This window comes from Scyliorhinus canicula, chromosome 11, assembly GCF_902713615.1.
Source record: "Scyliorhinus canicula chromosome 11, sScyCan1.1, whole genome shotgun sequence".
Lineage (NCBI taxonomy): Eukaryota > Metazoa > Chordata > Chondrichthyes > Carcharhiniformes > Scyliorhinidae > Scyliorhinus > Scyliorhinus canicula.
In genome coordinates, this window is record NC_052156.1 from 36,183,916 (window position 1) to 37,337,157 (window position 1,153,242).

Consider the following 1,153,242-nt stretch of genomic DNA (forward strand, 5'->3'; position numbering starts at 1 on the left):
TTGACTGCTCCATCTGGGGCCTTTCACATTGCAGCAGCCCTTCCCCCACAGATATCCTTACACTGGCTGCTGCAGCAGAGGTTTTCTCTAACTCTTTGGCCAGGTCTCTCACCGTCTTCTGCCGGGTTTGGTAACCAGCGGACATATCACTCCCGGGGGAAACTACTCCTCTAACCTTCACCTACGCCTTTTCATCAAAATTTCACCCAGTATCGGGTAAAAAGAGCTCTTTCCTGTGCCTTCAAGCAGGAGCTGCCTGTGTGCAACCACTCACACTATGGCCACCACCGGAAGTCAAAAACAATCCTAGTTTATTCAATCTCTCCTCATAGCCAACGCCCTCAAGACCAGGCAACATCCTGGTGAACCTTCTTTGCACTCTCTCCAAAGCTTCCACGTCCTTCTGATAATGTGGTGACCAGAACTGCACGTAATACTCCAAATGCGGCCTAACCAAGGTTTTATATACATGCAACATAATTTCCCAACTCCTGTACTCAATGCCCCGACTGATGAAGGCAAGCAAGCCAAATGCCTTCTTAATCACCTTGGCCATCTGTCTTGTCACTTTTAGGGAACTGTGGACCTGCATGCCCAGATCCCTCTGCATGTTAATGTTCCTAAGGGTTCTGGCATCTACAGTTTAATTCATACCTAGATTTGATGCTCCAAAATGCATCACCTCGCATTTGTCCGGATTAAACTCCATCTGCCATTTCTGTGCCCAAGTCTCCTATCTATCTATATCCTGTTATATCCTCTGACAATCCTCGGCACTATCAGCAACTCCGCCAATCTTCGTGTCATCTGCAAACTTACTAATCAGACCCATCATTTATATATACTACAAACAACAGAGGTCGCAGCACTGATCCCTGCAGAACACCACTAGCTACAGATCTTGATTCTGAAAAATATCCTTCCATTACTACTTTCTGTCTTCTCTCACCAAGCCAGTTCTGTATCCATTGAGCCAGCCCACCCCAAATCCCATGTGATATTAGTTTTTGTACCAGTCTGCCATGTGGGACCTTGTCAAACGCCTTCCTGAAGTCCATATAAACTACATCCACAGTCCTTCCCTCATTCATTTTCTTTGTTACCTCTTCAAAAAAACTCAATCAAGTTGGTGAGACATGACCTTCCCCGAACAAAACCATGCTGTCTGACACTAACTCGTCCATTTTCCTCCAAATGTGCTTATATCCTGTCCCTCAGTATCTTTTCTAAAAGCCTCCCCACCACTGATGTCGCGCTCACCGGCCTATAATTTGCTGGATTATACCTGCTTCCGTTCTTAAACAAGGGAACAACCTTGGCTAATCTCCAGCCTTCTTGAACCTCGCCTGTGGTCAAAGAGGATGCAAAGATGTCTGTTAAGGCCCCAACTATTTCTTCCCTTGCCTCCCGCAGTAACCTGGGATGGATCTCACCCTGCCCCGGAGACTTATCTACCTTAATGCAATTTAAAATACTCAACACTTCCTCCTTTGATATATTGACATTCTCAAGAGCTTTCACACACCTATCCCTGACCTCAACAGCTACAAATATAGGAGTCACAAGAACAGGCAATTTAAACACAAGAATGATAAATGAAATTTGAGGGATTTATCTTCAAACACAGAACATTGATGATTGAGACTAAATGATTTGGCTGAGAGAAATTACTTTCTGATGTAAAATTTCTTCATCATTATGGATAACATTGGGGCAGCACGGTGGCGCAGTGGTTACCAGGTTCTATCCCGGCTCTGGGTCACTGTCTGTGTGCAGTTTCCACATTCTCCCCGTGTTCCGTGGGTTTTGCCCCCACAACCCAAAGATGTGTAGGCTAGGTAGATTGGCCACGCCAAATTGCCCCTTAATTGGAAAAAATGAATTGGGTACACTAAATTTAAAAAAAATTATGGATAACATTTATGTGATTCACATGTTTTATTCCTGCTACCTTGCTACATTTATGCTACCATTTTGTGTCGGTATAGTTGGATTTTCTTTTACAAATATTACTTTTCTGTATGACTATCTACATCTTATACTGCTACTTTGCAATAATATTTGGCCCTAACTTTTAAACTCTGTTGTTCAAATTTTAACACCTAGTCAACCTTCCAGTCGTTGCCACTGCCGTCATTTTTGAGTGGTATATTGTCATATTTGCCACTGACTTTATGTAGTTGAGAGCTGTTCCCCAACCCAAAAATGTGCTATCTTTCTCCAGAACAGAGGTCACTTGCATATACATCAGCAAATATTATTTTTCAAATTTGGCATTCAGCGGATTTTGTAGCTGGATTAATTAACTTGTCAAAATTCATACCTGGCAAATGGCCTGCTTGCTGGTTGCGATTTATTATTAAAGTATTTTTTTTAATTCATTCGGGGAATCTCGTATCACTGGCAAGACTGACATTTATTGCCCATCCTTAACCGTCTTTGGGAACGTGGTGATAAGCGCCTTCTTGAACAGCTACAGTCCATGTGATGAAGTTATTCCCACAAGCTGTTAGATAGGGAGTTCCAGAATTTTCATCTTGTGATGGTGAAAGAAGGCAACAGATTTCAAAGTCAGGATGGTGTGTGACCTGAAGGGGATATTGTAAGTGGTGGAGTTCCCATGCGCCTCCTGTCCTTGTTCAGCTTGGTTGCATGATGGCTGTTAGCTTTGCATTTCCAATCATTAAATTGCATTCTTAGATTGTTGGCTGATCTTTTTTTTTAAAGTATTTTTATTCAGCAAACTTACAGCAATTTTACAACACAAAACAACCCCCTCCCTCCCTCAACAGTCAACAGTAACCAACTCCTGAAAATGCATGATGAACAAACCCCAATAATTGTAGAACCCATCACTTGAACGCACCCCCCCCCCCCCCCAGTGCAAACATTATCTTCTCCAGGGTCAGAGACTCCAGCAGGTTTCCCCGCCACGCCGAGACCACCAACCGTGAGACTTCCCCTATGGAATTAAACCCCACATATTCCTCAATCACCTTCCATGTCATGTCACAGAAACTCTAGTTCGCCATTCTCCATCCTGACCTCTTGACTGCCCCCTTCTCCAAAACCACATCCATCCAATGTGGAGTGTGATCCAAAATCACATTTGTTGAGTTCTCCGACCTCTTAACCCCAGTCAACAGCGCCTTTCACGCCGCAAAAAAGTCAATCCTCGAATACACTTTGAGCACCAGGGGGTAAAAAAAACCCGAATACTCTCTGTCCCTTGGTTGTAAAACCTCCATGGGTCCACTCCTCCCACCTCCACCATGAGCCCAACGAACACCTTCACTAGCCTCCAGCACCACCCCCCACCCCTCCCGACTGGGTCAGCGAACATGGCTGGTTCTGTCCACCTTCGGTTCCAACATTAAGTCCCAGTTCCCCCCCTCCCCCAACTACTATCAGCTCATGGGCATCCAAATCCGGGATGATATCCAGCGCCCTCTTCACAAACCCTGCACCATCACAATTGGGGCCATATACACTTGCCAGGGCAGCACGGTGGTGCAGTGATTCGCACTGCAGTCTCACAGCGCCAAGGGCCCAGGTTTGATCCGGCTCTGGGTCACTGTCTGTGTGGAGTTTGCACATTCTCCCCGTGTTTGCATGGGTTTCGTCCTCGCAACACAAAGATGTGCAGGATCGGTGGATTGGTCACACTAAATTGCCCCTTAATTGGAAAATTGAATTGGGAACTCTAAATTTATTTATTTTTAAATATGTTTGCCAGTGCCACCAACCTCTCCTCTGACACAATACATCCGTCACTGCCATATACTTACCCTCCTGATCAGCCACCGCCTTCTCCATCTTGAACTTCACCCTCTTGCCCACCAGTATTGCTACCCCCCCCACCCCGAGCTCTACTATCAAACCCTGAATGAAATACATGACTCACCCAACCCTTCCTAAGCCTCACCTGATCCTTCACCCTCAAATGGGTCTCCTGCAGCATCACCAAATCAGCCTTTAAACTAGCTGATCATTAATTATGCTAAAAACTTGGAACCCATTTCTCTGAATGGCATTTCTTAAATAACTGTCATGAAGCATGCTGATGTTTTCTGCGGGGGTATCCCAACTTGGAACACCGGTTCGTGGGGATGTTTTGTTTTTGTGTGAGGAGACATGTGAAACCCCAGAGAGAATAAATAGCTCAGTCATGTAACAATTATTAAAGATTGCTCTTAAAGTGAAGACAACTGCTCACAAACAGGACTACTCTACTGAGGTTTTTTGCACTACCATGGCTCTAAGACTTAGAAGCTTGTTTGCTGTCAACGTGGCCTTCAGGCTTCATGGCGAGAAACTGGCCTGTCCACTTTCTGAGACTGCTAGATGGTAACTGCCTCCCTTCCTTTTGAGAGACGGGGCAATTATACCTTTGTTGTTCTTTGATTATGCCTTCTGTGTATTTGGCTGTCTGCCACTATCAACTTCCTTGACTATACATTAACATAGGTGTATCTCATGGACCTTCCCAATTGACTGTAATCTGTTTCTCCTCCATAAACTATACACATTTGATTATTATTTAAACTCATGACCGGGGGAGACACATACCAAATACTGTTTATGCTGTCTCCAGGCAGATTCATGACAGTGACTGAATTATGGGGCTGGTTTAGCACAGTGGGCTAAACAGCTGGCTTGTAATGCAGAACAAGACCAGCAGCGCAGGTTCAATTTCCATACTGGCCTCCCCGAACAGGCGCCGGAATGTGGTGACTAGGGGCTTTTCACAGTAACTTCATTGAAGCCTACTTGTGACAATAAGCGATTATTATTATTCTGCTTCCAATTTAGAATATTGTACATCACACTTGCTAAATTAAGTTATTGGTTTTAGCAAATATCTGTTATAATGTGTTGCTTTTATTTACTTACATTATGGAATTTAATTTTATGTAATGAGTTACCTTTGTATCAATTAAGTTCTTTTTATCTAAAGGCTATTCACATGACAGCCACAAGGGTGCATTTAACTCTGACGCCACCTTTTGTGTTTTGGATCTTTCCTTAAACACATACAAATATAACGGTCATTAAACATGTCAGCACAAACAAAAACATCATTTATTTTCTATTTTGTATTCTATAATATTCCATAACAAACAAGTGATGAGGGTGCCCTGAGTACATACCCCTGCCACATTGTGTTAACTCAACCTTATTACAATTGTGCAGCTCTTCCTGGAGGCTTTCCCCTGCCTGGTTGATGCAAACTGAAAAAAATAAATATTTTTATTCAAGAGCTTTAATTTCACCTGAGGACGTTTCAGGCCAATCGAAGTCTAACAACCTGCCCTGGAAACTTGTGACAAATTGCCAATAATCTTGCAATTTGTTGTTTTTTAAAGCATTTCTTATGTTATATACAATGTAACCTAATCAGCTGAGATGTTTCACAACATTCTAAAACAACCCACTACATTAAAAAAAGTCAATTTGCCCTATCTCCCAATGTTTATGGTCTTTTAAAACATTCCAGGATCCAGATTCACATCTTTGCCAAAAGCTAATCAGTTCTTCTTTGATTTTGTTGAACTTTGTTCATTCGTTTTTCAGATATATTGTTTACAGACTGAAAAACAGGGACAAAAATATTACCTCAGCCACCTTCACGTGAAGGTGGATGGAGGTAATATAGTTTTGTCTGATACTGCTAAGCCATCAAAAGACTTTGTGATATCCATAACCCCTTTGCCATGTACAATAGATCTCCCAATGCATTGTTCACAATATCTTTGTTGGGGAGTAATGGAGGTGGGGTACCTTGGATAAGGGAAGGATTAAGGTTTTTGTGGGGAAGAAAATTAACAGATAGGACCAATTAATATATTTAACATAGTTTGCCCTGTTTAGCCATCACCTACAGTAAATTAGAAGTTACTTTAGTGTTACCTATTCTCCGTCTGTCCTTTCTTTCCCCATCTGTTTTCTGTCTCATTCAGCTCTTTTCTCCTTAATTCTTGTGATATCCTTTGTTTGTCTCCTTTTCTGGGTCTTGCTCTATCCTCTCTCATTTAAGTTGGTCTGAATTGTGGGTGTTGTTCAGTAAATGGTACAGACAAGAGTTGATGGGGAAAACGAGCCTGAATGGCAGGCAACGTTTTCGGATGGGAAGCAACAAAACTCCGGTACAGACTGACTTTTCATGACGCCTCCCTTCCTCCGCTAATCCCATTCTCCCTTCATTTCTTTCTTTTCCACTCTGCATTTCCTCTTCTCTTCACTTCTCATTACGCCCATGTTCCCCTCACTGCATCAGCTGGGCTATAAAGCCATTTTTCCAACATTAAGTCAATAAGTTTGCAATTTGCTTTTTTAAAAAAGCATTTCTTATGCTTCATATAATGTAACACAATCAGCATTGTGAGAAATAAACTTCTAGGCTCCCAGCTCAGGCTGTGCAACTGGTGAAGAGAAACTGGGTCAAAGGAGTTTCGGCCTAGATTTTGTGCTCCGTCTCTTGACTAGCACTTGAACCCACTGAAACCCTTTGACTCGGAATGACAGTGAACTACAACACACATGCTGTATGGGGAACAACATTACAATTATTGGTTTAACCTCTAACATTTACATTTGATGACCTGGCTATCTTAGCTAACATACTTAACATACAAAGCATACAGAACAAAGGGGTAGAAATTGCTGCTGACATATCGTGGAAACTGGGTACAGTGAATAATCCCTGCACCAGAATTGTGGGCACAAGGCTTGATCAAAATTATGTCTTGGGCCTCACCTAAGTTGGATTGCTGGGCTGGAGACATGTTGCACATCCATAGGCAACTTAATTTAATAATCTTTCTTGTCACAAATAGGCTTACATTAACGCTGCAATTAAGTTACTGTGAAAAGCCCCTAGTCGCCACATTCCAGCACCTGTTCAGGTACATAGAAGGAGAATTCAGAATGTCCAAATTACCTAACAGCACATCTTTCGGGACTTGTGGGAGGAAACCGGAGCACCCGGAGGAAACCCATGCAGACTCAGGGAGAATGTGCAGACTCCACACAGACAGTGACCCAAGCTGGGAATCGAACCCGGGACCCTGGGGCTGTGAAGCAAAAGTGCTACCCACTGTGCTACCTTGATGGCCAAGTGGACGTCAAAGTGAAAGTGAACGTGATTCTGGTAGCAGCTTTGGGTAAGCCTCCAAGGAGAATCCATAGAATCCCTACAGTGCAGAAGGCCATTTGGCCCACTGGATTTACACCAATCCTACAAAAGAGCACTCTACCTATGCCCACTCACCTGCCCTATCCCTGTAACCCTGTGTATTGACCATGGCCAATCCACCTAACCTACACATGTTTTGACACTAAGGGGGGATTTAGCATGGTCAATCCAACTAACCTGCACATCTTTGGACTTTGGGAGGAAATCATAGCACCTGGAGGAAACCCATGCAAACACCAGGAGAACGTATAAACATCACATAGTCACCTAAGGCCGGAATTGAAATCTGCTCCCTGTCGTTGTGAGACAGTGCTGAACACTGTGCCACTGTGTTGCCCAAAAAGAGTTGGTGTACTTTGGGGTCCCTATCCTTGAGGATTATGGGAAGGACATTCAATTTCCTTTGGCCCTTGAAACATTGCCGTTTTCCATTCTTTGGCGGCAGGGTTGCTGAAGAATCTAGAGTGGGGCAGGGCATAATGTCAGTCTGGAATGCTGAAACGAATGGCACCATGAATTTAGAAGTGGGACCAACAACAATGCAGATTCAGGGCAGACAACCTCACTGCTAAATTGGTACGCTGTGCACCAGGTGTTGTGAGACTTGGTGTTGTAAGGCCTCTTACTGTGCCCACCAGAAACAAGTGCAATTCAATCCAATAGCAACCCGAACATTTTCGCAAGGAGATGGAAGAGGCAGGATGTTTGATAAATCACTGTTATTACTTATAGTTTAATGTGCAGAATAATGTGGGCGTGGAGGAGTGTGGACTTCATCACATTCACGGTTATAAATCACGGAAAGGTCATATCAGTGATGTATAGAAGTGTAGTAAGGTTCTTCCAAATCCAGTGTGTTTCGATATCTTTCGTCTTCAAATTGCATACTTTTAAAGCTTTGAAACAATAATTTCTTTCATAATAGGATGTGCATCTGGGGAGAAATAATATCAAATATGCCCCGGAAAAGCAAAGTGCTCGCATTCTTGTGAGGTGGAGACGAACGTTTTAATTTCGCTTCGAGAACTTCAATTGGTGTTACCCTGACATCCCAAGTTACTGCCGTGAAAAAATATATCATTTTTACAAATCTGAAATGTCAACCCATTGATACATGGTTAGAAGCAGGTGTGTTCTCCTGACGGAGGTTATTGTACAAATATATAATAAGTGATGGTGTCCTGCTGCAGGGGCGGGGAAACGAGCCCCCCTCCCGCCCCCCCGTCGTTGCTCAGTAACGGTGCCCCTGCCCTCAGTAACCAAGGCCGATGAGGACGCCGGTGTGCGCTCGGGTTGCCCCGGTTTACTTGTGGACGGGTACGGTCTGCCATAGGTATTGATATTTAGGGATCGGGGTGATTTTCTCTCCCCCCCCCCCCCCCCCCCCGGCCGTGTGCGCTTTTCCAAACTCCCACTGCTCCCGCCGATGCTGGTACTCAAGAGGACACCTGGAAGAGAGCGCGCGCGCGCGCCCGTCCCCTCACCATCTCGCGCGTCCCTTCATCCGCCCCCCCCCCCCCCCCCCGATCTCGCGCCTCCCTCCACCACCACCGCACCCCCCCCCCCCCCCCCAGCTCGCGCGTCCCTCAGCATCTCGCGCATCCCGCTCGCCTCCCCGCCGAGAGCGCGCGCGTGTACCCCCCCTCCCCTCTCAGCGAGGCAGTCAGCGCTCGAGCCCAGTCCGCAGCTCCGCCCGCGCTCCTTTCCTCCGCTCCCTGTCAGAGTCAGGCCGACAGCAGCCGGGAGGAGGGGCGGGCGGCCGGGGCTTGGGGGGGGTGGGTGGGTGGGTGGGGGAGGGAGGGGGAAACGGACTGGCCGGCCGGCCGGCCGGCTGGCAGCAGGGACGTGGGCAGCGCACCGGGAGCAGCGATGAGATGAGAGCCGTGGGTTGAAGCACCGGCGGAGCCCGGATGTTATAATGATGCTGGATAAAAAAAACGGAGGGAAACGAAATAGCCGCCGGTGTCTGACCACCATGGGGGTCGGGGGATGAGAAGCCGCCTCGTCGTTTCGTTTTAAAAAAATCAGTTTTGTTTTTGATGTAATACAAAAAAAGGTGGTGAGAATGTATGAATTAAAGGAGCCCTACGAAGGTAAATGTCCCCAGGTTCGATTATGTCAACGGCACCATCGAGGATGCTCGAGATAGTGACTTTGAAGGTTTTAATTAATACATCTACCATTTGCCCTGAGCTATTTTCTTTCTATTTGATTCACGAGAGATATTTCGCTACAAATGAGCAAACAAAAAAGTCTCAGTCATGGTTTTGGATCAAAATAATTAGGTTGAACGTCGACACAGGAGTTTGACAGGCAGTGCAATGATTGTTAATAAACGTCCCCCCCCCCCCCCCCCCCCCAGAACTTTTTACTTAAACAATTTAAATCCACATGAGGTTTAAGGATGGCACCTTGCTGAATAGAGGTACAGACCTTGGTTGTGACTGTTGCAGACTTCGCTTCAAAGAAATAATACATGCTTTATTGGAATACATTTTGTGACAGTTAATGTGGCAGAAAGATACATACACCATCTTCATCTGTTTAAATAAATGTTTTTGTTTTTATGTGTGTGTAAGGCGGTAGTAACATGAAACCTCACTGAATATATACCCTTTTAAAGTGTGTTTTTGTAATCTAGCAATATTGCTAGCTGTTGAACTGTTTGTGATGGGTCATTTATTTTGCTGTTTTCACATGTTTGGCTGGTCTGGCGTGTTTAAACACAAAATCATGATTTCCCTGTTGTATTTGATCTCGCGATTTCAAAAATTGATTCGTTTAAAGGGTTGTTTTGAACCGTGATGTCTAGTGAGCAGTGTGTTTTTTTTTCAAATGAAAAGGTCACTTCCATATCTGATTACGTATTTTTTTTAAAACACAGGAGTAAATTATGCCGTCAACAGACTCCCGCTACCTAGCGACGGACCGGGTCTCCAGTCAAACTCCGAACCGCCGAGGCCAGCAGCACTATCCTGGCAAGCTGCTATTGACGCGGCGAGGCTGGCTAAAGCTGCCGCAAACATGAACTCAACCACGGAATCCAACAGCGCAGCAGCCCAAAGAAAACGCCAGCAATTCGCCAAGAGCAAGAAGCAGCAGGGCAGCACTGTGAACAACAGGCCGGCCCGTGCCCTATTCTGCTTAAATCTCAACAATCCCATTAGAAGAGCCTGTATTAGTATAGTAGAATGGAAGTATCCTTTTCCTCTGCTCTTGGTCATGCATGCGATGTGCGCAGGAGCTTCGATATAACACCGTGAAAAATCATTAGCTGCGTGTTCTACTTTTTTGAGTGTGCTCCTTCCTGCAAGGTCACCACAGCATTTACATACTGCACGTAAAATTCAACCAAACGTATTGGATACTGTCTTTGCAGGCAAAATGCTAGCAAACCCTAAGCAAAACTACTTCCAATGGGGAAAATAAATATATTTGTCATTTAGTAAATTTCATGTAAACTCAATATGCTTACGAACAACATTCTCAAATTTTACAGCAGCATTTTATATAAAAGCAAAGAAAATATAAATTGAGTGAACTGAACTCAATCGAAAAATATATTTCCTTAGAAAAAGTTATTTCTGAATGGTATTACAATAACCCCCAGTTACACCTGTACACTACACTGAATCATTATGTTTGGTTATTTATTTGAAGGTGAAATCAAACTTGGCAGGCATGCTGTTTCTCCAAAACTTTTCAACCTCCTGAGGAATATATGTTTTTGCTAAATTAACTGCACAGCTATGATTATCTAATGTAAATAAAAACAGAAATGTTGTAAATACTGAAGTGTCAGGCAGCACCTGTGGAGAGAAAGACAGTTAACATTTCAGATGGATATCCTTTCATCTGAAGTAATTATTTTAACAACTGATTTCCTGCAATGAATAACTGCACCAAACAATATAGTCCCATGATTTAAAATATTTTACATTTTTAACCCAAATAATCACTCATTTTAGAAATATATCTTTAAATTTTCCAGTAAACTTAAAATGAAATGCAACAATCCAGTATTGTGCAGGTTAGGTGGGTTGATCACGATCAATGCACAAGGTTACAGGGATAGGACAGGGGAGTGGGTCTCGGAGAGGTGTTCTTTTGAGGGTTGGTGCAGACACTGTGGGCCGAATGGCCTTCTGCACTGTGTGGAATCTATAAATAATCTACCTATCAACTGACTTTACCAGAACGTATAGCATTTAGAATGTACTATCTGAGAGTGGAGGAAGATTCAATCACGGCATTCAAAAGGGAATCTGATCAAAAAGGAAATAAATTGCAGGGATATGGACAAAAGCTGGGGGAGTGGCACTAATTGACTTGATCTTGTAGAGAGCACAAACGTGACTGGCCGAATGTGCTGTAACCATTCTTCGATTCCATAAAAATCAGCACTGATGCATTATATTTTTATATTGTGCTGTTATTTGATAGCAATATCTGCTGTAACTAAGAAACTTTTACTGTTAACTATATTAATAGTAGTTGTATTCAGGTTTTCAAAACAAAACTCTGGGTCATAATTTTCTGTCATCATGGTGAGACTTAGGGTGCTTGCCTTACATGCAAATGTTATGGTTACTTCAGATGAGTGGCAGCTACAAAAACCCAAATATTACTGTCCCAATTTTAGCTTCCTTGCTCTCTGGCTCACCATTGAAATGCATTGAATGATTTGAAGTTGTTGTATTTGCAGTCATATGAACAAAACTTGCCACTGAAGGTTACATCTTGTCCATTGTACTCTTAAGCACCCTTCCTTTAGTACCCTTTTAACAATGTGATATTAATTACCGCTGAATAATCTCTGTCAATGCGGATTAACTATTAAAGTGGGCACTTCGATTTGTTCAAGGAAGATTTGGTATGTGTTCAAAATTCTGATAGTGTAAATAGGAAGAAACCTTCCAGTGTTTGTTGGGTCAGTAACTAACAGGCACATTTAAGGTAATTGCCAAAAGATTGTGCTGAGGAAATTAGCACTGGAAATACTGAAGTAATATGAAGTTAATCGCTATCTGCTCAAAATCATATTCTACTTTATGGGCCATTAGAAAGGCCCATTTAAGTTTCATCATTTCCATTTGGGGGACAAAATATTTCCTGTACAAATAAAAAACAAAGCTGTATATTTTAATGTAGCATGTTTCATTTGAAAAATTATCTTCCTTCAGATTATTTTGTTAGATAAATTTGTTGACTCTGATTTTGTTGTCAAAATAACAGAGAGGCTAGTGGTGCGCAACTTCATTTAAGCGTAAATGGTACAGTTAAATGACACTATCCAAGGGTTAATGTCCGAGTTGTGCTACTCCACTTTGATCAAACGGCTGTTTGATCTGCCTCACTGAAATGCGTTGAATGTTGTAAGTTGCTGTATTTCCATGGTAAACAAAGGAAAGTTTATGTATAAGAGCAAGTACCCATTTAATGACATGATAACTGTTAAATTACTGACAATTAACCTCCGAAATGGTTTAAATCCAATCCTTGTTTCTCTTTCTGACTCTGATTTGACACTAAATTTATACGCCCCAATTTACACTTCCTTTCCAGTCTTTATGGTGCTAATTTAGCAATTGTTCAATCTGGTTAAGGGGATGTACAGTTACTTCCCCTGTTCACTTGGGTCCTAGGTCTGTTTTCCTTACAGCATTGCTACCAGCTTGCATTTTCAATTCCTTACCACATAAAATATTTGAAAATCCAAATGTGTAAAGCCAAGTCTAACTGTTAGATCCCCTGTTTCAGCACGTTATCATAGAATGGAGACCATTCAGCCCATCGAGTCTGCACTGACATTTGGAAAGAGCACCCTACCAAGGCCTACACACCCACCCTATCCCAGTAACACCACCTGAATGTTTGTATACTAATGGGCATTTTAGCATGGCCAATCCACCTAACCTCCACATTTTTGGACAGTGGGAGGAAACTGGATCACCCGGAGTAAACCTTTGAAGACCGGGGGGGGGGGGGGGGGGGGGGGGGGGGGGAGGAGAGGAGAGTGCAAACTCCACAAAGACAGTCACAAATTGAACCTGGGTCCTTGGTGCTGTGAGGCAGCAGTGCTAACTACTGTGCTACTGGGCTGCCCTATTAATTATGACCTATTGTAGCAAAATATATAATCACTTTTAAATGGCTCAAAATGAGTTCCTTTAGTAATAATTTTGGAAAAATCAAGTAGTTAATTTACTAAATTTTATCTTATGCTTTTGGGAACTTTGAATTGTTTATGAAAAATCAAGATTTAGTCATGATTAAGACATAATTTATCCGTTCTTTTGAGTTTTGATAATAGCGGTTGGTGTTCATTAATTATTTTGTTTTCTTATTGAAACAGTTAATTCCTTAACATTAAAAACAGGCCATTTGATATCTTTATATTGATTGCTATTTTTGCCAACTGTGTGGCCTTAGCTGTTTACATACCTTTCCCAGAAGATGACTCTAATTCAACCAATCATGACCTGGTAAGTGCTCTTTGATTACTTCTGTCTAACTACTGTTATCTACTTTATTTGAATATACAATGAGAAGCAGAGGAAGGAGCTCAACACTGAGTTTGTTCAATTAAAAAGACTAATGTTATTCTGGTCTAATATTCTGGATATAGTATAGGAAGTAACTTGGTGGTATTTCTGGAATCTGTGAAGACTCATCATTTATAAGTTGGATGTCTATTTAGATACATAGTTTGTCAAATATTTCTTAAGGTAGTACAAGCTTTTCTTGGGTAATGTTACTTGCTGTGGATTGGTATGGTTTTTATAGATGGCTTTTCTGTGTGTACAATGGTTCTTGTAAATAGAAAGGACAGGCGCAATACAACGTTTAGATGTTATCTTGGAATTATAGAATTGTGAATTACTTCTCAATGCTGATGTGAATTAATTTCCTGTTGATAAACACTTTATTAATTCTGCTTGTATTATTTAAATATGAGTATTTGAAGCAGGAGAATCCATAGAGAAGTGCAGTGGAGCTATAGAAAAGCAGCAAGTTTCCGAGCAACTTGTGTTGCACTGTTTTTGATCTTTCCCCAAATCTCATTAATGTAACCAGACTGTCCTCCTTTGAATTGATCATCATGTTTGAATTGTTGGTCTACTAAATCTGAATAATGAATTGGAACAGTAATCATGTTCAGTAGTTTCATTCATTTACTAATTAATTAAATAGTCCTATTTATAGAATTAAAATCAAAAGAGATAACCAAGTACTTGGTGCTTGAGTATTTGGTTTTATGTTTTTGATGTGAAGTGCTATTAATTGTGTTGCATTGTGTTGTTGAGAAGTCTTTTACATGGAATATGGTACTATTTTATGTTTGTGGTTAGATGTTCAGTTTTGTTCACAGTCAGACTGAGTGACATATGTTCAAAAAATTGACTTTGTATGCACTTGTGGCAGTTTTAATCTTCAGCACCTTTATTTTCCATTCCCTTTTGCGCATTATAAAGTCAATTTTAGCTTTTGAGTTTGTATGTGGCCAAATGAGTGACAGCCATTCCAGGAGTGCCAATGGTGAGGCCCAGCTGACTGGCCCTGACGAACGTGCCTTGGTGGCAGTCCAGCTGTTAAAATCATGTTGCATGAAGCCTGATAGGAACAAGTGGGAATGATCCACAGCCCAAGGCAAATGGTTAGCCAAGAGGGGTCAGGTGGACGTTGTGGTAGGGGGAGGAGGAATAAGGCTCAGGGGATCTGGATTTGCCTATGGGAATGCTGCTGCACTTCCTGGCCCATAAAGAAAAAAAATAACAAGCTTGTGTTTCTGGCTGTCTCTGGCCCTGAGTCCATCTCTGACTATTTGGCCTGCTGGGGATCCATAATGGATTCCTTGCTCAAGTCTCATGTTACAATCACCATTGGGATCTGTATTGATGATATCATCAGAGTCTGATATGCATCTCCAAAGTAGGACTCCAATAGCTTTGTACCATATCTTTAGTGCCTGTAATGTGGAATTGCAGTCAGTAGGATCAGGTGAGAGACCAGTCCCATCATAAGTTTTAACTGCCTCCCTGTTTTTTGCCGGATGGTGGGTGTTAAAATTCCCCTCCATACCTTGATTAAGAAAGCAAACAGCTGTTCTGCTCCTCTCCCTTCAGCAATGCTGCTGTGTTACCGGAGGCTATAATTTATTCTGCCCACCTGGGGAATGGCCTTTTCTGTATTTTGGCTCATGCCAATTAATCATCAGAGGCTATATAGTGTTCGAATATGCAAAGCACTGCACTATTGCTCATACTTATTGAAGTATAATATTATCAGTTACCATCTATCTCTTCCCTTGATGTTTCTCCCAGGTCATACATAATTTCTTGAGCTGCTCAAGGTGCATTGCCCCCTAATCTTTAGCCCTCCCTCTGTATCCTAAACTTATTTTCCCTTGACCTCGCCCCCTGATCTGTTGAGACAAGATGTTCATAGTGAGGTGAACACTTGAGTGTGAGCAGTTGTGCTATGTAAACACACTTGTATGCATGTATTGTTTATAAACTTCTCATTGATAGTTGTTGTGATCCCTGAGAGGAGCAAAATAACCAAATTTACTGAATGACCCCAAAATCAAGAAATAACCATCAAGGTTCCATTTTTTGTGGCTTTACTTTAACATAATTTGCATCATGAATTTACAGGCAAATTCGGCAAATTTCATTTTAAATAGCCAATATAACAATGTCTTGGGCAACCACTAACACTTTCATCACTCCCTGCACAAATACAGCACTATGTAGCTAAACAATTCCACAATATGCTGTTCTTTATCATCAAAGGATAGGTCAGGAGTCCTATCAGTCCTATCTGACAATAGCTTTCATCTTTGAATTTCACGTACGATATTGGCATCAGCAAAGCACACCTCTACGAACTATCTCACCCTTTGGTCACGTAGCTTTCAAGAGTTACTTTTCAACTGAACAACCAATTATACTCTGGTTCACAGTTTGACCACTTCTGAGAAAACATGCAGCTCTTTAGCATCTCTGAGCTATTCACAGCTTTCATGTTTTAGATGTTTTTAGCCAGCTTGCACATTACCTCCAAGAACTGCAATCTCCTTTTCTGTCAAACAGAAAAGCTGATCGCTTCTTGAGTGATTTACTTCTTCCCCTCAGACTAACTCCTGTGTTCCTCCAGCTCTCTCTGCCTGCTTTCTCTTTTTGCCTGCATTCGTGGCCTGATCGCCTTCACCCTCCAGCTTCCAGCTCACCACTTGCCAGCCAGCCATATAGCTTCTGGCTTCAACTGCCTTCCTGTTGATACTACGAGGTCATGAGTTGTCAAGCTTACATGAAACAGTATTTTTTATTGTCTAAGAAAATTGGAATTAATCCCTTTACAATTAATGCAAACTGGTAAAAGATCTTTTGCAAACATTCTTTTTTAAAAATATTTTTTATTCTCCTCCTTTTCCACATTTTCTCCCAAATTTACACCCAACAATAAACAATAATCAGTAACGAATGTAATGTCAATCCCCACATCAATAACAACGATCCCATCCTCCGACCAAACCCCAAACATTGGCCCACATGTCATCATAAACAAATGACAAAAAGGAATCAGGAATCACCCATAATCACCATTAACACATACAGGCACCCAACCCCCATTAGGGGGTTGATGTGTTCCAATACTCGAAAGTGCGTAATGAATAACAGCCATTAATTGTAGAACCCCTCCATTCTTCACCTAAGTTCAAATTTGACCTTTTCAAGCATTAAGAATTTGAGCAGGTCCCCCCGCCACGCCAGGGCACAGGGTGGAGAGGTTGATCTCCACCCGAACAGGATCCGCCTTCGGGCGATCAACGAGGCGAAAGCCACAACATCTGCCTTCGCGCCCGTTTCCAACTCTGGTTGGCCTGACACCCCAAATATGGCCACCCGGGTCCAGTATGACGTGCACCACTTTAGAGATTACCCTAAACACCTCCTTCCAGTAATCCTCCAGTTTTGGACAGGACCAAAACATATGAATGTAATCCCCCCCCCCGCAATGTTCACACACATCTTCTCCCCCCTCAAAGAGCTGGCTCATCCTCGCCCTTGTAAGGTGCGCTCCATACACCACCTTCAGCTGTATCAGCACACGAGGTGGAGGCATTCACGCTCCGGAGCAGCTCACCCCAGAACCCCTCCTCTGTATCCTCTCCCAACTCTTCCTCCCACTTTGCCTTGATTCCTTCTAGCGATGCCTTCTCCTCCTCCAAAATAGCCCTGTAAACCGCCGATACTACCCCCTACTCCAATCCCCCTGTCGTCAGCACCTCCTCCAGCAATGTGGAAGCCGGCTCTACTGGGAAGCTCTGTATCTCCTTTATGGCAAAGTCTTGAACTGCATGTATCAAAATATTTCCCCCCTGCTTCAGCCCATACTGCGCTCCCAGCTCCTTCAATCCCGCAAAACGCCCCCAAGAAATAAATCTGTGTGTCCTAATTCCTTTCTCCTCCCATCTCCGAAAATTTCCATCCCACTTCCCTGGCTCAAATCTATGGTTCCCCCGAATCGGCATTTCCCTTGACCCTGCCCCCAACCTGAAGTGCCGCAGAAACTGCCTCCAAATTCTACTGGACTGCCTGAGTAACTCCCCGGGGCCGTCGGGAGCGGCTCTGTCGCTGGCGCCTTCAATCCCGACCCCCTACCCAAACTCTCCTCCATTATGACCCATTGGGAGTCAATCCCTCTGACCCAGCTCCGTACCTTCTGCACATTCGCCGCCCAGTAATAATACATCAGGTTCAGAAGACCCAAACTCCCTGCCTGCCTTCCTCTCTATAGTAGCACTTTTTAAATTCTGGCCACCTTCCTTCCCCATATAAATTAGGTAATCATCCCTTCAATCTCTCTAAAAAATGCCTTTGGCAGGAAAATCAGCAGGCATTGAAATATAAACAGGAATCGTGGCAGCGCATTCATTTTAACCGCCTGTACCCGACCCGCCAATGACAGAGTAAGACCATTTTTGCAAACATTCTTAAAAATAATTACAAATACCACAGGTTTTAAAGGCGTTGTACAATTTCCTTACTGTCATGTTACTGGGTCAAAGGTCAGGATAAATGAGCTTCCTGACTCAGCACGCTGTGAGCAATTATTTAAAAAAAATTTTATTAAAGATTTTCCATTTTACAATAAATTTTATATCCAAACCCATGTTGCACAAAACCAACATAACAAAAATCCATCTGCCCGTACACACTCATCCACAGAGAAAAGAGAGAAACAAAGAAGAAACAAACCCTAAAGAAACTTGAACCCCTCCTGCCACCAAACCCCCTCCCCTAGTCACTGACGGTGACTAATTCCTTGAAGTAGGTAATAAATGACTGCCATTCCTGGCAGAAACCCTCAACCGACCCCCTAATGGTGTACTTGACTTTCTCCAGGTACAAGAATTCCATTAGGCCACCCAGCCATACCGAGTTGCTGGGCAGAGTAGGAGACCTCCACCCCAGCAGGACTCACCTCTGGGCAATCAACGAGGTGAAGGCAGGACATATGCCTTCACTCCATCTGCAGCCCCAGCGAGTCCGACACTCCAAAGTTGGTCACTAGAGGACAAAGCTCCCGATCCGTTTCCAGAATTGCTGACATGGTGCTAAAGAAGTTGACACAAGATTTCCAGTTTGGGACAAGACCAGAACTTGTGCATGTGGTTAGCTGGCTGCCTGTAACACTACTCGCACTTGTCCTCTACCTCTGGAAATAAATCACTCATCTTCGCTTTGGTCCGGTGCCCCCTCTGCAGTACCTTTATCTGGATCAGACCAAGTTGCTCACATGGAAACATGGAGTTCATCCTATAGGGGCCACATTCCATACCTCCCAACTCCCTCTCCCATTTCGTATTCACCTCATCCATCAAGTCTAAATCCTCAGACAGAATTCGCCCGTAAATACCGCAGATGCTACCCTCCTCTGATCTTGCCAGTGAGAAGGACCCTTTCTGTCAGAGATATTGGCAGTGCCACGGGAAATGTTGGGAAGACCCTTCGTACAAAATTATTGCAGGTACCTGAATGGGTTCGACCTCTGTAAATCCAACCTTCGCCAACAATTCCTCCATGCTGGCAAACCGTTCCTCCACAAACAAATCCCCAAAACGCTCCAACCCCTTCCCTTTCCATACCCCAAACGTGGCATCCAGTCTCGACGGCTCAATTAAGTGATTGGCACAAATTGGGTCGATCCTCAATCCAGATCCAAGCTTAAAAGTGCTGCCTGAATTGTCTCCATATTCTTAAAGTGGTCACAATCATTGGGTTCGTGGAGAACCTTGCTGGAGAAAACGGAAGTGAGGTCATCACCAGTGTCCCCAGACGAGATCCGCAACACTACCTCATCTGCCCATATGTAACTTGGATCGCTGAACCACCCCAGCATCTTCTCTGCATTGGCCGCCCAATAATAATAAAGCAAATTCAGCAACGCTAGGTCCCCCGACAGCCTATTCCTTTGAAGAAACTCCCTGCAGATCCTCGGGGTCTTACCTGCCCATATAAAGGGTGAGATCAACCTATTAACTCTCACAGAAAAAGATTTTGGGAAGGAGACATTAAAACAAAAACCTTGGAAGAATATTAATTTTAATAGACTGGACTCTACCCGCCAGTGACAGGGGTCTTGCCTGTCCATATAAAGGGTGAGATCAACCTATTAACTCTACAAAAAAAGATTTAGGGAAGGAGACATTAAAACAAAAACCTTGGAAGAATATTAATTTTAATAGACTGGACTCTACTCGCCTGTTGGAACCAACAATTCTACGGACACGTGCTTGTAGGATTAGAATAGTGGTTTTAATATACTTACAACAGAGCCACCCTGTTAGCCGTTGAACTTTCGGTAAACTGGCTGGCTGACCCTGTGGCACGGATCTTTATACAGCAGCTCCAGGGGGAGGAGTCCTGGGCGGAGCCAAGGGAGGAGCCCAGTACAAACACTCGAGTACTCCCAGAGCTACCCCCCCTGGTGGTCAGGTAGTGCAACTGCACGTACAATATTGATGCCTATATATACAGATTATAATACCGTGTGAATTCTCATTCACCACAGCGCCAGTGACAGGGAAGGTTTTTGCAAATCCAACATAATTAAACTATGCATGTCTGGTGGACAAGGTTAAGAAGATGGGTGAAATCGTGGGCCACATGACACCTAGATAAGAGGTGGCCAAGCGAAAACAACACCCCCATGTTGGCTTCCTTCCCTGGGTGGTTAACTGGAAAGTACTAGCTCTTTTCCAGATTCAACTTGAAACCCGAATATGAACTCCTTAGTAGCTCTATTATTTCACCCATAGTGGAGATAGGATTTGTAACATAAAGCAGAAAATCATCACCATACAGGGACACCCTATGTTCCACCCGTCCCCTCTTTATCCCCTTCCACTTAACCTAAGCCCTCCGAGCTTTGTCTGAGGGCTCAATCGCTAAAGCAAATAGGAGGGGGGAACATTGGACACCCTTGTCTTGTCCCGTGAGATAATTGGAAGTACTCCCTAGCTCAAGGCATTTGTACAAATACTAGGGCCCTAAAAAGTAACTGTGCCCACAAAATTATTTTTGGCCCTGTACCAAACTTATCCAGAACTTCAGAATTCAGAAAAGGCGTTCTCTGCATCCAAAAACACAATTACCTCCAGTTCAGGCTGACCCGACGGGGATAGAACAACGTTCAACAGCCACTGAATATTGGCTGACACTTACCGGCCTTTAACAAAGCCTGTCGGATCCTCCACAATCACCTCTGAGACGGGGCTTCAGCCTTAACGCCAAAACCTGTCAGTATCGACATTCAACAGCAAAGTAGGTCGGTATGCACCAACTACCGGGGACGGGGGTGTGGTGTGGTGTGGGGGGGGGGGGGGGGGTGGGGGTGTGTGTGTGGGGGGGGTGGGGGTGTGTGTGTGGGGGGGGTGGGGGTGTGTGTGTGGGGGGGGGTGGGGTGTGTGTGGGGTGTGTGTGTGGGGGGGTGTGTGTGTGGGGGTGTGTGTGTGGGTGGTGTGTGGGGGGTGGTGTGTGTGGGGGGGTGGTGTGTGTGGGGGGGGTGGTGTGTGTGGGGGGGTGGTGTGTGTGGGGGGGTGGTGTGTGGGGGGGTGGTGTGTGTGGGGGGGTGGTGTGTGTGGGGGTGTTGTGTGTGTGTGTGGGGGTGTTGTGTGTGTGTGTGGGGGTGTTGTGTGTGTGTGTGGGGGTGTTGTGTGTGTGTGTGGGGGTGTTGTGTGTGTGTGTGGGGGTGTTGTGTGTGTGTGTGGGGGTGTTGTGTGTGTGTGTGGGGGTGTTGTGTGTGTGTGTGGGGGTGGTGTGTGTGTGTGTGGGGGTGGTGTGTGTGTGTGTGGGGGGGGGGTGGTGTGTGTGGGGGGGGTGGTGTGTGTGGGGGGGGTGGTGTGTGTGGGGGGGGTGGTGTGTGTGGGGGGTGGTGTGTGTGGGGGGGTGGTGTGTGTGGGGGGGGGGGGGGTGTGGGTGGGGGGGGGGTGGTCCTTAGCGTTCTTTAACAAAAGGGATATAAAAGCCTGCGAGTGTCGCGGGTAGGGATCCCTGCGACAAAGAATCATTAAACATGTCAACCAGAAATGGGACCAACTGATCCGCAAATGTCTTGTAGAAGTCCACAAGCAACCCAATAGGCGGAGCTTTACGCATCCGCCCAATACCTGTCCAGATCAGCGACTCCAACTTACAGAGACTTTTGTAGAAGGCCTTAAACACAGCATTCACTTTTATCTGGAGTGGAAACCAAGCTGCCAGTTGAGTCCCTAACTTGAATCTCCTGCGAGGCCGCCTGCCACCTCAGCTGATGAACTAACAGAAGGCTGGCCTTCTCCCCATGCTCATAAAAGACCCTCCTCAATCACTGAAACTGGCTCACCATCTTGGTGTGCAACTAGTCTTAATGTTATCATGGTGTTGAAACCTTTTGGAAAATGTTGACAAACATACGGAAAAGATCTCAATAATTCATGTTTGAAATTTTAAAAATCCTAATTATTGCTTTTCTAAAATGTTATCAAATCTTATAATTGGGCATGCTAAAGATTGAAGAATTTGATAAACAGTTAGAGTTATCTTTAATTGACAGAAAATATCTCCAAATCATGAGATATAATCACCTTGGGTGGGTATCGGCAAACAAACTGCAGGTATTGTTATATTCATGTATTATATATCTTAGTGAGAGGATTAGAGTGCAGGGGCAGCATCGTCTTGCTGTTGTTACACAGGGCCTTGGTGAGCCCACACCTTGAATATTATGTACAGTTTTGGTCTCTGAGGAAGGATGTTCTTGCTATAGAGGAAGTGCAGCCAAGGTTTACCAGATTGATTCCTGGGATGGTGGCACGGTGGCACAGTGTTTGCACTGCTGCCTCATAGCGCCAGGAACTCAGGTTCAATTCTGACTATGGGTGACTGTCTATCTGTATGGAATTTGTATGTTCTCTCAGTGTCGGTGTGGGTTTCCTCCGGGTCTTTCGGTTTCCTCCCACAGTTTAAAGATCTGCAGGTTACATTAATTTTCCATGCTAATATTGCCCAAACGTTAGGTGGGGTTATGGAGATAGGGGTGGGGTATTCAGTCCAGGTAGGGTGCTCTATCGAAGCAAGGGCCAGTGCAGACTCGATGGGTCAAATGGCCTCCATCTGCACTGTAGGAATTCCATGATTTCTCTGTATGAGGAGGGGTTCAAGTTGGTTAGGATTATATTAGCTGGAGTTTCGAAGAATGAGGGGGGAATGTCAAACCTTATAAAATTTCTAACAGGGTAGATGCAGGAAGGATGTTCCCAATGGTGGGTGAATCCAGGGATCATAATCTGAGGATACCGAGTAAACCATTTAGGACTGAGATGAAGAGAAACCTTTTCACACTTGGGGCGAAGGAGATAAAGGAATATGGGGGGAGGGGAAGGTTCAGGCTATTGAGTTGGATGATCATAATTATAGGCAGAGCAGGTTCGAAGGACTGAATGACCTACTCTTTGCTCCTAATTTCCATGTTTCTAAATGTATCAAATCTATAAGCTATAGACATATAAAAAGGTGGAATGAGGTTGATTGGGGACCAAAAATTTGATTTTTGCATGAAGGCCGGGAGCATGGTTAATGTACTGAATGCGTACTTTCCATCTGTCTTTGTCATGGCAAACTGCTGACAAAGTCATTGCGAAAGAGAGGTAGTTGAGACTTTGGATGGGCTGAAAATTGATGAAAAGGAGTGATGAGACCATCAATTCACGCGACACGGGGTTAGAAGAGAACAGTGGTTTTAATCGTCTTACAACAGAGCCTGCCTGTGACAAGATGAACTCCAGATGAACTGGCAGGCAGGCTCTCAGCAGCAACCTTTATACTTCCGGCTAGGGGAGGAGCTCTGGGTGGAGCCATGGGCGGAGCCAAGGGTGGAGCCCAGTACAAGCTCCTCATCTCCCCCTATGGGTAGAGCTGCGGAACTACACGTGATCTACTACAAGTACAGGCTCAACACATGTTGATCAATACAGTATGGATTATTAGTGTTTATAATTCACCACATTCACCCCATGTGAAAAAATCAAGTCCGGCGGGGGTGATGGTTTACAAATTGAGTCTGTCCGGTGGTCGAGTTGTCCGTTGTGATTGGCAGAGCACTGGGGTTGCAGCCCCTTCTGGTGGCTGGATGATCACGGTTGGTTGGGGTACGATGACGGACTCCGGGGGTGATTCTGTCCTAGCTTCGTGCCCGCCTGGTTCGACTGTGGGGTGAGGGCGCTGGATGCTTGTGGGTGCGGGCGCGCAGGTCATGTGTAGCGAATTGGTAGATGCGGGGGCATGGGGCGCGGTAAGTTGTGGGGTGTAGTGTGAGGGGTACCTCGGTGGTGGTAGTGGTGGGGTTAGATCCTGCAGGCGCTAGGTCCCGGAGGGATACAGTGTCCTGACGGCCGTCAGGGTACTCTATGAAGGCGTACTGGGGGTTTGAGTGTAGTAGAAGCACTTTTTCCACGAGTGGGTCAGTTTTGTGTGCTCTGACGTGCTTCCGGAGGAGTACTGGGCCCGGTGTCTTCAGCCATGCTGGGAGCGAAGCCCCCGCGGTAGAGCCCCTGGAAAAAATAAAGAGCCGCTCGTGAGGGGTCTGGTTGGTGGCGGTACATAAGAGGGACCTGATAGCGTAGAGCGCATCTGGGAGGACTTCCTGCCAATGGGACGTCGGGAGATTCCTGGACCAGAAGGTCAGTAGGACGGTCTTCCAGACCGTCGCATTCTCCCTCTCCACCTGCCCGTTCCCCCTGGGGTTATAGATGGTCGTCCTGCTCGAGGCGATGCCCTTGTCGAGCAGGTACTGACGCAGCTCGTCGCTCATAAAGGACGAACCCCGGTCGCTGTGTACGTAGCTGGGGAATCCAAACAGGGTGAAGATACTGTGCAGGGCCCTAATGACTGTGTGGGAGGTCATATCGGAGCACGGGATAGCAAAGGGGAAGCGGGACAACTCGTCGATGACGTTCAGGAAGTACACATTCCGATTGGTCGAGGGGAGTGGCCCTTTGAAATCGATAGCGAGGCGTTCAAAGGGCCGGGAAGCCTTTACCAGGTGGGCCCTGCCTGGTCTATAGAAGTGCGGTTTGCACTCCGCGCAGATCGGGCAATCCCTGGTGATTGCTTTTACGTCCTCAGTGGAGAAAGGTAGATTTCGGGCTTTAACGTAATGGGCGAGCCGGGTGACCCCCGGGTGGCAGAGGTCATTGTGGATGGCTTTCAGGCGGTCGCTCTGTGTGCTGGCGCACGTGCCGCGGGACAGGTCGTCTGAGGGCTCGTTGAGCTTCCCCGGTTGATACATAATGTTGTATTTGTAGGTGGAGAGCTCGATCCTTCACCTCAGGATTTTATCATTTTTAATTTAGCCCCTTTGCGAGTTGTCAAACATGAAGGCAACCGATCTTTGGTCGGTGATGAGGGTCAACCTTCTACCTGCGAGGTAGTGCCTCCAGTGACGTATAGTCTCCACAATGGCTTGTGCTCCCTTTTCGACCGAGGAGTGTCGAAATTCCGAAGGCGAGAGGGTTCGGGGAGAAAAATGGTCTCCTTGCTTGATTTAATGTGGCTGCAAGAGCGACCTCTGAGGCATCGCTCTCAACCTGAAAGGGAACGGATTCATCCACCGCCCGCATAGCTGCTTTGGCGATGTCCTCATTGATGCAGTTGAAGGCCTGGCGAGCCTCAGCTGACAGAGGAAAAAGTGTGGCCTTAAATAGTGGGCGGGGTTTGTCCGCATATTGAGGGACCCACTGGGCATAATATGAAAAGAATCCCAGGCGCCTTTTGAGGGCCCTGGGACAATGAGGGAGAGGGAGTTCTAAGAGGGGGCGCATACGGTCCGGGTCGGGGCCCAGGATTCTGTTTTCCATGACATAGCCGAGTATGGCTAGCCTGGTTGTGTGGAAAACGCATTTCTCCTTGTTGTATGTGAGGTTGAACATAGAACATAGAACATAGAACAGTACAGCACAGAACAGGCCCTTCGGCCCTCAATGTTGTGCCGAGCCATGATCACCCTACTCAACCCACGTATCCACCCTATACCCGTAACCCAACAACCCCCTCCTTAACCTTACTTTTATTAGGACACTACGGGCAATTTAGCATGGCCAATCCACCTAACCCGCACATCTTTGGACTGTGGGAGGAAACCGGAGCACCCGGAGGAAACCCACGCACACAGGGGGAGGATGTGCAGACTCCACACAGACAGTGACCCAGCCGGGAATCGAACCTGGGACCCTGGAGCTGTGAAGCATTTATGCTAACCACCATGCTACCCTGCTGCCGTTCTGGGCCGTCTGGAGAAATCGATGGAGGTTGGCATCGTGGTCCTGCTGGTCATAGCCGCAGATGGTGACGTTATCCAAGTACGGAAACGTGGCCCGCAATCCATACTGGTCCCCCATTCGGTCCATTGCTCGTTGGAACACCGAGACCCCGTTTGTGACGCCAAAGGGAACCCGGAGGAAATGGAAGAGGCGGCCGGCGGCCTCGAACGCCGTGTAGTGGCGGTCCTCTGGGCGGATTGGGAGCTGGTGGTATGCAGACTTCAGATCCACCGTGGAGAAAATACGATACTGGGCGATCTGATTCACCATGTCTGCAATCCTGGGGAGGGGGTACGCATCGAGGACTGTTAACCGATTAATGGTCTGACTGTAATCCACGACCATGCAAAATTTTCCCCCGGTCTTGACGATCACCACGTGAGCTCTCCAGGGGCTGTTACTGGCCTCTACTATCCCCTCATGTAGGAGCCTCCGGACCTCGGTTTTAATAAACACCCTGTCCTGCAGGCTGTACCACCTGCTGCGAGTGGCTATGGGTTTGCAGTCTGGAGTTAGGTTATCAAAGAGTGGAGAGGGGGCAGATTCGCAGCGTGGCTAGGCTGCAGATGGTGAGTTGGGGTAGGGGTCCGCCGAAGCTGAGGGTGAGACTCTTGAGGTTTCACTGGAAATCGAGTCCCAGTAGGAGTGGGGCGCAGAGTTTGGGCAGGACGTATAGTTGAAAATTAGAATAACTAGTGCCTTGGATCGTCAGGGTCGCGACGGTGCGCCCTTGGAGGTGAACAGAGTGGGAGCCCGAAGCGAGGGAGATAGTTTGCCGTGCAGGAAAAACAGGGAGCGAACAGCGTCTTACCAAATCTGGGTGTACGAAGCTCTCGGTGCTCCCGGAGTCGAAGAGGCACGGTGTATTGTACCCGTTGACTTGAACGGTCATCATGGAGTTGCGGAGGTTTTTTGGACGCGACTGGTCCAACGTGACTGCTCCGAGTTGCGGGTAGTCGGCGGCTCGGTCATCTGTGCTGGGATGGCCCCGTGGTGAATGCCCGCTGAGGTCACAGTCTTCGATCAGCGTTTCCGAGTTTGGAGAGGATGGAGCCCAAGATGGCCACCCCCGTGGATCGCACGTGGCTGGCGGTGGGGAAGATGGCGGCCCCCATGAGTCGCCCATGGTCGGCCGCGTGGTGGGGGTCCGCCAAGATGGCGGCCTCCATGGGTCGCAAGTGGCGGGTGGGGGCGGAGTCGAGGTATAGGACGCAGCGTTACGGGGCCTGCGGGGCTGCGAATGCAGGGAACGGGTGCTCTGAGCAGCGGGAGGGTTAGAGGCTGCGGCTTTCTTCGCCAGACACACTCTGGCATAGTGTCCTTTGCGACCGCAGCTGCTGCAGGTCACGTTGCGGGCCGGGCAGTGCTGCCGCGGGTGCTGGGGCTGGCCACAAAAGTGGCAGGCTGGAGCAGCATAGTGGCTGAGTGGCCGCGCGGCGCAGGCCTGGGGCAGTCGCTGGTCGGGGGCCCATGACGGAGTCGCGGAGTCTGCGGGGAACGAGGTGAGGCTGCCAAACAAGACCTCCATAGTCGTAGCGAGTTCAACAGTGTCTTCTAAATTTTGGGCCCCCTTTTCAAGCAGTCGCTCGCGCATGTAATTTGATCTGAGGCCTGCAACAAAGACATCGCAGATAACAAGTTCCCTATGTTCTGCAGCATTTACAGCTTGGTAATTACAGTCCCGGGATAAGGCTTGCGATTCTCTTAGAGATTCTTCTAACGATTCTGTGGGGCGCTGGCGGCGAGTAGTAAAAACGTGGCACGTGTAGACCTCATTGACGGGCCTCATGTACATTCTATCGAGTAGGGCCAGGGCCTCTGTATATGAGCCGGTACAATTTAGCTGAGTAGATATATGATGGCTCACCCTTGCGTGCAGGAGGCTGAGTTTCTGCTCCTCCGTAGTTTCCGTGGTACTTGCTTCAGCCAGGTAGGCCTTAAAACATCGGAGCCAATGTGAAAAGATTTCTTTCGCCTCTGCATCCTGTGGGTCGAGTTCCAGTCGATCAGGCTTGAGGGCTGATTCCATAGTTGTTCCTTACTGTTTCTTAAGACGATTAAATTGATGAGACCATCAATTCACGCGACACGTGGATAGAAGTGGACAGGGGCCTCACGGTAGCATGGTAGTTAGCATCAATGCTTCACAGCTCCAGGGTCCCAGGTTCGATTCCCGGCTGGGTCACTGTCTGTGTGGAGTCTGCACGTCCTCCCTGTGTGCGCGTGGGTTTCCTCCGGGTGCTCCGGTTTCCTCCCACAGTCCAAAGATGTGCGGGTTAGGTGGATTGGCCATGCTAAATTGCCCCTAGTGTAAGGTTAATGGGGGGATTGTTGGGTTACGGGGTTACGGGTATACGGGTTATGTGGGTTTAAGTGGGGTGATCATTGTTCAGCACAACATCGAGGGCCGAAGGGCCTGTTCTGTGCTGTACTGTTCTAAAAAAAAAAGTGAACAGTGGTTTTAATCGTCTTACAACAAAGCCTGCCTGTGACAAGATGAACTCCAGATGAAGTGGCAGGCAGGCTCTCAGCATCGACCTTTATACTTCCGGCTAGGGGAGGAGCCATGGGCAGAGCCAAGGGTGGAGCCCAGTACAAGCTCCTCATCTCCCCCTATGGGTAGAGCCGCGCAACTATACGTGATCTACTACAAGTACAGGCTCAACACATGTACAATACAGTGTGGATTATTAGTGTTTATAATTCACCACAAGGAGGTATTAGAAAGGTTGGCTGTACTTAAAGATGCTAAGTTACCAGGACTGGATCTGATGTGACTGAGGATACTGAGAAGTAAGGGTGGAAATAGGGAATAAACTGGCCATAATCTGGCAATCCTATTCAGATACACAGGTGCCAGAGGACTGGAGAATTGCTATTTTCTTTTCCTTTTATTCTTTCTCGTGACGTGGTCAATAGTGGCAGGGCTGCAATTTGTTTCCCATGACTGGCTTGATAGGCCATTACACAGGACAGAGTCCACCACTATGGATCTGGAATCAAATGTATGCCAAACCAGGTAAAGATGGCAGATTTCCTTCCCTAAAGGACATAGGTTCAAAAAAAGGGATGGATTCTCTGGTCCCCCAGCTGTGTGCTTCTTGGCACACCAACCACTTGTGAATGGGATTTTGCATTGACTCCAGCCTACGCCACCAGGAAACCTGTGGGCGGGGTTTGCAGCTAGTGGGAAAAAGAGAATCCCAACGGTTGGCGTATTCTGGTCAGGAGCAGGGTGCAAAGATAAGCCCAGCTACAGGCAAGCCAGTTTAACCTCTGTGCTTGGGAGGCTTTTAGAACCTTAATTCATTTCACTTGCACATTAATTCAGGAAAGACAGCACAGTTTGTTTCGGGTAAATCATAACTGAGATGAGGAGCAATTTCTTCACCGAGTGTGGTGAAGCTTTGAAATCCTCTATTCCAGAGGGCTATGGAAGCTCAGCCATTGGGCATATTCAAGACAGAAATCGATAATGACACTAAGGGATGTGGGGATAGCATGGAGAAAGTGGCATTTGAGATAGATGATCAGTTATGATCTAACAATGTTGAAAAAAGCTTGAGGAGCTAAATATCCTCTTCCTGCTCCTATGTTCCTAAACCTCACTGAGGTTTTAAAATGAGGCAGCAACGAAGGTTACTGATAATGCATTGATTTGGTGTACATGGACTCCCAAAAGGCATTGATAAAGTACCACATAACCAACCTCTTAGCAAAGTCAAAGCCCATGGGATAAAAGGGACATTGGCTGCATGGGTACCAAGTTGGCTGAGTGACAGGAAACAGAATAGTGGTGAACGTTGCTTTTTGGACTGGCAGGATGGTGGGATCCCCAGGGTTTTGTATTCGGACCACTGCTTTCCTTAATCTATTAAAAACTTGGTTATGGATGGCACAATTTTGGAATTTGCAGGTGACACAACGCTTGGAAGCATTGTGAACTGAGAAGGATAAATGATAGATTTGAGGACATAGGCAGGATAGGCAGGCAAATGGCAGGTGAAATTTAATGCAGAGAAATATGAAATGATACATTTTGATAGAAAAAAAGCAGTGGCGATATATAATAAATGATACATTTCTAAAGGGGGGCGCAAACGCAGAGGGACCCGAGTTTCTGTGCATAAATCTTTCATGGTGATGAGGCATTTTGAGAAAGTGGTTAAGAAAGCGTACTGGATCCTGGGCTTTATAAATAGAGGCACAGAATTCAAAAGTTACAAAGTTATGGTAAACCTTTTTAAGACAATGGATTGATTCAACTGGAGTGTTCTGTACAGTTTTGGGCACAACACCCTGTGAAGGCATTAGAGAGGGGGCAGCAATTTTTTTTTCCAAGAATGGTTCCAGTGATGAGGAACTTAGCTATCTGGGTAGATTGGAGAAGCTGGCATTCTTCTGTTTAGTGAAAAAAAGGTTGAGAGGAGGTTTGATCAAGGTGTTCAAAATCATGAGGAGTCAGGATATAGTATAAGAAGAAACTGTCCCCATTGGTTGAGAACCAGAGGACACCAATTTAAGGTGAATGGCAAAAGAACAAAGGGTGACATGAGGACAGACTTTTTTCTTATTCTTCCTACCAAAACGTATCACTTCATGCTCCTCTGCATTAAATTTAATTTGCTTTATCCACCAATTCCACCAGCCTACGTCTTCTTGAAGTCTATTATTATCTTCCTCACAGTTCACTATGCAGTTCATGGGATCGGGAATGCACTTAACTAAGGGTCTGGTGGAGGCAGATTCATCATACCTTTCAAAAGAGAATTGGATCATTATCTGAAGAGCAAAGGCTGTAAGGTCTGTAGGGGAAAGGGGTTGGGATGGGATTAGCTGAATTGCTCTTGTAGGGAGCCAACATGGACAAGACAATGTACTGTAACTATTCTATGTTTTTAAAAAAATTATTTTTTTCTAATTAAGGGGCAATTTAGCATGGACAATCCACCTACCCTGCACATCTTTGGGTTGTGGGGATGAAACCCATGCAAACATGGGGAGAATGTGCAAACTCCACATAGACAGTAACCCAGGGCCGGGATCAAACCCGGGACCTCGGTGCCATGAGGCAGTAATGCTAACCACTGTGTCACTGTGCTGTCCTAGTAGTCTATGGTCCTATACTGTACATATACTATTATGTTTCTGACTGACATAGAAAATTGGTGCAGGTATAGGCCATTTGGCCCTTCAAGCCTTCGCCCATTCAATGTAATCATGGTCGATCCTGCACCTCAACATCATACTCCCGCCAGCTCTCCATACCCCTTGACACCTTTAGAGGCTAGAACACTATCTATTTCCTTCTTAAATATATTCAGTGACTTGGCCTCCACAGCCTTCTGTGATAGAGAATTTCACCACCCTTTTGAGTGAAGAGGTTTCTCCTCACCTCAGTTCTAAATGCCTACTGTATATCACAGTCATAGTTTGGTGGGACTATTTGGAAAATAAACAGGTGGTGGCGGATGGTATTTCTGCTAATGATACAGTGGGAAAGGATATCATTTAGTATTTTTTTAAATTTTGAAATTAAATATTATGATGCATGGCAAGGGTCATTTCCCCTGTAGGAATTGATCGAGTGAGTCAGAATGCTATTACGTATCATTGTCTTGTAACATCCTTTATTTTATATTGATATGTTCTATATTTTGTGGAACATTACTATCAGCGATAGCAATGCTGTCGCCAACAGAAATATTTGAATATAATTTTTTTGCGTGTAATGAGTTTCTTTTTCCATGTTTAGAGTTATGACTGAGTAATAGTGATGAGTTTTGCACCAATTAACTCATGTAAATATGGTGCTTTTGAACTGTGAAGCTGCTGGACTGCAGGACCAAAATCTATTATATTTCTCCTTCAAGTCCACAACCTATGACTGAACTGTATAGTGCACTTGGATCTATTATTACGTAAATGCAACACTGGTGTTACATTTTAATAATTTCATAAGTAAGATGAGCACTGTAGTCTTAAAGATCATACATAAAAGTCATTATGGAGAAATGTTATTTGGGCTTCAATTTAAAGTTATGCAGCAGCCCTAAATTGATTGTATGTTGATTTATCCATTTTTAAAACTTATTGGTCATCTGGTAAGGCATTGTGATTTGAAAAGTTCTGCGTCTGATGGCTAATTATTTTATTTCATGCAGTACATTCATCTTTCTTGACATCAGAATTAATAACATTTTACAAGATGCCTCAGTAGTGTTGTACATTTGTGGTCTATATTACAGAAACCGAAGTGCAGGCTATTAAGATAGCTATTTATACCTGAGCCCTGTGCTAACTTGGCACATGTTCGCAAAAATATGGATATACAATTGTACCATAGATTGGCATATACAAATAACCAGAGCCAAAAAAATTAAAGTTTTCTATTTAAGAAAAGATTCTTTGTGACAGGTTAAACTTTATAAAGTTTACTTAAATACTGCAAGCGAGGCTTAAAAAATAAGTTCCTTTTTAAACAAATTGTTCATGGGACGTGTCCGTCGCTGGCTGTGCCAGCATTTATTGCCCATCCCTAAATGCCCCTGAGGGGGCAGTTAAGAGTCAACCACATTGCTGTGTATCTGGAGACACATGTAGGCCACACCGGGTAAGGATGGCAGATTTCCTTCCCTAAAGGACATTAGTGAATCAGATGTTTTTTTAATGACAATTGACAATGGTTTCATGGTCATCGTTAGACTTTTAGTTTCAGATTTTTATTGAATTCAAATTTCACCATCTGCAGTGGCAGGATTTGAACCTGGGTCCCCAGAGCATTACTCTGGGTCTCTGGCTTACTAGTCCAATGACAACACTACTACGCCACCATCTCCCTTCATATTGAGCCAATATGAAGGGAAAAACAAGACTGTACGAGCAAAGGTAAAAAGGCCCTGATGGGAATTATGTACAAGCTGCCGAGCAGTAATCAGGATATGGGACCTAAAATAAATCAGGAGATAGAAAAGGCATGTAAAAGAAGCAATATTACAATAATCATGTGGGGTCTTCAATGTGCAGGTGAACTGGGAAAATCAGGTTGGTAGTGGACCCCAAGAAAAGGAATTTGTGGATTGTCTAAGCGATGATTTTTGGAGCAGCTTGTGACAGAGCCTACTATGGAACAGGCAGTTTTGGATTTGGTGATGTGTAATGAGGCAGACTTGATTAGGGAACTTAAGGTGAAGGAACCCTTAGGGTGCAGTGACCACAATATGATAGAATTTGACCTGCAGTTTGAGAGGGAGAAGCTGGAATCAGAGGTAACGGTATTACAATTAAATAAGGCACGGTAAGAAGTCTTACACCAGGTCAAAGTCCAACAACAGGTTTGTTTGGAATCACGAGCTTTTGGAGTACAGCTCCTTCATCAGGTGAGGGAAGAGGTAGGTTACACAAACATAGCATATATAGACAAAGCCAAAGATGCAACATAATACTTTGAATACGAGTCTTTGCAGGTAATTACGTCTTTACAGGTCCAGACACTGTGACTGGAAAGAGGGATAATGACAGGTTAAAGAGATGTGAATTATCTCAAGCCAGGCCAATTGGTTGGATTTCGCAAGCCCAGGCCAGATGGCAGGGGGTTAAATGTAGTGAGACATTAATCCAAGATCCCAGTTGAGGCCATACTCATGCATGTGGAACAATTTCTGCTCGGCGATTCTGCATTACCATGCATCCTGAAGGCTGCCTTGGAGAATGCCTAGCTGAAGATCAGAGGCTGAATGCTCTTGACTGCTGAAGTGTTCCCCCAATGGAAGGGAACATTCCTGCCTGGTGATTGTCGCGTGATGTCCATTCGTCCATTGTCGCAGGAGCAGCACGGTAGCACATTGGCCAGCACTAAGGCTTCACAGCGCCCAGGGTCCCAGGTTTGATTCCCCGCTGTGTCACTGTCTGTGTGGAGCCTGCATGTTCTCCACGTGTCTGTGTGGGTTTCCTCCGGGTGCTCCGGTTTCCTCACAGTCCAAAGATGTGCAGGTTAGGTGGATTGGCCATGCTAAATTGCCCTTCGTGTCCACAAAGGTTAGGAGGAGTTATTGGGTTACAGGGATAGAGTGGTGAGGGCTTAAATTGGTTGGTGCAGACTTGATGGGCCGAATGGCCTCCTTCTACACTGTATGTTCTATGCCTGGTCTCGCCAATGTACCACACCTCAGGACATCCTTTCCTGCACCGTATGAGGTAGACAATGTTGGCTGAGTCGCCCGAGTATGTACCGTGTACCTGATGGGTGGAGTTTTCACATGTAATCGTGGTATCCATGTTGATGATCTGGCACGTCTTGCTGAGGTTGCCATGGTCTGTGTGGTGTCGTGGTCGATGTTCTCCTGAAGACTGGGTAGTTTGCTGCAAACAATGGTCTGTTTGAGGTTGGGCGGTTTCTTGAAGGCAAGTAGTAGGTGTGTGGGGATGGCTTTGGCAAGATGTTCATCTTCATCCATGATGTGTTGAAGGCTACAAAGAAGATGTCGTAGTTTCTCCGCTCCAGGGAAGTATTGGATGACGATAGGCACTCTGTTGATTGTGTCCCGTGTTTGTCTTAGGAGGTCGGTGCATTTTCTTTTGCTGTCGATCGATTGAGTTGCGTACCATATCCCATTCGTACGAGGGCGTCTTTCAGCGTCTGTAGATATCTGTTACATTCTTTCTTGTCTGAGCAGATCCTGTGTATACGGAGGGCTTGTCCATAGGGGATGGCTTCTTTAATGTGTTTAGGGTGGAAGCTGGAGAAGTGGAGAATCATGGGAATATCTGTGGGCTTTCGGTAAAGCGAAGTGCTGAGGTGTTGTTAGACTTCTTACTGTCCCCACCCCAGCCCAATGCCGGCATCTCCACATCAATTAAATAAGGGTAACTACAAAGACGTGAGGGAGGAGCTGGCCAGAGTTGATTGGAAAAGGAGCCCAGCAGGGAAGACAGTGCAACAGCAATGGCAGGAGTTTGTTTGGATTATTCGGGAGGCAGAACAGAAATTCATCCCAAGGAGGAGCAAACATGCTAAGGGGAGGACAAGGCACCCGTGGCTGATGAAGGAATTCAAGGACAGCATAAAAGAAAAGCATACAAAATGGCGAGGGTTAGTGGAAAGCAAGAGGATTGGGAAGCCTTTAAAAGCGAGCATAGGACAACTAAAAAAGCAATAAGGGAGAGGGGGAGAAGATGAAGTATGAGTGCAAGCTAGCTATTAATATAAAAGAAGATAGAAGATAGAAGATAGAACATAGAACACTACAGCGCAGTACGGGCCCTTCGGCCCTCGATGTTGCGCCGACCTGTGAAACCATATGAAGCCTATCTGACCTACACTATTCCATTTTCATCCATATGTCTATCCAGTGACCACTTAAATGCCCTTAAAGTTGGCGAGTCTACTACTGTTGCAGGCAGGGCGTTCCACACCCCTACTACTCTCTGAGTAAAGAAACTGCCTCTGACATCTGTCCTAAATCTATCACCCCTCAATTTAAAGCTATGTCCCCTCGTGTTGGTCATCACCATCCGAGGAAAAAGACTCTCACTGTCCACCTTATCTAACCCTCTGACTATCTTATATGTCTCTATTAAGTCACCTCTCAGCCTTCTCCTCTCTAACGAAAACAACCTCAATTCCCTGAGCCTTTCCTCGTAAGACCTTCCCTCCATACCAGGCAACATCCTAGTAAATCTCCTCTGAACCCTTTCCAAAGCTTCCACATCCTTCCTATAATGTGGTGACCAGAACTGCACGCAGTACTCCAGGTGCGGCCGCACCAGAGTTATGTACAGCTACAGCATGACCTTGTGGTTCCGAAACTCAATCCCCCTGCTTATAAAGGCTAGCACACCATATGCCTTCTTAACAGCCCTATTAACCTGGGTGGCAACTTTCAGGGATTTATGTACCTCGATGCCGAGATCTCTCTGTTCATCTACACTACCAAGAATCTTGCCATTAGCCCAGTACTCTGCATTCCTGTTACTCCTTCCAAAGTGAACCACCTCACACTTTTCCGCATTAAACTCCATCTGCCACCTCTCAGCCCAGCTCTGCAGCTTATCTATGTCCCTCTGTATCCTATAACATCCTTCAGCACTATCCACAACTCCACCGACCTTCGTGTCATCTGCAAATTTACTAACCCATCCTTCTTACCCTCTTCCAGGTCATTTATAAAAATGACAAACAGCAGTGGCCCCAAAACAGATCCTTGCGGTACACCACTAGTAACTGAACTCCAGGATGAACATTTGCCATCAACCACCACCCTCTGTCTTCTTTCAGCTAGCCAATTACTGATCCAAACCGCTAAATCACCTTCAATCCCATACTTCCTTATTTTCTGCAATAGCCTACCGTGGGGAACCTTATCAAACGCCTTACTGAAATCCATATACACCACGTCAACCGCTTTACCCTGATCCACCTGTTTGGTCACCTTCTCAAAAAACTCAATAAGGTTTGTGAGGCATGACCTACCCTTCACAAAAGCGTGTTGACTATCGCTAATCAACTTGTTCTTTTCAAGATGATTATAAACCCTATCTCTTAAAATCTTTTCCAACATTTTACCCACAACCGAAGTAAGGCTCACAGGTCTATAATTACCAGGGTTGTCTCTACTCCCCTTCTTGAACATAGGAAGAGTTTTTTTCAATATACAAAAGGTAAGAGAGAGGCAAAAATAGACATTAGATCAGTGGAAAATGTGGCTGGAGAAGTAATAATAGGAAACAAAGAAATAGCAGAGGAACTGAATAATTACTTTGCATCAGTCTTTATGGCGGAAGACACCAGTGGGATGCCAGAGCTCCAGGAGAATCAGTGGGCAGAGGTGAGTGTAGTGGCCATCACCAAGGAGAAGGTTCTGGGGAAACTGAAAGGTCTGAAGGTGGATATATCACCTGGACTGGATGGAATACACCCAGGGTTCTAATAGAGATAGCTGAGGAGATTGTGGAGGTATTTGTGATGATCTTTCAGGAATCACTGGAGGGTCCCAGAGGACTGGAATGTGGCTAATGTAACACCACTATTTAAGAAGGAAGGGAGGCAGAAGATGGAAAATTATAGGCTGGTTAGCCTGACTTCGGCCATTGGTAAGGTTTTAGAGTCCATTATTAAAGATGAGATCGTGGAGTACTTGGAATTGCATGACAAAATAGGACTGAGTCAGCACGACTTCATCAAGGGGAGGTCATGTCAGACGAATCAAGGTAACAAGGAAGTTAGACAAAGAAAAAGCACCGGATGTGATTTATTTAGATTTCCAGAAGGCCTTTGAAAAGGAGCTGCATAGGAGACTGTTAAATAAGTTAAGGGCCCATGGTGTTAAGGGTAAGATCCTAGCATGGATAGAGGATTGGCTGAATGGCAGAAGGCAGAGAGTGGGGATACAGCGATCTTTTTCAGCATGGCAGCAGGTGACTAATGGTGTGCTTCAGGGATCAGGACCACAACTTTTCATAATGTACATTAATGATCTGGAAGAAGGAACTGAAGGTACTGTTGCTAAGTTTGCAGATGATACAAAGATCTGTGGAGGGACAGGTAGTATTGAGGAAGCAGTGGGGGTGGGGGGGGGGGGGGGGGGGGGGGGGGTGGGAGGGGGGTGGTCTGCAGAAGGACTTGGAAAAGCTAGGAGAGTGAGCAAAAAAGTGGCAGATGGACTACAATCTGGAAAAGTGTGAGGTTATGCACTTTGGAAGGAGGAATGGATGCATTGACTATTTTCTTAAATGGGGAACTACTTAGGAAATCAGAAGCACAAAGAAACTTGGGAGCCTTGTTCAAGTTTCTCTCAAGGTTAACGTGCAGGTTCAGTCGGCTGTTAGGAAGGTAAATACAATGTTAGCATTCATGTTGAGAGGGCTAGAATACAAGATCAGGGATGTACTTCTGAGGCTATATAAGGCTCTGGTCAGACACCATTTGGAGTATTATGAGCAGTTTTGGGCCCCGTATTTTCAAAGCAGAGATGAGGGGCATGCCTTCAAAACAGAGATGAGGAGGAATTTCTTCAACCAGAGGGTGGCGAATCTGTGGAACTCTTTGCCGCAGAAGGCTGTGGAGTGTCTTTAAGACCGAGATAGAAAGGTTCTTGATTAATAAGGAGATCAGGGGTTATGGAGAGAAGGCAGGAGAATGGGAATGAGAGAAATATCAGCCATGATATCACGCAGCATGGTAGCATAGTGGTTAGCACAATTGCTTCACACTCCAGGGTCTCAGATTCAATTCCCGGCTTGGGTCACTGTTTGTATGGAGTCTGCATGTTCTCCCTGTGCCTGCGTGGGTTTCCTCCGGGTACTTGGGTTTCCTCCCACAGTCCAAAAATGTGCAGGTTAGGTGGATTGGCCATGCTAAATTGCCCTTAGGGTCCAAAAAAGGTGAGGTGGGGTTACAGGGATCGAGTGGAAGCATGGGCTGAAGTAGGGTGCTCTTTCCAAGAGCTGGTGCAGACTCGATGGGCCGAATGGCCTCCTTCTGCACTGTAAATTCTATGATTGAATGGCGGAGCAGACTCGATGGGCTGAGTGGCCTAATTCTGCTCCTATGTCTTGTCTAATCACTCTGCACCTTGAAATCCTGCAGTTGTTATCCGTTTAAGTAATACTTTGCCTTTTTATTCTTCCTACCAAAATGAACAATTTCACATTTTCCCACATTATACTCTATCTGCTCAGATTTCTGCCTACTCACTCAACCTACCTATACCCATTTGCAACGTTCTCTTCACAATATACTTTCCTCAAGGTCTTTGTGTCATGTGTAAATTAAATGACGTGCCGTTGATTCCCTCATTTAAGTAATTGATCTAAATTGTGAAAAGGTGAGACCCAGCGCAGATCGCTGCGGGTCTCCACTCGCCACATTCTGCAAATCAAAAAAAAATCCACTTATGCATACTCTGTTTTCTGCCAGGCAGCTAATCTATCCATGTTAATGTGCTGGCCCTTACACTATGAGCTTTAAGTTTTGGCAATAACCTTTGATGTGGCATCTCATCAAATGCCTTTTGGAAATCCAAGTACAGTCTGCCTCGCCGCTCCTCTTTATCAATAGCATGTTGCTTCACCAAAGAACTCAATAAATTGGTTGAACATGATTTCCCTTTTACAAACTCATGCTACCTCTTTACGATTGCCTTGAATTTTTCTTATTGCCCAACTTATAATCTTAATGATTGATAGTAGCACCTTCCCCATGACTGATGTCAAGCTGGTTGGCCCATAGTTTCCTTCTTGAAGAGATGGGTCACATTTGCTAATTTTCAATCTGATAGAACCTTTTCAGAATCTAGCAAATTTTGGAAAATTAACACCAGACTCTGGATAAAGTCTGTCCGAATCTGGAAACTTTTCAGCCCGCAAGTCCAACAGATTGCTTTGTGCCGCTTCCCTAGTGATTGTAATTTCACCATATTCCTCTCTCCCTTCCACATCCTGATTTGCAGCTATTACTAGAGTGTTTTTTGTATATTCTGTTGTGAAGACTGAAGCAAAATATTTTGTTAGTGTACATCTTCAAGACGAAGTTAGACAGTTTATTGATTGACAAGGGAGTCAAGGGTTATGGGAGAGGGGCGGCAGGCAGAAAAGTGGGGTTACGGCCACCATAAGATCAGCCATGATCTTATTGAATGGTGGAGCAGGTTTGAGGGATCTAATGGCTTACTTCTCCTATTTCTTATGTTGTGATGTTCATCCAAGGCTCTGAATATTCTTTGGAATATAATTATTAAGAAAGAAGGGAATGCTGTTCCTGACTCTGTAACCAGAAGTGTGTACCGTTTCTGCTCTCTTGCAATTTCCCACCCAATTACAATTAAAATTTTAAGTGCTGGGGCCTTGCAATTACACGGCGAGGACGTTTTCACTGGTGAAACCCGCTGCCAATTGACAATGTTGCAGTTGCAGGTGGGCTATTAAAAAAAAAACTTCTGGACAAACGGTGAGGCACTTCATCATGGCCACAGCTTTTCTGCCAGCTCCATTGCCATTAACATAAGATTTGAGAGCACAAAAAATGGGATCAGTAGTTTTCAAAATTAAATTTCACTTGTAAGTAATTCATATTATATTGGTTTCACTTCATTTATCTGTACAGTTTTGAAATTTGTTGAGACTACTTTAGTCAGAGAGCTAAATGTGGAAGAGTACCTCCCTGTTGTCATGCATTCATCACACACGAGTTAGAGACATCTATTTCATTGTGGAAAAAATTGGACATTTTTCTCCACTTTTTTAAAAATGTTCCTGTCTGTGCCCAGTGTTGTACTTGCCTCTCAGTGGGACAAGGTTGAAATTGGAGGCTCAGTTTGCCCTCCCTTCTGTGCATTGTAAACAATATTATACGCAATCACTCTCAGCGGAGGTAATTCAAACGTTGTAGGTGAAGCCCTGTAAGGACTCTTGTCAGCCAACATCCTGAGATGAAGACACATTTGGACACGACTGAACTGCCCTTTAGGCCCCTCATTTTCTTATTTTGACTGACTCTTGATGATCCTGAGACTCTGTGACTTCTGACGTTCTTCTGTTTCCCTCCCTTGTGCCATATGCTACCTTTAAATAAATATGAATAGGATGCAACTAGATTCTTGTCTGACTTTAATTACATCCTACCTTTAAAACTTTTTTTTGAAATATTTGTATTGGCATTTCTCAGATTTTACAGAATAACAACTTGACATATAGTGCATCTAATATTTACAATATGTGACGTTTCTTATTTACAAACCATTACATGCATTCTCTCCATTTACGCCCCCCCCCACCCCCATTGGTCATCTGGTTCTTCCAATGCACCAACTTTTGCCTTGGGTGTCATACTACTGTGCTCCTCTCCTCTGCGGTTTTCGTTGTTGTCCTTTTGGGTTCGGGAGGGGAAGGGGCTTCCTGCCCCCTCCCCTCCCTTTTCCCCCCTGTTTCTCTCTGCAAGACAGTTAGATTTACTCCTCACCTCCCCTTCCCTTCTCCCTCTGCTCCTCTTCATTGTGTGTTCTTATCTGCTCTCCTCAGTTTCCTCCCCTCTCTTTCTAGTCACTGTTGGCTTCAAACAGGTCTTGGAACAGGCTGATGAGTAGCCCCCACGCTTTGTGGAAGCCCTCGCCCAACCCTCGGATGGTGTACTTGATCTTCTCCAGGTGCAGAAATTTCAACAGGTCTGCCAGCCAGTCTGAATTGGATTGGATTTGTTTATTGTCACATGTACGGAGGTACAGTGAAAAGTATTTTCCTGCGAGCAGCTCAACAGATCATTAAGTACATAGGAAGAAAAAGGAATAAAAGAAAATACATATTAGGGCAACACAAGGTATAGAATGTAACTACATATGCACAGACATCAGATGAAGCATACAGGGTGTGTTGTTAATGAGGTCAGCCCATAAGAGGGTCATTTAGGAGTCTGGTAACAGTGGTGAAGAAGCTGTTTTTGAGTCTGTTCTTGTGTGTTCTCAGACTTCTGTATCTCCTGCCCGATGGAAGAAGCTGGAAGAGTGAGTAAGCCTGTTGGGAGGGGTCTTTGATTATGCTGCCCGCTTTCCCCAGGCAGCGGGAGGTGCAGATGGAGTCACTGGATGGGAGGCAGGCTTGTGTGATGGACTGGGCAGTGTTCATGACTCTGAAGTTTCTTGCGGTCCTGGGCCGAGCAGTTGCCGCACCAGGCTGTGATGCAGCCAGATAGGATGCTTTCTATGGTGCATCTGTAAAAGTTGGTAAGAGTTAATGTGGACATGCCAAAGTTCCTTAGTTTCCTGAGGAAGTATAGGGGCTGCGGTGCTTTCTTGGTGGTAGCGTCGACGTGGGTGGACCAGGACAGATTTTTGGAGGTGTGCACCCCTTGGAATTTGAAACTGCTAACCATCTCCACCTCGGCCCCGTTGATGCTGACAGGGGTGTGTATGGTACTTTCCTTCCTGAAGTCAATGACCAGCTCTTTAGTTTTGCTGTCATTGTGGGAGAGATTGTTGTTGCTGCACTACTCCACTAGATTCTCAATCTCCCTCTTGTATTATGACTCGTCGTTATTTGAGATCTGGCCCACTATGGCCGTATCATCAGCAAACTTGTAAATCGAGTTGGAACCAAATTTTGCCACCCAGTCGTGTGTGTACAGGGAGTAGAGTAGGGGGCTAAGTACGCAGCCTTGAGGGGCACCGGTATTGAGGACAATTGTGGAGGAGGTGTTGTTGTTTATTCTTACTGATTGTGGTCTGTTGATCAGAAAATCGAGTTGCAGAGTGGGGAGCCAAGTCCTAGGTTTTGGAGCTTTGATATGAGCTTTGGGTGGTGCAGCTATGGGTGGTGCTGCTGATCACCAACTGAGCAGGATTCTCTGGCGTGTGATTAAGGAAGCAAAAGCCAGGACATTGGCCCTCTTCCCCATATGAAGTTCTGGCTGGTCTGATACCCCAAAGACTTGACACTCTTGGGCACGGCTCAACTCTCACCCCCACAACCTTGGACTCGTCTCGAAGAAGGCTGTCCAGAACCCGACAAGTCTGGGGCAGGCCCAGAACATGTGGCCATGGTTGGCCGGGCCTCCCTGGCACCGTTCACATTTATCCTCCATTTATCCACCACGGTAGCACAATGGTTAGCACAGTTACTTCACAGCTCCAGGGTCCCATGTTCGATTCCCGGCTTCGGCCACAGTCTGTGCGGAGTCTGCATGTTCTCCCCGTGCCTGCATGGGTTTCCTCTTGCTGCTCCGGTTTCCTCCCACAGTCCAAAGACGTGCAGGTTAGGTGGATTGGCCATGCTAAATTGCCCTAAATGCCCAAAAAGGTTAGGTGGGGTTACTGGGTTATGGGGATAGGGTGGAGGCGTGCACTTACAAAGGCTGGTGTAGACTCAATGGGCCAAATGGCCTCCTTCTGCATTGTAAATTCAATGATTTTAATGGCCTACGAAGTAGAATGCTCTGTGGCCAGAAGTAGGGGAGCCTGGAGGTTGAGAGGATGGGTGATTGAGCGTCAAGGTGAAGGCTGGAAGGATGGTGATAGCGGGTCCTGAATTAGGGCCAATTGGATTAATGCCTTGCAAGTAAGTAACTTGGCTTATTTAGAAGGCCAGCAGGTACATAACTTGGCTTATTTAGAAGGCCAGTTCTGGCTGCATCAGGATATCCAATATTGTAGCTGGACATGAAACTGGCATTAAGCCCCTTATTTGCACATGCAAAGGGCCAAATGCTCGCTTCTAGTGTGGGTGAAGGACAGCTCTGGTGGTCAGAAGTACATGTGATTGCTTCCTACCTGCCTTTTTGAGGCCTTCAGAAGTTGTGTGATACTTTAAAAAGGGTGCTTTGTGACCCAATTTCTAAACCATTGTGTTTTCAGTGTTGATCAGATTTTTTTGCATGAAAGTGACATTACTCTCTATAAAGTGAAGGATAGCGGGTAGAATCAAATTGAATTGTTTATATAGAAATAGCAATTTGACTACTTCACATTGGTGTATGATGAATATGAGAAATATCAACAATCGCTCACATACCTTGTAATTAATGTAAATTGGACATTTTTCAATAGGGATAAATTTCTGAAGATGGACTCAAGTACATTTGCAGGATGATGAGGCTTTGGCTGGGATAGCCATTGTCATGGGCTTTATTTTAAGGAAAAAGGGCAAACGTGAAATTGGGAAAGTTAAACAAAAATAACTAATTACATTTTCATCATTAGATTTCTGTAACGAAGTAGGGAAATGTTGCAGCATTAAATAGGAAGTTTATTATATTTTTTAATGTTGACTATATAGAGTAAAATGTGCATCATATTTTAACTGAACATGACTGTACAGATACCAAACATTTACCTTGCATCAGAAACCAGAAATATTGGATTTATATGTGGCAAGAGAATTTTAATTTGACTCATCCTGCATAATATTGTTTCAATGCGACAAAATTATAATGTGCGGGCTTATTTAACCGAAAGGGGGCAGATTTTTAATAGACTCTGCACAAATGTCTGAAATTAATAGCAACAACCCAAGATTTGTTTTTACTGTGTTAGGATGAGAAGGTGTGCAGTAATATACATGATGAGCTAGATTTTATACAAGGAACCTTAAAGGGTTCTCTTTATCAAAACAATTTAGACAGTTTACTTTCACAAATATTTACTTCTGCATGTGTGAACTTTGTCTTTTGTATATTTAACTATGATTCATGGTTAAGTTGGGTAGCGTGCACTGCAGATGCATTCAGTGTTTTATTGCTGTTTATACGATTTTGTTAATTTGTTTGGATTGTCACTGAATTTTTGGTTTTGTCATTAAAATGTCCCTGGCACCTTCATACCGCTTACTATATACATTGGGTTTGTATCCTTCCATGGCATGGTTTCTGATTTGGCTCTTACTGGTGTTTGTAATTTTAAGTGCATAACACTATGCAGTCATCCCTGCTTTTTTTTGTGTTTCAGTTGAGCAGAAGTGCTTTTATTGTTCTTGCCTTCATTGGTTGGAGTCGCACCTGATTTTTAGCTTCACGTTGAACTCTTGGTTATTTGGCTTCTCTCATTGTCACATTTTAGTTTTAGTTAACTCTAAACAATGGAGGAAAACATACTAAGAGTTCAGAGCAGGTAAAGGAAATAAGTAGTGATATTTGTCTAATATAGAGGAAAATATTTCATTCTGTTGAGTACAATGCTTGTGGTTTTATAGATGATGGAGGAAAATCGAGCGGCAAGCTATGAATGAAAAATAAACAGCAAACCCTTGCATGTTTTGTATAAAGACATCAATAGACCCACATCTTATAACTACCCCATGTGTAGATGATATTGCATGAGTCCACGAGAAACTTTCTGTACTTAAACAGGTGAATCAAAAATATCCAGAGAGGTGTTAATGTGCTTGTTACTTTATTATAACCTGAAAAATGGGCAATTGGCATTTAAAAATCTGGTATAGATATTGCGCACTTGTTTTAACTCTTAATTAACTTACAGAAAAGACTAATTAGTGCCCATCACTCCTGTCCAAACAGGTGGGGAAGTTGCTTAAATATTTAGTCAGGGGCCTACATTTGTTACAGAATCCCAGTTGCAATCTTCAGGAAGAAATGGGTAAAGTAGGCAAAAGTCCATGTAGTTCCTACTTTTTCCAGGTATTGAGATGTCTAAAAGGTTGCCCTTGAATGAACTGCGAGAGATGTCTCCCAAATAAAGTTTTATGTTTAAAAAATGTTTTTTTTTGCAAGAAGGAGCAGGTGCTGACAACAATGAGATGAATGGCTATTTACTAATTCTTGAGTAAGGTCATAAGGAGAATTCTTTTAGTAGTCATATAACCATTTGAACCACCAGAGCAGGTAGATAACATTTACTTGCTCGTTACTACAGTAGAACGTCACTCTTGATTAACTGTTCATGTCTTGGAGAATGCCATTAATTCACATGCTTCTAACATGGGAGCAAGTGTGTTGTCAATTGAGCCAAGTTGACACTAAAGCAGTATTATATTCAAATCAGCAAGCAGACTGTATCATTTATCCAAAGTGCAGCTGTCCATCACAAATGTGATGCTTAACATTAGCTGATTTCGTTGTCTCAGTCCCACAGGCTGCCAAGTCACCAGTGCTGTAGACTGTAGGGAAAATTGCTGCCAAATTTCCTGTTCTGGATCACGTGTCCAATGGTTCTTTCTGAAGTATCTGTGTGGATTTCAAATAACGGGTTGGTTAATTTCTGTCTTTGGTAGGATAGTTTGCCAGCTTTCCCTGTCAAAACCGAGATATGAATAAAGGGGACTTGGAAAATAAGGACCTAATACCTTCTGAGGAGGAGATGTCAAAATTTTAAAAAAAGGATAACATGAGAAATATGTCCAAAACTGGTAATTTAGTGTGTATTGCACCAGATTATTGTGGATTTACATTAGTCAATTAGAAAACTTGGGCAATAATAATTTGAAACAAAATGCTGATAAAAGTTGACTTTTGATTTGCTTGCTTGGTATCGTGTTGGGCTTACTGGCCTGTAGTTTCCGGCTTTCTGTCTCCCACTTTGAATAATGGTGTTACATTTGCTTTCTTTCAATCTAACGGGACCTTCCTTGAATCTAGAGGTTTGGTCAACTATAACCAATGGATCAACTATCTCACTGGACGCTTCTTTTGAGATCCTAGGATGAAGTCCATCAGGACTCAGAATGTAGGTCCATCAGCCTGCAGCTCCAACAATTTACTCAGTACCACTTTTCTAATGACTGTAATTTTCCTGAGTTCCTCCCTTCCTTCCATTTCCTATTTTATAGCTGCTTTTGGGATGTTCTTTGTATCCTCTATAGTGAAGAGTGATGTAAAATATCTGTTCAATTAATCTGCAATCTCCTTGTTTTCCACTTATGAATTCAACAGATTCACTTTCAAAAGGACCAATGCTCACTTTGTTATCGTTTTCTTTTTCTTAAAATATTTATAAAATCTCCTATGATCAGTTTTTATATTTCTGGCTAGCTGGGGCAGCATGGTGGCGCAGTGGTTAGTACTGGGACGACAGCGCTGAGGACCCGGGTTCGAATCCTGGCCCTGGGCCACTGTCTGTGTGAAGTTTGCACATTCTCCCGTGTCTGCGTGGGTTTCACCCCCACAACCCAAAGATGTGCAGGTTAGGTGGGTTGGCCATGCTGAATTGCCCCTTAATTGGAAAAAAAATAATTGGTACTCTAAATTTATAAAGAAAATATTTCTGGCTAGCTATCCATCATAGTCTACTTTTTCTGTCCTTATTAATCTTTTAGACATTCTTTGTTGTTCCTTGTATTCTGTCCAATCTTCTGACCTGCCACCTGTCTTTGCACAATTATATGCTTTTCTTTAAGTCTGATGCCATATTTTATCTTTCTAGTCAATATGGCTGATGGGTCAGTCCCTTGGAATTCTTCTTACTCAGTGGAACGTATCTATTCTGTGCATTATGAAATATCCCCTTAAATGTAATAATAATAATCTTTATTATCATCACAAGTAGCCTTACATTCACACTCCAATGAAGTTACTGTGAAATACCCTAGGCGAGTCGCCACACTCCAGCGCCTGTTCGGGTACACAGGCAGAATTAAGAATGTCCAATTCACCTAACAAGCACGACTTTCGGGACTTGTAGGAGGAAACCGGAGCACCGGGAGGAAATCCACACAGACACCGGGAGAACGTGCAGACTCCGCAAACAAGACCCAAGCAGGGATCGAACTTAGGACCCTGGTGCTGTGAAGCAACAGTGCTAACCACTGTGCTACCGTGCCACCCACGATGTTTGCAACTGCATCTCTATTGACCTATCCTTTAAGCTAATTTGTCAATTCACTTTAAGTCAGCTCTGCCTTCATGCCCTCATAATTGCGCTTATTTAAGTTTAAAAAAATTGGCCGAAATTCTCCGTTGTTGTTCTCAGCTGGGATTTTCCAGTGCCACTGAAAGTGAATGGAGTTGTGGTTGTAACACCAAATTTTCCGTTTTCGCTCACACGGGTCCTACCACGGATGAGACCAGATAATTTACTTCTCTCTTCTTCAAATTTAATGTAAATTCAATCATACTACAATCACTGCTACTCAGGAGCGTCTTGGAAGATTTTACTCTCATTTTGCGCAATCCCAGGCCTTCTGGCGCCTGCTGTCTCAGGTAGGCTCTACAACATGCTGTTTTAAGCAACATTCAATGAAATCCTCATCTAGGCTACCCAATCTAACTTATCCAGGCTATAGGTAAATTTAAATCTTCATGATGATCACCGTACCTTTGTGACATGCTTCAATTATTTCTTCCTTTCTGCTCCACCCTACCATATGGTCACTGTTAACCAGTGACTTCTTGCCGTTATCATAAGACCATAAGACCATAAGACATAGGAGTGGAAGTAAGGCCATTCGGCCCATCGAGTCCACTCCACCATTCAATCATGGTTGATTTCAACTCCATTTACCCGCTCTCTCACCATAGCCCTTAATTCCTCGAGAAATCAAGAATTTATCAATTTCTGTCTTAAAGACACTCAATGTCCCGGCCTCCACCGCCCTCTGTGGCAATGAATTCCACAGACCTACCACTCTCTGGCTGAAGAAATTTCTCCTCATCTCTGTTCTAAAGTGACTCCCTTTTATTCTAAGGCTGTGCCCCCGCGTCCTAGTCTCCCCTGCTAATGGAAACAACTTCCCTACGTCCATCCTATCCAAGCCATTCATTATCTTGTACGTTTCTATTAGATCTCCCCTCAACCTCCTAAACTCCAATGAATATAATCCCACGATCCTCAGACGTTCATCGTATGTTAGGCCTACCATTCCTGGGATCATCCGTGTGAATCTCCGCTGGACCCGCTCCAGTGCCAGTATGTCCTTCCTGAGGTATGGGGCCCAAAATTGCTCACAGTATTCTAAATGGGGCCTAACTAGTGCTTTATAAAGCCTCAGAAGTACATCCCTGCTTTTATATTCCAAGCCTCTTGAGATAAATGACAACATTGCATTTGCTTTCTTAATTACGGACTCAACCTGCAAGTTTACCTTTAGAGAATCCTGGACTAGGACTCCCAAGTCCCTTTGCACTTTAGCATTATGAATTTTGTCACCGTTTAGAAAATAGTCCATGCCTCTATTCTTTTTTCCAAAGTGCAAGACCTCGCACTTGCCCACGTTGAATTTCATCAGCCACTTCTTGGACCATTCTCCTAAACTGTCTAAATCTTTCTGCAGCCTCCCCACCTCCTCAATACTACCTGCCCCTCCACCTATCTTTGTATCATCGGCAAACTTGGCCAGAATGCCCCCAGTCCCGTCATCTAGATCGTTAATATATAAAGAGAACAGCTATGGCCCCAACACTGAACCCTGCAGGACACCACTTGTCACCGGTTGCCATTCCGAAAAAGAACCTTTTATCCCAACTCTCTGCCTTCTGTCTGACAGCCAATCGTCAATCCATGTTAGTACCTTGCCTCGAATACCATGGGCCCTTATTTTACTCAGGAGTCTCCCGTGAGGCACCTTGTCAAAGGCCTTTTGGAAATCAAGATAGATAACATCCATTGGCTCTCCTTGGTCTAACCTATTTGTTATCTCTTCAAAGAACTCTAACAGGTTTGTCAGGCACGACCTCCCCTTACTAAATCCATGCTGACTTGTCCTAATTCGACCCTGCACTTCCAAGAATTTAGAAATCTCATCCTTAACGATGGATTCTAGAATTTTGCCAACAACCGAGGTTAGGCTAATTGGCCTATAATTTTCCATCTTTTTTCTTGTTCCCTTCTTGAACAGGGGGGTTACAACAGCGATTTTCCAATCCTCTGGGACTTTCCCTGATTCCAGTGACTTTTGAAAGATCATAACTAACGCCTCCACTATTTCTTCAGCTATCTCCTTTAGAACTCTAGGATGTAGCCCATCTGGGCCCGGAGATTTATCAATTTTCAGACCTTTTAGTTTCTCTAGCACCTTCTCCTTTGTGATGGTCTGTCATCTCTATCCAAAGGGTTTACACTTTCTGGTTTCCTGAACTTGGATCCTCCCTCTGTATTGTGCTAATAACATCATTAAATAACTAAGCTATCCCTGCACCTTTTCCTCACTTCTTGTCCTTCCTAAATATCCTGTATCCTTCAATATTCATGTCCCATTCCATGTCGCCATAATGGATATCAAATCATACAGATTTATTTCTGGTGTTCTCGTGTTATCTGTTTTGTTTTGAATGCTATGTGCATTCAGATACAGAACTTTTAGTTTTATCCTTTTTATTAAGTCTATTCTCATCCGTTGATTCAGTGTTTAAATTCTGTATCCATCCTGGTCACTCGTAATAAAACCTTTTTTCTTTTGCCTGGTCCCTGTTCTTTGATTTGCCACATCTTCCCAAATTTGATTTTCCACAACCCCCAATGCTGGTGTCAGTCCCCCACAAACCGGACCCCTCTTCTCCCACATTGGTATTTGTTCTTTTAAAAAATATTTTTATTCGGGTATTTGCAAGTTTTATAATAACAATAACAGCGACATAAACATGGTACAATAAACATTTCCACCCCCATCCCAATCTTCACACACCCCAACCATAAAACAACTGTCTGCCACCCCCCCACCCCCTTTGGAATGCCGCTTCTGCTGACATTTTAATTTTCCCCGAGAAAGTCGACGAATAGCTGCCACCTCCGGGTGAACCCTACCATTGACCCTCTTAAGGCGAACTTTATTTTTTCTCGCGACTGAGAAACCCAGCCATGTCATTAATCCAGGTCTCGACACTTGGGGGCTTCGAGTCCCTCCAAATTAATAAGATCCATCTCCGGGCTACCAGGGAGGCAAAGGCCAAGACGTCAGTCTCTTTCGTCCCCTGCACTCCCGGCTCTATGACACTCCAAAGATCGCCACCTCCGGACTCGGCACCACCCGTGTTTTGAGTACCGTGGACATTGCCTTAGCGAAACCCTGCCAAAACCCTCTAAGTTTCGGGCATGCCCAAAACATGTGGATATGGGCCGGGATTCTCCCCTACCCGGTGTTGGTCGTTCTGGGTGAGTGTGCTTATTACTCACTTGGCTCTGTTTCTTGTTCTAAGCTCTGGAGTCGCCAGGTGCCGTTAAGACACCGCCACAAGTTTCAAGGTGAAGTTCAAAGTAATAAAAACTGTACACCAATTAGTAAGTCCAAACAACTAGAGTTTATTATAACACAATTATAATAACTACCCATGCACACGCTAAAGAATTAAACTTACTCCTGCCGCTAAACAACTAATACTTATCTCAAAGGAACTGCGAGGTCAGGGAACAAGGCCTCTTTCTCTGCCCTGGTCTGCAGACTTCGGATTGCTCTCAGTTGCCAAGGGTGTCAGGAGTGCCTTTGTCTGGTAGCGGTCGTTGTCTTTAGACACTTACTTGTTGGTGGCTGCTGCTCGACGGCTGTAGAAGACAGGAGCCCGGAGACAGGAGACTGAACCATGTGTGGGACCTTTCTTTTATAGGTGCCAGGGGGTCCGCGCCCCTTTGGGCGGACTCCCTTACCTGCTTGGAATCGATTGGGTCGCTTCCCAATCGGTATGTTTGAACCCCCCAATCCTAGGGCAGTTCTTTGGTTGCTGGGGCGGTTCTTGGGACCTTTTGTCTTGGGTTTCTCTGGCGCCACTGGGTTTGGCCTTCCATAGAATGTATCAATTTGTGCTGAACTTGTGTCCATTGTATCTGGGACTCGCTCGGTATTGCCTCATTAATATGTTAACGGATTTTCTTTCACAGTGCTGTCTGGTCTCTGCAGCAGTCAAAACCGGTTTCTGCAGTCGTCCCAATACACAATCGCCTTGCAAGCTGCTTGCTTTCCAACATGTCCATTTTCCCTGCATTCTTTGCAATCTTCCATTTTGTGTTGGGCAGAGGCCACCCCAGCTGGCTACACCGGCGGGGTGGGGGGGTCCCGGCGGGATGGAGTGGCGTGAACCACTCCGGCGTCGGGCCACCCCAAAGGTGCGGATTTCTCCGCACCTTTAGGGGCCAAGCCCTAACCTTGAGGGGCTAGGAACGCACCGGAGTGGTTGGCGCCCCGCCGGCTGGCGGGAAAGGCCTTTGGAAGTCCGCGCATGCGCCAGAGTGTCATTCCCCCGCATGCGCAGGGGAGGGGGTCACTTCCGTGTTTCGCCAGCGTGAAGACAATGGCGAACGCGGAAGGAAAAGAGTGCCCGCATGGCACAGGGTTGCCCGCCGATCGGTGGGCCCCAATCGCGGGCCAGGCAACCGTGGGGGCACCCCCCTGGGCCAGATCGGCCCGCGCCCCCCCGAGGACCCCGGAGCCCGCTCGCGCTGCCTGGTCCCGCCAGTAAGGTAGGTGGTGGTTTGATTCCCACCAGCGGGACTGGCATGACAGCAGCGGGACTTCAGCCCATCGCGGGCCGGAGAATCGCTGGGGGGGGGCGCCGACAGGCGCGGTGCGATTCCCGCCCCTGCCGAATCTCTGGTGCCGGAGACTTCGGGAGATGGCGGGGGCGGGATTCACGCTGGCCCCCGGCGATGCGACGACCCGGCGGGGGGTCGGAGAATCCCGCCCATGATTTGCTGGGTTTCCCGTGCACCTCGCACACCTGTCCTCTACCCCAAAAAACTTGCGGGCCACTGTCATGTGTGCCCGGTGGACTACCTTGAATTGTATCAGGCTAAGCCTGGAACATGATGAGGATGTGCTAACCCTGCTTAGGGCCTCTGCCCACAGACCCGCCTGTATTTCCCCTCCTAGCTCGTCTGTCCACTTGCCCTTAAGCTCCTCTACCAGAGTTTCCTCCGATTCCAAAAGTTCCTGGTGGATATCTGATACCTTCCCCTTTCCCACCCAGGTATTGGAGACTACTCTGTCCTGTATCCCCCTTGGCGGCAGCAGTGGGAAGGCCGGAACCTGCCTTCTCAAGACGTCTCGCACCTGCAGATACCTAAACCCATTCCCTGCTGGCAATTCAAATTTATCCTCCAAGGCTTTCAAGCTGGGGAATCTCCCGTCTATAAATAGATCCCCCATCCTCCTAATTCTTGCCCGTTGCCATTTCCGGAACCCACCATCCAACCCACCCGGTACAAACCGATGATTATTATAAATCGGGTTCCAAACCGATGCTCCCTCCACTCTCTTACATCTCCTCCACTGCTCCCAGATTCTCAGAGCCGCTACTACCACCGGACTTGTGGAGTATCGGGCCGGCGAGAACGGAAGTGGTGCCGATATCAGTGCTCCCAAACTTGTGTCTTTACATGACACCGCCTCCATCTGCTCCCACACCGACCCCTCCCCCACTAAATGAAAAATGAGAATCGCTTATTGTCACGAGTAGGCTTCAAATGAAGTTACTGTGAAAAGCCCCTAGTCGCCACATTCCGGCGCCTGTTCGGGGAGGCTGTTACGGGAACTACCCACTTCCTAATCATGGCTATATTAGTTGCCCAGTAGTAATTGCAAAAGTTTGGCAGCACCATCCCGCTCTCCCCCTGACTGCGCTCCAGAAACACTTTCTTCACTCGCAGGGTTTTACCCGCACACACAAGGTCCACAATAACCTTATTCACCCGCTTGAAAAAGGCCCTTGGGATGAAATTGGGGAGGCACTGAAAGACAAACAGAAATCTGGGGAGGACCGTCACTTTCATAGTCTGTACCCTCCCCGCCAGTGATAGTGCGAGCATGTCCCATCTCTTAAAGTTCTTTTATTTGTTCTACGAGCTGGGATAGGTTTAACTTGTGCAGTGCCTCCCATTCCTGGGCCACCTGGATGCCCAGATACCGAAAGCTCCTTCCTACCATTCTAAACGGCAGCTCTCCCTGTCTCTTCTCCTGCCCCCTTGCCTCATCTCGCTTTTCCCCATGTTCAATTGAAACCCTGAAAAATTACCAAATTCCCTGAGGAACCGCATAACTTCCCCCCATCCCCTCCAGCAGGTCTGAAATATAGAAGAGCAGGTCATCGAACCAGTCCTTTCCAGTTCCTAGAGGCTCTTTATGCCATGGCCAATAGCTCTATGGCCAGAGCGAACAGTAACGGGTAGAGGGGGCACCCTTGCCTTGTCCCTAGGTGTACTTTAAAATATCCCGACCTCAGCCAGTTCGTACGCGCGCTCGCTACTGGTGCCTGATAGACTACTGCACCCAGTCAAAGAAGCGCTCGGCAAATCCAAGCCTTCCCAGCGCCTCCCACAGATAATCCTACTCCACCCGATCAAAAGCCTTCTCAGCATCCATCGCTACCGCCACCTCCATCTCCCCTCCTTCTGAGGGCATCATAATAACATTTAAAAGCCTTCAAACATTGGCCTTGAGTGGCCTGCTCTTTTCAAATCACGTCTGGTCTTCCCCTATCACCCCTGGGACACAGTCCTCTATCCTTGTGGCCAGTATCTTAGCCAGCAGATTGGCGTCCACATTCAGTAGAGAAATTGGCCTGTATGACCTGCATTGCTCCGGGCCCTTCTCCCGTTTCAGGATCCTTGAAATCGAGGCTTGCGACATTGTCAGGGGGAGGACTCCCTTCTCTCTTGCTTCATTAAATGTCCTCGCCAGCAGTGGACTCAATGTCTTTGAAAACTTCTTATAGAATTCCACCGGGTAGCCGTCCGGCCCCGGGGCCTTGCCCGACTGCATGCCCTCCAGCCCCTCAATTATTTCCTCAATTTCAATTGGGGCTCCCAGTCCTTCCACCAGATCCTCATCCACCCTCGGGAACCTCAACTGACCCAAAAACCGCCTCATTCCCTCCACCCCAGCCGGGGGTTCCGACTCATATAATTTGCTGTAAAAGTCCTTAAATACCTCATTTATCCCCACTGGGTCCAGGACCAGATTCCCTCTACTCTTTACCCTCCCACTCTCCCTGGCCGCCTCCCTTTTTTTTAATTGGTGCGCTAACATTCTGCTTGCCTTTTCCACATACTCATAAATCCTTTCCTTCCTCAGCTATTCCACTGCTTTCCCTGTAGTCAACAGCCCAAACTCCGCCTGTAACCTCTGCTACTCCCTCAGTAGCCCCGCATCCGGGGCCTCCGAGTATCTCCTGTCCACCTGGAATATCTCCTCAACTAACCTATCCCTCTCAGCCCGTTCCGCCTTTTCTCTGTGGGCCCGCTGACCACTGCCTTCAAAGCTTCCCAAACCATTGCTGCAGAGACCTCCCCCATATCATTTGTTTTCAGGTAGTTCTGGATGGACTTGTTCACCCTTCCACAGATCGCTTTGTCCACTAACAACTCCACATCCAGCCTCCATAGCGGGTGTTGTCCTCTCTCCAAACTAACCCGTAGATCCACCCAATGTGGGGCATGATCTGACACTGTGATTGCCGAGTACCCAGTACCCACCACCCCGGTATTAGAGCCCTGCTCAGAACAAAAACGTTGATGCAACAGTATACCTTGTGGACATGGGAGAAAAAAGAAAACTCCTTCGCCCTTGGCCCTGCAAACCACCATGGGTCTACTCCCCCCATCTGTTCCATAAACCCCTTCAATTCCTTTGCCGCGGCTGGCATCCTCCCTGTCCTGGATTTTGACTGGTCCAATTCCAGATCAATGACTGTATTAAAATCTCCCTCCATGATCAAGTTGTGTGACTCTAAGTCTGGGATCTTACCCAACACCCGCCCCATAAATTCCACATCATCCCAATTTGGAGGATATACATTCACGAGTACCACACGCACCTCCTCCAGCTTCCCACACACCATTATGTTCCTACCCCCCATGCCTGACACGATTCTCCCTGCCCCGAATGCCACTCATTTATTGATCAAGATTGCAACTCCCCTAGTCTTTGAGTCCAGCCCTGAGTGGAATACATGGCCAACCCACCCCTTTCTCAATCTAGTCTGGTCTATACCCTTTAGGTGTGTCCCTTGGAACATTACCACGTTCGCCTTCAGCTCCATCAAATGTGCAAACACGCGAGCCCTCTTGACCTGCCCATTCAACCCTCTGACGTTCGATGTACCCCCCCCCCCCCCCCCTCTCGCCGACTAGCCATCACCCCTTTTAGGCCAGCCTCCAGCTCGCGCCCCCGGCCTCCTCGAGGCCCCCCCCCCCCCCCCCCCCCCCCGGGTAAGAGCACTGGAAACCCAACCTCCATCTCAAACTCCAACTGAACACCTGCTCGCCCCCCACTGTGTTTCCGTGAGTCAGCTGACTAGCCTGCCTTGATAGCTCCAACCATGGCACCAAACAGTCTGTCTCCCCATTATTCTCTCCCCTCTCCCCCCACTTGGACAAACACATTCAAAGCATCACTTTGCCCAGTAAACAAACATCAGAAAAAACAGTGAAAAAACAGCCACAGAAAAAACAACCACAGAAACCACCTTCCCTCCAACCGGCTCCCAGTAAGATCAAGTTAACTTGAGCCATTGAAACTGGCCCTTATTGCACATAACACTACTTATTCAAACCAGCACAAAAGTGATTTTCAACAAATCGCCACGATAATAGAGGATCTGGATCAGCGCAGGCTTGGAGGGCTGAAGGGCTCGTTCCTGTGCTGAAAATTTTCTTTGTTCTTTCTTTCTTTGTTCAATACTCTCCAAGGATTCAGTGTCATTAGTTCACCTCCAGTCTTCCTTCCTTGATGAAAGTCCATACGTCGTCTGGTGTTTCGAAGTCAAAATCCCGTTCCTCATATGTGACCCACAGACGGGCTGGGTACAACATCCCGAACTTCACCCCCTTCTTAAAGAGGGCCTTTTTTGCCCGATTAAACCCAGCTCGCCTCTTGGCCAAATCCGAGCCCAGGTCTTGATAAATGCGCAGCTCACAATGATCCCATTTGCTGCTCCGTTCTTTCTTGGCCCACCGCAGAATGTGTTCCTTGTCCAAGAATCGGTGTAAATGTACCACCATCGCCCTCGGCGGCTTGTTCGCTCCTTTGCGAGGGCTCTGGGCACTCAATCCACTTCCAGGGGCCGAGGGAACACCTCGTCACATAGGCTCTTGCATCTGATCCCTTACTGCCTTCCGGGAGTTCAATGATTCTCAGATTCTGCCTCCTGGACCTGTTCTCCAGATCCTTCAGCTTCTCCTGCATTCTTTTCTGGTGGTCACCTCCTGGATCACCCGTCCGTGGGTTTCTTGATTCTGCACCACCTGATCATTCGAAGCCTCGATCGGGTCCAGTGTGTCCTTCTTAAGCTTGACGTAGCTGTCTTCAAAAAACTTCACCAGCTGCTCCATCAACCACTGTGCCATCTCCCTGCGGCCCTGCTTCTCCGCCATACTTTCCCGCGTTGCCAGCTCTGCTCGCATCTTCCTTGCAGGACTTGTCTTCTCACACTGCCACTTCTGGTCCAATTCTCCATACACTGGAGGGGGATTTCTCCTCACTGTCTCACTCTTCACTGATTTATCCAACAAAATCCAGAAAAAACCAGGAGAAAAAGGTCCAAAAGTCCGTCACAGATGGGAGCTATCAAATGTGCGACCTATTCCTCCAACCAGAAGTCCCACATTGGTATTTGAGCCACACATTCATCTCTCTCATCTGATTTTGTGTTATGCCAATTTGCACGTCGGTCAGGTAGTAATGCAGAGTTTATTACCTTTGATGTTCTGCTTCTTAATTTGGTGCCTCGGTCCTCATTGATTTTTAAAAAATATATTTTTATTCTGCTTTTTCAAATTTTACACAGAGAAACAAAAATGTGTGCCAACAAACTCTCAACCTCCCCTCTTCCCTAACAATTAACGGTGACCAGCTCCTTAAAGTACACAACAAACGAGCTTCCGGTTGCGGTGATGCGGAGCTAAGCTGCACGTTCGGTGGCTCCCGCTTTTTTCGGTCTTTTGGGCTCTTTTAAGGGCCAGTAGCAGTGCTGGCTGGGCTTTTCCCGGTGGGGGAACACATTTGCTGCGATCATCTGCCGGTGGATGGACTGGACTAGGAGCGGGGCGGTCAAAAAATTGGCTTTCGAGCAGAGAAAGCTGAGTTCCTGGAACCGCTTAAGGCCTCATTGGACAAGCTTATGGTGACTCAGACGGCTCAGGGCGCAGAGATCCACGAGTTACGGCAAAATGCCTCGGAGAATGAGGATGAAATCCTAGGCCTGACAGTGAAGGTGGAGTCGCACGAGGCGCTTCACAAGAAATGGCAAGCGAGGATGGAGGGGATGGAGAACCGCTCCCGCCGGAAGAACTTGCGGATCCTGGGCCTCCCAGAGGGGCTGGAGGGCCTATGTGGCCTTGATGCTGAACTCGTTAATGGGCGCGGAGTTCTTTCAAGGGCCCTTGGAGCTGGAGGGTGCCCATTGAGTGCTGCTGAGGAAGCCCCGGCCGAACGAGCCGCCAAGGGCGGTGCTGGTCCATTTTCACCGCTTCGTTGACCGTGAGTGTGTGCTGAGATGGGCGAAGAAGGAAAGGAGCAACAGGTGGGAGAATGCAGAGATCCGGATTTATCAGGACTGGAGTGCGGAGGTGGCAAAGAGAACAAAGAACAAACAAAGAAAATTACAGCACAGGAACAGGCCCTTCGGCCCTCCCAGCCTGCGCCGATCCAGATCCTTTATCTAAACCTGTCTCCTATTTTCCAAGGTCTACTTCCCTCTGTTCCCGCCCGTTCATATACCTGTCCAGATGCATCTTAAATGATGCTATCATGCCCGCCTCTACCACCTCCGCTGGTAAAGCGTTCAAGGCACCCACCACCCTCTGCGTAAAAAACTTTCCACGCACATCTCCCTTAAACTTTCCCCCTCTCACCTTGAAATTGTGACCCCTTGTAACTGACACCCCCACTCTTGGGAAAAGCTTGTTGCTATCCACCCTGTCCATATCTCTCATAATTTTGTAGACCTCAATAAGGTCCCCCCTCAACCTCCGTCTTTCCAACGAAAACAATCCTAATCTACTCAACCTTTCTTCATAGCTAGCATCCTCCATACCAGGCAACATCCTGGTGAACCTCCTCTGCACCCTCTCCAAAGCATCCACATCGTTCTGGTAATGTGGCAACCAGAACTGCACGCAGTATTCCAAATGTGGCCGAACCAAAGTCCTATACAACTGTAACATGACCTGCCAACTCTTGTACTCAATACCCCTGCCGATGAAGGCAAGCATGCTTTATGCCTTCTTGACCACTCTATCCACCTGCGTTGCCACCTTCAGGGTACAATGGACCTGAACTCCCAGATCTCTCTGTACATCAATTTTCCCCAAGACCCTTCTATTGACCATATAGTCCGCTCTTGAATTTGATCTTCCAAAATGCATCACCTCGCATTTGCCTGGATTGAACTCCATCTGCCATTTCTCTGCCCAACTCTCCAATCTATCTATATTTTGTTGTATTCCCTGACAGTCCTCCTCACTATCTGCAACTCCACCAATCTTAGTATCATCTGCAAACTTGGTAATCAGACCACCTATACCTTCCTCCAGGTCATTTATGTAGATCACAAACAACAGTGGTCCGAGCACGGATCCCTGTGGAACATCACTAGTCACCCTTCTCCATTTTGAGACACTCCCTTCCACCACTACTCTGTGTCTCCTGTTGCCCAGCCAGTTCTTTATCCATCTAGCTAGTACACCTTGAAACTCATGCGACTTCACTTTTTCCATCAACCTGCCATGGGAAACCTTATCAAACGCCTTACTAAAGTCCATGTATATGACATCTACAGTCCTTCTCTCATCAGTTAACTTTCTCACTTCCTCAAAGAATTCTATTAGGTTTGTAAGACATGACCTTCCCTGCACAAAACCATGTTGCCTATCACTGATAAGTCTAATTTCTTCCAGATGTGAATAGATCCTATCCCTCAGTATCTTCTCCAACAGTTTGCCTACCACTGACGTCAAGCTCACAGGTCTATAATTCCCTGGATTATCCCTGCTACCCTTCTTAAACAAAAGGACAACATTAGCAATTCTCCAGTCCTCCGGGACCTCACCCGTACTCCAGGATGCTGCAAAGATATCTGTTAAAGCCCCAGCTATTTCGACCCTCGCTTCCCTCAGTAACCTGGGATAGATCCCATCCGGTCCTGGGGACGTGTCCACCTTAATGTCTTTTAGAATACCCAAAACTTCCCCCCTCCGTATGACAACTTGACCTAGAGTATTTAAACATCCATCCCTAGCCTCAACATCCGTCTTGTCCCTCTCCTTTATGAATACCGATGCAAAGTACTCATTAAGAATCTCACCCATTTCCTCTGAGTCCACGCATAAATTCCCTCTTTTGTCTTTGAGTGGGCCAATCCTTTCTCTAGTTACCCTCTTGCTCCTTACATATGAATAAAAGGCTTTGGGATTTTCCTTAACCCTGTTAGCCAAAGATATTTCATGACCCCTTTTAGCCATCTTTATTGCGCGTTTGAGATTCATCCTACTTTCCCGCTATTCCTCCAAAGTTTCATCAGTTTTGAGTTGCCTCGATCCTATGTATGTTTCCTTTTTCATTTTAGCAGGTCTCACAATTTCACCCGTCATCCATGGTTCCCTAATCTTGCCATTTCTATCTTTCATTTTCACAGGAACATGTCTGTCCTGCACTCTAATCAACCTTTCCTTAAAAGACTCCCACATTTCAAATGTGGATTTACCCTTAAACAGCTGCTCCCAATCCACATTCCCTAGCTCCTGCCGAATTTTGTTATACTCTGCCTTTCCCCAATTTAGTACTCTTTCTTTCGGACCACTCTTGTCCTTGTCCATGAGTATTCTAAAACTTACGGAATTGTAATTGCTATTCCCAAAGTAATCACCGACTGATACATCAACCACCAGGCCGGGATCATTCCCCAATACCAGGCCCAGTATGGCCCCTTCCCGAGTTGGACTATTTACATACTGCTCTAAAAAACTCTCCTGTATGCTCCTTACAAACTCTGCTCCATCTACGCCTACAACACTACACGAATCCCATTCAATGTTGGGGAAGTTAAAATCTCCCATCACAACCACCCTATTGCTCCTACATGTTTCTATAATCTGTCTGCATATTTGTACCTCTACTTCATGCTCGCTTTTGGGAGGCCTGTAGTTAAGTCCCAACAATGTTATTACACCCTTCCTATTTCTCAGCTCCACCCATATTGCCTCAAGTGCTCGAATCCTCCATCGTGCCCTCCTTAATCACAGCTGTGATATCATCTCTGACCCGTAATGCAACTCCTCCACCCCTTTTACCTCCCTCTCTATCCCTCCTGAAGGATCTATACCCTGGGATATTTAGTTACCAGTCTTGCCCTTCCCTCAACCAAGTCTCAGCAATACCAATAACATCATATTCCCAGGTACTAATCCAAGCCCTAAGTTCATCTGCCTTACCTGCTACACTTCTCGCATTAAAACAAATGCACCTCAGACCACCTGTCCCTTTGCGTTCATCATCTCTGCCCTGTCTACTCTTCCCCTTAGTCACATTGAGTTTATTATCTAGTACTTTACTGGCTTTAGTTGCTGCCTCTTTACTGACCTCTAACTTCCTAAACTGGTTCCCATCCCTCTACCACATTAGTTTAAAACCTCCCCAACAGTGTTAGCAAAAGCATCCCCTCGGACATTGGTTCCAGTCCTGCCCAGGTGTAGACCATCCGATTTGTAATAGTCCGCCGCCCCCAGAACCGGTTCCAATGTCCCACAAAACTGGACCCCTCCCTCCTGCACCATCTCTCAAGCCATGTATTTATTCTGACTATTCCTGAATTTCTACTCTGACTGTCCCGTGGCACTGATAGCAATCCTGAGAATACTACCTTTGAGGTCCTACTTTTTAATTTATCTCCTAACTCCCTAAATTCTGATTGTAGGACCTCATCCCTTTTTTTACCTATATCGTTGGTGCCTATATGCACCACGACAACTGGCTGTTCACCCTCCCCCTTCAGTATGTCCTGCAGACGATCTGAGACATCCCTGACCCGTGCACCCGGGATGCAACATACCATTCGGGAGTCTCGTTTTCGACCACAGAAACGCCTGTCTACTCCCCTTACGATTGAATCCCCTATGACTATAGCCCTGCCAGTCTTTTTCCCGGCCTTCTGTGCAGCAGAGCCAGTCACGGTGCCATGAGCCTGACTACTACTGCCTTCCCCTGATGAGTCATCTCCCCCAACAGTATCCAAAACGGTATACCTGTTTTGGAGGGAGATGACCGCAGGGGACACCTGCACTGCCTTCCTGCTCTTTCTCTGCCTTTTGGTCACCCATTCCCTGTCTCCGTCACCAATTCTAATCTGCGGTGTGACCAACTCACTAAACGTGCTATCTACGACCTCCTCAGCGTTCGGATGCTCCAAAGTGAGTCCATCCGCAGCTCCAGAGCCATCATGCGGTCTAACAGGAGCTGCAGCTGGACACACTTCCCGCACATGAAGGATTCAGGGGCATCGGCCGCGTCCCTGAACTCCCACATTGTGCACGAGGAGCATAACACGGGTCTGAGATCTCCTGCCATTTGTACCCTTTACCTTAACTAATTACAAATATAGTATCAAATAATTAATAAGTGAAAGGAATAAAGATTTTACTTACCAATCACAATGCTCACCAACACACGAAGAGTTAAACTTCTCCCAGCAACTGCTAATTGGAGCACTTTCCTTACCAGCCAATCAGGTCACTGCTTTTCTGTGATGTCACCCTTCAAGGTAAGTTTTTAAAGAGATAAACTTACCTTCCTGACAACCACGGTTGTTTTTTTTGGTTAGAGGAGGGGGTAGGGAGGGAATCACTGAGGAAGTGTTTCGGGTTTAACTGTCACTTGACAACAGCCCCTTCACAAACCACCTTCAAATTACGCTGACCGCGCTGCACGTATGCAAATCTCCCCGGAACAGCCAAACAGTCGCTCCGCTCTGCTGCCCTCTGCTGGATGCTTGCCTGCACTCGAACACCTTGGGTCTCTTGCACAGGTACACCTTCAAATTACGCTGACCGCACTGCACGTATGCAAATCTCCCCAGAACAGCCAATCAGTAGCTCCGCTCTGCTGCCCTCTGCTGGATGCTTGCCTTCACTCGAACGCCTCGAAACCTGGTTTTAATCGGACGAAGGCAGTGCTTCACAAGAAGTGGGTGAAGTTCGGCCTGCTACAGCTGGCACGCTTCTGGGTCACTTATAAAGATTGGCAGCTCTACTTTGACTCCCCGGAGGATGCCTGCGCCTTCGTCCAGGCAGAGAAGCTGGACTCAAACTGAGGACTGGGGGGGGCTGGGGACTGATGTACAGTGTCCGGAGGCATTGTCCTCCCTGGTATCTTTTTTTCCTGTTTGCTATTTTTGTTGGTTCCTTTTTGCTTTTGGCTTTTTTGGGGCTCTTTAATTATTTATTTTGGGTTTTATTTTTGTCTTTCACTGGTGGAGGGCTGGGGAGCTGTTTCGCGGGCCCGTTGGGTCACGCGCCCTTTTTCCCGCGTGTTGGGCAGTGGGGGGGCGGGGTTTGGGATGGAAGCGTGGGCTTTTTTCCCGCGCTGGAGGTGGAGTGGGAGGGGTCGGCACCGGGCGGGGGGAGTGGCGGTTGTGTTGCACTGGGGGGGGGGGGGTCATTGGGGTGGCGGGAGCAGGCGGGGTCAGCAGGAGTCGGCTGACTTACGGAAGTGTGATGGAAGGGTTTACGCAGCTAGGGGGTCCCTAGCTGGGGTGGGTGGGTGTTGGGGGGGGGAATGGGGGGAGGTCCGGGTTGCTGCTTGAAGGGCCGAAGGGTAACTGCTGGTGATGGGGCGGGTTGGGCAGGGGGTCTGCCACCGTGGGGAACGGGCCTGGGGGTTCTGCGGGCACGTGGTGAGCTGAGGGAGAGCTATGGCTGACCGGCGCAGAGGGAGGGGGGGGATCCCCCGATTCGGCTGGTCACATGGAATGTGAGGGGGCTGAATGGACCGGTGAAGCGGGCCCGGGTGTTGGCGCACTTGAAGGGGTAGGGGGCGGACATGGCTATGCTCCAGGAGACGCACCTTAAGGTGTTGAATCAGGTGAGGCTGAGAAGAGGGTGGATTGGACAAGTGTTCTATTCGGGGCTAGATGCGAGGAACCGGGGGGTGGCGATTCTGGTTGGAAAGAGCTTGTCGTTTGTGGCGTCGAGTGTGGTGGCGGATAGCTGTGGCAGATACGTAATGGTGAGTGGTAGGCTTCAAGGGGAGCGGGTGGTACTGGTCAATGTGTATGCCCCCAACTGGATGCAGGCTTCATACGGCGTATGGTGAGCCGGATTCCAGACCTGGAGACGGGGGCTTGATATTGGGGGGGGATTTTTCTACTGTGCTGGTCCCGGCTCTGGATTGTTTCGAGGTCCAAGATGGGCAGGAGGCCGGCGGCGGCCACAGTGCTGAGGGGGGTTCATGGACCAGATGGGAGGGGTAGACCCTTGGAGGTTTCTGAGGCCGGGAGGTAGAGAGTTCTCGTTTTCTCCCATGTCCACAAGGCCTATTCCCGGATCGATTTTTTTGTCCTCAGCAGGGCGCTAATCCCGAGGGTGGTAGGGGTGGAGTACTCGGCGATAGTCATATCAGACCACACTCCGCATTCGGTGGACCTGGAGCTGGGGGAGGGGAAGGATCAACGCCCGCTATGGAGGTTAGATGTGGGGCTTCTGTCGGAGGAGGAAGAAAGTGCGTAGGTGCATAGAGGGGTATTTGGAAGCTAATGACAATGGGGAGGTGCAAGGTCTGGGAGGCGTTGAAGGCCGTGGTTAGAGGGGAGCTAATATCTATTAGGGCACACAGGGAGAGGGGGGAGAAGGTTGAGAGGGAGAGGTTGGTGGAAGAAATGGTAAGGGTAGACAGGAAGTATGCGGATGTCCCAGAAGAGGGGCTTTTGAGGAAGCATCGTAGTCTCCAAGCGGAGTTTGATATATTGACCACCTGGAAGGCGGAGGCGCAGTGGAGGGGGGCGCAGGGGGCGGTATATGAGTACGGGGAGAAGGCAAGTCGGATGATGGCCCACCGGCTCCAGAATCAGGAGGCAGCGAGAGAGGTAGGGGGAGTTAGAGATGTAGGAGGGAATCTGGTGCGGAGTGCAAGGGACATCAATGGGGTGTTCAGGTCCTTTTATGAGGAGATGTACCGGTTGGTGCCCCCTGGGGAGGAGGGCGGGATGGACCGCTTTCTGGATAAGCTGGAGTTCCCGAGAGTGGGGGAGGAGTGGGTTAAGGGGCTGGGGGCGCCAATCGAGTTGGAGGAGCTGATCGAGACGTTGGGGAGCATGCAGTCAGGGAAGGCACCGGGGCCTCACGGGTTCCCGGTGGAGTTTTACAAGAAGTTCTCAGACCTGCTCGGCCCGTTGTTAGTGAGGACCCTGAATGAGGTGAGGGATGGGGGGGCTTTGCCCCCGACGATGTCCAGAGCACTAATTTCTCTGATTTTGAAGCGGGATAAGGACCCCGTCCAGTGTGGGTCTTACAGGCCGATCTCGCTCCTCACCGTGGACGCGAAGCTTTTGGGAAAGATACTGTCCAGGAGGGTGGAGGATGTGGTTCTGCAGGTCATCCACGAGGACCAAACGGGGTTTGTGAAGGGGAGGCAGCTGAATGTCAACGTGCGGCGGCTTCTTAATGTTATAATGATGTTGGCGATGGACGGGGAGGCGGAAATAGTGGCATCGATGGATGCAGAGAAAGCTTTTGATAGGGTGGAGTGGAGTTACCTATGGGAGGTGTTGAGGAGATTTGAGTTTGGTGAGGGGTTCATTAGTTGGGTGACGTGGTGACGAATGGGAGGAGGTCGGAGGACCTTCGGCTGTCCCGGGGGACGAGGCAGGGGTGCCCCTTGTCTCCCCTGCGTTTCGCGCTACGATTGAACCTCTGGCCATGGCACTGAGGGAATCGAGGAACTGGAGGGGGATTGTGCGGGGGGGGGAGGAGCACCGGCTGTCGTTGTACGCGGATGATTTACCGCTGTACATTGCAGATCCGGCGGGGGGATGCCAGAGGTGATGAGGATCCTGGGGGAGTTTGGTGACCTCTCTGACTATAAACTTAATGTGGGGAAGGGTGAATTGTTTGTGGTGCACATGGGGGACCAGGAGAGAAAGATAGGATAGCTTCCGTTGAAGAGGGCAGAGAGGAGCTTCAGGTATTTGGGAGTCCAGATAGCCAGGAGCTGGGGGGCCCTGCATAGGTTAAACTTTACGAGGCTGGAGGAGGAGTTCAGGAGGTGGGATGTGTTGCCACTCTCCCTAGCGGGCAGGGTCCAGTCGGTTAAGATGACGGTGCTCCCGAGGTTTTTGTTTCTTTTCCAGTGTGTACCCATCATGATTCCGAAGGCTTTCTTTAGGAGGGTTAATAGGAGCATTTTGGGGCTTGTGTGGGCGTAGAAGACCCCGAGAGTGAGGAGGGTATTCTTGGAGCGAGGCAGGGAGGTTGGTGGGTTGGCATTGCCCAACCTGTGTGGGTATTACTGGGCCGCGAATGTGGCAATGATTCGTAGGTGGGTGATGGAGGGGGAGGGAGCTGCATGGAAGAGGATGGAGGCAGCGTCCTGTGTGGGCACGAGTTTGGAGGCACTGGTGACGGCCCCACTGCCACTCCCCCCGGCAAGGTACTCTACGAGTCCAGTAGTGGTAGCTACCCTCAAAATCAGGGTTCAGTGGAGACGTCATAGGGGGGAGGTGAAGGCCTCGGTTTTGTCCCCGATACGGGGGAACCATCGGTTTGTACCAGGGAGGATAGATGGAGGGTTTTTGAGCTGGCATAGGGCAGGTATCAGGCGGATGGTGGACCTCTTCCTCGACGGGAAGTTTGCGACCCTAGAGGAGTTGGAGGGGAAGTGGGGTCTCCCCCCAGGGAATACCTTTAGGTATATGCAGATTTGGGCGTTTGTTAGGCGGCAGGTGGTGGATTTTCCGCTATTGCCGCCAAGTGGGGTTCAGGATAGGGTGCTCTCGGGGATGTGGGTCGGTGAAGGCAGGATCTCTGCAATTTATCAGGTGATGCAGGAGGGGGAAGAAGCCTCGGTGGAGGAGCTGAAAGCGAAGTGGGAGGAGGAGCTGGGGGAGGCGATTGACGAGGGGACGAGGGCGGACGCCCTGGTGAGGGTGAATTCTTCCTCTTCTTGCGCACGGCTTAGTTTAATTCAGCTAAAGGTGCTGCACAGGGCGCATATGACTGGGACCAGGCTGAGCCGGTTCTTTGGGGGTGAGGACAGGTGTGGGAAGTGTTCGGGAGGTCCAGCGAATCACACCCATATGTTTTGGGCTTGTCCGTCGCTGCAGGGTTTTTGGAAGGGGGTGGCGGGGACCTTGTCCAGGGTGGTTGGTTCCAGGGTGGATCCGGGCTGGGGGCTTGCTATTTTTGGGGTAGCATCGGAGCCGGGTGTGCAGGAGGTGAGAGAGGCCGGTATCCTGGCCTTTGTGTCCCTAGTAGCCCGGCGCAGGATCCTTTTACAGTGGAGGGACGCGAGGCCCCCGAGCCCGGAATCCTGGATTAGCGACATGGCTGGGTTCATTAAACTGGAGAGGGTCAAGTTTGCCCTGAGGGGGTCGGTGCAACGGTTCTTCCGGCGGTGGCAGCCCTTTCTTGATTTCCTGGCGGAGTGTTAGAAGGTGGTCAATTTCAGCAGCAACCCGGATGGAAGGGGGGGGGGGGGGGGGACGGGGGGGGACGACGACTTTGGCTAGGTTATGGGGGTTTGCTCTTACGGTTCTATGTTCATTACTCTTTCTTGTTGTTAATTTATTGCTTTGTATTCGGGGGCAGGGGTTTCTGTTTTTTCTTTTTGTTTTCTTTGTTGGGATAAAATTTGTTGTTGAAAAATCCGAATAAAAATTATTTAAAAAAAAAAGTACACAACAAACGGCTGCCATCATTGGTAAAGCCCTTAAAATTCCGCCCCTCATGGTGTACTGAGCTTTCTTGCGATACAAAAATTCTGTAAGATTCCCCGGCCATACCAAGGTGCTGGGTGGAGATGCTAATCTCCAATCCATCGCCACCTGCCTTCGAGCAATCAGCGAGACGAAGGCCAGAACATCAGCCCCCGCCCCAGTCTGTAGCTCCGGCAGGTCTGATACCCCGAATATGGCCCCAGAGGACTAGGCTTCAGTTCAATTTGTAGGATCACTGACATGGTGCTGAATGAGACCCAGAAATCCATGAGATTACCTCATACTGATTATGTGGAAACTTGTTCTTTGTCCAGTCTACGTCATTGGTACCTGTATGGATCATGACAACTGGGTCCTCCCCCCCCCCCCCCCCCCCTCCCACTGCAAGCTACTCTCCAGCCCGGAGAAGATGTCTTGAACCCTGGTATGGGGCAGGCAACACAGCTGCGTCGACTTGCACTCTTTGTTGCAGAGAATGGTGTCAATCTCTCTGACTGTACCATTCCCTACTACCACTACATTCTTTTAGATTGAAAAAGCCACAATTCTGAAGTTTAACAATCTCATTGCTGCACAGTGGCCTATTTCCATCGGAATCTATTAAAATTCTGAGGAAGTATCGTGTGCCCAAAACAATGTACAAATTTCAACCTCAAATTGTATCGTGACCTCTTTCTCTGCACCTACCTCCAGCCCTGCAAACCCTTCAAAATGTTATGTTTCCTGTGATCTTTTGTGCATTTCCAAAATTTCGCCCCACAACTAATGTGTGTGGCCAAGTCTTCAACTAGGTCAGTTCCATGCTCTGAAATTCTCTAAATCTTCCTTCCTCAGTCTTCATGAAGTAGTTTTATTCTGCTCCCGGAGAAGAATGTAGTTATTTGGTGAGTATCTGGTAAGTGACTATTCCTAAGGTTCAAAATAATCTAATAACTGAATCACTTAATCACTAAATGGCTTCCTGTACCTCTGTGTCATGGTCAGTTAGTTCAGCCACCCTGCAGCTCCAACTTTCATCCCAACAAGCTGAAAATACCTCAAACCTGTTGGACAATTATAAAGCTTGAGGCTCCTGTGCTCCAGCTCTCTTGAGTCCCCTTACTCAAGGGGATTTGAGAACATAGCATATATAGCTATACATTCCATGATGGTCTGCCAGTTATGCAGCATGCATAGGTGGAGCTTTGTTTGGACGTCTCCAGAACTTATAGGCAGCTTGTCACATTTTCAAATAACTGCCTACACTGTTGATCCTGAGCTACCAAACTATATTTGTAAGCAGGCCCAATGAACTTGATCCCTGGACATAACCGTGACTAGAGACCTTGAGCTCATCCTATGAATAGATTGCATCTCCTGAAATTATACCTGCACTTGTTTAGTAACACTCCTGCTCAGTGCTTCACCAAATAGTCCTTGCTGCAACTAAGTGAAGAATTTTCAACCCTCCCCAGCAAATACATGTGTCTGTGGTTGATGCTTGACATTTCAGAGGTCATTACAACACTTTTGGAACTTACAGAAAATGAACATACTTTAGAATACTAATTGTGAGACAGTAAGATATAGTAGCACATCGAGCTATCTCTTGAATGGACGAGAGAGAATAAAATGAAAAGTTTGATTCTAGCCATAAGCTTGAGGATGTCTGACTTTTCCGCTGTAATTTCTGCTGGAAGATTAGGCACATTGATTTATCACCACATTCTCATGATTACTCTGCACTTTATTTATTTGTTGCCTTATGTTCTCTGCATATGCATAACGATATACATTTTTTCTCCCTCACTCAATTAAATGTGTGGTTAGAATGTTTATGGAAATAAATGACTTCTTCGGAAACTAAGTCAAATATAAAATAATTTACTTTACAATTTTTCTCTTAGAGGTACATACTTTAATATTTGGATACAATGGAGAGTGCCTGACCCATTCCTTCAAGCCCTCATTTCCAGGAGATTCCTGGATATTGCAGAGGGGGTGGAGACCTAGCTTGCCATTTGTTTGTTTGGTTTGCAGCAATGAGGGATGCAGGGTGCACAAGAGAGGAAACATTCATCCCAATTTATATGTGGTTGCGATTTTGCACTTCTGCAGAACCATAATGGAACTGCTCTTCCATCCATTTCAAGGATTGTTCTGCATATTTTTCATGCAAGTCTCCTCATTTTTTGATACTTTTTGCCAAGACAAGATGAACATTTTTTCCTTGCGCAATAAGTTAGAATATATCCATTCAGGAAATGGAAAAATTTGATCGAACATATTTAAAGACCCAATTTATTAACCCTTGAACCCTTTATTAACCCCACTCTGAAAGTGGGGGAGATGTTGTAAAATGGTATTGGGAGGGGAACTCGGTAACTACCTGCTTGATGTACCATCGATTGCACGTGAGGCGAGTGATTTACCAAAGTCAGGCTTTAATTAACTAGAACACAGCCTGGCGATTGTCCACAGTGGAAAGGGACGATCGTCAGGCTTCTGAGCATTTATACCTCGTTGATAGAGGGGTGGTTAATTCAGCCTCTCGGCCAATCGGTCGAGAGGCACATGACCGACCAGGGCCAATGGTAAGCCGACGTTCTGGCCCAATGGCAGACGAGTATGCAGATCATATCATCACATTCACCCCTTACGGAGAAGGAAGGCGGGGGGGGGGGGTGTGAACGAGACCCGGGGTGGGGGGGGGGGGGGGGGGGAACTGATGATATGAGTAGCCGTTGGGAGAATAATTTTCTCTCCGTACCCTTGTCGAATTTGGGGGCTTGCCACTGGCCCAGACATAACAATATTTACAAAAGGAAGTCCATGGGACCGTAGAACTCTAGAAGGATTCGATCAGTCGTTTGGTGATCCGTGACGTCCTGGCCGAGCGCCGTAGTGGAGGAGGTGTCGTCGGATCGGCTGATGGTCCTGCTGATGTCCTGGAGTCCGGGAGCGATAGACTTCGAGTAGTCTCCGTCACCTGAGCTGGCCGCGGAGACGCCATTGATGAGGGATGGGGAAGCTGAGTGGGGTGCTGGGGTGAAAAAGGGGAGGGGGGGTCTGTGGTGGGGGGGGGCTGCACGCCGGCGGGTGCAAGGTCCCGGAGGGAGACCGTGTCCTTTCGACCGTCGGGGTGCTCCACATACGCGTACTGCGGGTTAGCGTGGAGTAACTGGACATGCTCCACCAACGGGTCGGACTTGTGCACCCGCACATGCTTCCGGAGCAAGATGGATCCGGGGGTGACCAGCCACGTCGGGAGAGGGGATCCGGAGGACAACTTCCTGGGGAAAACAAGAAGACGTTCATGAGGTGTCTGATTAGTAGCAGTACAGAGCAGTGAGCGGATAGAGTGCAGCGCATCGGGGAGCACCTCTTGCCATCGGGAAATAGGGAGATCTCTGGACCGGAGGGCCAGTAGTATGGTCTTCCAGATGGTACCATTCTCCCGCTCGACCTGTCCGTTACCCCGAGGGTTATAGCTGGTCGTCCTGCTAGAGGCGATGCCCCTGTCGAGCAGGAATTGACGCAGCTCGTCGCTCATAAATGAGGACCCCCGGTCGCTGTGAATGTACTCTGGGTAGCCAAACAGGGAGAAGATGGAGAGGAGGGCCTTAATGACGGTCGATGTGGTCATGTCGGGACAGGGAATGGCAAAGGGGAAGCGGGAGTGTTCGTCGACAACCGCCAGGAAGTAAATGTTGCGGTTGTTAGAGGGAAGGGGCCCCTTGAAGTCAATGCTGAGACGTTCAAAAGGGCGGGATGCTTTGATCAGGTGTGCGCGCTCGGGGCGGTAGAAGTGCGGTTTGCACTCGGCGCAGATGTGGCAGTCACGGGTTACTGTCCTGACTTCCGTGATGGAGAAAGGCAGGTTGCGGGTCTTAATGAAATGGTAGAGACGGGTCACCCCTGGATGGCAGAGGTCCGCGTGGAGGGAGCGGAGGCGGTCTATCTGCGTGCTGGCGCAGGTACCGCGGGACAGGGCATCGGAAGGCTCATTGAGCTTCCCAAGACGATACAAGATATCATAGTTGTACGTGGACAACTCGATCCGCCACCGTAAAATCTTGTCATTTTTGATCTTGCCCCTTTGTGCATTATCAAACATGAAGGCTACTGACCGTTGGTCTGTGAGGAGGGTAAACCTCCTGCCGGCCAAATAGTGCCTCCAATGTCGCACGGCTTCGACTATGGCCTGGGCTTCCTTTTCCACAGAGGGGTGGCGGAGTTCGGAAGCCTGGAGGGTTCTGGAGAAGAAGGCCACGGGTCTGCCCGCTTGGTTCAGGGTGGCCGCCAGAGCTACTTCAGATGCGTCGCTCTCGACCTGGAAGGGGAGGGCCTCGTCGATGGCGCGCATCGTGGCCTTTGCGATGTCCGCTTTGATGCGGCTAAAGGCCTGACAGGCCTCCGTCGAAGGCGGGAAGGTCGTGGTTTGCATGAGGGGACGGGCCTTGTCCGCGTAGTTGGGAACCCATTGGGCGTAGTATGCGAAAAACCCCAGGCAGCGTTTGAGAAATTTGGGGGTATTGGGGAGAGGGAGTTCCATCAGGGGGCGCATGCGTTCGGGATCGGGGCCTATCACTCCGTTACGCACTACGTAGCCGAGGATGGCTAGGCGGTCGGTGCTGAACACGCATTTATCCTTATTGTACGTGAGGTTAAGGAGTTTTGCGGTTTGGAGGAATTTCTGGAGGTTGGCGTCATGGTCCTGCTGGTCGTGGCCGCAGATGGTGACATTATCAAGGTACGGGAAGGTAGCCTGTAATCCGTACTTGTCGACCATTCGGTCCATCTCCCGTTGGAAGACCGAGACCCCATTCGTGACACCAAACGGAACCCTAAGGAAGTGGTAGAGGCGCCCGTCAGCCTCGAACGCGGTGAACAGTCGGTCACTCGCGCGGATGGGGAGCTGGTGGTAAGCGGACTTAAGGTCCACAGTTGAGAAGACCTTGTATCTCGCGATCTCGTTTACCATGGTAGAGATACGGGGGAGAGGATACGCGTCCAGTTGCGTAAACCGATTGATGGTTTGGCTGTAATCGATGACCATCCGGTTTTTCTCCCCCGTCCGGACCACCAGCACTTGGGCTCGCCAGGGATTGTTGCTGGCCTCGATGACCCCTTCCGTCAGCAACCTCTGGACCTCGGACCTGATGAAGGATCGGTCCTGGGCGCTGTACCGTCTGCTCCGTGTGGCGACGGGTTTGCAATCGGGGGTGAGGTTAGCAAACAGGGAGGGAGGGTCCACTTTGAGGGACGCGAGGCTGCAGACAGTGAGGGGGGGTATAGGGCCGCCGAATTGAAAAGTCAAGCTCTGCAGGTTGCACTGGAAGTCCAGTCCTAGGAGTGCCGGTGCGCAAAGGTCAGGGAGGACAAGGAATTTATAATTTTTAAAAACCTTCCCTTGGACCGTGAGGTCCGCGATGCAGCACCCGGTGATGTGGACGGAGTGCGAACCTGAGGCTAAACCGATTTTGCGTGTTACGGGATGGACAGGGAGCGCGCAGCGTCTTACCGTGTCAGGGTGAACGAAGCTTTCCGTGCTCCCGGAGTCCAGCAGGCAGTCCGTCTTGTGGCCGTTGAGGTGGATCAGCGTAGTCGTTTTGGCGAGCGTGCGTGGATGAGACTGGTCGAGCTGAACGGCCGCGAGCCGTGGAGAAAAATCGTCGTCGCTGTCCGATTCCATGCTGGAGGGACCTTGCGTGGCAGATGTGGAAGTCGGTGGCCAGGATCCATATGTGGGGTGAACGGCCGCGAGCCGTGGAGAAAATCCGTCGTCGCTGTCCGATTCCATGCTGGAGGGACCTTGCGTGGCAGATGTGGAAGCCGGTGGCCAGGATCCCCAGGTGAGGTCTGTTCCCCAAGATGGCGGCGACCAGGACCCGCACGTGGGGTCGGGGCCCCAAGATGGCGGCGCCCAGGACCCGCACGTGGGGTCGGCACCCCAAGATGGCGGCGCCCAGGAAGCCCTCGTGGCCGCTGGAGGCGGAGCTAGCGTTGCCGGCGCTGTGAGCGGAGTGGCGCGCAGGCCGGCTCCAGGACGCCGGCTAGGTGCATCAGCTGTGGGAGGAGGTAAGGCGCGCGGGCCGGGTGCGGGGGGCCGGGGGCGGGGGGGAGCCGAGTCGCGCTGCGGGCAGGCAGGGACCGGGGGGGGCCCGGAGAGGCGAGCCGGTCGGGCGCCGGGGCCCGGGGGTGGGGGGAGCCGGGGTCCGGGAGCGGGGGAAGCAGGGCCGCGGCGGGCAGGCAGGGACCGGGGGGGTCCGGAGAGGCGAGCCGGTCGGGCGCCGGGGCCCGGGGGTGGGGGGAGCCGGGGTCCGGGAGCGGGGGAAGCAGGGCCGCTGCGGGCAGGCAGGGACCAGGGGGGCCCGGAGAGGCGAGCCGGTCGGGCGCCGGGGCCCGGGGGCGGGGGGGAGAAACGTGCGCGGCGGGCAGGCAGAGGCCTGGAGGGGCCGGGGAGGTGCGCATGTCGGCCGGCGGGGCGCGAGTCGGGAGCGGTTGGAGGGGCCCTGGAGGAGAGAGAGAGGCACACAGGCCGTTTGCAGAGGCCTGGGGGAGGGGGGGAGAGTGCTGTGCAGCTTCCAGAAACGCTGCAGCCAGCGTTTTGGCCTGGCAGACCGTGGAGTAGTGGCCCTTCTTCCCGCAGCTCTTACAGAGGGCGGAGCGGGCTGGGCAGCGCGAGCGAGGGTGCTTAGCGTACCCACAAAAGTAGCAGCGGGGCCCCGCGGATTTATCGGGTCGCCCCGCGGCACAAGCCTGAGTGAGGCCGGGAGCGGTGGGTAGCTGGTGGGAAGCGTGCCAGGAGGCGGCCTGGCTAGGGTCATAGGTGCGAGCGCTTAGATCTGCGACCTCCAGGGAGGCGGAGAGAGTCAGCGTCTCCGTTAAACTGAGTTCGTCTCTTTCCAGCATCCGCTGGCGGATCACGGGAGACAGCATCCCAGCCACGTAAGCGTCTCTGACGAATAGCTCCATGTGCTCTGTAGCGGACACCGCTTCACAGGCGCAACCTCTCCCCAGGGCACAGAGGGCCCGGGCGTACTGGTCTAGAGACTCACCGGGGACCTGCTTTCTGGTGGCCAGCAGATGTCGAGCGAATACCCTGTTGATTGGTTTGATGAATTGTCCTTTTAGCTTTTGTATAGCGTCATCATAATCTGTTTCGTCTTCGATTATTGAGTAAGCGTCAATACCCACGCTGGAGTGGAGGACGTGCAGCTTCTGTGCCCCGGTGGGGGGGGGGGGGGGGGGGGTGGTTGTAGATGCCAGGAACCCTTCGAGGCAAGTCAGCCAGAGTTTGAAAACTTCTGTAGAGTTCGGAGTTTGCGGGCTGATGCGGAGGCATTCGGGCTTGATGCGGAACTCCATCTTCAAAGTTGTAGTTAATTAAATTGATGTACCATCGATTGCACGTGAGGCGAGTGATTTACCAAAGTCAGGCTTTAATTAACTAGAACACAGCCTGGCGATCGTCTACAGTGGAAAGGGACGATCGTCAGGCTTCTGAGCATTTATACCTCGTTGATAGAGGTGTGGTTAACTCAGCCTCTCGGCCAATCGGTCGAGAGGCACATGACCGACCAGGGCCAATGGTAAGCCGACGTTCTGGCCCAATGGCAGACGAGTATGCAGATCATATCATCACATTGCTGTCATGTAATATTCTGAACTGAGGGAATGGCAGCAACATTGTTGCCTGGCGACAGGACCCAGGTGGCCAATTAATTCAATTACTAGGCCAATAGGATGGGCCCCCGTTGTTAAACTCCTGATAGCTGGCTGGTGAAGGATAAACTCTGAGCCAATCTTCACTCTGTTTTGATTTCTAGAGTGAAACATTACAAGAATATACTCCCTAACCCTTACCTTATTCCAGTGCCATGAAGAGTCTCTTTATAGCTTCTCAAATAATAGACCAATCAATGCCCTCCACTTAACCACATTTGATATACAATTAATTCTTACTGAGTGCACTGCCCTCCAGTAGGTTCCAGAAAGAGGTCCATAATGGCCATTTCAAGGACGATGGAGGACCCCCTTGCAGCAGTGGCTGCCCTGCTGCTGCAGTACCTCCGGGGTTCTCCCTTCCCTTCATTGGGGCCTGCCTATTTAGTTTATGGAACATTGAGGAAGAAGAACTTACCTGGTCTTCGAAGATGCATCAGTGTGGATGATTGGGCCAGCATCTCTGAGAGGTTTCTGGTGGCATCATCTTAATTGGCCATCGCTGGTAAAATATTGCCCTGGATCCTTCCATCCGTTAATGCAGGCTTGCGACCTGCTGACAGCAGGTTACCCCTGAAGTGTAGAAAATTCCATCCCATGTGTCTATTGTGGATGAAAGTATTTTTTGAACCGTCAAGTCTCCTCTCCAACTGTACTGATGCTTCTGTCTCTCCCAGTGTGCTGATGTTTCTGGCTTGCACCGTTTGGACTTCACTTTCTCCTCATTTTTTGAGAGTTGCTGAGCATTTCTGTCTCCATTTGTCTGAACAGCTATCTTCTCTACCCTGTTTGTAAACTCTCTGATCTTTCTGGATCTGAACACATCCTTTTTCTCGTTACATTGACTCAACTTTACAGTAGGGTGGGAAGAATTCGTGAGAGCCTGGTAGTGGCAACAAATCTGGCAAGGTCAGAAGATAAACAGGTTGGTTATTACCTCTTGAAAGTGAAGAGGTAGGGTCTCCTCTTGTAAAGCAAAGGCCGAGGGGACCTAAAATTCTGCAAGGTTTTTATAGAATAGACACAAGGTAGAATTTTTGCAATTGTGGGGGAAATGCAAAACTTGAGGCCACCAATATAAGAGTTTCACTAAAAAAAATTCAAATAGGGCACCTCCATTGAAGGAGGAGGTGGGGAACTGGAAAGGGCCACACCATCGCGGAAGGAAGTTGGGAAGCTTGGCCGAGGAGTGGGAATTGCAGACACTCATGAGGCAGGAATACCTTGCGCAAGATGTGCGGGCAAACTTATCACAAAAGCACTAGATGCTTACTTTACCTTGCGCTGCAGCCAGGGCCGAAGAAAGCACTTGGTGCGACACAATGCCCAACAGAAACTGAAGAGTTCACGAGGCAAGCAAGAAAAGGGGGACTGAGGAATCTGGTATGTCCTGCTCAGCCAGTGATTCCTGTTGTTCTGAACAGTTGTTCTGGCACTGTCCAACCTGATTGACAGACTACTCAGAGAATGATTGCTCTTCTGGCAGTGACCACAGGCCCTGGGGTTCAGCACCTTGTGCATCCTCTTCTCTCGGGCGCTGGTACTTTGACTTCAGCAGAACGATTGCTGAGTGTTGACTCTCAATGCCAGATCTGACCCTGCTGTCCAGCCAGGATGCTTCTTGTCCTTTGACATTACTGGTCTGATTGGAACTGCTCATTATTGGTTGGGCTTGTTTGTTCTGCTGACTGGCAGCAATTAGTCAAGGTCACATTAATAATGTCGCTCCTCTTCGATGACGTTTCTGTGTTTCCATGGTGTGGAAATCTGGCATTTTATCTTGTGTTGCACTTTATTTTAGCATATAACTAACAAAGTAAAGCAAACAAAATATACTGTGCTTTTTTTCTTACCATTTTATCAACAAATGCAGAAATGTCTATTGCTTAATTTTATTTACTAGAAAAATGAATTGCCACATTTTGATTATGTGGCTAGTAGCTAACATATTGGACAACATTGTTCTGCATCTGAACTGCTATGTCTCCAACATTTAAGGCGGTAATTCGTGATTCTCAGCAAAAATATATCCCAGTAAGGAAGAAAGATTCTAAGAAAGGAATAAACCAACCATGGCTAACCAAGGACATTGAGGAGAATATTAAATTGAAAAAAAAGCATATAAGGAGGCAAAAGTCATTGATCACCCTGAAGACTGGGATAAATTCAGAATCTAGCAAAGGAGGACTAAAAAGATAATGGAGAGAAAATAAACTACAAGGGCAAACTAGTGAGGAGTATAAAAACTGACAATAAGACTTCTTTAAATATATAAAAAGGAAGAGTGAGGTCAAAATGAACATAGGCCCCTTAGAAAATGAATCTGGGGAGATAGTTATGAGGAACAAGGAAATGGCAGAGGAGTTAAACAGATGTTTTGCATCAGCCTTTATGTTGGAAGATACTTTGAACATCCCATTAATACTAAAGAATACGAGGAAGCAATTAAGTACCATCACTAGAGAAGTAGTATTAGAAAAACTAATGAGGCTAAAGGCAGGTAAGTCCCTTTGCCCTGATGGCTTGCGTCCTAGGATCTGCTATGGAGATAGTGGATGCATTGGCTGTAATTTTCCAAAAATGCTTGGATTCTGGAGAAGTACTGAAGGATTGGAAAACTGTGAATGTTACACCCCAATTCAAAAAGGTGGTGGGGGGGTGGGGGGGGAGGGAGGGGGGGGGAGGGGGGGGGGGGGGGGGAGGAATGGTGTGGAGGCAAAAAGCAGGTAAGTATAGGCCGATTAGCCTAACATCTACGGTTGGAAAAAAGCTGGAATCCATTGTTTTTTTATATTTAGAATACCCAATCATTTTTTCCAATTAAGGGGCAATTTAGCGTGGCCAATCCACCTAGCTTGCACACTTTTGGGTTGTGGGGGCAAAACCCACGCAAACACGGGGAGAATGTGCAAACTCCACATGGACAGTGACCCAAAGCCGGGATCGAACCTGGGACCTTGGCGCCGTGAGGCCGCAGTGCTAACCCATTGCGCCACCGTGCTGCCTGGAATCCATTGTTAATGAAGTAATAACAGCACCGTTGGAAATCATAATCTATTCAAGCAGTGTCAGCATGGCTTCATGAAAGGGAAATCATGTCCAACTAATTTATTCAACAAAGTCTCTGCCAGAGAGAATAGAGGGGAATCAGTAGATGTGTTGTAGAAGACTTGAGAGGATGTTTGAAAAGGCACCTCACAAAAGGTTAAGTCATAAGATAAGAGCCCATGGTGTTGGAGGTAGTGTACTGGCATGGACAGGAAACAGAGAGTGGGGAAAATAGGTTATTTTTCAGATTGGCGACCTATAACCAGTGGGGTTCCACAGGAATCAATGCTGGCCTACACTTGTTTACAATATATATTAATGACTTGGAGGAAGGAAGCAAATGTACTTTAGCCAAATTTGCAGACAACACAAAAATAGGTGGAAAGGCAGTGGTTAGCACCGCTGCCTCACAGCGCCAGGGGCCCAGGTTCAATGCCGGCCTTGGGAAACAGTCAGTGTGAAGTTTGCACTTTCTCCCCATGTCTGCGTGTGTTTCCTTAGGATGCTGGTTGTCCGGGACGGCACTTTGCGGCCGTTTTCACGAACGGTGAGAGCAGGTGTGTTTGCGTTCGTAAAAACGGCCGGAAAGGCCTTGGATCTCGGCCTATCGGCCAGGGGAGAATCGCTGTTCGCCGTAAAAAACGGCGAGCAGCGATTTGTGTCGTGGGGCGGCCGTTGGGGGGGGGGGGGGGGGGGGGAGAATAGCGGGCGGTCGGGAAGGCCCTCCTGCTATTCTCCGACCTGTCGTGGGCAGCAGTGAATCGCGCCCAAGCAATCTGGAAGCTGGAAACTTCCTGGCCCTCTAAATTAGCTGAACAATCCTATGTTCAGGCCAAGGTTGACGCTTCTTTAAATGCTGGTGGATTCAGCATTTGATATATAACTTAGAAGGCCTAATTGGACAATAACCCCTGCCTGAAATCTATTGAGAAGAGTCCTGCCTATCTGTGATGAGTGTCTCAGTGGTTAAAATGGCAGTAGGCAAAATCATAGCTGTTACCTGCTCTACTACACTTTTGGGCAAGCACTGGAAGAGGAACAAGAACCTCGGGAGAACCGTCATTTTGACGGATTGCACTCTGCCCGCCAGCGATAGCGGCACCATGTCCCACCTTTTAAATTCCTCCTCCATCTGTTCCACTAGTCTGGTGAAGTTAAGCTTATGAAGAGCCCCCCAACTCCTGGCCACCTGCACCCCCAGGTACCTGAAACTCTTCACTGCCCTCCTGAAGGGGAGCCTCCCAATTCCCTCCTCCTGATCTCCCGGGTGCACTACAAATACCTCGCTCTTTCCTAAGTTCAGCTTATAGCCCGAGAAGCCCCCAAATTCTGCTAACAGTTCCATCACCCCCGGCATTCCCCCCTCTGGGTCCGCCACATATAACAGCAGGTCGTCTGCATACAGCGATACCCGGTGCTCCTCCCCCCCCCGCACCAGACCCCTCCATCTCCCTGACTCCCTCAACGCCATGGCCAGCGGTTCAATCGCCAGTGCAAAGAGCAGGGGGGACAAGGGACACCCCTGCCTGGTCCCACGATAAAGCCTAAAATACTCCGATCTCCTTCCATTTGTGACTACACTCGCCATCGGCGCCGCGTAAAGCAGCCTCACCCATTTGATGAATCCCTCCCCAAATCCAAACCTCTCCAGCACCTCCCATAGGTACCCCCACTCAACTCTATCAAACGCCTTCTCTGCATCCAGCGCCACCACTATCTCCGCCTCCCCCTCCACTGCCGGCATCATGATAACATTGAGCAGTCTCCGCACATTCGTGTTGAGCTGCCGCCCCTTGACAAACCCTGTCTGATCTTCATGAATTACCTCTGGCACACAATCCTCTATCCTGGTAGCCAGGATCTTCGCCAGCAACTTAGCGTCTACGTTAAGGAGTGAAATAGGCCTATATGATCCGCACTGCAAGGGGTCCTTATCCCGTTTTAGGATCAAAGAGATCAGTGCCCGCGACATCGTCGGGGGCAAAGCCCCCCCCTCCCACGCCTCATTGAAAGTTCGCACCAGCAGGGGACCCACCAGGTCCGCATATATTTTGTAAAATTCTGCCGGGAACCCGTCCGGCCCCGGGGCCTTACCTGACTGCATTTGCCCGATCCCCCTGACTAGCTCCTCCAACTCTATCGGCGCCCCCAGCCCCTCAACCAGCCTCTCTTGAACCCTTGGGAAACATAGCCTGTTCATGAAGCTCTCCATCCCCTCTCTCCCCCTCGGAGGTTCCGACCGGTACAATCCCTCGTAAAAGTCCCTAAAGACCCCGTTTACTTCTGTCCCCTTCTGCACTACATTTCCACCCCCATCCTTCACTCCCCCAATTTCCCTAGCCGCATCTCGCCTACGGAGCTGATGCGCCAACATCCTGCTCGCCTTCTCTCCATACTCATATACCGCACCCTGCGCCCTCCTCCACTGTGTCTCCGCCTTTCTGGTGGTCAACAAGTCAAAATTGGCCTGCAACCTGCGCCGTTCTCCCAGCAACCCTTCCTCCGGTGCCTCCGCATATCTCCTGTCCACCTCCAGAAGCTCTCCCACCAGTCTCTCCCTCTCCTTCCTCTCCCTCCTTTCCCTGTGGGCCCGGATGGAGATCAGCTCCCCCCGGATCACTGCTTTCAGAGCCTCCCAGACCATCCCCACCTGGACCTCCCCCGTATCATTGGTAACCAGATACCCCTCAATGCTTCTCCGAACCCTCTTACACACCTCCTCCTCCGCCAGCATCCCCACATCCAGGCGCCAGAGCGGGCGCTGGTCCCGTGCCTCCCCCATCTCCAGATCAATCCAGTGCGGGGCATGGTCCGAAATCGCTATGGCCGAATACTCGGCATCCTGCACCCTCGGGATCAACCCCCTGCTCAGGACAAAAAAGTCTATCCGGGAATAAACCCTATGGACGTGAGAGAAAAAGGAATACTCCCGCGCTCTCGGTCTCCCAAACCTCCAGGGATCCACCCCTCCCATCTGGTCCATGTATCCCCTCAGCACTTTGGCCGCCGCCGGTCTCCTACCCGTCCTTGAACTGGACCGGTCCAGTGTGGGATCCAGCACTGTGTTAAAATCTCCCCCCATGATCAGGCCCCCTGCCTCCAGGTCCGGGACGCGGCCCAACAAGCGCCTCATGAAGCCAGCATCATCCCAATTCGGGGCATATACGTTCACCAGCACCACCTTCTCTCCCTGCAGCCTACCCCTCACCATGATATATCTGCCCTCCTTGTCCGACACCACCTCAGCCGCCTCAAACGCCACCCTCTTCCCCACTAGAATCGCCACCCCCCGGTTCTTTGCGTCCAATCCTGAATGATAAACCTGCCCCACCCACCCCTTCCTCAGACGGACCTGGTCCGCCACCTTCAGGTGGGTCTCCTGGAGCATAGCCACGTCCGCCTTCAACCCCCTTAGATGGGAGACCACCCTGGTTCTCTTAACCGGCCCGTTCAGCCCCCTCACGTTCCAGGTAATCAGCCGGATCAGAGGGCAACCCGCCCCCCTCCCCTGCCGACTAGCCATAGCTTGGCAGATGTTCGCCCCAGGCCAGCATACCCCGCTCGACCCGTTCCCCATGGCGATAGCGCCTCTCCTCTTCCCCCCCGGCCCTCATCGGCTCCTTCCTAGTCGTTCCAGCAGCAACCCGGTATCCCCCCCCACCCCCCTCCCCCCCCCAGGCTAGGACCCCTCCTAGCCGCGACGCACCCTCCATGGTACTTCCGTGAGTCAGCTGACTTCTGCTGACCCCGGCAGCTCCCGCCAAAACCTATCCCCTCCTGGCTTGGGGTCATCCCCCTCTTGCCACACCTCCTTGGCATTATTGCAGCGCGGGAAAAAAGACCCGTAGAGGCCCTTCCCCCATCGCAAGCTCCACCCCCCTGCCCCGCAGCGCGGGAAACCAGAGGAAAGCCCGCGCTTTCACAATGCCACACCCCATCCTTCTGACGCAGTTCCCCAAAATCCAGTTTCCCCTCAATCCCCAGCCCCGTACAGAAGAGAACATATAGAACACAAACCCCCAACACTCCCCACCTACCCCACAACCATACCCAACAGACAAACCCACCCGTAAACAGAGCAAAAAGAAAACCAGCATACATAACACACATTTCGAAGTTGAAAAAGTTGAAACAGTTGGAACAAAACAGCCACAGCGGAAACAACGCCGGCCAAAGTATGTTCCCAGGCCCTAGTTCAAGTCCAGCTTCTCCGCCTGTACAAAGGCCCACGCCTCCTCCGGGAACTCGAAGTAATGGTGCCGGTCCTTGTATGTCACCCACAGGCGCGCAGGCTGCAGCATTCCAAACCTGACCTGCTTAGCATGAAGCACCGCCTTCGTCCGGTTGAACCTGGCCCGCCGCTTAGCCACTTCCGCACTCCAGTCCTGGTAGATCCTCACTACCGAATTCTCCCATTTACTGCTCCTCTCTTTCTTGGCCCAGCGCAGCACACACTCCCGGTCACTGAATTGGTGGAACCGCACCAGCACCGCCCTCGGGGGCTCATCTGCCTTGGGCCTCCTGGCCATCACTCTGTGCGCTCCCTCGAGCTCCAGGGGCAAATGGAAGGACCCTGCTCCCATCAACGAGCTCAACAACGTGGTCACATACGCCGGGAGATCCGACCCCTCCAGCCCCTCCGCCAGGCCCAGGATCCTCAGATTCTTTCGCCTCGTGCGAACGTCCAGCTCCTCCAAGCGGTCCTGCCACTTTTTATGAAGTGCCTCGTGCAACTCCACTTTCCCAACGAGGACCACGGCCTCCTCCTCTCTTTCAACGGCCTGCCGCTGCAACTCCCGAATAGACTCCTCCTGTGCCGCCTGGGTCCCAAGCAGCTTGGTCGCAGTTGCATTCATGGAGTCCAGCAGCTCAGCCTTCAGCTCAGCAAAACAACGTAGGAGCGAGGCCTGTTGCTCCTGCGCCCACTTCCACCAGTCCTCGGGTGTTGCGCCGGCCGCCATTTTGTTTTTCTTCCCACGTTTTTTTTGGGGCGTTTCTGCAGCCTTTTTCACCATATAGTGTGGGGCAAGTTCTTCCAGGCACCTTCCCCCACCGGGATATGTAGCAACAGCACTGTTTGGGGCCCTCAAAACGGCCCAAAAGCCCTTAAATAGCGGGAGCGCCGGCCGCCATTTTGTTTTTTTTCACCCGTTTTTTGGGGGGCGTTACTGCAGACTTTTTCACCAGATAATGTGGGGCAAGTTCTTCCAGGCACCTTCCCCCACTAGGATGTGTAGAAACAGCGCCGTTTGGGGCCCTCAAAACGGCCCAAAAGTCCCTAAATAGCAGGAGTGCCGGCCGCCATTTTGTTTTTCTTCCCCCGTTTTTTTGGGGGAGTTACTGCAGCCTTTTTCTTCTTCCCACTCCAGGTGAGCACCATATAGTGTGGGGCAAGTTCTTCCAGGCACCTTCCCCCACCGGGATGCGTAGAAACAGCTCCGTTTGGGGCCCTCGAAACGGCCCAAAAGTCCCTAAATAGCAGGAGCTGCCGAATGTGTGGCTTAGCTCCGCATAGCCGCAACTGGAAGTCCTCTACTACACTTTTGAACCACCTGTCCAACCGGTTCTATCAGGCAGGCAACATTAACATCTGGACTAGAAGATCAGACACATGGGTGTGAGGGACCACAAGAAATAGGAACAGGAGTAGGCCTTTTGCCCCTCGAGCCTACTCTGCCATTCAATAGGACCATAGCTGCTAGCCCCGCCCGGGGGGGGGAGAATCGGGTCCCGGGAGGGGGTGCGGAGGCTGCCATGAAACATGGCAGTTTCACGGCAGCCTTTACGACTCTCCGCATTTGCGGAGAATCGCGCCCCTTATTTCACTTTTGCCGACTTGCCCTCCAATAAATTTCAATCTGGTTAGAGTAGGTACTGTTCTTACCAGTTTGATTTAGATTGAGAAATGATGGGCAACCTAGGGTGGTACCTGGGCCGCATGCTTGGCCCCCTTTCATCTTAGTGGGCTGCAAAAAGTGGGCTGCAAAATTGAGATCTGGCATGTTCACTAACCATGACTCCACGAATAAGACTGAATATATTTCATGGCATGTTCACTAACCACGGCTCCATGAATAAGACTGAATATAAAGTTATCAAAATGTTTAATCATTGATTTATTAATAGAGTTATCAACTTCAAGTGGGGAAAAAAATAGATACTCTTTATTTGACATAGAGGGAGCACACAGCTCCTGTAGTCAATGTCGTGCGCAATCAGCTCGCACCTCATTTCACGTGCCCTTACATTGTATATATCACTTTAGTCTTACTAGTTGGAAAAACACTATGCGGATATGCAGAATATGACAACTCTGCATATGGGCACTAGTTAACAAGATGTCTTGTGGGCCCCACTCAGAACCATTAGAGAAAATGCTGGAAATACCCTTTGTCAAAGCAGGTCACCTGGACTCGAAACGTTAGCTCTTTTCTCTCCCTACAGATGCTGCAGGACCTGCTGAGATTTTCCAGCATTTTGTCTTTGGTTTCAGATTCCGGCATCCGTAGTAATTTGCTTTGATCTACTCAGATCTACAGCTGAGCTGATAAAGCAGATCTCCTTGAGCATCTTGTTGGTGGCCATTTTCATTACACAAGTTTACAATGCCAAGAGTTACTTTTTTGGAGTCAACTGAAGAGCAAAACGCAGAAAATGTGCCTTTCCAGCTATTTGTTGCGGGCTCTGAAGTCTGGTGGAGCGGGACTTGCAAAATAGGGTATCATACTTTGCCAGTGCTTGTGAAAGCTTATAATTTTGTCACCTGTGGATCTTTCAGCCAGTTATAGCAAGCATCAGCCTATCTCCCTGTCTGCAGTACACATCTGCATTAGCCACGGTTTGCCAGGGTTGAGGAATAAATCACCTTGATCAGTGACGTCAGCAGCCAAGATATGAGAGGTCAGGGTGTTGGAAAATCCAGGGTGACTGCACTGCACACATGTTGGCACAAAAGCCATTTAACAACAAAAAAGGAAATCACTTCATGAATATCAGCTAGTGTCTGATCAAGAAACGGGATAAACTGACTTCCAGTGGCAGCCATGGAGTGAGTGTTCGAAAATTTGGCAGCTCCCACCCGAGGCGGTTTTTTCAGACCTTGTGGGTAGAAGTTTTCCTGAAAAAAGGTGCAGAAGTGACTGGAGAAAGCTAAACTCCACTGGTGTGGCTGGTGGATGGATCCATGGACCAGAAGTGGGGCAAAAAGAAGGGAGCAGTTGGAGCAAGAGAATCTTCATGTGCCACAGCTCAAGATGGCGGAGGTAAAGGTCCTGTCCTGCCCGTCCAGTGGTTGATGGAGCAACTGGTGGACTTCTTGAATGAGTAGTTCAGCCGGCAGAGGAGGGAAGCCCAGGAGGACCTAGCCAAGGCGGTGAAACCCCTTAAAAGTGGGAATTGACCATGTGGAACAGAGGCTGGAGTCCCTGGGCAAGGCTATTCAGAAAGTGGAGGGGTCGGTGGTGGAGCACGAGGAGCAGCTTGCCTCGTTGTCGGTCGAAATAGGTGTGATGCGGGAGACTCCAAATGGATGCTGGCACAAATGGTGCCAGGGTGCTGGAGAAGTTGATGGGGGAGGGGGCCTTTGACCGGCACTGGACGTTAACCGAGCGCACAGGGCGCTGATGAAGCTGCAGACGAACGAGCCGTCTAGGGTGATGGTAGTGCGTCTCCACCGATTCCTGGATAAGGAAAAGATATTAAGATGGGTGAGGCAGACGAGGAGGTGCACCTGAGAAGCACCTTCGGGTATACCAGGACCTGGCGAAGGAGAGCTGGTAAAGGCTGCCCTCTTTAGGGGTGAAGTTTGGGATGTTGTACGCGGCCTGACTCTTGGTAACTTTAAACAGCCAAGAACACTACTTCGGTGCACCAGAGGAGGTGATGGAGATTTTAAGAGACAATGGACTGCAGAAGAAAGGAGGACACTGAACTTTGGGGAGGTGTGAGGAGATGTTTGTTTTTTCTGTCTTTTCGTTTGATGGTGATTGGAGAGCTTTTCTCATCTGAGATGTTTTGGTGGGTTAGGTGGTAGGGTGCTTGGGGAGCATCGAGGGTGAGTGAACCTTTCTTTCTTGTTTTGTTTTTTGTTCCATGGAGGTATGTGAGCGAGGCGGAGGGGAATCAGTGGGGGGTAGGAGGCCTGGTAGCCTTGGGAGGGGGCTGCCAGGTTAGCTGGGTGGGTTAGCTAACAGGAGCACAATGGAGGTGGCCAGGTGGTTGGCATAGAAGAGAGGATGGGGTTATTGTTTTGTTGGAGGGAGGGGGGTGCTGCTGACAAAGTTCCAAGAAGAAGGTGAAGTTGGGGATGATGTTCCCAGTCCGGGTGGCCTGCAATGGTCGGGAATATTATTTTGGGATGTCGGAGGAAGTGATGGGGTTTGTGAGAGACAATGGACTGGCAGGAGAAGGAGGACATTGAACTTTGGAGGAGGTGTTTGAGGAGGTTGGTTCTCCCTGTCCCCCTGTCCGAGGAGGTTGGGATTTCTGTGTGGGGGGTGGGGTTTAACACCTCTCTTCTCTTTTCTTCTTGGGTGGGGTTTATTTTTTCCCCTGAGCGTGGTATTGGAGGGTTTCTTGGGAGAGGATTGTGGGTGAGTGCATTGGGCTCTGCTCTGATTTTTTTTCTCTCTCTGGGGGTCCATTGTCTTTGGTTCTTCTGTGGGGGTTGTGTTTTTCTTTCTTTTTCGGTCTTTGAATGTTGATGTTGTTTGCACCAAGATAGTGTTTGAGGGGCAGCATGTGGCGCAGTGGATAGCACTGGGACTGCGCGCTGAGGACCCGGGTTCGAATCCCGGCCCTGGGTCACTGTCCGTGTGGAGGTTGCATATTCTCCCCATGTCTGCGTGGGTTTCACCCCCATAGCCCAAAGATGTGCAGGTTTGGTGGATTGGCCACACTTAAATTGCACCTTAATTGAAAAAATATATAAATAATTGGGTTCTCTAAATTTATTTAAAAAAATGATAGTGTCTGAGTGGGGGGGGGAGGGGGATCGGTGTGGGGTAGGATGCTAGGCACCATGGGTGGGGGCTGCCAGGCTAGCTTGGCGGGTTAGTTCACGGAAGCGCAGTGGGGGGTGAGCAGGTGGTTAGAGTGTTGAAGGGGATCGGGATTGTTGTTTTGTGGAGGGGGGGACAGCTGACAGGGGAGGGGCTTTTCAAATATGGTATGAGGGGAGTTAATGATGGTGGACATCCGAAGGTGGGCCTGATGGGGTACAGGCCGGAGGCTGGCCCAGGAGGGGCTGTGCTTGATCGGCGGGTGAGACGGGATGGGGAGTTCCCGACAAGGCTGATCACATGGAATGTGAGATGGTTGAATGGGTCGGTCAAGAGGGCCCGCGTGTTCGCTCATTTGAGGAGCTTGAAGGCGGATGTGGCATTCTTGCAGGAAACACACCTGAAGCCGAGGGGGGTGCCAGTCCTGATAAATAAACGGGTAGCTTTTGAAGTGAGAAACATAATAGCAGACTCTAGGGGGAGAGTGGCAGACTCTGGGGGGAGGTTCGTTATGGTGAGTGGGAAATTGGAGGGGATGCCGGTGCTGTTGGCGAATGTTTATGCCCCAAACTGGGATGATGTAGAGTTGATGAGAGGGGTGCTGGGAAGGTCCCGGACCTGACCTTGCACCGGCTGATAATGGGAGGTGGGATTTTAACACCATTCTTGAACCAAAATTGGATCGGTCAGGGAGAGTATCGGTGGTGGCGAGAGAATTGAGAGGATTCTCGAGCGTATGGAGGGAGTGGACCTGTGCAAGTTTGGTAGGCCGAGGGTGAAGGAATTTTCATTTTTCTCCCATGTACATAGGGTTTACTCCTGACCCGACTACTTTGTGTTGGACAGGATGTTGTTGGCGGGGGTTGTCGGTTCGGTGTACTCGCCGATTGAGGTTTCAGACCATGCGCATTGGGTGGACTTGTAGGTGCATTGGGGGAGGGTGGGGTGAACAGCGACAGCACCCACAGTGGAGGCTCTGGCAGATGAGGAGGTTTGTGAGCGGGTGAGGGCTGCTATTCAGGGATGTGTGACATGGGTGAGGTTTTGGCCGCCACGCAATGGCACTGAGAGCATCATGGAAGTGGCAGGGTTAGTGCAGGGGGAGGGGTGAAGCATAGGGTCTCGTTGTTCGCGGACCATCTACTGTTCTATATATTAAATCCTTTGGAAGTTATTGGAGGTATTATGGGCATATTGGAGGAATTTGGCCGGTTGTTGGGGTACAAATTGAATATGGGAAAGAGCAAGGTTTTTCCAATCTAAGCGAGGGGGCAGGAGAGTATGTTGGGGGCGTTGCCGTTTAGAGTAGTGGGGGTGAGCTTTAGGTATTTGAGTATTCAGGTGATGCGGGGCTGGGGGCAGCTGCAAAAGCTGAATCTGGCTCGTTTGGTGGAACAGATGAAGGGGAAATTTAGGAGGTTGGATGTGCTCCCGCTGTTGCTGGCGGGGCGGGTGCAATCAATGAAGGTGATGGTTCTCCCGAGGTTCTTGTTTGTGTTCCAGGATCTCCTGATCTTCATTCCAAAGGCATTTTTTAGGATGGTGAATGCATTGATTTTGGGGTTTGTTTGGGCGGGTAAAGCCCCGCGGGTGAAGAAGGTGCTGCAGGAGCGGTTCGGGGGGGTTAGACCTTCCAAATTTGTTGAATTACTATTGGGCGGCGAATATAGTCATGGTTAGGAAGTGGGTAATGGGGGAGGGGTCGGTATGGGAGCGAATGGAGGCAGCCACTTGTAAAGACCCGAGTTTGGGGCACTGTTAATGGAACTGCTAACCGTTCTTGCTGGCCAGGTACTCCACAAGCCTGGTAGTGGTGGTGGCCCTGAGGGTGAGGGCGGCACCTGAGGCTGGAAGGGGCATCGGTTTGGGTAGAGATCAGTGGGAATCATAAATTTGTTCCGGGGGGGGCTGAATGGGGGTTTCAGGGGTGGCAATGGGCAGGGATTGAGCTGTTTGGGGATCTATTTGTTGGAGGCAGCTTCTCTAGTTTGGAGGGGCTGGTGGAGGAATTTGAGTTGCCCGCCGGGAATGGGTTCCGGTATTTACAGGTGAGGGATTTTGTCACGAAACAGATGCTGTCCTTTCCCCACCTGCTGCCTCAGGGGGACAAGGTGGTGTCAAAAACGTTGGTAGGAAATGTTATAAGGAGTTTATGGATTGGGAGGGAGCCCAGATAGGGGTCATGAAGCATAGGTGGGAGGGAGGTGGCGGCTGGGTTGTGGGAGGAGGCCTTGAGGAAGGAGAAAGTATCCTCTTTGTGTACTAGGCTTAGCTGTATTCAGTTCAAGGTGATTCACGGGACACATCGAAGATGGGGGAAGTGGCCAGGATGAGCAGGTTTTTTCTTGAAGGGGTGGAGGATAGGTGTGGGTGTATGCGGGTGGGCCCGCGAATCATGTCCACATGTTTTGGGCCTGTTCAAAGCTTGGGGGACTCTAGGCAGGGGTTCGCTGACGTCATGTCAGAGGTCTTGAAGGTGAAGGTAGTCCCGAGTCCAGGAATGGCGATCTTTGGAGTTTCAGCAGACCCGGGAGTCTAGGGGGCGAGAGAGGCCAATGTCTTGGCCTTTGCCTCCCTGGTGGCCAGAGACGGATCTTATTGGAATGGTGGGACTCGAGGCCACCGAAACTGGGGGTTTGGATGAGCGACCTGGCAGAGTTCCTCAGGCTGGAGAAGCTAAAGTTCGCCTTGAGAGGGTCTTTGGAGGGGCTTGCCCGGATATAGCAGCCGTTCATCGACTTCTTCAAAAATAGTTATGGTGTCAGCAGTGGGAGGTGTGGTGGAAAACGGGGTAGGGGAGTTGGGGAGCGGTAGGTGGGATGGCAGGTATTTAGTTGTCTTGATCATTTGCAGCTCTCTTTGCTTGTTTTATATCTCAATAAAATATTTTGGTTGTTCTCCCGATGGACTGGCCAACATTTATCCCTCAACTAAGAAGTGCCATGAATGATTTATGTCCACCTGAAAGGTTGAACATCGCATCTGGAAATGGTGCTACTGCAGCATTCCTCAGTACTACTGAGAAGTGCCAACCTAAGTTATGTGCTTTCGAATGAGGCTTGAAGCCAGAGCCAGAGGTGGAAGTGCTGCCAGTAAGCCAAAGCTGTTACCCGTGTGGCCAAACTTAGCCAGAAATGCATATGTGGTCACCATATGCCACAATAGACCTTGCAGCACTCATTTCCACCTCTTTATGCGCATCACTAGCAAGGCCTACATTTATTGCCCATTCATGATTGCCCTTGAGAAGGAGGTCATAGTGAGCTGACTTCTTGAACTACTGCAGTCCCTGTAGGGGTGTAGGTACATGTACAGTGTTGTGAGGGACGGAGTTCCAGGAATTTAATCTAGCAACAGTGACGGAATGGCGATGAATTTCTAAGTCTGGATGGTGAGTGACTAGGAGGGGAACTTTCATGTTGTGGTGTTTCCATATGTCTGCTGCCCTTGTCCTTCTCGATGGTAGCAGTCGTGCATTTGAAGATGCTGCCTTAAGGAGCCTTGGTGAGTCCCTGCAGTGCATCTTGTAGATGGTACACACTGCTGCCACTGTTTGGTGGTGGAAGGAGTGCATATTTTTGGAAGAGGTTCCAATCAAGTGGGTTGCTTTGGCCTGGGTGTTGCTGAGCTTCTTGAGGCAAATGAAGAGTATTCCACACACTCCTGACTTGTGGTCGACAGGTTTGGGGAGTCAGGAGGTGAGTTATTCATGCAGGCTTCCTGGCCTCTGACTTGCTTTTGTAGCCACAGAATTTATATGACTAGTCCAGTTTGGTTTCTGGTCAATGGTAGCCAATGGTAATGTTGATGGTGGGGGATTTGGCGATGGTAAAGCTATTTAATGTCAAGGGGTGATGGTTAGATTCTCTTGTGGGAGATGATCATTGACTGGCACTTGGTGATACAAATGTTACTTACCACATGTCAGCCCAAGCCTGGATATTGTTAAGGTCGTGCTTTTTTTGGCCATGGACAGCTTCAGTATCTGAGGAGTTGTGAATGGTGCTAAACATTGTGTAATCATCAGCAAACATCCCCACTTATTGATGGAAGGAAGGTCATTGATGAAGCAGCTGAAGATGGTTGGGCCTAGGACACTACCCTGCAATGATGTCCTTGAATTGAGATAATTGACCTCCAACAAACATAACTAACTCCTTTTTGAGCTAAGTATGACTCCAACGAGCAGAGCATTTTCTTCCTGATTCCCATTGACTCCAGCTTTGCTAGGGCTGCTTGACGTCACACTCAGTCAAATGCTGCTTTGATGTCCAGGGCAGTCACTCTCTTTTTAAATAATTTTTATTGGAATTTTGTACAGAAAATATAACAACAAACAATGAAAAGCAACAATAAAACACCATAATAACTGTAACACCCCCAAGGCCGTATCAACGCATGTATCACACCACCCCCCTCCCCCACCCCCCCAACCCAGTAAACAACAAGAGAACTTAAAAATTAATTAAAATTAAATAAGCAAACATAGTCAACGTACGTCCCCCTCCTTTCCCCCCCTCCCCCCCGGGTTGCTGCTGCTGCTTACCCAGTACCCTATCGTTGAGCCAGAAAGTTGAGGAAAGGTTGCCACCGCCTAAAGAACCCTTGTACCGATCCTCTCAGGGCGAATTTGACCTTCTCTAGCTTAATAAAACCCGCCATGTCATTGATCCAGGTCTCCACGCTTGGGGGCCTCGCATCCTTCCACTGTAGCAAGATCCTCCGCCGGGCTACTAGGGACGCAAAGGCCAGCACACCGGCCTCTTTCGCGTCCTGCACACCCGGCTCCACCCCAACCCCACAAATCGCGAGTCCCCAGCCTGGCTTGACCCTGGATCCTACCACCCTTGACACCGTCCTCGCCACCCCTTCCAGAACTCCTCCAGTGCCGGGCATGCCCAGAACATATGGGCATGGTTCGCTGGACTCCCCGAACACCTGACACACCTGTCTTCGCCCCCAAAGAACTTACTCATCCTAGACCCGGACATGTGGGCCCGGTGCAGCACCTTGAATTGGATGAGGTTAAGCCGCACACATGAGGAGGAAGAGTTAACCCTCTCCAGGGCATCAGCCCATGTCCCATCTTCGATCTGTTCCCCCAGTTCCCCCTCCCACTTAGCTTTCAGCTCCTCTACTGACGCCTCCTCCACCTCCTGCATTACCTTGTAGATATCAGATATCTTCCCCTCCCCGACCCAGACCCCCGAAAGCGCCCTGTCACTCACCCCCCTCGCGGGAAGCGAAGGGAATCCCTCCACCTGCCGCCTAGCAAACGCCTTTACCTGCAGATACCTGAACATGTTCCCCGGGGGGAGCCCAAATTTCTCCTCCAACTCCCCCAGGCTCGCAAACCTCCCATCAATGAACAGGTCCCTCAGCTGTCTGATGCCCGCTCTGTGCCAACCCTGGAACCCCCCATCAATGTTCCCCGGGATGAACCGATGGTTCCCCCTTAACGGAGCCTCCATCGAGCCCCCCATTTCCCCCCTATGTTGCCTCCACTGCCCCCAAATCTTGAGGGCAGCTGCCACCACCGGACTCGTGGTATATCTCGTAGGAGGGAGTGGCCACGGCGCCGTTACCAGGGCCCCCAGGCTTGTATCTCCACAGGACGCCCTCTCCATCCGTTTCCATGCTGCCCCCTCCCCTCCATCACCCACTTGCGCACCATCGACACATTGACCGCCCAATAATACCCCGAGAGATTGGGTAACGCCAGCCCCCCACCATCTCTACCCCGCTCCAAGAAGACCCTCTTCACCCTCGGGTCCCATGCGCCCAAACAAAGCTCATGATGCTGCTAGTCACCCTCCTAAAAAAGGCCCTAGGGATAAAGATGGGCAAACACTGAAAGAGGAACAAGAACCTCGGGAGAACCGTCATTTTGACGGACTGCACTCTACCCGCCAGCGATAGCGGCACCGTGTCCCACCTTTTGAATTCCTCCTCCATCTGCTCCACAAGCCTGGTAAAATTAAGCTTATGGAGAGTCTCCCAACTCCTGGCCATCTGCACCCCCAGGTATCTGAAACTCTTCATTGCCCTCTTAAACGGGAGCCTCCTAATTCCCTCCTCCTGATCACCCGGGTGTACTACAAATACCTCACTCTTGCCTAGATTTAACTTATAGCCCGAGAAGCTCCCAAACTCAGCCAACAGCTCCATTACCCCCGGCATTCCCCCCTCTGGGTCCGCCACATACAACAGCAGGTCGTCCGCATACAGCGATACCCTATGTTCTTCCCCACCCCGCACCAGGCCCCTCCACCTCCCCGACTCCCTCAGCGCCAAAGCCAGAGGCTCTATCGCCAGTGCAAAAAGCAAGGGGGACAGGGGGCACCCATGCCTGGTCCCACGGTAGAGCCTAAAGTACTCTGATCTCCTTCCATTGGTAACTACACTCGCCATCGGGGCGTCATAGAGCAACCTCACCCATTTGATGAACCCCTCCCCGAATCCGAACCGCTCCAGCACCTCCCACAGGTGCCCCCACTCAACTCTATCAAACGCCTTCTCTGCATCCAGCGCCACCACTATCTCCGCCTCCCCCTCCACCGCCGGCATCATAATAACATTTAACAATCTCCGCACATTCATGTTGAGCTGCCGTCCCTTGACAAATCCTGTCTGATCCTCGTGTATCACCCCTGGCACACAGTCCTCTATCCTGGTGGCCAGGGTCTTCGGCAGCAACTTAGCGTCAACATTGAGGAGCGAGATTGGCCTGTATGATCCACACTGCAAAGGGTCCTTATCCCGCTTCAGGATCAGAGAGATCAGCGCCCGTGACATCGTCGGGGGCAAAGCCCCTCCCTCCCATGCCTCATTGAAGGCTCGCACCAACAGGGGGCCCAACAGATCCGCATACTTTTTATAGAATTCCACCGGGAACCCATCTGGCCCCGGCGCCTTACCTGACTGCATTTGACCAATCCCCCTGACTAGCTCCTCCAACTCTATCGGTGCCCCCAGCCCCTCCACCAGCTCCTCTTGCACCTTTGGGAAACGTAGCTTATTCATGAAGCTCTCCATTCTCCATTCCCCCCCCCCCCACCAATTTCCCTAGCCGCATCTCTCCTACGGAGCTGATGCGCCAACATCCTGCTCGCCTTCCCCCCATACTCATATACGTATGTGTCCTCGTCCACTGTGCCTCCGCCTTTCTGGCGGTCAACAAGTCGAACTTGGCCTGCAAACTACGCCGTTCCCCCAGCAACCCCTCCTCCGGTGCCTCCGCGTACCTCCTATCCACATCCAGGAGCTCCCCCACCAGTCTCTCCCTCTCCCTCCTCTCCCTCTGGGCCCGGATGGAAATCAGCTCCCCCCGGATCACTGCTTTCAGAGCCTCCCAGGCCATCCCCCCCGAACCTCCCCCTGTCGTTGGTCTCAAGATACCCCTCAATACTTCCCCGGACCCTCCTACACACCTCCTCATCAGCCAGCATCCCCACATCCAGGCGCCACAGCGGGCGCTGGTCCCGCGCCTCCCCCATCTCCAGATCGACCCAGTGCGGAGCATGGTCTGAAATTGCTATGGCTGAATACTCGGCATCCTGCACCTTCGGGATCAATCCCCTGCTCAGGACGAAGAAATCTATTCGGGAGTAAACCCAATGGACATGGGAGAAAAAGGAATACTCCCGCGCCCTGGGCCTCCCAAACTTCCAGGGATCCACCCCTCCCATCTGGTCCATAAACCCCCTCAGCACCTTGGCCGCCGCCGGTCTCCTACCCGTTCTTGAACTGGACCGGTCCAGTGGGGGATCTAGCACTGTGTTAAAGTCTCCCCCCATGATCAGGCCCCCTGCCTCCAGGTCCGGAATGCGATCCAACATGCGCCTCATAAAGCCAGCATCATCCCAATTCGGGGCATATACATTAACCAGCATCACCTTCTCTCCTGCAGCCTACCCTTCACCATAATATATCTGCCCTCCTTGTCCGACACCACCTCAGACACCTCGAACGCCACACTCTTCCCCACCAGAATCGCCACCCCCCGGTTCTTCGTGTCTAATCCTGAGTGGAAAACCTGCCCCACCCACCCCTTCCTCAGACGAACCTGGTCCGCCACCTTCAAGTGCGTCTCCTGGAGCATAGCCACGTCCTCCTTCAGCCCCTTCAGATGAGAAAATACCCTAGTTCTCTTAACCGGCCCATTCAGCCCCCTCACGTTCCAGGTGATCAGCCGGATCAGAGGGCACCCCGCCCCCTCCCCCGCCGACTAGCCATAGCTCATCGACTTCTCGCCCCAGGTCAGCACACCCCGCCCGACCCGTTCCCCATGATGATAACGCCTCTCCTCTACCCCCCCGGCCCACACCAGCTCCTTCCTGGGCATTCCAGCAGCAACCCGGTATCCCGCCCCCAGTCTAGGACCCCTCCTAGCCGCGACGCACCCTCCATGGTACTTCCGTGAGTCAGCTGACGTCTGCTGACCCCGGCAACTCCTGCCAAAACCCGGCCCCTCCCGACATGGGGTCATCCCCCCTCCTGTCACACCTCCTTGGCACACCGCTTCAGCACGGGAAAAAACCAGTAGAGGCCACGCCCCCACCGCCAGCTCCAAGTCCCCTGCCCCGCAGCGCGGGAAACCAGAGGAAAGCCCGCGCTTTCACACTGCCCCACCCCACCCTTCTGACGCAGCTCTCCCAAATTCCAGCTACACCCCATCCCCCAGCCCCGTACAGAAGAGAACATTTTAAAAAACACAAACCCCCAACATTCCCCACAGAACCCAAAACCATACCCAACAGACCCACCCGGAAACAGAGCAAAAAACCAGCATAAAAAACACATGTCAAAGTTACAAAAACAGCAACAGCAAAAACAGCAACGACCATAGTGCACTGGACCCCGCAGCCCCCAGACTCTAGTTCGAGTCCAGCTTCTCCGCCTGTACAAAGGCCCACGCCTCCTCCGGGGACTCGAAGTAGTGGTGCCGGTCCTTATATGTCACCCACAGACGCGCAGGCTGCAGCATTCCAAATTTGACTTGCTTGGCATGCAGCACCGCCTTCGTCCGGTTAAACCCGGCCCACCGCTTAGCCACCTCCGCACTCCAGTCCTGGTAGATTCGCACTACCGAATTCTCCCACTTGCTGCTCCTCTCTTTTTTTGGCCCAGCGCAGCACACACTCCCGGTCGCTGAATCGATGGAACCGCACCAGCACCGCCCGCGGGGGTTCATTTGTCTTGGGCCTCCTGGCCAGCACTCTGTGGGCTCTCTCAAGCTCCAGGGGCAAATGGAAGGACCCCGCTCCCATCAATGAGCTCAGCATCGTGGTCAGGGCAATCACTCTCACCTCACCTCTGGAGTTTAGCTCTTTTTTTGTCCATGTTTGAACTGAGGTCAGGAGCTGAGTGATCCTGGCGGAACCCACACTGAACGTCAGTGAGCAGGCTATTGCTAAGCTTGGTGCTGCTTGATAGATCTCTTGTTAACCTCTTCCATCACTTAACTGATGATCGAGAGTAGACTTGGATAGTAATTGGCCTGGTTTAAATTTTCCTGCTTTTGTGGACAGGACATACATGGGAAATTTTCCACATTGCCGGATAGATGCCAGTGTTGTAGCTGTAATGGAACAACTTGAAGATCCGCAATCTACTTTTCAGGTAATGTGTATACCAGATTCTATGACAATACTGTAGTAGAATTCTGGAATGAAAACAGAAAATTGTATTGACCTTGGTTAGACCACAATGTGCACTGTGCACAGAATTAGGGGCCCATTGAGTCGCGCTGGTCCCTGCCATTCTCTGAGGCGGGCGGCACGACTCACGCCGGGCCTATTTTTGGGGGGGTGGGATAATTTGGAGGACAGCGGGGGCGGGATTCACCCCCCAAAAACTCTAACTCTCCAACCACTCCTGCAATTTTCATTCTGGGGTCACATTAAGTCTGAGAAATTAAAGTTGGGTCACATCAGAAAAAGCTTGGGAAGCACAGCAATATATTAACAGTTTAATCATAGAATGATAGATTCCCTATACTGCCGAAGGAGGCCATTCGTCCCATCAAGTCTGCTCCGACCCGAGGAAAGAGCACCCTACTCAGACCCACACCCCCACCCTATCCCCATTACCCAGTAACTCCACTTAACCTTTTGAATATTAAGGGACAATTTAGCATGGCCAATACACGTAACCCTCACATTTTTGGACTGTGAGGAAACTGGAGCATCCGGATAAACCCATGCAGACACGGGATGAATGTACAAACTCCACACAGACAGTCACCCAAGGCCGGAATTGAACCCTGGTCCCTGGCGCTGTGAGGCAACAGTGCTAACCACTGTGCTACCATGCCATAATAATGCATTCCTGCTAAGAATATAGTGATAGGACAGGGAGCTGGTAGAAGGGCTGGGGGCCCCGATTAGGTTGGAAGAGATAGTGGAGGGCTTGAAGGCCATGCAGTCAGGTAAGGCTCCGGGACCGGATTGGTACCCAGTTGAGTTCTATAAAAAGTTGTCAGGAATATTGGGACTGGTGCTGTTGAAGATGTTTAACGAGGTTAAGGAAAGAGGGGTTCTGCCCCAGACGACGTCACAGGCCATAATTTTGCTTATCCTGAAACGGGACAAGGACCCGGAACTATGTGGGTCTTACAGGCCGATTTCCCTGTTGAATGTAGACGGCAAACTGTTGGCCAAAATTCTGTCCTCTAGGATTGAGGACTGTGTACCGGACATTATTGGGAAGATCAGACGGGGTTCGTTAAGGGCAGGCAGCTGATGGCCAATGTAAGAAGGCTGTTAAACGTGATCATGATGGAGGTACTGGTTGCGATCGACGCGGAGAAAGCTTTCGACCGGGTTGAGTGGGATTATTTATGGTAGGTTCTGGAGCGGTTCGGATTTTGGAGGGGCTTTATTGACTGGGCCAGGTTACTGTACCAGGCTCCTGCGGCAAGCGTACGGACGAACAGGATGACTTCGGACTATTTTAGACTGCACCGGGGGACAAGACAGGGATGCCCCCTCTCCCCACTGCTGTTTGCGCTGGCTATAGAGCCGCTGGCAATTGCTCAGAGGGCCTCGAGGGGCTGGTCCGGGTGGGGGTGGAGCACAGAGTCTCGCTGTATGTGGACGACCTGCTTTTGTACGTTTCAGAGCCAATGGAGGGGATGGAAGAAATTATGAGAATTTTAGGAGAATATGGCGGGTTTTCGGGGTATAAGCTCAATATGGGGAAGAGCGAGATGTTTGTGGTCCAGGCGAGGGGTCAGGAGAGGCGACTGGGGGAACTGCCGCTCAGAGTGGTAAGGGACAGTTTCAGATACCTAGGTATCCAAGTGGCGAGGGATTGGGACAGGCTACATATTTTGAACTTAGCCCGGTTGGTGGAGCAGACGAAGGAGGATTTCCGGAGATGGGATGCGCTCCCGTTGTCTCTGGCGGGCAGAGTTCAAATGGTAAAAAAGACTGTCCTGCCGAGATTCCTATTCGTTTTACAATGTCTCCCCATCTTCATCCTGCGGTCCTTTTTTAAGCGGGTCAATAAAGTTATTGCGGGCTTTGTGTGGGGGGGGGGGGGGGGGGGGGGGGGGGCAAGTCCCGCGAGTGAAGAGGGGTAGAGCGGGGATTGAGAGGATGGAGGATTGTTTATAGAGGGGAGCTTTCTGAGTATAAGGGCGCTGGAGGAGAAGTTTACACTTGCGGGGAGAAACAAATTTCGATATCTGCAGTTTAGGGACTTTCTGCGGAAGCAGGTACCAACGTTCCCACTCCTGCCGCTCAGGGGGATTCAGGATAGGGTGGTTTATGGAGGATGGATAGGAGAGGGGAGCGTTTCGGACATATATAAGGAGCTTATGGGATCGGAGACGCAGACCGAGTTGCTGAAGCAAAAGTGGGAGGAGGAGCTGGGGGGAGAGTTAGAGAAGGGCCTCTGGGCGGACGCGTTGAGAAAGGTCAATGCGACCGTAACATGTGCCAGGCTCAGCCTCATACAATTTAAGGTTGTGCACCGAGCTCACATGACAGTGGCCTGGATAAGCAGATTCTTTGGGGTGGAGGACAGGTGTGCAAAATGTGTGGGGAGCCAGCGAACCATGTCCACATGTTCTGGGCTTGTCCAAAGCTGAGGGGATTTTGACAGGGGTTTGCCGATGTCATGTCCAAGGTATTAAATACAAGAGTGGCATTGAGTCCAGAGGTGGCGATTTTCGGGATGTTGCAGGATCTGGGAATCCAGGAGGAGAAAGAGCAGATGTTCTAGCCTTTGCTTCCCTGGCTGGTTTTCTCTGCCTGGAAAAAATTAAGTTTGCCATGAGAGGGTCATTGTTAGGGTTCGCCCGAAGGTGACAACCATTCATCGACTTCTTTGCAGAGAATTATTTGTCAGCAGAAGGGGGGGGGGGGGGGGGGGGGGGGGGGGGGGGGGGGGAGTGTAGGGGGTAGATTAGCATTAGATATGGGTTTAAGTAATGGTGGGACCTATGGGAGATGGAGGTGGTATTTGCACTATGTTAATATTTTTATGTACATTGTTTATATTGTTGCTGTTACAATGCCAAAGAATTACCTCAATAACTCTCATAGAATTTACAGTACAGAAGGAGGCCATTCGGCCCATCGAGTCTGCACTGGCTCTTGGAAAGAGCACCCTACCCAGGCCCACATCTCCACCCTATCCCCATAACCCAGTAACCCCACCCAACACTAAGGGCAATTTTGGAACAAAGGGCAATTTAGCATGGCCAATCCACCTAACCTGCACATCTTTGGACTGTGGGAGGAAACCGGAGCACCCGGAAGAAACCCACGCATACACAGGGAGAACGTGCAAACTCCGCACAGACAGTGACCCAAGCCGGGAATCAAACCTGGGACCCTGGAGCTGTGAAGCAATTGTGCTAACCACTATGCTACCGTGCTGCCCAATGTTGGTGTTAAATTCTGCACAACTCTTATTGAAACTCCACGAAAAGAAGATTTAAATAGTTGAGTTGTTGTCGTGCTGATTAAAATGAACCATATGAAAATTGTACCGTATTGAGACTGTTGCGGTATGTGCTGCCAAAGCTGCTGCCATTTAAACTGTGATGAAGAGTGACTGAATGGGATTACAACCGTAAATTACAATTTCTAAAAATACTTGTATGAAACCTTCAAATCCAACTCGATGTTCTTTGAGATGTTGGATCGATGCTTTTGAGCCAAAATTAGCTATTTAAAAAAAAAAACGTAATTTAGCAATGTAGCAGCTAATGTCAACTACTTAAACATTTTTAAAAAAGTATTTTATCCCAAACATGTATCAAAACAGGCTACAGCACATAAATACCCCTGGAAATATACTTTCCAGCAATCAACTTTACAGTCTGCACAGATTTTTTTCTCCCTTTTTTCACCCCCCCCCCCCCCCCCCCCCCCCCCCCCACCTGCGACGAACAGTTCATCAAACACTGCCACAAACAACTCCCACCTTTTCCCAAACCCCCCCTGCAGAGCCCCTTAACTCATACTTTATCTTCTCCAACTGCAGGAGGTTCTACAGGTCCCACAACCAAGCCGCTAACCCCGGTAGCGATGCCGACCACCACTCCAGTAAAAGTCTCCACTGTGCAATCAGAGAGGCAAAGGTCACGACATCGGCCTTCCTCCTGAGCTCTGGCAGCTCTGAAACCCCAAATATCGCCACCAAAGCGTCGGGGTCCACCTCATCCTCTACTATCCTGCCTAAGACCGCGAACACTCCTGCCCAGAATCTTCCCAATATTTCTCAACCCCAGAACATGTGCATGTGATTCGCTGGCCTCCGGGCACACCTCTCACACTCATCTGCTACCCCTGAAAGAACCCACTCATTTTCGTCTGAGTCATATGCATCCTGTGCATCACCTTAAACTGTATCAGGCTCATCCTTGTACAAGAGGCAACTACTTAAACGTATTGAAATAGCGTCAAAACCATTTAGGCTCTCCACTTTCTAAATTGTAATTCCTGCATTCTTAAACTGACATGTCATCCAAACTGTAAGAACAGAATTTGAGTACTGTTATCTGAATTTTAATTATCAAATGAAAGTTGCACATTGCTTGCCCAAAGTACATCCTTGCTGAAGTAATTTGCATGTAAGCTTCAAGAGCAATTTCCCCTCCCAGGGCTGTCCAGGAGCAGCTCAGCTGTAATGTGCCTCTCCTGGCCCAAACCAGGCTTTCCTGCCATGTACCATTTAAAGGGCCTGGAAGCTGGTGGGAGTGAAAAGCATCTCGGGCCTGCATGTTGGGAGTTAAAGTCCTTCTGGTTACTGATAGTAATTAGAACATAGATCAAGCTAAGATAGGGAGGAATCTTCGGAATGAAGGACTTGTCATATGAGGAGCGGTTGAGGACTCTGGGTCTGTACTCTATGAAGTTTAGAAGGATGAGGAGGGATCTCATTGAAACTTACAGGCCTAGATGGAGTGAACGTGGAGAAGATGTTTCCACTAATAAGAGAAACTAGAACCCAAGGGCACAGCCTCCGACTGAAGGGACGATCCTTTAAAATAGAGGTGAGGAGGAATTTCTGCCAGAGGGTGATGAATCTCTGGAACTCATTGCTGAAGAAGGCTGTGGAGGCCAAATCACTGAACATCTTTAAGACAGAGATAGATAGGCTCGTGATTAATAAGGGGATCAGGGGTTATGGGGAGAATGGGGATGAGAAACATATCAGCCATGATTGAATGTCGGAGCTGACTCGATGGGCTGAATGGCCTAATTCTGCTCCTATATCTTCTGATCTTAATAATAATAATAATAATCGCTTATTGTCACAAGTAGGCTTCAATGAAGTGACAGTGAAAAGCCCCTAGTCGCCACATTCCGGCGCCTGTTTGGGGAGGCCGGTACGGTATGGGAGGCAGACGGTGGCTGGAATTCTTCGGCCATTGCGATTTACTTTTCCTGCCAGAGTGCCTGTGGTGTACCAGTGGTGTGGGGTGGCTTCAATGGGAAATTCCATTGATAAACGGTTGGAAGGTAGTATCCCACTGCTTGCAAGATGTGCACTGCCAAGAAACACATGGCTGGGGACCTGGAGAATCTAGCCCAGTATTTCAGAGGTGTAAGTAAGCAGTCTTAATTTTAGACTGGATATGAGGTTTGAAGTTGAGCTCCAATTCAGGCAGGACATGGAGGTTGCACACATTCAGACTCTGTTTGAGCAAACAAATATGGCATTGGATGTGATGTATAGTTTTTAGTGAGACTGGAAGAGGGTGGCTTTGGTCCTGGCAGTGTTTCACTGTGAGAAATTGTGGCTCATGCACAACTTAATGACAGGCAGTCAAATAGCACAGCAGCAGTAATGGCGGTGGTAAGCTATACAGGCATAATATTTGTGCTTGGGCACTGTTGGACTCCAAAATCTGCTGACAAGTCAGTGGAATTTGGTTCCAGAAGAATCAGTTGTTCCTTTTGTGTTGCAAAGATGCATTAATTGGCTAATGACAGTTTACTACAACTGATCTTAATTATTGCCTTTCTCAAATCACTGACTATACTCAGTGAAGTGTTACCATAAATTTTAAGTGAATGCTCTAAAAGCATCTCTTAAATTTATTTTTGTTGCTCGTTTCCTGCACCAATGAGCTCAGCTTGCCAGTGCAGGAAGAGATAGGGGCACCATTTGAAAATGGCGCCCCGATCTCTGGATACTGCCCCCCCCCCCCCCATTGCTCCCAATGCCCCAACTTACCAATTAGGGGGTCCTTGCGCTCCAGGCACCCACCTCCAAAGTGTCAGTGTGCCTGGTCCACGTTTGCAGAAACGAGAGCTAAATGGCGCCCTGTTAGGGTCTCTGAGGCCAAAGCATCTTTAAATTTAACTGTTCCAAAGATATACTCGGGAAGAAATCTGTAGCTGCCCCAGTCGAACATTGTTAATTCGTGGACAAATATTTCAGCAATGTTTCAAGAGATATTTTCCCTTTTGAACAGGGAAGAAGTCATGTGCAATCTATATTCCTACATTTCGTTCAAGGAACTCCCTTTCCAACAGCTCTGTGGGTAGACATGGACTGCAGCAGTTCACAAAGATGGCTTGGCAGGACCTTCTCGGGGGAAATTAGGGATGGATAGCAAATAGTAGCATTGCCAACGATAGCCACATTCTGTGAAAGAATAAAAAAACTCCCAATCCTCAGATCTGCTTACTGTTCTTGGCAACCTTGTTAGCTTATTTAAAAACATCTAATAGCATCTCTAACTTCTTTGTTGCTGAGATTTTGTTTTTCAGTAGAATGCATTTTGCACATTTTGAATCGTTTCTTTAAAATGTTCCCACTGTTTATTTGCAGCCATACTTTTTAATGGATCTTTGAGTGTGGCATCTAGGAACCCTCGCCAAACTGGAGTCAGTGGGAATAAGGGGAAAAACACTCCACTGTTTGGAGTCATACTGAGCACGAAGAAAGTGGTTAATCATCTCAGTTTCAGGACATCACTGCAGGAGTTTCTCAGAGTAGTGTTCTAGGCCCAACCATTTTCAGGTATTTCATCAATGAACTTCTCGCTATCATAAGGTAAGAAGTGGGGTTGTTCGCTGACAATTGAACAACATTCAGCACTATTTGTGGTTCCGATGTTTAAGCTGTCCGTGTCTCTATACAGCAAGATCTGGACAACATTCAGGCTTGCGCTGTTAAGTGACAAGTGACATTCGTGCCACACACAAGTGCTGGACAATGACCATCTTCAAAAGAGAGAATCCAACTCTCTCATCTCTGAATTCCCCATCATCAACATCCAGGGGGTTATCATTGACCAGAAACACAACTGGATCAGACATATAAATACTGTGGTTAAGAGAACAGATCAGAGTCTGATAATTATGAGAGAGTAACTCGGCTCCTGACTAAGCCTGTCCAACATCTGCCTGTCCACCATCTACAAGGTACAAGTTGGTGGAACACTGTCCACTTGCTTGGATGAGTGTAACTCTAATATCACTTGAAGCTCGACACCATCCAGGACAGAGCTGCCTGCTTGATTTGCACCCCATCTACCACGTTCAACATTCACTCCCTCCACTGATGCATACTGCCAGCAGTGTGCACCATCCATAAGATGCACTTCAGCAAATCACCAAGGCTTCTTTTACAGTACCTACCCAACCCATTACCTCTGTTGCCAAGAAAGACAGGGGAAGCAGATACATGGAACACCGCCATCTGTAAGTTCCCTTCCAAGCCATGCACCACTCTGACTTGGAACCAAATTGGCATTTCTTCACCTTCGCTTGGTCAGAATCTTGGAGCTCCCTTCCTAATGTTGTGGGTGTACCGACGCCACATGGACTGCAACTCTGTGTACAGGTAATAAGTGCTGGCCTAGCTAGCGACACGCATTCCATGAAAGAATAAAGAAAATTGTCAGCCGTAAATGCAGTTCGGAACATTACACCCAGGAGCATGGGTAGTTCATTCGGCCCTTTAAACTTGCTTTGCCATATTATAAGGTCACAACTGATCTGCTTATAGTCTCAACTCCATTTTCCAGTCTGCCCCATTACCCTTGACTCCTTCTCTATCAAAAATCTAACTTGGCGGTGAATAAATTCAATGACCCAGCCCAGCCACCACTACTTTCTGGGAAGAGAATTTCACAGATTAATAACCCTCTGAGAGAGTCTCCGTTTTAAAAATGAGACCTCAAAATATGTTCTGGTCTCCCCAGCAAAAGGAAATATCCTCCCAATGTCCACACCATCAAGTCCCCTCAGGATTGCTTCGAAGATCACCTCTCATTCTTCCAAAATCTAATCTGTTTTACTGAAAAGAAGTCCTTACCATCCATGCAAATATGTGACTTATTCATCTTTTGAACCAAAAATTGCTAATTAAAATATTGCATACAAAAGGAATATCATAGAATCTCTACATTGCAGAAGAAGGCTATTCATCCCATCAAGTCTGCACCGACCCTCTGAAAGAGCACCCGACCCCTGCCCACATTCCCACGCTATCCACGTAACCTCACCTAACCATTGGACACTAAAAGGCAATGTAATATGACCAAACCACCTAACCTGCATGTCTTTGGACTGTGGGAGGAAACTGGAGCTCCTGGAGGATACCCAGACAGACACTGGGAGAATGTACAAATGCCACAGCGACCCCAGAATCGAACCCCAGTCTCTCGAGTCTGCACCGACCCTCTGAAAGAGCATCCTACCTATGCCCACATCCCCATACTATCCCTGGAACCTCACCTAACCTTTGGACACTAAAGGGCAATGTAGTATGGCCAATCCACCTAACCGGCACATCTTTGGACTGTGGGAGGAAGCTGGAGCTCCTGGAAGACACCCAGGCAGACACGGGAAGAATGTACAAACTCCACAGAGACCCCAGAATAGAACCCATGTCCCTGGTGCTATGAGGCAGCAGTGCTATCAACTGTTCCACAATAGTTATGATATTTAATTCACTTGTTCAACGTAACAGCCAAAGTTCATTCACTTTTCAATATCATAAATTGTAAACAATACCCAGTCTTTAAGAATATATCTGCATGCGGTGATAAATTTTAATTATGCTCTGTTCATTTTATCTATAAAAGCATTTAAATTACTGAAAATGTTTGAAAACACAGGTGTAAATCTACATGTATATGTATCCGGTCAAACAAGCATTGAAAACCTCAAAATGTCAAAGTAACAGGGCAAAATAAATTGAGTAACATTGGTTTCCGATGCTAAATGGATGGAGCAATCACATCACATGCCTGAACCTACAGGTGCAACTGGGTGGTTCCAATACACCTTGGTGGTTGGGGTCTTTGGAAATTTGGTTGATTAACTTTGGGTGGGAGGGCATGGAAGCAAACTGGGGGGTGGGGTGGAAGGGGGGGGGGGGGTGGTTAGCCTGGCTCGCAATGGTCCACTTTATTTATACGAACCCCAGGCTACTCCTGACTTCACAGAAAATAAATAATTAAATTGTGTTTATTGTTTTATTGCAACTTCCATTTTAAGGACTGGTTAGGCCATGGATGACCTGGAACAACTGGGCGAAGCATGTAGAGCACAGGTTATACTCGGTTGATGACCATTTTGATTATAACCTATAATAACAACCCTAATTGCACGTCCAGGATGCCTACACTGTGTCTTTTTTAAGTTTTTCCAATAAAGCATGGCCAATCCACCTACCCTGCACATCTTTGGCTTGTGGGGGCGAGACCTACGCAGACACTGGGTGAATGCACAAACTCCACACAGACAATGAAGCGGGGCACGGTCCTCAGCGTTATGAGGCGGCAGTGCTAACCATTGCGCTATCGTGCTGCCCTCTGTAGCTAACCCCTCAATACTCTGAAAGAAATAGAATGGCTTCCAGCTCCGTTTTAACCACTCTGCTGACCTCCCCTCAGAGCAAACTTGATCTTCTCCAGCCTCAGGAATCTTACCAGGTCACTCACCCACACTCCCGCTTTTGCCGGCTGAGCAAAATCCGGCTCCGGGCTATCAGGGATGCAAAGGTCAATACATTTCTTCTCTCACCCCCTGGACTTCTGGGTCTTCGACACCCCAAATGTCACCACCTCTGAACTCGGAATGACCTGCACACTTAGCACCTCGGAGATCACATCCAAGAACCCCTGCCAGAACCCCCTCAGCCTTGGACACGTCCAGAACATGTGGACGTGACTCATGAGCATACACATTGCCCACACCTATCAACTATCCCTGCAAAGAACCTGTCATCCTTTCCACTGTCATATGAGCCCTATGCGCCACTTGAAACTGGATGAGGCTCAACCTCACACATGATGAGAATGCGTTCACCCTCCTTAAGGCCTCCTCCCACGCCTTGGCCCCAACCTTCCCTCCTAACTCCTCCTCCCATTTATGCTTAACGTCCCCGTGCTGGGCTTGGAAAGGGTCCAGAGAAGGTTCACAAGAATAATCCCTGGAACGAAGAACTTGTTGTATGAAGAATGGTTGAGGACTCTGGGTCTGTACTCGTTGGAGTTTAGAAGGATGAGGAGGGATCTTATTGAAACTAACAGGATACTGCGAGACCTGGATAGTGGACATGGAGAGGATGTTTTCACTTGTAAGAAAAACTAGAACCAGAGGATACCATCTCAGACTAAAGGGACAATCCTTTAAAACAGAGATGAGGAATTTCTTCAGCCAGAGGGTGGTGAATCTGTGGAACTCTTTACCGCAGAAAGCTATAGAGGCCAAATCACTGAGTGTCTTTAAGGCAAAGGTAGATAGGTTTAAGGGGATCAGGGGTTATGGGGAGAAGACAGGAGAATGGGGATGAGAAAATATCAGCCTTGGTTGAATGGTGGAGCAGACTCGATGGGCCGAGTGACCTAATTCTGTTCCTATGTCTTATGGTCTTTTGGTCTTATCAGGGGACAATCGTCCCACTCTATCAATTCTTTATAGATATCCAACACCTTCCCCTCCCCGATTTTGTCCTTTGGCAGCACCTTGTCCTGCAACCCCAGGGGCGGCAGCCCAGTAAAGGATGGCACTTCTCGCCTCACGAAGTCCAGAACCTTCAGGTACCTGAAGCCATTTCCCCTGGGCAATTCGTACACGTCCGCCAGCCCTGCAAATTTGCCCCCTATAAACATGACACCGAAGTGCTTAGTCCATGCCTGCTGCCACCCCTTAAAACCTCGCATCAAGCCCTTCTGGCGCAAACCTATGGTTATTACAGATTGGCGCTCACACCGATGCACCCTCTAGCCCCAAATGCTACCTCAACTGCCCCTACATCCTTGGGGCCAACACCACCGCTGGGTTCACGGAGTGCCTGGCCGGCGAGAACGGTAAAGGTGCCAACAACAAAGCCCTCAAACACGTACCCAGAGACGATGCCTCCTCCATGGCCCATTTTCTGACCATAGCAATGTTCACTGCCCAACAATAGTTCATCATGTTCGACAACACCAGCCCCCACCCTGCCCCCGCTCCAAGAAAGTCCACCGCATCTGTGGGGTCTTCCTCGCTCACACAAACCCAAGATTAACCCGTTGACCTTCCTAAAAAACAACTTGGGAACAAAGATTGGGAGGTTCTGAAATACAAACAAAATACAAGCATCGTCATTTTCACTGTCTGCACCCGCCCTGCTAGCGACAACAGCAGCACATCCCACCTCTTAAAGTCCCTGTTCATCTTCTCCGCCAACTGAGCCAAGTTCAGTTTATGCAACTGTGCCCAATCCATGCCCCCCCCCCCAATCGGTTTCCAGTCTCGTGACGCCCTAAGCGCCATTGCCAGTTGCTCAATTGGTAAGGCAAAAAGCAACGTGGAGAGTGGGAAGCCCTGCCTCGTCCCATGATGTAGCCCAAAGTATCCCAAACTTACTTGGTTCGTCCGCAAACTCGCAACTGGCGCCCTACGCAATAACTGGACCCAAATCACAAATCCCTTGCCAGAACCAGAACCGCACCAACACTTCCAACAAATACACCCACTCCACCCGATCAAAAGCCTTCTCTGCGTCCATTGCCACCACTACCTCCACCTCCTGCCCCTCCAAAGGCATTACATTGAATAGCCTCCTCGCATTCGCTGACAATTACTTTCCCTTCGCAAAACCCATCTGATCCTCACCTATCACCCCCGGAACATAGTCCTCAATTTGCGATGCTAACATTTTCCCAATAACTTGGCATCCACATTCAATAATGATATTGGCTGCTCCGGGTCCTTATCCTTCTTCAAAATCAGGGAGATGGAAGCCTGCGACAATGTAGGGGGAGTATCCCCTCTCCCTCGCTTCATTATACGCCCTCACCAGCAGTGGCCCCAGGTTCGCCCCAACTTCTTATAAAACTCGACCCCCATCCATCCAATACCTCCCTCAGCCCAATTGGGACCCCCTGCCCCTGAACAAGCTCCTCCTCCACTTTGGGAAACTCCAACCCATCCAGCAACCCCGCGTCCCCTCCTCCCCGGTCGGGAGCTCTGACTCGTAGAGTCTCCTATAAAAGCCCTCAAACACCCCATTCACCCCCTCCGGGTCTATCACCACCTTACCTTTATTATCCCTCACTCTCCCAATTTCCCTCACTGCCTCCTGCTTTCTCAACTGGTGGGCCAATATCCTACTAGCCTCTTCCTCATACTTGTACACTGCCCCTCTGGCCTTCCGCAGCTGCACCACCACCTTCCCTGTAGAAACTATCCCAAACTCTACCTGGATAGCACTGGGACTACGGTGCTGAGGATCCAGGTTCGAATCCCGGCCCTGGTTCACTGCCCGTGTGGCGTTTGCACATTCTCCCCGTGTCTGCGTGGGTTTCACCCCCACGACCCAAAAATGTGCTGATTAGGTGGATTGGCCACACTAAATTGCCTCTTAATTGGAAAAAAAATAATTGGGTACTCTAAATTTATTTTTTTAACAAACAAAAAAACACCTGGAGCCTCTGCCTCTCCTTGAACAACCCCGTCTCCGAGTATCTCCTGTCCACTCTCAAAATCTCATCCACTAGCCTTGCCCTCAGGTCCTGCTTCGCCTTCTCCCTCTGCGCCCGAATTGATATAAACACCCCCCTGACTACAGCCTTGAGTGCCTCCCACAGCGTAGAAACTGTGACCTTCCCCCATGTCTTTCAGCTCCACGTAGCCCCAAGTGGCAGCCCTCACCCACTCGCACACCACCTCATCCACCAGCAACCCCACATTCAGCCTCCACTGCAGCCATTAGAAGCCCCCCTCCCCCGATGCAGATGGGGGAAGTATGTAAGTTCCTTTGCCCTTTTGGCCTCCCAAACCTCCACGGCCCCCCCCCCCCCCCCCCCCCCCCCATGCGCTCCATAAAGCCCCTCATCGCCACTGCCGACACCCTTGATGACTTGAGACTTGACCAGTCCAAACTTGGAACTATGAACATATTAAAATCTCCCAAGCATAATCAACCGATGCGAGTCCAAGCCATGTCATCCCAATTCCCATGGACCATCACATTCCAACCCCCCCCCCCCCCACCAGATCTGCCAAAATGCTCCCTACCTCTATATTGACCAACACCCCCACCACGTTTGTCTTTATATCCATCCTCAAATGAAACACCTGGCCCACCCATCCCTTTCTCCACCTCGTCTGAACCCTAACTTCAGGTGCATCTCCTTCAAAAAAGCCATATCTGCTGTTAAGCAGACCAGCCTGGTTGGGGAGTCTCCTTCCCCTGCCTATCAGCTATCCCTTTTGGGCTAGCCCCCCCCCCCCCCCCCCCCCCCAACTGTGCTATACCAACCACACCCTGACAGCAACCACCCCTCCCACGCCTTCCTTCTGGCACTCCCCACCCCGACCATCCTGACCATCGACCCTAAAAAGGAACAAAAGGCACACTCACCATTGCTGCTTCCCCCGTCAAGACCTGCCCCGGAATATCCACCCCCAAACACTTTAAAAAGCACACGAAACTCCACCGAAGTTCGATGTCCTCACACTCCTCCCAGTCCATTGTCCTTCACAAATTCCATCGTCTCCTCTGGCATATCGAAATAAAGCTCCCGTTACTGGGAAGTCACCCACAGGCAGGCCGGGTACGATAGCCCAAACTTCACCCCTTTTCCAAAGAGGACGACCGTAATCCGATTGAACCCGCCCCTCCTCTTCACTATCTCTCCACCCAAGTCTTGGTACACATGCGGCTTACTCTCTTCCCAGGTATACCTCTTGGTCTGCTTCGCCCAGCAAAGAATATTCTGGTCAAGAAAGCGGTGCAACTGCACCACCATCGCCCTCAGCGGCTAACCCGCCTGAGGTCTCCTCTTCAGCACCCTGTGCACTCGGTTCACCTCCAGAGGCTGATCAAAGGCCCCCTCCCCATCAATCAGCATCCTCGCCATATACACAGTTGCCTCCGCACCTTCAATGTTTGCAGACATCCTGACAATCCTTACATTTTGCTCCTGGATAGATTCTCCAGACTCTTCTCCTTCTCCCTCAGCCTCTTCTGGCTCTTCCGCATCATTCCCACCTCCACCACCTACGAGGCCAAGTGCTCCTCTTGCTTCCCCCACCGCCTCCTCCGCTTTCTGAATCATCTGGCCCTGGGACTCCGGTTTCTGCTCAACTCGCTTGATCCCAGATCTCAACAGTTCCACCACCTTGAGCAGGTTCCAGGGCCTCTTTCATTTGCTGCAGGAACTTATTGTTCAGGAACTCCACCAACTGCTCTGTTGACCACTGGGTGGGCAGCGTGCCCCCTTGTCCTCTATCATCTTTAACTATGGCGCACCACAAAGACTCTCCTGAACTAGCTGCTCTTTCTTTCTCGCACCACTTCTTGTCCACCGATCCAGCTACACCAGAGGAGTGTTATCTTCTCCGGGCATCCCTTCGAGCAGGTAAAGACACTATTATAGCCTCAGAGGTAAGAGCTGGCTTCTTGAAAGTGAACCCGCAGAAAGCGACAGGCCCCAACGGAGTCCCTGGGAGTGCACTCTGATCCTGTGCAGACCAGCTGGCAAGTGCATTCGCAGACATCTTCAACACCTCACTTCTCCACTCCGAGGTTCCCACCTTCTTCAAAAGACCACCATAATACCAGTATCAAAGAAGAACAAGGTAGCGTTCCTCAACAACTACCGACCAGTGGCCCTGACATCGGTTATTCTAAAATGCTTCGAGGGGCTAATCATTAGACATATCAACGTCAGCCTCCCAGATGGTCTCGATCCATTGCAGTTCGCCTATCGCCGTAACCGGTCCACAGCAGATGCTATCTCCTTGGCCCTACATTCAACACTCGAACACCTCGACAACAAGGATACCTTGTCAGACTGCTATTCATTGACTACAGCTCCGCCTTCAGCACCATTATCCCGACAAAACTCTGCAATCTTGGACTTGACTCCTCCCTGTGCAACTGGATCCTTGACTTCCTCACCAGCAGATTGCAATATGTCAGGATAGGTAACAGCACCTCCTCCATAATAGTCCTCAACACCAGGGCCCCGCAAGGTTGGGTGCTCAGTCTTCTACTGTACCCCCTATACACACACGACTGTGTGGCAAGATTTGACTCCAATTCTATCTATAAGTTTGTGGATGATGCAACTGTGGTGGGTTATATCTCAAATAACACGAGTTGCTTCCGGTCATGGCGGGTGGGAGGCTCGGGAATAGGAATTTTGGAGTGTTAACGCCCGATCCCGGGGGAAACGGAGGCTGAAAAGGCTGTAAGAAGGCACAGGGAGGATAAATGTCCAAGTTTGGGAGACAAGCGGCTGTAAAAAAGGGGGTTAACAGAAGTCCGCCGGGGGGTGAAAAAGTCAGCACAGGAACTGTAAGGAAAGCGGAGGCTGGAGCACCAGGGGGGGCTGCATCGCTCACAGCAGAAGTAATGATCAAGGTGATGGTGGTGGAAGTGAAAAACCATTCACAAAACACATGGAAGCGATGAAGAAGGAGATGGGGGCGGTATTGAAAGTGCTGGTGGTGGAGGCGATTGCCCCGGTGAGGGCGGCGGTATCAAGCGCAGCAGCAGAGGTGCAGGAGCAAGGCGAGACACTGAAGGAAGTGGAAGAGGCATTATCGCAGCACAGTGATCAACTCACCTCGATGGGGAAGGAGCTGCCGAGGGTGTTAGAGACCAATAAGGGTCTGCGAGCCAAAATGGAAGACCTGGAAAACAGATCCAGGTGACAGAATTTGAGGATTGTGGGTCTGCGCGAAGGGGTGGAAGGCTCGAGGCCTACAGAGTATTTTGCCACGATGTTGGCAAAGCTATTGGGGGAGGGGGAATGATCCCTCCCGATATGAACTGGATCGGGCTCATCGGTCGTGGAGACTTATACCAAAGGCAAGTGAGCTGCCAAGAGTAGTAACTCTGTTTCCATAGGTATAGCGTGAAGGAGAAAGTCCTGTGCTGGGCAAGGCAGAAGCGTGTGGTGAAGTGGGCTGGAGCTGGTATCCGCATATACCAGGACTTTACGGTGGACATGGCGAGGAGGCGGGCTGCCTTCAGCCGGGTGAAGAAGGCACTGTACACTAGCAAGGTGCAGTGCGGCATAGTATATCCAGCTAAACTGAGGGTGACCGGCGAATCCAAGGACTTTTTATTTTGGGACGGCAGAAGCAGCGGAGGAGTGTTCGAAGGCAGAAGGACTGTGGCAGAATTGAGAAATGGTCATGTACTGATGTAGCCTCATGGAACTTTATTTTTTCACTGCGTGTTGGTGTATGTACTAAATGAGTCAACGCTGTATATATTCGGACAAGGGAAGAGATGGGACTTTCATTTGCAATGATCGTTCTTTGGGGCTTGGGTGTGTATGTGGGGGTTGTGTGCTAAAGGAGATTTCTTGGTTTTCCTGGAACCGGGCAAGGGGGAAGGAGACCCAGGCGGAGTCCTCCATGCTGGCCGGTTTAAGCCGGCCAGTCAACGGGAGTGAGGTGGCGGGAGAGGCTGCGGCCATCGGAGCCTGGTGGAACAGATTTTGGTGACTCTAGCCAGGGTGAAAAGTTGGGGGAAGGAACTGAGGTTGGCGGGAGGAGATAACAAGAGGAAGTGGAGGGGGGGAGTCTGTGAGGGGGGTGTCTCAATTCATGGGTGTCATTCATGGTACTCTTTCGGGGATTGGAAGGCATTGAATTTTGGGGGGGGGGGGGGTGTGTGGAGGTCGGGAGGGTGGACTGCATGTGTCAATGGTGACCACAGGCGATTCCTTTTTCTTTTTTCCTTTTCTTTCCACCTTGGGAGGGCTTGTTTTATTTGATGCTTATATTGTCAGGTGGGTCGTTGTTTGGGGGGTGGTGGGAGGATGGGATTGTTTGTGTTGATGAGGGGATTAACGTTGTATTCGTTACCGTTTACTATTTGTTGGTGGGTGTAAATTCTGAAGAAAATGTGAAAATGGAGAATAAAAATATTTATTTTTAAAAAACCGACGAGTCAGACTACAGAAGGGAGATAGATCACTTGGTTGCATGGTGTATCGAAAACTACCTTTCTCTCATTGTCAGCAAAACCAAGGAACTGATTATCAACTTTAAGATCCTGGGAGTCACCGTCACCACCAGACTTTTCTGGTCCACTCACGTTGATGCAATAGTTAAAGCCCAACAACGTCTCTACTTCCTATGGAAGCTAAAGAAATTCGGCATGTCTGCATAGACTCTCTCAAACTTCCACAGATGTGCCATGGAGAGCATCCTATCCAGCTGCATCGCAGCCTGGTATGGCAACTGCTCAGCCCACGATCGCAAGAAACTGCAGAGTGTGGTGAACTCAGCCCAACGCATTACACAAGCTTGCCACCCTCCCATTAATTCTATCTTCACCTCCCACTGCCTCAGGAAGTCAGACAGCATTGTCAGATACCCCTCACACCCAGGCATAAGGCACAGAAGTCTGAAGACCCGTACACCCAGACTTAGGAACAGCTTCTTCCCCACAGTTACCAGACTCCTCAATGGCTCCCCTTCGGATTGGTCTGTTTCCTATATGACACTATTCACGATGCTCTATGTTGTTCTTGCTTCTGTCGTATTTGCTTTCTGCCCTTGTTCCATATTGTAACTAATTACTCTTTTGTCGATGTACAGTGTAATTTTTCACATTCGCTGTAACTATCTACTATTCTTTTTTTATCTACTGTGTATGTTTCCTTGGCGGCAGAAAAATATTTTTCACTGTACTTCGGTCATGTGACAATAAATAAATCAAATCAAAGACCAAATAAAATCTGCTTTGAGCGGGAACCACCAAATGTGTGACCACTCACTCCATGGCCATCACCGGAAGTCTAAGGTGTGTTTTTTTTAATAAGTAGAATTGTTCTGATCAGTGAAGAACTGTCAAACATGTTTTGATTTTGTTTATTTGCATGACTTTTGCAATATACGTAAAGTTGCAGGGAACAAAATATGCACTGTTTTCTTGGAAGCCTTTGAATGAAAAGTAATAAAAATTGTTTTTATTTTAAAGCTTTCATTGAGTATTGATCCAAGCTTTATATGTTATATTATGGAATGTTAGCTGGGCTTGTATATATAAACATAATATTAAAAGTAAATATTTTTGTATTTAGTTTTCATGGACTTTCAGACTGATTTTGCATGGCAAAAAAAGGTTGAATCCAAAAGATCCATCACCTTGTTCTAAAACATATTTCGACTCTCCTCTCTGGAGGTGGCAATACACTAATATGCAAAATATAGAACTATTTTTATATTACTGTGAAAGTGTCAGATATTCATTTATATTCCATCTGGTCTGCTAATGTCTCCTTAAAAACTGTCGTGAAATGTGTCTCAGTTGTTTAGTGGAAAAAAGTCTTTTGAAGGTGTCGCTAACATTGTATCTGATGCACATTTTTTGCAATTTGGAATGTAACTTTCATAGTTTTAGGGATACATTTTCTCTCTTTTTCTTCCATTAACTTAAATTTCCATAAATTCATTACTCCGAAGGAATAAAAACAGCCAAGACTCAAATCCTCAAAGGTTCCACAGATCTTTTTTGTAATTTACATAACTGTATTGAAGACATCATTCTTCTCCCAGCTTTTCCAGGTCTCTGGCAGAGATCTTATATTTATTGGAAACATGAATCTGAAGTGAAAAGCACTCAAGTATGACTCATCGATCTATTTTAAAATCCATTGTGCTGTTTCTACTTTTGTAAATTAAATTATTTTTGTGTAAATGGTGGATTTTTAAAATTCAACTCTGCAGCAAATAAAATAGCAGTAAATCTGAGTATATTAATTTTCCAGTCTTGGAGGTGGAGGGGTTTGGTGCGAGGTGGGGAGGAGCACCGAGTGTCGCTGTATGCGGACGACTTGCTGTTGTATGTAGCAGACCCGGTGGGGGGAATGCCGGAGGTGATGGAGATTCTTGCTGAGTTCGGGAGTTTCTTGGGATATAAATTGAACCTGGGTAAGAGTGAGCTGTTTGTCGTACACCCGGGAGATCAGGAGGAGGGGATTGGTAGGCGCCCGCTAAAGAGGGCAGTGAGGAGTTTTAGGTACCTGGGGATTCAGGTGGCTAGGAGCTGGGGGACTCTGCACAAGCTCAATTTTACTAGGTTGGTGGAGCAGATGGAGGAGGAATTTAAAAGGTGGGACATGCTGCCGTTGTCGTTGGCGGGTAGAGTACAGTTCGTTAAAATGACGGTGCTCCCGAGGTTTTTGTTTTTGTTTCAGTGCCTCCCCATTTTCGTTCCGAGGGCCTTTTTTAGGAGGGTGAACAGCAGCATTCTGGGATTTGTGTGGGCGTACAGGACTCCGAGGGTAAGGAGGGTCTTTTTGGAGCGGGGCAGGGATAGAGGGGGGCTGGCGCTGCCCAACCTCTCTGGGTACTATTGGGCGGCTAACGTCTTGATGGTACGTAAGTGGGTAATGGATGGGGAGGGGGCAGCATGGAAACGGATGGAGATGGCGTCCTGTGGAGGCACGAGCCTGAAGGCACTGGCAACGGCGCCGCTGCCGCTCCCTCCAACAAGGTACACTACGAGCCCGGTGGTGGCGGCTACCCTCAAAATTTGGGGGCAGTGGAGGCGACACGGGGAAGTGGGGGGCTCGGTGGGGGCCCCGCTGCGGGGGAACCACCGGTTTGTCCCAGGGAACATGGATGACGGGTTCCTGCGGTGGCACAGGGCGGGCATTAGGAAGTTGGGAGACCTGTTTATTGACGGGAGGTTTGCGAGCCTTGGTGAACTGGAGGAGAAGTTTGAGCTCCCCCGGGGAATATGTTCAGGTACCTTCAGGTCAAGGCGTTTGCTAGGCGACAGATGGAGGGGTTCCCTTTGCTGCCCCCGCGGGGGGTAAGGAATAGGGTGCTTTCGGGGGTGTGGGTCGGGGATGGGAAGGTGTCTGACATCTACCGAGTGTGGAGACCTGGATTAATGACATGGCGGGATTCATTAAGTTGGAGAGGGTCAAGTTCGCCCTGAGGGGGTCGGTACAAGTGTTCTTTAGGAGGTGGCAGCCTTTCCTCGACTTTCTGGCTCAACGGTAAGGTACTAGGTCAGCAGCAGCAGCAACCCGGGGGGAGGGGGGGAAAGGGGGGGGGTTTAGGGGGATAGTGTTTAAGTTAATTTGCTTATTGTTAATTTATTTTGTTGTTTATTGGGGTTGGGGGGGTTTGTTATATGCGTTGTTACGGGTGCCGGGGGGGGGGAGTGTTTATTATTATTATTGTTATTGCTCTTATTGTTTTGTTGATATATATTTTTCAAAAAATTCCAATAAAAATATAAAAAAATTTTTTTTTTTTTTCCCAGTCTTGAGATTTAAACACACAAATTCACAATACCCTCATCAGAGAAAACACAATGTAGTGTTATCTGTTTTGGACAATTTCAAGTGAGTTAAATTTTTTTCTTTTTTTTAAATTCATGGTATGTCGACAGCCAATATATTTGTCTCTGCTTTCATTTTTCAACTGACTGCTGACAATATACTCAATTGGGTGAGACAAACAATTTCTAGTGACATGCATCCTAGAGATTAAAACTTCCAATGTTTTGTCTGTGAGTCAACCCAAAGTTACTCAAGTTATTAAACTGCCTTGACAAATCCTGTGTTTAAACATGAGTCAGAACTTATTACCAAAGCATAGCATTAAAATTGTCAAACATTAACAAATTTTATGTAATCACAGACTTAAAGGCATCCTCTGACTTTGTGGTTTCTCATCACTTTCCTAAGTTATATTATAAAAATCAGGAAAGTGAATATCTGAGCTCTTAAGGCTGTTTAACAATAGTTTATATGATCTGTTACCCACAAACATGAAAATGAACAAGTTAAAGCTTCTGTAGATAAAAACATGTCCTCCTTCTGAAATGTCACATTATTTGTCCATCTTGGACATTCCCAAACTTTACTTACTGCATACCTTCTTCCAGATATACCAGCCCTCCCATACTCCATCCTGTATACACGCTTAATATTTTAATTCCAAACCTTGTACAAAATGCATAAGTTAGAATACACATATATGACTTCAACAATGGTTTAGTTGTACTACATACCACTAAAGTGATGGATGAGATTGTTTGTTCGAGCATAGGCATATAATGTTTGAAGTGATGGGTAACAGGTTGAGTCAAAAACTGTTTTTTACACACTGCTGCTGCGATACTTGGATCTCATTTCAGTGAGTGGTGAAAATTCACTTTCATGCCCATATGTTGGAGCAAACCATATCAAAACCTTCACAGCTCTGTCTGACAATTTTGGGTACACTGTACATAATTGGGCCACCAACTCACCCGACTGTTATTTTCGGAACTCGATAACTCTGCCATCAATTAAGATGCCCCGAAGTTCTCTTGTTCTTTTATTGGCCTGTCCTGCAGCATGGATACCGTGAAAAAAATTGTGAAAACTCTTGTGGACACAACCGTTTGCATTGCCCATTGAGGAAACCGATGTCCTCGGTGGGGTGTTTGCTAGAGCTGTTGGGGAGGGTTTAAACTAATGTGGCAGGGGGATGGGAACCAATGCAGGAAGTTGGAAGGTAGTAAAACAGGGACAGAAGCAAAAGGAAGTAAGGGGGAAAGTGTAAGGCAGAGAAGCCATAATCAAAAAGGGTGACAATACAAAGTACAGTGACTGAGGGGAGCTCAGTGAATAGACCCAGTAATACTAAAAGGAATAAAACTGGAAGTAAAAACATTAATGGTAAGCGACGCGGCAGGGGGGGACTTTAATACGGTGCTGGATCCTTCACTGGATCGGTCCAGTTCAAGGACGGGTAGGAGGCCGGCGGCAGCCAAAGTGCTGAGGGGGTTTATGGACCAGATGGGAGGGGTGGATCCCTGGAGGTTTGGGAGGCCGAGTGCGCGGGAGTATTCTTGTTTCTCCCACATCCATAGGGTTTATTCCAGAATAGACTTTTTTGTGGTGAGCAGGGGATTGATTCCGAGGGTGGAGGAGGCCGAGTATTCGGCCATTTCAATCTCCGACCATGCTCCGCATTGGATGGATTTGGAGATGTGGGAGGTACGGGACCAGCGCCCGTTGTGGTGTCTGGATGTGGGGTTGTTGGCGGAGGAGGAGTTGTGCAGGAGGGTCCGGGGAAGTATTGTGGGGTATCGAGGTTAACGATACGGGGGAGGTCCGGGTGGGGATGGTGATTCGGGGGGAGCTGATATCCATCCGGGCCCACAGGGATAGGATGGAGAGGAGGGAGAGGGAGAGACTGGTGGGGGAGCTCCTGGAGGTGGATAGGAGGTACGCGGAGGCACCAGAGGAGGGATTGCTGGGGGAGAGGCGTAGCCTACAAGCTAGGTTTGATTTGTTAACCACCAGAAAGGCGGAGGCACAGTGGAGGAAGGCACAGGGGGCGGTGTATGAATATGGTGGAAAGGCGAGTAGGATGCTGGCGCATCAGCTCCGCAAGCGGGATGCGGCTTGGAAATTGCTGGAGTGAGAGATAAAAGTGGGAATGTGGTGCGGAAGGGGGCAGAGGTGAATGAGGTCTTCAAGGACTTTTATGGGGAACTGTACTGGTCAGAGCCACCGGTGGAGAGGAGGGGAATGGAGAGTTTATTTGACGGGCTATCTTTCCCGAAGGTGCAGGAGGAGCAGGTGGAAGGGCTGGGGGGCGCCGATTGAGCCAGAGGAGCTAGTTAAGGGGATTGGGCAGATGCAGTCTGGGAAGGCGCCGGGGCCGGACGGGTTCCCGGTGGAGTTCTATAAAAAGTATGTGGACCTGGTGGGCCCCTTGTTGGTGCAGATGTTTAATGAGGCATGGGGGGGGGGCTTTGCCCCCGACGATGTCGCGGGCGCTGATTTCCTTAATCCTAAAGAGGGATAAGGACCCCCAGCAGTGTGGTTTGTACAGGCCCATATCTCTCCTTAATGTAGACACCAAGTTGCTGGCAAAGATCCTGGCCACCAGGATTGAGGACTGTGTGCCAGGGGTGATACACGAGGACCAGACAGGTTTTGTTAAGGGAAGGCAGCTGAACACGAATGTACGGAGGTTGCTAAATGTCATGATGCCGGCGATTGAGGGGGAGGCGGAGATAGTGGTGGCTCTGGATGCGGAGAAGGCATTCGATAGAGTGGAGTGGGGGTACCTATGGGAGGTGCTGGAGAGGTTTGGATTTGGAGAAGGGTTTATTAAGTGGGTGAGGCTACTGTATGAGGCCCTGATGGCGAGTGTAGTTACTAATGGGAGGAGGTCGGATTACTTCCGGCTCTACCGAGGGACCAGGCAGGGGTGCCCCCTGTCCCCCTTGTTGTTTGCACGGGCAATCGAACCTTTGGAGATGCCGTTGAGGGAGTCAGGAAGGTGGAGGGGTTTGATGCGGGGTGGGGAGGAACATCGGGTGTCGTTGTATGCAGATGACCTGTTACTGTAGGTGGCGGACCCAGTGGGAGGGATGCCGAGGGTGATGGAGCTGTTGGCTGAGTTTGGGGCCTTTTCAGGCTATAAACTGAATCTGGGCAAGAGTGAGGTGTTTGTGGTACACCAGGGGTACCAAGAGGAGGGAATTAGAAGGCTCCCGTTTAAGAGGGCAGGAAAGATTTTCAGGTACCTGGGGGTGCAGGTGGCCAGGAGCTGGGGGACTCTTCTCAAGCTCAATTTCACCAGGCTTGTGGAGCAAATGGAGGAGGAATTTAAAAGATGGGATATGCTGCCACTGTCGTTGGCGGGGAGGGTGCAGTCCGTCAAAATGACGGTGCTCCCGAGGTTCTTGTTCCTGTTTCAGTGCCTGCCCATCTTCATCCCCAGGGCCTTTTTCAGGAGGGTGACTAGTAGCATTTTGAGCTTTGTGTGGGAGCGTGGGACTCCGAGAGTGAAGAGGGTCTTTCTGGAACGAGGGAGAGATGGGGGGGAGGGGGGGGGGGGGGGGGGGGGGGCTGGCGCTGCCCAACCTTTCGAGTTATTATTGGGCGGCCAATGTGTCAATGGTGCATAAATGGGTGATGGGGGGGGCATGGAAAAGGATGGAGATGGTGTCCTGTGGAGGTACGAGCCTGGGGGCCCTGGTAATGGCGCCGTTGCCGCTCCCTCCCATGAGGTATACTACTAGCCCGGTGGTGGCGGCGACCCTAAAAATATGGGGGCAGTGGAGGCGGCACAGGGGGGAAGTGAAGGGCTCGGTGGAGGCTCCATTAAGGGGGAATCATCGGTTCGTCCCGGGGAACATCGATGGGGGATTTAGGGGGTGGTACAGGGTGGGCATTAGGAAGTTGGGGGACCTGTTTATGGGCGAGAGGTTTGCGAGCCTGGGGGAATTGGAAGAGAAATTCGGGCTCCCCCCAGGGAACACGTTCAGGTACTTGCAGGTAAAGGCGTTTGTAGGCGGCAGGTGGAGGGATTTCCTTTGCTGCCCTCGCGGGGGGCAAGGAACAGGGTGCTTTCAGGGGTGTGGGTCGGGGATGGGAAGATGTCTGCCATTTATAAGGTAATGCAGGAGGGGGAGGAGGCGTCAGTGGAGGAGCTGAAGGCCAAGTGGGAAGGGGAATTAGGGGAGCAGATGGAGGACGGGACTTGGGCGGATGCCTTGGAGAGGGTTAACTCTTCCTCTTCATGTGCGAGGCTTAGTCTCATTCAATTTAAGGTGCTGCATCGGGCTCACATGTCCGGGACTCGGATGAGTAGGTTCTTTGGGGGCGAAGATAGGTGTGTCAGGTGTTTGCGGAGTCCTGCGAACCATGCCCATATGTTCTGGGCATGTCCGGCACTGGAGGAATTTTGGAAGGGGGTAGCGAGGACGGTGTCGCGGGTGGTTGGATCCAGGGTCAAACCGGGCTGGGGACTCGCGATCTTTGGGGTTGCGGCGGAGCCGGGGGTGCAGGAGGTGAAAGAGGCTGGTGTTTTGGCCTTTGCGTCCCTAGTAGCCCGGCGGCGGATCTTGCTGCAATGGAAGTATGCGAGGCCCCCAAGTGCGGAGACCTGGATCAGTGACATGGCGGGGTTTATCAAACTGGAAAGGGTCAAATTCGCCCTGAGAGGATCAGTACAAGGGTTCTATAAATGGTCGCAGCCTTTCTTGGACTTTCTTGCTCAGAGATATGGAAATGGGTCAATAGCAGCAGCAACCCGGGGGGGAGGAGTGTGGGGGGGGGGGGGGGTGGAGAGAGAGAGAGCGGGTGTTATCTATTTGTTCTACGGTTATTCAATTTAATATGTTGTTAATTTAATTTGTTGTTAATTTATTTTGTTGGTCATTCGGGTTGGGGGTGTGGGGAAGGTTCGGTGTACGAGCCGTTACGGTTCTGGGGTGTTATGACTGTTATTGTTAGAGACCGTTGGTATTTTCATTACTGTTTGTTGTTGTATAAATACAAAATTTTTCAATAAAAATTATTTAAAAAAAAAAAGATGTTAATGGATAGATGACTTTGCACCACATTACCTGAGATAACCATTCCAGATATGGATAATCAAGAGATACACAAACGTATAAGACCCAGGAAAAAGAAGCAAAAAGAGGACTATGATAAACAAACCAAACCTTTACCTGAATTAAAAGAAGGTGACTTTGTACAAATTCAGAATCCTGAAGGAGGATGGCACCACGTCGCAACATTTCTGAGACAAGTCACACCAAGATCGTACTGAATAAGGATCTCTGTTCAGAAGAAACAGAAGAGCACTGTTGTGCACCAAACATAATGCTAAACCTCAGCCTCAGAATGTTATTGATCCACATAACATCTTAAAGGACATTGACTTTCCAAATCCTTAGTTGACACAGATACAGCAAGAAGATTTGGCAGAGCAATTAAATACCTTGAAGACGCCGTTAAGAAAGTCCAAAAGAAGAAGACCACGTGAAAGACTTAATTTGTGATGACTGGATAATGAATAATTTAATCATCTAAGTGATGTAAGTTATTTATGAATTAATGTACAACTGATAACAAATTTATGATGAATATTAGCTAATACTAAGGTTCACGCAAGAAATGTAATGTTCAAAGAAAAATATAACAACCAAAGTTATAATAATTTTCTTTTACAAAGAAAGGGGGATGTGGTATGATCATAACTGTAAGAACTCCAATGGTTAATTAAGTATCTAGAGGAGCCACTAGAGGGAGCTACAGTTACAAGTAAACAAGGCAGTGATGCTAAGCCTTGTGGGGGAGTGTGTGCAGGAGTTAGCTAGAGAGAGTCAGAAGTACAAATAGTGTGCGCTAGAGCAGATCATAGTTTATATCAGTATAAAGATTAGCTGTAGATCAGTGTAGTTTAAATGTTATTAATCAACTGTGTATTCTTTAGGAGTGCATGTCGAATCCAACTTAGTACTGTTAATACATTTATAGCTTTGTTCAAGTTCAAGCTAATTTGTGGTCTTTGTGAACATTACACCAACCACCCTGAATTTAGCAACACAAGGAACATCACACCTACGATGTTTACAATATTTCTCAATTATTTGGAAGATTAAAGCAGTTTTTATTAAGGAGGGGGGAATAATCACTGACTTTTAAAAAATACATTTCAACACTACAAACCATTTTTGTGATACTTCCTCACAGTAATTCCTGTGTTGGATCAATCTGTACTACTGACTGGTTCTCTTCAATATTCACAACAGATGCTCGCAGGTTGGCTTTTAATTTCCTCATAGGCGGATGTTGGAAATCACCAATGTGTTGGGATGTAACCATGTGCAGGCACAGCCTGCCATTGCATCACGTGTCAACAGGTGTAGGGAAACTGATAATGTAGCCATGTGCTGAAAATGGATTTGCCTTGTGATTTTACCCAATGTGAGGTACCCAAAGTTGGCACTCTATTTGGAGTGCGTCTGCAGAAATAGTTTTGATGCGTTTTTGTCAGCTTCAGTATCAATTATGGCATATTTCTAATTGGGTCAATGTTTGTATCCTTGTCATGAATACTATCAAACTCACTGTCCATGTGGAATTTGCACATTCTCCCCATGTTTGCATGGGTTTCGCTCCCACAACCCAAAAAGATGTGCAGGGTAGGTGGATTGGCCACTCTAAAGTGCTCCTTAAGGGCAGTATGGTGGCATAGTGGTTAGCATTGCACCGAGGTCCCAGGTTTGATCCCAGCTGTGGGTCACTGTCCGTGTGGAGTTTGCACATTCTCCCCGTGTTTGCATGGGTTTTGCTCCCACAACACAAAGATGTGCAGGTTAGGTGGATTGGTTACGCTAAATTAAAAAAAAAATTAATACTACCAAGCTACGTGGTGGGAACTCACTAGTTAAGAAAAGAGGTGACAATATTCAACATTTATTGGAACGTAACTGAGGGATACAAATCAATGCGTGTGGGACACATTAAAGTGGGGAAATAGCAAAATTACGTGAAAAAGCCAAATCCGCGACCCAATTGCGCTGCAAAGACAGCAAACATAACTAAAACCTGAGTAAAGCATGCAAAATTTACAGTGGATACCTTGGGACAGTCTGGTCTCTATTCCACAAACATCCACGTCACCATGAATAACTATCCACCAGCCTTCGACATTCCAGCCGTTTCTTGGTGTTTCTGTTTCCAGATTTTCCGATTATTCTGAAGCCAATATTATGCTTTATTTCCTGATGTACAGCAACTAAAGTCCAGTCAGTCACTGACTTCAGTCAATTTCTCCAATCAGTTCAGAATGAATCTTTCAGAGTCTGAAAGATGAGAAAGATGCCTTGACTGTCTCTGACCACTGAGCTGTTTGCACTTAATTCTCCTTTGGTTCCATTGCCACAGTTCTTTTCAGTGGCGGACTGGGTCTAAAAATATTGGTTGCAGGGAGACAAAGGGGGCTCACCCACAACTACAATGCTATCATTTAATTTTCATAATGAATAAATAACATTTTCACAAAATACATATGGGAAAAAGGGTACAATTAAAATTTTTGAGGAAAAAAATGTGTATTTCTTAGTAATTACAGTGTACATGTACTGTACATATTACTGGCAGTAGATACCAAATGTAAATACAGAATGTTATAATTGAATTTTCAAATTAAAATTTTTTTTTAAAAGTAATTGGTTGATATTTTTAAATAGTTTACTGCACAATTTACACATTAACAGATAGTTCAAAAGCACAATAGAGCATTGCATGCAGTCCACTATATTAAGAGCAATCGTTTGTGTTCGCTAGATGATTGTGCGAATCTGCCAATAATTGCTTCTGCATCCAATTCATCTAACAATTCCTTTTCAATGGATAGCAACATGTATGATTCCAAATTCTCCTCAGACAGCGAATTTCTTAACCTTGTCTCTATGATCTTTAGCTTTGAAAATGTCCTCTCACATTGGACTTGAGTAACTGATAGTGTGCAGATGACTTTATAAAGTTCATAAAGGTTATCATATGCCTTGTCATGAAGTCTGTTGGATGCCAGAATTTTTAGTACACACGATGGGCAAGCGCTGCAAATTTTACAATTGTTGTAACTGGAATCCATATTCTCACCATCATTAAGCAATAGCTTTAATACATCAAAGTTTGAAGCAAAAGAAAACGATTCCAATATTACTTGATCTTTGCTGATTTGTGGAAACAGCTTAATAATACCTTCCAATGCTTCATCTTCAAGGCCCTTCTCTGCAATAGTTTTAAACTTTGCTGGGTCCAAGCAGGACAAATCTTTATACAACTGTTTGTGTTGTACAAAGCGTGATTCTAGTGACTGGACAATGCGATCCATTATTAGGTTAAACACATTTACTAAAAAATCAGCTAGAGAATCTGAGGAATTTCTTTCATCATCAATAAGCTCATCTGCCATTCTTTTCTTCTTCCTCTGCCTCTTAACTGGCAGTGCTGTTTCCAACGCATCAATTTCCAATGTTTGATTTTCATCCATATTCATCTGTGAAATCCTGTCATTACCTTTATTTACAAATTCCAAAGCCTTGCTGTGAACGTTATCAAATGTTCTTGTCTGTTCCTTGAACTTTGTTGTAGCTGAATCTACCAAACTCCATGCAGTAAACATATCTAAACCACTTGTCTGTAGATAACTTGATAACGGGGTTGTAGTTTCAAATATATACAAGTAAGTAAATGCTGTCAATATGGTTTCAAACTTTAGAAGACTTTGAAGTAAAACATTTGCTTCATGTTTTGTTTTTGCATCAAACTTTTCTGAATCTTGTATCATTGATAAGCATGTCAATAGATTTACGAAAGTACTGGCAGCAGCATCATCAAAATGTCCAAATATAGTTGTTGCTGCATTGGATTTTCCTGACCATCTGGTCTCACCAATTAGCTTTAATCGTTTCATTTTTTCTTGTCCTAGACGTTTTCCAACAACTTCTATCCATACAGCCATTCTCTTGTATGATGCTTTCGCAAAAGTTGCTATACTCTGGAGCAAATTGAAAAAAGAAACTGCAGGCACACAACATTTTGTTGTTTCAGTTATAACCAAATTCAAGACATGGGCATAGCACCATATATGAACATGTTGATCAGCCACATCAGCAATTTTACTTTGTAAACCATTATACTGGCCATGGAAGCTTGCAGCGCCATCTGTGCTATCAGATAAACATTTTTGTGGGTCAATTTTAAGATGCTGTAATGTTTCAATCAATAGATCAAAAAGTCCCTATCCATCATTACTTGGCACAACTGAAAATAGTCGCTCACAGATAATACCTTTAAGCACATACCGAATAATAATGCTAAACTGATCGATGGATGAATTATCTTGTGTTGAATCAACCTGAATAGAATAATATTTTGCTTGAGAAATTTCATGACTAATTCTTTCTTGTATCATATTCTTCATAATTTTGATTAACATGTTTATAGTTGTTTTACTCGGGTATGTAACACGTCCACCATGGCCTTTACTTTGAGCCTTTCCTTGTTGCTCTAATCGGTTGATTCTTTGTTTAGACTTGTTTTGCACTGCAGAAACGTGAGCTGCCATAATGGGGTCATATTTTGCCATCAACTGCACTGTAGCTAAAAAATTGCCATGATTCAGAACCTCATTATCTAGAGTGTAGGCCGATTCATTTCTGTGACCTCGCAAAGGAAGTGCTTGCTTGCCTAACATCTTTATGATGTCTATAATCCTCATGACAATACTTCTCTGCTTCAATACTTCTTTCCTTTTAATTAGTGATGCTGCAAAAAATTTATCTAAGGTGCCATCATTAACCACACTGATATATTGCTGAGCATTTCTGTTGTTGTCGATTCATGTAAAGTCAAGCTCTGGCTAATACGCCTGTAGTCACTAAAGCCACGTACAAAGGGTGATGGATTACAAGTCTTGGGAAACTCAAAGGCTAAGCAGTATAAACAATATAAGCATCTATTTTTTTTGTTATATGTTACCCATTTTCTTGGGACTGAGTCATTCATAATTTTCCTCTCATACAAACGAGCATCAAATGGCAGATCATCAACTGGCTGAAGTGGATGTTCAGCAAAAAACTGTTTTAGCTTTGCTCGTGATGGATATTGGAAGATTCCAGTAATTGATCTTTCATTTTCTTGCGTAGGTTCATTTACAGGATGTGCTTCAGAAACCAAGTGATTTATGCTTGAAGGAATATCTGATTCCCTGTCACGAGTTGAAGCTATGTGTTCAGATGTTGCAACTACAGGCAGTACAGATACCGGAACAAGGAAGCCAGAAGAAATATTGGGCCTGGGTTGATTAGTAATAGATGCACTTGTATTTGTCTCTACATTCAAAGTAGCTCTTCTCTGTTCTTGTAACTCGCATGTCATTGCATCATCACCATGAGCATTGTTTCTTGCTTCTTGATTATTTGTTGCAGAACTGGATATTGATGTGGATTGTGCTTGTGGTATTATAAACTCTGTAATAGGCCTGCATCACTTGGCTGATTCCTTCCTTTCTGCTTCTTTTTGTTCTTTGCGTTTTAGTGACCCAGATTTATGCTTTTTCGTTTCCATGCTGGTAGGGGTAATATTCCTGAAATAAAAACTTAATTAAAAATAGCCCACATTGGGAAAAATGAATATTGATGATTGCAAGAATAACTTGAAGGAACGCCAGATAAACCCCTACTTGATAAAAAATATAAAATAACTTACTTACACTTCAATAGGCTATGTTCATTAGTCAATACTACTGTGGCCTATGCAGCTTCAGAAGAGGAGACAATCCACTGTCCAGTGTTCACACCAGCAAGCAACTGAGACAACTGTTGAAACTTAGAAGTTTGGTCCGACTATAGTAAGACATTAAGAATGGTCCCATGACCAAAGTTAACATGTCCAGTTTGATACCAGTGTAGTGTTACAAGTCGCAACCCTTTGAGTTTACCGATCATGGCTTATCACTTCACTATCTTTGACCTCATGATTCACGGTCAAAGGAACCGCTTCTCCTTTTCGGTGACCTCACAACCCTATGTACTGCTTGATATCCTTTCACGTTGCCGACCATCTCAAATCACGAACTGTAACTTTATCTGTAAATTCACACACTCTTGCTGAAAACGTGGATTTCCAACTATGTCCGACCCGGGTGAACCAGCCCCACCCCCACTCCTTTTCACATCCGTTTAACACTGCTTCGTTCCTTCATACACTGAGTGATTATTTGTTTGTTTCTTTATTGCATTTTTATTTGGTATTGCTCTTTTTTAAAAACAATTATATTTTATTAAGTTAGAATACAAATCTCAGGAAAGAAGTTGGAGATTTATTTATCTAATTAATTATAATTTTTAAGGGCCCTTCAGAGATTCACGGGCCCCTTCTTGGCTCTCCGGGCCCTGGACCGATGCACCGGCTGAACCAAGACTACTGCTTCATATCCTTTGAAGTTGCCAACCATCTCAAATCACGAATTGTAACTTTATCTTTAAATTCACACACTCTTGCTGAAAACATGGAATTTCCTTAATTATGCCCGACCCGGGCCCCCCTATTCCACATCCTTCCACTACCTCCCCGGCTTCGTTCCTTTCCATGCACTGCTTATTTGTGTTCTGTTCTCTTTTTTTCTTATTCCTTTTTATTACTAAAACAGTTGTCTGTTTTTGTTTCTTTATTGCATTTTTATTTGATATAGGGGGCCCACTTCATCAGGGGCCCACTTGCCATCGGGCAAGCTGACACCCTGGCCAGTCCGCCACTGGTTCTTCTCAAGACTCATAAAGCTGGAGACTGTGTGTTTTCTATGTTGTTCCATTTCCATTTTACCCGCCCCCCCAAATGGCAATATTTTACAAAACATTCTGTGTTCTTCCGCCTTTGGCGGAGCATATGACCGGGATTGTTCCCTTTCCGTTTTCCCCATGTTCCTAGTGGAGGAATAGTCATTCAAACCTGCAATTAGTTGTTGAAAATGTAGTGACCTGAACAGATTTCTGGCACATTTCCCTCAATATAGCCATCGCTTAACATTACAAATAGCTTAAAAATTACAATGTGCTTCATATGGAAATGACTCTAAATGCCAGATTAGCGGTGGGGGTATAGTATCTTTTGTTGGAAGCCTTGCATCGTAATGCCCTAGGATTCTCTCGGGGGAAACTTACACAGAGGTTTCAGGAGAAAAATGCAGCTCTAACATCTTGTTTTAAAATGGTGTGAACACTGGAATCGCTTTATGTGCCAGGCAATTGCTGGCGGAAAAATGCTTCCTCTACCAGAAATGAAGCGCAGGAGGATAAGCTATCCCGCAACTGAGAATGCAAAATTCATCAATTAATTGCAAAGCTATTTCAGACCATGGAGGGAACATCGCGGCCCTTAGCTCTGTGACCCTTCCAACACCCTCCCTCGACCCAATCGGGGCTTGCGGGTCGCACTTTGAAAAACCCTGCCCTAGCCCTTCACACAATTCTCAACCACAACCACAAAAGGAACATTATTAGCAACTAAAATTGCTGCCCCCCCCCCTACTACTGGTCATGAATGAAGAAAAAAAAACCTTGCTCCTTGTTGTTTAAATGAATCTCATGCAACAAAGCTATGTCCAAGACAGGAGGCTGGGGATTCTCCGAATTGAGCCTCTGTCCAGAGGGAGTGTCTAGTTTGGCGACGACAAAATCTGGGAGGCCCCAGGACCGACCCTCCGACTGGTGAGGGTCTAACGGCCATGTAAAACACAAGGCCTTTAGGAAATAAATGGCCGGAGAATTGCCAGGTCCGTGGCCACGCATCCGCACGCTGACGAGCTGCAGCGGTCGCACCGTACAATATGGTGCCGGCCGTGGGCGGACTCGACCTGCCAGATAATGCCCTCATGGACACCTCCCTCACCACCCCGGACCACCCCTCACCAATCCCCCCAGCCTTCACCGAAGCCCCCCCCCCGGCCAGCGGCACTCTTTTCCCCCCCCCCCCCCCCCCCCCGACTGTGGCGGCGCTGGACAGAGTCCACAGCCGCCAAGACAGGATCACGAAAACTGAGAGCACAAGTGAACCGCGCCATCGTGAACTTGGCCCATCGGGGGTGGAGCATCAGGGGAGGGACTTCAGGTGACGTCCTGACGCAGTCCCAACTGCGTGCGCCGTACTCCCCGATGATGCCATTTTGGAGTGGGCGGAACATCCGAAAACAGGCGCTGCCCCTGATTCGGTCATAAAAAGGGATTCTCTGCCTGCTCGCCGCTTACAAAGTTGTCGTCAGCAAGCGTAAAATCCCACCCAGGATCTTGTACTCTCCGCTGATGGATCTCTGAGTCTATTCGGGACCCTGGATATCTGTTATCCCTTCTTAGTTCCCAAATAACAGACGTCAAGTCTGTGCTTATTGGCAAAGACCACTGGAACTTTATCAGTCAGCTGTACTAACTTTATTTTCAATACAACAGTAAGAGAATTTCGACTCGCCTTTTAGCAGGCTAGTCGGATTGATTGTCTTTAGCGAATACAGTAGTTCAGTTTTCATTCAATTACAAATCGTGGTAATTCTTCAAATCATAATACACAGGATAAAAAGACTGAATGATTTAAACACAAGAAGGATGGCGATTTAGCAAAAGCAAGCCAAGAAAATAGTTTTCAGAAAGAGACAGATTGATTCTGGAATGGATTTTTCCATCCCGACAAGTGATTCTGAAGAAGATTATTATCTTAAGGTTTCGCCTTCTTTACAGCTGTGATGGGCTTTAACTAATTTATAATTCACTCAATTCGGCCAAAGTATCTGTCCATCAATTTAAGAGAGATATGTATTTAAATACATTGGGACTAACTTTCCCATACCATCGCTTGCCAATTTTCCGAGTTATCGACAACTGCATCTCAACTTAGACTGGCTATTACTATAGAAACGGAACTGCCTGTACTGGGCAGCCGCCCAGTTTTTACCAAACAATAGGGTCTTTGAGCTAGTTGAGCCATTGACCATGCAGGCCTCAAGCAACTTGTGAAATGTGAAAATACAGAGTCTTATCTGATTAATTACCAGCTACAGTTGCACTGAATTAATGCTTAATATGTTTTCAGTTAATTATTCTTAATGAGTTCTGAATTAAACCATGTACCTATATCATCTATAGCTAACTAGAAAACCAATTTCTATCAGTCCCCACTTTGATTCTTCTAAAGATTAATGAGATGAATGAAAATAACGAATAGAAATTAAGGAAAAAATGCGACAGGATAGAAGTAAGCGCAGAGAGGGACTCATTCACATTGTCTTTAATGGTTCACTTGTTTGAAAACAGCCTTCAATAATGGAGCAGGCATAGATTTACAATTATTACAAGCTTTCTGGAAGTATTTTATTCAAAAAGGCGATTAGATAGTACAATAACAATTCAGTAATAATTGAAGTTGATTATATATGATTCTGTAATAATTGGTTCATAATGCAATAATAATGCAGTAATAACAGCGCAATAGTAGGAGCCTTGTTCAATGTCATGGGCTGGTGGTACAGTTGGACAACTATGAACCACTTTGATTGGTGGGGCATTATGGGTAGCCATACATGGGTGGCCAATGCATCTGATCAGCAAAACCACTATGAAAATGACAAGCCTAAATATGAAAAATAAGAGAAGTCCCTGAATGATGGAAATTCCTGTGCTACCGAACCATCCAGAGAGCCACCCCCAAAGAGTGTTGTCAGAGGGTTGGTAAAATTTCCTAACTTCTTCTTCAATATGTGCTGACAAGCTGTTGATTTCTTCTGAATTATCTGGGATGTAGGTGCAACACTCTGCACCGAACAGGGCACAGGTGCTACCTTTTTCGGCGAGCAAATAGTCAAGTGCTATCCGATTCTGAAAGCCACAGTTTGAATGGCTAGCATCTCAGCTGAAATGCTACTTAGGGCTTGGGCAGTGTCATTGGCTATTTTCTCTAAGGATGCAGCCAAATTAATGTATTCTCTGGTCAATATGATGAGGCCATTGTCAGGGATGAGAGCAGAAAATAATTTTTCACCACCTGTGATTTTATGTTTAGACCTTTTGATGATATTGGTAGGTTGATATCTGTCAAACTGTGGAATGAGATTTCCATGTTTTGAGTTTGCGTTTATAACATCGGCTAGGGAAAGGGAAGGGGAATGGTGGATGAAGGGGAAAGTGAATCCTAAATAGCACGTTCCTCTCCACCCCATTGGGAGCCAAGGGTGGGCAGTATTACGAAAGATGTAATAGGTGCCATTATAGGTAGAATATTGGGCAACCACTTGTGGGTACCAACATTCTGTAAATGTTGTCCCATCGGTGTAATTAGGTAGCCCTTCAAAGTCGATGGGATTCCCTTCATGTCCCTGGACCACTACCTTTTTTGTGTTATGAGTGCACATTTTACTGGCACTCACATCCAAATAATATTTACATTCACTGTATCCCGCATTCCATCCTCTATGACTCTAGTTAATTAAACATATGGTCCCAGAATAATTATGACCAGTTGGGAGAGTTACGTGGGGTGGTGTCGGTCTCCGATCATAGATATGTTGGTACCATCCCTTCAAAGTGTTTAATGGGTAGCCTGCAGATCTTAACCTCATCGTTGATCATTTTTTTGGTTCTGTGTCTCTACATTAGGGAAAGGTATAGTTGTGATTTTGGAAAAGTACCATTCTGCCATTTGGGAAAAAATAAAAGGAACAGGGGATACCTGCTTGGGAATTGGTGGGGATAGAAGAACACACCCAGCACTTAGAGACATTAAAGTCTCTGACATAGGTATAGGACATGTAAAGGAAAGTGTTAACATTGAACTCCTGGGTAAGGCCTGCTTGGGCAAACATGTAACTGAAAATCAATATTGTCGCAAACATTTCACAGATTCTGATTTTGGTCCACGCGCTTCACATGTGATGCGTGAATCCAGGTTTTCTTTCTTTGGAATTTTATGGCTGACTGGGTTGTGAGTAGCACCTGGTAGGGGCCTTCCCACTTGGCCCCGAAAGGCTCACGCTGTAGTTTTTTTACGTAGATGGATTTGCCGAGCACCAAGTCGTGGCCACCCTCAGGAGGATCTCCCCAGGCCGCCAGAACCCGCTGAGAAGCAGAACTGACAGCATTTGTTAAGTTTTGACAATAACTAAGTAAAGCATCACACATCAGATGACAGTCTGCCTTTCTTAAGTCAATAGTTCCTGGCAGGGACATGGGTCTGCCAGTAATGACCTCAAATGGCTTAGGCCTGTGGTTCTGTTTGGGGTTGCTCCGATACTGCACAAAACTAGTGACAAGGCTTGAATCCAATTCATGCCTTGTTGGTTGTATTTCGACAATCGTTCTTTTGAAGTCTGGTTCATGCGTTCCACTTGTCCTGATGATTCTGGATGATAAGGGCAGTGTAGATTCCAATCGGTGCTCAGTAACCTGCACATCTCCTGGCAAACAGCACCTGTAAAGTGGGTTCCAGATTCTGAATCAATGCTAGCTGGTACTCCCAGTTGGGAATATAGTCTTTGCATAGCACTTTGGTTGTATGGGTGGCTGTAGCCCTCATGCCTGGAGCAGCCTCTACCCATCTAGAGAACTTATCCACTATTACAAGACATCAGTGTATCTTTGACATGCAGGAAGGGTGATGCAATCGACCTGTATGTTCTGGAATGGTCCTGCAGGGGCAAGAGGCATTGATGTTATAGGTCCTAAGTTGTTCTTTTGGCAGGTTACACAGCGGTTTGATACCAAACATTGTGCATGTTTTTTGCATCCTTTGCCTCACCAACTTCTCTGGAATCAAGCCATCACCTTTTGAGGGGATAAATGTCCCCATGAATGGATCTGTTGGGCCAGAAATGGCATCAGTGCTTGTGGTGCAACTGGTTAATCAGTCTGAACTTGTCTCCAAATATCACCATCATACAACTGGATACCTGAGTCTAACCATGACCATTTCTCTTCTTGTGTAGAGTCATATTGCATTTCATGTAAAACTTGTAATAAATTGGTCACTCCCAACTTATAGATGTGTCTTGGTTCTGCTGAAGAATCCCACTGGGAGGCAGCGTCCTTTGCTGCTTGGTCTGCAAGGGTGTTTCCTTGTGCTTCTATAGTGTTTTCTTGAGTATGTGCCTTACACTTGAGAATAGATTCTTCTTTTGGCAAAGCTTCCTTCCCATTTCGGATAAGTGTCCTTGCTGTGGTGAGGAATCTTCTTCTTCTCAACAAGTGGCCAAAATCATGGGCTACTCCAAAACCGTATCTGGAGTCTGTATAGATGTTAGCTGTTTGATCTTTTGCCACACGACATGCTTCTGCTAGTGCCCTCAATTTGACCTGTTGAGCTGATGTTCCTAATAATAATAATAATCGCTTATTGTCGCAAGTAGGCTTCAATGAAGTAACTGTGAAAAGCCCCTAGTCGCCTGTTCGTGGAGGCCGACATGGGAATTGAACCTGCGCTGCTGCCTTGTTCTGCATTACAAGCCAGCTATTTAGCCCACTGTGCTAAACCAGCCTGGGGGCAAACTTCCTTTTGCCATAACTTCGCACAGGCTTGTGACTGCCCATCCAGCCTTTCGGATACCCTTGTCAATAAAGGAGGAACCATCTGTAAATAGAACCAAGTCTGGATTTTATAGTGATTCTTCTTCTATCAGGCGTGTCTCCTCCATTTCCTCTGTTAGTTTCACACAGTCATGTTCTTCTTCCTCTCCCCCTTTTTCTCCTCGGGAAGCGGGAGCAAAGATTATGGATTTACGGGGCTTGCAGGGTGGAAGTAAAGGTTAGGTTCTTCCAAAACTGCTGTCCATCTGGTCCACCTAGCTGATGTGACTTGCGATACTCTGTTCATGGAGAGAAGAGAATGGACTGCATGGGGACATTTGATGGTCAATTGCTGGTCTAGGTCAAGGCCTGCTGTAGCCATCACAGCTCAACATGTGGCTTCCATGGCTCTGAGGCAGCTGCCATGTGCCAGGGCCATGTTGTCCAGTTTGACGGAGTAGTATCCTACTGGTCTTAGCTGGTCACCATGTTCTTGGGCTACTACTGCTGTCAAGTACCCTTCTTTCTCATGAACAAACATGGTGAAAGGCTTTGCATTGTTTGGAATTCCTAGAGCAGGTGCTGAGCATAAGGTTGTTTTTGGTTCAAGAATGACTCTTTCTGTTCTGTTGTGAGGTCAACCGTGTCTTTTGATTTTCGGTTGCCTTTTAAGAGGTCATTTAATGGTTGAGCCATCTGAGTAAATGAATCAATCCAATTTCTGTTAAAGTTGCACAGTCCCAAAAAGGATCTCACCTCCTGGACAGTTGTAGGCTCTTTTGCGGCTTTGATTGCAGCCATTCTGTTCTGTGTAAGTTCTCTTTTGCTTTTAGATATTTTATGACCTAAGTAAACAACTTAATCTTGGGAAAGTTGTGCTTTAGCGAGGCTGGCTTTGTGTCCATTGTAGCTAAAGAGATCTAAAAGGACATGTAAGTCTCTTTCATGGTCTTCTTCATCAATGAAGGCCACCAGGATGTCATCTACGTACTGGATAATGGTGGAGGGCATATCAGGCAGTTCCCTTAGGTGGTCCTGTAGAGCCATGTGAAAAATAGAAGGGCTGTTGTGAAACAGTAATGAACTTGTGGTAATCTGGTCCATGTGTGTTGTTGTTTGATGGTGAAAGCAAACCATGGTTGCACCTCCTCTGCCAGTGGTACTGACCAAAAGCCATTGGCCATGTCTATAAACTGAAAACCATTGAAGGTCTGGTGTTAAGGCATTAAAGATGTTGGATGGATCGGCTACCAAAGGAGCTTTTCTGACAATGCATTGGTTGGCCCTTCTATAGTCAATAGTCAGGCGCCATAGCTCACTAGGCTAAATCGCTGGCTTTTAAAGCAGATCAAGCAGGCCAGCAGCACGGTTCGATTCCCGTACCAGCCTTCCTGGACAGGCGCCGGAATGTGGCGACTAGGGGCTTTTCACAGTAACTTCATTGAAGCCTCCTCGTGACAATAAGCGATTTTCATTTTCATTCATTAGCCTTCTTGACAGGCCACACTGGACTGTTTGACGAACTATGAACTCGCACCACTACTCCTCTGTCTTCCAATTGCTTCAATACAGGTAGTATTCCCTCCATTGAGGAGGGGTTAAGGGGGTACTGTTTGGTACATGGTGGTGCTACTCCAGTGAAGGATGCTGGTTCCATGTTTAATAGGACACAGTCATTTTTGTCCTTGGCCTAAATTGGGTGGTTCTCCAGTTGGCTCTTCTCAAAATTAAGAGAAGAATTTAATTGGGCTCGTATATCCATGCCCAGAAGGGCCTGGGTTACTGGGCTTATCCAGATGGAGGCCATCAAAATAATGAACAGGAAGTAAGCACGGGTCCGCTCTCCTGCCTGGAGTCGCATTCTGGAATGCTCCTTCCAAACTGTTCTAAACCATTCCTCATCATCTGTGAGATCCTCAAAATGCTTTTGAACACAGGATGTTATTCTTCCCCAATCAGCTTTAGGTGGGTTGAATCTTAATAACCACTCTTTAATTGCCTGCCATCCCGCTTCCAGATTTTGTAAATCGTCGTCTAGGGCTAACCGAACTTCCGTCGAGAGTATTTGACTATCGCGGACATTAACCATTACAGACAGAACCTGTACACCATCTTATGGATGGAGACCGTAAATATTCTGTAAGCACTCTAGCTGATCCCAGGTGGCTAACCACCCCTTCTTAGGGTGTGGGAGTTCTTTGGACCATTGATCAACTTTATCGGGATCTGCCGGATCATGGACGCAATGTTGGGGCGTATTGAGATTTAGTGATTGTTACATAGTTTTCAGTTATTTCAGTCACTTCAACCTTAACCTGTTTGGTGTGTAATGGGGCGAGTCTTAATGTTCCAGTCCTGCCACTAGGTTCATTTTTTTGTCTCACCATCATTGTCCGAGTTTACTAGTTTCCTTTGTTCAGTGTCACGTGCAGTGATAACAATTTCGGAGCCTGCTGAAGCTGCCCCGGGAGGCATTTGAGTTGCGGTTAGATGGGTATTTTGGCCGACCACACTCGCATTGAAGGTGGGTGTGGGGACTAGCTGAGGTTGAGCGTTCGTGGGAACAGGGGTCATTGAACCCGGTACGGACATGGGGAATTGTTGGCCGGACCACACCTGTCGAGTCTGTGTCAGAGGATTCATAGTCGCCATGGCAGCAGCGGCTGGCGACAATGCTGGAGCTGATGACAGGGCGTTGCCGTCAAATTTAATTTGGTCGGCATGGGCGGACTAGTTGTAAGTATAGTCGGGGTCTGAATTAATCCTGACTCCGCCTGTGGCGGAATTGTTTGGGCTGGAGATTTGAGAAATAGCTGAGGGTTTGCCAGCATCAGAGCCGCCAAATTTTCTCTCAGCAATCTGTTATGACTCATCATGTTGTCAATTTCAGTTTCCAGAGTAAACTTTTCTTTAAGTAACTGGGTATTTGCCCACCTAGTAACAACACCCTGTAACTCAACCCCTTTACTAAACCAAACATATGCACACCCCCCACTGCACTTGTGAGAGCTAGTTCGCCCACTTAGCTTGGTGGCCCCATCCCCGGCGCCAGATAGTCTCCCACCTATTGTTCCCTCCCCACCCTACCCCTGCTCGTACAAACAAACTCCAACATCAAACAATCTCCACACAATCGCCCAACAGAAAAACACCAAGATCTAAACAAGCACCCCTCCATTCACCAACAGTGAAAATGAAAACCTTAACTCACTCAGCTCTATCGCCGGTTCCAAAGCAATGCAAACGGCATCACAAACATCTTCCATGAAGAGAAACAAAAATAAAAAATAAAAACATGAACGTTGCAGCCAAGTTCAAAAGTTCTCAATCCATCACCAGCCCTTTCTTTTTCGCAAAGTCCAACGCGTCCTCTGGTGACTCAAAGTAGAAGTGCTGATCCTCATGCATGACCCAGAGACAGGCTGGGTATAATAGTCCAAACGTCACCTTTTTTTTAAAAAAGGTCGACCTGATCTGATTGAAGTCTGCTCTCCTCCTGGCCACCTCTACACTCAGGTCCTGGTAAACCCGCAGGATGCGATTTTCCCATTTACAGCTCTGTGTCTGCTTGGCCCACTATGGAATGCGCTCCTTATCCGAGAACCTGTGGAATCTCACCACCATTCCCTCGGGGGCGGGGGAGGGGGGGGGGGGGGGGCGGGCGGGCGGAGGGATGTCTCCCATTTGCGGCTTCCTCGCGAGTGCTCTTTGAGCCCTATACACCTCGAAGGGGCGGGAGAATACCCCATCCCCCAGCAGCTTCTCAAACATGTCTGCGATGTATGCCCCAGCGTCCGTTCCTTCGGACCCATCCGGGAGCCTGACGTTTCTTAGGTTCTGCCGGCGGGACGTATTTTCTAGGTCCTCCACCTTCTCCAGGAGCTTCTTCTGCTGGCCCCTCATCATTCCCACATCCAGCTCCACCGCAGTCTGATGTTCCTCCTGCTCAGCCAGCGCCTTCTCCACCTTCTGGATCGCCCGATCCTGGGCGTCCAATCTAAGCTCCAACCGCTCAATCGACTCTTTTATCGGGTCCAAGCAGTCCCGTTTCTACGTAGCAAAGCCTGCAGAATGACTTGCATCAGCTGCTCCATAGACTGCTGGGCGACAAGCCAGCGATGCTATGCTTCCTTCTGTTGCAGCTACAGCCCAAGCCTTCTCTATCTTTTTGTTTCTGCCCTTACGAACACTTCTAGTCCTTCTCTCCATGCACCAAAGTGGGAATTCAGTAAACAATTGCCATTAATATCCGTTTTCCAATTCAAGTCCGGTAGAAAAATGGGGGAAAGGTCCAAAAGTGCGACCAGAGCGGGAGCCACCAAATGTGCAACTTACTCCTTCATAGATGCCACCGGAATTCCAAGGTAATGATTCTTGTCAACCTTTTAGATGTGAGGTATGGTATTATTTTAAAATCTATGTTCTGTTCAAAAGGAGATTCAGTTTTATTTGACGGATACCTACCTCTAGCTCCATGTTGTCAGAACTGAGTCTTCCTGTATTCAATGTTAAATGTTGTATTTTTTAAAGTTTTAAATTGCTAACTGTGTATTTTATGATACATTTTAGTTTAAAGAATATAGTCTAGCAGAGTCCAACATTTCATTTTCCTGTGCCAAAAGATTATGTTCAAGGTTCTTGTTTAAGCATGGTGCAAGAGATTAAAGAATCTAAATCCAAGTTGAAAGGATAGAGTTATTTGTACTGCAGAGAAGCTGGCTGCTTAATCTCCCGTCACTATATCTTTGTCCTCCGTTGAGTCAACAACGTACATGTTCACAATTTAAGAATTAAATAGAGGGTATGAAATTTTCTCATGCCATTTGATCTGGCATACTTTTTAAGAAGAAGCTATGGTCCACTTTCAATAAATACTTCCAGAACTCCTGTGGGAATAGTGAGTCAAGGAAATTTTATAATAGGACCATAATACCACGTAACACACAATATGGCTGTTTTTTCAGTTTTGACAATTAGCGGGTAGAAGATTGTCTTGGAGGCCCAAACAGTCTTCATGCTTGGGCATCATTACCATATCATTGCTGTCATGATATGCAGGCATGCACATAATGAGATACAGACAGGCAGCTAATGAACACAGAGAACAGGACATAACCAATCAGCACGCAGAACATTTGGGGGTGGTTTCCTAATATAAAAGGCACGAGGCACTCACACTCTGCCTCTTTCCACTGGGGACATCTACAGAGTGAGTCAGGGTGTATATATCACATAACACCTCCAGCACGTGGCTAAGAGCTAGTCTGGTTCAGTTAGACAGAGTACTCACACTTAGGTTAGCAGAGAGTCGAACTCACAGAGAACTGTTCTAACTGTGTGACAGGTTCAAAAAATCAGATTGAACTAACTTCAATGTCTGGCGTATCTTTCAGTTAAAGTTGCATCCAGCTGCAGCCCGTGTTATCTCAGTGTGCTTAACACGACAATTGCAACCTGCTTGTGTATTTTGAGCAGCTCCAGGGAATGCACCTGGGTATCTAATTGAGACAGATAGGGAGAGACTGGTGCCTGGGAGTATTCAGAGCTGGGAAGACTTGAGGAGGAGAACTTTGAAGGGGGTGAGGTGCGGGGGAGTGAAGAAGGCAATAGTTGTGTTATGGAACAAGAGTGGCATAAGGACCCATGGAGATTGTGGTATTGAGCCTGTTTGGGGATTTCAGTTATAAGAAAAATGACTGGATTGATGTGAGGAAGTACTAGGATAGGTTCCCTGAAGGAGAACCTGGTTGTGGCAGCACTGGAAGAAGCTAGTCACTGAAGATGCTGAAAGCACTCTATAAAATCTCCTTGTATAGGAGGAAATCTATAGTAACGCTGATAGCAAAAACAAACAGTTAGCTGAGAGAAGGCATAGTGAGAGAGAGTGAAAGCTTCACAGGAGCTGTGTCTGTCCAAAGCCATGGCAAGGTGCACAGAGGTCATTCGGAACCAGGAGTGTTTCTGATTTCTAAATCACTGGAGCATGAATGCAGTGAGCCTAAGCTTGGACTGAGAAGTCCACCGTTGTGGTATTTTGAAGAAAGGTTGAATGATCGTTCAGCTAAAGGCTAATGGAAGGGTCCCCATGAAATCGTATATCTTGGAGAATATCTGGACTACTGAACACAAATTGAAGTGAATTCTTGAGAACTGTGACATACTTGATGAATTCCAAAAGCGAAAAGTTAATGAATCATCAGGATCTTGGACTATAGTGTTAAGTTAGTAGTGCTTGCATATGTATGTTTTATAAATTTATATACAGTCAAAATTGTTTTGTTTTAAAAATGTTAAATCTCTGTAATATTTTTCAGTCAGTCATGGTTTTTGAATTTTTCTTAACATTAATGGCCCAGCTTGGGTCACTGTCTGTGCGGAGTCTGCACGTTCTCCCTCTGTGTGCGTGGGTTTCCTCCGGGTGCTCCGGTTTCCTCCCCCAGTCCAAAGATGTGCAGGTTAGGTGGATTGGCCATGATAAATTGCCCTCAGTGACCAAAAAGGTTAGGAGGGGTTGTTGGGTTACGGGGATAGGGTGGAGGTGAGGCTTACATGGGTCGGTGCAGACTCGATGGGCCGAATGGCCTCCTTCTGTACTGTATGTTCTACAGTATAGTAACCCCTAGCTAGGCAAATCTTCGCGCCTCTTTTTTCCTTCATAAACTCTGTCTTCTACAACCATCAGGTTCTTTTCCCACCTGTATTCCACGTGGTAAATGATAAAGTTAATATTTTGTCTGATAAAGGTGCATGTATAACCATCTGGCCAACATTTATCTCTTTTGGCTCCCATCACTGCCCAAGATCACAGCTGAACTGCCTTTGTCTGTCCACAAACTTAATTGTTGACTGTCTTCTTCCATAGGCAGGAAGAACATACACAAATAAATTAAATCAAAGGAATTGCCTTAACCCCTTCAGCACATCTCCTTGGCAATGTGGCATACTTCATTTTCCAAAAAGAAATGTAAACTAACTATCTGTTAACTTCAAAGCCAAGCATTTTGATTCTGGGACCCATGTGAATTAAGTTATATTTCAAATTGAGTTACCGACGAAGAAACTCCCTTATGTACAAAGGGGCTTTCAGTTCCTTTGATTTGGAAACTATATGAATAATCCAAATTTGTTCTCGCTCTGTGTGGGGTGTCATTCAATTTGCACTAATGTTGTGGATGAAAATGGAACTTAGCTGTCCTTGCTGCATGAGGGTTTCTCCAAGCCCAATTTTGCTAGCATTGCACTGCAGGGTGACTTTGTTGTTTTGTTTATATCATATTACTTCAGCTCAGGTGTTGTCGACACAAGTTTTTGATGCTTGTGAAAGCTGCTGCTTGTTCTGTGCATAAATTCCATTAAATATCCTTTTCATTGATCATAAAGTTAGGAAAGAACTTGGCTCAGTAGTTTGTAAATCAATGTACTGCATTACATCTGTTGGCTGCTGCTGCAACTTGCACCTTACCAGGATCGGGGCAAAGTCCGTTAGAATCAGAAAATCATAGAATTTACAGTGCCATTCGGCCCATCGAATTTGCACCGGCCCTTGGAACGAGCACCCTACCTAAGCCCACACCTCCACCCCATCCCTGTAACTCAGCAACTCCACCCAACCTTTTAGGACACTAAGGACAATTTAGCATCGCCAATCCACCTAACCTGCACATCTTTGGACTGTGGGAGGAAACTAAAGCTGGACTGTGGGAGGAAACTGGAGCACCCGGAGGAAACCCATGCAGACATGGGGAAAAAATGCAGACTCCCCACAGATAGTGACCTAAGCCGGGAATCGAACCTGGGTCCCTGGAGCTGTGAAGCAACTGTGGTGAATGTATTGCTGCTACCATTCACTATTGTATTACATTACATTGTACTGTATTATGTTGATGCCCTTGTGGGTTCCGCCTATGGCTCTGCCCCCTCGGGGGAGGTATCTAGATCTGCAGCTTGTAGGTGGCACTCAGTACAGAACAGTCGCTGGCAGGTACAGTTCTAGCTAATTAAAACCATTGTTCACTTCAACTCTCCATCTCGTGTGAATTGATGGCTGCATCAATTTAATCAGCTACAATATCGCTATGGAAGCAGTCCTCAAACCTGATCGACTGGAACTCGACCAACAGGCAGCTGAAGCCAAAGGAATTTTTTCGCACTGGCTCCGCTGTTTTGAGGCATACCTCGCAGCCTCCTCACCCACTGTCACCAAGGAACAGAAACTGAGTCTCCTCCACGCCTGGGTGTGCCACAGAATTTCCATGCAGATCGAGGAAGCAACCAGCTACACAGACGCGGTCGCGAGCCTGAAAAGGCATAGAATCTATGCACATTTGGAAGTGAATGGTCTTATTACCGACAGACAGCATAGTTTTGTACGTGGGAGGCTATGTCTCACGAATTTAATTGAGTTTTTGAGGAGGTGACAAAAATGATTGATGAGCGAAGGGCTGTGGATGTTGTCTATATGGACTTTAGTAAAGCAATTGGTAAGGTTGCTCATGGCAGGCTAGCTCAAAAGATTAAAACACCTGGGGTCTGGGGTGAACGAGCTGGATGGATTCAGAACTGGCTTGGCTATAGAAGAAAGAGGGTAGCAGCGGAAGGGTGTTTTCTGAATGGAGATTTGTAACTAGTGGTGTTCCGCAGGGATCAGTACTGGGACCTCTGCTGTTTGTAATATATAAATGACTTGGAACAAAACATAGTGGTCGGATTAGCAAGTTTGCAGATGATTGCAGAAGTTGCGGATAGTGATGAGGATTGTCAAAGAATACAGCAGGATATAGATAGGCAGCAAAATTGGGTGGAGAAATGGCAGATGGAATTTAACCGGGACAAATAGGAGGTGATGCATTTTGGTTGATTCAATGCAGGTAGGAGCTATAAAGTAAATGGCAGAACCATCAGGAGCATAAAGACACAGAGAGATCTGGGATGCAGGTCCACAGATCCTTAAAAGTGGTAGCACAGGTGGAAATGGTGGTAAAGAAAGCATATGGCATGCTTGCCTTCATAGGATGGGGTATCGAGTATAAAAGCTTACAAATTATGTTACAGTTATATAGAACGTTGGTGAGGCCACATTTGGAATACTGTGTCCAATTCTGGTCACCATACTACCCGAAGGACTACGAGGCTTTGGAGAGAGTACAGAAAAGGTTTACCAGGATGTTGCCTGGTATGGAGGGTATTAGCTATGAAGAGAGATTGAATAAACTGGGATTGTTCTCCCTAGAGAGACGGAGGCTGAGGGGTGACCTGGTTGAAGTTTATAAAATTATTAGGGGTATAGATAGGGTGAAAAGTTGGAGGCTTTTTCCCAATGTGGAATTGAAAATTACAAGGGGGCATAAGTTCAAGGTGAGGGGGATAGGTTCAGTGGAAATGTGCAGAGGAAGCTTTTTATACTGTGCGTGGTGGTGGTCTGGAAAGCACTGCCAAGTGAGGCGGTTGAGGCAGATACGTTAGCGACCTTTATGACTTACCTGCATAGGCACATGAACAGACGGGGTATAGAAGGATAAAGGCAGTTGGTCTCGACAGAACACGCGATCGGCGCAGGCTTTGAGGACCGAAGTACTTGTTCCTGTGCTGTATTGTTCTTTGTTCTTTTCACTCCTGAAAGGTTCCCCTACTGAAACCTCAACCACCTATCCAGGCTCATTCCTGAATACCAGGTCCAGTACTGCCCATTCCCTAGTCTGACTATCTACATATTGCATCAAGAAGCCTTCCTGGATACACCTCATAAACTCTGCCTCATCCAAGCCTCTAGCACTAAGTGAGTCCCAGTCAATATAGGCAAAGTTAAAATCCCCTACCACAACAACCCTGTTACTTTTCACCTGTCCAAAATCTCTCTCCCTCGTCTCTCTCATTGGCAGTTGGGGGGCCTGTAATAAACCCCCTAATATTGTGATTGCTCCCTTCCTGTTCCTGAGCTCTCCCTAGATTGTCTCATTGTATTAGCCCTCCGAGGTGTCCTCCTGCAGTACAGCTATAATATTTTCCTTAACCAGTAATGCTACTCCCCACCCCTTTTACATCCCCCTCTAGCTCTCCTGAAGCATCTATATCCCCCAACGTTCAGCTGCCAATCCTGCCCTTTTAACCACGTTTCTGTGATAGTTCCAAGTACTAAGTGCTCTAAGTTTGTCTGCCTTACCTGCTTTATTTCTGGCATTGAAATGAAGACACTTCAAACCATTGTGTTTGAGCAGATAGGGTGATGTTGTTCTCTTATTTTTGTTTTCTATTTCCCCTTTAGTTATTACACCGTCTAAGCTAACACTCTGGTTCTCACGCAAGTGACTCCAGCAAACCCCCCAGCCAGGATATTGGTGCCCCTCCAGTTTAGATGCAACCCCTTCTTGTCCAGGTCACACCTGCTCCGGAAGAGATCCCAATGGTCCAGAAATTTGAAACACTCCCTCCTACACCACCAGTTCAGCCACATATTTAGCTGCACTATCCTCCTATTTCTATCCTCACTGGCACGTAGCACAGGGAGTAGTCCTGAGATTAGAACCCTGGAGGTCCTGCTTTTTAGCTTACTGCCTAACTCCCTGAACTCCTTCTGCAGGACCTCACTGCTTTTCCTGCCTATGTCATCAGTGTATGTCGTTAGTACCTATGTGCATTATGACCTTTGGCTTTTCAATCTCTCTCTTCAGAATGTTTTCTGCCTGTTCAGAGACATCCTGGACCCTGGCACCAGGGAGGCAACGTACCATCCTGGAGTCTCTTTCACGTCCACAGAAGTGGCCTATCTGTACCTCTGAATATAGAGTCCCCTATAACTATTGCTCAAATTCTGACATCTGAGATCACATGAAGGTGGCAAGCCATGGTGTACAAAGATTATTTTTCCAAACAGCTCCCAGTGAATCTGATGGAGTTTTACACCACCCACCACAAATGGCCCTGTTGATGTCATTAAAAAGAGCTCATTACCATTCACCTGTGATAGCGGAATTCTCAGTGGATTTGAGGCTTTAAAATGCACTACAACCTCTCCTCCTTGTGAAAATGTTGGGAGAGCTGTCTCACCGTCTAGCCACACAACAGCCTGACATAGTCATACTCACAGAATCATACCTCACAGACAATGTCTCAGACACCATGATCACCATTCCTCGGCTTGTCCTGTCTCACCGGCAGGACATACCCAGCAGAGGTGCAAGGCGGCACAGTGATATACAATCGGGAGGGTGTTACTTTGGGAATCATCCACATCTACTCTGGACCCCATGAAGTCTCATGGCTTCAGGTTAAACGTAGGCAAGAAAATCTCCTGCTGATTACCACATACCAGCCACCATTAGCTGATGAATTAGTATTCCTCCATGTTGAATGCCACTTGGAGGAAGCACTGAGGGTGGCAAAGACACAGAATGTGCTCTGAATGGGGGACTTCAATATCTATCACCAAGAGTGTCTCGGTAGTACCACCACAGACCAAGCTGGCCGGGTCTTAAAGGACATAGCTGCTAGACTGGGACTGCAGCAGATGGGGAGGGAACCAACAAGAGGAAAAAACATAGTTGAGCTCATTCTCACCAATCTGCCTGCTGCAGATGCATCTGTCCAGGACCGTACCGAACCACCGCACAGTCCATGTCGTTAGCCCTAATGTCTGTTATCATGACATTTTTCGAGTTGTTGGTTATGAGATGGATCACTGCCAGCCTCCCAGATGGTCTTGATCCACTGCAGTTTGCTTATCACCGCAACCGGTCCACAGCAGATGCTATCTCGGTCCACAGCAGATTCTAGCTCTGCAATCAACATTCGAACACCTCAACAACAAGGACACGTATGTCAGACTGCTGTTCATTGACTACAGCTTTGCCTTCAACACCATTATCCCAACAAGACTAATAATTAAACTCCACAATCTTGGACTTGACCCCTCCCTGTGCAGCCGGTTCCTCAACTTCCTCACCAACAGACCGCAATCTGTCAGGAGAGGCAACAGCATCTCCTCCACAATAGTCCTCAACACCGGAGCCCCGCTCAGTCCTCTAGTGTACTCCCTATACACACATGACTGGCAAGATTTAACTCCAAATCAATCTATAAGTTTGCGGATGATACGACTGTGGTGGGCCGTATCTCAAACAAAGATGAATCAGACTACAGGAGGGAGATAAATCACTTGGTTACATGGTGTATCGAAAACAACCTCTCTCTAAATGTTGGAAAGACCAAGGAACTGATTATCGACTTCAGGAAGCGTAGCACGACAGACGCTTCTATCTGCATCAATGGCTCCGAAGTGGAGATGGTCGATAGCTTTAAGTTCCTGGGGGTCACCATCACCATCATTCTGTCCTGGTCCACTCAAGAAAGCCCAACAACATCTCTATTTCCTACGGAAGCTAAAGAAATTTGGCAAGTCTGCATCAACCCTCACAAACTTCTACAGATGTGCGATAGAAAGCATCCTATCCGGCTGCATCACAGCGTGGGATGGCAACTGCTCGGTCCAAGATCGCAAGAAACTGCAGAGTGTGGTGAACTCAGCCCTAAGCATCACGCAAGCTTGCCACCCCCACATTGATTCTGTATACACCTCCTGCTGACTCAGGAAGGCAGACAGTATTATCAGAGACCTCTCCCACCCAGGCATTGCCTTCTTCCAGACCCTTCCATCAGGCAGAAGGTACAGAAGTCTGAAGACTCGCACATCCAGATATAGGAACAGCCTCTTCCCCACAGCAACAAGACTCCTCAATGCCTCCCCCTCAGACTGATCTGTTCCCTGGAAGAACACTATTCACGACGCCTATGCTGCTCTTGCTCATGTATTTGCTTTGTTTGGCTCCTTGTTCCGCACTGTAACCAATCACTGTTTGACGACGTACCATTTGTCAATGCTCGCTGTTGATTATTCTTTTGTCTACCATGTACGTACTGTGTACGTTCCCTCAGCCGCAGAAAAATACAGTCACTGTACTTCGGTACACGTGACAATAAATCAAATCAATCAATCAATCAATGTGGAGACAAAGTCCAATCTTCACATCGAGGAGACCCTCTATCATGTGTGGCACTACCACCATGCTAAATGAGATAGACTTCAAACAGCTTTGACAAAGAGTCATCGGACTCGAAACGTTAGCACTTTTCTCTCCCTACAGATGCTGCCAGACTTGCTGAGATTTTCCAGCATTTACTCTTTCGTTTCAGATTCCAGCACCCGCATTAATTTGCTTTTAGACTTCAAACAGATCTAGCAATTCGGGACTGGGCATCCACGAGGTGCTGTGGGCCATCAGTAGCAGCAGCTTTATATTCTAAACTGTAGCCTCGTGGCCCGACCTATCCCCCACTCTACCATTACCACCAATCCAGGAGATCAACGCTGGTTCAATGAAGAGTGCAGGAGAGCATGCTAGGAGCAACACCAGGCATTTTGAAAAATGAGGTGTCAACCTGGTGAAGCTACGACACAGGACTACTTGTGTGCCAAACAGCAGAAGCAGCAAGTAATAGACAGAGCTAAGCGACACCACAACGACTCCTGCCACATCTAGCTGTGAATGGTGGTGAACAATTAAAACAACTCACTGGAGGCGGAGGCTCCACAAATATCCCCATCCTGAATGATGGAGGAGCCCAACACATCTGTATAAAAGACCAGGCTGAGGCATTTGCAACAATCTTCAGCCGAAAGTGTCGGGTGGAGGTCTATCTTGGTCCAATCCGGAGGTCCCCAGCATCTCCGATGTCAGTCTTCAGTCAATACTATTCACTTTACGTGATATCAAGAAACAGCTGAAGGCATTGAATACTGCAAAGGCTATGGGCCCTGACAACATTCTGGCAATAGTACTGAAGACTTGTGCTCCAGAACTTGCCGCACCGCTAGCCAAACTGTTCCTGTACATCTACAACACTGGCATCTACCAGACAATGTGAAAAATTGCCCTGGTGTGTCCTGTACACAAGAAACAGGACAAATATCACCCAGCCAATTATTGCCCTCAACTCCAGGACATGAGTGCAAGAGATCCTCAGGATAGTGTCCAAGATAGTGTCCAAGGTCCAGCCACCTTCAACTGCTTCATCAATGACCTCCCTTTTATCATGAGGTCAGAGATGGGGATGTTCACTAATAACTGCACGATGTTCAGCACCGTTTGCGACTCCTCAGATAATGAAGCACTCCATGTCCAAATGCAGCAAGACCTGGACAATAGCCACGCTTGGGCTAACAAGTGGCAAGTTACATTTGTGCCAGGCAATGACCATTTCAATCAAGAGGGGATCTAATCATTGCCCCTTGACATTCAATGGCATTACCATCGTCAAATCCCCCACAGTCAATATCCTGGGGGTTAACATTGATCAGAAACTGAACTGGCCTAGCTATGTTAACACTGTGGCTACCAAGACAGGTCAAAGGCTAGGAATCCTACAGCGAGTAACTCACCTCCTTCCTCCCCAAAGCCTGTCCACCATCCACAAGGCACAAGTCAGGAGTGTAATGGAATACTCTCCACTTGCCTGTATGTGTGCAGCTCCAACAACACTCGAGACGCTTGACGCCATCTAGGACCAAGCAGTCGTCTTGACTGCTTCTCCTTCCACAAACATTCGAACCCTCCACCACTGACGAATAGTGGCAGTCATGTGTACCATCTACAAGATGCACTGCAGTAACTCGCCATCGTTCCTTAGGCAGCACCTTCCAAACCCACAACTGCTACCATCTGGGAGGATAAGAGCAGCAGATTCCTGGGAATCCAACCACCTGGAGGTTACCCTTCAAGTCACTTGCCACTCTGACTTGAAAATATATCACCGTTCCTTCACTGTCACAGGGTCAAAGTCCTGGAATTCCCTCCCCCAAAGCATTGCAGGTGTACCTACACCTCAGGGACTGCAGCGCTTCAAGAAGGCAGTTCACCACCACCTTCTGAAGGGCAACTAGGGATGGGCAATAAATGCTGGCCTAACCAGCAAAGGCCACATCTCATAAATGAATTACCTTTAATAATTGTGAATTAGACTGGGACATGATGGCTGTGAATGGAAATTATTTCTTTACAGAAGCATTCATTCACTGCAATTGCACTTATCTGAATGAAAACAAGATGGATATTCATTTCACAAATAAAACAAAACTATATTACAATTTATAATCACTCCAATTTAATAATAATCCTCTGGAAGTTCCCTTGTTACATTGCAACTATGAAATAAAATTAGTCAAAACATCTGTTTGGCCTTGCATTGCAATTGGGGTAAAGACCTTTAAAACCTTGCTGGAGCAAATAGAAAGAAAACAGCTATTTATCTTAAAAGATGCAGTCTTGCTCAGTTTTCATGTTCACACAGGATGCAATGGAAAAGGGAGAGAGCGTTATTCATTTATGTCCCTGATGGTGTGAAATTCTCTTCTGCCCTGTAATATTCGGCATTTCACAGCTTTTCTCCCCTTCACTTTTCCAGTGCATATGTGTGCTTAAAGGAAGGGATCCTTTCCTGTTTTCTTTTTGCAACTACTACTAACTGATTTGTCTAATTCTTTTAAAACTTATTCACATTTGTGTGTAGCAATACACAAAGCCATCAAGGTGACATAGTGTAACATAGAATGAGCTTTTTTTGGAGAAAGCAGATATTGCTTTGGTGTCAAGAGTAGCATTCTGAAATTTCACATATTTTGTATTAATTACATCAGCATTCTTAAATAATTTTGGAGCTATTTTACATAAAAATCATCATATGGTGAGATGTGTCAATATTTTTAATTTAGAAATAGCAACTTACGTCATGCTTGATGTGTTATCTGTGTTGGTCTAACATCGACTGCAACTGGATGCAGTAAATCGAGAAACAGGCTTCTGGCACAGGAGATGGTCCAACACTGTTTTATTGAACCTGTTGATTGCTGTACATAATCTGCTGTGTGTTGACACTCTATTAGCCTAACTGATAACCTCCTACTGGCTTGACCAGACTAGCTCTCTATCACATGGTGATGTGTTCATTGTCCTGTGCACTGCGACTATCTCCCAAGCCATGTCCTGTGAGAGAGGGAGAGCCTTAAAGCCCTGTGGGCTTTATAGTGGTGGTGTCCTGTCTGGTGATTGGTTGTTCTGTGTCGTGTGTGTTCATTGGTTATCCTGTGTGTCAATCACTGCCTGTCTGCATCTCATGATATACATGAGTGGATATTATGACAATGCTGACAACTGACTTGACAACTCAGTACAGAGTACCATCTGAATATGATGAGGGAAGCGGAACAGACTGGACATCATGTTTCTGTTTCTTTCCTTGTATTCTTAAACTGGAAGAATCCATTGTTTGTTCGTGGCCTTGAAGACTAAATGGACCAGAAAATTTGGATGGAATTTTACAGTTCCCCAATTGTGGGTTTGAAGGCAGGGTGAGGGGATGGGATCGGGGATGGGAGGGGGCGCTGGTGGGAGGGCTGCTAGTAAAATGCAACCGGTGGCCTGACCGCCGCATGCCTACCTTCCCACGCCCAACATCTCATTTTACAGGAGTAGGAGAGGTGTCAGGTAGCTGACTTTCTTTTGGGCCTATTAAGGCCAATTAACAGCCATTTAAATGCTTCATTTTGCATTAAAGTGCAAAAATGTGGTTGCATCTGAAAATGCGTGCACAGTGTGTTGGCTATACACTGCATTTGCCTGTTCACATGGGTGCAAGGCCAAAGTCATTAGAATGAGTCATGTGTGCGCTTATTTGTGGAGCAGCGAATTAGGATTCGCTGACATCATTTAATGGCAGTCAACACTTTTAAAAAATATATACTTTTATTGGAATTTTTTCAATTTTACAAAACGCAGCAAACCCTCAAAACTGGTACAGAACAGTATAAATGCTTCTGCATAAAAGATTACAGAAAAAGACTGGAGAATGGCAACACAGTTGGTTCTTGGATTTCGTGCCTCCAACCACAGAGTATTAAAAAAAGGATAAGTTAGAGAATAGGGGAGACAACGATAAGGCCATATAAACATGGTAATATGATGCACACCCTCACATACAGAAAATTCAAAATGGTGCTACATAACTTATGGAAATCCTTGCAGGAGCAAGTCAGACGTAGCGGAACCTATAAATTTGAGATCAGGACCCCATACTTTTCAGAATGCATCTGATTTAGGAACGCCATAGGGCTACATTCCATAATAATTTTATGCCAATTTTGAATTGAGGGATGATTATCACTAATCCAGGAGCAAAAGATGTCCTTCCATGCTGCTAAGATTAGGATAATATAACATCAATGATTCTCCTATCTGGAAGCACCAGAATTAAAAATAAAGGATAATTTTCTAAAGCCGTATATCATCTCCAACAAGTACACCAGACCAGTAGAATTGAATTTTGATAGCGGACCATATGCAATATATGCAGTTACCCTCGATTACCTGGCACATCGAGGATATAGCAGAATCAAACCTGTGTCTCAAGCTTGGTGTGATATGCAGACAATATAATATTTTGAACGAGTCTCCTTTGTTCTATTACAGACTGAAATCTTCTTTGCATGTTCCCACATATTATCCCAATACTCCTCATCAATATTGACTGCAAGGTCTCTTTCTCAAGACCGCAATGTTTCAATTATACTTACACAGATTACAGAATACACGGTGTCATAAAACTTGCTAATTAACTGCATAGATGGATTATTTCCACCGGGTAAACTGAAATGTCACGATATGTAGTTGTCTTATTAAGGATAAAGTCTCTAAGTTGCAGACATTTAAGAAAGGAGTGTTTTGGGATGTTGAATGTCAGTATAACTGCTCAAAAGATGACAAAGAAGCACCACTGAACATGTCTCCCAGTCTCCAAATGCCTCCATCTCTCCAAATATCGAATCCATGGTCCATAAGACCTCGTGGGAAATCTAGGTTGCCCTGAATGGGAGAGAGAGTGGAAGTTAATTTTGATCTCTCTTCCAGCTGACGACCATCCTCCATATTCTGAGCGTATTGAAAATTTTAAGATTCTCACACTTGGCAGAGCCATCCTTGAAATTCCTGTAAAATAAGGGCTTGTAAGAACTGACCTGCTTCCATATCGAGTCAAATGGAGGAGGGATCCTCTGTGACCCAATCCCTTATAAACCTAAGATGCAAGGCTAATTGATATATTTTACTATTCGGCATCGCTAGCCAGCCCCCTTTTGAACTGGGATGCGCCAGTTTGGCTAGTTTTAAACATGATTTTTTTCTTGTTCCATAGAAAGGAACTAAGTGTTCCATTAATTTCCTTTAGGTCCTTAGTAGAAAGCAAGATTGGCAACATCTGTAAAGGATACAGTAACCATGGCAACACATTCACCTTAATCAACTTGCAAGGACGACCAATGGAGCAGGTCCCACCTAATCAACACAATTAACGTTTTTTTGATTCATACAAATGTTTAAAGGAGGGAGTAAAGGTAAGTAAACCCCGAACCATTTAAATGGAAAATTAGGAAAGGGGGATGGTCTCCCTCTGAGCCCATCCAATGGTATAGTTTCAGACTTTGTAAAATTAATTTGTAGCCTGTGAAAAAGCTAAACCTATCCACCATATCAATAAAGCTGGAACAGAAACATCAGGCTTAGACACAAACAACAACACCTTGACCGCGTGTAGCGTGACCTTATGCTGCTTCCCTTCACTATGTAACCCAAAAACTGAAGGGTCCTGTCTAATTGCCTCAGCCAGGGGCTCTATGGCTACTGCAAACAATAACAGGGATAATGGGCATCCCTGTCTAGTCCCCTGTTGGAGACAAGAATTCTTTATAATTGCTTGTAAGTAATGCCACCATGCGACTTTCATAAAGTACCTGTATCCACTTGACATACTCCCCTCCCAACCCAAACCTTTGCAGCATGTAAAATAAATAATTCCACTCGACCTGATCAAAAGCTTTCTCTGCATCTAAAGAGATCACCAACCCATCTAACGCCTGTTTTTGAAAGACCTTAATAAAATTCAATTGCCTCTTAAGATACGATCCTTAAGGAATCCAGACTAATTGCCTTTTATGATCATCAGGAGAACATCGCCAGTTGCTGTGCTAACACTTGCAGTGTATTTATATCAGTGGCTGCCATGCCTGCTGCATTAGCCTCTGTAAGAGCCTCCATTTCCATTGGTGCAGGTGGCCTGGATTGTGGGCTGAAAGCATGGCATTCTCTGGTGATTAATGATGCTTGTTCAGATACCTGTAGTAGGTGACACTGATTTTGTATGTAATGAGCACCATTCGATGCACATAGCTGTTTGGCTGGGAGCATGGTTGTGCACCACCACCAGTGTGTGGTTGCATGTGGTCAGGATTCTGACTGCTTGGCTAGGTTCTAAAGGACAGAGTGTGCGAACATTTCGATCATCCCCATTGTCATGGCTTCATGAGGGCGGCACTCACACTGATTTTGATTTTTGGCTGCAAGAGGGCCTTAGCAATGGGGATCATGGTCCTGGTGCGCCTGGAGAACATTCGCTGTGCTAACGAGGGCAGACCCTGTCTTCCTACATTTCACAGGCTGAAGAGTGCAGCATAGAGATCTGTGGTCTCGGGTACATTTCTCAAATAGGTGCTTGGCTGAGCATACTGCCCGTTCTCCCAGACTGTTGGACTGTGGGTACAGGGGACCACTTGTAATGTGCTCAAAGCCCCATGTATGTCCCTGAACTCCTTGGAGACGAACTGGCAAGCATTGTCTGTCATTATCCTCTGAGATGTGTGTGGCAAAATGTCTCTGAGCTTGCCTATGACCGTGTCGCTCTTCATGTCTGGCAGGTGATTGATTTCAAACCAACCAAAATACAAGTAGACTAGGACCAAGTGCTCTTTACTGTTCCGTTGGAAGATACCAACCTCTGTGAGTGACCATGGGAGGTCTGGTACCTCATACAGGTGCAGTGGTTCTTTGGCTGGATGTGTCTTGAGCATGTTGCATAGCGTGCACCTGAATACTTCCCTCTTCATGTCCGCATAATCGAGGGCCAGAATAGGGATTCCTTTGCTCTAGATCTGGTTGCTACCAGCCCTGGGTACACTTTGTGGAGTTGCTGGAGAGAGTACCTATGCAGAGAGGTAGGGATGACGAATTGCTGGCCATGCAGTATCAGTCCGCCTTGTATGGTTAGCTCCTTCTTTCATGGAGAGGAATGTGCGGAACTCCTTGGGAAGCTCTTTTGAGGACTCAGACCAGCCTTTCATAATGACATTGTGGAGCTTCCTGCATGTGAGATCCGCCTGTAGGGCACCCATAAGTTCCTCGATTCGACAAGACCAAAGTAGCTGTATGGTCATGATGCCAAAGTCCTCCTCATGATCTGCTCACAGCCTCGTCCCAGGCAGCATTGGCTACCATATGGCTGACCCTCCCACGACCCTCGGGGGAACAGGACATCCCTCCTGGCCTCCAGTGCATCTAGCAACCTCCCCAGATCTGCATCCCCTAATCTTGGGGCCGGTCTCCTGGGCACCATTGTTGCGAGGTGGCTGGGGTTGGCTGAGCAAGTTCTGTTTAAGTGCTGCTTGACCTTGTTAATGGGAGCTTGACGAGTGCGGTGCCGCAAATCGTCTGATGAGCCTCCATTTGCGGCGAGAAACCCGTGGGTCCTTGTTAAGTAGACCAATTAACATTGAATAACATTGCAGGCCTCGCCAGGCTGAGCGCTGGGAAGCTCACGGCAGTTCCCTTTCGCTACCACACTTACAAATTTTTCTGGAGAATCGCCTCCAACATTTACCAAACGCCAGACATGTAGTTCTGTTCTGTGAGTGAAGGCTGCTGTCTGTACTGCAAAAACTTATTTTTCCCGATTTTAATTCTTCACCGCATTTTTCTGACTGCTCATTCAGCATACAGAAGCTGATGGCAGGTTCCAGCATTAAATTCTTCTCGCAAAGAAGCTGCTTATGGAGCATATCATTATGGACCACACACACAATGCAATCTCTCAAGTTAGTCGGTGAGGGTGCCAAAAATGGATTTTTACGTTGCCAGTGTATGACTGAATAGATTCATCAAATGTTTTGTTTGGTAGTATTGAATATGTGTCTATCCAATATAATGTTCTATCTTGACATGCATATGTGCACAAACATTTTTAGCAAAATCTCAGGATTGTCTTCCTCTTCCTCCATTTGAAAAACAAAAGACTAATTTCTTTACCGCCTTGCGGCTTGCTAAATTTAAGAGAGTGTATGCCTGTACCTTCTTTTATTTGTCTGATAGGCCGGCACCCCAGTAGATATGCTACTCTTTTTAAAATTTTGCCCAGTTCTCTGCAACATTTTTGTCAAACACGAGCGGGTCAATATGGCAAAGTCTCTGTGGCATTCCACCAACTCCTGACGCTGGGTTGCAATAAATAGTGACCAAGGACTAACAACAATAAAGGTTTATTGATGATACTCAGTAGCTCGCACATAACAAGTTGACTTACATTTACACTGCAATGAAGTTGCTGTGAAAATTCCCCAGCCGTCACACTCCTGCACCTGTTTGTGTACACAGGGAATGTCTTTTGGGACTTGTGGGAGGAAACTGGAGCATCCGGAGGAAACCCACGAAGACACAGGGAGAACATGCAGACTCCACACAGGCAGTAACCCAAGCCGGGAATCGAACCTGGGACCCTGACTCTGTGAAGCAACAGTGCTAACCACTGTGTTACCGTGCCACCCGCGCATACTGTGTGTCTGCCCGCACTGAGGGGAGAACTCCCACGCATCGACACGTTACTTCTTTTGTCCCCACATGACCAACCGATCTACAATGAAAGTGGCACTGATTACAATGGAGCTTTTACTGACAGCTGCCATGGAATCTCAGATTATTGCTGTCTCGAAGGACCGCAATGGTGGTGGCTGCCAAGCATAGCATCACTCCTGCACTCTGTTCTCTCAGAGCCATAGCAGTGTAAGATTCCAGTTCGAGAGTCACAGATTGCCCAAAATTACACAGTCAAGAACTCATAAGTGATTTTCAGATAGTTTATTAAGAAGCAACAGATTGGACAAGAAGCTAAACTAAACCAATAAGAAAAGCATACAGCCAGTGACAGGCGAGAGGAGTTCACTGATCCCGGAGGATGAATGGATCTGTGGCGCAGAGTCATCTCCATAGCTTGTGGTGACAGCATTCTGCTCTGCATCTGAAAGTCTTCCCCTGGTCTATTTTTCCTGGCCTTCGCCCTTCTGACTGATGAGTACTGACCCCTCAACCACTGAGCACATGTTAATATACTTTATTTCTAGGGTCGGTTGTTTACTCCAGGTTGATCACTTGTTTAAATAGCTCTGGCCAATGGCCAAAGGACAGATACCTAAGGTATTATCTCCCCCTGTCCATCACTTTGGTTGAGGTCTTCGTTTAGCTTATCTCATTCTGGGTGCCATTTGTTTACTCCTGGCAGACACTTGTATAGATAAGCGGGTACAAGACACTGTCCTATGGCTTGGGAAGTTCAACATTGAAGCCTGTACCAAGAGAGTTTTACATGAGACATGATAGCACCACTCTCCTTGGATATTATCTTTGTTTATCTCCAGCCCTGGCTGCCAAGAATTTTTTTTCCGACGTGAGAAAGAGAAATTAGTACAACATAGAACCTTCGTCTAGGTGTTCAGAATACTGGGCTTTTTAATTCTATAATACTTTTTGAGACACCATTTCTTACAGGTTTACTGAGTCTTAGCAGTGACCATGTTTTTACAAGTCCCAGTACAGCAATATATGGGATCTTGCTATCTACAGTTGAAGTTGAAAAATAGCTGTACGAAATCAAGAGAGGGCACTCCGGTTCCTCAAAGCAATGTTGGAGGTCCTGATCTAGTTAGTGGACAGGAGTGAGGAAATTCAGCGCCCTTGTCAGTGCCACATAGCAGCCAGGTTGTCCTACTCACACCAAGATGGTACAGTTTGCAGTTGGCCCTTCAACATCCAGAACTACCTGAGGTAATACTCACTGGGAGCTCAGTAGCTTTCCACATTCCAAGCGAGAGCCATTGAAGATACACCAGTACAGAGCACTTGGAAAGGTTTGCACAGAGCACCCATGGAATAGAGTTGAAGTAACTTCTATTTTAATTTGATGTTGGAGTTATTACTTGTAGTGAGTGAGATAAAGACTCAGAAGGCTAGACTGAAGAAAGTCAATGGAATGGTGAAAGGATTGTGTGTGACTGGTGATGGGAAGAGATGGTTCAGATGAAGCACTTTAGAGTGGGTTGCTTTTTGAGGGCTCTGGTAGTTAGAAGTATCCATGGTTGATGCTGTTCATGCTTCTTCTTTGTCATGCTTTACTCCTTGATGGATCTTTGTGTTTATTCGGAACCCTGGATATCCGTTATCCCTTCTCAGTTCCCAAATAACAGGGGTCAAGTCTGTGCTTTTTGGCAAAGTCCACTTGTACTTTATTTGTCAGCGGTGCTACTGGTAACCTTATTTTCAATACAAAATTAAGAAGTTCTGACTAGCCCTGCAGCAAGCACGTCAAATTGATTGTCTTTAGTGAATACAGTAGTTGAGTTTTCATTCAATTACAGATCGTGGTAATTCTTCAAATCATAATACACAGGATAACATAACTAAGTGATTTAAACAAAAGAAAGATGGTGATTAGCAAAAGCAAGCAGCAAAGAAATAGGGGCAGGATTCTCTGACCCCGCTCTGGGTCGGAGAATCGCCGGGGGGAGGGGGGCAATTCTCCCCACGCGATGGGCCGCCTAGTTAGGCCAAGTCCCGCTGGAGCTGTTCTCGCATGGTCCTACCCGGCGGGACCTCGACATTCATGTTGCAGGGAGCGGCCTCGTGGGGGGGAGAGGCGATCCGACTCCGGGGGGGGGGGGGGGGGGCCTCCACGGTGGCCTGGCCTGCAATTGGGGCCTACTGATTGGCCTGCGGGCTTATCCTGGTGGGGGCGTATGTTCCTCCACGCCGGGCCCCTGTAGCTCTCCGCCATGTTGCGATGGAGCAGGCGCGGAGAAAGAAGTCCACGAGCATGCGCAAACTCGTGCCAGCCATGGCGCGCATGCGTGGACCCGCGGCGCCCATCCTGATGCCTGTTTTGGCAGCTGGAGCTGCGCGAGTTGCTCCAGTGCCGTGCTGGCTCCCTGTATGGTGCAGGATCGCTGATCCTAGGGATCTGTTGACGCCGTCGTAAAATGCTCCGGCAATTACGACGGCGTCAACACTTAGCCCCAGGATCAGAGAATCCCACCCAGGTTTCAGAAATATAGATAGGGTGATTCCGGAATGAGTTTTTCCATCCCGGTAAGTGATTCCTAAGGAGATTATTATCTTAGGGCCTGGCCTTTTTCCTTCTGATTGGCTTTAACTAATTTATAATTCACTCAATTCAGCCAAACTGTCTGCCATCAACTTAGGAGATATATTTATTTAAATATATTGGTGCCAATTTCCCATTACATCGCTTGCCAATTGAATTAGAAAAACACAGGGCGAGATTCTCCGCACTCCCGACGGTGCGGAGAATAGCGTGGCTCGTAAAATTTTACGGCCACGCTGTTCCGACGCCCTCCCGCTATTCTCCCCCTCCCCCCCACGCCCAACTCCCGTTTTTTTACGGCCGGCAGCGATTCACAGCTGATAGATGGGCCGAGTTCCCAGCCCTTTACGGCTGTTTTTACGAACGGCAAACACACCTGGTCTGGCCGTTCGTAAAAACGGCCGTAAACACTCGCATTTTATAACCATGGCACCGATTGGCACGGCAGTACCACGGCCGTGCCAAGGGTGCCATGGGCCCGCGATCGGTGCCCACCGATCGCGGGCAGCGGGCCCGATGCCCGTGCACTATTTGTCCTTCCGCCGCCCCGCAGTATCCATTCGCGGGGCGGCTGAGGGGCATCCCGGCCCGCGCATGCGCGGGTTTCGCGCAAATACGCGATGACGTCATCCGCGCATGCGCGGGTTGGAGTCTTCCAATCCGCGCATGCGCGGCTGACGTCATATGACGCGTCAGCCGGCGCTAACTCGGGCAAGCGGGCTGAACGAAATTCGTTAAGCCCGTGATGCCGGAGCTTACGGCGTCGGGCTGCTAGCCCCGACCGGGGACCAGAATCGGTTCCCGGTCGGGAAGGGGGGGGGGGCTGGCGTCAAACCCGCCCGGATTTGACGCCAGCCTTAGGATTTCTCCCCATATGGGGGAATCTCGCCCACAGTTTTCGTAAAGAAATGATCAGCCCTAGACTGCCTGTTACTATAGAAACGGGGCTACTCGTACTACACAGCCGCCCAGTTTTTACCATACAATAGGACCTTTTACCTAGTTGACGTCACTTACCTTGCAGCTTCAAGCAACTTGCAAAATGTGAAATCTATGAAAGAAATTAAAGAGTATTATCAGGATTAACTCTTAGTGGATTCCCAGATATTGTTGCACTGAAGTAGTGCTTAATATGATTATAGTTAATGATTCTTAATGAGTTCTCAATTAAACCTTTATCATCTGCCCTTACTCCCATGGTTATAGCTGACTAGAAAAGTCAATTTCTATCACTCCTTCTCTTCCACAAACATTAGGAACCTTCAGTTCTAATTCCTTATTTCTGCTGTTGTTGGTAACAGCTAGACCCTTAGTGTCATGACGTTGGCCAGCATGTAGCACACATCTGGAAATGGTGCTTCCAAAACTATCCACACAATGGGGGTGTTGCTTGACGATACCAACAATCTGCTCATTGATATTTATGGTGCCGCATAATTCAAGGTTAATTCTACATTTGGGCCTGAATCCTGACAGGCGTCATGAGGTATGGCAAGAAGGGGTATGCCTTGTCACCAAGAATCCTGTCTGTGACCTGATGGCTTCATTGGAATATGGATTTAATATAGAAGATATGATGTGGAGATGCTGACATTTTACTGGGGTGGGCACAGTAAGAAGTCTTACAACACCAGGATAAAGTCCAACAGGTTTGTTTTGGAGTGCAGCTCCTTCACTCCGAAAGCTAGTGATTCGAAACAAACCTGTTGGGCTTTAACCTGATGTTGTAAGACTTCATAATGGGCTAAACAGCTGGTTTCTGATGCAGAACAATGCTAGCAGTGCGGGTTAAATTCCGTACTGGCCTCCCTGAACAGACGGCGGAATGTTGCAACTAGGGGCTTTTCACAGTAACTTAAAACATAGAACATCAAGTGCAGAAGGAGGCCATTCGGCCCATTGGGCACTGACCCACTTAAGGCCTCACTTCCACCCTGTCCCCGTAACCCAATAACCCCTCCTAACCTTTTTGGTCACTAAGGGCAATTTATCATGGCCAATCCACCTAACCAGCACGTCTTTGGACTGTGGGAGGAAACCGGAGCATCACGGAGGATACCCTGCAGACACGTGGAGAACGTGCAGACTCCGCACAGATAGTGACCCAACAGGGAATCGAACCTGGGACCCTGATGCTGTGAAGCCACAGTGCTATTCACTTGTGCTACCGTGCTGCCCCTACTTCATTGAAGCCTACTTGTGACAATAAGTGATTATTATTATTATTATAGAAGATAGATGTAGGTTGAATGAATCAATATTTTTTCCAGGAAACCAACCACAAATCTGTATGGTGTCTGGTTCACAAACCACCTGGACATTTGGGAAGCAAGAATTTGTTTCTCTTGAAAAATATAGCAGGCAGGTGATAGGGAACATACAAAGAAATGATGGCGCAGCTTATGGCACCATGGACCCTGGGGAAGCCTGTAATGTGAGCAAGGCTAATGCTCGCTCTTCCTATTTTTTTTCTCTCTGTCCATTGGGAATGTGATTAGTCTCGGCATAGAAAGCCTCCATGACTTCCCTACTTTACCAGGTAGCAAACTGTGATATCATGGTGTCAATTGCTGACCCATGAAAGAAACCCATAGCATAAAAGTTGAAGTCGACACTGACCTTAACAGTCACAGACAATACTGTCCATGCCTTAGTTTTGGGTTCCATTTGTGGCTAAAGCTTTCTTATAGCCTCCCTGATGAAGCATAAGTATTTGACTTGTGGAAGTTGAGGCATAAGATACATTGTGGGTATGGCCTCTTGCACACTCCTCTTCTTGCCCCTCTTCTCGCAGTTATTCTTGCTCTTTTCTAGCTTCTTCACTTCTATAGAGAGAGAAAAATAGGAATAGCGAGGATTAGTCTTCATTTCTACCCCTTGTCTTCCAGACCCAAATGCAGGCCTATCAATCTGGCCACCTAAGAGTACAATAAATCTTTGCATAGACCAGCATAAAGGTTTCTGCAAAGTCAGAGTTTACTTGCAGGGCACAAATAAATAGCCAGAAAACCACCCAGTAGTTAACCAACAACCTGACAGCAAACCAGCAAGTAATTTATATGGAATGAATAAACTCTTCAGCATCCTTGCTGCATGTTAGTACCCATGATCCAAACACTTCCCACTCAAAGCCATATAATCTCCTGAGGGAGAAAAGCTGGGATAAAAATAATTAAATTCCTCTCCGATTCCTTTAGATGATCAAACCGAATCGCACTGATTTTGATCTACACTTCAGGGCACCTACCTCGTCTATGTTGCGATTTCTGTCCCCGCCAGAAAAAGATTCTGTTCCCTCTTCATGAAAAACAGTAAATCAGCGTTCATTGCCCAAGACTGCAAACTGTTGCATAAGTCTACTCTGAAAAGGACAATCAAACATCCAACCTAATATTGCCATTTTGTAACTTGTATATATGATCTCTGGTTCTCCCTAATTTATCTAGTTTAAATGATTTGTTCCTGTAAACATAATCTTCATTATTTTATGACTATTGATCATGCATTTATACTTCTCTAAAGTATGTGGATCCAGATCTTTCATTTTCAGAGCCTCAATATTTATTCTTCAGGTAAGGAATCAGAATTGGGGGCAGCACGGTGGCGCAGTGGTTAGGATTGCTGCCTCACAGCGCCGAGGTCCCAGGTTCGATCCCGGCTCTGGAACACTGTGTGGAGTTTGCACATTCTCCCCGTGTTTGCGTGGGTTTCACCCCACAACCCAAAGATGTGCAGGGTGGATTGGCCTCGCTAAATTGCCCCTTAATTGGTAAAAATGAATTGGGTACTCTAAATTAAAACAAAAGGAATCAGAATTGGACATTTGTATTCCAAATGAGGTTGAACCAGTTCTGTAACCTGAAAGGTTATGGACCAATCCTCATTCTTCTTGCCATGTGCCTGCTTATTTCAATCATCTATGTTCTGGGTTCTTCTACTATTTTCTATATTGTTTTCTACATTTGAGTTCTGTGCAGTCAATTGTCTGGTATTTTTATTCTAATGCCTTTTGTAAGTCCACATGCACATCAATCCTCTCTATTATTCATCAAAGAATTCAACCAAATTAGTCAAACACAATTTGTTTTTATCAAATTCCTGCTGTTTTTCATTTATTATGCCATACTTTTCCAAGTGCCAATTAATTTTGTCCAAGATCACAAAGTTTCTCCACCTCTAATATTAGGCTAACTGGACTGCAATTGTTGGGTTTATCCCTCTCCCTTTTTTAAAATAAATATTTTTTATTAGATTTTTGAACAGAGTATATTTTGTCTATATATATGTAAGTAGGCATCCGTTTGTGCCGGCGAGGCACTTCCGAAGGGTAATCCTTGAGTGGGTCTGGTGCTGGTGTTGCCCCTTCGCTTCTCCCGGTCGGATTTCGCCGCCATTGTCTTCTCGTGCACGGTGCCGCTTCAGCCGGATCTCCCGTCCTCCGCCTGTATTCTCCTTTTTCTCTGTTCCTGTGGTTAACGTTTCCCTGTCTCCCCCCCCACCTACCTCCCTGGCTCTCCTCTATTGTTCCCTATCTCTTCCCTCCTCCACCCCCCCCTGCGGTTCGCCTTTCCTTTCCTCCTCCCCCTCACACTGTCGTTCGCCTTTCCTTCCTCCTAGATTGAGTTGTCCCCCACCCCCCTCCCGTTCTGTCTCCCCCTTTCATGCTTTGGTTGCTTTCCCCTGGTTCCTGGCTACCTGGCTATTCTTCTGCTTGTTTGTTGGCCACAAACAAGACCCGGAACAATCGAGTGAATGACTCCCGCGTTCTGTGGAATCCGGTGTCTGACCCGCAGATGGCAAATTTTATTTTCTCCATTTGGAGAGATTCCGTGAGGTCGGACAGCCAGTCTGCAACTTTAGGTGGTGCTGCTGACCGCCAGCCGAACAGGATTCTACATCGGGCGATCAGGGATGCAAAGGCAAGGCCGTCTGCCCTTCTCCCCAGAAATAGATGTGGCTGGTCTGAAACTCCGAAGACCGCCACTTTCGGGCATGGCTCCACCCTCACCACTTTGGACATTGCCTCGTAGAAGGCAGTCCAGTACTCCACAAGTCTGGGGCAAGACCAGAACATGTGGGCGTGGTTGGCCGGGCTTCCTTGGCACCGTTCACATCTATCCTCCACCTCCGGGAAGAACCTACTCATACGGGTTCTTGTTAAGTGGGCTGTATGTACCACTTTTAGTTGCGTCAGGCTGAGCCTTGCGCAGGTGGAGGTGGAGTTGACACCCTATGCAGTGCTTCGCTCCAGAGTCCCCACCCTATCTCGATCCCCAGGTCCTCCTCCCATTTCCTTCTTGTTGCATCCAGTAAAGTGTCAGCCCCTGCTACCAGTCGGTCGTACATGTTTCCTCTCTCTAATATGCTTGCGTCCAGTAACTCTTCCAGTAATGTCTGTCGTGGCGGTTGTGGGTAAATCCTTGTCTCCTTTCGTAGGAAGTTTCTGAGCTGCAGGTACCTTAGCTCATTCCCCCTGGCCAGCTGGAATTTCTCCCTCAGTTCATCCAGTGTCGCGACCCTGCCGTCGGTGTATAGGTCCCTGACTATCAGTGTCCCCTCGTCCTGTCTCCACCTTTTGAAGGTGGTGTCAGTCAGTGCTAGTGTGAACCTATGGGTGTTACAGATGGGAGTTTTGTCTGACATTTTGGTCAGGCCAAATTGCTGCCGTAGCTGGTTCCAGGACTGGAGGGTGGCTATCACCACCGGACTGCTGGAGTGTTTTTTGGGTGGGGTTGGAAGTGCCGCCATGGCGAGGGCCCGGAGGGAGGTCCCCTTACAGGAGGCCTCTTCCGCGCGCACCCACTCGGCTTCTGGCTCCTTGATCCATCCCGTTATTCGCTCGACCGTCGCCGCCCAGTGGTAGAATTGTAGGTTTGGGAGGGCTAGCCCTCCCCTTGATTTTGTTTATTTAAGACCTTCTTTGTGATCCAAGCATTCTCCCCCCCACATACGAACGTCATGATTAGTTTGTCTACTGCTTTGAAAAAGGCCTTGGGGATGTAGATCGGGATGGCTCTTAATAGGAAGAGGTACATGGGCAGCACGTTCATTTTGATCGTCTGGACTCTCCCCGCGAGGGAGAGTGGGCGTGTGCTCCATATTTGCATGTCCTTTTTTACTTCCTCCGTCAGACTGGTGAGGTTCCATTTGTGGATCCCTTTCCAGTCGTGGGCTATTTGGATCCCCAGGTAACGGAATTTGAGTCGGGCTTGTTTAAATGGCAGTGCCGTTAGTGCTGCCCCACCTACTTGTGGGAGTACCGGGAGAATCTCGCTTTTGTTCATGTTGAGTTTGTAGCCCGAGAAGGCGCCAAACTCTTTCAGGAGCGCGATCCATGCTGCTTTGTGGGTCCGAGATGTAGAGGAGCAGGTCATCTGCATAGAATGAGACTCTGTGCTCTCTGCCGCCCCTTCGGATCCCCCACCCGCTTTTTGCCGCTCTGAGCGCAATTGCTAGTGACTCGATCGCTAGGGCGAACAGCAGCGGGGACAGTGGGCATCCTTGTCTGGTGCCCCTGTGCAGCTGGAAGTATCAGGAGTTGGTGTTGTTTGTCCATACGCTTGCCATGGGGTGTTGTATAGAAGTTTTACCCAGGAGCTGAATCCTGTTCCGAGCCCAAACCGCTCCAGTACCTCTATGAAGTATTTCCATTCGACTCTGTCGAAGGCCTTTTCTGCCTCTAGGGAGACAATCACCTCTGGTGTTCTCTCCCCGGAGGGGGTCATTATCAAGTTCAGCAGGCGCCTGATGTTGGAGGTAAGCTGTCTACCTTTGACAAAGTCCGCCTGGTCTTCTGCGACCACGTCTGGCACGCAGTCTTCTAGCCTTTTGGCTAGAATTTTGGCCAGTATTTTGGCATCTTCGTTCAGCAGTGAGATGGGTCTGTATGACCAACATTCCGTTGGGTCTTTATCTTTCTTAGTATCAGCGAGATTGAGGCCTGTGCTAGCGTGGATGGCAGTGTGCCCTTGGCCAGCGAGTCTGTGAACATCTCCCGCAGCTGCGGGGCCAGTGCAGTCGCAAATTTTTTGTAGAAGTTCGCCGGGAATCCGTCCAGTCCCGGTGCCTTTCCCGCCTGCATGGAGCTTATGCTGTCCATGATCTCTCCCAGTGCTAGTGGTGCTTTCCGTTTTCTGCCCTCCCCCAAGACTGGTATGTCCAGTCCATCAAGGAACCGTTTCATCCCGGGCTCCCCCATTGGGGGCTCTGAGGTGCACAGCCCTTGGTAGAAGGCCCTGAATGCTTTGGTGATCATTTCTGTCTCTGTTTGTAATGCGCCTCTAGTATCCCTGATTTGTGCAATTTCTCTGGTGGCTGCCTACTTTCTCAGCTGGTGTGCCAGCAGGCGGCTGGCTTTGTCTCCGTGTTCATATAGGGTCCCACGTGCTTGGCGGAGTTGAAGCATTGTTTTCCTGGTGGAGAGAAGATCAAAGTTCCTTTGTAACTCTTTCCTCTCATCCAGGAGTTCTACGGTCGGGGCCTCGGAGTATTTACGGTCTACCTCCAGTATGGAGTCGACCACTGTTGCCTAACCGCTCTTTCCTCCCTATCTCTTCGCGCATTGAAAGCGATGATTTCCCCTCTTAGTATGGCCTTTAGCGCTTCCCAGAACGTGGAGGGCGAGACCTCCCCGTTCTGATTGTCCTCCGTGTATTCTGCTATGGCCCGCGATATCTTTTCGTTGAAGGCCTTGTCAGCTAGTAGGGCAACGTCCAACCTCCATGTGGGGCATTGGGCCCTGCCCGTTTCCAGCCTCACGTCCATGTAGTGTGGAGCGTGGTCTGATATCACAATTGCGGAGTATTTCACGTTTTCTGATCCCCGGAAGCACCGTTTTCCCCACCACAAAGAAGTCAATTCTGGTGTATACGTTGTGTATGGGGGAGGAGGAGGAAAACTCCTTCTCCCCTGGGTGGGTGAACCTCCAGTGGTCCACCTCTCCCATCTGTTCCATAAAGTGACCGAGTTCCCTTGCCATGTTTGAGGTTTTCCCCGTCTTGGGGTTCGATCTGTCAGCCGTTGGGTCCTGTACACAGTTGAGGACCCCCTTGTGGTAGTATGACTAGAGGTACTATGGTACCTGGGAGTTTGAGCTGCTATTGGTGGAGAAGGCTCGCTGCCCATTGGCCCAAGTGTTGCTTTCCCATTAGTCAAGATGAAGGTAGCTCCGCCCACGAGGCGGAGTATAAGAACCCGTGTTTCCCAGCAGCCATCGTTCTTTCTGTACTCAAGCTGCTGGGCACACTTGTAGATTAAAGCTTTCGATTTGGACTACTCCTTCGTTTCTGTGGTTATTGATCGCGCATCACCCCCCATGATTAGCCGGTGCGTCGCTATGTCAGGGATTTCTGCCATGGTCTTCTTGATGAAGCTCGGGTCGTCCCAGTTGGGCGCATACACGTTAACTAGTACTACCGGTGCCCCATCCAGGGTCCTGCTAACTATGACGTACCATCCCCTTGGGTCCGTAACCGCCTTTGGCGCCCTAAACATCGTCCATTTGCTGACCAGTATTGCCACCCCCTTGGCACTCGTCCCGTAACAGGAATGTAGGTCTGTCCCACCCAGCCCTTTCTTACCCGCTGTCAGTCCTTCTCTCTCAGGTGCGTATCTTGAAGGAAGATTATGTCTGCCTTCATGTTTCTTAGGTGGTTGAGGACTCTGGATCTTTTCACTGGGCCGTTGAGTCCCCTTATGTTCCAGGTGACTATCCTGGTGGGGGGGGGCTTCTGTCCCCTTGCTCCTGTGGGATTAACAATATTCACCTGGTGGTTGCGCCCCTGCCCTCCGGGGTTCCCCCTTGTTAGGGGGTCGTCCAGGATGGTCGCTGTCACTGCTCTCTCCATGCGGTCAGGCCCCTGCGCTCCGGGGCTTCCCTCCGTCCAGGGGGCTCCCGCTATGGTGGCCCACTGTGCGGCCGTCACGCGGTAGCCCCCTTCACTCTGGGGTTTCCCTTTGCCCAGAGGCCGTACTGGGTGGATGCTTGCAGCGATTCCTTGTTCCGCTCCCTTGGTTGTGCCACTCTGTAGCCCTATTGCTGTTCCTTTTCTAGCCTTGTTTGTCTCTCCGTCCCTGTGTTCCGACCCCCCCCCCATGTGCCCCCCAACCCCAATCCTTCCCTTTCCTCCCCCTTTTCCCGTATATCCCTCCTTTGTCCCTCTTTCCCCTGCTCCTATCCCCTTTTGCTCTCCCGCCTCTGTTAAGTGGTCCCACCCGCCCTCTGCCTGGTTCCCCTCTGGCCCAGGGGTAAAAGCTCCTGTCTGCCCAGTTCTTTTTGTTGCGGCGAGGCTTCCATTCCACTGCTTTGTGCGCCGATTAGCTCGTCTGAACAGGTTCGCCCATTGCCCCGTTTGCTTTTGATGCCCTTTCTCCCTCTGCTTTGGCTCCCTTCTGGCATTTTTTTTTTCCTCCTTCCCCTCTTTTTCTCTCCCCCTTCCCTTCTGAAGAGACTCTTTTCAGGTAAGTTTGGTTTTCTTTTTTGAGAAGCATGGAAGGAGAGAGGGAGTGTTCTGTCCCTTTAATAGTTTTCTTTTTCTAAGTCTTTCTTTTCTTTTGTTTCCCCCCACCTCCCCCAAAAGAGGGAGTTCTCGTTTTCTTTTTTCTCCTCGTCACTAACCCTGGAACCAGAGAGCGGGCAAGAGAGAGAAAGGCTTCTCGTCGGGCCGGGAGTCCCCCTTTGTCCCGCCGCTGCCTGCCTCGTGGTGGTTACACAGAGATGGTGGTTACACGGGGTTGGCTCGGACCCCGCGTTGGCTCAGGCTGCCTCTGCTCCTGCCCCGCGTTTCACTGTCCTGCGCCCCGCCACTGCCCGCTACTCTTTCCTGGTCTTCGGCCCCCGGCTCCTCCCGCGCACCTTTCCTCCCACCGGACTGCAGCTTACCGCTCCGGGCTCTCTGCTGTCGCTTGCTTCGCTCCCGAATGCCCGGGTCTCCGGCCCCGCTCCGCCTCGGAGTCCGGGTCGCTCCTCTTCACTCTCTCCCGTTGTGCAGGGCCCAGTTGGCCAAACTCGTGCACCAGGCCGCATGTTCTTCGTGGGGGGAACGGGACGCAACTATGTTCCCCCCCTCTGGAGCTCTTCTACGCGCGACTGCTCCCCTCTGCCGCTGGAAGTCGAATTCCTCTCTCCCTTTTTTTGAACAGTAATGTAATATTGCAATCTTCCAGTCCTCTGGTACTGTCCAGCCTCAGCAACCTGGGATGCACCCCATCTCGATCAGATGACTTTTCTGGTTTGAGAACCACAACCTTTTAAGTACCTCCTTTTTCTATCTTTATCCTATCCAATATCACCACTGCCCATTCCTTTACTGTGGCATTAGTAGCATCCTCTTTTTTACTGAAGATTGATGTGAAGTACCCAGCAAAAGGAAAGTCAAAGAAAATGTGGAGCTGAAAAGGACAGCAAAGGAGGTCTTCTTGTGGAGCCAGAGGATACAAACAAGGCACCAGCCCTTGGAAAGAGCACCCTACTTCAGCCTACACCTCCACCCTATCCCCGTAATCCAGTAACCCCACCTGACGGAGGGCAATTTAGCATGGCCAATCCACCTAACCTGCACATCTTTGGATTGTGGGAGAAAATCGGACCACCTGAAGGAAACCCACGCAGACACTGGGAGAACGTGTAGACTCCGGACAGACAGTGACCCAAGCCGGGAATCGAATCTGGAACCCTGGAGCTGTGAAACAACAGTGCTAACCACAGTGCTACCGTGATGCCCTTATTTTCTGTCTCCTTTCTGCTATGGCACAATAATTCCTCTATTGTTTCTTAATTTTAACCAATGGCATAAAAGTTCCTCTATTGTTTCTTAATTCCAACCAAACATAACGGCTGCTGTCAGTGGGGTGTGGTGGTAACTATGCACTACCACAAGGAGCACCGGCGAGGAGCAATTCATGTCATATGCAGCCATCGAGTCCCGGCCCCGCAGGCATCTGATTCATTGGGATTGGGATTCGTGTTCAGAGTCTGACGAGCTGGAGCAGCTTTTAAGCGCTCCACTCAGCACAGACTGTCATTTCAACTAAGAAGAAGGCTGCACGAAGACCAGCACCAAGGTTCCTGGATGCTGACGTTGAACGCTTGCTGGACGCCGCTGAGGAGAGAAGGGGCACCAGCACACACCCAGGGATCACCCAGGTGGACAGTGGCTTGTTATATTAAAGACGAGTCAGACTTTGTCAGACAACAAGGAATAGCAGAGCTCATCCCACAGTGAGTCGTTATCATAGAATTTACAGTGCAGAAGGAGGCCATTCAGCCCATCGAGTCTGCACCGGCTCTTGGAAAGAGCACCCTACCCAAGGTCAACAACTCCACCCTATCCCCATAATCCAGTAACCCCACCCAACACTAAGGGCAATTTTGGACACTAAGGGCAATTTATCATGGCCAATCCACCTAACCTGCACATAGAACATAGAACATAGAACAGTACAGCACAGAACAGGCCCTTCGGCCCTCAATGTTGTGCCGAGCCATGATCACCCTACTCAAACCCACGTATCCACCCTATACCCGTAACCCAACAACCCCCCCTTAACCTTACTTTTATTAGGACACTATGGGCAATTTAGCATGGCCAATCCACCTAACCCGCACATCTTTGGACTGTGGGAGGAAACCGGAGCACCCGGAGGAAACCCACGCACACAGGGGGAGGACGTGCAGACTCCACACAGACAGTGACCCAGCCGGGAATCGAACCTGGGACCCTGGAGCTGTGAAGCATTTATGCTAACCACCATGCTACCCTGCTGCCCCCACGCAGGAAACCCACGCACACAGGGGGAGGACGTGCAGACTCCGCACAGACAGTGACCTATGATCCTCCTGTCCTGTGAACAAGACCCGCTGATACTATTAACCCAGGGCCAACACCCTGTGGTGATGCAGGTTTGACTCTCGGAGCGGGGAGGGAGAGCTGTGATAGTGGGAAGGTTAGGGGGAAGGTGGAATGAAGGACCAAAGGAGAGGGAAGGTGTGGAAGGATATAAGGAGAGGGTAGGGGTGAAAGGACGCAGGGAGTATGAAGAGGTGGAAGGACAATAGGAGAAGGAAGGGGTGAAGGGACTAAGAGAGAGGAAAGGGGTGGAAGGATTAAGGGAGAGGGAAGGGGTAGAAGAACTAAGGGAGAGGGAACGGTTGAAAGGTTCAGAGGAAGGTGGATTTTGGGTGAGGGGGGGCGGTATAAAGTAGGGCTAGGGGTAAGAGGTGGGACAGGGTAGTAGAGCTGCTGTGGCCTGGCCTCCTAGTTGGTAAGTTGAAAGATGACGAGGTTGTCCCAATGCCGCGGCTCTGGATCACACATTGGGCGGCCTGTTGTGCCAGCTCCGGCTCCATGCCCGAGTCTTTCCCTTGTCCTCCTCCTCAGATGAGACCTGCGCTCTTCCTCCTCCTCCAGTATGTCACTCCGCTGCTGCACAATATTATGAAGGATGCAGCAGGTCACCACTGTGCTTGAGACCCTATGGGGATTATATTGGAACGCCTCGCCAGAGCAATCCAGGCATCGGAATTGCATCTTGAGCACCACTTAATGACATTCCTGGTTACAGAGTGAGCTTCATTTTAACTGTTCTCCATTTCGATCTGGAATCATTAGCCATAACCTCATTCTTTTCACAGGAATCATTAGCCATAACCTCGGCGGGTAACCTTTGTCGCCCACTAGCCAACCCCTCACCCGAAGATGCTGGGAACCAGGATGTATGTGTCGTGCATGCTGCCTGGATATCACACACACATGCGTGATATGCAACTGGTGGTTGCACACCAACTGCAAATGGGGTGGAAGCCCTCCCTATTGATAGAGGGGGTCCCATGTTGAACTGGTGCTCAGAGGGAGACGTGTGCCATTGATCGCCAGCTGGAATTGGGGCATGCCAGTAATGGCGGCGAATTCTGTTTCCTGGGCATCCTGTTGGGCCTGGTTCTGGTTGAAGGTGATGTAGTCCGATGTCTGTACGCATAGAGCATCCATGACAACAAGGATACACCTGTGTGTGGACGTTAGTGAGATCCCATACAGGTCCCTACGCAAGGTCTGGAATGAACCAGAGGCATAAAGGTTGAGGGCGACCATCACCGTGACGGACACCAGGGAGCGGGTGTCCTCCTCAACACCCCTGTGGCGCCAGGTGCGCCACCATTTGGCACAGGTGACACTTGGTCTCCTTGGTAAGCTGGAGTAGGCTGTGGTACACATGGTCCGGCAGCTCCTCGAAGGACAGCAGCAACAGTATAAACGTGAACTGATGTGGTGCCTCCTTCACAGCTCCTCAGCCTGTTCGATGGCCAGCACTTGGGCCTCACCAGCTGGCCCTTGCTCTTCTGGGCCAGGCTCGTCTTGTGCCGGGTTCGCCATGTGCTGACCCTGGCGCTTGCTGCCAAGCATCCGCAATGGCTGCAGGGGCTCGGTAGATAGCGAGCATAGCTGGCTGTAGTCCAAAATCTAAGCTCTGTGGTCGCTGTTCTGTTTTTCCCAGTGGGGTCTTACTTGGTGAGACTTGTACTCTCCCACGAGCACGGGGCAATTAGTTGTGTGGTGGGGACGTTGATACTGTTTGTTGTGTTCAGTGTTCGATGTCTAGCAAGGAATCCACAGACCTGCTTGTGACTTGTCCAAACCAGGATCTTTATTTTTTTTTAAAATAAATAATTTTTATTGAAATTTTTACAAAATATAAACATCTTAACTTTGTTAACATACAACCGCGGTAACCCCCCATGAACAGTACCCCCCCCAGCTTCAAGAACAACTTCAAACAAAAGGAAAGAACAAAAACAAAGAAAAAGAAAGGAGAGAAAAACAAAAGAGAAAAAAAAGAGAGAGAGATAGCACCCTCCACAAACCCATGTGCACAGTTCTCCCTCCCCCCAATCCTTACCCCCACCCGGGTTGCTGCTGCTGTCGGCCTATTTCCCTACCGTTCTGCCAGGAAGTACAGAAAAGGCTGCCACCGCCTGAAAAACCCTTGTACTGATCCCCTCAGGGCAAATTTCACCCTCTCCAATTTAATGAACCCCGCCATATCCGAGATCCAGGCCTCCACGCTTGGGGGCCTCGCATCCTTCCATTGGAGCAAGATCCTCCGCCGGGCTACTAGGGACGCAAAGGCCAGAACCCCGGCCTCTATCGCCTCCTGCACTCCCGGCTCCACTGCAACCTCAAAAATTGCGAGTCCCCAGCCTGGCTCGACCCTGGATCCCACCACCCTTGACACCGTCTTTGCTACCCCCTTCCAGAACTCCCCCAATGCTGGGCATACCCAAAACATATGGGCGTGGTTTGCTGGGCTCCCCGAGCACCTAGCACACCTGTCCTCGCCCCCGAAAAACCTACGCACCCTTGTCCCAGTCATGCGGGCCCTTTGCAGCACCTTGAGCTGTATGAGGCTAAGCCTCGCACAGGAAGAGGAGGAATTCACTCTCTCCAGGGCATCCGCTCACGTCCCCTCCTCAATCTCCTCCCCCAGCTCCTCTTCCCACTTCCCCTTCAGTTCCTCCACCGAGGCCTCGTCTACCTCCTGCATTACCCGGTATGTGTCTGAGATCCTCCCTCCTCCGACCCACACCCCCGAGAGCACCCTATCCCGCACCCCTCGTGGGGGCAGCAAGGGGAACCCCTCCACCTGCTGCCTAGCAAACGCCCTCACCTTGATGTACCTAAACATGCTCCCCGGGGGGAGCCCAAACTTCCCCTCCAACTCCCCCAACCTCGCGAACCTCCCCTCCACGAACAGGTCCCTCAACCTCCTAACCCCTGCCCTGTGCCAGCTCAGAAATCCGCCACCAATGCTCCCTGGGACGAACCGATGGTTCCCCCGTATCGGGGCCTCCATCGAACCCCCCATTTCTCCCCTGTGCCGTCTCCATTGCCCCCAAATTTTGAGGGTAGCCGCCACCACCGGGCTCGTCGTATACCTCGTTGGAGGGAGCGGCAACGGCGCCGTTACTAGCGCTTCCAGGCTCGTGCCCACACAAGCCACCTCCATCCTCTTCCATGCCGCCCCCTCCTAGTCCGTTACCCACTTACGCACCATCGCTGCGTTGGCCGCCCAGTAGTACCCTCAGAGGTTGGGCAACGCCAGCCCCCCCCTATCCCTGCCTCGCTCCAGGAACACTCTTCGAACCCTCGGAGTCCCATGCGCCCACACAAATCCCGTGATACTGCTGTTGACCCTCCTGAAAAAGGCCTTCAGGATAAGGATGGGGAGGCACTGGAACAGGAACAAAAACCTCGGGAGCACCGTCATCTTGACGGACTGCACCCTCCCCGCCAGTGACAGCGGTAACATATCCCATCTCTTAAACTCCTCCTCCATCTGCTCCACCAATCTTGTGAGGTTGAGCCTGTGCAGGGCTCCCCAGCTCCCCGCCACCTGGACCCCTAGGTACCTGAAACTCTTCCCTGCCTGCTTCAATGGGAGCCTACCAATCCCCTCCTCTTGCTCCCCCGGATGCACCACAAACACCTCACTTTTGCCCAGGTTCAGCTTATACCCCGAGAAACCCCCAAATTCCCTAAGGATCCTCATCACCTCCGGCATCCCCCCCACCGGGTCCGCCACATACAGCAACAAGTCGTCCGTGTACAGCGACACCCGATGCTCCTCCTCACCCCGCACCAGGCCTCTCCAGTTCCCTGACTCCCTCAGTGCCATGGCCAGGGGCTCAATCGCCAACGCGAAGAGCAAGGGGGACAGGAGGCACCCCTGTCTCGTCCCCCGATGCAACCGAAAGTACTCCGACCTCCTCTTATTCATGGCTACACTTGCCATCGGGGCCTCGTAGAGCAGCCTCACCCACCGGATAAACCCCTCCCCAAACCCAAACCTCTCCAACACCTCCCACAAGTACTCCCACTCAACCCTATCGAAGGCCTTCTCCGTGTCTAACGCCATCACTATCTCCGCCTCCCCTTCCACAGCCAGCATCATAATGACATTGAGGAGCCTTCGCACGTTTGTGTTCAGCTGCCTTCCCTTCACAAACCCCGTCTGGTCCTCATGTATGACCCCAGGCACGCAATCCTCTATTCTAGTGGCCAGGATCTTTGCCAGCAGCTTAGCATCGGCGTTCAGCAGCGAAATCGGCCTATATGATCCACACTGCAGAGGGTCCTTGTCCCGCTTCAGGATCAAGGAAATCAGCGCCCGTGACATAGTTGGGGGCAGAGCCCCCCCCTCCCTTGCCTCGTTAAAGGTCCAGACCAACAGGGGGCCCAACAGGTCCAAATACTTTTTATAGAATTCAGCCGGAAACCCGTCCGGCCCCGGCGCCTTCCCCGACTGCATGCTCCCTATCCCTTTAACCACCTCCTCCAGCTCGATCGGTGCCCCTAGTCCCTCCACCTGCTCCTCTTCCACCCTCGGGAATCGGATCTTGTCTAAGAAGCGCCCCATTCCACCCTCCTCCACCGGGGGTTCAGACCGGTACAGTTCCCCATAGAAGTCCCTGAAGACCCCATTGACATCTACCCCCCTCCGCACCGCCTTCCCAGCTCATCCATCACTCCCCCAATCTCCCTGGCCGCGTCTCGCTTCCGGAGCTGGTGCGCCAGCATCCTGCTCGCCTTCTCCCTGTGTTCATACACCGCCCCCTGTGCTTTCCTCCACTGGGCTTCCACCTTTCTGGTCGTCAGTAGGTCAAATCTGGCCTGAAGGCTACGCCTCTCCCCCAGACCCTCCCGGCCACCTCCTCATCTGCCAGCAGCCCCACCTCCATGCGCCAGAGCGGACGTTAGTGCCTCTCTTCCCCCAGCCCGAGGTCCATCCAGTGCGGGGCATGATCCGAAATGGCAATGGCGGTTTATTCCACTTCCTCCACCCTCGTCACCAGCCCCCTGCTCAAGACAAAAAAATCAATCCGCCCTACTTTCGGCTCCTCCCAACGTGGGACTGCCCCTCCTCCATTGTGCCCGTCAACGAGTCCACCCTCCCCCGCTCCTGCGCGGGAAAAGGAAACTCGCCCCCTCCCTCTCCCAGCGCGGGAACCCCGCAGAAAGCCCGCGCTTTCGCCCTGCCGGGCCCCGCCTCCTCCAGGGCCACTCCCATTGTCAGTCCCCCCCACCAGCTCCCCGAACACCCCGTTACCCCTCAGTCCGAACCCGTCCACCCAACACCTGCTTGAAAACCCATACAGAAATCACCCGTACGACATCACCCCACCCACCCTAAGGCCACCCCACATCTTACCCTAAACCCCGTAAATACAAATACAGTATAAATAAATACAGTATTATACAGCATCCCCCATCCGGGGGACCCTCAGTTTGAGTCCAGTTTCTCGGCTTGCACGAAGTCCCACGCCTCCTCCGGGGACTCAAAATAGCGGTGTCGATCCTGATAGGTGACCCACAGACGCGCCGGCTGCAGCATTCCAAATTTCACCTTCCGTCTGTGGAGCACCGCCTTCGTCCGGTTAAACCCGGCCCTCCACCTCGCCACTTCCGCACTCCAGTCCTGGAAGATCCGCACCTCCGTGTTCTCCCATTTGCTGCTTCTGTCCTTCTTGGCCCACCGGAGCACACACTCACGATCCACGAACCGGTGGAAACTCACCAACACCGCCCGCGGCGGCTTGTTCGGCTTGGGCCTCCTAGCCAGAATTCTGTGGGCCCCCTCCAACTCCAGGGGCCCCTGGAAGGACCCAGCCCCCATCAGCGTGTTCAGCATCACCACCACATAGGCCGCTAGGTCCGACCCCTCCAGCCCCTCCGTGAGGCCCAGGATCCGTAGATTCTTCCTCCTCGACCGGTTGTCCAGCTCTTCGAACCGCTCCTGCCACCTTTTATGGAGCGCCTCGTGCATCTCCACCTTCCCCACCACGGCCACGACCTCGTCCTCCGTTTCGGAGGCCTGCTGCTGCAGCTCCCGGATCGCAGCCGCCTGGACTGTCTGGGTCTCCAACAGTTCCCTGTTGGTCACCTTGATGGACTCCAGCAGCTCCACCTTCAGCTCCTGGAAGCAGCGCAGCAGAGTCGTCTGCTGCTCCTGGACCCACTTCCTCAGCTCCTCGAAGCTTTCGCCGGCCGCCATTTTGTTTTTCAGGTCCCGATTTTTTCTGGGTGTTTTTTCTGTCGATTCTCTCCCTGCCCCGCTCCTGGTCTGGACCATGGGGCCACTGGGGCGACTCCTGACCTCTTCCCCGTCGGGATTTGCCTCCGTTGGGGGCCTTTAAAAAAGCCCCGAAGTCCGTTAATCTCGGGAACCGCCGAACGTGCGGCTCAGCTGTGCATTGCCGCTACCGGAAGTCACCAGGATCTTTATTAAATCACACATGGCAAGGTAACGATCTGATACAGAGAAAGTGCTGTTAGGTGAATTGGGCATTCTGGATTCTCCCTCAGTGTACCCGAACATGCACCGGAGTGTGGCGACGAGGGGATTTTCACAGTAACTTCATTGCAGTGTTAATGTAAGCCTACTTGTGACAATAATAAAGAAATAAAATAAAATTAAATTAAAATCGCTTATTGTCACAAATAGGCTTCAAATGAAGTTACTGTGAAAAGCCCCGAGTCGCCACATTCCGGCGCCTATTCGGGGAGGCAGGTACGGGAATTGATCCGTGCTGCTGGCCTTCCTTGGTCTGCTTTCAAAGCCAGCGATTAATAGTAAAGATTACTATTATTATTATTTATCAAGGAGTTTCTTTATAACTGTCCTCATGTACGTCTTATAGCCTTCTCTGGATCACTTATATGCGAGTGCCTTGTCACATGACCACTGTCTCCAGATCGCATGGTGGATCTGTACTGCCACCTGCTGGTTGGAGGTCACACCACCAACTATCTACAGTTTTGTTTACAGGCATGTCACCACACTGTGCAGCCATTTGTCTCGATTTTAAGAGCCTGGTTAGCGGATAGGTCCTACAGATTGGTGTGAGTGAGGATGTGTGTTTGCTGGGACCTTTGCTGCAGTGTTATGTGGAGCCTAGGTTTTACACACAAGTTGTGACAGGGAGCTCTTCAGTTTTCCTGGCTGGGGGTGGGCCAGGGCTGGGATGGACGGGATTGGGACACAGTGGACAGGCAGAGCTTGGACACATCTCGTAATACTCAAGGATGGGTTAGCTGATATTGTCGCTGGTGAGGCCTTTATCCTGAGAGGGGCTTGTGCCAGTTGCAGCAGCAACGGCGCATGTGTCCTTTGTTTGGGCTGAGCTCTGCTTATCTCCTACTTCCTCTGCTGTGGTACAGTGCACCAATGGAGTACGCTGAGGAGTGCCAACACCCGGTGGGCCGGCAATTGAGCATGGCCATGCCCATCCCTTGTTTATAATACTGGGGTGGACTTCGGTGGCGGCCATGGTGTGAGTGGCCGCATGCAGGGCAGCTCCTGCTTGAAATCGGGTGCAACTTCGATGGAAAAGTGTAACTGGAGTTCAGAGGAGAGGTTCACCTCCCCCGTGAATGGCATGTCTGGTGATTACCAAACCCGGCAGAAGAAAGTGAAGGACCTGGCCAAGGTGTTGGAAAAGACCTGTGGCGCAGCAGCTAGTGGAAAGATGGTGGCGGGGGAAGGGTCAGTGCAAGTAAGAAAGCCTCAGATGGAACAATTGTTGGCCTTCATCAAGGAAGAGTTCTGCCAGCAAAGGAAGAAGATGCAAGAGGATCGATGAAAGGCCATCAAAGGGGCCGTGGCACCCCTGAAGGGCTCAATGAAGAGGGTGGAATAATGTTTGGACTTGCAACGTTGCAAGACTTTGAAAACAAAGGTGGAGGAGCAGGAAAACAGAGAAGGCAAAATCTGCTAATAGTTGGGCCTGCCTTAACAGTGGAAGATGCGAGTGCCACGATGTACGTTCCGAGCATGCTGGTGGGACTGGTGACTGGTGGTGGTGGTGGTGGACAAGGCCCCTGAGGTGGACAGAGTGCACAGGCTTCTGAGGCAGGAGCCAAGAACTGGGAAAACCGCCGTGGGTACTGATCGTGTGACTCCACAGGTTTGTGGAGTGTTGTGGGCCAGGGTTTAGAGAACCCCAAAGTGTATCATGGAGTTCACCTGATGCACAACTTTTACTAGATTGTGGTCTGGGGAGCACACGGCCCACTCTACAGGTGTGGTACAGCAGAAATGGAAATATATTTTTTAAAGCAAAACAATGTTTATTATATGAACTCAAGTTAACCTTTTTTAAAACATACAGTGAACATATTAGCAACCATTAATTCAAATACAACCCCCAAAGACTACAACACTAAGTAAACCTTTAAGCTTTCCTTTTTAACATCCATACGACTTAAATACAAAACCTTTATCAGAAGCACATCAGGTTAAAGTCACTACTGAAAACATTTATAATTCTGAATTCATCACATTATCAAGAGATAGTCTTTTGATGGCAGAGAGAACAGCAGTACACCTGCTTGGTCTGGCTTCAGCTTCAACGTTGAAAACAAAACTAAAACACACCCTGCAGCAAACAGCCCAACTCCACCCACTCTCTGGCATCACTGCATTAGTAAACACCCATTTCTGAAAGGTACTCTCACATGACACCTCCCCCAAAGAAAAAAAATAAATCATCAACTTCAAGATGGTTTCATTTTTCACTTTTTCAGCATTCTTTAAGAAATGCACACAGTAAATATACATTTTGGTTTCAAAAAACAACAGATAATAATATAGTCCATTTTAGTTTTTCTTCCTCCAACTGAAATCCTTCTCGATTGACAGTCTCTTTGAACAAGAAGGTCTCTGCACGATCCATCCATTTCTCTATGCCTCGGCATTTCTCTTTAAAGTCAGATACTTTATCATAGATCAAAGATCAATCTGATCGCAGAGTCCCTTGTAATTCTCCAACACAGGAGCATTGGTTATCACAGCTTTCAGGCAGTCAGATGCCTGTTCAAAGTCAGCTGTCCACTGATATCTTTGACGTTTCTTCAACAAGTCCATCAGTGGAGCAATCACGCTACAAAACTTTTGAACAAATGTTCCATCAAATCCACTCATGCCAAGAAATCACATTATTTCCCTTGGTCTTGAGGCTATCGGAAACTCCTCAATAATTGTTGGTTTCACATCCCGTGTGATCATTCGACCCTATTCGACCCTATCCGATTGTATGGCCAAGGAAAGTGACTTGGGCTTTTCCAAATTCACTTTTGGCTAGGTTTACCACTGAACCCGCCTCTTGAAGTCGATCGAATAACTCCGTCAGATGTTTTAAATGTTCTTTCCATGTCTGGCTGAAAATGACCAGATCGTCGATGAATACCGCATAATTGGGTAATCCTGAAACAACTTTGTTAGTTAACTGTTGAAATATGGCTGGGGCGTTTTTCATGCCAAATGGCATAAGTTTGAATTGGTATATACCATCTGGAGTCACAAAAGCTGAAATCTCCTTCGCCCTTTCGGATAAAGGTACCTTTAAGTAAATCCAGTTTGGAAATAAAAGTTAATTGTCCCACTTTCCCAATGCAATCCTCCAAACATGGGATAGGATAAGAGTCTGTTCTTGTAACTACATTAACCTTTCCATAGTCCACACACAACTGTTGGGTACCGTCTGGTTTAGGTACCATCACTATGGGTGAGCTCCATTGGCTGCAACCCACTTCAATTATACCATTTTTAAGCATACTCTCAATCTCTTTGTTAACCTGTGCCAATTTTAAAGGGTTAAGTCTGTATGGATGTTATGTGATTGGAACAGCCTTTCCCACATCTACATCATATATAGCCATTTTAGTATTTCCCAATTTATCTCCATAAATGTGCCCATGTGATATCAATAACTCAGGTCAGTCCGTTTTTCCTGTGGAAGGTAACTCAACAATTTATCACAATTTTTAAGAACATCCTCGTTTTCCAATTTAATTGGAGGTATGTCAAATTCACAGCCATCTGGATTTGGTGTGTCACTTTGAATTAGAATCATTAAAACCTCCTTTTTCACTCCTTCCCTTTCAAAGTACCTTTTAAGCATATTCGCATGACACACTCGGTGAGTCTTCCTTCTATCTGGTGTTTTTACCACATAATTCACCTCACTTAATTTCCTTTCAATCTGATAAGGTCCACAAAACCTTGTTTTTAAAGGTTCACCTACCACTGGGAACAACACTAAAACTTTATGTCCACAGGCAAAACTACGAACTTTGGATTCCTTGTCCGCTACCCATTTCATCACATATTGTACAACTTTTAAATGTTGTCCAGCCAATTCACCTGCTCTATTTAATCGTTCCCGATAATTTGACACGTAATCCAATAATATAATTTCTGGTTTCACACTCACCAATTTTTCCTTAATCAATTTAAGTGGTCCTCTTACCTCATGACCAAAAATTAGTTCAAAAGGACTACATTTGGTTGACTCATTAGGTGCATCCCTAATTGCAAACAGTACGAATAGAATTCATTTATCCCAATCCTCTGGATAATCTTGACAATAAGCCCTCAACAGTGTCTTTAATGTCTGATGCCACCTTTCTAACGCTCCCTGCGATTCTGGATGGTATGCAGTTGATTTAAATTGTTTTATTCCTAAGCTATCCATAACTTCTTTGAATAACCTTGGGTAGAATTTGATCCTTGGTCCGATTGTATTTCTGTGGATAGTCCATATCTGGTAAAGAATTTAAGTAACTCCTCCACAATCTTTTTAGCTGTAATATTACGTATTGGAATGGCCTCTGGAAACTTGGTAGACACATCCATTATAGTCAAAAGATATTGATTCCCAGTTTTTGTTTTAGGAAGCGATCCTACGCAATCAATTAGGACCCTTGTAAAAGGTTCCTCAAATGCTGGAATGGGTATTAAGGGCGCTGGTTTTATCACTGCTTGAGGTTTCCCTATCACTTGACATGTGTGACATGATTGACAAAATTTAACTCCATCTTTATGTAGTCCAGGCCAATAAAAATATTTTTGGATTTTAGCTTGAGTTTTCCTTATTCCCAAATGACCTCCCACTGGTACCTCATGTGCAACTCGCAACACCTCCTTTCTATACCCTAATGGCAATACTACTTGATGAACTTCTGCCCATTTTTCATCCGCCTGCACATGTAAAGGTCTCCATTTTCTCATCAAGACATTACTTTTACGGCAATAACACTCTGGTGTACACGCAGATTTCTCTTCTGTGTATGCTTTCTGATACATCCATTTTATTTCTACATCTTTTTTTGTAACTCCACCAATTTTCCTGAACTAAAAATATCCGCCTCATCCTCCACCTGTTCTTGTTCTTTTTCAACCATCTGATCAAAAATCGTTTCTGATAATTACACTTCAACTTCACCTTCAGTCTTTGATTTCTCCTCGTTTTAACCTGTGACTTTGCGACCTTGTTACGACACAATCCGGAAATATCCCAGGATATTCGTCCTTCGACACTTCAGTTGTCTGATTTTCCACTGGATTATCAACCACAGTAGGCATCACTCCGTCCTACGATCCAGCTATATCATTACCCAAGATAAACTGTATTCCTGGACAAGATAGTTTCTCTATTTCTCCTATTACCACTTCACCACTCTTCACTGGACTTTCCAACCTTACCTTTATATAATTGAACACTACTCCTCTCACCCTGAATTCCACATATTACCACCTTTTCTGGCAACATTCTTCCCAAACTACATAACTCCTCATCTCTTACCATTAAAGATTGACTAGCTCACGTGACTTCTTTACCTGCTCCTCCTGAAAATTGTGACTTCTTTACCTGCTCCTCCTGATATACATGAGTAAACTTTACCCACACAAGAAAATTCTTTAAAGAGATCTGGCACCTTCTTCGCAATCACCTCTTGATCAGGCTGTACAATCTTTTGCACTTCCTTCGCTTCACTTGGGTTTTCCTTTACCACTTTCACAAACCCCACTGTCTTATCCTGTTTTACCACATCAGCCTTCCCAGTGCTTTTCTTCAACCAACAACACTGTGACTTTACATGGCCGAGTTTATTACAGTGAAAACATTTTAAACTTTTCATTTCTTTTCCACTCTCCTGGATTTCTTTTTTAATCTGAGGTACATTCTCCTGATTATCTCCCATCAGATCATCTTTACCTTTACCACTTGAATATTTCTCATGTCCCCAGTTTCTATCCCTCACAGGCTGAAACTAATGTCGGAAACCAAGCTATGATTTATGAACGAATTCATAATCATCTGCCATTTATGCTGCTAATCTTGCAGTTTTAACCCTCTGCTCTTCCATATGAATTCTCACTACATCAGGAATTGAATTTTTAAACTCCTCCAAAAGTATAATTTCTCTGAGAGCTTCATATGTTATGTCTATTTTCAAAGCCCTTATCCACCTATCAAAATTACTCTTTGAAACTCCATGTATGTTTGACTAGGTTCTTTCCTTAAATTTCTAAACCTTTGTCTGTAAGCTTTAGGCACTAGTTCATATGCACTTAAGATGGATTTTTTCACCTCTTCGTACGTCTCAGGTACCTCCTCCGGTAGTGATGCAAACACTTCACTAGCCCTACCTACCAGCCTTGTTTGAATCAGTAATACCCACATGTCCTGTGGCAATTTCATTTGTTTAACTACCTTTTCAAATGAAATGAAAAAGGCTTCTACCTCCTTCTCATCAAACCTTGGCAATGCTTGGACATATATAAATAGATCCCCACCAAACCTTTAACTTTTGTCGCTCTTTATCACTATCCTCATCACTATCCGCCAACTGTATGTTTCCCTTTACCTCTGCCAATTTTAATTGACTGTCATGAATCATGGGCATTTTCTGAAGTTCAAACTCTCTCTCTCTTTATCTTTTTCCCTGATCTGTATCTCCCTTTCTCTTTATTTTTGTTCTGCTAGGGCAATTCTTTCTGTTTTCCTTTCTTCTCTCTTTTTCCTCTCTCTCTCTTTCTTTCCCTTTCTTTTTCCTCTCTCTCTCTTTCTCTTTCTTTTTCCTCTCTCTCTCTTTAGTATTCAAGCTGCTTTAATTCTTTCTCATGTTCCATTTGTTTAATTTGCAACTGAATTTTTGCTATTTCCAATGAGCCAAACTATATCTCGGGTAACTTTAAATGCTTAGTCACCGCTATAATGACCTCATCTTTTCGCATTTTGCCAGGTAATGTTAACTGCAATGTTTTTGCCAAATCTAACAGTCTGATTTTAGTCTCTGTCTGTAAGGTACTGCGTGTGACCGTCTCCACCCCAAAAACCATCTGAGCCTCTGAAAGAGCCATTGTCCACAACACACTCACTACTTAAACTAAAATACCACACCTGAAAAGCACCCACAATATGCTCACCCCTCACTGTCTTTAAGTTCACAAAGCCACTCCAATAGATAGACTTTTATCCCCCTCGAGCCCCCAGTTTGTTATGGGCCAGGGTTTAGAGAACCCCAATGTGTATCATGGAGTTCACCTGACCCACAACTTTTAATAGATTGTGGTATGGGCAGCACACGGCCTACTCTACAGGTGTGGTACAGCAGAAATGGAAAAGTATTTTTTTAAAGCAAAACAATGTTTATTATATGAACTCAAGTTAACCTTTTTTAAAAACATACAGTGAACATCTTAGCAACCATTAATTCAAGTACAACCCCCAAAGACTACAACACTAAGTAAACCTTTAAGCTTTCCTTTTTCACATCCATACGACTTAAAAACAAAACCTTTATCAGAAGCACATCAGGTTAAAGCCACTACTGAAAACATTTATAATTCTGAATTCACCAACTGATCAAGTGATAGTCTTTTGATGGCAGAGAGAACAGCAGTACACCTGCTTGGTCTGGCTTCAGCTCCAACACTGAAAACTAAACTAAAACACACCCTGCAGCAAACAGCCCAGCTCCACCTGCTCTGACATAGGTGCAGTAGAAACACCCATTTCTGTACTCTCCCTACAGATATTTATATACACACCCATTTATAAACACCCATTTCTTAAAGGTACTCTCACTACAGATATTTATATACACACCCATTTATAAACATCCAATTCTTAAAGGTACTCTTACATGACAGGAGACAGAAAAGATCCTGCAGTGGGCCAGGGAAAAGCGGAATTGCAAATGGAAGGGGAACATGGTCCGAATATACCAGGACATTGAAGTTGAATTGGCAAAACGCCGTGGGGTTTCAGCAGGACCTAGGCAGTGCTGTATCAGTGGCTGATCAGGTTTGGGGTGCTCTACCCAGTGAAACTATGGGTGATTTATGAAGGCCGGTAATACAGTTTTGAGACCCCAGAAATGGCCAATGACTTTATCAAGGATCATAAACTGGGGGAGAACTGAACCATTTTGGCACTTAAGGATAATGGAGAATGCCGATTGGGGGGGTGGGGGGCTTTTTTTAACGAAGGGTAGCAAGGGGTGAAAAGTTTGTAAGGGGACGGCTGTACCCACCATCCTCCTGCTGCCTGTGGCTGTTGTTTTTTGTTTTTGTTTGTTTTTGGGGAAGATGACATGTGGTTCATGTTTGCGGTGAGCATGGGGGAGGTGTGGGGGGTTTGGGGGGAAAGGAGGGAGATGTGATGCGGCAAAGTTGGAGAAGAAACATGGTAAGGGGCGGAGAAAGGGTCCATCTTGGATCGGCCAGACTCAGGGCAAAATTAACAGGGGTAGAGCAGAAAAGGGAGGATTGCGGATGGTAGAGGGGAATGGAGGTGCAAGCCTCCGTTAAGGCTGACAACATGGAGCATGTGAGGGCTCAATGGACTGGTGAAAAGATCTCGGGTCTTTGAAAGCGGAGTCGTTTAAAAGCGGATGTGGTCTTTCTTTAGGCGATGCACCTCCGCTTGAAGGACCAGGCTAGGCTCAGAAAGGGATGGATGGGTCAGGTTTTTCGCATGGGGTTTGGCTCAAAATTACAGGGGGTGGCTATTTTGATGAGCAAGAAAATGGGGTTTGTGAGCGCGAAGGAAGTGAGGCACCCGCGTGGGAGATACTTGATGGCGAGTGGGGTATTGGAGGGGATGCTGGTGGTGGTTGTGAACTGAACTGGGATGATGTCGGTTTTATGAGGGGGTTGCTGGCAGCGATCCCGGACTTGGCCACGCACCAGTTCATTATGAGAGGAGATTTAAATTTGGCTTGGTTGGGTGACCTGTATGACCTTCTTCAGCTAGAAAATATAAAATACGAATTAAGGGGTTCAGCGGAGGGCTTCGAGGCAAGATGGGGGATATTCATGGCCCTGTTTGAGGAGTGGTTTGTCATGGGGGGTGGAGGCGGAGGGGGTGTGAAAAAGGAGAAAAATCTGTACAAACTGTACAGTTGTGTGTTGGGAATGTTTCTCCCTGAATTGTTTATGTTTTGTAACCTTTTAAAAAATGTTGGAATGCAATAATGTTTTAAAAATAAATAATGCTGGGTTATGAGGGTTTCCAGATGGGCGGGCAGGGTGTGTCTCCGCATAACCAGAAGCCCTCAGAGTATTTGCAGGATACTGTCAGCAGTCTCAACAGCCAGAAGACTCTATGTTGAAGCTAGGACTGGGTTTATGCAGCAATGGAGGTCTCAGCCAGGGCACCCTAATCCTGAGCGGGGCACCCTGAGCCCACACACTTACCACCAAGTTGTTTCCTGCTGCTCCCTGAGGTCCAGGCATACACCTCCCAGCAAGCCTGAAAAGTTTCAAAACTTTGCTTACCTCTTTGCTCCCCTTCAAGGCCTGGGCCCCCCTTGTAAATACTTGCATCAAATCAGGCCACTGTAACTGCCGGCATTGGCCAATGGAGAATCCACCCCTGTGATCCCTCAACTACATGATCACTTTCTAGTGCTGCAATAGCTTCCAGTGCTACAATAGATTTATTCAATTCCCGATGCCCCTCCCTCCTTCTGTCTTTCCCTCTGCCTTTCCATCCCTATTTTTTCTGAAAACCTTTACTCGGAATGTTAGTTTCTCAATTCTCCCCTTCTTTGAATAGCTTATTTTTCTAATAATCATCACAGTCCCATGTGGCAACTTGTGCTTGCATCTCTTTAACCTTATTTACCACGGTGTATGGAGCTGTGCACATCTACTCCAAACTTGAGTTAGACTATCTTGCATTTGTCTCTGTCTGATCCTCCTAGTTTTGAACTATTCTGTATTTTTTTTTAATAAACGTTTTATTGAGGTATTTCTTTGGCATTTCAACAGCAACAAAATCAATAATATCAATAACAAGAAAAATATGAACATAGTGCAAATTCCACCTCCCTCTCCCACAGGTCTTGACATTACTTACCCCCCCAACCTATGCTAACCTAACCCCCTCCCTCCCCCCCTCCCCCCTTTTCTGCTGACGATTAGTTCTCTGCGAGGAAGTCGACGAATGGTTGCCACCTCTGGGCGAACCCCAGCAGAGACCCTCTCATGGCGAACTTAATTTTCTCCAGGCAGAGGAAGTCTGCCATTTCTGAAAGCCAGGTCTCCGATTTCAGGGGCTTTGAGTCCCTCCATGCCAGCAATACATGCCTCCAGGCTACCAGGGAAGCAAAGGCCAGAACATCCGCCTTTCTCCTCCTGGATTCCCGGGTCCTGCGATACCCTGAAAATGGCCACCTCCGGACTCATTGCCACCCTCATATTTAATACTGCGGACATGACGTCAGCAAACCCCTGTCAAAATCCCCTCAGATTTGGGCATGCCCAGAACATATGGACATGATTCACTGGCCCTCCTCGCGCATTTCGCACACCTGTCCTCCACCCCAAAGAATCAGGGCCACTGTCATGTGAGCTCAGTGAACAACCTTAAATTGGATCAGGCTGAGCCCGGCACATGTTGCGGTAGTATTGACCCTTCCTAACGCGTCCGCCCAGATGCCCTCCTCTATCTCTTTCCCCAGCTCCTCCTCCCACTTTCGCTTCAGCTCCTCGATTTGTGTCTCCTCCGAACCCATAAGCTCTTTATATATGTCCGAGACACTTCCCTCTCCTCTCCATCCTCTAGATACCACCCTATCCTGAATCCCCCTTAGCGGCAGGAGTGGGAAGGTTGGTACCTGCTTCCGCAAAAAGTCCCATACCTGTAAATATCGGAATTCATTTCCCCCAGCCAATGCAAACTTCTCCTCCAGCGCCCTCATATTCGGGAAGCTTCCTTCCAAGAACAAGTCCCCATCCTCTCAATCCCCGCTCTCCATCAAATTCGGAACCGCCCGTCCATCATCCACGGGGCAAACCGATGGTTATCGCAGATTGGGGACCACACTGATGCCTCCTATGCTCCCACATGTCTCCTCCACTGCCCCCAGACTCTCAGGGCCGCCACCACCACTGGACTGGTGGAGAACCGCGCCAGCGGGAATGGCAGAGGCGCCGTCACCAATGCCCCCAAACTTGTGCCCTTACAAGAAACCGCCTCCGTGCGCACCCACGCCGGCTCACCCCCCACCAGCCACCTTCTTACCATGGCTATAAGAACATAGAACATAGAACATAGAACACTACAGCGCAGTACGGGCCCTTCGGCCCTCGATGTTGCGCCGACCCGTGAAACCATCTGAAGCCTATCTGACCTACACTATTCCATTTTCATCCATATGTCTATCCAGTGACCACTTAAATGCCCTTAAAGTTGGCGAGTCTACTACTGTTGCAGGCAGGGCGTTCCACACCCCTACTACTCTCTGAGTAAAGAAACTGCCTCTGACATCTGTCCTATATCTATCACCCCTCAATTTAAAGCTATGTCCCCTCGTGTTGGTCATCACCATCCGAGGAAAAAGACTCTCACTGTCCACCCTATCTAACCCTCTGACTATCTTATATATCTCTATTAAGTCACCTCTCAGCCTTCTCCTCTCTAACGAAAACAACCTCAATTCCCTGAGCCTTTCCTCGTAAGACCTTCCCTCCATACCAGGCAACATCCTAGTAAATCTCTTCTGAACCCTTTCCAAAGCTTCCACATCCTTCCTATAATGTGGTGACCAGAACTGCACGCAGTACTCCAGGTGCGGCCGCACCAGAGTTATGTACAGCTGCAGCATGACCTTGTGGTTCCGAAACTCAATCCCCCTGCTTATAAAGGCTAGCACACCATATGCCTTCTTAACAGCCCTATTAACCTGGGTGGCAACTTTCAGGGATTTATGTACCTGGATGCCGAGATCTCTCTGTTCATCTACACTACCAAGAATCTTGCCATTAGCCCAGTACTCTGCATTCCTGTTACTCCTTCCAAAGTGAACCACCTCACACTTTTCCGCATTAAACTCCATCTGCCACCTCTCAGCCCAGCTCTGCAGCTTATCTATGTCCCTCTGTATCCTATAACATCCTTCAGCACTATCCACAACTCCACCGACCTTTGTGTCATCTGCAAATTTACTAACCCATCCTTCTACACCCTCTTCCAGGTCATTTATAAAAATGACAAACAGCAGTGGCCCCAAAACAGATCCTTGCGGTACACCACTAGTAACTGAACTCCAGGATGAACATTTGCCATCAACCACCACCCTCTGTCTTCTTTCAGCTAGCCAATTACTGATCCAAACCGCTAAATCACCTTCAATTCCATACTTCCTTATTTTCTGCAATAGCCTACCGTGGGGAACCTTATCAAACGCCTTACTGAAATCCATATACACCACATCAACAGCTTTACCCTGATCCACCTGTTTGGTCACCTTCTCAAAAAACTCAATAAGGTTTGTGAGGCATGACCTACCCTTCACAAAACCGTGTTGACTATCGCTAATCAACTTGTTCTTTTCAAGATGATTATAAACCCTATCTCTTATAACCTTTTCCAACATTTTACCCACAACCGAAGTAAGGCTCACAGGTCTATAATTACCAGGGTTGTCTCTACTCCCCTTCTTGAACAAGGGGACAACATTTGCCATCCTCCAGTCTTCCGACACTATTCCTGTCGACAAAGACGACATAAAGATCAAGGACAAAGGCTCTGCAATCTCCTCCCTGGCTTCCCAGAGAATCCTAGGATAAATCCCATCTGGCCCAGGGGACTTATCTATTTTGACATTTTCCAAAATTGCTAACACCTCCTCCTTTTGAACCTCAATTCCATCTAGCCTGGTCGACTGAACCTGAGTGTTCTCCTCGACAACATTGTCTTTCTCCAGTGTAAACACTGACGAAAAATATCCATTTAACGCTTCCCCTATCTCCTCTGATTCCACACACAACTTTCCACTACTATCCTTGATTGGCCCTAATCTTACTCTAGTCATTCTTTTGTTCCTGATATACCTATAGAAAGCCTTAGGGTTTTCCTTGATCCTATCCGCCAATGAGTTTTCGTGTCCTCTCCTCGCTCTTTTTAACTCTCCCTTTAGGTCCTTCTTGGCTAACTTGTAACTCTCAAGTGCCCTAACTGAGCCTTCATGTCTCATCCTAACATAAGCCTTCTTCTTCCACTTGACAAGTGCTTCATCTTCCTTAGTAAACCACGGTTCCCTTGCTCGACAACTTCCTCCCTGCCTGACAGGTACATACTTATCAAGGACACGCAGTAGCTGTTCCTTGAAAAAGCTCCACATTTCGATTGTACCCATCCCCTGCAGTTTCCTTCCCCATCCTATACATCCTAAATCTTGCCGAATAGCATCATAATTGCCTTTTATTATATTAGCCACCCAGTAGTAATTTCTGAAATTCGGCAGTGCCAGCCGTCCATCACCCGACTCCACTTGCTCTCTTCGCCCACGGGGGCGAAGTAAAAACACAAAAGATAAAACACAAAAGGAACATTGCCAACATCTACCTCGAAAAAGAACCAAAAACGAAACGGAAAATCGTCTTTCCCCCCCACTTTCCTTTTCCCCTAAACAGAGCTCCAAAAAGACTGACACAAAACAATACGAGAAGGCATAGTCAATTTAACAACAGAAAAAAACAACCCAAACCCCACCAAAAAAAACCAAGGGGGAGAAAAGAAAGACAAACAAAAACCCCCAGAGAAAAACAGAAAAGGAAAAATGGCCCAATATAGGCCAACATATTGTCTCTGAGTCCAAAAGTTCTCAAACTTCCACCAGTACCTTTCTTTTTGCAAAGTCCAGTGCCTCATCGGGCGATTCAAAATAATGATGTTGTTTTTGATGCGTAGCCCATAGACACGCCGGGTACAGCAGACCAAATTTCACCTGCTTCTTAAAGAAAATCGCCTTGACTTGGTTGAAACCTGCCCGCTTCCTCGCCACCTCCATGCTCAGGTCCTGGTACACCCGCAGGATGCTGTTATCCCACTTGCAACTCCGCGTGCGCTTGGCCCCACCAAAGAATATATTTCTTGTTCAGGAACCTGTGGAATCTCACCACCATCGCTCTCGGAGGGTCCCCCACCCACGGCTTTCTGGCAAGCGGCCGGTATGCCCTGTACATCTCCAGCGGTTGGGGATTGCCCCCACCCCCAGCAGCTTTTCAAACATACCCGCTATGTATGCTCCAGCATCCGCTCCCTCAGCTCCCTCCGGGAGCCCGACAATTCTTAGGTTCTGCCGGTGGGACCGGTTCTCAAGGTCCTCCACCTTCTCCAGAAGCCTTTTCTGCTCTCCCAAAGCATCCCCACCTCCAGATCCACTGCTGTTTGGTGCTCCTCTTGTTCCAGCAGCGCTTTCTCCACCTTCTGAATCGCCCAGTCCTGGGCGTCCAATCTCCTCTCTGGGTGATCAATTGATTCTTTGATTGGGTCCAGGCATTCTCACTTCTGTCTGGCTAAACCATCCTGAATGGCCTGCATCACTGGGTCCATTGATCGCTGCGTTGCCACCCCAGGGGTCCGTTCCTTGGCCATACTGTCTCCCGTTGCAGCTTCAACACAGCTCGCTACTGGCTTCTTGTTTCTGCCCTTTCGCACACTTCTGATCCTTTTTTCCATAAACCCATGGGAGGAAACAGTGCCCAGTTGCCTCAACCTACAAATTTTACGTTTAAAACCGGAAAAAAGTCCGGGGGAAAGGTCCAAAAGTCCGACCAGAGCGGGAGCCACCAAATGTGGAACTTACTCCTCTATAGCCGCCACCGGAAGTCCCAACTATTCTGTATTCTGGTGCAACTTCTCTTTCCGGTTCTCTGTGCACTTTTGTTTTTTCTCTCTCATGTTGCATACTACTGCCCATCCCCTGATGAATTGGTTTCAACCCGCCTCCACACATCCCTCAACCTTTTGGGAACATCACTATAGGAGATCCACATTTGTTCACTCGAAGGAAAATAATTGACTCTATTTCCAACAGGTGATAGTAAGAAGTACTCCACAAACTAATATACCCCTTGCGTCTTTATACACTGGCCTGAAAAAAATTACAGTCCCATTTCAGCATGTTATAGGGAAATAATAGATAAAGAACAAGATGTTGCTGATGTACATTAAATACATTTTCCACATCCAATGGAAATGTTCATCTCGCTGTCCTTGTACAATGGGAATACCAAATATTTTGTTCAAACATAATCTATTTTCAAGCCACATTTTTGCTGTGACCACAATGATTATTTCATTTCTGGGGCATCTGATTGACTTGAGAGCATGTGATTGTATTCTAGCACCTGCCGGGAGGCTGTTCCTAATTAATTAGCAGCTGCTGGATGAATGACCTGGGTGGAAACACTTGAAGGTCATTCATGTATTTTGCTGTCTGTGTGTGGTTTTCAGATTGTGAGTTCTTGTGTAATGTAATTAGTCTTTAAAGCCTCTGATACTACTGCTGTCCTTTTATGCTCAAGGGGATGGTCATATCTGTATTTGTTTGTTTCCTGCCATGTTGTTACTATTTTATAGCTGCATAAATACTCCTTTGAATACCACTGCGAGTTTTCATATATTGAAGTAGTGTGTGGTGTGGGATACTTCGTCAGAGTTCAATAAATTTTTTTTTCATAAATGTTTTTTATTGGGTTTTTGAACAAAGTATATTTACCGTTATGTACACAGGATAAGAGACATATATATATATATATATACATACACATATATAGAAGAGAAGAGCACACCCAAACATGCCAAAGAAAAGAAAACAGTAAATAATACAAAAAAATACAATAAAAAATAAAATAGAATAACTGGTAGGGTATTGTGCACCAGCTCAACAGCAGCAACTCTGTATTCCTGCCAAAATTATTTACAACACATAAGTGGGCAACTGTTGGTGGACGGAGGGGGGGGGGGGGGTGGATGATGGGGAGGTAAATATACATTTGGGTGCTGGAGAAACAATTACAGTGGGCAATACTTGAATGGGTTTGGTGTTGGTGTCGCTTGCTTCTCCTGGACGGATCTCGCTGCCGTCACGCGTTCACCTTCGCTTCTGGCGTTCCTCCCGTCTTTCGTCTTTATTCTCCTTGTTCCCTGCTGCTGGAGATGCCATGTTCGTTATTGTATCCTGTGCCTTCCTTCCGGCTCTCATTTCCCTGCCCCCCCCGCCTCTTCCCTCTCCACCCCCTCCTTCCCCCCCTCCTGTGATTCGCCTTTCTTTCCTCTCAGGTTTAGCTGTCCTCCCCCACCTCCCGGTCTATCTCTCCCTCGCATGCTTTGGCGACTTTTCCCTGATTCTTGGCTACCTGGCTATTCATCCGCTTGTTCGTTGGCCACAGACAGGTCTCGGAACAATTGCGTGAATGGCTCCCACGTTCTGTGGAAACCGTCGTCTGACCCTCGGATGGCGAATTTGATTTTCTCCATTTGGAGAGATTCCGAGAGGTTGGACAGCCAGTCTGCAGCTTTGGGTGGTGCTGCTGACCGCCAGCCGAACAGGATTCTACGGCGGGCGATCAGGGAGACAAAGGCAAGGGCGTCCGCCCTCCTCCCCAGGAATAGATCTGGCTGGTCCGAAACCCCAAAGACCGCCACTTTCGGGCATGGCTCCACCCTCATCCCCACCACTTTGGACATTGCCTCTAGGAGGCTGTCCAGTACCCTGCAAGTCTGGGGCAAGGCCAGAACATATGGACGTGGTTGGCCAGGCCTCCTTGGCACCGTTCACATCTATCCTCCACCTCCGGGAAGAACCTACTCATATGTGTTCTTGTTAAGTGGGCTCTATGTACCACTTTTAGCTGCGTCAGGCTGAGCCTTGCGCATGTGCTTCGCTCCAGAGTCCCCACCCTATCTCAATCCGCAGGTCCTCTCCCATTTCTTTCTTGTTGCGTCCAGTACGGTGTCGGCCCTTTCTATCAGTCGGTCATATATGTCACTACAGTTTCCTTTATCTAGTATGCTTGCGTCCATTAGTTCTTCCAGTAGTTCTTCCAGTAGTGTCTGTCGTGGTGGTTGAGGGTATGTCCTTGTCTGCTTTCGTAGGAAGTTTTTGAGCTGTAGATACCTCAGCTCATTCCCCCTGGCCAGCTGGAATTTCTCTGTCACTTTGTCCAGTGTTGCGATCCTGACGTCCGTGTATAGGTCCCTGACTGTCAGTGTCCCTCCGTCCTGCCCCCACCTTTTGACGGTGGCATCAGTCAGTGCTGGTCTGAACCTATGGTTGTTACAGATGGGAGCTTTGTCCGACATTTTGGTCAGGCCAAATTGCTGCCGTAGTTGGTTCCAGGATTGAAGGGTAGCTATCACCACTGGGCTGCTGGAGTATTTTTTGGGTGGGGATGGGAGTGCCGCCGTGGCGAGGGCCCGGAAGGAGGTCCCCGTGCAGGAGGCCTCCTCCGCGCGCACCCGGCTCGGCTTCTGGCTCCTTGATCCATCCCATTACTCGCTCAGCCCAGAGGTAGAATTGTAGGTTTGGGAGGGCTAGCCCCCCCCCCCCCCCCCCCCCCCCCTTCCCGGGCAGTATGTTCATTTTGATCGTCTGGACCCTCCCTGCAAGGGAGAGTGGGAGTGTGTTCCATCTTTGCAGGTCCTTTTTTACGTCTTCCGTCAGGCTGGTGAGGTTCCATTTGTGGATCCCTTTCCAGTCATGGGCTATTTGGATCTCCAGGTAGCGGAATTTGTGTCAGGCTTGTTTAAACGGCGGTCACGTTAGTGCTGCCCACCTACTTGTGGGTGTACTGGGAAGATCTCGCTTTTGCTCATGTTGAGTTTGTAGCCCGAGAAGGCGCGATGATTCCACCCATGTTGCTCTGTGGGTCCGAAATGTAGAGGAGCAGGTCATCTGCATAGAATGAGACTCTGTGCTCTCTGCCTCCCCTTCGGAACCCCCTCCAGCATTTTGCTGCTCTGAGCGCGATTGCTAGTGGTTCGATCGCGAGAGCGAACAGCAGCGGGGACAGTGGGCATCCTTGTCTGGTGCCCCTGTGCAGCTGGAAGTATCGAGAGTTGGTATTGTTGGTCTATATGCTCGCCATGGGAGCGTTGTATAGGAGCTTTACCCAGGAGGTGAACCCTGTTCCACGCCCGAACCGCTCCAGTACCTCTTATGAGGTATTTCCATTCGACTCTGTCGAAGGCCTTTTCTGCGTCGAGGGAAACGATCACCTCTGGTGTTCTCTCCCCAGAGGGGGTCATTATCACGTTCAGCAGGTGCCTGATGTTGGAGGTAAGCTGTCTACCTTTGACAAAGCCCGTCTGGTCCTCTGCGATCACCTCAGGTACACAGTCTTCTAGCCTTTTGGCGAGGATTTTGGCAAGTATTTTGGCATCCGCGTTCAGCAGTGAGATGGGTCTGCATGACCCACATTCCGTTGGGTCTTTGTCTTTCTTCGGTATCAGCGAGATTGAGGCCTGTGGTGCTAGCGTGGGTGGCAGTGTGCCCCTAGCTAGCGAGTCTGTGAACATATCCCGCAGGTGCGGGGCCAGTGCTGTCGCAAATTTTTTGTTGAAGACCGCCGGGAACCCGTCTGGTGCCGGCGCCTTCCCCGCCTGCGTGGAGCTAATGCTGTCCATGATCTCTCCCAATGCTAGTGGTGCTTTCTGTTTTCTGCCCTCCCCCACGACTGGAATGTCCAGTCCATCAAGGAACTGTTTCATCCCGGACTCACCCATTGGGGGCTCTGAGGTGTACAGTACAGGGTAAAAGGCCCTGAATGCCTTGTTGATCTTTTCTGACTCTGTTTGTAATGCGCCTCTGGTATCCCTGATTTGTGCAATTTCTCTGGTGGCTACCTGCTTTCTCAGCTGGTGTGCCAACCGGTGGCTGGATTTGTCTCCGTGTTCGTTTTGGGTCCCACGAGCCTGGCGAAGTTGGTGCACTGCTTTCCTGGTGGAGAGCAGGTCAAAGTTCCTTTGTAGCTCTTTCCTCTCCACCAGGAGCTCTATGGTCGGGGCCTCGGAGTATTTGCGGTCTACCTCCAGTATGGAGTCGACCAGCTGCTGCCTAGCCGCCCTTTCCTGCCTATCTCTTCCCCTCTTAGTATGGCCTATAGCGCTTGCCAGAACGTGGAGGGCGAGACCTCCCCATTCTGATTGTTCTCTGTGTATTCTGCTATGGCTCGCGATATTTTTTCATTGAAGGCCTTGTCAGCTAGTAGGGCAACGGCCAACCTCCATGTGGGGCATTGGACCCTGCCATCTCCAGCCTCACGTCCATGTAGTGTGGAGCGTGGTCTGATATCACAATTGCGGAGTATTCCACCTTGTCTATCCCCGGAGGCACCGTTTTCCCCACCACAAAAAAGTCAATTCTGGTGTATACGTTGTGTACTGGGGAGAAGAAGGAGAATTCCTTCTCCCCTGGGTGGGTGAACTCCAGGGGTCCACCACTCCCATCTGCTCCATAAAGTGACTGAGTTCCCTTGCCATGCTTGAGGTTTTCCCTGTTTTGGGGTTTGATCTGTCTGTCTTTGGATCCTGTACACAGTTGAAGGCCCCCCATGATTAGTCGATGCGTCGGTATATCAGGGATTTTTGCCATGGTCTTCTTGATGAAGCTCGTGTCATCCCAGTTAGGTGCGTACACGTTAACTAATACTACCGGTGCCCCATCCAGGGCCCCGCTGACCATGACGTACCGTCCCCCCGGGTCCGTAACCGTCTTTGTCGCCCTAAACATCATCCTCTTGCCAATCAGTATCGCCACCCCCCTGGCACTTGTCCCATAGCAGGAATGGTAGGTTTGTCCCACCGAGCCCTTTCTTACCCGCAGTTGGTCCTATTCTCTCAGGTGTGTCTCTTGGAGGAAGACTATGTTGGCCCTCATATTTCTTAGGTGGGTGAGGACTCTGCATCTCTTCACTGGGCCGTTGAGTCCCCTTACGTTCCAGGTGACTGTCCTGATGGCGGGCTTCTGCCCCCTTCGTTCCTGTGGGATTAACCATAATTACCTGGTGGACGCGCCCCTGGCCTCCGGGGTTTCCCTTTGTTAGGGGGCCGTCCAGGATGGCCGCTGTCACTGCTCTCTCCATGCGGTCGAGTCCCTGTGCTCCGGGGTTTCCCTTTGTCCCGGGGGCACCCGACATGGCCGCCCACTGTGCCTCCGCTACGCGGGTAGTCCCCTGCACTCTGGGGTCTCCCTTCGCCCAGAGACCGTACTGGCTGGGTGCTTGCAGCGATTCCTTGTTTCGAGCCCTTGGTTGTGGCACTTTGTAGCCCTATTCCTTTTCTAGCCTTGTTTGCCCCTCCTTCCCTGTGTCCCCCCCTTCCCGGTCTCTCCCTCCCTGTTCCCCCCCCCCCCCCCCCCCCCCCCCCCCAATCCGGTCTCTCCCTTTTCACCCCTCTCCCGTATACCCCTCCTTTGTCCCTCTTTCCCCTGTTCCTATCCCCATTTGCTCTCTTGCCTTTGTTGAGTGGTCCCCCCTACTCTCTGCCTGGCACCTTCCCCCATGTTGGCGGCGCGCTGCGGCCCTGCTTAGTTGCATGCCCCCCCCCCGGCGCTAGCTTTCCTGCTTGTGCGGTGCCCCCCTCTCACGAGTTACTGTCTCGCTTCTTCCCTGCCCGGCCTCTGCGGTTTTCTACCCGCTCTTCCCCTATCTAACCCTGCACTCCTCCTGCTTGCTCTCCCTTCTCAGTTACTCTCGTTCCCTCGTGCTGGGGCCTGGTCTCCCACCTGAAGCGGCCTCTCGGGCAGTGGTTTGTTCTTTGTTCAGGGTGCGCTCGCCGGGGCGGGGGGTCCTGGCGTTGCCTCACCCTCCCCTTCCCCCCCGTTGGCGTGTTGTTGCCCCTTGCCAGGGGCCCCTCGTTTCTACCCTTGCTGCTGGTTTTCCAGCCCGTGTTCCTCGACAAACTTGTTTGCTTCGGTGGGGGCTGTAAAGAAGTATTCTCTTTCTTGGTATGTGACCCAGAGTTTTGCTGGGTACAGCATACCGAAACGCATGTTGCTCTTGTGAAGAGCTGCTTTCGCTCTATTGAACTCGGCTCGGTCTGCCCCAATGTCCTCGTAAATTCTAATGGAGTGTCCTTCCCATTTGCAGGTTCTGTTTTTCCTGGCCCAGCGCAGGATTGTTTCCCTGTCTTGGTACCGGTGCGGTTTAGCTATAACTGCTCTCGGGTGGTCCCCTGCTTTGTGCTTCGGGCTCAGCGACCGGTGTGCTCTGTCCATTTCTGGTGGGTTGGGAAAGGTTTCCCTCCCCACTAAGTTGCCTACCATCTTGGCCACGTATGTCGTGGGGTTTCTACCCTCGATCCCCTCTGGTAGGCCCACTATCCTGACATTTTGCCTTCTCGAGCGGTTTTCCAGGTCGTCTACTCTGCCCTTCAGGCTCCCCTGTGTTGTGCCCAGTCTCGCCACCTCTCTCTCCAGGGCTGTGATCCGGTCGCTCATGTCAGTCGCTGCTTTCTCCAGCTCCTTAATGGTCGCCTCTTGGGCTTCCAGTTTCACCCCTTGGGCCTCCAGTTTCTCCTCTGCTCTGCCCAGGGCATGCTGCACCTCCATCAGGGCCTTGGCCATTGCTGCCTGCACTGCAGCCTCTATGTTTGCCCTAGCCTCTGCCTTGTTTACCTGCTGATGTTCCCTCAGCGCCTCATCAAAGGCTGCCTTCCAGTTCCCGTTCGCCCCTGGTCCTGGGGGAGAATGCACCTGTCTGCCCAGCTCTTTTTGATGCGGCAATACTTTCGTTCCGCCGCTTTGTGCGCTGATTAGCTCGTCTGAACTGGCTCGCCCATTGCCCTGTCTCCCTCTGCTTTGGCTCCCTTCTGGCATTTTTTCCCTCCCCCCCTCCCTTTCTTCTTTTTTCTTTTTTTTCCTTTTCCCTCCTGTTCTTTCCCCTCCCTTTTCTTTGTTTGCTTGTTTCTTCCCTTTTTCTTTTCCCCTCCCTTCTCTCCTTTACCACTTTATTTTTCCTCTTTTATAAAATTCTTTTCAGGAGAACTTGTTTTGGGTGAGAAAAAAAAAAATGCAAAAAGAATTTGTTTTTTCCCCCGCGTCTCTTTAAAAGTTTTGTTTTTGCAAAAGTTATTTTTTCTTTTTCCCTTACTCATCCAGGGTCGAGGGAGAGAGAGAGAGGCTTCTGGTTGGGAGTCCCTTTGTTCCTGCCTCATGGTGGTCGCCGCCGGTGGGGGGGTCCCCGCTGCTTAGTCCGGGCCGCGGGGGGGGGGGGGCTGGCACGGGGCTGCCGCCGGATTGCTCCGCTTCCGTGGGCCCTGCTCCCGATTTCGTGGGACTTTAATTTTTTTTACGGGGACCCCCTGAAAAAGCCCCGACTTCATGGACCTGCGGGAGCCTTTTTGCTGCGACCGCTCCGCTCAGAGTTCAATAAATATACATGTGATATTTAATTTCATTCCCAGAAAACACAAAGAAGATGCACAAGTCAAGCATAAATAATTAGAGGGCAGCATGGTGGCGCAGTGGTTAGCACTGCTGCTTCACGGCGCTGAGGTCCCAGGTTCGATCCCAGCTCTGTGTCACTGTCCGTGTGGAGTTTTCACATTCTCCCCGTGTTTGCATGGGTTTCGCCCCCACAACCCAAAGATGTGCAGGCTAGGCGGGTTGGCCATGCTAAATTGCCCCTTAATTGGAAGAATAAAATGGGTACTCTAAATTTAAAAAAAAGCAGAAATAATTAGAATGATCTGCGGTTGAAAGCTTTTTGGAAATGTTTATTCTTTAGTATTTAGGTATAATTTGGGTTGTATGAGCATTTACAAATATTTCATTATTCTTTGACCGGTTCCTTAGATGAATTTCTCAATGAAATGAAATGAAATGAAAATCGCTTATTGTCACGAGTAGGCTTCAATTAAGTTACTGTGAAAAGCCCCTAGTCGCCACATTCCGGCGCCTGTCCGGGGAGGCTGATACGGGAATCGAACCGTGCTGCTGGCCTGCTTGATCTGCTTTATAAGCCAGCGATTTAGCCTTGTGAGCTAAACCAGCCCCTCAATGTGGTTCATATGGAGAACCATCAGCGGAACTGCAAAATGTTAAAAACAAACTTGCTGTTTTAAGGTAGCTATCTAATTATGATTAATTTGAACAACTGTTGGTGTGCAGTCATTCTTTTGAGTCATAAGATATCTTTGTTCCTGCCTCATGGTGGTCGCTGCCGGTGGGGGGGTCCCCGCTGCTGTCCCCGCTGCTTGGTCCGGACCGCCGCTCGTCGCACCCTGCGCTTTCCTGCTGGGGGCGGGGGGGGCGGGGGGGGGGGGGAATGCAACACAGACATCCGTGCCCGAGAGACCTTTGCTCAGAAGAAACCTACCTGGAGAAACCTCCTGATTGAAGGGACACAATTCTGTGAGAACACCGAACACCAAGAGGAGGCCCAGAAAAGGAGCCTGAGAAAGGAATGCCAGTGGTCTCTAGTACAATTATCAATCTCACCTCCTTGAAACATCTACCAAATGTGTGCTCGAGAAAATGCTGGGAAAACTGGGCAGGTCTGGCAGCATTTGCGGAGAGAGAAACAAAGTTACGCATGCGGACTCAAAACGTTAATGCCATTTGGCTCATCGGGTCTTCACCGATCCTCTGAAAGAGCATCCTACCTAGGCCCATTCCCCCACCCTATCCCGATAACTCTATAACCCCACCTAACCTTTTGGACACTAAGGGGCAATTTGGCATGGCCAATTTATCTAACCTACGCATCCTTCGACAGTGGGAGGAAACCAGAGCATCCAGAGGAAACCCACACAGACACCGGGAAAAAGTGCAAACTCCACACAAACAATCACCCAAGGTTGGAATCGTACCCAGGTCCATGCGCCATGCGGCAGCAGTGCTAACCATTGTGGTACCTTCACTCGCTAATGAATATGATTGTCCACTAAAAACCTGTGTCACTGGTCATGAATTCTGTGGGTCCTTGTGTGGTTGATGAGCCCGATGCTCGAGCCGCATCTTCAACTACACATTTGGCAGATGTTTCCGGGAGGTGAGATTAGTACTTGTACTGGAGACCGCTAGCATTCGTTTCTCAGGCTACATTTCCGGACCTCCTCTTGGCATCGGGTGTTCTCGCAGAATTGTGTCCCTTCAATCAGGAGGTTTTTCCAGGTAGGTTTCTTCAGAGCAAGAGTCTCCCAGGCACTGATGTCTATGTTGCATTTGTTGAGTTAAGTCTTTAGGGTGTCTTTGAACTGCTTCCTTGAGCTGGGCGAAGAAGATTTGCTTTGGCAATCTGACTCTGGTATCCAAAGTACAAGGCTGGTCCAGCAGAGTTGGTTTCAGATGATCATGGCCTTGCTGCTGGTGCACTAGACACCTTCAAGGGTGATGTTAGTATGCCTGTCTTCACAGTTGCTGTGGAGAATGCGTCTCAGACAGAATTGATGGTACCTCACCAGAGCCTTGAGATGGTGTCCATACGTAGTCCAGGTTTCTGAGCCATATAGAAGAATTGGGAGGATTTGATGAGAAACTATTTCTCCCAAAGGGTTGTGAATCTGTGGAATTCGCTACCTCAGAGTGCAGTGTATGCAGGGACAGTGAGTAAATTTAAGGAAGAGTTAGACAGATTTTTAATTGGTAATGGGTTGAAGGGTTATGGAGAACAGGCAGGACAGTGGAATTGAGGTCATGATGGGATCATCCATGATCACATTGAACGTGTTTAGGCTCGGGAGGCTAAATTGCCTACTCCTGTTCCTAGGTCATGTGTTCTCGGGAGGAGATGCTCTGGCAGATTTTGCATGAGGTTGAGGCGTTCACACTTTGCAGCACCTCATATCGCAGTCCCTCTTCCATCGCTTCCCATCCCCAACTCTTCCTCCCATTTCACCTTAATCCTCTCCATGGATACCCTATCCTCCTCCAGAATCTTCCCATAAATCGCTGATACCTCCCCCTTCTCCAACCCCCCCACCGACAGTACTGCCTCCAACAGCAAGGAGGCTGGCATTATCGGGAAGGTTTGAAAAACCTTCCTTGCAAAATCTCAAACCAGCAGGTACCTAAACCTTCCCCTTGCGCCAACCGTACTTCTCTCCCAGCTCCTCCAAGCTCGCAAATCGATTGTCCCCCAAGAAACAGATCCTTCATTTCTTTAATCTCCTCTCCTCCCATCTCCAAAACCTTGCATACATCCTCCCTGGCTCAAACCCATGATTCCCCCTAAACGGTATCCCCCGACCCGGCCCCCAGCTTAAATTGCCTCCAGATCTTCAAAGTGGCCTTCAACCAACCCAAAAACCAAACCCCCAACTGTACCTCCCACACGTACAGAACAAATAAACATTCTGAAACAAGGAACAAGAAATAAGGTTGTATACAGCATTTCACCCCTTTTCCCTCAGTCCGAACCAAACTCCAGTCCCATCTCTCATTTTAACCCCTTCAGCTTTCAGCCTTCAAGAACGCCTCCGCTGCCTCCACTGTCTCAAAGTAGAAATCCCTCAAATTATAGGTCACCCTCAGCTTCGCCGGGTAGACCACGCCAAACCTCACACCATTACTGTAGAATGTCGCTTTCACCCGACCAAAGGCCACCCGCCTTCCCACAAGCTCCACGGTTAATTCCTGTTAAGCCAGCTCCTTCCCACTGCACCTCACACCTTTGTTTCGCCCAATTTAGGACCTTCTCCTTGACATGGAATTTGTAGAAACAAATTCTGACCGCCCTTGGCGGCTCGTTTATCTTTGGTTTAGGCCTGAGCGACCGATGAGCCCTGTCCAGTTCGTTACGAGAGGGTTCATCTCCCTCCCCCAACAACTTTGCCAACAGCTTTGTGAAGTACTTAGTCAGCCTCGGGCTCTCTACTCCCTCGGGCAAGCCCACAATTCTTAAATTCTCTCGCCCCAACCTATTCTCCAGGTGCTGCACCTTGGCTCTGAGTCCTTTGTTGGCCTCCATCACTCTCCACAGCTCCTCACCCATCGAGGTAAATTGGTCACAATATTGCGATAGAGCTTCCTCCACCCCCTTCAACTTCTTTCCTTGCTCCCATACCTTGGCCGATGTCTTCACCGCCCCTACCTTCACTGAGGCCAATACCTCCTCCACCAGCTCCTTCATCGGTGCCATCATCTCCTTACTCATCCCCTCCATATGTTTGGCGAACTAACTCTCAAAGTCTCCCGCCATCAGCTTGGTCAAAGTCTCGACTGTGAAGGGCACGGCCCCACGCAGTCACCAGCCTCTGCCATCTTTCCTGCTGCTGAGCTGACATGTTTACTGGAGGGCAAACGTTCGCTCGGCCCCTTCTTCCCAGTGGCTTTTTTCAGGCCTTTGACATTCCCCTCCTTCCTGATGTCTTACTGCACCAGCTTATCCAAATATTGACCTTGGAACTAGGCATTAAACTTAAAAAGCCAGAGGCAAGAGCAGGAGCCGCCCATCATGCGACTTCCACCTACATGCTGCCACCGGACGTCACCTGCATTGAGGTTTTCTAAATGCTCCGTGATAACTTCCACGATAATAGATTTCAACATTTTCCCTCTGAGAGATGTTACACTAAGTGGTGTGTATTTTCCTGATTTGTGTCTCCCTCCCATCTTGAATTGGGGAGTTATATGCACTGTTTTCCAATCTGACGAGACCTTTCCAGAATCTAGGGAATTTGGCAAAATTAAAACTACTGCATCTGCTATCTCAGCATCAGCAATGCTACAGCACTCATTAATACAGTGGACAATTTGATCAGTGATGTTCCTGTACAGCTACACTTCCATGTCTATATTTGTAAATTTAAGTTAACCTGTTTAAAATTATTTTGCATGTACGTGCATGATTTCAACAGATGTCGAACAGTTAACATCAAGGTAAAAGATAGTAATGACTTATTTCCTTTTTCTTTTCTTTTTGACCTTTTTCTCCACTCCCCATGTCACCCAGCCATACCATATTTCATTTTTTCCCTCTCATGTACTATGCCACTATCCCAATCTATCACCACCTACTTCTCTACTTTCCTATCCTCTTGCTTGAATACCTCTTGGCTAGGCTGATAGCTATCCTTTGTATCAACAACATACAAGTTATTTTTATATGGCACCTTTAGTGTAATAGAATATTCCAAAGTGCTTCCTGGGAGCATTATAAAATGAAATATGATACTGAATCTCATAAGAGGATGTTTGGTCAGATGACTGAAAGCTTGGTCAAGTGGCACGTTATAAGGAGGAAGGTAGAGAGGAAAAGAGGCGCAGGGCGGGAATTCCAGTGCTTAGAGCCTTGATCAATTGAGGTGTGGTTACCAATAGTGCAGAGATTAAATTTGGGGATGGTTAATAGGCCAGAATTAGATGAGTGTTGATATCGTGGAGCTTTGTGGGACTGGGGAGGATTACAGTCATAAGAATGGGTGAAGCAATGGAGGGAATTGAAAACAATTTTAAATTAAGATGTTGCTTGACCAAGGGCCAATGTAGGTCAGTGAGAACAGGTGGATAGGGGATGGGTCTTGCTGTGAATGAAGACACTGACCAGCAGTGTTTTGGATTACCTCAATTTTAAAGGGGGGTGGGGTGGTGGTAGAATGTAGGAGACCAACCAGGTATGTTGATGTCACTATCAATGTGCTCTGAAAGGCCCATTGAGGCAACATTTAGGATCACCTGCCTTCTTAAGAACCATAACTCTAGCTGCTCCATTCTCTTTTGCTGACCTCCCTGATTACCCCTGCCTGATCTTGTCAACCACTTTCTTGTCATCCACTTCTGACTTGAACTCTGTCAGAGAATCAAGAATCACTTTCACTCTTCAAATTTCTCTCTAGAATGTCCATTCACTCATGAAAAAAGCATGTGCTATCCAAGACCTTATTGTGGTCAGTTGCAGTGACATTGTGACTGACTGAAACTTGGCTCATGGACAGTGACACTTTTTCCTTTACTCCCTGTCCAGCTATACTCACCTGCTGTCCTGCTCTTACCACCAAATTACAGACTAGTATCTCCCCTTTCTCCTTTGGCACCATCTCTTCCATCGAAGACTTCATCACTGTTCTCTCTTTGAAATCTTCATTCGCTATTGCCCTCCAAGGTCCACCAAGAGATTCTACTTGAGGTATCAACCCTTAACCTTTGCAATAGGTGATTCCTGAGTCATGGTGATTTAAAACCTTCATTCATATTACCTATTCTCCTTTGGTTTCACGGCTCTTCTCTTTACTATATTTATATCACTGTGCCGTACTACCCATATTTGCAGCCATCCACTTCACTATGCCATCTCGCTTGGCTCTTCTACTCTCCACACTCATTGTCTCAATTGCAGGTGAGGCCACCTCTGACCATTTTCTTTCACCATCCACATTCCCCCACTTCTTCCAATCTCAATTTCTTTGTGCCCACCGTGGGGGGGGGGGATACCAAAATAAATGTCAACCGCAATGTCTAAATGCTTTTGTTCTCAACAGTCCAGCTGTTGATTTGCTCAACAGTTCCCTCACTTTCACCCTTGATGCCCTTGTAGCTGGTGATTACCCCTGGTATAGCCTCCATATTTGTTTCCTCAGGTTCAAAGGGTACACCCCTGAGCATAATTTCTGCACAACTGATTTAGGCATTCTTCACCACAGTTTGCGAGACTAAATTAAGTTATCAGACATCACTTTTATTCTGTCAAAAAGGGACACTATTCTAAGGTCATTCTGGAGAGCAAAGATAGTCTCCAATTATTTTCTTCCACACCAATTGTCCTTTAAATTCATTTCCATTGCTCCTTCTAACCTCCTCTCAACAATTACATTTGTGAGCAGCTCATGGACTTTGTCAGAAAGATTGAGACCATCTGTTTAACTGTCTCCACTCTTACCTTCACCAATCCATAACTACTCCACACTTGTTCTGCCCTAGCTCTGATTCCATGTAATTTGTTAGTTTCTGTTGTGTCTTCTCTCCAGGCTCATCATGAGATCTATATCCTATTCTCTTGATCCTGAATTGCTGACCAAAGTTTCCTCCTTGATGTGCATGCTAGCTGACATTGTAATGTGCTCTGTTTCCTCGGGTACCATTTTCCTCCTGGCCAAAACTGCTGTTATCACCCGCAAAAAAGCCACTCTCAACTCCTGCATCCTTGCAAATTCATGACCCATCCCACCTCCATATTCGCTCTCAATTCCATGTTTTTTTTTAAAGATGTTTTTATTAAAGCTTTAACGTTTTATCGAGTTACAAAATAATACTAACAACCTTAAAACCAAGTGCAAACCCCCAAAACAACCCTTCAATCCAAACAAAACAGGAACACCCCTCTTTCTCACCCACCCCCATTTATAATTCCCTCTCCCTACACACATACCCCTCCAACAGCTAACAGTGACCAATTCACTGAAATAGATTATAAACAGCCGCCATCTCCAATAGAATCTTCAATCGACCCCCTCACGGCGCATTTGTCCTTCCCGAGGTGCAGAAACTCCATTAAATTCCCTAGCCATGCTAAAGCACTCGGTGGCGTTGCTAGCCTCCAGCCCGACAGGATCCGCGCCACCAACACGGCAAAGGCAAGGACATCTGCCCCCAAAACATCCAAAATACCAAAGATAGCTTCCAAAGGACAGGGCTCCAGCTCAACATTTAGGATCACCGACATGGTGCTAAAATAAGACTTCTAAAAACCCACCAGCTTGGAATAGGACCAGAACATGTACATGTGGTGTGCGGGCCCTCCTAAAAAACGCTCACACATATCCTCCACCTCTCAAAAAACGGACTCATCCTAGCCTTAGTGAGGTACGCTCGGAACACTACCTTTTTTTAATAAACATTTTATTGAGGCATTTTTGTTATAGTAACAACAACAAAATAAACAATATACATGAAACCATAAACATAGTGCAAAAGCCATTTACCTCTCATACAGGTCCCACCCTTATTGACCCCCTACTCTAATCTAAACTACTCCCCCCCCCCTCCCCCCTGCCTCTGCTGACAATTAATATCCCGCAAAGAAGTCGACGAGCGGTTGCCACCTCCGGGTGAACCCGAACAATGACCCTCTCAAGGCGAACTTTATTTTCTCCAAACAGAGAAAGCTAGCCATGTCCGATAGCTAGGTATCAGACTTTGGGGGCTTTGAGTCCCTCCATGCTAATAGTATCCGTCTCCGGGCTACCAGGGAAGCAAAGGCCAGAAAGTCTGCCTCTTTCTCCTCCTGGATTCCCGGGTCTTCTAACACACCGAAAATCGCCACCTCTGGACTCAGCGCCACTCTTGTTTTTAACACCGTGGACATGACATCTGCAAACCCCTACCAAAATCCGCTAAGCTTTGGACATGTCCAAAACATGTGGACATGGTTCGCCTGTCCTCCCGCACATTTTGCGCATCTGTCCTCAACCCCAAAGAATCTGCTCATCCGGGCCACTGTCATGTGAGCCCGGTGAAAAACCTTAAATTGTTTCAGGCTGAGCCTGGCACATGTTGCAGACGCGTTGACTCCACTCAACACGTCTGCCCATAGACCATCCTCTATCTCACTTCCCAGCTCCTCCTCCCACTTGTGCTTCAGCTCCTCGGTCCCCCATAAGCTCCTTATAAATGTTCGAGATGCTCCCTTCTCCTACCCACCCTCTGGAAACTACCATGTCCTGAATCCCCCTTAGCGGTAGGAGCGGTAAGGTTGACACCTGTTTATGAAGGAAGTCCCGCATCTGCAGATACCTGAATTTGTTTCCCCTCGCCAACCCAAACTTTTCCTCCAACGCGCTCATACTCGGAAAGCTCCCCTCTGTGAACATATCCCCCATCCTCTCAATCCCCGCTCTCCGCAATAACCGGAACCCCCCCGTCCATACTCCCGAAGGCAAACGTGATTACCACAGATTGGGGCCCAAACCAATTTGCTGTTATGGGAGCGGCGTTTTCAGAACCCCAAAATGTATCATGGAGTTCAACCAACCTCTCCCTTTAATGTATTGTTGCTTTTGAAGCACACAGCTTGGTCTCCAGGTGTGGTATTACAATTATGGACATGGGGGTTTTACACACAAAACAATGTTTATTCCATTAATTCAACTTCACCTTTTTAAATAAACATTGGATCCCTTAACACCCCTTATAATACAACACTAAATAATCCCTCAAAATGTTCCTTCAAACCTCCAAAAGACTTAACACCTTTAAACAGAAACACATCAGGTTAAAGACTTTACTATTATGAGTTTAAATCACACAAATGATTCAGAGATAGTCTTTGCTGGCAGAGATCACCGCAGATCCAACTTACTGCAAACACAGACACACCCAAGCTCTTTCCCTCAAAACTAAAACCAAAACACTGCAAAAGCAGAAGTGATCTCAGCTCAGCTCCCCCCTCTGACATCACTTCAGTAATATGAGCTTCTCCATTTCTTAAAGGTACATTGCTTAAACATCCATTTCTTAAAGGTACTCTCACATGACACTGCTCCCACATGCCACCTCCACTGGCCCCAAACTCTCAGGGCCACCACCACTGGACTGGTGGAGTACCGTGCCGGCGGGAGCGGCAGAGATGCAGTTACCAACACTCCCAGACTGGTGCCCTTACATGAAGCTGCCTCCATACGCACCCATGCCGACCCCTCCCCCACCACCCACTTCCTGATCATGGCTATATTAGCCACCCAGTAATAGTTGCTAAAATTTGGCAGCGCCAGCCCGCCCTCTCCCTCACTCCGCTCAAGCATTACCTTCCTTACTCGCGGGGTCTTGCCCGCCCAGACGAAGCCCGTGATCACCCTGTTGACCCGCTTAAAAAAGGATCGCGGAATAAAAATGGGGAGACACTGAAATACAAATAGGAATCTTGGGAGGACCATCATCTTCACCGTTTGCACCCTCCCAGCCAGAGACAACGGAAGCACGTCCCATCTCTGTAAATCGTCCGTCATTTGGTCCACCAGCCGGGCCAGATTCAATTTATGCAACTGGTCCCATTCCTGCCACACTTGGATGCCTAGCTTCCCTTTACTAACCTAAACGGCCGCTCTCCCAGTCGCCTCTCCTGTCCCCTCACCTGGACCACAAACATTTCACTCTTTCCCATATTAAGCTTATACCCCGAAAACCGGCCAAATTCCCCGAGAGCCCTCATGATTTCTTCCATCACCTCTATTGGGTCCGAAACATACAGAAGCAGGTCATCCGCATAGAGCGAAACCCTGTGCCCCCCCCCCCCCCCCTCCAGACTAGTTTTCTCCAGCCCCTCGAGGCTCTCAGAGCAATTGCCAACGGCTCTATAGCCAGCGCGAACAACAGTGGGGAAAGCACCCCTGTCTTGTCCCACGGTGCAGTCTAAAATAGTCCAATGTTGTCCTATTTGTCCGTACACTTGCCACAGGAGCCTGATACAGCAACCTGACCCAGTCGATAAAGCCATGACCGAATCCAAACCGTCCCAGTACCTCCCACAGATAGTCCCAATTTACCTGATCAAAAGCCTTTTCTGCATCCATTGCAATCACTACCTCCCCCTCCCTACCTTCCGGGCGCATCATGATCATATTTAACAGCCTTCTTACAGCCTGCTCTTAACAAACCCCATCTGGTCCTCCCCAATAACGTCTGGAACACAATCCTCAATCCTGGAGGACAAGATTTTGGCCAGCAACTTGGCATCCACATTTAACAGGGAGCAGAACACTACCTTTAACTAAATCAGGCTCAATCTCGCACATGACAACAGAGCGTTCACCCTCTGCAGTGTCTCACTCCATACCTCCTCCTCCAGTATTGACCCCAAAACTTCCACCCATTTAGCCTTTAGCCCTTCCACCGAACTCAACTCTTCCCCCACGATGCGTTCATAAATTCCTGATGTACTGCCCTCCTCTGACTCCAGTATTGACCCCAAAACCTCCACCCATTTAGCCTTTACCCCTTCCACCGAACTCAACTGTTCCCCCACGATGCGTTCATAAATGCCTGATGTACTGCCCTCCTCTGACTCCGCAGAGGAAAGAATCCTTTCCAGTAAGGGTGATGGCGGCACACCGGGAAATCCAAGAACAATCTTTTTACAAAGCTGCGTACTTGGAAGTACCTAAACATGCCCAAGCCTGACAACCCTCTCGAGTCCATGATGCCGCCTCCCAAATCCAAACCCATCTTCTCCTGTAACTCCATGTTTGTATCTGTCCACTGACCAATCATTTTTCAGGTCCTGTCAGCACTGGAATAATCTTACACCAAAGTCACAAATTAGATCCATCATGCATTAGCCACCCTCCTCCTTCTCAACCTTCCTGAAACCTTTGATATGGATAACCATTGCATCGTCCTCTGATGCCTTTTTGTTTTCCAGCTCAGTGGAACAGCCCTTACTTTATTCCACTCTTACCTATCAAATCATAGTGAAAGCCTCCCCAGCCATAGCTTTTGTCTTTCCACCCTGTACCAGTAATCTTCGAATATATGCTTGGTCTTTTCCTCATCTTCATTTACATGCTGCAATTACATGGTGACATCATCTACACATGCTTTCACATCCTGATGACATACTGCTCTACTTTCCTGCACCTCTCTCAACTCCCTCATTGCTCTTGTATTGCCAGATTCATTGCCCAAATGTAGTATTGGATTGGAAACAATTTCTTGTAATTAACCAATGAGAAGGACCAAGTCATCATCATTGAAAAATGCAAACACTCTGTATCTTGCCATTGATTCCATTCTCATCCACGGTCACTGTCCTAGGTTGAATCAAACTGTTAACAACCTCGGTAATCTATTTAACCCCGAGCTTCCAATTCCATATACTTCCACATCCATAACTAGGTCTGCCTCCACCCCTTTGGAGCCGATCTTCTACTGAAACTCTCATTCATGCAATTTGTAATCACCGTTAGAGCTCTGAGATTTAATTACAGGCACATCTTGGATGGTCATCTACTAAACTGTTGAAACATAACAGCCAGTTTACATCTCTATCAGTAAATCTCAATTGAGTTGCCTACAATAAGTGATTGATGTTTTTCTAATGGTGCTTTATTTTAAATAAAAAGATACATTTTAAATAATATGTGTGCATGATAGGGTAATAGAGGTAAAAGTGGCATCAGATCTGAATTTATAAATGATCCCCTATTTTGACAGAACAAAATATAGAATAAAGAGTAACACACATGGACAGTGTTCTGGATATCTGAAAGTAATTACAAAGCACTAACTTCATTAAGCAGTTGGATAGCATCGTAAATTTTAATACTGGGTTGTTTGAACTAAAATAAAATTGGTAGGGCAAACAGAGGACTGGATTCTCCGCTAGCGGGGTGCTCCATTTTGCCAGCAGCCCGGGTGTTTCCCAACGGCGTGGGGCTGCCCCACAATGGGAAACCCCATTGACCAGCTGGCGAAATGGAGCATCCCGCCGGTGTGCTGAACCAGAAATCTGGCGCAGCAGGACGGGGAATCCAGCCCATGATTTTTAACGACAGCCCATGAACCTCTACAATCAGCATGCAATCCATAGACAGTATGAGAAGATGTGGAATATAGACAGGGAGTGGAGAGTGGGAAGCGGTAGGTAATGGAAATAGTAGGAGCCATGAAAGGGAAATAGGGTTGGGGAGAGGTGTTGGGGGTTAGGGATGGGGTTGGAGACAGAAAGAGAAGTACAAAGATAGGAATGTTTCACCAGCAGGGATGGTTACACCAGATTTGCATATGAATGATTGAATGAAAGGTTATGAGCACCTGTTCCCTGGTGGGGGCTATGCAATCTTTTGACTCACCTTTCAATTCTAAGATATAATGGTTGAACAGGCTTCCTGTGCATCATGGAAAACCTGGAAAAGTCATGGGATTTGGAAATGTCTCATGGTAATATCCAGAAAAGGTACACAATCACTGAAAATCCATGGAGTCTATAAAGACTAAGAATACGACTTTTCTGACTTTGGATGGAATTCCAACTTTCTCCCATGCTTTTCCAACCTCCTTGTGCTTCTTTCCGTAATTGCTTGCTTCAACTTTCATATTTGGAATTTAATACAGGTTTTGTTTGACCCCGTCATTGCCATTGGTTGTTGGTTGCTTTGAACACTGCAGAACAACTGCAGTAATTGGTTGCATGGTAGGTCCCCTTGCTTTCCTCATGTGAGGTACATTTGTCAGGTGCTTTCTTTAGAGTTGGAGCAAAATAAGAGAGCATGGGTTTGGGGGTAACATATTAGCATGGATAGAGGATTGGTTAGTGATGTGACCATCAATTCACTCGGAACACGATTGGAAGTAAACTGTGGTTTTAATAGTCTTACAACTGAGCCTGCCTGCGAGCAGAAGAACTGAGGGCAGGCTCACACGGCTGCAGCACTTTATACTTCCGGTAGTGGGAGGGGCCATGGGCGGAGCTGAGGGCGGAGCCCTGTACAAGCTCCTCATCTCCCCCTATGGGCAGAGCCGCGCAACGGCTCACAGACAGAGCCCACAAGGACACAATACCATACAATACAATACAGTGTGAATTACATTCATCCCCTGTAAAAAAAATCAAGTCCGGCGGGGGTGACAGGTCTACAGGCTGAGCCGGTCCCGTGGTCAAGTCGTCCTTCGGGATCGGCGGAACACTGGGGTTGCAGCCTCTTCGGGTGGCTGGGTGGTGACGGTCGGTGTGGGTATGGGGGTGGACTCCGGGGGTGTTTCGGTCCGAGCTCCGTTCCTGACCGGTGCGACGGGCAGGAAACCTATAGGCGCGGGGGCGCAGGGCGTGGGCAGGAAATCTATAGGCGCGGTGGCGCAGGGCGTGGGGGGTTGGGTGGGGTGTAGTGTGAGGGGTACCTCGGCGGTGGTGGTGGTAGTGGTGGATCCTGCAGGCGCCAGGTCCCGGAGGGAAATGGTGTCCTGACGGCCGTTGGGGTATGCAATAAAGACGTAGTGTGGGTTCGAATGTAGCAGTAGTACCCTCTCTACTAGTGGGTCCGTTTTGTGTGTCTGGACGTGCTTCCGGAGGAGAACCGGTCCCGGTGTCCTCAACCAAGATGGGATCGAAGCCCCCGTGGTAGTGCCCCTAGGGAAAACAAATAATCGTTTGTGAGGGGTCTGGTTGGTGGCGGTGCACAGGAGGAACATAATTGCATGGAACGCGTCGAGGAAGACCTCCTGCCAGTGGGAGGTCGGGAGATTCCTGGACCGTAGGGTCAGTAGGACGGTCTTCCAGACTGTCGCTTTCTCCCTCTCCACCTGCCCGTTCCCCCTGGGGTTGTAGCTGGTAGTCCTGCTCGAGGCAATGTCCTTGTCGAGCAGGTACTGACGCAGCTCGTCACTCATGAAGGACGAACCCCTGTCGCTGTGTACGTGGCTGGGGAAACCGAACAGGGTGACGACACTGTGCAGGGCTCCGATGACTGTATGGGAGGTCATATCGGGGCACGGGATGGCAAAGAGGAAGCGGGAGAATTTGTCTATGACGTTGAGGAAGTACACATTTCGATTGGTTGAGGCGAGTGGCCCTTTGAAATCGATGCTCAGGCTTTCAAAGGGCCGGGATGCCTTTACCAGGTGGGCCTTGTCTGGTCTATAAAAGTGCGGTTTGCACTCCGTGCAGATTGGGCAATCCCTCGTGATGGCTTTTACCTCCTCGGTGGAGAAAGGCAGATTTCGGGCTTTGACGTAGTGGGGGAGCCGTGTGACCCCCGGGTGACAGAGGTAATTGTAGATAGCCTTCAGACGGTCGTCTTGCACACTGGTGCATGTGCCGTGAGACAGGGCATCCGGGGGCTCATTGAGCTTACCCAGTCGACATATGATGTCATAATTATAGGTGGAGAGTTCGATCCTCCACTGCGAGATTTTATCATTTTTTACTTTGCCCCTTTGCGAGTTGTCGAACATGAATGCAACAGATCTTTGGTCGGTGATGAGGGTAAACCTCCTACCTGCGAGGTAGTGCCTCCAGAGCCGTAAGGCTTCCACAATGGCTTGAGCTTCTTTTTCGACTGAGGAGTGTCGAAGTTCCGAAGCGGAGAGGGTCCGGGAGAAGAAGGCTACTGGTCTCCCTGCCTGGTTGAGAGTGGCGGCGGGTGGAACCTCTGAGGCGTCGCTCTCCACCTGAAAGGGGACGGATTCATCCACCGCCCGCATGGCGGCTTTGGCGATGTCCTCCTTGATGCAGTTGAAGGCCTGGTGGGCCTCAGCTGACAGTGGGAAGAGTGTGGTCTTAAATAGTGGGCGGGCTTTGTCTGCATACTGGGGGACCCACTAGGCGTAATAAGAGAAGAATCCCAGGCACCTCTTGAGGGCCCTGGGACAATGAGGGAGAGGGAGTTGTAAGAGTCCGGTCCGGTCCCCTGGGCGGATTGGGAGCTGGTGGTATGCAGACTTCAGATCCACCGTGGAGAATATGCGGTACTGGGCAATCTGGTTGACCATGTCTACAATTCTGGGGAGGGGGTACACATCGAGGTGCGTGAACGGTTAATGGTTTGGCTATAATCAACCACCATCCGGAACTTTCCCCCGGTCTTGACGACCACCACCTGAACTCTCCAGGGGCTGTTACTGGCCTCTATGACTCCCTCACGTAGGAGCTGCTGGACTTCGGCTCTGATGAATACTCTGTCCTGCAGGCTGTACCGCCTTCTGTGAGTGGCTACTAGTTTACAGTTAGCCGTTAGGTTAGCGAAGAGTGGAGGGGGGTCGATTTTTAGAGTCGCTAAGCTGCATATAGTGAATGGAGGTATGAGGCTCTTGAGGTTGCATTGGAAATCGAGCCCGAGTAAGAGTGGGGCGCAGAGGTCGGGGAGTACGTACAGCTGGAAATTAGAGTAGCTGGTGCCCTGAATCGTTAGGGTTGCGACGGTGCGCCCTTGTATTTGGACCGAGTGCGAGCCCGAGGTGAGGGAGATAGTTTGCCGTGCAGGGAAGATAGGGAGCGAACAGCGTCTTACCAGGTCAGGATGTACGAAGCTCTCGGTCCTCCCGGAGTCGAAGAGGCACGGTGTCTTGTATCCGTTGATTTGAACGGACATCATCGAGCTCTGGAGATGCTTTGGACGCGACTGGTCCAACGTGACTGCGTTGAGTTGTGGGTAGTCGGCGGCTCGATCAGCAGTGCTGGAGTGGCCCCGTGATGACTGTCCGCGGAGGCCATAGTCGTCGAGGTGAACATCGGGTGATGGCCAAGATGGCGGCCCCCATTGATCGCACGTGGCGGGTGATGAAGAAGATGGCATCCAAGATGGCCGCCCCCGTGGATCGCACGTGGCGGGCGGCGAGGAATATTGCGTCCAAGATGGCGGCCCCCATGACTCGCACATGGCCGGCCGCGTGGGGGAGGATTGCCAAGATGGCGGCCCCCATGAGTCGCACATGTCGGGCGGAGTCGGCAGACATGCTGCAACGTTGCGGGGCCTGCGGGCCTGCGAATTGGGGGAGCGATTGTTCTGGACTGCGGGGGAGTTAGAGGGTTTTGATTTCGCCAGGCATACTCTGGCATAATGTCCTTTTCGATCGCAGCTGCTGCAGGTCGCATTGCGGGCCGGGCAGTGCTGCCGCGGGTGTTGGGGCTGGCCACAAAAATGGCACGCTGGCGTTCCATAGCGAGTGGGTGGCCGCGGCGCAGGCCTGGGGCAGTCGCTGGTCGGGGGTCCACGATGGGGTCGCTTGGTCCGCGGGGAATGAGTTTAGACTTCGGAACGCGACCTCCATAGTAGTTGCTAGCTCTACCGTGTTCTCCAAGTTCTGGGCCCCTTTCTCGAGAAGTCGCTGGCGCACATAGTTAGACCGGAGCCCCGCAACGTACACATCACGGACAGCGAGTTCCATATGCTGGGAGGCCGTTACAGCCTGAAAGTTGCAGTCCCGAGCAAGAGCTTTTAAGTCGTGCAGGATGTCCTCTAGTGACTCTGCGGGGAGCTGGCGGCGGGTAGTGAAAATGTGCCGCACGTAGACCTCGTTTACCGGCCGCACGTTCAATCGGTCGAGCATAGCAAGGGCCTCAGTATAGGAGTCGGTACAATTGAGTTGTGTAGAGATGCGATGGCTCACCCGTGCGTGCAGTAGGCTGAGTTTCTGCTCCTCTGTAGTCTCGGAGGTGATCGATTCAGCCAGCTAGGCCTTGAAACACCGAAGCCAGTGTAGGAAGATTTCCTTCGCCTCTGCAGCCTGCTGGTCGAGTTCTAGTCGATCAGGTTTGAGGGCTTATTCCATAGTAGTTTTCTTCAAGTTTTATAAGACTATTAAATTGATGTGACCATCAATTCACTCGGAACACGATTGGAAGTAAACTGTGGTTTTAATAGTCTTACAACTGAGCCTGCCTGCGAGCAGAAGAACTGAGGGCAGGCTCACACGGCTGCAGCACTTTATACTTCCGGTAGTGGGAGGGGCCGTGGGCGGAGCCATGGGCGGAGCCGAGGGTGGAGCCCAGTACAAGCTGCTCATCTCCCCCTATGGGCAGAGCCGCGCAACGGCTCACAGACAGAGCCCACAAGGACACAATACCATACAATACAATACAGTGTGAATTACATTCACCACAGTTAGCTCATAGGAAGCAGAGTGTAGGGATAAATGGGTCTTTTTTGGCTTGGCAAGATGTGACAAGTGGAGTGTCACAGGGATCTGTGTTAGGCCTTCAACTATTTACAGTTTATATCAATGACCTGGATGAAGGGACCAAGTGCATTGTTGCTAAATTTGCTGATGACACAAAGATAGATAGGAAAGTAAGTGATGAAGAGGACATAAGGGGCGGGATTCTCCGACCCCCGCCGGGTCGGAGAATCCCCGGGGGCAGCGTGAGTCCCGGCCCGCTGCTCCGACGTCGGCTACCATTTTCTCTGGTGCCGGTTTTTGGGCGGGGGCGGGGTATAAGCGACGGTGGTCGGGGGCCATTGGCAGTGGCCCCCCTGGCAATTCTCCGGGCCCCGATGGGCCGAGCGGCCGTCAGTTCCTGGCCCGTCCTGCCGGCGTGAAATGGACATGGCCCCACACGGCGGGACCTGGTTGGTAGGCCGTCTAGTAGAGTCCGCGGGGGGATCCGGCTCTGGTGGGAGGGGGCCCCCACGATCGGGGCCCACCGATCTGCGGCCGGGCCTGTACTGTGGAGCCACTGCTTCCTTCCGCGCTGGCCTCTGTCCGGCTCTGCCATGGCCGGCGTGGAGATGAACCCCCCTGCGCATGTGCAGGAACACGCTGGCCGGTCTGTGCATGCGCGGAACCATGCCGGCGGTTCTGCGCATGCGCCATCTCGCGCCAATCTCTTTGGCGCCGATTCCGCAACTTCTGGTTGGCCCGACGCTGGAGTGGTTCGCGCCGTTCTTGGCGTCGTGCCATTCCACCAATTCTGGTAGAATCCTGCCCAAGGAGTCTGGAAAGGGACATAGATAGGTGAAGTGACTGGGCAAAAATTTGGCAGATGGAATATAATGTAGGGAATTGTGAACTTGTCAACTTTGGCAGGAGGAACTCAGCATATTATTTAAATGGGGAGAGATTGCAGAACGAGGTACAGAGGGATCGGGGTACCCTGGTATATGAATATCACTAACAAGTGATGAGGAATGCAAATGAAATATTGTTTCTTGCAAATGGAATGGAATATAAAAGTAGGGATAAATGAAAGCAAAATACTGCAAAAGCTGGAAATTTAAAATAAAAACTGAAAATGCACTCTACAATTTTTGTCTCCTTATTTAAGAAAGGATATAAATGCTTTAGAAGCAGTTCCGAGAAGGTTCACTTGGCTGATACCTGTGATGGAGGTGTTTTCTTATGAGGAAAGGTTAGAACTCCATTGGAGTTCAGAAGATGGAAAGGTGATCTTATTGAAAACTATCAGATCCTGAGGGGACTTGACAGAGTAGATGCTAAAAAGATGTTTCCTCCCCTTGAAAGAAGCTCAGTTTAAAAATAAAGGGTCTTCGATTTAAGACAGAGATGAGGAGAAATTCTTTCCTTCGGTGTAGTGAATCTTTGGAACTTTCTTCCCCATAGACCGATGGAGGCAGGGTCAATTAATGTTTTTAAAGCAGAGGTAGATAGATTCCTGACTAACAAGGGAGTCAAAGGTTATTGGGGGGGGGAGATAAAATATGGAGTTGAGGTCACAATCAGATCAGCCGCAACATTACTGAATGCTAGAGCAGGCCCAAGGGGCCAAATGATCTACTCCTGTTCCTTTCTGAAATTACAAAGCCAATGTGCAGAGTGGACAGGGAAAGCCCTTAATCCATCTCCTTGTTTGCTCCAAAAACCAATTAAAATTCAAATTGAATCCAATTCATGGTCCCTATAAGAGAGACGTACAAGATCCAAGCTGACAAGAAAAGGCATTGCATCTCATCTTGGTCTTGATCTGATGCTTGATCTTGATAAGTTCATATGTGGCACAGTAAACAAGGGAAAGCAGAACAGGAACAAACATCCAGTGGCGGTGATGACGTCTAAAATGATGCTGCTTGTATAGTCAAAGAACTTACTTAGTTTGAGACCTATTGATAATTTCTTCTTTAACTTAGAAAAAAAACAAAGTTATATTTAACGAAAGGTGCAGGAAACATGGTTAATACTTGGAATAGAGGGCTTTAATGATACTTGTCAATTCATAGAATCATGAAATTTACAGTGCAGAAGGAGGCTATTCGGCCCATCGAGTCTTCACTGGCCCTTGGAAATAGCACCCCACTTAAGCCCACACCTCCACCCTATCCCAGTAACCCCACCTAACATTTTTGGACACGGAGGGCAATTTATCATGGCCAATCCACCTAACCTGCATATCTTTGGACTGTGGGAGGAAACTGGAGCACCCGGAGGAAACTCACGCATACCGAGGGAGAACGTACAGACTCCGCACAGACAGTGACTGTTAAAGCGGTTTCTTGCGGATGACCCCAAGGAGTTATGTCTGGTGGCCAGGCCTTGACACTGACATTGAGAAGGTGGCCCAAAACTGCTTCATTTGCCAGGAGCATCAGAAGCTTCCACCGGCCGTGCCCCTACATCACTGGGAATGGCCAGGGCGGCCTTGGGCGCGCTTGCATGTGGATTTTGCTGGCCCTTTTCAAGGATCCATGTTTCTTCTATTAATCGATGCCCAGTCTAAATGGCTAGAGGTGCATAAGATGGTAGGCACAACGTCCTGTGCAACAATCGAGAAGATGTGTTTGTGTTTCAGTACGCATGGCCTCCCTGAGGTGCTGGTCACGGACAACGGCACTCCGTTCACAAGTGAGTGTTTGCGAGGTTCATGAAGATGAACGGCATATGCCATATCCGCACTGCCCCATACCGCCCGGCTTCAAATGGGTTGGCGGAGCGCGCAGTGCAGACATTCAAACGAGGCCTAAAGAAGCAGTCTTCCAAGTCGATGGACACGAGACTGGCTCGTTTTTTGTTTTCATATACGACCACCCCACATGCGGTGACTGGGGTAGCTCCTGCAGAACTTCTACAGGGCCAGAGACTTCGCACCCGCCTTAGCATGGTTTTCCCGGACATTGGCGCAAACGTACGCCGCACACAAGAACGGCAAGGACATGGTTTTTCTCGGCATTGGCCGATTCGGCAGTTTGCACCCGGTGAGCCAGTGTTCGTTCGGAATTTTGCTGGTGGTGCCCAGTGGGTCCCTGGCGTAATCCTTTGCCAAGTGGGCCCTATCTCTTACCAGGTGCAAGCCCAGGGTCATCTCCAGTGCAAACAGGTAGACCAAGTTCGGTGCAGAATACCATCCCTTCCAAAGATTCCCCACCTCCAGAACTCATTTCTACAGCCACAGAGACCAGACACAGTGGAAGGTATTCCTCATAATCTTCCCCTGGTGCCTCACTCAAAGCCTGTGCAAGATGTTACAGAACCGCGTGGGGATTGAGACGCCAAGGTGATGGAGGCAGCAGACTCCGACTCCGAGATGGAGACACACGACGCCTCAGAGGGGGAATCCTCGGGCCCACGGGCTGCGGATGTACAACCGTTACACCGTTCATCACGGAAGCGCCGGTCTCCGTCTCATTACACGCCGCCCAATCCAGTGCCTCGTGCAAATGGTGTCCGGCATGTGACAAAACGAGTCCGACGCCCTCCTTCGCCAGGGTCCTTGGTGGATTCCTTGGACTTTGGGGGGGGGGGGGGGGGGGGGGGGACGGATGTTATAACCTGCCTGCTTACCACTGGCTGGGGACTAATGGCAATCCCACAATCCTTTGGGAGTATGAGCTTCCCCAATGAGGAGGGTGGAGAAATCATTAGCAGACTCCCTGCATAAATAAAGCTGGTCAGTTTGGAACCGGCTAGAGGAGAGTGAGCAGCAAGGGAAGTTGCTGCTGATGTTGTATATTTATATGTTATTGTAAATAAATGTTATTTCTTTCTATCCTTCAACTCGTGCTGGATTCTTCGTGGCCCTCACAAAAGTGACCCAAGCCGGGAATCGACCTGGGACCCTGGAGCTGTGAAGCAACTGTGCTCACCACTATGCTACCATGCTGCCCCCAATGAATTCTGTCAGAACCTGATTATGAAATTGCAGACTTTAATTTCTTCAAGAGCTTTTATATAATGTAAATACTAATACTTCACAAGTTAAAGTATATTCACTGGGGCCTCACGGTAGCATGGTGGTTAGCACCAATGCTTCACAGCTCCAGGGTCCCAGGTTCGATTCCCGGCTGGGTCACTGTCTGTGTGGAGTCTGCACGTCCTCCCCGTGTGCGCGTGGGTTTCCTCCGGGTGCTCCGGTTTCCTCCCACAGTCCAAAGATGTGCAGGTTAGGTGGATTGGCCATGCTAAATTGCCCGTAGTGTAAGGTTAATGGGGGGATTGTTGGGTTACGGGTATACGGGTTACGTGGGTTTAAGTAGGGTGATCATTGCTTGGCACACGAGGGCCGAAGGGCCTGTTCTGTTCTATGCCTATGTTCTAAACACATCTGTAAAATCTACTTTTAAAATTGGGCTACTATTGAAACTGAGTGACATGGTGCTGTAACCAGTAACATAATGATGTTTTTGAAAAAGTATCTAATTATTATTCCCATGAAACATTATTCTATCACATGATTCACTGGAATATATTGTGAGAAAGATAATGCTGCAAGGTGTTACAGATGTAAATCAGTGAGAGATTCTGATGCCACGAGAAATTGAGAACACAGTTTGAATAGTTTATGAATGTCAAGTGAACCTGGAGATTGTATTACAGTGATAAACTACTCTAGCCCTGAATGTTTTACGTAACATATATTAGTTACATAGCTACAGCAGGAGCATCTGAAAGGCTGATGCTGGATTTCCGAAATTAAAGCAGAAAATGATGGAAATACTCAGCAAATCTGATAATGTCTGTAGAGAGAGAAACAGAGTAAACATTTCAAGTCAGTTCTGCAGAAAAGTCCTTGACCTAAAACATTAATTAGCTCTCATTCTTTCTCCACAGATGTTATCAGATCTATTGAGTGCTTCTGCTGTTTTCTGTTATTATTATATTTATAGTTACAATTTCAATCTTGGTCCAATTAATATCTCCATGGAGCTGGATTTCACTGGACGTCATATTCCCTGCCTGTCCCCCCCCCTGAAAAGTCAGATATCAGCCTGTCCACCCAAAAACTACTGAGCATGCTGGACCCACGTCTCCCTATCTTCCATCCTCTGGCATGTCCCGTGGGTTCTCCCTGGGCTGGTACTCCAGCCCTTTCTGGACTGGCTCCTCCTCCTCGATGACCGTATGTTCCTTGTCCTCCACCTCCAGCATGTCGTCCTGCTGCTGTGCCAATTTGTGAAGGCACAGCAGATCGCCACAAGTGGGCAACCCTTGGTGGTGGTGGGGGAGGGGGGGGGGAGGAGGTGTTGCAGTGCACCACTAGAGTGGTAGAGGCATCAGAACCGCATTTTAAGCAGTCCGATGAGGCACAATGCCAGCTCGGGTGACCACATGGGCCTCGTTATATCGGGTCTTCACATCGATCATTGGCCTCCGTACTGACGTCATTAGCCAGATCTTTATCCCCAAGAGCCATCCAGTCACCTTGGGGAGTCCCTCAAAGATGCCAGGGATCTCTGACTACCCCCAGAATGTAGCTGTCTTGCACACTCCCTGGGAAGTGTGCACCACATGTACATGATCTTCAGGTGGTGGTCACACACGAGCTGACTGTTCAGGGAATGGAAACCCTTCCTGTTAATGAAGGGCGCTCCCAGACAACCTGATGCGCGCAAAGCGACATGTGTGCCTGACCCGCTGGATCTGGGGCATCCCGGCAAATGGCGGAGAATCCTTTTGCCCGCCAATCTTGGTTGGCTTGGTCCAGGTTATAGTGTATGAAGTCGGCTGCCTGGGCAAACAGGGCATCCGTAAATTCGGAAGACCAACCCCCTGACTGCCGTCCTCTCTGGAACAGCACCTTCCTAATCCTAGCCACCTTCCCCCCACCTCCAAATAAACAAGGTATTCATCTTTTCTACTTCCTTAAAAAACGCCTTTGGCAAAATTATCAGCAGGCACTGAAAAATGAACAAAAACTGCGGCAACACATTCATATTAATTGCCTGTACCCGTCCTGCCAGCAACAGAGGAAGACCATCCCACCTTGCTAAATCCGCTTTCACCCTCCCCACCAAACTAGTAATATTATACCCATGGAGCCCCCCTCCTCCACAATCCCGTGCCACTTGCACCCAGATATCTAAAGTGGGTCGCTGCCCTACGGAATGGCAGCCCCCACCCCAAGTCGGGACACCACAAAATATTCACTTTAGTCCAAATTTAGCTTATACCCTGAAAAAGATCCAAGCACCCTAAGCAACTATAGTATACCACCCATCAATGCGCTTGGTTCTGACACACACAATCATAAGTCGTCCGCGTAGATACCCTATGCTCCACGCACCCCATTGCACTATCCCCTTCCACACCTCCGAACTCCTCAGGCGATGGTGAAAGGCTCAATCGTGAGCACAGACAACAGCGGGGACATAGGACATTCCTGTCTGGTCCCTCGGTGCAGAGAAAAATACCCCAAATTCGTGCTATTGGTGTGGATACCCGCCCTCGGTTACCTGTATAGCAATCTTACCCACTCCACAAATTGTAGCCCAATCCCAAACCGCTCCAAAACCGCCATCAAATACGCCCACTCTACCCGGTCAAACGCCATCTCAGCGTCCAATGCCACTGCTACCTCTGTCCCCCTCCTTCAGCCAGTGCCATAACTAAATTCAATACCCTCCTAATGTTCGAAAAGAGCTGTTTCCCCTTCACAAATCCTGTCTGATCTTCCCCACCACCTTTGGGAGGCACTCCTCCAACCTACCCACCAACACCTTCGCCAACACCTTTGCATCCACATTCAAGAGTGGTGTGGGCCTATAGGACCCACTATCGGATCCTTATCGTTCTTGAGCAACAGGGAGGTCAGTGCGTGCCCCAAAGTCTGTGAAAACACCCCCTTCCTTATTGCCTCCTCAAGCATCCCCACCATCAGCGGCACAAACTTATCCCTAAATTTCTTGTACTACGCCACCGGAAACCCATCCGGCCTTGCTACCTTCCTCGACTGTATCCTCCCAATCGCGTCCTTTATCTCCTGCTCTCCTATCACCCCCCCCAATGTGGCCCTATCCTCCTCCCCCAACCTCGGATATTCCGAACCATCCAGGAATTCCTGCATCCCCCGATTCTCCCCCGGTGGCTCTAACCTATACAACCTCTCATAAAACTCCTCAAACACCCTATTAATCTGGTCTGGAGCCAAAAACTTCCCTGCCCTATCCCGCACCTGAACAATTTCCCTCAAGGCTGCCTCCCTCCGAAGTTGACCCGCCAACATGCCTTCTCTCCATACTCGTAGACTGCTTCTCTCACCAGCCTCAATTGGTGCACCGCCTTCCTTGTGGACATCCGATCAAAGCTCGCCTGCAACTCCTTCCTCTTTTCCAACAGTGCTGAATCCCCATCTTCTGCATACCTCCTGTCTACCTCCAACATCTAATCTATTATCCTTTGCCGCGCCACCCTCTCCTCCTTATCCACCTTTGTCATAAACAATATCACCTCCCCCCTCACCGCTGCCGACAGAGCTTCCCATACCACTGCCTGTGAAACCTCCCCCGTACAAGTAAATCCCATGTACTCCTCAATTACTTTCCCAATTTTATCACAAAACCCTCAATTCCCCAACAGCCCCACATCTAATCTCCACCCTGACCTCTGTACTACCCCCTTCTCCAACACCATGTCCACCCAATGCGGCGCATGATCCGATATCACAATTGCCGAGTATTCCGACCCCTTGACCCCGGCCAGCAGCGCCTTCCCACCACAAAAAAAATCTAGCCATGAATGAACCGAACAGAAAAAAGAATACTCCTGCTTCCCCATGTGCAAAAACCTCCAAGGGTCCACTCCTCCCCTCCCCCCCCCAACTTTTCACACTTCCTAGACCCGTTGAAACCTGCTAGCCAGCTCCAGTTTCCACAGCCCCTCCCCCCACCACACCTCTGTTCACTAGCCGACTTAAGTTTGCTAGTATGGGGGCCCCTGCCCAGGCCTTCCCTCCCCTCTTCTCCCGCCAGACCCAGGAAAAACAATCAAACAAATACATCTCAGAAAAAAATGTCCCTACAAAGAATAACAATAAAAAAACTTAACCTCTATAACAGCGTGAAGTAAAAACATAAGCCAAAGCTACATATATACTTTCTTCCAACTCCCCTTCCACAGTCTAGAACTCCTCTTCAGTCCCATTCTTCACTTCTGCCCCAAGCCTTCTGCCTTCACAAATGCCTCCGCCGCCTCCACCATCTCGAAATAGAAGTCTCTGGAGTTGTAGGTCACCCTCAGCTTCGCTGGATACACCACTCCAAACCGCACCCCACTGTTGTACAATGTCGTCTTCACTCGGCCAAAAGCCGCTCGCCTCCTTGCCAGTTCCACCGTCAAGTCCTGGTAAATGCGAACACCAGCACTAACCCACTGCACCTCTCGCTTCTGCTTCGCCCAGTTCAAAACCTTCTTCTGCGTGTGGTATCTGTGAAAACAGATGATCATTGCCCTTGGTGGCTCGTTCAACTTTGGCTTAGGCCTCAGCGACTGATGAGCTCTGTCTAGTTTATACTGAGAGGGTTCCTCCCCCTCCCCCATCAGTTCCGCCAACATCTTGGCAAAGTACTCCGTCGGCCTCGGACCTTCTACCCTCTCTGGCAGGCCCGCAATCCTCAAATTTTGCTGCCTCGAGTGGTTCTCCAAGTCCTCCAACTTTGCTCGCAGCCCCTTATTTTTTTGTAATAAATTTAGAGTACCCAATTAATTTTTTCCAATTAAGGGGCAATTTAGTGTGGCCAATCCACCTAAGCTGCACATCCTTGGGTTGTGGGGCGAAACCCATGCAAACACGGGAGAATGTGCAAACTCCACACGGGCAATGACCCAGAGCCGGGTTTGAACCTGTGACCTCGGACCCGTGAGGCAGCAGGGCTAACCCACTGCGCCACCATGCTGCCCTTCGCAGCCCCTTATTGGCCTCGACCACCCTCCGAAGCTCATCACCCATCGGGGTGAGCTTATCACTGTGCTTCAACATCGCCTCCCCCATTCCCTTCATCTTCTCGCCCTGCTCCCTCACCTCGGCCAATATCTTCGCCACAGCCACCTTCCTTCACCAACGTCTTCAATGTCACTGTCATTTCCTTTCTCAGCATCTCCCTATGTTTCGCAAACTGCTTCTCCAACTCTAAAGACATCACCTCAATCATCGTCTCTGCCGTTAGCAGTGCGGCCCCACCCAGCAGCCCAGCCTCCACCATCTTGCCAGCTCCCGGGCTGGCCCTCTCACTCGACAGTGAACCCTTACTCCCTCCCTTTTTCACGACTGTTATTCTTTGATTATTTGACAGTCTTTGCCTTCTTTATACCTTCCTACACCCAATCATTCACAAATTGGCCCCAGGACTGGACATTAAAACTCCTAAAAACACGCTTCAAGCAGGAGCCACCCAACATGCAACTTTCCCTCTGCATGCCGCCACCGGAAGTCATGAAAATTGATGATTTTTAAGTCATGTTCCAACTGTTTAATAGTATCTTAATTTCTTAGTGTGTCTACTTCCTTCAGCCCAACTTGCTACACCATTGCATATAGAACATAGAACATAGAACAGTACAGCACAGAACAGGCCCTTCGGCCCTCAATGTTGTGCCGAGCCATTGTCACCCTACTCAAGCCCACGTATCCACCCTATACCCGTAACCCAACAACCCTCCCTTAACCTTACTTTTATAGAACTAAAAGTATGGCAGTACTTTTCCAACATCACTTCATTTCCAACGTGTAACAATTTTGCTCCAGCTGATCCCAACAAATTAATGCAAAGTAAGGTCACTTTTTCAGTTTTCAATAAGTTCTGCCTCAGTTGCTGTCTGCGCCACCATTTCCCAGGCTACCCTACTTTCTGCTACATTTACAACCCTCATTCACATACATTCTGCTCAACACACAGATAATAAATACATTTGGCCAAATTTACTTTTACATTCTTTCCACGTTTTCATCCAGTCTGTTAATTCCCACCCATCTGTTCTGTTTTCTTTCCCACCCACTTGCTCCACTTTCTGCTCCATTAGCCCTGTTCACATCCTGCTTGCTGTAGATAAAAATAAAAACAAATAAATGTAAAAACTTTTGCATATTGTGGTTTCTTTGTTGACAGTTTGAAAATAAAACAAACAATATTTAATGATAATGTACTTTTCTCAGTGGAGAGTTAAAGAGGAATTTAGTTTTATTTTTCCAAGTGATATAAACCTAGCTGGGGAACTAAATCTGAAATAATAAATTCCTCCTGATTGGCTTCTGTATGTGTCAACTATGAGAATCAGTTATTATACACCTTTTTCCATTTGAGAATAGGGTGTGAAGGTTGTAAATCTTACTATCTTTTACAAAAGTACAAAAAATGTAATTTGTACCTATAAGTGTGAGATGCCATTAAATGGCAGAAATGAAGACCTAGTGAAAGATAGGTTTGCAGAAATATTTCATTTTAACTATTAATGAAGATGTTTTAAATGACTCGATGAAAATTAGCATCTGTGAGAGGAAATACTTAGTTCTAATGTCTTGTTTGGATAATCAAGCACAACTTGTAGCATTATTTAACTTGATACCATCTGCAGGATTAATTTGTCATTGAAGAAATGCTGACAAAACTTTAGGTGTATTCTTTACATTAACTAAAATCTGAAAAAAGGTGTATACATACTGAAAGAGAAGTTCAAATTGGAATGACTTATGGTCTGGCTCTGGTAAATACTTTCTTGACAGCACAAATACAAACAAATTGGGTCGATAAAAGAGAAATGAGATCTAGCTGAAAGTGATGACACATATCTGATTCATCTTCTGCTAAAGTGCCTAATCAAACATAGTAACCTAGCTCTGGAAGCAAGTTCAGAGTTAATTTGAGATGAAAATGTTTGGATAAATTAATTTAAATATAAAGCTGAATTATCTTAGCATTCAGAAAAAGATTAGATTACTTGTCCTGTTAATTTATGATTAAGGAGTGTCCATGCACAATATGTAGACAGATAATAACATTTTCAGTAATTTTCCATACACCTACTGCAAAATCAATGTGATTCGGTTGGTGGCATTCTTGAATAATGGACCAGAGAGTTACAAGTTTTTACCACATACTGTTAATAAAGTGAGTTGTCCAGGTTAGCATTATCGTGCACTTTCAAGAGAGTGTTGTAATATATATTTTTTAATAAATGTTTTTAATTTGGTTTTTGAACAAAGTATATTTACTGTTATGTACACAGGATAAGAGATATATACACATATATAGAAGCGAAGGGCACACCCAAACATACCAAAGAAAAGAAAATAGTAAATATTAAAAAGAAAAAAAAACACAATAAAAAATAAAATAGAATAACTGGTAGGGTATTGTGCACCAGCTCAACAGCAGCAACTCCGTACACCTGGCAAAATTATTTACAACACATAAGTGGGCGACCGTGGGCAACTGAATATACATTTGGGTGCCGGAGAAACAATTCCAGTGGGCAATACTCGAATGGGTTTGGTGTTGGTGTTGTCGCTTGCTTCTTCTAGACGCATCTCGCGTTCACCTCCGCTTCTGCCGTTCCTCCCATCTTTAGTCTTTATTCTCCTCGTTCCCTGCTCCTGGAGTGTTGGAGATGCTGTCCTTCAGGTGATACATTAGGCCAATGCACATTCTGACCTTTCAGGAAAACCTGTTAAGGAAAGATGAAAAGTTCCACTCATGTCCTAGCCACCAAAAATATAGTGAATGTCATTATTTTTGAATGTTACAGTGAGATATTTTGAATGATGGAGCACTATGTAAATGCAAGTTTATTTACCATCCATATTTGCCACTCAAGTTAATTGCAAGGCAATATAAATAATAGATATGAAATATTCAGCAGACATTAATAAGCAGTCTATATAAAATGTTTAACATGTACTTGATACCTTTGCTACATTAGAATACTCTAACATGTAGACTGACTAGTGAGTATTGTTTATTATGACCACTTCGGAGAACCGATCATGCTTCCACTGTAAATGTGAAGTTATTCACTTTGATGGCAAAAACAGGAAGGCAGATTACTATCTGAATGGTGGTAGTTTAGAAAAAGGGGAAGTATAATGAGACCTGGGTGTCATGGTGGAACAGTCACTGAAGGTGAGCATGCAAGTACAGCAGGCGGTGAGAAAAGCGAATGGCATGCTGGCCTTCACAGTGAGAGGATTTGAGTATAGGAGTAGGGATGTCTTGCTGCAGTTATACAGGACATTTGTGAGGCCATGCCTTGACTATTGTGTGCAGTTTTGGTCTACTAGTTTGAAGAAGGACATTCTTGCTATTGAGAGTGTTCAGCGAAGGTTCACCAGACTAATTCCCGGGATTGCAGGACTGACATATAAAGAAAGACTGGATTGACTGGACTTGTGCTCACTGGAGTTTAGAAGAATAAGAGGGTATCTCATAGAAACATATAAAATCCTGATGGGACTGGAAGAATGTTCCCGATGTTGGGGATGTCCAGAACGAGGGGTCACAGCCTACAAATAAGGGGTAAGGCATTCAGGACTGAGATGAGGAGGAATGTATTCTCTCAGAGAGTTGTGAACTTGTGGAAGTTTCTACCACAGAAAGCTGTTGGACCAGTTTGTTGGATATATTCAAGAGGTAGCTGGACATGGCCCTTTTGGTAAAGGGATCGGGGGGATGGAGAGAAAGCGGGAGTGGAATACTGAATTTGCATGATCAGCCATGATCATATTGAATGGTGGTACAGGCTCGAAGGGCCGAATGGCCTACTCCTGCACCCACTTTCTACATTTCTGTGTTTTCTGTGCCCTGTTCAACTGATGTCTCTCTCCAGTAAAAGTGATGGAGATTGTTGTGTTCTGTGATCTTGTCTATGCAATGAATCTACAGAATTGCTGGTGACTTCACTAGAATGATGATTTATTGATGTACATGTGGTAAACTAACAATCAGAATGCTGTACAGACCAAGTTACTGACTGAGTCTCCCAGACTCTCCTGGAACGACCCTTAAGTCCTTATGTGCGACTGTCCTCGTGTACGCCTTACAACCTTCTCCCAATAGCCGGATGTCACATGACTGATATCTGATACCACCTGCTGGTCGGAGGTTGCACTGCTGAGCGCATGTCATATTGTTCACAGGCATAACGCCACAGAAGTGTTACCTCTTGCAAACATTTCATCTATGATGAGCAGACCAGCTAATTTATTAATGATCTTTGTGGTGGATTAATCACTTAACAGAAATGGGAATAGGCATCGCTTTTGCAGAAATTGTCTGTATGTAGCTTGCAGGAGTTTGTGTAACTGCGATAGCCTTCTCTGTGAAGTCGGGTTATTGATAAGGAGTTTTATTTTGACATATATAGGTTAGAATGCCATGTTTCATAAATGTGGAACCTAGAGTTATGATTAAGCACACAATTCCTCTGGTAATGGCATATCTGATGTGCCCTCATGAACCCATTTGCCTTAACTAAATCATATTGCACTATGGATGTATCATTCTTTCCCTTAGGTTACCTTGTGGACCTGGCTTTTTAGCATATCAATGTCTATCTCTCCATTTTGAAATTACTTCTTCCATACCCCATTGTTTTCCCCTAGTCAAATAGGTAAACACTTGCTTTTCTCACTGGTATGCAAATTCGCATATCAAAACCTCTTTCAGGCAGTTTCTCTTATCAATTCCCCTTTTTATTTCATCTTATTTTATTCCAATCTCATTTTTAAAAATCTTAATTTCCCCTGATTCTTAACACCAGGTTGTTTGACATTTAGGAAGGATAGTGAGATAGTATCTTGTATCAGAAGATGACGATATAGAATCTGTAAATGGTAAAAATTAGAAATATAGAGGCACATATACCAAGGGTAAGACAGTAGTCATGGCAGACTTCAATCTACATATAGACTAGGTAAACCTAAGAAACACTAATGCTGTGGAGGACGGATTCCTGGAATGTATATGAGATGGTTTTCTAGAACAATATGTTGAGGAACCAATGAGAGAATGGACTAATTTAGATCCAATATTGTGCATCGAGAAAGAGCTAATTAATAATCTTCTGAATTGACTTTTGGTGGCGGCCATGGAGTGAATGATCGCTTATTTGGTAGCTCCCGCTCGTGGTGGATCTTTGAGACCTTGTTCCCTGACTTTTGGGGGATTGGATTGGCAAAATAGGAGATTGGTGAGGTAGAGGAGAATAATTCCCCACCACTTTGTGGACCAGAAGTGGTCTGAAAAGGAGAGATTGTTGGTCAAACAAGGGTGTAGAGTCTGCAGCACAGAAAAATATAGTGGAAGCTCAGGAACTAGGATTGCCGGCCCAGTGGTCAACGGAGCAGCTAAGCAAAGAGAAGAGTACCTGGACCCGATTAAGACGGGAATTGACTGGGTGGAGCAAAGATTGGAAGCCCAGGGCCAGGTGATCCAGAAGGTGGAAGAGGAGGTGGCTGAGCACAAGGACCAGCTAACCGCAATGGCAGCGGAGAAGGACCATCAGCAAAGGCTGCAAGAGAATGTGGAGGACATGGAGAACAGGTCGCACAGGCAGAACCTGAGGATTGTTGGAGGGCAGCGAGGGATCGGACGCAGGGGCATATGTGGCGTGTAAGTTCGAGAAGCTGCTGGGGGAAGGTGCGTTTACTCGACCCTTGGAAGTGGACAGGGTGCACAGAGCACTTATGAGGAAGCTGCGGATGAATGAGCCGCCGAGGGCGATGGTGGTTCGAATGCACCGGTTCCTGGACAAGGAACAGATCTTGAGGTGGGCCAGGAGACGAGGTGCTGCAAATGGGAAGATAATGAGCTGCGCATTTATCAGGACTTGGGTGCGGAACTGGCCAATAGAAGGGCGAGCTTCAATAAAGTTAAATCGGCCCTCTTTAAGAAGGGGGTGAAGTCCGGCATGCAGTATCCAGCTCGTTTGTGGGTCACTTACGAGGGCCAAGAACTTTATTTTGGATTGCCGGATGAGGCGATGAACTTTGTTAAGGACAGTGGACTGGCCGGTGATGGAGGACATTGAACTTGGGGGGCGAATAATTCTGTACCTATGCTGCTAAATTTCTTTTCTTTTTGGGTTCTGTGTGTATTGTTTTTGTACCAATTTTTGGGCCGCTGCTCAGTTTTGTATGCGGGTGAACTTTGTTCTTAATGGGGGATGGTGGGTGGAATTTTCTTCTTTGTGTTTGCTGGGGATTGTTATATTTTGCATACGTATGTTCGAGCGGGTGGCAGGTAGATCAGTGGGGGTTAGGTTGCTTGGCGTCATGGGCAGGGGCCACTAGGCTAGCTGGGCGGGCTAACTAACGGAAGCGCAGTGGGGGGCGAACAGGTGATAGGTTTGTTGTGAGGGATTGGGATTGCTATTTTGTTATGGGAGAGAGGGAGGGAGGGGGGAATTGTTCTGCTGACAGGGGAGGGACTGGTGCTTGGAGACAAATTGAAGGTTGATGACTGTGGACACCCGAGGGTGGGCCTCAGGAGGCATGGGATGCGGGCTGGTGGCTGGCCTAGGAAAGGTGATGGTTGATCAGCAGGGGAGGGTGCCCCCTGACCAGGCTGATCACATGGAACTTGAGAGGGCTGAATGGGCCGGTCAAGAGGGCTCACATGTTTGCGCTTTTGAAGGGTATGAAGGCGGACGTGGCATTGCTGCTGGAGACACACCTGAGGGAGTGGATCAGACTAGGCTGAGGAAGGGGTGGGTTGGGCAGGTATTTCATTGGGGCTAGTCTCTAAAACTAGGCGGTTGCGATCTTGATCAATATGCGAGTGCCATTTGAGGTAGGGAGTTTGGTGGCAGACTTGGGGGTGGGTATGTATGGTGAGTGGGAAGCTGGAGGGGATGCCGGAGTACTAGTAAATATTTACGCACCAAACAGTGACAACGCGGAGTTTATGAGGCGGGTGTTAGGGGAGATCCCGGACCTGGACTCGCATAAGCTGATCATGGGGGGGACTTTAATATGGTCATTGATCCGAGGTTGGATCGGCCGAGTTGAAGGACAGGGAGGGTGCCAGCCGCGGCGAAGGAACTAAAGGGGTTTATGGAGCAGATGGGAGGGTAGATCCATGGAGGTTTGGACGGCCAAGAGTGAAGGATTTTTCTTTTTTATCCCATGTTCACAAAGTGTACTCCCGGATTGATTTTTTTCATTTTGATTCAGGGCTTTGCTGGCAGGGGTAGTAGATGCCGAGCATTCGGCGATTGTCGTGTCGGACCATGCCCCACATTGGGTGGATTTCCGGATGAGCAAGGAGGGGGTCAGCGCCCGCACTGGAGATTGGATGTAGGACTGTTAGCAGATGAGGAAGTGTGCGGGCGGGTGACGGAGGCCATCCAGAATTATTTGGAGATAAATGATATGGGGGAGTTTTCGGCAGCAACGGTGTGGGAGGCGCTGGAGGCAGTAGTTAGGGAGGAGCTAATTTCAATATGGGCTCATAGGGAGAAGGTGGAGCAGACTGAGATGGAGAGGCTGGTTAGGGAGATACTCCAGATGGACACAAGGTACTCCGATGCCTCGGAGGCGGGGCTGTTGAAGGAGCGGCAGAGGCTGCAGATGGAGTTCGGTCTGATATCTACAGGGAAGGCAGTGGGCAGTTGAGGAAGGTGAGAGGGACAATATGTGAGTATGGGGAGAAGGCCAGTAGGATCCTAGCACGCTAGCTCAGGAAAAGGGAGGTGGCCAGGGAGATAGGAAGAGTGAAGGACAGAGGAGAGAACATGGTTTTGGACAGCGGGGGTGAACGGGGGTGTTTAAGAAGTTTTATAGTCAGCTGTATGAGTCGGAGCCCCCAGCTGGGGTTGGGGGGGGGGGGGGGGATGAGGCAGTTTTTGGAGGGTTTAGAGATTCCGAAGGTGGAGGAAGGGCTGGTGGAGGGGTCCTCACAGACCAACGGTCAGTAGCCTTCATGTTCGATAATGCACAGAGGGGCAAGATTAAGAATGACAAGATCTTACGGTGGCGGATCGAGTTGTCCACGTACAACTATGAGATCTTGTATCGTCCTGGGAAGCTCAATGAGCCTCCTGATGCCCTGTCCCGCGATATCTGCGCCAGCACGCAGATAGACCGCCTCCGCTCCCTCCACGCGGATCTCTGCCATCCAGGGGTGGCCCGCCTCTACCATTTCATTAGGGCCTGCAACCTGCCTTTCTCCATCGTGGAAGTCAGGACAGTAACCCGTGACTGCCACATCTGCGCAGAGTGCAAACCGCACTTCTACCGCCCCGAGCGCGCACACCTGATCAAAGCATCCCGCCCCTTCGAACGTCTCAGCATTAACTTCAAGAGGCCCCTACTCTCTAACAACCGCAACATTTACTTCCTGGTGGTAATTGACGAATTCTCCCGCTTCCCCTTCGCCATTCCCTGCCCCGACATGACCACATCGACCGTCATTAAGGCCCTCCTCTCCGTCTTCTCCCTGTTCAGCTACCCCATGTACATACACAGCGATCGTGGGCCCTCCTTTATGAGCGACGAGCTGCGTCAATTTCTGCTCAACAGGGGCATTGCCTCTAGCAGGACGACCAGCTATAACCCCCGGGGTAACGGACATGTCGAGCGGGAGAATGGTACCATCTGGAAGAGCATACTACTGGCCCTCCGGTCCAGAGATCTCCCTATTTCCCGATGGCAAGAGGTTATCCCCGATGCCCTACATTCTATCCGCTCACTCCTCTGTACCGCAACTAATCAAACACCTCATGAACGTCTTCTTGTTTTCCCCAGGAAGTCATCCTCCGGATCCCCTCTCCCGACGTGGCTGGTCACCCCCGGACCCATCTTGCTCCGGAAGCATGTGCGGGTGCACAAGTCCGACCCGTTGGTGGAACAAGTCCAGTTACTCCACGCTAACCCGCAGTATGCGTATGTGGAGTACCCCGACGGTCGGCAGGACACGGTCTCCCTCCGGGTCCTGGCACCCGCCAGCGTGCGGCCTTCCCCCCCTCCACCACAGACCCCCCCCCCCCTGTTTTTCCCCCCCCCAGCGCCCCACTCAGGTTCCCCCTTCCCCATCCATGGCGTCTCCACAGCCAGCTCGGGTGACGGAGACTATTCAAGGACCATCGCTCCCGGACTCCAGGACGTCAGCGGAACCACCACCATCGGCCCACCTGACGTCACCTCCTCCACTGCGGCGGTCTGCCAGAATGTCACGGGCCACGAAAAGACTGATCTAAATTTCAACAGCTCCATGGACTTTGTTGGGACTTTGTGTAATTTTGCTTATTGTCTGGGCCAGTGGGAAGCCCCCAAATTTGATAAAAGAAAGGAGAGAAAATTTTTGTCCTCCCGGCTGCTACTCATATCACCAGTTCTCTCCCCCCCACCCCCCCGCCCCGGCTCTCGTTGATACTCCCCCACCCCCGGCTTCTTTCTCCGCAAGGGGTGAATGTGGTGATATGATTTGGATACCTGTCTGCCATTGGGGCAGAACACCGGCTTACCATTGGCCCTGGTCGGTCATGTGCCTCTCGACCAATTGGTCGAGAGGCTGAGTTAACCACGCCTCCTTGCCGAGGTATAAATAGTCAAACGCCCGGCAGTCGTCCATTTTATTGTAGACAACCGCAGGGCTAAGTTCTAGTTTATTAAAGCCTAACTTTTGTAAAGCAACTCGTCTCTCGTGCAATTGATGGCACATCAGTGTGCAAATACCAATTACAAAAACTTAGTGCAAATAACAGTTCCTCTCTCGCAAATAGACCTGCCTATTATTTCCCCCCTACTCTACACTATTCTATTTAACCCCCCCCCCCCCCCCCCCGACCCCCGCCCTGTTCACGATTAGTTCCCAGTGAAGAAGTCGATGAATGGTTGCCACCTCCGGGCGAACCCCGATAGTGATCCTCGTAAGGCAAACTTGATTTTTTTTCCAAGCCGAGAAAGCTTGCCATGTCCGACAGCCATACTTCGGTCTTCGGGGGCTTTGAGTCCCTCCAGGCCAACAGTATTTGTTGCCGGGCTACCAGGGAAGCAAAGGCCACAACATCGGCCTCTATCCCCTCCTGGACTCCCGGGTATTCCAACACCCCAAAATTCGCCACCTCTGGACTCATTACCATCCTTGTTTTCAGTACCCGGGATATAAGAACATAAGAACATAAGAACTAGGAGCAGGAGTAGGCCATCTGGCCCCTCGAGCCTGCTCCGCCATTCAATGAGATCATGGCTGATCTTTTGTGGACTCACCTCCACTTTCCGGCCCGAACACCATAACCCTTAATCCCTTTATTCTTCAAAAAACTATCTATCTTTACCTTAAAAACATGTAATGAAGGAGCCTCAACTGCTTCACTGGGCAAGGAATTCCATAGATTCACAACCCATTGGGTGAAGAAGTTCCTCCTAAACTCAGTCCTAAATCTACTTCCCCTTATTTTGAGGCTATGCCCCCTAGTTCTGCTGTCACCCGCCAGTGGAAACAACCTGCCCGCATCTATCCTATCTATTCCCTTCATAATTTTAAATGTTTCTATAAGATCCCCCCTCATCCTTCTAAATTCCAACGAGTACAGTCCCAGTCTACTCAACCTCTCCTCATAATCCAACCCCTTCAGCTCTGGGATTAACCTAGTGAATCTCCTCTGCACACCCTCCAGCGCCAGTACGTCCTTTCTCAAGTAAGGAGACCAAAACTGAACACAATACTCCAGGTGTGGCCGCACTAACACCTTATACAATTGCAACATAACCTCCCTAGTCTTAAACTCCATCCCTCTAGCAATGAAGGACAAAATTCCATTTGCCTTCTTAATCACCTGTTGCACTTGTAAACCAACCTTCTGTGACTCATGCACTAGCACACCCAAGTCTCTCTGAACAGCGGCATGCTTTAATATTTTATCGTTTAAATAATAATCCCGTTTGCTGTTATTCCTACCAAAATGGATAACCTCACATTTGTCAACATTGTATTCCATCTGCCAGACCCGAGCCCATTCACTTAACCTATCCAAATCCCTCTGCAGACTTCCAGTATCCTCTGCACTTTTCGCTTTACCACTCATCTTAGTGTCATCTGCAAACTTGGACACATTGCCCTTGGTCCCCAACTCCAAATCATCAATGTAAATTGTGAACAATTGTGGGCCCAACACGGATCCCTGAGGGACACCACTAGCTACTGATTGCCAACCAGAGAAACACCCATTTATCCCAACTCTTTGCTTTCTATTAATTAACCAATCCTCTATCCATGCTACTACTTTACCCTTAATGCCATGCATCTTTATCTTATGCAGCAACCTTTTGTGTGGCACCTTGTCAAAGGCTTTCTGGAAATCCAGATATACCACATCCATCGGCTCCCCGTTATCTACTGCACTGGTAATGTCCTCAAAAAATTCCACTAAATTAGTTAGGCATGACCTGCCTTTTACGAACCCATGCTGCGTCTGCCCAATGGGACAATTTCTATCCAGATGCCTCGCAATTTCTTCCTTAATGATAGATTCCAGCATCTTCCCTATTACCGAAGTTAAACTCACTGGCCTATAATTTCCTGCTTTCTGCCTACCTCCTTTTTTAAACAGTGGCGTCACGTTTGCTAATTTCCAATCCACCGGGACCACCCCAGAGTCTGGTGAATTTCGGTAAATTATCACTAGTGCATCTGCAATTTCCCTAGCCATCTCTTTTAGCACTCTGGGATGCATTCCATCAGGGCCAGGAGACTTGTCTACCTTTAGCCCCATTAGCTTGCCCATCACTCCCTCCTTAGTGATAACAATCCTCTCAAGGTCCTCACCTGTCATAGCCTCATTTCTATCAGTCGCTGGCATGTTATTTGTGTCTTCCACTGTGAAGACCGACCCAAAAAACCTGTTCAGTTCCTCAGCCATTTCCTCATTTCCCATTATTAAAACTCCCTTCTCATCCTCTAAAGGACCAATATTTACCTTAGCCACTCTTTTTTGTCTTATATATTTGTAAAAACTTTTACTGTCTGTTTTTATATTCTGAGCAAGTTTACTCTCATACTCTATCTTACTCTTCTTTATAGCTTTTTTAGTAACTTTCTGTTGCCCCCTAAAGATTTCCCAGTCCTCTAATCTCCCAGCAATCTTTGCCACTTTATATGCTTTTTCCTTCAATTTGATACTCTCCCTTATTTCCTTAGATATCCACGGTCGATTTTCCCTCTTTCTTCCGTCCTTCCTTTTTGTTGGTATAAACCTTTGCTGAGGACTGTGAAAAATCGCTTGGAAGGTTCTCCACTGTTCCTCAACTGTTCCACCATAAAGTCTTAGCTCCCAGTCTACCTTAGCTAGTTCTTCTCTCATCCCCTTGTAATCTCCTTTGTTTAAACACAAAACACTAGTATTTGATTTTACTTTCTCACCCTCCATCTGTATTTTAAATTCCACCATATTGTGATCGCTCCTTCCGAGAGGATCCCTAACTATGAGATCATGAATCAATCCTGTCTCATTACATAGGACAAGATCTAGGACCGCTTGTTCCCTCGTAGGTTCCATTACATACTGTTCTAGGAAACTATCGCGGATACATTCTATAAACTCCTCCTCACGGTTGCCTTGACCGACCTGGTTAAACCAATCGACATGTAGATTAAAATCCCCCATGATAACTGCTGTACCATTTCTACATGCATCAGTTATTTCTTTGTTTATTGCCTGCCCCACCATCTCGTTACTATTTGGTGGCCGATAGACTACTCCTATCAGTGACTTTTTCGCCTTACTATTCCTGATTTCCACCCAAATGGATTCAACCTTATCCTCCATAGCACCGATGTCATCCCTTACTATTGCCCGGATGTCATCCTTAAATAACAGAGCAACACCACCTCCCTTACCATCCACTCTGTCCTTCCGAATAGTTTGATACCCTCGGATATTTAACTCCCAGTCGTGACCATCCTTTAACCATGTTTCAGTAATGGCCACTAAATCATAGTCATTTACGATGATTTGTGCCACCAACTCATTTAGTTTATTCCGAATACTACGAGCATTCAGGTAAAGTACGCTTATGTTGGTTTTTTTACCTCTGTTTTGAATCTTAACATCTCCAGTTTTATTCCTTTTGTTATTACTGGGCCTATTCACTGTGCTCCCCTCAGTCACTGTACCTTGTACTGTCGCCCTTATGGATTTCTGACTATGTCTTCTCTGCCTTGCACTTTTCCCCTTACTTCCTTTTGTTTCTGTCCCTGTTTTACTACCTTCCAACTTCCAGCATTGGTTCCCATCCCCCTGCCACATTAGTTTAAACCCATATGGTGTCCGCAAATCCCTGCCAGTATCCCCTGAGTTTTGGACACGCCCAGAACATGTGGACATGGTTCACTGGTCCTCCCCCCACATCTAGCACACTTATCCTCCAGCCCAAAGAATTTGCTCATCCGGGCCACCGTCATGTGGGCCCGGTGAACTACCTTGAACTGAATCAGGCTGAGTCTGGCACATGCTGCGGTTGCATTTACCCTCTTCAGAGCATCTGCCCATACACCTCCCTCCAACTCCCCACCAAGCTCTTCTTCCCACTTGAGTTTCAGTTCCTTGGTCCCTGTGTCCTCCGCTCCCATAAGCTCCTTATAAATATCCGAGACTCTCCCCTCTCCTACCTCACCCCTGGAAACTACCCTGTCCTGGATCCCCCTTGGTGGAAGGCGTGGAAAGAACGGGACCTGTCTACGTACGAAATCCCACACCTGCAAGTACCGAAAGTCATTCCCCCTCGCCAGCCTGAACTTCTCCTCCAGCGCCCTCATGTTCGCGAAGCTCCCTTCCAGGAACAAGTCGCCCATCCTTCCCATCCCCGCCCTCGAAACCCGCCTTCCATCTTCCCCAGGACAAATCGGTGGTTGTCACATATTGGGGACCAGACCGACGCTCCACTTCCCCCACATGCTTCCTCCATTGGCCCCAAATCCGCAGAACCGCCACCACTATAGGGCTGGTGGAGTACCTGGCCGGCGGGAGCGGCAGAGGAGCCGTGACCAGAGCTGCCAAGCTGGTGCCCCTGCACGAAGCAGCCTCCACCCGCTCCCAAACCGACCCCGTACCCACCATCCATTTCCTTATCATGGCTATATTAGCCACCCAGTAGTAGTTGCTGAGGTTTGGCAACGCCAGTCCCCCCTCGCTACGGTTCCGTTCCAGCATCCCCCTCTTTACCCGCGGGGATTTCCCCACCCAAACAAATCCCAGGGTGATTTTATTGATTCTTTTAAAGAAGGACCACGGAATGAAAGTAGGGAGACACTGAAAAATAAACAGGAATCTCGGGAGGATCGTTATCTTCACCGTCTGTACTCTCCCCGCCAGTGACAGCGGGAGTGCATCCCACCTCCAAACCTCGCTCCTCATTTGCTCCACCAGCCTAGACACGTTCAACTTATGCATCTTGCCCCAGTCACGCGCCACTTGTATCCTTAAATACCTAAAACTTTCCCCAACCAGCCTAAACGGTGGCTCCCTCAGCCTATTCCCCCTACTCCTCGCCTGCACCACAAACATCTCGCTTTTTGCCATGTTCAACTTGTAGCCCGAAAACTGGCCAAATTCCCCAAGGATTTCCATAATCCCGTCCATCACTGCCGCTGGATTCGACACGTTTAAAAGCAGGTCATCCGCGTAGAGCGAGACCTTGTTTTCTATTCCCCCCCCCCCCCCCCCGACCATTCCCTTCCATCCCCTTGCCGCTCTCAGAGCAATTGCCAGCGGTTCTATGGCCAACGCAAACAGCAATGGAGAGAGGGGGTCTTGTCCTGCGGTATAGTCTAAAATACTCAGATGTCGTCCTGTTCGTCCTTACACTAGCCTCGGGGCCTGATATAGAAGTCTAACCCAATCCACAAAGCCTTCCCCAAACCCAAACCGTCCCAGAACCTCCCATAAATAGTCCCACTCCACCCGGTCAAAAGCCTTTTCGGCATCCACTGCGACCACTACCTCCACCACTCTGCCCTCCGGGGGCATCATAATCACATTGAGTAACCTTCTTAGGTTGGCTACCAGCTGTCTGCCCTTAACAAACCCCATTTGGTCCTCCACAATCACGTCCGGTACCCAGCCTTCGATTCTGGACGCCGGGATCTTGGCCAGCAGTTTAGCGTCCACATTAATCAGGGAGATTGGCCTATAGGACCCACAAGCTTCCGGATCTTTATCCCGTTTTAATATCAGCGAGATGGTGGCTGGTGACATCATCGGGGGTAGCACCCCATTGTTCCTCGCCTCGTTAAACACCCTAACCAGCACCGGCCCCACTATCCCTGAGAACTTTTTGTCGAACTCCACTGGATACCCGTCCGGCCCCGGGGCTTTACCCGACTGCATGGCCTTCAGGCCCCACATTACTTCTTCAGCTCTAATCGGGGCCCCCAGCCCCTCTACCATCCCCCTGCCCACCTTTGGGAAGGTCAGCCCATCTAAGAAGCGCCTCATTCCCTCCAGCCCCGTGGGGGGTTTCGAGGTATACAGCTTGCTGTAAAAGTCCCTGAATACCCTGTTCAGTTCTGCCGGGTCTCCAACCCGGTTCCCTGCCGCATCCACTACCGTCCCTATTTCCCTGGCCGCCTCCCTCTTCCTAAGTGCAAGCATTCTGCTGGCTTTCTCCCTATACTCATACACCGTGCCCCTGGCCTTTCTGAGCTGCTGTACGGCCTTCCCAGTGGATAGCACCCCCAGCTCCGCCTGCAGTCTCCGTCGTTCCCTAAGTAGCTCTGCCCTCGGGGACTCTGCATATTCCCAATCGGTCCGTATCATCTCCTGTACCAGTCTATCCATCTCTGCCCTGTCCGTCCTGTCCCTATGGGCTCGGATTGAGATCAGTTCCCCTCTTACCACCGTTTTCAGTGCCTCACAGAGCACCGCTGCTGAGACATCCCCTGTATCGTTGACCTGCAGGTAGTTCTGCATGCATGTCCCACTCTCTCACACACCCTCTCATCTGCCAACAATCCCACCTCTAACCTCCATTGTGGGCGCTGGTAACTTTCTTTGCAGACCTGCTGGTCGACCCAATGTGGAGTATGGTCCGAAATAGTGATCGCCGAGTATTCTGTATCCCTCACCTCCTCCAAAAAGTCGAGCAATCGCTCTGGGACCGAAACAGAGAGAAAACAAACAAAGAACAAGGCTCGCCCTCACAATAGTGCAATTCAAACTGTGTAATGAGGTGGGTGCTACCACCCATCCCCCTCCCAACATTCCCAGAAAAATAGCAAAAAGAACCCGAACAGCCCCCCAGCACCCAATAACTTAAACTTTAATTATAACTTTGGCTTTAACTTTAAAACTTTCAAACAGGCAAACACAAACACTAGAACACCCCCAATTTTCAGTCAAAGAGCATGCCGAACGACATCGCTAACACAAAGGGCAATCTACGAACAAATGCAAACATCCCTTTATACACTCTAACTTGAGTCCATGGATCCTTAGTTCGGCACCAGTCCATGCCCCTAAGCGAAGTCCATCGCTTCCTCCGGGTCTTCAAAATAATGTTCCCGGTATGTGACCCAAAGCCGCGCCGGGAAAAGTAGCCCAAACTTGACCTTTTTAAACAGGATCTCTTTAATTTGTCTGCAGGCTGCCCTCCTTCTGGCCATCTCCTGGCTCAGATCCTGGTAGATGTGCAGGACACTGTTGTTCCATGAGCAGCTCTTCGTGGCCCACTGTAGGACCCGCTCCTTGTCCACAAACCTATGGAACCTGACCACCATGCCCCCCCCCCCCCCCCCCCCCCCTTGCGGCAGCCTCGCCTGCACTCTGTGTGCCCTGTCCAGCTCCAACGGACGCGGGAAGAAATCATCCCCCACCAGCTTCTGCAGCATGTCTACCACATATACCGTGGCATCCACTCCCTCGGCCCCCTCCGGGAGCCCAATGATTCTCAGATTCTGCCGGCGAGACCTGTTTTCCAGGTCCTCCAGCCTGTCCATCAGCCTTGATTGCTGCTCCTTCAACTTTCAATTTCCACGTCCACTACCGTTTGAAAATCCGCCTGCTCTTCCACTGTCTTCTCCAGTGCCTGGACCTTCTTATCCTGAGCGTCCAGCCTCTGGTCCAGTCGCTCCACCGCTTTCTGGAGCAGTTCCAAATTATCCCGCTTCAGTGCTACGAAGCTCTCTTTCATGACCTTCAGCATGTTGTCCAGTGCTGTCTGGACCGTCCGTTCCGTGGTGCGTTCGTCGGCCATCTTTCCTCCCACTTGAGCTTCCACACCACCTTTGTTCAGCCCCTGTTTTCGCTCCCTTCTGCTCCTTAAGTCCATCCAACTCTGTATGGATTCAGATCTAGAATGCTATTGTTTTTCACTCCAGCGCTCAAAAGTTCGAAAAAGTCAGGGGAACAGGTCTAAAAGTCTGACCGGAGTGAGAGCCACCAAATGCGCGACGTACTCCCTCATAGCCGCCATCGGAAGTCGACAGTAAAAAATTTTTAAATGATCAATTACGACGAGACAAGAGTAGAGTAATCGAGGCTTTATTATACAGAGATGTGTGGCCTCTGACAGCAGCTGACGAAATGGCTGCTGTATGGAGAGCACACACATTTATACTCCGCCTACTGGGCGGAGCCAGCAGGCAGGGATCTACCCCCGTACCTGTAGTACAGGGGCCTGACCGTAATACCCATACATACAGTATAATACATCAGTGGTGACTACCACAAAGGCATTTCAAGTCTAAGCATGGCGAGTGAGGACAAACCTCTTAATTTTTTTCCAATGGATACAGTGAGATCTTAAATCATCAACTGAAGTTCTTAGCAGAAATGTAACATTGAATGATAAACCAAGCAGACTCATCTGTCACATTAAAGTTAAGCAAATGGTGGGTTACGCGATGTACAGGCGGCATGGGTCCCAAAATATGCCCGGTTGGTAAAAATGGGTCCTGGGCAAAAAACAATTTGAAAAACACTGCTCTAGAGTTGAGAAAAATGGGAAGTGATTTCATTGAAGCACACAATAATCTTACAAGGCTCAACAGTGTATCTTTAGTACAGGGTGTACTGTAAGTTCAGTAACCATGAGCACTAATTTTACCATTAGCATGACTTCCTGTTGATAGTTTCTGCTCATCTGCCATTAGTCCATTTAGGGCTGTTTTTTCTGCCCTTATGATGAGCCAGCAAGAACACCTCAGCAGTACAATGCAGAAAAATCACTGTAATTAAACAAACAGACAATTCAAGTCATGCAGAAGGCCATGATGTTGGTTGCCTTTTTTCTAGTTGAGAGCTGATACAGTCTGCATATAGAGTCAAAAAGGCCTTGTGATTTAAAAGAAAAAAAAAGAAAAGACAAAGAATGAGTTGCCAATTATATACATAAAATTTTGTTCTTAAAATAAGTATATTTAAAAAAAACAATTCATGGAATGTGGATGTTGCGGCTAGGTGTGTTGCCTGAAAGGGACAATCAGCTGTGTAAATTATTCCTTTAAGAGCAACGCAGCAGGGTTAGGGGCAATCACCACACTCGGCCAGCATTTTTTACACATTCCTATAAGTGACCTTGAGAAGATTACATGAATAGGATGAGAATAGAGGGATATGGACCTGGAAGGATAGGGGTTTTTAGTTCAGACGGGCAGCATGGTTGGTGAAGGCTTGGAGGGCAGTAGGGCCTGTTCCTGTGCTGTCATTTTCTTTGTTCTTTTGTTCAAGCTGGTGGTGAGCTGCTGCAGTCCCATGTGGTACAGATACATCAACAGTGTTGTTAGGGAGGGAGTTCCAGGATTTTTACGCAGTGACAGTGAAGGCGATATATTTCCAGCTCAGGACAGTGAGTAGCTTAGAGGGGAACTCCCAGGTGGTTTCTGCTACTCTTCTCTTCCTAGATGGTTTTGTGGATTTGGAAGAAGATGTCTAAGGAACCTAGGTGAGTTCCTGTGGTGTATCTGTAAATGGTATACACTGCTGCCACAGTGTGTTTGTGGTGGAATGAATGAACGTTTGTGGATGGGATGGCAATCAAGCAAGCTTCTTGATGTTGTTGGAGCAGCACTCATCCAGGCAAGTGGAGATTATTCCATCATACTCCTGATTTGTGTCTTTTGATGGTGGACAGGTTTTGAGGAGTCAGGAGATGAGTTACTCTCTGTAGGATTCCTCGCCTTTGACCTGTTTCTGGTAGCCAGAGTATTTATATGGCCGGTCCAGTTCAGTTTTCAGTGAATAAGAACAAAGAAAAGTACAGCACAGGAACAGGCCCTTCGGCCCTCCAAGCCTGTGCCGACCATGCTGCCCATCTAAACTAAAATCTTCCACACTTCCTGGGTCCGTATCCCTGTATTCCCATCCTATTCATGTATTTGTCAAGATGCCCCTTAAATGTCACTATCATCGCTGCTTCTACCACCACCTCCGGCAGTGTGTTCCAGGCACCCTCTACTCTCTGTGTAAAAAACTTGCCTTGTACATCTCTGTGGTAGTATGACTAGGTATTACGGTACCTGGGAGTGTGAGCTGCCATTGGTGCAGAAGGCTCGCTGCCCATTGGCCCAAGCATTGTGTTCTCCGTATTCCTATTGGCTAAGAGGAAGGTAGCTCTGCCTATGAGGTAGGGTATAAGAATAATCCCCCAGCAGCCAGGCCATTTCTGTACGTCAACTGCCGGGCTCACTTCTTGCTGACTAAAGCCTTTTGTTTCGGACTTCACCTACATTTCATGTCCATTGATTGTGCATCAATCTCCTCTAAACCTTGTCCCTCGCACCTTAAACCTATGCCCCCTAATAATTGACCCCTCTACCCTCGGAAAAAGTCTCTGACTATCTACTCTGTCGATGCCCCTCATAATTTTGTAGACCTCTATCAGGTTGCTCCCTCAACCTCCGTCGTTTCAGTGAGAACAAACCGTGTTTATTCAACCGCTCCTCATAGCTAATGCTCTCCATACCAGGCAACATCCTGGTAAATCTCTTCTGCACCCTCTCTAAAACCTCCACATCCTTCTGGTAGTGTGGCGACCAGAATTGAACACGATACTCCAAGTGTGGCCTAACTAAGGTTCTATACAGCTGCAACATGACTTGCCAATTCTTCTACTCAATGCCCCGGCCAATGAAGGCAAGCATGCCATATGCCTTCTTGACTACCTTCACCACCTGTGTTGCCCCTTTCAGTGACCTGTGGACCTGTACACCTAGATCGCTCTGACTTTTAATACTCGAGGGTTGTACCATTTACTGTATATTCCCTACCTGTATTAGACCTTCCAAAATGCATTACCTCACATTTGTCTGGATTAAACTCCATCTGCAATCTCTCCGCCCAAGTCTCCAAACGATCTAAATCCTGCTGCATCCTCTGACAGTCCTCATCGCTATCCGCAATTCCACCAACCTTTGTGTCGTCTGCAAACTTACTAATCCACTAAATCATTTATAAATACTACGAACAGCAAAGGTCCTAACACTAATCCCTACGGAACACCACTAGTCACAGCCCTCCATTTAGAAAAGCACCATTCCATAGCTGCTCTCTGCCTTCTGTGACCTAGCCAGTTCTGTATCTATCTTGCCAGCTCACCCCGATCCCGTGTGACTTCACCTTTTGTACCAGTCTACCATAAGGGACCTTGTCAAAGGCCTTACCGAAGTCCATATAGACAACCTCCACTGCCCTACCTGCATCAATCATCTTTGTGACATCTTCGAAAAACTCTATCAAGTTAGTGAGAGATGACCTCCCCTTCACAAAACCATGATGCCTCTCTCTAATACGTCTATTTGCTTCCAAATGGGAGTAGATCCTGTCTCGAAGAATTCTCTCCAGTAATTTCCCTACCACTGACGTAAGACTCACCGGCCTGTAGTTCCCTGGATTATTCTTGCTACCCTTCTTAAACAAAGGAACAACATTGGCTATTCTCCAGTCCTCCGGGACATCACCTGAAGACAGTGAGGATCCAAAGATTTCTGTCAAGGCCTCAGCAATTTCCTCTCTAGCCTCCTTCAGTATTCTGGGGTAGATCCCATCAGGCCCTGGGGACTTATCGACCGTAATATTTTTCAAGACACCTAACACCTCGTCTTTCTGGATCTCAATGTGACCCAGGCTATCTACACACCCTTCTCCAGACTCAACATCCGCCAATTCCTTCTCTTTGGTGAATACTGATGCAAAGTATTCATTTAGTACCGTGCACATTTCCTCTGGCTCCACACATAGATTTCCTTGCCTATCCTTCAGTGGGCCAACCCTCTCGCTGGCTACCCTCTTGCTTTTTATGTACGTGTAGAAAGCCGTGGGATTTTCCTTAACCCTATTTGCCAATGACTTTTCATGACCCCTTCTAGCCCTCCTGACTCCTTGCTTAAGTTCCTTCCTACTTTCCTTATATTCCTCACAGGCTTCACCTGTTCCCAGACTTCGAGCCCTGACAAACTTTTTGACGAGGCCTATAATATCTCTCGTTATGCAAGGTTCCCGAAATTTGCCGTATTTATCGTTCTTCCGCACAGGAACATGCCGGTCCTGAATTCCTTTCAACTGACATTTGAAAGCCTCCCACATGTCAGATGTCGATTTACCCTCAAACATCGGCCCCCAATCTAGGTTCTTCAGTTCCCGCCTAATATTGTTATAATTAGCCTTCCCCCAATTTAGCACATTCACCCTAGGACCACTCTTATCCTTGTCCACCAGCACTTTAAAACTTACTGACTTGTGGTCACTGTTCCCGAAATGCTCCCCTACTGAAACCTCCACCACCTGGCTGGTCTCATTCCCCAATACCAGGTCCAGTACAGCCCCTTCCCTAGCTAGACTATCTACATATTGTTTTAAGAAGCCCTCCTGGATGCTCCTTACAAACTCTGCCCCGTCTAAGCCCCAAGCACTCAGGTAGTCCCAGTCAATATTGGGGAAGTTAAAGTCTCCCATCACAACAACCCTGTTGATTTTACTCGTTTCCAAAATCTGTCTACCTATCAGCTCCTCTATCTCCCGCTGGCTGTTGGGAGGCCTGTAGTTGTGACCCCAACATTGTGACTGCACCCTTCTTATTCCTGATCTCTACCCATATAGCCTTGTTGCCCTCTGAGGTGTCCTCCCGTAGTTCAGCTGTGATATTCTCCCTAACCAGCAGCGCAACTCCGCCACCCCTTTTACATCCCCCTCCATCCCGCCTGAAACATCTAAATCCTGGAACGTTTAGCTGCCAATCCTGCCCTTCCCTCAACCAGGTCTCTGTAATGGCAACAACATCATTGTTCCAAGTACTAATCCAAGCTCTACGTTCATCTGCCTTGCCTGTAATACTTCTTCCATTAAAACATATGCACTTCAGGCCACCAGATCCGCTGTTTTCAGCAACATCTCCCTGTCTGCTCTTCCTCAAAGCCATACTGGTCCTATTCCCTAGTTCTCCCTCAATGCTTTCACCTTCTGACCTATTGCTCCGGTGCCCACTCCCCTGTCATACTATTAATAATAACAATAATAATCTTCATTAGTGTTACAATTAACACTGCAATGAAGTTACTGTGAAAATCCACTAGTCGCCACACTCCAGCACCTGTTTGGGTACAAAGAGGGAGAATTCAGAATGTCCAATTCACCTAACAAGCACGTCTTTCGGGACTTGAGAGGAAACCGGAGCACCCGGAGGAAACCTGTGCAGACATGGGGAGGACGTGCAGACGGCACACAGACAGAGACCCAAGCAGAAATCGAACTATGGGCCCTGGCGCTGTGAAACAACAGTGCTAACCACTGTGCCACCATGCTTCCCAATGGTAACCCACAGTATGTTGATAGTGGGGGAATCAGCAATGGTAATTGCCATTGAATGTCAAGGGATGCTGGTTAGTTTCTCTCTTGTTTGAGACGATCATTACCTTGCACTTGTGTAGCCTAAATGTTACTTGCCACTTATCAGCCCAAGCCTGTATATTGTCCAGGTCTTGTTGCATTTGGACATGCACTACTTCAGTATCTGAAGAGTTGTGAATGGTGCTGAACATTGTGCAATCATCTGCGATCATCCCCACTTCTGACTTTATGATGTAAGAAAGGTAATTGATGAAGCAGCTGAAGATGAGTAGACAGCTCCGAATGACCCTAAATTGCCAAGAGGGTCTGTCAAAAGGGAGCTGTCAAGGTCTTTTAAAGTCCTGCCCTTTAAATCTTTGAAAAACCTCTGCACTACTTAAAAATAATCATTGCTTGCTATTTCATTGTGGTCTGTTGACATAAAGGTTAGGGCTTCCATTATTGGTTTAATGCCACATGACTGATTTCGCAACCATCCATTATCACAGTCAGGTGTCTGCCATTTTACAGTGTGATTGACAGCTGACAGTGGTTATCGACACTTTTAAGTGGGGCTATGAATTCTAGTTCTTGTTGTTACTCGGGATTGTGTATTTGAATGAAATGTTTGATGTTGTAAGGCTTTCTGTCATTGAAGGAATGAAAATGTAGTAAATGTTTTTTTTATTAATGAGGTTTATTTTCAGCACAGTTTTTTCATATTCATTCAAGTAATGTGGGCTATTTAAGCATTTATTGCCCATCCGAGATCTCTTTTATGATGCCAGTAAAACATTGCAGAATCTACTTTCATAGATATATAGATACATAGAAGATAGGAGCAGAAGGAGGCCTTTTGGCCCTTCGAGCCTGCTCCGCTATTTGTCACGATCATGGCTGTTCATCCAACTCAATAGCCTAATCCTGCTTTCTCCCCATAGCCTTTGATTCCATTCTCCCCAAGTGCTACGTCCAGCCGCCTCTTGAATATATTCAAAGTTTCAGCATCAACTACTTCCTGTGGTAGTTTCAGTTGAACACTATATTTTTCAGCAAAATGCAACGAATTATAGAAGTTTGGAACTCTCTTCCACAAACTGCTATTGAATCTAGACCATTTGCTATATTCAAAACATAAATTGAAAGATTCTTGTCAACCAAAGATTGTTTTTGTAAATTCACCACTCTGTCTTAGAATTCCCCCTATACCAAAAAGGGCCGATATTCCAAATGGTGAACAGGGATTCTCACTCCCTGACTCCGATGCAGGCTTCGGTGGGTGCTATTCAGGTCAAACTATATTTCCAAGTTATTCCCCGGTATAACCCATACCTTCACCGAAGAATTTTACCTACTTACCCCTTAATACCATCGATGTCCTGGGTCCTGCGTTATTAAGGAAGTGAAGTAAGCTAATAACCACTTTTTCATGTTAAGTTATTTTATTATTATACTTTTTTTTTCTTTAAGTTGCAAACACTTTCTTTACAGAAAGGAAAAACGATTAGTGATTCTGGATGCTGCTGGTTTGTTGTAGGGACCTTCAGACTCTCTCTCTCTCTCTCTTGTAGTTCTCCTCCCCTTCTCTCCTGTTGCTGTTTCTCTGTTTTCTCTGTTCTCTGTGTTCTGTCCTCTGTCCTCCCCATTGCTGCTGGTTTGTTGTAGGGACCTTCAGACTCTCTCTCTCTCTCTTTTAGTTCTCCTCCCCTTCTCTCCTGTTGCTGTTTCTCTCTCTCTCTCTTTTAGTTCTCCTCCCCTTCTCTCCTGTTGCTGTTTCTCTCTCTCTCTCTTTTAGTTCTCCTCCCCTTCTCTCCTGTTGCTGTTTCTCTCTCTCTCTTTTAATTCTCCTCCTCATTCTTGCTGGCGTTGATCTTCGAGCCTTCCACCTCCTTGAGGGGAGCGGAGCTCCCCCGGGCCGTGCTCCGGCCGCCAGCTATTGCTGCTTCGCGTTCTGCTGCTCTCTTCTGCTGCCTCGCGCGTGGGGAGAGGGGGAGGAGCGAGGGGAGCCCGCGCTTAGTGCTTTTTGGTGGGAGAGATCGGGACCTCCGATAGGGGATGGACTACGGGGCTTAAAGGGGCATGGTGGGACACAACCAGGCCAATGGGTCCCCCTCTATTCAGTACATCACAGTGCTTCAACACAGCACAAAGAAATCTATGCAAACTCTCTTTTTCTTTTTCCCTTTCTCCTGCTGCAGGTTGTAATAACAATTCTGACAGACTGAAATTGACTGCATTTTTGACAGAAGAGCTGGCCAGTTTCTGCTCTTTTCAGTTGCCACCAACCTCTTGTGGGATCTTTCCCTGCACTCTCCCAGACCAGATATTAGCAGACCTCTATGTTTCAAATGACACATTCTGTATTTTCCAGAACACCCCGTCTTGACATTTGAAACATTACTATAATTTGGTTTATTTTCCCCCCATCCAATTGTACTAACATACATCCCCGATCTTTGTCATTTGTATGCATATCACAGGCCAGTGTCAATAAGAGTCTTGTTTTCCGTTCCAGTCCAATTACCGTGAACCATAGCCATAGCCGCTCAGGAAGGTAACACAATAGCTTTCCGTGTGTTCCACTACCTCCAAAGCATTTTACTTCCTTGGGATAGCAGCACCGTAGAAGCGTCCTCATGTCCCTTAGAACCAGCACACAACTCAGTTCATCAGTAACCAAAAGATCTTTTGTCCATCACTGGCTGTTACGTGTCCCATTTTTCCATCGTCCAAATTGTTTTCCATTTCTGATTGGAATGGGGTAATTGTGATATCATGTACCACCCACTGATCCCCTTGTTTTATTAATTTAAAATGTTCAATTGATCCTGCTTGTATTCCTAACTTCCCCATTAATGTCTAACATTGTCGTGAATCATGTAAGTCTGCCATGAGAGAATATCTTTCTGACAAAGTGTATATTTTCCATTACAGCATTTGCAAAACCACATTGAACCGTCTTTTTTTTTCAAACAAATTCTCCCTATTGTTAAATACATAGTAAAAAAATCTTATCTTAACACATTATTCATTACCTAACCACACAAATAGACTGTGTGTTACAACTTTACATATTTTCAACTGTTATCACAATTTAATTTCAATATCGAAACATTCCTTCTTGGCTTTGGGAACAATAATTATTACATACTAAATATGGCATATAAACAACATCAATATTATTTGTAATGTACTATATAGTTAAATCAAGAAAACACACTAAACTACCCCTCTATTAAAACATTCACACAGTTTAGAAATGCGGATCAAGTTCTTTAACGACACACATACCCCCCTTATCATATATATATAACAGTCCCTATTAATTTACATGAAATTCCTTTTTTTTTAATAATGATTACAGCTCTTCAATGCAATATTGTTTTGCTGCATTGGTAACAATTTTCCCGCCGTGGTATCAAGCTACAAACATTCTTAAACTATTGTCATTTATCACATTGGGGTTCCTCGTCAGTCGCTGCTATCTGCCGAGACCCTTAATAATTCCACCGCGTAGTACATACTCCATGGAGACCGCAGATCACCCACCAGCTAATGTCCAGTTAGAGATGTCTGATCGGAGGTTTCACTGTCCAGTTATAATTTGATATTTTGATTTGTTTCTAACCCGTAAAGTTTTCCTTCGGGTTCTGTCATTTAATTCCCTCAAATATGTAGCCAATTGTATCATTAGTTTCCCCCCAATCCTGTCTAAAAGATTCCTCTCTGGAGTGTAGTTCTCTTCCTTCTTGCGAACTGGTTCGTTATTTACTTTTTCCATCTGAAAATCAAATGAACAGATCAAGGGTGGAGAGGGCCCTATTCTTTAATTTGTACTTTCTATTTTCATTTGGATTATTCCAGAAGTGCCCTCTCCAGGACTTCCGGATTTCTTTTGCCACCATTTCTTTTTGAACTGGTTTATTTTCCTTATCATTGATGTACATCATACAATTAAGGCCTGTTAAGCCTCCTCCTTCTGTCATTGCACCCCTGAGTGAGAAATTATGATACAATTTCTTTTGCTCCAGATACCATGCTTCTCTAATTCAACTGTATGTGTACCCAGAATCTGAACAATCTTGTCTTTACATTTTACAGCTTCACAGATTATTTTCCCTGCAGTCTCAGTGGGTAGCTTCACCCAAATTTCCTCTGTATTATCAATTGGTTTTAATATCTTTATTTTCTAAAGCTCCTTCTTCAAGGTATTTAGCATTCTAAACATCATTATTTCTGCATATGACTTTGTGTGATGACTTTGTGTGATCGCCAGGCACTAGGACCCTGCGGAGCCATGCAGTTTCAATTTCAACGCAGCAATTTCAAAGTCTGCAAAGCAGCTGACTGCTGCCTGCTGTTTATAACTTCCAATTTATGTGAAAATCGGCTTTACAAAATACAACATTTTTTTTTAAATACAAACATTAAAGGAAATTCACAATTCCTTATTAGACATACACACACACATTCATCCACTCAGATCTTGGATCTCTACTCTGTAGGATTTCACAAATCCTTATTAAACACACGCATACACATTTATCCACTGAGATCTTGGACCTCTATTCTGTAGGGTTTTAGTTATTCTTAACAAAATTTTGAGACCCCTCCATGCGGTTAAGTTTCACTTCTGCAGGAGTTTTTTTGCCTCTGTTAAGCTTTTCTACTTTTGTTTCATTGTTTCAACTCTCTTGACCACGTTTCAGAGCAAGAGGATTATTCTCATTGCCATTTTTCGGAATTCAAGTTCTGTTCCTGGTTGTCCCTTTCAGTTGCAATCTGAAATTAAGGATAAGTACCCTTTCTGGGCCCTATCCAAGGCTGACTAAGGCACTATCTTCCTGTTTTAGTTAAGGGTCGATTGGTTATTGGTCTCTGAATTCTAGGCGTCCCCTATTTCCAGAAAATTTTCCGCACAATCTGCCTTACTCTAAGGATGATTTATTTTTTGGCCTCCTTTTACCAGTAATGGATGCAAGATTTTTAGTGCTGTCACCAAGATGTCTTGCAGACTTTTACTCAGGGTCAGCATCTTCTAGTCTGCTGATTCACACCCAACCAGAGTTTCAGTCCCCTCGATCCACAGAATATCCTTTCCAGACTAAACTCGGCAGGTAAAGTCTGACTCACACATAGACCAGAAACTTCTAATATTCTAGCCTTTGTGCCGGTTAGAAACTTCTAATATTCCAACCGTTTCTTGGGAACTAGAAACTTCTAATATTCTAGCCCCCATTCTGCTCAGCTAGAAACTTCTAATATTCCAGCCTCGCTTTACCTAGAAACTTCTAATATTCTAGGCCTCCACGCTGGATGCCATGGAGAAAGCAAAAACAGGCTGGGCATAATTATGGGCTTCTGCCCCACGTTGGGCGCCATGTTTTTGTAAATTCACCACTCTGTCTTAGAATTCCCCCTATACCAAAAAGGGCCGATATTCCAAATGGTGAACAGGGATTCTCACTCCCCTTCTCTCCTGTTGCTGTTTCTCTCTCTCTCTCTCTTTTAGTTCTCCTCCCCTTCTCTCCTGTTGCTGTTTCTCTCTCTCTCTTTTAATTCTCCTCCTCATTCTTGCTGGCGTTGATCTTCGAGCCTTCCACCTCCTTGAGGGGAGCGGAGCTCCCCCGGGCCGTGCTCCGGCCGCCAGCTATTGCTGCTTCGCGTTCTGCTGCTCTCTTCTGCTGCCTCGCGCGTGGGGAGAGGGGGAGGAGCGAGGGGAGCCCGCGCTTAGTGCTTTTTGGCGGGAGAGATCGGGACCTCCGATAGGGGATGGACTACGGGGCTTAAAGAGGCATGGTGGGACACAACCAGGCCAATGGGTCCCCCTCTATTCAGTACATCACAGTGCTTCAACACAGCACAAAGAAATCTATGCAAACTCTCTTTTTCTTTTTCCCTTTCTCCTGCTGCAGGTTGTAATAACAATTCTGACAGACTGAAATTGACTGCATTTTTGACAGAAGAGCTGGCCAGTTTCTGCTCTTTTCAGTTGCCACCAACCTCTTGTGGGATCTTTTCCTGCACTCTCCCAGACCAGATATTAGCAGACCTCTATGTTTCAAATGACACATTCTGTATTTTCCAGAACAGATATTAAGGGATATGATGCAAAGTCAGGCATATGGGCTGGGATTCTCCGCTATCTGGTAGGGTGGGCTGTAATGGCGCCAAGGGGTGGCGTGAAGCATCCGGCATTGGCCTACCCAGAAGTTGCGGAATCCTCTGCCCCTTCAGGGGCTAAGCCGGCGCCGGTGGGGTTGGCACCGCGCCATCTGGCGCCGAAGGGCTTGGCGCAGCGCCAACCGGCGCCGAAGGGCCTCCGCCAGCAGGTGGGAGTTGGCACTTGCTCGGGAGCGCCAGCGTGTGCTGGCGTCGTCCCAGTGCATGCGCAGGGGGGTTCTTCTCTGCTCCGGCCATGGCGGACGTTTACAGTGGCCGGCGTGGAGGGAAAGAGAGGGTAAAGCTCAGAGGGAGGTAAGGGACTTTGCGCGGAAGGTTTGGAAGGAGTTCCCTAGGTTGCCGAGGTACACCCTGCTGAAGCGGCTGTTGCTTCTGGAAGTTTGAGATTTCATAATTAATTCTGCTAATGATGAGGAATGAACCTTAATAGTTTGATTGCCATGTTTGACAAGTACTGTCTTGCCGTCATAACCTTACCAGGGTCTATCCATTTCCTATCACCCTCTCTTCTATAGTACACCTGAATTGTCAGTTGGTTTAATATAGTGCCTCAGAATTTCTCTGATATTTCTTCTTGATAAAAGTTAGTCTTCCGGCATGCAAATGTGCAGACGAAAATGACTCTAATTGTAGTACCTTCTGGAGCAGGAGGATTATGACAAAGAGCAGAAGGTAATTTTGCCCATGGACTAGTTGGTAAGGACCTTAGCCTCCAACTATCTGTAAGAAGTCTCACACCACCAGGTTAAAGTCCAAAAGGTTTATTTGAAATCACAAGCTTCCTGAGCGTTGCTCTTTCATCAGGTGAAACTTGATTCATATTCTCACACATATCTCTGAACTCCATGTTAGAAAATATTGGTCAAAAACGTTGCTGGTGTCCCAATTCAAGTTTCTATCCATTTCTCCCGAATTTTAATTATAACTTTATAACATCAGTCTGGGATATCTTGTAGCCTCATAAAAGAAATGTAGGATGTCTTTGTCCCATATCTTTAGATCTTTGGAAACGACCTTATTAAAAACATTTGCCTTGGAAGGCTTACAATAGGATGTAGGGTGTCCTTTGATGCTACTTACAGATTTCACAAATCTCACCAATCATTTTTATTAACCTACTCCTCATCAACCAAACCTGCATATTTTAGCAGGACTTTAATGACAAATAGGGTGAGCAAATTGTCCATGTAACTTTAAGACAATGTTTTTCCTCTTTCTTATCCCTATCACCTGATGACATTAATAGTGAAAGCAACATCAGATTTCTTTTAAGGGGATACAATAATGTTCTGACTTGGTAAACTGCACATTGACGGATTTCCCAAAAATAATTGCCGTACCATGTTCCATGCCAAGTTTTATTTCTGCCTTTTTCATAAATGGTTACTCAACACCACAGAATCTCTAGAGACCACGCTAGCACACAAGAAGGCTCATTTCAGCTTTTTACATGGAATAATAACAACTCTAAAGTGATCTCATGGTTTCACCGTTGCCAAAAAGAAAGCAGTTAGCACTTATTAATACATAAATTGTATTAGAAAGTCCAAATCTTCATCACTATTCATGCAGGAAATGACAACACTCAGGCCATACCTCATTTTAATTTTTGTGCAGACATGAGTCAATATATCAAAGTTGTTCTTCCACTGGTCATATGGTTTGAACACAAAGAACTTTGGAGGGAAATCATACCTGACAATGTATACTTAATTTCTGCAATTTTCAACAATAGCCTCTAGAATTTTGGTTTAATATCTGAAAAAAAATAGTAGTTTCCAAATATCATCTTTTGGCAACCCCTTCCTCTGCTATTGTGTAAAAACCTACACAGCCTTGTGGTAAAGGATAGAACACTGGAGCCTAATTTTTATGCACTGACCAGCTTTTATTTGCAGAAAGACATGTTGCATATAGTGTACCTCGAACTAACAATCCCTCTTTCAGTCCATATTACATGAGCACCGATGAATCGCAAATTAATAACCACTACCTGAATATGATTAACACCTAGTTGATATGCAATTAATGGGGTGTGGCTGGATTGGCGGTGTTGTGGAGAAGGAACTCCTCGGTGGTAGGTGTAAATAAATGAACAACATGATAAACCTTAATTCCTGTCAAAGAACCACCCCAAACTTGAGAATTCACTTTTGTAAGTGTGGAGTCACATTCCTTCATATTTTAATTAATGTTGGAGATTTATAAATTATTTTTTTTAAACCTTTTTCATTCTATCTCTTTCAAGTCTCTCTTGATCCTATCTTATTTTTCCTCTTTTAGTTTGCTTTCCATACATGATTTGACATTGAATGAAATATTCTAAAACTTCCTCTGCACATCTCATTGAGGATTCTGCAATCTGAATGGTGAGGGAAATAGACCATTGTTTTTCCTATTCACAGAGATCATAGACCCTCTGAAAAGGGTGTTGAGCATTTTTGACTGTCTAATAACCAGAAGTCGTAGTACACAATCCACAATCCTGTGAGAAACTGTAACTAATGGTGAGTGCCATTAGTTTGCTACTGACCATAAAATCCGGGCCGATGAATGGATTTCATAGCAGTTACTAACCTCTATATAAATTTTGCATAGATCCTGCACTGATGAGAACATTGTTTAATTTCAGGTCTGTATTTTATAAGATCTTCAGGTGTTCTGTGTTTTGTTTATAACACTGCATCAAATTCTTGATCTTTAATATGGCACTGTGAAGCAATTTCGTGACATGCTGCCCTTTGCCAGAAATGAATTCATGTTTTATTGCCAAAGTATACAGATTGAAGATTGTGAAGATTGTATCAGAGCAGATGAGGTATACATTGAACACTGTGCAATTATGTTTTTCTGCTTTTTTTCTCTATCAGAATTGTAGTTTTATATTTGTTAGAGCTTCCAGAAGCTGCAGATATAAGCTTTTTTGTTTATCTAAGTAATGTAGCAGAAACTTTTCAAAAATAGATCAGATTAGTAAAACTGCATCTTATTTATAATGGTTTCTAAAAGTTCATCTATTATGTGAACTGTGTAGTTTGCATTTCAGTTTTGAGGACACAGCACTGAAACTTCATTTAAAGTGGAGAATATTATCAGCTACTGTATAATATGTTTTCCTATTTTAATTAGAGCTGTCCACTTCATTTGATTTTCATGGCAAAGCCCGTTTTAGGAATAACTATGATCATATTTTAAGTAAGTATAAAAATAGGGAAATCTTGTTCAAACTATACAGGTAACACCTGGAATACTGTGAATAGTTTTAGTCCACATATCTAAGGAAAAATATACTGTCATTGGAGGCAGTTCAGAGAAAGTTCACTTGGTTGTTCCCAGGTATGGAGGGATTTTCTTACGGGGAGAGGTTGAGTAGGTGAGTTTAGAAGAGTGAGAGATGACCTAATTGAGACATATAGAGTTCTCAGGGGGCTTGATAGGGTAGGTTTTCCATTATGGGAGAGTCTTGGACCAGAGGACATAAGCCCAGGGTAAGGGCTGGCCCATTTAACACAGAGATGAGGAGGAATTTCTTCTCTGAGGTTAGTGAATCTGTGGAATTTTTTGCCGCAGGTAGCTGTAGAGGCTGGGTTTTTAAGTATGTTCGAGGCTGTGTTAGACAGATTTTTAATCAATAAGGGAATCAAGGGTTATGGGGATAAGGTGGGAAAGTGAAGTTGAGGATTATCAGATCAGTCATGATCTCATTAAATGGCGGAGCAGACTCGATGGGCTGAATGGCTTACTTCTACCCCTACATCTTATGATAATCAGATGAAGTTAAAGACACTGCTTAGCATTTCCTTCCAAAAGCTGGCTGCACCATTTAGCATTACCCTATTAAACATCTTCACGTGCTGATTAAAAAAATTGCAGCAGTAAAATGTTTTGACCTGTTGTCAAAGTGCATTTATCTCACATCAGGCATTTCCTCAGGAATTTGTTGTCAGCAGTTTGCATTGTTGCACAAGTGCCAGGTTTCTCCTGTTGCCTGGATGTTCAGATATTGAACATACTGATGTTTCATTGGCATTTTTTCTGGATTAATTTATCATCTTTTTTAAAGAAATAGAACATTGTGAATTGACAACTGTGGAACAGAAAAGCTGTGTTTACTTTTTTACCATTCTCCTGACACCTATTATTTTCCTTTCCCAAAATATGCTTTCTGTTGCCAATGCTACCAGTAATTGTAATGAAGCAGCTGGATGCATCTTGAGAATTTTCAATTATCAAGCAATCATTTTATCTATGAAATGCCAATAAAAAGATTTTAAAAATCATTTTGTCTATGAAGGTTTTCAATCCAGCTTTGAGCAGCAAGAGACAAGTGATGTACCATGGTCAATCGAATGTGGAGATATTAAGAGAGTGTGTTCTTGGAGGAAATACAGTGGATATTGTGAATATGGGTTTTCAAAAGGTATGCTTTGTTTATAAAATTAAGGTACATTGCAGTAAAAGAGAATGGTTAGGACGTTGGCTACAGGGCTGAAAATTGTATTAATCAATTTTTTTCAGACTGGGTGTTTGTAAATACAGGTGTCCTCCATACATTGTCGATCCAGAATCTCACTATGATAAGACCATATGTTATCTCAATATACGTAACAAATCTGCATTTGAGTATAGGTGATGAAATATCAAATCTTGCAAACCCACACAAAAATATTGTATGTTTAACTAAAGAGGGAGGCAAGTGTCTTCAGGATACAATACCAATTAGTAGATTAGGCATACAAATGACAACTGAAATTTAATGTGAAGAAAAGTGACGTAATAAGTTTGGGAGGAAGGATAAGGGTGAGAACAATACAGGAAACGGTAAACTTGAAAGGAAGAGCAGCAAAAAGGGGTATTTGGACTCATATCTTGGAGATCACAGTGTATAAGTTGACCTTTGAAGCCACCAAAAATCCTTCCAAAATCGGGTTTGATGTGTATACGGAGTATAAAATGTGAACTGCTGGTGTGCATGTGTGTGGTCTCCATTTTGAAATGTGAAAAAATACTGGTAATTGATGTTCAATTAATGTGGCATAGTTTATTGAAGGAATTAATTTTACAAATATACTGTTAATCACAATCAAAGAGTTTTAGAATCGTTAAATTCCTTGTCTTCAGCATCTGACACAAAGAGTTTATCAAATTAATTCTAAGCTGGTTTAGCACAGGGCTAAATCATTGGCTTTGAAAGCAGACCAAGGCAGGCCAGTAGCACGGTTCAATTCCCGTACCAGCCTCCCCTAACAGGCGCCGGAATGTGGTGGGACTAGGGGCTTTTCACAGTAACTTCATTTGAAGCCTACTTGTGACAATAAGCGATTTTCATTTCATTTCAAGCCACTTTGGCTTTGGCCTAATTTTAAAGATCCCACTTTGGATTATATTTCAGTTTCAGAATCACCTTCCATAATAAATCGTCTTCTTCTTCATCCATTGAATTGGATATTCTGCGATTTTTGAATAATCTAATGATACATTATACATGAATAGCATCCCATGATTCAAAAATGAAATCACATCAAATATTAAGCAGTGCATTTGAAGATGTATTCCTTGTCAGCCATGCACCTATTCCATTTGGCATGTACATGATCTTTGAATGGCTTGTTGAGGCACTCATCCACGGGTTGAACTATAGATAATAGGATCCCCTGGTATAACTGAAACGTGGGTGTTATCTCTTCGCAGGTACCTTTTGATCTCATTGGTTATATAGGATCTCTTTCAATATGCCTCACATTGATAAGCTGAATTCTTTATGTAGGTTAGTGGGACTCCTATTCCACAGATTATCGATGCATAACTTCACTCCATCCTCACCCATCTAACCATTGACATAGGCATGCACAAAAACTCATGTAGGGGGAGCTTGATAGTTTTGTGTTTGAAAATTATCATAAGCTTTAATTTTGTTTCATTGGCCATGAAGGTAAGTACCATCGTGAATCATATATTTTCACTACCTGTTGTTTTCACCGATCTGTTCTTAAACCTTTTCACTCTGTTACCATCTCAGTTGATGTTTAACTGGATGGGAAGATCTCAGAATGGAATTCTGGCTCAAAAGACAGTGGGAGGAATTTAGTGGGTCCATTCTCTGCGGGCAGAAATCCTGTTATGGCTGCTAAATCTCACGAGAGGGTGATAACGGGATTTATGCCGGCGAAATCTCAGTTTGAGATATTCCGTGCCCCCACCAGTGACATGATCAGGTTCAGAAAGGGCGTGAACCTGATTTCCATGAATATTAATAAATTCATATCTACTTAAACAGCTTTACATTGTAACGTCCGCCCATGCCTTGTCTTCCTACCCAATCGGCATGACATCATGCCAGTGCGAATCACTACTGGTTTTCAAAAATGAGAAACAGTTGTGATGACCATGCTGGGGCATAGAGGTGCATGTATATAGGACCCGGGTGGTGAGGGATATGGCTGAGCAGTGCTGTGGCACTTACCTTGCCAATCTAGCACTGCCAAACTGACACTGCTAGGGTGGCACTGCCAAACTTGCACAACATGGGTGCCTGGGTGTAGTGCCAGATTGGCATTGCCAGGCCGGGCCCTCAGGGGAACCCCATTGTAGGATTCTCCTTATGTCTAGGTGTGTGGGGCCCCGATGGGCTTTGGGAGAAGGTTCTGCATGGTTGGGGGATGGGGGGGACTGTGGAGTGGAGTGGGGAGGTTCCAGTGACAGAGGGGGTGTTACTCGTGAGGAGGGTGGGGAGGAGAGGTGCCCTGATATTGGCAGGGGACTGATGATACAATCTTTTCATGGCGGGTGTGGTTGCCTGCTGCGTATGCGGGTTGGGGGCGACTCCCCTTATCCACCAGAGGGCTCCTACCTCCTTGGGTTGAGGCACAGAATGCTGTTTAATCAGGTGAGAAAAGGAATCTGTGAAGCCAACGAGTTTCACACAGCTTTTCTCGACTATTCCAGCAACTCTGTGCAATTTTGGGAATATTCCGAACCGTAACTGTTTTAAATAAAATGTGGAGGAGCAAAATCACAGGATCGCTAATTAGTTTTAACAACAAGAATAAAAATTTTTTTTAAAAAAAATAATTATTTTTATTAAAGCTTTTTCCAACCAGGATTTTTACATAACAAAAAGAAAAACAATAAACGCAAAATATTTAACAAAACGAGGTGGCTGCAATCATAATACAAAACGAAAATACACATTATATCAATAAGTTCCCCCACATAAGCGCCCCCCCCCCCCCCCCCCCCCCCCCCCCCCCCCCCCCAGTTGCTGTCAAGGAAAGGATGCCACCGCCGGGAGAACCCCATCACCCCATCAAGGACCCTCTCAAGGCAAACTTTATCCACTCCAGGCTGAGAAACCCAGCCATATCGCTAACCGAGGTCTCCACGGTTGGGGGTTTCGAGTCCATCCACATTAACAGGATCCGCCACCAGGCTACCAGGGAGGCAAAGGCCAACACCTCGGCCTCTTTTGCTTCCTGCACTCCCGGATCCTCCAACACCCCAAATATCGCTATTGTTGGACTCCACTTCACTTGCGTGTCCAAAATCCTGGACATAAACCTCGCAAAGCCCTGCCAGAATTCTTTAAGCGCCGGGCATGCCCAGAACATATTGACATGGTTCATTGGACTCCCTGCACATCTCGCGCACCTGTCCTCTACCCCAAAAAACTTGCTCATTCTTGCCGTCGTCATGTGAGCCCGGTGCACCACCTTAAATTGAATCAAACTGAGCCTGGCGCATGATGCGAACGAATTCACCCTGCCCAGGGCATCAGCCCACAGGCCCTCATCCAGCTCCTTGCCCAGCTCTTCCTCCCACTTGCCCTTCAGCTCCTCCACTGAGGCTTCCTCCACCTCGTGCAGCTCCTGATATATGTCCAACACCTTCCCCTCTCCTACCCAGATGCCAGACACCACCCTGTCCTGTATCCTTCGCGGGGGTAACAGCGGAAATGTCCCCACCTGTTTCTTGAGAAAGTCCCAAACCTGGAGATATCTGAAAGCATTTCCCGGGGGGAGGCAGAACTTCTCCTCCAGCGCCTGCATGCTGGGGAAGGTCCCATCTATAAACAGGTCCCCCATCCTTCTACTGCCTGCCCTATACCAGCTTTGGAACCCCCCATCTATCCTGCCCGGAGCAAATCTGTGGTTGTTCCGTATCGGGGTCCAAACGGAGGTCCCCTCCTCCTTCCTGTGCCTCCTCCAGTGACCCCAGACCCTCAGTGCCGCTGACACCACCGGGCTTGTGGTGTACCGTGCCGTCGAGAACGGCAGCGGTGCCATTACTAGAGCCCCTAGGCTGGTGCCTTTGCATGACGCCGCCTCTAATTAAAAAAAAATGAAACATGAAAAATTTGGATTATAATACAATATGCTTTTACTTCCCCCTGAGCTTAACAATTACACACAGGTTTTAGCTAACATGGATTACAAAGTACATCTTCATCGACAATTGTTTCATTAACACAAAGTCCCTTTTAAGCACACAAGATAAAACGTGTATTTGACTGTGGGCAAATACACTCGCCACTCTGAACGCCAAGTGAATGTTTATGGATCTGCTCAGAAACCCCCCAGATGATTGTCACGTGAGGGTTTCCAAACTCCACTCTCAAAAACACACTTTAAAATCTCTCACAATTATGCCTTCTCTTAGCAGTTTGCATTCTGAATCCAGACCAGGTTTTCCAAATGACACTTTCAAATAAAACTTCCATTCCAGTTTTAACAGTGATTCTAGTCCATGATTTTACACCAACTCCGTTTTCTTTGTCTTGACTGTTGTGCAAACTGCTCACAATTGCTTTCACTCTTGATTCCCGGACTGCATTAAAATGGCATCAGGTGTTTGATTTACCTTTGAAGGTTGCTATCCCACTTTAAATCTGGTTACTGCAATTGTCTCTTTCACACTTTGTTTACTCTTCCTTGAATTCATCTGAACAATACCTTGGTCTTTATTCACCTAACTCCAGTCGTCTTCGACATTTTGTCCATCCCAATTCTCTGTTTATCTGAACTGTAACTTATACTTTCGGAAACTTGCCTTTTTGTAATTCCTGCCCTGTCTAGTCTTTCTTCTGGCAGACTTGAGACATGTTTACTCTCGAGGTCCTGTCTCCGGCTGCCATCAAATTTAGCGAAAACTAATAAAAAAGGAAATCTCTTCCCTCTGGAAAGTATGCCCCTGTTGCTAAGCAAGGCTTTATCCTTCACTGCTCTTATTTATTCTTCATTCTACAACACTCTCTGAGCACAGTAGAAACACAGTTGGAACTTAACCAACCCTCACATATACAAACACCTTTGTCCAGCATGAATTTAACGGTAAATATTACTTTTCCAAACGCAGAAACTTTAGAAATAAGGTATAATTTTAAGTGCATTTAATTTAATGTTTACCAATACAAATTAAATTCTCTTGAAGCTATCTTTGTTTCCCAACAACTCTACAGTTTGGCAGCAGGGCATATAGAGATTTGTGGGTGCTTCATCAATGTTGCTGATGTGACATAAAGGAGGATTGTGAAAACCTGCAAAATGGTAATTTTGGCATTGAGGACTTTTGATAGTTTCTGATCTTTTCTTTTGCAAAATTGATTAGTTCCATGAAGCGACAACACATCTAGCTGTTGGTCCGAAATCTTTGCTGGACTTGGGTTTTGATTTGGTCATGTTTTAGGTTCAATAAGTTTCATAAAGAGGCTCTGAGTCTTTTATGGTTGATCATTTACGTGTTTATTGATAACTCATAACTATATACACAGTGTAAAGCCAAAGCTATGAACTAACTCGATGCTTGCTTCTCTGTCCAGTCCACAACTCTCCCGAGTCTCAGGTCATGTGTTTCTTTAGATTACACTGTATTGTTTCTCAGTCCCATGTTAACCATTACTATGCTAGAAACCATGGTACTACCCTCCCCATCCTAAGTCTTTACTTGCCATTAAAATGATGCTCCCCTTCTCTCCGCCTCAAGCCTCTGACTTTATAAATCAGATAGTCTGGATGTTTGACATTTCTTTCAGATCACATTCTGGTCACATTCAGAAAAGTGGTAGGCTTTGATGATTCAGAGTTTGAGTTGTAGTCTGTGTTTCCAGCACTAGTTTATCTTCTTTTGATATGCTGTTTCTGGTCCTTAGAGTTTAACTTCTCTTTGTCAATTCCCCATCTTCTCTATGGCTTGTCCCATTCTTTCTAGAGTTCACTCATTCATTAGTGGTACGAACTCGGTTTTTCTTTTTCCATGTGATCCATCGTGATCGTTGTGGGAATTTAAGGTATCTCTCCCTGTTGTTTGGATGTTCCTCATTGGTGAGCTCGCCTTGTGGTTTGGTTTTTATCATGACATCATGTTGTGCGTGTATCTCTGCGCCTCATTGATCTGTGCTCTGGTGAGTTGTTGGTTGCTAGTTCCTTGCCCCAGGATTGTCTTACAGCTTTGAGTGTTGGCTGGAGGTTTTGGTGTCTGTGCCATGGTGTTTACAGGGAGTGTGACAGAAACTGTTGGAGTTGGGGTTCAACCTTCTCTCACTGCTCACTTTCCTGTGTGTCTTTCACTTGAGGTACAGTGGTAATTATGTGAAGGTTTGGCTGGTCTGACCAATGAAGAGCTTCTGCTCCCTGCAAAGAAATTGGAGGAACTGCATCGATGAAGAATGAAGACAATTCAGAGCTGAAGTCCAAGCAAGACTTTCTTTACTGGTGAGCTTCTTCAGGTGGCACGGTAGCACAGTGGTTAGCGCCGTTACCTCATAGCGCCAGAGTCCCAGGTTCGATTCCCACTTGGGTCACTGTCTGTGTGGAGTCTGCATGTTATCCCTGTGTCTGCATGGGTTTCCACCAGGTGCTCCGGTTTCCTCCCTCAAGTCCTGAAAGACGTGCTTGTTAGGTGAATTGGACATTCTGAATTCTCCCTCAGTGTACCCGAACAGGCGCCGGAAAGTGGCGACTAGGGTATTTTTACAGTAACTTAATTGCAGTGTTAATGTAAGCCTACTTATGACGATAATAAAGATTATTATTATACTATTATTATTCTCGGAAACTTGAAGTTCTATGTAGCTGGTGACAGAGGTTGTCAACCATTGTAAGAAGATTAAGGACAACACGGGCATCTCTGCTCAAGAGAGAAAAAGATTGGTTTCAGATGATGTACGACTTTGAATATCTACTTTGAGTATGACCTTCATGGATCTAGGATCATGCCTATGACTGGGAGTCAGATTCCTCCAGACCTGTAAAATGGTGTGTCTTTTGTTTGTAGCCAGACGTCTCTCAGCCACGGTTCCTTATTCGGAAGGGCCATAACACTGACTCCCATGTCCAATTTGGAATTGGTGAGGTGACTGTTCACTGAGATGTCTGTATTCCAAAAGAGAATCCAAGATCCTTGACCTCACCCAAGTAGGACTCTTGAAAGAGTCTCTTTCTGATGTGGTACCACAATCTCATGGATTGTCTTGTGATCTTCCGCCGTCTGGGTGTCTTAGCTTTGCGTAGTTTTCCAACCAGGCGGTTGCAGTGGAAACACTGCACTGAGTTTGCTGGGCATTGCTCTCACCTGTGAGGTAATTTGGCTCCACAGCACTGACATGGTTGCCCACCCTCTTGTGGTCAATTTGGGTATTACTTCCTTGGCCCGAAAGTTCTCTGACCTGACCCTTTACCAGCTGGACAGTTGGGGTTTTCTGGTCCAATGGATTGGTTCTGTTGGCGGATTTCATATTGTCTGACTATTTGGGTGGTCTTTTCTAAAATCAGATCTTTCTTGGCCTGCGTTATGTCTGAAAGGGCATAATCAGCCACTCCAACAGCAGTTTTGTTCCTTTTGTGTTTTGGCGTAAGGTTACTGAAGTCACAATCTTTAGCCAATCTGTACAATTTGTTTCTAAAAGAGTCAACTGGTTCTACAGGCTGTTAGACCCGTTTCGTGAATTTCGCTTTCTCCAATCTGTAGTTGTTTCTTAGATTAAAATATGTACCAAATATTTTAGAATGTCATTAGATTTATCTGACATGTTTATTCCTTGCTTCACAATAATATCATTAGGTATCAGACTTACTGAATAAAATAATGTATTCACTTGTTCTCTAATCCTGAAGCTATCATGTATCTTAAGAACCTTTTCTGCCAAAGTCCCCAATTTCGTTTGATTTGACCTTCCGATCATTTCAAGTTGGTTTGGTAATGTTGATTTGTTCAGGGTAATATGGTTTTCAGTGCTGTGCAGCGTTTAATGATGGTGCCGCAGCAACTATTTGTTCAAGGAGTCTTCCCGCGCTGTTTTGGTGGGTTCCCTCAGAGATGGCAGTCCCGACCTTGTTGTTTTTAGCTTTATGCAGCGGTTCACTAAATCAACTATTCCCAGTGATATCGGAGGATTTTCAGGGCATTTTATAATCGATACCCGGCTTTGGCTAACTTTTTGAACCTTCGCTTTTTCCTCTCCTTGTAACGAGCTTGATCACCATAAACCTGTTTGGGCGAGGTGTTTTCTTTTTTAAAATTCATTTACGGGATGTGGGCATCGCTGGTTAGGCCAGCATTTATTGCTCAGCTCTAGTTGCCCTTCAGAAGGTGATGATGAGTTTCCTTCTTAAACCGCTGAAGTCCTTGAGGTGTAGGTACATCCAGTGTGCTGTTAGGGAGGGATTTCCAGGATGTTGCCCCAGCGACAGTGAAGGAGATATATTTACGAGTCAGTGTGGTGAGTGACTTGGAGGGGAACATTCAGGTGGTGGGGCTCCCAGGTATCTGCTGCTCTTGTCCTTCTAGATGGTAGTGGCCGTGGGTTTGGAAGGTGCTGTCTAAGGAACCTTGGTGAGTTACTGCAGAAAAAGGCTTCCAACTTTGAGTTTGAAAGCAGCTTTATTTTTCATCCTTTTGCTGGTGGACTCATCCTGTTTTTACTCGCAATTCCATGTGGGGTCTGCTCTGTGTGGGCATGTTTTAAACCCCTGTGCATCATCATCGCAACACACTTCAAGTCATCTGCTTGATTCTGTCCACCAACTTAAAGCAAGTAAAATGTGAGTTTCTGGGTGGAAAATTGAGCCTGACTGCGAATGTGAGCACAGCACATTTTAGCAGAAAAAGGTAGTTGATAATTATGGCGAGCATGTGCAAAGGAATGATTTTTGGTGCCTAAAAAATGTTTTTATTTAATACACCAAGTCATCTTCTATATCGCAATCTCCAGTATTTTTAAAACTGGAAAGACAACTTGATGCAGCTGTTTGAAAATAAAGCATATAAACCCAGAAATTGGATTGCTTCCTAATTGGAATACAATCCCAGGGCAGCACATGCTATATGCAAACAATGAGGTTGACGGGGCAGGACCAAAACAAATGAAGATAGTAAGGGTGAATTGCGGAGCCATTTTCATCTCCCAGAGGCAGCTTGCAATTGCAGGGAGAGAGCAAGTGTGTCAGAGAATCCAACAGGCAGAGAGAGTATCAGGAAAGTTTTGAGTAGTGGTTGGCAGCAGCCTATGGTATTTTTATGGAGCTAGGTGGCGCACCAATGCTCCTCCTGGCTCCTTAAGCCAAGTAAAAGAACAACATTTTTAGTTTTAGGTGGCATTTTCCAATGGTTCCTTTAATTACTGCTGGTTTCTCATGTGCAGGGGAAACCGATTGCAGCGTGCAAGACGTATTCTATGGTCGTTCACAGATCCATTTAGCAAAGGAACTTGAAATAGGCATCAGGCTCCTGATTTTGTTTTTATAAAAACGTTTTATTCAGGTATTTATGGTTTTACAACAACATAAACAATCTACATGAATTTATAAACATAGTGCAAAAGCCGTCTTTCTCCCTTACAGGTTCCACCTTTACTAAGCCCCTACTCTAAACTAGTCTAACCCCCATACCCCCCCCCCCCCCCCCCCCCCCCCCCCCGCTTCCGCTGACGGTTAATTTTCTGCAAAGAAGTCGACGAATGGCTGTCACCTCCGGCGAACCCTAACATTGACCCTCTCATGGCGAACTTGATTTTCTCCAGACAGAGAAAGCTAGCCATGTCCGATAGCCAGGTCTCCATCGTAGGAGGCTTTGGGTCCCTCCAAGCTAATAGAATCCGTTTCCGGGCTACCAGGGAAGCAAAGGTTAGAACGTCTGCCTCTTTCTCCTCCTGGATTCCCGGGTCTTCCCACACTCCGAAAATCGCCATCTCTGGACTCGGTGCCACCCTTGTTTTTAACACCTTGAACATGACCTCCACAAATCCCTGCCAGAATCCCCTGAGCTTCGGGCATGCCCAGAACATGTGGACATGGTTTGCTGACCCTCCCGCACACCTTGTGCACCTATCTTCTACCCCAAAGAACCTGCTCTTCCGGGCCACTGTCATGTGGGCCCGGTAAATGACCTTAAATTGTATCAGGCTGAGCCTGGCACATGTTGTGGACGCGTTGACTGTACTCAACGCGTCCGCCCAGAGACCATCCTCCATCTCTCCTCATAACTCCTCTTCCCACTTGTGTTTCAACTCCTCGGTCTGCGTCTCCTCTGACCCCATGGGTTCCTTGTAAATGTCAGAAACACTCCCTTCTCCCACCCACATTCTGGAAACTCCTCTGTCCTGTATCCCCCTTGGTGGTAGGAGCGGGAAGGTTGAGACCTGCCTGTGTCGGAAGTCCCGTACCTGCAGGTACCTAAATTCATTTCCCCTCGCCAATCTAAATTTCTCCTCCAGCTCCCTCAGGCTAGAAATGCTCCCCTCTATAAACATATCCCCCATCCTCTCAATCCCTGCTCTCTGGCATCTCCTAAACCCTCCATCGTTCATTCCCAGGGCGAACCGGTGATTATTACAGATTAAAGACCACACCGATGCTCCCTCTGCCCCCATATGCCTTCTCCATTGCCCCCAGACCCTCAGGTCCACCACCACCACTGGGCTGGTGGAGTACCGTGCCGGTGGGAGCAACAGAGGCACTGTTACCAACGCCCCCAAACCGGTGCCCTTGCATGAAGCCGCCTCAACACGCTCCCATACCGACTCTTCCCCCCCCCCCACCACCACCCACTTCCTGATCATGGCTATGTTCGCCGCCTGATAATAATTACTAAAGTTCGGCAGAGCCCGCCCTCCCCCCGGCTCCGCACAAGCATCCCCTTTTTTACTCGCGAGATCTTCCCCGCCCATACAAAGCCAGTGATAACCTTATTGACCCGTTTAAAAAAGGACCATGGGATAAAGATCGGGAGACACTGAAACACAAACAGGAATCGTGGGAGGACCATCATTTTCACTGTTTGCACCGTCCCAGTAACACCTCCGAAAATCATCCTTCATTTGGTTACTAATCGGGCCAAATTTAACTTGTGTAGCCATTCCCATTCCCATGCCACCTGGATGCCTAGGTACCGAAAGCTTACCCCTACCACTAAACGGCAGTTCCCCCAGTCACCTCTCCTGCCCCCTTGCCTGGACCGCGAACATCTCATTTTTCCGCATATTTAGTTTATACCCCGAAAACCAGCCAAATTCCCCCAGAATCCTCATGATTTCTTCCATCCCCTCCAGTGGGTCCGATACATACAGGAGCCAGTCGTCTGCGTAAAGCGAGACTCTGTGTTCCACTCCCCCCCCGGATCAGCCTCTTGAGGCTCTCAGCGCGATTGCCAGCAGCTCTATGGCGAACGCGAACAACAGTGGGGAGAGGGAGCATCCCTGTCTCGTCCCCCGATGCAGCGTGAAATAGTCCGATGTTGTCCGATTCATCCGTACGCTCGCGACATTAACCCAATCAATAAAACCCCGTCAATAAAACCCAGTCAATAAAACACCGCCCAAATCCGAACCGTCCCAGTACCACCCACAGATATTCCCATTCCACCCGATCAAAAGCCTTCTCTGCGTCCATTGAGATCACTACCTCCACATCCTTACCTTCTGGGGGCATCTAACCCAGGGTCAATAACTGTGTTAAAGTCCCCTCCCAATACCAACCTATGTGAATCCAGGTCCAGGATCTTCCCCAGCATCCTCTTTATAAACTTCACATCATCCCAATTTGGCGTGTATACATTTACTAGAACTACCCGCAACCCCCAGTTTCCCACTGACCATAATGTACCGGCCTCCCACGTCTGCAACTATTTTCCCGCCTCAAATACCACTCGCTTATTAATCAGGATCGCGACCCCTCTAAACTTTGAGTCCAGCCCCGAGTGAAAAACCTGTCCAACCCATCCCTTCCTTAATCTGATCTGATTACTCTAAGGTGCGTCTCCTGTCGCATTACCACATCCGCCTTCAGTCCTCTCAAATGCGCGAACACGCTTGTCATCTTAACCGGCCCATTTAGCCCTCTCACATTCTATGTGATCAGCCCAGTTGGTCTCCCTCCCCCTTCGCCGATCAGCCATCACCTTTCTTGGGCCAGTCTCCAGCCCGCGCCCCATGCTTCCGCCTGCACGCCTCCATGCAGCCTCCGCCTCCTTTCTGTCCCACAGCAAAAGTCCCTCCCCCGTCAGCAGAACATTTCCCCCCCTCCCCCCCAGTAACAGCACTATGTAAACCGACCCCTTCGACAAGCATAACATCTGCTCACCTCCCCACTGTGCTTTTGTGAGCTAGTCCACCCAGCTAGCTTGGCGCCAGACATTCTCCCACCTATTGTTCCCTCCCCAATCTTCCCCCCCGCTCGGACAGTCATATTCAAAAGAAAAACAATCCCAACACAATTGCCCTAAAAAAAGAAAAAAAAACCCACGATAAACAAAGAAAATATCAAACAGAAGATCCAGGATCTAACAAACACACCTCCATCCCCCATCAGTGCAAATGTAAACTTTAACTCACTCAGCTCTGCAACAGGTGCCAAATCAATACAGAAGGCATTACAAATAAGGCCCCCAAAAAAGAGAAAAGCAAGAAGTTTTTTTTAACATGAGCGCTGCAGCAAAGTTCAAAGTCCTCAGTCCACCATCAGTCCTTTCCTTCTAGCGAAGTCCATCGCTTCCTCGGGCGACTCAAAATAAAAATCTAGCTCCTCATATGTGACCCAGAGATGGGCCGGATACAACAGTCCAAACTTCACCTTTTTCTTAAAAAGGGTTGCCTTTATCTGATTGAACCCCGCTTGCCTCCTGGCCACCTTCGCACTCAGATCCTGATAGATCCGCAGGATACTATTCTCCCATTTACAAATCCATGTCTGCCTGGCCCACCGTAAAATACACTCCTTGTCCAAGTACCTGTGGAATCTCACCACCATTGCCCTCGTGGGGGGGGGGTGTCCCCGGTTTGGGGGGGGTCCCCGGTTGGGGGGGGGGTCCCCCACTCGCAGCTTCCTCGCGAGCACTCTGTGAGCCCTGTCCACCTCCAAGGGTCAGGAGAACGTCCCATCCCCCAGCAACGTCTTCAACATGCCCGCTATGTATACCGCAGCATCCGATTCTTCGGTCCCCTCCGGGAGACCGACGATTTTCACATTCTGCTGGCAGGACCTATTCTCTAGGTCCTCCACCTTCTCTAGGAGCCTTTTCTGCTGGTCCATCAGCATCCCCACCTCCAACTCCATTGCAGTTTGATGTTTCTCCTGCTCAGCCAGCACCTTCTCTACTTTCTGGATCGCCCGATCCTGAGCATCCAATTTAAGTTCCAGCCGCGCAATCGATTCTTTAATCGGGTCCAAGCAATCATGTTTCTGCTTGGCGAAGCCCTCCTGAATAAACTGCATCAGCTGCTCCGTTGACCGCTGGGTCGACAAGCCAGGACTCCGGTCATCTGCCATGCTTTCTCCCACTGCAGCTTCAGCCCAAGCCTTCTCTGTTCGTCTATTTCTTCCTTTGCGAGCACGTCTAGTCCGCCTCTCCATGCACCGATGTAGGAATCCACTCCACAATTGCCTCTACCATCAATTTGCCAAATCAAGTCCGATAAAAAATTGGGGAAAAGGTCCAAAGGTCCAACCCGAGCAGGAGCCACCAAACGTGCGACCTACTCCTTCATAGCCACCACCGGAAGTCTCTAGGCTCCTGATTTGTACATGCAGTGTACCTAACACTAGTGTTAGGCTGATGTCACGGATGACTAGCTAATCTGCTGTTGCTGCACTTGCAGTTTCTGCCATATTTCCTGGATTACAACATTTCACAAAAATGTTCACTGACTGTAGAGTACTTTGAGAAATCTCCTGTACTGTAAATGTACTGTTTAACTGCAATTTCCTTTTGTTTCTGTCTGTTTTATTCTCATTCACGATCACTAGTTGTGTATATTTACTTGAAGGTTATAAATACAGATGTTATTTCTAAATATATTCCTTTATATTTGAAACAAAAAAGACTGAAACAGTTGTTCGTATTTTGGGAAATAATACTGTGCAGGATATAGGAATGTTGCTATGTCTAAATGTAAATGCAATTTTGATTGTGTTTGTCCCTGGTAGCATTCCATTGACTTTGGCTACGGCACCATCATAAGGATTCCCCACTGGAACATAGAATCATAGAATTTAAAGTGCAGAAGGAGGCCATTCAGTCCATCAAGTCTGCACCGGCACTTGGAAATAGCATCCCACCCAATCCTATCCCTGTAACCCATTAACCCCACCCAACCCAAATTTTTTGGACAATAAGGGCAATTTATCATGGCCAATCTACCTGACCTGCACATCTTTGGACTCTGGGGGGAAACCGGAGTACCCGGAGGAAATCCACACAGACACGGGGAGAACGTGCAGACTCCGCACAGACAATGACCCAAGCCAGGAATCGAACCGGAGCCTCTGGAGCTGTGAAGCAACTGTGCTAACCACTGTGCGACCGTGCTGCCAACGGATCAGATTTGATGTTTTCAGTTTCAGAATCACTCCACCACAACAAATCATCTTCACCTCCATCCATTGAATTGGATATTCTGCATCTTTTGAACAATTTAATGACACTTCTAGTACAATAGACTCTAGAGTGGTTTCTGCAGGTTAGAAGGTGGCAAATGTAACCCCACTATTTAAGAAAGGAGGGAGAGGGAAAACAGGGAACTACGGACCTGTTAGCCTAATCTCAGCAATAGGGAAAAGGTTAGAATCTAAACCATAAACTGTTCTGGCCTACAGAATGATGAATGATTCCCCAGTATTGTCAATACCACTCCTGCAGCATTTCTGAGAAAGTCAAATTATTTCAGTTTTTCACAACCAGAAATGGAGTGCTCCTTTCAAACACTGCTCCATCTAAAATATATATTGTTATTGGTTTAACATTTGTACATTGTGCCCTTGTCCAGGACTATCACACTATACTGCAGAAGACTTTCAATAAATGAAGTGGGTATACAATAAGGAAAACGAACAAAAGAAAACAAAATTTATACACAAATTAATACGTATACATTCAAATGTAATCTATGTACAGGTGTGGGCGCTCCTATTTTTGTGCCCCCGGTGGTCAGTTGCTGCAACAGCAATATTTTGGTTACGTACCCGTCGCCCCTGGCACTAGAACATAATGGGGATGGGGTGCATTTGGCATCTCCCTTGGTGTTGATGTCACGGTTGTGCATGTTCCCACTGCTTGTCCCTTCTGGCTGCCCACTTACCCTATGTTTTGCATACTGCTCTATCTAGTAGCAGAGCTGTGAAATAGAAAGATTTTCACAGGTATAATCACGATAATTGTATTTAAATAGTAAATGTTGAACATTGTGTTCTTGGCTCAGAGCTCCACCTGCTGGGAGCGCAAAATTGAGAGGTGGGTATGGGATCATATGCTGCTCGATTTTTTGGCCACAGTGGATTGAAAATCCCAAGAGGTGATTGGCCTCTAAACTAGATTCCTGATGCGTTAATTGGGATTGTGGGATACTACTTAAATATTGGGTATTTGAACTTCGATCCTGATCATATTTTGGGGAAATAATTTGGTTAAGTTAGAGTTGAAAATTTTGCAATTATTCTGCACTTTTTTTTGCAACGAGAAAAGAACTTAAATATATTGGAAATTGGTAGATTCCTCTTTATTACTAGTAAGTGCTGCTTAAATTTCAAAGTGTGGTCTGTGGTGGTGCTTTAAACCTATCTCTTTAAGTAGTTGCCTAGATTTGTTTGAGGGTAGCAGATAATTTAATGCTACTCATAAAACATAAAGTAAATAGTTCATTTAGGCATAGCTCAAATGCTTGACGTAGATAATACAAGCAATTGCACAAGCCTATCAAACGATTTTGCTTAAACGATTGCATTATTGAAAATGTACAGATTGTTTTATTTTCAGTGATGCTCATGACTCAGCTCTCTTGCCCATTGGTCTGTGCTGCATTCTCTGTAATGCTTTCAGATCTGCATTGAAAGGGCATTGTCGTCCTGGTAACATAATGAATATATTACATTTTAAAACTGCAAACGAAATGCATAATGATGCAGTTGGTGTCATGGGAGTCAGTTTCAGTATCAGTCATTTTGTCTACAGTGCACAGCATTTTAAACCAACAGCACTGCACCTTGGAGGAGATTCCCAGTTTCCAAACCTAGGTTTGAAGCATTTAATTTGTTTTATCCCATCCTTAAAGTTACAAAGCCAATGCACAGATTGGACAGGGCAAGCCCTTGATCCATCTCATTGCTTGTTCAAAAAACATTCAACTTCAAATTGAATCCAATTCATGGTCTCCACAAGAGAGACATCTAAGCCGACAAGAAAAGTCATTGCACCTCATCTTGGGCTTGATCTTAGCTAAAATCCAAAGCTGTTATGAATTAAAGCTGTTTCAAATGGATCTAATTAAATATAACCACATTAAGTAGCCAGCACAACCATTGGCTATAAGTTATGTTCAGAGAAACTAATTTGTCATGCTTAATTAAACTAATCAGAGGACAGTGACATGGCAGTTGATTCCACTTTGGTTTTAATCATCCTTTCTGAGTAGGCATCGGACAAATTGGAAGATACAAATGGGTGATTTTTGGGAGAATATAATGCATCAGTTTTAATCTATACATGCTGGTGGGAGTGGGAAAGGGTTGTGTGGTGGTATGAATGGGAGCACTGCCATTGGTGCAGAGCATTGGTCTCCCATTGGCTCTGGCTGGTCATGTGCCTCTCGTCTGATTGGCTGGGACTAGTCATGTGACTGCTCACCAATTGGTCGAGAGGCAAGTAGACCCCGCCTCCGAGGCGGGGTATAAGTACCCAGAGTTCTCGGCGGTCGGCCTTTCTCTGTAGTCGACCACCGGGCTAACAACTAGCTGATTAAAGCCAAAGTTTGGATCTTCATCGTGCCTCGCGTCCAATTGATGGTACATCAATTTAATCAGCTAGAATTTTGAAATGGAGCTACGCATCAAGCCTGACTGCCTCCGCATCAGCCCGCATGCTTCAAATGCGCCTGCAATCTTTAAACATTGGCAGGCGTGTTTCAACAGTTACCTGACAACTGCAGCCAGCAAGCCCACCAAGGAGCAGAAACTCCACATCCTCCACTCGTGCGTGGGCGCGACGGTATATTCAATATTGAGGACGAAAATGATTATTGAAAAAATTGAAAATCGCTTATTGTCACGAGTAGGCTTCAAATGAAGTTACTGTGAAAAGCCCCTAGTCGCCACTTTCCGGCGCCTGTTCGGGGAGGCTGTTGCGGGAATCGAACTGTGCTGCTGGCTTGCCTTGGTCTGCTTTCAAAGCAAGCGATTTAGCCCTGTGAGCTATGGATATTCTGAGAGGACAATTTCTCCAGCCGGTCAACGAAGTATATGCACGGCATCTCCTGACTACTAGACAACAGTTCCCTGGTGAGTCACTCGATGTTTTTAACCAGGCCCTCACGGCTCTAGGGAGAATATGCGCCTGTCCCCAGGTTTCTGCGACAGAGCACATGGAACTTTTAATTAGAGACGCTTACTCTGCCGGCATGCAATCCTCCTCTATCCGCCAACGATTGCTGGAGAAGAACGCCCTCAGCCTAGCTGAGGCACGGACCCTCGCTACCTCCCTGGAGGTCGCCAACCTGAACGCCCGCGCATACGCCCCCGGCCGCGCAGCAACCCCCTGGACTTCATGGCACGTGCCACCTCCGTTCCCCGACCCCCCCCCCCCCCAGGCCTGCGTTGTGGGACGCTCAGTCAAGCTAACGGGGCCCCGCTGCTATTTTTGCGGCCTCTACAAACACCCCTGCCCGCGCTGCCCGGCCCGCTCCGCTCTGTGTAAGAGCTGGGAAGAAGGGCCATTACGCTGTGGTCTGCCAGACCAAGTCGGTTGCTGCTGTTCCGCGCAGCGACCACGGATCGCCCCCCCCCCCCCCCCGGGCCCTCCCAGGGCCCAGCGCCGCGCACCGACCTCTCTGGCCCGCCTCCTGGCCCCCGCAACAGGCCCACGGTCCTCCCCACCCCCGCTCCCGGCTGCCCCGACCGGCCCGCAGACGCTGCTGGCACTGCCCCCAGCTGTCACGAGGTTCCCACGGGCGCCGCCATCTTGGGTCCCGGACGCCACCTGTGGGTCATGGGCGCCGCCACCTTGGGGCCCCGATTCCACGTGCGGGCCCTGGGCGCCGCCATCTTGGGATAACACGGAAGGCCCTGCCAGCGATTACTCTGCCACCGAGGATGATCTGGAACTCTCGTGACGACTTGCTTCCATCACACTCGACCAGTCGCAACCACGCACACTCGCCAAGACTACGACAACGATCCAGCTCAACGGACATGAGACAAAATGCCTTCTGGACTCCGGGAGGGAGGACAGCCCAGGGAAGCCTCGGAGACAGAGGTCTCCCCGGTCACTATCCCGGAGCTGTTTTTGGAGTTGTTTCCGGGATCGACCAGTGACCCGACGTCGTGGGCAGAGTATGGGATTGTGTCACCAGTTCCTTCTGGCCCAGGACCCCGGGAGGAGCTCGAGAGGATCCTGCCTGTCGACGATCCTGATGGTGGAATCGAGGCAGACCAGGGCGAGTTGATGGGCCCCTGCAGTCCACCACAATCACACACTAAATGTGGCGGAGGACTCGGGACTCAGATGGCGGCATGAAGGGTGCATTTGAAGCCCTCTGTAATGAGGCGGAGGGCTCAATCATGACCATCACTGGGTCACCACTCGCCATCTCTGGGGGACTCCAGGAGTCTACCACATTTCGATTTGAGTGTTTTTTTAAGCTTCCATTGATAGTTCAGGCAATACCCTATGAGCCCCCCCATCCCACTCTTTCTGTACTCCACCTATATGTCACCCCTCGGATTTTCATCTCAATATTCGCAATACCGAGGGGAGGGGTGGGGTGAGAGCCCTCCCCCCCCCCCCCCCCCCCCTGTTTAGGACAATTATGTGGAATGTGAGGGGTTTGTTGGTTTTTCAGGGTCATCTCGGGGGTAGTGCTTGTGAACTTGGAACCAGGGCCCTGAGAAGCCTTTTTTGGGGGTTCAAACCAGCTTGGGCGGCAGGTGGGTGCGGGGGCAGATGTTGTTGTCCTTTGCCTTGCTGATTCGCCGGAGGCGGGTCCTGTTGGGGTGGAAGTCAGCTTCTCCATCCTGTGACACGATTTGGCCGGGGGTGGGGGGGGGGGGGGGGGGGGGGGGGGGGGAGGAGGTGCAATCTCAGCTGAAGGGGATGAAGGAAGGGTTTCATAATTCTTGGGGGCTGTTTATTATACACTTCCGAGAATTGGTTGCCATTGAAAGTTGGGGGTGGGGAGGAAGTTGGCGATATTGTTGTTTTTGGTTACACTGTTTACGGATTGTTAATTTGTGGATTTTTTTTACCTGGAATGTACGGGTGGATGTTTTGGTCTGTATATTGAGTGGGGGGGGGGGGGGGGGGGAGTTTGTGTGTAGGGGATTACTATTGTATTTGATTATAAAACAAATTAACGCATGCTGCTACCCAGCAGGGGCCCAGCAATACAGAACTCAAATTTAGAGTACCCAATTCATTTTTTCCAATTACGGGGCAATTTAGTGTTGCTAATCCACCTAACCTGCACATCTTTGGGTTGTGGGGGCGAAACCTACGCAAACGGGAGAATGTGCAAACTCCACAGGGACCGTGACCCAGAGCCGGGATTGAACCTGGGACCTCAGCGCCGTGAGGCAGCAGGGCGAGCCCATTGCCACCCTGGACTTAACCTCCCCCAACAGATGGGTAGAGGCTGTCACCTCCACATAGATGGCCTTGAAGCGCCCCGCCACCGAGGAAGGTGGTTTTGCCATCTGGGCAGTTACTACACTTATCCTATTGTGGTCTCTGTCATAGCAGCAGTGTCAGAATAGACAGGGCGGGTGGAGAAGTTGAGGTGGCAAACGTACCCTTCCCCCCAATCCAGGAAAGGTAAGTGGGAGAGCGGGGAAGGGAAAGGGGTAGTAAAGGATGGATACAGAGGGAGGATGAGCAGGGAGCGCAGGAGGGCAGGGCACCATAACTAATGATTGGAAGGCCTGTGGAAAGGGGAATAGTCTTTGGCCTAGAGGGGGCCTAGCAGAATCAGAATGCACAGTAGTCCCACTCCCACCCTGGGTGTTGGGTGGGAGGACAGGGCATGGCAGAGCCTTCAGCCTGGAGGGGCCCAGCAACACACACACAGGTCGTACAGTCCCACTCCCACCTTAGTCTCAAAGAAAATGCTGGTCGATGAAAAGAGGCACCAAGCTCTCCTCTCTCTATCTGCTGGACAACAGGTCTCCCTTCCTTCCTTCCTCTCTTCCCCTCTTTCTCCAGGCAGGCAGACTGGGAGTTGAGCAATAAAAGGAGGCAGAACTCCCCCCTCACTCTCTTCTTCTTCCCCCAGGCAGGCAGGCAAACTATCCCCTTCTCCCTTGTCCCTCTTCCAGGCAGCAGGGACCTACCTCCCTTCCTTTCCTCCAGGCAGTCAGGCAGCAAATAACCAAAAGTGGAGGAAGGAACCAAAGGAGCAGTAACAAACAGAAGATTAGGCCTTCAGACAGTTTTACAGCAAAAGGCAGAGGCTCACAGAACACACACAATACACATCCACTTGGGTATATTTTAGTTTAATAACAGTAGCATGATACAAAAACCATATAAAATTACAGAGCAAATACTGAAATTACCCACTATACACCATAGACAAAAAAATCAATAACCAATCAACAAGAAAATAAACCACCAGCATCTAAGCCAGCGCATACCCATCCCCCCTCCCTTTGGTCACAGAGGAAGAAAGAAAGAAAACACCCCTCCCCATCCCTCCAACAAGGGAGCACAGTTCAGTCCAAGAACAGGTTCATCATACAGAAGTCATGGCAATATATATAGCAAACACATAAACCATAAACCAGACAACAGTACAATGAAAATACTAATTTTACACCATAAACAAAACAGCTAAATGATCAATAAGTAAACAAAGACATCAGCACCCGGACCAGTGCATACTCCCACAGCAGAGGAAAGGCACCCAATGGTGGCATGGAGCAAGGCTGGAGAGAAAGAGAGAGAGAGAGAGTCCCCCCCCCCCCCATTCACCAGCACGGATAAACTCGCAAACTAGGCCACAGAAGCAAGAGGGGCTACAACTGGCGAGCACACAGCCACTAGGCGATAAACAATAAACAACAATAACATAATACCACGCATACAATTTCACACGAGTTAAACAGAAACCAACAACAATATAAAAGGAAAAGAAAAGCCACCAGCTCACAAATCGGGTGCAGCTGGTAGCCATTAACACAAAAAGTCACCAGTAGGCTATAAAGGCATCCCGACACAAGCTTCGAGTTACACAGTCGAACTGGGCACTCCTCTTCTCCTTTATCGGCAACTGGTCTCATTAACAAGTAACACACAGACCCAGACAGAAGTCAATAAATAGTTAAAAGTCAATAAACAAAATATTCCAGCAAAGATATCAACAAATTGCAAGAGCAAACCCTCCTCCATCTTCAGCTAGGTAGTAGGCCAGCCAAAATCCTCTCCATCCTCCTTCCAGGTCATAGTAAGCAGAAGACCAGCTACAAGCAGAAACACATCCCCAGGTATTTGCAGCAGAAAGCAGTCTTCCTCTTGTCTCTTCCCCTATGGCAGCTTCCAGCAGCAGAATTTCAAAACAGGAACAGTGAGTACCTGAGCCACGGTAACTCAAAGCGTAGCATAGGAGTGAGAAAGCAACTCTTCCCCTTCCCTTCTTCAGTCTGGTAGCAGGCTTGTCCACAGCTTTTCTTTGCCTCATTCCAGGCTTCAGGAGCAGAAAAGGCAGCCAGCAAACAAAACACTACAGTCTTCATACAGTTTTGCAGCCAAACAGGAGCACAGAGCACAAACAACCTGCAGCCACTTAGTAGCTGGGAAGTGCTCGCATTACCAGAATTGCAAATTCCCTGCTGAGCAATAAGCGACTGACACAGTCAATGGGAGTTAAAGTGACCATCACCATATTTCCACGGGTGGGGCTCTGTCACCAGGGTGTTCAGTGGAACAGTCAGGCAGCAGCTGGAACTCCCCCTGTTATGGGTATACCCGATCCAGGGGTTGGCAAGGTGGACTTGTGGGTACTGTGCCCCTTGTTTCCCCCAGACTGGGACAGTCCCCCAACGATGGTGCATGTTACCCCCCCCCCTCCCCCCAGAGCACTGGGACAGCAGCTCCAGTGCCCCGGGACTGACTGCCCGATTCCGAAGATGGTTATTCACCTCCTCAGATCCCCACAGAAGTTATTGCACTAGCTTCACATTTTTAAATAGGTGTACTGCATGACTGCTCACAATTAGATTATGGGAGACCGTTCGAGAAGGGTTCTCCCTATTAATGGGATGGAGTTTGGGCTTAAATGGTGATTATTTGGTTTCTCGCCACACTGTGCTGGGATCTGGATCTCGGCGGTTGGCCAGTTAGATCAGAAGATGATTGGCGGCCGGCATGGTTCCTGATTCCGGACTCTCCTGCAATCTAACCAGTCCACTCGTGTTCGCGCCTAGCGCAACGTGGCCAGTAGATCGCGCCCTTTGTCATTTTTTTCAGGAAAGTCCACCCTGTGTCTGTCTTGTACTTCTTTTAATTTAGTATATTGTATTTGTTGTTCATTTGATATGGCAATCCAATATCAGTCTGCAGAACAGGTGGGGTTTCTGGGTTGCAGGGATAGGGTGGAGGTGTTGGTTTAAATAGGGTGCTCTTTCCAAGGGTCGGTGCAGACTTGATGGGTCAAATGGCCTCCTTCTGTACTATGAATTCTATGATTCTATGAACACCTTCATTCAAATCCCAAGCGTGACCCTGAGTTTTTGGTTGCCTGTCATTTTAATTCTCTCCTCCACTCCCACTTTGATCTTTCTGCCCTTTGCTTCCTGAACATTTCTAATAAAGCTCAACGAAAGCTTTAGGGTTAGCACCTGAATTTCAGCACAGCACTTGCACCCTTCCAGACTTGATATTGACCTCAATGTTTTCAGATCATATCCACTGCTCACACTTTTTTGTCATGTAGCTGCTGTTGGTAATGATGCTGTTCTTGTCATTTACACCTTCTCCAGATCTACCTTTTGGTTTGTGTATCATTTATATCCTGTTTTCCCTGCACCATCAACTCTTCTATTTTTTAATCTCACTTTCCTTCCACCAAGACACAACCTCCCTTTTGCAGTTTCATTTTTCTGCTTTGCTCTTCCACTTCCTCTGTCAAAATTGTAAAATCTGTCCCATTTCCACTTTTTCCAGTTCTGATGAAAGATCATGGACCTGAGATGTTAACTCTGTTTCTCCCTTTACAGACACTGCCTGACCACCTGAGTATTTCCAGCATTTTCTGTTTTCATATCTTTTCCTTGACTAATGATTTAAACAATTTCTGGACCTTTTTCTAGTAGATTTTTGTGTGTTTATGTCCACTTGTGGCATAACCTCATCTCATGTTTTCCTCCTTTCAGGAATTGGGAAACAGTGAGCTGACCATTGAACACATTGATACGTTTGGCTATAAAATATTAGGGCAGTCTATATTGTAAATATATTATAAATAAAGACTTAACTATATTGTAAATACTTTCACCTAAAGTCACTTTAATCAATTTGCCCATTCTCAGTAATGTTGCTCAGTGAATTTTAAAGAGAAAGCTTTGTATGCTGCTTGACCAGACATTGAACTGTGGTAATGACTGTACTCTGATAATTGATGATTCTGTTTCCAACAACAGCACATATTGCATGGAAGTCAAAAACAGATAATTGAAAGTTAATACTGTAAAACTGTCTTCATTTTCCCCATCCCCAACTATGAACATTTCTATATTTAGAACATTTGGGTGACATCACTGTTAAGTAGCTGTTTGGAATATGTAAAATGAATTGTACTCATTGGATCTAATTTACAAATGTACATTAGGTTACTTAGCAGATTTTCTTCCTTAATTCAAAAGTCAAAGGTCCAATTTATTATCCAGAAGTTGGAAGGTATTTGCATTCTTAACATTTTCCAAACAGTTGTTACGACACCCTGGGCTAGTCAATTCCAACCCCACTTGACCTGCAGTCACAACACAGGTGAAATTATATTTTATACGAATTTGGTTGAGTTAAATTGACTACAAATCACCAGGTTTGTAACATTTAAACACAAGTAACCTTTTATTATTAAGTCATGATATAATTTAATTGAAAGAAAAATGTAGCTGACTATCTCCCCTCTTTCTAACTACCCCCCCCCCCCCCCCCACTCTTTCTATACATATATACACAGACAAACAATACAGTGGGAAAAGGGTGGTTGAGAAGTAAAGTAAATATTAATAAAATAAAAGGATAAAGGATCTTTGATTCAGATGGATGCCTTCCAGTTAGTTTCTTTCTCAATGTTAGTCCTTCAATTGGATACTTTCTTTTCCTTCATCTTGGAATGATCTTCACTGCAGACTTATGGAAACAGCAGGCAACCAGCAGCAGAGAGAGGGTGAAACACAGATCCTGTTCCTTTGAGGGTCCAGAGGCTTCAGATGGTTTTCTCTGGCAAGGTTGTCTACTTTTATATAGATTCAGGATCCTTTCAAATTTACAGCCAAGATGTTTCAGGCACTCACTGGTTTTAGAACAATAAAGCAGTGCTTTCACTTCAGTAAGAGAGAGTGTTTCTTTTCCTTTCAAGGTCTAATCACTTCTGCCAAGCTCTCTCAGAAAGAATCATGCAGGATCCAATCAAAATGAAAATGAAAATCAAATCGCTTATTGTCACAAGTAGGCTTCAATGAAGTTACTGTGAAAAGCCCCTAGTCGCCACATTCTGCCGCCTGTTCGGGGAGGCTGGTATGGGAATTGAACCCATGCTCCTGGCCTTGTTCTGCATTACAAGCCATCTTTTTAGCACATTGGCTGTTTTTAGGCAGAACACTGTCCCTTGCCAACCATCGGTTGCCAGCTTCCTCCAAAGCTGGTTCCTAAGCACTCTTCTGCTTAAAGGCACATTCTAATTATGGGTCCACTGACCAAAAATAATAAAATTAAAGAAAATGGGAACAAAGGACATAAACAGGAAGGGTTCTTACACTGCAGTGAACAAAATATAATGTATAATAAAAGATAATGCAAATAAAGTTCCAGTCCTGTAAAGTCTGCCATGTAATAGGTTTGTTGCACCTTTTATCTTTTTTGTCAAATGAAAAATCTCTTGTTTGAAATGTACAGTTACATCTTTAACACAATATTAATGAATAGTCAGCTTTGTTACTTTTTGGGCCATATTTTCTTCTGTGCTATGTCTAGTGAAAAAGTAGTTATGAGTAAACACCAAATCACTGATATTAAAGCACAGCAAGCGTTTATCTGCCTGCACTAGCACTACCTCTCCAGTAGGAGCAAACCACACTGATATTTAAGCACAGCAAGCGTTTATCTGCCTGCACTAGCACTACCTCTCCAGTAGGAGCAAACCACACTGATATTTAAGCACAGCAAGCGTTTATCTGCCTGCACTAGCACTACCTCTCCAGTAGGAGCAAACCAATCTGGTTCACTAGGGAAGGAAATCTGTTCTTGAGGGAAGGAAATCTGTTGTCCTTACCTGGTCTGGCCTACGTGTGACTCCAGATCCACAGTAATGTGGTTGACTTTTAAATGCCCTCAGGGATGGGAAATAAATGCTGGCCCAGCCAGTGTACAGTTCTTATCAGCCATTCTATGCAATTGTTTTACTGGCGTCGCTTGAGGGTTCTGAGCATGTGATCTTTGGCAGGCTTTTCAGTATGCAAGAGGCGACCTGTAAACAGAACCTGTTTTACTAGTGCTGCTGTTTTATAGTTATTACTGTTAATACTGTTCTGCTGAGCTACTGTTATTGTAAAACTTTGTAATTCATTTATATATATATATATATATAAAGAAGTTCCCTCTTTTAAACAACACATTCAACTACCTTTTTTTGTGGTCTCAAGTTACCACACCCTGCATATCAAAATCAAGGAAATTTTTTTATCAAAATGAGCAGTGCTCCCAGCACCGACCCCTGGGGATCACCATTTCACTCCAGTATGTCAAACAACTGTTCATCACTAACCTCTGCTTTCTGTCTCTTAGTCAATTTGTATAAGTGCAGCTATTGTCCTTTAATCCCAAGGGCTTCAAGTTTACTATCAAGTTTATTACAAGGCATCTAGATCGAATCATAGAATTTACAGTGCAGAAGGAGGCCATTCGGCCCATCGAGCCTGCACCGGCTCTTGTAAAGAGCACCCTACCCAAACCCACACCTCCACCCAACCCCATAACCCAGTAACCCCACCCAACACTAAGGGCAATTTTGGACACTAAGGGCAATTTAACATGACCAATCCACCTAACCTGCACATCTTTGGACTGTGGGAGGAAACCGGAGCACCCGGAGGAAACCCACGCACACACGGGGAGAACGTGCAGACTCCGCACAGTGATCCAAGCCGTGAATCGAACCTGGGACCCTGGAGCTGTGAAGCAATTGTGCTAACCACTATGCTACCGTGCTGCCCATGTGGTCATCTATAAATTTGCCCTTTGAAGGTCCACATACATAATATTAGCCACACTCCTCTTATCAAACCTCTCTGTTACTGCATAAAGAACTCAATGAAGTTAGTCAAATATGATTTGCCTTGAAAAGAAATTGTGCTGACTTTCATTTATTGGTCCATCTTTTCCAGGTGCCAATTAATTTTGTCCTCGAAGAATATATCTGAAAGATTCCCACCACCAATGTTAGGTTGACTGGTCTGTAGTTACTGGGTTTATTCCTTGCCACATCTTTGAACAGGGCTGCAACATTTGCTGTGTTCCACTTGTCATATATCACTCCCACATCTAAGGAGGATAGGAGTTTGTAGCATGAGCAATGCCCCCTCCTTGCTCTGTGTAGCCTGCTTGTTGCATTGCACAATCCCATTAAGATAGCCATGGGGCCATGCATGTGTGCATTTTAAAGAAAACATTGATTGTTGTTCTTATTCTTACGCAGTGAGTTGGATAGTTGTGTGGCTGTGTACCCATGCATCTTAGAGGAAACATTAATTATTAATCCTGTTACACCCTGTTGTGTGGCTGGTTTATCTCAGTGGGCTAGACAGCTGGTTTGTAATGTAGAAGAAGGCCAGCAGTGAGGGTTCAATTCCCATACCAGCTTACCCGAACAGGCGCCGAAATGTGGCGACTCAGGGCTTTTCACAGTAACTTCACAGTTGTGACAATAAAAGATTATTATTATTATTCTTACATTCCCAAAACCTCATTAAATTTATCAAATATGGTTTCTCTTTCACAAAACCATATTGACTCTGCATAATCATATTATGATTTTCTGAGTCCCCTGTTACCACTTCTTAATCATAGAAACATAAAATGGTTGCGGCACGAAGGAAGCCATTTGGCCCATTGGGTCTTTGCCAGAACTCTGCAAGAGCAACTTAGCTAATGCCTTTTCCTTGTAGCCCTGCAAATCTTTTCTCTTCAGGTGCTTATCCAATTTCCCTTTTGAAAGCAACAATTGAATCTGCCTCCGCACACTCCCAGGCAGCACATTTCAGATCCTAGTTACTTGCGTATAAGAAAACATTTTTCTTTCTGTCTCATTGGCTCTTTTGCCAATCACCTTAAATTGCTGTCACCTAGTGCTTAATCTTTCCAAAATAGCAACAGTTTCTCTCTAGCTGCTCTGCTGGAGTTCTCATGATTTTGAACACTGTCAAATCTTCTCTCATCATCCTTCTGTCCTGTAAGGAGAATAACCCCAGTGCCTCCAATCTATCAAGGTAATAGCGGTCCATCATTCCTGGAACTGTTTTCGTAAATCTTTTCTACACCCTCTTTAAAACTTTGCATCCTTCCGAATGTATGGTTCCCAGAATTGAATGTAATACTTCAGTTGCGGTCAAACCAGTGTTCTATAAATGTTCATTATAAATTCCTCACTTTTGTACTCATCGAGCCCCAAATTCCATACGTCTTTTTAGTCACTATCTCAAACTGCCTTTCCTCTCTGATGATTTACGCACATGTATCCCCAATTCTCTGTTTCCACATCCACTTTGGAATTGTGTCCTTAGTGTATATTGTCCCTCATTCTTCCTGCCAAAATGTGTCACTTCAAATTTCTATGCAATAAAGCTCATCTGTAACCTGTTAACTTATCTGCCACATGTAAGCCCATTCTATCAGCCTGTCTATGTTCGCTTGAAGTCTATCACATTCCACCCCACAGTTCATAATACTTCTAAGTTTGGTGTCAGCTGCAAATTTTTTAATTGTGCCCTGTACACCAACTGAAGATATATCAAAAAAGCAGTGGTATAAGTACCTATCCCTACATTTAAAAAAAAAAAAATTTAGAGTACCCAATTCATTTTTTCCAATTAAGGAGCAATTTAGTATGGCCAATCCACCTACCCTGCACATCTGGGTTGTGGGGTGAAATCCATGCAGACACGGGGAGAATGTGAAAACTTCACACGGACAGTGACCCAGGGCCGGGATTCGAACTCGGGTCCTCAGCGCCATAGTCCCACTGCTGACCATTGTGCCACATGCCTCCCATCTATCCATACATAATAATGCATTCCAGCTTTTCACAATTGGTGTCAGCCTAACTGGCTTGTAATTCCCTTTTTTCTCTCTTCCTTCTTCAATTGTGGTGTCACATTTGCTACCTTTGAATCCACTGGGACTATTTCAGAATCTAGGGAATTTTTCAAGATCACAACCAATGCATCCACTATCTGCAGCCATCTCTTTTAGAATCCTAGAATATAGGCCATCAGGTCCAGGTGTTTTGGGCTAGGGTTTAGAGAATCCCAAAGTGTATCATGGAGTTCACCTAACCCACAACATTTAATAGATTGTGATTATGGGGAACACACAGGCCTACTTTATAGTTGTGATGCAACAGAAATCTGTCATAATATCCACTCATGTATATAATGAGATGCAGACAGGCAGTTATTGACACTTAGGATGACCAATGAACACACAACACAGAACAACCAATCACCAGAGCAGACACCACCACTATAAAGCTCACAGGGCATTAAGACTCCCGCTCTTTTCGGGACCCAGACACTGAGACAGTCAGAGTGCACAAGTCAGTGGACATTATTGCCATGTGGTAGCTAGTAAGTCTGGTCGAACCAGTAAGAGGTCCTCAGTAGGATTAGTAGAGTGTCAACCCACAGCCGAACATGTACAGCCGTTCATAGTTTAAATAAAACCGTGTTGGATCATGTCCGGTGTTAGACATTTGTTTCTAGCTTCCCTGCATCCAGTTGCAATCAACGTCAAACCAACCCGCCTAACACACCATGGTACCAGAGTGTTATTAATCCTGCCGAACCTACCTCGAGTAAATCTGCAACGACCAGAAAGCGGCCATCCAGCGACATGGAAAACATCCAGCCTCCTCCGCAGCTCCGCATCTCCGGCAACCTCGCCGCCAATTGGAAGATCTTCAAGCAAAAGTTCCTCCTGTATATCGAGGCCTCCGACCTCGAGGCAGCATCAGATGCAAGGAAGATCGCGCTATTTCTCTCGACCGCGGGGGATCACTCCATCCATATCTACAACTCGCTTACGTTTGCCGATGGCGAAGACAAGACAAAGTTTAAAACAGTCCTGCTGAAATTCGACAGCCACTGCGATATTGAAGTGAATGAGAGCTTTGAACGGTACATCTTCCAACAGACTTCAGAGTAAGGATGAACCTTTTCAGTCCTTCCTGACCCAGCTCCGCATCCTGGCGCAGTCATGTAATTACGGCTCAGCGGCTGATTCCATGATCCGGGATCAGATCGTTTTTGAGGTCCACTCCGATTCCCTTCGGCAGCAGCTCCTTAAAATAAAACAGCTAACTCTCTCCATCGCTATTGAGACGTGCGTGATCCATGAGCATGCCAAGAATCGTTACTCCCACATCAGGGCGGCGGAAAATGCAAAACTGGCGTCCCACGAGGCAGAACGGGTGCAGGCCATTGAAAAAATGCAAGGCCTGAGCATCGAGGAGAGTGGCCATTTCACTCACTTTTCCTGGGTCCCGACGCATGCGCGCCACAGCCGGGTGGATGACGAGGCCGACAACCCTAATGCGCAGGTGCGTCGTCGGCCAACCGCACTGCACATACGCGTTGGCGCACGGAATGCGCTGACGTCAGAGTTATGACGTGTCCGAATTGTGGCTCCGCTCATTTAAAGCGGCAATGTCCAGCCAAGGGATGGCGATGCCTACAGTGTGGGAAGCCTGGCCATTACGCGGCCTGCTGCAGGTCCGCTCCACCGATTATCAGCCAGCGGTCCCAGATATGGCGCAGAAGTATGCGTTCAGTACAACAAGACATGCAGGATACTGATCACGACAGCTCAACGGATCCCGATGCTGATTGCTTCAAATCTCCATATCGGGTGGGCATCATAACCACATGCTAGCTGGTCCCCACTACACCGGCAACCCGCCTTTCGATCCTCAGTGTGGATCCCGACGATGAGTGGTGTGCTATCCTAACAGTCAACCAGGCTCGCATCCGCTTTAAACTGGACACTGGCGCGTCTGTGAACCTCATATCGCAGTCACGTCTTGACAGCATCCGTGACCGACCAAGCATTCTTCCACCAGCATGCCAACTCCTCGACTACAATGGCAATTCCATAGCTGCCAGTGGATTGTGTCAGCTAGGGATATCTCACAAGGAATTCAAGGCACCCTTACGATTCGAGATCGTTCGGCCTGTCAGGGCGTCCCTGCTCGGTACTCGCACCTGCAAGCTCCTGAATCTGGTCCAGTGAGTCCACACCATGACCATGACACCGCCGCAATGCCAGCAATCCTGCCTGTCCAAGTGCCGGTGTCTCCTGCTCCACCTCTGCGGCGATCGACCAGAATTCGGCGCCCGCCTCAAAGACTGAATCTATAGACTTTGCTTTTGTAAATTTTGTTCAGTTTGCTCTGTATCTGCACGATAGACACCTTCCCATGTATATATGTTCGTTAACTCACCGTTTGTACATAGTCAGGCATGTATATACCTTCACGTTTCATAACTTATTTTTAAAAAAAAGGGGAGATGTCATAATATCCGCTCATGTATACAATGAGATGCATACAGGCAGAGATTGACACATAGGATGACCAATGAACACATAACACAGAACAACCAATCACCAAACAAGACACCACCACTATAAAGCTCACAAGGCATTAAGACTCCTGCTTTTTTCGGGACCCAGGCACTGAGACAGTCAGAATGCACAAGTCAGTGGACATTATTGCTATGTGGTAGCTAGTAAGTCTGGTCGAACCAGTAAGAGGTCGTCAGTAGGATTAGTAGAGTGTCAACCCACAGCTGAACATGTACAGCCATTCATAGTTTAAATAAAACCATGTTGGATCATCTCCGGTGTTAGACGTTTGTTTCTAGCTTCCCTGCATCCAGTTGCAGTCAATGTCAAACCAACCCGCCTAACACATCAAAATCTACAGTACTTTTAAATTAAAAGTGTTTATTTATGAAACCAGTTAACACTTTATAAACCCACAGTAAACATCTTAACAACTATCGACACCATTAAATCCCCAAAGAATACAGTACTCTCTAAATAACTCTTAATCTTTCCTTGCAACATCCATAAGACAAAAATAACCCTTTTTCCAGAAAAACATCAGGTTGAACTTCACTACTGAGAACAGTTACCACTTTGAAATCACCAAATGAACATTCATAAGCTTGCAGAGATTCATACACATCTTGCTGTGACTGCAGCTTCTCCAAATCTAAAATGAAACTAAACACGCCCTGGAGCTGCAAGCCCAAAGCAAAAGTAAAAGCACACAGACAGCCCAGCTCCACCCACACTCTCACATCACTGATAAACATCCATTTCTTAAAGGTACATCTAATACAGCTATTCGATTTCTGAAAGAAACTCTCACATGACACCTCCCCCCAAGAACTTCAAGATGGTTTCATTTTTCACCTTTTCACTTTCCTGTAAGAAATATGGACAGTGAAATACATTTCTTTTTTAACAAAACAAAACATGCAAACATTTATAATAACATACTCTTTTTTAGTTCTTCTTCCTCCACCTGGAATTTTTCTCGATTGACAGTCTCTTTGGACAAGAAGGTCTCTGCACGATCCATCCATTTCTCTACGTCTCGCCATTTCTCTTTAAAGTAAGATACTTTAGTTCAATCTGATCACAGAATCCCTTGTAATTCTCCAACACAGGAGCATTGGTTATCACAGCTTTCAGGCAGTCAAATGCCTGTTGAAACTCAGCTGTCCACTGAAATTTTTGACGTTTCTTCAGCAAGTTAAGTCCATCAGTGGAGCAACCACGCTACAAAAATTTGGCACAAATGTTTGATCAAATCTACTCATGCCAAGAAATCGCATTATTTCCCTTTGTGTCAAGGGTATTGGAAACTTATCAATAACTTTTGTTTTCACATCCTGTGTGACCATTCAACCCTGTCTAATTGTATGGTAAAGGAAAGTGACTTAGGCTTTTCCAAATTCACACTTCGCTAGGTTTACCACCAAACCCGTCTTCTGAAGTCGATCGAATAACTCCATCAGATGCTTTAAATGTTCTTCCCATGTCTGGCTGAAAATTACCAGATCATCGATTTGTACCGCACAATTGGGTAATCCTGAAATAATTTTGTTAGTTAACCGTTGAAATGTGGCTGGGGCGTTTTTCATGCCAAATGGCATAACTTTGAATTGGTATATACCATCTGGAGTCAGAAAAGCTGAAATTTCTTTCGCCCTTTCGGATAAATGTACCTGCCAGTAACCTTTAAGTAAATCCAGTTTGGAAATAAAAGCTGATTGTCCCAAATTCTCAATGCAACCTTCCAAACATGGAACATGTAAGAGTCCTTTCTTGTAACTTCATTAACCGTTCTATAGTCCACACACAACCATTGGGTACCATCGGTTTTGGTACCATCACTATGGGTGAGCTCCATTGGCTGCAACCCAATTCAATTATGCCATTTTTAAGCACACTTTCAATCTCCTTGTTAACCTACTGTTAACCTCCCAACTTATCTCCGCAAACTTGCCAATGTGATATCAATAACTCTTTCAGGTCAGTCCGTTTTTCCTCTGGAAAATAACTCAACAATTTATCCCAATTTTTAAGAACATCCTCATTTTCCAATTTAATTTGAGGTATGTCAAATTCACAGTCATCTGGATTTGGTTCATCACTTTGAGTTAGAATTATTAAAACCTCCTCCTTTTGTTCTCCTTCCCTTTCAAAGTACCTCACATGACACACACGGTGAGTTTTCCTTCTATCTGGCGTTCTTACCACATAATTCACCTCACTTAATTTCCTTTCAATCTGATAAAGTCCACAAAACCTTGCTTTTGAAGGTTCACCTACCACTGGTAACAATACGAAAACTTTATCTTCACTGGCAAAACTAGAAACTTTGGATTTCTTGTCCGCTACCCGTTTCATCACATTTTGTGCAACTTTCAAATGTTGTCCAGCCAATTCACCTGCTCTATTTAATCGTTCCCTAAAATTTGACATGTAATCCAATAAAGTAAGTTCCGATTTCTCACTCACTAATTTTTCCTTAATCAATTTAAGTGGCCCTCTTACCTCATGACCAGAAATGAGTTCAAAAGGACTGAATTTGGTTGACTCATTAGGTGCATCCCTAATTGCAAACAGTATGAATGAAATTCCTTTATCCCAATCCTCTGGATAATCATGACAATAATCCCTCAACATTGTCTTTAATGACTGATGCCACCTTTCTAATGCTCCCTGCGATTCTGGATGATAAGCAGTTGATTTAAATTGTTTCATTCCTAAACTATCCATAACTTCTTTGAATAACCTTCAGGTAAAATTTGATCCGATTGTATTTCTGTGGATAGTCCATATCTGGTAAAGAATTTAAGTAACTCCTCCACAATCTTTTTTAGCTGTAAGATTGCGTACTGGAATGGCCTCTGGAAACCTAGTAGACACACCTCCATTATAGTCAAAAAATATTGATTCCATGTTTTCGTTTTAGGAAGCGGTCCTACGCAATCAATTAAGACCCTTTTAAAAGATTCCTCAAATGCTGGAGTGAGTATTAAGGGTGCTTGTTTTATCACTGCTTCAGGTTTCCCTATCACTTGACATGTGTGACATGATCGACAAAATTTAATTACATATTTATGTAGTCCAGGCCAATAAAAATGTTTTGCATTTTAGCTTGAGTTTTCCTTACTACCAAATGACCTCCCACTGGTACATGTATGTGCAACTCGCAACACCTCCTTTCTATACCCTACCACCAATAAGACTTGATAAACTTCTGCCCACTTTTCATCTGCCTGCATATGTGAAGGTCTCCATTTTCTCATCAGGACATAATTATTTTGTTAATCATTTCTTTATTCTCCTCCTTTTTCACATTTTCTCCCAAATTTACCCCCCACCAACAATAAACAATAATCAGTAACAAATATGTCAATCCCCATATCAATAACAACGATCCCATCCTCCCTCCAAACCCCAAACATTAGCCCGCATGTTCACATAAACAAATAACAAAAAGGAATCAGGAATCTCCCATAGTCACCATCAACACACACTCCCCCCAACCCTCCCACCCACCCCCCCAACTAATGTTCGATGTTATCCCGTTCTTGAAAGTGCATGATGATTAATGTCCATGAATTGTAAAACCCCTCCATCCTTCTCCTCAGTTCAAACTTAACCTTCTCAAGAGTCAAGAATTCCAACAAGTCCCCCCCGCCATGCCAGGGCACAGGGTGGAGAGGCTGCCCTGCATCCCATCAGGATCCGCCTTTGGGCGATCAACGAGGCGAAGGTTACAACATCTGCCTCCGCACCCGTTTCCAACCCTGGCTGGTCCGACACCCCGAATATGGCCTGGGTCCAGTTTCACATGCACCACTTTAGAAATTACCCTAGAAACCTCCTTCCAGACAGGACCAAAACATATGAATGTGATTAGCTCCCCCCCCCCCCCCCCCCCCCCGCAACATTCACACACATCTTCTACTTCTTCAAAGAATCATCTCATCCTCGCCCTCGTGAGATGTGCTCTGTATACCACCTCTATCAAGACAACATTTTTACGGTAATAACACTCCGGTATACGCTCAGATTCCTCTTCCATGTATGCTTTCTGATACATCCATTTCGTTTCTACATCTTTCTGTTGTAACTCTGCCAATTTTTCTGAACTAAAAATATCCGCCTCATCCTTCACCTGTTCTTGTTCTTTTTCAACCATCTGATCAAAAATCGTTTTTGATAATTGAATTTAAAGTTTATCTTCAGTCTTTGATTTCTCCTCTTGCCTTAGCCTGTGACTTTGTGACCTTTGTTACTACACAATCCGGCAAAACCCCAGGATACTCGTCCTTCAACACTTCAGTTGTCTGATTTTTCCGCTGGCTTATCAACTAAAGTAGGCATCACTCCCACCTGCGATCCAGCTATATCATTACCCAAGATAAACTGTATTCCTGGACAAGATAGTTTCTCTATTACTCCTACTACCACTTCACCATTCTTCACTGGACTTTCCAACCTTACCTTATATAATGGAACACGACTCTTCTCACCCTGAATTCCACATATTACCATCTTTTCTGGCAACATTCTTCCCAAACTACATAACTGCTCATCTCTTACCATTAAAGATTGACTAGCTCCCATAGCTCTAAAATTGTAACTTCTTTCCCTGCTCCTTCTGGTACACATGAGTAAACTTTACCCACACAAGTAAATTCTTTAAAAACATCTGGCACCTTCTTATCAATCACCTCTTGATCAGGCTGTACAATCTTTTGCTCCTCCTTCGCTTCATTTGGGCTTTAATTTACCACTTAAACACACCCCACTGTCTTATCCTGTTTTACCACATCAGCCTTCCCAGTGCTCTTCTTGCACCACCAGCACTGTGACTTTACATGGCCTAGTTTATTACAGTGAAAACATTTGAAACTTTTCATTTCTTTTCCACCCTCCTGGATTTCTTTTTTAATCTGAGGTACACTATCCTTATTACCTCCCATCCAATCACCTTCACCTCTGCTACTTGAGTATTTCTCTTTTCCCTAATTTCTATCCCTCACCGGCTGAAAATGATATCGGAAACCAAGCTTTGATTTATGAACTAATTCATAATCATCTGCCATTTCTGCTGCTAACCTCGCAGCTTTAACCCTCTGCTCTTCCACATGAGTTCTCACTACATCAGGAATTAAATTTTTAAACTCCTCCAAAAGTATAATTTCTCTGAGAGCTTCATATGTTTGGTCTATTTTCAAAGCCTTTATCCACCTATCAAAATTACTCTGTTTAATCCTTTCAAACCCCATGTATGTTTGACCAAATTCTTTCCTTAAATTTCTCAACCTTTGTCTGTAGGCTTCAGGCACTTGTTCATTTGCACCTAAGATGGATTTTTCACCTCCTCATATGACTCCGATACCTCCTCTGATTGTGATGCAAACACTTCACTAATGACCGACCAACTTTGTTTGAATCAGTAATACCCAAAGCTACCTTCTCAAATGAAATGAAAAAGACTTCCACCTCCTTCTCATCAAACCTTGGCAATGCTTGGACATATTTAAGTAGATCCCCACCAAGCCTTCAACTTTGATGTTCTTTCTCTTTATCTTCATCGCTATCCCCAAACTGTACGTTTCTATTTATATCCGCCAATTTTAACTGACTGTCATGTTTCATGGCCATTTTCCGAAGTTCAAACTCTCTCACTGTATCTCCCTTTCTCTTTCTTTTTGGTCTGCTCGGGCTATTTTAGTTTTTCTTTCTTCTCTTTCTTTTTCTTTTTCCTCTCTATCTCTTTCGTATTCAAGCTGCTTTAATTCTTTCTCATGTTAAAGTTGCATGATCTGTAACTGAATTTTTGCCACTTCCAATGAGTCAGACTGTATCTGAGGCAATTTTAAATGCCACCGCCATAATTACCTCAACTCTTCGCATTTTGTTAGGTAATGTTAACTGCACTGTTTTTGCCAAATCAAAAAGCCTGTTTTTAGTCTCTGTCCGTAAGCAACTGCGTGTGACCTTCTCCACCCCTAAAAACTTCAGAGCCTCTGAAAGCGCCATTGTCCACTTTTATCCCCGACAAGCCCCCAATTTGTTATGGGCCAGGGTTTAGAGAATCCCAAAGTGACCCACAGTGTTTAATAGATTGTGATGATGGGAACACATGGGCCTACTTTATAGGCGTGATGCAACAGAAATCTACTGTACTTGTAAATTAAAACAATGTTTATTTCTGAAACCAGTTAACGCTTTATAAACCCACAGTGAACAACTTAACAACTATCAACACCAATAAATCCCCCAAAGAATACAGTACTCTCTAAGTAAGTCTTAATCTTTCCTTGCAACATATATAAGACAAAAATAACTTTTTTTACAGAAAGACATCAGGTTTAACTTCACTACTGAGAACAGGTACCACTTTGAAATCAACAAATGAACATTCATAAGCTTGTAGAGATTCATACACATTTTGTTGTGACTGCAGCTTCTCCAAATCTAAAACGAAACTACTGGAAGCCCAAAGCGAAAGTAAAAGCAGACAGACAACCCAGCTCCACCACACTCTAACGTCACTGATAAACACCCATTTCTGAAAGGTACATCTACTATAGCTATTCGATAAACACCCATTTCTTAAAGATACTCTCACATGACACAGGGGATTTGTTGGCTTTTCATTGTTTTAATTTCTCCAGTATCTTTTTCTTTACTAATCTTAATTACTTTAAGTTTCTCACTTTCATTAGACTCTTGCTTCTCTACTATTTCCCGTTCTTTTGTGCCTTCTACTATGAAGATAGATACAAAATATTTAATGCATGTCTCCGCTATTTCTTTCTTCTCCATTATGATTGTGGCCTTTCAGGGACCCACAAACCGATATGGCTGATCCATTAAATTTCTGGCTACTATGATGCAACACATTGAAGGGATTCCAAACTACACACTGCAGGTAGCCGCTCTTGTTCTTATTGGAGATTGTCATTGTGTTGCACTCTGGTGGCACAAATGTGACCAATCACTTGTCAGTACAAGCCTAGATGTTGTTTAGATCTTGCTTGCAGGCTGTCGTAAACTGCTTCGGTATCTTGGGATCTTTATCTGTGAAGTAATGACTGGTGCTGAATCATTAATGAATACTCCTGACCTCATTATTGAGGGAATAGGACTGAATGTGGTTGGGCTGGGGATGCTGTCCTGAGGAAATTTGTAGCGATAACCTGGGACGACAAGGATTGGCTTTTGACTACCGAGTCACATCTGCTGTAATTTCTGATTATGTACAAATTATTTTTTTTTTAAATAAATTTAGAATATCCAATTCATTTTTTCCAATTAAGGGGCAATTTAACGTGGCCAATCCACCTAACCTGCACATCTTTGGGTTGTGGGGGTGAAACCCACGCAGACACGGGGAGAATGTGCAAACTCCTCACAGACAGTGACCCAGGGCCGGGATTCGAACCCGGGTCCTCAGCGCCGTAGGCAGCAATGCTAACCACTGTGCCACCGTGCCGCCCCGATTATGTACAAATTATAAACATTTATTAAGGTTTATGTAGTTTTGAGAAGGACTTTTGTGCAAAGTGAGTGTTGAACATGGGTTGGCTTTCAGCTAAGTTTGTAAGTGGTAGCCTTTCATCTTTATTTCAGAAAAGGTATGACAAAAGGCAGAAAGAGATGAAGAGAATATTTTCTCCATCCTAATTTGAGTTTTTTTGTTTTTAAGAGATGGGTTACACTTTATAAGTAGTTTAATGAAGCAGGTTGTTATTAACATCATCTGATAGTTAGACACTGTATTGTAATTGGAACATAGAACATAGAACAGTACAGCACAGAACAGGCCCTTCGGCCCTCGATGTTGTGCCGAGCAATGATCACCCTACTCAAACCCACGTATCCACCCTATACCCGTAACCCAACAACCCCCCACCCAACCTTACTTTTTTAGGACACTACTATCAATTTAGCATGGCCAATCCACCTAACCCGCACATCTTTGGACTGTGGGAGGAAACCGGAGCACCCGGAGGAAACCCACGCACACACGGGGAGGACGTGCAGACTCCGCACAGACAGTGACCCAGCCGGGAACCGAACCTGGGATCCTGGAGCTGTTAAGCATTTATGCTAACCACCATGCTACCGTGCTGCCCAATTAGTGGCAACTGAGAGACAGACGGAGGGAGGAAATTAGACACAGCCATGAACATGCATGGTTACATTCGGAGCCCAATCACATAACAATGAATTCAGTGTTTGTAGCGATCTCATAGAAGCTTAGGAATTAGTGCAGTGAGACCTGGAACCAGTCCCTGCTCTCGTTCAGTGGGTCTGGAAGGCCTGTGTCATTACATCTCTTAACAGTGCAGATTGGCACTAGAATCCACTATTGAGCTGAACCTCGCCATCCTTGGGCCAGTTAAGTCTGATGTTCCCCTTCTAAACTGGGATTTTTTTTGCCCCATAGAATCCTGGCATGTAATTTTGCTGAGCCGCAGGTTTCTCTTGCACAGGATCTCTCCATGCTGCAAAACCTCAAGGCCTTTACCACAATATTGGCCATGATGTGGAGATGCCGGCGTTGGACTGGGGTGAGCACAGTAAGAAGTCTTACAACACCAGGTTAAAGTCCAACAGGTTTGATTCAAACACGAGCTTTCGGAGCGCAGCTCCTTCCTCAGGTGAATGGCGAGGTATGTTCCAGAAACATTTATATAGACAAAGTCAGAGATGCTGGACAATGCTTGGAATGCAGGCATTTGCAGGTAATCAAATCATTACAGATCCAGGGAGAGGGATAATCACAGGTTAAAGAGGTGTGAATTGTCTCAAGCCAGAACAGTTGGTAGGATTTTGCAAGTCCAGGCCAGATGGTGGGGGGTGGATGTAATGCGACATGAATCCAAGATCCCTGTTGAGGCCGCACTCATGCGTGCGGAACTTAGCTATAAGTGTTTGCTCGGCAATTCTGCGTTGTCGCGTGTCCTGAAGACCGCCTTGGAGAACGCTTACCCGGAGATCAGAGGCTGAATGCCCTTGACTGCTGAAGTGTTCCCCGACTGGAAGGGAACATTCCTGCCTGGTGATTGTCGCACGATGCCCGTTCATTCGTTGTCGCAGTGTCTGCATGGTCTCGCCAATGTACCACGCTTCGGGACATCCTTTCCTGCAGCGTAAGAGGTAGACTGCATTGGTCGAGTCGCACGAGTATGTGCCGCGTACCTGGTGGGTGGTGTTGCCACGTGTAATGGTGGTATCCAAGTCGATGATCTGGCATGTCTTGCAGAGATTGCCCTGGCAGGGTTGTGTGGTGTTGTGGTCGCTGTTCTGAAGGCTGGGTAATTTGCTGCAAACAATGGTTTGTTTGAGGTTGTGTGGTTGTTTGAAGGCCAGTAGTGGGGGTGTGGGGATGACCTTGGCAAGATGTTCATCTTCATTGATGATGTGTTGAAGGCTGCGAAGAAGATGTCGTAGTTTCTCCACCCCAGGAAAGTACTGGACGACGAAGGGTACTCTGTCAGTGGTGTCCCGTGTTTGTCTTCTGAGGAGGTCGGTGCGGTTTTTTGCTGTGGCGCGTTGGGACTGTCGATCGATGAGTCGAGCGCCATATCCCGTTCGTACAAGAGCATCTTTCAGCATCTGTAGGTGTCTGTTACGCTCCTCCTCGTCTGAGCAGATCCTGTGTATATGGAGGGCTTGTCCATAGGGGATTGGCAGAATCTATGGTACCCGAAGTTCTGTCAAATCCCAGGACCATCCTCATACCAAAGCTTAGGACTGCATCTCTCGAGTCCATTTAAATCCTGTAGTAACTTTCCTCCACCAGTCAGGTACGAACACAAATGTTTATTTACACAAAATTCTATTTCAAGTGTAGTGCAGTTTCAATGCTGCCAGTCTGCTTCCTGGATCGAACTGAGCAAAAGCCTGTGCTCTGCTCAGGCGATTCCGCATGGGAGCTTCCAATTGGACGAGAAGGTCACAAGACCTTTCAAAAGATCACCCCTTAAAGGGGCCAGCTACTACATCTCTCCCCCTCTTAAGTTCCTCACTCTACAGAATGATAGTTAACTTATACAGTTCCCCATAATTTACAGCTAATAATATTTTTAATCAATCCACCAAAAACTCAGTCTCTCTAATAGCTTCCGTTTCCTTGTAGAGCAGTGCAATTCCACCGACTGGGGTGCTTCTGTTGGGGTTTTTTTTGTATAAACTGTCACACTGGGTCTCTCTTCTGGTACTGATGCTTCAATCTCCTCTGTTTCAGTTGGAACAATACTCTTTCTTGGCTGTCGCAGGCTGATTGGAAATTTCACTTCTTGGGCAGCCAACAACACTTCCACCTGGCAACAATGAATCAGGCCGTAACACTGGATCCTGGGATGACTCTCGCTCACGCATTTCCTCAAAATCCTATCTTGTACACGCACTTCATAAAACAATGGCCACAACAATTCCTGGAACCCAGCTTGGGCCACTTTTGAAATTTCTCACATAAACTGTCTCATCTATGTTGAATGATCTTGTATCTTTGGTTGAACCATGATTCCTCCATTGGTTGCACTGTCTCACCTCTACCCTACCTGCTAAATTTGAGGTTGCAAGCCTTATCCTTAAACATCGATCTATCAATAGTTCTGCTGGAGATAAACCTGTAGTCGACTGCTGGGTAGTCCTGCACGCTAAAAGGACCAAGCTATTTTTGTTTGCAATGATGCAGCTGGTTGTTTCTTTAAGCCGGCCTTCAAAGTCTGGAGTGCCTGTTCAGCCATTCCACTGAATGAGGAATGATAAAGTGCAGTTCTGACGTGCTTTATCCATTGGAAGTCATGAAACTTTGAAATTCGGCGCTTGTCAAAGCTGCTCCATTATCTGATACGAGTACTTCAGTTAACCCATGGAGTGTGAAGCATTAACGAAGCTTCTCGACTGTGCCATGTGCGGTTGTGGACTTCATCTCAAATGCTTCCAACCATTTGGATTGGACATTTACTAACAGTAGAAACATTGTGCCCAAAAGTGATCCTACATAATCTATGTGGACTCGCACCCGTGGCCGCCCTGGCCATTCATTCGCATGGGTGCAAAGGGGCTGTAGCAGGTGACGTCTGCCGTAACTGGCAAAGTGTCTAGGAAATTCATTACCATCGCGATCTCTTGCGATATGTGGTGACTGTGAAGTACTCTCGGGCAGTGCAAGGCGACTAAAGGTGTCAGTGTTGGCTATTTGTGTCCCTGATCGATGTTCAAATGTATATTTAAAATCTGATAAGATCAATGCCCATCACTGAATCCTGGCCGATGCAATCAGTGGAATAGCCTTGTCCTCCTTGAGAAGACTGAAAAGTGGCTTGTGATATGCTGCAACAGTGCCTTCCAACCCAGAGGCTGATCCTCTTGAAGATAGCTGTAGGTCTGCTCCCCTACTATGGTAGTAGACACTCCCGTGTCCAGTTCCATTCTTAATAGTCTGTCATTGACCATTAAAACCACTGTAATGTGATTTACCATCCCATTTGCACAATATTCATCTGAAGAACATTTCGATCACTTGTAGAAACATCTTCAACGCTATTTATTGATGCTGAACTGTTCATTCTATTGCTACTAGGCAGGCTCTGCTTATTCTTACATCTGTGCCTCAAATTGCCCTTCCGGTGGCATGTAAAGCATTCCGCTTCCTTGAATCTGTAAATCTCTGGGGAGTTGTTTCCCCCACACTTGTAATACTCTGTACCAATCCCCAGCTGTGGATTTATTCTGAATCTTCTAACTCTACCAACTTCTGTCTTTGCTTTTGGTGCAACTACTGTCCGCAGCTTCCTGCCCTAACTGGTGGACCGCGCCATTCTGCGCTCCCTGAAATTCCTGGGTGCCCATTGCAATGCTCTCCATTGCGAACGCTATTTCTGATGCTTTTAAAAAAATGTATCTGTTTTTGCCAGCAACTTCCTTTGTAATGCCTCATCATTGACTCCACAAACCAAGCAGTACTTCAGCATATCATTTTGTGTTGTTCCAAAGTCATAGTGTTCTGCAGTTTTCCTAAGGCTTGCTATGTGGGCTGCAGTAGTTTCCCCTGGGGCTCTCCCCGTGGAATTGGATTTAAATCATGGCAAATTCATGGAGCGTTTTGTGTAGGAGTGCCCTTTTTCCAAATCCACAATCTCTGTAAACAAACTTGCATTGGGCCCGTTTGGGAATGTAAGGCTATGGAATAAATTATATAGGTTTGGGTCCTACACATGCTTAACAATATCGCCTTCTTCTTTCCCTCCTCCTCAACTCCGTTTGATCTGATGAAAAATTCTAATCACTTAACATACCGTACTCCATCTTCACAGAAGCGTCAAAGGGATCCACTGTACCAAATACAGGCATCGCTGCAGCTCTCTGCCAACTGAACCAGGTTCTGAGCTGATGATCTTACAAGCGCATTTGCTGCTTTTTTTTTTTTACCTCGCTGCCAAATGTAATAACTTTGCTGCATCAGTTGGGTATAAACGACAAACATTTATTTATGCAACATGCTATTTACAGAGTAGTGCAGTTCGATGCTGCCAATCTGCTTTCTGGATTGAACTGGGCAAAAGCCCGTGCTCTGCTTGGGCGATCCCGCACCCTAGCTACCAATTGGACTAACGGGTCACATGAACCTTCAGAAGATTGCCTCTTAAAGTGGCCAGCTACGATAAATGCCATGCTCCCTGAACTGCTAGATATTTGCCTTAAGCAGCATATGTTTTGCTGTGTATCCTCTGCTTTAAAAATGATAACAGGTCACAATTAAACGATTATAGGTAAAGGAATATATAGAAAATCAATACCACTGATTTATAGTTTTTATAGAGTAATAGATTGTGTTATGGAATTCAATCCTCAAAAGCATTGGCAAATATCCCAGGGCACCTTACAATAAAAATGAACTTTTTTTCCTTATTAAATGGCCTCGATATTGCATCTCATACACAACATGGAAAACTGTTTGCTGCTACAAAACAGTGTATTCTATGTTTATTGCAAATAACGGCAAAGAAAATCAGTTAACAATTTATCGAAAGTCTAGCATATGTTTGCACTTCTTGGCAGAATTTTACCAATTTATTGAAGTCAGACTGAAAGGTAGAAAGGGTGATAAAATGGTGGCAAAAGGCATTGGGAGGAACCCTGACGTCTTTGCGCCACAACTGTATTTAGAGTGCCTTCCCTATTGAAGGTGGCTGGGCTGGTGGGAAGAGGTTGTCATGGAATGTGATGGGAAGGTAAATTAAGCCTATCAAACAGATAATTAACTGCGATTTTACCAGCTTTTTCTAATTTTACGAAGCGCGCATGAAAATAACAGTGCTTTAGAGCCATAGAACATAGAACACTACAGCGCAGTACGGGCCCTTCGGCCCTCGATGTTGCGCCGACCTGTGAAACCATCTGAAGCCTATCTGACCTACACTATTCCATTTTCATCCATATGTCTATCCAGTGACCACATAAATGCCCTTAAAGTTGGCGAGTCTACTACTGTTGCAGGCAGGGCGTTCCACACCCCTACTACTCTCTGAGTAAAGAAACTGCCTCTGATATCTGTCCTATATCTATCACCCCTCAATTTAAAGCTATGTCCCCTCGTGTTGGTCATCACAATCCGAGGAAAAAGACTCTCACTGTCCACCCTATCTAACCCTCTGACTATCTTATATGTCTCTATTAAGTCACCTCTCAGCCTTCTCCTCTCTAACGAAAACAACCTCAATTCCCTGAGCCTTTCCTCGTAAGGCCTTCCCTCCATACCAGGCAACATCCTAGTAAATCTCCTCTGAACCCTTTCCAAAGCTTCCACATCTTTCCTATAATGTGGTGACCAGAACTGCACGCAGTATTCCAGGTGCGGCCGCACCAGAGTTATGTACAGCTGCAGCATGACCTTGTGGCTCCGAAACTCAATCCCCCTGCTGATAAAGGCTAGCACACCATATGCCTTCTTCACAGCCCTATTAACCTGGGTGGCAACTTTCAGGGATTTATGTACCTGGATGCCGAGATCTCTCTGTTCATCTACACTACCAAGAATCTTGCCATTCGCCCAGTACTCTGCATTCCTGTTACACCTTCCAAAGTGAACCACCTCACACTTTCCCGCATTAAACTCCATCTGCCACCTCTCAGCCCAGCTCTGCAGCTTATCTATGTCCCTCTGTATCCTATAACATCCTTCAGCACTATCCACAACTCCACCGACCTTCGTGTCATCTGCAAATTTACTAACCCATCCTTCTACACCCTCTTCCAGGTCATTTATATAAATGACAAACAGCAGTGGCCCCAAAACAGATCCTTGCAGTACACCACTAGTAACTGAACTCCAGGATGAACATTTGCCATCAACCACCACCCTCTGTCTTCTTTCAGCTAGCCAATTACTGATCCAAACCGCTAAATCACCTTCAATTCCATACTTCCTTATTTTCTGCAATAGCCTACCGTGGGGAACCTTATCAAACGCCTTACTGAAATCCATATACACCACATCAACAGCTTTACCCTGATCCACCTGTTTGGTCACCTTCTCAAAAAACCCTATCTCTTATAACCTTTTCCAACATTTTACCCACAACCGAAGTAAGGCTCACAGGTCTATAATTACCAGGGTTGTCTCTACTCCCCTTCTTGAACAAGGGGACAACATTTGCTATCCTCCAGTCTTCCGGCACTATTCCTGTCGACAAGGACGACATAAAGATCAAGGACAAAGGCTCTGCAATCTCCTCCCTGGCTTCCCAGAGAATCCTAGGATAAATCCCATCTGGCCCAGGGGACTTATCTATTTTGACATTTTCAAAAATGCCTTGCTGGCTACAACAAAGCAGAGACTTAGTGGGAGGTCAGTGTTGGCTGCAGTCAGCAGCCATTGTGAAAGGTGCCATGGCTAGTTGGCGTGGGTGGGGGGAGGGGAGGGGTTGAACTGAATGGACAATGGCAGTAGCAACCGGGAGCAAAGACAAACTTGGTTGAAATGGTGGGGCATTCTGCTTGATGGAGAGCAGAAATACAACATTGGCCAAAGCACAATTTGAATGACTGTCGAGCAGGCCACAGGCCTTCTGAAGTTGTGGTTCCGATGCCTGGATAGGTCAGGTAGAACCCTTCAAAATGCCTCACAAGGGCTTGCATATTGTAATGATGTGGTATACAACCTGGGACTACAGAGGGGCGAAGCTTTAAACAATGAAGATATCCTGGAGCTTAATGCCCTCCCTGAATATGAGGATCAGGAGGAACAGTTACAACAGGAAGGAGACCCTGAAAGTCAGCAGGAAGGATGCAATGAGATAGGTGCAAAGGAGGTTTGTGACTCGCTAATACAGGCACATTTCACAGGAGACTTGTTGACATATTCAGTCAGTTAAATAAATCCTTCACATTTTGCAGATCTGTTGCCATCCATGCTAGGAACATCCTGAGAGTAGTCCCTAGTTAGTGCCACAAGTGACCAGCCTGCACTGGCTGTGTAGGAGTCACCTCTGCCTGACTGGTATCCAGGGAGACTCACGTGAATCTGACAACAAATGCTGCTGCCTGGGCATCTTCACTGAGTGGAAAACCCCTTCGCCAATCTCATGGTGGCACAGTGGTTAGCACTGCTGCATTACAGCATCAGGCACCCGGGTTCAATTCCGGCCTTGGGGGACTGTGTGGAAATTGCACTTCTCCATGTATTTGTGTGGGTTTCCTCCAGGTGCTTTGGTTTCCTCCCAAAGTCCAAAGATATGCAGGTTAGGTGGATTGGCTATGCTTCAAATTGTCCCTTAGTGTCCAAAGATGTGCAGGTTAGGTGGGGTAATGGGGTTATAAGGATAGGGCGGGGGAGTGGGTCTAGGTGGAGTGCTCTTCTAGAGGGCTGGTGCAGAACTGATGGACTGAATGGCCTCCTTCTGTACTGTAGGAATTCAATATTCTAATCTGTAATTGTGCACGTGGCACTCGACTTGCCATAATGCACCTCGCCGTTGTCCCTCTTTTTACACTGCAGCTAGGTACGGGGGACAACCCCATAACTACTGATCTCCTCTGCTATTGCTACTCAGATCTGCTTAGTTTTAGAGTCCCTCTCTAGGGAACTGCCTTCATGCCCTCACAGTCTGGAGGAACACCCTGGGGTGATCCAGGCAGTGGGATTTGTTGGCTTCTGACCCTTGAGCCAATTTTCCCAATTAACCTCCTCATCACACTTGGTTGATATCCTAATTGTTATAAAGCAAAGTATAATGATATGGATAAATCAGATGCATTTTATAAAAATGTCGATGTTTAACCAAAATACTTCAGTGTATTATTTATTAAGCGAGCGGTATACTGCTTATGGACCTGAAAACATTAAAAGATTAAAACATAAATCAATTAATGGTTTATGAAGAAATATATTACACCAGTATGCCACACTAATAATTAAAATAATTAATATTGTTTAGCAATGGATTAATTGCACAAAATATGATGCAATCATTGTACATTTTGAAGCTATTATTTCTTATAATTATCTTATAAATAACGTTTCGGAACATGCAACTCAACCTTTAGAGCTTCAGTGAATTTTTATAATTTAATTATTTTTATAGAATAGAAATCTGCACTCTGCCTGCTTCTTGAGGGATTTAAATAAGTCACAATTCCATTTGCAGTGAACATATTCACATTACCCTTTTTTATGTATGTTTTTAAAAAAAGTAACTGTCAATTTGAATCAGCCTCCTCTGTAGGATGATGCACGCAACCTTTCATCATATGATCATTCTTTGATATCAGATATTTTACCAGAGTACTGAAGTCCATGCACTATGGGGGCGATTTTGAGTCCACACTAGCTGTGCGCGTGATCGGCAACGCGGGCGGAAAATCCGGAGAGATTCGTGGAAAAGTGATTCTCTCCGGAGAGATCGCTATATACACAATGTGAATATGTTGACACTGAACAAAGGGTGTGAACCTCATTTGAATAGCTTTTATTGTATTCAAATATTATTTAAAAAAAAAAATTTTTTTTATTAAGATTTTCAAAAACATATCAAAAACATAAAATAACAACAAGAAAACCATATTAACAACAACAAGAAGAAAAAACACAATAACCCCCAAAACCAAACCCCCCCCCCCCACCAGTAACTACAAAGGGAAGAAATAGATAAGCACCCGGCATATTCAATAAACACACATACACATTTCTCCCTTCCCCCGCACCCGCAACCCCCCCCCCCCCCCCCCCCGGGTTGCTGCTGCTGCCGGCCTATTTTCCTACAAGTCCAGGAAAGGCTGCCACCGCCTAACGAACCCCTGTACTGATCCCCTCAGGGCAAATTTCACCCTCTCCAATTTGATGAACCCCGCCATATCATTGATCCAGGCCTCCACGCTTGGGGGCCTCGCATCCTTCCATTGAAGCAAAATCCTCCGCCGGGCTACTAGGGACGCAAAGGCCAGAACACCGGCCTCTTTCGCCTCCTGCACTCGCGGCTCCACTCCAATTGCGAGTCCCCAGCCTGGCTTGACCCTGGATCCTACAACCCTCGACACCGTCCTTGCTATCCCCTTCCAGAACTCCCCCAGCGCTGGGCATGCCCAAAACATATGGGCATAGTTCACTGGGCTCCCCGAGCACCTAGCACACCTGTCTTCACCCCCGAAAAACCTACTCACCCTCGTCCCGGTCATGTGGGCCCTGTGCAGCACCTTGAACTGTATGAGGCTAAGCCTCGCACAGGAAGAGGAATTCACTCTCTCCAGGGCATCCGCCCACGTCCCCTCCTCAATCTCCTCACCCAGCTCCTCCTCCCATTTACCCTTCAGCTCCCCCACCGAGACCTCATCCACCTCCTGCATGACGTGGTACACGTCCGAAATCCTTCCCCCTCCAACCCACACCCCCGAGAGCACCCTGTCCCGTACCCCACGTGGGGGCAGCAGAGGGAACCCCTCCACCTGCTGCCTGGCAAACGCCCTAACCTGCATGTACCTAAACATGTTCCCCGGGGGGAGCCCAAACTTCCCCTCTAACCCACCCAGGCTCGCAAACCTCCCATCCACAAACAGGTCCCTCAACCTCCTAATACCTACCCTGTGCCAGCCAAGAAACCCGCCATTAATGCTCCCTGGAACAAACCGGTGGTTCCCCCGTATCCGGGACTCAATTGAGCCCCCCGCCTCCCCCCTATGCCGTCTCCATGCCCCCAAATTTTGAGGGTAGCTGCCACCACCGGGCTCGTGGTATACCTCGTTGGGGGGAGCGGCAACGGCGCCATTACCAGCGCCTCCAGGCTCGTGTCCACGCAGGACGCCATCTCCATCCTCTTCCATGCTGCCCCTACCCCGTCCATTACCCACTTATGCACCATTGCTGCGTTGGCAGCCCAATAGTACCCACAGAGGTTGGGCAACGCCAGCCCCCCCCCTATCCCTGCCCCGCTCCAAAAACACCCTTCTCACCCTCGGAGTCCCATGCGCCCATACAAATCCCGTAATACATCTGTTGACCCTCCTAAAAAAGGCCTTCGGGATAAGGATGGGGAGGCACTGGAACAGGAACAAAAACCTCGGGAGCACTGTCATCTTGACGGACTGCACCCTGCCCGCCAGCGACAGTGGCAACATGTCCCATCTTTTAAACTCCTCCTCCATTTGCTCCACCAGCCTAGTGAGGTTAAGTTTGTGAAGGGCCCCCCCCAGCTCCTAGCCACCTGGACTCCCAGGTACCGAAAGCTCCTCCCTGCCCTTTTCAGTGGGAGCCTACCAATCCCCTCCTCTTGATCCCACGGGTGCACGACGAACAGCTCACTCTTACCCAGGTTGAGCTTGTACCCAGAAAAGCCCCCAAATTCCCTAAGGATCTTCATCACCTCCGGCATTCCCCCCACTGGGTCCACCACATATAGCAACAAGTCATCTGCGTATAATGACACTTGGTGCTCCTCCCCACCCCGCACCAGACCCCACCAATTCCTCGACTCCCTCAACGCCATGGCCAGGGGCTCAATTGCTAACGCAAAGAGCAAGGGGGACAGGGGACACCCCTGTCTCGTCCCCAGGTACAACCAAAAGTACTCCGATCTCCTCCTATTCGTGGCTACGCTTACCATCGGGGCCTCATATAACAGCCTCACCTAACTGACAAACCCCTCCCCGAACCCAAACCTTTCCAGCACCTCCCACAAGTACCCCCACTCAACCGTATCAAATGCCTTCTCCGCGTCTAATGCTACCACTATCTCCGCCTCCCCTTCTACCGTCGGCATCATGATAGTATTCAAATATTATTAACAAGCCCCCTGCAACATGATTCCCCCCCTCACAAAATTGAAATGCCTACAACCGGTTTGGCCAAATGAAAATCAGGTGAATGGATCCCTCCGGGGATGCAGAGGTAAGATGAGCCCCTTATGGCGAGTTGTGTTGTGTGGCAGTGTGAGGGGCAGGCCCTAGTGGGTGCCCCATTGGTATTGGTGGGGGTTCATTTATGTGTGGGAGTTCCTTATTGGCATATACCAGAGCTCATTCCCTTTCAGGAGCTGGAGCTTGTGTGTTAGTTCCCCCAGGGTCGCTACTCTAACGTTCACAGATAGGGCCCCTACTGTCAGTACTCTCTCGACCTGTCTCCACCTTTTAAAGGAGGTGTCTATTGTCGTAGGGGTGAATCTATGGTTCTTGCAGATGGGGGCCATGGTGGACATTGCAACCAGGTTGAAGTGGTGCCTTATTAGATTCCACGTCTTCAGCGTGGATACTAGCACTGGGCTTCTTGAGTACTTGGCTGGGCAAAATGAGAGTGAGACTGTGTGATTGATCTCTGTGTCTATTCGGAACCCTGGATATCTGTTATCCCTTCTTAGTTCCAAAATAACAGAGATCAAGTCTGTGCTTATTGGAAAAGCTCAGTTGAATTTTATTTGGCAGCCTGTAGTGCCCACTGGTAACTTTATTTTCAATACAACATTAAGAAAATTCCGACTAGCCCTTTAGGAGGCTAGTCAGATTGATTGTCTTTAGTGAATGCTGTGGTTGAGTTTAAAATACAAATCGTGGTAATTCTTCAAATTATAATACACTGTATAAAATGACTGAATGATTTATACGAAAGAAAGATGGCGATTTAGGAAAAGCAAGCCAAGAAAATAGGTTTCAGAAAGAGATAGATTGATTCCAGAATGGATTTTTCCATCCCGCCAAGTGATTCTTAAGAAGATTATTATCTTAAGGTTTCACTTTCTTTACAGCTGTGATTGGCTTTAACTAATTTAGAATTCACTCAATTTGGCCAAAGTGTCTGTCCATCAATTTAAGAGAGATATGTATTTAAATATATCGGTGTGAATTTCCCATACCATCGCTTGCCAGTTTTCCAAAATATTGACACCTGCATCTCAACATAGACTGGCTGTTACTATAGAAACGGAACTGCCCGTACTGGGCAGCCGCCCATTTTTTACCAAACAATAAGGTCTTTTAGTCAGTTGAGTCACTGACCTTGCAGGCCTCAAGCAACTTGTGAAATGTGAAAATACAGAGTCTTATCTGATGTTTCCCAGCTATAGTTGCACTGAATTAATGCTTAATATGTTTTCAGATAATTATTCTTAATGAGTTCTCAATTAAACCTTTTACCTATATCACCTATAGCTAACTGGAAAAGCCAATTTCTATCACCATGGCCAGTGCTCTGAGGGATGTCCCCATGCACAGTTATTCTCCGTTCTGACCCATTCCGATCCCAGTTCTTTCCATTGGTCCTCTCATGCTGGCTAGGTGCATGCTGGCAAGACATAGAGGAGCAGTCCATCCGCATTGAGTGAGATTCTATGCTCCCTGTCTCCCCTCTGGATGCCTCTCCACCCCTTTGCTGATCTGAGAATGATAACCAGCTGAATAGCAGCAGGGATAAAGGGCGCCCGCGCCTCTGTGCAGCCGGAAGTATTCAGAGCTGGTGGTGTTTGTCCCTACGCTCGCCATGGGAGTGCTGTACAGTAGTTTCACCCATGAGTGAATTCTGGTCCAAACCCAAACCTTTCCAGTAACTCCATGAGGTACCTCCATTCGAAGGCCTTCTCTGGGTCGAGGAAGATGATCACTTCTGGTGTCTACTCCTTGGGTGGGGTTATAAACAAGTTCAGCAGGCCTCTGATATTCACCGTTAATTGTCTGCCCTTGACAAAGCCTGTCTGATCCTCCACGATTACCTCTCCAGTCACCTCGCCAGGGCTTTCGCCAGGACTTTGGCGGCAGTATTTAGGTTTAGGTGTGAGATGGGTCTGTATGACCTGCACTCTATAGGGTCTTAGTCTTTTTTAGGGATCAGTGGTATCGAAGCCTGTGCCAGTGTGGGTGCCAGGGTCTCTCTCAATAATGAGTCATTGAACAACTCCCGCAGGTGCGGGGCCAGTGCTGCCATGGATCTTTTTATAAAAGTCCACCGGGAATCCGTCTGGACCCAGTGCCTTCCCCGACTGCAGGGAGTTGGTGCTCTCTATGACTTCCCCAGTTCTAGTTGTGCTTCCAGTACCCTGCTTCTGTTCCTCTCCCACAGCTGGTATGTCCAGCCCATCGAGAAACCGTCCCCTCTTTGAGTCCCTCTCCGGGGTCTCAGAGGTGTACCGCTCCCGGTAAAAGGTCGTAAAGGCCTCATTGATCTTATCTGGCGCTGTGACTAGCTTTCAATTCCTGTCCTTCACCTGCGCTATCTCCCTCGTGGCTGCCTGCATTCTCAGCTGGTGAGCCAGTAGGTGGCTGGCCTTGTCTCTGTCTTCATAAAAGGTCCCCTGTGTCGACCGGAGATGGTACTCTGCTTTCCTGGTGGAGAGCAGGTCAAATTCCAATTGTAGCTGTTTCTTCTTCGCAAATATTTCCATGGTCGGGCCATGGAGTATTGCCGATCCACCTCCAATATGGAGTCGATCAGCTGTTTCCCAGCTGCCCTCTCCTTCCTGTCCCTGAGTGCCCGTATGCTATTATTCCCTCGCCTTATCACTGCCTTCAGTGCCTTCCAGAATGTGAAGAATGAGACTTCCCTTTTCTAGTTGCAGGATATATACCCGTCGATGGCAAAACGCCTTGTCGGCGAGGAGCACCGTGTCCAGCCTCCATGGGGACACTGGGCTCAGCCAGTCTCCAACCTCACATCTACATTGTGTTGTGCTGGTCGGAGATTACTCTTGCAGAGTGTTCCACTCCTAATACTCCTGGGAAGCACTGATTTGCCCACTACAAAGAAGTTGATATGGGAGTATACTTTGTGAACTTGGGAGAAGGAGAACTCCCTCTCCCTCAGATGGCTGAACCTCCATCATTTCACCTCCCCATCTGCTTCATAAAGGTGTTCAGTTCCTTTGCCATCGCTGATTGTTTCTATGATTGGGCCTGGACTTGTCCTGCACCTAGTTGAAGTCTACCGCAATGATAAGTTGGTGGGAGTCTAGGTCTTGGACTTCTGTCATGGATTTTTTGATGAAATATGCCAGTTAGGGGCGTATATTTTCACAAGTACCACTAGTGCCACGTCCAGGACACTGCTGACCATTACATACCATTCCCTGCCCCTCCCTGGGTCCGTCACAGTATCCATCGCTGTTACGGTCGTCCTTTTATTAAACAGTATGGCCACCCCCCCACCCCCCCCGCCCCACCACCTCAACCTCGTACCATAGCATGCTTGGTAGGTGTGTCCTATCCAGCTCTTTCTTACCTTCAGTTGGTCCTTCTCCCTCAGATGTGCCTCCTGGAGGAAAGCTATATAGGCACTCAGGTATTTTAGATGGGCGAGACTCTGGATCTTTTCACCGGGCCATTGAGTTCCCTGATGTTCCGGGTAACTATACTGATAAGGGATTTCAGATCCCCCGCCCCCCACCCTCCCACCCCCTTGGGGTAAGTCATTCTTACCACATGGATGTACCCCTGCACGCCTAGGTTTCCCTTTGTTAGTGGGCCATCCAAAATAGCCACCGTTTTCTTCTTTGTTCCAGCGTCCCCATGTGTGACCTGCTGTAACCAGCATTCTATCCCCTCTCCCCTTGCCATTCCCTCTTCACTCTCCCTGTGCTCCTGTTGTCACCCCCCTTTTACCCTTTACCTCCCCCTTCCGCAAGGTTTGTTATTTTACATCCCCCCCCCCCCCCCCCCTTCTGACAGGCGCTACCTTCCGATCAGGAGCTCCACCACGGCTCCCCCTCCTCTTACTTTCGTGAACTTGGATACTTGCCAGTATGGTGGCTACCCCCTGGAAGAAGCTCCCTCTGCTCAGCATACTTTGTTCAACCCCCACCCCAGGTCGTACAAGTGTTTAGTCCAGAAAAATTATGATTAATAGTTCTTAGATGCCCATTATTGCTGTCTTCCCAGCCTGTTTTCTGGATGAACCTATTTGCGACCTCTGCCGTGTTAAAATAATGTTCTTTGTTGCCATAGGTTACCCAGAGTCTCGCTGGGTACAGCATTCCAAACCGCACCTTGCTTTTTAATAATTCCCCATTAAACTCAGCCCGGCGCTTGGCCAGGTTGGCCCCAATGTCTTGGTAGATGCGGATTGTATGTCCCTTACATCTGCACAATTGCGTATTCCTCACCCAGTTCAGTACTCACTCTTTGTCCTGAAATTTATGGAATTTTGCTATTATTGCCCGCGGTAGTTCTCCTGATTTGGGCCGCTGCCGGAGCATCTTGTGGGCCTGGTCTACCACTGGGGTTTGTTGAAACCTTCCCCTCTAATCAGCTTTCTGATCATCTGTGCAATGCACTCCGTCAGGTTTCTGCACTCTGTGTCCTCAGGTAGACCGAAATTCTTCTGGCGGTCAGACCTGTTCTCCTGATCGTCCACCTTCCCCTTGAGCAGTCTCTGGGTTGTTACCAACTTTTTTTTTTGAGTACCCAATTCATTTTTTCCAATTAAGGGGCAATTTAGTGTGACAATTCACCTAGCTTGCACATTTTTGGGTTGTGGGGGGCGAAACCCACGCAAACACGGGAAGAATGTGCAAACTCCACACGGACAGTGACCCAGAGCCGGGATCGAACCTGGGACCTCGGTGCCAGTTCTGCCTCAAATGAGGCGGTCCAATTGCTCTGGTCAGTGGCCGCTTTCTCCAGGTCCAGCACTGTCGCTTCCTGGGTCTCAAGTCTCCGTTCCGTTCTTTCCAGTGCTTCTTTGAAAGAGACCAAACGATTTCTATGGCCGACCTCGTCGATATTTATCCAGCTCTGTGGCTGGTTTGAGGGCATTTCCTTGGATGGTTGTTAGTTTAGGGTGAGGGTGGATTATCTTTTTGATATTTTGGTGTCCGATTTACTGGCTAAAAGCGCCAAAATTGAAGTTCCCAAGGGAGAGCCCCCTTTCGGCAACCGCTCAGCACATCACCACCACCGGAAGTCGGATGCTTCTTTTACACATCTGGATGAGCCAAAAGGACACTGGGTGTGTGATGGTGCTTGTAAAGAGTCCAAGCAGTATATTTCAATAAAGCCGTCAGATAGTAACATTTCTTGGCATTTTATAATTTTTGAAATCTATTTAAGAATGTTTGGGCTTTTTATGCCTTCTGCAGTACATTATTTTATTTTATTATTTATCTCGGGATGCAAGTGTGCTGGCAAGGCCAGCATATTGTGCCCTTGGGAAGTGAGGTTTTAGGTGGAAGGAACTTTATTTGAAAAGGAAAATAAGCAGGGGTACAGGGAATTGGTGGAGGAGCGGCACTAGATGAATTGCTCTTGCTGAGAGCTAGCATGAATACTCCTGTAGCTATTCTATGATTCTATAAGTCAGGATGATGTGTGACTTAGAAGAGAACTTGCAGATGGTTGTGTTCTTATGTGTCTGCTGCCCTTGTCCACTTGGTGGAGGTTGTATGTTTAGAAGGTACTGTTGAAAGAACTTGGCAAGTTGTTGCAGTGCATCTTGTATATGGTGTAGACCGAGTGGTCACGTGGGAACTTGACGCACTTACAAAAGAGATCATGTGGCGGGAGCATGGGAGTTATCCCCAGGAGCGCAGGCAGAGCACTGCTGCTAAACTAGTGAATTATCTACTCTTTGTTGAAAGTCTTTGCTGTCAGTGATTCAGGAACCCACAACATGTATGTAGTGTCAGAGGTTGGCAGTATGGCGCAGGACCTAGCTGCATCGATCCACTCGTCTTCATTAAAACATTGCAGAAAAGTTCCAGAAGGAATGGTGTATTTACTGCAGTGCTGAATTGCCTGGAAAGTCGAAAAAGGTACAGGCTTATACTGTCCTAAACTGAGCAGGTTCCAAGGTAGTTAAAAATTTGACTTGTTTATTTTCCAGATAGAGAAGGAAAAAGGGGATCCTGCAATAATTCTTAAAAAGTTCAAGAATATCTGTCTCCTGGTAAAAAACATAATCCTAGATAGACACGCGTTCAATTCAGCAAACCAATGTGCAGATAAATCAATACAATCCTAACAGTCATCCTGAAAATATTGCCAATGAAATGTGCATTTGGAACTTTCACTGATTAACTAATGAGGGATCAAATAGTTTGTGGAATTCATGGTGATTTAGTCTTTAAACAGTTGCTGCGAGAGTAAAATCTCAATGTTCTAAGCAGGCGTTAGTATCTGTATGTTAAATAAACAATCAGAAAATTAGGTGGGAAACAGAAGCATTTGCATTTAGGTGGGAAACAGAAGAACCCTGCTCCAACTGCAGTGGTCATCACCCTCTCAACAGAACAGTTTGTTTTTTGTTTGGTATAAGATGCAACAAATGGAATTGCTTTGCTACTTGCTGCAGATCAAAACCATGGCAGCCCTTTCCTGCTATCAGAAACATGGGAATGGTATCCTCGCAGTCAGCATCACGAAACAGTCTGGGAACAGTCCTCGCAGTCAGTGTTGCAGAGAAGCAGTCATGATTTTTAAAAGTGTTTTCTTTTGGAAGAAGGGATGAAGTGAGAAACAATACAAATAAGTGGCAGTCAAGGTCATTATAATAAAGTAATATAAGTAGACAAAGTTGGGTAAGGGAAGTAAAGTTAGCGTAAAGGAGGTAAGTTAATAGCATTCTTTATGAGCGGCACGGTAGCATAGTGATTAGCACTGTTGCTCCACAGTGCCAGGGTCCCAGGTTCGATTCCCAGCTTGGGTCACTGTCTGTGCGGAGTCTGCACGTTCTCGCTGTGTATGCGTGGGTTTCTTCCGGGCGCTCCCGTTTCCTCCCCCATGTCCAGAAAGACATGCTTGTTGGGTGAGTTGGACATTCTGAAATCTCCCTCAGTATGCCCGAGCAGGCACCGGAGTGTGGCGACTAGGGGCTTTTCACTGTGACAATAATAAAGATTGTTATTTTTATTAATAATAAAAAAAGTCTTAACAAAAGGGAATAAATGAGGGTCTTGAGAGCTTACACCCGTGATATGCTCCTCCTGTGCTTTGTGGCAAATCATGTAAGCTTCAGTTGTCCCAACTGACCACCTGTGTGGGAAGTATGTACAACTGCAGCTACTGGCTAGCCACATTTCGAAGCTGGAGCTGAGGGTGGATTCACTGTGGAGCATGCGTGATATTGAGCAAGTCATGGATAGAACGTTCCGTGAGGTGGCCACACAGCAGGTGAAGATTGAACAGACAGAAAGGGCATGGGTGACCACCAGACAGAGTAGAGAAGGCATGTAGTGCAGGAGTCTACTGTGGCCATCCCCCTTTCTAACAGATATACCATTTTGGATACTGTTTGCGAAGATACTTGTACAGGGAAAGCAGGGGCAGCCAATTTCATGGCACCATGTTTGGGTCTTCTGCACAAGAGGAGGGGGAGGAAGAATGGTAAGGAAGTGGCAGTGGATTCAATTGTAAGGGGAACAGACAGATTTTTCTGCTATTGCAAAAGAGACTCTAGGATGGTATGTTGCCTCCCTGGTGCCAGGATCAGGGATGTTACTGAATGGCTACATGGCAGCCTGAGAGGGGCAGGGAGAACCAATATCATGGTACACATTGGTACCAACGATATAGGCAGAAAAGGGATAAGATCCTGCAAACAGAAATTAGGAAGTAGATTTTAAAAATGGGACCCAGAAGGTAGTAATTTCTGGATTATGTCTGGTGGCAATTGCTAGTGAGAGGTTAGTCCAGATGAATGTGTCTGGAGAGATTGTACAGGAGGGTGGGCTTTAGATTTCTGAGAAATTTGAACCATTTTTGGGGACGTTGGGACCTGTACAAGGCAGATGGATTGCACCTGATCCGAAATGGGGCCCACGTCCTTGCAGGGAGAATTGCTAGTGCTGTTGTTGAGAGTTTAAATCAATTTGGCAGGGTGATGGGATCCTGAGAAAAGTTTCAGCAAGGGGAGATGCACAGCCAAAATGAGAAGATACAGTAAATGAGTCAGTAAACATAGATGTTCTACACCAGTTAAGTTACATGGGAATTTAGCAAGATTGAATGGTATTTATTTTAATGCAAGGAGTCTGACGAACAAGACAGGTAAGTTGAGGGCATAAATTTAAAAATGGCAGTATGGTGTTATTGCTGGCATAGAATATAGAACATACAGTGCAGAAGGAGGTCATTCGGCCCATCGAGTCTGCACCGAACCACTTAAGCCCTCACTTCCACCCCATCACCCTAACCCAATAACCCCTCCTAACCTTTTTGGACACTACGGGCAATTTAGCATGGCCAGTCCACCTTAACCTGCACGTCTTTGGACTGTGGAAGGAAACCGGAGCCTGGGACCCTGGCGCTATGAAGCCACAGTGCTAACCACTATATTACTGTGCTGCCCACTGAGACATGATTGAGAGAGGGGCAGGATTAGCAGCTCAATAGTCCAGGATATGGGATCTTTAGGCGAGGCAGGGCAAGGAGGTAAAAGAGGAGGAGGTGTCGCAATTTTGATCAGGGAATCAATTACAGTAGTAAGGAGGAATGGCATCCCAGAAGGCTCTTCAAATGAAACCTTATGGGTCGAACTTAAAAGCTAAAACAGAGCAATCACATTGACTTATTTTTAAAAGAACATTTGATTAAGGCATTTGTGATTTTATAACACCAATTTCAAATGTAAACATAACTCAGAAAATAACACCCCCCTAACCAACAACCATACCCAGCCAACATGGCTCACACAGTTCCCCAGTCCCTCCCCAACTACTCGCTGATCACGCCTAGACTAAACTAAACTACACTATCTCCCTATCCCCCTCCTTCCCTAACCCCCACTCCCCTTATCGTATATGCTAACAGTTTAATTTCCCCCGAAGAAGTCGATAAAGAGCTGCCACCTCCTGACGAACCTTAACGCCGATCCTCTTAGGACAAACTTGATTTTCTCAAGCCTGAGAAACCCAACCATGTCATGAACCCAAACCCCTGGTTTTGGGGGCTCCGAGTTCCTCCACGCCAACAAGATCCGTCTCTGGGCAACCAGGGAGGCAAATGCCAAAACATCAGCCTCTCTCGCCCCCTGGACTCCCGGGTCTTCCGACACTCCAAAATTCGCCATCTCTGGATTCAGCGGCATCCTTGTTTTTTGCACCGTGGACATGACATCCACAAATCCCTGCCAGAATCCCCTCAGCTTCGGACATACCCAAAACATATGTGGACATGATTTGCGGGCCCTCCGCACACGGCCCACACCTGTCCTCCATTACTTCAAAAAACCTGCTCATCGGGGCCACCGTCATGTGTGCCCGGTGGACTTAAATTGTAACAGGCTGAGCCTGGCGCATGATGAGGACGTGTTGACGCTGCTCAGAGCATCCTCCCACAGACCTGCCTCTCGCTCCTTACCCAGCTCATCTTCCTACTTCCGTTTTACCTCCCCTATCCTGATTCCCTCCCACTCCATAAGCTCATTATAAATTTCTGAGACCTTCCCCTCCCCAACTACCATTTTTGAAACTACCTTGTCCTGTATCCCCTGGGGCGGTAGAAGCGGAAAGGTCAAAATCTGCTGCCGTACAAAGTCCCTCACCTGCAGATAACGAAAATCCATTCCCTCCTGGCAGTTCAAACACCTCCAAATCATCCAAACATGGAAAGCTCCCATCAACAACAGCTCCCCTCGCCGCTCAATCCCTGCTCTTTGCCACCTCCGAAACCCTCCATCTAGCCTCCCCAGCACAAACCGATGGTTCCCACAAATTGGAGCCAACATCGACGCTCCCTCCACTCCCACATGCTTCCACTAATGCTCCCATACCCTCAAAGCCGCCACCACCACCGGGCTTCTGGAGTACCGAGCCAGCGAGAATGGCAGAGGTGCCGTTACCAGTGCCCCTACACCTGCTCCCACACCGACCCCTCCACCATGACACATTTCCTAATCATAGCTATATTTACCTCCCAATAATAGTTCCTAAAATTCAGTAGGGCCTCCCCTCCCCCGCCCCCTGGCTTCGCTCCAACATCACCTCCCTTGTGGGGTTTTGCCCGCGCATACGAACCCAGAGATCACGCATTGACCCTCTTAATAAAGGCTTTTGGGATAAAAATAGGAAGACCGTCATTTTTACGGTCTGTACCTTCCCCGCCAGTGACAACGGGAGCATATCCCACCTCCGAAAGTCGTCCTTCATCTGCTCAAACAACCGGGCCAGATTTAATTTATGTATCTGCTCCCATCCCCGTGCCACCTGATTTCCCAAGTATCGTAAACTCCCTCCCACCTCCTGAAACGGCATCTCTCCCAATCTCCTCCCCTGTCGCCTCGCCTGGATCACAAAGACCTCACTCCTGCCTATATTGAATTTGTACCCCGAAAACCGGCCAAATTTCCCTATTATCTGCATAATCTCTCCAATTCCCCCAATGGGTGAGAGATACACAGGAGTAGATAGTCCGGATATAATGAGACCCTGTGCTCCCCACCCCGGGGACTAACCCCTGACAGTCCCTTGATGCTCTCAGCCCCAGCGGCAACGGTCTATAGCCAAGGTAAACAATAGTGGGGAGTCGACATCCCTGCCTCGTACCCCGGTGCAGTCTGAAGTAATCCAAGCTCACTCGGTTTGTCTACGTGCTCGCCACCGGTGCCTGGTACAGCAACCAGGCCCGGTCTACAAAGCCCTGCCCAAACCCAATGCGGCCCAGGAGCTCCCACAGATAATCCCACTCCACGCAGTCAAAGGCCTTCTCTGCATCCATAGGGACCACTACCTCCACCTCCCTACCCTCGTCGGGCATCATGATAACATTCAAGAGCCTTCTAATGTTAGCCGTTAACTGCCTCGCGTCTGATCCTCCCCTATCAGTGCTGGGACACAATCCTCTATTCTTGAGGCCAAAATCTTGTCCAGCAGTTTGGCGTCTACATTCAAAAGGGAGACTGGCCTGTATGACCTGCCTTGTTACAGAGACCTGGTTGAGGGAAGGACAGGATTGGCAGCTGAACATTCCAGGATTTAGATGTTTCAGGCGGGATAGAGGGGAGGTAAAAGGGGCGGAGGAGTTGCACTACTGGTTAGGGAGAATATCACAGCTGTACTGCGGGAGGACACCTCAGAGGGCAGTGAGACTTTTATGGGTAGAGATCAGGAATAAGAAGGGTGCAGTCACAATGTTGGGGGTTTACTACAGGCCACCCAACAGCCAGCAGGCGATAGAGAAGCAGATAGGTAGACAGATTTTGGAAAGGAGTATAAGCAACAGGGTTGTTGTGATGGGAGACTTTAACTTCCCCAATATTGACTGGGATTCACTTAGTGCTATGGGCTTGGACGGGACAGAGTTTGTAAGGAGCATCCAGGAGGGCTTCTTAAAACAATATGTAGATAGTCCAACGAGGGAAGGGGCTGTACTGGACCTGGTATTGGGGAACAAGCCCGGCCAGGTGGTAGAAGTTTCAGTCGGGGAGCATTTCGGGAACAGTGACCACAATTCAGTAAGTTTTAAAGTGCTGATGGACAAGGATAAGAGTGTTCCTCAGGTGAATGTGCTAAATTGGGGGAAGGCTAATTATAACAATATCAGGAGGGAACTGAAGAACATAGATTGGGGGCGGATATTTGAGGGTAAATCGACATCTGACATGTGGGAGGCTTTCAAATGTCAGTTGAAAGGAATTCAGGACCGGCATGTTGCTGTGAGGAAGAAGGATAAATATGGCAAATTTTGCAAATAACAAGGGATCTTGTAGGACTCATCAAAAAGAAAACTGAGGCATTTGTCAGGGCTAGAAGGCTGGGAACAGATGAAGCCTGTGTGGAATATAAGGAAAGTAGGAAGGAACTTAAGCAAGGAGTCAGGAGAGCTAAAAGGGGTGACGAAAAGTCATTGGCAAATAGGGTTAAGGAATATCCCAAGGCTTTTTCAACGTACATAAAAAGCAAGAGGGTAGCCAGGGAAAGGGTTGGCCCACTGAAGGATAGGGGAGGGAATCTATGTGTGGAACCAGAGGAAATGGGCGAGGTACTAAATCAATACTTTGCATCAGTATTCACCAAAGAGATGGAATTGGCAGATGTTGAGTCTGGCGAAGGGTGTGTAGATAGCCTGGGCCACATTGAGATCCAAAAAGACGAAGTGTTGGGCGTCTTGAAAAATATTAAGGTGGATAAGTCCCCAGAGCCTGATGGGATCTACCACAGAATACTGAAGGAGGCAAGAGAGGAAATTGCTGAGGTTTGACAGAAATCTTTGGATCTTCACTGTCTTCAGGATGTCCTGGAGGACTGGAGAATAGCCAATGTTGTTCCTTTGTTTAAGAAGGGTAGCAAGGATAATCCAGGGAACTACAGGCCAGTGAGCCTTATGTCAGTGGTAGGGAAATTACTGGAGAGAATTCTTCGAGACAGGATCTACTCCCATTTGGAAGCAAGGGGTCGTATTAGCGAGAGGCAGCACGGTTTTGTGAAGGGGAGGCCATGTCTCACTAATTTGATAGAGTTTTTCGAGGAGGTCACAAAGATGATTGATGCAGGTAGGGCAGTGGATGTTGTCTATATGGACAAGGTCCCTCATGGCAGACTGGTGCAAAAGGTGAAGTCACACGGAATCAGAGGTGAGCTGGCAAGATGGATACAGAACTGGCTAGGTCATAGAAAGCAGACAGTAGCAATTGAAGGGTGCTTTTTTGATTGGAGGGCTGTTACTAGCGTGTGTTCCGCAGGGTTCAGTGCTGGGACTTTTGCTGTTCGTAGTATATATAAATGATTTGGAGGAAAATGTAACTGGTCTGATTAGTAAGTTTGCGGACGACACAAAGGTTGGTGGAATTGCGTAGAGCGATGAGGACTGTCATGAGGATACAGCAGGATTGAGATTGTTTGGAGACCTGGGTGGCGAGATGGCAGATGGAGTTTAATTCGGACAAATGTGAGGTGATGCATTTTGGGAGGTCTAATGCAGGTAGGGAATATACAGTGAATGGTAGAACCCTCAAGAGTATTGACAGTCAGAGAGATCTTGGTGTACAGGTCCACAGGTCACTGAAAGGGGCAACACAAGTGGAGAAGGTAGTCAAGAAGGCATGCGGCATGCCTGCCTTCATTGGCCCGATCATTGAGTATAAAAATTGGCAAGTCATGTTGCAGCTGTATAGAACCTTAGTTAGGCCACACTTGGAGTATCGTGTTCAATTCTGGTCGCCACACTACCAGAAGGATGTGGAGGCTTTAGAGAGGGTGCAGAAGAGATTTACCAGGATGTTGCCTGGTATGGAGGGCATTAGCTATGAGGAGAGGTTGAAGAAACTTGGTTTGTTCTCACTGGAACGAAGAAGGTTGAGGGGCGACCTGATAGAGGTCTACAAAATTATCAGGGGCATAGACAGAGTGGATAGTCAGAGACTTTTTCCCAGGGTAGAGGGGTCAATTATTAGGGGGCATAGGTTTAAGGTGCGAGGGGCAAGGTTTAGAGGAGATGTGCAAGGCAAGTTTTTTACACGGAGGGTAGTGGGTGCCTGGAACTCGCTGCCGGTGGAGGTGGTGGAAGCAGGGACGATGGTGACGTTTAAGGGGCATCTTGACAAATACGTGAATAGGATGGGAATAGAAGGATATGGACCCCAGAAGTGTAGAGATTTTATTTTAGACGGGCAAGATGGTCGGCGGAGGCTTGTAGGGCCGAAGGGCCTGTTCCTGTGCTGTACTTTTCTTTGTTCTTTGTTTGTTCTGGGTCCTTCTCCCATTTTATTATCCGGGAGATCGAAGCCTGCGACATTGTTGGGTGAAAGTGAGGGTATGCAGACAAGGAAAGGTAAGTTTCCAGATATGTACCATACAATGGACTCAAGCCAGATCAAGAAAAAGAACCACTATATTTACATGAGGCCTGGACTTCCTATGGTTGTTCACAGCAGCTTATATCTTTGAATGGAATGGTAAACAATATTTAGCCTTCATTGATTTGCATACCGGGTGGTTTGAACTCAACTACCTGCCGATGATGATATGTACCACAGTCATCATCAAACTCAAGAGACACCTCCCCACACAAGGCATCACACAGAGACTGATGACAGACAATGCTTGCCAATTCATCTTCATGGAATTTTGCACACATGAGACTTTGAAAGTATCACGAGCAGCCCTCTCCATAGTTTAACGGTCTGGTGGACTGGGTGGTTTGCTTAGTCAAGCATCTTCTTGAGAAATGTGCAAGGAATCACATAGGCTACTCATCAGGACTGCACTTCTCAGCCTGCGAAATCCAACATGCCAGGGCCTGCCCTTGTCAGCACAACGACTCGTTTCCAGGTGGACCAGGGCCATAGTACCTGCTGAGGCTCTGCTGCAGCCCAAACTTGAAACCAATGTGAATGATGCTCTCTTGCAACTCAGATTGAGAAGCAAAACTAGCATTGTGATACCACAGACTCAACCCTCTAACATCTGGTCAAACGGTCAGGACCCAGAACGCACATGGTTATGACCATTTGGCGGTGGTACTGCAACTGAACGGTTACATGGTAGACTCAGATGGTGCCAACTATGTATGCAATCGCCAGCAAATTCAACAGGTATCAGAAGCAGCACTGATGGATGACACAGCACTTCAGTCATCAGGCCCAAGACGCAGACCCCTACACCAGTGGAAATGCAGACTACTCCAAAGGCCAACATAGCAAACCCTGCACCCACAGAACATGCTGACGGAATGTTCTGAGTCGCCCACATTAAGAACACCAACCAAAGAAAGGCTACAACACCACCAACCAGCGTAACCACATGCTCAGGGCCCCTGAGCAAACCGAATACTAGGTTCCAGGGCTTTGTTACTTCCAAGCCTAGATCTAGCTTTCAAAGAACAAAGAACAAAGAAAATTACAGCACAGGAACAGGCCCTTCGGCCCTCCCAGCCTGCGCCGATCCAGATCCTTTATCTAAACCTGTCTCCTATTTTCCAAGGTCTACTTCCCTCTGTTCCCGCCCCTTCATATACCTGTTTAGATGCCTCTTAAATGATGCCATCGTGCCCGCCTCTACCACCTACGCTGGTAAAGCGTTCCAGGCACCCACCACCCTCTGCGTAAAATACTTTCGAATTTCAATTTCATACAACAAAAAGTGGGGGAGGAGGAGACACAATGGGCTACGCACCAGCTGCTACAGCTCAATCTGTGCTTCATCCTATATGTAAATAGCTAGACATTATTCGCTTGTTTAAATTGTGTGTTACACAATGGTCTGTACATAGTCTCCTATTGCACACACTTCATATCTCACGCCATTGGTGTTCCAACTAAACGGTGAATAAGAAGGCTGAGTGGTCATATGAGAACATAATGGCACAGCTACAAAAGAGGTCACAAGGTGGGAGTCCGGCAGAGCACAAGTGTTGAAGTAGCTGCTAAGTTAGTGAATAAACTACTCTTCATTGAAAGTCATTGCTATCAGTGATTCAGGAACCAACAATATATAGCAATGGTACACATTGTTGCCACTGTACACTGATGGTGGGAGAAGTGAATGTTTAGATGATGGGGTGCTGATCAAGTAGGCTGCTTTGCCTTGAATGGTGTGAGGTTTTTTGAGTGCTGCTGGAACTATGCTCATCCAAGCAAGTCCATTAAACTCTCGACTTTTTTTTGAATAAACATTTTATTGAGGTATTTTTTTGGCAATGTAATAGCAGCAATATAAACAATGTACATGAGAATATAAACATAGTGCAAATACCATCTCCCTCCCCAACAGGTCCCACCATTAATTAACCCCCCACACTCTTGACTTGTACCTTGTACTTGGTGGCAGGTTTGGGAAGTCAGGAAGGGAATTATTTGCCACAGAATTCCCAGCTTTTGACCTGCTCTTGTAGCCATAGTATTTATATGGCTGCTACAGTAAGTTTCTGTGGAATTTATGATAGCCAAATAATACTTGCCAATTCACTGGAAAGCTAAAGATAATTGAAGACTTCAAAAAGAATTAGTTGCAAAGAGAGGAACTATAAAAAATAATTATTACACTGCAAACTTTCTTGGGAGCTCTGAGAGCAAGGAATTATGGTATTTAAGAAGCCAAGTTCAAATGAGTGATAGGACTGCTTTTAAGACATTTCAAACACAGAATTCCATGAAATAAATCTTGCATTTCTGCAGTGCTTTCCATGACCTTAGCATGTCGCAACACTATTTACAACCAATTAAATACTTTTTAAGTGAAGTCTTGGGTGTAACGTAGAAAATGTGGAAGGCAATTTGTGCATAGCAAGGCAGCAAAGTGATAATGATCAGAAAATCTGTTTCAGTTATGCTGCTGGGGATAAAATATTGACCGAGTTCTGCAGCTGCTCTTCAATGTATTGTCTTGAGATCTTTTACTTCTACCTGAGAGGGCAGATGAGACCTTGGCTCATTGTCTCATCTGAAAGACGTCAACATCTGGCAATGCAGTAATTGCTTAATACTGCACTGGAGAGGTGGCAACGTGGTATTATGACTGGATTAATTATTTTAAAAAACAGGCTAATGTCCCGGGTTTGAATCACACCACGGCAGATGGTGAAATTTGAATTTAATTTAAAAGTCTGGAATTAAAAGCTGCATGGTGGCACAGTAGTTAACACTGTTGCCTCACAGCACCAAGGACCCGGGTTCAATTCCCACTTTGGGTGACTGTGTGGAGTTTGCACTTTCTCCCGGTGTCTGAATGGGTTTCCTCCGGGTGCTCCAGTTTCCTCCCACAGCCCAAAGATGTGCAGGTTAGGTGAATTGGCCAGGCTAAATTGTCCCTTAGTGTCCAGGGATGTGCAGGTTAGGTTAAGGGGTTATAAGAATAGGATGGGGAAGTGGGCTTGGGTGGAATACTCTTTCAGAGGGTCGGTGCAGACTTGATGGGCTGAATGTCCTCCTTCTGCACTGTAGGGATTCTATGAAATCTATTCTATGAAAAGTCTTACTGTGACCATGAAACAATGGTTGATTGTCTAAAAAAACATTTGGCTCACAAATGTCCTTCAGGGAAGGAAATCTGCTATCCTTACCTGGTCTGGCCAGCATGCAAATCCAGACTCACAGCAATGCCCGCTGAAATGACCTAGCAAACTACTCAATTCAACGGCAGTGAAGGATGGGCAATAAATGCTGGCCCTGCCAGTGACACCCACACCCCCAGAACAAATAAAGTGTCAGCCTAAATTATGTGCTTCAGCCTCTGGAGTCAGACTTGAACATCCATTTCTGTTTCAGAGATGCGTATGTTACTAGCTGAGCCACAGCTGGCCCAAGATAACAGAACATAAGAACATAAAAGGTAGGAGCAGGAGTAGGCCATCTGGCCCTTCGAGCTTGCTCCGCCATTCAATGAGATCATGCCTGAATTTTTGTGGACTCGGCTCCACTTTCCCACCGGAACACCATAACCCTTTATTCCTATATTCTTCAAAAAATGATCTACCCTTACCTTGAAAACATTTAATGAAGGAGCCTCAACTGCTTCACTGGGCAGGGAATTCCATAGATTCACAACCCTTTGGGTGAAGAAGTTCCTCCTAAGCTCAGTCCTAAATCTACTTGCCCTTATTTTGAGGCTATGCCCCCTAGTTCTCCTTTCATCCGCCAGTGGAAACAACCTCCACGCATCTATCCTACCAATTCCCTTCATAATTTTATGTTTCTATAAGATCCCCCACATCCTTCTAATTTCCAATGAGTACAGTCCCAGTCTACTCAGCCTCTCCTCGTAATCCAACCCCCTCAAATCTGGGATTAACCTAGTAAATCTCTTCTGCAGAACCTCTAGTACGTCCTTCCTCAGGTAAGGAGACCAAAACTGAACCCAATACTCCAGTTGTAGCCCCACTAACACCTTATATAGTCTTAAACTCCATCCCTCTAGCAATGAAATACAAAACTCGATTCACCTTCTTAATCACCTGTTGCACCTGTAAACCAACGTTTTGCGACTCATGCACTAGGACACCCAGGTCCCTCTGCACAGCAGCATGTTTTAATATTTTATCATTTAAATAATAATTCCTTTTGCTGTTATTCCTACCAAAATGGATAACCTCACATTTGTCAACATTGTATTGCATCTGCCAGACCCTAGCCCATTCACTTAAGCTATCCAAATCTCTCTGCAGACTTCCAGTATCCTCTGCACTTTTTGCTTTACCACTCACCTTAGTGCCGTCTACAAACTTGGACACATTGCACTTGGTCCCCAACTCCAAATCATCTATGTAAATTGTGAACAACTGTGGGCCCAACACTGATCTCTGAGGGACACCACTAACTACTGATTGCCAACCATGATTTTGCAGATATGCCAAATTTCTTTAGCTTCCATAGGAAGTAGAGACGCTGTTGGGCTTTCTTAACTGTTGCATCAACGTGAGTGGACCAGGACAGACCGTTGGTGATAGTGACCCCAGGAATTTAAAGTTATCAACCATCTCCACTTCGGAGCCATTGATGCAGACGGGGAAAGGGGGGGGGGGGGGTTGGGGGGGGGGGGGGGGGTGTCGTGCTGAGCTTCCTGAAGTCAATGTCTGTGCAGACTCTGCACATTGTACCCATGTGTCTGTGGTTTCCTCCGGGTTTTCCAGTTTCTTCCCATAAGTCCCGAAAGACATGCTTGTTAGGTGAATTGGACATTCTAAATTCTCCCTCGGCATACCTGAACAGGTGCCGTAGTGTGGCGACTAGGGGATTTTCACAGTAACTTTATTGCAGTGTTAATGTAAGCCTACTTGTGACACTAATAAGTATCATTATTATAACCATGTATATATATTTATTAATAATGAAATAGTCTTCAATAAAACATGAACCCAGAATGTCATTGTATAATGACACATGTTTACTGGCCTCATGTTCACATATTTTTGGTTAGTAGAATTGCATAGCAGCAGAATATCTCAACCAACAGTTGGGCAGATGTTTTCTTTCTAATTAATGCGAACATGGAGTCAGTGAGCGAATTCTTTCTGAAATGGGAGATCTTTGCATATTCTGCAGTGCTTTTGAGTGGAGGACTCCATTTCCATTGAACTTTTAAAAATTAATTAAAATGGGGCAGCACGGTAGCACACTTGGCTAGCACTGTGGCTTCACAGCACCAGGGTCCCAGGTTCGATTCCCCGCTGGGTCACTGTCTGTGTGGAGTCTGCACGTCCTCCCCGTGTGTGCGTGGGTTTCCTCCGGGTGCTCCGGTTTCCTCCCACAGTCCAAAGATGTGCGGGTTAGGTGGATTGGCCATGCTAAATTGCCCGTAGTGTAAGGTTAATGGGGGGATTGTTGGGTTACGGGTATACAGGTTACGTGGGTTTAAGTAGGGTGATCATTGCTCGGCACAACATCGAGGGCCGAAGGGCCTGTTCTGTGCTGTACTGTTCTATGTTCTATGTTCTATGTCTGCGTGGGTTTCCTCTTGGTGCTCCGGTTTCCCCCCACAGCCCAAAGACGTGCAGGTTAGGTGAATTGGCCATGCTAAATTGCCCTTAGTGTCCAAAAGGTTAGGAGGGGTTATTGGGTTATGGGGATAGGGTGGAAGTGAGGGCTTAGGTGGGTCGGTGCAGATTCGATGGGCCGAATGGCCTCCTTCTGCACTGTATGTTCTATATATCTATGTATCTCAATATGCTGATCTGGATCACAAACAACGAGACTCCGTTAGATCTGGCGAGACATTTTGAGCGTCCCAAATCTCACGACAGGCCTTTTGCAAGATTCAATGACCACGGTCTTGACACAAAGTGGGCAGCGATAAGGCCATTAAATTACACCCAGTGTTTTACATTGAGATGACCTTTCATCCGAACTCTGATAAAATTCTGATGAAAGATTGTCTTAATCTGAAATGTTAACTGTTTCTCTGCAAATATGCTGCCTGACCCACTGAGTACTTCCAACACCTTTTGTTTTGATTTAAAACATTGTGGATATTTGATTTGCATTAGACATAATTTGCACTTAAAATTCCACACTCATTTGTGCTGATTTAACTGATTGTGTAACCAAGCAGAAACATCAGACTGCAAGGCAGAACAGTCCTTCATTTGCAAACTATGGATGAAAAATATTCCATTCCGTGACATTCTTGCCCAAGTAGAAAAATGAATGGTGATATGAACACAAGTATTTTGAAATATTTAATCCTTTAATTTTTAACAAGTGATCAGTAATATGCCATGAATATGGCAAGGGACTATACAATACATCAGTGTTTTTCAAATTTTTTTCCCGGGACCCACATTTACAACTTGGTGACCTTCAGGCCACATGGCAGCCGACCTCCATGACACACCATTTTCACTTAACTTTAATTTGACAGGTGAGGTGGTTTGGTCCTCATGATCTCACTTGCTTTGTCATTCAGTGTTACTTTTCTGCTAAAGACTTCAGCTGACAATTTAATTTTTGCTGCATCCTTTGAAAAAATCAAGAGGTTTGTCCTCGAACTCACCATGCTTAGTCTTCAAATGCCTTTGAAGTTTTGAGGGTTTTAAACTACCATTTGTCAGTACCTCCCTGCATATAAATCTGGCTTTGCATCCAGATTTGCATTGGCGCAATTAACAAAGCCATGTCTCAAGAAATCATCTTACACTGCTTTGTTCCCGATTTCGGTTTCTTCTTAGTAGGTTGTTCACCAGAGGCCCTGGTGCTTTGAATGCAGCTCACATTAGCACTGCTTTGTCCTGCCCTGGACTTTCCAGGGCAGCTCTCTTCCAGCAGATTCAGTTATGAGATTCTGGCCTGTTTGTGTCTCTGGTCCTCTCTTCCTTATAACAAAACAATCCACCTTCAGTTCTTCATAGTCTTGTTGCCTTGCTTGCTTGCAGCTAGAAAATGGAGGATTCTCTTCATGATTTTGTGCCAAAAGCACAGCCCTGTAGGGCGTGTGACATCACAGTATATGTGTCAACTGCGTAACCTGGTCTCTGTTACCACTTCTGTCGGGAAAACTGTATAGTTTGCATTTAAAACCCGGTTGTGACCGGCATTTAAAAGACGATTGCAGCTATTATAGGCGCTTATCCCACAATCGGGAATGCTCTGACCGATCGCTCCATGACCCTCCCGACACCCGCCTGCGACCCGGTTGAGACTCACAGTTTGAAAAACCCTGCAGTACGTAGCAGCTTCATATTGACATCTAGGATGAAAAGGGGAGTGATATTCAAAGTGGAAACTTCCTGGGTTCTATCTCGCCTAACATATGGGCTTGTGATACATCATTTTCACTGGATAAATAAAGAACAGTTAGTAACATATCTCTTTCACTACCTTAGAGTAAGAATAAAATATTTCAATTTTGGTTCAGTAAAAATGGGTGCATTTAGCAAAAACTCGCAGTGATGATTAATTCATCCTGGAGACATGTTTGTTTTTGGGTGGGGCCTGTTTCTCGTTTAATACATTTTTAAACCAGTGCAAACATTACAGAATCAAATTACTGTGAATGTTGGAAATCGGAATGCAAGCGTAGAAGTGTTATGTTCCAAAGACTGGCCACCAAGGAATTAAAACAAACAATAATTTATTCACTAGTCTGAGTAGTTCTTACATGCTTGTACTCGGCCCGCACTCCAGGGAGAATTCCCGCATTTCCATTGCGTGACCTGAAAAGCAACTGCGTCTTTCAATGACCACTTGGTCTACAAGCCACCTGGAATCCGAGTCGACTAAGACCAAATGCTGTTTACCATTCCATTCTGTTTGAAAATGTCAGCTGCAGTGAATGACCGTGAGAGGTCTGGGATCTTATGTAAATGCAGTGTTTTTTTAAAGCTGCTTGAGCTGCATCGTGCACATCTGGAGACTTCCCTCCCCATGTCACCATACATGGAGGGCTAGCACAGTGATTCCTCATCCTTTTATCTTGCTTCTTTCATCTCGGTGGCCCAGGTGAGGTTGCTAGGTTTAGTACCTCTGTAGAGAAGTAGGAATGGTGAATCGCTGGCCATGCAGTGACATTCAGTCCTTTATGGTCAGTTCATCTCTGATGGCAAAGAATATGCCGAGCTAATGGAGAAACTCCCTTGAGGGCTCAGGCCAGCTGCTCATGATGATGTTGTCCAGTTGTCTCCATGTGATATCTGCCTGTAAGGCATCTTTGATTTCCTGGATTCTACAAGAGGACAGCACCTTGATTGTCATGGTATCTATGTCTTCCTCACGATCTGTCAAGTCTATAGTGGGTAGGAAGGCTCTAGAAAAGGCATCAGCCAAGTAGTGCTCTTTATCACATTTATAGGCGATGCTGAGATTGTAGCATTGTAGCTTTAGCATCATAGATACATACATAGAAGATAGGAGCAGGAAGAGGCCTTTTGGCCCTTCGAGCCTGCTCCGCCATTCATAACGATCATGGCTGATCATCCAACTAAATAGCCTAATCCTGCATTCTCCCATAGCCTTTGATCCCATTGTCCCCAATCATGTACTGGAGTCGTGCAGATGCATTTTGTAGACGCTTTTTCAAGATAGTTATAAGTGATCAGTTTCGACAGTGCAGGACCTGACTAGAGCTAGGGGTTCCTTTCCAATCCGGGCAGAACGAATCTCAGTATCAGTGAGGGCCCTTGATGCAAAGTGGTCTGCCATTTTGGATGCAGACTGCAGCAGGTCCGTGCTGGGAGGCATCAGTTGATATTAGTGCGGGTATTCGAACATCAAAATATTGCATTGAGAGTGCCTGTTTGAGTCTGTTAAAGGCTGCTGTGTGGCGCTCCTGACACCACCATACAACATCTTGGTAGAGGAGCTGACTCCCCCAGGTCTAGTGACTCCACTGTAACAAGGAATGAACTTAGAAAGATAATTTGTCATAGCAGGTAAGTGCTGCAAAGTTGTCCACGCGGATGACCATCTGCCGTATAGTCATCTGGATAGTCTTCATGCTATGGACTGTGAGTAAGTGCTCCACATAGGGAATCTGGTTGACCCTGAATCTGCATTTAAAAGGACTAAGCTTCAACTGTATAGTCGTGATTCTGTCGAGGATGAGACAAAGAGATGCATCATGTTCTTGTATAGTACGACCCCTGACCAGGAAGTAATCAACAATGGTTTTGCAGGGTTGGCCTGCAAAGAATTGCTCCATGCACCGCTAAATGACCTCGCTGCCAGTGGAGATCCCATAAGGCATACGAGGAAGCGATATCTGTCTCGCAGAAACGTGAATGTTGTGAGTTTCGAAGATTCTTCATCTACCGATATCGCTAGGACCCGCATTTCACATCCAGGTTGCTGAAAACCTTGACGTTATGCATATCTGCGATCATCTGCTCCACTGTTTTCCTAGTCTGATGAGTTTTGAGCAGCGTCTTGCTTCAATGAACTGGATCAATGTATATCCTGACCGTGCCATCTTTCTTTATTGCAGTTGCAAATGCTGTAACCCCATTCTGTGGACTTGTCTATGGGAGTTATGAAACCCAATGTCATCATCCGATGCAGCTCATTGACGACATTCTGCTTCATGGATGTTGGTACTCTTCTCGGAGCAGAGACTGTTGGTGGTACTGAGTCATCAAATCTCATGTGATATATACTGGTAGCTTACCAATGACATCGCAGTTGAAGAGATCATAGAATTTACAGTACAGAAGGAGCCCATTCGGCCCATCGAGCTTGCACCAGCCCTTGGAAAAACCACTCGACGTAAGCCCACCCTTACCCCCATAACGCAGTAACTCCACCTAACCTTTTTGGCACGAAGGGCAATTTAGCATGGCCAATCCACTTAACCTGCACATCTTTGGACTGTGGGAGGAAACCCACGCAGACATAGGGAAAATGTGCAGACTCCGCACAGACAGTAACCCAAGCCGGGAATCGAACCTGGGACCCTGGAGCTGTGAAGCAACAGTGCTAACCACTGTGCTACCATGCCAGTCTTTGTACTCTATCATTTCTGGGGCCTGGTGTTGCAGTGTATGTACCCCTGGACCAAGTTGGATGAGCCCCAGTGTGATGTTGCCCTAAAGACATAACAGTGGCCTTGTGTTCAACTATATGAGACTTGAAACTGTAAGACGTAGGAGCAGAATTAGGCCACTCAGCCCATCGAGTCTGCTCCGCCATTTAATCATGGCTGATATTTTTCTCATCCCCATTCTCCTGCCTTCTCCCCATAACCCCTGATGCCCTTATTGATCAAAAACCTATCTATCTCTGTCTTAAAGACACTCGGTGATTTGGCCCTCACAGCCTTCTGCGGGAAAGAGTTTCACAGATTCACCACCCTCTGGCTGAAGAAATTCCTCCTCATCTCTGTTTTAAAGGATCGTCCCTTTAGTCTGAGATTGTGTCCTCTGCTAGTTTTTACGACAAGTGGAAACATCCCCTCCATGCCCACTCTATCCAGGCGTCGCAGTATCCTGTAAGTTTCAATAAGATCCCCCCCTCATCCTTCTAAGCTCCCGAGTACAGATCCAGAGTCCTTATCCGTTCCTTATATGACAAGCTCTTCATTCCAGGGATCATTCTTGTGAACCTCCTCTGGACCCTTTCCAAGGCCAGCACATCCTTCCGTAGATACGGGGCCCAAAACTCCTCAAATACTCCAAATGGGTTCTGACAAGGGCCTTATATCTCCTCAGAAGTACATCCCTGTTCTTGTATTCTAGCCCTCTTGACATGAATGCTAACATTGAATTTGCCTTCCCAACTGCCAACTGAACCTGCACATTAACCTTAGAAAACGGCAAACAAGGACTCCCAAGTCCCTTTGTGCTTCTGATTTCCTAAGCATCTTCCCATTTCAAAAATAGTCTATGCCTCCATTTCTCCTTCCAAAGTGCATAACCTCACACTTTTCCACATTGTATTTCATCTGCCACTTCTTTGCCCACTCTCCTAGCCTGTCCATGTCCTTTTGCAGTCCGCCTGCATCCTCAATGCCACCTGGACAGATCTTTGTATCATCTGCAAACTTAGAAACAGTGCTTTCAGTTTCTTCTTCCAGATCATTAATGTATATTGTGAAAAGTTGTGGTCCCAGCACCGATCCCTGAGGCACACCACTAGTCACTGGCTGCCATCCTGAAAAAGACCCCTTTATCCCCACTTTCTGCCTTCTGCCAGTCAGCCAATCCTCTATCCATGCCAGGATCTTACCCTTAACACCATGGGCTCTTAACTTTTTCAACAGTTTCCTATGCGGCACCTTGTCAAAGGCCTTCTGGAAATCTAAATAAATCATGTCCACTGGTTCTCCTTTGTCTAACTTCCTTGTTACCTCCTCAAAGAACTCCAACAGATTTGTCAGACATGACCTCATCGTGACGAAGCCTTGCTGAGTCAGTCCTATTTTATTATGCGCTTCCAAGCACTCCGGGATCTCAACTTTAATAATGGACTCTGAAATCTTACCAATGACCGAAGTCAGGCTAACCGGCCTATAATTTCCCATCTTCTGCCTCCCTCCCTTATTAAACAGGGGTGTTTCATTAGCCACTTTGCAGTCTTCTGGGTCCCTTCCTGCCTCCAGTGATTCCTGAAAGATCGCCATCAATGCCTCCACTATCTCCTCATCTATCTCTTTTAGAACCCTGGGGTATAGTCCATTCAGTCCAGATGATTTATCCACCTTCAGAACTTTCAGTTTCCCTAGAACCTTCTCCTTAGTAATGGTCACTGCGCTCCTGGTTCTCCTGGAGCTCTGTCATCCCACTGGTATCTTCCACCGTGAAGATCGATGCAAAGTAACTCAGTTCGTGTGTAATATCTTTGCTTCCTATTATTACTTCTCCAGCAACGTTTTCCAATGTCCAATGCCTATTTTTGCCTCTCTCTTACCTTTCGTATATTGAGAAAAACTCTTCCTATCTTCCTTTATATTCTTTATATTACTAGCTAGCTTGCACTTATACTTCATCTCCACCCCCGCCGCGCCCCCCCCGCGCGCCCCCCCACCCCCCCCACCCCCGCGCGCCCCCCCCCCCCCCCCCATTGCTTGTTAGTTGTCCTCTGCCCATTTTTAAAGGCTTCTCAATCCTCTGCCTTCCCACTACTCCTCGCCATTTTGTATGCATTTTCTTCAGCTTTTATGCTGTCCTTGATTTCCCTCGTCAGCCATGGCAGCCTTGTCCTTCCCATTAGCATGATTCCTCCTCCTTGGGATGAATTTCTGTTGTGACTCCTGAATAACCCCCCAAAACTCCTGCCTTTGCTGTTCCACTGTCTTCCCTGATAGGCTCCTTTTCCAATCAACTCTGGCCAGCTCCTCCCTCATGTCTTTGTAATTACTCTTATTTAATTATAATACCGTTACGTAGGATTGCAGCTTCTCCCTCTCAAACTGCAGGGTAAATTCTATCATATTGTGGTCACTGCTCCCTAAGGGCTCCTTCACCTTAAGTCCTCTAATCAAGTCTGCCTCATTACACATCACCAAATCCAGAATTGCCTGTTCACTCGTAGGCTCTGTCACAAGCTGCTCCAAAAAAAATCTTAGACATTCCACAAATTCCTTTTCTTGGGATCCACTACCAACCTGATTTTCCCAGTCCACCTGCATATTGAAGTCCCCCATGATTATTGTAATATTGCCTTTCTTACAAGCCTTGATTTTTTTTCTTTTCTTTCTAAATTTGGAGAACCCAATTATTTTTTTTCCAATTAAGGGGCAATTTAGCATGGTCAATCCCCCTAACCTGCATATCTTTTGGGTTGTGGGAGTGAAACCTACGCAGACACGAGGAGAAAGTGCAAACTCCACACGGACAAAGACCCAGGGCGGGATTCGAACCTGGGTCCTCAGTGCCGTAGTTCTAGTGCTAACCACTGTGTCACGTGCTACCCTTCCTGACTTATTTTCTGCCCCACATCCTGACTACTGCTAGGGGGCCTGCACATAACTCCTATCAGAATCTTTTTACCTTTGTGATTCCTCAACTCTACCCACAGAGATCTATGCCTTCTGATCCTATATCACTCCTTGCTATCGATTTAACTTCATTCCTTACCTACAATGCAACCCCGCCCCCTTTGCCCATCTATCTGTCATTTCGATAGGACACACATCCTTGGATATTTAGATCCCAGCCCTGATCCCCTTGCAGCCACGTGTCTGTGATGCCCACAACATCATACTGGCCAATTTCAGTGTGCGCAACAAACTCATTTACCTTGTTCCGAATACTGCTCGCATTTAGGTACAACACCCTCAATCCTGCATTGATCACCTCCCTTTTCCCATTTGTCACATCTTTTACTCTGCCTGAGGGTGATGTTGTTATTTTATTTTGGTTCTCTATTTCCCCTTCAGTTATTACACGTCTAAGCTCACATTCTGATTCCCACCCCCCTGCCATACTAGTTTAAATCCTCCCGAGTGAATCGAGCAAAACTCCCAGCCAGGATATTGGCGCCCCTCCAGTTTAGATGCAACCCGTCCTACTTGTACAGGTCCCACCTGCCTCGGAAGAGATTCGAATGGTCCAAAAATCTGAAACCTTCCATCCTCCACCACCAGTTTAGCCATGTGTTTAGCTGCAATATCCCCTGATTTCTAGCCTCACTGGCACGTGGCACAGGGAGTAATCTTGAGATTACAACCCCAGAGATCCTGCTTTTTAGCTGACTGCCTAACTCCCTGAACTCCTTCTGCAGGACCTCGTCACTCTTCCTGCCTATGTCGTTAATACCTATGTGTACTTCGACCTCTGGCTGTTCACTCTCCCCCTTCAGGATGTCCTGTGTTCGTTCAGAGACATTCTTGACCCTGGCACCAGGGAGGCAACATACCATCCTGGAGTCTCTTTCACGTCCACAGAAGCGCCTATCTGTGCCTCTTACTATAGAGTCCCCTATAACTGCACTTTGCCCTCTCCTGCTGAGCAACGGAGCCAGTTGTGGTACCACTGTTCTGGCTGCTGTTGTTTTCCCCTGATAGGCTATCCCACTCAATAGTATCCAAAATGGTATACCTGTTAGATAGGGGGTTAGCCACAGGGGATTCCTGCACTGTCTACCTGCCTTTTCTAGTGGTCACCCATCTGTCTCCCTGCACCTTGGGTGTGACCACGTCTCTATAACTCCTATCTATGACGTTTCTGCAAAGTTTTCATCAAATACGAGCAGGTCGATGCGGCAAATTCCATGTGCCATACTAACAACCCTGTCACCATGTAGAAGTGCTGGTTTCCAAAGACTGGCAACCAAGGACTTATAACAACTTGTTCATTTGGAAGGGAGAACAAAAGAACAAAGTATTATTTAAATGAAGGGAAAACTGCAGAAAGCTGCAAAGCAAAGGGACTTGGGGAGTATTTGTGCACGAAACACAGAAAGCTAGCACACCGGTTCAGCAGGTAATTTGAAAGGCTAATGGAATGTTGGCCCTTATTTCAAGGAGCTCGGAGTATAAAAGCAGGAAAGTCTTGGTCCCCTTGTTTAAGGAAAGATATTATTTCAATGGAGGCAGTTCAGAGTAGGTTCATTAGGATGATCCCTGTTATGGAGGGATTGCCTAATGAGCAAAGGTTAAACTGGTTGGGAATCAACTAATTGGAATTTAGAAGAATGGGAGGTGATCTCATTGAAACATTTATGATTCTTAAATGAAATGAAAATGAAAATCGCTTATTGTCATGAGTAGGCTTCAATGAAGTTACTGTGAAAAGCCCCTAGTCACCACATTCCGGCGCCTGTCCGGGGAGGCTTGTACGGGAATCAAACCGTGCTGCTGGCCTGCTTGGTCTGCTTTAAAAGCCAGCGATTTAGCCCAGTGAGCTAAACCAGCCTTGTCAAGAGGCTTGACAGGTAAAATGTGGCGAGGATGTTTCCTTCATGGGAAAGGCTAGGACGAGAAGATATAGTCTCAGAATAAAGGGGTGCCAATTTAAGACTGAGATTAGGAGGAATTTCTTCTTTGAGGGCTGTGAGTCTTTGGAACTCCTTGCCACAGAGTGCTGTGGGGGAAGAGTGCTTGTGTATATTTAAGGCTGAGATAGATAGATTCTTCATCAGTAAGGGAATGCTATTTCTTATGGCCTTTATAGTTTATTCACTAGTCTGAGCAGCTCTTACATGCTTGTACTCTGCCCACGTTCCGGGGAGAAATTCTGCACTTCCATCGCGTGACCGGTTAAATAACCACATTGTCACGTAACCACTCCGTCTAGAGGAAGGATATGAAGACATTGGAGAAAATGCGGAAAAGATTTATGAAATTGATTCCCGGAATAAGGATAAGCATGGGTAGAATTTCAAATCTGGGGCTGTTCTCCTTAGAGAAGAGAAGGTTGAGAGAAAATTTGATACGGGTGTTGAGAGTCATGAGGTGAGTAGACAAATTAGATAAAATGAAACTGTTACCGTTGGTGGGAGGATTGGGAGCCAGATTGGCAAAATATAGAGATCTGCAAAAAATCTTTTTTAAGCCTCGAATGGTTCGGATTTGGTATGTAGTAGGAGAGGATCCCATTATAAACGTCACAGTTTGTTAATGTTTTACATCACCAAATGTAAGTCACATTTGCACCAACAGTTGTCAATATATTAACATTTATGTCACAATTTGCAGTTCACATGGAAAGTTTAAACTGCATGGGAATGTGGTGGTGGTAGATTTAATTGTGGCTTTCAAAGGAAAATTGGATAATTACTTGAAGAGAAAATAATTTCAGGGTGATGGAGAAAATGCAAGGAAATGGGACCAGCTTGAGTAGTTCTTACAGAGAGCAGGCATGTACATGCTGGGCCAAATGGCCTCCTTCTGTGCTATAATCATTCTATGATTTAATGCCTACCACCTACCTACCATTTAGGACAATTAACAATAACAACTTGAGACATAAAAACAATTATCCTCCTTTCCTCTCTTGTTCTTTTGCCTATTAACTTAGATCTGATGTAAAAAGTATTCACTGTACATTTGTTATGGATTTATCATGATGGTAAATGGCTATTGTACTGCATTTGAAACCATTTAACTGTGTAGTAGGAGAAGATCCTATTATAAACATCACAGTTTATTAATGCTTTACATCACCAAACGTAAGTCACATTTGCCCCAGCAGTGGTCAATATATTAATTTATGTCTCAATTTGCCATTCACATCGAAGGTTTAAACTTCACTGTTGCATTATGAAGCACTATTAATACTAACCATTTAGCAATACATCAAATAAGTGCATTGTTTTGAATCGAGGTTTCTAAAAAATCTTGCAACTATAATACTTTATGTAGTTCACATGAACTTCAGTAAGACTTTTGACTAGTGTCTTCCATGGGAGACTGGTCAAGAAGGTCCATGGGATCCAAAATTGGCTTAGAGGCAGGAGGCAGAGTGTGGTGGTCGAAGGTTGTTTTTGAGACTGGAAGCCTGTGTGTATTGCAGGAATTGGTGCTGGGTCCCTTGCTGTTTGTAGTGTACATGTGGTGAATGTATAATGCATAATTCACACTGTGTATCACTGTGTCCCTGTGGGCTCCGTCTGTGAGCCGTTGCGCGGCTCTGCACACAGCAGGAGATGAGGAGCTTGTACAGGGCTCCACCCTTGGCTCCGCCCATGGCCCCTCCCACTACCAGAAGTATAAAATGCTGCGGTCTTGTGAGTCTGCCCTCAGTTCTTCTGGTCGCAGGCAGGCTCAGTTGTAAGTCAATTAAAGCCACAGTTTACTTCCTCTCGTGTCTTGAGAGAATTGATGGTCGCATCAATTTAATCAACTTAAAAATACCACCATGGAATCAGCCCTCAAACCTGATCGACTGGAACTCGACCTGCATGAGCGAAGGATATCTTTCTGCACTGGCTTCGGTGCTTCAAGGCCTACCTGGCTGCGTCGACTACCTCCGCTACTACTGAAGAGCAGAAACTCAGTCTCCTACATGCACGGGTGAGCCATCGCATCTCTACGCAGCTCGATAGTACCGACTCGTACACCAAAGCCCTCGCTATACTCGACCACCTGTAAACGTGCGGCCTGTAAATGAAGTTTACGGACGGCATATTTTCACTACCCGCCGCCAGCGCCCCGCAGAGTCACTAGAGGACTACCGGCGCGACCTAAAAGCTCTTGCACGGGAATGTAACTTTCAGGCTGTAACTGCCTCCCAGCATATGGAACTCGCTGTCCATGATGTGTATGTTGCAGAGGTCCGGTCCAACTACCTGTGCCAGCGTCTTCTCGAAAAAGGGGCCCAGAACCTGGAGGACACTATAACGCTAGCAACCTCGCTGGAGGTCGCGTTTCAAAGTTTGAACTTGTTCCCTGCCGACCAAGCGACCCCATCGTGGACCCCCGACCAGAGACTGCCTCAGGCCTGCACCGCGTGGCCACCCGCCCACCCGCCCACTATGGAGTGCCATCGTGCCATTTCTGCGATCAGCCCCAACACCCACGGCAGCACTGTCCGGCCCGCAACACGACCTGCAGCAGCTGCGGTCGAAAAGGACATTTTGCTAAGGTATGCCTGTCTAAACCTAAACCCTCTAACTCTCCCGCTATCCAGAGCAATCGCTCCCCCAACTCGCTGGCCCGCAGACCCCGCATGGTTGCAGCGTGTCTGCCGACTCTGCCTCCGCCCGACATGTGCGACTCATGGGGGCCGCCATCTTGGCAATCCTCCCCCACGCGGCCGGCCGTATGCAAGTCATGGGGGCCGCCATCTTGGGCGTCATCTTCCTCGCCACCCACCACGTGCGATCCACGGGGGTGGCCATCTTGGACGCCATCTTCTTCATCACCCGCCACGTGCGATCAACGGGGGCCACCATCTTGGCCATCACCCGATGTTCATATCGACGACTGCGACCTCCATGGACAGTCATCACGGGGCCATTCCAGCACTGCTGATCAAGCCACCGACTACCCGCAACTCAACGCAGTCACTTTGGACCAGTCGCGGACAAAGCATCTCAGAAGCTCAATGATGTCCGTTCAGGTCAATGGATACAAGACACATGCCTCTTCGACTCCGGGAGCACTGAGAGCTTCATTCATCCAGACCTGGTAAGACGCTGTTCGCTCCCTATCTTCCCAGCACGGCAAACTATCTCCCTCGCCTCAGGATTGCACTCGGTCCAAATACAAGGGTGCACCGTTACGACATTAACAATACAGGGCCCCAACTACTCTAACTTCCAGTTGTATGTACTCCCAGACCTCTGCGCCCCCTCCTACTCGGGCTCGATTTTCAATGCAATCTTAGAAGCCTCACACTCAGCTTCGGTGGACCCCTACCCCCTCTCACTATATGCAGCTTAGCGACTCTAAAAATCAACCCCCCTCCACTCTTCGCTAATCTCACTGCTAACTGCAAACCCGTAGCCACTCGCAGCAGGCGGTATAGGCTGCAGGACAGGGTATTTATTAGAGCCGAAGTCCAGCGGCTCCTACGTGAGGGAGTCATAGAGGCCAGTAATAGCCCCTGGAGAGCTCAGGTGGTGGTCGTCAAGACCGGGGAAAAGTTCCGGATGGTGGTCGATTACAGCCAGACCATTAACCGGTTCACGCACCGCGATGCGTACCCCCTCCCCTGAATTGCAGACATGGTCAACCAGATCGCCCAGTACCGCATCTTCTCCACGGTGGATCTGAAGTCTGCACACCACCAGCTCCCAATCCGCCCGGAGGACCGCCACTACACGGCGTTCGAGGCAGATGGCCGCCTCTTCCATTTCCTCCGGGTCCCCTTTGGCGTCACGAATGGGGTCTCGGTGTTCCAATGAGCAATGGACCAAATGGTGGACCAGTACGGGCTGCGGGCCATGTTTCCGTATTTGGATAACGTCACCATCTGCGACCATGACCAGCAGGACAACAACGCCAACCTCCACCGATTTCTCCAAACCGCCCAGAAACTCAACCTCACATACAATTTTTTTTTTTTTTTTATAAATTTAGATTAGCCAATTATTTTTTCCAATTAAGGGGCAATTTAGCGTGGCCAATCCACCTACTCTGCACATTTTTGGGTTGTGGGGGCGAAACCCACGCAGACACGGGGAGAATATGCAAACTCCACACGGACAGTGACCCAGAGCCGGGATCGAACCTGGGACCTCAGCGCCGTGAGGCGGTTGTGCTAACCACTAGGCCACCGTGCTGCCCTAACCTCACATACAATAAGGAGAAATGCGTTTTCCGCACAACCAGACTAGCCATCCTCAGCTATGTCGTGGAAAACGGAGTCCTCTTACAACTCCCTCTCCCTCACTTTTCCAGGGCCCTCAAGAGGTGCCTTGGATTTTTCTCGTATTACGCCCAGTGGGTCCCCCAGTATGCGTACAAAGCCCGCCCACTATTTAAGACCACACTCTTCCCACTGTCAGCCGAGGCCCACCAGGCCTTCAACTGCATCAAGGAGGACATCACCAAAGCCGCCATGCGGGCGGTGGATGAATCTGTCCCCTCTGAACAAGGCAGGGAGACCAGTAGCTTTCTTCTCCCGAACCCTCTCCGTTTCAGAACTTCGACACTCCTCAGTCGAAAAAGAAGCTCAAGCCATTGTGGAAGCCGTACGGCACTGGAGGCACTACCTCGCAGGTAGGAGGTTTACCCTCATCACCGACCAGAGATCGGTTGCCTTCATGTTCGACAACTCGCAACGAGGCAAAATAAAAAACAATAAAATCTTGAGGTGGAGGATCGAACTCTCCACCTATAATTATGACATCATATATCGGCCGAGGAAGCTCAACGAGCTCCCAGATGCCCTGACCCGTGGCACATGCGCCAGCGCGCAAGACGACCGATTACAGGCTATCCACAATGACCTCTGCCACCCGGGGGTCACTCGACTCGCCCACTACATCAAAGCCCGAAATCTGCCTTTCTCCACCGAGGAGGTAAAAGCTGTGACCAGGAATTGCCCGATCTGCGCGGAGTGTAGACCGCACTTCTATAGACCAGACAAGGCCCACCTGGTAAAGGCTTCCCGGCCCTTTGAACGACTGAGCATCGATTTCAACGGGCCCCTCCCCTCGACCAATCGTAATGTGTACTTCCTCAACATCATAGACGAATTCTCCCATTTTCCGTTTGCTATCCTGTGCCCCGATATGACCTCCCTTACAGTCATCAGAGCCCTGCACAGTGTCTTCACTCTGTTCGGTTTCCCTAACTACGTCCACAGCGACAGGGGTTCGTACTTCGACGAGCTGCGTCAGTACCTACTCGACAGGGGCATTGCCTCGAGCAGGACTACCAGCTATAACCCCAGGGGGAACGGGCAGGTGGAGAGGGAGAATGCGACGGTCTGGAAGACCGTCCTACTGACCCACCGGTCCAGGAATCGCCCAACCTCACACTGGCAGGAGGTCCTCCCCGACGTGCTCCATGCAATTAGGTCCCTCCTGTGTACGGCCAGTAATCAGACCCCTCACGAGCGATTATTTGTTTTCCCTAGGGGCACTACCACGGGGGCTTCATTCCATCTTGGTTGAGGACACCAGGCCCGGTTCTCCTCCGGAAGCACGTCCAGACACATAAAACGGACCCACTGGTAGAGAGGGTACTACTGCTACACTCAAACCCACACTACGCCTTTATGGAACACCCCGACGGCCGTCAGGACACCGTTTCCCTCCGGGACCTGGCGCCTGCAGGATCCACCACCACCGCCGACGTACCCCTCACACTACACCCCACCCGACCCCCCACGCCATGCGCCCCCACGCCTACAGGTTTCCTGCGCCCCCCTTCGCCTGTGCACCGGTCAGGAGCGAAGCTCTGAACGAACCACCCCCGGAGTCCACCCTCAGTTCCACACCGCCCGTCAGCACACAGCCATCCGAAGCGGCTGCAACCCAGGTGCTCCGCCGATCCCAGCGGCCGACTCGGCCACCGGACCGACTCAATCTGCAGACCCGTCACCCCCCGCCAGACTTGATTTTTTTACAGGGGGTGAATGTGGTGAATGTATAATGCATAATTCACACTGTGTATCACTGTGTCCCTGTGGGCTCCGTCTGTAAACCGTTGCGCGGCTCTGCCCACAGGGGGAGATGATGAGCTTGTACAGGGCTCCACCCTTGGCTCCGCCCATGGCTCCACCCATGGCCCCTCCCACTACCAGAAGTATAAAGTGCTGAGGTCTTGTGAGTCTGCCCTCAGTTCTTCTGGTCGCAGGCAGGCTCAGTTGTAAGTCGATTAAAGCCACAGTTTACTTCCTCTCATGTTTTGAGTGAATTGATGGTCGCATCAGTACATTAATTATGTAGGCCTGAATGTGGGAGGTATGATCAGTAATTTCGCAGATGACATGAATATTGTAGTGTGGTAAATAGCAAAGAGGAAAGTCTTAGATTACAGGATGAAATAGATGGCTGGTCAGATGGACAGAACAGTGGCAAATGGAGTTTAACCCTGAAAAGTATGAGGTGATGCATTTTGGCAGGACTAAGAAGGCAAGGGAATCGAGGTATTAGTCTGGTAAACCTTCACTGAACTGCTTCCAATGTATTTATATCCTTCCTTGCATAAGGTGACCAATACTGCACACTCAAAATGTGCTCTTACTTGTGCCCTGTAATTAAAACTTACTACTCTTTTGACATGGTACTTAGATTGGAATTGGCAAGCTAAATTTTTTTTGGGCGAGTTTAGTCATAATCTTTGAGGTATGTACACTAATATCATGCCATTCATTCGACTTAAATGGTGAGTCAGACCGAAAGATAACATTTGTGGGAAGCTTCTGGAGGACCATGGCATCTTGGACATCCTCCAGATATGTGCATCTAACTGCACATGTGTCGTACCCTGAAGTTGCTCCCTGATTTGCACATTAATAATGGTGATTGCTGTGCACTTTCCCATTATTTTTGCAGCAAATGTGGCCCATTTTAGATTCAAAATTTAAAGTAATTGATTCCATAAACAATGTAAACTTTTCTCATGGTGCCATATTGCCAGCCATAGAATCTTTGAATTAAAATGTTCACATTAAAAAGAAGTTGCTATAAATTTGATAAACATTCATACAATATTACTTATAGAGCTGGACTTTAGACTCCCCTGCTGGGTTTGAAGGTTGAGGGTGGGCATGTAAAATCCAATGAATGGCCTTGGGGGTGAGGGACCTGACGAGCTGCCTGGATACCCTTAAAGGCCTCTTCTTGCAGCTTCTAGTATTTTACACAGGGCAGAGGGAAGCCACAACATGTGGGAAACCCGGCAGGTTTACTTGTTTGAGCTGGTGGCAGGCACACTGGGGCTTCCTTCTTTGTGGGCCCCCTGGGCCCATCAGAAGCACCCGCCACAAAGGTCATTCTCCCCCTTTTAATCTTCCCTTCCCCCCCCCTTTTAATCTCCCCCCCCCCCCTTTTAATCTTTCCCCCCCGCCACCACCTGTAAAACTCAACCTAGAGATACTTTCAGCCTTGGCTGCAGCAGATGTTTTAATAATTACTTTGAAAAATGACAAACCTTTTTGATGGTTTTATAAACCTCGGTACAATGACATAAATTTCTTAAACCACGTAATTTGGTAATTTTCTTATGACACCTTTGTAACTGAAATAGCATGGCTCTTTTTCAAATACTTATTCATGAAGGCATTGCCATTTAAAACATTTGTCTTTATTTAATGTTAAAATTAAGATGAACTGCATGATAACAAACTGCCCTGTAAGCATCTAGAAGGGACAAACATTGCATTCCTAAAAATAACCTGATTTATAGAAATGTTTATTTTTCTCACTGTTCCACAATGCAGTTGAAAAAGATCTCAGAACACTCCCATGTCTTTAAGTCAATAATTTAAATAAACACTACATTTTGAATCAGAATTCTTCACCTGTAATAAATTTAATGTGGGTGGATGTTGATTGTCATTTTTCTTAAATCTGCATTTTATGCACTTTGTCAATAGCACCCACCTGGGTGATGGGGCTTCCCAATTGCCTACTTAACTTGCATGCTAGCTTTTTGTGATTTATGTATAAGGGCCCTAAAATCCCTCTGTGCTGTGGTTTTCTGCAGTCTTTCTCCATTTAAATAATATTCAGCTCCTTTATTCCTCCTGACAAAGTACATAACTTCCATATTTTCATACATCATATTCCATCTGGAAAGTTTTTTCCCACTCACTCCTTCTGTAGATTCTTTGTGTACCTTCACCACTTGCTTTCCAACCTATTTTTGTTTAACCGGCACACTTGACTATAGTGCATTCACTTCCTTCATCCAAGTCATTAATATATATTGTATATAATTGTGGCCCCAGCACAGAACCTTGTGGCACTCCACTCGTTGCAGGTTGCCATCCTGAAAATGCCCTTCTTACCCCAACTCTCTGTCTTCTATCAATTAGCAAACCCTCTATCCATGCTACCCCAACACCATGTGCCAACACCTTTTGTGTGGTACCTTATTGAATGCTTTTTGGAAATCTAAGTATTTAACATCTACTGGTTCCCCTTCATCTATCCTGTTTGTTACCACTTCAAAGAATTCCCATGAATTTGTCAGGCATGATTTCCCCTTCATGAAGCCGTGCTGACTCTGCTTGATTATATTATGCACTTCTAAATGCTTTGCTTTTACATCTTGTATAATGGACTCTAACATTTTCCCAGTGACAGAAGTTAAGCTAACTGGCCTATAGTTAGTTTTTGTCTCTCTCCTTTGAATAAAGGTGTTATATTGGCAGTTTTCCAATCCCCTGGGACTTTTCCAGAATTTAAGGATTCGTGGAAGATTATTACCAGTGCACCCACTATCTCTGCAGCTACTTTCTTTAGTATTCTGGGATATAACCCATCATGTCCAAGGGATTTATCAGCCTTTAGCCCCATTCATTTCCCTAGTACTTTTTCTTTTGTGCTTGTTGTTGTATTTATTTCCTCCCCATTTGCCCGTGATTATTTAGTATTTTTGGAATGTTATTGGTATCTTCCACCGTGAAGACTGATGCAAAGTATTTGCTTTACTCCTCAGCCATTTCCGATATTACTTCCCTATTATTATTCTTAAATCAAACTGGTACCCAGCACTGAAGCCTGCTGGGGGTGAGAACACCTTGAAGGAGTGTATATAGATCATTGGGCAAGGGACTGCAGAGGAGAGAACAGGAAGGGTAGACATACAGTTGTTATAGGAGATTCCATAGTTAAGGGCACAGATAGGCATTTCTGTAATCATCATCGCGAGTCTTGAATGGTGTGTTGCCTTCCTGATACCAGAGTAAAGGATCCCAGAAGGTAAAAAACAGAAAAAACGGGGAAATAAGAATACTGGTCCAAACTATTTTTTCTTTCTGGGATAACAGCAGAGGGTGCAGAATGTTCTGCAGTGGGAAGGGAGCGAGGCAGAAATTGTGGTATACGTCAGTACCAATGACACACAGAGAGTAGGTGTTGAGGTCCTATTGTCAGGAGCTGGGGAGGAAGTTAAATAATTGAACCTTAAGGGTAATGGAATAGTGGGTGATCTTTAAGGAGGAGACATTTCAGGTATAGGCAAGGTACATTACAACAACGGCGAAAGATAGGGTAACTGTTAGGTCTGAACTTTGGTTAGTGTATCTTTCATGTCGCCGTATGATATACACCACTCATCAGATTATGAAACAGAGCTTCGTGTATGGAGTAAATTTCTTTTATGCAGTTTGAATGAGATATCTCTTGATCAGTATTTTTCACTTGCAATACAGAACCTCTTTAAAGTTTGTTTTGTCCAAGCAAATGCAGAGTCCTGAGTTGAATTCAATACAAATCAAAGCTCTAATGGTTCTTCTAATTGAATACCGAATACAGAAAGTTGAAAATAAAATCAAAATTGCTGTTCAAAGCGGCAGGGCAGAAAAGTAGCTTTAGAGATTAAAGTAAGTGATTCTACCATGAATTATTCAAACCAGCACATATACTTAAAAGGTGACTACTGTCATTAATGTCTCTCCCCTTTCTAGCTGTGATTGGGTTAAAGTTCTTTCAAAGTTAATTCAATTCGATATGTATTTGTCCATCAAATTTTAACATGAGGTGATTTGCAATATCCCTTTCTTATGAATCTTATCGGTTGCTATGAAAACCGTTTCTGGGAGTGTTGCCCAAAATCTTTGACTTGGGCAAATATATCCTTGGTTTGTCTGCCTAGGTTTATATCTTGATTATCCTCATGGGAAACAGCCTCTCTCACTGTCTGGTGTGTTTTAACAATATATTACAAGAAGCCATTTTACGTTTTGGGCCATTTATTCCTTTAATTAGTTATATACTAAAAAGGTAGATTCTTTACTAAAAAGGTAGATTCTATCAGTAACCAAAGCCAGATGAGAAAGATAGAGAATATGATCAAACAAAAGAAAGAGGGTCTATGATGCAGGTGAGTTCTTCAAGTGAGAACCAGGCCAAATGTAATTCATTGAGGGGAAGTGAAGAGGAAAGAAAACCGGCAAAGCGAGAATGTGACAATAAAATGACAGTTAAGATAGAAGGGAATCCAAAATGTATCGCTTTGGTAGGGGATGTGGGAGGAATGTGAGGAAAATTGTTTTTGGGAACTCATTGCCTGTGAACGTGTTAGAAGCAGAGATGATGGGCGGAATTCAAGGTACGGGGGTTGCATTTTGATTGGGTGGGAGGGTACGGGATGGGAATAGTGCTGCCCTCCTGACTCCTTGCAATTAAATATTGGTGGGAAAGCTCGAGGACGCCAATTAGTGTCCACTTAAGGACCCCAGCCCTCTGCCGCTGGTATTCAAACAGTGGCAGGCGGGGTATTCGCTATGTGGGGAGATTGACAAGTAAATTCAGCAGCAGCCTAATGGGTGGAGGTCCCTCGTTCAAAAGCATTCAGTGCCTGATTGAGGGTCCCAATATCGGGAAGGGGAGGGATGCCCTGCTGATTGCCATTGACCCGCTCACCGGTGACCCCCTCCCTGTGACCTCCATCTCGCCTCATTTACCTTTCTTCAGGGATCTATCTGTGATCTATAGTCCCAAGTGCTGCTGGAAATGGAGAACTCTCCGCCTCTAATTGGCTGACAGCTCTTGGGCCAGGATTTCTGACCTACTGGGGATAGACTTGGAATTAAATTTCCCACTGTCAATTAGAGACGTCATTCCCTAGGAGTTCCCGGAGATCAGCCTGACTGGGGTGTCACTAGTTTTGGTGGTCGACATTGAAGTCCCAGCTGCTCTCGTTAAATTCTGCCCGTTGATTAATTTCAAAAGGAAACTGGATGGGCAAAATAACTTGCAGAGCTATGGTGATAGAATGGGGAAATGGGACTGATTTTGTTGCTCTACAGGGACTAAGCAGATAGTCAGAGGTGGAGTGGGTTGTATTCGGGACAAAGAGAGTGATATACGCTTTGGATGCGCAGGGCAAGGCTAGAATACTGACTACTTCTGTATCGGAAGAAGATGCTGTCAGAATATTGATAGAAGAAAATATGGCAGTGGTAGTGGGCTGAAGAGTAATAGGTAGGATACTGGAACGGCTGGCTATGCTTACAGTGGATAGGTTGCTTGGTCTGGATGGCTTACATCCAATGTAATGGAAGGGTTTGTCATAATCTTTTCATCTTCTCTGGATACGTCAAAATTCCAAGATTGGAGAGTGACAATTGTGACCCCCTTATTCAAGGAAGGATGGAAGGACATTTTTAACAACTACATGAATGAAAAATGAAAATCGCTTATTGTCACGAGTAGGCTTCCATGAAGTTACTGTGAAAAGCCCCTAGTCGCCACATTCCGGCGCCTGTCCGGGGAGGCTGGTACGGGAATCGAACCATGCTGCTGGCCTGCTTGGTCTGCTTTAAAAGACAGCGATTTAGCCCAGTGAGCTAAACCAGCCCCTACATCCAGTCAGTTTAACATAATGAAGGGTAAGGTTTTAGAAACAATAATTAAAGAGGTTTGAGTTAATACAGGAGAGCTAGCATGGGTAGAGTCCATTATTAAAGATGAGATCACGGAGTACTTGGAAGTGCATGATAAAATAGAGCTGAGTCAGCACGGCTTTGTCAGAGGGAAGTCATGTCTGACAAATCTGTTAGAGTTCTTTGAGGAGGTAACAAGGAAGTTATACAAAGGAGAACCAGTGGACATGATTTATTTTGATTTCCAGAAGGCCTTTGACAAGGTGCCGCCCAGGAGACTGTGAAATAAGTTAAGAGCCCATGGTGTTAAGGGTAAGATCCTGGCATGGATAGAGGATTGGCTGATTAGCAGAAGGCAGAAAGTGGGGATAAAGGGGTCTTTTTCAGGATGGCAGCCGGTGACTAGTATTGTGCCTCGGGTCTCTGCTGGGACCACAACTTTTTACAATATACATTAATGATCTGGAAAAAGGAACTGAAGGCACTGTTGCTAAGTTTGCAGATGATACAAAGATCTGTAGCGGGACTGGTAGTATTGAGGAGGCATGGGGGCTTCAGAAGGATTTGGACTGGCAAGGAGAGTGAGCAATGAAGTGGCAGATGAAATACAATGTGGAAAGGTGTGAGGTTATGCACTTTGGAAGGAGGAATGGAGGCATAGACTATTTTCTAAATGGAGAAATGCTTATAAAATCAGAAGCACAAATGGACTTGAGAGTCCTTGTTCACAATTCTCTTAAGGTTCAGTTGGCAGTTAGGAAGGCAAATGCAATGTTAGTATTCATGTCAAGAGGGCTAGAATACAAGACCAGGGATGTACTTCTGAGGCTGTATAAGGCTCTGGTAAGACTACATTTGGAGTATTGTGAGCAGTTTTGTGCCCATATCTAAGGAAGGATGTGCTGGCCTTGGAAAGGGTCCAGAGGATGTTCACAAGAACGATGCCTGGAATGACAAGCTTGTTGTATGAGGAACGTTTGAGGACTCTGGGTCTATACTCGTTGGAGTTTAGAAGGATGAGGGGGGATCTTATTGAAACTTACAGGATACTGCGTGGCCTGTATACAGTGGATGTGGAGAGGATGTTTCCACTTGTAGGAAAACTTAGAACCAAAGGACTCCATCTCAGATTAAAGGAACAATCCTTTAAAACACAGACGAAGAAGAATTTCTTCAGACAGAGCGTGGTGAATCTGTGGAACTCTGACGCAGAAGTCTGTGGAGGCTAAACCACTGAGTGTCTTTAAGACAGCGATACATAGTTGTTTGATTAATAAGGGAATCAGGGGTTATGGGGAGAAGGCAGGAGAATGGGGATGAGAAAAATATCAGCCATGATTAAATAGCGGAGCAGACTCGATGGGCCGAGTGGCCTAATTCTTATCCAATGTCTTATGGTCTTTAGGGTATGTATAAGGCAGATTGAGCTTGACAAATTGATATTGTTTTTGAAGTACAAAGAATGTTAGTGCTGTGGGTGATGGCTAAATGGATTTTAAGAACATTGTTGACAAAATATGAAATAAAAGGCTGGTTAACAAAATTGAGGACCATGGGATAGGAGGGTTGGTGTCAATTTGGATACATGGATTTAAGGACAGAAAAAAGCGAATCTTGAAAAATGGATGTTTTTCAGACTGGAGGCTCGTAGACAGTGATGTTCCACAATAGTTATCAAGGACCACTGCTTGTTTTGATTAAATATAAATAACAGTGAGAATAATAACAATTGATTGCAACAAGACATAGGCTAGCAGAATGGACAGACAAGTGGCAAATGGAATTTAATTCAGGGAATTGTGAGAGATTACATTTTGGAAGTTTGATAGGGAAAGGCATTGCAGATCTAAAGACACAGATCCAAAGAGTGCCAGGATAAGAAACCCTGGGGGTTCTTCTGCATTGCTCTTTGAAGGTGGCAGCACATATTGGGAGAGCAATTTTGCAAAAGATCTTGGCACGTCATAACATTCAAGGCTATGGCCAAATGCTGGCAAAGAGGATGAGGTAGGCAGATCAGGTGTTTTTCATGCATTGGTGCGGACTTGATGGGCCGAAGGACCTCTTCATTCTATTATTCTATGATTCTTATTCTTATTCTGTTTCATAAATGGAGGTTTGAACCACTAAAAGCAGGGAAGTTATGCTGAGTCACGATAAAGCCCTGGTTAGGCCTCAACCAAAATATTGCATCCAGTTCTGGTCATCACACTTCAGGAAGGACGTAAGGCCCTTGAGAGGGAGTAGGGCAGATTTACCAGAATGGTTCTGGTAATGAGGAGTCTCAATCACAAGATTAGGCTGGAGAAGTAGGGCCTGTTTTCCTTGGAGCAAAAGAGATGGAGGAGAAAGTTGATAAAGGTGCACAATATTATGATATATTTAGATCAGGTGAATAAAGAAAAGCTGTTCCTATTAGCTGATGGTACAGTGACTAAGTGACATAAATTGTAGGTTTTAAGCAAGATATGTGGAGGGATGTGAGGAAGAGCCTTTTTATGAAGCGAGTGTTAATGACCTGGAACACACTCTATGAGGGTGATGGAAGCAGAGAGAAGAATAATTTCTAAAGGAAATTATATGGGCACTTAAGTGAGATAAACTCGCAGGGCTATAGGGGTAGAGAAGGAAAATGGGGCTGACTGGATTGCTCTGCAGAGAATTAGCATGGACTCAAAGGGACAAAGGGCCTTTTTCTGTGCTGTGTTTGGAGTGGTTGACGAGAAGGAAGGTCCTAGGGTCTGTGAATGATATGTGGAATTATAGTAAGGTGGAACAGCATGTTACAGATTGTAGCAGCGGTGGGACATGGCTATGGGATGTTGTGGAAACTGGGAACAGTAAAGGTAGTTTGGGAGTAATGGAGAGGGTAGCTGTGGTAATGTGACCACAAAAAGTAGTCGAAATGTGCTGCGATAGTTAATCTTTAATATATTAAAAAATGATGTTAAAATACAGCATGAACTCAAAAACGGAAGCAGCTAGCTAAACATTGAAATAACAATAACAGAAAAGAATCAGAACTAACGACAGTTAAATACAAATATACACAAGTAACAACATCTAATGATGTTACAGCACTTACTGATGACATCAGCAATGGAATTAAATAAGATGCATAATAATAACAGACCGAGTTTATCTAACCTCGCCTCATAGCGAATGCCCTCCATACCAGGCAACATCCTGGTAAACCGCTTCTGTACCCTCTCCAAAGCATCCACATCCTTCTGGTAGTGTGGTGACCAGAATTGTACACAATATTCCAAATAAGGCCTAACTAAGGTTCTGTACAGCTGCAACATGACTTGTCAATTTTTATATTCAATGCCCCGATCGATGAAGGCTAGCATGCCGTATGCCTTCTTGACCACTTTATCCACATGCATTGCCACTCTCAGTGATCGGTGGCATGCACGCCGCTCAGAACTCTCTGCCTGTCAGTACTCACAAGAGTTCTACCATTTATTGTGTAATTCCTACATGCATTGGACCTTCCAAAGTGCATTACTTCACACTTGTCCAGATTAAACTCCATTTGCCATTTCTCCACCCAAGACTCCAACCAGTTTATATCCTGCTGTATCCTCTGACAATCCTCTTCACTATCCTCAACTCCACCAATTTTTGTGTCATCTGCTAACTTACCAATCAGACCAGCTACATTTTCTTCCAAATCATTTAGAAACTCGAACAACAAAGGCCCAGAACTAATCCCTGTGGAAAATGCCGCTCGTCACACCCTTCCAATCAGAAAAACATCCTTCTACTGCTACCCTGTGTCATCTGTGCCCAAGCCAGTTCTTTATCCAACTTGCCAGCTCTCCTCTGATCCCATGTGACTTCACCTTTTGTACCAGTCTACCATGAGGTACCTTGTCAAAGGCTTTACTGAAGTCCATGTATTACAACATCTGCTGCCTTTCCCTCATCTATCATCTTTGTCACTTCCTCGAAAAACTCAACCAAATTAGTGAGGCATGACCTCCCCTTCACAAAATCATGCTGTCCATCACTAATAATTCCATTTGTTTCCAAATGTGAGTAAATTCTATCTCTAAGAATCTTTTCGAATATTTTCCCTACCACTGACGTAAGGTTCACCGGCCTATAATTTCCTGGATTATCCCCGTTGACCTTCTTAAACAATGGAACAACATTGGCTACTCTCCAGTGCTCTGGAACTTCACCTGTAGCCAATGAAGATACAAAGATTCCTGTCAAGGCCCCAACAATTTCCTCCCTTGCCTCCCGCAGTATTCTGGGGTAGATCCCATCAGACCCTGGGGACTTATTTACTTTAATGCTTTTTAAAATGCCCAATACCTCCTCTTTATTAATACAGTAGTCCCCCTTTATAACGCGGGTGTTGGGGTCCAAGACAGTCACCCGCGTTGCATCCGAGCCGTGGATATCCACGATGGGGGTTTTAAATTTATTTTAAAATCTATGCTAGCGCTTCCCATTGTGAGTCTACGGGGGGCGAGAGGAGAGGTCAGGCCCCCGTAGACTCACAATGGGAAGTGCTAGCATAGATTTTTAAATAAATTTAAAACCCCCATCGTGGATCTAATTAAAACAAGCACTGCTGCATTTTTAACAACTTAAAAGTTGGATTGGAGGGAGAGAGCAGCCGGCAGTGTCAATTTCAGCGGCCGGCTGATTGTTTCAGTGAGAGAGCAGCTTCCCTCTCCGGATCAAAGTGAGCCGGCCGCTGAAATTGACACTGCCGGCTGCTCTCTCCCTCCAATCAGCCGGCAGTGTCAATTTCAGCGGCCGGCTCACTTTGATCCGGAACGGGGAGCTGACAGTTGGGGTCCATAAGCCCCCCCGCCGTATATTGCGAACCGCGGTATTGCGGAGCGCGGTATAACGGGGGACTACTGTATCAACATGACTCAGAATATCTACACACCCTACCCTACACTCCTCATCCACCAACTCCTCTTTGGTGAATATTGAGGCAAAATGTTAATTTAGTATCTCTCCCATTTCCTCTGGTTCCATACATAGATTCCCTCCAATATCCTTGAATGGACCACCTTCTCCGGCTACCCTTTTGCTCTTTACATATGTATAAAACGCCTTAGGATTTTCCTTAATCCTGTTTGCCAATGACATTTCATGACGCCTTTTAACCATTCTAACTCCTACCTTAAGTTCCTTCTTACTTGCTTTATATTCTTCCAGGGCTTCATCTGTCCTAAGCCTTTTAGACCTTACGAATGCTTCCTTTTTTTAATGACAAGATTCATAATATCCCTCGTTTTCCAGGGTTTCCTATACTTTCCACTCTTATCTTTCATCCCAACAGGTACATGCAGGTCCCGAATTCTAATCAACTGACATTTGAAAGCCTTCCACATACCGGATGTTGACTTTCCCTCAAACAGCCTTGCCCAGTCAACACTCTCCAGATACTGCCTAATGCTGTTGTAATTAGTCTTCCTCTCGTCTAACACCTTCACTCGAGGACCACTCTTGTCATTTTCCATAAGCAGTTTAAAACTTAACAGAATTATGGTCACTGTTAACGAAATGATCTCCCACTGAAACTTCAATCACCTGGCCTGGCTCATTTCCCAGCACCACGTCTAATATGGCCCCTTCCCAAGTTGAGGTATTTACATATTGTTTCAAGAAACCCTCCTGGACACTCCTTACAAATTCTGCTCCATCCATGCCTCTAGCAGTGTGTCCCAGTCAATATAGGGAAAGTTAAAATCACCCACACGACAACTGTCTGAATATCTGCTCCTCTATCTCCCGCTGGCTGTTGGGAGGTCTATAGTAAACCCCCAACATTGTGACAGCACCTTTTCTATTCTGAGCTCTACCCACATTGCCTCGCTGCCTGAACCCTCCAAGGTGTCCTCCCTCAGCACAGCTGTGATATTCTCCTGAACCAATAATGCAACTCCCCCACCTCTTTTGCACCTCCCTCTACCCTGACTGAAGCATCTAAATCCTGGTATGTTTAGTTGCCAATTCTGTCCCTCTTTCAACCAAGTTTCTGTAATAGCAATAACATCATAATTCCACGTACTAATCCAAGCTCTAAGTTCATCTATCTTACCTGAAATACTCCTCGCATTGAAGCTAATGCACTTCAGTCCACCAGGCCCGCTGCGTTGACAAACCACTCCCTGCCTGCTCTTCCTCTTAATCTTACTGGCCTTAGTCTGTAGCTCTCCCTCTGTATTTCTCCCACTGACCTACTGCTCTTGTTCCCACCTGCCATACTAGGCAGTTCCATCTGTTTCTCTGCTTTCCACTTTTCTCCTTACTAGCTTTTGTTTCTGTTCCCTCTTTACTACCCTCTGACTTCCTGCATTGGTTCCCATCCCCCTGCCACAATAGTTTAAGCCCTCACCAACAGCGCCAGCAAACAACCCCCCAGGACATTGGTTCCAGTCCTGCCCAGGTGTAGACCGTTCAATTTGTAACGGTCCCACCTCTCCCAGAACCGGTTCTAATGTCCCAAAAATCTGAATCCCTCCCTCCTTCACCATCTCTCAAGCCACGCATTCATCCTGTCTATCCTGTCATTTCTGACTAGCACGTGGTACTGGTATCAATCCTGCGATTACTACCTTTGAGGTCCTCCTTTTTAGTTAATCTCCATCTCCCTAAATTCAGCATGTAGGACCTCATCCCATTTTTTACCTATATCATTGGTGCCTATATGCAGCACAACAGCTGGCTGATCACCTTCCCCCTTTAGAATGTCCTGCAGCCGCTCAAAGACATCCAGGACCCTTGGACCCGAGAGGCAGTATATCTTCCTGGAGTCCCGTTTGCGTCCGCAGTCATGCCTGTTTACTTCCCTTACAATTGAATCCCCTATCACTTTAGCTCTAACACTCTTTTTCCTGCCCTCCTGCGCAGCAGAGCTAGCCACGGTGCCATGAACCTGGGTACATGGTGCGCCATCTCCCTCAATAGTATCCAAAACGGTATATCTGTTTTGGAGGGAGATGACCGCAGGGGACCCCCTTCACTGCCTCCCTTCTACTCCTCTGTCTTGTGGTCACCCATTTCCTTTCTCCCTCAGTACTCTTTATCTGCGGTGTGACCAACTTGCTAAACATGCTATCCAGGACTCCCTCAGCATTGTGGATATTCCAAAGTGAATCCATCCGCAGCTCCAGAGCCATCAAACAGTCTAACAGGAGCTGCAGATGGACACAAGTCTTGAATGCGAAGGACCCAGGGACACTGGACGTGTCCCTGAACTCCCACACCGCACACGAGGAGCATGACAGGGGTCTGGGATCTCTTGCCATGTCTAAACCCTTCAGTTAACTTACAAGAACAACAAGAGAAGAATGAAAGGAAAAACTACTTACCAGTCATCAGCCAATCACTTACCTGCTGGTCGAGGAGACTGAGTCTGGCATGGTAGCCTATAGTAAGTGTGAGAATGAAAAAAAAACACAAAACAAAACTCTCACCTTACAAAATGTAGTTCAGAATATACTCTGGAGGGCAGCACGGTGGCAGAGTGGGTTAGCCCTGCTGCCTCACGGCGCCGAGGTCCAGGTTCGATCCCGGCTCTGGGTCACCGTCCATATGGAGTTTGCATATTCTCCCGTGTTTGCGTGGGTTTCGCCCCACAACCCAAAGATGTGCAGGCTAGGTGGATTGGCCACGCTAAATTGCCCCTTAATTAGAAAAAATTAATTGGGTACTCTAAATTTATTTTAAAAAAGATTCTACTCTGGAACTTTTGCTGTCTTCGAGTCATGGCATAACAAATGTAATCTTGATGACTGCAAACAACTATTCCATCATTCAATTTCACTATCTAAGATACTGGACCATTTTGATTAAGAATAATTCCAGGTAGCCAATGCTGGTTACTTCCAAATTTCCTTTAATAAGTATAATCAGTCAGGTTAAAACGTCTCTCCTTAGCATTTTAGCTGGTTTAGCTCACAAGGCTAAATCGCTGGCTTTTAAAGCAGACCAAGCAGGCCAGCAGCATGGTTCGATTCCCGTACTAGCCTCCCCGGACAGGCGCCGGAATGTGGCGACTAGGGGCTTTTCACAGTAACTTCATTGAAGCCTACTTGTGACAGTAAGCGATTTTCATTCATAATAATCATGTCTCTCCTTCGGCTTTTCTTGACTCCTTCCCCCTTTTTCTTTGACATCGGAATGTAACAGATCCAGGGAGAACTTTTGGTCTTCTACCAATCAATAATTCAGCTGGTGAGAGTCCCGTGGTTATTTGTAGTGTGATATAATATTGAAATAAGAACCTTGAGAGCTTGGTCCCTGTGGTGGTATGATTTGCATAGCTGTCTGCCATTGGTGCAGAACACCGGCTTACCTTTGGCCCTGGTCGGTCATGTGCCTCTCGACCGATTGGTTGAGACCAGTCATGTGACGGATCTCCGATTGGTCGAGAGGCTGAGTTAACCACGCCTCCACACCGAGGTATAAATAGTCAGAACGCCCGGCGGTCGTCCATTTACTGTAGTCGACCGCATGGCTAACTTCTAGCTTATTAAAGCCTAACTGTTGTACAGCAACTCGTCTCGCGTTCAATTGATGGTTCATCAATTTAATAAGCTAGATTTTTGAAGATGGAGCTCCGGATCAAGCCTGAATGCCTCCGCATCAGCCCGCAAACTCAGAACGCTTCAGAAATTTTTCAACATTGGCTGGCATGTCTCGAAGGATATCTGGCGTCTGCAAACAGCCCCCCCACAATGGCACAGAAGCTTCACATCCTCCACTCCAGCGTGGGCACGGCAGCCTACGCGATGATCAGGGAAGAGAAAGATTACGATGCGGCCATGCTTAAGCTGAAAGGACAGTTTCTTAAACCAGTCAACAGAGTATTCACCCGACATCTGCTGGCCACCAGACAACAGCTCCCCGGTGAGTCATTAGACCAATATTACCAGGCCCTCGCTGTTCTGGCGAGGAATTGCTCCTGCCTCCGAGTTTCAGCCACGGAGCACATGGAACTGCTGATCAGAGATGCTTACATGGCTGGGATGCAGTCCCCCGCTATCCGCCAGCGGATGCTGGAGAAAGACGACCTCAGCTTAACTGAGGCACGGACTCTCTCCACCTCCCTGGAGGTCGCCGATTTAAATGCCCGCGCCTATGTCCCCAGCCGCGCTGCACCACCCTGGGCCTCCTGGCACGCTTCCCCACCGCCATCCGCCGCTCCCGACCTCCCTCAGGCCTGCGCCGCGGGACGCCCCGACAAGTCTATGGGGCCCTGCTGCTATTTTTGTGGGTTCGCAAAACACCCTCGCCCGCGCTGCCCAGCCCGCTCCGCCCTCTGTAAGAGCTGCGGGAAGAAGGGCCACTTCTCCTCCGTCTGCCAGGCCAAATCGGTCGCTGCTGCACTGAGCAGCGACCGGGGATCCCCCCCTCCGGGCCCTTGCTGGCCCCTCCAGTACGCCGCGCCGATCTCTCCCCCCGGGCCCCTGCGCCCGGCCTGCGCGCCTCCCCCTCTCCAGGCCCTTCCGGGCCCCTCCAGCGCACCGCGCAACTCTCTCCTCGCCGCCCCCGGGCCCCTGCGCCTGGCCTGCGCACCTCTCTGCCCCTGCTCCCAGCCGCTCTGGTCAGCTCGCCGGCACCGCTAACTCCGCCCCCTCAACCATGAGGGCCCCGCGGGCGCCGCCATCTTGAGGCGGCGACTCCATGTGCGGGTCCTGGGTGCCGCCGTCTTGGGGCCCCGACTCCACGTGCGGGTCCTGGGCGCCGCCATCTTGGGGCGCCGACCCCACGTGCAGGTCCTGGGCGCCGCCATCTTGGGGCCCCGACTCCACGTGCGGGTCCTGGGCGCCGCCATCTTGGGATCCCGACTCCATGTGCGGATCCTGGGCACCACCTTCCGGGACTGGCACGCAAGGTTCTTCCAGCACCTACTCGGCCGACGACGACGACTATGGATCTTCTCCACGGCTCGCGGCCATTCAGCTCGACCAGTCACGTCCACGCACGCTCGCCAAAACGACAACGCTGATCCACCTCAACGGCCATGAGACGGGCTGCCTGCTGGACTCTGGGAGCACGGAAAGCTTCGTTCACCCTACCACGGTAAGACGCTGCGCGCTCCCTGTCCATCCTGTAAAACACAAAATCGGGTTAGCCTCAGGTTCGCACTCCCTCCGCATCACCGGCTGCTGCATCGCGGACCACACGGTCCAAGGGAAGGTTTTTAAAAATTATAAACTCCTTGTCCTCCCTGACCTTTGCGCACCGGCACTCCTAGGACTGGACTTCCAGTGTAACCTGCAGAGCTTGACCTTCCAATTCGGCGGCCCTATACCCCCCCTCACTGTCTGCAGCCTCGCGTCCCTCAAAGTGGACCCCCCCTCCTTGTTTGCTAATCTCACCTCCGATTGCAAACCCGTCGCGACACGGAGCAGACGGTACAGCGCCCAGGACCGGTCCTTCATCAGGTCCGAGGTCCAGAGGTTGCTGAAGGAAGGGGTCATCGAGGGCAGCAACAGTCCCTGGCGAGCCCAAGTGCTGGTGGGCTGGACTGGGGAGAAAAACCGGATGGTCATTGACTATAGCCAGACCATCAACCGGTTTACGCAACTGGTCGCGTATCCTCTCCCCCGTATTTCCGCCATGGTAAACGATATCGCGAAATACAAAGTCTTCTCCACTGTGGATCTTAAGTCCGCTTACCACCAGCTCCCCCTCTGCACGAGTGACCGCAAATACACCGCGTTTGAGGCAGATGGGCGCATCTACCTCTTCCTTAGGGTTCCATTTGGTGTCACAAATGGTGCCTCGGTCTTCCAACGGGAGATGGACCGAATGGTCGACAAGTACGGATTACGGGCTACCTTCCCGTATCTTGATAATGTCACCATCTGCGGCCACGATCAGCAGGACCATGACGCCAACCTCCAGAAATTCCTCCAAACCGCAAAACTCCTTAACCTCACATACAATAAGGATAAGTGCATGTTTAGCACCGACCGTCTAGCCATCCTCGGCTACGTAGTGCGTAACGGAGTGATAGACCCCGACCCCACACGCATGCGCCCCCTGATGGAACTCCCTCTCCCCAATACCCTCAAATCCCTTAAACGCTGCCTGGGTTTCTTCGCTTACTACGCCCAATGGGTTCCCAATTACGCTGACAAGGCCCGTCCCCTCATTCAAACCACGACCTTCCCACCGTCGACAGAGGCCTGCCAGGCCTTTAGCCACATCAAAGCGGACATCGCAAAGGCCACGATGCGCGCCATCGATGAGTCCCTCCCCTTCCAGGTCGAGAGCGACGCGTCAGAAGTAGCTCTGGCGGCCACCCTGAACCAAGCGGGCAGACCCGTGGCCTTCTTCTCCAGAACTCTCCAGGCTTCCGAACTCCGCTACCCCTCTGTGGAAAAGGAAGCCCAGACCATAGTCGAAGCGGTGCGACATTGGAGGCACTACTTGGCCGGCAGGAGGTTTACCCTCCTCACAGACCAACGGTCAGTAGCCTTCATGTTTGATAATGGACAAAGGGGCAAGATTAAGAATGACAAGATCTTACGGTGGCGGATCGAGTTGTCCACGTACAACTATGAGATCTTGTATCGTCCTGGGAAGCTCAATGAGCCTCCTGATGCCCTGTCCCGCGGTACCTGCGCCAGCGTGCAGATAGACCGCCTCCGCTCCCTCCACGCGGACCTCTGCCATCCAGGGGTGACCTGTCTCTACCATTTCATTAAGGCCCGCAACCTGCCTTTCTCCATCGCGGAAGTCAGGACAGTAACCCGTGACTGCCACATCTGCGCAGAGTGCAAACCGCACTTCTACCGCCCCGAGCACACCTGATCAAAGCATCCCGCCCCTTCAGACATGCGCAAAACATATGGACATGGTTTGCAGGACCCCACTGTACAGCCCCCACACCTATCCTCCACCTCCTCAAAGCACCTGCTCGTCCGGGCCACAGTCATATGTGCCGGTTTTGGTTTTGGCTGCCTGAGGTTTTGGTTCTGGCCGCAGAAATAGCAGAGCAGCCCCCCGGGTTGGGTGGGCAGCCTCGCGGCACAGGCCTGGGACACCCTCTGGTCAGGTGTCCACGAGGGAATCGAGTGGTCAGAGGGGAAAGCATTGAGGCTCTGAAAAGCTACTTCTAAGGAGGTGGATAGTTTTACCGACTCTTCTAGGTCGAGGGAGCCCTTTTCGAGCAAGCGCTGTATGACATAGTTGGACCAGACTTCAGCCAGATAAATGACCCGGATGGCGGGTTCCATATGTGCGAGGCCGTGACATCCTTGTCGTTGCAGTTTCGAGCGGGTACCTTCAAGTCACGTAGGTATTCCTCCAGCGATTCCCTGGGGTTTTGACGATGAGTGGTGAGGAGATGCCGCGCGAACACTTCGTTCACCGGCTTCATGTACTGTCTTTTCAGGATCGCGACTGCGTACGTGGTCGCTTCCTCGATCGGTACGGAGATTCTGTGGCTCACCCGGGCATGGAGGAGACTCAGTTTCTGTTCCTCGGTGACGATGAGCGAGGAGGAGGCGGCGAGGTAGGCCTAAAAATAGAGGAGCCAGTGCAAAAAGATTCCTTTGGCTTCAGCTGCCTGTGGGTCGAGTTCCAGTCGATCAGGTTTGAGGGCTGCTTCCATAGCGATATTGTAGCTGATTAAATTGATGCGACCATCAATTCACACGAGACGGAGAGTTGAAGTGAACAGTGGTTGTAATCAGCTAGAACTGTGCCTGCCTGCGACTGAGCTCTACTGAGTGCCGCCTACAGGCTGCAGATCTATATACCTCCCCCGAGGGGGCGGATCCATAGGCGGAGCCCACAAGGGCATCAACATAATACAATACAATGTAATGTAATATAATGTTGAATGGTAGCAGTAATACATTCACCACTGTGTGGGCTCGTAAAACCCCGAGGTTGAAGAAGGCACTCCTGGAATGAGGCCGTGGAGAAGGAGCCTTGGCCCTCCCGAGTTTTATTAATTATTACTGGGTGGCCAACATTTCGATGGTCAGGAAGTGTGTAGTGGGGGAGGGGTCAGTTTGGGAGTGAGTAGAGGCGGTATCCTGTATTGACGGCGCCCCTGCTGTTCTCGCCAGCTCGGTACTCCACAAGCCCAGTGCTAGTGGCAGCCCTGAGGATATGGGGACAATGGAGACAGCACATGAGATTGGAGGGGGCATCAGTATGGTCACCGATCTGTGACAAACACTGTTTTGTTCTGGGAGGGCAGGAAGTGGCAGCGGGCAGGGATTGAGAGATTTGGGGATCTCTTCATTCAGGAGGGTTTGCCGAGCCTGGAGGCATTAGAGAAGGAGTTTGAGTTGCCGGGTGGGAATGGGTTTCGGTACCTACAGGTATGGGACTTTGTCCAGAGCTTGTTCCAAGCTTTCCTCGTCTCCCCTAAGGGGACTACAGGACAAGGTAATGTCAAAAACGGGGGTTGGGAATGGCAGGGTCTCAGAGATATATAAGGAGTTGATGGAGTGGGGAGAGGTCCCCATCGGGGACATGAAGAGGAAGTGGTAAGAGGAGCTGGGAGGAGAGTTGGATATTGAATTATGGAAAAATGCTTTAAGAGAGTTAATTCATCCTCGTTGTATGCCAGACTTAGCCTGATCCAGTTCAAGGTGGTTCATAGGGCCCAGGGCCCACATGATGGTAGCCCGGATGAGCAGGTTTTTTGAGGAAGTGGAGGACAGGTGCGGACGCTGTGAGGGAAGCCCGGCGAATCATGTACATATGTTTTGGACTTCGAGCCCAGAATTGGCAAGATTTGGGCTTTCGGGTGTCCGGTGGCCAACGGGGGGGGGGGGGGGGGGGGGGGGGGAGGCCGATATTCTGGCCTTCTCCTCCCTGGTGGCCCGGAGATGGATTTTGCTGGGATGGAGCGATTCAGAGCCTCCAAAGGCAGGAGTGTGGGTCAGCGACATGGCAGGGTTTCCCAGGCTGGAAAAGATTATGTTCGCCTTGAGAGGGTCAATTCAGGGATTTGCCCAGAGGTGGCAGCCATTCATCGACTTCTTCAAGGAAAATTGAACATCAGCAGGAAGGGGGGGGGGGGGGGGGGGGGGGGGGGAATTGAACATCAGCAGGAAGGGGGGGGGGGAAGTCGGGGGGAGGAAAATAGGAGGCATGGTAGTGTAAGACAAGGACAGGGAACTTAGTACATGGGTAATTAGGAAATAGGGCGGGTGTAGAAGGGTTTAGGTTTTTTGCGTGCGTCGGCCCGCGCGGTTGTTTAAGGAATGTTAAAATGTTAAACTGTAAACTGTGAAAATTACGAACTTCTGGTGGCTATGAAGGAGTAAGTGGCACACATTTTGTGGCTCCCGCTCTGGTTGGACTTTTGGACCTTTCCCCCATTTTTCTACCCGGCTTGAATTGTAAAACGGATATTAGTGGCAATTGTTTACTGAATTCCCACTTTGGTGCATGGAGAGAAGGACTAGAAATGTTCGTAAGGGCAGAAACAAAAAGATAGAAAAGGCTTGTACTGTAGCTGCAACAGAAGACAGTATGGCGGAGGTTCAGACCTCTGGCTTGTCGACCCAGCAGTCCATGGAGCAGCTGATGCAAGTCATTCAGGAAGGCTTTGCTACGCAGAAACGGGACTGCTTGGACCCGATAAAAGAGTTGATTGAGCGGTTGGAGCTTAGATTGGACGCCCAGGATCGGGCGATCCAGAAGATGGAGAAGGCGCTGGCTGAGCAGGAGGAGCATCAGACTGCGGTGGAGCTGGAGGTGGGGATGCTGAGGGACCAGCAGAAGAAGCTTCTGGAGAAGGTGGAGGAACTAGAGAATAGGTCCCGTCGCCAGAACCTAAGAATCGTCGGGCTCCCGGAGGGGTCCAAAGAAACGGACGCTGGGGCATACATCGCAGACATGTTTGTGAAGCTGCTGGGGGATGGGGAATTCTCCTGGCCCTTGGAGGTGGATAGGGCTCACAGAGCACTCGCGAGGAAGCCGTGAATGGGAGACCCTCCCGAGAGCAATGGTGGTGATATTCCACGGTTCTCATATAAGGAGCGCATTCTACAGTGGGCCAAGCAGACACGGAGCTGTAACTGGGAAAATAGCATCCTGCGGGTTTACCAGGACCTGAGTGTGGAGTTGGCCAGGTGGAGAGCAGACTTCAATCAGATCGGGTTGATCATTATTAAGAAAAAGGTGAAGTTTGGACTGTTATACCCAGCCTGTCTCTGGGTCATGCATGAGGATCAGCACTTTTACTTCGAGTAGCCTGAGGACGCGTTGGACTTGGCGAAAAAGAAAGGGCTGGTGATGGATTAAGAACTTTTGAACTTGGCTGCAACGTTCATGTTTTTGTTTTTTCTTTTTGTTTCTCTGTCTTTGTAAAAAATTTCTTGTTTTGCGTTTCATGGAAGATGTTTGTGATGCCGTTTGCATTGATTTGGAACCAGTGGTAGAGCTGAGTGAGTTAAGATTTCATTTGCACTGTTGGGGGATGGAGTTGTGCTTGTTTTGATCTTGGTGTTTTTATGCTGGGCAATTGTGTGGGGATTGTTTGATGTTGGAATTTGTTTGTATGAGTGGGGCGGAGGAACAATAGACTATCTGATGCCGGGGATGGGGGCCACCAAGCTAGCTGGGTGAGCTAGCTCTTGGAAGAGCAGTGGGGGGTGTACATATATTTAGTTCAGTAAAGGGATTGGTTTACTGTGTGTTGTTACAAGGGGAGGAAGGGGGGGTGAATGTTCTGATGATGAGGGAGGGACTTGGGCTGAGGGACAGAGAGGAGGTTGGGGGTTGCCTGGGGATGGGCCGGTAGAGGTGCGGAGCACGGGCTGGAGGCGGGCCTAAAAAAGGGGATGGCTGATCGTTGGAGGGGGGGGGGGGGCAATTAGCCCCCCAACTAGGCTGATCACCTGGAATGTTCGAGGGTTAAATGGGCCGGTCAAAAGGGCACATGTGTTTGCGCATCTTAGGGGATTGAAGGCGGACGTGGTAATGTTGCAGGACACACACCTTAGAGTTACGGACCAGGTTAAACTGAGGAAAGGCTGGGTCAGTCAGGTCTTTCACTCGGGACTAGATTCAAAGACGAGAGGGGTCACGATTCTGATCAATAAGTGTGTGGTGTTTGAGGCGGGTAGAATAGTCTCGGACGTGGGCGGTCGGCACATTATGAACAAAGAACAAAGAAAATGACAGCACAGGAACAGGCCCTTCAGCCCTCCCAAACTGCGCCGATCCAGATCCTTTATCTAAACCTGTCGCCTATTTTCCAAGGATCTACTTCCCTCTGTTCCCCGCCCATTCTAATATCTGTCTAGATGCATCTTAAATGATGCTATTGTGCCCGCCTCTTCCAACTCCGCTGGAAAAGCGTTCCAGGCACCCACCACCCTCTGCGTAAAAAAACTTTCCACGCACCTCTCCCTTAAACTTTCCCCCTCTCACCTTGAAATCGTGACCCCTTGTAATTGACACCCCCACTCTTGGAAAAAATTTGTTGCTATCCACCCTGTCCATACGGGCTGGAGGCGGGCCTAAAAAAGGGGATGGCTGATCGTTGGGGGGGGAGGGGGCAATTAGCCCCCCAACTAGGCTGATCACCTGGAATGTTCGAGGGTTAAATGGGCCGGTCAAAAGGGCACATGTGTTTGCGCATCTTAGGGGATTGAAGGCGGACGTGGTAATGTTGCAGGACACACACCTTAGAGTTACGGACCAGGTTAGGACCTCAATCAGGTCCCCCCTCAACCTCCGTCTTTCCAACGAAAACAATCCTAATCTACTCAACCTTTCTTCATAGCTAGCACCCTCCATACCAGGCAACATCCTGGTGAACCTCCTCTGCACTCTCTCTAAAGCATCCACATCCTTCTGGTAATGTGGCAACCAGAACTGCACGCAGTATTCCAAATGTGGCCTAACCAAAGTCCTATACAACTGTAACATGACCTGCCGACTCTTGTGCTCAATACCCCCTCCGATGAAGGCATGCATGCTGTATGCCTTCTTGACCACTCTATCGACCTGCGTGGCCACCTTCAGGGTACAATGGACCTGAACTCCTAGATCTCTCTGTACATCAATTTTCCCCAGGACTCTTCCATTGACCATATAGTTCGCTCTTGAATTGGATCTTCCAAAATGCATCACCTCGCAATTTCCTGGATTGAACTCTGCCATTTCTCTGCCCAACTCTCCAATCTATCTATATTTTACTGTAATCTCTGACAGCTATCTGCAACTCCACCAGTCTTAGTATCATCTGCAAACTTGCTAATCAGACCACCTATACCTTCGTCCAGATCATTTATGTATATCACAAACAACAGTGGTCCGAGCACGGATCCCTGTGGAACACCACTAGTCACCTTTCTCCATTTTGAGACACTCCCTTCCACCCTACTCTCTGTCTCCTGTTGCCCAGCCAGTTCTTTATCCATCTAGGTAGTCCACCCTGAACCCCATGCGCCTTCACTTTTTCCATCAACCTGCCATTGGAAACTTTATCAAATGCCTTACTGAAGTCCATGGATATGACATCTACAGCCCTTCCCTCATCAATTAACTTTGTCACTTCCTCAAAGAATTCTATTAGGTTTGTAAGACATGACCTTCCCGGCACAAAACCATGCTGCCTATCACTGATAAGTCTATTTTCTTCCAAATGTGAATAGATCCTATCCCTCAGTATTTTCTCCAACAGTTTGCCTACCACTGATGTCAGGCTCGCAGGTTTATAATTCCCTGGATTATCGCTGCTACCCTTCTTAAACAAAGGGACAACATTAGAAATTCTCCAGTCCTCCGGGACCTCACCCGTGCTCAAGGATGCTGCAAAGATATCTGTTAAGGCCGCAGCTATTTCGTCCCTTGCTTCCCTCAGTAACCTGGGATAGATCCCATCCGGACCTGGGGACTTGTCCACCTTAATGTCTTTTAGAATACCCAAAACCTCCCCCTTTCTTATGCCGACTTGACCTAGAGTATTTAAACATCCATCCCTAACCTCAACATTTGTCATGTTCCTCTCCTTGGTGAATACCGATGGAAAGTACTCATTAAGAATCTCACCCACTTCCTCTGACTCCACGCATAAATTCCCTCTTTTGTCTTTGAGTGGGCCAATCCTTTCTCTAGTTACCCTCTTGCTCCTTATATATGAATAAAAGGCTTTGGGATTTTCCTTAACCACGTTAGCCAAAGATATTTCATGACCCCTTTTGGACCTCTTTATTGTGCGTTTGAGATTTGTCCTACTTTCCCGATATTCCTCCAAAGCTTCATCAGTTTTAAGTCGTTTAGATCTTATGTATGCTTCCTTTTTCATGTTAGCTAGTCTCACAATTCCACCCGTCATCCATGGTTCCCTAATCTTGCCATTTCTATCCCTAATTTTCACAGGGACATGTCTGTCCTGCACTCTAATCAACCTTTCCTTAAAAGACTCCCACATTTCAAATATGGATTTACCCTTAAACAGCTGCTCCCAATCCACGTTCCCTAGCTCCTGCCGAATTTTGTTATACATGGCCTTTCCCCAGTTTAGCACTCTTCCTTTAGGACCACTCTCGTCTTTATCCATGAGTATTCTAAAACTTACAGAATTGTGATCGCTATTCCCAAAGTAATCACCGACTGATACTTCAACCACCTGGCCGGGATCATTCCCCAATACCAGGTCCAGTATGGCCCCTTCCCGAATTGGACTATTTACATACTGCTCTAAAAAACTCTCCTGGATGCTCTTTACAAATTCTGCTCCATCTACCCCTCCAACACTACATAAGTCCCATTCAATGTTGATGAAGTTAAAATCTCCCATCACGACCACCCTATTTCTCCTACATTTTTCTATAATCTGTCTACATGTTTGTACCTCTGCTTCACGCTCGCTTTTGGGATGCCTGTAGTAAAGTCCCAACAATGTTATTGCACCCTTCTTATTTCTTAGCTCTACCCATATTGCCTCATTGCTCGAATCCTCCATTATACACTCCTTAATCACAGCTGTGATATCATCTCTGACCAGTAATGCAACTCTTCCACCCCTTTTACCTCTCTCTCTATCCCTCCTGAAGCATCTATACCCTGGGATATTTAGTTGCCAATCTTGCCCTTCCCTCAACCAAGCCTCAGTAATACCAATAACATCATATTCCCAGGTACTAATCCAAGCCCTAAGTTCATCTGCCTTCGTCACAATTAGTTTATTATCTAGTACCTTACTGGCTTTAGTTATTGCCTCTTTACTGACCTCTAACTTCCGAATCTGGTTCCCATCACCCTGCCACGTTAGTTTAAAACCTCCCCAACAGTGTTAGCAAAAGCACCCCCTTGGACATTGTTTCCAGTCCTGCTCAGGTGTAGACCATCCGACTTGTAATGGTCCCACCGCCCCCTGAACCGGTTCCAGTGTCCCAAAACTCTGAACCCCCCCCCCCCCCCCCTGCACCATCTCTCAAGCCACATATTCATTCTGACTATTCTTGAATTTCTACTCTGACTGTCTCGTGGCTTTGAGGTCCTACTTTTTAATTTATGTCCTAACTCCCTAAATTCTGATTGTAGGACCTCATCCCATTTTTTACCTATATCGTTGGTGCCTATATGCACCACAACAGCTGGCTGTTCACCCTCTCCCTTCAGTATGTCCTGCAGCCGATCTGAGACATCCCTGACCCATGCACCCGGGAGGCAACATACCATTCGGGAGTCTCGTTTTCGACCACAGAAACGCCTGTCTACTCCCCTTACGATTGAATCCCCTATGACTATACCCCTGCCAGTCTTTTTCCCGCCCTTCTGTGCAGCAGAGCCAGCCCCGGTGCCATGAGCCTGGCTACTACTGCCTTCCCCTGATGAGTCATCTCCCCCAACAGTATCCAAAACTGTATACCTGTTTTGGAGGGAGATGACCGCAGGGGACAGTTGCACTGCCTTCCTGCTCTTTCTCTGCCTTTTGGTCACCCATTCCCTGTCTTCCTCACCAATCCTAATCTGTGGTGTGACCAATTCACTGAACGTGCTATCCACGACCTCCTCAGCATCCAAAGTGAGTCCATCCACAGCTCCAGAGCCATCATGCGGTATAACAGGAGCTGCAGCTGGACACAAATCCCGCACATGAAGGAGTCGGGCATCGGCTGCGTCCATGAACTCCCACATTGAGCACGAGAAGCATAACACAGGTCTGGTATCTCCTGCCATTTTTACACTTTATCTTAACTGATTACAAATATAATATCAAATAATGAATAAGTGAATGGAATAAAGATTTTACTTACCAATCACAATACTTACCAACACACGAAGAGTTAAATTTCTTCCAGCTCCTGCCGATTGGAGCATTTTCCTTACCAGCCAATCAGGTCACTGCTTTGCTGTGATGTCACTCTTCAAATGTATTCCCAAAGACCCTGTGGCCGCTGTTTAAGCAGCAAAGCTGGTAAAGGAGTCACTGCAGATTGATAGGAGGTATGCGGAGACCCCAGAGGCAGGGCTTTTAAGGGAACGGCGGAGGTTACAGGTGGAGTTTAGCTTGCCGACCACAGGGAGGGCGGTGGAGCAGCTGAGAAATGTGAGGGGGGGCATTCTATGAACATGGATATAAGGTCAGTAGAATGCTTGCACAGCAGCTTAGGAAGAGGGAGGGCAGCTAGGGAGATAGGGAAAGTACAGGACGGAGATGTGAACCTGGCTAGTGATGCAGTAGGGGTAAATAAGGCGTTTAGGGATTTCTACAGCAGTTTGTACAGGTCGGAGCCCCCTACTGTGCCAGAGGGGATGAGGCACTTCTTGAAGGTGCTGAATTTCACAAAGGTGGATGGGGAGCGGGTAGAAATGCTGGGGGAAACCCAATTGGGCTGGAGGAGATAGTGGAGGGCTTGAAGGCCATGCAGGTGGGTAAGGCCCCGGGTCCGGACGGTTACCCAGTGGAGTTTTATAAAACGTTCTCAGGGATATTGGAGCCAGTGTTGTTGAGGATGTTCAATGAGGCAAGGGAAAGAGGGGTGTTGCCCCCGACAATGTCACAGGCAACAATCTCGCTGATTCTTAAGTGGGACAAGAACCCGGAGCTGTGTGGGTCCCACAGGCCGATGCCCCTGTTGAATGTAGATGCCAAGTTGCTGGCCAAAATCTTGTCCTCCAGGATCGAGGATTGTGTTACGGACATTATTGGGGAGGACCAGACGGGTTTTGTTAGAGGCAGGCAGTTAGTGGCCAATGTAAGAAGGCTGTTCATAGAATTATCTTAGAATCATAGAATTTACAGTGCAGTAGGAGGCCATTCGGCCCATCGAGTCTGCACCGGCGCTTGGAAAGAGCATCCTACCCAAGCCCACACCACCCTATCCCCATAACCCAGTAACCCCACTCAACCAACACTAAGGGCAATTTTGGACACTAAGGGCAATTTAGCATGGCCAATCCACCTAACCTGCACATCTTTGGACTGTGGGAGGAAACCGGAGCACCGGGAGGAAACCCACGCACACACGGGGAGAACATGTAGACTCCGCACAGACAGTGACCCAGCCAGGAATCGAACCTCGGACCCTGGAACTGTGAAACAATTGTGCTAACCACTATGCTACCGAGCTGCCCTCAATGTTAAATGTGATCACGATGCCCCTGGAAGGTAGGGAGGTGGAGGTAGTGATCGCAATGGATACAGAAAAGGCTTTTGATCACGTAGAGTGGGACTATCTGTGGGAGATACTGGAACGATTTTCGGAGATGGGACGTGCTTCTGTTGTCTCTGGCTGGGAGTGTACAAATGGTGAAGATGACGGTCCTCCCGAGATTCCTATTTGTATTTCAGTGTCTCCTCATCTTTATTCCGCGGTCCTTTTTTAAGCGGGTTGACTGAGTGATCATGGGCTTCGTCTGGGCGGGCAAGACTCCACGAGTAAGGAAGGTAATGCTTGAGCACTGCCAAATTTTAGCAACTATTACTGGGTGGCTAATACAGCCATGATCAGGAAGTGGGTGGTGGGGGAGGGGACCAGTTGGGGAGCGTTGGTAACTGCGCCTCTGCCATTCCCGCCGGCACGGTACTCCACCAGTCAAGTAGTGGTGGTGGCTCTGAGAGTTTGGGGCCAGTGAAGGCGGCATGAAACCCAATCTGTGATAATCACCGATTTGCCCCGGGAGTATGGGTGGGAGGTTCCGGTTATGGCGGAGAGCGGGGATTGAGAGGATGGGGGATATGTTCAGAGAGGGGAGCTTTCTGAGTATGAGGGCTCCGGAGGAGAAGTTTGGGTTGGCGAGGGGAAATTAATTCGGGTATCTGCAGGTGCGGGACTTCCTTCGTAAACAGGTGGCGATCTTCTCGTTCCTACTGCTACGGGGGATTCAGGACAGGGTAGTTTCCAGAGGGTGGGTAGGAAAAGGGAGCGTTTCGGACATTTATAAGGAGCTTATGGGGTCGGAGGAGATGCAGACCGAGAAGCTGAAGCGCAACTGGGAGGAGGAACTGGGAGGTGAGATAGAGGATAGTCTATGGGCAGACGCGTTGAGTGGAGTCAACGCATCTGCAACATGTGCCAGGCTCAGCCTGATACAATTTGAGGTTGTTCACTGGGCTCACATGACAGTGGCCCAGATGAGCAGATTCTTTGGGGTGAAGGACGGGTGCGCAAAATGTGCGGGAGGACCAGCGAATCATGTCCACATGTTTTGGACATGCCAGGGCAGCACGGTGGCACATGGTTAGCATTGCTGCCTACGCCGCTGAGGACCCAGGTTTGAATCCTGGCCCTGGGTCACTGTCTGTGTGGAGTTTGCACATTTTCCCCGTGTCTGTGTGGGATTTTCCCCCACAATCCAAAAAGATGTGGATTGGCCAGGCTAAATTACCCCTTAATTGGAAAAAATTAATAATTGGGTACTCTAAATTTATTTTTAAAAATATTTTTAAAATGTTTTGGACATGTCCAAAGCTTAGGGGATTTTGGCAGGGGCTTGCGGACGTCATGTCCACGGTGTCAAAAACAAGAGTGGCGCTGAGTCCAGAGGTGGCGGTTTTCGGGGTGTCGGAAGACCCGGGAATCCTTTGCTTCCCTGGTAGCCCGGAGATGGATACTATTAGCATGGAGGGACTCAAAGCCCCCGAAGTCGGAGACCTGGCTGTCAGACTTGGCTAGCTTTCTCTGTTTGGAGAAAATCAAGTTCGCCTTGAGAGGGTCACTGTTAGTGTTCACCCGAAGGTGGCAACCATTCGTCGACTCTCTTGCGGGAAATTAATCGTCAGCAGATGGGGGGTGGGGATAGTTTATATTAGAGTAGGGGGTCAATAAGGGTGGGACCTGTTCGAGAGATAAATGGCTTTTGCACTATTTTTTGGTTTCATGTATATTGTTTATTTTGTTGTTGTTACTATACCAAAAATACCCCAATAAAATGTTTATTAAAAAAAAATGAAAGTGCATTATTTTTCATGCTAAAAAGCATGTTATTAATATACTAATATTAAAATAATAAGATAGTCAGTGAACAAATTGTACCATAAACAGCATAAGACATTGGGAAGTTGATAAAATAGCAACCCTTTGTCTTGTATCTTTGATTGTAATATGATTATAATACACTATTTTATAGTTGAGAGGTTTCATTGTAAAATAAAAATTACCCAAGGGGCATGTTAACCTATTATTGTAGCAACAAAGAATATGAAATCTCTTTTGTGCTACGCTAAGTGCTCCATTGGAACATGAGTAAAACACTGCCTAGTCAAGGGAAATGCCGATTCAGGGGAACCACAGATTTGAGCCAGGGAGGTGGGATGGAAATTTTCAGAAATGGGAGGAGAAGGGGATTAAGACACTAAAAGATTTGTTTCTTAGGTGTCGGTTTGCAGGGCTGAAGGAGGTGGAAGCGAAGTATGGGCTGGAGCGGGGGGGGAAATGTTTAGATACATGCAGGTTTGAGATTTTCCCAGAAAGGAGATACAGAGCTTCCCGGTGGAGCCGGCCTCCACATTGCTGGAGGAGGTGCTGACGACAGGGGGACTGGAGAAGGGGGTAGTGTCAGCAGTTTACGGAGCTATTTTGGAAGAGGGGAAGGCACCACTGGAAGGGATCAAAGCAAATTGGGAGGAAGAGTTGGGAGAGGATATGGAGGAGGGGTTCTGGTGTGAGGTGCTCTGGAGAGTGAATGCCTCCACCTCATGCGTGAGGTTGGGGCTGATACAGCTGAAGGTGGTATACAGAGCACACCTCACGAGGGCGAGGATGAACTGATTGTTTGAAGGAGTATAAGATGTGTGTGAACGTTGCCGGGGGAGGGGAGAGGGTGGCGCTAATCAGGTTCATATGCTTTGGTCCTGTCCAAAGCTAGTGGATTACTGGAAGGAGGTGTTTAGGGTAATTTCTAAAGTGGTGAACGTGAAACTGGACCCGGGCCCCCGAGTGGCCATATTCAAGGTGTCGGACCAGCTAGGGTTGGAAACGGGTACGGAGGCAGATGTTGTAGCCTTCGCCTCGTTGATCGCCCGAAGGCAGATCCTGATGGGATGGAGAGCAACCTCTCAACCCTGTGCCCTGGCGTGGCGGGGGGGACCTGTTGGAATTCTTGACTCTTTAGAAGGTTAAGTTTGAACTGAGGGGCAGGATGGAGGAGTTCTACAATTCATGGGCATTATTCATCATGCACTTTCAAGAACTGGATAACATCGAACATTAGTTGGGGGGGGTGGGTGGGAGGGTTGGGTGCAGGGGGGCAGTGTGTGTTGATGGTTCTGGTAATATGACTAGGGGTATTACGGTACCTGGGAGTGTGAGCTGCCATTGGTGCAGAGGGCTCGCTGCCCATTGGCCCAGGTATCGTGTTTCTCCATATTCCTATTGGCTAAGAGGGAGGTAGCTCCGCCTATGAGGTGGGGTATAAGAACCCGTGTTCCCCAGCAGCCAGGCCATTTCTGTATGTCTGCTGCTGGGCTCACTTCTTGCTGATTAAAGCCTTTCGTTTCGGACTTCACCTACGTTTCGTGTCCATTGATTGTGCATCAATGGTGACTGTGGGTGATTCCTTTTAGTCATTTGTTTGTGTGAACATGCGGGCTAATGCTTGGGGTTTGGTGGGAGGATGGGATCGTTGTTATTGTTATGGGGATTGACATATTTGTTACTGATTATTGTTTGTTGTTGGTGGGTGTAAATTTTGGAGAAAATGTGAAAAAGGAGGAGAATAAAAAATATTTTTTAAAAAATGCTGCCTACAGCAGATAAGCTGAATGATTCGGCAGCAGCCGCTATTGACAACCAGACTATGAAAAAAATGCTTTTTAAAACAAATGTTTAAGTTTATGGTTCCTTTTTTGTTTAATTGTTATATTCAATATTGTGGATTAGGGAAAAGTTACCTACAGCAGATAAGGTGAATGATTCAGCAGTAACTGTTATTAACAACCAGGCAAAGAAAAGAATGCTTTTTAAAATAAATGTTGAAGTTTATGGTTCCTTTTAAGTTTAATTATTATATTAAATATCGTGGATGAGGGAAGGTAACAGGGTGATGGATAACAAATATGCCAATGTAACATAATTTCCAGGATAGGATTTCTGTGCTTCCCAGATTATGCCTTCGGTATCTGTGCCGGCAGACCTGTCAGTCTTGATGAATACACAGCAAATTTAAGTGTAATTCTGACATCAGCATAAAATTCTTGCATACCATTCCATATTTATTTGATTCATTAAATAGAAAACACATGATCCTGGCAGGATTCTTATCTGATGATATCTTCCCAAATTAGTTTTCAAGAACTTGCATTTCACAGTAACTTCATTGCAGTGTTAATGTAAGCCTACTTGTGACACTAATAAAGATGAGTATTATTATTATTCCTGGACTGTTCTTGTATAAATATTGAACCTGCATTTTACAGAGAGGTTGTCTGCTGTACCAGTGTGGAAGCAAATACTTTTATTTGTACCTTTTCAATCAAAAGAATAAAATGATCATATATTTTTTTCAATAGTTCCTTCTGCCTCATAACAATCTGCAGTAGTTGATTATATAAGGTAACATAGAATATAAAGCCCAGATACAGGCCATTGAATCCAACTAGCCCATTTTGGCAGAACATGCCGTTCAGGAACTTGGCTCTGAGGGGTACTAGGAGTGTCTTCCTGTACTGGTCAGTATTCCATCTGGCGAAATCAACTCCGGAACCGTCTCTGGTTGTGTGGATCATTCTGTTGTAACAGATTCCGTCATTTCAGCAGCTGCAGTCCTCAAGTCGATCATGTCACTGTCCATACTCTCTGTGGTAAAAACATCTGGTACAGATTCTGTACTCTCACTACTTGTAGACAATAATTGGCCAGCGTGCCCACACCAAATTCGTTCATTGCCAGACTGGACGGTATATGAAATTGGGCCCGTTTTGGCTAATACCAGTGGAGTCCATTTTTCGCCTGAGGTGTAATTTCTCGCAAGGACACGGTCAAAGTCTCTGCTTTTAGAATGTTGTTCCCTTCTAGACACTTGCGTCTGATGTTGTTGCCTAGGTATCTCTGTAGTTGAAGGGGAGTCAAAAGGTCAAACTGTGTGCGTAGTTCCCTTTTAAACATCAGTATGACCAATAAGCTTTGTGTTGTAGAATGCAAACTCTATATGTCATTAGAAAGCTATTTCTATTTAGGTGGAGAAACTATGGGCGAAATTCTCCCCCCCCCACGACGGGTGGGAGAATAGCGGGAGGGCCTTCCCGACTTTTTTGACGCCCTCCCGCTATTCTCCCCCCCCCCCCCGCCGAAATCCCGACACGAATCGCTGCCGCCGTTTTTTTACGGCCGGCAGCGATTCACAGCTGTTAGAAGGGCCGAAGTCCCAGCCCTTACGACCTTTTTACGAACGGCAAACACACCTGGTCCTGCCATTCGTAAAAACGTCGTGACCACCTGGAAAAAAATAACCATGGCACCGATTGGCACGGCAGTACCACGGCCGTGCCAAGGGTGCCATGGGCCCGCGATCGGTGCCCACCGATCGCGGGCAGCGGGCCCGATGCCCGCGCACTATTTGTCCTTCCGCCGCCCCGCAGTATCAATACGCGGGGCGGCTGAGGGGCAACCCGGACCGCGCATGCGCGGGTTTCGCGCAAAAACGCGATGACGTCACCCGCGCATGCGCGGGTGGAGTCTTCCCACCTGCGCATGCGCGGCTGACGTCATATGACGCGTCAGCCGGCGCTAAGTCCGACAAGCGGGCTTAACGATTTTCGTTAAGCCCGACTTGTCGGGGCCTCCGACGTCGGGCTGCTAGCCCCGACGGGGGACCAGAATCGGTCCCCCGTCGGGAAGGGGCGCGATGCCGTAAAACCCGCCCGGGTTTTACGGCAGTTTGACGATTTCTCCCGTTTTGGGAGAATTTCGCCCTATATCCCTCAAAACCGTCACTGCATGCTTGAGCGATTGCACAAAACGTTCAGCTAAGCCATTGGAAGGGCGGCACGGTGACGCAGAGGTTAGCACTGCTGCCTCACGGTGCTGAGGACCCAGGTTCAATCCCGGCTCCGGGTCACTGTGTGGAGTTTTCACATTCACCCTGTGTCTGTGTGGGTCTCAGCCCTACAACATAAAAGATGTGCAGGTTAGGTGGATTGGCCATGCTAAATCGCCCTTTAATTGGGGAAAAAGGAATTGGGCACTTTAAATTTATGTTTAAAAATTAAGCTAAGCCTTTGGTAGCTGAATGGCTGGGGGCAGATATGATATGGTGGTTGCCAGACACCTTCAGGAAGACCTTGAATCTGGCTAATGTGTACGGAGTACGGAGTACCATTATCGCTCATGAATTGTTCAGGTTGCTTGAATCTTGCAAATACCTTTTCAAACCTTTCTATGGTCTGTTCCCTAGTTGTTTATTTCATGATGGTATTCTTCGGCCACTTCAAATGCACATCAACCATGTCCAAAACATGTGATTTTCAACTGGTCCGGCATAATCAACATGGTCTCTTTGCATGACCTGGTAGGCCATGGATGCAAAGATTATAGTGGAGGTATATCAGATCAAGCCAAGATGAAGTACAGTGATAGAGTCACAGAATTTCTAAAGTGCAGAAGGAGACCACTCAGCCATTGAGTCTGCACCGACTCCCAGAGCACCCTACCTAGACCCATTCCCACGCCCTATCCCCGTAATCCCACCTAACCTGTGTCATAATATACACATCAGTATATAACGGTGCAGGCACACACTGACTGACACACTGCAAGACCAATCAACACACACAACACAGCAGCCAATCACCAGTTAGGGCACGCTCACTATAAAGCCAGAGGGCACTAGTTTTCCCGCTCAGTCAGGATGCAGCCTCTGAGAGGGATAGAGCTCGCAGCTTGTAGCACAGACCTTAACCATGTGCTAACAGTTTAGACTGGTCAGGATAGGGATAGGTCTTCAGTTAATCTAACATAGTGTCGACCCACAATGAAAGTATTTTCAACAGTTCCTAGCTTAATAAAATAGTGTTGTACTATTACAAGTGTTGGTAGCCTGTCTATGTCACTGCTAAGGTAAACGCAGTCTCCACAGATCCAGAGTACCCAACACATCAACCTGTACATCCCTGGATACTTGGGGGCAATTTGGCATGGCCAGTCCAACTAACCTGCACATCTTTCGACGGTAGGAGGAAACTGGAGCACCCAGAGGAAATCCATGCAAACGCGGGGAGGAAGTGCAAACTCAAGACAGTCACCCAAAGCTAGTATTGAACCCGGGTCTCTGACGGTATGAGGCAGCAGTGCTAACCACTGTTCCACCAGGGTGCTCTTTCAAAGGCCGGTGTAAACTCAATGGGCCGAATGGCCTCCTTCTGCACTGTAAAATCTATGATTCTGTGCCGCCCTTTTCTTATAAGCTTGGATCTTGTATGTCTCTCAGTTGTCCATCATATCTTTTCAAGGCTGCGTCCCTTGGTCTGAAGGGGTACCATGGGGAATCCTCACATGATAGTTGGGATTTTGCAAGTGTTGTAAGTGAATTGATCCAGGCAGCTAATACTATGCAATGTTGTTTATCATAGGAATTAAATCTAGCATTCATTATCTAACCATTAATGATTTCATTATCTGCATTTTATTGACATTATTTTTGAAATATGATCAATTTTTGTTATCTTACTCTCTGGAGGAATGAGTTGTGGGTTACCTTTCCACAGAAAGATAATCTATAAAGACAACCTTAAATATCAGAAGGTATTCTGTGGAGCTATTTACAAGGAGTTGCAGGATACATTTCATTTCGCAACAGGGATGTTACATCATGTTACATCATTGATTTGCTATGGTTAAATAAGACAAATTCTGGTTCACCTCAAGTGGAAGCTGTTCATCGACTTCTTCAAGGAGTATTGAGTCATCGGTGCGGGCGGAGGGTGGTTTAGTTTTTTTGGTTTGGGCTGGGGGAATGGGTCAAAAACTTGAAAAGGAGGGTGGGTGCTGGGGTGCAGGGAGGGTGTGGGGGGGGGGTCTGTTTGTTGAGGAGTATATATGGAGGGTGTGGTTGTTTTCTGTTGCTGCGGTTGGCTTTTGTGTTTCTTTGTTATCTAAATATTTGAAAATACGTTCAATAAAATGTTTTCAAAAAAGACAAATTCTGTTTTCAATTGCAAGACTTTTTATTTGTAAGGCACTTTTAATAGCATGTTAGAAATAGTTTTCTGTGTTTCATTTTTCTGTGAAAATTTTAAATAATTGGTAATCTTGATTATTCTTATATTCTACCCATATTCACTTGATGAAAACTGGATAGGAAGGCAGTTAAATAATCAGGCTATTAATCAGTTCTCAGTATAACTTTTTATCGCCATCTCTTATATTAACCACAGGGGTCAGGTGGCAGATGGAGCAACGCAGGCGGAAGCTTCACAAATTTATGAAAATCAGGTTCTGATTACGCTGCTAGGATTCTTTTTTTTTTCTTTTCTTAAAATAAATTTAGAGTTCCCAATTCTTTTTTTCCAATTAAGGGGCAGTTTAGCATGGTCAATCCACCTAACTTGCCCATCTTTGGGTGGTGGGGGTGAAACCCATGCAGACACGGGGAGAATGTGTAAACTCCACATGGACAGTGACCCGGGGCCAGGGTCTAACCTAGGTCCTCGTCGCTATAGGCAGAAGTGCTAACCACTGCACCACTGTGCTACCTGCTGCTAGGATTCCGTGCCGATTTAACGGGAGCCTGCTGTGCAGATTTTGTGTCAGTTTGAGACAGGTTTATGAGTATTAACGGTTATGAGGCTCTCCAGAGCCCACCAGGAAAGTTGTGGCATCCTTGCCCTGGACCTATCAGCATCACTCTCAAAACAACTCAAGGGCCTCATGATCAGCGCCGACTAAGAGCTACCCTCTGCACCCTCTCACCCAGTTGTGGATAAGGTGAGCTGGCAGTATTGAAGTGAAGCCTGATGGTAAAACCTACCATAGTCTCTTGCTGCTTTTGGTGAGTGGGAAATCAATTCACGAGAACCGTATTCAGTCTCTAAACTGCTGTCAAATCTACCCTGTCACGTGTCTTGCTGCAGTTCTGGAATGAGGCTTGAACCAGATTGATTTAAAGATGACAGTGATTACCATCACTAACCAGCAAATGTTTAGAGGTAACATCTTCTAACTTTGCACTTCCAGCAAGGAGACTGAGCCTTCAGAAAATCATATATAGTGAAAACAATTCTGATATTTATATAATAGGTTCCCAGCTGCAAATGTGAGGTAAGAAAATGCTGCTTGATTGTGCAAATAAAAGAGCTAAGAATAAAAATGCTCCCTGAAAATTCATGTTTTATGAAGTCACCATGGTAGCCAGCGTCAGAAGTCTAGCTCTGATTTGTCTCTGAAAGCCTTTCTTTGGACTGAATGTATTGGTGCATTTATTTTTATAACATCTTATCAATGAAATATGTAATGCATATCAAATAATGATAAATTGTATTTTGGTTGATTTATTTCATTGTTGTACCCAGAGATTCTTCTACTTCTTGGGGAAGAACTAAGGCTTATGATTGTTGGCCGAAGGTGAGATTGGGTTCTGGTTGTATGTTGTCCTTTCGATGCAAGAATAGTGGGCGGGATTCCTCACCGGCAGGATTCTCCGTTTTGTCGGTGCCTGGGCTTTTCCTGATGGCACGGGGCTGCACCACAATGGGGAAACCCCATTGACCGGCCGCGTAACGGAGAATCCCGCTGGCGGCTCGGGGTTGAAATGTGGCACGGCGGGGCGGAGAATCCAGCCCACTTTATTGCAGTGAAGGGGAAATTACTTCTGGGCTGGATTCTCTGCTGCCCGCTGTCGGTAGCGGAGTTCCCGATGCGGCAGAGAATCCAGCGTCATCAAAATAACGGGATTGGTGCAGGGCGGCATCGAGCTTCGTGCCCCGCACCACCGGAAGGATGTAAATGGGGTCAAAATGACCCATTTGCATCCTATTAACGGGCTGGGCACCAGATTTTCCAAACCTGGGAGATTCTCAGGTCCACTGGGCCGAAATCCACGTGGGCAAGAATTGGTGAAGCTTTTTGTCAGTTATTTGGCCCTGGCGTGGTGGAACTTGTGGTGGGCCTAGTGGGTAGCTTTTTAAGGAAATTGTTCCCAAAGTCCGTCAGAGGCCCATTCTGAATGCAAATCCTGCCCAACCACCCCTGCCAACCCTGCCACCAGAGACCCCACATAAGAGAGACCCACCAGAAATCCCCACCAGAGACCCCAGATAAGAGGGACCCTCACCAGAAATGCCCCCATTACAAAGACTCCCAACACAGAGCTCCCCATTACAGATACCCCACCAGAGTCCGCCCATAAAAGAGATCACCCAAAAAATCGCCATTACAGAGACCCCACCAGAGATACCCCAGAAGAGAACCCTCCACCCCTAACCTGCAAGATTTGTGAGGAAATCCTCTGCAATACCTGCCGTGCATAAATATGCATGGAAATGGTTAGTGAATCACCTCTGGATTCCCGCTTCCAGCACGAACGCAAATCAGAGGGGATTTATCTCTGGCGCAGGAACACAGTGTTGGATTCTCCGATTTTGAGGCTATGTCCGGAGGAAGTGTCTAGTTCTACAATCGGCGAGGCTCCAGCACCGACACTGCGACCGGTGAGGGGATAGCAGCTGCGCCATGTAAAATACAAGGCCTTTACAAAATAAATGGCTGGAGAATTGCCGGGTCCTTGGCCGTGCATGCGCACGGCGACGACCTGCAGCAGTTGCCCCGTACAACAGTGCGCCGGTCGCGCGTGGACCCAACCTGCCAGATAGTGACCCCCTGGACACCCTCTCATCACCCCGGACCACCTCCCACCAGTCCCCCCAGTTCTTACTGAAGCCACCCAGCCAGCTGAAATTCCAAGTGATGCATGTACTATAAGGCTAAACGATACCAAAATCTGTCACTGGTGCCATTCTTTGCAAGTATCCCTCACTAGGAGAGCTACTTGTTTCTTTTTCAATGCTTTCAAGTGAAGAGGCAAAAGCTCTAAATGTCAATGCATCCTGAATCTTTGGTCCATATAGCGGGTGACTCCCTTTCTCAGCACAACAGGACACTGCTATGAAATTTTGACTGTTGTGCTGAGTGGACCTTGCTATTTGCTCTGTTGGTGGTGTGAGTCAAGGCTTCTATTGTGGCAAAGAGCCTGTCCTCATATTGGGAGAGGGTCACTGTGGGAACAAAGCTGCAAGTGCAATTCTTACTGTGCAGCATCACCAGAATTCCGTATCATCAATATCCTTGGGGTTACCATAGGGCATGATTCTCTGGCCTTGTTCCGCTCTCGCTCAAGTGTAACGAGGCTGGTGATAAGTGGGAAAGGCCAAAAACTAGACCCGTGCCAGGTGGCAAACAGTTTGCGATGCAATTGGCCCGCTCTATTAGGCTAAATCAGGATTGTGCCATAGCATGGCGAGAAACCAATTATCACCACTTGCGCTCCATTTCGACAAAATTATCAAGAGCAAACCCATATCCAATGGCCCCCGTCTTTCAACGACCTCCACACCAACTGCTCACGCTGGTGCAGATTAGTACTCCCTTTGGAAAATGTGAACCTGGCGGAAGGGCTCCTTTGCAAAGCCAAGGAGGTGAGTAGCCATCTGTGCTCACAGGCAAAGAGCCTGGAGGCGCTGGGCTTGCTACCCCGGTGCTCGGTGGGAGATGGGGGACCCTCCGCAGTGGTAGGCCGCCATGGGTGGCTTGGATGTGCTGGGGAGATGGGCAAAGCGTCTGGTGGTCATCCCGCATTGCAGAAGGAAGTGACAGAGGCAGCATAATGGCTTTGCAAAAAGGTATTACTGTGCTGTTCAAACCCCACTCCCGATGGTGCCGCCTTCCCCAGCCCCCCCTCTACCCCCTACCTAAACTCCCACCCCCCTCCCCCCTCTCACGGTGCCCTCAGAGATCCTGGACGTGCTTGGCCCTCCTAGTTCTACCACTACGTCTTGGTGTTTCCTCAGGATGCACATCAGAAATAGAGGCAGCCAGATGCTTACCTCGTACTGTGGCCTTCGATGCCCCTGCCGAGCGTCCACTGGGGGCTTGAGGATCCCGGCTCACTTGTCGGCGGCACATGCAAAGCTGTGCCTCTCTGTCCCGTGTGCTGACTGTGAGATGCCACCTCATCAGATGGGTGGAACTCGGGGAGCTGGTGGCCACCGTTGCCACTGCATGGGACGGGTATGGCTTGGCACCCATCACCCTCTCCCGGTCGGTGCCCATAGGGCCCTGAGGTTCACCCTGGTATGAAGGGGCAGCTGGTTCGAGGGGCAGGGCTCTGCCAGCCCTGGTGATTCCCCAGTGTCTGCACCATTGTGTCGACACCCTAAGCGATGCTCCTTAGTGACTGGGCCATGCTCTGCAGCACCTCAGCCATGCCCCCCTGCGACTGGGACAAACTCCGCAGCACCTCCGCTATGCCCATCTGAGAGCGTATTCATGTCCCGCAGAACCTCATCCAGGTTGGCCTGGTGCTGGGTGACATTCTGCCGAAACCCTCAGCCATGGCCACCACCGACTGTGCAACTGCTTGGCCACCTTCACTCATGGTGCCAACATCGTGCACCAGGCTTTCCACTGCGGTCGCCACCCTAGCAGTGTTGGCCTTGGTGCCACACATTGCCGGTGACATCTCCTGCGTCCCCTAGCCTCTGAGACTCCTCCAAGCGGCTATGGATCTGCTGCAGTGGCACCGACATCTCCCCCTGAACACCCAGGTTGGTCCCTATCGTCAGCTCTGGGTAACTCTGTTCCACAGGCTCAGCATCAGCCTGGGACCCAGCTGGGATTCAGCAGACCTTCAACTGCTGCCTAGCCTGGGGGTTCCTGCCTCCACCTGATGTGCATCATCAGCAGTGTGGTGCTCACCAGATTGTGTCCAGAAGCCTGTCCACTAACATGCCCAACCAAGGTGTGTGTATCTGCGCTGGTCGGGGGTGGGGATGACAGTTGTGCCGCAACCACAGTTGCATCCTCAGAACTCTCCTCTGAGGTCTCTCCTTGGAGTCAGGAAAGAGTGCCGCCCGGAATGGGCCGGCTCCGTCGCCTGGCGGACCTGCAGGAGAATGGTCATGTGGTCAGTGGGAGGGATGGATCAGTCAGTAAGGCAAGCACTACTCACGTTTGTCAGGTCCTCTGGTTGGAGCCCGGTGGTTCCCAACTTCTGCGGCGTCCGCCAGCCTCCGCGTAGCTGACCGATCTATCCTCGGCCACACTGGTCACCTCCAGGGCCCGCTCCTCAAAGGAGGTGAGGAATCTTATGTCTGACTCCTCTCCACTGGTCTGGGCCCTCTCCTAATGCTTATGGGAGAGCTTTTCCTGAGGAGATACAGAGAGGGTATCATTAGCCACAAGTGCAGTTCATAGTAGTGGGAGGGGGGTACGAAGGTGGGATGGGGGGGTTACTGGGGGGGGGGTGGAGGGAGGGTTGGGGGTTGCATGAGGAGCTGGGGGATGGCTGCTCCATTGGAGGGGGGGTGGCGGTGGTGTTGGTGTCTACTCACTTGTGTTGCCCGGTCGTTGACCTTTTTCCTGCACTGCTGGTCTGTCCTCCTGGTTATTCTCCTCGAGCTGACAGCTGCCGTCACCTCATCCCTGGCAGCATGGCTGCCTTGTAGCTCGCCCTCCTGGACTCTCGAGGAAACAGGACATCCCTCCTGGCCTCCACCGTGTCTATGAACCTTCCCAGGTCAACGTTCTCGAATCTTGGGGCTGGTCTCCTCAGATCTATCGTTACGAGCTGGCTGAGGTTAGGTTGAGCAAATGCAGCTTAAGTGCTGCTCGACCTTTTTTGCGGGTGGGGGTGGGTGACGCTGGTTTAGCACAGGGCTAAAGAGCTGGCTTTTAAAGCAGACCCAGGCAGGCCAGCAGCACGGTTCAATTCCCATACCAGCCTCCCCGAACAGGCGCTGGAATGTGGCGACTAGGGGCTTTTCACAGTAACTTCATTCAAAGCCTACTTGTGACAATAAGCAAATTTCATTTCATTTTCATTTTATTTCATTTAATTTCATTTCATTTTTCAGCGAATCAGCTGGCGAGCCTTCATTTGCAGCGAAAAGCCCGTGAGGCCTCGTTACGTGGACCAATTAACGTTGAATTGCTTTGCCGGCTTTGATGGGCCGCGCACCGGGAAGCTCGCTGCAATTCCCGCTCGCTGCCACACTTAGAAATTTTTCTGGAGAATTGCGCCCATAAACTGGAAACCTAATTGGACTAGCCGCATAAATATTGTGGCTACAAGGGCAGGTCAGAGGCTGGGTATTCTGTAGTAAGTAACTCACCTCTTGGCCCCTAAAGTCTTTCCACAATCCACAAGACACAAATTAGGAGTGTGATGGAATATTGTCTCCTTGTTTGGATTGATGGAGTTCCAATATCACTCAAGGAGTTCAATATCCTGAACAAAGCAGCCTGCTTGACTGACGCCCCTTCCAGAAACTTAAACATATACTCCCTTCACCATAAATGCATAGTGGCTACAACTACAAGACTCACTGCAGCAACTCACTAAAGTTACACTGCACTTTCCAAACTTGTGGTCTCTATCACCTAGAAGATTAAGGGCAGCAGGTGCATGGGAACAGCATCACCCACAATTTCCCTCCAAGTTACACACAAGTCTGACTTCAAAATATATAATTGTTCTTTCATCAGCGCTGGATCAGAATCCTGGAACCCTCTACTTAATAGCACTGTGTGGTTATACTGCACAGACTGCAAAATTCTAAAAAGATGGCCCATCACTTTCTCAATTAGGGAAGGGCAATAAACAATGGTTTTGCCAGTGGCACCCACATTCCATGAATGAATACAAGAACATTATTTATTTATTTATTTAAAAAAATCTTGTGTACCCAATTTTCTTTTCCAATTAAGGGGCAATTTAGCGTGGCTAATCCACCTACCCTGCACATCTTTTGGGTTGTGGGGGTGAGACCCAGGCAAATGTGGGAGAATTTGTAAACTCCACAAGATAATAGTCTAGTACTTAACTTTTTTTTGAGAAGTTAAATCAAGTGAATTAGAAAGAACAGTTTTTTTTATAATACGGTGTTTGTAACCTCACATTTATAATTCCTTATGTCACATTAAACAGAAAATATATGTTGAATCATTGAAAAAAATGAATGCTGGTAATGTTTGAACTTTGAATATATTGGGCGGGATTTACTGACCACCTCACCTCGTGTTTTTAGGCATGGGAGGTGGCCCGCCAGCAGGATCTACCGATTTAGCCATTGTCAACAGGATTTCCTGTTGAAGTAAAAAAACTCACCACTATTCTTAGAATTCCCCCCTGTACCAAAAAGGGTCAATAAGACATTCTAAATGATGAACAGGGATTCTCACTCCCTGACTCCTATGCAGACTTAGGTGGGTGCTATTTGGGTCAATCTATATGTTCAAGTTATCCCCCGGTATAACCCATATCTTCATAGAAGATTTTATCTACTTACCAATTAGTAGCAACGACCTTGGGTCCCGCGTTGGTAATTAAGTAAAGTAGACTTTGTAATAACCACTGTTTCAGGCTAAAACTTTAAAGTTATTTTATTATTATTTTTTCTTTTAAAAGATAAAATCACTGTTTTTACAGAAAGGTAAAAAAGATCTTGGGCGGGATTCTCCTGTACCCGGCGGGGCGGGGGGTCCCGGCGGGATGGAGTGGTGTGAACCACTCCGGCGCCGGGCCGCCCCAAAGGTGTGGAATCCACCGCACCTTCATGGGCGAGGCCCGCCCCGGGGTGGTTGGCGTCCCGCTGGCCGGCGGGATAGGGGCCTGGTGCCACACCAACCGGCGCAATGGGCCTCCGCCAGCTGAGAGTTGGCGAATGCGTGGGAGCGCCAGCGTGCACTGGTGTCATCCCTGCACATGCGCAGAGGGATTCACTTCTGCACCGGGAATGGCGGATGACAACGGCCTCGGTGCGGAAGGAATAGAGTGCCCTCACGGCACAGGCCCGCCCGCGGACTGGTGGGCCCCAACCACGGGCCAGGCCCCTGTGGGGGCACTCCCGGGGCCAGATCCCCCCCCCCCCGTGAACCCCCAAGAACCCCGGAGCCCACCGCCAGGTCCCGCCGGTAAGAGACCAACTCCGATTGACGCCGACGGGACCGGCATAGAACAGACGGGACTTTGGCCCTTCGTGGGCCGGAGAATCCGGACAGCTCCAGGGCCCATTGAGTCGCGCCGGACCCTGCCATTCTCCGAGGTGGGCGGCGTGATTTACGCCGGGCCGGTTTTTGGGGGGCAGGAGAATTGGGAGGACAGCGGGGGCGGGATTCACGCCGACCCCCGGCGATTCTCCCACCCGGCGGAGGGTCGGAGAATCCCACCCCTTTTCTTTGGATCCTCCTGGTCAGTTGTTAGACCATCAGGTCTGCCTTGACAATCTTTCTTTAGCTTTTGGTTTTCTCTTGATGGATTCGCTGTTCTGCTCGGTTTCTGTGTTCTATTCTTCCCATGTCCGAGGGCAGCTATGAGAGCTGACTCTGCTGGCTGCTATCGATTTAGGGTTTACATTGCTCTTCTGGCAGTTATTAAGTTTATATGACATTATCGTAAAGTAACTTTGTTTTGCTCTTGACTGTTCAGTGTATCTTTAATCTTAATTACTTCTCACACGACTATGTATTCATGTTGAGCATGACTTTAGTTCATCAAACTCTGATTACATTTTTTCCCTTGTAATGTTCAAAAGTGCTTTGATCCTCGAGGGGTGTTACATCTGGTTCCTGTCACTTCTAAAGTTGCTTTATTACCAAATTGTGCCCTTATCTTGTCAGAACTCTGACTCCGATTTGGTGTTAACTTGTGCTCTCGTGGACACGTCGCCTGCGGCTTCCCATATTCAACTGGTGTCAGCAGGATTTCACACCTAAACATTTGTCACCCAATTCAACTGAAGATCCTGGCAATTCTTTAATAACTGCTTACTAAAATAATTAACTTCAAAGAAGGTGCGAAATATTGTTTCTCTTCATATAACTAAAAGTTCAATCTGCTTTAACTTGAAAGACAAGTAACAACTTGAGCTGTTACAAGTTGTTTTCTTAACGCCTGTTTGATAAAGGCTATCTGCATTTCAATTTTCTTTTGCTGAATACTGTTAACCCTTTGTGGGTTTTTTTCCTACATTTTCTCATGTACCTTCAGGTCAGGTTTTGCCAGACGTCCATGTTTCAAATGACATATTTTCCCATTTTTACTTTACACTGTTCACAGCACCCCTCATCACCAGGAAACCCATGCGCCATCATCGGACCAGAATTTCCCGCCGGCATGAACAGCCGTTAAGTCCCTCCCAATATATGCGGTTAGTCATGGGCGCAAATCCCATAATAGCTGCTAAATCTCATGAGAGGTCAAAAACGGGATTTGCGCCGGCAAGATTCTCCGACCCCCACTGGTGATGTAATCAGGTTTGCGCACAGAAATGGCGTGAGCCTGATTTGCATATATTAACATTTAATTAAGAGGTTTGACGCCACTACTTCCACTCTTGTCGTAACTCCCCACCCCGCCGTCATGATGTCATTCTGGTGCTGGTGTGAACCACTACAAAAACAAAAACCAGTCTAGGTGACCACGCCGAGGATACACAGGTAGGTTTAGGTTTTGGGTGGTGAGGGACATGCCTGGACAGAAAGTTTTGCAGATTTAATACCATATGCAGTGGAACCCATGTATGGGATAACGAGTATTTATTATGGCAATATGATTACAATTTTGAGACAAAAGACATGTAAAAGGACATTTTGGTGGCGAGCTGCCTTCTTGAACCACTGCATTCCTTGAAGTGTAGGTACACCTTGCTGTTCGTGAGGGAATTCCAGGATTTTAGCCCAGCGGCAGTGAAGGAATAGTAATATATTTTCAAGTCAGGATGGTGAGTGACTTGGAGGGGAACGTCCAGGTGGTGATGTTCCCATGTATCTCCTTGCTTGTTCTTCTCAATGGTAGCGGTCATGGGTTTGGAAGGTGCTGCCGAAGAAGCCTTGGTGAGTTCCTGCAGTACATCTTGTAGATGGTACACAGTGCAGTATAATATGGGTACAATCAATACCCCTTTACAACCTTGGGAAATATGGCAATTTTGAAAAAAAGTGGTGGCCCCCTCTTAAATTGAGATACCCTGCAAAGAGAGCACTCTTGTTTTGTAAAGTTAATTGCAAATTGGCTGATCATACAAAAGTTCCTTGTGGCTCCCCACAATGTACACATGGCATACAAATTGAGATTTGTGGTGGGAGTTGTGCATCTTGGGATTTAATCTGTCCAAGATTCATGATTGAAACACAACTTGCTGACACAGAGTTTATATTACAAATCTCAGGATGTGAGCTATTCGAATCCTACAGTGTAGAAGGAGGCCTTTCGCCTCATCGGGTCTGCACCGACCCTCCGAAAGAGCGCCTTACCTAGCCCCTCTCCCTATCCCCGTAACACCAACTAACCTTTTGGACACTAAGAGGCAACATAGCATGGCCAATCCACCTAACCTGCACCTCTTTGGACTGTGGGAGGAAATCGGAGCACCTGGAGGACACCCACGCAGACTCGGGAAGAACATACAAACTCCAAGTCACCCAAGGTCGGAACTAAACCTGGCGCTGTGAGACAGTATGTTAACCACTGCACCACCATGCCGCCCTATTCTGCTGGTTGGTGGTGTTGCAATTGTCTGGTTGTGAGCTGGTACTGCCTGACTAGAATCATAGAATAATTTAACTTCTTTTACCATTTTCTGCTGCTTCCTTCCTTCAACTTATATATAATACAAAAGGGGATTTCAATTGAGCTAGGTATTAAAACTTTCACCTGCAATGAAAGTTTATCAGTCAACAGCGAGATATGAGTGTGGCTCAGAGACAGAACTGACACTGTCATTCTGGTCTGCATTCTTTCTTCCTGCTTTTGTGTGTTGTGAGAAAACAAAAAAATATAGTGCACTGACTAATTAACAGCCAGTGTATTTTCAATTAGATAAAGTACAGCTCAAGTGCAAGTAAATTTTGTAATGTGAAATATAAGGTAACAGGAAATCTCCAAATTTGTAATTCATAGTTGAAACTTTGAATGTGTTTTGTTTTAAAATTTAATTTATTTGTAAATTTTTCTTTTATATGTTGCTTTCGCTGCTGACTTTGTGACATACTAATAGTATTTTGTTTCTTGTGTCTTTCAGGAAACAGTAGAATATGCCTTCCTTATAATTTTTACAATTGAAACGTTTTTGAAGATTATAGCATATGGACTGCTGTTACATCCCAATGCTTATGTAAGAAATGGATGGAACTTGATGGACTTTGTAATTGTAATTGTGGGGTAAGTCTAAATTTTGACGCCATACAATGTAACAAAACATTATAACTTCTTTGGAGGTTATTTAAATGATCTGCATTGAAATTCAGAGGTTATGAAATGCAAGGTGGGTGGCTTATTACCATAGAAACCACATAATCTACTTACGTAATTTGAATTTTCTCTTGTTACATTCCTTCAGGTGTTGTTGCCACATTAGTGAGAAATATAAAAATGTTTTGGTGACAGTGGCTCCGTGGAGCGTGAGCCAGCTGTCCTCTCTCTTCCCACCCTTGCGTCTCTGTCAGTACCCCTCCACACCTGGAAGGATGGCCTCCAAACTCTGTGCAAAGCCATGTGCAAACTTGGTGCCAGATTTGTCCATATCCCTTGACAGTGTCAGCTTTGTGGCAGGCTGATGCACCAAGTATTTCTGAATGCGTGCCAATTAGCTGCACTGTTTTTGCCTGCCAGCCAGCCCAGACTGCTGCTACCTGTGATGATACCGTTCCTATCTGGGCCTCAGTGGACCAGAGCTGCTCATAGTTGTCCTGCAAGACCAGTTGCCATCTCCCCAAATTTAAGTCATCAGCCATGCCACCAGTGCTTGTTGGCACTGCATAGGATTACTTGGACAGGCTAAAGCACACGGCAGACAGGCAGTAAGGGAATGCACAAGGGTAATTAGTTAACATTTGTATGCAATATAGCATGGTTTTGTTTATAAAGTTGATTTTGAATTTTGATTTTCTGGTGGCTTTTATTTTTGCATTGTGACCAAGTGAATGTTATGATGGTCAGTAACAAAGAGGCGATAGGGGCTTTATTTCACTGTGGGCTTCTGAACTCCCGACATTGGGACCAAATGCATGCTGGTTCAATCTCCTAGAAATGGCTTCCTAATTGAACACCTATGTTTGTCATCTTATTAAGGATGAATGTCCGACTCTGTATGCTGCAGATCCAGTCAGAGACTGGGAGTTCTGGAGTCTTAGTAGCCCCATTGGAAATGGTGGATGCTGCTGAACCAGGCGAGGGGCTGTAAGAGTGCCTCAATGTGGAGTTCCCTCAAAGACATTCATGAAGATTAAAAGTGACAAATGCAGGGCAGTATGTGGCGCAGTGGATAGCACTGCGACTGCGGAGCTGAGGACCCGGGTTCGAATCCCGGCCCTGGGTCACTGTCCGTGTGGAGTTTGCACATTCTCCCCATGTCTGCGTGGGTTTCATCCCCACAACCCAAAGATGTGCTGGTTAGGTGGATTGGCCACGCGAAATTGCCCCTTAATTGGAAAAAAAATAATTGGCTCCTCTAAATTTATATTAAAAAAACGTGACAAAGGCCAAAGCCAATAGATCCCTTGGAACAGGAGTAAACTCTTCCGGGAGAATCATTTTGGCCACAGGTGAGGCTTTTCCTATCAGCTACCCCATCATTAGGACATGTTGTCTCCGGCTCCAATGGTTCATCAGCTTGCCTGTGTCGGCTGCAGCCTCAAAACCGCCCTTAATTTGGGCTTTGATCATGTTAAGCTGCTGTCCCCCTTTCTTGATGCAGATCCCCACTATTCCTGAGAAAATTCCCTTGTTGATGCAATGCGTCAGGGAGCTGTCCCGATGTCTCCCCCCTCTCCACCATTTTCACATCTTCCCTCTCCAACTTGGCCTTCATGGACCCAGGAAAATCTAGCACGAGGTGTCTGGATATTGGTGGTTGGATAATCGGGGTTGGATTTACTGGTAAGGTTGGTAAAGGCAATTAAAAAGCTATCCATTAAGGGGCTGTGTTGGTTTCCTCCTCCCAACCTTTTCTTCCTATTATTCATCTCTTCTTCCACTTTGTTGTGTTGCTCTTCAGCAAGTCACTGTATAGTTAGTGGCAAGGGCTGCGCCCACAAAATGACAGGCTGTCCAGTGTGTGGTAGATCATCACAATAATTGACACATGATCTATTAAGTACTGCAGAACTCCTTCAGAGCCATTCAGGCAGCGGAAATTTAACGTTCGTACCCCAGTGGTCTGTTCCCTCACTTTTTGTGTAGCAGCATGACTTTTGTTGTATGCATGTTGCTAACGTGTGCATGGGTTACACAACTCAGTCATACAGTCAGAAGAGTCATAGAGGCATAGACGTCTACAGCACAGAAAAGACACTTCGGCCCATCATGTTTATGCCAGTCAAAAACAACCACCTAAGTATTCTAATCCCATTTTTCAGCACTTGACCCATTGCCTTGTATTCCTTGGAATTGCAAGTGTACATCTGAATACTTCTTAAATGTTATGAGGGTCTCGGCGTCCACCCCCTTTCAGGTAGTGAGTTCCAGACTCCCACCGACCTCTGGGTGAAAAAGCTTTACCTCACATCCCCTCTAAACCTCCTGCTCCTTCTCGTAAGTCTATTCCCCCTGGTTATTGAACCCTCCACCAAGGGGAAAAATTTCTTCCTGTATACTCTATCTATGCCCCTCATAATTTTATACATCTCAATCATGCCCTCCCTCAGTTTCCTCTGCTCCAAGGAAAACAACCCCAGCCTGTCTAATCTCTCTTTGTAACTAAAACTGTCCAGCCCATGCAACATGCTGGTAACTCTCCTCTGCATCCTTTCCAGTGCTCACATTCCTCCCATGATATGGATTCCAGAACTGACACAATACTTCAGTTGTTGCTGAACCGGCATTTTTTACAGTTCCTACATAACCTCCCTGCTCTTAAACACTATGCCTCGGCTAATAAATGGAAGTATACCACATGCCCTCAACTAACCTCAAAGAAGTTGATGATCCCTTTAAATATCATTGCTGGGGGAGGGTCTTTAGGCAGATTCACATCACGACCTACATTCTCTGCATTGTTTAAGTTATGACATTCTGTTTGTAATCAATATTGTCCATTGATTGATTTCCTTCAAGATCTGAAAGATATTGAGGTTGAACTCAACATCTGGTTATTTAAGCCAGGGGTATAAATTTTGATAATAACTGTATAAGAATTCATCGATCATAAAAGCTTTATAAAATGAATCCAAAATATTGCCATGGAAACTAGTGCTTGTCTGCAGAAAACCGCAAATGTGCCATTTTCAGTGTAATTACAAATGAATTAGAATTATCGCATCCTTCCAAAAATAATCTGTTTAATTCTTTTTCTGTGAAGCTGGCTAGCTGCACCTTTCTGCAATTTTGCTTAAATAAGATCACATCTGAGTTTTCCTTCTGCCACTGTGAATGACTGAAAATCTTTGTGTGTAGTGGAACTGGCATAAATGTCTGTCCATAACTGAGGGAACCAGCCACTAACAGAATGATACATAATGAGCAGAAAATGTTAAAACGACCTTCTCTGAAACCAGTCACAAATAGTGACTGTACTGTACCTCCATACTGGGCTGAACAGTCTTCTCATTGATTTTAAAAGAAGTGGGAAAAGAGCAAAATAACAATGAGAACAAAAAAAAGGACAAAAATAGCCAGCAGCATTATAGTAACAACACACAAAGCACAGGAACTAATATTCACTAAATAAAATCTTAAAATATACAAACAACAAAAAAAGTGAAAATCTGTGGATAATAAGCATATTCACCTGTCTTAGGTGTTCAGTTTTTTCATTACTTTGTAGGGTGAAATTTAATGGCTGTGCTGTGCTAAAGCGAGAGCACGACAAGGCTGGTAGATCGTGGGAGAGGCGCAAAATGAGAACCGAAAAAATGGGTGCCGATCAGTTTGCGATCTAACCAGCCTGCACCCTTTGGCGAAATCAAGAACCCACTGTAGCCTGGCAGGAAATCAATAATCATACTTAAGGTCAATCTCCATACAATTACCAGGAGCGACCCCCCTGATCTAACGGCCTTCTGTGATCTAACCGCCTCCCAAGCAAGTGGTCAGATGGATGCCGATTAGTACACCTTTATAAAATGTGAACCTGGTGGAAGGATACTGTGGGGATCCAAGGAAGTGAGTACCCATTTTCGCTCACGGGCAATGAAACCGGGGGCACTGAGATTGCTGCCCGGTGCTCGGAGTGGGGGACGGGGGTGCGGGGGTGTTGGGGCAGCACTTCATAGCTCCCAAGTGGATTCCCATGGGTAAGTGTGTGTGCCATGTAGCATGTGAGAGTTATTACCTGGCATCCCAATCAGTTCATGATGCCTGGAAACTGTGCCTGAACACTGTGGGAGGCAACATCACAGATGCAGCGGCCAACATCCAAACTCCCAGGGGCTGAGACCCAGCACCGGGGACATTTCGGTGACCAGAGGGTGGGTGTGTGCACCAGGGAGGGGATCAGCGCCTAGTCCAGATAACGTTCTTTGCGGGTGTCTGGGGTATAGGACGTTGAGTCCGGTGAGCAGCCGCTGTAGCCGGGGTGCGTGGGCAGGACGTGTCGGATGACAGCGGGTGTGGAGAAGAGGGTGGAGGGGGAGGGAGCAATGGAGGATTGGATGGTCCCGGGGTGAAAGCCCCACTGGCTCCAAAAGAGGAAATACTGGAAAATCGCAGCAGGTCTGGTAGCATCTGTAAGGAAAGAAAATGAATAACATTTTGAGTCCAGATGACCCTTTATCAGCTTTGACAAAACGTCATCTGGACTCGAAACGTTAGCTCTTTTCTCTCCTTACAGATGCTGCCAGACCTGCTGAGATTTTCCAGTATTTTCTCTTTTGGTTTCAGATTCCAACATCCGCAGTAATTAGCTTTTATTTTAGACACCACTGGTTGTCAGTGTTAACTCTTTTCAATTCCTTACAGATATTCCATGGAATGGATGATAACTTGGACCCCATGGAAGCTGCCCTTGTGGTGCTGCTGGCAGGCCAGGTGGCCAGATGCCGGAGAAGGTGGCGGCAGTAGCTCAACGCGGTGGCCATGTGCAGGGCCCCGCCTTACATTTTGAGAACCCGGCCACCCTTCAGGCCAGGGAGGGACCAGAGGGGTAGGCCGACGAGGGCCCAAGGTACACAAGTATCGCTGGTCTTTCGAACAGATGACGGACAGCGTGTGCCACAGGAGGCTTTGCCTCAACAAGGGGACAGTGCAGCACCTGTGCCACATCCTTGCGGAGATTGCACTACGTGGAGGAGGATACCCTCTCCCCATGGCCATCAAAGCGACCACAGCCCTGAACTTTTACGCCTCAGGATTCTTCCAGGGCTCGAGCGGGGACTTGTGCTGCATCTCACAAGCTACAGCCCACAAGTGCATCCGTGAGGACACAGATGTTCAGTTTGCCTGGGCAGCAAATTATGTAGACCAGGTTCAACAGGATGCCCGGGCAGCAGGATTCTCCGCCATTGTTGGGATGTCCCAGGACCAGGGAGTAGTGGATGGCATGCATGTCACCTTGCGCTCACTGGGAATGCCCTACATCAACAGGAAGGTGTTCCACTCCCTGAATGTCCAGCTCATGTGAGACCACCACATGAAGATCAGGCACGTGTGTGCCGCTTCCCAGAGAGTGTGCACAACAGCTACATCCTGGGGCCATTGGATAACCTCAGCCTCTTTGAGGACCACCCAGAATGGCTGGTTGGTTCTTGGGGAATAAGATGTACCCGCTGAGGACCTGGCTAATGACGCCAGTACGGAGGCCAGTGACCGATGCGGAGACCCGATACAATGAGGCCCATGCGGCCACCCGGGCCGTCATTTAGCTCTGCATCAAACTCCTCAAATGCAGTTTTGATGTCTCGACCATTCTGCTGGTGCACTGCAGTACACCCCCAGAAGGTTTGCCCGCTTTATGGTGGTCTGCTGTGCCCTCGGCATGCTGGAAGTGGAGGGGGAGGAACATTTGGCCGCCTTAGAGGAAGAGGAGGAGGACGAAGAGGCGCCGGACCCGGAAGAGCAGGAGGGCAAGCCTGGGGAGGACTCAAAGGGCCAGCCGGAGGATGGAGGACAGGTGGAAGTGGCAAGGATCCTGCAGGGCTGTAGGGCCAGGGAGGCCCTCATCCTTGCCTGTTTCACATATGACATAGCCTCAGCCTCCATTTCCTCCCCCCCCCCCCCCCCCTTCGCTCAGCCTCCTGCTCTCTCACCTCTGCACCGTGCGCCGACCTCTACCTCAGTGACAGATCTGTCCTCGGCCACCCCTGTGACCTCCAGGGCCTGTTTCTCATAGGGAGTGAGGACTGTGATGTCTGGCACCCCGCCACCCGTCTGGGCTCACTCCTGTCTGTTGTGGGCCAACTTTTCCTGCAGGGACACAGAGGGGGCTCGTGAGCTGCACATGCATTGTTCATTGAGGGGTGAGGGATGGGGGTTTTGGTGGGGGTGAGATTGGGCTTATGTGGAGTATGGGGAGATAGGGAGTATGGTGGGGGTGGGGTGTTTGGGAGTGGCGGCATGGGATGGGGCATGGAACGGTGCTGGGCGAGGGCGGTGCCAGGCACATGCTTGGGGGGGTGGGGCCAGTGCCAACCTACCCATGTGGCCTGGTGGAGGTCGTTGACCTCCTTGTAGCACTGGGTTCCAGTTTTCCTGTTGACGCTCCTCGAGCTGACGGGCGCTGCCATTTCCTCCCAGGTGACACTGGCTGCCCTGTGGCTGACCCTCCGAGACCCTCGAGGGAAATAGGGCATACTATCTGGCTTGGACCGCATCCGACAGTCTGTTCAGGTTGGCATCGCCGAATCGTGGGGCTGGTCTCCTTGGTGCATGACTGCGAGCTGTGTGAAGTTGAATGTGCAGGAACGGTTTAAATGTTGCTCTCCCTTGTTAGAAGGGGGCTGGCGAACGTAGTCCCTGCAAATCAGCATGCAGGACAGTCATTTGCAGTGCGAAGCCCTTGGGGTCTCATTAAGTGGTCCAATTAATGTTTTATAGCGGTGACAGCCCCGCTGGGCCGAGTGTTGGGAAGCTCACGCAGTTTCCGCTCCCTACCACACTTAGAAACTTTTCCATTAAATCGCACCCAACGTATTTAATGAGCACGGCACGTGGATGACTCTATTGCATTGTTTGAACCATTGTTGGTGGAATTTCTATCTCATGCTGACTGTGCTTATGTGCGTGGCAAACTAATTTGAACGTAGTTAGGTGCGTAAACTATCTGAATCAAACCTGAGTTAAAACATTGAAGTGGATGAGATTGTTCGGTCACTCAAATGGGCATAAATGTTTCCTACATTGGTGGGAAATTAGAAAATAGCTGGAGAAGAATTGAGACCCAGTGCAGCAGCAGGCTATAAAGACTGGTGGTTGTGCCAGAGTAAACAGGCAATATTCATGGTGTGGACACCAATAAGGGCCAGAAGAATAGACATCAATATTTACAATGCAGATCAGGAAGTAGGAGCCTTTCACAGTTGGAAACTAGAATCTGACAGTGGCAGAGACATTGTAGAAATCTGTCTTTGTCTCTTGAGCCTGCAGACTCAGATCTCTGGGGTCCTGCTCCAAAAATAAGGATGCTAGGTGAAAATAACACTCCTATGTATTCAATGAGGATGATCTCAGTGGACCTGAAACAGATGTGAGGGGTTATGGCAGAGTCCCTTATCATTCTTAGTGCTAATATCTGAGAATGATTTGACATAATGGACAGGATTTTTGGACGTCAGGGTTTCCTGCCCACCTCCCGAAGAGTTGGTGGGGAACACATCGCAGCTGATACCGACTGCTCCACGATCATTTAACCTTTGGTGCCGCATTAATTAGCTAAGGACGAGACTTCCGTCCCAACCTGGGGAGGAAGTCCTGTCTCAGAGAGCTGACGTACAATCACATAGCCAACAACTCTATAGCCCCAGCAGTTCCAGATTCAAGCAGTGGCCACAAAGGAGGTAACCCCCTTGCCCAACACCAATTTGCACAGCTAAAGCTGCAACTCTTTTTCTCTTTACTTCCCAGTGTCTTATGTCATCTCAAAAGTCTTCCCACCTTCCGAAGACAAAAATGAGTAAGAATGCACCCTCAAGAGCTTCCAGAGTACTGGAATCTTTCAAAAACTTTTCCTTTATACTGTTTTCCCTAAGATTCAATATTGACAACATTATTTGTTCTCGAGAAGTTCTCCTTTAATGCAAGGCGTATAATGGCACATCGAGTTCTTTATTCAAAGCAGGAGATGAGACAACCCTTTTGTTGCCTTTCATCTTCCATATTTTGATAGCCATTGCATATACTTTCTGTCCTTGATCTATTATACCCTTACAGTATTTTTATGTGCTGTCTCCCTTGAGACATCCCACCACTGGTCAAATGCATTCAATAGCCTCATTGTTCTTATTTTCCAGTAATCAGTTATTTATATTCAAGAGTTGTTTATGAGGCCGCCACCCAGCGTGGCTGTTCTACTTCGTTCACAGTCTCTTGAACCACAGGATGATTCAGTAAAATGTCTCCTTTTGGTAGTTTTGTTTACAGTGAAATTAATCTCAAGCCAGTAAAATGTAATTTACTGCATTAATTTAATCTTCCACCTATTTCTTTGATAAAATAATTGTATTCAAGGCTTTTCAACAACATATAAATATACAAAATATCAAAAGAACAACCAAAGAGTATCAGAAGAACATCACATCAACTCAACAAACAACCCTAACCCTCCAGCCCCCCTGACACTGACCCTCAACCACGTCCCGCCTTCTACTTTTTAGCCCTCTTACTCCCCACGAAAGCCCCCTGCCCCCCTCGCTGACCCCGCAATCCTCCTTGAAGAAATCAATAAACGGTTTTCACCTCCAAGTTAATGCTTCTACTGACCCCCGCAAAACAAGCTTGATCTTCTCTACCGCAGGAATTCTGCCAGGTCGCTCACCCACACTACTGCGTTCAGCGTCTCCGAATCCCTCCAACATAACAAAATCTGTCTCCAGGCTATCAGGGAGGCAAAGGCCAATACATCGGCCTCTCTCCCCCACTGCACTCCCAGGTCTTCCGATACACCAAATATCACCATCTCTGGACTAGGGGGGACACCCTCACTCCCAGAACCTCAGGATTCTCTACCTATTTCAAGCTAATTGTACATTTATTAACTTGGTGGTCAGTTAGTTCAGTTGGCTGGACGGCTGGTTCATGATGCCAACAGAATGGGTTCAATTCTGGTATCAGCTGAGGTTATTCATGAAGGCCCCGTCTTCTCAACCTTGCCCTCGCCTGAGGTGTGTGACCCTCGGGTTGAATCACCACCAGTCAGCTCTCAAAAGGGACAGCAGCCTATGGTCCTCTGGGACAGTGGCGACATTTAGATATATTAACTAGGCATATTTTTAATTTTCAACAAACCAGAGCAATTCCAACTCTCCATCATTCAGAGACTGAACTTCAGCGAAAGCAAACCGCTGCGCTTTTCCAATGACCCACTAACTAAATGTAGTTCAAGGCCTTGTGTAAGACATTAGTCTAAAAAAAATCACACATTCAGTGAGGTTCAATCGAGAGGATTTCCTGACAATCTCATTACAATTTCTGGCTTAATGCCAGCAACAGATATCTGTACCAATACAATTGTCTTCATAAGCATTTCATTTAGGACATTTACAGTGATAAAAACAAGGAGAATTTCATCCCATCCTTCTGGACTAGTTTAGAGTTAAGCTCCCAAGAGAGCAGGAAATGTTTTGTTCAACAGTGCTAGATGCAAGAAAATTAACAAACGGTTAGGAGTCTGAAGACCGGAAGAGTTAAATGCCCTGAATGTTGCTGCAAAGCAACCACAAAATGTCTGAAGTACTCAGCATGTTCTGGTGTTGAATGCTGCTGATCTGGCAATTTTGTCCATAAGAAAATTATGCTTTGAGACAGATCACAGTTCCGTTGTACCGTTGCAGTTAAACCAGAACCTTTTATAAAATTAGATTTTTATGCTTGGCATTGGCCTGTATTATTTCTTTATTTATAGTCTAAATATTACAAATTTGTTTGGAAGTGCAATTGGCCTCCAAGGCCTTCTTAGTCGGATGAATGACAATGATGTTAAACAATGCAATTTTTCAGGCCCTTTAGCCATGAGCTTTTTTTGCGTACCAAGAAAGCTAACATCTGGCATATTAACCCTGGTTATTTTATCTGAGTATATTAGGCCAATTAAGAAGCTGTCTCCAGGAGTCCATCCAATTTAGAAATGTGGATAGGATCCTGAGGCTGCAGGCTAAATCCGAGACCCTGAATGAGGTGGGTGCTGTTCAGTCAGCAAGGAGAGGGCAAGGGAGTTTCAAAATGGAGACTCATTCAAAAGCATCTATGAAATTCAAAACTGATGAGGGCTGAAGTGGGTCCACCCATCAGATGGGAAGGGAAACCCCCTTGGAAGAATCGGGAAAGATTCAGGCACACAATTTCCTTTATGTAGCTCCATTATTGGGTCATGGAACCTAGATGAAATTGCTTCTTAGCCTTGCACCAGGAGGCTGCTTCAACGTAGCTACCGGACTCAGAATTGAATGGGAGACAGTTTTGATGCCAGGAAGGTGCGGAATCCTCCATGTCCCCGTCAACAGCCTCCTAATTGCTAGTTATTGGCTACGTACTAATGCTTGGTGGGTAGTCACCATCATTGATGAACCACCTCTGGGAAGTTTGCCTGGAGGTGGAAAAGCCTCAGTCCACGAACCTGATAGTCACATTTCCATCATGAATGAGCTAGTGCAAACTCAATGGACTGAATGGCTTCCTGTACTGTACTATTCTGTGATTCTATTATTTGGTTCACTTTTATTTAAATAAGGAGCTTTCAAAATAATTTTATTTCAAATTTTGATAAGCAAATAATTGTTTCATAAGAAGTCACCTCAGTGCTTATTGCACATTCATTATGCTGGTCTATAGATTGATTACTTACCATCTAATTAGATGTACTTATCTCTGCAGGAAAATTGCATGATTCGGAATTAATTGATTGAAACTATGTATGTGCACTCTGCAATGGTATTTACTCCATAGAAAATTTGTATTCCTTAATATAAATTAATTGAAATGGTGCATATGTAAGTTGAGGACACCAATGTGATATTTCTCAGTGACAACACTTGGGTGTGACAGAATAATATTGGAATATGAGAAAATTGCACCACCACATAAAAGTGTTTTAATAATAGGTACGTGTCCTGTTCAAAAAAAATCAGATCATGGCAGCATCAAGTGTGCCAAAATAAACTCTAAAAAGTCTTACAGCACCTGGTTAAAGTCCGATAGGTTTGTTTTGAATTAATAGCTTTCGGAGCACAGCTCCTTCATCAGGCTACTCACCTGATGAAGGAGCTGTGCTCCGAAAGCTAGTGATTCAAAACAAACCTGTCGGACTTTAAACTGGTGTTGTATGTCTTCTTACTGTGCCCATCCACCCCAGTCCAACACCGGCATCTCCACATCAAAAATAAACTGTGGCAGCTGTAAGAAAATGTCATTGAAAAGAAAATTGCCCATGCACTAGGTAGGTTTGCGTGACAGTCCAAACATGATTTCATGATAATTATCTCATATAACAAAATCTCCATAGAACTCAGCATGCTCATTGCTTTCATTGTTTAACCCAGTGCTGCTAACCATGATTTGACAGGTTCAAATTTGTACATTTGCCAAATCTGTGCTTGGAGTAGTTGGCCCTTGGGATAAAATTAGCTCCAGTAAATGAAGGGCCAGATTTTTTGCTCCAGAGCCAGGGAGCTTCAGTTGGGAAATGTCATGACTCGGCAGACCTGCCTGGGTTTAAAGAGCCCCATTAGACCCAGCTTTCGCTCCAGGGAGGCAGAGTTCAGGTCAGATATGTTAATTCCGGGAGCAGATCCTAGATGGTCATGGAGGCAAGCAAGTGCTAAAGGAGGCTGGTTAGAAGGCCATCTCTCTTCTCTGGGACTTTGTCCAAGTTGTTTTAGAAACTGCTCGTCCTACTGGCCCTCTCCCCCTCACACCCCACCCATTACCCCATGGCTCCTCAATGCCTACTCATGTCCCCACTCATGGTCATCGCCCTTCATACCCTCCATCGCCAACTTATGCCCTCATTCATTCCCTGTGTCACTTCCATGGACACTAATCCAATATCCCCATGAACAGACTTCAGGAGCAATGCGCAGATGCTTAAAAATAACATTCTAACAATACTTAATATAATTCACACTGGTACACATTTGATAGTAAAAAATCGCCCATTTATGAAACCCATTCAAAGATTATAAATATCCTGATATCTTCAATCTTTGACAAAAACAATTAAATATTCATTCAGGCACCATATCAAAGACAGCTAGTGCTTTAACAACCTATTTCAATCAAACTGTGAACTCATGAGCCCCTGGTGAGGTATTCATAACCTTTGAGACCCAGTCAAGCATTCATAGTGACATAGTAGTCTTTGGGACTTGTCAACAAAGAACTCTACCAATTTTTTGTGTGATATCAATACTGCTTCCTTTCCTAATCTACGCCAGCAATCAGTATAATTTTGGCCTCTTTCTGATAGCTTCAGCCGATTTTTCTCACGTTTAAAGAGCAGGGGATTTTAAAAATCTAAGATAATGACACTTAAACAGAAGCTATCTGCCCTTCAAGAGAAGGCTTACACCTTCTCCATCAAGTTGTGACTACTGCACTCTGGGCTTAGGCTCTTGGACCAGCCAAAATGGGGTCTGTTTGAACTCAGTGCTAAATTCAAATGGTCCTGCTCAGTTCAGATTTCCTACCTGTGTGATTCCCACCCCTTTCCCTTTCTGGCAAAAACTGGATCTATTAGAAATGCTGGCAGGGCTTGCACATCCAGATCACAATTGCCATGTTTAAAGGTGTGCAGAGTCTTTGAAAATCCATCGCTTAACATCAAAGCAATGTTAAAATTTCTGATGATTTTAATCATGTGAAAACAACAACAAGAAATGTTTACATAGTGCTTTCAATGTAATAAAACAACTCACCAAATATTATAAAGCAAAATTAAGGTAATAGAACATAGAACATACAGTGCAGAAGGAAGCCAATCGGCCCATCGAGACTGCACCGACCCACTTAAGCCCTCACTTCCACCCTATCCCCGTAACCCAATAACCCCTCCTAACCCTTTTGGCCACTGAGGGCAATTTATCATGGCCAATCCACCTAACCTGCACATTTTTGGACTGTGGGAGGAAACCGGAGCACCCAGAGGAAACCCACGCAGGCACGGGGAGAGCGTGCAGACGACGCACAGACAGTGACCCAGCAGGGAATCGAGCCTGGGACCCTGACGCTGTGAAGCCACAGTGCTAGCCACTTGTGTTTCCTGTAAGTGCTCAGCAGAGCTGTAGGCTTGCCCCAGTAGCAAATGAGCAAATTGAAAATGTTGGGTTTGCTTCATCTCCAGACATGGAAGAAGCAGGTGTACAGGGAATTCACAATTGTTTTTCATGACAGGTGGTCTAGTTTATTTCAAGGATGGGGCTTTAATATCATGCTGACACTGAGATACACATAGCAAATAGATGTCCCGATGCAGCTCTTTGGTTCCAGTCTGCATAATATGGATGTCACATGTGGCTCTGTTAGTCACACATTCACCTTTGAATCAGAAGGTTCTGGGTTCAAGTCCCAATCCAGAGAATTGAGTACATAAATCTAGACTGGCATTCCAGTGCAATACCGAGGGAGTCTACACTGTCAGAAGTGTTGTCATTAGATGAGACATTAAACCAAGGCTTGTCTGCTCTCTCAGATTTACACAAAATATCCTACAATACTTCAACGAAGAGCAGGGAATTATCCCTGGTATCCTGGCCAATATTTATCCCTGAACCAAGACCGTAACAGATTATTTGAAGGCTGCATTCCCTGCAAAGGCCATGCATGTGCAGGTGAATGCATGGCCTCCATCCATTGTTACTATCGAACCCCTCCCCCTCCCAGAATCCCCCCTCCCAGAATCCCCCATCCGCCTCCTCGTGAAAACACCTCATCCAGTATCGATCCCCTCCTCTCCCTTTTCACACCTCCTCGGCCCATTGAAACTTGCTCACCAGGCTCCAATGTCCGCAGCCCCTCCCCCTACACCTCCGTTCACTAGCTAACTGAAATTGCTACTGCGGGACCCCTGCCAGGCCCCCTTCCCCCTGCCCAGTCCCTGGAAAACAACCAGAAAAAACATGCCCCCCTAAACCCAACATGTCCCATGCAACATATCAGAAAAAAATCTCAGAATAAAACATCACTACAAAAACAAAGACAAAACTTAACCCATATAACAGCATGAAGTAAAAATATAAAACATCTATATATTATATACACTCTTCCAATTCCCCTCCTCATGGTCCATGACCAATCTTCAGTCCCACTCCTCATATCTGCCCCAAGCATTCCGCCTTCACAAACGCCTCCGCCGCCTCCATCGTCTCAATTTAAAAAGTCACCCTCAACTTCGCTAGGTACGCCATGTCACCACACCAAACCGCACCCCATTGTTATACAGTACCATCTTTACTCGGCCGAAAGCTGCTCACCATTTTGCCAGTTCCACCGTTAAGTCCTGGTAAATGCATACACCAGCACCAGCCCACTGCACCTCCCACTTCTGCTTCGTCCAATTTAGGACCTTCTCTTTCACATGATACCTGTGGAAGCAAATAATCACTGCTCTTGGCGGCTCATTCGCTTTCAGTTTAGGCCTCAATGACCTATGAGCCCGGTCGAATTCATACCGAGAGAGATCCTCTCCCTCACTTACCAACTCCGCCAACAGCTCGGCAAAGTACTCCATCGGTCTCGGCCCCTCCACCCCCTCGGGCAGGCCCACAATCCTCAAATTTTGCCGTCTCAAAACGATTTTCCAAGTCCTCCAACTTTGTTGGTCTTGTCCAACCTCTGCAGCTCCTTCCCCATTGAGGTGAGCTGATCACTGTGCCGTGACATGGCTCCTCCACTTCCTTCACTTTCTCACCCTGCTCCCGCACCTCGGCCGATGCCTTCGACACAGCCACCTTCACCGGGGCAATTGCCTCCTCTACCAACGCCTTCAACGTCACTGTCATCTCCTTCCTCAACACCTCCATGTGCTTTGCGATCTGCTTCTCCAACTCCAAGGCCATCACCTCAATCATCTCTTCTGCCGTAGGCAGTGCGGCCCCATCCAGAGACCAAGCTTCCGCCATCTTGCCAGCTCCCGGGCTAGCCCTTTCACTCAACAGTGAACCTGCACTCCCTCCCTTCTTCACGACGACTATCTTCTGATTTCTCAACATTATCCACTTTCCTTATGCCTTCCCCCACTTGATCATCAAATAATTGCCCCTGGGACCGGGCATTAAACTCCAAAAAACAAGCCTCGAGCAGGAGCCACCCAACGTGCGACTCTCCCCCGACATGCCACCACCAGAAGTCCCTTCTCTGAATTACTTTATGCTTTTACATCTTTCCTTAACTAAGGAGACCAGTTCTGAACACAATATTCCAGATGTGGTCTCACAACTGCAATTTACAAATGAAGCATAAACACCCTACCTTTGTAATCAATTTCCCTCACAATAAACAATTACAATCTGTTCATAATTACATCCTGTACATTCGTGATTCAGACAGCAGATTTTGTCAGGGCTCCCATTTCTGTATTCCATTTGATTTCCTTAACATTTTTCTTGCCTTTTTCCTCTATTATTTTAAGGCACATCTCTTCCAGTGAACCATGGGTGGAATTCTCAAATGCCCCTGCTGCGTTCAGTGGGGAGAGGAGAGAGGCAGTTGGGGGGGGGGGGGGGTGGAGAATTCAGCAGAAGACCCAAAAATTGTTTTAACACCAGCGTTAATTTCCCATGGGGTCTTCTGCGGTTGCCCGCCATGGTGGATTAGGAAACATGCTGGAGACCAGCGTGAAACTCATTTGTCTCCCACTAATGGGATGCAAATGAAGGCCCAACCACCCATTCCTGATTCTCCGCAGCACCAGCGGGAAAACACTCTGGTGGGAAACACATCTGGAGCAACATGGCATACAGATGAGGGGACTCACCTGAACATATGCCTGAGCCTGTTTCTGGAACTCAGGATGGAAACTGCCAGAAACCCCGGACCCCAGGCCACCACAGCAGTGGGTGTGAGGAGGACCTGTTCGTGGATCTTCTAGGTGTCCTAGAGTGAGTCCATCTTCCAGTCTCTGAACGTTCCTGCAGATCCATATTCTTTCTCAGGAGGTCCATCTTCTGGCCTCGGAGTGCTCCCCAAGATCCATCTTCATTTTCAGGAGGTTCACCCTCTTCAATTGTGGGTTATCCAATTTTTCAGTATGCTGCCGGATAGGATGGCAGATGATGCCATTAGGCCTATTCCACCACTGAATATGGCACAAAACACCCAGTTGCATAATTAATGAGTTTGAAGTTAACCTCTGCAGCAGGAAACGATCCATGTTCCCCTCCCACCACAGGACTTAGTCCCAGGATGGGAGAATTCCACCCCATCTTGTCATGGCATTATATTTCAGTGGTCTGGAAGGGATGGTGTGTAATTAAGTGCATATTCCATAATTAAGTGCATGCCCATATGCTTATATGTGCTGTGCTGGAAGAAACAAGCCCCCGAGTTCCAAACAGAATTGGGACCATCACTGGCTGAATCAGAAGCCTCCCATACCCTGATTGCCAGAATCTGAAGCCTCCCTCAGGAGGCCACACCCTGACTGCTCACCGGTCACGGGGCTCAGAAACTGGGTGAACTGCTTCCAAATGGCTCAATGTCTACTGTAATTGATGGCATGTGTGGCTAAGTGTGGTGGCTGTCTTACTTTGGCAGGAGTTAATGTTGTTTGATGATTAATAACTTGTTGGTTGTGGGAACTTGCTATGCACAAATTGGCTGTTGTATTTCCTTCATTACAACAGTAACTACAGGCACAATCTGCAGGCTGCATCGCGCCGGGCACGAGAACAAGCGCGCTGGTTAGACAGCGGGTGAGGCCGAAACAGGGAACCATGCGGGCACTGATTGGTTTCTGGTCTAACCAGCCAGCTCCCATTGGCAAAATTTGGATCCTGCCGTGGCATGGCAAGAAACCAATAATCACAAATTAAGACCTATCCCCATCCCATTAAAGAGAAGGTCCCCCTATTGAACAGCCTTGCATGATGTAACCGCCCCCCGAACAAGCGGTCTCACGGGTGCCATTCTGTAGACCTATTTTAAACCATGAGGCTAGCAAACTGGCTACTGTGGAGATCCGAGGAGCTGAGTAGCTATCTTTGAATTTGGCTGCTACCCCAGTGTTTGGGGTGGGAGGGGGGCTGGGAGAGGGGAGGGGTGGGGGGTTAGGAGAAGGGTGGGGAGTGGGGATGGTAGTGCCACGCAACATGATGGAGGGTATCCTCACTGTGAAGATGTGATTTTCCCTCCACATGGACTTCTGCCAATACTTTCCTGGACATGTGCATCTGCAGCAGACAGGTTGGTGAGGATGAGGCCCAGTATGGTTTCCCTCTTGTTGTTTCCCTCACCAGCTTCTCAGTGCCAGTCTAGCAGCTATGTCCTTTAGGACCCAGCCAGCTCAGTCTGTGGTGGTACTACTGAGCCACTCTTGGTGATAGAACAAGACGTCCCCCACTCAGAGCATATTGTGCACCCTTGCCACCCTCAGTGCTTTCACCAAGTGGTTTTCAACATGGAGGAGTACTAATTCATCAGCTGATGGTGCATGGTAATTAGCAGGATGTTTCCTTGCCCATGTTTAACCTGAAACCATTAGACTTCATGGGGTTCAGAGTCGATGTTGAGGACTCCAAGGATAACTCCCTCCCAACTGCATACCACTGTGCATACACATACCCAGAAATGGTGATAGTGGTGTCTGGGACATTGTCTGTGAGGTATGATACTGTCAGTATGACTATGTCAGGCTGCTGCTTGACTAATCTGTGAAACAGCTGTCCCAACTTTGACGCAGGCCCCCAGATGTTAGTAAGGAGGACTTTGCATGGTCGATTTGCTGTTGTAGTTTCCCATCCCTGGGTGGTCTGTCCGGTTTCATTCCTTTTTTGTGTTTTCGTAGCGGTTGAATGCAACTGAGTGGTTTGCTAGGCCATTTCAGTGTGGCACACAGTTATCCTTCCAAGTAAAATCAGGGTATTGTGTATGTTATACAACCCCTGTTTGCATGCAGTAATCAGATTTCCACTTGATTCAGTTGTGCCCATGGTACACACATCTAAAAATCGTAGTAAATATGCTCCCAACAATAAGGTGTGGTAAGTGATGAATGTTTTAACTTCTCCAATGTAACCTTTCTGCAAGGTGGGCTGTGTTAAAATTGGTTCGTACATCAAATTTACATGGCTGTGCCCACTTAAAAGGTCAGTGTCTATGACTTTTCAGTTATAGATCAGTTACACAAACCTAGTTAAAATTCTCCATTCAACTTCCCTTTTAACCCATCTGTCCTTGGCTTCCTGAACTGTTCTCATGGAGCTCAATGTAAGCTTGAGGAACAGCACTTTATTTTTTGACATGATACTTTACAATCCTCTGGATTAACCATTGGGTTCTTAATTTCAGATTATAATCTGTGTCCTTATTTTGTTTTGTTTCTCTGTGTATTGTTAATTGCTTTGTTTTTGGATGACAGTTCTGCCCAGAACTATCTTTTGTCCCATAACCAATCACTTTTGTCTTGAACGACCTTTTGTTATTAATCCCCAAGTCTTCCACTCGAGCACAGACCTTCCATTTTGTTCTCTCCTTTCCCTCTACATACTTAAAACCTGTTACATATTTAACTTTTTCTAGTTTTGATCAAAGGTTCACAGAATCCCTACAGTGCAGAAGGAGGCTATTCGGTGCATTGAGTCTGCACTGAACCTGAACTCTACCCATGTCCATTCTGCATTATCCCCTTAACACCCTCACCTAACCTGCAGATCCCTGGACACTAAAGGGCAATTTATCACAGCCAATCCACGTAACCTGCACATCTTTGGACTGCGAGAAGAAACAGGAGCACCCGGAGGAAACTCACGCAGACACGAGGAGAACGTGCAGACTCCGCACAGACAGTGACCCAAGGAATTGAACCTGGGTTCCCTGGCGCTGTGAGGCAGCAATGCAAACCACTGTGCCATCGTGCCACTTTCAATCTCTCTCTTTCTCAGAGAACTGCTCGAAGAACAGACCCGCTGAGTATTTCCAACATTTTCTATTTTTATTTCAGATTCCAGACTCCATTTTATTTCCTTTTCATCATTTTAAGATTGTAAGGCAGAGCTACCAATTGTCAGGATAAGACTTTTTCAGTAATGGATCGGTTATATATAACTAAAATCTCCTGTGCTAAAATCCTGCCTTGTCCTCTGCTCCACTCGGGTTGGTTGCAGGCAGCTAGAATCCGCAAGTAAAACAATGAAAGTAATGATATGTGATAATTTTATTCCACATTTTAGCTATAAATAGTGGCTAAAATGTCTTGTAAATAAAAACATGAGAGATACATGGGTGGCATGGCAGTACAGTGGTTAGCACCGTTGCTTCACAGCTCCAGGGTCCCAGGTTCGATTCCCGGCTTGGGTCACTGTCTTTGCGGAGTCTGCACGTTCTCCTCGTGTCTGTGTGGGTTTCCTCCGGGTGCTCCGGTTTCTTCCCACAGTCCAAAGATGTGCAGGTCAGGTGGATTGGACATGCAAAATTGCCCCTAGTGTCCAAAAAAGTTATGTGGGTTACGGGGTTACTGGGATAGGGTGGAGGTATGGGCTTGAGTGGGGTGCTCTTTCCAATGGCCCGTGCAGATTCAATGGGTTGAATGCGTCCTTCTGCCTGTAAATCTATGTCTATTTTTATGTCTATACCAAAAAAAACTAGTGTACAGGTAGCTGCACCATTACTAATATTTGATAAGATATCACCTAATTATCATTTTTTATTCCATTTTATCGGTGCAGGCTGGGAGAGCCGAAGGGCCTGTTCCTGTACTGTAATTTTCTTTGTTATGAATCCATTTGCTTGTTTCCTCATCTATCCTTTAAAAACTCATTATTTCCCCTCTCGCCGTAAAAAATAAATACTTGCTACCCCTTCACCTAAAAGTCAAGGCACTGATTTTCAATGGATTTGTCTGTGAATATTGCTCCCTCTGGTGGATACATCATTTGCAACTTGTACTTCTTCACTGGGTCTGGACACTAATTAAAGAATAGATAAGATTTCTGGATTGTCCTATAGGCTTTATTTCTCCTCACAGAAATAAATTGGCTTGTCTGTAGGGAAGGGTGCTGCTTATTTGACTCACCATACCCCGATCACTATACAGGCTTGTAATGTTCACTCCTGTCTCTGCTATTGTGAAACTTCAAAACCTTGCCCTGACTTCAAATGCACCAATGCCATGTTTGACCCGGAGTAAAATACATTTCAATTTGTACAGTTGAGGGAGGCTACACGAGCTGCTTGTTAATAACCAACGTCATGACTAGAGAAAATCTTTTTTAGTTTTTGATTAGATTAGATTTATTATTGCAACATGTATTAGTATACAGTGAAAAGTATTGTTTCTTGCATGCTGTACAAACAATGCATACCATACATAGAGAAGGAAGGAGAGACTGCAGAATATAATGTTACAGTTATAGCAAGGTGTAGAGAAAAGATCAACTTAATACGAGGTAGGTCCATTCAAAAGGTGCAGCACGGTAGCATAGTGGTTAGCACGATTGCTTCACAGCTCCAGGGTCCCAGGTTCGATTCCCGGCTTGGGTCACTGTCTGTGCGGAGTCTGCACGTTCTCTCCGTGTGTGTGTGGGTTTCCTCCAGGTGCCCCGGTTTCCTCCCACAGTCCAAAGATGTGCAGGTTAGGTGGATTGGCCATGCCAAATTGCCCTTAGTGTCCAAATTGCCCTTAGTGTTGGGTGAGGTTACTGGGTTATGGGGATAGGGTGGGGGTGTGGGCTTGGGTAGGGTGCTCTTCCCAAGAGCCAGTGCAGATTCGATGGGCCGAATGGCCTCCTTCTGCATTGTAAATTCGATGAAAAGTCTGATGGCAATAGGGAAGAAGCTGCTCTCGAATCCGTTGGTATGTGACCTCAAACTTTGGTATCTTTTTCCTGATGGAAGAAGGTGGAAGAGAGCATGTCCTTGGTGCGTGGCGTCCTTAATTATGCTGGCTGCCTTTCTGAGGCAGCGGGAATTATAGATAGAGTCAATGGATGAGAGGCTGGTTTGCGTGATGGACTGGGCTACATTCACGACCTTTTGTAATTTCCTGCAGTCTTAGGCAGATCAGGCTCCATACCAAGCGGTGATATACCCAGAAAGAATGCTTTCTATGGTGCATCTGTAGAAGTTGGTGAGGGTCATAGCTGACATGCCAAATTTTCTTAGTCTTCTGAGAAAGTAGAGTCGTTGGTGGGCTTTCTTAACTATAGTGTCGGCATGGGGGGACCAGGACAGGTCGTTGATGATCTGTACACCTAAAAACTTGAAGCTCTTGACCCTTTCTACTTCGTTCCCATTGATGTAGACAGGGGCATGTTCTCCACTATGCTTCCTGAAGTCAATGACAATGTCCTTCGTTATGTTGACATTGAGGGAGAGATTATTGTTGTCGCACCAGTTCATCAGATTCTCTGTCTCATTCCTGTACTCTGTCTCGTCATTGTTTGAAATCCGACCCACTACAGTGGTGTCATCAGCAAATTTGAAAATCGAGTTGGAGGGGAATTTGGCCACACAGTCATAGGTGTATAAGGAGCATAGTAGGGGGCTGAGGACACAGTCTTGTGGGCCACCGGTGTTGAGGATGATCGTGGAGGAGGTGTTGTTGCCTATCTTTACTGATTGTGGCCTGTGGGTTAGAAAGTTCAGGATCCAATCATAGAGGGAGGAACGAGGCCAAGGCCACAGAGTTTGGAGATGAGTTTCATAGGAATGATGGTGTTGAAGGCTGAGCTGTAGTCGATAAATAGGAGTCTGACATAGGTGTCTTTGTTATCTAGGTGTTCCAGGGTAGAGTGCAGGGCCATGGAGATGGCGTCTGCTGTGGACCTGTTGCAGCGGTAGGCAAACTGTAGTGGATCAGGGCATTCCAGGAGGCTGGAGTCGATTCGTGCCATGGCTAATCTTTTGAAGGACTTCATGATGATGGATGTCAGAGCCACTGGACGACAGTCATTAAGGCACGCTGCTTGACTTTTTTTTGGTACAGGGATGATGGTTTTCTTCTTGAAGTAGATAGAGACCTCAGATTGTTGTAAAGCGAGGTTGAAGATGTCTGCGAATACCCCCGCCAGCTGATCCATGCAAGACCTGAGTGCTCGTCCGGGTACCCCATCCGGGCCAGTGGCTTTCCGTGGGTTGACCTTCGAGAAGACTGCTCTGACTCTGCAGTGGTGATCTCAGATACAAGTTCACCGTGGCTTCTGGGGTGGAGGGCTTGCTCTCGCTGAACTCTTGCTCAAAGCAGGCATAGAATGCGTTGAGCTCATTAGGGAGGGGTGCCTTGGAGCCGACGATTTTACATGCCTTCATCTTGTAGCCCGTTAAGTCTTGCAGACCTTGCCATAGACAGCAGGGATCCGTGTGGCTAGCCTGGGACTCGAGCTTGGTCCGGTACTGTCTTTTGGCATCTTTGATGGATTTCTGTTTGTTTGATATTTGTGTAGCAGTGGTCCAGGATGTTTGGGCCTCTGGTGGAACAGGTGACGTGTTGGTGGTAACTTGGTAGTACGCTCTTGAGCTTGGCCTGATTGAAGCCCCCAGCTACAATGAACAAGGCCTTGGGATGTTTTGTTTCAAGGCTATTTGTGGTGATAAATATTTAATCCAGTGCGATTTTCACATTTGCATGGGGTGAGATGTAAACTGCCGTCAGAATAACGGAGCTGAACTCCCGCGGAAGGCAGCTTTTTTAGATTCAGGTATTCTAGGTCCGGGGAGCAAAAAATCGCCAGTGTTGCTGCGTCTAGGCACCAGGAGGTGTTGATTCGGAGGCAGACCCCACCTCCCCTTGCCTTGCCTGAGGCCGCCGTACGGTCCATTCGGTGGATTGAGAAGCCCTCTGGTTGTCGGGCACAGTCCGATGAAGCAGCAGTGAGCCATGTCTCCGTGAAACAGAGCACACAGCAGTCCCTTAGTTCTTTTTGAAAAGTGAGTCCGGCTTTAAGTTCGTCTAGCTTGTTTTCTAGAGATTGGACATTAGCTTGGAGTAAGCTAGGCAGAGGGGCTTTGGGGCCGCGTTGTTTCACTCTCACCTGCAGGCCTGCACGTTTTCCACGCTTCCTGGGGGTGACTGCTTCTTTTCGAGCCTGGGAGACGGTGAGAGTATGCAGTGTTAAGGGAACAGTTGTGTTCAATGAGGTTATTCACTCTGGTCGGTGTGTGGATGGAGGATTTGTTGCCTTGCTTGCGGTCTGAACCTTTGTAAAAAAAATACTTATCAGTTCATTCTTGGAGGAATAGGAATCCTCAGGCCACACTGAGCACATAAAAAATACCTGCTTGCATATAGCCTCTCTTTACTCAGGCATTTTTTATTGTTAGAAAACAGAGCAAACTATATGACACTTATTGGCAATAATCGGTGTAAAATGCAGAGTATAAATTACAACCACAAGAAGGTTTTATAATCTGCAAATCATCGTTCATATTAATTATTCATTGAGACCATTTTGAGCTTTTGATGGTTTGTGTAAAAACTGTGCATGCTACTAACCAATAAAGTAGTATTGGTTGTTCTATTTTCATTTTAAAACATTGGAATATTAAGATTACAATATAGAGATACTTCATAGTTTTTATCAGGATACTTTGGATTTATTTTTTTAAGAAAATGTATTTTATTACAAACATGTAATAAAACAGGTTACAACAACTTCCTCGCAATCAACTATACAGTCCGTACAAATTCTTTCCCCTTTTTCACCCCCCGCCCCCGGCGGCGAACAGCTTCTCAAACAGGGTCACAAACATCCCCCACCTTTTCGATACTTTGCATTTATGGCTACAGTGAGAGAATTGACTGCTGACCCATTCAGTCTTTTATGTCTGAAAAGATATTGAATGAAAAGTTATAATGCTTTATATTTTATATTTGACAAGTGTGTGTCGAAACTATTTTGTCAGTTTATTAGCTGAATTCATCTACATATATGAAAATTACTTACAATGAAAACAGGTCTTAAGTGCTCCAAGACATTATTTTTAATGTATTTTCAGATGGCAATGACGATGAAACATCTATCATGCAGTACAAATGCAGGAATGATATACCATTCCACACTGTAATCAAGAAAGAAACTGATAGAAGATATACTAATTCTATGTCGTAACTTTCAATTTTGTCTCAGCTTGTTTAGTGTTGTTCTGGAACAACTAACCAAAGCAGAGAATCTCGATGGAAATGCAGCTTCTGGTGGCAAACATTCAGGTGGTTTTGATGTCAAAGCCCTCCGAGCCTTTCGTGTGTTGCGACCTCTACGACTTGTTTCTGGAGTACCTAGTAAGTTTCTGTATTTTAAAAACAGAATTTATTTTTAAATTTGCCTGATTGATTCCTCTCTGTTTCTCTAACTTCCTCCAGTCGTACAAACACCCGAGGGGTCTGCATTCCTCTACATCTGGCCAAATTGTATACTCCCAATTTTGTTTTGTCCTGCTTTGGGGGTCCTGGGCAGCACAGTAGCACAGTGGTTAACACTGTTGCTTCACAGCTCTAGGGACCCAGGTTCAATTTCCGGTTCCCTGTGTCTGCATGAGTTTTCTCCAGGTGCTCCAGTTTCCTTTGACAAGTCCTGAAAGACATGCTTGATAGGTGAAATGGGCATTGAGTTCTCCCTCAGTGTACATGAACAGGTGCCATGGAGTGATGAATCTGGGATTTTCACAGTAACTTCATTGCAGTGCTAATGTAAGCCTACTTGTGACAGTAAAGATTATTATTAAACTATGGAATTACCTCCTTAAACCTCTCCACCTCCACCTCACTCTCTTCCTTTAGAATCATAGAATCAAGTCTGCACCGACTCTCTGAAAGAGCACCTGCCTAGACCCACTCCCCCTGCCGTATCTCTGAAACACCATCTAACCATTGGACACTAAAGGGCAATCTAGCATGGTCAATCCACCTAACCTGCACATCTTTGGAATGTGGGAGGAAACCGAAGCACCCAGAGGAAACCCACGCAGACACAGAGAAAGTCACCTAAGGCCGGAATTGAATCTGGGTCCCTGGTGCTGTGAGGCAGCTGTGGTAATCGCTGTGCCACTCTGCTGGACACTTCTTAAACCTACCCTCATATCTCCTTCTATGACTTGGTGGCAGATTTTGCTGTAAATGCTTCTATACAGCACTTAGGAATGTTTTACTATGCTACAGGCAATATAAAAGCAAGTTGTTGTTCAACAAATTTAATTTAGGTACAAACTTGAATGTTATTTGTTATGCTGAGTTTACTGAAACACATTTCATCAATGAAGAAATAAAATTGCCAGTTTTATTGTCAAATTAATTCTGATTCTTGGTTTGCTTCATTACTTTTGAGTAATGTTATGACGAAAGATTATTTTTTAATATGCTTTATAATACTAAACATAATCTATAGGAATTCCAAAAACCTAACAATTTTTCATCTTATCAGTAAAAAGTAAATCTGTTGAAGTTGATTCTTTTCCTTTTCTTCAGATTTCCCAACAACTAATCTTTGAGGAGTGATAAGAAACTAAAATATATATATTGTTTTACCTTATTGTATTGTAAATTGAAATCCAGTATTCCAGATAATCAGATGAATTTCATTTGAAATATTATAATATTTACAATGATGTTGTAGATTAGTTACTTCCTTATTTGGGAGCCATCCTCGAGCTTGGTGAAGAAGATTTGCTTTGGCAGTCGGGTCTCTGGCATCCTAAACATGTGGCTGGCCCAATTGAGTTGCTTTTGGATGATCATAGCTTCGGTGTTGGTGCTCTTGACCCTGTCAAGGATGTTGCTGTTAGTACACCTTTCCTCCCTGCTGATGTGGTGAAACCATCTTCGACAGCATTGATGGTACCTCTCCAGGCCTTGAGATGGCGTCTGTATGCAGTTGAGGTTTTTGAGTTATAGAGAAGAATTGGGAGGACGACTTCCTTGTACATGAGGATCCTTGTATCAGTATGAATGTTGTGGCCACCAAAGATTCTTGTCCTAAGGCATCCAAAGGCGATGCTTATGGATTGGATATAATGTTAGATCAATGCATTGATGTCAGCCTTAGATGAGAGGTGGCTCCCAAGTAGGGGAAATGTAGCACGGTTGGGAGGGTTTCTCCATTGATCTTGATGGAGGGAGAAACCAGATCTTGCCCTGGGACGGTTTGGTAAATGACTTGAGTTGTTTTGAGGTATAGGCTGAGACTGATTCTTCAGTGTGCTTCCATGAGGACGTCACGCATGGCCTGGAGATTCTCTTCTGAGTGGGTGAAGAAGGTGTTGTCATCCACATACTGAAGTTCCACGACCAATGTTCAAGGAATGTCTCAAAGGAAGAGAATGAGGTAGAGGTGAAGAAGTTTGAGGAGGGAATTCCATAGTTTTCTCCTTGGCTTTCAACTGGTTGAGGTTGAAAAGTTTTCCGTCCATCCTGTAGACAATGTACAATCCACTGGGAAGCGCCTTCTTGATAAGGTGAAGGATGGTAGCGATGAGGATGGAGAAAAGGGTGGGGGCAATGACACATCCCCGCTTGACTCCAGTCTTGACCTCAAATCTTTCTGTCTTATTTCTATTGGTGAGGACTGTTGCGTACATCTTATTGAGTCGGAGGATGTTGATGAATTTCTCTGGACAGCCGGCCTGTGACAGGATCTTCCATAGCACTTCACAGTTAACTGAGTCAAAAACCTTGGTTAAATTGATAATGACCATGTAAAATGGTTGGCATTGTTCCTGGTATTTCTCTTGAAGTTGTCAAGCAATGAAAATCATGTGCATTATTCTACTGTTTGGTCAGAAGCCACACTAGCTTTCCCGAAGGACTTCTCCAGAGACTGGGATAAGGCGGTAAGTAAGGATTCAGGTGATGATCTTCCTGATGATGGAAAGTAGGGAGATTCCCTGGTAGTTCCCACAGTCTGCTTTGTTTCCATTCTTGAAGACGGTGATGATGACTGCACCCCGGAGGTTGGCAGGGATTTATTCTCTGTCTCAGATTTTCAGGAGCAGCTGATGGAGTTGATGGGCAATCTCTTCTCTTCCAAGTTTGAATATCTCTGCTGGAATCCTATCCACTCTTGCGGCTTTTCCATTCTTCATGTGTTCAATGCCGGCTTCGACTTCATCTGGTGAGAGTCCAATATCATCTTTGATGGGAAGTTGAGCATTCCCTCGAACAGGCTTACCTCAAGAATTGCAACATATACGTCAATGCCTGGGAGACCATTGCTTAGATGAGACCTACTTGGAGGAAACGCCTGTTCGAAGGGATACAATACTTCAAGAACACCCAATGGCAGAAGGAGGTCTGGAAAAGGAGTCTGAGAAAGGAGTTCCAGTGATCTTGAGTTCATTGACCAATCCCATCTCCTGGAAACACCTGCCAATTGTTCGTTCGGAGATATGGCTCTGATTGGGCTCATCAGCCATGCAAGGACCCACAGAACCCATGACCAGTCACACGGAGTTTCTTAGGTAATCATTAGCAAGTGATCGCTGAAGAAGAAGATTAGTTACATTTAAAAAAGAACATCGGAGGCCACATAATGTAGGGATATGGTAAAATATTCATGAACGGTTTCTCTGCTTGGTATTTATAGATTAACCTCATGCATTCCGATGGAACAGTTTAGTTAGAAATATCAAGCAGTAGATACCTTTATGGTTATTTTTACAATGTAGTAGCAATTCTTTCCTCATGGTTCTTTTTTCTAAGATATGTTATAATTATTATCTTATATCTAACTAACTTGTGCTCTCTGTTATATGAAGGCTTACAAGTTGTCTTGAACTCCATCATCAAAGCCATGGTTCCTCTTCTACATATTGCTCTACTGGTATTGTTCGTAATCATCATTTATGCTATCATAGGACTGGAGCTCTTTATAGGAAAAATGCATAAAACCTGTTACTTCAGTGACACAAGTAAGAATTCATTAATGCTTTAATCAGTTTTGTAAATTTGATATGTATATCTAATTTTATTAAAAGGGTTACCTTAAGTTACAAGTACATTCACAGAGCACTGATAGTGATAAGGAAAGTTTACTCGACTAATACCTAGAATGAGCAGGTTGTCTTATAAGGAAATGTTAGATAGCTAAGCTTCTATCCGCCGGAACTTAAAAAGTAAGAGGCAACTTGATTGCAACATGTAGGGCAGGATTCTCCTGTCTCGTCTGTGGCAGGACCTTTGGCGTTCCAGCCAAAATTTTATTCTCTTTCAGTGGCACTGGAAAATACCAGCCATGAAAGAGGATGGAGAGTTTTGGTTATAAGATCCTGAGAGGTTTTGTAGAAAGGATATTTCCTCTTCTGGAGAATGTAGATTGAGGGGCCACTGTTTAAAAATAAGGGGCCACCTATTTAAGACAAAGATAAGGAGAAACGTTCTCTCTCTGAGGGTCGTGAGTCTTTGGAGCTTTCTTCCTCAAAAGACAGTGGAAGAAGAATCTTTGAATATTTTTAAGACAGAGGTAGATAGATTCTTGATAAGCAAGGGATGCAAGGTTATCGGTGGTCGGTCGGAATATGAAGTTGAGGTTACAATCAGATCAGCCATGATTTTATTGGATGGTAGAGCAGGTTCAAGGAACTGAGTGGCCCACTGCTGCTCTTAATTTGTATGTTCACATGGTAAAATCCTTTGCCATGCTATGCAGAATTCTTTATTAAAATTGCCTTCAATTTTGTACGCTCACTTGTCATAACTAGCATAACGTAATTCACCACTGTTTTATGTTGTATTATGTTGATGCCCTTGTGGGCTCCGCCCCCTCGGAGGTGGTATATAAACCCGTAAGCCTGTAGGCAGCACTCAGCACAGAGTAGTCGCAGGCAGGCACAGATCTAGCGTATTAAAACCACTGTTTACTTCTACTAATCGTCTCGTGTGAATTGATGGCCACATCAATTCCCTTCATTGGTAACCAGTTATGCCCTTCTGGTGTGACTCATCTCAGTTGGCAATCAGCCTCCTTAAGCCATGACCCATTGAAGTCAGTGAGGCAGCACCTTCCAGTTTGTGAAGTCTGGGCCCTGATTTTGCATCTGTTTCTTTCGTTTTTGTGTCACCTGCCTTGTAAGTGTCATGACATTCAATGGCATTACCAGTGCTGAATTGCCCAATGAATTAACATCTTGAACATTGCCATTGACCAGGAACTGAGCTGGACCAGCCATATAAATACTGTGTATACCAGAGCCGGTCAGAGACGGGCGATTCTGGGACACGTATCACACCACCTGATTCCCAAAAGCGTGTTCACCATCTGAAAGTCAGGAACTCAATACCATCCAGGACAAAGCAGCCTGCTTGATTGGCGCCCCATAAACTACCTCAAACATTCACTCGCTCCAATACCAACGCACAGTGATAGCATCTACAAGATGCACTGCAGCAACTTACCAAGACTCCTTTGACAGCACCTTCCAAACCCACAACCTCTACCACTTAGGATAAGGGCAGCAGAAGCATGGGAACACTACCACCTGCAGGATTCCCTCCATATCACACGCCATCCTGACTTGGAACAATATCACCGTTCCTTCACTGTCACTGGGTCAAAATCTTGGAACTCCCTTTCTAACACCACAGTAGGTGCACCTACACAGATGGACTGTTGCAGTTCAAGAAGGTGACTTACCACTACAACCCCAGGAGCAGTTAGGATTGGGCAGTAAATGCTGGCCAATGCGCCTCTATCCCGTGAAAGAGTAAATTTTTAAAAAGGCTAGTGGTTCAGCCCTTGAGAAGGCCAACCAGGCATGGGGTCCAGTGTATTCAAGTGCCATCCTATTTCTGGGCTAATTCACCAGACAACCTCTGGAACAGCTGAATGGAATCAGCCTATATTATTTCCAAGTGCCATATACTGTATTTGGAAAAGTTCAGTTGACCTTTCCAACATTGTAGAAGTACAAAATTGAAAATCCAATTACATAGAAAATGAACGGCAAGAGATGTATTCTGTGGTTAGGTAGGTAGCACCTTTTTCTGTTCCTATATAATTAAGATTTAAACATTTCTCTTGGGGTAAACATGACAAAGAAGGGAAATGAAGATTATCTTTCATTTTTCCTTTGACTTATTCCCAGTGGCATAAAATGGTGCATCCATCTTGAAATTGTTGACATTTCGCATCACTAAACAGAAGTATGAAAATTAAAAAGTTATAAAATACTCATACACCTAAGGTATCCTTTTAGATTAATTGAAAGGCATGGCAGCATTGGACCAGTTATGCAGAAGAGCATCCAATGGGTCTGTCATTAGTTACAATTTCTGATGTATCCTGAAGTTTTTCAATTTTTGCATGGTAATTTACTAAAAGAGTGACTAGGATTTTGCCAACTCTTTGAAGATAGAACATAGAACATAGAAAAATACAGCACAGAACAGGCCCTTCAGCCCACGATGTTGTGCCAAACTTTTGTCCTAGATTAAGAACAAATTAATCTACAACTCATCATTCTACTGTAATCCATGTACCTATCCAATAGCCGCTTGAAGGTCCCGAATGTTTCCGACTCAACTAATTCCACAGGCAGTGCATTCCATGCCCCCGCTACTCTCTGGGTAAAGAACCTACCTCTGACATCCCACCTATATCTTCCACCATTCACCTTAAATTTATGTCCCCTTGTAATGGTTTGTTCCACCCGGGGAAAAAGTCTCTGACTGTCTACTCTATCTATTCCCCTGATCATCTTACAAACCTCTATCAAGTCGCCCCTCATCCTCCGTTCTAATAAGAAAAGGCCAAGCACCCTCAACCTTTCCTTGTAAGACCGACTCTTCATTCCAGGCAACACCCTGGTAAATCTCCTTTGCACCTTTTCCAAAGCTTCCACATCCTTCCTAAAATGAGGCGACCAGAACTGCACACAGTACTCCAAATGTGGCCTGACCAAGGCTTTGTACAGCTGCATCATCACCTCACTGCTCTTAAATTTAATCCCTCTGCTAATGAACACTCACACACCATAGGCCTTCTTCACAGCTCTATCCACTTGAGTGGCAACTTTTAAAGATCAATGAACGTAGACCCCAAGATCTCTCTGCTCCTCCACATTGCCAAGAACCCTACCGTTAACCCTGTATTCCGCATTCATATTTGTCCTTCCAAAATGGACAACCTCACACTTTTCAGGGTTAAACTCCACCTGCCACTTCTCAGCCCAGCTCTGCATCCTATCTATGTCTCTTTGCAGCCGACAACAGCCCTCTTCACTATCCACAACTCCACCAATCTTTGTACCGTCTGCAAATTTACTGACCCACCCTTCAACTCCCTCATCCAAGTCATTAATGAAAATCACAAACAGCAGAGGACCCAGAACGGATCCCCGCGGTACGCCACTGATAACTGGGCTCCAGGCTGAATATTTGCCATCCACCACCACTCTCTGACTTCTATCGGTTAGCCAGTTCGTTATCCAACTGGCCAAATTTCCCACTATCCCATGCCTCCTTATTTTCTGCATCAGCCTACCATGGAGAACCTTATCAAATGCCTTACTAAAATCCATGTACACCACATCCACTGCTTTACCTTCATCCACGTGCTTGGTCACCTCCTCAAAGAATTCAATAAGACTTGTGAGGCAAGACCTACCCCTCACAAATCCGTGCGAACTATCCCTAATCAAGCAGTGTCTTTCCAGATGCTCAGAAATCCTATCCCTCAGTACCCTTTCCATTACTTTGCCTACCACCGAAGTAAGACTAACTGGCCTGTAATTCCCAGGGTTATCCCTATTCCCTTTTTTGAACAGGGGCACGACATCCGCCACTCTCCAATCCGCTGGTACCACCCTGTGGACAGTGAGGACGAAAAGATCATTGTCAATGGCTCTGCAATTTCATCTCTTGCTTCCCATAGAATCCTTGGATATATCTCGTCAGACCCGGGGGACTTGTCTATCCTCAAGTTTTTCAAAATGCCCAACACATCTTCCTTCCTAACAAGTATCTCCTCGAGCTTACCAGTCTGTTTCACACTGTCCTCTCCAAGGACAGTATGGCCCCTCTCATTCATAAATACTGAAGAAAAGTACTTGTTCAAGACCTCTCCTATCTTTTCTGACTCAATACACAATCTCCCGCTGCTGTCCTTGATCGGACCCACCCTCGCTCTAGTCATTTTCATATTTCTCACATATGTGTAAAAGGCCTTCAGGTTTTCCTTGATTCTACCCATCAAAGATTTTTCATTCCCTCTCTTAGCTCTCTTAATCCCTTTCTTCAGTTCCCTCCTGGCTATCTTGTATCCCTCGAGCGCCCTGTCTGAACCTTGTTTCCTCAACCTTACATAAGTATCCTTCTTCCTTTTAACAAGACATTCAACCTCTCTTGTCAACCATGGTTCCCTCACTCGACCATCTCTCCCCTGCCTGACAGGGACATACATATCAAGGACACGTAGTATCTGTTCCTTGAACAAGTTTCACATTTCAATTGTGTCCTTCCCTGACAGCCTATGTTCCCGACTTGGATGTCTGACAGCATCGTATTTATCCTTCCACCAATTGTAAACCTTGCCCTGTTGCACGCACCTGTCCCTCTCCATTACTAAAGTGAAAGTCACAGAATCGTGGTCACTATCTCCAAAATGCTCCCCCACTAACAAATCTATCACTTGCCCTGGTTCATTACCAAGTACCAAATCCAATATGGCCTCCGCTCTGGTCGGACAATCTACATACTGTATTAGAAAAGCTTCCTGGACACACTGCACAAACACCACCCCATCCACACTATTTGATCTAAAGAGTTTCCACTCAATATTTGGGATGTTGAAGTCACCCACGACTACTACCCTGTGACTTCAGCACTTTTCCAAAATCTGTTTCCCAATCTGTTCCTCCACATCTCTGCTGCTATTGGGGGGGCTATAGAAAACTCCCAACAAGGTGACTGCTCCTTTCCTATTTCTGACTTCAACCCATACTACCTCAGTAGGCAGATCCTCCTTGAACTGCCTTTCTGCAGCTGTGATACTATCTCGAATTAATAATGCAACTCCCCCACTTCTTTTACTACCCTCCCTAATCTTATTGAAACATCTATAACCAAGAACCTCCAACAACCATTTCTGTCCCTCTTCTATCCAAGTTGCCGAGATGGCCACCACATCGTAGTCCCAAGTACCGATCCATGCCTTAAGTTCACCCGCCTTATTCCTGATGCTTTTTGCGTTGAAGTATACACACTTCAACCCATTGCCGTGCCTGCGAGTACTCTCCTTTGTCAGTGTTACCTTCCCCACTGCCTCACTACATGCTTTGACGTCCTGAACATTGGCTACCTTAGGTGCTGGATCACAAGTCCGGTTCCCATTCCCCTGCCAAATTAGTTTAAACCCTCCCGAAGAGTACTAGAAAACCTCCCTCCCAGGATATTGGTACCCCTCTGGTTCGGTTGCAACCCGTCCTGCTTGTACAGGTCCCACCTTCCCCAGAATGCGCTCCAATTATCCAAATACCTGAAGCCCTCCCTCCTACACCATTCCTGCAGCCACGTGTTCAACTGCACTCTCTCCCTATTCCTAGCCTCGCATCGCGTGGCACCGTCAACAAACTGGAGATGACAACTTTGTCTGTCCTGGCTTTTAACTTCCAGCCTAACTCCCTAAACTTGTTTATTACATTCACACCCCTTTTCCTACCTACGTTGTTGGTACCAATGTGCACCACGACTTCTGGCTGCTCCCCCTCCCCCTTAAGGATCCTGAAGACACGTCCGAGACATCTGGCCCTGGCACCCGGGAGGCAACATACCTTCCGGGTGTCTCGCTCGTGACCACAGAATCTCCTATCTATTCCCCTAACCATTGAGTCTCCTATCACTATTGTTTTTCTATTCTCCCCCCTTCCCTTCTGAGCCCCGAGCCAGACTCAGTGCCAGACACCTGGCCGTTAGGGCCTTCCCCCGGTAGGTCATCCCCCCCCAACAGCATCCAAACGGTATACTTGTTTTGAAGGGGAACGGCCACGAGGGATTCCTGCACTGTCTGCCCGTTCGTTTTCTTTCCCCTGACTGTAACACAGCTACTCTTGTCCTGTACCTTGGGTGTGGCTATCTCTCTGTAACTCTTCTCTATTACCCCCTCTGCCTCTCGAATGATCCGAAGTTCATCCAGCTCCAGTTCCAGTTCCCTAACACAGTCTCTGAGGAGCTGGAGTTGGGTGCACTTCCCGCAGGTATAGTCAGCGGGAACACCGGTGGTATCCCTCACCACCCACATCCTACAGGTGGAACATGCAACCGCCCTAGCCTCCATCCCCTCTTACCTTACAGAATACAGCTGCACTGTGGACCAACTGGAACTCCGCCCTCCGACTCTGCTCCCAGTCAGGTGTACTCTCTGTAAACTCCCGACTCCCTTCTCGCTCTATGAAATGAAATGAACGGAGCGCCTTGTTCCCTCCTCACCTAACTCCCTCAGTCACCAAACTCTCACTATAGCACTCAAATGCACCCAAATTCAGGACTCACTCAGTCACCAAACTCTCACTATAGCACTCAAATGCCCCCAAATTCAGCAGTCCCTCAGTCACCAAACTCTCACTATAGCACTCATATGCACCCAAATTCAGCACTTCCTCCATCACCAAACTCTCACTTTCGCACTGTAACTAGCTCAGATTTATACTGTGACTCTAGCCTGTGGAAAATGGCCCAATCCAATTAACTAATTAGCAAGCTCCAGCTGTAAGTAGTTACAAGTAGAACCTTTGTTTAAAGCTGATTGCAAATTCACCTTCTTCTCAACCAAACAGCAACTTTTAAGTTAATTAACTAAATAAAAGAAAGACTAGACTTTAGATAAAAATTAAAAATAAACCCTTAATATCCCTCAGTCACCAAACTCTCACTATAGCACTCAAATGCACCCAAATTGAGCACTCAGTGCAAACTGAGATGACTGGGTGTGGGGATGGTGGTGGGGGGAGAGGAGAAACGAGAGATGGGAAAAAGGTGGCAAAACGTGTTGGGAGGGAAGCCCAACCTCATTACGTCATCAGGGAATATTCCCAGTGATGGGAATTGCAGGGGCTCAATTGCTTGCAGAGGTAGGCAGTCAATTAAACCAATCAGTTGACCTATTGAATATCATTTACCATCCATTGGCATTCTACTGACACAGGACACTCCCCAACCCCCCTATCCGCTGCATGAAGTGTATACCAGCTGCATCGAGATGGAGTCTCAATGGCTTTCCGAGGGAGTGAGGTGGGTCGTGGGATTGGGGCGAGGGCGTGGAGGATGTGTCTTGATTTCCTTAGGTAGCATGCACCAAAGAGGTGGTAGCAACAGCTGGCCAGGGTTCGCCATGCCAATCAGTGAAGCCTGTCTGCCTGGCTCTGAAGCATCAATAAAACTTTATGACTTGCCCTAGAAGGGTGCCGCAAAATGGATGCACACTCTTCTTTGCAGTCTGAGCAAAGATCACCTATCCCAGTGGAGCTGCCATGGCTGCAGGCCCTCTGATTTCATTTGCAATGTGGATAGCCTATGAGAATGATGGGCCTGGCGGTGTGTGCTCAATTGGCCGCTGCTGGTAAAATGGCCATTGAAGTCTTGCTGCCCACTGGCAAAGGCTCGGGTCACGCATTTTGTTCCAATGGTGGGACTTAATTCTTGATGGTAAAATCTTGGTCTGAAGGTTGATGATTTTGCAGTGAGGAATCGAGGGCATCTGGAACCTGAGGGAACAGGACCATTTCAATCAATCAGATGGAAGGATTGAGATATAAACAGTGCAAGGACTGAGAAGGACATGTAAATTAGTAGGTGAATTCAATATCAAACCAGCTACAGCAATGGATATAAAACCGGAATTGTCCAACCCCCCTGCGGCCAGTTTTCCCATGGCAGATGAGGTGAGCGATTGGCTGCTGGTGGGATCTTCTGGTCTACGGACTATTGCCTGGCTCACAGGCCCCACCATCCGGGACCCGCTGCTGGGGGGGGGGGGAGGTGCCAACCGTCAGTGGAACCAGAAGATCCCACTGGCAGGTGGGCCAGAAAATCCCATCCAAAGGGAAGGAAACAAAGATTGGATTAAGAGTAGAGAAAAAAAGATAGAAAGGTGAAGTTTAAAAAAAAGGCAGAAATTTTACATTTGCATTTTTAAACAATTAACACCAGAAGGAATGAGACTGTGCACTTGTAATAGTTAATTTTTTATATCAGAGAAGTTAATTGGCAATACAAGCATATAAAATATTGTTAAATGTGTTCTTCCACTTGAAATAGCAAGACTGAGCTTTCTGTGGCGTGTTTAGTTCACATTTACTGTGCAAGTATGGCAAATTCATGCCATTTGATGTATTTCAACAATGCGACGTACAGCAAAATGTTGTTTACATGAAGCTAATGGCAAAGCAGTGCAACTGGGACAGCACTTGGATATTTGCGTTTAATGTGCATATGCTGCTTGTCTATTGTTTCTGTACCATTTGGCCGTAGATAATTGATTCATCATTATTTTGACAGCACATCCTGGCCCATTGTGTCTTTTGAAGAATTATATTTTTTATTAATAACAAAAAGTTTCATAAACATTTTTGCAAATTTTAAATGTTTTCCTAGTGTGTGATATATATATATGTATCTTATAGATTTACTGAATTATCTTTTATGATTATTAATGAACTAACTTTTGATTTACTTGTTGTTTAACTTACATTTTCATTGGACAAATAATAATCAAACATTTTAAAATATTTATTAAAGTAAAGTCCAAGGTTCAGTAACTGAAGCTATAATATATCATCACCTTCCGTTTCTAGACGTGATAGCAGAAGATGAGCCAGCACCTTGCGCATTCTCAGAGAGTGGTCGCCAATGCCCCATGAATGGAACGGAATGCAGGGGTGGGTGGCCGGGCCCAAATGGAGGCATCACAAACTTTGACAACTTCGCTTTTGCAATGTTAACAGTTTTTCAATGTATAACAATGGAAGGATGGACAGATGTTCTGTATTGGGTAAGTGATTGGCCAAGAAATACATTTCAATACAGACAACTCAAATAATGTCAGAAGCAGAAACCAGTATGTTCTTCACACAATATTTGTGTGCAATTTACTTAAAAATTGGCTATGAGATTCAATAAAATCAGGAAATAGGCACTGGAATGCTGATACTTGATTCGTCTTTGCCCATTGCTTCTCATGTAGGCAGCATACAAACTTTGTGCTGCCTGCATATTTAAATTATTGGAGTATGCGACCAATGCTAAGCGCACTGTTAAATGCTGCACACCTGAGCAGTGGGTGCAAAACTGTGAGAGGCTAGCAACACTTAAAACTAACCTGTATTGTGAAAGCCAGCCTTCACCTCTTAAAGGGGAGGAGCATGCTGGCTGGAGAAGGGACTGAAGCTGGTTGCAGAAGCGAGTGTGAGCAAGAAGACCACTCAATTATGGCAGAGCATTGCAGCAAGTGTGCTCCAAGATTATTTGACACTTTACTGGAGGCCTTGATCCAGGAGGAGAGGAGAGATGCCATGCACCCAAGAGGCCATCCAGACAAGCTCACAGACGACAATGGGAGTGAATAGCTGTGGTTAAGTGCCAGGGGTTTAGCTCTGAAGACCCGGATGCAGTATTCCAAGTTCAATGACCTTACTCAAGTGGTCAAAATTAGTGAGTGCATTTTCAAATGCTATTCCTGACCAACTGCACCACGAGCCTCAGACATGTTCAATGCTCCATAGCACGACCAATAACCTGTCAATCAGGACTCATACCTAACATTCATAGCTTCATCTTACCCTCACACATTTCAGAATCACAGAGTTACAGAATTGTTACACCACAGAAGGAAGCCATTTGGTCCGTGATGTCTGTGCTGGCTCTCCAAATGACCAATGCACCTAGTGTCATTTTCTATCTTCTCCCCGTAACCATGCATATTCTTCTTTCAGATAATAATCCAATTCCTTCTTGAATGCCTTCATTGAACCTGCCTCCACTGCACTCTCAGGCAGTGCATTCCTGGGGCTGGATTCTCCCCTACCCAGCGGTGCGGGAAGTCCCGGCGTGATGGAGTAGCGTGAACCACTCCGGCGTCAGGCCGCCCCAAAGGTACGGAAGTCTCCGCACCTTTAGGGGCCAAACCCTAACCTTGAGGGTCTAGGCCCGCGCCGGAGTGGTTGATGCACCGCCGGCCGGCGGGAACGGCCTTTGGCGCCACGCCAGCCGGGGCCGAAGGGACTTTGCCGGCCGGTGGAAGTCCGCGCCTGGTCCCGCTGGTAAGGTAGGTGGTTTGATTCACGCCGGCGGGACCAACATGACAGCGGCGGGACTTCGGCCCATTGCGGGCCGGAGAATCACCGGGGGGGGGGGGGGGGGGGGGGGGGGGGGCGGCAACAGGCGTGGCGTGATTCCCGCCCACGCCGAATCTCTGGTGCCGGAGACTTCGGGAGACGGCGGGGGCGGGATTCAAGCCGGCCCCTGCCGATTCTCCGACCCGGCGGGGGGGCGGAGAATCCCACCCCAGATCTTAACCAAGCGCTGCTTGAAAAGGTTTTTCCTCATGTCTCCATTCCTTCTTTTGCCAATTACTTTAAATCTGTGCCCTTTTGTTCTCGATTCTTCCAACAGTGGGAATGGTTTTTTCCATCTACTCTGTTCCTCATGATTTTTAATACCACTCTCAACTCTCCTCTCAATCTTCTCTTCTCCTTGGAAAAGAGTCCCAACTTCTCCAATCTATCTACATAACTGAAGTTCCTTGTCCCTGGCATTGTTCTTGTGAATATTTTATTCACCTTCTCTAATGACTTCACATTTTTTCTAAACACTGATGCGAAAACTGTATGCAATTGGACGCAATGCTTCAATTGAGGCTGAACCAGTGTTATTATTAGTTTGACATAACCTTGCTCTTGTACTCTATGTCCCTATTCGTAAAACCACTCTATTGACTTGTCCTGCCATGTTCAATGATTTTTGAATCTATATATATACCTGGGTCCCTCTGCTCCTACACCCCCTGAGGAATATACTCATTACTTTATATTATCGCTCCACATTCTTCCCTGCATTGAACTCCATTTCCACTTGTCTGCCCATCCAACCGACTTGTCTATTTAATTTTGAAGTTCAACACCATCATCCCTATAGTTCACAATTATTCTAAGTTTCATACCATCCATAAATGTTGTAATTGTGCCATGTACACCAAGGTCTAGGTCATTAAAAATATCAGGAAAAGCAAGTGTCCCAACATCAGCCCCTGAAGATATTCTCTTCAAACTTTCCTCCAATCTGAGAAACATCCATTAACCACCGCCCTGTTTCCTGTCACTCAACTAATACACGTTGCCACTGTCCCCTTTGTTCCATGAACCATAACTTTGCGCACAAATCTGTTCTTTGGCACTGTATCAAGTGCCTTTTGTAAATACATGTGTACCACATCAACAGCTTTGCTCTCTCTGATATCTCTTCAAAATTAGTTAAACTTGATTTTCCCTTAAGAAGTCCATGCTGGCTTTATATAATAAGCCACATTTGTCTATGTGACTATTAATTTTGTCCTGAATTATGCTTTCGATATTAATTTTGTCCTGAGTTAGGAACAGAGAAAGAGATTCCAAATGAGCAATGCACCTAGTGTCATTTAGAAAGTACAAGCAGTAGGAAACGCCTGGGAGAGTTTAAGAAGCAGTGGGATGTTGGTGGCTCCTTGTTGCAGACTGTTGGGGCAAATGTAACCTTTTGGGGCATGTCTGAGGAGCTGAAGTTGTGCCTGTGAGTTGATGCTGGAGTGCAGGCTCATGAATCTAGGGGAATGTAGTCTCGGGTGATGAGATTGAAATCCTGCGAGGTGAGCAGTTGTTGAGGCAGCCTTGGCCAGAGTAGCTTTGAGGGAATTCAGAAACTTGGGACAATATTTTCCGCTCCCATTTTTGTCGGGAGGGTTCACCGATGAGAGCGGAAAATGTCATGAGATGTCCAAATCGCAATTCACGACGATTGTCCCTTCTCCCTGCCGGTGACATAGGCATTTTCCAACATCAGGAACATCATTTCCATATTTTTTGTTGGGCCAGCATTTATTGCCCATCCCTAGGGCATTTAAGAGTCAACCACATTGCTGTGGGCTTGGAGTCACATGTAGGCCAGACCAGGTAAGGACAGTAGATTTCTTTTCATCAAGGATATTAGTGAACCAGATGGGTTTTTACGACATCGACAATGGTTTCATGGTCATCTTTAGACTATCAATTCCAAATTTTAAAAATTGAATTCACATTTCACCATCTGCCATGGTTGGATTTGAACCCGAATCCCCAGAGCATGATTCTTGGTGGGGTACACGGGGCATGATTAACTATTGTGCACTGGGTGGTCTTTAAAAAATGGCTTCCCGATCTTCAAGAACCTAACTTGCTGGCTCCCAGCATGACATCATGGGATTCGCCTCTTGAGATTTCTGAGTACCGAACGATACAGCGGTGAAAGCCACCGCTGCTGCCGATGCAGTCAATGCCAATTACCCGCCTCACCTGCTATCAGCCTTTGCCAAAATATCTCCCTGGAACTTTGACTCTGAAAATTTTAGAATCCCTCTTCAGCGAGAGTTTTTATGAGATTTCTTAACTCACAGTGGATACTGATGTCTGGTTGGGTTGCTGAGAAATTCATGGGGCGCGATTCTCCGCCCCCCACGACGGGTCGGAGAATAGCCTTCCCGACATTTTTCCCGACCTCCCGCTATTCTCCCCCCCCCCCCCCCACGGCCACCCCACGACACGAATCGCTGCCCGCCGTTTTTTACGCCCTAGCCGATGGGCCAATTTCCGAGGCCTTTACGGCCGTTTTCACGAACTCCAACACACCTGCTCTCACAGTTCGTGAAAACGGCCGCCAAGTGCCGTTCTGGAGAACCATGCCAACGATTGGCACGGCCGCACCACGGCCGTGCCAAGGGTGGCATGGGCCCGCGATCGGTGGGCACCGATCGCGGGCAGCGGGTCCGAACCCCGTGCACTCTTTGTTCCTCCGCCGCCCCGCTGGATCAGTCCGCGGGGTGGCTGAGGGGCATAACGGCCCGCGCATGCGCGGGTTTCACGCATATGCGTGATGACGTCATCTGCGCATGCGCTGATTGGAGCCGTCCAATCCGCGCATGCGCGGCTGACATCATCGTTTGCGTCAGCCGCCGTTAACCTTGGCGCGCGGGCTTAGCGAAGTTCGCTAAGCCTGCGATGTCGAGGTTCACGGGGCCCCGCTGCTAGCCCCGACCGGGGAGCAGAATCGGGTCCCGGGAGGGGGCGCGGAGGCTGCCGTGAAACATGGCCAGTTTCACGGCAGCCTTCACGACTCTCCGCATTTGCGGAGAATCGCGCCCATGGGATCTGTCTTGGTCACATCTGCTATGTATTGCGCAATGTAGTGTGTTTGATCATAGTTTGGCTGTTAATTCACATGTATCTCACGTTAATTCTGAATGTTAGAATGTCAGATAGATATTGCAAATTGTTTTACTTTTGACTTTGAATAGTAATGTTTATTTTGTTTGTTCAAAAATTGTGGAATCCTGTAGTTTTATTCTCTTAGTAAGATATCAAAAATTGTCTACTTTAAAGAAAACATTATTGGTTCCTAATCTGACCATGCAAAATGTTTGGGTGTCTGGCCTAGGACCATAACATAGAATTCAAAAATGGGTAATGGAACAGTGAGCCTTGCAGTTATATGTATACATACATATCATTGAAGGTGGCAGGGAAGTTTGAGAAAGGGTTAAAAAGGCATACAGAAAGGAAGTTGCATTTCTGGTTTGGCCTCAATTGAAATATTGGGCGTGGCCCTCCGGCCTCATTGCACTCTCACTCAAGCATAAGAGGCCGGTGAATAGCGGGAGAGGCGGAAAACGAGATCCGCGCTAGGCGACAAACAGTTTGTGATGCAACCGGCCGACTCCCATAAGCAAAATCGGGATATCGCTGTCGCGTGGCGAGAAACAATTTATCACCACTTACGCCCCATTTCCATACAATTAACAAGAGCAACCCATATCCAATGGCCTCCCATCATTCAGCAGCCTCCCCAGCAAGTGCTCATGCGGGTGTTGATTAGTACTCCTTTTGAAAAACGTGAACATGGCAGAAAAGCTTCAGTAGGGAGCCGAGGACATGAGTAGCCATCTTTGCTCACAGGCAAAGAGCCTGGGGCGCTGGAATTGCCACCCCAGTGCTTCGCGGGGGTTGGGCCACCATGGGAGGGGAGGTGGGGGGGGGGGGGGTGGCGGCGAGGTGGGGGGGATGCCTTGAGAGATGGGCAAAGTGTCCAGGGCTGGCCCACATTGCTGAAGGAAGTGACAGAGGCATCATAATGGTTTTGCGAAAAGGTATTTCATGTGTTCTACAAAACCCACTCCTGATGGTGCCCGCCCCTCCTCCCCAGGTGCCCTCAGTGATCCTCAATGTGCTTTGCCCTCCAAGCTCTACACTCCTTACAGGTGTTTCCCCAGGACGCACACCAGAGGTGGAGCTGCTTAGCTCATCCTGTGGCCTTTAATGCCCATGCCTGGCATCCTCTGGGGGCTCTGGAGCCAGAGGGCCCCGCTCGCTTGTCGGTGGCACATGCACAGCTGTGCCACCCTGTCCCGTGTGCTGACTGCGAGACAGACCTCATCAGAGGTTGGAACTCGGAGTGTTGTATTTTATATTTTCCCCGTGTCTTGACTGTGATAGAGAAATACAAACATGATTCATTAGGTAAGCAAAACTGAACTTTATTTCCGAATTAGAACTGACAGTAAATGGCTGAGACTTTAAGTCAGAAGGCAGTCAAATACAAACTGCTGAGTCCGTCCCAAGTCTGCGATATTACAGAAAAGAAGGCGATTCTTATACATTATAGGATCAAGATAACATGAATACAACTTGGTCAGGAATTTGATCGAAAGTAAAACATAAGTAATAATCGTTACAATGGCATCACCTTGCTGACCTTTAGGGGACTGGAGTCTCATATCATTATCTTGTCTTTGTTTTAAGAACTGGACAAACTTGTTTACGAACAGCAAGAGACAGTTGTTCAGCTTGTTATTTATTGAGACTGCTTCTAAGTTCAAGCCTTATCTAGACTCAGAGTCACCCAGTTCTCAGGACATGCTGTCTCTGTATTTTGTATCTGTGTCTTAGGTTAAATTCAATTGTACCAAGAAGACTTGACTAGTTTTCCCATCATGCCATTATTTGCTTCACACAATACCACAGGAGGAGCTGGTGGCCAACATCCTCAGCACATTAGATGGGTTTGGCTTGGCACCCGGCACCCCCTCCTCCCGATCGATGCCTGAGGGCCCTAGGGTACACCTTGGGATCGAGAGGCAGCTAGTTCGAGCCCCAGGTGCCCCTGCATCATCTGGCTCTGCCAGCCCTGGCAATTCCCCATGGTCTGCATCATAGTGTCGACGCCCTCAGCGATGCTCCTCAGTGACTGGGCCATGGTCTGCCGCGCCTCAGCCATGCCCACGTGTGACTGGCACAAGCTCCGCAGTGCCTCGGCCATTCCCATCTGAGAGCGGGACATGTCCCACAGAACCTCATCAAGGTCAGCCTGGTACTGAATGACGTCCTCCAGCAAGTTGGACATGCGGATTAGACCCTCAACTATGGTCGTCACTGACGTGCGACGCCTTGCACACCTTCACTCATGGTGCCGACGTTGTGCACCAGGCTCTCCGCTGCCGTCACCACCCTGGTAGTGTTGGTCTCGGTGCCGCTCATTGCCGGCACCATCTCCTGTGCCTCTAGCCTCTGAGACTCCTCCAAGCGGCTATGGATCAGCTGGAGTGACGCTGTCATCTCCCTCTGAACGCCCAGGTTGGTCCCTATTGCATCCATCAGCTCCGGGTACCTCTGTACCATAGGCCAAGCTGGTCCTGGGATCCAGCAGACCTTTGACTGCCGTGTCACCCGGGTGTTCCTGCCTCGACCTGATGTGCATCCTCAGTGGTGTGGTGCTCACCAGATTGTGCCGCAAAAGCCTATCCACCCACATGCCCCACTGACTTGTGTGTATCTGCGGGGGTGGGGATAACAGCTGTGCCGTGACTACGGATGCATCCTTGGAGAACAGTACAGCATGGTACAGGCCCTTCAGCTCACGATGTTGTGCCGACCATTTATCCTAATCTCAGATCAATCTGCTGCAGTGCATTCCACGCACCCACCACTCTCTGTGTAAAGAACCTACCTCTGACATCTCCCCTATACCTTCTTCCAATCATCTTAAAATGATGTCCCCTCGTGACAGCTATTTCTGCCCTGGGGAAAAGTCTCTGGCTATCCACTCTGTGCATGCGTCTCATCACCTTGTACACCTCTATCAAGTCGCTTCTCCTCCTTCTTCGCTCCATTGAGAAAAGCCCTAGCTCCCTCAATCTTTCTTCATAAGACAGGCTGTCCAGCCCAGGCAGCATCCTGGTAAATCTCCTCTGCACCCTCTCCAAAGCATCCACATCCTTCCTATAATGAGGCGACCAGAACTGGACATAATATTCCAAGTGTGGTCTAACCAGGGTTTTATAAAGCTGCAATAAAACTTTGCGGCTCTTAAACTCAATCCTCCTGTTAATGAAAGCCAACACACCATATGCTTTCTTAAGGACCCTATCAACCTGGGCGGCAACTTTGAGGGATCTATGTATGTGGACCCCAAGATCCTTCTGTTCCTCCACACTTCCAATAACCTTTAACCCTGTATTCAGCATTCAAATTCGACCTTCCAAAATGAATCACTTCACAATTATCTAGGTTGAACTCCATCTGCCACTTCTCAGCCCAGCTCTGCATCCTGTCAATGTCCTGTTGTAACCTGCAACAGCCTTCGACACTATCTACAACTCCACCAACCTTTGTGTGATCGGCAAACTTACTAACCCACCCTGCCACTTCCTCATCCAAGTCATTTATAAAAACCACAAAGAGCAGAGATCCCAGAACAGATCCCTGCAGGACACCACTGGTAACCAACCTCCAGATGGAATACTTTCCACCCACTACCACTCGCTGTCTTCTTTCGGCCAGCCAATTCTGAAGCCAGACAGCCAAATTTGTCTGAATCCCATGCTCCCTGACTTTCTGAATGAGCCTACCATAGGGAACCTTATCAAATGCCTTACTTTAATCCATACACACCACATCCACTGCCCAACCTTCATGCGTCTTGTAACATCCTCAAATCATTCAATGAGGCTTGTGAGGCATGACCTGCCCCTTACAAAGCCATGCTGGCTATCTGTAATCAAATTATGTTTTTCTAAATAATCATAAACCCTATCTTTCAGAATCCTTTCTTGTATTTTGCTCACCACAGACATAAGACTGACTGGTCTGTAATTCCCAGGGATTTCCCTATTCCCTTTCTTGAACAGGGGAACAACATTTGCCTCCCACCAATCATCCGGTACTACTCCAACGGACAGTGAGGATGCAAAGATCATCACCAACGGTGCAGCAATCTCATCCCTCACTTCCCGTAGTAACCTTGGGTATATCCCGTCTGGCCCAGGTGGCGGAGATATCCTGATGCTTTTCAAAATTTTCAGCACATCCTCCTTAATATTAACCTGTTCGAGTCAATTAACCTGGTCACGCTGTTTTTTTGGGCAATAAGGTCCCCCTCTCTAGTGAATGCTGAAGCAAAATATTCATTTAGGGCCTCTCCCACCTACTCAGACTCTAGGCACAAGTTCCCTCCACTATCTCTCCACTATCCCTGATCAGACCTACTCTCACTCTGATCATCCTCTTATTTCTCACATAAGTGTAGAACACCTTGGGGTTTTCTCTAATCCTTCCCGCCAGAACTTTTTCATGCTCCCTTCTAGCTCTCCTAAGTCAATTTTTGAGTTCTTTCCTGGCTACCTTGTAACGCCCTAGAGCTGTGCCAGATCCTTGCTTCCTTAAGCTTCCTTCTTCCTCTAGACTAGAAGCTCCATTTCTCCTGTCATCCAAGGCTCCTTCACCTTACCATTCCTTCCTTGTCTCAGTGGGACAAAACTATCCAGCACTCGCAGCAAATGTTCCTTAAACAACCTCCACATTACTGCTGTGCATTTTTCTTGACCTTTTTCCTGCACTGAAGGCCAGTCCTCCTGATTTTGATTTGATTTTGATTTTTGATTTCATTTATTGTCACATGTACCGAAGTACGGTGAAAAGCATTTTTCTGCAGCCGAGGGAATGTACACAGTACGTACATAGTAGACAAAAATTGGTCAACTGAGAACATTGACAAATGGTACATCGACAAACAGTGAATGGTTACAGTGCAGAACAAGGGGCCAAACGAAGCAAATGCATGAGCAAGAGCAGCATAGGGCGTCGTGAATAGTGTTCTTACAGGGAACAGATCAGTCCAAGGGGGGTGGGGGTCGTTGAGGAGTCTTGTAGCTGTAGGGAAGAAGCTGTTCTTGTGTCTGGATATGCGGGTCTTCAGACTTCTGTACCTTCTGCCTGATGGAAGGGTCTGGAAGAAGGCAATGCCTGGGTGGGAGGGGTCTCTGATAATGCTGTCTGCCTTCCTGAGGCAGCAGGAGGTGCATACAGAATCAATGTGGGGGTGGCAAGGTGTGTGATGCGTTGGGCTGAGTTCACCACACTCTGCAGTTTCTTGTGATCTTGGACCGAGCAGTTGCCATACCAGGCTGTGATGCAGCCGGATAGGATGCTCTCTATCGCACATCTGTAGACGTTTGTGAGAGTCGATGCAGACATGCCAAATTTATTTAGTTTCCATAGGAAGTAGAGACGTTGTTGGGCTTTCTTGACTGTTGCATCAACGTGAGTGGACCAGGACAGACTGTTGATAATGGTGACCCCCAGGAATTTAAAGCTATTGACCATCTCCACTTCGGAACCATTGATGCCGATGTGAGTGTATGTTGTGCTACGCTTCCTGAAGTCGATGATCTGTTCTCGGTCTTTCCAACATTTAGAGAGAGGTTGTATTCGGTACACCATGCAACCAAGTGATTTACCTCCCTCCTGTAGTCTGATTCGTCATTGTTTGAGATACGGCCCATCACAGTCGTATCATCCGCAAACATATAGATTAAGTTGGAGTTAAATCTTGCCACACAGTCGTGTGTGTATAGGGAGTACAGTAGAGGACTGAGCATATATCCTTGCGGGGCCCCGATGTTGAGGACTATTGTGGAGAAGGTGCTGTTGTCTTTCCTGGCAGATTGTGGTCTGTTGGTGAGGAAGTCAAGGATCCAGCTGCACAGGGAGGGATCAAGTCCAAGATTCCTAGTATGGTTACTAGTCTTGTCGGGATAATGGTGTTGAAGGCGGAGCTGTAATCTATGAACAGCAGTCTTACATCGGTGTCCTTGTTGTTGAGGTGTTTGAGTGTTGATTGTAGAGCCAGGGGGATAGCATTTGCTGTGGACCAGTTGCGGTGATAGGCAAACCACAGTGGATCGAGACCGTCTGGGAGGCTGGCAGATGTTGAGCTGGGAAGGCTCCTGGATGCAGTTCAGACCAGGAGGTTATGTCCTATTCCCCCGATGGATCCGTTGAGTCAGCCACAAGGCAGTCGGTGCTGCCTGGGATGAGGTGGCGGCAGCTGTCAGCTCAGCTGGCCATACTCCCTGAGCTAACAGCTGCCACTACCTCATCCCAGGCAGCACTGACTGCCTTGTGGCTGACTCTATAGGTCGTTTGGGGGAACAGGACATTCCTCCTGGTCTCCACTGCATCTAGGAGCCTCCCAGCTCAACATCTCCGAATCTTGGGTCCGGCCTCCTGGTTGCCATTATTGCGAGCTGGCTGGGGTTGGCTCAGAAAGTGCAGCTTAAGTGCTGCTCAGCATTGTTAGTGGGGGGGGGGGGGGGGGGGGGGGCTGGCGAGCACGCTTCTGGCGAATCAGCTGCCGAGCCTATATTTGCGACAAGAAGCCCTTGAGACTTTGTTATGTGGACCAATTAACGTTGAATTGCGTTGAACTGGGCCGAGAGCCGGGAAGCCCGCGACAATTCCCGCTCACTACCACACTTAGATAACTTTCTGGAGAATTGCGCCCATTTTGTCTAATTCTGAGTGCAATATTTCAGGAAAAATAGAAACATGCCAAAAGTTTTAGAGAGGGTGCAGAAAAGAACAGTCCCAGGGACAAGGGATTTCCATTATGAACATGCGAATTTGGAGCAGTAGAAGGCTAAATGGCCCTTTCGAGCCTGCCACACTATTTAGTAAGATCATGCCTGATCGGATTGCGACTCAATTCCAAATTCTTGCCTATCCTTAAACTTTTGACTTGTTTGTTGGTCAAGAATTTCTCTACCTCTCCTTTAAAAAATATTTAATGCCTCCACTGTTGCCTTGGGAACAGAGTTCCAAAGATTCACAACCCTCTAAGGGAATAAAAATTCTCCTCATCTTCATCCTAAATGGGTGACCCGATATCATTAACCCATGTGTCCTCGTTCTAGTCTCTCCCACAAGGAGAAGCATCCTTTCAGCATCCACCCTGTCAAGTCCCCTCAGGATCTTGTATGTTTCAATTAGATCACTTCCCATTCTTCTAAACTCCAATGGATACAGGCCCAACCTGTTACCCTTTCTTCTCAAGATAAAGTGCATATCCAAGGTATCAATCAAGTGAACCTTCTCTGCACTGTTTCTAATGTATCTATATATCCTTTCTTAAATAAGAAGATTAAAATTACACAATATTCCAGATGTGGTTTCACCAATACCCTGTACAAATGTAGCAGAATACCCCGACTTTTAAATTTCATTCTTCTTGCACTAAATAACAACATTTAATTTCCCTTCCTAATCACTTGCTGTATCTGCATATCAACCATTTGTGATTCATGTACAGGTTTGGTGCCCATGCTACCTGCCATGCACCAGCGGGAACATGTAAATCAATGTTAAGCAACCAGAGTCTCTCCCCACCCAAACCCCCCTACCCCACCCCCAACCACCCTCTCTCCCACCCATGATGCTACTTGTTGGGTACTCCACCGGGCTTTGGTGTGAGGTTGGCCATGTGCCACCCCTGTCGAGGGGGAGTCCGGGATGTCAAGGGGTCAGGGTACTGATGAAGTGTCCCTCTGCCGCTGTTAGGCTACAAGGGGGCCACCCAAGGGTCATAGAGGTTGGGCCTCTTCCTCCCCCCCCACTTCGAGCACCCCAATCAGACCTCCCCATCAGTCCCTTCCATCAGACCCCCCCCCATCAGAGACCCCACAGATCCCTCCCATTAGTCACCCCTGCCTGAAAGCTGAAGAGCAGCCTGCGCAGTCCAGTGAAAAACTTTCCTTTCCTAATATCTGCTGACTTCGACAAAAACCTTGAAATCAAAGGCTGTTACAGGTGCCAGAGGCTTCAAAGGGCTTCAAAGCACAGGACAGCCTTTGAAATGCAAATCTTTCCCTCAGTTTCATACAGCAATACATTTCATTAGCCAGTGATTGACAGTTTTACTGGTCCAGACACAGTTGCTTGGTGGATTGTTTATTTATCTTTCCCTTCATGCTGGAATACATTACCCTGCTCTGATGCTAACCAGAATGTTTATAAACACTTGCACCATGATTGACAGCTCCTCATCAAATCAAAAGCAGCTAAGTGTTTTTTACTGTGAAAAAGAGGAAGTGAAACCACTTAGCTGATGGGGGTGACTGATGGGGGGTGGCTGGGAGGCTGGTTGTGGTAGGGGTTGGGTCACCCTTATGCATGTGTGGTGGATGAGGATGCCCCGCCTTGTCAGAGGTGGGGGGGGGGGGAGGGGTCAGGATTAACGTTGTCGGGGAGAGGGAGACCTGCCACCAGTCTTTGGGAGCGGCAGACTTCTGGATTGGATCATCCGCTCAAAATGATGGCCCGTTGCTGGGATTCTGCCAGAATCCAATGAGCTCTCCCCATGTGCATATATTTACATGGTTTCGGAGTGAGACTCACACCTGGGCCCTGCTCCCAGCGCCAATAGAGACCAGGCCTGATTCTCCTCTGACGGGAGCACTTAGGCTCCAGAACTTGGAATCCCAGCCCCCATTTCCCAAATTTTTACCCATTGACTTAACCTATCTTTACGACTCCTTATGTTCTCTTCACATCTTACTTGCTTACCTATCTTTGTGTCATCAGCAAATTTTGCAGCCATACATGTGGCCTCTTTGTCCAAATCAATATAAATTGTAAATAGTTGTGGTCTCAGCACTGATTTCTGCGCACTCCACTTGTCAAATCTTGCCAACCCGAAAATGACCCTTTTATGTTGACTCTCTGTTTCCTGTTCACTAAGCAACCTCTGTCATAGAGACATAGAGGCCTACAGCCCAGAAAAGGCTCTTTGGCACATCTGGTCTTCTCCGGTCAAAAACAACCACCTAAGAATTCTAATCCCATTTTCCAGCACTTGGCCCATAGCCTTGTATGCCTTGGCATCGCAAATTCACATCTGAATACTTCTTGAATGCACCTCAACCACCCTTTCAGACAGCGGGTTCCAGACTCCCACCTCCCTCTGGGTTAAAAAGTTTTTTGTTACATTGCCTCTAAACCTCTTGCCCATTACCTTAAATCTATGCCCCCGGTCATTAATCCCTCCACCAAGGGGAAAAGTTTTTTTGTCCATGATAATATGTTATTGCCAATGCCATAAGTTCTTACTTTTTAAAAAATATTTAGAGTGCCCAATTCATTTTTCCAATTAAGGGGCAATTTAGCGTAGCCAATCACCTACCTTGCACATCTTTGGGTTGCAAGGGCGAAACCCACACAAACACGGGAAGAATGTGCAAACTCCACACGGACAGTGAACCAGGGCCTGGGACCTCAGTGCCGTGAGGCAGCAATGCTAACCACTGCGCCATCGTGCTGCCCCTATAAGTTCTTACTTTGCGTAGTAACCTTTGTTGTGGCACCTTGTCTTCTGGAAATCTAAATATGGTACATCCCCTTTTTCCAGTAGGGGAACATTTTAGGAGTAGTGACCACAATTCAATACATTTTAGGGTACTTTTGGACAGAGATAAGGGTAACCTTTGTGTTAAGGTGCTAAACTGGGGAAAGGCAAATTACGATAACATTAGATAGGAATTGAAGAATTTGGATTGGACGCAGCTGTTGGATAGTAAATCAACATCGGACATGTGGAAGTCTTTCAAGCGACAGTTGATTAGAATTCAGGAAAGTCATGTTTCTGAGAGAACAAAGGATAAGTATGGGAAGTATAGGGAGCCTTGGATAACGAGGGTTATTGTGAACCTCGTCAAAAAGAAAAAGGAGGCTTTTGTACAGTCTAGAATGGTGGGGACAGTCAAAACCCTTGAGTGGTATAAAGAAAGTAGGAAGGTATTGGAGCAGGACATTAGGAGGGCTAGGAGGGGTCATGAAAAATCCTTGGCAAGTAGGATTAATGTGAATCCCAAAGCTTATTATTCATATGTAAAAAGCAAGAGGATGCCAGGGAAAGGATTGGACCACTTAAGGACAGTAGGCGAAATCTATGTGTTGAGCCAGAGGAAATGGGTGAGATACTAAATTAATACTTTGCATCAGTGTTCACCAAAGAAAGCGACTTTGTGGAAGAGGAGTCTTGGGTAGTGTGTGTGGACAGTCTTGATCATGTTAACATAGAAAAGGAGGGGGCAGCACGGTGGCGCAGTGGTAGAACTGCAGTCTCACGGCGCTAGGGTCCCAGGTTCAATCCCGGCTCTGGGTCACTGTCCGTGTGGAGTTTGCACATTCTCCCCGTGTTTGCTTGGGTTTCGCCCCCACAACCCAAAGATGTGCAAGGTAGGTGGATTGAACATGCTAAATTGCTCCTTAATTGGAAAAAATGAATTGGGGACTCTAAATTTTTAAAAAAGCATAGAAAAGGTGGAGGTATTGGGTCTTTTAAAATATATTAAGGTAGATACGTCTCCTGGGATGGATGGGATTTACACCAGAATACTGAGGGAAGCAAGGGAGGAAATTGCTGGGGCCTTGACTGACATCTTTATATCCTCATTGGCTACAGGTGAGATCCTAGAGGACTGGAAAATAGCTAATGTGGTACCGCTGTTTAAGAAAGGTAGCAAGGATAATCTAGAAATCTATAGGCCGGTGAGCCTCACATCGGGAGTAGGTAAATTATTGGAGAGAATTCTCAGGGACAGGATTTATACCCAATTGGAAACAAATGGACTCATTGACGATAGACAGCATGGTTTTGTGAAGGGGAGATCGTGCTTCACTAACTTGATTAGGTTTTTTGAGGAGGTGACAAAGATGATTGATGAGGGGAGGGCGGTGGATGTTATTTACATGGACTTCAGTAAAGCCTTTGACAAGGTGCCTCATGGCAGACTGGTACAAAATGTAAAGTCACACGGGATCAGAGGTGAGGTGGTAAGATGGATACAGAACTGGCTCGGTCACAGAAGGCAAAGGGTGTTTTTCTGCTCGGACACCTTTTTCTTCACCTCCTGGATCACACGTCTGTGGATTTCTTGATTCTGCACCACCTGATCAATTGAAGCCTTGACCGGGTCCAGCGTGACCACCTTAAGCTTGGCAAAACATTCTTCAAAAAAACTTCACCAGCTGCTCCGTTGACCACTGTGCCATCTCCCTGCGGCCCTGCTTCTCCGCCATATCTTCCCGCGTTGCCAGCTCTGCTCGCGTCTTTCTTGTGAAACGTTATCTTTCATACGGCCACTTTTGGTCCAATTCCCCTTTCACAGGAGCAGGACTTCTCCTCACTCTCACTCTCCACTGATTCATCCAATAAAATCTAGAATCAAACAGGAGAAAAAGGTCCAAAAGTCCGTCACAGGCTGGAGTTATCAAATGTGTGATCTGGGCTTGGGTCTCTGTTGTTTGTAGTGTACATAAACGATTTGGAGGAAAATGTAGCCGGTCTGATTAGTAAGTTCGCGGATTACACCAAGTTTGGTGGAGTGGCAGATCGTGTTGAGGATTGTCACAAGATACAGCAGGACATAGATAGGTTGGAGACTTGGGCATAGAAATGGCAAATGGAATTTAATCCGGACAAATGTGAGGTAATGCATTTTGGTAGATCTAACATAGAGGGGAAATATTTTGTGAATGGCATAACACTTAGGAATATAGAAAGTCAGAGAGATCTTTGAAAGTGGCAACACAAATAGACAAGGTAGTCAAGAAAGCATACGGAATGCTTGCCTTCATTGGACGGGGCATCAAGTATAAAAACTGGCAAGTCATGCTACAGTTGTACAGAACCTTAGTGAGGCCGCACTTGGAATATTGCGCACAGTTCTGGCCGCCACACTACCAGAAGGATGTGGCAGCTTTGGAGAGGGTGCAGAGAAGGTTTACTAGGATGTTGCCTGGTCCGGAGGGTGTTAGCTATGTGGAGGGCTGAATAGGCTCGGACTGTTTTCATTAGAAAGGCAGAGGTTGAGGGGTGACCTGATCGAGGTCTACAAGATTATGAGAAACATGGATAGAGTGGATAGGCAGGCACTCTTTCCCAGGGTGGAGGGGTCAGTCACCAGGGGGCGTAGGATTAAGGTTCGTGGGGCAAAGTTTAGAGGAAATGTGTGAGGCATGGTTTTTATGCCGGGGTGGTAAGTGCCTGGAACACGTTGCCAGGGGAGGTTGTGGAAGCAGATACATTAACGGCGTTCAAAAGGCATCTTGATAAACACATGGATAGGATGGGTATAGAGGGATATGGTGCAAGGAAGTGCTGAGGGTTTTGGCAAAGGTTGGTGTCATGACTGATACAGGCTTGGAGGGCTGAAGGGCCTGTTCATGTGCTATACTGTTCTTTGTCTGTACCGTCATGCCAGACCCATCAGCCATGGTTCTCTTTGAATAGGCCAGATTTCCTCGGCTATGTCCCTCTGTGCCAGGTACATGCTGTCAAGGCTCTCAGCTATGGTCCTCTGTGAATGGGCCAAGTTCTGAAGTGCCTCAGAAATGTCCATCTATATCTGGGACATGTCCCGCTGTGACTGGGCCATGTGTCGAGGCCATCAGCCAGGGTCTTCAGAGTGAGCCATGCCTTGGAGTTCACCAGTCATGGCTCGAGCGTCGTGCCCCAAGTTTTCCACTGCAGACATCACCCTTGCTGTGTTGGCCTTGGTGACATGCAATTCTGGCACAATCTCCTGCGGCTGCAGGCTTTGGGACACCTCCAATCAGCCTGACAGTTGCTGGAATGTAGCTGGCACCCCCTTCTGAATTTATGGCTCTGCCTTTGCACCTCCAGCATCTCAGGGAGAATCATTTCCAGAGGCTTGGCATCTGACTGGGGGACCAGCTGTCCTGGGATCACACAAACCTCCGATTGCCCACTCTCTTGGAAGTTCCTGCGTCCACATGATGTGCAGCAGCAGATGTGTTCACCAGATCTGCTAATCTTGCCCACTGTGGTGTGTGTCTCTGCGATGGTGGATGGTGCGGGTAAAACAGTGACGCATTGTCGGTGTCCTCCTTGGAACTCTCCTCCAAGGTGATCTCTTGGGTTGCGGGGGTGGGGAAGGAGACCAGATGACTCAGCCTCATCTGATGGAGACGCTGCAACACAAGGGACCTGGGTTCAGTGAACGGGAAGGACGAGGGTCTGGGAAATAAAAAACTAATTTGGGATAGGTCATCTGGATGAAGGTGCAGTGGATCCTCACTTCTCTGGCGCAGACCAACTTTTCTGTCAGTCGCTGCTCACTCTGCGCCCTCTCCAACAATTTCCTCGTAGTGGGTGAGGACTCGCAACTCAGGCATTCCCCTGCCCATCGTCTCCCTCTCCCTTTTTTTATGGGCTCTCATGTAGGGTCAAAAAGAGGACTGACTGCAGCTGCCACTGTATCCCAGGCAGGGTTACTAACATTGCTTAGGGGTCTCCTACCCACACAGGGGTACAGAGTGCCCCACCTCTCCTCCACAGCACCCAAAGGCCTGTTCAGGTCTCCCTCCAGAAAGTGAGCAGCAGGTCTCCGCGATGCCATCCTCCTGGCTTGACTGTCTGAGTGAGCGCAGAGGGACCATTTATATGCAGTTCCACTTTGTGAGCAGTAAACAGCTGAGCCCCTAGTCGGGCACATTAGATGCCTGGGGTCTCTGGCTCAGCGTGATTCATATGGGGGATCATTTTTTGCACTAGTGTGGGTGGATCGCGATCTGGATCGAGCCGATTCACCTGGTGGAAATTGCACCATGTTTTTCTGGAAAATTGTACTCCAATATCTTTTCATATAAAATCTAAAATGATATCAATTTTTTTTTGCAGCATTTTATGCTCTGTGAATTTGTATTCCCTTATCCCTCTTCTCTTCCACAGCAGCACAACTGTTATTTTTTTCAACCAAAATGAATCACCTAATACTCAGTTAGCTCACTTTCCCTTTTCCCCATACTAGCAGCATTTCTATGCAGTTTCCTTTAGCTTTGTAAACATTAATCCTTTTCTGTTATTATTTGTCAACTTTAACACCACTCCCTCTTGGCCTAATTAAATCATTGATATGCACACTGAATAGAATTATCCTCAGACGACCACACTCCCCTTCAAGCCTTAAGCACAGTGTCAATCATGGATTCAATGACGGTGACAGAGAGGAAAAGATGAATGCCATCTGCTTACATATGTGAGCTGACTCCATATGCTTAGATAAAGTTGCTAATGGACTGCTGGATATGGATAATTAAACAACCTTCTCTCGCAAGTGCAAGTATGAACAGCGGTCAAGACTGTGATTCAAGGGGCGGCATGTGGCACAGTGGTTAGCATTGCTGCCTACGGCGTTGCGGACCCGGGTTCGAATCCTGGCCCTGGGTCACTGTCCGTGTGGAGTTTGCACATTCTCCCCGTGTCTGCGTGGGTTTCACCCCAACAATCCAAAGATGTGCAGGTTAGATGCATTGGCCATGCTAAATTGCCTCCTTAATTGGAAAAGAAATAATTGGGTACTCAAAATTTATTTAAAAAAGAAAAAAAAAACGATTGTGATTCAATACTAGTCTCCTATTTCAGAATCCAGAGGTTCACCATCTTAATAAAAGCAAGTTACTGTGGATGCTGGAATCTGAAACGAAAGAGAAAATGCTGGAAAATCTCAGCTGGTCTGGCAGCATCTGTAGGGAGAGAAAAGAGCTAACGTTTTGAGTCTGATGACTCTTTGTCAAAGCTAACAGACAGAGAAAGTGGGAAATATTTATACTGTGGAGTGAGAATGAAAGATGAGTCATAGCCACAGAAACCCAGGGAAACGGGGTGCTAATGGTTACAGAAACCTAGGGGAATGAGTGCTATGGCAGTCCCCACAGAGAACAAAAGGTGTGAAAGGCCAAACAGCAGAGAAACTAACATCAGAGAGTGAACTGTAGATGTGGGGGGAGGGGAAGGGGAAGCAAAGAGAAGAAAGGGTAAGGAAAGGTGGATAAGATGGGGGGTGGTATTTAATATATATTAAAAAAGACAAGAAAGAAAGAAATGGTAAAATACAGTTGAAATGAAATGGGATGAAAACAAATCTTATTTACTGTCTATCACTATCTTATTCTATCTTAGTATTTCACTATTTTACTGTCTTATTCACTATCTTATTTACTGGTCTGATGTCTATGGAATTTCTAAATTATCCAAAGTCATACGCATCTGTGTGTTTTGTATTTTGAAATACCATTTGTATAGTACCTGTTTCTGCATTGCCAGGTTAACTTCGATGTGCAATTTTTAAGTCATAAGAACATTTTGATTATAAATATTTATTTTAGTAATAAATAAATGGTTCAGTTACCTATACAAGGAGATCCTCTTTGTTTTAAATATTAACCTTTCAGTTAATTTAACAAACCACTTTTGTGGCTGTGACACATAACTTACTGTCATCTTTGCAGATGAATGATGCCATGGGATATGAATTACCTTGGGTCTATTTTGTCAGTCTCGTCATCTTTGGATCTTTTTTCGTTCTTAATCTTGTACTTGGTGTATTGAGCGGGTAAGCTTCCACTTCATTTTGTCTGGAATGCAAAGTCCAAAATCCAGTTATCATTTTGACTTTGGGAAAAGACATAAAAATTATCAATTCATTTCTGCACAATGAAGGAACGATGTGATGATTTTTTATTAAACATGTAATCTTCCCTAATTATAATTTGACATTGTAATCAGCCCAAAATGTGGAGAAAATTACAATAATCGTTTTGATTTATAACCAATACCCAAGGAACAAAGTGACTGGCTGAAGGACTTTGCTATTTTAAGTTACATTAAACCATAATAGGCATTCTCCATTTTTCAGGTGAATGACGGAGTTGGATTAGAATGGCCATGGATATATTTTGTTAGCCTAATCATCCTAGGCTCATTTTTTGTACTTAACCTCGTTCTTGGTGTACTTAGTGGGTAAGCTGTTGAGTTATATGTACCTGCCTCTGCTCCATTAGACGTGCTGTTGTTTAAACAAATGCTTTTTGCATGCATGTTGAGATATTGTGCATCAGTATTGTTTGTAGGTTGCTTTAAAATGGGCGAGCATGCATGGTACAGTGAATTGAGAGCAAACTGTGGCACTTAATTTCCTCTGAGGTAACAAGTTGCTGTCACTTGTTATGAAATAATGCATCTGGAACAGTTAACTGCATGTGATTTTGAACTGTTAAGACATTTATATTTCATATTAAAATACAATATTTCCTCTTTCCTGGAATCTCTAATGTGTGTGGTTGGTTGTTTTTTTCATGGGCATAACCTTGGATTACTATGTTTTTGTGATACATGAGTGAATATGATATAACTCTTCAATTCCCTTCTGGGAAGAATTAGCTCTTTAAGTTCAGTTTGCTACTTGGTTTAATTGTCTGATGTTCAGTGCTTTTTAATAATTGATTTATATGCTTGTGGGGTATTTTCAATTCATGAAGTAAGTTTTTATGAATGCTATAATAACTACATTATAATAGCATATTGGCTATTGGGGAATATATGTTATTAGATGTCATGAGTTAGGTTGAGTGCACTGCAAGCAGTTCATGTGAGCAGACTTATCCATTGTAAGAAAGAGGAAATAATTTATTTGTTTGTTATGCATAACACAGTCATAATCTGTTTCTTTAAAACATTTTAATCTCTACTAGACAGAATGCATAGAGTAAATCTTCCTCTAGTATAACTTTATTTTAAAGTGGGAGTTTATAAATAAATTTATTGATAGGGCATGGCAATATAACAGTAATTCCCCACCATGTGCATGTCACCAGAAGGAGATAAACAGATGCATAATGATTTCCAACAGAGAAGGGTTAAATAAATAAAACTAAATTTAAGTAATCTTATGTTTTTCAAGCTCCCATCAGCATCTGCCTTAAAGCTTACACAGATAGACATCACAAATACAGACTCATCTGCTTAGTTAGGATATGGGGCATGCACTTGAGTACCTAACTAAATGAGACAAAAAAATATGAGATACCTGAAAGAAAATATAAACAAATTTGATAATAAATAATATTTTTGTCATTATTTTAGGACAATTTTCGCCTTTAAATTTTATGTTGTGACGCCTCTGTCCTGAGAAAGCTGGTGGTTTGTTCCTAGATCTATAGTTGGCCAGAAGAGTATTGTCTTCCACTTCACATCTTCCAATAATGCAACAATTGATACCAAGAACTAGCCATTCAAGAGTCACGGTCCAATCCTATTTCTGGCCGCTGTGAAGAAGGGCACTAGAAGGCCATCGTATTGTGTCACTGTTCCAAATTCCTTATAGTGAGCTGTTAACTATTGGAAGAATTACGCAAGAGGAGTTTAACAAACTATTTGAATTTGCTATCAACAAGCTTATTTTGAGCAAGAATAGTGTGTTGCTATTAAGCCAACCAATGCACTGTAGAAAATGTTAATTGATGATTGAATGCTTAGTGTTTAATGTACTGTTTATTGTAGCAGTTTATATTTGGATGTATCTTGGATCAGAATGAGAGCTTTCACACTGTGGGGTTGGATTTTCCTCCCCCTCCATGGTGTGTTCTGCAGCTGCAGAGGGTGACTCGCCAGTGGAAGTTGTGAATGCATCCCTCACTGCCTCGAAACCTGTGGCAGGGGTGCGCCGTTGGCAGAAAGCTATTGCAAGTTATGCACATATTCAACTCAGGCTTGTATTATCTAATTTTAGTATTAGGTGCAGCTATTATAAATAAAATTTTCAATTTTGCAATAAGATGCTTAGCATATCTCAGTGATACTGTTTTGAGTTTAATGCATTGTGCATATATTTATAAATATGATGTGAAATTAAATTAATTACAGATAAAGACAAAAATAACACCTAATTCCATGATTTTTTACAGTGATCCTTTTTATTTCTGAATACAGCAGAAAATTTTCTAATATTATTTTAGTTAAAAGTAGGATTACTTACTTCAGCAACATAATACTTATCTCTCTGCTCTGTGCTGAACCAAACCTATGGTCAAATTCTATATTTCCCTACCCCACTGCACATCGCAATCTGACATATAATGGTAATGGTTTATATACGTGCTTGCTGAATATTAGTATGCAGGAATGAATGCAAGAGGTACATATCTAGTTCGGTACTTTATTGGTCTGAGGTTTGCAGTTGTAATGGCAGTGAAGCTTAGTGTTTGTTGACATTACAACTGTGAAACTGACACCAACTTCTACAAATTATGAAAAGAAATGAAAAAGTTAGATTTTTAAAATCCTCCAATGCCAATTCGTTCCTTGAAGAAATGAGACGGCACAGTTTAAATTGTTCATTTTTGGATCAGAGCTTGATGGGCAGCAATTGACAATTATCACATTGTTAAGAAATATGTGGCTCTTAATTACTGCGTATTAATCACTTGTCTTAATTTTCTAAGGCAAATTTAATTAACATCAAAATAGCAAGTTTGAAAAAGTAATGGGGAAGCGAATGGTGAGATGCTATTAGTGCACTGCAAATGGTGGAACAGCAGAAATCAACCAGCAAGTTCTGGAAATTCACAAATTCTACAGCCATTGGGATTTTTTGTCCCTGCTGGCAGTGCACCGCTGCCCACTGGTTTCCCAATGGGAAATCCCATTGACAAGCGGCAGGAAGCCTACATAGAAAATAGAAGCAGAAGGAGGTCATTTGGCCCTTCAAGCCTGCTCCGCTATTCATTATGATCATGACTGATCATCAAGTTCAAAACCCTGATCCCTCCTTCCCCTTATATCCCTTGATCCCTTTAGCCCCAAGAGCTATATCTAATTCCTTAATGAAATTACACAACGTTTTTTGTATCAACTACTTTCTGCGGTAGTGAATTCCACAGATTCACCACTCTCTGGGTGAAGAAATATCTCTTTGCATGAAGAAATTTCTCTTCACCTCAGTCCTGAAAGGTTTACCCCTTATCCACAATCTATGACCCCAATTCTGGATTCCCCCCACCATGGGGAACATTCTTTCTAAATCTACCCTGTCTAATCCTGTTACACTTTTATAAGTTTCTATGAGATGCCCCCTCACTCTTCTAAACTCCAATGAATATAATCCTAACCGATTTAGACTCTCCTCGTATGACAGTCCCGCCATCCCAGGAATCAGCCTGGTAAACCTTCGCTATTCCTGTACTTAAATCCTCTTGCAATGAAAGCCGGGAAACCATTTGCTCCTTTACTGCCTGCTGTACCTGTGTGCTTACTTTCAGCAACTGATGCACGAGGACATCAAGATCTCGCTGAGTATCTACCTCACTAAATTTAGACCTATTCAATTAATAATCTGCCTTCCTATTTTTGCTACCAAAGTGGATAACCTCACATTTATCCATATTATACTGTATCTGTCATGTATATATGCCCACTCACTCAGCCTGTCAAAATCCTGCTGAAGCATCTCTGCACCGTCCTCACAGTTCACCCTCCCAGCCAACTTTGTATCATCTGCAAATTTGAAAATACTACATTTAATTCCCTTGTCCAAATCATTAATATATAATGTGAGCAGTTGGGGGTTTCAGCATATCTCCCCTTTTTTGTATGTTCTGTTGGCATGTGAAAATGTTTATACAAGTGGTGTCGTAGACTAACATATTTACAAACAGTGGCATATGTGAACATATTTACATGTGAAGACACTTTCTAATGCGAGAAAACAGAACATAACAAACAACACAAGTGTTCATAAGTCCAGTCTCTGGGGCTTGCGTCTGATCCTTGTCGGCTGCTGGAGAAGAGATGGTGGGGACGGCGGCGCCTTGACAGGCGGGATGGAAGCCTGACTGGTGGCCTCGTAGTTCGAGGTATCAGGAGGTAGCAAAACAACGGAGGGAAATGGAGAAGAAAGCGGTTGCGGGCAGGCAACCTTGCGCAGCGCCCGTCTGTTCTGTCACACAACAGAACCATCAGCCATACGTACAACATACGAGTGGGGCGCAGCTTGTCGAACAACGACAGCTGGAGCAGACCAGCCACCATCTGGTATCTTGATCCTGACAGAGTCCGCCGGGGATAACACGGGCAAATCGGTGGCATGAGCATCATAGCCCTGCTTTTGCTGGTTTTGGAGCTGCTGCACCTTCTGCAGCACCGGGAGGTGATCCGGGTTGGGCAAGTGTATGGCTGGGAGTGTTGTTCGCAGGTCCCTATTCATCAAGAGCTGAGCCGGCGACATGCCAGTGGACAGTGAGATCGCCCTGTATGCAAGCAGCGCGAGGTAGATATCAGAAGCAGAATCCACAGCCTTGCAGATAAGCTGTTTCACAATGTGCACCCCTTTTTCCACCTTCCCATTAGACTGCGGATAGTGTGGGCTGGAAGTGACATGTTTGAATTGGTACGACTTGGCAAACATAGACCACTCGTGGCTGTTGAAGCACGGGCCATTGTCACTCATGACAGTGAGTGGGATACCATGCCAGGAGAATGTCTCCTTACAGGCCTTGATGACGGTCCGAGAAGTGAGGTCTGAGAGCTTCACAATTTCAGGGTAATTGGAGAAATAGTCAATAATCAACACGTAGTCACGCCTATTCGCACAAAAGAAGTCGATGCCAACCTTGGACCATGGGGAGGTCTCGATCTCATGCTGCTGGAGCGTCTCCTTGCTCTGTGCTGGCTGGAAGCGTTGCCATGTCGCACAGTTGAGGACCATGTTCGAGATATCCTGACTAATACCGGGCCAGTAGACAGCCTGCCTGGCTCTGCATCTGCACTTCTCGACGCCCATGTGTCCCTCATGGATTTGGCTAAGCACCAAGCTCTGGAGACTGAGTGGAATGACAATCCGGTCCAGCTTGAGGAGGATACCATCAAACACCGTCAGGTCATCCATTACATTATAAAATTGAGGGCACTGCTCTTTCTGCCAATCATTGGCGAGGTGGTGCATGACACGCTGCAAGAGGAGGCATTTGGTTGTCTCCTCGTGGATACGAACCACCTTCTCATTAGACGCTGGGAGCGAGACAATGCATCAGCGATGATGAGCTCCTTGCCAGGCATCTACACTGTCAAAATCGTACCTTCTGAGTTGAGGAGGATGCGCTGCAACCAAGGTGTCATGTCATTCAGGTCCTTGTGGATAATGTGGTCCAGAGGCCTATGATCCGTGTCGACAGTGAATGTCGGCAGGCCGTAGACATAGTCGTGAAACTTGAGAATTCCAGTGATAAGACCCAGGCATTCCTTCTCTAGCTGCGCATACAGTGTTTCAGTGGGCGTCATGGGCCTCGATGCGTAGGCTACCGGTGCCCAGGATGAAGTGTTATCACGTTGAAGCAGCACCGTGCCAATGCCATCCTGGCTCACATCTGTTGAGATCTTTGTCTCCCTGTCGAGGTCGAAAAATGCCAAGACGGGCGCAGTGGTAAGCTTGGCTTTCAGCTCCAGCCACTCTGCCCGATGTGCTGCCTGCCACTCAAAGGCAGTGGATTTTTTTTACCAGGTTTCATAGGGTCGTGGTGTGGGAGGCCAGGTTTGGGATGAACTTGCCCAGAAAATTGACCATGCCCAGGAAGCGCAATATCGCCTTTTGTCCTCAGGGATCTTCATGGCTTTGATAGCCTTGACCTTGTCTGTGTCTGGGTGCACCCCCTGCTGAGAGATCTGGTCACCTAGGAACTTGAGTGTCGACATGCCACAGCAACATTTGGACCTGTTCAGCTTCAGGCCATTGGCATGGACGCGTGGAATACCTGCTGGAGACGGGAAACATGCTCCTCAGGGGTCGTGGCCCATATGATGATGTCGTCCACGGACACACAAACCCCTTCAATGCCCTCCATCATCTGCTCCATGATGCGATGAAAGATCTCCGATGCCAAGACAATGCCAAACGGCATGCAATTATAGCAGTATCTGCCAAACGGCGTGTTGAAAGTGGAGAGCCTTCTGCTGGACTCATCCAGCTGGATTTGCCAAAATCCACGTGACGCATCTAACTTGGTTAAAAAAAGGTGTGTGTGCTATCTCACTGGTGAGTTCCTCCCACTTCGGGATGGGGTAGTGTTCACGCAATATATTCTTATTGAGATCCTTGGGATCAATGCAGATGCGCAGGTCCCCCGAAGGCTTGCTGACACATACCATCAAGCTGACCCAGTCAGTCGGTTTGGTTACCTTGGAAATTATGCTCTGTTGCTGAAGATCCTTGAGCCGTGCCTTCAGGCACTCCCTCAGCAGAGCCGGGACCTGGCGTGGTGCGTGGACCACTGGCTTGGCATCAGGTCGTAGCAGAATCTTGTATCGATATGGCAGCGTGTCCATCCTGTCGAACACATCCGGATACTGAGCAAGGATGTCATTAATGCCGGCCTGAAGATCCTCATTGGAGGATGTGGTTGCGTAAACCCGCTGCACAAGGTTCAGCTGCTTGCAGGCGTGCGCGCCAAGTAGGGATGCCCTGTCTGGCTTGACAGTTTTAAAACCTAACTGAGCAGGGTGCTCCAGTTAGAGACGAGTAGATGGCAGGATCCCAGTGCCGTGATGGCATTCCCATTGGAGTCCAGGAGCCTGCAGGCTGCTGGAAAGACCTGGGGGGCTTCTTGATGTGTTTGAAATCTGCCTGTGAGAGGAGGTTGGTAGAAGCACCTGTGTCCAGCTTAAACTGGATGGAGCAGTGGTTGACCTGCATCAGCACACGCCATTCATCTGCAGAATCCACAGCGAGGATGGATTGAAGTTGTGATGAGTTGGATGTGGCATATTCACATTTATTGATGATGCCCACACAGTAGGTGGAGTCCAGGCATTCTTCCTCTTGATCCTTTGTGCTGCCAGGATCAGAATCCTGTAATCATTGTTGCACACTCTGAACGTGCCGTCCTCGGAATTTGGAGCGCTGGCCCCTGACTGGTGGTGCAGACCTGCACAAGGTTGCATAATGTCCAGGCTTCCCGCAGTTTAAACATCGCCTGCCTCTTGCAGGGCAGTGTTCCTTTAAGTGGGTGTTGCCGCAGTTCGAGCACATCATGACGTCAGAGTCCTGATGCTCCACGCGCCGTCGCACATGTGCAGTGCGTGTGTTGGCCGCTTCGTTATCCCGTTTGCATCGCGCATGCGTGGGGCCCCGGGAAAAGCGTGCAAAATGGCCGCTTTCTTCAATGTTGAGGTGCGGCATCCGGAAGATGGCCTGCACGCTCTCTGCCTCATGGGAGGCAAGTTTCTCATTTTCAGCCGATTTGTACTGGGCATAGCGATTTTTGGCATGCTCATGCACCGTGCATGTTTCAATCGCGACTGGCAGGGTTATTTGCTTGATTTTCAGTAGCTGCTTTCTCAGAGGATCAGAGTGAACTCCAAAAACGATTTGGTCTCTGATCATAGAGTCAGCAATATCACCAAAGTTGCAGGACAGCGCTAGCAGGCGGAGGTTAGTTAAGAAGGAGTTGAAAGATTCATCTTTACCTTTTAGGTGCTGTGTAAAAATGTAGCGCTCAAAGATTTCATTGGTGTCCACTTCACAGTGACGGTCAAACTTCTCCAGGATGGTCTCAAACTTTGTCTTGTCCTGTCCTTCGGTGAAGTGAAAAGAGTTGAAAAGTTCGATGGCTTGATCACCCGCTGTTGAGAGGGGAAATGCAATCTTCCTTGCATCAGACGCACCAACGAGGTCTGATGCTTCGAGGAACAGCAGAAACTTTTGCTTGAATGTCCGCCAGTTGGCATTAAGATTGCCGGTGGTCCTGAGCTGGTGAGGAGCCTGAATCTTCTCCATGGTGCTGGGAAACATTTGCTGGTTGTCACGCAACGGACTGAGGTAAACCACCTAGATTAAGCAGTCTCCTGGAATCATGATGTGTTATGTACTCTGGGATAACACAGGCTGCAACTGGATGCTGCTTTGACCCAAAGATACTCCAGACCTTGAAGTTTGGTCAATCTGATTCATTGAACCAGTAGCACAGTTAGCACAGTTTTCTATGAGTTCGACTCTCTGCTAACCTAAGTGTGGTTACTCTGTCTGACTGAACCAGACTAGCTCTTCGCCATGTGCTGGCGGTGTGTTACTGTACATACATCCTGACTCACTCTGTAGATGTTCATCAGTGGAAAGAGCTGGAGTGTGAATGCCTCATGCCTTTTATAGTGAGATACCACCCCTGAGTGTCCTGCCTGCTCATTGGTCATGTCCTGTTCTCTGTGTTCATTCGCTGCCTGTCTGTATATCATAATGTTCATGTTTGCATATCATGACAGTACCCCACTAGATACTGCCTACCAATTGAAAAAAGACCCATTTATTCCAACTTTTTGCTTCCTGTCTGCTAACCAGCTTTCCATCCATCACAAGACACTACCCGCAATCCCATGTGCTTGAACCTTACATAGTAACCTGCTATATGAGACCTTATCGAAAGCTTTCTGAAAAATCTAAAGAAACCACATCCATCGGCTCTCCCTGGTCAACTCTACAAGTTACAACTTCAAAGAATTCCCTTTCATAAATTCATGCTGACTTTAGTCTGATTCTACCATTGCTTTCCAAATGCTGTGCTTTGAAATCCTTGATAATGGGCTCTAGCAACTTCCCTATGACTGACACTAGGCTCACTGGTCTATAGTTCCCTATTTTCTCTTTACCTCCCTTTTTGAATAGTGGGGTTATATCAGCTACCCTTCAATCTGTAGGAACCTTTCCAGAGTCCAAAGAATTTTTGAAAATGACCATCAATGGGTCTACTATTTCTAGGGCTACTTCCTTAAGTACTTAGGGATAAAGATTATCAGGCCCTGGAGATTTATCCGCATTCAATCCCATTAATTTCCCTAAAACCATTTCTCTACTAATACTAATTTCCTTCAGCTCCTCACTAAATCTTGTGCTTCTCAGAACCTCTGGTCCATTATTCATGTCTTCCTCTGTGAAGACAGAAGCAAAGTACATATTTAGTTCCTCAGCCATTTCTGTGTTCCCCGTTATGCATTCTCCCGTTTCTGACTCTAAGAGGCCTTCATTCCTTACTAACAATCTTTTTTTCTTTACAAACCTATAGAAACTTTTTACATTCAGCCGTTACCACCCCTGAGTGTCCTGCCTGCTCATTGGTCATGTCCTGTTCTCTGTGTTTATTAGCTGCCTGTCTGTATATCATTATGTGCATGTTTGCGTATGTTATGTTCCCCCGCTAGCTTACTTCCATATTGTATTTACCCCTTCTTAATCAATCCCTTAGCCTGCTTTTGCTGAATTTTAAACTGTGCCCAATCCTCAGGTCAATGCTTTTTCTTGCTAAGGAAAAGAGAATCCCACCACCAGTGAACAGGGCACCGCTGAAAAACACAAGGCTGGGGGGACTGGCGAATCCCACCCCATCTCCTAATGGCTGAGTTCGCAAGCAAATTTGCAACAGTATCAGGCATTCACATGCTTTTATTTTGCTCAACAAGTTTGACAATACATCCTTCAATTTCATTGCTTTTACAGAGCAACCATGTCAGGGTACACAAAATACATTTGGAAACTAATAGTTGTATGTAAACTGTCCAAGTTAATTAGTGACCCTGCTGACTGCAGTGGCAGTACCAATTAAGCCAACTAATTAACACGGGCTTTAATTAGCTGCACTATGTGTCTGACCTAATTTCACATGTTTTGTTCTAAGTTTTTTTAAACTTTTGAATTGATTTCCATTCTTATTTATACATTTGTGAATAAGCTTACATTTTGCAGGCAATAAACCAAGAAAAGCAATTATTGGTACCTCAGATTAATCTCAGAATTAACCACAGTACCAATATTCAAATCGTATAAAATAACTTATTTGTATGGATTGAGAATTTTTGAACCTATTTTTTACTATTTGTTCTAATTATATGTATATTTTCCCATTTACTACTAAATTTCAAATTGTGTAGTTACAGTGGACATTCCTATATAAATAAACAAAGTACAAGCTGAAAGAAAGACTCTAGACAGTCCCTTTAAATTCCAGTGAATTGTTTTGGTCTGACAGTTTATATGTGCACGTGAGGGAACTGCGGCAAAGTAGGGCATAGTACTAGGCTGACAGTTTGTTGCATTATGAGATCAGCTGCAAAATATTATTTTCATTTTTCTCAGGGTATCCCTTTCCTTACAAATAAGAAATTTTATTAACTGCATATCAATATAGGAAACAATTATATACTGACATAACTAACTTATATGACAGGTTATTGCTCGCCCCAATTATAGAATTATTTAAACTCACACAATTGAAACAAATTTAAACTAATTCAGAATTATCTAAATGTGTGTTATTTGGCAGCACGCCAAATATAATTTCATTTGCTATGAATGTATAAACGTTTACTCTGTTCTGTGGATGGTTCGGTGTGACTTTTTTTTTAATTTAGAGGACCCAATTCATTTGTTTTCAATTAAGGACAATTTAGTGTGGCCAATCCACCTACCCTGCACATCTTTGGGAGACTGTGCAAACTCCACCTGGGACTTCGTCGCCGCGAGGCAGCAATGCTAACCACTGCTTCACCGTGCTGCCATCAGTGTGACTTTTAGATGCTAAGTCTCAGAAATATGGGCAATACAGAGGTCCTGCTGAATTTAACATCAGACCAGATGAATTTTTTTCCCCTCAATTTTTTGGGCTGGCAGCCAGCCAGATTGCGAGGTTGTCTGGCAGCTGAATGGGAAAGTTTTCTGTAGAAGGCTGCACCCAGGCACCAGAAAGGAAGGATGAAGTGATCCCAGTGGGTAGTCGTGGAGGAAGGTCAGCCTGGAGATCGTAAGCGGGGAACGAAAAGGGTGGATTGGATTGCACTGGGGTTAGCCAAGAGATTGCGAGTGAAGAGATTGGGGAGGTGATTGACTGATCAGACAGGATAAGGAGGCGGTGAGAATTGGATTAGTCAATTATGGGAATATGGCCGATCGCAGCAGGTTTGTTTGGTGATCTGGGGGTGAAGCATTCTGCAGATCCTGGCCCACAAGTAATGTTGGAAAAGTACTTATCTGCTGATTCCACAGTTCATTTCTACCCTTAACAGGCTTCTCAAGCTCTGGGAAATATATTCTTCAGCTGCAAAATCTAAATTACCTGCTCAAATCTAAAGCACACAATTATTATCACATAACAATGATTGGCTCATCTTTTGTGTACGGCTTACAGGTCTGCCCTGCATTATGCCCTGTTAAACCAGGAGTTGGCAGGTTTGTGGTGGGCGATCAGGTTTCACATTTCTAACAATTTTTAAAGATTTTTTTTCTTAGAGTTTTGTAAATTTTTATAAATAACGCAACAAACTTTCAAAAACAAACTGGTCCAGGACAGATCAATTACTTTTGCATACATAAAAACAGAAAAAGACAGGAGAATACCAGAACATTGGCTCTTAAACTTATTGCCTCCAACTCTTCAACGGATCAGCTAGAGAATGGGGGATGGGGGGAAAGGGAGGAGAGGATAAAGCTGTGTAAAAATGGTAAAATGAAGTATAAAGATGCACACTTCTATGAATAACGAATTCAAGACGGTGCTACATGACCTTTTAAAAATATTTTTATTCAAATTTTCAGTTTGCACACACATAAAATATTTAACCAGATTCATAGAATATACAAAAAATATCCCCTACCGTCCAACACCTCCCCCCAATCTATAAACAAATATTACTTTATTAACTATTTTCCAGAATAATATCTATGTAACCATTTATGAACAATAGTTAACAGTATTCCTACCTTTTCATCCATCTCCCACAAACACAAAAGAAACAACAACCAATGCCTAATGCCCTCACTTCCCTCCCCCCCAACACCTGATGGTGACTAACTGTCTGAAAAAGGAAATAAACGCTGCCACCTGAGTTAGAGGGCGGGATTCCCCGAGCCCGCGCTGGGTCGGAGAATCGCCGGTCGCCGGAGAATCGCCGCCAAATGCATGGGCGCGGTTGCCGTGGCACTGGTCAAGAGCTGTTGAAAGCAGCCCCTGCGGAAATTCTCCACGCTCGGCGGGCCGTCTCGCCGGTGTCGTTCGCGTATGGTCCTACCCGGTGGGACTTTGGCATTCTGGCTGCAGGGCCGTCCTGGAGGGGGGTGCGGGGAGGGCCGACTCCGGGTGGTAGGGGGGGACCTGTAGGGTGGCCAGGCCTGCGATCGGGGAGGGGGGGGGGGTGCAACCGATCGGCGGGCGTGCTCATTCCGGGGGGCCTATGTTCATCCGTGCCGGGCCCATGTAGGGTTCTGCCATGGTGCCCGAAAGCCGGCACGGAGACGGTCGTGGTGCGCATGCGTGGACCTACGCCAGCCGTGGCATGCATCCACGGACCTGCGCCGGCCGTGTTGGGCCGGCTTTTGCCGCCAGAGCAGTGCATAGCACTCCGGCGCTGTGTTAGCCCCCGAGGAAGGGGAGAATGACTGGGCCTCGAGGCCCGTTGACGCTGGCGACGCTCGTGCCTGTTTTGATGCCGGCGTCAACAAGCGCTCAGCCGACTCTCTCATTAACACTGGCAAGTTTGAGGTCCCCAAAAATAACCATCAAAGGCCATGGCTCCAGGTCGATCCCAAGAATTCCCGACCTGATGCTGAAGAAAGAGAACCAAACGTTCCCGAGCCCAACGCAGGTCCAGAACATGTGTGTGTGATGGGCAGAGCACTGCTAGCACTTATCCCCTACGTTTGCAGCAGGGTAGCATGGTGGTTAGCATAAATGCTTCACAGCTCCAGGGTCCCAGGTTCGATTCCCGGCTGGGTCACTGTCTGTGTGGAGTCTGCACGTCCTCCCCCTGTGTGCGTGGGTTTCCTCCGGGTGCTCCGGTTTCCTCCCACAGTCCAAAGATGTGCGGGTTAGGTGGATTGGCCCTGCTAAATTGCCCGTAGTGTCCTAATTAAAGTAAGGTTAAGGGGGGGTTGTTGGGTTACAGGTATAGGGTGGATACGTGGGTTTGAGTAGGGTGATCATGGCTCGGCACAACATTGAGGGCCGAAGGGCCTGTTCTGTGCTGTACTGTTCTATGTTCTATGTTCTAACTATTCAGTCGAGCCCTGGTCACATCCTATGCACCAGGTGCTACATGACTTATGGAAAACCTTGTGGGAGCAGGTCAGACATTGCAGAGCCTATAAATTTGAGATAGAAGTCTCACACTTTCGATTTGGAATGAACTACGGAAGTTAGGAACTTCAGAGGAATACATTCCACAATTATGTTTTGTCAATTTTGAATTGGAAGATACTTATCACTAATCCAGGAGTAAAGGATATTATTCCGTGTTGCAAAAGTTTGGTTATTATACACCCTTTTTTCATTAATGTTAATAAGCCTCCAATCTAGGAGATCCAGAATTAGGAATAAAGGATCAAAATATTGGGCTGTGCCAAATATCCTCTCAAACGCTTTAAAAAACAAAATTTTCAACGATTGCAGATGTCTTAACTATCCTTGAAGAAGTCAATAAATGGCTTCCATCTCCGGGCAACCCCCCCCCCCCAATCTCTGGGCAACACCCCCCCCCCCCCCCCCCCCCAGCTTCAGCGACCCCCGTGTCCCTCCACTCCAGCAAAATCCGTCTCCAGGCAACCAGGGAGGCAAAGGCCAAGACTTCAGCCTCTCTCACCCACTGGACTTCCGGGTCTTCCGACATTCTGAAAATCGCCACTTCTGGACTCGGGGCAACCTTCACCTTCAGTACGTCGGACATAACGTCTGCGAACTCCTGCCAGAATTCCTCCAGCTTCGGACAAGCGCAAAACATGTGGACATGGGTCGCCGGCCTCCTCGCGTACCGCCCGCACCTATCCTCCACCCCCTCGAAGAACCTGTTCATTCTGGCCACTGTCATATGTGTCCTATGGGCTACTTTAAATTGAATAAGGTTAAGCCTAGCACACGAAAAGGATGCATTCACTCTCCTCAGAGCCTTCTCCCATAACCCAGCCTCCAACTCCCATCCCAGCTCTTCCTCTTACTTCTGTTTAACTTCTCCTATCTGGGCTCCCTCATAATCCATTAATTCTTTATAAATCTCCGACACCCTACCCTTGCTAACTCCTGTTTTCGACACCACCTTGTCCTGCAGTCCCGAGGCAACAGGTCGGGAATGGGCGACACCTGCTTCACAACATAATCCTGTACTGTAAGTATCGGAACCCATTCCTGCTGTGCAGCTGTACTCCTCTTCTAATTCTAAGCTTGAGAAGCTGCCCTGCTCAATCACCCCCCCCCCCCCCCCCCCCCGCTCCCCGCCACGGCCTCGTCCGTGTTCCGTCAGCGCTTTCTTTTTTTTTAAATAATGCTTATTGGAATTTTTTACAGAAAATATAACAACAAACAATGAAATGCAACAAAATAACCCCATAATAACTGTAACACCCCCCAGACCGTATCAACGCATTTATTACATCCCCCCACCCCCCCCCAACCCCAATGAACAACAAAAAAAAACTTTAAAATAAATTAAAATTAAATAAACAAACATAGTCATCGCCCCCCCCCCCCCCCCCCCCCCCAACCCCCTGTCCCGTACCCTATCATTGAGCCAGAAAGTCGAGGAAAGGTTGCCACGCCTAAAGAACCCTTGTACCGATCCTCTCAGGGCGAATTTGACCCTCTCTAGCTTGATAAAACCCGCCATGTCATTGATCCAGGTCTCCACGCTGGGGGGCCTCGCATCCTTCCATTGTAGCAAGATCCTTCGCCGAGCTACTAGGGACGCAAAGGCCAGCACACCGGCCTCTTTCGCCTCCTGCACTCCCGGCTCCACCCCAACCCCAAAAATCGCGAGTCCCCATCCTGGCTTGACCCTGGATACCACCACCCTCGACACCGTCCTCGCCACCCCCTTCCAGAACTCCTCCAGTGCCGGGCATGCCCAGAACATATGGGCATGGTTCGCTGACTCCCCGAACACCTGACACACCTGTCTTCTCCCCCAAAGAACCTACTCATCCTAGACCCGGACATGTGGGCCCGGTGCAGCACCTTGAATTGGATGAGGCTAAGCCGCGCACATGAGCAGGAAGAATTAACTCTCTCCAGGGCATCAGCCCATGTCCCGTCTTTGATCTGTTCCCCCAGTTCCCCCTCCCACTTAGCCTTCAGCTCCTCTACTGACGCCTCCTCCACCTCCTGCATAACCTTGTAGATATCAGATATCTTCCCCTCTCCGACCCAGACCCCCGAAAGTACCCTGTCACTCACCCCCCTCGCGGGAAGCGAAGGGAATCCCTCCACCTGCCGTCTAGCAAACGCCTTTACCTGCAGATACCTGAACATGCCCCTCGGGGGGAGCCCAAATTTCTCCTCCAACTCCCCCAGGCTCGCAAACCTCCCATCAATAAACAGGTCCCTTAGCTGTCTGATGCCCGCTCTGTGCCATCCCTGGAACCCCCCATCAATTTTCCCCGGGACGAACTGATGGTTCCCCCTTAACGGAGCCTCCATCGAGCCCCCCACTTCTCCCCTATGTCGCCTCCACTGCCCCCAAATCTTGAGGGTAGCCGCCACCACTGGGCTCGTGGTATACCTCGTGGGAGGGAGCTGCCACGGCGCCGTTACCAGGGCCCCCAGGCTTGTATCTCCACAGGACGCCCTCTCCATCCATTTCCATGCTGCCCCCTCCCCCTCCAACACCCAAACACCCACTTGCGCACCATCGACACATTGGCCGCCCAATAATACCCCGAGAGATTGGGTAACGCCAGCACCCCCCCCCCCCCCTCCCCCCACCCCCATCTCTACCCCGCTCCAAGAAGACCCTCTTCACCCTCGGGGTCCCATGCGCCCAAACAAAGCTCATGATGCTGCTAGTCACCCTTCTAAAAAAGGCCCTAGGGATAAAGATGGGCAGACGCTGGAAGAGGAACAAGAACCTCGGGAGAACCGTCATTTTGACGGACTGCACTCTACCCGCCAACGACAGCGGCACCATGTCCCACCTTTTAAATTCCTCCTCCATCTGCTCCACCAGCCTGGTAAAATTGAGTTTATGGAGAGTCCCCCAACTCCTGGCCACCTGCACCCCCAGGTATCTGAAACTCTTCACTGCCCTCTTAAACGGGAGCCTCCCAATTCCCTCCTCTTGATCACCCGGGTGTACTACAAATACCTCGCTCTTGCCTAAATTTAACTTATAGCCCGAGAAGCCCCCAAATTCCGCCAACAGCTCCATCACCCCCGGCATTCCCCCTTCTGGGTCCGCCACATACAACAGCAGGTCGTCCGCATACAGTGATATCCGATGTTCCTCCCCACCCCGCACCAGACCCCTCCATCTCCCTGACTCCCTCAACGCCATAGCCAGAGGTTCAATCGCCAATGCAAAGAGCAAGGGGGACAGGGGGCAACCCTGCCTGGTCCCACAGTAGAGCCTAAAGTACTCCGATCTCCTTCCATTGGTAACTACACTCGCCATCGGAGCCACGTAGAGCAGCCTCACCCATTTGATGAATCCCTCCCCGAATCCGAACCGCTCCAGCACCTCCCACAGGTATCCCCACTCAACTCTATCAAACGCTTTCTCTGCATCCAGCGCCACCACTATCTCCGCCTCCCCCTCCACTGCCGGCATCATAATAACATTTAGCAATCTCCGCACATTTGTGTTGAGCTGCCGTCCCTTGACAAATCCTGTCTGATCCTATGTATCACCCCTGGCACACAATCCTCTATCCTGGTGGCCAGGATCTTCGCCAGCAACTTAGCGTCAACATTGAGGAGTGAGATAGGCCTGTATGATCCACACTGCAAGGGGTCCTTATCCCGCTTCAGGATCAGAGAGATCAGTGCCCGCGACATCGTCGTGGGCAAAGCTCCCCCCCTCCCATGCCTCATTGAAGGCTCGCACCAACAGGGGGCCCACCAGATCCGCATACTTTTTATAAAATTCCACCGGGAAACCATCCGGCCCCGACGCCTTACCTGACTGCATTTTTCCAATCCCCCTGACTAGCTCCTCCAACTCTATCGGAGTCCCCAGCCCCTCTACCAGCTCCTCTTGAACCTTTGGGAAACATAGCCTGTTCATGAAGCTCTCCATCCCCTCTCTCCCCACCGGAGGTTCCGACCGGTACAGTTCCTCGTAGAGTCCCTAAAGGCCCCATTTACTTCTGCCCCCTTCTGCACTACATTCCCACCCTTATCCGTCCCTCCACCAATTTCCCTAGCCGCATCCCGCCTACGGAGCTGATGTGCCAACATCCTGCTCGCCTTCTCCCCATATTCATATACCGCGCCCTGCGCCATCCTCCACTGTGTCTCCGCCTTTCTGGTGGTCAACAAGTCAAATTTGGCCTGCAAACTACGCCGTTCCCCCAGCAATCCCTCCTCCGGTGCCTCCGCGTATCTCCTGTCCACATCCAGGAGCTCCCCCACCGGTCTCTCCCTCTCCTTCCTCTCCCTCCTTTCCCTATGGGCCCGGATGGAGATCAGCTCCCCCGGATCACTGCTTTCAGAGCCTCCCAGACTATCCCCACCCGGACCTCCCCCGTGACGTTGGTATCAAGATACCCCTCAATACTTCCCCGGACCCTCCTACACACCTCCTCATCAGCCAGCATCCCCACATCCAGGCGCCAGAGCGGGCGCTGGTCCCGCACCTCCCCCATCTCCAGATCAACCCAGTGCGGAGCATGGTCTGAAATTGCTATGGCCGAATACTCGGCATCCTACACCTTCGGGATCAATCCCCTGCTCAGGACGAAAAAGTCTATTCGGGAACTGGACTGGTCCAGTGGGGGATCCAGTACTGTGTTAAAGTCTCCCCCCATGATCAGGCCCCCTGCCTCCAGGTCCGGAATGCGGCCCAACAAGCGCCTCATGAAGCCAGCATCATCCCAATTCGGGGCATATACATTAACCAGCACCACCTTCTCTCCTTGCAGCCTACCCTTCACCATAATATATCTACCCTCCTTGTCCGACACCACCTCAGCCGCCTCGAACGCCACCCTCTTTCCCACCAGAATCGCCTCCCCCCGGTTCTTCGCGTCTAATCCTGAGTGAAAAACCTGCCCCACCCACCCCTTCCTCAGACGAACCTGGTCCGCCACCTTCAAGTGGGTCTCCTGGAGCATAGCCATGTCTGCCGTCAGTCCCTTCAGATGAGAAAATACCCTAGTTCTCTTAACCGGCCCATTCAGCCCCCTCACGTTCCAGGTAATCAGCCGGATCAAAGGCAACCCGCCCCCCTCCCCCGCCGGCTAGCCATAGCTTATCGGCTGTTCGTCCCAGGCCAGCTCGCCCCGCCCGACCCGTTCCCCATGGCGATAACGCTTCTCCTCTACTCCCCCCGGCCCACACCAGCTCCTTCCTGGCCATTCCAGCAGCATCCCCCCCCCCCCCAGGCTAGGACCCCTCCTAGCCGCAACGCACCCTCCATGGTACTTCCGTGAGTCAGCTGACTTCTGCTGACCCCGGCGGCTCCCGCCAAAACCCATCCCCTCCCGGCATGGGGTCATCCCCCTCTTGCCACACCTCCTTGGCACTGCTTCAGCGTGGGAAAGAAAACCAGTAGAGGCCACGCCAGCTCCGCCCCCCCTGCCCCGCAGCGCGGAAACTATAGGAAAGCCCGCGCTTTCATACTGCTACACCCCACCCTTCTGATGCAGCTCCCCAAAATCCAGTTTCACCCCAACCCGCAGCCCCGTACAGAAGAGAACATATAAAACACAAACCCCCAACATTCCCCACATACCCCACAACCATACCCAACAGACAGACCCGCCCGGAAACAGAGCAGAAAAAAAACCAGCATAAAAAACACGTGTCAAAATTGCAGAACATCAACAGCGAAAAAAAAAAAACAGCAACGGCCATAGTGTGTCCCCAGACCCTAGTTCGAGTCCAGCTTCTCCACCTGTACAAAGGCCCTCGCCTCCTCCGGGGACTCGAAGTAATGGTGCCGGTCCTTATATGTCACCCACAGGCACGCAGGCTGCAGCATTCCAAATCTGACCTGCTTGACATGCAGTACCGCCTTCGTCCGGTTGAACCCGGCCCGCCGCTTAGCCACCTCCGCACTCCAGTCCTGGTAGATTCGCACTACCGAATTCTCCCACTTGCTGCTCCTCTCTTTCTTGGCCCAGCGCAGCACACACTCCCGGTCGCTGAATCGATGGAACCGCACCAGCACCGCCCGCGGGGGTTCATTTGCCTTGGGCCTCCTGGCCAGTACTCTGTGAGCTCCCTCAAGCTCCAGGGGCAAATGGAAGGACCCCGCTCCCATCAACATCGTGGTCACATACGATGTGAGATCCGACCCATCCAGCCCCTCCGCCAGGCCCAGGATCCTCAGATTCTTTCGCCTCGTGCGAACGTCCAGCTCCTCCAAGTGGTCTTGCCACTTTTTGTGGAGTGCTTCGTGCAACTCCACTTTCCCCACGAGGACCATGGCCTCCTCCTCCCGCTCAGCAGCCTGCTGCTGCAACTCCCGAATGGACACCTCCTGGGCCGCCTGGGTCTCAAGCAGCCTGTTGGTAGTCGCATTCAGGGAGTCCAGCAACTCAGCCTTCAGCTCCGCAAAACAGCGCAGGAGAGAAGCCTGCTGCTCCTGCGCCCACTTCCACCAGTCCTCGGGTGTTCCGCCGGCCGCCATTTTGTCCTTCTTCCCCCGCTTTTCTTGGGGAGCTGCTGCAGCTTTTTCCTTTGCCCCACTCCGGGTGAGCACCATAAATTATGGGGAATGCTCCTCTAGACACCCTCCCCCACCAGGATTCATCGAGACAGCGCCATTTGGGGCCCTCAAATCGGCCCAAAAGGCCTTAAGTAGCGGGAGCTGCCAAACGTGCGGCTTAGCTCCGCATAGCCGCAACCGGAAGTCCTCCCATCAGCGCTTTCTTTACCCGTGGGGATTTCCCTGCCCACACAAGCTCCAAAATCAAGGCATTCATTTTCCTAAAAAAGTCCCTCAGGATAAAAATCGTAAGGTTCTGAAAAACACTTTAAACGGTAGCTTGCCCAGCCTCCCCTCCTGTCCCCTTGCTTGGATCGGGAAGACCCTACTCTTCCCCATGTTTACCTTACACCCGGAAAACCGGGCAACTTCCTCTAAAATGCTCATGATTCCACCCCGCTCCTTCAACAAGCCTGCCTCCGTGACCTCCGAGTGACTCCTATCAACCCGCAGGATCTATTCCATCAGCCTAGCCATCTCTGCCCACTCCGTCCTATCCCTATGCACCCGGATCGATATAAACTCCGCCCTGATCAGTGCCTTAAGTGTATCCTATAGTGTGGCGAACAAAACCTCATCCGCCTTATTCAGCTCCACATAACCTCGAATCGCAGCCCTCACCTGCTTGCACACCTCCTCATCTGACAGCAAACCCACGTCTAAACTCCAATGCGGGGACTGGGCTCCTCTCCAGTCCACTTGCAAGTCCACTCAGTGCGGCTCATGGTCAGAGACGACAATCGCCAAATACTCTGAGTTGACCACCCCTATCAGCAGATTCTTATCCACCACAAAGTAATCGATCCATGTGTACACCCTGTGCATATGGGAGAAGTACGAAAAGAAAATCCCTTTGCCCTTGGCCTCCCAAACCTCCAGGGATCCACCCCCGCCATGCGCTCCATGAACCCCTTTAACTCATTCGCCACCGCTGACACCCTCCCCAACCACAGACTCAACCAATCCGGTCCTGGCTCAATAACCGTATTAAACCCCCCCCCCCCCCCCCCAAATAATCAACCGGTGCGAGTCTAAGAGTGGCAGCTTCCCAAACACCCGCCTCATGAATTTGACATCGTCCCAATTTTGGGCATACATGTTCATCACACTGACATCCCCTCCAATTTCCCACTTACCATCACGGGCCTTCCTCCTGGATCTGCTCTATATTCCCCACCTCAAACACAACTATCAGCACTGCTACTCCCCGTGTCTTCATATCCAACCCCGAGTGAAAAACCTGTCCAACCCACACCTTCCTCAGCCTTCTTTGAATCTTCAAAGCGTTTCCTGTAGTAATGTTACATCCGCGTTTAAGCTCCTCGGGTGTCGAACACTCGCGACCGCTTGACAGGCCCATTCAGCCCTCTTGCGATCCGTGTGGGCATCCCGCCCCCTCCTCCTGTCGATCAACCATAACCCTTCTTGGGCCAGCCTGCGTCCCGCAACCTACCTTCCTCCTTATTGCACATCAACTGCCCCACCAACGTCACCAGTTTTCTCCCCTAAATAAAACAACAATCCCATCCCCTCTAAAGCTCTAACCATCTGATCACCCCCCACTGCGCTCCCGTCAACTAGCCTGGCAGACCCTGCTCCTGGCGCCAAGCATCCTATCCCCTACTGATTCCCCTCCCTCCTGCTCGTGCACTGCCATAGTGCAATCAACAATAACAATGAAAAGAAGAATAAAATGTGCACTCACCCTCCACCGTCCTCTCTCCAAAGAACTCCACAGAAAAGCTAAACAGCTCCTAAGAGAAGAGAGGTTCTCCCCTGGCCATTACGGCAGGGAGAACGAACACCACCTCACACTTACTCCAAAGTTCAGTGAAACCCTGGAGCTATGAGGCAGCAAATCACTGTGCCACCATGTCACTCACATGACGCTTCCCTTCCAAAAATCAAAGGATCATGTCTAATTGCCTCTGCAAAAGACTCTAAAGGGGAGAAGGAGAACCCCTGCTTAGTTCCTTGGTGAAGGAATAATTCTCAAATGTATAATCATTTGTAAGCACTGCCAGAAGAGGACATTGGTACAGCATCTGTATCCTCTTAATATGGGTGGCAAGGTAGCATGGTGATTATCACAGTTGCTTCACAGCTCCAGGGTCCCAGGTTTGATTCCTGGCTTGGGTTACTATCTGTGTGGAGTTTGCACGTTCTCCCCGTGTCTATGTGGGTTTCCTCCAGGTGCTCCGGTGTCCTCCCACAGTCCAAAGATGTGCAGGTTAATGGGTGGCATGGTAGCACAGTGGTTATCACAGTTGCTTCACAGTTGCTTCACAGCTCCAAGGTCCCAGGTTTGATTCCTGGCTTGGGTCACTGTCTGCGTAGAGTTTGCACGTTCTCCCCGTGACTGAGTGGGTTTCCTCCGGATGCTCCGGTTTCCTCCCACAGTCCAAAGATGTGTAGGTTAGGTGGATTGGCCAATCTAAATTGCCCTTAGGTTAGATGGGGTTGCTGGGTTACGGGGATAGGGTGGAGGTATGGGCTTAAGTAGGGTGCTCTTTCCAAGAGCCGATGCAGATTCGATGGGCCAAATAGCCTCCTTCTGCACTGTAAATCTATGATTCTATATTCCCCTCCCAACCCAAATCTCTGCAGAGATTTCTGAATAGAACAAATAATTGAATTCCTCCCAGTCAAAAGCTTTCGCCCCGTTGAAGAAAATCACAAACCCATCTAACACCCATTTTTGAAAGACCTGAATAACATTCAGTAACCTCCAAACATTGTTGTAAGAGCTGCAGCCTTTTATTAACCCAGCCTGATCGCCCTGGATGATCAGCGGGTTCAAGATCCTTGCTCCCTGTGTGGATGAGAGCAGGGACAGTAGGGAGGATGAGCAAACTGACCACAGTCCAGCAGTACAGGTACAGGGAGACATTCAAGTGGGCGGAGAAAAAAGAAATTTAGTCATAGTTGGGGACAGTATAGTTAGGTGAATAAACACTGTTCTCTGTAGCAGGATAGAGAGACCCGACGGCTGTGTTGACAGAGTTTGAGACATTTAGTCCGGATTGGAGAGGAACTTGCAGTGGGAGGGGGAGGTTCCCATTGTCATTATCCATGTAGGTTCCAATAACATAGGTAGAATGAGGAAAGAGGTTCTGCATAGAGAGTTTGGTGAGCTAGGCACTAAATTGAACAACATAACCTCCAAGATCATAATCTGTGAGCTATGTGCAAATTGCCATTGGGTACATAAAATTAGAGAGATGAATACGTGGTTCAAAGACTGGTGTGGGAAAAGTGGGTTTTGGTTCATGGGGCACTGGCATCAGTACTGGGAAAAGTGGGGGCAGTACCGTTGGGACGGCCTACATCTGAACCGTGCTCTTGCAAACCACAGAACTGGGAAAGTAGAGAGGACCTTAAGCTAAATGGGGGGGGGGGGGGGGGGGGGGGGGGAGGGGGGGGATGGTTCTGTGGAGGGGTTATGTAGACTTGAAAAGCATTACAAGGCAGCTATTTTGGACATGATATCCAGAGTGTGAAAGGAAGGAACAGAGTGTACAAACATTAAAAAAGAAACAAATAGGGGCATCAAAAAGGGGGGAAAATGGTAACAAGGCAAAAATTAATGGTTTGTTACTTAAATGCACATAGCATTCAGCACAAAATAAATAATGGCACATATTGAGGTTAATGGGTATTATCGCCATCTTATCGCCATTACAGAGATGTGGTTACAGGGAGAACAAAACTCAGCAGGAAATATTCAGGGGTATGTGACTTTTCGTAAGAACAGGCAGGAAGGAAAAGGTGGTGGGGTAACTTTGTTAGCATGAGATGGAATAAGTACAATAGCAAGAAATGATCTTGGATCGCAAGATGTAGAATCCAATTGAGTGGAGAAACTGGTGAATTTGTTTTCAAGCCCGCAAACTGTAGCTATACTGCAGGATGCAAAATAAATCAACAGATAATAAAGGCATGTAAAAAAGGCAATACTTTAATTGTGGGTGGCTGTAATCTCCATGTAGAATGGAAAATCAAATTGGTAGTGATAGCCACGAGGAAGAATTCATCGAGCATATTCGGGACGGTTTCCCAGAGCAATATGTTGCAGATCCAAGCAGGGATCAGGCTATTTTGGATTTGGTAATGTGCAATGAGGCAGATTTAATAAACTGTATCAGAGTAAAAGATCACCAAGGAAGCAATCAATTTGAAAGTGAGAAACTTGGGTCAGAAACAACTGTGCTGCACAACAAGGGCAGAGTTGACTGGAGTGGATTGGGAAAGGGGTTTAGCAGGAAAGATGGTTGATCACTGATGGCAGATCTTTCTGAAATAGTTCATGACTCACTACAAAAATATATCTCAATAAGGAAGATGGATTCCAGGAAGGGGATAAATCAACCATGGTTAACCAAGGAAGTGAAGGATAGTATTAAACTGAAAGAAAAAAAACATATAATGTGGCAAAGATTATCGGCAAAGTCTTAAAAACCAACAAAAGATGACCAAAACCAATAAAGAGGGAGAATATAAACTGTGAGGGTAAACCAGCGAGTAATATAAAAATGGACAGAAAGAGTTTCTTTCAATGTATAACATGGATGGGAGAGGCCAAAGTGAACATAGATCATTTAGAGAAGGAGACTGGGAAAATAATAATGGGGAACCAGGAAATGGCAGAGGAGTTGAGCACATACTTTCATCAGTCTTTACAGTGGAAGACACAAATCACATTTCAAAAATAAATAATCAAGGAGCAGAATGGGGAGGGGTGTAGGAAATAAATTGAATAACAGTCACTAGGGAAATAGTACTAGGGGAAACCAATTGGGGAAAAAGGCCGATAAGCCCCCTGTACCTGATGGGTTGCATCCCAGGATATTAAAGGAAGTAGCTACAGAGATAGTGGATACAATGGTAGTAATCTTCCAAGAATCCTTAAATTCTGGGAAATCCCCAAAGGATTAGAAAACTGTCAATATAACACCTTTATTCAAAAAAGGAAGGAGGCAAAAAGCAACTAATTATAGTTCTGTCATTGAGAATTTGTTAGAGTTGATTATAAAGGATGCAATAGCAGAGCATTTAGAAATGCATAATATAATCAAGCAGACTCAGCATGGCTTCATGAAGGGGAAACCATGCCTGAGAAATTTATTAGAATCTTTTGAGGTGGTAACGAGCAGGATAGATGATGGGGAAAAAAGCGGGCAATAAGGTACCGCACAAAAGGACACTTAATAAGATAAGCGGCCATGGTGTTGAGGGTAGTATATTAGCATGGATAGAGGATTGGCTAACTGATAGAAGACAGACAGTTGGTATAAGAGGAGCTTTTTCATGATGGCAACCTGTAACTAGTGGAGTGCCACAGAGATCAGTGCCACAATTATTCACAATATATGTTAATGACTTTGAAATGGGATGCGAATGCACTATTGCCGGGTTTCTGAATGACACAAAAATATGTGAGGAGGCAAATGGTGAGGATGACACAAAGAGGCTACAAAGAAACATACACAGGTTAGGTATTATGGAATATAATGTAGGAAAATATGAAGTTATGCACTTTGGTGGGAAAAATAAAGGAACTAATATTATTTAAATGGAGAAAGACTGCATAAAACTGAAGCACAGAGGGATTTGGGGGTCATTGTGCAAAAATCAGAAAAAGCTAGCATGCAAGAACAGCAGGTAATTGGGAAGGCAAAAGGAATGTTGGCTTTGATTTCAAAGAGAATGGAGTATAAAAATAGGGAAGTCCTGCTAAAACTACAAGGCTCTAGTTAGATCACACCTAGAATACTGTGAACAGTTATGGTCCCGTTATCTAAGGAAAGATATACTGAAATCGGAGGCTGTCCAGAGAAGGCTCACATGGTTGCTCTTGGGTATGGAGGGATTTTCTTATGAGGAGAGGTTGAGTAGATTGGGCCTGTAATCATTGAAGTTTAGAAGAATGAGCGGTGACGTTATTGAGACATATAGGATTCTCAGAGGGCATGATAGGGTAGATGCTGAAAGAACGTTTCATCTAATGGACGAGTGTAGGACCAGAGGGCATAACCTCAGAATAAGAGGTCATCCATTGAAGACAGGGGAGGAATTTCTCCTCTCGGAGGATAGTAAATATGTGGAATTTGTTACCTCAGAGAGCTGCCAAGGCTGGCTGTTAGGTATGTTCAAGCTGAGATAAACAGATTTTTAATCAGCAAGGGAATCAAGTGTTATGGGGATAAGGCAGGAAAGTGGAGTTAAGATTATCAGACCAACCATGATCGCATTGGATATGGAAGCAGAAGTGGCCTACTTTGCTCCTACATCTTATGGACTTATGGTCTAATTTCCTCCAATAGCTCATTTATAATAATTTAAACCCGCCCTCCTGGCTACATCGGGGGTTAAAGATTAACCTCCTGAATAACACCAGAATGACAGGGAGTGGGATAGCTTGATCTTGGTTTCAGACAATGCTCGGCACAACATCGAGGGCCGAAGGGCCTGTTCTGTGCTGTACTGTTCTATGTTCTATGTTCTGTCCAATTGCTGTGATAACATGATGGGTGCAAAGGGCAAGGACTTTTGTTCTTTCATGGCATGTGAGCATCACCGGTAAGGCCAGCATTTATTGCCATTCTTAATTGCGCTGAAAAGGTTGTGGTGAACCACACATGGGTAACAATTTTTGGAATGCTCGAATCATCGTTGAACTTTTTCTGTGTACTTACCAATAGCAGTTTGGTAAACCATTGTTAAAATCCTAAGAGTTGGCCTTCCCCATTTTTCTGAGTAGTGCCATGGCTGAAAATGTGAAAATACTAAAATGTATGTTTCTGCATAAATGGCGTACCAAGCAGAGAGGTACACATGTGACATGCTGTTATTGTGGAACTTCATTTATCTCCTCATTAGCTTCTAATATTCTTTTTTTTCATAAATGTTTTTATTGGGTTTTTGAACAAAGTATATTTACTGTTATGTACACAGAATAAAATATATATATATATGCATAGAAGAGAAGGGAACACGCACAAAAAAAAATTAGAATAAAATAACTGGTAGGGTATTATGCACTAGCTCCACAACAGCAACTCTGTACAATTGGCAATATTATTTTTAACACATAGTAGGCATCTGTTTGTAGCTGCTAATGAACCACAAGATTATCCAGAAACAAGCTGCTTTATATACAGATATGCAGGGAGATGTTTGTACAGTGGACCCTGATTTTCGTAGACTAATTTTTGTGGGCACCTGCTTTACACTTATGGAGCATTCAAATCAAAATGGTAGTGCCCTGGTTATTAGTGAGAACAGAGCAATAAATGTTCAACATGCTACCACACCTTTGCTGCCCATGGAGATGAAAAGTGACTGCCACGACAGGTGGGTAAGAGCGATAGTGATCCTATCTTTCCTGCAGGATGTTAATGAACTAATTGTGCAATAGATTTGTGGTCATGGTTTTCTATTGCTGGCCCACAAATTACCAAACTTATTTGTATTCAATTCCATAAGTTGCCAGTGTTGTTCAATCTGAAATGCACTCAGCGACTATGATTATTAACTTTTGTTCGAAAGGTGGATGTATAAAATTAACATTACTCTATTGCAGAATATGTTGTATGTTTGGGGTTATATTTAAAGTCAACACTAATAATTAGCAATTAAATAATAATAATTGAGATCCTTTTTTCTATGTCACCATAATTTCCTATTATTATGAAACTTGCAGTGAATTTTCTAAGGAAAGAGAAAAGGCCAAGGCCAGAGGAGACTTTCAGAAACTACGTGAGAAACAACAATTGGAAGAGGACCTTAAGGGCTATCTGGACTGGATCACTCAGGCAGAAGATATTGATCCTGAGAATGAGGAAGACATTGAGAGTGCAGAGAAGCGAAATCGTACGTATCTTCCTTTATTAATACACCCTGAACATAAAATTGACAAACGCCAAAAATTATTTTGTTTAATTTGTTGCAGCTTGAAGTTGAAAAACTGCATGGACTAAGTTTGATCAGATTTATTTTTCATGCCTAGATTTGATTTGATTTGTTTTTGCAATGTGGTGTAAGGTGGAAAAGAATTCATAGTAGTCTTTGCTTTATTAATATTTACTATGCCCGAATAGTTTTCTGACATCACGGACAAGATTTCAACTCAATCAAACTTATACAGAGTTACAATTGGATCTATGTTACTGACAGGAAGCCTAACCCCTTGGTAGCATGAAACCAGAAAGTTGACAATTACATGCCGATTAAGAGGTCACCCATGTAATTTGGACAGTGAAGTAGCTGAGCAAAATGCTAATTTATTAGGGTGGGTGCTGGAAAGCTGGTTTGGAGAGATTGTAGGATCTCTTATTTTATCTTCTAATGAGAGTCGCTAATCTGGTTGATTGGAGGTGTCAAAAATACAACTTTAATGCTAATTATTCACTTGAATAAGAACTGAATCAAAACGTAGAAATTAAATATCAAACAATACATACAAGGGTCAAGTACATGGCAAAAAATACATTAAACATAAAAGCATAAGGAGATCACTTGAAATACAAACAATGGATAGATGATTCAAGAATTCAGGAAGGCAGGAAGCTGACCTCAGCCACGTGGTCTTACTTTAAGAGAATCCTTATCGATAGTCTAATCACTCATTTACTCTCATTGGTTTCTAATTCTCCGCTAAGACCTCCTGACCTGTTCAAATAGATGTCTGTTACTTAGAGGATGATTTTTTAAGCAAACATTGGCCATTACTTAAGGTTTACTGATGTCCATCAAAGTTAATTCAATATCTATGTGCGCAGCCTCATGAAAATAGGCTTCTCACGCCACTGCTGACCATAGACCTTGCTGTAACTAATTAGTTGATACATTCTGATTGCTAAATGCACCAAAATATAGTAGTCTATTCATTATATGAAACATTCACAGAAACAATGTCCAGGTTTCCACAGACAAGATACTAGAGTTCAGTAGTTAATTGATTAAGAATAATAATCTTTATTATTGTCACAAGTAGGCTTGCATTAACACTGCAATGAAGTTACTGTGAAAATCCCCTAGTCGCCTAACTCCAATGTCTGTTCAGGTACACTGAGGGAGAATTCATAATCTCCAAGTTACCTAACAGCACGTCTTTCAGGACTTGTGGATGGAAACCCGAGTACCTGCAGGAAACCCACGCAGACACAGGGAGAATGTGCAGACTCCGCACAGCCAGTGATCCAAGCTGGGATTCAAACCTGGATAGGCTTCCTGGGACTGTGAAGCAACAGTGCTAATCATTGTGCTGCCGTGCTGTTTATCCAAAACAGTGACTGTATTTTCACAGTCAAGGAATGTTTTACAATTTCACTCTTTAGCTATGCATTCAATTAGCACCTAAAACCATGAATAAATCAATGAATCAATAATCTATCGGAGATGTAAAGCTAAACATAAATGATTATTCCATTTTGTTTGTGAATTTGTTCTATTGTTTGTACTGATTGTTTCATATCTTATACATTTAAAGCAAAATATGTGTCTTTTGGATTGTTAAAGATTGTATATGAAATGCCGCCAAATTGATGGGCACTGAAAAAACATAATTTTTTGCTTCTGACATGGGCTTTTGAAAAATAAATTGTGGAATCGCTCTGAGCTAAAACGTTAAACCTTTCAATAATTCTATATCATTTCCCTTTGGTTAACTCTGTGGGGGTGAGAATGCAGCCCAAGGTATCTCTGGAGCTCAGAGGCCCTGTAGTATTGGGCATAGGAGCCTGAAGCAGTAGTGTCCAATGAATGATGTATTCCATAGTGTGATCCAAAAATGTTTTGAGTTCAAAGAGCTTGTGCAATCACTCTGAGAAAGGCTCATTAAGTCCACAGTTTCCATCTAAATTAAGATAGATCTCGTAATATGGTGAGGCAGAAAATGAGGAGAAGCACATTAAAATAAATTGCATGTTCCTCGATGGGCCGAGTCACTTCCTTCTGCACGGTCGGGATTCTAAGATTCTAAGAGCAATGAGCAGTCCTTTACCAACTGCTGACTACTGTTATTCTGATCCCCAATTCTGTGGCCCCAGGGGCAACGGGGCACAAACGTACTGAAAATAAGTTTACCTCACACTATTAGTTGAGGTTAATTCAGTAGGATTCAGGTGTAGAGAGCCTCTGAGGAGCAATGGTTCCTTGGATGCACGTGCCAGTGCCACATTATTCAACTCAAGTTTTATTGGTAATATCTTAAGATAGATAAGCTAGTTTTGTCATATTGCTCCAGAATGTTTCCTCAAATGTTTGCTCCTTTCTTCATATTATCTTGATGTCAGTGTCTAATGAATTTACTATTCCAAGACAAATGCCAGATTGTAGTGTGCAAAATGTCTCTAATCTGTCAAAGATTCTCATGAGTCATAGCTTTCAAAGATGCAAACAGTAACCAAATTTATTTTAGGATAACATAATGACAAAATAGATTTATTTGACACGCTGTAACCTTTATTCAATCTGTTTAATTAGTTTAGCATCGAACATACTGAACCATGCACGTATATGGCTACAATGGTACATATAAACTCTGATTTTAAATTAAGGCAAAAACTGGCAAGGCACGGGGCTAGAAACAAGCTTTCTTTGAATTGCGAGCATATGGTCCCGTCAGTTTCAAATCCTGAGCCTTATTTTAATATGATTAATGGTTTGCTCACCTGATCGTGTTGTGAACATGCTTGCTTATTTTCACTGCACGATCACTGCTGAGCTATTTAAAGTGCAAATGCACCTCTTAATGTGAAGTTGCGTTCTTCTAACAGATTTATTTAGAAAAGTGTGCAAACAATTCTCTTGGCAGAAATAAGTCAGAAGGTTGTCCCTGGGATATTTTCTCCAATCCAAGAATTCTTTGTGGAGGAGGAACACTGAAGAACTGTTCCCCAGTGAAGTGTTGGCTAGTGTAGACTTGAGAGATGAACAGACACTTCCAACACTGATGAAGGTTCAACTCAATTTTATTAACTACTTCTAACTAACTAACACACGATGACTGTAGGTCTGAATGATGCTAACATAAACTAGAGACCTAAGCCTTGTCCGAACCAGTTTATTCTCTCAGCACGTGGTGTGAGTCTGTGCTGGGCTGGATGAGTTCTTGTTACACTCAGAGGCAGCACCCAGAATGAGCGGGAACCATGGTGCCCTCTGCCTTTATAGTGTGTGTATTCTAACCGGTGATTGGCTGTGGTTTTGTACATGTTGATTGGTCCCTGTGTGTGTCCATCAGTGTGTGTCTGCACCATGATATACTGGCGTATATTATGACATCCCCCTTTTATTAAAGAAATGTTGATATAGGCATAAATAGTGTGGGTGTGTGGAGAATGTACCTAGCTACGTGTGAGGTGCAAAGACATATGTACAAAGCTATATACAGGGAACAAGACTATTTACAGAGGAAGGTGCCTGGTGCAGATGACTACCATGAACTGGAACAACCAACGAATCTATTTACAAATCACTGGATAACGAATGCAAAAGTAAAGGATATAGGAAAAAAAAACATTTCAGAGAGTCCACATGTGTACAGAGTTCATAAGTTCAGTCACTGAGGTGGGCGACGAACTCTGGTTGACTGCCTCAAGGGTGGGGCAATGGCTGGCGCCTCAGGAGCCGGGAGGGCTGCAGCACTGTTAGGGGCAGGCAGAGTGACCGGAAATGCCACACAGTCCACGGCGGGATCAGTAAAAGAGCTGGTCGGAGAATCCCGTGACGACCCTGGAGCCAGGTGAAGAGCACGCCTGTTGCTGCGCCGAATGGATCCATCCGGTAAGCAGACCAGGAAGGAGTGGGGGGGGCCACCTGCCTTAGAACGACAGCAGGCGCAGACCAGCCACCATCCGGGAGGTGGATGCGAACCTTGTCGCGTGGATGGATGTCGGGAAGGTCAGCAACCCGTGAGATGCCCACTTTGGTCCAAGGCGATGTGACGAGCTCATGGGGCATCAGGGTCTCCCGTGGTTGGGCGAGCTGAAAACGCTGGCAGGTAGAGCAGTTGAGCACCACATTGGCGATGTCATTATTGATGCCCGGCCAGTAGACGGCTTCTCTGGCCCTGCGGCGGCACTTCTCGATTCCTAAATGGCCTTCATGGAGTTGCTCCAACACTAGCTGGCGCATGCTTTGTGGGACGACGATGCGATCCAATTTCAGGAGCACACCGTCGACAACCGCCAGGCCATCGCGGATGTTGTAAAATTGCGGGCATTGGCCCTTGAGCCACCCGTCTGACATTAGGCGCATCACCCGCTGCAGAAGTGGATCAGCCGCTGTCTCGCAGCGAATTTGCGTCAGTCGTGCATCCGTAGCTGGCAAATGGTAGGCTGCAAACTGAACGTGTGCGCCTATTTGGCAAATGAAGCCGTCATGATCACATGGAGTTGTGATTGACCTTGAGAGGGCATCAGCAACGGCAAGGTCCTTGCCAAGGGTATAGATCAGTTGAAAGTCGTACCTGCGCAGCTTGAGTACGATATGCTGGAGGCGAGACGTCATGTCATTCAAGTCCTTTTTGATAATATTTACAAGGGGGCGGTGGTCGGTTTCAACCGTGAACTGCGGAAGTCCATAGACGTAGTCGTGGATCTTCACGACTCCAGTGAGAAGGCCGAGACACACTTTCTCAATTTGCACATAACGCTGCTCTCTGGGAGTCATTGCCCACGACGCATACGCAACGGGGGCCCATGACGAGGCCTCGTCTCGTTGCAGGAGCACGGCACCAATCCCCGACTGACTGGCATCAGTAGAGATTTTGGTCTCTTTGGTCGGGTCAAAAAAGGCCAACACTGGGGCCGTGGAAAGCTTGGCCTTCAGCTCCTGCCAATTACGCTCATGAGCAGGGAGCCATTGGAAATCTGTGGTTTTGCGAATCAGGTCTCTGAGGGCCGTGGTGTGTGAGGCAAGATTCGGGTTGAACTTCCCGAGGAAATTCACCATACCCAGGAACCGCTTTCTTGTCCTCGGGCGTCTTCATAGACGTGATTGCTGCAACCTTATCCTCGTCCGGATGCACCCCCTGGTGGGAGATGTGATCCCCCAGAAACTTGATACTCGACTGGCCGAAGGGGCATTTGGCCCTATTGAGGCGGAGGCCGTGTTTGTGGACGCGCCTGAAAACACGCTGAAGGCGGGCAATGTGTTCCTGCGGGGTGGTTGACCAGATAATAATGTCGTCGACATATACCCGGACGCCGTCAATCCCCTCCTTTTGTGAGGGCCACGAAGAATCCAGCATGAGTCTTCAGGATACAAAGAAATAACATTTATTTACAATAGCATATATATACAACAGCAGCCACTTCCCTTGCAGCTAACTCCTCTCTCTGCTGGTTCCAAACTGGCCAGCTTTATTTATACAGGGAGTCTGCTAATCACTTCTCCGCCCCCCTCATTGGGGAAGCTCATACTCCCACAGGATTGTGGGATTGTCATTAGTCCCCAGCCAATGGTAAGCAGGCAGGTTATAACACCTCCATCATCTGCTCCATGATCCGGTGGAAAACTTTGGACGCAGAGATGAAGCCGAATGGCATCCGGTTGTAGCAGAACCTGCCAAAGGGTGTATTGAACGTACACAGCTTCCTGCTTGACTCATCTAGTTGGATCTGCCAGAAACCCTTCGAGGCATCCAGTTTTGAGAATAGTTAGGCGTGGGCCATCTCGGACGTGAGCTCCTCACATTTTGGAATCAGGTAGTGCTCCCGCATGATATTCTGATTCAGATCTTTAGGATCAATATAGATCCGCAGCTCGCCGGGCGGCTTTTTGACGCAGACCATGGAGCTTACCCAGTCTGGGTTCCATGACCATAGAAATGACTCCTTGGTTCTGGAGGTCCTGGAGCTGTTACTTGAGGGGCGCTGGGACTCTGCGAGGTGCGTGAACGACAGGCGTGGCGTTGGGCTTGAGTAAGATTTTGTACGTGTAGGGGAGCATGCCCATGCCCTCGAAAACATCATGGTATTGCTGGACGATGGAGTCGAGTTGCGCACTGAAGTCTGTATCAGAGGATGCAGACACGTCGCTTGAAGAGAGAGAGTGTACTCTCTGCACTAAGTGGAGCAGCTTGCATGCCTGCGCTCTCGAACGGGAGAATGACTGTGTGAGCATGATGTGTCACCTCAAGGCAGCAGGAGCCGCTGGTGGCGATGGCATTGCCATTGTAGTCCAGCAATTTACACACAGATGGCAGGACAGCAGGCTGTACGCAGAGCTTGCGAAAATGAGACGACGCGATGAGATTGGCAGAAGCGCCAGTGTCCAGACGGAACCTGACAATGGACCGGTTGACCGTAAGGGTGGCACACCACTCATCATCCTGGCTGATCGGGAACCGTGGTTCCCTCTGCCTTTATAGTGTGTGTATTCTAACTGGTGATTGGCTGCGGTGTTTGTACATGTTGATTGGTCCCTGTGTGTGTCCATCAGTGTGTGTCTGTACCATGATATACTGGTGTATATTATGACACCCAGCATCTGCAGTAGGATCTTCATGGTGACTGTCCAGTAGCCTTAGACGGAGGAGGCTGAGAGGGTCAGTGCAAGCAGCAGTATCTTCGACACCTGGGTGCAGCCCTCTGTGAGATGATATTGCATCCTTTAAAATAGACTCTAGTATTTTTCCTATTACTGATGTTAGGCTAACCAATCTGTAATTCACTGTTTTCTCCGTCCATCCTTTTTTAAATAGTGGGGTAATATTTGTCACTCTCCAGTCTGCTGGGACTGTTCTAGAATCCACAGAATTTTGGAAGATGACAACCAATGCATCCACTGTTTTCATGGCCACCTCCTTTAGTGCCCTAGCATGTAGATTATCAGGATTTGGGGATTTATCAGCTCTCAATCCCATTAATATCGCCAGAACAATTTTAAAAAATAATACGAATTTCCTTCAATTCCTCCTTCTCCGCCAGATCCTTAATTCCTTAGCATTTCTGTGAAATTATTTGTGACCTCCTCCATTAAGATAGAACTAAAATAGTTGTTTAATTGCTCTGTCATTTTGTTGTTCTCCATTATAAATTATCCGGTTTTGGACTGTAAGAGACCTACATTTATCTTCACTAATCTTTTTCTTTTTATATACTTATGGGTACTTTTACAGTCCGCTTTTATGTTACTTGCAAGTTTACTCTCATATTCTATGTTTACCCTCTTAATCAATTTTTTGTCCTCCTTTGCTGAATATAGCCTTCTCACAATCTCTAACCTTGCTACTTTTTCGAGTAATTTTACATGACTCCTCTTGCGACCTAATACTATCCTTAATTTCTTTTGTAAGCCATGGATGGGACGCTTTCTTGTTGTGTTTTTGCATCAGAAAAGAATATATAACTGTTGCAATGCATACATTTGTTCCTTAAATGTTAGCCATAATGCGCATTAAAGGAATAGAACAGGGGTTCTCTCTTAGAATCATAGAATCCCTACTGTACAGAAGGAGGCCATTCAGCTGATTAGGTCTGCACTGATGCACTCCACCCTATACCTGTAACCTAATCTCCATATCCATGGACACTAAGGGACAAGTTATCATGGTCCATGCACCTAAGCTACACATCTTTTTGACTGTGGGAGGAAACAGGAGAACCCGGAGGAAACCCAAGCAGACACAAGCAGAAAGTGCAAAATCCACAGTCACCCAAGGCCGAAATTTAACTCGGGGCTCTGGCATTATGATCCAGCAGTGCTAACCACAGTGCCACCGTGCTTCCCTTATCAAGTCAGTGACAGTAGGGGCAGCATGGTGGCCTAGTGGTTAGCACAACCGCCTCACGGCGCTGAGGTCCCAGGTTCGATCCCGGCTCTGGGTCACTGTCCGTGTGAAGTTTGCACATTCTCCCCATGTCTGCGTGTATTTCGCCCCCACAACCCAAAAATGTGCAGAGTAGGTGGATTGGCCATGCTAAATTGCCCCTTAATTGGAAAAAATAATTGGGTAATCTAAATTTATAAAAAAAAGTCAGTGACAGTACAATCACAAGGGCACAGTGCAACATCTTCTCATTCTAAACATATGCACCTCTTCCTTTACATCTTTATGAGAGATTAACAGCATTCCTTTCTTACATCCTAGTACGAGCACCATCAGCAACGTTTCTCAGGACACCTTCCTTAATTAATAATCCAAACACTTGAGTTTCCAATTGCTACTTTCCTATTCTCATTCCACCTTGCTTCAATGCCAGCTGTGTCTCTCTCACCTCTGAGTCAGAAGGTTGTTGGTTCAAGTCCACCCCAGAGACTTGAGCTCAAAAAAACTAGACTGATACTCCAGTACTTTCTCAGGGGAATGCGGCACTGTGCGAGATGCCATATTTTAGACAGTAAGTTACATTGAGACCTTGCCTGCCCTTTCAAATAGATCCACAATAGATCCTGTGCGCATTATTCAAACAAGTGTAGAAGACCTATCCTTATTGCTATAGCCAATATTTATTGTCAGGTTTATGCGCTCCATTTGATCCTCACACTCACATTTCACAGCTTTCACATATGCCAGCTATTCATTTATGACCTGCACCCAAACACATTGCAACCTACGCACTGACATTCCCTTCTCTCTCTTGCAGTTCGAGATGGCACATAATAGGAGAGGACAGCAAAGAGCTAGTAGCAGAGAGGCACAGGTGCACATCCTCAACTCCATGGAGGAAATAGTGCTCTGAATTATTGGCACAGTGACTAGCACTGCTTGCACCGTACCAGGGATCCAGGTTCAATTCTTTTTTTTTAACAAACAATTTTATTGAGGTATTTTAGGCATATAGAAAAAGTGACATTGTACAGTACAAAAAAAAGAAGTCAAGACACAAATCAAACATAGTGCAAACCATGGGTCTGTTCAGGCACAGACCTGCCTCAATATCCCCCTACTCTACTCTACTCTACCCTAGCCCCCCCCCCCCCCCCCCCCCACCTGCTGACGCTTACTCCTCTGCGAATAAGTCAATAAATGGCTGCCGCCTTCGGGCGAACCCTAATAGCGAACCTCTCAACTTTCTCTAGGCCAAAAAGCTCGCCATGTCCGATAGCCATACCTCAGCCCTCGGAGTCTTTGAGTCCCTCCATGCCAACAATATTCGTCGCTGGGCTACCAGGGAAGCAAAGGCCAGAATGTCGGCCTCTCTCTCTTCCTGGACTCCCGGGTCCTCCGAAACCCCAAAGATTGCCACCTCAGGGCTCATTATCACCCCAGTTTTCAATGCCCAGGACATGACATCTGCGAATCCCTGCCAATACCCTCTGAGTTTAGGGCATGACCAGAACATGTGTACATGGCTAGCCGGCCCTCCTGTACATCTAGTACACTTGTCCTCCAGCCCGAAGAATGTGCTCATCCGGGCCCCCGTCATGTGGGCCCGGTTTAAACTGGATCAGGCTGAGCCTGGTGCATGTTGCGGTCGTGTTCACTCTGCTCAGTGCTTCTGCCCAGATACCATCCTCTCTCTCGTCTCCCCCCCCCCCCCCCCCCCCCCCCCCCCCGAGCTCCTCTTCCTACTTAAGCTTCAGGTCCTCGGTCTGCGTATCCGCAGCTCCCATTAGTTCCTTGTAGACGTCTGAGACTCTACCCTCTCCCACCTCTCCCCTAGAAACTACCCTGTCCTGCCTCCCCTTCGGCGGGAGACGTGGGGAGGACAGCACCAGTCTGCGTACAAAATCTCGCACCTGTAAGTTTCTAAAGTCGTTCCCTCTCGCCAGCCCAAACTTCGCCTCCAGCGCTCTCATGCTCGGAAAGCCCCCTTCCAGGAACAGATCCCCCATCCTCACAATCCCCGCCCTCCTCCACAGTCGATACCCCCGGTCCATGTTCCCCGGGGCAAATCGGTGGTTGCCGCAGATTGGGGTCCACACCGATGCTCTTACCTCCCCTACATGCCTCCTCCACAGGCCCCAGATCCGAAGAGCCGCCACCACTACCGGGCTGGTGGAGTACCGTGCCGACGGAAGCGGCAGAGGCGCCGTGACCAGGGCTGCTAAGCTAGTGCCCCGGCACGAAGCAGCCTCCACCTGCTTCCAAACCGACCCCGCATCTACCATCCATTTCCTTATCATCGCTATGTTGGCCGCCCAGTAATAGTTGCTGAAGTTCGGCAACGCCAGCCCCCCTTCTCTGTTCCTTTCAAGCATCATTCTCTTCACCCGCGGGGACTTCCCTGCCCATACAAATCCCAGAATAATTTTATTCAACCTCTTAAAGAAGGACCGCGGGATAAAGATGGGGAGACACTGAAAAACAAACAAGAACCTCGGGAGAATTGGCATCTTAACAGTCTGCACCCTCCCCACCAATGACAGCGGGAGCGCATCTCACCTCTCGATCTCCTCCCTCACTCGTTCTACCAGTTGGGACAGGTTGAGCTTATGCAACCTGCCCCAGTCCCGTGCCACCTGAATCCCCAAATATCGGAAACTCTCCCCCACTAGCCTGAACGGCAACCCCTTTAGACTACTCTCCTGCCCCCTCGCTTGAATTACGAACATCTCGCTCTTAACCATGTTCAATTTATATCCTGAGAACCGGCTAAATTCCCTCAGGGTTTCCATAATACCGTCCATCCCCACCATTGGGTCCGATATATATAACAGCAGATCATCTGCGTATAACGAGACTCTATGATCCATTCGCCCCCCGGACCAGCCCTTTCCAGGCCCTAGAATCTCTCAGTGCAATTGTCAGCGGCTCTATGGCCAGCGCAAACAGCAGAGGGGAGGGAGGGCAGCCCTGTCTTGTCCCAATGTGCAGTCTAAAGTAGCCCAATGTCGTCCTGTTCGTCCTTGGACTCGCCTCCGGGGCCTAACCCAGTTGATGAACCCGGCCCCGAACCCGAACCGTCCTAGTACCTCCCACAGATAATCCCACTCGACCCGGTCAAAAGCCTTTTCACCATCCATGGCTACTACTATCTCTACCTCCCTACTGTCCGGGAGCATCATAATCACGTTGAGCAGCCTTCTTAGGTTGGCTAACAGCTGCCTCCCCTTTACAAACCCGGTTTGGTCCTCCACAATTACATCCGGGTCACAGTCCTCAATTCTGGTCGCCAAGATCTTGGCCAGTAACTTGGCATCTACGTTGATCAAATAGATCGGCCTGTATGACCTACAAGCCTCCGGGTCCTTAGCCCGTTTCAGAATAAGCCAGATGGGGGTAAACTCCTTCTGTCTCTTGCCTCATTAAAGACCCTGACCAGCACCGGCCCCACTACCCCGGCAAAGTTTTTGTAAAACTCCACCGGATACCCGTCCGGCCCCGGGGCTTTGCCCGACTGCATGGCCTTCAGTTCCCCAACACCTCTTTTATCCTGACCAGCCCCCCCCCCGGTCCCCCGGGGGATTCCGAAGTGTACAGCTTCCTATAAAAGCCCCTAAAGACCTTGTTTAGCCCTGCCGGGTCACCCACTAGATTACCCACCCCATCCACTACCCTCCCTACTTCCCTAGCCGCTTCCCTCTTCCTTAGTTGTTGCGTAAGCATTCTACTGGCCTTCTCCCCATGCTCATCATTCGCGCCTTTTACCTTTCTCAGCTGCTCTACAGCCATGCCTGTAGTCAGCACCCAAAATTCGACCTGCAGCCTCATTCGTTTCCTGAGTACGTGGGATTCCACGTAACTCCTGTCCGTCCGTAGAATTTCCTTAATTAGTCGGTCCGTCTCTGCCCTGTCTGTCCTGTCCCTATACACTTGAATTGAAATCAGCTCCCCTCTCACCACTGCCTTCAGCGCCTCCCAGAGCACCGCTGCTGAGACTTCTCCAGTATCATTCACTTGCAGGTAATTCTGCATGCATTTCCTCAACCTCTCACACACCGCCTCGTCTGCGAGTAATCCAACTTCCAGCCTCCATGGTGGGCCCTGAAAGCTGTCCTTACAAAACTGCAGGTCTACCCAGTGCGGGAGCATGGTCCGATATGGCAATTGTCGAGTATTCTGCCCCCACCATTCCGGCCAGCAGGTCCCCACTCACAACAAAGTAGTCAATTCGAGAATACACCTTGTGAACGTGGGAGTAGTACGAGAACTCCCTCGCCGTTGGCCGGCTAAATCTCCATGGATCTGCTCCCCCCGTCTGCTCCATGAACCCACTCAGTTCCTTTGCCATTGCTGGCAACCTGCCCGTTCTTGTGCATGACAGGTCCAGGCTCGGGTCCAGGACTGTATAAAAGTCCCTGCCCATGATCAGCTTACGCGACTCCAAGTCGGGGATCTTTCCTAGCATCCTCCTAATAAAATCCACATCGTCCCAATGAGGGGCATACACACTGACCAGGACTACTCTCACCCCTTCGAGCTTACCCCTCACCATAACGAACCTGCCACCCCCATCCACGACTGTGCCCTCCGCTTCAAATTGTACCCTCTTATTAATCAGGATCGCAACCCCCTTTGTCTTAGAATCAAGCCCCGAATGAAAGACCTGACTGACCCAGCCCTTCCTTAACCTAACCTGGTCTGCCACTTTCAGGTGCGTCTCCTGCATCATGACTATGTTCGCCTTCAGAACCCGCAGATGCACAAACACATGCGCCCTCTTCACTGGCACGTTTAACCCTCTAACATTCCAGGTGATCAGCCTGGTTGGGGGGCACCCCCCCCCCCCCCCCCCCCCCCCGGCCGATCAGCCATCCCCTTTCCTTGGCCAGCCCCCTAGCCATTTGTCGCGCTACATCTGGCCTGCCTCCTGACCGACTCCATCCATGACCTCCTCACTGTTGCCATGCCCAGTTTCCATCCCCGTCAGCATAATGACTCTCCCCCCCCCCTCCTCCCCCTAGAAAAACCATCCTATCACCTAACCCCTGCTCTAATCTAACTATATCCACACCCCCCACCTCGGCCTTCGTTGACTAGCCCCACTCAGCTAGCCTGGGGCTTCCAGCCTCAGCACCAGCGCGTCTCCCACCCATTGTTCCCAGTCACCCCTCCCCCGACCCATCCATACCACTTCCCCAGATCAGCCCTAATTAAGCAAACACTCTATACAAGTCATAAACAGCCCCCACAATAGCACAATTCAAGTTAAACAAGACAAAAAAAAAGAGATAAGAAGTAACAGGCACTCTCAGTCCTTCCCATACAGACACAGAAAATATTGCACAAAGTTCCCCTGAAGCATCCCTCTTATCCCAACCCTTTTAACTGTTTTCTTTATTATTTTCCCCCCAGCCAAGCTCCAACTAATCAAAGAGCCCAAAAAGGAAACATTCAGGTAAATCTCGCAAAAAGCACACAAAGAAACGACAAAAACGGACCCAAACATACAGGCAATTTTGAAAACGGGAGAGACACCACATATACTTAAAAGTTCTAACATGAGTCCAAACGCCCTCATCTCAGGGCCAGCCCTTGCTTCTTAACGAAGCCCATCGCCTCTTCGGGTTCCTCTAAATGCTGGTGCTGACCCTGATACCTAACCCACAGTCGCGCCAGAAAAAGCAGCCTGAATTTCACCTTGTTTTTATACAGTATCTCCTTCACCTGCCTGTAGCCTCCCCTCCTCCTGGCTACCTCAGCGCTCAAATCTTGGTAAACACGCAGGGTGGTATTGTCCCAAGTGCAGCTTCATGTGCTCTTTGCCCATTGCAGCACCCGTTCCTTGTCCAGATACCTGTGAAAGCGTACCACCATCGCTTGTGGGGGACCCCCTCATCGCGTCTGTCTCACCTGCACTCTGTGTGCCCTGTGCACCACCGGCAGGCGCGGGAACACCTCGTTCCCCAGCAACTTCTGAAACATACCCTCCACAAACGCGGCAGCATCCGGCCCCTCTGCCCCCTCCGGGAGGCCCACAATTCTCACGTTCTGCCGACGAGATCTGTTGTCCAGGTCCTCCAGCCTTTCCAGAAGCACTTTTTGCTGGTCCCTCAACTTCCGAATCTCCACATTCGCCACCGTTTGAAAGTCAGCCTGCTCCTCCACTGACTTCTCCAACTGCTGGAGCTTCTTAGCCTAATCATCTAGCTTTTTTCCCATCCTGTCAATCGACTTCTGTAGCGGCTCCAGGTATTCACGCTTCAGAGCCAAAAAGCCCTCCTGCATAATCTGCAGCAGTTGCTCCATTGTGGGCTGGGCTGTTCGCGCCTTGCTCTGAACACCAGCCATGCTGGTACCTCTCACAGCCTCCACTGTGCCCTTATTCGACCACTTCTTCTGTTTACGGTCGCTCTGGCCTCTTAGGTCCATACAATTCTGTATGGGTCCTGTACCTGAGTACTATTGCTTTCCAGTTCCGCGCACAAAAGTGCAAAAAAGTCCAAAAGTCCAACCGAGACGGGAGCCACCAAATGTGCGACCTACTCCCTCATAGTCGCCACAGGAAGTCCCATCCAGGTTCAATTCTGAAGAGTTTGCACATTCTCTCATGTCTGTGTGGGTTTCATCTGGGAGCTCCATTTTTCTCTCACAGTCCAAAAATGTGCAGGTTAGATGGATTAGCCATTTTAATTTGCCCCAAAGATGTGCAGGTTGGGTTGATTGGCTGTGATCCAGGCACGGGGTTACAGAGATAGGATTGGGAGGGGGCCCAGGTAGACTGCTGTTTCGGAGGGTCGGTGCAGTTTCAATGCCCCAATTGACCTCCTTTTGCACTGTAGGGATTCTATGGTAGTCACTGAGATTATTACAACTGGCGTTACTGAAATCATTCAGGATGACATCCTGTCTTATGCCCTTTCTCAAATTCTTTTTCACCCTCATCTCACAATTTGAAGGATTGACTGCTGGTAGTGTGACGAGGTACCTCTTATTTCCCATCCACCACCCCTTCCTTCACCCCAATCCTCCTCTTCTAAATTGTTTTCAAATACCCAAACCCTGCAGTCTGGTCAGCCAGTCAGTGTAGCCTACTAATAAAGGGTGAGAGCAAAAGCACACCTCTGAGGAAGAAGCACTGTCACTGCCACCATTCAGGTATTGGCACTGTGTGTACTTCAGTATGGAGATGGGATCTGCATGTGGTGAATCACTGGCAGTCATGGGCTCCAGTCAAGTCATGGGGAAAGAATAGGTGTTTGCCAGAGACAAGGGGCATGATTGAATGGCCTCGTCGTGCCCAATTCGGTGATTCGGCGAGGCCATTAAATCCTGCGAGAGGGCTCTCGTGAGATTTTTGACACCCGGAATGCCTCGCAAGATCCAGATCTCACCTTCATTGGGTGAGATCCATATTTACATATTTAACTGAGCAGTTAGACTTGCTTAAATATGTCGGTGCCTGATGCTCCCGAGGCCTATAACGAACACCCGCACCTGGGAGACCTCGCCTTGGTGCCATTTAGCACTGGTCCACACAAAGGTGGACCATGCATAATGGCACCTCGGGGGTCTCCCAGGCCATCGGAGGCCCCTGGGTGGTCGGGCGTGGTACTTAGATCTGCTACTGCAACACGGGCAACTTGGCACTGCCAGTCTGGCACCTTGCCACTACTACCCAGACACCCTGGCAGTGTCACCATGCCCATGTGGTACAGCCAGGCTGATTGGGGAACTGCCAAGCTGGCAGTGCCAAGGTTCCAGGTTGCCTACTCCAGGGATTGGACTTGTCATTATGAGGTGGGTGAGGGGGTGCTCAAGGACCCCTTAACAGCTAAGCTGAGTTTGCCAGTGCAGGAAATGAGGTAAGTGCGGCCTTGGTGGGGTGTTCACGATTGAGGCCAAGTCAAACCAGAATCCCACTTGATAGCAGAGTCATTCTCAGTTCTGCAGGCGGTGCAGCCCTTAATGAGGGGACTGAAGAAACAGATCAGGAGGTTCTTTCTGCCAAGACTCGGCTGCCAATACTTTTGTTCTGCTATCAGATGATGCTGCAACTGGCTTAGCGTTGGCAGAGCTGTTGATGGGCTGGACACTCAGGACCTGCCTCAGCCTCATGTTGCCCGATAGTGGCGGGAAGTACGACAAGGTCAGGAGCTACAGAGGCAAAACCAAGGCAGATGGATGCAGACCAGGAGCTTTAAACCATAGTTTTAAACCAAAACTTCGGTGATGGTGACCAATGGATTCCAGAGACAGTGGTACAGCAGCCCGGATCTGATTCATAAAAGGATGAAAGGCGCGAGAACAGACGGTGCAGAAGATAGGTGTACACCTACAGTTACTTCGCTGCAGATTGCAAAATATGGGCTTGGAAGCTTGGATTACTTATTGAAATGACCAGAATTGTAGTAATCGAAAGTGTGTCTGAGGCAGTTACGAATCGTGGCAACCATGTCTTAGAATGAAACCACACACAGTTGCATGTAATTTTTACTATTGGGGGCCAATTTCATACAGCAAGCCACCAGTGCGGGTTCAATTCCCGTACCGGCTGATGGCCTTCTCAACCTTGTCCCTCATCTGAGGTGTGGTGATCCTCAGGTTTAATCACTGCCAGTCAGCTCTCCTCCTCAAAGGGAAAAACAGCCTATGGTCATCTGGGACGATGGTGGTTTTACTTACCACCTAAGTAATTTTCATTGCATGTAATAGAGTACATGGAATAATACAGAGGGGGAGAGCATGTCTCCCCAGAAACCCCGTAGGCATGGAGTCATTATGCTCCATGCAACCTGCCCCCCAGCCATAATGTTCTTCGGAATGCAGACTAACAAGGGCCAAGTGGGACTTCTGCCCCTCATTTCTACCTGCTGGAGCTGCTGCCTAATCCGATTGGCTGGTAGCTCCATCAGTTTCTGTAGCACCAGGAAGGCGTCAATGGCCGCTGCCCGGACTGCAGAAGAAATCGAAGATCAAGGTCCGGTGGAAACTGCCAGGGACAGTTCCCAAAATTGGCTCTTGATTAATAATTTAAATATGGCAGGTGCCGATTTTGGTGCCAACCTACTCCCCCCGTGTTATGGGAGAGAGCTCGGGGTGACAGGCAGGTGGTGGGATACGTGCCCCACCCCCCCCCTTCCCCCATGGGAAACCCCTTGGGGTTTGTTTTATACACTGAGACAATGTAGTTTAATCATTAGAGTATTTTAAGATATAGAGGGCTGGATTCTCCATTGTTGGGTCTATGTGCCCATGCCGGCGTCAAACGGTGGAGTTTCGCGCCAGAAAAACTGGCGTGAAAGGACTACTAATTATAAGCCCTGCAGGGGGCTAGCAGGGACTCGGAGTAAATCTTGCAGCTTTTGCTGCAGATACGGGCCCGCACTTCCGGATCAGAGGCCGCGCATGCTCCCGGTAGCGGCCTCCAGCGGCCGCGCCGCGTTCCATGACGGACTCGGTCCGTGGAGCCAGACCCATGAAATAGACACCCCGATCGGCCATGCACCCGTTCCTCAACTCCCGCACGAACATTCCCCAGCCGTCTAAAAGGCCCCCATGCCCTCCGATCCGCCTGTCCCCGACCAGGGCAGCCGTGAACTGAGTCCACAGCCGCCACGCGAGTATCCCGACTGGCTGGAGCACATTAGTTCCACGTCGTCTGGACTTCGGCTGGTCGGGGGCGGAGGATGTTGGAGCGGTCTTCTGTCAATGGCCCCAAGCAGCGTGGCGTACTCCCTGAATGGTCTCCACATTTCGGGGCCCGCAGAATCGGTGACTCGGCGCCGTTCCCGATTTCTTGTAAGAACATTGATCCTCCACCCCCCGTACCTGCCGCGATTCCGGCGCGAGAGTGCGGAGAATCCAGCCCAGAATTTTTAAAAAAAATTTAGAGTACCCAATTCATTTTTTCCAATTAAGGGGCAATTTAGCGTGTTAAATCAACCTACCTTGCACATCTTTGGGTTGTGGGGGCGAAACCCACGCAAACACGGGGAGAATGTGCAAACTCCACACGGACAGTGACCCAGAGCTGGGATCGACCCTGGGTCCTCGGTGCCGTGAGACTGCAGGGCTAACCCACTGTGCGACCCTGCTGCCCTAGCCCAGAATATTTACACAGGGAGCAATTGTTGTTTCTGAAGAATTCTATGTTGGAAATTGGCTAGGTATTCATAACAATATTTGGTTGCGTTTTTAGAGAAATCTAACAGAGCAAAACAGCTACAAAAGTAACTTTGTTTACAAGTAATATATTACTCAATGCAATCAGTCAAAATTTTCAAACAATCAAGCAACACAAACACTGCGATTCCACATTTAAAATGATCATGAACACCATATTCTAAAGGGGCAGAGGATTTTAGAGAGGATTAAGAAAATATTATTGTAATATTGTAGAAGAATATTAACATATTCCATGTAGTTAATAAGTTAACATTAATTCTAAAATGGACATTCTCTTGGATGTGTTAGACCTACTAATCAGTTTCACACAGTATAATTAACTCTGCTGTGCTTTGCTTTGCTGTTTCATAGTTTGGAAGAAAATATAAAGAAGACACTATTAGACCAGGGGCAAGAACTCAACATGGACTTAGATTGTTTACAATTAAACATAAAATATAATTTCAATAGCTACATCTTGTATCACATTGTGGCATTAATTTTAGAGATAATAATTGAAATTAACCAGATATGAGATTGGTAAAATCATGAATATCAGGCGAGAACAAAAAAGTCTGACTGATTCTGATAATTGTTTTGGCCAACTTGTGATGTGGCATTCTGTGTCTCATTTTTTGTTTTGTTTCTGGCATTATTTCTGTTACATTAGAGTTGTATGTTACCACATTTTGTCAATTGCTGATTCTAATCTTTGCTATGTTGCTGCTGCCACCTGATGTATAAATTACTGGAATTACTGCATGCATTTGATATGAAGGGGTCACACTGGCCGAATTAATGGAAAAGAAGAAAGGAAGGTTTGCATGGTTTAGCCAGTCATCTGAAACACATGGTAATTTTTGTTCCTTTTTGTTTTGGATTTGTTTGTGCTTTGTGTGGCTTCTACTTCTTTAGTGCATGTTGTTTTCTCTCGGTTGCATGATTAGATGTGCTTCTACATTATTTGCAGTGTTTCATAATAACAAGGGCATGTTTTTCAGTAGAGAAGAGCAAGAGGTTGAATGGCCCAGACTATGGACAAAAAGGTTGACATTTGACGATACTTCTGTCGAATGTGCAATTCAGTGGTTAAATTTTGAAACATACTGAAACTAAAATAAAATAAAGCCAAAACGGGTTTAAAAAAATCAAATTAGAGTTTTGCATGATATAAACAAGATTTATACATTCTTTCATTGTGAAACAAATTACTAAGATTTTTTTTCATTGTATCTCCACATTAGGTTTAGTGCTTTAATTGAACTGTGTGCTTTTGTCTCTCAGCAAGCGTTTTAATTACACTGTGTGAGATGACTTAATGTGGCAAATTTTCATCTCATTCACAATGTATAAAAGCTATTTTCCTTCCAGTTCCAGATGTAAAATCAAAATGAATATGGTGACAATGATGTACAGCCATTGATTATGGCCAAACAGAAAACGTTTGAACTCAAATTCCATTCAAGTACAATAAATCATGAAAAGGAACATTTAAATTGTCAAACCAATGTTTCATTCTGCTGTAATTGAAATGCATTTGCCCCTAAGATGATTCCTCACCCAAATGCTACTTGCATACATTGCTGCTTTCGTCAAATTAATAAAAAGGATTCGATAATATTAATATAATCAGACTTTGAGATCCTTACTGCATATTGTTTGTTCCCAATTAACTATTGATTCAGCCTATGGGCTTACACATTCTTCTTAACACTCAGATTATATTGTATCCTTCATACATACACACTATACACACTATTTTTCATACACACTATTTTTCCCTTCCGCTCACATGACTGCCTATTAAAATAGGTGAGTGGTACCAGAAATGAGAGAACCTGCCAAGTAGCAAGTGATTTTGATTTATTTAGAGATGGCTCTGTGCACCTTGATAACTCCTCATCAGATCCTAGTCAATATTTTGGCATAATCATTTTGCATTTTTTATTTCAGTTCCTTTCATTTTATATTGTAATTTGCCTTGCTGCTTCTAGTTTATTTGTTTGCCCAATAAACAGAAATAAAATTATATAGACATGGCCAATTACCAATTTCAACTACTCCAATAATAACAAAACAACTGAAACCTCTCAGGAGTGAACAATTATTCATATTAAAATTAGCAGTGAACAAAGTAAAGTGCATATAAAACTGTTTTCTTTGGAACATGTCATTAAATCATAAGATTTTTAGCCCAGAAAACTTGCTTTCCAATTTGGAGACTTGTAAAGAACTGTGCTCCTGCAATTATTATCCTATATGCAACAGACATAAGGGTCCTTATGTTTAATACACCCATTATTTATGTTGAATTCTATATTTGTATCACAAACTGTGCTGTGCATGGGGAAAAATAGCAACTTTATGCATATATGGATTTGCAAACACTGCTTATAAGAGATGAAAATTCTCCTGTGTGTTTTGAAATCTATGAATTAATCAAATAGATCCTCATTTGTAGTAAAATAATTTCACTACAATTATTTAGTTATGTAGATTTCATTAAGTTTATATAGGGAAAATGAAAGGACTTACAAATCGGACATAGCCTTTGGTTATTAATGTAGCTATGCATGAAATCAGAGGTCAAGAAAATACTTATATGTTGGTATAGTTTATGATCTCTCTCATTAAAAGATACCCACAAATATATATTTTCTCTACAAACTTGCTCATTAGCATGCTAAAGGTTGATGATGACAATGAGAATAACAACTCGTGTTTATGTATATATTTTTTAAATTTTCCAATTAGGGGGCAATTTAGCATGGCCAATCCACCTACCCTGAACATCTTTGGGGGTGTGGGGTGAGACCAAAGCAGACACGGGGAGAATGTGCAAATTCCACACTGACAGTGACTCTGGTCCGGGATCGGACCGGGTCCTCGACGTTGTGAGGCAGCAGAGCTAACCACTGTGCCACCATGCCACCCGTGCTTATGTAGTGCTTTTAATGTAGAAAAAAATTTCAAGGTGCTTTGCAAGGGCAAAATCCGAAATCCGAAGTAAATCATAGAATCGCTACAGTGCAGAACGAGGCCAATCGGCCCATTGAGTCTGCACCAATTGTCCCAAAGAGCACCCTACCTATGCCCAATCCCTGTAACCCATCCTAACCATTGGAGAATAGGGAGAAATTTATCACGGCCAATCCATCTAACCTGCACATCTTTGGCTCGTGGGAGGAAACTGCAGAACCCGGAAGAAACTGATGCACAAACTCCACACAGTCAACTAAGGCAAAAGACAGTCAGACAGTCAAATTAAGGTTGGAATCAAACCCGGGTCCCTGGCGCTGTGAGACAGTAGTGCTAACCACTGTGCAACCATGCCGGTCCACCATGTCCGGCCAAATGGACATCCAGTCAAAAAAACCAACATTAAGAAGACTAATGTTATACTTTGTCAAAGAGGTGGATTGAAATGAAAATCGCTTATTGTCACAAGTATGCTTCAATGAAGTTACTATGAAAAGCCCCTAGTCGCCACATTCTGGCGCCTGTCCAGGGAGGCTGATATGGGAATCGAACCGTGCTGCTGGCCTGCTTGGTCTGCTTTAAAAGCCAGCGATTTAACCCAATGAGCTAAATCAGCCCCTTGGAAGAGTGAAGTGAGGGAGGTGAAGTGATGGAAAGGTTTTTGGTAGCTGGACCCTGGGCACAGGAATGCACTAAATCCCAAATTCTGAGAAAAAGTTCAGGTGTGGTTGTAGTGCTGGAGGAGGTTGTAGTGCTGCAGGGAAAGGGAAGAGTTAGACCATGAAAGGATTTAAACATGAAGATCAAAATATGAAATTAGTAGAAACATCGAGCTGCTGGCAGGCATGGATCAGCAAACACTAGAGGTGATAGCTGCGAGTGAGTTGTAATGTGAGGCAAGCAGTAAAAATGGATGAACTACATATGAAGGCATGACAAGTAGTGATAGTTCAACAAATTAATATTGATAAAACCTTAGGCTCAACTTCAGGCTGGCATCAGACCTCCCTGTTTGGGCATAAGTTGCATTGCTGATGAATTTCTATTTGGAAAGAGGTATGAAATTGATCTTAAAGAGAACCACCAACAGCACAATGTGAGTGCGATCTCAACATCATATATTGAACATTTCACACCCCTTATAGATTTCATAACTGTTATCATTAAATCTGTGAGATGGCAGCTGGCGGGTTTGTACCAGTAATGGGCACTTTTCCACCACTGGTATGAACTTGCTTCCAGCAATCTATAGGGCAATCCACAAAGCCACAATGACACTGGCATGTAATTGCTGCAGACATTTCCTGATGTCTCATAGAGCAACCTTCTCCTTCCACAGCAGATTAGCCTACCTCTCATTGTTAACTTCATTCCTTCTCTTTGGTCCAGGCTTATAATACAGGCCTTTTGCCCACAACCATTATTTCTTTCCTAGTTTATTAAAGCACTTTGGAATAAATACCATCTAATCCTAGGGAAGTATTTATTTTAAGCCTAAATGGCTAGTCTAGCACTTTACATATGCATCACATGGGATGTCCTTGCTTGGAAATAATATTTTGCTCATGACTTCCTTGTGAATTCTTGGAGGAATTAAGTCATGCAGAACATTTAAAATTTTTATCTGCATATTCAAATCATATTATGACTGTGTTCTTGATGTTGCACAAACATAACATTTACTGTTAAGTATTTTTATGGTCCTTCAATTTCTTGTATTGTTTCCGCTGAACCACTTTTCTTTGAGGAGGATGGCTAAGTTGATAACACTCTTTCCTCTGAGTCACAAGATTGTGGGTTTAAGTCCCACCCTTGGATTTGAGCACAAAAATCAAGGCTGACACTCCACTGCATAACTACGGGAGTGCTGCACTGTTGGGCATGCTGGGCTGGATTCTACGTTCCTGTGGCTAAGTGCTGATGCCAACGGAGGATCCATGGAGTTCCACGATGGAAAAATCGGCGCCACACCTGCATCAATTCCTCTACCGGTGAGGGGCTAGCACGGGGTCACGGGAATCACCTGCGGAACACAAGACAAATAGTGGGAGAATCGCCGGGTCCGTGCTGGACACGTGCAGGACTGTCGAGCTGCAGCCGCGTACACTTACAACCCCCCACACACGCACTGGTCACGCCCGTAAAGATGGCACCAGTTGTGCTGGATCATGTACCCGTCCACCCCAACCCCACAGCAAACCTCCCAGACAGCCCCCACTACTGCCCCCAGCCCTGGCAGAAGTCCCCCGGCCAGTGGAACGACAGTCGGCGAGGTATGGCGGTCACTGTCCATACGCCCTCTCACTCCGTGGCCAACACGGCAAGCTCACAACTGTTGAGACCACACGTGGCCCACGCTATCAGGAACTCAGCCCATTGGAGACATGGCATCCTTAACCTGTTGCATGCAGCATATGGAATGAGTTAAAATGCTTGCTATTAAAAATTTATTAAGATAATGAGATGCGAACGCAGTCACAACAATGTGCATCGCGCATCGCAGTGACGCCAATTTGAACGGGGAGGAGCATTGCGATTTGCCGCCAAACCGGCACCTGCCGCGATTATCAGTGTCGGAGCTATTCTTCACCCAATCACCGTTCCCAATTTCGACGTCGGGTAACGGAGAATCCTTACCGCTGTCTTACAGATGAGACTGTTGCAAGTCCAGCTGATAATACTGGACAAGTCAGATCCCAGAGTGATATCTGGCTTGATGGACTCTAACTTTGATTTTAATTTAGAAACCGGGGATGTAATTTACTGAATACATTCACAGGAATCTGGTGATGAACTTTTAACACAAAGAAAAAAGTAATAATTTAACTGGAAAAATGAACTATATTACATCAGACAAAACGTTTGGAAAGATCTAAGTGCAAACACAATAAAGTGATTCAAATATTCGCTATCCCTTCACCCTAACTATCTCTTTACAGATACAAACACATTTGGATAGATAAAACAATTTACCATATCTGTCTTATAGTCTAATATTCAGGGTAAATAGGCAGTACATGTGAACCAACTGAACAACTGTGGTCAGACACACCACACTCCAAAGTAAATTATAGATGCAACCAAAGCAGATTCCATGGACTTCCCAACAACCCATCCAGGCACTTGTCACACTGTGAGCAAATTGGTCTTATCAAAACTATGTTTTTCTCACAAGGATTTCCAATCCACATGTTCGAAGAACTTGCCTTGTAATTCTCTCCAAATATTGCTCCTACTTGGATGACTTCAACAAGAATCCACCTCCAGGGTTTCAATCTCACCTTCAATGTCGCCATACCCCAAAAGGGTTCTTTACCATTACATCCTGCAGCACAGAGTCACCAACCTTCGGCTGCCCTCTTGGATAGTCAGGGCTTCTCTTAAGCCTGCTTTGCTTCAAGTGTACTTCCCGCAGCTTTCTCTTTAACTGAGAGCCTTTTTATCTGGGCTTTGACCAAGAGTCATCCAGATTCGAAACACTAGCTCCCTTCTCCTTCCATAGATGCTGCCAGACCTGCTGTGATTGTACAGTATTTTCTGTTTTTGTTTCAGATTCCAGCATCCGCAGTATTTTGCTGTGACATTTTTATCTGCTTCTATTGTTTTTTTTTGACTGATTGGGATTGATTTCTGGTCCTTGTCCTTTGTCCTTGTCTGGGGCTTTCTCTTGGGATCTCTTCCTGTCCCACTCTTTGGTTTGGGACATTTTTCTTGGTTTGGGACCTTCTCCCTGACGCCCTCTCCATGTTCTGCTCCGCGGGATGACACCTGATAATAATAATCTGTATTAGTGTCACAAGTAGGCTTACATTACACTGCAATTAAGTTACTGTGAAAATCCCTCTCTTCAGCTCACTTGACCTGCAGTTTGGCGCTGATTCACTTTTCGTCTTTTTCTTCTGTGCACGTGCACAGGGCCAGTTCCTGGACTAAAGACGTAAAAGAAATAAACTGCGCATGTGTGCAGGGCGGCACCCAGCCTGATGACGTGAAAGACACAAACATGGACTGCCAAGGTGCCAGGTTTTCCTGCATGGGTGATGGATGGGATGCAGGGGTGGGGGGGCGTCCATAGACCCTCCAATAATGCGCTCGGGCTGGGGAGGAGGTTGGGGATTGCTTCGGGGCATCCTAATCTCTCGCTATACTGGGGAGTTCCGGCAAGTGGAGCTCCCTATTGTACAAAACAAGGCTATGTTCCCGATCAGGCCCCTATACAATGCAATGTCACGTTGAATAGCCATGTGTTTCTCAGCACTGCGAGCACCGGGAAACTCTCGGCTAAATGGGCTCGCTATGGAACTCTGTTCCCTTTTGAAAGAATCGCACCCTTATAAAATCTTTGGTTGAATCGTGCCCTGAATTTCACATTAGGGGCTTGATTCTCTGACCTCGTTATTCCCTTGTTCAAATAAAACTAGGCTGGTGAATAGCGAGAGAGGCCGAAAACAAGAACCATGCAAGGCACCAAACAGTTTGCGATGCAACCGGTCTGTTCCCGCGGGCAAAATTGGGATCTCCCTGTCGTGGGCGAAAATCCAATTATCACCACTTAAGCCCTATTTCCATATAATAAATGAGAGCCACCCCTTATCCAACGGCCTCCCGTCATTCAGCGGCCTCCCAAGAAAGTGGTCACTCTAGAGAATCGTGCCCGAGGAATTTTTGACTTCCATATCATGTTGAACTTTATTGTTCCATGGTCATTGCTTTGGGTGTTGAGCTTCTTGAGTATTCTTGGAGGTCATAGCCTTTGCTGTTTCCCATTCATTCAGCCATTTCTTGCTCAACATCCATCTCCTTTCTGAAAAATTGAGCACATTCCACCCACGAGGTGGAGAGAAGTTACTACACATTCAACTTTCTTACCTTTTCTGGGTCACTTACAAACATCACATTAAGGTGGCCATTGTGTCTTATAGCTTCCTTGACTGGGTCAGAAACAATCATCCATTACAATTACCAACTCTGGCTCTAACAACTTGGGTTTTCACGGTTCATTTATTTAAAATTTTACAAGCATTTATTGGCATCGTTGAGAACGTCAATACTTATTGCCCATCCTTAATTGTCTTTAGATGACATTGTTGAGCCACTAACTTGAACTTCTGTACTCTATGTGGTGTAGCTGCTCCCATAGTAATGTTAGGCATGTAATTTTACAGTTTTGACCCAATGATGATAAAGGAATAGTAATTTGTTTTAAAATGGATGGTGTATGACTTGGAGGGAGTAACCTGAAAGTGGTGGTGTTTCTATGCACCTCCTGCCCTTATCCTATTAAGTGATCTAGACTTATGGAAGAAACCTTGGCAAATTGCTGCTGGGCATCATAGTGCACCAATGGTGGGGCGAGTGAATGGGGTGCTAATCCATTGGACTTTTTTGTCCTTGAACAGTGTCGAGCTTCTTGAGTGTTCTTAGAACCCATAGCCTTTGCTAATTCCTGTTCACTCAGTCATTCCTTGCTCAACATCCATCTCCTTTCTGAAAGAAAGAGCACATTCTACCCAGGAGATGGATAGAAGGTATGAATGCTTAACTGATGCCCAACGAAATGATTTCTCATTCCCAACAACTTACATTTATATATTGTTACAAGATGAGCAGAACTTAAACTCAACATTTGTGACCTTATCACAAGGTTTATTAAATGATCAGTTTATTAAATGAAGAAAATACATCTCATCTGACGTTAATTATTCATTTGCATTTTCTTTCTTCTACTTTAAAGGAAGATTCAAGAGGTTTGTGCCAGAAACACAATTCAGAAACATAGGCAACGGAAACGATGTGATTTTACATTCATTATTTAAAAAATTTAGAAAGGTGTTCTTGAAATGTAAATTCGACAGTTGAATGCTTCCAGCTGGGAGCTATGCGTGATCGATGGAAATATGTGTTAAAATATTGCTGTTCAAGCTCGGCTTCCAACTCGCTTTGAATATTGCTTTCCACTGGGAATGCAGGATTACCAAATGTATCTCTTGTAAACTTTAGGTGAATACTGTAGAATCTTCAATAAGTCTGTAAACATTCTATAGTTAATTCAGTTAATATTCTACAGTTAATTCAAATAACACGTTTTGAGCACATAAGCACATAGCTGGAAATTATATTTTCTTGAATTACCCTAGAATTGTGGGTGGGATTTAATCATATTTTTTTAAAGTGTCAGACTCAGACTGTACCACCAAGGAAGTATCGCCGGCTTTCACCCCTTCTATGACCCCCCCCGCCTGTGCCTGCAAGTTCCCTCCTCACTGCCTGGTCTTCCATCCTCTCCCCAACACATAAATGGAAACACCCCCGGCCCCAAGGAGGCGCCCACGAGGGTCTGCCCCCGGCACACAGTGGCATTGCCCACCTGGCCATGCCAACCTATTCTAGGGGCAGTGCCAGGACACTGCACAGCATGTCTTTCTCCCCCAGGGGCTATACTTACCTTTACGCCCCCCAGAGGGGTCCCCTCGACTAAATCCCATTTTTAAAATGGTAGCTGACGTGACGTCACATTGGTGAGGTATGAATATTTATTGATGGGGACCATGTGGTGGGGGGCCCGTTAATAATACAAAAAATTATTGTAATACATTTTAATGAAGTTCCCACCCTTTGTGGGCGTGAATCTCGTGACATTGCCGCTGAGGGGTAGGGAAAATCTCTGGATTTTTCACCTGTGTCGCCATTCTCTCTGACGACGAATGTGTGCTGAAATCGTCCCCTAAATGTACAAGGGATTAAAAATAACTACCGATAGTCTTACACCCATGTTACTCCAAGGGAATTCTGGCATGTTATTACAACTGCTACTTCAGCTATAATGTTACATTTATTTTGTAAGATTATTTTACCATTTGTTTCATCGTGAGGGGTTATGTTCTCCATTGAGAATCTTCACATTTGTTAAGTAATCATGGTCAGCATTGTTTTGATTTTTGTCTTTAATGTACATCTTCAAGAAAATCTATATTTCAGAAAAATGTGACAGATGGAAAAGTAAGTAAATTATCAATTTATTTATATTTTGACGTCAAACAATAGCAAATATGCCTATTGGTGAAACGGAATCTGATAACGCAGACAATGCTGGAGGTGGAGGTGGTGACAATGCAACATGCTGTGGATCATTATGGTGAGTAAAGCTACGTTAACACTGATGCACACTGATATGTACACTGATATACTGAACTGAAAGTGACAAGGGCAGGAATATACATAAATTCTTTTATAAGTCAGACTCATAGACATATCAATGCATAGTAAACTGTAGTTACAAACACAGTAAACTGTACAGGCGTTGAATTGCATACATGCATAGCAGGTGTGAAACATACATACAAAGATCTAAAATAAAACAAATGTTCACATTGACACAAAATATATCGGTGTAGATACAAAGACATAAAATATAGACAGATATACGCAGAAAGATAATGACTCTATTACAAAGTACGCATATGCCATTTCAGACACACATATACGCATCTTACATTTAATAAAATAACATGCTTGACTGTATAACTAAAAGCTGAAAGCTCTTTTGCTACAATCAATTTCAGCCTGTGTTTCAGGGCAGCTGTAAAATGCAGAGCCCAGGTCAGCTAGTTAAAAATTAATAATTGAGCCTTTCTCTTGAGTGGTTATATACATATTAAGCATGGCATGAATGCTGTCCAACTTGGGAGATTATAAGGAGATCAGTAAATGCATTTTTTAATGCACACTGGGTACATGCGCTAATTCAAGCGAGGAGCGAATGACAAGTAGCATGACATTGATTTGTCATTTTTTGTGCTTAGAAGAACACATGACTTTGCCAGTTGCACATAATAATCATATCAAATTAGTCAGAATGAAATTACTGATGCACCATATGCAGATGAATCTGGGCTGTAATTTCTAAATTGCATTCATGCCTTTTTGAGCTCAATTAAAGGATCAAGGCAGGATTGTTAAAAATAATACATTTTGCATTTGTTTCTTCACAAGAAGGATTAGTTTTGAGATTTATAAATATGTTGGACACCTGCATAGCCACCAAAACCTAAATAAATTGTTTCATATACATGGAAAAAATATGTGTGTTTAGTGTAGAAAGCATCCTTCTCAAATATTAACATATATAGACTATTTTATGGATGAGTTAACTATCATATTTCAGTTGTCCCTTAGAAGCAAATTGAAACAATTCTAACAGTGCATCATTGCACAATTTAAATGTTCTTTTAATTCCAATTTTAATTGTTTAAGCAGCCATCTGTGCAGTACAAGTTATCCCTGTTCATATATTTTATGCACAGGAAACAAAGGTTTAGAAATTCGATTGGACAATGCCTGTTTTGCAGGTATGAAAACCACTGTCAAAAACATTATTGAACAGGCAGTTGGTGTACTCAAATAGTGCTTCCACTGTCTGGACCATTCAAAAAGAGCCCTCACCATGTATCTATCGTTGTCTGCATAACTTTATAAAGAGCAAGCCCGTACCATCATATGAAGTGTAGGATGAGGAGGAGGATGAAAAGCAGCTGGAATACGCCAAAATCTCCACAATCCTTACCTACTGTTCTTATTACTACTACACTATGCATTCCTTTAGCCCATACACCATAATGCCCTCATTTCACTAAATTTAAATATTTTTTGTTTTTAAAAATAATTTTTATTGGAATTTTTTGAAAACTATATATCAACAAAACAATAAGAATAACAATAATAATAATAAACACCCCCTGTCACCCGTAACAACGCATATAAGAAACTCCCCCACCCCCCCCAACCCCAATAAACAACAAAATAAATTAACAATAAGCAAATTAACTTAAACACTAGCCCCCTAAAACCACCCTCCCCCCTTTCCCCCCCTCCCCCCCAGGTTGCTGCTGCTGCTGACCTAGTACCTTATCGTTGAGCCAGAAAGTCGAGGAAAGGCTGCCACCTCCTAAAGAACCCTTGTACCGACCCCCTCAGGGCGAACTTGACCCTTTCCAACTTAATGAATCCCGCCATGTCATTAATCCAGGTCTCCACACTCGGAGGTCTCGCATCTTTCCACTGCAGCAAGATCCTCGGCCGGGCTATTAGGGACGTAAAGGCCAAGACATCGGCCTCTTTCGCCTCCTGCACTCCCGGCTCCACCCCAACCCCAAATATCACGAGTCCCCAGCCTGGCTTGACCCTGGATCCCACCACCCTCAACACCGTCCTCGCCACCCCCTTCCAGAACTCCTCCTGTGCCGGGCATGCCCAGAACATATGGGCATGGTTCGCTGGACTCCCCGAACACCTGACGCACCTGTCTTCGCCCCCAAAGAACCTACTCATCCTAGATCCGGACATGTGGGACCGGTGCAGCACCTTGAACTGGATGAGACTAAGCCTCGCACATGAAGAGGAGGAGTTCACCCTCTACAGGGCATCCGCCCATGTCCCCTCCTCAATCTGCTCCCCCAGCTCCACCTCCCACTTAGCCTTCAGCTCCTCTACCGACGCCTGCCCCACCTCCTTCATTATCTGGTAGATTTCAGACACCTTCCCATTCCCGACCCACACCCCCGAAAACACCCTATCCCTTATCCCCCGCGGGGGCAGCAAAGGGAACCCCTCCACCTGTCACCTAGCAAACGCCTTGACCTGAAGGTACCTGAACATATTCCCCGGGGGGAGCTCAAACTTCACCTCCAGTTCACCAAGGCTCGCGTACCTCCCGTCAATAAACAGGTCTCCCAACTTCCTAATGCCCGCCCTGTGCCACCCCAGGAACCCGCCATCCATGTTCCCTGGGACAAACCAATGGTTCCTCCGCAGCGAGGCCTCCACCGAGCCCCCCAGTTCCCCCCTGTGTCGCCTCCACTGCCCCCAAAGTTTGAGGGTAGCCGCCACCACCGGGCTCGTAGTGTACCTCGTTGAAGGGAGCGGCAGCGGCGCCGTTACCAGTGCCTTCAGGCTCGTGCCTCCACAGGACGCCATCTCCATCCGTTTCCATGCTGCCCCCTCCCCATCCATTACCCACTTACGTACCATCAAGACGTTAGCCGCCCAATAGTACCCAGAGAGGTTGGGCAGCGCCAGCCCCCCTCTATCCCTGCCCCGCTCCAAAAAGACCCTCCTTACCCTCGGAGTCCCGTGCGCCCAAACAAATCCCAGAATGCTGCTGTTCACCCTCCTAAAAAAGGCCCTCGGAACGAAAATGGGGAGGCACTGAAACAAAAATAAAAACCTCGGGAGCACCGTCATTTTAATGGACTGTACTCTACCCACCAACGACAACGGCAGCATGTCCCACCTTTTAAATTCCTCCTCCATCTGCTCCACCAACCTAGTAAAATTGAGCTTGTGCAGAGTCCCCCAGCTCCTAGCCACCTGAACCCCCAGGTACCTAAAACTCCTCACTGCCCTCTTTAGCGGGAGCCTACCAATTCCCTCCTCCTGATCTCCCGGGTGTACGACAAACAGCTCACTCTTGCCCAGGTTCAATTTATATCCCGAGAAACTCCCGAACTCAGCAAGAATCTCCATCACCTCCGTCATTCCCCCCACCGGGTCTGCTACATACAACAGCAAGTCGTCCGCATACAGCGACACTCGGTGCTCCTCCCCACCTCGCACCAAACCCCTCCATCTCCTCAACTCCCTGAGAGCCATGGCAAGAGGCGACCTGGAAGAGGGTGTAGAAGGATGGGTTAGTAAATTTGCAGATGACACGAAGGTCGGTGGAGTTGTGGATAGTGCTGAAGGATGTTATAGGTTACAGAGGTACATAGATAAGCTGCAGAGCTGGGCTGAGAGGTGGCAGATGGAGTTTAATTCAGAAAAGTGTGAGGTGGTTCACTTTGTAAGGAGTAACAGGAATGCAGAGTACTGGGCTAATGGCAAGATTCTTGGTAGTGTAGATGAACAGAGAGATCTCGGCATCCAGGTGTCAGAGGCAGTTTCTTTACTCAGAGAGTAGTAGGGGTATGGAACGCCCTGCCTGCAACAGCAGTAGACTCGCCAAATTTAAGGGCATTTAAGTGGTCACTGGATAGACATATGGATGAAAATGGAATAGTGTAGGTCAGATAGACTTCAGATGGTTTCACAGGTCGGCGCAACATCAAGGGCCGAAGGGCCCGTACTGCGCTGTAATGTTCTATGTTAAAAAGCAAGGGGGACAGGGGGCACCCCTGCCTCGTTCCACGGTGGAGCCTGAAGTACTCGGACCTCCTCCCATTTGTCGCTACACTCGCCATCGGGGCCTCGTACAGCAACCTCACCGATTTAATAAACCCCACCCCAAACCCGAACCTCTCCAACACCTCCCACAAGTACCCCCACTCAACCCTGTCAAAGGCCTTCTCCGCGTCCAATGCCACCACAATCTCCGCCTCCTTCTGCTGCCGGCATCATTATCACATTTAGCAGCCTTCGCACGTTAGTGTTCAGCTGCCTCCCCTTCACAAAACCCGTCTGATCTTCATGTACCACCCCCAGCACCCAGTCCTCTATTCTAGTGGCCAAGATCTTCGCCAGCAACTTGGCGTCTACATTCAGCAGTGAAATCGGCCTGTATGATCCGCACTGCAGGGGGTCCTTATCACGCTTCAGGATCAGGGAGATTAGCACCCGAGACACACTAAATTTAAATATATTATCACCACCACCAAATCAAAAGCTCAGAAAATGTATCTAAAATCTAAATTACATCTATATATACTATTTAACAAGAACAATAAAAGAAAACCTGTGCAGTCCCTTTTACAAGGGACTGTGCCGGCGTTCTTTGCTTGGTTATCAATCAGTGTTGCTGTAAAGAGTATCCCCTTTGGCTACAGCTTGGGAGGTGGTATGCTAAATTTCCATTGAAAACACTTCAAATGGCCATGGTGCGTGATTTTATACAGCTCTAGCCATTGAGTGTTTGGCTGAAGACTGTAACATTTTCTGTGGACTGCTGCAGTCTGGCCTAGCTGATTGTGTAGCACTGAGAAGAACACTAGCAGGCAGGATTGTAATTATATGCATAATCTAAGGAGAAGCTGTGGAGAAGTTGATGAAGGATAGTGTGAGGTTGAGTTCGAGTGTAGGTTGTATTAGTGAGAGAGAATTAATGATTGTAACATAGATTCAATACTATTATTTTGTTAGCTGTTACTCAGTAGAGTGTGTGAACCATTTCAAGTAGTGTAAAATACACTAGCTTTGGTTTAAACATATAGCTCTATGTTCTTTATAAACACTACGACTTTGTCTATCTTCGAGAACAACACAAGGAACATAACAAGGATGACGGGGACCAGGGATGCTATCATTTGAGAAATCTATCTCTTCCTTAAATATATTCAGTGGCTTGGCATCCATCGCCTTCTGAGGTAGAAAATTCCGCAGGTTCACCACCCTCTGTGTGCAGAGGTTTCTCCTCATCTCAGTCATAAATGGCCTACCCTGTGTGACCCCCTTGTTCTAGACCCCCCAGCCAGAGGAAACAACATCCCTGCATCCAATCTGTCCAGCCCTGTCAGAAATTTATACGTTTCAATTAGATCCCCTCTCATTCTTTGAAACTCCAGTGAATACAGGCTTTGTTGACTAATCCTGTGACAATCCTGCCATCCTAGGATTCAGTTTGGTGAACATTTGCTGCACTCCCTCTATGGAAAGTATATCCTTTCTTAGATTCTATGTACCTTCGACATTTTAATACCTTTGTTAAAATAAGAAAGGGTAGAATTTTGTCCAAAACACATTAAAGTATTCTGTGTGAGAACAGCTGCAATGGTAACAGCCAGTTCCATTGGTAAATGCATTACAATGAATGATACAGGCCCGGCGGGGGGGGGGGGGGGGGGGGGGGGGGGGGGGGGGTTACAGGCTTTCTGGTCTGTTCTGAGTTAAATGTTATCAACTAGAGTGAGAGTAATAGCTTCACATCTGTCCTCAGTGCTTCTGTGGAGGGATATAAGGGAAAGGAGCGGGACGACGGTATAGAGAGGGAACTTGTTTTGTTTAAAATATTTTTATTAAGGCAATTATAAATAAACATCAAACACAACCACAACCAAGATCATAAGGACAACAAAAAGATAAAAAAAACAGGAGATCACATCATTACCAAATAAGTAACCAACAACTGTAGCCCCCCCACCCCATCCCCCCACTCCCTGCTGACGTAGCTGTCCTGGAAGAAGTCAATGAATGGTTTGACGGGCGAATTCTTCCATCAACCCCCTTAAGGCGAACTTAATTTTCTCCAGCCTAAGGAAATCCGTGAAGTCGCTCACCTACATCCCCAGCTTCGGTGGCTCCGAGTCCTTCCACCCCAACAGGATCCGTCTCCAGGCTACCAGAGAGGCAAAGGCCAGAACGTCGACCTCTCTCACCCTGTGGACTTTTGGGTTTTCTGACACTCCAAATACTGCCAATTCTGGACTTGGGACCACCTTCAGTACCTCTGACCACATCCCCGCCAAAATCCCTCCAACTTCGGGCAGGCCCAAAACATGTGAACATGATTTGCGGGCCCCCCCACACAACGCCCACACCTATCCTCCACTCCCTCAAAGAACCTATTCATTCTAGCCACCATCATATGTGCCATATGGACTACCTTAAATTGAATGAGACTCAGCCTGGCGGGCGAAGAGGACCCATTCACCCTCCTCAGAGCCTCCTCTCATAACCCAGCCTCCAGCTCTCCCCGCAGCTCCTCCTCCCACTTTTGCTTAACTATTCCTATCGGGGAACCCTCCCAATCCATTAATTCCTTATGTATCTCTGACACCCTGCCCTCTCCAACCTCTGTTCTCGACAGCACCTTATTCAGCAACCCCAGGGGCGGCAGATCAGATAAGGACGGCATTTGTTTTCTCACATAATTACGCACCTGTAAGTATCGGACTCCGTTACTGTTGGATAACCTATACTCCTCCACCTGTCTCTCCAAGCTCGGAAGCCCCCCCCCCCCCCCCAATGAATAAATCCCCGAATCACTCACTCCCCGCCCGCCACCAACCATGAAACCCTCCGTCCAGTCCCGTCCGCCCCCCGGAACAAACCTGTGATTCCCACACATCGGAGCCCAAACCGAGGCACCTTCAAACCTCAAGTGCTGTCGCCACTTCCCCCACAGCCTCAGGGCCGCCACTACTACCGGTCTTGTGGAGAACATGGCCGGCGAAAACGGCAGAGGGGCCGTCAACATCGCCCCCAAACTAGTGCCCTTACACGAGGCTGCCTCAATCCGCTCCCGTACCGACCCCTCCCCCACTACCCATTTCCTTACCATGGCTAGATTTGCTGCCCAATAATAATTCATTAAATTTGGCAAGGCCAACCTGCGCCCCCCCCCCCCCCCTCGCTCTTGCTCCAACAGCACGTTCTTTACACGTGGGGCATTCCACGCCCACACAAATCCCGATATCAACGTGTTAACCTTCCTGAGAAAGGCCTTGGAGATAAAAATCGGGAGGTTCTGGAATACAAACAAAAACCTTGGGAGCACAGTCATCTTCACGGACTGCACCAGCCCCGCTCATGACAACGGAAGCACGTCCCACCTTTTGAACTCTCACCTTTCGTTTGCTCCACCAACCGAGCTGAATTCAACTTGTGTAATTGCTCCCACCCCCGTGCCACCTGAACGCCCACCTAACTGAACCTCACCCCCACTACCTTAAACAGCAGCACATCCAGCCTCCTCTCCTGTCCCCTCGCCTGGATTGGGAAGACACCACTCTTCCCCATGTTTAATTTATACCCCGAAAACCGGCCGAATTCCACCAAAATGTCCATAATACCCCCTATGCTTTCCAGTGGGACAGATATATACAACAACAGGCCATCCGCATCTTGGGGCACCCAAGGCTACACCCCACCCCACACAATCCCTTTCCATACCCTAGATGTTCTAAGCGCCATCGCCAGTGGCTCTATCGCCAAGGCGAAGAGCAAAGGGGAGCATGGGCATCTATGCCTCATCCCTCGATACAACCTAAAGTACCCCGAACTCACCCGATTCGTTCTTTCACTCGCCACCAGCACCTGGTAACAGCAATCAAATCCAATCCACAAACCCTGCCCAAACCCGAACTGCCCCAATACCTCCCACAAATACTCCCACTCTACCCAATCAAAGGCCTTCTCAGCGTCCATTTTCACCACCACCTCCACATTCCGTCCCCCTGAGGGCATCATTATGACTTTCGTAAAATAAATTTAGTGTACCTAATTGATTTTTTCCAATTTAAGGGCAGTTTAGCGTGCCCATCCACCTAACCTGCACATCTTTGAGTTGCGGGGGCAAAACCCACACAAACGGGGAGAATGTGCAAACTCCACATGGACAGTGACCCAGGGCCGTGATCAAACCTGGGACCTCGGCGCCATGAGGCAGCAGTGCTAACCACTGCGCCACCGTGCTTCCCTCGTCATTATGACATTTACCAGACGCCTGATATTGGCTGACATGTGTCTCCCTTTTAAGAATCCCATCTGGTCCCCCTCCTATCAACTCCGGCACACACTCCTCAATCCATCTCAGTCAACCGCATTCAATAGTTTTATTGGGCAGTAGGACTCACACTACTCTGGGTCCTTATCTTTCTTCAGGATCAGAGATATTGATAACGTAGGGGGGGACTCACCCTTCTCCCTCGCCTCATTAAATGCCCTCACCTCATTATGCCCTCACTAGCAGGGGCCCCAGATCTCCCTAAAACTTCTAATAAAATTCTTCTGGAAAGCTGTCTGGGCCCAGGGCCTTCCCTGTCTGCATTGCTCCCATGCCCTCTGTCACCTCCACCAATCCAATGGGTGCTCCCAGCCCCTCTACCAGGCCCTGCTCCACCCTGGGGAATTCTAGCCCATCCAGAAAATGGCACATTCCCTCCCCCCCTTCCCCCGGACCGGGGACTTTGATTCATAAAGCCTCCTATAGAACTCCTCAAGCACCCCCACCGGGTCCAGTACCACTCCACCCTTGCCGTCCTTCACAATTCCAATCTATCTCGCCGCCTCTTGCTTCCTGAGCTGGTGGGCCATCATCCTGCTAGTCTTCTCCCCATACTCATACATTGCCCTCTTGGCCCTCCTCAACTGCCCCACTGTCTTCCTTGTGGACACCAACCTAAACTCCATATGGAGATTCTGCCACTCCTTCAGCAATCCCGCCTCCAGGGGCTCCACATACCTCCTGTCCACCCGCATAATCACGTCCACCAACCTTGCCAGCTCAGCTCGCTCCTTCTCCCTGTGAGTCCGAATTGATATGAACTCCCCCCAACCACTGCCTTGAGTGTCTCTCATAGCGTGGAGGCCGAGACCTCACCTATGTTGTTTAATTCTACGAACCCCTAGATGGCGACCCTCACCCACTCACACACCTCCACCTCCGCTAGCAGCCCTACCTCCACTGCAGGCGCTGAGCCCCCTCAATCCACTTGTAAGTTCACCAATGCGGCGCATGGCCCGAGGCCACAATCACCTAATATCTCGAGTCCACAACCTCCGCTAGCAACGACTTACCCACCACAAAAAAATCAATCTGCAAATACACCCTATGCACATGGGAGAAGTAAGAAAACTCCTTCGCCCTCGCCCTCCCAAACCTCCACGGGTCCACTCCCCACCTCCACATGCCCACTCCCCCCATGCGCTCCATAAACCCTTTCAGCTCCTTCGCCACCACCGCCACTCTCCCTGACTTCGAGCTCGACCGGTCCATCCTCGGATCACTGACCGTGTTAAAGTCCCCACCCATAATCAGCCGCCGCGAGTCCAGGTCCGGGATTTCCCCCAATACTTGCCTCATAAACTCCGCATTGTCCCCCCCGCCAATCAACCATACCCCTTCTTAGATGAGCCCCCCACCTGTGCCACATGACCCTTCAGGCCCACCCCCGTTTGTCTGCCGTCACCATTCCCTCCCATATAACGCCACGGCAACAACACTTTCGTCAGCAAACCCCCTTCCCCTTCCCCTAAACAAAACAACAACCCCATCCCCCTCTGCTACACTAAGCACCTGATCACCCCCACTGCACTCCCGTTAACTAGCCCACCGAGCTAGCTTGGCAGTCCCCGCCCAAGGCGGAACTGATTACCTTCCCCCCACTTGCACACCTTGCAAACAACAGTGCAACAGTAGAAAACAGACGAGAAACAAATAACCCCAAAAGTCTAAAAGGTGCACTCAGCCCCTCATTGCATTGAAACCTCTCTGAGGAGAAATGCTCCCCAACCACCAACCAAATAAAAAATACAAGAATTACCAAAGAACAGGAGAAAAGAAAACCACATTCATCTCCACACTCTCCCTCCACAGTTCAATATTCTCCTTCACCTACCAGTCCATTGTCCCTCAAAAATTCCATCGCTTCATCTGGTCCAAAATACTGCCCTCTGTTGTTAAAGGTCACCCAGAGGCGAGCCGGCTACAGCATCCCGAACTCCACCCCTTTTTTAAAGAGGGCATCCTTCACCCAGTTAAACCCGGCCCTCCTCTTCGCCATATCCGGGCCCAGGCCCTGATACACTCACAGCTCACTCCCCTCCCAGGTGCATCTCATCGTCTGTCTCGCCCATCTCTGGATCTTTTCCTTATCTAGGAAGTGGTGAAGATGCACCACCATTGCCCTCGGTGGCCCCTTCACCTGTGGCCTCCTCATTAATCCCCCATGTGCTCAGTCGACCTCCAAGGGCCGGCCAAAGGCCCCCTCTCACATCAGCTTTTCCAGCATTCTAGCCACATACGTGGCATCGTCCACTTCCTTGACGCCTTCAGGCATCCCTACAATTCTCACGTTCTGCCTTCAGGAGTGATTCTCAAAGTCCTCTACCTTCTCCTATAGCCGCTTACTCACATTACTCCCACCTCGGAGGCCAACAAACCCAATTGCTCCTCCACTTTCCAGATGGCCTGACCCTGGGACTCCAGGCTCTGCTCCACTCAGTCAATTCCCGACTTCAACAGGTCTACAGCCTTGGCTAGGTCCTCATGGTCCTTTCTCCTCTGCTGGCTGAATTTCTCATTTAAGAAGTCCACCAGTATGTCCTTTGAGCATTGGATAGGTAGCGCAGGTCCTGCACTCTCCGCCACTTAAGCTGTGGCGCATAACAATTCTCTTGCTCCAGCTGCTCCCTTCTTCTTGACTCACTTCTGGTCTGTGGATCCATCCACCAGTCCCACCAGTAGAGTCAGACTTCCCCCTGGCAAACCTGACACCTTTTGCAGCCACACATGCACCATCCGAACAGGGAAAAGGTCTAAACAAAATAGCCTCGAACGGGAGCTGCCAAATGTGCAACCGCTCACACCATGGCTGCCAGCGAGAAGTCCACGGAGAGGGAACTTTTACTAAAGTTGCTAACTCCATTCTAATGATTGATTAAATGAGTGTACTTTTGTTCCAATTTTTATCTTCAAAACATAGTTTCGACTATGATGTTAGGCTGGAGATGTTTTCCTTAGAGCAAAGATGGCTGTTTGAGGTGAACAAAACTATGAAGGACATAGACAGGAATTAACTTTTCTCCTTAGTAGAAGGGTTAATAATCAGGGTGAATAGATTTAAGGTAAGGGGGCATCAGATTTAGAGGGAATTTGTCCCATGGGGGTCACCCCGGCCACTCGGCCTGTTCCCCCATCACCCCTCCTCCCCTGGCTCTGGCAAGGATCCCCCCTCTTCCCCTCACCCCCACCCTCACCCCGATCAGCCCGGCCAGTGTCCGGCCCAGCAGCCCACAGTCACTCCTCTCTGTGTCATAGCTCCTCTCACTCTCCCTCATCAGCCATGACGCCGGTTTCATGATTTTTAAGAAGTACATGTGAGCCGTGTCATCAGAAACTTGGCCCATCGGAGGACAATCGCGGAAGCCCAGGAGAATACTGGGCCAGGCCCGATACTTACATGCAAACAGTGTTTACTGTAAGTGCATTCTGAAACACATTGATGCCACTGTTGAGGTGACAGCGAATTGTGATTTGGCGTCAAATCGGCGCCCGCATTTCTTGATTCGGCGTCAGCCAACAGAGAATCCCACCCAGCATTTTTACCATCTTTTGCCACAAACGTAAGTTTCCAATCTTCACAGAAATTACTACTTTCTCCATTTAACGTTTTTCACATGTATAACTTAACCGGTCAAGGCTTTAAGAGGGCCCCAATTTTTTTAAAGCATTATACAAAGCCACTATTTTTTAATTGGCCTCATCCCTTTAATTTTGAGCTGTTAGGTTTCAGCCGCAGAAATTTCTACAACTTTTCATAAAACCTAAGCCTGAAAAAGAGTATAAATAATATTAATTAGCTAGTCTAAAGGAAAGTGGCACAACTCGATTGTCATCATGCACCCACTATTTGGAACTTGTGCAATGTTTTTCACCATTTTTAACCACGGTAACTGAATTGGTTCAAGATTGTCAGCTGATAACCAGTCTCAGATCATTACGATGGAAGAAAAACATTTCACTAAACTACAACACAAACAATCTGTTCTTGGATTTTCTTCAGTGTTATGAAGCTGACGTAAGTGCCATAGATGTCATTATCCCTTCAATTTAATAGTCATTCAGTGTATACAAATAACATTTTGTATTATCAGTACAAAACAACTGAATAAAGTGTTTAGCGTATAGCCTTATATTATCGCTTATGAAGCTCTCAAATTCAGAAATGTATTTGTTAATTTTTTCCATATTTTCTTTACATTACAGTATCCGAATTTCTAAGTCAAAGTTCAGGTCAGTACCTTTTTTCTCTAACATTTCAGCTTCAATTTCTATTAGTGGAAAGTAGCAAACTATGATTTAAATTGATGCACACAATCTATGATAGTGGAATACTTGATGGCAGCACTTTGGGCAGCACGGTAGCATAAGTGGCTAGCACTGTGGCTTCACAGTGCCAGGGTCCCAGGTTCGATTCCCCGCTGGGTCACTGTGTGGAGTCTGCACGTTCTCCCCATGTCTCCGTGGGGTTCCTCCGGGTGCTCGTTTCCTCCCACAGTCCAAAGACATGCAGGTTAGATGGATTGGCCATGCTAAATTGCCCTTAGTGTCCAAAAAAAGGTTAGATGGGGCTATTGGCTGATGGGGATAGGGTGGAATGAGGGCTTGAGTGGGTCGGTGCAGACTAGAAGGGCTGAATGGCCTCCTTCTGCACTCTATGTTCTCTGTTTATTGTGAAACTCTATTTCACTGCACCGTTGCTGAAGATTAGAGGCATCATTTGCTTTATTGAAAACTCCATTTATGGAATGTGTTTAATGAGGAAAGAACAGAACTGCTGTTTTCAGTTAACATTAAATAATGCAGCATTTATTTTTAAAGTTTTATAATTTGTGATACAATTTAAGCCATTGGGCGGCATGGTTGCTTCACAGCTCTAGGGTCCCAGCTCCTGGAGGGAGATCGAGATGCGTCGACCCTCTCCTGTGGATCCCACTCATGGCGAGAGTGATGGTGTTCAGGTCCGAGTGCATATCTGGCACAAAATGCTGGACCAGGTTCTCCATGGTAGCTGCCACCCTTCCAGTGGTGGCCTCAGTGAGCTTACACGTTGGTGCCATGACATCAGACTGAAAGTGGATGGACTTATCCATCCTCCATTCTAATCTGCTAATGGCCGCTAATCTGACAACCGTGCCCGCCATACCCCTCCCTGTCTTTGGAGCTCCACATCTCTCTGGTGGCCGAATCAAGAGTCTTGTTATTGGGTTTGGACTCAGCAGGAGTCTGGTCTTCAGCAATCCTCCCGAGTATCGGTCACCTTGGGTATCACTGCCTCCACCTTCTATTGAGCCCAATCTGTGCTGTCACCAGATGGTGACCCCGAGCCTGCTGTAAAACGAAGTCCCACAGAGATGTGTGTCTCTGCACTGGTGGAGGGAGTGAGCAGGTGAACACAGTGGTATCTTTACATCTAGTGGATCTTCACGATCCTCATCCGAGATGAGCTGGGGCTGATGCACTGGCTGACTGTGCCTCCACCTGTTTTTGCTTGTGGCTGTAATAGAGAGAAGAGATAATGAGTGATTGGTTGGAGATTCACCTTCATTAAAGAGCACTGACAGTTTCAGAGGGTGGACCCTCATTGGCTTGCTGGGAGGCACTGATCTTGCCTTTGGCACAGGAACAGTCTCTATCCTCACTATTCAGCTTTGCTGCCTGCTTCTCAAACGTGGTGAATGCCTTAGCTCAGGCATTCCCCCCTACTGTCTGGGATCTCTCCCTGGTGTTGCAGGCGTTCTTGTCCTGCATGACGACAGATGGACAGACTGTGAGCAGGATAGATGCCAATACAAATGATAAGCATGCATGCCTTCTGTGTGTGCTGAGTTGAACCTATGTAATGGCTGAAGCCGTGACCTGCCCAGGATGTGACAAGAGATGAAAATATTAAACTGTGTGTGAGAGAATCAGTGGTAATGTCCCTTGTGCTTGTGGTGTGTGAAATCACTGTGGATTGTAACCCTGTGAATGCCTGGCCTTCTGAGAGTGTGAGCTGAAAGTGAGGAGAAGGCTGACTTAACCTCCTGCACTGGAGAGCGGTCCTTTTCTGAGGTCCACAGGCACTGACTGCACTGGTGACCTCCTCCCAAGCCTTGGTGGTGAGATTGCTGGACATCCTCCAAATATTGGGGAGAGGACTTCCCGCTGGTCTCTTCAGGCCCTTGCCGCTGAATTTCTGGGCAGAGCGTCTGCCTCATCTGAGAGCCATCACTGGTCCTGCGCTGCAGAGAGTGAATGTATGTGCAAAAGCCATTTTAATATGGGGCCTGGAAATACGACCAGTTGAGGTAACGGCATTGTGAATGAATACCAGCCAGCCCGTCATGAGATACGATGTGCTGCTCACTTATGCATGTATAATGAGGTGAAAAGCAGACGATCAGGCATGGCAAGCTGACCTGCCAGCCAGTGGGAGCTGCAGTGACTTCCCCGCATGTGGAGCGGCACGATGGCACAGTGGTAGCACTGCTACCTCACGGCACCGAGGATCCAGGTTTGATCCCAGCCCCGGTTCACTGTCCATGTGGAGTTTGCACATATCCACCGTGTCTGCATGGGTCTCACACCCACAACCCAAAGATATGCAGGATAGGTGGATAGGTCACGCTAAATTGTCCCTTAATTGGAAAAACTTTACAAATAAAAAAAAGACTTTCCCACTTGGCGCAGCACTTAATCTCCAGAGCAGAATAAATCATTAAACACTGGGCTAAATTTAATGGCCAAGGTGGTAACCCTGACATGCTATTTCCAGGAGCCTTTGTGAGATTAAATGTGAATCAGGCAGCTAACTTCCTGCCATCTGGTTTCCTGTGCCATTAAAAGTGAAGATCTCGTTCGCAAAAGCTGACAGCCATACCATCCTCTGTAAAACAACCATTCACCACCACTCTCCTTTTCCTGTTACTCACCCAAATTCATATCCATGCTACGAACAGACGAATTAGGAGCAGCAGTAGGCTACTCAGCACCTCGAGTCTGCTCCGTCATCCAATTGGATAATGGCTGATCTGATTGTAACCTTAATCCATCACTCCTGCCTACCTCCAATAACTTTTCACAATCTTGTTAATCAAGAATCTATCCATCTCTGCCATAAAAATATTCAAAGACTCTTCTTTGACTGTCTTTTGAGTAAGAGAATTCCGAGAGTCACGACCCTCTGAGAGATAGAATTTCTCCTCATCTCTGACTTCAATAAGTGACCCATTGGGCGCGATTCTCCCAGAGGGGGAGAAATCGTAAGGCTGGCATCAAATCCGGGCGGGTTTGACGCCAGCCCCCCCCCTCCCCGACCGGGAACCGATTCTGGTCCCCGGTCGGGGCTAGCATGCCGCCGCCGTAAACTCCGGCATCGCGGGCTTAACGAATTTCGTTAAGCCCGCTTGCCAGAGTTTGCGCCGGCTGACGCGTCATATGACATCAGCCGCGCATGCGCGGATTGGAAGACTCCAACCCGCGCATGCGCGGATGATGTCATCGCGCATTTGCGCGAAACCCGCGCATGCGCGGGCCGGGATGCCCCTCAGCCGCCCCGCGAAGTGATACAGCGGGGCGGCGGAGGGACAAAGAGTGCGCAGGCATCGGACCCGCTGCCCGCGATCGGTGCCCACCGATCGCGGGCCCATGGCACCCTTGGCACGGCCGTGGTACTGCCGTGCCAATCGGTGCCATGGTTTTAAAAATCGGGACTTTACGGCCGTTTTTACGAACGGCCAGACCAGGTGTGTTTGCCGTTCGTAAAAACAGCCGTAATGGGCTGGGAACTCGGCCCATCGGACAGCTGAGAATCGCTGCTGGCCGTAAAAAAACGGCGGCAGCGATTCGTATCGGGAGTCGGGCGTGGGGGGGGGGGGGGAGAATAGCGGGAGGGCGTCGGACTAGCGTGGCCGTAAAATTTTACGAGCCACGCTATTCTCTGCACCGTCGTGAGTGCGGAGAATTGCGCCCACTATTTTTCAAGTGGCCCTTAGAGCTCGATTCTCCGACAAGAAGAAATTCCTCACACATCCACCCTGTCAGTACCCCTCAGGATCTTAAAGGTTTTGATCAAGTTGCCTCTTATTCTTCTGAGGTCGAGTGGATACAAACCTAACCTCTCCAACTTTTCCTCATAAGGCAATCTGCCTATTCCTGAAATTAATCTAGTAAAACCTCTCTGAACTGTTTATAATGCACCTACATTTTTCCTGAATAAGGAAATCAATACTGTACGTAATACTCCAGATGTGGGGTCCGATCTACTTGCCAGGGATCCCACTCCCAGGATCTACCCTGCTCACCAGAGAACTCTTGGATAGGGGGACCCCCCATGACCCCCTGGATAAATGGACCCCCGAGACCCCCGAACTAAAGGGACCTCCCCTCATAGACCCTCTAACTAAAAGGACCTCCCTCAGAGTCTCCCTTACTAAAGGGATCCCCCAACTAAAGGAACCCACCAGAGAGTCCCTGACGAAAGGGATTCACCATAGACTCCTCCTCTAAACAGTCCCCCCCACAGCTCCCCCAGAAAAGAGACCTCTGTCTGGAAGCTCGAGAGCAATTTTGATAGGGGCAGTACAAAATCTACTGTTGTAACACTCACTGGCATGCACCTGCTGGCTCAGACAGTGGAAGCACCACATGTCTATTTCTGTAAAGAGAAAAGCAGTGACTTGTGTTTAAACACCTCAGATCCTTTATCTGCAAGCTATTCATTCATTTCTCTTAGTGGGCAGTGATTAACAGCTACCACAAACACAGCTGTTAGCCTTGTTTCATTCATCTCCCTTCATGGATGAGTAACTCTGAAGTGCTGTAACCACAATGTTTACAAACACCAACCACCTCAAAGAGAGTTACATGCATTCCAATCACCACCCCCCGCCTTCACGCTTGAGTAATTTTGAAGTGCTGAGCTGGAAATTGACAGCACGTAACTCTCTTAGGAGGTTTCTGGGTTGTCCCTTTAGTTAAGGCTCTCTTGGGGTTCCTTTAATTTGGAGGATTTCTGGGTGCACATAGGCACCAATGATATAGGTAAAAAACGGGATGAGGTCCTACAAGCGGAATTCAGGGAGTTAGGAGTTAAACTAAAAAGTAGGACCTCAAAGGTAGTAATCTCAGGATTGCTACCACCGCCACGAGCTAGTCAGAACAGGAATGTCAGGATAGATAGAATGAATGCGTGGCTCGAGAGATGGTGCAAGAGGGAGGGATTCAAATTCATGGGGCATTGGGACCGGTTCTGGGGGAGGTGGGACCAGTACAAACCAGTACGGTCTGCACCTGAGCAGGACTGGAACCAACGACCTGGGGGGGGTGTTTGCTAGAGCTGTTGGGGAGGGTTTAAACTAACGTGGCAGGGGGATGGGAACCGATGCAGGAATTTGGAAGGTAGTAAAACAGGGACAGAAGCAAAAGGAAGTAAGGGGAAAAGTGGAAGGCAGAGAAGACATAGTCAAAAATCAAAAAGGGCGACAGTACAAGGTACAGTGACTGAGGGGAGCTCAGTGAATAGGCCCAGTAATACTAAAAGGAATAAAACTGGAGATGTTAAGATTCAAAACAGAGGTAAAAAAAAACCCATCATAAGTGTACTTTACCTGAATGTTCGTAGTATTCGGAATAAAGTAAATGAGTTGATGGCACAAATCATCGTGAATGACTATGATTTAGTGGCCATTACTGAAACATGGATAAAAAGGATGGTCACGACTGGGAGTTAAATATCCAAGGGTATCAAACTATTCGAAAGGACAGAGTGGATGGTAAGGGAGGTGGTGTAGCTCTGTTATTTAAGGATGACATCCGGGCAATAGTAAGGGATGACATCGGTGCTATGGAGGATAAGGTTGAATCCATTTGGGTGGAAATCAGGAATAGTAAGGCGAAAAAGTCACTGATAGGAGTAGTCTATCGGCCACCAAATAGTGACGTTATGGTGGGGCAGGAATAAACAAAGAAATAACTGATGCATGTAGAAATGGTACAGCAGTTACCATGGGGGATTTTAATCTACATGTCGATTGGTTTAACCAGGTCGGTCAAGGCAATCTTGAGGAGGAGTTTATAGAGTGTATCCGCGATAGTTTCCTAGAACAGTATGTAATGGAACCTACGAGGGAACAAGCGGTCCTAGATCTTGTCTTGTGTAATGAGACAGGATTGATTCATGATCTCATAGTTAGGGATCCTCTCGGAAGGAGCGATCACAATATGGTGGAATTTAAAATACAGATGGAGGGTGAGAAAGTAAAATCAAATACTAGTGTTTTGTGTTTAAACAAAGGAGACTACAATGGGATGAGAGAAGAACTAGCTAAGGTAGACTGGGAGCAAAGACTTTATGGTGGAACAGTTGAGGAACAGTGAAGAACCATCCAAGCGATTTTACACAGTGCTCAGCAAACGTTTATACCAACAAAAAGGAAGGACGGTAGAAAGAGGGAAAATCGACCATGGATATCTAAGGAAATAAGGGAGAGTAGTATCAAATTGAAGGAAAAAGCATATAAAGTGGCAAAGATTGGTGGGAGACTAGAAGACTGGGAAATCTTTAGAGGGCAACAGAAAGCTACTAAAAAAGCTATAAAGAAGAGTAAGATAGAGTATGAGAGTAAACTTGCTCAGAATATAAAAACAGACAGTAAAAGTTTTTACAAATATATAAAACAAAAAAGAGTGGCTACGGTAAATATTGGTCCTTTAGAGGATGAGAAGGGAGTTTTAATAATGGGAGATGAGGAAATGGCTGAGGAACTTAACAGGTTTTTTGGGTCAGTCTTCACAGTGGAAGACACAAATAACATGCCAGTGACTGATAGAAATGAGGCTATGACAGGTGAGGATCTTGAGAGGATTGTTATCACTAAGGAAGTAGTGATGGGCAAGCTAATGGGGCTAAAGGTAGACAAGTCTCCTGGCCCTGATGGAATGCATCCCAGAGTGCTAAAAGAGATGGCTAGGGAAATTGCAGATGCACTAATGTTGATTTACCAAAATTCACTAGACTCTGGGGTGGTCCCGGTGGATTGGAAATTAGCAAACGTGACACCACTGTTTAAAAAAGGAGGTAGGCAGAGAGCAGGAAATTATAGGCCAGTGAGCTTAACTTCGGTAGTAGGGAAGATGCTGGAATCTATCATCAAGGAAGAAATAGCGAGGCATCTGGATAGAATTTGTCCCATTGGGCAGACGCAGCATGGGTTCATAAAGGGCAGGTCATGCCTAACTAATTTAGTGGAATTTTTTGAGGACATTACCAGTGCAGTAGATAACGGGGAGCCAATGGATGTGGTATATCTGGATTTCCAGAAAGCCTGTGACAAGGTGCCACACAAAAGGTTGCTGCATAAGATAAAGATGCATGGCATTAAGGGTAAAATAGTAGCATGGATAGAGGATTGGTTAATTAATAGAAAGCAAAGAGTGGGGATTAATGGGTGTTTCTCTTGTTGGCAATCAGTAGCTAGTGGTGTCCCTCAGGGATCCGTGTTGGGCCCACAATTGTTCACAATTTACATAGATGATTTGGAGTTGGGGACCAAGGGCAATGTGTCCAAGTTTGCAGATGACACTAAGATGAGTGGTAAAGCAAAAAGTGCAGAGGATACTGGAAGTCTGCAGAGGGATTTGGATAAGTTAAGTGAATGGGCTAGGGTCTGGCAGATGGAATACAATGTTGACAAATGTGAGGTTATCCATTTTGGTAGGAATAACAGCAAACGGGATTATTATTTAAACGATAAAATATTAAAGCATGCCGCTGTGCAGAGAGACCTGGGTGTGCTAGTGCACGAGTCACAAAGTTGGTTTACAGGTGCAACAGGTGATTAAGAAGGCAAATGGAATTTTGTCCTTCATTGCTAGAAGGATGGAGTTTAAGACTAGGGAGGTTATATTGCAATTGTATAAGGTGTTAGTGAGGCCACACCTGGAATATTGTGTTCAGTTTTGGTCTCCTTACTTGAGAAAGGACATACTGGCACTGGAGGATGTGCAGAGAAGATTCACTAGGTTAATCCCAGAGCTGAAGGGGTTGGATTATGAGGAGAGGTTGAGTAGACTGGGACTGTACTCGTTGAAATTTAGAAGGATGAGGGGGGATCTTATAGAAACATTTAAAATTGTGAAGGGAATAGATAGGATAGATGCGGGCAGGTTGTTTCCACTGGCGGGTGAAAGCAGGACTAGGGGACATAGCCTCAAAATAAGGGGAAGTAGATTTAGGACTGAGTTTAGGAGGAACTTCTTCACCCAAAGGGTTGTGAATCTATGGAATTCCTTGCCCAGCGAAGCAGTTGAGGCTCCTTCATTACATGTTTTTAAGGTAAAGATAGATAGTTTTTTGAAGAATAAAGGGATTAAGGGTTATGGTGTTCGGGCCGGAAAGTGGAGCTGAGTCCACAAAAGATCAGCCATGATCTCATTGAATGGTGGAGCAGGCACGAGGGGCCAGATGGCCTACTCCTGCTCCTAGTTCTTATGTTCTTATGTTCTTATGTTAGGGGTCTCTAGGGGCTCCTTTAACTAGGGTGTCTCTGCTGGGGTTCCTTCTATCCAGGGGGTCTCGAGCGGCAGCCCACTATTCAGGGGGTCTTGGGGGGAGGGGTCACCTTATTCAGAGTTAGGGGGACTCGGGGGGGGGGGTGGGAGAGGGGATCCCCTGTTCAGGGGGTATTGGGGGTCTTCTATTTGGGAGTCTTTGGGGGGACAGGTGGGTCGGATCACCCCTGTACTTGGGGGAAGGGGGGACCCAGAATATCTGGGGGTGGGGGGCTGAATTGCGATGCGGGATGGGTGGCTGATCTGCGATACAGGAGGGGGTGTGGATGGCTAATCCATGATGCGGGGGAGCTGCTTAGTGATGTGGGAGGGGCATGGCCAGCCGCGGGATCTCGCTATCGGGCCACCCACTCAAAATGGTGGCCCAATAGCGGGAATTCCTTGCATTCCTCACGATGCATAAATTTGCTTGGCGAGGGAAATTGAATTGCTTCCTGATTTAATCCAGGCCTTCATCTGATATAAAAAAATTAATACTACATTTATTTAGTAACATTATCATCAAAATATGTTAAAACGCTTCACAAAATAAATTGTGAGGTGCAGTGATTTGTTGTGTTAGCAAATATTGCAGACATTCTGCATCAAAAATTGGCTGCAACAAAATTACCAGTTAATATATGATTTTTGATGCTCTTTGTTAACCAGGTCAAGACACTGAAAGAACTCCCTGTTCATTGTCAAATTTTGCCTTAGTAGCTTTAACATCCAGTTGAAATACCAGAACAAGTAGACACAAAAGCCTGGATTTTGAAATGGGTCAGAGGTGGGATTGGAGGCAGGTGTATTTGCTTCAACGTATTCGGCATTTTGTTGTGGGTTTGGTGTTGACATACCTTTTTCATTCAAGTCAATAGGAACTGCAGAAGAAAAATTTAAACTTACATTCCAAATATCAATGTGATATTTTCTACAAGCCTACATAGATAAGAATTTAAATTACAGGATTTAATATAGTATTCATATTTTTCTAACGTATTTTCACAGAGCATAAAGGTTCTAATTATAATTAATAACTCATGACTTAAGTGCTTATAATTAATATGTTATGAATTTTTGAGTGGCAGGCAGCTTCCAGAGACACAGTTAAGTTTATTATTTTTTTCTGCATTAGCAAGTACACTTTAAGCATATCACAAAATGGCTTAGAGTTTGCCAGCGTGATTCTCCGTTGGCTGACTGCAAAATCGCGAAACACGATTGGGCGGAGAATAGGGTCCGACGGCAAAATCGTGGCAGGTGCCAATTTGACGCCAATTCGCAAATCTACATCACCTCGACAGCGCCACCAATGTGGTCCGGACTGCACGTACAGTGAACACCATTTGCATGTCATTAGCGGACCCGACCCAGTATTCTCGGGGGCCTCCGTGATGCTCCGCCTCCAATCGGCTGAGTTCACGACAACGCGGCACTTTTGTGCTTTTTCGTGGTTGCTGAGGGAGAGAGAGTGGGTACAGAAAGTGTCCGACATCGCCATAGTTTGCTGACAATTGTGCCGCTGGCCGGGGGGCTTCTGCCAGGGCCAGGGGGAGTAGCGGGTGTGGCCAGGAGGTGGGCTGTGGAGTAGGGGTGGACGGAAATGGGCAACATTGTTGCAGCCGGCAAGGCAGCCATGCAGCAGTGCACACTGCTGACAGCCCACTAAATTTAGCGCCACGGGTGATATCGGTGTCCCCCCAGGTCACCACCCCCCTAGGTGCCCTCTGGCCCCAGCTGACCCATTAGCTGTTTGGGCATGCTCCAGCACAACCAGTGCCATCTTGTTGGCTGGGATGAGTGTGTGTGGGGATTGTAATGTGTCCGTGCGGTTGCAGCTGGTCAGCATCCTGAGTGTCAATCATGAACCCGGCCAATGCCGCACCATTTTTCATTGGAATCAATTGTGTTCCATGTGCCGGCGGTGCTAGCCCCTCCACAGTTGCTGAATTGGTCCAGGTTCGGCGCCAATTTTGCTGTCGTGAAAGTCGACAAATCCTGCGCCGGAGTCAACTCTTAGTCTCAGGTACAGAGAATTCCAACTACATCTTTTCACAATTATGGGGAGGGGTTTCTAACCGTTTATAGATAAAGCGCAAAGCCTTAGAAACTAATTGAACTGAAGAGATAAATGTGAATGCCATACCATGTGCAATTTAAAAGTACTGCTTCAGTCCTTGGATGAAACAAGCCTGAAAAATTAACTATTAACACAATGTGTCACACAAAGATATCCACCAATATTTCTGAATGTGTTGCTTTCAGATTTTTAAAAATTCTGCTTGGGTATTAAGTTTTAAATGTCTTTACGGTGTAATCAGCATCTTTAAATTTTTCAGCCGACGCTGGCGTCGTTGGAACCGCTGCTGGAGAAGAAAATGTCGAGCTGGTGTAAAGTCTGTTACCTTCTACTGGCTAGTTATTGTTCTTGTTTTTCTCAATACATTAACCATCTCATCAGAGCACTACAACCAGCCTTTTTGGCTAACGTTGATTCAAGGTAAGAGTACAACTTTGTTTTCACGTAAATGTTAGCAAGCAATAAACATTCAAGTAAATTGTTTTGACACTACATTATTGTTTATTGGTTCAATAATGTCCATCGGTTAATTCTAATTTGCATACAGCTGCAAATTGCTTTATTCATTGTTGTAAATTCAAGCATTATTTACTTGCATTTCAGTTCACATGCACAAAATTATTTTTTTACTTTTCAATCCTGCATTATTAGGCTGAATACAGTAAGGCTGATGAGGGCTTTACCCACCTGTCAAAAAACTGGTATGGAATTTCTGTCAGTTCCGTGGGGGAGGCCCCACAGTAAGTGGCCAAAGAAGGGCCTTCCCTGGGATTCATGACCAGGTGCCGGAAATCCCACATGCTGAGAGCTGTTGGTGAATCAGAGGCCAGCAGCCCCACAGGTAGAGCGATAGCAGCTGCCGGCAATGCACTCACCAGAGGCCCAGGATCAGCGAAAGAACCAGGCCACGTGTGTGAGGGCAGGATAGGGGGTTGAGGGTGGGGATCAGGGGGTTGGAGGCAAGGACGAGGGGGTTGGCTTTCAGCGGCCCACTCTCCGCACCTTACCCCTCGCCATTTCAGATGCCGGCTCCGTCGAGTAACTGAATGCATGGTTATGAGGCACCCACCCCTTTACTGGTGTGTGTCGTGTTTTCTGTGCAGCCTTTGGGAGGCATGGGAACACCATGTGACTGCCATTTAATCCCTTCGCCACCTTTACATTTTGATAGGCTCAGTGTTAATTGGCTCATTAATGCGCCTAATTGACAACCTGCTGCTCGCGGCTTGCGTCAGATGAATCAGGGATATTTTTGCCACCGAGGAGACTGACACAGGACTGTCCTGCGATTAAGTGTGCCTGACCACAATATGCGTGCATTAAATCCAACCCATTGTGGAAGTAGTGCATTTGAGTAATGGCTGTTGTCTGAAATTCAATTCTTGTAATTGGAACATTTGTGTTTGATTCAAGAAACAGTGTGGAATTTACCCCTCCTGCTGGTGGAGGGAAACATGGTGGGTGGGGGAACAACATTTGGCATGAGGGGAAAAGGTCAATATCCCGCTGGCAGGAAATTAATTTGGAATTTTGTTCTCCTGACTTTGATGGCGGGTTAAAGGCGGGTCAGGTTTCTTGTTGATCTGTGTCGGGTACCATATTTGCTTTCATTTATATATCATGAATGCTTATTCTGACTGTACATAAATGCTGTGCACTTACTGAGCTTCACTTCACCAACAATTTTGAGGTTTCTTTCTCCTTCCTGTGGACTTCCATCAAGGAGTGTTGTTAGCAAATACTGCGGCAAGGCAGGACAAGGGAGGCAGGCTGTCAGCTTCCTCCTCGAGCAGAGCCTGTTCGTACAGTCGCAGGGCATCCCCCAGGGCTGCGGCGACTAGCAGGAAGGCCACCATAGCTGGTTGAATTCCAGTATCCATTGTCTGTAGGGGGCGAAAGGTTGACAAGTTAGCATGGTGCATACCCCATGCCCAACCAGGTCCACTGGGCTACATAGTGGCTTTTGTTGGCACTGCAGGCTCTGCCCCAGCATGTTTTTCCCCCACTCCCATCCCCGCACCCTTGACCACATCGGTGGCCGGCACTGTGGGGGGCTCTCGCCCTGATGCCTGTCCCAGATGCCAGGGGTATCATCGGCTGGTATACCTCGCCAGGGGTATGCACCATGGCCCCCGTAGGGGCTACTGTAGGTGTTGCCTAGGGTGGGCCACTGGTGGGTGGCGGCCGGGTTGGGGGGGGGGCGTGTGGCAGGGGTGTGGGGTGTGGGGTGGTGTGGCAGAATGTGGGGTGCAGGAGTGGGGGCGCCCACACGGCCGGTGCCACCAGGGGCCAAGGTGGGTGTAGCAGGATGGCCGTGGTGATGGCAACCCATGCCTGGGCACTGCCCGAGTCTCGTGGGGGATCACCTCGGGCAATCGGCCTGTTCCCCCATCATCCCCCTTCCTTGGCCCTGGCAGGGCCGCCCACCCCAGCTAGCTCTGCCAGTGTCCAGCCCGGCAGCCTACAGTCGCTCCTCTCTCTATCGTACCTCCTCTCTCCTTCATAAGCCACCACGCCAGTTTCCCGATTTTTAAAAACACAAGTGAACAGGACCATCAGGAACTCAGCCCATCGGAGGGGGAGAATCTCAAAGGTCCCGGAGAATACCGGATCAGGCTCGCTGATGATAGAATTCACAGTGCTGACGGAGGCCATTCGGCCCATCGTGTCTGCACTGGCCCTTGGAATGAGCACCCTACCCAAGCCCACACCTCCACCCTATCCCCTAACCCAGTAACCCGACTTAACCTTTTTGGACATGAAGGGCAATTTATCATGGCCAATCCACCTAGCACATCTTTAGACTGTGGGAGGAAACCGGAGCACCCGGAGGAAACCCACGCACATACGGGGAGAACGTGCAGACTCCGCTCTGACAGTGGCCCAAGCTGGGAATCGAACCTGGGACCCAGAAGCTGTGAAGCAACTGTGCTAAATACTGTGCTACCGTGCTGCCCATTAGGGTTAGATAATGTGCAAACAGTGTTTACTATACGTGCATTCTGGTATGTATTGACGCTACTGTTGTGTTGACGGAGAGACGCGATTTGGCGTCAAATCGGCACCCACCTCGATTTTGGCGTCGGAACCTATTCTCTGCACAATCGTGTTTGCCGATTGGCCAGAGAATCCATTTTTTTTCTTCTTGTTTTATAAATTTAGAGTACCCAATTAATTTTTTCCAATTAAGGGGCAATTTAGCATTGCCAATCCACCTAGCGGGGAGAATGTGCAAACTCCACACGGACAGTGACCCATAGACGGGATCGCACCTGGGACCTCGGCTCCGTGAGGCAGCAGAGCTAACCCACTGCACCACAGTGCTGCCCCTGAGATTCTATTTTTAATCGATTTTTGTAATCGGGTGCGGCACCGATTTTCCGATGCTTTGCCCCCACAAACACTGCATACTCGAGGAGTATGCCGTGTGCCATCCGGACGGCCTGAGGTTGTCGCCTGAAGCCCTCCCCTGATGCTCCGACCCCAATGGGCCAAGTCCCTGACGGCATGGGGCACGTGTCCTCACAACTTTCGGGGATCTCGTGTTACAGCTGCGGACTGTGTCCAGCGCCGCCACAGTCGGGGGAGGGAGCCGTTCCAATAGCAGGAGGGGCTTCGGCGGGGGCTGGGGGGACTGGTAGGGGGTGGCGAGGGGGGTTATGGGGGGGGCAGTTTTTGGCAGGCCGGGTCTGCGCGTGGCTGGCACCATGTTGTACGGCACGGCCATGCGCATGTGCGGCCACGGACCCGGCCATTCTGCGGCAGTATCCACAGGAAAAGCCAGGGGCTTTACGCGGCGCGACTGCTAGCCCCCACCGGGCAAAGCGTCCGTGCGAGGGTGACACCGACTTTTTAGTTGTAAGAGAGATGGAAACTGCAGACATAGCCGCATCATCGGAGAATCCAGGCTGTTATGTCTGAGCAAGTTGATTTATTTACTTGATGAAATAATAGAAAGTAGTAGATGTAGTCTATATGAATTTTTAAAAGGCATTTGATTAAATACCGCATGGCAGACTTGTGTGGAAAATAGAAGGCCATGGGATTGAAGGGATGATGGTAATTTTGATACTCCTGCTCCTAAATCCTGTATTCTAGGGAGTAGATGTTCTGGCTTATTCCACAATCCAGCTCTTGGTCTGTGGGTAGCAGATGAGGAACATATCAGCCATGAAAGAATGGTGGAGCCGACTCGATGGGCCGAATGGCCTAATTGTGTTGCTATATCTTATGAACTTATGAGGTTATTTTATGTCATGAATTCTGAACCTTACAAGATGATTATGTTTTAAATTATTCCCTTCAACCTAAGGTAATACAATACATACTGCAAAGAGGGATGATGAATTCCTTTTAAACCCTTCTACTCAGAGAAGTCTGATACCCAAAAATGGCAGAGAAACTCGAACAGAATCCTACTGAGATGTTTGGTGGCAGATTTTAGCACCTTTCACAGTATCTCACAGAACAAAGAACAACTGCTGTGGACACACAGCTGGGGAAGAATTGCTCTCCCAGGGACAAGTCTTTGCTGTTCTGTACGAAGTGACGGGTAGCAGAAATAAAGTTTTTTATGAAGACGATAGTTTTACCAGAGCTGGTTAAACCATTCAAAGGGGTTGGATACAGGACTTCTGGGACTTCTGGATTGTCATGACTGTTTTTATGTGAGGGAGAATAGGATTGGTCGAGGTGTGCCTTGCTGGTGAGAATTGTATCCAGGTTTGCTCGCATACAGTGGACCAATTATCGAAGGACAGTGGAAGTTTCAACTTGGCATCACAGGGAGATGCAAATGTCTGCTGGTAGCTGAGAGTGACTTGGCGGCTTTACTTTCTATGCTATATATCTGCAAGAGGAGCGGAGGAGGATGAGAGGTGACTTAATAAAGGTTTATAAGATGATGAGGGGGATAGATAGAGTGGATGTTCAGAGACTATTTCCTTGGGTGGATGTAGCTGTTACAAGGGGGCATAACTATAAGGTTCAGGGTGGGAGATTTAGGAGGGATATCCGAGGTAGGTTCTTTACTCAGAGAGTGGTTAGGGTGTGGAATGGACTGCCTGCTGTGATAGTGGAGTCGGACACTTTAGGAACTTTCAAGCAGTTATTGGATAGGCACATGGATCACACCACAATGACAGGGAGTGGGATAGCTTGATCTTGGTTTCGGACAAAACTCGGCACAACATCGAGGGCCAAAGGGCCTGTTCTGTGCTGTACTGTTCTATATTCTATGTAAGTGCTGCATAAAGTGAAAGCATTTTTTACACCTATTTTGGTTGTTGGTTACTGCAAAACTTACCTTTTTCTTTAGTTCGATGTATTAATTGCCCATTAATTAATGTTTTACCTTTGTTGATGTTATCTTGTTAGTTACAGTAAAAGTCTCCAGGAGTGAAATCTTACCCATCAATTTATTACTGTTGATCATTTGGGAAATTAATCTCTTTTAAAATGTTATCTGTCTTTCTGAGGATATTAACAGTTATAAGAAACATCAAATAAAGATGAGTCATTTCATCACAAGAAGAAAAGATAATTGTTACAACTGAAATGACCCTGCACATTTATTTGTTGGGTAGAAGAAATATAACAGAGCTTCCCATGACTGGAAAGGGTTTGGGAGACAAGGGTAGCTCAGGTGAAGTTCTGGACAATCAGCTATTGTCAGGGAGCTGTAGTGCTGACAGGGGGCCGGATTCTCCTTGACATCGTGGTGAAATTGCAAAACACGATCGGCCGGAGAATTGGCTCCGACACTGAAATCGGGGTTGATGCCGGTTTCGCGCTGATCCAGAATTCTCCGGACCTCCCAACTCGACGAAATCCCGGCACCCGCAGCACGGCCTGGAAGTACAGTATGCATCTCATTATCTGCCCTGACGACCGATTCTCTGGGGCCTCAGCATTCTGCGCCTCGGATGGGCCGATTTCCCAACGGAGTGTTTCTAACCACTTTTTAAAAAACGTGTCGCCGTATTATTACTGGCCGGCAAATGTGAAGAAACTATAGATCTGTGTCAGAGGGGTTGACTCCCAATGGGTCAGAATCGAGGAGAGTTTGTGTGGGGGGGTCGGGATTAAAGGCACTCGCAACATCGCTGCTCCCGATGCCCCCGGGGAGATACTCAGGGAGTCCAGTAGTAATAGCTTCGTTAAGAATTTGGAGGCACTTTCGCCAGCATTTTGGGTTGGGGGCAGGGTCAAGGGAAATGCTGATTCGAGGGAACCATAGATTTGAGCGAGGGAAGTGGGATGGAAATTTTCAGAGATGGGAGGAGAAAGGAATTAGGACACTAAAAGATTTGTTTCTTGGGGGTTGGTTTGCAGGATTGAAGGAACTGGGTCAGAGTATGCAAGGCCTGGGGGTATTCTGTTCAGGCAGGGGCCGTGGCCTAGGACAGGGCTGCCCACTCACAGGCAACCATGTGCCAGAGCCACATGGAGACTGCAGCGGCGTTCCTCAGCGTGGCCCAGTCACAGCAAGCCATGGCTGAGAGCATCGGTCGCATTGCCCAGGTGATATCTCAGTCACAGCAGGCTATGGCTGAGAGCATCGTCGGCATTGCCCAGGTGCTGGCTGGTGTTGCACAGACACAGAGGGAGGTGATCCACACCCTGTGCTCCATGAGTGCTAACTTTCAGACCCTTGTCCATACCAGAGTGGGCATCCAGGACTGGCAGCGCCAGGAGTCGGGGGGGGCATCGGGGGTTGGCTCCGTTCGCACTCCCGGCCCATGGTGAAGTCCGGGGGACATCACCCATAGTCACCATTAACGCATACAGTCTCCCGCCCCCAACCTTCCCAGCACCTCGCCAAATGTACAATGTGATCCAATTCTCAAAAGTACATAATGAATAACGGCCATCAATTGTAGAACCCCTACAACCTTCCCCTCAGTTCAAATTTGACCTTTTCAAGAGTCAAGAATTCCTGCAGGTCCCCTCACCACGCCAGGGCACAGGGTGGAGAGGTTGATCTCCACCCTAACAGGATCCACCTTCAGGCGATAAACGAGGCGAAGGCGACAACATCTGTCTCCGCACCCGTTCCCAACCCCGGCTTGTCCGACATCCCAAATATGGCCTCCCGAGGGCCCGTGTCCAGTTTCATGTGCACCACTTTAGAAATTACCCTAAAAACCTTGTCCCAGTAATCCTCCAGCTTTGGATAGGACCAAAACATATGAATGTGATTTGCGGGCCCCACCCCCTGTAACGGTCACACGCATCTTTTACCCCCTCAAAGAGCCGGCTCATCCTCGCCCTTGTAAGGTGTGCTCTATATACTACCTTCAGCTGTATCAGCCCCAACCTCGCACATGAGGTGGAGGCCGTCACCTTCCGGAGCACCTCATACCAGAACCCCTCCAGCCCAGGGTCTTTCATGAAAGCACACAGGCCAATGTGGGTGCAGCTAACTACACAAAGCACTTGGGAAAGCCTGTTATTTCAACAAATTCCAGAGCCCCATTCTGTTGTTTATGGATATCCATAGGGAACCTGATAACACCCTTAGCCCTTACAAACTGTGCATTTGTTACCTGTGTGATTCAAATATAAACTTCATATCTGGCGCGGGATTCTCCGAGCCTCTGAGTCAAAATCACGCTCGGCCCAGGGGCGGAGAATGGACGTGGACGCCGAAATCCGACGCAACGCCGGTCCCGTGGTCCTCCAGTCCCTGGAGAATCGCCACCAATTGCGTGTGCACGGTCAATGCAGCAACGGTCGGAGGCCATTGAAAGAGGCCCCCGCGGCGATTCTCCACTGACAACTGGCTGAATTCCCACCGGCATGGTTCTAACATGGTTCCACCCGGCGGGTACTTGGAGTGGTGGCTGCAGGCTGAGTCCGCGGCCGCCCTGGTGGGGGGGCATGGGGATCCTTCACCGGGGAAGGGGGGGCCTCCAGGACAGCCAGGCTCACGATCGGGGGCTACTCATCGGCGGACGTGCGCGATCTTGGGGGGGGCCTATATTGTGGGGGCCGGTCCGCTGTGTGGGTCTGCCATGTTGCGCAGGTCTGCACTTGCGCAGGTCTGCAGCCGCCGTGCACTTGCATGGACCCCTGGCCGGAATTGCTTGGCCCCGTATCGGCAGCCAGTGTTGCGTGTAGCACTCCGGCGCCCTGCTGGCCCCGTTCAGGTAAGTGAATCTCTGGGCTATGGAGCCCGTTGACGCCGGCATGAAACGCTCCCATGTATACACCGGCGTCCACACTTAGCCCCCATTTCGGAGAATCCTGCCCCTGATATTCATGATGTCATCTGCTGCATCTTGGAATCAGATGAAAAAGCGCAATTTTGTCACTTTGCCTGCCATAGGGAAGAAAGTACATATTCTGGCAGTGGGCTACAATTTCCACTGCAGAAGGAGGCTGAAATTTTATCAGCCCTGTATCAATAAACTAGCTGGCAAGTAGGCTGGCAAAATGGCAGACTTAATGTAATGTTCAGACTTACTCCTGCTTTATTCCACTTAGTATGATATAGCTCAATAAGGTTCCATCCAGTTGTCACCTAGTAATTCTGGCTGGTTTAGCATAGTGGGCTAAACAGCTGGCTTGTTATGCAGAACAAGGCAAGCAGCGTAGTTTCAATTCCCATAACGACCTCCCCGAACAGGCGCCGGAATGTGGCGACTGGGGACTTTTCACTGTTTGAAATACATAGCTTGATGTTCTTTGTCAACACTACAACTTTTTGCCATCTTGAGGGACTCCACAAGGAACATCACACCGCCCTTTGCAGATGGCTTGCACAGGGTATATTGACTGACCGGTCGGTTCTCTCACCTATCGTGGAGGCCCTGCCTTCTCAACCTGGCCCCTCGCCTGAGGTGTGATGACTCTCAGGTTAAATCGCCACCAGTCAGCTCTCCCTCAAAGGGGAGGGCAGCCTCTGGTCCTCTGTCAGACGTGAGATTTTGTTATACTGCCCTCTCTGTTGGGGAGGTCTCCGCTCCGACCTTTGACTTGCTCATTCAAGGGATGTGGGTTTTGGGATGTCGGCCCAGCATTTATTGCCCATTTCCAATCGGCCCCTTGAGAAGGTGGTGGTGGGCTGCCTTCTCAAACTGCTGCAATCCCTTTGGTGTGTAGGTGCACCCACAATGCTGTTAGGGAGGAAGTTCCAGGATGCTTACAGTTGTCCCACGTGTGGGTCTCTTCCAGCCTGGGGCAGGTGAAGGACGTGTCTCTCCGGACCTGATCAGGCACTGGAATGTGGTGACGAGGGACTTTTCACAGTAACTTCATTGAAGACTACTTGTGACAATAAGCAATTATTATTATTATGATTATTATGAAAAGACTCAATTTTTACCCATCTGATAACAGGTTTCAAACTTGTGGCCTTTTCTTGTCCTGTTTGGAGTACTCAGATTGAATATTGTAGACAGGTGACCCTATCAGACTGTTACTTTGTTTCAGCATGATGATATCTGTCTGAAACACGACTGAAATTGCAGCATTGTTCAGAATCCTACAACTTATCAATTGCTACTCCCAATGACTGCTCATTGCAAGTATTATGGACACTGTTACTACCAGGTCTATTTAAACCCACCTCCTAGCGAGCTCACACCATTAAATAAGTTTACCTCATTTATGTTTTATTCAATGTATAATGCCACGCATGTAATTAGTCTGAAATAGTTCTGCTTATCCGCTTTTCAGGGCATTCACCCCCCCCACCCATTTTTAGCAACATCTTATCTTTAACATGTCACTACCGCTAGTAAGAAACTGAGAATCTTAACTGTCAAGAGGGGATGGGTTTAAATGTGTGCAGGAGAATGTTGGGAGGTCAAGGCCCTGAAATTTGATATCAAGCCTGACATGACCCTGCCCACTTCCAGGAGGTTTAACATGGGCGGGTGTGCAGGATAGCAGAGAATCCCATGCAGCTGTTGGGGTAACTCATTACAATATGCTAATAGGTCATTGTGGTGGTATGATTAGCATAGCTGCCTGCCATTGGAGCAGAACACCGGCTTACAATTGGCCCTGGTCAATCATGTGCCTCTCGACCGATTGGTTGAGACCTGTCATGTGACGGCTCCCCGATTGGTCGAGAGGCTGAGTTAACCCCGCCTCCAGGGCAGGGCATAAATACCCAGTACTCCCGGCGGTCGTCCATATACTGTAATCAACCGCAGGGCTAACATCTAGCTGATTAAAGCCATACTTTTGTACAGCAACTCGTCTCGCGTTCAATTGATGGTACATCAATTTAATCAGCTAGAATTCTGAAGATGGAGCTCCGGACCAAGCCCGAATGCCTCCGCATCAGCCCGCAAACTCAGAACGCATTGGAAATCTTCAAACATTGGCTGGCGTGTTTCGATGGTTACCTGGCGTCTGCAAGCACACCCCCCCACCATAGCACAGAAGCTTCATATTCTCCACTCCAGCGTGGGCATGGCGGCCTATGCGATGATAGGGGAAGAAAAAGATTACGACGCGGCCATGGATAAGCTGACAAGACAGTTTCTTAAGCCGGTAAACCGAGTGTTCGCCCGACATCTGCTGGCTACCAGACAACAGCTCCCCGGTGAGTCCTTAGACGATTTTTGCCAGGCCCTTACTGTCCTGGGGAGGAATTGCACCTGCCTCCAAGTTTCAGCCACGGAGCACATGGAACTTTTGATTAGAGATGCTTACGTGGCTGGGATGCAGTCTGCCGCTATCCGCCAGCGGATGCTGGAAAAAGACGACCTCAGCCTAACTGAGGCACGGACTCTCTCCACCTCCTTGGAGGTCGCCGACTTAAACGCCAGCGCCTATGTCCCCAGCCGCGCTGCAGCGCCCTGGGCCTCCTGGCCCGCTTCCCCACCGCCATCCGCAGCTCCCGACCCCCCTCAGGCCTGCGCCGCGGGACGCCCCGACAAGTCCGCGGGGCCCCACTGCTACTTCTGTGGGTTCGCCAAACACCCTCGCTCGCGCTGCCCGGCCCGTTCCGCCCTTTGTAAGAGCTGCGGGATGAAGGGCCATTTTTCGTCGGTCTGCCAGGCCAAATCGGTCGCTGCTGTGCCGCGCAGCGACCGGGGATACCCCCCTCCAGGCCTTTCCGGGCCCTTCCACTGCACCGTGCCAATCTTCCCCCCCCCCGCCTCCGGGCCCCTGCGCCTGGCCTGCGCGCCTCTCTGCCCCCGCTCTCAGCCGCTCCGATCGGCCCGCCGGCACCGCTAATCCCGCCCCCAGCAACCACGAGGGTCCCGCGGGCGCCGCCATCTTGGGCCCCAGACGCCACGTGCGGGTTCAGGGCGCCGCCATCTTGGGGCACCGACTCCACGTGTGGGTCCTGGGCGCCGCCATCTTGGGACCCCGACTCCACGTGCGGGTCCTGGGCGCCGCCATCTTGGGGCCCCGACTCCACGTGCGGGTCCTGGGCGCCGCCATCTTGTGGCCCCGACTCCACGTGCGGATCCTGGGCACCGCCATCCTGGACTGGCACACAAGGTCCTGCCAGCACCTACTCGGCCGACGATGACTACGACGATGGATCTTCTCCACGGCTCGCGGCCATTCAGCTCGACCCCGGGAGCACGGAAAGCTTCGTACACCCTGACACGGTAAGACGCTGTGCGCTCCCTGTCCGCCCTGTAAAACACAAAATCGGGTTAGCCTCAGGTTCGCACTCCGTCCGCATCACCGGGTGCTGCATCGCGGACCTCACGGTCCAAGGGAAGGTTTTAAAAAATTATAAACTCCTTGTCCTCCCTGACCTTTGTGCACCGGCACTCCTAGGACTGGACTTCCAGTGCAACCTGCAGAACTTGACCTTCCAATTCGGCGGCCCTATACCCTCCTCACTGTCTGCAGCCTCGCGTCCCTCAAAGTGGACCTCCCCTCCTTGTTTGCTAATCTCACCCCCGATTGCAAACCCGTCGCGACCCGGAGCAGACGGTACAGCGCCCAGGACCGGACCTTCATCAGGTCTGAGGTCCAAAGGTTGCTGAAGGAAGGGGTCATCGAGGGCAGCAACAGTCCCTGGCGAGCCCAAGTGCTGGTGGTCCGGACTGGGGAGAAAAACCGGATGGTCATTGACTACAGCCAGACCATCAACCGGTTTACGCAACTGGACGCGTATCCTCTCCTCCGTATTTCCGCCATGGTAAACGAGATTGCGAAACACAAAGTCTTCTCCACTGTGGACCTCAAGTCCGCCTATCACCAGCTCCCCATCCGCGTGAGTGACCGCAAGTACACCGCGTTCGTGGCTGATGGGCACCACTACCACTTCCTCAGGGTTCCATTCGGTGTCACAAATGGGGTCTCGGTCTTCCAACGGGAGATGGACTGAATGGTCGGCAAGTACGGATTGCGGGCTACCTTCCCGTACCTCGATAATGTCACCATCTGCGGCCACGACCAGCAGGACCATGACACCAACCTCCGAAAACTTTTCTCCTTAACCTAACTTACAATAAGGATAAGTGCGTGTTTAGCACCGACCGTCTAGCCATCCTCGGCTACGTAGTGCGTAACGGAGTGATAGGCCTCGACCCTGAACGCATGCGCCCCCTGATGGAACTCCCTCTCCCCAATACCCTCAAACGCTGCCTGGGTTTCTTCGCTTACTACGCCCAATGGGTTCCCAATTACGCCAACAAGGCCCATCCCCTCATTCAGTCCACGACCTTCCCGCCGTCGTCAGAGGCCTGCCAGGCTTTTAGCCGCATCAAAGCGGACATCGCAAAGGCCACGATGCACGCCATCGATGAGTCCCCCCCCTTCCAGGTCGAGAGCGACGCATCAGAAGTAGCTCTGGCGGCCACCCTGAACCAAGCGGGCAGACCCGTAGCCTTCTTCTCCAGAACCCTCCAGGCTTCCGAACTCCGCCACTCCTCAGTGGAAAAGGAAGCCCAGGCCATAGTCTAAGCTGTGCGACATTGGAGGCACTATTTGGCCGGCAGGAAGTTTACCCTCCTCATAGATCAACGGTCAGTGGCCTTCATGTTCGATAATGCACAGAGGGGCAAGATTAAGAATGACAAGATCTTACGGTGGCGGATCGAGTTGTCCACGTACAACTACGATATCTTGTATCATCCTGGGAAGCTCAATGAGCCTCCTGATGCCCTGTCCCGCGGTACCTGCGCCAGCGCGCAGATAGACCGCCTCCGCTCCCTCCACGCGGACCTCTGCCATCCAGGGGTGACCCGTTTCTACCATTTCATAAAGGCCCGCAACCTGCCCTTCTCCATCGAGGAAGTCAGGACAGTAACCCGTGACTGCCACATCTGTGCAGAGTGCAAACCGCACTTCTACCGCCCCTGAGCGCGCGCATCTGATCAAAGCATCCCGCCCCTTCGAAAGTCTCAGCATTGACTTCAAGGGGCCCCTACCCTCTAGGAACCGCAACATTTACTTCCTGACGGTAATCGATGAATACTCCCACTTCCCCTTCACCATTCCCTGCCCCGACATGACCACATCGACCGTCAGTAAGGCCCTCCTCTCCATCTTCTCCCTGTTCGGTTACCCCGCGTACATACATAGCGATCGGGGGTCCTCATTTATGAGTGACGAGCTGCGTCAATTCCTGCTCAACAGGGGCATTGCCTCTAGCAGAACGACCAGCTATAACCCTCGGGGTAACGGACAGGTCGAGCGGGAGAATGGTACCATCTGGAAGACCATACTACTGGCCCTCCGGTTCAGAGATCGCCCGATTTCCCGATGGCAAGAGGTTATCCCCGATGCCCTACATGCTATCCGCTCACTCCTCTGTACCACAACAAATCAGACACCTCATGAACGTCTTCTTGTTTTCCCCAGGAAGTCGTCCTCCGGATCCCCTCTCCCGACGTGGCTGGCTGCCCCCGGACCCATCTTGCTCCGGAAGCATGTGCGGGTGCACAAGTCCGACCCGTTGGTGGAACAAGTCCAGTTACTCCACGCTAACCTGCAGTATGCGTACGTGGAGTACCCCGACGGTCGGCAGGATACGGTCTCCCTCCGGGACCTGGCACCCGCCGGCGTGCGGCCCTCCCCCCCCCTTCACCACAGACCCCCCCCTGTTATTTTTCCCCCAGCGCCCCACCCAGGCCACCCCTTCCCCATCAATGGCGTCTCCACCACCAGCCCGGGTTACGGAGACAGTTCAAGGACCATCGCTCCCGGAGTCCAGGACATCAGCGGAACCACCACCATCGGCTGAACCAACGTCACCAACTCCACTGCGGCGGTCTGCCAGGACGTCACGGGCAACGAAAAGGCTGATCGAGTCCATTTAACTTTCAACACCACCATGGACCTTGTATGGACAGTATGTACTGTTGTTAAATGTCTGGGCCAGTGGGAAGCCAAAGATACATTTTTTTTCCTTCTCTCACTACTACTCATACCACCAGTTCTCTCTCCCCCCCCCCCCCCCCCCCCCAGCTCTCGTTAACCCCCCCCCCCCCCCCCCCCCGGCTTCTTTCTCCACAAGGGGTGAATGTGGTGGTATGATTAGCATAGCTGCCTGCCATTGGTGCAGAACACCGGCTTACCATTGGCCCTGGTCAATCATGTGCCTCTCGACCGATTGGTTGAGACCAGTCATGTGACGGCTCCCCGATTGGTCGAGATAGTGAGTTAACCCCGCCTCCAGGGCGGGGTATAAATACCCAGTACTCCCGGCGGTCGTCCATATACTGTCATCGACTGCAGGGCTGACATCTAGCTGATTAAAGCCATACTTTTGTACAGCAACTCGTCTCGCGTTCAATTGCTGGTACATCAGTCATTAACTTTGAAATTAATCCAGCATTTTGGCTTTAACAGCCAGCGGATGAGTTTCCCAAACTGTCGGCAACTCACTGAGGTCAACCAGGCAATAGCACAATGGAGAGTGCTTCTTCAGGAAGTTAACAAGCTGGGAAGCCTTCATATAGTGAAACTGAAAAGCTGCAGCTATTCCTTTAATCAAAAATCTTTCCCGTGACAATTTCAGTCATCCCATCTGACCTCACTGATTATCTGGGAAAGCCAGAAGTGGGAAGCTCATGCTGTGCCTCTGTAAAGAGCCAAGGTAAAGCACAGTACAATTGCAAAAGGGTTGATCACCCACTACTGGCCTTCCCACTGCGAGTGGGTCAATTCAGTTCAGATTCCACCTATAAGGCTGAACTATGTGAAAGCGGCAAAAGTCCCGCTGGTGGAGCTGAAAGTGGAAAGTGACCCTGTTTCAGCCAGTGACGGGACCTGAGTAAACATTGCTGGTGACAGTCAATTGAGTAGCAGATGTGGGGATTACTGTCCATTTAAGGATGGCAGCATGCTTGCATGGAGAGATTGCATTAATGGCTGGGCACTCTCAAAGAAAGGAAACGGTAGGGACTATCAGGGTTGTACAAGGTAACTTATGCTTTGATGCAGAACATGTGGGCAAGATTCTTAATGAATACTTTGTCACTGCTTAGAAAAGAGAGGGATGATGCTGACATTCTTGTTAATGAGGAGGAATGTGAAATATTAGATATAATAAGCATAAGGAGAACAAGTACTGGAGGGACTCACATCCTTGATGATTGATAAATCATCAGGGCTGGATGGATTGTATCCCAGGCTGTTAAAGGAACCCAGGGAAGAAATAGTGAATGCTATAATTTTTCAATCCTCACTAGATACAGGCGAGGTACCGGAGGATTAGAGGTCTGTGAACCTTGTACCATTGTTTAAAAAGGGTGCGAGGAATAGGCCAAATAATTATAAACCAGTCAGTCTGACTTCGGTGGTAGATGAATTATTAGAATCAATTCTGAGAGCCAGAACAAACTGTCACTAAGAAAGGCAAGAATTAATTAAGGAAAGTCAGCATGGTTTTCTTAAGGGAAAGTCATGCCTTTCGAACTTAATTGAGTTTTTTGATGAACTAACAAGGATTGGTGAGGTAGTACAGTCAGTGTGGTCTACATGGATTTTATTGTGGCATTTGACAAGGTCCCACATTGCAGACTTGAGAAATGCAAAACCTCGTGGAATAGAGGAGAATGTGGTGGGATGGATCAAAAATTGGTGCAATGACAGGAAACAAAGAGGAATGATCACAAAATAAAAAGCGGTTTCCAGTGGCATTCCACAGGGCTCAGTGTTGGGTTCCCTGCTGTTTGTGTTATACATTAATGAATTGGACTTAAACGTGGAAGCGTGATTAGAAAAATTGCACATGACACAAAAATTGGCTGTGTATTGGATAGTGAAAAGGATAGCTGTCGATTCCAGAATGATATCAGTGGTTTGGTTGAGTGAGTGGAAAAGTGGCAAATGGAATTCAATCCAGAGAAGTGTGAGGTAATGCATTTTGAGAGGGCAAATAAAGCAGTGAAATACTCAACCAACAGGAGGATATTGAGCAGGATTTAGGAAGTGAGAGACTTTCGAGAGCATGCCCACAAGTCCCTGGTGGCAGGGCAGCTCGATAAGGTGGTAAAGAAGGCACATGGAATGCTTTCCTGTATTGCATAATATATAGAATACAAATGATGGGATGTAATGCTGGAACTATATAAAATGCTAGTTAGTTCACAGCTGGAGTTTTGCATACAGTTCTGGTCACCACATTATAGGGAGGACATCATTGCTCTGAAGAGAGTACAGAGGAGATTTACAAGAATGTTGACAGGGCTGGAAAATTGCAGCTATGAGGAAAGATTAGGTAGGCTATGGTTGTTTTCATTAGAACACAGGGGCTGAGGGGTGGCTTGATTGGGATGCACTAAATTTAGGTGTCTGTCAAGGAGAGAGGGAAGTCTTGTTTCTCCTAGTGGAGTGGTCAGTTATCAGGAACACAAATTTAAGGTGATGATAGAAGAATGAGAGATATTTGGAAAAATCTTTTCACCCAAAGAGTGATAGATGTCTGGAATTCAGTGCCTGGATTGGTGATTGAGGCAGAATGCCTCAATTCATTTGAAAGGTACCTGGATATACACCTGCAAGGCTACCGTTTGGGTTCTGAAAGGTGTGATTAGAATGGGTAGCTAATTTCTTTCAGCTGGCACAGATACGATGGACTGAATGGTCTATTTCTGTGCCACAACTTTACCATGGTTCGCAAGGCAAGTCGGGTTGGAGGGAAACCAGGCCTAGGCAGAAACGCTCTGGTAATCAGGTGAGGTTGGAGTTCAGGTGTCGGGGACCATGAGACAATGGTGCTGCCAGAAGAGAGCTCTTCATGGGTTATGGAGTGCTCATAAAGAAGGGCCCATCCCTGGCCTGGAACTCACTGGAGACCACCAGATAATGGCAGACCCCTCAATGTGGGCAAAATGCCCCTGGAGATGGGAAGCACTCTATAATTGCCTACTTAAGAGATTCAGTTGGCCTCCCAGTGGGTGGCCAAGCTGCCATCTTTTCCATCACTGGTAAACAGAATTGTGGCATGAAATTGGGATGTCCGCTCTCCCCTTGCCTTCCCATGTTATTTTTCCTGCCTCTCAGCCCGTCCTTAAAGAGCGCATCATTTCATTTCTTGGCTGCTTTACTCAACACTATTTTTCTGTCTTCAATCTTCAGCATTTCTTAGCAATTCTACTACAGCATTTGAAATATCATTAATGGGGCCATTTTTATTTTTGTGAACATATGTGGAAGGTTTTATGTAGATTTATTTTTTTTAACTTTATTTTGCAGTTACTGTTTCTGGAGTTTTGCACATTATTTTCTGAAGATGTATTACGTGTTAAATTATTTATTATTTGATTTGATTTATTATTGTCACCTGTATTAGTATACTGTGAAAAGTATTGTTTCTTGCATGCTGTACAAACAATTCATACCATACATAGGGAAGGAAAGAGAGACTGTAGAATATAATGTTAAAAAGAGTTAGGATGAAGTTTTAGAAGCATAGAACGAGAGTAAAAGATAGAATTAGAGGGTATTCTGGGCACAGCTTGCAAGACGTCGCCTCACTCCGGCGCCATCTTGGATACTTTATTGGTCCAGTCACTTTATCCTGTATTAGTTTCCACTAAATAGGTTACATTAAAGCAGCTGTGCAATGATTAGAAGCAGACAACTGGAAAAAGAGCAATGATTAACTTTGAGAGTTTTACTATGTCAACAATGTTTAAATATTATTTTATCTTTCTATTGTATTACAGATATTGCAAATAAAGTCCTACTGGCTCTATTCACATGCGAGATGTTAGTGAAAATGTACAGCCTGGGCCTGCAAGCATACTTTGTTTCCCTCTTTAATCGCTTTGATTGCTTTGTGGTGTGTGGAGGAATCATTGAAACCATCCTGGTTGAGTTTGAAATTATGTCTTCTTTGGGAATCTCGGTATTTAGATGTGTTCGGCTTCTAAGAATATTCAAAGTGACAAGGTAAGCTTTACAATATATACCTTATTTTCCTTAATTGTTGAACTTAATGCTCTATTCTACAGTGCTGTGATGGAGGGAGTTCCAGGATTTTGACACAGCGCCAGTGAAGGAATGGCAATATATTTCCAAGCCAGGATGGTGAGCGACTTGGAGGCGGACCTCCAGGTGCTGGTGTTCCCAAGTATCTGCTGCTCTTGTCCTTGATGGTAGTGGTCATGGGTTTCCAAGGTGCGGCCTAAGGTTCCTGCAGTGTATGTTGTAGATGGTACACATGGCTATCCATGTTCGTCAGTGGTGGAGGGATTGAAATTTTGTGGAAGGGGTAGCAGCCAAGTGGGCTGCTTTGTCCTGGGTGGTGTTGAGCTTCTTGAGAGTTGTTGGAGCTGCATTCATTCAGGCAAGTGGACAGTATTCCATTACACTCCTGACTTGTGCCTTGTACATGGTGGACAAGCTTTGTAGAAGTTCAGGAGGTGACGTATTCGCTGCAGGATTCCGAGCCTTTCACTGATCTGGTGGCTATAGTCCTGTATACCGTTCAGTTCAGTTTCTGGTCAATGGTATTCCCAGGACATTGATAATGGGGGATTCAATGATGGTAATGCCATTGGATGTCAAGAGGTGATGGTTAGATCCACTCTTGTTGGAGCTGGTCATTGCCTGGCAGTTGTGTGGCATGAATATTATTTGCCACTTGTCAGCCCAAGCCTGGATATTGTCCAGGTCTTGCTATATTTGGACCTTAACTGCTTTAGTATCTGTGGAGTCGCAAATTGTGCTGAACATTGTGAAGTCATCTACAAACATCCCCACTTCTGACCTTATGATGGAAAGAAGGTCATTGATGAAGTAACTGAAGATGGTTGGGCCTACGGCACTATCGTATTTTAAAAATATTTTTATTAAGGCATTTGTATATATACATTAAACGCAACCACAACCAAAAAGAGAGAAAACAGGAATTCACATAGCAAATAAATATCTAACACTCCACCGTCCACCCTCCCTGCTGCTACCCAGAACACTATCCTGAGGAACGTCCTGGAGCTGAGATGATTGACCTCCAACAGCTACAATCATCTTTCTTTGTGCTAGTTATGACTCCAACCAGTCTAGAGTTCTCCCCTGATTCTCATTGACTCTAGTTTTGCTAGGGCTCCTTGGTGCCACACTTGGTCAAATGCTGCCTTGATGTCAAGGGCATTTACTCTCACCTCACCTATGGCATTCAGCTCTTTTGTCCATGTTTGAACCAAGGCTGCAATGAGGTCAGGAACTGAGTGATCTGGGTGAAACCCAAACTGAGCATCTGCGAACAGGTTATTGCTAACTAAGTGCCTCATGGTAGCATTGTTGATGACCCCATCCATCACTTTGCTTATGATCGCGAGTAGACTGATGTTGTGGTAATTGGCCGGGTTGGATTTGTCCTGTTTTTTGTATACAGGACATACCTTGGCAATTTTCCACATTGCCAGGTGGATGCCAAGGTTAGTTTGCTGGAACTGCTTGGCTAGGGACGTGGCAAGTTCTAGAGTAACAGTCTTCAGGACTATTGTCGGAAAAATGTCAGGGCCCAGAGCATTTGAAGGATACAGTGCCTTTAGCCATTTCTTGATATCACATGAAGTGAATCAAAATTGGCTCAAGAATGATATCTGTGATGCTGGGACTTCCAGAGGAGGCCAAGGTGGATCATCCACTCAGCACTGTAGTTGAAGATTATTCCAAATGTGCCAGTATTATTTATCTGTCTCTCTTAACTTTGTTCCAATTGCAACAAAAATATTGAATTTCAATTTCCAAGGATTTTGTGTGGTTCAAAACACATCCTTTGAGCTGGCTGTCTGCCAATTGGCCAGTTTTGTTTTAAAAAGGATTTAGGATCTTACTAGGATAATAGCATATTAATTCTTAATAATTAAAAACAAGGTAGTAAAAATACTCAGCAGTTCTGGCAGCATCTGTGGAGAGAGAAACAGAGTTAACATTTCGAGTTGACTATGACTTCTTCACAACTGAAAGAACGTAGAAATGTGGGCCGGTATTCTCCCTTCTGCGGACCAAGTCCCCACGCCGGTGGGAGAACCGGCGCCAACCAGTCTGATGTCAACAGCCCCCGAAAGTGCGGAATTCTCAGCACTCTCAGGGGCTAGCACTCACCGAAGGGCCGGCCCGGGTTCGCGCATGCACCAAAGGGCCGGCGTGATCTCACGCATGCACTGAACCGCTGGCATGGTTTTGCGCATGCGCAGACCGGACGCCGTATTTTGGCGCATTTGTGGGGGGGTTCTTTTCTCCACGCCGGCCATGGCAGAGCCCTACAGGGGCCGGCGTGGAAGATAGGAATGCCCCACGGAACAGACCCGTCCGCAGATCGGTGGGCCCCGATCACGGGCCAGGCCACCTTAGGTGGTCCCCTCTCCCCCACCCCCTCGAGGACCGCCCCCGCCGACTTACCTGCCAGGTCCCGCTGGTACGTGAGTTGAGTGATTCACGCCGGTGGGACTGGCCAAAAACAGATGGCCGCTCAGCCCATCGGGACCCGGAGAATTGCCGGGGGCGCCAGAGAATACGGCAGGTGGCATCGGGGCGGCGGGCCGGGGTTCGTGCCACCCCCGGCGATTCTCCAACTCTGCGGGGGGTCGGAGAATCCCGCCCGTGATATTTTCAAAACCAAGGGAATGGTAGAATAAATGGGTAGGTCAGGGATAGGGTCGATGGTAGGAGAGATTAAAGAAAAGAATGTCATGGTACAAAAGGCAAATTGTAAGGTAATGATTATAGTAAAGAGTAGCATTTATTTAAATTGATACTAAACTGCAACTGGCAGATAAACCCTTAATTATCAGGGGTTAAAAATATTCAGCTTTCTATGAAATATATAAAATTTCATCAATTATGTATAGTGGCATCTAGCAATATATAGTTACTTGCTGTTTTTTTCCTGAATAGTTCATCCTTTACTCCAGTGGCACATCCCACTATAGTTGGAATGTATGTGGGGGTGGGGGTAGGTGGGAGTGGGAGTAAAAATAAGAGCATATGGCTTTTCATACAGCAATATGCCTGTGGTAATGGAAGAGTATCAATATTTGTTTTGAAGGAGCATTCTCTTTCCAGAATGATGCCACAGTGAATTGTGAGATTATTAGGAGAATAGAAAAACTACAGAAAAAACAATCCAGTGTACTTACTTCCTTTCCTATCTCTGAATCAGAATATGTGACTTAACTATATATATAAATGGTATTTTAGATGCAATTTTTCCCCCAGAGACCATCATCTGCAAATGGAATAAATCAGAACTTTGCAGCTGTATATCATACTGCATTCACCTGTTTTATGAATAGATTAATAACATATTTTGAAGTTGCATACCTTACAGTAATAAGATTATTTTAAAACCATTCTTCTAATCATGGAATTGTGTTTTGTTAGACACTGGCAATCACTGAGTAACCTGGTGGCCTCATTGCTGAACTCAATGCGATCCATTGCTTCCCTGCTGCTTCTGCTTTTCTTATTTATAATTATCTTTTCGCTGCTGGGAATGCAGCTTTTTGGTGGCAAATTTAACTTTGATGAAACACAAACAAAACGGAGTACCTTTGATAACTTTCCGCAAGCTCTTCTCACTGTATTCCAGGTAATTATACTTGATTAACCAACAATGAAGTAAGTTCCTTTGTGCGCTATGTGCATCAAAACCATATATATTCCTTCTTCATAAATAGGTATACAGTTTAATTGTATGTAGCATACAAGGAAAGTATTTTCCTGGTATTTTCACATGGGTATCACAGAAAACCAATTGGGAAAATCTATTCAGTTGTGAAATGAGATTTTCATATAGGCAGGGGTGGGAAAAAACAATACAAATTTGAAATTACTTTGAAGAAGAATTAGTAGGTCATTATAGGGAGATTGCTAAAACCTACCTCAGCAAGTGGGCGTTTCACTCATAAATACCATGGCTCAATGATAGTTCTACAGTGTTGCAGCCTCAACCCTCAGAACTGTGCTCCTGGTGATGCAGGATTACCATTGCACCGTCACATTTCAGAAAATTATTTTTGACGCAGTTTGGATTTTTTGGTATAATGGCAGTGTATAGTAACACAATAAAACAAAAATAATGTAAATACAAACCATGTGAGAGTAAGATTTCAGATTTATTTTTGATAATCCCTGGACTCAGTTGTGTACACAGGAAAGCCCATTAACACATTTCCATTATACTTACTATGTAAGCGAAATCATCAAAAACGATTGGCTGCTTCATTTCTGGACAGTTCCCAAAGGTAGTAGTGGGATTTCTGTGTTTACAGTTATAGTCCCTGGTGACAGTTCATGCAGTATAATACGTTAAGCACAGGGCCTAGCTAAGTGGCACAATTAATTTTTCATGGTGGAATTGATTGATCATTCAGTTATTAATTTTGCCTTTCACCATGTAGAAAATATGTACAAAATGCTACTTCAAAATATAAAGAAAATAAAAAGACAGGGTTATATAGTACACACAGATGTAACAGGTCTGAAGTGGTCTGATACCGAATCTGCCCTGTTCTAATGTATTTACACTTTTTGGTGGAATGCCTAATTTCCAGTCAGTGCCTCCTCAACATTAAGTACTGCGATCGGGAAGTCAGCGGACCGCGGGTTCAAAACTGTATCTCATTAGTCTGTGGCACCACCATAAATTGGTGCTCAATCTGATGTTCATCATGCACTCCCACCACCTGATTCAGTTAAAAATGAAGTATGGGTAGATTTCTGTTATGTATCATTAATTTGTTACATTTTTGATATTAATTTGTTATCAATGAACTATTATAATACATTAACAGTTAGGAATATTTAGTACTAATTTTGTCACTATTCGGTTAAGAAAATGTTTATGGATGTATTCAAATAGATTTTAACTGGTGAAGATTGGAACATGGTGATGTACGATGGAATTATGGCATATGGTGGACCATCCTCCTCAGGGATGATAGTTTGTATATATTTCATCATTTTGTTCATATGTGGTAACTGTATCCTTCTCAAACAGTACAACAGATAAGACTAGTTTTTTCAGTATAGAAGTTAAATATATTTCCCTCCAGTCACTATTGTTTTTAAGTCGACCAATGTCTATATAAAGTTGGTTTTCTCCCTTTGTACTCATTCCAATTTTTTTACGACTGATTCTTTTCCTCCATGGCTATAGTCAAACAGGTGACCAAATTTTATTTTGCCTTCAGCTTTTTAATAAATCAAATCAAACATAGCAACAGCTGGGATCTTCTGCTTTCATATCCAGCCATCTTTATCCGAGTTTCAGCCATATTTTCTTTTTCCTTCTCACTCACTCCTTGGTTGAATTTTTTTTTCCTGGAAAAGTATCTTTCAACCCTTTACATTTATACAGCAACCATCCTCTGCTACCAATGTTAGCCTCAGGCTGCTGTTGAGTAAAGAGTCAAGAATTCTGCTCCTTTTCCCAAACACCTTTATTTTTCCTTGAACACAGTCAACACCAAACTCTATCATCACATCACATGCTCCCAAGGCCACCTGTAGCCCCTTTACATATCAGTGCCAATTATTGGATCAATGAGACATCTAATTGGAATGCTTCTTAACCCATTCCTTAACAGGAAGACCCATGATCGACCTTCCTACACCGCTGCCAGTTGAAGCCCTTAAAAATCCAGTTAATGACTACTTAAAGACCTATTCCCACTGCCGGTAATATTAACCTAGCTGCTGCCACGGAGCATACACAACTAAATCTGTGTGGCCAGCTTGCCACCACCTTCATGCGCTTTCTAGATCAAATGGTGGAAGTATTGGAAATCAGCAAGCTGAGAGCCACCCTGTCCATCCTTGCTGCTGATCCCCCTGCGCCTCTGTCCCTGTGACCCCCATCCCACTACATTACTTACCTGTGGCCTGAGTCACTCAACAGTCTAGTGACTGTTCCAGCAGCAGCCACAGCCTCCCCAATGGCGCTGCTGGGCACCAGACCTGCCGGCCAGTAAGTGGCCAGCAGCTGTCAGGAGGCAAGACTTTTGTCTCTGAAGTCTTGATTTCAGGGGAAGGCCCACCACTGGCCTTGCCACTGCCTGGCCTGTGGTTCAAGAGGCCTTCATGAAAAGAAAAGAGCACGTTTCTCACCAGCTCTCCAGCCAGCAGGTGAGACCCCCATCCTGACCTTTCAACAAGGTTCCGTCCCACATTTCTATGGCAGGAGAGGCAATAGTGATGATTTTAATCCTGCTTGTTCAGCAGAATGGATAGAACATAGAACATAGAACACTACAGCGCAGTACGGGCCCTTCGGCCCTCGATGTTGCGCCGACCTGTGAAACCATCTGAAGCCTATCTGACCTACACTATTCCATTTTCATCCATATGTCTATCCAGTGACCACTTAAATGCCCTTAAAGTTGGCGAGTCTACTACTGTTGCAGGCAGGGCGTTCCACACCCCTACTACTCTCTGAGTAAAGAAACTGCCTCTGATATCTGTCCTATATCTATCACCCCTCAATTTAAAGCTATGTCCCCTCGTGTTGGTCATCATCACCCGAGGAAAAGACTCTCACTGTCCACCCTATCTAACCCTCTGACTATCTTATATGTCTCTATTAAGTCACCTCTCAGCCTTCTCCTCTCTAACGAAAACAACCTCAATTCCCTGAGCCTTTCCTCGTAAGACCTTCCCTCCATACCAGGCAACATCCTAGTAAATCTCCTCTGAACCCTTTCCAAAGCTTCCACATCCTTCCTATAATGTGGTGACCAGAACTGCACGCAGTACTCCAGGTGCGGCCGCACCAGAGTTATGTACAGCTGCAGCATGACCTTGTGGTTCCGAAACTCAATCCCCCTGCTTATAAAGGCTAGCACACCATATGCCTTCTAACAGCCCTAGTAACCTGGGTGGCAACTTTCAGGGATTTATGTACCTGGATGCCGAGATCTCTCTGTTCATCTACACTACCAAGAATCTTGCCATTAGCCCAGTACTCTGCATTCCTGTTACTCCTTCCAAAGTGAACCACCTCACACTTTTCCGCATTAAACTCCATCTGCCACCTCTCAGCCCAGCTCTGCAGCTTATCTATGTCCCTCTGTATCCTATAACATCCTTCAGCACTATCCACAACTCCACACGACCTTCGTGTCGTCTGCAAATTTACTAACCATCCTTCTACACCCTCTCCCAGGTCATTTATAAAAATGACAAACAGCAGTGGCCCCAAAACAGATCCTTGCGGTACACCACTAGTAACTGAACTCCAGGATGAACATTTGCCATCAACCACCACCCTCTGTCTTCTTTCAGCTAGCCATTACTGATCCAAACCGCTAAATCACCTTCAATTCCATACTTCCTTATTTTCTGCAATAGCCTACCGTGGGGAACCTTATCAAACGCCTTACTGAAATCCATATACACCACATCAACAGCTTTACCCTGATCCACCTGTTTGGTCACCTTCTCAAAAAACTCAATAAGGTTTGTGAGGCATGACCTACCCTTCACAAAACCGTGTTGACTATCGCTAATCAACTTGTTCTTTTCAAGATGATTATAAACCCTATTTCTTATAACCTTTTCCAACATTTTACCCACAATCGAAGTAAGGCTCACAGTCTATAATTACCAGGGTTGTCTCTACTCCCCTTCTTGAACAAGGGGACAACATTTGCTATCCTCCAGTCTTCCGGCACTATTCCTGTCGACAAAGACGACATAAAGATCAAGGACAAAGGCTCTGCAATCTCCTCCCTGGCTTCCCAGAGAATCCTAGGATAAATCCCATCTGTCCCAGGGGACTTATCTATTTTGACATTTTCCAAAATTGCTAACACCTCCTCCTTTTGAACCTCAATTCCATCTAGCCTGGTCGACTGAACCTGAATGTTCTCCTCGACAACATTGTCTTTCTCCAGTGTAAACACTGACGAAAAATATCCATTTAACGCTTCCCCTATCTCCTCTGATTCCACACACAACTTTCCACTACTATCCTTGATTGGCCCTAATCTTACTCGAGTCATTCTTTGTTCCTGATATACCTATAGAAAGCCTTAGGGTTTTCCTTGATCCTATCTGCCACGACTTTTCGTGTCCTCTCCTCGCTCTTCTTAACTCTCCCTTTAGGTCCTTCCTGGCTAACTTGTAACTCTCAAGTGCCCTAACTGAGCCTTCATGTCTCATCCTAACATAAGCCTTCTTCTTCCTCTTGACAAGTGCTTCAACTTCCTTAGTAACCACGGTTCCCTTGCTCGACAACTTCCTCCCTGCCTGACAGGTACATACTTATCAAGGACACGCAGTAGCTGTTCCTTGAAAAAGCTCCACATTCGATTGTACCCATCCCCTGCAGTTTCCTTCCCCATCCTATACATCCTAAATCTTGCCGAATAGCATCATAATTGCCTTTCCCCCAGCTATAATTCTTGCCTTGCGGTATATACCTATCCCTGCCCATTGCTAAAGTAAACATACCGAGTTGTGATCACTATCACCAAAGTGCTCACCTACATCTAAATCTAACACCTGGCCGGGTTCATTACCTAGTACCAAATCCAATGTGGCCTCGCCCCTTGTTGGCCTGTCTACATACTGTGTCAGAAAACCCTCCTGCACACATTGCACAAAAACTGACCCATCTATAGTACTCGAACTATAGTATTTCCAGTCAATATTTGGAAAGTTAAAGTCCCCATAACAACTACCCTGTTACTCTCGCTCCTGTCGAGAATCATCTTTGCAATCCTTTCCTCTACATCTCTGGAACTATTCGGAGGTCTATAGACAACTCCCAACAGGGTGACCTCTCCTCTACTGTTCCTAACCTCGGCCCATACTACCTCAGTAGACGAGTCCTCAAGCGTCCTTGTCTACCGCCGTAATACTTTCCTTGATTAACAATGCCACACTCCCCCCCTCTTTTACCATCTTTTCTGTTCTTACAGAAACATCTAAATCCTGGAACCCTGCAACAACCATTCCTGTCCCTGCTCTACCCATGCTCTCCGAAATCGCCACAACATCGAGATCCAGGTACCAACCCATGCTGCAAGCTCACCCACCTTATTCCGGATGCTCCTTGCGTTGAAGTAGACACACTTCAAACCAGCGTCCTGCTTGCCGGTGCCCTCTTTCAAACTTTTAACCCTATCCCTGACCTCACTACTCTCAACATCCTGTACACTGGGACTACAATTTAGGTTCCCATCCCCCTGCTGAATTAGTTTAAACCCCCCCGAAGAGCACTAGCAAATCTACCCCCCAGGATATTGGTACCCCTCTGGTTCAGGTGAAGACCATCCTGTTTGTAGAGGTCCCACCTACCCCAGAATGAGCCCCAATTATCCAGGAAACCAAAACCCTCCCTCCTGCACCATCCCTGTAGCCACGTGTTCAACTCCTCTCTCTCCTTATTTCTCACTTCACTAGCACGTGGCACGGGTAACAACCCAGAGATAACAACTCTGTTTGTTCTAGCTCTCAGCTTCCACCCTAGCTCCCTGAATTTCTGTCTCAAATCCCCATCTCTCTTCCTACCTATGTCGTTGGTACCCATGTGGACCACGACTTGGGGCTGCTCCCCCTCCCCCTTAAGGATCCCAAAAACACGATCAGAGACAAAGTAGTTGGTTAAAATGGAGGTTAGGCCCTTGCCTCTTAATTTTTGACTTGTACCTGCCTACCACCACTTTAAATACTTGATTTTTGGCAGCCGAAGGGCATCCCAGGTGGACATTAATTAATATTTAATCTGTAGGTCCAATAATGCCACTCAAATAGCCATTAGTAAAATGCTGGTGGTAAGCAGTATCATAGCAGACAACTCCCTGATGAGGTTTGGCCAGGAGGAAGACTATCAGGAAAAGGATTTTCGCTAAGCATTTAGTTTATTGGACAGGCTTTTGTGATAAGCAGCTCCTGATGGTTGCCACGTGGTTTGAACGGCAAATTAATGTTTCACACATTAACCTCCAGGAAAGGTTAATAATTGCAGTGAACTTCATAAACTTCAGGATTTACGCACAGCATTCTGACATTTCCAAAATCTTGTGTTGACCCCACAAAGAAATCTTGGGCCCTCCCTGCCCTAGGTGTCCACATCCCTTCCCTGTCCATGATTGCATCTGGAACCCAACTCACCACTTACCGTCATGCCTGGATTCATTCCCTTGGGTCCCTGGTGATGAATTTCTGCTCTGGTCGGATATTGCACTAACACCCCAAGTGAAAATTGAAGTTAAAATTTCTGCTGCTGTTTACCTTTAAGATACTACTGCAATTATTCACTTATTCTACACTTATTTACAATGTCTAATAAATTTTACATTTGAACTGATCCATTTATTTGATTTTGTGGGCAGTATCAGTTGCAAAGTAATTTTTGTAACACTTAATTTGTCAAATGGCACGTAATCCTCATAAAATTGAATCTGAACTATGAATCACTTTTACTGGATCACAAAAAGGTGAATATCTTAAGCTAACATAAATAATTTAGATGATGCGTGCAATATATTAACATTTTCCTTAAGTGATCTTCTCTAGATATCTTGCTGAATGTCTTTTTGGCCATCGCTGTTGATAATTTGGCTGATGCTGAAAGTTTAAACACTGTACAAAAGAAACTGAAGAAGAAAAAGAAAGGAAAAGAAACGCCAGGTAATTAATTACATACTTTTACAATAAGATCCCTACATCATTCTATAGAAGCTAAATCTAAAGTAATTCGGCAGTCATAACCAAACGTATATTGTTAAGACTGGAATGAAGGAGTGGACAATTTATCTCTCCCCATTTCAATGCAGGTCACACCATTAGTTTAAAAGTTTAATTCACTCACTAAAATGGCTAATTGTTTACCTTCACTGCTTTTAGACTCAGAATAAAAGGGAATTTAACCTGCCTGCTTTCAATGAACTCAGAATGATTGACTTATTGTAAAACAAAACTTTTTAAAAACAAATTGCAAGAACTGGTACACACACACTTGTACTCTGGAAGTATACTACTGTACCTTTTTAAAATACCCTAGCACACACATAAAAAACACCAAGGACAACCAGATAGAGTCTCTGCAGAGGTGGGCTTTGGAGTACAGGCTTTATACAAAAAAAGATAAAGTTACAGGGTTTAAATGCTGTTCCCCTCGTGTGAAGATGGGTCGCTGGACCCGGTAGATTTCTGCAGGTTCTCACCAATCGAGCTTTCGAGTGGAGGAGGAATATAGAACTGGATCAATTCTTCTCATCTCATCTTTGCAGACATCCAATGTAGACAAGTTACACTCAAATGAGGATTCTATGGCAGCAGTTGATAACTACACATGTTATGGTGGCACATGGTTAGTTAGCATAGCTGCCTCACAGTGTGAGGGACCTGTGGGCAGGATGGTAGCACAGTGTTTAGCACTGTGGCTTCACAGCGCCAGGGTCTCAGTTCGATTCCATGCTGGGGTCACGGTCTGTGTGGAGTTCCATGTTCTCCCCGTTGTCTGCGTCGGTTTCCTCTGGGTGCTCCGGTTTCCTCCCCCACAAGTCCTGAAAGAAAATGCTGTTAGATAGTTTGGACATTCTGAATTCTCCCTCTGTGTACCTACAGGTGCCGGAATATGGTGACTAGGGGCTTTCACAGTAATTTCATTGCAATGTAAGCCTACTTGTGACAATAAAGATTATTATTATTCACCCAGGTTCAATTCCAGCATTGGGTGACTGTCTGTGTGAGGTTTGCACATTCTCCCTTGTGTGGGTTTTCTCCCAGTGCTCCGGTTTCCTCCCACAGTCCAAAGATATAAGGTTAGGTGGCATTACAGGGGATTGGGCGAAAGTGGCCTAGGTAGGGTGTTCTTTCAGATGATTGGTGCAGACTTGATGGGCCTAATTGCCTCCTTCTACACTGATTCTATAGATTCAGGCAAGGCAGGGAGAGCTTGTTGGCCAGCATTCCATCTTCACTTATTCCCCAAAAACAAACAGCAGGTCCACAATTTGAAGCTTATCTCTGACTTGTGATTTCCAGTAAATCATTAGGCTTTGCCTAATCTTCCCTCTCAAGTGACGTTTTAGAAGAAGGCAGGCTTTCTCCCAGTTCAAAGGTGAACTTCTGACCCTTCTTTAAAAAGAACTCCAGGTCAGCATCCAAATGTGCCGATAATGCAATGGCTTTCCATATTTTAAAGAAAAATATAGTTTTGAAAGATATGGGGCGCGATTCTCCGACCCGAACGCGGGTGGGAGAATCGCGGGAGTGCCGGGCGAATCATGCCACGCCGCCCTGGCACCAGCCACGCGATTCTCCCACCCCCCCAAATGGCGTGTCGCGTTTTGCGACAGGCCACTCTGACAATCGCCGCTCCGGTCGAGCGACAGTTCTCCGGCCCGTATGGGCCGAACGGCCTGCCGAATCCGACCAGTTCACACCGGCGCCAGCCACACCTGGTCGCTGCCGGCGTGAACATCGCGCGACCGCTGCGTGTGGGGCCTGTGGGGGGGCGGAGGGAGGATCGAGCATCAGGGGTGTGCTCAGGAGGGGTCTGGCCCGGGACCGGTGCCCACCGATTGTCGGGCCGGCGTCTCTGAACGACGCACTCTTTCCCTCCGCACGCCCTGCAAGATCAATCCGCATGTCTTGCGGGGCAGCGGAGGGGAAGACGGCAACCGCGCATGGGCGAGTTGGCGCCGGCCAACCTGCGCATGCGTGGGTGACATCAGTTAGCGCCGCTGGCCGCGTCATTCAGGCCGCACCGCTTTGACGCAAGCGGCAAGGCCCGGCGCGCGATATTGATGCGCCGCCGCTCCTAGCCCCCGGGGGGGGGGGGGGGGGGGGAATAGGGGGCGAGGAGAAACACATTTCACTCCGGCGTCGGCACTTTGTCTCCCTTTGGGAGAATTCGCCCATGGGCTGGAATTCGCCAGCTGTTCCCTGGGGGCGGGATTTCTGGTCCATTGGCAACGCACCTTGCCTGCGGGTTTCTCAGCGGCGTTGGGTAGCTTCAATGGGAATTTGTATTGACAGTGACAGGAACAGAGAATCCCGCTGCCAGAAAATGGCACACCACCTCCTGCCACCAAGAAACAGGCAGCTGGGAGGCCGGAGTTATTCCCAACAATATTAATTTAAACCTTAAACTTGTCTGACTTTCCAATCGATTTGTCATTGCAAGTTGTATGTCACATATGGACCAAACACTTTTTAGTTCTTAACCTTTGCTGTTTATTCATAGAGACAGAAAACAAAATTTCTAAAAAGCTGGTCACACTTTGATACTGCATGTGACCGTACAGAGTTCCAATTTACCTGAAGGAATCACTGCATTGGAAAGCAGGTGTTGCTCTGGAAATTAATAAGAAAAAATTGGGCAAATATCAAAAGAATTAAATTGTTCTTCGCTTAATTAACTTAGATGAATCTAAATGGGTTTCTAATATCTGATGGAGAGAGAGAATACTAATGCAAGTCAGCCTGTGATAGGCACAAATGTATATTCAGTGAGATACTAATCTCTGTTTCGATAGTCAAACTTTCAGTATTCAAGAATCATACTATAACCGTGAGGTGAACACTGCTCACTGGCCCTGCTTTACTTTCAAATCCAGCACCATAGAACTCATTTACCTCTTTGACAGAAGAAAGTTTGTGCCTCGTGCTATTTAAATCCAGAAATGTTTGGCTTAGAATATAACAATTTGACCTACCTTGTACTCCTAAACTTTAGATCCCACCACAAGTTTTCACATTTGTCTCAACTTTCAATGAACTAAATTATGCTCACTTGTACTATGCATGCCAAAAGTGTAATTCTCTTTGTATAAATGGTAAAATCTAACAATGTATCTTACTTTAGAATTGCCAGTACAGCGAAAAGAGAGGATGGAAATATGAAATTGATGGAATAGGTGAAACAATGACAGGAAATGCTTACAGCACTCAGGTAAATCTGCCTTAATAAAATTAAGTTGAAAACCAAATACTTTCAAATGATACAATGCAATCTTTGGTTATGACTGGAAATCTTTTTGGAAGAAATAATTAATGATTATTGTGTTCTTTAACACTTGGAAGATTTCAATTGATGAAGAAGAAAAGGATCCTTATCCACCCAGTGATGTGCCAGGTATGGAATCAGATGTTTGTTTTTTAAGGAAATCATATATATAAATTCATCTTTTGATGCTGTCTGGTGGACAGTCTACTGTATGCTGAGTATTAGGATATAGATTTATATCTGCAATTCTCCATACGTAGTGTTCGAAATCTCACCTAACAGGTGGGAAGAAAGAAACTTTGGGATTTATTTATTTAGCATCTTTCATCACCTCAGTATTTTGCAGCCAAATAATTTCTTTGAAATGTTGTTATGCTGTTTTGTCGCCAAAATGGCAATCACATTGCACACAGTGGGCGCGGGGTGAGGGGGTGGGGGGGGGGGGGGGGGGTAACTAAATTGCAGCAAGTTAATTAGACAATAACATTAGCGGAGGCCTGGTATAATTGCTTGAGCTTTCACTTTGTTTTTAAAAAGTCAGGTAAGTATTTCCCTGGGGTGTGGTGTTCAGTTGTTGAGTGCATTCAAGATTGAGTTTGGGTAAAAGGGGAATCATGATATATGGGGCTAGAGAAAATAAGTGATGTTGAGGTCATTGATAAATCAGGATCTTATTGAATGGCAGTGTAGGCTGGAAAAGTAGTGTAACTTCCTACCTCCAATTTCTTATGTTCTTGCGGTTGCTATGTAATGTTACAAACCTGTTGATGTAGATTTCATTGACCCAGTATTTCTGACAAAATTGTAAAGATAATAAGGTAGAAATTGATATGCCTTGCATCCATTTTCAGGTTTCTTCCTTTCTTGACTCTTGCCCACTGATTTTTCTTCACTATTGACTATGTTGAATAACACAGTTAAGGTTGAAATTTTCCAGTCCTGCAAGTGGCAGAAATCCGCATAAAATTTGGATTACTGCTAAAAGTCTGTTTGTTTTGGGTGAGAATATCCAGTCCCTTTGTTGTTGGGGCTGGAAAATCCTGCCCCATGTTTCAGTTGACATGAGCAAACGCATATTTTTTATGACAGGGACTGTTGGGGCTGATTTAGCCCATACCAAAGAGGCTGAGGCTAATTGTGGCATCCACACTTAGATTAGCCTACTCAGCATTGATCAGGAACAAGCCTGGGCATTGATATTAACCTGGAGTTGGTTTTGGGCAAGTGTCTGCGGAATAAATGGAAAATGCTTAACTTTGACAAAAGCTGCTTTTGAGGCTACGTGAGTATTGTCTGGAGTACATACTCGGGATATGAGAGAAAACAGTCGTAGCTGCAAAGCCCAAACTCACTTACTTTGAGTGTTGGAGTCCACAGGAAAATTAATGTGTGAGTTGGCTCGTCCAACTAGGGAACTGGTGACCTTTTTGCAGCTAAACATGCATGTTGGACGATTCAGGTGATGTCCGCTGTAACTGCATGGAAAAACGTGAGACAAAGAAGTCAGGGGTCATGGTAACTTTGACAGACACTGGATAAGTATAGCCATTTGGACTTAAACAGCAGGTCTTGTTGTGGGAGGCTGAATATATTAATGGCAGCCTGCCTGATGCGCTATTTTGATGTTGTGCTCATCAGTCATGTTCAGGAATGTGAGTTTGCCCATTGGTCCAGTGGATTAGTTAAGGAGGCCTCCACAAGCACCTGTCTTCTAACAGGCTCAGCTGTTCCTCATCCTGATTGTGGCTGCTGTTTACTTTCCTCCAATTACTTCATACAAAGCAATGAAGCAAAAATGACCCCCATGGTAAATTGTGAAAACTCAATTGGGGTGAATAAGACAAAACTAATACAAACAACTGAGCTTTGAACTTAAAATCCCTTGGAAATTCACAAAGCATGTTGGCATTACCATTGTCATCAACATTCTGAGGTTATAATTGACTCAAATCTGAACTGGACAAGCTACATAAATTCCATCATTACTACAGCAGGTCAGAGACTGAACTTTTTATGTGAGCCTCGACAGAGCTTAAGTCAAGACTGTTGGGTGGAAATCCAGCAACACTCAAGATTTCTGCAACAACATCCAGGACAAAGCAGTCACTTGATTGACATTGCACACTTGTTTAAACAGCCACTGCCTCCAACTTTAGAATAATGTAGCTAGAGTGTGAGCTACAGGATACCTTCTTTCTGTGGGCCAAGACCGCTTTCAGATTGCCTGATATTGAGTTGGCCCAGAGATGGTGAGCTGCAGCTGAGTATCCATTTGTGGTGCGCTAGTCACCAGATGTATGCTAATGAAGCTCTGTCCTCCAGATAGACTGTGCCTCGTGCAGGAAGTATCAGATGGTTGGTCCGTGTGCATTATTGGCTAATTGCTTAGTGGTTCAAATCCCATCTTATAGATATCTTTGATTTTGTACAAGGTAATAGGGAATTTTGATATCATCTAAATCCTGATCTATTATACATTTTAACTCTGCTGTCTATTGCCATTTTTGATGATCTGATGATTTCACCAATAGGTGAGGATTGGTTTCATAAACATAATCTATTTAAATCGGTCTTCATTTTGATATTAGAAATTGATTCCATTATATAATAGCAATAGTTACCCGCAGTGTTATGCTGTTCGCAAATAATGCAGGACTTCAACATGTGCACAACAAACACATAATTCTATTCTATTGAAAAAATAATAAAATGTACTGAAACATAAAGGGCGCAATTCTCCGCACTCACGACGGTGCGGAGAATAGCGGGGGTCGTAAATTTTTATGGCCACGCTAGTCTGACGCCCTCCCGCTATTCTCCCCCCCCCCCACAGCCCGACTCCCGACACGAATCGCTGCCCGCCGTTTTTTACGGCGAGCAGCGATTCTCAGCTGGCCGATGGCCGAAGTCCAAGCCCTTTACGGCCATTTTACGAACGGCAAACACACCTGGTCTGGCCGTTCGTAAAAACGGCCGTAAAGTTCGGATCTTGGCAACCATGGCACCGATTGGCACGGCAGTACCACGGCCATGCCAAGGGTGCCATGGGCCCGCGATCGGTGGGCACCGTTCGCGGGCAGTGGGTCCGATTCCCGTGCACTCTTTGTCCTTCCGCCGCCCCGCTGTATCAATTCGCGGGGCGGCTGAGGGGCATCCCGGCCCGCGCATGCGCGGGTGACGTCATGTGACGCGTCAGCCGTTGCAAACTCTGGCAAGCGGGCTTAACGAAATTCGTTAAGCCCGCGATGCCGGAGTTCACGGCCGCGGCATGCTAGCCCCGACCGGGGACCAGAATCGGTTCCCGGTCGGGGAGGGGGAGGCTGGCGTCAAACCTGCCTGTTTTTTACGCCAGCCTTACGATTTCTCCCTGTTTGGGAGAATCGCGCCCAATGATTGGGAAACAACCTACATTAACTCAGCAATTAAAAATACATATTTATGTTTCAATTTGTTCGGAAAATATTGGTATTGAAATGATTTGTCAGATGAAAGGAGGTGCACTCCTTATATAGTTGGGAAATTAAAAGAGAGATTTTCAAAATTTACTTAAGACGAAAATCAGCGTTATTCATTACCATAAGAAAGGACGAGTGCTTCACTGCTTTTTGTTTGTTAATTTTTATGAAGATGATGATGAGCCGGAAATACCAGTTGGACCTCGACCTCAAAGATTGGAAGACCTGAACCTGAAGGAAAAGATTGTGCCCATTCCAGAAGGGAGTGCTTTCTTCTTATTTAGTAGTACCAATCCGTATGTATGGCATAACATATTTTTACTCAAAATTATATTTAGAAGTTAGTAATTGATTAGAGATTGATACAATGAAAGCACTAATTTGTTGAGATGATAGCATAAGTTTGTGACAGTAATTTTTCATCAATGTAAATTGCCTTAAGTACTGCGTTCAACTATTTTCTAAATAGTCAATTAAACTATGTTTTACATCTGTCAATTTTAGAAGTAACAATATATTATCAAGGTTTTGCAAGTGAAAAGTAGATTATTGTTATTGGTGTTGTTGCTTTTATGTTTCGGTGGCAGGTAGGAATAAATGTATTCTATCACTGCTTGGCAAGAATTTTTTGTACATATGAGGCTGTAACTTCCGAGTTCCAGGGCAGTGTAACTGGGAGGGTACCCAAAAGATGTGCTGGGGAACCCATCCAATGTTCCCAGGTAAGGATTGCATGGCAATTGCCTGGGAAGTGCAAACATCCGATGGGCAATTGCCCTGCACCAGGAAACATTAGAAAACGCAATTTAAATCTCAAACTTCAGATGGTTTCAACTATTATATCAGTAGTTACCCAGAAAAAGTTAGAAGAATTAAAACCACTTCTAGCTTCTGGATAATGATTGCACAGATCAACTCCAATCTCCCACAACACACCTCACCCCTCTCCCCCACCACGACTAACCCCTCTGAGGAACTCCCCACTCCTACAGGACTCTTCTCCCCTCCACCCCCACAACAACTCCCTTGCTCCCCCCCCCCCCCAAAGCAATTTAGCCAAGGTGATCCTGTATACCCTGACTTTTATGTTACTTTTCATGATTTCCTAAGCCCTCCCTCCTATCTAACCTGCCTTTCCCCACCTTTGCTCCTGCTCCCTAGCCAAGAATGAGCTCAACTCAGATGAAACATAAAAACGAGCTTGGGCAGCACAGTGGCACATGCACTGCTACCTCACAACTCCAAAGACCCGGGTTCAATTCCACCCTCAGGTGACTGTGTGGAGTTTGCACTTTGTCCCATGTCTGCGTCGGTTTCCTCCGGGTGCTCCGGTTTCCTCCCACAGTCCAAAGATGTGTAGGTTAGGTGGATTGGCCATTCTAAATTGCCCTTTAGTGATCAAAAGGTTAGGTGTGGTTACTGGGTTATGGGAATAGGTGGAGGTGTGGGCTTCAGTAGGGTGCTCTTTCCAAGGGCCGGTGCAGACTCGATGGGCCAAATGACCTCCTTCTGCACTGTAAATTCTATGAACTGTTTTTTGAAGGTATACTTCAAATTAGTAAGGTGCAACAAATTGTTAATTTTATATAGGATGTTGTGTTTATTACATTGTTGTCAAACAATTATGTAAAAGTACATGAAAACATGATAAAAATTGAAAATTGATATTTTATAGTCATTAAAAACAGACCCATGGTTGAAATCAACCTGGAACTCTCATGTGCACTCCCTCCTATATCGATTCTGAACTGCTTTGGGCAAGCATTAGAAACCTCACACTGATGACTTGCCACAAAGCTGTTAGGTACTGTAATTTGAAAAAGGAAAATGAACAGAAGAATGATGAGGGCTACGTTTGCCACTACCTGTTTCTGGGTACATAACTGATGGTCACTTCCAACTCACACATAGACAAAGAAGTCTAAGGCTGAAGAAAATTGGGCTTCAGGCCTCCTAATAATTGTGCCGAGTGGCTGGCATCTGTCATGCCTCCAGAGGCAGCTCATCTGTGTAGCAGAGTGGAATTTTGGCATCATGCTTTGCTAGCAACAGTCTTCATGTAAGTCTTGGAAGAGCGCAAAATGAAAAAGGAGAAAGTTAGGTGAAATTGTGGACTAGCAGCAGCCTGCAGTAGTACTATAGAGCTAAGAGGAGTACTCGCTCCATGCTAAAGTAAGATTTTTCTATGACCCCTGATTAGGCCACAGCAAACTCCTGAAAACCAGAGCGGAGCAACATGGTATCTGCTGTAGAAATTTCTCCAAGGAGTCCTTCAACCGAACAGTAGAGAATGTGATTAACCAAGTGTTTAGCTCTTTGTTACCACATACAAAAACCGAATGCCTGTTTAAGATAGTGTCCAGGATTACCACAAAAAAAGCACTGATGAGTTTAGCAGTCTCCCAATGCATGTATATATTTGGCATGAGCTATTGCATTGTTAAATTGTTAAATTTGTCAAAATACACCCATTTTATACCTGTTTGGGGACAACAATATTGCATTTCTTCCCAGATGAAGTATTAACAGTAATTGAAATAAGTCATGTGTGCTGTTTCAAAAAGGGCATTAGAGAAAATTCTAACTGAACATGGTGCAATTAAATAACTTTATTTGCTTATCTTCAGAAATGATAATGTACTAAATAATGTATGATTCTTTCCACTTTAGGATCAGAGTGGCTTGTCACAGACTTATAAATCACCACATCTTTACAAATTTGATCCTCGTGTTCATTATGCTCAGCAGCATTTCCTTGGCTGCAGAAGATCCTATACGTAATCATTCCTTTCGTAATATCGTAAGTGGCTGCCAAACAAAGGTGTTTTACTTTAAATGGTAACAACTATTACAGATCTTCTAAATGTTAATTTCCAATATTCAATTGAGCTGGTGATTACTCAATAAAAGTTAGACATAGCCATAAATGATTTGGAACTGCCCACTTTTCATCAACACAGGGGAATTGTGTAGCACTTTTAATAGCACTGAATTTCCCTCTTCAATGATCATACTTCAATGATCATGAAACTCGGCGTTCAAGAGAGGAGGAAAAACTTTTGGCTGAAAATAAATAAAAATACTTGAAGGAAAATTAATATATTGAGGAGTGAATTCACCTTTAAATATGGGACTTTTTACTTGTATGTTGTTCCTTTGTCCTCTTACGAGGCATGTTGCTGACTTTTCTGATGTGAAAGTCATTGATTTGGATTTTTTTTTGCCTTGCAAAGATTGAGCAGACCCATTTAAATTTTAGGTGGAAGCTTGGCCAGCCCCAGGAATTGCCTCTCATCACCGAGGCGCAAGGAAGTCAGCCTTGCTTTGGGGCGCTTTAGGAATGGTTTGTTGGCACACAAGTCATTGGGCAAGTAGTTTCTTATGAGCTAACTTGTCACGGGTATAATGTGCGAATGTGAAATTGAGTTTTCCTGATCTGCTAGCGATAATGTTAGGGAGATCAGTCTTCTGTTCTGGGAGATGAGTCTGGCATTTTGGGCAATCCTTGGATAATCCAGCAAGGTCAGAATTCCTGGTGGAAATGGGGTAGTATAGGTGACCACAAATTGGGCTGAATTTCCGCTCTTGATTGCAGTCTTGCAGCTACTTCTGCAAGTACAAATGGTGTAGACTATGGATGAATATAGCACAAGATTTGGCTAGAGGATTTCCAACTCTGTTAGGAGGTATTCTTACATTGATTTCATTGTATTTGATGATATGACACTTAGTAATTTGCCAGTGTTGTTTCATTTACATTACAAATGCTGGATCCCTGTAGTCCAGTACCTTGGCTTACGCTTTGTGCCAGCAGTTAATATATAAGAAGCATGGAACTGGAAGCCACCCTATGAGCAGGTGAAGAAAGTGCAAAGTGTAAACCACAGGTGTAATCTTTGCTTTTCTTTCAAGTTGTTCACAGCAGTACCTGGGCAATACATCTTCAATTTCGGGAGATTCCCGGACAATCTGAGTAGGTTGGCAAAATGACAGTGAACTTGATCTCTATCCACTGATAAAGATAAAAAAACTGCACACCAGATACTTGCTCCTGATCAGTAACCAGTGATTCTAAGATGGAGAGAGAAAAATAAAAGAAAGCCCCTCAACTAACAGCACTTTTCACGATTTCAGGACATCCCAAAGTGCTTTGCAGCCAACAAAATACTTTTGAAGTGTAGTTGCTATTGTACTTTCAGAAATGCGGCAGCCAATTTACACACAAAGTATATGCAAAACAATGTGATAATGTACAGCTAATTTGTTTTTAGTGATGTTGATTGAGGGATAAATATTGGCCCAGGCATTGGGAACAACTCTCTTGCTCTTCTTCAAAACAGTGCCATGTGATCTTTTACTACCACCTCACAGAACAGATGGAATCTTGTTTTAATGTTTCCTCTGAAAGACAGCATACCTTAGATTACAAAAGCAAGGAAGTAATGTTGGAGTTATATAGAACATTGGTGCGGCCACAGCTGGAGTACTGAGTGCAGTTCAGGTTGGCGCACTACAGGAAGGATGTGATTGCACTGGAGGGGTGCAGAAGCGTTTCACCAGGATGTTGCTTAGGATGGAAAAGTTTAGTCATGAAGCGTGGTTGGGTGGGCTTTGGTTGTTTTCACTGGAGCAGAGAAGACTGAGGGGCGACCTGATCGAGGTGTGCAAGATTATGAGGGGCATGGAGAGGGTGAATAGGAAACAGCTGTTCCCCTTAGTTGGGAATACGAGGGGACACAAGTTTAAGGTGAGGGGTAGGAGGTTCGGGGGGGGATTTGAGGAAAAACCTTTGTGCCCAGAGGTGGTGATGGTCTGGAACGCACTGCCTGGAAGGGTGGTAGAGGCGGATTGCCTCACATCCTTTAAAAAGTACCTGCATGAGCACTTAGCAGTCTTAACATTCGAGGCTATGGGCCAAGTGCTGACAAATGGAATTAGGATTGGCAGATCAGGTGCCTTTCATGCGGCGATGCAGACTCAGTGGACCCAAGGGCCTTTTCTGCACTATTTTATATAATTCTGTGATCCCTGTGGAGTGTGAACCTACATTTCTCCCTCTAGGTCTTGAGAATGGGACATGAACCTACAACCTGGAGGCAAGAGTGCAACCAACTGAGCCACAGCTGACACCATGTGCTTGATTTTCATGTCAGTATTCTGATCCTCTGCGATCCACTGCTAGGGTGGTGGTGGGGGGACTGCTGGGAAACCACTCCCTTCCAATTAACCACCCATGTATGCTCTTTGAGAAGCTAGTATTGGAAGGGGAGAGCCAAAATAAGATTTTGAAATCAAAGATTGCCAAAACCGAATAGTCTGGAGTATGTTTAGTGCACAGCTATCAGGTGAAATGCAGGGACTGATTTGTGCTAAAGGAAATACTTTGTCAAAATCAGTTTATTCTGTCAGAGTGGGCCTGCCTACTTTGGCCATTTGGTCAACTGTCTGCTACATGAGGCTCCTGGCTGTCTGATCTCCTGCCTCCTTGTTCTCCAAGGCAACGGCAAGCCCAGTCATGGCTACCATCTACCTTTGAGGATTATACTCCAGAGTCAGTTCCTGTCTCCCAACAGCACTATTACTATATAATAAATAGTGTCATGTTAATGACGTAGATTTGATGAAGGTTTTGGAAATGAACAGGGCATCGGCTTCCCAACCTGGGGTTGAAGGTCAAGCCGCATAAGCATCAGAGAGAGCATCAGTGTTGTGGGGGGAAAGTACAGCTATTCAACTTTAGCATACTTCACTCTCCCACTCATGAGAAACCAGACAAAGACTCTTGGAGCTAAACACTAGGCCTTTGTTACAATGCTCTAACAGGGGCAAGTGGCATTCCAAGTTGGGGCGTCAGAATGCACAGATTCAAGAATTGTACAGACAGATATATTTTAAGATCGGTTGCAAGAAATTTGTATATACAATCATTTGTTAATAGTTATCTATGTCCAACCATGACTATCGATTAGACTTACATCAGGCATACTAAATGAGAATAATTAATCAATCACATCAATGGTCCGCATGCTTAATTAAGCTATCCAGTCAGTACAAGGACACGTATATGTTGTCTCCTAATATTTATCACCGGCCCCCATTATGAAGAATGTGGCTATCAGTCTCCTGCTTGTCTGGCTCTTCTATCTTGTGATCTGTTTCCCAAGGTAAAAATGGCCCATGCAATAACAATTCTTATGTCTCCAGCTTGTAGCTAATTACTTCAGCTAAACAGCTTGTGGGTGTGATCAAACAGCTATGTTGCGCCTGAAAGGCAGTGTGCTAGGGCGCAACGTCACCGACAGAAGCTGGGAGACCCCACTCCAGGGATCTAGGGCTCGCAATGCGAAACACTGCGAATGGGTGGGATCACTTTACATTAACACTGCAATAAAGTTACTGTGAAAGTCTCCTAGTTACCACATTGTGGCACCTGTTCGGATACACTGAAGGAGAATTCAGAATGTCCAATTCACCTAACAAGCATGTCTTTCCGGACTTGTGGGAGGAAGCTGGAGCACCCAGAGAAAACACACACAGACATGGGGGGAATGTGCAGACTCTGCACAGGCAGTGACCCATGCCGGGAAGCGAAACCGGGTCCCTTGCACTGTGAAGCAACAGTGCTCACCTCTGTGCTACCGTGCCATTGAGACAGCTAGTCTCACTTTAATATGCAGTTTCCCGAGGCACCAGAGGCATTGGGATCTATCTCCTTCGCCTTGGAGACCTCAAGTGAACGCCGTTCAGTACTGGTCTGCACAAACTGGGGCCAGATGAAACGGAACTCGTGGAAGTCTCCAGGGTATAGGAGGCCCCGAGGTGCTTTCCCTCTGGGAAAGGTGGCACCCTGGCATTGCTGGTGCCACCTTGACACCCTGGAACTGCCAACCTGACAGGGATACCGCCAGGGTACCAGGTTAGCACTGCCAAGATGCCAGGTTGGCAATTTTCACATGGCAGCGATGGGGCCAGGGGGGGTGACCTGCACAGGTGTTTGGGGGGGGGGTGCCTTCATAGTGAGTTGGGGCTTGCGGGGGGATCGGGGGTTTAGTCAGTGACTCTGGCGAGCAGAGGTCCTCAGTGCAGAAAACGGGGCTTGGTGCGGCCTCAGCCACGCGCTCCCCATTGGGGCCCAGGGGTGCGTTAAATAGCGGGGTGTTTCTTGCCGCTGCGAGCACTGTGAAACACATGGCTAAACACACTCACTTTGGAACTTTGTTTCCATTTGGTTAAGCTGTGCCCTGTGCGCGTAATACAGATCAAGGCAGAAGTGTTTAATCCTTTGAGCACTTATTGGAGAACGAAAGTTTTTTTTAAACTAATTTCAATATAAGGTCTAAAAACAACACCAGCCAGGGGTCCTGCTCCTGATCTTCTCAGTGTGTGCTGACCCCAACCACATGGCTTCATTTTCTCTCGCCCTCTCTCTTGCTTTCCTAGCCTCCAACAGGATACCCAGCCTCTCTGTACCAAACAGGTTCTTATTCCCCTACAAGCATCTGTTTCCGTTGCCATGTTTCTTTTTTCTCCAATCTAAAGGAATCTGAGGTGCAGGAATGATGTTGGAATAAAATTGGATAAAATAATTGAATTGTTTGGCAGAGGTAGACACCTGTATGTGCCAACACCAATTATTTCAGTGTTCTTGGCATTTTTGTCGCCAGAACCCATGGGGAAATTTTCAACCAGCAGCCTGAAATGGGCACAAGCAGTTAAGCATCTGGAAGGCATCTCCGTGTGATGGCCAAAGCCACTTAAAGCAATTTCAAGGTGGGCCCGTAAATAGGCAAACAGCACACCAACCTTTTTTGGGCAGGGGTAGTTAGTTACTTAACTTATGCAAAATAGGGTACTGCACAGTTTATAGGACCACAGTTAAAATTTTCAGATATAAAGGGACAGAGTTGCACAGTGAATACCCATTTGACCCAGGTGTTGAGTAACCAAGTTAACGATCCTTGAAGGGGGAACAGAAAGATCAAAAGCATTCCTCTAGTCTTTGAAAAATGATGTGACCTATTGTCCCTTGCTCACCCTCTCCAACACCAGTTTCCCACCCACTAGCCTGACGTTACAGCTATCTCGATGCAGGTGATGGCTGCATACCCTCCCAGAAGAAGTGAGCAGCAGCACTGTGTCTGTTTAGCACCCACAGATCAACGATTATTTTTAAATGAAATCTGAAATGGAAAATGGTTTGGGCCTTCTGATAGCTTCAGGTGGGCATGACTGAACTTCAGGCCCATTCTGGAGAGAAGCTTAAAAATAACTTACCCATGAAAACTTGATCAAGTCACCAGAAATTTCAATAACCTTTCACGTTCCTCTGTCTATGTGTACTGTTATGGTATATTTTGAAATATTGGGCTGGAATTTTCTGGTTTTCACTTGCGCAGAAATGACACTGAAATTTAGGCAATTATTTGCACCAAACATGTAGGTGGGAACTTAGGCAACATTTCCTCTGGAATTCATTCCTGATGAAATACCGGTGATATTAAAAAACACAGTATCAGTTTCCAAATGTATGATACTCAACTATGTCTCACCACCACTTCCCTGCATCCCTCCATTGTCTCTAAATTGTCACACTGCTTGGCCAATGTCCAATACTCGATGAGCAGTATTTTCCATTGGATATTGGAAAGATCTAAGCAATTGTTTTCAGATCCCACATCAAACTCCATTCCCTAGCTACCAACTCCATCTCTCCTTCTAGCATCTGTCTGAGGCTAATAACACTATTCTCAACATTGGTGTTGTATTTGACCCTAAGATGACCTTCCTACCAGATAGCTGCACCATCCCTAAGTCCACTTTTTTATATTGTTGTAGCATTTTCCTTCTGAAACTATTTGCATTTGTTACCTTTAGACTTGTCCATACCAATGTACTCCCAGACAACCTCCGAGCTTCTACCCTGCATAAGGTTGTGACCATTCAAATTTCTGTTGCCAGAGTCTTAACTTGTGTCAAATCCCATTCATCCACCTTTCCTGTGCTTGTTGACCTACTTGGCTCCTGGTTAAAAAAAGCCTTATAGGGAAAGAAATTTGCCATCCTTACTGGGTCTGGCCTCCATGTGACTCCAGATTCTCAGCAATGTGGCTGATTATTAAATGTCCTCCCAAATGGCCTAGCAAGCTACTCAGTTATATCAAACTGCTGCTGAAAAGTCAACAAGGACTGAAACTGGATGGATCATCCAGCATTAGTTTGGGCACCAGAAATAACAAGGGTGCACTCCTTCATGTTGATCCTGCATGTTGGTACTCCTTACTATCACCTTGTGCCAAACATTAGTGAGCTGTCCCATAGACTAGTCAAGTAACAGCCTGAGACAGTTATACTCATGGAATCATATTTTAAAGACAGCACCATCACTTTCCCTGGGTAAGTCCTGTCCACCAGCAGGACAGACCCATCAGAGTTGGAAACACAGTAGTATACAGTTGGGAGGGAGTCAATATTGACTTCGGACATCATGAAGTCTCAGGCATTAGGTCAAACACTCTGGGTGGTGGACCTCAATGTGGCTCCAAAGCACCACTAGTGACCCAGCTGGCCAAGCCCTAAAGGACATAGTTGCTAGACTGGGTCTGCGGAAGGTGGTGAGAGAATCCACAAGAGGAAAAACCTACTTAACCTTGTTCTCACTAATCTACCTGTCATAGATAGATCTGCCCATGACAGTGTCAGTAGGAGTGTCCACCATACAGTTCTTGTAGAAGTGAAGTCCTATCCTCACATTAAGGACATCTCTATCATGTTTTGTGGCAGTACCACCGGTGTATATTTTAAACAGACCTAACAATTCAAACTCTGCAACAATGAGGCACTGTGGCCCATCAGCAATAGCAGAATTGTATTCAAACCCGATCTGTAACCTCATAATATCTCCCACTCTACCATTATCATCAAGCCGGAGAAACAACCCTGATTCAATGAAGAGTGCAGGAGGGCATGTCAGGAATAGCACCAGGCACACCTAAAAATGAGCTTTCAACCTGGTCAAGTGACAACTCAGGACTATTTCCATGCCAAACAGCGTAATCAGCATGTGATAGAGCTAAGCAATGCTACAACAACAGATTAGATCTAAGATTTGAAGTCCTGCTACATCCAATCATGAATGTGGGGGACAATTAAACAACTAATTGGAAGAGGAGGCTCCACAAATATTTCCATCATCAATGATGGGGGAGCCCATTAGAGCAAAAAACATGTTTGAAACATTTGCAACCATCTTCAACCAAAAGTGCCGGGTGGATGGTCCATACCAACGTACTAAAGTCCACAATATCACACGTGCCTGCCTTCAGTCAATTCGATTCATTCCACACGATATCAAGAAATGGCTGAAAGCACTGGATATTGCAACAGCTATGCACCCTGATAACATTGCAGCAATAGTACTTGTGCTCCAGAACTAGCTGCACCCCTAACCAAGCTGCTCCAGGACATCTATCTGGCAATGTAAAAAATTGCCCAGCTATGTCCTGTCCACAAAGACCAGGACAAATCAAATTCACCCAATTACTGCTCCATCAGTCTATTCTCGATTATCAATAAAGTGATGGAAGGTTTAATCAACAGTGCTATCAAGCGGCATTTTCTTAGCAATAACCTGCTCAATGATGCTCAGTTTGGGTTTAGCAAGGGCCATTTGGCTTCTGACCTCATTACAGCCTTGATTCAAACATGGAAGCGATCCTCAGCGCCCCCCCTCCCCCCGCTCTCCAACCTGAACGCTATGAGAGAATCCGTGGCCCGCACGCCCCCAACACCCACGCAGGACACCCCAGCCTGATCGCACACAAAAAATATCTGCTTGGCATCCTGACAGCAAACTGGCACCCTGGCAGTGCCCATGCCATCTGGCAGTGCCACCTGGGCACCTTAGTGCCAGGCTGGCACCCATGTGGCACTGCCGGGTGTGCCAGGGCACCACCATGCCCAAAGGGCATAAAACTGGAGGCCTCCTGGGAGACCCCCACAAGTGCTTTTCCAGCTGGTCCCCGTTTGGGAGAATCATGGCCCTTGTCTTTTGCTTGGGATATAGCTGTGTAAACAAGTGGCAAAAGATTTCAATGAATGAATCGCAGTAGTGGCACAAACACTTTATAAAATCTGAAGTCTTGCCATAAACCTGGGGCTGGATTCCCTGCCCTGCCGTGCCAGATTTCTGTTTCATCCCGCCAGCAGGATGCTCCGTTACGCCGGCTGGTCAATGTGGCTTCCCATTGTGGGGCAGTCCCATGCCATCTAGAACCCCCGGGCTGCCGGCAAAACAAAGCATCCCGCTGGCGGAGAATCCAGCCCCTGGTGTAAGTCATTTATGTGGAACTTTCCTCAGGAAAACATTGCACAGCTTTACTCTTATGGAATAATTGCAGTATGACTTCTCTCCCATTCTTTTTTTCCGTTTTCTTCTTTCTCTTAATATCGCTGTGTGTGTGTGTGTGTGTGTGTGTGTGTGTATGTGTGTGTGTCTCTCTCTCTCTCTCTCGAGCCTGTCACTCCTAGTTCTCTCCCTCCCCACTTTATTTTATCATCTTCTTTCTTCTGCCTTTGCTTCTGAATGGAAATTTGATTAATTTCTGTTTCACATTTTTTTTCTCCGTATATCTGGGGCGGGCTTCTCCCAACGGGAGACTGAGTGCCAACGGCGGAGTGAAAACCGGACTGTTTCACTCTGATGTCGGAGGCCGCTCCTCGCCCCCTATTCTCCCCCCCCCCCCCCCCCCCCCCCCCCCCCCCACCGGGGGGGCCTAGGAGCGGCGCCGCGTCCTTTACGCTCGCCGGGTCATGGCGCCGCTCAATGATGCTCCGATTGTGGGCCAGACTCCTCCTGAGCGCCCCCCCCCCGGTGCTCGGTCCTCCCTCCACCCCCCACAGGCCGCCCCCGCAGCGTTCGCGCGCTAGCCACACCGGCAGCGACCAGGTGTGGTTGGTGCCAGCGTGAACCTGTCGTATTGGGCAGGCCGCTCGGCCCATCCGGGCCGGAGAATCACCGCTTGCCTGTTACAAATGGCGAGCGGCGATTCTCCGAGCGGCCTGCCGTAAATCTCGGCGCGCCGTTTTTGGGGGGGGGGGGAGAGAATCGCGTGCGGGTACCGGGACGGCGTGGCGGGACTCGCCCTGCGCCCCCGCGATTCTCCCCCCCCCGGCATGGGGGGAAGAACGCGCCCCTGATTTTTAATTTGGGTAGAATATGTAGAATATGACAATTTTTATATATTCATCATGAAATATGGGCACTTTTGGCAAGGCCAGCATTTATTGCTATCTCTAATTATCCTGAAATACGATGGTCAGAATTTTTGAATGGATGCAGTCCATGTGGTGAAAGTATAATGCTGTTAGGTAGGGAGTTCCAGGATTTTGATCCAACAACGATGAAGGAGGGGTGATATATTTAAAAGTCAGAATGGCATATGACTTCAAGAGAAACACCAAATGGATGGTGTTCTCATGTATTCTCTGGGCGGTGGAGGTCCATTGTTCTCCTTGGTGCTTCCAAAGAAGCCTTGATGAGTTTTGAAATCCATTCTGTAGATTGTGCACACTGCAACTATGGTGCACCAGTGCTTGAATGGATAGAATTTTAGACTAGTGGGTGATGATGGTGTCATTCTACTTCAGTGTTGTTTCATCTACACCCATCTAGTAAGTGGAGAGCATTCCATCACACAAGAATTGTCTCTTATCGCTGATAGAATTAGGAAGTGATCCACTTATAGGAGTATACTCAACCTCTGATTTCAGTGGTAATATGATATTTAGATGATTGGTCCATTTGAGTCTGGTCAATAATGACTCCCTCCCCCCAGGATGTTCACCGTGGGGGACACAGCAGTCCTAATGCCATTGACTATCAAGGGCAGCGACGAAAGCGCTCTCAGGAGATGATGACTGCCTGGAACTTGTGTAGCACAAATTCTACTTGCCACTAGTCAGCCCCATCCAGGTGTTGTCCTTGTCTAACTTAATGCAGGTCCTGTACTGCTTTATTATAGAATATTATCTTCAAATGTTTTAATGGGCAGCACAGTAGCATGGTGGTTAGCATAAATGCTTCACAGCTCCAGGGTCCCAGGTTCGACTCCCGGCTGGGTCACTGTCTGTGCGGAGTCTGCACGTCCTCCCCGTGTGTGCGTGGGTTTTTTCCGGGTGCTCCGGTTTCCTCCCACAGTCTAAAGATGTGCGGGTTAGGTGGATTGGCCATGCTACATTGCCCGTAGTGTCCTAAAAAGTAAGGTTAAGGGGGGGGGGGGTTGTTGGGTTACGGGTATAGGGTGGATACGTGGGTTTGAGTAGGGTGATCATGGCTCGGCACAACATCGAGGGCCGAAGGGCCTGTTTTGTGCTGTACTGTTCTATGTTCTATGTAGCTGATCACTGTGCAGTTATCAGCAAACATATCCACTTTGATCTTATGATAAAGGCATTGATGAAACAGTTGAACTTAGAACATTACTCTGAGGAGCTTCTGTAATGATGTCCTGGAGCTGAGCTCATTGGCATCCAAATACCGAAACAACCTTCCTTTGTGTCAGGTATGACTCCAGCCTTTGAACAGTTTGTTCCACTTATCCCAATAGATTTCAGTTTCATCAAGGCTCCTGTTGTCACAGTCAGTCAAATGCCACCTTGATGTCAAGAGCAGTCACCTCAACTTTTGATTTAGAGACAAGAGTGCTAGCAATTGAGCCACAGCTCTTGTGTCCATGTTTGAACCAAAGCTGTGAAATGATGACCTGAACTGAGGATCAGTTGGCATGTTATTAATTCGTGAGCGCAAGATCATGACCGGGATTTTCCGCCCTCGTTTCCCGGGGTGGGAATGGCAAAGGGGGCAGAGAATTGAGCGGAGTCCCAAAACAGCTTTCGCGTCAGCAGGATTTCCCTGCTCGCTTGTCCCTCCACTCTCCCAATCCCCATTTACTTAATTTTGAATCTCATTGTCACTTGATTGTCTCGCCCATGTTAAATTGTCCATTTATGTCGGCATGAAGGCATGCCAGCATGAATCACAACAGGTTCCCCCACGACATGCACCTGGCAAACAGAACCCAGTGGTGAGTACAGCACCTGGGGGAGAAGGTCATGCCTTCGGGCACTGCTCCCAGGCACCAGCTCCTGGCGATGGGATGCCATGTATGATGTTCCGTGGGTGGGGTGGTTTCTATGCCCATGGCAGGGGGGACTCCGTGGTGATGGTTGTGGCGGGTGGGGTGGTTCCGTGCAATGTTTTTTTTGAATTGGGGTACCCTTTAAAAACGGCACCCCAACCTTTCAGAAACCTGAGTTGCTGGCAGGGCGGGCTCTAATTAACATGATGTCATGAGACCCGTCCCTTCCTTTCTTTCGTAAAATGTTTGGAAATTCAATAGGAAAACCAGCAAGCAGCCAGCAGGGTGTCGACTGCTTCTTCCACCGGAGACAACACTTTGCCAAAAAATTTAATTTAAAAAAAATAATTTGCAGGATGTGGGCGTCGCTGGTTAGACCAGCATGTTTGCCCATCCCCAGCTGCCCTTCAGAAGGTGGTGGTAAGTTGCCTTCTTGAACCGCTGCAGTCCTTGAGGTGTAGGTAGACCCACAGTGCTGTTAGGCAGGGATTTCCAGGATGTTGCCCTAGTGACGGTGAAGGAACGGTGATATATTTCCAAGTCAGGGTGGTGAGTGACTTGTATGGAAACCTCCAGGAGTTGGAGTTCCCAGGTATCTGCTCCTCTTGTTCTTCAACGATGATAGTGGTCGTGTGTTTGGAAGGTGTTGTCTAAGGAACCTTGGTGAGTTACTGCAGTGCACCTTGTAGATGGTACACATGACTGCCACTGTTCACCTGTGATGGAGGGTTTAAATGTTTGTGGAAGGGGGAGTAATCAAGCTGGCTGCTTTGTCCTGGATGGTGTTGAGCTTCTTGTAGTGTTGTTGGAGCTGCACTCATCCAGGCAAGTGGAGAGTATTCCATTACACTTCTGACTGTGCCTTGGTAGATGGTGGACAGTCTTTGGGAAGTCAGGAGGTGAGTTACGCCTAGTAGGATTCCTAGCCTTTCATCTTCCTGGTAGCCACAATATTAATATGGCTAGTCCAGTTCAGTTTCTGATCAATAGTAACTCCCAGGATGTTGATTGTGGGGGATTCATCAATGGTAATGTTGAATGTCAAGGGCGGTGGTTAGATCCTCTCTTGTAGGAGATGGTCATTGCCTGGCACATGTGTGGCACGAATGTAACTTGCCACTTGCCAGCTCAAGTCAAATGACTTATGTTAATATGTTCATTGAGATTATAGCTGATCATCTACCACAGCTCCATCTTCCCACACTATTCACATATCCAAAAATATAATACAACATAAGGTTTAGAGTCACAATTTTTAAAAATAAAGATAAAAATGAACATTCTTGAGCATTTTGCACCTGACATATAGTGTAATTGGATTTAATGAAAAGAAGATTAATTTATTTTTCCATTGGTTTCTTAATCGTCAATACATTAAAATAGGGCTACTGATTATAGCCACTGAATTATGCATATGTAACAAATCATTGTCCTTTCAGAGACTGCTTCAATTAAAGTGATTGGCAATCAGTATACCTGTTTTGGTAATGAAAGGTTTTCCAACATTCATCAGTTCAAGGGTGCTGGAAATCTATATATTAATTCTCTTATACTTTTGCTGACCTATTTCCAGATTGGTATGAACATTTATATTCTGCCGTTACAGATTCTTGGTTACTTTGACTATGCTTTTACTGCCATCTTTACTGTTGAAATCCTGTTCAAGGTAATACGCTGTTTGCTTATCCTGCCTTAATGAAATCTTGTGTAAAATAAAATATTTAAATTATTTGCTTACTTTACAGATCCTAGGCTATGCAGATTATGTCTTCACTAGTATGTTTACATTTGAAATCGTATTAAAGGTAACAGAGGTCCAAGATTGCCATGTGTGATAACTGATGGATTTACCCCTTCTTTGCACCAAAATCACATAATAGGTGACAGCATGGTATACCTATTCTGGGCAGTGTTTTTGCACTGAATGACACATCTAATTCATTACTATGAACTCTATCTTTGGCCAGTTTATGTCATAGGCTGGTGTGAATCATGATTATTCTGGTTGTGATTCTTTCAATCTGTACACTTTAAATAGAAGTCTGTGGGCTGAAGGCAAATAATCGAGATAATAATGCATGCCATTTTCTAAACTTTTTTTCACAAACACAATATCTCTCATTTAATTGCATAACAAATCCGATCAGAACTTTTATTCAATGAGATGTCTCAAGAAAAAAAATGGCCAATCCACCTTGGGTCAAACATTCAAATTTCTGTATTAGATTTGCTGTTTCTGTAAGAATCTAAAAATAATTCAATAAATATCAGGCAAGCAAAATGCTTTAATCTTAATAGAATTTATTATTGTCTGTTACATCAGTATTTGCTGCATGGACCAGTTTTATACAAGTATCTCATTTGAGAGAACAGTGAAAACAGATCCCTGAGTTATACTCCGTTTCTTGCAGTCGTGCTGTCAGTTCAGGGAGCAGTTGTGTGTGTCTAAATGCATGCAGTGGGTTTCAGTTACTAATGCTAATGATTTTTGACAATTTAGCAACTTAAGAGCTGTCAACTCTTTACGAACAGCGGAAACTGACGGTTGGTCAAGTAAACAATTTGGGCACATTTGAACTTAAAGTTTTAAAGTTGACTTTCCACTGGGTGAATCTATACTATTTGAACCTGAGGTCATGCTCTCTTCTTGAGCTGATCTCACACTAGGCTAGATTCTCTGGTTTCCCAACCACATGCTTTTTGACAGTGTGTCATTCACTGGCAGAGGGATTCCCGTTACTTGTCAATAGGATTTCCCATTGAATCCACCCCACGCCACCAGGGAACTCGTGGGCGGGGATGCACTGCCGGCGGGAAAAGTGACACACAATGCCCAGAGAATTCTGTCCACTGTTTCTGGTAGCTATCTGGATATAATTTGAGAATAACTGAAATTATACCTCAGATTCTGAATTGCCACAAGAAACTGCTTCATGCTGTTGCAAGATGGTCTGCAATGTATCTGGATCATTGCCATTGTTATTCATCAGGTAATGATTCTAAATTCTATGATTCTATGATACTAAATTGATGTAAAATATGCAAATAAACTTGCAGTGGTTAACCTGACAACCCAAACTTCACACAGGAGGAGTTGTATACATCCAACTATTCATATAATATAAAAAAGGAACAAAAATTGGAGCGGCAGTATTTTATGTTGTTAAGATGATTAAATGATTAACTGTTGTGCAATTAAATGGGGGATGTTGTATGCAACTAACACCAACTCTCAGGTGCATGGTAGAGGTACCTAGATACCTCTCTCTATCCGTTTCTCATTCCCATTCCCTAGCTCTATCCCAGTAGCCTGATAAATGTATTTTGCTCAAGTGCACATCTAGCTTTTTAAAAAAGTGTCCATCCCCGCCTTTTCCACCACCCTTGTAGGTAACAAGTTCCAGGTCATTACTACTCACTGCGTTCTTCCTCATATCACCCCCTGCAAGTCTTGACCACAATCTTAAATCTGTATTCCCTATTTCATGTTCAATCAGCAATCAGCTTTACTTTGTTTACCTTTCCTAAATCTTTATAATCATGTGCACCTCTATCAAACTTCCTTTTAATCTCTTTTACTCGAAGAAAAACAAACCCAGCTTCTCCAACCTAACCTTGTAGTCAAGATCTTTCATCCCTGGAAGCATTCAGGTAAATCTGCACACTCTCAAGAACTCTCACACTGTTCCTAAAGTGTGGTGGCCAGAAGTGGACACAGAACTCCAGTTGTGATCAGGAGCTAGATTCTCCAGTTTCCCTCGTCGCATGTTTCTCGGTGGTGTGCCATTCGCTGCTGGCAGGATTCTATACTCATACCGCTTGTCAATGTGATTCCCCATTGAAGCCACCCAACACCGCCGGGAATCCCACGGGCAGGGGTGCGCTGCCAGCGGGAAGAGTGAATCCCAATGACCGGAGAATTCCAGCCCTAATCAGAGCGTTATAAATGTTCAACATAATTCTCCTGCTTTAGTGCTCAACTTGCGAATTGCTCTGTTTATGAATTACAAGATCCAATATGCTTTGCTGATTATTCCCTCAATATGTCCTACTGCCTTCAAAGATTAATGCAGATGAATTCCCAGGTCCGTCTGTCTCTTTACACTCTTTAGAACTGAATCATTTTGTCTTTATTGTCGCTCCCTATCCTTTCTGTCAAAATACAGAAGAAGCAATCTCCTCACACTTCACTGTATTAAACTCCACCTGCTGCTTGTCTGTCTCTTCTGCTAATGTTTCTGTCTTGTTCGTATCATCCTCACTGTCTATCACACCTTCAAGTTTGGTATTGGCAAATGTTGAAATTTAACTATATTATATATTTTTATATATATATAATATACACATATATAAAAATCAAAAAATACAAGTGATATTCACACTGACCTTTGCAATCTACCACCCTCAAGTCTGAAAAACAAAAATTTATCAAGCCCTGTTGTTTTCTGTCCTTAAGCAATTTTTTTATCCAGCTAAACTGACCCTCCTGCTCCATGAGTCTAGTTTTGTTCATGAGCATTTTATGCGGTACTTTGTCAAAGGCTTTCTTAAAATCCATATGGACATCATTTATTGCTTTCAGTTCATCAACATTCTGTTTTGCTTCATCAAACATGATGTTGAAATGCCTAATTTAATGGACTTGATTATCCGCAGTTAGGCAAAAAACAGTCATTAAACCAAATGTTTATAACACAAAATTCATATAATTGGAGAAAAATACCTCTGAAAATCAATTGTATTGTTGACACAAATTCCATAATTCATCGGTTCACGAACAGAATAGGGGTTAAACCTGGCCCCACATTTCATTCCCATTGGATAAACTTGCCCATTGGATAAACTTGAGGACTAACCCCCTCTTTGTCCTTTAATGTTTTAATAACCTGTTCTGAATTTCATACCCAAAAGTGTGCATAATGTTGTCATAAACTGTAAATTTAAGGAAGTCTTTCAAGACTGAGGAAGTTGAACTTTTTAAACAAAATTAATGAATGCAATGTGGTTACATTTTTAAAATTTTCACAATGCTGCTTTCCCCATTAGATGGTTTGGGAAACAGATTGACATTCTTTTTCCTGTTATATCTCAATAATAAGCATTTTTAACTTTTTCTTGTGTGAGCATGATGGTTTTATTTAAGCATGGTGATCATCTCCATGATGGATCTGTGCCAGCATGACCAGGCTGCAAAGAGTGCTAAAATGTTGATATTCTGCTTTCATTACTTTCTTAATGTCAACAATTTACAATAGAACAACTAACAAAAGAGGATGGTACCGCAGATATTGGGAATCTGAAATGAAAATGGAAAATTCTGGAGTGGTGACCTATCAGACCTAAAATATGAAATCTATTTCTCTCTCCACAGATGCTGCCAGACCTCCTGAGTATTTCCAGAATTTTCTATTTTTATAATTAACACTGCAAAGTTATTGGAAATGGAACTTAAGGCATTTAACCATGTTCCTTAATTAAGTCTGCACATCTGTATCAGTAATGCCAAAGGCTCATTTGAAACATCACACCTTGGCTTCAAAATGATCCAGGTCTCCTATTTAACAGAAGAAGTCACTGACAAAATAGTTACTTTAAATGTATCTGAAAATAAATGTAAAATCTAACATGTTCTAACATGTTCTTTGTATGGGAGAAAAATGCAGAAATTTGTATATAAATGAAATGAATGAAATGAAAATCGCTTATTGACACAAGTAGGCTTCAAATGAAGTTCCTGTGAAAAGCCCCTAGTCGCCCCATTCCGGCACCTGTTCGGGGAGGCTGGTACGGGAATTGAACCGTGCTGCTGGCCTGCCTTGGTCTGCTTTCAAAGCCAGCGATTTAGCCCTCTGCTAAACCATCCCCTAACTGCAGAATATAATGCTTCAGTGTCTTTAATCACAAAATACACAGCTGTTTAAAGAGTACACTTTGCAAATGCTCTTTGTGATGTTTAATTTGCTGTTATATTTTAACTGTTCTGATTCATTGGCCCCACAGGGAGTGAATGGGGGGGGGGGGGGGGTGACAGTGAGGTAACAGTTATAAAACCCTACGTTACTAATTGAGGTGCTGTTATTAGGAGTTAAATCTTGGACTCTGTTTCCGGGCAACAGTTAACCAGATTGAGGACAGGAGGGATGAGAACAAGGTGACATCCAATGAGCATTGGAAATAGAAGCGAGGAATAAAGGGAGGGATTGTGCCCAGGGGGGATATATGGGAGTAGGATGGGAGAGAGATTGGCTATGTGGAGGGATTGCCAGGGAGGCATGTGTAGAGAGACCAGGGGAAGAGCAATACAGACTGTGGGCAGGATAGGAAAGGTGGGCTGTGGATAAATCACAGGCTGGAGGAACTGGAGAGTAGAAGGAAGGCCATGGATACACCATGGTGTCTCATCACAGAGATTGTGACACAGTTTGATTGGGGAGGCGAGAGGAAGCACTTCTGCTCCTTCAGGTCCACAAGCAGCGCTGGCTGGGAAAATACTCTTATCTGTTGTATCTGGCTGTTATTGCCTCACTTTGGCTTTGTGTTTCCACGTCCTGGGAATCCCAGCTTGCACCATTAAGTTTAAAACAGAGCTAAAATCTGAAGCACGCACTCTTATTGAAATGTTGAAAATAGGGACCCAGTTCTGAAATAAATGTTTGTTACCCATCCTGATTAAAACTCGAAGTGAAGGCAGGTTGGGGTTGGGTTTCCCATCTTTGAATTATTAACCCAACCCTCTTCTTCCCATCCTGTGTGGTTAAAACTCTCCTCCTTCAGCATACATTTGTCAAAAATTAACATTATAATGAAGGAACCAATAAAATTTGTTCTTGCATTACTTCAACTGATATATTCAACAACTTGCATTTATATAGGATTCCCAATGTCCCAAGACATTTTGCTTTAGCATTCTCACCTAATATATGCCACTGACAACATAAGGAGGTAATAAGGTAATTGGTCAAATATGCAGGTTTTAAGGAATATCTTGCAGGCAATGAGAGAGGCTTAGAGGTATAGGGAGAGAATTCCAGAGCTTAAAAACAGACAACTGAAGATGTCATGACGATCAGTGGAGGAGCAAGGAAAATCAAGGATTCTGCATTTCTGGTCTTCAGTTACCAGTATTTTTTTTGTACATTGCATTCTAAAAAAAACAAATTGTTATAATGGTAGGGAGAGTTAATGAATGATGCTAGGCAGACATTTCAAATATTCAAACTATTTATTTCCATTTTATATCTTTCCATGCATTACTTCTTCAGATGATGACATATGGAGCATTTTTACACAAAGGTTCCTTCTGTAGAAATTATTTCAACTTGTTGGACATCCTGGTTGTGGGTGTGTCACTCATTTCTTTTGGAATTCAGTAAGTATCTGTTTTTATTAAATTAACACCAACAAATCTTGAATACCCTAACTTTGTAGTGTATCACACAACAGTGCAATGATATATTTTTCTTTTCGCAAGGTATTTCTTACCGATGGGTGGCAAGGTGGCATAGTGGTTAGCACTGCTGCTTCACAGCAGCAGGAACCCGGGTTCAATTCCGACCTCGGATGACTGTCTGTGTGGAGTTTGTATGTTCTTCCCATGTCTGCGTGGGTTTCCTCCGGACGTTCCAGTTTCCTCCCATAGTCCAAAATGCGCGGGTTAGGGGGATTGGTCATGCTAAATTGCCTGTAGTGTCCAAAGATTAGGTGGATTATGGGGTGGGGGTACAGGGATAGGCTATATGTGAGGGTGCTCTTTCAGAGGGTTGGTGTAAACTCAATGGGCCAAATGGCTTCCTTCTGCACTGTAGGGATTGAAACCAGCAGGTCTATAAATCGGCTACTTTCTTATAACTTTGAATAGATAAGTAAACTTAGTTAAATATAAAAGTTCAATGCCCTTTATAAAGTAAAATAAAGGAAGATGTGTGATACAGATATTGATGAAAATTTGTGGAAGCACTAATTAAATACATACTGTTATATTAAACTTCAAAAAGAACTTTGACATAACGTAATTGATAATAGAATCACAGAATAGTTATAGCACAGAAAGAGCTCATTCAGTCATTGTGTCCCTGCTGGCTCTCGGCAAGGGCAACTCTGAGTTTCATTGCCCTTTTGTCATAGCCCCTGCAATTTGTTTTTCTTCAAATATTTATGCAATGCCTTTTCAAAATCCACAATTGAATCTGCCTCCACCACATTCTCAGACAAGTAGTTGATAATCCCTTCAAATAGTGCTGTCACATCCAGTTGTGAATGGTGGTGCACAATTATACAGCTAACTTGAGGAGGAGATTGCAGAAATATCACAATATTCAATGATAGCCCTTTGCTTATGGCGATGAAATCCTGAATCTTCATTCAGTTAATTATTCCTGGAGAAGTGTTGAATTTTACCAATTAATTCCCATAGCAAATCTCTGATATTTAATTTTTCCTAGCATAGTCCAAATTTTTAATTATTTAATTTTCCTGAGCAAAGCCCTGAGTTTTTAATTTTCTCCTGTGAAATACTGGTCTTTAATTTTCTCCAGACTAGCCTTAATTTTTATTTAATTAATTTTCTCTAGTGAAACCAGTCTTCAATTAATTTTATTGATTGAAGCCTAGAACTCATTTAAATAATTATTTTTTCTTTACTTATTACTTTTTCCATCCGATGGGCAGAATTTTACCAGCCCCGTGGAAGTGGGAATGCAGACAGAGGAGCTGATAAAATGGCATGGGCCCGCATCAGACTGGTTCCCTGATGCCTTCCTGCCACCAATTAATTTTACCAGATGTGGGTGGCAGGATAAATCCATGGCAGACACATTGGCAGCAGGCAGGTAGTTAAAGTCGATGAACAACCAATTGCCAGGTATTTTCTTACTTTACCTGATTTCATCAATGGTGCATGGGATGCACAGAGGCTGATACTCTTGCCTACTCCAATGAGGTGAGATCTCAGTAGCAGTTGAGTTGTGAAGCCAAGTGGTAGCCAAACTTTAAAGCTGTCTGCACGCTACGCCTTGAAGAAGTGACGGCATCATGTTTGGAGGCATTGATCATCAGTAGGGCTATGGTGAAATCCTATCCATGGAAAGGTATCTCCCAGGTCCACAGTAGCCACTGGGGCAGGGCAAAGTCCTTGAGAGGCTAATCATAGTGGAAGCTCATCAGGCTATGGGGTCAATGCTTTCAGACTTTCAATCTTCCTGTGAATAGGAGAGTAGCATGAGAATGGGGTGTACCTATATGGGTTGGCCATGCAGTGGCCAGGAGCGCTTCAGCAGTTTGAACAAACAGGTTGCATTAGTAAGGCAATATCATATTTTCTGATGGAACTATGTTCAAAAGTGTACCATCAGAATTTCAGCTTCATTGAAATGTCTGAGCACCAATGTCTCTGAACACTGTGGGCGCAATTCTCCCAAAGGGAGACAAACAAACGACGCCGGAGTGAAACCCGGAGTGTTTCACTCCGGCGTCGGAGGCCGCTCCTCGCCCCCTATTCTCCCTCCCCCCCCCCCCCCGGGGGGCTAGCAGCGGCGGCGCGTGAATTCCAAACGCCCCGCAAGACATGGCGGCTTGATCTTGCGGGACGGCGGAGGGAAAAGAGTGCCACCGATCGTCGGGCCAGACATCTCCTGAGCACGCCCGTGGTGCTCGATCCTCCCTCCGCCCCCCACAGGCCCCACACACAGCGGTCACGCGCTGTTCACGCCGGCAGCGACCAGGTGTGGTTGGCGGCGGAGTGAACCGGTCGGGTTCGGCAGGCTGCTCGGCCCATCCGGGCCGGAGAACCGCCGGTCGCCGTGAGAATCGCCGGTCGCAAAACGCGACACGTCATTTTCTGGGGGGGTGGGAGAATCGCGGGGGGTGCCAGGGCGGCGAGGCGTGATTCGCCCGGCCCTCCCGCGATTTTCCCACCCGGCGTGGGGTGCGGAGAATCGCGCCCTATATTTCTTGAGGACGTGGTTGCAGAGTTGTATGATATGCTGTATCAGTAGTTGAGCCTGTGGGAATTGGTGCACACCCAAAGTCTATAGCCTTAAATGTGACTTTGGTGCTCAACATTTTTGCATGTGGTCAATTCCCTGGATTAATAGGAAAACAATGTGGTATTTCTCAGTCAGCAGCCAGTCACACCATAAATGAGGTGGCTCCCACTGTTGTGCAGACAAACATATCAAATTCTCAAGTGACCAGACCAGCCAGCTCGAGAGGGCAGTTGGCTTCAGGGGCAAGACTGGATTTCCTCAGGTTCAGGGGGTCATTGATTGTGCTCACCTGGCTATCAGTGTCCCCTCAGAGAAACCTGATGCTTTTGTGAACAGGAGTGGGTTCTGCTCCCTCAATATTCAAGTTCTCTGTGACCACTGAGTAAATCATGCAGGGGTGTGTGAGATTTCTGGGCAACTGACACGGCTCCTACAGCCTTAGACTTTCACAATTGCCTCAACTATTTAGGTCTTTTTGTGACTGGATTCTAGGGGACAAGAACTCTGATATGTCTTCTAAATCCTATATGCAATTGCAAAAAACAGGCAGAGGGCATGTACAATACTGCCAAATGAGTACAAGGGCCACCTTTGAGCTAGCTATTGGCCTTTAATAGATGAGGTTTAGATGCTTCGATAGATCTGACGGAATCCTGATATATATATCCTCTCATGCAGGAGTTGTCGACTGATTTTTAATTGGACACTTTTTTTAAAAAATTGCCTAAAATAAACAGATACTATGAATAAAAATACAATCAAAATTAAATAGGCCTAACCCTGAATTATCCTTTATAAAAACATTTTAAAACATTAATTTTGATACAAAAACCATCTTTTAGAACAAACTTCAAGTTACAACCCACAGAATTAAGACAACTTTTTTCGCTATTAATTCGTGTGGTTATAAAAGAATTTCGAATAGCACGTCAAGAATAATTTATCACCTCCGCTATATTAGAATAAATGATGATCGCAACCAGAAAATCTGTTCCTTGGACCAAATAAATTATCCATAACCATGGTCAAGCTCTACCATTTTGAACGGAATTATTTAGAGCATGATGATGTTTTTTGGTAAAATAATAATTTAAATCCATAAAGTGCAGCATAATTTTATCCATATAATAAAAACACTGCTCTTATTTTCCTTGACTTTTTTTTAGCCATTTTTCATGTTAATACAAACTAATTGGAAAAGGTTGGGAACTACAAATGAGTGAAGAGCTACATGTGACTGGGAGCCACAGGTTGCAGACCTCTGGTCTAGAGAATTCCATATTATTGTCTCTGCTGTGCATTGCAGAAACTGGTACTCCAGAGGGTCTTAGCATGAGGCAGAAGATGATATTGAGTGAGCTGCATTCTCAGAGGGGGAGGATTAGGTGCCTCAGTAGGTGCCAGTTGTTGAAAGTGGCAGCATGGACCTCAACTCACAGGACAGCGATATGAGCTTTGCGACTCTTTGCACATGCACATGCTGCACATGAGACCAAATGCAAAAGGCCACCGAACCAAAAAGCTCTCTCCCAAAGGCAACCTTGCTAACCTTTCATGAGAGACCATTACCAGCTCTCTATGCTCATTAACATCTCTGTATATCATGGAGGAAGAATTGTTCTGATTTCCGCATGCCCACATTTTTCATGGAGCCACGAGCAGTACTTTTGTTTGGTAAGACAGTCTAAAGAAGCCTTCTTAGCGCAGTAGGCAGTGTGTAAGTCTCAGAATCTGAAGGTAAGACAGTCAAAAAAATACATTTACCAATCTTCTAGGAATATGAAGATATCTTCATGAACACATTAATGTCACTACCCATTGTGACCGTAGCAATTCTTACCAATATAATTTACCGGTTTTCTAAAAAAGCTAGCAGAAAGAAACAAAAAACTTGCATTTATAAACATCTTATCGTATTTTCAGGATCTCCCGAAATGCTTCAATGAAAATGAATGGTTGCTTGTTTCCATACAGGTCCAGTGCTATTTCAGTTGTGAAGATCCTTCGTGTCTTAAGGGTGTTAAGGCCTCTTCGAGCAATTAACAGAGCGAAGGGACTCAAGGTTAAATTGATTATTTTCCATGTATCCAGTGACATCTTACAGAAATTTAAAGACTGCAGCATCTTTGTTCACACTTCTTTTTCAATTTTACAGCATGTTGTTCAATGTGTGTTCGTTGCTATTAGAACTATTGGCAACATCATGATTGTTACAACTCTTCTACAATTCATGTTTGCTTGTATTGGGGTTCAGCTATTCAAGGTAAGTCCTAATTATACTTTATCTACATGAAGCATCTTTCAGTTAAGACTGAAGTTTAAAATTATTCTAGTTAATTTCAATTGTCTTGTAACTTTTCAGGGCAAATTCTACCGGTGCACAGATGAAGCAAAACAATTTCCCGAAGAATGCAGGTAAGAAACCTGGAAAACTAGTATGTTGATGTGACTAAGCGTTTTGATTTTGGTAGTAATTTACTTCCTTCAGTCCGTATATTATTGACATACAGTGAACAACCTAAAAACATACAATTAAACAATCTTTCTTATTTTTTTGTGAGAATATGAAATGCTACTTTTTTCACTAGCTCTGTAATTTTCCTAGACACATACTACTGTGGCAATGTTACTCTGAGAAGGTTGGTAAAATGACATAAGAATGGCTCAGTGATCTTTCCTTTAAATTTAGATCCAAGTGTCATACAAGTCCTATTATGTTGGTTTGTCAACATTCCATTTTAATTAACTTTAACTGCAAAGGTTGACTTTATTTTAGTTAAGCCTGTGGGAAATACATTTGGACCAGAATTTTAAGTTGAACGCTTCATGACAGCTGGTGGATGGGTGCTTGCAGGAGTCGAAGGTGCCTCCACCAACAATTAAGCAGGCAATTAGGCTGATAAGAAGCCACTTGCCAGTGATTTTACGTGACCTGTCCACTTTTATGATTGGCAGACGGGTCAATCGGCCAGACAGCTGTAATGTTCTTGTTGGATGGCCTGATCTATATTACAAGAACACTTGTGGCTAAAGCTATAAACAATTTATTAACGTTAACTGTGGGTCAACTATATACAAAACAATAGATAAATAATAGTATAAACATGCACAAGCAAACTCTCTCCCCAGCTTCCTCATCAGTGTGAGGTCACCTGACTCTAACCTTCACTTATATACTAATGAGACTCCTTGTGGTCAGTCAGTGAATTACAACACAACCATAATATCACTACACCCCTTTCCTTTGAAGGAATAAATTAATAAGTTATCATCAGTATATTTACATGTGATATTATTAGCCTGTGAGTGTAACAGTATTAATTTTTTTCTTTAAGATTTTAAAAACTGGTTTAACAAATACAAATATATATCTATATATACACACACACACACACACACAAGAACAGCAAGCATAGTATGTACAAATAGTCCAAATCTACAAATTGAGTCAATCAGATTGTCTTCTGACCCTGGTTGATCTTCACAAAGTTTGACCTTGCTGCTCAGAACTTGCAGATTCAATGTTCTCCATGACAGCCTTATGCTCAGGAACAGCTGAACTATCTGACACTGCAGCTGATGTTGATCCTGACGTAGATTCATCATTCACCACGTTGTGAAAGTCTCCTCTGGTTTTCAAGAGTGTGCGCCAATTTCTTCTTAAAACCAAGCCATGCCGGGTGGAACGGTGCGCAGTGGCTAGCACTGCTGTTTAAGGCGCTGAGGACCCGGGTTCGATCCCGAACATGGGCCAGTGTCTGTGTGAAGTATGCACATTCTCCCCGTGTCTGTGTGGGTTTCAGCCCCACAACCCAAAGATGTGCAGGTTAGGTGGATTGACCACAGTAAATTGCCCCTTAATTGGAAAAAAATAATTGGATACTCTAAACTTATTTAAAAAATGAAAAAATAAACCAAGCCATGTGTGACGATTCCTTTTTAAAACCAACCCTTCCTCTGCCTGTACATTGTAGGAACGAGGTGCTACTTTTTCAAGTACAATGGCTTTTCTCGACCAATTGCCTGAATCATCTATTCTCACAATGTCATCACTACTCAGAGATGGCAAAAGTTTACTTTAATGTTTTGCATTTCCTGTAGTACCACTGCATTCTACTCCTTCTTTTCCAAATATGGAAGTGTAGTACTCAACATTCTATTCATGAGTAACTCTGCTGATGATCTACCATGTGACAATGCTGACGCTCTGTAACTCAATAGTGCGAGATATGGATCAGATTGGCTGTTCATTGCCTTCTTCAACAATATGCTTGACAATATGTACACCTTTTTTGGCTTTGCCATTTCCTTGTGGGTACAACGGACTTGACATGCCATGATTGAAATCATACGTGACTACGAAGTGTTGCCACAGTTTATAGCTAAACAAGGGCAGCACGGTAGCATTGTAGGGCAGCACGGTAGCATTGTGGATAGCACAATCGCTTCACAGCTCCAGGGTCCCAGGTTCGATTCCGGCTTGGGTCACTGTCTGTGTGGAGTCTGCACATGCTCCCCGTGTGTGCGTGGGTTTCCTCCGGGTGCTCCGGTTTCCTCCCACAGTCCAAAGATGTGCAGGTTAGGTGGATTGGCCATGATAAATTACCCTTAGTGTCCAAAATTGCCGTTAGTGTTGGGTGGGGTTACTGGGTTATGGGGATAGGGTGGAGTTGTTGACCTTGGGTCGGGTGCTCTTTCCAAGAGCTGGTGCAGACTCAATGGGCTGAATGGCCTCCTTCTGCACTGTAAATTCTATGAAAATAAGAACCCTTGTCACTCATGACGACTCGAAGAATTCCGTATCTAGCAAAAATTGACTCGGTATGCAGTATTACACTGCTTGCCATTATGCTTTACAGGAGAGCCATTTTTTGAAAAATTGTACATGGTTATCAAATAATCTTTCCCTCATAGGTGAAAGAGATCCATAGCTACTTTCTGTTATGTTCTTTGTTTTAGTTCGTTCAGGATGGTGAAGGTTGTAGTGCTAACAAAAAACAGCAAGATGTGTTTAATAAACAAGCTAATTTATTACACTACACTGAATTAGATTCAAACATATTACTAAGGAATTAGTTAATTAAAGATTACACAATTCATCTACATTATTAACTATACTATTAGTTCAACTATCTCACAACAACTCTAGCTTGCTCTCTTCCATACTCTCCATGTATCTCCATCTATCTCCCAGAAGTCAAGGAGATTACCGTAACAGCATTCGAAAGGTATCTTGACAAACACATGGATAGGATGGGTATAGAGGGATATGGCATAAGGAAGTGCTAAGGGTTTTGGCAAAGGTTGGTATCATGACCGGTACAGGCTTGGAGGGCCGAAGGGCCTGTTCTTGTGCTGTATTGTTCTTTGTTCTTTGCTGAGATATGTGGGGCTGGATTCTCCGTCCCGCCACATCACATTTCTGTTTCACTCTGCCGGCGGGATGCTCCGTTACACCGGCTGGCCAATGGGGTTTCCCATTGTGGGGCAGCCCCACACTGTCGGGAAACTACCGAGCTGCCGGCTAAACAGAGCATCCCGCTGGTGGAGAATCCAGCCCATGATATTTATATGGTTGCTCTATAGCATCATCTAGTGATTAGAGTAGTAACATTACATTAACCCTTTATGTGCTCTACAATATCCACTAGTGTGACAATGATGCCGTAGGTAAATCAAATATTTGCATAGGTTTTCTTGTTTGCTTGCAATGATGTGTCTGGCATGTGTCACAACAACTGACCATCCTGTCAATATCCTGGTTTATACCTGTCCAGTAAACATACTCACATTTCTCAAACCCGAGATGTCCTTCATGTATTCTGGAGTCATCACTACTCAGAAGTGGAGTGCTGCATTTATAGCAAAAGATATTGAGTATAAAGATAAGCAAGTGTTGTTGCAACTGTAAAAGACACTGCTAAGACCGCACCTGGAGTATTATTCACAGTTTTGGTTCCCTTATTTGAAGAAAGATGTAGTAGCATTGGAGGCATTTCAGAGGAGGTTCACTAGATTGATTCCAGATATGAGGGGTTTGTCGTATGAGGAGAGATTAAACAGTTTAGGCCTATACTCTCTAGAGTTTAGAAGAATGAGGGGTGATCTAATTGAGGTATACAAATGCTAAAAGGTTGGATAAAGTAGATGTGGAGCTGATGCTTCCTCTTGTGAGGCATTCTAAAATGAGAGGTCATAATCTTATAAGAGGTAGCAATTTTAAAACAGATTTGAGGAGAAACTACTTCTCCCAAAGAGTTGTGAATCTGTGGAATTCGCTACCCCAGAGTGCGGTGGATGTAGGGACAGTGAGTAAATTTAAGGAGGAATTTGACAGAGTTTAATTGGTAATGGGTTGAAGGGTCATGGAGAATGAGCAGGACGGGGGATTTGAGGCCAGGATGGGATCAGCCATAGGCTTAGGAGGCTAAATAGCCTACTCCTGCTCCTAGGTCATGTGTTCTAGGCAGGAGATACTCTGGCTGATTTTGCCATTCAGCTCTTGGCCTGTAGCATTGTAGGTAGCGGATGAGGAATATGTCAGCCATGATAGAATGGCGGAGCAGACTCGATGGGTTGAATGGCCTAATTCTGCTCCTATATCTTATGAACTTATGAACTTATTCTCTTTTTTTTAAATTTAGAGTACCCAATTTTTTTTTCCAATTAAGGGGCAATTTAGCGTGGCCAATCCACCTAACCTGCACAACTTTGGGTTGTGGGGGTGAAAACCTTGTAGACACGGAGAGAATGTGCAAACTCCACACGGATAGTGACCCGGCTGTGATTCAAACCCAGGTCCTCAGCGCCACAGGCAGCAGTGTTAACCATGTGCCACCGTGCCGCCCCATGAACTTATCCTCTTAAGTACATCCTTGTGAAGAGATTGAGGTATAACAACAGTGTTCAAACAAAGTACCACTCCATTAATGATACTGAGTTCAGATCTTATATTGTAGAACTCCATACATCGACCTCTGGGCCAGTGGATGTTCCTCGTCACTTCTTGAAGAGTTTGATCCTTCCTGGCCTCATCTTGGATCTCACATAGTTTCATATCTGAAAGTGGCAGTATGTGTGGAAATGCGATTGACATGCAGATCTACACCTTCAGCAATTTCACTATTAATATTTTGTATTGGCGCTCTCGATAATGCATCTGCTAAGAACAAATATTTGCTTGGTGTGTAGGTGAGATTGAAGTCATAGCATTGTAATTTCATCATCAACTTCTGAATACACGGAGACATTTGGTTTATATTCTTCTTGATGATGTTAATCAAATGACGATGGTCTGTCTCAACTGTGAAAGTTGGAAGCCCATACAGGTAGCCATGGAATTTCTCCAAGCCTACAACTAAACCTAGGCATTCCTTTTCGACTTGAGCGTACATCTGCTCTATTGTCATCATGGATCGTGATGCATATGCGAGTGGTTTCCAATCGTCATGCTCGAGTTGCAGAAGAACTGCTCCAAGACCATCTTTCAATGCATCTGTTGAAACTTTAATCTGCACAGCTGGGTCAAAAAATGTGAGACCTGGCGTGGTGGTTAGTGAAGTCATGAGCTTCTTCCACTCTTGCTCATGTTGCTCAGTCCAAGTGAAATCCGTTGTTTTGTGTCAGAGATCATGCAGATGTTTTTGCTGACAGGTTTGGAATGAATTTCCCTATAAAATTGATCATACCCATCACTTGTAAGATGGCTTTCTTATTGTGTAGTTTAGGCATGTTGAGAATTGCTTGGATTTTGTCCTTGTCAGGTTCAATGCCATGTGATGAGAGCTTGTCAATTAGGAATTAGCACTTTTGCTTGTTGAGCTTCAGCCCATTTCTCCTGATGCTCATTTGAACTTTAAGCAACCTTGTATTTTGCTCTTCTATGGTTGAACCCCAAATGATGATATCATCCACACACACACATACACCTTCTATACCTTCAATTATGTGCTCCATGGCACGGTGACAAATTCCTGATGCCGAAATTATGCCAAATGGCATTCTCAGAAAGCAATATTGTTCAAATGGCGTATTAAAAGTGCAGTACTTTGTTCCTTTAGCAGCCAGAAACCTTGAGGTGCATCAAGTTTAATAAAGAATAGTGCACCAGCCACCTCAGATGTGATTTGCTCACACTTTGGTATTTGGTAGTGTTCTCTTTTGATATTCTCGTTAAGATCTTTGGGATCCATACAGATGCGAATATCGCCATTCTTTTTCTTTACACATACCATGGATTTACCCAATTGGTAGGTTCTTCTATCTTTCTGATTATTTTCAATTTTGTATTTCCGTCTAGCTCCTTTTTGAGGTGATCCCGAAGATGTGCAGGTACTCTTCTCGTGCGTGGATCACAGGTTTTGTATCCTCTTTGAGTTGTATCTTGTAGGTGAATGGTAGTGTACCAAAACCTGTGGAAACATCGCTGAATTTGCTGATAATGTTCTCAGAATTGTTGGAGTATTGATCCAATCCTTTGTGGATGCTCAACTGTACTGGACCTAATTCTTCACAGGACTGATCACCTAATAATGAATCCAAGCCCTCGGATACAATACGGATAAACTGTGTCTTCACCACCACACTCAAGCACCATAACATTTAATACTTGAAACCATTACAATCTCTCAGAGATATTTTGTAATTTCTTATAAGCGGCTGAATTTTTAGATTTTTAAAATCAGTCATGCTGATTAATTGGCTTTGGCACCAGTGTCTAACTTTAATTGGACCACTGTACCATTCACTTCAAGTGGTAGAAGCCATTTGTTCTCATCAACCGCATTTATTTGAAATGGAGCATCAGTTTACATTTTTTAAAGTGCTGGAGAATTTTTTGATGTCCCCAAAAAATTCTTCTCTTTTATTACTCCAATAAACAATTATGTTTCATCACTGGAGACTGTGCCTACACTGTGCTGACTGATCTGGCGTTGTGCTTAGAGTAACAAATCTGAGCAAAGTGATTTTTTCCTTTGCATCTGGAACAAAACTTGCCAAACTCTGGACACTGCCTTAATTTATGCTTTTGACCACATCTTTTACACAGAAATACCTTGGCCTGATCTTTAACCGTTTTCGTAGAATCATAGAATTTGCAATACAGAAGCAGGCCAGTCGGCCCGTTCAAGTCTGCACTGACCCTTGGAAAGAGCACCTTACTTAAGCTCACGCCTCCACCCTATCCTTGTAACCCAGTAACCCCACTTAACCTTTTTTTTTGGACGCTAAGGGCAATTTAGCTTGGCCAATCCACCTAACCTGCGCATCTTTGGACTGTGGGAGGAGACTGGAGCACCCTGAGGAAATCCACGTAGACACGGAGAGAACATGCAGACTCTGCACAGACAGTGACCCAAGCCAGGAGTCGAACCTGGGACCCTGGAGCTGTGAAGCAGCTGTGCTAACCACTGTGCTACCGTGCTTTTGTTGGTGTGTGAGGAACTGCAGAAACATTCCCGCCTTTTTTTGGAAGGTTCCCACCTTTTTGTAAAAAGGGCAGCAACCGGAGTGCTTTCTTCCAAGAAGATGCTACGATTACTGAGGAAGATTTTAGAATGCTGTGCTGCTAGGTCGTGAGCCTGACAAATCTTAACTGTTTGTTCCAAGAGACAGCTCCGATTCCCTCAGCAACTGTTCCCTCAGCTTATTTTCATTCATACCAAACACAATCTGGTCCCGAATGATGGAACATTCCACTGCAGAAAAATTACAGGTTTTAGCTTTTAACTTTAAATCAGTGACAAAATGGTCTATTCTGTCTCTCCTGTCTTCAGTAAATGTGATCTAAATACATAGCGTTCACAAATTTCACTTTCTGGCAGTGCAATGTTCATCAAATCTTCAAATTACTGTGTTAAAATGTTTACTATCTTCGTTGTTTGCAAATTTAAACATATTAAACACAGCAATTACTTCGGGCCCTACCACTGTTTGGAGCATCGCTGCCTTACACAAATCTGATTGATCTCCTAAATTTACTGCAGTAAGAAACAGATTAAATTGCTGTTTAAACACACGCCAGTTGCTGTCCACATTACCATGAAATCTGAGACTCATTGGTGACTCATTGATCCTTTCTCAGCACGCTAATTGGCCAGCCAGTGTGAAATGATGGTCGGGGGTGATTGCAGTTGGAAGTGTTATCCACTTTGGGCTCGCCAATCACATGCTTGACAAGCGCAGGATTCATGCATTGAAGTCTGATACACCAACATTACACTCAAGTCGAGTAGATACATATTAGGTTACAATGGTCGCCTGTAGTGAATTAATGACAAAAAAAGTTAATATTTTAATTCAGATTCTTTTTCCTTTTATAAAGGGGAACTTTTATTCTTTATAAAGACGGTGAAGTAGAACATCCCGTAATTCGGGATCGTGTTTGGCACAACAGCGATTACAACTTTGACAATGTCCTTGCAGCTATGATGGCATTGTTTACAGTATCAACCTTTGAAGGCTGGCCAGCGTAAGTACATGTCTCATTTTTCCAGTCAATTCTGAGAGGTGATATTGATTGAAGTCACTTTGGAATTACCTTATGTTTGACACATGCCTTTTTATTCAGATAAACAATGATTATTACATTTCACCAAATTGATGCATGACTAAGGAAAGCCTTTTTAATGGTTGATGTGTCTTACTTCACTTTGGTTCAGAGTCTTTGATTCTTAACACTTGATTTACAGTTCACAAATTCAGCAGTGATCTGAAGCTGAAGCCACTTTGAACAAGCCCTCAGCTCACAGTACAAAGTATCTACAATCATGTCAAATAGAATGTGCTTAACAGCTCAGGAAGATAGACAATGCAAACATTAATGTAAACTATTTGGAAAAGAACTGCTTTGATTGCTATGAGTAGTGACTTTGTAAAAGCATGGAAACATTTAATTTCCATCATCACACATCATAGCTGCTAAAGTTGTCCCCTTTGGACATTTATATTTGTCATTGTGGTAATATTCTGTCACATCAACTTTGTCTCTTTTTCAGCCTGCTATACAAAGCCATAGACTCAAATGGAGAAAATATTGGGCCCATCTACAACAATCGTGTGGAGATTTCCATATTCTTTATCATCTATATCATTATTATCGCTTTCTTCATGATGAATATCTTTGTTGGTTTTGTGATCGTCACATTCCAGGAGCAGGGAGAACTGGAGTATAAAAACTGCGAGTTGGACAAAAATCAGGTTAGAAATCACATAAAATAACAGTTTTAACTTGCCTCTTATTGGGAAGTACATAAATTAGTATACTAAAACTTCAATTAATTGTATCTTTCTGTTTGCAATGAACGTGCACTTCACCTGCAAATTTATTGTTGGTGTGAAGTGATTTCCATTTTGCTGCAATGCCAAGCTGTTAAGTAATGGGTTAAGAGACATTCCAATTAGTTGTCTCATTTATGTTAAGAATCCAATAATTGACACTGATATGTAAGAGGTTTCAGGTGGCCTTTGTGTCAGGTGATGTGAAGATAGAGTTTTTGGTGCAGAGTCTGATAAAGTGAAATAAAGGTCTTTGTAAAAAGGAGCAGTACCTTTGATTCTTTATACAACAGCAGCTAAACGTCGAACAAATGGTAGCAGAGGATGGTTGCTGTGCAAATGTGAAGGGTTGAAAGATACAACTTTCCCAGACAAAACCAAGGAGTGAGCGAGAAGAAGAAAAAAAGAAGATATATGACTGAACCTAGGAGAAAGATGGTCGGACATGACTACCCCCCTCCCCCCTTATTTTCTGAAAGGGGATTGTATGACCAATGGAGAAGTGCAGTAGTTATGTGGACTAAGGCAAGTGCCTTGGGAAAGAGAAAAATGGATATGGCATTGGCTCTTTCTCTACCTTATGGGAGTAAAATCCAAAGCAAATTGTTTTCCGAGCTGGAATTGGAAGAGTTAGACTCAGAAGAAGGTCTGGCTCTGATGACCCAAATAGGTCAGTCATCAATAAAGCAGGATATGGAAGATACACTACTAACAGGATGGCAAATTCGCACGGCTACAAACAGGTTCCAAGACTATAGAACGAGATCGGGACCCGGAAATTATGAAGACAGAAACCCAGTTAGAACCGAGAATAGGAAGGTGAACCCCAGAAATGTCCGGGGTATGATAAATCGATGTTTTCAATGTGACTCTCAATACCATTATTCTTTCAATTGTCCAACATGTTTATAATAGTGTTTGAAGCGACACATGACACGGAAGAGTCAGAAGAGGAGAAAGATAGTGACCAGAAAGAAGGCATTGTCCTATTAACAAGCAGTTTTGCGCTGGTATTGAGGGTGCTGGTTGCAGAATCCTTCATTGTGCTGTATTGGACAGTGACTGTACATCTACTGTGTGTGGAATTGACTGGTTAAAATGTTACCTGGACTCCTTGAATGCTGAAAATCGTAACAAGATTAAGAAATTTGAAAGTTCCACAAGTTTCACGTTTGGAGATGATAATACTCTGAAGTCGCTGAAAAGAGTGGTGATCCCTTGCAATATTGCCGGAGTGAATCATTTCATTAGCACGGATGTTGTATCAAGTGAAATACCTTTGCTTCTGAGCAGACCGTCGATGAAGAAAGCACACATGAAACTGGATATGGAACATGATAAGGCAACAGGTTTTGCAAAGACGGTGGACTTACAATTTACACAGTCAGGACACTATTGTATTCCATTACTGACAAATAATATTTCAAGTACAGTTGTTAAGGATGTGTTATTGGCAGCTGAAAATGTGACTTTAGCTGATAAAAAGCTTGTTGTATTGAAACTGCACAGGCAATTTGCGCATCCGTCTCCTCGGAGGCTGAAAAATATATTAAAGGATGCAGGGTAAGGGATGAAGACTATACTAAACTGATAGAACAGGTTAGTGATCGCTGTGAAGTTTGTAGGAAGTACAGAAGGACACCAGCACAACCGATAGTAACCCTACCTTTGGCCAGAGATTTTAACGACATTGTGGCCATTGACCTTAAGATCTGGGATTAGCCAATAATATATTTATTTTGCATATTGTAGATTTAGCAACCAGATTTAGTCAATCAATGATTGTACGAAGTAAAGAAATGAGAGTAACCCTGGATCAGATTGTGGAAAAATGGATAGGGACAGGAATGGGCCCATCGGCAAAATTCCTTACAGACAACAGGGGAGAATTTGCTAATGATGAGTTTAGGGATATGTGTGAAAACCTAAATATCACAGTATGAATACAGCTGCGGAAAACCCATTCAGTAATGGTGTGTGTGAAAGAAACCATGCAGTAATAGATGACATGCTCTGAAAAATTTTGGCAGATAGACCAAATTGCAAGTTAAATTCAGCCTTGGCATGGGTGGTACATATGAAGAATTTATTGCAAATGGTTGGGGGCAATAGTCCCTATCAATTAGTGTTTGGTAGAAATCCTAAAATTCTATCCATTTTGGATGACCAGCCTCCAGCTCTGCCTTTGCTGAGTAGAAGTCACTGAAATAATTTGTAAAGCTTTAAGGCATAATGTACGGCCATCAAATACCGTTTTGCAGCAAGGAGACATAGTATACTATAAGGGAGACAATTTTAATGAATGGAAAGGGCCATGGAAGATCATAGGCATAGATGGCAAAACAATTATTTTGCAACATGGCAATCAAACTGTTAGGGTACATTCATCAAGGATAATCGGTACAGATTTCAAATTTTAAGTATAGACAAAGCAGACAGACATGATGAGGAACCAGGGTCATCTGGTATGCACGTGCGACAGAACAATGAGGACCTGTTGACTGATATAGACAGGGTTTCTGTCGAAGAAGACAATACTTCTGATGAATTAAAACAGGCCATTTTTCCGAAAGGACAACTGCCAAATGTTGGTACAAAAGTGACATACTTGCCTGAAGGGTCTAGTCAATGGAAGGATGCAACTGTTAGGAGAGCAGGGAAGGTCACTGGAAAGTATAAACACTGGTTGAATGAACAGCATTCAGGGGAGGGTGTCAAGACAATGGATTGGGAACACAAAGTTCAAAACTGGAGGGCACAGAAGCACAGTGTCAGTTCAGATAGTACATAGGATAGTGAACAGGTTCGCAGGAAAAGATCGAGAACTATTGAAAGGACATCCCACGGCAGAAGGGAAAGATCAAGCAGTAGAAATACAGAGCGAGATACCAGGCGGGATAGGGGACGTAGTTTGTCAAGGTCCCGGAACATGGGTAAGATTATGAATGCTACTGAGAGTAGAAGCCCACATGCATGTGAAATTCTGGTGGCCTCCAACAAATTCGATGAAAAAGTTATCAAAGATGCCAACAGCAAGAACTGCATAGTTGAAGTGAATTTGTGGTATACATGGAAGTACCGGATAGAGGACAAAGAGGTCTACCCCACAAGGCAGCACGGTAGCATACTGGTTAGTACAATTGCTTCACAGCCCCAGGGACCCAGGTTCGATTCCCCGCTGGGTCACTGTCTGTGCGGAGTCTGCACATTCTCTCCGTGTGTGCGTGGGTTTCCTCCGGGTGCTCCGGTTTCCTCCCACAGTCCAAAGATGTGCAGGTTAGGTGGATTGGCCACGATAAATTGCCCTTAGTGTCCAAAATTGCCCTTAGTGTTGGGTGGGGTTACTGGGTTATGGGGATAGGGTGGGGGTGTGGGCTTGGGTAGGGTGCTCTTTCCAAGGGCCGGTGCAGACTCGATGGGCCGAATGGCCTCCTTTTGTACTGTAAATTCTATTAAATGGATTTGCATGCAAAAGGTTTTCCAGATGGAACATATAAGGCAAAGGCCCGGCTTGTGGCAAGAGGATTTGAAGAAAACTTGGAAGATCAGAATTTAAGGGTAGATTCACCTACGACAAGAAGGTTTATTTTAAAGATCCTCTTGGCTCTATTAGCCACAAAGGCATGGGAATGCAAATCTATAGATATAAAAGCTGCCTTTTTGCGGGGGCAGCATGAACAAATGTGTATATGAATTAAATGATGCGTCCAGGGTCTGGTATTTTTCGGTAATGTCAGTTTTGTTAAAGTTAGGCTGTTGCCAGTTGAAAGCAGATCCAGCAATGTTTTAATGGCATCGTAAGGAAAATCTTTCTGGCATCTTTAAGCATGTTGATGATTTTTTTGTGGGGTGGGACTAGTCATTTTGAAGCTATTGTAATCTCTAGGTTGAGGAAAGAATCCAGGGTTGGAAGTCAGGCCTCCGGTGCATTTAAATATATTGGACTGGAAATCGGACAGACTAAGTTAGGGGCAACTTTACATCAACAATCTTATTTGGAGAGCATTGGCCTAATAGCAGATAGTCGTAGTCAGGTTTCAGAAAAAGATGAAGTGGTTTCAAAGATGGAAAAAGAGCAACGGCGAAGTTTAATTGGGCAACTGAATTGGTTAGGTAGACAGACTAGACCGGACGTTAGTTTGATGTCTTAGAGTTGAGTACAAAGTAAATGAAGTGGAAGACATAATGAGGGCAAATAAAGCATTGGTCAAACTAAAACTGCAGGAGTGTGCTTTGAGGTTCCCGGTTTTAGGTGATCTTAGGCACTTGAAACTCATAGTTTATAGTGATGCGTCCTATGCAAATTTATGTGATGGGGTTTCAAGCGCAGGAGGTTTTATAATTTTCCTTATGGGGAACAATGATAAATGTTGCCCTCTTGTGTGGGAAACAAAGAAAATAAGGAGAGTGGTCAAAAGCACTTTGGCTGCTGAGACTTTAAACCTTATAGAGGCGGTGGATATGGCCTTTTATATATTGACAGACATTTTAGGATTAGGGGATTTGGGTAACATACCCATTGAGTGTCACATTGATCCCTGTGGGAAAATGTGCACTCTTCAAAAAGTGTCAATAAGAAAAGGCGAAGGATAGACATCGCAAGTTTGAAGCAGATGTTGGACAGAGGCGAGATAGCAAAAATTAAATGGGCCGACAGTAGCTATCAATTATCTGACTGTTTAATGAAATGAGGGGCGTGTTCACAAATTCTTTTGGATATTCTTAATGAAGGGCACCTGTTTCTGTGACTGTTTTGGGGGTTTTTTTCTTCCAAAAACAAAATGAAAACAAAAAGACGGGGAAATTGCGTGTGTTTCTGAGTTTGTTGTAATTTTGTTTTCACCAAACAATTTTTTGTTTCACCAAGGAAGGGGAGACTGTTTAGGAATGGGTTAAGAAACATTCCAATTAGATGTCCAATTGATCCAATAATTGGTACTGATATGTAAAGAGGATACAGGTGGCCTTGGGAGCACGTGATGTGATGATAGAGTTTGGTGCTGACTGTGTTCAAAGAAAAATAAAGGTGTTTAGGAAAAGCAGCAGAACTCTTGACTCTTTACTCAACAGCAACCTGAGGCTAACATTTACACCCCCCCCCCCCCCCCCCCGTGACAAACAGCCCCTCAAACATGATCACAAACATCCCCCACCTTTGCTCAAACCCCCATGAAGAGCCCCTTAACTCATACATTATCTTCCCTTATCGCAGGACGTCGTACAGGTCACCCAACCAAGCCACTACCCCCTGGTGGCGATGCCGACCACCACTCCAGCAAAACTCGCTGCCGTGCAATCAGAGAGGCGAAGGCCAAGACATCGCCCTTCCTCCTCTTCGTGAACTTGGCCTTTCTTCTCTCCATGAGCTCCGGCTTTTCTGAGATCCCAAATATTGCCACCAAAGGGTCCGGGTCCACCTACTCCACTATCCTGGCTAAGACTACGAACACTCCTGCCCAGAACCTTCCCAATTTTTCGCAACCCCAAAACATGTGCGTGTGATACGCTGGCCCCGCCCACACCTCTCACATTCATCTGCTACCCCCTGAAAGAACCTATTAATTCTTGCCTGAGTCATTTGCACACTGTGCACCACCTTAAACTGTATCAGGCTCATCCTTGCACAAGAAGAGGTCCCATTTACCCTACGCAATGCCTCACTCCATGCTCCACAATTGATCTCCCCACCCAACTCTGCTTCCTATTTCTCTTCAATCTTCACCACCCGCTCGCCTCCCTGCTCCCCCAGCCACTTCTATATATCCCCAATTCTTCCCTCCCCTTCCACATCCGGGAGCAGCAGTTGCTCCAGCAGGGTGTATACCGAAAACCTATGGAACCCCCTCCACACCTTTCGCACAAAGTCCCTAACCTGCAGATACCTGAACTTACTCCCCCTCGGAAGCTCTATCCTCTCCCTCAGCTCCTCCAGACTGGCGAACCCTCCTTCAAATACAGGTCCCTCACCTTGACCAGTCCCACTTCTCTCCACCTCATGTATGCACTATCCATCCCCCCCCCCCCCCCCCCCCCGCTCAAACTCCTGATTCTCGCACAGCGACGTTAGCACCAACATCCCTTTTACCCTAAAATGCCTCCTCAATTGATTCCATATCTTCACTGTGGCCATCACCATAGCTCTCAAACTAGACCCCTTACAAGATTCCTCCTCCATCCTAACCCACTCTAACCCTTCTCTTTCCCACCACCACCGCACCTTGTCCACATTCGCCACCCAATAATAATGTAGCATGTTCGGCAATGCCAACCCCCCCCCCCCCCCCTTCCCCCTGCTGCCTCTGTCCATGTAGCAGGGTTCTCTCCACCCTCAGCACCTTCCCCGCCCATACAAAGTCAGAAATGATGATGTTCACTTGCCGAAAAAAAGCCTTTGGTATAAAGGTCGGGAGAATATTCATTTTCACCACTTGGACCCTGCCTGCCAAGATTAAGTGCAGTGTATCACACCTTTTAAGATCCTCCCTAGCCTCCTCCACCAGCTTCGCTAAGTTCCTCTTGTGGAGCCCCGCCCATTCCATCGCTAGCTGAATCCCCAAATACCTAAACCTATCCGTCTCTACTGTAAATGGCATCCCCCTAAATTAGCCCACTGGTGCCAGCTCATTCACCGGGAATACCTCGCTTTTCCCTACTTTCAGCTTGTAACGTGCGAACCCTACAAACCTCCCTAGCAGGCCCATAATCCTTCCCATACTCTCCAAAGGATCCGAAACATACAGCAACAGGTCATTGGCATAGAGCGACACCCGATGCTTCCTCTGTCCCTTCATAATCCCCCGCCACTCTGCCGACCCCCTGAGAGCCATTGCCAATGGCTCTATGACCAGCGCACATAGCAGCAGTCCGTGTTCAATAGTGATTTGGGCCTGTACAATCCACATTCCACCGGGTCCTTCCCCTTTTTTGGAATTAGTGTAATTATTGCCTGTGTTATCACCTCCGGCAACTCCCCCTTCTCCAGTGCTTCATTAAATGCGCCTAACAGATGTGGTGCCAGGTCCGTCACAAATTCCTTATAGACTTCCGCTGGGTACCCATTCAGCCAGGAGCCTTCCCTGACTTCATACCCCTGGTACTACCCAGCACCTCCCTCAGCCTCAGGGGCTCCTCCAACGCCGGCCTCTTTGCTTCCTCCACCTGGGGAAATTCCAGCTTGTCCAGAAACTGCCCCATGTCCCCCTCCTCTCCTCCCCGGTCCGCCTCATAAAATTCCTGGTAGTACTCTCTAAATGCCCCAGTCCGTATGTCTTTGTTTTATCTTTAGGTAACCATGATCCTTATATGAGTCTAGTGTTTCTTACAATAATTAGTATTGATTGTGTCCAATAGGGAATGTAAACATAGCCAAAGATGTGCATGTTAGCTGGTTTGGTCATGCTAAATTGCCTGTAGTGTCCAAAGGTTAGGTGGGGATATGGGGTTACAGGGATAGAGTGGGGGAGTAGGTCTAATTAGGGTGCTCTTTCGGAGGGTTGGTGTAGACTCGATGGGCTGAATGGCCTCCTCCTGCACTGTAGGGGTTCTATGATTCACCATGATTAAGCCTGGGGTCGTCACCTCTGAACTAATTACTTGAAAGATTATCATGTGTTTATTTGGTCAGTTTTGCTGTTGATGCTGAAACATTGAGTGTTATTATGGTTGTACCCAGCAATGATCCCCACATAGCAGGTTTACGGTTTATGTCATGCTATTAAGATTGCTGTTATGATTTGGTAGAAAGAGTAAGACATGAAAGGGATTGGTGGGGGGAAGGCAAGTCACTCAGTTGTTGATACGTAACATCAGTGAGCAACTCTAAAAAGGCACAGATTTCTGGGAACTAAACATTGCCCAGCTTTTATGCTGAGGAAAAATGCTTTGCATTGGGGGGATCCCAATATCCTGGGATGAGAATTCAGGTAAAATTACCTGGGCTTTTGTGTTTGTATAAAATATACTTAATGTGGAACCATAGATTGATCGTTGTATGTAGTTCATTATCTGTCCTCTTTCCACTGTTAGTGTTTTGGTGTCTGGAGCTTCAATATTGCAAGTAGTACATTACAGAGTCCTGTTGAGGGCAAGGGTCAGAGTGAGGGGAAATATAACAATTCATTCAGATATGCCAGTGTTTTATTGCATTCTATATTTATCTGTCAGCAGATAAGTGTAAAGTGAAAGTTATGTTGATATCAAAATATTCCTAGCTGCCAAAATCATTTATTTAAAATGTTATCAATCAATCTGCATTTGAGCCTGAAGAAGGTCACAATTGCCCTTTATTATTGTCAACAATTTCTCTCTTTCCCAATGGAGCCTAGAAAGCAAAAGGACAGGGCAATTATTTACTTACATATTGCATACATTCCACAGGTAAAAGTCATCACTGATTGTATCTCAATTGTATCACTTCCCAAACCGGGCTTCCATATGAATTACAAAGGTTTGCATTTATTGAATATGCAGCTGGAGTCCAGCAGTGTACGGATCTACAACTCGGTACATGGTATGCTGGCACCTGTTGTGATGTCTTCATCCTCTGCCATTTCTCCAACCTATTTTATTCACAACCTCAGGTCAGAGATTAGTTACACATCTGTGCCATACACCTGTCAAGGACCTGCACACACAGGTGCTGAGCAATGCTTCAACCAAAGCAATGCATCAACCAGAACTGTAATTGTGAAAACAATTTGATTACTCAGTCAGAGTCTGCTACGTGGACCATTCCAGAAATGTAGTTCAGTCCAGCCAGTGAGATGTTGAGAATCTTTGTCATGTACTATGTGCTGCACCATTTTGCCCTGCAAAGGGGAACAATTCCTCGGAGTTGCTGCAGAGAAAGGTTTAAAGGTGCTGCTGGAAAGAACAACGGCAAACGAAAAGGCCAAGGTTAAATTGGCTAGAAACCTAGCCAGCTGCTAAAATTCCTTTTCAATCAGTTCCAAGTATATCCGCCTGGTGCCAAATAGCAACATGGGAATTTCCAACTCCTCTTCTGTCATGTGTCAATTATCATCTGATATTCCTTCTGAAGGTGAATGACAATGCATCTTTTAGTGAATTGTCTTCCTCCTTCGTTGCTCATAATGGGTCAGAGACTTCTAAAAAAAAATTTAGAGTGCCCAATTCATTTTTCCCAATTAAGGGGCAATTTAGCATAGCCAATCCACCTAGCCTGCAGATCGTTTCGGTTGTGGGTGCAAAACCCACGCAAACACAGGGAGAATGTGCAAACTCCACACGGACAGTGACCCAGAGTCGGGATCGTACCTGGCACCTTGGCGCCGCAAGGCAGCAGTGCTAACCACTGTGCCATTGTGCTGCCCTATGGGTCTGAGACTTGAATGGATCGGTGAAAAGAAAGACACGGTAGGAGTTTAATTCCTGGGTCCTGATCCCGCTGTTGGGATGCATTGCAGATGTTCTGGTCTATTGCGAAACTGTTCTGCCCAAGATTATAAGAAATTACACAGAGTTGTGAACACACCTCAGTCCATCACACAAGCCCATCTTCCATCTACTAATTTTCAGAATGGTTCTGGAGGAGGGGTCAGTTAAAGAGAGGGACATATGGAGCCAACCTGATGGATTTTGCTCCTATTTTCTGGGCCCCTTCGCCTCCAGACTTGCTTCCACGGGCTATTGAAAATTCAACCCACAGTATTTAATGACTAATGGCAAAAGTGGGTCATAGCAAATAAGCCATTGCTCATTCTAGAGTTCGGTAATGAGAGAAGCAGGAGCGGTTGTGGGTAAAGCACTCTACAGCACAATCTCCTCTGATGGTACTCAGGATATTTGTGGCACCTTGTTCTGCTGCTCTCGTGCTTTGACTAGATGGTTTTCTTGCCCTTGTGTGAATTCTCTCCCTGGCTAAATCGTTTGACAAGAGAAAAGGTGAGTGGCCAATTGAAGGATTAGGAGCATTTGTGTCTGAGCATAGATCATTTGGATGATGCTTTGAAGGTGTATCAGCTGTGTGCAAGAAGGAACATTAATTGTGAAAACAGTTGTAGGTGCAGAGTGTGGACGTAGGAGGAGGGCCACGAGTTTGGATGAAGTAATATTTTTGTTACTGTTGTATGTAACAGTAAAGCAGTACAGGGTCTGTGCTGATAGTCAAATGGAAGTCTTACCTTAGCAGCCCATTTCATGTCTTAAAATTTCTTCTGGCACTGTTGCTAGGTCCACGCACTGAGCTTAATGCATTCAAATCATTGTTGTATGGATGTTTAGTGTGGTACCCTTCTCTAATTTGCAGGGAAAAGGATCTTTATCCTGCTTGTAACCTGCTCCATTAGGAGCTTCTGGATACTGTCCAAGAGAACTGGGAGACCTGACAATAATACTTTTCTGCCAAATTTGAAAGGATCCGCATTGCACACTGTACCCTTCCCTTTTAGAGATGCTGCCAGCTTTAAATCCTCCCTGCCCGAATTCCATCCTCATGCCCAATTTGTGAGCTGTCCAATGGCTAATGTGATTCATGCTGACGGTTTGCCAATTCCTAAAGATGGCTTTGCTTCCTGCGAACAACATGCAGTGAATTATGCATCCACATTACCAACATCCCACACATCTGAGACATAACTTAAAATTGCCCGCACTGAGTTTAATTCCACTTTCCTGCTTGTTTGATAGAATCTTAACTGTTACTTTATTTAAGAAATTATTCACTTTAAAAATAATTAATGGTCTGTACTTCAATAATAGTTTGTGGTTAGCGGGTTTTACATTGCAATCACTCTCCAACATTTTTCTTCTCTTATAATCATAAATTTGTGGCCTCTTGTAACTCTCAGTAATCAGTAGAACAATTTATCAGTAATCATCTCATCAAAGCTCTTTAAAATCTTGAAAACATATTAATTCACTGCTTAGCGTTCTCAGTTCTGGTGGAAAATGCCCTGTCGTTGACTCGACCCATTTTTACTCTGACATTCTCTAAGATTTAACTTCCCATAGAATTCCTACAGAGCAGAAGGAGGCCATTTTTCCCATCAAGTGTGCACCGACCCACTGAAAGATCATCCTCCCTAGGCCCAGTCCCTGCTCTATCCCAGTAGCCATAACCCCACCTAACCTGCACACCTTTGGATTGTGGGATGTAATTGAAGCACAAGGAGGAAACCCATGCAGACAGGAAGAGAATGTGCAAACCCCACACAGACAGTCACCCAAGGCAGGAATTGAACCCAGGTCCCTGGCGCTGTGAGACAGCAGTGCTAGCCACCGTAACTTTGTTACACCTATCTTCATGCAGTCTAGAGTGAAGCAGTTGCTTCTTGCTACCTTACCATCTCTTCTGGTGGGATATGGACGACAGGTGCTTAAAAGGCCTGGGAATTAAAGTAGGTAAATTAGTTTCAAATTTGTTACAGAGCACGCCGGTGATGTTGATATACATGTATGTACCTAATTGGGATGATGCTGGTTTTGTAAAGTGGTTACTGGGAGCGATTCCGGACCTGACTCACACCAGTTGACCATGGGAGGGTTTTAATTGTGTATGGTTCCGAGGTTGGATAGGTTGAGCCCTAAGCCGATGGAAAGATTGAGAATAGCAGAAAAACTGGGAGGATTCATGGAAAGGATGGCGATGGTGGATCCTGGAAGCTCGGGAACCCAGGAGGAAGGGAGAATTCCTTCTTTTCGCATGTGTATAGGGTGTATTCCAGGATTGATTTTTTTCTGGTGAGCCAGGCGGTGCAGATGGGAAGGTAGGGGAGGAATGTGCAGAAGTTGTGATCTTAGACCATTCGCAGCACTGGTTAGATGTGAGGCTTTGTTCTGAACAGGTGCACAGGTTGGACTCAGGGCCTTTGGCTGATAAGGAGTTTTGTGGGAAGGTGAAAGTGGTGATTAAGAACCATGTGAAGAATTGGGCACCATTTCCATGTATCGGTGTATGGAGAAAAGAACCAGAAGTGGACGAAAAGGCAGAAATAAAAAGACAGGCAAGGGCTGGGCTGAAGCTGCAGCAGGAGACAGCATGGCCGAGGACCGGACCCCTGGTGTGTTGGCCCAGCGATCAACGGAGCACTTGATGCAGGTCATCCAGGACGGCTTTGCCAAGCAGAAATGGGACTGCCTGGACCCGATAAAGGAGTTGATTGATCAGCTGGAGCACAGATTGGACGTCCAGGATCAGGCGATCCAGAAGGTTGAGAAGGTGCTGGCTGAGCAGGAGTAGCATCAAACTGTGGTGGAGCTGGAGGTGGGGATGTTGATCGACCAGCAGAAAAGGCTTCTGGAGAAGGTGGAGGACCTAGAGAATAGGTCCCATCGGCAGAACTTAAGAATTGTTGGGCTCCCTGAGTGGTCTGAGGGAGCTGATGCTGGGGCATACATAGCGGGTATGTTTGAGAAGTTGCTGGGGGAGGGGACATTCTCCCGACTCTTGGAGGTGGACAGGGGCGTACAGAGCGCTTGCGAGGAAGCCGTGAATGGGGGACCCTCCAAGGGCAAAGCGGTGAGATTCCACAGGTTCCTGGACAAGGAATGCATTCTTCAGTGGACCAAGCAAACGTGGAACTGTAAGTGGGACAACAGTATCCTGTGGGTTTACCAGGACCTGAGTGTCGAGGTGGCCAGGCAAAGGGCAGGCTTCAACAAAATAAGTCAATCTTTTTCAAGAAACAGGTGAAGTTTGGACTGCTGTATCCGGTTCGTCACTGGGTCACATATGAGGACCAGCATCATTATTTTGAGTCGCCTGAAGAAGCGTTGGACTTCGCGAAAAGAAAAGGACTTGTGGTGGACAGAGAACTTTTGAACGTTGATGCTACTTTTTGGCTTATATTTGTTTTTCTTCTTTTCTGTTTTTGAGTTCTGTTTAAGAAGGGGGGAAAAAGTTTTTCGTTTTTGGGATTTCTTTTTGGTGAATGTTGGCAATGCCTTTTGCTTTGATTTGCACTTTTGTGGGACGGAGATGTGCTTGTTTGGATTTCAGTGTTTTTCTTTCAGTTGGGTGAATTCAGTTCAGTTGAGGGAATTTGTTTGCATGAGCAGCGGCGGGTAGGGGGGGCGGGGGGGGGGGGAAATGAGGGAACAATAGGTAGGACTGGAGACTATCTGGCGCTGGGGAGGGGTCCACCAAACTAGCTGGGTGAGCTAGCTCACGGAAGCGCAGTGGGGGGTGTGCATATGTTTAGTTTATTGTATGGGTTAGGTTTCAGAGTGGTGCTGCTGGGGGGGGGGGGGTGAGGAGGGGGGTAGTAGCTCTGCTGACGAGGGAGGTACTTCGGTTGAGGGACAGAGAGGTCGGTGGTGGGGGCTGCCAGAGGACGGGCCGGAGGAGGTGCAGCACATGGGATGGAGGCGGTGCCAAGAACGGGGATGGCTGATCGGCGGAGAGGGGGACCACTGTGCCCCCCAAATAGGCTGATCACTTGTAATGTTTGAGGGTTAAATGGGCCGGTTAAGAGGGCATGTGTGTTCGTGCACCTGAGGGAACTGAAGGCGGACGTGGTAATGCTGTAGGAGACGCACCTTAGAGTAGCGGACCAGGTTAGATTGAGGAAAGGCTGGGTTGGTCAGATTTTCCACTTGGGGCTGGACACAAAGACTGGAGGGGTTGCGATCTTGATTAATAAGCGGGTGATATTTGAGGTGGGCAGAATAGTTTCGGATGTGGGAGGTCGATATATTATGGTTAGTGGTAAGCTGGAGGGGATGAAGGTAGTGTTGGTTAATGTGTATGCGCCAAATTGGGATGATGTGGAGTTCATAAAGAGGATGCTGGGGAACATACAGGACCTGGACTCGCACAAGCTGGTTATGGAAAGGGACTTTAATACAGTTATCGATGCCGGCCTGGATCGGTCATGCTCAAAACGGGCAGGGTGCCAGCAATGACAAAGGAACTGAAAGGGTTCATGGAGCAGATGGGTGGGGGGATTGGACCATGGAGATTTAGGCAGCTGAGGGTGAAGGAGTTCTCCTTCTACTCCCACGTACATAAGGTATACTGTCGGATCGATTTCTTTATTTTGAGTAAGGCCTTACTGGCAGGGGTGGTGGACACGGGGTACTCGCCGATTACAATCTCAGACCATGCTCCACACTGGGTTGACCTGCAGGTTAGTAATGGTAGTAATCAGCACCCGCAATGGAGGTTAGATGTAGGGCTGTTGGCGGACGAAGCGGTGTGCGAGAGGCTGAGGAAATGCATACAAAATTACCTGCAGGTTAATGATATGGGGGAAGTCTCAGCAGCGGTGGTCTGGGAAGTGCTGAAGGCAGTGGTGAGAGGAGAGCTGATCTTGATCCGGGCTCACAGGGACAGGACGGACAGGGCAGAGACGGACCGACTGGTAAAAGAGGTTAGGTTATCGTAGATTAGGGTGTTAATGGTGGGGCCTGTTAGGGAGGGAGGTGGTATTTCCACTGTTTATATTCTCATGTACATTGTTTATATCGTTGCTGTTACAATGCCAAAAAATACCTCAATAAAATGTTTATTAAAAAAAAAGAACCATGTGAAGTACAACCAGAATGGTGAGACAGCTATGTTTTGGGAGGCCTTGAAGGTGGTATTCCGAGTGGAAATTATGTTTTCAAGGCCCGTAGAGATAGGATGAGGAGAGAGGAGCATCGGTGGTTATTGGACGAAGTTATTGGATGAGATAGTTGAGGTGGACAGGAGATACTCGGTGGCCGCTATTACGGAGCAGTTGGCAGAGAGGGAGAAGCTGTAGACAGTTTGACCAGTGGACAACGGGCAAGGCAACTGTGGAGGGCGAGGGGGGTACAGTATGAGTATGGGGAGAAGGCGAGTCGTACATTGGTCCACCAGTTGCAACATCAGGCAGCATTCAGGGAGAATTTGCAGGTCAGGGCGGAAAAGGGGAAGGTAGTGTCAGAGCTGGAAATGAAACGAAAATGAAATGAAAATTGCTTATTGTCACGAGTAGGCTTTAAATGAAGTTACTGTGAAAAATCCCTAGTCGCCACATTCCGGCACCTGTTCGAGGAGGCTGTTACGGGAATCGAACCGTGCTGCTGGCCTGCTTGGTCTGCTGAGATGTTTGAGGCGTTCTACAAGGGGTTGTATAGGGCTGAGCCGGTGGGAGAGGTGGAGGAATATGAGGCGGTTTCTGGATGCATTGGAGTTACCAGAGTTGGAGGAAGGGAGGAGGCAGGCATTGGAGGAGCCATTGTGGTTAAGGGAGGTAATGGAGTGTATTAGTAGGATGCAGTCGAGGAAGGACCCGGGGCCAGGCGGCTTTCCAGTGGAGTTTTACAAGCAGTTTGCAAATGTGTGTTTAGTGAGGCGGTGGAAAAGGGGTAGTTGCCCGCTAACACACGATGAGTGATAATACACTAAACAGCAAGCTTCCTGCCTCTGGACCCGAACTGGGTCCGGAGGCAGAGACTTGCCACCTTTATACATAAGGCCGAGGGGAGGAGCCACAGGCCGAGCCAGCCTGGAGAAGACCAGGCATGCACAATACAATACAATGTCATACAATGTAATACCGTGGTTTACCACATTCACCCCCTGTTTAAAAAAAGTCCGGCGGGGGTGAAGTGGTCTTAAAGGTCAAGTCTGTCGGGGGCCTTGATCTTCCGCCGTGATCACCTCAATCTCGGCTGTGGTGTGGGCGTCGGTGTTGAGACCTAGGCGTCTGGGAGCATGTTGTCGTCTTCTTCTTCACCCAGATGTTGAGTTGGCGAAGGGGGGGGTGGGGGGGGTGCGGTGTATGGGCGGAGGTGGTGGTGCTTGTAGCAGGGGCTGTTTAGCACCGGGCTAAATCACTGGCTTTGAAAGCAGACCAAGGCAGGCCAGCAGCACGGTTCGATTCCCGTAAAGGCCTCCCCGAACAGGCGCCGGAATGTGGCGACTAGGGGCTTTTCACAGTAACTTCATTTGAAGCCTACTTGTGACAATTTTCAATTTTTAATTCAATTGTCTCCGGTGAGCCTGCGGGTGGGGGTAACTGTGTAGGGTGGGGGGTGGTGGTGATGGTCGCTGGGGAACCTGCAGGTGCCAAACCCCGAAGGGAGACCGTGTCCTGCCGCCCGTCCTGGTGTGCCACGTAGGCATATTGTGGGTTTGCATGGAGGAGCAGGACCTTCTCGACGAGGGGATCGGTTTTATGGCTCCCCGCATGCTGCTGGAGAAGGACGGGCCCCGGGACTGTCTGCCAGGACGGAAGCGAGACCCCAGAGGTGGATTTCCTGGGGAAGGCAAACATATGTTCATGAGGAGTCTCGTTGGTGGCTGTACACAGGATCGACCCGATGGAGTGGAGCGAGTCGGAGAGGACCTCCTGCCAGCGGGAGATTGGGAGACTTCTAGACCATAGTGCCAGAAGGATGGCCTTCCAGACTGTCGCGTTCTTCCTCTCCGCCTGTCCGTTTCCCCGGGCGTTATAGCTGGTCGTCCTGCTGGAGGCGATGCCTTTGCTGAGCAGGAACTGACGCAGCTCGTTGCTCATAAAGGGGGAGCCCCGATCACTGTGGATGTAGGCGGGGAACCCAAACAGGGTGAAAAGACTGTGCAGGGCCTTGATGACGGTGGCAGAGGTCATGTCAAAGCAGGGGATGGCGAAGGGGAATCTTGAGTACTCGTCAACGATGTTGAGGAAGTACACGTTACGGTCAGTGGAAGGGAGGGGCCCTTCGAAGTCGATGCTGAGGTGCTCAAAGGGACGGGAGGCCTTTACCAGGTGTGCCCTGTCTGGCCGATAGAAGTGCGGTTGCGAGCCTTGATGGAGTGATAAAAATGGGTGACCCCCGCGTGACAGAAGTCGTTGTGGAGGGCCCGGAGTTGGTCTACCTGTACGCTGGCACATGTACCACGGGAGAGGGCATTTGGGGGCTCATTGAGCTTCCCAGGTCGATACAAGATAACATAGCTGTAGGTGGAGAGCTTGATCCTCCACCTCAGAATCATGTCATTCTTAATCATGCCCCGCTGTGTGTTATTCAACACAAAGGCAACCGATCGTTGGTCAGTGAGGAGAGTGAATCACCTGCCGGTCGGGTAATGCCTCCAATGTCACACAGCTTCTATGATGGCTTGGGTTTTCATTTCGAAGGAGTGTCGAATTTCGGAGGCATGGAGGGTACGGGAGAAGAAAGCCACGAGCCTGCCCACCTGGTTGAGTGTAGCGGCCAGAGTAAAGTCCGACGCATCGCTCTCCACTTGGAGTGGGATGGACTTGTCCACACAGTGCATTGCAGCTTTGGCAATATCTGCCTTGATGCGATCGAAGGCCAGTCAGGTCTCAGCCGTCAGGGGACAGGTTGGTTCAGAAATTTAGCGGTGTGGAGGAAGCGCTGGAGGTTCTCATCATGGTCTTGCTGGTCATGGCCGTAGATGGTGACATTGTCCAAGTGTGGGAATGTGGCCCGCAGCCCGTACTGGTCAACCATTCAGTCCATTTCTCTTTCGAAGACCGAGACCCCGTCGGTGACACCGAAGGGGACCCTGAGGAAGTGGTAGAGGCAGCCATCTGCCTTGAAGGCAGTGTATTGGCGGTCCTCCGGGCGGATAGGGAGCTGGTGGTACGCGGACTTCAAGTCGACTGTGGAGAAGACTCGATACTGCGCAATCTGATTGACCATGTCAGATATGCGGGGGAGGGGGTACCTATACTCAGGGAGGTATAGGAGGCTACCCCATACCGGGGGAGGGGGTATGCGTGTACTGATATCGGTGAATGGTCTGGCCGTAATCGATGACCATCCGGTGCTTCTCTCCAGTCTTGAGACCACCACTTGGGCTCTCCAGGGATTCTTACTAGCCTCAATGATCCCCTCTCACAGGGGTCGTTGGACCTCCGACCTGATAAAGACCCTGTCCTGGGCACTGTCGCGTCTAATCCTGGTAGCGACAGGCTGACAGTCCAGGGTGAGGTTTGCAAAGAGGGAGGGTGGGGCGACCTGAAGGGTCGCGAGGCTACAGACAGTGAGGGGGGCAGGGGTCCGCCGAATTTTAAGGTAAGGCTCTGGAGGTGGCACTGGAAGTCAAGCCCCAGTAATAGGGCAGCGCAGAGATGGAGGAGGACGTAGAGCTTAAAGTTAGTGTACTCTACGCCTTGTACAGTTAGGGTCGCGACACAGTACCCCCAGATCTCTAATGCGTGGGATTCGGAAGACAGGGAGATTTTCTGGGTCACGGGTAAAATTGGGAGGGAGCAGCGGCTGACCTTATCTGGGTGTATGAAGCTGTCTGTGCTCCCGGAGTCAAAAAGGCAGGCCGTCTCCTGCCTGTTGTTCCGGACGGTCATCGTGGACTTCACGAGGTGATGAGGCCGGGACCGGTCGAGTGTGATGGAGGCGAGCTTCGGAAGGCGGTCGGGAGGCTGGTCAGAGGTAGCGGCGGCCAGCATATGGTCGGGCGAGCTGGGATCCCGGGAGGCTGCGGAGTGGTCCCAAGATGGCAGCTCCCATGAGTCATGCATGGCGGGTGGCATCGGCGATGGCATCCAAGATGGCAGCCCCCATAGGTCACGTGTGGCAGCGGCAATGGCGTCCAAGATGGCGGCCTCTGTGGGTCACACATGGCGGGCGGCGCGGCAGCTGGGGGCGGCCCTGACGGGCAGGTCTGGAAGGTTATGGAGGGGATCGGGCAGGCTTTTGCAAGATGGCCCTTCTTTTCACAGCCGTTACAAGTTGCATTCCATGCCAGGCAGCGTTGTCGGGGGTGATTACTCTGGCCGCAGAAGTAGCACCTTGGGCCTCCGGCGTTGGCGTGCTGCTGTGCGGCGCAGGCTTGCGTCGCACCCGGGTCGGTTGATGGCTGCGCCCACGAGGCCCACAAGGGTGCCACGGGGTTGGAGGTGTAGGGTCCCCATGTTCTGATAGGCCACCTCCAGCAAGTTGGAGAGTTGGACTGTCTCTGGGATGCTGAGTGTCCCCTCTTCTAGTAAGCGCTGGCGGATATAGTTAGAGTTCATGCCTGCGTCATAAGCGTCTCTGATCAGCAGCTCTGCGTGCTGAGTACCCGATGTCGCCCGGCAGTCACAGTTCCGGCAGAGTATGCGCAAGGCACGCAGGAATTCTGCAAGTGACTTCCCAGGGCGTTGCCATCTCGCGGCGAGGAGGTGCCTGGCGAACACCTCGTTAATGGATTTCATGTATTGTCATTTTAGCAGCGTTATTGCCTTCGCATACGAGGGGGGCGTCCCTGATGAGGAGAAAGGCTCTTGGGCTCACCCATGCATGGAGGATTTGCTTCTTCTGGAAGTCTGTGAAGTCTTCGGTGAAGGATGCGAGGTACGCCTCGAAGCATTTTAGCCGGTGTTCAAACGTTTCTGTAGCGTCGGCTGCCTGTGGGTCCAGTTCCAAGCGATCAGGCTTGAGTGATGAGTTCATCTTTAGGAGTTTAGTGTATTAAATTGATACACCATCAATAACACACGACAAGTGATGAACATAACTGAGACTGTAATACACTAAACAGCACGCCTCCTGCCTCTGGACCCGAACTCGTTCCGGAGGCGGAAACTGCCACCTTTATACATAAGCCCGAGGGGAGGAGCTACAGGCGGAACCAGCCTGGACAAGCCCAAGCATGTACAATACAATACAATACAATGTCGTACCATGTAATACCATGGTTTACCACACCCACAGGCATCTAATTCATTGATCCCAAAAAAGGGGAAGGACCCACTGAAGTGTGGGTCCCACAAGCCCATTTCATTTCTAAACACGGATGTGAAAGTCTTGCCGAAGGTGTTGGTGTGCAGCTTGGAGGTTGCTTCTGGTGACCAAACAGGTTTTGTGAAGGGCTGTCTAGTAACATTAGGAGGTTGCTGAATGCAATCATGACTCCGTCAGGGGACGGGAGCCAAAGGTGATTGTGTTCATGGACACAGAGAAGGCATTTGACCGGGTAGAGTGGAGGTACCTGTTTGAAGTCCTGGGAAGGTTTGAGTTTGGACCTAAATTTGTGGCATGTGTTTGATACTTGTCTGCATCCCCCATGGCTAGTATTCAAACGAATGATGCGGGGTTGGGGTAATTTGGATTACATAGGAGGATGAGGCAGGCGTGCCCGCTGTCACCATTGTTATTTGTGTTGCCAATCGAGCCTTGGCGATGGCCCTTCGGCACGGCTGAGTGGTAAAGGATTGTGATTGGGGGGGGGGGGGGGGGGGGGGGGGAGTCGTAGGGAGCATTGAGTACCACTGTGTGCGGATGACTTGGTGTCGTTTTTGTCAGATCCGTTGGAAAATATGGACAGCATTATAGGCTTGTTGGAGCAATTTGTTGCTGTTTCCGGCTATAATTTGAACATAGGAGTGAGGTGTTCCCGGTGAACACGTCAGGGGCAAACCTGGGTGCGCTACAATTTAAGCTGGTAAGGGAGCAGTTTGGGTATCTGGGGATTCGGGTAATGCATGAGTGGGTCGCAATGCATAGGTGGAACTTGACAGCATGAGTTGAAGAGGTTAAAGGGGATTTTAAAAAGTGGGATACATTTCACTTGACGTTGGCAGGGAGGGTGCAGGTGATAAAGATGAATGTGCTGCCAAGGTTCCTGCTTGTTCTCCCCAAGGCCTTTTTCCGGAAGGTGGAGGCCCTGGTCTTGGAATTTATGAGGGCAGGGAAGGTAACGAGGGTGAAGAGGGTTCTGCTACAGAGGCAGAGAGGTGGGTTGGCACTTCCGAAACTCAGGCACTACTATTGGTAAGCGAATGTGAAGATGCTGAGGCGTTGGTGGGGAAGGGGTGGCCGGGTGGAATGGAGTGTGTCTAGTTGGAGGAGGAGTCCTGCAATGACCCAGGTTTGAGGGCCCTGGTGTCTGCTCATTGCCGTTAGCTCCGAGGAAGTATACGCGGAATCCGATGTTGGAGTCGACAATTAAGATTTGGAATCAGCTGAGGAAGCACTTTAATTTGGACCAAATGTTGGTGTTGGCGCTGCTGTATGGGAACCGGGGGGTGGGGGGCTTGGATGTGATATCCAGGCAGTGGAGGCATTGCAAGGGTTCAGGAATATGTTCTCGGAGGGGAAATTCGCTTGGTTGGATGAGCTGTGGGAGAGTTTTGAGTTACCGAGGGGGAGTGAGTTTAGGTATTGTCAGGTGTAGGACTTTGCACAAAAGGAGCTGCCGAAGTTCCCCCAACTACTGGAGTACAGGGTCCTGGAGAAATTGCTGCTCCCAGATGAGGTGGGGAGGGCAGGATTGGGGTCATATACAGGTTGTTGGGAGAGCAGGGTAAGGCACGGGTGGAAAGGTTTAAGCGAAAGTGGAAGGGTGAGTTGGGGAGGGAGATAGGATTTGGTCACTGGTGTGAGGCGTTGCGGCCAGTGAACTCAACTTCCTCCTGTTCTGCAATGAGCTTGATCAGTTTAAAGTGGTGCAGAGAATTCTCATGACTCGGGCTTGGATGAGTGGGTTCTTCCCAAGGGTAATGGTGGATGTGAGAAGTGTGGGAGGGAGCCGACGAATGGGGTTTCAAGAAGTGGGAGACTTTCTGGAAGCCGGTGTTTGGGACCTTATCGAGGATAGTGGATGTGATGATATGCACAAAGCTTTTCGGTACATAATATTATACAAACCTCTGATCACTAGGTAACAGTGCAAACCCACCACGTGACCCTGTGTCCGGGGAGTTGGAAGTGAGTCGTGTTGGTCGACAGATGCATTTTGTAGTCGCTCTATGATAGTCAGTGTTAGTAGTTTGTTACTTTATTTATTCTAGTTATCTTTACCGTACAGTTGTTTCATAATAAATTATTTAAACTAGATGTACTGTAGTGCATCATTCATATCGACCAGTCTACAGAACATGACATGATACCAGGATTGATGATTGACAAAGAACAAGAAGATTCTGCAAAAAATCTGCACTATTAAAGATAACTTTGGTGAAGAAGAAAGAAAACGCACCTTTTCTACTCACCTTGCAAGCAACTGGTGCTCAACGTGCGGTACAACTGCAAAGCCCAGGATGGAAAGTATCATGGTACCTCAACAGCTTTGGATTACCGGTAATGTAGACGAGAATTGGAGGGTGTTTAAGCAACAGTTCAAATTCTATGTTGCAGCCCTTCCTCTGCAGGCACAGCCTGATGAGAGACATACAGTTGCTGCTCACTGTAGCAGGTCCCCAAGCAATTGAAATTTTCAACATGTTGGTCTTCGAAAGCGAGGCAGACAGCAAGGACCTTAACAAAGTTCTCAAGCAATTTGATTGGCACTGCTCTCCCAAAAAAAAGAAACATTTTAGCGCTATATATTCCGTATGCGCACCCAGAATGCAGGCGAGGCATTTGATAGCTTCCTCACCGACTTGTAGTTGAAGGTGCAGTCGTACAATTTTAGTACCTTCCAGTCGGTGTGTGAGGGACCTCTAAGGCAAACAGAGCTTCAACTTGAAAATGCTATCCAAATACGTCATGCTAGTGAGCTTGTAGCAAAACAGATCAGCACATTGAATCTCCGGCAATTTGGCGCAAAGGTAGAAGAGGCGGCCGACATCATTAGTGTGGTGACGCAGTCAAATAAAAAAATGCTCCCAGTGCAGATGGCCATTTTAAGGGGCCGACACATTCCTCCACTTTATGCCATGATGTGGCAAACGGCATTTGCCACAAAAATGTCCAGCGTTTGGAAAGACATGTTCCAACCGTAATGGCAGAAATAATTTTGTGACACAATGCTTTTCTAGGAAAAGGCTTGAACAAACAAAAGTTATCAAGAGCGTTGATCAAGACTTCCGGTTGCGGCTATGACCAGCTAAGTCGCACGTTTGGCTGCTCCTGCTACAAAGGTGTTTTCGGGCCGATTGGAGGGCCCCAACGGCGCTGTAAGGACAAATCCCGGTGGGGGAAGGCTCCCTGAAGAGAACCAGACCAACTTTATGGTCGGTACCCGGAGTGGGGTGGTAAAGAAAGCAACAGCAGCTCCCAAAAAAAAGCGGGGGAAGAAGACCAAAATGGCGGCCGGTGGAGCACCCGAGGAATGGAGGAAATGGGCGGAGGAGCAGCAGGCCGCTCTCCTGCGCCTCTTTACGGAGCTGAAAATGGAGCTCTTGGAGTCAATGAATGCGACGACCACCAGGCTGATGGGAGCCCAGGCGACCCAAGAGGCGTCGATTCGGGAGCTGCAACAGGAGATGACTGTGAGGGAGGAGGAGGCCACGGTCCTCGTGGGAAAGGTAGAGGTGCACGAGGCACTCCACCTGAAATGGCAGAGCCGTTTTGAGGAGCTGGATACCCGAATGAGGCGGAAGAACCTGAGGATCTTGGGCCTGGCAGAAGGCCTGGAGGGGTCAGACCTCCCGGGATATGTAGCAGAAATGCTGAGCTCCCTGATGGGGGCAGGGGCCGTCCCTTCACCCCTGGAGCTGGAAGAGGCCTACAGGGTCATGGCTAGGAGGCCAAGAGCAAATGAGCCCCCGAGGGCGGTGCTGGTGCGGTTCCAGCGACTCAGCGACCGTGAGAGAGTGCTGGAGTGGGCCAAGAGGGAAAGGAGCAGTAAGTGGGAGAATTCGACGGTGAGGGTCTACCAGGACTGGAGTGCGGAGGTGGCAAAGCGGCGGGTCCGGTACAACCGGACGAAGGCGGTGCTACATGCAAAACGGATCAGGTTCGGAATGCTGCAGCCAGCGCGCTTGTGGGTCACCTACAGGAACCAACACCACTATTTTGAGTCCCCAGAGGAGGCGTGGGCCTTTGTACAGGAAGAGAAACTGGACTCGAATTAGACCCAGGGGATACTTGGCGGCCGTAGCCGCTCGGGTACTTTCAGCTGAATTCTTTGTTTGGATTTTGAACTCTTGCTGTGGTTTTTCTTCTGATGTTTTTTCCCCCTTTGCCAACTTCCCTTAGTTATTGTTATTGCGGTTATTCAGGGTTATTTATGGTTATTTATGCTGTTTGGTAGAGGGCGACTGTTAAGTACATTGTTATTTGTTATTTATCTGTTATTTATAATGTTAAGTTGGGGAGGTGGGACGGGGGGGAGAGCAGATCGGGGATATGGGCTCCTAGGGTTCTTTTACAGGCATGGACGGGGACGGGGGTGGAACTGAAGATGGCGGGGTGGGGTGTGGCAGGGCGAAAGCGCGGGCTTTCCTCTGTTTTCCCGCGCGCGGGGCAGAGGAGGGGGGAGGGGAGGAGTGCGGGGCGTGGCTAGCAATGGCGACCTTTCCCGCGCTGGAGCGGGGCCAGGGAGGAGTGGCAAGGGGGGGGGAGGCCCCCCCCCGAGCCGGGGGGAGTCAGAGTGGGGCAGGAGCAGCCGGGTCAGCGTGAACCAGCTGACTTACGGGAGTACAATGGAGGGGACATCGCGGCTAGGAGGGGTCCTAGCCTGGGGGGGGGGGGAGGGGGGTTAGGGAGGGACACCGGGTTGCTGCTGAAAAGACCAGAAACGGGAAGTGGAGGACTGGAGAGGTGGGGGGAGGGGGACATCGCCATGGGGAGCGGGTCAGAAGGGGAGGGTCGACCCGGGGCGAGCAGGGAACAGGACATGGCTAATCGGCAGGGGAAGGGGGCGGGTCGTCCCGCGACCCGGCTGATCACTTGGAACGTGAGGGGGTTGAATGGGCCGGTCAAGAGATCAAGGGTATTCTCACACCTGAAGGGACTGAAGGCTGATGTAGCAATGTTACAGGAGACCCATTTGAAGGTAGTGGACCAGGTTCGCCTGAGAAGGGGGTGGGTGGGACAGGTGTTCCACTCTGGATTGGACGCAAAGAACCGGGGGGTGGCGATTCTGGTGGGAAAGAGGGTGTCGTTCGTGGCGGAGGAGGTGGTGGCGGATAAGGAGGGTAGGTATGTGATGGTGAAGGGTAAGCTGCAGGGGGAGAAAGTGGTGATGGTCAACGTATATGCCCCGAACTGGGATGACGCGGGTTTTATGAGGCGCCTATTGGGCCTCATTCCGGCACTGGAGGCAGGGGGCTTGATCATGGGGGGGGACTTTAATACAGTGCTGGACCCCGGGCTAGACAGATCGAGCGCAAGGACCAATAGGAGGCCGGCAGCGGCAGAAGTGCTGAGGGGGTACATGGAGCAGATGGGAGGAGTAGACCCATGGAGGTTTGGTAGGCCGAGGGCGAGGGAGTATTCCTTTTTCTCCCACGTCCATAGAGTGTACTCCAGAATCGATTTCTTCGTGTTGAGCAGGGGGCTGATCCCGAGGGTACGAGAAGCTGAGTACTCGGCCATTGCGATCTCTGATCATGCACCGCATTGGGTGGATGTGGAAATGGGGGAGGCGCGGGACCAGCGCCCGCTGTGGCGGCTGGATGTGGGGCTGTTAGCGGACGACGAGGTGTGTAAAAGGGTCCGGAAGAGCATTGAGAGCTATCTGGACTTGAATGACACGGGTGAGGTGCAGGTGGGGATGGTCTGGGAGGCCCTGAAGGCAGTGATCAGGGGAGAGCTGATCTCCATAAGGGCGCATAGAGAAAGAAAGGAGAGGCAGGAGAGGGAGAGGCTGGTGGGGGAGCTATTGGAAGTGGATAGGAGATACGCGGAGGCACCAGAGGAGGGGCTGCTGGAAGAACGGCGCAGCCTGCAGGTCAAGTTCGACCTGCTGACCACCAGGAAGGCAGAGACGCAGTGGAGAAGGGCACAGGGCGCGGTCTATGAGTATGGGGAAAAGGCGAGCAGGATGCTGGCACACCAGCTTCGCAAACGAGATGCGGCTAGGGAGATTGGGGGAGTGAAGGAGAGGGGCGGGAAGGTAGTGCAGAAGGGGCAAGAAGTGAACGGGGTCTTCAGGGATTTTTACAAGGAGTTGTATCGGTCTGAGCCGCCGACGAGGAGAGGGGGAATGGAGGACTTCCTAAACAAATTGAGGTTCCCAAGGGTCCAGGAGGGGCTGGTAGAAGGGCTGGGGGCGCCAATAGGGCTAGAGGAGCTAGTCAAGGGAATAGGTCAGATGCAAGCGGGGAAGGCGCCGGGGCCAGATGGGTTCCCGGTGGAATTCTATAAGAAAAATGTGGACTTGGTGGGACCGGTACTGGTACGAGCCTTTAATGAGGCGCGAGAGGGGGGGGTTCTGCCCCCGACAATGTCGCAGGCTCTGATCTCCCTGATATTGAAGCGGGATAAAGACCCCGTGCAGTGCGGGTCCTACAGGCCTATCTCGCTTTTGAACGTGGATGCCAAGTTGCTGGCAAAGATCCTGGCAGCTAGAATAGAGGATTGTGTGCCAGGGGTAATCCATGAGGACCAGACGGGGTTCGTGAAGGGGCGGCAGCTCAACACGAACGTGCGGAGATTGCTGAATGTAATTATGATGCCGGCAGTGGAGGGGGAGGCTGAGATAGTGGTAGCGCTGGACGCGGAGAAGGCATTCGATAGGGTGGAGTGGGAGTACCTGTGGGAGACGTTGAAACGGTTTGGGTTTGGGGAAGGGTTTATTAAGTGGGTGAAGTTGCTCTACTCGGCCCCGACGGCGAGTGTAGTGACAAACGGGAGGAGGTCGGAGTATTTCGGGCTCCACCGAGGGACCAGGCAGGGATGTCCCCTATCCCCCCTACTTTTCGCACTGGCGATTGAACCGTTGGCGATGGCACTGAGGGGTTCAGGGGGGTGGAGAGGACTGACTAGGGGAGGGGAGGAACATCGAGTATCGCTGTATGCGGATGATCTACTGCTGTACGTGGCAGACCCAGAAGGGGGAATGCCGGAGATAATGGAACTATTAGCAGAGTTTGGGGACTTTTCGGGGTACAAATTAAATTTGGGCAAAAGCGAGGTTTTTGTGATACACCCGGGGGACCAGGGAGAGGGTATTGGGAGACTCCCCTTCAAGCGAGCAGGAAAGAGCTTTAGGTACTTAGGGGTGCAGGTGGCAAGGAACTGGGGGACCCTCCACAAGTTGAACTTTTCCAGGCTGGTGGAACAGATGGAGGAGGAGTTTAAGAGGTGGGACATGGTACCGTTGTCGCTGGCGGGGAGGGTGCAGTCAATCAAAATGACGGTCCTCCCAAGGTTCTTGTTTTTATTTCAGTGCTTGCCCATCTTCCTCCCTAGGGCCTTCTTCAAAAAGGTGACGAGTAGCATCATGAGCTACGTGTGGGCGCATGGCACCCCAAGGGTGAGGAGGGTCTTTTTGGAGCGGAGTAGGGACAGTGGAGGGCTGGCACTGCCCAATCTCTCGGGGTACTACTGGGCGGCAAATGTGTCAATGGTGCGCAAGTGGATGATGGAAGGGGAGGGGGCAGCTTGGAAACGAATGGAGAGGGCGTCCTGTGGCAACACAAGCCTGGGGGCCCTAGTAACGGCACCATGGCCGCTCCCCCCCACGAGGTACACCACGAGCCCGGTGGTGGCGGCCACCCTCAAGATATGGGGGCAGTGGAGGCGACATAGGGGTGAAATGGGAGGTCTGTTGGCGGCGCCAATAAGAGGGAACCATAGATTCATCCCGGGGAACATCGACGGGGGATTTCAGAGCTGGTACAGGGTGGGCATACGGCAGCTGAAGGACCTGTTTATAGAGGGGAGGTTTGCGAGCCTGGGAGGGCTGGAGGAGAAGTTTGAGCTCCCCCCGGGAAACATGTTCAGATATTTACAAGTGAAGGCATTTGCTAGGCGGCAGGTGGAGGGGTTTCCCCTGCTCCCCAGTAAGGGGGCGAGTGATAGGGTGCTCTCGGGGGTCTGGGTCGGAGGGGGGAAGATATCAGACATCTACAAGATAATGCAGGAGGCGGAAGCAGCATCGGGGGAGGAGCTGAAAGCCAAGTGGGAAGGGGAGCTGGGAGAGCAGATAGAAGACGGGACGTGGGCGGATGCACTGGAGAAGGTCAACTCTTCCTCCTCGTGTGCGAGACTGAGCCTCATTCAATTTAAGGTGCTGCATAGAGCTCACATGACGGGGACAAGGATGAGCCGGTTCTTTGGGGGTGAGGACAGGTGTGTCAGATGTCTGGGAAGCCCAGCGAACCATGTGCATATGTTCTGGGCATGTCCGGTGCTGGAAGGGTTCTGGAAGGGGGTGGCAAGGACGGTGTCGAAGGTGGTGGGGTCCAGGGTCAAACCAGGATGGGGGCTTGCGATCTTTGGGGTCGGGGTAGAACCGGGGGTACAGGAGGCTAGGGAGGCCGGAATACTGGCCTTTGCGTCCCTAGTGGCTCGACGAAGGATATTAATTCAATGGAAGGACGCGAGGCCTCCAAGCGTTGAAACTTGGATTAACGATATGGCTAGCTATATTCAGCTAGAAAGGATCAAATTTGCCCTGAGAGGGTCGGTACAGGGATTCGCCAGGCGGTGGCAACCTTTCCTTGACTTTTTAGATCAGGGATAGACGTTCGGGGTCGTGGCAGCAGCAACCCGGGGGGGGGGGGGGGGGGGGGAGGGGGGGGGAGGGAGGGGGGAAGGGAGGGGGGGGAGGGGAGGGGAGGGGGGGGCAGCAAGGGTCGTGGGGGGACACGCACGACTGTAACGCGGGCAAGCCTGCTCGCTGCTCATGTCTGAAACTGTAGGCTGCCTTGGTTGTTAAGGTTGCCGGGGGGGGGGGGGGAGGACTGGTGCGCGCGAGAGGGCGGGCGAGGGAGGGACATTTGCCTAGAGGGATTGTGTTGTAAATAATTTAAAAATTAGTAGGGGTAAATGTCTGTATGGAAAAACTCTTTCAATAAAAATTATTTTAAAAAAAAAGAGCGTTGATCAAGTGTGCCTCGAGGACACATTTTTTGTAGACATGATTTCAAGTGAAGACAAGGAAACTCAAGTCATTCCAAACGACAGTGTGCTTGTACCAATTTGTCGCAATAGTGAATTAAAGGCAAATAATCAAAAAGATAAATGGACAGTGCCATTAAAGATAAATGACACAGTTATAACAGTCAAACTCGGCACAGGTACGATGGCCAACCTCATCAATCTGTCCGATGTAAAAAAAGCTGCAAATTTAAACGAAAGTAGTTAACAAAACAGTATTGTTAAGACATTACAATGGAAATTAAATCCCGACGTTAGGAGCATGCAAGCTTGATGTCAATGTAAAAAGCAGAATTCACATGTTGAAATTATCCACTTTGGCGACAGAATGCAAATCTCTGATAGGAGTAGAAGCATGTGAGGAACTGCAGCTAGTGCAGACAGCTCTGCAACAAGCCCCATACTAATTGATTTTCCTGAGATTTTCCAAGGTTTTAGTACTTTACCATCACGTAGAAAATCCAAATAAAGGAGAACGCGAAGCCAGTGAGACTCTCACTGAGACGTGTACCAGCTCCATTAAGAGATAAATTAAAGGCTGAGATAGAGAGGATGACAGCTTTAGGTATAATGAAGTGCACAGAAGAGCCTACAGACTGGGTAAACTCTAGGGTCTGTGTCAAGAAGGTAATGGAGACTTACAAATCTGTATGGACTATAAAGGTTTGAATCTCAATATTAAAATAGAGGAAATAATATGCAAGATTGCAGGAGCAACTTGTTTCAGCAGATTAGATGCGTCACAAGGCTTCTGGCAACTTAAATTAGATAAAGAAAGCACTAAATAATGTACATTCAACAGGCCTTACAAAAAACATTGCTTCTTAAGAATGCCTTTTGGCATAATTTTTGCTTTAGAAATTTTCATCGTGTCATGGAGCACAGAGTTGAAGTTCAATAGTCCGAGTTTATGTGGATGACATAATAATTTGGGGATCAACACGGGAAGAACATGACAAACGGCTTCTCAGGGTCCTGAAGAGTATCAAGAAGAATGACTTGAAGTTGAATAGGCTGAAATGTCAAATCGGTACTGCACAGCATCACCTTTCTGGGAGTCAAGCTCTCAGCACAAGGCGTTTAGCCTGATCAAGATAAAATAAGGGCAGTTCTGCAGATGCCACATCCTACGGACAAAAAAGGCATATTAAAAATGTTAGGGATGATAGATTTTGTGGGCAAATTTATTCCCAACTTGGCAGCTAAAACTGCACACCTTAGGGAGATTATAAAGAAAGACTAACATTCCAGTGGTCCAACAGCCATGAACAAGAATGGGAGGCATTGCAAGTTTCGTTGACCACAGCGCCAGTCCTGACGTTTTTCGACCCAGCAGAAAATGCAAACATCTCGACGGACATATCAAGGTTTGGGAGCGGTCCTCCTCCTGGCAAGATCTGGAAGGAAACTGGCATCCAGTAGCATATGCATCCAGATCAATGTTGATACTGAATGCAGTTATGTGCAAATTGAAAAGGAATGCCTCGGGCTGATTAATGGGCTGACAAAGTTCCATGATTATGTGTATGGTCTTCCAACGTTCTTCATGGAGACTGACCACAGGCCACTGGTCGCTACCATAAAAAAACATCTTTACGAGATGTCCCCGAGGAGTCAGTAAGTGATCATGAAGTTACAACGGAATGACTTCAAGCTGATATATACGCCCAGAAAGCATCTCATTGTTGTTGATAAACTATCTAGACCCACAGGCATAGAGGAAACACTCCAGTTGTATGAGGGCATGCAGGTCCATGTAAACCTTGTTACTGAGTCTCTGCCAGTATCTGACAACAAGTCAAAAATAATTAGGGTATAAACCACCAAGGACACAGTCCTGCAGAAAGTGAGAAAGTATCTCTTCGAAGGATGGCCCAGAGGATGGCTCTGCTCTTACAATTTTATAATGTACAAGCAGAGTTAAGTGATGCAAATGGATTTTTGCTGCGGAATCAACGGATTGTGATTCCACAGTCATTACAGTCAATGATCCTAGTGAAGCTCCACGGAGGGCACTTGGGAATGGAAAAGTGCAAGCGTACAGGCAGGAAGGCAGTTTATTGGTCAGGGTAAAACCATAACATTGAAATGATGGTGGACAACTGCGAAACCTGCCAAACCTTTCAGCGCAGGCAAAGCAAGGAGCCAATGCAGATGGGTGAGATAGCCACAACTCGGTGGCAGAAGGTTGGCATGGGTCTCTGCCACTTGAATGGAGAGGAATGGCATGGGTCTCTGCCACTTGAATGGAGAGGAATACCATCTGGTCATAGGCTATTTCTCTAGCTATCAGAGATAGCACAGCTGTCGAATTCTATGGGCAGATGTGTCATTAAGAATATTGAAGAGATTTTTGCGTGCCAAGGCATACCGAATGTGGTCATGAGTGACAATGGTCCCTGTTTTGATAGTTATGAGTGGACAGAATTTGCACGGCATATGATTTCCCACATGTCCTCTCTACTCTCAGTCGAAAGACAAAGCTGAGAAGGGCGTTCATGTCGTTAAACAGCTCCTGAAAAAAAACCATTAGATAGCCGAGATGACACTTACCTCGTGTTCCTAAGTTGTTGTTTGGCACTACTAATCAATGGGCTTTCGCCAGCTCAGATGCTGATGAATAGGCAACTGAGAATGACCTTGCCTCATATTCCTCATGAACCAGTGAAACATATGTTAGAGGGACGACTGAACACTCAAAAAAGGAGGCAGAAGGTATTCTGCGATAGATCCGTGAAAAGACTCCACCCTTTGCAGCCAGAAGACACGGTGAGACTGGAAGATTCCAAAGGGAATGGATGGTCTAAGTATGCAAAGGTACTGCGACAAGCAGGTCTAAACTTGTCTCTCATCATCACGGTTGATTTTAATTCTCCAGCAATTTAGCATTCTGTCACCTGAAGACCGTCTATCAAACAGTTAAATTGCAAACTTTAGAAGTCTGACAAATTTTGGATGGCAGCTCAAGATGGGCAGCATGGTAGCACAGTGGTTAGCACTGTTGCTTCACAGCACCAGGCCAAAATATTATTATTATTATTATTATTATGAAATCCAAATCCAGTTTGGCTCGTTTTAAAAATCCATGCTCTGTATATCAATAATGTTATCTTTTATACAAAAATGCTGAGGATGCATTTTAAAACAGTGTAAAACAATGAAGGAGCATTTTATTTCAAATCATAAAATGATGGGAAAGATTATAACTTTCACCAACAGGCAATAAACTGGGAGGAGTAAACCAGCCATTCAATAATATACAATGTATAGAAATCTTCTATCACCATTTTTCCACCTGAACGGAAAAGTTAAGATTTTCCCCTGGGAATTGGAGTTTCGGGCATAGATGTAATTTCGAATGGTTTGCCTCATTTGGATTGAATTTTTCTCAATGAAATACCTTGGGACATATTTCTACATCAAAAGTATAATGTAAATACATGTTATGTTTTAAATTGATGCATCACTTTCATCTATCATGTAACGGCTTGCTGAATATGAAATAGATCACTGCATCCTAGACCAGTGGTTCCCAGCCTGTTTGCCACTGATGTGCCGTGAAGACTCCCTAAGTGCGCCACAAAAAGATTCAAAATTATTCACAATTCATGTAATTAAACTAAAACTAACCTTCGTCTTCAGGTCTGTGGTTGGTACCTTCAAGATTCGATGAATCTTGGGTCTCCCGTGCATGCGCTGGCTGGGAAAGATCCGCACATGCTGAAGACAAAGACCCCACGCGACTGCACAAAAAGTGAAAACTCAAAAAGGGCACAAAAACCCCGGGGGAAGCGAGAGACACAGAGGGAGGTTAATAAAAAACAGGACCAAGGTCAGGGAGAAGTTAAAAACGAAGTTCCCAATAAGGGAAGACGGCAGAGAAAAAAGGAGGCTTGTGTCAAATAATTTTTATAGCATAGAGGTGTGCCATGACATATAAAAGATTGTGAACCACTTTCCTCGTCTGTCTGATTGATTTAAAAAAAACAATTTACACACACATTTACACAATTTGCAATATCAACAGACATATTTACTAAAGAAATAAAACTTTTGATGACATGTATAAAGTGTATAAAAATTCTGTACATTTCTTTTTTTTAATGTTGAGATTGTAAAATTATTCAGGGATAGATTATTTGCAGATTTCTGAGGTTGATTATTATAGTGTATTGCTGTAATTAAAAGAAATTCTGAAGCTGATGAAAAACAATAATGGGCGAGATTCTCCGACCCCCCGCCGGGTCGGAGAATCGCTGGGGGGGGGGGCATGAGTCTCGCCTCAGCCGTCCGCTGAATTCTCCGGCACCGGAGATTCGGCGGGGGCGGGAATCGAGCCACGCCGGTCGGCGGCCGCTCGCAGCGCCCCCCCCCTCCGCCGATTGACCCGCGATGGGCTGACGTCCCGCTGGTTCTTTGCCAGTACCGCCGGTGTAGATCAGACTAGGGCCCTTACCAGTGGGACCTGGCTTCTTGGGCGGACTCCAGGGTCCTGGGGGGGGGGGGGGGGGGGTGATCTGGCCCCGGGGGGTGCCCCACGGTAGCCTGGCCCGCGATCGGGGCCCACCGACCCGCGGGCGGGCCTGTGCCATGGGGGCACTCTTTTCCTATGCGTCGGCCGTGTAGCCTCCGTGATGGCAGACGCGTAGGTGAACCCCCCTCTGCGCATGTGCGGGGATGATGTTAGCAGTCGCTAATGCTCATGCGCATGTGCGGACTTGCGCCAGCCGGCGGAGTCCCTTCGGCCCCGGCTGGCGTGGCGCCAAAGGCCTTCCACGCTGGCTGGCGGGGCGCAAACCACTCCGACGCCGGCCTAGCCCCTGAAGGTGCGGAGGATTCTGCACCTTTGGGACGGGCAGATGCCGGAATGGTTCATGTCACTCCGTCCCGCCGGGACCCCCCACCCCGCCGAGTATGGAAGAATCCTGCCCAATGTGTCAAATTTGTTGTATAGTACAAAGCGGGCAATAGTGAATAGACAGTGGTTTTAAACCTAGCCCACAGTCAGTCATTTACTATGGCCCTTCTTGTGCTGTTGGCAAAGACATTTTTACCCCTAATATTTTATAAACTAACGGAACTGAATGCCCAATAGATGATATTTTATTTGAGGTTTTTTATTAAGCTATTATAGGTTTCTGAGAAAATATTCTGAGTTTAAAGTTTCTTATGTGTGATGTCATACTGTTTGATCACGGGAAACCTTTTTGTCTCTGTAGCGCCAATGTGTAGAGTATGCTCTAAAGGCCAGACCACTTCGCAGATACATCCCAAAGAACCCGTACCAGTATAAGTTTTGGTACGTGGTAAACTCAACTGGGTTTGAATACATCATGTTTGTTCTCATCATATTGAACACGCTTTGCTTGGCTGTACAGGTAGGAAGAATGCTAAAATATACTCTCAAACTAGATAGACTCAATGTTCCTAATTGTTTTAGGTTTTTGCAAATGTGTTTGTGTTTATAAATTATGGTGTAGAAAATGTAAGAAAGTACTGTTTCCATAACTAATTTGAAGATGTAGGTCATGAAGTTTGCCAGGGCCCAAAGATGGGTGTTGGAATTGTGATGCACATTGCTCCGTGCCTGTTGCTTCCAGCACACGAACTTTGTGCTTTAATAATTTAACTGAGTGTACGAGGTTAACACTAAGTGTGTTGCCCGAACTTCGTGTACAATTAGCTGCACAACTGTGTAGGGACAGAAGATTGTGAGAGACTTGTACAAGGTAAAAGCAGCCTGCACTACTTAAAGGGAAAGTGCATTGTGGCCTGACCAGATGCTGGAAGTCATTCTAAAAGTGAGCGGCAGAACATGGCAGGGAACCAACTCTGAGATTTTCTGATACTGCACTCTACACTGAAGGCCTTGTTGTAGAAAGTGGAGAGGAGGAGAGATGTCATCTATCATCTATCCATCATGAGCTGGTAAGCACTCCAGCCAAACCTCCTGAAGACAGTGGAATCAAATAACCGTGGCGGGCAATACCAGGAAACTAGCTGAGGACTGGAATGTACTGCTGTACAAAGTCCAGTGATCTCACACAAGTGATCACAGTCAGTTAATATCTTCAAATATCGTTCCCCACAAACTCTGCACCACTAGATTCATATACTGTTCAATGCACAACACCCCCATCACTCACCTAACAACAAACTCTATCAATCATGACTCATGCCTAATATTTGTAGCTGCATCTCTACCTCACATAAGCTGCAGACTGACATCTCACAGCTTACATACACTGCCGGCTATTCAAACCTGCAACATCCAAAGTACATTTCACAAAACTGGCATACCTCTCTTACAAGACAAGACAACACTTATCAAGAGGCAACACAACCAAACTGGCAAGGACAAGCACAGCTGCATGTCTTAATCAGATAGAGGAGGCAGTAATCATTATTAGTGGAGGGCTCTTGACCCAAGGTTGTGGCCATAAGCAGGGCGGAAACCATCAAAGATGATGGAATCCTCAAATTTAATTTTTCTTCTCATGTCCCATTTATTGCTCTTCTTATTTACAGCTGCAGATGGTGTTAATATGCACCCCATGCTTTACCCCTACCCCTCACTTAACCATATCCTTGTGCTTTTATCGAGAACTGCAATCGTGCACTGTGGCTGTGGTGAAAGAACAAGAGGGGGAAGAGCAGGCCAATAGTGATGAAGAAGAAACAACCTCATATGCTCCTGCACTCACAATAACCAGCTCAGATATGGACACTGCACATATTTTCGCGGATAGTTTAACAGCAAGTCGTGGGCATTAATAAACTGGAGCTGGGCCAAAGGGTAGCAGAGGTGTCAGATCATTGGAAGGTCTGAACAAGTTCCACTGCAGAGGACTCAGGCGAGGACTTTGATGAAGCAGCCTAGAGAAGAAGGCTGATAAATGTGCACATTATGCTTCATGCCAGAAAGCCTGGGTCCATGTCAAGGCACATAGAGGGATGCAGTACCAACTAGAGTTTGGAGCTCATCCAGTATGGATGTGATAGCCAACTCTTTTAGGACTCTTGTAGATCAAAACATGATGTAATATCTGCTGGCTGATGTCTCAGCTTCCATTACAGCATATGCAGAATCTACCCAATGTTTGGATGCTGCTTGGAAGCTCAAACTACTATTGGACAAACTGCCATCATGGCTGCAGATAGCTGTTGAAAGGGGTTTGCAGAGTTTCACAGCAAATTGTCCTCTGAAAAATTTGTCGGATTGCGGAGTTGTGTCCCCGGGGGAGTGGCTTTGTGGAGCATTAATCTGCTTCCTGGCTCAGAATAACAACCATCATCTTTGCACCACTGCCATTTTGCGAGTGCCCTTTCTGTGCCTGACAACCAGACTGCCCATCTGCTGCTGCTCATGTCAAGACAGTGCAATCAAAAAGCTAGGCCTTCAAGTTCCGGAGGTGCGTGAGATCATCCTCCAAGTCCATCTGCAATCTCATCCATTGAAAGTCAGCAGCCTTCCATCAGCCATGCTGCAACGACTGGGGTAGCATTTGATAGGAGCACTAAGACAGGCAAGAAACACTTGCACTGAGGGAATGCACAATGGTAATTAATATGCAATATGGCAAGATTTGATTTATAAATTAGATTAGGAATATTTGTTTTGTGGTGACTTTTATTTTAGCACTGTGGTCAAGCAAATGCTCCAGTGGTCAAGAAAGAGAAGGGAAGGTGTAGCACTGTTGGTGAATGGGAAGTTGCATTGTGTTTACTGGTATTACTGTTAGATAAGCCAATCATGAACAGGCTGGCCAGAGAGGGGCTGTGTTAGTTGCCTCCTCCTATCCTCTTCATTCTTCTCCTCCTTAACTGGTTGCCATATACCTGGTCGCTGTACTCTCATGATGGCAAGTTTGTGCAGAATACAACACCTCTCCGCAAATATTCTCACATCCTTCCTAAAATTTCAGCCAACCTTCTGAGTGGTTCAGGCATCAGAAGCATTGTTTAACTACCCTGCTCTATCACATTTCATGTGCTAACATGGCCTGCGTTGCCCCCAGGTATGTGTTCAACATCAGAGTCGTGAGCCACTTTGTCAAAGCCCTTATTGCCCTTCAGGTTTGTTGCTGTGGCTTAAATGCAGCTATGAAAATTGACTACCGCAGAATGATGGTATGAAGACTGCAGCTAGGATATTGGGCTTTGACCACGTTTTCCTGCTCATGGTCACACATCAGCTGGATATTCAGGAAGTGGTACCCCTTTTGGGTTGTTCATTGCTTGCCGCACCTTATTATTTAGGAGTCTGGTATATTGCAGAGTTTACATGCGGTGCCCGCAAAGCGACATGTGTTCAGTCAGTAGTACCATGGAGAAGCCTGCAATCCTCATGAAGAAACTTGCTTGCTCTGTCGGCTTCCCTCTGGTAAAAGAGAATTAAATGCACTTAATTCTCTTGGAAGTCAGAGTCTCAGCGACCTCCCTTTGCAACCGTGCATAACAAACTGGGTGATGTTGCCAATATCACTTGCTCCAGCCTGGATGGAGCTCGATCATCACCACTGTCACAGACAACGCCATCCTTGCCCTACTCTGAGGTTACATTTGGGGTTGGTAAATATATATGATTTGTTTAATGAATCTGACAAACTGTTCTTCATTGAGGTTCAGGGAGAGAATTGCTTTCTGATTTATGATCATCTGTTGAGAACCCATCTTCCGCTTCTTCTCCCTCTTCTGACAGCATGTCCTGCTCTGTGTCACATCTGCTTATCCCCCCCAGTCATGCTGCAGTTCAAGGGAAATGCACCCATGTCTGGGATCCAGTGATTTATTGTTGAATCAGGATAAAGTCCTACAGCAAATGCCACACCATTCCCTGTGGACTTTAACGACTTTAAAGAACTCTAGAAACTACTGAACACTTACTGAACATTTATGCAATCACAGCAACAGTCAGTAGATATCAATCATCAACTAACACGAAAGTAGTTGCTGATCTCTTTAAATAGTCCCAGAGTCTGTTCCTTCCTGCAGATGAATGCATATTCAGCCTTGCAAGATTAAGAGGGTATGTTAGCTGGATCAGTAGGCCCCAAAATGGCATTAAATCAGCACGACACACTGATTGATGCCACAATCTACCAGACTCTCCATGCATAGCCATTGGTCACTGGCATGTTTTACACCAGAAATTTGCATACACCCTGCAATAGCCATTTTGGAGATTAAATGACTTTCATTGTGCCATAATACGGAGTGCTAAGGAGCTATCTTTCATGGTCCTAGCATTGTTTAATTTATAATATTTAAACAGTTCAATTATCTAATACTGGGAGGCGGTGGCGTCGTGGTATAATCACTGGACCAGTAAACCAGAAACCCAGAGTAATGCTCTGGGGACAAGATTCAAATCCCATCACTACAGATGGTGAAATTTGAATTCAATACAAAATCTGGAATTAAAAATCTAAAGATGACCACGAAACCATTGTCGATTGTCTTAAAAACCCATCTGGTCCACTAATGTCCTTCAGGGAAGGAAATCTGCCACCCTTACCTGGTCTGGCCTACATATGACTCCAGATCCACAGCAATGTGATTGACTCTTAACTGTCCCGTCAAGGGCAATTAGGGATGGGCAATAAATATTGGCCCAGCCTGCAACAGACACGTCCCATGAACGAATAAAACATTTGTTTTTATTTCAACCTATACATTCTTGTGATTTTTGAGCTTTAAGGCTATGGCAGTCCCAAACACGTGCATACTTTACCTTCTAAGAGCAAATGTATTTCCTATTAGATAACTATTGAGATTTTCTTTACAAACTAACATTCTTAACCAACAGAGAACATTTAAACTCATGCTTAAATATATATTTTGTAAAAAAGGGACAAAAGAAGATACAATCATAGAAATTTTCACACTTTTACCAAAGAATGTTTGCATTAAGACTATTCGTGAATCAAAACATTGTAGATTTACCGTAGTCTAACAATTGGACAACATGAGGCAGCTATATATTTCATATGCTCATTAAGTTTATCACTCAGAAATAGCACATCTTTAGTCATGGAAACAAATCTGCATCAGATTGAGTTTTTATATGTGAAGGAGTTTACAGTGCTATCAATTCTGTTACATGGATCAGAATTAATAAGGTATAAGTTTTTTTGTTGTTGATTGAGTGTGGTTGCATCTACGCCCAGGTAAAGGTGATTGGTGCAGGTCTAATTGCTCCCAATTTCCAGAGTGGACATAAAGTAAGGCATTAGGCCCTTAATTTACATATTCAAAGTTCCTAGATGGCCCGGGTGGAAGCCTGAAAATGCACCTCACTTGGGTAAATCGATGCATCGGATTTAGGAGAAAGAAGACTCAGCTATCACACACGAAACACAAACCCGGCATTAGCACTGTCTTACAATCAAGGATGTCACCCACAGTACAAAACCTTAAATCAAAAACTATAATGTGTAATTTCATAATCTTGTAAAACATTGTTGTCTGTGTTTTTAGCATTATGAACAATCTCCATTTTTCAACTACACAATGGATATCCTTAACATGGTCTTCACTGCTGTGTTCACTGTTGAAATGGTTTTGAAACTCATAGCTTTCAAGCCAATGGTAAGCACTTTTTATACCCTAATATAATCAAATGAAAATAACAGACAATGGAAATCTACATCAGTTGATACACTATAAATTGTTATCTTTTTCACGTTTCCAGTTCCTTGAGAGGAAACTTAGGGATGGATTTTCAATTTAATTTTGCGCTAATATGAGTCTGTTGGTAACATGATGACATGGAAAATGTGTGCCTAGGTATAATTTTCACAGCAAAAGGGCAAACATTAAATCTAGAAGGCACAAAACCCACTTGAAAATAACCCAATTTACAGTATTTCTGACAGTAAATTCATCAGGGTGTTGTTTTCAACAACTCTGCCTGCAGCCAATCTGAGAGATGTTGTATTATTTTAATATTTCTAATTAAAAACAATGATACTTAAATTACAGTCTGTGTTTATTTAACCTGTTAATGTATTTGTCTTGTGACACATATGACAGAATTTTCCATTGGATCAATGTAAATACAAAAATATGGAGGAGTAGGAAGTTGTCTTTTCACACCTCATTTTGTTTTCATTGGTTTTGTCCATTATATACAGAGATACCTGATCCAGATTTGAATTTTTGGACATGCAATATATCATATTCATAGGCAAAAGTAACATACAGCTATCTGATTTTTCCCTGCCGCTTATGCTGGGTCTTAGAGTGCAGGTCCATACTGTGGATATTAACTCTCATACAGTTGATTAGGATTTATTGTTAGGATTTCCAGTTTGAGATTTAAATCAATATAACCCAATAACGCTACCTGCCAGAACAAAACATTTTGAAATCAATATTTAATACAAAAAAAGTGACAATGACACAAGTGAAAAATTTAGCTTGGTGTATGCCTAATTTTGTTATGCTTTTCATATTAAATTTGTTATACGATTTATTTCTTTAAAGTAGGATCATAGGAACATAAAACTTGGAGCAGATCATTCAGCACTTTGAGCCTGTATTGCCATTCAATACAATTATGACTGATCTGGCTGTAGTCAGCTCCAATTGCTGTCAGCCTCCCAGAACCCTTGAATCCCTTGTCTATTAAAAATCTGTCTAACTCTACCTTGGATAAATTCAATGATCTGGCCTGAGAGAAAAAAAACCTCTTCTCTTGTACATCTAAAACGGTAGAACTCTTATTCTTAAACTGTGTTCCCTGGTTCTAATCTCTCCCACAAGTGGAAACATTCTCCCAGTATTTACCCCATTAAATTATCTCAGGATCTTATATGTTTCAAAAAGGTCATCTATCATTATTCTAAACTCCAATGTGTGTAGGCCCAACCTGTTCAACCTTTCTTCATAAGATAAGCTCTTTATCCCAGAAATGAATAGAGTGAGCCTACTCTACTGCTTCTAACATAATTCTACATTATTTTCAAATAAGGAGACCAAAACTGTACACAGTTTTCTAGATGTGCTCATATCAAGGCCCTGTATAGGTGCAGTTAACTATTGCTACTTTTATATTCCATTCCCTTTGCAATAAATGGCAACATTCCATTTGCCTTCTTAATCACTTGCTGTACTAGCATACCAACTTATGAGCCATATACCAAGACACCCAGATCCCTCTGTACCACCAAATTCTGCAATCTGTCTTCATTTAAATAGTATACTGCTTTTCTGTGTTTCTTGCTAAAGTGGACATGTTTGCATAATACTCTATCTGCCAATTTTTCACCCACTTTAACCTATCTATATCCCTTTGCAGGCTCTCTACCTCCTCTTGGCAACTTACTTTCCTACTTTCTTGAATAAAAGTGTTACATTAGTTATTTTCCAAGCCAATGGGTCCCTTTCAGAATCGAATTATATTTGCAAGATTATAACCAATGCACCAACTATCTCTGCAGCCATTCCCTTTAAAACCCGAGGATGAAAGGTGTTTTGTCCTGGAGACTTGCCAGCCTTTAGAACATAGAACATAGAACAGTACAGCATAGAACAGGCCCTTCGGCCCTCGATGTTGTGCCTAGCAATGATCACCCTACTCAAACCCACGTATCGACCCCATACCCGTAACCCAACAACCCCCCCCCCCCCCCCTCACCTTACTTTTATGGACACTACGGGCAATTTAGCATGGCCAATGCACCTAACCCGCACATCTTTGGACTGTGGGAGGAAACCGGAGCGCCCGGAGGAAACCCACGCACGCACGGGGAGGACGTGCAGACTCTGTACAGACAGTGACCCAGCCGGGAACCGAACCTGGGACCCTGGAGCTGTGAAGCATTTATGCTAACCACCATGCTACCCAGCTGCCTTTACCTTTAGTTTGAAATATTTTCCCAGGACCTTTTCTCTTGTGATGTCACCATTTTAAACTCGTTCCTCTCCTTTACCTTTTGCCTTTCAAGTGTCTTTGTCGAATTTTCTAAGTCAGTGAAGACAGACAATACCTGTTCAACACCTCTGCCATTTCCTTGTCTTCCATTATCAATTCCCCAGACTCACCCTTTGGAGGACCAACACTAGCTTCAGTAACTCTTTTCCTATTTAAATACCTATAGAAACTCTAACAATCTGTTTTATATTACTAGTTAGCTTTCTCTCATAATCTCTTTTCTCTTTTTTTTAGTTATTCTTTGCTGGTTCTCTAAAATTAAAAAAAAAGTATTTTTATCAGGGTATTTGCAAGTTTTTATAATAATAACAATAACAGCGACATAAACATGGTACAATAAACATTTCCACCCCCATCACAATCTTCACACACCCCAACCATAAAACAACAGGGACTTGGCTCCACCCGTGTTTTGAGTACCGTGGACATTGCTTCAGCAAAACCCTGCCCAAACCCTCTAAGCATTGGGCATGCCCAAAACATGCAGACATGATTTGCTGGGCTTCCCGCGCACCTCTGTCCCATTCCCCCAAAAAACTTGCTCATGTGGGCCACCGTCACGTGTGCCCGGTGGACTACCTTGAATTGTATCAGGCTAAGCCTGGCACATGATGAGGATGTATTAACCCTGCTTAGGGCATCCGCCCACAGACTCGCCTCTATCTCCCCTCCTAGCTCGTCCTCCCACTTGCCCTTAAGCTCCTCCACCGGAGTTTCCTCCGCATCCAAAATATCTGATACCATCTCCTCTCCCACCAAGGAACTGGAGACTACTCTGTCCTGTATCCCCTGTGGCGGCAGCAGCAGGAATCCTGGAATCTGCCTTCTCAAGGAGTCTCGCACCAGCAAATACCTAAACCCATTCCCTGCTGGCAATTCAAATTTATCCTCCAAGGCTTTCAAGCTGGGAATCTCCCATCTATAAATAGATCCCCCATCCTCCTAATTCCTGCCCTTTGCCATCTCCGGAACCCACCATTCAGCCTACACGGTACAAACCGATGATTATTATAAATCGGGGTCGAAACCGATGCTCCCTCCACTCTCTTATATCTCCTCCACTGCCCCCAGATTCTCAGAGCCGCCACCACCACAGGACTTGTGGAGTATCGGGCCGGCGAGAACGGAAAAGGTGCCGATATAATGCTCCCTGACTGGTGTCTTTACATGACACCGCCTCCATCCGCTCCCACACCGACCCCTCCCCCACTACCCACTTCCTACGGCAATGCCTGCCAGTTAGTAAATCGATATCCCAATCTACAAATTTTCCCTCCAGGGTCAAAGTGCAGAAGATTCTGCCTTTGGCGATAATGATGGTTCTTCTACTATCTGTTGTTTTAATCACCTTTGGTTTCATATTTAACTTTGGATAAACAACCATGTAAGTTACTTAAAACGACATGGTATCCTAGCTGGAGATTTGCACATATTCTCAACTATTTAGCTATTTGTGTTAAGTAATTAATTCATTGGACTTTGGCTGCGTGCTTCAAAATGACCACGTTCCTTACTGTGGAGCATTCTAATGAGTCCTTCATTAAATCTATGAGTAATTTGTCCACTCAGGTCTCACAAGACGAACATTATGGCTTTTGTGGCCTAATGTGGCATTCCAGGAATATTCAGAGAAATATTTTATTTACCTCAACAGTTATACATGATAAGGTTTCATTCTATCTCTTAAGTGACAATAAAACCACATTTCCCCTGATTTTACCATTTATAATGGAATAAAAATAATACATTAATTTAATGCAAAAACATGGATAAACCAAATACCACGAATCAAACTGGAAATCCTAGCAAATATTCACTTTTAAATAAAAAATTATGTCCATCACATGGCTATATGCCTTGGCACAAACCCCCATCTGCTGATCACTTACATAAAATTCTATGCTTTTTTGAACAAACTATAAAATCAGATGTTTGTTCTGTTTACGTTCAGGAAGTGTCATCAATAATATACAGAATATTCAAATGGGTTTATATAGTGCCTGCCTCACACAAGTTGCAAAATGAAATTATATGTAAACATAGGGGGCAATAAGCTTAAATTAGCCTATTTAACACCTTGCCCTTGAAGATAAATATTATACACGTTGTTTCAATTTCTCTTGTTCTTTAATTGATGTACAAAATGCATTTTATGTTTTCAAGTGGTGAAAATAAGAATTTGCACATTATTTCACCAGCATAAGTCATAATATTGTAAGAGATATTTTAGAAGATGCAGTTTGCGAGCTCAACTTGGATCATATTTACTGCCAACTTTCCTGAATAATTGAAAAACATTTTTTGCAGTTTTTATGAATTAACCAAACAGCTAATTTTGAGGAGCAATCTAAAAATCTAAATCATTTTAGCAAATTTTTGGAAATATATTTAAAGCTTCAGAAAAGTAGATGATGCAAGTAGTATTAAACATTTTCCTGTAGCACTGATCCCGTCATGCCTATATGCCACACCTTTCTATTGCACTTAAACATATCTTTCAATTAGCTTGGAATTAGTCCTTCAAGTTTGGTGTTCAAGATAGATGGTGCTCTAGTCTAGAAACCTCTGAAAACTTCTACCTTCTCTCCATAAGAGATGGTGCTGTTCACAATGTGATCTGTACTGATGACAAGGACGTGAGGTCTCAGAGGTAACTGTGCCAACATCAAAAGATGCTATTGCTTTGCTGCTCAAAGCGCTTCACCCCTCCACCACCATGACTGAAATCCTTCTTAATCTCAAACCTTGAATTCCAAGGTCCTGTTCCAATATTTAAAACACCTGTGTTGCTGGCTATTGCTGCAAGTTTTTATACACATTATTCAATTTTAAATCTTATTATGTTGATCCAGTAATAGATATAAAAACGTTCTATTTATTTTCATTGAATCTAAATTCACCATTGACCTGCAAATTTCACAGATTATTGTTGATTTCCACATAAAATAGGCATATATTTCTTACTGACTTTACCTGTTTCCATGCAGATTAAAGTAGCTATGCTTGTCTAAACAAGCAATGTAAACATTTTCACAGATTTACAGCATTAATTATTGAAAGTAATTAGTTGTAGCTTTTTCAGAAGGCAATGACTTTTGCTGAAGTATGGTACTCATCCAACTGGGCATGTTAAATGTGAGCCTCAGCCATGAGTATCATTGGACTCTGAAATAATAAGGGACAGCACAACCATGTTCAATTTTATCTTCATCTAACATTCATACACAAGCACTTTCCAGAGAGGAATGACTGGATACAGGTCAACGTTTTCCCCTTTGAAAGCCCAGCGGCATTAAGGTCAATTACAGCAACCTGATTGCTGTCTTAATTGAACATAGGCCATGAATTAAGTCTACAACTTTCTAGATCCATTTGGTTTAGGAATACACGATGCAGTGCATTCATCTGCTGAACCATCAGAATTAATAGCCATCTGGACTATTTGTCATCCTCACTTCCAACACTTGGAAAACCTTCCACTCTAAGAGATTTAATTTGCTCTGAGTGCATTGATTGTGCATTTAATGAGGCTGATTTTTTTCCTTATTTCTTTAACACGTTCATAAGAACCATACATTCTTGGAGCTTGAATGAATGATAACTAATGAACAGCTAAGCAACCGATCAGAAAATGGAGCTGTATCACTTCCTTTTTTAGTAGACATGTAAGCATTTTTGCTCAGGGTATCAAGCCACCTTTGGAGATGTGGCAGTTGGGATTCCCATTGAACAAAGAAAGACTCAGAAGATTCCATGATATTGACAAGGATAATTTTATATTGTGAATTATGTGGGAATGCATTCTCCTTGGTTGATGCAAACATGGATGAGAGCATAAACCACTGCACTTGCAGCAAAAAATGAAAGAAGCTTTTTGATTTGCAGAAAATGTCCAAGATAGGTAATGATAATTATTGTCAATTACATTACACTTATATGGGAAATGGGGCCAATTATTTTACAATAGCAACAACTTTCAGTTATTGGGTAGAATTTTCCCAATAACAGGCAAATTGTCAGGTTCTGACTGAAAACTGTAGGTTTTCTATCCAAATCTTCTGACCCTTTGTCCGGATAAAGCTGGGGGCGTGATTTGCACCGACATTCTTCAGGGGCAGGGACTAAAGATGCCGGAAATCCTGGCTCCACACATGTCAGCGAGCACCAATCTCAAAGTTAAGAGACAAGCCCTCCCCAGCCCCGACCCCAACGGACATCAGAACCCGCGAGCACAAATCCCTTTGTGGCCGCTAACTCTCAGGAGAAAGCCAGACAGGATTTGCGCTGGGGTGATCTCAGAATGAGATCGTCACCCACTCTCGCTGGGTGTGAACCTGATTACATCGCTGGTGGATGGGGACCTTGATGGAAGGTGTGCAAAGAACAGATGTTTTCAATCTGCAGGGACCAGAAATCCGTCCATGAGCCTTAGCCACTGCTCAATTCACCAGAGCCCTATCACATACCTTTTGACAATCTCTATTGAAACTTTCTCCAGACATTCTTATGCTAACTGCATCCTTGCATTTAGCACAGCTGCAAGCATCATAACTGCATCTCACAGCTTGCACGCACTGCCAGCTATTCAACCATGAAAGCCACATCAGCCAACAGATTGCACAACACTCACTAACACACTTTCCTCTCCTGCAAGACAAGGTGGGGCACAACTGGAGGCAGCAAGGTCTAACCAGAGGAGGGCAGGTGTGCTAGACTGTCCTATCCTTCAGAAAGAAAATATTTTTGACTATTATTGGGATGCCCTTTGCTGAAGCTGTGGCCAGTGAAGGTGCTGAAACCATCAAAGCTGATGGCATCCTCACACCGAATCCTTAATCTCACATCCCACCTCTGACACCCCTGGTTCCACAATCCTACATTCCCTTCCCATTTATAGGCTACAGATGGTTTAAGTATGCACCATTTACTTTCTTTCCACCTTCTTATGATCTATGTAGAGACCGATAACTTTAAAAAATAATAGATTTGAATCTCCAATTAATAGTTGAAAGAATGATACAAAAAGATTTCGCGGTTTAAGACTTTTACTGTGACAAAAGTCTCAAAGCACTATTTTTTAAACACTGAGCGTGAAACTCTGTTGCCCAACGCCTAACTCATGATCGGTGATCGAGCAGAGAATCAGTTCTGATGCCGGAATCAGGGCCGGCACCAGTTTGACGCCTGTTTGCGATTCTCCGCCCCCTCCAAAACGGCGTAATTGTGAGGCATGCCGCATGCATTCGCAATGCCATTGGCGCCTCATCGACCAGCCCACCTACAATGATCCCCCACAATGGGACGAGTTCACGACGGTGCGGGATACGTGTGGTCTGCGCCGGCATGCCAGCAACAGACTGTGTCCAGCTCCGCCACACTCAGCCGAGATCCGTACCAGTGGCCGGGGGCTGTGCGGGGTGGTCAGGGGATGGACTGGTGGGTCGCTGTTTGCCGGTTAGGTTACGCGTACGGTCGATGCCATGTTGTATGGCATGACAGGTCCAGGCATCAGCCGTGCACATGCACAGTCCAGGAACCGGCCGTTCACCGGCTGTTTTCGGCGCGATCCGCAGGCATTTCATATGGTTCCAGTCCTAGCCCCTCACTGGTACCGGAATCGGTTAGGGGTTCATGCCGATTTGCTGGTCGTGAAACACCATGACCGGGATTCTCCGACCCCGCGCCGGGTCAGAGAATCGCCGGGGGGGGGGGGGGCGCGAGTAACGCGCCATGCTGCTGCGACGCCGGTCCGCCGATTCTTGGCTGCCCGCGGGATCGCCTCCGCACCAGTTGGGGGCCGTTGAAAGCCCCCCACGGAGATTCTCCGCACCTCGACGGGCCGCCGGCGTGGGTTATGTATGGTCCCACCCGGCGGGATTTTGGAGTTCTGGCTGCGGGGGCCATCCTGGTGGGGGGGAGGGGTTATCCGACTCCGGGGGGTCCTCCACGATGGCCTGGCCCGCGACCGGGGCCTACCGATCGGCAGGCGGGCTAGTTCCGTGGGGGGCCTATGTTCCTCCTCGCCCGGCCTCTGTAGGGCTCTGCCATATTGCCCATGGGCGGAGATGGGAACCCACGCGCATGTGGTTTAGCACACTGGGCTAAATCGCCGGCTTTTAAAGCAGACCAAGGCAGGCCAGCAGCACGGTTCAATTCCCGTACCAGCCTCTGTGGTGAATGTATAATGCGTATAATTCATACTGTGTATCACTGTGTCCTTGTGGGCTCCATATGTGAGCCGTTGCGCGGCTCTGCCCACAGGGGGAGATGAGGAGCTTGTACAGGGCTCCGCCCATGGCCCCTCCCACTACCAGAAGAATAAAGTGCTGCGGTCTTGTGAGTCTGCCCTCAGTTCTTCTGGTCACAGGCAGGCTCAGTTGTAAGTCGATCAAAGCCACAGTTTACTTCCACTTGTGTCTTGAGTGTATTAATGGTCACATCAATTTAATCGACTTAAAAAACCACCATGGAATCAGCCCTCAAACCTGATCGACTTGACCCGCAGGCCGCAGAAGCGAAGGAAATGTTTTTATATTGGCTTCGGTGCTTCAAGGCCTACCTGGCTGCGTCGACTACCTCCGCTGTTACTGAAGAGAAGAAACTCAGTCTCCTACACGCACGGGTGAGCCATCGCATTTCTACTCAACTCGATAGTACCGACTTGTACACCGAAGCCCTCGCTATACTCGACAGCCTATACGTGCGGCCTGTAAATTAAGTTTACGCGTGGCATATTTTCACTACCTGCCGCCAGCACACCGCAGAGTCACTAGAGGACTACCAGCATGACCTAAAAGCTCTTGCACGGGAATGTAACTTTCAGGCTGTAACTGCCTCCCAGCATATGGAACTCGCTGTCTGTATGTGTATGTTGCAGGGGTCCGGTCCAACTACGTGCGCCAGCATCTCCTCGAAAAAGGGGCCCAGAACCTGGAGGACACAGTAACACTAGCAACCTCGCTGGAGGTCGCGTTCCAAAGTTTGAACTCGTTCCCAGCCGACCACGTGACCCCATCGTGGACCCCTGACCAGAGACTGCCCCAGGCCTGCGCCGCATGGCACCCGCCCACCACGGAGCGCCATCGTGCCATTTCTGCGGTCAGCCCCAACACCCACGGCAGCACTGTCCGGCCCGCAACGCGACCTGCAGCAGCTGCGGTCGAAAAGAACATTTTGCAACGTTATGCCTGTCTAAAACTAAACCCTCAAACTCTACCGCTATCCAGAGCAGTCGCCCCTCCAACTCGCAGGCCCGCAGACCCCGCAAAATTGCAGCGTGTCTGCCGACTCCGCCTCCGCACAACATGTGCAACTCATGGGGGCCGCCATCTTGGCAATCCTCCCCCACGCGGCCGGCCATGTGCGCGTCATGGGGGCCGCCATCTTGGGCACCATCTTCCTCGCCGCCCGCCACATGCAATCCACGGGGGAGGCCATCCTGGCCATCACCCGATGTGCATATCGACGACTACGACCTCCACGGACAGTCATCACGGGGCCACCACAGCACCGCTGATCAAGCCACCGACTTCCCGCAACTCAACGCAGTCACTGTGGACCAGACGCGGCCAAAGCTCAGTCGAAAAAGAAGCTCAAGCCATTGTGGAAGCCGTACGGCACAGGAGGCACTACCTCGCAGGTAGGAGGTTTACCCTCATTACCGACCAGAGATCGGTTGCCTTCATGTTCGACAACTCTCAACGGGGCAAAATAAAAAACGATAAAATCTTGAGGTGGAGGATCGAACTCTCCACCTATAATTATGATACCATATATCGGCCGGGGAAGCTCAACGAGCCCCCAGATGCCCTGTCCCGCAGCACTTTCGCCAGCGCGCAAGACGACCGATTACAGGCTATCCACAATGACCTCTGCCACCTGGGGGTCACCCGGCTCGCCCACTACATCAAAGCCCTCAATCTGCCTTTCTCCACCGAGGAGGTAAAAGCCATCACCAGGAATTGCCCGATCTGCGCGGAGTGCAAACCGCACTTCTATAGACCAGACAAGGTCCACCTGGTAAAGGCTTCCCGGCCCTTTGAGCGACTGAGCATCGATTTCAAAGGGCCCCTCCCCTCGGCCAACCGCAATGTGTACTTCCTCAACATCATAGACGAATTCTCCCACTTCCCGTTTGATATCCCGTGCCCCGATATGACCTCCTATACAGTCATCAGAGCCTGCACAGTGTCTTCACTCTGTTTGGTTTCCCTAACTATGTCCACAGCGACGGGGGTTCGTCATTCATGAGTGACGAGCTGCGTCAGTACCACGGGCATCGCCTCGAGCAGGACTACCAGCTATAACCCCAGGGGGAACGGGCAGGTGGAGAGGGAGAACGCGACGGTCTGGAAGACTCTCCTACTGACCCTACAGTCCAGGAATCTCCCGACCTCCCACTGGCAGGAGGTGCTCCCCGACGCACTCCATGCAATTAGGTCCCTCCTGTGTACGGCCACTAATCAGACTCCTCATGAGCGATTATTTGTTTTCCCTAGGGGCACTACCACGCGGGCTTCGCTTCCATCTTGGTTGAGGACACCAGGCCCGGTTCTCCTCCGGAAGCACGTCCGGACACATAAAATGGACCCGCTGGTAGAGAGTGTACTAATACTACATTCAAACTCCCACTACGCCTTTATCGAACACCCCGACGGCCAGCAGGACACCGTTTCCCTCCGGGACCTGGCGCCTGCAGGATCCACCAGCACCACCACCACCACCGCCGAGGTACCCCTCACACTACACCCCACCCGATCCCCCACGCCCTGCGCCCCCATGCCTACAGGTTTCCTGCGCCCCTTTTCGCCCGTCACACCGGTCAGGAACGAAGCTCTGAACGAACCACCCCCGGAGTCCACCCTTAGATCCACACTGGACATCAGCACGCAGCCATCCGAAGCGGCTGCAACCCAGGTGCTCCGCAGATCCCAGCAGACGACTCGGGCACCGGGCCGACTCAATCTGTAGACCGGTCACCCCCGCCGGTTCATTGAAGCCTACTTGTGACAATAAGTGATTTTCATTTCATTTTCATTTTCAGACTTGCGCCGGCAGTGCCTCGCGTGCACGGGCATGTGCCAGCCATGGCATGCCGGCTTCCGAGTGCCAGAGCAGCGGACACCACTCCGGTACCGTTCTACCCCCCTAGGAAGGGTGCATACCCGGGCCTGAAGGCCCGTTGACGCCGGAGTGGTTCACACCGCTTTTGATGCCGGCGTCAGAGCTTGGGCGCGGGATTGGAGAATCCCGGCTCATTGGTCCCACACTGGCGTTTGCACCTAGCCTCAGAAACTGAGAATTCCGTCCATTATCTTTGGAGGCAACTTGTGCTTTAGACTACAAAACAAAACATTCCCCTTTTTCCTTTTGGACAACTGAGAGTTTACTTCGATCTTTTCTTGGGTGGAATTTTCTCATAATTTGTCAGAGTGATAGGCTCTGACTGAAAACTGCGTGTATCTCTCCAGATGCGCAACCAGGTTTTCAGACCAGATTTTCTGGCACTCTGACAAAATAAAATCTGTCCTCATGGTTTACGCTGTCACTGGTGGGGCGGGGCCTGATAGAGCTGGCAAGGCCAGCTCCACAGAGATCAGGGCACCATCTTTCAAGGGTGTCCAATCAGAAGAGAGTTAATACTTCCCCAGTATGCCCCCTCCCCTACCCCTAGTGTCACAATACCCTGAGCTTGTGCATGGTCAATTCCAGCCCCACTTGATCTACAGTCTCAACACAGGTGAAATTAGAGTTTATTTAAAATACCCAAGGCCCTTGCCTGTACCCAATAAACTGCAGTCACCAGATTTGTAACTTTATCGCAAGTAACCTTTTATTATGTACAGTATTATTAAACTGACAGAAAAATGCAACTGACTACCAAATACCCCATTCCCAACCACCCCTTCCTAACTACCCTCACTCTCTATATGCACACACATACAGACAAACAAGACAGAAGGGAATGGGTGGTGGAAATGTAAAGAAAATATCTATAAAATGAAAGGAGAAAGATCGCTGATGTACTGGGATAATTTCTGGTTAATGCCGAAGTTCAGCTTTCGCTTTGATACATCTTTCTCGGCTTATGATGATTTTATGGCAAGGTTGTCTATTCTATGTTCTCTGCAGACTCAGCATCATTCCAAGTTCACACAAAGGATGTGCCGGGCACACTCTGCTTTTAGAACAATACGCATTTTTTTCACTTTGGCACGCAGGAGTGAGAGAGAGAGAGGGAGCATTCCTTTCACTTCCACAGTTTAAAAGTGTCTGCCCAGTTCTCGTAGAAAGAATCGTGCAGAAACCAATCCCTGAAAACTATCCCTGACCAACCCACCGGTTGCCAGCCGACCAATAGACCAACTCCCTCCAAACCTGATATCTAAGATTCACTCAGTGGCGACGAGTCTGACTTCTCCTTTCCAAAAACAAAATATGGGAACATAAATGTCCTCACAAGCATGCTGCTTCAACTTTGAGTCTGTGGGCAGCACGGTGGCCTAGTGGTTAGCATAACCGCCTCATGGCGCTGAGGTCCCAGGTTCGATCCCGGCTCTGGGTCACTGTCCGTGTGGAGTTTGCACATTCTCCCCGTGTCTGCGTGGGTTTCGCCCCCACAACCCAAAAATGTGCAGAGTAGGTGGATTGGCCACGCTAAATTGCCCCTTAATTGGAAAAAATAATTGGGTAATCTAAATTTTTAAAAAAAACTTTGAGTCTGTGCCTCAAGGCACATTCCAATTATGGGTCCACAAATAAAATAACATAAGAGGAATGGGAACAAAAGAACTAAACAGGAAGGACTCTTACACTGGCACAAAAATATTGGAGCTCTTTCCACCCCCCCTGCACCCACTCCCCACAGTACAATCATTCCCCCCCCCACCACCTGCTAACAGCGGCATTATTGCTGGCGCTTCACCCCCCTCTCTGCCAGCTCCCCCTCTCAATGCTATCTTCCACGGTGACTGCAATTTCTTCCCCAATGCCCTATCTCTCTCCCGTGACTGAAAGATCCCTCCTTCACCTCAATGGCTGCTCCCCAATACTGCAAAGCCCCTCCCCCTTAAAGACCCTACCGCGCTGCACCCTCCCCCCCAAATATAAAGGGACCCCCCTTCATTGTTGGCACAGGCTGGCATGGCAGATTGGCACTGCCAGTTTGGCATCTGTGCTGGAGGCAGTGCCAACCTATGTCAGGGGGCAGTGCCAAGGCACCAGCGGGCATGTCCTCTGGAGGCTATACCTATACCTATGTTAGGGCCTGGATGAAAAAAAAAATCCAACTCTCTAAACTAAAGTATGTGATCCTAAATGGTGAATTCCGACTGCAACCCTCAGAAGAAATGAAACCCTATCAGACTAAGAAAGACGAGACCAGTGTTGAGGATGGTATCAACCTCTCAGTGTTCCAGTTCTCCCTCACTCAGGATGACGTCCAATACTTATTAGTATTCCATTATGGCCAACCTGGAGTATCAAAAATGAAAATACTCGCCAGAGTTATGTCTGGTTGCCCAGCGTCGACTCAGACATCATAGACGAGATAGGTGAGATAGTGTGATTCTGTGTACAGGTCCACAGGTCACTGAAAGGGGCAACACAGGTGGAGAACGTAGTCAAGAAGGCATACGGCATGCTTGCCTTCATTGGCTGGGGCATTGAGTATAAAAATTGGCAAGTCACGTTGCAGCTGGATAGAACCTTAGTTAAGTTACACTTGGAGTATAGTGTTCAACTCTGGTCACCAAACTACCAGAAGTATGTGGCGGCTTTAGAGTGGGTGCAGAAGAGATTTACCAGGATGTTGCCTGGTATGGAGGGCATTAGCTTTGAGGAGATGTTGAATAAACTTGCTTTGTTCTCACTGGAACGAAGGAAGTTGAGTGGCGACCTGATAGAGGTCTACAAAATTATGAGGGGCATAGACAGGGTAGAGGGGTCAATTACTAGGGAGCATATGTTTAAAGTGTGAGGAGCAAGGTTTAGAGGAGATGTACAAGGTACGTTTTTACACAGAGGGTAGTGGGTGCCTGGAACTCGCTGCCGGAAGAGGTGGTGGAAGCAGGGACGAAAGTGACGTTTAAGGGGCATCTTGACAAATACATGAATCAGATGGGAATAGAGGGATGCGGACCCCGAAAGTGTAGAAGATTTTAGTGTAGGCGGGCAGCATGGGTGGTGCAAGCCTGGAGGACCGAGGTGCCTATTCCTGTGCTGTACGTTTCTTTGTTCTTTGTTCTGTGCACCTAGAGCTCTCTGATAACAGGACCACAGACTCTGAGATGGAATCAGAGGAAGCTGGTGCCCCAACTGATGTGAACCCAGAAGAGGAACATGCATCAGTAACTCTTCGGCACTCTCTCCAGAAGCGACTGACCTCAGACTGATCGGCAAGCGATGGAAGGGATTCTCGCGTAGCAAGGGTACTGGGGGAGAAATGGACTTAAGTAGTGAGGAATGTTATGGTGGTCAGGAAGGATATGGGGATCATCATTTGATTTCCCGTGGACTTCCTGGAGCATGAACTTCCTTACTGAGTGATCAGGAACTTGCCCAATGGTAAATGAGCAGTGGGAGTTTAAAACCCGTTACTTCAACCTGTAGATTGCAAGCTTAGACTTGTCTGATGTAAATCGCAGCTTGGGTATTTTCTGTCATCTAAATAAAAGGACATGGTGTTGGAAGATTGGCCTTGGTGAGATCATTACAGTCTTCAAGGCCCAGCTTTATTCTGCACCATCTTGGCATAGGTGTGTGGCATTCTTGGCTCGTTGGTAACCAGGCAACAACAAAAGCACTGGTGTATTGGCACGGTTAGGAGGGCTAATGCTGGCATCCTGGGAAAGGACAGCTGGTTTATGCTCCAAGAAGCCACAGTCACTTCCCAAGGGCATGCCTCAAAAATCCTATTAATCTGTTGGAGGATAGATTGCTGGACTGTTGTAACATCCTACAAACTTTGTGCAGACTGTAATCTCCAGCAATGATGACAAACGTGTGAGCTTGAATTTCAGTAAGCAGATGTCGGATGAGAGAAGTCTGACATTGCAAGACTTACAGTCTGAGCTTCAACTATTCAGACTTCTGGAATAATCTGTCCAACCCTTGTGCCACATTGGTGCTTGATTACTATGTGCTCCTTGACATTGATAACAGGCTTTCTGACAGGCTTTCCAACACACCAAGCATATCTAATATGTCTAGTGTTCATTCTCCTCCTAACTCCTCATGTACCTCTTCTAGAGTAGTCTGTTGTTAAGCTGGTGGCATGTCCCCTCATGATGCCATGGTTGCACAGGTTGCAACAGACCAAACAAATTTTAGCATTCGCGCTATTGAGTACTGCAGGATTCCTTGAAAGCAATTCAGGCTTTGAAAACATTGGGCGTGTTTTAACAGAAACATTTCTAAGTGTCATTTTGGGAAAGATTGGCTGGGCATTTCTCGACACCCATCATTGGCCAGATTGTGTCAAGTTTTAATGGCACTCAGTGCCAAAAATGAACCCCCACGAGCTTCTCGCCATTACTGGCTGTCTCGATATCTGCTTCACCAGACTGGCAACTCAGCGTTGTGTTGCTCACAAGGGGGGATCTGTTTTTAAACGCTCCCTCACAACTCACTTTCAGTCAACACACAAGTATGGCAGCGCGCAGACCTCCCCTCTTGCTTTGGGGTTGCTGACCTGGCCAGGCTTCTCGACAGTGTGGGTGAGAGATGGGATATCCTGTTCCCCTGAGGGGATGAGATTGCAGAGTACTTAGAAGTGCATGATAAAATAGGACTGAGTCAGCACAGATTCGTCAAGGGGAGGTCATGCCTGACAAATCTGTTAGAATTCGTTGAGGAGGTAACAAGGAAGTTACTCAAAGGAGAACTCGAGGAAATCTTTTTGTATTTGGCTGTTTAGCACACTGGGCTAAATCGCTGGCTTTGAAAGCAGACCAAGCAGGCCAGCAGCACAGTTCGATTCCTGTAACAGCCTCCCCGAACAGGCGCCGGAATATGGTGACTAGGGGATTTTCACAGTAACTTCATTTGAAGCCTACTCGTGACAATAAGCGATTTTCATTTCATTTTTCAGAAGGCTTTTGACAAGGTGCTGTACAGGAGGCTGCTAAATAAGACAAGAGCCCACAGTGTTAGAGGCAAGGTACAGGCATGGATTTATTTTTTTTAAAATATTTTTATTCTCAACCTTTTTCACATTTTTCCCCAAATTTACACCCAGCAACAATAAACAATAATCAGTAACGAATGTAATGTCAATCCCCATATCAATAACAACAAGCCCATCCTCCCACCAAATCACCAAACATTAGCCTACATGTGAACATAAACAAATAACAAAAAGAAATCCGGAATCGCCCATCGTCACCATTAACACATACAGTGCCCTTCCCCCAAACTCTCCCAACCCCCCCCCCCCCCCCCCCCCCCCCCCACCAATGTTCAATGTGATCTAATTCTCGAAAGTGCATAATGAATAACGCCCATGAATTGTAGAATCCGTCCATCCTTCCCCTCAGTTCAAATTTGAGCTTCTCAAGAGTCAAGAATTCTAGCAGGTCCCCCCGCCACGCCAGGGCAAAGGGTGGAGAGGTTGATCTCCACCCCAACAGGATCTGTCTTCGGTCGGTCAACGAGGCGAAGGCTACAATATCTGCCTCCAAATCCGTTTCCAACCCTGGCTGGTCCGACACCCCGAATATGGCCTCCCGAGGGCCCGGATCAAGTTTCAGGTGCACCACTTTAGAGGTTACCCTAAACACCTCCTTCCAGTAATCCTCCAGCTTTGGACAGGACCAAAACATAGGAACGTGGTTTGCCCCCCCAGCAACGTTCACACACATCTTCGACCCCTTCAAAGAGCCGGCTCATCCTCGCCCTTGTGAGGTGTGCTCTAGAAACCTGTCATGTGAGAGTACCTTTAAGAAATGTGTGTTTATAAATGGGTATGTGTATAAATATCTGTAGTGAGAGTACCTTTAAGAAATGGATGTTTATAAATGGGTATGTGTAGAAATATCTGTAGTGAGAGTACCTTTAAGAGATGGGTGTTTATAAATGGGTATGTATAGAAATATCTGTAGTGAGAGTACCTTTAAGAGATGGGTGTTTATAAATGGGTATGTATAGAAATATCTGTAGTGAGAGTACCTTTAAGAAATGGGTGTTTATTACTGCAGTGATGTCAGAGAGTGGGTGGAAAATGGCTGTCTGCCAGCTTTCTACTTTTGCTTTAGGCTGTTTGCTGCAGGGTGTGTTTTAGTTTCGTTTTCAGTGTGTGAGCTGAAGCCAGACAGAGCAGCTGTACTGTTGATCTCTCTGTCATGAAAAGACTATCTTTTGATAATTTGGTGAATTCAGAATTCTGAATGTTTTCAGTAGTGAATCTAAACCTAATGTGCTTCTGTTGAAAGATGTTTTTTCTGTCCTCTGGATGTTGTTTGGGAAGTTATTAAGGAATACTTAGTGTTGTATTCTTTGGGGGTTGTATTTGAATTGATGGTTGCTAAGATGCTCACTCTATGTTTCAAAAAGGTTAACTTGAGTTCATAGAATAAACATTGTTTTGCTTTAAAAATTACTTTTCCATTTCTGCGGTATCACACCTGTAGAGTGGGTTGTGTGCTCCCCCATACCACAATCTAGTAAGGTTGTGGGTCAGGTGAACTCCATGATATACTTTGGGGTTCTCTAAACCCTGGCCATAACAATACCAGACTCGTACATGAGGAGAAAGCGTTCACCCTCCGGAGCACTTCACACCAGAACCCCTCCTGCATACCCTCTCCCAACTCTTCCTCCCACTTGCCTTGATCCCTTCCAGGGGTGCCTTCTCCTCTTCCAAAATAGCTTCGTAAACCGCCGACACTACCCCCTTTTCCAGTCCCCCTGTCGTCAGCACCTCCTCCAGCATTGTGGAAGCTGGCTCTATCAGGAAGCTCTGTATCTGCTTTCTGGCAAACTCTGTATGTATCTAAATATTTCCCCCTGCTCTAGCCCATATTTTGCTCTTGCTTCTTCAAAACTGCAAACTGACACTCAAGAAACAAATCTTTTGGTGTCCTAATACTTTTCTCCTCCCATCTCTGAAAATTTCCATCCCACTTCCCTGGCTCAAATTTATGGTTCCCCTGAATCGTCATTTCCCTTGACCCTGCCCCCAACCCGAAGTGTTGCCGAAACTGCTTCCAAATTCTCAACAAAGCTATTACTACCGGACTCCCTGAGTATTTACCCGGGGCCGTCGAGAGCGGCGCTGTTACTAACGCCTTCAATCCCGACCCCGTACACAAACTCTCATCCATTCTGACCCACTGGGAGTTAATCCCTCTGACCCAGCTCCGTAGCTTCTCCACATTCACCATCCAGTAATGATACATGAGGTTCGGAAGACCCAAACCCCCTGCCTGTCTTCCTCTTTGTAGTAGCACCTTTCTAATTCTGGCCACCTTCCCTCCCCATATGAACGATAATTTAGAGATAATCTCTCTAAAAAAATGCCTTTGGCAGTAAAATCAGCAGGCATTGGAAAATAAACAGAAATCGCAGCAACACGTTCATTTTAACTGCCTGTACCCGACCCGCCAGTGACAGAGGGAAACCATCCCACCTTGTCAGATCAGCTTTCACCCTCCCTGCTAAACTAGAAATCTTGTGCCTAGGGAGCCCCCCCCCCCCCCAATCCTGAGCAACCTGCACCCCCAGATATCTAAAGTGAGTCCCTGCCCTACGGAATGGCAGCCCCCCCCCCCCCCCCCCCCCCCCCCCTGTGGTACAGGCATGGATAAAGAATTGGCTGACTGGCAGAAGGCAGAGAGTGGGGATAAAGGGGTCCTTTTCAGGATGGCAGCCGGTGACTAGTGGTGTTCCGCATGGGTCATTGTTTGGACCACAGCTATTCACAATATACATTAATGATCTGGAAGAAGGAACTGAGGGCATTGTTGCTAAGTTTGCAGATGATTCACAGATATGTATAGGGACGGGTGTTGACGAAGCAGAGAGGCTGCAGAAGGAACTGGACAGGCTACGAGAGTGGGCAAAGAAGTGGCAGATGGAATACAATGTAGGAAAGTGTGAGGTTATGCACTTTGGAAGGAAGAATGGAGGCAGCGACTATTTTCTAAATGGGAAAAGGCTTTGGAAATCAGAAGGAGTCTTAGTTCAAGATTCTCTTGCGGTTTACGTGGTGGTTCAGTTGGCAGTTCGGAAGGCAAATGCAATGTTAGCATTCATGTCAAGAGGACAAGAGTACAAGAGCAGGGATGTACTGTTGAGGCAGTATAAAGCTCTGGTCAGACCGGATTTGGAGTATTGTAAGCAGTTTTGGGCCCCGTATCTAAGGAAGGATGTGCTAGCCTTGGAGAGGGTCCAGAGGAGGTTCACAAGAATGATCCCTGGAATGAAGGACTTGGCATATGAGGAATGGTTGAGGCCTATACTCAATGGAATTTTAGAAAGATGAGGGGGTATCTCATTAAAATTTTCGCAATACTGAGAGCCTGGATTGAGTGAATGTGGAGAGGATGTACCACTAATAGGAGAAACTGGAACCCAAGGGCACAGCCTCAGACTGAAGGGACGATCCTTTAAAACAGAGATGAGGAGGAATTTCTTCAGCCAGAGGGTGGTGAATCTATGGAACTCTGCCGCAGAAAGCTGTGGAAACCAAGTCACTGAGTGCCTTTGGGACAGAGATAGATAGGTTCCTGAGTAATAATGGGATCAGGGGTTATGGGGAGAAGGTAAGAGAATGGACATGAGAAACATATCAGCCATGATTGAATGGCGGAGTAGAGTTGATGGGCGAAATGGGCTAATCCTATGTCTTATGGTCTTATGGATCGGAGGGCCAGCAATTGTTAGGTGGATTGGCCATGCTAAATTGCCCTTAGTGTCCTAAAAAATAAGGTTATAGGGGGGGGTTACTGGTATAGGGTGGATACGTTGGCTTGAGTAGGGTGATCATTGCTCGGCACAACATCGAGGGCCGAAGGCCCTGTTCTGTGCTGTACTGTTCTATGTCTATGTAATTGGGTCTGCACCTTGGTCTCCAGTCTCCGCACCATCGTCATCAGCCTGGACCTCAGCGGGTACTCCTTGTTCCCCAACAGTCAACCCATCATCCTGAAGTGGTCCTCAAAGATGCTGGGGATCTTTGAATATCCCAGATGTAGCTGTCATGCACGCTCCCTGGGAAGCATGCACACGCCTGCATGATCCTTAAGCGGTGGTTGTACACAATCTGAATATTCAGGGAATGGGATCCCTTCCTGTTAGTAAAGGGCACTCCCTGATGCCCCGGTGTACGCAAGGCGATATGCATGCCATCAATTACTCTGGACCTGAGGCATACCTGCGATGATTGAGAATCCTGCAGTCCGGTCATCTTGGTGGGCTTAGTCCAGGTTGAAGGTATTGTGGTTGGATGCTTGGGCATACAGAGCATCTGTGACCTCACAAATGCACTTGTGGGCTGTAGCTTATGAAATGCTGCACAAATCCCCACTTGAGCCCTGGAATGATCCAGTCCAGGGCTGTGGTGACCTTCATGGCCACCAGCATGTCCTCTTCCTCTATGGAGTGCAAAATCTGCGAGGATGTGGCACAGATGCCGCACTGTCACTTTGTTGAGACGCAGTCACCTGCGGCACATGCTGTTTGTCATCTAATCAAAAGACTAACAATGTCTGCACACCGTGGTCCATCGCTGGCATCCCCCTCAGGGTTCCTCTTTGCTTGAAGGCTGGCTGGTTCTTCAGGGTGTGCAGCGGCCCTCTGCACATGGCCTCCCTCTGCACATGGCCTGCCGCCTCCAGCCTGTGTCAATGCGGCTGTGTTCTCGGGCTGCCACCAGCACCACCAGTGTACCCGACAGTGCTACATAGGTGCCAGCCTGGCACTGTCAAGGTGCCAAGCTAGCATTTTTCCTGGGACAAGGATGGTATTCGGGGTGCCCTGCGCAAGCATAGGAGAGGTGTGGCAGTGGTCAAGGATCCCCTTATAGATGAGTTGGTGCTTGGGGGAGAGGGGTAGGGGGTCGGGGTCACATTGCAGGCGAGCAGTGCTCCTCCATGTAGAAAAACGGACTGCATAGAAGCTTCATGTAAGGATTATTGCTTTGAGCCCATGTGACTTCATCAGCTCAAATTGAAATTTAGTATAAAGATATGACAAATGTTCTTTCAAGGAACTGCAAGTTACTGAAATCTGTCTTGTGTCCGTGCTTCTGTTCACTGATCCATTCATTGTTGACTAATGTAACCTGCCAATTTATAGCCGAAGCTTCAGTCTAATAATATGTTGAGTCCAATACATGCTGGAGTTAAGAAAGATTATGCCAGGAGACATAAACCAGAATACAACGTCAGGTTCATGGGGAATGAGAGCTTTTCTGCATGAGTAAGTAGAGACCTGAAGCCAAGAAAAATATCTTGAATAAAGCCCTAAAAATGTATTAGTGCATTAGTTCTCAGCGGGGCTTGAATCCAGAACCTTTTCCCAAAAAGTTGAAAGTGCAGCCAATGATTAGCAGTTTGGTGAGTGGATTATCTATGTTGACAAAGCACAACCAATATAATGTTTCTTGCAATACTGAGGGACTAATACTAGCAGTACCATCCTTAGTATGAGATATTAAATTTATGCCTGCGTGTATATTCAAGTGTGTCTGTCGAGACAAAAGATCCCGTGGCTTAATTTGAAGAGAGGGAATGTCTTTGGGTATCCTTCCACAATATTCCTTTCTCAACCAACTCCACCAAAGGCAGATTATATGTTCATTCATCTCATTGTTTTTGAGATCTTGCTATTTAATGATGGCTTCTATGTTTGTACAACAATTCATTACAGTTCAAAATAATTCATTATATATAATGTGCCCGAGGAGAGATGTGATCAATTTCTAAGTAAATGCAAATCTTCTGTGCAATTCTTATTGACTGTTCCAAGTGATTTCTCTGTCGGTGCTTAAAAGTACCCAGTGTCATAGTAGCTGACTGCATCAGTCACTTTTCCTTCCACTGAGATTGCAGTCCAAATGTTGCTTTGTGACTGTGTATCTGGTTCTGAAAGTTAACACAGACCTGAGACTGTCTCCTCGAGAGGTGCAGCCTCTGTACATACTTTTCCTGGAGAACGCCTGGTGGGTATTAATTAACAGTGTTAAGCTGCATCAGGCAGTACTGAATCCTGAAGGTCTACCTGCCAAGACTTCAAATCTGCTGCCCATGATCTCCTGCTTTTGTTGTTCCTTCACCAAAGTATGTCACATGGGGTATGGGTTTCAGAATTAACAAACAAAACATTTTTGGTTAATCTCTAGCTTTGCGCCTCATTAGTTCTCTTCTGACTCACTGGTGTTTTAATATAAATTGATGAGATGTAGAAGTAAATAAATCATGTTGTATCTTCACATTAATTGTTGCTTAAAAGCAGCAGCAGCAAAAAAATGTTAGTGACTGGTCTGTGCATTAATTTTCATTAATAATATTTACTTCCAGGAACAAGACTAAAACTCAACTATTAATTGTAAATTAGCAAACACCATTATTTAATGCACAATTAGCTTATGTGCTAGTTAAAGCATGCAGAGCAACTTAAAACTTCTTTCGGTAGAAATTTGTATAGGCAGTGGTGCAAAATCAGCAGCATCAGATCAGTTACCTAGCTACTATTTAATTCCCTTGACTTCAAGGAAACTGAATATCAGGTGCTGTGGATTACGCTTGGCTGATCCAAAACCACCTGTTGCGCGCTACCACCCAAGCCTGTGTTTCTTGGTTTTTGTTCATTACCGATCAACATAGAAAGAAAGAAAATGACCTGCACACTTAGCAAGTAATTTTGCCATATATTTTTTCATTTAAACTTTTGTACTTCATGCTTGCTGCCTTTCTCTAGCCACTAATATAAAAGCATAATAAAGATAATCAACCCTGGAGCCATTTCTTCAAAAGCCACCAAATCTATACTACCCAAGCAAACAGTCAACAAAAACAGATATTTCCAATGATTGGACTTGATTATTTAATTAACTGTTTCAATTTCCTTCAGAATATTAATATTTTACATTGTTGGGTTAAAATGCCACAGGATATCACATTGGCTTCTTGTGACAGTACTCAATTTAATTTCTACTGGAGGGATTTTTATAGCGTAGCTTGCACTTGTATAATTTGTCAACCCCACTAGAACATAGAACAGTACAGCACAGAACAGGCCCTTCGGCCCTCGATGTTGTGCCGAGCAATGATCACCCTACTCAAACCCACATATCCACCCTATACCCGTAACCCAACACCCCCCCCAACCTTACTTTTTTTTTAGGACACAACAGGCAATTTAGCATGGCCAATCCACCTAACCCGCACATCTTTGGACTGTGGGAGGAAACCGGAGCACCCGGAGGAAACCCACGCACACACGGGGAGGACGTGCAGGCTCCGCACAGACAGTGACCCAGCCGGGAATCGAACCTGGGACCACTATAATTCTGATTTATAATTATTTTAAATGTGTCTTTTAAATTTAAGTTTGGACTAGACTATAGTCAAATGTGCAAATTCTTGAAACCACAAAATGTTCCATTTCTTTGCTTTACTAAGATTTTAACTAACACTTTGTATTAGGTATGTGTGCCAAAAAAGGAAAGATGGCTAGTAAGTGATCTTTATCTGACTGCTTGCAGTGCTTTCACTTCTGTTTGTCAGATACTAATTATGCATGTTATTTTGGGAATTTAGTTGGTGTGACTTGTCCATATTTACCTCCCTATCCTTGCCCTTAGAATCTGAACCTCAATCAGTTACCCAGGTGTTGCAATTGGTGTGGAACTTTTCTTCTGCTGTTTAGTGGGTTGATATTTGGCCAATACATTGAGTTATCTGATGGCATGAAGACACTTTTAGTTTTACTTTAAAAAATTGAAATGAAAATATCTGATTTGGACTTTTGATTTCTGGACATATATTTTTTATATATATCGAGAACTATCATACTTCAGATCACCGGATCCTAAACCTTGTACTTGAGTTAGTGTCATACAAAACATAGTTTCATAGACATACCTCTTTTATTAATAGTGAGCTTTATGCCCTTATTTCAGTTCGATATATACAAAATGCAAACAGATGTAAGAAAGGCTACATATTTTATCAAATATTAATATTTAAGTATTTCACAACTTTTAAATAAAGTCATTCTGTCCCAAGAATGTCCCATTTACAAAAGTATTAAATATTTTTTAGTTTTAATTTAATGAACAAATTATTGGTTTTAAATTTTCTAGTTTGTTATTTTTGTAATTGGTCTGTTTTGTGTATGTTTAGATTGCTTTGTAAATAATTAATTAAATAAAACTATAAATTGATGTAGGTTCTAGTTTTGATAAATTAGTTAGAATATTGAAGTGGATTTTAATAGAGCAAGCTTCTAGTCTTAAAAACAAAAAGTGCTGGAAATACTCAGCAGGGTTATGGAATGAGAAACAGAGTTAATAACCGGGATTCTTTGTTCCCTGCCGCTAAGATCAGGAATCCCGATTGGGCTGAGAATCCCATGTCGGGCCAGAAAATGGGATAAGGAGATTGACAGCTGCTGACCACTTCAACAAAGTCAACTGCTTTCTGCAGTTAGAAAAGAGGAAGTGAAACCACTTAGCTGGTTTGAAATGGTCAGCAGCTGTCAATCAGAACAAGAATGTATATAAACACTGCCTTAAAGATCAGTGGAGGGTACTTCAGATGCATTCAAGCGTGGAAGATAAATAAATAAACCTCCTGTCAGCTATATTTAAACCATTTAGCTGTCAATCAAAAGCAAGTTGAAGGTACTGCACTGTGAAATTGAATGAATGCTTAGCAGTTCAAAGGATCTCAGTGGATTTCAAACCTTTTCAAACATTGTGGGCTTTCTAGAAGGCATTTCAAAAAGCAGTTTCAAAAGGATAAGGTTAAGGGAGCAGATATAAGGAAAGGGTCTCTGGTCTGATTCTTCACTGAACTGTCTGGCCTGCTCATCAGACTGAGAAGGCCACCAGAGTTTAAACAGGTCAGATCAGGATGAAGAATTTGAAGTGAGAGCTGACTAAGATCTTCATGCCAGGAGTGATCTTCAGGTTGCCAAGGACTGGAAGGAGCAGTCCAGACATGGGACTTCCATCCTAGGGAAGGGTCCCAGGGTCAACCTTTTACCCACAGCCTGATCCCCACCCAACCCCCATAATCCTTGGAGGAACCCTCCCTCTACACCCCAGCAGCGACAAAGGTGAACTGGAGCAATGGGATGACCCATCGTGTTAGGCTACCGAGTCACTGCCAGGATGTCAGAGCACCATTGGCAATGCCAGAGGGTGTGAATTGAAGAAGGGGGGAGGCCTGGTGTGGAGGGTGGGTAGCTAAGCGATGCTAAAGGGGTATAGGGAACGCTAATAGGGGGTGCTGAGGGGGTTGGGTGGGGTGCGGGCCAGGCCACCTTCATGCGTGCGTGGTGTGGGGTGGGGGTGACTGTTATTCTCGTATTGTGGGCGAGGGGAGGGAAGATGCAGTTCCTTGATGAGGGGTTGGGGGTGCTACCCTTGTCACTGGAGGGGGGTCAACATTTATGTTGTGTGGGGAGGGCGGGGGGCGTCCTGTCTCTGGATGCTGGGATTGAGGAGCCCTTTCAAAATGCTGGCCCGACCCCAATAACTGCAGGGAAACTGGTGTGTTTGGCGATATGCATATTTTTCCATGGTCAAGTCATGTGAATCCCACCCCGGCAACACTCCGAGCGCCAGCGGGGCACAGTCCCCATTCCCCGCTGGAACAGAGAATCCCAGCCAGTGGGGCATAGTCCCCATTCCCCACTGGACAGAGAATCCCAGCCAGTGGGGCATAGTCCCCATTCCCTGCTGGAACAGAGAATCCCAGCCAGTGGGGCATAGTCCTCATTCCCTGCTGGAACAGAGAATTCCAGCCAGCGGGGCACAGTCCCCATTTCCCGCTGGAACAGAGAATCCCAGCCAGCGGGGCACAGTCCTCATTCCCTGCTGGAACAAAGAATTCCAGCCAGCGGGGCACAATCTCCATTCCCCGCTGGAACAGAGAATCCCAGCCAGTGGGGCACAGTCCCCATTCCCCGCTGGAACAGAGAATCCCAGCCAGCGGGACACAGTCCCCATTCCCCACTGGAACAGAGAATCCCAGCCAGCGGGGCACAGTCCCCATTCCCCGCTGGAACAGGGAATCCCAGCCGGTGGGGCATAGTCCCCATTCCCCACTGGACAGAGAATCCCAGCCAGTGGGGCAGAGTCCCCATTCCCTGCTGGAACAGAGAATCCCAGCCAGTGGGGCATAGTCCTCATTCCCTGCTGGAACAGAGAATTCCAGCCAGCGGGGCACAGTCTCCATTCCCCGCTGGAACAGAGAATCCCAGCCAGCGGGGCACAGTCCCCATTTCCCGCTGGAACAGAGAATCCCAGCCAGTGGGGCATAGTCCTCATTCCCTGCTGGAACAGAGAATTCCAGCCAGCGGGGCACAGTCCCCATTCCCCGCTGGAACAGAGAATCCCAGCTAGCGGGGCACAGTCCCTATTCCCCGCTGGAACGGAGAATCCCAGCCAGCGGGGCACAGTCTCCATTCCCCACTGGAACAGAGAATCCCAGCCAGCGGGGCACAGTCCCTATTCCCCGCTGGAACGGAGAATCCCAGCCAGCGGGGCACAGTCTCCATTCCCCGCTGGAACAGAGAATCCCAGCCAGCGGGGCACAGTCCCCATTCCCCGCTGGAACAGAGAATCCCAGCCAGTGGTTTGAATGGAATATGACTCTTCAACTTTATAGTCATAGTTGATTAATTGAAGCCTGGAATATTTAAATATTTAGTTAAATTAGGGGCTGGTTTAGAACAGGGCTAAATCGCTGGCTTTGAAAGCAGACTAAGGCAGGCCAGCAGCACGGTTCAATTCCCATACCAGCGTCCCGAACTGGCGCTGGAATGTGGCAACTAGGGGCTTTTCACAGTAACTTTATTTGAAGCCTATTTGTGACAGTAAGCGATTTTCATTTCATTTTCATCTCAATTATTTTGGTAGCTAAATAATATGTTAATTTTATAATTCAACATAAGTCTGTTTACAAATGAAGGACAAGTGAAAGATGGATACCACTGAATGAAAGAAAAATACTCATACTTTCACAGCCTTGTAAAATACAGCCAAATTTATCTCGGTTGTAACTGCATTTGTATTGTAACTTTTGATAAATGTAAATGCTATAGATCACCAAAGTGAAAATTCAAGATTCAGCTGGAATTATCGCTGATTTAAACATAAGCTTTATCTATGGCAAGTTGAACATTCATCCACTATTACCTTATATGATATGCCAATTATCTAAATAAAACAAAGGGACTGTATGTAGTACACCTTATTTCACAATTTACTTTATTTCAGTACACTAGTCCTGGCAGAAACTGTATTTTCTCTCAAAATTAATCATATTTCAATTGAAATAATGTTTAACCAGTAGAACAGCATGATCAGTTAGATAAATTAATTTCCTATTAAATTGCTGGGTAAATTATTTTTTAAAAGTTTGAGTTGGCAAATTTGTTGTTTAGGTTTTGTGTTAAATTCTCCACAGTTAACTAAAGATATATCTATTGTTTACATTGTTAATATAAACGTTTGCCCCCTACCTACTTTGTGTAGGGCTATTTTAGTGACTCCTGGAACGTGTTTGACTTCCTCATCGTTATTGGCAGCATTATAGACGTCGTACTTGGTGAACTTGATGTGAGTACTGTACCTTCCCAGAAACCATTACTCCTTCCTTCTCGTGATTCACTAAAGTTACCACTGGACAAGTCACAAACAGTTGTTTTTAGGATATAAATAAGGACTTTCAAAACCTGATTTCTCTCACTTTATCACTTTCCTTTTCTAGAATGCAGAAGCGGAGAATTTCACCAAAAAAAAAACAGGCATAGCTGTGAAAGCATCTGTCCTTTTTTTGGCCTTGATGTGTAAAGCTCCACTTGTATTATTCTGTATAGCTCAGAATATGACACAATTTCAGTCAAAATTTTGAAATTAATCAGGTTAGTTTAACCACAATGGTTGCTGTAAACCATAAAATAAAAACTCAAATGTACTGGACTGTGCTTTGTTATGGTCAGGTGCACCGGCTGCCTGAACTTCTGGAACATTGAGCACCAAAAGGATACTGTTCCCCTTATGGGTATATTTAGGTTGTGTTATAAATAATCCATTAAATAAAAGTATAAACTGATATTATAGATTAAAGTTTTCATAAATTATTTGGGATATTTAAATGGATTTTAATCAAGCTGCGCAATATTTCTAGTTATATTTAATTAATATGATTGAAACAAAGTACAAACATTTCAAAGAAATAATTAAAGCCTGGAATATCTAGGTAATTTCTTTTAGCCCATTTGTGGCAGTTAACTTTAGAATTTGAAGTAAATTAGTTTACAAGAAAAGGGCAGTTGATTGAAAAAACATACTCATGCTTTCACAGTGATGCAAAATACAGCCAAGTTTACCTGGGTTGTACCTGTATTTATGTTGTAACTCTGGACTCTCTTGTTACTTTTTTTCTATTGCCTTTTCTCATCCCTTTCTGCTCCTATTGAATGTTTACATTCACAGCACTATTTCGCTGATGCATGGAACACTTTTGATGCCTTAATTGTTGTTGGTAGCGTCGTTGATATTGCTATCACAGAAGTTAATGTAAGTAAAGGCTATCAATAACTGCACCTCCAATATTAACCTTGTTCCTATATCAAGACATCTTAATATATAGAAGTTCCAAGTCTACCTTCTGTTAAAATTTGTCTCCATTTTAGCAGTGAGTTTTTAATGTTTGGACAAATGTGTTATACGTCAAGGAAAATTCAAAAGAATAACTCTAACACTGAATATTTATTCAACATTCAGCTAGCTGTCTGATCTAAAAAAAATAGCTCTTTGTGATCACAACCGACTGAAATATTTGATGCTCTGCTTATTATTCCAAGTTTGTATGTTTTAATTGAAATTGCTGAACCAGTTGTGTTCAGGTGCAGCAGATGCCTGAGAAGATTCGTGATTGACAGTGTTCTAATAGTATATTCCTACCCCAATGAATTGAGGGATATTATAATATCAATCCAAATTTTTTAAATAAACCATACTTTTCATTATGTTCCCAAGCTAGCTGTTTTAAAAGGCATTATTACAGTCTAGAGCTTTTGCTGGAGCTTGAGTAGTCAAGTTACAAAACATGGATAAGAAATGAAAATGTATTTTTGAAAATGACTTTGCCATTTATGTGGTTAAACTGCAGTGCAATGACATGAGTGGTGAAACAATTTTGCCATTAAAGTCATCAAACATCTCTTTTAATACTTGGTACTGATAGTTCTCTGTTAGTATTTAATCCCGGCTGTAAAAAAACTGAGAAAAATGTGAAAACTTCTTTGTGATAATGTTTGAGGCACAGTGCCAGTTTCCTACAGCAATGTGAAGAAGGCAGTTTCTAACAATTCCTGAATGGAGGATGCTTGACAACTCCCAAGAATGGCAAATGAGTAGTTTGTAGTATATATTCAGAAGTTTGAAAATCCAAATTTATCAGCAAGACTTTTTTTTACATTGCCTGACAAAATAAATGAATTGTACTTTACAATATTTATTAAACTTATGAGCATTCTGTATTCTGTTATAATGTCGTAAAGTGTATTCTGAAACTGTAAAATGAACTTGCTGTCTTTAGTTTTGACATTTAATCATTGAAAACTCACTGCTAAAATCCCTGAATAGAATTAGTTAAACCATTGTATTTTTCCTATTTGTCCAGGTTGCCCTTCCATTTGGTAAAATGCAGACTGACACTATGACATTAAATGAACTGTGGGTGGTTCAAAAATATCATCAAAATGTACTCATTTACAAATTTCTGTTTTTCCTCACAGTAACATGACATAAATTCTTTATTGGCAAATTCTTTATACCCTATTAAAACTATGGGTAAGAATATCCCCATTAGTTCACTGAAAACTGCGCAAATATTGTTACAATAATTATTTTTTCTTGTTTTAGATCATATCAGTTATAGAAATTAATTAATGTTTCCATTCATTAAATGTAATCCAAGACTGTTATTCTGTCTACAGCAATATAAAATGTCACCCATTTAGATTTTACATTTTTCATCAGTAGCTCGGCGACCATGCAAATAGATTGTGATTGTTGTTGTATATTCAGAAGATAAGCTGATCACAAGTTCCTGAAACAATTAGTAAACGAAAAATAGGAAAAATAAGAATGCTGGAAATACACAGTAAGTCAGCAGCTGGAAATGGAAGATCAATAATAATGTAAATGTAACCTTTCATCACAGCTAAGTTTATTTAATGAAAGTAATTTTAATAAGTGGTACAGTAAAATCCCAATAATATTTTAAGCCAAAACTATAATGAATTTTCTAATTCTACATTATGTCCATTATTTTTTCTAGAATCTTGTTGAGGCAAGTATCTGGTTCATGACCTGGTAGCACCATGCATTTTTGTTGAAACTTTTTGTAATCTTTCTTTACACCATGTTTCACAGTTGAATCACTTAAATTGTGGTCATCCAAATTTTCTTTTTCTCATTTAGCAACAATTGAAATCTGCAATCTGCCATTTATTAAAATAGAATTTGTAATACTTATCCACTGTATATTTTATTTTTTAATTAGTTTGCATGTTAAATAATGACAAAAGAGACGGAAACTCAACAAATTGATTTTTATGAACTTGGTTAAACAAAATGTTGAAGAAGCCTTTAAACACCTCTAGAATGTCCTAAGAAACTATTTTCCATCAAATTTTGCATATCAATACAGCTGAACAAAACCATGATTTTTATTTGCATAATGCAAAGATTGCTATTTTTGGAACAATATAAAACACAAATGACACATGTATTAGTTTAGACATTTCAATAATTATTAGTACTGATATATTTTGAAGGTAAAATGTTTGGCATAAAGAGGAATAAATATTTATAGAATAAATTTGTTATTCGATTGGTAGAATGGGTTTTAATGGCTAACATTGAGAAAAGGTTCATTTTCCGACAAGAGATCAGTATGAATGTAAACTGGTTTTCATGTTAAAAGGCTAAGACTAGCAAACAAACATATATTCCAATGTATTTAATTACTTCCAATGCTGAGGTTCTATTTAATTTTACAAGGTGAAGGTGAAAATTTGGTTGACCATAATTCCAACAGATTTTGCACTGGTTTTTCTGCATGATCACTTGGACAATTTGTTTTTAATCACAATTCACTTTTTCTGTTTTATCAAATGCCAATACTGCTCAAGTTCCAGGTGTTTAATATTTGAAACAATCACCGTGTAGTATTAGGACATTTAAATCTCTGGGTAAAGCAGCACAATCACAGAATTGTTGCTGTCTCTCCAATACTGGCTTTTCACTCTGTATAAATGTATGATCTTCAACTCCTCATAAATAACCAAATTATTTCTTGTACACGGACGGCTATTGTACTGCATGTAATGCCTACTGAATACTCCTTGGATGATTATAAGGAAGGAATAGCAAAATATGAATAGCTGTGATCGTCACAACCACAGACAAAGTAATTCTAATCACAGTGGAGTTTCTCCTGCATCAATTAGGTACATTATTGGGCAGTTTCGCAATTCCCCTTTCTAAAGACCCTCAATTTTCTGAGGCATAGTCCTAGGTATGGTTCCATATTTCTTCTTGAATGTTCAAACTCCTTCCAGATCAATTCCTTTGAAAGATAATACACATGGCTAAAAGCTACATTGCTGAGCAAACACTTCTTATTGATAAATTTGTCTGATTAGTCGAAACTCTGATGTGCATTTGTAAGTGATTATGTGTGAAAGCTCCATATTGTTATAATTATGGACTGGATGTGGAAAGTTCTATAATCTGTGAGGGAGTTTTCTCTGCTGCTGGGAAGATAGTGCAATAAAAAGATGTAAACATTGCAATATACAATTAATCTGTGACTGTTCCTTTCAATGCAGGCAAATTTCATACTGCTTGCTTATTACTATAATCATAGTATGCAACCAGTGTTGTAATTATGTTTTAGGACTTCATCTTTTGATTTATAAGATTATGGGCCCGATACTCAGAGACCCCATCCGGGCCGGAGAATCGCCATGCCGCCCCGACGCCGCGCGATTCTCTGAGGTGCGGAGAATCGGTGCCATTTGCGCCAGCGCGTTTGGTGCGGCACCGGGCACAGCCGCTATACAAGGCCGGACCGCCGATTCTCCAGCCCAGCTGGGCCGCGCAGCCGCACGGAAACGTCAGAGTCCTGCTGGCGCCGTTCACCTCTGGTCGCAGTCGGCGGGAACTCTGCGCGAAGGGTTGGGGAGCGACCTGTGGGGAGGGGGGCTCCGTCCCCAGGGGGGCCTCTGATGCGGTCTGGCCTGCGATCGGGACCCACCAATCGGTGGGCCGGCCTCTTCCCCCTCCCCCCAGGCATAGTTTATTGCGCGGCCGGCCCCTGAACCCCCACGCCATGTTGCGTTTGGGCCGGAGCGATGAAGAAGTCCCCTGCACATGCACAGGTTGGCGCGGTGCCTATTTGGCGCCGGGGAGGGAGGCTGGAGCGGCATGAACCGCTTCAGCGCCGTGCTGGCCCCCTTTGGGAGCCAGAATCGGTTGTCCCCACTCCCGTTTCTCGCCGTCATGAAACGCAACGGCATTCACAACAGCGTGAACACTTAGTCTCCATTTTGGAGAAACGCGCCCTATATTTTAGGATTGTAGCTTTAAATTTAGGTAAATGAAGGGGGTTGGGTGACATGTTCCAGAGTTTGCCTGACAATAAACCTGGGTGGTTCGATTGTTGAGATGAAAGAAAAACTAAGAATGCTTTACTGAGAGGAAGGTGTGAGAAAATTACACATGGAGCAGGATCTTCTGTTCTGTGAATGTTGAAACCTGCTATGGGTTCCCTGGCAGCAGGATTGGCAAATTATGTGAGTTGCCATCTTTCACAGGACCGGAAGATCCATCCGACAGCCAGTAGTGAGACACCTCTGCCCTGGGAAAACCCACCGTAGGGAGCTGGAAAATTTGTGCCATGGAAATAATGATCACAGTCTCTGAGTATACTATGACGAGACCCTGAATCTTCCAAAGCTCCAGAAATGTGTTCTGGTTCAAGTTGTAAACAGTATAGCTGTACACTATTTACTATTTCTGAGATGAAAGGAAATTGGGATCAATGATAACTAATTAGCATTTCTGCTTAGATTCAAAGCTGATGTGTTTCCTGTTGGAAGAGGGTGAAGGCTATTTTTTAGGTTAGGTCATAGGCTTCCTTATGAACCCATAACTACGACATACAGTGATTTGAAGTTTTGACTTGCATGTTCTGCAGCCACCTGAGAGGTAGAGAGAGCAAAAGATAAAAGCAGCCAGACCCGCATGTTAGCAGAGAAAATGCTGAATAATATAGTTCACCAGACAAAACATGAATGGGAGCTCATTCCAAAATGAAGACCAAGTTTGTTATGATTTAAAGGAGGCTGGAAGATTTCCCTAGTTTGGAAATATTTACGATCTACCGGCCGCCTTGTGCTCGGGTGAGAGTGCAGCGCGGCTGGTAGATGTCGGGGGGGGTACCTCCTCCGGGCTACCCAGCAGCCTTAACGCCTTGCGAGATCTACACAGCCAAAATGGAGTGTCCAAACGGCATGGGCCTAAATAGGGTTTAAACCTACTTAGGTCAGCTGACCCGGTGTCTAATGGCTTCCTGGGATCTACGGGCCTCCCCAGGGCGGCCACAACTGCGCTGTTCTATACTGGTCCATGCAAATGTGGGCCAGGTGAATTGGTAGCCGGGGGGGGGGGGGGGGGGGGGGGTGTGTCTCACTGCCCATCGGAGACCCCTGGGTTGCCAGGGAGATGGCAGGGTGGGCTCCTGGCCCTCCCCCTTGAATGTGGGCATCTTGGCACTGCCACTCTGGCATTGCCAATGCATCTGGGTGGCACTCTCAAGGTGTCAGGGTGGCAGTGCAAAGCTGCCTCAGTGCTAGGGTGGCATTGTCAAGCGTCAGGGCTTGAGGGGCGCTATGCTCATGAAAGGAAGGTGGAAGGGGGTATGGAGGGTTCAGGGTGCAGGGCAGGTAGGAAGGAGCCTCTGGGGGAATGATGGGTACGGGTGCTGGAAGAGGGGGCTTGTAAGGGGGTATGGGGGGCCTGAAGAGGGGGGCCTGAGGGACCCCATAGTGGTGTGTCCTTGTGGTAAACCACTGAACATACATTACATGTATTATGGTACACTGCCATTGTACTCCAGTTATTACAGTAAAACCCGGCCTGCTGGCTCCACCCACACTCTCCTGCACTGCCCCCATTCTTGGGTCCAGCTGCAGGAGGCTTTACATCTAGCACAATAAAGCCACAATAGTTCACCATTTGTCGCGTGGTCATTGATGGTACATCAATTTATTGTGCTAGAATTTTGAAGATGAACGTCTTACTCAAGCCGGATTGTCTGGAGCTGAACACAGATGCAGCCGACGCCACAGCGACTTTCGAGCACTGGCTAGCCTGCTTTGAAGGATATCTCAGAGCATCCACCGAAGTCTTCTCAGACCCACAGAAGCTCCAACTACTCTACGCACGGGTGAGCCCACAAGTCTTCCTCCTCATTCGGGACGCTCCCATCTACACGGAGGCGATAGAACTACTGAAAGGACAGTGTATCAGGACTGTAAATCAGGTGTTCGCCAGGCACCTCCTGGCCACGATCGGCAACTCCCGGTGGAGTGTCAGGACGATTTCCTGTGGGCCTTGTGGCTATTTGGCAGAAATTGTAGTTGCCAGGCGGTGTCAGCTGTCCAACACATGGAGCTGCTGATCCGGGACGCCTATGTCGCTGGCATTAAGTCCAACTACATCAGCTAGCGCTTATTAGAAGGGGATACACTCGGCCTCACAGAGACAGTGCAGCTCGCGAACTCCTTAGAAGTGGCCTCTCGCGACCTGGAGTCCTACACCTCCGGCCGCGCGGCACCCTCGTGGGCGTCGTGGGCCCCGCCATCATCTGACCCGGGTGCACCGAACATCTGTACTGCACGGCAGTCAGCTAACTCCGGAGGTCCAAATGCTACTTTTGTGGCCAGAACAAGCACCCCAGCCAATGCTGCCAGCACGTAGCGCGACCTGCAAAGGGTAGTGGCAAGAAGGGCCACATTGTCACCGTTTGCCAGGCCCGATCGGTCGCTGCCATTTCTAAGCCCAGCATCGCTACTGCGACATCCCCCATGTGCGACCCAGGGGCGCCACCATCTTTGCCGCCGCCGTCTGCCATGTGCGCCCCGTGGGTGCCGCCATCTTCAGCGTCATCTTGGAACGCACCCCAGGACCCCTGCTCACCTGGCCGTATGCTGGTCACCGATACCTCCGCCAGCGCAGATCACCCTCCCACCACCTTCCGCAGCTTGCCTCCATCACCCTCGACCAGTCTCGGCCTCACAACCTTGCGACCGCTACAATGGCCGTACGGATCAAAGGGCACGAGATGACCTGCTTCTTCGATTCCGGGAGCACGGAGAGTTTCATACACCCAGCTATGATAAAGCACTACTCCCTCCTGGTTCACCCCAGAAAATCTCCATGGCCTCCGGATCCCATTCCGTACAGATCCGGGAATACTGTGTCGCGACCCTCTTAGTACAGGGCGTAGAATACAGTAACTTCAGACTCTACATCCTCCCCATCTCTGTGCTGCCCTGTTACTGGGTCTCGACTTCCAGAGCCACCTCCAGAGCCCCCTTGTGCCCCCTCACCGCCTGTGGCCTCACGACCCTTAAAGAACATAGAACAGTACAGCACAGAACAGGCCCTTCGGCCCTCGATGTTGTGCCGAGCAATGATCACCCTACTCAAACCCACGTATCCACCCTATACCCGTAACCCAACAACCCCCCCCCCTTAACCTTACTTTTTAGGACACTACGGGCAATGTAGTATGGCCAATCCACCTAACCCGCACATCTTTAGACTGTGGGAGGAAACCGGAGCACCCGGAAGAAACCCACGCACACACGGGGAGGACGTGCAGACTCCGCACAGACAGTGACCCAGCCGGGAATCGAACCTGGGACCCTGGAGCTGTGAAGCATTTATGCTAACCACCATGCTACCGTGCTGCCCCAAGGTCGATCCACCCTCGCACTTCGCGAATCTCACCCCGGACTGTAAGTCCGTCGCCACGAGGAGCAGACAGTACAGTGCCCAGGACAGAACCTTTATCAGGTCGGAGGTCCAGCGACTTCTGTGGGAAGGGGTCATTGAGGCCAGTAACGACCCCTGGAGAGCTCAAGTGGTGGTTAAAACTGGGGAGAAGCACCAGATGGTCATCGACTACGGTCAGACGATCAACCGGTGCACGCAGCTCGATGCGAACCCCTTCCCTGCATATCTGACTGATGCACGATCAATTGCATAAAAGACTCAGATTGGTACAACTGTGGCTTTAGTACAGTCAGATGAGTGGCCTCCTGCTGCAGCTGGCGAAATGGTTGATCAGGAGGAGGTCATGCATATTTATACGGCTCCTTGTGGGCGGAGCTGGCCAGCAGGGGCTAAGGCAAACCTGTAGTGCAGGCCCTACCTTACATCCCCTAATACAGGTGCACAGTGGTTCACCACATTCACCCCCTGTTAAAAACCAGTCCGGCGGGAGTGGCGTGGAACTATATACAGATTTACAAATAATTTACAGAGGGGAGGTGAAAACAATATGTCCATTTTGGTAGTCCGCTGCCCGTCAGAGGTTAAGTCGGTCCGGTGGGTTGACGGTTCGCTGGGAGCGACGTAACGGTGGAGACGATGGCGGTGCTGGCGTCGCCGACGTTGGTGCTGGCGGTGTTGGTGCTGGCTAGTAGTCGGATGACTCTGGGAGCGTGCCGAAATCTTCCTCATCCTCTAGCGTGGGCAGGGGAAGGAGGGATGGACCTGGTGGGGCTAATGTTGTTAGCGCGATGGGAGGGGAGGGTGGCGCGTGGGTGGGGAAGTGTGTGGGAGTGGACCCTGAGGGAGCCAGGTCCCTGAGTGAGACCGTATCCTGGCGGCCGTCGGGGAACTCCACAGAGGCATACTGGGGGTTGGCGTGGAGCAAGTGTACCCTGTCCACCAAGGGGTCCGCCTTGTGGAGTCGGACATGCCTACGTAGAAGGACCGGTCCTGGAGCTGCGAGCCAAGTCGGGAGTGACACCCAGATGTGGACTTCCTGGGGGAGGTAAAAACACATTCAAGGGGTGTGTTATTTGTGGCGGTGCACGGTAGAGACCTTGTGGAGTGTAGTGCATCAGGGAGGACCTCCTGCCAGCGAGAGGATGGAAGGTTTCTGGACCGTAGGGCCAGCTGGACAGCCCTCCAAACCGTCCCGTTCTCCCTCTCTATCTGCCCGTTTCCCTGGAGGTTGTAGCTGGTCGTCCTGCTGGAGGTGATACCCCTGCTGAGCAGGAACTGACGCAGCTCATCGCTCATGAATGAGGATCCCCTATCACTGTGGATGTAGTCGGGGAAACCGAACAGAGCGAAGATGGTGTTGAGGGCCTTGATGACGGTGGCAGACGTCATATCGGGGCATGGGATGGCGAAGGGGAACCTGGAGAATTCATTGACCACACTGAGGATATATGTGTTGCGGTCGGTGGAGGGGAGGGGCCCTTTGAAATCCACGCTGAGACGTTCAAAGGGGCGGGACGCTTTCACCAGGCGCGCACGGTCCGGCCGGTAGAAGTGCGGCTTGCACTCCGCACAGACCTGGCAGTCTCTGGTGACTGTCCATACGTCCTCGACGGAGTAGGGCAGATTGCGGGCTTTGACGAGGTGGTACAATCCAGTGACCCATGGGTGACAAAGGCTGTCGTGCAGGGCACGGAGTTGGTCTACTTGTGCGCTGGCACATGTACCTCGGGAGAGGGCATCTGGGGGCTCGTTGAGCTTGCTGGGGCAATACAAAATCTCGTAATTATAGGCGGAGAGCTCGATTCTCCACCGCAAGATTTTATCATTTTTTATTTTGCCCCGCTGTGTTGTTGAACATGAAAGCTACCGACCGTTGGTCAGCGAGGAGAGTGAATCTCCTGCCGGCCAGGTAATGCCTCCAATGCCGCACCGCTTCAATGATAGTCTGGGCCTCTTTTTCAACAGATGAGTGCCGAATTTCAGAGGCATGAAGGGTGCAGGAAAAGATTGCCACGGGTCTGCCTGCCTGGTTTAGAGTCGCGGCGAGGGCAACATCTGAAGCTTCTCTTTCTACTTGAAAGGGCAGTGCCTCATCTACTGCGTGCATCCCGGCCTTGGCTATGTCTGCTCTAATACGGGCGAATGCATGTTGTGCCTCGGCCGTGAGGGGAAATTGGGTGGACTGTATGAGGGGGCGGGTCTTGTCCGCGTAGTTTGGGACCCACTGGGCGTAGTAGGAGAAGAACTCAAGGCAGCGTTTGAGGGCCTTGGGGCAGTGGGGGAGGGGGAGCTCCATGAGGGGGCGCATGTGGTCGGGATCGGGCCCCAGGAGTCCGTTTTGGACTACATAGCCGAGGATGGCTAGACGGGTCGTGCGGAACACACACTTCTCCTTGTTGTCTGTAAGATTGAGGAGAGTGGCGGTGCGGAGAAATTTAGAGATGTTAGCGTCATGGTCCTGCTGGTCATGGCCGCAGATGGGGACGTTGTGCAGGTACGGAAACATGGCCTGCAGACCGTACCGGTCGACCATTCGGTCCATCTCCCTTTGGAAGACCGAGACCCCGTTAGTGACGCCGAACGGAACCCTAAAAAATTGATAGAGCCGACCATCCACCTCGAAGGCAGTGTATGGACGGTCCGATTTACGGATGGGGAGCTGGTGGTAGGCGGATTTCAGGTCAATTGTTGAGAAGACCCGGTACTGTGCAATCTGATTGACCATATCAGATATGCGTGGGAGGGGGTACGTGTCAGCTGCATGTACCGGTTGATGGTCTGGCTGTAGTCCACGACCATTCTGTGTTTCTCATCAGTTTTAACCACTACCACTTGAGCTCTCCATTGGCTATTGCTGGCCTCGGTAATACCCTCCCGAAGCAGCCGCTGGACTACGGACCTGATGAAGGCCTTGTCCTGGGCGTTGTACCGTCTGCTCCTGGTGGCGACGGGCTTGCAATCTGCAGTTAGTTTGGCAACGAGGGAGGGGGGGGGTCAACCTTGAGGGTCGTGAGGTCGCAAATGGTGAGTGCAGGTAGTGGCCCGCCGAATTTGAGGGTGAGGCTCTGGAGATTACACTGAAAATCCAGACTGAGCAATAGTGCAGCACAGAGGTTAGGAAGGACGTAGAGGTGGAAACCGCTGAATTCTACACGCTGGACAGTGAGATTGACCACACAGAACCCTCTGATCGAGACAGAGTGGGATCCGGAGGCAAGGGAGATGCATTGGTTGGCGGAGTGGACCGCGAGGGAGCAGCGCCTTACCGTGTCTGGGTGAATGAAGCTTTCGGTGCTCCTGGAGTCCAGCAGGCAAGAGGTCGTGTGGCCGTTGATTTCCACTGTCGTTGAAGCGGTAACCAGGTTGTAAGGACGGGACTGGTCCAGTGTCATTGAGGCGAGCTGCGGGTGGTCGTCCGAGGATTCAGATGGGGAGCGTCGGCGACCCGGATCCAGTGTTCCAGTCCTGTGGGGGAGACAAAATGGCGGAGTCTGGAGGACCTGTTGGGAACAAGATGGCGGCGTTCATGGAGCGCACGTTGTGGGGGTGGGGTAATATGGTGGCGCCCATGGTGCGCACATTGTGGGGGCGGGCAAGATGGCAGCACCCACGGGCCACATGTGGACCTGGGGGAAGAAGATGACGGCGCCTATTGTGCGTTCGGCTGGGGGGGAGGGGCGATTGCGGCCGTGATAGCAGCAACTGCGCGGGCCTGGCACACAGCTGCAAAGTGGCCCTTTTTACCACAGGATTTGCAAGTGGCAGTGCGGGCTGGGCAGCGTTGGCGGGGGTGCTTCTGCTGGCCGCAGAGGTAGCAGCGGGGACCCCCAGGATGCGTGGCATGGCGGGCGGCGCAGGCGTATTAATTAGGAGGGGCCCCAGCCGGCGGGGTCGTTTGCGGGGTCCAGGAGGGGTGGGGTGCGCGGCGAGCGGGGTAGGCTTGGACGTTTTGAGATGCGACCGTCATGGAGAGCGCTAAACTTTTCATCTCCATTAAGTCGAGCGTGGCCCCTTCCAGCAATCGTTGTCGGATGGGGTCCGACACAATCCCCGTTACGAATGCGTCACGCATGAGGAGATTAGAATGTTCAGTGGCCATGATGGCCTGACAGTCACAGTCCCGTACGAGTGGGATAAGAGCCCGCCAGATAAACTCTCCAGGTAGTTGTATGCGAGTGGCGAGCCTTGCGAAAAGTGTGTTTTTCTTCTGAGCGTAGTTCTCTTTTAGGAGTGCCATCGCTTCCGCGTAACTCGGGGAATGGGAACACGCTGGAGCTCAACCTGGAGTATGGAACTTGGATGTTCTGAGCTTCCGTCGGCGTGGGGGTCGCAGCGTGGATTTAAGCCTCAAAACAAGTCAGCCAGTGATTAAAGTCCTTTCTGGCGTCGGGCGAGTGCGGATCCAGCTGCAGGCGATCTGGTTTGATCCTGATGTCCATAATGTAGAAAACTCTGACTGTAATAAATTGATGCATGGTAGCATTGTGGATAGCATAATTGCTTCACAGCTCCAGGGTCCCAGGTTCGATTCCGGCTTGGGTCACTGTCTGTGCGGAGTCTGCACATCCTCCCCGTGTGTGTGTGCATGGGTTTCCTCCGGGCGCTCCGGTTTCCTCCCACAGTCCAAAGATGTGCAGGTTAGGTGCATTGGCCATGATAAATTACCCTTAGTGTCCAAAATTGCCCTTAGTGTTACATGGGGTTACTGGGTTATGGTGATAGGGTGGAGGTGTTGACCTTGGGTAGGGTGCTCTTTCCAAGAGCTGGTGCAGACTTGATGGGCCGAATGGCCTCCTTCTGCACTGTAAATTCTATGTCAATTGCACAAAGGACCCAGATTGGTACAACTGTGGCTTTATTACAGTCAGATGCGTGGCCTCCTGCTGCAGCTGGTGAAATGGCTGATCACAAGGGGGTCATGCATATTTATACGGCTCCTTGTGGGCGGAGCTAGCCAGCAGGGGCTACCGGCGACCCTGTAGAGCAGGTCCTACCTTACATCCCCTAATACAGGTGCACAGTAGTTCACCCCACTGACATGGTCAACCAGATTGCGCAGTATCGAGTCTTCACACCGTTGACTTGAAATCCACGTACCACCAGCTCCCCATCCACCCGGAGGACCGTCAATACACTGCATTCGAAGCAGATGGCTGCCTCTACCATTTCCTTAGGGTTCCCTTAGGCATCACCAACGGGGTCTCGGTCTTCCAGCAAGAGATGGACCGAATGGTTGACCAGTACGGGCTGCGGGCCACGTTCCCGTATCTGGATAACACCACCATCTGCGGCCACGACCAGCAGGACCACAATGCGAATCTCCAGAAATTCCTCCACACCGCTAAACTTAACCTTGCCTATAATAAGGAGAAATGCGTTTTCCGCACAACCTGACTCGCCATTCTTGGCTACGTTGTGGAAAATGGAGTCCTAGGGCCCGACCCCGACCGCATGCACCCCCTCCTGGAACTCCCCCTCTCTCACTGTCCTAAGGCTCTAAAGCGATGCCTGAGATTCTTCTCATATTATGTCCAGTGGGTCCCTAATTATACAGACAAGGCCCGCCCACTCATCAACCCCACCATTTTCTCCCTGACGGCTGAAGCCCACCAGACCTTCAACCATATCAAGGCAGACATTGACAAAACCACGATGCACGCAGTCGACGAGTCCCTCCCATTTCAGGTGGAGAGCGACGCATCGGTTGTGGCTCTGGCCACCGCCCTCAACCAGGCGGGCAGACCCATGGCTTTCTTCTCCCATACCCTCCATGCCTCTGAAATTCGGCACTCCTCTGTCAAAAAGGAAGCCCAAGCCATTGTGGAAGCTGTGCGACACTGGAGGCATTACCTGGCCGGCAGGCGATTCACTCTCCTCACTGACCAACGGTCGGTTGCCTTCATGTTTAGTAACACACAGCGGGGCAAGATTAAGAATGACAAGATCTTGAGGTGGAGGATTGAACTCTCCACCTATAACTACGAGATCTTGTATCGCCCAGGGAAGCTCAATGAGCCCCCAGATGCCCTGTTGTGGTATATGTGCCAGCGCACAAGTAGACCGACTTTGGACTCTCCACAACGACTGCTGTCACCTGGTTCTTCCACTTTATCAAGGCCCGCAACCTGCCTTACTCCATCGAGGAGGTCAGGACAGTGACCAGGGAGTGCCAGGCCTGCGTAGAGTGCAAGCTGCACTTCTACCGGCCGGACAGAGTGCATCTGGTGAAGGCCTCCCGCCCCTTTGTACGCCTCAGCATCGATTTCAAAGGGCCCCTCCCCTCCACTGACCGCAGCGTGTACTTTCTCAACATCGTTGATGAGTACTCACGTTTCCCTTTTGTCATCCCATGCCCTGACGTGACTTCTGCCACTGTCACCAAGGCCCTACACAGTATCTTCACTTTGTTCCGTTTCCCCACCTACATCCACAGTGATCAGGGCTCTTTGTTCATGAGTGATGAGCTGCGTCAATTCCTGCTCAGCAAAGGCATCGCCTCAAGCAGGATGACCAGCTACAACTCCTGAGGAAACGGACAGGTGGAGAGGGAGAATGTGACGGACTGGAAGGCCGTCCTGTGGGCCCTTCGGTCTAGGAGTCTCCCAGTCTCCCACTGGCAGGAGGTCCTCCCCGATGTGCTCCACTCCATCCGGTCGCTCCTGTGCACTGCTACCAATGAGACCCCTCACGAACGTGTGTTTTCCTTCCCCAGGAGGTCGCCGGGATCTCGCTTCCGACTTGGCTGACAGTTCCTGGGCTCGTCTTCCTCCAGAAGCATGCGAGGAGCTATAAATCAGACCCCCTCGTCGAAAAAGTAATCCTCCTCCATGCGAACCCACAGTATGCCTACGTGGCACACCATGACGGGTGGCAGGACACAGTCTCCCTCCGGGACCTGGCATCCGCTGGTTCCCCAACCACCATTACCACTGCCCCCGACCTGGTACCGTCTCCTACCCCTCCGGAGGCGACCACCCCCACCCCCATCCCTGCCCCCCCCCCCCCCCCCCCCCCCCCCCCAACCACCGGCTCAACTACATGGTGAAGAAGGAGAGGACAACACGCTCCCGGAATCGCAGGTACTCACATCAGTGCCCACACCACAGCCGGGGCTGAGGCGATCGCGGCGGAAGGTCAAAGCCCCCGCCAGACTTGACCTGTAACTTTACTTAGCCCCGCTGGACTATTTTTAAACAGGAAGTGAATGTGGTAAATTGCTGAACATACATTACATGTATTATGGTACACTGCCATTGTACTCCAGTTATTACGGTAAATCCCGGCCTGCTGGCACCACCCAGCAGGCTCGGTATAAAAGTGTACGCTCACCTGCACTGCTCCCATTCTTGGGTCCAGCTGCAGGAGGCTTTACATTCAGCACAATAAAACCACAATAGTTCACCATTCGTCGCGTGGTCATAGATGGTACATCAGTCCTCATTTGGGGATGGGTGGTTGGGAGAGTAGTGATTAGGGCACCCTTTTAAAATGGCGACCCGATCTCTGAGCTCAGCTCCCCAATGGTGAAAACATTTTTCGGTGGGATATTCTGGCCCCACGACGGCACACAGTTTTCCGGCGGCGAGGGGTACAGTTAATGGGCAATCCTGTTGACAACAGCAGGACCAGTAAAATCCGCTGGCAGGCCACTTCCAAAAAACACTCTAATATCACACCCTTGATTATTTTTACACCTCAGAGGTGTCCCTATTTATAAGTGCCCTCGCATTCTCAGTGAACCTTGGTGCATGTTCTTCACTCAGTCTGCCATTTTGCAGGCCTTGATGCAGGAGATGAATGGAAACAGAAAGGTACTGTATCTGCAGGAGATGAGAAGACCCTCTCTATTGACACTGCAAAGGCTGCGGGAGCAGGTAACCATCATGGTCAATGCCAGAATTCTAGCTCTGAGAACTCTGATAAGCTCACTTGAGTTCTCAATCTCTAACCTTCAAAATGCTATATCCTTAAAAATGAACCACTAGCTTCACATACTTCTGTATTCACCACCTCCCATTCATTCACTTACAAAAAATCTCAATCAACCATGGCTCATACCTCATATTCATAGTTAAAGTACACCCACAGTCAGCACATCTCACATCTTGCTCAGACGGCCTGTGATTCAATATGACAGACATGTCCAACATCGGATTGACTTTTCTCAGCCCCATCATGGCTTGAAAGTTGGACGACGGGTGGGGAGGGGTCAGGAAAATAGGGGAAAGCCACATTGGAGCAGCTCGCTGATGCATTCCCACCACTGCACTAGTTTGCTGGGTGACCTGGGAACTGGATACCCACTGTAGAGGTTGCTAGGAATTTACGTAGTTACAGACAGTTTTGCGGCACTGTGAGCGCTTTGTCCACAGTCGACTAGCCTTCCCCCAATCATTATGGACACCACCAGCCCCATCTAGGTGACCCCCCCCCCCCCCCCCCCCCCCCCGGAAGCAGTCAGAAGGCCATCAGAGCTGGATGTTCCATCCACTAAAGAAGGAATTTTGTGGGCAGGAAATTGCAGTACGGACAATCCAACTGGAGGAATTTCTCTTCAATTGGAGGGACCTTCTGCCTTCCTTTCCTTTAAACTATTTAATTATGTTTACATCTCTGAGGTACCTCCATTTTGAGGTACCCTCGTACTCGCACTCACAGGCCTGCCTCTGACCCTGTGATTGGTCTGGCAACTTTGGGAGCCTTCCCAAAATGAATGTGGAGACAACCAATTGGGAGGCCATTTCCAAGAAGTTGAGTTTTGGCAAATGTGAGCTTGGGTACCCATTTGTTCTCCACTTTGTTGTTCCATATCTTGTGAAACAACTGCTGTACCATAGTCACTGACACACTTCCCATCTTTTGAAAGACAAGATGGTGCACAACGGTGAGCAGTATTTGGCTGCATGTCCTCATCCTGAGGAGGAGATAGTACACACCATTATTGGAGCAGCATTGATTAAGGCCATGCAGTGGCTGGGCTGAAACCATTGAAGGTGATTGTATGCTCATACCTAATTCTCCTTCTCACATCCCACATTCTCTTCTGATTTACAAACACAGATGGTCTATGCATAAATCTCTTCATTCACCCCCTCCCCTTACCTCACCACCCAGGAACTGCAACTTGGCCAGTGGAAGAGGAAGAAGAGATTAATGATGAAGAGACTAATGATGAAGAAACACAGCTCCGATGTTGACACTATGCAATTTAGAAAATAGCTTAGAAATAGGATCTGCACATGGTGAGACATTCGGCAAAAGTGGCCAGTAATGAGGGCAAGGGGAATGGACAGTGCAAGTGGTGGCTCGCCAGAGGGTGAGGTTCACACATGAGTTCATCTGAGGACTCAACTGAACACTTTGATCTGTTGCACACAGAAAAATGTGATGGCGAAGCACACACAAATGTTTGATGCATTAGTAGGCCTGTCAGTAAGCCTCCAGTCACTGTTCTTAAGCATGGAGAAATTTAACACCAACCCTGCCTGTGATGCATGCTCTGGCGATCCAGAGTGACCCATGCATTACTTGCAGTGGTCTGCTCAGTGACGTTCTGTATGGCAGCATGTCTCTCATCATATACATGCTGTCCATGTATGGGTTGGTTGTGCACCAGAGTCATGAGCCAGGTTTCCAGTGGATAGCTCTTGTTATCCAATAGCCACTGGTTTATTATGGTGGCTCAGACGCTGATGGTACACAAGATAGGCATAAAAAAAGTCATCATTACTGTTGCCATGATACCGGTCAAAAACCGACATCAGGTGGGCATTGAGTAGAAACACTCCGGTTGCGGTATACCTATGAAATTGCTTGCAACATCCGCAATGGCAATGACATCCTACACTTTGCCCCAAGTTGCTATCCTGGTGATGCCATTTGCTCGTTCACCTCTCTCCAGAAAAGGAATGTGATCTATCCCCTTTCATAATAATAATTAATAATAATCTTTATTATCGCAAGGAGGCTTACATTAACACTGCAATGAAGTTACTGTGAAAAGCCCCTAGTCGCTACATTCCGGAGCCTGTTCGGGTACACGGAGGGAGAATTCAGAATGTCGAAACAGCGCATCTTTCAGGACTTATGGGAGAAAACCGGAGGAAACCCACGCAGACACGGAGAACGTACAGACTCCTCACAGACAGTAACCCAAGCGGGAATCAAACCTAGGACCCTTGCGCTGTGAAGCAACAATGCTAACCACTATGCTATCATGCCAGCCGTTAAAACTAGAGCATCAGTAACCTCCCTTGTATAATAGTGATCAGTGAATAGTGAGATTTTTCGTGCACCAGCCTAGAAGGAGCCCAAATAAACACATTCAAGGTTACAGTCACCTTTGAAACCACAACATGGCCACCTTCTCCCTGCTCTGAGGCTGTTGGCCTTCCTGCAACAGAAAGAAGATTTCAGATCTCCTAGTAAATGGAGATATCTCACATACTGTGTGTAATTTAATCCAGCCCATGGGAGCAGGCTGGGAGGTGGGGGATTGTCAAAGAGTCAGGAGGGAAGATGAGGTAGCAGCTGGTTGTGCAGAGTCCCTGCCTCATTCCCAACTTCCTACATTCAATCAGACATGGGGGAAGGTTGAGGCCGAATTAAGGACCACTTAAGGGGCTCATGCTGCTGTTCATCCTTTATGCCATTCAGTAAAATACCAGTGGCTGGAGAGCCCTACACCACATGGGGAGGCCACCTAGCAAAATCTTGCCGATTCCCTGCAGGGTGGGGAATGCAGGGTACCTCTTGGTTGGTCCATGGGTAGTACCCCACTGTCATTGGCTACCCTGTTGTAAACCTGCCTCCTCCACTCCACTTCCCTCAGAAACAACCCTTCTTTCCTCACTCAGGCCCTGGCCTGACTCACTCACTTACTTGCATTCTAGGGCCTCCTCCATGGTGGCTAATCCTGGCTGGCTGCAGTGCTGGTGGTGGCATGGCCACGGTGCTGTTGGGACTGAATAACTGCTGGCTGTCTGGCTGACTGGCATATCTTGGATGTGGAAACTTTGCCCTTAAAGGGCGGAAGCTCCAACATCAATGAGTCAATTTCTTGATAGGTGTGGTATCACATTGAGGTTTCTGGAAAAACCTGCGGCGGGGTTGCCCCAGTACTTCTTGCTGAAATTGAAATCGGAAATTGTCTCCTGGAAACCCAGAGTACATATAACCTCCGGGTAATAGCCTTTCTCTGTATGCTTCTTTTTCCACAAGCAGTTTATTTTCTCTGCGTCATCTCTGTTTATTCTCCCTGTCATGCTGCAGGGCAAGGGAGAATAGAGACTATAGTTAACAGAAATTGCCTGTCAGTGGCAGTCAACTGAAAGTTGTTGCTTGAATCAGTGTTAATTACTGTAGCAGGAAGCTAATTTAGCAGTTGTAACTTGAGTGTGAGCCCAGTGCCACAGTTAGAGATTAACTTGGAGGGGGAAGATGCAGTTGTCTTGGTCTAGGTAACTAATGATATAGATGAAACTAGAAATTATGTTCTGCTAACCGAGCTTGAGGAGTTAGGATCCAAACTAATGTTACCTGAGCCACTATTGACAGTGAGTCAGGCAGAATAGTGAATGAAATGCAGGGCTCAAAGACTGGTGTGGGTGGAAGGAGTTTTGATTCATGGGGCACTGGCATCAGTATTGGTGAAAGAGGGAACTATTCCGTTGAGGAACTGAAATTAAACTGGGCCGGGATAAGTATCCTGGCAAATCATACAACCAGAGGGCAGCACGGTGGTGCAGTGAGTGGCAGCACTGCAGTTGAACGGCGCCAAGGTCCCAGGTTCGATCCCGGCTCTGGGTCACTTCCATGTGGAGTTTGCACATTCTCCCCGTGTTTGCGTGGGTTTCGCCCCCACAACCCAAAGATGTGCAGGTTAGGTGGATTGAACACGCTAAATTGCCCCTTAATTGGAAAAATTGAATTGGGTACAATAAATTTTTTTTTTAAATCATACAACCAGCGCTATGGATAGGGCTTTAAACTCAAAGGGTGGGGAAGAGGCCAGGTGAAGGGAAATCCTGAAATCTAAAGAGAAACGTTGAGGCAATAGAACATAGAACATACAGTGCAGAAGGAGGCCATTCGGCCCAACGAATCCGCACTGACCCACTTAAGCCCTCACTTCCACCCTATCCTTTAATCCAATAATCCCTCCTCACCTTTTTGGTCACTAAGGGCAATTTATCATGGCCAATCCACCTAACCTGCATGCCTTTGGACTGTGGGAGGAAACCGGAGCACCCGGAGGAAACCCACGCAGACACGGGGAGAACATGCAAACTCAGCACAGACAGTGACCCAGCGGGGAATTGAACCTTGAACCCCGGCGTTGTGAAGCCACAGTGCTATCCACTTGTGCTACCGCACTGCCCAATGGAGCAGTGTGGAAATTTGGGAAAAGATAAGCAGAGCAGGACAGGAGAGACGGTGAATTTATCAGTAATAGTGCATCAGCGAATAAGATCGTGCAAAATTAGTTTTAAAAAGAAAAGGCTCTTTAAGAGCATGAGAAATAGGGCAGAAGTAAACCACACGGCCTAATGGGTCTGCTCCATCTTTCAATGACTGAGCTTCAACTCTACTTTTCCACGTGTTCTCCATATCCCTGAGTAACCGAATATATGTCCATCTTAGCCTTCAATATATTTAATGATACAGCATTCACAACTGCGCCAGGTCTAAGAATGTTCAGCTGCATGAAGTTGAGAGGTTGTTAGCTGGAACATTCAAGCCAAAAATGTCACCTCTTGAGTCAAGTCAGCATGTATCACGATCTGTCTCCTTGACATGCGTCCAATGCTTTGTGCTATCAACCTACCTAAAGTAATGTCCAGCACAGCTTCACCAGAATTGTGCATATACAGCATTTTGAGCCTGAAACAGTCCCCACAGAGCCAAAAATATGCACACTATGCAGCTGACGTTTGCCTCCCACCTGTCTCGTTTTAGATCAATGACAATATCAGCACCACGGTTATAAGTTAACATTTAGTCTATAAGCACTCAGCTTCATACTGTGGCAAGCCATTTAGAAGTCAAAAAACAGTCCATCACAATAGCTCTTCCTATTCTGTACCATAATGCCTAGACATCAGTGTTCCACCCCTGTTGCCAACATAGTAAATTGACCACTTACATTGTAACTTCTTAAACACTAATTGCAAAGGGATACCACCAAGACACTCAAGGATTATACAAGGATAAAACAACCAAATACGTGACACAGGGTTTTATCTGTGTGCCATTTCACCAACTGGAGAAGTGCAAAGGAGATAGCTGAAATATCTCATCCCTGGTACCATTTTAGTAATGTGGAGAGACTAGAAAATCTGGGATTACTTTCCTTAGAACCGAGCTTAAACTGAGATTCAATGGAGACATTCTAAATTATGAAAGGTTTTAATAAAGTAGATAGAGAGAAACTTCGCTAACAGGAGAGTCAATGGATAGCGTGTAGAGCCTTAAGATAATTGGCAAAAGAGCTAGGGGAGATGAGAAGAAACCTTTACATGCAGTGACTTGTTATGATCTGGAATGGCCAAATGCAAAAGATGGTGATAGCAGGTTCAACAGCAGCATTTAAAAGGTAATTATATATTTATTTGAAAAGGAAGAAATTGAACGGCTATAGGCAAAGAGCATGGGAATAGGTCCAATTAGATAACTCTTTCAAAGAACCGCCACAGAATAATGAACTGAATGATCCCCTTTTTGTACTGTAAAAATCTATCAATAGGAGCAACAAATGTTATTCATCCAAAAACAATCATAGCTGGGGATCGTACATGCAATGGGCTGAATTTAATGGTCCACCCACCAGAAAACTGGAGTAACTCCATACAGTCCATTTCTCAAAGCCTCTAAGCAATTGTTTGCCCATTAGTCAATGAACTGTCAGGGAGCAAGGCTTCCATTTATTTAAGGGTGAAGATCCTGCCTTAAATAGCTGCTAGCCAATCAACCATCAGGCAGCTCCTTCTTCAGTCTGGGCAGTGCCACCAGAACAGTGGCTACTGCTGATACTACAGCCAGTTTGAACTAGCAACAATGGGGAAGTCCTCAGAATGGATGAACTGTGAGCATGTAGACAGGGCTTGCCTGATGGGTGGAGGAAGTTATTGTTGAGGCAATGTGTGTGGGCCCTCAGAGGCGCAGCCCTTGCCACTGGGGAAGGTGGGGGGCTCTCATGGACTATTATCTACCCAATCCCTCCACCCTACCCCACACCAGCTTTTGCTGGGCCATTAATTGGACATTTAAGGGCCTCTGTTGATCTCTGGGTGGGACGACCATTCCCAACCATCCCCGCATCTGACTGAATTGCAGGGACCTGGAAAGGCAAGGGCGTTTCACCAGCCCCCTGCATGCCCACCCCACAGGCCAAGCTAAAGGCAGAGTAACTCCATCCATTATGTATACCATTATAAAATTACCAGTTGGTATTATTGAACATCAGCATAATCTTTGATGGATGGTGTAATAATGGCAGTTGCAATGAAGTGAGATAGAAATTATGTTCCTTTGTTCAACATACTTTGATTTAATTCCTTCTTGGGGTGGCACAGTGGTTAGCACTCACAGTCCCAAGGTCCCGGGTTCAATTCCAGCCTTGGGTCACTCTCTGTATAATTTGTACATTCTCCCCGTGTCTGCATGGGTTTCCTCTGGGTGCTCCAGTTTCCTCCCACAGTCCAAATATGTGCAGGTTAAGTAGATTGGCCATGCCAAATTGCCCTTTAGTGTACAGTGGGGTTACTGGTTTACAGGGATAGGGTGGCGAATGGGCCTGGGTGGGATGCTCTTGCGGAGGGTCAGTATAGACTCAATGAGCTGAGTGATTCTGTTCTGCACTGTAGTGATTCTATAATGCAATTTTTTTATGTAGAAATTTCTAGTTGGCAACAGGTGTGGCTACAGCAATGTCATTTTTGGCACATGCAACTTAACAGAAAACGCTTCACACGTTATACATTAAATGTACATTAAATGTATATTTATTTAAGTAAAATCTGTTGCTGTCTTGTTTCTCTAAAATCCTGCTTGCACTTACTGTTATGTTGAAATAACCAAGAGTAAATGACTCATTGAAGACAAATGACACTTTGAGCCTAGGTATTCGATGGTCAGCAAAATGGTCTTTTTCTGAATATTGTAGACTGCTTTCATGTTGAGGAGAAAGTCATTGTATTCTGTGAATGCGGTAGGATTAGTTTATGATGTCCACCTTATATATGGGCTACAATTTTACACAATACAGAATCAGCTATGAAGGTACTGAATGGCGGAGCAAGCTCAAGGGCCAAATGTTCTACTCCTCCTATCTCCTCTATGGCTAGAAGAGAAGGTTAGAGGCTGGAACCTCCATGGCATGAGACTGACCTCTTTATTCATTCACAGGCTTTGCTGGCTAGGCCAGCATTTATTGTCCATGCCATAATTTCCCACGAGAAGGTGGTCTTGAACCACTACTGTCCAGGTGGTGTTGGCACATCAGCATTGTTGTTGGGAAAGGAGTTCTAGGATTTTGATCCAAGAGCAGTGAAGGAACACTAATATAGTTCCAAGTCATGGTGGATGTGTGTCTTGGTGGAGAACCTGCAAGTGGTGGTGTTCCCACATATCTGCTGCCCTTGCCCTTCTAGGTGGTAGAGATTGCAAGCTTGGAAGGTGCGGTTGAAGGTGCCTTGGTGAATTGCTGCAGTGGATCTTGTAGATAGTACATATTTCTGTCACTGTGCACTGCTGGTGATGGGAAAGAATGTTAAAGGTGGTGGGTGGGGTGCCAGTCAAGCAAGTGGCTTTGTCTTAAATAGTTTAGAACCTTGAGTGTTGTTGCAGAAAGTGGAGAATATTCCACACACTCCTGATTTGTGCTTTGTTGACTGAATTGCAGGGACTTGGAAAGGCAAGGGCGTTCCACCACCCTCCTGCATGCTCACCCCACAGGCCAAGCTAAAGGCAGAGTAACTCCACCTATTATGTATACCATTATAAAATTACCAGTTGGTATTATTGAACATCAGCATAATCTTTGATGGATGGTGTAATAATGGCAGTTGCAATGATGTGAGATAGAAATTATGTTCCCTTGTTCAACATACTTGGATTTAATTCCTTCTTGGGGTGGCACAGTGGTTCGCACTCACAGTCCCAAGGTCCCGGGAAAGGTATAAAGGTGTTCGAGTGTCAGGTGATGAGTTACTCACCACGGAATTCCTAGTCTCTGGCCTACTCTTGTAGCCATGGTGTTTATATGGCTAGTCCACTTCAGCTTCTGGTTGATATTCACCCCCCAGGATTTTGGTATTGGGGGATTCAGCGATGCTAATATTTATTATAAAGGGGAGATGGTTAGAATTCTCTCTTGCTGTAGATGGTCATTGCCTGGCACTTATGTAGCACGAATGTTACTTGCCACTTGTCACCCCCTCCTGGATATTGTCCAGGTCTTGCTACATTTGGAAATGGACTGCTTCAGTATCTGAGAAGTTACGAATGGTGCTGAGCATTATTCAGTCATCAGTGAAAGACTTCTGGCCTTAAAATGAAAGGAAGGTTATTTGGATGTTTGGACCTATGATGCTACCCTGAGGAATTCCTGTAGTGATATATTGGGACTGAAATGATTGGCCTCCAACAAGCATAACCATCTTCCTTTGTGTTACGTATGACTCCAACCAGTGAGAGTTTTCTCTTTGATTCTCATTTGCTCCAGTTTGGCTGGTCCATTAATACCATACTTGGTCAAAAGTTACCTTGATGTCAACTTTTTAACTTTCTGAAGCTTTTTATGTCATCTACAAGGCACAGATCAGGAGTATGATGGAATACTAATAATCTTGTTTAGTTACAAGTAGGCTTGCATTAACACGACAATGAAGTTACTGAAAATGCCCTAGTCACCAGACTACGGGCCTCTTCGGGTACACTGAGGGAGAATTCAGAATGTCCAATTCACCTAATAGCACGTCTGTCGGGACTTGTGGGAGGAAACTGGAGCAGCCGGAGGAAACCAAGCAGATACGGGGAGAACGTGCAGACTCCGCACAGACAGTGACCCAAGCCGGGAATTGAACCCGGGTCCCTGGTGCTGTGAAGTAACTGTTCTCACCACTGTGCTACCATACTCCCTGTGTGTGGTTGAATGCAGCTCTGACCACAATCAAGAATATGTCATCATCCAGAATAAAGCAACTGGCTTGATTAGCACCCCATTCCACTGCCTTAAACATTCGCTCCCTCTATCATGTGTGCACTGTATCTGCAGTGTATTATGTAAAAAAAATCTATTGCCTAGAAAATCCATAGCAGCAATCCATCAAGACCTCTTCGGCAGCATCTTCCAACCATGACTACAGCCATCCAGAAGGACAAGGGGTCAAAATCTTGGAACTCCCTGCAGTGCTTCAAGAAGGTGTCTCACCAGTACCTTTTCAAGAGCAGTTAGGTATGGACAATAAACAATTACTGCCCATGAATGAATTTTAAAAAGTAATGAGTACTGATAATAATACCTAACACCACTATGCCAAATCAATCTTCTACGTATTGACACTCAGAAAATAGAGCTCGATTGGCTTTACTGCTCACTGTATTAATGCTCACTTACGATTTGATGTGTAATACCATAGTTAAATTGCTTGTAACTTCCTCAGAGTGGCAATCTCCAGCAGATTGTCACATTGATGGACTTACCCACACTGGGATTCCAAAGCCTCTATCTCACCCAACCTTCCTCATCCAGGCTGGGTGAGATAGGAGCAGCGAAGCGCACCCCAGCCTACACAGCATGGAGTAACTTGGACACACAGAGGTAAGAAATGCCCATTTTTATGGCACTAGTTGGCCTGGGGCGGCATGGTGGCACAGTGGTTAGCACTGCTGCCTCAGAGCGACAGGGACCTGGGTTCAAATCCGGCCTTGGGTGGCTGTCTATGTGGAGTTTGCACATTCTCCTCGGGTTTCTTCCAGTTGCTCCAGTTTCCTCTCACAGTCCAAAGATGTACAGGATTTGTGCATTGGCCATGCTAAGTTTGCCCTTAGGGTGGGGTTGCAGGAATGGAACAGGGGATTGGGACTAGGTAGGGTTGGTGTAGACTCGATGGGTAAAATGGCCTCCTTTTGAACTGTAGGGGTTCTATGAGAGTTGCTATATAGGAGGTGTTTAAAGGAACAATTAAAAGGTAAGTGTTTCAGACAACAATTTACGGAGGGTGGGGGAAATGTTGGACCAGAGAGGATGGTCAGTCCGGGGGGAACGGACCGGAGAGGGGTGGTCATCCAGGATCCAGGGAGCAGGGATTGGACCGGAGAGGGGTATCAGTCGGGGAGGAGGGGGATGCGTGGGGGAAATCAGTCCAGGAGTGGTGTGGGTCAGACCGGAGGGGAGGCGCTCAGACTGGGAAGGGGGGAAAGGCTCAGTCTGGGAAGGGGTAGAGGTGGTGTGGTTTGTCGTCTGGTGGCTCGTCTGTGTGGGGCGGTACTTTTAGGAGTCATGGGTGGGGGGGGGGGGGGGGGGGGTGTCCCATGTGGGGCAGGATCTGTTTTTTAAAAATAAATTTAGAGTACCCAATTTTTTTTTCCAAATAAGGGACAATTTAACGTCGCCAATCCACCTGGCCTGAACATCTTTGGGTTGAGGGGGCGAAACCCATACAAACATGGGGAGAATGTGAAAACTCCACACGGACAGTGACCCGGAGCCGGGATCGAACCTGGGACCTTGGCGCCGTGAGGCTGCAGGGCTAACCAACTGTGCCACCGTGCTGCCCCCTGTTTTTTTAAAATAGGTACTCTGGAATTAGAAGAGATTTTTTTTTACCTCAGGCTGATTATCAGACTAGAACTGACAGAACTATCCAAAGTTAGTGATTTAAATCACTTCTGTCGGGTGGTTCCCAGCTCAGTGCAATTGTCCAGAGGAAGTTAGCACTTCTGGGCAATTGCTGGGTAATTGGGAATGGGAACCTCCTAGAGGGATTCCCCAGCGTATAATCTTAGTCCCCAACTAATTGCAACGCTGGGGAACCAGGAAGTTATGGGCCATTATCTTATTTCATTCCTATGAGATTTCTGTTTCAGATATAGCAAAGCTAGTTATTTATATTTTGAATCTAACAATGTGGATGCATCTACTATTGTTTTTCCATGTGTGGATCATTAATCTGCACAACTGAATTATAGATTAGTTGCCATAAATATTGTTGGAGAACATTTTGATACAATGAAGCAAAGTTAGGTATGGTAGATAAAACTACATTGGAACTGCTTTATTAACGAGGTGTAAAATTCCGTAAGTCCAATAAATTTAGATGTCTGATTTTACAGGAACTAACTAACTATACTTTGCAGTATAGGTTGAATTTTTTAGATTCTGTTCTTCAATCTTTAACTTATTGTACAATTTAATTTTCTTAGAAGTTAATTGGCACAGTCTTTTACAAATATACTTACATCTTTTCCGTTTTCACTCTTTTACAGTGTACATGTTTTGTTTTAGTGATCTCCATTATTTTTATAAATGTGTTATTTATCATAAAAGAAAGTTATTTTGAATTTTTCAATTTTATTATAAATATTAGACATATTATAATAGTTCATTTTGAAAGCACCAAAGCATTTTAAACATTAGGCACCGGTAATTGCATGCATTGACACCACGCTGTATTTGCATGGATTTGTTGAACTCACTCTTCATCACAATTTTTCCTATCCCTATTTTCACCATTATTACCCTGCGCATGAGACATGGAGCCATTTTAACACCATGTCCAGTATTGTTTTATACAATCAGTTGCTGTGACAGAATGTGGGTGCTTGGGGGGAGGCGTAATTGCAGCTTTTGTCTGCAAAAATACTAATTTTTTCATAACATTCAAATTAATTATTATAGTTGGCCTTGGGTCACCCGTTGAATGTCATGGTCAGTAACCTAGCCCTTTATCTTATCAATACAATTTCAGTGTATAGTTTTGATTGCATTTGTGTTACTGATATATGTAATTTTTAGATATTGTTGTAACAAATAAAAATATACTTACATGGACCTGCTTTAATAAATACATTGTGCATGTATTGTTTTATTTGTTTTATTGTCAAATAATTAATTTAAGTGAGTGAAAACCGTAATCGAGCTTTGTATATGGACTATATGGTGTAGGTCATTAACATATTATCCTTTGACCTCTGGGAGCTGGGTTTGAATGCAGCCTGCACTAATGTGATGAAAGTACCCAGTATTTACTGATTGTAAGGATCCTATGTGAAAAGAATTTGGATCATCTCAACCCAATTGGCATTAAATTAGCAATCTTTTTCAGAGAGGCATGTTTTAGGAAATGGAAATGTAACACTGAAGTAGCGATTGATGCTTTTCTGAGACTGGATCTAAGCACAAGGGACAGTGCTTCTAACCAGTGCTGTGCCTAACCAGGGTTGGGGACAGAGGTTGGTGGGGTCTAAAATGACAGCACTGGTTGGAGTGCTAGTTTCCTAATGTTAACCACGTTCTCCAGGTCAGAGGCAGGACAATGACAGTGCGGCCCCCATTTGTGCCTGATCCATGATGAATGCCAATAAGGATAGAGTTCATGAAGAATTCATTGAAGTGGGGTAATATGATTTTTATAGGTGTGCTGAGCTGCATGAGCAGACTAAGTGAATGGAGGTGGATACATGAGGAGCTAGACATGGCCATACCAACAAATTAGCTGGGCTCTGTCAAAGGCTGAATGGCACAGAGAGGTATTTGGTCATGGGGAAACAGGTGCAATCAGCAGAATATAGTTGGTGGAGTGAGTGGTCAGTGGTCATTACCCTAAATGGCAGGGACATAGGACAAGGGATGACCAGCAACAAATAACCAAGCCTGGGTAACTGGTGGGAGTTGGGTTCCCTATTTGGGTATCTGCTTCCATTAGAAGTCACCTCCAAGGTAGTTCTCCCCATCCGGGTTTCCTTTCCTCCTGCCCTGATTTTCCTGTTCCCCGCCATACCGGCAGGACCCTGGGCTTACCGTTTGGGCTTAATTAGCATCTCCTCTTAAGGACTGCTGAGAGTCCCAAAAATGGCCATCTCTAAGGATATAACGTACCACATGTTCTTCTTTATGAAGGGCCTATGTTTTCTGAATGGAAATAATTATTTCTTTATTGGGAATTTGAGGCTGTAACTCTGCTCCTGAGACTTGCGTAACACATTTCCCAGCCTGGTACACCCGCTGCGGGGAAAAAGTACCCCAATTTTCATTCAGTGGGGGGAAGGCTGGATGCAAGATGGAGTTGAGCCCACCACTGCCAGATGCAGATTGCATGTGATCACAGGCACTGCCGAGTGCTGAGGCAGGCATTTTAAAAGGCCCACCTCAGTTCTCCGGGACTTTATCCCAATTGTATTGTTAAATATTAGGTCCTAAATCCCTCACACTTCACAATTCACCCCACCCACTCCCCATGTCCCATCCATGCCAACTCATGCCCCCACTAGCCTTTGTCTTAAGTGCTTCTCAAGGCTCCACAACTCCAGCCTGAGCCACTGCCACTCTGCTGCCCAATCCCAGGAACCTGTTGAGCGTGGAAGCCAGCCTGGCTTCCTTGTGTTGACAGGTTCTTTCCATTGACAGTCTGTCAGCCAGGTGCAAATGAGGTCTGGTCCTCAGAATGGGCTAGCCTCCTAGCAGAATCTTTGGCAGCTAACTGGCGTGTCCCACCAACCTGCTGCCTGCCTTTTCACCAGGTGGCTAATGCATTCATTTTTTGTTTAGCCTGGTCTTTCTTATTTAAATCTTAGTGCTTCTAATTTAAGTTGTTATTACTTTATTTGGTTATTAATTTAAATATTCATTTCTAAAGCCTTTTGCAAAGCCAACAGAGAGCCCCCCTACAGGGGAATCTGGGGTAAGATATAAAAGTGTTCCCCAGTGTTTACCTTGCATGGATGTTTTCTTTCTTGTAAATTTCCTCTTTTAGTTTCAAGCCGATATTTGTTCCCGACTTTCAGTCTTTGATTTACTAATGTCAATCATCTTTAATATAAATATTGTGTAATAGACTATGTTTGATTTTACATTATAAATTTTCAGAATTATGTTTCAGACTCCTATTGATGGTTTAAACTTAAAACAAAGGAATTGATAGGAAACATAAATTTTCTGAAAATTTACCTTTTATCGCATGAATTTTTTCCAGATCACAGTGTGTCTATGCAGATCAATGCAGTTAAATATGGGGAAGTGATTGAGGCATACCTTGACTTCCTTTGTGATTACCTTTCTGCTTGTGTTCTTCTTGTTGTGTCTTACAATCTTTTAAAAGCATTTATTGATTTTTTTCTTTTGGATTGATTTTGATTGATTTTGTGTATAATTACCTTTAGAGTTCAGAGGAAAATTCCAGAATTTCCATTACGTTCTTCCGTCTCTTCCGTGTAATGCGATTAGTTAAACTACTGAGCCGTGGTGAGGGGATACGCACATTGTTATGGACATTTGTCAAGTCCTTCCAGGTATGTATGTATGTTTGTATCCTTCTAATGGGGGAATTAATTGAAACATGGAAAATAGAAGGAGTAGGGCAGTTAGTCCTTCAACACATTACTTTTATATGTCAAAAAGGTCAATTAGTGTCTGCAATAAGTCTAATTACTGTTAATTATATCAAAAATATATGCCAGTTTTTTTTTAAATGAGTGTCCTGCCTAGTTTTTAAATGTGAGCCAGTTGATTAAAAGTCCACAGTGATAGTTTACATTAAAACCCAGCTCGTGGACCAGATAGAGATATTCCTTGAGTACTGACTGCATTGCTAACTTATACACTCAAATATTATTTCTGTTCTACCAATTTTTGATCATGGAATCATAGGAGTTTCAACAGAGCATGAAGTTAATCATTTCCACATTTGTGCTCAGTTTTTCCTTGAAGTTATAGACATTGACAGGAGCGAGAGGTAGTTTTAATTCATTTTTATTTGTTTTGTGGGTATTAGAAATAAGGCATAGCTTTAAGTAAGTTTAATTTTGTGTTTCTGTATTTGTGTGTTAAGAAAGGGTTAATATCTTAAGGGGCGCAATTTAACAGGAAAAGTTTGAAGTACTGTATCAAGTGCGATTTCCAAGGATTTGATTTGATTTGATTTGATTTATTCTCACATGTACCGAAGTACAGTGAAAAGTATTTTTCTGCAGCTGAGGGAACGTACGCAGTACGTACAAAGTAGACAAAAGAATAATCAACAGAGAACATTGACAAATGGTACATCAGTGATTGGTTACAGTGCGGAACATGGGGCCAAACAACACAAATAGATGAGCAAGAGCAGCAAATGGACATTGTGAATAGTGTTCTTCCAGGGAACAGATCAGCCCAAGGGGGAGTCGTTGTAGCTGTGGGGAAGAAGCTGTTCCTATGTCTGGATGTGCAGGTCTTCAGACTTCTGTACCTTCTGCCTGAAGGGAGGGTCTGGAAGAAGGCAATGCCTGGGTGGGAGGGCTCTCTGATAATGTTGTCTGCCTTCCTGAGGCAGCGGGAGGTGCATACAGAATCAATGTGAGCAAGCTTTTGTGATGCGTTGGGCTGAGTTCACCACACTCTGCAGTTTACCACAGAATTTACAGTGCAGAAGGAGGCCATTCAGCCCATCAAGTCTGCACCGGCTCATGGAAAGAGCACCCTACCCAAGGTCAACACCTCCACCCTATCCCCATAACCCAGTAACCCCACCTAACACTAAGGGCAATTTATCATGGCCAATCCACCTAACCTGCACATCTTTGGACTGTGGGAGGAAACCGGAGCACCCGGAGGAAACCCACGCACACACGGGGAGGACGTGCAGACTCCGCACAGACAGTGACCCAAGCTGGAATCGAACCTGGGACCCTGGAGCTGTGAAGCAATTGTGCTATCCACAATGCTACCGTGCAAGTTTCTTGTGATCTTGGACCGAGCAGCTGCCATACCAGGCTGTGATGCAGACGGATAGGATGCTCTCTATCGCACATCTGCCGAAGCTTGTGAGAGTTGATGCAAACATGCCAAATTTCTTCAGCTTCCGTAAGAAGTAGAGACTTTGTTGGGCTTTCTTGACTGTTGCATCTGAGTGGACTACGACAGACTGTTGGTGATGGTGACCCCCAGGAACGTAAAGCTATCGACCATCTCTACATCGGAGCCATTGATGCAGACGGGAGTGTGTGTCATGCTACGCTTCCTGAAGTCGATAATGAGTTCCTTGGTCTTTCCGACATTTAGAGCGAGCTCCCCGACGGCCAACCCGGTGACACCGTGACCTGGCTATTCCGTCATCTGATTCGCCTGGACCCCGCCCGACAGCTCCTGCTAAAAAAGGGGAGATGCACACAAATGATCCTTCCGAACACACTCCAATCAGCACACAGCCATTCCACCATATAGGCCTGCTCCACATTTCAGGGTTGCCAATGTTGTCAGGCTGCTGGACGCCGTGGATGCAAGACTGGACATCCTGTTCCCCCAAGAGGGTCAGAGGACCAGCCACAGCCTGCCAATGCCTCCTGGGAGCCAGTGGCAGTGGCCACGAGTGCAGGCAGCTGACCAGGAGGACCATCGCACAGTGCAGGAAGACCAACAACCTCCAACAAGCCACATGGATAAGTTGACACCAACCCCCTGTAGTGATTGTGGTGGTATTATTAGCATAGCTGCCTGCCATTGGTGCAGAACACCGGCTTACCATTGGCCCTGGTCGGTCATGTGCCTCTCGACTGGTTGGTTGAGACCAGTCATGTGACGGCTACCCGATTGGTCTGAGTTAACCCCGCCTCCAGGGCGGGGTATAAATAACCAGTACTCCCGGCGGTAGTCCTTGTACTGTAATCGACCGCAGGGCTAACATCTAGTAGATTAAAGCCATACTTTTGTTCAGCAACTCGTCTCGCGTTCAATTGATGGTACATCAGTGATATTCAGATATCAATATTCATGATCAATGTATGTAAATGTAGTTGTCATTTCAACACTAGATGACTCACAGTCAGATACTGTAAGAACTGGTTTCCTGCCTTTTGTAAGTCAGTTGATGATGGTCAGAACAGTGAACATGCAAGACATAGAATAGCTAGAATGAAAGAATTTAGAACTAGTTTGTTATAATAGTGTATAGTTATATAGTGATTTGTGTTGTACTTTAATTCTTTATTGTTAGTTTAGTATTGAGTAAAAGGACTCACAGTTTATTATTTTATTACTCATTAAATAGTTCATCTTTCAACAAGAAAACTATTGGTTATTTTTTTTAAAATAATTTTAATTAAAATTTTCACATTTTCACAAAAAAGAAAACAATAACAGAAAATTCTAAGAACAAAAAAAAACAGACCCCCCCCCCCCGGCCGTAAATATAAAAGATCCCCTAAGGCCAAATTTTACCCTCTCCAATTTACTAAACCCCGCCATATCGTTGACCCAGGCCTCCACGCTTGGGGGCCTCGCATCCTTCCACTGAAGAAGAATCCTCCGCCGGGCTGCTAGGGACGCAAAGGCCAGAACACCGGCCTCTTTCGCCTCCTGCACTCCCAGCTCCACTGCAACCCCAAATATTGCGAGTCCCCAGCCTGGATTGACCCTGGATCCTACCACCCTCGATACCGTCCATGCTACACCCTTCCAAAATTCCCCCAGCGCTGGGCATGCCCAGAACATGTGGACATGGTTTGCTGGACTCCCTGAGCACCTAATACACCTGTCCTCGGTCCCAAAAAACCGGCTCATCCTTGTCCCGGTCATATGAGCCCTATGCAGTACCTTAAACTGTATGAGGCTAAGCCTCGCACACAAAGAGGAGGAGTTCACCCTTTCTAGGGCATCCGCCCACGTCCCCTCCTTAATCTCCTCACACAGCTCCTCCTCCCATTTATCTTTCAGCTCCTCCACCGAGGCCTCGTCTACCTCCTGCATCACCTGGTACACTTCCGAGATCCTCCCCTCTCCAACCCATACCCCGGAGAGCACCCTGTCTTGGACCCCAAGCGGCGGCAGCAGGGGGATCCCCGCCAGCTGCCGCCTGACAAATGCCCTTACTTTCTTTGGAATTTTTTACAGAAAATATAAAACATAACGACAAACAATGAAATGCAACAAAATAACCCATAATAACTGTAACACCCCCCAGACCGTATCGACGCATGTATCACATCCCCCCACCCCCCCCCCCCCCCCCCCCCCCCAACCCCAATGAACAACAAAAGAACTTAAAAATAAATGAAATCGGGAGCCATTTTACCCAGGCCCGTCAAGACTTCCTTTGGCCTCATAAAAGTCTTTGCTGTGGTCATCCCGTTTCTGTACATGGGCACTCAGATCAGCAAGAGCTTTGCCTCGCTTCTGGAGGAACACGACATCTTTGTCCCAATCGATGACGATGATGATGATTAACTGCCCCCCCCCCCCTTTTCCCTCCCCGTTCCCCCCCCACTCCCCCCCCCCGGGTTGCTGCTGCTACTGTCTCCGTACCCTATCGTTGAGCCAGAAAGTCGAGGTCAAACGCCCTTACTTGCATGTACCTAAAGGTGTTTCCCGGGGGGAGCCTGAACTTCCCTTCCAGCTCACCTAGGCGCAAACTTCCCGTCTATGAACAGGTCCCCCAGCCTCCTGACACCTGCCCTGTGCCAACTCAGGAACCCGCCATCAATTCTCCCCGGAACAAACCGGTGGTTCCCCAGTATCGGGGACCCCATTGAGGCCCCCACCTCCCCCCTGTGCCGCCTCCATTGCCCCCAAATCTTGAGGGTAGCTGCCACCACCGGGCTCATGGTATACCTCGTCGGAGGGAGCGGCAGCGGTGCCGTTGCAAGCGCTTCCAGGCTTGTACCCACACAGGATGCCATCTCCAGCCTCTTCCATGCCGCCCCCTCCCCGTCCATTACCCACTTACGCACCATCGCTGCATTGGCAGCCCAATAATACCCACAGAGGTTGGGCAACGCCAGCCCCCCCCCCCCCCCCCCCCAATCCCTGCCCCGCTCCAAGAACACCCGTCTCACCCTTGGAGTCCCGTGTGCCCACACAAACCCCGTAATGCTCCTGTTAACCCGCCTGAAAAAGGCCTTCAGGATAAGGATGGGGAGGCACTGGAACAGGAATAGAAACCTCGGGAGCACCGTCATCTTGACTGACTGCACCCTACCCGCCAAAGTCAGCGGCAGCTCCTCCTCCATTTGCTCCACCAGCCTTTTGAGGTTTAGTTTATGCAAGGCTCCCCAGCTCCTGGCCACCTGAACCCCCAAGTACCTGAAGCTCCTCTCCGCCCTTTTCAGTGGGAGCCTCCCAATCCCCCCCTCCTGGTCCCCAGGGTGTACCATAAACAGCTCGCTTTTCCCAAAGTTAAGCTTATACCCTGAGAAATCCCCAAATTCCCAGAGAATCCCCCTCACCATCGGCATTCCCCCACCGGGTCCGCCACATACAACAATAGGTCATCCTCATAGAGCAACACCTGCTGCTCCTCCCCACCCCGGACCAGCCCCCTCCAATCCCCCGACTCCCTCAGCGCCATAGCCAGGGGTTCAATTGCCAGCGCAAAAAGTAGGGGGGGACACCCTTGCCTCGTCCTTCGGTATAGTTGAAAATACTCCGACCTCTTATTCGTGGCCACACTCACCATCGAGGCCTCATACAACAGCCTCACCCAACTGACAAATCCCTCCCCAAACCCGAACCTTTCCAGCACCTCCCACAAGTACCCCCACTCGACCCTATCAAAGGCCTTCTCCGCATCTAGCGCCACCACTATCCCCGCCTCCCGTTCCACCGCCGGCATCATAATAACGTTCAAGAGCCTCCGTATATTGGCGTTCAGCTGCCTCCCCTTCACAAACCCCATTTGATCCTCGTGGATAACCTGCGGCACACGATCTTCTATCCTCGTGGCTAAGATCTTTGCCAACAACTTGGCATCCACATTCAGGAGTGAGATCGGCCTGTATGACCCACACTGCAGGGGATCCTTGTCTCGCTTAAGGATCAAGGAGATCAGTGCCCGAGACATCGTCAAGGGGAAAAGCCCCCCCCCCTCCCTCGCCTCGTTGAAGGTCCTAACCAACAGGGGGCCCAGCAGGTCTGCATACGCCTTGTAAAATTCAACCGGGAACCCATCTGGCCCCGGTGCCTTCCCTGACTGCATGTTCCCTATCCCTTTAACCAGCTCCTCAACCTCAACTGGCGCCCCCAGACCCTCCACCCGTCCCTCTTCCACCCTCGGGAATCTCAGCCGGTCCAAAAAGTGGCCCATCCCCCCCTTCTCCGCCGGAGGTTCAGACCAATATAGTCTCTCATAAAAGTCCCTGAAGACCCCATTAATGTCTACCCCCCTCCGCACCACATTTCCTCCCCAGTCCTTAACTCCACCAATCTCCCTGGCCGCATCCCGCTTATGGAGCTGGTGTGCCAGCATCCTACTCGCCTTCTCCCCATATTCGTACACCGCACCCTGAGCCTTTCTCCATTGTGCCTCGAACTCAGCATGAAGGCTGCGCCGCTCCCTCAGCAATCCCTCCTCCGGAACCCCCACGTACCACCTGTCCACCCTCACCATCTCCGCCACCAATCTTTCCCTTTCTCTCTGCTCCCCTCTCGCCCTGTGGGCCCGAATGGAAATCAACTCCCCCCGAACCACCGCCTTCAGCGCCTCCCAGATCGTCACCACTCGGACCTCCCCATTATCGTTGGCCTCCAGGTACCTCTCGATGCATCCTCGAACCCGCCCCCTCACATCCTCGTCCGCCAGCAGCCCCACCTCCATGCGCCACAACGGGCACTGGTCCCTCTCCTCCCCCAGCTCGAGGTCCACCCAATGCGGGGCATGGTCAGAAATGGCTATCGCCGAGTACTCAGCGTCTACTACCCCCGCAATCAGCGCCCTACTCAAAACAAAGAAGTCGATCCGGGAGTAGGCATTATGCACATGGGAGAAGTATGAAAATTCCCTGGTCCTCGGCCTCGCGAACCTCCAAGGATCCACCCCTCCCATCTGGTCCATAAACCCCCTCAGCACCTTAGCCGCCGCAGGCCTCCTTCCCGTCCTGGAACTGGATCGATCCAGTGGCGGATCCAGCACCGTGTTGAAATCCCGCCCCATTATCAGGCCCCCCACCTCCAAATCTGGAATCCGGCCCAACAGGCGCCGCATGAAACCCGCATCATCCCAATTTGGGGCATATACATTGACCAGCACCACCCGCTCCCCTTGCAGCTTGCCGCTCACTATCACGTACCTCCCGCTGCTGTCTGCCACCACACTCAACGCCTCAAACAACACCCTCTTCCCCACTAGGATCGCTACCCCCCTGGTATTTTGCATCCAGCCCCGAATGAAACACTTGGCCCACCCACCCCTTCCTCAACCTGACCTGATCCGCCACTTTCAGGTGCGTCTCCAGAAGCATAGCCACGTCCGCCTTCAGCCCCCTCGAGTGCGTGAACACGCGGGACCGTTTGACCGGCCCATTCAGTCCCCTCACATTCCAGGTGATCAGCCGGATTGGAGGGCCACCTGCCCCCCTCCCCCGTCGACTAGCCATCACCCTTCCATAGTCCGCCACATGAACTATTGGTTATTTTATGGATTCAAGAGTCATATATATATTTTAGATAAGACATTATTTAAAATATAACATGGTACCAGCGAGTTATAAATCTTTTAAGAAAGACTAACAAAGATTTAGCATAGAAAAGAAAAAAAGAAAAAAGAACAAACGGATTCAACTATTAGACTGTAGCATTCATCGCAACTTTGAAAAAGCGCGAATCTCAACCACGAGGCAGAGAAAATTTAAATGGTAGCGCAAGCAAAGCAGAAATCTGTAAGGAACGGAAGCTATCCTCTGCAAGCATTTACGAGCTCTGCACATGCGCACCACGCACCAAAAGGCGAGACATTCAAGAAGAAGTCTGCGCATGCGTGTACGTCACAATTACATCATGACAACAACGTAATTACGTGTCACAGAAGTGGTAATGCCCACTTAAAGGGGAATCGTCCAGCTTTTGGCAAACAATGTTTAAAATGTCAGAAACTCACCCGTTATGCTTCACAGCATCAATCAACTGCTAAATACATTCGTCCTACACATAAAAAGTATCACAAATTATGAGCTGTGGACAAAACAGAAGAAATCAACACTCAAGAAGATTTCACGGAAGATGACGGTATTTTCTCACTTTCTTCGTTGATGTAGTTGATTCATCCATCAAGTATGATCTACAAGCAAGCAAGGATCATCTTAAAATAATGAAGCAATGGAACAACAAAAAGTTAACATAGTCAGCAATGAGTGGATGACTGCTGCGTATGTTAACACAATTCTAATCACTTTGAAATTGGATACCGGCGCCTCGGCGAATCTTTTGAATTCCAAGGACCTGTCCAAGATCAAGAGTCATTATGAAATGCTTCCTCCAGAATGCTCATTGTGTGATTACAATGGCAACCCCATTTTTTCACATGGATTCTGCAACCTAAGTGTCACAAACCGAGACATTCAACAACAAGTAAGGTTCGAGATTGTCAATGATACTCGTTCATCATTATTTGGAGCACAAGCATGCAAAGATTTGCAACTCATACAGAGAATCTTCATGAATACCTGTCAATCAAGTACACTGAATGATGATATTCAGCATCTCTTACAGCAATACACAAATGTTTTTCAAGGTATGGGCACGTTACCTTTTCAGTACAAAATCCAACTGAAAAAGGATGCCAAGTCGGTAATCCATCCACCTCGACGTGTTCCTGCTCCACTTAAAGATCGACTGAAAGCTGAATTGTCAAGACTTCAAACTCAAGGAATAATCTCGAAGGTTACTCAACCTACTGACTGGGTAAGCTCCCTAGTCTGTGTAAAGAAACCTCCAGGTGAAATAAGAATCTGTATGGACCCAAAAGATCTCAATAAAAGTATCAAGAGAGAGCATTATCCAATACCAAAGAAAGAAGATATCACAGCTGAGATGGCAAACGCTAAAATATTTACCAAGCTTGATGCTCTCAAGGATTTTGGCAGATGCAGTTCGAAGACTCTAGCAAATTTCTTTGTACTTTTGATATACATTTTGGAAGGTACTTCTATAGGATGCCTTTTGGGATCATATCTGCTTCTGAAATTTTTCACAGAACAATGGAACAGCGACCGAGAACATAGAAAGAGTTTGGGTTTATGTTGACAACATAATCGTCTGATCAACAACACCTGAAGAGCATATCAAGTGTCTTCAGGAGGTTTTCCAAAGAATTGATAACTATGGTTTAAAGTTAAACAAGTCCAAGTGCATGTTTGCAGCCTCATCTTTAAAATTCCTAGGTGACAACATAACAAATGAAGGCATTCAACCAGATCAAGATAAAGTGCAAGCAATCAAAGCAGTGCAAATTCCCAAAAATAAGAAGGCTGTCTTATGCTTCCTTGGATTTGTCCACTTTCTAGGAAAGTTCATTTCAAATCTATCCGCCAGAACAACTTCTCTACGTCAATTGATCAGAAAGAACACAGAATTCATCTGGACTGACAAACATACTGAACATGCAGAACGGACTGATTTGAAACAACAATTGATACAAGCTCCATGCTTATCATTCCTTGATCCCACAAAACCAACCAAAGTTTCAACTGATGCAAGTAAAAATGGCATTGGTGCTGTTTTACTGCAACAAGACCATTTTGATAATTCGGTTCCCATTGCCTATGCGTCAAGATCGATGACTGACACTGAGTGTAGTATGCCCAAATCGAAAAAGAGTGTCTAGGGTTAGTCACGGGGATTTCCAAATTCCATGAGTACATATATGGTTTACCCAAGTTCACATGGAAACTGACCATTGTCCATTAGTACACATCATAGAACAAAACTTAAATGACATGACTCACAGACTTCAACGTTTAATGATGAAATTGAGAAGATATGACTTCAGACTGAAGTAGACACCAGGTAACGCATTAGTAATTGCTGATACTTTATCTAGGTCAGTCAACACTGGCATTCTCCAAGAAGAATCCATCAATGATGTTGATTCACATTTGCAGCTATTCAAAGAATTACTTCCTGTATCAGATGTAAAATTTCAGCAAATTCACATTGAGACACAGAAAAATACCACGTTGATGAAAGATATGAAACATCTTCAAGAAGGATGGCCCAAAGGCAATTGTCCACAATATCAATCCATTTAGTCAGAGCTGACTATTGTAGGTGTATACTGCTGAGACACGATCGCATTGCAAATCCACAAGGCATCTTCTGAAATGCTGTTGAGATTACATGAGGGTCATCTAGGCATTGAAAAATGTAGAAGATGTGCCAGAATGTCTATTTATTGGCCTGGTATCAACAATGATATTGTGGGACATAATCTCGTCGTGTTCAACATGTCAATCCCATCAAAGTCAACAATGCAAAGAACCACCGCGACCACATGATCTCGTAACATCACCATGGATCAAGGTTGGTGCTGATCTTTTTCACTTTTTTGGAAAAGACTTGTAAGCATTGACTATTTTTCCAATTTTCCTGAGATAGAGAGACTGAACGACTTCACATCCAACAATGTCATAAAGGCATGCAAGGAGATTTTTGCCAGACATGGTATTCCCAGTATCGTATTGTCTGGCAATGCCCTTGTTGTTCAAGTCATGAATGGCATGATTTCTCATTGAAATACAATTTTCAACATGTTACTTCAAATCCACACTTTCCGCAATCAAATGGAAAAGCAGGGAATGGTGTTCACATCATGAAGCTACTTAGCAAATCTAAAGAATCTGATTCTGATTTTTACTTGGCTTTACTCAATTACAGAACATCTCCTCTATCAACAGGCTTATCTCCATCTCAAATGTTGTACAACAGTGTTGAGAACAATATTACCTCAATTACACTTTCCTGATCAAGAACAACAAAATCTTTTTAAAAGAATGCAACAACAGAAAATGAGTCAGAAAAGATATTTCGATCAACATTCGAAAGAACTGTCTACTCTTTCTGATGATGATATAGTTAGATTCAGACTTCCTGAAGGAGGTTATTCTGACAAAGCTCACATAATTAGGCAATTCTTACCAAGATCTTATCTGATCAGAACTTCTGATGGAACTGTTCTAAGAAGAAATAGAAGAGATCTACTTCAAGTCAAAGATACTGTCAACGTTTTTCCAGATCTTGATTTGAACCAGACTGTTTCCAAACAACTTGAAAGAAGAATGTAATCCAATGTACTGATTCACAACAAACTGGAGAATTCTTTATCACCTTTGAAGTTGAGAAGATCGACAAGGAGAAGAAAACCCAATCATCTGAATTTGTGAACATTTTCAATAATCTAGTGATTACTGTATACTGTTTACGCTGCATTTCTTATGTAAATTTTCTTTTCAAATATTTCAAAGAAAATGTTAAAGAGGAAGGGGGATGTAGTGATTTTCAGAAATAAATATACATGATCAATGTATGTAAATGTAGCACAGTCATTTCAACACTAGATGGCTCACAGTCAGATACTGTAAGAACTGATTTCCTGCCTTTTTAAAGTCAGATAATGATGTGATTCAGAACAGTGAACAAGCAAGACATAGAATAGCTAGAGTGAGAGAAGTGAGAACTAGTTTTTTATAATGGTTATATGGTTATCTGTATTGTACTTCAATTCTTTCTTGTTAGTTTAGTATTGAGTAAAATGACTCACAGTTTATTATTTTATTACTCATTAAATAGTTCATCTTTCAACAAGAAGACTATTGGTCATTTTATCATCTTGGTGGATTCAAGAGTAATATATATATTTTAGATAAGTAATTAAAATATAACACCCCCTGGCACCAATCCTGCCTGCCACCACCTTGATCTCTTTCGGCGCCCCCTCCTCCCCCCAACAAATCGGTGGCTGACACCTCATCCCCACCCCAGCATAAAGATCTCTCAGTGTACGAGGTGGTGATGTTGAAGTACCAACAAGTCATCATCGAGTATTTGAATGGTTGAATCACTTTTGTTGTCTGACTTGGTCTTTTTCTTGTGCTTGTGGTATCGATTCTGTATGTCATCTGCCTTAAAAACAATGTTGCTTCTTTGTCTTGGAGCAAATATGAATTTGTGAAATTCATTGGCATGACATTTATTTTGCGTGAGCAACGTCCATGTTATGTTTGTACTCTTGCCATTGTTTGGGACTGTTCTGTAACTGTTTCTCTTGTTGTTTCTCTTGTTGTTTTTGTTGTTGTTTTTGTTGTTGTTATGCTAAATGACTGTTCCTGGTGGATAATTTGAGTCATTCTTAAACTTTTCTGTATTAGTATCCTTTGTGGTATCTGATGTTTCATTGAGCTTTATGGTTTGAGGTTTGTTGGTGCTCCTCTTCTGGAGTCATTTCTGGTTGATCTGTTCATCTTTGATCTCTTGGTGCTCCTCTTCTGGAGTCAACATCGTCAAGATTTCAGTTTCTTGTAGGTTGTCAAGAGTAGATGAGGTTTTAATTGGTGGGGTCTCACTGGACTCAGGAGTAGTTTTACTTTGATTGTTGAGTGCTTCTGTACAGTCGAGCTGAGATCTGTTAGTCTCGCTATGATCTTACACATCTTGTATGTTGATTGTGATCACATTGTCACTATTCTCACATACAGTGGGCAGACTTTCATTGTCTTGCTGTTGATTGTATGATCTGGGTAGACTTTTATAGCCTTCTTCTAGTTGTTCAATTAAGGTGGATGGACCTTTATAGTCTTCTTCATGCATAGTTGTTGCTCTGGAGTCTTTAATTGCTTCCATTCTGGATTGTCATCGATCTCTCTGTGAAGGCTTCCATCACGCTCTCTGTGGAGTTTTTCATCGCTCTCTGTGAGTCATGCAGTGCTCTCTGTGGAGTCAATCAGTGCTCTCTTAACGGAGTCGGTCAGTACTCTCTGTGTGACGTTGTTTTCTTCTTGCCGAATTGAAAGGTTGCTGTCATCCAATGTATCAACGATCTGCCATTCCATCATAGTATTGGGTTAATCGACAATGAGTAGAGTCATATTGAGCTTTTCAACCATGTTGCTGATGCTATAATCATCATATCCGAATAACTCAGCCATGTCTGAATAGTATTCTTTGATAAACAAATCATCTTTGGTTTTGGATTTGTTATTGAGCTCTTCACTTTTAATTAACAAATCATCTTCTTCAGTTTTGGATTTGTTAATGTGTTCTTCACTTTTTATGCTGCAAATTGCTTGTTCCGTGGTGCTGCGAAAGTTATCTTCAACTGCTGGTTGTAGTTCAGGGATTGTTCTGCCTTTCGAGGGTTTTGTAGGTTTAAAACTTTTTATTTTTAATTTTTGGACAGTTTCCCTTTAAGTGGGTGTGGTCTGAGTCTTCTGACGTTGTGACGCTGGTGACATAATGCATGGGCATGGGCAAATCCTGTTGTCCAGCATCCTGATGGGCTTGGTCTAGCTCAAAGTTTATAACGTCTGCTGCCCCAGCATACAGGACATCCATGACTTCACTGATGTACTTGTAGGTTGTTGCTTGTGAAACGCCACACAAGTTCCTGCTCGAGCCCTGGTGTGAACCAGTAGCATAAAAGGTCAGGGCTGTGGTGATCTCCACGACCGCAGGGAGCAGGTATTTTCCTCCTCCCACGGGGAGCCAAGTCCGCACTGTCTCCTTGCTCAGACAGAGCTTCCTGCAGCACATGCTGTCAGTCATCTGCTCGAATGAGCAATGGCATGTTGGCCTGTCACGGGCATCCCCTCTGGGATTCTCCCCAGCCTAATGTGCGGCTGGGTCTGCAGGGTGTGCGGCGGCCCCCTGTTGACATGTGGGGCTGCCTTGAGCCTGCGTCGAAGCTGCTGCCGCCTTCTCCGGCGGCTGGCTGCCTGGGCTGCCACCAGCACCGCGAGGGCTTCCACTGCGGAGTCCACAAGACCATCCATTCTGTTAAATCTGTGAGGAATGAGAGAGGGAGAGATCAACAATCACGGGCTGCCACCCCGGGACACTTAGAACCCCAAGCCTCCCCCGTGTCATGTCTTCTCTCAGAATGCCATACTAAGTTGTGCTGGGGAGACCCAGCTCGCAAACCCGCCCCACAATGGAAGCCCCCAGACCCCTGACAGGAACATTAGGGAGACCGTGCTCAGGTACAACCCCCCCCCCCCCCCCCACCCCCCTCCCCATACCCACAGGCTCACCCTCTGGTTGCGGGGTAATCCACAGTACTGAGGCACGGCTCTTGTGTGTTTGATTGTTGGCTGCTGCCTCTGTTGTTCAGGCACCTCCAGGATTCAGGCAAAGCGTGCCGGCAACACAGTTTGATTGGGATGCGAGGCAACCTCATCTGAGACATGGCACATGTACCCCCGAGAAACCACTTGAGAGCTGTGCAATGCTCACATAACTGACAATGCCAATTCCTTATTAGCAATAATCTTCAACTGTGCAGCGGAGGCTGCTCACAATCAGAAGGAGTTACAGTGACCTTCAGCATTGAACCACAAAGATGCCTCTGTCCTGGAAGTCTTTGGTGGCAGACAGGCAGCAGCTGTTATGGATCTCCATAATTCGGGGTATGGCCTGTGTGACCAGCAGGCGCTGAGCTCCTGACCGTGCCCCCCCCCCTCCTCCCCCTGAGCCCTGGGGTCACCCCTGACCGATGTCGCCCTGCCCCTGACCTGGCCCGTTCTCCCCCCCGCCTTCACCCCCCCCCCCCCCCCACCCTGAGCAATGGGGCAGCATCACCCGTGCCCCTGGGCTGTTTGCTTGAAAACGAAGATGGCTACTCACCTTCTCTTCTCGCCATTGCGTTAGGTTCCCATTTTGAAAAGGAGTGCTAATCAGCACCCGCATGACCTCGCCGATTAGATCCCCGGAGACCATTAGATAGGGCGTCCATCTCATTAATGAGATGGAGATTGCTCTTAATTGATGATTATTGGTTTCTCGCCACACTTGGATGGGATCCATGACCCGCAAATGGGAGTGAGCCGGTTAGATTGCAAACCACTCGGATCCCAGCATGGTTCCCCATTTGGGTCTCTCCTGCGGTCCAACCGGCCCATATGGATTCTCATTGGGTGCAACAAGACCGTCAACCCGCACCAAGGTTGGTTCAGAGGGTTTTATGACATAAAAGCAAACGGGGTTTAAAGAAAAACTAAGCTGTTGCTTAGCAACTGGAGGCCCACACAGACAAGTACCAGGTCAGTTGGGAAAATATTGTAATGAGTGGTGAACCATAAAATGTATTAATTGGGCAGCAGGGTAGCATTGTGGGGGCAGCATGGTAGCATTGTGGATAGCACAATTGCTTCACAGCTCCAGGGTCCCAGGCTCGATTCCGGCTTGGGTTACTGTCTGTGCGGAATCTGCACATCCTCCCTGTGTGTGCGTGGGTTTCCACCGGGTGCTCCGTTTTCCTCCCACAGTCCAAAGATGTGCAGGTTAGGTGGATTGGCCATGATAAATTGCCCTTAGTGTCCAAAAATTGCCCTTCGTGTTGGGTGGGTTTGCTGGGTTATGGGGATGGGTGCTGACCTTGGGTAGGGTGCTCTTTCCAAGAGCCGGTGCAGACCTGATGGGCCGAATGGCCTCCTTCTGCACTGTAGATTCTATGATCTATGATTTGAGATAGTGGTCAGTGTTAGATAGGTACATAAATAGCTTCATGAATGAAAAATAAAAGAATATGAGGGATGCAAGAATAATTGTACACAGTTGAATATATAAATATCTGAGATATAGTGGGCACGGTGGAACAAAACCCAAGACCCGTTTCAGGCACATTTAGCGGGATGTTTCGCGGCACGCTATTCAATGGCACTATACTGATTTTTTGGCCTTGATGCGAAACCTCACTTAAATGATTTCCTTAACTGATCAGCTCAGCCCACCAGTGCAGGAAGATGACTCGGGGATCGGGACGCCATTTTTAAAGGCTGCCCTGATCTTTCGACTCCCCTCAGCGACCCCACTGTGGCCTCCAAACTGCCCCAGCACCCAACTTACCTCTTCCGGGATACTCGAGTCACTCCTCACCCCAGCTTCTATGGGCAAGCCACCCTGGGCCCGACCCCTGGCACGGTCAACCCAGCACCTTTGCACTGCCAGACTAACATCCTGGCAGTGTTCCTTCCAGCCTGGTAGTGCCACCCAAGCACCTTTGCAATGTCAGGGTGGCACTGCTAAGATGTCCAGGTGGCAGTGCTAGGTTGACAATACCAAGATGCCTGGCTGTTAGCAGGTGTGCCAGGGTACCACCATGCCCAGAGCCTGACAGCCTGGGAGTCTCTAATGACCTATGTGCCCCCTTCCCCCATCAGTGCCATTGTGATGGTCCACATTTGTGTGGACCAGTACTAAATGGTACACTGGCGAGGTCTCCCAGGCATGGCTGTTAGGTCCCAGGCGCTGGGAGAATCCGTGCGGTCATATTTAAATTAGCCCCATGGATCTTTTAAATATGCTCATCCAGACCACGCCCAGTGAGGCCAAGATCCAGATTGCAACGTCTCGCAAGATTTTGTTTCAATAGCACGAGACGTTGAATGTCACAAATTTCGCCTCTTGTGCGTTTCAATGTCCTTGTCATGTCACCAATATCCAGGGCTGGTTTAGCACACTGGGCTAAATCGCTGGCTTTTAAAGCAGACCAAGGCAGGCCAGCAGCATGGTTCAATTCCCGTACCAGCCTCCCCGAACAGGTGTCGGAATGTGATGACTAAGGGCTTTTCACAGTAACTTCATTTGAAGCCTACTTGTGACAATAAGGGATTTTCATTCATTCATTCGGGCGTGACGAGACCGATAAATCATGCCCAATATTATGAATTTGCACTCATGTGCAGAACTTCAATCATTGAAAATATGCCTTGGAAATTTGGATGTGCCTTCCATTATTTTCTCCAAATTGTAGACTTGCAAATTAGTAAATTAAAATAGATAATTGATTTACACAAAATATTTGAAAGCTCTGTTTATTTCATTATATAGTCAGGCTGCCAAAATCTGAGAAATATTGCCTATATTATGATAGTTAATCATCAGCAATTTCAATACATATATGAAAAGAATACATTTTTATTAACATTAAGGTAGCGCCTAAAAAGCAATTGATGAAAATATCAGATGATGTCTTGTGACTATTTTAATGTGCACGTAACGGTATTGCAACCTAACTTGGTAACGATGTTCTTCCCTCTCAGGCACTTCCATATGTTGCACTTCTGATAGCCATGCTGTTTTTCATCTATGCTGTAATTGGCATGCAGGTAACCTGTTGAATGACATCCTGATTTCAATTTTCCTTGAAAAAATGTTTTCATGTTGTGCTTCATTGATAACTGTAATTTATTAGAAGTGAAATAGAAATTAATTGGAAATAATCATAATTATATTTTTTTGAAATTTGTAAAAGCTCTTTGTGTTACATTCATCTACTACAAATGGATTATTCATAAATTTATGCTCTGTAGAGATTTAACTTAATTTCAATTTCACTAACCTGAAAATAAGTAAGTCTGATTTAACATAACTTTCATCAGACGCAAAATATATCAATAATAGTTCACAGTTCAGTACATAATGACAAAGCTAATTGTATTTAATAGTAACTGATGAATATTACTTTCCCCCCAGATATTTGGCAAAGTTGCCTTGCAAGACCATACACAGATAAACAGAAATAACAACTTTCAGACTTTTTTCCAGTCTGTTCTACTTCTTTTCAGGTACAAAAATAATTCAACAGCTTCAATTCAATGTCATTAGTTTTTGGTTTCATTCTGAAGAGTCTTAGGGCCAAATTGTATCTCCCAAAAACATGTGGACCGGGATAGTGCCAGAGGTCAAAATGCAAGAAATCTGAAAAGGAACTTAACTGACCTTAAATCTCCACCACTTCCAGTTTTAATGTAGGTGGGATGAGGGGCAGGTGAGCAACTACTCGTGGAAAACGGATTTGTCATTTAAATATTATAATGAGGCTGCATACCTTCATTTTAGCAATTATTCTACTTTTAACCACAGGTTTCCCAGGCCTTGGTAAAGCAGGTAGCATAAGGAAGATGTGAATGGTTGAACCTATGAGACACATGCCTTTATAGCATTGCCTGTGGGCCAAGAGGAGCAGGAGTGCTTCTTCCAAAACCAACAAGCTTCCCAATAAACAGCCCTATGCAATCTGTACCACCCACCCGCCTATTAATTGACAACTTGATCCCTGTCTTACTCCCTTGCAATGTCTGTTACTCACCCCGACCACCAGCAAATTCCATCAATTGTCAACTATTCATCACCAACTCCTACCCCTGACCACCAGCTATTCACCACCTTGATCACCATGGTACGGTCCTCTGCGCAAATGGTAAGCCACAAGATAATTTTACATTGTTTAGACAATAACTGACTGCCCCTCTCAGCCAGGATCTCCGGTTCTAAAAGCTACTGGCCATTAAGAGGGTAGCTCTCCAGTTCCAGCTGTCTCACCAGGAGCTCTGGCTGCTGCTGGGACTACAGAAGTTACATGATCAACAGTGATGGTGAAGGCCTGGAGTTAGGTAATTGGGGTCAGGGATTGCTGGGATCAACCTGGCAAGTCCCAATGAGGTGGGGTGGGCTGATTGCAAACGCAGGAGCCCATGCCATTGTCGCAGCCCTCTGTGGGGTTCTGGTGTCTGATTAGGTAAGACCCTACCCCACTCCCTGAATCTACAGGGAGTCCACCAGGGTCACTGAGTGGCCTCCCCACATGGCAAAGTGTTCCAGAGGTGGCAGGAAGAGCCACTGAATGTCCATTAATTGGCTACTCAAGGGTCTCAATTAACCTAAGGGCAGGCAAGCCACCCAGCGCCTACCCTGTGATAAAATATCAGCAGTAATGGGAAGGTGAACGCTTCCCACAACTGCTCCCATGTAGAAGGACAAGGGCAGCAGACACATGGGAACACCACCATCTGGACATTCTCCAAGTCACTCATTATCCCGATTTAGAAATATATCACCGTTCCTTCACTGTTACTGGGTCAAAATCCTGGAACTCGCTCACCAACAGCACAGTGGGTATACCTACACCACATGAACTGCAGCTCACCACCACCTTCTCAAGGGCAATTAGGGATGGACAATAACGCTTGGTCTAGTCAGTGACTCCCACATGCCGTGAATGAATGAATAAAAAGAACAGCAACCCCCTGTAATTCCACCTGATTCTATGCCACCCCTGCCTCCCAGACCACTCTGGGGATGAGGGGTACCATAAAATACTAGCCATTGCTTCTGCAGTGTAAAGTATACTGTGGAATAATGATCAATTACAAAAAATACTTTGAAGATATGGCATGAATGAATGCCTGATACTACCCTACTATTTTGTCAAATCATGAATCTCAAATCTTTGATCTAATACATCACTGCAGAGAGCCTGCATGGTTATATTCAAAACTGCATCTCCACAGAGATAGGATCTCAAGGGTACCAAAAAGTGGGCAAAGATAATGGATGAGCTAGTATTTAGCATCAGCATCCAAAGAATGGAGACCAAAGAGTTGATGGAAAGATATTGCTTGGTAACAACAATTTATATGCATAAAGCAGTTGTAATCTAGTAACATGCACAGTGGCACAGTGATTAGCACTGCTGCTTCACAGCGCCAGGGACCCAGGTTCAATTCTGGTCTTGGGTGACTGTGTGGCGTTTGTGCTTTCTCCCCGTGTCTGCATGAGTTTTTTCCGGGTGCTCCAGTTTCCTCTCACAATCCAAAGATGATAAATTGCTTCTTAGTGTCCAAAAATGTGCAGGTTAGGTGGGGTTACAGGGATAGGGCGGGGGACTGAGCCTAGGTAAGGTACTCTTTTTCAGAGGTTTGGTGCAGACTCAATGGGCCAAATGGCCTCCTTTTGCACTGTAGGAGTTATATGGTTCTATGCTTCAATATTTTTCACAAGAGCAATTATCAAACGTAATTTGATAATGAGCCACATCAAGAAATCTAAGGATTAGTGACCAAAACCTTGGGTCAAAGAGGCATGTTTTAAGGAGCATCTCAATGGAGGAGGGAACGCTAAAGAGATTTAGGGAGTGAATTGCAGAGCTTTGGGCCTTGGCAGCTGATGGTGTAGTTAACTGTAAGGCCGGAATGTGCCGGCCGTTCCCACCACTAGGATCCTCCGGTCTTGTTGATGCAAACCACTGCCACAGGTTTCCCAGTGTCAGTGGCGCATAAAATGGGAAATCCCATTGACAGCAGTGGGTGACCTCTGCTGCAGTGAAGTACGCAGCCGGAGGTGTGTAAAATCCTGCCCTAAGTGTCTAATACTGTAAAAGTACATACCACAATGCAATTGAATTAATTTAGATCCTTCATTCACTGTCATTAATTAATCCTTGCATCAACACATAAACGATTCATCACATTTTTGTAGCTATTAATCTGCTCAACCTCACCTCCACCTTTGTAGCCCTCATCCCGTTTTAAAACCCAAACTGCCTCTCAAACCGGTCATTCTCCACAGCAAGGTTATCACCTCTGCTCCTTTCAGTGTAAGGGACTCAGACTTTAAAAAATTTGGTGGACAACTGGTTTTGGCCATTCACCACTAGATGCAGCTGGACTATAATGCATTATTGGGTCCTGCTCTTGCCTGTGAAAACTGTTTACTATTCCAGAATCATCATGAAATGCAAAGGTAAGACCTAGCTTCTTTCCTGAAGTGTAGAACATCATAAACCCCCTCCCCATCTCCTCCAACCTCACTTTCCACAGGATCGAGATCATCCAATCGGCTTCTCCTGTCACCTTCCACCCTTCTCTAAATTCATGTGTATCTTTATGGAACTCCGTGTTTGAATCCTCTGTTGCAATATTGAAACGGCTTTCTTCAAAGTCACTAATGACAAACTATACTTCCTTATCCTTTGCAAATTATCTGCATTGGCTTTATTCAAGGCTTTTTACATATATATATATATACCTGTACATACAAAAATATCAGAAAACCAACCTTTCCCAATACCAACACCCCACCACATTCTGCCTTCCCAATTTCTACCCCCTTATTCCATCCCCTCCCCTGCCCCCTGCTGATCCCTCAAACCACATGGAAGAAGTCAATGAACGGTTTCCACCTCTGGGTGAGCCCCTCTACTGACTCCTGTAAAGTGAACTTCACCTTCTCCAACAGCAGGAATTCTGCCAAATCATTCACCCATACCCCCACCTTCGGCGGCTCCGAGTCCCACTGACACAACAAAACATGTCTCCTGGCTATGAGGGAGCCAAAGGCCAATACCATAAGACCATAAAATATAGGAGCAGAATTAGGCCACTTGGCCAATCGAGTCTGCTCCGCTATTCAATCATGGCTGGTATTTTCTCATCCCCATTCTCCTGCCTTCTCCCCATAACCCCTGATCCCTTATTAATCAAGAACCTAACTATCTCTGGCCAATACATTGGCCTCTCTCCCCACCTGGACTCCCAGACTACCGAGTATTGCCACCTCCAGACTCGGGGCCACCCCCACACCCAGACCCTCAGACATAACACCAGCAATCCCCCCCCCCCCCCGCAACCCCCAATCCCCTCCATAACCATACAAAGAACCAAACCACCCCCCCCCCCCCCCCCACATGCCTTCCTCTTGGCAACTCTCCACTTCACTCCCACCCAACTAGCATGGCGCCCTCCACCCAAAGCCCTAGCTTCCCCTCACCCTTCTTGTCCATCCCCCCCCACCCCCTCCCAACTACCGACAAACAAAGTGAAACAAAAGGCACACTCACAATCAACGCTTCCCTGTCGAAACCTACCCCAATTTACCCACCCAGTGTGTCCCACAATTTACAAAAAACTCCTCTTCAAAGTTCAATGTCCTCATACTCCTCCCAGTCCATGGTCTCAAAGTTCATCACCTTCTCGTGCGAGTCAAAATAAAATGCTGCTTTGCCCTCCACCATCTTAACCTGTGTGGCACCACAAGAATTTTCCTGCTCCAACTGTTCTCTCTTTCTTGTGGAACTTCTCGTTCGTTGGTCCATACACCAACCTCACCAGAGGAGTATTACCTTCCCTGGGCACTCATACACCTTTTGCCCTCAAACATCACACCATTCAGGTGGGGAAGGACTGAAAAAAATCTACCTTGGGCAGGAACCATCAAATGGGCGACCACTCACTTTCGCCACTGGAAGTCTGAAGCTTTGACAGAGTTGACTAAAGGGATGATCCTTTAAAACAGTGCGTCGCTTTGAGACGGCGGCCCGACGATCGGTGGGCACCGATCGCGGGCCAGTCCCCTCCCGAGCATGGCCGTGGTGCTCACTCCCCTCTACGCCCCCCCCACAAGCTTCAAACGGCACTTTGGCGCCCATGTTCACGACGTCAGTGACCAGGTGTGGTTGCCGCCGTCGTGAACCGGTCGGGAACGGCAGGCCGCTCGGAAGTATTGGATGAGCAGAAATTTCCTCCAATTAAATATTGCAAAGACTGTGTCATTGTCTTCAGTCTCACCGGAAACATCGCTCCTTTGCCACCAATTGCCTCCGTCTCCCTGGCAGCTGTCTGAGGCTGAACTAGATGGATGGCAAGTCCAAGATGAACTTTCAACCACATATCTATACTGTCACTAATACTGCCTATTTCTACATGTGCAACATCATCTGCCTCATACTGCTGCAGTTCTTCTGCTGTTGACACCCTAATCTAATCGTTATTACCTCCAGATTTGACTATTTTACCACTGCTGGCCAGCTTTCCACATTACCATCCATAGACTTAAGTCATCCAAACCTTTGCTGCTCATGTCCTATATCACACCAAATGCTGTGCTTACTAACCTGCACTGGCCTCTGGTTAAATAAAAAGCCTTGGTCTTAAACTTCTAATCCTTGTTTTGAAATCCGCCCATGCCCTCACCCTCCCTATCTCTGTTACCCCCTCTACAACCCTCCAAGATATCTGTACTCCTCTAATTATGCTCTCCGAGCATTCCCTGATTTTAGTGGCATCACCATGGCTTGATCATCTCCCTATATATTTTGTTACGTGATGAAAATATGTTATCCACCCACCCATAGCCCTCCATAGTTATATAAGCTGCTAAATTCTGTTGCTTGATGGTGTGTTAATGCTGTCAAACCATTAAATAGGCAATTTGCAATTTGTCCACAAGCCAGTAACAGTGACTCACCCTGCTAAATCTTTGTCCCCAAAAGTTCAGCTGCAGAGTACCCCTCATGGGGTCACAGCTTTTGTCAAGGAGCCACAAAAAAGACAATGGGCGGAATTCTCCGACCCCCCGCAGGGTCGGGGAATCGCCCGGGGTCGGCGTAAATCCCGCCCCCGCCGTGGCCGGAATTCTCCGCCACCCAGGAATCGGGGGGAGCGGGAATCACGCCCCGCCGATCGGCGTGCTCCCCGCGGCGATTCTCCGGCCCGCGATGGGCCCAAGTCCCGCCGCTGACAGGCCAATCCCACCGACGTTGTTTAAACCACCTCTGGTGTAGGTGGGATTGGCGGCGCGAGCAGGCCCCCAGGGTCCTGGGGGGGCGCGGGGCGATCGGACCCCGGGGGTGCCCCTACGGTGGCCTAGCCCGCGATCGGGGCCCATCGATCGGCGGGCGGGCCAGTGCCGTGGGGGTACTCTTTTTCTTCCGCCGCCACCACAGCCACCACAACCTCCACCATGGCGGAGGCGGAAGAGACCCCCTCCTATCGCGCATGCGCCGGTGGTGACGTCAGCGGCCGCTGACCCCCCGCCCCACCGGGTTGGGGAGAATCCCGGCCCATGTTTTTCTGTGAGGGAGGTAAAAAGAGAAGACAAATACAGCATTTGAACACAAAGCTATGTCAAATACCGATGGCAACAATGGAAAGGTGTCATTAGGAAGCATAGCACTGTGTAGAGATTTACAATTTATTGTCACAGGTAAAATAGTGTTGGCGATAGGCATTGTTAGTTCTGGTAACATCCATATTGTTAGATAAAAGAAAAGAAAATCAGTCAAGGAGCAAGCAGCAAATATTCACAGCCCATTTACAAATAGGATCCATCAATAGCAGAAGGGATGGCTGAGTATTACAGACCTACTTTTCAGTCTATGATGTTAGTCATTGGTTTCCATTTCGTTTGCACTGGCTTTGATAACAACAAACATTTTGACACATAACCAAGAAACTCAAGTGTTGAATAACATTACTTTATGTAGCCTTTTACAATCCAACACTAGTTTGAGATTATACTTCCAAGAATCTCTGTGATACTAGGATCTCTAATAGCTGATGGAGAGCTTTGTCCTTTGATCGAGCCACATTACATTTACTTGTGGAGAAAATGCTGGAAAATCTCAGCAAGTCTGGCAGCATCTGTGGGGAGAGAAAAAAGCTAACCTTTCGCGTCTGATGACTCTTCCACACTTGGAATTTTTTCGGAGTGGGGAACTAAAGACATCGGCAAGACCGGCTCTTCCGAGATCCGAGTGATCCAGTCCCGCCTCCATCCATCCTGGTTGGCATATTGGCATCGTCTGACCTCCTCCTTCCCCCCGCCCCCCCCCCCCCCCCCCCCTCCCCCCCCACCACCCCTACTCCCCAGTGAGGGCACCTCTGCAGAGCCTATTACCGCTGGTGTCCATTTTTGAAAACCAGTACTGCTTCGAAAGAGTATTGCACTGTATACCTGGGGCCGTGAATTCCGGGAGCCGGAAGACTCTGGCCTCGAATGAGCTATGCATATTTAAATTAATTTTAAGACTCATTTTAATATGCTGATCTGGTTCATGCCCAGTGAGGGCGTGATCAAGGTCACATCGGGCGCCACGGGTCAGGAGCATTCGTGATCGGTTTTGTGTCTGCCACAAAACCTGTTTAGGGCTCCTCCCGCTATTCACCTAAATTGCAGGATTGGCATAGAGAGCAATGCAGCCGAAAAATTGCACCTGTAGGTTAGGTAAATTGGGAAAAAGTAGAAAATGTATCACAAAATCAGGACTTTGAGTTCAAACTATGCATAAATCGCATTGGTTCAGGGATTTCAATGGGATTAAATTTAGACAACAGGCAGGTGATCCACTCTGCCAGCTGATCACCTAGGTAATAGATGGTGAAAATTACCCCCAAAATGTCTTGCGTCAATTACATTAACAGTCAATGTGAATATTAAATTACATTTGTGGTCTTTCTGGTGACATAATACTATTTCAACAGGTGTGCCACAGGAGAAGCCTGGCAAGAAATCATGTTAGCATGCATGCCTGGAAGACGCTGTGACCCGGAGTCAGACTATGGCCCAGGAGAAGAGTTAACCTGTGGTAGCAACTTTGCTATTGTATATTTCATCACTTTTTATATGTTATGCGCATTTCTGGTATGTGGTATTCATATTCATGTTGGCTTGAATTTCATGATTATTGAAATCTCTCCAGAAATTACTTATAAATGATTGATAAGTTAACATTCATGTAACCAGACAATTTATGCTCCCCAAAGTTCCTAAACAGCTCAGCCAGCAAATTAGGCAGCAAGTCTTTGTACTGAAAAAAGGGGGCAGCACGGTAGCATGGTGGTTAGCATAAATACTTCACAGCTCCAGGGTCCAGGTTCAGTTCCCGGCTGGGTCACTGTCTGTGCGGAGTCTGCACGTCCTCCCCGTGTGTGCGTGGGTTTCTTCCGGGTGCTCCGGTTTCCTCCCACAGTCCAAAGATGTGCAGGTTAGGTGGATTGGCCATGCTAAATTGCCCATAGTGTCCTAAAAAAAAAGTAAGGTTAAGGGGGGGTTATTGGGTTACGGGTATAGGGTGGATATGTGGGTTTGAGTAGGGTGATCATTGTTCGGCACAACATCGAGGGCCGAAGGGCCTGTTCTGTGCTGTACTGTTCTATGAAAAAAGTTGCTGAACCGTAACAACAGAAACGTACCAGGATCAGCCATTGGTCTGTGCTGAAGTATAAATGTTATCTGGAATAGTGGTATAGGCACCACTTTCAACCTTATCTCTAGTAGGTTGGGATGCGAGGAAAATCAAGTAAAGTTCCTGTTTCTCATGACTATCCAACGATATGCATGGATATGGATATTAATTAGGAACTGGAATGGGCATGACTGTGATGTCATTGGGAGTAGCCTCCCAATGTTCACTGTTGAGGTTGACACATACACAGTGGCCACACCATGAATTATATGATGTGGTTCATTCCTCGGCAAGAGTCTGCTGAATTTTAATTATTAGACCCGATTGTAGAGGCCAGTAGCTTATTGGAAACTCAAAAATTTCAGCAGGGTGTTTGTAACTTTCAACCCAGTAACTGCATTTGCATCTGACTTATCATCGTCCCAATTAATTAGAGCATGATAATATCCTGCTTTCAGCCCCAATTTTTAAAGGGAACCTTCGAGGGTCAGAGTTGACGTATTGTATAAGTGTGAAGACAATACCTTCTGTTTCTATCAGTATGTGAAGCCTTTCCTGTCTGCCAGTTGCTCAGCCCTGTCAACTCCCACTATCCTCCAGCCAAGTTTTACCAGATATGTTCCAGAAAGTTAAGGAAACCCGTGCACACAGAGTTAAAGTTAGAATCTTGGGTTAAAATTGCAATTAGTTACTCTGAAGTGTCAGGCCTGCCTATACCACAGAGGTCTGCCACACTCTGAAGAACATGCTCGGGTTAAAAGCCGAAGTTGGCAGGTTCCTGCAGTTTTGCTGACATGCTGACTATTTCTGGTGCTTTAATCTGCCACCTGCATAGAAACCCACCAACTTTATCAGATTAAAATTCTCACCTGTGAGGAGAAACAAAATTGACACAGGAAGCTGGTGAGAAAAGTGAAAGTAAATAAATGCACATTTGTATTTCCTATAATTTTATATTCCCTATATTATAGATTAGACACCGGAAATTTTAGGACAGGAAAAGGCAAACCCAACAAAATTGCTCATTTTAGGTTATGCTGAAGACCAGCATCCTTTTTCTCACCATATTCCTCAATTCACTGTTTCCTCAGAAACTTATCTAAATTTGATTTCTATTTCTTTCAATGTCCTTTCCTGAAAACTTATTCTATTTACATGTTATTCTTTGTATTAACATACACATTGTTTGGATTTAGCAGATAACTTCCTGGTTCCTCAGTGCTGTATTTAGGGGGAACCCCAATGATGCGCTGCGGAATCCCTCTGGAATTTTCCCACGTAAGGGCTAACCCGACAATTACCCAGAAGTGCTAACTTCACCTGGACAATTACGCTTGGCTGAGAACCATAAGACAGAAGGAATTTAAATCGCTAACTTTGGATGGTTCCGCCAGTTTTGCCCTGATAGTTATTGTGAAAGACTCAGGGGGAAAAAAATCACTTCTAACTCCAGAATAACTATTTAAACACCCAGATCCAGCCTTGCACAGGACATCCCCTCCCCCCAACCACACACCCACACAGTAGACCCCCCCCCAGGGTACCATCCACGGACCTCCCTCCCCCACAATATCTGAGCCAACCACCCTCCTCTGATCCCCCCCCCCACCCCGGTTCGACCTGAACCCCGCCCTCTCCTTCAGTCTCTTCACCCTCCCATCCCAACCCCTGCCATTGTCTGAACCACTTATCTTTGAAAGTTACCTACTCCCTTTAAATTGTCCCTTTTACGGCAGCTAGCACCATAAACTAGGGCATTTCTTTCCTCCCTGTGCCCCAGTTACTCCACACCAATGCAACCAGGGGCATGCTTCACTACCCCCATCTTACCTAGATAACTGAGGGTGAGAACGGTGCTTTGCAGTTACAGAGTGGCTAAATCCGTCAAGGGTGGCAATCCACCAGAGATTGCCACTCTGAGTAATTTGCGGGTTTATCTACACACTGCCCTGTTCTTCCTTATGTAAATCCTTATGCAAATCTCTCACCTTTTGTCCCAGTAAATACAAATTAACTGCATTTTTTTTCTGTCTAGTTCTAGTCATAATTTTAAAATGCATTGATGTTTCATTCTTTGATGTTCTTTCTAGGTTTGTTTTATTTTATTATATAGGTACTTCCTTTAGAACTCATGGAAATGTATGTTATCTAGATTGAATGTTTTGTGTATTTCAGGAATATTTTTAATTTTTGTCCCTGTTTTGTCACAATTTGCTGTCATTTATGGAGATCCCATCCCAACTTAATCAATTCTGCATTCTCTTCTGTGAAGACAGATCAAAGTCATAACTATTCCAGTTCCATATCTGACAGTACCAGCTTTCCTTGTTATTTTTAAAAGGAACATAAATTGAATCTGTGCCTGAATGGGTAAGCACAAAGTGAACTCAAAATTGGATCCCAAGCCTTATTTAAATGTAATTGGTGAGATGCTGACAACTATTGGGAGTGATTCAGGCAGTTCACCAGTGAAGCAGTTTTGAAACTGGTTGGAGGGTGGGTGTGGGGCTGCTAGGCAGTGGCCTATGCTTTGAATGTGGAGCTGGGAGGAACTCTCCTGTACCTTGTGGCTCCACATTCAGTTAAGTTAAACTTATCTTTCTGGTGCCAGCTTGCTGCAGTCATTGGTTATATTACATGGATATCTGATTTTCATGGCTGCCTTTAGGCAACCCATTCTTATATAAGAAGCTTTAAACAAGCATTGGGTTCTTTACTTTCCTATACCAAGGGACTCGCGCATGTTTCAGGCATACTACTCTCTCATAATTAGTGTGTGATTCTAGCCCACCATGTTAGAAGTCTAAGTGCCCACTTAGATCCTCGATAAAATGGTCACAAAACCATTGAATTTCTAGCCTGATTATTTATTTTCTTCTTGAATTGTTATATACACTTTTATTCTTACTTCAGTTTTGTTTTACACTTGATTTAATTTTCTTTTCTTCTGCCTCTATAACTATTTTAAAGTTGATTTTGGTGGTTTTCCTTCCCAAATCTTTGCATGTTTAAGTGCCTTGTGCTTGTCTGTAAAAAGTATTTTCACATCTTTAATTATAGCCATCTTGGTATATTGTCTTTCAAATATTTTCAGCTTTACGTTAGGGATTCCACAGAGTCTTGTGAAAGATGGAGCGCTTCATATAAAAGGCGCGATTCTCTGGCCACCCTGTGGCATGTTTCTCCATGCCAGGCAGCATGGTGGCGCAGTGGATAGCCCTGCTGCCTCACAGAGCCGAGGTCCCAGGTTCGATTCTGGCACGGGGTCACTGTCGATGTGGAGTTTGCACATTCTCCCCGTGTTTGGGTGGGTTTCGCTCCCACAACCCAAAGATGTGCAGACTAGGTGGATTGGACATGCTAAATTGCCCCTTAATTGGAAAAAATGAATTGGATACATAAAATTTATTCCAAAAAAATGTTTCTCCGCGGCAGGAGGTACCCTACCATTGGCAGGCAGCGGAGATCTTCTGGTCCTCCCACTGTCAATGGGATTTTCCCATTGAATCAACCCCATGCCACCAGAAACCTATGGCAGGGGTGCAATGTCGGCAGGACAGGAAGGTCCCGTCAGCCTGAACAGATGGAAGATTCCGCCCAAAATAAGTAATTGTAGGAGGCAACAGGGTTAGAGCAGACACGTCCAGCACTCTCAGACCCGATATATCACTGGTATTGATGCAGACATGGTGAATGGCAGTTTATGATTCTGCCACAGGATGGATGGATTTTTGGAAAGAAGAATCACCATGGTGGTTCTGGAAGAAGAACATCCCATGGGATCATGATTGAGAAAGGGGCGGATACTAAAGAGGCAACAGAGCAGAAATTGCTGCTGGTTACAAGATGCATTTAGCAAGCTGTAGTTTGTGTTCTTAGTTCCATAGAATCCCTAAAGTGCAGAAGGAGGTCTTTTGGCCCATCATGTCTGCACTGACCCTCCAAAAGAACACCCTATCCTAGGCCCATTCCCCCACCACCCTATCCTCATAACCTACCTAACCCCACCTAACCTGTACATCTTTGGATTGTGGGAGTAAACTGGAGTACCCGGAGGAAACCCATGCACACAGTGGGAAAATGTGCAAACCCCACACAGTCACCCAAGGCAGGATTCAAACCCAGGTCCCAAGGTTGTGAGGCAACAGTGTTAACCACTGGGTCACCGTGCCATTTATGAATTTGACCACTGCATTTACTGTTCTATGTACATGTTTCCATGCCCTCCACAGATACACCTTCACCTACAGTGCCTTAAGTCTTCAGACAATTCGTATCACATTCATGTTATCTGATGAAGCATCCTTGCAAACTTTTACAAATACATTTTCTGCACAAAGCTCCAGCTTCAAAGGTTTTTAATGTCAATGAATATCATGTGTGAGTGCTTATTGTTGACTTTCATGGTATTTCCTCTTGGTGGCGCTGTGTGACAGATACACACTTAAATCCTATCCTTTTGTTCCTTCAGAATGCAAGTTCAGTTGCAGGTGCATGTGTTGGCTGAGATTTTCTGAACAAGCTTGCACAATTTACATCTACTTACTGAGCAAAACTGATCTGAAAATCTATGCTATATCGACCAGAATATCAAAAGTGTTATTAAAAGAATGTTCTAAGTTCTCCGGAAATTGATATTTTTGCAATATCGATACAACATTGTAACCAGAAATAAATTTCTCCAGTGAATGCTAATATTGCACTTGTCTACATAAAATTAACACAAAAGTGAACTGTTAACTTAAACAAGCATTCCCAAATGGACAAACATTTGTTTCCGTCTTTATATCTCAGATTATAAACTTATTTGTGGCTGTCATCATGGACAACTTTGATTATTTAACACGTGATTGGTCCATTCTGGGTCCTCATCATTTGGAAGAATTTAAAAGAATATGGTCTGAATATGATCCAGAAGCAAAGTAAGTAAATTTGATTTAATTCTGTCATGACTAAATACCACAAAACTGGCTTGTGAACAAAGTTAGTGCTCATGGAATTAAAGAGGCTGACTGACGAGAAATACAGTACTGGTGAACACTTGTTTTTCAGGCTGGAGAAAGATGTAGAGTTGGGTGTTCCAGAGCTCAGTACCTAGACTTTGGTGTAGTGGGCACAATCTCAAAATTTGCAGATGACTTAAAAATTGGAAGTATTGTGAACTGTGAGGAAGATAATATTGAACTTCAAAAGGACACAGACAGGCAGTGAAGAGTGGCATGTGGCAGTTTAAGTTTAATACAGTGGAGCATGAAGTGATTCATTTTGATAGGAAGAATGAGCAGAGGCAATATAAAATAAAGGGTACAATTATAAAGGGATTTAAGAGCAGCAGGACCCGGGGGTTATGTACATGTATCATTCAAGGTGGCAGGGATAGATTGAAAGAGTTAATAGAAAGGAATCCTGGGCTTTGTACATAAAGACATAGAGCACAAAATTAAGGAGTTTATCATAAACTTTGTAAAACTCTATTCGGCTTTCAGTAATGGGCATCATATTTCAGAAAGGTATGAAGGTATTAGAGAGGGTACAGAAAAGATTTGTGTGAATAGTTCCAAGGATTAGGGACTTCAGCTATGTGGATGAAAAAGCTGGAGCTGTACTTCTTGGATAAGATTGAGAAAGGATTTGATAACATTTTTCAAAATCATGTGGGGTTGGTCAGAGTAGATAGGAAGAAACTGTTCACATTGGGAAATGGATTGAGAAGCAGAGGACAGCAATTTAAGGTGATTGACAAAACAACCAACAGCAATATGAGGAACAATTTGTTTACGCAGCGAGTGGTCAGGTTTACAAGGCACTGCTTGAGTGTGTGATGGAGGCAGATTCAATCATGGCTTTCAAAAGAGAAACTTTCAGAACTACAGGCAAAAGGCAGGGTTGTTGCACTAAGAGGGTTGCTCTTGCAGAGTGCTGCACCGACATGACAGGCTGAACGTCTGTGCTGTAACAATTTTGTGGGCAGGATTCTCTGTTTCAGAAACTGTTTCAACAATGCTAAAAGGTCAGGGAGAAGATAGCAGATGTTCTGAGGATGATTTTCCAATCTTCACTAGATACAGGGGACGTACCAGAGGACTGGAGAAATGCAAACGTGTTTAAAAAGGGATAGAAGGACATGCCAAACAATTATACGCCAGTTCGTCTTATGTCGGTGGTGGGCAAATTAGTAGAATCAATCCTGAGAGATAGGATTAACTGTCACATAGAAAGGCATGGACTAGTCAGGGATAGTCAGCATGGATTTGTTAAAGGAAGATCTTGCCTACAAATTTAATTGATAAGAGGGGTTAGAACATAGAACATAGAACGATACAGCGCAGTACAGGCCCTTCGGCCCTCGATGTTGCACCGACATGGAAAAAAAACTAAAGGCCATCTAACCTACACTATGCCCTTATCATCCATATGCTTATCCAATAAATTTTTAAATGCCCTCAATGTTGGCGAGTTCACTACTGTTGCAGGTAGGGCATTCCACGGCCTTACCACTCTTTGCGTAAAAAACCCACCTCTGACCTCTGTCCTATATCTATTACCCCTCAATTTAAGGCTATGTCCCCTCGTGCTAGCCACCTCCATCCGCGGGAGAAGGCTCTCGCTGTCCACCCTATCTAACCCTCTGATCATTTTGTATGCCTCTATTAAGTCACCTCTTAACCTTCTTCTCTCTAACGAAAACAACCTCAAGTCCATCAGCCTTTCCTCATAAGATTTTCCCTCCATACCAGGCAACATCCTGGTAAATCTCCTCTGCACCCGTTCCAAAGCTTCCACGTCCTTCCTATAATGAGGCGACCAGAACTGTACGCAATACTCCAAATGCGGCCGTACTAGAGTTTTGTACAACTGCAACATGACCTCATGGCTCCGGAACTCAATCCCTCTACCAATAAAGGCCAACACACCATAGGCCTTCTTCACAACCCTATCAACCTGGGTGGCAACTTTCAGGGATCTATGTACATGGACACCGAGATCCTTCTGCTCATCCACACCACCAAGAATTTTACCATTAGCCAAATATTCCGCATTCCTGTTATCTTTCCAAAGTGAATCACCTCACACTTCTCCACATTAAACTCCATTTGCCACCTCTCAGCCCAGGTCTGCAGCTTATCTATGTCCCTCTGTAACCTGCAACATCCTTCCGCACTGTCTACAACTCAACCGACTTTAGTGTCGTCTGCAAATTTACTCACCCATCCTTCTGCGCCCTCCTCTAGGTCACTTATAAAAATGACAAACAGCAACGGCCCCAGAACAGATCCTTGTGGTACGCCACTCGTAACTGAACTCCATTCTGAACATTTCCCATCAACTACCACTGTCTGTCTTCTTTCAACTAGCCAATTTCTGATCCATATCTCTAAATCACCCTCAATCCCCAGCCTCCGTATTTTCTGCAATAGCCGACCGTGGGGAACCTTATCAAACGCTTTACTGAAATCCATATACACCACATCAACTGCTCTACCCTCATCTACCTGTTCAGTCACCTTCTCAAAGAACTCGATAAGGTTTGTGAGGCATGACCTACCCTTCACAAAACCATGCTGACTATCCCTAATCATATTATTCCTATCTAGATGATTATAAATCGTATCTTTTATAATCCTCTCCAAGACCTTACCCACCACAGACGTTAGGCTCACCGGCCTATAGTTACCGGGGTTATCTCTACTCCCCTTCTTGAACAAAGGGACCACATTTGCTATCCTCCAGTCCTCTGGCACTATTCCTGTAGCCAATGATGACCTAAAAATCAAAGCCAAAGGCTCAGCAATCTCTTCTCTGGCTTCCCAGAGAATCCTAGGATAAATCCCATCCGGCCCCGGGGACTTATCTATTTTCACCTTGTCCAGAATTGCCAACACTTCTTCCCTACGCACCTCAATGCCATCTATTCTAATAGCCTGGGTCTCAGCATTCTCCTCCACAATATTATCTTTTTCTTGAGTGAATACTGACGAAAGGTATTCATTTAGTATCTCGCTTATCTCCTCAGCCTCCACACACAACTTCCCACCACTGTCCTTGACTGGCCCTACTCTTACCCTAGTCATTCTTTTATTCCTGACATACCTATAGAAAGCTTTTGGGTTTTCCTTGATCCTACCTGCCAAAGACTTCTCATGTCCCCTCCTTGCTCGTCTCAGCTCTCTCTTTAGATCCTTCCTCGCTTCCTTGTAACTATCAAGCGCCCCAACTGAAACTTCATGCCTCATCTTCACATAGGCCTCCTTCTTCCTCTTAACAAGAGATTCCACTTCTTTGGTAAACCACGGTTCCCTCGCTCGACCCCTTCCTCCCTGCCTGACTGGTACGTACTTATCAAGAACATGCAATAGCTGTTCCTTGAACAAGCTCCACATATCCAGTGTGCCCAACCCTTGCAGCCTACTTCTCCAACCAACACATCCTAAGTCATGTCTAATGGCATCATAATTGCCCTTCCCCCAGCTATAACTCTTGCCCTGCGGGGTATACTTATCCCTTTCCATCACTAACGTAAAGGTCACCGAATTGTGGTCACTGTTTCCAAAGTGCTCACCTACCTCCAGATCTAACACCTGGCCTGGTTCATTACCCAAAACCAAATCCAATGTGGCCTCGCCTCTTGTTGGCCTGTCAACATATTGTGTCAGGAAACCCTCCTGCACACATTGTACAAAGAACGACCCATCTAATGTACTCGAACTATATCTTTTCCAGTCAATATTTGGAAAGTTAAAGTCTCCCATAACAACTACCCTGTTACTTTCGCTCTTTTCCAGAATTATCTTCGCCATCCTTTCCTCTACATCCCTAGAACTATTAGGTGGCCTATAGAAAACTCCCAACAGGGTGACCTCTCCTTTCCTGTTTCTAACCTCAGCCCATACTACCTCAGAAGAAGAGTCCCCATCTAGCATCCTTTCCGCCACTGTAATACTGTCCTTGACTAGCAGCGCCACACCTCCCCCTCTTTTGCCCCCTTCTCTGAGCTTACTAAAACACCTAAACCCCGGAACCTGCAACAACCATTCCTGTCCCTGCTCTATCCATGTCTCTGAAATGGCCACAACGTCGAAGTCCCAGGTACCAACCCATGCTGCCAGTTCCCCTACCTTATTTCGTATACTCCTGGCATTGAAGTAGACACACTTCAAACCACCTACCTGAACACTGGCACCCTCCTGCGAAGTCAAATCTGTGCTCCTGATCTCTATACTCTCAATCTCCCGTACCCCAAAACTACACTCCAGGTTCCCATGCCCCTGCTGAATTAGTTGATGAAGGTAGTGTAGTGGATGTTGTATACATTGATTTTAGCAAGGTGTTTGACAAGGTTCCACATGGCAGAAAGGAAAAGCCCGTGGGATACAGGGCAATATGACAAACTGGTTAAACGGTCGGCTTACTAACAGAAAACAAAGAGTAATGGCCGATACTTGCCCTTGCAAATGGGGTTGTTTCAAGTGGTGTTTCACAGGACTCGGTGTTGGGACCCTTACTGTTTGTGTTATATATTACGATTTGGATGTGAACATGGAGGGCACGATTGGGAAATTTGCACACGACACAATGATTGGCTGAGTGGAGGATAGCTATAATTTCTAAAATGATACAGATGGGTTGGTGGAGTGGGCAATAAAGTGGTAGATGGAATTTAACACCAAGAAGTGTGAGGTAATGCATTTCGGGAAGTCAAACAGTTTTAGGGAGTACACAATAAATGGGAATATACTAATGGAATAGATGAATTGAGAGATCTTGGCGTACAAGTACACAGGTCCCTAAAGGCAGCAGTTCAAGTAGACAAGGTTTGAAAGAAAGCATATGGAACTTTCTCCTTCTGTGGCAGAGGTATAGAATATAAAACCAAGGATATAATGTTGGAATTGTCTAAAGCACTGGTGAGGCCACAACTGGAGTACTGTGTGCAATTCTGGTCACCATATTACAGGAAGGATATAATTGCTCTGGAGAGAGTGCAGAAGAGGAGGTTTACAAGAATGTTGCCAGGACTTGAAAAATGTAGCTACGAGGAACGATTGGATAGGTTCGGCTTATTCTCCTTGGAACAAAGAAGGGTGAGGAGTGATTTCATTGTGGTGTGCAAAATTATGAGGGGAAGAGATAGAGTGGACAGGATAAAATTGTTTCCCTTGGTAGAGAATTCTAGAGCCAGGGGACATAGGTTCAAGATAAGTGAAAGGTGTTGTGGGAACATGAGGAAGAATGTTTTTATGCAGAGGGTAGTCGGAGTCTAGAATTCACTGCCTGAGTTGGTGGCTGAGGCAGAGACCCTAAACTCTTTTTAAAAGTACCTGGATCTGCACCTTAAGTGCTGTAAGCCACAGGACTATGGACTGGGTGCAGTAAGTTGGGATTAGAAAGGGCACCTGAGTGTCCTCAGGCTGGCATAAACATAATGGACCAAATGGCCTCCTCCTGTGCTGTACCTTTTCTATGGTTCAAAGTATTTTCTGTGGTTAGAAAAGAGGCAGTGAAAGCACTTAGCATTTTTGAAGTGGCAGGCAGCTGTCAATCAGAACAAGGTTGTTTATAAACATTGTGGTTAGGATCAATATAAGATACTTCATATGCATTCAAGTGTGAAGGGAAAGATAAATAAACAAACCTTCAGCCTACTGTATCTAAACCATTAAGCTGTCAGTCAGAGGCTAGTTAAAGGTACTACGCTGCGAAATTGAATGAATGCTAAGCATTTCAAAGGATTCAGGGATTTCAAGGCTTTTCAAGTGTTGTGGGCTTTTTAGCAAGGCTCAGACACTTCAAAAAGCAGTTGTTTTAAAAGTAGAGGACCAAGGGAGCAGATGTGAGGAAATAGAATGTTTTCCTGGTTTGCATCTTCAATGAACTGTCTGATCAGGCAGAGCAGGTCAGAGTAAGAAGGTCATTCAAAGTTTAAACAGGTCAGACAAGGATGATGGTTTTGAACACAGGGCTGCTTGAGATCACCATGCTAAGAGTGATCTTCAGGTTTCCCAGGCTGGAAAGGGCAGCCCAGACATGGGACGCCCATGCTAGTGGATTGTACCGGGATCAACCCCTTAGCCACAGCCCACGCTCACCCAACCATAAGGACCCTTGGGGGACCCTCCCTCTGCAGCCGAGCAGTGGCAGAAGGACACATGAGCAATAGGCTAAACCCCTTGACACTCCTCAGGGTCCTATTACACCAGGACTGCATTTGTCAATACTTAGGGGGTTACTGTGGGGAGGTTTCCCTATTACAGGGGTCCCTGGGGGGAGGTTTCGGTTCACCCCCAAGTTTAGGGGTGGGCGGGGGCACCCAGGTAATCTAGGGGTGGGGGATGCTGTGCGGTGGGAGAAGGGGTTTCAGGGCTGATTTACGGTACGGAGTGGGGGGTTTGGCCAGCCATTGGACCTCACTATTGGGCCACCTGCTCAAAATGGCAGCCAGATAGCAGGATTCCCCGTATGATGGGGATGGATATTATGCTCCCAGTGGGACCATAAACTGATTGCGGTGGAACATAATTTTCCAAATGGAGAACCGAGCCTTATATCTTTAATTTTCCGATCCCAAAAATTTGATGGACTAGCCAAAGGTCCATTAACTTTGTGCGGGAATTGCCAGTATTGTGGCTGGGAGACCTGAAACTTCCAGTCCAAATTGTGGTACCCTTGATTTTTTGATTTTTTCTTAATGCAGGAACCAGTTTCTAAGTAAACTGATTTTGAGTATAACAACACACTAACTGTCCTTCGACATTCCCTCACTCATGACCTTGTTGCCTCGAGACTTGACTATTCCAATTCACTCCTGGATGACTTCCTGCATTCAACCCTCTGTAAACATGAGGCCATCCAAAACTCTGCTGCCCATGTGTTGTTGTTGCTTTCAACTACAATTCTTGGAGAGTTCATTTAAGATATCTTCAGACCAAAGTTAATTTTTGGAAACATAGACATTTATGGAGATAGATATTGCAATTTGGCACTAAATTAGATTATTAGCTTGTGAACTAATGAGAAGTATGGTAGGTTTGATCATTATACATCTTTAACTGATCATTTTCTCACGGTTTGAAAATTCAATTCTTGATAGAGGAAGAATAAAACATCTTGATGTAGTTACTCTACTTCGACGGATTCAACCACCACTGGGCTTTGGAAAACTTTGTCCACATAGAGTTGCATGCAAGGTAAGACAAAATTCTAAATTGAAAAGTTTCATTGATTAATGACACTGATAATTTAAATCTGTCAATATAACCTATTTCCGAGGATTGTTCGTGCAGAAATCTGGCAGACTAATCATTATTGTGATCGAAGACATTACGGTTTATTTCGTCCAATCTATATCTGTGATACAACTACGTCAATCCTCAAAATGAATCAGCTTTATATAATCCTATTAACAATTAATATTTATGCAAATACTCATGAAGGTTTAGAAATATCACATTTGGCCAACATAGGGTTTCCTGCACTCAGCGTTAGAGAATTATAGTCCCTGAGAATTAAGCAGATATTCTGGGCACCAAATCCATAAAACTGCATATTTATTGGCACATCTATGGAATAATATAATTGTCTTATGCAAGGAAGGTTCATTAGTTGGATCCCTGGAATGAGATTCCCCCTGTGAGAAGACATTGAATAGAATGGGCCTATACTGTCTGGCGTTTAAATAGATCAGAGGTATTTTCATTGAAACATATAAGATTTGGAGTGTAAAAATGATGTGAGGCTGTTTCACTTAGCTGGAGAGTCTGTAACTAGGTGTAATCTTCTGAGGATCAGAGGTTTATCATTTCGGATTCATCAGATTATTGTCAATCTTTGGAATTGTCTACCCCAGAGGGCTGTGGATGCTCAGTTATTGAGTATCTTTAAGAAGTCTTACAACACTTCAGCAGCAGGGGCAGCAGGGTAGCATGGTGGTTAGCATAAATGCTTCACAGCTCCAGGGTCCCAGGTTCGATTCCCGGCTGGGTCACTGTCTGTGTGGAGTCTGCACGTCCTCCCCCTGTGTGCGTGGGTTTCCTCCGGGTGCTCGGGTTTCCTCCCACAGTCCAAAGATGTGCGGGTTAGGTGGATTGGCCATGCTAAATTGCCCGTAGTGTCCTAATAAAAGTAAGGTTAGGGGGGGGGGGGGGGGGGTTGTTGGGTTACGGGTATAGGGTGGATACGTGGGTTTGAGTAGGGTGATCATGGCTCGGCACAACATTGAGGGCCGAAGGGCCTGTTCTGTGCTGTACTGTTCTATGTTCTATGTTCTATCACCAGGTTAAAGTCCAACAGGTTTGTTTTGAATCACACTAGCTTTTGGAGCATAGCTCCTTCATCAGGTGAATGAAAAGGTGGGTTCCACAACCACATATATAGACAAATTCAATGATGCAAGATGATACATTGAATGGGAGTATTTGCAGGTAATTAAGTATTTCTAGGTCCAGACAGTGCGATTGGAGAGATGGATAATCACAGGTTAAAAAGGTGTGAATTGTCTCAAGCCAGGACAGTTGGTAGGATTTTGCAAGCCCAGGCCAGATGGTGGGGGGTGAATTTAATGTGACATGAATCCAAAGCCCCGGTTGAGGCCGTACTCATGCCTGCGGAACTTGGCTATCAGTTTCAGCTCAGCGATTTTGCGTTGTCGCATGTCCTGAAGGCCGCCTTGGTGAACGCTTACCCGGAAATCAGAGGCTGAATGTCCTTGACTGCTGACGCGATCCCCACCCGGAAGGGAACATTCCTGCCTGGCGATTGTCACACAATGTCCAATCATTTGTTGTCACAGCGTCTGCATGGTCTCGCCAATGTACCACGCCTTGAGATGTCTTTTCCTGCAGTGTATGAGGTAGACAACGTTGGCCAAGTCGCACGAGTATGTACCGCATACCTGGTGGGTGGTGTTCTCATGTGTAATGGTGGTACCCATGTCGATGATTTTGCACGTCTTGCAGTGGTTGCCATGGCAGGGATGTGTGGTGTCATAGTCGCTGTTCTCCTGAAGGCTGGGTAGCTTGCTGCAAACAATGGTCTGTTTGAGGTACGCGGTTGTTTCAAGGCAAGTAGTGGGGGTTGCCTTGGCAAGATGTTTGTCTTCATTGATGACATATTGAAGGCTGCGGAGACAATGACGTAGTTTCTCTGCTCCAGAGAAGTACTGGACTACGAAGGGTACTCTGTCGGCTATGTCCTGTGTTTGTCTTCTGAGGCGGTCGGTGCGTTTTTTTGCTGTGGCGTGTTGGAACTGTCGATTGATGAGTCGAGCGCCATATCCCATTCTTACAAGGGCATCTTTCAGCGTCTGTAGATGTCTGTTACATTCCTCCTCGTCTGAGCAGATCCTTTTATACAGAGGGCTTGGCCATAGGGGATGGCTTCTTTAATGTGTTTAGGGTGGAAGCTGGAAAAGTGGAGCATCCTGTGTGTGGTGATATGCATCACTGTACATACACAAGGGGTTAATGTAAATACATGTAGACTAACTAGACACTAGAGGGAGCACCAGAGACATCACACACACACACTCAACCAATAGATCAGTTAGATAGGACACGAACAATGGGCATTCACAATACACACAGAGGTGACACGACCACAGGAGGGCATTACACCAACCCATATATAAAGGATACCACACACATGATCTGCCTCTTTCCAGTGGAGATAGTCAGTGAGTAGAGACACAGGGTTGCTTTGATATCACTCCCACCGTGGATAGTAGCAGACTGGTTAGTCAGTCTGGGTAGCTATAGTAGGATTAACAGTAGTGTTGAACCTGAGTAATAGAAGTGCATATAGTTTAATAAACGTGTTGAAGTTATCTCCACGTCTGAGCCTTCCTTTGTCAAGTGCACCACAAGGAAGCCGCGTATGCCACACTTAGAGCATAACAAGACACTGAGGTTGTCTGTGGGCTTGCAGTAAAGCAAAGTGCTATGGTGACTGTCCTTGATGGAGATGAATGTGTCCAAGAACGCAACTGATTCTGGAGAGTAGTCCACTGTGAGTCTGATGGTGGGATTGAACTTGTTGATGTCATCGTGTAGTCGTTTCAGTGATTCTTTGACATGGGTCCAAAGGAAAAAAATGTCATTGATGTATCTGGTGTGTAACATCGGTAGAAGGTGCTGTGCGATGAGGAGGTCTTGTGCATGAAGATGTTGACGTATGGAGGTGTGAATTTGGTCCCCATGACTGTTCCGTGTGTCTGGATGAAGAACTTGTTGTCGAAGTGAAGACGTTGCGATCCAGGATGAAGCGGATGTGTTGTAGAATTTCGTCTGGAGATTGGCAGTTGTCAGTGTTGAGTACTGAGGCTGTTGCAGCAATGCCGTCGTTATTGGGGATGCTGGTGCAGAGTGCTGTCCATTATGACGAGGAATGTTCCTGGTTCGACTGGTCCATCGGTGTTGAGTTTCTGTAAGAAGTCCATCATATCGCGACAGAAGCTGGGGGTTTCTTGTACGATGGGTTTCAAGATGCCCTCGATATCGGCAGAGTGGTTCTCACATAGGGTCCCATTGCCTGATACGATAGGACGACCTGGTGTGTTGGCCTTGTGTATTTTCAGGAGGCAGTAGAAATCTCCAACGTGGGGAGTACGTGGGATGAGAGCACAAAGGGTGCTCTGAAGGTCTGGATCCAAGATCTTAATCAGTCTGTTGAGTTGGCGGGTATGTTCTTTGGTCAGTTCTGCGGACAATTGGCTGTAGTATTCCTGGTTGTTGAGTTGTTAGTACACTTCTTTGCACGAGTCCGTTCTGTTCAGTATGGCGGTGGCCCCTCCTTTGGCTACTGGTTTGATGACGATATTGTAGGTGGTCTTGAGAGCGCGGATGCCATTGCTTTGTGCTTGGGTGACGTTCGGGGCTGAATGCAGACAACACAGAATCACCGAGCAGAAATTGATAGCCACGTTCCGCTCGTATGAGTATGGCCTCAACCAGGATCTTGGATACATGTCTCATTACATTCACCCCCCACCATCTGTCCTGGGCTTGCGAAATCCTACCAACTGTCCTGGCTTGAGACAATTCACAGCTTTTTAACCTGTGATTATCCGTCTCGCCAGTTGCACCGTCTGGTCCTGTAAAGACTTAATTCCCTGCAAATACTCGCATTCAAAGTATCATCTTGCATCATTGAATTTTTCTATATATGTGTTTGTGGAACCCACCTCTTCATTCACCTAATTAAGGAGCAGTGCTCCGAAAGCTAGTGTGATTCAAAACAAACCTGTTGGACTTTAACCTGTGTTGTAAGACTTTTAATGTGCCCACCCCAGTCCAACGGCGGCATCTTCATATCAGAGTATATTTAAAACTGAGATTGATAGATTTTCTGTTTCAAAGAGAATCGAGAGATATGAAGATTGGGAGGAAACCTGGAGTTGAGTTTGAAGGATCAACCATGATCTTATTAACTGGCAGTGCAGACTTGGGGGCTCTACGGCCTATTTATGCTCCTATTTCCTATATTCCTGCGCTCTTGATTCAATTTATTGTGAATTAGCCTGCAGTGACTATACTGTCGAGGAAAGACATGTGGGGCAGAATTTCCACCAAGTTAGGATGACTTGGGAGCCTTTTGTGAGGGGCACGAAGAATCCAGCACGAGTTTTCAGGATACAAAGAAATAACATTTATTTACAATAACATATATATACAACAGCAGCTGCAACTTCCCTTGCTGCTCACTCCTCTTTCTCTGCTGGTTCCAAACTGGCCAGCTCTATTTATGCAGGGAATCTGCTAATGATTTCTCCGCCCCCCTCATTGGGGAAGCTCATACTCCCATAGGATTGTGGGATTATCATTAGTCAATGGTAATCAGGCAGGTTATAACATCCCTCCCCCCCCCAAAGTCCGAGGAATCCACCGAAGACCCTGGCGAAGGAGGGCGTCGGACTCGTTTAGCCGCAGGCCGGACACCATTTGCATGAGGCGCTGGATCGGGCGGCGTGTAACGAGATGGAGGCCGGCGCTTCCATGATGAACGGTGTAATGGTTTTACATCCACGGCCCATGGGCCCGAGGATTCCCCCTCTGAGGTGTCTTGTGTCTCCATCTCGGAGTCAGAGTCTGCTGCCTCCGTCATCTCGGCGCCTTTATCTCCATGCGGTTCTGTCACGACCTGTGCAGGCTTTGAGTGAAGCACCAGAGGAAGATTGTGAGGAATACTTTCCATTGCGTCTGGTGTCTGTGGCTGTAGAAATGACCTCCTGGGGCGGGGAATCTTTGGAAAGGATAGTCTTCTGGACCGAACATGGTCTACATGTTTGCGCTGGAGACTACCCTGGGCTTGCACTTGGTAAGAGATAGGGCCCATTTGGCAAAAGATTACGCCAGGGACCCACTGGGCACCACCAGCAAAATTCCAAACGAACACTGGGTCACCGGGCGTAAACTGCCGAATCGGCCGATGCCGAGAAAAACCATGTCCGTGCTGTTCTTGTGTGTGGCGTACTTTTGCGCCAATGTCCGGGAAAACCATGCTAAGGCGGGTGCAAAGTTCTGCGGGAGCTACCCCAGTCACCGCATGGGGGGTGGTCCTATATGAAAACAAAAAACGAGCCAGTCTTGTGTCCATCGACCCGGAAGACTGCTTCTTTAGGCCTCGTTTGAATGTCTGCACTGCGCGCTCTGCCAACCCATTTGAAGCTGGGTGGTAAGGGGCAGTGCGGATATGGTGTATGCCGTTCATCTTCATGAACCTCGCAAACTCCTCACTTGTGAACGGAGTGCCAGTGTCCTTGACCAGCACCTCGGGGAGGCCATGCGTACTGAAAGACAAAACGCATCTTCTCGATTGTTGCGCAGGACATTGTGCCTCCCACCTTATGCACCTCTAGCCATTTAGACTGGGCGTCGATTAATGGAAGGAACATGGATCCTTGAAAAGGGCCAGCGAAATCCGCATGCAAGGGCGCCCAAGGCCGCCCTGGTCATTCCCAGTGATGTAGGGACGCGGCCAGCGGAAGCTTCTGATGCTCCTGGCAAATGGAGCAGTTTTGGGCCACCTTCTCAATGTCGGTGTCAAGGCCTGGCCACCAGTCATAACTCCTCGCCAACATTTTTATTTTGGTCACTCCGGGCCAACATTTTTATTTTGGTCACACCCAGATGCCCATTGTGCAATTTTCTCAGTATCAGTTCCTGTCCTTTTTCCGGGACAATCACACGCGTCCCCCACAAAAGGATGCCGTCTTCCACACTGAATTCAGACAGCTTGGAGTAAGATGCCCGCAACTCGCCTGGGAGCTGTCTATGCTGCCCACCATACAGGACTATGTGCCGAACCTTTGACAGGACTGGCTCTGTCTGGGTCCACTCACGGATCTGTGATGCCGGGACAGGCAAGGTGTCCATCAAATCTAGGGTTGCAACCACCTCACCGGTCATGGGGATCGACATGGGGCCGGTCGATAAAGGCAATCGGCTCAGTTTGTCGGCGTTCCCTATCTGGGTTCCTGGTTTGTGCTCCAGAGAATACTCGTATGCAGCAAGCAACAAAGCCCAGCGTTGGATCTGTGCGGAAGCAATGGGCGGTATTGGCTATCCTCTCTGAAAAGTCCCAGCAGAGGCTTATGATCAGTCACGATAGTGAAGTGGCGGCCATATACGTACTGGTGGAAACATTTCACCGCAAAGACCACTGCCAGGCCCTCCTTCTCGATCTGTGCGTACTTTTTTTTTTCCGCTGCAATCAATGTGCGGGAGGCGAAAGCTATCGGCCACTCAGCCCCGTTCTCTATCTTGTGGGACAGGACGGCCCCAATACCATACGGGGATGCATCATATGTGACGAGCAAAGGCTTTCCAGGATCATAGTGGGTTAGTAACCCAGACAATGACAATTGTTATTTTACCCGCCGGAAAGCGGTTTCTTGCGGCTGACCCCAAACCCAGGTGGGATTCTTCTTTAGCAGAAGGTACAACGGGGCCAGCATAGTTGCCAGATTGGGGAGGAACTTTCCGTAATAGTTTACGAGGCTGAGAAACGAACGAAGATGCGAAGCGTCAGTCGGGGCGGGGGCCTGTTGAATCGCGTGCACCTTCTCTGCGACAGGGGGCAAACCTTCACTGTCCACCCGATAACCCAGCTTGCTGCTCACTCCTCTTTCTCTGCTGGTTCCAAACTGGCCAACTCTATTTATGCAGGGAGTCTGCAAATGATTTCTCCGCCCCCCTCGTTGGGGAAGCTCATACGCCCAAAGGATTGTGGATTGTCAGTAGTCCCAAGCCAATGGTAAGCAGGCAGGTTATAACAGAGCCCTTTAAAAATGGCAGCCAGGTCCCAATTCCAGGATTCTCAACCTCATTCCCAGGTTGTCTCATTTTCAGAAGTGCCTTTAAAGGGTACCGGTTGGTTCCTGTCAAAAACCTGTAGCCGACACCCCTGACCTGTTTAGCCCCATTGCGGATATAGGCATGTTCTACTCTTCCTCAATTTTCATGGAGTCAAGCTAGGTTCTTTTCCATAAATTTAGAGTATCAAATACATTTTTTCCAATTAAAGGTAATTTAGCGTAGCCAGTCCACCTATCCTGCACATCTTTGGGTTGTGGGGCCGAAACCCAAGCAAATGCGGGGAGAATGTGCAAACTCCACATGGACAGTGACCCAGAGCCAGGATCGAACCTGGGACCTCGGCGCCGATCAGGCCAGGTTTTTAAAGTGTCGTGATTCATGGCCCCTCAGAGGAATCATGAACCATAGTTTGCAATGAGGAGAATTTTTAAAAGATGAGTTCAAAAGGTTCTTCTCATGCTCTCCTAGCTTCCTACTTGCTGTGCTCCTCAACCCACCCTCCATTGTTCCTCATGCCCCCTATAACAAGCTATGTCTCTCCACCCACTGTCTGGCCCCTCTTACCTCCAGTGCTAACTTATTCTTCTCCACCCACCCCCACCATGGCCCTTCATACTACCCAGTACCATTTCACGGTAGCACAGTGGTTAGCACAGTTGCTTCACAGCTCCAGGGTCCCAGGTTCAATTCCCGTCTTGGATCACTGCCTGCGCGGAGTCTGCAAGTCCTCTCCTTGTCTGTGTGGGTTTCCTCCGGGTGCTCTGGTTTCCTCCCACAGTCCAAAGATGTGCAGGTTAGGGTAGCACGGTGGCACAGTGGTTAGCATTGCTGCCTACGGCGCTGAGGACCCGGGTTCGAATCCTGGCCCTGGGTCACTGTCCGTGTGGAGTTTGCGCGTTCTCCCCGTGTTTGCGTGGGTTTTACCCCCACAACCCAAAGATGTGCAGGGTAGGTGAATTGGCCACGCTAAATTGCCCCTTAATTGGAAAAAATGAATTGGGCACTCTAAATTTATAGAAAAAAAAAAGATGTGCAGGTTAGGTGAATTGGCCATGCTAAATTGCCCTTAGTGTCCAAAAATGTTAGGCGGGGTTATTGGCCTATGGGGATAGGGTGGCGGTGTGAGCCTGATCTGTCAATCAAACAATAGTTTCTCTGGGGTGCAACTGTTTCAGCAAGAATAATGGTGGTCTGGGCTCTGAAGAAAATAATTTCCATAATGGGTTGGGGGGGTCGTTGGTGAGTTCATGTGCAGAGATATTTGAAGTGGCAGGGGTAATCGGCTAAGAGAGTAGTTAGCAAAGCATATGGGATCTTGGCCTTCATAAATAAAGGTAGCTCTGTTTAGGCCACAACTAGAGTCTTGCATCTGGTTTCGGTTACCACACTTTTCGAAGTAAGAACCCTTGTGAGATTTATCAGAATGGTTTGAAGGATGAGTGATATTAGCAACAAGATTTGTTTGGAGAAGCTGGGGTTGTTCTTCTTGGAGCAAAAGAGATTGAGGAGAGATTTTATAGGGTTGTACAAGATAATGAAAGTTTTAGATACGGTGGACAGAGAAAAGCTGTTCTATTAGTTGATGGAACAAGAACTAGTATATTTCAGCTGGTGGCAAGAAATGCAGAGGATTGTGAGGCATAACTTTTTTAATGACTAGGACTAATAATAATAATCGCTTATTGTCTCAAGTAGGCTTCAATGAAGTTACTGTGAAAAGCCCCTGGTCACCACGTTCCGCCACCTGTTTGGGGAGGCTGGTCCGGGAACTGGCTCTGAGTGTAATAGAAGTGGGAATGACAAGGGATTTGGGGAGATGGTGTTATTGCCACTGCACTAAAAATCTAGAGACTGAGGGTAATACTCTGGAAACCATGATTCGAATCCCACCACAGCGGATGGTGAATTTTGAATACCATAAATATCTGGAATTAAGAGTCATTGTGAATGGTCACTAATGTTCTTTAGAGGAGGAAATATGTTGTCCTTACCTGATATGGCCTACCATATGACTCAGTTCAAGAGGAATTAAGGATGGGCAATAAGGGTGGCATGTGGCGCAGTGGATAGCACTGGGACTGCAGCGCTGAGGACCCGGGTTCGAATCCCGGCCCTGGGTCACTGTCAGTGTGGTGTTTGCACATTCTCCCAATGCCTGCGTGGATTTCACCCCTACAACCAAAAGATGTGCAGGTTAGGTGGATTGGCAATGCTAAATTGCCCCTTAATTGGAAAAAAAAATAATTGGGGACTGTAAATTTATTTTTAAAAAAAGGATGGGCAATAAATAAGACCAAAGACATAGGAGCAGAATTAGGCCACTCAGCCCATCGAGTCTGCTCTGCCATTCAATCATGGCTCATATTTTACCCATCCCCATTCTCCTGCATTCTCCCCATAACCCCTTATCCCCTTATTAATCATGAACCTATCTATCTCTGTCTTAAAGACATTCAGTGATTTGGCCTCCACAGTCTTCTGCGGCAAAGAGCTCCACAGATTCACCACCCTCTGGCTGAAGAAATTCCTCCTCATCTCTGTTTTAAAGGATTGTCCCTTTAGTCTGAGATTGTGTCCTCTGCTTCTAGTTTTTCCTACAAATTGAAGCATCCTCTCCACGCCCACTCTATCCAGGCCTCGCAGAATCCTGTAAGTTTCAATAAGATCCCCCCTCATCCTTCTACACTCCAACGAGTACAGATCCAGAATCCTGAACCATTCCTGATACAACATGTTGGCCCAGTCAGCAATACCACATCCCCTGAATGATTTTTTAAAAAATTATGAATAATTTCAGAAGGAAATTGGATGGACACTTGAGAGAAGTAAATTTGCAGGGCTATGGAGACAGAGAAGTGCAATAGGACGAACTGCATTGCTCTACAGAGAGCGAGCTTGGACTCAATGAATTGAATGTCTTTTTGTCCCATTATGATGCCGTAATGGAACTTCCTCTGAGTCAAGGAACATAAAAGATGATTCTGAAAGCCTGCACCACAGATTGCTCAAATTATAATAATTCATACCCAAACAGTACATGAAATAATATGGTAAAATATTTTCCATTGTATATCTAATATTTACTATTTACTTTAAATTGCAGAGATTGGTAGCCATGAACATGCCCTTGAATAGTGATGGAACAGTGATGTTCAATGCAACCCTTTTTGCCTTGGTGAGAACAGCTTTGAAAATCAAAACAGAGGGTAAGATTTGTGTCGAAAATTGATCAGAATTGCTGAAAGATATCTAAATTGAATCTCATGATAATTGATATCGACTTAATACTAATGGTCAACGCTGACTTGAATAAATTTATGTGTACCACGCCTGTTAACTTACAAACTTGAAGATGCAGGCCACAGCCTCTAAAAGCAGGAACCATAATCACCTAAAATTGAGTAAAAATCAAAATACTGCTGATGCTGGAGATCTGAAATAAGAACATAAAATGCAGGAAGCTCTCAGCAATTCGGGCAGCATCTGCAAAGAAACAGCTATCATTTCAGGTCAATGATCTTAGTCATCAACCTGAAGTATTAACTCTGTCACCAGGATTTCTTTCAAGAACGTGCCATTCCTGATGTCATAATCAGAACTGTGCATCACTGGTTCTCTCTTCCTTTTATTTGTTTCCCACACAATTACAATCTACTTCTACGTGCTGGCAGAATGCATGGAAAACACATGCAATTCAGTGACGGGAAGCTTTTCATTGGTGAAGTCTACCATCAGCTAACAAAGCAGAAAGTATAGGTAGGCTACAAAGAGCCTCTGTGGGGAAACAGGGAGACCCCGCATCACGGCCACAACTTTGCTGCCCAACGACATTGTAATTAATATTAGACTTGAGAGCACAAAGGTGGCATAGGTGCTTTTCAAAATTAAATTTCACATTTCATTTTATTCTTGTGTGCATCACTATTAGTCAGAGAGCTAAATGTACTGGCACACCACATGAATGGCATGCACTAAAGGTTACAGGGGAGCGAGGCACATTTCCTTCATAGTGGAAGAAACAAATTTGTGTTTTTTTGTTCACTCTTTATTGAATGCTCACATTAGTGTCCAGTGTTGTCCTTAACACTGATAATGGTTGAACTTGCAGACTTGGCTGCCCCTCCTTTCTATGTAGTAAAGAACATTGTCCAACTGCAATTTCAGTAGGTATAGTTGAAATATTCTAAGTGAACTCAAAACCTATACAAGCCAAAGCCCTGAGATGGACACACATTTGGGAAGTTCTGACATTGCCCTTTAGGCCCTCATCTTCTTACATTGATTGTCCCCACCACCTCTCCCACTACCCAGGAAGCCAGGCCTTCCTTTTTTTTACTTCTCCATACTCTCAACTCCATTCTCTGTCTTCCCCTGGATTACTTTTCCACTCCTCAATGTCCTCCACCTCACTCCGCAACCCTCCTCAACAATAACTCTGCATTTTAGTCCATCGTCGAGAAAACAAAAGAGATTTGCATCCCACCTAATGAAGTCACCTCGCACACCACATTTTTGTGAATGCGAGCTCCAGAAGATCCGTCCCTATTTCTCTCTTCACATATTCTGCCAGACCTACTTTCATTATTTCAATACTTTTAGAATTTCCCGCATTTTCTGTTTTAAGCTAAAATAGGGTATTTTATTTTCCGACATGTAGTAACATACATTTGCAAATAACAGCATTTTCAATATTGCTATTTGCACGCTTCTAATGAGGTTTGTAAAATATTCAGGTTTTCACAAATACAAATGCAATATTACTTTTAAACCTTAAATTGATTAAAAGGTGTGAAAAGAAATAAGCACATTCCATGCTTCCTTCATACCCAAGCCCAAAAAGTAATTTTGATGGTTCTATTTATCCATTGTTGCTTTTAAGATTCAAGAATTTAATGTCAAATTCAGGAGCAGGTTAAAACACAAGAGAGCGGGTGTGCGCAAGAGACGAAAGCCAGAGAAACAGAAGTGTGGGGGCAGTATGGTTTTAGGCCTGAAGGGAGTTATAAGGATTGTGGGGGCAAGGTTATGAGAATCTAACACTTGAATTTACCAGTGAGATACCTATGTGAGCAATATGCAGCCTCCCTTTGAAATTTCACCCATTGTTTACGAGGCACCAGGAATCCCTCACCTTTAAATGGAGGATGCAAAGCAGAAGGAGAGAGCAATGGGCTTCATGAGAAATTCTGAATTAAATAAAAAGAATTAACTGTCATCCCATAAACAACGCGCTCAACACCCCAATAGCACCTCTTTCCCCCCTCCCCCCTCAAAGTTCGATGGCATACAATTCTTGAAAGTGCATGATAAACAATGCTCATGAATGGTAGCACCCTTCCATCCTCACCTTCAGCTCAAACGTTACCTCTTGAGCTTCAGAAATTCCAGCAGGTCCCCCTGCCAAGCAAAGGCACAGGGCGGAGAAGCTGACCTCCACTCCAGCAGGAACCACTTCCGGGCACTCCACGAGGCGACGGCTAAATCATCTGCCCCGCACCCGCCTGCAGCCCGGGCCAATCCGACACCCCGAAAATGGCTTCTAGGTGCCCTGGTTCCAAACTCACATGTACCATCCCATGAAATTACCTTAGAAACCTCCCTCCAATACTCCTCTAGCTTCAGGCAGGACCAAAACATGTGAATATGGTTTGCGGGGCACCTGCCACAGCGCTCACATACATCCTCCACCCCCTCAAAGAGTTGGCTCATCCTCGCCCTCGTGAGGTGCGCCCTATACACGATCTTCAGCTGTATCAGCCCCAACATAACGCACGAGGTCAAGACGTTTACTCTCCAGAGCACCTCCCACCACAGACATTCCTTCATAACCTCCCCCAACTCTTCCTCCCACTTGGCTTTAATCCCCTCCAATGATACCTTAACCTCCCCCAAAATCCTCCCATATACCCATATATCAACGACCCCCCCCCCCCCCCCCCCCGGCCGTCAATTTCTCTTCCAACAACGTGAGGGCTGGCGCCATCAGAAAACTCTGAACCTCCTTTTGGCAAAGTCCCGAAGCTGCAGGTACCTAAATACTTCCCCCGCCCCAGTCCATATTTCTCCCCATCTCCTCAAGCCTCGCAAAACAACCTCTCAGGAACAGGTCTTTTAATACCCTGACTCCCTCTCCTCCCATCTCCAAAACCTCTCATCCAACTTCCCTGAACCAAACCTATGGTTCCCCCTAATCGGCATCTCTCTTGATCCCGCCCACAACTGCTGCCTCAACTGCCTCCAAATCTTCAGTGTTGCCACCACCACCGACTGGGTGGAGTGGAGTTTCCTGTTTGCGGTGTTGAAACGGTTTGGGATAGGGTCCAAGTTGTGTCGTGGGTTAATTTGTTCTGTAAGGAGCCCAAGGTGAGTGCCCGAATGATCGGAATTCAGGATACTTCCAGTTTTATAGGAGAACGAGACAGCGGTGCCCTATGCCCCCTCTCTTGTTTGTATTGGGATAGAGACTTTGGCCATCGTGCTGAGGCAATCAGATAGTGAAGGGGGATGGTGACGGGGGGCGGTAGAGCATAGTGGGTGGGATTCCCTGAGCCTCCGTGCCAGGGAGGGCCTCCAGGACGGCCAGGCTCGCAATTGTTGGCTACCGATCGGCGGGTGCGCGAGACCTGGGGGTGGCCTATATTGTTGGGGCTGGCCCACTGTGTGGGTCCGCCGTGTTGCATGGACCCGCAGCCGGAAGTGCAGGGCCCAGTATTGGCAGCCAGAGCTGTGAGGACTACTCCAGGGCCCTGGAAGCCCCCTTCAAAACAGAGAATCACTCTGGACTTTCTCCAGGAAAGTCCAGAATGATTTGCGCCCGTTTTCTCGCGGGCATGGGGACATAGCCTCATTATCAGAGAGTTCTGCCCAGTGTTTCCCGATATGCCAATGACCTTCTTTTGTATATTATGAGCCTGGTTCCCACGGTGTGCAGATATAATCGGCTGTTGACCCGATTTGAGGCTTTCTCGGGTTACAAATTGAACTTGGAGAAGAGCGAGTGCTTTTTGGTTTCTCTGCCAGGGATGGGTGCACATGCTGAAGTTTTCTGTGGCGACCTCCCACTTTAGGTATTTGGGGGTGCAGGTGGCACGAGATTGGGCCTGGCCCTGTAAATGTAACTTCACGAGCCTGGGGGGTAGGGTCAAGGTGAATTTATAGAGGTGGAATAGCCTTCCTCTGTCGTTGGCCGGCCAGATTCAATCGATGAAGATCAATATTTTACCACGGTTTCTATTTTTATTACAATGCCTGCCAGTGTTTTTGCCGAAGGTGTTTTTTTAGGGGGTGGAGTGGTTGATCACTTTGTTTATTTGGGCAGGCAAAGTAGCCAGAAAAAGGAAAATGGTGCTTCAGAGGAGTTGGCATACTGGTGGTTCGGCTCTGCCGAACTGGATTTACTATTACTGGGCAGTGAACGCTGAGAAGGTGGTGGGATGATGCAAGTAGCAAGAGGAAATATGGGTCAAGATGGAGGCGGGTTCATGTAAGGGGTCGGATTGCGGGCGCTGGTCATGGCGCCAGTCCCTTTCTCCCCAGGGAATCACTTCGGCAATGCGGAGGTGGTAGCGACTCTGAGGATTTATAGGCAATTTCAGTTAGGGCCGTTGTTGAAGATGGTGCCGATCTGTGCAAATACTTGTTTGAACCACTAGATTAGATGCTAGGTGCCGGGGCTGGAAGGATAAGGGGGTGGTAGGAATGAGGGTTTTTTTTCTAGAGGAGCGATTTGCGAGGAGAGGTATGGGATCCCACGGACAAACCTTTCCAGTATGTGATGGTGCAGGATTTTGCAAGGAACATCTTTCCGAAGTTCCCAGTGATGCCGCCTTTCTCACTGTTCGAGAGTGCTATTGGTGGTGGGCATGGAAGGGGGGGGGGGGGGGGGGTACCTCGGGGATTTACGCAAGGAATTTGGAGGAAGATTATGATACCACTGGAGGGGGTTAAGACTATGTGGGAGGAGGAATTGGGAATGGCACTGGAGGAGGGGTGTTGTGTGAAATGTTGCTCAGGGTGAATGCCACGACTGATTGTTTGAGGAAGTGGAGGTCAAGTGTGAGTGGTGTGGGAGGGGCCTAGCCAATTATGTTCACATGTTCTGTCTTGCCCTAACCTGGGGAGGTTTTGGGGTTTGTTCTTTAGCACCATGTTGGCAATCTTGCTCATGGATTTGGAGCCAATCTCCTTCGGGCCATATTTGGGGTGTTGGATCTGCCGGAGCTACAGGTGGGGGCTGATGTTTCAGCCTTCGCCTCACTGATTGCTTGCAGCCGGGTCCTGTTGGGGTTGAGATCAGCTTCTCCCCCTGTGCCTCAATATGGCTGAGGGACCTATTAGAATTCCTATAGCTTGAAAACATTAAGTTTACTTTGAGAGTGGCGATCGAGCGGTTCTATAAAAGATGACGACTGTTCATTCTACATTTCGAAGAGTTGATCACTGTCAGCTGGTAGGGATGGGGGGTAAGGGGGAGGGATTTTGGGGGGTGGATTGGGGTGCGGGGTGCTGTTGAGAATGTTTCTTTTTGTACTGGTTCTGTTTGGGGGTGGGGTGTTTTCTTTGTTATGTATAGAATGTGAAAAATGTAATACAAATATTGGAAAAAAAATTACGTGTGATGATGCCATTTTTATGCCAAAGTATTTTACCATCATGCCAAGATATGTCTTCACTAATTTATCATACGTTTCCTGTTAGCTATGGGTCACTAAAAAGAACATTATTTCTGAGGAATTTTAATGAGGCAAATATCAGGTAACTATAGGCCAGTTAACTTAACATCTTTCGTTGGGAAATGTTAGAGTCCATTATTAAGGGTGTAATAGCAGAGCATTTAGAAATACATAACACAATAAAGCAGAGTCAGCATGGCTTCATTAAGGGGAAATAATGCCTGACAAATTTATTAGATGTGCTAACGATCAGGATTGTCACAAAGATAGACAGATTATGTGAGTAGGCAAAAACTTAGCAGATGGAATATAGAGATTCTCCATCCATTTGCGGCAATGGATTCTTCGGTCGTTCTGTAGTGAATGAGAGATTTGGCTGTGCACCAAATTCTCCGTCCTCACTTGTAACGGTTGCGGGGTGGTCTTTCAATGGTGAATCCTGGACTTAATGTAGGAAGGTAGGAAGTTATCCACTTTGGCAGGAAGAAGAAAGGAGCTGAATATTATTGAAATGGAGAAAGACTGCATAAAGCTGCAGCACAGAGGAATTTGGGCTCCTCATGCATAAAGCACAAGAAGCTACCATTCAAATTCAGCAGGTAATTGGGAAGGCAAATGGAATGTTGGCATTTATTTCAAAGGAAATGGAGTATAGAAATAGAAATGTCTTGCTAAAACTATACAATGCACCAGCTAGACTGCACCTTGAGTACTCTGAACAGTTTTGGCCCCCTTATCTAAGATAAGATATACTGCTATTGAAGGCAGTCCAGTGAAGGTTCACTTGTTTGATCCTGGTTATTGAGGGATTTTCTTATGAGGAGAGGCTGATTAAGTTGGGCCTGTACTCATTGGAGTTTAGAAGAATGAGAGGCGACCTTGTTGAGAAATATAGTATTCTCCAGGGTTTGACAGAGTAGATGCTAAAAGGATGTTTTGTCTCTTGTGGGTGAGTCTCGGACCAGAGGGCATAATCTCAGAATAAAGGGTCACCCATTTAAGACAGAAATGAGGAATAAATTCTTCTCTCAGAGGGTAGTGAATCTGTGGAATTCTTTCCCATCGAGGGTGGGCCATTGAATATGTTCAAGACTGAGATAGATGGATTTGGAACCAGTAAGGAAATCAAGGATTGTGGTGATTAGGCGGGAAAGTGGAGTTAAGGATTATAAAACCAGAAAACATAGGAACAAAATTAGGCTACTTGGCCCATCGAGTCTGCTCCGCTATTCAATCATGGCTGATATTTTTCTCATCTCCATTCTCCTGCCTTCTCCGCATAATCCCTGATCCCCTTATTAATCAAGAATCTATCCATCTCTGTCTTAAAGACATTCAGTGATTTGGCCTCTACAGCCTTCTGCGGCAAAGAGCTCCACAGATTCACCTGCGTCTGGCTGAAGAAAGTCATCCTCATCTCTATTTTAAAGGATCGTCCCTTTAGTCTGAGATGGTGTCCTCTGGTTCTAGGCTCTACAAGTGAAAACATTCTCTCCACGTCCACTCTATCCAGGCCTCGCAGTATCCTGTAAGTTTCAATAAGACACCCCCTCATCCTTCTAAACTCCAATGAGTACAGACCCAGTGTCCTTAACCGTTCCTCATATGACAAGCTCTTCATTCCAGGGTTCATTCTTGTGAACCTTCTCTGGACTATTTCCGAGGCCAGCACATCCTTCCTTAGATATGGGGCACAAAACCGCTTAGAATACTCCAACTGGGGTCTGACCAGAGCCTTATACGGCCTCAGAAGGCCTCAGGGGCTGTTTAGCACAGTGGGCTAAATCGCTGGCTTTGAAAGCAGACCAAGGCAGGCCAGCAGCACGGTTCGATTCCTGTAACAGCCTCCCCCGAACAGGCGCCAGAATGTGGCGACTAGGGGCTTTTCACAGTAACTTAATTGAAGCCTACTCGTGACAATAAGCGATTTTCATGGCGCTGGTTTAGCTCACTGAGCTAAATCGCTGGTTTTTAAAGCTGACCAAGCAGGCCAGCAGGACGGTTCGATTCCCATACCAGCCTCCCTGGACAGGCGCCGGAATGTGGTGACTAGGGGCTTTTCACAGTAACTTCATTGAAGCCTACTCGTGACAATAAGCGATTTTCATTTCATTTCATTTTTTCAGAAGTGCATCCCTGGTCTTGTATTCTAGCCCTCTTGACATGAATGCTAACATTGCATTTGCCTTCTTAACTGCCGACTGAACCTACATGTTAACCTTAAGAGAATCATGAACAAGGACCCCCAAGTCCCTTTGTGCTTCTGATTTCCTGAGCATTTCCCCATTTAGAAAATAATCTATGCCTAAATTCCATTTCCAAAGTGCATAACCTCACACTATTCCACATTGTATTTCATTTGCCACTTCATTGCCCACTCTCATAGCCTGTCCAAATCCTTCTGCAGCTCCCTTGCTTCCTTAATACTACCTGTCCCTCTACAGATCTTGATATATCTGCAAACGTAGCAACAGTGCCTTCAGTTCATATCAGATCAGTCATGATCTTGTTGAATGGCGAAGCAGATTCAATGCGTTGAATGGCCTACATCTGCTCCTATGGCTTTGGATCTAAACAGACATCTTTTCTGTTCCTGTGTAAAAGGGAAATTAATTATTTTTGTGGTAACTCTACATCAAATAAAAATGGCATTAAAAAAGTATAATGAAATTAAAAGTAACATTTTTCAATCCTGGCTCATTTTACCAAATGACTCACATAAGTTTAATTTTTGGGGCAAATGTCATCTTAAATCTAACAGCACAAGTACAAGAAAAATCTAAACAAAGAAATTTACCCATTCCTTTGAACTTCACATATTTCTCAAAGGAGTTTGAAGTCTATAATTTAATTTCCAGGTTGATACCCCTTAAGCTCCTGTTGTGATTACAATCAGGTAATTTCTCCCTATTATTTGTGATTCTCTACTTTTATTAAGTTTAGTTTTTAAATCATTTGAGTGTGAGTATTGACAATAGATATATAAGGCTGCATTCTCCGCCCCGCCACGCCACTTTTCAGCCGAGACCCGTTGGCGGGATTCTCCGTTGTGCCGGCCGGTCAATGGGGTTTCCCATTGTGGGGCAGTCCCACGCCATCGGGAAATCCTTAGGCGCCAGCAAAAGGGAGAATCCCGCCCATGGTATGGATATTAATGGCCTACAAATAGCAATACTAATTGAAACAAACTGAGTGAGACATCCCTGTAATTGAAGAATAAAAAAAAACTATACATAATGGAGACATATCTGTTTGCATCCAGTATGTTTTCAATTATTGTTGACCAATATTAGTAGCAATATTTTACTAGCCCAAAGTATGTAATTTCCAACTAAACTAATGATGAGTTCAGTTGCACTGTTTCAAAAGCTTCATGTGGCTGATTCTGTGTTTTTCTTCTTTAATGCAGGCAACCTAGATCAAGCTAATGAAGAGCTGAGAGCTGTTATTAAAAAAATATGGAAACGAACTAGCATGAAGTTGCTAGATCAGGTGGTGCCTCCAGCTGATGGTTAGTTCCAAGACTTTCAGGTCAATTTTCACTGTGATTAATTAAATTACATTCTCAAGAATCACACGTTTTTTTGCCAGTTTGTTACTGAATAAGATAGGATAAGTGCATCTTTAAAAATATAATGCAATAAAGACATTTAATATAATTGATTTTGTATTTGAAGTCCGAGAGATATGTAAATCAAGATTGGAACTCACTTATTCTTCTCGATAATTGAGAAACAAGTCAAATCTGAAGATATATCCCTCAATTTACTTGAAGCAACAATTATTTTATTGAAGCATATTTTATGAAAAATGTAGCCATAGTAGTTATCGTTTATTTACTGTAGCATATAATTTATGCAGTAAAATGGTAAGTATATGAGAGATAAGGTCTGCAGCTTAACATGACAAGTAATGAGTAATGAAACATTATTAATAGTTAAATTCTTATTGCTATATTCAGTATTCTTCAAGCTTCGAATTTTGCTAAATACTACTTAATTTTTAAAATTAATATTTCAAACTTATTTAAGTGATCATTTGCTTCAACTTTGTTTCTTAATGCTTGCATGGCATAAATGAGGATAGCAATGCATGTATCCAATAACATTTCAACTTTTTTGCTTGAGCTTTTCTGCAGCTTCTGTGCCTTTCTTCTCTCGGTCTGTCAGAATATTCTGAAGCAATTCTGTTTTAGGCCGGTGGCATGGAACTCGTGTTGCCTCTTGACAACTGTTTCCCCTAAGATTTCTTTGAAATGGAGACCCGTGCTTCAGAAATATTCCACACAGCCAGTTCTGCCTGTCTGCATGTCTCGGAAATCAGAAATAATAAGGAGGCTTTTTATCTTTACAAAGTTTCATATTTTCATGCTTGTATTATTACAAAGTTACAACTAGTTTTCAACCCTGCTAACTATTTAGTAAACGTATGCTTTTAATTGACAGAATTATTAGCCTTTACACTTGGATTTAAGTGCATTTGTTGTGCTAACTGTATCGAACTTGTCTTTGCTTATCGTCCAAGAGTTACGTTTTTCCACAATATTTTAAATCTGAGCGATATTTGATGTGAGATGGGCACAAACAGAACAAATTATCAAATTTAGTTAGACAAAAAAACTTTTAAAAAAAATTTTGTAAATTTATTTTTCAAATTAAGGAGCAATTTAACGTGGCCAATCCACCTACCCGGCACATCTTTGGGTTGCGGGGGTAAGACCAACCCAAACACAGGGAGAATGAGCAAACTCCACACGAACAGTGACCCGGGGCCAGGATCGAACTCGGGTCCTCAGCAGCATGAGACAAAGAGCTAACCACTGCACCACCTGGCAAATACATTTTCTGACAATCGTTTGGCCGTGTACAAAACAGCATCTGTTGACTCATTAGTTGCAACAAAATGTTTGTTATGTCAATCACGATAGATAAAGTACAGTAACACATAAACCACCCACCCCCCTTCCAGATCCTCTCCATCACTCTCACAACAATGAGGCCTTTTTTGCACACAGCTTTGGGTTTGCCATCAATGGAGCTGAATCTGGGAGTGTGAAGTGGATGGGGGGGGGGGGGGGGGGGGGGGGTCGTTGCTTCCTAGCTGAGCATCAAAGAGCTCTTCCTCAACATTGACTTCCGGCTGTGGGCAGTCATCTCAATCTCCATTTTTGAGCCTGAGTCTTCTTCTTGGGGAATGAATCTTGGATTTAACAGGGGTTGAATCCCCTGCCTGGAGGTAGGTTATAACAATGTAGAGAGCGTTGCCCACCCGTCCGCCCCCCCCCCCCCCCCCCCCCCCCCCATCTCTGCTCCTGAGATGATCCACGGGTTTCTTCACAAACTTCTCCTAAGTCTTGAACTTGTACGCCAGCCTTATCCACTACAACCCCTGGAATCCAAGGGGGTTCCGTCTCAAAAATAACAAACATAGACGGTTTCTTCCAGACTGAAAGTCCTGTTAGGTCTTCAGGTATTGGAATTTTTTTTCTGGGCCTTTTGTTTTCACTCCACTTTCCCACTTAGGTTGGGAAACAATAGATTGAGTCTGGTCTTGAGGCGTCAACCCATCAGCAATTCCACTGGCGCAGTCCCCATCGTACTATATCGAATGGTCCTGGAATTCAAGAGGAACCGAGCCAACCTGGTGTCAAACGAGCCAGAGGTCTTTTTCTTCATGTTGCTTTCAAATGTTTGGACCGCCCGTTTGGCCAGGGCATTAGAAGATGGGTGCTATGCACACGTGGGTTTGAATCACATCCTTGTCATCAGTTTAGTAATCAAGGAGTCACAAGATGAAAGTTTAAACAGATTTATTCTAAACTCATAAGTAACGTCGCACCCACAGTGCACAACCCAAGTGTCCCAGCCAGAACTAACAGAACACCAAGTCCAGGTCCGGAACGGCATTTAAAGGGCTCGGTAATGAGATCCTGCTGGGCAGGCCTCCACCCATTACCATGGGATCTTGTACTCCGCGAGCCCCACAGGGAGATCGATGAGTGATTTCCTGTTGTCCTCGTGAGACTTGCCCCAAATACTTCCATAATAACAGGAATTGTAGTGCACCAAAAGCTAAAGGCCCTTTTATCCTTTTTATCCCTTTTTCCCCTTGGTGAAGGAATCATTGACCAGGGGGTATAGATTTATAATAAGGGACAGGAGGTTTAGAGGGGTTCTGAGAAAAAGCATTTTCACCTTGAGGGTGGTGGGAGTCTGGAATTCCCTGCCTAAAAAGGTGGTGGAGAGTGAGAGAGAGATCCTCATAACATTTGAAAGGTTTTTAGATGTACACTTGTGATACCAAAGCATGCAAGGCTATGGGCCAAGTGCTGGAAAATGGGATCAGAATAGTCAGGTGGTTTGTCTGCCCCCCATTAGCTGATGGGGTCAAAGGTCCGGCTGTCATATTTAAACATAGAACATAGAACAGTACAGCACAGAACAGGCCCTTCGGCCCTCAATGTTGTGCCGAGCCATGATCACCCTACTCAAACCCACGTATCCACCCCATACCCGTAACCCAACAACCCCCCCCCCCTTAACCTTACTTTTTATTAGGACACTACGGGCAATTTAGCATGGCCAATCCACCTAACCCGCACATCTTTGGACTGTGGGAGGAAACCGGAGCACCCGGAGGAAACCCACGCACACAGGGGGAGGATGTGCAGACTCCACACAGACAGTGACCCAGCCTAGAATCGAACCTGGCACCCTGGAGCTGTGAAGCATTTATGCTAACCACCATGCTACCCTGCTGCCCCGAAAGCCACCCAAACACATACATCTCACTCTCTTCAGCCCACCTGTCTCCAGGACACCTATTGTCGAGCACCTCACCATCGCACCCCAGCAGGTGTGAGAAGCAGGGAGAATGAGGTCTCTGCATTGGCAGGCTGCTGGAGACCAGTCACTCGCTGAGTCCAAATCAGATTATGAACCTCTACCAGTGGATGCCAGCTCAATGCTGAAGATGCAACAACAGGCGGTCGAACATCAGGCAGAGATTCTGCAGTCACTCAGGAGACTAGAGCAAAGCACGGAGGAATCGGTCCACATTGTCTGATGTTGTGGCTTTGATATGCCAGCAGCACCTCGAGGTCAACGTGGGAAGGTTGGCGACCTCCATGGACACCTTGGTCCAGCAGGCTTTTGCTGGATTTATGCTCGGCACCCGACCCTTGAAGAAATTTTGAGTTCACGTTTAGGTCATGGAGATGCTACCGCTGTAAAAATACTGAACTTCTTTAACTATGTTTGCGGTTTCCGTAGCTAGCTTGATCAACTGAAGGTACTGTGATTATGAACATTCTTTCAGGTTTATCTCACTACCCAGAATGAGTGTATACACAGGGGCGAGATCATGGCCTTGTGAATCATGAGGCCATTCACCTGAGGAAGGAGCAGTGCTCCGAAAGCTAGTGTTTGAAACAAACCTGTTGGACTTTAACCTGGTGTTGTAAGACTTCTCACTGTGCTCACCCCAGGCCAACGCCGGCATCTCCACATCATTCCTGGAACCTGTCCGTGATTAAAGTGTCACGGATACATCTTTCATTTCTTGCTTCCTCCATGGCATTGTTGCATTCAAACTGTCCCTCATCACTCTCTTGAGTATCATGGGCCTCTGGATTTTCAAATTCTGATGAACTCTCATCCTCCTCTATTTCACCCAAGGGATCATCTCTTTGCATAGCTAGATTGTGAAGGGAACATCATATAGCGATGATGCGTGAAACTCTATCCAGAATATACGTAGTGTGCCACCTGAGTGGTCCAAGCATCTGAATTGCATCTGAAGAATTCCAATGGTCTGCTCTATTAGGGAGCATGTGAAGCTGTGGGCAGTGTTGTACCATTCCTTAGGAAGACTCTGAGGGCAACACACTAATCTCATCAGCCAGCATTTCAGTGTGTATGACTTATCCTCAAGCAGCCATCCTTACAGGTGTTCAGGCCCTTTGAAAATTGCAGGTACGTGGGCATGATTCAGGATGTAGGGGCCATGGCAACTCCCAGGGTATATAGCACAAACGATGATTTCATACCAGTTGAACATTATTTGAATGGTACCTTTTGCAGTTTATAAACATTAGGGGTTGCTGCTATCAAGTACTTGATGTCACATGAGTACAGTTGATTGCTCCCTGCACACTTGGGAAGCCTGCGATGGCTGCGAAGCTGGGGAATCTCAACTTGGCTATCTCATAAACCTCACAAATTGATATGCCTACCTGTAAAGGGCATCTGTGACCTTTATGTACATATGTGTTGCAGTCTGCGAGATACTGCAGAGGTCCCTTGTTGATCAATTGAAAGACCGACAAGCAAAGAAATTGAGCACGGGGGTCACCTTTAAGGCCACTGGCAGGTTATAGTCTCCCAACTCCATGGGGTATCAGGTCTTCATGAAGAATGTGGCAGATGTAATCTACCATAGCTTGGGACAAGCACACAGTGGGCTAAACAGCTGGCTTGTAATGCATAACAAGACCAGCAGCGCGGGTTCAATTCCCGTACCGGCCTCCCCGAACAGGCGCTGGAATGTGGCGACTAGGGGCTTTTCACAGTAACTTCATTGAAGCCTACTTGTACCCGGTATTGTCTCTCGCTCATTTGTTCATAGGAAGGTCTTCTTTGGTATAGCCTTGGTCTGACAATTTGCCTCCATTGTCTAGGTCTCTCTTCCTGACCTTCTTGTTCCTGCTCTGATTTGCTTGACATCAAGCAAGGCCTCATGGTGGAGCTGCACTCTGTATCGCCTCACCTTCCTAGGTCTCCTCCATTGCATTAAGACCATCAAAAAGGTAGCATTGAGCCCTGGATCCATTTCTACTTTGACCTTCTCTCTGAATTTAAGAATTTAAGATAGTGGTCCTGCACTACCAGTCCTCCTGAAACAAGCTTTGATGCTCCCTTTCTGAGTGTCTGTGTTTCCAATACCAATCTGGAACCTCACAATGTGAAGGTAGAGCTCCCTCCTGTTATTCTCCAGCCTCCCCCAATTTAAGACTTTAATGAGGAATGATAATGAAACTCACAATCTGCTACCTATAGGAACTGTTATGGTCTAGGGTGGATTCTGCCTTACTTGTATTGGCAGTGATGCCACCTTGTCTTTGAGGCATTACCACGCACATAGGCATTACCACGCACATTGAGATGACCAAGATACCATCCCAGAAACGTGACATCTGAATTCCTGCTTGAGTGGCAAACACAACTTAACCTGGCTCAGCACTCCAATCTCTCTGATCAGGCATTCCATTAAAAATAAATTGCATATCATTAGGGGCAGCACGGTAGCATGGTGGTTAGCATAAATGCTTCACAGCTCCAGGGTCCCAGGTTCGATTCCCATCTGGGTCACTGTCTGTGCGGAGTCTGCACGTCCTCCCCGTATGTGCGTGGGTTTCCTCTGGGTGCTCCGGTTTCCTCCCACAGTCCAAAGATGTGCAGGTTAGGTGGATTGGCCATGCTAAATTGCCCGTAGTGTCCTAAAAAGTAAGGTTAAAGGGGGGGTTGTTGGGTTACGGGTATAGGGTGGATACGTGGGTTTGAGTAGGGTGATCATTGCTCGGCACAACATCGAGGGCCGAAGGGCCTGTTCTGTGCTGTACTGTTCTATGTTCTATATGAATAATTACTGGGTGCCCTTTGGCCTGTTAGGAATGGCAATTCTGGAGAGCACCTGACTAGTCTCCATTAATGGGATGCCATATATGATGTACATATGCCATCTCCCAATTGACTGTATTCCCAAATTATACATTCCGATGTGTTAATGCTGATGTGATAGAAATGTGACGTGAAGCCATTAAGTTATGATTATCCCTTTTGCAGTGCTGATAAATGTATTGGCTTCCAGTGGTTTTCTTCATTTGGAGGTCTTCACCCTTTATCTATATAAGGCTCATGTTCACTCTTGCAGCAACCGTAAGTATGAGGGCACCCCCCCTCAACCCCAGAAAGGACCCTTTAGTGTAGCAGCCTGCAGCTTATTTCCTCAGAACTCTCCCATTCAGAATCACTTATACTTCTGAATTAAAACTGCACAATAATTCCAATAGAATAAGATAGTGGTCCTGCACTATCAGTCCTCCTGAATGCTCCCTTTCTGAGTGTCTGTGTTTCCAATACCAATCTGGAACCTTACAATGTGAAGGTAGAGCTCCCTCCTGTTATTCTCCAGCCTCCCCCAATAATAGTGAATACCACTGTTGTTGTGGTGGGCATTCCTACCCTCCCACCTGAGTCCATCACTACTGAAGTGTCCATGACCCATGTGGACCTCTACACTCCCCACCTGGAGATTGTGTGCACGGTCACCCCCCCCCCCCCCCCCCCCCCCCCCCCCCCCCCCCCGGGCCTGGACAGCTTCACCTACTCCGTTTTTCTCCCCTTTACTATGTGTTCCCAAATAAAGGCTTCAGATGCGTCCCACTACAATTCCCATACTAACTGCAACCCAGTAGAAAGACACGCCCATGGACAGCGACTATGAGACAGCCCTGCACATCAAACTGTGCATTATTCCTATGAGTACACAGCCTTTGCCCCTCCCTCGAACATCCAGCGATTATTCCTGAAGCATGCCCACTGCACCCAATGACTGTCTCCACTGTCTGACTGTTGACTGTGAAGTTCACAAGGCCCAGGGGTGTCTCAAATCTATGAGTGCTTTCCACAAACCCTTGTGTCTTTACCCTCTGACTCTTGACTGTAATCCCCAGACCAAAGACTTTCGGCTGGATTCTCCGCCCCGCTGCGCCACATTTCTGCCTCAACCCGCTGGTGGAATTCTCCGTTACGCCGGCTGGTCAATGGGGTTTATCATTGTGGGGCAGCCCCACACCGCCAGGAAACCCCCGTGCTGCTGGCACAATGGAGATAGTCAGAGCCCGTGAGCAACAACTAGAACATACACCATGTGGTCGTAAAATAGTCTGGTCAGGTTAGCCTCAGGTCTCCAGTCAACTCAGCATAGTGTCAACCCACAGTTAAAGTATGTATGATAGTGACTTCCGGTTGCGGCTATGACCAGCTAAGTCGCACAAGGTGCGACAAAGGTGTTTAAGGGCCGATTGGAGGGCCCCGACGGTACTGTAAAGACGAATCCCGGTGGGGGAAGGCTCCCTGAGGAGAGTGAGACCAACTTTATGGTCGGTACTCGGAGAGGGGCGACAAAAAAAGCGGCAGCAGCTCCCCAAAAAAAGCGGGGGAAGAGGACCAAAATGGCGGCCGGTGGTGCACTAGAAGATTGGAGAAAATGGGCGGAGGAGCAGCAGGCCGCTCTCCTCCGGTGTTTTACGGAGCTGAAAGTGGAACTCTTAGAGTCCATGAACGCGACGACCACAAGGCTGATGGGGGCCCAGGCGACCCAAGAGGCGTCGATAAGAGAGCTGCAGCAGGAGATGGCGGTGAGGGAGGAGGAAGCCACGGTCCTCGTGGGAAAGGTGGAGGTGCACGAGGCACTCCACCTGAAATGGCAGAGCCGCTTTGAGGAGCTGGACACGCGAATGAGGCGGAAGAACTTGAGGATCCTGGGCCTAGCAGAAGGCCTGGAGGGGCCTGATCTCCCGAAATATGTAGCGGAGATGGTGAGCTCCCTGATGGGAGAGGGGGCCGGTCCATCGCCCCTGGAGCTGGAAGAAGCATATCGGGTCATGGCTAGGCGGCCTAGGGCAAGCGAGCCCCCGAGGGCGGTGCTGGTGCGGTTCCAGCGTCTCTGCGATCGGGAGAAAGTGCTGAGGTGGGCCAAGAGGGAGAAAAGCAGCAAATGGGAGAATTCGACGGTGCGGATATATCAGGACTGGAGTGCGGAGGTGGCAAAGCGGCGGGCCCGGTTTAACCGAACGAAGGCGGTGCTGCACGCAAAAAGGATCAAGTTTGGAATGCTGCAGCCAGCGCGCTTGTGGGTCACCTACAAGGACCAGCACCATTACTTTGAGACCCCAGAGGAGGCATGGACTTTTGTTCGGGAGGAAAAGCTGGACCTGAACTAGAACTTGGGAACGCCGGCGGTCGAGGCCGCCCGAGTACCCTTGACTGATCAAGTGGCCCATGTCTTTCTTAGGCCAGGTCGGAACTTGGTTAAAGTTGATGGATCGTTTGGTTTCTTTGAAACTTGTGTTATGGGGGGTTTCTTTGTTCCTTTTTGTGTGTCTCTTCCCGTTGCCAACTTCCCTTAATTATTGTTGTTGTAGGGGGGGCTTTTTTACTGTTTTTTGATCTGTTCTTTAAGGGTTATGGTTACTGTTGGTTAAGTACGTTATTATTGGGTAGTTATTTAGTTATTTAGTTATGCAGGCATAGTTATGTATTTATGTATTTATTTGCGATTTGTTATTTATATTGTTATATTGTTAAGTTGGGGAGGCGGGACGGGGGGGGGAGCAAGTGGGTTATGCATGTTTTCTTTTTCTCTTTTTTCTTCCTCTCGTTTTAAGGGGGCTTTGTTATCGGTGTGGATGGGGACGGGGGTGGAATTGAAGATGGCGGGGTAGGGTGTGGCCGGGCGAAAGCGCGGGCTCTCCCCTGTTTCCCGCGCGCGGGACGGAGGAAGGGGGAGGAGAGAAGAGTGGGGTGTGGCCAGCAATGGCGGCTTTTCCCGCGCTGAAGCGGAGTCAGAGAGGGATGGCAAGGGGGGGGGGAGGCCCCTCCCCCCCCACATCGGGAGGAGTCGGAGTGTGGCAGGGGCAGCCGGGTCAGCGAAAACCAGCTGACTCTCGGGAGTACGATGGTGGATACACTGCGGCTAGGAGGGGTCCTAGCCGGGGGGGGGGGGGGGGGGGGGGGGGGGGGGGGGGGGGAAGGGGGGTTAGGGGGGGGATACCGGGTTGCTGCTGGAAAGGCTGAGGACGGGAAGGGAAGAACGGGAGGAGAGGGGGGGGGGGGGGCCATCGCCATGGGGAACGGGTCAGAAGGGGAGGGTCGACCCGGGGCGAACAGGGGACAGAACATGGCTAATAGACAGGGGAAAGGGACGGGTCGCTCCGCGACCCGGTTGATTACTTGGAATGTGAGGGGACTGAACGGACCGGTCAAGAGATCAAGGGTTTTTTCACACCTAAAGGGACTGCAGGCGGATGTGGCAATGTTGCAGGAGACTCACTTGAGAGTAGTAGACCAGGTGCGCCTGAGAAGGGGGTGGGTGGGACAGGTGTTCCACTCAGGCTTGGACGCAAAGAACCGGGGGGTGGCGATTTTGGTGGGAAAGAGGATGTCGTTCGTGGCGGCGCAGGTGGTAGCAGATAAGGAGGGTAGGTACGTGATGGTGAAGGGTAGGCTGCAGGGAGAGAATGTGGTGCTGGTAAATGTATATGCCCCGAATTGGGATGACGCGGGTTTTATGAGGCGCCTGTTGGGCCTCATTCCGGGTCTGGAGGCAGGAGGCCTGATCATGGGGGGGGGACTTCAACACAGTGCTCGACCCTGGGCTGGACAGATCGAGTTCCAGGACGAATAGGAGGCCGGCAGCGGCGGAGGTGCTAAGGGGGTTCATGGAGCAGATGGGGGTGGTAGACCCTTGGAGATTTGGCAGGCCAAGGGCGAGGGAGTATTCTTTTTTCTCCCACGTCCACAGGGTGTACTCCAGAATAGACTTTTTTGTACTGAGCAGGGTGCTGATTTCGAGAGTGCAGGACACGGAGTACTCGGCCATTGCGATTTCGGACCATGCACCACACTGGGTAGAGGTAGAACTGGGGGAAGCACGGGACCAGCGCCCGCTGTGGCGCCTGGATGTGGGGCTGCTGGCGGACGATGAGGTGTGCGGAAGGGTCCGGAAGGGCATTGAGAGATATCTGGGCACGAACGACACGGGCGAGGTGAAGGTGGGGGTAGTATGGGAGGCCCTGAAAGCAGTGATCAGAGGAGAGCTGATCTCCATAAGGGCACACAGAGAAAGGAAGGAGAGGCAGGAGAGGGAGAGACTGGTGGGGGAACTTATAGAAGTGGACAGGAGATATGCGGAGACACCAGAGGAGGGGCTGTTGAGGGAGCGGCGCAGTTTACAGGCCCCGTTTGACCTACTGACCACTAGGAAGGCGGAGACGCAATGGAGAAGGGCACAGGGTGCGGTCTATGAGTACGGGGAAAAGGCGAGCAGGATGCTAGCACACCAGCTGCGCAAGCGAGATGCAGCCAGAGAGATTGGGGGAGTGAGAGAGAAGGGAGGGAACGTAGTGCAGAAGGGGCAAGAGGTGAACGGGGTCTTCAGGGATTTCTACAGGGAATTGTACCGGTCTGAGCCGCCCAGGAGGAGGGGGGGAATGGAGAACTTCCTCGATAGATTGAGGTTCCCAAAGGTCAAGGAGGAACGGGTGGAGGGACTGGGGGCGCCGATAGAGCTGCAGGAACTAGTTAAAGGGATAGGCCAGATGCAGGCGGGGAAGGCGCCGGGGCCGGATGGGTTCCCGGTGGAATTTTATAAGAAGTATGTGGACTTGGTGGGTCCAGTGCTGGTGCGAGCCTTCAATGAGGCGCGAGAGGGGGGGGCTCTGCCCCCGACAATGTCACAGGCCCTGATCTCCTTGATCCTGAAGCGGGACAAAGACCCTGTACAGTGCGGGTCCTATAGGCCTATCTCCCTCTTGAATGTAGATGCCAAACTGTTGGCAAAGGTCCTGGCAACCAGAATAGAGGATTGTGTGCCAGGGGTAATCCATGAGGACCAGACGGGTTTCGTAAAGGGACGACAACTTAATACAAATGTCCGGAGGCTGTTGAATGTAATTATGATGCCAGCAGTGGAGGGGGAGGCTGAGATAGTGGTAGCACTGGATGCGGAGAAGGCATTCGATAGGGTGGAGTGGGAATACCTGTGGGAGACGCTGGAACGGTTTGGGTTTGGGGAGGGATTTATCAAGTGGGTGAAGCTGCTGTATTCGGCCCCGATGGCGAGTGTGGTTACAAACGGGAGGAGGTCGGAGTATTTTGGGCTCCATCGAGGTACCAGGCAGGGATGCCCCCTATCCCCCTTACTATTTGCATTAGCGATCGAACCGTTGGCGATGGCACTGAGGGGTTCAGGGGGTTGGAGAGGACTGACAAGGGGAGGGGAGGAGCATCGGGTATCACTCTATGCGGATGATTTGTTGTTGTATGTGGCGGATCCGGAAGGGGGAATGCCGGAGGTAATGGAAATACTAGCGGAGTTTGGGGACTTTTCGGGATATAAATTAAATGTGGGTAAAAGTGAGGTCTTTGTGATACACCCGGGAGATCAGGGGGAGGGAATTGGGCGGCTCCCCTTTAGGAGAGCAGTAAAGAGCTTCAGGTACTTGGGGGTGCAGGTGGCAAGGAACTGGGGGACCCTCCACAAGCTGAACTTTTCAAGGCTGGTGGAGCAGATGGAGGAGGAGTTCAAGAGGTGGGACATGGTACCGCTGTCGCTAGCAGGGAGGGTGCAGTCAGTTAAAATGACGGTCCTCCCGAGGTTCTTGTTTCTGTTCCAGTGCTTGCCCATCTTCCTCCCCAGGGCCTTCTTCAAGAAGGTAACTAGCAGCATTATGGGCTATGTGTGGGCGCATGGCACCCCTAGAGTGAGAAGGATTTTCTTGGAACGGAGTAGGGACAGTGGAGGATTAGCGCTACCCAATCTTTCCGGATACTACTGGGCGGCGAACGCATCGATGGTGCGCAAGTGGGTGATGGAGGGGGAGGGGGCAGCTTGGAAACGTATGGAGAGGGCGTCCTGCGGCAATACAAGCCTGGGGGCGCTAGTAACGGCACCATGGCCGCTCCCCCCCACAAGGTATACCACGAGTCCGGTAGTGGCGGCCACCCTTAAAATCTGGGGGCAGTGGAGGCGACACAGGGGGGAAGTGGGGGGTCTGATGGCGGCGCCACTGAGAGGGAACCACAGATTTGTCCCGGGGAACACTGGCGGGGGATTCCAGAGCTGGCACAGGGCGGGCATCAGGCAACTGAGGGACATGTTCATAGAGGGGAGGTTTGCGAGCCTGGGAGAGCTGGAGGAGAAATTTGAGCTCCCCCCGGGGAACACGTTTAGATACCTGCAGGTGAAGGCATTTGCCAGACGACAGGTGGAAGGATTCCCCTTGCTTCCCGATGGAGGGGCGAGTGATAGGGTGCTGTCAGGGGCCTGGGTCGGAGAAGGGAAGGTCTCGGACATCTACAAAATAATGCAGGAGGTGGAGGAGGTACCGATAGAGGAGCTGAAAGACAAGTGGGAAGCGGAGCTGGGAGAGCAGATAGAAGATGGGACATGGGCGGATGCCCTAGAGAGGGTCAATTCGTCGTCGTCGTGCGCAAGGTTGGGCCTCATCCAATTTAAGGTGCTGCACAGAGCCCATATGACGGGGACTAGGATGAGTCGGTTCTTCGGGGGGGAGGACAGGTGTGTTAGGTGTTCGGGAAGCCCTGCGAACCATGTACATATGTTCTGGATGTGTCCGGCACTGGAAGAGTTCTGGGAGGGGGTGGCGGGGACGGTGTCGAGAGTGGTGGGAACCAGGGTCAAACCAGGGTGGGGGCTAGCGATTTTTGGGGTTGGGGTGGAGCCAGGAGTACAGGAGGCAAGGGAGGCCGGAATATTGGCCTTTGCGTCCTTGGTAGCTCGGAGAAGGATCTTGATTCAGTGGAGGGACACAAGGCCACCAAGCGTTAACACCTGGTTAAACGACATGGCAAGCTTCATCCAATTGGAAAGAATCAAATTCGCCCTGAGAGGGTCGGTACAGGGGTTCTTCCGGCGGTGGCAGCCCTTCCTTGACTTTCTGGATCAGAGATAGGAACCGGAGGCCGAAACAGCAGCAACCCGGGGAGAAAAGGGGGGGGGGGGGAGGGGGGGGGGGGGGGGAGGATAGCAACGAAGGGAGCACGTCAGCGGGGGGTCGCGGGCAAGGACTGCCCGAGGCCATCGGCAGAAAGGGAAAAACGGTTTGGTTGCTAGACTGATAGCGCGGAGGGGGGGGGGGGGGGGGGGGGGAGGGAGGGTGGGGGGGTGTGCGCGGGGGAGGGCGTGGGGAGGTTTTTCCAGGGGGGACTTGTGGTGTTATAATTTAAAATGTAATAGGGGTAAATGTTTGTATCGAAAAATTTCAATAAAAATTATTTAAAAAAAAAAAAGTATGTATGATAGTTGAGAGTTCAATAAAGTAGAGTTGCATTTCTTCAAGTGTTGGAAGCCTGTCTCTCTCACTGCTGCAGTAAACACAGTCCTCGCAGACCCAGGTTACCCAACACATCAGGGAATATTCCACCAATTGTGTTGAAAAAATCCTCTGAGGTACATCTATCCTGGCAGTTCCTCACACATCACTCTCTACCCTTAAAAATAATTATAATCAAATGCAAAGCATATCAAAATTCACAGAACAGTTCCAAATTTATAAATAATTTGGCTCCAAGAGCTGTCCACTTCTCTCCACAAGCAGCATGATACATTTATAGTTCTTTGAACATTCTATCCACTACGTACATCCTCCCCTTCATATTTCATAATTGCCATAGCTGACTTCCCATGTTTGATGATCAGGTGTAATGAGCCCAGTGGGAACTAAATAATCTGTGAACTCGGTTTTATTTCCAGGCAGGTATGCAGCAACGCAAGAAGCAAACTCAGCCGATTTTAATGGTGGGTCTCATTTGCATGCCGCTGGCTGACTTCTTGATCAAACAGCCTGAAAAGTCAGGTGGCATCTACCGAGCCTTTAAAATCAAGCTAGACAAGTAAGGGAAGCGGATAGAAAATCCTGGTAGGAGTGAGTATCAGCTTGGCAATGCCGGAGCAGAGGTGGCTCAAGATTTCTTTTTGGGCCAGGTCCACTCCTGCCCTTCCTTGCCCACAACAATACTGAAAGAAAGCATACTTTGCTGTATCACTCCTGGCCCTGGCACTTTTTATTGACAGATTCCTACTATTAATATATTTCACACTTAAATATCTCAGGCTGAAAATGCATTTTTGTTTGACCCTTTAGTGCTATTCCAATCCTATATACTCTCCATCAGAAATACTGCTTATTTGATCTCTGTGACTTCACCCGTCTCCACTCCTGCTTCTTAAACCCACATCCATGCTTTTGTCAGCTTCAGACTCAACTTTTTTTAAATCCCTCCATAGGTTGTGGGTATTGCTGGCAAGGCCAGCATTTGTTGCCTATCCCTAATTGCCCTTGAATTGAGTGTGATGCTCTGCCATTTCCGAAGGCAGTTAAGAGTCAACCACATTGCTGTGGGTCTGGAGCTACATGTAGGCTAGATCAGATTTCCTTCCCTGAAGGAGATTGGTGAACCAGCTGGGTTTTTACAACATTGTCACCATTATCGAGACTAGCTTTATATTCCAGATTTATTAATTGAGTTTATGGTAGAATTTGAACTCACAGCATTGGAATGGGCTTCTGAATTAGTAGTCCAGTGATGTTACCACTACACCACCATCTCCTGCCAATGTTTCAGTTCTAGTGACTATCCTATACAGCATCAAGTCATGCTCACTCTTCACCCCTGACTTATATTAGCTCCCTGTCCCTCAATGCCTCAAATTTAAAATTCTCATTGTTGTATTTAAATCCCTTTATGGCCTTGACTTTCCCTACCTGTCACTTAACCATCATTGTCATGAATAGATTTTCTATAACTTACTGATGTTGAACCAGTTGTAGTTGTAAGGAAAATAATCAGCCTATTATTAAGTTGCTTTAGAACTGGATTCAAGAGTTTAGTTCTTGAGTGCTTATAACATATTAGAATTAGTATGAATACTTCACAATGCGACCTGAACAGGCGCCGGACTGTGGCAACTAGGGGATTTTCACAGTAACTTCATTGCAGTGTTAATGTAAGCCTACTTGTGACAATAATAAAGATTATTATGTTTACTTAACAGGAACAACTGGATAACAGGGACATTTAATTGATTATAATCTATGTTATTATCAAGAAGCTCTATTAGAAAAGCATTTACATAGAGCCAAATGCTGTTTTGCAATTTTGTCACTTGGTGGTAATGTCAGCTACCCACAGGGCATTGCATAGGTTGGAAAAAGAAAAAGCCTTCTATCCTGCTATAACAATAACCAGAAACTACAGTTGATGGTGCTTATATATATATTTTTATTTTTCCAATGACAGGGCAATTTTAGCATGGCCAATCCACCTGCCCTGCACATCTTTGGGTTGTGGGGATGAGACCCATGCAGACACAAGGAGAATGTGCAAACTCCACACAGACAGTGACCCATGGCAGGGATCAAACCTGGGTCCTTGGCGCCGTGCGGCAGCAGCGTTAACCACTGCGCCACCGTGCCGCCCTCGATGGTTCTGATAAACAAATGTTTTAGCATTTTTGTATGAAATTTTCTAAAGCACTACTTTCATTAGAGATTTGTTTTAAATGGTTAATGCTCTCACTTAAATAGTGGACAAACTAATATCCTACCTATTAAGCATAGTCTGTGATACTATTAATGGTACACTCTAGGTCCATATGCCTCTAACCCCACTTCCAGGAAAATGTGCCCATTATATCTGGTGACCTTTTTTCTTTTCCAATTCTGAATTAAGCAGCCAGATTAAATTTTAAAATGCCAGAGGCTGTGGACTTTCACTGACAAAGGAACTAAGCTGAGACTGACCAAATGAAAACAATCCATGAACAACATTACGCATCTAAATGTACTTTATGAAGCTCTGTGAAAACTGAACTTACATAGACTTAGAGGCTTTTCTGTGTCTGTTGACACATGAGGCAGACAAAACACATGCTTATGTCTGTTTCCATGGCTAGTTTTTCCATGAACAGGTAGGCAGCCTGTCATGGAAAGCTATAGCTTGCATCAAGCACGCCTGGCCAGGAGACTGTCTAGCTCTTACCACCTGCTATCAGTGCATTGAAAAGATTTACACGTTGATAATCAACCTGTTTGGCCAAGTTATGAACACAACGCTGTGGCCATCAAGTCGTGGAAGGGACTCAAATCCGGAGCTTCTTGTTCATAACTTTGACACCCACTGTCGTGCAAGACCTCTCTGTAAACATGATTAGCACCACCAAATATTCAGAGAAAAATGTTTTGGGTCTGCCCCTAGAACCATTGGATGCAGTGAATATTGGAAAATGATTTTGGAAGGAAAAGTGGATGGATTAATTTGCAGGCGTAAAATGTGATCTGTCCAATTTTGCAATATTTACTCGGCTCAGGTAATCCAGTATGCCTCTGCTCACAACCAAGAATATTTACAATTCCGAACTTCCCCACACAATTTAAGGATGACAATATTCAACTTCTTCCTCCAAGAAAAATAGGACGTTATTTTTGGTTTAGAAAGTGTTTCTGCAATATTTACATATGGTTTCTAGAGGTCACTAACAGAGTTATAAATCAATAAAATACAGTATCCTTCATAGCTTGAGGGTGCAATGCATTATCAACCATTTTTTCCAGCTTTCTTTATTCACATACTTCCATGGAAGTTAGAGATAAAGGTTCCCAGTTGTTTATTCATAGTTGAGTGCAACTGTTCAAAAACAACTTGATTTATTGTCAGTTGAGTGATCGGTTTGATTTATACAATTAGTCTAATATCTGTTTGTGCCCTTCTGCCTTGCAATTTTAGTTCACATCAGTCATAAAGGTGAATAATACATATTACATATTTGAATATGTTTGATATGCTTTAAACTTAGAAAGTAGAATGTATTTTCATTCTTAATGGTACAACTTCATTCTTTTTTGTTCAACTAATCAATGTGGAGTGATAATATAGCATAATAAAAGATTTATAAAGGGTAATGTGTTAACTGAAAAAGATATTGGTCTATACGATTTTCCAACCTTTAACAAACAATAGAAATATAATTGCTCTGGTCTGTTTTGGGGATCATAACCAGTGGCAGCCCAGAGTTCCCGAGACCATGCTATAATTATTCTTTAGGTATAATTAACATTTTTTTGCACAGCACAGGTAGCATGTGCATTTTATATTGGTGAATGTTGAGCTGTATAGTCCGCAGCCTTTATCATTTGAGACGCCTGTATGCAATTAAATTAGAAGACTGCTGAAAGTCGTATCTGCAAAACATTTTGAGGTTGGTACAAGATTGGAATGTAGTGTTTTTAAATTACTTTGATCAAATAAATAATTTATGTCTTTTAGAAGGTTAGATGCGTTTTCAGGCTATAGTTATCTAACAGCAGAGTTACTAATAGATTATCTTGTGATATTTGCTATTCATTTAAAATTTAGAAAACTGCAAAACAGCTGAAAATATGTTTACTGCATACTGACAACATATCTAACACTAACTACATTTAGAGATATATTAGAGAACATCTCATCATTTGCTGTATGTTACAAAGCAAAGGACTGATACATTTTACCATTTTGCAGCTCATTGACATTTTTGGATGAAAAATATGATGTGTATTATTCACCTTTAATTATTCTGCTAATAAGCTACATGCAAAGGATTATATTTAGTAATTTTTACTTCTTAAATTAATTCCTTCAAATGTAATCTTTAAGGTATTTTCAATACATTATTTGGGATAAACACATATTGTTATAAAGTTTATAACATAGGTTTACAGAAAGCAGTCAAATTAGAAAGTTCCAGGATGATTAGAAAGAAGCTATTGTTCTGAAAAAGGAGGAATCTGTTTGGTCTATTCACATAGATGATGAGGTAACCGTGGGGAAGTTCTATGCCACCTTCCTGATACAGGACTACTTTAGGAAATTCAAGCGACGCAAGGAACAAGGCTTGGTAGGAAAGCAACCCAGAAAGAATACCACAGTTGCTCTACAGGTGAGATTAATTTGATAACTTGTATGTTTTTAAAAGTGCCGATAAGGTAATTGTTTAAAGGACATACAAAATGCACAGTTATAGCATTTGATTTTAATCATAAAGACCTTTAAATTATGCAATGTTATAGTAGTGTATGTGCACTATGTAATCATCAAAAATGTTCTCACTGCTGTCAATAGCTTAACATTTCCTCTGAAATTTCAGAAGTACTCGTTAAGATTATATGTGCTACTATATCACTACATAATTTCAAGAATAAGTTTTATAGGAATGAGTTAATATCATAAATTGCCATATTATTGTTGGTGTAAATTGTGAAGTATGTTGCACTATTCTGCATTATATGGAAAAGTAAAACCTACTGTAAGGGTCGGATTAGTGAGATGCATGTAGCCTTTTTGATTTTTCACTGCAGCTTTTATATATGCTCACGGCTGTTTCATCTTCATATGAAGACTATATTCACCTTTATAAAGCATCAGCAACCATTATTTTGCATGCCCTACAAATTGAAATGAATTAACCTCTATTTTCAATAAATTGGAAAATAGCAAAATATAAAGCGATATGAAGCCACAATATGGAATTTAAGGGAATATGCATTTTGAGCAGTGTGAATGGAATGTGCTTGCTTGCATCGTTGCTCCCTCGGTCAACTTTAAAATAAATATTGATAATGATCCATATCTATGCTGGGAAACTTGAGTTGCCCTGGGTATTGCAAACCAAATAATTATTTAGAATTTGTAATAACTTTGGTTGTATCCAACACTGAATATTATATATATGGAAAATGATTAATACATAACTGTTATTTATCACAAACAGGTTTATATGTATTTGTAAATAGCTGCCTTCTTTAGCTCAATATTTCTACTGGAGACATATAAACCTACAAATTATTGTTTGTGATATCAGCATATGATATTTCTTTGCCTACCATTTTAACAGGTAGTGTAGCCTGTTCAGTATAGATGGGTCAATGCCTGCATTAAAATTGCAAAGAAATATTGTGTGAGCTTTTTAAGCATTTATACACTAATATCACAAGCAGTAACCTTCAGTCATAAAATTAGAGATAATTTCAATTACCCAATTCAGTCAGTTAATTGATCAATTATAATTGTGCAATAACTCTCTCTGATATGATGGCTTGTTGTATTTCTTCTGCTACTTCAGTAACAGTCTTATGCTATCTTTCACAATCTTATTAAATTATGTCTGTTTTATATGGACGTTAATACAATCCAAATACATTGTGCGCATAAAAAGGGTGCATACAGAGATTTTATTTAGCGGAAATTGTTTAAAAATTCATTGTTTATTTTTCATTGTGTATGGGAATTAAAGAACCAAGTCAGTGGAAAAATGAGAGATGATTGGTTTGCTACCAATCTTGGAAACTGTCTTGGGCAAAAAGTCACTTCTTCTATTATCAGTAAAGCAGAGATATATAAGTAAACTTTTGGAGACAAATGTGAGCTATTAAGTCTTGTTTAGCGGTGTGGCGCTTAAGGCATTGCTTTACGTCAAAAGTGTTTCATCCAGGAAGCAAAGCTGTGGTACGGTAAATATTTCAGTTAGCTGTTCACTTCTGGTTCCACAACAGATTAATGGATAATAAAATAATCATTATATTTTGGCCTCTGCTAGCTGGTGAACTGATAAATGTGAAAGCTAGAAACTTAGCCTGACAAACCAAAGTTCATTTAATGTAATATTAATAAACCACCATGCAACCGTTTTGATGATTATATCGTAACATTTCAAAATCTACTGAAATATGTAATTATAAAACCTGCACTAATGAATGTTATAGGGATAAAAGGCTCTTCTAGTTTAAACTTGGTTACTTTACAAAGAACCACTGAGAACATATAAGTAAGCATTCCTATTCTTGTAGACAGTCACAAAACACAAGCAATGACAATTAAACTAGAATGTATAAATTCCACCAGCTGACCATATACTAGAGACCTTTACAGATCACATTCCAGAAAGGAAGTGGGTGGCACAGTGGTTAGCACTGCTGCCTCACAGCACCACGGATCTGGGTTCAATTCCGGCTTTGGGTGACTGTGTGGAGTTTGCACTTTCTCCTGTTTCTATGTGGGTTTCCTCCGGATGCTCCGGTTTCCTTCCACAGTCCAAAGAAGTGCAGGCCAGGTGGATTAGCCATGATAAATTGGCCCTTAGTGTCCAGGGATGTGCAGGTCAGGTGGGGTTATGGGGTTGTGGGGATAGGGTAAAGGAGTGGACCGAGGTAGGGCGCTCTTTCAGAGGGTTGGTGCAGACACGATGGGCCAAGTGGCCTCTTTCTGTGCTGTAAGGATTCTATGATTCTAAGGATCTGTAAATCTAGAAATCCCAAAAACAGTTCTGAAACTGGTCTGCAATGTGCAGGATAGGAGTTGACCCTGTCCTCTTGGGATTCTTAAGTAGCTGCTGTGACCTTGGCAAAAGCTTTCAACGAAAGGTGAGTTATTTAAAAAAGAATGAAATGTTCTTGTGGAGTCAGAAGGAGCCAGGGGTGTTCTTCCCTGTTCCACAAGTCTTCTGAGGACTACTACTGACTGCCAATTGGCCACCCTCTAACTGCCACCTTCCCTCACCCTATTTAGAACTTAGCTGAAGGACACTGTCAGCAAGGCACACCGCCCAAAATTTGAACTAATGGAAAGACTGTGTGCCTGTTAAGGTGCACCAAGCTTGCCCACATTATTTAAATACAACTGAGGCTAAGGATTAGGTCAGTCACAGATCTCCAGATACCAGCGTGGGTTGTCACCTCATCACTTTATATCTAATACCAGGCACCATTAAACTTCCATTCTAAGTGTTCCTTTGTGTACATCTGTGTGGTTGAAGCTTTGCACCAGTATGTTTATTTGCTAGTACCTTAAATTATTAGAGAAAACTAATGTCTATTAGTGGCATTGCTCAAAGTGAGTCAAAGGGCTGTGGGCTCTGATTATTAAAACAGTTCACAGCACAGTTGTACAAAAATCAAATGGTACAAGCACTAAACTTTGCGCTGGAGAGACCAGATACCCTTGCCTCTGTACCAACAGAAGGGAAAGGAAGGTGGGTGGTGGGGAGAGACGGGAAAGGAGGGTGGTGGGGAGGGACGATGTCGGGGTGTTGGCGGAGGGAGGAGGGGGCCCTTTAGGACACTGCCTGAACTATCTACGGAGACAGAAAAATAATAGAACCTTCAATTATGGTGTGCCAGATTCCGGGAGCCCCCAAAGGGGGTGAGGGACGACACAGTGTCAGGCACGAGTGAGCCTTGCACCCCACTGCAGAGAGCCTCATGTGCACCCTCCGCCCCTGATACTGGGCGGCTGCCAGCCTTTGGACAGTCCCCCCCGGGCCCGAATCCTCCACCACACTGAGTGGGCGACACGGGTCCACCAACTAACCCTGGGCCTGCCTTGAACCCATCACCGGGATCATCGACAGGCAGGACCTCCTCAGGCTCCGGGAGATGCCTGCTCCACCCCCCGCCGCCTGGTCACCGGGAGGCCCCGAAAATAACTCTGGAAACAGGTCCGGGATGGTGGCAGAGGTGCCCGAAGACAGCGATTGGGACAGAGGGCCTAGGGAAAATGCTAGAATCCATTATTAGGGAGATGATAGTAGGCCAATTAGAAAATCAAAATGCAATCAGACAGAGTCAACACGGTTTTGTGAAAGGTAAATCGTGTTTAGCTAATTTATTAGAATTTGTTGAGGAAATAGCAAGCAAGGTGAATAAAGGGAAACCTGTAGATGTGGATTTACAAAAGGCATTTGACAAGGTGCCATAGTAAATGTTGCTTCACAAAATAAAAGCTCATGGTGTAGGGGGTAGCATGTTAGAGGATTAGTTCATTGACAAGAAGAGGGTCGGAATTAAACGGTCATTTTGGGTTAACAAGCTGTTACTAATGGACTGCCACAGGTAACAGTGTTGGGTCCTCAACTATTTACAATTTATATCAATAACTCAGATGAAGGAAACTAGGGTGGGATTGTCCAATCCCCCGCCAGGTCAGAGAATCGCTGGGGAGCGGCCTGAATCCCGCCCCACTGTTCCGACGCCGGCTGCTGAATTCTCTGGCGCCAGTTTTCGGGCGGGGTGGGGATCACACCGCGCCGGTCGGGGCCGTTGGCAGCGGCACCCCCCGGCAATTCTCCAGTGGGCCGAGCGACCGCCCGTTTTCAGCCAGTCCTGCCGGCGTGAAATGGACATAGTCCATCCCGGTGGGACCTGGCTTGTCGGCCGTTTAGCAGGGTCCTTGGGGCGGGGGGCGCAGGGGGATCCAGCCAAGGGGGGGCCACCACGGTGGCCTGGCCCGCGATCGAGGCCCACCGATCTGCGGGCGGGCCTATGCCGTGGGGGCACTCTTTCCCTCCGCACCGGCCTCTGTAAGGGTCCGCCATGGCCTGTGCAGAGAAGAAACCCCGTGCGCATGTGCAGGAAACACGCCGGTGGTTCTGCGCATGCGCTAGAACACGCTGGAAGTCCTGCGCATGTGCCAATTTGTTCCGGTCGACCGCCGGTTGGCGCGGTGCCAATCCCTCCAGCGCCAGCCTAGCCCCCGGAAGGTGCGGAGAATTCCGCAAATTCCAGGAGGCCCAACGCCGGAGTGGTTGGCACCGCTCTTGCTGCCGGTACGGGCCGCCCCACCAATTGCGGGAGAATCCCGCCGCTAATGTATGGCTGCTAAATTTGTTAATGACAGGATGAAAAGTAAGTTGTCAATAGGATATAAAGAGTCCACATAGGGATTTAGATAAGGAGTGAATGGACAAAAATTTGGTAGGTGTAGTATAATGTGGAAAAATGTGAGGATGTCCACTTTGGCAGGAAGATTAGAAAAGTAGTGTTTTACTTCTGACGCAGAGATTAGCACCGCTGCTTCACAACGCCAGGGACCCGGGTTCAATTCCAGCCTTGTGTGACTGTCTGTGTGGAGCTTGTGTGTTCTTCCTGAGTGTGTGTGGGTTTCCTCTGGGTGCTCCAGTTTCCTCCCACAGTCTAAAAATGTGCAGGTTAGGTGAATTGATCATGCTAAATTGCCCCTATTGTCCAAAGATTGGATGGAGTTACTGTGTTATGGGGATAGGTTGGAGGCGTAGGCCTAGGTATGGTGCTCTTTCGAAGGGTCATGCAGACTCGTTGGGCCAAATGGCCTTCTTCTGCACTGTAGGGATTCTATGATTTGAATGCTGCTAAACTGGATGGTACAAAGGGTGCCCAGGTTGCTGGATCACAAAATGTTGGTATACAGGTGCAGCAAGTGATCAGGAAGGCAAATGGAATGTTATTACTTAATTGCAAAGAGAATCAAGTGTAAAAGTAGGAAAGCTACAGTTGTACAGGGCAATGCTGAGACCACATCGGGAGTGCTATTTAGGTCTCCTAACGTTTGTGGTTCCATTGAAAACAGTGCAGAGATCGTTAACTCAGCTGATTCCTGGGCTGAGGAAAGATTGAGCAGGTTGAGCATATATACATTGGAGTTTAGGAGGATAAGAGGTGATCTGATTAAAACATAAAAGGTCCTGAAGAAACTTGATAGGGTGGATGCTGACAGGATGTTCCCTTGTGGGAGTATCTAGAACCAGGGGAGCATTATAAGAAGCAGAAGTAGGCCATTCAGCACATCGAGTGTGCTCCATCATTCAATGAGATCATGATTGATTTGATATGATAATCCTCAACCCCACTTCTTTGCTTTATCCCCACAACCCTTTATTCCATTACTGATTAAAAATCTGTCTATCTCAGACTTGAACATACTTAATTACCCAGCCTGTATAGCCCTCTGCGGTAAAGAATTTCACAGAATCATTATTGTCTGAGAGAAAAAATACCTCCTAATATCTGTCTTAATTGGGCAACCACTTACTCTGACTTTATGGCCTCTGGTCCTGGACTCTCCCATAAGGAGATATTAGTGCTCTCCCATTTAAGATTGGGATAATGAAAATTATTTTTCTTTCAGAGGGTCTTCAGTTTAAAGGCGTACTCTTTCCCCAGGGAGCAGTGGAGGCTGGGTTATTGAACATATTCAAGGCTGAGTTGGATAGGTTTTTTGAACCGCAAGGGAGTTAAAGATTACAGGGGGCGTATAGGAAAATGGAGTTAAAGCCACAATCAGATTAGCCATGATCTTAATGAATGGCGGAGCTGGCTCGAAGGGACAAATGGCCTAGACCTGCTCCCAATTCTTGTGTCCATCCAACCATCATGCCCTTTCAAACCTTCGTATCATCTTGTGACAGCCACCCATCTCCATGACCCCTTTATACACCTCTATCACCTCCACAACCACACACACTGTATCCACCATGGACAGACCAAGGAGCCATGTGGAGATGAAAGAAAATAAACTTTAACATCCTAATTCAGCTCTCACTCCTACACACTATATAGTGTAAACCTTCCATTCATCAAAACCAGTCCAAGTTTTTACATCCCCTCATGTTGTTAATCTCTTATAAAAACAAACTTCTATTCCGACCACATCAAAGACAATTCATTCTTTAATAGCCTCTTTTATTTTAAAATATTTTATTCAGAAATTTGCATAAACAAACAACCAAGGAAAGAGATGAAAGCAGAAGTAAAATTATACAACGTAATAAATAACCGACACTCATTCCCTCCCCTCAGCCATACCCCTTCCTCCCGTTCTGCCTTCCCCATTTTAACCCCCTTAACCTCCCCCTTCTTCCCCTCTGCTGCCACCTCAATCTCCTTAAAGAAGTCAATGAATGACTTCCACCTCCAAGCAAACCCATCAAACAGCACCCTCAGGACAGATTTGACCTTCCCTCAGAGGTTCCGCCAGGTCATTCACCCACACCCCTGCTTTCGGCGGCTCTGAGTCCCTCCACCTAAGCATAATCCATCTCCGGGCTATCAGGAAGGCAAAGGTTGAAACATGGCCTCTCTTGCCCCCGGATTCCCTGGTCTTTGGACACCCCAAATATCACTACCTCTGGACTCGGGGCCACCTTTACCCCCAACACCTCACACATTACGTCCGCAAACCCCTGCCAGATCCCTTTTGGCTTTGGGCGTGCCCAAAACATGTAGTCATGATTCATGAGCCTCCCCGTGCACTGGCCACACCTGTCTACTCCCTCAAAGAACTTATTCATCTTCGCCACCATTATGTGTGCCCTGTGGACTACTTTAAACGGAATAAGACTGAGCCTCGCACATGACAAGGATGAAGTCTCCCTCCGCAGAGCTTCCTCGCACGGTCCGGCCTCCACACGCCTCCCCACCCCCCCTACCCCCCACCCCCACCCCAGCTCCTCCTCACACCTCCGCTTAATGTCCCCCACCTGAGCCCCCTCGCAATCTATCAGCTGATATACCTCGGAAACCTTCCCCTCCCCTATCTCCTTTCTCAATAGCACCTTATCTTGCAGCCCCAAGCTGGCAACCTGGGAAAGGACAACACCTCACGAAATCCCGGACATACATGTACCTGAAACCATTCCCCCTGGACAGCTCATACTCTTCCTCCAGCTCCTCTAATTTCGCAAAGCTGCCCTCTATGTTTAATAGCCTCTTTAAGCTGTCAATCAAACTATGAAATCATAATTCCTGCTGAGATGATTGTAGCTTTTGAATCTCAGCCAAATATTCATAATAACAAAAAAGGACCTGGGATATTTTCAACAAAGATCTCTCTTAAAACTGCATCAATGGATGGTATTGTTTGTTTCTAACCTATATAAGATGGCTTATCAATAAAAGCAGTACACCAGACGGGTATTTTAACACTCAATGACAGCTTAAGGGCTCGATTTATACAAAAGGGAACAAAGTCCCATAGCGAGGTGATCTCATTCAAATCTCATAATTCTTACAGAGTAACAAGATAGATGCAGGAAGAATGTTTCCCGTGGCTGGCGTTCTAGAACCAGGGGACACAGTCTAAGAATAAGGAGCAGACCATCTAGGACTGAAGTGATTCAGGACTGAGATGAATTTCTTCATTCAGAGGTGGTGACTCAAGTCCCAGAGGGCTTGGAGGCTCAGTCATTGAGTATGTTGAAGACAGAGAGCGATGGATTTCTACATATTCAAACATCAAGGGATACAGGGGTAGTGCAGGAAAATGGTGTTGGAGTAAGAAATCAGCCATGATCTCATTGAATGATAGAGCAGGCTTGAAGGGCTAAATCACCTACTGCTGCTCCTATTTCTTACGTTCTTTGTTATGTTTATCATTCTGGTTTGATGTTATATCGGATGGCTATTCAACTTTCATTTTGATGGATAAGAGAAACTTTTATGTTTAATATCACATTTGACATTGGTTAGTTAGTACTGTATTTAAATATCTCTTCTAAATATCTTACGTTTCTCTTCTGCGCTAATGGAAATATATCGCCGTTATTTCACTGTTGCTGGGTCTTAATCCTGGAATTTCCTCCCGAGAGCACTGTGGAAGTACCTACACATTAGGGACTGCAGTGTTTCAAGAAGGCAGCTCAAGACCACATTCTGAAGGGAAACTAGGGATGGGAAATAAATGCTGGCCTAGCCACCCACATCCCATAAATGAATTTTAAAAAAATTACCAGAACTTTCAAATACTAAACTTTTTCCAATGTATTCCATTCATTTTATCATAGATAATAGGGTTTAAAAAAAAAAGCAGCAGTGAGGAAAATAAAAAGCCGAGACTTCAATGCTGGGTCGGAAACCTGGCTCCTGGTTCAGTTCTGGGACGTTTTCCAGACACACACACACCTGTAATTTCAATGGGCCAGGTCAATTAATGGTAGGGAATAGGCTGAACATTAAATGAAGGACAGTGGGTGTAAGACCCGCCAGCACTGACATATCAGCAGCCCCACTGAGAGAGAGTGTGCCTCCATACAGAGGCACCCTCTGAGGAAAAGATCAGTTTAATGTTTAAAATAGTCACAGTTGCATAGCTGTGATTATGGGGGTCAACCTGGGCATCCAGCAGTTGTTAAGGGGTGAGGAGGGTGTTCCCTCGTCTGATACGTTTTCCCCACCCTCCTTCACTTTTTCCTCTGAGCCCACAATGTTGGCTTGAATGTGATCCAGGTTGATGTGAGCTGCCTGCTTTGCTTGCTAAAAATCTCAGTTGGTACAGAATTGGTGACTTTAATAAAATTAATTATCCAGAGTGCCTGGTGGGAAGCATGGACAGCCAGTCTGATCCTGAGCTACCCTTATTGAAAGTGGCTCAGGATTCGGACTGTGGCAGGCTAGTGGCACAAAGTTACGCAACTGCTCAACTCTGATCTTGGCCCAGACCCATTTAAAAATCTAGCCTATTCGTATCAGGATTTAACTTGAAAATGCTAGAGTCTTAATAGATGATAATTTCTTGAAGTGCCTTCTTTCCAACTTTTTAAACTTTCAAATGCCCCCAGCATTGCTAGCAATCCAGACCGCAACCTAGAGATTACCTCCAGGCAGCTCATCCAGTACCTGATGCATTGGGGGCCTGCAAGCCAGCTGGAAAACTTCATTCAGCTATGACCATAGGCCTTTAACTGTTGTTAATTGGCTCCCCACCACACGCAGTTTTGTAGATTAGCCAACCCCGATCCTATCTCTGGGATAAAGACAGATGTAGTTGGAAGTCATAAGAACATTACACAACTAAATCAATACACCACTTTCTTATAATCGGAAATCTGATGTCTTTGTGGAATAAGTTAAGAAGAATAGTGAGTCAAGGATTATGGATGGCAGACAGGAAACTGGAATTGAGATCAGTCATGATCATATTGAATGGCAGAGAAGGCTTAAAGGTCTGAATGGCCTCATCCTAAGACCTATATTCTTAATAATGGGAAAACAAGATGTCTGTGAGGCACAGTAAACTGGAATTTTCAGAATTAATTGAACTGCTGAGAACAAATTATACAAGGTGAACAGAATATGTTAACAATGTTCTGGTTGGTTGAGAAAATTAACACATTAGATCCCAAAAATAACATGATAATGATGAAATGTTCATAAACTGGGTGGAATTCTCCATCCATTTTCATCAGCGGGATTCTCCAGTCCCTGCTGGAGTGAATGGGAGATTTTCTTGAACACCAAATTCTCTGTCCTCACTATCAGCGGTAGCGGGGAAGACTCACAATGGAGAATCCCAAGCCAAGTGTGATTTCGGGCAGGAAAACCGGCTCTTCGTGAACCCCGTTTAAGGGAACCCCCGTTATTTTGCGGGAAAAGCAGGAGGTGCGCTAGGTGCAATGTGGGGGTATGGGGGTATTGCCCCCTCTATCCTCTTAAAATACTAATTGAAATGAGTTCCCAAGTAAGTAAGTGGGAGAACTTATCTAGTAAGGTGTCAAAGCACAAAACTGCCTTTAGTTTGGACATAATTGAGATTTTTACACAAAGTTGCAACAAAATACCTGATGTGACAATAATCATTGCACTGGTATCATAGGGGTTGGTTTCCTGAGATGGAGTGAAGGATTATTGTTGGGAAAACTTTACTCTGCATCTAGCTTGTGGTATACCTTCAGCATACAATTCTGTAACTTGGTGTAAACAGTGATTGCATTGATGGGTTACCTAATTCACAACAATAATAATGGTGGTTACCAGCAATGAAAGGAGAAACTTCATTTCTACTCCTACATGCTGTTCATGACCAAGAAATTCAGCTGTGCCGTGCCCATTTTCAAGTGATAACTGGTCTACTATGTCCCAATATGGTAGCCAGGAAGTACATGCACTTTTCTGACCAGAAACCAATGAAGATGAAAGGTGGTTGGTCTGGCATCCAGTGTGCACATCTGAACCATTTGAGTGAGTGAATAATATATTCAAGCTAGGGTCCTGGACTTCTTCAGGAACCTATTTCCCATTTTCATATGCACAAGCACTTCAGTAGCCACATGTTGAACTCACACAGCAAAATGTGGCACTGTCTGGCAGGAAGGCTTCATGAATCATCACAGCAAGGGCTCAGATTAAAGTCTTTAATCATTGAAAAACATAAACCTGGAATTATGCTTACCCTTTAAGATGACCCTGAAATCATAGGATGATTTTGCCACTGTCAGCGAAATGTAATATTACTTGGTTTGGTCAAACTCAATTTGGAGGTGAACATCTCAGTTGCATTGTCATAGGGAAAGATGTGTTGATTTTAAACTTCAAATTGAGGAGCACTCTATGGTTGATCAATGTGTTTGATATCAAATAAACTCTATTGGCTCGTAGTTGTTTTCCTGCCTTTATCACGAAAAGTACTTGATATCAACTGTACTACCAGGGAAATTTACAGAGTAGAGGTACAACACATGTCCATTGCGAATTGAGAAAATGAAGAGGGTGAATCACTGCAGTGTATTGTTCATGTAGATTTCAGTAATCAGATCTGCCATAGTATTGGGTGAAGTTTCCTCACTGTTCCATGATTAAGGATGTCCCATGATTCAAGAGGCCCAAAGGGTGAAGAGAAAAATGCTTTCTCTTCAGATGCACAGATTTTATGCAGTACAACTCAAAAGCTCAGAAAGTGTTTTTCTGAACACTGTTGATGATGAAGAATACACTTCCAGTCTATATAGTGGAAAATATATTATACATGTGATCAATGTCTACAGCCTATAGCTAATCAATAACAACTTACTTTATTTGGTGGTGTAAGTTAGATGATTGCACAATAATCAGCATCATTCAGGGTACATCAGATACTGAAGCAGTCCATGGTCATATTCAGCAAGTCTGGAGAAATTTCAGACTTGAAAATCACATTGGTGCCACACAAGTGCCAGGCAATGAGCATTTCCAACAAGAGAGAATCTAACCATCTCCCCTTGAAATTTAATGCCATTACCATCGCTGAATCCCCCATTAAAATGAAAATGAAAATGAAATGAAATGAAAAATGAAATGAAAATCGCTTATTGTGACGAGTAGGCTTCAATGAAGTTACTGTGAAAAGCCCCTAGTCGCCACATTCCGGCACCTGTCCGGGGAGGCTGGTATGGGAATTATAAACATCTTGGGGGTTACCATTGACTAGAAAATGAACTGGACCAGCCATACAAATACAACAGCTACAAGAGAAAATCAGAGGCTCGGAATTCTATGGCAACTAACTCCCCTAACTCCCCAAAGCTTATCAACCATCTGCAAGGCACACATTAAAAGTGTGATGAAATACTCTCTACTTGCCTGGATAAGTGCAGCTCAACAACATTCAAGAAACATGACATAATCCCAGCAAAACAGCCCACTTGATTGGTATCCCATCCACAACCTTAAACATTCCCTCCCACCATCACCAGCGCACAGTAGCAGTGGGGTGTACCCAGCGCCGGCCCTAGGGTTGCTGGCGCCCCGGGCAAGCTGAACTTCGGCGCCCTTCCGGGGGGGGGGCGGAGAGGGCCGGAGGGGGCCCGAGGGGGGGGCCCGAGGGGTGGGGGGCCCGAGGAAGGGGGGGGGGAGGGGGGGGGCCCGAGGGGGGGGGGCCGGAGTGACCACCGGCGAGCCTGGATCCATCCGCCATGTTTGTGCGGGGCGGCCTGAGGGAGGGCGGCCACCGCGCATGCGCTGGTTGGCACCGGCCCAACTGCGCATGCGCGGGACCCGCACCTTGATGGCGCCCCCTAGCACAAGGCGCCCCGGGCGACTGCCCGAGTTCCCGGTACCTTGAGCCGACCCTGTGTGTACCATCTACAAGATGCATTGTAGAAATTCACCAAAGCTCCTTCAACAGCACCTCCCAAAAGTGCAACCTCTACCACCTAGAAGGACAAGATGCATGGGAGCATCACAACCTTCAAATTACCTTTGAAGTCATACGTCATCCTGACTTGGACTATATCGCCATTCTTTCACTGTCGCTGGATCAAATCCTGAAACTCCCTTCCCTACAACATTGTGCATGTACCTACAGCACATGGACTGCAGCAATTCAAGAAGTTGACTCACCATGACCTCCTCAAGGGCAATTGCCATGGGAAATAAATGCAGGCCTAGCTAGGGAAGCCCATGTCCCATGGACTAATACATTTAAAAAATCATATCTTGCCATTTCAAGAAATTTCCTTTTCAGGATGAAGAATTGTAGGTTCTTCTTGAACGAAGGGGACAAAAAAGTCTTTCTCATTCACTCTCTCTTGAGACATTATAATTATGAGGAAGAAACAGCATATGGTGCAGTGTTATAAGTCCTGGAATTTAGCGGATAATACCAGGTCCAAATTGACTATCAAAGCCATCATATTGTCTTGAAAGTGTGATGATAAAAGTAAAGACTGATGGAAGAACAGCTAAAATGTAGACCATGGGATCTTGGAGCAGGAGGCAACATTATGAGGAGTTGGAGTGGGTGGAGGGGACAGGAAGAAAAAAGGAAATGTCAAGTTATATGTAGGGAATTCATTCAGTGAAATATGTTCAAAAATCCCCTGTGGTATGTTGCCATGTACCCGGGTGAGGCAAATCATAAGTGGTTTGAAAGTAGATTGGATAGGGAATGAGGGGAACCTGTTATTGTGGTCCAACAACATGGAGAAGAGTGGGCAAGAGGTCCTGTATGGAAAGTACCTAGACTAGGATCTAAATTAAAGAACAGGGTCTCAAAGTTATAATCTCTGGTTATTCTAGTTCACATGCAAATTGACATAGCAGTAAACAAATCTGGGAGGTGCAGGAGTGGTGTGAGAAAAAAGGTTTCAATTTTATGAGACACTGGCAGCAATATTAGGACAGGACAGAGCTGTACATGAAGGGCCCCATGTGAACCAGGCTTGACCAGCGTCCTGGAGGAAAGGATAAATAGGATGGTCACAAAGCCTTTAAACTCTTTAACGGTTGGGGTGTGGCACAGATGGAAAAGTTAATATTAATAATTGTTCAAAAACAAATGAACAGGAAAAGAGTAGAGAAACAATCAGAAATTGGGCTTCTGGCAATTCAGGTAAAGGAAAAGCAAAATGTAAAGTGATTATACCAGGAGAGAAATAAGAAACATGTGAGTAAAACATTAGAGCTGCAGGACATGTCAAGGACTGAATTTATGTGTTTTCTTACTATCTGTGAGTAATGTAATTTTATACGTGAGGTGTGTGTATTTTCTTGACCTCAGAGTGATTGTTCCAATTGTTCCAATTTAAATAATTCCAACAGCAAGCTTTTCTGTGAACTTTTAAAATAACAAAGGTTTTTTTTATCATCTCACTCTTTGAGTTTTAAAATCATGTCTCATTCACTCAACTCACATGCACTATCACTCACACACGATATAGATACAGATTAGGGGGAAAAAATATATAATTGTCTTCTATTTCTCTTTTGTCTCTCCCGACCTTGGGTGCATAATGTGAAATCGTCTTTGAGATTTTGCCTTTCAGTGCTCCTGCAAGCCTGTCACCTGATCAGAGCTTACGGGGATAGTGGCAGAGCCCACTGACTCCCCATTCTCTATTAGGAGAGGAGCGGGAGGTGGAACTGCATCTCTCCCACCCGCATCCAGCAACAATGGTGCTGGTCATTTACCTGAGTTCTGAATAGCTTTAACTGATTTACAAGAGTCTAATAAAACTTTGTAAACTGAGGGATTTGCTTTGTCTACTACAGAATGTGGTCTGCTATATTTAGGGGACAAAAATGTTTCAGGTTGGTGAATTTGGAGCATGACTGTTTTTTCCCAATCGCATAGTCCACAAGTTTGACCTTCCCATCAAAATATGTTTTGCTGCCCTTCCTTTTCTTTCCTATTTTAACTGCAGCAGCCATATAGGCAGCTTGGATATTAAACATCAGTTGTTGAACAGTCTTTTCATGACTGACAGTTGTCAATTTTGGCTCTAACCCTGGCAGCACGGTGGCACAGTGGTTAGCACTGCTGCCTCACAGCACTGAGGTCCCAGGTTCGATCTTGGCTCTGGGTGACTGTCCATGTGGAGTTTGCACATTCTCCCCATGCTTGCGTGGGTTTGAACCCCACAACCGAAGATGTGCAGGCTAGGTGGATTGGCCACGCTAAATTGTCCCTTAATTGGAGAAAATGAATTGGGCACTCTAAATTTGTTAAAAAAAGGCATTTTGGCTCTGACATATCCAATCCCAACAAGGGTTCCACTCCTCTCATGGGACATCCTGTCATCAGTACATGGGGAGTAAAACCTGTGAGCTGGATATGGTATTTTGTACTATCATTAGAACAAAGGGCAGAACTACATTACAAGTAGAGTTGTTTTGTTGGACAGTTTTCCGAATCATGCTTTTCAAGGTTCTGTTCATTCTTTCCACTATACCACTAGACTGTGGATGATAGGCTATACGGAATTTTTGTTTTATTCTTATTAGTGTCATTACATTCTTCATCATCTGAAAGCTGTGAAATGAGTTCCTTGGTCTGATTCAGTGCCAGGGGGAAGTCCCCATCCAGGAACACATGCTGTACCAGCACATTAACCCCCCCCCCCCCCCCCCCCCCCCCCACATGTGGTGGCAACAGTCCCATATAGTCTATTTGTAAATTTGTTCATAGCTCCTTTACTGGCCTCAAAAATGTAAGCTCTACTTTCTTAACGTAGTGATCTGTATTATTTTGGGCACAAACCAGGCAATTTTCCACATAATGTTTGCGTCTCCATCTGCTTTTGGCCACAAACATAAACTTTTAATTCTTTCTGTAGTTGTCCCTGGACATTGTGACATTAATAGATTATCTGGATCCGACCCTGAGTCAGCATCACAAATCTTCAGTCCTTAAGGATGAGGCCGTCCTTTATCTGTATTTTAGCTTTCCATTTTTTATAAGGTGCCAGAAACATACCATCCCTGATTTTTTTTCAAATCCTCTGTGCCTCTACCAATCTGATTCCGATACTTAGTCTCATTAACTGTGACGACGTCAATTTGTTCGCTGATCAAGGGTTGCCGTGGCTCCCCTTTGCGGGGCCCTACCAATTCATCTGCTCTTTAATTTTTAAAAGTATTTTTATTGAAGATTTTTTCATTATAAACAGAATAAAATAAAATTGTTGCTTCAAGTTACACTGCAAAAAGAATACAATCAACAATCAAGAACACAAATAAACTAAGCCCCACAACATACCCCCTTAACAACTGATGGCAACAAACTCTTTGAAAAAGGAAATGAATGGCTGGTAGAATCCTTTGATCGACCCCCCTAATGGTGTACTTGACCTTCTCCAAATATTGGACCGACATGAGGTCACCCAGCCAGGCCAAGGCATTTGGCAGAGTAGGAGACCTCCACCCACACAGAACTCACCTCCGGGCTATTAACGAGGCAAAGGTGGGGACATCTGCCTTCACCTCTGACTGCAGCACCGGTGAGCCTCAGACCCCCAAAATGGCCATCAGCAGGCATGGCTCCAGTTCGACATTAAGTATCCATTATATGGTGCTGAAGAAAGAGATCCAAACGCTTACTAACTTGGGACAAGACAAGGACAAATGAGTGTGGTTAGCCAGCCCCTGAGAACAATGGTCTCACCCCAGAAAAAAATCCACTCATCCTCGCCTTGGTCAAATGAGCCCTACGTACCACCTTGGATCAAACTAAGCTGAACGCAAGAGGACGTGGAGTTTATTCTGCGAAGAACATTGCTCCATACCTAATGATCAAGAATAGTACACAGTTTACCTTCCCATTTCATCTTTGTTTCATTCAGTGGAGCCAACTCCGTTGATAGGACCTGGTTGTAAATGCATGAAATACTCCCCCCACCAGACCCGGCCAAAACCAAAATTCTCTTCAACACGAAGGATGGTGGTGCCAAGGGAAAATAGGAAAAAGCCTTATACAAAAAAATTGCAAATCTGAAAACATCTGGACAGATTGGAACCAGGGATTTGACATTTTTCCGACAGCCCCACAAAGCTGGCAAACCTTCGCTCATGTCATGGGAGCAGAGTCCCAAAACCCCCTTCTGCTCTCATGACTTAAATGTCCAGTCTAAACCTGCTGGCAAGAAAAGGTGATTATTGCAGGTAGAGGCCAACAAGAACATGGAGCTAAATTTAAAATGCTCTCTGAACTGCTTCCAGATTCTCATGGTAGACACCACTACCGGTTTCAAAGAAAATCTTGGAGGAGAGAAGGGCATCAAAGAAATTATTAATGCACCCAGGCTAGAACTCCTGCATGAACCCGCCTCTATTTGCCCCCATATGGAACTCATATCACTAAGCAACCCCAATATTTTCTCAATATTAGCTGCCCAATAATAATAACAAATTGGGTAAAGCTAGACCACCAGACTGCCTATCTCTCGAGGATCATCCTACAGATCCTTGGAATTTTACCCACCCAAATGAAAGAGGACACTAATTTATTACCTCTGACAAAGAAGGACTTGGAGAGAAAAGTGGGAAAACAGTGAAAAAGAAATAAAAAACCTCGGGAGGGCATTTTTTTTAATAGTCTGAACCCTGCCCACCAACAGAGGTTATCCCACTTCTTGAAGTCAGATTTGACCCCATTAACCAGGCTAGCATAACTTAATTTATGAAGTGAGCCCCAGTTGTGGGCCACCCAAATAACCAAAGCTTATCAAGGTCTCTGGGCTAGTCGCGACCAAAGGTGCAGTTAATGAAGTAGCCTTATTCAATTCTCGATAGTCAATTGTCAGTTGCCAGGATCCGTCCAGCTTTCTTACAGGCCAAATTGATGAATTATTAAGAGCTGCATCAGTTTGCAACACTCCTTGCAGTAACAAGCTCGATATTACCATCATAATGTCTCCCTGTTTTGGGAAGACGTACTGCTTTTGCGGTTTGGGGTCTGGGCCTTTTATCCCAATTTCTCTTACCTTTTGGCCACAGGCATGTATGTGAGTTGCAAATGCTGTAACATGTTGCTTAAAAATTTCTTGTGCTTGTGGGTCATCTGTCAGATCAGAGGGACTGACCCACAATTCTCCTACAATACACATTTGCTTGGGGTAGGCTCCTGCGGGCACGTCCACTCAGACGTCTGTCACATTCCCCATTTGACAAATACACCAATTTGCCTGGTCAAAGAATAAATAAAATGTTCTCAGGTCAAAACCAAGAATATATTCTGCTTCTACATATAGGTTTACTAGAATGGTCGATAAAAGGAAACTAAATCTCCAAATCTGAATTCTAATGGGGTGATCTCCACTCCTTCCTGTGAGTGGCCAGTGAATCCACTCAAAATGATGACTTTCCCAGTGCGCCAGGGTAGTTTTGTGATTTTGGATGTGTTTGGGGTGGTGTGGGAACCTCTAGTATCCCATAAGAATTTGGTAGGGTGGTTTCCTGCCTCACCATCCACGAGAAACAGTCTCATGCCATCCCACCCAGCTCTACATACCCACATCGGAGAGACTTGACACCATCATACACTCAGGTTATATCCTGAGAGGTCCAGGAAAAGGTTGTTTGTCGCCCTGACAGGGGCCATTGGAGCATGTCCCTGTTTCTACCTCTATGATCCTTAAAAGGGGAGTGGCATTGACTGATAGGGTCCTTGCCCCTGGGACTGGCTGCTGCTGACCCAACAATCCCGTGCATAATAGCCAGTGCAGCCACAGTTGTAACATTGAATCCTCTGACTACCTCCTTGTTGTCTTTAATTTTGGCCCCAGTTGGTTCCTCGATTCTGATTTCTACCTCTAATCCCATTGTCTTCATACGATGAAGGTCGTTCCCTTCCCTGTCGATTAGTTCCCCCAGTTCTGCCTAACCCTCATTTGTCCACACCGTTCTTGGATTGTTCCTGACCTGATGCATTCACCCTTCAGTTTGTTTTACCTTCTCTATTTTCTTAATATCCTTATTCCATGCCTCAATTTTAAATTTCCCATCCTTGTTTTGAAATCCCTTCTTGGTTTTGCCCCCTCCTTTTCTCTGTAATCTCATCCATTCAACAACCTCCAAGATATCTGCTGTCCTCTACTATTGGCTTCTGGAGCATCCCCAAATGTAATCACTCCATCATTGGCATGCTTGATTTCAGCTGCAAAGGCTCTGGACTCTGAAGTTTCCTCCCTAATCATCTCCACCTCACTACCTTTTCTTTTTTAAGATGCTCCTTAAAACCTATCTCTTTGGCCAAGCTTTTGGTCATCTGGCTTAATATCTCCTTATGTGACCTGGAATCTTATTTTGTTTCATAATGTTTCTGTGAAGTTTCTTGGGATCTTTTATCACATCAAACACGCTATATTAACACAAGTTGCTGTTATTGTAACATAGCTACTTTCTGTCAAAGGTCAATATTTAAATAGGGTTAAAAATGGAGTCCTGATCTCTCGCTGCATTGAGGAGTTCCGGCAAGCAGAGCTACTCAGCGCACAAAATGGGCCTATGTACCTCAGCCGCACGTTCCCCGCAGAGGGCCCATATCTAACGCGGGTGACATATTATAGCCATGTGTTTCTTGGCACTGCGAGCACCGTAAAACATGCGGCTAAATGCGCTCCATATGGGACTTTGTTCCCTTTTAGTTAAGTCACACCCAGAAATGTTTTCTGCAGTGGGGAACTAAACACGCCAACCAGACCGGCTCCTCAGAGATCTGGACTCAATTTTGAAAGAGTGCCAAGCTGGACACCTGGACACTGCCCTGACATCCTGGCTTTGTCAAGTTAGTACTGCCAAAGTGCCTGGGTGCCCTGGCACTGTCCTGCCTGTCTCCGACCTCTGGGGCTCCAATGACCTCGGGAGTCCCCGGAGTGGCCATCGTTCCTGGTCTCTTGCTTGTGGAAACCAATACTAACTGGCACCCGGGTGAGACCTTGCCGGTGTGACCAATGACTCCCGGGAGCTAGGAGAATGCGGCCTCAACCTGGCCGTGCAAATTTTAGATGACCCTAATGGAAGCCTGTTTTGGGCCTCTCCCATGATGCTGTCATCGTAACGAGATTGGCACCAGGCGCAACATGATGGGAAAACCATGCCCTCAGTGCTTGATTAAGGGACATGGGATTGGGAAAGAGACATTGTTGATTGCCACCACACTGCCTTTGCAGTCGACCCCCTGCACCCTGACCCACAATCCCCATCATCTGAAACCTCTCCCGTCATCACATACCTCTGGCCTGAGTCGCCCCATCATCCTGGGCCTCCGGTGACTGTATTTCCAACAGTCACTGTATGACTGGTGGTGCTGCTGAGCTAAAGAGCTACTTGCCCCTGATTTTGGCAGCTTTTGGTGGGTGGGACATCCCGCCCCTGGAGTCTTGATCCCATGGAAGATCCGCCAATGGCTGTTAATTATCTTTTTATTAAAAAACATTTTATTGAGGCATTTATAATAATATTTTAACATATTAACATTCTAAATAACAGAGCGGTCCGACACACGCAAAAACACCACAGTAACATACCCAACTTCCCCCCGCCCTAACTCCTAACTACCCATATATTAGATTTCCTGCCTTTATTCTCCACTTCCATGCCTTCCCTCCCCCCCCCCCCCCCCTCCTTTCTGCTGACAGTCAGTTTTCCTTAAAGAAGTCAAGGAACAGCTGCCACCTCCAAACGAAACCCTATAATGAACCCCTGAAGGCGAACTTAATCTTCTCTAGCTTGAGAAACCCTGCCATGTCACTAAACCACACCCCCGACTTTGGAGGCTCCGAGTCCTTCTATCCCAGCAAAATCCGTCTCCAGGCCACCAGGGAGCCAAAGGCCAAATTGTCGGCCTTTCTCTCCCCCTGGGCTCCCGGATCTTCCAACACTCCAAATATTGCCACCCCTGGACTCTGAGTCACCCTCCCTTCCAGAACCTCTGACATGACTTCTGAGAACCCCTGCCAAAATCCCCTCAGTTTTGGACATGCCCAAAACATATGTACATGATTCGGCAGACTTCCCCCGCACCTTCCACACCTGTCCTCCACCTTCTCAAAAAACCTACTCATCCGGGCCACAGTCATATGAGCCCTGTGGACCACCTTGAACTTGATCAGGCTAAGCTGGCACACAACGAGGATGCATTGACTCTTTACAGGGCCTCTCCCATAGCCCGGCTTCCAACTCGTCCTCCCACTTCCTCTTCATCTCCTCGATTGGGACCTCTTCCCACTCCATCAATTCCTTATATATTTCCGAGACCCTCCCCTCCCCAACCCCTGTTTTAGACATCACTTTATCCTGTAGTCCCCTTAGAGGGAGGCTAGGGAAGCTTGGAACCTGCCTCCGGAGAAAGTCCCATACCTGCAGGTACTAAAATCCGTTCACACCCGGCAACTCAAACTCCTCCTCTAGCTCCTCCAGCTCGTGAACCCCTCCTCAATGAAGAGATCCCCAAATCTCTCAACCCTGCCCGCTGCCACCTCCTAAAGCCCCATCCAGCCGCCCCGGAGCGATCCGGTGATTGTCACAGATCGGTGACAACACCGGCGCCCCCTCCAGTCTCATATGCTGTCTCCAGTGCTGCCCCCACACTCTCAGGGCTGCCACCACCACTGAGCTTGTGGAGTACCGAGTCGGCAAGAACGGCAGAGGTGCCGTTAACAGAGCCTCTAGACTTGTGCCCTTGCAAGATGTCGCCTCTGCCCACTCCCACACTAACCCCTCCCCCACTACCCACTTCCCAACCATCGAAATATTAGCCGCCCAGTAGTAATTAATAAAGTTCGGAAGGGCCAAGCTTTCCTTCCTGTGCCCCCACTCAAGAAGGACCTTCTTCACCCTCGGGGCTTTCCCAGCCCATATAAAACCCGAGATCGCCACGTTCATTTTCCTAAAAAATGCCTTAGGGATGAAGATTGGGAGAAGCTGAAACGCAAACAGCAATCTCGGGAGGACTGTCATATTCACAGTCTGTACCCTCACCGCCAATGACAGCGGGAGCACGTCCCACCTGCGGAAGCCCCCTTTCAATCACCCTGCCCAAATTTAGTTTATGAAGCTGACCCCAGTTCCTTGCCACCTGAATCCCCAGATACCTAAAACTCCTTCTCACCATTTTGAACGGCATCTCCCAAAGTCTCCTCTCCTGCCCCCTTGCCTGGATCTTGCACGTGGGGCAGCACGGTAGCCATGTGGATAGCACAATTGCTTTACAGCTCCAGGGTCCCAGGTTCGATTCCGGCTTGGGTCACTGACTGTGTGGAGTCTGCACATCCTCCCCGTGTGTGCGTGGATTTTCTCCGGGTGCTCCGGTTTCCTCCCACAGTCCAAAGATGTGCAGGTTAGGTGGATTGGCCATGATAAATTGCCCTCAGTGTCAAAATTGCCCTTAGTGTTGGGTGGGGTTACTGGGTTATGGGGATAAGGTGGAGGTGTTGACCTTGGGTAGGGTGCTCTTTCCAAGAGCCGATTCAGACTCGATGGGCCGAATGGCCTCCTTCTGCACTGCAAATTCTATGATATATCTATGTTTAGTTTGTAGCCTGAGAACCGGCCAAATTCCTCCAGTATTCCCATAATTCCTGCAATCCCCCTCAATGGGTCAGTTATATACAGGAGCAAATCGTCCGCATAGAGCGAGACCCTATGCTCTACCTCTTACTATCCCCCGCCAAATGTTCGATGTCCTCAGTGCCATAGCCAAAGTCTCTATGGCCAGGGCAAACAGTAGTGGGGAGAGTGGGCACCCTTGCCTTGTCCCCCTGCACAGACAAAAATACTCTGATCGGACCCGGTTGGTCCTTACATCCGCCGCTGGTGCCTGATATAGCAACTGGACCCAATCCATGAATCCCTGTCCCAACCCAAACCCTCCCAGGACATCCCACAGGTACCTCCACGCCACCCGATCAAAGGCCTTCTCGGCATCCATGGCCACCACACCGTGACCTCGCACCCCTCCGCAGGCATCATTATCACATTTAGGAGCTGTCTAATATTGGACGTCAGGTGTCGATCCTTCACATATACCGTCTGGTCCTCCCCTATTACCTCCAGGACACAATCCCCTATGCGCATGGCCAAGATCTTTACCAGCAATTTAGCATCCACATTCAACAGGGAGATTGGCCTATATGATCCACAACTCTCCGGATCCTTATCCCGCTTCAAAATAAGGGAGATCGATGCCTGCGATAACGTTGGGGGAAGCTCTCCCAGCTCCTTGGACTCATTAAAAGCCTTTACCAGGCACTAGCAACCCGGAAATCTTTTTAGAAAACTCAACCGGGTATCCGTCAGGTCACAGGGGCCTTACACGATTACATTGCCTTCAATCCGTCTATAACCTTCCCAAGCCCAATTGGGGCTCCCAAAACTTCCACCAACTCCTCATGTATCCTCAGGCACTCCAGCCACCCGCCCCCCCCCCCCCCCCCCCCCCCCGAGGAATTGCTTCATACCCTCCTCCCCGGCTGGGGATTCCGATTCATACAACCTACTGTAAAACCAACTTCCCCCCTGCATCTTTTACTTGCCCAATCTCTCTCTCCGCCTCCTGATTCCTCAGCTGGTGTGCCAACATCCTGCTGGCTTTTTCCCCTTATTCATACACATCCCCCTTTACCCTCCTCAGCTGTCCCTCCACCTTACCCATGAACAGGAGCCCAAATTCCAGCTGTAGTCTCTGACGCTCCTTCAGAAGCCCGTCATCCATGACTCCGCATACCTCCTGTCCACCTGTAAAATTTCACCTACCAGGCTGTCCAACTCCGTCCGCTCAGTCTTCTCCTTGACCGATCCAACCTCGGATCCAGGACCGTGTTGAAATCTCCCCCCATAATCATTCGATATGAATTAAGGTCCGCCAGCACCCGTCTGACAAACTCAACATCATCCCAGTTTGGGGCATATATATTTACCATTACCACGGCCATTCTATCCAACTTCCCACTAACTATAACATATCTACCCCCCCCCCCCCCCCCCCCCCCCCCCCGGGTCCGCCTCTATCTTCCCCACCTCCAACGCCACCCGTTTATTGACCAGGATTGCCACCCCCCCTCGTTTTAAAGTCTAATCCTGAATTAAACACCCGTCCAAACCATCCCTTCCTCAACCTAATCTGATCCTCCATCATCAAATGTGTCTCCTGCAACATGGCCACGTCCGCCTTCAGTTGCCTCAAGTGCGAACACACGGGCCCTTTTGACTGGCTCATCAAGTCCCCGAATGTTCGACATGACCAGCCTGGACGGGGGCACTCTCCACCCCCGCCCCCATCCCGCAACCTCTCCTGGGCCAGTCTTTGGCCCATTACCCGCACCCTCCCTGGCCCTCCCTCGGGCAACCACCGTCATCAGCACTCCTCCTCCACTTTGAAAGACCCCTCCCCGTCAGCAGTCTAGTCCCCCAACCCCTGCCCTCCCATCCCCCCCCCCCCCCACATCGGTCTTCAGCTCACCCCTCACTTTGCTTCCGTGAACTAGCCCTCCCAGCTAGCCTGGCAGCTCCCGCCCATGGAGCCTAGGATCTCACCCCCCACTGGGGCCGTTAATTACCTGATTAGCTTGTAGTTCAGTGGGCTTTCCGCACATGTGAACACAGATGTCTGATCAGCTCTCCAACCGATGGCTAAGACCACCTTCATTCCCATAAAAGTCCCCCTGTACTGTCAACCACGATGAAATCAACCACCTCACACACAAACAGATCAAACTTGTAATCTCTTGTTTTACAGAATCATTGAATGTGATGGATTGCCATGTTAAGACATTGGAGACCACTGTCACACAATTGCTATGAAATCTCTGTGAATCACATTCATCAGTTTCAATTTCTAAAGACATAGGCCAGGATCTTCCAGTCCTGTTGTGGCAAGAGGTGCCACGGGGGATGCAGCGAGCCAAAGTCCATTGATGTTTGACGGGACGCGATGATCCTGATAGTGCGTGGGACCGGAATATCCCAAGCATAATTTCACTTCTGGAGTCTTTCATGCAGCAGGCAACATTTTTTTTTAAATAAACATTTTGTTGAGGTATTTTTGGTTTTACAACAACGACAAAACAAATAACATACATAAGTCTATAAACATAGTGCAAAAAGCCTGCTTCCTCTCTTACAGTTCCCACCTTTATTAACCCCCTACTCTAATCTAAACTAACCCCCCCCCCACCGCCCCCTTCTGCTAATGACTAATTTTCTGCAAAGAAGTCGACGATCGGCTGCCACCTCTGGGCGAACCCTAACAGTGACCCTCTCAAGGCGAACTTGATTTTCTCCAAGCAGAGAAAGCTAGTCATGTCCGATAGCCAGGCCTCCGACTTTGGGGGCTCTGAGTCCCTCCAAGCTAATAATATCCACCTCCGCCACCAGAGAAGCCAAAGGCCTTAACATCTGCCTCTTTCTCCTCCTGGATTCCCAGATCTTCTGACACCCCGAAAATCAGCACCTCCGAACTCGGTGTCACCTTTGTTTTTAATACCGTGGACATGACGTCTGCAAACCCCTGCCAGAACCCCCGAGGCTTTGGGCATGTCCAAAACATGTGGACATGGTTTGCTGCCCCCCCCCCTCACACACCCCCACCACACACATCTTCGACCCCAAAGAAGCTGCTCATCCGGGCCACTGTCATGTGAGCCCGGTGAACAACCTTAAACTGTATCAGGCTGAGCCTGGCACATGTTGTGAACGCGTTGACTCTACTCAACACCTCCGCCCAAAGACCATCCTCTATTTCTCCTCCTAACTCCTCCTCCCACTTGTGCTTCAGCTCCTCAGTCTGTGTGTCCTCTGACCCATGAGCTCCTTATAGATGTCAGAGACATTCCCTTCTCCCACCCACACTCTGGAAACTACCCTATCCTGAATCTCCCTTGGTGGTAGGAGCAGGAAGGGTGAAACCTGTCTACATAGGAAGTCCCGCACCTGCAGATACCTAAATTTGTTTCCCCTCGCCAATCCAAATTTCTTCTCCAGCTCCCTCAAGTTGGAAAGCTCTCTTCTATAAACATATCCCCCATCCTCTCAATTCCTGCCTTCTGTCATCTCCGAAACCACCCATCCATCCTTCCCGGGGCAAACCGATGGTTGTTACAGATTGGAGACCAGACCGATGCTCCCTCCGCTCCCACATGCTTCCTCCACTGCCCCAGACTCTCAGGGCTGCCACCACCATGGAGCTGGTGGAGTATTGTGCTGGCGGGAACGGCAGAGGCGCCGTTTTCAACGCCCCCAAACTGGTGCCCTTACATAATGCTGCTTCCATACGCCCCATGCCAACCCTCCCCCCACCACCCACTTCCTAATCATGGCTATATTCGCCACCCAATAATAGTTACTGAAGTTTGGCAGTGCCAGCCCTCCCTCTCCCCGGCTCCACTCAAGCATCCCCTCTTGCCCGCCCATACAAAGCCCATGATAACTTTGTTAACCTGTTTAAAAAAGGTCCGCGGAATAAAGATGGGGGGACACTGGAACACAAACAGGAACCTCGGAAGGACCTCATCTTCACCGTCTGGACCCTCCCAGCTAGTGACAACGGGTGCGCGTCCCACCTCTGAACATCATTCTTCATTTGGTCCACCAGACGGGCCAGATTAAGTTTGTGCAACCGTTCCCATTCCCGCGCCACTTGGATGCCTAGATACCTAAAGCTTCCCCTACCACTCTAAACGGCAGTTCCCCCAATAATCTCTCATGTCCCCTTGCCTGGATCGCAAACATCTCACTTTTCCCCATATTTAGTTTGTACCCCGAAAACCGGTCAAATTCCCCCAGAATCCTCATGATTTCTTCCATCCCCGCTGCTGGGTCCGATACATACAGGTCGTCTGCGTAAAGTGAGACTCTGTGTTCCAGAACCCCCCCCAGACCAATCCCTTCTAGCCCCTTGAGTATCTCAGCGCAATTGCCAGCGGCTCTATAGCCAGCGCGAACAACAGTGGGGAGAGGCGGCACCCCGTCTCGTCCCCGGTGTAGCTTAAAATAATCCGATGTTGTCCTAGTCATCTGAACGCTCACCACAGGAGCTGATACAGCAACCTGACCCAGTCAATAAAGCCCCGCCCAAATCCGAACCGTCCCAGTACCACCCACAGATATTCCCATTCTACTCGATCAAAAGCCAATGCGTCCATTGCGACCACTATCTCCACCTCCCTACCTTCTGGGGCATCATGATCGCATTTAGCAACCTTCTCACATTGAACACCAATTGCCTTCCCTTAACAAACCCCGTCTGGGCTTTCCCAATCATGTCCGGAACACAGTCTTCAATCCGAGAGGACAAAATTTTGGCCAGCAGTTTGGCGTCCACATTCAATAGGGATATCGGCCTGTAGGACCCACACAGCTCCGGATCCTTATCCCGCTTCAGAATCAGTGAGATTGTGGCCTGTGACATCATTGGGGTGCATCCCTCTCTCTCTTACCTCATTGAATGTCCTCATCAACAGTGGTCCCAATATCCCAATGAACGTTTTATAAAACTCAGCTGGGTACCCACCCGGCCCTGGGGCTTTACCCGACTGCATGGCCTTCAGCCCCTCCGCTATCTCTTTGATCCGGAACGGGGTCCCCAGCCCTTGTACCAGCTCCCCGTCCACCTTTGGGAAATTCAGCCCCCCTAGGAAGTGTCTCATCCCCTCTGGGCTCGACCCACACAGCCTGCTATAAAACTCCTTAAACGCCTCATTACCCCTGCTGAGTCTCCAACCAGGTTCCCGTCCTTTACTCCAACCAGGTTCCCGTCCTTTACTTTCCCTATCTCCCTGGCTGCCTCCCTCTTTCTAAGCTGCTGTGCAAGCATTCTGCTGGCCTTCTCTCTGTGCTCATAAATCGCCCCCTCACCTTTCTCAGCTGCTCTACCGCCCTCCCTGTGGTTAACAAGCCGAACTCCGCCTGTAGCCTCCGCCGTTCCCTTAAAAGCCCTGCCTCAGGGGTCTCCGCATACCTCCTGTCGACCTGTAGGATCTCCTTTACCAGTCGGTCCGTCTCTGTCCTGTCTACCTTCTCCGTGTGGGCCCGTATCGAGATCAGCTCCCCTCTAACCACCGCCTTCAATGCCTCCCAGACCACCGCTGCCGAAATTTCCCCCGTGTCATTGACCTCCAGGTAAATCTGAATACATTTCCTCAACCGCCCGCTCATCTCCTCGACCGCTAAAAGCCCCATGTCTAACTTCTAATGCGGCGCTGATTACTGTCTTTACTAGCCTATAGGTCAACCCAGTGCGGGGCATGGTCTGAGATTGTGATAGCCGAGTACCACCCCCGTCAGTAGAGCCGTGCTCAGAATAAAGAAATCGATCCGGGAGTATACTTTATGCATATGTGAGTAGAAGGCAAACTCCTTTACTCTTGGCTGTCCAAATCTCCATGGGTCCACCCCCCCCCCCCTCCCCACCCCCATCTGCTCCATGAACCCTTTTAGCTCCTTAGCCATTGCTGGCACCCTGCCCGTTTTTGAGCTTGACTGGTCTAAACCGGGGTCAATAACTATGTTAAAGTCTCCTCCCGTGACCAGTTTATGCAAATCCAGGACCGGTATCTTCCCCAGCATCCTCTTTATAAACTCCACATCGTCCCAGTTTGGCGCATGCACGTTTACTAGTACCACCTACAGTCCCTCCAGTTTCCCACTGACCATAATGTACAGGCCTCCTACATCCGAAACTATTCTTCCCGCCTCAAACACCACTCGCTTGTTGATCAGGATCGTGACCCCTGTGGTCTTCGAGTCCAGTCCCGAGTGAAAAACCTGTCCGACCCAACTTAATCTAATCTGGTCAGCTACTCTAAGGTGCATCTCCTGCAGCATTAGCATGCCCGCCTTCAGTCCTCTCAAATGCGCAAACACGCGTGCCCTCTTGACCGGCCCATTGAGCCCTCTTACATTCCAGGTGATCAGTCCAGTTGGGGGGCTCAACGCTCCCCCCCCCCCCCCCCCCCCCGCTTTGCCGATTAACCATCCCCTCTCTTGGGCCAGTCGCCAGCTCGCGCCCCACGCCTCCACCGGCCCGCCCCCAGGCAGCTCCCGCCCTCGACCTCCTCACTGTCCTTCAGCAAAAGTCCCTCCCTCGCCAGCAGAAGATTTAACCCCCCCCACCCCCCAGTAACAGCACAAAATAAATCAGCCCCTTTGATAAACCTAACATCTGCTCACCCCCCACTACGCTTCCGTAAGCTAGCCAGCCCAGCTAGCTTGGTGTCCCTCGCCCCTGGAGCCAGACAATCTCCCACCTATTGTTCCCTCCCCACCCCCCACACCCCCGCTCATGCATACATATTCAAATGAAAAACAATCCCAACACAATTGTCCAACAGAGACAAAAAAAAACAAGTTGAACACATAATTTTAAAAAAAGAATCAAGCAAAAGATCCAGCATCTGAACAAACACACCCCCATCCCCCAACAGTGCAAATGCAAACTTTACCTTACTCAGCTCTGCAGCTGGCCCCAGATCCATGTAGCAGGCGACACAAATGACGTCCGAAAAAGCAAGAAACAAGAAACTTTTTTTTAAACAAAAATCCATAAACACAACAGCAAAGTTCTCACTCCGACGCAAGTCCTTTCCTTTTTGTGAAGTCCAGCGCTTCCACAGGCGACCCAAAATAGAAATGTTGCTCCTCATGTGTGACCCAGAGGCGGGCCGGATACAACTTCACCTTTTTCTTGAAAAGCGTCGACCTGATTTGGTTAAACCCCACTCTTCTGGCCACCTCTGCACTCAGGTCTTGATAGATCAGCAGGATACTGTTATCCCATTTGTAACTCTGTGTCTGCTTGGCCCACTGTAAAACGTGCAATGCCTTCTTATCCAGGTATCTGTGGAATCTCACTACCATTGCCCTTGGGGGGGGTCCCCCATTTGTGGCTTCCTCGCAAGCACTCTGTGAGGCCTGTCCACCTCCAAGGGTCTGGGGAATGCCCCATCCCCCAGCAGCTTCTCGAACATGGTCGCTATGTATGCCCCAACGTCCGCTCCTTCGGACCCCTCCGGGATTCAATGATCCTCAAGCTCTGCCGGCGGGACCTTTCTCTAGGTCCTCCAACTTCTCCAGGAGCCTTTTCTGCAGGTCTCTTAGCACCCCCACCTCCAACTCCACCGCTGTTTGATGTTCGTCCTAGTCAGCCAGCACCTTCTCTACTTTTCGGATCACCCGATCTTGGGCATCCAATCTAAGTTCCAGCCACGAAATTGCCTCTTTAATCGGGTCTAAGCAGTCCTGCTTCTGCTTGGCGAAGTATTCCTGGATAACTTGCATCAGTTGCTCCGTTGACCACTGGGTCGACAAGCCAGAGGTCCGGTCCTCCACCATGCTTCCTCCTGGTGCTGCTTCAGCCCAAGCCTTCTCTGTCCTTCTGTTTCTGCCTTTGCAAGCACTTCTAGTCATCCTCTCCATGCACAGATGTGTGAATTTAGCTCACAATTGCCTCTGTCATCAATTTTTCAACTCAAGTCCGGTAAAAAATCGGGAGAAAAGGTCCAAAAGTCCGACCCGAGCGGAGCCACCAAATGTGCGACTTACTCCTTCATAGCCGCCACCAGGCAGGCAACCTTTAAGGCGTACGTTTTAGCAATGGTATCTTTGGCAGGTACACTTTCAGGATGTCCTGTGACCCCCATCCTCATTGTTCAGGAAATTGAAACAAGATGTTCTGTATGTGAATCATTATATCTACAATTGATTCTTACTTTGTGGCACAAGTGTTACTTTGTGATACCACTAATGATGCTCAGTATCTATACAATTGCTCAATTTACTAATTATCAAGATTGAAGTTGAAGGCAGAAAGCTTAAATACTATACGTGTCATTTATATAATCTCTCCTTTTTCATCAGTTTCACCATGTCAAATGCCCATAGTCTTGTGTTACAACACAGTGCCAATTGAGATACTTTTAATGTTTCTGTGGCCCAGATTTTGCGGTCAGTGGCAAAGCGACGGCGCTCACTACTGACCTCGAAGAAAGCTGCCCACAAAGATCTAGTGATATCTGTAGCATGGATTTTCCCTTTCCCAATGTTAGTTTGAATCTGGCGCTAAGTCAAGAGGATCTCCAGGCGTCCAGCAACAGAGATGTCACCAAGCAGGGTAAGCATCCAATCACATTGAAATATTCTCACAGACCACAAACTAGGAAGTAAAACACACTGAACTGTTGCAGTAGGTACACTCAAGACTTTTAAGTAGTTTGATGCAACTAAGCTTCAGAGGATGTTTAAGAGCCAACTATGTTGCTATGGGTCTAGAGCCACATGTAGGCCAGACGAGGTAAGGATAGCAGATTTCTTTCCCAGAAGGACATTAATGAACAACAATCACCAATAGTTTCATGGCCATCATTCCATTATTAATTCCAGATTTTTACTAAATTAAATGTCACCATTTGCAGTGTTTGGATTCAAACCCAGGTCCCCAGATCATTACCCTGGGTCTCTGGATTAATAGATCTCCAGTTTAATAGTCCAATGCAAATACCACTACGCCACCGCCTCCCAATGTCATTAGTATGTCATTAAAATGTACTTCCTCTTCATTCAAGAAGGTGTAACTTTTTCATTGGTTTTTACAGTGAGCCTAATATTGTAAAAGAGAAAGTTGTCATCAATTCAGTGATTTCTAATTGAGTACAAACTGAGGGACTTTAACAGCGCACCCATACAGAAAAGCATAAGATTTGAATATCAGCATTTGAACATGTCTGTGTAAACACTGAAGATTGCTGTCAGGCCCAGAGAAATAATGATGGTGAACATTGAGTTTCCCCATCATTACTACCCATAACATCTGGGCCAATGTGCTTCTTGGGTAATTCGTACTAACTTTGTGGAACTGAGCGGTACAATTAGTTACTGTACTTATTTTTTCTCTGCAACTTAGCGTTTGAAACTAGTAGATGAATGGTTCCTCTTTTTACCGACTATGACGGTTCAAAGTGAAATGAGTTTGCTCAATTCCTTCTGGATAAGAACAAAACTGCCCAATAATTCGGGACTTCCTTCAACAGTCTCATTCAGACACAAAAAATGATACTGATGTGGGAAATGGAAAAATTCAGGCTAGTGCGGTGAAAGGTGATCTAATGTAACTATTATGGCACATTTTTGGGAAACATGAAAGGAAGATGTGCTCTGATTTTGGCCTTGCAATACCTGATGTGGGAGTTGCTTGCATCACTTTGAGTTATACTTGCATTGTACTTTTTTGAAACAAGTTAATTGTATGTAATAAGAACCTTATAATTTGCATGGTACCAACAGTTTATTTGATAAAAGAGCTAATGCAAACTTTCCATTCCTTTTAGGGAGATGTGTTTGCAGTGAAAATATCCTGTGCAATATCATTTTTGGGTGATTCATATGTATCCATTGTAAATTCCTGGACACTTCATCTAAGTTTCCCAAGCTGTGCTTTGACAATGCTACCCATGTGATTTTTGGCTATTAAGTTCAAACCTTTGTCAGGGCCTAAGTGAAACCACCTCACATTATTATTGATTTTTTTAAAATTCTGAATCCAGTTACCAGTTCTGCACTATTTTGATGGCAGCCCAACAAAGAAGTGGCAAATGAAAACCATTGCTGGAATTAACTATGTTGAAAAATGCTGGAGAAAAACATTGGCTTCAACTATCTATTCCTCCAATCCGCTTTTGATATTAGCCACATGGTGTGGCTCAATGCGCATATTACACTTACATTTTTTAGAATATGCTTAGGATCTGAATATGTTATGTGAAAATTCAAGCAGACAGAAATGATGTTGCACAAATACTTGCAGCGAATATGTCTTCTGGAAAGGAGTAAACATTTGCAGTTCTCAACATCTGACCCAGAAATCACTTTACGTATTATAGATACAAATCAAACAACTTTTCTCACAACATTGGATCCAAATAAATCTAATAGTATAAAAATTAGCCAACACCATTAAACATTTAAAAATTATCAATTGTAACTCTTTATTCTTAACATGTAATTTGAATGTAAAATGGCAAAACACTTCATGCCTTATATAAATATTAAAACAAAGGCAGTAGAAGTGATATTTACAAGTGTTAAATAGCTATCCAATTTTAACATTTGTAAGTTTTATTAAGGATATGCACATTCAATAAATGGTAGTTGGTTCTGTACTTGTTCATAGCCAATATTTAGAAGCTTTTTTGTCATACCAGCTAATTCCAAATTTCAAAATTTATTTTGCAAAAAAACGCTGACTATAAAGCAATTCTATAAGTGGTTCATAAAAAGACAATTCAAGGGTATTGAATAAAGTGTAAGTTTGGAATTGCTTTGAAATTGAGCATGGTCAGCATCTACTTATCAAGTAATTTTTACTATTTGATCTTTGAAATCATCAGTTAAGGATGTCTACACTGTTCATTTAGAATTCAGCAATGCTATAAAATGTTATTCTAAGATAGTTGAAAATTGATTTTTAAAGAGGGACATCTGGTAGTTTCAGGATGGAGCCACCTATTCCATATCTTAAAAATTCCTGGGTGTACAAAATACCTTCTAAATATTGTGGAAAACATTAATATTGTGTCTCATGTGATCTATTGATCAATAGTACTTTGCCTTGGATAATAATAAGACATTATATTCATAGATGCATCCTGTATTTAAATGTTGTTTCTCTAAAGGATAAAGGATATTTAACAGCATGAACAGTTGGGCTATCTAGGTGATTTTGTCTGTGTAATTAAAAATTTAAGGTGTGGTCACAAGAAAATGGAAGTGCTACTGACATCAGTCTTGGATTTTATCCGATCATGGCCCATTTCCAAAGGACGTTGATGGTAGAGAGCCACAGGCAAAATTTGGTGGTGCTCAATTGAACAATTTCAATGTTAATGCGATCGGAAGAAAATCAACTTGCTGCTGGCAGCCATCTTGGATTTCATCAGATCATGCCCACTTTTAAAAGGAAGTGCTGGTACAAAATCATGTGCATTTAATGACAGTGATCTGTTATTTGTGGTGATCTGAGAAAAATCAAAGTGCCACAGTGACCACCATGGACTCAATTTAATTATGCCTAATTTCAAAAAGTGGGATTTTAATGTTAGCGAATCATATTAAAATTTGATGAATGACTAAACGGTTCAAAAGTTGTTGGAGTCACAAAGACACGAAACTACTAGAGATCATCTGGGTTTTTTTCTGATTGTGTCTGAATTTTGATAGAAAACAAGTTTTTTTTCTGGGAGTGAGTCGTACTTTAGGTTTTGTGATCAATGGCAGGACAAATTCAAAGCTTTTGGAATTGCAAGAACTTCATAGTGCCACTTTCAATCATTGTGGATTTCATTGGATTGCTCCAGATTTTGAAATGAAGCAAGGTTTCATGATAGGAATCTATATACATCATTGACTAAATAGTTTTTATGATGTGATAGCAAGAAAATCAAAGTGCCAATGGAAGTTATATTGCATTTTTTCTAAATATTTCCAATTGCACAGACATCAGAGTTAATGGTGGGATGTCATGTCAAATATTTTAATAATCAACTCCCTGATTTTAAAATTATTGCAGTCAGAAGAAAATAGAAGTGTCACTGTTCAGACAGGGCCCAATTGACAAACAAATTGCATGGTTCAACAGATGGCAGAGAGAATTTGATGAACGTATAGAATTTTTCTTAAATTATTTGAAATATGCATGACATTGATTGCTCATAAACAGGAATGACATTTGCAGGAAAGATGAAAAAGATGAAAAAAACAATCTGATTTGAGTAGCCCGTGTATTATTGCTTAGCATGGCATTAAACCAAAGACAGTATTGTGCTACAATTGTCCCACATACCAAACTCATATACACGTACAGCAGATCATCCTACAAACAAGATGAACACAAAACTCTTTAAAACAATATTCAAAGCAAATAATTTTAAAAACTAATTTGAAAAATGTGATAAGGCATGATAAACATGGATATTTAAAAGGAATGAGAACGTACATCAGCATAGTAGAAGTTGATTTTGCAGATTTTGTACAAATTCCTTCAACTCCCAACTAGATCGCCATAGCCAGGTAAGAGCAGATGAGTTTTATGTTGTTGGTTGAGTCATTTAGAGAAAAGGGGACTTTTCTCACATTGCTCAAGCACATTTGCACTCTTTCAAATGAGATACAATTATTAATGGTGAAGCGGTGAAACATTATATATTCTGGCTTAAAAATAACATGCACATGTTCCTTATATATTACCCAACAAAAGAATGAGGAAAGTGGATAGCTGAGAAACTCGAAATCTTCTGGGCTTGCAAGCACATAGCCACAAAACAACTGATTCAAATGTCCCAAAACAAGCAGCCACAGTAAATGTCCCCTGCATTCAGTTCAAATTCCTCCATCCAGTAATACCTAATTAAATTGGTATAAAGAAACCCAACGTGATTTTCTAGTAACTACTGTGCATTAGCATATGATAAACATTTTGTCATATGGTCTGAATTTTAAAGGCCACCCACGATGAAGAGGGGGTGGAAAAACATGGAGGGGCTCCTTTTAATTGAGTCGTCATGCTATTGGTGGTGTACCCCCCCCCCCCTCCCCCCATGACTTAACAGGAAGTGCGTGTCACCCACAAGTAGCCCAATTGATCAGTCGGCAATGAATAACCAATTCATCCGGCCACCGCTCTGATGTGACAGATGGTGGGAGAGGCCTGCTTCCAATGCGTAGCCCAGCAGGTTTAACTTTACGGGCCGTTGGTCAGTGAAAGGAGGGTTCCTCCTTCCCTGTCCCCCTGTACCCTCGCACAGTTTGGCCTCCCCATGTCCACTCCCCCCTGCCCTGTTCAACATGCCCCAACCGCACCTTTCTGGAGCCTTTCAGCCTGGCACCAACAAAATCTCTCAGCTGAAAATCCAGGTTCATCGCTGTTCACCGTCGCCTTGACCCACCTTCGGTGCCAGCAGTGCCCATTATTCCTGCTTGGCACTGCCACAGCTCTATGAGACAGGATGTCCTATTGGAGATGGACGGATAACCCACCACATGCTAATTAAAAGGCTGTTGCTCGAAAATTTAATTGGGGCAGGCTGACTAAGTGAAGGTGGGCTTGCCCCAAAATGTATGCTGGGGTGTGAGGGGCCTGCCCTCAGCATAAAATCCAGTATGATCTCACAATCATTAATTCTCATTAGCTACATGTTGATATCTATATCTCCATTAGGAAAGATAGATTAGATTAAAAGTGGAACAAAACCATCCCATAATACTGTATGTGTGTGTGTGTGTATATATATATATATATATATATACACACACACATACATACATATTTACATGAAATTATTTCAAGGCTGTAATCTCATTTGTGGATGCAGATGACAGCTATAAACGGTTCAAGCTTCATCCATGTTGCCCGTGGTATCTTTTGGACTCATTGGTGATTTTGCTGCCTCATAATCACTCCCATTATGTAGCTGTTTCTTTTATTAAATGAAAACAGATTATTAGCCCCAAAGCTAATTTTGGCAACACTAGCAGATCAATTGATAATCCATTCAGATGACATTCATGTGCGATTTTAGTGCTGGCATTAAATAGTATATTTCAAATTCTTTAATGTTTTTGCTATTTAGCAGATGAAGAAATGTCATAAAAATACAATAAGCATTGTCCATTAATACTGCTAACAAGAAACTCTAGGCTGCTGTCTTCACTATGTCTCTCAATTGCTGATAGATGTCACAATAGGCCACATCAAAGAGCTTAATTAAAACAGAAGTATATAAAATATCAAAATAATAGTGTGAATACTTAATATATTAATTGCATTTTACATGCTAGTAGTATAAATAGGATATAAAATTATAAATATTAGAGATTGAGTATGAGACACGTCCTCTGCTTGTACTTATTAATGCTCTGTTCCCAGGTGGAAAGCAGAGGAATAGGATGCAGAGTCCCATGACACCCCTTTGCAGTTCCCTAGCTTTTACTAAGAATTCCTCCTTTTTGGAGAAGAGAAGTTATGCCCAAAGCCAAAACTTTAACCCCATTCAAATGAAATAGCTACAACATAACAACAACAACTGTCACTTCATTTTTCTTTTATATTGATGGGCAGGTGTCCATTTGGAAGAACTCCCAGAAGAAATAGGCCCATTGCCTCGATTCACTCAAATCAGGAGATATCAGCAGTTAGAGCTATGCAGTTGTTAAGCACTTTCTTTTGTAGGTTCAAGAAGAGAAGGATTTAGGTATGGGAGCTTTCTGGCTACTGGCTTTGGAGAACTAGCTGAAAAGCCCCTCAGGTAATAATCATTGCCACTGCTGCGGGGCTTTCCGTTCCTGCAGCAACTGTTCCATTTCCAATTCTAGACAAAAATCCCTGCCAAGGAGTGGGCCTGCACCTCGGACAAAGTAATGACTTGAGTCTGCAAATATGGGCACGTTCAGGTCAACCTGACTAGTGCTCGAGTGGAAGGAGAGGAACTGAGCCCCAAATATTTCTGAGCTTTGTCAAATGTTGATAAGCTCAGGGCTTTTATGTTGCTTTTCATTGAAATAATCATGCTCACTGATGAATCTTGGTAATCATTCTTTGTGAGGTATAATGATAAAAGCCCTTTTAATCAATTACTTCCCTAAGTACCTTCATTTTTAAGGAAGACGTAAATATAAAACTATGAAATGAGTTTGCATAGGAGCTTGCATAAATTAAATGGAAGATTTTTTTAATGTAAGTTGTAGTTGTTTCCAGTTTGCTCATATACATACTAACACTAGAAAATAGGAATTTATTTTTTAACTCTGGCTCAGAAATTAGTACGGAACATAATTATTTTACAGATAAATGGAATTTGCAATAAACAAGCAGAGATTTGATTTATAAATAAACTTACTGTATGCCTTTTACTTCATGGTATGGTTACTGGACTCAAGAAAATTACAGTAGTTTTAAGTGTTTTGTTCACTTATGGCAATACATTTGTAATGAATGCCCATGTGAACCACTTAATCTAAATGAATTAGTCATACAAAAGAAGTGTATGCACAAATCTCGTTTTATTTTATAGAACATTTCAATTTTTTCTTCTAAATTTTTTTAATTCTCTTTTTGTTGCCCCCACACAACGTAACTTTTTCTTAACTGATCAAGTGAGCCAATAGACTGTCTCCATTTCTTTGATAGGCCCATGAGTAGTGCATTAGAAAAGCTGAGTGTCTTTCCCATCGACTCCCTACCCTTGTGACTCTTTGCATGGTTCTAGCTCATGAAAATCCATACATCAATATTAGAAAATTTAAATTTAGACACAGTGACTTGAAAGTATTAACCTGTGAAATTTTTCAAAACTTGAATTACATGTGTTTGACATTCAGTTCAATTTGTTAAATTACATTTCTACCAGCTAGCATGAGGATATAATTACACAACAATTACCTATCAGTCTTAAACCATTATCTGTACAGCATGATGCTCGGTCAGGAAATAAAAGTTATGCTAGTCATATAAACCATTGAACATTGTTCTAAGTTCCACTGAATTTAATAACAGACTAACAATGACTTGTATTTATAAATAGTGCCTTTCATGTAATAAAACATCTAAGTTGTTTAATGGAACCATCATCAAACAAGATTTGACACAGAATTATTTGACAAAAAGATATTATGGTAGATAACCAAATGTTTGGTCAAAGAGGTTGGTTTTCAGGAGTGTCTTAAAGGAGAAGAGAGAGAGTTTGAGAGGCAAAGAGGCTTAGGGAGTGAATTCCAAGGCTTAGGGTCTTGGTAATTGAAGTTAAGTCTGCCAATTATGGAACAATTAAAGTCAGGGATGCTCAAATTTAATTGAGCATAGATATCTAGGAGGATTGTGTTGCTGGAGGAGATTCCGGCGATGGGTAGGATCAAGACGAGGGAAGAATTTGAAAGTGAAGGTTATAATTTAAAATCAAGGCATTTGTTTGCACTGGAGTGCTGACTTTGGGCTGCATTACAATGCTAAATTGGGAGCTCAGTGACTGAGGGATATTAAGGGTTCATTTCTATCTAAAGTCTAGTCTTTCATTTATTTCGTAAATTAACTTAAAGTTGCTGTTTGGATTAGAAGAAGATGAATTTTAAACCATCTTTAAACAGAGTTTACTCAGGCTCTATTTGTAGCTGCAGCTTGTTAATTAGTTTATTAGATAACTGGATGAAGCCAATTTCCAGAGGTTAGAGTCAGACAGTTTTAGAGGGTTCACTTGAGAGAGTAGCAGCAGTATTTGTTTAAGGGCCTAACGGCTGTTTAATCTTTAATTTTGTTTTCCTTTTAAATCTCTCTGGGAATTCAGATCAGAGGGGATGGAAGTTAAGGCAGTTGCCTGCTCCTCCTGTAGGAGGTAAGGGGCACCACTAGTGTCCCCACTGACTACGCCTGTGGGAAGTGCATCCAACTGCAGCTCCTTGGAGACCGCGTTAGGGAACTGGAGTTGGAGCTGGATGAACTTTGGATCATCCGGAGGCAGAGGGGGGTGATAGAGAGGAGTTACAAGGAGGTAGCCACACCCAAGGTTCAGGACAAGAGTATCTGGGTTCCAGTCAGAGAAAGGAAAGGGAACAGGCAGACACTGGCACTGAGCTTAGCTCTGTGGCTTAGAAGGGAAGGGGGAGAATAGTAAAGTGATAGTGATAGGCGACTCAATGGTTAGGGCAACTGATAGGAAATTCTGTGGTCACGACCGAGACTCCCAGAAGGTATGTTGTCTGCTGGGTGCCAGGGTCAGGGATGTCTCTGATCGAGTCTACAGGATTCTTAAGGGGGAGGGGGAGCAACAAGAAGTTGTGGTGCACATTGGTACCAACAACATATCTAAGAAAAGGGATGAGGATCTAAAAAGTGATTTTAGGAAGTTAGGTTGGAAGCTAAAGAGCAGGATGAGCAGAATAGTAATCTCAGGATTGCTACTGGTGCCACGTGTTAGTGAGGCAAGCAACAGAGAGCTAGTGCAGCTGAACACGTAGGTATAGGGCTGGTGCAGGAGGGAAGGCTTTGGATATGTAGATCATTGGGATATTTTCTGGGGAAGGTGGGACCTGTACATGAAGGACGGGTTATACCTAAACTGGAGGGGCACCAATATCCTGGGGGTGGAGGTTTGCTAGAACTCTTGGCGAGGGTTTAAACTAGTTTGGCAGGGGGATGGGTCCCAGAGCTACGGATCAGAAGATAGGGTCGCTGTTGAATGGGCAGAAACAGTATGCAGCGAGTCTGTGAGGAAGGATAGATAGTTGATAGGGTAAAGCTGCACTCAGTGGGATGGGTTAAAGTGTGTCTGTTTCAATGCAAGGAGTGTCAGGAATAAGGGAGATGAACTTAGAGCATGGATCAGTACTTGGAACTACGATGTTATGGCCATTATGGAGACATATATTACACAAGGGCAGGGATGGTTGTTAGATGTCTCGGGGTTTAGATATTTTAAAAAGAATAGGGAGAGAGGTAAAAGAAGAGGGGGATGGCACTGTTAATTAGAGAGTGCATCACAGCTGCAGAAAAGGAGGTAGTCGAGGAGGGTTTGTCTATTGAGTCAGTATGGGTGGAAGTCAGAAACAAGAAAGGAGCCGTCACTTTATTGGGAGTTTTCTATAGACCCCCGAATAGCAGCAGAGAGATGGAGGAACAGATTGAGTGGCAGATCTTGGAAAAGTGCAGAAGTACCAGAGTTGTTGTCATGGGTGACTTTAACTTCCCTAATATTGACTGGAACCTCCTCAGTGCAAATGGTTTAGATGGAGCAGATTTTGACAGGTGTGTCCAAGAAGGATTCCTGACTCAATATGTAGATAGGCCTAGGGGGGAGGGCAATATTGGATCTGGTGCTTGGAAATAAACCAGGCCAGGTGTCAGATGTCTCGGTGGGAGAGAATTTTGGTGACAGTGACAACAACTCCTTCACCTTTAGCATAGTCTCGAGAGGGATAGGAACAGACAGTTGGGAAGGTATTTAATTGGTGGAGGTGAAATTATACTGCTACTAGACAGGAGCTGAGGAGCATAACTTGGGAACAGTTGTTCTCGGGGAAATGCACAATAGTAATGTGGGGGTTGCTTAAGGAGCACTTGCTGCGAGTGCTGGATAGTTTTGTCCCACTGAGACAAGGAAGGAATGGTAAGGTGGAGGAGCCTTGGATGACAAGAGAAGTGCAGCTTCTAATCAAGAGGAAGAAGGAAGCTTACATAAGGTTGAGGAAGCAAGGATATGGCATTGTTCTCGAGGGTTACTAGGTAGCCAGGAAGGAACTCAAAAATGTACTTAGGAGAGCTAGAAGGGTGCATGACAAAGGTGGGAAGGATTAGGGGAAACCCCAAGGCGTTCTGCACTTAAGTGAGAAATAAGAGGATGATCAGAGTGAGAGTGGGGCCAATCAGGGATAGTGGAGGGAACTAGTGCCTCAAGTCTAAGGAGATAGGGGAGGCCCTAAATAATATTTTGCTTCAGTATTCACTAGAGAGAGGGACCTTGTTGCTGATGAGAACAAGTGAACTAGGTTAATAGGCTTGAACAGGTTGATATTAAGAAGGAGGATGTGCTGGAAATTTTGAAAAGCATCAGGATAGATAAGTTCCCTGGGTCAGATGGGATATACCCAAGGTTACTATGGGATGCAAGGGAGGAGATTTCTGCATCGTTGCCGATGATTTTTGCATCCTCACTCACCACTGGAGTAATACCGGATGATTGGAGGGAGGCAAATGTTGTTCCTCTGTTTAATAAAGGGAATAGGGAAATCCCTGGGAATTACAGACCAGTCAGTCTTGCATGTGTGTTGAGCAAAATACTGGAAAAGATTCTGAGAGATAGGATTTATGATTATTTGGAAAAACATAGTTTGATTAAAGATAGTCAGCATAGCTTTGTGAGGGGCGGGTCATGCCTCACAAGCCTCATTAAATTCTTTGAGGTTGTGACGAGATACATTGATGAAGTTTGGGCAGTGAATGTGGTGTATATGGATTTCAGTAAGGCATTTCATAAGGTTCCCCATGGTAGGCTCATTCAGAAAGTTAGGGGCCATGGGATATAGAGAAATGTGTCTGTCTGGATACAGAATTGGCTGACCAAAAGAAGACAGTGAGTGATAGTGGATGGAAAGTATTCCACATGGAGGTCGGTGACCAGTGGTGTCCCGCAAGGATCTGTTCTGGGACCTCTTGTCTTTGTGGTTTTTATAAATGACTTGGATGAGGAAGTGGAAGGGTGGGTTAGTAAGTTTGCCGATGACACGAAGGTTGGTTGTAGATAGTGTTGAGGGCGGTTGCAGGTTACAACAGGACATTGACAGTGTGCAGAGCTGGGCTGAGAAGTGGCAGATGGAGTTCAACCTAGATAAATGTGAAGTGATTCATTATGGAAGGTCGAATTTGAATGCTGAATACAGGGAATAAAAGGTCAGCGAAACATTGTGGGCCGAAGGGCCTGTACTGTGCTGTACTGTTCTATGTTCTTAACCAGGAGCCAGTGTAGGCTGGAGGGCACAAGGGTGATGAGTGAATGGGGCTCGGTGTGAGATAGGACACAGGTGTTAGTTTTAAATGAGCTCAGGTTTACAGAGGATAGAACATGGGAGGCTTGTAAAGAGAGTATTTGAATAGTCAGTAGCCGAGAGGCCTCAAAGGCACAGATCAAGGTTTCAGCAGCAGATGAGCTGTGGCAGGGATAGAATTGGGTGATATTGCAGAGCAGGAAGTAGGCAGTCTTAGCAATGGCGTGGATATGTGGCTGGAAGCTCATCTCAGAGGTTGTGAACAGTGTGGTTCAGGCTCAAACAGGGGAGAGGGTTTAAGTAGATGATTTGCGGTGGAGAAAAGAAACACCAGGTTATCTTTGCTTTCCAGCATGATCTTGGAATAATGGGCAGTTTCTGGAGACGTGACCCTGGTCAGCCAGATCTGGCAATGAATATCTAAATCAGTAGCCTGCCATATCTGTTCAAATCTGCATCCTTGAATTTAAGATAACAGAAACGAGGGTTGTACTGAAGGGGAGTGGCCAATGTGAAAAGGTATAATAATTTTAGTGATGACTTGGGCATTAAAAATGGTGGTAAGGGTGTGATTGACCAGATCAGGATCTTGAAAGTGTACTTGTAAGTGAATAGAGAGAAAGTTTTATTGAGTAATGAGCACAGAAGGAGGGAAAAGGAAATCTAGAAGCAAAGTGAAAGAAAGAAGTGGTCAGAGAATGTGATGGATATGATGGAAGAAGTCAGTCCATGTGAGTTGGAATGGGGAGAATAAGGAGGGATAGAAGGGAAGAATACAGAGGCAGATCTTGATGAATTGAACGCAGGTTCCCATCACTAAGAATGAGGAACCACTCTGAGGGAGGAAATCAGTAAAGAAATCTCAGTGAAAAACATTCCATGATACTCGAATTCTGTGCCTGTACTTGAACACATGTATAGGGCTCCATTTTTCAAATGACTAATTTTTAATATCCAGAGAGTATGAGGAAGAGCATTCACTTTATGATGGCATTTAACAGATTGGGAAATATATATTAGGTCCCCAAAAAGTCCAGTGAAACTTTAATTGCAGCTTCACAGCAGGCTGAAGCACTAAGTTTCTATCGACCTCTGGTTTAGCATATTTTACTGGTACAAAGTACCAAATCCAAGCAATGTGAAACTACTTTTGTGAAACGGTTTAATCTTTCTTGCTTAGAATCACATTGCTGACTTCAGATCACTAGGTTATACTTGTACTTGTATCAATATATGCCCCAAGCTATTTTTTATTGGTCTGAAAGTGACAGTGTACTACATTCTTAGATATTGCAGTCATTAAAATCCACATTCTTACCAGTAGGGTGCAGGTATTGGAGTTGGGTGTAATTATGCGGAGACCCTGATGCATTGCAACCTCCTTTGGGACCTCCTGTTGGGATGGACAGTGGTTGGATCCACTCATTTTCGCCAGAGGACGTTAATGAAGGCAAAACCTTTGGAATGGTTTAATTGCTGAAATTTCCACTCATCCCACAGGTTGGCTTATGAAAATTGCCAACTCTGGGAAATCCAATGGAGTCAGGCTCATAGGTGACCTGCAGTCAGAAATCCCACTCCACCACAATCCTAATGGTGGAGCAGGATTGTAGGTTTTCAGGCCCTGCACCTCCAACGCAAACAAATGCTCCCATTGCACTAAAATGATGAGGCATTTATAATACCTGAAATACTATAAATATAATACTTGGCAGGTTGGGAGAGAGCCCCGATACTTGCATGGTGGGGTGGGGTGGGGGAGAGCCCCAATACTTGCATGGTGGGGTGGGGGAGACCTCCGATACTTACATGGTGGGGTGGGGTGGGAGAGAGCCCCGATACCTGCATGATGGGGTGGGGAGAGCCCCGATACTTACATGGTGGGGTGGTGGGAAAGAGCCCCGATACTTGCATGGTGGGGTGAGGGAGACCTCCGAGACTTGCATGATGGGGTGGGGGGGGGGGGGGGGAGCCCCGATACTTGCAAGATTGGGTGGGGGAGAGCCCCGATACTTGCATGGTGGGGTGGGGTGGGAAAGAGCCCCGATACTTGCATGATGGGGTGGGGGAGAGCCCCGATACTTGCATGGTGAGGTGGGGGAGAGCTCCGATACTTGCATGGTGAGGTGAGGGAGAGCCCCGATACTTGCATGGTGAGGTGGGGGAGAGCCCCGATACTTGCATGATGGGATGGGGGAGAGCCCCGATACTTGCATGATGGGGTGGGGGAGAGCCCCGATACTTGCATGATGGGGTGGGGGAGAGCCCCGATACTTGCATGGTGAGGTGGGGGAGAGCCCCGATACTTGCATGGTGAGGTGGGGGAGAGCCCTGATACTTGCATGATGGGGTGGGAAAGAGCCCCGATACTTGCATGGTGAGGTGGGGGAGAGCCCCGATACTTGCATGGTGAGGTGGGGGAGAGCCCCGATACTTGCATGGTGAGGTGGGGGAGAGCCCCGATACTTGCATGGTGAGGTGGGGGAGAGCCCCGATACTTGCATGGTGAGGTGGGGGAGAGCCCCGATACTTGCATGATGGGGTGGGAAAGAGCCCCGATACTTGCATGGTGAGGTGGGGGAGAGCCCCGATACTTGCATGGTGAGGTGGGGGAGAGCCCCGATACTTGCATGGTGAGGTGGGGGAGAGCCCCGATACTTGCATGATGGGGTGGGAAAGAGCCCCGATACTTGCATGGTGAGGTGGGGGAGAGCCCCGATACTTGCATGGTGAGGTGAGGGAGAGCCCCGATACTTGCATGGTGAGGTGGGGGAGAGCCCCGATACTTGCATGGTGAGGTGAGGGAGATCCCCGATACTTGCATGGTGAGGTGGGGGAGAGCCCCGATACTTGCATGATGGGGTGGGGGAGAGCCCCGATACTTGCATGGTGAGGTGGGGGAGAGCCCCGATACTTGCATGATGGGTGGAGGGAGGTGGGAAGAACCCCAATGCTCGTCTGTGGCCGTGGGGGTATGTTTGGTTTTAAATGCAGATCAGAGTGCCCTTGATAGATGACGGATGCTGGCTCTATCAGGCCAGCCCGCCAGAGTGATGGCGTAAACCACACCCACAGAGTATCTGAGCACTGGAGTGAAATCCCGGCTCTGCACCTGGAGAGATGCACACCGGCTTTCAGTCGGTACCTAACACTGCCAGATGTGGGGAAAATTCCGCCCATCACGTTTTATTCAAACATAAATTCTGTTAACTGCTTTTTATATATTACAATCTAACTTTCCATAATCTGGCATTTCTTGATATCCTGCAGTAAATTATCATAAATCAGTGAATCTGCTAAACCAGACCTTGACAGTGTTCTAATAAGCTGCACAAAATCTCAAATGTGAATAAAAGGATTTCAACTATGTTCATAGCTTGTCCATCATGATTCTATTCTTGTATCTGTAATCATATATATTTTGGTGCATTTTCTATCAAATGCAGCAAGGTTTCGAGCAGAAGATTGATGTGCAAACTCACAATTGTAAATTGAGTTTTTCCTTGTGCTGAGAAAATAAACAAGCATAATCTGTCACAGTATAAGAGAGAAACGCACACTGATAAAATGTTAATTACAGGTATTTTCAGCACAGAAATAAACCATTTGGTCCAACAGGTATGGGATGGTGTTATTTTGCTTCACATCACATTTTAATGATTGGAGCATGATCATAATCTCAAAGGCATATAATAAGAATAGAACAAAGTTCACTTGTTTCTACGAAATACACAGTTGAATCTTACACAGATACTTATAAAAGTCAACAACACGATGTATTCTTCAACATTAATGGTAACAGCTCTTTACTTTAAGCTTGCATTTTAGTTCAGTTATATAGCTCAACACAAAGTATGGTAGCTTAATGAACAAGGTATTCGAAGAAAATGACTAAAAAAAATACTATTCATCACAAAACAAAATAATTTCTTAAGAGTATGATCATTTTACAAATATGGCATTTGTTTGACAATTAAGGGACAACCAGGACAATAATAAAATAACAATGGTGTCCACCCCTAGCCATGAACTCAATTTTTGGCTCCATGCAGATTACGCTCAGGGCTAGCATGTGCAGGTCACTTGGTTAAGTCTAATTGGGTTTCAGCCTACGCACAATTCACACTGCATCATTATAAACGAATCCTGGATTTGACAAAGTGCTTCAGTTCAGATATTACACAATGCAGTGAAGCGTTCAGCAGCTGTTTGCATTCAATACAAACTGAAATGGGGTCTGCTGAGAAGAGTAGTTCTGTGGAATTGAATCTGGATTACTGTATTTCATATGTGCACTGCTACAGTGTAGGTGTTTTATGTGTTTTATTAATTGTTTATTGTAAGTATGGAATATACTTAGTTTTACTGTCTGTTTTTAATGTCATTGAACACTTTGTTGAAGCAGAGGTCTGTGTAAACAAATAACCGACACAACATTACAGAAATCTAATTGTTAGTACTGGCTTTTGATCATTTTCAAACAAAAAGTTTGCATCATGATCACAATTCCATTGTTTGAAAAGATCATAGTAAGCAATATTGAATATTTAGAATTTACAATATCAGTTAAAGTATTTTAAAATTGTGTGCTCAGCCATTTCAGATTTTGTTAATTGAATAAAAATTTGGGCAGACATAAAATTATGTCTGCCCAAATTATGTAAATGGAGATGATTTTCTTTAACAAAATATGGGCTTTGACCTATTATGTGCCCATTTTTGCAATAGGAAATATGATTCGATTGTTGGTTAGAAATTTTCTTTTGAGCTCTGAAACAAAAGCTACCCTTTCAGTACTGAAATTATTTAGCACCTTGAAAAATAGTTATTTATATTTGCAATAACTCATCAAATGAAAGAATATCAATTTGTAAAATGTAAATACTGATTATTACACATAAAACAGAACGAATTAGAATAACAAACATTGTGACTGTTGATGTTATGTATTATACTAAGGTGTCATAGTAATAGTCCTCAAAAGATTAAATTTAATTTATTTCAGAGTAGACTATATTTTATACAATGTTCCATTTACAAAGGTTTGTTTCATTATTGATTTTAGAATGTGCATGCCTTATTATTAAGAAAATATTAAGTCGCACTTGAATTGATCTTTGACTACTCAAGTTGTTAATTGAAATTGCAGTATGTGTTCTCCATCTCAGGGCTTCTTTGTTTAGCTGCTTTGAAAAAGGAGCAGCGACTGGAGGTATTTGTTTTACTATGACAATGTAATAATATTCAGAATCTAATGTGATTAATTTTATTTCACATTGTTTGAGTGCTTCTGTAGCTTCAAAATCACATACGCAATTGCGTTGTGTTTCTTCATGCTGCCAGCACTATCACATATGTCCCCAAAAAAATGAAAGACTTTGTATCTTTGTTACCGATTGTGAAAAATGTTGGTCATAATTTATGACAGGGCAAAAGATGAAAAAAGTCAGTCAGCACTCCCGGTATTCCAAAAATGCATTTATTTTTAATATTAGATTTTACTTTTGGAGACGGCAAAGCGGGAAATTTGAAAAAGTAGCAAGAATCACTCCAGAGCAATAAGGTAGGCAGACAAACCGTTAAAATCACCATAGCAACTTATCCATTCTAATTCTGCGGGTTGGAATTTTAACCTGCTCTTTTAAGCAGTCGAGCCACTAGAAAGAGCACAGTCCTGCCACAGTGACATAATTGGGACATGACTGTAATATTAACTTGAGGCCTGCAGGGGGAGGTTGTCACACTTTGTCCCCACAGGCCAAATTGGTGGCAAACAGGAGCAGGACCAGAATGGCCCTTAAAGGTTAGTAAATGTAAGTTATTTTGGGGGGAGGGGGGTGTTCCTTTTGAACCAGCAGGAGCAGGAGCCTGCTCCGAGTTTATCTTCCCTTCTATCCCTTCTAACTACAGATGACTGTTGAGACTGTTCCATCAGCTTCGGGTGGCGTCAGGTTTCCTGAAATCCCTCTGAAATAGCAACTATTTCCTATTAGGTTCAGGTGGAGCTCTGATATAGACCCTCCAAATGACGCCCAGGCATTTCACGTCCTCGGTTTCGTATTGCTCGATAGTTTTCAGTCCACCTCAGCCCCTGCCTGCATGACTTCCATCAGGAATTAAAATCTGACCTAATGTCTCAGGGTTTATGCAAGATAGGGCTCACTGTTTACAGATGAAGTGATACTTTGAAAGCGCAAAGAATTGTCATGTAATTTATATTCTAGTTTCTTAGTTTTAACATCAAATTTATGGTTTACTGTGAAACTTGGTTCTGCAGAGCAGTATCCAATGCAATCCAGTGAGATAAGGAATTGTAATATATGTGAGCTATTGCTGCGGTGTGAAGATTAGTATTAATAATGTCACAAGGCATTGTATTAGCTTAATGATAATGCACCAGTTGTGTAGCAACTATTGTAGTATAAAAAGGATTATGAAGAACAAACTCTTGCGATTCAACTGCATCTTGAAAAACATACATACTACGGAAGAAACATTGCAATCTTTTCTGTTTTAATTACATACACGCTTAAGACCGTGCATATGTAATCCTGATATCAGCACATGTACGAGTGTCTGATAAATGCAAATTATTACCAGGTTCTAATTCTCTCTGGGGAAGAAACAAAATAAATACATTATTTGCTTGTTAGATGGATCTCATTTTATTCTTATTTTGTGTAAGGTTGATCGACCATGTGAACTTTTTCACATTGTACTTTGTCATATTGCCAAACTCACAGTAAAACAATTTCTGTCAATTAGGAGCTGATAGAATAATTTTATATAACAGCTGTGTTTATAATAAACTGTATATTTTTCATATACATGTACTTCCTGTAAGTGTAACATTTACTTTCTGTAACTGTCATCCCTATTTTATCATGATTTTCCTGTCACTAGTCTGTCATATTATTTCCATTATACCTGATTTACATTCTATAAATTGCTATTTCAAATGCTGTCTCTTCTACTGCCCTCTGAATGGCTTATTCTGGTTTGTGACTCATACCCAATCATGGTGCTTCCAGCCTTGGCCCTCCCAGATACTCATCGTGAATTGGCTGAGTGGATAATCTAATCAACTTCAGCTTTGGTCCTCCCAGCCTCAACTTCCACCTCTGTCACAGGTCAGAAAGTCTAACTTCAGTGGCAGCTTCTTTCAGGTAACTTTTTCCAACCTCGAACATTCTTCTTTGTTTGACTTCTTCTTGAAAGGTGCTATATGAATATAGCACTTTCTTTCTTATTGCCAGATTCTGGGATAGTCCTCCTAGTACTATCAGACCTCAGCGACTCCCAGTTTGTCCTCAATCTGGAACTCTTTCCAATTTTCCTATATTCTACAATACTCTTGTACCAAACCCCACCATTCACTCAAAACTCAGAACCTCTTTTCCCACTGATTAAATACCATGATCTATTCTTTCCAACACCCAGGACCTCCGCATAGCTCTCAAACAATGGAGTACCAGTGGCTTCTGACCTATGAATTCTCCCCTAATCTTCTCATTAACCCAGTTTCATACCCCAGTATCCCCTCTCCAGTGTTAATGCTCCCTATGGATTAGAGGATTAGAAGTTAGAGGAAATTGTGGAAAATTCAACTCTGAATATATCAGACAAGCAGCCTTGCTACTCAGAGAGGGTGAAGGAGTAAAGTGTTGGTAAGATAGAGCAGAATGTGGTCATCATTCATGTAGAGCCTGACACCTTGTTGGAATTTTATGCCCTCCTCAATATCAAGCTGGCAGATGGCAGGGCATGTAAAAATCAGGTGAGGTAACAGGAATGGCTGTGCCCATCTGGTGAAATTTTGTGCCAACCCCTATGGCAAGTTTTCTGCTGGTGGGGGCATTTAATTGGGTAGGGTGGTGAATGGGGACTATGCCACCCTTCTGCCTGCACACCAATAAGTTTGTGGTGGGAAGGCCAGTGGACAACCTTGCCCACCCCCTCCCCCCCTCCGCCACCAATTGAGTCCCTTATGTGGGCAATTAATGCCCATTTAAGGGCCTCATCCTGCAGCTGTTGATATGCAGGAGCATGACAAGCAATTCCATGCAGGGTGTACCTCATTCAAAGACATTCAGTGCCTGATTGAGGGACCCAATATCAGGGAGAAGCGGGGTGGGGAAGTGTGTGCTGGGAACCTCCGCCCCTGTCTGTGAGCTAGGGGGATGAAGGGAGGGGTCTCTCCTGATTAGGAGCCCTGGGTTCCATAGAGCGCATCTCAGCTCAACAGCAAGAGCCCCCCCCCCCATCTCCACTAAAAGACCTCCCCATAACTCACAGTCCCCCAACATCCCCAACACCAGGGTCTGCCTAACTAGCCCTGGAAGCTCATCCACCCACCTCTCTTCTGGGCCTCCTACAAGCTTGTGGTCCAGGAATTACAGTCTCAGTGCAATCCACCGCACCCAGTGGCGCTGTTGGAACTGATGACCTACCAATCCTCTGATTTGCCAGCAACAGGCAGGAGTTCCTACCTCAGATGGATGGATCCATTACTTCAGACAACTAATTGCCTGAAGCATGTAAAATACAGTCATAGCTCCAGCTTCCAGGGCTGGAGGAGTCAAATATTCTCCCAACTTTCCAGCTGGTTGATGGGACAGTGCCTCTGCTTTAAATCCTAGCCCAAATCTTCATATGATGTCACTGAGGGGCAGCATTAAGATTAGAAATTGGAGGAGGCCAAGGATAGATTCTTGCAGGAACTCTGAGGTAACAATGTGGAAGCAGAGGACAGCACGGTGGCACAGTGGTTAGCATTGCTGCCTACGGCACTGAGGACCCGGGTTCGAATCCCAGCCCTGGGTCACTGTCCGTGAGGAGTTTACACATTCTTCCCCGAGTCTGCGTGGATTTCACCCCCACAACCCAAAGATGTGCAGGATAGGTGGATTGGCAATGTTAAATTGCCCCTTAATTGGAAAAAATAATTGGGTACTCTAAATTTATTTATTTTTTTAATTTAAAAAACAGTGTGGAAGCAGGAAGAGAAGCCAGTGCAGGGGTTTCTCTAGCTCTGACTGGATAAGTTTGAGTGGAATCCTCATACCTTCCTCTATCATCCCCTTGTGAATCCTCTTCTTTGAAAAAAATAGATTAAGACTTAAATTTGTAGCTCAAGCAACATATGGTACTTAGCAAACAAGATCACCATTATTTTCATTGATAAAACAGAATTATGAAATTAATTCCCCAACCATTGGTTAAAAATTGAGGAAAACCACAGAATAAAAATGAATAATTTATTAATTTGACTACATCACTGATAATGTTTTGCGTGTTACAAACGATGCATTTACAAGAGCACAAGAAATACTGTTATAAAATATTGTATCTTGTAACATAATGAGCACTAGTAATGAATAAACTTTAATTCTAGGATATTTATGGTATCTGGATCATTAAAAATACAGTAATGGGAGGAAGTCCAAGGCAAGTACAAAACACTGAATTGCTTCAGGCCATGTGTTTTTTTTAGATTTGAGGTGCAAAGTTTTATGAGCACAAATGCTCTACTACAGTTTTATTACTGTTCTAAACAATGAATCTAATGATTCAAAAGTTGGTCAGATCTTAAGTGACTCTCTGATTGTAATTCGTAATCTATTTCTAAACATATATAACAGGAGTCCTCCCTTCCCTATGCCATGTTTAATAAATGAATAATAAAATCCTGAAGAAATGTCTATTCATTATTTTATATACAGTATATCAATAAATTACTGTATGTTGTAAGATTCTCCTTGGGGGCAATGGATATTGACTATTGCATCCTAGATAATTTAGCACTCCTCCCAAATGATTTAGCACTCCTCCCAAATGATTTAGCACTCCTCCCAAATGAGATGATCGGTTTCTGCCTTTCACTAAGCAGATAGTTCGTCGCTGCTTTTGGCAGAGTAAGCAGAAGTTCTTCTAACTGCAAGACGACTGCTGTGGTGGTTGCTTGTGCCTATTCGTCATCTACCTCAGGTTCAGTCCATTGTGTGGGGTCGTTTAATGGTGAGGATATCATCCTGCAATTCTCTTTATTTCTTAATTCTCCTGCTGCATTCCGACTGCTGGGCCAGCCAGCCTCACTGTATTTTTCCATTTGTATCGATACACACAGGAAACCTGCTGTAAGGTCACAGAAGTTCTGTGTTAAGGTTCAGTCCCGAAGATCCCACGTTATGGAAAACGTCGAGAACAACTGGTTGAAGCCCATGGTCTCCATTTAATCAATTATGGATGTGACTGAAAGAGCCACCTACTATACCTAGAACCTCTATACTGCAAATCCTCTGTGAAGGCTCGTAGAGGTGCAAAGCACTCTTTAGGAACAGAAGTAGGGCATTCAGCCCTTTGAGCCTGTCCTGTCATTCAATGAGATCAGGCTGATCTGTGACCTAACTCTTTATACCTGTCTTTGGCCCATATCCCTTAATATTTTTGCTTAAAATTAACAACTTTCTAGCTTCAACTGCTGTTTGTGGGAGAGAGTTCCAAACCTCCACCACCCTTTGAGTGAAGAAGTGCTTCCGAACATCTCTCCTGAATGGTCTAGCCCTAATGTTTAGACTATGCCCCCTAGTTTTAGAATCTCCAACCTTGTTCCCTCCATATATGTCTCCATATGTAGTTCTCCAATCTTCCAGTAGCTGGATAAAGATCGCCTTACTGAAACAAGGCCAGATATAAGCCATTTTATTTTGCATATAGCAGATGAATGTACATGTTGTTACAATGACTTGGAATTAATTTACTTCTCTTAACTCACACTCATTGTGACTAAGAACATTAATAAATGGTGCCATGTTTCTTGATTAGGAGACTAACCTGAATTTTCCTAGTAAGCCTCCTGGTTCTGAGTAGTTTTGAGCCAAAAGCTAGTTACCCTGGCTGATCAGGGTCCCCTTCCCCCAGCTGGATTAATCTAGCACATTTGTTTTGCTTTTACCTGTTGTGTCCCAGGAAGATGGGGTTCATCGGGCCCTTTCCTTGCCCAGCAGTCGGTCAGAAGGCTGCTAAAATTAAAATGCCACTTTAGCCTGCCAAGGATGGACATCTGTGAAACAATCCTTTAACACCACCCACCCCCAAGTTTGCAGGTGAGACAGAAAACCCAAGATTCTCAATTTAAACTTTTATTCATTCTGGGGATGGTCATTGTGAACAAATCCAGAATTTATTTCCAATTCTTGGTTACACTTACGATTAATCCACTTGAGGTAAATCCACTGCAATCTCTGAGGGGTTAAGATACTCCCACAATGCTATTAGGCAGAGAGTTCTGGTGTTTTGACCCAGCAATAATGAAGGAATAGCAATATTTGCTCAACTCAGAATTGTGTGACTTGGAGGTGATGGAAAAAATAACTTGTATTTGTCTAATGCCTTTCATGACCTTATCCTAAAGTGCGTTAAAGTCAATTTGTACTTTTTGAAGTGTTGGGCGCGAGCTAACGGCTGTTGGTCACTATGTGGCTGGTAAATCTTGCGTGATTTACCCACTCGCCAAGCTTCGTGAGATCTAGCGGGATCTCGCGAGACATTGTGACCTGGATCCCGCCCACAATGGGTGGGATCCAGATCTGCGAATTAACAAATTGAAGTGTCGCAGTAAACATCATTTTAATATGCACTCGCCAGAGTTACCCAAGATGCAGGATTTAACCCCCGTGCCTCAAAGACCCCCGGTTAGCACTGATCGCCACAAATGGGGAGTAGGTGTGCTGGTACTTGGGCGGGGGGGGTGGGGGTGGGGGGGTGGGGGGTGGTCCCTGGGCACCATGGTAGTGTCACCCAGGTGCCACCCTGGCACTGTCAGGTGGCCGGGCACTGACATGGTGCCAGGTTGGCTATGCCAAGGTGCCTGGATGGCATTTTGCCCATGCCAGGGATCGGGCCTGAGGTGAGTTGAGGTGTTGGGGGGTTCGGAGGCTGCGATGGTGGAGTACAGAACTAATTTTTCTAATGAACTCCGTTCACCAATGCGGGAATTGGGACTAAGTGTGGCCTTGATGGAGCATTTCTTGCAGAGTGTAGTTCGATAGAATGGTCTTTCTCAGCGCTGCGAGCGCCGGGAAACACCCGGCTAAACGTACTCGACATGGTACTCTGTTTCATTTCCATTAAATCGTGCCCCCAGTCACTATTGTAATGTAAGAAATACAGCCATCAATTGGTGCAAAGCTAGGTCCTACATTCAGCGATCTGATAACGACTTGATCATTTTTTTAGTCATTTGTTCAGCAATAGATGATGGCCAGGTGAATGGGCAGAATTGCTCACCTGTTCTTCAACATAATGCCATGGGATTCTTCTGAATGGGTAGGCAGGGCCTCAGTTCAACATCTCATCCAAATGATAGCATCTCCAACAGTGCAATGATGCACTTGCTGAATTTGTCCTTCTAAATGGCAGATATGGAACATGTTATCAAAGGAGCTTTGACAAGTTGCTACACCATTCTGCTCTTAGGAGTATAGGTACCAAAAAGGATTGGTAAAACAATAATGTGGGTTCTTTATTAGAAGATAAGACAATATACATATAATGTTACCTGGAAGACGGTGAAGGCACATCGCTTTGACTACACTGCTGTATCCTGAGTACAGAGTCATGGTACTATTATACCACATCCTGTCTTGATGGTAGTGATTACCAGCAGTTTAAACACTTCATTAAAGGTAAATGTATATCATTTCATAATATGCCACTTTTTTTCTAAATTAGAAGTTTACCCTCACATAATCAAACTACTTGTATGGAAGCAAAATAAATAACATTGTTTCTGAATATACCATTATACAAGCAATAAACTTACAAGTCCCTGAAATATATAGGTGTTTTGTTTATCCCTCTAAGCTTCATAACAGTAATCATGGTTGGATGCTGCTGTATGTTTTTGAAGGCCGTTTAGGGGTACTTTGTTTGCGCTATGTCTTAGACTATGTTCTGTTCATAATAAGATTATTTGGTGCTTCTAATTGTGGTATTGTTCTCATTTGGGGCTGGTTTAGCTCACTGGGCTAATGGCTGGCTTTTCAAGCAGGCCAGCAGCACGGTTCAATTCCCGTACCAGCCTCCCCGGACAGGCACCGGAATGTGGCGACTAGGGGCTTTTCACAGTAACTTAATTGAAGCCTACTCGTGACAATAAGCGATTTTCATTTCATTTGGCATCTGATTCATTGCACTCTCATGCTACTGCTGTTCCTACTTGATATAATCCTAGTTCTGGGCATATGCTGATGATTTCTGTTGGATTCCATGTGCCATAAGTTGGCTGTGGTACTCAAACATTTTGTCCAACATTCAGGTTGGGAAATTGGTTACCCGCATCTTTCATCCTTGTTTCCCTTGTTTTCCTATTAATGTAACTTGTACTCAGAGAGTATCAATGAGTGATGGCTGGGGAGGATCGGCCACGATGAAGCATGCAAGTTCAGAATAGGTATAAATATTCGGTTCCAACTATTGTGTAGCCAGTTTTCAGTGGCACTCCTTGTGGCCTGTGGCCCTCGTCATTTTCTTGACAATACCATGGATGGTCCCTGCACGCCGGCAAGCTTCCAATCAATGAACCCACAACATAAAATATCTGGGTTGACCAAGGTGAATTGCTGTAGTGACACTTGAGTGTAATGGATCCTAGGGACAAAATGTCCAAGCCATTGTACATGGTGAGTTTGACAGTGGTTGGTTGAACTATCACTTGCTACTTCTGTAGGTACATGTACTTTCTTGTGCAAAATTGGAAAACATTTGCACTGCATCAGTGTCCAGTTTTTCATGCAGTATGAACTGTCCCTGCCTCTGTGGGCATATAATCTGCAGAGGCTTCTGTGGGTACCTCTTTGGCAATACATTCTTTGATGCTCACTTTGTGGTCTGGTTATCCTATCCTCATCATCTGACCATGTAGCTTGACTAGACATTATATAGATTTTTTTTGGCAATCTTTGTTACATGCTCAAGATCGACTGGAATTCTGGACCAGTCTGGATTCCAGTTGTGACTTCTCACGACATCAATACACTTGTTCCGGCCTTTACTTTCTGCACTCCCAATTTCCTCTGGTGCAACATGCCTTGTGTACAACTTTAAAATCTGGGCAACTTCCGGATGCATGTATGACGGTGTATTGCTTACTAACTTTCCTATGTTGGTTGTCATGCCAATGGTGGATGAATTACACTTAGCCTGTAGACTCTGTCTGCCCAGTAGTATGGCTTTATACCTGTGTCTGTTTTGCAGTAGCCTTTGGGTTGGTCTGAGAGGTCATTTTGAAATGGTTCCATGGGGATAGCTGCTGTTAAGAGCATTGTTATTCTGTCAGCTAGCTCTGCTGCTGTAAAGTAGCAATCATGCCCCTTGACTCTGCATCAGCTTATGCATTGATTATTGGTCTCTGTCAGCCGTTACCCCAAGACTTGAAATACAGATAGTGCATTCAGAAGTTGAGCTTCACTCATAATTGATCCTTGAGTATTCACAATATCTTGTTTAGATTTTTACGGTCGTTATCTGGCAGACCTGAAGTGTTCAATTTGTTGGAGGCCTTCATTACAAAGAACAAAGACAAGTACAGCACAGGAACAGGCCCTTCGGCCCTCCAAGTCTGCGCCGACCATGCTGTCCGTCTAACCTAAAACCTTCTGCGCTTCCAGGGTCCATATCCCTCTATTCCCATCTTATTCATGTATTTGTCAAGATGCCCCTTAAACATCACTATCGTACCTGCTTCCTCCTCCGGCAGCTAGTTCCAGGTACCCACTACCCTCTGTGTAAAAAAACTTCCTTCGCACTTTAAAATCCCCTAGTAATTGACTCTTGCGCCCTGGGAAAAAACTTCTGACTATCCACTCTGTCCTTGCCCCTCATAGTTTTGTAGATTTCTATCAGGTTGCCCCTCAACCTCCATCGTTCCAGTGAGAACAAATCCGAGTTTATCCAACCTCTCCTCATAGCTAATGCCCTTCACACCAGATAACATACTGGTAACCTCTTTTGTACCTTCCCCAAAGTCTCCACATACTTCCGATAGTATGCCGACCAGAATGGATACTATATTCCAAGTGTGGACTAACTAAGGTTCTATACAGCTTCAGCGTGACTTGCCAATTTTCATACTAAATGCCCCGGCTGATGAAGGCAAGTGTGCCATATGCCTTCTTGGCTACCTTCTCCACCTGAGTAGGCACTTTCAGTGACCTGTGAACCTGTACACCCAGATCCCTCTGCTTGTCAATACTCTTAAGGATTCGGCCATTTACTACATATGTCACACCGTATTAGACCTTCCAAAATGCATTACCTCACACTTGTCCAGATTAAACTCCATCTGTCATCTCTCCACCCAAGTCGCCAACCCATGTATGTCCTGCTGTATCCTCTGACAAGCCTTATCGCTATCCACTATTCCACCAACCTTTGTGTCGTCCGCAAACTTATTAATCAGACCAGTTACATTTTCCTTCAAATCATTTATATATACTACAAACCGCAAAGGTCCTAGCACGGATCTCTGCTGAGAGGAGTAAATCCTATCTCGAAGAATCCTCCCCAATAATTTCCCTACTATTGACCTGAGGCTCATAGTGTTTTTTATTTTTATGGCTTGTTTGTCCAGTTCAGAGATATTGGCCTAAATTTTCAGGATGGTGACCGCTTGGCACCTGCCGTCCTGAGAGTTTTTTTTAGAAATGTTTTTATTGGGTTTTTGAATAAAGTATATTTACCGTTGTATACACAAAATAGAATACATATATATACATATATATACATATATATATATATGATATACATAGAAGAGAAGGGAACACGCACAAACAACAAAACAAACAACAAAAAAGTTTGAATAAAATAACTGGTAGGTATTATATGCCAGCTCAACAACAACAGTTCTGTACAATTGCCAATATTGTTTTTAGCACATAAGTTGGCATCTGTTTGCGGGGGGGGAGGGGGGTATACATATACATTTGGGTACCAGGGAAACAAATACAGAACAATTACAGAGGGCAATACGCGAATGGATCTGGTGTTGGTGTTGTCGCTTGTTATTTCCGGATGGTTTTCGCTGCCATTGTCGTCTCGCGATCACCTCCGCTTCAGCTGTTCGTCCTGTCTTCGCCCGGATTTTCCTTATTCTCTGCTCCTGTAGATGACAAGTTTGTTATTGTTTCCCATGCCCTCCTTCCGGCTGTCGTTCCCTTGCCTCTCCCCCCTCCCCCACCTCACTGGCCCCTCTATTGCTCTTTTGTTCCTTGTCTTCTCCCTCTTCCCCCCCCCCCCCCCCCCCCCCCCCTATGGTTCGCCTTTCTTTTCTCTTAGGTTTAGCTGCTATCCCCCTCCCCCGCCTCAGCTACTTTCCCCTGATTCTTGGCTACTTGGCTATTCTTCTGCTTGTTTGTTGACCACAAACAGGTCCCGGAACAATTGGGTGAATGGCTCCCACGTTCTGTGGAAGCCGCCGTCTGACCCTCGGATGGCGAATTTGATTTTCTCCATTTGGAGAGATTCTGAGAGGTCGGACAGCCAGTTTGCAGCTTTGGGTGGTGCTGCTGATCGCCAGCCGAACAGGATTCTACGGCAGGCGATCAGGGAGGCAAAGGCAAGGGCGTCCGCCCTCTTCCCCAGGAACCCCCACCACTTTGGACATTGCCTCGAAAAAGGCTGTCCAGTACGCCGCAAATCTGGGGCAAGACCAGAATATGTGGGCGTGGTTGGCCGGGCCTACTCGGCAACGTTCACATCTATCCTCCACCTCCGGGAAGAACCTACTCATACGAATTCTTGTTAAGTGGGCTCTATGTACCACTTTTAATTGCGTCAGGCTGAGCCTTGTGCACGTGGAGGTGGAGTTGACCCTATGCAGTGCTTCGCTCCAGAGTCCCAACCATATTTCAATCCCCAGGTCCTCCTCCCATTTCTTTCTTGTTGTGTCCAGTACGGTGTCGGCCCTTTCTGCCAGTCGGTCATACATGTCGCTACAGTTCCCTTTATCTGGTCCAGTCAGGAACCTATACACGGATGGCAGGGTCGCAACAATGGACGAACTGACAGAGAAATTCCAGTTAGCCAGGGGGAACGAGCTAAGGTACCTGCAACTCAAAATCTTCCTACGAAAGGAGACAAGGACTTACCCACAACCGCCGCGACAGACATTACTGGAAGAGTTACTGGACGCAAGCATCTCTCCGCCCATGTTGTCAACCCATGTATGTCCTGCTGTATCCTCTGACAGGCCTGTCCCCACTTTTTAAAGGTGGTGTCAGTCAGAGCTGGTGTGAGCCTATGGTTGTTGCAGATGGGAGCTTTGTCCGACATTTTGGTCAAGCCAAATTGCTGATGTAGTTGGTTCCAGGACTGGAGGGTGGCTATCACCACCAGGCTGCTGGAGTGTTTTTTGGGTGGGGATGGGAGTGCCGCCATGACGAGAGCCCAGAGGGAGGTCGCCTTGCAGGAGGCCTCTTCCGCACGCACCCACTCGGTTTCTGGCCCCTTGATCCATCTCCTTATTCGTTCGGCCATCGCCGCCCAGTGGTAGAACTGTAGGTTTGGGAGGGCTAGCCCCCCCCCAGATTTTGTTTTATGTAGGACCTTCTTTGGGATCCTAGCATTCTTCCCCTGCCCCCCCCCCCCCCCCCCCCCCCCATACGGATGCCATGATTAGTTTGGCTAGTGCTTTGAAAAAGCCCTTGAGGATGTAGATCGGGATGGATCAAAGTAGGAAGAGGTACCTGGCAGCATGTTCATTTTGATCGTCTGGACTCTCCCCGCGAGGGAGAGTGGGAGTGTGTTCCATCTTTGCAGGTCCTTTTTTACTTCCTCTATCAGACTGGTTAGGTTCTATTTGTGGATCTCTTTCCAGTCATGGGCTATTTGGATCCACAGGTAGCAGAATTTGTGTCAAGCTTGTTTAAACGGCAGTCCCGTTAGTGCTGCCCCCCCTCCTTGTGGATGTACCGGGAAGATCTCGCTTTTGTTCATGTTGAGTTTGTAGCCCGAGAAGGCGCCAAACTCTTTCAGGAGCGTGATGATTCCATCCATGCTGCTTTGTTGGCCCAAAATGTAGAGGAGCAGGTCATCTGCATAGAGTGAGACTCTCTGCTCTCTGCCTCCCCTTTGAATCCCCCTCCAGCTTTTTGCTGCTCTGAGCGCGATTGCTAATGGTTCGATCGCTAGAGCGAACAGCAGCGGGGACAGTGGGCATCCTTGTCTGGTGCCCCTGTGCAGCTGGAAGTATTGGGAGTTGGTGTTGTTGGTCCGTACGCTTGCCATGGGAGTGTTGTATAGGAGTTTTACCCAAGAGGTGAACCCTGGTCCAAGCCCGAACTGCTCCAGTACCTCTATGAGGTATTTCCATTCGACCCTGTCGAAGGCCTTTTCTGCATCTAGGGAGACAATCCCCTCTGGTGTTCTCTCCCCAGATGGGGTCATTATCGCGTTCAGCAGGCGCCTGATGTTCAAGGTTAGCTGCCTACCTTTGCCAAAACCTGTCTGGTCCTCTGCGACCACTTCTGGAACGCAGTCTTCTAGCCTTTTGGCTAGAATTTTGGCCAGTATTTTGGCATCTGCATTCAGCAGTGAGATGGGTCTGTATGACCCACATTCCGTTGGGTCTTTATCTTTGCTGTCCTGAGAGTTGATGGGGAACACATCACACCACCTCTGACAGGGCCCCCTGCCACTTAACATTCAATTGGGTGTTGATTGGCAGCAGGTGGAATTTGTGTCTGCCCTTGGGCAGACACCCTGCCTGATTGGCTCTCCAGCCCCTTGAGGCACAGCGCTGTAATGGTCGGAAGAGGTACTGCAGCACCATGCCTGAGCCGAGGAGTGCACTTTTTTTTTCATTCGTTCATGGAAGTTGGCGTCGCAGGCTGTGGGGTAATTAACAGTCAACCACATTGCTGTGGGTCTGGAGTCGCATGTAGGCCAGGCCAGGTAAGGACAAAAGATTCCCTTCCCTAAAGAACATTCAATTGACAATGGTATCATGGTCAGCATCAGACTTTTAATTTCAGATTTTGACTGAATTCAAATTTCACCATCTGCAGTGGCGGGATTTGAGTCTGGGTCCCCAAAGCATTATTCTGGGTCTCTGGTTTACTAGTCCAGTGACAATACAACTATGCCACCGCCTCCCTTCAGGTAAGTACCAGGAGTCCCAGGATGGGTGGATACCCCCTATACCTGGGAGTTTGGGAGGGAGCCGATGTCAGTCTCAGTGCCGGTGCAGACATGAAGGACCAAATGGTGGCCTCCTGCGTTCTAACAACTCTGTGAGCTGTAGGTCTGGGAAAATCACCCCCATTTTCAACCTCCTTTTTGGCAATTCCTAGACTTGCAATCCTAAGATATGAATGAAAGCTATTTCCTGAGGTTTGTCAGGGTTAGGCAATTGAACACTGAGCCTCCCTGAACAATAGTCCTTGGCAGTCTTTAGAATCGCCTTGCCATTGATGAAATAATTCTTGGAAAGGTGAAATAAGTATGAAAATGTGTTATCTTACCCTTCAAGTAAAGTGAGCACATGGGGAATATAATGATAAATATGCAACTGTTTGAGGGGTTGTTTATGTATTTCAAGTGTGTAATTGCACAATACTACAAATAAATAAATTCAGACACCTTGGCATGCTTCTTGGCGGTGCTAAATTTATTTGACCAAGTGGAGGCTGATTTGTTAATTGCACAAACTATATTGGCCTACTTTCCCACCTCATACAGACTGCCTTAACGTCAGTTTGCTGAACAGGATGCCCAACTTATTGAAACATGAAACTGAGGGTGGAATTCTCCCATCCTGGGACTAAAGGCATAGCGGGCATGAGGAGTGTTTCCTTCTATAGAAGCCAGTGGGAAAACACACCAAATCTTCCGGCCCTGAACTCATTTATTATGCAACCAGGTGTTTTGTGCCGTATTCAGTGGCAGAGCTAGTCTGATGGTGTTGTCTGCTATCCTATCCGAGCACCACATTGAGAAGGAGCCCAACATCACTGACCCACAATTGAAGTAAGAAGGTGAACCTCTTGACAATGACGATTGGTCTCTGGGAACACACTTAGGCCGGAAAATGGATCTCCTAATAAATTAAATTGATCTCCAGGAACATTTTGAGTCTGGAAGATGGACCCCCTCCAGGACACCGAACCTGGAACGTCCACCTGCAGATTCTTCCCCCACCCATTGCAGTGATGTTCCTGGGTCCAGGGTTGTGAGCGGCCTCCATCCTTAACTCTGGAGGCAGCTCCAGGATGTGTTCAGGTGAGTCCCGACATGTGCATGCCACATTGTTCCAAGCATGTTTCATATGGGCTTTTTGTCCTCCCCTTGTGCTGAAATAAGACAATAAAAATAACAAGCATCTGGATAAAACTGCTACGTTTCAGCACCTCCAACCATAAAGAAATGTTTCTCACTCATTGAGGCAGAAATTGTAAATCTTTGTGTCTGCTTTACACAATGGGTACATCCAGGGTCAATTTCAGAACTAATGTCTTGCGCCCATATTACATCTGAAAGATGTCCACCCGATATTAGGTCAGTGCATTTTTCAGGTGTCCATGCCAGCCATCTAAAATAGGTATTGTTTGCCGTATGCATGTAACTGAAGGACCTAATGCCTGTTTTAGATCCCTTCTGCTAAATGCCCTTATCAGTGACACAGGAACCAACCCTTCAGGATTCTTCAGTGGCTGGTAGGTTTCTTTAAACATAATTCATTCCTGTGGAGCCAGGAGAAGCACGAATACTTCCCTGACTACACAGCCTTTCAAATCACCTTCTTGCCCCCCACACCCCCATCTGGCCATTTTTTGGCACCATATGTCTGTGGAGGCAACACATCTCCCAAATAAGGTCTAATGTGGGTTCTGGTATCGATTGTGGCCAGTGAGTAAGGGTGGAATCGGTGTTTCGAGAATGGAGTTTGTGGCAGGCATGGAAAACAATGACTTCAGTCTCCCCTGTTTATTAAAGGAAATTGTGGCTCATTTAGGACTGGATGTAGTCTGAGACACAGGAGCAATGTGCTGATGTAAATGTGGGTATCAGCATAAAAACATGCTCAACAGAATTTACCAACCAAGTGCATAACATTTATTGAATAATGTCAATTTAGTTTGCCGCAGTCTCCTTCTTAGGGTATGTGCTTTGTTTTGGGATTATGACAGTTCACATATGACTCCTTCCATGTGATTCTTTTGAGGATGGAATCCAGGGTTTGGCTGAAAGTTTGCTGTCATTTTGCTGGCCATGGACCTTGGCTGTGTTTTGTATGCCAGCCACATCTGAGATAGTGGTGGCTGTCTTGTTGCCTGCTTTAACCTACCTTGTTCCGTGTCTGGTGTATAAAAGCTTTCTGAGCGCAAGGTAGGGGAAGAGGCAGTTTTGGGTGGGGGTGACATAGGAACTGGCCATCCACCCATAATTTATGCACCTTCTCTAATTCAGAAGGATTTGAAGCTCTTGGCCTATCAAGCTGATTTTTATGATTCAGTAATTCCAAATTTCCCAACAATTTGATGAGCAATCCAAAGGTTTTTCATTCTGCATGATTTCACTGCTCACATGGCTCTAGGTTACAGTTCACAACTGATTCAGCACTCACTTCTCAATGGCTGACTTTCTGTTGGTAGAGAATTCACAGTATGAAAACAGGCAACATCTTGGATAAGCCAGTAAAAGTGGATACTTCCACAAATATAGCTAATTTTTGCAAGGGCAATTATAGTTTATTTGTATGGAGGACTTGGACTTTCTTCTGTATGGAATGCTTGTATTTTGTGTACTCATACAGCCCACACACAGATTATGTGTGGCTCATGAATCCAGCCTTCTGCTCCAAACACTAGATAACATTGATGAAGTAACCTTGTGCTTCAGCAAGTTGTGCCACAAAGTGAGAGGATGTCAGTTTGGAAGCCTGCAGTTTCCCAAATGAGTTGAGTTATGAAAACGAAAATCGCTTATTGTCACAAGGAGGCTTCGATGACGTTACTGTAAAAAGCCCCTAGTCGCCACATTCCAGCGCCTGTTCGGGGAGGCTGGTACGGGAATTGAACTGTGCTGCTGGCCTGCCTTGGTCTGCTTTAAAAGCCAGCTATTTAGCCCAGTGTGCTAAACCAGCCCCTGGTTATCAGGAGGATGTTTCCTTGTGGGAAGGGAGAGGGATCTGAATCCACATCATTCTCATGTACCTTCCCTGGTTAGCTGAAAAATAACATTAGCACAGGCCCAGAAGCAGTCAACCTGCCCTGTTGCTCAGTGGAGGACACGGCATGTCACCAGAAAAGCATCTGGAGTATTATTATGAAGTCACGTTTCTAGATGATGCATTTTATTTTATAGGCTGGACTTAGAACTCTACATGACATTGGACCAGAAATTCGTAGAGCAATTTCATGTGATCTACAGGAAGAGGATATTATAGAGGGGACTCCAGAAGAGGATGAGGATATATACAGAGTAAGTTAACATCCCTTCAGTAACTTCTATTTGTTGTTCCCTCAAGTAACATTCAGTTACACAAATCACCTAGTGACTGTTATGATGGCTCAAAAGTATTTTATCTGAACGAATACTTGAGACAAATTTCTGCGAAGGAATCATCTGAATTCAGAAATTCTCCTTTTAGAAGAATAAAACTCTTGGCTTACTTTAATTTACTTACAGATATAAAATCAAAACTCAGTTGCCTTGGAAACAGCTCTTTACATTTTAGGATTTTTACAGAGCATTCATGACCACATTAACTGAAAATCTATTAAGTGGTGGTCTATCTGTGGTGTAGTCCCAAAACACTAAGAACTGACATAATACCTTTAAGTACTTGGTGGAACATGGTACAACTGCAATACAAGATGGTGGTGCATATTGCAGTCACCATTTATCATCACATGCTGGTGTAAGTCTTATACTACATGTTGGTTCTTGGCATACTGGGAAGTAGATATAATGCTTCTGGTTAAATACAGTGGGTCTTCTTGCATCCATTGAACTTGAGAGTAGCAGAGCGCATGCATTGTCATGTGTGATATACAATATTCCTTGCTTGCATAGCACTATGTTGCTTTGAGTATACTCAGTGAGATAGAAATTTCTCTTGATTGGTATCTAATGATAAGGTAAAGTCACTATAGTCCCAGATGACCATAGGCTGCTTTCCCCTTTGAGGGAGAGAGCTGGCTGGTGGTGATTTAACCTGAGGATCACCACACCTCAGGCAAGGGGCAAGGTTGAGAAGGCAGGATTTCATGAATAATTCAGGATTGGTATCTATGCTTTTACTAAATACCAGGCGGACATATAACAGATGGCCAGTGATACCACCTGTTTGCAATACCACTCAATCAGAATTTCTAGCTGGATATGCTTTACTTATGTTGGAAGTTTTCTAATGAGGACACCAGCGAAAGCTGAAACGGTTAATTCTTCAGTATCCCACTGCAATGGGTATCCTGTAGCTGCGACAAATAACTGTCCTATTAAATTGGGAATTGTTTTATATGCCTGTTTGTGACACAGAAAATTGTTACAAAGAAGAGACCATTTAGCTCAAACTTCCCACTTTCTTTGATGAACGTCAGTGGTCCTCTCCACATAAATTGCTGAGAAGTGACCAACCCTTATTAATAGGCTCACTGATGTAAACGAGCGTCCCAGTGTCATGGAAAATTGTAAAATACCCTTTCAGTATCCAGCTTCGAAAAATGTGTTGTCAAAAGCAATGAAAATTACTGATCTAAACAATTTGCTCCTTCATTCAGCAATATCAGACCATTTAGGTTTAACAAGCACAACAGCAATTTACACTTAAGGGGTTCTTCAAATGCACTTAAAGATAAAGAATTCAAAAAACCTAAAATCATCGCTGTAAAGTCTAGCCGTCTAATTTAAAGGACAAGAGAGAGTTAATGCAGGCAGACTGAGATGGCAGAGATAATATAAAAGAACAAAAATTGGCATAGCAACAATTCACTATTGAATGGCTTTGACCGAGTCAACTCCACAGGGGATCCATGATGTCATGACATGACAATATCACAATACTCAATGAAGCCACGATTTAGACTCATCCAATACTGTGGTACAGTTAAATCAAATAAAATAATGGGACGTTTTCAGTTGCACTTACAATTATTTCAGTTAAAAGTCTGAGCCAAATGAGAAAGAAAAATAGCATTTAATTAAATATACGTTAGGGCGGCATGATGGCACAGTGGCTAGCACTGTTGCCTTACGGAGCCAAGGACCCGCGTTTGATCCCGGCCCCGGGTCATTGTCCGTGTGGTTAACACATTCTCCCCATGTCTATGTGGGTCTCACCCCCACAATCCAAAAAGATGTACAGTGTAGGTGAATTGGCCACGCCATGCTAAATTGGCCCTTAATAAAAAAAACAAATCAAATATACGTTATACAATTCAATTAGTTCCATTCTGCATGTGAAAGGAATCCATCCAAATTCACCCAAGCTTGCACTGTTTGTTCGTTATTCATCCCTCTTCAAGCAGTGCATGTCTGTTACTCTTATTTTCGTTTTTAACCTAATTGATTTCATTTCATTTGCATCAAAGTATAAGAAAATATTTCCTGCATTGCCGTAATCAGAACTTTTATTAATTGGTTTACTGCTAATGAGGCTGATTCCATTGTAAATGAGGCCAGATGCTTCTTGCATCCACCTTTTCTCAGAAGAGGCAGGACTGGTGATGTTTTGCATTACATTTTTTATCTGTTCTGCCTGCAGTGGCTCCAACACTAAGTATATAGCATTAAATGAGGAATGGAATCTGGCACAATTGCCTGATCAAGGAACCCGGCATCAGGAAGGGAGATCCTCTGAGGACCACCTACCTGCCCTTGCTGCTGCCCCCTGTCCCGTGTGACCCTTACCCAGCGACCTCCACCCTCTTGCCATCACTCAAATGTGCCTGCGAACCTTGGATATCCTCAACTTCAGATGGGTGTAGTACAGGAAGCAGCCACCACTGCCCAGTGGCGCTGCCAAACAAGGAAATGCTGCTAACCTCTGATTGGCTCGCAGGTCTTGACGGGGTGCTTGATCCCTGGAATAGTCTGCATCTGCCCTGTTAATTGCCTGATTGAAACTTAATTTGCCAGACCTTCCTGAAAAGAGACAACTTGGGGCTCTCGCTGGCTCTCCTGACAACAGGATACAACCCAGTGTATCTCATTAAATGCTTCCCAAATTGTACTTTCCTGCCAGGACTGGATCCTGTTTGAAGTGGGTCTCATGACTGCAGTGATATAGCAACTTTAAATGTGCATAACCTTTGGCTGAAACAGCAAGGTGCCAGTGTCAAATCCTGGCTGCCTTTTCTTCAAACAGGGCAGATGCCTCAACAATGGCACTATGAAATAGATGCACCCTCATGCAAATAGTCCTGAGATCTTGACTCCAGGTTCAATGATAGGGTTAGGGCTACATCAGACTGGAAGTTAGAAGGCCCCTCCTGTTACATGTGCAGTAGCGGACTAGGGTGCCTCGAATCTCCAGATTCAATCCTTTCAATACAATGCAGATTTTATTTATTGTAAGAGCTTTAAATAAACCAATCACTAATTAAATGACAAATTACCACTGATTAAAGATAAGTTTTATTAATTCTTAATGAAACTCAATTGTAATTATTTTTCTTTTGACATGTTGCAGAGAAGTGGTGGCCTCTTCGGCAACCATGTCAACCATGTGTCTGGAGAAGAACAAAATGTATTCCAGCAAACAAATGCTACACAGCGGCCCCTGCAGGTCAAATGGCCCTCAACTCCACCAATAGATGATTCTGACAAATCTCCTCCTTCCACCAATTTTGTGAATTCTATTTCCCATAACCAATATAACCACAGTTTATCAGGAAAGATCTCACCAAATTCCACCAATGCCAATCTCAATAATGCCAATGTGTCCAAAATTGCAAATGGAAAGCACTCCAGCTCCTTAAGACGTGAACAAGCCAGTGGTAAAAATTGCAACTCCCACACATTGTGCGCTGAAAAACCAAGGAAGTCAAGCAGCAGAAGGTAAGAATTTTCAATCGTTATTTTTTTTCTGTAAAGAAAACAATGAGTTGTTTTTAAATTGAAATTAGCTCATTGTAAACAGTATGCAGGACCAAGTAATATTCACCAATTGACTTAATAAGCAACTGCTTAAATTAAATAGGAAAAATTCTGAAATCTGCCTTTAAAAGTCTAAATTGTTTCTCTTTTTGTGACAACAGCAGATGCTATTTGCTGAGTGAACTAAATCCAGAGGGTAACTTGTCTTATAAGCCATTCCTATTTTTATGTATTCTGAAAACAAGAAAACACACAGATATCAGCAGCAAGAAGTCCAGTAACAGGGTTGAATTGTAACAATTAAAAATAAAGGTTAATTAACAAGAAGAAAACATAAGCACACAAAATTACAGTTACAAAGTTAAAAATAGTCTTACAAAACTTTGCCCCAAAAGACTCCCCACTTGGTCAGATCCACATGTAAACACCTTCCAGGCAATACTCCTTATAGATGTTTAACTATAAAAATGCAGTAATATTATCAAAGGCAAACTGCTGTCACTTTAATAAATGTATACCACATGACCTCTCAAATGCTCATCCATTTTGCTACAGAAATACAAAAACCTTCAGAAACAAGACAGCTTTCGTAACCCCAAACCTTCTGGCTTTACTGGGTGGCAGATTTAAACTGCACTTTCTTGCAGCCCAGAGCTGTTTCCAGGAGGTCCTCCTCACACAGCAAACTTCAAATCAGCTCTGCATTTCTTCTTACACATCCTTTTATGTTTTTTCCCTTTCCTATTTGATCCCATTGTTCTCAGAACTCCTTTGAACTTAACATTTACAAAATATAAAAACCTTTCATGTCTTTCCTAGTCCCCCCATTTTTGGGACAAATAACATTTAATTACCTGCCCTTGTTTACATATAAAATCTTAGCAAGGTGTTAATGTCTTTTATTCCCCATTGAAATTGAACAGCTGAAAAAAACAGGTCCCTAACTCAAATTCCTAACTGTAGTTCCATGTCAGACATTTCCCCAGCTTAATTAAATAACACACACCACAATTAACAAAATACATTTGCTCTTTTAATTGAAGAAATTTGCTTCCTGATAGGTGAAAACTTTTAAACATGTCAATTTCAAATAATGAACATACTGTTTCTCTACTTAATTATCAGGTCATTAATGAAACTAAAGAGCAAGAGTTCAGTTTTGTTGTGCATTGATTGGGGGATTTTAAATTTATTCCAGTGAGGAAATTTACATTTGTCAGTAAGTCAATTGATTATAACTGTAATTTAGTCAAAGCAGATTTCCTATTAGTTTATTGTAAGAATAAGTAGGAATAGAAACTACTTTTAGTATTGTTTGTTTATTGAAGAAATAATGGGATAGCTGGTGGTGTAGTGGTAATGACACTGGACTAGTCATTCATAAACCCAAGACCAGACATGGGTTCAAATCCCACCATAGCAGCTGGTGGAATTTAAGTTCAATTAGTAAAATCTTGAATTCAAGGTTAATTTCAGTAATATGACTATGAAACCACTATTGATCGTCGTAGAAACCCATCTGGTTCACAAGTGCCCCTTTAGGAAACTTAACCTGACGTCCTGACTCCAGACACACAGCAGAAAAATTAACGTTAAATGTCCTCTGCAATGGATATGCAAACCGCGTAGTTTTATCAAACCGCTACAAAGCCGATGGAAAAGAATAAAAATGGCATCGAACTAGGCACTGAAAATGATGACGGCAAACCCAGCCCTGCCGACCCATCAAAGTCCTCCTTGCTAAAATCTGAGGGCTTGTGCCAGAATTGGGAGAGCTGTCCCATAGACAAGTCAAGTAACAGCCTGACATAGTCATACTCACCGAATCATACCTTACAGACAATGTTCCTAGGGACGTCCTCACCTATCTGTAAGGAAGACCTACCAGAGGGTGTGGTACAGTGGTATGCAGTCTGGCAGGGGCTGCCCTGGGAGCCCTCAGCATTGACTTTGACACCATAAAATCTTTTTTTAAAAATCTTTTTATAAGTATATTAAAAAATGTAAACAATTATGTACTTTGCTGGCCGTGTTCATTCACTGTACAGACATCATGAAGTCTCATGGCATCAGGTCAAACATGGGTAAGGAAACCTCCTGTTGATTCCCACCTACCACCCCTCCTCACCTGATGGATTTGTACTCCATGTTGGAGGAGTACACCACTTGCAAGAGCATCAAGGGTGGCAAGGGCCCAGAGTGTACTCTGGGTGGGGACATCAATGTCCATCAGTGGCTTGGGAGCAACACTCCTGACCGAACTGACCGATGCCTAAAGGACACAGCTGCTAGACTGGGTCTCCAGCAGGTGGTGAGGGAACCAACAAGAGGGAAAAAGCTACTTGACCTCGTCCTCATCAAAAAGCTATTGCAGATGCAGGAGTCCATGGCGGTTTGGGTAGGAGTGACCATTGCATTATCCTCTTGGAGATGAAGATCCACCTTCACATTGAGGTTCTCCTCCATTGTGTTGTGTGGCACCACTAGTGTACTAAATAGGATGGATTTGGAGCAGATCTAGCAACTAAAAGCTGGGAAGCCATGAAGCGCTGTGGACCATCAGCAGCAGCAGAATTGTATATAACCACAATCTGGACTTCATGGCTCAGCATATCCCCCACTCTACCATGACTGTCCAGCTGGGGGATCAACACTGGTTCAATGAAGAGTGCAAAACGGCATGCCAAGAGCAGCACCAAGCATACCTGAAAATGAGGTGAAGCTATGAAACAGGACACTTGTATGCCAAACAACTAATGCAGTCGCAATAGACAGAACTAAGCGATTCCACAACCAACAGATCAGATCTAAGCTCTGCAATGCTGTCACATCCAGACATAAATGGTAGTAGATAAGTAAACAATTAATTGGAGAAGGAGGCTGCACAAATAACCCCATCCTCAATGATGGGAGAGCCCAACACATCAGGCTAAAGTAAGACTGAAGCATTCGCAACAATTTTCAGCCACAGGTGCCAGGTGGATGATTCATCACAGTCTCCTCTGGTGGTCCCCAACGTCATATATGCCAGTCTTAAGACAATTCGATTCATTCCACCTGACATCAAGAAACAGCTGAAAGCATTGGACACTGCAAAGGCATTAGGCTCTGACAACATGTGGATAATTGTACTGACAACTTGTACTCTAGAATTAGTTCTGCCCCTAGCCAAGCGGTTCCGGTACAATTACTGCACGGGCATCAACCTGGCAATTGAAAATTGCTCAAGTGTGTCCTCCTGTCCATAAAAAGCAGGAAAAGTCCAACCTGGCCAATTCAGTCTATTCTCAACCATCAGTGAAATGATGGAAGGTGTTGTTGATAGTACTATCAAGTAGCACTTAGTAATAACCTGCTCACTGACACTCAGTTTGGGTTCTACCAGGGCCACTCAGCTCCTGACCTTATTGTAGACTTGGCCCTAATATAGACAAAAGAGCTGAACTCCAGAGATGAGGTGAGGTGAGGTGAGAGTGACTGCCCTCAGCATAAAGGTAGTATATGACTGAGTGTGGCATCAAGTAACCCCAATAAAACTGGAGCAATGGGAATCAAGTGAAAAACTGAGTGTATTGTCCTAGGCCCAACCATCTTCAGCTGCTTCATCAATGGTCAGAAGTGGGGATGATAACTGATTACTGCACAATGTTCAGCACCCATTCACAACTCCTCAGATACTGAGGCAGTCCATGCCCATATGCAGCAAGACATGGACAACATTCAGGCTTGGGCTGATAAGTAGCAAGTAACATTTGCATCACACAAGTGCCAGGCAATGACCAACTCCAATGAGAGAGAATCCAACTATCGCCCCTTGACATTCAATGGCAATACTCTAGCTGAATCTCCACTATCAACATCCTGGGGGTTGCCATTGACCAGAAACTGAACTGGACCAGCCATTTATTATTGTGGCTACAAGAGCAGGTCAGAGGCTGGGGATCCTGTGGCAAGTAACTCACTTCCTGACTCCCCATGGCCTCTCTACAATCTACAAACAGATGACAGGAGTGTGATGGAATATTCTTCACTCGCCTGGATGAGTGCACCTCCAACAGCACTTAAGAAGCTCAACACCATCCAGGACAAAGCAAGCTGTTTGACTGGCACCTCATCCACCACTTTAAACATTCAAAGTCCCCACAGCCAATGGAAGTGACAGCAGTGTGTACCATCTACAGGATGCACTGCAGTAACTCACCAAGGCTCCTTCAACAGCATCTTCCAAACCCACAACTTCTACGATCTTGAAGGATATGGGCAGCAGACACCTGTTTATTCCCTTCCAAGCCACACACCAACCTGACTTAGTACCATATTGCTGTTCCTTTACTGTCGCTGAGTCAAAACCCTGAATAACCCTGTCCAACAGCACTATCGGTGTACTTACACCAGATGGACTGCAGCAGTTCAAGAATCCCATCATCACCTTCTCAAAGGAAATTGGGGATAGGCAATAAATGCTGGCCTAGCCAGCAATGCCCATTTTGGTAAGGATTTTAGTGCATCCATGCATGCTGCAAAAGTGTGCAGAGTAGACAGATTGTTGGGAGTATTCCCGTACTCCTGGATTATACATCCCTGATGTGCCGCCGTATTCCTTGAATTACACAGGTTTAGATTAAATTGATTATTTATTATAATAAAGCAGAGGAATGATTGAAACAATACACAGATAGGTGTTTAATAATGTTAAGTGGTTTAGCAATGTCCTTATACATGCCGGGTTCAATTCCGGCCTTGGGTAATTGTCTGTATGTAGTTTGCACATTCTCTCCGTGTCTGCGTGGGTTTCCTCTTTGGTGCTTTGGTTTCCTCCTACAGTCCAAAGATATGCAGGAAAGATGGATTGGCCATGCTAAATTAGTTCTTAGTGTTGAGGTTAAATGGGGTTATGGGATAAGGTGGGGGAGTCGGCCTAGGTAGAATGCTCTTTCAGAGGGTCGGTGCAGACTCAATGACCTCCCTCTGCACAGTAGAGATTCTATATTTCTATAGACTACTCCAGGCTCCTTGACAGTGACCATAGGCTTTCTGGCAGACCTACAAATGCACCAAATATTTCTGTGTGCATGTCCATCAGTATTTTTCTCTACACTGTTCAATCAAAGTTCTCATGAGTCCTTTTCAGTGGAACTTATGTGTGACCTTGCCCTCCAGAAATCTTGCATATCCTTGGTTGGTTGAAATCCACTGAAAAAGTGTAGAGCCTGCCTCTAAGTTAATTTCTGACGTTTGCACAGCGGCAGCATCTGAGCTGATGGCTGCGAAAGTGAGTTGAGTGATAACGTATTCATCAGCATCTTGCTCCTTAAGTGTTTCAACCTCCCGTCCTCCTACCTGGTCAGGCAGCGGTTTTGGGGTAGACTCCGTACAGACAGTGACCCAAGCTGGGAATCGAACCTGGGACCCTGCCACTGTGAAGGAACAGTGCTAACCACTGTGCTACCGTGCCGCGCTCATGGAGTGGGAGAGATAATCGAGGTGTCGGGGGTAGTCAGATGGGTATTTTGAAGATTCAGTAAAGGGTAGGTCAGTTCTATAATTACCTGGGAATTAGAACTAGTTTTAATCCTTCTAACTTTTCCTGGGTATCTTGGGATTTCCCCTGCTTCCCTCCATTTTAGAGTGCACCCTGCCCTTTCCTGGGGCACATCTTCAATGGTGTGACACTCCAGGTGAAATGACTTGGGTTTGCTTCGCGTGCTGCATGCCAGTGTCAAAGGACATAAAAATATAGAACTGCTCAAGTGCAGCCTACCCTCGATCGCGTGCACAGAAATTCTGAGATCTGTTGAGACTTGGTGTGCCTGACCTCTGCCTGTGCCTGACTTTCTTAACAAAGTTTCTGGAGGAATTATACTTCATTCATGATCTTACCGCTATCATAGTTGGGAATGCTAAGATTGAGCTCCATTCACAGTCCCTTGATATTGGAGCAGCCCATACAAACCTACAGTAGCCAGGGGTGACAACTGGTATATAAGACGCATACTACAGTAGATAACTTCTCGCTAATTACCATTTTGAACAAGAGAAAGCTCATCCCCTTAGTGTTCAATGGCACCATCATCAATATCTGGGTCAAAATCCTGAAACTCCCTCCCTAACAGCACTCTGCATGTAGCTACACCTCAGGGACTGTAGCGGTTCAAGTAGCCAACTCACCATCACCTTCTGAAGGGCAACCAGAGATGCTGGCCTAACCAGTGATGCCCATATCCCGTAAGTGATTCATTTATTTTTAATCCTGGAGAGGTTCCCATCGATCGCAGGCAGGATTCAATCAGCCATATTAAACAGTGGCTACAAGATCAGGATAAAGGATAGAAATTCTGTAATGAGCAACTCATCTGTCAATGCCTCAAAAGCTCTCCACCAGATACATGCCTCATGTCAGGAATAATTACAATGTTCCCCATTCACCTAGATGAATGCATCTGCAACAACACCCAAGAAGCTAATCAACATCAAAAATACAGCAGTTTGCCTGATTGGTGCTCCAACCTGTGGGATTCCTCCACCACTAGTGCACTGTAGATGGGTCATAGAAAAGCAATAAAGGGCCTAAAATTACAAAACATTGGACAATGGGAGTTAAGATTCAAGATTATATCTTCACCAGAAATTGTTGTTGGATTAATTACTTGCGCCAATCGAAATTGTGCTGTCTATAGCAACAATTTTTTGAGTTGCTGAATTCATGTTACCCATTGAAAGCCACTTTATGATGATAGCCTGGTTTTTCAGCAGGTGGTGTATTTTCTTGCCATACAGCATAATAATCATTTGCCATGCAATTAAATCTGTGATTAAAATGCAAATCTGTAATTAAATATAATTAAACCTGTAGTCATTTGAAGAGGAGTTGGCAATATTGCTGTTGTCACACAACACATTTACAGTGTTCTAATCTTGCCCATTTGAAATATAGCCTTGGCTGGAGTTTAATCTGACAGCAGTAATGGCAATCAGCTTTGCTGAAAAGCACGTCAGTTCTTTGGAGATGCTTTCATGGCACTTATTGGAAAGCTGTCCGCCACGGCGGTAATTTCCTGCAAATCAACCATTTTCTTTTGAATTTGGATAGTGGCCTCCTGTTACCTCCTGCCAGGTTAGCTGTTATCTTTGTGGAAAATGTGCTTTTGTTTCATACGCAACAGTCCCCTTCTCCACAGTTTCTGCAATATTAACTGAATCATTAATTCATCAAATCAATGGTGTCATTTCTGCCAGTTTTGCATTCCAACCCTATGCTTGCAATCCCAATTGCGTCTGTTTAAAATGCCAACATTAGAGTGGTTGCTCCATTGGAGAGATTGAGGAATTTGCATGAAATACATATCAGCCCCCCAAAAAATTGGGTTAATGGCCAGTTGAGCTTCTGCCAGTTTGAAACATACGCTGGTAATCTTGGTTTTGAATGTCCACTACAATTTTCAAGCTTGCAATAATGCCAACGGAAAGATTTATAGCCTGTCTTAAATACAGTCACATCAGTTGGCCTAAAATGAGTTCATGATTTGTGCTGGTCCTGGCAGCATTATATATTGTAATTGTTAGGTAATTTCAGCTACAAATATAGATTCCTGAATATCAACAATGACACACTAGCATTTGGTAGCCATTAATTAAGCTTCATTAAAGGTCAGGCTTGCACTTAAAATCTCAACAGGTATTATTACTTTGCTCATCAAGAAGATCAATTTTCTGTACCACTAAATACAATTTTTATCATGATTTTGAAAATCATTGTTATTCTCAACTCAGAAATTAGAAATGAATTTAGAGTAGTCATGCCTAAAAGCCATAATTTTAACATACGTCAATTGACTCAGTTAAACACTTCACTTGAGTGAAAAGGTTATTGGTTGAAGCCCAGTCATTATGGGAACTGCTGTCTTTCAGATAAAACATTAAATTGAGATCAAATCAACCTTCTCACAATGGGTATAAAAAGATCTTGTGGCACTATTTGAGGATCGGCAACAATCAGTTTCACAAATTATATAGCTGCATGTAAACTTATAAAAGTAATTTAAAATGTAGGATTGAGTTCTTTACTGAAGGCTCCCATCTGAAAAATGAATTACAGTACTATGGGGAAAGGGAGGGAAAGTGGAACTAGCTAAATTGCATTTACAAAGTGCTAGTATGGGCTTGATGGATGAAATGGCCTCCTTTTCATATCCATTCTATGATTCTTTGATTCTATTTTGTATGGAACTTAACCATTTGCCAATTGGAGTCGACCTGAACAATTTGAACAAAAGCTTGTTGGTTAATTGTTCCCCGGTGCATTCTCCAAGGCAATGCCTCGACCAATCAGAGTTGACTTCCCAACCAATCAGCACTCTCTTCCCATGCAGTATAAATTGTTTTTCCCTTTACTATTGGAATTCTTGCTCCCTTTAAATGACCATGGTGAGTGCAAGACGAAAAACTTTGATAGCATCTTTTTTCAGCAATACACAACCAGAGATGTTCACCCCATGAATGTTCATGATCTGCATTTGAAGCATGAAAATAAAAGGACAAATGCTATATTTTAGCATCCCCTACTTTCTATAATTCATTTTAATTGTCTTAATAACAGAAAGAATTAGGATTTCATTTTATTTGGTTATAAAGCAAAAAGGAGCACTGGTCAGTTCAGTTGGTTAGAGTGTGATGTTTGGTAATGCCAAAGGCACAGGTTCAATCTTTGTATCAGCTGAAGTAGTTCTTGGAACTTGCTCATCTGCGTGCTCCATTGTGAAATCATGACATAATTGAACCGTGATTAGCAACCCTACAACAGCAAGGATGAAGACAGAAAAAAAGCAAGCAGGAGGAGGTAGGGTTGAGGCAGTAATAAATAGATTTCTCCATAGCTTCATTGCTAGATCTGTACCATTCTTTGAAATTTAACTAAATTGACTGTGGTAAAGATGATTGTACTGATCCTGGTGAGGCAAGGTACAAGCAAATAACAAACTGACAAAATCATATGCTCTTGCAGTGCAGAAGGAGGCCATTCGGCACATCGAGTCTGCACCAACCCTTTGAAAGAGTACCCTAAGTAGGCCCACTCTCCTACCCTATCCCCGTAACCCCACCCAACCTGCACACTAAATGGCAATTTAGCACGACCAATACACCCAACCCGCATATCTTTGGACCGTGGAAGGAGACCGGAGCACCCAGAGGAAACCCACGCAGACACGGGAAAAACGAACAGACGCCACACAATCACCAAAGGCCGGATTTGTACCTGGGACCTGGTGCAGTGCGGCAGCAGTGCTAACCACTGTGCCAACATGCCGCCCTAAATATTGGCAACATTTTCATAATATAGTTTGGAATTCCACATACTCTGGAGTATCAATTTACAGCTAAAATATTTTGAGAGAATATCCTTAGATGACAGCTGTGATCTTGTTTCATAAAACTAGAAATTGTTGTTGACGACACGATCAGTGATCACATGCCATCAAATATAACAGAAATAGTGGGCAAAGGAATGTCATCTGAATGTAATAAATGTATGTATTTACCAATAATTAGTATTAGATTTCAGAATTATACAGTTCAATTTAAAAGTTCAGTTTAATTTTTCAAATTTAAAAGATCAGTTTTATTCTTGAAAAATACCATTTTTGGAACTATAAATGTATTGCATTTCCTAACCTTAATTTCTTTTCCCAACTACTTTCCGGACCAGAACACGATATTATGAAACTAACATTAGGTATGTCCTTTGATACCGACATTATTGAACTGGTCAAATACATGTTTAACATAAATGTAATTTCTTGACAGCGGAATATCACAAAAGTTATACAAAAGCAAATCTGAAATATAAGCAGAAAATGTTGGAAATACTCAAAAAATCAGGTAACATCTGTGGAGTGAGGAACAGATTTAATGGGCGGGATTCTCCCTTACCCAGCGGGGCGGAGGGTCCCGGCGGGATGGAGTGGCGTGAACCACTCCGGCATCAGGCCGCCCCAAAGGTGCGGAATCCTACGCACTTTCAGGGGCTAGGCCAGCGGCGAAATGGTTTGCGCCCTGCCAGCCGGCATGGAAGGCCTTTGGCGCCATGCCAGCCAGGGCTGAAGGGACTCCGCCGGCCGGTGCGGGTCCGCGCACTCGCGGGTCCGCGCACTCGTGGGTCCGCACACGCGCGGGTCCGCACACGCGCGGGAGTGTCAGTGGCTGCTGACGTCATCCCCACGCATGCGCATAGGGGTGTTCACCTACGCGTCAGCCTTCACGGAGGCGGGACTGGCAAAGAACCAGCGGGACCAGCAGGCCAGAGAATTGCCGGGGGGGGGGGGGGGGCCGCTGCGAGCGGCTGCCGCCCAGCACGGCGCGATTCCCAACCCCGCCGAATCTCCAGTGCCGGAGAATTCGGCGGCCGGCGGGGGCGGGATTCACGCTGCCCCCCCCGCCGATTCTCCGACCCGGCAGGGGGTCAGAGAATCCCGCCCAATGTTTCAGGTTAATGAACTTTCATCAGTACTGATCTGTATTTCCAGCATTTTCTGTTTTTATATTGTCATAAAGATTGTTTTGCTTTGTTAGAGTTTAAACATGAAAGCATTACATTTTTACAAATATATACTTAAATATTAATTATTTTCCTGGCAGTATTTTATTACAATCATAAATTGTTTGAAATTTCTAAATTTCATTTGAATTTGTATTTATGAATAGCAAAATTGAAATGCAGAATTAGAATGTTATTGGTATTTTAATGTTGTGTCTTGATTCGCTGTAGATCAGATTCTGGTGATGGTGTTGTACCTACTATTTGTCAAGAGGAACGGAGACCAGATGACTGGTTTGAGGATGAGCATTATTCAGGAGATCAGGAATATTTCAGTGGGGAGGAGTATTATGAAGAGGACAGCATACAGTCAGTGGATCGGTACAATATATTCATAGTAACTATATTCACTTTGCAAATCAACTAAGGAAAAAAGAAAGTTCCCTTTCTTATGTAGGGCAATGATAGTTTCAGCACACATGCATGACCATTTAAAAAGAAAAATTGCCTGCTAATGGGAGTTAATTTTCATTACTTACTACAGAAAGCAATCATAAAAATATTTCTCCATTGTGAATATAGGATCAAGGAAAGTGCTCCCAGATTCAAATTTGAGTAGTTCAGGAATAAAAGATTACTGATACTTTACTGATGTGGTACCAGACATTGGAGTTACAAGGATAGAAATCAGTATGTACTGTGTCAATTTTGGGGTTCAAAATGGGCACTACATTCAATCTGTACAGCCGTTAAGCCTACTACCATATTTGTGGGCAACATTTGTAGCCCATTAATTATATTAGTAACTGCCCTAACTCCCAGTGAAGGACCCTTCTACAGAAATAATTCCCACCTAGAGGGGCACATGTCAAAACTATAAGAAGGCATAGGTTGTAATTTGAATATGTTAATCTGATAATTGTACTTCACTCTGTAAAATGTCTTGTGTTCTTTTTCTTCCGCTCCTGTATAAAATGAAGACAAATACATAGCGACTATCAGAATCAAATTCAAAATAATGACCTGGATTTTGAAAGGCCAAAGGGTTATCATCATCCCCGTGGTTACTATGAAGAAGATGAGTCTCGCAGTTATATTGGATACCGCCGGTCACCTAGGAGACGATTGCTCCCACCAACACCTATAGGTGAATAGTTTCTTCGACCAATTTATTAATAATTTATTGATATGTATTTAGTTTGCATTTGTGTTTACATCTGCGCTTTCTATTAAATGATTTGAATTTGACAAAAAATACTGTAAATAACTATTTAAAGTTTTCAAAATGTAAGACTAGTTTATAGGAGCTTTTTATACCTTTTAATAGACGTTCTACTATTGCTGCAAACATTATAAATTTACAAATCTTTCCAGAACTTTCACAAAAAATGTCTTTCTCTGGTTAATAGACCTCGTAGAACTCAATTGTCTAAATATGGACAAAATCAGTTAAAAGAATACTTATTTATGTACAAAGAGTTGCCATATTTTTGGAGACCATTTTCATTTTTGACAAATGATATTTAGCTTCAAACAAAAAAGCTTTTCTCTCGTACATCTTGTTCAATTGAAACTTAGGAGATAGATCTTGAAATCAGTTTACTGAAGTGTAAGAGCCAGTGGTGAATAGTAAGGATGAAAATGATGGGCGAGCAGCACTTTGTAGAATAAAGGGCTCAGGCCAGAGAGAGATGTTGTCTGAGGTTTGTGAACAGTGAGGTAAAGGGATGTTCATGAGACAAATATTAAGGAAAAAATCACTCCCAAGATGATGATGTTATTGATAAATACCAGAAGGGCTGTTGGAATCCTAACTGGCCAGTATTGCATTGGTTTAAGAAGGCCTTGACATGATATAAAAAGCCCAGCTCAGAATTTAGCAGAATTTTGAGTTTTTGCACTACGTTCGGCCTTTGCGGACAGCTAAAGGTTTGATAAATTAGAGCCAGAGTTACAAAGATACTAGCAAAAGGCAAAGCGAATGGCTTCAGCTTGAAATTAAGTTGCAGCAAATTCCAACTGATCGAGAATTTACTTTTACATCATTTGGTAAGTATTAACATATGTGAACTGATCGGGATGAAAATACGTAAAATTGATGTAATTTAATCTCTTAAAAACGTTGTTTATCTGCTACATTTCTTGACTCAGCTTCTGTACCAAACATCTCAATCTTAGTGATTTCAAATGCCATCACAAATCACACTCTTTCCTTTGAGTTTATTGTCCTCTCATGCTCCCTAAATCTCTCCCTCCATATAAACTGCCCAGCTCACAGCCATCCAATTGATCTTGTGTGAGCTTACTCGTCGTGTAATATCTATCACAAATAAGGCAGTTTCTGATCCCCCTTCCTTCTTCTGTATCTGCCCCTAAAAAAACTATACCCCAATTCATCTACAACTGAATTTTCATAATCCCAATATCTAGCCTTTGGCCCTCTGTTCACCATAACATTTCTGCAGCTATTTATTTGCTCATCCCTGCCTCCATTGGAAGCCCCGTTAAAAGCCAATACTCTTTCTTACCTTGACCGGTTCCCCTGACACGGCTCTCATCTCTGCTGTTAGGTCCAAGACTTGAAAGGTCATGATAGATAACTGGTTTAGCCATTCACCATCCGGTCTGGCTGCATCACATAAAGCAGAATCATCCTAGAATGGAAAGCTATAACCCACCCCGCTTATTTTCTCTACTACAAACCATCTTCTCAAATCCTGTGTCCTCCAGCATCACCTGCAACAATAAGTACAAGGAACTCATAGACTATTTTGTCATTCAGATTGACATCATCTGATCAAGCACCGTTGCCACTTTTCTGCCTTCCACTATATGGCCAGAACTCCATTAATGCTGCCTTAGCCCGGAATTCACATCTTTCCCTAGTATCTCTCCCATCACTCTTCATGCACTCTCTGAGCTGATCTCGTTCATGAAACCCACCTCATGCTCACTTGATTCTTAAGTACACTAAACTGCTGCCCACTCAACTTCTCTACCTGGTCCCCATGTTAGCCAATATTGGTGATTGTTCTCTCTGTTCAAGTGCCATCTCCTTTCCTTTAAATCTACTGTGCTCTCTCCAAAAAACTGACCATTGACCTTACCATCCTTGCAAACTGCTGCCCCAACTCCCAACCTCCTTTTATTCTTCCAAATCCATGCTCACATTTTCCAAAACTCCATGTTTGGATTCTTCCAATCAGGTTTTTGCCCCTTCCACAGTACCAAAACTGTTTGAACCCATTTTCCGACAGCATTAGGGCTCTAATCAAAGCCACCCTATATGACTGTGACAAAGCTAGAAATTAACTCTTATTATCTTTCTCGACCTGTCTGCAGCCTTTGACTTGGCTGACTGTACCATCCTCCTCCAATGCCTCTCCACCATTGTCCAGTTGGATGGGACTATATTCACCTGATTCCATTCTTATATAATTGTGACCAGGGTACCAATTGCAATGGTGTCTCTTCCTACTCCTGCATTATTTTCTCTGGGTGTCCCCCAAGTATATATCCTTGATGCCCTCTTATTTCTCATCTACCTGTTGCCCCTCAGCGACATTATTCAAAAGCACAATGTTAGTTTTCGTATGCATGCTGATGACACCCACTCTACCTAACCACCACCTCTCTGGACTTGTCCATTATTACTAAATTATCAGACAATTTATCTGACATCCAGTACAGGATCAGCAAAAATGTTCTGCGCTTGGGAAGACTTGAGGCCATTATTTTAAATCCCTATTGCAAACTCCATCCCTCTCCCTGGCAGCTGTCTGAGGGGTGGCACAGTGGTTAGCACTGCTGCCTCACAGCTCCAGGGTCCCGTGTTCAATTCTGGCCTCGGGTGTTTGTGGAGTTTGCACTTTCTCCCCGTGTCTACTTGGGTTTCCTCCGGTTTCCTCCCACAGTTCAAAGATGTGCAGGTTAGATGGATTGGCCATGTTAAATTGCTCCTTAGTGTCCAAATGGTTAGGTGGAGTTACTGGGTTACAGAGATGGGGTGGAGTAGGGTGCTCTTTCCAAGGGCTGGTGCAGACTCGATGGGCTGAATGATCTCCTTCTGCACTGTAAACTGTATGATTCAAACTAACCTGTTCACAACCCTGGTGTCATATTTGTCCCCAAAATGAGTTCCACCCGCATATTCTGGAAGTGTACTATCGGCCTCCAAACAGTCAGGAAGAGTTAGAAGTGCAGATATGTAGGCAAATCTCTGAGAATTGTAAGAAAAATTGGGTAATAATAGAAAGGGATTTCAACTTCCCCAATATTAACTGGGATAGACAAAGTGTGAAAGACTTAGAGGGGGCGGAATTCTTAAAATGCACCCAGGAGAGCTTTTTCTGGCAATATGTAGAAAGTCCTAAAAGGGAGGGGGTTGATGCTGTATCGAATTTTAGGGAATGAAGCTGGGCAAGTGGTTGAGATTTTAGTGGGGGAGCATTTGGGAAACAGTGAACATAACTCAGTAGAATTTAATGTAGTTCTGGAAAGGGACAAAGATAGACTGGAAATTAAGGTTCTGAACTGGGGGAGGGCCAGTTTTAATAAAGTAAGACATGATCTGTCCAAAGTTAACTAGGAGCAACTACTTGTAGGAAAATCTACATCAGAGCAGTCAGATTCATTCAAAAAGGAAGTAGAGAAAGTACAGGGCATACTGCGGATGCTGGAATCTGAAACGAAAGAGAAAATGCTGGAAAATCTCAGTAGGTCTGGCAGCATCTGTAGGGAGAGAAAAGAGCTAATGTTTCAAGTCTGATGACTCTTTGTCAAAGTACAAGGCATGTTCCCGTGATAGTGAAGGGTGAGAGCAGTAAGTCTAGGGAACCCTGGATGACAAGGGATATCCAGAATTGAATAAGGGAAAAAAGGGAGGCTTCTGGTAGGTACCCAGGGCTCATAACAGCAGAAGTTCTCAAATCCAAAGAGTGCAGGGTTTTATTTACAAAGAAAATTAGGAGAATGAAGTGGGGATATGAAAAAGCACTGGTGGTTAAAATAAAGGAAAATCCAAAAGTGTTTAATAAGGACAGGAGGTTGACCAGGGTAAGAGATGGGGCCCATTAGGGCCCACCGTGGCAATTAGTGTGTGGAACCGGAAGGTATAGGCGAGGTTTTAAATCGGTACTTTCTGTCTATGTCCTCTCTGGAGAAGAATGATGTAGGTATAGAAATCAGTGAGGTATATTGTGATTTACTTGAACAGCTTAACATTGAGGGAGAGGAGGTATTAACAGTTTTAGTGGGCCTAAAAGAGGATAAATCCTTGGGTCAAATGAGAAAAATCCCAGGTTGCTGTGGGAAGGGAGGAGGTTGTAGGGGCTCTGAGAAAAAAATTTCAAATCTTCCCTGGCCACAGGAGAGGTGCCAGAGGTCTGGAGGACAGGTAAAGTGGTGCCATTATTCAAGAAGTCGGGACAAACCAGGAAATTACAGGCCAGTGAGTCTAACTTCAGTGGCAGGAAAACTACTGGAAAAGATTCTGAGGGACTGAATTAATCTCCACTTGGAGAGGGAAGGGTTAATCAAGGATAGTCAGCATGTTTTGTCAAAGGGATATCATGGCCAGGATTCTCTGAGCCGGCGCTGGCTTGGAGAGTCAAAGTTGACGACCGGAGAATCGCTGCCAGCGTGTGCGTTCGAGGCGTAGCCGGTCGGAGGCCATTAAAAGAGGCCCCCGCGGTCGACCGGCCGAGTTCCCATCAGCACAGTTCTAACATGATTCCATCCAGCAGGAGCTCGGACCCGCGGCCGTGGTGGCCTTCCTGGTGGGGGGGGGGGGGGGCGGGGGTATCAGACTCCAGGGGTGGGGGGCGGGGCCACCAAGATGGCCAGGCCTGTGATCAGGGGGCACCGATCGGGGGTGTGTGGGATCCGGGGGGGGGGGGGGGGGCCTTACCTTCTCCCGCCTTTGGACCGCTGTGTGGCTCCGCCATGTTGCGTAAGCCCGGCGCGGAAGCGGCTGCCATGTGCAGGCGCGGACCCGTGGTCGGCAGCCGTACGCATGTGCGAATCCGCGGCACGCAGTGCAGGGTCGTGTAACCGCGCCGGCCCTGCGTGCAGCACTCTGGCATCATGCTGGCTCCCTGTGGGCCACGGAATACCTGGATCACGAGGCCCGTTGACGCCGGCGTGAAACATTCTGGTGTTTACACCGGCGTCAACACTTAGCCACATTTTTAGAGATTCCCAGCCCATGTCTTACAAATTTGATTGAATTTTTTGAGGAGGTGACTAGGTGTGTCGATGAGGGTAGTGTGGTTGACCTAGTATACATGGACTTGAGTGAGACTTTTGACAAGATCCCACATTGGAGGCTCATGAAGAAAGTAAGAACCCATGGGATCCAGGGAAATTTGGCAAACTGGATCCAAAACTAACTTAGTTGTAGGAGACAGAGGGTGATGGTTGAAGGTTGCTTTTGTAACTGGAAGCCTGTGTCCAGTGGTGTTCCACAGGTATTGGTGCTGGGTCCCTTGTTGTTTGTAGCACACATTAATGATTTGGATGTGAATGTAGGAGGTATGATAAGTATTTTCACAGATCACACAAAAATCGGTGGTGTGGTATGTGGTGAATGTGATTCACACTATATATAGTTGCCAATATCACTCCATGTACATATGTTCGTTATCTACTCATTGTAAGTGCAGTTGCATTATCCGACCACCAGGGGGAGTCACTCTGGGAGTACACGAGAGTTTGTACTGGGCTCCTCCCTTGGCTCCGCCCAGGACTCCTCCCCCCGGGACCGATGTATAAAGATCAGTGCCTTAGAGCCAGCCTGCCAGTTCAACGACGAATAGGCTGGCTCTATTGTAAGTGTATTAAAGCCTCTGTTCAGATCCAACTACACGTGTTCGCTGAATTGATGGTTCCATCTTGGTAAATAGCAAGGCCATAGATTGCAGGATGATATAGATGGGCAGAAGAGTGGCAAATGGAATTTAACCATGAAAAGTGCGAGGTAATGCATTTTGGGAGGACTATCAAGGCAAGAAAATATACAATGAATGGTCAGATTCTAGGAAGTATAGAAGATCAAAGGGATGTTGGTATGCATGTCCACAGATCTCTGAAGACGGGACCGGTAGATAAGGTGGTGAAGAAGGCTTATGGGATTCTTGCCTTTATTAACCAAAAAAATTGAATATAAGAGTAGTGAGGTTATGTTGGAGCTGTATAAAATGCTGGTTAGGTCCCAGCTGAAGTACTGTGTGCAGTTCTGGTCACCACAGTATAGGAGAGGGTGCAGAGGAGAGGAATGTGCACTGGAGATTAGTGGAGGGTCAACAGCCAGGGGGCATAGATTTAAGGTAAGGGGCAGGAAGTTTATAGGAAATGTGGGGGAAACCTTTTCACCCAGAGGGTAGTGGGAATCTGGGATCACTGCCTGAAAGAGTAGAGGTGGGAACCCTCACAACCTTTAAGAAGTATTTAGATGTGCAGCATGGTGGCGCAGTCATTAGCATTGCTGCCGCACGGTGCCGAGGTCCCAGGTTCGATCCTGGCTCTGGGTCACTGGGCATGTGGAGTTTGCACATTCTCCCCATGTTTGCGTGGGTTTTGCCCCCACAACCCAAAGATGTGCAGGGTAAGTGGATTGGCCATGCTAAATTGTCTCTTAATTGGAAAAACTGAATTGGGTAACCTAAATTTATTTTTAAAATGCCATAGCATACAAGGCTAAGGGCCATGTGCTTGAAAATGGAATTAGAATAGATAGGTGCTTGATGGCCGTCATAGTTCTGCTGGGCTGATGGGCCTGTTTCCGTACTGTCAAACGCGATGTCTCTATTCGTGCCCTCACTAAAATTGCCTATTTCCACCTCGTTGTTATGCGAATCCTGGCTGATCATCCCTGGCCGATCTCCCAAATTCTACCCTCAGTAGACTTGAGGTTGCCCAAAACTCTGCTTCCCATGTGTTAATGGCACCAAGTCTCATTTCCCTGTCACCTCTGTGCTCACTGACCTACATTAGGTCCTGATCAAGCAATGCCTTGATTTTAAAATTTTCATCCTTTTCAAATCCCTCCACAATCTCACCCCTCCCCATCTCTATAATGTCCTCCAGCCCCGCAAACCTCCGAGATATCTGTACTAATCTAACTCTGGACTCTTGAGCATCTCCGATTTTAACTGGTCTAACATTGGTGGCTGTGCCTTCAACTGCCGAATTCTTAGCTCTGGAATTCCCTCCCTACTCCTCTCTACCTCTTTACCAATGTTGCTTTCTTCCTTTGAGGCGTTTCTTAACATCTACCTCTTTGATCAAGTTTTTAGTCATCTGATCTAATATCTCCTTATTTGATTTTTTTAAAAAAATATCGTGCCCATGAAACATCTTGGGACAGGTTCTTCCGTTAAAGGTGCCATGCAAATATAAAGTTTATATTGTTATTTCACTTATTCAAGTTTTAACAAATTTGTTTTGACAGCAAATCGGAGGCCATCCTTCAATTTTGAATGTCTACGCAGACAAAATAGTCAAGATGATATCTCCCTATCTCCAATATTCCAACAGCGTACTGCTCTGCCACTACATTTAATGCAACACCAGGTGAATATCCCTCTTCCAGTTCATCTGCAAATGATCATATAGTAGTTCACCCAAGGGAACTTTTCAAATGACTAAGCACAATTAAAACAATTGTAAAATGGCCGCAAAAATAGAATTTCTTCCAGAACTGTAACTATGAAGTTCTCTCAATAAGTTATGGTGCTAAGTAGCTGAATGATGCAGACTAACAATGCACTGAGTTCAATCACTTGTTCATAGTGATGCACCTGGTCACCGTTAAATTGTGTGTCTGTGTGTGTGTTTTTATTCTTTCATTGGATGTGGGTGTCACTACCAAGTCCAGAATTTGTTACCCATACCCAATAGCCTTTGAACTGAGTGGCTTCCTCGGCCATTTCAGAGGGCAGTGAGTCAACCACATTACCGTGGGTCTAGAATCACATGTAGGCCAGACCAGGTAAGGATGGCAGATTTACTTCTCTAAAGGACTGTATGAACCAGATGGGTTTTTACATCAATCAATGATCGTTGTCAGGGTCACCATTATTGAGACTAGCTTTATATTATTTTATTAATTGAATTTAAAATTGGATCAGCTGTCATGGTGAAATTTTAACCCATTTCCCCACATCATTAGCCTGGGCCTCTGGATTACTAGTTCATTGTCACTATCTCACTATTAGAGCAGAAGCAGGCTTGTGATGTAGCCTGTGGTTGAATAGCCTTGCTTACACCCACTGTCTCTTAAATTAAGACTGGCATTTTGATGAGATATCAGAGGTAATAATGCCAACAAAGAATCAATGTCTTCAGGAGGTAAGAAAACAGATGAGAAAACACAACATGTGGTTTATGACAACTAATACATCTTAATTCAATTACGATCCACAAAGTATCCACTAGATAGGAACTTAATTTATTATTATGAAGGCTTTGTGCAGCATTTCTTAAAGAACTTCAGTGCATATATTCTACTGTAATATTCCTTCATTTTACAAGGGCAATTGTGCATTAAATATAACATGATTATCACAAATTTAATCATAATTCTGCTTACAATTACAGAAATAGAGAATACATTTGCTTAGAACTCACCTTCACCCAGTAATTAACAATGAACTTGATCAGTGGAGGATTTTATAAACCGGATAACCAAAGCAGAATGATCAGTTTTAAATAGCCTAACACTAACTGCTGTCTTTCTCTCGATATAAGGCTTTGTGAGTAATTTTACTCATAGCTTCTTTACCAATAGAGAACTCAAATAAAATGGATTTTTTATAAAATTCATTTTCTACAGTTCACTACACCTTCAACATGAAACCATGTTTGTACTCATAGACAGTTCCACTATGGCTGCGATCCTCTCAGAAAATGACTAAGTGTCATTTTGGGTGGGTTTGGCGGAGTGTTCCCACCGACTTTATTGGTGAGATCCAGACATGGATTCACCCATAACTTAATCATTCTTTTGGGCTTGAGGAGTTTCTCAGTGGTCAAGCCCACACTTCATTTTTTTTTCAGCAGTGGGGAACTAAACTCACTGGCCAGACTGTCTGCTCAGCAAGACGTGCTTGTGAGGTGAATTGGGCATTCTGAATTCTCCCTGTGTGCCCAAACTGGACTGTGGCGAATAGGGGATTTTTGCAGTAGCCTCATAGCAGTGTTAATGTAAGCCTACTTGTGACACCAATAAAGATTTAAAAGAAATAAATTTAGAGTACCCAATTAATTTCTTCTAATTAAGGGGCAATTTAGTGTGGCCAATCCACCTAACCTGCACATCTTTGTGTTGTGGGCACGAAACCCACGCAAACATGGGGAGAATGTGCAAACTCCACATGGACAGTGACCCAGGGGTGGGATCAAACCTGGGACCTCGGCGCCATGGGGTAGCAGTGCTAACAATAATAAAGATTATGATTTCAAAAGGATGCTCCAATCTCTAAGTGAGGTTGCGGGTCTCCTACACCCATGGACATGCAACTCACCACCCCCCACAGACATGGGTATCACCCCCACCCCAAGTGAGCACACCCCGATATGGGGCCTCAACCATAAGGGCCACCTGCTTTCAGGGCCCTCCTTTCACCCTCCCCAATCTTCATGATGTCCTTCATACCTTCCCCATCACCCACACCCTTCATAACCCCCCTCTTTCAAAGGCATGGGTCCCCTCAGGTCCTGACCCTTAGCAGTGGTACCTTGGCACTGCCAGCCTGGGCTGTGCCCCTGAGACCTTGGCAGTGCCAGGATGGCACTGCCTAGGTGCCAGGAAGTGGCAAGGTACTGCCCTGCCCCGTCCCCGACTACCCGGAGGGCTCCAATATCCTCCGAGATCCTTGGAGTGGCCATCACACCAGGTCTCTGCATGTGCAGATGGAGACCGGTACTAATATGCATGGTGAGGCCTTGCCGGTGCTTCCCAGAAGCCAGGAGACTGCAGCCTCAAACAGGCTATGCTTATTTAAATGAGCTATTAAATATGATTATCTGGGTATCGCCCAGTTTGATCCAGATCGTGCCGGGCTCCTTGGGTCAGGTGACTCACGTGCGGTATTGTGCTTGGCACAAAGCCCATTTTGGGTATCTCCCAGCGCAACGGGATCGGCGTCAGGCGCAGTGTGGTGGAATAGAACATAGAATCGCAACCGATATCGTTAAAGAAAATCTATTCGTATGCATTAAATGCTATGTGGGAGTTAAATGGAGAGAATGATAACTATAACGGGGGTGAAATCTGCCTGCACTATAAAGGAAATCCAGCCACAAAACTGATTCACTAGTAGTGCCTGCTTGCATCCACTACCGAATAGAAAATTGTTGGTTTGGTTCGACCAGCACTACTTATTGAGATTGCAGAGGTATATAAAAGACAAACATGATTGGATCAAATCTTGCTGTTCTAGCCACATCTTCCCAAAACAAGTCTGTACAAGAGAAAGAAAATCATTTGATATTACATTCCTGTGATGGTGTGCACAGCACATGATTAGCACATTAAATAGTTAGAATTAGCCCATTATGCTACACCCAAGACGGCTGTCACCCCCCCTGGGGCTCTGTGGGGGAAAGTGAGTGGTATGTTCAGTGGTAATGGAAGAATCTTGGACTTGTGTGGACACGGTTACTATTTTCATACTGATTTAGTCATTAGGAGCAGCATTGGAATGGAACACAGCTTGCATGAATATAAGTTCAGAACTAACTGTTTCACTAATTTACAGTGGCAGTTCACTATAATCAATGTATCACAAATGGATTGGGAGACAACCTACTGAACTTAAATTCTAGTTTATTTTTGTGACCAATTATTGAAAAAGATAGAATATGTAATTATATTCATTTTTTACCATTAATTTTCCTTGACATGAATAAACAGGTTATGGCTGTGGCAGGAATGGACTCTTACAAAAATAGAAGGCTCTCACCAGCACGGTCAACACGCTCGTGGGCAACACCTCCAGCTACACCACCCAGCAAAGAACACTCCCCATACTACACTCCTCTAATCCGAGTGGATCGTGTTGAATCCAGAGAAAATATGAACGGTAGCCTTCCCTCAATGAGCAGGAGCTCTTGGTATACCGATGATGTTGACATTCCGTACAAAGTCTATACTCCAACAAATCTAGCAGTTCCGAATAACTTTCTACAGCGGTACTATGAAAAACGAGGGAGCGCCGACAGTCTGGTAGAAGCTGTAAGTATTGGGCCTTTTGGTGGTATGCAATGAAGAGTTTCATGAATGATTAAAAAAAAATCTATATATGAAGTAGTACAAGATACTATTTGTGACATTTTTTTCACCATTCCTTTCTAACCCACGTCTCAGACATCAGCGTTCAAGTGAGAAAATGGAGTCCTGGCACTGAGCACTTCTCTATGACTTCCACCAATAGGAAGTGGTTAATCTGCATTAGAGTCAGTTTAAATTGGATGGTTTTTAGCTTCCAACAAAACCTTTTGCAGATTATTGTTTCATTCAATGAGCTAGATTGAAATCTGCTGACATTCATGGAGATGGTTAGCAGTTTCAAATTCCTAGGGGTGCACATCCAAAAATTTGTCCTGGTCCACCCACGTCGACACTACCACCAAGAAAGCACAACAGCACCTATACTTCCTCAGGAAACTAAGGACATTCGGCATGTCCACGTTAACCCTTACCAACTTTTACAGATGCACCATAGAAAGCATCCTATCGGGTTGCATCACAGCCTGGTATGGCAACTGCTTGGCCCAGGACCACAAGAAACTTCAGAGTCGTGAACACCGCCCAGTCCATCACACAAACCTGCCTCCCATCCATACCTCCCGCTGCCTGGGGAAACCGGGCAGCATAATCAAAGATCCCTCCCACCCGGATTACTCACTCTTCCAACTTCTTCCATCGGGCAGGAGATTCAGAAGTCTGAGAACACGCACGAACAGATTCAAAAACAGCTTCTTCTCCACTGTCACCAGACTCCTAAATGACCCTCTTATGGACTGACCTCATTATCACTACACCCTGTATGCTTCATCCGATGCCAGTGCTATGTAGTTACACTGTATATCTTGTGTTGCCCTATTATGTATTTTCTTTTATTTCCTTTTCTTCCCAAGTACTTAATGATCTGTTGAGCTGCTCGCAGAAAAATACTTTTCACTGTACCTCGATACACGTGACAATAAACAAATCCAATCCAATCCATTCACCCAGCTGAGACAAAGATGCAAAATAGCTCTGGAGTTTCAGTCTGTGAACGTCTTGGTAGAGATTAAATATATAGTTATTCAAATTAATGAACCACCTTGCAGCGGGAACACTAGATTTAATCAGGTGTCATGCGGGTGGTTACAGCCTGAAATGGAGAAACTGCTGCTGACTGACAGCATATTCTGGTGTTCTATGGCTCCCCTGATCATGAAGGCACGCATAGAACATGAGTGTTGGTGGTAATAAGTATTTATTCTTGACACATATAAAGGTACCCATGCAATTTCATGAACAAACAATTATGTCTACGTTGCTGTGGAGCCAAGGTGAGAAGCAACTGCCCCATTGTCCGTCCTGCTACCAAGTCCCTCTGTCTCATCCGTCCCCCTGTACATATATATATTATATATATATGTCTCTATGGGTCACTGGTTCCACCTACTGGGAGGAGGTCATGACTGTCACTACATGTATTGATCAATAGCTATATACACTAGTAGTTATACACAGATATTCATAGAATTTACAGTGCAGGAGGCCATTCGGCCCATCGAGTCTGCACCGGCCCTTGGAAAGAGCATCCCACTTAAGCCCATGACTCCACCCTATCCCCGTAATCCCATAATACCCAACCTTTTTGGACACTAAGGGCAATTTAACACGGCCAATCCACCTAACCTCCACATCTTTGGACTGTGCGAGGATCCCCGAGGAAACCCACTCACGGGGAGAATGTGCAGACTCGGCACAAACAGATATATATAATATATATATATTGGTGTAACTATATACAGTTATACACAGGTATGCCTATGTGCATATCATTATAATTCTCAATTCCAGTTTTGACAGTATTACATAACACCTTTACACCAAATATTTCAACCTCCCTTGGGCAGCAAGATAATTTTAATGGTGGCCAGTGTTTAATAAGGTGGAGCCAGATAACCTGCTGCTTATCCTTGGTGCACTTCTAGAATATGCATTGTGTGGGAGGAACAGCAGTAACTGACTAACATCACATTAATACGAAAGACCAGATTCTCATACTGCAGACATGCAGTTCTTGAGCAGCAGCAATCCTGGAGCATTGTATTGGGATCACACTACTGTATCGGGTAAAATTCAACATTAGCTGGGACACAAAACAGGCAGTAGCAGATTAAACCCTATTAATTACAGCACATAAGGAAGCCATTGGCACACTGAGTCCATGTTGGCTCTCTATAATAGAGCAATCCAGTCAGTCCCAATGCACCCTAAGTATCTACTTTTCCATTGAAGTAAATGGCTGCTGTGAGACAAGCTCATAACACCCATCCTCAACCTGCCTGTAGACTGAAAGGCATAGGACCACCATTGTATGAGCATTGGCATTATATGGGATTATTGGAGCACAACTAGCTGGACATGTCCAAAGCCTCTCTACAATATGGCCCACAGTCTCCCACATTACTTTGGTGTACTGAGTTCTTCAAAAGATTGTCTTACAGGGAAGATTGAAATTGGATGAGGAACACCAGCAATCCTCATCGGATGAGGAAGATCAAGATGAAGGTGAAGAAGGCAGGCCATCTTAAAGCAAGGCATGTGAGGGAGAAGTTAAATGTATGGCAATTCTAGTGACAAAGATTAGAATCCCTACAGTGCAGAAGGAGGCCATTTGGCCCATTGAGTCTGCACTGACTCTCCGAAAGAGCACCTTACCTAGGATCACTTCCCTGGCCCATCCTGTTCATCCTCCTGCCCTAAAATGTTACACAAAGCCCTTTTGTATTTATGGTTGTCGTTACATTCTTCACTGCTGCCTTCATCCTGCGTCGAAGAACTGATTCATTAAGCCAGCTTCTACATAAGTGACAATGTGAATATAATCTTGAAAGGAACTGTAAAAGCACCATGCTGGTCACTGACTTCAGGAAGCAAAATACTGTACACACCCCTGACTGCATCAACGGGCTCGAGGTGGAAATGGTTGACAGCTTCCAATTCCTAGGCAAGCACATCAACAAAAATCTGTCCTGGTCCACCCACATCGACGCTACAACCAAAAAAGCACAACAATGCCTATACTTCCTCAAGAAACTAAGGAAATTCAGCATGCCCACATCGACTCTGACCAACTTTTACAGGTGCATCACAGGCTGGTATGGCAACTGCTCAGCCCAAGACCGCAAGAAACATGAGAGTTGTGAGCACCACCCAATCCATCACGCAAACCTGCCTCCCATCCATGGACTCTATCTACACTTCCCGCTGCCTTGGGAAAGCAGGCAGCATAATCAATGACCTCTCCCACCCAGCTCACTCACTCTGCCAACTTCTCCCATGGGGCAGGAGGTACAAAAGTCTGAGAACTCACACGAATAGATTCAAAAACAGCTTCTTCTCTGCTGTTACCAGACTGCGAAACAACCCTCTTCATAATAATAATCTTTATTGTCCCAAGTATGCTTACATTAATACTGCAATGAAGTTACTGTGAAAAGCCCCCAGTCACCACATTCCGGCGCCTGTTCAGGTACACAGAGGGAGAATTCAGAATGTCCAATACACCTAACAGAATGGGTGCGATTCTCCGCCCCCCCACGCCAGGTGGGAGAATAGCGGGAGGGCCTCCCGCCATTTTTCACGCCCTCCCGCTATTCTCCCCCCCCCCCCAACGCCTGACCCACGCCACGAATCGCCGCTCGCCGTTTTTTACGGCGAGCGGCGATTCTCCGAGGCCGATGGGCCGAGCGGTCGGGCCTTCACGCCCGTTTCAACACGGCAGCAAACACACCTGCTTGTGCCGTCGTGAAACGGGCGGCAGATGCCCATCTGGGGGCCCGATTGGCACGGCAGTACCACGGCCGTGCCAAGGGGGGCATAGGCCTGCGATCGGTGCCCACCGATCGCGGGTTTTTCCCTCCGCCGCCCCGCAAGATCAAGCCGCCACGTCTTGCGGGGGCGGCTGAGGGAAAAGACGCCAACTGCGCATGCGTGGGTTGGCATTGTCCAACCTGCGCATGCGCGGCTGACGTCATCGGCCGCGTCAGCTGGCGTGACGCTTGGCGTGCGGCCTTGACGACCGCCGTGACGCATGGGGCCGCGCTCCTAGCCCCGCCCGGGGCTAGGCCTGTCCCACGGCAGCCTTTACGATTCTCCGCATTTGTGGAGAATCTCGCCCAATGTCTTTCGGGACTTGTGGAGAGAAAACCGGAGCACCCGGAGGAAACTCATGCTGACACAGGGAGAACATGCAGACTCCGCAGACAGTGACCTAAGCAGGGAATCAAACCTGGGACCCTGGCGCTGTGAAGCAACAGTGCTATCCACTGTGCTTATACTAATACTACACTCCTTTTTTATTTTTATTTTAAAAAAAATTTAGAGTACCCAATTCATTTTTTCCAATTAAGGGGGAATTTAGTGTGGCCAATCCACCCACCCTGCACATCTTTGTGTTGTGGGGGCGAAACCCACGCAAACATGGGGAGAATATGCAAATTCCACACAGACAGTGACCCACAGCCAGGATTGAACTGGGACCTCAGCGCCAGGAGGCAGCAGTGCTAACCAATGCGCCACCATGCTGCCGTACTAATACTACACTCCTGTAAGCTTCACCCGATGTCTGTGCCTATGTATTTAGACTGTATACCTTGTGTTGCCCTATTACGCTGTTTTTTTTCATGAATTAAATTATCTGTTTGAGCTGGACATAGAAAAGTACTTTTCACTGTACCTCGGTACACGTGACAATAAACAAATCCAAATCCATGCAGGCTAAAATTAATCAATGTGATTAAGATGATGAATTTAATTCCCAACACACTATTCCGTTGAATTTATTTTACACCCAAGTGTGAATCCCTGGTGCCTTTTTATTACAAGGTTTATTTACTCTTGCCGTGCTGGTGGCCTCAGCAAAGCTGGTGGAAGCTGCTGTTGCACATATTGGGATTCTCAATATGCTCATAGCTGATTGTGTAACTGCACTTCAGCTGCTGCCAGACCTGTCTGTTCTAGCTGCCTCACTTGGTTAGAGCTTGGCGGCTAGGAGCAGACATGCAGGGATAATGAGAGAGGTTAACACATAATCATCCTGTAGCGACACTGCCTATCCTGTGAGATTTTCACCAGCATTATATTGATCTATGGGAAAGCAGACAGTGGAAGATGGGTAACTCCTGAAAAACCCCGTCTATTTGATCCATCAAACTGTCCAAGGTGGACACTTGGTTCTCAGGAGTGAAGATCCATGACAGTCATTTCAGCTCACAACAAAGTTCCAAAACGTTGGTACCACTGATTCCTGTTGTTAGGACCTTGTTTCACCATCCCTGGAGATGGAGACACTCCTAAATGAACTACAGAATGGTGATGCCCTGAAAGATGACACAGGCTGGAAATGGATCCTCACACTAAGCCATGAGCTTCCAATACCTAGTGCAACTGATTTTGAAGGGAAGCATTCGTCTCTCCCTTGCTTGCTCGCATCTGAAAGATGGCACCATGTCAGTTCAGCACTCCTCAATACTAAACTGGAGTGTCAGCCTTGATTTTGTGCTCGGGTCCCAGAATGGGACTCAAACCTTGTGACTGAAAGGCCAGAGTTCTACAAGCTAAGCTTAAAGGAAGAGAATTTGGTGAGAGGATTGGGGAGGGATCAAAAGGAATGTTTTCTGTTTGAAGAAGAAAATGGATATGTTTGGCTTTGCTGCTCCTGTGGGGTCATATAATCTTTTCCTACATTATACCCAAAGCTTTGGGGTGATACTACTCACATAAATCTTCATAGTCACATCGGGCCAGCCCTGCTGGATATTCATCTGGGTCAGCTCCAACGGATGGAGGGAAGTCTGACCTGGTACACTAGGAGCTCTAAGAAGGTATTACATAAAACCTCGGCGCAACTTAACAACACATCACAACTCTTCGAATTATTTTCAGTATTTCCATGAAATCTCAATCTTGTTTTAACGCTTGGGCTAGAAATTGTACAAAGAAAATGGGCACTTGTCATCATAATTGCCGGGGTCTCACACTATTATTATCAAGGAGGTCTGCTGTTCACCCTCTTGATCCCTGTCCAGCAATAAACAGGGGCTTTATTCTTAGTTGTAATTTCATACAAGATTCCAAGATAAAATGTCACAGTTAAAATTAAGACAACGGGCCAGAAAATATATTTCTGTATCTCACTTGTTACTCAAAGCTTGCCCAGAGTTCAAAATAGTGCAAATAGATAAGAATGGAAGATAGACAACAATACAATTTAATATTTAAAGCATTGGGAACACAGAGCACCTAGGAAATATATTGAGTAGGGATATCTACAAAAATATTTAGCATTTTGTTTCAATTCAGTGCAATATATTTTCTCTTCACTAAATTCCACAGAGGTCAGTGTTTTAATGAAATGGAAAATTATAGGTTTGCCCCAAACGCCTGACATTTCAACTACTGTGTTCAGCTGCACTTTAAAAGGAAATTATAGGCCCTTTCTGCTGACTATCTGCAGTAAAATATAAGGGAAAGAAATTACTGGGAATAGTCCCACATGCCTCCTAGATGTTGATTTAACATAGATTGGGAGTGGATTGCCTGTTCTCAGTCAGGAAATGGTACCTGGCATATCAGAGAATTTCAATTAAACATTAAAATTTTCCTGACAAAAGTTCCAATTAGTTTAATTCAGGCTTGAGTTTCTGGATACATCTAATTTTGTATTATCTTGCATGCTATTAAAATGCACTAGAACACAAGTTATTTAGTTGGCTTATTACTCACTGTCATGCAATTTGTGATAGAAAAAATGAATGGTTGCAAGGTTAATAATTGCATTATTTTGCTTGTTTTTAAAAGGTCCTAATATCAGAAGGTCTAGGACGATATGCAAAAGATCCAAAATTTGTTTCAGTCACTAAACATGAACTTGCAGATGCCTGTGATATGACTATTGATGAAATGGAAAGTGCAGCAAGCAATTTATTAAATGGCAATCTTCATAATGGAACTAGTGGAGATATGTTCCCTGTTAAAAACAGGCGTGACTATGAACTACAAGATTATGGTCCTGGATACAGTGATGAGGAAACAGACATTGGGATATATGAAGAGGACCTAGGTGATGAAATGATATGCATCACCACTTTATAGCATTTACTGTGGAAGACTTGTTTGAAGAAACAAATGAAGCAAGTGCCCCACAGTCAAAGAATTCTTATGGCACTAGCTAGATCAAGTGACCAACAGAGCTTCTTCAAAGTGATGGTATTCTGGTCAGTAACCTTAATTTTGTCCTTTGGTACGGCAGTGTGATCTGCTCAGAACCTGGTAATTCTAAAGAAATATATCCCACCATGAACCAATTCTAACTAGAACGCAAAGTTTTACTGAGGACCGAGGAGAAAAATCTTATGGTGAAGTAAAGCCACATTTTTACCATCCAAGGCCACATAGTTTTTCTCAGTGAGAATGTCATACAACTTGGTGTTGAAGAAAGCAGTGCATTATTTCTATGATGATGAATACAATTAAAAGTGAAGTTATTATAAAGGTGATGGCAATCAAATGACAGATGTCATTACCTCAGATATACACTTGGACTTATAGCTGAGAGCAAGTGTTGGCATATCAAAAGATTTGAAACTATAAAACATATCTTTTCTCTGTCATTTTTTTCATGCAAATATGAACCATTCTGAACAGCTTTTCAAAATCCTGCAGCAGTTCTGAGGTTTTTTTTGGGGGGGGGGGGTGAAAAATTAGCTGTTTTTAAAAATATTTTGTGAGTTTACATAGGATATATCATTTTTGTCGTACTGCATCAGCTGCTGCTGGGGAGAAAGGCTAATTTTCTGGCTATTAAGAACATTACGGCCAATCTACATTGGAAAGAACAATGGCACTCATGTTACTTTCAACAAGGTTAATTTAAAACTAGTAGAAAAAATGTACATGGTTGTAACATACAGATAACAAATTTGTATTTGTAAAGAGATGTTCTATATTTTGTAATCCTGGTACTGTAACTGATAATCAGCAATATTTATGGTTCCAAATTACTGTCACTTACTCTATAGATTACTGTTATTTTTTAATAGAAGTACACATTCATAAGTAAATGTACTGATAGAGCTGCCTTTTTTTTGTGTATGATGCAAGTTTAACTTTAGGGTTTTGTGCAAAGTCTGGAGCCAAAGGAAAAAACTTTGGCACATAATTTTTAATTAAAGTAAAATATAAACCTAACTTTACACAGGATATGCAAAGATAATTTACTTGCACTCTTACTTGGAATGACAAATATTTAGAAGTATTTTAATCTTTAGTAAGTTTCGATATTTATTTCTAAATCACTTGTAGTAACTGACAGTTTCCATTGTGTCACTCATTTTACTGAAAGCTACTTTTCCACACTGAAGCAAAACCAGCTGAGATAAATTTCAACTTGAATCATCTAAGCGGCTCCTTTCAAGTATTTAATTTAACCTGGGTGGTTTCAGTAACACAGTTTCTGATTTTTGCATATCTTGTTTAATACAATTGCTCACAGCAGAAAGAACTTAACAGTCAAGATATACAATTCTGTCTGCCACTGAGATTAGCTGTAGCTTTCTGTTAATGTGATTATTAGCATTCTCAACATATTGCTTAGTACTATAAACGCATGCATCCGAAAGTAAGATTCCTTTAATGGCACTCCTTCAAATGACATTTCATCAGCACAGGCATCAGTATTTTCAGTTTAGCTTAAACTAAATGTGTCCATTTACATATGTTATTTCCAATGCATAAAGTACATCACAGAGCAGGTCTTTCTGAATTATCTGAAGACTTTCTTTTTTTGCTATGTACATGTTCAGAATTTTTAACATATATTTTAAATGACGGCCTGTTTCAATTACTGGCCTATCATTAGTAACAGCCACTAGGATCTTCTAAACTGTATGCATTTTTAAACACTTCTGTATATTCTACTAGTAACAAGATCTAAAGCAAGATATTTTACCTCAGTCAGGGATACATAAGGTTTTAAATTGTTTTTATTCCATACCCAGCACGTGGTAAAGCAACCTATGATTGCACAACTCTTTCCTTGTGTGCAACCTTCATGACTATTTTTGTATGCAGTAAGCCTTTTGTGTAGTACAGTATTTGTATATTCAGTTTATAAGGTTGTACTATTTTGTGATCGTATGTATGGTTCAGTAAGGTCTGTATATGTATTTTCCATACCACCATACCATAGTGCTGGAATTGTATGTACACAACAGTGTATATTTCTGTAAGAGTAAGTTGAAAGTAACATTGAACCCCAAGTAAAATTAAGTTAATTTCTCAAGAACGAGGCTGAACTGTTATTACTGTGAAAATTATAGGTGACTCTGGTTCTTTCTGTACTTTCACTTTGATCCTTAAAAAATAATTTTTGCTGTACCTCCAAGTCGATACTATAAGTGGATTTTTCACAAAAATACAAAAGTATTTTGTACAAAATTTTCACAAGATTATAGTTCTTGTAAGATTTATTCCTGCACATTCTGACCTAACTTGTACAATCATTATTCTGACATGCCTGCCACATCTGATATTCTTTAGTGTTGTTACCTAACTCAAGTTACAGCTTGTACAACCCAAACATATTTGTTCGAATAAAAACAATGCATGGTTACTTTAATCCTTCCACAAAATAAACAAGTGATTCAAAAGCCTCCTAGAAATTTACTTTGCATAGCACTACTTCAAATGTTGGTGAACATTACTTGTAAGTTAAGGTACAGTACAGAGAACAATTAAAGGTTATACAGCATTGATAAGATATTGTTTGGTTTAATTCAGTGTGGCTGAGGTTTTTGTGTGAGCCCAGGAGGACCATACTGCTTTTCACATGCACATAAAAACTGAATTTTTCAGAACTTTATTTTTCATTGCTTACCCCTGGGGCCACTGTAGGGATTTTTATTTACGCTGTCAATGCAGGTGCAACAAGCATGCATGATGTATGCTCCAGCCATTTGTCCCTAAATTGCACATTCAATAGGCATATCATCCCAATAACTGAAAGTTAAGGAACCTATTTTAGGTGAGTGAACTAAATCACTAAAAGTCATCTGAGCTAATATAGTGTGTGGCACAGTGGATTGTGACGTGAAATTTGGAGATGTGATGACAATCTTATAACAACTTGTTTTTATTATAGCCTTTAGCTCAGTAAAACATCACAGGAGCATTATCAAATAAAATATGGCACTGGGTCACCGAGAGACATTTGGCTAGATGACCAAAGGTTTGGTCTGAGGTAGATTTTAAGGACAGCCTTAAAGATAGAGCGATGGAGAGGTTTTAGGGAGGGAATTCCAGAATGCGGGTTGCTGAAAGAATGCTGCCAATGGCGCAGCAATTAAAATTTGGGATGCTCGCGAGGTCAGATTTGAAACAGTGCAGATATTTGTTGCATTGGAGGATAAGGAAGGGTGAACCTATGGAGTGATTTGAAAACTGAGAATTTTAAAATAAAGATGTTGCTTAACTGACTTCACTGTACAGGAATGATGGGTGAACAGGATGCGATACAAATTAGGAGACTTGCAGTCGAGTTTTGGGTGGCCTCAAGGCTATGAAAGTTGGAATGTGAGAGGCTGGCCAGGAGTCCACTGGAATAGTCATGTCTGAAGAGAACAAAGATATAGATGACATTTAGCAGGTGAGGCTGGTGCTGCTGTTATGGAGGTGGAAATTCATCTCATGGTCTAGATGCAACATCAAGCTTCCGACCTGTCTTCTTCAAGCTTAGACAGTGCTGGGGAGAGCAATAGTGGATAGGGAAAGAAGTTTGCAGCATGGACTGAAGACAAAGGCTCCAGTATTTTCAATATTTAGTTGGAAGAAATATATGCTTATCCAATACTGGATATCTGACAATTTAGAGACAGTGAACGGGGGACAGTCAGGAGAGGCGGTGTTGAGGTAGGACTGTGTTTTTGAATGATATCATTGAGGAGCAGCATATAGTTGAGATGTAGGGGACCAAGGATGGAACTTTGGTGGTCACAAGAAGGTAACAGTGCAGGAACGCAAAGAAAAGTAATTGCAGTTGATTCCCTGGTTACAAAACCAACTGGACAATGGTGGGTCGGCCTTTGAAGAAGATGGTGTCATCAATGTCAGTAGCTACAGCCACACTGACAAGGAATGGAGGGATAGTTTACCTCTATCATCGTCACACAGGATATTATTTACAACTTTGATAAGACTCATTTCAGTTGTGTGGAGGGGTGGAATCCTGGTGGAGAATCTAAACCTGGAGCTGCAGTGAAAGATGGGCACAGATTTGGAAAACTATAGCATGATCAGGATCTTTAGAGAGGAAAGGGAGATGGAAAATGGGGCAGTCCTTTGCGAGTACACAAGGGCCAAGGCTTGGTTTATTTAAGAGGGAAACCTGAGAAGAGAACATTAGCTGTAAACATGAGGACCAGGAAGAGAACCTAAGTCGTCAGCAGTTTTCTGGGAAAAAGATCGAGGGAGCAAAAGGTGAGTCATATGGGCATGTTGAGATTGGAGAGGGCACATTGGAGATATTGGAGATTGTGGACTGCTGAGGACAATAATGTGAACACAACCACGCAACAGAAAAATAGTAATATAATCTGTTCACATGCTGGAAACTGCTGAGAGAGAAAAGACACAGACAAAACCAGAAATAAGAATGAAGACTCATTTAGCACATGTGGTGAAACATTATCACTTGATCCAGGCATGAACAGGGTACACAACACCCTATTTTTCTAAATGAAATGGTGGCAATTTTTCATTTTATTTGGCTGGTAAATGAATTATTCAACCAAAGTTGGAAATGATTGCAATGAGTTCAATCATTCTTATGTCTACCATCCAATGTGAAAGACCAATGAATAACTTTCCACGTGGAGTCTGCAAATTCAACTAGTGTACAAAGTGATGTTGATGTGTACTATTATAACCAACAGCTGAGCAATCTACAGCATTATTCATTCCCATTCTCTGCTGTTGTGATCCTTAGGGGAAACAGATGCTATTTTACTTTTTGTAGCTTTTGCTTTATCACAAATCAGCTTCAATGTAAATTAAACATGAATTAACAGTCAAATTATACTTCAAGAAAAAAGGTAAATTTCACTTTAAGTAGTCGGTACAATATAGATTGGTTTTACACAACATCACACACGCCCTTTATAAATGTGACAGCACATACCACCTCACAGTAGAATTTGCACAACTGATGCATAAAAATACTAGAAGCCCTATTACCTTGGTTGGAATTCAATCATGTTCAGAACATCAGTCATAACATTGGAGACAATATTAAGTACAATATGCTGTTTAATTTGTGATTTACCCAATGGAGGAAAATTTAATGGAAAGTAAAATAAGACAACCCACAAAATATAAAGCTAGTTTGAATTCAATAAATTTTGTATTAAACAGGTTATTAACAAGTATTCAGGTTTTCTTCCTGTATTAAGTATGATTTTCACTGTGAGAAAATATTAAACTTTTCTCTGGTAATCGGGCAGCATTTAATGTGCACTACCTGCGTACCACCTAAGATTTGGGTTTATAAACAGGAACATCCTTGTCACACAATGCTGGGCATCCCTTGATCATGTCGGCAGCCTTCTCAGCCAACATGATTGTGGGGGCATTTAGGTTGCCACTAACAAGACTTGGCATTATAGAAGAATCAACAACCCGCAAGTTCTCCATCCCTATAACTCTAGTCTCAGGGTCAACGACTGCCATGGGATCAGAGGGTTGGCCCATTTTACAGGTGCATGATGGATGGTAGGCACTATCAGCCCTTTCTCTCACAAAAGCATCAATTTCTTTATCCGTCTGCACATGGCTGCCTGGTGATGCCTCTTGACCACGGTACCTATCAAATGCCTTTTGAGCAAAAATCTCCCGGGTTAGCTTCACGGACTGACGAAGTTCCAAAACATCTGTTTCTGCAAAATGAACATTTACATGAGACAAAAGTTAAAACAAGTAATTTGGCACAAATGTGTAAAACACAAATATACAGCAGAAGTTTATTTCCTTTTAGATTAATATATTTTGCCTAATACGGGCAAAATTCTCCAACTGAGGCTTTCCTTTTTTTGTAAAACCTCCAAGCAGACTGCCAGGGCCAAATATGAGAAGTGGCCCAGCTTCTGTAGACAGTGGTACCTGGGGCCCAGAGAACTGGCAGCTCAATGGTCAGGCATACGTAAGAGATTTCAGGTAGGTTAGGGAAACTGTGCTTGGTGGCGGAGGCATTGTGGAGCACTGGTGACATTGTTGCTGCACAGGCAGTCATTGCCACTGGGGGTGAGTGGGTTAGGGTCCTGTCTCCTGAGCTTGCTGGGGGAGGCCTCCAGTTTTCACACACAGTCTCCCCATTCTGTTAACTTTTCCACCACTGGCAAAATGCTCAGTGGCAGCAAGGCGTCAGGCCCCCTTCCAGTACCATCTTGCCAGCCTTTCCACCTCCCAGCCCATCTACGAAGTGCCCGGAAAATTCCACCCATTGAAGCCAGGTCAATACTGGGGAACCACAAATATAAAGCTGGCTATTTTCAAATATAATCAGCTTTATTTTTCACAAAAGGTCATGCTACAACAGCATATTTATCTAAACATTATACAAATGTATAAAAACAGTAATTTATGACTAAAATAGAAAAGAAAAGGACACCTGTAGATAAGTAGTTTGGTTCAATAATTGGATGATCTTTGGGGTTTGCACTCTTGAGCTTCAGCCAACCAACACTTGTGGGTCTCATTGGGCCCACATGAACCTAAAAGTGTCAAATAAAATATTTTTAAGAACTGTGATCAATCTTGCAGTGGACATTGCCCTATAATTCTACTACTTTAAAACTAATTTATGCTATTCAAAATATAAAAATACTAAACTTTATACAGTGTCAAGTCTAAACATTTACAATACCTTCCGGAAGAAGTGGAACTTTACATACATTCTTGGCTCCGGCTCTGTGGGGAAGGTAGCATTAATTTTATATTTTTGCTCAAGCCTTATATGTCGAAGGCACACAACACAGGCTCCATGATATCTTGCAAGATGATCATACTATTGTAACATTTTACAATTATTTACAAATGTTGTAAATAGAATGTAGATTTATAAAGTTACAGAAGGGTAAGGCTATCAACATTTTGCCATTCTATGACAGTGGATCAAATATTGTCTACATCTGTTAATTCATATTCACAAAATCCATACAAAGTCCTCACTATCGTCCTGTGTAAAATCTGAACATAGTACACAAGAAATAAAATAATGTGCAGGAACAAATTTTGTCCCCAACTCAATTTTAGACCCCTGTTTATGGACTCATGAAAACCATAAAAATGATAGATGAGGAACATCGGCATGCAGGGTACGGTTACACCAGAGTATGCCAAATCGTCAACAATTTCAGAAGCCTGCTAGGGAAATAATGGTTCAATAAGAATGCATAAAACAGACCCGGGTCTCCAATTGTAAATTGACCGTCAAACATCCATTTAAACACCACCAAATCTTCCATCTAAAAATCAGAATAGGTGGACTTTCAATGGTAAATCATGGAGTCAAGTCCCGAGGCAATTTTAGTCCTGCTACAATCTCCTTTTCCGACATTAACAGGGTGGTGACAAGATGATAATCAACCCTCATAATATCTGGGCCATCGCAAAAATAACTTTCATCCATTCTCAATGTTTTCCACTAGCATGGCAAGTCCTGTTAAAGTGTCATTTGCTTTTCACAGATTATACAACTCATTAATATGCTTTTACTTCATTTTATTTTCTCTTCATTTTTAGTTTTGAGGATGGGAAACATCCCTCAAAGAATTTCATGCCCCAGTTTATCTCAGGGAACCATTGCGTCATAGCAATGTCATGTTTTAACTGATCTTCTATTCAATGTTAACCCAATTGACATTGATGTGGAGATGCCGATGTTGAACTGGGGTGAGCACAGTGGAAGTCTTACAACACCAGGTTAAAGTCCAACAGATTTGTTTAGAATCACTAGCTTTCGGAGCACTGCTCCTTTCTCAGGTGAATTCATGCTATAAGAAATTCTAAGTGTGAGCTAAAATGGTGAGAAACTCCCCAGGGCCCAAAAAAGTGACCAAGTGTCATAGAATAGCGGTGGGGAACTCCCTGAAAAATCCGCCACAAATGAACTTAGAATTTTTTCCGGAGAATCGTGCCCCATATCATCGGCACTGATGGTTTGAAAAAAAAAATTAATTAAGGTTGATTGTGACAGAACAAATCAAAAGGTTGTCCAATTTTATCATAATTGTTATAAATGCTGTAGATACCGATAACATTAAAAGTCAAATTTCTAGTTGCTAGATGAAATGATGACACAACAAGTTACTTACAACAAGAGGCTAAAACCACTCTTCACTAAACACTATTGTAGGCAACTTATAGTTCAAACTACAGAACAGAACTTTTCCCATTTACTTTTAACACAACCATAAAGCCCTCTTAACAGGTATACTTTACATTGATCCATTAAGTAACCATTTGATTTCCCCAGCTCAGCCCAAAGTGATTCTTAGCTCCCAAGGGTTTACATCCATTCCTTTCCTAGCATAATAACCTTTAACCCCACAACTGTCTTCCATGGTGGCACTTTTCCTGGAGAGCTTTGCTCCACGACAAGCTAGGTGAATCTTCCAGCCTTGGTTCAAATTCTCATGAATTTGGTCTTTTCGATTTGAGGGTAAACTTTCACCCACATTCCTGAATGGTGAATCATTGAGATTCTTGATCTCTAACTGCCCTCCCTCAGATCCTGGAAGACGCACTGATTTTTTTACTGAAGGGAAACTTGTAACCCTAACACACAACAGTTTTCCAAGCGCTCTAATCCCTCTCAAAGACCCTCTTCATGGCAACATGAAAAACATGTGGCTGGATTCTCCGCTCCCCGACACCAAAACCGCGTACTGCGCCGAGTATCTACCGCCTCAGGCCTTTGTCTGAGGCCCGCCCTGCGATGCTCCGTTGCCACTGACCAAATTCCCGACGGCATGGCTTACGCTTGCTCACACTGTCGGGATCCTCACATGGCGGCTGCGGACTCAGTCCGGGGCCACCAGTCGGGGGAGCGCCAATCGGTGGGCAGGGGGGGCTTCATTCCAGGCTGCGGGCAATGTGGGCGGGCGTTCTGGGGCGTGTGAGCGGCAGATGCTGGGCACTATTTTGGCAGTCCACGTCCGCGGGCTGAGTCTGCCATGGAGTACGGCACGGCCGCTGCAGGCCGCCGCCGTGCGCATGCGCGGCCTCTGACCCGGAAGTGCTGAGGGCCGTATCGACAGCTAGAACTGCGAGCTCTACGACGGCTCCCTGCTAACCCACAGCAAAAGAGGGAATCAGTGGCCTTTTGACGCCAGTTTTCCTGCCGTAAATGACCACCGTTTTCACGACGTATGCGGACAGAGTCCCAAAAACTGAGAATCCAGCACATGGTCCTTGTACCCAGGTAGTAATGCTAAATAGTAATCTGTGAGACCCCAACTCTCCTTCATCTTGGAAATAAATGGACAGTTTAACGCAAAACTGTTTGCAACCTGACATTTTCAACACTTACTTGGGACTTTGAAGACTAGCAATCTAACCACTGTAAACACAAATGCTGATGCCATTGTCTCCAAGTGTGAACACCTTACACTTTCTTTTCAGCAAACAAACTAGACCTCCCTTTAATCCTTTAACAGCCACATCATTCTGTTAGGCAGGCTTCAGAATAGACCACATGACTCTCTTCATTTTATCCTAAATTACAGACAGACCCAAAGCCTCCTCCAAATCTTATAAACCTATCTGTAACATAACTCTTTGCAAATGTTTGATTTTTTTAGTGTAACATAGTAATTCTTAGCCCTGCTTCTTACCTTAGGTGAAGTATTGCAACAAATATACAGCAGTTTGCCAAATCTAGGAGTTAGCCCATTTTGTGTGTAGTCTACAAGGGTCCAGAACATGGACTTAAGCAGCCCACAAAGGGAAAAAAAATGGATTGTATGGGCATTCCTTTACATAATTGTCTTTAGATAAGAAATTTTAGATTTGGAATATTATGGCAAGCATTAGAAAACCCAGCTGACCCCATGTCTATCCAAAAAGTCAATTATATGAACCACACCACTGCTACCCGAACACGTCCCAGGAGTTCTGATTACACTTTTTATGGTTCTCTGGGGCAGCTAGAGAATATGGTTCTTTTGATGGGCCACAAGTGCCATTGTACAATGCATCTCTGCAGTTGGCTGTTTACTTGTTACCAGAGTTCAATGGCTGTTTCTAAGGCTGAAGAACATCAATGAAAGAGAGATCTTCATTTTTCTGGATTGGTTAGCTCCCCAAGGCTGCTAATCCTATATGACCATACGGGCCACCCGTAACAGTATCAGACCATCACTGAACAAAGTATTTCTACTCCATTCACATGCGATTTATTTGGTACCATACATTATGCAGGTGAATAGCAGGCTACACTACAAATTTGTCACAGTGCTTTCAATGCTACATGATTCTTACGTTCCACTGCTATTTCAAACATTGGGGGGGGTTCCCCTTATGAGTGGTTGGGGGGTGGGTCACTCTGATGCCTGTATGGTTGCGGGTGGTGAGGGTGCCCCGCTGCTTGTTGGGGGGAGGGAATTCACCCGGATGCCTGTGGAGGTTCACAGGGGCTGGTTTAGCTCACAAGGCTAATCGCTGGCTTTTAAAGCAGACCAAGCAGGCCAGCAGCACGGTTCGATTCCCGTACCAGCCTCCCCGGACAGGCGCCGGAATGTGGCGTTAGGGGCTTTTCACAGTAACTTCATTGAAGCCTACTCGTGACAATAAGCGATTTTCATTTCATTTTTCATTTTCACCCCAATGCTTGTGGGGGAGAGGGGTCACCCTGATTCAATGCAAGGGGTGGGTGGTGGGTGCCCTGATGCTTCGAAGGGTGGGGTTGCCCGATGCCTCTGTTGGGGGGGGGTTTGCCCTGATGCTTGTGGGGGAGGGGTGGGCACTGCGGTGCTTGTGGAGGAGGTGTGAGCACATCCCACTGCTTGTGTTGGGGAGGGCGCCTCGATGCTTATGGCGAGCGGATTTCTTTTCAGCACTAATCGGGCTGCCTTTTAAAAATGATGCCCTGATCTGTATATCATGCCTCACCTCACCAGAGTGAGTGCAAACACGATGGGTGGGATTCTCCAAGCCTCCGCGGCGAAATCGCAATCAGCGCATGGGCGGAGAATGGGCGTCAACGATGAAATCTGGTCCGACAGTGCCCGGAGAATCACCGCGAATCGCCTGCGTGGTCTATGCGGCACGGGTAGGGTGCCATTGAAGGAGGCCACCACGGCAATTCTCCACGGAAAACTGGCCGAGTTCCTGACGGCGTGGTTCTAATCATGTTTTGCCTGTCGGGAACGGCCAGTGGCAGCTGCGGACTCGGTGCGCGGCCGCCCTGGTTGGTGGGGGGGGGGGACCTCACAGGTCCTTCACCGGTGGGGGGGGGCGTCATAGACGGCAAGCGAGCGGGCGGCACAGATCCGCAGGTGCGCGCGATCATGGGGCGACCTACTTCATTCATCATGGTGTGAGTCCGCCATGTCCGTGCGTATGCGCAGACTCCCCACCGGAGGTGCAAGGCCCCGTATCCACAGCCAGAGCTGCGAGGAGCATTCCGAGGCTCTGCTAGCCCCTTGCAGGTAGGAGAATCATTCAGAGTGAAACGCCGCGTTTTGACGCTGGTGTGGGGACATAGCCCCATTATTGGATAATCTGCCCCATGCCTCCAGATTCTCTGTGCTAGTTTTCGTGCCTAAATATTTGCAGGTTAGACCTGGTGGGAGTTTTGCGGAGTTGCTTGGACAGGTTTTTGGATATTGTCCCAGTACGCCTTTGAGAGAGGGAATCTGCCCTTTGGGGGTGGCAAGGGATTGTTTCAAAGTAGGCATGAATGTGCATGAAAATGCATAAACGCACTGCATAGACCAAGTGGTCACGTGAGAACATGATGACGTGGCTCCATAAGAGGCCATATGGTGGGTGCATGGGAATTACCCCCGGGATCTCGGACAGAGCACAAATACTGTATGCAGCAGTTGAGCCTAGCAATAAACTATGTTTCCTGGAAGTCTTTGATGTCAGTGATTTAAGGAACCTACAATGTTCTACACATTGGAACTGTCAAAAGGAACTGGTAAGCTGTTGAGGCTCTTAAAACCCTTGCGCTTTAAATATTACTGTCGTCAGTGCTTGTTCTTTCTTTCTGTTTGTTGAGATAACCCTAAGATTAGTGCAGCATGATTAATTTCACAAACTTCCATTGTCGCAGTGGGGTTCCTTTCACTTCATGCTCTAATCAACACCTCCAAGTGATTCTAGACTTTTTGAAGTGGGACTATTAATTCCATTGCTTCTTTTTAAAGGTGATTAAAGGAAGTTAAATGTAGTCAATGGGTTTTTAATCAATGAAAGTGTTTTCTCATTAAATAATGACTTCTTCCACAGACATTTAATAACATATTATAATATCAGCACTGCTCCTGATGTCTGCCCATGGTGGATACTGGGTGAGTTGGCACGGCTGTTTTAAGAGTAAATGGTGGTGCTTGGGGGGCATGGTTTGGCACTAAGTTTGGCACTAAATCAAGGTTGACACTCCAATGCAGTACTGGGGGACTGCTGCACTGTTGGGGGCTCCATCTTTTGGATGAGACAAACTTTATTGGTTCTCTCACATAATGTAAAAGACTATTTCAAAGTAGAATAAGGAAACTGTTCCCGGTACTTATTTCTCCAAAGACATCACTAAAATAGATTAACTGATCATTATCACATTGCTGTTTGTGGGATCTGACCAAGTGTATATCGGCTGTCACATTTCCCACAACAGGGACTACACTTCAAAAAGTAAGTTACTGATCGTAAAGCACTTTGGGGCAGCCAGTGTACATGAAATATGAACATAAATGTAAATCTTTCACTGACTCACGATTGACATCTACATACTACGCAATTTTGACCGTAGAAAGCTCACTATATAACAGATAAAAAGCTGTCTCAGAAAGGGGATAACAAACTGAAAACAATGAGGCTGAGCTTCAAAGATTGCTACCTCCACTTCCGAATAAAATTTCCCTCAGAATTTCACCTATGGTTACTGCAGAATCAATCCTCGAAAAGTATGGAAATACCCCTACAGAAACATTGTCCTGAAACACTGCCCGAATGCACTCTCAACATGGAATTTCAACTTGTCTGTTAAATTGGAATCTGGAGCCAGAAAGGATTTATGTGTGCTAAATGATTAAGAGCTCTAAATACCTGAGGACAACTTCTTTTCAGAAAACAGCAGCAAACTGGGGGGTGCCATCTTCTGGATGAGATGGACTTTGTCTATTCACTCATGTGAAGTACATTAGCCAGAGACAGCTCATCGAATGATACAGGCCAGAAGAAACCATTTGACCACTTGTATCTGTGCTGATTCTAATAATAATAATAATAATAATCGCGTACCGTCACAAGTAGGCTTCAATGAAGTTACGGTGAAAAGCCCCTCGTCGTCACATTCCGGTGCCTGTTCAGGGAGGCCGGTACGGGAATTGAACCCACGCTGCTGGCATTATTCTGCATTACAAGCCAGCTGTTTAGCCCACTGTGCTAAACCAGCCCTCTGTAAGATCTATCCATTTAGGCTGCTTCTCCACTTTTTCTCAACAGCCCCACCAATTTTTCAACTTTATATGTTCAGTTGCCCTTTGAAAATTACTACTGAACCAGCTCTCGTTGCCCTTTCACACAACACAAGCCAAATCATAACAGTGCGGCATTTTGTTTCCTCCATGTCACGTTTGGTTCTTTTAAGGAGTTACCTCCTTAAATCTGTGTCCTCTGGTTGCCCCCTTTATTTATTCTTTTCAAAACCGTTTAGGATTTTGAGCACTTCTAACTATCAAATCACCCCCTAACTTTCTGTGCTTTAAAAAGAACAACCCCAGCGGCACGTGGCACAATGGTTAACATTGCTGCCTACTGCGCTGAGGACCTGGGTTCAAATCCTGGCCCTGGGTCACTGTCCATGTGGAGTTTGCACGTTCTTCCGGTGTCTGCGGGTATCTTCCCCACAACCCAAAAGATGTGCAGGGTAGGTGGATTGGCCATGCTAAATTGCCCCTTAATTGGAAAAAATAATTGGGTACATTTATATTTTAAAAAAAGAACAACTCCTGTTTCATAGAATCCCTACAGTGCAGAAGGAGGACATTCGACTCATCTAGTCTGCATCAACACTATGAAACAGCATCCCATCTAGGCCCAATACCCCACTCTGTCGCCACAACCCCACCTAGGGGCAATATAGCATGCCTAACCTGCACATCTTTGGATTTTGGGAGGAAACCGGAGCACCGGGAGGAAATCGGAGCACCCGGAGGAAACCCACAGACACGGGGAGAATGTGCAAACTCCACAGAGACAGTCACCCGAGGTTGGAATCGAACCCGGGACCCTGCTGCTGTGAAGCAGCAGTGCTAACCACTGTGCCACCCTTCTCGCAGCTTTTCTTGTAAATGAAGTATTTTATCCATGGTGCCTTTGTAGAAAATCTATTTTGCATCCTCCCTGAAACTGCCTCGCTAATGTGTGGTGCCCTAAATTAGACAACAGAGCTCCTGCTGAGGCTTAATTAGTGTTTTATAACGGCTTAGCACAACTTCCTTGCTTTTTATGTCTATTTATAAAATCAAAGATTTGGAAATGCCTTTTTAATAGCTTTTTCAAATTACCTTGTCACGTTCAGAGACATGCTCATATATATCTACGCTGTTCTATTTCTGCAACCCTTTAAGATGGTTTCATTTCATTTATATCGTCTCATTCTTTCCACCAAAATGAACCAGCCATGCGTCCACCCATTTCGCCATTTCTGTTTATGCTCTCCTTGGCTGAAATTTCATGCTCCTCCGCCAGAGCTTTTAGGCGGGGGAATGTGAAATTGAAAGAATAGGATTTTATAGATTCTCTCTGGATTCCCGTCCATCCCGGCTTTGCAGTGATTTAATGCTGGGGCGGGCAAGGTATCGGGCAGGCTGCCTCAATTGAGAGCATTAAGTGGCCTATTAGGGGCCATTTAACACCCAGCTGGCTGGCAGGAGGATTTTCCTGACTTGGGAGAAAGTCCAAGGCACCTCTATCAAGAGTTTCCTTCTGACATCACCTCACTCAAGGTCCAGTGGCTGCTGGAACTCCCTCTCATCCTGGCCTCTCCCAACACCCAAATGCCCACTTTCCATCCGCCACCCCCCTGCCCCATCTCTTTTTACCAAATCCAGTTTCTATGCTACATTTTCCTTCACTGCGGCATTAGCAGCAACCTCTTCTTTAGTGACGGTGGATGCAAAGTTTTCATTTAGTACCAAAGCCATGCTGTTTGTCTCCATAAGATGAATTTTGGTCCTTAACCAGATCTACCCTATCTAGGCAGCACAGTAGCACGGTGGTTAGCAGTGTTGCTTCACAGCTCCAGGGTCTAAGGTTCGATTCCCGGCTGTTTTTGCGGGGTTTGCACATTCTCCCTGTGTCTGCGTGGGTTTCCTCCGGGTGCTCCGGTTTCCTCCCATAGTCCCGAAATTAGGTAATTTGGACATTCTGAAATCTTCTACTGTGTACTCGAACAGGTGCCCGAGTGTGGCAACTAGGGGATTTGCATGATAACTTCATTGCAGTGTTAATGTAAGCTTACCTGTGACAATAAAGATTATAAAAATAAAAAAATATATAAATCTTTTACTATTTATATGTTTAAAAAGACTTTTAGGTTCTTGGTTTCTTTTCTTTTCTGAATATATTTGTCAGTTCACTGTACTCTTTGTATTCAGCTTGAATTCCATAACTGAATTGTGACCCAAATATTTATCATAAGCTAAATTTTTAATTTAAATCTTTGCATCATTAGTCACCTAGGGAGCGATAGCTTTGGAAAACTTCCCTTTCCCCCACTCTGGAATATATCTAATCAATAGCCAAGCTATCTTTTCTTTGAAGGCCTCCCATTGTTCACTGAATGTTTTGCCTGCCGTTCCCTCATCTGGGTCAGATCCCTTTTTGACTCAGTGAAATTAGCCTCATCCAGCTGAGTATTTTTGCAATTCAATTTTCCTTGTTACTGTCTACAAATACTTTATATGTATGATCACTGTTGCATAAATTATTTCGCACTGCAATATATTCCTCACTTGCCTCACTTTATTTCCCAGAACGAGAATCAGCACTGTTTCCTTGTATGTTGAGCTGGAAATATACTGATCAAGAAAGTTCTCTTGTACACATTTTAGGAATTCCTCCTTCTCTTAGCGCTTTACAGTTATTTTTCACGGTCTGTGTAGGGATAGTGAAAGTTCCCCACTATCACACTGTAAACCTCTTGCATCATTCTTCAATTTGCTTATACCAAGAACGTAAGAGGAGTGGGCCATACAGCTACTTGAGACTGTTCTGGCGTTCAATATAATCATGGAAGATCTTTGGCCTCAACACTTAACTGTCTGATCCCCATATATCCCTAATTCCCGGAAGACTTCAAATCTCTACTGTTTGTGAAAATACACAATGACTGGGCAACCACAGCCCTGTGGGTAGAGAATTCTAAAGATTCACAACCATCTGAATGAAGATGGTTCTCCCCATCTCAGTCCTAAATGTTTGACCTCGTAGACTAAGCCTTTATCTTCTTGTTTCAGACTCTCCAGCCAGAGAAGACAGGGTCTCAGGATCTACCCTGTCAAACTCACTCAGAATCTTCTTTGGGCTGAATTTAATGGCCATGGCAGTGGATCCTTCGACTGGCCAGAAAATCATGGGAAACCATCCCACCACCAAGGTTCCCTGGGCACAAAATTCATTCACCACAAATTTTGGGTAAGGTGCTGTAATTCGTTGCAAATTAGGTGGGTGAGACACACAATGTGTTTATCCACCTCATTTCCCTGATAGCAGCTTGGGCATGGGTGGCACCTGTCCAGCCCCAAATTCAAGATCGCTGCTGGCATCCTCTGAAGGACAAGGAGTATGTTGCACCAGAAAGAGAGAGCTTCCAGTTTCAACTATGTGTCCTGGAAAGAGGTAATAAATATCCCTGTCTGCTGGCATGCAGGCTCAGGCTATTGCCATCCAAGCACAGACTGCCGCCATGATGAATCCACATTCCCATTTTCAAAAGACCGTGCAGATTTCATAGTAGTCCAGCAATTTGTGTTCCAGCAGGGTACGAGGATTGCTGAGGTGTCACCCAATGAGCGCGGCATTAGCACCGTGAAGCAGTATATGCTGTGCTTTCTCCCACCAAATTCACTGCGCCGTGCCCTTACTGTTGCCTTTAAACCAACCAGACCAGACTGTTGCCACTCATGCTGAGGTGGCAAAGTCCAAAACCATGCCTTCAAGGCCCATAGCCGCTCGAGAGTTCCTGAAAGGCCACTTGTAGTTGTCCCCTGTGAAAGTCCACAGTTTTCCACCAGGCACAGCCACTGGGGTAAAACTGCTTAAGAGCACGAGGCCATGCAAGGGCATCTGCAAGGCTGACACGAAGGGGATGCACAAGTACTATTGATATCCAGCTGGATAAAGTTCAGTGAAGGTTTCTGCTGTTGCCCTTTATTAAATGAAACCAGCCAAGGGTCTCTATCATAAGCAGTTTGATATGGACATACTGTTAGGGAATGGTGGGTCATTTGTGGGTGGGGGAAGTTCTTTTCAATTGACTTGAAGCCTCACATTGTGGTCCCTCCAACTCATTCCAGTTATACTTGGAGGGTATGGTCTCTGATCCTTGCCATACCTCATCAGTAACAGCCTGGCAATCTGAAGCCTATTTATTCCTATTCTTTATTTTCTGTCCTTCAAACAACTTATCTGTGTTAAATATTATTGTCTAAACGTTTTGTGTGGCACTTTTCTGAATGTCTTTCCAAAGTACAAGCATCCACTGGTTCATAGAATTTACAGTGTAGGAGGAGGCCATTCGGCCCATCAAGACTTCACCGGTCCTTAGAAAGAGCACCCTACTTAAGCCCATGCCTCCACCCTATCCCTGTAATCCAGTAACATGGGGTTAATGGGTTGTGGGGGCGAAACCCATGCAAACACTGGGAGAACGTGCAGACTCCACACGGACAGTGACCCAGAGCTGGAATCGAACCTGGGACCTCAGTGCCATGAGACAGCAATGCTAACCACTGCGCCACCATGCTGCCCGTTAGTAGAATTTTCAAAATCTCTAATCCATTTGCTAAATAAAAAAAATGTTACTCCAATTGTATAAGATTTCCTAAATTGCATTTAAAATCACTTTCTTCATGAGTTCCAACATTTTCTCTGCGACTGATGCCAGATTAATTGGTCTGCATTCCTTATTTTTGCACTCTCTCCTTTCTTGAATAGCGGTGTTGCTTTTGTTACCTTTCAATCCACTGGGACCATTCCAGAATCTAGGGAGTTTTGGAAGTTCGCAACCAATGCATCCACTATTTTTACAGCTGTCTTGTACAGAATGTTAGGACATTGGTCATCAGATCCATGGGGAATGTTTTTGGCTTTTAGCCCTATTAATTATTACCATTAACTCTATCCTTTTCCTTTGCGCTCTGCTCACGTATACCAAAACTGCTACACTGCTCTATGGCCTTGACTTTTTAGACTTATATATTTTCTCTCACCTCCAGTAGAAGATAAATTTACAACTGAATAACAGTAGTTTTTTGAACCTTTGGAAATGGCAGTGAATTGGTCCTGAGATTGTTAACAACAGGGTGACTGGGAGGCCACCAATGTGGCAATATGAGTTCATTCATGATATTAACTCATATTGCCACATAGCTCCCCATGTATATCTGTTCTTCTGTGAGGGTTGAATTCTCCTCCAGCAGATGCATGTTTTTTCCCTGTTTGAAAATGCCTGGCCTCAATCACATCAGTTGAGCATTTCCCGTGCTTCCATGTTAGAAATGACTTTGCTGTTTTATTAGCTTATGGTATGTAGACTTTCAAACAAAATCCTTTCACTTAGGAATCAACCAAAGACAAAAAAAAACAAGGATGGCACTCAATTAGTTTGGAACCAGAAACATATTTAAAACAATTCGTGGCAGCAGTTGCAATTCATTTTTTTTTCTTTCGCAACTGCTAAAGTCCAACTTCTCAACTGCCCCATAAGTTAAATAAGTAGCATTTGAACTCTGCAATGAACTTCAAACTGAATAACCTCTGTAGAGTTATTTCATTGTACACCATTATACTAAAAACAAATGATTTTCAGAGACAAAAATGCATGTTTTAAATCTGAAATTGTTTCCAATAAATTGTGACTAAATTCAGATATAATTAGTTTAATTATGAAGAATCATTTCTGAAATGCTGGTAATGCATTTGAACAAACTGAAATGAGTTCTAAGTTTTATGTAGTTGTTCTAACAAAGAGAGGTAATCTCCCATTCATTCTTTTATAGGATGTGGGCGTCGCCGGCTGGGCCAGCATTTATTGCCCATTCCTAATTGCCCTTGAGAAGGTGATGGTGAGCTGCCTTCATGTGGTAGGTTAGGGAGTTCCACGGTTTCGACTCACGACAGTGAAGGAATGGTTATGTATTTCCATGTCAGATGGTGAGTGGCTTGGAAGGGAACTTTCAGGTGGTGGGGTTCCCGTATATCTGCTACCTTTGTCCCTTGAGATGGTAGTGACTGTGTGTTTGGAAGATGCTGTCGAAGGAGCCTTTGTGAGTTAGACATAAGGTATAGGAGCAGAGTTAGGCCATTCGGCCCATTAAGTTTGTACCTCCATTCAATCATGGCTGATATGTTTCTCATCGCAATTCTCATGCCTTGTCCCTATAACCCCTGGTTCCATTATTAATCAAGAACGTATCTATCTCTGTCTTAAAGATGCTCAGTGATTTGGCCTCCACAGCCTTCTGCGGCAATGAGTTCCATAGATTCACCACCCACTGGCTGAAGAACTTCCTCCTCATCTCTGTTTTAAAGGATCGCCCCTTCAGTCTGAAGCTCTGCCCTCAGGTCTAGTTTCTCCTATTAGTGGAAACATCCTCTCCATCTCCACTCTATCTAGGCCTATCAGTATTCTGTAAGTTTCAATGAGACCCCCCCCCCCCCCTCATCATTCTAAACTCCACCGAGTACGGACCCGGAGAGCTCAACCGCTCCTCATATAACACCTTCTTCAGGGGATCATTTTTGTGAATCTCCCCTAGACTGTCTAAAAGGCCAGCACACATTCCTTAGATACGGGGCCTAAAATATTACAAATGGGGTCTGACCAGAGCCTTATAAAGTCTCAACAGTACATCCCTGCCCTTGTACTCCAGCCCTCTTGTCATGAATGATAACATTGTATTTGCCTTTCTAACTGCTGACTGAACCACCATGATAACCTTAAGAGAATGCTGAACTAATTAGGATTCTTAAGTCCCTTTGTGCTTCTGATTTCTGAAGCCTTTCCCTATTTAATCTATGCCCCTATTCTTCCTCCCTAAGTACATAACCTCACACTTTCCCACATTGAATTCCATCTGCCACTTCTTTGCCCACTCTCCCAACCTCAGCAGATCCTTCTGCAGCTTCCCTGTTTTCTCAACAAAACCGGTCCCGCTACATATCTTTGTATCATCTGCAAACAGTGCCCTCAGTTCCTTCTTCCAGGTCATTAATGTACATCGTGAATAGCTGTGGTCCCAATACTGACATACTGCGGAACACCACTACTCACCACCTCCCATCCTGAAAAGGAGCTCTTTAACCTCGCTCTCTACCTTCCTCCAGTCAGCTAGTCTTCTATCCATGCCAGCACCTTGCCCCTAACATCATGGGCTCTTATCTTATTTAGCAGCCTTCTGTACGGCACCTTGTCAAAGGCTTTCTGGAAATACAAATAGATAACATCCACTGGTTCTCCTTCGTCTAACTTCCTCATTACCTCCTCAAAGGATTCCAGCAGATTGGTCAGGCATAACCTCCCTCTGACCAGTCCCTGCTGACTTTGTCCAATTTTATCATGCACTTCTAGGTACTTCGCAATCTCATCTTTAATAATAGACTCTAAAATTTTACCTACAACCAAAGTCAGGCTAACCGACCTATAATTTCCTGTCTTCTGCCTCCCTCTCTCCTTAAGGAGGTGTGTCACATTAGCTACTTTCCAATCCTCTGGGACCCTTTCTGCCTCGTGATTCCTGAAATATCACCACCAATGCCTCCACAATCTCCTTAGCTATCTCCTTCAGAACCCTGGGTGTAGTCCATCTGGTCCGGGTGATTTATCCACCTTCAGACCTTTCAGTTTCCCCAGCACCTTCTCCTTAGTGATGGCCACTACACTCACCTCTGCCTCCTGACTTTCTTGAAATTCTGTATGCCACTGGTGTCTTCCACTGTGAAGACTGATGCAAAGTAACTATTAAGTTCTTCTGCCAATTCTTTGTTCCCCATTACAACTTATCTAGCCTCATTTTCCAGTGGTCCAATGTCCATTCTTGCAACTCTCTTACCATTTATATATTGAAAAAAATCCTCTTGCAATCTTCTTTTATATTACTAGCTAGTTTACACTCATATTTGGTCTTCTCCCCCCTTATTGCTTTTTTAGTTGTCCTCTGCTCGCTTTTAAAGGCTTCCCAATCCTCTGGCTTCCCACTAATCCTCACCACATTGCATGCTTTTTCCTTTGCTTTTATGCTGTCCTTGATTTCCCTTGTCAGCCATGGTTGCCTTGTCCTCCCCTTAGCATGCTTCCTCCTCCTTGGGATGAATTTCTGTTGTGCCTCCTGAATAAACCCCAAAAACCCCTTCCATTGCTGTTCTACTGTCTTCCCTGCTAGGTTCCCCAACCAATCAACTCTGGCCAGATCCTCCCTCATGTCTTTGGAGTTATCTTTATTTAATTGTAATACCGTTACATCTCATTCCAGCTTCTCCCTCTCAAACTGCAGGCTAAATTCTATCATATTGTGGTCACTGCCCCTAAGGGTTCCTTCATCTTACGTTCCCGAATCAAGTCTGTCTCATTACACATCACCAAATCCAGAATTGCTTGTTCCCTAGTGGACTCTACCACAATCTGCTCCAAAGAAAATCTCAGAAACATTCCAGAAATTCCTTTTCTTGGGATCCGCTACCAACCTGATTTTCCCAGTCCACCTACATACTGAAGTCCCCCATGATTATTGTAATATTGCCTTTTTTACATGTCTTTTCTATCTCCTGATTTATTTTCTGCCCCACACCCTGACTACTGCTATGGGGCCTGTACAACTCCCATCAGGGTCTTTTTTCCTTTGTAGTTCCTCAATTTCTACGCCTTCCGCCCCTTTATCGCTTCTTGCTATAATGTAGGTTAATTTCTTACTAACAATGCAACCCTGCCCCCTTTGTCCATCTGCCTGTCCTTTCGAGAGGACACATATTCTTGGATATTTAGATCCCAGCCCTGATCAACTTGCAGCCACGTCTGTGATGCGCACATAGTACCCGCCAATTTCAATGTGCGCAACAAGCTCATCTACCTTGTCTCGTATACTGCATGCATTTAGGTACAACACCCTCAGTCCTGCACTGACCACCCCCCTTCTCACAGTTGCCCCTTTTGTGCTGTGCCTGTTAGATTCCTACTGCTTTCTATACTCTCTGTTCTGTTATGTGTTCTGGAAACTTTACTAACCTCGCCTGAGCCCTCAGCCCCTTTAACTCATTTAACATCCTTATCATTAATCTGCACTCCCACCTTCTCCTTTAACTTTGATTTTCTAATGTTCCATACAACTGAAGGCTCCCCTCCCCACTATTTAGTTTAAAGCCCTATCTCCAGCCCTAGTTATGCGATCCGCCAGGACTCAGGTCCCAGCTTGATTCAGGTGAAGACCGTCCCAACAGAACAACTCTCTCCTTCCCTAGTACTGGTGCTAATATCCTGTGAATTCAAACCCATTCCTCCCACATCAATCTTTGAGTCATGCTTTTGCTTCTTTAATCTTATTGACCCTGTGCCAATTAGCTCGTGGCTCAGGTAATAATCCAGACATTATTACCTTTTTGGTTCTGCTTTTAATTTAGCCCCTAGCTGCTCATATTCCTTCAGCAGAACCTGTATTCTTGTTCTACCTGTGTCATTGGTGGACCACGACAACAGGATCTTTATCTTCCACTCCAAGTTCCTCTGCAGCCCAGATGAAATAACCAGAGGCCAGGTAGACAACACAACCTTCAGGACTCTCAATCTTGGTCACAGAGAACAGTATCTATGCCCACAACTGTACTCTTCCCAATTACGACTACATTTCCTTTCTTTCCTCCCACTTAAATAGTTTCCTGGACCACAGTGCTGTGGTCAGTTTGCTTATCCTCCCCCAAATCCCCGCTTCTATCTAGACAGGGAGCAAAAAATCTCAAATCTGTTGGACAAGGGCTGAGGCTCCTGCAACCCTATCTCCTGAATTCCTCTACCTACCTCACTCACAGCCACACCCTCCTGTCCCCAAGCACTGGCCGAATTCAAAGTAGTTAATCTAAGGGGCGTGACTGCCTCCTGAAACAGTCCAGTTAACTCTCCCCCTCTCCGATGTGTCGCAGCATCCGAAGGTCAGACTCCAGCTCATCAACTCTGAGCTGATGTTCCTCAAGCAACCAACTTGCTACAGATGTATTCACTAGGAACCACTATAGGGGTCCACCAGCTCCCATGTCATGCAGAAACAACACATCACCTGGCCCTGTATCTCTATTTTATATAATTTTTTTAAAATTTGGTTCTATAATTTAAATTTCCAGATGTTTTTTAGTCTTTCTAACCTGTAAAATATTTCGCCTTTTTACCTCTATGTGAAGGTAAATTACAACAGTAATGCAAATTAGCAGTTACTAACCAATCAATAAACTTACTGCTTTCCTTAGACATCACTCTTTCTTTTTCCCACTTTGTTAATGGTGAACTGCTCCCATTTTCCCCGCTGTTTTAACTCAGAGCTTGTCACATACCTATTAAAACCTTCACAGTCAGTTTTCATGTTTCCCGCAAGCTTACTCTCAATTTCCCCCTCCTGTCGCATTTTACTTTTGCATTAGTCAAGAATGAAATGAAAATGAAGTGAAATGAAAATCGCTTATTGTCACAAGTAGGCTTCAAATGAAGTTACTGTGAAAAGCCCCTAGTCGTCACATTCCGGCGCCTGTTCGGGGAGGCTGGTACGGGAATTGAACCGCGCTGCTGGCCTGCCTGGGTCTGCTGAAAAAGCCAGCGATTTAGCCCTGTGCTAAACCAGCCCCTATAAAGTTACTGTGAAAAGCCCCTAGTCGCCACGTTCCGGCGCCTGTTCGGGGAGTCAGGTACGGGAATTGAACCGGTGCTGCTGTACTTGTTCTGCATTACAAGCTGTTTAGCCCACTTAATTGTTGCAGTTCACCCTGCACTCTTGAATGTTTGCCATTACCTACCAATTGTCATCTCTTTAAGTAATGTTTCCCAATCCATCACAGCCAACTCACACCTCATAGCTTTGTAGTTTCCTTCATTAAGATTCAGGACCCTAGTCTCAGAATCAACGACATCACTCTCCACCTTGATTAAAAAATGTTATCATAGAATAACCGTGGTCATTATCCAAAGATAGAAATTCTATCATAGGATAACCTTAGTCATAGGGTAACCTTGGTCATTATCCAAAGATAGAAATTCTATCATAGGATAACCTTGGTCATAGGGTAACCTTGGTCATTATCCAAAGAATGCCATATAGACTTCCTTCTTAATGGCGCCAGTTATATTGGCTTTAATTCTATTTTTCAACCGACATTAAAAAAGCATCCATATATCTTTTATGGAATTAGAATGCACAAAGCTCTCACTTTGATTCATGAAAAACTTATAAATATAAACACTTTAGCGAGATATTAGGTAAAATCATGGATGGGAGGAAACATGAGTCTCCATTTTTTTTTCTACAGCCATACTCCTGCCATTCATTGCTACCACAGAAAACATCAAATAGTTCATGATGGTCAGTTGAACGCCAAGGGAAATTATAGCCGTTTGCTTTTAATCACTCTTAGTGTAACTATGAAAGGCTCAATACAATTTTGCTAATGATAAATTTAAACATTTTTCAAGTTGAGAACTAATAACAGAAGCATTGTAATTCCGTCACTGCTCTATTTCATGGTTGGTAAAACAACACTATTTTGTGGCTGTAAAGTACAATTTAACAATGTCAATGCCTGATGAAAGGCTACATTTTCTCATAAATGTTTAGACTATTTTAAATGTGCTCACTCCAGCTTCCAGCCTTTAGGTAGTTAAGAAAACTCCGAGTGATAAAGACCTCACCTGATAAGCCTCCATGTTTGGTGAGACTCTCCCATGATCAATCACCTGTGACGGCAAAAAGTGGAACTGAATATCAGGATGAGTTGCACCAGGGTGACTTCTGATAAACCCGCCAGTTTCCAAGTGAGCAGTAGCTGCGTCACCTAAAGAAGAAATTTTGTATTAAAAATGATCAAATTGAGTAACGGCTGTTATGTCCTAATAAGAATTGTTCAAAAAGCATAACTATCCACAAGGTTTCACAATTATTGTTTTCATAGCTTGGTGTGATTGTACGTGGTTACATCCAAGCAAATTGTTCTGTTCACCCATCGCTTCTGTTTCAGATCTATTATAAAACAAGGACATCACAAGACTCTTGCTTTCGTATTTGATCACATTGTATTTTCTTAAATGCTGAAGTAAGATCACTTATGTTGCAAGATAAATATACATTTAGGATAATTGGTCTGGCTTGAGTCAGACATCCAGAAACATCCTCCAGTTCTCCAGTCATAGCATTTGTTAGTTTCCTTAATGATTTGAAGGTTTTCATATTTCTTACCCCAACTGAACATTCAACCAATATGTGATAATTCCTTTTATTAAGGAGAATTTAGTGGCCCAGATCGTCCAGTCTCCGGATAGTCAGGATGGGCAATACCACTGCTCTCCAATGTCTCTAATGCTGAGTTTGAATTGGAAATTTCGGACGGTTCCACCTTATTTACCTGGATAAAGTAACCCCTCACTTTAACTTGCTCCGCTTAATGTCATTTTGCTTTAACGTCAATTATGCTTCAGGGCATGTTGTTCCAATTTGCATCAGTTTTTTGGTTTTACATTGTTTGCACTCTGCCCCCACCATGCATGGCACACTGAGTAAGTAACTGCCAAGTTCTGATGTTCAGAGCTATTACCACCTTGGTTAATGCTGCGAGGAGGGCAAGGCATAAAATCCACGAGGAGGATCGAAGAACAAAGAACAGAGAAAAGTACAGCACAAGAACACGCCCTTCGGTCCTCCAAGCCTGAGCCGACCATGCTGCCCGTCTAAACTAAAATCTTCCACACTTCTGGGGTCCGTATCCCTCTATTCCCATCCTATTCATGTATTTGTCAAGATGCCCCTTAAATGTCACTATTGTCCCTGCTTCCACCACCTCCTCCGGCAGCGAGTTCCAGACACCCACTACTCTGTGTAAAAAACTTACCTCGTACCTCTCCTCTAAACCTTGCCCCTCGCACCATAAACCTATGCCCCCTGGTAATTGACCCCTCTACCCTGGGAAAAAGTCTGACTATCCACTCTGTCTATGCCCCTCATAATTTTGTAGGTCTCTATCAGGTCGCCCCTCATCTCCTTCATTCCAGTGAGAACAATCCAAGTTTCTTCAACCTCTCCTCATAGCTAATGCCCTCCATACCAGGCAACATCCTGGTAAATCTCTTCTGCACCCTCTCTGAAGCCTCCACATCCTTCTGGTAGTGTGGCGACCAGAATTGTACACTATACTCCAAGTGTGGCCTAAGTGTGGTTCTATACAGCTGCAACATGACTTGCCAATTTTTATACTCAATGCCCCAGCCAATGAAAGCATGCATGCCGTATGCCTTCTTGACTACCTTCTCCACCTGTGTTGCCCCTTTCAGTGACCTGTGGACCTGTACACCAAGATCTCTCTGACTGTCAACACTCTTGAAGGGTTCTACCATTCACTGTATATTCCCTACCTGCATTAGACCTCGCAAAATGCATTACCTCACATTTAGAACATAGAACATAGAACAGTACAGCACAGAACAGGCCCTTCGGCCCTCAATGTTGTGCCGAGCCATGATCACCCTACTACTCAAACCCACATATCCACCCTAAACCCGTAACCCAACAACCCCCCTTAACGTTACTTTTATTAGGACACTACGGGCAATTTAGCATGGCCAATCCACCTAACCCGCACATATTTGGACTGTGGGAGGAAACCGGAGCACCCGGAGGAAACCCACGCACACAGGGGGAGGACGTGCAGACTCCACACAGACAGTGACCCAGCCGGGAATCGAACCTGGGACCCTGGAGCTGTGAAGCATTTATGCTAACCACCATGCTACCCTGCTGCCCAATTTGTCCGGATTAAACTCCATCTGCCATCTCGCTGCCCAAGTCTCCAAACGATCTAAATCCTGCTGTATCCTCTGACAGTCCTCATCGCTATTCGCAATTCCACCAACCTTTGTGTCGTCCGCAAACTTACTAATCAGACCAGTTACATTTCCCTCCAAATCATTTATATATACTACGAACAGCAAAGGTCCCAGCACTGATTCCTGCGGAACATCACTAGTCACAGCCTTCCAATCAGAAAAGCACCCTTCCATTGCTACTCTCTGCTTTCTATGACCTAGCCAGTTCTGTATCCATCTTGCCAGCTCACCCCTGATCCCATGTGACTTCACCTTTTGTACCAGTCTGCCATGAGGGTCCTTGTCAAAGGCATTACTGAATATAGACAATATCCACTGCCCTACCTGCATCAATCATCTTTGTGACCTCCTCGAAAAACTCTATCAAGTTAGTGAGATACGACTTCCCCTTCAGAAAACCATGCTGCCTCTTGCTAATACAACCACTTGCTTCTAAATGGGAGTAGATCCTGTCTCGAAGAATTCTCTCCAGTAATTTCCCTACCACTGACGCAAGGCTCACCGGCCTGTAGTTCCCTGGATTATCCTTGCTATCCTTCTTAAACAAAGGAACAACATTTGCTATTCTCCAGTCCTCCGGGACATCACCTGAAGTCAGCGAGGATCCAAAGATTTCTGTCAATGCCTCAGCAATTTCCTCTCTTGCCTCCTTCAGTATACTGGGGTAGATCCCATCAGGCCCTGGGAACTTATCCACATTAATATTTTTCAAGGCGCCCAACACCTCGTCTTTTTGGATCTCAATGTGACCCAGGCTATCTACACACCCTTCTCCAGATCGCAGGACAATGACAGGAAGATGCCAGACACAAAAGGAAAAGGACAGGGAGAGAGAGAGAGACAGACAGACTGGGGAGGGAAAGCAAGCAAAAGGTTGAGCTGCTTTTCACGAGGGCTGTGAGTGTTTCGATGTATATAATATTTCTGTTATAGTCAGTGATTCATTTTTTTTGGAAAATTATTCAAGCCACAAATGTACAATGTTGCACATGTACGATACAGTATTTCTATTTGTTTATCTTATCCAGAGTCCAAAGGAACCTAAACTCCAGCTTTAACATTGACTCTTCTGGGATACAAAAAAGCAAAGAGTGGCCTTGGCATTTTCACGCCTGTAAAAAAACAAAATAAGATGCAAGGTATTCTCAGAATTGAATTCTGATCAGCAGGACTCAAATGAAGGTTCAGATACATTATTAACTTTCATGGATAAGATTTACTTAATAAGATGTATTAAATGTCCTGGTTAGATTTTGACAGATTTAGAAAATCAGAGGATACTTCCACAGACGAGCATTTAATGGAATTCACAGATTATAAACTACTCTGCAAAAATTCTGTCCAGAAATTCCACGGTCAGTACTGCCATTTAAATTATTGGACTGTGCTAAAGTTGCAAATATGGATACGCTTCTGGTATTGACAGGAATTAAATTTGTAGAAAGACACACACTGTTAGAACAAATGTCAGAGGCTCTAAAAAGGTTTCTGAGCAACATTCCGAACCAGCAACATTCATGGCACAAAAGGGCTGACTGGTGATAAGACGGACTATGGAAGACACTATATTAATGAGATGGTGAGGTGGCCGAGAAATAGGCAGCAAGCATCAATATGAAAGAAGATTTGTAACTAAAAATAACGAGGACAGAAACACCTTTAACAATTATGGCAGGAGGAATGAATTGGGACATTTCAACGGTAAAATGAACCTCAGAAATACCCAGGGTGGCCAATCGGTGTGATTCGAAATTCTATTATGCAATAGCTGCCCAAAGAATTATAAACGGTGTTTGAAACCAAACACGGAATCAAAGAAGAAGAGGGAGATATTGACCAAAGAGAAGGCATTGTCTTGGCAACGAGAAGTTTCAGTTCAGTGATGAAGGTGCTGGTCGCAGAGTCCACTAACTGTGTCATATTGGACAACGGATGTTGTCACAAAGATGCTGACGTGGTATGCGAGGGTATCCCAACTTGGAACACCGTTCATGGGGGTATACAGATTTATTTTGCTTTGGTGTGAGAAGACAAATGAAACCCAGTGATAATAAATAGCCCAGTCGTGGTGTAACAATTATTAAAGACTATTTATTAAAGTTAAGACAAATACACACAAAAAGGACAACTCTATTCTCACACAACTATGATGTATGAATTATTAAACACACACAGTTTAGATAGAAAATACCCCTTGTTACGCAATATATCTATGATACCTGAACTCAGTAAGACTTCCCCTGTTCCCAAGACAACATTCAAATTTAATAAGCAGCTATAGTTACCACACAATACAGGGATGGTACTCAAATTTGGGAACCGTCTTATTTCCTGGTTCAGCAAATATATTTAAAACTGCCGCTCTGAAGGTTTTCTGCCTGTCTTTGCTCTAATATTTAGAAGCACTGCTGCAATGTTCCAGTGAAGCGCAACGCAAACTGGAGGAACAACATCTCATCTTCCGGTTAGGCACGCTACAGCCTTCCGGCCTGAACATCAAATTTAACAACTTCAGATGATCAACTCTACCCCACCTCGACCCATTTGTTTTCATTTCATTTTAACTGTCTTTCTTAATATACATTTAAATTCCTCCCTCCCCCCCAATCTTATCCACCTTTCCTTCACCTTTCTCCTCTTTGCTCCCCTTCCTCCACACCTACAGTTCATCCTCTGATGTTAGTTTCCCTGCTGTTTGATCTTTCATATCTTTTGTCCCCTCTGGGACAAAAGCACATTAGCACTCTTTCCCCTTGGTTTCTGTGGTCATTAGCACCCGGTTTTCCTGGGTTTCTGTGGCTATGACTCATCTTTCATTCTCACGCCACAGTATAAATATTTCCCACTTTCTCTGTCTGTTAGCTTTGACAAAGAGTTATCGGACTCGAAACGTTAGCTCTTTTCTCTCCCCACAGATGCTGCCAGACTTGCTGAGATTTTCCAGCATTTTCTCTTTTGTTTCAGATTTCAGCATCCGCAGTAATTTGCTTTTATTTAGAAGCTTGTTTGCTATAAACTTGGCCTTCCGGCAAGGTGGCTGGAAACTGGCCTGTCCGCTTTCACAAACTGCTGGATGGTAGCTGCCTCACTTCCTTCCCAGGACGAGTCAATTATACCAGCGTTTTTCAAACCTTTTTGCTTGGGACCCATTTTTACCAACCAGCCATCCTTTGCAACCCATGCAGGCCAACCTTCGCAACCCGCCATTTTCACTTACCTTTAATTCGCAGGTGAGCCTGCTTGGTCCTCATGACCTTACTTGCCTTGTTATTCAATGTTACATTTCTCATAATAACTTCAGCTGACGATTTAATATCTCACTGCATCCACTGAACATAATTAAAGAGGTTTGTCCTCAAACTCGCCATGCTTAGTCTTCAAATGTCTTTGAAATTTTGAGGGTTTTAAACTTTCATTTGTCAGTGCTTCCCTGCATATAACACACATGAACTTTGAATCCTGATTTGCAGTGGCACAATTAATAACCCATACCTCAAGTAACCATCCTTATGCTTCTTTGTTCCTGTTTTCAGCTTCTTCTTCATGGGTTGTTCACCAGGGGCCCTGGAGTTCACACCTGCACTCTGAGTGTGACCTGCTCTCTGCTGCCGCTCCAGGCAGGAAGACTCCAGCGATTTTTTTTTAAAAAACCTGCTCTTGGGTCAGCGCCCTGACGTCAGGAGGAAGTGCTGTGCCCCTCTGAGCTGGTTGTGCCGTTGGGAACTTCTTCTCGCGATCCGGAATGCCAATACATAGCCCCGCAATCAGTACCGCCACGACGCAAGGCCCTGCGATCCTCCCGACACCTGCCCGCAACCCACCCGTGAGCCACGACCCTGGGTTTGAAAATGGCTGAAGTATACCTTTGTTGTTCTTTGATTATGCCTTCTGTATATTCGGCTGTCTGCCCCATTAATTTCCTTGACTATACATTCACATGTATATATCTAAGGGACTTTCCCAATCATCTATAATCTGTTTCTCCTCCATAGCTATTCACACTGGATAATTATCTAAACTGTCATTCTAAACTCGTTACTGAGAGAGATGCATAACAATTGAGGCCCTTTGAATACTGTCTACTGCTGTCTCCAGGCAGATTAATGACAGATGTACATCTACAGTATGTGGAATAGACTGATTGAAATCTGGGCTTTTAAGTGACAACGGTCAGAACACGGTTAAGGAATTTGGAAGATCCACAAATTTCAGATTTGGGGATGACAATACCCTTAAATTGCTGAAAATAGTGATTTATGTAAAATCACTAGAAAGCATAATTTTATTAGCACAGATGTCATATCCAGTGAAATACCTTTACTATTGAACTGGCCATCGATAAAGAAAGCACATATGAAACTTGACATGGAAAACAAGAAGGCCAATGTATTCAGAAAAATTGTGGTCTGATAATAATAGTCTACTTAATGTCACAAGTAGGCTTACATTAACACTGCAATGTGCAAATTTCCTCGTCGTCACATTATGGTGCCCGTTCAGGTACACGGAGGGAGAATTCGGAAAGTCTAATTCACCTAACAAGCATGTTTTTCGGGATTTACACAATCTGGACACTACTAAATGAAAGAAGTACTGTTAGCATCAGGGAATAAGAGTTTAGAAGACAAAATGTTGATTCTGCTAAAATTGCTTCGGCAATTTGCCCATCCGTCTTCCCAAAGATTAAAATGTTTTCGCACAACATTTCGTATAAGTGATGAAGAATATACAAAACTTATAGAACAGATGAGCGATAGATGTGATATATGTAAGAAATACAGAAGAGCACCATCCCATAGTCAGCATGCTCTCAGTGAGAGATTTTAATGAAGTTGTGGCTATGGATCTTAAGGTGTGGGATAAAGAAAAGAACATTTTTGTTTTACAATATGTAGACTTGACAACTAGGTTCAGTCAGTCAATGATTATATGTAGAAAAGAAAAGAAAATTATTACAGAACAGATAATGGAAAAGTGGATAGGGACTGGACTGGGGCCACTGGCAAAGTTCCTCAGGAGGGAATTTGCTAACGATTAATTTCAGGATAAGTGTGAGAACATGAACATAATAGTTATGAATACAGCTGCAGAAAGCTCATTTTGTAATGGGGTACTTAAGAGAAATCATGCTGTAATAGATTAAATGCTTTGTAAAATTTTGGAACATACGCCAAATTGTAAATTAACTCCGGCTTTAGCATGTGCCATCCACGCAAATAATTAATTACAGGCGGTTGGGGGCTACAGTCCATAATAATTGTTTTTTGGTAGAAATCCCCAAATTCCTTTAGTCATGAATGATCATCCACCAACATGGGAGGGACTATGATTAGCTCCACCTTGCTGAGCATTTGAATACACTGCACGTGAGCAGAAGAGCATTTCTTAAAGCAGAAATATCAAAGAAATCAGAGCTATGAAGCACAACAGAAGGCCATCAGAAACTATTTGTAAACTGGGAGACATGGAATACTATAAAAGAGATGGATTTAACGAGTGGAAAGATGAAAGGCACTGATGGGAAAACACTCATTTTGTGTCATGGAAACCAGACTGTTTGGGTATGCATGGCAAGATTAGTGGACACAAGGGCAACACGGTGGTGCAGTGGGTTAGCCATGCTGTCTCACGGCACCGAGGTCCCAGGCTCGATCCCGATTCTGGGTCACTGTCCGTGTGGAGTTTGCACATTCTCCCCATGTTTGCGTGGGTTTCGCCCCCACAACCCAAAAGATGGGCAGGCTAGGTGGATTGGCCATGTGCAATTGCCCCTTAGCTGGAAAAAATGAAATGGGTACTCTAAATTTATATTTAAAAAAAGATTAGTGGGCACAGATTACAAATTTTCAGACTAAAAAGGGGCTATTGAAAGTGCGGAGGTACTTCTCATACATATATGTTACAGAATTAATAGGGCCAGATCGTGGAAATTGCCAGGGTGTCTGAAGAGGAACATAGTAATTCTAACGAACCGAATGATACGATTTGTCCCAAAGGACAACTGCCAAAGATTGGCACTAATGTAACATGCTTGCCAGAACGGGGCCGTCAATGGAAAGTTGCAACTAAAGCATGGAAGGCCACCAGAAAATATAAAAACTGGTTGAATGTACAAGATAAAGGGAAGGAGGTTAGGCCCATGGATTGTGAACATGAAGTACAAAAATGGAGAGCACAGAAACAGCGTCAGTTCAGACAGTAGGTCTGGCAGTGAACAAGCACATAGAAAGAGATCAAGAACTGTTGAAAGAACATCTCATAATAGTAGGGGCAAGGGCAGTATGTTGTGCAGTGGTTAGCACTGGGACTGCGGTGCTGAGGATTTGGGTTCAAATCCCGGCCCTGAGTCACTCTCTGTGTGAAGTTTGAAAATTCTCCCATGTCTGCGTGTGTTTCACCCCCACAACCCAAAGATGTTCTGGTTAGGTGGATTGGCCATGCTAAATTGCCCTTTAATTGGAAAAGAAAAATAATTGGCGACACTAAATTTTTTTTTTAAATAGTCGGGGCAGATCAAGCAGTAGCAGTCTGGAACGAGATACAAGGCAAGATAGAGGGCGCTAATTAACAAGGTCAAGAACTATGGAATAGATTAGGAATGCCATAAGGAGCAGTAGCGCAAATAATCGAGAGGTCTTTGTGACTTCGAACAAATTAAATGATAAATTAATAAAATATGCAAAACAGCAACATTTGGTGTGTACACCGAGGTCCAAATAGGGGACGAGTTCTGCACTTAGTGGGTATGCACGGAAAAGGTGTTTCCTGATGGGACGTATATGGAAAAAGCTTCGCTAGTGGCACAAGGTTCTGAAGAAAACTTGGGTGAGCAAGATACAAGGGTAATTAACCTACGGCAGTAAAGGTTATTTTGATGATCATCTTGGCTCTGTTAGTCACAAATGCTTGGAAATGCAAGTCAATAGACGTTAAAGCTGCTTTCTTACAGCGACATGAGTTTCAAAGATAAATTTTTCTTTGTCCGAACGATGCACCAAACACAGAAAGGGTACTCTGGAAGTTAAATAAATGTGTAAACTGATTAAATGATGCCTCCAGAATTTGGTATTTCTCAATGAGGTCAGTTTTGTTAAAGTTGGGATGTTTTATGGGCACTATGGAGGGGAATTTTCAGACATCTTCATGATGCATGCAGATACTTTTTGTGGGGTGGTAGTAGCAAATTTGAAAATGAAATGAAATGAAATGAAAATCGCTTATTGTCACAAGTAGGCTTCAAATGAAGTTACTGTGAAAAGCCCCTAGTCGCCACATTCCGGCGCCTGTTTGGGAAGGCTGTTACGGGAATCGAACCGTGCTGCTGGCCTGCTTGGTCTGCTTTCAAAGCCAGCGATTTAGCCCTGTGCTAAACATATGATAATACTTATTAACGGGCTTAGTTCAGTTTTGGTCTCCTTACTTGAGAAAGGACGTACTGGCACTGGAGGGTGTGCAGAAGAGATTCACTAGGTTAATCCCAGAGCTGAAGGGGTTAGATTATGAGGAGAGGTTGAGTAGACTGGGACTGTACTCGTAGGAATTTAGAAGGATGAGGGGGGATCTTATAGAAACATTTAAAATTATGAAGGGAATAGATAGGATAGATGCGGGCAGGTTGTTTCCACTGGCGGGTGAAAGCAGAACTAGGGGACATAGCCTCAAAATAAGGGGAAGTAGATTTAGGACTGAGTTTAGGAGGAACTTCTTCACCCAAAGGGTTGTGAATCTATGGAATTCTTTGCCCAGTGAAGCAATTGAGGCTCCTTCATTACATGTTTTTAAGGTAAAGATAGATCGTTTTTTGAAGAATAAAGGGATTATGGGTTATGGTGTTCGGGCCGGAAAGTGGAGTTGAGCCCACAAAAGATCAGCCATGATCTCATTGAATGGCGGAGCAGGCTCGAGGGGCCAGATGGCCTACTTCTGCTCCTAGTTCTTATGTTCTTAGCAGGGAGTGCAAGATTGGAATTCAGGCTTCTGGTGCATTCAATCGCATTGGGTTAGAATCGGGCAGAGTAGTTTGCATGTCACTCTACACCAGCAGCCTCAGTAGGATGGCATAGTAGCACAGTGGTTAGCACTATTTCTTCACAGCACCAGGGTCCCAGGTTCAATTCCCGGCTTGGGTCACTGTGGAGTCTGCACGTTCTCCCCGTGTTTTGCGTGGGTTTCATCCGGGTGCTCCGGTTTCCTCCCACAGTCCAAAGATGCGCAGGTTAGGTGGATTGGCCATGTTAAATTGCCCTCAAGTGTCCAAAAATGTTAGCTGGGGTTACTGGGTTACAGGGCAGAGGTGTAGGCTTAAGTGGGGTGCTCTTTCCAAGGGCCAATGCAGACTTGATGGGCCGAATGGCCTCCTTCTGCACTGTAAATTCTATGATCCTATGAATATTAACTTCAGAGCAAAACAACAGTTTTGATGTTTTAGAACTAAGCACTAAAATCAACTATACCAATGTTGAAGAAAGTGTTTGAGCAAACAAAACATTGACAAAATTTCAATTGGAGAATTGTATTTTGAATATACATCTTAGGTGATAATAGATAACTGAAAATGATTGTCTACAGTGACACATCTGCTAATTTCTGTGATGGCTTTTTGTGAGCGGGAGGATTTATAATTTTTCTCCTGGGGGAGAAAGTAAATGTTGCCCCTTTGCATGGGAAACTAAAAAGATATGACGAGTGATTAAAAAGTATATTGGCAGCAGAGACATTTCCTCTAGTGGAGGCAGTAGATATGGTACCTGACTGGAAGTATGAATGGAACAGGGCATTCAGGAACAGCACTTTTAGAATGTCACGTAGACAATAAGTCCCTTTGGGAGATTGTCCACTCTACGAAAAATGTTGATGAAAAAAGATTACGAATTGAAATAGCAAATCTAGAACAAGGAGATTGACAAGATCAAGTGGGTTGATAGCAGTTACCAATTATCTGACTGATTAAAAAAAAGAGGCAAGCTCAAAGAAGTTATTAGAAATTGTTAAAGAGGGGAGTCTTTTCCGATGGGGAAAAGAATGTTAATGGGGGGGGGGTAATTTTAGAAGGGGGAATAGGGTGAATTTGTTGTAGAAAATTAAATACATTTGTGTTATGGTAATTTACGTCTAACTTTTAAAAAAATTAAGAGGGCGATTCTCTTGGGAAAGAGTTAATGCTCCCAGTGCTTAAGTTAGAATTGGAGCTTTAATTGTTTAATAGACCACACTTATTGTTTGATAACTGCACACACATATATATATATATAAAGGCATTCAGGTGGCACTGTGGAGTTGGGGAAATTATTGTAAAACACAATAAAATTGGCATTGAAGACATCAAGACCTGCTTTTTCATTCTTATTACAGAGATACTATCAGAACTTAACACCCACCATCACCAATCACTCATACTGATACCGACAGCCCCATAACCCCCGATTCCCCCACCACCCAGCCTGCTCTCACTATCTAACTCTACCCCCCCCACCAACCCAATGTACCCCTGACCTAACTCCTAACAACATCACCCCTTAACTTGACCCCACGACCCAACATCCCTGACTCCCTTCACCCAACCTCACCATGACTCCTCCCTTGTCACCCAACTAACGCCCCGATCGCATGACCCCGATCTGACCCTAGATCTTTACCCCCCCGACTCCCTCACCCACTCTACCTACCCCTTTACCCACTATACCCCTTTATCCATTTATCTTATCCCCTCTACCCCCTAACCCACTTACCTTCTCTCCAAGGTTTTTCAAAGAAGCTTTGGAATATTTGAAATCTTTACTTTACAGAATTTGGCAGTTGTGTCATAGAAAAGAGGTGTGAATTCTGCTCGCATACGCACTGCTGTTCCTTTCGAGGTTGCCTGCACTAAGTCAGTTTGGAAGGATCCTCCATTGGAAGTTTGTCCAGAAAAATCAGAGGAAGGTAAGTGGTTTATAAAATCAGGGTTGAAAATAGGGTTTCTGATTCTGATTGGAAGATTTGGGCCCTTAAGTTTGTCTTGCAACTGTGTGGAAGAAAAGTGGATTTCATTTCATCTGGTTCACTTGAGGAACCTCTAAATGAATGTTTGAAACATATCTCCAAGGCAAAAGCCAGAGGTGCGATGGAATACACTCCCTTGTCTGGATGAGTGCAGCTCCAAGACATTCAAGAAGGTTGACACCATCCAGGACAAAGCAACCCGCTTGGTTGGCATCTCTTCCACAAACATTCACTCCGGTCGCCACCGATGTACAGTGACAGCAGTGTACATCATCTACATGCACTGCAGGAACTCATTGAGTCTCCCTAGGCTCCCTTCAAAACCCATGATCACTCCCAACTAGAAGGATAAGGACACCACATACACAGGAAGACCACCGCCTGAAAGTTCCCCTCCAAGTCACTTACCATCCTGACTTGGATATACATTGCCGTTTCTTCACTGTCATTGTTTGTAAGATTGCTTAATTCTCTCAGCTGTTTTTTGATGTCACGGGGGGTGAATTGAATTGGCTGACGATAAATCCTGGAACTCTCTTCCTAATGACAATGTGGGTGTACCTGCACCACATGGAGTGCAGCGGTTCAAGATTCATCTGAGGAAGGAGCAGTGCTCCAAAAGCTCGTGTTTGAAACAAACCTGTTGGACTTTAACCTGGTGTTGTAAGACTTCTTACCGCGGTTCAAGAAGGCAGCTCACCACCACCTTCCCAAGGCCAATTAGGGATGGGCAATAAATACTGAACTAGCTAACAAAGCCCACATCCCTTGAATAATTTTTTTAAAATGCGAAAATACAGCCCAATGCTTGTTTGATGGTTTCAAAAGTATTGACAATTAACAGATATAAAGTAAACAATGCAAGGTGAACAAAACTTTCTTGCAACACAAGATATGGCACAAAACCCATTAAACATATTCGTACTGACATCTCATACATAATGTGTCCAACAATGCCCCATCTCTAACCTATTTCTTCTCTTAAGGGAGATGAATACTGACAAGTCAAGTCAGTAAAAATGTAATTTTTTAATCAAACTTTTCAAAATATTAAGAGGGACAGATCGGGTAGATAGAGAGAAACTATTACAGCTGCTTAGAGAGTTTTGCATTAAGGGGTAGAGTTTAAATATTATAGCCGGCACTTTCAGAAGCAAAATTAGGAAATACTTTTTAATACAAAGGATGGTAGAAGTTTGAAACTCTATTCGGAAACTACGGATGCTAGATCAATTGTAAATTTTAAATTTGAGACTGATAAATGTTTGTTACCCTCAGGTATCAAGGGGTATGGAGCAAGGGGGTATATGGTGTTAGGTTACAGATCAGCCATGATCTCAATGAATGATTATCAAATCTACAATGCAGAAGGAGGCCATTCAGCCAATCAGGTCTACACCAACCCCTAGAAAGGGCACCCCAAAGCCCATGCCTCCACCCCATCACGTAACCCGACCTAACCTTTTGGACACCAAGGGGTAATTTAGCATGGCCAATCCACCTAACCTGTACATCTTTGGACTGTGGAAGGAAACCAAAGCACCTGGAGGAAACCCGTGCAGACACGGGGAGAAAGTGCAAATTCCACACAGTCACTCGAGGCTAGAATTGAACCTGGGATGAAACGGGGTCCAAGTGTTAAATGGCCTACTCCTGTTGCTATGATCCTAAAACACTGATGTTTATGTCATGTCCAAGTACTGGAAGGCAGCAAAATTTTACCTGTGAATTTCCAAAGCCATTCAACGCCAACTTTGATCATTTGGATGGATTTTTGGGATTTATATAGAGTAATCGGTTCAATGCATTGTTGTTGTACATACAATTCTAGATGATCTTGCAGATTCTGGCCCACACCTAAAAGCAAAACAGTTTCATTAAAGTGAAAGTTTTGACAAGTTAACTATAATAACCACACCAGAACATACCTTATATCAAATTAACTAATTGAATGCTTTTTTTCCCCCTGAATACTTCAATTATTACCTGGACGGTGGCAAACAACAGGAATTCCCAGTGTTTTAAGGTCATCTGCATTACCAATGCCAGATAACATAAGAAGCTGGGGTGAGTTAATTGAGCCACCACTTAGAATCACCTCCTTGTTGGCATAGACCTGAGTTAAAACATAAATAATGAATTAACCAGAATACTGGGTCCACATCATCAATACTTTAGTTAAGCCTCTTCATTCAATGTTTTCAAAATTTCAAGCACATCGGCTGAAGAAAATATTGAACATTAGAAATGGTGAATTACCTTTAGATCTAGGTCAGCCCTTGATCACAACCTAATCCAGTGCCAGCATGCAACAAACTGCTAGCATAAAGAGTGAGGCTGAATTGACTATCTCCATCAAAAACTAGCTATATAGAATTCAGGTTGAATGTAGTAATCAAAGTTATTGATATTTAGGCTGAGATGATCAAACATTGCACATGAAGCACCTGGAAGGGGGGGGGGGGGGGGGGGGGGGAATGTTTTCTGCAGAAGGCAGCAAGCATACATTTGGTAATGGAGAATTTAGAATGGATGAATACATTGGAATATCTTTAGGACTGAGGAGTTATTTCAGGGGATAAATGTGTGGGGCAGTGTCCACAACAGCAAAGGCTGGTCTCTGAAAGATGCTGGCTTGCTGGTTGAAGATCCATACATTGTTCAATAGTTTATCTTCTTAAGATTCGAATACAATTATATAAGTTACACGGGGAAGACCAGGTAATACATTAATTAAAATTTACTTTGAAAATTTAAAATGTTATAGTTTTGATGTGTATAATTTTATTTCCAATTGCTTTTGTTCAATATCTTCAATATTTTCTCTTTTATTTGTATATTTGCTGCCTTTTAGGGATCAAATTAAGATAGAAAATGTAACATCTATCTTAATAGATGCGATAGGATGATGGGAGAGCTGTACATTAGATGGAATAACAAGAAGAGATAACTGTCGATAAATAGATCTTTTAAATTTGATCCTGATTCCCGTCACTGTCAGCAATCATTTTCTATTCTATTTTTGAAATATTAGAAGTTTTCTTGAAACATGGTTGGATTTTAGTAATGGTTCCGAGATCTAACAGAGGACAGAGCAATCTCCCAATCAACCACCTAAAATATGCACTCCCTGCACCATAATGGGAACACCAAATATCTGACTTTGATATTTTTCAGTGTTCTTTCATTGTTATGGGTAAAACTCTAGGAATTCCCGACTTAACACCATTGTGGGAGTACCTCTGTGGGATCAAATATAAACAGCAGCATTACAAACAGTCTAGTTCAGCCTCATACAGCCAATGATATTTGTGGCAGGACATGAAGATAATGTTTTCTCATCTAGTACTGGCACAAACAATATGACAATTTAATACAGTGTAGTGGTCAAGAGAGGAAGCGCCGAGGTAGAGATGGGTATCTCCAGTGTACATGTGGAAACTGACAATGTGTTTTTGGATGCTAATACAGAAAGGCTGTACAATGATGAGAAATGGAAGGGAGACAAAGGTAGATTGTTGGGGTTATACCACAGGTGGTGGTGCAAGAGCAAGAGAGGGGTACAGGAACTTAAGGGAGAGAACTGTTACCAATTATTACCTAAAATGATAACCAGTTCCATTCTAACCACTCACTGTGTAAATTCTGAATTCCCTGTTGGGAAAGTGCTGGAATGTATTATTAAGGAAGTTTTAATAATACTTAGAAAATCATAATATGATCAAAGTCAACATGGTTCTATGGAAGGGAAATTTGACACATTTATTAGTTTTTTTAGGATAAAGCAAGTAGGGTGGCTAAAGGAGAAACAGTAGATTTCCAAAAGACATTTGATAAGGTGTCACACAAAAGATTGATAGGCAAGATAAGGGCTCAGGAAGTTCCATTCGCATTGATAGAGGATTGGTTAATACCAAAGGGTAGGCATATATAAGACATTTTCAAGTTGGCAGGCTGTGACTAACAGAGTTCCACAAGGATCAATGCTGAAGCGTCAGCTTTTTGCAATCTATATTAATGACTTAGACAAAGGGACAGATAGTAATGTATCTAAGTTTGCTGGAAATACAAATCTAGGTGGAATTATAAACTGGGAGGACAGTACAAAGGGGCGGCAATGTAATATACAGAGGTTAAATGAGTGGGCAACGAGATGGCAGATGGAATATAATGTAGGATAGTGTGAGGTTATTCACTTTGTTGTAAGAATAGAAAAACAGAATTTTTTTAGAAGGCCTGAGATGTGCAAATATGGATGCCCAGAGAGACTTGGGTCTGCTCATACAAGGAACACATAAAGTTGCCACCCAAGTACAGCAAGCAATTAGAAAAGCAAATTGCGTGTTTTCCTTTATTGCAAGTGGACTAGTTACCAGAATAAATTCGTTTTGCTATAATTGTGTGGGCTTTGGTGAGGCCACAACTGAAATACTATGTGCAATTTTGGTCTCCATATTTAAGGAAGTATATACTGCATTGGAGGCTGCACAGTAATGGTTCACTAGATTCGTTGTTGGATTGAGAGGGTTGCAGGATTGTCATATGGTGAGAAGCTGAGTAAATTGGGCCTATATCCTTTGGAATTTAGAAGAGGTGATCTTATTGAAAGATACAAGTTTAAAAGGAGCTTGATAGGCTAGACAGAGAAGTTGCTTCCGCTGATTGTGCAATCTAGAACATGGGGACAGTGCCTTGGGATAAAGGGACAACCACTTAGGATGCAGATTAGGAGAAATTTCTTCACTCAAAGAGTTGTTGATCTTTGGAATATTTTGCCTCAGACAGTTATGGATGTTTCATCATTGAATATATTTAAGGTTGGTATAGGCAGATTTTTAGTCTCCGAAGGGAATCAAGGGATCTGAAGAGCAGGTAGGAAAGTGGAGGTGAAGCCCAGGATCAGCCTTGTTGGAGCAGCTTTGATGGGCCACAAGGTCTGTGCCGGCTCCTTCATTTCATGTTCTTACTTCTTTAGTTGTATGACAGGCTAATCACCAACATCAACAGATATCCGGGAATGTTTGGGCAGCACGGTAGCATGGTGGTTAGCATAAATGCTTCACAGCTCCAGGGTCCCAGGTTCGATTCCCGGCTGGGTCACTCCGGGTGCTCCGGTTTCCTCCCACAGTCCAAAGATGTGCTGGTTAGGTGGATTGGCCATGCTAAATTGCCCGTAGTGTCCTAAAAAGTAAGGTTAGGGGGGGTTATTGGGTTACGGGTATAGGGTGGATACGTGGGTTTGAGTAGGGTGATCATGGCTCGGCACAACATCGAGGGCCAAAGGGCCTGTTCTGTGCTGTACTGTTCTATGTTCTATGTTTAAAATCGTGGAGAATAAATAAGTACTTTCTAGTTGTAATTCCAAGAAAATACATCAATGCCATTCTATAGATCTGAACAAACAAGGAATTTCCAAAGACATATCAGTAATCCACATTGCGCTCAGAAAGTAAAGGATGACGTGGTATTTAAGCACAATGATTCATTGTTACCGTGTTGGAAAAGACAGATAAAACAAATGAGGCACTACAAAAATGATACTGTGTAATGTCACTGGTACTAAGATCTGTGATAACATTGCATATTTTTCCAGAATTTATAACCAAACATACATATAATTATGGGTAAGTAATGAACAAACCCCTGAAAAAACTTTAATTTTATCTTAAATATTTACTATCTTAGCACATCTTAAAAGAAGGTAAAGTGAGGGGAGACCAGGGCCAGAATTCTCTGGCTGTTGGAACTCTCTGTTCCGTCCAGCAGCGCACCCCTACCCACGGTTTTCCAGGAGGTGTGGGGTGGCTTTAATTGGAAATCCCACTGACAAACGGTGGGAAGAGAGAATCCCACGGCCAGCGAACAGCGCGCTGCCGAGAAACACGCTGCTGGGAGACTGGAGAATCCAGTTTATGATAATTTATGATAATTGGCCAAACTTTATGGTAATTGGTTTATGATAATTGGCCAAAGAATCAGGAAAAGGTGAGGAATTGTCCGTTTTGGGCAGTGGGTTTTTATGATCCAGAATGCACTGTCTGAAAGGGTGACACAAGCAAATTTAGTCAGAACTTTCATATGAGAATTGGATATATACTTGAAAAGAAATAAATTCAGGGATGTGGGCGAGTTGGACTAACTGGACAGCTCTGTCAGAGAGCCAGCTTAGGCACAATGCAATGAGGCATCACCTCCTGTGCTGTAAAGTACTATGATTCTATACTAATTTATTTCATTTCCAACAATAAAATCAATTTTAAAGAGAATATTTTGTATCGTGTGCAATCCCGCCAGTTCCATATGTTTCCATAAATAAACATGATTTATTGTTTTGATCAAGTATTCACACACAGCCTTTATATTATTCTTATTTTCAGTTAGAAAAGCTAATTAAATTTGTTCTTTGGATTTTCTTCAAATAATCTTGGGGGGTGGGGGGGGAAACTTGAGTGAAAAACCTCTAGAAGCTGAATCTTCACTCTCAGTACTTGAAGGTGTTTTACCGATGTACCTGAGAAATTGGATATGCGGCCCATACTCAGACCGTACAAGGTGTTTGGGAGAGTTGGAGGCTTTCAATTAAAAGAAAATTCAATGGATACATTGATGACCCAATTTGGACGCAATTGTTGTCTGACATTTCCTGGAACGTTGACATACAGCAGTTAATTTGGATGCATCCTCAAGCACAAGTACTTTTACACATGCAAAACAATGATTAGAACAAAATACAACAATATCAAATAAATGCAATGCTCTGGTACCTTTATATGTAATCCACTTTGAACATATTCAACTCCAACAGCTTTAGTGCCATCAAACAAAATTTTAATTACAAATGTTTTCTCTTCTGCTGTTAGGTTTCTACGCACCAAAGCAGGGCGCAAATAGGCACTAGCTGCACTCCATCTTTGTCCTAAAACACAGAACATTTTTATTGTAAGTAATGGAACAACTATTCATAATTTTGTGATTTGGTTTGTGATTTGTAATGGCAGGACAAGATAGAAAGTAACATGGGTCATAAAATGTTGTTAACTAAGCGTACTTGCCATGAAATCAACGTTTGAAATGAAATATGCCTCTATAGTTGGCACAGCTTAGGGTCTTCAGACTTTTTCAACAAATTCATGCCTTCGTAATTATTTTAGAATCACGTATGGCATGCAATTTAACATGTATCTACTTACATTGACATCCTCATATGGTGCATGTGGCATATTTTGGTTTATATTTGTGTCTGACACTAAGGGTATCAAAGATATAGCCTCGGGCTATATGCACTCCCCAAAGTGCAGGTAACTCAGTTTGATTTGTGTTTTTTGTTGTTGAATTTTGTAACTTGAATTTCAAAAGTATAAAAGAGCTTTAGAAAAGATAATCTGATTGCAGCTGAGTGATTTGGTGAATGGTCCGCAATTGAGAAAATTAGGATCAGCAATTTGAGAGACATGCAAACTAATGGGAACGCGGATTTAAACTTTCTAGGATGGATCTCCATCTCCCAACATAGGTACAAATCAGATTGACAAATGCTGAACTTGTTTTTTTTACTGAAAAAACAATTTTCTTTTGCCTTCTTGACCCTGCATAATTTTCATATGACCTTTGTGCGGGTCAGAATGGCCTCGGGTGCAAAAAGCACAAGCCTATCTTCCAGGGTTCGGTCCCCATTGTGAGGACCACAGAAAACTTGCATTTACTCCCACTGATAATTTTCGTGAGTTGATTTGGGCTTTGGAAGGCCTAAAAATAAAACCTCCTTCGAGAGATCCAGTGGAAAAAGTCTTCTGAGAAGTCAGGAACTATATGAAAGGCATGTGTAAATTGTTTTGACACCTTAAAATGCCACAATTAGATCATGCATTGTAATGTAGGTGAGTCTTTAATGCAGTGACTCATCATAGAGATCTGTTCTGAAAAGGTAAATTGAAAAAATGAAATGAAATGAAAATTGCTTATTGTCACAAGTAGGTTACAAATGAAGTTCCTGTGAAAAGCCCCTAGTCGCCACATTCCGGTGCCTGTTCGGGGAGGCTGGTACGGGAATTGACCATCATTCAATAAGTGTCCACACGCATTATAGTATTTTTCCCATCCATTTAAATAAGTGCTATAATGCAGCAAAATGTAAAATAAATACCCTGTCAGCTTCTGCTCTCATGTTTTATGCTGGGATTTTAATTAACTGACAGTCCTGGTGGTTAAAAAAATACTTTAGAAAGTTACAAAAATCCGCACCTATTTTTCTCCACTGAATGACAATCATGCAATGGAAATTGAAATAGGGCAACGTTCTGTTCAACTATGTCAGGTAACATAGCTGGAAACTTTTGTTGTGATAGCTATAGCTATCATAAATGTTTAGCTGGGTTTCCGCCAATGCCAGCATGATGCCATGACCAAACTCATCTTCTTATTCCCTCTGCGACACCTGATCCACTCCTATATTCCTCCCAACACATCATCTCTTTCCCACAGCACATTCCCACGCAACCATAGGAGGTGTAACACCTTCCCCTTTACCTTCTCACTCCTCACAGTTCAAGATGCTAAGCACCCCTTCCAGGTGAATCAATGAATATTTGTTGTTCTTTCAAGTTAATATGTTGTATTTGCTTCTCACAATGCAGTCTCCCTACATTGGGGAGACCAAACACAGGCAGAGTGACTGTGGAACACCTTTGCTCAATCCACAAGCATGACCCTGATCTTCCAGTCAGTTGTCATTTAATTTCACCATCTTCCTCTTGTGCGCATATTTCTGTCCTCAGCTTGCTACAATGTTCCAGTGAAGCTAAACGTAAGTTAGAGGAATAGCACCTCATCGTCTGATTAGGCATCTTACATCCCCCTGGGCCTAACATAGTGCTCAGAAATTTCAGACCATGAACTCTGTCCTCCATTTTGATTCACCAGCACCTCTTCTCGCCGCCCCGCTCTCCACCCCCCCCCCCACCTGCCACCCCTGTTTCCCAAGTGTTAGTCTATACAATGTTCTTAAGTTGTTGTTTTCAGACAGTGCTGACCCTTATTTTGTTATTAACAAATTCTGTCATTTTGCTTTCAGATAATGCTGCCATGTGCATTATTCTGTTTTTAACAGCAACTCAGGACTAATCCTCTCTGTCTTTAATACCATCACCTTTGCCTTACATCCCCTGACATCTTTGTCAGTAAATCTCCCCCACCCTCTAATCTAGCCCTGATCTTTTCTTTTGTTCTACCTGTCCCTCCCCCCATTTTCAACAGCACAAAGCCAATACACCCCTACCTCTCTTCAGTTCCAAAGAAAAAATCATATTGGATTCAAAACATTTACGCTGTTTCCTCTCCATTAATGCTGCCAGATCGGCTGAGATTTTCCAGCACTCTTTTTAGTTCAGATCTCTGCAATCTGCAGTACTTTGCTTTTCTTTAGGAAGATGGGTACTCTGACCTTTGGCAATTTAAACTTTGATAAGCCAAATGCTAATGCCTCTGAATTGGATTAGTCCTTGTGAAAATTGGTGCAAAAGTTATCCTACACTTGTAAAGTTCTGGGTTCTGGTTACTCAAACAATGTTGGATTCATATGCATTGCCGTGAATGATGGACAGCATCGGGACCCACTCCACCAAACCGACTTGAGTTTCAGAATATTGTTTATCAGCAAATGTTCCTTGGTTTGAAATATCTGTAAAATATCTGCAAAATAAATCTTTCAATTTTGTCTGAAATTGATATTCTGTTTCTTTGCTCTTTAGAAGTCTACAAGATTATGAGGGACATGGACAGAGTGAATACTCAGAAGGTTTTTCCCAGGATGGAAGAGTCAATTACTCGGGGGGGGGGGGGGGGGGGGCAGAGGTTTACGGTGCGAGGGGCAAGGTATAATGGAGATGTACTAGGCAAGTTTTTTTCCCCACACAGGGTAGTAGGAGCCTGGAACTCGCTGCCGGGGGACAGAGAGGAAATAGATATGATAGTGACTTTTGAGGGGCGTCTTGATAGATACATGAATAGGATGGGAATAGAGGATTATTGCCTCCGGAAGGGTAGGGGATTTTAGTTCAGACGGGCAGCATGGTCGGTGCAGGTTTGGAGGACCGAAGGGCCCGTTCCTGTGCTGTAATTTTCTTTGTTCTTTGTATGGATTGTTTTTCATGTTCACCTTCCTGATGACCCAAAAACAGAATATTCCTTTCATGAGGTTTCTTGTTGGTTTACAAACCTAATAGCCACTTAAAGCAGTCATATTCAAAGTCAGGGTCATGACCCGTGATTGGGTCGTGGGCAGGTGTCGGGAGGGTTGCAGAGCTATCCATCGCGGCATTCCCAATCACGGGAATTAATGCGCAATGGCCCAGGAGATGATTTTTAAAAATTCAATGCAGTTTTATGCCTGAAATGATGGCAGAGAACAGGTCATGTGCCCCGAGCACTGGCATCACGTGCTCTGGGCTCGACTGCGATTCCTCCATTTTGGCAACAGTAAAGAAGCAACAGGACTGAAAAAATTAAAATGGATCGTTTTGTAATAAGGAAGAGAGGGCCAGAGACACAAATAGGCCAGGATCTCACAATTAAATCTGCTGGAGAGAGTGGCTCAGGAGAATCCTCAGCAGGACAAAGCAGTGGTGTTGTGAGCTGTTCAGGTGAGTCCACAACAGGACAAAGCAGTGGTGGTGTGAGCTCCAGGACCTCTGATAAACAACCCATACAGAAATGTAGCGTTGAATGACAAAACAAGTGAGATCGTGAGGACCAAACAGGCTCACCTGTCGTATTAAATGTAAGCGTAAATGGTGGGTCACCAAGGTTGGCCGTCGTGGGTCGTGCCGGTTGGCCGGCATGGGTCGTGCCGGTTGGCCGGCATGGGTCGTGCCGGTTGGCCGGCATGGGTCGCGACGATCGGCTGACATGGGTCTCGAAGGTTGGCTGGTTGATAAAAATGGGTCCCAGGAAAAAAAGTTTGAAAAACACTGACTTAATGGATTCCAATTGTTTTAGAGTGGAGTAGTTTTTTCTTTCTATTATCAATTATAGTTATTTGAATTTAGGGTTATATTAAATTGTTGAGAAGAAATAATCCTCTGCTCCTTGAGGTTGGATGGGGAGGTGAGGTTGAGGAGGTATCGCTCCTGAGGATTGTACATCGTGAATACAGGATGTGTTACCATGGAGGGTACATGGGGTGGAGGTGGCATGGAGTGGCATGACCACTCTGAGGGGCCATGGTGTGGCATGGGTGATCTGAGGGGGCAAGGAGTTGTATTGAAGATAGATGGGAGTGCAATGGAGTGAAGGGTGAGATCTACGGGCTTTCAAATGATGTTGAGTGTTGCGCAATGTGTTGGAAAACCAAGGAGAGCTTTCTAACCAGCTTGCCTCCAAACCCACAGCCCTCACACATTCCATCACCGCTTACAAAATGCGCTGTGAACCCGGCACCTGTGTGAAAAGACACAAATCCCGACAAAGTCATACACGGGTAAGGTGTGCATTTCGCAAAGTGGAAAAGTGGGACGGTCAAGCTTTCCTGAGCTCACAGGAAATTCTGGCCGCAAATGCAATCCCGCCCGAACATTCCATGGCATGCATCCATATAGACCATACTGGCAGAAGCATGAACACCTCTGGTCTACAGAACCAAGATAATATCTGTATATTCAAAATTGTACATGCAGATACCATTTTTGCAGTTTTTAGCCATTACTGGATAGAATGATCTCCAAAGACTTCAATGAGAGAAGACACCAAAATCCTTTTCTAAGCAAAGTAATTAGAATGCTAAACTCTCATTCTGGTATTTTTAATTTTGCATAGTGCTATTACTATCTTGTATTTCCAAAATACTGTGACTTATCAGATTTCTTTTGACTTGATTTTAAAAATGAACATATTGCAATCCTACTTCCCCCTCATTGTTTCTCATAGCGCTCTACTTGAACAAATGGTCTCCCCTTATTCAGGATTACTGGGTAATGCACAGCGCAAATAGATCGCAGCATAGTTAATACCACTCCTTAGTCAACTTGCCAGAAGTCAGTTTTGAGCAATGCAGAAAATAATTCTTTCTCAGCAGTGTTCCGTGCACTAACCAAGGCTAGCAATAACTACAACTGCAGGAGTACAATTCCAATTGAGACGACAGTTCAATTAACATTTTACACCTGAAACTCACAAATTGGATACTCGATAGACTATCTTTTGTAACATTACAGAAATAAAGTTTTGTGACCACCAGTTAAGTGACACATAATGAAAGGTGTGAGTTAAATCACCATTGCAAAAATAAATTGTTGCCAATTCTGAAAAAAAAATTGTATTTTTTAATGATTTGCAAGAGCCTATGCATAACAAATTTAAATTTGAAAAGCCACTTCATTTTTGTGCCACTCCTCCTCTGTCCAAATTATTTCAGACGTGCAAACAATTCAACAATGTATGAAACATGTAACATACATACCCACACATATATAACATATTTATATTTTGTATATAAAAAAACAATGTGGACAAACCAGCCTACTCATTTCTGCATTCTGGGAAATAGCTTCTGTATAAAACATTGTGCTCCAGCTTTTACTCCATTTTAAATTTTGTCAGAAATCAACCACATTTTTGTTTCACTCAAGCACCACGTTATGTGTGAACACAGTCAGTGAGTAATGGTAAGTAATTTCTATTAAGGGCATCATTGCCAAGTCTAAATGGTTGACAGCTTCAAATTCCTAGGTGTGCACATCACCAACAATCTGTCCTGGTCCACCCACATCGACAATGCAAACAAGAAAGCACAACAGTGCCTATACTTCCTCAGGAAACTAAGGAAATTCGGCACATCCATAAGACCATAAGACATAGGAGCAGAATTAAGCCACTCGGTCCATCGAGTCTGCTCCGCCATTCAATCATGGCTGATATTTTCTCGTACCCCATTCTCCTGCCTTCTCCCCACAACTCCTGATCCGCTTATAATTCAAGAACTTACCTTTCACTGTCTTAAAGACACTCAGTGATTTGGCCTCCACAGTCTTCAGCAGCAAAGAGTTCCACAGATTCACCACCCTCTGGCTGAAGAAATTCCTCCTTATCTCTGTTTTAAAAGATTGTCCCTTTAGTTTGAGATGTGTCTTCTAGTTTTTCCTACAAGTGGAAACATCCTCTCCACATCCACTCTATCCAAGCCTCGCAGTATCCTGTAAGTTTCAAGATCCCCCCTCATCCTTCTAAACTCCAACGAGTACAGACCCAGAGTCCTCAACCGTTCCTCATACGAAAAGTTCTTCATTCCAAGGATCATACTCGTGAACCTCTTCTGGACCCTTTCCAAGGCCAGCACATCCTTCCTTAGATACGGGGCCCAAAACTGCTAACAATACTCCCTAACAATACTCCAAATGGGGTCTGACCAGAGCCTTATACAACCTCAGAAGTACATCCTGGTTTTGTATTCTAGCCCGCTTGACATGAATGCTAACATTGCATTTGCCTTCTTAACTGCTGACTGAACCTGCACATTAACCTAAAGACAATTGTGAACAAGGACTCCCGAGCCCCTTTGTGCTTATTTCCTAAGCATTTCCCCTTTAGAAAATAGTCTATGCCTAAATTCCTCCTTCCAAAGTGCATAACCTCACACCTTTCCACATTGTATTTCATTTGCCACTTCATTGCCCACTCTCCTAGCTTGTCCAAATCCTTCTGCAGCCCCCTTGCCTCCTCATTATACCTGTCCCTCTATAGATCTTTGTATCATCTGCAAACTTAGCAACAGTGCCTTCCGTTCCTTCTTTCAGATCTCTTTTTAATAAATATTTTTATTCTCCATTTTCACATTTTCTTCAATTTACACTCCATCAACAAACAGTAAACGGTAACGAATACAATGTAAATCCCCTTATCAACAACAACAATCCCATCCTCCCACCACCCCCCAAACAACAACCCACCTGACATATAAGCATTAAATAAAACAAACCCTGCCAAGGTGGGAAAAAAAGGAAAAAAGAAAAGGAATCGCCTATGGTCACCACTGACATGTACAGCACCACACCCCAACCCCCCTTAATATTCAATGCCATCTAATCCCCGAAAGCATACTGTACCTTGTATCAGAGCATGTGTAGTTGCGTGGCTCTACCCATGGGGGAGATGAGGAGCTTGTACTGGGCTCCACCCTTGGTTCTGCCCATGGCTCCTCCCCCAAACTCATCCCCTCCACTTCCTCTTGTAAACTCCTCCCCCCAACCTCGGTTCCTTCACCCAATGTTTCACCCCGGCGAGACTCACCAAAACCTGTTCTACCAGGCTCCAATGGCCGCAGCATTTCCCCCCCCACCTCACTCCCGTTCACTGGCCGGCTTCTCAGCCAGCGTGGAGGCCCCTGCCCGGGTCTCCTTCCCCCTTGTCCGGTCCCAGGAAAACCAAGAAATCCCCTTCAGCACACAAGCCCCGCATACACACCAAGCCCCATAGAACCATCAGTGTGATGAAACCATCAATTCACGCGACACGTGGTTAGAAGCGAACAGTGATTTTAATCGTCTTACAACAGAGCCTGCCTGTGACAAGATGAACTCTTAATGAACTGGCAGGCAGGCTCACAACAGCAACCTTTATACTTCTGGTTAGGGGGAGGAGCCATGGGCAGAACCAAGGGTGGAGCCCAGTACAAGCTCCTCATCTCCCCCATGGGTAGAGCCACGCAACTACACATGCTCTGATACAAGGTACAGGCTCAACATATTTTGTACAATACAGTGTGGATTATTAGTGTTTATAATTCACCACACAGTGCAAATGAAAGTCCCATCTCTTCCCTTGTCCAAATATATACAGCATCGACTTATTTAGTACATACACCAACACAGTGAAAAAATAAAGTTACATGAAGCTACATTGGGACACGACCATTTCTCAATTCTGCCACAGTCCCTTCTGCCTTCGCAAACACCTCCGCTGCTTCCACCGTCCCAAAATAAAAGTCCTTGGATTCGTAGGTCACCTTCAACTTAGCTGGATATACCAGTGTTCTTCAAACTGTTTTTCTGGGGACCCATTTTTACCAACCAGCCAACCTTCGGGACCCAACCCGGCTGACATTCGCGACCCACGCCGGCCGACCTTCACGACCCACGCTGGCCAACCTTCGCGACCCACGCCGGCCGACCTTCACGACCCACACTGGCCAACCTTCGCGACCCACGCCGGCCGACCTTCACGACCCACGCTGGCCAACCTTCGCGACGCACGCTGGCCCACCTGCGCAACCCACCATTTCCTCTTAACTTGTTTGCTGCTGACAAAAATGGAGGAAATGGTTTTGGGTCCCGTTGGCCCTCGTACACTCTCCTCCAATGAAACCTGTTGGGTGAAGGTGAAGCCTTCCCGTGTCGGAAAGTATGGAGTCTCCATCTGTCCAAAGTTCTGAATTTTTTTCCTGTAAAAATGATCAAGTAAACCCCCCCCCCGAACTTGTAAAAAAAGAATAAAATAAATGAAAAATATGAATAAACCCCCCAGAACTTGCAAAAAAAATGAAACTTTTTCGGCTCCACGACCTTTCCGACACCCGCCCGCGACCCTCCCGCGGGTCACACCCCCGACTTTGAAGAACACTGGGATATGCTATTCCGCACTGCACCTTGCTGATGTGCAATGCCTTCTTCACCCGGCTGAAGGCAGCCCGCCTCCTTGCCAGCTCCACCGTAAAGTCCTGGTATATGCGTATACCAGCTCCAGCCCATGCACCACCCGCTTCTGCTTTGCCCAGCACAGGACTTTCTCACTGTACCTACGGAAACACACAGTTACTACTCTTGGCGGCTCACTTGCCTTTGGTATCGGCCTCCACGACCCATGAGCCCGATCCAGTTCATATCGGGAGGGATCGTCCCCCTCCCCCAATAGCTTCACAAACATCGTGGCAAAATACTCCATCGGCCTCGGGCCTTCCACCCCTTCGGGCAGACCCACAATCCTCAGATTCTGTCACCTGGATCAGTTTTCCAGGTCTTCCATTTTGGCTTGCAGACCCTTGTTGGTCTCTATCACCCTGCACAACTCCCTCTCCATCGAGGTGAGTTGATCACTGTATTGCAATAATGCCTCTTCCACTTCTTTCAGTGTCTCACCTTGCTCCTGCACCTCTGCCGCTGCGCTTGATACCTCCTCCCTCACCGGGGAAATCGCCTCCTCCACCAGCACTTTCAATACCACCCCCATTACCCTCTTCGTCGCTCCCATGTGTTTTGTGAACTGTTTTTCAAGTTCCACAGCCATCCCCGTGCTCATTTCTTCTGCTGTGAGCAATGCAGCCCCCCCTGGTGCTCCAGCCTCCGCTTTCCTTACAGTTCCTGAGCTGACTTTTTCACTCCCCGGCGGACTTCCGTTTTTCTTTTTCACGGCCGTTTTTCTCCCAAACTTGGACATTTCTCCTCGCTGTGCCTTCTTACAGCCTTCTCAGCCTCCATTGCCCCCGGGACCGGGCGTTAAAACTCCGAACAAAGAACAAAAGAAAAGTACAGCACAGGAACAGGCCTTCAGCCCCCCAAGCCTGCGCCGACCATGCTGCCCGTCTAAACTGAAAACTTCTACACTTTCGGGGTCCGTATCCCTCTATACCCATCCAATTCATGTATTTGTCAAGATGCCCCTTAAACGCCACTGTCGTCCCTGCTTCTACCACCTCCTCCGACAGCGAGTTCCAGGCACCCACTACCTTCTGTTTAAAAATCTTACCTTGTACATCTCCTCTAAACGTTGCCCCTCGCACCTTAAATCTATACCCCCGAGTAATTGACCCCTCTACTCTGGGAAAAGTCTCTAACTATCCACTCTGTCTATGCCCCTCATAAATTTGTAGACCTCTATCAGGTCGCCTCTCAACCTCCTTCGTTCCAGTGAGAACAAACCAAGTTTATTCAACCTCTCCTCATAGCTAATGCCCTCCATACCAGGCAACGTCCTGGTAAATATGTACCCTCTCTAAAGCCTCCACATCCTTTTGGTACTGTGGCAACCAAAATTATACACTACACTCCAAGTGTGGCCCAAGTAAGGTTCTATACAGCTGCAACATGACTTGCCAATTTTTATACACAATGCCCCGGCCAATGAAGGCAAGCATGCCTTTTCCACCTGTGCTGGCCCTTTCAGTGACCTGTGGATCTGTACACCGAGATCTCTCTGACTGTCAATACTCTACCATTCTACCATTCACTGTATATTCCCTACCTGTATTAGACCTTCCAAAATGCATTACCTCACATTTGTCCGGATTAAACTCCATCTGCCATCTTGCCGCCCAAGTCTCCAAACGATCTAAATCCTGCTATAACTTCTGACAGTCCTCATCGCTATCCACAATTCCACGAACCTGTGTGTCGTCCGCAAACTTACTAATCAGACCAGTTACATTTTCCTCCAAATCACTGATATATACTACGAACAGCAAAGGTCCCAGCACTGATCCTTGCGGAACACCACTAGTCACTGCCCTGCAATCAGAAAAGCACCCTTCCATTGCTACTCTCTGCATTCTATGACCTAGCCAGTTCTGTATCCATCAATCAGATGTAACAAAATTCCTATTCCCGAGCGGGAGCCCTCCAGTGTGTGGCTGGCTCCCGCCCGCAGTCACTGGAAGTCCTTCGTCCAGAGCATTAATGGATATTGTGAAAAGTTGTGGTCCCAGCACAGACCCTTGACACATCACTAGTCACCAGCTGCCATCTGGAAAAAGACCCCTTTATCCCCACTCTCTGGCTTCTGCCAGTCAGCCAATCCTCTATCCATGCCAGGATCTTACCCTTAACACCATGGGCTTTTAACTTATTTAACAGTCTCCAATGCAGCACCTTGTCAAAGGTCTTCTGGAAATCTAAATAAATCACGGCCACTGGTTCTCTTTTGTCTAACTTCCTTGCTACCTCCTCAAAGAACTCTTTGACAGATTTGTCAGACACAACCTCCCTTTGACAAAGCCGTGCTGACTCAGTCCTATTTTACAATTTCCAAGTACTTTGCAATCTCATCTTTAATAACAGACTCTAAAATCTTACCAATGACCGAAGTCAGGCTAACCGGTCAATAATTTCCCGTCTTCTGCCTCCCTCCCTTCTTGAACAGTGGTGTTACATTAGCCACCTTCCAGTCCTCTGGGACCCTTCCTGCCTCCAGTGATTCCTGAAAGATCATCACCAATGCCTCCTCAATCTCCTCAGCTATCTCTTTTAGGACCCTGGGGTGTAGTCCATCCGGTCCAGGTGACTTATCCACCTTCAGACCTTTCTTAGTTTCCCCAGAACCTTCTCCTTAGTAATAGTCACTGCACTCACCTCTGCCCCCTGGTTCTCCCGGAGCTCTGGCATCCCACTGATGTCTTCCACCGTGAAGACTGATGTAAAGTAACTATTCAGTTCATCTGCCATTTCTTTGTTTCCTATTATTATCTCTCCAGCACATTTTCCAGTGGTCCAATGTCTATTTTTGCCTCTGTCTTACTTTTTACATCTTGAAACTATTCATATCTTCCTTTATATTACTAGCTAGCTTGCACTAATACTTCCTCTTCTCCCCCCTTATTGCTTTTTTAGTTGCCCTCTGCTCGCTTTTAAAGGTTTCCAGTTCTCTGGTTTCCCACTAATCCTCGCCACTTTGCATGCTTTTTCTTTAGCTTTTATGCTGTCCTTGACATCCCTCATCAGCCATGGATGCCTTGGCCTCCCCTTAGCATGTTTCCTTGCCCTTGGGATAAGTTTCTGTTGTGCCTCCCTAATAACCCCCAAAAACCCCTACCATTGCTGTTCTTCTGTCTTCCCTGCTAGACTCATTTTCCAATCAACTCTGGCCAGCTCCTCCCTCATGTCTTAGTAGTTACCTTTATTAATTGAAATACTGTTACATCTGATTGCAGCTTCTCCCTCTCAAACTGGAGGGTAAATTCTATCATATTGTGGTCACTGCTCCCAAAGGGCTCCTTCACCTTAAGTTCCCTAATCAAGTTTGCCTCATCACCAAATCTAGAATTGCCTGTTCCCTAGTAGGCTCGGTCACAAGCTGTTCCAAAAAAACATCTCTTAGACATTTCACAAATTATTTTCTTGGGATCCACTCCAACCTGATTTTCCCAGTCCACCTGCATATTGAAGTCCCCCATGATTATTGTAGTATTGCCTTTTTTACATGCCTTTTCTATCTCCTGATTTATTTTCTGCCCCACATCCTGACTACTGCGAGGGAGCCTGTACATAACTTGCATCAGGGTCTTTTTACCTTTGCGATTCCTCAACTCTACCCACAGAGATTCTATGCCTTCTGATCCTATATCGCTCCTTGCTATCGATTTAATTTCATTCCTTACTAACAATGCACCCCCGCCCCCTTTGCCCATCTACATGTTCTTTCGATAGGATATACCCCTTGGATATTTAGATCCCAGCCCTGATCCTCTTGCAGCCACATCTCTGTGATGCCCACAACATTGTATCGGCCGATTTCAATGTGTGCAACAAGCTCATTTACCTTGTTCTGTATACTGCGCGTATTTCGGCACAATACCCTCAATCCTGCATTGGCCGCCTCCCTTTTCACACTCTCCTCAGTCACTGTACCCTGTACTGTGGCTCTTTTTGATTTTTGACTACGGCTTCTCTGCCTTACACTTTCCCCCTTGCTGCTTTTTGTTTATGGCCCCATTTTACTTCCCTCCGACATCCTGCATCGGTTCCCATCCCCCTGACACATTAGTTTATCCACATTGACTCTTACCACTTTTTGCAGATGCATCACAGCCTGGTATGCCAACTGCTTGGCCCAAAACCGTAAGAAGCTACAGAGAGTCATGAACACAGCCCAGTCCATCACACGAACCTGCCTCCCATCCATTGATGTCTACACCTCCGCTGCCTTGAGAAAACTGGCAGAATAATTAAAGACCGCTCTCACCCAGTTATTCACTCTTCCAACTTCTTCCATCATATAATCTTTATTATTGTCACAAGTAGGCTTACATTAACACTGCAATGAAGTTATTGTGAAAATTCCCTAGTCGCCACACTCCGGCACCTATTCGGGTGCAATGAGGCAGAATTTAGAATGTTCAATTCACCTAACAAACACGTCTTTCGGGACTTGTGGGAGGAAACTGGTGCACCCGGAGGAAACCCACGCAGACACAGGGAGAACGTGCAGACTCCACACAGACAGTGACACAAGCCGGGAATCGAACCTTGGTCCCTGGCGCTGTGAAGCAACAGTGCTAATCACTGTGCTACCGTCCAGATACAAAAGTCTGAGGACACGCACTAACAGGTCCAAAAACAGCTTCTTCCCGGCTGTTACCAGATTCCTGAATGATTCTCTTATGAAAATGAATGAAAATGAAAATCGCTTATTGTCACGAGTAGGCTTCAATGAAGTTACTGTGAAAAGCCCCTAGTCGCCACATTCCGGCGCATGTCCGGGGAGGCTGGTACGGGAATCGAACCGTGCTGCTGGCCTGCTTGGTCTGCTTTAAAAGCCAGCGATTTAGCCGAGTGAGCTAAACGGATCGCTTCACACATCTTCTCTACTGAGTAGTACTGCAGTCCATATGCTCACCCGTTGCCTGTGCCTTTGTATTGTGTATTTATGTATGCCCTATGATTTTTCATGTATGGAAAGATCTGTCTGGATGCAGAACAATACTATTCACTGTACCTCGGTACATGTGACAATAAAACAAATCCAATCAATCCAACTCCTGTCCTCACCTGACATACACACGCATGCACATTCCACAGTCTTCACTGAGTAGAGATTAAAGCAGGAACTTTGCATAACCATGGGAACGTTAAATCATTGTAAATCAGCAGTTGAACTTGTGACTTTTTGGTTTGAATGACTCAACATCACAATACTTCCATATTCTAAAAAAAACTTGCATTAAAACTGATTTTCTGCTAGTACTCTGCAAGTGCTCATGGAAATTGAGGTAGAACAATTATGAGGAAGTATGAAATGTTAAACTGAAGCCAGTCTGCCGTTCAGACAACACACAAGTATTGTAATTTTGTCAAGGAAAAATAGAGAATTCTCTCATTGCTCTGGTTGTCTTTCAATCAACACCAATAAAACTAAATTGGTTCTTTATCTCTTCACGAACTGTGCAACCGGGCTAGGCACAGATAAGCTGCTGCATTTTCTTAAACTACAGAAACGATGCTGCAAAAGCAGTTCGTTGACAATGAAACTTTTTTTGGCTATAGGACGCAATTCTACCCGAGTTGAGCCCGGCACACCTCTCGTTATTCCCGGAGAATAGCAGGAGCGCCGGGTGCCGAACGTAGTGCAATGCTCCCGGCCTGCAGTACCTAATGCAATCTGGTTCACTTCCTCTCTGGGTTTCCTCCATGTGCTCCAGTTTCCTTCCAAAGTCCAAAAATGTGCAGGTTAGGTGGGGTTACAGGGATAGGGCAGGGGAGTGGGCATATTTCAGCTGCTCTTTCAGGAGGTCAGTGCATTCAATGGGCGAATGGCCTCCTTCTGCACTGTAGGGATTCTATGGAACCAGATGAGCATATATAAATTAGACATTAAACTAATTTAAATATGCTCAGCCCATTCGAATCCGGAGTCTTCTGTCTCCCGGGATTCTCTGCAACAGCCGGCGAAACCGAAGGTCGGCGGGAATCACTACCGGTCACCATGAATGGAGACCAGACATGATGACCACACTGGGGGCTCAGATATTGGAGTCCCTGGATGGCTGGGACAGGGCACTGGCACTTCCTCTATTCTCCTGGCATTGCCAACTTGGAAATGCCAGATTGGCACAGCCTGGGTACCAGGGTGCTGGAACAATGCCAGGGTGCCAAAGGGTATTGTGAAGGTGCAGGGCCTGAGACGGGGCATGGCTATGAAGGGAGGGTGGGTCCTGAAGGGGAGGGGCAGAATAGGAGGCCTTTGATGGCCCCACAGCTACCAAGTGTCGGTCACTTGGAGGGGGCATTTTTGGTCTCCACTACGAAAGAATTGCGAAGTGTGGGTGAATTTAGTGAGAATCTCCCCAGGCTCCACAAAAATGACTGTGTGTGGGTGTGTGGAACAGCTGATCGGTTTTCCCGTCCAAAATGATACTTAGTAATTTCCCATGGAGAATTCTGCCCAAATTGGAATTGTCACATTGGAATATGTTCTTATGTTCTTATGTCACGGAAATACAAATTCTTTATTTCTTGAACAAATTTATTAAAAAATGCAACAATTATAGATTGATGACATTGGAAATATCCTCCAGTGAGCTATTTATTTACCTATGTTTAACTTTGCTGAAAATCTAATCCTTCAAGAAAAAAAATATTTTTTTAAAATATAAATTTAGAGTACCCAATTATTTTTTCCAATTAAGGGGCAATTTAGCGTGGCCGATCCACCTATCCTGCACATCTTTGGGTTGTGGGGGTGAAACCCACGCAGACACGGGGAGAATGTGCAAACTCCTCACGGACAGTGACCCAGGGCCGGGATTCGAACCCGGGTCCTCAGTGCCGTCGGCAGCAATGCTAACCTCTGTGCCACCGTGCTGCCTCAGAAAAAAAAAAATTAATGATGAACTCATGCAACTTTCCACTCCTGCACCGTCAAATAGAAAAGTGGCTAATTCATTTCAGAATACACCTGGTCAACAGATTTAAGTGTACAAAAGATTTTCCTAAGTTAAAAGTAGTCAACCATCGCCACAGCATCAAAAGTAACAGAAAATTTAAAGGTGCTTGTTCCCAAAAGCACAAATGTAGCGATCATTAGTAATTGCATTATGGGAGAAAAGGACAGTCCAGCACATGAAAGGCACATAATTTGTTACAGTACAATTCCTGGCAACAGGTCAGCTACGAGAGAAGAAATATAGCAATTAATTCAGGGCAGCGGGAATGCTGTACAACTTGGTTAAAAAAAGACCTGCGATGCATTATCAATGCCACCCTAATGAATTCATTCATCCCTACCCTTGAACTGAGTGGTCATTGCTAGGCCATTTTCATGGGGCAGTTGAGGCCAGATTTTCTTTTCTGAAGAACATTACTGAACCAAATAGGTTTTTATGACAATCGATAATGGTTTCAACTTTAGTTCCAGATTTTTATGGATTTCAAATTTCACAATCTGTCATAATGGGATTTGAACCCCAGGGCATTAATCTGGATTACTGCTCAAGAGATAATACCACTCTGGCACTGCCTACCTACAAGAACTGAAGAGAGTACTGTAGAAAGCAACTTACTTTGAGATAATCTCACTCTTTCCACCCCTCCCGTCATCCCTCTATTCCCATTATAACGTTTAACGCCCATCTGAAAAATGAGCCTTTCGAAACTAGTGCTCAGAGCTGCAGTAATTAACATCTTGGCACTGATTAATTAAGGAACATATCAGTTGCTTGACAAGTGCCAACGGTCACATATGTGGAACAATTGATTAATTTTAGTGACTGCTATTGGTTTTCAGGATTGGATTGGATTTGTTTATTGTTACGTGTACCGAGGTACAGTGAAAAGTATTTTTCTGCGAGCAGCTCAAACAGATCATTAAGTTCATGAAAATAAAATAAAATAAAATAAAATAAAAAGAAAATACATAGTAGGGCAACACAAGGGACACAATGTAAATACATAGGCACCGGCATCAGGTGAAGCATACAGGAGTGTAATATTAATCAGGTCAGTCCATAGGATGGTCGTTTAGCAGTCTGGTAACAGCAGGGAAGAAGCTGTTTTTAAATCTGTTTGTATGTGTTCTCAGACTTTTGTATCTCCTGCGCAATGGAAGAAGTTGGAAGAGTAAGCAAGCCAGGTGGGAGGGATGCACATTCAGCTACACATTCCTACAATTCAATTGCAGGATAAATGTCAAATATAGCAATTCCTTCAAACTGTCAACAAATAAAAATGTTTAGCACAATAATCATCAACTTTCAATACCTTTGTAAATTGTCATATCCATCCAACCAACTCCCTCTTGCTGAAATCCGTTCATGTCATCAGTAAATGGGTAGCCAGCTTGTTGCCCAGCTTCAAGAAAAGCAACATGGAGAGGGTGGCTTGTCTCTGCACGTGATACATGCAATGGTCCATTTCCCCCTCTATACCTGTTCTCTCCCAATTCGTGGCACTGTGCCTTCCTAAAATAAGGAAGGCAGTGATCATAATTCCAACCAGTAGCACCTTGTCTCTCCCAACGATTATAATCCTCAGCGTGCCCACGGATATATACCATCGCATTCAATGAAGAAGATCCTCCCCAAACACGACCTCTAGGCCAGTACATTACACGGTTGTTCACATGTTTCTGAACTGTAGTATGATAATACCAGTTATACTTATCATCACAGAGATTGTATATCAAGGCAGCTGGCATATGAATTTTCCACAATAGTCGCTTGCTACTCAACAGTGTATCTTTAGGCCCTGCTTCTAAAAGGAGCACTGAATTATTGGAATCTTCCGAAAGACGGTTTGCCAAGACGCATCCTGCAGAACCTGCTCCCACTATTATATAGTTATATGTTTTTTTCTTTGGAGCACAGGTTTTAGCTGATGTACTTAAGTTCTGTTGTCGGTACCAAGCAAACAAACTGCTTGAAACGTTTGCTTTCGTGGACCCAGTCAATCTATGCATAATTCTTGCTGTGCGCACAGTGTGCATCAAAACGGCCTTAGAGGTGTAGACCATTATTTCTGTTCCGCTTTATGTTGGCTTGATGTGTTGCTCCTGGAAAACAGAATCTGTTTAGCTGCTGGCACAAAGTGCAGCGATGAGGACTATGACTGTAACGTTCAGTGCCGTTGTTCCTCACAATCTATGGAGAAATTAAGACAGATATCTCTTGAGATTCTTTGCGCGCACAGAAATCTCACATAAACACAAAGATTTTAAGTTATGAAAACAAGAATATACAATATATATTATTCAGTAAACAAACTTTTTATAGAAGCAAGGACAGTCAATGTAATCAACGTAAAAGAAAAACAATCTTTAAATTTGAGTAATTTGGAACTCGGGCAACTGTCTGAACTGTGCAACAGTCACTTTCATGGCACACCCAATTAATCCTGGGTCTCGATGCTCATCGAAAGATTTATACTAGTGAGCAAAGGTTATTGTTAATGACATGTGCTAGGTACTCATTACCTAAAACAGTTAGAAATTTCATTTACAGCTAAGGAACCCAAGACTAAATAAGTGTCTCTGCACACAAGTTTGACCTTCCCTCCACTGCAGCAAATAATTGATTTTCCACAGTATTAGCTTGTCAGATCTTCAGTAATTCATACATTTTCAACTGTACAATTTGTTTTTTATTACAAAAAAAATGAGTAGTTCCAGTTAAAGTAAAGTCGCTGCAGTCCCAGATGACCTTTGAAGAGGAGAGCTGACTGGTGGTGATTTAACCTGAGGTTCACCACACCTCAAGGGAGGAGTTGAACCCACGCTGTTGGCTTTGCTTCTCATCATGAACCAGCTGTTCAGCCAACTGAGCTAAACTGGCACTGGTAGTTCCAGTACACGTCTAGCTTTTAGCTGTTTTTTTTACTTCTTCTTTCTTCAGTCACATCCATAAATTATCATTTGCTTCATCGGATCACAACCAATCCACTCCATTCCATCCACAAGACAAATGCTCCAATTTGTAGCACCAATCAGTTCATAAATATACCTCATATATCTAACTCCAACCAAACTTGCTTTTCTTCTTCAAATGTTTCAAAATCTGAAGATGCTTCATGGAAAATTCACTTCCATTTTTAAAAAATCCAAGCTTCAAATGTCAAGTGCAAAGCTCCAGAACGTTCTGAAGGAAATAGCAGCGGCAAAGATCATAAAACATACATCTGATCCTTGCCAAAGATTTCATCGATAATCTGGTTAATATGGAACGACAGTAAGACTATTATTTGATTAAAATGCAGGCAAAACCCGCAGAGATACGTAATACGCATCAGACTATGCCCCATGATGTGGAGTTACTTAGAACTATAAAGGTCACAAACTTCTATCTTTACAACTATATTCTGCTATCAACTTTGGCATCAGTACTTCCTGGCTCAAAGATAGATATCTTGGTCAACAGCGTGGTTGCTGCTGCTGTTGACCAAGATATCTATCTTTGAGCCAGGAAGTTATATAACTTAACATTGTGTTAACTTAAGTTGTTGTTAATATGTTGGGTTGTTCATTGAGGAGGGGCGAAGGTTCATGATTATTGTCATTAGTGTTATCGTTGGTATTTTAGTATGGTTTGATGTGGTATAAATTCAAAATTTTTCAATAAAAATTATTTTTTTAAAAAACTTTGGCATCAGTCGCTGGCATTGTGCAAGTGTTCACGATGAAATTCCTCATTTGTTATACATAGAAATGCATAGAATCCAATGGTCTCCACAAGATTCCTCCCTCCCTAATTCACCTAAGCCTGTCAAAAATTCAGATTTCAAAATACTGTTGGCCTCTGCAAACCCATCAAAGCGTTGCCAGTTTTTGACCTACCTTCCAAATGCACCCAGGTTCAAGAACTGCTCCCATTTCTGAAATCCGTGTCCCTGTTAATACAGCTTGGTATAATGGAAAATCAGATTTTACTCTCCCTCATGCACTAACTGAATTTTACTTGACATGAACCTATGCTATTCTAACTACTCTAAAGCAAGAGGCTGGTTAGATTGCTGGCAGTTGAAAACATCAACTGAGGGCAGTAGGTCTAATATATACTTGGTAACATACTTATTTTAAAATATTGCTTCAAACATCTAGCATATACCTGAACATTTCATATTTAAGCATGAATAAATTGATCCAGTATGGTAATGTTTGCAGCCACCTGTGAGAAAGGAGGGGGTGGGATGGAAAAAGAGTAAGAGGAAATGGGGGGTTAAATATGACTTCAAATTAATAGGAAAATTAAGAGGGTGAGTTGAAATAGCCCATTTTCAAACTTCTCTCAGTCATTTCCCTAATTTTATTTCTACTTCTGTGTCTGATTTAAAACGATTCAGTAGTTTTCTGAACACCATTATACCAAGCTGTATTAACAGGGACACAGATTTCAGAAATGGGAGCAGTTCTTGAACCTATGTGCACTTGGAAGGTGGGTCAAAAACTGGCAACGCTTTGATGGGTTTGCAGGGGCCAACAGTATTTTGAAAGGAGTGCAGATTTTGAGAGCACTAATAAGTGCCATGGAATAAAAGAAGAACTTAGGTAAACAGCAGGATACCAAACCTGATAAGTTCCAAGAGTTAAGAGCCTAAAGAATTATGACCCAACCTGTCACTGGCCTTTTTAATCGTACCTCAATCCTAAAATGTGGTGTTACCCATCATTTTCCCAGCTGATCCACAACCTTCTGTGCCCTCAAGCACCCAGCTTTCACATTGCTCTCTTCACACAATTAAACCTACATTTTCTGTTTCTAAATATTAATGGGCAGACACTCACAGGGTACATAATTTTATGCTGTACATTCCCAGCATCTCCTCAGAGCACAGAAGTGGAAGTCTTTGTGTACTGTTGATGAAGTTACTGATTTAAACAGTCTTTAATAAACAACATTTAGTTGTACAAAATTTACTTCAAATGCTCAAAGTTCATCAATCACATAGTTTCAGGTTTTATATAAATTCCTTAAGCCCCAATCAATATCTGTACTGAATTTTCAATTAAAGCAAATAGCAATTCATTTCAATGGGCATTATCTTCGTTTTTCTACGAACCATCAAATTTATCACATTAACACAGCGTTGTCAATTATATTAGCCACTATCCACAATTGGGATTTCCAATGCGGAAATTTGCACTTCTGATTAGTAACTATTGTTGGATCTCAATACTTGGATTAGCTCTTTGTACATTTGCTGGTAAAATGATAAGATAAAAGTAGACTGAATAGCCAGGCTGGTCACATGGAACGTGAGGGGGCCGATTGGGCCAACCAAAAGATCGCGTGTTTTCACGCATCTGCAGAGTTTGAAAGCGGATGTGGCCTTTTTGCAAGAGACACATCTCAAGATTGGGGACCAGACAAAGAACAAAGAAAATTACAGCACAGGAACAGGCCCTTCGGCCCTCCCAGCCTCCGCCGATCCAGATCCTTTATCTAAACCTATTGCCTATTTTCCAAGGTCGACTTCCCTCTGTTCCCGCCCATTCATATACCTGTCTAGATGCTTCATAAATGATGCTATCGTGCCCGCCTCTACCACCTCCGCTGGTAAAGCGTTCCAGGAACCCACCACCCTCTGCGTAAAAAACTTTCCACGCACATCTCCCTTAAACTTTCCCCCTCTCACCTTGAAATCGTGACCACTTGTAACTGACACCTCCACTCTTGGGAAAAGCCTGTTGCTGTCCACCCTGTCCATACCTCTCATAATTTTGTAGACCTCAATCAGGTCCCCCCTCAACCTCCGTCTTTCCAACGAAAACAATCCTAATCTACTCAACCTTTCTTCATAGCTAGCACCCTCCATACCAGGCAACATCCTGGTGAACCTCCTCTGCACCCTCTCCAAGGCATCCACATCCTTCTGGTAATGTGGCAACCAGAACTGCACGCAGTATTCCAAATGTGGCCAAACCAAAGTCCTATACAACTGTAACATGACCTGCCAACTCTTGTACTCTATACCCCGTCCGATGAAGGCAAGCATGCTGTATGCCTTCTTGACCACTCTTATCAACCTGCGTTGCCACCTTCAGGGTACAATGGACCTGAACTCCCAGATCTCTCTGCACATCAATTTTCCCCAAGACCCTTCCATTGACCATATAGTCCGCTCTTGAATTTGATCTTCCAAAATGCATCACCTCGCATTTGCCTGGATTGAACTCCATCTGCCATTTCTCTGCCCAACTCTCCAATCTATCTATATTTAGTTGTATTCTCTGACAGTCCTCCTCGCTATCTGCAACTCCACCAATCTTAGTATCATCTGCAAACTTGCTAATCAGACCTATATCTTCCTCCAGGTCATTTATGTAGATCACAAACAACAGTGGTCCGAGCACGGATCCCTGTGGAACACCACTAGTCACCCTTCTCCATTTTGAGACACTCCCTTCCACCACTACTCTCTGTCTCCTGTTGCCCAGCCAGTTCTTTATCCATCTAGCTAGTACACCCTGAACCCCATACGACTTCACTTTTTCCATCAACCTGCCATGGGAAACCTTATCAAACGCCTTACTAAAGTCCATGTATACGACATCTACAGCTCTTCCCTCATCAATTAACTTTGTCACTTCCTCAAAGAATTCTATTAGGTTTGTAAGACATGACCTTCCCTGCACAAAACCATGCTGCCTATCACTGATAAGTCTATTTTCTTCCAGATGTGAATAGATCCTATCCCTCAGTATCTTCTCCAACAGTTTGCCTACCACTGACGTCAAGCTCACAGGTCTATAATTCCCTGGATTATCCCTGCTACCCTTCTTAAACAAAGGGACAACATTAGCAATTCTCCAGTCCTCCGGGACCTCACCCGTGCTCAAGGATGCTGCAAAGATATCTGTTAAGGCCCCAGCTATTTCAACCCTCGCTTCCCTCAGTAACCTGGGATAGATCCCATCCGGTCCTGGGGACTTGTCCACCTTAATGTCTTTTAGAATACCCAAAACTTCCTCCTTCCGTATGACAACTTGACCGAGAGTATTTAAACATCCATCCCTAGCCTCAACATCCGTCTTGTCCCTCTCCTTTGTGAATACCGATGCAAAGTACTCATTAAGAATCTCACCCATTTCCTCTGAGTCCACGCATAAATTCCCTCTTTTGTCTTTAAGTGGGCCAATCCTTTCTCTAGTTACCCTCTTGCTCCTTACATACGAATAAAATGCTTTGGGATTTTCCTTAACCCTGTTAGCCAAAGATATTTCATGACCCCTTTTAGCCCTCTTTATTGTGTGTTTGAGATTCGTCCTACTTTCCAGATATTCCTCCAAAGCTTCATCAATTTTGAGTTGCCTCGATCCTATGTATGCTCCTTTTTCATCTTAGCTAGTCTCACAATTTCACCCGTCATCCATGGTTCCCTAATCTTGCCATTTCGATCTTTCATTTTCACAGGAACATGTCTGTCCTGCACTCTAATCAACCTTTCCTTAAAAGACTTCCACATTTCAAATGTGGATTTACCCTTAAACAGCTGCTCCCAATCCACATTCCCTAGCTCCTGCCGAATTTTGTTATACTCTGCCTTTCCCCAATTTAGTACTCTTCCTTTCGGACCCCTCTTGTCCATGAGTATTCTAAAACTTACGGAATTGTGATCGCTATTCCCAAAGTAATCACCGACTGAAACATCAACCACCTGGCCGGGATCATTCCCCAATACCAGGTCCAGTATGGCTCCTTCCCGAGTTGGACTATTTACATACTGCTCTAAAAAACTCTCCTGGATGCTCCTTACAAACTCTGCTCCATCTACGCCTCCAACACTACACGAAGTTCCCATTCAATGTTGGGGAAGTTAAAATCTCCCATCACAACCACCCTATTGCTCCTACATTTTTCTATAATCTGTCTGCATATTTGTACCTCTACTTCATGCTCGCTTTTGGGAGGCCTGTAGTAAAGTCCCAACAATGTTACTGCACCCTTCCTATTTCTCAGCTCCACCCATATTGCCTCAGTGCTCGAATCCTCCATCATGCCCTCCTTAATCACAGCTGTGATATCATCTCTTTTTTTTTTTTAATAATTTTTATTGAAGAAATTTTTCAAAGTACAAACATTTTAACCCCCCCTACATTTACATTTAAATTATAACAAAACAAAGTCAAACCCCCCTACTTAACAAAAAAGAAGTCCCCCCCACCCCCTACTCGCGCGTCCCCCCCCGCCAGCGAACCGACAGTCAGACCAACTTATCATTTCTGGCAGTGTCCTCGGGCAGGCCTTGCCCGTGCCACCACCGCTACCGTACTTCCTTCGTCGTTGTCCCCCCTCCCCCCCCCCCTCCCCTCCCGCCCTCCCCTCCCCTCCCGGGTTGCTGCTGTCACGGCCTCAGTTTCTATCTCTGATCTAAGAGGTCTAGGAAGGGTTGCCATCGCCTGAAAAACCCCTGCACCGACCCCCTCAGGGCGAATTTGATCCTTTCCAATTGGATGAAGTTTGCCATGTCGTTTAACCAGGTGTTAACACTCGGAGGCCTTTCGTCCCTCCACTGAATCAAGATCCTCCTCCGAGCCACCAAGGACGCAAAGGCTAATATTCCAGCCTCCCTCGCCTCCTGTACCCCCGGTTCCACCCCAACCCCGAAGATCGCAAGTCCCCATCCTGGCTTGACCCTGGACCCCACCACTCTCGACACCGTCCCTGCCACCCCCTTCCAGAACTCCTCCAGTGCCGGACATGCCCAAAACATATGTGCATGATTCGCAGGGCTTCCCGAACATCTAATACACCTGTCTTCACCCCCGAAAAACCGACTCATCCTTGTCCCCGTCATGTGGGCTCTATGCAGTACCTTAAATTGAATGAGACTTAGTCTCGCACATGACGACGACGAGTTGACCCTCTCCAGGGCGTCTGCCCATGTCCCGTCCTCTATCTGTTCCCCCAGCTCTAACTCCCACTTATCTTTCAGCTCCACTACTGGTACCTCCTCCACCTCCTGCATAATCTTATAGATGTCCGAGATCTTCCCCTCCCCGACCCAGACCCCTGATAGCACCCTATCACTCACCCCCCTGTCGGGAAGCGCGGGGAACCCCTCTACCTGTCGTCTGGCAAATGCCTTCACTTGGAGGTACCTGAACGTGTTCCCCGGGGGGAGCCCAAATTTCTCCTCCAGCTCTCCCAAGCTCGCAAACCTCCCCTCTATAAACAAGTCCCTCAGTTGTCTAATACCCGCCCTCTGCCAGCTCTGGAATCCCCCTCCTGTATTTCCCGGCGCAAATCTGTGGTTCCCTCTTAGTGGTGCCCCTATCAGACCTCCCACTTCCCCCCTGTGTCGCCTCCACTGCCCCCAGATCTTGAGGGTGGCCGCCACCACCGGGCTCGTGGTGTACCTCGTGGGAGGGAGCGGCCATGGTGCCGTTACCAGTGCCCCTAAGCTTATGTTGCCGCAGGACGCCCTCTCCATGCGCTTCCAGGCTGCCCCCTCCCCTTCCATCATCCACTTTCGTACCATCGATGTATTTGCCGCCCAGTAATATCCTGAAAGGTTGGGTAACGCCAGCCCTCCACTATCCCTACTCCGCTCCAAAAAGACCCTTCTAACTCTCGGGGTGCCATGTGCCCACACATACCCCATGATACTACTCGTTACCTTCTTGAAAAAGGCCCTGGGGAGGAAGATGGGCAGACACTGGAACAAAAACAAGAACCTCGGGAGGACCGTCATTTTAACTGACTGCACCCTCCCTGCCAGCGACAGCGGCACCATGTCCCACCTCTTAAACTCCTCCTCCATCTGTTCCACCAGTCTGGAAAAGTTCAACTTATGGAGGGTCCCCCAGTTCTTTGCCACCTGCACCCCCAAGTACCTAAAACGTTTAACTGCTCTTTTGAAGGGGAGCCTCCCAATTCCCTCCCCTTGGTCTCCCGGGTGTATTACAAAGACCTCACTTTTCCCCAGATTTAATTTATACCCCGAAAAGTCCCCGAACTCCGCTAGTATCCCCATTACCTCCGGCATTCCCCCCTCCGGGTCTGCCACATACAACAACAAATCATCCGCATAGAGCGAGACCCGATGTTCCTCCCCTCCCCTTGTCAGTCCTCTCCACCCCCCTGAACCCCTCAGTGCCATCGCCAACGGCTCAATCGCTAATGCAAAGAGTAAGGGGGATAGGGGACATCCCTGCCTAGTACCTCGATGGAGCCCAAAATATTCTGACCTCCTCCCGTTTGTTACCACACTTGCCATCGGAGCTGAATAGAGCAGTTTTACCCACTTGATAAATCCCTCCCCAAACCCAAACCTTTCCAACGTCTCCCACAAGTATTCCCACTCCACCCTGTCAAATGCCTTCTCCGCGTCCAGCGCTACCACTATCTCCGCCTCCCCTTCCACTGCTGGCATCATAATCACATTTAACAATCTCCGGACATTTGTGTTAAGTTGGCGTCCCTTCACGAACCCCGTCTGGTCTTCATGGACTACCCCTGGCACACAGTCCTCTATCCTGGTTGCCAGGACCTTTGCTAACAGCTTGGCGTCAACATTTAGGAGGGAGATGGGCCTGTAGGACCCGCACTGGACCGGGTCCTTGTCCCGCTTCAAAATCAAGGAGATCAGGGCCTGCGACATTGTTGGGGGCAGAACCCCCCCCTCGCGCACCTCATTAAAGGCTCTCACCAGCACTGGACCCACCAAGTCCACAAATTTCCTGTAAAACTCCACCGGGAACCCATCCGGCCCCGGCACCTTCCCCGCCTGCATCTGGCCTATCCCTTTAATTAGCTCCTGCAGCTCTATCGGCACCCCCAACCCTTCTACCAGCTCCTCCTGTACCTTTGGGAACCCCAATTTGTCGAGAAAGTTCTTCATTCCCCCTCTCCTCTTCGGCGGTTCAGACCTATACAATTCCCTATAGAAGTCCCGAAAGACCCTATTCACCTCTTGCCCCTTCTGCACTACGTCCCCACCCCTCTCTCTCACTCCCCCAATCTCTCTGGCTGCATCTCGCTTACGAAGCTGGTGTGCCAGCATCCTGCTCGCCTTTTCCCCGTACTCATACGCCGCACCCTGCGCCCTTCTCCACTGCATTTCCGCCTTCCTAGTGGTCAGTAGGTCGAACCTGGCCTGCAAGCTACGCCGCTCCCTTAATAGCCCCTCCTCTGGTGCCGCCGCATATTTCCTATCTACTTCTAGGAGCTCCCCCACCAGCCTCTCCCTTTCCTGCCTCTCCTTCCTCTCTCTGTGTGCCCTTATGGAGATCAGCTCTCCTCTAATCACTGCTTTCAAGGCCTCCCAGACCGTCCCCACCTGCACCTCACCTGTGTCATTCGTACCCAGATAGTTCTCAATGCCCGTTCTCACCCTTCTGCACACCTCTTCGTCCGCCAACAGCCCTACATCCAGGCGCCACAACGGGCGTTGATCCCGCGCCTCCCCCATGTCCACGTCCACCCAATGTGGTGCATGGTCCGATATCGCAATGGCCGAGTACTCCGTGTCCTGCACTCTCGGTATCAGCCCCCTGTTCAATACGAAAAAATCGATCCTAGAGTACACTCTGTGGACGTGGGAGAAAAAAGAATACTCCCTCGCCCTAGGCCTACCAAATCTCCATGGGTCTACCCCTCCCATCTGCTCCATGAACCCCCTTAACACCTCTGCCGCTGCCGGCCTCCTATTCGTCCTGGAACTCGATCTATCCAGCCCAGGGTCTAACACCGTATTAAAGTCCCCTCCCATGATCAGGCCCCCTGCCTCCAGTCCCGGGATGAGGCCCAGCAGGCGCCTCATAAAACCCGCGTCGTCCCAGTTCGGGGCATACACATTTACCAGTACCACATTCTCTCCCTGCAACCTACCCCTCACCATCACATACCTGCCCTCCTTATCTGCCACCACCTCTGCCGCCACAAACGACACCCTCTTTCCCACCAAAATCGCCACCCCCCGGTTCTTGATATCCAAGCCTGAGTGGAACACCTGTCCCACCCACCCCCTTCTCAGGCGGACCTGATCTGCTACCCTCAAATGAGTCTCCTGCAGCATTGCTACATCAGCCTTCAGTCCCTTCAGGTGTGAGAAGACCCTTGATCTTTTAACCGGCCCATTCAGCCCCCTTACGTTCCACGTGATCAATCGGATCGCTGAGCGACCCGTCCCTACTCCCTGTCGATTAGCCATGTCTTGTCCCTTGCTCGCCCCGGGTCATCCCTCCTTTTCTGACCCGCTTCCCATAGCGATGGCCCCCCCCCCCCCCCCCCCCCCCGGCTCTCCCCTTCTCGTCCCTGGTCTTTCCAGCAGCAACCCGGTGTCCCCCCCCAGCCCCCCCCCCCCCCCCCCCCCCCCCCCTCCCTGGCTAGGACCCCTCCTAGCCGCGATGTACCCAACATCGTACTCCCGAGAGTCAGCTGGTCTCTGCTGACCCGGCTGCTCCTGCCACATTCTGACTCCTCCCGGTTCACCCCATCTGCGCCCGTGAAAGATCCCCTTAAAACCCCAGAGAAAGACCCGCATAATCAACCCGCTCCCCCCCGTCCCGTCTCCCCAACTTAACGATATAAATACCCAATAGCAAATAAATACATAAATACTTAACTACATACTTAAATAACACAATAATTAACTAGCTATCAACTAACAGTGTGCTCAACCATCACCCTCCATCAAACAGTATAAATAACCGCAGATAACCATAACCCGAAAAGAAAGAAAGAGCAAAAAACCCCCAAGCACCCAAAGGAAAAGGGTAAAAGGGGTAAATAACTAAGGGAAATTGGAAACGGGAAGAAACACCCCATAAGAAGCCAACGACCCACAATAGAGATTTCAACAGTTCAAATATACAGAAACACCCAACAACTCGAAACCTTCAAGATATTCAGAAAAGTCAACCGTTCGAGAAAAAAAAACACCCCAAACAATCCACAAAACTGTTACCCAGTTCCGACCTGGCCTGAAAAAGAAAAGGGCCACTTGCTCAATCAAGAGTCCCCAGGCGGCTACGACCGCCGGTGCTCCCAGGTTTTAGTTCGTGTCCAACTTTTCCTCTTGTACAAAGGTCCAGGCCTCCTCTGGGGACTCGAAATAATGATGTTGGTCCTTGTAGGTGACCCACAAGCGCGCCGGCTGCAGCATTCCAAATTTGATCTTTTTCGCGTGTAGCACCGCCTTTGTCCGGTTGTACCGGGCCCGCCGCTTTGCCACCTCCGCACTCCAGTCCTGGTACACCCTTACCGTCGAGTTCTGCCACTTGCTGCTTTTCTCCCTTTTTGCCCACCTCAGGACTTTCTCTCGATCACTTAGCCGCTGGAACCGCACCAGCACCGCCCTCGGGGGCTCGTTTGCCCTAGGCCTCCTGGCCATGACCCGGTATGCCTCTTCCAGTTCCAGGGGCGCCGGACCGGCCCCTTCCACCATCAGGGAGCTCAACATCTCCGCCACATATCCCGGGAGATCCGACCCCTCCAGGCCTTCTTCCAGGCCCAGGATCCTCAAATTTTTCCTCCTCATCCGAGTGTCCAGCTCCTCGAAGCGGCTCTGCCACTTCATGTGGAGTGCCTCGTGCACCTCCACCTTTGCCCCGATGACTGTGGCCTCCTCCTCCCTCGCGGCCATCTCCTGCTGCAGCTCTTTAATCGACGCCTCTTGGATCGCCTGGGCTCCCACCAACCTGGTGGCCGTCGCGTTCATGGACTCTAAGAGCTCCACTTTCAGCTCCGTGAAAAAACGGAGAAGAGCGGCCTGCTGCTCCTCCGCCCATTTCTTCCATTCCTCCGATGCGCCGCCGGCCGCCATTTTGATTTTCTTCCCCCGCCTTTTTTGGGGAGCTGCTGCCATTTTTCTTGCCGCTCCACTCCGGGTACCGACCATAAAATCGGTCTAGTTCTCCTCAGGGGACCTTCCCCCACCGGGATTCGTCTTTACTGCACCTTTGGGGCCCTCCAGTTGGCCCGAAAACACCTTTGTCGCAGGAGCTTCCAAGTGTGCGACTTAGCTAGTCATAGCCGCGCCCGGAAGTCGTGATATCATCTCTGATGAGTAATGCAACTCCTCCACACCTTCTACCTCCCTCTCTATCCCTCCTGAAGCATCTATATCCTGGGATATTCAGTTGCCAGTCCTGCCCTTCCCTCAACCAAGTCTCAGTAATACCAATAGCATCATATTCCCAGGTTCTGATCCAAGCCCTAAGTTCATCTGCCTTACCTGCTACACTTCTCGCATTAAAACAAATGCACCTCAGACCACCTTTGCGTTCATCATCTCTTCCCTGTCTACTCTTCCCCTTAGTCACATTGAGTTTATTGTCTCGTACCTTACTGGCTTTAGTTGCTGCTTCTTTACAAGGCTAAGGAAAGGGTGGGTAGGGCAAGTTTTCCATTTGGGGTTGGATATGAAGACGTGTGGAGTGATGGTACTGATCAATAAGCGGATGGCATTTGAGGTGGGGAATATTGTAGCGGATTCAGGGGGGGGGGGGGGTTGTGATGGTAAGTGGGAAATTGGAGGGGATGCCAGTGTTTCTAGTTAATGTTTATGACCCAATTGGGATGATGTGGAGTTTGAGGCGAGTACTGGGGACGATCGCAGACATGCATGTGCACCAGCCGATTATGGGGAGGGAGGACTTTAACACGATCGTTGACCTGGGGATGGACCGGTCAAGTTTGAGGTCGGGGAGAGTATTGGCTGTGGCGAAGAAGCTGAAGGGGTTTATTGAGTGCATGGGGGGAGTAGACCCGTGGGTGTTGGGAGGCTGAGGGTGAAGGAGTTTTCATACTTCTCCCATGTGCATAAGGTCGACTCACGGATTGATTTTTTTCTGGTGGGTAAATCGTTGTTAGCGGAGGTGGTGGACTCGGGATATTCACCGATCGTGGTCTCGGACCACCCGCCACATAAGGTGGACTTGCGAGTGGATCGGGGGGGGGGGGGGGGGGGCTAGCGGAGGAGGAGGGGTTAGCGGAGGAGGAGGTGTGTGAGCGGGTCAAGGCCGCTATCCAGAGGAAAGTGGAGGTAAAGGATACAGGTGATTTTTTTGGACGGGCTGGAATTTCCCACGGTGGAGGAGGGGCTGGTGGAGAGGCTGGGAGCGCCCACTGGATTGGTGAAGGTGCTGGATGGTATGGGGGCAATGCAGGCAGGGAAGGCCCCCAAGTCCAGGTGGTTTCCCAGTAGAGTTTTATTAAATGTCTTTGGGTGACCTGGGGCCCTTGCTGGTGAGGGCATTTAATGAGGCGAGTGGGAAGGGTGAGCACCACACTACATTGTAGCAGGCCTCAATGTCTCTGATCCTAAAGAAAGACAAGGACCCAGAGTAGTGTGGGTCCTACCGTCCGATAAAAGTATTGAATGTGGATGCCAAGTTGCTGGCTAAGTTTCTGGCCTCGCGGATTGAGGATTGTGTGCCGGAGGTGATGGGGGGACAGACGAGATTCATAAAAGGGAGGCACATGTCAGCCAATATCAGGCACCTGTTAAATGTCACCCTCGTGAGGTGCGCTCTGTATACCACCTTCAGCTGTATCAGCCCGAACCTCGCACACGAGATGGAGGCATTCACTCTCCGGAGCACCTCACACCAGAACCCTTCCTCCATACCCTCTCCCAACTCTTCCTCCCATTTTGCCTTGATCCCTTCTAATGGCGCCTTCTCCTCCTCCAAAATAGCCCCGTAAACCACCGATACTACCCCCTTCTCCAGTCCCCCTGTCCTCAGCACCTCCTCCAGCAATGTGCAAGCCTGCTCCACCGGGAAGCTCTGTATCTCCTTCCTGGCAAAATCTCGAACCTGCATGTATCTAAACATTTCACCCTGCTCCAGCCCAAACTTCGCTCCCAGCTCCTTCAATCCCGCAAAACGACCCCCAAGAAATAAATCTTTTAGTGTTCTAATTCCTTTCTCCTCCCATCGCCAAAAATTTCCATCCCACTTCCCTGGCTCAAATCTACGGTTCCCCCGAATCGGCATTTCCCTTGACCCTGTCCCCAACCCGAAGTGCTGTTGAAACTGCCTCCAAATTCTCAACAAAGCTAATACTACCGGACTCCCTAAGTATCTCCCCGGGGCCGTAAGGAGCGGCGCTGTCCCTCGCGCCTTCAATCCCGGCCCCCTACACAAACTGTTCTCCATTCTGACCCATTGGGAGTACCAGTTCATAACAGTATTTAATAAGCTTGAAGAAAATGCTTCTGATGTAGGGTTGTTGGTTTGAAACGTGAACCTAGTTTCTCTTTCTACTGTTGCTGCTCGAGCTGTTGAGTATTTCCAGCATTTTCTCTTTTACTTTAGATTTCTAGCATCCACAGAATTTTGTTTTTGTGTTTGAATGGTGAGAGATGTAGGTATATTCATCTGGATTGTCTGAGTATAGACTGTAAAATGCTTCCTCCTAAAATTACTGCACATAGCTAAAACAGCTTCGCTGTAGCCAAATCGGAGGCGAATTCAGCGAGTTTCATTGGACAACACTGTGATAAGCAACTGTGTCTGCTGACACAGTATCAGCTGACCAATTCATAACAACATTTTTTCAAGATTTCTTGAAGAAAAGAACAAGAAAACGCGAAACCTCGCAGAATAAGGGAGCACACTGTTTTACACTTGAACTCCTGCTGATACAAATCATATTCTGGCCAATTTTGCAAACTGCACATGCCTGGAATGCATAAGCCTGACTGAAAACTCATTCCAACAGCTTCAGAGAAGTTTAATCCTTCAAGTGAAAACTTAATGAAGATATTAAAAAACGACTAAAGTATGAATATAATCCGATTGTTGTTTACCAGCTTATTTTGGTTACTGTGAATTTCAATTGCTTTTTTTCAAAGCTTTTTTGAAAAGTTTGGAATAATCTGTTTGTTTTATTAACAGTGGCAGAACAGTTTTCATGTTGAAGATTTCCATTATTGATAGTTATCTGGACACACACTATTAAATGGTGACATAAAAGGATGCTTCAAAATTTTAACAACAGGAAGACTCTCATGTAAAAATACCAAATTTTCTAATAATATGTAGACATGGCTCTGTTAATGTGTAACCCACTTGAGTTTGAAAGGCTGTATAACTCTGCTGACACATCTCTCTCACCTCAGATACCATGCCCTGAAAAAATATTGGTGACCATGGACAACTATGTATCCACGTGTTGCTTTATCGTTACACTTGGCAAGATACTGCAGGGATTTGCCACTTGGCTTCAGCAGGGTTTGGCTGACCAGCCTTTTCTGCTCTTGAAATGAACTGAAATGAAATGAACTACCTGTCATAGGATTTGCAGGTTAATAATCAGCCCCGTTATAAACACACCTTCCATGGCCATCAAGTCCTAGAGTTGGGTTCAATCCAGCAACTTCTGGCTTGAGATAAGAACGCTACGACTGAGCTACAACACCACCCAGCCCCCCCACCCCCATCACCCCGCCTCCCTCTGCCATACAATCACATATTTACCTATAAAATATCTCTTTTAATGAGGCTCCTGTAAAGGATACTCATTTAAGTGGTAGAATAGAGGAAGCAAAATTTATTGAGACCTTGACAACTGGCATCATCCTCAAGCATGAGTAGCTTCAAGAATGGAAAGGGAAGAGGCTTGTAAGCAAATCACCTTGCCCAATAATTTTAAATAACTTTCTTATTGGCAAACAGGGTAAAGGACAAAGGTTCATTCTGCAGGAGAATCTTAAGAGGAGAGGAATAATTAAAAATAGAAATCATAACGTTTTTCTCCCATTTTCCCAATCCGTCCTGACAATTTGATTCATTTACTGTAGCACAATTTCACATGTGCCATGTTACCCATGTAATCAGCAGACGGGAAGTGTCAAATGGACTATTCGCCTGCCAGGGCTTGAGAGGATTACAGTCTGGATCAAGTTCATACTCACCCAACAACTATGTATGCACAATTCCAGTAGGAGACATCAACATTGGAAACACCAGGCATGGTCTTGATGGGCCGAACGGCCTCCTTCCCTGCCATAACAATTCTATGCCATTGATCAAGCAGGGAAACAAGTTTGATTTTTCTCTCCATAACCAGTTGTCACCTGATCAAGGAGAAAGCTTGTGATTTCAAATAAACATGTTTGACTTTCACCTGGTGTTGTGAGACTTCTTACTGTGCCCACTCCAGTCCAGTGCTGGCATCTCCACATGATGACTAACCAGGAACACCGAGATCACCAATTATCCCAACTGCTCCTCTCACTCCCAGAATCAAACATAGGTACGGGTGTATTTTCAAATTTCTTCAGTAGTCCAGAAACAATGTTTGTTTAAGGAACACATAAACTGTCAGACAAAAATATTCGCCAGGGGTTTCAGGCACTGCTTAAAATCAGAGACACAACCATTCATTCTCAGTTAATCCGACCTCCAACTCAATTCCCCTTGACCTCTATTTACTCAAATTCAGAGATCCTGTCCTCCTTTAAATCTCCCTCCACATAAAGTCTCTTACCTATTTTTATGGTCATCCCTCACCTATGACATCTCATGTGCCCTCAATTCCCTTCACTATATGTGGTCTGGCAGAATATTGTGTCACAATCCCTGTAGATGGATCCATTTTAAAAATAAATTGAAACTTCCAGTGAATGACTGAAAGAATCACACACCAAGTGTTAAGGTCTTTACTATAACACACAAGCTAAAAGCAATATTGACTAAACACTCCTCCAGAAGGCATCTTATGCTCGAAACAACAGAAAAGATCCCGCATTGAAACAACCAAAAATCTCTTTCCACGATTATACGCTGATTCTTAATTAGGCACTCTGTTCTCCAGGAACCAAAGTGATTCTTGGATCTTTTTTTCTTTCTAGCCTTCTAATTCCCAATCTCCAAACTGGTGTGGGATATCACAGAGATCCTCTCTCTAGCCAAAATTAGGTGATTCCTCCAGCTTAATTTAAACCCTCACAACCTTGCACTCTTCAATCCCACATTTTTAGAAAAAGATAAAGCCTCGTCTCTATCTCTTTGTTCTCACTTTTTGTCACTCTCGGATTCTTGCAGTCTGACCTAGTCTGTGAGGTGTAGTGATATTTTTAGAATAACCTGTAACCCAAGGCTTCCAAAGGTGGTTTGCTCTCTCAAAGCCCATTTCCATGGCAAAGTGAATCACATGGGCCTTGTAACCAGGTGTACATGTTAATTACCAGTCCTTTAGATCTCCAGCTCCATTCTTGGAATTAAATAAACAGATTAAATTATGACAGTTTACAAAACTTGCCATTCCTCACACCTCCCTGGGATTTGGCAACTAACAATCTATTCACCATCAGCACAGCCACTCGAGTCACCATTTACAGAGTTGAATATCATGCACCTTGCATAACAATCTGGCCCCTCTTTCACCTCCTAACAACCAAGCCACCCAGGCTTGTTGTCAGCAGCACACAGAACAAGTCACAAAATCCCCTTCATTCCTCCATCTCACCCACAATTAAATATACTGCTCCAAAACATCATAAACCTTGCATTTGTAACAACAGGGAGTAAGATTTGTTATCAGATTGGTACAATTTGGCAAGTGGTATTCATCAAGGAACTGCACTGGGGCATTGGTTTTTCAGTATATATACTGCTAACTTGGACAAAGGAATAGTGATTTGTGTATCTGAGTTTGCAAATGACACCAAGATAGGAGGGATGGTAAAATGTTCGGATGGGAACAAGAAGTTACAAAGATACTGGGGCAGATTAAGTGAGTGGGAAAATATGTGGTAAATGTAATTTAATGTGAGGAAGTGTGATGTCATCTGCTTTGATTCCAAATAAGACAAGTCAGAATATTTTCTTAATTATGAGATACCAGGCAATTTACCAAGGTTCCATTGACAACATCTTCCAAACACATAACTCTACCACATGGGACACGGGCAGCAGAAGAATGGAAACATCACCACCTGTAAGTTCTGTGAGCCACACATCATCCAAACTTGAAACTATATCACTGTTCCATCAATGTCACTGAGTCAAAAACCTGGAACTCACTCCCTAACATCACTATGGGTGTAACTACACTACATGGACTACAACCACTCGTTGAGGTGGTTAAACAGCACCTTATTGTGGCAATTAGAGACGAGTAACAAATTTTAGTCTTTCAAGTAACACTCTCCCATGAACGAATGATATATTTTTTTTAACTGTGGGGCAGAGCAGGGGTGTAAGTGTCCAAGTACAAAAATTAATCAAAGAGCCTAATAGTGTCTTAGTTGTTATCTCAGAAAGGAGGAAAGTGCTGAAAAAAATGGTCTGTTATTGAGAGTTTTGAGCAGAGAGCTGGATGAATCTGCTGAACAAAGTGACTTTTGGGGATGCCACGATGACACAGTGGTTAGCACTACTGCCTCACAACATCAAGGCTTCGATTCCAGCCTTGGATAGCTGTCGACGTGGAGTTTCTCCCTTGTCTACCAGGGTTTCCGCCGGGTGCTCCAGGTTTCTCCCATAGTCCAAAGATGTGCAGGTTAGGTGGATTGGCCATGCTAAATTGTCCCTTAGTGTCGAAAGATGTGTAGGTTAGTGGGGCTATGGGGTTACGGGGATTGGGCCTAGGTAGGATGTTCTTTCAGAGAGGGTCGGTGCAGACTCAATGGGCTGAATGGCCTCCTTCTGCACTGTAAGAATTCTATAGTTAAACAGTGATAGCAGGAACCTGATGATTGGAAATTTGTGCTGAGGGGTAGGAGGCGCTCAGTAATTTAAATCATGTCAAGGTGAAGGAATTGTATTTGGAGAAAGGGTTCATCAGTCTGGAGGAGCTAAGGGAGAGGGGAGAGCTGCTGAGGGGGAAGTGAGTTCAGGTATCTGCAGGTTAGGGGCTTTGCGCAAAAGGTCTGGAGGGATTCCCTAGGTTGCCGGGATCCACCCTGCTGGAGCGACTGCTGCTTCCAGATGTGGAAGGGGGAGGGGGAGAATTGTGGATATATACAAGTGGCTGGGGGGAGCAGGGAGGCGATCGGATGGTTAAGATCAATGAGAAATGGGAAGCGGAGTTGGGAGGGGTAATCAATAGGGGAGTATAGAGTGCAGCACTGCGTAGGATAAACGGGCCCTCCTCTTGTGGAAGGATGAGCCTGATACAGTTTAAGGTGTGCACAGGGTACATATGACCTTGGCGAGAATGAGTGGGGGGTGGGGGTGATAAAAGGGGAAAAATCTGTGCAGACTGTATAGTTGATTCTTGGGAAGTATGTTTCCGGGGGTGTTTATTTCCTGTAACCTGTTTTGATGCATGTTTGTAATAAAATACATTTTTTTAAAATAAGAAAAGTAATTTAAACCATAAGGCAATTGTAAATGAGTAAATATATCAATTAGAGTATCCAATAGGCTACAAACATTAAAGGGACCTGAATTGCATTAATGAAAATTCTGTTATACATAAATACAGCAACAATTTCAAAATATTTTCCATCTTTAACATAATAAGAGGGCCTAAGGCAATTCACAGGAGCACTATCAAACTATCAAAGATATGTGGATAGGAAAGAGGCAGGTTTTAAGAAAGCAAAAGAGGTGAGAGACTTGTGGAGGGAATTTCAGGGTTAATGGCCTGGGCAGCTGAAGGCACAGCAGCTGCCTATTGTGGAGCATTTAACATCAGACTGTGCAAGAAGCCAAACTCGGAGTCACACAGATATCGCAGCAGGCTGGAGGAGGTACAGAGAATTTGAAATCAAAGATGAGTTTTAAAATTGAGTAATTGGTTAATCGAGCGCCAATGTAGATCAATGAGTACGAGGTGAATGGGACTTGGTTCATGTTCGGATATGGGCAGCATTAGTGGAAAAGAGGGGTGAGACAGGAGGAAATACAAGACAGACCAAGATGGGTTTGAAGTTGTAGCCACCTGGGTTGGCCACTTCCTGACTTTAAAATGGAGATTCGCTAAGAATGCAGGGAATTTCAGCCAAAGACAGAAAAACAAGCAGGTGCAAAGTTTCCTGTCTATTAGAACTTGCAGAACCCAGACAGCACTGAAACTGACGACCATCTACATATTGATGAGCGATCCCCGGGAACAATTGAAACAGTTAAGATAATCGAGGCCAAGCCAGACTCCTCGGCACCAGCAGGAGCCAAGACAAAGGAAGGCCAACGGACACTTAGGAACTGCCCAGCAATCAGGGAACAACAGCTCCAGTATTGGAGAAATCGATCCAAGTGATCAAAACTCAGTTCAATCACTTGGAACCAGGTACGGGGTCTGCCCAAAAGGGCGCAAAGCCCCTGGGGACTATAAAGTAGAGTCCCCAAGTTCAATTTGTTCTTCTTGGCACTTGGTTCTCAGCGAGGAGAGACCAGCCTAACAGCTTCTTGGCAGCTCTCAAAGAACTCTTGACCGTGACTCTCAGCTCGGAGAGACTTGCCGAGCAGCTGCACCAACCAAGTAAGTGTCCAGTCAACGCACGCTAGTCCATCCCAGCTGGAAGCCTGCAGACTCAGGATCGAACGAGAGGCCAATTGTTCCCCTGACCTAGTGGGTGCCTTTTCCAAAGCTAAGTAGCAGCAGGGTAGCATGGTGGTTAGCATAAATGCTTCACAGCTCCAGGGTCCCAGGTTCGATTCCCGGCTGGGTCACTGTCTGTGTGGAGTCTGCACGTCCTCCCCCTGTGTGCGTGGGTTTCCTCCGGGTGCTCCGGTTTCCTCCCACAGTCCAAAGATGTGCGGGTTAGGTGGATTGGCCATGCTAAATTGCCCGTAGTGTCCTAATAAAAGTAAGGTTAAGGGGGGGTTGTTGGGTTACGGGTGGATACGTGGGTTTGAGTAGGGTGATCATGGCTCGGCACAACATTGAGGGCCGAAGGGCCTGTTCTGTGCTGTACTGTTCTATGTTCTAAGTATTGGCCTGTTCGTGTTAGAAATAGCCTAGTGAATAGTATTTTATGCATGAGTAGCGATTGACTGTGCATATAATAAATGTGTTTTGATTTGAACCTTACTAACTGGTGTATTGAGTTATTGATCAGCACTTGAACTTGAACCTCGTGATGGTATCATAAAGATACCTGGCGACTCTAGAGCAACGGTTATAAAACAGAGCAATTAAGTGTAAAGCACTTAGCAAAACGAGCAACAGTGTGCATATGCACAAAATGTGGTAAATAAGGTTGGTGAACAACAAGAACAAGCAGCCTCATGGAACTATGATTCGAAACAAACCTGTTAGACTTTAACCTGGTGTTGTAAGATTTCTTACTGTGCCCAGCCCAGTCCAAGGCCGGCATCTCCACATCATATTTTATTAGAATTAAGGAACAATAGAGGAACAATCACAATGCTAGTTATATTTTAAAAATTATCAGATAGTGAGAAGAATATGCAGGCAAATTGCAGAAAAGATGCAGGAGGTTTAGCGTAATGACAATGGGGGAACTGTAATTATCTGAATATACACTGGGGAAAATAACACTGAAGGGGAAAGAGGGGGAAAAGTTTCTGAAATATGCACCGGAAAACTTTCTTCATCAGTATACTTCCAGCCCAATGAAGAAGTGCGTGAACATTTGGGAAACAGCGATCACAATATCATTAGGTTTAGAGTTTATAGGGGCTGGTTTAGCACACTGGGCTAAATCGCTGGCTTTTAAAGCAGACCCAGGCAGGCCAGCAGCACGGTTCAATTCCTGTACCAGCCTCCCGAACAGGTGCAGGAATGTGGCGATGAGGAGCTTTTCACAGTAACTTCATTGAAGCCTACTCGTGACAATAAGCGATTTTCATTTCATTTTCAATTCGAGTCGTTACAGGTGAGAACTAGGAGACACCTTGTGAATATACTCAACATTAGAGGAGAGTTTCTGTGATTGAAAAAGGAAACTGGCCCAGGTAGATCGATTGACTGGTAAAATAGTAAATAGTCATAGAGTTTTACAGCAAAGCAAGAGGCCCTTCGGTCCGTTGTATCTGCCAGCCATCAAACACCTATTCTAATCTCATCTGACCAGTGCCTGGTCAATAAACTTACATGCCATAATGTTTCAAATACTTATAAGAACATAAGAACCAGGACCAGGAGTAGGCCATCTGGCCCTTCGAGTCTGTTCCACCGTTCAATGAGATCATGGCTGATCTTTTGTGGACTCAGCTCCACTTTCCCGCCCGAACACCATAACTCTTTATTCTTCAAAAAACTATCTATCTTTATCTTGAAAACATTTAATGAAGGAGTCTCAACTGCTTCACTGGGCAGGGAACTCCATAGATTCACAACCCTTTGGGCGAAGATGTTCCTCCTCAGCTCAGTCCAGACATTTAAGAAGCATCTAAATCAGGGGTGGGCAAACTACAGCCCGCGGGCCGCATGTGGCCCGCCAAAGGTCTTTATGCGGCCCACCAAGTCATTTTTTTTTTTAATTAAAAAAAAATTTTTTTTAAGGTTAATGGGGGGGGGGGCTGTTGGGTTACTTACTGGTATAGGGTGGATACGTTGACTTGAGTAGGGTGATCATTGCTCGGCACAACGTCGAGGGCCGAAGGGCCTGTTCTGTGCTGTACTGTTCTATGTTCTATATGAGGCGCCCAGAATCATAACCGGGTGAAGTAATTATTTTACTTAATATACTATGCGGCCCTTTTAAATTGTGAATTTCTGAATGTGGCCCTTTCACGGAAAAGTTTGCCCACCCCTGATCTAAATGCTTCTTAAATGACGTGAGCATTCTCACCTCCACCGCCCTTTTAGGCAATGAGTTCCAGTATTTCAACACCCTTTGGGTGAAAAAGCTTTTCCTCAAATTCTCTCTAAATCCTATGTCATTTACCTTAAATCAATGCCCCCTGTTTATTGACCCTGTTACTAAGGGGAAATTTTCTTCCTATCGATGTCACTCACAATTTTGTATACTTCAGTCAGGTCCCCCCTCAGCTTTCTCTGCTCCAAGGAAAACAACCCCAGCCTAACCAGCCTCTCTTTATAGCTGAAACGCTCCAGCCCAAGAAATATCCTGGTGAAGCTCCTCTGCACCCTTTCTAGTCCAATCACATCCTTCCTATAGTGTGGCAACCAGTTCTGCAGGCAATATTCTTGCTGTGGCTTAAGGTGCATTTTATACAGCTCCACCATAACCTCACCATTATATTCTATGCCTCGGCCAATAAATGCGGAAGTATCCCTTATGCCTGCTCAACCATCTTATCTACCTGTCCTGCTGCTTCAGTGATCTTTGGACACACACCCCAAGGTCCCTCTGGTCCTCTATACTACCTAGAATCCTACCATTCGCAATGCATTCCCTTGCCATGTTAATCCTCCCAAAATGCATCATGTCACACATTTTGGGGTCAATTAGTAACCAAAAAGGGGATTTGCTCAGGCATGGGCATGGCTATGGTGTTCGATCAATACTTTGCATCTGTCTTTACCAAAAAATGTATTCCCACTCATAAAAGGATCAAGAACAAGAGGGAACAGATTTAAAGTGATTGGCAAAAGGAGCAAATACGTGAGAAAATCTTTTTCACATACCAAGTGGCTCGGGGCTGGAATACACTGCCTCAATGTGTGGTGGAGGCAGGTTCAATTGAGGCATTCAAGAGGGCATTATATGATTATTGAAATAGAAACAATGTGCAGGTTTATAGGGAAAAGGCAGGTGAATGGCACTGAGTCATAATGCTCATTTGGCAATTCTGTGGTTGGGTTTCCCAGGTTCTTCGAATTTCTCATAGGACATTTAGAACTCGGGACCACAAGTTTAAAAACAGGGGATTGCTTATTTAAGATAGGGATGAGCGAAAATATTTTCTCTGAGATGGACATGAATCTTTTGAACTCTCGTCCTTAAAAGGCAGTAAAAGCAGAGTCTTTGTCTGTTTTAAGGCAGAGCTGGATAGGTCCTTGATAAGCAAGATATTGAAAGGTAATTAGGGGTGAGCGGGGATGAGGCTACAATCAGATCAGCCGTGATCTTATTGAATGGCAGAGTAGGCTTGAGGGGCCGAGTGGCCGACTCCTGCTCCAAATTTGTATGTTCATATGTGCACATGAAAGGTACAGTAAGAAGTCTTACAACGCCAGGTTAAAGTCCAACATGTTTGTTTCAAATCACTAGCTTTCGGAGCTCTGCTCCTTCCTCAGATGAATGAAGAGGTATGTTCCAGAAACATATCTATATCGACAAAGTCAAAGATGCAAGACAATGCTTTGAATGCGAGCATTTTCAGGTAATTAAGTCTTTACAGATCCAGATTTAGCGGTAACCCCAGGTTAAAGAGGTGTGAATTGTCTCACGCCAGGACAGTTGGTAGGATTTCGCAAGCCCAGGCCAGATGGTGGGGGGTGAATGTAATACGACATGAATCCAAGGTCCCGGTTGAGGCCGGACTCATGTGTGTGGAACTTGGATATCGGTTTCTGCTCGGCGATTTTGCATTGTCGCGCATCCTGAAGGTCACCTTGGAGAACACTTACCTGGAGATCAGAGGCCGAATGCCCTTGACTGCTGAAGTGTTCCACGACTGGAAGGGAACATTCCTGCCTGGCGACTGTCGCGCAATGTTCGTTCATCCGTTGTCGCAATGTCTACATGGTCTCGCCAACGTACCATGCTTCGGGACATCCTTTCCTGCAGCGTATACCTCATAGGCTGCAGGAAAGGATGTCCCGAAGCGTGGTACAGTGGCGAGACCATACAGACATTGCGACAACGGATGAACGGACATTGTGCGACAATCGCTAGGCAGGAATGTTCCTTCCCAGTCAGGGAACACTTCAGCAGTCAAGGGTGTTGCACGTTTTACTTGAGTGTATTACGCGTTTATTGGAGTGTATTAACACGCCTCAGTTTAAAGGCCGTGTGCTTAACACTACTACAGCTCTGTGTATGTAATTCTGCTCGGAGTCGCCAGGTGCCGTATTTAGACACCTCACAAGTATATCAAGGTCAGGTTCAAAGTAATAAAACTGTACACCGATTAGTAAGTTCAAATGATTGATATTTATTATAACCAATATAATAAATACGCATGCATACGCTAAAGACTAATACTTATTTCTACTATTAAACGACTAAATACTTAACTAAGTAGGAACCAGCAAGGTCAGGGGACAAGGCCTTTTGTTCCTTTCTGGACTGCACCTTCTGTTCACTAATAGTCGGCTAGAGTATAAGCAATGCCGGGTCACGTAGCGAGCGTTGTTTTGGCACTTACTGAACGATGGCTGGTGCTCAACGGCTGGTGATGGAACTGGAGTCAGGATGCGATGTATCAGCAAAGCGATGAAGACAGCAGAGAGTCGGAGCCAAACAACAGAGCCGGAGCAAAACAGCAGCGGAGCCGGAGCAAACAGAACGGACCATGTGCGGGGTCTACTTTAATAGGTCCCCCCAAAGTCCGTGCCTCTTCGGGGCGGTCTCTACCTGCTGTATATCGATTATTTTCCAAACCCCCCAATCTGAGGGTCTCTTCTCGATGGGTGGGGCGGTCTCTAGGGTTCTTTGTGATGGATACTTCTGGTGCCGTTTCGTCTGGGCGTCCACTCAAAGTATCCATTCAAACCCAAATGTTTCTATTGTGTGGGCCTAGATCTGGATCACCTCATTACTATGCAAATCGTTGTTGCCATTTACACCTTAAGCTGAGATCCTGCACCTGGCCATAAACTGGTTTTGTACGTGCAGAATGCTAATTAGCCTTCTGCAAACTGCTTGTCCTTACTAAGACTGTTTTCTCCCTGCAGCCTTAGCAGTTCTCCATTTTGGTAGCCCAGTGTCCATCTTAGGTGGCTACAAGGGCATTCAGCCTCTGATCTCCGGGTAAGCATTCACCAAGGCGGCCTTCAGGACGCGTGACAACGCAAAATCGCCAAGCAGAAACTTATAGCCAAGTTCCGCACACGAGTACGGCCTCAACCGGGACCTTGGATTCATGTCTCACGGTAGCATGGTGGTTAGCATCAATGCTTCACAGCTCCAGGGTCCCAGGTTCGATTCCCGGCTGGGTCACTGTCTGTGTGGAGTCTGCACGTCCTCCCCGTGTGCGCGTGGGTTTCCTCCAGGTGCTCCGGTTTCCTCCCACAGTCCAAAGATGTGCGGGTTAGGTGGATTGGCCATGCTAAATTGCCCGTAGTGTAAGGTTAATGGGGGGATTGTTGGGTTACGGGTATACGGGTTACGTGGGGTGATCATTGTTCGGCACAACATCGAGGGCCGAAGGGCCTGTTCTGTGCTGTACTGTTCTATGTTCTATGTCGCATTACATTCATTCCCCACCATCTGGCCTAGGCTTGCAAAATCCTACCAACTGTCCCGGCTTGAGACAATTCACACCTCTTTAACCTGGGGTTACCCCTAGTTCTGAATCTTTAAAGCCTTAATTACCTGCAAATGCTCGCATTCAAAGTATCGTCTTGCATCTTTGACTTTGTCTATATATATGTTTTTGGAACATACCTCTTCATTCACCTGAGGAAGGAGCAGTGCTCCGAAAGCTAGCGATTTGAAACAAACATGTTGGACTTTAACCTGGTGTTGTAAGACTTCTTACTGTGCCGACCCCAGTCCAACACCGGCATCTCCATATCATCACAATGAAAAGGTGTTAGCACAAAAGCATCAGTGACAGCGACACTCAGCTACATGGGACTCACCCATTCTAATGTAAATACATTTGCACCCATAACTCGCTCAGAGGTCCAGGTCTAACTCCAGCCAGAGCTGGTAAAGACTTGTCAGAAGGAGATCAGGGAACAACACACCACATATAAGCAAATTACTGCGGACGTCGGAATCTGAAGCAAAAAGATAAAATACTGGACAATCTCCGCAGGTCTGACAAGCACCTGTGACGAGAGAAGAGGGAGCTAACGTTTCCAGTCTCCATGACTCATTGTCAGAGCTTTGACAGAGTCATCCTGACAGGACTCCCTTCTCTCTTCACAGATGCTGACACATCGTAAAAAGACACTTTCTGGGCATCAGGGTTGCTGCCTCTGCTGCTGACACAGAGCCATCCAGACTGGAAACGTGAGCCCCCCCCCCCCCCTCTCTCCACACAGATGCTGTCAGAGCCGCTGAGATTGTCTGTCAGTTGCTCTGCCTGGCCTCCCCCTTCAGGAACGCGGGCCCCTGCCGCCCAGCAGGGAGCTCGCCAGGACAGTTACTGAGCCAAAGCCTTGCCGCCTCCCCCGGGCCTCGGGGCCTGCGTCACCGGAGGGACGAAGCAGACCCTAAACCGCGCATCCCGCAACTTTCAAACTCTCTCCTTTTGGCAACTTCCACTCCACAGGAAAAATCCCCCCCCATCCCCATCCCAATCCCACCCTCCCCATCCCAATTCCACCGCTGCAGATTGTTCAGACTCCGCTGTAACCTGGGTAACGGTAACTCCTTCACTCACCCCCGCACTGATATTTGATCACTTTGCCCCCGCCGCTGCACTCGCTGCCCTGCTCCTTGGAGAGGGCTACACCAGCCCGGACTGGATCAGACACAGATGGATCGGGATCCCGCGGCCGGTCCGGCTTGGCCGGCGGCTGGTATCGAGCGGAGCTGGATCGCACGGATCGGACTGCGGCACAATTGCCGCAATTCGCCCAGCCCCAGGGGAGCAAATCCCCCTCCCCCCAATAAAAAAAAATAAAAACCCCACCTCTCTCTCCTCCCCCACCCCATCCCGGGTCCTGTGCCGTTATATCCCAGATTTACATTTTTGGGGAATGTCATTCTCTTTCTGCGGAGGATACCGAAAATACAGGCAAAGTGGCCATTTGGTGTTTTCCCAGCATCCGCAGAGCCGCTGCAAGTTCTATCTCCCCACTGACTGGAAGAGACCAGCTCCAGCGCACAAACTGACTGCAACCAGAAAGGCTAACAATGGGTGACAGCCAGGGAGGACAGAGATCGGAAACCAGCAACAAAAGAGGAAATGCCATTGTATGAAGGGGAAAATAGAGTGAAAGAAACAATGAGAGAAAAGATAGGTTGAGAAAGGGAGAGAGATGAGATGAAATACATTTGTCAGATGTGAATGGGCGGAATGTTATAGTAAGTGTGAGATTGAGGGAACGTTAGCACTGTTGCTTCACAGCCCCGGGGTTTCCAGGTTCGATTCCCGGCTTGGGTCACTGGCTGTGCAGAGTCTGTACGTTCTCCCCGTGTCTGCGTGGGTTTCCTCCAGGTGCTCCGGTTTCCTTCCACGGTCCAAAGATGTGCAGGCTAGGTAGATTGGCCATGCTTAATTGCTCTTAGTGTCCAAAAAGGTAAGGCTGGGTTACGGGGATAGGGTGGAGGTGTGGGCCTGGGTATGGTGCACTTTTCAAGGGCCAGTGCAGACTCGATGGGCCGAATAGCCTCCTTCTGCACTGTGCATTTTATGAAACTGTGAATCGATTTAATGATTAAATTGCCTTGGACCCCTTGTTCACAGAAAAATCAACCATAATCTTCCATTTCTCACTCCCTTGTCACAGATCTTTTTCTCTCCAGCTGCAGGGAGGTACAAATACACAGTCCTAGTCAATAAGCAGCAGATCTGTTATGATAATAATAAGCTGTACGTATTTGGTATACCTAGCTATATGTTGGCCTCAATCCAGATTAAAAGGGTTATAAATGTTTGCTTCTTTCATGCAGTTTGGAATACAATATCATAGTTAACTACTTAAATACAAAACTCATTCCAGCTAGCACTTTAGTGTTTAATTACTATCCAATACTAACAAATGTCCACTTAAGATGTATCTATTCAGTACACCATAGAATCATAATGCAGAAAGAGGCCATTCGGTCCATTGAGTTTACACCCTTCTTAGGCCCAGGCCCCCACCCCATCCCTGTAATGCCACCTAACCTTTTGAACACTAAGAGGCAATTTAGCTTGGCCAATCCACCTAACCTGCACAACTTTGGACTGTGGGAGGAAACCCACGCAGACACAGGGACAAATTGCAAACTCCTAACTGACAGTCACCCAAGCCAGAATTGAAATCGGGTCCTGGCGCTGTGAGGCAGCGTGTCGCCAATGGCTTTCATAGAAACTTTAAAAATAACTGTTTGTATGTAGGTAGAAACATTTCTAATGCAGGGTTTTCAAACTCAAGGTAGTGACCTGGGGTAGGGTCACGGGCGGGTGTTGGGTGAGTTGCGGGCAGACAAAGGTAAAACACAGTATGAGTCCAGTGAACAATGTACTTCCTATGAGGTCTTGGATATAAATCATTCCAAGTAAATAGTTTAAAGGGAATCAAAATACTGACTATCTCCAAATCACTCCCAGAGTAAGTGCAACCTTATTGAGCCAGAGGACAACAAAAGTGAAGGGAGACAAGCCAAACCAGAGACCAGGGGTGGGATTCTCTGATAATGGGGCTAAGTGTTGATGCCGTCTTAAATACCGAAGCATTTTACGACGGGGTCAACAAGTCCCAGAGCACTCCGATTCTGCGGCTCACAGGGGATCAGCACGGGCGCTGCGAGAAGCACGGGAGAGGGGCCGAGATCGACACCTGATACACAGGGCCGCGTTGCATTGAAATAACGCGACCCACCCACACACAGCCAATGCTGGGAAGATGGCCGCCGCTGCACAGCGCCAAGATTCCGGGATGCCGAACTGGACACGTTCCTGGACACCGTGGAGCAGAGGAAGGGGGCTCTGTACGCCAGGTCCACCACACAACCCCACACTACACCGCTCGGCGTTTCTGGCGGGAGGTGGGTGCTGCTGTCAGCACCGTCGGGCCGACACCCAGGACAGGCGACCAGTGGCGTAAGAAGCTGCACGACCTACTCAGGGCAGCAGGGATGAGTACCCAGCACTGTATCCCTGGCACCAATCCCTCTACCCCCCACACATGTGACCCCCCCCCCCCCTCCCCGGAGGATGGTACAACTCCCATCCATGCCAGCCGCATTGGCCAGGTGCCCTGTGCACCTATGCCATCATAGACCCAACCGCTGGGCTGCATGCGTCGGACCGCCTAACACTGCTGATGTTTGCATGCGCCGCCCCCCCCCCCCCCCCCCGGAGAAGAATGCCCATAACCGCAGTGAGTGGCACAAAACCGCAATACAGGTGCACCTCCTCACGTGCATGAGCAGAGGGCACTGGACCTCTCTGGTGGACCGGGATCGGAGGCGCGCCACCAAGTGACAGCCCCCTGCCTGGCCCCAGCCCTCACCCTACCACCTCACCCCAGCCCCTCACCCTACCCCCTCACCACAGCCCCTCACCCCAGCCGCTCACCCTACACCCTCACCCTAACCCCTCACCCTACCCCCTCACCCCACCTCCTCATCCCAGCCCCTCACCGTACCCCCTCACCCCACCCCCTCATCCCAGCCCCTCACCGCATCCGCTGCCTCCCGCCCCAACCAGTGCCAGGGCCGGTTGTCCCTAGGGATGCAGGCAATGACGGGGAGGGCAGCCATCACAGCAGCCCTGTGCCTGACACGGAGACCCAGGACACAGGAATGCAGAGGACAGACACAGAGAGGATGGACTCACAGAGGACGGACTCAGGGGACGGACACACAGAGAACAGACACACAGAGGAAGTCACTCAGAGAAAGGTTACACAGAGGTCCGACACACAGAGGACGGACACACAGAGGACGAACACACAGAGGACGAACACACAGAGGACGGACACACAGAGGAAGTCACTCAGAGAAAGGTTACACAGAGGTCCGACACACAGAGGACGGACACACAGAGGACGGACACACAGAGGACGGACACACAGAGGACGGACACACAGAGGACGGACACACAGAGGACGGGCTCTTAGTGGATGGATACACAAGGGACGGACTCACGGAGGACGGACATACAGAGGACGGACACACAGAGGATGGACACACAGAGGATGGACACACAGAGGACGGACTTACAGAGGACGGACACACAGAGGATGGACACACAGAGGACGGACTTACAGAGGATGGACACACAGAGGACGGACTTACAGAGGATGGACACACAGAGGATGGACACACAGAGGACGGACACACAGAGGATGGACACACAGAGGATGGACACACAGAGGACGGACTTACAGAGGATGGACACACAGAGGATGGACACACAGAGGACGGACTTACAGAGGATGGACACACAGAGGACGGACACACAGAGAACGGACACACGGGACGGACACACAGGACGAACACACAGAGGATGGACACACAGAGGACGGACACACGGGACGGACACACAGAGAACGGACTCACAGGGGATGGACACATCAGAGATGGACTCACAGGGGACGGACACACAGAGGATGGACACACAGAGGACGGACACACGGGACGGACACACAGAGAACGGACTCACAGGGGATGGACACATCAGAGATGGACTCACAGGGGACGGACACACAGAGGATGTACTCACAGGGTTCGGAGACACAGGGACCTATCGCACCACGGATCGACACAGGAGACCCCGGATTTGCTGATGTGTTGGGTGCTTTGGATCCGTGGAGACTGCGTTTTCCTCAGCAGTAACACATACAGGCTACCAACACTTGAAATAGTACAACACTATTTTATTAAGCTAGAAACTGTTGAACATACTTTCACTGTGGGTTAACACGATGTTAGATTAAACTAAAGACCTATGCCTATCCTAACCCGTCTATGCACTCAGCATATGGTGAAGATCTAAGCTGTAAGCTCTGTCCTTCTGAGAGGCTGCATCCCGAATGAGCGGGTAGACTGATGCCCTCTGTCTTTATAGTGAGTGTGCTCTAACTGGTGATTGGCTGCGGTGTTGTGTGTGTTGATTGGTCTTGCTGTGTGTCCATCAGTGTGTGTGTCTGCACCATGATATACTGGTGTATATTATGACAGACTCACAGGGGACGGACACACAGAGGACAGACACACAAAGGACGGACACACAGAGAATGGACTCACAGGGGACGGAGACACAGGGACCCATCACACCACGGATCGACACAGGAGACCCCGGACATTGCTCTGATAAGGACACAGACCTAGACCTACCATCACAGCTATCTCCTACACCCTCCACCATCGCAGAGACTATCACCTCAGTTGGTCTCTTTAGTAATGAGGCTCCTGGGACACTCACTGGTGAGTACCACACAGCCGCTCCGGTACAGCAGGTGTAGATGGGAACAGCCGAGGGGCCGAACACTCAGAGGGCAGATCGGCCTCAGCAACCAGCTGCTGCCCAGACGGGTCCTGGGTTCCTGGAATTTCAACAACCATCTATAGACCCGATGCAGTCAGAGACCCAGAGATGAGAGAAGGGGATGACGGCCGGTTTTCAGCACCTGCAGATGCAGGTGGGCGAGTGCATCCGCATGCAGGAGCAGTGAATGGTGTCGCCCAGGCTGAAACTGCACGGGTGGCTTCCGCAGTGGAGGCAATGGGAGCGACGGTGTCGGGCATGGGTCAGGTTATGCAATGCCTGGGCTATCTGTGCACATGGTGTCCATGGCCCAGGACAGGGTTGGCCACTCACAGGTAGCCATGAGCCAGAGCCAGCTTCAGATTGCAGCGGCGCTCACCACCGTGGCCCAGTCTCAGCAGGCCATCGCTGAGAGCATCGGCACCATTGCCCAGGTGCTGGCCGGCGTCGCACAGACTCACACAGGGATGGCCAACTCCCTTAGCTCCATGTCCGCTAACCTACAGACTCTGGTCGATACCAGAGTGGGCCTCCAGGACTGGCAGTGGCAGGTGCCGGGGGGGTGCCTCGGTGGATAGCTTCACTTGCACCCCCGTCCCTGGGGGCCATCGGGCACCCCGCGAGAGTAAGAGGTGCTGGGGCCCATGTCAGTGCACCTGCAGGAGAGGTCCCGGAACACCGCGGCACCTCAGAAGTTGGCACGGGTGCAGGGCACAGCTTAGTTACAGGGGTTAGGGCGCATGTATAGAACTTTTGTTATTAAACACACTATTTCACCGCTGAAAGCTGCCTTTGTGCTCTATCCGATGCATGTGGGGTGGGGCGGGAACTGAGTGCCAGTGTGGGTGAGGGGTGATGGAACTTTGAGCCCTGGTGGGTGTGACGTGCGCGACCCCTCCTCCCCCAGACATCCACGCCACCCTATCCCCAGCGAAACGACAGGGCCATATGATGCAGTGTCCAACCCGCATACAGGGACCACTCAGTTGGTGGGTGTTACCGTGGCCACGAGTCAGGCATTGTCCAACGATATGGAGCTCAGAGCTCATCACAGAACCGGTTGTCATCACCCTCCATGGCATGGACCAGACCCGCTTTCACTAGCAACCGTGTGGGCCCAGTCCATTGTGCCGCAGATGGATGTTTCATGGATAAGTGGTGTGCATGCGGGTGATGGGGTGGTGTGGGAGCTAAGGTTGGTCAGTAGTGGGGGAGGTGAGTTTCATGGGTGTTGTGGGTGGTGAGGTTGTGCTGTACTATGGTCTCAGTGCTCCTGCTCAGCAAACCCCTCCCTCCTAGTCGGTGAATCCTGTGGCTATTAACTCGTCCCGTGCTCACTGGCCCTGCCAGTGGCATAGTGCAGTCTCCCGTCCATGTCCAGCCCCCATGTCCCAAACATTGCCCCCTCCTACTCATCTGGAGAGGTGTGCCTTTCATCGTGATACTCCCCCTCCTCCTCCAGTACATCGCCCCTCTGCTGGGCTATATTGTGAAGGATGCAGCAGACCACAACAACGCAGCCGTCCCTATTTGACAGGTGCTGGATGTAGTGATTGTATATCTGTGTAGATGCAATACAACTGAGCAAGCACTAGAGGGAGCACGGGAGAGGTATAAATACACACGAACAGGAAGTCAGGAGACTTCACAGGAATGGGAGCTGGTAGCAGGACACAGACTGGCAGCAAAGACTGTTTCACATCAAGTTAAGCGCTGGAGAGAGAAAAAACTCACAATAAAGCATCTACTTCAACTTTAAGACTACGAGCTTTATTAAGACACAAGGAACAACACATACCAGGCTTGGCTTCAGAACGCTTACTATAAGATTACACAAGCTGCAGACACAGAAAGACCAAAATGGCAAGAAAGGCGTTGGAAGACTTTGCTAATTTACTACAATTTGGACCTCCACCGCAGCTGGAAACAACCTGTAATTTAAGTAACAACTGGAAAAGCTTTAAACAAATGTTCGAGATATGTATCGTAGCAAATTATGTGAACGCAGTCTCTGACGCAACAAAAATAGAGCTGCTACTCGCAACAGCGGGACAGAAAGCTAGAAAAATCTATAATTGCTTTAAATACTTGAAAGGTGAAGACAGCACCAAATTAGAAGTAATACTGAAACATTTGAAGATTACTGTAACATCAGTAACAATGCTGCTTTAAAACATTCAATGCCCAGAGACTAAATTTCACAGGGAATGAGTGATGCAAAACTCAAACAATCGAAACCAGAACAGAAAGGGTTAACTCTGAAAATCGCGATTGAAAAGTCCAGATCGAAAGAAAAAAGTAACTTGAACTTTTTACAAAGACTAGAACGCTGAAATCCACTGTAAAATGGCATCTGAGCACATTTTACAGTCTCCAGGGAACAAAAGACGAAAATCTGCATCTACAAATGCACAGGAAACAGAAGCCACGCATGCGCAAGCCATGCATGCGCAGTAAGAAAAATAAGTTTTGGTCACGGATCGTTCTCCGCATGCCCAGTTCAAAGAAAAGATCGTACTATTCGAAGATGGTTCTGTGCATGCGCAAGTTGCGCATGCGTAGTGTACAAAAAACCGCAGAGTGAAGGAAGATCGATTTGCGCATGCGCAATTGATACCTAAGCATGTTGTCACGAGCGTCATGACGTCAGAGGACCCGGACCATGCCCACCTAAAATGGAAATGCCTGAAAATTGAAAACAAGAAACTTAAAGCTGTAAAACCCAATTTTCTTTCCTCAAAAGATAGAACAATGCCTGAACTTATACCAGCAGTGGAAGATAACTTTCACAACATCCTGGAACAAGCAGTCTGCACCAGCCAAAGTGAAGAGAATGAAAACAAATCCGAAACAAAAAAAGATGATTTGTTTTTAGAACAATACTACTCAGACATGGCTGAGTTATTCGGATATGCTGATCACAGCATCAGCAACAGGGTTGCAAAGCTCAACACGACTCTACTCATGGTAGATGAATCCAATACCATGATGTCATGGTGGATCGTCGAGACATTGGATGATAGCAATACCCAAGAAGAAGACAACGCCACACAAAGAGCACAGAACGACTCCATTGAGAGACCACAGATTAACTCCACAGAGAGAACACTGCACGACTCCACAGTGAGAGCGATGAATGACTCCACAAAGAGAGTGACGCAAGCCTCCACGGACAGCTCATTGACAGACTCCAAAATGGAAGCAAGCAAACACTCCAGACCAAACGCCATGCATGATCCTATCACTCTGGTTGGTTGACACCTTTTCCAGTTCCAGGACCGTCCTTTCCTGGGTTTCAACCTTCAACCTTCCTCCCCAGGCAGTCTATCGTGCACTGGAGGGCGGCCATCATTTCCGTCCCCACCTCTTTCACCACCACCTGGAACTCCATTTTAATTACCTCCCTCATGTCAGTTCTTTTTTTAGGAATATCTTCCATCCATATCGCAGTGTAGTGGGGGTGTCGCTGCCTGTTCATGTTCTGCTGTTCGGGCGCCATTCGCCCCCTCTCATTTCGCCTGGGCCTCCGCCTCGTGAGCTGGTCCATCCGCTCATTGCTCCTGCTCTTTACGGCCACTTCTGCCTTTTCGTCAGCTCTTTGAACCACTGTTTGCTGGCATCTTTCCTTTTACTTTATTCACTGATAATACCTTCTGGGTTTAGAGAATCCTAGAACATTCACATTTTGGTCCGATTGGGAGGAGAGCCACCTGATGTGCGACCGCCACCGCAAGTCCCAACTGCGAGCTCTCTCACACAGATCCTCTTCCTCCATCTCCTTTAACCGTACTAATACCTTAAAACTTAATTCAACACTAACACTATCACTAACCTTTCTCTTTTATCTTCTTTTGCAGGTTTGAAGATGCTGAGATGCCCATGGACTGGATCAGATGACCCGACCTGACCCAGAAGGACTTCTCCATTGACCCAATCTGGACTTTGAAGAGGACCAAACTGAAAGTCTGACGCCGACCTCGAATAGGACCTGACCTGGTCTGATAACCGACGCCAGCCCCCAGACCGCTCGAACCAACCGCCGGAGCGCCCGACCCGGCCCGGCCCCCAACCACGAGACCCAGCCCAATCCAACTCGGAGAGGCCCACCCAGCGACCCAACCCGGAGAACCAGTGCCCGGGACCCTGCCAGACCTGACCCTGAAAACGAAACCAGCGCCCCGGAACCCGCCAGATATAATCACCAACCTTCCAACGGTCAGACTTCTCCCATCGGAACTTGGAACCATCCAGAAGCAGCCGCTGACCGAGGAAGCGAGGGAAGCACGGCGGTCTGCAGGTGAGACTAAAGCAACGTGGTTTCAAAGCTCCTCTCCCGGCATAATCCTGTCAAACATCCAAGCGGTCGAAAACAAGCTGGATGAAGTTAACGCTAGACTTGCCTCTCAGAGGGAAGTAAGAGACTGCTATGTGCTCTGTTTCACAGAGACATATCTCACTCCTGCCTCATCGGACAGTTCCATACAACCTGGACGATTCTCAATGCACCGGACGGACCGCACGGAGTCATCAGGCAAGGCAAAGGGTGGAAGGGTTTGCCTCCTCATCAACCCCTCCTGGTGCTTGGATGTGGCGACCCTGACGGCTTACTGCTCCCCGGACTTGGAATATCTGACTGTGAAATGCCGCCCATACCACTTTCCACAGGAGTTCACTTCAGCCATTATCACAGCGGCCTACATCCCACCCCAGGTGGAAGTGAAGAAGATGCTGGACAAATTATACAGTTAGAAATAACAATGAAACAGAACACCCAGAGGCCTTGTTCATTGTGGTCGGGAACTTCAACTAAGCCAACCTCAAGGGTGTACTGCCAAAGTTCCACCTCCTGTATCACAAAGGGCGGCAACACTCTTGACCACTGCTACACAAAAATCAAGGGTGCCTACCGATCTGTCCCCGGACCGCATTTTGGAAAATCGAACCATAAGAAGGTGCTCCTTCTCCCGGCATACAAGCAGAAACTTAAGCGGGAGAATCTGGTTAAGAAGGTCGTGCACTGCTGGTCCATGGCAGCAAAAGAGCTCCTACATGACTGGTCCATATTTAAAAACTCAGCGACCAACCTAAACGAGAATGCCACCACCGTCACAGACTTTATCAGCAAATATGTAGAAGACTGCGTGCCAAAGAAAGTAGTAAGTACGTTCCCCAGCCAGAAACCATGGCTTAATTGGGAGATTGACTCCCTACTGAAGGCCAGGTCTGAGGCGTTCAAGTCAAGCAACCCTGACCTATACAGGAAATCCAGGTGTAACCTCTGCAAACTCATCAGGGATGCCAAGGGACAATATCAGACCAAGCTAGAGTCACAGACTAACGTTACAAACTCATCAGGGGTGCCAAGGGACAATATCAGACCAAGCTAGAGTCACAGACTAACGTCACAGACCCATGAGGGATGCCAAGGGACAATATCAGACCAAGCTAGAGTCACAGACTAATGTCACAGACTCATGAGGGATGCCAAGGGACAATATCAGACCAAGCTAGAGTCACAGACTAACGTCACAGACTCTCGTCAGTTGTGGCAAGGCTTAAACAACATAACGGGCACAAAGTGAAGCTGAGCAGAATCTCCGGCAGCAGCGCACCCCTCCCCGATGAACTTAATGCAATGTTCGATCAGAAAACCAGCAAACCGCTGTCAACTGCCCCAGCAGCCACGGACACACCTATACCCACTGTCACAGCTTCCAAAGTCAGATTGGCCTTCTTGAAAGTGAACCCTCGGAAGGCGACGGGTCCTGACAGGGTCCCTGGGTGGGCACTCAGATCCTGTGCAGACCAGCTGGCAGATGTGTTCGCGGACATCTTCAACCTCTCCTTACTCATTTCCGAGATCCCCACCTGCTTAAAGAAGACCACCATCATACCAGTGCCAAAGAAGAACCAGGCAACGTGCCTCAACATCTGTCAATCATCACAAAGTGCTTCGAGTGGTTGGTCATGAGGCACATCATCCATACTCCCAGAATGCCTAGATCCACTGCAATTTGCATACCGCCATAACCAGTCCACAGCAGACACCATCTCCCTGGCCTGACTCTCATCCTTGAAGCATCTCAACAACAAGGACTCGTACATCAGACTCCTATTCATTGACTACAGCTCCGCATTCAACACCATAATCCCACCAAGCTCATATCTAAGCTCCAAAACCTAGGACTTGGCTCCTCACTCTGCAACTGGATCCTCAACTTTCTGACTGATACACCACAGAAAGTAAGGATAAAAAACAACATCTCCTCCACGATAGTCCTCAATATCGGGACCCCGCAAGGCTGCCTGCTTAACCCCCTACTATGCTCCCCGTATACACACGACTGCGTGGCAAAATTTGGCTCCAACTCCATCTACAAGTTTGCTGATGACACGACTATAGTGGGTCAGATCACAAACAATGATAAGTCAGAATACAGAAGGGAGATAGAGAACCTAGTGAAGTGGTGTAACAACAACAATCTATCCCTCTGTGATGAACCACTGTGCACCTGTATTAGGGGATGTACGGTAGGACCTGCACTACAGGTTCGCCGGTCGCCCCTGCCGGATACCTCCGCCCACAAGGAGCCGTATAAATAAGCGTGTCCTTCTCCTGATCAGCCATTTCGCCAGCTGCAGTAGGAGGCCACGCATCTGACTGTGATAAAGCCACAGATATACCAATCTGAGTCTTTCGTGCGATTGATCGTGCATCACTCCCCATCATGCATCAATTTATTACAGTCAGATTTATTATTTACCGTGCATCAATTTATTACAGTCAGAGTTTTCTACATTCTGGACATCAGGATCAAACCAGATCGCCTGCAACTGGTTCCGCACTCGCCCGACGCCAGAAAGGACTTTAATCACTTTGACCCCCACGCCGACGGAAGCTCAGAAGATCCAAGTTCTATACTCCAGGTTGAGCTCCAGCATGTTCCCGTTGATCCAGGACTCCCCACGTTACACGGAAGAAATGACACTCCTAAAAGAGAACTACGCTCAGAAGACAAACACACTCTTCGCAAGGCATGTGCTCACCACTTGCGTACAACTACCTGGTGAGCCGATCGAAGACTTCTGGCAGACTCTTATCCCACTCGTACGGGACTGTAACTGTCAGGCCCTCATGGCCACTGAACATTCCAATCTCCTCATGCGTGACGCATTCGTAACGGGGATTGCGTCGGACCCCATCCGACAACGACTGCTGGAAGGGGCCACGCTCGACCTAACGGAGACGAAAACTTTAGCGCTCTCCATGGCGGTCGCATCTCGAAACGTCCAAGCCTACCCCGCTCGCTGCACGGCCCACCCCTCCTGCCCCTCTTGGACCCCGCAAACGACCCACCAGGCTGGGGCCCCTCCTAATCTATACACCTGCGCCGCCCGCATCGCCACGCACCCTGGGGTTCCCCGCTGCTACTTCTGCGGCCAGCAGAAGCACTCCCGCCTACGCTGCCCAGCCCGCACCACGACTTGCAAATCCTGCAGTTATAAAGGTCCACTTCGCAGCTGTGTGCCAGGCCTGCGCAGTCGCTGTAATTGCACCCGTCATCGCCACCTCCCCCCTGCCGAATGCACAATGGGCGCCGCCATCGTCTCCCCCCCGGGGCCACGTGCGACCAGTGGGCGCCGCCATCTTCTCCCCCCAGGTCCACGTGTGGCCCGTGGGTGCTGCCACCTTGCCCCACCCCCACAACGTGCGCTCCATGGACGCCGCCATCTTGTTCCCAACAGGTCCTCCGGACGCCGCAATTTTGTCTCCCCCATGGGACTGGAACGCTGGATCCGGGTCGCCGACGCCCCCCCATCTGACGACCACCAGCAGCTCACCTTGATGACACTGGACGAGTCCCATCCTCACAACCTGGCCACCGCTTCTACGACAGTGAAAATCAACGGCCACGCAACCTCTTGCCTGCTGGACTCCGGGAGCTCCGAAAGCTTCATTTACCCAGACACGGTAAGGCGCAGCTCCCTCGCGGTCCACCCCGCCAACCAACGGATCTCCCTGGCCTCCGGATCCCACTCTGTCTCGATCCGAGGGTTCTGTGTGGTAAATCACACTGTCCAGGGCGTAGAATTCAGCGGTTTCTGCCTCTAGGTCCTCACCAACCTCTGCGCTGCACTATTGCTGGGTCTGGATTTTCAGTGTAATCTCCAGAGCCTCACCCTCAAATTCCACGGGCCCCTACCTCCACTCACCGTTTGCGGCCTCACGACTCTCAAGGTTGACCCCCCTTCCCTCTTTGCCAATCTAACTGCGGATTGCAAGCCTGTCGCCACCAGGATCAGATGGTACAACACCCAGGACAAGGCCTTCATCAGGTCTGAGGTCCAGCGGCTACTTCGGGAGGGTATTATCAAGGCCAGCAATAGCCCCTGGAGAGCTCAAGTGGTAGTGGTTAAAACTGGGGAGAAACACAGAATGGTCGTGGTCTATGTGGTGATCACAAGTTAACCAGATGCAACACAACTGAGCGACCACTAGAGGGAGCACGGGAGAGCCATATAAATACATCAGGACAGGAAGTGAGGACACACTCTTCACAGCAGGCGGGCTGGTAAGCACACACAGCAAGCATAGCTGGTAGTTAGCACTGGAAGGTAGTTCTAGGTCGAGCTCTGGAAACTGAACGAACCCACAATAAAGCATCTTCTCCACACTTGAGACTGCGAGCTTTATTAAGACACGAGGAACAACACATGGTACCTAGGAGTGATTTCAGACGCTTACGACAGGACAACTCAGCTGCAGATACAGAAAGCACAAAATGGCATGGAAATCTCCTACTGGACATTTGACTGGGGAAGACATCGCTAATTCGAGGATGTGGCATGGATACCCACCTCAGCTGGACACGACTGGTAATGTAATAAATGTCTGGAAAAGGTTCAAACAAATGTTCGATTTTTATCTCATAGCTAATGATGTAGCAGACGCCTCAGACAAAATTAAAATAGCAATTCTCATCGAAGGGCCTGTCAATAAGAAAGTGTATAATGGATTTAAACACTCAAAAGGTGAAGACAGGAACAGCTTACAAACGTTACTAAACAAATTTGAAGAGTACTGTGAGAAATTTGAACAGCAAGGCATGCTCACAGTCCAACCTGCACAGAGACTGAGTGATGCAAGACTTAAAAAATCACAAAAAGATCAGGAAATCGCGAATGCACAGTACAGATCAAAAAGAAGAAATAACAGGAATTTTTCACAAAGCCAAAACGCTGAAATCCAGTCCAGATCGGAAAGAAAAGGTAACTCACAACTTTTAGAAAGAAAAAACGCTGAAATCCGCGATAAAATGGCGTCGGAGCACATTTTGCAGTCTATGGTAAACAAAGAACTACAAATCGCGTCTGCGCATGCGCCGGAACCGGAAGTCGCGCATGCGCCGGAACCGGAAGTCGCGCATGCGCCGGAACCGGAAGTCGCGCATGCGCAGTTTACAAAAGATCGCGGCGCCGATCGTTATGCGCATGCGCAAGCCGCGCATGCGCAGTCAAAAAAAGTCTTCGTCGCGGACCGGCATGCGCATGCGCAAGCCGCGCATGCGCAGTCAAAAAAAGTCTTCGTCGCGGACCGTCATGCGCATGCGCACGCCGCGCATGCGCAATGGACACCGAACCGCACAAGGAAAGAAAGCCGATTTGCGCATGTGCAAGTCGTTCCAACGCGTGACGTCATGACGTCTGAGAATCCTGACCACGCCCACTTAAAAGGGAAATGCCCGAAAATTGAAAACAAGACACTTAAAGTGGTAAAACCAAATTTTCTTGCCTCAGAACACAGAAAAACGCCTGAACTTAAACCAACAGTGAAAAACAACTTGCACAAAACCTTGGAAAAAGCTGCCTTCACCACACACAGTGAAGCGAACACAAAGAATTCCGAAACAACAAAAGATGATTTGTTTTTCGACGATTACCTCTCAGACCTGACTGGGTCAGTCGGATATGCTTATCACAGCATCAGCGACACGGTCGCAAAGTTCAACACGAATCAACTCGTGGTAGAAGAATCCAACCAGGATGATTTGGTTTTCGGAGAATACTACTCAGACACAGCTGAGTCAGTCGGATATGCTTATCACAGCATCAGCGACATGGTCGCAAAGTTCAACACGAATCAACTCGTGGTAGAAGAAGCCAACGAAGATGAAATGGGTTTCAAAGAATACTACTCAGACATGGAGGAGTTATTTGGACATGCTGATCACAGCATCAGCGACACCGTTGCAAAGCTCAACACGACTCTACTCATGGTGGATGAATCCAACACCATGGTGCCATGGCAGCTCGTCGATACATTGGATGACAGCAATACCCAAGACGAAGACGACGCCACACAGAGAGCACAGGAAGACTCCACGGAGCGAGCGATGACAGGCTCCACAGTGCGAGTGATGAAAGACGCCAACAGGGATGCAAGCAAACACTCCCGGGCGGACACCAAGCATGAACAAGACCATGAAGGTAAACCCGCTGTACCTGAGCAACCGCAAGCAGACTATGAAAGTCTACCAAGCTCACAGGAACAAGAAGAAAGAGCGGACTATGAAAGTCCAACACGCTCACAGGAACAAGAAGAAAAAGCAGACTATGAAAGTGCAACACGCTCACAGGAACAAGAAGAAAGAGCAGACTATGAAAGTCCAACACGCTCACAGGAACAAGAAGAAAGAGCGGACTATGAAAGTCCAACACGCTCACAGGAACAAGAAGAAGACAATGCACCTCTGCCCACTGCATGCGAAGACAGTGACAAGGTGATCACACTCAACGTACAGGATCACAGTGAGACTGACAGTTCTCAGCTTGTCTGTACCGAAGCACAGAGCGAAAACAGTGACAAGGTGCTCGCACTCGACGTACAGGATCACAGTGAGACTGACAGTTCTCAGCTTGTCTGTACAGAAGCACAGAGTCGGGCCACCCAACAGTCCAGAGAGACAATGCCAAAAGAAAACATGCAGATTTTGACTCCAGAAGAGGAGCACCTGGAGTCCACAGAGACAATGCCGAAAGAAACCATGCAGATTCTGACCCCAGAAGAGGAGCACCTGGAGTCCAGAGACATCAAACAGAAAGAAAACATGCAGATTTTGACTCCAGAAGAGGAGCACCTGGAGTCCAGTGAGATAACATCAACAGAAATCATGAAGATTTTAACTCCAGAAGCGGAGCACCAAGAGTCTAGAGAAACCACGTCAACTGAAATCATGCAGATTTGGACTCCAGAAGAGGAGCGCCGAGAGTCCACAGACACCGCGTCAAATGTAATCGAGAAGACTTTGACTCCGGAAGACGAGCACCAAGAAAGCAAAGATGCGGAATCCAATTCTCCACAACTGATTGATGTCACCTGCACCTGCACATCAGATCATTCGCACCACTCGCGAGACGGAATGCTCAATGACTCAAATTATCCACTCGGGACACTCATAGAGTATAACAAGAAAAACAAAAGTCAAAAGAAACACAGCAAGAACAAAAACAACATGAAGCGCGACAAGACCAACAACAATAGCAAGAAGCACAGCAGAAACGAGAACGACAACAGCAAGAAGAAAAGCAACATGAAGCGCGACAAGACCAACAACAATAGCAAGAAGCACAGCAGAAACGAGAACGACAACAGCAAGAAGAAAAGCAACATGAAGCGCGACAAGACAAACAACAATAGCAAGAAGCACAGCAGAAACGAGAACGACAACAGCAAGAATAAAAGCAACATGAAGCGCAACAAGACAAACAACAACGTCAGGCACAAAGATAGCGACAACGACAGAGGCAGAAACAACAAGAATGGCAACAAACACAACAAAGTCAGGAACAAAGATAGCGACAACGACAGAGACAGAAACAACAAGAATGGCAACAAACACAACAAAGTCAGGAGCAAAGATAGCGACAACAACAAAGACGGAAACGACAAAAACAGCGACAAGTACGGCAACGGAAACAACAAAAACAGGAACGACAGAAACAACAGCAATGAAACAACGACTTGTACACAATGGCAAAGCACACCAGCATCCAAGGCGGATGAGACAATAAATCAACACCACAAGCACAGAAAAAAGTCCATGCCAGTCAACATCAGTGATGTGACCATGCAAACACCTCGGGATGACGCATTGGGTACTTAAGATAACAAGGAACACCAACAACATTCACAGCGGACTTGCAATATCAATATCACCACGTCATCAACAACAAAAAGAAAAAAAAAAAAAGCTCTGAACAAATTCATCAAGTTTGGACTCATAAATGTGTTTATTAAGTTTGGACATATAAATACATTGGCTTTGTTAACTAAGGCAATAGCATCATCACTTGTATAGATACGCATATCATAAGTTACTGTTTTGTATAATTTTCCTTAATGATGTACAGAAACTATGTAATGAGAAAGAGGGGGATGTGGTGATCGTAGATTGACCAGATACAAAAAAACAACAGAGCAAACACGAGCGGGAGAGCTATAAATACACTGGGACAGGATATACAATTTTCTTTAACGATGTTCAGAAAATATGTTAAGAGAAAAAGGGGGATGTGGTGATCACAAGTTAACCAGATGCAACACAACTGAGCGACCACTAGAGGGAGCACGGGAGAGCCATATAAATACATCAGGACAGGAAGTGAGGACACACTCTTCACAGCAGGCGGGCTGGTAAGCACACACAGCAAGCATAGCTGGTAGTTAGCACTGGAAGGTAGTTCTAGGTCGAGCTCTGGAAACTGAACGAACCCACAATAAAGCATCTTCTCCACACTTGAGACTGCGAGCTTTATTAAGACACGAGGAACAACACAGTCTACAGCCAGACCATCAATCGGTACACGCAGCTCGACGCGTACCCTCTCCCCCGCATATCTAATATGGTCAATCAGATTGCACAGTACCGGGTCTTCTCAACAATTGACCTGAAACGCGCCTACCACCAGCTCCCCATCCGTAAATCGGACGGTCCATACACTGCCTTTGAGGCGGACGGTCGGCTCTTATCAATTTCTTAGGGTTCCCCTTGGCGTCACTAACGGGGCCTCGGTCTTCCAAAGGGAGATGGACCGAATGGTCGACCGGTATGGTCTGCGGGCTACGTTTCCGTACCTGGACAACGTCACCATCTGCGGCCATGACCAGTGACCATGACCACGACGCCAACCTCTCTAAATTTCGCCACACCGCCACTCTCCTCAACCTTACATACAACAAAGAAAAGTATGTGTTCTGCACGACCCGTCTAGCCATCTTCGGCTATGTCGTCCAAAACAGACTCCTGGGGCCCGACCCCGACCGCATGCGCCGAGGCACAACATGCATTCGCCCGTATTAGAGCAGACATAGCCAAGGCCTGAATGCACGCAGTAGATGAGGTACTGCCCTTTCAAGTAGAAAGCAACGCTTCAGATGTTGCCCTCGCCGCCACTCTAAACCAGGCAGGCAGACCTGCGGCATTCTTTTCCCGCACCCTTCATGCCTCTGAAATTCGACACATCCGTTGAAAAAGAGGCCCAGGCTATCGTTGAAGCTGTGCAACATTGGAGGCATTACCTGGCCGGCAGGAGATTCACTCTCCTCACTGACCAACAGTCGGTAGCTTTCATTTTCAACAACACGCAGCGGGGCAAGATCAAAATGATAAAATCTTGCGGTGGAGAATTGAGCTCTCCACCTATAATTACAAGATTTTGTATCGCCCCGGCAAGCTCAACGAGCCCCCAGACGCCCTCTCCCGAGGTACATGTTCCAGCACACAAGTAGACCAACTCCGGGCCCTGGACGACAGCCTTTGTCACCCGAGGGTCGCTTGATTGTACCACTTTGTCAAAGCCCGCAATCTGCCCTACTCCGTCGAGGACATACGAACAGTCAGCAGAGACTGCCAGGTCTGTGTGCGGAGTGCAAGCCCCACTTCTACCGGAAGGACCGCGCGCGCCTGGTGAAAGCGTCCCGCCCCTTTGAACGCCTCAGCGTGGATTTCAAAGGGCCCCTCCCCTCCACCGACTGCAACACATATATCCTCAGTGTGGTCGATGAATTCTCCAGGTTCCCCTTCGCCATCCCATGCACCGATATGACGTCTGCCACCGTCATCAAGGCCCTCAACACCATCTTCGCTCTGTTCGGTTTCCCCGACTACATCCACAGTGACAGGGGATCCTCATTCATGAGCGATGAGCTGCGTCAGTTCCTGCTCAGCAGGACGACCAGCTACAACCCCCGGGGAAACGGACAGGTAGAGAGGGAGAACGAGACGGTTTGGAGGGCTGTCCAGCTGGGCCTACGGTCCAGAAACCTCCCAGCCTCTCGCTGGCAGGAGGTCCTCCCTCATGCACTACACTCTATACGGTCTCTACTGTGCACTGCCACAAATAACATGCCCCTTGAATGTGTTTTTACCTTCCCCAGGAACCCATATCCGGGGTGTCGCTCCTGACTTGGCTCGCAGCTCCAGGACCGGTCCTTCTACGTAGGCATGTCCGACTCCACAAGGCGGACCCCTTGGTGGACAGGGTACACTTGCTCCACGCCAACCCCCAGTATGCCTCTGTGGAGTTCCCCGACGGCCGCCAGGATACGGTCTCACTCAGGGACCTGGCTCCCTCAGGGTCCACTCCCACACACTTCCCCACCCACGCGCCACCCTCCCCTCCCACCGCGCTCCCAACATTAGCCCCACCAGGTCCATCCCTCCTGCCCCTGCCCACACTAGAGGAAAAGGAAGATTTCGGCACGCTCCCGGAGTCATCCGACTACTGGCCAGCACCAACACCGTCAGCACCGACATCGCCGCCACCGTTACGTCACTCCCAACGAACCGTCAAACCACCGGACCGACCTAACCTCCGACGGGCACCGGACAACAAAATGGACATATTGTTTTCACCTCCCCTCTGTAAATTATTTGTAAATCTGTATATAGTTCCACGCTACCCCCGCCAGACTCATTTTTAACAGGGGGTGAATGTGGTGAACCACTGTGTGCACCTGTATTAGGGGATGTACAGTAGGACCTGCACTACAGGTTCACCGGTAGCCCCTGCCGGCTAGCCCCGCCCACAAGGAGCCGTATAAATATTAATGTCCTCCTCCTGATCAGCCATTCTGCAGCTGCAGTAGGAGGCCACTCATCTGACTGTAATAAAGCCACAGTTGTACCAATCTGAGTCTTTCGTGCAATTGATCGTGCATCACCCTCAATGTCAACAAAAGTAAAGAGCTGGTCATTGACATCAGGAAGCAAAGTATCATACACACACGTGTCTGCATCAATGGGGCCAAGGTGGAGATGGTTGACAGCTTCAAATTTCTAGGTGTGCACATCACCAACAATCTGTCCTGGTCCACCCACATCAACGCTACAGCCAAGAAAGCGCAACAGTGACTATACTTCCTTAGGAAACTAAGGACATTCGGCATGTCCACATTGACTCTTACCAACTTTTACAGATGCACCATAGAAAGCATTCGATCTGGTTGCATCACAGGCTGGTATGGCAACTGCTCAACACCGGAAGAAACTAGAGAGAGTCATAAACACAGCGCAGTCCATCACACAAACCTGCCTCCCATCCATTGACAGTGCCTTCACCTCCCGCTGCCTTGGGAAAGCCTGCAACATAATCAAAGACCCCTCCCACCCGGCTTACTCATTCTTCCAATGTAAGGTGTTCGTCTTGCCTGGGGGAACACCCTTACACTCTGTGTAGGCGGAGTAGTTCATCCTACATGTACACTGCAGCATTAAACAGGTCCCTTGTTTTCTTTCTTTTGAATCATGTTTCTTTTTTCTTTGATTTCACTGAAGATAATCTCCATAAAATTGCCCGTTCCGCTCGAATTTAAAGTTGGGCTGGAACTGAGCCTTCATCGCTTTCAATCTTGCTGACCTCTGCTCTTTCCTTACTCACATCATCTTATTTTCTTCAATGCCTTCTTCCAATTCTTCTTACAAACACGACTTCCACTCATGCAACTTGTGAGAAGCACCAACTGCTCCGGCGCGGAAAGGCAGCCCTGCACAGCCGACGCAGGTCCACGCATGCGTGACGGCCGTCTCTGTGCCGGCATGGAGCAACATGTGAGGGACCTAACAGCGGACCCGCGCGGAAGGAGGTAGGCCCCCTCCAGATCGCAGTCGCCCATCGGTCGGAAGCCCCCGATCGCGGGCCTGGGTCCCATGGAGGCCCCCCCCCCCACCCCCCCCGAGTCAGATTCCACCATCCCCCCACCAGGACGTCCACAGTGGCCGCGAGTCTGAGCTCCCACCGGGTGGTACCAGGTTTGAACCATGCCGGCGGGACTCGGCGGAACTCGGCGGAACTTGGCGGGTGTTCGGCCCGTCGCCCACGAACACGACGGGCCGAACGGTAGCATTGTGGATAGCACATTGTGGATAGCACAATCGCTTCACAGCTCCAGGGTCCCAGGTTCGATTCCGGCTTGGGTCACTGTCTGTGCGGAGTCTGCACATGTAAATGTAAATCGCTTATTGTCACGAGTAGGCTTCAAATGAAGTTACTGTGAAAAGCCCCTAGTCGCCACATTCCGGCGCCTGTTCGGGGCCTGTTTGGGGAGGCTGTTATGGGAATCGAACCGTGCTGCTGGCCTGCTTTCAAAGCCAGCGATTTAGCCCTGTGCTAAACAGCCCCTCTGCAGCTCCCCCTGTGTGCGTGGGTTTCCTCCGGGTGCTCCGGTTTCCTCCCACAGTCCAAAGATGTGCAGGTTAGGTGGATTGGCCATGTTAAATTGCCCTTAGTGTCCAAAATTGCCCTTAGTGTTGGGTGGGGTTACTGGGTTATGGGGATAGGGTGGAGGTGTTAACCTTCGGTAGGGTGCTCTTTCCAGGAGCTGGTACAGACTTGATGGGCTGAATGGCCTCCTTCTGCACTGTAAATTCTATGTAAAAGCGCCGCAGGGGCCTGTTTCAGCGGCAACTATTTACAGAGTCCAGTCAAGACACAGTAACTATATACAGGTTTGAGAACACAAAAAAAACCAGAGAACAAGAAAGAACAAGAGTCCCTCAACAGTTCACATAGACTCGATCAACCGATCGGGTGCCTTGGACGTCGTCCGTGACCTGCGGGGCTGTGCTGGAAACGTTGGAGCGGTGGTCGTCCGTGACTCTGTCCTGTCCTGTCCTTGCGGCTGCGTCCGTACCTTTGGTCGGAGCTGGCGAGGGCCAGGCCAGGGGAGGGTCGTCCTGTCCATTAGGCAGCGCGTGTAAGGGTGTCGGTGGGGCAGGAGGGGAGCGCCTGCCGGGGGCAGTTGCGGTTGGGGGGTGGTTGGGGGGGCTGACGCCGGGGGGGTGGCCGGGATCCGGTGGGTGCCAGGTCCTGTAGGGAGACCCTGTCCTGTCGGCCGTCGGGGTGCTCCACATACGCGTACTGCGGGTTCGCGTGGAGCAGCTGGACCCTCTCGACCAACGGGTCCAACTTGTGCAGCCGCACGTGTTTCCAGAGCAGGATGGGCCCGGAGGTAGCCAGCCAGGTCGGGAGCGGGGTCTCTGAGGAAGACTTCCTCGGAAAAACAAGAAGGCGTTCGTGAGGCGTTTGATTAGTGGATGTGCAAAGAAGTGACCGGATTGAATGGAGGGCGTCTGGGAGGACCTCTTGCCAGCGGGAGGCTTGGAGATTTCTGGACCGTAGGGCCAGCAGGACGGTCTTCCAGACCGTACTGTTCTCCCTCTCGACCTGTCCGTTACCCCTGGGGTTGTAACTGGTCGTCCTGCTGGAGGCGATGCCCCTGCTGAGCAGGAATTGACGCAGTTCGTCATTCATAAAGGAGGACCCCCTATCGCTGTGAATGTAAGCGGGGAATCCGAACAGGGAGAAAATGGTGTGTAGGGCTTTAATGATGGTAGGTGTGGTCATATCGGGGCAGGGGATGGCGAACGGGATGTGAGAGTACTCGTCAATCACATTAAGGAAGTACGTGTTGCGGTTCGTGGATGGGAGGGGACCTTTGAAATCCATGCTGAGGTGTTCAAAGGGGCGGGAAGCCTTTAACAGATGCGCTTGTTCGGGGCGGTAGAAGTGCGGCTTGCACTCCGCGCTGATGTGGCAGTCCCTAGTGACTGTCCCGACCTCCTCGATGGAGTAGGGCAGGTTGCGGTTCTTTACAAAGTGAAAGAAGCGGGTGACCCACGGGTGGCAGAGGTCCGCGTGGAGGGTTTGAAGGCGGCCCACTTGTGCGTTGGCACAGGTGCCGCGGGACAGGGCATCGAGAGGCTTGTTTAGCTTTTCAGGATGATACAAGATGTCGTAGTTGTAGGTGGACAGTTCGATCCTCCACCGCAAGATCTTGCCGTTCTTTATCTTGCCCCTCTGTGCGTTGTCAAACATGAAGGCCACTGACCGTTGGTCTGTGAGGAGAGTGAACCTCCTGCCGGCCAGGTAATGCCTCCAATGTCGCACAGCTTCTACTATGGCCTGGGCTTCCTTTTCCACTGAGGAGTGGCGGATTTCGGAAGCGTGGAGGGTACGGGAGAAGAAGGCCACTGGTCTGCCCGCTTGGTTGAGGGTGGCCGCCAGAGCTACATCGGTGGTGTCGCTCTCGACTTGGAAGGGGAGGGACTCATCGATAGCTCGCATAGTGGCCTTTGCAATATCTGCTTTGATGTGGCTAAAGGCTTGGCGAGCCTCCATCGACAGGGGGAGTGTGGCTGATTGGATGAGGGGACGGGCTATGTCGGCGTAATTGGGGACCCACTGGACGTAATATGTAAAGAAACCCAGACAGCGCTTGAGGGCTTTGGGGGAATGGGGGAGAGGGAGCTCCATTCAGCTGCGTAAACCTGTTGATGGTCTGACTGTAGTCTATGATCATCCTATTCTTCTCCCCGGTCTTTGCCACCAGCACTTGTGCTCGCCAGGGGCTGTTGCTGGCCTCAATGACCCCTTCCTTCAGAAGCCGTTGGACCTCGGACCTGATGAAGGTCCGGTCCTGGGCACTGTACCGTCTGCTACTAGTGGCGACGGGTTTGCAATCCGGGGTGAGCTTTGCAAACAAGGACGGGGGATCGACCTTGAGGGTCGCGAGGCTGCAGACAGTGAATGTTAGGCTCTGGAGGTTACGCTGGAAGTCTAACCCCAGGAGTGCTGCCGCGCAGAGGTGTGGGAGGACGAATAGTTTGTAGTTTTTAAACTCCCTCCCCTGCACCTTGAGGTCCGCTGTCCAGCACCCCGTGATCTGTACTGAGTGAGAGCCGGAGGCCAGGGCGATTTTTTGCTTAACCGGGTAGACAGGGAGAGCGCAGCGTCTTACCGTGGCGGGGTGGATGAAACTCTGTGCTCCCTGAGTCCAGCAGGCAGTTTGTCTCGTGGCTGTTGAGCAGAATCTTCGCGGTTGCTGTGGAGAGGGTACGGGGCCGAGACTGGTCCAGTGTGATTGAGGTGAGTCGTGGCAGATATTCAGAGTTGTCATCAGGCAGGGAGTAGTCACCCGCGGGGTCCTCGGTGCCAATCCAAGATGGCAGCGCCCGTCAGCTGCACATGGTGGGGAGTGGACAAAATAGCGGCACCCGTTCCCCGCACATGGCGTCGGGGGCATAAAATGGCAGCGCCCGGGAATCGCATGTGGCGTTGGGGGTGGGGCAGCGAGGTCCACGGGCCACACGGGGCCCCTGAAGAGAGCGAGGGGGGAGTCCCACGGTAGCTGCTTGGGACCGCAGCGACCTCCTTTGCCTGGCAAACGGCCACAAAGTGGCCCTTCTTCCCACCGCCCTTGCAGGTTGCGGAACGGGCCAGGCAGCGCTGACGGGGGTACTTAATCTGGCCACAAAAATAGCAGCGGGGCCCCGTGGGTTTTTCGGGACGGCCTGCAGCGCAGGCCTAGGGGGGGTGCGAGTCCATGGGGGAGAGAGAGGCCGAGTTCCATGTTGTCCAGGGGGCCGCCGCGCGGTCCGGGGCGTACGAGCGGGCATTACGGTTCGCGACATCTAGGGAGGAGGCGAGGGCCCGTGCCTCCGTGAGGCTTAAAGTTTCTCTCTCCAACAGTCTTTGGCGGATCTACGAGGATTGCATGCCTGCGACAAAGGTGTCTCGAATCAGGAGTTCAGTATGCTCAGCAGCAGACACCTGTGGGCAACCGCAGTTCCTCCCCAGCACGAGGAGGGCACGGTAAAAATCATCCAGGGACTCACCAGGTATCTGCTGCCCCGTGGCTAGTAAGAGCCGACCGTAGACTTGGTTCACCGGCCGTATGAAATGTCCTTTGAGCAAGTCCATAGCCGCGTCGTAGTCTGTCGTGTCCTCTATGAGCGTGTACACGGCGGTGCCGACGCACGACTGGAGGATGTGTAGTTTCTGCTCCCTCGTCGGGACGTTTTCCGCTGTACTAAGGTAACTACTGAAGCAAGCCAGCCAATGCTTAAATACGGCTGTTGCATTCGCTGCGTGAGGGCTGAGTCGAAGACATTCTGGCTTGATGCGGAGATCCGTCCTTTAAAATTTTGCTAATTAAATTGATGCACAATCAATGGACATGAAACGTAGGTGAAGTCCGAAATGAAAGGCTTTAATTAGCAAGAAGTGAGCCCGGCAGCAGATGTACAGGAAATGGCCTGGCTGCAGGGGAACACGGGTTCTTCTACCCCGCCTCGTAGGCAGAGCTACCTTCCTCTTAGCCAATAGGGATAAGAAGCACACAATACCTGGGCCAATGGGCAGCGAGCCCTCTGCACCAATGGCAGCTCACACTCCCAGGTACTGTAATACCCCTAGTCATACTACCACACATACATAGGAGAGAGAAAGTGGTGATAAACGGCAGTGAGGAGCTCAGGCAGACCCTGGGAGAATACTTTGAAAAATATTACACAGGAGTAGAGCTTCTGCCAGAGAAATTGCAACGAATCCGGACACAATTGGTCACCACCCACAAGACCCTCATCGAAGTAGTGCAACAAACGGGGGAAATTAAAAGAAACATTAGTGAAATCGGAGTCACAGCCTGACGGGAGGATGTTTGAAATTGGGGCTAAAACGCACCTAACTGTAATATTCATCCTGCTCACAGCTGTCTATTTGACCATCCTCACAATAATGCTCGGCCCCTGGAAGAAAGAATTAATGCGGTGTCTGGATGTGAAAACAGTGATCCGGCGCCACGGCCAAGGAATATATTAAAAACTCTCACCTCTGTAAAATGTTATTTCTTTCACACGTGGCATGTACAGCATTTTTAATTTGGTATTTATGATATCCTCACAATGTATATGTATATATTAGGGATTGGGACTATTTGCCTGAGACTCTGGTATGTGTCCGTACAGGAACTTGGTTAGAGTCGTGTCATCAGGTTCGCTGATGCTCACTGGATCAAGAGGAGGGACTGTGGCCCGATGGCCTACAGCCTGAATTGTAGGCCCGACACAGAATTCATTGGACACTTTAAATTAAATCACAGCCTGCAGCCAGGTCTGCTGGGAACTTGGATAGGCCAAGTTCAAATACAGTAGTCAGAGACAGCAAGCCAGGGCAAGCCGGGACTTCTCCTGCAAACGGGGATAATGGGTCCTATCCAAATAAGAGTGATTTTTTAAAAAAAATTTTATTCAGGTTTTACATATTTCATTGCAAACTTTACATGGCCATACATGGCACAAACACATATTTCCAATAGTTTACATACATTCTTTGTGGTTCAGGCAGTAATTTTCCAGAAACCTGCCTCTTGCTTCTCTTCTGTCTGTCCCAGGTTCTTCGAGTGCCTTCCCACACTTCCTTTATCTTCCTTATTCCGTGACTTGTCCCGTGTCCCCTTTCTCCCCCTCCTACTTTATTGGTTGCTGGCTATGAACAGGTTTTGAAACAAGTTGATGAATGTCTTCCACGTCCTGTGAAAGCCTTCTTCGCCAACCTGAGAAATTCCGCCAGGTTGGACAGCCAGTCTGGGTGGTGCTGCCGCTTGCCAGCTGAGCAGAAGTCTCCAGAGGGCGATCGGGGGGGGCAAAGTCTAGGGCATCAGCCACCCTTTCCATGAAGACCTTGGGCTGCTCTGATACACCGAAGACTGCCATGGGTTCGGCTCCAGCCTCAGTCCCACAACCCTGGGCATGGCCTCAAAGCAGGATGTCCAGTACCGACAAATCTGGGACAAGAACAGAACATGTGTGTATGTAGTTGGCAGGGCCTCTCTGGTACCGTTCACATTTGTCCTCTGTGAAGAACCCGCTCATGCATGTTCTGGTTAGGTGCGCCCTGTGCACTACCTTTAGTTGCGTTAGGCTTGGCCCTGCGCACGTGGAGGTGAAGTTTGCCCTGTGCAGTGATTTGATCCAGAGCCCTTCCCCTATCTCCCTGCCCAGTTCTTCCTCCCACTTTTTCTTTGTCTCATGTAGGGGTGAGCATACCTCTTCTAACAGTTGACCATACAAGTCCATACAGTTGCCATCCCCTAGCTCTCCTGCATTCAGTAGTCTTTCGAGCAGTGACTGTCCAGGTGTCTGGGGGTACGTTGTTCGTTCTTTGTGGAGGAAGATTTTGACCTTTATGTATCTTAGGTTGTTCCTTCTTGGGAGCCGGAACTTCTCCATGTTAATAACTCTCGTAGCGAGATTGCAGTACAATTGAAGGCTTTATTGGACTAGATGTTTCCCCCAACAGTGCAGGTACAGAATGCAGCAGCTGGGGAGACACAGACTCTTATACTCCATCTTACTGGGCAGAACCAGCAGGCAGACTTCACCAATGATCTTGCTGTCTCAGGTACCTCCCACACCAATGGTCTTGCAGCCTCAACCTGGATAGCGTAATACCCCCAATACCAACTACCACAACCGGTAACCCAGTAACCCTACCTAACCTTTTGGACACTAAGGGCAATTTAGCATGGTCAATCCACCTAATCTGCACACCTTTGGACCATGGGAGGAAACAGGAGCATCCGGAGAAAACCCACGCAGACACGGGATAAACGTGAAGACTCCGCACAGACAGTGACCCATGCTGGGAATCAAACCTTGGACCCTGGAGCTGTGAAGCAACAGTGCTAACCACTGTGCTATAATGCTGCCCATGTTCGGAATATGGCTTTTACCACTGGGCATTTTGAGCACCAGAACGGAAAAATAGGAGTGCAGTTGTGGCTAGCACTCAGAGTGATGCCCTGCACAGGAAATCTCCTCCATCTTCATCCACTCCGCTCCCGGTTCCTTGACCCATCCCTATACACTTACTGCGGTAGCCGCCCAGTGGTAGAACTGGAGGTTTGGGAAGGCCAGTCCTCCCACATTTCTCCTCCTTTGTAGGACCTTCTTCCTAATCCTTGGGCTCTTCCCCTTCAAACAAACACCATGATTAACCTATCTACTGTGTTGAAAAAGGCCTTGGGGATGTAAATGAGGAGGGATCTGAACAGGAAGAGGAACCTGGCAGCAGGTTCACCTTGATCTTCTGCACTCCCCTTGCAAGGGAGAGTGGGAGTGGGCCCCACTCCTGGAGTCCTTTTTTACTTCCTCCACCAGACTCGTCAGGTTCCACTTGTGGTTCCATGCCCAGTCGTGAACTAGTTAGATCCCCAGGTAGCGGATTTGACTGGGCCAGTTTGAACGGTAGTTCCCCCAGCTCTGCTCCAACGCCCTGTGGCTTCACAGGGAAGATTTCGCTCTTACTCAGGTTAAGTTTCTAACCTGATGGGGCAGCATGTGGCGTAATGGTTAGCACAGGGACTGTGGCACTGAGGATCCGGGTTCGATCACGGCCCTGGGTCACTGTTCGTGTGGAGTTTGCACATTTTCCCCACGTCTGCATGGATTTCACCCCCACAACCCAAAGGTGTGCAGGGTAGGCGGATTGGCCACGCTAAAAGCCCCTTAATTGGAAAAGAATAATTGGGTATTCTAAATTTCTAAATTTTAAAAAAGTTTGTAACCTGGAAAGGCTCCAAACTCCTTCAGGAGTTTTATTATTTCTTCCAGGTTGTCCAGGGGGTTGGAGATGTAGAGAAGCAGATCATCTGCATAGACTGAGATTGATGCTCTCTGTCTCCCCTTTGGATACATCACCACCCCTTTGTTGCTCTGAGGGTAATCGCCACTGCTTGATTGCCAGGCCAAACAGCAGCGGGCACAGCAGGCATCCCTGCCTCATGCCTCTGTGCAGCTGGAAATATTCAGAGCTGGTGGTGTTTGTCCGTACGCTCGCTATAGGAGCGCTGTACAGTAGTTTCACCAAGTGGTGAACCCTGGCCCAAACCCAAACCTCTCCAGTTTCTCAATGAGGTATCTCCATTTCAGTCTGTCAAAGGCCTTTTCTGCATCTAGGAGATGATCACTTCTGGTCTCTCCCCGGATGGGGGTCGTGATCATGTTCAGCAGCCTCTTGATATTCACTGTTAGCTGTCTGCCCTTGACAAAGCCCGCCTGAACATCTGCGCCTATCTCTGGCATGCTGCTCTCAGCTGCCTTTCCAGGGTCTTCAGGTCAGTGTTAAGGAGTGGGATGGATCTGTACAATCTGTACTCCGTTCGGTCTTTGTTTTTTTGGGGATCAGCGATATTGAGGCCTGAGACAACGTTGGCGGCAGAGTACCCTTGCTAGCGAGTCTGCAAAAATCTTCCTCAAGTGCAGGGCCAGTGCTGGCACAAATATTTTACAGACGTCCACCGGGAATTCGTTCAGCCCCCGCACCTTCCCTGCCTGCAACACTTAATGGTCTCCATGACTTCCCTTAGTTCTAATGGTGCTTCCAGGCCCTGTCTCCTATCTTCCCCCATGACCAGTATGAGTCTCCTTCCGGGGGCTCGCAGGCATGCAGTTCTTGGTAGAAGGTTGCAAAGGCTTTGTTGATCTGTTTTGGTGCTGAGACTGGTTTGTCGCTCCTGTCCCTTGCCTGAGCTATTTCCCTTATAGCTGCCTGTCTCCTCAGCTGGTGGGCCAGCAGGAGGATGGCTTTATCTCCATGTTCGTAAAAGGTCCCCCATGGCAGGTGGAGCTGGTGCACTGCTTTCCCAGTGGAGAGCAAGTCAAAGTCCATTTGTAGTTTTTTTTTCTCTCCACCAGTAGTTCCACAATCGGGATCGAGGAGTACCGCTAATCAACCTCCAGTATGGAATTGACTAGCTGCTGCGCCGTCTTCTCCTTCTTGTTCATGTGCACCTTGTACACAATAATTTCCCCCCTTATCACCACCACAGTGCCTCTCAGATTGTGGGGAGTAAACCACCCCATTTTGGTCTGCTGGTAACATTCCCATTGACGGCTTGTGACATCCTTTTACAGAATGCCTGGTCAGCGAGGAGAGCCGTGGCCAGCCTCCATGGGGGGGCGTTGTGCCCAACCCGTCTGCAACCTCACATCCACGTAGTGCAGAGTGCTGTCAGACACTACTATTGTGGAGTACTCAGCTCCCACTACCCCAGACCCATCGCTTTCCCCCCAACAAAGAAGTCGATCCTAGTGTAGACCCTGTGGACCTCGGAGAAGAAGGAGAACTCCTTCTCCCTTGTGTGCGTGAACCTCCAGGGCCCCACTGCCCCTACCTGTTCCATGAAGTTGTTCAACTCTATCACCATGTTTGATAGTTTCCCGACTTGGGGCTGGATCTGTCCATTTGTTGATCCTGTATGCAGTTAAACCCCCCCCCCCCCCACCACCACCACCACCATAAAGAGTCGGTGGGAGTCAATGTTGGAGATTTTAGCCATGGTTTTCTTTATGAATTTTGCAAAATCATAGTTGGGAGTGTACACATTTACGAGGACAACTGGTGCCCTTTCCAAGATACCACTAACCATGACATACTGTCCCCCTGGGCCCATCACCACCTTTGTTGCCATGAAAGCTGTCCTCTTCTTGAGCAATATGGCCAATCCCCTAGCCCTCGTCTCGTATAATGATTGGTAAGTCTGTCCCACCCAGCTCTTTCTTACACTCATTTGGTCCTTCTTCCTCGAGTGTGTCTCTTGGAGGAAGATAACATCAGCCCTCAGGCTTTTCAGATGGGCGAAGATGCCAGATCTTTTCACTGAGATATTTAGTCCACTGAAATTCCAGGTGACTATCCTGATGGGGGTTTCTGTTCCTCCCCTCCCTGCGGGGTAAACCATAGTTCCCTCCGGGGTTTCCAAGACGGTCGTTGCCGCCATACTCACCATGTGGCTGTGCCCCTGCACTCAAAGGTTTCTCTTAGTTTGGGGCCCTCCATGATGGCCGTCGTTGCCATATTTATCATGTGGATGCAGTCATGGGAGTGTCCCTTTAAGAAATATTTTGTTTTATCACATGGCTTCAGTGATGTTATTCTGTGGGCGGAGTTGGGCTGTGGCTCTGTGAGTTTTACTTTTGCTTTGAATTTGGACTGATTTGAACTGCACAGGTCGAAAGAAGTGAGTTTCTCTATCTTCAGTTTAAAAGCTGTTCCAGGCTGCTTGGTAAGTTAGAAGAGATAATTGCTTTCTGGAAGGAATTCAAATCTGCTGTTTGAAAAGGGGCACAGAGTATCAATAACAACAGTCTTATCCCAGTGAGAATGCTGTGTGCTGGGCTATACCTTTGAAAAGGGATTTCTGGTTTTACTTGGATTTTGTTATTGAATTGGAACAGTTAAGGGGGAATTCATGAAGGGTTATACATAGATTGCTGTAGCTGTGTGGGGTCTTTATGTTTGGAGTTGATAAAAATTCTTGCTGTCTGTGTTTATACAAATGTTAACTAAATTCTTAGAATAAAGCTTGGTTTTTATTTATTAAAAGTGCTGAAGAAGTCCGTTAAATAACACCTGAAAGGCAGGTCTTCTGCTCATCCTAGCCACATTCAATAAAAGTTATACTTCAGGTGAACTCCATAATATACTTTGGAGGTTTTTAAACATTGGCCCATAACAATGCGCCCCTGAACTTCAGGATTTCCCTTTTGCTTGGGGGCCTTCCAAAATTGCCGTTCTTTGTGCTCGTTCCTGCTGTCGCTGTGTGCGACCTGACATAGCCAGTATTCTACCCAACCTCGTCCCCACCACTACAATGCTTCCCCTGGAATGTCCCTCTCATTTAGGACCATGTGTGCCTTGCCCATCTCTGTACTAATGCAGCTTTCCAATGATGGCCAATGGTTACGCTCCTGTTCTGGACCTCGGCCGGAGTGACCTGTGGGCTGTCTAACTCTGGAGATTTGGGGAAGTTCACCCCCTCCCCCATCGACCAGCGTACCTAGCACCTGGGTCACGTACTCTGTGGTATCCTGCCCTGGATATCCACAATGAAGAGGTTTTCGCTCTCCTGATCCTCGACCTTCCCTTTAAGTGTTCTTTGAATCGCCACCAACCTCCGTCTCCAATGAGGTAATCCTGTCGCTATGATCGGTTGCTGCTTTCTCCAGCTCCCTGACCATTGCTGCCTTCACCTCCAGTTGCTCAGCCTTTTCCAGCACCACCTTGAAGGGGCCAGGGCATCTGCAACCGACACCTTCACCTGAGCCATCACCTCCAGGGACAAGCCCTCAATAATAGTGCCCCCCCTTTGGCCGGCTTGCGCACCCCAGACCATCCCCCCAAACACCCCCCCCCCCTCCCCCCCCCCCCTCCACCCCCCCCCCCCCCCCCCCCACAGTGCCCCCAGCCTCTGTTAATTTTTTTTGTTTCATTTTCATTTCATTTCAATTCCCCCCTGCCCGACGATCGGCCCTCCCCTGACTGTGGTGGGCCTCAGGCAATGTCCTGAGGCCGTTGATATGTTGCGGCTGCTTTGGAGGGGGTGGAGCATCGCGAAAGCGGAGCCGCCCCCGATTCGGTCGGGAACTTTGATTCTCCAGCCGATCGCCGAATGCGATTTTGGCGACCGATGATTCCGCCTCTCTCGGCCAACCCTTGCAACTTCAAATGCTTAGCTATGCTTTTGATTACCTCTATTTTCTTTACCCCTGCAGATATCCCAACTGCTGAGCAAGGCCAGCAGCGTGGGTTCAATTCCCGTACCAGCTGAGGTCATTCATGCAGGTCCCACCTTCTCAACCTTGCCCCTCAGGTTAAAATCACCGCCAATCAGTTCGCCCCCTCTAGGAGAAAGCAGCCCGTGGTCACCTGTGACTATGGAGATTTTACCAAGGTATCCCAACTGCAACATATCTTCCAATTCCATCAATTTAACCTAAGTTACAATTTTCAAACCCTCTAAGGCTAAATCCTCGACTGTCAAACAGGTCTTAGAAATTGCCAAAGCCATTTTCCAGTCACCTTACTTTAGAATCTGGCACTACCCCTCCTGGTTCAATACTTTCCTCACTATTACTACTAATTCCAATGCAGTCAATGAATTATGCTTTACATATACCACCAGGAGCTCCAGTTTTGTTAACCCGGCTGAGGTTAAATGCTTAAGCTCCAATTCATGTTTTCTTTATTTGTAATTGCATTCTAGCTAACTCAACCTGTGTGCTATTAGGATCACCCTTTTCCACCTGTTGCACGTTTTACTTGAGTGTATTACGCGTTTTATTGGAGTGTATTAACATGCCTCCGTTTAAAGGCCGTGTGCTTAACACTACTACAGCTCTGTGTATGTAATTCTGCTCGGAGTCGCCAGGTGCCGTATTTAGACACCTCACAAGTATATCAAGGTCAGGTTCAAAGTAATAAATCTGTACACCGATTAGTAAGTTCAAACGATTGATATTTATTATAACCAATATAATAAATACTCATGCATACGCTAAAGAGACTAAGTTACTTCAAAACTAAACGACTAAAATACTTATCTAAAACAGGAACAGGCAAAGTCAGGGATCGAGGCCTTCGTCCAGTTCTTGGTCTGCAACTCTCAAAGTGTTAAGGTCGTCAGGGTCTAGCAAGTCTGGCTCACGTAGCGCTCGTTGTGGTGGAACTTACAGTTTGTTGGCTGGTGGCTCAACGGCTGGTGATGGAACTGGAGTCGGGATGCGATGTATCAGCAAGCGATGAAGACAGCAGAGAGCCGGAGCCAAGACAACAGACCGGACCATGTGCGGGGTCTACTTTTATAGGTCCCCCCCAAAGTCCGTGCCTCTTCGGGGCGGTCTCTACCTGCTGTATATCGATTGGGTCTTCTCCCAATCGATATTTTCCAAACCCCCCAATCTGAGGGTCGCTTCTCGATGGGTGGGGCGGTCTCTATGGTGCTTTGTGATGGATACTTATGGTGTTGTTTCGTCTGGGCATCCACTCAAAGTATCCATTCAAACCTAAATGTTTCTATTGTGTGGGCCTAGATCTGGATCACCTCATTACTATGCAAATCGTTGTTGCCATTTACACCTTTAGCTGAGATTCTGCACCTGGCCATAACTGGTTTCTGTACGTGCAGAATGCTAATTAGCCTTCTGCAAACTGCTTGTCCTTGCTAAGACTGTTTTCTCCCTGCAGCCTTAGCAGTTCTCCATTTTGTAGCCCAGTGTCCATCTTAGGTGACTACATTCCCTCCTTGTGATCCTCACAATAAAATTGTGAAGGATCACCTATGCACGTTGCTTCGAGTACTTCTGGGTGCCCTCTTTGGGTTCCCTGACCTCAGCAAGTTCCTGGGCGTCTACTCTGTCTTTGACTATGGGAAGAAAAAAATTTATCTGACATTTCTACTTGGCGCTATGTCAAAGGGGACATGCATTACCAAAACCGGGAACCTCTACCTATCACAACTATTATCCTTATCCTTAAACATTTTATTACAGTCTAAAAACCTTATCCATTCACACCACATTACATATCACTTCCTAACTCGGCAGTCGAGTTCAGGACAATATAATACATGGGTATCCTTTATTAACATAGTGCTTTATTCATTGAGGGGCTGGGGGGATTGGTGGAAACCGAAAATAGGGGATTGAACTCCGTAGATGGTTGAGGGGCAGGAACGGGAGGCTCTCCTTCTCCATTTCCTCAACCTGAGGGTCTGTACAATTACGCAGAGGATTGCAATCACTAGCAGTGATTCAATCACGTATGACATGGAGTACCATGTCATAAATTTTGTGCACCAGGTCTGAACTTCACTGATCAGAGCTGAGCACGGGGGAGTTGGTGTGAGAGAAACATTGACGGCGGGGGTTATGGAGGAAACGTGACTCGCTTCCACACATAGAAATACAACATTTAACAGTAATAGGTCGGCTTCCATCTTGGTCTTCTCTTCGTTCTCTTTCTCTTCCTCCTGTATGGCCGATCCTTGCTGTGAACCCTCTTTCGTCCTTCGAAAGCTATGGGATCAAGCACAGTATCTGTCAATACACAGTTTAATATCCATACTTGTTAGTGTATCTGTCCTCTAATTCCAATTGACCCATTAAAATGACTGGCCAAGTCACATCCTGTGACTCCCCTCATTTTTGTTTTCAAAAGCGAATTTTAGGAACAGAATATACCTAACAACTTTCCTCCTGCGAGCCGTCTCGCAGGCTTTGCTAATTTACCATCCAAATGTTCCTGGATGTAAATAGCATGTGGGATGGCGGCCTAAGGGTTACCTAACGAAAAATGAAAACAAATTTGAAACAAAAGGTCGAATGGGTTGCGTATGGGCCGCTACGGGTAAGATTTGAATGGAATCCCCGGGTAAGGCGTGCTGTGCCGTACCCGAGCTTGGCTGACCAAAGTGGGTTCTCAGACAGGGCGGGTCCTCAGGGCCGTTTGTCCACTGCCTGAGTAACCTGGAATAAACGGGCAAGAATGTGTTTACCGTGGGTTTGCAGCCTCTATTCACCGAATAGAGGGGCACCTAAAAAAACAAGGGAGGAGCCAAGATGCTCCAACATCTAAAAGAAACAGGGAAGAAGTCGTGAACCGTGTCGGTTCACCAGAGGATGCAACTGAAGTTCTCAGAGATTTCAGCAGAGAAACATAGTGTGCGTGTAAGGCGGTCACAAGCCTTACAGCTGAAAAAATCTCCAATCAAACCATTGGGTTGGGAACCGAAGTTCTCAAAGATTTCGGCGGACAAGCTAAAGTGCGTGCGAGGTGGTCACAATCTTTTCAGCTGAATAGAAGGTGTCCAACCTCCAACTGAACCAATAACGTTAAATACAAACAAACATAAACTCACAAACAAAACATACGTGCAGGTTCCATCAGAAAGGATATCGCTTCCCTCAAGCGGTTCCTATTTTACATCATCTGGACACCTCACTTTTTCTCTGCCTCTGTGAACAGGGTCACAAAGGGGTTGCCGTATCGGGATTCAGACACCGTGTCGTCCTGCTCTCCCGGATCCCACACCCTTGTGTGGATCAGGCATGCAATTTTGTAATTATGTGACCGGGGGTCACTTTCATCGTTGCGGACAAGTTTGTATGAATTGTCCCTGTGCCAAAGTGTTGGGTCTAAACTTGAATGGGCATTGTCGGGGTAGTCGGGGTCGGGTGGTGGGTCTGGATATTTGATATAGGTGACTTCCATGGGGTCACTGGAGTCGGGGTCATAGTCGCTGCAGTGTGGGCTGTAGGGTTGTGTGCTGTGGCTGTCCTCAAAGTCAGTGTCTGTATCGCTGTCTCTGCTGCGGCAGCTTGTGGGCGTTTCGGGGCGTGGTCTGTTGTGGTCAGTGGGCGGAGTCGTGGGCGAGTCCGATGATGAACTGGTCTGTGAGGGGGATGGTGGAAACGTGTCTCTAGTGGGCGGGGAGAGGTGTTCTGCTGCGTCTAACAGGACATGGTGTGCATGGTTAGACTGTGTTCCATATGCCTTTAGCTGGTTAATATGGAACCACGCGGTCTTTCCATTGGGGTATTTTATCCTGTAAACTGAGGGGCTAATTTTGTCCGAAATTGAATACGGGCCGGAATATTTTGGTGCCAAACTGCTGGGGTTATATACAGATAGCATTACCTGTTGCCCAACCTGGAATTCTGTGGGGTGTACGGTCTTATTAAAGCAGGCTGTGCGTTGTCTGCGCCGTTTCCCTAGTTGAACTGCGGCTGCGATCTGTGCAGACCTCACAGTCTCAACTAGGTCTTTAACAGCTTTCTCATGGGTGAGGGCCGTCACTTCGGGGCTAGTCATGTCCAGTCCCAAAAGGAATTCTGTACCTTTCATAGGGCGTCCGGTCATGAGTGTGTGTGGGGTGAAACCTGTAGATGTGGAAACCGTATTTCTGATAAACATGAGTGCAAATGGGAGCACTGAATCCCATGTAGAATTGTTCTCTTGAACCATTTTCCTAAGGGTCGATTTTAGTGTCCGATTCATGCGCTCTACAATCCCGCTGGACTGTGGGTGATACGCAATATGAAAATTTTGTTTGATGCCGAATATGGTCAGGACGTTCTTCATGACACGTCCTGTGAAGTGAGATCCCTGGTCCGAATCTATACTTCGGGGTAAACCCCATCTCGTGAAGATGTGGTGGGTCAGGATCTTTGCAGCTGTCTTAGCTGTATTCGTTCTTGAGGGGAATGCCTCTACCCATTTGGTAAAGGTATCAATTACCACCAGCACGTATTTATAGCCATTCCTACAAGGGGGCAATGGTCCTATAAAGTCGATCTGGAGGTTTGTCCAGGGGCCATTAACTGGTTGAGTATGCCGAAGCTGTGCCTTTTTGGAATACCTCTCCGGGTTATTCGGGGCGCAAATAAGGCAATTCTCAATGTAATGGGTTACATCGGTCCTTAGGTTAGGCCACCAACAGAGCTGCCTGAGGTGCCTCGTGGTCGTGTCGATTCCTTGATGTCCGTGTCCGTCATGGAACAAGGCAATCATTTGGTTTCTGTCCTGCTGCGGGACCACATAAAGCTGGTCCTTGATGGTCACACCCTCATGTGTGGTCAGAGCGTGTCTAAACTTATCATACTGAGGCACAAAGTTGCCTTTAAAAATCTCCCTGAGATCCTCATCCTGTTTCTGTGCTTCTGCTAAATCCTTAATGTCAGTCTGTGAGACTTGAACTGCGCTCACAGGGGCGCTAGCTGGTGCGCTAGCTGGGGGTGTCCACAAGTGTCCTCGCCTGGAACCTGCTTTAGCCAGTGCGTCGGCTTTTACATTCCCAGGGGGGGATGACCTATGGTGGCTTCTAACTTTTATAATGCCAAAGGTCCTATCTTCGCTTTGTCTAGAATGTGGCGGAGTAAAGGGGCTGATGGAAGGGGTTTCCCGTCTGCGGAGACAAAACCTCGTGTCCTCCACAGGGGTAGAAAATCTGTCAGACTGTTGCGGACATATAGACTGTCCGTATATATATGTCCGCCGGGCTGGGGAAAGAATCGGGGTGGTCCACTATATAAGCTATGGCCGCGAGCTCTGCTGCCTGCGCGCCTAAGTGACCTGGCAATTTTAACGCTATTTCTTCGAGTGCGCGACCCTGCGCGTCCTCGCCATAGATGCCGCATCCAGTGATACGCTCACCATCTAAAACCGTGGATGAACCGTCCACGTATGTCCTTAGTGGGCCACACGTGTCTGTGTGTTGGGGGCTTTGTCTTGGGTTCCCTATCTTCCTGGGGGGTGTCTTCGCTATGAAGGGTCCTGTGTTGTGTACGGGTGCTACAATTTCACATTCATGGGGCTGTCCTGGGTATTGGAGGTTGTCGGCTAAAAATGTGTGTGTCCGGGTCCGTTTTACCGTAATGTCGCGTCCTTGTAAAAGTAGTGTCCACCTAGCTGCCCTAATCTGGCTAACTGAACTGTCCTTCAGTCGACCGTCTAGGAGTAACTGTGTGGGGGTGTGCTCAGTCAAAATGATGATGGGGTTGAGTCCGGTGATGTAGGAGAAGTATTGCACTGCCCAGAAAACTGCTAGGAGGTGCCTCTCGCAGGCTGAAAATCCCTGTTCTACTGGGTCTAAAAGTCGGGAGGCATAAGCCACGGGTCGTAGCTGCTCGTGCCGTTCCTGAAGTAACACGGCCGAGAGGGTCAGATCTGTGCTCGCTACCTCTATTGCATAGGGGGAAAGTTGGTCTGGGACTTGCAGCGCGGGTGCTGCGCTAAGGGCTTTCTTTAACTCCTCCACAGCCTCTGTATGCTGCGGAAGCCATTCCCAGGGGGCTCCTTTCTTAAGGAGGTCTGAGAGTGGGGCTGCCTTTGTCACGAATCCGTCGATGTGGTTCCGACAATAACCAACCAGTCCTAAGAACGACCGGAGGGCTGAAACATTCTGGGGAAGGGGCAATTTGACAATCGAATCAATTCTTTTGAATTCGATCTCGCGTTTGCCGTGTGTGATGACTGTACCCAAATACATCACTTTATTTTCCAAAATCTGGGCCTTTCGTGGGTTAACTTTACATCCAATCTCGGTTAAAAGTTCCAGGAGCTCGGCCAGAAGCGTAATGTGCTCTGCCTTTGTGTCTGTCTGCAGTAGCAGGTCGTCCACATACTGTACCAGACATTCGGGGCGGGAAAACTTTTCTGAACCATTCGCCAGCTGTCGGTGGAAAATGGAGGGGGAATTGTGGAATCCTTGTGGGAGGCATGTCCACGTATACTGTTGTGCTTTGAAAGTGAAGGCAAATTTGTACTGGCACGCCTTTGCCAATGGGATTGACCAGAAGCCATTGCTAATGTCCAATACCGTGAAGAATTTGGAGTTGAGTCCCTGTTTGAGCAAGTTCTCGGGACTTGTTGCTACCGTGGGGGCTACTGCTGGGGTTACTTTGTTGAGCTCCCGATAATCAATGGTCAGACGCCATGATCCGTCGGGCTTTCTCACTGGCCAAATAGGGGCATTATTGGTGGAGGCTACTGTTCTAAGTACCCCTTGCTCCAATAAGCTACCTATTACCTTCTCTATTTCTCCCTCTGCTTCTAGGGGAAATCTGTATTGTTTCTGTGGTCGGGGGTCAGGTCCGGTAACGTGAATTTGTCCAGTCATTCTGCCGCAGTCGTGCCGGTGACTGGCAAATGCTGTCCTGTGTTTGTTTAATACTGCTTTTACTTGTCTGTCCGTGTTTAGTGCAGTCAGGTCAAATGAATAGTCGCCTACTGCGCTAATCCGATTAGCGTACTCTCCTACTGTGAGAGTAGCGGGTGCTCTGTCTGATCTTGCCATTCGCCAGACACACTGGTTAACTGGGTCGAACGACAGGCTATGGGCATTCATAAAATCTATCCCCAGTATGTGTTCGGCTGAGCGGGGAAGATTCACTAAAACAACTGGGTGTCTGGTGGAAATGTTCCCTAGCTGGATTGCTACGGGTGCTGTAATGTGTCCCTGCTGCGAGTGTCCTGTAAAACCGCTGAGTGTGATGGTGGAGGTGGTCGGCCACGTGTCTGCCTGTGCCGTGGTGGTGGAATTAATCGTGGTGCGGGACCCTCCTGTGTCCCAAAGTAACTCTATGGGCTTCCCTCTAACCTTAGCTGTGATTACCGGTCTTCCGGATTGATCCCAAAGAGTGTCACAGACCCAAGTGGGGGAGCCCGAACACCGTCAGTCCGTCCCGTCCACATTGGTCTGTCCTGACTGTATCCCTATGCTATGGATCGGTTTTGCTTTGTGTCTATTCAGAGTGCCTGTCTGCTGGCCTCTCTGTGATCTTTGGGGTGCATTGCATTCCTTAGCCCAATGTCCTAACTGGCCACAGTTGTAGCATTCAAGCGACTTCTGTGGAGGGCTGTTCTTCCCTTCATTTACCCATGCGGGGTTTTGGTGCGCTCTCACTGCCTGAATGTCCGCTGCCGCCTGAGCTTCTTCTGGGGACTTTACTTTGCCTCTGCCCTGAACTGATTGCTCCCAAGCGCGGGACAATCTTTTCAGGACCCATTTCTCATTATGGGCCTCTTCTGAGGGGTCATAACTGTTGCAAGCACTCTGTCCTGCATCTGTGGCATGGGAAATTATGGTGCGCGTCCATTTAACCATGTTTTCACGGTTCAAATGGGCTCTATTTAAATCGCCGAAAACTGCGTTAAAATGGATCCACAGCCTTCCTGCAAATGCTGTGGGGTGCTCGGTTTTCTTTTGTCGGCACTTGTTAAGTCCTTCGACTGGGTCACCTCGGTTATACCCTATGGCATCTAAAATGGAGGTGTGCATTTCCTCTAGGGTGCCTCCGCCAACGTTCTGTGGGTTGGGGAGGGCTGCTACTACCGATTGGTCTAAGCTCAGAACCGTGAGCTTAACCTGCTCTCTCTCGTCCAGGCCGTACATGGTTGCCTGCTGTTTCACTTTCGCGAAAAACTGGTGGGGGTCTGCGGTGGGGAGAAACGGAGTGATCTTCTCACACGCGTCCCTGAGTTGGGTTACAGTTAAGGGGGTGGTGTAGGTAATATCGGGTGCGCCTTCTGTGGTCGCTTTCCTTTGGGTGGTGACTGGATTCATTGGTGCGGTAACTATCTGATCTGTGGGGGGTTGGGGTGCTTGTCTTTTCTGCTGCGCTACTGGCGCACATGTTCCTTGAACATAACGCTGCGCGGTCTCACTTAATTCCTGCCAGTCTGGGGCATTCTCCTCATCTAGCTTTGTTCCAAAGGTACTTTGAAACCCATTCTGCACTGAAAGCAGAGATTGCAGTTCCGCAATCTGCTTTCTACACTTCGCATGATCCACTGTACTCTGTCTTTGTTCTGTGGTGGCAGCATGGAGTGCTCGTAAAGCTGCCTTTAGGTCAGAGCATTGCCTCCGCAAAGCCTCTACCTGCTTCTCTGATTCTTCTCTTATCAGGACGGCACGTTGCACGTCCTGATAGGCCTTTTCGTACTGGGTCTGGGAACTGCTGAGATGGGCTAGACAAGACTGATGTGCCCTCTTGGCATCATCCACCTCTCTACCTTTCTCTGCCAGCTTCCCTCTAAGTTCCATATTCTCTTTCTCGATGTCCCTGACATCCACTTTGCTCATCCGATTTCTCTCTTCTAATTCTGCCCGGAGCGTCTGAACGACCTCCTCTGTGCCTCGCAATTGTGCCAAACAGGACACGATTGCCATCGGCTTGCGTGCTTTACTAAGGTTTTTCTTATGAATTTGAGAGAGGTTCTCCCACCAAGTATATCCTATACTTCCGGGACCTGTCTCCTCATTCATACAGAATTCTTTCCAAAGGGGCCATCCCTTTCCTTGCAGATACTTGCGGTGTTCCAGCTCCCACACGGGAGCTACTGCTGGTCCCTGCGACCACAAACCGTTCTGGGTTCATGAGGCGTTCCATTGCCTGCATGGCCATTTTCTCTGACTCACTTAAATTTGGAACAGGGGGTGGTGAGGTTATGTCTCACGAAACGGGTAAGGCTTACGCAATGTTTCGTTCACAAAACTCCCGAAAGTTTGTCGCAACAAAAATGCTTTCAGGTTTTCCTTACAACCCTGTTAGTACGCATGCACAAAACACACTTCCGAATTACGTTTATTCGTTTGAACACCTTGATTACTTGTGATTTCTTTTCTTTTTCTTTACTCAGATTTCTAATTCAAATTTCAGGGTCCTTGACAGAGTGGGGGTGCCACTTGTAACCGCGTCCCGTCAGGATGTCGCCACTAAATGTTGCACATTTTACTTGAGTGTATTACGCGTTTTATTGGAGTGTATTAACACGCCTCCGTTTAAAGGCCGTGTGCTTAACACTACTACAGCTCTGTGTATGTAATTCTGCTCGGAGTCGCCAGGTGCTGTATTTAGACACCTCACAAGTATATCAAGGTCAGGTTCAAAGTAATAAATCTGTACACCGATTAGTAAGTTCAAACGATTGATATTTATTATAACCAATATAATAAATACTCATGCATACGCTAAAGAGACTAAGTTACTTCTAAACTAAACGACTAAAATACTTATCTAAACAGGAACAGGCAAGGTCAGGGAGCGAGGCCTTCGTCCCGTTCTTGGTCTGCAACTCTCAAAGTATTAAGGTCGTCAGGGTCTAGCAAGTCTGGCTCACGTAGCGATCGTTGTGGTGAAACTTACAGTTTGATGGCTGGTGGCTCAACGGCTGGTGATGGAACTGGAGTCGGGATGCGATGTATCAGCAAGCGATGAAGACAGCAGAGAGCTGGAGCCAAGACAACAGACCGGACCATGAGCGGGGTCTACTTTTATAGGTCCCCCTCAAAGTCCGTGCCTCTTCGGGGCGGTCTCTACCTGCTGTATATCGATTGGGCCTTCTCCCAATCGATATTTTCCAAACCCCCCAATCTGAGGGTCGCTTCTCGATGGGTGGGGCGGTCTCTATGGTGCTTTGTGATGGATACTTATGGTGCCGTTTCGTCTGGGCGTCCACTCAAATTATCCATTCAAACTTAAATGTTTCTATTGTGTGGGCCTAGATTTGGATCACCTCATTACTATGCAAATTGTTGTTGCCATTTACACCTTTAGCTGAGATTCTGCACCTGGCCATAAACTGGTTTCTGTACGTGCAGAATGCTAATTAGCCTTCTGCAAACTGCTTGTCCTTGCTAAGACTGTTTTCTCCCTGCAGCCTTAGCAGTTCTCCATTTTGTAGCCAGTGTCCATCTTAGGTGGCTACACACCTCAAGGTCCAGGCGCCGAGCCAATTCTTCAATAATCTCTGCCTTTTGAACCCCTTCTTTTGAGTCTACTCCTAAGTCTTCTGCCACAGCTTTCAAATTTACATTTTCTAACTGTTGTAGTGTCCCTTTCCAGAAGCACCTGAGTATTGATCATAGCCACGTTGACTTTTCACTATGTACAGCTGTTGTAACCCACATGGGGCCCACGAGGTCAGGCCGATTAGGCTCCCCGTGAGTCTCGTGTGGTACGAACTTCCCTGCTGATGGACGGAGCCCCCTTATCAGTGGGAGAGAAAATTAGAGTATGTAAACTGACATGTGAGTGTCCCTTTAAGAAAGGTTGATCTTACCACATGAGTTGTAGTACGGCTTCAGTGATATCATTTCTGGGTGGAGCTGGGCTGTGGCTGTCAGATGAGAGGGGTTTTTATTGTTTGGGGTTCAATTTCGGTTTGTTGCTTTGGACTGCAGAAGAGAAGCAGTCTTTCCCAGTTTTCATTTGAAAAGCTAATCCAGGGAACTGAAAGCACATTGGATGTGGCAAACTGCCTTGGTAACTTTAAAGATAGAATTGCTTTCCGGAAGGAGTTTTGAATTTGCTGGTCAGGAGGCTGGAACCCAGAGAAAGGACCAGTCCCATTCAAGTGAGAATACAGTGTGCTGGGCCACGCCCTAGAAAGGGGTTTTGGTTTATTGGATGTTGTATTGAATTGGAACAGCAAAGGGGGATTCATTAAGTTATATACATAGATTACTGTAGCTGTTGTGTTTTCTTTATGTTTGTAATTGATAACAAATTCTTGCTGTGTTTTATATATGTTAACTACATTCTGATAATAAACTTTGTTTTGATAAAAGCGCCTAGGAAGTCTCATGAATTACACCTAAAGTGAAGGCTCCTGTGCTCATCCAAACTCAACATAAAGGTTATAGGTCAGGTGAGCTTCGTAATACACTTTAGAGTTTCTAAACCCTGGCCCATAACAAAACCCAGTCCGTGTGTAAGCTGGCATGGTAGTCCCAGTCAGGACCTGTGTACATATTATTTTCTTATTTCTATAAATAAACCTTTTGTTCCCAACGCTTCCCATGAGACTGCTTCTGTGAACTCAATAACAGCAATGGTAATGCAAAATCTTGTTTGTTTAAACTCTGGAAAATTCCTGTGTATTCATTTCAAAGTCTTTGAATTTGTGTCCCGCATGAGCCCCTAATTTGCTATGATTTCCATACAGACCAACAACTTTTAAAAGAACATGAATTTCCCAATGACTGATGGAAATGATTACATGGCAAGATCTCACATTTTAAGATTTTTACTGTAACGAGACAGCTAAAATCAACGTGGACTAAATATTACTTAACAGACAATTAATAAACCAAATTACAAAAGATACTTTCCCCTTAATTAATTAACACAACTGAAATGTTTCATTGCCCATTAGTACATTCCGCCATGCTCTCTGCACAAAAGTAGCCTTGTACATTCAGTTACAAATTCCCTCCTGACTTTTTGGTATGTTCCCTTCTCCCTGTCATATCAGGGTGAGTCTTCCAACGTCCTTTGAAAGTCAGTCTTCTGGGTATCTTCGAACTGACTTCCAGCTGCAAGGCAGCCTCTGCTTGATCCTTAAATCTTGGCAAGTCCCATCTCTTATATCTCAAACACGTTCTTTTCTTTTGAGCATCTCCACTTTATCCCATGCCCTCTCACCTCTCACCTGACGCCGAAAGGGACCCGGAGGAAATGGAAGAGGCGGCTATCGGCCTCGAATGCCGTGTAGTGGCGGTCCTCCAGGTGGATTGGGAGCTGGTGGAATGCAGACATCAGATCCACTGTGGAAAAGAACCGGTACTGGGCGATCTGGTTTACCATGTCTGCAATCCTGGGGAGGGGATACGTGTCAAGGAGCGTAAATCTATTTATGGTCTGACTATAGTCGACAACCATGCGAATATTTCCCCCGGTCTTAACAACCACCACCTGAGCTCTCTAGGGACTATTGCTAGCCTCTATAATCCCCTCACTGAGTAGCCTTCGGACCTCTGATCTGATAAATACCCTATCCTGCAGGCTGTATCGCCTGCTGCGAGAGGCTACGGGTTTACAGTCCTTTGTGAGATTGGCGAAGAGAGGAGGGGGGGGGGGAGATTCGCAGCGTAGTGAGGCTGCAGATAGTGAGTGGGGGCAGGGACCCTCCGAAGCTGAGGGTGAGGCTCTTAAGGTTACATTGAAAGTCTAAGCATAATAAGAGTGGCGCGCAGGGGTCGGTCAAAACGTAGAGTTGGAATTTTGAGTAGCTAGCGCCTTGGATTGTGAGTGTCGCGGTGGTACGCCCCTGGATCTGGACCGAATGGGAGCCTGAAGCGAGCGAGATAGTTTGCCGCACGGGGAAAACGGGGAGCGAACAGCGTCTTACCAGGTCTGGATGTATGAAGCTCTCAGTGCTCCCGGAGTCAAAGAGGCATGGCATTTTGTACCCGTTGATATGGACCTCTGCCATCGAATTTCGCAGATGCTTCGGGCGTGATTGGTCCAGAGTGACTGCGCTGAGTTGCGGGTAGTCGGCGGCTCAATCAGCTGTGCTGGAGTGGCCCCGTGATGACTGCCCTCTGAGTTCCTAGTCATACTCTTCCGATGAGTTGTCCGAGCGTGGAGATGCAGGTCGGGCCCGTGGATCGCACGTGGCGGGTGGCGAGGAAGATGGCGTCCAAGATGGAGGCCTCCATGAGTCGCACTTGGCCGGTCGCGTGGTGGAGGTTTGCCAAGATGGCGGCCCCCATGGATCGCATGTGGCGGGAGGGGGCGGAGTCGGGGCATAGGCCGCAGCGTTTCGGGCCCCGCGGGTCTGCGGGTGTGGGGAGCGATTACTTCGTGCTGCTGGGGAGTTGGAAGCTGGGGCCCTTTTTGAGAGGCACACTCTTGCATAGTGGCCTTTCCGCCCGTAGCTGCTGCAGGTCACGTTGCGGGCCGGGCAGTGCTGCCGCGGGTGCTGGTTCTGGCCGCAGAAATGGCACGCTGGAGCAGCAGAGTGGCTGGCTGGAGCAGCATAGTGGCTGGCTGAGGCAGCATGGTGGCTGGGCGGCCGCGTCGCATAGGCCTGGGGGAGTCGCTGGTCGGAGCCAGCAGGCAGGGATCTACCCTCGTACCTGGGTACGCGGGGTCCGTGGGGAACGAGTTAAGGATGCGGAAGGAGACCTCCATCGTGGTGTTGTATTTTATATTTTCCCCGCGTCTTGACTGTGATAGAGAAATTCAAACAGCATTCATTAGATAAGCAAAACTGAACTTTATTCACTAATTAGAACTGCTAGCAGAAATTGGCTGATACTTGGAAAGTCGGAAGGCAGTCAATTACAAACTGCGGAGTCCGTCCCAAGTCTGCGATAGTACAGAAAAGAAGGCGATTCTTATACATTATAGGATCAAGATAACATGAATACAGCTTGGTCAGGAATTTGATCGAAAGTAAAACATAAGTAGTAATCGTTACAATGGCGTCACCTTCTGACCTTTAGGGGACTTGAGTTTCATATCATTATCTTGTCTTTGTTTTAAGAAAGGGAAGAAGTTGTTTACATACAGGGAGAGACACTTGTTCAGCTTGTTATGTATTGAGACTACTAGTTCCAAGCCTTATCTAGACTCTCAGGACATGCTGTCTATGTGTATTATGAATCTGTGTCTTAGGTTAAATTCAATTGTACCAAGAAGACTTGACTAGTTTTCCCATCATGCCATTATTTGCTTCACACAATACCGCACTCCCCCCTTTTGTCATATCATGACAACTAGCTAAATAGGTATATCCATGATTCGTTTGAAAATGCATTTACACAAGCAGGCAAGCAATCCTATCCCTAGTAGCATTAGTAGCAGTAGAATAAAGGCCTTAAAGATCCAGTCAAATAATCCATGACCCAACCATCCTAGCCAACCCGGCGGGTTATAGTCGTGAAATTCACTGCCAATTTCCTGAATTTGAGCAGCCTGTCTCTTAATATGGTCGGCCAGGTTAGTCATATTTTCAGAGCCATCTGGAATGTAAGTACAGCACTCTTGGCCTATGATAGCGCACGTTCCTCCCTGCAAGGCTAACAGATAATCCAAAGCCAGTCGATTTTGTAATGCCACGGTCCGGACAGCCACTAGCTCAGCTGAGACCTCGGCCAGTGCCTGTCCAGTGTCCCTGGCTTCTGTTGCAGTTACGTTTGCCAGATGTTCCAATGCTGAGGCCATGTAGATCAGTTCGTTCATGCCTTGCCCGTTCCGTTTTAGAAATTGCTCTTTTTGCTCGCGATAGGTAGTGCTTAAGGATGGGTCGGTGATGCATTTGGGGTATGACATATCCCAAAAAGCAGGACCCTGTCCAATCAATGGGGAGACACGGATATGCTTTAGTGCCGCATATGAAATAGGTTCCATTGTAGGCTGTAAAATCATCAGCTGATGTCATCCAGGGGATTGTATTGGTAGGTTGCACCTACTTTGCCCCATTAACTTTCCTTTCCCTGATTTATTAAAACATACGGAACCTTGAACATTATATGAGTGGACAGTGAGGGAGGGTGGAGTTAGGGCATGATTATAGTTAGGTTGATATGAAGCTGAAAATTTAGTCATGTCATAGCCAACAGATCTCCATATTTTCATATTCCCCCTATCTCCCCTGATTCCTGTTTGATTTTGTCGTAAAATCCATTCAACTGTTTCTGCGGTATGAAAGGGGAGAGATTGGAGAGGTATTCCTTCCCTCGAATGGACGGGGATGTGGGTACAAACCCAACACTTGCTAATATTCAATTTTTCGGCGTAAAGATATAACATATGTAAATAGGTATTGGAAGGCAGGTCTCGTTTAGTTCGTTATTTACTACCGGGTGGCCATTGAGGCTAAATAGTCCAGAAAGTCCAAAAATTATACTGAAGATCTTCATCCTGTGTTCTCGTCTGGGTTGGAGACTATCTTCTTGCAATCGGATAGATGTATCCAACTTGAACGTCCTTCAAGTTTGACCGAAGTTGGCGTAGTCAGTAGTACGAGGAATGGTCCGCTCCAGCGTTGTCCTAGTTTCTTTCTGTCCCAGTTTTTTACCAACACGAGGTCTCCGGGTTTGACCACTGGATATCGAGGGACGGCTGTCCTTGTCGTTACTGGTAGATGTACCTGTTTTACCTGTGAGTGAAGAAACTTCAAAGAAAGTGTTAATTGATTCAAATAGTTCTGCATTTGTTCCCCCATCACATGGAGGTCTACTCCCTCTAGGGGTTTTTTTCATGGGCATCCCAGGGAGTCCTCATTGGCCGACCATAGACTATCTCTGCAGCTGACAGTCCGGTCCGCGAATGGGGAGTCACTCGCATGTGAAACAGTGCCAAGGGTTATACTTTTAGCCAATTTAACCCAGTTTCTTCAGTTAATTTAGATAATTTTTCTTTTCAAGTCCCGTTGGCTCTTTCCAAAATTCCTGCTGCCTGCGGGTGATACGTGCAGTGCAGTTGCTGTTTAATTACAAGGGCTTTGCACAATTCAGTATTGATCCGAGCTACAAAATGTGGTCCATTGTCTGAGCTCACCATTTTGGGTACCCCAAAACAAGGAATGACTTCCGTTAACAGCAACTTCACTACTGTATGTGCCATACAATTAGTGGTAGGGAAGGCTTCAATCCATTTACTAAACACATCGATTATTACTAAACAATATTTATAGCACTGTGCTTTTGACAATTCAATAAAATCAAGCTGTATACAAGCAAAAGGATCATCTGGCAAGGGGGTGGTTCCCGAGGGCATTTAATACCTTTACCCTTATTATGTTTCATGCAAATGACGCATCGATCCAGCCGCGTTTGCGCTGTTGTATTCAAATCTGGGTGCCACCAAGTTTTTAGGAGTAGCTGTACCACTCCCTCCTTGCCAAGATGGGTACAAGAATGCAAATAATCAACAAGTAACGGCAATAAAGAATTCGGAATACAAACTTGACCAACTGGAGTCAGCCAGAGGTCTCGTGTCAAGGAGTGCGAACACCTCATTGACTTCCATAGTGTTCACTCAGAATCAAAGGCGTCCCTCTGTAAATTTTGAACTTCAGCTATCTCTGGCATGCCCTTCGTCCGCAATGCAGGTACCTGGTTTAGAGCCTGATTAGCCCCACTGGGAACAATTAAAGAAGTTGATGAAGCTGCAGTTTTAGCAGCTGAATCAGCACGGGCATTTCCTAATTGAACAGGAGTGTCACCCTTCGTGTGCGCAACGCATTTAATAATTGCCAATTGACGGGGAAGCTGAATAGCATCGAGGAGATTTTTAACCCAAAGTGCATTTTGAATGGGAGTTTCCACAGAGGTGAGAAAACCTCGCTGTTGCCAGAGGCGGCCGAAATCATGGGTCACGTCAAAGGCATACCTAGAATCAATGTAAACATTAGTACTTTTGTCTGTGGCCAAAATACATGCTTGAGTAAGGGCGAATAGCTCGGCTTTTTGTGCAGAGACAGGGGTCTGGAAGGCTGCTGCTTCCTGCACGTCAGTGTCGGTTACCACGGCATATTTCGACTGTGGGACGGGAAATGGGGAAATGGAAGAACTGCCATCAACATAAAAAATTAGATCTGGATTATCACTAGGCCTGTCTGTTAAATCCGGGCGAGGTGCGGTATGGAAGTGATTCCGAAGTAAACAATCGTGTGGTGGTTAAGGTTATCGGGGGGCTATTCGAGGAACACAGCAGGATTTAAGGTTGAACAATAATGAAACGAGAGGTAGGGGTTTTGCAATAGTGAAACCTCATAGCGGCTCAATCGCGCTTGAGTCAGATGCTGGGTTTGCTGAGACGTTAGGAGAGCCACGATAGTGTGAAGTATGCACTTGTACTGGTTGGTGAAGGGTTAGATTAGAGGCTGCCTGGACTAACAAATGGACAGCAGTAAGAATTTGGGTGAAAAGGTCTGTCATACATAGGTCGTGTGCTGGGGCGATAGCCAGGGTGTTTTTCAGGGTAATAAAAGATTGCTTTGCTGAATCAGGTAGATCAAACTTAAGAGGAGCATTTTGAGAGGAGTACGGAGTTAATTCTTTAGAATGCACAGTAACATTAGGAATCCATTGTCTGCAAAAGTTCACTAATCCTAAAAAGGCTCGCACCTGCTTGGGCGATGTAGGAAATGGGGTCTGCAATATAGGAGTAATGCATTCCTGAGTAAGGGAGCGATCAGTAGCACTAATTAGGACATCCAAAAATTTGACTTGTCGTTGGCCTTTATGAACTTTAGCGGGCGGGATCACATATCCCCATAAATGGAGACGGATGAGCAGGTAATGGAGACTGGTTAGCGATGAAATCAGGGCTGGCAAGGAGTAAGTCATCAACATATTGAATGATGGTGGAGCCACCAGGAGGTGCTAATGTCGCTAACTGGGAGTGCAATGCCTGTGAGAAAAGGGTTGGAGAATGAATGAAGCCCTGTGGGAGTCTAGTCCAAGTGTATTGCGTCTTTTTAAATGTAAAGGCAAACAAATACTGTGATTCAGGGGCGAGGGGTATCGCAAAAAAGGCATGTTGCAAATCAACAAGGGTAAAAATAGTCGCTTCCGGTGGGACATTGCTAAGGATTGTCGCTGGATTTGGGACAATGGGATGTAAGGGTTCAACTATCTGATTAATAAGCCGGAGGTCTTGGACTAAACGCTATTCGGATGGTCTTCCTATCTTAGGAACTGGAAGAATCGGGGTGTTACAGGGCGATTGGCATGGTATCAAAATTCCCTGTTGAAGGAACGATTGAATCAGAACCGAGACTCCTTCTATAGCCTCGGGCCGCAAAGGGTACTGTGAAATAGAGGGTAAGGGCATATCAGGTTTGATTCTAATAACAACAGGAGGGACATTAGTGAGACCAACTTCGTGTTTGGAGGCTGCCATAAATCTGCGGGTAGTTCAGAAGTCGTAGATTGGGTTGAATGTTGATGGTGCAGTGTGCCAATGTGGACAAATGGGCATTTAAAATATTCTAAAGTGCCTGCGGGTAGGGTTTGACTATCATTAAGGAAAGGATCAGCTTGTCCTCGTAGTGCAGCTGCCAGAAATCCCAAGGACTTGGTACTGTAGCCTTCGTTGACAGAAAGGGTCACGTGGGGTGACACAAGTCTCGACTGATGCCATAGGCTGTGGGGTAAATCGACAAGAAAGGCAGACCCTTCTTTTGTCTTGGTAAATGCTCTCCAAATCGGGCGAGGTTACTGTATGATCGTAGCAAAGAGTGACATGTGGATTAGGAATATCTAAGGGAGGTGAAAAGTGTGAGGGGTCAAAATCAATCGACCACCATTGTGGAGTAGTGAATAGGGGAAAGTTTCGAAGCTGGGCCTGCGGGATAGGTGATATGGTAATGCGGTTATCAAGGCTTGGGTCACTATATTCTCTCATCTGGACTCTATCGGGTGTTTAAACAGTGGTACTCAGGGTTAACATTAGCTGCCAGCATAGAACACAGAGCAATCAGGCGCAGGCACAGAAGTTATTAAATTCTGCAGCTGGTGACCTCGTATTTGAGGCAGTTCTATAAACATACCATTATCAATGCATGTATTACCGCTCCGAATTTGCAGTGTCTAATCAGCAACTTTCTAATCAAGGTGGATAGCCTAACTTGGTTCTTTTCCATATGCGCATTCCGTTTTCAAGACTTGTCAATTCTATACTCAATTTTAATTCTTTATCCTGCCAGCTGGCTAACAAGGAAGCATCCTTCAATTTTGGACAATATTCCCTCCATAGAGCAACTAACTTTTTAGCAGTTGACGCCCTATTATTTTCCTAAATCACTTGTTGAGCTTCTATTACTGTTGATAGGTCTTTAGTTGTTCACACAGCGTTTGCAGTACGCTGCCATTTTAAAAGTTGTATCTAAAGTTTTACCCATTGCACACTTTGTCTGATGCCAGATGGTCCTTCCGATTACAATTTTAACAATTGATTAAGGAAATTACGTGTGTGATGTTTTATGTCAGGGTCCGCACGCTTTTTGCCCTGTTTATGTGTTGTTAAGCAGAGTTATCCGCATCTGCAGGAGATTATAATTTAAATCACGGAGTAATCGCGCTCCATGCAAACCAATTAACAGCTCGAAGGTGACACTGTAAAGATTCTATGCCACCCGCCTTACAAAGTTAACGGGAACCTTTTATCGCGAAGGTTTCAGGTAATAACAAGGACCATGTTGGCATCGATATCTCTTTACCTCTTTCAAATAATCACAGCTTGAAACATAATTTTTTAAAGTCAAAGTCTGAAAAATGAAATATGAATTCTTTCCCTCTCTCTCTTATCTATCTCTCTCCCTCTCTACATAACTCTGTCTGTCTTTGGAACTCTTGTTGCTCTTTCTCTTTATCTGCCTACCTCTCCATCTCTGCCTCTCCCGGGCTCGCTCTCTTTCGCTATCTCTAACAGTTCCTGTCTCTGTCGCTGGCTCTCTCTCTCTCCTTCAATCTCTTCCGCTGTCTCTCTTTCTCTCTCTTGGATTCAGCCCTTGTCCTTGTGGACAAATTTTGAACAAAAATTTTTCATTCTCTTTCGAAAACTTTATCTGTGTTATTCCATTTAAGTCAATTTGCACTGATTAATTTTAGAGGTATTAGCTATTCTTTGAGAAGTATTTTTTCTTTGTCAATTCAGAAAAGACCAACTGTCTGTTGAAATGGCTAATGTTTCCTGCAGAATCTAAGGGGTGGAGAACTTGGCGTGATGCCATTTACGTCTTTTCACGCAATCTAAAAACTTATTCATATTTCAATTACTCTTATTTGTAAAGTTACTTTCTTTTAAACTGATATAGTGTGAACTGAACAACTTTGGAACATTTTGGGAAGCTTGGGAACATTTGCAAGAGGAAATATGAATGTTTTGCCATTAGTTTAAAAACAATTCGAGTACGCATTTTGTTGTCCTTCAGAAGAACCACTTGTTATCATAATAAGGCCAGTACAACATTCCAAGCAGTAGTTAGTTAACATCATCTGATCATCTAAATTTCATTCAAAAGCAACGTTAAACTTTAGTCATTATTGCCAGCATGCTTCTAAATTGATAACTTATTAACTTCACTTCTATAATTTCCTTATTGTGGATCTTTTAATCAACACCTTTTAGTCAATTATCATGTTTTCCGTCGAGAAAGGTTGTTCGATATTTACAGCTTGCGTCTGTGACCGAGTGCGTGTCGCTAAGGGGGATACGTTAGCAGGAGTTTCATTGGTAATAGGATCAGAAGTGGGAGTCAGGACTTAGGACAGTGGAATTGCAAGATCGGGGAGCGCAAAATGAGGATGGGGTCCAGGGTTCAAATTCTCCTCGTCTTCCGTATCGCTTGAATAGGGGAACATCGGCATGCCAGAGCAACTGGGAGGATCCTCCTTTCCTATAATCTTATTGGCCAGTCCTACTTTTCTGCCGGCAGGAGATTTGTTATTGCCAGATTGCTTTTTATCATTTTGACTGTTTTCTATCCCAAAGTTCACATTACAATTTTAAAGTCTCCCAATTTTTCAATTTACCGTTCACACACTCATTAATATCTCTTTTGAGGGCTTTATCTCTCCAACTCATTATGATTGTTCGTTGCGTTAAGTGGACTGTTTTTTTCCACTGTAAAATTAAACAATTTGAAACCGGCATTTTTTTTTTCCAGATTGCTTTTTTTTCCTGCATCAATGCTATTGTCAAAGTTCCAAGTTCCCTGTGTTACCTAGTGGCCAGATATTGTTACCTAATTTATTGTTTAAAGCAGCGCTGCAGCCAATCTTCGAATATTACGTTCTTGAGAAGAGGTTTCTAAACATATGAAAAATAGAGGGGAATTGCCCCTAGCTTTGTCTAAAGTTTGTCGCATAATGTCAGTAAAATGTGCCCCAGGCAAAAAAAACGCTCAAACAAAATTTCTGGTACCAAATCAAATTGGAGGGTCCCCGACCCCAAAAAATTACTGACAGGGTCCCTGACCCGAAAACATTACTGAGAGGGTCCCTGACCCCAAAACTTACTGAGCGGGTCCCTGACCCCAAAACTTAATCAAAGGGTCCCGGACCCAAATTTATTGACAGCCTGTATAAATCTGATGCGGATGAAAAACGAGATCAACAAGGTCCCTGACCTGCTGCTAATTACACAAAAAAAATGTACTCACAGTCAAATTTAGATTCGAGAACCGTCACCTGTTTAGTTACTTCCGTCAGGGATGAGGGGTCGCAGCACAGATCCGAGAGAGAGAGAGACCAAGGTCAATCTTACCTTGTGCCGGCGTCTGTCTCTTTACTCCGGTCATGGCTTTGATCACTTTTTCTCAGTCCCTCATGGAAGCTCACTTCAGGATATTGGATTTTTTCTCGCAGCGCCAAATGTTGTATTTTATATTTTCCCCGCGTCTTGACTGTGATAGAGAAATTCAAACAGCATTCATTAGATAAGCAAAACTGAACTTTATTCACTAATTAGAACTGCTAGCAGAAATTGGCTGATACTTGGAAAGTCGGAAGGCAGTCAATTACAAACTGCGGAGTCCGTCCCAAGTCTGCGATAGTACAGAAAAGAAGGCGATTCTTATACATTATAGGATCAAGATAACATGAATACAGCTTGGTCAGGAATTTGATCGAAAGTAAAACATAAGTAGTAATCGTTACAATGGCGTCACCTTCTGACCTTTAGGGGACTTGAGTTTCATATCATTATCTTGTCTTTGTTTTAAGAAAGGGAAGAAGTTGTTTACATACAGGGAGAGACACTTGTTCAGCTTGTTATGTATTGAGACTACTAGTTCCAAGCCTTATCTAGACTCTCAGGACATGCTGTCTATGTGTATTATGAATCTGTGTCTTAGGTTAAATTCAATTGTACCAAGAAGACTTGACTAGTTTTCCCATCATGCCATTATTTGCTTCACACAATACCGCAGTGGTAGCAGCTTCCACAGTTGTTTCTAGGTCTTGGGCCCCCTTTTCCAGCAGTCGTTGGCGCACATAATTCGACCTGAGGCCCGCTACAAAAACATCGCATACAGCAAGTTCTCTATGTTCAGCCGCGGTAACCGCTTGATAATTACAGTCATTTGACAAATTATTGAGTTCCCTCAAAAATTCGGCGAGTGATTCTGTAGGCCGCTGGCGGCGAGTCGTGAACACATGGCGTGCGTAAACTTCGATAATGGGCCTTACATATATCTTATCGAGTACCGCTAGCGCTGCAGTATATGAACCGGCCGAGTTTAGTTGCGTAGAGATTCTGTGGCTCACCCTCGCGTGCAGTAGACTTAACTTCAGTTCCTCTGTCATTTTGACTGTGCTCGCTTCTGCCAGGTAGGCCTTAAAGCACCGCAGCCAGTGGGATAAGATTTCTTTTGCCTCTGCATCCTGTGGGTCTAGTTCCAGGCGCCCAGGCTTGAGGGCTGATTCCATGATCGATCTTGACTGTTCTTAAGTAGATTAAATTGATGGAACTATCAATTCACCAGACACGTGCTTTCCGATATGAACAGTGGTTTTAATCTACTTACTACAGAGCCAGCCTGTTACCCGTTGATGAACTCTCGGTGAACTGCAGGCTGACTCTGGACAAGGGTATTTATACAGCAGCACAAGGGGGAGGAATCGTGGGTGGAGCCAAGGGTGGAGCCCCCTGCAAACTCCTGAGCATTCCCAGAGCTACTCCCCCTAGTGGTCGGATAGCGCTACTGCGCTTACAAAGATACAGTGTGAATTACCAAGTTACATTCACCACACCTGGATCCACTCTTATCTCGTTGGGGGAAGCCAGAGAATCGCCTGCTCTAGTTTATCTTCTTGCTCGCGCACTGTGGTAGTCACCACTGTTGTATTGTGTGGACTGCATACGAGGGTATTATGGTAAGGCCCCTGTACTACAGGTACGAGGGTAGATCCCTGCCTGCTGGCTCCGCCCAGTAGGTGGAGTATAAATGTGTGGGCTCTCCGAGCTGCAGCCATTTCGGCAGCAGCTGCAGGAGGCTCCACATCTCTGCGTAATAAAGCCTGGATTACTCTCTACTTTTGTCTCATCATAATTGATAGTGCATCACACTGATACCTCTGGTGTCCCCACTGGAACTCTCCTTGACCCCCTCCTATTTCTGAACTATTTACTGCAACATCATCTGAAAGCACATCAGATTGCACATGCATGTGGACAATACACTGCTCAACCTTAACACCACCTCTTTCGACCCCTTCACTGTCCCTAACTTGTCACATTGCTTGGCTGACATCCGATACTGGTAAGCTGATATTTCCTCCAACTAAGTATACGGCAGACTGAAGCTATTGTCTCTGGTCTCTGCTACAAACTCTGTTCTTTAGCCACCAACTCCATTCTTTTCTCCGGCATAAGTCAGATACCTTATTTCTATATCCATAATATTGGGAGACTCTGTTGTTGGCTCAGCTCATCTGCTGCTGAAACCCTTGTGCATGACCATGTTATTCTAAACTTGGCTTGACACTTGTGCTAAAAAACAGAAATTGTCGTGTGCATCAATGGATTTTGGAGAAACTTATTATAGTTGTGCCAGAAGAAAATGTCCTCTCAGTGAATTTGTAAATTAACACTCAACTGTTACAACGTGACTTGGATATTACCACCAAACAATCTTATGATAGGAGTCATCATCAGTGTCCATGACCATCTTTACAGATGGAACTGAGTCTGACAGCATTGCTGAATCCGATTTCAGTTGCCCGAGATATTTATATTGACGGATCAATGTGTCACGCTGATGGGACACTGAAAACAGGATGTACGGTTTTGGAATAACGAATCCTGATCAGTCTATGGTGTTTCAGATTCCTGTCCATTCGTCACATCAAGTTGAACTCATTGTACTAACTTTTTTTAAACAAACATTTTATTGAGGTATTTCTTTGGCATTGTAACAGCAACAGAATCAACAATGTATATAACAAAGAAAATATTAACATAGTGCAAATACCGCCTCCCTCTCCCGCAGGTCCCACTATTACTTACCCCCCTAATCTACGCTAGCCTAACCCCCCCCCCCCCCCTTCTGCTGATGATTAATTCTCTACAAAGAAGTCGATGAATGGTTGCCACGTCCGGGCGAACCCTAACAGGGACCCTCTCATGACGAGCTTAATTTTCTCCAGGCAGAGGAAGCCAGCCATGTCCGATAGCCAGGTCTCCGATTTTGGGGGCGTTGGGTCCCTCTGGGCTCCCAGGGAAGCAAAGTCCAGAACATCTGCCTCGTTCTCCTCCCGGATTCCCGGATCCTGTGACACCACAAAATTACCACCTCTGGACTCATTGCCACCTCATATTTAATACCTTGGACATGGCGTCGGCAAACCCCTGCCAAAATCCCCTCAGTTTTGGGCATGCCCAGAACATGTGGACATGGTTTGCTGCCCCCCCTCCACCCCCTCCCCCAGGCACATTTTGCACACCTGTCCTCCACCCCAAAGAATCTGCACATCCAGGCCACTGTCATGTGAGCCCGGTGAACGACCTTAAATTGGATCAGGCTGAGCCTGGCACATGTTGCTGTCACGTTGATCTTACCCAACATGTCCACCCTCTCCCCCCAGCTCCTCCTCCTACTTTTGCTTCAGCTCCTCGGTCTGCGTCTCCTCCAAACCCATAAGCTCGTTATATATGTCCGAGACGCTCCCCTCTCCTATCCATCATCGAGAAACCACCCGATCCTGAATCCCCCTGAATGGCAGGAGTGGGAAGGTTGGTACCTGCCTCCGCAGAAAGTCCCGCACCTGCAGATATCGAAATTCATTTCCCCCAGCCAATGCAAACTTCTCCTCCAGCGCCCTTATACTCGGGAAGCTTCCTTCTATAAACATGTCCCCCATCCTCTCAATCCCCACTCTCCACCAAATTCGGAACCCCACGTCCATCCTCCACGGGGCAAACCGGTGATTATCGCAGATTGGGGACCTTACCGATGCCCCCTCTGCTCCCACATGTCTCCTCCACTGCCCCAGACTCTCAGGGCCGCCACCACCACTGGACTGGTGGAGTATCGGCCGGTGGAAACTTTTGGATGTATTAAACTTAATTTTTGGATGTATTAAAATAACTTCAGGGAAAAAGTAGGTATTGCCTGAAGAGAATATGAAGTCAAAGACCTATAAGGTGTCTATCAATGGGATGAACACTGTAACATGAGTGTGCTAAAACTGACTACAATGAATTGAACTAGTCGAGTATGGAGAGGTCTTGTCAATAATGTGGTTACAGCCTTTCACACTGGAACACCAGTATTTAATGCCTGGGATATAGAACATAGAACATACACTGCAGAAGGAGGCCATTCAGCCCATCGAGTCTGCACTGACCCACTTAAGCCTTCACTTCCACCCTAACCCCATAACCCAATAATCCCTCCTAACTTTTTTTGGTCACTAAGGACAATTTATCATGGCCAATCCACCTAACCTGCACATCTTTGGACTCAGGGAGGAAACCGGAGCACCCGGAGGAAACCCACGCAGACACGGGGAGAATGTACAGACTGTGCACAGACAGTGACCCAGCAGGGAATTGAACTTGTGACCCTGGCGCTGTGAAGCCACAGTGCTAATCACTTGTGCTCCCGTGCGGCCCTAAACATTATTAGATTATTCAGTTAAACAAGTGAGGAGCAGGTTAAAGTAGGTATTGACAGAAATGAATAAGGTACAGAATAAGGAATAGAGGATGGAATCATAAACTCGACAGTCCCAAACATAAACAATCAATGAATTAATAAGCAAAGATGTAAATGCATCAGGTAAAGCAGCTAAAAGTGATATGTGCATAATGTATGGTCATGGTTAATAGAACAAACATTTTCTAACCTACATAATGTATGAGTTGTACTACATTCCCCATTATAAATCACTTAACTGGATCAAACCCTATCTTTAGAGTGGAGAGTGTTGGTGTAGTAAAGGACAAACATAGGGCGCGATTCTCCGCTCCCCACGCCGGGTGGGAGAATCGCGGGAGGGCCTAGCAAATCACGACACGCCGCCCTGGCACCCCCCGCGATTCTCCCACCCCCCCCAAAATGGCGTGTTGCATTTTGCGTCACACCGCTCGGAGAATCGCCGCGCGTCGTTTTTCACGGAGACCGGCGATTCTCCGGCCCGGATGGGCTGAGCGGCCTGACAAACCCGACCGGTTCACGCCGGCGCCAACCACACCTGGTCGCTGCTGGCGTGAACATCACGCGACAGGTAAGTGTGGGGCCTGTGGGGGGCGGAGGGAGGATCGAGCACCACGGGCATGCTCAGGAGGTGACTGGCCCGCGATCGGTGCCCACCGATCATCGGGCCGGCATCTCTAAGAGACGCACTCTTTCCCCTCCGCCGCCCCGCAGGATCAAGCCGTCAAGCGGCAACTGCGTATGCGCGGGTTGGAGCCGGCCAACCTGCGCATGCGCGGCTGACGTCACTTAGGCGCCGCTGGCCGCCTCATGCAGCACGGTAGCATTGTGGATAGCACAACTGCTTCACAGCTCCAGGGTCCCAGGTTCGATTCCGGCTTGGGTCACTGTCTGTGCGGAGTCTGCACATCCTCCCCGTGTGTGCGTGGGTTTCCTCTGGGTGCTCCAGTTTCCTCCCACAGTCCAAAGATGTGCAGGTTAAGTGGATTGGCCATGATAAATTGCCCTTAGTTACCAAAATTTCCCTTAGTGTTGGGTGGGGTTACTGGGTTATGGGGATAGGGTGGAGATGTTGACCTTGGGTAGGGTGCTCTTTCGAAGAGCCGGTGCAGACTCGATGGGCCGAATGGCCTCCTTCTGCACTGTAAATTCTATGATAATTTAACCTTCCACGCTCCTGGATTTCTTTTTTAATCTGAGGTACACTCTCCTTATTATCTCCCGTCAGATCTCCTTTACCTCTACCACTTGAGTATTTCTCTTTTCCCCAGTTTCTACCCCTCACAGGCTGAAACTGATGTCAGAAATCAAACTTTGATTTATGAACTAATTCAGAATAATCTGCCATTTCTGCTGCTAACCTTCTGCTCTTCCACTTGAGTTCTCACTACATCAGGAATTTAATTTTTAAACTCCTCCAAAACTATAATTTCTCTGAGAGCTTCATACGTTTCAAAGCCCTTATCCACCTATCAAAATTACTCTGTTTGATCCTTTCAAACTCCATGGATATTTGACCAGGTTCTTTCCTTAAACTTCTAAACCTTTGTCTGTAGGTTTCAGGCATTAATTCCTATGCACCTAAGATGGATTTTTCCACCTCCTCATACGTCCGATACCTCCTCTGATAGTGATGCAAATACTTCACTTGCTCTTGCGACCATCTTTGTTTGAATCAGTAATACCCACATGTCCTGTGGCCATTTTATTTGTTAAGCTACCTTCTCAAATGAAATGAAAAAAGCTTCTACCTCCTTCTCATCAAACCTTGGCAATGTGTGGACATATTTAAATAGATCCCCACCAAGCTGTCGACTATGACTATGACTATGGCGTTATCCTCATCACTCTCCTCAGACCGTACATTTTTCTTTCCATTCACCACTTTTAGCTGAATGTCATGGCTCATGGCCATTTTCTGAAGTTCAAATTTTCTCTTTTTCCCTTTCCTCTCTCTCCTTTTATTTTTGCTCTCTATCTCTTTCTCTCTCTTTTTCTTTTTCCCTGATCTGTACTACCCTTTCTCCTTTTTGTTCTACCAGGGCTATTCTTTTTTTTTTCTTTCTTCTCTCTCCTTTTCCTTTTCCTTGATCTGTATCTCCCTTTCTCTCTCTTTTTCTCTCATTTCATATTCTAGCTGCTTTAATTCTTTTTCATGTTTCAAGTTGCCTGATTTGTAACTGAATTTTTGCCACTTCCAATGAGTCCGACTTGTCTCAGGCAATTTTAAATGCTCAGCTACCACCTTAAGTGCCTCATCTTTTTGTATTCTGTCAGGTAATGTTAACTGCAATGTTTTTAGTCTCTGTCCGTAAGGTACTGCGTGTGACCTTCTCCACCCCCCAACAAATTTCTGAGCCTCTGAAAAAGCCATTGTCCAAAACACACTCCCTACTTAAACTGGAATAGCACACCTGAAAAGCAAACACAAATATGCTCACCCCTCACTGCCTTTAAGTTCACTGAGCCAACCCAATCACGGAAGATAGACTTTTACCCCACGAGCCCCCAAGTTTTTATGGACCAGGGTTTAGAGAACACCAAAGTATATCATGGAATTCAGCTGACCCACAACTTGTAATAGATTTTGGTTATGGGGAGCACAAGGGTTCACTCTCCAGGTGTTATGCAACAGAGACCTTAAGTATTTTAAAAACAAAACAATGTTTATTCTATGAATTCAGTTAATACTTGATAAACATACACCCACACAATTACATCACTGCAGCTATTTGATAAACACGCATTCCTGAAAGATACACTCCCGTGACACCTCCCCCCCAAGAAAAAAATAAACCATCAACTTCAAGATGGTTTCATTTTTCACCTTTTCACTTTCCTGGAGTAAATATTGACAATAAATATTCGTTTTTTATGAACAAAAAAAAACATTTATAATAACATAGTCCATTTTAGTTCTTCTTTCTGCAACTGGAATCCCTCTTGATTGACAGTCTCTTTGGACAAGAAGGTCTCTGCACGATCCATCCATTTCTCTATGCCTTGGCATTTCACTTTAAGGTCAGATACTTTAGTTCAATCCGATCACAGAGCCCTTGTAATTCTCCAACACAGGAGCATTGATTATCACAGCCTTCAACAATGCCTGTTGAAACTCCGCTGTTCACTGAAATTTTTGATGTTTCATCAGCAAGTTACTGTGAAAAGCCCCTAGTCGCCACATTCCGGCGCCTGTTCGGGGAGGCTGTTACAGGAATCGAACCGTGCTTTATCTTCACTCTGATTTCTCCTCTTGTCTTAACCTTTGACTTTGCGACCTTGTTACTACACAATCCAGAAAAATCCCAGGATATTCGTCCTTCAACACTTCAGTTGTCTGATTTTCCACTGGCTTATCAACCACAGTAGGCATCACTCCCATGTGCGATCCAGCTATATCATTACCCAAGATAAACTATTCCTGGACAAGATAATTTCTCTACTACCCCTACTGCCACTTCACCACTCTTCACTGGACTTTCCAATCTTACCTTATATAATGGAACACTAGTCTCCCCACCCTGAATTCCACATATTACCACCTTCTGGCAATATTCCTCCCAAACTACATAACTCTTCATCTCTTACCAGCAAATATTGACTAGCACCCATATCTCTTAAAATTGTGACTTCTTTACCTACTCCTTCTGGTACACGAGTAAACTTTACCCACACAAGTAAATTCTTTAAAGAGACCTGGCACCTTCTTATCAATCACCTCTTGATCAGGCTGTACAATATTTTGCATCTCTTTTGCTTCACTTGGGCTTTCCTTTACCACTTTAACAAACCCCACTGTCTTATCCTGTTCTACCACATCAGCCTTCCCAGTGCTTTTCTTCCACCACCAACACTGTGACTTTACATGGCCTAGTTTATTACAGTGAAAACATTTGAAACTTAGTTCCTTAGCTCTAGAGTCGCCAGGTATCGTTAAGATACCGCCACAAGTTTCAAGTTCAAGTTCAGACCAATAACTCCATACACCAGTTAGAAAGTTCAAACAAGACACGTTTATTATAATAGTTATCTACTGATTATGCATACAAAACTACAAGACTAGGCTAATCCTACCACTAACAGGCCAAATACTTATCTGGATAAGGGAACTGCCGGATCAGGGAACAACGGCCTCTAGCTTTGTCCTGGATCCGCAGACTTCCGGTCGGTGTGGACTAAAGGTGTCAGGAGTGTCTACTCTCATAGCGTGCGTTGTACGACACTTACTTGATGGCAGCTGCTGACAAGGCCTCCCCTTCTCAAGGTCTTCTGCTGCAACGGTGGTCAAGGAGAGCGTTGGCTAAGAGGAGCTGGTCAAGAGAGCGAGCTGGGGTCGGGGTCTCTATCTTATACCTCTCCCAGGGTCTCGCGCCCACCTGGGAGGACCCTCTATACACTCGCAATCGATTGGGTCTCTTCCCAATCGATTGATTGGAATTTCCCCAATAACGGGGCAGTCCCTCGATCACTGGGTGGTTCTTGGGGCTTATTGTTTTGGACTTCTCTTGGCGCCGAGAATACTGGCCTTCTATTCAATGTAGCGATTTGGTTAACTTGTTTCCATTGTACCTGGGAATCACCGGGTATCGCATCATTAGTATGCTAACTTGTTTTTTTCACAGTGCTGTCTGGTTTCTGTAGCAGTCAGAATACACAAGCACTTTTGCAAGCTGCTTGCTTTTGCAACATGTCCATTTTCCCTGCATTCTTTGTAATATTCCATTTTGTGTAGGGCAGTGGCCACCCCATGAGAAATCATGAAGGATCACCCAAATTCGGTGTCTTTGTGTTCCCTGATCTCAGAGAGTCCCATGGCCTCTATACTTTCCTCAATTATGGCAAAAAATTGTTATCTAACAGCCTCTGGTTGGCGCTATGTCAAAGGGGACATGCATTACTAGGGAACCTCTAACTATCCTTTGTAAACTACACATTTAAACATTCTAACTTCCTATCCTTAAAACACTATCATCATTACATTCCATTTCTGGCTCGGCAGTTGAGCTCAGAACATCACAATATGTCAGAAAAGGTCTTTATTTACAATAGCAACTCAAAAATTAAATCATTCATTACACGTCAAGGGGTTGGGGGGGACTGGTGGAAACCGAAAATAGGGGATTGTACTCTGTATATGGTTGAGGCGCGAGAGCGGAAGGCTCTCCTTCTCCATTTCCTTAACCTAAGTGTCTATTCTACGATGCAGAGAACTGCTATCGCCAAAAGTGATTCTACAACATATGATAGGGAGTACCAATTCATAACTTTTGTGCACCAGGTCGTGTCATCGTTACTGGGCTTTGAGTAGTCGGTGTCTGGGAAACATTAATGGCCGGGGTCATGGGGGAAAAAGGGTTCGCGTTCGCGTGCAAAAATGCAACAGTGGCAAAGAAAATTACAGGCGTGGCGGTCATTTTTCTTCCTTCTTCTTTCTTGTTCTCTTCTGGCTTTTGTTCTTGCAGTGATCTCCTTGGCTTGTCCGAAGCTAGGGGATCAAGCATTGTATCTGTCAATGATCCGTTTAATACCTTTAATGCTAGTGTATCTGTCCTCTTATTCCAATTGTCCCTTAAATCAATGGCCAAGTCACTCTCTGTGACTCCCTTCATTTTTTTTTCAAAAGCGAATTTCGGACCAGACATACACTTAACAACTGCTGGGGTTATAAACAGATAACATTACCTGTTGTCCAACCTGAAACTCTGTGGAATGTACTGTCCTGTCGAAACAAGCCTTGCTCTTTTTCCTTTTCTTTCCCAATTTAACTACGGCTGCTAACTGAGCCAACCTTACAGTTTCCACTAATTGCTTTACTACTGTCTCGTGTGCGAGGGCCGTCACTTCTGGGCTGGTCATGTCGAGTCCTAAAAGGAATTCAGAACCTTTCATGGGGCGTCCGGTCATGAGTGTGTGTGGGGTGAAACCTGTTGATGCTGAAACAGTATTTCTTAAAAACATAAGTGCGAATGGGAGCACTGAATCTCAAGTGGTATTGTTTTCCTGGACCATCTTTCTAAGGGTCGATTTTAGATTCAGATTCATGCGTTCCACGATATCACTGCACTGGGGGTGGTACGCAATGTGGAAATTTTGTTTAATCCCGAATATGGTCAGGACGTTCTACATGACCCGTCCTGTAAAATGAGATCCCTGGTCTGATTCAATACTTCTGGGGAGTCCCCATCTAGTAAAGATGTGGTGTGTCAGGATCTTTGCGGTCGTTTTTGCTGTGTTTGTTCGAGATGGGAATGCCTCTACCCATTTCATGAACGTATCAATGACCACCAGTACGTATTTATAGCCATTCCTGCAAGGGGGCAATGGACCTATAAAATCGATCTGGAGGTTAGTCCAGGGGCCATTAATGGGGCGAGTGTGGCTGAGTTGTGCCTTCTTAGAATACCTCTCCGGGTTATTCTGTGCACAAATCAAACAGTTCTCTATGTAGTGCGTTACATCGTCTCTTAAATTTGGCCACCAACAGAGCTGCCGGAGGTGGGCTGTGGTAGGGTCGATCCCTTGATGTCCATGACCATCATGGAATAAGGCAATCATTTAATTCCTGTCCTTCTCAGGAACCACATACAACTTGTCTTTGATAACCACACCCTCGTGTGTGGTCAGAGCGTGTTTAAACTTGTCGTAAGGGGGCAAAAACTTTCCTCTACTAATCTCCCTGAGATTGCTGTCCTGTCTTTGTGCCTGTACTAGGTCCTCAATGTCTGTCTGTGAAACCTGAACTGAGCTCACAGGGGCGCTAGCTGGTGCGCTAGCTGGGGGTGCCCAAAAATGTCCGTGCCTGGAACCTACTTTAGCCAGTGCGTCGGCTTTCACATTTCCAAGGGGGGATGACCGATGGTGACTTCTAACTTTAATGATGCCATAAGTCCTATCCTTTGCCTGTTCTAGGATATGGCGGAGCAATGGGGCTGATGGAATGGGGCTTTCCATCCGCGGAAACAAAACCTCTTGTCTTCCACAGGGGTAGAAAGTCCGTTAAACTGTTGCAGACATATAAACTATCCGAATATATATCTGCTGGGCTGGGGAACGAATCTGGGTGGTCCACTATGTAAGCTATGGCCGCGAGCTCTGCTGCCTGCGCGCCTAAGTGACCGGGTAATTTTAGCGATATCTCTTCTAGTGCGCGTCCCTGCGCATCCTCTACATAGATGCCGCATCCTGTAATGCGCTCACCATTTAAAATAGTGGATGAACCATCCACATAAATCTTCGAGGGGGCACACGTGTCTGTGTGCTGGGGGCTTTGAGTTGAACTTCCTATCTTCCTGGCGTCTTTGCAATGAAGGGTCCTGTGTTGTGGAGGGGGGCTACTATTTCGCAATCATGGGGTTGTCCTGGGTATTGGAGATTGTCTGCTAAAAAAGTGTGTCTTAGTCCGTTTAACTGTTATGTCCCGTCCCTGTAACAGAAGTGTCCACCTAGCTGCTCTAATCTGGCTAACTGAACCGTCCTTCAGTCGTCCGTCCAATAGAAGCTGTGTGGAGGTGTGTTCGGTCAGAATGGTGATCAGGTTGAGTCCGGTAATGTAAGAAAAGTATTGTACTGCCCAGAATACTGCGAGTAGGTGCCTTTCGCAGGCTGAAAATCCTTGCTCTACTGGGCCTAACAGTCTGGAGGCATAAGCCACTGGTCGTAGCTGCTCGTGCCATTCCTGAAGGAGCACGGCTGAGAGGGTCAGATCTGTGCTTGCTACCTCAATTGAATAGGGGGAGAGCGGGTCTGGAACTTGTAGTGCAGGTGCTGCACTAAGGGCTTTCTTTAAATCTTCCACAGCCTCTGTATGCTGCGGAAGCCATTCCCAAGGGGCTCCTTTCTTAAGGAGGTCTGAAAGTGGGGCTGCCCTGGTCGCAAAACCATCGATATGGTTCCGACAATACCCAACCTGTCCTAAAAACGACCGGAGGGCTGAAACATTTTGGGGAAGGGGCAATTTGACGATTGAGTCAATTCTTTTGAACTCGATCTCGCGTTTGCCGTGCGTGATGATTGTACCCAAATACATCACTTTATTCTCCAACAGTTGGGCCTTTCTGGGGTTAACTTTACATCCGATTGACTGTAAGAGTTGTAGGAGTTCAGACAGAAGCGTGATGTGCTCTGCCTTGGTGTCTGTCTGCAGTAATAGGTCATTCACATACTGTACCAGACATTCGGGTCGGGAAAATTTTGATAGTCTATTTGCCAGCTGTCGGTGGAAAATGGAGGGGGAATTGTGGAATCCTTGTGGGAGGCATGTCCACGTGTACTGCTGGCCTTTGAAAGTGAAGGCAAATTTGTACTGGCACACCTTTGCCAATGGGATTGACCAAAAGCCGTTGCTAATGTCCAATACTGTGAAATATTTGGAGTTGAGACCCTGCTTGAGCAGGGTCTCGGGACTTGTTGCTACCGTGGGGGCTACTGCTGGGGTAACTTTGTTGAGTTCCCGATAATCAATGGTCAGACACCATGATCCTTCGGGCTTCCTCACTGGCAAAATAGGGGCATTATTAGTTGAGGCTACTGTCCTTAGTACGCCCTGCTCTAATAAGCTCTCTATAACCTTTCCAATTTCTCCCTCCGCTTCTAGGGGCAATCTATACTGTCTTTGTGGTCTCGGGTCAGGTCCAGAAATCTGAACTTGTCCAGTCATTCTGCCGCAGTCGTGCCGGTGACTGGCAAATGCTGTCCTGTGTGTGTTCAGAACTGCCCTAACCTGTTTGTCCGTGCTAAGGTGGTCGGGTCAAAACAATAGTCGCCTACTGTGCTAATCCTATGTTCGTATTCACCTACAGTGAGTGTTGCGGATGCTCTGTCTGATTTTGCCATTTGTCAGACACACTGATTGACTGGGTCGAACGACAGGCTGTGGGCATTCATAAAATCAATGCCCAGTATGTGTTCTGCTGTGTGGGGCAGATTAACTGAAACAACGGGGTGTCTGGTGGAGATATTCCCTAGCTGAATTGGTACAGGGGCTGTAATGGTTCCTTGCTGCGAGTGTCCTATAAATCCGCTGAGTGTTATTGTGGCTGTAGTGGGCGACGTGTTTGCCTGTGGTGTAGTGGATGAATTAATGGTCGTGCGGGACCCTCCTGTGTCCCAGAGTAATTCTATGGACTTTCCCCGAATTTTCGCTGTGACTACCAGTCGTCCGGATCGGTCCCAGAGGGTGTCACAGACCCAAGTGGGGGAGCCGAACACAGTCAGTCCGTTCCGTCCGCATTGGTCTATCCTGACTGCGTCCCTATACTGTGAATAGGCTTCGCTCTGTTCCTGTTCGGAGTGCCTGTCTGCTGGCCTCTCTGAGATTTCTGCGGGGCGTTGCATTCCCTAGCAAAATGCCCTAACTGTCCGCAGTTAAAATATTCCTATGATTTCTGTGGGGGGCTGTTCTGTCCCTCATTTACCCATGCGGGGTATTGGTGCGTTCTTACTGCTTGGATATCTGCTGCAGCCTGAGCTTCTTTGGGGTTCTTAAATGTTGCCTTGCTGTGGACAGATTGCTCCCAAGCGCGGGACAATCTTTTCAATACCCATTTTTCATTATGGGCCTCTTCTGAGGGGTCGTAATTGGAGCAGGCTTTCTGTCCTGCATCTATGGCGTGGGAGATGATGGTGCGGGTCCATTTAACCATGTTATCCTGGGTCAAATGTGCGCGGTCTAATTCACCGAAAACTGCAGTGAAGTGAATCCACAGCCTTCCTGCGAATGCTGTGGGGTGCTCGGTCGTTTTCTGCCTACATCTGTTTAGGCCTTCAACTGGGTCTCCTCTGTTGTACCCTATCGCATCCAAAATAGCTGTATGCATTTCTTCGAGGGTGCCTCCTCCAACGTTCTGTAGGTCGGGGAGGGCTGCTACTACTGATGAATCTAAACTCAAAACTGTGAGCTTAACCTGCTCTCGTGCATCAAGGCCGTACATGGTCGCCTGTTGCTTAACTTTTGCAAAGAATTGGTGGAGGTCTGAAGTGGGGAGAAACGGGGTGATTTTCTCACACGCGTCCCTCAGTTGAGTCACGGTTAAGGGGGTGGTGTAAGTGATCTCGGGTGCGCCGTCTGCGGTTGCTTTTCGTTGGGTGGTGACTGGGTTCATTGGTGCGGGTGCTATCTGATCTGTGGGGGGTTGGGGCGCTTTCCTTTTCTGCTGCGCTGCTAGCGCACATGTTCCCTGAACATATCGCTGCGCTGTTTCACTTAACTCCTGCCAATCTGGGGCATGCTCTTCCTCTAATTGTGTTCTAAAGGTTTCTTGGAAGCCATTCTGCACAGAAAGCAGAGATTGCAGCTCCGCAATCTGCTTCCTACATTTAGCATGGTCCACTGTGCTTTGCCTTTGCTCAGTTGTGGCAGCATGGAGTGCCCTTAAAGCTGCCTTTAGGTCGCTACACTGCTTTTTCAGTGTCTCTACCTGTTTCTCTGATTCTTCTCTTATCAAGACTGCACGCTGCACATCCTGATAGGCTTTTTCGTATTGTACCTGGGAGCTGCTCAGATGGGCTAGACAAGACTGGTGTGCCCTCTCGGCATCATCCACCTCTCTATCCTTATCTGCCAACCTTTCCCTTAATTCTGAATTCTCTCTCTCGATGTCCCTGACATCCACTTTGCTCATTCTATTCCTCTCCTCTAACTCTGCTCGGAGCGTCCTGACAACCTCCTCTGTGCCTCGCAATTGTGCCAAGCAGGACACAATTGCCATCGGCTTACGTGTTTTACTTAAACTTTTCTTATGAATTTCAGACAGGTTCTCCCACCAAGTATGCCCTATACTCCCGGGACCTGTCTCCTCATTCAAACAAAACTCACTCCAAAGGGGCCATCCTTTCCCTTTGAGGTAATTCCTGAGTTCCAGCTCCCAAACGGGACACTGACCTACTCTGCTGCTGTTGGTCGCTGCAACCACGAACTGCTCAGGGTTCATGAGGCGTTCCATTGCCTGCATGGCCATCTCTTTCTCTCTTATGCTCTCTTTTAAATTTGGAACGAGGGATAATAAGGCAGTGCTATTAAATACGGGTACGGCTTTCGCTATTTTCCAAATTATAACCTCCCGACAGTTTGTCGCAAAAAAAACTCTCGATTTTACCTTATAACCCTGTTAGTTACGCATGCAAAAACACACTTCCGAATTATGAGGATTGATTTGAACTACTTGAACACTTGTGGTTTTTCCTTTTCCCAATTGGATTTCAGATTCAAATTTCTGGGTTCTCTCGGAGTGGGGGTGCCACTTCTAGTCGAGTCCCGGCGGAGTCGCCACTAAATGTTGCTCGTTCTGGGTGAGTGTGCTTTACACTGAATTTGGCTCTGTTTCATTCCTTAGCTCTAGAGTCGCCAGGTATCGTTAAGATACTGCCACAAGTTTCAAGTTCAAGTTCAGACCAATAACTCCATACACCAGTTAGAAAGTTCAAACAAGACACGTTTATTATAATAGTTATCTACTAATTATGCATACAAAACTACAAGACTAGGCTAATCCTACCACTAACAGGCCAAATACTTATCTGGATAAGGGAACTGCCGGATCAGGGAACAACGGCCTCTAGCTTTGTCCTGGATCCGCAGGCTTCATGTCGGTGTGGACTAAAGGGGTCAGGAGAGTCTACTCTCGTAGCGTGCGTTGTACGACACTTACTTGATGGTGGCTGCTGACCAGGCCTCCCCTTCTCAAGGTCTTCTGCTGCAACGGTGGTCAAGGAGAGCGTTGGCTAAGAGGAGCTGGTCAAGAGAGCGAGCTGGGGTCGGGGTCTCTATCTTATACCTCTCCCAGGGTCTCGCACCCACCTGGGCGGACCCTCTATACACTCGCAATCGATTGGGTCTCTTCCCAATCGATTGATTGGAATTTCCCCAATAACGGGGCAGTCCCTCGATCACTGGGCGGTTCTTGGGGCTTATTGTTTTGGACTTCTCTTGGCGCCGAGAAGTCTGGCCTTCTATTCAATGTAGCGATTTGAGTTAACTTGTTTCTATTGTACCTGCGAATCACCGGGTATCGCCTCATTAGTATGCTAACTTGTTTTTTTCACAGTGCTGTCTGGTTTCTGCAGCAGTCAGAATACACAAGTGCTTTTGCAAGCTGCTTGCTTTTGCAACATGTCCATTTTCCCTGCATTCTTTGTAATGTTCCATTTTGTTTAGGGCAGTGGCCACCCCAGGTGGCTACACTACAATGAGCCATACCTACTCTACAATGAGCCATACCTACTCTACAATGATCCGTACCTACTCTACAATGACCATACCTACTCTACAATGATCCGTACCTACTCTACAATGACCCATACCTACTCCACAATGATCTGGACCTACGTCACAATGATCCGTCCTTACTTCACAGTGATTGGTACCCACACAATGATCCATCCCTACTTCACAGTGATCCGTACCCTCACAATGATCTGTACCAGTTCACAGTGATCCGTACCTACTCCACAATGATCTGTACCTACTTCATAGTGATCTGTATCTACTCCACAATGATCAGTACCTACTGCGCAGTGGTCTGTATCTGCTCCACAATGGTCTACACCTACTCCACAGTCATCCGTATCTTTTTCACAAGTGATCAAAATCAGCTTCAAAGTAATTCCTGGCCTCCATTACAGTGATCCCAATCTGCTTCACAGTGATCACAAGGTACTTCATACTAATTCCCTACTGCTCTAGTGAGTCACTTTTTCCTATTTCCCACATAGCCGACCCTTAAACTCGTCTGAATTAATTAATCAATAGATTATTTGGATGGCTGGGTCTCATACAACCAGCAGAATGAGGAGGCACTCAACCCAATTAATCTTGGCTGGGTTTGAACATAAGACTCAGGAAAAAGCATAGATCTAATCAGTGCTGCACTTAATTCTTCTAAAATGCATCTCAAACTGTTCTCTTTTTTTAAATGCACTTTCTTCTGTCTTTGATGAATCTCTAAATTTGATCGATTTTTCTCTATTGGAAAGTGCCCGAGTAAACACCAGCTTTATTAAAAAATAGTTCTGATGTGAACAAATGATGCAGAAAATCTTATGTGTATTATTTATTACAGGCTACTTCCCTGGCTAACAGTGTTAAATGAACATGAGAATCTTACAGAGCAAATGTAATGATGGTAAACAGTTCATATGGAGTTTGGAATCTTTCCAACTTGCAAATTTTTTCCAGGAATTTAATTTGATTAATTTGTTTAAACACAATTATCAAATTTCCACGGAAATCCCTACTAGGTGTTTAACTTCCAGATAATTTAGTAAATTATGCTAACATTTTGGAGTATTTTGGCTACGATACAAAGTTCATCCACAAGCATACATATTTCATAGCTTTGATTTAAAGGTTGAGACCTCAACTGATCTATTGTTTGCTGTTTCACTTCCCACACCTAGTTGTGTACAAGGCAGATTTTCATCTGATTCTATTGTGAGAGTTTCCTGGACTAGGTCCCTAGTCTGTCGCCAAAGGCTGAGAGCTTGATGGGTATCATTCCACCTGCCAAGCGTGGCTGGCGAGCGGTCTTTCCTGCTCTTACCACCTGCGATTGATGTGTGTTGGAAAGATTTTACAGGTTGTTACTCAACCTGTTGGCCATATTATGAATGGACCATCCTTAGCCACCATAAGGAAGTATGGGATTGAAGGTGATTTAGCGGTTTGGATCAGTAATTGGCTAGCTGAAAGAAGACAGAGGGTGGTGGTTGATGGCAAATGTTCATCCTGGAGTTCAGTTACTAGTGGTGTACCGCAAGGATCAGTTTTGGGGCCACTGCTGTTTGTCATTTTTATAAATGACCTGGAAGAGGGTGTAGAAGGATGGGTTAGTAAATTTGCAGATGACACGAAGGTCGGTGGAGTTGTGGATAGTGCTGAAGGATGTTATAGGATACAGAGGGACATAGATAAGCTGCAGAGCTGGGCTGAGAGGTGGCAGATGGAGTTTAATGCGGAAAAGTGTGAGGTGGTTCACTTTGGAAGGAGTAACAGAAATGCAGAGTACTGGGCTAATGGCAAGATTCTTGGTAGTGTAGATGAACAGAGAGATCTCGGCATCCAGGTACATAAATCCCTGAAAGTTGCCACCCAGGTTAATAGGGCTGTTAAGAAGGCATATGGTGTGCTAGCCTTTATCAGTAGGGGGATTGAGTTTCGGAGCCACAAGGTCATGCTGCAGCTGTACATAACTCTGGTGCGGCCGCTCCTGGAGTACTGCGTGCAGTTCTGGTCACCACATTATAGGAAGGATGTGGAAGCTTTGGAAAGGGTTCAGAGGAGATTTACTAGGATGTTGCCTGGTATGGAGGGAAGGTCTTACGAGGAAAGGCTCAGGGACTTGAGGTTGTTTTCGTTAGAGAGGAGAAGGCTGAGAGGTGACTTAATAGAGACATATAAGATAGTCAGAGGGTTAGATAGGGTGGACAGTGAGAGTCTCTTTCCTCGGATGGTGATGACCAACACGAGGGGACATAGCTTTAAATTGAGGGGTGGTAGATATAGGACAGATGTCAGAGGCAGTTTCTTTACTCAGAGAGTAGTAGGGGTGTGGAACGCCCTGCCTGCAACAGTAGTAGACTCGCCAATTTTTTTTTTTTTTAAATAAATTTAGTGTACCCAATCATTTTTCCAATTAAGGGGCAATTTAGCGTGGCCAATCCACCTAGCTTGCACGTTTTTGGGTTGTGGGGGCGAAACCCACGCAGACACGGGGAGAATGTGCAAACTCCACACGGAAGTGACTCAGAGCCGGGATCGAACCTGGGATCTCAGCGCCGTGAGGCGGTTGTGCTAACCACTAGGCCACCGTGCTGCCCTGACTCGCCAACTTTAAGGGCATTTAAGTGGTCACTGGATAGACATATGGATGAAAATGGAATAGTGTAGGTCAGATAGGCTTCAGATGGTTTCACAGGTCGGCGCAACATCGAGAGCCGAAGGCCCGTACTGCGCTGTAATGTTCTATGTTCTAAGTTCTGGCGGGGTAGAACTTGAACCCAGGGCTTTTGGCTCAGAGGCAGGGATGATACTCACTGCGTCAAATGATTTCTGCTAGAATTTACACTCCACTCAAAACCCATCTACTAATGACCCTGTATTCTCTTCACCCCTATGTATACCAAAAGGAATTGGGATTAGCGATTGTAACCCATCGTCACAGGAGAAGGATATCACCTCCAGTACATGGGGTCGCTTCTACCTCCTCCTGTGTCTGGCCACTTTGGCTGCCACCAGCAACGCAAGGGCAGCCGCTGCGAGATTAACTCCACAGCAATTTGCGTGTTTGTAAGGAATTGGCGAAGAAGATACACCATTAGGGTTTCCATCCCGGGACCCTCAAATCTCCCAAACCTTCCCCACCATTATGTGTCTCACAAACCTTGCTCTGCACACTCATCCCCGGCCATTTCAGGTGGTCCTAGACCTAGACATCTGCTGGGAACTTTTGGGAGACTGCGCTATAGTGCCCTCCCCTGATCCATAAATTTACTCTTTGGTCGTGAGAAGATTCACAATGCTGAAACCCTGCTCTTTAGTGTTTGATTGTTGGCAGCTGCCTCTATAGTGCTGATGTTCCTAGCGTTCAGGCACAGTATTCAGGCTACAAAGTTTGCTTGACATGCAGTGCAGGAATCATGCTCTTGAGATATGGCATGTGTGCCCTTGAGGAGACACTTGAGAGTTGAGGAGAATGAAGTGTCATCATGACTAACAAGGCTAATTCTTCAGCTGAAATAGTTTTCGGCCATGAAGCTAGAGGCTGGTCAGTCAAAGGGAGTGAATTTTACTTTCAGGAGATAAGCCACAGTAGGGCTCTGTCCTGGAAGTGTTGGTAGGACAGACTGGCTACAGCTGTGATTGTCCCTGTCATGGGTCTCCATAATATTAAAAGATGGCTTGAAGGCCTCACAGGCGCAAAGCCCCCCCCCCCCCCCCCATTAGCCCAAGGGCAACCCCCGCCCTAGAATGCTTCAGCCCCCTGACCAAGCTCAACCCTCATGAGGGAATCCACCCCCCACCCTTACCACCCACCCCTCCCTCATAATGGTTTAGAAGATGGAGACAAGTGAGGTGTGTAACAAGCCTCGGGCACATTCATAAAAGTAAAAGGCAAGTGGCCAGTCACCTGTCAAGAATATGACACCTCACATATTGTAAACCCTGGTTGTGTTCAGTTGGCTAGACAGCTGGTTGGTAATGTCGAGTGAGGCCAACAGCGTGGGTTCAATTCCTGTACGGACCGGCTGAGGTTATTCATGATGGCCCGACCTCTCAACCTTGCCCCTAGCCTGAGGTGTGGTGATCCTTAGGTTAAATCATCAACAGTCAGCTCTCCCCGTGAAAGGGGAAAGCAGCCGTGATGATCGGAGTCCATGGCCTCTTTTAAAGCCCATAGTTAGTCATGGAAAGCTGAATATGGTGCAAGTCAGATCTCCCATGCAAACACAGATATATCATGACAACAGATCTCTTGGTAGGAGCAGCTACAAGGAGGGTGTGTGGAAGATTTACATATTAATGAGTTTTACAGAGAGAAAATTTGCAAAGTTATTTACATATTCCCCATATCTATTAGATTGCCAGCAGATACATCCCCTAGTTATATGGATTTCTACGGTTGGGATGTATATACACCCACCCGCTTACTCGAGATTTCTGCCTTTCAAAGTGACTACTCCAGTTATACTGCTGCTAAACTGGACCTTTGGTGTTGTTGCTGTCTTGAGATTTTTGATAGATGCTGGTCCGCGCCATAAAGGAGACTGCCTCCAATAAATGGCCCTGCGCAGTTTTCACTTTGCACTAAGCTGCATGATTCTCTGTTACACCGCTTTTCCACTCTCCTGCTCGGAAAAGTGCCACCCACGCCGTCTCTTCGCCAACCAGGAACTCAATTGGGTGCTTGTAATTCTGGACCCATGCAGCTTCATGGGTCGAGAAGGGTCTTTCGAGCTGCCTGACTTCTGTGCCCATGAGGGCAAGAGAGGGGGAACCTGGGTGCAGTGTTGTTGCTGGTACCCTCCCTCCGCGGCTGTTGGGCACTTCCAGGTGGGGACTGAAAAAGGCAAGAGCCTGCGGGAGATCTGCCCTGGAACACAGGGGGGCGTTGTTACTTCCACTCGAGAGCGACACTTCAAAAAATAGTTATTCCTCTCCCACAGTTACAAAGCCAATAAATGCTCAAACTAACAGTCATGTGTCGCTGTTACTTCGAAATAAACCACTTCCCTTACTGGCTTCATTGATAAGTCATCAGCAAAGATGACGTTGGTTTCATTTCCAACCAAAGATTTATAAAAGGTTCCACTTGCAGCTCCAGGCAGAGGTGTTTCAGCATTGTGAAGGAAGAGATTCAACAGGAACAAAAACACACCCCGAGTGATGACACCACGCGCAATATCGTTGCTTTACTTTGCCATTCTCGGCGCGGTAACTGACTCTATAACGGTAAGAAAAATATATTTGTTTGTCAATGAATCCACATTTACTTCAGATTTTTCAAAGCAGATTTATACCAAAAGTTATAATAACAGGCGAGATCAAATGATGATCAAATCATGAATGTGTTGGCATCTCCAAGTTTGCACTTCTTGTGACTTTAAATAATTTCTACACCCTTTATTGTCAATAGTTTAAATAAGTTATTGGTGCCTTCTATAAGTTTGGTAAATCAAAAACAAAAAAAAAACAGTTGGGCAACTTTAAGACCTTCTCGCTCTGTGGAATTTAAATAATATTAAATCTCTTCTGTTTTAAGAAAAGTGTTAATCATTTACTTGCTTCACGACTTTGCATAGCAACGCGAGAAAGAACTAAATACACGGCCTTCTGAAATGACCTCTGGTGTCTCCCAATGGTCTAACCCTGACTTCCTCCTGTTTCTCAGCTACGTGCTACCCCCATCATCTGGAAACACAACCTTTGTTTCCACATGGATGTTGCTGATACCCCAGCTTTCCCTCTCCGCCCCTCCACTCTCCCTAAATTGACAGACCTTTTGTCCAACTTCCGACATTGTATGAGCAGGAATGTTGTCCAATTATTTGGAAGACTGACCTACCCACAAGCTCCATTCCCCAGCCAGTGACTCTTTCACTTCCCCTGCATAGCAATTAGGTTGGGTCAAATTGTTCAAAATCTTGATGCCGTATTTGGCACCGAGAAGCGTATCCAACAAAATATCCACATCACCACAAAGACTGCCTGTTGCCCCTTACCTCAGCTCTTCTGCTGCTGAAGGCCTCACTCTTGCCTATGTTACCTCCACACTTGACTATTGTAGCAGACTCCTGACCAGCTTCATACTCTCTACCCTACCTAGGTTATCCACAACTCGTTGCCTGTGTCCTAGCACACACCAAATTCTGTTCACCCATCACCCTTGTGCTTACTGATTTATATTAGCGCCTGTCAATCTTGCACCAATTTTAAAATTCTCATCATTGTTTTCAAATCCTCCCCATTCTCACCCCTTCCTATCTCTGTAATCTCCTCCAGTTTTACACCCGTCTGAGATATCCACGCACCTCTACTTCAGGTCTCTTGAGCAGCCACAATTTTAATTATTCCGCCAATGTTGAGCATGTCCTCAGCTGTCAAAATAGTAAACTCAGGAACTCCCCACCCCCACAAACCTCTTTGCCTCTCCTCCTTTAACACTCCTACCTCATTGACTAAGCTTTTGTCATGTTTTCCAATATCTCCTCATGTGGCTCAATTACAATTTTCTGTTTGATTAATCTCCTAGGAAATACCTTGGAATGTTTTACTACATTACAAGTTTTATATAACTGCAACTTGTTGTCTGTTATAAGCTGGTTGGTAATATTATGGAAAAATGGGAACCTAAGAACTACAATCTATAGGCGTTTTATTGTTGAAAGACAGGTTACAATCTAAAAATTTAAGATAACTCAAATGATCGAATTCAATAATTTTAGGACCAAAATCTCTCATCATATTACATGCATTGTTTAAAAAAGTGTTAAAATTATCAAATGTACAATTTATATCAGTTTGGAGTCAAAGCTCACTAATATAATATAATATACAGGGGTTGGTTTTGCACAGTGGGCTAAACAGCTGGCTTGTAATGCAGAACCAAGGCCAGCAGCGCGAGTTCAATTCCCGTACCGGCCTCCCCGAACAGGTGCCGGAATGTGGCGACTAGGGGCTTTTCACAGTAAATTCATTGAAGCCAATTGTGACAATAAGTGATTATTATTATTATTATTACATCAGTTGGTAGGGGGACATTCCAATGCACCTGAGCCCCAATCACATGTCCTCTGCCGCTCAACTACTCCCCCACCACCCCCGACTAATCTCCTGAGCACCCAAACTCCCCCATCCTCCCTGATCACCCCCCCCATACTCCACCCCCAAAAACCTCCTGACTGACCACCCTGCTCCATGCCACCCCCTAAGCACCCAACAGCGATTGCCATTTGAAATGAAAAATGAAAATCGCTTATTGTCACGAGTAGACTTCAGTGAAGTTACTGTGAAAAGCCCCTAGTCGCCACATTCCGGCGCCTGTCCGGGGAGGCTGGTACGGGAATCGAACCGTGCTGCTGGCCTGCTTGGTCTGCTTTAAAAGCCAGCGGTTTAGCCTGGTGAGCTAAACCAGCCCCTGGTCACGGAAGATTTAGCCCACATTTCACAGGTAATGTTGGTTGCAACTGATGACAAATATTGATGGAATTGTTTATGAACATAACTGAAGAAAACATATGAATTGAGAAGTTATTTTTTCAATAAGAAGTGACAAATTGTCTTATTTAAATACTGTGGCAGCCAATCTTATAATTTAACCTTTTGCATTTAAATATCTAACCTCTGTCAAGAAAAATTAAACATACGCCCATTCCTTAATTCAAAATCTTCATCTCTTTTGAATTGGAACCTGGAACCTTTGTGCTGCAGTTACATTTCTGCTTACCATATTAGGAAGGATGTGAATGCATTACAGAGGATGTAGAAAAGTTACCATATTAATATTAATTGTACAATGTATTCCATTTCCATTCACCTCTTTTGAAAGAAACACTTTTTTTTTCTGCCGACAGATAACGTGTGAAAGAAAGCAATGTAAGTGTGTATTTTCCTAATTTATCAAAATTCTACATTTGCACATTACATATGTGCATGTACAACCCTCTGAGATATCTGCACTCCTCTAATTCTGGCCTCCCAAGCAGCCCTGATTTTAATCACTGTACCACTGGTGGCCCAGTTATCCCTCGCTCCATGAGAGCACTACAGGTTCGGCTCATCCAGCAATTGGATGGAAGTAGCAGAAATTTGAATGAGTTGCTACAGGTATTTGAGGAGGATAGAATCTCAACATTTTCTGATCTGTGTAATTGAATTTATTGAATAAACTAAATCATGCTTATCCGACAGTTCTTTTTAGATAATAGTCTCTTCTTCAACAGGCGATTTAAAACGTCATGCAATTTCTGTAGGGTTACTGAGCCATGTGTGTTTATTCAACACTTTCCACTCCAAATGCTCCCCCACAGATAATTGAGCAGCATACGTATCTATGTGGGCTAGCTGAAGCCCATTTACTAACAAACTATTGTTGATATGAACTGGGACAATTCTGTTGTAACTTTTCAAGCCCTGGATACCAGATGGCAGAGCAAAATTAAAGGAAAGCTCTCATATTGATCTTAACATCCGAGCAGACTAAAGGCACGTGTAAGAGACAGATATGGATTGTAAACTCATCCTTCGGTGTCTGTTGTTAGATAATAGGTTAATTTTCATTATAGATGATACTTACTGAAATAATTTTCAAATATCATGCTTGTGAATTATGTTAGTTTTAACGTGACTGTATAGTGTGCATAATTGCACATGAAAATCTAAAATAGAGTATTTTTTATTTAGTTAATGAACCTCCAGCAGGATGGGCAATATCACATGCGAGAACTCCTTCGGATATTTTAAAACTTGATGTTCAGCTACAACTGTCTGAAGAAAGTCAGCTTCCAGTGTTTAATATCAGCTGGGTCATCAGTCCAGATGGTAAGATTTTATTTCAAAAGAAATTATGTATATTGTATTTAAAATATATTGAACATGTGTATTTCTGGGCTTTTCAAGATTAGTGACAATTCTCCCATGGCATTACATGATAAGTACAAGAACCTGGTCCTTCCAACCTTCCTCTGTTTAATTGAAGCAAAGAATGATTACGGCATAGAGGGAGGCCATTCAGCCCTAGCTCTCTGCAAGAGCACCTCGGCTAGTCCCACTCGCCTGCATTTTCCCTGCCAGACTTTTCACTACAGCCAATTATCCAATTAATTCCCTTTTGAAAGCTACAATTGAATTTGCCTCCACCACACTCTCAGGCAGTGCATTCCAGATTCTATTCGCTCGCTACATAAAATAAGTTTTTTGTCACGTCACTGTTGCTTCTTTTGTCATTCATCTTAAATCAGTGTCTCCAGGTTCTCAACCCTTCTCTACCCACCCTCTCCAGACCCCTCAACATCTTTATCACTATCCAACTTTCCCCTCTCTAAGGAAAACATGAACAGTTTCTCCGATCTATCCATGTGTCTGTCTAATTCTTCATTCCTGGAACCATTTTGGTAAAACTTTTCTACATCCTCTCTAATGCATTCACATCTTTCCTAAAGTGTGATACCCAGAATTGGACACAATACTCCTGTTGAGACCAAACCAATGCTTTATCACGTTTCACCATAAATAACTTCCTTGCTTTTTTGTTTTTTATGCTTTTGCTTATAAAACCCAGCATTGCTATGCCTTCTTTAGGAAGTTGGTGTACATCACATCAACTATATTTTGCTCATTAACTCTCTCTGTTACCTCATCAAAAAACTCAAGTTAAAACATCAAGTTAGTTAAACATAATTTGCCCTCAACAAATCCATCCTTAACCTACATTTATCCAATACACAAAAGTTGCAGTTGGAACCTTCAGAATGGAATACATAATTAGGTATGATAATTTTTTGGCGGCACAGTGGTTAGCATTGCTGCTGACAGCGCTGAAGACCCGGGTTCGAATCCTGACCCTGGGTCACTGACCATGTGGAGTTTTCACATTCTCCCCGTGTCTGCATAGGTTTCACCCACACATCCCGAAGATGGGCAGGGTAGGTGGATTGGCCATGCTAAATTGCCCCTTAATTGGAAAACAAAAATTGGGTAGTCTAAATTTACAGAAAAAAAAAGTATGATGAATTTTTTAAGATTAATTTATTTTTCAGAATTGCCTTTTGTGATCTACAGAAATGCTTGAATGATAAAAAGCAGGATTGCAACCAATTGATTCAAAATACAAAAAAAAAAGTGGACCACAGATAAAGTACAGGGAACCTTTTATTCATTGTGTATAAACTTCTGTGCAACTCGGTAGCATAGTGGTTAGCACAGTCACTTCACAGCTCAGGGGTCCCAGGTTCGATTCCTGGCTGGGTCACTGTCTGTGCGGAGTCTGCCCATTCTTCCCTTATCTGCGTGGGTTTCCTCTGGGTGCTCCGGTTTCCTCCCACAGTCCAAAGATGTGCGGGTTAGGTGGATTGACTGTGATAAATTGTCCTTAGTGTCCAAAAAGGTTAAGTGGGGTTACTGGGTTACGGGAATAGGGTAGATTTGGGTGTTCTTTGTAAGGGCAGGTGCAGAGACGAAGGGCCAAATGGCTTCCTTCTTCTCTGTTAATTCTATAAGTTCTGTAAATTCTGGATTTCCCGAATAACGTGAGATAGACCGATGTAGTAACAGATGAAAAGAAGAAAACAATCAATATGTTGGCTGAAACCTATTCACTTAACTTAAAGATTCATCCAATTGAAGAAAATTGATGGAAGTAATATTTGGATGATTATGAGCTTTTTAAAATCATACCTTGGACATTTTAGAACATTCAGATCAGCCATAATCTTATTGAATGGCAGAGCAGATTTTAGGGGCTGAATGACCCACTGCTGCACTCCTAATTCATATGTATTTTGCCACAGTAGGGGTGCCATATTTCTGCAGATTATTGTTCTGTTCCTCATATCTTCTAAAAGTGATTTATTTTTCCAGGAAGCATTCAAGAACTTAGAGCTACTATGATATGCATTGAAGGTCGAGAAAGCATCTGTTTTCGATGCAATTACAGTGCATCATTCAAAAGGGCACAAAGTCCTCAAGATCAACCAGTGAGTATAAGACATTCTGATGAATTTAACACATATTATACAAAGGATAAGCTAACATACATAAAATGAAGTGTAAACTTGTGCTTAGAAAGGAACTCATTAAATATAAATTTCTACTACCTTAACTCCATTGTTTTGAAATTGACTATACAAGTGTGAGACACCAATCATAATAGCTCAACAACATAATTACTTTAGGAAATCCTGAAAATCATATTTAAATGATTCTTGGTGTCTGACATGTATTCTTAAAGATCCTGATATTTGTCTATTTAAAAACTGCATATTCCACTTTCTTCAATCAGTACCAGGGAATACATTCCCTGTATTTCAGAATTGTATCGGATTGTACAGGACTTGATAAATACTGTAAACTTTCCTGACATGTCATAGCTTGTTGCCTGAAATATATTTTTTCTTTTTTCAAGTGGCAGTTTCATTATGCTGAATATCCTGTTTATCCCGAAATCAAATACGCGGTGACAGCTTTCAACATCCCAACATCAAATATTGGTGAATTCCAACCTGACAAATTAAGTTTTTCCACACCATGTAAGTATTTCATGCCATCTACATATAATGCATTAAGGTCAATTCTGTTTCTAAATACCTTCACCATCATCGCCAATTAGGGGTCTCCGCTTGTAAAATACTTTAAAGGGTCATCCCTACAAAGTTGTGTTTTCTGTTTTTCATAATTTGTGCCTTCACTTCATGATTATTAATTGCATTTTAGGAAATTCCTCCATCCTTAGCATTTGGAATATTATTAGCCACCTTTCAATTTTCAGTTTGCGCTGAGTAAGTGACAAAATCAATTCTTACTTGCTGAGGAATTCTCAACCGCATCCAAACATCCCTTAAGCTTCAACAAGGTTTTTTCGTAACCATTCCCCATTTACTGATCCTTACATTGATCTCATAACCTACAAAGCTAAGGAAACTAGGAAACTAAGCTGTTGGGTGACTGCAAAGAGGCTGCAAAGTAATATAGACCAATTAAATGATTGGGCAAGGAAGTGGAAGGTGCATCATGGGAAGGGGGGAGGGGGAAATATGAAATTATATGCTTTGGTCAGAAGGGTAGAAAACATAACATTTTTTAAAAAGGAGAGAGACTAAGAAATGTTGGTGTTCAAGGTGATTTAGATATCCTTGTAAACAAATTAGTGAAAGTTGACAGGCAGGTCTAGCAAGGAATTAGGACTGCAAATATTTATGTTGCCCTTTATTGCTAGGAGATTGCATTACAAGAATAAAGTAGTTTTACTGCATTACAGTGGCTTCCGTGAGAACACATCTGATGTACTGCATACAATTTGGTTTCCGTACCTAAGGAATGATACACTTGTCTTAGAAGGGTTACAACAAAGGTTCATTGGATTTATTCCTGGAATGACAGTAAGCCTTATGAGGAGAGATCAAGTAGAATGAACCTATATTCTCTGGAGTTCAGAAGAATGAGGAGCAACCTCCTCAAAACACAAAACCTCTTAGAGCGTTTGACAGGCTGGATGCTGAGAGATTGTTTACCCTGGTTGACCAGAGCAGACTTTGGAGTTTTAGTGTCAGAATATGAAGTCAAGCTATTTAGAACCAAAATGAAGGTGGTTAAGTGAATCTTTGAATTCTCTACTGTAGATGGCTATGGATGTTCACTCATTGAATATATTCAAGATGTTACGATTCCAGTTGATGTTAATGGGACAGGAAGATTCCAGAATGGAACCCTGGCTCAAAAGACCGTAATTTAAAAAAATATATAACGTGGAGGAACAGAGTCACAGAACCGCTGATTAGTTTTAACAATAAGAAAAAAATAAGTTAAAAAATTATTAGATTATAATACAATACACCTTTATTTACCACCCTCTCCCCACCACGTAATTGCACACAGGTTATAGGATTAACACTGATTAAAAGTACTGACACTGATTATTCTACAATGGTCTCATTAACATAAAGTCCCTTTTAAGCATATAAGATGACTGCGTGCAAATACACTCTACACTCTGAACCCCAAGTGAATGTTTGCGGATGTCTCCTCAGAATCCCCCAGATGATTGTCACATGAGTGTTTCCAAACTCCACTCCCAAAAATACATTTTAAAATCTTCTCCCATAAGTATCCATCCCGAAATCCAGACCAGGTTTTCCACATGACACTTTAAAACAAAGCTTCCTCTCCACTTATAACAGTAAATCCAGTCCAGGATTTTATACCACAATTACTATTCACAATTACTTTAACTCTCAATTCTCAGACTGTATTAAAATTATATCAAACCTTTCTTCCAACTTTGAAGTCTAACGTCCCACTTTAAATCTCGGTACTGGAATTGACTCTTTTTTTAAAAAAATATTTTTAATTGAGTTTTCATATTTTATATCCAACAAATTACAAATCATTAGAGAAAAAAAACACGCAAAAATTAACATGTAGATTTACAGGTAAGCATCCTCATAATAACAACTGTGGCCGCCCCCTTTAGCCGGCATACATATTTTACATTCCCCAATATGGCCGAGGCACATGTTTATAGGCAATTATTTACAGTTTGGTTTTGGGCCTTTGCTAGCCATCAAACCCCCATAACGAACCCGTACCCCCCCCCCCCCCCCCCCCCCCCCCGGCTACCTTCCCCCAATTCCCATCCATTTTCCCCTGATTCTTGGCCACCCGACTATTCTTCCTCTTGTTCGTTGGCCACAAACAGGTCCCGGAACGATTGCATGAATGGCTCCCACGTTCTGTGGAAGCCATCGTCTGACCCTCGGATGGCGAATTTGATTTTCTCCATTTGGAGAGATTCCGAGAGGTCGGACAGCCAGTCTGCAGCTCTGGGCGGTGCTGCTGACCGCCAGCCAAACAGGATTCTACGGCGGGCGATCAGGGAGGCAAAGGCAAGGGCGTCCGCCCTCCTCCCCAGGAATAGATCTGGCTGGTCCGAAACCCCGAAGACCGCCACTATCGGGCATGGCTCCACCCTCACCCACACCACTTTGGACATAGCCTCGAAGAAGGCTGTCCAGTACTCCATAAGTCTGGGGCAAGACCAGAACATGTGGGCGTGGTTGGCCGGGCCTCTTTGGCACCGTTCACATGTCCTCCACCTCCGGGAAGAACCTACTCATACGGTTTCTTGTTAAGTGGGCTCTATGTACCACTTTTAGTTGCGTCAGGCTGAGCCTTGCGCACGTGGAGGTGGAGTTGACCCTATGCAGTGCTTCGCTCCAGAGTCCCCACCCTATCTCAATCCCCAGGTCGTCCTCCCATTTCATTCTTGTTGCGTCCAGTACGGTGTCGTCCCTTTCTACCAGTCGGTCATACATGTCGCTACAGTTCCCTTTCTCTAGGATACTTGCGTCCAGTAGGTCTTCCAGTAGTGTCTGTCGTGGCGGTTGTGGGTACGGGAATTGACTCTTTAACTCAGAACACTTTGTTTACTCTTCCTTGAATTGTTCTGAACAATACCTTGGTCACTGTTTTTAACTTCAGATGTCTTAAATGTTCTTTCTGTCCCAGTTCACTGGTTATTTGGACTGCAACTTGTACTTTAAGAAGCCTGCCTCTTTGCAGCTCCCATCTTGTCCAGTTTTTCTTCTGGTAGAGTTGAGAGATGTTCACTCCCCATAGTCCTGTCTCCAACTTTCCAGAAATTTAGCTAAAAGTTAAAAGCTTCTCTACCTTACAAGGCTTCAGTTGCGAAGCAACACTCACATGCTTATTATGCCTTTTATTAAGTACATTAGAAGCCCAGGTTTGAATAAAACCAACCCCCACACAATACAAACACCCTTGTCCGGCTTGAATCGAATTCTAGGTTTATCCCTTTTCAGGTAGAGAAACATTAAATTAAACCTACTTAAAACTATTCTTTATTTCCAATGTTTCCCAATATAAATATACATCCCTTTAAACTACCTTTGTTTTCCTAGCAAGTATAAGATGAACAGATGTTTGGGCACCAATGGATTTAATGGGGGGGGGGGGGGGGGGGGGGGGGGGTTAGGCAGTGATTGGAATTAAAATCAATGTAGCCATGATTTTATTGAAAGTTCAGTTTCAAGGGCCATATGGCCTACTCTAGGTCCTGCTTCTTATGTTCTCATCCACCTTTATAAATAAATTCTGATGCAGCCCTGTCTTCTGAATACTAATGTGATAATTAACTTAATGATGACTCAGTGAGTTTATGCAGAGAGCAAGTAACCCATACAGAAGCTCTCTAGGTTGAGCCATGTTAGCTGACAGAAATGGTGGTACAATTCGTTTCAGCTCATCAGGATTAGAGAAGAGGGAAATCTGCTTGTGTTTCACTGCTGCATATATGTGTGTGTGTGAGGGAGCAGAATATAGGGGCCTACATTCCGCCACGGCCGGTCCCTGAACACTGACCCCATGTTGGGTCGGGGCCGGCACATGTAAGAAGTTCCCCACGCATGTGCAGGATGGCGCGGCCCAACTGCGCATGCGCATGATTGAGCTGCCCCAACTGTGCATGCGCGGGTTGGCGCCACGCGGAGGCTGGAGTGGCGTGAACCGCTCCAGCACCGTGCACCGCTCCAGCGCCGTGCTGGCCCCTTCTAGGTCGTGCCCGGGCCCTGTTCGCGCCGTCGTGAAACGCAACACCATTCACGACGGTGCGAACACTTGGCCGCCATATCGGAGAATCGCCCCCAGGTCTCTCCTCTGGTCAAATAGTCTGATGAAATTAATTGCCAAGTTACATCTGTCAATAATGATATTTGTGTGATGTAACAGACAGCACCCACTGCCCAGATGAAAAATCTAGGCTAACATTGTGGTTTTCTGCAGCTAGTTCAATGCATCTTAGACTATGTTCATGTTAGATATAACATTTTTGAACCTGACAATATTTTTTTTAATTACGTAGCATGTCGTAATGTGGTAATGAAAAATCATGAAAATTGTGAAGGTAAGCCTGTTTAGCTTCACCACATACACATGCATCCCAGATCCCACTCACTTCAACAGCAAGCAAATTTCCCTCGAACTGTCGGTCTTCTTTATTCATGGTTGTAGTAAAAAAAATTTTAAAACTTCATCATCGGCATCAGTGCTTCGGCCAACGTGTGTATGTGTGTGTGTGAGTCCCGTCCTGAGAATCTTCTTTTGCTCAATGTGCCATCTCCACAATTTAGTCAACTAATTTCTTCGGCGATTTTCCTGCCTCAATCCTTGTCGCCAGTTTTCTCCTCCGTTATATTTTTTTGTTTGCCACAAAGAGAAAAGGTATGGAGGTGCACGCAGTCTGGATTCTTTTAAAACATGAAACATAAAACAAGGCTCAAAAACCGGACTTCACAGGAGGTTGAAGGTTTCTCTGTACCCCCCACACCAGATGCCATTGTACTCCGGAAAGTTGGGGCTACAAGTCCTGTCTCAATTTTCTATGCTTGGACAAAGTATTTGAATCTTTCAGTGTTTAGTGTATGAACTCCAATGCTCAGAGCTTTCATTGTATGGTCCCATGGTGCCAAAACCTCCCATTTTACTGTGGGAAGGCTTAGGTAAGCAAAATGTGCCACAACGTTGTAGCACTACCTCACCCATTGCAAACAAGGTAACCCTGAGCACAGCCTGTTCACTTCCCAGTTTTGCAAGGGGTGTTGCAAAACTCCCCAAGTTTTCAAATAAATTACAGGGTATTTGACTTGCTACTCACAGTAGCGGGAGTACCGTTCCAGAACCTTCTGGGCAGAGCACATGACTTGATTCTTTTGATGCTGTTTCACCAATATCGTTGTTTAAAATTGTTGTTGCTATTATTCGGCACCTCTCCGTTGTCAGCTTGGTTTACCTCCTTAATCCTTTTCGGATGTCTACACACAGTCAACAATTTTTCTATTTTTTCTTACTCCTCCCAAGAGTCTTCCAGCGTGGCTTTTACTCCATCGTCACCTATATTCTTTGTGGTATTTTTAAAGGATAGACTTGCAGACCACAAAGGTACAAACAAACAAGAGTTTTATTGGAAAGGGTTTTTCTCACAAGCTGCTAGAGTAGACTGACTGTTAGCCTGCCCATACTGCTGATGATGATATCAAGAGTATGTCACATGATCAGACTGATCAAGTAACCTTGTTCCAGCTTGGGACAAACATGAATACACAACAGTCTCTTTTCAGGATGGCCCACCACCACTTAATTATTTGGCTGGCCAGCGGCGAGCCCTCCCCTGGGGTCAAGGAACCTGGGGGCAGGCGTCCTAACCGTCGAGAGCTGCCAGCCATTGCAAGGTCAGCAGCTCTTCTGCACTCGGCAATTCCAATGGAGAGGCAGTGACTATTGCTGGTATGACACCCACCCCAGCTCTAAGATCGAGGGTGGATCTAGGCCTGGGTCTGTGATGATGGGAAGGGCATTGTGGAAAAGGGGTCATTGGGCAGGGCCTGAATTGGATGAGCAGAAAGTGCAGGGGGTGGTTCTTAGTGGCCTCCCACTTCCTAATCCCGATGCAGGGTATTTCGATCAAGAACTGTGTTTGATATCATGTTCCCTGTGTAGTCACATTAGAAGATGCACAATTTTGTTTTTTTTTAAATTGAGGAGTGGAAATGACATTTTGGGAAAGACTGCAACGCAATGTAAATAAATGGATATCTATATGTATGTCGGAATATGTAGATACATATCAGTCATCAAGACCTTTCATTTTCACTGAAGCCTGTTTGTTTAGTTATGTAGTTTCATGAACAGTTCATTCATATTTTGCACCCCACCAACATTTAGCCACGAAAGGTGACTGCCTAGTTTGCATTGTGACTGCACCAACCCTGCCATCCATGGGACTCCCCCCTCACCCTGGACTTAATTAGAGTGGAGACAGGAAAGTGCCGGGATCCATCTGCCTGAGTAAATACCTCATGCCACGACCAAACTCCCAATGGGGAGGGCACAAGATTATGACTATATGGCTGTATATTTTCAGGGAATTACAGGCCTTATATGAACCTCGTGGAGATAGTGATGGAATCTGTTGTTCTGGTGGAACCCCACCACATGGCAGCCTACAGCTTCCTCCAGGCCGCTACACCATTCAGGCCAACTGGAAAACTCCAGGCAGCCTTTGATAATAGACTTTAAAACGCTTTAACAAGTTGAATTGGCTATCTGCTGCTGTGGGTGGGTAGCCTGCTGCACACCCACATCCCACTTGCAGGAAAGGAGCCGAGGATCCAAATGGAGCTGAGGAACCAGCATGTTGGCCAATGGCAAGGAATTCCAATCTGCCAACTCTGCTCATGGCCTTAAACTTTAACCCTGGTTAATGACACTTAATGATCATTTTGAATCCAAGTCTGGAGGTGATAGACAAAATGTGTGAAAAAATGGTTTTTAGATATAGGTAGCTCCATGCGATGCATTGCATCCTAAAATATCTTATTTTAGGATGCAATGCATAGTATGGAGCTATGCATTGCAGCACAGTAGCACAGTGGTTAGCACAGTCACTTCACAGCTCCAGGGTCCCAGGATCGATTCCCGACGTGGTTCACCATCTGCGCGGAGTCAGCACGTTTTCCCCGTGTGTGCGTGGGTTTCCTCTGGGCTCTCCGGTTTCCTCCCACAGTCCAAAGATGTGCAGGGTAGGTGGATTAGCCATGCTAAATTGCCCTTAGTGTCCAAAAAGATTAAGTGGGGTTACTGAGTTACGGGGATAGGGTGGAGATGTGGGCTTGGGTATGGTGCTCTTTCCAAGGGCCGGTGCAGACTTGATGGGCCGAATGGCTTCCTTCTGCACTGTAATTTCTATGATTCTATGATTATCATCTGACTTCTAGCGTTTTCCCACAGATTTTTAAAGGCTATTTAATTATAACAATTATTATATATTCATAATTTTGTAATTGTTTTGCTTTTATCAAAGTTATTGCCATTGTCACATTTGATCCATTTTTAATATTGTTTCGTATATAATATATCTCATATTTGTGCACCAAGAGGGACTAAGTTGTGAATTGTGTCAACTAGACAAATCAATTTATTTCACCACACTAGTTTTTGCTTTTTTCATTTTTAAATTGTATTCATTCCAATGTTTAAACAGAAACTCGGATGGATTAAACTAGCTTTGCATTTATTTAGTTGTTATTGTGCATTTACAGATATTCATTGGAATCCAAACATGTCTCTGTGTATGGTCAATAATGACGTGGTAATCAATTTTACTACCACGGCAAATTCATTAAGTTATGATGTTCAGCTTGTCTTATGTGATCTCATTCAGACACCAATACTTAATGCAACTACAGTTCCTCAGGTATGTAAACTAAACTCTCGCCATACTGCACAGCCTTCGACTAGGGCTTGAACTTCAAATATTCTGGCTCGGATATTAATGTGCTGTTAACTGAGCGAAGCCTCAATTTCAAAATGATCTAATGGGCGGGATTCCCCCCTCCCCCCTCACACCCCCCAATCCGGCGACTGGAAATTCCCGCCTGAGGTCAATGGACCCTTGAGTTATCCGCGTCCAGTCCGTGACAACCTTGTGGCAGGCAATGCCGAAGAACCCAGCCCAATGTCTCTATTTGTTTGTAGAATCCCATCTTTGACCCATCCTTGATTTTTCTGAGATAAAAACAGAAAATGCTGAAAATATTCAGCTGGTCTGGCAGCATCTGTGGAGAGAGAAACTGAGATTCGAATTTTAAGGATGGCAAGCAATCTGTGCTCACCATCTTGAACGTCCTTGTCTACTGCCATTTAACACTCGCTTGAGGGCAATGGGTTACTAGATTGTTGAACTGTGTGTCTGGAAGGCTGTAAAGTGCCTAATGAAAAGGTTAGATGCTATTCCTCAAGTTTGTATTGAGCTTCGCTGGAACTGGGCAACAGGCCATATATTTGATTTGTATAGCTTCCAACCCACATTGTTGATTCATAATTACACTTCTTTCCATGGAATTTGGGCAAGGCTGCTTCTTTTAACGAACTATATAAAGCATTCTGTCCGCTTGCAGATGATATGTGCTGATATAGTAGGTTAAAGTTCTAGCATTGACGGTTGAGTAAGAATATATTGGCTGTTTTGTTGGTGTAGCTATCAAACATTCCATGTACATACCTGCAAAGGGCAGCGATCATACAAAGGGCAGGCATCTCGGCAGCCAGATCAACAGGCACTTTAGTGGAGATCTGCAAACAAGCATTGAAATAACACAGAAAAAAGGCTAACAAGAAAGAAAACATTTAAACCACCATATCAGAACCATGTCACAATTGATTTGTGAATGGTAACATGTTGTTTAATAACCAAATTCATTTATTTCATCTAGTCAAACAGGTCAAGAATATCCATAACATTTGTGAGGAACGAAATACTGGATCTTTCGGAAAGATTTTGTGTCATAGTAAGTAATCCTTATTAACATATGTTTTCCTTGGAACTCATAATTTGGAATTCTAATTAGAATAAAGAATTATTTCTATTTTTCTCAGTCTATATTGAATGTATAACTGAATTAAAATGTTGATTTTTAGATACAGCCATATTTCCCAAAATGTCCACATTACTGTCGTATACGTGAAAAACTGCTCAACTGTTCCAAGAGAATTGGTAAGGTCTTTTTTTCTGTAATCTAGATTGACAGTTTACTTTTAGGTCAGCCTGTTTTATCATCCATTCAGCTGCCGCCCTATTTTGTCGCCATAATTGGTAAATCAGCAGAAAGAACTTAGGCTGATTTTGGGTATTGCTCACATTTTTCTTGTGGGTTTGGTTAATTCTGAATAAATCAACCCACCTTTTTACAATGGATTTTATTTGTCATTTTTTTAATAGAGGTGCAACTACTAGCAGGACAGATTTCAATGTCCTCGGCACACGTTTGCAATTCCGATGTAGTTATCTTGCTGAAATATAGTAACAGGACACCATTTTGCACATACCCTTCTATTTCTATGTAGTTTATTGGAACCTCAATTCTTAGCAACTCATCTTTGATTTCTCTTCATTAGCATATCTAACAACTAAAAGCATCAATCTCAGATTTTAAAATTTTATTTGACCAAGTGACCACGGTTTTCGAACAGGAGCTTTGTTTAAAACAATAATTTGTATAATGTGGACTGGAATTCAGAATCCAAACCGCTAAGGGAAAACATTATTATGAGAGAAGATCTTAAAGCGTGTTTTTAGGAGTGCAGTTTGGAAACTCATGTGGCAATCATCTGGGGAGACTCTGTGGAGAAAACCACAGATACTAACTTGGGTTCAGAGTGGAATGTGTGTATTTGACCACAGCCAATCTGTATGCTTAAAAGGGACTTGTGTTAATTGTAATTTAAGATGTACTTTGTAGTCCGTTTTAATCTGTGTTTATTTGTTAAGCAAAGAGGAGATTAAAGGAGCATGTATAATAATCCACTTTGCATGTTTAATAAATGTTTTTTCCTTGTTAAAACTAATTAGTAGTCTTGTGACTATACCTCCACCTTTTATATGTAAAAATAAATTGCGGTCTTTTGAGCCAGGAATCCATTTTGGGATTTTCCTGTCCTGTTATAATACAACTAATAATAATAATCTTCATTATTGTCAAAAGTAGGCTTACATTAACACCGCAATTAAGTTACTGTGAAAAACCCCTCGTCACCACACTTCAGCGCCTGTTGGGGTACACAAGAGGGAGATTTCAGAATGTCCAATTCACCTAACAAGCACGTCTTTTGGGACTTGTGGGTGGAGCACCCGGAGGAAACCCACGCAGACACAGGGCAAACGTGCAGACTCCGCACGGACAGTGACCCAAGCAGGAATTGAACCCGGGACACTGGAGATGTGAAGCAACAGTGCTAACCATTGTGCCACCGTGCCGCCCACTACTAGGATTGTAACAGGTGTCTCAAAAATTTGAGCAACAGGTGAAGCTACCCATTTCACGCTGCTACAATGCAGGAGCAATAGGAGTGATATTCTCTACTAACAGAATTCTTCTGACAAGCCAAAAATATACAAATGAGTAAAGTGGTATATGAATTTCAGTGCTGGTGTGATGCCAAGTACGTAGGCTATACATCCTAATGACTGGGTGATTGTATCAAACAACATGTCCCTTCGGCTGTATTCAACAGGCAAAGTACTGACTGTACTCAAACAGCCCGTGCTTACAAAATTCAAAACATAACGTTCAACATTAAATGTGATTTTGTGATTGGACAACACTTTACTATGCAACACTGATTGTGCTAATAATAACACTGACGTTCACTTTAATGTCAGTAATTGGGCTCACCGTGTGGCTCAGTTATGTGTGCTAGAAGTTACAGATTTTTACACACGGTGCCCTGTCTATTGCAGACAGAAGAAACATTTCCACACATTACGCAGTTTTCAACTAAACAAGAGCTTGGGGGGCAGTCATTCTCCCATGGCAATGCCGTGACAATTCAGAATGACCTGCCTGATTGGAATTTGAACAGAAACTTGGTAGTTAACTAATCAGAGTCCACTTGCCAACCAGCTCCCTCTTCTTATGCAGTATAAATTGTTGTTCTCTTTAATATTGATATTCTTGTGGATCTGTCCTGCCCAGCGCAAGATGAAAAGCTTCGACAGCACGTCAAATGTATGGGTTCAATTCCTGCCTTGGGTGTCTCTGAGTGTGGAACTTGCACTCTCTCCCTGTGTCTGCGTGGGTTTCCTCTGGTGCTCTGTTTTCCTCCCACAGTCCACAGAGGGGCAGGTTAGGTGAGGTTACGGGGATAGGGCGGAGGGAGTGGGCCTAGGTAGGGAGCTCTTTCATCGGGCCAGTGTAGACTCGATGGGATGAATAGCCTACTTCTGCTCTGTAGGAATTATATGGTTTTACGTCTCTTTTCATCAGCTATTTATCCAAATGTGGAACCAAAGAGAGAGCCCTGGCTGGGAATTTCCTTATAGTTGCTCCCACTATGTTGCTGTAACTTCAAATGCACGCTGGAAATCCTATACCATGTGCCGATGGGGCTTCCATTGAGTTCAGATGAAGTTCAGGGACTGAGCAGCATGAACCTTGAGGAATTGTCAGCTATTGAGACAATTTTTGAATCAATGTCCATTCTGCACTTAGAAAATCTTCAACTGAAAAGTTCAATTACATTTTTCAAATGATACATACTAATAATGCATTTATTGATATAACTATGGCTTTCAACACTAACTGATGTATCTTATTTCAATACTACAATAAACCAGACACTGTCGGTGGGAAGAAATTGATTTCAGGGGAATTCAGCAATGGTAAGTGTTACAGAGTGCCATTTATTTATTTATTTTTTAAATTTTAGAGTGCCCAATTCCTATTTTCCAATTAAGGGGCAATTTGGCATGGCCAGTCTATCTACCCTGCACATCTTTTGGTTGTGGGGGCAAAACCCACGCAGACACGGGAAGAATGTACAAACTCCACACGGACAGTGACCCAGAGCCGGGATCGAACCTGGGACCTCGGCGCCGTGAGGCAGTGGTGCTAACCACTGCCCCACCGTGCTGCCCTCCAGAGTGTCATTTATGAACCTTTCTCCTATGTAATTATTTCACTGGTGTCTGTTGAGGGTTCTGAGCTTGCACAGACTTTGTGCTGGCTTTTTCAGTATGCCAGAGGGTGACCTGTAAACAAAACCTGTTTTACCACTGCTCCTGTTTTCAGTTATTACTGTTACTACTGTTCTGCTGTGTTACTGTTATTGATAAACTTCATTATGTATTTATATAAAGAGGTTCCTTCTTTTAAACATGTATTTGACTCTCTATTTTGTGGTCTCAAGTTACCAAAGTTTAAGAATGAGACAAATGGTGATCACCCGAAAGTGATTGATGTGGAAATGATGAGGAAAATCATATGCTGTACTTTTCTATTCGGAAACTAGCAAATACAGATATGGGGCAGAATGTGGTGATGTCCTGGCTGAGAATTTCCTCAGAATTGCTCCTTCTTTGTTGCTGTTACTTTGCGAGTACTTTTAGCCTCTTAGCAGAAGCAGCTCTGTGGAAATTACCAGTTTATGACAGATCTGAAATTCCATAGATGATATTATCTTCGTGCTACTGAAGTGTCCAGTTTACCACGAGTTCAAGAATCATTATTAACCATAAATCAAATCATGATCACGAAAATCCGCGAATCCTGCTCCTCTGATGCACCAGCGCGGAATGCATCTCCCGATGTAATCAGTCACAAAGAGAATGACAATACGTTGGTTGCCTGAGTACGGTGAAAGCGTTGTGCCATGTTAGCTGATGGCAGCCAAATTTCATGGCTCCGTTGCCTCCATGCTTTTGATTAGGAAGTGAGAAAACACAACCATTACCATATGAAATCCCACCAACTGACCTTACTGGAACTCTGCAAATGTGGTTAGGATTAGGATCATTGATATGTAAGAAGATGAGGGGGGGGGGGGGGGGGGGGGGGGGGGGGGGGAGAGAGACGCATGGCCTAAATTCGCAAAGCAAAGATGACACTTTTAACACATTTACTCGCCAAACTACTTAATGCTTTTGCTCTGGTGATTTTAGTTAGGGTAAGGTTCCAGCATGCTGGTGGCTCCAGCATGTGGCTAATTGGGGGACAGGACGCAACACAACTGTGCATCACACCAAAGTGTTAGCCATTCTCTTTGGTTAATATTGCTTCTTGGGCTCATGGCAAACTGGACACTCCAGTAACATAAATACAATATCACCTATGAAGAGATATAGCTAAAAATTGGAAAATAATGTTGAAACCTCACAATTGTTTAAGTAGGTCAAATATCTCATCACTTTATCTACTGCATCTTGTTGTATTATCGTATTTTTCTCAATGTTTGATTACCTTATTCTGGTATAAACCATCAGACCCTATCTGAAAATCTCCAACACACGACCTGTAATTCTGAAAGCTCTTATCAGCAAGTTCTCAGTATTTCACAGCTGTGTGGTATTTGCAATTTTAACGCTGAGGCATAGGGTATAGTAAGAGATGACCTGGAGCCTATTTGGGTCGTGAAGATGTCTTTTCATTTGAAGTTCAAACACTTTCTTTGCAGCTGTCGGGCAAAAGACAAATTCTTGACAGAGTTTAGCCGAGGACTGGCAACATGGCCTGGATTCTCCGACCTGGGAGAATTGCTACTGGTTTCTGAAGCCACTGGGAGAGGGACCCAGGATGCGAGTCTCCCTCCTCCCCCATGCTAATTTCTACACGGGGATGAACTTGCCGGATTCCGTCAGAATCCTGGTATCGGGCTGTCAAGTGCGTTGATGAGTGGTTATGTGCCTGATAAAGGGTGCAAAGCCTTGAAAGATTAGCACAAGTTCTGACTAGCCCTGAGAAGCAAGCCTGCATCTACTAAAAGGAGAGCTGCATTTTGGATTGAACAGATGCTTGAATTCATTGCAAAAAATAGATCCAGAAAAGACAAAGGATCGACACAATGTTCATTGACAGAGCACTCGAGGCCTTTGTGGAGGAGCTACAGCAGGAGAGACTAGCAGGCCTTAGAGATGAACGCTAAGAAGGCAATGGGAGCAGCGTCGCTCTTGAGGACCTGGTCGCAGTGTCCCAAGAAATTCAATTACCTTATTTGAGTGATTAAGGCTAATTAGTGCATCTTTAAAATATCCTGGGCTGGATTTTCCGCTCCACCGCGCCACATTTCTGCCATGACCCGCCGGCGGGATACTCTGTTACGCCGGCCGGGCAATGGGTTACCCATTGTGGGGCAGTCCCATGCCATCGGGAAACCCCCGGGCTGCCGACAAAACGGAGAATCACGCCGGCGGAGAATCCCGCCCAGCACTATGTCCCACTAACCTTACACACTACTCAATGCACCACGGCCGCGATTCTCCCCAACCACGATGGGTAGGAGAATAGCGGGAGGTCTGCTTCCGCACCTCCCGCTATTCTCCCACCCCCCCCAAAATGGCGTGTCCGGTTTTCCGACATGCCGCTCCGACCCGGATGGGCTGAGCGGCCAGCCGTTCCCGACCTGTTCACGATGGCGGCAACCACACCTGGTCGCTGCCATCGTGAACATGGCGCGCCAGGTAAGTGTGGGGCCTAGGGGGGGGCGGATCGGGGATCGAGCACCGCGACCGTGCTCGGGAGGGGACTGGCCCGTGATTGGTGCCCACCGATCGTCGGGCCGGCATCTCAAGGGGACGCACTCTTTCCCCTCTGCCGCCCCACAAGATCAAGCCGCCACGTCTTGCGGGGCCGCTGAGGGGAAGACGGCAACCGCGCATGCGTGGGTTTGAGCTGTCCAATCCGCGCATGCGCGGCTGGCATCATTAGGCGCCGCCGCGGCGTCATTCTTGGGGCGCCGGACCTTGAAGCCAGGGACAAGGCCCGGCCGCCAAGTTTCCCGGTACGGCCCGCCTATCCCCCCGGGTAGGGGAGAATAGGGGGCCGGGAGAGGCTTCCGACACCATCGTGAACCTCTCCAGGTTTCACAATGGCGTCGGGCCTTGAGGAGAATTCCGTCCCACATCTCCACCTCTGGCCTATTAACAATCTCCATCAATCACAACCTGTACCGCACATTTATAGCCTTATTTCACTCGCACACGTAAAATACAGCCACAAGCCTCACACTCGCATCTCACATCTTACACACAGTCAGTTATTGAACTATAACAACCATATCACCAAGCACCTTACACCACACTCACCAACACATATCTCTTTCTCTTGCAGGACAGATTGCGTAACTTTATTAAGAAGGCATTTGGGATACTTTGCTTTATTAGCTGAGGCATAAATTACGAGAGCAGGGAGATAATATTTGAGCTATGCAACACGACCTTTAGGCCACAGCTGGAATGCTGTGTACAATTCTATTCGCTAAACAATGAGAACACGAGGGAGAGTGCTGAGGAGACTTATGAGGACGTCAAGAGAATCTTAATTTTAAGTAAAGATTGGATAGACTGAGGTTATTTTTTTTGGCACAGAGAAGACTGAAAGGACATTTCATTGAGGTGTATAAAATTATGGGGAGCGTAAATAGAGGTTAGGAAGGATCTATTTCCTTGAGATCAAAGGCCAATCAGGGGCATATATTTAATGTAATTGGTAGAGTGATTAAAGGGGAGTTAAGGAGAAATGTATTTTATGCAGAGAGTGGTGGGGGTCTGGAACTCCCTGCCTGAAAAGGTGGTTGAGGCAACCTTCAGCACATTTAAAAAATACTTGTACATTCGCTTGAAATGTTGTGACCTTCAACACCGATTAGCTGAAAAGCAGGAGTGGGCTGGACATCGTTCTCTGACAGAACAGACACTATGGGCTGATTGGCCTTCTATATTATAAATTTCTATTATGACTGAAGGCAACAGCACCTAACTGATGGTGTCAGGCATGGATGTATGTCCTCTCGTTCATGAAGGAGATGGATGTTGGCCATCACTGGTGTGGCAATACTGAGGTTGTGGTCAGTAGTGGGGCTGAAAGGATTGAAAATTATGATATATTCCTACCTAATCCTTTTTCCTCATCCTACTTTTACCTCAGCCATAACTCTTCTGATATACAAACTGCAGATGGAGGACCTTTGTATTCCACCCCTCCCCTCAACGGGGCCTTGGCCATTCCTCCTTTCAGATACCCAAGAACTACCAGCTGACCAGGCTGTGGTGCAGGAGTGTGAATGGCATGAGGGAGAAGACACTGGTGATGAAACACTGACTCCATCCAGAGAATCCCTCAATGCGCAAGGAGGCCATGAGGCCTATCGAGACTGCACCACCCTCTGAATGAGCAACCTATCGGCCCACTCTATCCCATACTCATAACCACAAGCTCAGCCACTGGCTGCTTGTACTTTAGAGGATAGCTCAGAGATGGGATCTGTGCACCGAGTCACCAGGCAAAAGAGGCACAAGAGGCCTGCTGGAATGGCATGAAAAAGGGCTGTGCTGGTGCCAGCTCCTTGGAGGGTGAGTAGTACACGAGTTCTGCTACAGAGAACTCAAATGAGCACTTTGATGAGGTACCTTACTGAAAAAGGCTGATGGGTACTTTGTCCAACGGTCAGCTAAATCATCCATGTACAGTCCCAAACTGCCTGTCATCCATGTGCCTTTGCCTGTCCCAAGGCTCCCATGCAGTGTTACCCTAGTGGTTGAAGTATAGTTAGCAGTAGCTGTCTGGTGCATTAGCAGGCCCATTAGGAACCCTGCTGTCACTGTCAATGAACATGGAGGAGACTGGTAATCTTTTCCAGCGGGGAAGTGGTGAGAACTGAACATGACGTAGGCTCAGATGGACAATGTCTCAGCTTTTATTGCAGCTCAAGAAGAAACCTCCCAACATCTGAGTATTGCAGTAAAAGCTTGGGCTGATGCCAAGCAAGTTCAGGCTGTTGTTGTCATTGTTCAAAGGGCTTGCAGGCTCTCACAGCCTCTGTCATATTACTAGGATTACTGAGGTGCTGCCCTGCGTTTGCCAGTGGCTCCACAGAGCACAAACCTGCTGACTACTCTCAGGACAAATGCATTCATCCTCTCACCACTGCCATTTTGCCAGTGTTCTTGCTGTTGCCCATCTGCCAGCTGACAGACTGCCGCTGCCCATGTCAAGGCTGCCTGGAGCTGGGGGTTCCAGACCCTGCGCTGTTCTGCAAAGCTGTGCACAACTCACCCACTGAAAGTCAGCAGCTTCTGCCAATTCTGCTTCACCTACTGGGGTAGTGATGCATGAGATCAGCAGGACAGAGACAGGTACTTGGAAGACGGGGAATGCATAAGAGTGATTGGTTTACTGTAGTACACATTATTGGATAATTTGCTTGATAAAGTTGGTTTGGAGTGTTTGTTTTGCGGTGACTTTCATTTCGGTATTGCGGCCAAAAGGACACTGTGATGGTCAGCAACAGAGAGAAGTGAGGAACTGTTGTGACATGGGTAATTTGGGGTGTGCTCACTGTTACGGCAGTACGATGATCTGATCATGAATGGCCCACCTGAGAAAGAGATATGTTGATTGTTTCCTCACTTTGTCGTCATTCTCCTCCTCGGCCGCTTGCCATATAGCTGGAAGGTGAGGTCTGCGCCCTCCTGGTGAGATGCTGTGCATAATGCAGAAAATCATAATGAATGGTGACACCCATTCTAGTGATACTGCAGGGCTGAAACAAAATAAAAGCATCATGACGTCTGCCAGGATAACAGGCATCCACCTGCATGATGTTCTGAGCATGGCCACACTCCCAGCTGCACATTCAGTGTGGTATATCTCCATGTTTATATGTGGCTCTTTAAGACACGTGGCATGGCGATAATTGATCTCTCTAATACAGCATGGACAGCAAACTGGGAGGTGTTACAGATGTCAGCTGGCCTAGCCTGAAGGATCCAATGCAGGAAAGGTTCATGGTCACAGTCACCTTCATAGCCACTGGAAGTGCTGTCTTCGCTGCGTCCTGAAGCTACAGGTCTGCTGAAGAAGTGACAGATATCAATGACCTCTTTCTTAAAACAGAGATGCCACTCACACTGGACGGAATCTTGTGCCCTCTCCTGTGGTATGCTTGATAGCTCGGGTGATTTAATCATGCAGTAGGGTGGTGGATAGGGACCCCACTGCCTTTTCGCCTCCATTGCAATTACTAATTAATCTCTACTTAAGGGCCTCATCCTGTTGCCTCATGGCGGGAAGGGGGCTCACCATAAGGAGAACATGACCAGCTAAACTTGGTTTGTTTGAACCATGGGTTCTGTCATTCAAAGTGCCTGATTGAGGGACCTTGCATTCGGGAGGGGGATGCTTGCAAACAGTCACTTGCCTGCCCTAGCGTTCACCCCCCTACACCCCCTTCTCCTGCATCCCCCTCCCTGGGACTCCTTCCTACCATCACTCGTGCTTGGATCCATCCTCGATCTAAGATCTTGAGTGGGTGTAGTGCTGGTGATCACCACCAACCCCCTCGTGGCACTGCTGAATACAAAAAAAGCTGTCAGCCTCTCAGTGGGTAGGATTGCTGGCCCCCTGGGACCATGAATCCTGCCCTTTAAATGCCTGATTGGCACATGATGGAGCAGGCCTTCATGAAAAGTAGTAAGCAGGATCTCCGAGGCTCCAGAGGAGGTCGAGACTCACAACGCTTCCGTATTGTTCCGTCCACTGTTCCTCGCGGAGGCGGGGGTTTGCTAGATTTCTCCCTGAAGACCTTGGATGGATAAAACTCCATCTTCTGTTCCTCCTCTCTCTCGGAGCAGCCTGTCCTCTTCTTCTCGATTGCTTCCGTTCTCACCTTGTGGGCCAAAGGGATGGAGTGAAGACTGGGGGCGAGTGGTCTGACTAAAATTTAAAACAAATGTTTCCAACTAAGGGGCAAATAGCATGGTCAATCCACCTACTGTGCATATCTTTTGTGTTGTGGGAGTGAGACCCATGCAGACATGGGGAGAGTGTGCAAACTCCACACAGACAGTGACCCTTGGCTGGGATCGAACCCGGGTCCTCAGCGCCGTGTGTGGGGGACGGGAATGGTGCAAACTCCACAAGAACAACACACTGCGCCACCGTCTCGCCTCGAGTGGTCTGACCTGACTGCTGAAGTCCGAACCATTAGATTAAATAGGATACATGTTCATTTGTCCTGGCCAGCATTTATGTTCCACTGGATCTCCGTCCATCTCTCCTCCATCTAAATCTATCATTGTAACTCTTTATTGTCCTCTCCCTCATTGTTTGTTTAGCTACCCTTAAATGTATCTATATTATTCATTCCAACCAGTTCCCATGGTAGCAGGTTCTATATTCTTACCACACTTTGGATAAGTAAGTTTCTTCTGAATTCCCTATTGGGTTTCCTGGTCATTATCTTATATTGGTGGCCTTGGGTTACGCTCTTCCCCACAAGGGGAAACATTCTACCTGCATCCAAGTGCTGCAGAGCTGAGTTTTGCAGCCAACATATTTTGAGCAGCCTGCCTGGAATGCAACAAACATATTTAGCTATAGGTAAAAAAATCAGATTAAATAGTTGAGGCTGAATCACCTGTGAATCTGCTTGTGGCTGGATAAATGTTTTATTTATAGCAATTGATTCCAGAAGTTCAGCTAGCTGTCATTAGATAGAGACATCTCTTGACTTGAATAATGGGAGCAATCTGGCAGGATTCTGTGTGGAGTTTGGCTTGATAAAGTGTCGGTCAAGGTACGACTGGGTTCCATGGTCAATACAACCATTCGCTGAGTTCCTATGCCAAGAGCAGAGACGCACAAAGCTACATAAAGCTTCAGTAAAATAGAGATTGTTTTGTCAAACTCCAGCTACTTTCCACATGTAGCATTTTACCCTTCACATAAATTTGGTTGGAAAGCTTGCAAGAAAGAGCAGACACCATTTAAAGTTTGCAAAAATGTACACTTGCTTTAGACAAAAATGTTTTTCTTTTTGTACAGGACACCTGTTTATGGTCTTTGGTTACACTGTGCTCAGTGTGATCCTCTTTGTTTTGGGAGCTGGGCTCTTTGTGATTTGGAAACAAGGTAAGTTATTTGGGTTCTCTTAAATTAAGCTACCCAATGTTGTGTGTGTGTGTGTGTGTGTGTGGGTGGGGCGGGGGAGGGGCCGGGGGTGGGGGAGGGGTGGTCCAGTTAAAGCAAAACTCCAGAAATGTAATTTGGTGCACATGCCAGAGCTTGGTTTCTCTCAGCCTGAAATTGTTATTTCAAATCGGTTATAATTGACATAATCCAGAAATTCTGGTGTCAGCAAAGCATTATTTAGTGATCTCTGCCATAAAATCAAAATGCTTGGTAGACAACCTAGTTCGCCCCGCTTCATCCCTCCCCCTCCCCCCCATAATAGTTTTTTATCATCAAATTAAATTTTCCATACGCAATAACTATTAAACTTGGACCCTGGTCCTTAGCTGAAACAATCGGGTCCATTTATAGTTTTGATGCCAGATTTGATGGAAGGCTACTTTATTTGTGAATTGAATGTGCTTTCTTAAACCAATAAAACTTCAAAGGAGAACTTTTCTTTCCCAGGCAAAGTCAATGGAAGAGTCTTATTCACCAATGATGCACAGCTACTGCAACCAGTTAAAGTCCTGATCATTTACTCTATGGATAATACACTCTTCCAAAACGTTGTCCTGAATTTCGCTGAATTACTGCAGAGTTCCAAGGCATTCCAGGTATTCATTGACATGTGGCAAAAGAGAAGAATTGCTGAAATGGGCCCTGCTCAATGGCTTGCCTCCCAGAAGGCGAATGTGGATAAGGTCATTATTGTATGCTCCAAAGGTGCCAAAATGAAATGGGACGCCATTTGTCACAAAACGAACTTTGATCAAAAAATGAATAGTTCAGAGGACATGTATTCTACTGCCTTAAATATATTTTGCAGTGATTTGCAAAATGGTTCACATCTGCAGAAGTATAGTATTGTCTACTTTGATGAAATAAGCTCAGTCAAAGATATTCCGAGTATTTTCAGTTCATGTGCGAAGTACTGCCTTGGGAAAGACATCAATAAGTTTTACAAAAATCTACATGGTGCCTCACAGAAAACATGCAGAAAATATGCAAATCTGACCCCATATTGCAATTATAAAATTCAATATAATCACCAGATGAAAAACGCAATTTCGGAATTAAAGTACTGGCAAAACATTCACCCAGATTCAAGTGTACTTGAGATTCCAGTGGAAGAGTTGGAGTCCCGACATGCAAAAAAATCTTCAATAAATTGATATGAAATGCACTGCTCCTTAACTCTTAACTCCGGGGCGGGATTCTCCAAGGGCTGATGCCAAAATCGGGAAATGTGATTGGGCGGAGAACGTTTTCTGATGCCAAAATCGTGGCAGGTGCCGATTTGACGGCAAATCGCGATTCTCTGTCACCTGAAAATGGCGTAAATGCGACGCGCACTGCCTGCAGTTTAAACATGTTTGCATCTCATTTGTGGGCCCACCCGCGATTCTCCGCCTCCGATGGGCCAGTTCCCGATGGCACGGTCCACATGTGCTTTTAAAAATTGTGAACCTGGCGTAGTGGCTGCTGAGAGAGAGGGGAGGTAGGACACGGAGAGGAGTGACTGAAGGCTGCCAGGCCAGACACTGCCGTGCTGGCTGAGGTGGGGGAGGGTTGGTGCTGCCAGGGCTGGGGTGGTGTAAACTGGCTGAGCAGCCGGGGTGGCCCTCCCACTGGACTGGGGAAATGCCCAGGCACCAAACACCATTACAGCGGCTATCTTGCCAAGCACCCACCGACCACCCAACTTTGGCCCCTAGTTCACCACAGTGACCCCTGCCACACCTCCCGCCCCAAACTCTCCACCCAACCCCCGTCCCAATCTCCCTGCCCAACCGGCCACCACCCACCGGCGGATCACCCAGGGAAACACCCATTGGGCAGACGTGAGGGGATGGGGCAGGGGGAAGGCCACTGTGTAGCCCAGTGGACCTGGTTGGGCCGAAGGATACGCACCACACTAACATGTCGACCTTTCACCCCCTGCAGACAAGGATTTTAGAATCCGACCAGCAATGGTGTCCGTCCTGCTGGTCATAGATCATAGAATTTACAGTACAGAAGGAGGCCATTTGGCCCATCGAGTCTGCACCGGCTCTTGGAAAGAGCACCCTACCCAAGGTCAACACCTCCACCCTATCCCCATAACCCAGTAACCCCACCCAACACTAAGGGCAATTTAACATGGACAATCCACCTAACCTGCACATCTTTGGACTGTGGGAGGAAACCGGAGCACCCGGAGGAAACCCATGCACACACGGGGAGGACGTGCAGACTCCGCACAGACAGTGACCCAAGCTGGAATCGAACATGGGAGCTGTGAAGCAATTGTGCTATCCACAATGCTACCGTGCTGCCCAGGGTCGCGGCAACTCTGCAGGATACCCGGCAGCTGTATGAGCGGGAGTTGCCCGAGGAGAGATGGAAGCTGCAGCAGTGTTGCGCGCAGCAGTTGGGCAGATTGCAGCCAGCCAGGTTGGAGAGCCAGCTGCCCAGCTCGCCGAGGAGGGGCGGCAGTTGCCAAGGAGGCGCTGTATGAGGCCTCGTGTGTACTGGCAAAGCCTCATGTGCAGCATTCTCCTGGGGGGGTTGGGGGGGATGCCAACACATACAACGACAATGTTGAACAGTCCAAAGCATGCAGGCCAGGGAGTGGGTAGCTAATGGCCTCAGTGGTTAGGGCACCTGGCCATGGGAGCTGGTATGGATGCTGGCATGTGGGGCAGGGTGGGGATTCGTCCATCCACCGCCGGGGGGGGGAGGGTTACGGGTGTGTGGGAGGGGGCCGGGGTTAGTGCCAGGGCCACAGTGCTGCCCATTTACCCTGGCCGCCATGAGGAGGTTGTGACGTTTTTACGGCACTGAATTCCGGTGCAGGCGACGTTGCCCACGGCGCTGACTGCCTCTGCCACCTGCGCCCAGGCACGATGGACAGGGCCGGGGTACAGGGTCATCCGCCACTCCTCCACAACATCCAGGAGGGTGACCAGTGGTTAGCACTACTGCCTCATAGTGCCGAGGTCCCAGGTTTGATCCTGGCTCTGGGTCACTGTCCGTGTACACCTTCTCCCCATATTTGCATGGGTTTTGCCCCCACACGCCAAAAATCTGCAGGGTAGGTAAATTGCCTCTTAATTTGAAAAAATTAGTTGGGTACTCTAAATTGAGGGGGAAAATAAGAATTGATTGTGTTCCATGTGGCGCCGGTACTAGCGGAATCGGTACAGGTGCGGCGCCAATTTTTCTGTTGTGGAAGTCCACGGATTCTCCGTCGGCGTCAACACTTAGTCTCAGAAACGGAGAATCCAGCCCCAGGTCTTTGTTGAGGTGATCTGTCTCAATCATTGACTCTGACTTCAGTATCCTTGTAGGGAGGGAACAACTGTCCAGGCCAATTGCTGTCAATCAAGCAGCTTCTATTGGGATTGTATGTCTTTGAATACCAAATGATTGGATTTTAAGTCAAATATTCTGCTGACATTTACGGCTTGGACTGTTTCCGTTCTCAAGAGAGCAACTCCAATTTCTCCAGAGTCTCCATCCACATAGTTGAAATCCGACAACCCTGGTACCATTCTACTAATTCTCTTTTGCACCTTCCCTAAGGCCCTGGCATCCTTCCTAAAATGTTGTCCTCAGAATTGAATACATCCAGCTGAGGCCTATAATAGTTTATCATGACCTCTTAGCTTTTGTAGCTTAAGTCAAGGATCGCACAAGCTTTTTTTTAATGGCCTTTTCAACTTGTCCTGTCACTGGATATCTGTATGCATACACCCCAAGCTTTATGTGCTACTGTACTCTCTTTAAAATTGTACCATTTTGTTTATTGGTCTTAGAGTGCTATGATGTACATTGAAATAAGAGAAATATTTTTTGAAATGCAAGTAGAAATAAATAAGTAATATGTACACAAAATTTTTAATTGTCAAGTGTTTCTTTCTATTTTGCGTTTTGATAATTTTATATTAATTGCTTTAAATATTGACTTTGACATGAACTTCCAAAGGCTAAGTAAGAAGTCTTACAACACCAGGTTAAAGTCCAACAGGTTTGTTCGGAATCACTAGCTTTCGGAGCGCAGCTCCTTCCTCAGGTGAGTGGGCTCATGACTCCGAAAGCTAGTGATTCCAAACAAACCTGTTGGACTTTAACCTGGAGCTGTAAGACTTCTTACTGTGCCCAGCCCAGTCCAACGCCGGCATCTCTACATCATGACTTCCAAAGGCTAAGACAGAGATCAACCATGAATTTTTCCATGGATGAAAATATACCTGGACTGCTGATACTCACACCATCATTCTAGACTCTCGGTGGAAATCCCATTTCCATCTATACTAAATTTAAAAAAATAAAAGGAGGCATCTATTAGCATAAATGACTGAGTCATTTAATTACAAATGTTTACTCCGATGTTATTACATTTTTAAAAAATCAAAACACTTGTATAGCTCTCTTTGTGATTATTTTATGCACATTTGGATGACACCAAGCACTTAATGCATGAAATAACTTTGTATAATTTTTAGCTGTTTATAAACTGCACCATTACACTCCGGTCTGGATTTTCACCATGATGGAGAACATAAATGGTGGACGAGCCCATAAATGTCAATTCCTGCCTCTGAACATGACGCTTCCCAGTTTGGCGTGTGGCACAGTTGAAATGCCGACGATTTGTGTTTCGCGATGGAATGGTTTCCTGAGGTAGATGACCTCTTAAATCATCCGCTGCCTCCATACAAGGAGGATTTTGGTAACCTAGGAGTGTGAAATTCGAAGCAGCACGGTGGCACGGTGGTTAGCACTGCTACCTCACAGTGCCAGGGGCCCGGGTTCACTTCCGGTCTAGGGTGACTATGTAGAGTGTGCATGTATCTGCATGGGTTTCCTCTGGGAACTCCGGTTTCCTCCCACAGTGCATGTTAGATGAATTGGCCTTGATCAATGCATGTGGTTACGGGGATAGGGCGGGGGAGTGGGCCTAGGTTGTGTGTTCTTTCGGAGAATCAGTGCAGACTCCATGGGCCAAATGGCCTCCTTCTGCACTGTAGAGATGCTATGAATTCTATGGAATTGTGCAGGGAAGACCTGATAAGAGCAGCCCTGAACTTTGCAAAAGTACTACTTTTTAAAAGTTGGCATGAATGTGCATAAAACAGGTATAAACACATGAATTGTCAAGCTCATTGGAACTGTCGTCACATCTATCAAAACCAACTGTCAAGTGGACCTGCCAAAAGTGTCAAAGCATCCTGTCAAAGGGAGGTGCCAAGTCAAGGCATTAAAGGTCCAGTCTTTGAAACAACGTGGCTGGAGTGTTAAAATAAAGATTATTGCTTGCTGATTTCACAATCATCCATTATCACTCTAAGGTACACATCATTTCACAGTCTGACAGTTACAAATGATTATAGATTCATTGACGTGGGTGTGTGAATTCTAATGCTTGATGTTATAAGGGATTGTGCACTTGAAGGAAATATTTGTTGTTACATGCTTTATGTAATTGAAGGAATGTAAATGTAGTAAATGGATTTTTATGAGAGTATTTCTTTTTTCAATTTAGTGAAATCTGCAAAAGACACTTACAACTTTATTTTATGGGACTCTATCTAATCTCTGGAAGAGTCCTGAGCTCTTCCCATGATGGATACTGGGTGAGTTAGCATGGTAGGTGTAATGGTAAAAAGTGGTGGACAGTGAGCATGGGTTTGTCTGAGTTGGTATTAAGTTGAAACAGGGATAATGAAGGGCCATGGGGCTTGAAGGTGACATAAAAGGTATGAAGGGTGATGGGTAGTAGGTATAAGGCATGAGGTGGCATAGGTTGGCATGGAGGGGGCATGAGGAGTGCAGGGGTGAGGGAAGGGATGTTTTTTTTTTGGACAGTGTTGGAGCCCCAAGCAGGCCTTCCACACCCAGCCTACCCCTCACTACTTCCAGGCATATAACTGCTCCAACATTTTTTTTATACCTTTATCAGAGTTACAAAGCCAAAGTGCAGAGTGGACAGGGGCAAACCCCTAACCCATATCCTTGCCATCTCCAAAAAACAAATCAAAGTCAAATCGAATCCAAATCATGGCCCCCACAAGAGAGACATACCTGATCCAGACAATACACCTGACCTCACGATCGATCTTCACCAAAAGGCCAAGGAGCGATCTGCTGGTCCAACTTCTAATGTAACCCTCCCCCTCCCTTCCTGCCCCCAGGTGGACCAAACATCTGACAACCGGGCTACCATTTTTAAAAGTCAGGTTCATCGAACAGAAGTTCTAGAAACTCGCAGAAAAAAATACAGACCTCAGTTTTGTTCTCCTTGTAGGCAGGAATGGGTAAGTACGAACATGAAATGCTTGGGGCCAAAACCTTCTGAGGGATCATATAGCTTTTTCTGAAACAAACGGATGACGTACTCAGAGAACTTTGCAGTCTTTGACTATTCAGAATGATCATCAATCATTTTTCTGTACAAAGCACCAGATTATCATCCCCTGCCCGTCAACTAGTCTTGTACAAATTCTGCCAATTTATCACTGAACAATTCTAAAATATAGGTGATTGTCCATACTGGTTTCAAGAGCATAATTTCTGAATAACTTCTCAAATGTATAAATTCCTACCTTGAGGGCAGGAAGATCTTTGAGGGCAGGGCAGCACAGTAGCGCAATGGGTTAGCGCTGCGGCCTCATGGCGCCAAGGTCCTAGGTTCGATCCCGGCTCTGGGTCACTGTCCGTGTGAAGTTTACACATTCTCCCTGTGTTTGCATGGGTTTCGCCCCCCCCCACAACCCAAAGATGTGCAGGCTAGGTGGATTGGCCACGCTAAATTGCCCCTTAATTAGAAAAAATAAATTTATTTTAAAAAAGGAAGATCTTTGAGGGTGATTGCAGTTTAAAAAAAATACAGTTTAGTAAGTGCTACTCAAAAACATCCTTTAAACGGAAATGTAATCTGGCCATTTTGCAAATTTATCGTTGATCGGACAAGTCTTGTAAAGGTCAGAAAATATCGACAAGATTATCACAGCAAAACAAAAACTGTCTCAGTTCTGATGAAAGGTCACTGACCTGAAATGTTGGCCCAAATCTTCTGACATCTGGATGGTCAGAGATCAGACATAAGTTGGGCAATGCATGTCAGGATCCCGTGGAAGTCCTGTCATGCAGGCGTGCTGAAATTGCCGAGGATATTTAAACTTACGATGGGCTAATTTGCACTGCCTGCAGTCTTCCAGCAGTGTCAGAACCTTGGGCCTGACACAGGGGACCTGGCTGGATTATTACCCAGGAAATGTTACAGTGGTTAATACTATTTGGTCTAATTCAGTGTAACTCAGTATCTCAACTTAAAACTACAATCAGATTCCACCCCCGCAATGAACTCACCCCAACCAGAACCGACTATTCCCCGACATAATTAACTCTCGTTCAACCACTCGACCTCCCCATCCAACCATTTACCCAGATCACCTGACTACACCCCCCAATCACCCGACTACTCCCGCAACCACTGACGCCCAAATATTCCCCCGACAAACTACCTCCCACCTGACTACCCATTCACCCATTTCACCCCCCCCCTCATCCATTCATCAATCGACTAATTTACTAAAGGACATGCATCTTTACTTGAACAGAGCAGTTCCAGTTGTGTAAAGGGGACCTGTCCTGTCTTTATCCTTTCTCCTTGCACATGATGATCTTCTCCAGTAATGTTTGCGCTGACCCTTTGATGATATTGCTAAAGGGTCAGGTCTTTCAGGAAGCTTTGTGGGCAGCAACACGCGGGCAACATTGGCACTAAGAAAATTTGGGCTATTGTTTCTTGTTACCGATGCTGCCTATCTCGCTGAACATTTCTAGTATTTTCTGTTTTTAATTTCAGATTTCCAGTATCTGCAGCATTTTCCTTTTGAAAACTGGCTGTCAACTTTTTGAAATGTGCATGCAGGTTTAAACAAACAACCACTGTCAAATCAACTTCAACATGCACTAAATCTTAATCATATATGTTCCTGTCATGTTATAATAGTCTTCTGCAGCGATCACTCCCTAACGAGTATGATTGTCCATCTAAGAAACTCCATGTTACTGGTCATGGGTTCTGTGAGTTCTTGCGTAGCTGATGATTGCTGATTTTTGATCTTTGACGGCACACTTGGCAGATGTTTCTGGGAGGCAGGATCGGTCCTTGGACTCTCGATCACTGGTATTCCTTTCTCGGGCTCCTTTTCCAAGCCTCCTCTTGCCATTTGCCATCCTCAAAGAGTTGTGTCCCTTCAATCAGGAAGTTCCTCCAAGTAGGTCTCTTCTGAGTAAGGGTCTCCCAGACATGGACGTCTATGTTGTATTTCTTGCTTTTTAGAAAATATTTTATTGAGGTATTTATAATTTTAACACTTTTCAACAATAACATCCAACAGAACCCACAACGAAATAACCATCATTCCCCCCCTCAGCCAAATACAAACCCCAGCCACCATGGCTTATAAAAACGTCAATGTTGTATTTCTTTAGATTGGCCTTCAGGGTTTCTTTGTAACACTTCCTTTGTCGTTCTCTCGAAAAGAAGATTTGGTTTGGAAATCGACTTTGACATCCTAAGCACATGGCTGGCCCAGCAGAGTTGGTTTCGGATGATCATGGCCTCACCTCAATGCAGATGCTCTTGACATTGGAAAGAAATTGAATATCTTCAAAAAAATTTATTCTGTGACAAGAATTTAAATTTTCTGAGTTGGTTGATGCAACAAAAGTATCCCAGCTGTTTGGCAAGGTGATTGGAAAAAAGGAAGAGCGAATGAAGATTTTTTTTTAGGAGGCTTTAGAAACCGGTGTCAGGGTGTCCAGGTAGCACCAGCAATGCCAAGGTACCACCCTGCTCAAAGGGTATGCATCTGGGGCCTCCGATACCTTGGGAGATTCTCACGAGTTTGTGGAGACCAGTACTGAACAGCACCCGTCTGAGGTCTCTGAGGTAAAGGGGATAGATTCCAACACTTCAGGTACCTCGAGAAACTCCATATTACAGTGAGACTAGCTGTCTTGCTCTAATATGCAGATTTGCCCACAATGAGTGAGATTTCCATTGCAACATCTTGCACAATTGCGTTAGATCTTGCGAGGTGTGGGGCAGCACGGTGGCGCAGTGGGTTAGCCCTGATGCCTCACGGCGCTGAGGTCCCAGGTTCAATCCCAGCTCTGGGTCACTGTCCGTGTGGAGTTTGCACATTCTCCCTGTGTTTGCGTGGGTTTCGCCCCCACATCCCAAAGATGTGCAGGGTAGGTGAATTGCCCACGCTAAAATTGCCCCTTAATTGGAAAAAAAGAATTGGGTGTACTAAATTTATTTTTTAAAAGATCTTGCGAGGTGTTGCGAGCCGGGTAGATCCCGGGAGCAGCTTTTATCGGCCATGCTGCGCTGCAGTGAGCTGCTTTTTGGGCGCAGCGTGTCTGTTGGATCGTGCCCCAAGTGTCTCACACCACTATCTTCGATTAATTTCTACCCCAGAATTTCAGAGAGCAGATTATTGCGACTGAAGGAACTGCTTTTGAAACAATTCAGAAACTTGGAATGATAATTTAAATATATTATAATAATCCAGCTGATTCTCTGAAAGATTCTGATACTATTAGAAAATAAGGAGGATGGTTTATTAAGGGATCTTATAATGGGAGTGGGGGATATAGGCAATTCACCAAAAGGATTTTAAGGGGATTTGATGACGATATGGTTGTATTAAATTTAAGTTCTATTCGCATGCTGGGTAAAAGACACCAGGCGCGGTCTCTGGCCGCGTTGCGCCCTGCACCGATCCTGCTATATCGGGAGAATAGCTGGAGAGCGCTAAAATGGGAATCACGCCCAGCACCAAACAGTTTGACATTCTCCCAGCCCGCTCCAGCTGCCATGATCAGGATCTCACCCAGAAAGGGCAAGAAACTGATCACGCCTCACTTGCATTAATTTAAATCTCATCAGTGAGATTAAAGCCGCAGTTGCCCAGAGAAAACAGCAACCTCCCCCCCCTTAGTGGGCCGTCATTTAGTAGTCCTCTACAAAAGTGGGGACCAGGTGCCATGGGCACCGAGGGAGAGCAAGGAGGTGAGTAACCCTCTCCATTTACCAGTATGCAGCTCAAGAGCACAGTAGCTGATGGCCCAGTGCTGTTGGGAGGGGGGCTTCAAAGGAGCTAGGATTGTTTGGCGGGGCTGGAGGGGGCCAGGTCGAGGGTCTCCCTTTGCCGTGTGGGGGGTGGGAAGGGGGTTTGCATATGTAAGGCATTCAAGACATCTTTAAATATTGTGGAGAACCATAACAGGGCCAATGACAGCTGCAGTCTGTCTGTCCCACCAAACTCTCACAGGTCAGATCCCTGCTGTAACTTGTCTCATGGAAATCCATTTCACCCTCCCCCCCCCTTCAATTCCAGTAGGCTCTGTTGTTTCCATGTTGAACTCTGCTTTATTTTCTACCTTTGTACTTGAATGTTCATATTCCATTTCACACCTCATTAACTGCCATCAGTTCCCTTGCATTGCTATGATTGAGTCGGTGCACCAAAGAATGTCCAGTTCTGGGCTAGTTAAGATTTATTATATTACAATAACGTGGGGAGAAAACCATACTAATACTACTTGTGAACTGTAAACTCTTAACAACTAGAATACGAGAGCTAATACAACTATCCATGACGACTTCTCACTCAGACTCCTCGAGGCTACAGTGTCACACGGTGTAACTCTACTGCCACCTACTGGTTGGAGGTCTAACATATTAACATACAGAATTACTCATGAATATCATTACATTCCGGCCTGGGTTCTCCTTTTTTGGGACTATGTCCCCACGCTGTCAGGAAAACTATGGTCTTTTACGCCAGGAAAACTGGCGTCAAAAGGCCACAGATTCCCCGATTTGCTGGGGGCTAGCAGCAGCTGTCGTAGAGCTCGCAGCTGCAGCTGCCGATAAGGCCCCCAGCACTTCCGGGTCAGAGGCCGCACATGCACACGGTAGCGGCCTGTAGCGGCCGCGCTGTTCTCCATGGCAGACTCAGCCAAAATAGTGTCCCACATCAGCCGCTCGCCTATTCCGGACCACCTGCACACTTTGCCCCCAGCCTTGAATGAAGCCCCTCCTGCCCGCCAACCGGCCCTCCCCCAACTCTGACAGCGCCGGACTCGAGGGAGCTGGCGGCTACCCAGTAGCTTGGTGGCTCCCCAGTGTCCGCAGCATGGTGTCAATACCCTTGAATATGCCCCTCAGTGAGTGGGATCAATCCCCCAATGGCCGGGACATGCTCTGCAGTGCCTCAGTTATGCCCATCTGAGATTGGGACATGCTCCACAATGCCTCATCAAGGTCCACCTGGTACTGAGTGACGTCACCCGGTGACTTGGACACGCTGTTGACGCACTCAGCCATGGCTATCACTGACTGAACCATGCCTTGGACACCTCCACTCATGCTGCTGGCATTGTGCACCAGGCTCTCCATTGCGGTGTCCACCCTAGCAGTGTTGACCTTGGTGCCACACATTGCTGCCGCTATCTTCTGCGCACGTAGCCTCCGGGACTGCTCCAAAAAGCTATGGATTTGTTGGAGTGTCGCTGACATCCCCCTCTGAATCTCAGTGCTGCTCCCTAGCATCTGCATCAGCTCCGGGCAAACCTGGTTCAGAGGCTCAGCATCTGCCTCCACCTGATGATCGTTAACAGGTGTGTGGTGCTCACCATAATGTGCTTCAGAGGCCTGTCCATTACCATTGCGCACCGAGGTATGTGTGTCTGCATCGATGGAGGGTTAGGATGACAGTTGTGCCTTGATTATTACGATGGCATCATCGGAGCTTCCCTCCGAGGTGTTGTCATGGGAAGCAGGGGGGGGGGGTGAGGGGGGGGGGGGGGGGTGAGCCTCCCTGGATGGGCCAGTGCCTTCTGCTGCAGGTTCTGTGGAAGTATGGACATGTGTTCAGTGGGAGGGATAGCTCAGTGTGTATGGCATTAACGGCATCACGTGTGACAGGTCATCTGGGTGGGGGCCGGTGGATCCTCAGCTCTGCGCCATACGCTAATATCCACGGTGCTCACCGCTCAGTCCTCGGCCACCCCCGTGTCCTCCAGGGCCCATTCTTCATCGGGAGTGAGACCTCTGATGTCCGGCACCCCGCCACCTTTCTGGGCCATCTCCCACCAGATGTGTGCCAACTTCTCCTGCCGGGCACAGAGGTGGCATCGTTAGCTGCATGCACCGTTCATTGGGGGAGGACGCTTGGGGATATGGGGAGTATGGGAGGATTGGTCAGGAGTATGGGGGGGGGCGTCGGGTGTCCGGTGCAAACTCGTCCGTGTTGCGCGGTGGAGGTCATTGACCTTCTTGCGGCACTGGGTGCCGGTCCTCCTGGTCACGCTCCCTGAGCTGATGCCCATGGCACTTCCTCCCAGGCGGCGGTGGCTGTCCTGTGGCTGACCGTCCTGGATATTTGAGAGAACAGGATATCCAGTTTGGCCTTTGCCGCGTCTCGCAATCATCCCAGGTCGGCGTCACCAAAGCGTGGAGCTGGTCTCCGTGGAGGCATGGCTGGGAAATGGGTGGGGTTGGCTGAGCCGGATCGGTTTAAGTGCTGCTGTCACTTGTTAGCGTGGGGCTGGCGAGCGCGGTCCCGGCAAATCAGCCGGCGAACCATGATTTGTGACGTGAATCCTGTGGGGCCTCAATAAGTGGACCAATTAATGTTTTATCGTCATGATGGCCTCGCCGGGCCAAACGTCGGGAAGCTTGCGGCAATTCTCGCTCACTACCACACTTAGAAACATATTGGTTGAATCGCGCCCTTAGTCATTTTTCGGGAGAATCGCACCTACGGTCAGGCTAACATGCTGACGTGGCAAAGGTACCGCTAGCTTCATTCTCACGTGGTTTCAGCTAGTATCAGTGAACTTCGGATGTCTCCAGGGCCCATATCAGTAGCTTGACAGCTTGGTGACCTCTGTACTCCTAAAAGATCTGACTTGGCTGACAAATCCAGCAGTACAAGGCCAAACCTGGTAGCAACAGGCACCAGGGAAGAAATTAGGAGTAGCCTCTGGTCGCTAGGGGAGACAGATAATTCCTGGGTTAGCAGACACCCTGCAGTGTGAAAGTCTACAAACAGAGGTATTTGTTTAATGTAAACCTAAATCAGACGATGCTGGAATTTAAGCAATGTACTGCCTATGTGCTTCTCAATGTATAAATGTCCGATGATTTCTCAGTTGGGCAGGGTCTTGCTTCAGAGACATTCTCTGAGGAAGTGCTCTCCCAACGCATTGGAAAATAAACTAACGTTCTGTACCGGAGACTACTCAGATTATTTTGTATCATAATCTTCTCCCTACAACAAATCTATGAAGAGGGTGTATCATCTGTGGCTAATTAAAGAAATTAAAGATAGTATCAAATCGAAAGAAAAGGTGTACAAGGCTGCAAATATTGGTGGTAGGCCAGAAGATTTTAGAAACCAGCACAAGTCGACTAATACAAAAGAGGGCGAAATTGAGAATAAACTAGTATTTTTAAAAAAAATTTAGAGTACCCAATTCATTTTTTCCAATTAAGGGGCAATTTAGGGTGGCCAATCCACCTAACCTGCACACCTTTTGGTTGTGGGGGCGAAACCCACGCAGACACGGGGAGAATGTGCAAACTCCACACGGACAGTGACCCAGAGCTGGGATTGAACCTGGGACCTCGCCGTCTTGAGGCAGCAGGGCTAACCCTCTGCGCCACCATGCTGCCCCGTAAGTATTTTTTTAACAAGGCAGTAAAAGTTACTTCAAGTTGTATTAAAATTAAAAGAGTAGCTGAGGTAAGAATCTTTTCCTTGAGGATGAGATTGGCAAATTAATTGGAAACAAAGAAATGGCAGGGACTTTCAGTAAGTATTTTGTATCTGTCCTCACAGTAGGAGGCACAAAAAAAGGACAACAGTAAAACAAATCAAGAGGCAAAAGGAAGTTATGTTATTCTCTAAGTCTGAATAGAGATTGTAGACTTCCAGTTAACACAAATATTTTATTCAGTGGGTTTGTTCTATTTCCAGAGCTTAACTAGATATAATACAGTCAAGAGGTATAACCAGTGAAGCTAAGGTAAACTGCCTGTGCTGAGCTGTCTCTGTCTGCTGCTGCTCACTAGCCCTGTGCTTCTGAAAGAGGCGGATCCGCCCTTGGGCTGGACCCTTTATACCCGTCTCTGATGCTGCCCTCTAGTGATGATGTGGCTGTTACATCTGTGCTGTAGTGCCTGGTGTGTGTGCAGATGTATGTACAGATGTACAGATCACTACAGAAGTGAGGAACTTAAAATAATCACTACCACAAGAAACAAAGCATTAGGAAAATTCATGGGGCTAAAGATTGAAATGTTGCCTGGACCTGGACCTGATGGCCTACATCCTTGAGCCTTAAAGAAAGTGGCTGCAGAGATGATGGATGCATTAGTTATAATTGTGGTAGTATGACTAGGGGTCAGAGGTGAGTTGCCATTGGTGCAGAGGACTCGCTGCCCATTGGCCCGGGTAAGTCACATGCCTCTCAGCCGATTGGCTGAGAGGTAAGTAGCTCCGCCTACAGGGCGGGATATAAGAACCCGTGTTCCCTGGCAGTCGGCCATTCTTCTGTACGTCTGCTGCCGGGCACACATCTTGTGCATTAAAGCCTTTTGTTGGATCACATCTTCGCCTTGTATCCAATTGATGGTGCATCAATAATTTTCCAAAATTCTGTAAATGTCCCAGCATATTGGAACACCACTATTCATTAAAGGAGGGAGACAGAAAGCAGAAAACCAATCGGCAAGTTAGCCATTAGTAATTTGTAAAGTGCTGGAATCCATTATTCAGGAATAAGGAGCAGGACATTGCGGAAACCATAGTACAATCAGGCAGAGTCGACATGGTTTTGAAAGGGAAATTATGTTAAACAAATTTATAGAGTTCGTTGAGGATGCAACAAGCAAAGTGAGGAAAGGGGAACCAGGAAGTGTAATGTTGGAATTTGAGAAGGCATTCAGTAAGGTGCAGCGTAAAAGGTTATGACATAAGGGGCGAAATTCTCCAACCCCACGCAGGATCGGAGAATCGGCCGGCGGCGGCGTTATTCCCGCTCCCGCCATGTTAAGAATTATCCCACCCGCCATAAAACGGCGTTGTTCAAATCCCGCCGCCCGCCTCGGAGTACAGCGTCACTCCGCTGCTGGCCCTTTCGGGACGGGAGATTTAGGGTTTATAAGCAGGCCCCGACGCCGGAGTCACCAGCGCCACTTTTGCCCGCCGGTAATGGGCGTCACGTTGGTCTTCGGTGAATTTCGCCCCATATAAGAGCTGTTAGGATCGGGGGTAATATATTAGTATGAATAGAGGATTAGCTAACTAGCAGGAAGCAGAGAGTCAAGATAACTGGGTCATTTTCAGGTTGGCAAACTGTATCTAGGGAGTGCCACATGTTTCAGTGCTGGGGCCGCAACTATTTATGACATATATTAATAACTTGGATGATGGGGCTGAGTGTTTTGTAGTCAAATTTTCTGATGGTAAAAATATAAGTAGGAAAGCAAGCTGTGAAGAGGACACAAAGTGTCTGCTCGAGGGATATACATCGATTAAGTGAGTGGGCAAACGTTTGGCAGGTTAGGCATCATGTGGGATAATGTGAGGTTGCCCAATTTGACAGGAAGAATGGAAAAACCAAATATTATTTAAATAGAGACTGCAGAATTGTAGAGTACAGAGGGACCTGGGTGTCCTTGCACATGAGTCTAAAAAGCTAGCATATAGGTACAGCAAATAATTGGAAAGGCAGATGGAATGTTGAAGGCACATGTGAAGCAGTTCAGTAAGTTCACTGGGCTGATTCCGGGGAGAAAGGGGTTGTTTTCTGAGGAAATGTTGAGCAGATCGAGCCTTCAATCATTAGAGTTTAGAGGGATGAGAGATAGCCTTACTAAAATATATAGGATTCGGAAGTGGTTACGGGCGGGTGCCAAGATAGCACATTGGTTAGCACTGTTGCTTCACAGCGGCAGGGTCCCAGGCTTGATTTCCGGCTTGGGTCACTGTCTGTGCGGAGTCTACACGTTCTTCCCATGTCTGCGTGGGTTTCCTCCGGGTGCTCCGCTTTCCTCCCACAAGTCCCGAACGACGTGCTGTTAGGTAATTGGACATTCTGAATTCTCCCTCTGTGTACCCAAACAGGCGGCGGAATGTGGTGACTAGGGGCTTTTCACAGTAACTTCAGTGCAGTGTTAATGTAAGCCTACCTGTGACAATAAAGATTGTTATTATTATTATTATTAGGTAGATGCTGAGGGAATGTTTCCCTTTGTTTAGGAATCCTGAATTCGGGGTCAAATTTTAAAATGGGCGCAATTCTCCGCTGCCCACGGCGGGTCGGAGAATAGCGGGAGGGCCTTCCCAACATTTTTCCCGACCTCCTGCTATTCTCTCCCCCCCCCCCCCCCCCCCCCCCCCACGGCCGCCCCACGACACGAATTGCTGCTCGCCGTTTTTTACGGCGAACAACGATTCTCCGCAGGCAGATGGGCCGAGTTCCCAGGCCTTTACGGCCGTTTTCACGAACGCAAACACACCTGCTCTCACCGTTCGTGAAAACGGCCGCAAAGTGCCGTCCCGGACAACCATGGCACCGATTGGCACGGCCGCACCACGGCCATGCCAAGGGTGGCATGGACCTGCGATCAGTGGGCACCGATTGTGGGCAGCGGGTCCGATACCCGAGCACTCTTTGTTCCTCCGCCGCCCCGCAGGATCAGTCCGCGGGGCGGCTGAGGGGCATGACGGCCCGTGCATGCGCGGGTTTGACGCATCTGCGTGATGACGTCATCCGCGCACACGCGGGTTGGAGCAGTCCAATCCGCACATGCGCGGCTGACGTCATCGTGCGCGTCAGCCGCCGTGACGCTTGGCGCGCGGGCTTGGCGACGGTCGCTAAGCCCGCGATGCCGTGCTTCACGGGGCCGCGCTGCTAGCCCTGCCCGGGGGGGAGAATCGGGTCCCGGGAGGGGGCGTGGAGGCTGCCGTGAAACACAGCCAGTTTCACGGCAGCCTTTACGACTCTCCGCATTTGCGGAGAATCGCGCCTCTCAGGGGTCTCCTGTTTAAGGCTGGGATAAGGAAGAGTGTTTTCTCTCAGAGGGTCATTAATCTTAAGAATTCACCCCCTGAGAGCTGAAGGTTGAGTCATTGAATATTTTCAAAGCTGAATTAGACAGACAGGTTTTTAATCGACAAGAGAGTTAAGCGTTACAAGAGGCAGGCATGGGAGTGGAGTTAAACCCACAATCAGATTAGCTGTAATCTTATTGAATGGCAGAGGAGGTTCAAAATGCTGAATGGCATATTCTTGCTATTTTGTATGATCTTTTGACAATGCACATAGGTAGGGGCATTCTGAAATGAGGTTATGAATTTATCTGCCAAATTGACCTGCTGTTTTTAAACTCATTTTGTGTTTAAACCCAAGAAATCTGTTGGATTGAGTTTTTTTTGCAAAAAATCAGTCAACAGTTAAGTTTACGCACGGAATTGAAGCATTCATCCTTGTATTCCCTGGAAGAAAATATGCAAATCCAGGGACAGTGGAATCCTTTTACAAAGAATTATTTTATCAGTAGTTGAAATTATCAGTGGATCAAATGATGACTAGTAAATAACATATATATCCATGTGTACTGTAAGTACTGATTAGAAGATAACATCAGTTTTAAATGCTGCTTCATATTGTTCAGCAGGATTAGGATGACATTCAAGATTTGCCCATCCTTTCCTACACCTCCAATCACGCCAACAGAGGGGCCTCACGGTAGCATGGTGGTTAGCATCAATGCTTCACAGCTCCAGGGTCCCAGGTTCGATTCCCGGCTGGGTCACTGTCTGTGTGGAGTCTGCACGTCCTCCCCGTGTGTGCGTGGGTTTCCTCCGGGTGCTCCGGTTTCCTCCCACAGTCCAAAGATGTGCGGGTTAGGTGGATTGGCTATGCTAAATTGCCCGTAGTGTAAGGTTAATGGGGGGATTGTTGGGTTACGGGTATACGGGTTACGTGGGTTTAAGTAGGGTGATCATTGCTCGGCCGAAGGGGCTGTACTGTTCTATGTTCTAGAGGTTTTGGAAATTTTAAGGATGAATGCTTCAATTCCGTGTATAAACTTAACTGTTGACTGATTTATTGCAATACACTCAATACAACAGGGTTTCTTGGGTTTAAACACAAAATGAGTTTAAAAACAGCAGGTCAATTTGGCAGATAAATTCATAACCTAATTTCAGAATGCCCCTACCTATCGCGGGCCAGAGATTCGTGGGGGGGGGGGGGGGGGGGGGCACGCTGCCAGTGGCCGCCGACCGTTGCGGCACAATTCCCGCCCCCGCCAAATGCCCGGCGCCGGAGCATTCAGCAGCTGGCCGCGGGGGATTCACGCTGCCCCCCGGCGATTCTCCGCCTCACAAAAAGCGGTGTATTCGGGGAGTACGGCCCACCGATTACCCACTACTGGCCATTGCTAGAGGTCCGCCCCGCTATTCTCTGCCTCTGACCAGCTAAATTTTCAACGCCGTATTTCTAATGTGATCCTGCCGTTTGGGATACTCACAAGGCGGCTGCGGACCCAATCTGCGGCTGCCACAGCCGAGGGCGGGCCAATTGAGGGCAGGGGGCGCCTCATGAAGGACTGGGCTTTTATTGTGCAGGCAGTCCAGGTTGGGTGCGCGGCCTACCAGGGGTACTATTTCCGTGGTCCAGGTCCGCGGTCTGAGTCCGCCATGGAGCCACTGCGCGGCCTCTGACCCGGACGTGCGTGGGGCCGTATAGGCAGCTGGAGCTATGAGCTGCATAACAGCTGCCTGCTAGCCCGCTGCATGGCTGTGAATCTATGGCCTTTTGAGGCCAGTTTTTCTGGCGTAAAAGACCATAGTTTTCACGATGGCATGGGGACATAATCCCTGAAACGGAGAATCCAGCCCCATAAGACCGTAAGAAACAGGAACAAGGTAAGGCTATTCAGCCCTTCGAGCCTTCTCTGACATTTCATAAGATCATGGCTTCTTTGACACTCACTAAATCCACTTTCCTGTCTTCTCTCCATAACCCTTAATTCTCCGACTGATTAAAGTCCTATCGATCTCAACCATGAAAATGTTCAAGGACTTGGCCTCCACAGCTGCGTGGGGTAAAGAATTCCAAAGATTCACCACACTTTGAGAGAAGAAATTCTTCCTCAAATCCATCTTAAATGAGTGCCTTCTTATTCTGTGACTATGCCCTCTGATCCTGCACTCTCCCCTTGAGTGGAAACATCCTCTCAACATTCACCCTGTCTAACCCCCTCAGAATCTTGGGCAGGATTCTCCATCGCCGACTCCGGAACTGGGAAACGCGATTGGGGAGAGAATCGGTAGGGATGCCAAAATCGTGGCGGGCAGTGGGCGCACACCAAAATGCCATGCTCTGATACTTCAACAGTGTGTTCTACTCCGCACGTACAGTAAACACCGTTTGCATATTATTAGTGGGCCTGACCAGGTATTCTCCAGGGCCTTGGCGAAGTTTGGCCTCCGCCGAGGGAAATTCCCGTGGCAGGTTTCACTAGTGATTTAAAAAATCGGGAAACAGGTGCCGTGTCTGATGAGGGAGAAAGTTAAGGTAGGACATGCAGTGGCGTGACTGTGGGCTGCCTGTCCTACCATTGCTAAGACAGGCTGGGGGGGGGGCCTTCTTTAAGCTGGGGGGGGGGGGGGGCAGCAAGGTGATGGGGGGGTTACCAGAGGATGGGTGAAACAGGTGAAAGAGGGTGAAACAGGGTGAAAGAGGGTGAAAGAGGCCCTCGGGATTGGGATGTCCAAGGCAAACATCTGGCTGCGCATCTCAACTACCGCCCACCATGGCTGCTGATTGTGCAGAATGACACTAACCAAAGCGGTGCTCCCACCCCACCACCCCCCCAGCATCCCAGTCCTCACCCCCCAACAACCCCCACCCCCTCCAACCAGCCGCGACTGCTGGCAGAGCAGCATGTGGCCTACCCCACGGCAATGACCACAGCAACCCAGGCAGGAGAGCACCAGATGGCACAGAGCGTACCGCTGGCATGGAAAGCACCAGCAAGAGGTATCCCTGTTAGCAGGGACGAGCTCCTGGCCTGGAGTGCTCCATGGTGTCAAGGGGAACGGCCGGGGGTGGGTGTGGGAATGGTGGAGAAGGGGAGGGGGAATGCTGGGACATGGGCTGCAGTGCAGTCCAGGGCCACTGTGTAACCCCGTGGACTTGGCTGGCACAAGAGTACGCATCATGCTAACATCCTGCTAGCTACGTGTCTTCCTTTGGGGCAGCACAGTGGTTAGCACTGCTGCCTCACAGCTCCAAGGACCCGGGTTCAATTCTGGCCTTGGGTGACTGTCTGTACGGAGTTTGTATGTTCTCCCCGTGTCTGTGTGGGTTTCCTCCGGCTGCTCAGGTTTCCTCCCACAGTCCAAAGATGTGCAGGTTAGGTGGATTGGCCATGATAAATTTCCTCCTAAAACTTTAGGAAGGGTTAAGGGAATAAGGTGAAGAGTGCTCTTTCCAAGGGCCGGTACAGACTTGATGGGCGGAATGGCCTCCTTCTGCATATACTGTATATACTTTGATTCTATTGTAGAATCCAACCATGAATAATAATAATCATAATCTTTATTATTGTCACAAGTAGGCTTACAATAACAGTGCAATGAAGTAACTGTGAAAAGCCCCTAGTCGCCAAATTCCGCCGCCTGTTCGGGTACACAGAGGGAGAATTCAGAATGTCCAAATTACCTAACAGCACATTGTTTGGGACTTGTGGGAGGAAAGCGGAGCACCCGGAAGAAACCCACGCAAACACGGGGAGAACGTGCAGACTCCGCACAGACAGTGAATCGAACCTTGGAGCTTGAAGCTGTGAAGCAACAGTGCTAACCACTGCTACCGTGCCGTCCTGGTGGCCTTCATTTCATCCTACCTTCCGCAGCTCAGGGGGATGCACTGAGACTGTACGTGCTGGAGCTGCTCGAGGGACCCTGCCGCATCGGTGCCTACCCCAGCGTAACAGGAGGCAACCGGTGAGGATGGGGAGCCGGCCGCCCGAAAGGCCGAGGGGGAGGAAGTGAGAAAGAGCTGCCACATGAGGCTTCATGTGTATCAGCAGCACCTGTCATTTGAGGACCTGCCAGACCGGGCATGCCGTCGAAGAGTTCGGCTGAGCAGGGGGACATATCTGCCAGATCATGTCACACTTGGCACTGCGGGGGCTATAGGGGTAGACACCAGTTCCCGGTGGCCATCAAGACTGTCATAATATACACCGGTATATCATGGTGCAGACACACACTGATGGACACACACAGGGACCAATCAACATGTACAAAACCGCAGCCAATCACCAGTTAGAATACACACACTATAAAGGCAGAGGGCACCACGGTTCCCGCTCATTCTGGGTGCTGCCTCTGAGTGTAACAGGAACTCATCCAGCCCAGCACAGACTTACAACTCGTGCTGAGAGAATCAACTGGTTCGGACTTAGGTTTCTAGTTCAAGTTAGCATTATTTAGACCCACAGTCCTCGTGTGTTGGTTAGTTAGAAGTAGTTAATAAAATTGAGTTGAACCTTCATCAGTGTTGGAAGTGTCTGTTCATCTCTCAAGTCTACACTAGCCAACACTTCATGTTACCAGGAGTTGAGGGGTGCTCGCACTTCTTAGACCTACCTTTCAGTGATCTGCCTTCCACCAGTCTCGCGCCATCCTACAGAATGGACTCCGTTCGCCCACCGCCGCCTCTCCGCATTGCAGGGAATCTGGGCTCGAACTGGAAACATTTCAAAAAGCGCTTCCAGCTGGACCTCAAAGCCAGGGTTCTGGAAGCTGCCTCGGACGTTCGGAAGATTGCTCTCTTCCTCTTCACAGCCGGTGGCCACGCTCTGCACATCGCTCACCTTCGATGAGGGGGAGGACAAATCGAAGTTCAAGACCATAATTCTGAAGTTCGACAGCCACTGCGCGGTTGAGGTCAACGAGAGCTTCGAGAGATACATGTTTCAACAGCAAATTCAGGGTATAAGGACGAGCCTTTCCAGTCCTTCGTTACCCACCTCCATGTCCTTGCGCAGTCCTGCAACTACGGGTCCACCTCTGACTCCATGCTCCATGACCAGATTGTTTTTGGTGTTCAATCTGAGCCCCTGTGCCAGCAGCTACTAAAAGGAAAGCAGCTCACTCTCTCCATGGCCATTCAGACCTGTGTACTTCATGAACATGCCTCCACGAGCTACTCCTGCATCCAGGCTGCTGAAACGGCGCGGCAAGCCCCTTACGAGGCAGAACGGGTCCAAATGATGAAATCTTTTCAGGCTCTGAGGGAACGATGGCGGCCATTTTGTGCGCTTTTCGCAGAGTCCCGCGCTTACACGCAGTGAGCGCGCTGACGTCACGGACCGCTTTGCGCAGGTGCACGCTACGCTGGATCGCCCCGCGCATGCGCGGTGGCGCGACAAACGTCCTGACGCTCCGGCTTGCGGCAACTGTGGCTCCGCCCACTTAAAGCGGCAATGTCCCGCAAAATCCCGACGCTGCCTGCAGTGTGGCAAACGAGGCCACTACGCTGCAATGTGCAGATCTTCCATGCTTGCTGTTTATCACCCAGCCCCACAGAGATGTCAGGGCTATCCAGCCTGCCATCAATGAACCTACTCTAGACCTTGATTCCAACTGTGCCTGCAATGACCCACAGGTCCCATTCCAAATCGGCGTCGTTACCACGAACAGCGTGTCCCCAAGCGTGGTACTGAACCCGTCCACGTCCACAGCGGCAGCCAGGATGATGAGTGGTGTGCCACCCTTAAGGCCAACCGGTCCACTGTCAGGTTCCGCCTGGACACTGGCGCTTCTGCCAATCTCATCGCATCGTCTCATTTTCGCAAGCTCTGCGTACAGCCTGCTGTCCTGCCATCTGCATTCAAATTTCTGGACTACAATGGCAATGCCATCGCCGCCAGCGGCTCCTGCCGCCTTGAGATGACACATTGTGCTCACACCGTCATTCTCCCGTTCGAGATTGTTGCTGCATCAAAAGCCTCCTTGCTTGGTGCGCAGGCATGCAAGCTGCTCCATGTAGTGCAGAGAGTACACTCTCTCTCTTCAAACGATGTGTCTGCATTCTCTGACACAGACTTCAGGGCGCAACTCGACGCCATCATCCAGCAATACCATGATGTTTTCGAAGGCACGAACACGGCCTCCGCCTCAATAGGGCCAAATGCTCCTTCGGCCAGTCGAGTATCAAGTTTCTGGGGGATTACATCTCCGACCAGGGGGTGCACCTGGACGAGGACAAGATTGCAGCAATCACGTCTATGAAGACGCCCGAGGACAAGAAAGCGGTCCTCCGGTTCCTGGGTATGGTGAATTTCCTCGGGAAGTTCAACCCGAATCTTGCCTCACACACCACGGCCCTCAGAGACCTGATTCGCAAAACCACAGATTTCCGATGGCTCCCTGCTCATGAGCGTGAATGGCAGGAGCTGAAGGCCAAGATTTCCACGGCCCCAGTGTTGGCCTTTTTCGACCCGACCAAAGAGGCCAAAATCTCTACTGATGCCAGTCAGTCGGGGATTGGTGCCGTGCTCCTGCAACGAGACGAGGCCTCGTCATGGGCCCCCGTTGCGTATGCGTCGCAGGCGATGACCCCCAGAGAGCAGCGTTATGCGCAAATTGAGAAAGTGTGTCTCGGCCTTCTCACTGGAGTCGTGAAGTTCCACGACTACGTCTATGGACTTCCGCAGTTCACGGTTGAAACCGACCACCGCCCCCTTGTAAATATTATCAAAAAGGACTTGAATGACATGACGCCTCACCTCCAGCTTATCCTACTCAAGCTGCGCAGGTACGACTTTCAACTGATCTATACCTCTGGCAAGGACCTTGCCGTTTCCGATGGCCTCTCAAGGTCAATCACAAATCACAACTCCGTGTGATCATGACGGCTTCATTTGCCAAATAGACGCTCACGTTCAGCTTGCAGCCTCCCATTTGCCAGCTACGGATGTACGCCTAATGCAAATTCACCCCGAGACAGCGGCTGATCCACTTCTGCAGCGGGTGATGCGTCTAATGTCAGACGGGTGGCTCAAGAGCCAATGCCCGCAATTTTATAACGTCCGCGATGACCTGGCGTTTGTCGGCGAGGTGCTCCTTAAATTGGATTACATCGTCGTCCCACAAAGCATGCGCCAGCTAGTGTTGGAGCAACTCCATGAAGGCCATTTAGGAATCGAGAAGTGCCACTGCAGGGCCAGAGAAGCCCGGGCATCAATGATGGCCAGGCATCAATGATGACATCGCCAATGTGGTGCTCAACTGCTCTACCTGCCAGCGTTTTCAGCTCGCCCAACCATGGGAGACCCTGATGCCCCATGAGCTCATCACATCGCTTTGGACCAAAGTGGGCATCGACTTGTTCCATGTATTGGGCAGGGACTACGTCATCATCATCAACTACTTCTCCAGTTACCTGGAGGTCATCAGGCTGCACGATCTCACATCTTCGGCTGTGATCAGGGTTTGTAAGGAGACATTTGCCCGACATGGCATTCCGCTGACGGTCATGACAGACAATTGCCCCTGTTTCGCGAGCCAGGAATGGGCCAGCTTCGCCCGACACTACAACTTCGAGCATGTTACGTCCAGTCCCCTTATCCCCCAAATCCAATGGGAAGGCGGAAACTGCAGCAGAAAACTTCCTATTACTCACGGGCTGCTGACCTTCCCGACATCCATCCACGCGACAAGGTTCGCATCCACCTCCCGGATGGTGGCTGGTCTGCGCCTGCTGTCATTCTAAGGCAGGTGGCCCCCCCACTCCTTCCTGGTCCGCTTACCGGATGGATCCATTCGGCGCCGCAACAGACGTGCTCTTCGCCCGGTTCCAGGGTCGTCACGGGATCCTCTAACCAGCTCTTCTACTGATCCCGCCGTGGACTGTGTGGCATTTCTAGTCACTCTGCCTGCCCCTGACGGTGCTGCAGCCCTCCCGGCTCCTGAGGTGCCAGCCATTGCCCCACCCTTGAGACGGTCAACCAGAGTTCGTCGTCCACCTCAGAGACTGAACTTATGAACTCCGTACACATGTGGACTCTCTGAAATGTTTTTTTTTTCCTATATCCTTTATTGTTGCATTCGTTATCCAGTGATTTGTAAATAGATTTGTTGGTTGTTCCAGTTCATGGTAGTCATCTGCACCAGGCACCTTCCTCTGTAAATAGTCTTGTTCCCTGTATATAGCTTTGTACATATGTCTTCGCACCTCACACGTAGCTAGGTACATTCTCCACACACCCACACTATTTATTATCACATGCCTATATCAACATTTTTTTTATAAAAGGGGGGATGTCATAATATACGCCAGTATATCATGGTGCAGACACACACTGATGGACACACACAGGGACCAATCAACATGTACAAAACCACAGCCAATCACCAGTTAGAATACACACACTATAAAGGCAGAGGGCACCATGGTTCCCGCTCATTCTGGGTGCTGCCTCTGAGTGTAACAAGAACTCATCCAGCCCAGCACAGACTCACACCACGTGCTGAGAGAATCAACTGGTTCGGACAAGGCTTAGGTCTCTAGTTTAAGTTAGCATCATTTAGACCCACAGTCATCGTGTGTTAGTTAGTTAGAAGTAGTTAATAAAATTGAGTTGAACCTTCATCAGTGTTGGAAGTGTCTGTTCATCTCTCAAGTCTACACTAGCCAACACTTCAAAGACGGCTGCCCTGAACCTTTAAGCCACGGGTCCTACCATGCGCCGAGTGGGGACCTGTCTGGGATCTCACAGGACTTGGTGCACAGGTGCATCCGCGCCGTCACGGAGGCCATATATGCCCGGTTGGCACAATATATCGAATTAAATGTGGACCAAACCCACCAGGATGCCTGGACAGTGGGGTTCGCTGTCATTGCCGAGATGCCCCTTGTCACTGTATGAGCATTGGCCCATGACAGGCCGGTCTTCACAAACTGAAAGGTGTTCCGTCGATGAATGTGCAACTGGTGTGTGATCATGAGCTGTGCATCATGCACATCTGTGCCTGATACCCAGGGTGTGGGCGCACAACGCCTTCATCCAGGCACACTCGACGGTTCCTGACCTCTTCGAGGCGCACACCCGGCCGAGGGTTTGGCTCCTGGGCGACAGGAGGTATCCACTGTGGCCGTGCTGATGACGCCCATCCAGAGACCACAGGCTGATGAGTAGACCCGCTAGAATGATAGCCATGCAGCGACCTGGGGTGTGACAAAGCGCTGCTTCAGCATCCTGAAGATGCGTTACAGGTGTCTGGACTGCTCTGGAGGGACCTGCCAGCTAGGAGGTCTCCCACATCATGTCCCGGGGAGTACGCTGCGCCAAGTGTCCACCGCCTCAGTCTGCCGCCACAGTCGGGGGAGGGCCAATCAGAGGACGGGGGGGGGGGGGGCCTCATTCGGGACTGGAGGCTATGTGTGCGGGCAGTCCGGGTCTGGCGAGCGGCAGATGCGGGGCACTATTTAGGTGGTCCAGGTCTGTGGGCTGAGTCCGCCATGGAGCACGGTGCGGCCGCAGGAGGCCACCGCCATGTGCGTGCGCAGCCTCTGACCCGGAAGAGCGGGGGGGGGGGGGGGGGGGGGGGGGGCGTATCGGCAGCTAAAACTGCAAGCCCCACGACAGCTGCCTGCGAGCCTCCTGCTGAATCTGTGGCCTTTTGATGCCAGTTTTCCTGTCCGAAAAGACCAGGGGCCGGATTCTCCGTTTTTGGGACTATGTCCTTATGCCGTTGTGAAAACTGTGGTCTTTTATCACCTCTCATCCCGCACAACGGGCGAGATTCTCTGTCCTGCTGCAGGCATTATCTGGTGAGGCGCGTCCTAGGTGGGAGCGGGATCCTCCATTCCAGCAAAGCGGGGATCCCACCAACGGAGAATGCAGCCCAACTTGTTTAATCTTTCCTCATATGGCAGTCCCTCCATGCCCAGGATTATTCTAGTCGACCCCCTCTGTACTACCACCAATGACAATAGGTGCGATTTGCCGATAACATATCCGAGTCTGGTTTTGGGAGCCTTTTGGAAGGGTGTTTCCCAGAGTCTGGCATGCACAGATTGACACCGCTATTCAACAGCACTTAGCCCTTTTGTTAGGCCTTGGGGGTTTCTTCTCGTTCAGGCCACACTTAGGCATCGGGAGTCTCCATTGTGCCGGCAGCGCACCCATGACTGCGGGTTTCATAGGAAATACCATTGGCGGGTATTGGGAACAGAGTCCCGCCGCCGGTGAGGGCACGCCAGGCATGATAACGCAGATGGTGGGCCGGAGAATCCTGCCCAGGAGGTTTTCCTGCACTGGGGAGGTGAGCTCACCAGCTGGGCTGGCTTCTCACGGATCAGGACGCCATTTTGAAAGACTGCTCCACTCTCTATCTTTCATGGGCATGGCTCCCCAGGCCCCGACCCTTGGCAATGACAACCTGGAACCCTGGCAGTTCTCCGGCACTCTGGAAGTGCTAACGGGGCACCCATGTTGGTACTACCAAGTGCACGGGTGGTACCACCAAGGTTCCAGGCTGGCAGTGCCAAGGTGCCCGGGTGGCAGTGGACGTGGCAGGGTACTATCCTGCCTTGTCCCCAATCACATGGAGGGATCTAATGGCCTCTAAGAATCCTGATGTGCCATCACGCCTGGTCCACAATTGTTGAAACTAGTGCTAAACGGCGCTTGATTGAGCCCTCGTAGGCGTGGCCGTTGACTCCTGGGCTCTGGGTGAAAACCATGTCTGGATACTTAAATGAGCTGAATAACTCATTTAACTATCATTATCTAATCTGATCCAGGTGATGTGAATCGAGTGACTCGTGCGAGGTTTCACACCTGACCCGGTGCCCGATTTGGGTCCCTCCCGTGATTCATCTGGGGCGTAATGCGGTGGGAAAGTTACACTCAATATAGCTTTCGTTAAATAAGGTGCAAAAGAGAGTTCACTGCTAATGATTCCTTGACTCCTGTTCAGTGCTGAATTGTATTTTTTAATGGTGGACCTGGTTTCCCCCTGGATATGCTGTTTCTGATTATGAAGTATCCTTTTAACTTGTGTCTGTTGACCCTAGTATGAAATAAGCAGACAGAATTCCTTCCAATTGAAATTCTCTATTTTTACACTGTATCCCAAAATGTAACAGAGATTCTGACTTGAGACAGCAGGGAGAGAGATGGTATTACTTGTCCATTTGCAAACCTCTTCTTCAGATAGCCTTAAGAAAAACAGGACGTTGTAATTAATTACATTTTGAAAAAGTGAATCTGGCCACATGAACTCCTCCACAATAATGATAGGTATTGGACCTGTGTTGGGGCCCCAGCTTTTTACAATTTATATCAATTACTTAGCTGAGGGAAGCAAAAGTATGGTAGGTAAATTTACTAAAAATTTGCAGATGACACAAAGATAAGGAGGAAAGCATGCCGTGAGGAGGAAGTTGCAGGTAGATATAGATCGGTTGAGAAAATGGACAAAAAAATCTGCAGATGGAAAATCTGGGAAAATGAGAAGCTGTTCACTTTTGCAGGAAGAATAAAAAAAAGCAGAGTATTACTTAAAAATGGAAACAAGCACAGAATTCTGAAGTGCAGAGAGATCTAGGTGTTCTAGTACATGAGTCACAAAAGGTTAGTATGCAGGGGCGATTCTCCAAATGGAGACCAAGTGTTCGCACCGTCGTGAATGCCATCGCGTTTCACGACAGCGCGAACCGGGCCCAAGTACAACCGATTCTGTCCCCCACAGGGGGCCAGCACAGCGCTGGAGCAGTTCACGCCGCTCCAGCCTCCCTTCCAGCGCCGCGCCAACCTGCGCATGTGCTGGGGACGTCTTCTGCGGCCGGCCCCGACTCAACATGGCGTCAGAGTTCAGAGGCCGTCCACGGGACAATGTAGGCCCGGGGGGGGAGAGGCTGGCCTGCCGATCGGTGGGCCCCGATCATGGGCCAGATCCCATCGGAGGCCCCCCGCGGTGAAGGAACCCCCCCCCCCCCCGGTGAAGGACCGCTTTTCCCTGCCCCTGGCCCTTCGCACAGAGTTCCCACTGGCAGCGACCAGGGGTGAACGGCGCCGGCGGGTCTCGGTCGTATCCACGCGGCCGGAGAATCAGCGGACCCGCCGATTCCAGCGGCCCACAGCTGGCGCAGCATCAAATGCACCGGCGCAAATGGCGCTGATTCTCCGCACCTTGGAGAATCGTACGCCGGCGTCGGGGCGTCGTGGCGCGGTTGTGGAGATCCTCCATCCCGGTGCAGGGCTCGGAGAATCGCCCCCATTGATGTACGATCAATTGCACAAAGACGAGCGTTGGATACAATCGAGGCTTTATTACACTAAGATGTGTGGCCTCCTACAGCAGCTGGCGAAATGGCTGCTGTACAAGGAGCATACATATTTATACTCCACCTACTGGGCGGAGCCAGCAGGCAGGGAACTACCCCCGTACCTGTGGTACAGGGCCTTACCAAATCACCTAATATATACATCAGTGGTGACTACCACATTCACCCCCTGTTAAAATTGAGTGCGGCGGGGGTGGTGGAGAACTATATAGAAGTACATGATTTAAAATACAGAGAGAAAAAAAATTGAGTCCAGCGGGGTGGAGGAGAACTATACACAAGTACATGTTTTTAAATTACAGGGAGGAAAACATTGAGTCCAGCGGGGTGGGAGAGAATTAAACAGAAGGATCGAGTTACATGTTCAGTCGGTCCGGAGCCTTGATCTGCCGCTGGGAGCGCTGCAGCGGTGGCGGCGATTCCGGTGTTGGTCTGGTCCTCAGTGACTCCGTGAGCATGCCGAAATCTTCATCATCCTCGGGCGTGGGCAGGGGAAGGACGGATTGTCCTGGGGCGGGAGTTGCGGCTGGGTGCGCCGGGGAAGAGGAGGGTGGCGCTGGGCCGGAGGGGTGTGTGTGTGGGGAACCTGCTGGTGCCAGGTCCCTGAGGAAGACAGTACCTTGGCGGCCGTTGGGGTACGCTACGTAGGCGTACTGTGGGTTGGCGTGGAGTAGCTGTACCCTTTCAACCAACGGGTCCACCTTGTGGAGTCGTACGTGCTTACGAAGGAGTATGGGTCCTGGAGCTGCAAGCCAAGTCGGGAGTGACACCCCGGAGGGGACTTCCCGTCATTAGTCGCAGTGCATAGGAGCGACCAAATGGAGTGCAGTGCGTAGGGAAGGACTTCCTGCCAGTGGGAAGCCGGAGATTTCTTGTCCGTAGGCCCAGCTGGACGGCCCTCCAGACCGTCTCATTCTCCTTCTCCACTTGCCTGTTTCCCCGGGGGTTATAGCAGGTCGCCCTGCTCAAGGCGATACCCTTGTTGAGCAGGAACTGACGCAGCTCATCGCTCATGAATGAGGATCCCCTGTCGCTGTGGATGTAGGCGGGGAAGCCAAACAGAGCAAAGATGGTGTTGAGGGCTTTGATGACGGTGGCAGACATCTGGCGAAGGGGAATCTGGAGTACTCATCGACCACACTGAGGAAGTACGTGTTACGGTCGGTGAGGGGAGGGGCCCTTTGAAATCCACGCTAAGGCGTTCAAAGTGGCGGGAGACCTTCACCATACGCGCAGGGTCTTGCTGGTAAAAGTGCAGTTTGCAGTCTGCGCAGACCTGGCAGTCTCTGGTGATTGCCCTGACTTCCTTGACAGAGTAGGGCAGATTGCGGGCCTCGATGAAGTGGTACAAACGTGTGACACCCGGGTGACAAAGATTGTCGTGCAGAATCTGGAGTCGGTCCACCTGTGCGCTGGCTCATGTACCTCAGGATAGGGCATCGGCAGGCTCGTTGAGCTTACCGGGACGATACAAAATCTCGTAGTTGTAGGTGGAGAGCTCGATCCTCCACCTCAAGATTTTATCGTTTTTGATCTTGCCCCGCTGTGTATTGTTAAACATGAAGGCTACCGACCATTGGTCAGTGAGGAGAGTGAATCTCCTGCCGGCCAGGTAATGCCTCCAATGTCGCACAGCTTCAACGATGGCTTGGACCTCTTTTTTGACAGAGGAGTGCTGAATTTCGGAGGCATGAAGTGTTCATGAAAAGAATGCCATGGGCCTGCCTGCCTGGTTGAGTGTGGCGGCTAGAGCGACCTCTGATGCATCACCCTCGACTTGAAACGGTAACGTCTCGTTGACTGCATGCATCGTGGCCTTGGCGATATCGGCCTTGATACGGTTGAAGGCCTGGTGAGCCTCGGCCGTCAGGAGAAACAGAGTGGATTGAATGAGTGGACGGGCCTTGGCTGCATAGTTTGGGACCCACTGGGCGTAGTAAGAAAAAAACCCGAGGCATCATTTGAGGGCCTTGGGGCAGTGGGGGGAGGGCGAGTTCCATGAGGGGGCGCATGCGGTCGGGATCGGGCCCCAGAACTCCGTTCTGGACCACATAGCTGAGGATGGATAAGTGGTTCGTGCTGAATACGCACTTCTCCTTGTTATAAGTTAGGTTGAGGAGAGTGGCGGTGTGGAGAAATTTGGCAAGGTTGCCGTCATGGTCCTGCTGATTGTGGCCGCAGATGGTGACGTTATCCAGGTACGGGAAGGTGGCCCGCACTCCGTACCAGTCAACCATTCGGTCCATTTCCCGCTGGAAAACCGACACCCCATTGGTGACGCCAAAGGGAACCTTGAGGAAGTGGTAAAGGCGGTCATCTGCTTCGAAGGCAGTGTTTGGGCGGTCCGCCTTACGGATGGGGAGCTGGTGGTAGGCGGATTTCAGGTCCACAGTTGAGCAGACCCGGTACTGTGCAATCTGATTGACCATATCGATATGCGAGGCAGTGGGTACGAGTCGAGCTGCGTGTACCTGTTGATGGTCTGACTGTAGTCCATGACCATCCTGTGTTTCTCCCCAGTTTTCACCACTACCACTTGGGCTCTCCAGGGGCTGTTGCTGGCCTTGATAATGCCTTCCCGAAGCAGTCGCTGGACTTCGGACCTGATGAAGGTCCTGTCCTGGGCGCTGTACCATCTTCTCCTGGTGGCGATGGGTTTGCAATCCGGAGTTAAATTTGCAAAAAGGGAAGATGGGTCAACCTTTAGGGTCGTGAGGACACACACAGTGAGGGATGGTAGGGGCCCGCCGAATTTCAGTGTTAGGCTCTGGAGGTTGCACTGGAAGTCCAGGCCGAGTAGCAAGGCAGCGCAGAGGTTGGGGCGGACGTAGAGGCGGAAGCCGCTGAACTCCACACCCTGGATGGTGAGGGTAGCTATGCAGTACCACTGGATCGCCACGGAGTGGGACCCGGAGGCCAGGGAGATTATCTGGTTGGCTGAGTGTACCGCGAGGGAGCAGCGCCTTACCGTATCGGGGTGAATGAAGCTCTTGGTGCTCCCAGAGTCCAGCAGACAGGAGATCTCGTGCCCATCGATCTTCACGTTGGTGGAAGCAGTTGACAGGTTGTGTGGGTGAGACTGGTCAATCGTGACCGAGGCGAGATGTGGCTGGTCGTCGATGGTGGCAGGCAATGAGTTGCCCGGGGAGGCATAGGTCCTGGTAAGATGACAGTGCCCATGAGCCGCATGTGTCATGAGGAAGACAAGATGGCGGCGCCCGATGATCCTGGGGAGAGCAAGATGGCGACGCCCGCGGACCGCATGTGGTGGGGGTTGAAAAAGATGACAGTGCCCGTGCCCACAGGCCCCACATGGTCCGAGGAGGGGAAGATGGCGGCGCCCACGGGCCGCACATGGTCCTAGGAGGGGAAGATAGCGGCACCCACTGATCGCACGTGGGGGAAGTCGGAACAATAGCGGCGACTGCGCGGGCCTGGCACACCGCAGCAAAGTGTCCCTTTTTGCCACAGGCCTTATAAAGGACGCTCCGGGCCGGGCAGCGCTGTCGGGCGTGTTTAGGCTGCCCACAGAAGTAACATTTGGGTCCCTCGGGGTTGGTTGGCTGCCGCGCGGCACAGGCATGGGGTTGGCTGAGGGGGGTCGCCTGTGAGGTCCACGATGGGGCAGCCGTCTGCAGAATCCATGATGCGCAGGAGGGGTGGGCCACGTGGTCGGGAGCGTAGGCCTGGATGATGTGTGAAATGACCATAAGCGAGAGCGCTAGATGTTTAGTCTCAGCTAGGTCGAGTGTGGCCCCTTCTAAGAGGATCTGTCGGATGTAATCGGACCCTATCCCTGTGACAAAAGCGTCTTTCATGAGCAAGTTTGAGTGTTCCGTGGCCGTGATGGCCTGACAGTCACAGTCTCTAACTAGGGGAATTAGGGCACGCCAGAAATCTTCCACTGACTCACTGGGTAGTTGACGACGAGTGGAGAGGATGTGCCTGGCGTAGAGCGTGTTAGTCCACTGGGCGTAGTTTTCTTTCAGTAGCGCCATGGCTTCTGCGTAGGTCAGCGCGTCCTGGATAAGCAGAAAGACGTTGGAGCTCAGCCGCGTGTAGAGGATCTGAATCTTCTGAGCTTCAGGAATTGGGTCTGGCGCAGACCCGATGTATGCTTCGAAACAGGCTAGCAAATGTTGAAAGTCCTTTTTGGCGTTGTCTGACTGCGGATCCAGCTGCAGGCGATCCGGCTTGATGCGGAGGTCCATCTTCTGAAAATTTTAGTGTATTAAATTAATGCACGATGAATTGTACAAAGACGAGAGTTGGATACAATCGAGGCTTTATTACACTAAGATATGTGGCCTCCTACAGCAGCTGGCGAAATGGCTGCTGTACAGGGAGCACACATATATATATTCCGCCTACTGGGCGGAGCCAGCAGGCAGGGAGCTACCCCCGTACCTGTAGTACAGGGCCTTACCACAAATCACCTAATGTATACATCAGTGGTGACTGTGTTGTTACTCGTGTCTTAATAAAGCTCGTAGTCTCAAATGTGGAGAAGATGCTTTATTGTAAGTTCGTTCACTCTTCAGAGCTGTTTCCTAAGGTTACCTTCAGTGTTCCTAGCTGATGTGGGTGTATCTGTGTTGCTCCAAGTTCTGCCCTCAGTGAAGTGTGTCCTCACTTCCTGTCCCCGTCTATTTATATGGCTCTCCCGTGCCCCCTCTAGTGTTTGCTCAGTTGTATTGCATCTGGTTAACTTGTGATCACCACAGTGACTACCACACCCATCATGTAATCAAGAAGGCTAATGAAAAGTTATCCTTTATTATTAGAGGAATTGAACATAAAGGTAAGGGTCTTATGCTTCAGTTATACGGGGCATTGGTGTGATCACATCCCGAATACTGAGTGGAGTTTTGGTCCCCTTATTTAAGGAAGGTTGTAAAGTATATAAGATCGTGGAAGGCGTAGAAAACGTGGACAAGGAAAAGCTGTTCCCTCTTGTGGCTAAGTCCAGAACTAGGGAGCACTGTTTGAAAATCTAATTCAGGATGAGAAAAGGAGATTTTTGTTTTACTCTCTGAGGGTCGTGCGATCCTGGAACTCCCTGGTTCACAAGGCGATGGAGGTGGGGGTCGCTGAATACTTGTAAGGGAAAGGTAGAGGAATTATTGTTAGGCATAGGGATCAAAGATTTTTTGAGGGTAAATGGGAATGTGAAATTTTAAACACAAGCGGATTAGCCATGATCTTATTAGATGGCGGAGCATGCTCAAGGGTCTGAACGTCCTACTTCTGCTTCTATTTCGTGTATTCATATTCCACAGGCAGTAATTGATCAGCTTACATTCGGACAGACCTCGGCTATTACATTATGGCCAAGATAATTTGTTTCTTTAATGCCCCAGCCACCACTTCTGAAGGGGTCACTCTTCCCTGTGATAAGCTAGGAAGAACATATCAATACCTTCTATATAGCCATTTTTCCAGCAGGCTTTCCATTTCTGCCTGAAAGGTTGCTTTATGGAAAAGCAAATTGTAAGAACTAATTCATCTTTGAGGTAATCCTTAGCATCAACATATGTGAAATTCCATAGGAGTTTTGCCTTGGCATGTCCTAGTTGTGAACATGCATTGGAAAATTTCAGAAACTAACTTGCATTTACAGGTGTGTCAGGTGACCTATGGCAGCCACCTGAAATATGTGTCGTTCTTGCTTTAAAGAAGTATCAGAGCAACCAATGAAATGAAATATTAGTATTACACATGAACACATCACATCGCTATGACAATATCTGTACTTGGGATTCTTGGCAGTTATCAACTTTAGCCTGGCTACAGTACTTTATGGCCATGCTGGGAAACTGTGAAGGATACTTTAATCTTTTTTCAATGAGAGCGATGTGTTAATTCAGGTGTTAAAAGCTTGAATTAGAGCAAACCCTCTGGGTTTGGAATTCCTAGGTGCGTCATAGAAGAACTTTCTCCGGTGCATGTGCAAGACCAAGCTGTGAGGGGGGGTTTGTGGCAAAATGGAAACATTTTCACATGAAGGGGAGGCTCTGACTCTTTCAGAACCCACATAGAATATCAACCTGGTGACCATTGTTCCTTGCCAAAGGCTTTTTTAGTTTTGACCTAGATTAGCATTTGACAATGAGTAAGTCTGGTATGCACTGTACTTGGACTTCTAGAACACTGAGGTTGCCAACTCTAGGTCCTTCCACTCTTTTGGAGGTCTTCTCTCTGCAACCAATGAAAGAATCTTGAGACTTGAGAGACATTAATTGGAACCAGGATATGAGAACATGCATTGGACCTAATGCTTCCCATGATCACATTACAAAGAAACAGGCAGTACTTTGCACCTTAAATTCGTGAAATCAGTTTTCTGTGAGATATTGATGGGTGTTACCATGCCGTGGCCAGGTAAGTATTGCCATTAAATCAACTTATTTTATAGTGAGTTTTCCTGTTCAATATGCCGTTCCTGAGGATTTCCTAACATCACATAATCGGTGCTTCTTAGTTATCCAACAGTAAACAATTGACCACCCTTCATTAGGGAAGTAAGTAGGGTCTTGGAGGCCAAGGTGGAATGAAGGAGACATTCCTAATAACGGATATTTGAAATCAAGACTATCTGCAGCCATTTGAGTAAGCTGTTGATGTCTAGAAAATCACAGCACAATGCTTTCAGAGAGAGAGATTACATTCAGAAATACTAGAAGAAAGGTATCTCCACAGGTTACCCTCAATCAGCAACCTGAACATCCACTGATAAATGTGGCCGATGTACCTCCGCTAATGCAGAAGGCATAATGGTTTTTAAAAAAATTTTGACTATCCAATTCAATTTTTTCTAATTAAGAGCAATATAGCATGGCCAATCTACCTACATTGCTCATCTTTGGGTTAGTGGGAATGAAACCCACGCAGACACAGAGAGAATGTGCAAACTGCACATGGATAGTGACCCGGTGCCAGGATTGAACCCAGGTCCTCAGCGCTGTGAGGCAGCAGGGTTAACCAATGTGCCACTGTGCCGCCAAAGCAGAAGGCATAATGTTATTGAAATGACTGTGGTAATGACAATCTCCTAGCTAAGATATAATTGTATGATCTTGGAAACCCTTAAATATAAATATACTTCCAAAATGCAAAAGTTTTTAAAAGCAGATCTGACCATTGTTTTAAAGTGATGGAGCGACATTCTCCGTTTCTGAGACATTGGGCTGGATTTCGAAGTCGGGGGTCAGAGAGTACAACCCTAAGTGATGAAATCAACAGAGAATCCATGGACTTTTAGGACAGAAAAACCGGCGCTGCACCTGGATCAATTCCGCTATCTTTGAAGGGCTACCATGTGGAGCACAATTGATTCTAATGAAAAATGGTGCGGGATTGGCCGGGTCCGTGATTGGCACTCGGCATTTGATTTATTATTGTCACATGTATTAGTATACAGTGAAAAGTGTTGTTTCTTGCATGCATACCATACAGGGGGAAGGAAGGAGAGACTACAGAATGTCATGTTACAGTCATAACTGGGATGGAGAGAAAAGATCAACTTAACTTAAGCTGGCAAGCTGCAGCGCACAGACACATTACAATCCCCACTCCTCCCAGTCAAAATGATGGCACTGGTTGTGCTGGAGCGTACCCATACTGCTGATGGGTCATCTGGGGCATGAGGGCACCCAGGGGACTGCCCTGAGGGGACACCTATTTGACCTGTGGCACCAGGTTCAAAGTGGACTGTTAGTGGTGTGCGCAGCTGCATGACTGTCTTGTGGGCTGTGGCAATGGTGCTCTGTGTCCATCCAACCTGACCCCACAGCCCATCTCCTGCTCCCCCCCACTACTCCCCGGGCCCTGGCAGAAACTCTCCAGCCAGCGGCACATCTGTCAGCAAACTATGGCGATGTTGGACACCTTCCGTACCCCCTCTCTCTCCTTCAGCTGCCGCCACGCCGCTTTCATAATTTTTAGAAGCACAAGTGAACCAAGCCGTCGGGAACTAGGCCTATCGGAGGCGGAGAATCATGGAGGCCCCGGAGAATACTGGGTCGGGCCTGCTAATGATATGCAAACGGTGTCTATTGATGGTGTTTTCGAGGTGACGGAGAATCACGATTTGATATTAAATTGCCGCCTGCTGTAATTTTGGTGTCAGAATCTATTCTCTGCCACATCGCATTTCCCGATTTCGGCGTCAGCAAACGGAGAATCCCGCCCATCATATTTATTTTCTAAGGTTATTGCCTGCTTTATTTAAAAAATAATGCCCCTCCCATTTTGAACTGGAAATAATTATTTTTCCAGTTTGAGCTCAAACTATTTTTCAAAATGACTTCAATGTAGATTCTCGAAGCCCTTTGCTTTAATACACCTGCTGTGTGGTACCACAAGAGTTTAAATGTAAATCAAAAATCAGATTGATCATTTAACATTGGACACAACGTAGGAAGGTGGATGGTTTCACAATTACATATGGATATAATTCCTACCCTCCCAAATAGGGGTTTAGAGCAGTCAATCGGACACTAGAAGCCATGGAAGCTGAGTTCATCATGGAAGATTTTATTCCCCACAAATCCCAGTGTTTCCATTCAAGCTACTGCAATTACATAATTGGCATCATGTTCAAGTGGGAATTGCCAGTACAAGAATATTCATGCAAAAATATGGATTCATTCCAATATCATGACATGATCATGTTTAAATTCTTGAATGGTAAATTTACCTGGGAAGAAGAAAACTAAAGCCTTAATAGTGTGACTCCTATTTTATCTTTCACTTCTGTTTTTGGTTGCCGGAATGGAGTCATGAACCTCCTTCTCAAGGGCCAGGAGCTATCCATCCAAATGAGCTGAGTGGCAACAGCCCATTTCCTGCATCTCTTCTCCTGTAGGTCGCTCCCTGCCATGCTACCTGTGCACATTTGGCCTCTTTTCTCTCCTTTCCCTCTCTTCCTCTTCAGAGGATGTCCCAACAGCTGAGTCTAAAATCCCCACTCATAGAAATACACAAGGCAGGAGTTCTGTGGAAATCCTCTGACAAAGTTGTGAAGAAAATTTAGTCCTAAATAAACGCTAGACCCCGCCTCATAAACAGCACCATTCTCTCATCTGACAGTGTCTATGGTCTGGTGGCCTTTTATCCTGCATTCAGATAAGAAATGGATAAAAACATGTTCGCCGCCTGCCCGTGGTGCCTGTACAACTACTGCATATTCGCAGAGGCAGCATTAAATCACTTTAAATTGTGTAATTAACCGGTCCATTAATTGTTGGCAGGTGTGGTCCCAACTTCCTCATGTGCCTTCCAACCATCGTATTACATACGTGCGCGATTACATCGAGGTGAATATCTTTCTCCATTTGCGCAATTTCTTGCAAGTACGTGTCGGGTGTGCACCTGCTATCAGCGTGTAAAATTCTGGCTTATGCGTGCATCGCCGAAGCGATGTGCTGCCACTTACTCAAAGATATTGTTGTATCTGTCTCCTAGTTACTGCCACTCCTTATTGTAACACAGGAATACATTGCACAATGGAAGCACGGTTGCATGAATATTGGCACCTTGCCTCTCTTTGAAGGCATTCCATGCTGAAATTTGTAAACAAATGTTCCTTTTTGATTGCTAAAGATTCTAGCCAAGGTCTTCCACAGATGGCTGCTATTATTTGTGTGCTGAGGGCAGCGGGGTGCAGAATGTACCCTGGGTATGGGGACTTCATTGACACTGCTATGCCACTCTTGATGATGGTCAATGTATCAGCAATTGTGTCCTTTGGCAATTACATTGTTGAAGACAGGTGATGATCATTGGCCTAACCTCCAAAACGAGTATAAATGGACAGAACGGAAAAATTGGGTTCTGGGGAAGCAGAATGAGATTGTTACTAGTCGAGCTGGTTGAAGAATAAACTTGTTTAAGGTAAAATATGAGCTTCAGACTTATTCCTTCACCATATACTAATATTAGAATTAACGTGCTAGCAGATGATGAATGTTAGGCCTTGGTAATTGGTTGCCGTAAAAGAAGGATTTTGTCTTTACTCCCTGATGGAAAAAGGAGTATACGGTTGTTGACAAATTTAAGTTACAGAATGGCAGAAGGGCGATGCAAAATATCAGGCTTTGATTCTCCACCAATGTTCTCTGAGGCTGAACCATATAAACCAGGCTTTTTCAAAGTGGGGGTGGCGACCTGCGGGTGCGTCGTGGGTGGGTGTAAAAAGTGTTGCGGTGCCCCTGAAATTAATGTAAGTATCCCAACTACCAGATAGAATCAGCAGGATGGTGAACAGAAAGAGTGCCATGAAAATTGCTTCTGTGATGGGAGATATGCATGGCCCAGGAGTGAGAAGCAGACATCCTAACAGCAAGCCAGACGGTTCGTTGTAATTTGGAACCATCACTCGGACAAGGCTGAAGCCGATAAAAGGACATCTGATCGTTACCAATCAATCCGATTCTTCACTGACTGAACTCAAGTCTTTCAATCAAGTAGTCTTAAATTGAATAGCTTTTAAGGATCACCCACCCAGAGACTCAGTTCCCATTTCTGTAGAGAAGCTAGCACAGACCCCAACCCTGCAAGCCTGTCATATAGTCTTACTCGCTTGGTCCTCTTGTTGGAAGGAGCTTCTGGGAAGACAAACACCAGGTTGGAGACTTTACTCATCCATTCAAAGTACTTTCAGGGACAATAGGGTTTGGAGAAAACCATCTTCTTTCTTTGCGTCTGGGCGTCGATCCTCATCGGCATCAAAACTTGCTGCATTTACCAGGTTAAACCTGGCACAGAACAATCACAGTCCGAGAGAAGTTGCACTTCCACAGTTTGTGGGGTGGATTGGCTTAATTGTCACCTGGAGTCTCATGATGAGGCAGATCGGTGGAAGGTCAAGGAGTATTAGAGCTCTATGTTCTTCAGATGTGGAGATGACAACATGCTACTGTCTTCCAAAAAGGTGGTCACAGGATCACAGAAAATACAGTGCAGCAGAGGCCCTTCAGCCTATCGAGTCTGCAACGACACATGAAAAACACATAACCTACCTACCTAATTTGCCAGCACTTGACCCATAGCCTTGAATGTTACGACGTGCCAAGTGCTCATCCAGGTACTTTTTAAAGAATGTGAGGCAACCCACCCCTATTATCCTCCCAGGCAGCGCATTCCAGACTGTCACCACTCTGGCTAAAAATGTTTCCCCTCACTTTCTCGCTAAACCTCCTGCCCCTCACCTTGAATTTGTGTCCGCTCATGGCTGACCCTTCAATTAAGGGGCATGGCTGCATCCTATCCACCCTGTCCATGCCCCTCATAATCTTGGACACATCGATCAGGCCTCCCCTCAGTCTTCTCTGCTCCAATGAAAACAAACCAAGCCGATCAATTTCTCTTCAGAACTTAAATGTTCCATCCCAGGCAGCATCCTGATGAATCTCCTCTGCACCCTCCAGCGCAATTACATCCTTCCTACAACATGGTGACCAGAATTGCACACAATACTCCAGCTGTGGCCTCACCAAAGTTTTATACATGCTTTTCTTCATGCTTTTGTAATCTATGCCTCGATTGTTAAAAACAAGTGTCTCATGTGCCTTTTTCACCAACCCTATTAACCTGCCCTTCCGTCTTCAGAGATCTATGGACATGTACACCAGGGTCCCTTTCTTCCTCAGAATTTACAAGTGTCATGTTTTTCATTCAATATCTCCTTCTCAAATTTCTCCTTCCAAAGTGTATCACCTCACACTTTTCAGTTAAATCCCACCTGGCACTTATCTGCCCATTTGACCATCCCACCTATATCTTCCCGTAACCCAGGACATTCAACCTCACTGTTAATCACCCGGCTTTGTGTCATCCACAATCGTACTGATCCTACCCCCCACATACTCATCTATGTCATTTAAATAAGTTATGAATAATTTGGGGCCCCAGCACAGATCCCTGTGGTACGCCGCTGGACACTGGCTGCCAGTCACTAAAGCAGCTGTCTGTCATCACCCTCTGTGTCCTACAACTAAGCCAATTTTTAATTCATATTATTAAATTACCTTGTATCCCATGGGCATTTGCCTTCTTTATAAGTCTCCCAGGTGGGAACTTGTCAAAGGCTTTGTTGAAATCCATATAAACTACATCAACTGCACTACCCTCATCTACACACCTGGTCACCTCCTCAAAAAATCCCTTGCAGAATAGCTGGGGTCAGTCTTTTCAGCAGTACAGATGTGTTTTCTAGCGACGTACCTCCATTTTTAAGTAAATATTCAATGAAAAAAGCACAGATGACACTAGACATGAATAGTGATAGATCATGCTTGGGAAGACCGTGGAGCTACTTTTACCAGTGTTGCCACTTTATTATCAAACCACAAGCCTCGAGTATATTTCTTGTATTGACCAAATGACCACACAACCAGTATGTTAGTTCAAAGGACAGTTTATTATTGAACACAAGGCTTATCTCTGTGCAATGATACACACGGCTACGTATTAAACTACACCTATCAACTAAGATGACCTGTACTTAACTTCTGGATGACCTGCTCTGTGTGGGTAGATAAAGCCTTTATCTGAGTCCCCACGTGTGTCGGCTTGAAATCGTCAGGTTTGTCTCAGCTGTGGCTCGTCTCTCTCTCTCTCAGGTAACGATCATGGTCTTCAACTTGGCTGGTCGTTATGCTGCAATTGGTGTGGGCACAGGCCGATCCCAAAAGAGACCGATCCCTAGTGCGTGGGGCTTCTTATCCTTCTTCTCTTTCATGCCCTTTTGGGTGGGGTTAACTCAGGGTCCAATGGATCGATTGAGTCTCAATCACTCTAATCGATACCGGCCAATTAGGGGCGGGTACCTTGATGGCTGGGCGGGTCCTAGTCGTTATTGTTCCAAGTGTATATACCTTTCCAAATAAGGTGGAGTGGCGCCGGGGAGTCTGCTACTGGTCCTATTCCTTGATTTGAGTCTATTGTCCTGGGGAAATCGGTGATTGACCTTTAACAGGTGCAGCTTTCAGTTCGGTCTGATTTTTCCTTTGCACAATACACTAGGGTTGTGCACTGTCTGTGTCCCAGCTTGGCCACAATTCCCATTACCCTTTGCAGGTGGCCATTTTAGTGGCCACAATCTGTCCTCTTGATCTTGAACGCGAAGCATGGTGGATCACAAACTCGAGCCCATGTCTACCTTGTTTGTGCCGGCCACCTGTCAGTCAGTTCAGGTCTGTTATGGGCCAGTGTTTAGAAAACCCCAAAGTGTGTCATGGAGTTCACCTGACCCACAATATTTAATAGATTGTGGTATGGGGAGCACACGACCCACTCTACAGCAGAAATGGAAAAGTATTTTTTAAAGCAAAACAATGTTTATTCTATGAACTCAAGTTAACCTTTTTGAAACTGTGGTAGTCACCACTGTTTGTATAATACTTGTATTAGAGGTAATACGGTAAGGCTCCTGTACTACAGGTATGGGGTAGATCCCTGCTTGCTGGCTCCGGCCAGTAGGCGGAGTATAAATGTGTGTGCACACCAAGCTGCTCCCATTTCTGGTAGCAGCTGCAGGAGGCAACACATCTCTGCTTAATAAAGCCTCGATTACTCTCTACTCTTATCTCGTCATAATTGATAGTACATCAGAAACATACAGTGAACATCTGAGCAACCATCAGTTCAAATATAACCCCCAAAGAATACAACACTCAGTAATGCTTACGCTGTCCTTTTAACATCCAGGAGACTTACAAAAGAAACACCTTTTAACAGAAGCACATCAGGTTAAAGTCACTACTGTTATTAGTTTTAAATCACCAGGATCGATTTACAGTCTTTAGATTACAGAGCGAGATTCATACACCTTCTGGCTGTGACTGCAGCTATCCAGCTCTGAAAACGAAACTAAAATACACCTTGCAGCAAACAGCCTAAAACAAAAGTAAAAAGCTGTTCATTAACATCGAACCCCCTCTCCCCACAGAATTCCCCCCCTGCTCTCCCTCTTGAAAAGCCCTCACCCGGTATCGATCCCCTCCCTCTCTTTTTCTCACCTCCTAGGCCCATTGAAACCTGTTCGCCATGCTCCAATGTCCGCAGCTCCTCCCCACCACACTCTGTTCAGTAGCCGACTTAAGTTAGCTAGCACGGGCCCCCCCACCGAGGCTTTCCATCTCCTCCCGCCCAGTCCCAGGAAAACAATCAAACACATACATCTCAGCCAAATAAAACCATCGCAACAAAGAATAACAATCAAAATAACTTAACCCCATAACAGCGTGAAGTAAAAAATAACAATCTAGGTCAAAACTACTTTGATACACTCTGCCAACTCCCCTTTCACAGTCCACAACCCCTCTTCAGTCCCATTCTTCACTTCTGTTACAAGCCTTCTGCCTTCACTAACGCTGCCGCCTCCACCGTCTCGAAATAGAAGTCTCTGGTGTTGTAGGTTACCCTCAACTTCGCTGGATCAGCACTCCAAATCGCACCCCGCTGTTGGACAATTCTGTGTTCACTCAGCCGAAAGCCTCTTTGCCAGCTCCACCGTCAAGTCCTGGTAAATGCGAACACCATCACCAACCCACTGAACCTCCTGCTTCTGCTTTGCCCAGTTCAAAACCTTCTCCTTCATATGGTACCTGTGGAAGCAGATGATACTGCCCTTGGTGGCCCATTCAACTTTGGCTTTGGCCTCAGTGACCCATGGGCTTGGTCAAGTTCATATCGAGAGGGCTCCTCTTCCTCCCCCATCAGTTCCGCCAACATCTTGGCCAAGTTCTCCGTCGGCCTTGAGCCCTCCACCCCCTCGGCCAGGCTCACAATCCTCATATTTTGCCGCCTCGAGCAGTTGTCCAAGTCTTCCAGTTTTGCACAGAGCCCCTTATTGGCCTCAACCACCCTCTGCAGCTCATTTCCCATCGAGGTGAGCTGATCGCTGTGCTACGACATGGCCTCCTCCGCTCCCTTCATCTTCTCACCCTGCTCCCTCACCTCGGCCGATGACTTCGCCAGAGCCACCCTCACCGGGAAATTGACTCCTCCACCAACGCCTTCAAAGCCACCGCCATCTCCTTTCTCAACACCTCCATACGCTTCATAAACCGCTTCTCCAGCTCCAAGGACATCACCTCAGTCATCTTCTCTGCCGTAAGCAGTGCGGCCACACTCAGAGACCAAGCCTCCGCCATCTTGTTAGCTCCCGGGCTGGCCCTTTCACTCGACGGTGAGCACTCGCTCCCTCCTTTCTCCACAGCTGTTTTCCTTAAACCTTTTGACATTCTTTACCTTCTTTATATCTTCCACCCAATCATTCGCAAATTGCCCCCAGTACCAGACATTAAAACTCCTAAAAACATGCCTCAAGCAGGAGCCATCCAACATGCGACTTCCCCTCTACATGCCGCCACCGGAAGTCTCAACCTGATCCTAGTTATGAGTTCTATAAATTATATAAATTTGCTTTCAGTAAGTGTCAAGATTCAGACTTATTCCTTCATTATATACTATTATTGGAATTACTGACCAAGATGGCTGAGTCCTAAAGGATATAAATGTTTGACTGAGTCTGCAGCTGGTGGAGAGGCAACCAACAAGATGGCAAAAACTATTTGACCACATCCTCACCAATCTACCTATTACAGATGTATCTGTCTAAGGCAGAATCTATAGGAAAGACAACCACACAGTCCTTGTGGAGACAAAATCCCGTTTCACTTCATCGTGTTGTGTAGGACTGCCAATGTAGTAAATTAAATAGATTCTGAACAGATGTAGCAATTCAAATATGAGTATCCGTGAGGCACTGTGGACCATCAGCCACATTCAACCACAAACTGTAATCTCATGGCCCAGCATATTTCCCACTTTATCATGACCAACCAGCTGCGGAATCAACCCTGGGTCAATGAAGATTGCAGCACAACATGCCAGCAGCAGCAGCAGTCATACTAAAAACAAAGTGTCAACTTGATGAAGTACTGGAGTACTTGCATTCCAAACAACGTAAGCAGCATGTGATAGGCAGAGCTGAGGATCCCACAACCAGCAGGTCAGATTTAAGCTCTGCAGTCCTGCCACATCCACCCGTGAATGGTGGTGGAAAATTAAAAATTAACTGGAGGAGGAGGCTACACTAGTATTTGCATCTTCAGTAATGGGGGAGGCCAGCACATCAGTGCAAAATAAAAGCTGAAGCATTTGCAACAATCTTCAGCTGGCAGTGCAGTGTGGATGACCCATCTTGATCTTCTCCCAAGGACCACAACATCACAGTTGCCTTCCTTCAGCCAAATAGATTCACTCCACATGATATCAAGAAACGTCTGAAAAACACTGGACACAGTAAAGGCTTTAGGCCCTGACAGCAACCATAAAAGCTTACTGAGGACTTGTATTCCAGAACTAGCCGTGGTCTCCACCAAGCCTTTTCAGTACAGCAACAGCACTGGCATCTACCAAGCAATGTGGACAATTGCCAAGTTATGTCCTTTTCACAAAAAGCAGAATAAAGCCAAACTGACCAATTACCACTCTATCAGTCTACTCTCAATCGTCAGCAAAGTGATTGAAGAATTCATCAACAGTGCTTTTAAGCAACACTTGCTCAGCAATAATCTGCTCACTGATGCTCAGTTTGTATTCTGCCAGGGTCACTCAGCTCCTGACCTCATTACAGCCTTGTTTCAAACATGGAGAAAAGATTTGAACTGAACTCCAGAGGTGAGGTGAGAGTGACTGCCCTTGATTTCAAAGGTGTTTTTGACTAAATATGGCATCAAGGAGTCCTAGCAAAACTGGAGTCAATAGGAACTGAGTGAGAAATTCTCCACTGGTTGCAGTCATACCTAATACAAAAGAAGATGGTTGTTGGAGGTCAGTCACCTTAGTCCTGAGTCATCATTGTAGGAATTCCTCACAGCAGTGTCATCGGCCAACCATCTTCAGCTGCTTCATCAATGACCTTACATCCATCCTGAGGTCAGAAGTGGGGATGTACACTGGTTATTGCACAATGCTCAATACCATTGATCACTCCTCATTTACTGAAGCAGTGTATCCATATTCTGCAAGACCTGGGCAATATTCAGGCTAGAACTGATTAGTGGCAAGTTACATTTGGACACACAAATGCCAGGCAATTGCTATCTCCAACAAGGAACCATTGCTGAGTCCATCACTTTCAGCATCCTGGGTTTACCATTGACCAGAAACTGAATTGGCCTAGCCATATACACCTTATGGCCAAAAGAGCAGGTCAACGGCTGGAAATGCTGCTGTGATTAACTCACCTCCTGACTCCTCAAAGCCTTTCAACCATCTACAGTGCAGAAGTTAGGAGTGCGATGGAATACTCTCCAGTTGCCCGGATGACTGCAGCTCCAACAACAGTCAAGAAGTTCAGCACCATTTGATTGTCATCCCATCCACCATCTTAAATATTCATCCCTCCATCACCGATGAACAATGGCAGCAGTGTCTACAAGATGCAATGCAGCAACTCACCAAGGCTCCTAGAAAACACCTTCCAAATGCGTGACCTCTTACCATCTAGAAGGACAAGGGCAGCAGATGCATGGGAACGCCAACAACTGTAAGTTGCCCTCCAAGCCAAACCATGTCCTGACTTGGAACTGTATCACCATTCCTTCTCTGTCACTGGGTTAAATCCTGGAACTCCCTCCCCAACAGCACTGTGGGTGTGCCTACATCACTGGGACTGCAGCAGTCCAGGAAGATGGCTCACTACCACCTTTCCAAAGGTAATTTGGGATGGACAATAGATGCGGACCTAGCCAGCACACATCCTACGAAAATGTTTTTAAAAATCTAACCTTGGCAGCTCCAGGTGGTGGGATGTTTTCACCGGTGATGAGTCCACAAGATACTCAATGTTAAGTGGCAAGACAGGCAAACAAGCTCCAGCATCTTTACTGAAGGCAATTCCTTCAGCATTGCAATCTTGATCATGAATGATCTGCTCTGCTGATCTAGACACTGCATCTGCATGTCGAATAATCAGCTTTGGAAGCAGATCCTTAGTTTAGGGATGGCACCCTATCTCAAGGAGGATAGGAAAAATGTTTTAAGGCCACTAATTAAGGTCATTAAAAAGGGGACAGATTGATATGGGTGTGTGGGAAGAATTTGCCACCAACCGTACTATCTGGTAGCAACTCATCCAGCACGTTGCACACATTCAGAAACTGCCCACGTAGATTCTGCTGCGAAGAAGCGATGAAAGTAAAAGGACAGAGAGCAGAGCCCTAGATCAAAAACCTTCCCCCTCAGGCCAATTCTTGTCCCGTTTGCCCAAACCACTTTGACTCCCAGATTGGCCTGCTGAGTCACCCAAGGACACATCAATCATAAAGCTTGTCAGATGCCAGCTTCGTTTTGAGGGATTGACAATGACAATAACTAGGCCATACAACTCCGGCAGGGAGTTGAATGATATCGAAGGGATCTTGAGGACGCCTGTTTGGATTGTGTTGAACAAACGCAGTGCAAGTGATATTGAGGAATGTGCAACAGGGCACCTTCACCCAGGTGTGAGGTTTTAATGCCAGCAGATGGGAAGAGAAGACCTCTCGGGGTGACTAGACCTGACTGGATGGAGTTGGCAGCAGAGGGCAGCAGCGTTGGTGTGGTGCCTCATGCAGAAGAGGCGCAAAGTCCCTTTGAGATTTGCAGGTCTTCACTCTGCACATCGGTGAAGAGAAAGGGAAGGCCAATTTTTGTAATTATATATTTTTACGTTTTATTTCCAGATTCCTCTTGATTTTAATGGAACCTCTATTAAGCCTGTATTGAATTTTTCAAAGTTAATTTGCAGACCTTGATTTAAAACGGAGTGTGATTGTGCTTTGATTAAGTGAAACAACTCATTAATTATGTAATCAGCAGTGATATTATTACCTGCGGGCATGCTTTTTTCCATTCCTTCAAATGGTTTCCATGCTTGTTCGCAGCTGCTTTTTCTTCTCTAAACTACCTTTTCCTTTGGCTAGATTTTCTAAAATAAAAGTTGTTTCCTATTGTTTAATAGGAATCAGGTCTTACTGCATTCGATGACATAGAACATAGAACATACAGTGCAGAAGGAGGCCATTCGGCCCATCGACTCTGCACCGATCCACTTAAGCCCTCACTTCCACCCTTCCCCGTAACCCAATAACTCCTAATTTTTTTTGTCACTAAGGGCAATTTAGAATGGCCAATCCACCTAACCTGCACATCTTTGGACTGTGGGAGGAAACCCGAGCACCCAGAGGAAACCCACGCAGACACGGGGAGAACGTGCAGACCCCACACAGACAGTGACCCAGCGGGTAATCGAACCTGGGACTCTGGCGCTGTGAAGCCACAGTGCTATACATTTGTGCCACCGTGCTGCCCTCCATGACCTTTGAACGGCAAGCCAGGATAACCTGGCACAAGGGGTGGTCAACTATGGTGGAATGAGGAGATGGAGTTTGATTGATAGACAATATAACCTGACTGATGGACAGTATAATCAGATTGATGGACAATATAACCTGATTGATGGACAGTATAACCTGATTGATGGACAGTATAATCAGATTGATGGACAGTATAACCTGATTGATGGACAGTATAACCTGATTGATGGACAGTATAACCTAATTGATGGACAATATAACCTGATTGATGGACAGTATAACCTGATTGACGGACAGTATAACCTGATTGATGGACAATATAACCTGATTGATGGACAGTATAACCTGATTGACGGACAGTATAACCTGATTGATGGACAGTATAACCTGATTGACGGACAATATAACCTGATTGATGGACAGTATAACCTGATTGATGGGCAGTATAACCTGATTGATGGACAGTATAACCTGATTGATGGGCAGTATAACCTGATTGATGGACAGTATAACCTGATTGATGGACAGTATAACCTGATTGATGGACAGTATAACCTGATTGATGGGCAGTATAACCTGATTGATGGACAGTATAACCTGATTGATGGACTGTATAACCTGATTGACGGACAGTATAACCTGATTGATGGACAATATAACCTGATTGATGGACAGTATAACCTGATTGATGGGCAGTATAACCTGATTGATGGGCAGTATAACCTGATTGATGGGCAGTATAACCTGATTGATGGACAGTATAACCTGATTGACGGACAGTATAACCTGATTGAAGGACACTAACCTGATTGACGGACAGTATAACCTGATTGATGGACAATATAACCTGATTGATGGACAATATAACCTGATTGATGGACATAATAACCTGATTGATGGACAGTATAACCTGATTGATGGACAGTATAACCTGATTGACGGACAGTATAACCTGTTTGATGGACAGTATAACCTGTTTGATGGACAGTATAACCTGATTGACGGACAGTATAACCTGATTGAAGGACAGTATAATCTGATTGATGGACAGTATAACCTGATTGATGGACAGTATAACCTGATTGACGGACAGTATAACCTGTTTGATGGACAGTATAACCTGATTGATGGACAGTATAACCTGATTGACGGACAGTATAACCTGATTGAAGGACAGTATAACCTGATTGATGGACAGTATAACCTGATTGATGGACAGTATAATCAGATTGATGGACAGTATAACCTGATTGATGGGCAGTATAACCTGATTGACGGACAGTATAACCTGATTGATGGACAGTGTAACCTGATTGATGGACAGTATAACCTGATTGACGGACAGTATAACCTGATTGACGGACAGTATAACCTGATTGATGGACAGTATAACCTGATTGATGGACAGTATAACCTGATTGATGGGCAGTGTAACCTGATTGATGGACAGTATAACCTGATTGATGGACAGTATAACCTGATTGATGGACAGTATAACTGATTGATGGACAGTATAACTGATTGATGGACAGTATAACCTGATTGATGGACAGTGTAACCTGATTGCTGGGCAGTATAACCTGATTGACGGACAGTATAACCTGATTGACGGACAGTATAACTGATTGACGGACAGTATAACCTGATTGACGGACAGTATAACTGATTGATGGACAGTATAACCTGATTGATGGACAATATAACCTGATTGATGGACAATATAACCTGATTGACGGACAGTATAACCTGATTGATGGACAGTATAACTGATTGATGGACAGTATAACCTGATTGATGGACAGTGTAACCTGATTGCTGGGCAGTATAACCTGATTGACGGACAGTATAACCTGATTGATGGACAATATAACCTGATTGATGGACAGTATAACCTGATTGATGGACAGTATAACCTGATTGATGGACAGTATAACCTGATTAATGGACAATATAACCTGATTGATGGACAGTATAACCTGATTGATGGGCAGTATAACCTGATTGATGGACAATATAACCTGATTGATGGACAGTATAACCTGATTGATGGACAGTATAACCTGATTGATGGACAATATAACCTGATTGATGGACAGTATAACCTGATTGATGGGCAGTATAACCTGATTGACGGACAGTGTAACCTGATTGACGGACAGTATAATCAGATTGATGGACAGTATAACCTGATTGATGGGCAGTATAACCTGATTGACGGACAGTGTAACCTGATTGACGGACAGTATAATCAGATTGATGGGCAGTATAACCTGATTGATGGACAGTATAACCTGATTGAAGGACAGTATAACCTGATTGATGGACAGTATAACCTGATTGACGGATAATATAACCTGATTGATGGACAGTATAACCTGATTGATGGACAATATAACCTGATTGACGGATAGTATAACCTGATTGACGGGCAGTATAACCTGATTGATGGACAATATAACCTCATTGATGGACAATATAACCTGATTGATGGACAGTATAACCTGATTGATGGACAATATAACCTGATTGATGGACAGTATAACCTGATTGATGGACAATATAACCTGATTGATGGACAGTATAACCTGATTGATGGACAGTATAACCTGATTGACGGGCAGTATAACCTGATTGATGGACAGTATAACCTGATTGATGGGCAGTATAACCTGATTGATGGACAGTATAACCTGATTGATGGACAGTATAACCTGATTGACGGGCAGTATAACCTGATTGATGGACAGTATAACCCGATTGACGGGCAGTATAACCTGATTGATGGACAGTATAACCTGATTGATGGACAGTATAACCTGATTGATGGGCAGTATAATTAGATTGATGGGCAGTATAATCTGATTGATGGTGTTGAAGACACCATCAAAGAGATGTGTAAAGAGCCTGAGTACAGTGGAGTGTGTAAGCCTTGCAGTGTCAGTGGGAAGAATTTGACAAGGACTCATGGTTGCCAATATCCTGTTTTAAGAAAGTCTTTAAGAAGCTCTCACAGGGCTGGAAGGGTACCAGGAATTGGAATTAAAGGGACACACCACCTGGCGTTTGGCACTGCAGTTGGAGTTAATTACTCCAACAAGTCAAGACCACAGAGAAAGGGATGTTGACAGAGTGACTGACCAAGGAATCATCTCCTTGTAAGACTATTCACAGACTTGAACCAAAGGAAATAGTTTTCTCAAAATGGTACTGTCAATTTGGGGTTACCACAGGGGACTCTGCTGCATCTACAGGTGTGCTTCTTGGCAAGCTTATGTGAAATTAAAATTTGTGCTTTATATGTTAAAAGGCTGGAATGCTTCCTGATGGAAATCATGTGAAGCTGTTATAAGTAGTTTATTGGTTGCAAGGCGTCATATCTCATAATCCATAAAACTAATAAAACTCATAAAACTAATGATATTGAATCTTATGTCCTCACACACCCTCTGAAAGTTATGAAAGGCCAATTAAGACACTTTCTCTGTGTATTCTGCACAGGTAAACCATCAATTGCTGTGACCACCAGCTCTGAGGGACCCACATTAGTCTCTGGGCAGGAAGGGGAAGACTCGGAAGGTGCAGGGTCACTTCCTCTCTCATGCACCAAGCATATATCGGCACCTTGGTAATGATGAGCATGGCAGAAAGGTGGCAAACACAATCTGGTGCGGTCACTTCACATTCACATGTGTACCTGCCAGAGAGTGTGGTGGAGCAGCCTCGAGCTGGAGGAATGTTCAAGGTGATCCAGAGACTGAGTCTGAGGTGAATAATGAACCTCTAGAGTTGTCTGTTGGGTGGCAGATGTTGGATGTCCAGTGCAAGGAGTGCGTTGATTTGGCGTATAGACCAGAGTGTTTGCATTCTCAGACTGTAGTGGTGTCTATCCAGGACTTGTGCACTGTGATCAAACACTCAGCAGAGCACCAAGTTTCCTCCATGGACAGATTGGCGACTGTCTTGGAGAGGTAAACACATCAGATTGCAGAAGCAATGGTGGGCATCAAACCTGCACTCCATTGCCCAGGTGCTGAGCTCAAGGGCCCTGAGCCAGAGCAACGGGAGGACTGGGAGCCTGGACACGCAGCCAGCTCATGAGACTTCAAAGATGGCAGGAAGGCCCAAGGAAGGAGACTGAAGGAGGCTGAGACTGAACAGCAGCTGCTGCCATCGGAAGAACTTTTCAGGGCACTTCTGACAGGGGCAGCCTCTCTGCCTCTCAATCTTTGACACAGTCTATCTCGATTGTTGCAGCAACAGAAGGTCCTCCCGCCACTCAGTCGAACATTTCTAACGTGATGGAGCCCTCAAGTCTCAGCTGCACAGAGGATGCCTACAAAGTCATCCAGGGCAAAAGGACAAACAGATCAGCAGCCATTCTCCAATGTAGCGGCAAGTTAGGGGAGAGAACTTCACTGCAGCACACAGATGAGGGTGTAGAAAATCCACAGTAGTCAAAAATGGTCCACATGGGTACATTTTGTTTATATATTCCTTAGAGGTTCCATTGGTCATGTGCTAATATATTATCTATCTCTTACCCATCATGCAGAGGTTGAGTTTATGTTTAATTGATTTAAGAAATGACGGGAGAAATGATTCATATTCATTGTATTGTGAAGGTTCATCAAGATGCAACTAAGGGAATAAGAAGGTGAGTGTGCTGACAAGACACTCTGAAAGAAATCTCTGTGTAGGTGGAATGAAGTTGAGACACAGTGAGTACAAACAGCTCATAGGCCATAAAAGCTTGGCCTAGTGGAGCCTCTACCTTAGTAAAGCTCCCCGTGTATCACAGTCATCCATGTGCTCCCATGCAGGCCCTTGCATTTCTCCACCAGGGCATTCCCTTACCTCCTCATTGATCTCATCAGAGGAATGACCAATATCTGGAGGCTCCTCTTCCTCCAAGGCATTCCCCTCTCTGAATTGCGAGGTTGTGCAGAACACAGTACACACTGACCATCTGTGACTCTCTGGATGGATGGAAGGAGGTAGTACAGTGGTTAGCACTGTTGCTTCACAGCTCCAGGGTCCCGATTTCGATTCTCAGCTTGGGTCGCTGTCCGTGTGGAGTCTGCACGTTCTCCCTGTGTCTGTGTGGGTTTCCTCCAGGTGCTCCGGTTTCCTCCTACAGTCCAAAGATGTGTAGGTTAGGTGGATTGGCCATTCTAAATTGCCCTTAGTATCCAAAAAGGTTAGGTGAGGTTACTGGGTTATGAAATAAAAAATGAAAATCGCTTATTATCACAAGTAGGCTTCAAATGAAGTTACTGTGAAAAGCCCCTAGTCGCCACATTCCGGCCACAGTTCGGGGAGGCTGGTACGGGAATTGAACCGTGCTGCTGGCCTGCCTTGGTTTGCTTTAAAAGCTAGTGATTTAGCCCAGTGTGCTAAACCAGCCCCTGGTTAGGCGGATAGGGTGGAGGCATGGGGCTTAAGTAGGGTGCTCTTTCCAAGGGCCGGTGCAGACTCGATGGGCTGATGGTCTCCTTCTGCACTGTAAATTTTATCGTCTGTGGAAACACATAGCGCTGCAGCACTCGGCTCCAGCCAATGGGGGGCCCCCACACTGCGAGGTGACTATGCTGCGGGAACACCAATCAGAGCCTGGTAGCTCTGAACTTGCTGATGAGCAGGTTTCCTCCCACAAGTCCCGAAAGACGTGCTTGTTAGGTGAATTGGACGTTTTGAATTCTCCCTCTGTGTACCCGAATAGGTGCTGGAGTGTGGCAACTAGGGGACTTTCACAGTAACTTCATTGCAGTGTTAATGTAAGCCTACTTGTGACAATAAATATCATTATTATTAAGGTACTCTTCTTGTTGTATCCAGGGATCGGAACCTCATCTTTAACAGGCTAATTTTCTGCATCACAGTGGCCCTGGCGGTCCATGGTTGTGGATATAGCTCCACTCTATGTCTGTTCTAGGGGCTCTCACTGGCGTCATGAGCCATTTCTTCAAAGGGTAGCCCTTGCCACTTTTAGCGGGGTTGAAGCCAAAAGAATCACTCGACACTTGGTTCTACTCCAAACATTAAACAGTTTATTTTAATACACACAAGTGGGGTGTAGACTACTGGAAAATCCAAATACCTCTCCATTGAGCAAAGAAAATCATCATCATTTATACAATTACAAATAGTTAGTTGGCCCTCCTCAGCTGAGCACATTCCAATCGTAATGATCATATATTGTGTTATGGAATGTCCCTTTAAGAAATGTTTTTGTCTTATCACATGGCTTCAGTGATGTCATTGTGTGGGTGGAGCTGGGCTATTGCTCTGGGAGTTGCTTTATTTTCGCTTTGAGTTTGAACTGGTTTTGTTCTGCACAGTTTGAAAGAAGTTTTTTTCTCTATCTGCATTTTAAAAGCTGTTTCCAGACTGCTTGATAACTTGAAAATAAATAACAGTTTTCTGGAAGAAATTCAAACCTGCTGCTTTGGAAAGGAAACAGGAGCATCCATACCAGGTCTTGAGTACTATGTGCTGGGCCACACCTTTGAAAAGGGTTTTCTGGATTATGCAATCTTGTTATTAAATTGGAACAGCTAAAGGGGGAATTTATTAAGGGTTATACATCGAGTACTGTAGCTGTGTGGGGTATTTATGTTGGTAGTTGATAAGTGGTAAATACTCTTCTGTGTATGTTTATAAAAATGTTAGCTAAATTTGTAGAATAAACTTTGTTTTTGATTTTAAAGTGTTTAAGGCCTCTGTTAAATAACACCTGAAAGGCAGGCCCTTGTGCTCATCGTAACCAAAATCAATAAACAGTTGTAGGTCAGGTGATCTCCATGATATACTTTGGAATTTTCTAAACCCTGGCCCATAACAATTGATCTATAGAACCAATGAAGTTGATTACTAGGTAACTGGGAATGGTGTGATCATTTTGTGGACAACTGGGGTGTTTCTTACTGTTTCCAGATGCTATTGTCAACTGTCCTTGGATCTCATGAATACATGGCTCCCCATATCTTAATTTTGTTACAGGCTGGTTCAGCATCCCACTAGAGCATCTGCCCAGGGGCTGCTGATTGGATGTGCCTTTTCTATGTGTGTCTGTGTGAAACTGTCCTTACACGGAATGTGGTCAAGTTAGTTCGCTAAGTCCCATGATGCCTCGCAAACATTTCAATGCTGGCTAAATACAGTATATTGTGCTTTTAAAATATACATGTGGTTTATATAATATTTCTTGCAGGTGCCTCTGCCCTGGGAAAAATACCCAGACATCATTTATGTCAACCATCCAGGGCATCAGATCCATTAAACATGTCTGGTACCTGGGTGTTCAAGAGTTGTTGCTGCTTCCCGGGTACCTAGCAAAGTCCTGCATAATTCTTCGATGATGGTCACATACTTACTGGACATTTAAAGAGTTATAGCCCTTCCTGTTTATAAATCTGCAAGGCTGGCCTGCTGGAGCGATGTGTGTGCAGCCTATCACTCCTTCAACCCCAGGTACACCCGCAACTGCGACAAAGCTTCTGGCTCATTCAAGTTGATTGTGGTGGTCCATGGATAGTGTGATGTACTGACCTGCCCTTTGAAACATTGCATCGGCAAAGACCTTAAAGCAGTGGTGTGCATCAGGCTGCCTAATATTACTGAGGCTTTCACAGGCTGCCTGAAAGGATCGAGTTGCAAAGAAATTCAGCACCGAAGTGACCTTGACGGCTATTGGCATTGGATAACCAGCCACTCAGATGGGAGCGAATTCCGCTACCATAATTTCACATTGAAAGGTGACTCTAGAGAACTGGAGTCTCTTCTGGCACTGTGTTGCATACATTTGAAGTTAACTCATTCTCTTCCTTTTTCTCGATTGGGGGCATAAGTCCTTGCTTTGCTCCTCTGAGGTTGCAGCATCCTGCCTTCATCAATTCTTTTCTCTGCTACAGGGTCTGCCACCTTCATGTACCTCCAGGGCATCCTGCCCCTGATCACCTAGCTTTCTCCTTCTCCTTCTCCTCCTCCTCATCTCCTCTTCACTGGAAGATGTGTCTCGCACGGAGACCACTATCCTCATGTTCTTAAAACCAAGTTGAGGTGCATATTTCTGCAGGCTCATTCAAGCCTTAAAACAGCAAAGGTATGGACTGGAACCACACTTTCTCATCACAAAATATAACAGCATTCACAGAAGCCTGAACTACTGAGGTCAAACAAATGACCTGGCTGCTGCCTTTAAACATGTTCTCACATTCATTCATTGCAAAAAAAAAAGTTCCCCACCTTCCGTTCTTCACACATCATTTTTCAAAGGTAAAATTCAAGCAGTATGTTGCGAAGAATTTCTGTCTTTTATAATTAAACTATCACAGAATCTCAGAATTACCAAATTGTTACGGTGCAGAAGGAGGCCATTTGGCCCATCCTGCCTGCACCAGCTTTCCAAACGAGCATTATGTTCTAGTGCTTTTCCTCCTGCTTTTTCCCCATACCCTTACCCATTCTTTCTATGTAAGTAATCATCTAATACCCCATGAATGCCTCGATTAAACCTGCCTCCACCACACTTCCTGGCTGTGCATTCCAGACCCAAACCACTCGTTGAGTGAAACGTTTTTTTATCACATCACATGTGACTTCTTCCGCAAACCACTTTAAATCTGTGTCTTCTCGTTCTTGACGCTTTTATGAGTGGGAACAATTCCCCCTTGTCTACTTTGTCCTTTCCCCTCCTGATTTTGAACATCTCTAACAAATCTCCTCTTCGCCTTCTTCTCTCTAAGGAGAACAGTCCCAACCTCTCCAATCTATTTTCACAACTGAAGTTTCTCATCCCTGGAACCATTCTTGTAAACCTCTCTCTTCTGCACTCTATCCAATGTGTTCACATCCATCCTAAAGTATGGCACCTTGAACTGTACACAAAATTCCAGCAGAGGTCTAATCAGTACCTTCAGCACAACCTCCTTACTCTTCTATGTCTCTATTAATAAAGCCCTGAGTACCATATGCTTTATTGACTGTTCTCCACCAGTCCTGCCACCTTTAATGACTCATGCACATAAACACTCAGGTTCCTGTTCCTGAGCCCCCTTAAGAATTTTACCCTTTAGTCTTCTTCCAGCAAACAACGAGAGATCTTGTAAATAGGACCTGAGCCATTTTCTCACTATGCAAGCTTGGTGCCGAGATGATGCTTGATGCATCCAAACTATCCTGTGGGGTAATGTCTACCCCAATCAGATCAATGTTCGCTGTATGCCATTCAAACCCATAAATGGACCTAAGGCTGCCACCTTTGCTCCTGAAAAGGGCACAGTCCACCTCAAATTACCCTGGAAGGGTGTCAAGTATCTCAAAAATTTGAGCAAAAGATGAAGTTAGCTGTTTCACACTGTTACAATGCAGCAGCAATGCAAGTGGTATTTATTCTCCACTAACAGGATGCTGCTGTCAAGCCAAAAGGATGTTCTGTCTACCACAAATGAGAAATGTGGTATATGAATTTCAGTGCCGTTATGACACAAGATATGTAGGCCATATGTTCGACCCATCAGTGCATCATTTTAAACAGTACATCCCTTTGGTTATTCATAACAGGCAGAATACTGACCATACTTAACTAGCCAGTGCTTGAAAAATGCAGAACATAGTGTCTGATATTACATGAATAACCAATTTACGATTACAAATTGGGCTCAGTGTGGCTCACCTGCTAGAAGCTACTAATATTCACAGACTGCACCCTGTTCTTTGTAGACTGAAAGAACATGTCCACGCATTGCACCAATTTCAACTAAATGAAAGCTTGGATGTAGCCAGTCCCTGGTTCATTCTCCATGACAATGCCTTGATCAATTTTTTATTTTCATTTATTTTTTCATGTGATGTGGGCATCACTGATAAGGCCAACATTTGTTTCCCATTCCTAATTACCCTTGAACTGAATGGCTTGCAAGGCCATTTTAGAGGGTGGTTAAGAGTCAACCAAGTTGCTATGGGTCTGTAGTCACATGTAGCCAGACCAGGAAAAGATGCTAGATTTCCTTCCCTGAAGGATATTAGTGAGACTCATATGTGTGTGTATATATAGTCCAGTTTTATTTAATTACATTTAAATTCCACCAGTTGCTGTGGTAGGATTTGAACCTGTGTCCTTAGAGCATTAGCCTGGGTTTGTGGATTGCTAGGCTGGTGATATTATCACTGCACCACTGTTTCCCCCCGATTCAGAGTCAAATTGCCTGGTTCAAATTTAGACAAAAGCTTGGCAGGTAACTGTTCCCTGGTGCATTCTCCATGGCAACACCTCTACAAATCAAGAGTACACTTGCCGACCAATCAGCACCCTCTTCTCATGTAGTATAAATTGTTGTTCCCTTTGAGATTTGGGGCTGTATTCTCCGTCGGCAGAATCCTCCGTTTCGCCGGCAGCGCACTCACACCTTTCCTGATGGCGTGGGGGAGCCCACAATGGGAAACTCCATTAGCCGGCTGCCGGGACGGAGAATCCGGCTGCCGGCGGGACACCGCGCATCTGAAAACGGCTGCGGCGGGACGGAGAAACCCGCCCTTGGTATTCTTGTGCTTCTGCCACAATGAGTGCCAGATGAAAAGCTTTGAAAGCATGACTCTTTTTGCAGCAACACTCAAGTTCTGTGCTACCAAATGATATCCATATGAGTCAATTCAAATGCAATTTTACACCAAGGTGACCATGACTACATAGAAATAAATTGACACGAAACTTTGAGCAAATCTTAATTTATGAAATATTTGTATATACATTTCTTTTTACTACTTTAAATTTTGTTATATTATGATACCATAGGCACGATAATGTAATACTTTAGTCACTATTCTTCATAACTTATCTTTTCTCTTAGTTTCCTGACACTGGGACTGAAATCCAAGAAGAGCATTTAAGATATTGATCGGCAAGTTATTTTTCTGAGTGGGTAGAATGCTGAAGCATAACCTGCAAAATATGAGAGTTCAGATCAAAAGATGAATGAGATTAAATCAGTTTGTCATGAGTTCCAGTATGCTCCAATCCCACACATTACTCATGTAATTTAGGTAGAACGTTACACCATAACCTGCAAAATCTGAGAGTTCAGGTCAAATTAAATAAATTTTTACAAGTTCCATTATGTTCCAACCCCACTCATGTAACTTGAAGCAGAACTTATGTGAGTTTGTTTTATTAATCTGTGCATTTGTGAGACATAGCTACCACTTTCACACAGCCCCATTTTAAAATAAATTTAGAGTACCCAATTCATTTTATTTTCAATTAAGGGGCAATTTAGCGTGGCCAGTCCACCTACCCTGCACATCTTTGGGTTGCAGGGGCAAAACCCATGCAAACACGGGGAGAATGTGAAAACTTCACATGAACATTGACCCAGAGCTGTGCTAACCACTGAGCTACCGTGCTGCCCAGCAATGTGATATGATGTGTTGTTTGTGCTTTCTAAACCATAAGATGAAACTTAATTGCTAAGTCCTAGAATACTTTATGTGCTGATAATAATCAATGCATTCAGGCAGATTTTGTGGAATACAATACTCATAGGATAATTTAAATAAAGCATCTGGTTTAGTATTTTTTCTGTTTTTGTATCTTCTGATCAATGAGAAAATTTGCAACCCATATCACCATTGTTTTCAGATCATAAGACCATAAGATATAGGAGCAGAATTTGGCCATTCGGCCCATCGTGTCTGCTCCGCCATTCAATCATGGCTGATATGGTTCTCATCCCCATTCTCCTGCCTTCTCCCCATTACCTCTGATCCCCTTATTTTTTTTTAATAAATATTTTATTGAGGTATTTTTGGTATTGTAACCAATGTACACGAAACTCTAAACATAGTGCAAAAGCCATCTCCTTCCCTTACAGGTCTCACCTTTATTAACCCCCTACTCGAAGCTAAGCTAACCCCCCCCCCCTTCTGCTGACAATTAATTTTCCATGAAGAATTCAACGAACGGTTGCCACCTCTGGGTGAACCCTAACAGTGACCCTCTCGAGGTGAAATTAATTTTCTCCAAACACAGAAAGCTCGCCATGTCCGATAGCCAGGTCTCCGACTTCGGGAGCTTTGAGTCCCTCCAAGCTAGTAGTATCCGTCTCCGGGCTACCAGGGAAGCAAAGGCCAGAACGTCTGCCTCTTTCTCCTGCTGGATTCCCGGGTCATCTGAGACCCCGAAAATTGCCACCCCTGGACTCAGCGCCACCCTTGTTTTTAACACCGTGGACATGACATCTGCAAACCCCTGCCAAAATCCCCTAAGCTTCTGACATGTCCAGAACATGTGGACATAGTTCGCTGGTCCTCCCGCACATTTTGCACACCTGTCTTCCACCCCAAAGAATCTGCTCATCCAGGCTACTGTCATGTGAGCCCGGTGAACAACCTTAAATTGAATCAGGCTGAGCCTGGCACATGTTGCGGACGCGTTGACTCTACTCAACGCGTCCGCCCATAGATCATCCTCTATCTCTCCTCCCAGCTCCTCCTCCTGTGGTATTGTGTGAAGCAAATAATGGCATGATGGGAAAACTAGTCAAGTTTTCTTGGTACAAGTGAATTTAAACTGATTTCATATAACCTAAGGCACAGAATACACAGAGACAGCATGTCCTGGGAACTGGGTGACTCTGAGAGTCTAGATAAGGCTTGGAACTAGAAGTAGTCTTAATACATAACAAGCTGAACAACTATTTCTTCCTGTTCCTAAACAACTTCTTCCCTTTCTTAAAACAAAGACAAGATAATGATATGAAACTCAAGTCCCCTAAAGGTCAGCAAGGTGACGCCATTGTAACGATTATTACTTATGTTTTACTTTCAATCAAATTCCTGACCAAGCTGTATTCATGTTATCTTGATCCTATAATGTATAAGAATCGCCTTCTTTTTCTGTAATACCGCAGACTTGGGACGGACTCAGCAGTTTGTAATTGACTGCTTTCCGACTCCAAGTATCAGCCATTTACTGCTAGCAGTCAGTTCTAAATTCGGAAATAAAGTTCAGTTTTGCTTACCTAATGAATCATGTTTGTATTTCTCTATCACAGTCAAGACGCGGGGAAAATATAAAATACAACATTTGGCGCTGCGAGAAAAAATCCAATATCCTGAAGTGAGCTTCCATGAGGGACTGAGAAAAAGTGATCAAAGCCACGACCGGAGTAAAGAGACAGACGCCGGCACAAGGTAAGATTGACCTTCGTCTCTCTCTCTCTCGGATCTGTGCTGCGACCCCTCATCCCTGACGGAAGTAACTAAACAGGTGACGGTTCTCGAATCTAAATTTGACTGTGAGTACATTTTTTTTGTGTAATTAGCCGCAGGTCAGGGACCTTGTTGATCTCGTTTTTCATCCGCATCAGATTTATACAGGCTGTCAATAAATTTGGGTCAGGGACCCTTTGATTAAGTTTTTGGGGTCAGGGACCCTGTCAATAATTTTTTCGGGTCAGGGACCCTGTCAGTAATTTTTTGGGGTCAAGGACCCTTAATTTGATTTGGTACCAGAAATTTTGTTTGAGCGTTTTTTTTGCCTGGGGCACATTTTACTGACATTATGGGACAAACTTTAGATAAAACTAGCGGCAACTCCCCTCTATTTTTCATGTGTTTAGAAACCCCTTCTTAAGAACGTAATATTCAAAGACTGTCTGTAGCCCTGCTTTAAACAATAAATTAGGTAACGATATCTGGCCACTAAGTAACACAGGGATCTTGGAACTTTGACAATAGCATTTGTGCAGAAAAAAAAAAGCAATCTGGAAAAAAAAATGCCGGTTTCAAATTGTTTAATTTTACAGTGGAAAAAAAACAGTCCACTTAACGCAACGAACAATCACTATTAATGAGTTGGAGAGATAAAGCCCGCAAAAGAGATATTAATGAGTGTGTGAACGGTAAAGCGAAAGATTGGGATACTTTAAAATTGTAATGTGAGCTTTGGTATGGAAAACAGTCAAAATGATAAAAAGCAATTCGGCAATAAGAAACCTCCTCTCACCAGACAGATAGGGCTAGCTCGTAAGATTATAGGAAAGGAGGATCCTCCCAGTTGCTCTGGCATGCCGATGTTCCCACATTCAAGCGATACGGAAGACAAGGAGGATTTGAACCCTGGACCCCACCCTCATTTTGCACTCCCCGATCTTGCAATTCCACTGTCCTAAGTCCTGACTCTCACTTCTGATCCCATTACCAATGAAACTCCTGCTAACGTATCCCCCTTAGCGACACGCACTCGGTCACAGACGCAAGCCGTAAATATCGAACAACCCTTCTCTACGGAAAACATGATAATTGACTAAAAGATGTTGATTAAAAGATCCACAATAAGGAAATTATAGAAGTGAAGTTAATAAGTTACCGATTTAGAAGCATGCTGGCAATAATGACTAAAGTTTAACATTGTTTATGAATGAAATTTAGTACATCAGATGATAACTAACTACTGCTTGGAATGTTGTACTGGCCTTATTATGATAACAAGTGGTTCTTCTGAAGGACAACAAAATGCGTACTCGAATTGTTTTTAAACTATTGGCAAAACATTCATATTTCCTCTTGCAAATGTTCCCAAGCTTCCCAAAATGTTCCAAAGTTGTTCAGTTCACACTATATCAGTTTAAAAGAAAGTAACTTTACGAATAAGAGTAATTGAAATATGAATAAGTTTTTAGATTGCGTGAAAAGACGTAAATGGCATCACGCCAAGTTCTCCGCCCCTTAGATTCTGCAGGAAACATTAACCATTTCAGCAGACAGTTGGTCTTTTCTGAATTGACAAACGAAGAAATACATCTCAGAGAACAGCTAATGCCTCTAAAATTAATCAGTGCAAATTAACTTAAATGGATTAACACAGATAAAGTTTTCGAAAGAGAATGAAAAATGTTTTTGTTCAAAATTTGTCCGCAAGGACAAGGGCTGAATCCAAGAGAGAGAAAGAGAGACAGAGGAAGAGATTGAAGGAGAGAGAGAGAGCCAACGACAGAGACAGGAACTGTTAGAGAGAGCGAAAGAGAGCGAGTCAGGGAGAGGCAGAGATGGAGAGGTAGACAGATAAAGAGAAAGAGCAACAAGAGTTCCAAAGACAGACAGAATTATGTAGAGAGGGAGAGAGATAGATAAGAGAGAGAGGGAAAGAATTCATATTTCATTTTTCAGACTTTGACTTTAAAAATTATGTTTCAAGCTGGGATTATTTGAAAGAGGTAAAGAGATATCGATGCCAACATGGTCCTTGTTATTACCTGAAACCTTCACGATAAAAGGTTCCCCTTAACTTTGTAAGGCGGGTGGCATAGAATCTTTACGGTGTCACCTTCGAGCTGTTAATTGGTATGCATGGAGCGCGATTACTCCGTGATTTAAATTATAATCTCCTGCAGATGCGGATAACTCTGCTTAATAACACATAAACAGGGCAAAAAGCATGCGGACCCTGACATAAAACATCACACACGTAATTGAGTATAGAATTGACAGATCTTGAAAACGGAATGCGCATATGGAAAAGAACCAAGTTAGGCTATCCACCTTGATTAGAAAGTTGCTGATTAGACACTGCAAATTCGGAGCGGTAATACAGTGCATTGATAATGGAATGTTTATAGAACTGTCTCAAATACGAGGTCACCAGCTGCAGAATTTAATAACTTCTGTGCCTGCGCCTGATTGCTCTGTGTTCTATGCTGGCAGCTAACGTTAACCCTGAGTACCACTGTTTAAAACACCCAATAGAGTCCAGATGAGAGAATATAGTGACCCAAGCCTTGATAACCGCATTACCATATCACCTATCCCGCAGGCCCAGCTTCAAAACTTTCCCCTATTCACTATTCCACAGTGGTGGTCGATTGATTTTGATCCCTCACACTTTTCACCTCCCTTAGATATTCCCAATCCACATGTCACTCTTTGCTACGATCATACAGTAACCTCGCCCGATTTGGAGAGCATTTACCAAGACAAAAGAAGGGTCTGCCTTTCTTGTCGATTTACCCCACAGACTATGGCGTCAGTCGAGACTTGTGTCACCCACGTGACCCTTTCTGTCAACGAAGGCTACAGTGCCAAGTCCTTGGGATTTCTGGCACCTGCACTATGAGGACAAGCTGATCCTTTCCTTAATGATAGTCAAACCCTACCCGCAGGCACTTTAGAATATTTTAAACGCCCATTTGTCCACATTGGCACACTGCACCATCATCATTCAACCCGATCTACGACTCCTGAACTACCCGCAGATTTATGGGCAGCCTCCAAACACGAAGTTGGTCTCACTAATGTCCCTCCTGTTGTTATTAGAATCAAACCTGACATGCCCTTACCCTCTATTTCACAGTACCCTTTGCGGCCCGAGGCTGAAGAAGGAGTCTCGGTCATGATTCAATCGTTCCTTCAACAGGGAATTCTGATACCATGCCAATCGCCCTGTAACACCCCGATTCTTCCACTTCCTAATAGGTAGACCATCCGAATAGCGTTTAGTCCAAGACCTCCGGCTTATTAATCAGATAGTTGAACCCTTACATCCTATTGTCCCAAATCAAGCGACAATCCTTAGCAATGTCCCACCGGAAGCGACTATTTTTACCCTTGTTGATTTGCAACATGCCTTTTTTGCGATACCCCTCGCCCCTGAATCACAGTATTTGTTAGCCTTTACATTTAAGGGGACACAATACACTTGGACTAGACTCCCACAGGGCTTCATTCATTCTCCAACCCTTTTCTCACAGGCATTGCACTCCCAGTTAGTGACATTAGCACCTCCTGGTGGCTCCACCATCATTCAATATGTTGATGACTTACTCCTTGCCAGCCCTGATTTCATCACTAACCAGCGTGACACCTTTTACCTGCTCATCCGTCTCCATTTATGGGGATATGTGATCCCGCCCGCTAAAGTTCATAAAGGTCAACGACAGGTCAAATTTTTGGATGTCCTAATTAGTGCTACTCATCGCTCCCTTACTCAAGAACGCATTACTCCTATACTGCAGACCCCATTTCCTACATTGCCCAAGCAGGTGCGAGCCTTTTTAGGATTAGTGAACTTTTGCAGACAATGGATTCCGAATGTTACTGTACATACTAAAGAATTAACTCCGTACTCCTCTCAAAATGCTCCACTTAAGTTTGAACTACCTGATTCAGCAAAGCAATCTTTCATTACTCTGAAAAATGCCCTGGCTACCGCCCCAGCACTAGGACGACCTATGTATGACAGACCTTTTCACCCAAATTCTTACTGCTGTCCATTTGTTAGCACAGGCAGCCTCTAATCTAACCCTTCACCAACCAGTACAAGTGCATACTTCACATTCTATCGTGGCTCTCCTAACGTCTCAGCAAACCCAGCATCTGACTCAAGCGCGATTGAGCCGCTATGAGGTTTCACTATTGCAAAACCCCTACCTCTCGTTTCATTATTGTTCAACCTTAAATCCTGCTGTGTTCCTCGAACAACCCCCCCGATAACCTTGAAGACCCACCACACGATTGTTTGCTTCGGAATCACTTCCTTTCCACACCTCGCCCGGATTTAACAGACAGGCCTATTGATAATCCAGATCTAATTTTTTATGTTGATGGCAGTTCTTCCATTTCCCCATTTGGCGTCCCACAGTCGAAATATGCCGTAGTAACCGACACTGACGTGCAGGAAGCAGCAGCCTTCCGGACCCCTGTCTCTGCACAAAAAGCCGAGCTGTTCGCCCTTACTCAAGCATGTTTTTTAGCCACAGATAAAAGTACTAATGTTTACACTGATTCTAGGTATGCCTTTGACGTGACCCCATGATTTCTGCCGCCTCTGGCAACAGCGAGGTTTTCTCACCTCTGTGGGAACTCCCATTCAAAATGCACTTTGGGTTAAAAATCTCCTCGATGCTATTCAGCTACCCCGTCAATTGGCAGTTATTAAATACGTTGCGCACACGAAGGGTGACACTCCTGTTCAATTAGGAAATGCCCGTGCTGATTCAGCTGCTAAAACTGCAGCTTCATCAACCTCTTTAATTGTTCCCAGCGGGGCTAATCAGGCTCTAAACCAGGTACCTGCATTAAGGACGAAGGGCATGCCAGAGATAGCTGAAGTTCAAAATTTACAGAGGGACGCCTCTGATTCTGAGTGAACACTATGGAAGTCAATGAGGTGTTCGCACTCCTTGACACGAGACCTCTGGCTGACTCCAGTTGGTCAAGTTTGTATTCCGAATTCTTTATTGCCGTTACTTGTTGATTATTTGCATTCTTGTACCCATCTTGGTAAGGAGGGAGTGGTACAGCTACTCCTAAAAACTTGGTGGCACCCAGATTTGAATACAGCAGCACAAACGCAGCTGGATCGATGCGTCATTTGCATGAAACATAATAAGGGTAAAGGTATTAAATGCCCTCCGGGAACCACCCCCTTGCCAGATGATCCTTTTGCTTGTATACAGCTTGATTTTATCGAATTGCCAAAAGCACAGTGCTATAAATATTGTTTAGTAATAATCGATGTGTTTAGTAAATGGATTGAAGCCTTCCCCACCACTAATTGTATGGCACATACAGTAGTGAAGTTGTTGTTAACGGAAGTCATTCCTCGTTTTGGGGTACCCAAAATGGTGAGCTCAGACAATGGACCACATTTTGTAGCTCGGATCAATACTGAATTGTGCAAAGCCCTTGTAATTAAACAGCAACTGCACTGCGCGTATCACCCGCAGGCAGCAGGAATTCTGGAAAGAGCCAACGGGACTTTAAAAGAAAAATTATCTAAATTAACTGAAGAAACTGGATTAAATTGGCTAAAAGTATTACCCTTGGCACTGTTTCACATGCGAGTGACTCCCCATTCGCGGACCAGACTGTCAGCTGCAGAGATAGTCTATGGTCGGCCAATGAGGACTCCCTGGGATGCCCATGGAAAGCCCCTAGAGGGAGTAGACCTCCATGTGATGGGGGAACAAATGCAGAACTATTTGAATCAATTAACACTTTCTTTGAAGTTTCTTCACTCACAGGTAAAACAGGTACATCTACCAGTAACGACAGGGACAGCCGTCCCTCGATATCCAGTGGTCAAACCCGGAGACCTCGTGTTGGTAGAAAAACTGGGACAGAAAGAAACTAGGACAACGCTGGAGCAGACCATTCCTCGTATTACTGACGACGCCAACTTCGGTCAAACTTGAAGGACGTTCAAGTTAGATACATCTATCCGATTGCAAGACGATAGTCTCCAACCCAGACGAGAACACAGGATGAAGATCTTCAGTATAATTTTTGGACTTTCTGGACTACTTAGCCTTAATGGCCACCCGGTAGTAAAAAAACGAACTAAACGAGACCTGCCTTCCAATACCTATTTACATATGTCATATCTTTACGCCGAAAAATTGAATATTAGCAAGTGTTGGGTTTGCACCCACATCCCTGTCCATTCAAGGGAAGGAATACCTCTCCAATCCCTCCCCTTTCATACCGCAGAAACAGTTGAATGGATTTTACGACAAAACCAAACAGGAATCAGGGGAGATAGGGGGAATATGAAAATATGGAGATCTGCTGGCTATGACATGACTACATTTTCAGCTTCGTATCAACCTACCTATAATCATGCCCTGACGCCACCCTCCCTCACTGTCCACTCGTATAATGTTCAAGGTTCCATATGTTTTAATAAATCAGGGAAAGGAAAGTTAATGGGGCAAAGTAGGTGCAACCTACCAATACAATCCCCTGGATGACATCAGCTGATGATTTTACAGCCTACAATGGAACCTATTTCATAGGCGGCACTAAAGCATATCCGTGGCTCCCCATTGATTGGACAGGATCCTGCTTTTTGGGATATGTCATACCCCAAATGCATCACCGACCCATCCTTAAGCACTCCCCCTCGCGAGCAAAAAGAGCAATTTCTAAAACGGAACGGGCAAGGCATGAACGAACTGATCTACATGGCCTCAGCATTGGAACATCTGACAAACATAACTGCAACAGAAGCCAGGGACACTGGACAGGCACTGGCCGAGGTCTCAGCTGAGCTAGTGACTGTCCGGACCGTGGCATTACAAAATCGACTGGCTTTGGATTATCTGTTAGCCTCGCAGGGAGGAACGTGCGCTATCATAGGCCAAGAGTGCTGTACTTACATTCTAGATGGCTCTGAAAATATCACTAACCTGGCCGACCATATTAAGAGACAGGCTGCTCAAATTCAAGAAATTGGCAGTGAATTTCACGACTATAACCCGCCGGGTTGGCTAGGGTGATTGGGTCATGGATTATTTGACTGGATCTTTAAGGCCTTTATTCTACTACTACTAATGCTACTAGGAATAGGATTGCTTGCCTGCTTGTGTAAATGCATTTTCAAACAAATCATGGATATACCTATTTAGCTAGTTGTCATGATATGACAAAAGGGGGGAGTGTGTACCTAATGAATCATGTTTGTATTTCTCTATCACAATCAAGACGCGGGGAAAATATAAAATACAACACTCCCACTTGTGCTTCAGCTCCTTGATCCCATATGTTCCAATGTCAGAGACGCTCCCTTCTCCTACCCACCCTCTGGAAACTACCCTGTCCTGAATCCCCCTTAGCGGTTGGAGCGGGAAGGTTGACACCTGTTTACGTAGGAAGTCCCGCACCTGCAGATACCTGAGTTTGTTTCCCCTCGCTAACCCAAACTTCTCCTCCAGCGCCCTCATACTCGGAAAGCTCCCCTCTATAAACATGTCCCCCATCCTCTCAATCCCTGCTTTCCGCCATATCCGGAACCCCCCATCCATACTTCCCGGGGAAAACCAGTAATTATTACAGATTGGGGACCAGACTGACGCTCCCTCTGCTCCCACATGTCTCCTCCATTGCCCCCAGACTCTCAGGGCCACCACCACCACGGGGCTGGTGGAGTACCGTGCTAGCGGGAACGGCAGAGGCGCAGTTACCAACGCTCCCAGACTGGTGCCCTTGCATGAAGCCGCCTCCATACACTACCATGCCGACCCCTCCCCCACCACCCACTTCCTGAAAGTGTCTCTATTTGCCGCCCAGTAATAGTTACTAAAATGTGGCAGTGCCAGCCCGCCCTCTCCCCGACTCCGCTCAAGCATTACCTTCCTTACCCACGGGGTCTTGTCCGCCCAAACAAAGCCAGTGATCACTTTGTTGACCTTTTTAAAAAAGAACCATGGCATAAAGATGGGGAGACACTGAAATACAAACAGGAATCTCGGGAGGACCGTCATCTTCACCGTCTGCACCCTCCTAGCCAGTGACAACGGAAGCGCGTCCCATCTCCGAAAATCGTCCTTCATTTGGTCTACTAGTCGGGCCATATTTAATTTATGCAGCCGGTCCCATTCCCGCGCCACTTGAATGCCTAGGTTCCTAAAGCTTCCCCCTACTAATCTAAAAGTCAGCTCCCCCAATCGCCTCTCCTGTCCCCTCACCTGGGCCACAAACATCACACTTTTCCCCATATTTAATTTATACCCCGAAAACCAGCCAAATTCCCCGAGAATCCTCATGATTTCTTCCATCCCGTCTATTGGGTCCGATACATACAGAAGCAGGTCGTCTGCATAGAGTGAGACTCTGTGCTCCACCCCCTGCTCTGCCCCCCCCAGACCAGCCCCTTCCAGTCCCTTGAGGCTCTCAGAGCATTTGCCAATGGCTCTATAGCCAGCGCGAACAACAGTGGGGAGAGGGGGCATCCCTGTCTCGTCCCCTGATCTAGCCTAAAATAGTCCAATGTCGTCCTATTGGTCCGTATGCTCACCACAGGAGCCTGATACAGCAACCTGACCCAGTCAATAAAGCCCCGCCCAAATCCGAAGTGTCTCAGTACCTCCCACAGATAATCCCATTCTACCCGATCAAAAGCCTTTTCTGCATCCATTGCGATCACTACCTCCACCTCCCTACCTTCTGGGGGCATCATGATCACGTTTAGCAACCTTCTTACATTGGCCACCAACTGCCTACCCTTAACAAACCCCGTCTCGTCCTCCCCCAATAACGTCCGGAACACAATCCTCAATTCTGGAGGACAAAAGTCTGGCCAGCAATTTGGCATCCACATGCAACAGGGATATCGGCCTGTAAGACCCACACAGCTCCGGGTTCTTGTCCCGCTTAAGGATCAGCAAAATCATGGCCTGAGACATCGTCGAGGGCAGCACCCCTCTTTCCCTCGCCTCATTGAACATCCTCATCAACACCGGCCCCAATATCCCAGAGACCTTTTTTATAAAACTCCACTGGGCATCCGTCCGGCCCCGGGGCTTTACCCGCCTGCATGGCCTTCAAACCCACCACTATCTCTTCCAACCCGATCAGGGCCCCCAGCCCTTCCACCAGCTCCCCGTCCACCTTTGGGAAATTCAGCCCCTCCAACAAGTGCTTCATCCCCTCCAGCCCCGTAGGGGGTTCCGACCTATACAGCCTACTGTGGAAATCCCGAAACGCCTTAATCACCCCTTCTGAATCACTAACAAGGTTCCCATCTCCGTCATTTACTTTCGTTTACTGCCCTCCCTGTGGTTAAGAAGCCGAACTCTGCCTATAGCCTCCGTCGTTCCCTTAAAAGCCCAGCCTCTGGGATCTCCGCATACCTCCTATTGATCTGTAGTATCTCCTTTACCAGTCGGTCCGTCTCTGCCCTCTCCATCTTCTCCCTATGGGCCCGTATTGAGATCAGCACCCCTCTGACCATCGCCTTCAGTGCTTCCCAGACCACCGCTGCTAAAATTTCCTCAGTGTCGTTGACCTGCAGGTGGTTCTGAATATATTTCCTCAGCCGCTCGCATACCCTTTCGTCAGCCAAAAGTCCCACATCTAACCTCTATTGTGGTCACTGGTTACTGTCTTTACTAACCTGCAGGTCAACCCAGTGCGGGGCATGGTCTGAGATTGTGATCGCCAAGTACCCCGTGTCCACTAAATCAATCCAGGAGTACACTTTATGCATGTGTGAGTAGAAGGAGGACTACGTGACGCTCGGCTGCCTAAATCTCCATGGATCCAACCCCCCCATCTGCTCCATGAACCCTTTTAGTTCTTTTACCATTGCTGGCACCCTGCCCATTTTTGAGCTTGACCGGTCCAAGCCAGGGTCAATAACTGTGTTGATGTCCCCTCCCATGACCAACCTGTGCGAGTCCAAGTCCGGTATCTTCCCCAGCATCCTCTTTATAAACTCTACATCATCCCAATTTGGTGCATACACATTTACTAATACCACCTGCACCCCCTCCAGTTTCCCACTGACCATAATGTACCGACCTCCCACATCCGAGACTATTCTACCCGCCTCAAACACCACTAGCTTATTGACCAGGATCGCGACCCCTCTAGTCTTTGAATCTAGTCCCAAGTGAAAGACCTGACTGACCCAGCTTTTCCTCATTCTAATCTGGTCAGTCACTCTAAGGTGCGTCTCCTGCAACATTACCACGTCTTCCTTCAGTCCCCTAAGGTGCGCAAACACACGTGCCCTTTTGACCGGCCCATTTAACCCTCGAACATTCCAGGTGATCGGCCTAGTTGGGAGGCTCATTGCCTCCTCCTCATTCGCCGTTCAACCATCCCCTTTTTTGGGCCCGCCTCCAGCCCATGCTCTGCGCCTCCACCGGTCCGCCCCCAGGCAGCCACCGCCCCCAACCTCCTCTCTGTCCCTTAGCCCAAGTCCCTCCCTCGTCAGCAGAACATTTACCCCATCCCCCCCCCCCCCCCGTAACAACACTCTGTAACCCAACCCCTTTAATAAACCAAACATATGCACACCCCCCACTGCGCTTCCGTGAGCTAGCTTGGTGGCCCCCATCCCTGGCACCGGATAGTCTGCCACTTATTATTCCCCCCACCCTCCGCTGCCCCCCCCTCCGCTGCCCCCCCCCCGTCCCTGCTCATACAAACAAATTCCAACATCAAACAATCCCCACACTATTTCCCGACAGAAAAACACCAAGATCTAAACAAGCCCAACTCTATCCTCCAACAGTGCAAATGAAAACCTTAATTCACTCAGCTCTACTGCTGGTACCAAATCAATACAAAAGGCATTACAAACAGCTTCCACAAAATGAAAAACGAGAAACTTTTTTAAAAAAAAGAACAGAAAAACAAAAACAAAAAAAAACAAAAAAGAATGTTGCAGCAAAGTTCAAAAGTTCTCAGTGCACCACCAGTCCTTTCCTTTTCACGAAGTCCAGCGTCCTCGGGCAACTCGAAATAGAAGTGCTGTTCCTCGTGCGTGACCCAGAGACGGGCCGGATACAACAGTCCGAACTTCACCTTTTTCTTAAAAAGGATCGACCTAATCTGGTTGAAGCCTGCTCTTCTCCTGGCCACCTCCACACTCAGGTCTTGGTAGACCCGCAGGATACTATTGTCTCACTTATACCTCCGTGTCTGCTTGGCCCAGTGTAGAATGCGCTCCTTATCCAAGTAGTTGTGGAATCTCACCACCATTGCCCTCGGGGGGGGGTATCCCATTCGAGGCTTCCTCGCTCTGTGAGTACTTTCCACCTCCAAGGGTCGAGAGAATGTCCCCTCCCCCAGCAGCTTCTCAAACATACCCGCTATGTATGCCCCAGCGTCTGCTCATTCGGACCCCTCCGGGAGCCCAATGATCCTCAAGCTCTGCCGGCGGGACCTATTCTCTCGGTCCTCCACCTTCTCCAGGAGCCTTTTCTGCTGGTCTCTCAGCATCCCCACCTCCAGCTCCACTGCAGTTTGATGTTCCTCCTGGTCAGCCAGTGCCTTCTCTAGTTTCTGGATCGCCCAATCTTGGGCGTCCAATTTAAGCTCCGGCCGCTCAATTGACTCTTTTATTGGGTCCAAGCAGTCCCGTTTCTGCTTAGCAAAGCCTTCCTGAATAACTTGCATCAGCTGCTCCGTTGACCGCTGGGTCGTAAAAACAAGAGGTCCGGTCCGGTCCTCCGCCATGCTGTCTCTTGCTGCTGCTTCAACCCAAGCCTTCTCTGTCTTTCTCCTTCTGCCTTTACGAGCACTTCTAGTCATTCACTCCATGCACCAATGTGGGAATTCAGTACACAATTGCCTCTGTCATCAGTTTTACAATTCAAGTCCAGTAGAAAATCGGGGGAAAAGGTCCAAAAGTCCGACCAGAACAGGAGCCACCAAATGTGGGACTTACTCCTTCAAAGTCACCACCGGAAGTCTCTGATCCCCTTATTAATCAAGAACCTATCTCTCGCTGTCTTAAAGACACTCAGTGACGTGGCCTCAATAGTCTTCTGTGGCAAAGAGTTCCACAGATTCACTACCCTCTGGCTGAAGAAAATCCTCCTCATCTCAGGTTTAAAGGATTGTCCTTTCAGTCTGAGGCTGTGCCTTCGGGCTCCAGTCTCTCCTACCAGTGGAAACATCTTCTCTGAGTCCACTCTATCTCAGCCTCTCAGTTTTCTGTAAGTTTCAATGAGATCCCCCCCTCATCCTTCTAAACTCAACTGAGTACAGACCCAGAGTCCTCAACTGCTCCTCATATGACAAGTCCTTCATTTCCAGGAACCTCCTCCTGACCCCCTCCAAGGCCAGCATACCCTTTCTTAAATAGGGTACCCAAAACCGTTCACAATATTCCAAATGGGATCTAACCAGAGCCTTATACAGCCTCAGCAGTATAGGCCTGCTCTTGTATTCTAGCCCTTTCGAAATGAATGCTAACATTGCATTTCCCTTCCTAACTGCCAACTGAACCTGCATTTTCATCCTGAGCTAAGTCCCCTACGTCCCTTTATTTTTATATTTCTGAAGCTTTTCCCCATTTAGAAAATAGTCTATGCCTCTTTTCTTCCTACTTTCCACTTTTCTACATTGTTTTCTGTCTGCACTTCTTTGCCCACTCTCCTAGCCTGTCCAAATCCTTCTGCAGTCTCCCTGCTTCCTCAACAAAACCTGTCCCTCCACATATCTTTCTATCATCTGCAAACTGAGCAACAATGCCCTCAGTTCCTTCTTCCAGTTCGTTAATGTATATTGTAAATAGTTGTCGTCCCAACACTTACCCCTGAGGAACACCAGTAGTTACCAGCTGCCACCCCGAAAAAGACTTCTTTATCCCCACTCTGTCTTCTGCCAGTCAACCAATTGGCTAGACATGCCAGTACCTTGCCCCTAACACCATAGGCTCTTTTCTTATTTAGCAGCCTCCTGTACAGCATGTTATCAAAGGTCTTCTGGAAATCCAAATAGATCACATCCACTGGCTCTCCTTTGTCTAACTTCCTCGTTACCCCCTCAAAAATTCTAACAGATTTGTCAGGCATTACCTCCCCTTGACAAAGTTGTGCTGACTCAGCCTTATTTTACCGTGCATTTCCAAGTGGTCTACTATCTCATCCTTAATAATGGACGCTAAAATCGTACGAACAACCCAAGTCAGGCTAACAGGCCTATAATTTCCCATTTTCTGCCTCCCTCCCTTCTTAAACAGCGGTATTACATTAGCTATTTTTCAATCCTCTGGGACCCTCCCTGCCTCCAATGATTCCTGAAAAACCACCACAAATGCTTCCATAATCTCCTCAGCCATCTCCTTCAGAACCCTGGGGTATAGTCCATCTGGTCCAGGTGATTTATTCTCCTTCAGACGTTTCAGCTCCCCCAGCACCTTCTCCTTAGTGGTGGCCACTACATTGACCTCTGCCCCTGACTCTCTTGAAGTTCTGGCAGGCGACTTGTGTTTTCCACTGTGAAGACTGATGCAAAGTACCTATTCAGTTCCTCTGCCATATCTTTGTTTCCCATTACCACATCGCTCGCCTCATTTTCCATTTGTCCAATGTCCATTCTGCCTCACTCTTACTTTTTAATCAATCGAAAAAAACTCTTGCACTCTTCTTTTATATCACTAGCTAGTTTACACTCCTATTTCATCTTTTTTGAAAAATCTTTTTATTCGTCATATTTTCATCATTTTCACTATACAAACTGAAAACAGGAAAACAACAAAACAACACCACCAATATAAAACCTAAAATATCGACTTGCAAGTTTAAAAAAGTTAGACAAAGAACCCCCCCCTTTACATCTAACGGCAATGTTCCTGAAACTGCATGACAAACAAACCCCATGAATTGTAGAACCCCTCCTTCGGCGCCCCCCCCCCCCCCCCCCCAACTCAAACTTCACCTTCTCCAGAGTCAAAGATTGCAGCAGGTCTCCCTGCCACGCCGAGGCACAGGGTGGAGCGGCTGAATTCCACCCCAACAGAACTCGCCTACGAGCAATCAGCAAAGCGAAGGCTAAAACGTCTGCCCTGCACCCACCTGCAACTCGGGCCGGTCCGACTCCCCGAAAATGGCCTCTAAGGAACCTGGCTCTAAATCCATATGCAGCACTACCCGAGATGATGTTAAATACATCCCTCAATACCTTTCCAGCTTCGGGCAGGACCAAAACATATTCACATGTGGGCCCCTCCCACACCGTTTACAGACACCCTCCACCCCCTCAAAGAGCCGGCTCATCCTTGTTTTTGTGAGGTTCGCCCCATACACGACCTTCAATTGTTTCAGCCCCAGCCTCACACATGAGGTTGAAGCATTCACCCTTCGCAGTACCCCACACCACAGACCCTCTTCCATCAAAACCTCAAGATCTTCCTCCCACTTCACATTGATCCCCTCCACGGACACCCTATTCTCCTCCAGAATCCCGCCATAAATCGCCGGTACCCCCCGCTTCTCCAAAACACACGCCCACAGTACCACCTCCAGCAGCGAGGGGGCTGGTGCTATCAGGAAGGTCAGGAAACCCTTCCTCGCAAAATCACGGACCTGTAGGTACCTAAACCCTTCCTCTTGCACCAACCCATACTTCTCGCACAGCTCCTCCAAACTTGAAAATCGTCCCCCTACAAACAGATCTTTCATTGCCTTGATCCCCCTCTCCTCCCATCTCCGAAACCTCGCATCCATTGGGTAGACCATGACAAGCCTCACACCTTTTCTGTAGAGTGCCGCTTTCACCCGACTGAAGGCTGCCCGCCTTCTTGCCAGCTCCACAGTTAACTCCTGGTATATACAAATAGCAACTCCTTCACACCTCATCGCATGCCTTTGTGTCTCCCAACTCAGGACTTTCTCCTTAACACGGTATTTATGAAAACAAATTATAACCGCCCTTGGCGGCTCATTTGTCTTTGACTTGGGCCTGAGCAACCAGTGAGCCCTGTCCAGCTCGTACGGGGAGGGTTCTTCCCCCTCTCCCAGCAACTCCGCCAGCGTCTTTGTGAAGTACTCAGTTGGCCTCAGGCCCTCCACCAACTCGGGCAAGTCCACAATTCTTTAATTCTGCTGCCTGGACCTGTTCTCCAGGTTCTCCACCTCGGCTCTCAGTCCTTTGTTGGCCTCCACCACCCTCCGCAAGTCATCATCCATCGAGATGAACTGGTCACTATTTTGTTTCAGAGCTTCTTCCATCCCTTCAACTTCTCTCCTTGCTCCTGTACCTCGGCCGATGTCTTCAACACTGCTGCCTTCACCAGGGCCATCGCCTCCTCCACCAGCTCCTTCATTGCTGCCATCATCTCTTTACACATCGCCTCCATATGCTTGGCAAACTGCTTTTCGAACTCTCGAGCCATCACCTCGGCCAAAGTCTCTACTGTGAAGAGCGCGGCGCAGCCAGCGACCCAGCAGCGACCCAGCCTTCAACATCTTTCCTACAGCCGGACTCGACGGCAAACTTTCTCTCGCCCCATTCTTCCCGACAGCTTTTTTCTGGTTCTTCAAATTCCCCTCCTTCCTTATGTTTTCCTCCACTAGCTTATCCAAAAACTGCCCCTGGGACCGGGAATGAAATTCCAAAAAACAGAGCCTCGAGCAAGAACCACCCAACATGCAATTTTCTCCTATATGCTGTCACCGGAAGTCCCCTCCTATTTCATCTTCTATCCCTTTTTGCTTTTTTAGTTGCCTTCTACTTGCTTTTAAAGGCTTCCCAATCCTTTGGCTTTCCACTCACCCTCGCCACATTGTACGCTTTTTCTTTTGTTTTTATGCTATTCCTGACTTCCCTTATTCGCCATGGTAGCCTCATCCTCCCCTTAACACATTTCCTCCTCCTTGAGATGAATTTCTGTTGTGCCTTCCGAACAACCCCCAAAACCTTCTGCCGTTGCTGTTCCACCATCTTCCCTGATGGGCTCCCCTTCCAATCAACTCAGCCAGCTCCTCCCTTATGTCTTTGTAGTTACCTTTATTCAATTGTAAAACCATTATATCTGATTCCAGCTTCTCCCTCTCAAACTTTAGAGTAAATTCTATCATATTGTGGTCAGTGCCCTTAAGGGTTCCTTCACCTTAAGTTCCCTAATCAAGTCTGCCACATTATGCATCACAAAATCTAGAATTGCTTGTTCCCTCGTAGGGTCTACCACAAGTTGCTCTAAAAAACATCTCATTGACATTCCACAAATTCCTTTTCTTGGGATCACTACCAACCTGATTTTCCCAATCCATCTGCATATTGAAATCCCCCATGATTATTATAACATTGCCATTCTTATATGCCTTTTCTATCTCCTGATTTATTTTCTGCCCCACATCCTGACTGCGGCTAGGGGATCTGTACATACCTCTCATCAGGGTCTTTCTTCCTTCGCAATTCCTCAACCCTATCCACATAAATTTTACTCTTTCCGACCTGATTTTGCTTCTTGCTATCGATTTCACTGTGCCCACTGTTTTCCCTTTGATGTTATTCTATTTAAATAACCCCTTGGACCAGTGAAAATTGTATTCTTATCTCTCCACTCTGAACCCTCCTCTTCTACAGTTCTAACACCTAATTCAGTGCTCTATTGTTCCCACTCCATTCACTTTCCTGTTCAGATAATCCACCTAATAAATCTTGTGCAACTAGATGCCCTCTTATCAATTACTCTTTAGTCCCATTCTTCAAAATTTATTTTACCCAAATATCTTTTATTTGACTCAATTCTTAAATCTTAATTTTCTTCAAAGATCTTGACAGTGGTTAAGATAAAGAGAAGGCTCCTGGCACGAAAGGCAAGTCCATGATTGTGGGGGGCTTTAGAAGAGCAAAGACCTGGACTCTTGTGCCATCAGATCCTACCCCCCAAAGGAAGGCCTCTCTGGTTTAATGACTTCACCTGACGGAGTGATGCAGCAGGGGCAATAAAAATTGGAAAATATGAATTGGGTACTCTAAATTGTTTCCCCTGGTTGGGAGTACAGAACTAGAGGGCACAATTTCAAAATAAGAGGGATGCCACTTAGGACTGATTAAGGAGTAACGTTTTAATTAGAGGGTCATGAATCTTTAGAATTCTCTATCCCAGAGTGCTGTGGAAGCTCAGTCATCGAGTATGTCTAAAGTAGAGATTGACAGATTTTGAACAACAATGCACAAAGGGATATGGGGATAGTGCTGGGCAAAAGACATTGAAGTGGACGATCAGCCATGAAATTATAAATGTATTTTTAAAAACTTATAGCTGACTCCAAATTAAAAGACTACACTGCTGCAGCTGACCTGTGACATCACATTAAAAACTGCCAAAAGCCTACGAGCTGTCAGCATTCTAGAGTAGTATCTCCCAGTAATATCAGTGCTGAGTAAAAAAAGCATTTTATTGCAATTGCCCTCCAAATCGACCAAATGAATGTGCAGGGTTGGATTTTCTGTTTTCATTTAGATGAAGTCTGCACCTGATATGCACATTGCCCTCTCCTCCTGTGAACCAGATTGGATTGAGATTGTGAAGACCAAGCAGGCTCCCCTTTCGCATTAAAGGTAAGTGAACGTGACGTGTGCCCCGAAGGTCAGCCAGTTGGCAAAACTGGGTCCCGGGAAAAATGTTTGAAAACTATGGCTTCGTGCCATTCCCTGTGCCCCTGCATGTAGTTTCTATTCAAGAAATCACCTAATGCACTGTTGAATGCCTCGATTGAACCTGCCTCCACCACACTTCCAGGCTGCGCATTCCAGACCTGAACCACTCAGTGTGATTTCTTTTTTCTCAAATCACATTTGCTTCTTTTGCAAATCACTTAAAATCTTAGCATTCTTGTTCATGTTCCTTTTCCATTTGGGAAGTTTCTCTCTATCTACTCTGTCCAGCCCCCTCATCATTTTGAACATCTCTCTCAAATCTCCTCGTAGACATCTCTCCAAGAAGAACCCCAACCTCTTCTTGTACACCTCTTATACACTCTGTCCAATACACTCACATCGATCCTACAACATAGCACCCAAAGCTGTGCACAATATTTCAGCTGAGGTCCAACTAGTGACTTGTATAAGCTCAGCATAACCTCCTTGCTCTTGTACTCTATTCACTTATCAATAAAGCCCAGAATACCATTTCTCCACCAATTCTGTCACCTTCAATGATCTATACACATAAACAAGATCCCTCAGCTCCGTATGAATTTTACCACTTACTTTACATTGTCTCTCTCATATTTTATTTTGGGCAAGTGAACTCTGTTGACAGTATGTCGTGAGACATTCCTCTCTTTTGTTAATTAAACTTTTAGTGCCAAAAGTTAATTGTCTCTGAATAAGGATATAATATGCAAACCCGGAATATGTCTTTATTTTGGTGGATACCTTTTGAGTTGGTGCTAAGGGGACACTTAACCCCAACCCCCTCTTAGAGATCTCTTGCAACATGGCCCTCTTCTCCTCTGGGAGCCATATGGGCATCATTTCAGTGCTCTTTCTACAGAGAGAATACGCTCAGTGGGCTTATTGTAATCTCTGGAGTTAGTGTCGTGCAAGTGTCAATCTAGCATTTGATGGCATCCTTGTGTGTGTCCACTGTACCATGCATGTGCCTCCTGACAGAGCTACAGTTGATTCCTCCACCTGCTGGTCTCCGATGTTCCGTCAAATGCACTTTCCATTTGCCTGTGACCCAAGGGAGATTGAGAGTTGTCACTCACTGTGGCAGAGTGAAGAGGGCACTGGATCCAGGTTTTCTGCATGACGCTGTGGCTGCTTATCTCTCTGCAATATCTACCCAGACTTTCTAGATTGGCTGGTGTGACTGCTCCTTCATTCCCGAGGAAAGAGATATCTTGGCTTACCACAGCAGCTGGAAGGATACAGTGGTGGCATGGTGGCACAGTAGTTAGCACTCCTACCTCTGTAGCCACATGGGGTGGCCACTGCCCAACACAAAATGGAAGATTGCAAGGAATGCAGGGAAAATGGACATGTTGTAAAGCAAGCAGCTTGCAAAGCGATTGTATATTGGGACGGCTGCAGAAACCAGTTTTGACTGCTGTAGAAACCAGACAGCACTGTGAAAAGAAACCAGTTAACATACTAATGAGGTGATACTGGGCGATCCCTAGATACAATGGAAACAAGTTAAACACAGATCGATACATTCAATGGAAGGCCAGACTTTCGGCACCAGAGAAGCCCAAAACAATAAGTCCCAAGAACCGCCCCAGTGACCGAGGAACTGCCCCATGATTGGGGGGTTCAAACATATCGATTGGGAAGAGACCCAATCGATTCCAAGCAGGTAAAGGAGTCCGCCCAAAGGGGCGCGGATCCCCTGGGACCTATAAAAGGAAGGTCCCACACATGGTTCAGTCTTCTAATCCAGCCTTCGGACAGCAGCCGCCAACAAGTAAGTGCCTCACAACGGCCGCTACCAGAGATAGGCACTCCTGACCCCTTTTTAATTGATACCAACCTGAAGTCTTCAGACCAGAGCAGAGCAAGAGGCCTTGTTCCCTGATCCAGCAGTTCCTTCGAGATAAGTATTAGTTATTTAGCGGTAGGAATGTTTAATCCTTTTAGCGTGTGCATGGGTAGTTATTATAATTATATTATAATAAACTCAGTTGTTTGGACTTACTAATTGGTGTATGGTTTTATTGCTTTGAACTTCACCTTGAAGCTTGTGGCGGTGTCTTAACGACACCTGGCGACTCCAGAGCTTAGAACAGAAACAGAGCCAAATTGAGTGTTAAGCACACTCACACAGAAGTACCAACACCTCACAGCTCCAGGGTCCCAGGTTCAAGTCTGGCCTCAGGTTACTGTCTGTGTGGAGATTGCAATTTCTCCCGTATCTGCATGGGTTTCCTCCGGGTGCTCCTGTTTACACCCACAGTCCAAAGATGAGCAGATTAAGTGGATTGGCTAAATTGCCCCTTAGTGTCCAAAAGGTTAAGTCGGGTTACGTGGATAGGGTGGAAGCCTGGGCCGACTCAATGGGCCGAATGGCCTCCTTCTGCAATGTAAATTCTATGATTCAGTGATAACATGCAGGTGGTCATTACTGATCTGTGGGGCCGCACACGTTGTTGCACAGTCACAGCGGGTTCCTCAAGCATCAAAGTATTCTTGTGGGGGTGGGGGGGGGGGGCGGGGAAGGGGCTGTCGGGTGCTGTGGAGCCATTGGGATGCTCGTGTGGTGATTGGTTAATAAGGGGATTGACCAAGTGGCCTGAAGAATGACAAAGGGTTGCTGCACTTCTAGAAGGGGCTACTCTGATTTTGCTGAGAGAAGGATTGCAACGCTCTTTCAACTCAAAAGTATTTCAGTACTTCGTACCGAGCTGACGCTGTATGGGCTGCGAGACTGCCAGCACCTTTTTCCAGGTCACAACCCACCCTCTTTGCTGCATGGCTTCCCACCCCTGTGCCTCTATTTGTCAGCAGCTACGCCTGCTTGGCTGTCAAATGGCCGGCAGGTGTTCGATCGTGGTGGAAGTTGTGGTTGGAGCAGGAACTCCTTTGCCACCTACCTCTATTTCCACTGGGCTGTGCTAAAATCTGCCCATTATCAATATAATTCATTTGCAAATAACTTTTAAATATGGAATTTCAAGAGGAACATACATGTGAAATAACTCAGAACATTCTCAAATTTGTATCGAAAGATTCTCATCAATGTAGGTAATTGTTTTGACTCTGGGAGCACAAGTGAACAGCTGATTGTCTGCACAGGGTGAATCGCCTTTTGTGTGCTTGAAGATGGATGGAACAAATAAGTTGACAATTTGCTTGTACAAACAAAACAATATGCAAAACATTCTTGTAGTCTGTAGTTAAAATGCAATTGTGGTTTCTCTGCAGTAGCTCAAGTGGGGCACACATTACAGAATGAGATTAGAGGATATCAATTCCCTCAATTGCATCAGTTGCATTGTGCCTGCCAAAATCATGGTATTTCCAAGTATTATTTTCTGCCCTGATTTGGTGCACTAAAAAAAAAGAAAAATTCTGGCCTAGCACACTGGGTCTGTCATATCCTTATTCCAAAACAATTAAGTTTTAGCAATAATAGTTTAATTAACAAAGGACAGGAATGCTTCACAACACACTGGGCGTAATGGTATTGTCTCTGGACTAGTTAACGAGAGTCCCTGATTAATGCTCTAGGGCCCCAGGTTCAAATCCCACCTCTGCAGATGGTAAAAAATCTGGAATTAGAAGTCTAATGATGACCAGGAAACCATTGTCATTTAAAAAAAACACCTGGTTCATTAAATGGCCTTTAGGGAAGGAATTTTACCGTCCTTACCTGGTTTGGTCTACATGTCACTAGATCCACAGCAATGTGGTTGACTCTTAACTGCCCCCTTGAGGATGATTAGGGATGGGCAATAAATGCTGGTGCAGCCTGCGATGCCCATGTCCCAAGAACAAATTATAAAAAACTATCAACATAATTTGCTTGCACGTAACTTTTAAATAATTTCAAAAGCAACCTGCAGGTTAACTCCGCCTTCACGGGTTATAATGTTGAAAGGAAGCAACTCTCACAAGAATGCCCTTCCCATGATGAGCAACTGGTATCGAAAAAGGTTTATTCAAATTATGGCAAAATTGCGATTTCAAATTTGTAAGTCAGCATATTGTTAGGAAAACAAAGCGAGTGTTAAGGGATTTATATTCGTATTGGTAAACATTAGAGCTAAGGTATTGTTTTAAGTGGGTTTAATTTCATGTTTCTGTGAAGGGAAGGGTAAAACCTATAATTTGATTCATGCTGGTGGACAAAGGTGTATGTGTGGAAGTTGGTTCAATTTGAACTGTGCTACTATTGTGTTTAGAAAGGGTTACGGCATGAAGAGTAATTCAAATAGCAGAAACATGTGAACATTGCTTAGCAACTGGAGGCCCTTTTAAGGTTGAAAGGGCTTTTAAGTTTTACTTTTAAGCTGTGTTTGCAGTTGAAGAAAGAGTGAGCACCACTCAACTCTGCCAGAAGAAAGACTGGACAGATCACGGGAGCTGCAAAGAGGTAGATTTCCAAAGATCCAGATAGGATCCAGATAACCAGAGAATTGGGACATAAAGAATGTCTTAAGAAGACTGAAGTTAAGAGTCAGAGACCAAGGTATTGTTCAGGAGAATTCAAGCGACAAACAGACAGTGTTGTGAGCGAAAGCTACTGCTGCAGTAATTGGAATTAAAGTGGGAAAGCAGACTTCAGAGGGAAATCAAAAGTTTGATGCCACCTTAATAGAATCTGGGATTTGGTAGTTGAAGTAATTGTGAACAGTTTATATAACAGTTGAGACAAATAAATCCTGAAGGAGAAGTTGTAAAACCTAGATACTGGATTCACTGTTAAACGTAGAGCAGAGGCTTTGTTTGGAAGAGTAATCTGGAAAATGTGGACTGGAATTTTGAATGCAAACCACTGATGGAAAGCATTGTTGTGAAAGAAGATTTTAAAGTGTGTTTTTCGAGTGGAGTTCAGAAACTCTCATGTGACAATCATCTAGGGAGACTTTGAGAAGAATTTACTTGGATTCAGAGTGGAGAGCATATTTGACTGCAGCCAATCTGTGTGCCTAAAGGGACTTTGAGTTACTGAGACAATTGTCGTTTAAGATGTACTTTCTAATCCATGTTAATCTTAAAATCTGCGTGCATTTGTTAAAATAAGGGAGTATTGTCACAGAATCCAACTTTTTATCTTTAATAAAACATTTGTTTTTTTGTAATTAAAAGTATTTAACAGCCCTGCGGCTCTGATCCACCACACTGTCTGAACAAAATGTAAATGTCAGTCTTTTGAGCCAGGGTTCAATTCTGGGATCTTCCTGTCCAGATTTACCATCAACTGGGATCATAACAATATAATTCAGTCAAACCTTAGTTCTCTTTGACAAGTTAAATGAAAGTTCTTGGGCGAAATTCTCTGATAATGGGGCTATGTCCCACCCCTGCAAGAAATCGGGCGCGAATCATTCTGGACTTTCCTGGAGAAAGTCCAGAGTGATTCTCCGTTTTGAAGGGGGCTTGTAGGGCCCTGGAGTAGTCCTTGCAGCTCCATCTGCCGATACGGGGCCCTGCACTTCTGGCCACGGGTCCGAGCAACATGGTGGACCCACACAGCAGGCCGGCGCCGACATTATAGGCCCCCCTGATCGCGCGTGCCCACCGATCAATGGCCCCCGATCGTGAGTCTGGCTGTCTTGGATCCCCCCCCCGCCTCCACCACCAGGGCGGTCGCAGCCACTCCGAGTGCCCCCCGGGTGGTATAAAGCAGATTATCTACAATATAGTTTGAGATTTAACACAATTAATGTTACACTAGTGCGCTGTTTATATTACCAATATATCCAAAAATAGAAAATCTAATCACCTCCCATTGATATTCAGCGACATATCATCACTGAATCATCAACATATGGAGGTTAACAGTTACCAGAAGCATAACTGGGCTAGCTGCATAAGATGGTGGCTGCAAAAGTGGGTTTGAGGTTTGCAATTCTGTGGTGAACAACTCATCACCTGACTTCCCAAAGACTTCTGTAATGCACAAGTCAGAATATTTTCCTGGATGAGTGCAGCTTCAGCAATCAGCATGTTTGACACCATCCACTCTCCAATTCATACGTTATCCTGATATGGGCCGGTTTAGCTCAGAGGGCTAGACAGCTGGTTTGTAATGCAGAACAAGACCAGCAGTGCAGGTTCAATTCCTGTGCCGGCTTACCCGAACAGGTACTGGAATGTGGCGACGAGGGGCTTTTCACAGTAACTTCATACATGTGGCAATAAAAGATTTGTTGTTGCTTTGAAAGTTCCTTTGCAATCGCTGGGTCACGTTCCTGGAGCTTCCTCCCTCAAAGGAACATAGAACAGTACAGCACAGGACAGGCCCTTCGGCCCTCGATGTTGTGCCGAGCAATGATCACCCTAATCAAACCCATGTATCCACCCTATACCCGTAACCCAACCCCCCTTAACCTTACTTTTTAGGACACTACGGGCAATTTAGCATGGTCAATCTACCTAACCACTACCTAACACAGGACTGTGTGTATAAGCACTCCAGCAGTTCAAGAAGCAGCTCATTACCACCTGCACAAGGGCAATTAGTGATCTCAATAAATGTTGGTATTGGCAATGATACGTACCCACATCCCATTAATTAATTAAAAAATAATTAAGTGCACCAATATGAAATTAGTCTGTTAAAAATATTATTTTAGAAGATTGTGCTACGATTATGAGGGGCATAGATAGACAGGAACAGACTTTCCCCCTTGGTGGAGTCCATGACCAGGGGGAACAGATTTAAGGTTGAGGGCAGGAGGGTTAGAGGGAACATCCAGAGGGTGGTGGGAGTTTGGAATTCGCTGCCTGAAAGGATGGTGGAGGCAGAGACCCTCACAACATTTAAGAAGTATTTAGATGTACGCTTGCTATCCCAAGGCTATGGGCCAAGCGCTGGAAAATGGGATTAGAATAGTTAGATAGTTGCTTTCGATCGGCACAGGTGCGATGGGCCAAAGGGTCTTTTCTGTGCTGTATGACTCTGTGATTATGATTACAGGAGCGAAGTTTCTAACTAACTATACAATGGTTCCCTCTAGTGGCATACGAGTTAAAATGATCCCTTAGTGAGAAAAGGAATGGGAAAATAAATACAAACAGTATAACATTGTACTAAGTGTCAATGTAAAGTGGTATTATTCATAAAAGGTATTTTAAGATGCGCCTTGCAAGGAAATTAGGATCAATGCTCCATCAACGACTATCACAGGCACCAGACTAACCTAGAACTCTTGGTCAAGGAAGCATCATTGGTTCATAACCAAGTCGGTTCATAAAATCAGTTTGCTGAACTGACTTACATCATCAAGCAAGGACTATACATATATACATACTAATACTTACATTAGCAATCACCCATTAGGATGTGCACAAGTTACTGAGAGCGAATTTAATTATAATTTCTCACCAATTATCAAAGTCAGACCTCTTCTACTTAACTCAATTCTCTGCACTCAAATATCAAGGCCTCGAATTTCCTGTGATGGTTTAACTAATAAGTAATACCAAAATTTAGGTTTTTTGCGTATCTTATTAATATGATGAAATGTAAAAAGCAGCGTAAGCAAGTGGGAATCAGTGTAAACAATTAGGGCTTGAAGAAAATGCAAAACTCACACCATATATTCCTCCAAGTGTGTAAATTAAAGCTTAAAGCCAGCTGAGCATCATTTATGCCCATCAGACACTGTGGGATAGAGGTTTTGCTTGTTTTCACTAACAAAATCAGCACATTCAATGGCGTAATTGATGCAAATGGTTCATGAATATTAAACATAAGTGTTTTAAACGTTTGTGTTTTCCACAATATTCAATGCTGGTTTGGGATCAAAATCACCCACAAATTGATATGCCCATTAGTTAAGCAAGGTATGACTTATCCAGGAGTTAGACCAGGATTTTTCCATCCAACTATCCAGGTACGGTAGGACTGTCTGAAGTTTCCAACTCTAATTCCTTTTACAGATGTTTCTGGGGAGCAAGGGAACTGTCCACTGAAAGTTTTAACGTCTTGGGCATGCCTGATTATGGAGTCGTTGTGCCTCTGGGTTACCAGGTTGGCTGAACAGGGCTATTAGGCTTTTTGAGAGCTTCAATCAGCATTGATTTTCCTGTGGCATTGTCTGTTGCTGTCACTGCTTTGGGGCTGCATTGATGTTGACCTCAGAATGGATTAGATGGTGACCCGTCCAGCAATCGTCGACTCCTGTTATGGCATGGGTGATACGTACGTCCTTACCATAACTCGCTTGGACAATGATGCAGTCGAGCAGGTACCAGTGTTTGGAGTGGGGATGTTGCCATGAGGCCTGGTACTTGTTTCTCTGACAGAACAAGGTGCTGGTTACGACAAGGCTGTGTTCTATGCATTTTGCCAGGAGCAGGGAACTATTGGTGTTGGATTTCCCTTTCCCCGCTCTGCCTGTTACACCTCTCCAGATATCTTTGTAATTTCCCACTCTGGCATGGAAGTCGTTGAGGAGGATCAGCTTGTTGCCCATTGGTACTCGGCCAAGGATTGTTCCGAGACCGGAGTAAACTTCATCTGCAGCGTCCCGTGTTGGGGTGTATGCACCGAGGTTGGTAGTGCACAGGCTGTAGGCTAGGTTGAGCTGAAGGGTCAAGAGGCGTTAGTTTATCCTGCAAGGGGAGCCAGTCAACTAGTTTGTTCTTAACGGTGAAGCCAACCCTGTGGAGGCGGCGATATTCTTCAGTTTACCTTTCCAGAAGAGGGTGCAACTGTCATCTTGTTCTTTTAGCTGGCCTTCCCCTGCCTGCTGGGTCATACTTAGGGTTTGATGTCAATGTCAAACCGCCTGATTTCCCAGGCAAAGCTAGCAGTATACTGTTCCAGTCTGTCGCGGTTGTTGTCCTGATATTACAGGTCCTGAACTTTACTTTAAGAGGTGGAAGATGCCTGGGCTTGAGTTCTTTTAACATGGGATGGCCACTGCACCCCAGCTACCACACGGGCTTAACGGAGGCTAGAGGGTCCAAGACAACTGGAGACCAGCCTCCGCTGCATGTACAAGCATACATACTCCTACTGTCTTCCTTTCTCCTTCCCGCAGGACCTCTCTCCCTGGGAATCATGAAGTGCAGTGGCATGAACTCAAGCCAGTTAGGGAAGGAAATCTGCCATCCTTACCTGGTCAGGCCATTTGGGCAAAGATTTGGCAGATGGAGTATGATGTGGGAAATTTGAAGTTCTGCACTTTGGTAGGAGCTATAATGGAGCTGAATATTATGGGAATGGCTAAAGGCTGCAGAAAGCTACAGTACAGAGGGATTTGGAGGTCCTCAGGCATAAATCACAAAACGCTAGCATGCTGGTTCAGCAAATAGGGAAGGCTAACGGAATGTTGGCCTTTATTTCAAAGGGAAGTTTGCTAAAACTATAAAAGGGCAGACCACACCTGGAAATACTATGACGTTTAGGTCCCTTTATCTAAAGAAAGATATACTGGTATTGGAGGCAATCCAGAAAAGATTATCTCGCTTGTTCCTGGATATGGAGGGATTTTTTAATGGGGAAAGGTTGAGTAGCTTATGATGGTGAGATGAGATAAGGATCTTCCCCAATTCTGCAAAAACCAAACGAGACTTTGAGTTCCTTTGCTTAAACCGGTTTATTCATTCAGGCATAAATGAGGGAACTCATACCCATCCAAGATAGAGCTCTAGTTCCCTGGAAAACTACAAAACCACCAGTTTTATATTGAGTGAGCAAGAACATGGCATTTGGAATATAATGTGGAAACATGCCAAGTTATCCACTTTGGTAGGAGGAACAGAGTGCAATGTATTTTTTAAACGGTAAGAGATTAGAAAGTGTAGATGTGCAAAGGGACCTGGTGTAGTCGCCAATATGAAAGCAATTAGGAAGGCTAATGGAATGTTAGCTTTTGGTCGGAAGAGGATTCGAATATAGGAGTATTGAATTCTTGCTTCAATTGTAAAGGAGCTTGGTTAGATCACAGCTGAAGTAGTGTGTGCAGTTTTGGTCCCCTTACCTCAGAATGGATATTGTTGCCATACAGGGAGTGCAACAAAGGTTTACTAGACTTGTTCCCAGAATGGCAGGACTGTCCTACGAAGAAACATTGAGAAAACTGGGCATGTACTCTCCAGAGTTTCGAAGGATGAGAGGCGATCACACTGAAACCTACCAAACAATTAAAAGGACTGATGGTGAGGGCAGCACGGTGGTGCTGTGGTTAGCATTGCTGCCTCACGGCGGCAAGGTCCCGGGTTCGATCCCAGCTCTGGGTCACTGTGCGTGTGGAGATTGCACATCCTCCCCGTGTTTGCATCGGTTTCGCCCCCACAATCCAAAGATGTGCAGGGTAGGTGGATTGGCCATATTAAATTGCGCTTTAATTGGAAAAAATGAATTGAGTACTCTAAATTCTTTTTTCAAAAAAAAACGACTGATGGTGGCTGCAGGTATGGTGTTTCCCCTGGTTGGGAGTATAGAACTAGATGGCACAATTTCAAAATAAGAGGGATGCCACTTAGGACCGATTAAAGAGTAACGTTTTAATCAGAGGGTCGTGAATCTTTAGAATTCTCTATCCCAGAGTGCTGTGGAAGCTCAGTCATCGAGTCTGTCCAAGTAGAGATTGACAGATTTCTAACTACCAGTGACAAAGGGATGTGAGGATAGTGTTGGGAAAAAGGCATTGAAGTGGACAATCAACCATGATCGTATTGAATTGCGGAGAAGACTCGATGGGCTGAATGGCCTTCTTCTGATCCTATGCACGTGGATCCTATGGACTTTGTTTCTCCAACACCAGCATAAAGCTTTGTATAATGCCACTGCATCTTGACACAAGTATATTTCCAGCCAGTTGTCTTCAAAATGAAGATGGGAATAATGCTTTATTTGTAACCTGATTGTTTTACCCATAGCGAAAAAAAAGAGTAGCTAAAACTCTCAACCAACCATAAGTGGACTGGGCGTATGAGCAAAAGTAACCTGCAGCTGCTGAGATATTGGTACTTCATTGCAAGATATCCCTTGTCTGCCGAAGGAAAATGAAAGGCTATCTGGTTGAAATCATTTCAAAGAGGGCAGCACGGTAACACAGTGGTTAGCACTGTTGCTTCACAGTTCCAGGTCCCAGGTTGG

The 1,153,242-nt window shown here is 46.4% G+C and overlaps 4 protein-coding genes across 5 annotated transcripts; 3 read left to right on the forward strand and 1 right to left on the reverse strand.

Moving 5' to 3' along the window:
• The first annotated feature begins 9,009 nt into the window (after nucleotides 1–9,009).
• Nucleotides 9,010–873,001, forward strand: LOC119973643 (voltage-dependent L-type calcium channel subunit alpha-1D-like). Its single transcript, XM_038812023.1, has 52 exons — nucleotides 9,010–9,288; nucleotides 10,080–10,392; nucleotides 13,575–13,680; nucleotides 391,086–391,225; nucleotides 415,423–415,574; nucleotides 419,042–419,194; nucleotides 428,069–428,265; nucleotides 448,543–448,646; nucleotides 476,047–476,216; nucleotides 495,065–495,139; nucleotides 504,310–504,400; nucleotides 516,959–516,985; nucleotides 527,623–527,783; nucleotides 545,465–545,690; nucleotides 549,132–549,339; nucleotides 550,612–550,732; nucleotides 556,272–556,385; nucleotides 559,241–559,275; nucleotides 559,570–559,656; nucleotides 559,788–559,839; nucleotides 563,338–563,461; nucleotides 565,836–565,965; nucleotides 578,907–578,966; nucleotides 584,563–584,669; nucleotides 589,258–589,345; nucleotides 589,439–589,546; nucleotides 589,646–589,698; nucleotides 597,608–597,754; nucleotides 598,281–598,482; nucleotides 632,433–632,591; nucleotides 637,693–637,803; nucleotides 665,856–665,939; nucleotides 666,091–666,231; nucleotides 666,819–666,902; nucleotides 696,278–696,322; nucleotides 696,801–696,929; nucleotides 713,631–713,696; nucleotides 714,064–714,155; nucleotides 721,629–721,788; nucleotides 727,127–727,254; nucleotides 734,421–734,517; nucleotides 744,743–744,845; nucleotides 753,721–753,822; nucleotides 771,961–772,091; nucleotides 836,800–836,916; nucleotides 840,128–840,495; nucleotides 850,238–850,264; nucleotides 851,297–851,446; nucleotides 852,046–852,212; nucleotides 859,515–859,636; nucleotides 862,980–863,300; nucleotides 870,150–873,001. The coding sequence occupies exons 1-52, from the start codon at nucleotides 9,261–9,263 to the stop codon at nucleotides 870,441–870,443; spliced, it is 6,777 nt and encodes a 2,258-aa protein (XP_038667951.1). The 5' UTR covers nucleotides 9,010–9,260; the 3' UTR covers nucleotides 870,444–873,001.
• smdt1b (single-pass membrane protein with aspartate-rich tail 1b) lies at nucleotides 700,663–700,836 on the forward strand. Its single transcript, XM_038811995.1, has one exon. It carries the CDS (start codon nucleotides 700,663–700,665, stop codon nucleotides 700,834–700,836), a length of 174 nt encoding a protein of 57 aa, XP_038667923.1.
• On the reverse strand, nucleotides 872,775–960,034 carry chdh (choline dehydrogenase). 2 transcript variants are annotated; one of them, XM_038812768.1, is made up of 8 exons: nucleotides 959,905–960,034; nucleotides 931,842–932,719; nucleotides 914,658–914,809; nucleotides 909,880–910,009; nucleotides 909,616–909,750; nucleotides 895,729–895,871; nucleotides 877,009–877,111; nucleotides 872,775–876,277 (listed from the first exon to the last, which is right to left on the reverse strand). In XM_038812768.1, exons 2-8 carry the CDS (start codon nucleotides 932,590–932,592, stop codon nucleotides 875,874–875,876), a joined length of 1,818 nt encoding a protein of 605 aa, XP_038668696.1. In that variant the 5' UTR covers nucleotides 932,593–932,719; nucleotides 959,905–960,034; the 3' UTR covers nucleotides 872,775–875,873. The 2 variants fall into 2 exon arrangements, with proteins under 2 accessions (XP_038668696.1, XP_038668697.1); XM_038812769.1 differs by lacking the exon at nucleotides 959,905–960,034 and adding an exon at nucleotides 932,843–932,861.
• A 75,807-nt stretch (nucleotides 960,035–1,035,841) lies between these two features.
• LOC119974007 (interleukin-17 receptor B) lies at nucleotides 1,035,842–1,063,642 on the forward strand. Its single transcript, XM_038812770.1, has 12 exons — nucleotides 1,035,842–1,036,183; nucleotides 1,038,805–1,038,826; nucleotides 1,039,634–1,039,771; nucleotides 1,041,809–1,041,924; nucleotides 1,042,353–1,042,476; nucleotides 1,046,823–1,046,864; nucleotides 1,050,058–1,050,212; nucleotides 1,051,231–1,051,305; nucleotides 1,051,436–1,051,511; nucleotides 1,054,131–1,054,175; nucleotides 1,062,331–1,062,417; nucleotides 1,062,925–1,063,642. Exons 1-12 carry the CDS (start codon nucleotides 1,036,118–1,036,120, stop codon nucleotides 1,063,629–1,063,631), a joined length of 1,653 nt encoding a protein of 550 aa, XP_038668698.1. The 5' UTR covers nucleotides 1,035,842–1,036,117; the 3' UTR covers nucleotides 1,063,632–1,063,642.
• The last annotated feature ends 89,600 nt before the right edge of the window (nucleotides 1,063,643–1,153,242 follow it).

Coding starts and splice junctions, on each gene's coding strand:
- LOC119974007 (XM_038812770.1), top strand. CDS start 1,036,118: ATGACACCACGCGCAATATCGTTGCTTTACTTTGCCATTCTCGGCGCG. Junction 1,036,184..1,038,804: donor CGGTAACTGACTCTATAACG/GTAAGAAAAATA, acceptor TTCTGCCGACAG/ATAACGTGTGAAAGAAAGCA. Junction 1,050,213..1,051,230: donor ATGCAACTACAGTTCCTCAG/GTATGTAAACTA, acceptor TATTTCATCTAG/TCAAACAGGTCAAGAATATC.
- smdt1b (XM_038811995.1), top strand. CDS start 700,663: ATGAAATCGGGAGCCATTTTACCCAGGCCCGTCAAGACTTCCTTTGGC.
- chdh (XM_038812768.1), bottom strand. CDS start 932,592: ATGGTCTACACCTCTAAGGCCGTTTTGATGCACACTGTGCGCACAGCA. Junction 909,751..909,879: donor TGTTGTTTGCCACCGTCCAG/GTAATAATTGAA, acceptor TTTTGCTTTTAG/GTGTGGGCCAGAATCTGCAA. Junction 876,278..877,008: donor ACCAAACTACTTATCTACAG/GTGTCCTTTTCT, acceptor TTCATTTTGCAG/AAACAGATGTTTTGGAACTT.
- LOC119973643 (XM_038812023.1), top strand. CDS start 9,261: ATGTATGAATTAAAGGAGCCCTACGAAG. Junction 495,140..504,309: donor CCAGTCATCTGAAACACATG/GTAATTTTTGTT, acceptor GTCAAACAATAG/CAAATATGCCTATTGGTGAA. Junction 589,547..589,645: donor TTGGGGTTCAGCTATTCAAG/GTAAGTCCTAAT, acceptor GTAACTTTTCAG/GGCAAATTCTACCGGTGCAC.